Consider the following 1,039,157-nt stretch of genomic DNA (forward strand, 5'->3'; position numbering starts at 1 on the left):
CACCACATGGTTACGGCCGCGTGTTTTTGTATCTCACGGACGAACTGAGCGATGCTAAGTGAGGCATTAACGCTTCTGCTACATCTACCCAGAGTGAGGGGGGCGGTTCCCTCGCTGACCGTCAAAGGTACCACATCAATTGCAAATAATGAGTAAGACTACCACAAGGCTTGTAATATGGGTTACTGGGTCCCAGGTAGGCGTAAGTTGTTTTAGGGCATGGATGGGTAATATTCACGCAGTAATGCAGGATAGTGAAGGAAAACTGGCTTTGGGATCCATTTTATGGTGTAACACTTCGCATTTCCTTTTATACGAACCCAGTGATGATCTTCTGCTTTATTTAATCAGTGGTAGTGAAGGGTGCAGTGGACGGTTACTCATTAGTTTATTAATGGTTACTAGGACAAAAGAATTAGGAACACCTCCAACGACCTCATTGAAAGAGACGGGCGGCACAAAGTTTCTGGTAGTGTGCACACAGCGTTAGCCTTGGGTCCACAACATCAACCAGTGGCAGAAATCTACTCCTGACAGGAGGAGGGAAAGTTGCCAGTTGCCTGCTGGGAATTATCACACCTTACCGGTGTGGCTGCTCTTCTTTTTGAGCGCTTACTCAGATATCCTCATGTGAAAAACCTAAATAACATTAAAACAGACCTGGGGTGGCCTGCACACACATCTGAATCTTTATCTTTTTACTTGAATTGTGTAGTATGAATTATTTAGCAATACTAGGTCATTTCATCAGCGTGGGACTCACTTTAGGTTTATCAAGTGAAACAATGCCGCTATTGTGTAAATCTGTGCATTGGCGCTGCGCTGGTAAAATTAACTCCAAGATTTAAAGTATTCAGTATATAGTGCATAGTATTGAGGACATGTGCTGGGCTATTTTAATGCACCAAGAGGCCGATATAATTGGACGGGAGAAATTTCAGCCCCAAAAGACACTTTGGAAATGATTAATGAAGTTTGCTAAGATGTGCAGTTCAGCGTCTGAATGTTTCAATTGTTAACTATCACACAACCTTCAGATGAACAAATGGCCTTATGGAAAACACATTTGTCTTTTCAATTTAGCTTTGAAATAAAATGGCTTATAGAAAAGCAGAGACACTTAATTATGCACCTTTCCAGGGCTGCGTTGCCAGGTCATTAAAAAGACATCACTTATCAAATTTAGAAAATTAAAGAGGAGCTATTAAAATAGCCATCAAATTTGACTACAAATATCACAAGGGGGGGCTGTACCAAAAATATGCCTTTTCACATGCTGAGAAAAGCAATAAATTGTTGCTTAATTGAACAATTTTTCGGAAGCCATTTATCACGGCTAATTTGAGAAGCACTCGGCATCAGACGCTAGTCAGTTGTTTTGTTAAGGAATTGTTAAAGTCTCACAGGGTGTGTTTTTGCCGCTGGAAAAAAATAAAGACTAAAATGCTTCAAAAGCATTTGAATGGCTCGCTGTTAATTTTGGCGCCTTCAGCAAGTGGCTTCGATTTCCCCAGTGCTTTGTCTGATCTCTCTCTTGCTCTGTGGTCTTAGAGTTTAGGGTGATTGCAATTTAGCTCCAATTGTTACCTCAGCCCCGGCCCAGAATGTAGCATTTAATTTTAAGCTTTGCCGAATTACAAGTCTAGTCAAGTGTGCTTAATCAAAGTATCATTTTTTTCTGTAATCGTCTTTGTATTCTGCCGGGACATAATGGCCTAATCTGGTGCATAGCATTAATGCAAACGTTCCTAGTATAAAGAAATGTTTAAGCATGATTATTTCAAAAGGCTCTGCAGCGTATTATTTCATAGATATTCATCAGCGCACCATTCTTTATTCTTTTATGATTTCAGGGGTGTACACTCTAAAAATGATTGGGTTATTTTTGACCCATGTTGGGTAAATAATGGACAGAACACACCCCGGGGTTAAAATTTAGTAATTTTGAGTAAAATTGGGTAATTTTTAACCCAGCATGTGTTTTTAGAGTGTAGCAACAATTATTAATGGGGCAAGATGTCAACTCCCCACAAATTTCATATATATAGTTTGGAAAACACATCACTGAAAACTGTTAGACTTAACTGCAATTTCTACAGTTACTTACCACAAAATGCCCAGTAAAATACCATGCTTTTCTTTTCCAGTTCATTACTGTAATATGCATTGCATTATGGGTATTAACATTTAATTTACAGTGATTTACTGTATGTTTTGACTTTGCGGTAGACCGCTGTAAAACAACAGCAGTAGTGCTACTGTAGTTGAATAAAATAGTGTTTTAAAAGCATATAAAATGGAAAAATAAAATATATCTATGAAATGAAATACATTTTAAAGGCATACTGTAAAAACATGTACAGTTATGGTACTGTAATGGGGCAGTTACAGTAACATGTTGCCAGTGAGTTACCGCATATAGACAATAAAAGGTCTAACAGTGAAATGTTTCCCATGATCTTAGAGATCTTTAATCTGAAGGTATATGTTAAAAGGTAAATTTATGTATTTCTTTGAAATGGATGACTTTATAGACTAAAAAAAAAACAGCAGCCAATAAGAGCCCAGAATATATGTATTCTCCTCAATATTGTTTAAACATCTCATGGTGAGACCACAAGTTGCTAATTCCAGGCATGATACATTGCAGATGCATATAACAGAGCTTTGAATTTTTTTGGATGTTTTAAGTCATAATGTGTGTACTAGTATATACAGTATTGTAAACTGTTTGTGAGTATGTATATTTGATGCAAAGCGACTGTCCTGTTGTAAGACTACTGGTCATAATGAATATTAATTACATTACATTAATATTCTTGAGTTCATTTGTGACCCTGGACCACAAAACCAGTCATAAGTCGTATATTTGAAGAGTTTGGATCCAAAACACAATAAATCAATTTTGACTAATTTCAAAATTGTGTTTTCTATACTAAGAAAGTGACAAGATGAAAAACACAATTTCCTGTTACAAACTTTCACATAGCATACTTAGGTTATAATAGCATAAAAATATTTTCAAAGATTTATTATAAAAACTGATTTTTTTCCACAATATGCATTAAATCCATGACATTTTTTTTCAAAACACTATAAATCTATTGAATCAATATATAAATGTGCATTCATCATTACTATGTTATATTCATTTAGTTGACTAGTGGTTTACACTGATTAAAAAAATAAACATTAATGGCATTAAAGGAATAGTCTACTCATTTTCAATATTAAAATATGTTATTACCTTAACTAAGAATTGTTGATACATCCCTCTATCATCCGTGTGCGTGCACGTAAGCGCTGGAGCGCGCTGCGGCGCTTCGATAGCATTTAGCTTAGCCCCATTCATTCAATGGTACCATTTATAGATAAAGTTAGAAGTGACCAAACACATCAACGTTTTTCCTATTTAAGACGAGTAGTTATACGAGCAAGTTTGGTGGTACAAAATAAAACGTAGCGCTTTTAAAAGAGGAGCTACATTTTATGGCGTAATAGCACTTTTGGGAGTACTTCGACTCGGCGCAGTAACACCCTCCCTCTCCCATTATGAGAGCGAGAAGGGGAGCGGACTTTTCAGTCGAAGTACTCCCAAAAGTGCTATTACGCCATAAAATATAGTTCCTCTTTTAAATCCGCTTAGAAAAGCGCTACGTTTTATTTTGTACCACCAAACTTGCTCGTATAACTACTCGTCTTAAATAGGAAAAACGTTGATGTGTTTGGTCACTTCTAACTTTATCTCTAAATGGTACCATTGAATGAATGGGGGTAAGCTAAATGCTATCGAAGCGTCGCAGCGCGCTCCAGCGCTTACGTGCACGCACACAGATGATAGAGGGATGTATCAACAATTCTTAGTTAAGGTAATATTATATTTTAATATTGAAAATGTGTAGACTATTCCTTTAATCAAAACATTTACTTTGTCATATTAAGTACACTGTCATTGCTGCTGTCATCCTTAGGACGTCGTCGCTTAACTTTTTTGACAGCGATCAGCTGTAAAATGTTCTGGTCCTGCTCGATTTTTGTTGACTTTGAGTAAAATAATGGAAAGTTTTTCATAAGATCTCCTGGGGTCACTTTGTTAGCATGACAGAAGCTTGATGCTGTCAGGAGAACAAGCAACAGCTGGCATTTTTCCTTCTCCCCGAGTGCTTCTCGCGTAAATTATTCGATTTTCATGGCTTACGTTTCTTCTCCGCCACAGAAAACCACCACAGGTTTATCAATGCCATCAAAAGTATTATTTTGTTTTTGTTTTTGTTTTTTTGTTGATCACGAAGTACAAAGTAGATGAGGAAAACTAGGATTCTGTGTTCAAAGCGCCGCCATTATTGTTTACAATGCGTGGAATGGTGCGCTGTGATTGATTAAGCAGATTTATTGCATTCTGCAGGAAGGAGGACTGGCGTTTAGCGCGTTTTGGAAAAAAGGGAGAAAAAATTACAGAATAGCACGCCAATATCGGATTGTGCGTTAAAAGAAGAATTGACTTTTTAATTCTGACCTGATACAATACTGATTTTGACGGTAACTATATATTTTTTAAATGGCGTTTATCGTGTTTTGCAAACTCTTCATTTGTACCAATAGCCGAAAAACATTGTATGCACTGAAAAAAATGATTCATTGAATTTAATCAATTTTTTTAAGGTAAGTGGTTGCAATCAATTTATTTAAACTACATTTAAACAAAAAAGATTAGTAACGTAAAACAAAATATAAAACTTTTGTTTAAATGTAGCTTAAATAAATTGATTGCAACCACTTACCTTAAAAAAATGGATTAAATTCAATGAATCATTTTTTTCAGTGTGGGTCAAAATTATACACTTTATGCCAAAAATCATTAGGATATTAAGTAAAGATCATGTTCCATGAAGATATTTAGTGAATTTCTTACCGTAAACAAATCAAAAATGTATTAGTAAGGTGTTGTTAAGGACTTCATTTGGACAACTTCAAAGGCGATTTTCTCAATATTTAGATTTTTTTGCACCCTCAGATTCCAGATTTTCAAAGTAGTTGGATCTCGGCCTAATATCGTCCTATCCCAACAAACCATACATCAATGGAAAGCTTTGTTATTCAGATTTAGGTGAGGTATAAATCTTTATTTAGAAAAAGTAACCCTTATGACTGGTTTTGTGGTCCAGGGTCACATTTGATATGTTTTGTCATTGCCTCTCCACTTTTCAGATCATTCATGCACCCACATGTGAATTCACAATGTGTTGCATGTCTGCATACAGCTGCATTCACAGCAATACGTAATATTTAGCGCTAAGTGTAATTGTCAGTACTGTGCAATATTGGGATGATAAAAACACTCAACATACTCACTTCTACAAGGACCCCATCCCAGCTGCAATGATGGGGGTGGGTGAGAGCACTCAATGACGTGGGATGCGACCTCAGTCTCTGTGGTGAAAAAGTCGCAGATGTACAGTTGGGATTGTTCACAGCGTGTCAAAAGTATGCTCATCAACTTTGTTCTGTCGTTACTGTCATGCTAACCATACGGCTTACTGCGATGGCCAATTAGTCACTTTAATTTTTGATGGCATGATGGCTGTCCCCTACAGCGCATTGTGTTTGGTGGTGTGGTAAGTGCACATTCTTCTTTTCGGCCTGACCGTAAAGCGACAGAGATCATATCAATTACTTTTATTATGGAGGATATTCAGCTGCTTGCTCGTCCAGCTTTAATCTGGGGCTGTCTGAGTTTTTAAAAGCTCTTGAGTATATCTCCGGCGATTGTACATATGTGGTGGGTGCATGAGAGAGTGCGTGTATGAATGCAGAGAGTGCAGAGAGAATGGAAGCACTCTTCAATAGCCACTTTGTTGCAGTTTGGAATTCTTCAATGGATGTCATGATTTGATGCTCCTTTTGATACGCAACAGCACATGCGACCGGTCGAAATCCCATCTCTGGCTCCCTTTCTTCCCCAGAACGCATGCCGTGATGGAATGATGAATTAGACGGTGCCTACACAACAGCCAGCCGCGTGCAGCTCACGCACTCCATACATCATGGCGCTTCTGGTGCCTTAAGCTGCAGTCGGAGTGACTGTCTTATCTGCTTCCATGTACTGTAGGTCTCTGTTCTAATAAACTATTCTTTCACTGTTCTGCATAGCTGCCCACTCCTCACCATTGATTTTTGGGCTGTGTTCACCTGCCTCGGAGTGCCAGAGTAATGCGTTGATTCAGTCGCACTTTCCGAGTGGAAAGGCCACACGGAGTATCTATGGCAACAGCGAACCCAAAGCTCTTCATAACACTGACAATTTTCTTCAGCTTTAGTTTTTCCTCCGGGTCTCCGTGTCTTTCCCCCCCCATGTCTTCTGTCCAATATGTCAGGCGGCTCTCCTGTCGCCCGAGCCTCACTGCCGAATCCCTTGCCTTATGGGAGTTAATGGGCTCATTATACGGCAGGCTACCTGTTGCTCCCGGCTCGCGAAACCCACCGCCATCATTAAGATCAAACGTCGGTTCCACCTGGTGAGGTCACAATGCAAACATTTAGGAAGGTAAAAAGGGTTCTTTTACTTCCTAACTCATTTTTTAAAATGTGATATTCAGTCGGATGATGTTCGAAGCATAATAGGTTATTGAGTGAATGTAGAAAGTCTGTAAAATCCTGTAATTAGATCTCTCTGGGCTCTAGAGAGATGGGCAGGATGATGGAAATCAAAACCTAGATTAGCCATGTGTAACTCTTCCCCATTATGGGCAAGTTTTATGAGATATACATCCATTAAAGACACGAATGTACCTGTAAATTATAAAATGGAGAAAGATTAGAGCTCTTATACGATGTAGCACCTGCTCACCGATCCATTAATCAGACCAATTACATCAATAGAGTTCTAAAATCTAATGGAAAAGCAAGATTTGCTTGTTCTTACCGGCTCCAAGAGCTATTACAAGAGTGGAGGCTGTTAGATATTTATCACATTTCAGAGCAAAAGATCTTGGGCTAAAGGCATCTTTCTCAAGGCAAAATCCATTTGGGGTGTCGTCCGCTCAGGTTATTCTATCTGCAGCGGGTTGATTTTTCACAGAGTTTAAACTCATTATGCTACCCGAGGGATGCTCAGAGCATTGTGTGGTTGACAAATTCAGCCTCTTCACCAAGGCTTTTCTCTTTATCTCCAGCGAAACATTCTGGCAGGTGGAGGGAAAACTTTTTTCTGCCCTGTGCCTGTCAAAAGTCGAGCAGGAGACCTTTTTTACATCGAAGAAGACAGAGCACTTTGGCTACGTAACCCAACCTGATGAAGCTGGTGTCCTGTGTGTGTTGGAATACAAATTAGTAGTTGCACCAACCAAAGATGCTTTACAAGGACAGAATGTGATTTCAAAGTCATTACAGGTTTTGTGTGTGTGTGTGTGTCTGTGTGTGTGTGTTAAAGACGACCCGCAGATAATACCAAAGCAGACGGATCTGCTTGACCTTGCATCAAATGAGAAAAACACAAGCTGCGCCACACTTCCTGTCACAGGTTGTCCAGGATTTTATTTATCAAATGTGAAAATGAGCCCAACTCCTCCTACTGCTTGTTTACTTTCACAGCACTGACGTATTGGACCGATGACATCGGCAGGGCTGGGCGGATGCTCGTTGATTAGTGAATCAACAGGGTTGTGAAATCTGCCAATGGAAAAAAGTTTACTTTATTACTCTACAGACGGTAAGGGGTGCAGCAGGTACTTATTTTCAGTGCAGGCTGGTTTAGGGTACCTCTCTGTGGAGAGCTTTGATGCAGTTTGTTCAGGGGACATGTATTCATGAATCAATTTAATGAGCTTAAGAGGTTTTGAACTGCAGTTAAAACAACTTGAAGGGCTCTGTTTGGAGTCCTTTCTAAGTATATCAAAAGTTTATACTTTCATTACCTGTATCCTAACCATTTTTTCTGCACTGTCGATGTGTTCAGTGAGTACTAGTTCAGACGTGTGACAGACAGACTGTTACTTTCGGACACATTTTCGGTTTTTGCATACGAGAATGCTTACTATAACATTGATTTGTGGGTGAACAGTGATTTATATAGGTTTTAAACTTAACCCTAATTAGACCCTTGGGGTCAATTCTACCCCCAAGCTACTATTCTTTAGTTTAAAAACATGGTTCCCTTCATCTCGGTGGAATAGATTTTGTGACTTTTCCAGATTATCTGTCAAGATTCATATAAAAAACTGTGCTTAATTCGGTCGTTCTAAAGAGGTTAGGGTAACAGATTTGATCCTGAAACATTTTTAGTTATGCTGGTTAAAAGTCTCCTCACATCCTGATAGCAATCACAGTGTTAAGTTGTTTAAATGTATTTGTAGAATTGTATGTTATTTTTGAAAGGACCAAAAAATATTCGACCAATCATAGATTTCAGTCCGAACGGACGTTTCCTTTTTTGTCCCTCATACGTAAGCGTAATTTGAATGCCCACCGCGCAGCGAGTCCACGCAGACACCATACGTCATCGGCGCGTTCACGTGCACTCACCTCCTGTCTGTAAACAGCTAGAACAGCAAAATGTTTTTAACTGAAAACAAAATGTTAACATGTTTAACAAAATGTTAAACTGTTTTTACTGGTTTTAACTGGTTTTTGGACATTCTATTATACTTGCTGTTTTTATTCTTATGTTTTATTCTCTTATTATCTTAACTGTTAAAAAGCCCTTCTAGGGACAGGTGTTGCGAATTAGCCATGGCTATAAACACTGTGATACAGGCATCGGATTGTTCTTGATGTAATAATCTATGTTTTTTGTATCTGTCCCTATTAAAAAAAAAGAATAAATAAATAAATAAAATAAAAAAACTGCCTGGATTAGCAAGAGCAAAAACACAAATGAACATCGATAACTTTTACTGCTTTACAACGAGATGCAAACAGCTGCAGGAGGCAAAGGGTCTGAAAGGGTCATTGCACTGTTTATTTTGGTATGGTAGGTACGCGATATGTTTGTATTGAGATGGATTCAGATATTCTACTTTGATGAAACATTGCGTTGCTTATGAAATTTGTGTTCGTTTACGGATTAGCGTAACGATATAGTTACTACGTCTACACAACCGAACGTGTGCTTAAACTAATTCTGATGTAAACCAGTTGTTTATGTTGGTTATTTTGGAAGTGTTATTCACTTTGTACTGTAAAGATTTCTCACTGGTGAATGAGACATGAGATGTGACCGTCTGATCTGTGCGTGTTCATGTGTTTTGAAAGAGGCGTGACTTTGGATGGCGATTTGACTTGAGGGCGGGATCGCGATTTCATTGCTAGGCGGCTACCGTTAGCATTTTTCAAAATATGTTACCCTACCTTTAATTAGTCCCTTTTGGGGGTAAAAATGACCCCAATTGAAATTAAATGAAATTATTTGTCAAAAAAAATCAATGCATCCAGAATACAAAAAAACAGCCACAGATGCAAAAATGTAAAATACTCGCACAGGTGTGCGCACACACACACACACACACACACACACACACACACACACACACATTCTGGTTTCCATGTTTTGTGGGGACATTCCATAGACGTAATGCATTTTATACCATACAAACTGTATATTCTATTCCTACCTACCCCAATCCCTAACCCCAACCATCACAGAAACCCTTCTGCTACTTCACATTTTCAATAAACATCATTTTGTTTGATTTATAAGCTTGTTTCCTCATGGGGACATCAAAATGTCCTCACAAGGTCACAAAAATATGGGTATTCCTCTTTGTGGGGACAATTGGTCCCTACAACGTGATAATTACCAGGTACACACACACACACACACACACACACACACACACACACACACACACACACACACACACACACGCACAAACACACGCACACACACACACACACACACACACACACACACACACACACACACACACACACACACACACACTTACAGTCTGTCAAATTTCTGTGGCATTTTGGAAAATTGTCAAATGTCAAAATGCATCAAAAACTACAAAATATTCTAGTATTTGAAATAATATTAATTTTTTGAATGTCCTTTCTAATGTTTATATAAACATACATTTACAAAATATATCAATGAAGTAGTGATGTTGAGCAGTTGGCTACATCCAATGAAATGAATGGGTCATTATGGGCCTCTGCTGGTCAAAATGATTTATTTCCTAAACAGTAATCATTTTATGTTTTTTTCTAAACACTAAATGGCTGAATTCAACACATAACACCTAGATCAATATCTAAAAACAATTTAAAATCAAATTTAGATTATAATTTATGTGAATTTTTCATAAAAAATTGATATTTTTCAGGCAAGCTAATAGTGTCGTTTAGGAATTGAGTGGTAAACGAGTATAAAAGTACTTTATATCTCCCAAAACACAGCATTAATGTATAGATTGGAAGTAAATGAAAAAAATGATATATTATTTGTATAATTAAAAATGTATATATTTTTTGTAATCACTCTTTTAATCTCTTTGGTCATTTTTACCCCCAAGGAACTATAACGTATACAGGAAAATCGGGTCTTATGAGGGTTAAACCGTATACTATTGCTGCTTTAGGCATCCATAATTTAGGCACTCATTATTTGTGTCTTTGTTTTGTTGTTTTTATTTGGTAGTTTACTTGTGCTTTATTACAGAATGTTAACTTGAAACATTAGGAATGTTATGTTTAATTGTTTATTACAATACTCATTCCATATATTGCCTAACCCCAGTACTGACAAGCTTAGCACCAGCATCACAGTGAGGATTCATGTTTCAGCACCACGGACAGGGCCAGACAGCAGCATCCCAACTGGGCTTTATTTTGCTAGTGCCAGGAGCTGCTATGAGCCAGTTGACCCCTGTGTGACATCATAAACAAGATTTAGTAGAAGCTCAATATATGCCACGCTGCCCGGGTCTCTCCACCAGCCTTATATAATTAAAAAAGTCTCTGTGTGCTGAAGATCCATGCTTTTCCAAAATGCTTTTGGTAGTGGGGAACAGATGCACTAAGCTACTCCATCTACACTTTTATACTATAGTTCTATAGTTTTATCCCATTACATTGGCAATGGACCTTCATATCACCACTGCCACTAGCCAGCTAAATTGTAGTTTACTATAATATTGTAGCTGTGGCAGAATGCTTTGATTTTATGTTAGAAAGTCTAAAATACTGCTCGTTCATTTCTACCAACAGTATATAGTTATAAAGCGTGATGTGTTGATGGAATATTATCATTGAATTTGCCACTGATTCAGTCTCAGATCCTAGCCAAGGGGCTGTGCTTCAGAAACCTATTTACGGTCGCAGAGGATGCTTTTAATTTCAGCAGCAACTCTCCTCTATTCAGATTCATTACAGTCTGATGATATCAAATGATTGCACCCCGCTCCAAAAACAATAGGCTGCTGACTCCCTTTGGCATCAGATCCAAACCTGATGTCTCACTTCTGCAGAAATCGATACGAGTCACTTTGCTGGAACATGTCTGGCTCTAACCATATTCTTCTGAAGAAGAGAGACGCTGTTTGATTTCATTCAGTCATTGAGTGGAAAACTGAGAACTCTTCTACGAAAGCAGCACTCGGGTTTCTTTGTGGAGCTCTGCTCACTGTTGCGTTGGTTTGGTTTGTACTTCATTTTCTAGCCACAGTCCTACAAACCTCTAGGGGTAATCATGATATGAACTAACCACTACTGTTTCCACACAGCGCCTTACTTCTGTCAGAGCAATTTCATGAGAATATGTGTGTTTTTTAGGTAAAGGGTGGTTGTACCACACGTACATTTACACTGAAATTTTAATACAATTAATAGCTGTACAGATTTGTACGTATTCCTATTCATGAAAATTAAAATCGCAGGCATTGGCAAGTCTTACTCATATTAATGACATGTTTGCAGTGGACTTATTTATTTAAGACAGTTTACTCATTTACACTTTAAAAACAATAAATAGCACTAAAAGTGGTTCACTGGCTCGTAATAATAGGGGAACCATTAGCACTTGTGTAGACCCATATCTGTTGCTATAGTGGTGCTTTATCACGCCCAGATGGTTCTTCATAGGTGCTGTATAGGTGCTATATAGCACTAAAAATGATTCCCCTATGATTTCGAGCTTTTAGTGCTATTTAGCACCAATTTTTTTAGAGTGTATCTAATGAAGTGCTTATGACTTTCAGAGAATTACATATTAAACAAGACTACACTTTAAAGCAACACTAAAGAGTTTTTTTTACCTTAAAATAACATTTCCAAAAAAGGCCAAAACCGCACTAAAGAAGTTTCCAACCATCGGGGGTCGCGGTCTGGTAGTTCGATTGAAAACTACAAAAACTTGCTTTACGGCTGACCTACAGTTCAATCAGAGCCCGCTTTGCTGCAGTAGGCTAAATTATTTACGACAATGGTAATAGACAATTCCGCTTCCAACCTGTAGGGGAAGCAAAGAGCAAAAACTCTTTAGTGTTGCTTTAAAACCTTAAAATGAATAACATTTCTGTAATCATTTAACCATTTTGTAATATTTACTTTGTTTGCCATGACACACAAAAGGCATTTTCTGCTATGAAGTTTTCGCCTATGCAACACAACAATGTTAATTAAAACATGTTAATTTTATTAATTCGCTGTAATACACATTTTTAAAAATCATACAATTGCAAGAAACAGATCCAAATCAGCCCTTTATCCAGCGATTTAGATTCCAGTTTTCATTACGATCGTAAATGTCAAATCTCGAATTCGTAATGAATTTAATTTCAAATATTGCACATCAAGAAGCTTTACGACACATTGCTTTACGGCTATTATATTAAAGGCTCAGTGGCTCCTACGTGTTTTTATGTAATTTTGAATTTAAATGTGCGCCTTGACAGAGAGAAGCTGGATTAACGTTATCGTGGATTAATTCTTTGACCATGGGTTCACGCCAGCTGCGTTTGAGGCGTCAAATTCACGTGTATCGCGTCTAGTTTGCCGCTTGAACATTTTGCGTTTACTCGCTTCATTCGCGTGTGAAATTCTAGTCATCGAGACATTCACGCGGAAATTCAGGTCAACTCGCCCGTTTCCCGCGGCAAAGCTTAATTCGCGCCATTCGTGAGACCTCCAGACGCGCGTCAATGCGTCTTCACATTGACTTAACATTGAATTCACTCGCGCTTGACGCCTCTACCGTGGCTGGTGTGAACGCAGCATAATACTTCTTTGTACGTCTTATCCTCCAGAGAGGATCGTGGCTGCAGTACATCATAATTTTAACTACTTTTGGTACTGCTTTTGAAATTTCGCAATAAATAAATAATTGTGATTACACTTGTCTATCTGTTATGTTTATGGTAGGTTTAGGCCATGTCCCCTGTTTCCATGGGAATGTTATGAAGTGATTATGTGATGTAAACATCATTGAAAAGCTGCAAAAGCTGCAAACAGTTTTTGCAAGTTCTCGCAGTTTTTGCAAGTTCCCTTAATTTTCCCTCAGAAAATTGTGTAATTATCCTGCATATTCCATCGCATTTTTTAAGAAAACTTGCAGCAAGATCAAGAATTGTCCCCGCAACAATCACCAAAAAACTCCTAATTATAGCAAATAAATATGGAAAAAGTCAGATTTTCATGATATTTCCCCTTTATTACTACGTATTAACAGTGAGACCAGGCTGGTCAGAAGTGTAGTTAGTACATGGTGATTATACTTGGGTTTAAACCAAGATTATGTGATTTTTCCTGATTCCATTACTGCATAGTCCATCTCTGTGTCTTTCCCAGTCTAAAATGACAATCGCTTAGAAACAGCAGCACCTCAACTGTCCCTGTGTCTTATTGTTTTCATACATTTTAATAAGACGCCAGCTTGCGTTTTTCCATGTTGAATGTGGCAGATCCTCTTTCTGTGTTATCATTTTCGTATTCAAATCTGACATGGTTGAATGCGCAGCACTTTACAGAGACACAACAGTCTTTAAGGTGATTTATCACACAGTAAAAGTAAACTCAGTCCAAGGCAGGTAAGGACAACTTAACAAACGACAGGACATGCTTGTATGTCTGAATATAAATATTTCTTTGCATTATGACTCGACTGTCTTTAAGGTAGCAATTATTCTTGTGTAGCCTTCATTTTAAGGGTCTGTAAACCAAGGCCGCTTTGAATGGCCAAGATGCCATATGACTGACACGTAAATCAACCAATCACATTTTGCTTTGTGCCTTGTCATGTTTAGGGGCGAGGAGATGTATCCACAATAACAGACCGGTGTGCAACCGGTAAATCATTTATTCACAAAAGGGCTCTGAAGTTCATAAAAACAATGACATTATCTCTTTTAGATTCCACTAATTTGAGTCAAGCAAAACTCTTGTATGTCTTTTAAAGCCTTTTTGCTGTGAACCTTGCATATGGCGGACCACAAGATACATGCAAAATGTAATAAAGAACTTCAATATTTAATAACTACCTGGACAATAAAAATAGCAATTAATACATTGGTTTAAAAATGCATTAATTAATCTATAAATAAATAGACAAAGTTACGAAAAAAAATCATTATGTAACATTCTATTAGGAAATAAAAAGTGGGATTATAAAAATAATGTAGAAATGAAATATTAATAAAAAATAAACAAATAATAAATAAACAAACACTCAATAAGTTCATCATTTTTAAATTGCATTTACAAATTCTTAATTAAATAATGGAATTTAAAAATGTTTTTCAAACATTGTAAAAAGAGAAATAAATAACTGGATCCATAAATTGAACTACAAATACAGGTCTAAATTAGGCATTTAAATGGGCATTTCCGTTAAACATTTTTGTTTTCATTTTCCCGATGGTTCTCCTTATTCTTTTCGCTATTCGATTTGCTTTTCGTTTTAGCCTCTCTATTTAGCTTTTCCGTGACTCTTTGGGTCTATAAATCTGCGCATGATGTACAATCAGAGCCAATCAGCGAGCTTGTTACATCCACCTGGCCATAGCTAATTTGCATTTCTCATTTGACCATTTGCAAGGACCTAAAGAGTCACGAAAAACTAAATAGAGAGGCTAAAACGAAAAGCAAATCGAATAGCGAAAAGAATAAGGAGGACCATCAGGAAATGAAAACAGAAATGTTAAACGGAAATCCCCTTTTAAATGCCTAATTTAAACCTGTATTTGTAGTTCAATTTATAAATCCAGTTATTTATTTCTCTTTTTAAATCGCTTTTTGAAATACATTTTGAAATTCCATTATTTAATTAAGAATTTGTAAATGTAATTTTAAAATGACGAACGTATTGAGTGTTTATTTATTTATTATTTGTTTATTATTTATTAATATTTCATTTCTACATTATTTTTATAATCTCACTTTTTATTGCCTAATAAAATGTTACATAATGATTTTTTTTACTTTGTCTATTTATCTATAGGTTAATTAATTATTTTTTAAACAAATCTATTAATTGCTATTCTTATTGTCCAGGTAGTTATTAAATATTGAAGTTCTTTATTACATTTTGCATGAGTCTTGTGGTCCTCCATTCTTGCATGCCTTTCGGATTTGTGTTATTCCACTTGGACCTTTAAAGTACGCAACACACACATCTCGCAGAAACCCTGTATAATTTAACCAATCAGAGGACAACTTCAAAGCTGCTGAAGTGTAAAGTATGCCGTATGCTTCAGATGTTCAGCCAACCGCTCAAAAGTCATAAGTTTGATTCCCATGAAACACACATGCCGTAAACAACGTATAGCTTAAATGCACTGTGAGTCACTTTGGACAAAAACATCTGTCAGTGCATGAATGCAAATGTGCTGCTTTAAAACCTCCTTTCATTCCCGGATGAGTTGTGTCACAGAATCCTAAGCATTAAATCCCAACCTGTCAGTCTCCAACAGACAAGGTGAATTTAAAACGAAATTTGGTTACATCAAAACTGGTTTGCAAATGTCCTCCACCCACCAGATCCTCACACATCCCTAGATACACACAGAAGAGGCTTAATGCAGTGCTGGAAGCAAGCAGTAATCAAAAATGGAAGCATTTTCATTTTGATAAATGCAGTGCTGGATTACAACTTGACCCATTCACTAATCACCCACTCTTTGTACTCTGCGTGCCTTTGCCCAAGGCTTGTGTCCGCAGTAGCTATTAAGAAGTGCTTGGTTCAGTCCATCTCCAAGATAACAGATAACTGGGTGTCCTCATAATCTGCTCTCTCTATTTTTCCCAAAAGCAGATACACCACCTGTATTGTACCGTAATTAGCATTTGCTCGGCAGCGGTACATTCACAGAGTGCCTGTTAATGCGTGCTGATGGTTATTTATAGCCTGGCCCCTTTTTCTCATCCTTCCATAAGAAAAAATACACTCATAGAGGAAGTGGAAGGGAGAAAGTGTGGGAGCCTATGCAGTGACCCCTGAGAGCCAGAATCGGGACCACATCCCAAAGCCTGCCGGAGGCGGATCAGTTATTACACCAGCGTCCGTCTGGCACGCTGCGGTCCACTTGAGGCAACGTCGGCATGTGCCGTAGCCTTTCATCTAAAGCCTCTTTGGGTCTACCAAACATCTGGACACGAGCTTGTCCTACATTGTGCCTTGAAAACAAACAATTTGATGCCTTTGAATGGCAGAAAAGACAACATATGGAAGTGTCAAGAAGACACTTTAATGCATTCTGTGTTAAACAGGACCCCGGCATAGATGTCCCTCCGAAAGAGCGTAAAGCTATCATCTCAATTAAATTGTCAAGGTCGATGGTAGTATGTGTCATTACCGTTACTATGCTTTAAAAGTGAGATACAGTATGTGGATTGAGGCTTTATTCTGCGGGCTTGGATGTTTCAAGCGAGGAGAGCGAGTGGTGTAATTGACATTGTTTGGCGCTCTTAGCAGATATTAGAAGCTGAGGTGGTTTGCTGAATGCTAAGCTTTCATCATGTTTTCATTGGTGAAATGCAGCTTTTAGATGCAGTGGGTGGAATGAATCACAGCAGAGGTCAGGCCAGCATTCCACTTTTAATGACTGCAGTATATTAATGTGAAATGCACATTAAAACTTTCAATAGCTCATCCGCCACTGCCTGGCCAAAAAAAGAGCATGTCAATTAAAGCATGCAGTATTTATGAAATGATGTAAGACAGAATGACATTGATCAAGAAGGGCCACAATGCATCTGGGTGGTGGTGGTGGTGGGGTCTCTTTAAGAATGATTTAAGTTTAGTGATTAGTTTAGTGGAGTTTACAGTCAAGGACTTGTAACTGACCTGTGTGGCAAATTTGGAGGTGGGGTTGTAGATATCAGCTGTGTTTAACACAAAGTCACCACTTTATGCACGGGCTATGACAACATGATGTATATTAGATGCTTCCACTAGAATGAATAAGGTTGTCAGTGAGTGCTTGGTTGTAGTGAAATAGTTGCAATGAAATAATATTATTAGTGCATTTTCTATAACTTTGTAAAAAAAAGATAAGGATGACTGTAAAGGGTTAAATGGACAAAAATGATAAATTATTCATCAATTACACCCTCACATTTAGTATCATTAGAAAAAAAAATAAAAAAAAATATTTTTTTAATGATAGCCGATTATTCAGACTGAGATAGTATGCAGATGCCGATAGTTTTGTGGTTATATTAAAGGATTAGTCCAAATCTAGATAATTTTCTTACCACCATGTCATCCAAAATGTTGATGTCTTTGTTCAGTCGAGAAGAAATTAGGTTGTTTGAGGAAAACATTCCAGGATTTTGAATGTCATTTGAATGGACTTTAATGGACACCAACACTTAACATTTAACTCAACTCTAAACGATCCCAAACGAGGCATAAGGGTCTTATCTAGCGAAACGATTGTCATTTTTGACAAGAAAAATAAAAAATATGCACTTTAGAGTGTTTAGAAAGAGGACCGTTCCGACGTTGTTGTATGTGGAATGATACTAATTAATGTCTTTGTGGCAGTTTATTGTTTAAAATGGTCCACAAATGTGCATTTCATATATGTAACACATGACCTTTCCACGGCATTACGCAATTATATGAGGTCGCATGGGCACATCACAGGACCGGAGATAGATGAGAAGTTGTGGTTTAAAAGTGCATATTTTTTAATTTTTTGTCAAAAATGACAATCGTTTCGCTAGATAAGACCCTTATGCCTTGTTTGGGATCGTTTAGAGTCCTTTGATACTCCGTTGAAAATGAAAGTTTAAACTGCATTAAATCTGTTACGTGTTGGGGTCCATTGATGTCCATTAAAATGAGAAAAATCCTGAAATGTTTTCCTTAAAAAACATAATTTTTTCTTGACTGAACAAAGAAAGACATCGACATTTTGGATGGCATGTTGGTGAGTGAATTATCTGGATTTTTTTTTTTAAGAAAATGGACTAATCCACAAAACTTGCATTAACTAAATTCTAAAGATAAAACCATTCATACTAAAATTAAACTTGTGATGTTTCATTACGTTTTCTATTCAAAGAGCTCAAATTCATTGCATTTTCTTGTTCTCTTTAATTTGGAGGATATATGGCCATGACTATTAGCTTATATTATTAGCCAATATATTTTATATCTCTATAAATAAGGGCAATTTTCATTTTGGACCGTACTGAGCAATTTCAAGCGTTATGTGACATTTTTCTTCAAAAATTAAAACATATTTTCTCAAAGAATGTATTTATCACCAATATGCTTAATCATCTGTTTATTTTTTAAGCCTGTCATAAAAAAGTCAAAACATCAGAAAACCGTTTTGTTTTCTATTTTAGATAAGATGTGACAAAAAAGACACAAGTTTTTGGGAGACAACACACTTTGTAGGAATTCTGTGAATTAAAATGCACAAAGCGGAAGCAATAATACCCAACAAATGGAGAAGGGACGGCTTTTCAAAGAACAAGTATTTATTTTATTTATTTATTGTGTGCGCATTTATGAGAAAGTAACATTGATATGGATGTCACATTTCTATGATAAGTATGTGACAATTCTGAAAGCTGCACTTACTATGAAAAAATTATTTGATAAAAATGTTTGAAAACTTTAACAGAGAACCCACACTGGTATTTAAGCCACCACATATTGGCATCTGAGATATGGTTATAAACTTATTTTTTTCATGTTAAGGTTGATTTATGTATTTATTTAAAATGAGTGAAATAGTACAATAACCTGCCTCTTAAGTAATTCAGAAGTTGTCCAGTTGTGAAATTGTAGTCATGTGACCTGAATGAGATTTGGGATCTTCCTGGACTGAGGCACAGATACTGTCATACTGTTTCTTTACAATACCTTAGCTGCTTTCACATCCAGCAGCACTGTGTAAGATATCAAAGAGAATATTAAATGTAAAAGTGTGAACTTTTTTTATGTTCCAGATGATACTTTACATTTCACAGTTATGTCAGGCTATTTATGCACTGAGGGAAATCTGGACTCTAAAAACTATTGCCATTTTTATTTGTATCTTTTCCGGACCCTTGCACAATAAATAGGCACGGATGAACTATCTGTATAACTTCTCAAGGGGACTTTCAAATAAGTGGTTGCTTAGGGTATCATTGCAGCACAGGGGTGGGTCAGTTGTCTCATATGCAATAGACCTGTCTGCCGCAACACTGACATATTCCCTGGAGACCTATTAGTACAATTCAATTTCTGTGAGCACTTATCCGGCCATGTCATACCCAAAAATAATTTCCACCAAAGCATCTCAACATCAGCATGAGCGTTCTTTACAGTAATCTAAAATTAGATAAAATACACAACCTATGAGACCAACATGACATAATGGGCTTTAAACAGATGCACTTGGGAAAGATTTTCAATGTCTCTTTAAAAAAAAATACTCTGCAAACGCGCTGCAGTTCCTCTGTGCGCCGCTAGGTGCGTCTTTGCTCCACTTTTGAGTCTCGCATCCAGAGCCGCTCCGTGCTGCTGAGGGCAAGTGCAGATATCGGCATTTTATCAACCCGGGAACCCACAACCGTGAGGAACCAGGGCAAAAAATTCTCCTTTAGTGTTTTACCTTCACTGCGCTGAGATTTCAGGCCGACACCTCATCGGATCTGTTTTCCCAACGAGGCGACGGATTGTGGATTAACATCAGTCTTAAAACTGCAATAGGAAGATAACGCGCTGCTTTACTCTGTGAAATAGTTGGACCGAATTATGTCGCTGTTACAAATGTTTCATGGTTGAGCTTTTCCTTCGTTTGGATTGTGTTTGTTCTTCCTCCTGCCGTCACTGGCGAGAGATGCACTCCCAACATTTTGGAAAAGGGGCAGATTGTCTGAAGAGTGTTGGAAATAGAGCTTCATGGTAATTATGTCCATCCATTTATCTACCGAGCTGCTTGCCTTGTTTCTAAAGGAGACTGTCGTGTTTTATTCATTAGATAATTGAAATACAAATACTCATCATGCAAAAAATAGCACACAGTAAACTTACAGTGCGCATTTGATATGTTATTGTATTAGTAAGTAAATTACAGGATTACAGAAAGTATTGGATAAAACTGATTATTTTAATGTGAAAAAATAAGAATTCAGCATCTATCTGCCTTTCATGGTGTCCATAAACTGTGATCCACAGATCTCGTGACTCTTAATATGGGATGTGAAGAGCTATATCCATCTTCTAATGTAAAATATTTATCACTCTTTTCTTCAGTGTCAGTAGCCACAGGCAGATAACTTAAATAAGCTAAGCTTTTAAATAAAACGTCTTGCCCTGAGAGAGACCTATTGCTGAAAGTGAAATGTATTTAAAGTGCGGATCCAATTGACTTGCATTAGTATGGTTTGCTCTGTTTTGATTAAGGTGAGACTCATTTTTACCCGCCTTAATTATAATTAATCCGACAAATGACTCGAGCTCCTATTAATTGACTGATAATGAGCTCTGACTCAAACATTGCCATCATCGCGTCGCGCTTTTGCATGGGAACGCATGTGCGCGCGCGTCGTCTCGTCTATATACAGACTTAAAAGCATTTGCTTCTGTCATATTAAGTGAAAACTGAAACATTTTTGGTCACCACGTCAAACACACGCATTAATGCTGGATGATAGAGATGGTTTAGGAGGCGTTTAGTGCGCACAACTTGTGCAGATCTCATGGCGCAATGACAAATGCCGGCGTGATGATCAAGCAAACTTGCCATTCATGAGATGACGGCGGGAGATGTTTGTGCGATTACGACATAAAATGAAAAATCACATATTACGTTTGATAACCATGGATATTTTGACGCGTAATGACGAGTGGTTCAGCAAGTTCAACATCTGCGCTGTTTATGAATTCGTGTCCCTTCATTGCAATATACATATGTTATGTATGTAAGTGATTTTTTTGTCATAGTACATAAACTTGACATTTTAGGTGATTCTAAATCAGACTTATTATTATCGCTTTACTCAGTTTCCTCAAAACATCTTAAGAGGAACTGATGAGGAGGATTAATCGTTTCGGACGTTTTATTAATATTCGCAGCTTTTCTAAAATAACGAATAAGGATAATCCATGTTTGTCAATTGTCATTTTGTGCATTAAAAACTCGTGTTGGAAGAATTTAGCTAGTTTTATTCCTCCTGCCTGTCTAAAGACCAGGTACCCAGTGTGTACAGGGGAGGGAGCCAGTCCATAAATAATGGAGGCTTTGACTCTTCCAGCCAATGTTGGTTCATGGCTTGTGATAAATGAAGGCAGCCGCTTCCAAAAACCAGTTTTGTCTTCACATGAACACATTTTATGTATTCTCTCCTTATTTTTTTCCGTTAATGTACTATTATTTCCAATAAAGTAGGTTAGTTGCTGTCAGTACACTTGTGGCAACCTTAACATTCCCATAAAAGTGTTTTTTGGCTTTTATTATAAACATGTTAGCCATAAAGATGTCTATAAAATAGTGTGCTCCAAAATATTTATGAGATAAAAGCATTCAAAACTTACAGTCTATCACCAGTACAGATCAAAGATTTTAATGACATCATTGTGTACACTTCAGATTCCAGGCTGTGAGGTAAACGAAACACTACTTGCTATTTTTTAAAGGGGAGGGGCCCCATCAGTATGCCCCGCCTTAACTTCCTGTTTCAGTGAGAATCAAACAAAGCTTCACATTTCAAGGCATTTTAGTGGGTCTTTAAGTTTACAGATTGGTTGGTAGTCTTCCCAATTACTGAGCTGACATTAAGGCTTTGTCTGTTATATGGTGATTAATTACCAGGGCTTTGTTCTGCTTTTATTGGTGCTCTTTATTTTGTGATATCAGGATAGCTCCATGATCTGCAGGCATTGCGTTCGTCACTATTTGGAAGTGTGAAGGGGAAGTGATGAATGAGAGAGTGTGTGTGGATGCTGAGTGGGTGTCTCAATAAAATCCCTACTTTGCACCACAGGCAACTCAGTGGTTGCGTTTGTTTATGGTTTGAACGTAATGTAAAGCTGTGATTCTGATGTGATGTGTCAGATTATACTTCTTGCTGTATACGTTAGGTATCTGCATCGATATATTGTTGGTGTCCTATTGCAATGCTTTGATTTTTTTTCCTTCTTTTTTTTCTTTACGCCATTCCAGCATCTATGGCTATATTAACGGCGAGAACTGGGAAATCTATACACAAGTTGATCCACACAAGTTAATCTACAGGTTTGGGGAGGAGCAATTTGGTATCTCCAATGCATGTTTTTGGCCTGTGGGAGTAAACTCATGCTGACATAGGAAGAACATGGAAACTCCACACAAAAAGGCCACCTCACCTAGCCGGGTCTCGAACCGGAGAAATTACTTTCATTGTGCTTTATAATCGGCATAGAGAGTCTCTTTTTAGAGAATGTCGTAATTGCTATAGTGTAGTTGTTTGGAAAGAAGCCATTATCATGAAATCACTCCCTATGAAGAGAAATACAGTCGTAAAAAATGTGTGATGCATCGAAATCAAAATACGGAAAGTTATGAATCCACTTGGCTTAAAACCGAAAAGATAATTGTATTAATGCTATACTTTTTAGTTTGATTAATTTAATGAATCAGAGTTGGACTACGAACCAATAAAATAATTTTCATAATTTAGGTATATGGAACAGAATCAAATTGAAAGGCTTTTATCAAAAACATGTAAAGTTTTAGAAAACTATTATCTGCAAAACAGTGGTAAAGTAATAAAGCAACTCAGCAGCCTTGTTAATACTGCATTTAATTAAGATACACAATCATTTTAATGAAAACAACAGGCGAGACACAGCATGATTGTAAGCCTCTGTTCTGCTTATTCCAATGGGAGGAGGAGGAGTTTTAGAGGAGGACTTGAATTTGAAAACTCGCAAGATCTCTGATGCTAGAGACAAATTAAAATGCGATCTCGGGCAATGGAGCATCACACAGAACTTGCGTGTCATCTTAAGTGGTTGCACGCAGCTGTCACGATCTCGCTTTGCTGTGTAGTGCTGTGATAACAGGTAAAGTGAGACTGAAATCTGAGAAGTGGAGTGCCATTTATTTTCGGCATTTTTTTTCTTTTGGCTGAAAACCAATAATGCCATTTTCGGCCCAAAAAAGTTCAGCGGCTGAAATTTTGGCGCATCCCTATAAAAATGTGACTTTTTTTGGTCACACAGTTCTTGCTGTAAACTTTTATTATTTGATCAATTTAATGGTGCATTTGTAACTTTTTAAAAATGACAAATTTACCTTTACTGTACATGTACTCATTTGGCAGACATTTACCCAAAGCAACTTTCATACATATCATATTTTCAGTATGTGTGTTCCCTGGGTTTGAGCCTATAATCTTTAAGGGGGCATACACACACCAAAACTTTTAAACGCTGAAAACGCCTGGAGGATGCCGAATCCCAGCCGTTTTTCAGCTGATGGCCAGCTTTCTTCAGCCGAGCGCTTTGGTAGCTGTGATACTTGAGCTGTGAGCAGATTGGTTGTTGTGATACTTGTCCCGCCCCTCCTCCACTGTGGTTGGACAGGCGTGTGGGAGCTGACATTGACGGGCGGAGCATTTCACCCAAAGTTGAATCTCTTTCAACTCTCGAGCGGTGGCTTTCAGCGTGAAAAAAAACCCCGCTAGCTGCTGGCTAATTTAAAAAACGCTGAGCTTCCATTGGAAATAATTGAAAACATGCGCTGGCCGCGGGCGTAAAAGCTTTAGCAGTTTATCCATTGAGCTACAGGCACATTGTATTTTAGAAAAAATTATACAATAGGGCAGGGGTCGGCAAGTAACTTTGGCCGCGGGCCAATATTTTTTTTAGCCAGTAGATGGCGGGCCAGCTGCTGTTGCCACAGTTAGGTGTCTTATTTTGAATTAGCCTAGTATAGGCTATCTCAGGGGTAGGCAACGTCGGTCCTGGAGTGCCGATGTCCTGCAGAGTTTAGCTCCAGCTCTAATCAAGCACACCTGAACAAGCTAATCAAGGTCTAAAAAGTCACCTGAAACCTATTTAGCCAAGGTTTTATCAGGGTTGGAGCTAAAATCTGCAGGACATCGGCACTCCAGGACCGACGTTGCCTACCCCTGGGCTATCTGATCTTTTGTCAAGAAGCATTGTCTTTATTTCCTATTTAAAAGACGAAAGGCGGCATTAAAAATAGCTAAAAACATGGTTATGGGTCCGTGTATCATTCGTTTAATCGTTTTTTCAAATTAAAAATAAAAAAATTAAAAAAGACTTGGTTTTTTCATTATTTCCTGAATTAAAATGAAAAAAAATAATAACGACAGGTTTTCTTATTGTGTGCCCAGATCAAAAAATGAATAACTGGATTAAACAAATTTTTAATTTAACACCTTTATAGGCATAATATATCAATGAATCATTTAAAACAGATCAAGTACTATAGTGGTAACATATTACAGGCATTTTTGCTCTCATGAAAGACTCTTACAGTCCGACTTTTGAACTTTATTCCTTTTTTAATTAATATTTATCCGGAACACACACACATACACACCTACTGTAAGGTTTAAGGAGGTCATTTGATTTTAGTTCAGGAAATAAATAATAGAAAAACAAGTTGTTTTTTATTTTATTTTTGGTTTTGATTTAAAAAATGAATGAAGGAATGATGCACGGGGCCATTTTTGTAAACTGTTATTGTAAAATAAAAATAGTCTAACTAAAAAAAAAACAGACTTCCAAAATAATCTGGGGGGCCAGAAAATATTGCTGGCGGGCCACTTTTGGCAGCGAGGCACCTGTTGCCGACCCCTGCCATAGGGCTGTTGAATGCTTTATTCTGATTGGTTGAGAAATATTTCATAGGTGTTGATTATTTTTCTGTAAACCGCACACCTAACTTGTGAAATGTCTTAAAATAGCCCTCAAAGCAATTTTTGTGGTAACTGTGGTATAAGCAGAATAATTGACTTGAATTATTTTCGAATAATTCAACGGCCCGTTGTCAATTACTCCTTACTTAAATTATGTATTCTCTCAATTCTACACAGTGTTGGTTGCTAATGTTTTATTTACGTGATGTTTTTCCCAACCCAAGGTTGCTTTCTAAACACGAAACATAACAAAAATGAAGAGAAGTTCAGAAATAAACATCTGTTTGTGCACAGCCTTTTTAAATAAACTGGGTAAGATTGCACAACTAGTCAAATGCTGCAGACTTTGTCTGGGTCTGTTTGATTTTATAGTCACTAAAAATCCTGGCTGACGAATACACCTGCAAATAAAGGTTATGCTTCAGCACATATTCATATCCTTCTTCATGTTTATCGGTGTCAGTATGTACAGGACAAAATCATGACCAATGCAGCATTTAAACAAAAAAATAACTTCACATCTACATTTTCAGACATACTACACTCTTAAAAAAAGATGATACCATTTAAAGAAGTACATATTTGTAAACAAGTGCATATTAGTACCACAAAGATACATATCGGTATCAAATGTATACATAGATGTACCTAATGGTACATATTAGGGCCTTTTTAACCAGTGACAGCTTGTGTACCATTTTTTTTCTGAGAGTGTAGTGTCCAGATACTAACAATGTTGAACTCTCAACCGCACTGTTTCGCGTGGAATATTAATTCACTGAAAGTGGGCCATTAAATGTGATTAAGGCAATGTGATTTGTCTTCCTGCATACATCCCAAGTGGAGCATTGCACCCGCTCTCTCTTTACTCTGTTTATTGTGCAGACGCACGCCTTTGTGTGTCTGTCTCTTGTTTGTTTTGTTTAGGTTTTTTCACGGCGAGAAAACTATTATTTTGCTGTAATCATTTAGGCATAGCTGACATCGCTGTTCGCAGCAAGCTGGAGGGAAACGACAATGGTTGCCCTTTGAAGAATACGCAGTGCTGTGTGTTTCACATATCTGCGCTGTCAGGTTCAGGATTTGTCGTGCATTTGATGAGGAAGACATTAGGCCTGCGACAGCCTGTTCACCTTTCATTATTCCCTAGTGCATTGATCTTTTGATCCACTTTTCCACATTGTTACGAATATACAGAGTGCATCGTTCCTGCATTGAAAAGATGTGAACCTGTGTAGCAGATCATTTGTGATTTATTTTGTTCGATCATTTTGAATAGCTTCTGTCTGACGGTTATGATGTTTGCACAACAATGTAATTGGCTGACATTATATACAATTACATAGTTGCGTATATGATACAAGTTTCCGTTCTGCATCCATAAATGTGTTGCATATAACACAGACTCTTGAATGCCACGATCCTTAGAAGATCCATTAACAATGTTCTGCTTGTGGCGGTTTCCTTTTTATGCTTCTTTTGTGACAAATGCTTATTATTAGGTACAATGCTTATTATGAGGCAATTGCCATGTCTCTGATCCCTTTTCGAGTGCAGTTGGTTTGATCCGTTGGAAATTCAGCTTTCATCACTGCTCGAGTGCGGTACAAGTACGTGTCCTATTCTCCCGTGGCCAGCTCGACGCTTCCCGGTAGGATTTGACCTTTCTCCATCTGTTTATGTGCAGCCATTTTTGATCAACTGGAAGCCATTTTTACTGTCCCACAGGATTAGGTTTCTCTTTTTTATTTTTGGTGGAAACGCATTCTTAAAGCTTTTAAAGGCAACGGATGTCAAGCACATAACGTTCTGAGGCTTGAAAGTGCCAGACAAAGTTAAACCGTCTAAATGGACCGGTGCGTTGGTTTCAGAAAACAACACAGTTCTGAGATCCAATTGGCTCCAACTCTCTCTATCTTTATAGCAGTCAAAATTCCACTTCCCACCTCTCCATCAGCACTGGAGTGTGCGGTCGGTGTGGATCGATGGGTGTCTTGTCGCTCTAAAGGTGTGAGAGGTAGGCAGTCATGTGCACCCTTCCCTCCCTCTTTTCTGCCAGCTGAAGCTTGTGTTTACACTTGGACACCTGTCTGCTCTTCACACTCGCTCCAGACAAAAGATACAACATAGGCTGTGAAGCGTTTGCCAAATTTAGTAAGGTCTTATCCGTCACTGTCTTACAGTTTTCTTCTTTTAATGATAATACTGTTAAACAAAGAATTGGATTCAGGTCATGTCAAGGTTATGGCTGGTTAACCGTTTTGCTTTTTCACATTTTTTGGATGTTTATCGCTCATCTCTCTTTAAACCACAGCGTGTGAGTCAAATCTGACATTTATGGGAATGAAATATCCCGAGTGCGATCAGACCGAATCTGTCAAGCACTTTATAGGTTTAGCAAAATCATTCCAAGCCTGCTGTAGATACTTCAAAACCGGCATCTGGTGTTCGGCATCCCTCGTATAAAGCAGGAAAAGGACACCTGGTTATCTTGTCTATGTTTACAGCCCCACCTTGTATGGCTTTAAAATTCTGTTACCTCCTCAATAAATCTCTAATTATGACTTTGATAGCATACATTATAATTGGATCGTCCAGTTACGTCCAGGGAGGGGCTACCAGGAGCCGTTAGCTCGGGGAACATCATAGAGAGTGTCTGTCGACTGTGAATCCATTAAGAGAAATCTAATCTGCAGTTTATTTCATGTGAAAATTTTAATCCCACACACGCAGCGTTCTGATGTTGATCCTGATGCCCTTGCACAGCGAGTGTGGGAGGAGCCGTTTCCTCCCAGTGCACCAGCATCAAAGAAGGCCAAAGAAAAAGAGAGAAAGCTTTTCATGGTTTCACATATCCCAGCGGTTACCCGGAGAACTCAAACATCACAAAACGGTCAGGTCAACTAGACTGAATAAAAGGAATATTTTCCAGCATGTCTTTTCACAATGGTGCCTAAAGGGATTGTTCACCAAAAAATGAAAATACTGTCAACAGTTGCTTTGTTTTGCTGAACATAAAGTTATGATGGTACTGTAGGCACACTAACGATATCCATTGACTTTCATAGTATTTGTTTTTCCAGGGTTCCCACGGGTCCTTGAAATCCTTGAGAGTTTGTGAATCTGGGGGGGGGGATCAAAAATATGGGAATTTTTCAAAAATATACATACATAGATACAGGTCATTGAAAGTGCTTGAATCTATTTTATGCAAGAAGTTTTCTGGAAAAAAATCCATATTATAAAACGGCTCTGGTTCTTCATTCTGATTGGTTGAAACGCGTTCTAAGCCGTGAAAAAATACCCCGGCAAACCCACGGTTCAGACCGCATCACAAGTATCACTGCGCCACTGTTGCTGCGTACTGATTTATGAAAATAAACACCTCAGTCTTTAAGTAAGCAATAAGGTACGAGAGGCTGTGCTGTATCGTGAATAAGTAGCGGCTGAAGGGCGTTGTTAGGCACGACGCGAAGCGGAGTGCTTGCAACCCCTTCAGCCGTTACTTATTCACGATACAGCACTTGCCTCGAGTACCTTATTGCTTTTATAAAACGGTTACTACACAATATTAAAGTAAAAAAAAATTAGTGCAACTTTCATGAAGTTAAATCAATAAAAGCATTCCTTCCGCTAGAAAAAATAGTCCCTGACTGCGAACAACAACATGAAAGCTCAAATAAAAAACAACAAACTGTTCTCAGACTTTGTCTCATTATATGTTTATGTGTTGCTAACAGTGTTGCTAAGGGCACAGTGATATTAAATAGAACCGTTGGGTAAAGCGGTCATAGCAGTGTTTTATTGTGAATAAAGCACACCTGGTGACCAATCAGAATCAAGGATTGGAACTAGCCGTTTTATAATCATATTTTAATTTTTCTACATTTGCACAATTATGGCGATATCCAGATAAATGTCAATAAATACTGTTGGGTCATTTCGTCAATAAAGAGAAAACGTTCTCTGGGTTGTTTATGTCTTAAATTGATATTTCCGCTATTATCCACTAGATGGCAATCTTACACAACTTAAACACTGACGCATTCACTCGACACAACAGCGTTGTGGTGGATTTAGCGTGACGTGTAAGTTTTAATCAGGCTCTGAATCTGATCTCTTACAAAAGTTCTTCACAAAAATCGAATAATTATCTTATTAAAATTTGAGAGGTGACAACTGATAAGAGAACAAATGAAGGTAGGATGAAAGTTTTTTTTTGTTGTTGTTGTTTGAAAGCGGATGGTCTGTTTTTTCATTTGATATTTTATGTTTATTTAAAGAAGATAATTTTTCTGTAAGGCATTAAACTAAAACTGGGTGGCAACTTAAAAATAAAAAAACGCTGACGGGGAAAGAGTTAAGCATGCTTCCAATCATATTTGATCATCACTTCAACAGTTGCGCGATATAAATGTTAATGTATAAATTAAATTAGATGAATGTTGATTTATTAAATAAACACCACAGTCTTAAATCATATTTTCATTGTGTCTTTGCTGCGTCTGTGTTAGTTGTGAACTTCGCTCTGTTGCAGCCACACTTGATTCTGAGGAACTACTTTGTTTGGCGGAAGAGTAATATTTGTACTAATATAATTACAACTTATTTGTGTTTTATTTTATGAAATCCTGCTATGTATATAAAGTAACCGTTTTATAAAAGCAATAAGTCCCTTTGAAGAAGTGGGGTTACAGTGCATTTTATAACAGCTAGGCACGATGCGAAACAACGCCCCTTAGCTGTTATAAAATGCACTGGTAACCCACTGCTTCTTGGGGCTTATTGCTTTATTATTCCATGTGTAGTGTTGGATAATATCATAAACATTCTAGCCTTTTGGGCAAACATGCTAAATTGTTCGCTTTGAATGTTCATATCTTCTGTATGCAAGTATTGATTCATACCAAAATTGTCATAGTTGTGTTTGACACATGAAAACGTCTTGGGTTACGTATGTAACTGTTGTTCCCTGAGAAGGGAACGAGACACTGCGTCTCCCTTGCCATACTTCCTGCGTCCCTGTAACAGTGTTTTTGGCAATATTTCAAATAGCGAAATCCCGCATCACCCTGTCTTTGTCATTAAGCCTCGTCATTGGTGGAATTTGATATAGAAATTCAGACGCACTTACCTCTGGAGGCGTCCCCAAAGTGTCACCGCAGTGACGCAGTGCGAGTTCCCTCGAAAGGAAACTGCAACAATGTATCTTAAAAAGTAACACCATGCTGTCACTTGAAATGTGTCCCCGCATTTAGTCCTTTAATTTGAGGGTATTGGACCTGGAAAGTCCTTGAAAGGTCCTTGAATTTGAAGTTAACTAAGGTGTGGGAACCCTGTTTTTCCTACTATGGAAGTCAATGGGTACTGTAAATTGTGTGGATGCCATAATTTATCAAAATATATTTTCAGTTAAAATAAAGAAACTCATACAGGTTTAGGGTAACATCAGAGTAAATAATGACAGAAATTCATTTTTGGATGAACTATCCCTATTATACCATTAAATTGTTAAAGAGGACATATCATGAAAACTTTTTTTCAGACTTTTTCCATGTTTAAGTGCTATAATTGGGTCCCCAGTGCTTCTATTAACATAGAAAATGTGAAAAAGATCAACCCAGTAACCATTCTCTGCAAGCATGTAAAAAATAGTCACTGATATTTGGCTCCCCTTGTGATGTCAGAAGGGGATAATACTGCCTCTTATTCTGCACTATCCAACCACGGCACTGCCATTTAGTGCAGAGATCAACTTGCATTTTAAAAGACACACCCAAATCGGCAAATTTTTGCTCACACCTACAAAGTGGCAATTTTAACATGCTGTAATTATCTATATAATATTTTGAGCTAAAACTTCACATACGTACTCTGGGGACACCAAAGATTTATTTTACATCTTAAAAAGCCTTGTGAAATGTCCCCATAAAATCAAACATTGATTAAGCATTGGCATGCATTAATATTACAATGTTGGAAAAAAAACACTTTGGCCCAACAGTATGCAAAATTATTGACATTGACATGACCTCGTAAATATACATTGTACTGTATTGTATACAGTATGTAGCTGTATTGTAATGTGGCAAATCTTCACTTTCTTTGTGATAAGCCAATTTATTTATTTAGGTATGCATTGTTATTTTGTGCATTTAGCTGTATTTTCCACTATTGAAAATTAAAACCAGCCACCCACCAGTTGAGACTCATTGACTTACACCCGGTCCCAGCCTCAGACAAGCGCGTCCATGTACCACCCACGGTCCATTCGCTAACCATCTGACACATACTGCACGCAAAACTGAAAAAGTCTTTCTCATCCCAATAAGTGCGAATCTAATTGGCCAAAAAGGCACATATTTTAAACGTGTTAATCTTATTTACCACAACTTGTTTGTGATATTTTTCAATGTGGTGTGTTTTTTCCAGTATAATATATTACAACCTCACCCCTAAACAACACGCAAAACCAAACAAAACTGTGATCAATTGCTTTTCCCGTCAAACCGGGCAGTTCTTGGCCAGTCTAAGTTACAAAAAGCACCAGACCTTCTGCTGCTGTCAAACTTCAACCGGTTGCCAAATTTCCAACAGGTTTATCATTTCAAACAGTGTAGTGCCATCTCTGTGAGGCGTCCTTGAGGGAACCGAGAACAGGAAAGAGATGTATTGCTCACAACCACCTGAATGACATCTGAAAATCTTCCTGTTCATCTGGATGGGTGTGTGTGATTGTTTACTTATGTGTGTGTGTGTTTGTATTTGTGAAAAGGCGAGCGAATGTGTTTGTGTTGGACCTGCCTCTAGCTTTACTTTTCTAATGAATAATGCAAAGGCTTACCGATGGGCACACACCTCAGCGTTTCTGCGAAACGAGACGGTGCCGTGATTGAGCCGCACTTAAATGAGTGTATCTGGACTGTCTGCATGCACATTTGCATAGGCGTGCCTTTAGGGATTGGCTGTAAGTGGAAAGGCCCTGTGAAACTTAGCTATATGCAGCTCTCTCTTTCTTTCTCTCTCTGATATCAGATGAATATTGCAAATTTAGGGCACCCAAAATTAGTTTGTGTCTCATTACTTTGCGTTTCACGCCAACTTCTGCTTGTAGATTATCTGAGATGCATTGTCATGTTTTTACATGCAGCCCTCAGACATCCTGGAGGAAAAATGCATTCATAGCATGTTATATCATTATGCATCTTTACAGTACACACAGTATCAGTGTCTTAAAGGGATAATTCATCCAAAAACTAATGTAAGTCAGCAACAGATGTCGAATTAAATTAGCCTTTTATAGCACAGGTTTTAAAACACATGGTACATGAATCATACAAACATCTTCACAGTGCTTTAATTTAGATTTTTTATTGTAGTTTGAAATTGTATTATTCTTCTTCACAAACTAAAAAAAGTTATGCGTTTGAAATGAAATGAGGGTGAGAAAATATTGGCAGAATTTTCATTACTTGAACTCCTTTTTAAAGGATTAGTCCATTTTCTTAAAAGAAAAATCCAGATAATTTACTCACCACCATGTCATCCAAAATATTGATGTCTTTCTTTGTTCAGTCGAGAAGAAATTGTGTTTTTTGAGGAAAACATTGCAGGATTTTTCTCATTTTGATGGACTTTGGTGGAGCCCAACATTTGATACTTGACTCAACACTTAACAGTTTTTTTCAACGGAGTTTCAAAGGATTATAAACAATCCCAAACGAGGCATAAGGGTCTTATCTAGCAAAACGATTGTCATTTTTGACAATAAAAATAACAAAGATACACTTTTAAAGCACAACTTCTCGTCATGTGGATCCGGTCGTGGTGCGCCAGCTGACCCCATGCAATACGTCATCACGTCAAGAGGTCACAGAGGACGAATGCGAAAGTGTGTTGAAGTGTGTTGAAAGAGGACCGCTCCTACGTTGTTGTATGTCAACTGATACTAATTAATGTCTTTGTGTCAGTTTATTGTTTACAATGGTCCGCAAATGTGCGTTTTATATATGTAACACGGGACCTCCCTACGTCACTACGCATTTACGTTAGGTCGCGCTGGACCGGACCTAGACGAAAAGTTGTGGTTTAAAAGGACATATTTTTTATTTTTCTTGTCAAAAATGACAATCGTTTCGCTAGATAAGACCCTTATGCCTCGTTTGGGATTGTTTATAGTCCTTTGAAACTCCGTTGAAAAAAACTGTTAAGTTGAGTTAAGTATTAAATGTTGGGCTCTATTAAAGGCGGAGTCCACGATGTTTGAAAAACGGTTTGGAGAAGGAAACGGGCCGACTACCAAAACACACTTATAGCCAATCAAATCAAATCAAAAGCCGGGTTGCGTATGTGTGGGGCGGGTCTATCAACAGAAGGTCCAGATTCTATTGGGGTACGGGCGTGTTTGTTTGGGTGATTTTAAATATCAACATTGGCTTTCAAACATCATGGACTCCGCCTTTAAAGTCCATTAAAATTAGAAAAATCCTGCAATGTTTTCCTCAAAAAACATAATTTCTTCTCGAATGAACAAAGAAAGACATCAATATTTTGGATGACATGGTGGTGAGTAAATTATCTGGATTTTTCTTTTAAGAAAATGGACTAATCCTTTAATCCTCGCCGCTTTCTCTAGACGTCGCCATTTTTATTTAGCTAAGACATGGTTTGTTAAAAAGACCTGATGTCAGCTGTCACTTTGTTGCGGCACTGTTGAATGACGTGTGACTAGCGTTACCGATTGGCCTAATGATACGATGGATTACTCCATCATGCAAACGTTGGGTAGTTTTTAATGAATCTGGGGAGTCAGCCATTTGATCACAGGCCTAATAAGTCTTCTTGAGTCTTTTCAATCAGACCTCAGACTCCCTATACTCCATTCCTTTTCTTGACCTGCAAGCTAAGCATATCCACCCAAATAAGCATCTAAACTTTGGCCTATAAATTTCTCTCAAAGCCTTATTACGGCTGAGATGAGATCATTAAGGTGAATGCGAGCTCGCGTGGGCCCGAGCAAACGCTGATGGAATGGCGGCTGTTTTGATCCGCAGTAACTCACTGTTCTGGCTTGTGTTCACAACTTTTGATGGCGTTTGCTGAAATAATCAGCCATTGAGAGCCCTGCTACATTATCCTCTAATGCCTTCACACTAAGAGCTCTGAATAGGAAAGAATATGAATATCGTCTCTTGAATGCTAGATTTTTGTCATCGGTTGTGAATGTGGGCAGTGGATAGGAGAAAATCCAGGCTAAATTCTTAAAGTTTGATTTCAATCTTTGACATTATCTTACTCAGTCAATATCACAGATATCAAGGTTATATTTTCACAGAATGATCTTTACATTATGAAAGAAGATTTCAACAGTAAATCACACATACAGTATAGTGGAAGCCATTTTAGATTTCAGGTATTTTATTTTCTAACTACAAAGATTAGTTTATTAAAACGAAAGACAGATTGCTCTGTGCACCCCCTTTCCAAAAGAGGGGAAAACTATATTATTCGGGTACATAAATAATATTTGTCTTTTACTATAGGTGTCCTGGAGTCCTAGCAGAGACTAAACCAATGTGAAATGTAAGTGAGATTCACATTTTCTGTGTTTAAAAGCACTCGGTCTCTAACAGGACAAATCACAGCAGGGAAAACATTTCAGGCAAACAGACGAAAAGAGAATGCAAATAGAAAGCCAAAAGCACTGAGACAAAAATATCAAGAGCACTATGAAATAAATAAAGCGTGAGACAAACAGAGGGTCTGAAAACTACTTGTATACTTCAGCAACACTTTAAATAGTCTGTAATGACAATGTTTACAATATAATGTAATGAACGTTATGTTATTTGGGGGTGTAAATCGGACCGTTTTTACGATCCGATACAATATTGATTTTCTCCGGCAGCAATGCAATTTTTGCCGATAAATCGATCACTTCTTCAGTGCGATTATGATTCGATTAATTAATCAATATTTTTATTTTACATGCCTAGTTAAGCAGTTACATTTTTACTTACAAATGCAACCAAAATATATAACATGATTTAATTAAATTCTTTGAAAATGGCACAATCTCTGTCCCAATTGGAACATTTACAACAACAAAGTAACAAAAATACACTTTTTTTAAATTAAGAAAAATGTCACATAAAACCAACTGATCAACATGTTCAGGAGAGAGGACACTATGTTTTGCATGGACAATGGCCCTGTCCCAAATGGGCATACTCTGGACTTCCACAAAGTCCACACTTTGATGACATCATGTAGTGCAGACCTAAGGGACCCTTGACGCGAGTCCACGAGGGCACACCGGAGTTGTATTTTGGGACAGACTCGAGTGTCACGCCAGAAATAGGAAGATAATTTGCCCATCAGTGTGAACTCCTCCCTTCCGTCGGATTGCTCTTTCGTAAGGACTTCTGGGTTGGTAAAGTGCAGACCGCACCAAGGGTGCAAGGGGCGCTGATGAGCACACTTCGTAGTGTAAAAAAGACATAATTGGACACCCTACAGACTCATAGACTAAGCGGGCACGCGCAATTTAAGGCCACGATTCCGAAAGTCCACATGAAGTGCGCCATTTGGGACAGGGCCAAAATCACCTGCGGTGGTAAACACACGCTGGTCTTTTGTCTCTTTCGCTGTGTTTTTGCTGCTACCACCACTTTGTTGCTGCATTGCATTCACTTGCTGATGCTAGCAGATGAAAATAAACAGAAATGCGCACTTTGGCGTGGATGCGTAGATGAACGTTATGATAAGGAATGAGGACGTGGAGAGTGTCAAAATAAAGGTACCTCAAAGCGATTTTTTTTGTGGCATCGATGCATCGGACCGTTAGAAATAAAATCGATGTATCGATCCATATCAATGTATTGTGTTACACCCCTATTTTACTTGTGTGAACTTGAAAAAGCCAACTTGAGAACAGTTGGAATAAATACAAAAGTTTAAGATTAGGTTTTATCTACACTGTAAAAAATTTCTGTATAAATTACAGTTTTACTGGGTATTACTGGCAACTAGCTGCCAGTAACTTACTGTAGATTTTACATTTATGTTATTTACTAGCAACAGTTTGTTCAAAGTTAAATGAACATAAAACATTTTCAGTCTTTATGCTATAATTGGGTCCCCAGTGCTTCTATCAACCTATAAATTGTGAAAAGATTAACCCAGTAACTTAGTTTTGGTAAACCATTCTCTGCCAGTGTGTTGAAATATAGGTAATTGAAAATTTGCTCCCCTTGTGATGTCAGAAGGGGATAATACTGCCCATTAATCTGCACTATCCAACCACGACACTGCCATTTAGTGCAGAGATCAGCTCATTTGCATTAAAAAGGACACACCCAAAAACGGCACATTTTTGCTCACACCTACAAAGTGGCAATTTAAAGGAACAGTGGCCAAAACTGGTATTGCAATCACAAAACTTGTGGCTAAAACTGGTACTGCAATCACACAACTGGTGGCCAATACACAAAATGACAACATAAACATCAGTTGAGGGCTGCAACTCCACTTTTTAAATGACAATATCTTGGCCAGTTCACTGTTGTCAGTGATATAAGTATTTGAAATGAAAAGGATTTCTTAATGTCTAGTGACATATCAGGGCCATTTTATCATTAATTGATATAAATGTCTTACATGATGTTCCTTTAACACTTTATTATTTATTATATATATATGCTAAAACTTCACATAAGTACTCTGGGGACACCAAACATTTATTTTACATTTTTAAAAAGTTCGCCTAAAGTCCAATATTAAATTTGTTCTCAGTTTATCACACCACAAATAAATGTGATATATTAACCACCAGCCAAATTTGAATGATTAAAAAAACACCAAGTAAATAAAATAAGCTCAAAATCTTGGAAAAACACGCTGGGGGCGCGTCTGTTGTCAGCGCTGAAACCATGCCCACTCGCGGGAAAGCTGCCATCTCTTTCCACTTTCAAATACCACTGCAACCTGAATGGATGCTCGTGATTTTGTTAGGGCTGGGGCCATGTTTGGTGTCTCCAGTGCGTGATCGACCCACCGTTTTAGCCTCGCCAAAATAATCCTGAACACAAAAATGTGGAAAAACTGTTTTACGGTATAACTCTTTGCAATGTGTTACAGCAATACACTTCTAACATTTATAATGTGTTTAGAAACTGAAATGACTTTACAAGGTCTGTTGTGCAAAGTTGAATTTTACATTGCACTGTGAGAAATGTGTTCTGACCTGGATGCACTATTAGTCCTGTGAGAGAAATAATCATATGACAAATCTGCAAATCTGTCTTTTCCTATGCAATAAAACTGTATGATGACACCAGAATAATACCAGGCTGCCCTCAGAATGGGTGCATTTACCTGCAAAGAAACCAAGCAAAAGGTGATTGAAAAAATCCTGATTGTTTATACACTATAGAGATTTAGAGTCTCTTCCCTAGATGCCTTATTTTTCTGCTAGGTCGCACTTGTATTAAGATCACAGCTGAGATTGTTTCATTCTCTCTCAGGAGACACAGATTTTAAGTCTTTATCTTTTCATTCACTTGCCTATCCTGTGTCCCAAACTCTATCCTATTTCAAACTCCTGCTTTAAGAGGCATAAATAAATATATTTTTTAATCGACTGTCTGGACTCTCCAGGTATTTGGTTGTTTTTTCAGACACAGGGGAAAGCTTTGTAGCAGGGAGGGTGTGGTTTTTAGACACTGTATTGTAAAAATCTCACCGGACATTTTATAGGCTAATTAACAATACAGTACACAATCGATGCAGTGGATTTCACATTTCACCTCTCTGTTTATCTGTTTGTCTAATTACTCAATAGCACAGATTGTTTTGGATCATCTTTGGTAAGCTGTCATCAATAGGAGAAATTTGTTTTGATATATGAAGTGAGGGAGAAATGTCAGCTTTGCTGAAGTGAGATCCAGTAGTCATAGATAAAGAAAACAGTGTAATGTTAATAAACAGATCTTATTTTTCATGCATGTGGTACACGACCAGAATGAGAAATATCAGTTTGTGATACTGCTGCATTTATTCAGAGATTTATATATTTGTGGACTTTATAGACTTTATGATTTTAACCTTAGGTCAGGAACTTTCCTGTCATCCGAACCTCCCTGTCCTGAGTTATTTACTTGAAGTAACCCCTGAGATTAAAAAAATATTGCAATCCTTTATTAGCACACACTGTAAAAATGGAGCATGAACTTGGTTATACAAGTCAATTCAACCTACAATTTTAAGTTTTGATTTGTGATAAGTTGACATAACTTATAAGAACAAGTGTTAATATAAAGTAATATAAAAATGTATGCAGTTACTTTTCAACCATTTTAAAGTTTCAGTAGTTTGCGTAGTTATTGTTATTATTACCACACCTACATCTGGTAATTTTCTTTTATTGATACATAAAACATATCTGTCTATTTTGCACAAGTTCTTAATTTTCTGATATATTGTGGTGTTTCTTAAAGGTTATATGACATGTGGATTAAACAAATTAAATATATATTTTGTTAGTAAGTGTTTTATTTAGTTTTTTAAATTATTGATTTACATTTTATGATTTAATTTTAATTGATATTTTTTTAAACCTCACAAACCTCCTGCAATTCCCTCATGATCCACCTGGGGTTCGCGAGCCCCAGTTTGGGAAACCCTGCATTAGGTAATTTCGAGCATGGATTTTGGTTGAATTTAATAGAATAAATTAAAGGTGCTCTGAATCGGGCATTTTATTGTTTTATACTGTTGTCCGAGGTCTACTTATAACATTTGTGTGGTTTTTAAATTCAAAAACATTAAAAGCAGTAAGTAATATGTTATTTTGTATCCTAGTTTTAAGGGTGGCTCTTTTTGATTGGCAGGCCACCTTGAAGACTTGGAAGTAAACGCCCACTGCTATGATTGGATAACAGTTTTGCATAATAAACTAGCTTTCAACTCCTCCATTGCTACATGAGGGGAATTGTTTTTAGAAGTTAACCAATATGTGTTTTTCAGGGTCGATACCGATTATTACAGATCGAGTAGACCGATATTTTGAAACGATATGTCTCGTGTAAAAATGAAAATTAATATCAAAATTAAGAAACAGGCTCTGACAAAAGATTAGATTTAACTTTATTGTCTTTACATAAGTAAAAGGCAACGAAATGCAGTTTAGGTCTAACAAAAAGTGCAAAAGCAGTAATAATACCAAGAATGCTCTAGGGTGTGATATAAGTCATATCACAAACTTGGCTTTGTTATTCGTTCAACGTTTTTAGTGAATTGAAACAGTCTAACATCCTTGGTTAGAAAGGGATGTTACACACAATCAGGACATATAGTACTAAAATGTTTTACTCAAATAAGATTACTGCGCCATTCCTGTTTGGATCCAATATTGTTTTTTTTAAATTGCAGTATCTTTGCAAATTCAGCATTGACCTGTGGCTTGTTCGCAACAAACACTCAGTGTATTAGGAAGGTTATGCAGCGACTGTGCTCTTCCACAACCAGGGACTGAACAATATGTTGTAGTCTTCAAAAACCTGTTTGTTGCGTAGACGCTCTATCCAGTTTGCGCAAACCAGTGGGCGGGGCTATCGAAGTAGACGTTGATATTCTTCTTTGGAGACGGACTTTAAAATATCAACTACGTACATTCCAGAACCTGGCCTTCGCTGGGCTAGGTGTGAACAGTTGATATTTCAGGACGTTTTCAGTTTGTTTTAGTACGTTGACCTCATATATAACAAAAGCTTAAGTTAAATTTGATTCCTTAATTCCCCGCACCTTTAATCTAATGACAATAAATTTCACCATGTTATATAATTTCACCGCAGACTTGAGCGTCTCATAGCTGCAAGGACTGTCAAATCCATCGGCGTTGTGTTTTGGCCGTTTTGAGCGGCCAGAGCGTCAATTCGAAAGTGGAAAGAAGCTCAACTTTATGGCAATGAGCTGACGCGGTTAAGCGGCAAGCAGCGGCAAAACACCAGCAACCAGTCGGAATATAGCCTAGACGTTCTTCGCTGGCTGATTCCTGAGAAACATACAATGTATAATTTTGTTTCTACCAAAACATTAGTTCTGAGAAAACAGACTTAAGAGTGGCCAAAGCGTCAACAAGCTTCCCCGTACTTTTTGACAAGCGTCCTTGACAGGGGGGCCTGAGCTTCTTTGGAAGCTCAAGTCTGCGGCGGTGTGAACGTACAGTTATACTTAAAGCTTCTTATACAGCATGTTCCCAACTCAAGTGCAAAGTGCAACAAATGAAAAAATGGAGAACTGTTCATTACAAAAATCCTTGTTGATCAACCACTATTTAAAAAAAACATTGCCGTGGACTATTGACATCACATGATGATTTGCTTTGAAAATCTGAATTGCATAAAATGATAGTAATGTATTCTTCACCCAATACCAAAAACAAATGTGGATGTTAATACTGAAATATGTCAAAGGGCCACATATTTTGATCAGACATAATGGAGTCTCTTTAAGCACTGTCTGTTGTTACCATTATACGGGGGGTGGAGGAAAGGTCAGTTCCTGCAGATCCATTCAGCCTTGCCGGCTCTCTGTCTGGCTGTGTGAAACCCCTGCCGGATCCAGTGACTTCCAGGGCTGGTTGTGAATGATCTGCTTGTTGGCCAAAGGAGGCTGTGTGTGACAGTACAGTAATACCCCAAACAAATACCCCATTATAGTGGGACATAAACTCTGTTGTAGAGCCGTTGAAGCAGCGGTGATTTTCTCATTTACTGTGCCGAATGAAGCCCGATCCGAATCTGCCCATAACAGGGTCCACTGGGGAGACTGGCCTAGGGTTATAAATGAATCTATGTTCTTTATTAAGACGTTTGTTCTGTTGAGGATCCCAAAATAGTTTCACACAGGCGAGATCTCTCAAATCGTAAAATTGAGGATATAGAGGCGATGATGCAATAATGCGAATAAAGAGACTGCAAATTGTTTTTCTCCTTGTAGACACCCACACCAGATTGCCCCTTTATTTTCTACCAAGGCAGGTTATTTGTGCATCCACAGTATAATGAGTCTTATTTACATGGAAAAGGGACGTGTGCTATTTCAGCACATTTCGGAACATTGGATTGCAGGTGGTTAGTCTGTAAAACTGTTTATATATATGCATGCATCGAAATACCGCATGCAAAAGTAGTAATTGTTTAGTAAATTTGCCCTGGTGGGTTTAAGTACTTTGTTTTGAGTCTTATTAAGTACTGTTTTGTTTAAGTACAGTTCTATTATATAATCTTCAGCTTCTGGATGTATTGCAAAAGTATTTGATTTGCCAATGGCTGAGACGCCCCTTAACTGATGCAATGATAGATGCTGTGTCATGCCGTTGAGCTGTGGTTCTAGAACATTCAGCTTGATAGCAGGCACGCAAAAGCCAATAAACCTCTGCTCTCCCATCTGCCTCACTGCTAATGAATTCTTTCTTTATTTCCAACAGGATATAGACCAACAACGAGACCGGGCTTGATTTATCTGTGGATGACCTGCTGCAAATGCCTCCACCACCCCTGCCCCAACCTCCCTGCCCCTTGCATAGCCAGGATGGAAATCTACATCAATAGGATGGAGCCTGCCGAATAAAAGGCTTTTTGGTGAAAACTATGCCTGGATGCTAATAGAAATCCATGTTGGAATACTTGCCATGCAAAAAGTCTTTGAGATTTTTGACAGCTTTGCTTTCGGAAGGCCTGGTATCTTGGGTTTGATTGTTTCGCTTGTGCAACTGGATATAAAGGAGCGCCACCAGTGATTTTTCGGTGCAGAAGAGAGATCGAGCATGTCCTTGCAGCGACCAAACCGCCTGTGCGGTGTCTGGAGGGCCATGTGTCTACGGCTAAGCCTCAGTGCTAGCCTGGATCTTCCGTTCTTGTGTTGGATATTAGGCTTGGCATTGCACGCTCAGCTAGCTGCTTCACAAAAACTGGATGAGACGGATCCGGTCGTCACTACAACTTACGGCAAACTGAGGGGATTCAAAAAAGAACTCAACAATGAGATTTTGGGACCCGTCATCCAATTTTTGGGCGTCCCCTATGCCGCACCTCCTACGGGAGAAAGGCGTTTCCAACCGCCTGAACCTCCGATCTCGTGGTCCGAAATCCGTAACGCTACCCAATTCGCCCCCGTTTGTCCCCAAACCCTGCTGGAGGGCAGGCTACCGGACGTTATGTTGCCGGTTTGGTTCACCAACAGTATTGAAGTGGTGTCAACCTACGTACAAGACCAGAGTGAGGACTGCCTATTCTTAAACATATACGTGCCAACTGAGGATGGTGAGTGTGTGTGCGGGCAGGACAGACCTGTCCACGTCATCTCCCTGTGTCGGTTTTTCCCCTGTGAAGAATGTAGCGTGTGCAGCGAGAAAAAACCCAGCATGATCTCTGCATGCCAAATGCATGCCGCTGCTTTCATGCGTGAGCGGGTGAGAGTGAATGAGGCTGAATGTGTGTGTTCCCTCCACCCCATTATCCCTTGCACATGCAAATCTTTCTGTGTGCTGCACCACGTTCATTTTAGGTGATTTTTAGGTGAATTTAAGGTGAACTCGTACCCCCTTGCTCTTAATCCTTCTTTTTTGTTAGACACAGACACATACTTAACTGTAAACAGGCTTAACAGTGTGTCTGTTGGCGAAATGAACAACAAAAGGGGTGCAATACTGATGATCATGTTGATAATGATGATTTAAGACAGCCAACTTGATTTTGTTAAAATGTTCTCGTCCTCTTGCAGTCAGATAGTGCTGTTGCATGCTGATGTCCATATCGGACTCCCATGTTATTTTTTAGTCTTCTATTCATTTTGCAGTAAAAAGAATATCCAAGGAATGTGCCAGAAAACCCGGCAAGAAAATTTGTAGAAAAGGAGGTATGTATCCACCTGACATGTAAAACAAAAGAGAAAAGGCGAAGATCTCCCCCTCACAAGACTACACGGTTTGCATCTTAAAAAGCCCCCTCCTATCCGAAGTCCAGATCTGATGGATCTCTGATTTGAGGTCGCAAGTCAGAGAAGAAGCCATAATTGATTCCCACCATAAAGAGTTAACTGGGGAGACCGAGCCGTCTCTTAAATCAGATGGGCACATGTTAAACTTGCAGAGTCTAATCTCAATTAAATAAGATGCTATCTGGATTTCATTGGCTTACACTGGCTGTATTGATCAGAGCTTCATCAAGATAATGTCTTTCCCTCAGCTCCCCAACCCTGATGTATCCTACCTCAGGCCTTCGGGGCATCAGGTTTGGAGACGGAGCCCCTTATATAAAGTATCCCGTTAATTCGGCCTCCCTAGCAACAAGAGCATTCGTTAAAAGTTCCAGTCGGAGAGCGCCGTTCCTTTTACGTTTAAAAACAAATCAATGAACAAACACATAAAGGTAATTCACCCTGGATTCACCCTGGTGTTAAGAGCGGATGGGAAGGCGATGGCACCGGCCCAGCTTCCTGTTTTCCATTACGCCCCTCACCCTTGACCCTCCACTGCAGTTACGGTCAACAGTTTGACATCCCTCCCACTAATTCTCATCTCCTTTACTCTGCATTAATCTACAGCATAAATCTTAAACAGAGCCAGCCGCTCAGAAACGGTACGAATTTAAATACGACTTTGAAAAGCGGCCAAGATTCCCTTTAAAAATTCAGGCCATTTTAAAAGATCTTTACAATGCCAGCGAGACTTTACGACTCAGCACCTTGCGAAGATCTCTGACATAATTAGAAAGTGAAGGCCAGTGAGATCACGGATAGCATCGCGCTGTGGGTTTGTCATGAATGTTTTTTTCCACAATGCAGAAAATGTAGACATCTTACTGCCATTATTGACACTTCTAATGTTTTCTAATGCTTTTCTTCACTCATGCTGTAGTATAACAGGGCCCACCATCATCCAAAAAAGTTGTTTTGATTTGTGTTTTGATCATCTTCCGAAATAAAGTAGTGTTCAGAGAGATATTCTGGGGAAATTGCAGCAAGATTAAGTGGTTTTGAGAGGCGCAAGTAAGGAATTTTTGCACTTATAGGTAAATGATGTAAAAGCCCTTCTCTTTGTTACGAGCTTTGCTCTCGAGAAGATTCACTTGTCTGGTGAGATGTAGTTGTTGCTGTTAGATTCATCCTGAGCTCGAGTCGCCCGCTCGGTGATAAATAATTGCCAAAGGATGCCATATTCAGGAATCAATTTAATTTTGATTCAAGCTCATTCCGTTTTGGAAAATCTGTGCTTTTTGTCTCCTCACCAAGTGAACACATTTTGTTTTTGCACCCTGAGCTTTCACCGTAATTGGATTTGACAAGTACACATTCACACCTATAATTTCTTTTAATGAAAACCTTTGATTTCCAAAGCCTAATTGAGTTTACACCTTTGATAGATAACAGAAGAGACTTTAAATGGTTTCAGCAGTGCAATATTTTCTAGATACCATTGCGTAATAAACCTTAGCGTTGACGCAGGAGCTCGACTGTGATATAATCGTTGGCGGTGTCGATTCGCTGCTTCCCCTTTATGTGTCTGTCAAGGTCGGCGCTAAGAAATTAAGTTGAAAGCTTGCCTTGGTGTTCAAGGGTTTCTTGTGTGAATCAAAATCTTTGTTAATAAAAAGCTAACAGATTAAGTCAGGATAAACTATTAAAAATTAATTCACAGCTGGTAACAGGGGCTTCTTTTAATGAAATTTTAATGGTGTTGGTTTTCATTTCTAAAGCGACAACGCCTGATGCCATTTAGCCGTATCAGAAGCGTCTGTCAATAACCTCTCTCTCCTTGGCACTTGTTTCGCTCTCTCTTTCTGTCCCAGTTTTGCCGTGGTATTCCTAAGGGAAATTCCTGGTCTGTCAAGACAACAATAATACCCCCCCAACCCAAACCCTCCTCCATATTTCTCCCTTTAATTCTCTCTCTCTTCTCTGCATCCTCCCTTGAGATAGTCTGTAAAACCTGAGATGAAATTCCCTCCGTCTTGGCTCGGCAAATGCCGCACAGAGCGGCCAGGGTTAGCAGCGCGGGTGGAGATGAGCGTAGATGTCTGTTTGTATTGAGGTTGCGGGAAAATCGGGTAGAAACTTGATCGTCTTGGCAGGGCGTTAGAGTTAGAGGTGTGAGGAAAGCAAGGCTGAGTTTGTGTCTGTGAAAGTACGAGGTTTGTCACACTTGTTTTGGAGGTATGCAGAAGATGGCAGAGTGTGGGCAGAAAGAGCCGCTGTGTGTGAGAACAACACGACTCCTCTGGTTCAGGGTTGTCCAGGTCTCAAAGGAAATCAGATTTGAGTCATACTGTACATACATGGGGTGATCAGAATAACCTTTTTATCTAATGTGATGCGAATCAAATCACATTTCTCCGTGGGATATCATCTGTGGTCATTTGCTTTGAAAATAGGGCAATTTGTCATGTGGTGATTTAAGAAAAATTATGACAACATATTACACCCCTGTGTAGTGTATTCAAAAGTTTTGTGAAAATGGTTGTTGCTATGGAGTTGCTAAGGTGGTTTAAGCACACTTCTGTGGGGTTTCAACAGTGTTCATGAGGGTTGCTGTAACGTGGGGTGCTTGAAGAAAGCGAAGGAGAGTAGAATCCATGTGCAAAAGAGGTTTAATGAGTAAATCCCAAAAAGGGCCAGCAAACATATCCAATAGGGGCAATCCAAATCGTAATCCAAAAACAAGCAAATAGTCAGGGCAGGCAGAGAACAATCAAAATCCAAATAACAGGAACGGGTCAAAAACAGGCAGATACAAAAACAGAAAACAGGACACAGGCAAACAGACAGGCTAGAACATGCAAAGCAATAATCAGCAGTGATATGATTAACAAGAAGTGGCTTTATACACAACAAACAGGAAGTTGGAAGTGAAGCGTGACATGGCAAGATATCAAAATAAAAGTCAGAACAGAACAGGGTTGTCAAAATAAAAATTCTAATAACAAAAACAAACAGAAAACAAGATAACACAGAACAAAACCTTACAGTTGCTTAACTCTTCCCTCGCCATTGACGAGTTATCTCGTATCTTGTCAATTAAGAGAAAACATTTGCATAAAATAATGTGTTCCTGATAAGTTTTTATGGTAGTCTTTAATACTGCGATTATCCACTAGATGGCACTCTTACCCAATTTATGAAAAATCTGAAGCCAAAACGTTATTTACTCATTTTAAACTTTGTGTATGTTTTGATAATCGTTTTGAATCTGATCTCTAACAAAATTCCTTTACAAAAAATGCAATTATTTCAGCTTTTTGCTTTTTTTTTTAACAAAAATACCCATCACAGTCTCATGTCGCTTCGGTTTAGGGTTAGATTTACATAAAATGACATCCCTACCCAAACCCAACTCTAACCCTAACGGCAGGCGACATATAAAAAAAATTGTATAAACCAATGTAATGCAAGCACCAAATCTAACCCTAAACCGAAGTGACAATGGTTAAAAAATAGGAAAAAGCAGTTGAGTAACCAATACGTGATAATCACACAAAACAGGAATTCGTTATACGATCATGAAAAATGCGGAAATTTGTAATAATATCACAAAAAAAAATAAAAAATGTATGTGACTATATCACGAAACCTCGTTAGACTGGGTAGATACCCACATTTAAGAGTTTATAACAAAGAAAAAATAGATGGGATGAAATAGTTTTTCCCCGTTTTGTTTGTTTGTTTATTGCTTGTTGAAATGAGTTACGGGCGCAAGTTGAAATAATAAAATCCCGTCACTAGATATGGCTCTTGGTATGTCTGCTTGCTTGGAAAAGTAATAGCACACCGCTCCCCAACAGGCTGATTTAAGCTCAAAACTTCAGGGGTTTAGGGGTTTCAAGTTTAAGCAATGGTAATGGTGATGCTTGCAAACCACTTAAATGACAGATAATGTTTTAAAACCAAAATACGGATAGAGGCACAAAATGCTTCCCATCAACCCACATTTGGTTAGAGAAGCACCACGCATTTTAATCTACGGTATATGAATATGTATGGAGCGTGTAGGAGCGGGAGAAAGTAATATTACTTTAGGCTATGCGTTTCACTATTGTTTCAGACTCGAGAGTAATTTTCTGCACACTGTGCTTTTGTATCGACTTCCTGTGCGACACGAGGGCCATGTTGTGTAGGTGATGGTGTCGCCGCTTGAATCTGTAATGAAGGAACCGTCTCACCTTGACTGATGTATTCCAACAGCAGCCGGCTGGATGATTTTAATATCAGAGGAAATTTAAATCTAATCTCTGTGCGCGGTTTCACGCACACACGGATTTCTTCAGACTCACAGAACAGCGCTGCACATCGTGCTAAAAAGCATGTCGTAGTCTATTGCAACCGTTAACTGTCCTGATCAGGGGTCTGCACAGTCAGGTCCGCTTATTATCACAGATTTGCATGCAGTTCGTGGTTTAATGTGTGAGCTCAGAGACTAAGAAATATCCAGCAAATCTAATGCACGTCCAATGTACAAGGCAAAACATACACGGTTGCTTGCTTGGTTGCTTTCGATATATTAAAGCACATTGAAGATATGTTAACTACTGACTAGATCAGACTTCATTTCAGTGCTTAAAATGCTTAAAATAAGAAGAATTATATGGTTGGACACCCACCCACATCATGGTTTGTGTGTTGTCTATTTAGTTTTGAAAATATAAATGTTAACCCTGCTAAAAAAAATAAATAGAAAACATCACACAAATTCTATTGGATGTAATGGTTTTAATGGGAATTTTATTAGATGTAATGGAAACTATAATGGTCTCTGTGGGTCTTAAAGGATTAGTCATTTTTCTTAAAAAAAGAAAGAAATCCAGATAATTTACTTACCACCATGTCATCCAAAATGTTGATGTCTTTCTTTGTTTAGTCGAGAAGAAATATGTTTTTTTAGGAAAACATTCCAGGATTTTTCTCATATTAATGGACTTTAATGGACCCCAACACTTAACAGTTTTAATGCAGTTTAAAATTGCAGTTTCAAAAAACTCTAAATGACCCCAAACGAGGCATAAGGGTCTTATCTAGCGAAACAATTGTCTTTTTGGCACTTTTAAACCACAACTACTCGTCTTCCTCTGGTCCTGTGACGCACCATGATGACATATGCAAAACTCCGCCCCAGTGTTTACAAACGTGGAGAAAGAGGACTGTTCCGCCGTTGTTGTATGTCGAATGATACTAATTCATGTTGTTGTATCAGTTTATTGTTTAAAATGCTCCGCAAATGTGTGTTTCATATATGTAACACGTGACCTTTCGACGTCATTACCCAATTACGTGAGGTCGCGCTGGCACGTCACACAACCAAATGAACAAGAGAATTGTGGTTTAAAAGTGCATATTTTTTATTTTTCTTGTCAAAAATGACAATCGTTTAATGAGATAAGACCCTTGTGCCTCGTTTGGGATCGTTAAGAGTCCTTTGAAACTACAATTTTAAACTGCATTAAAACTGTTAAGTGTTGGGTCCATTTAAGTCCATTAAAATGAGAAAAATCCTGGAATGTTTTCCTCAAAAAACATAATTTCTTCTCTACTAAACAAAGAAAGACATCAACATTTTGGATGACATAGAGGTGAGAAATGGAATAATCCTTTAAATCCTACTGGAATATGTCCCAAAACACACTACAAAAAGGAATTTTGAAGTAGTTTTAATGGTAAAAGTGAATGGTTCCTATTGGTATTTTAATGGAAACCAGTAGAATATCTGTGATGGTTTCTATTGTTTATTTCAGCAGGGTGTTTTGTTGGGTTTGTTTTTAAGATGGTCTTTTTGTGTTTTACTAAATTGCTGAACATTGGGCCAAAATAAAAAGCACATGTAAATATAAATCTTTATACTTGACGCAATGGAGAGAAATTGTTGCGTTTGGGCAGATTCTCAGTGTTAGTCTGTCACTCATACCAGCGCTAGTCTGTGACAAACCTGTTTTTAGAGCTCACCAGAGATAAAGGTTTGTCGTGATAACACTAATAATAGCGGGCTGACACACTCAGATGATTCATTGTTTGTGATTTGCATTACTTAACTAAAAGCAAAACTGATTAAATATACTAATGATTTTAATTATAGATATTCGTGATTTGAAGCAATTTCGGCCCTAATATTTGATTGACATCAAACGTATGCATAGTGTTTGAGGATTAACCCTTACGTTGCTAAAAAAGTCTAATATATTTTATCACATGTTGACATTTCTAAATATGCAAATTAGTTGTAATTTTACCATGTTGTTTATTTTGCTACTTACGTCTAGCTTAATGCATGTGAATCTGTGTTAAAGGAGCTGTATCTAGGCATTTGACTAAATTAAAAAATATATGTTATATTTGTAGATGTTTAGGAAACATGCTATGTTTACTTATCTGTTCTCTAAAAAGTAATGCTGTAGTTAGTTAGTTATTTTTTTAAATGCGCCTTTCATCTCGGAATGTCTGTTTTTGTTTTGGAATGTGTGATCCTGCCCACTGCCAGTTTAGCCAATCGTGTATTACGACAGCTCGGTTGCCAGTTATTTCGGGTGCTTAAATGATAGCGGAACAGCTCATAAAATCAAAATCCGGTGGACACAACCTCTGAAATTGAGTTATAAAAATCCACAGGAGCAGGTTTGTAATTTGCAGACAACAAAACATTGCAAAATTAAAAAGGAGCAGATAAATGTATACTTTCCATTGCCCGTTGCGCTCCTGTATGTGTCTGGCGACCCGAGAAGAGGGCAGTACAAAAACGTCTCCAATATTTTGAATTACGACTGCTGTGCCAAGTTCAACCGCTAGCAGTATATGCTCCTTTACAACAGGCTTTTTGAAAAATATAGTAGATATACTAGTCCGATTAAATAATTGGTTATCATTAGCATTGGCCAAGTAAAATCTTTGTGTAGTGTCCTTATACTGTAGCTCATGGTTTGCATCTTGTTAGCAACGCAAAGGTAATAGGTTTGTTTCCCAGGAAAACACATACACTCTGAAAATGCTGGGTTACTTTCAACTCAGCATTGGGTCATTAAGGGACAAACCCAGACGTTGTGTCAAATAAATCCACACAATGTTTATATTTCACCTTTCATTTTGGCTTTTAACAACCCAACATGTTGGGTTGGTCCCTTTTTGACCCAACTCTGGGTTAAAAAAATAACCCAGTGTGTAATGACAAACACATACAGGTGCTGGTCATATAATTAGAATGTCATCAAAAAGTTGATTTATTTCATTGATTCTATTCAAAAAGTGAAATTACACACAGACTGATTTCAAATGTTTATTTCTTTTAATTTTGATGATTTTAACTGACAACTAAGGAAAATCCCAAATTCACTCAAAACACCTGCAAAGGCCTTTAAATGGTCTCTCAGTCTACATCCGTAGGCTACAAAATCATGGGGAAGACTGCTGACTTGTCAGTTGTCCAAAAGATGACCATTGACACCTTGCACAAGAGGCTGGCTGTTAACAGAGCTCTGTTTCCAAGCACATTAATAGAGAAGCGAAGGGAAGGAAAAGATGTGGTAGAAAAAAGGGTACAAGCAATAGGGAGAACCACATCTTTTGTGAAACAAAAAGAAAATTCAGGCAAAAGGAGCCCTAACTAAGTATTGACAGCTGTACATGCTCATACTTTTCATGTGCATACTTTTAAGTTGGCCCAGATTTCTAAACATACTTTCTTTGTATTGGTCTTAAGTAATATTCTAATTTTCTCTGGATTTGGGATTTTCCTTAGTTGTCAGTTATAATCATGAAATTTAAAAGAAATAAACATTTGAAATATATCATTCTGTGTGTAATGAATATATATAATATACAAGTTTCACTTTTTGAATGGAATTAGTGAAATAAATCAACTTTTTATGATATTCTAATTATATGAGCAGCACCTGGACATATCTTGAATGGATAAAAAATATTTTTTAAAAGCATCTGCCAAATGCATAAATGTAAATATGCAGCATCATTTTTAGTCCAAGATTAGTAGATTAATAGTTTTGCTCTTATGTCTTGATTTTAAATATCATGCTAATTATTCTGCAAAGCTGAGACAAGCATTTCTATTTGTAGCCACCTTAATTTAGATCTCCAGCAGATTTGGGATTTCCTGTTGTATCTGAGCAGATAGAGTTAGATTAGGATGATTTAGTTATTAGTGTTCTGTTGATGCCATTTCTAAGAACCCGCTTTTTAATTCAACACAATCCATAGGACAAGCTCTCTTCTCTCAACATTGCTGCTTATTTAATGAAAAATATAAAAATCACTGTAAGAAAAAGTCAGTGAACGGTGTCCTGTTCTTTAGCCATAAAGCCATTGGTCTGAACTGTAACATTGCTGTAGTAAGTGTAGTGCCAAGTTGCTTTAATTACAGTTTATGCTAAAATGGAGCGTATTAGAGGAACCACACTGGTGTGTTGCACCTGGCCCTGTTCCCAGATCAGCTCAAAGCCTGTTCTTATAACGTAAATGACAACGACTGAAGGAAATGAAAACGGGGAGGAAGAAAAGAAACAAGCCGCAGATGGCGCGTGTGCAGGGGACATTGTGTAAATACTTCATTCACCTTGAAATGACAGTGAGACGCTCACTTTTGACCTGCAGTCTGTTCAGTGAATACTCAAACATACAAAGAAGCACACAATCTTAAATAAAAGTGGATGAATAAATCCTCCATTTGCCTTACTGGACACAGAATGCGTTTGTAAAGATTGCCTTAAATGTTTTTTATCGGCAACCCCTTTTTTGAAAACTGGTTGTTGTTGATGGTTACTGTTAAAGAGAAAGTCAGAGAAACCTATTGCATTAGATCAAAGTGTCTGATAGCGTTTATAAAAGTAAATCGCATGGGTGATGCTGTATATTGGTTTAAGTAGTAGAGGCACTTAGGTGCCATCTTGTTTCGAGCATCAAATGTTTCATTAATTTGACATCAGCCTACATAGCCGTGGAGAGTTAAAGCTTGAGGCTGAAGAAGAAGCCATGTAATGATGGATCTAAATAAAACAAATACAGTGGACTCCTCATAACCACAGAACCTCTCCTCCGAAACCCAGTGAGCCTATGAAGACAGTATTTCAAGGCATAACCAAAAAGTTACCTTCTTTTGACTTTGAAAGCAATCCCACAATGCATCATTACAAGGTGAGTTAAAAGACCCATGATGCAACCCAAATAGCCTACGTCGCTATTTTATAGTAGTCGAAATCCATTATGCGTAATGAGTAGTATTTCCAAAGCCTCGGTATGCAAAATACAGTATGTGAGAAATACCCAGATGGCCTACTGTTTTCACAGAGATTTTTCAGTATGCATTGGGATAGATACTTTTCTATCCCATGAGGCTGTGGGGGCTGAAAAGCCACCAAAATTTCAACAGTTAAAAAAATGAAAAATACCAGAAAACTGATCCGGGCATCAATTGTATTCCTTATGGTTACAATGTACTAGTTTAACAAAACCTGAATATGATTTTTTTGTGGTTGTTATGGGTCACATGAGAATGCAAACAGGGTTATACACTCACCTAAAGGATTATTAGGAACACCTGTTAAATTTCTCATTAATGCAATGGTGTTATCAGGCCCGGAGTGGGTAATCGGGAGAACCGGGAGAATTCCCGGTGGGCCGCTTCACTTTTGGGCCGGTCGAGTTTTTTTTTTTTTCATTTGTCACGTTAGTGAGTCTGTCTTCTCTTAAATGACACTTCACACGTTTCCCATTGACACTGCAGCGCGCAGCCTCTGCATGGGTTGTACCATGTGAAGGAATTTTCCCCTCCCCTCCCATAGAGTTGGTTCGGTCCATAGCGCGTCCAAGAAATCTTTTCTCCGGTAGGCTGGGCCGGCCCTACCGTAACAAAACGCGTCTGAGAGGAGGAGGGCGAAAAAAAACAGGTTGAAGAAAAAATCCATTAGGATGATGCTGCCAAATGTGACAAACTTACAGATTTATTTTCAAGAGGACAAACAAAAGTGACAACAGGTAACTTAAAGAGAAATACGCCTAGTAATGGTTAGCATTAGCAACGTAATTATTCGGCTAATACCGTTTTCAAACTATTTACAAGCCAACATTTTTTTTGTTAAAATATTAGCCTTTTGTGTATACATGCGATTCATAGACTTTGCAAATATTATGCAAGCAGGTTCTGAGCAGCAGATAAGCCAGTTCCCCGCTGAAAACGAGGAGGCAATGAGTAAACAATATGAATTAAAGTTATTTAACCCTCAGGTTGTGTTCAGAACCATATAACACCTTTTGTGTTCCCAGTCAAAAATGAGCAGCCTAAAAAAGCTTATAAATCACTTTTTATGCTATATATTTACCCAATATTGGATTTAATATTTTTTGTCAAACTGTTTTCTTTTTTAATTAGGACTGGGTTTTATATTTCTATTTGCACCTGATTAATCATAGGCCTCATAGCATTAGCAATGCTAATAATTTATCAACCTTTCCTTGTGGAATAGACTCTAAACAGGGCTGGGTTATTTTTGACCCATAATGGGTGGATATTGGACAGAGCACGCTGCTGGGTTGGAGTTGACCCAATGCTGGGTTGTTTTGACCCAACTGCTGGGTTACTATAATCCATGGTTGCATAACAGCGGCCCAGCATTGGGTTATTTTGACACAGCGTGTGTTCTGTCCGATGTTTACCCATTGTGGGTCAAGAATAACCCAGAGTGTAGAGGAATATTTTTGTTAACTTCTCATCTTAAGTGAAATAGTATTTAACTTTTACCTTATTTGTTGAACCATGATATTAATAGAAACTATAGTAAGAGCTGAACTGTTGCTTTATTTATCCAATTTGAAAAAAGTGCTAATTTGGAATAACACTATGGAAAAAGTGGGCCGGTCTTGGGCCTGAAACTCCCGGGCTGAAAAGTGGCCCCACTCCGGCCCTGGGTGTTATGGTGTGGGTTTTTTTTTCTTGGCACACTTTAGGCCCCTTAGTGCCAATTGGGCATCATTTAAATGCCACAGCCTACCTGAGCATTGTTTCTGACCATGTCCATCCCTTTATGACCACCATGTACCCATCCTCTGATGGCTACTTCCAGCAGGATAATGCACCATGTCACAAAGCTTGAATCATTTCAAATTGGTTTCTTGAACATGACAATGAGTTCACTGTACTAAAATGGTCCCCACAGTCACCAGATCTCAACCCAATAGAGCATCTTTGGGATGTGGTGGAATGGGAGCTTCGTGTCCTGGATGTGCATCTCACAAATCTCAATTAACTGCAAGATGCTATCCTATCAATATGGGCCAACATTTCTAAAGAATGCTTTCAGCACCTTGTTGAATCAATGCCATGTAGAATTAAGGCAGTTCTGAAGGTGAAAGGGGGTCAAACACAGTATTAGTATGGTGTTCCTATCCTTTAGGTGAGTGTATTTATGAAGTATATGCTTACCCAACGCTGTCTCACGAGAATTTGTACATATTTTACGAGTTGGCAATTTCGGATTAATTTATACCACCACATTTGTAGATTTTTGTACGATGTACGATATTGTTTTATGAGTCAACAAGTATATACTTACTTATAATCAGTATGTGCAATCACAGTGGCAATTTCGGATGTGATGTGAGCAATATATTTGACTGCTTACTAGAGTAGGCTATTGTTAGCTTAGCAAAATGCTAACATTAAACTCTTTTGATTTGGGTGACCATACGCCCCATTTTTCCCAGACACGTCCTGGCCAGGATTTCGGGTGCGTCCACCGGAAGTCACATTTGTCAACCGCGTACGTCATTGAGGTTTATTACTCCAGGTTCTATTTCAGAAAAGCAACTGTTACATTTCTAATGTTTTTACTAAAATGTGCAAACTTCGATTACATATGTGGTCGACAAATGCGACTTCCGGAAGACGCACATGAAATCCTGGCCAGGACGTGTCCGGGAAAATGGGCCGTATGGCCACCCTGTTGATTCAAGTGTTCTTCATCTGAGATTGTTGTAGATCGATCCAAAATGAGTCAGTAATGAGATAAATTTTCTGCAAGGGTGCTACCTGCCTACATAGACAGCAGGCAGCCCATTAGGTTTTGGCAAAGAGATGAACACAAATTTACAAAACATTATCAGAATACAAATTGCCCGGTAAGCACCTTGCCCCCTAAACCTTTCATTATTGGTTTGGACTCAAATCCAGTAATTGTTTTCACCGATCCTGCGAAGTGTAACTTATAGAAACAAGGTCTGTGATAGTCAGGTAGAGCGGTACTTTTGTGACAGAACCCAAAGTCTGTCCGTCCCAACGCAATCAATGACCCGCTTTGTGTTTGCTGTCAACACCACGACTGTCTCGGAAACTTCTGGCCCTCCAATTAGAGCGAAGACATCAATACTTCATCACTCCTTTCATTAAACATATCAGCCGCCGTCTCGGGGCAGAGTCTCTCCGGGATTTTGCTGCTTGGGTAGTTCACCACGTCCTCCGCCGGTCGTCTGCGGCGTGCGTCGATACTGCAGGGGTCATTTAATCACAAAAAGAGGCATAAAGAAACGTACGTCCTGCAGACTGCGCCTCACCATAGGGCTTTTGAATAATGAAGGACATGAAAACACATTAACAGAAGCCGGTTCAATGATGGGTGGGTCGGGACAATCAACCAATGCACGAAACACACTTGACTTTTGTCAGCAGCGATTTATTAAAAACGATTTCAGCCGAGAAATGCTAATTAATTAAAGTAATGTACAAATTATATGTAGGTTATGAACAACTTTGTTATTATGAGCTGAATCATGACTCAACTGGGATGCATGAAATTACAATAAGCAACCTAATTAATTTAACTTATAACAAGTAATAAACAGAAATATGTACCTACATATGGCTTTAGTCAAACATTTAGTAATACGTCACTAATGCGATGATGTAGTTTAGTGATGACGTAATGTAAAAGAACAGCTAAATATAAAAATGAATAATATCCAGAAAGAGAGAGAGAGAAAGAGAGAGAGACCTGCATAGCTCGTGAGTAGAGGGCCGGCCAAACAGTGTTTGAGACTGAGAGGGACTTCACCTTGAATATTAATGGTGGTTTAAGCCCATCAATTCTTCAGCGTGGCAGTTCTTGTAAGCGCGGACCGCTGCGGCCGGCTCTATCCGCAGCCCTTGGCAATTATTTCAGTGTGTCAGGAGACAGAGTCATTCAGAGCAACGGGAAATGCACAAACACAAATAATGTGTTCAAAAGTGAATAAATTTCAAGCTCTTGCTTTTATTTAGCTTTCCTGATCCAAATTAAATGAACTAAGTGGCATAAGCGTCATTTATTTTGGTTTAGTAAACAACCCTGATTAAAATACAGAGATTAAAACCCTGCAATCTCTTCTTTCAAAGTGAAAACAATGCCGCTAGACCAGCAAATCATATCTAACGGTTTATTGTTTATGTTTAAATCTATTCATTGACCTGTTAAAATCTTAGAATCTACAAATGCAGATAGTAGGATGAAGTTTTTAAACGTATCTTTGAATTGGTCTGCAAAAATAATATTTCTCCAATGAAATTGTTGTTTAAAGGTGACATAGAATGATTGAACGGGGTATTTATCCTTGTTCTGTGATGTTTTTGTTTGGGTCTGTAATGCCTTAGAAGCTTCCTGAAAACCTCTCTCAAATAGCTCTTTTAGGGTGGGGGATTTTAAACAAGTGGTTTTGCACCTATTTGGCTCCCCCTACTGGCTTAACTTCCAATCTCATTACTGATTGGCTGACTTTGCTGCCACTCTAAAAATGTAGCCAATTATTTTAAAGTGAAGGGGCAGGGAGATGCCTGTGATGTCATAAGCATCAGTTTTTCAGATTGGGCTGTTTTCTGGCTGACATTTTTAAAAGAGGAATTTCTATGAGACTGAGATGTTTAGAATGTCTAGAACTTTTTGTATGTTTGTGAATGTGAGTAGACTACCATTATTCAACAAAGACAAGGTAAAAATGGTTTTTCATTCTCTGTCCCCTTTAAAATGTGTTAGTACATTTAAAGGTGTAGTTCACCGAAAAATGAAAATTCTGGCATTATTTACTCACTCTCATGTTGTTACAAACCTGTATAAATTTCTTTGTTCTGCTAAAACACAAATAAAGATATTTGTAATGTAGCAGGAAACAGAAGCACCATTGACTTCCATAGTAAGAAAAAATACTGCTATGGAAGTCAATGTATCTCAAAAATGGTTTGGTTACAAACACTGCTTAAAATATCTTCCTTTGTGTTCAGCAAAATAAATAAAGGAATACAGGTTTGTTTACGACATGAAAGTGAGTAAATTATGCCAGATTTTTCAGTTTTGGGTGAAATATCCCTTTAAGCTCTTGATATAGTTTATTTTTATGCATACACGGGTGTTAGCGTACAGTGGGCGTGATGCAAATGTCGTTATCAGACTATTATGCCCCTCCTGTACACGCACCGCCGGATTATTGCACATGCAGGTCGCACATGCGCAGTAATTTGTTTATCCACAAGGTGGCAACCGTGCCCTGGGGGCGTCGATTCATAAGATAGTCGATGAACAACAGCATAAACAAAATAGACTGGAATGCATGCAAGCTACATATAGTATTTGAGAGATTGTTTAAAGAGGTCAGGAAGTACTCTCATATACAACTGTGACATGAAAGAGTAAAAAGATGTTTACGTAAGTCTGAAAAAAGATGGACGTAGTGTCCGTGATGTCACCCATAGGTTTCTGGAGATGGTTTTTGAAGCTTAACGTAGGCGGTGCCTGCCGTTGTCATCTTGGCCGCGCGCCACCGCACATCACTCGCGGATAACCAAAAATGGGTAAAGAGGCGGGACGTGGGTGAAGCTGAGGTGACTGGTTGCTGAAACCACGCCCGCCTAGCTCGACTCTAGTGACAGCATAGGCTGTTCAACAGTCACTCAAGTGGCCACGCCCTTAATTATGCAGCATTTTAAGGCTAAATATCATTTAAACAGATGAGATACAAAAATATTCACTATTTAAAACACTTTTTGTACCAGGCTGTAAAAATATTATTTTCTACTGTAAAGTTGGCCATTTTAACATGGAGGTCTATGGGAATTGGAACCCTTTTGGAGCCAGCCTCTAGAGGCCAGTCGATGAATTGCAGTTTAAATCACTTCCGTATTGGCTTCATCAGAGAGATCGGAAGGTTGGCATAACACCCCTTTAGGCATACTTAACTGCTCCTTACGGACCCCTGTAGGCCAGGAGAGGTATTGCGTGCATCCAATGCCTACGTATGCCTGCGTTCGAGTCAAATGAAGTAAGCGTTGCAAAGCTGGTGTATGCATAATAATTTTTTATAACCAATCTGTATGTCTGCACTCCTGAACGTACAGTACAAAATAAAACCTGTTTATACTAAATGAATATGTAACGTTAGATGGAGCATGGATAATATGGAGGAGAGAGAAAGTGATGTGAAAGATAAGCGTTTTGAGGATTGTGGATTCTGTGAACTCATTTTGACCCCCTATGCATGTGTTGTGCAACAGTTGAGTTAAAACCTTTTGACGATTTTTGATACAGAATTTATTTGAATATTTATGTTTATGCACTAAAATTACATGGCATTGAAGTTTCTATTTTAGACACAAACCGAAATGTATTTAGGAAACGTAAAAGCTGTGAAGAAAGAGAATCAAAATCATCTCTTTAATTAAAACGCAAGCACGCAGTGGCTGTTATTCACAAAGTTACTTTTCCAATGCAAAAATCACTGTAACATATACTGATATATTCTAAAAACAACCCAGCCCTATAGGCATGAACTCCGAGTAAAGGTTGCTTGAGAATGAGAGCGTAGACAAGATTAATCTCTCATATAGTATTTCATATCTGAGAAGTAGGCATTATGTCTTGCAGTTAAACTGCTGCAATAAGATTGGGTAGGAATATATCCTGTCTGATAATGCTCTGTGTGTGAATTTTCTGCTAAACTGATAATAATTATATTCAGATTCATATCCAGTCAGATGCCTCTGCTGTGCCATTAGAGGAACATAATGCAATTGATAATGTTATCGATCCTATTACACTGCAGAGTACAAGCTGATCTACAGTACAAGAACTCTTATGAAATACATGTACTGTCAAACAAATAGATATTTCATGGCTCAACAGTAAGAATATTTTCAGTCATATTTCATACATGCCTTAAAGGGCCAAGCGATCTGTACATTTTGTGTTTTGCAATTTTTATACGTATATCAGATGTATTATCTAACATGAGCAATACATTTGTTACAGTATTTATTAATCTTTGTTAATTTTAGTTAATAGAAATAAAGCTTTTAATTGTTTGTTCATGTTAGTTCACAGTGCTATAACTCAGTGGTTCTCAAACTTTTTCAGTGTGCGGCCCCCCTTGTGTACAGTGCATTCTTTCGCGGCCCCCCGAAAGTAAATTTATGAGAAAAACGGTTCTAAAATGTAATATTTTAATTAAACAAAACATATTAAATTATAGTAGAGCTGTTGGTTAGTTGGCTTAATATTTTTTAGGTTTAATTACACGGAATCAATAATAAATGAATGTATTTTATAAAATGTCATAAAAATGTGCCCCAGTTTGAGAACCACTGCACTAACTAACGATAACATTTTAATAAAGTATTAGTAATTGTTTAAATTAAAATGAACTAAGATTATTAAATGCTGTAAGTGCAGTTCATTATTAGTTCATGTAAACTAATGTAGTTAACTAATGTTAACTAATGAACCTTATTGTAAAGTGTTACCGAAATATGTTTATTTTTTAATAATACCTGCAAATAGAGCTGTGCTGTAAATCCATGATGGATATAAATTTATAAAATCACTTTTTCATTTATTATTTTTACTCTAATTGATGAGAGTATAACAAATCATTCTTGAAATTTTGACAAAAGTGGATCCGTATCAGCCAGCTAGACAACATTATCGGGATAGTTCATCCAAAAATGTAAATTTTCTCATAATTTACACACTAGAAAGATATTTTGAGAAATTTTTGTAACCAAACTGATCAGAGGCCCCATTGACTTCCATAGTAGGAAAAAAATAATACTACAGAAGTAAATGGGGCTTATGATCTTTGATTCCTCAAAATATCTTCCTTCGTGTTCATCAGAACAAATAAATGTATACAGATTTTTAGAGAGTGAGTAAATGTAGAGAAAATTTAAATTTTGGTTGAGCTTTCTCTTGAACCTGACAATATATTTAAATGATCACAATTTGCAACATATAAAACAAACCTATTCATCAGACACCCTGAAACTCTTTTTCTTTCTTATTTGAACTGTTAAATTCGGATGGTCTTTAATAGTAAAAAACAACCGGAACGTGCCGGTGCGTTGAATAAAACCGAATAGAATAGAAATCGCAAGCTTCAGACAACACCTCACAGTTCCTTCTGAATAACATTCAGTATTTATTATGCGACATGGTGCTGCGTGACAGCCGGCTACGTGGAAAACAAGGACACAGAATAAAGCGAGGGAAAGAAAGGCAGGAAAGCCTTTTGAGGAGAATGCAGCGCTTCATCGAGGCTGTGTTCTGGGAGTCGAGTGTGACAAGCTCCCTTCCTCTGTTATTCCTTTGTTTTAAGAGCGTTCCAATGGAGCAGCGGTGCGTCCCGACCGTGCCGCACAGACCCCCTCCGCAGCCCTGCAGCTCCACTCCATCACCGCATCCGCACAGAAGATGCAGCAGTGATGAAAGGCGAGTACAGACACGCCGTCTCATGCCACCAGAGAACTCTTGACAGATTGTAGCTGCAGGCATCCACAGCCAAAACAGCAGTGTGTCACCATCAATATTAATATAATCAGGAGATAGTTGTGGCAAGGCAGAGACTAAAAATAATGATAAGGCCCTTCGCATTTGATGGAAAGAAAGTGGATCTTCAGAGACTTGGGTTAGAACTCAGAAAATGTGAAAATAACCGTATGGGTTGGAGGAGAATGGAAGTCATTTGATCAGACTGCGTCAGGTTATCAAACTTGACCATTTAATTTCTAATGCAGGGTGTAATAGTGTTTCTGCCAGAGCTGTTCTTCTCAATCTAGTCCCATAAGCTCATAAAACCTTTAAGAGAAAGTTGTAAAGAGGGTTTTAGCTTTCAAACTGCAATAATGAAACTTTTTTATTTTTTTCTCTGCTAAATCTGTTGAAGATTCTATTGATAATTTTGATAAAATGTAAGTTTTTTATGTGATGTCATGCACTTAGGGGAACGCTGGAGGACAAGTGAGCGCTATTTGCCATTGTCTGCAGGTTAACTTTTTTCCTGCCAAGCTTTTAAAAAAAAGTTTCATCCTACCTTCATATGGGTAGGTTTCTTAAAAAATACACAATTTTGAGCAAAAAGCTCAGATAATGGCATTTTTGCAAAGGACTTTTGATAGAGGTAAAGTGATAATCAAAACAGGGCCCTATTTTAAAGAGTAACTAAACCCTTAACCAACTTTTTTTAGTTAATGATCTGTAAGAATGATGCTTTATTAGTGCTGTTCATTGATTTTAGTAAGTTTTTTGACATTTGGGTATAAAGTGTTTCAATACTACAATATATGGTGTAAAAACGTCTGAGTGCTGCCCTCTTCAGGTTGAACGGTGGCTACTGCAGTTGGATTTTCCTATTGGATGTTGGGTCCAAAAAGTAACTCTTGACGTAAGCAGGTTCAAGCTCCCCACGCCCTTGTTACGATCTCACCACACACTTGGTACGAGCTTAGTTCGTCCCCTCTATCTCCGTTGGGATCTGCCCACTTTTCTTGCATTTTTCAAATGTTGTGTTTACCTTAAAATAACGTTTCCAAAAAAGTTTCAGTGGTTCATCCACTCAAAACAGGGTGAACGTCACTTTCACATTCGCTCTGCAGCCCTCTATCGGCCAAAACCGCACTAAAGAAGTTTCCAACCGTCGGGTTTGACTTGTTGTTTCCGGCCGGTTTCTGCGCATGATATACGCCACGAGCACACGTTAGCAATCGCCTATGGCAGATCCTAAGTGACTCTGGGCAGATCCAATAGTTTTAAACTTCAACAGAGGACCCTACTTAACGGAAGTAACGCTTTGCAATGCAGCGTGGCCAGACTCTCTGTACAAATGAAATGAATGTACGAGAGTCTGGTTGGACCAGGCTAAATCTGAGGGGGCAGAATAGTGTAGGTGTGGGGGCGACGCCCCATCACACCCACACATGTACCGACCCTGATCATATAGCTGTATGACAATAATATGATGTATTCAATATATACTAATCAACATTTGAAGTAGATCAAAACCTTAAAAGTTGGCCTAATACTAATACCCAATATTCGTTCTTGTCTTAGGACAACTTTGATCCTTTGATAACTTTTTTGATCAACTTCAAATGTTGACCAGTGTAGTAATTGTATAGTGATGTCAAGCAGAAAATTAAGAAAAAAAAAATAGCCTTTTCAGTTTTTCATAATTTCAGCTCCATCAATTTTTTGAGTAGTTTGAACTCATTTTATTATACTTCACAACATGTCTTTTATTTGCATTCTTATGTAATGCCAAGTCAAGGCAATCAATTAACAAACTTTGTGAAAAAAGTGTCATAAGGTTTTTTAAAGGTGCAGTGTGTAAATTTTAGCGGCATCTAGTGTTGAGGTTGCGAATTGCAACCAACGACGTAGTCCACTGCTCACCCCTCACTTTTGAAGCACATAGAGAAGCTAGGGTAGCTGTCACCGGACAAACATGTCATCGTCGGAGACAACTTAGTAAAAAAAATTGTCCGTTAAGGGCTTCTGTAGAAAAATCGCGGCACAAAATGGCGACTTCCATGTAAGGGGACCCTCTTGTATGTAGATAAAAAGGTCTTGTTCTAAGGTAATAAACACATAACAGTTCATTATGAAAGGTCTTTGTACACCCCTGATAATATAGTTTAACTTTTGTATATTATTTTGCATTTCTGTCAAGAGATCCTTCTAAAAATTACACACTGCACCTTTAAGTGGGAACTCGACATTAAAAAACGTACTTTTATTTGAAATAAACTTACTTTATTTGTTTTATAAAATTACATTTTCTCACGTGAAAAAACTTTGTAAAATATTTAAATATTTTTAACTTAAAGGAACAGTATGTAAGAAATGTATATCAATTAATCATAAAATGGCCCTGATATGTCACTAGACATTAAGAAATCATTTTCATTTCAAATACTTACATCACTCACAACAGTGGTCTGGCCAGGATATTGTCATTTAAAAAGTGGAGTTGCAGCCCTCAACTGATGTTTATGTTGTCATGTTGTGTATTGCCCACCAGTTGTGTGATTGCAGTACCAGTTTTAGCCACAAGTTTTGTGATTGCAATACCAGTTTTGGCCACAATCCTACATACTGTTCCTTTAACTTAAGTTCAAATATTTGGGCGTTACCAATTGAAGTATTTTTTTTTAGCTGATGCAACTTTTACTTTTTACAGTGTATCTGCCCAATATTGTAAAACACCAAACACAGATTTGTTTTGTTTTGCGTACCGGTGGAACATTATATACATAAAAAAAAATTCCCCAAAATTCTGCTCTTCCTTATTTTATTTTATCATATATTATCCAGAACTCATATACACAAGTCACCCTGTATGCATGAACTGTGAAGCTTCATATTAGTGAGCATCATACTATGCCCCGGTGCTGTGGGAAAAAACACCTGACGCCTGATCAACAGGGCTGAAACAGAAACACAATCCATCTGTCCACCTGCGCAAAATAAAACAGAACTCATATGAGGATTAGTCCTGGCACATCTTCTCAGTCTTACAAGCAGGACAGTCCAACTTAGATTTATATTTACCATACATTTCTTTATGTGGCAGACCCTTTCATCCAAAGTGATCTACAATGAATTCAATCAATATCTTTAAATGATAAATGTCTTTAATCAGTATGTGTGTTAACCTTAATTTTCTATGTCTATAAAGGATAAATATAGACATATAAAGACTGATATAGTGATACTGCTTTCTTTTTAGATTCAAAACAGAAACAAATCACCCGATGGTTATTTCTGTAGAATAATATGTCGTCTTTCTGGATATGGGGGTATGCTACACTACACTGGAGCAATTCATAGGCTTTCCACACTGAACCATTCAGTGATTTGAATTCTGATTAAGCAGCACGCTGGCATCCAGGAAACCCTCATGACAAGCTTGGCTAGTTCTGCTCCTCCTTTCTCATAAAAAGCAGTTAAATGGAGAATGGTCACATTTCATAACATCCTCTCTAACCTCGTCTGCCCCGTCTGTGATTTCAAAATACGCCCAGCCAGTTGCCAGCCGATGGCGTTTTGCGGGGCCGTAATTTGTGTCATTTTGGTTTGGGCTAAGTCTGCGAATGTTGTCAGTGTGTTGTGACTGCTTTTCTTTTGTGCCGTCTCGTGGATATTGTGTCTTATCAGGCCTGGACCACATAGGCGAACGCTTAATTGCATTGGGCTGTCTTTGTTTCGGATTCCAGAACAGACGCTTTTACACGGAAGGATGGGTTAATTGGTATTTTTCCTGATAAAAGTGCCATCTAAAGACTTTAAATCTTCACTGATACTAATTGCTTACAGTTTAAATATGTATTCCTCACAGTGCGGTCTCAGAGTAACGGGCTGATGGAACGTGATAGGCGTGTTTCCATTACAGCTGAATTAAATCGGGCCCAGTGTGAATATGTTACTCCGCCTGTAAAAACCCAGCTAAAGTCATCTTGTTTAAGATTTACTACATAAAATCAGTAAGGAATAATTGATTAATTATTCAAAAATAATGCACAACCAAGGTGATAACGCGGCATGACATGAAGCGGTGTATTATTTTTAAATAATTTAAAGGTGTCCATTATTCTGCTTATACCATGGTTATCACAGACATTGCTCTGGTGGTTATTTTAAAGAACCCTTATTTCATTTTTAAAAACAAAGTTATTTTGTGTATTTGGTATAATACAATGTGTTTGCGTGGTTTATGGTTAGAAACACATTATTTTCCACATACCGTACATTTTTTAGCTCCAGATTTCATTCTATTCCTGAAACGCATTGATTTAAAAAGCTCTGATTGGGCAGCTAATCTGTACGTTGTGATACTTCTGACGTCAGCAGGAAATGTGACGCTCCTTACCGTGTTTGAAAGATTTGGTTGCTAACAGGAGTTAACTTACAGGCTTGTGAGTCCCAACCGGGAGGAATTATGATAATGTCGGTCTTCTCTACATCACCAATTCCAGGAAGTAAACTGTTGCCTACAATCCGTGTGTTTGTTGTAGTCCAAGAAAATATATTTACGTTGGAGACGATAACTCGCGTCATCGTTTACTTTGTACCTTTTGCATATCGTTAACGTGTACTAATACACACTTACACATCAAAGGATATTTAAAAACGTGAATCGGACAATAGGTGCTCTTTTTAAAGGGGTCATATCGTGAAAATGTTTGCATTGCCACTTTGTAGGTGTGAGCAAAAATAGGTCATTGAAATTTGGCTTTCCTTATGATGTCATAAGGATATCTTATTCGAATAATACCGCCCCCTTAATGTGCACTATCCAACCACAGCACTGCCATTTTGTGCAGAGAGAAAGAAAGAGAGAAAAAATAATTGACAGCACAATTGAGTTTGAATTGCATCAAACCACCATCATTGTGATCAGTGTTTGCACTTCATCAGCTCATTTGCATTTTAAAAGACACACCCAAAACGACACATTTTTGCTCAGGCCTACAAAGTGGCAATGCTGGCATTTTCACGATATGACCCCTTTAAGACATTTGACAGGTCAGGTGTGTGGTTATCAAAAAATAATGCATACCTGTGGAACATTTCTAAACCAATCAGAATAAAGCATTCAACAGGTATAATCTTACATAATGTAAAGATCATTCTGTAAAAAATATCCTTGATATCTTTAATATTAACTGAGTAAGCTCAAAGATGTCATAGATTAAAGTGTAAAATTAAACTTTGATGCTCCTAATCTCAAAATTATAACTTGCAGGGTCACATATTTCCAAAATCGCCAACTGCAGAGTTTGAGGCTTTAATACTTCCTCTGTTTGTTTGCTTGTCATGGACGGCAGTCGAGGTGATGCCAACTGCATTCCAGATTGTTTGTAAAGCTAAAGACTACATTTCCACACGGGAATGTTTAAATGCTGAAGCGAGCGCGGTGGAAAGGGCAGACGTTCTCCTGTGCTCGACATCAGATACACGCACGTATCACATTTGCTCAATATGTTGTTATCGAAAAGCAACTTACTCTAAAAGTATGCCTGGCATTTTATTCTGAAGAGTATTTCAGAGCGTGTAAGGTGAATGAGGCCGCAGAAAGCACTAGACTGAGGGGTATTGCTGTCATAAAGCGTTGGCATGTAAAATGCGATTATAAGTCAATTATTTTGGCTTTAACAAAAGCAACACGTGTGCCAGAACAAATGTGCCAAAGTAAACAAAGCATCGAGAAAGATAACAATAAATGTTAAGTGCACATTACATGTTAAGTAGTACTGTATAATTTTGACTGTCTATTTCAGGTTATGGTTTGGTTGTGATGGAAACAAATCAGTCACTTGTTTTAATTTTTGCATTTAAATGATTGTTTTTTAAAGAATGAGATTGGATGGATAAATCGTGGATTCTTGATTCTTGCCAGCCCTATTGTTAGCTTCCTAAAAAGACATACATACAAAAGAAGCTTCTTCTCGCCATGTATGACATCATAGGCAACCCTGTTCGACCCGCCTGACTGTAGTGCGTGGGGTCTGGCACACATGATAGCGTTTTGTGGCCGTATTTAGTATTTAAGGGCTGAGGGGAGAATAAATGGAGATTGATGTTTTGATGGATAGTCATTGACTTCTCACCTTTTCTTCCAACATCTCAGATGTGCAGAAGCGTGGAGAGATGGCAGAGGAAATTTGCAAAGCTATTACCCGAGTGTCTTTCTAAATCATATGCCTCCGAGAGAAGACAACTGCAGTAATACCTGCCATTTACTGACAAAATTATCTATTATATTCCTACCTGATGGGTACTCGAGGTCAGAGTCGCTTTGGATGGCTTAGTGTTTGTGGGATTTCTGAGCGAGAGGTACTTTTTTTTACTCTGTATGTTATTTTTTGCTTTTATTATTACAGATAGAACAGTTTTTAAGAGAGAACAAGTTGTGACAGGTAGATGATACGAGCTGGACTGCAACTTGGGTCGCATGCACAAAAGCACCACCAGTATGTGGAAGCAGGTGCAAATCGCTACATTTCGGAGCTTTTGTTATGTAATATCTTTGGATGGTATATTGTTTTACATTTTTTTATAATCAAGACATTTTGTATCAAAGCTAATTTGGCATTGTATTGTAAAACAATGCATCAAGTTCATCCTTTTACAACACATAATACTGCCAAATAAACAAAATATGTGATATACTTACACATTTTATGAAGAAGCTTATCTCAAACTCATATACTATTAGAAATGCTAGTTACAGTGTTTAAACAAACAGTGCTTAATAACACTAAAAGTGGTTAATTGGCTCGTAATCATAGGGGAACCATTTTAAGCGTCAAATAGCACTCATGTAGCACCTGTGTAGAACCATTTTGTGCCATAATTGGTGCTATAGTGGTGTTATACCCTGTATGGTTCTTTATAGGTGCTATGTAAGTGCTATATAGCACTGAAAATGGTTCCCCTATGATTACGAGCTTTTAGTGCTATTTACCACCAACTTTTTTGAGTGTACACTTTATTTTGACTGTCCCCATTACAGATTCGCTTGACTACCGCTGAACCCACATGTCAACAATCTCATATTAGAGTATTAGTTGAGTATTACTAGACTGTTAGGGTAGGGTTAAGATTAGTTGTATAGGTTGACATGTACAATAGTGGCCAAAAATAATATCCTGGGGTAAATATGAAGAGCTCGGATGCAAAACCCTGTGCATCTGACATATCAGACTCTTAATGGATTCTGCCTACAAATCAGTATTTTTGAATGGTTTGACTCTAGGATTAAGCGAATTTGAAGTTAGAGTATTTGAAGGCGGGGTGCATGATCTGTGAAAGCCAATGTTGATATTTGAATTTGCCTAAACATACACGCTCCTACCCCAATAGAATCTGGACCTTCTTTTGATAGACCAATCCCACACATACGCAGCCCAGGCAATGATGTCGATTAGTAGACACGCCCCTTACTGCAGATTGGCTACAAGTGTGCTTTGGTACTCGTCCTGACTCCCTTTTCCAAAGCGTTTTTCAAAAATTGTGCACCCCGCCTTTAATGAACATGTAATACGTGCTGAGAGCATTCATTCAACACTGAAAAAAATGATACATTGAATTTAATAATTTTTTTAAAGGTAAGTGGTTGCAATCAATTTATTTAAGCAACATTTAAACAAAAGTTTTATATTTTATTTTACGTTACTAATTTTGTTTTTGTTTAAATGTAGCTTAAATAAATTGATTGCAACCGCTTACCTTAAAAAATTGATTAAATTCAATGAATCATTTTTTCAGTGAATATCATTATCTAATTTTTGATGTAGGTGGCGTTTAGCGGCTTTTGCATCTGAGCTCCTCATATGTACACTATTTGCACATATTGTAGGCTGGATTAAACCATCAAAATATGAGGTCTGTGGTATAAAACTTCTGATATATTTTTTGGACAAATCATTTTGCAAAAAGGCAAACCACAGCATATCTATGAAATCTGGGTTTTGAATATACAAAAAATGCATAGAAAAGAAAAAGCTTACAAGTAATAAAGCCTACAATTTTATGTGTTAGTAATATTTTTTAATCCTGTTTTGTAGTAATATTTTGTAGTCATTGTCCTGGGTCATGTCTTTATAAACTTTGCATGTGTGGTCTGTGTACTTTTTCCTTTTTTTCAAAGCTGAGCTTAATTTTAAACACCAATGCATACATTTTTAATGGATCTTTAATACAATATTTGTATATATTGAGCGGAGATGTCAATTGTTCAAAGTTGGACATCACTTTTGGCCACTACTGAATAGACTTTCTGTTGGGGGATCATCACAATAAAGTGTTAGAAAGCAGTATGCTAATATTATAATGATAGTTAGTTAACATGTACGTGCTTCTGTAGCTCAACTGCTAGAGCACCGAGTTAGCAGTGGAAAAGTTGTGGGTTTGATTCCCAGAAAAAAACTTTAAGGATGCTCTGATCAATCGGCTGTAGGTCGGCATCGCATTAAATGACTCGATTGGTACTCGCTAAATTTGCTGATCTCATAAACCAATCTTTTTATTTACTTTTGTCATCATAGGGTTCCTGAATGCGGTTCAATTTGAGACGTGAGCGTGAGCATTTTTACAACGTGTTGTTCATGTGCGACATGCAAATTCGGATTTCTCTCTCTGCCTTTAGAGACATATGTGTATTTTCTATGAGGTCCTGCTCCAGTCCTAACATGCAGCGCGACCTTCACATCCCCATCAAATAGCATATACAACATGTATATCTATCGCAGACATTGCATCTTTATGCCGAAAGATTGTTATTTGCATGCGTTTTAAAGTTTTGAAAGTTTAAACTTTCATTTTCTCAAAGGCAACATCTGTGGTATTACTTTAATAGAAAAAGTATTAACAGTTACAGTCATTAAAGAGCTTACATATCAGCTTGAAGAATCAGTATTTGGAGGTATCGGCTGATCATGACGTAAACAAGGAATCGGTACTCTGTATCAGCTGCAAAAATCCTGATCGTAGCATTCACTCAAAAAAACATACACTCCTTTGAATACACTGTAAATACCTTTGGATAAAAGCATATGCTTAATGCATACATGTAAATGCAGGCACAACATTCCTTATAGTCAACAGAATGTCAAAAGGGACCATCAAAATAAAATGATGCCATTATGCTTGGAAAAACATACCTAGTTATTTACCAATATAAAAGTGAATGTATGTAAAACCTCTCGGGCACGAGGGGTTAATGTTGTTAGCGATGATTGCACTTGATTTACTGTTAAATTACAGTGGAATTATGTGGAAAGCCAAGAAAGAGCTGGCAGAGAGAGTTGAAGTGTGTGTATTTAAGAAGACTTTGACACTTAACCACCACACATCTGTCTCATGATGCTAGTTACTAGGTTGAGCCACTTTTAATGACTTTACGGTATTCATGCATTAAAAGGTAATTAGCTGATCTCAAGTGATCACCTCAGCCAAGAGTCAATTAGTTAAGGTTTTTGTTAATGTGAGAAAGGGTGGAGAGATAGTACAGACGTGCCGACAGATATTAATGACCTAGGAGCGATAGCTAAGCAACTAGAGTAAATCACCGCGAATGCAATCGGGGTCACATTAAAAAGAAAGTTACCTGGAGCTGTCCTCTGTGATCTCTTAGTCTTGTGCGGGTTTAGGGGACAGTTTGTTCCTTTTCGGCACCGGTTTAACCCTGCTGCATCTCAAATGAACAGATTCGCAGTTCGTTGACCTTCACGCAGGCCTCAGATGGGTCCAGATGTTCTTCCGTCTAGAGAACATCCCCTATGAACGCCACTCACGGGCTTTCCTAAGCCGTTCGGAGCTTGTTATATTAGCCTGTTAAATGTTACCAATTACCTCTCAGGAGGAATAAAAATAGATTGAAACTGAATTAATTACTGGGGGAATTATAAACAAGTATTTACATTTATTAAGAGAGCTTTTCAAGTGATGGCAGATGGGCATCATAGCTGATAAATCTTTACAGCTTATTGAGCTCGGAAACACAACAAGGAAGATAAACGTATACCGCATTATTAACTCATTAACACCGTTTTGGGGAGAAATGCAAATCGTTGCTAACATTTCGGTTCTCTTTTTAAGCCATGCATTGTACCTTGTTGGGACATTCCACTTTTATTGAAAATATGCAAATTTTCTAGCTCCCCTAGAGTTAAACATTTGATTCTTACCGTTTTGGAATCCATTCAGCTGATCTCCGGATCTGGCGCTAGCACTTTTAGCATAGCTTAGCGCAATGCATTGAATCTGATTAGACCATTTAGCATTGTGCTAAAAAATGACCAAAGAGTTTTGATATTTTTCCTATTTAAAACTTGACTCTTCTGTAGTAACATTGTGTACTAAGACCGACGGAAAATTAAAAGTTGCGATTTTTTAGGCAGATATGGCTAGGAACTATAATCTCATTCTGGCGTAATAATCAGTGACTTTGCTGATGTAACATGGCTGCAGCAGGCGTAGTGATAGTACGCACTGCCCCGGAAATAGTCCCCTGCCATTGAAAGTAACCAAGGGGACTATTTTTGGTAAGTGTGTAATATAAAAACTCTTTGGTTATTTTTTAGCGCGATGCTAATGGTCTAATCAGATTCAATGGATTGTGCTAAGCTATGCTTAAAGTGCTAGCGCCAGAACCGGAGATTAGCTGAATGGATCCCAAAACTGTAAGAATCAAATGTTTAACCCTAGGGGAGCTGAAAATGAGCATATTTTCAAAAAAGTGGAATGTCCCTTTAAAGTGTGCCACATTTATTGTTGTCCTGGACTAAGTGGTTCTCAAAAAATGGGGCCTTATTACAAAATGCACATGGACAAATTGAGGGTAGGAACTGGGAAGATTAGAGCAGGTGGCTTTATTCATCACATGCTAGTAAGATATACAGTTCCTCACTATTCCCTGCTTATTGGCCTGTTCTGCAAAAATATTCCCATATAGCGCCGAGTCATATGACCGGCATGTGGTGAACTTCAACAGCCTCTCCAAGATTACCATATGGCTATACATTGCACAAACATATCTCTAAGTTTCCCTGCCAAGACCAATACACAAACTACGGTCGTATTAGGTCAAAACAGTCTGAAGGTTAGCGAGATGCTAAATGCGAGTTAGTCAGGCAATCTGGCAACTTCCATTCTTGCCAAATGAAAATTGCCACTCACAGTGTGCAGGATAGCTTTACAGTCTATGTTTTTCGGTGGCCTAACCAATCAGAGCTATAATGGGAACATGTGCTCTATAGCCAGCGACACTCTCTTTAACATTTACAAGGTTTTAGGATTTAATGAGGAGAGGGCGTAAAGGCTCTCTGTTTAATTTGTTGGCCTTTAAATTGACTGCAGGGTTGTCTTATGACTATTTGCTGAGAGGCGTAGGAAGACGGAGCGAGGGTTTATTGATATCTTTGCTGTATCGACAGCGAGATGGGAGAGAGCGGTTGAATGGTCAGTCAGTCATGTGCTTTTACATTATTGTTTTGGATTGGGTAATACTTTGGCTTTTGACCAGTGTGTTTTATATTTAGTCAAACACATCACAACTTCAAGAGTTGTGAGATTACGACAGTGTCTTTAATAGCAACCTGCTTCTTCTTTGGTGTCACAAAGCATATTAGATGTTTGTTTTCAGCTCTTGTTTTTATGGTTCAATAAAGTTACAAAGAGCAAATAACTTAAAGTAACATGACATCAGAATAATTTTTTGTTTTTTTATTACACAATTCAATGCATTTCCACACAATGAATGATTCAGTGCACTTGATCAAAATTTTAATCAATCTCCAATTTAACAAAACAAAATAGATTCGGGAAATCAATTTTTAATGTGGGTGCTTCACTTTAGAAGGAGGGCTTGAGAATAAGGGCAAGCGTAAACGATGCTCGGGCCAGTGCTAGATCGTCACACAAAAGTTTATCATTCGCATGTGTCTTATGCATTGCCAATTAAACTCTTTCCCCACCCCACCATTGGTAATTTATCTCGTCAATTAAGAAAAAAAGTTGCCCTGCAAATGACAAGTTTTTACGGCAATACATATTTCCACTATTATCCACTAGGTGGCACTTTTACACAACTTATAAAACACTAAAGTATCCATGGAAAAACAGTAATGTATGTAGGGCTGTCACAATGATTAAATAATTGCCTCATTGCGATTGTTTGACCTCATCGCAATGATTTAAGATCACCGCAGTGATTGCACATCTCTTTAAAAAACACAAGGGGGAGCTGCACTGCCTGTATAAACGAGACAGAATCAGATTACTTTTAAATAAATGTTATGTGTATTCATATTTACTGCCAGGTAAATAATATAAATAATCACAACGATGTGTGAAAGTACTTCATAAACAAAGAAAATAATGTATGAGAATTAAATGTCAAAAACAATAAACAGACAATTAATTGTCATAATCGTCAAAGCCCTAAAACAGGCAATTAATCGTCACAATTGTCCAAATTTATTAGACAATTAACCAAATTTAATAACCGTGACAGCCCTAGGTGTATGTTTTGATCATCACTCTGAAGCTGATCTCTAATAAAAGTCCTTTACAAAAATACAATAATCTCAGCTTTTTGCTTAACTCTTTCCTCGCAATTGAAGAGTTATCTCGTCAATTAAGAGAAAAGATTTGCATGAAAAACGTGTCGCTGATGAGGTTTTATGTTAGTCTGTAATACCGCACTTACCCAATTTATAAAAAACTGAAGCAAAAAATTATTTACAAATTTTTAACTCTGTCTATGTTTTTATAATCATTCTGCATCTGATCTCTAACAAAATTCCTTCACAAAAATGCAATATTTTTTTCCGTTTTGTTTGTTTGAAAACAGAGGGTCAGTTCTTTCATTTGATATATTTGTATGTTTATATATTTTTAGAAGAAAATTTAGCTGGAAGGCATTTTGTGAAACTTTTGTGAAAATCTCAAAAAATGCTGGCGGGCAACTTTTCAAAAAAAGGCTGATGGGGATAAAATGTTGAATTTTTTAAGGATCTACCCATATGTGATAGGTAATAAAAGACAGCAAATGAAGATAGGATTAAACAATGTTTTTTTTTTTCTCTGTATGTTTATATATTTAAAGATGAACACTTCCTGGAAGGTATTAATCCTTTGTGAAAATTATAAAAAATGCTGCCACTGGCTGAAAACTTAGGAAAAAAAACACTGGCGGGGAAAGAGTTAAATATTCAAGCAAAGATGATGCAAAACAGATCTCAGTGTGCTACTCACATGCTGTTTGATACGTTTTTTTTTTGTGCTCACGTCCAAAGCGTGTGCCCTGAAAGCTGTACCTCAAGGCTTTAGACAGCACGCAAATACCAGGTTCATGTTATCTTGCTCTTGAACTGACACGTTTACACAAAATGATTTCAAAATGCAGCAATTATTCTTGTAAACATAGTCTGTTATGTGAATTTGAATAATTTAGAAGGAAAATGCATGTGTAACAGCATTGCGGATCCGCTGGCATTACATGTAGGTCTCAAAGTGACAGTACACTAAATTAATTCCACATCTGCAAAATTTGAATATTTAATGAAGTATTGACTAATTAATCGATCTTGGATTAATCTAAATCTAATCGAATCAAAACCATATAAAAAGTGTCAAATTATCAAAATGGTACCCAGCCCTATCAAATAAAAATCCAATGCAAACCAATCTTGCTCTACATTTTGTTACCCTCAATGAATATCCATTGTCAATTTGTTATGTCAGAAGTGGGCTGTTCAATTTGTTTCTTGTAAATAAATGATTGTTCCCCACCATGTACCCATTAACTCTATCCCCACCATTAACGAGCTAACTTGTCAATTAAGAGAAAACGCTTCCCTGCCAATGACAAGTTTTTCTGGCAATCCGTATTTACGCTATTATCCACCAGGTTGCACTCTTACCCAACTTATAAAACCAGGAAGTATTCTGTTAGGGCAAACAGTTCAAACTCCATGTATACGTTGAAGATCACTCTGAATCTGATCTCTATCAAAAGTCCTTCACAAAAATGCAATTATATCAGCTTTTTGGTCAAAATTTGGTGATAAAAAGGTTGAGAGCATGATGAAAAGCTTTCTGGATGGCATTAAACTTTTGTGAAAATCATAAAAAAAAAACTTTTTAAAAAACACTGGTGGGGAAAGAGTTAAATGTACAGTTCACCCAAAAATGAAAATTCTGTCATAATTTTCCCATCCTCATGTTGTTCTAATCCTGTATGAATTTCTGATTTCTGATGAACACAAAAGAAGAAGTTTTGATAAATGATGGTAAGCACACAGCTGATTGTAACCATTGACTTCCATTGTAAAAAAACAAAACAAATACTATGTAAGGATTGTGATAAATGACGAAGAAGATATTTTGATAAATGATGGTAAGCACACAGTTAACGGTATCTATTGAATTCCATAATATTTGTTTTCCCTAAGTCAATGGTTACAATCAGCTTTGTGCTTCCCATCATTTATCAAAATATATCCATTTGTGTTTATCAGAAAAAATTAATTCATACAGGATTAGAACAACATGAGAAAATGACAGAATTTTCATTTTTGGGTGAACTATCCCTTTAAAGACCAACTTTGTCTTGGATCACGGCACGGTGAAGTACACAAAGCTCAAGCATTAAGAAAAGTTTAATTGGAGAAGTACTTCCCAATTTACTCCCCACTTTGTGTAGCACAAAATGACTAACCATTTAAAGATGTTTAACCTCCGGGGAGCTGTGGCCATTTGTAACCTATCTTGAGTTTAGCTAAAGAAGTTTATTACCATTAAACAAAGAAGCAAATATAGCCTTGTGTTTCGACTCAGTGGTCAGTCATGAGCGTCCCTGGGTGCTGTGGGTCTTTAGATGTTATTAGCGGGGCGTATCGAACGTCGCAGAATATACGAGTCTAACAGTTTAAATTTAGAAGCTGTTTTTTATCTCCTCTGTCTAATTAGGAGCAGTGGAGACTAATTGTTAATGGCATGGATGTTATTGCTCTGTCTTTCTTTTTTTATTCTGAATGGAACAGACTCCCTTTGTGAGGTATAATTAGGTTTTATAGCTCAAATTTTAGCCTGGCCTTCTTCTTGCGGGAGTTCTCACGATTTTTACCCGTCGTCACAGCAATTAGCAAAAGTCCGGTTCTTGTTCCTCAAAGCACTAATTCAGAGTTTTTTTCTTTCTGTGATGTTAAAAACTGCAGTACTTTTTAGAATGCAGATTTTCTCATTTCAGTCAATTAATATTAGGAGAACGAGCAACGGGAAACATGGCAATGGTATTGGGTACATCCTCTGCTCTTATGGCCAACAGAGGTTCACAAGAAAGCCGTAAGCACTTTTTATATCATTATGAGTGATAGTACCATCGACCCCAGTGGTAGAAAATGCTGTACTCTTAGTATATAATGAAATCAGACATTTGTGTCTTTATTAGATAGATTATTTATCCTGAAGTCGTTTTCCTTCTCGAGTCTCCACACCACATTTACACGCCCACAATCACATTTGGTCCTCGCACGAAATGTTGTTTCTGGATGAAGTGTGAAAATGGGGCTGCAGTGAACCAGAAATGGATCTCACACATTGTGTCAGTTTGAATAATTTATTGCATAGACCCACATAAGATTATAGGTCATTAGATGTTGTGAGATTGCTTATTGTCACGTCTACCTGCAGGGCAGAGCAGCTTTCTATCTCCTCACATAAACATTTGAGCTGATATAATGAATCTTATAAACAGCGAAGATTCTGTTAAATGGGTAGTTCACTCAAAAATGAAAATTGTGTCATTATTTACTCACCATTATGTACTTACTAACTTGAGTTACTCTGTATAATTTTTTTTTTTGCTGACCATAAAGGAAAATATTTGTAATCAAGCAGGAGCAGTACTGACTTCCAAAATACTATGGAAGTTAATGGTGCTCTGAAATGGTTTGCTTACAAACATTGCTCAAAATATCTTTTGTGTTCAGCAAAACAAACAAAAAAAGTTTATACAACTTGAGGGTGATTAAATACTAAATTTTCATTTTGGGGTGAACTGGCCATTTAAAGCGTAACTAAACCACTGTTCAGAGCCTGACTCCACCCACTGGAAATATTTGAAAAATGCAAGAAAAGTGGGCAGATCCCAACGGAGATAGAGGGGATGAACTAAGCTCGTTAAGTGTGTGGTGAGATCGTAACAAGGGCGTGGTGAGCTTGAACCTGCTTACATCACAAGGTATGTTTTGGACCCAACATCCAATAGAAAAATTCAACTGCAGTAGCCACCGTTCAACCTGAAGAGGGCAGCACTCAGACGTTTTTACACCATATATTGTTGTATTGAAACACTTTATATCCAAATGTCAAAAAACGTACTAAAATCAATGAACAGCACTAATAAAGCCCAATTCTTACAGATCATTAACTAAAAAAGTTGGTTTAGGGTTTAGTTACTCTTTAAGCTTAGCTCTTACTGTGGGTTCACCCCAGACGTGTTTGAGGCGTCAAATTCCCATCTACCGCGCGTAGTTGTGCGCTTGAACATTTTGAGTGTACTCGCTTCATTCGTGCGTGAAAGCCGCACGTGAAATTCTAGTCATCGAGACATTTGGAAATTTGCGTCATAGGAGGGGCATCTGCAACTCCGCTCGCTTCCTGTAATCACGTCACTACTAGAGCAAGCTCCTGATTGGTTAACGCGGCACGTTTTTCTGCCAAAGTTCAGATTTTTCACCTCGCGCGTTTCCCGCGGCAATGCTCAATTCATTTCATTCGTGCTAACTAGACACGTGAATAATGCGGAATAGCGTCTACCGCACTAAACGGCTCATAACGCATCTTTACACTCACTTAACATTCAAATAACTCGCGCTTGATGCCTCTACCGCGGCTGGTGTGAATGCAACATTATTCATATACAAACCACATTATATTATTTTTTGTGGTGGTTAACTTTACATGTGTGCACAAGTTAAATGGATCTAAAGGGCTACATAAATTACATACTGAGGCAGTTGTCATCCAATATTAGTTTTCTTTTTGACCAGTTTAAATATCTAAATTGGATAGTTGTTGCTATTGGGTAAATTAATGTTGAATTCTAAAATACTTAAATATGAGGGTGTTCCTGTAGCTCATTTGGTAGAGCATTTGTGTGGGTTTGATTCCAAATAATATTTATTATAAAACATATTAAAAATAATTATAAGCCTTATTTCATTTCAATAAACAGTATTCAGCAAATACACAAAAACTTAAATCTGAGCAAATCAATTTAGCATTTAAAATATGTTTTATGGCCACCCAAACACAGGCCAGACGCCAAGGACAAAACAAGGCTAAATTTGGGCTGTCAGTGAAAATTAAATGGATGTCTAAACAGTCCTTCCAGAATTTTTTGTTATTGTTGCGGGCAAATATCCTTGATCTTGCGGTACATTTTTTTTAAAAATGCAATGGAATATGTGGGATATTTATGCAATGAATTTGCAGGAACTGGCAAAAATTGCGAGAACTTGCAAAACTTGCAGCTTTTCAATTATGTTCACGTCACTTAATGTTCACGTCAATAATGTTCCCATGGCAACAGGGGACATGGCTGCGCTTGTGTTAAGTAAATGCAACATTTTTTAACTTTCTGCAAAGATATATGTGACTTTTTGCTACGAAAATACAGGATTATAAAATCATGCAAGTCCCGCATATTTTGCGTAAGGAACTCTGCCATTTACGCTGCGAAAGTTGGGCGCACTTGAAAAAATGCGGCCTTCGCATAAATATGCGGGCTGATTATGCATTGAATCATGCGATTGCATTATCGCGTTTTTCTGGAGGGACTGTCAAAAGGGCCATTTACATTCTAAATATAACTATAAAAAATAGTTGTAGAAATAGTTTTATTTTAAAGAGAATAGCATAATTCACACCACAACTATAATGATAAAATTAACATTATGATCAGTTGCCGGGCGTTTTTTTCCCAATTAATGAACGATAAACCAATGACAGCCAATCAAATCTACTTATATTTAAAGTGCACATGCATTTAAAATGACAGGCACTGTGGAGAAGTCAATTACATAAAATGACCTCAGATACGCACAACTGGCGCAACGTCATAGAATGTCTCTGAAAAGGTTCACGCCCACTTTTGGGGGAAAACAGACTAGACCTTCCATTGACTTCCATTCAAAATAGCGGAACAAAGCTACGTTCGTACACATCCAGCAGGCATAAATAACTTATGAAATCACTCAGATTAAACATGTTGAGTAATTATCTGTCCACCCTGCCTGCCATAGAGCGCGAAAGATACATTAACATATTTAATTTGGTCAATATAAAAACATGTCCCTTTCATTATCCCAGCGTCAAATTTGTGTAACAACGCTCCCTATTGGCCAGAGGTATCTTAGCCTGACATTTACTCGTACCTCATCAAGTCAACGGGGAAGCAGGTGAATGATTTTACTTCGTATTTGAAAGTTACTTCGTATTTATATATTATGTCTTTATATTTAGAGTACTGAGTGCACTTTTCCGTCCAGCCATACAACTAGCCTTAGTGATTTTCCAGCAATCACTAAATAGCATTGTTACACAAATTTGATGCTGGGAGAATGAAAGGGACACGTTTTTATATTGACCAAATTAAATCTTTCGCGCTCTATGGCAGGCAGGGTGGACAGACATGTTTAATCTGAGTGATTTCATAAGTTATTTACGCCTGCCGGCTGTGTACGAGCGTTGCTTTGTTCCGCTATATTAAGTTCCCGGATGTGCCGGTAGTCCGTAATTCACTGTTTAGAGATACATGAAACGCAGCGTTGAGGTCATCTGCTGGTTATAGCAACTGTAAATGCAACAAGAACAGCATATTTATACATTTAATGACTTATTAAAAATGGCAAACGTTTTAATTAAAGCAACACTAAAGAGTTTTTTTTCCTTAAAATAACATTTCCAAAAACGTTTCAGTCGTTCATCCACTCGAAACAGGGTGAACGGCACTTTCACATTCGCTTTGCAGCCCTCTATCGGCCAAAACCGCACTAAAGAAGTTTCCAACCGTAGGGTCGCGGTCCTGTAGTTCGAGTGAAAACTACAAAAACTTGCTTTACGGCAGACCTACAATCCAATCAGAGCCAGCTTTGCTGCAGTAGGCTAAATTATTTACAACGGCGGTAATGGACAATTCCGCTTCCAACCTGTAGGGGGAGCAAAGAGCAAAAACTCTTTAGTGTTGCTTTAAAGGAAATATGCTAGATTAGTTAACTGCATTGAGAGTAAATGGATTGCGCAAGTACTGCGCCTCGCGAGCAAATTAGCATAAATTATGTTATCGTCCAGTGGTGTGGACAATAATATAATTATCGCTATAGTTAACATTATAGTTATTGTTATAATGCGAACGGCCATAGGCAAAAAATAAATGAAACCAAACACAGCTGTATGACTAAAGTAGGTTACTCATAGCTTGACTATATTGGGTCTATAGATAACCTTGACGGTGAAATGATTGCTATTGCTTGCTGGGATCAGACTATGCATCAGTCAAACTTCAAGGCTGATATTTCTGTGTGATATGCTCTATATGCTGTAATTGTTTTCTGTGTATACGCAGCAATTACACACTTAATAAAATGTCATTAAGTTGTTTCATTAAACAGGAAATCTGTAAACAATCCATAATTTCTCTCGGGGTCAGACTACAAGGACAATTTGCTTTCCAGGATCCTAAGATCAGGCCTTTTGTCGGTGTAAGCACATTAGCAATTTGTTTAAGTAGAATTGATCACGTACTTTGAAATTCCCCTGTCAAGATCATCTTTTGTGATTGTTTTTCACTTGTCAGTTCTTCTATAAACAGTAATTAATTCATCTATTGATGGATGTTGTTGCCTGACAGTTTCAGATAAAAAAAAACACAAACATTTTAGTCTTTTTAATGAGGCAATTGTTTGAATGATTGTTGGGAGTTGTCGAGTAGTTTGTGTGAAACTGATGCTTTTCTTCTTTCTCCTTAAACTAATTAATCGATCCTAACAAACCTTACTGAGTGTGACTTGAATTAAATGTGAAACAGCCTGCTTAGATACAGTTCACTGCATCGGCTGTTTGATCTGTAATAGCATTTGTAGAATATGCATCAATATGATAGCGTCTTACTTTCACTAACCATTTCTCAGTTTTCAAGATTGAAGTCTATTTCATCTGATTATACTGTACTTTAAGATCTCAAGGGGACATTGAGAACATGGCACCAGTAATACACTACATGCTTTAAATCTCCAGTGCCTCTCATTTTCCCACTACTGTAGACCTTTCAGTCCATAAAATGAGATATTTCAAGGATGCTGGTGCTAAGGTTTGTGTGAGAGATACAGTGTGACACAAACTTAATGCTCACATTCAAACCCAAAGGATACATAAAAGGAATCTTTATGCTCACTGGAGTCTTCTTATTTACCGTCACTCGACATTATTCTGTCTCACGACAAATACTGTGACCTTGATCTGTGTAGGGTCTCTTGACAGGAGGGTTTTTGAGGATTCAGGCAGTAGGAGAATGATAAAATTGTATGCATACTGTGCGAAAGTCATGGCTGTAATGCTAAAATGTTAGTACAGAAGATACCCCATCTGCCTGGTCAAGTATGGATTTTAAAAGCTGTCTGTGATGTGGATGCATGTGCGGTTTTTGTAAAAGCGCATAGGTCTGAGTAGTTCATAAAAACATTCAGTCATCATTTACTCACACACTATTTCAAACCTATATAACTTTTTTCTGCAAAATGAAAGTAATTGTAAACTGGATCTGTCAAGCTTTAATATATATAAGGGTGATTCTCGCGAAATTAGACTTATGAGGTGTAAAGAAACTAGGGCTGTCAATAGATTAAAAAAATTAATCTAGATTAATCGCATGATTTCATGAGTTAACTGCGATTAATCGCAAATTAATCGCACATTTTTATCCATTCTAAATTTACCCTAATTTAACACTTTTCAGGTTTTTAATATTCTAATCATATATACATATATAGATGCTTTATGGAAATGTATGTTAACAACAGCCTGTTTACATTTTAACAGAATCACCAGCCATTGTTTTGTATATGAATTTTCCTTTCAGAAGATTTTTCTTTCTCCATTTTTGTTTGCTGCTGCATCATTTGTGACATGTGCTGGCAAGTTGAGTCGGAATTAGCAAATTTTTAAAAAATAGTTGTTCATATTTTGACATTCTCTATTAAAACATAGAACAATGCATGATTTGTTGAAATATAACAAAATATGACAGAACTACATGTGTTTGAAGTTGAAAGAGTCAAATTACCACAAACATTTCCACATCCATACATTATATTACCACATCAATACCTTAAAATCACTGGTAAAACTAATAGATTTAGCACACACAAAGCAAAAACATCATCAATGTATGTTCAACTTTTTTTCCTTTTGTTTGATTGACATTGAGACAGACTGCTTAAAATCTAAGTGATCTAATGTAATGTTACACATCAGATAGTTTTACCCAACAGTTAACCAAACATTTACTTAAAACATAACAGATTATAGAGCCTACCTGCGTGAATTCTTATCAAAACAGATATTTGTAAAACTGTAATTTTGTGTAGATGTCTATATATATTCGGGTCGCGCACTCGCGCGTCTGTGTGCACGCGCTTCAGATGTCAGTCAGTCAGACTCAGCGTGAGGGGATCGCTTTTGAGTCTTGTCGCTCTTAATAACTCTTTAACATTAACCAGGTACCGAACTTTATCTCTCTTAATGACTATTTTAACATCAAGCAAGTCCTGCAGTCTATTTTCTAAGTCATGCATAAAAGCGAAACCAAAATGAATTGAGACGCATCTTTGTATTAGATTAAGCATTAGCCGGAGGACGGTAACGTTACACCTCTCAGACGTATAAATAAAGATCATATCAGATGTCCAACGAGCATTTAGAGCATTGGATTTGGTAGACGATTTGCTTAATGTTCTTATTTCTATGAAAACCTTTTACTCATTTAGAAAGAGTCACATTTGTCTGCGTCTCTGTTCATTTAACTATGGGCTGGACCAAGGGTCAAACAGAAATTGCGCGTTGCGTTAATCTCCGTTAATAAAATTAGTGGCGTTAAATTGAATTTGCGTTAATTTTGACAGCCCTAATATATATATATATATATATATATATATATATATATATATATATATATATATATATATATATATATATATATATATATATATATATATATATATATATATATATATATATATATATATATAAGGGTGATTCTCACGAAATTACTTATGAGGTGTCATGAAACATTTTGATAAAAAAGTAAATGCAAGGTAAAAGTATCAAAATAAGAATCATACAGTTACAAACATCTTTCAAATGACATCATACAAACCAATTTTGTAGTTTTTTTCCACATTTAAGGGGAAAATTTTCATTACTGCAATGTGTCCATGACTGGATTTGGGTTCTCTGACATGGAAATATTTATAATTAAAACATCTAAAAAATAAAAAGCTGCAGTGCATGTTATACTATAAACATTTACAACAAAGAAACGTGTGGTATTTGGTGATCATTGGTTAATGTAGAGACAATAATAAGGAGTATAAATGTGGCCAAGACCAATTTTCTCATCCTCCGCAACAATTTTCAATCATTGTTTAAGCCCTCAATGAACTAACATTTTCAAAAAAAAAAAATTTTTTTTTGAAAGGGACATATTTGACTGTGACACACAAGATGGCTACCAGGTAAGCAGTTCATATTTTTTCTCTCCAGATAAAAGTTGAAATTTGACAACTTTTTAGTTCTCATTACCGAAACATGACTTTGTAAATGCATATATTTAATATAATATCATGTTGCGGTAATGATAATTTTTGATAATGCTAATCTAAAAAATGTAAATAATTCTATAGGAAATATTTATTAAATCCTCTAAAAATAATGGTTAGTAAGTTCAGACCTAAATCTTATATGTGCAAAAAATTGGCTTCAATGGCTTTTTTAAAAAAAATCTGATGCTGAACACCTTTTAAGTCTGGATTTCGTGAGAATCCCCCATATATATGGCATTAACATAAACATTATCAGTGATTAGTGACTTGAATTTTGGTCTTTTTCTTTTTTATAAGATATCATATAACTTATATAACTATATACTGCATGAGCATTAAAGCTTGACAGTCTGTTCATTTTATTATATATGGAAAAAGAGCAAGCAGGATAGTCTTGAAATTGACCTTGAACATCTTACAGAAGAGAGAAAGTCATACAGTCTGGATCCACATGAGAATAAACGATAACAGCATTTTCATTTTTGCGTGATAGTTCCCTTAACCCCCCAGCAATACTGGTTTGCACATTTGTACAACATGCATGTTGCAGGAGGCTTTCATGAGGATAAGTCACAAGAGATGAGTATCTTCAAAAGGTTATGCAATGAGAAGCTTGAAAGGTGACCTTAACAACAAACCCTGAAGGCGCACATGCCAAAACATCTCAAGCGAATTTTCGTCCCTGTGACCAAACCAGATGTCCCTGAATCTGACAGACTGCCTCGACAGGATCATAGAAAGCTTTCATATCTTTGCCATATTAGATGATTTGGCTGATATACTCGCTACTGTATGAAAATCTCAAACTGAAGCGATGACTGAGCTCTTTCAGCTCAACATTTCTAAGACCTTGTGTCTCGCACAATGGTGGATTTATCTTCTGTAGCAAGCACCATCAGTGTGGGATTGGTTGTAATAATTACCCATCTGAATTCAATGAGATGTAATAAAGGATGAGTAGACAATATTTCCATTACACCTGACTGGGCCGCTCGGTGTTTAAGAAGGCATTTTTCATCTAGAAGATCTTAATGATGTTGTAGAGTGGGCTGAAAGCATTAGGCACATGTAGATGTCACTGTTACTGTAGGTGATGGCTATGAACCTGAACCATTATATTAAACTTGTGCTGTGGTATAGTAGATATGATTTACATTACTTATTTTGCCAACATTGGATGAAAGTGAGGTTATTTATCTTTTCAAGTGTTTGTTTCTAGTCAGGCCTGGCACCAAGATAGCATAACTGGGGGGTGCACTTTAATTTCTTGGGGGGTGAGTGGAAACGTTATATAAAATGATATAATGTTGGTGGTTTATGATTTGACAGTGCTGTAAAAAGTCCAAAACTTACATTCACAACATTTACAACAATCTCGTAGTTTAACAACATTGTTGGTGTTTGCTTTTTTAAGTCAAACACAGCAGGTAGCTGCTTTCCTCTGAGCTTCTGTGATGATGTCACAGTATCACTAGCACTTTCAATAGCTTTCAGAGAGCAGTTTCATAGCTTTGCACTGATGGGCCTCGAGTGAAAAAGGAAACTTGTTTCAGTTGTCAGGAACAGTGTTGAGGTAACAAGTGTGTTATGCAATCTGATTACCTTTTGGGATGTAATGGCTACAGTATCATAGCCTGTTATATTTTACTAGCAGCTAAAGGACCTGACTTTTCTATTTATTTCGTTTATTTATTTATTTACTGACAAACACAAATTGAAACCTTTTTCCTAACACAGTCCCTTAGGCCCATGGAGTGTTTGGTACTGTACATTACACGTACAGTATGTACTAGTGTCAAAAATTACCTGGGATATTTGCTCACTATAAATGATGGTAACACTTTAGTAATGGGAACACATATATTCTGCCAAATGCATAAATTATAATATATTCACTAATACTACAATGAACTCCTAATTTATAGACCCCTTCAAGGTTTGTAAACATCGAATGATTATCGGGTGCTTGCGCAGCATGGGGTCAAACTGTTCATACAATTGAGGCTTTATAATTGAATCTAACAGGGCTGAAAAATGATGACTTACCTCAAATGAAGTGAGCACTACAAACACGAGCCTCTTTGATCTTTGCATTGTCCCAGTCTGCAGTTAATTGCTTGCAGCCGCAGATGTTGCATTTTTTTGTTTTTGAGATTCTGCATGAATCGCGAAAACTTAACGGAAGACCTGGTTCGATTTTCACAGCCCACGATGTAAGTAGGCAGTTTTGACGATACCGACTAATACGCAACTCAATCTGCTGTAATGACTTTTCTGACCCCGACATGCGCAGCGGGAACCGCCTGTGACGTGAGCCGTGAAGGGGTCTATAGCTTATTAATATTTAGAAGGTAGGTGTTGTAGAGTTTAAGTGTATGGGGTAGGACAAGTGATGTAGAATATATGCTTTATATGTACTAAAAAAGCAAATATGCTAATAAGCTACAAGACAACTAGTTAACGGTAGGGTATCTAATTTTGAAAAATGCTAACGGTAGCCGACTAGCAATGAAATCACAATCCCACCCTCCATTCAAATCGCCATCCAAAGTCACGCCTCTTTCAAACACATGAACACGCACAGATCAGACGTCCACATCTCATGTCTCATTCACCAGTGAGAAAACTTTGCAGTACAAAGTGAATAACATTACCAAAATAACCAACATAAAAAACTGTTTTACATCAGAACAAGTTAAAGCACACTTTCCATTCCCCCTCTGTTTACAGACGGGAGGTGAGCACACGTGAACGCGCTGATGACGTATGGTGTCTGCGTGAACAGGCTGAGCGGTGGCATTCAAATTACGCTTACGGATGAGGGACAAAAAAGGCAACGTCTGTTCGGACCGAAATCTATGATTGCTCTGTAGAGCAGTTTGTCCATATGGGGCTACTGTAGAAACATGGCAGCAACTTCCATGTAAGGCGACCCGTGGTGTATATAGATAAAAATAGCTCATTTTAAAGTTATAAAAACAATATAGTTCATTATGTAAGGTCTTTATAAACCACTGATAATATAGTTATGCTTATTATATTACATTTCTGTCAAGAGATTCTTTGAAAAGTTACACAATGCACCTTTAATGAGATGAGAATAGGTTAGAATTACAATGTCTTTTTATTTGTTTATGAAAAAAGAGCTATGAGCTTCGACATGTTGTGCAATAGCGATTCAGACGTCCCGAATCCCTGTTTATGGTAATTTCCTGACTTCTGTTCCCACTCTCACCCCATATAATTTTATTTCGTGTCTTCACTATTCTGTCTAATAAAGACCAAAAATGACAATGTGAAAATGTCTTCTAATCTCATTCTTATACTAATGCCCATAATTATACCTTAAATATACCTTTAACAGGACATGCATATTGCCGCCTTCTTGAATTCATGATTTTATATATGTGATTTATATGTGTTATTTTTAGACCATTTGCACATTTGCAGTATGTTAAGAATTATGAATCTACTTATTATAAGATGTTTGTACAGGTGTTTTATACAAAAACAATGCTTTTTAGCAAATCTTCCACAGATGTCTCATTGATTTATCTGAGTACCCACATATTCATTCAAATGCCATTTTTTATTTCAGTGATCTGCACACCCAGCTTTGCCCAAAATAGATTTGCATTTGCATTTAGGGCCTAAATATTAAACAAAAGGCATTTTCAGAGCTCTAAACACAAATCAGAATCAAACATGATTTTGCGGATTTTTGTAATGTGTTGTTAAATGGTTTTGAAGTTTGGAATTACTGTTGGATTTGCGAGTTAGTGATTTTGCGCTTTTCTCATTAAAATAGCTTTTTCTGTCACGGTTCGCTTTGTTAACTATTTATCAATAGTACTCACCACCCAAATCGACTCTTTGCTTCTCTTTTTAGCTTGTGCTGTCGGCACCGCCGCCGTGCATCTGGATTGTTTTGAAATTTCATTAACCGAATTACAATTTTCATAATTTGTTTTATCGACACTTCCCAATTTGAGTGGCCCTTGCATAATTTGCATGGCAATGCCGTTAGACACTCACTTATAATGTGTAATATTGGCCTAAATGTACTTCTTATTAAAGTTTGGATTGCTCTGGGTATGCGCTGCAATTTATTCTGCTTTCAGACTTCTTTGTCTGCGAGTCTGTATGAGGGGACAAGGCCAGAGCGTCTGGAAAGAGATTAGCATTTAATGGCAATTTCAGGCTCATTTCGAGTTTTCTCTTGTCTTTGGTGCAGCTCATGATCAGATAGGATCAGATAAATCCAGAAACAGGAGATTGAAGGAGTAATGGCTGTGTGGACCATTGTTGAGGGTAACATGCACAACTTGTGAATGTTTGTCAAGTAAATGTCATGTACAATTATAAACTGTGTACTAAAGGCTTTTCTACCGCTGTGAACTTGACAAGCAATTTGTCTAGATCTGTCTTGCATCTCAGGTATATTCACAGAATACAAACATGCATTTACAAAAAAGCAAAGTCTGTGCATCAGTATGTTTGTTTCATGGGGATCGAGCACATGACTTTTACGTTGCTAAATCAATATTCAACCCATCAAGCTTTAGGAGCAGTGGTCTAAACACATAATCTTTAAATTGGGATGCAGAAACTACACTTCATGTGGATGTGTTTGAGAGTCTACTGTCCAGTATGTGTCATGTTGAGGCTGTTCCTGTGTATTTTCCATGTTTATCAAATAGTACAGTATGTGCCATGCACTTGTGAAAAGGGATAAAGATGACAAATGTCACTAGGATCATCTTTTTATTCTTGTTCAAAATAACACCAAGGTGTGTATCTAGTGCAAGTGTTTACACTGCTTGTTTACAGTGTGCTGTGTTGCATTTTCGTTCTGTATTTAAAAGAAGGGGTTAAGATTTGGCCCATACTGGTAGATGTTGTAACTACATCATTAGCAAATGTTTTGCAAGTAAATCATAAATATTTTATGTTATCATAGTTAATGCTTTACCAACAACCACAGATTATTCATCTGTGGACATCTACTTATAAGTTTTGTCACCACCGATAAGAGGACTGGAACCATACTGTAACAGCGGCATGTATGAACATAGAGAGTGAATAAGTTTGACATTGCCCTTTAGGTCCAGTGGGAGCTGATCTACATTAAGTTGCTTAAGATTTCTAAGGAGTTCAATTTGGGAAGAGGACGCAGAGAGCAGCACAGACTCTGGTCTCCGGAGACTGACGTCCATACCAGTTAATTGGGAATTTCAGTAAAGCCAGCTCTCGTGCGAGATAGTGAGGGAGGCTTGTTAGCCTGTGAACCAGAGGTACCTCAGCATGCCTATTTAAACCTCTAGGGAGGTAAAACAAAAAGATATAAAAAGTACAAACAGTTTTAGTCATGTAAAAAGTGGGTGAATTTGTTTATGCCTCAGGAATTTTTTTCATATTTTACCCCCAATAATTATCATTTATTTACAGTGATTTGTTAATACCACAATGTAAGAAATATCACTGTCAATACTGTAATGTGATACTGTAATGTAATATTTAGGGACAGTACAAGTACAAGGGACCATTTTTTATCTAAAACAAATCTTTTTATTAGCGCTGCTCGATTGTGGGAAAAATCCTGATTCTGATTGTTTTGGTAAATATCATAATCCTGATTATTTACAAACGAGCGAGAGACGTGATTCACTCTTGCTGATCATGACGCGCTGGGTTTATAATACAAGCAAAACAACAGGAAAAGAATGAGGCGCAATAATCATTTTCAATATGATCTCACAAAATTTTGTGCTAATTTTTCCGTGGCATTCTCACAGATCTCCGCATTTTTCCGTGGCCCTGCTACGGACTGTCTTTTTCCGTTGCATTCTCACGGATTGGTTACTCAACTGCTTTTTCCTATTTTCAAAACATTTACGCTTCGGTTTAGGGTTAGATTTGGTGTTTGCGTTAGTATGTCACTTTAACTATTGGTTTATACAATTTTTTCTGATTTATTCTTTTATATTTTCTAAACTTTAAACAATTGTTGCCTGGCGTTGGGGTTAGAGTTGGGTTTGGGTAGGGATGTCATTTCATGTAAATCTAACCCTAAACCGAAGCGAAAATGGTAAGAAAATAGGACAAAACAGTTGAGTAACCAATCCGTGAGAATGCCACGGAAAAAGACAGTCTGTAGCAGAGCCACGGAAAAATGCAGAGATCCGTGAGAATGCCACGGAAAAATGAGCACAAAATTCCGTGACTAGGCCACGGAAATTCGGTTGTCATTTTACCTGGATTATCTTCTTTTTGTAATCGTTTGAATCAAAAATCGAAATTCAAATAAAAACGATTAATTGCACAGCCCTACTTTTTATCGCTTTTGGCTGCTATGCAAATGCATATCACCTTCAGACATCATGTGACATCGCCAACTACTGGCCTGGTGTGCATAACATACAATAGCGCTTTTGTTGTTTTCACATATCTGTGAGATTAGTTTTACAACATTGTTGTCTGTACAAAAAATAAACTGAACATTTTTAGTACATCATTGTTGTGTAAATAAACCTTTTTTTTGTGTAGTTCTAGTTTATTGCTCGTGGTATTTTATGTGGTTATTTTATGTGGTATTATTATTTTATGTGGTATGGTATTTTACAGGGCATATTCTATTTCCAAACTGAAATGCTTGTTTGAGCTGTCTTAACTCTTTCGCCGCCAGCGTTTTTAAAAAAAGTTGCTAGCCAGTGCCAGCATTTTTTGTGATTTTCACAAAAGTTTAATGCCTTCCACAAAATGTTCTTTTTTAGTATAAACATTCAATATATCAAATGAAAGAACAGACCCTCTGCTTTTAAACAAACAAACGTCCAAATTCTGTCAGCCCTTTTGAGGGTTCAGAATGACATACTATTAAATGCTGATATTGGAATCCCTTCAATCTTAATGCTGCTCGACCTTAGTGCAGTATTTGATATGGTCAATCATAATATTATGGTTTCCTGATTGGAAAACCATGTTGGATTATGTGGTACAGCTCTTAAATGGTTTAGGTCTTATCTGGTTGACAGGACCTTTGCGGTGAAACTGGGTGAATGCATGTCAACTTCAGCTCCACTAACATGTGGCATTCCACAAGGGTCAATTCTTGCCCCCCTTTTGTTTTCTATATATTTGCTCCCTTTGGGAACAATATTTAGGAAGCATGGTGTCTCATTTCATTTTTATGCAGACGACACACAGATTTATCTGCCACTTAGAAAAGATACGGGATCAGATATTTCTCCTTTGCTGAACTGCTTGGCTGACATAAGAGACTGAACGTAAAACCGAGATTATATTATTTTGGCTCAGATGGGATATATGGTAGCATAAATTCTATTTTGGCCCCTTTGCCAAGTATAGTAAACCACTGGTGAAAAACTTATTTGAGTACTATTTGACCCATTAAATTTTATAGGCAGAATAATTCTGTGGTCATATCTTGTTTTTTTTTAACCTGAAACTCATCGCGAAGATGAAGCCCTTTCTTTCTATTAGATTTTAAAACATAGGCTATAAGTGCCATTGTTTTGTCTCAAGATGCACACCACTGTTATTTTTTGTAAGGTTTGTTTCTTAAAACTATTTAAATGTCCCAATTTAACTAAGGCCTTGTCTTGGATTATTCTAAACCCTGTAAACTGTCCCTATATCATTTATTTTAAATTGTAAAAAAAAATACAACATATTGTAACTAAATCACCATTGTGAGTAATGGAAATTATGGAAAAAAAATGTGTCAAGATGCATTACGATAATTTAACAATAATTTAATTTAAAAATGTGCTTTGTGTCATGAAAATGTTTTATATATATTAAAAAGTCCCTGTCCTAATAAAGGCCTTATTTTTTAAGCAATTTCTATTTTTTTGTTGGTATTTTGTATTATTAGTGTCAGCAGTCTGTGGTGCAAGAAACCCATGCGCTGGTGAATAGTAGTTGTAGTGTGGTAATTGCTGTGTAATAGTTGTGTTGTTGTGTAGCAGACACAGTGCTGCGTGTGTAGCAGAACGGTGGTGTTTAGATGGGTTGCTGGCTCAGCTACACTTTCAGACAAATGTAGAACGTGCTGAAGCATAAACTCCTCCGCTGGTCACTGTTTCACATGGTCAGCATGTACTAAAGCGCATCCCGAGGGGTGACCTATGTTGACCATTTTACTCTCCATTTTCTTCTTTGTTTTCTGCATTTTGTTCTTCGATATTTTTTCTTTGTTTGTTTTCCGGATATCACCCAACACTGGGACTGTAAATACACAGATGGGATTTAGAGCTCAGATAACTAGTTACTTTGTCCATCTACCTGCACTGCACTGACCTGGTACATTAACCAAAAAGGAAAATGAAAGGGGTTATGGAGAGTGGGCAGGTGAAGTGCGTTACCATGGCAACCATGAACTCACCTGTTCTTCTGTGTGGGAGCTGTGTATGGAGTGATGGCTGCAGGTCTCTTGGGGAGATGGTTTTCTCTAATGTTCAGGAGAAAACGTAGAAGGAAAACAGACGAGGGGTGTTGAGTACACTGCTCAAATGCTGGGCATTGTGACTGAATGCGCCACGTTTTCTACTATTCAATATCTGAATGCATGAAGATCGGGGAATGCTTATGATGCACACGCGAGGACTCATACTTTTACATGTTTTATGCATTTTTTGTGTCCAAGAACGATACTAATAAATCAAGCATTTAGCTTTGTTATCTGAGCACTATTATATGAAATAATAATGTATATATGAGTAATAAGTTGTTATATATATATATATATAAAGGTAGAGGGGTACTAGGCAGTACCCAGATCACAGATGGACGTATAACAGGAGGACAGTTGTACTCTACAGTGTAAATGTGTTCAATTGTGTGTAATAAGGGCAGATGTGAAATCACACACGGTTGATGTAGCACCGCACATAACATTCAGATGTTGTTTTCCTGTTGTATCTGCGGATGCACGGCTGCAGTTCCTCCCCCTCATCGGTACGAGCTCTTAAGAATTATGATCAATTGTTCGACATCCGCGCAATCCATAGCTACGCGTATGCTTAACGATTTCCTGCCAGCTTTTTAATGTATCTATAGGACAGGTCGATTCCTCCGTGGGAAGAATTCTATATTTTCTTGTGATGAACTACTTAATCATTTGCTTCGGCCACTTGAGTGTGAAAATCTATATTCATTTTCCTTTTGTCTTTTATTGGCCCACTCTATTCAAGTCATCAAAAAGATGAGGTTAGAGGTTAACAGATAAATGGCCAGACTTCAGTTTGGCATACTTTGATACTAATTAAAGCTTTCTGGGTCTAATTTACTAGTTCATTAGCCTTCACTGGATAGCTGGGTGTGGGCGTTTACCTCGGTAAATTGCCAATGAGAGTCAAGACTGCAGGATCTTTAAACAAAGCGTTTTGGGAGGGGACGTTTATTTGTGCTCTTTGATTCCTTTATTTAGAGGTTAAATGGTGGATGGCTGATGGCTGTTTTGGTGCCATGTCACCCCTCCTTTATGATAAGCACTGTTTGAAATCTTTTTGTGATGCTATTATATACAGTACATATTAATAGTTGCTTAAAATAAATAAATAGACAAAATACAGATTGAACTACAAATAAAAAAAATGAAATATCAGTAAAGCTGATGTTTTGTGTTGGATTTATAGTTAAAGGGCACATATTATGCAAAATCTCATTTTACAAGGTGTTTGGACATAAAGGTGTGTTGATAGTGTGTGAACACAACCACCCCAAAATGAAAAAAAATCCACCCACTCCTTTTTTAATCTCATTATGCTGAGTTTACACCAAACGCGTTTTGGTCTACCGAGCCTAGTTTCCCGCTTGAACACTTTGAATGCATTCGCGCGTATAGAGCGGAGTAGACGCGCGGAAAAAGCAAGCATTTGACGCGCGTCCGAGGCAAAATCCGCTTCTTGTGGGAGGGGCAACTGCTGTGCGAGCGTCTGTTTGCAAGATGACTGATGTTGATTGTGCATTTATCAAGAGAGTTACCAGTTTGTATTGGGTAACCTTACTATAGGGGGAAAATAAATGGCGCGGGTTGATAAACGGCACGGGTCGATAAACGGCACGGGTCGATAAACGTCACGTGACTCAAAAGTGAAGTGTGTATTACAACTTACCAGGTTGCCCAAAGTCCTTTCTGACACTCTTCCAAGCGAGGTCCTTTTTATTCCTGTCTCCTCTATAGAAATAACAACTTGTGTCATATAGCTCCGAGTGACTGCTTGAGTGAGTGACTCCGGGCGGGGCTGCCACCACAGCAGCAGGCAGGCTCCTGATTGGTTAACGCGGCGCAAAATTCTGCCAAAGTTCAAATTTTGCAACTCGGGCGTCAGCCGCAAATTCGCGTGAACCGCAAAATGCACAAAAGCACCATTCGCGCGTACTGCGCACAACGCTCAATTTGCGCCTTTCGCGCGAGCTTCACGCGCGAATGAGGCAGAAATGCGTATTCCGCTCTGCGCCGAACGCCTCTTCCGTGCCGCGGGACCCCCTGACGCGCGTCAACGCGTCTGCACATTGACTTAACATTGAAATCACTCGCGGTTCACGCCTCTACCGCGGTTCGTGTAAACGCACCATTAGACACGCCATTTTAATTTTCTTATCAATGTGATATCAGATTGATCTTGTAAAAATGGGCATCAAATGTATACCTTACAGGGCTCAACGCAAATAATTTTTTATGTGGTTCATGTTTTTACTTGCCCTGCCAAAATGTTCACTGGCCCCAATTAAAAAATGTCATTGTCACATATTTAAAAATAATAATTCAAAAGTCAAATATAATTGTATACATATACAACAGACATGTTCCAACGTAAAACGTTTCTGCTTTACCTGTAAACTGACAGCAAACTTTCTTTCGTTATGTTTTACCCACGTAAATGTCTGCTTCCAAGATGTTTAATAATATATATTGGTGAAAATATATTTTAGTAACTGAGGGTGAAGCCCTGGCCTGACCGGGCAAATGACAATACTTTTTACTGGCCCGAACGTCTCTCTCTCTCGCCCCCCGGGCCACCAGGCAGTCCTTTATGTTGAGCCCTGCCTTATAAGTGGTCTCAGGTTCAAAACCTGCCAATGTATTTAACTTTTACTTAATGAATCAAAAACAAATGCATTTAGTTGCATTGCATTTTGTGATTTCCCTTCAGATACAGCAGCTGCAAAGCCAATGTGATGTCATACTGATAAATCCCCACCCACTGCCTCAGTCCTTCCAAAAAAACGTAGAGTTGCTACAAAAATGTGGGGATTATGAAATCATGCAATTTTGCACGTGGAAATCTGCAATTTATGCTGCGAAAGTACGGCATATTTGAAAAAATGTGTCCCCCGCATAAATATGCGGACTTTGTCTGATTATGCGTTAAATCATGCGATCGCATAATCACGTTTTTTCTGGAGGGACTGATATCTCAATAGTGATATACTATTGTCTCATACTGTATTTAACAGAAATCAGATCTATTTTCACTGGGCTCAATGTCTCTTTTGGTAAGGGAGTGAGGAGCTCATTTGCATTTAAAGGTAAACACACAAAAACAGCGCGTTTTTGCTCACAACCAAATAGGGGCCTTTTGGCTATAATAAATGATTTGTGGGATAATTTGAGCTAAAACTTCACAGACACATTCTGGGCACACCTGAGACTCACATTACATATTGTATAAATGGGCATCATAGGTGCCCATTAAGAAATAAGTGGTCTCAGGTTCAAAACCTGCCAATGTATTTAACTTTTACTTAATAAATCAGAAACAAAAACAAATGCATTTAGTTGGATTTCATTTTGTGATTTCCCTTTAGAGACACAGCTGCAAAGCCAATATGATGTCACACTGATAAATCCCCACTCACTGCCACTGACTGACAGTCCTGCAGTACCATATTTTCCACCCTCAGAGCGTTGTACACTGCTCACCATATCTCAATAGTGAGATACTATTATCTCAGACTGTATTTAACCGAAATCTGATCTATTTTAACTAAAAGGGCTCACTGTGTCTTTTGTTAAGGGAGTGAGGAGCAGTAGCTCATTTGCATTTAAAGTTACACACATGAAAACAGCAAGTTTGTGCTCCCACCCAAATAGGGACGTTTTGGATATGCTTTAATAAATTATTTTTGGAATAATTTGAGCTAAAACTTCACAGACACATTCTGGGCACCCCTGAGACTAACATTACATCTTGTAAAAATGGGCATCATAGGTGCCCATTAAGACATAAGTGGTCTTGGGTTCGAAACCTGCTAATGTATTTAACTTTTACTTGAAACAAAAACAACTACATTTAGTTGCATTGCATTTTGTGATTTCCCTTTACAGAGAGCGGCTGCGCAGCCAGGTGTAAAGCGCATCTCTTTTAATGACATGTTTTATGTCATGTTCTATCATCCACCTATCCCGTTCTCTTTATAAGGCACTACAAATTGGGTTTACCAGCGTAAAGGTTGCCATAATGCACATTTATACAGTCTGCGTACAAACACGAACTGGTTTTAGGATGAATTTCAATCTGGATGACTTATTTGTTTTGCAGTTTCTGCTAGTGTGTCCGTGTGTGTTTTTAAGTGCTTAGTTAGGAATAGGATATAACTGATGGTATTTTTCCTCAATGCTGATTCACTATAAAAAGCATGCGTCAGTTAGAGAGCTCATTCCCGAGCCTGTTATTAATCCTAAAGTAAATGCTGGAACAGCTCAAAAGCACAACTCTTCTGGCCCACAATGCAACACTACTCATCAAAGCTTTTATCCTCCAGCCATGATTTCACTATTATGTCCTTGAAACCTAATAGTGCAGATTTATTTAAACACACTTCGTTTAGATATAATACTGTATGTTAGTATAAATGGCAGTGTTATTTATATTGACCCCACTCTCTGTTTGTGTGCACTCTATTCTTCTAAATATATGTCAACATTTTTGCACGTCATACTTTTCTTAGAAAGGAAATCTGCATTTTGTATGCAATTTTATTACAGTAAAACAAAATATTTAGATCTCTTTTACATATGAAGAGTTTGGTTCCATAACGTGTTTTCTATACCAAGAAAGTGACAAGATGAAAAACACTATTTTCTGTTACAAACTTTCACATAGCATATTTAGGTTATAAAAACATAAAAAATTCAAATCCATAATTTGATATTCAAAGATTTATTATAAAAACTGATTATTTTTTTCCACAAAATGCAATAATCCATGACAACTTTTTTTTTAAAATGTTATAAATCTATTGAATCAATATATAAATGTGCATTCATCTTTGCCATGTTATATTCATTTAGTTGACTAGTGGTATACACGGATAAAAAATAAACATTAATGGTATTAATCAAAACATTTACTTTGTAAAACTTTCAATCAGCTGTAAAATGTTTTCGTCCTGCTCAATTTTCGTTGACTTCGAGTAAAATAATGTAAAGTTTTTCATAAGATCCCCTGGGGTCAATGTGTTAGTATGACAGAAGCTTGATGCTGTCGGGAGAATGAGCAACAGTCGACATTTTTCCGTCTCCCAAGTGCCTCTCGCGTAAATTATTAGATTTTGAATGCCTTACATTTCTTAAGCATCACAGAAAACCAACACAGGTTTATCAATGCCATCAAAGTATTATTTTGTTTTTGTTTGTTGATCACAAAGTACAAAGTAAATGAGGAAAACTAGGATTCCATGTGAATTCAACGCACACCCATTATTGTTTACAATGCGTGGAATGATGCGCTGTGATTTGTTGAGCGGATTTATTGCATTCTGCAGAAAAGGAGTACAGGCGTTTATCGCATTTTAAGAAAAAATAGAGAAGAGATGACAGAATAAAATGGCGGATATTGGATTTTGCATAAAATTAAGAATTGACTTTTCAATACTGACCTGATACAATACTGATTTTGGCTGTAACATTTTTTTAAATGCCGTTTATCGCATTTTGGAACCGAAAAGAAAGCTACACACACACACACACAAAATATATATATATATATATATATACATATATTGATATATATATACACATACATACATACATACATACACACATACATAAATACATACATACATACATATATATATATATACAGAAATGTATATATATATATATTTATACAACAGTTCTTTCTGGTTCTCGAATCTGATTGGCTAAGAGCTACGCAATATTCTACTGATAACGGCACAGTAACCGCTTCACCTTTCGTATCATTCCGCCACCTAGTGAATGGAGGTCCTTTAAACAGGCTGTTTTTAAACACTCCGTGTGTCTCATTTCACTAACTCGTAAATCAGTCTGTGAATCCCAATCGGAAGCAACTATTCCGTCAAAGATCAGCGCTCTTGGATGTTACGTTAAACTTAATGGGAGTAATGTCTTGTCACATCGTGTGGACGATTAACACTTGGAAAGAGGAATGTAAACAATATTTTTTTCTGGAGCGATATCTCTTCTCAGAACGCGAAAACACCGTGGAACTGCAGGTAAGCACCGCAGCTTTTAAATGTGGACATTGATCATTTATTTTAACGTGACTATTAGAACATGTTATGAGATATCGCCACTGGTATATTTATAAGCAGCATGCAAAAACATCTCTCTGACACTTATAAAAAAAGTTTTATATATTACTGACAAGAACAAAGTTTAATAATAATAACCGAGTGCTCGTATCACGTTAAGAATAAATGAGAAAGCAATAGTAACATTATAGAAGTATAGTTTTATTAACTTTTACCTCGCGCCAAAACAATAACAACACAAAAGACACTAAATATGAATAAGAAAACAAGTAATAGTTTGATCATGACACCAAATACTGCTGATTTGATCTCATTTTTGACCATCAAACACAGACAAGGCCAACACCAGAGCCAGGGAATCCCTGTCAGAGATGTAGCCCAAAGAGGGCGGTGGTCAGCGGGGCGAGTGAACACTGACGTCCGCTCATGCTCTGGTTCTCATACGCACCGAATCTCACTAAGCAAACGGTCAAACAGGCGCTATCTTTACTAATCGACTGCAGATTTAAATATAACACATATACATTCTCGACTGAACTAATCTTAAAACTACACTTTGTGATCAAGAAACGGTAATATAAAGTTATTATGAGATTCAAAGCAGCCGAAAGTGTTACCTGTCATTCTGTGTATATCACACTCCTACTCGAGCGATATTGCTTAAATATATATATATATATATATATATATATACATGTACAACATTGTAAGCTGCTCTTGTAAAATGTTTGTTTTATAATAAATACATATATGTATATTTGAATAAAATGTGTGTTCCTTGGGAATCAAACCCATTACCTTTTGGGCTACTACTGCAATGCTCTACCAACTGTGCTACAGTAACACTATAGCTCAGTTACTATTGTTGATGTTTACAAAAAAATACTAATTCATACTTGGCCTTTTTGTTTAAATGTCATCTATAATAGTATTGAGCACTATTGAAAATAAGTGGAATTCCTTAAGTGGAATAGTTTTGTTTGGCATTCTCTGTTCTTTTGGAAATGAAACAGTCAGGTTTGGCTCATTTAAACACAAGAATCTTCACATTGACCCAAAGCAGAAAGATAAAGGATCATTCGAAGACGTGCAGGTGCCCATTTCAACACAGAAACCAGTCTCTAGTTTTTCTTCATCGATCAAGTGTTGAGCTGTCTGGACCTTGCGAAACCATGGTAACTTCACCGTAGGTGCTATCGATTCAGCCTTTGATTTTTCTTGGCTTTCTCGTGGATGTTTTTACATATTCTTCAGCTCCTCTACCCTGTTACATTTGAGTTTTCTTCAGTAGAAACTTACAGAGAGATTGAATTTCTGGCTTGGGCAGGCTTCACAAGACAAACAAACAATAAACGTGCTTTCATTCGCCCGACTGTAGATTTAGATATAAATCAGCTCAGTGAGTTTTACTAATGCTCGGCTAAAATTCAACATTGTGTTTAATTTTTTTGTTTTTAGCATTTCATCCTAGTTTCGGGTTGATGATCAAGGTTGCCAGGTTTTCATAGCAAACCCTTTCGATTGCCACTCAAAACTAGCCCAATTTCATTTCGAGGGAGGGATTTGTGTTTTTGGCAAGGTTCATCTGTAGCTATACATCACATTATTGGGGTTGCTTCAGCCGTATTAAAGTATCCCAATTCTGCAGGAAAACCAGAGATCTGGCAACCTTGTTAATGATAATAAACTACTTTGATGATATATCAGTGATCCTGTAGCTCAGCTGGTTGTGGGTTCAATCCTATGAACACACATCCTGAATAAATTGTATCCTTTGACGTCTGTTGAACATAAATATAAAAACAAGATTGAACTCTGAAAAGGTGTTGACAAAGACTTCAAGTTCGAAAAAAATCTAAACACTGTTTTCTGCCATCAATAAAAGGTTATAGGTGATACAAATCTCTGCCTGTGTCAGTCAAACTGATTTATGTATGAACCGTGTTTCTCTGCAGTAACTGGTAAACATTACACCCGTTACATAACAAACACTCCTGTCTATCGTTGTTCATTTAAAAGCGAGATGTTTTTCTCCTCCATGTATTTGTGCAAACTCCATTCGAAAGGATTTGAATACATAACGTGTTTGGGGAGTTTATCTGCTAGCCGTTCATGAGTTTTCTTCAGCCATGTGTAGAAAAAAGGCGGAAAATGAATTATTGATTAAAAACAAAATTTGTAATTTGCTGGTTGCTATCAAAGGCGCCCCTGGACGCACATGGGGGATAGCGGGCAGCGTTTGAGTTGGTTTGTGGGGAGAGACGCTGTATAATTCTGCTGACACGCTGCGGTTGATGAGGAGCACGGGCTTGAAGGATGTTGATGGCGGTGTCGGCGAGGAGAATGCTCTCAGAGCCTTTCATCCCTGCTGCTCACTAATGCAGCACTTTGAAATTGAAATGATGGGGAAATATAATACAGTCGCAAATTAGCCCGTTTGCTGCCTCGCTCGCGCTGGAACTTCTTTGAACAGCGCTCGCAAATACGCACACGCTCGACACCTAAACCGCAGGCCTCAGGCTCCAAAACTTCTGCCACCAGTTTTTAGGAGATCAGTGTTTTACATTTGGATACTCACTGGCGTAGCTTTAGGTATTTTGCTAGGTATTTTTAGCCTCTTTGTTCGTCTCAGTCATGTACGGTTTGCTCTCTGACCCTATTAACACATAGATCACATCACTGTTCATTTATAAGATGTCAACTGCCATGTGTAATGCATGGTAATTAGATCAGGGCCCAGTCTGCTTAAAGTACTGACAGTTTTCTGCTGGTCTGTGTTTGAAGCCTGCATTCATTTTATATCATTTTAACAGAAATTGTTAGCTTATGTGGTGAGTTTTGTAGTTATGAAGATTAGGAATTGCATTTTAAGTGGGAATTGCATGGGAAGCTTTGTACAGTTTTATCAAATGTGGCAGTAATGTTTATCTGTGTTCTGGGTAGGGATGCACCGATATGGAAATTTTGGCCGATAACTCTTTAAATTTGGGGTCCGATAACCGATATCTATAGGCCGATAAATATTCATATTATTTTCACAATGAAAAACTCGCAGACCACGGACATCTTGTTTTTGCGCTAGACTAGCATACTATTTATTAAGCCCGCAACATGTGTCATCTTCGTGCTATGTCACAGAAAGCACCAATCAAAACTCCACATGGCCAGCAATGAGCAAGTGAAGTGGTTCAACAAACCAAAATAATCCATAATTTATCGGCTTTCATTTATCGGCCTTATTTTGCTATCAGACCGATAACCGATAATATTAAAAATAAGTGGTTATCGGCCGATAACGATATGTCGGCCGATATATCGTGCATCCCTAGTTCTGGGTGTAAAGTGCAGATTCATTGTGAATCTGTGAATTTAAAATGAAGCAAAGATTAATACTGACTAGACGACTATAGGCTATGTGTCATTTTACATTCTGATCAGATGCTTTTTTGTTGCAATCTAAAATGGCATAATAAACCTGTTTGCTTTGGAAAAAGCATCAGATTGTTTTTTGGGGATTGTAAACTGCTAGTATCCAGTCCTTGATTTTGATTGGTCAATAGCTTTGTTTTATTTACTATAAAACCTGCACCCAATGATTCTGTGCCTGTGTCCGAAATAGCTCCATTAAAGGGATAGTTCACCCAAAAACTTTACTTACTGTCTACCTGTATACATTTCTTTGTTCTGATCAACACAAACCCACTGCGCAAAGTGACGTCGGAATGACGTCTTTTTCATGTAATTTTTGGACGTCCAAATCCGGTCCATAAAATGGGTTGTTTTAAAAGAATCACCCAGTTCAAACGTCAAATGTTGCCCGTAAATATGACGTCCAAATGACGTCCAAAAAAATTACCCAGTTCAAATGTCAAATGTTGCCCGTAAATATGACGTCCAAGTAGGGTCATGGTTGGACGTCCAAATAGTGGACCTAGTTTGGATGTCGCATACATGTCCAGAATTAGTCATGGACCGACGGACCCAATATAGACATGATCTGCACGTCTGTCCGACGTCCTGTGTTTAGTGGGAAGGAAGATGTTTAACTGATATAAAATTAACGATCATTGACTTTTATAGTATTGTTTTTTTCTACCATGGAAGTCAATGGGGCCTCTGATCGGTTTGGTTACAAACATTCCTCTTAATATCTTCCTTCGTGTTCATCAGAACAAAGAAATTTATACAGGGTTGTAACATGAGTGTGAGTAAATGAAGACAGAATTTTCATTTTTAGGTAAACCATCCCTTTAAAACCGTGGTCTCCAACATGGAATTTTTTATTTATTTATTACATATTTTTTATATTAGCTTGGCTTCTTTAATGTATGTTAACATTTTATACAACAATAAAACATGTTAAAGTACATTATCGAATGCACTTATTCAATCCCATAATGCCCCAAAGTAATAGGTGTACAACCAATGTACACTCAGCGACATGCCGCCACTTATTTACTGTGAGACGCATGCAAAAAATCTACTCCTGCATGTCGAATGTCTCCTGCAGCGCTTCTGGCACTTGGGGGTGGTTTCCCAGACATGGATTAGCTTAAGCCAGGACTAGGCCTTAGGAAATATAACATAAATAAAAAATAAAACATTACTTGTGTGCATTTTGAGGCAAAACAAAGGGCACTGATGTGTTTTAGGTTGTTTTCTGTAGTTCAGTTCATTTGGTCCGGACCAAAAGCAAAAAATGATACATTGTAGCTTTTTTAGCAGTTTTGGTTCCTTTTCACACCACACTGATTGCTCTGGTCCGCACCCATTGAAACAAACCAAAATTCAGTCATGTGATAAGATCCACATCACTCATTGGCCACATGTATTTGAATATATTTCCTAAACTGCTTCTCGATTGGTCAGAATCAACGTGTGTGAATTTCAAACGGAACCCTGGAAGTAAACAAAAAGAAGTAAAATACAGCAGACACCATGGATAGACGGCTGCACGCTGTAATTATGTCTGTGGTTGTTATACATAGTTTATATACAGCGCTCTAGACAAACTGTTCATTTCCAGAATTAATCGCGGATGTGGCTTGAAAACGTTTTAATGCACTACAAACGGCGAAGACACCAAATTTCTGAGGCTCCGCCCGCACCTCCTCGCAACTCCAGGTATGTCCGCGATCTGCTAATATTGCTAATAGAAACTGTTAACAAACACTTCCTTAACCGATAATGCACTGTGCAGCTGACTACGGCAGCTGGTTTAGTTCAAAAGGCGCAGTACTTTTGCAGTTAGGTCTGTTTGATCTCGGATCATGTTCTCACCACAAACGGACCTCTTTAGAGTTCGTTTGAAAGCGTACCGAGACCACTTTGAAGAGGTCCGCTTGTTTGGTCCACTTTTGGTGTGCACCAGAGTTCGATTGCTGCTTTCTCACCTGCCCAAACGAACCGTATCAAGTGAGCAATCGAACTCTGGTACGATTCAACCAAACTAAACGAGGATACCCTAAGATATGTCAGTGCAAGTTGTTTTCAGTTTGGACAGCTCTTACATTTATTTTAGTCTAGGACTCATATAATCCCTCTCCAGGAAACCACCCCTTAGTGTCCGAATTAACTCTCTTGTTTTCATTCACTTATTCAGGTGGACTATATTTGTGAATGAGGTATAGGGGGCTATTTCGGACACAGCCTGCTTATCACTACATAGCACCCCATAGCAACATAAACATGTGAAACATTATGTTGCTGTCGGTCAGGGACTGTATTTTATAGCAAAAGGTTCCTAACTGTATGTTCACAACGCCGCCGGCGAGAGCGTCAAAAAAAGTAGCGCTCGAATGCATTCTCTGGGATCCTCTCATGTGGCAGTGGCATGTGGGAGGACTTTGTTGGTTTCCGCCTTCCAATTGGTTGAGCCGAACCGCGTCATTACCATAAAGTTGAGCTGATTTCAACTCTCCTCGACGCTCACACCGTCCAAGACACTCGCTGGAGCTCGCCACTGGCTCTCATTGAAAATGAATGGCTTCCGGTCACTTTGATGCTCTCGCCAGTGGCGAGCCCTTCAGCCGTGACTTGTTCACAGCCTCTGGTACCTTTTTGCTTACTTAAAAAAATATCTAGTTAGATAGTAGTTCACTTAATATCTGCTAACACCAAATACACACTGCTTATTGGCTACAGAGAATGAAGAAATAATAAAGAAGATGTTCAGATTGTAATTTGTCAGCTATGATCACAAAGACTGCACAGAATCTGGGCAATACACCTGCCTGTAGTGTCAATCCACTGATTTGTAAATTAGCATTACATATGGGCATGATTGTGTCTCCTTTGTGGTTAAAAATAGATATCTATAGATTTGCTGTGGAGTTTAGACATGGTTTATAAATGCTATGGTATCAGACTGTTATTTGATAAAGAGGGCAGCTAGAGATTATACATCTACAGTTAATGTGAAGTGTTTATATTTGTTCTGCTTGGCCCAGTGACATAAGCCCACAATAGTGTGAAAATGTCTTATTTTCTGGGTTGTAGCATGTTGCTGCGACCTTACAGGTTCTCCATCTCTCTTTCTCTCTTACACAACTTCTCTAAACAACGAAATGCAACATAGTCTGTTTAGAGACATCAATCATTTGCCCCCCGCTAGAAAGAAAGAAAGAAGCTAAATCAAAAGATGACCAATTCAGATGCTCTGGCTAAATCCCGCAGTTAACATCCAGGCTGCTTTTTACAGCAAAAGAAAGCAATTCATTTCATCAGATCATATTATAGATGCCAAAGAACGGTCTGAGGACTGTCTGCAAGATAAAATTCAGCATAAATTATCTTTCATTTAACGAGTGAAGCAGGACAGCTAAAAGTTGATTCATTACATAGACTGTGAGATCGGTATTAGCCATAGGATGCTGATCGTGTGTCGAAATGTTTTCTTTAAATAGTCTCCTTCATAAAAAGTTGAACATCTCTGTGCATGCTCTCCGAATGAATAATGACTTTTAAGCCTTTCAGCCTCTCTGCAGAGAAGAGGCCTTCAAGCTTTTATAGGCCGACTTTATTCACCCACAATCCTCTGGGGCCCACGTCAAGGGTACATTTTGAATAGGCTTAATCAAATCGCGCTACCTTTTCCTCCACTCTGCTCTTCCTGTTGACTCTGGGTCACTGTTTCTGACTCCCTGGACCTGTGATGATATGAATTAATTCAGCATGGTGATATTTTATTACTCTTACCCCCCTTTTCTCCAAATTTAAATCTGTCAGTCACCCAGAGGCTAGTTACCATGAAGTCACCTATCTCGTGGCAGTCTGAAAGGCATAGCCCAGTGTTTGAAACTCTATGCCTACTTTCAATTATAACTGACGGGAACCATGTGGAAGACAACTTTCATATTCACCTGTACGCGGCAGGTACAAATAAAGCATTATGGGACTCAACTACATAGGGGTCCCTGGTATGATGGGCCACCTAAATGTGTTTGTAGTGGAAGCAAACTTAGAGGACTACGTAGTGCACTTACAGTCCTGCAGAATTCACCATCTAATCGAGGTCTTCATGAATACTTGAAAATTACAGACAGGTGTGTTGAAGGAGGGTTATAAATAAACACTGTGTTACTGTGTATGGTTGCCATCCCTAGAAAAGTTTGAAACAGATTGATAGTAGCTTAGAGATCCCTCCACAACTCAAACTTGCTACGCTGCCAGCCCGAATCTAAACGGATGAATATGTGAATTAGACACATGAGAGTTATACATCATCATATCCTTGCTGTTGGACAGAAACCTTGTACTTTTTTGCATAAATCATTGCTATTGATCCCTCTTTACGTCTGCATGCGAGTTTTCCAAATATTGAACAAATTTAAATGTTGTGACGAAGCCTTGTAGCTCAATTTGATCCTGAAACTGTCGTTTAAACCTTGAAACTCCAACTATCCATTATTGTAAGCACATTTTGAAGCATCTCTGCATGTTTGTAATGCACGGGAAATAATTTGGATTCTTTCCCCTTTATGACATCGAGTCATATAGACAACACTGCCGTATAGTCTGTGTGTAGCACTTCATTTTAATAATGTGAGATTTTGGCCAAATGACAGAAAAACCTTAGTGCCTAAATAGCTACAATAAACTTTATAACCTTTAAGTGGATGAATAAATAATAGGAATCATCAGGACATTTATAATGTATGCTTCTTATAATGTATAATAGAGAAGCGTTTGCTTATAATGATTTTAAAGGAGAGGAAAACACTTAACTTAAACTTTGCTTTTATATTCCATGGACTCATCTGCTTGCTTGTACATACAGTAGTATGTTTTATTTTTTAAGGTTTGTACTGAATTTCGTCTTTTAATAGAACTGTCTAAATCATGGGCGTAGATTTAGGGTGGGACGCTAGGAACATGTCCCTAGCAATATTCAGGGAAGACTGAATTGTCCCTAGCAATAATTTCGACCAAACAATTAATCTGTATTTATATATAACCACTGATGTCCGTCTTATTCTTGTGTTTTCTATTTTTTACTTATTATATTTTTTTCAGGAATCATTTAAATGAGATTAGAAATCTTTTGCAATCCCGTTCTGTAAAAATGACGCTCTATGTGGTACACAAACGGTTAACAGCTTTCGTTCTCTGCAATGCCCGCCTCCGTAACTCACATCGCTAATATGATTGGCTTTGCATTTCTTTAGTCCCGCCTCTCTACTCACATTGCTAATATGATTGGATTAGCATTTCTTGAGTCCCGCCTCTCTAACTCACATCACTTTGATGGGCTTGTCTTTACTCGCTACGTGTGATAGGATGGTTTTACTTTGTACAACGCGCCAAAGTTCACTCAACAAGACGCGCGTGATTATTCGGGCTACAAGTAAGTGAGGAAGAAAGTATTATTATACCCACTGTAACTGTTTCATGCACAAAATACGGAACAAGTTGTGTCACATAATGATTCAAGGACAGTGTTTTCACCAATGCACGACAATCCCATGTTAACCTGAGGAGTTGCAAACGTGTGTCAACCTTTTATAAATGGGGTAGCAAGGTTATTTAGGGGGTCCCTAATCCATGAAAGAAAATAACCCCAACATGGTAAAAACATGAATTCATGTCATGAATGCTGAATACTTTACATTACTGCACTGTGGTCATTACTTGCACAGATGTAGACATAATGTAAGGTTGCATTTTAAACTTAAAACTATTTTTTTTCACACTGATTAACTGTCTGTTAATGAAAAGAAGATTTAATGTGAACTACAGAAACGTTAATAAACGTTGTTCAGGAAACAGCATGATATACATACCAACTTCAACACTGGGATTTTTTTGGCAAAATTAAATTAAGAATTAAATATTAATTGCATATTCTTCATTGTTATAAAGTAAATATGGATTCATATATGTTACAGTGTGATTTTCTCACTGAGTAAAGTGCATACTGAGTAGTCTGTTGTTTATGTCAAGTAAACGGTGATAAACAGTTTTTGCAATGCGACCATTTTATATATGTCCCCACCAATGCCAGAATCAAACCTATGCCCTTGGTCTAAATACAGTACCTTATTCCTACACCAAGTAACGTATTGTCTATTCCAGTGGTTCCCAAACTTTTTCAGCGTGCGGCCCCCCTTGTGTACGGTGCATTCCATCGCGGCCCCCCAAAGAAAATTTGTGACAAAACACTGTTCTAAAACTCAACATTTTAATAAAAAAAAACATTAAATTTTACAAAAAAGTAGTGCTTTTGGTTAGTAGCCTTATTTTTTTAGGTTTAATTACACAAAATTCATGATAAATTAATGTATTTCATAAAATGTCATAAAACTGGGGCCCCCCTGGCACCATCTCGTGGCCCCCCTGGGGGCCCTGCCCCCCAGTTTGAAAACCACTGGTCTATACTGTTTTACTATGCGAAAACACTTATTATATAATGTATTTATAATGCTATATAATGTTTTAATGCACCTACTGAATCAGATGCACTTGTTCTTATGACAGACATGCTACGAATCTCCGTGATCCGCTGGTCAAAAACAGTTTATCTCCAAACATTTCGGTAAAATTCACAAGGCGGAGAACCCAGATGCAGTTGTTTTCACACAAAACTTTATTTACAGTGACATAAAGGCCCGCAAGGGGGCACAAACAACTGACAGAACTCACGGGACAGAACACAAGGACACTTAAAGGGACCCTCCACTTTTTTGAAAATAGGCTCATTTTTCGTTGGTCTTGGTACACCATCTAACTACAGAAGAGTCAAGTTTTAAATAGGAAAAATATCGAAACTCTTTGGTTATTTTTAACGCAATGCTAATGGTCTAATCCGATTCAATGGATTATGCTAAGCTATGCTAAAAGTGGTACCGCCAGACCTGGAGATTGGCTGGATTCCAAAACGGTAAAAATCAAATGTTTAACTCTAGGGGAGCTGAAAAATGAGCCTTTTTCAAAAAAAAGTGGAGTGTCCCTTTTAATAGGGGAGTAAAAGATGAGGGTGCAGGTGACATGAATAAAACAATAGGATAATTATAAAATAATAGGAGACGAGGGGGCGGGGTCAGGAGAAGCACACAGGAAACAGGGAAGCCCACAGCACAAACAAAGGCCGTGTGCTACCACACAAAACATGTGGGGTTGTCATAATCCTGCCGCAAGGAACAAAACTATGACAAGAAAGTTATAGGCCCTGTCCCAAATGGCACACTTCATGTGGATTTTCAGTCTCGTGGCCTTAAGTTGCGCATGCTCGCTTAGTCTACAAGTCCGTAGGGTCATTTTTACTCTTCAAAGTGTGCTCATCAGTGCACCCTTGATGTGGTCTTGGGCCAAGCTTGCACAGCTCCACGCACCTTACCAACCCAGAAGTCCTTGCGAAAGAGCAATCAGATGACGGATGGGACGGGGTTCACCCTAATGGGCAACTTCTCTTCCTATTTCCAGCGTGATGCTCGAGTATGTCCCAAAATACGACTCTGGTGCACCCTGATGGACTCGCCTCAAGGGTCTCTAAAGTCTTCACTACATGATGTCATTAAAGTGTAGACTCTATAATATGATGACATGTGCACTTGTTTAGCCATGAACTGTATAAAACCACAATATCAACTTTAACAACCCTGCATCTATTTTATATTATTTATTTATTATTCATTTTGTGGTTTTGTGGTTTTGGAGATACAAGGTTTCGATTCAACAGCTTTGATATGTGAATTAGCGTGTATACAAACACAATAGCTAATCTGGCAAGCCGAGTGTGGTGGTTCTGAGTCCATCTAGGATCATATTTCTCCCGTGGACTCCTCTCTACTCCCTGATGGGTAGCTGGCTCATTACAAGGTTTGTCATCTCTCCATGTCGACTCTTATGGCTTTGACAGCTCCTAATGAAATCTTTCCTCTCAAATGTTACCTGCCTTTATGTCCTGTCACTCTGCCTCTCTAATGAGCAGCACCTTACAATCTAAGGGCCGCAGTGACATTTTGGTCGCTGCCATTTCCCCCTGCTCTCAGCGAGGGCTCCCGGAAAAAATCATCTTACGCCTAAGACTGGATATTGATATTTCATACAGTAGTTTTGGCTCGGTGCTCACTGCAATCAAGTGGCCACTTTGTTCCTTTACAAAAATGAGAAATGACAACCATGTAAAGCCAGGCTAGCCAAGGTAACAAATATTCACAAGGGCTTCTTATAGAAGTGATATCAAATAGACCTGTGGAGATATTCATTGTTTTTGCATGATGATAATACAGAACACTGTGTTTCTGTAACTCAGTTGGTAGATGTTGTGGGTATTACAGCACATACTACTGTATGCACTGCATCTGGCTTCGAAAAAAAGTCCTTACTGAATATGTGTAAAAGGTTAATAAATTCGGTCAATATCCAAATAAATTCAGCAAACCTCCTCCGGGTCCATACAGGTAAAAAAATCGTCCAGTCAAAAAATTGAAATCTGACGTACTGTTGCCGTCTTTCATCCAATTTGTCTTCAGTGCACTTCAAAGATTTGTTGGATGCACTTTCAGGGCACAAAGCTCCCATTCCACCACATCCCAAAGATGCTCTATTGGGTTGAGATCTGGTGACTGTGGGGGCCTTTTTAGTACAGTGAACTCATTGTCATGTTTAAGAAACCAATTTGAAATGATTCGAGCTTTGTGACATGGTGCATTATCCTGCTGGAAGTAGCCTTCAGAGGATTGGTACATGGTGGTCATAATGGGATGGACATGGTCAGAAACAATGCTCAGGTAGGCCGTGGCATTTACACGATGCCCAATTGGCACTAAGGGGCCTAAAGTGTTCCAAGAAAAAATCCCCCACACCATTACACCACCACCAGCAGCCTGGACAGTGGTAACAAGGCATGATGGATCCATGTTCTCATCCTGTTTACGCCAAATTCTTACTCTACCATCTGAATGTCTCAACAGAAATTAAGACTTATCAGACCAGGCAACATGTTTCCAGTCTTCAACTGTCCAATTTTGGTGAGCTTGTGCAAATTGTAGCCTCTTTTTCATATTTGTAATGGAGATGAGTGGTACCCGGTGCGGTCTTCTGCTGTTGTAGCCCATCCGCCTCAAGGTTGTGCGTGTTGTGGCTTCACAAATGCTTTGCTGCATACCTTGGTTGTAATGAGTGATTATTTTGGTTAAAGTTGCTCTTCTATCAGCTTGAATCAGTCGGCCCATTCTCCTCTGACCTCTAGCATCAACAAGGCATTTTCGCCCACAGGACTGCCACATACTGGATGTTTTTCCCTTTTCACCCCATTCTTTGTAAACCCTAGAAATAGTTGTGAGTAAGGCTGTCAAAAGATTAATCACGATTAATCGCATCCAAAATAAAAGTTTGTGTTTACATAACATATGTGTTTGTGCTGTGTGTAAATATTATGTATATATAAAAACACACACATTCATGTATATATTTTAAAAATATTTGCATTTAAATACTGTATTTACATTTATATAAATTATATTATATATAAATATAAATATTTTATATATAAATATAACCAATTTTTCTTAAATATCTACATGATTGGGAGCGTTTTTATATATAAATAATAATTATACACAGTGCCCACACATATGTTATGTAAACACAAACTTTTATTTTAGATGTGATTAATCGCGATTAATCTTTTGACAGCCCTAGTTGTGAGTGAAAAAAGTTTGGAGTTCAGGAGATTGTCTTGACCAGGACCACACCCCTAAATGCATTGAAGCATTTGCCAAGTGATTGGTTGATTAGATAATTGCATTAATGAGAAAGATGAACAGGTGTTCCTAATAATCCTTTAGGTGAGTGTAATTCTAAATGGCCTGATGCAGGGATTAAGCAGATTTTGAACAAAAGTATTTAATTAACGTATAAACATTCTAATCAATATATTTATCTAATTTGTATCGGAGGTGGTATTTTGCTTCTAAACGTTTCATATACTGTATAAAGGCATATTTGCTTTATTAGCTTTTGCTGGTGTGTTATGAAATATTCATACTGTTGGATGATTTTTGTAATCGGAATGATCTTTGATGCTTTCCTCTTCTTTCAGCTGGATGACTAAACAGAATAAAAACATGTGTGGGGGGGTGCATGCAGGCTGTCATGTACAGTAGTACAGTGGTGTTGTGCGACTGGGGCGGATGCTGGTTTGACACAGCCGGCGCATGGGAAGCTGACGACTGCACTGCCTGACAAGCGCCTGCAGGAAACACAGTGTAATTCCTCACAGAGAAACTCCCCTAATGCAATAATAGAAGCCGTCAGAGTAGATGGATGAATAAATAAACAGTGCAGATGCCTTGGCTGCCAGATTTGCTAGAGGAAAATGGGACATTGAGTTTTCTCCTCAGGACAACAAGAGGCACTCTTCATTTTCTATACATGTGCTGTTTGAGATCAAAGTAAACCATTAGTGGCAGGTGACAGCTGAACGCATTGTAAACAAACATTAAATCCTGCAGGGATGCATTGTGTGCATACATATAAAAATATATGCATTGTAATGCAGTTACTGTTAAAATCCTACATAATGAAAAAAACATTCTGTGAAAATAAATCCTTAATATCGTTATGATAGACTCGAATATACGCCATGTCCAAGATTGAAATCATTGGCAAGGAAGCCATACCTATGACTACAATGTAAAAACTGATATCAACATATATTTTTTTTTTAAATTCACCTTTTTTTAAATTGAACCACCAAATCTTTTTTTACAGTGTAGTCTAAGATAATAAATCATCTTGGATCAGATCATCTGGTATGACTATCTACCAGCTGGTCATACCAGCTTGAGATGCTTTAACTGTTTTTTGTAACATGATGGTAGGTGGATAAACCAATAACATGCGTGGACCACACTTATAAGCTTCAAATGAATCTTTTGCATCTCATATTGATTTAACACAGCACACAATGGGACAGCTGGACATTGCATGACAGATACATATATAAGACATGCAATATTTTCTTTGTTTACACATGATTTTTCGGTGTTTATTGTCTTCTGACCATCAGTTCTCTCTCTTTCTCTGAAGTATATTCACAACACGCTGAAGCTTTTAGCTACATGATGCATGTTTGCTAGCCTGAGGCTTGTTTAGCCGGGATTTGTGAAAATCCTTGTACTAGGCGGCAATAGGGAAAGGCACTTATATTTCTCTGTACCCTATAGTATACATCCTCGAGTGTGACTGGAGGATGTTTTCTTTTGAGAGAGTCTTCTGGTTACCCCTCTATTTGGACTGTTTGCGTTACACAGAAAGAGATATCAGATGGTGCTGCAACCAGCAGAAACGGCATCAATGAACAACTCAGAGCAGAACAGCAAGGCAGCTCAGCTTCTTTGGCATGAATTTGTTTGTTTACGCCGATGTCTAAGATGTTTTGGCCTGCGGACATTGACGAGTCAGTTTTTAGTGGCGAGACTATCATTACCGATCTCACGACTTGACATGCCCTGGGTGATTCTTATGGAAACTGTCAACAACATGTCTGAGGGATTTTTCACCCCAAATCAAAATACATTGTATTTTGCTTATAGAAAAGAAAACCATCTTTTTTAAGAATATTAGGACTTTTTCACCATAACAGCAAACTGTTATGTTTTATTCCAACAAACTGTATTACTGTAATGAGTATGGAAATGACCAGAAATGATTAAAATATGCACAAAAAAAAAAATAGTTCTGGTAACATTCAGCTCGTTTACATGCACACCAACAATGCGATTATTTCCAATAATGCGAGTAAGGACTTAATCGCAGTAAGATGTTTACATGACTGGAGCTAGCTCTTCAGTTTTTATTTTCGGATTATTCACACATAGCCCAATGCAGAGCACAAATGATGAACTCACATACATGGTCCACTGTTTTACTTACGTTAAATGACAAACACGCTGTTATGGATGTATTTCATTATCCGGTGCCGTGATGAAGATATAAATATGACAGTGCCTTTAAAGGGCGTTCACATTAAAACGATATGAAAATATAGTTTTAAAAATCGTTTTATATTAAAGATAATAGCAGAGTTCACACAACAACTATAACGATAGCGATTTTGGCACATGATGAACAATAAACCATTGACAGCCAATCAAATCTATTTTAACTTGAAGTGCACACATGACACTCCGAACACTTATTTTGAATTTGCGCCCCTCGGTCACAAGCCGCCACTGCTGGTTACTATATAAAATCAAAGCAAATCTTACCCCTAAAACTCTTTAAATAGCAGTGCATGCATTCTTTACATCCCGGTTAGACTATTGCAATTACATTTATAGTATAGTGGCTTACCAAAGTCCCAAATTGGCCATTTGCAATTAGTCCAAAACGATGCAAGCTTCTCCATCCATACTCTGTCCAGAAGCTTAAGATCTGGTGTCCATGCGCTGCTGGTGTATAAAGTTTATAAGAAGCAGTGTTCAGTCGATGTTGATGAATTTATCATTATTACGTCTGACATACATTAGACGTTTAGCCACCAGTTTGTGGGTGTGACATCTGAATTTGAAACTATAGTATAGTATTAAGTAATGGATAATGTATGGCAGCCGCTTGTTATGACAGAAATTAGGCCTGACAGTGTGATCAGGACCCGACTTCAAGCGGAGGAAGCTTATTTCGTGATAACAACCGCTTATTGCATGACCATGTACTAGTAGTAAGGAAAGGAACATTAAATATTGATTTAAAATATTTTATTTGCTCATTTTTATCAAATGCAGACCTTCCAAGAGGAAAACCTATTTACTTTCGGTTTTAAGAAAAGACAAGGTGATCAAATTTCACGAGCACACTATTTGATTTAATAATTTGTAAATATAATGTCATATATGTTATTAAAATACATATTTATATATATATATATTTTGTAATATTAACAATATATAACAATGGCCAATCAGAATCAAGCATTCCAACAAGCCGTGTAATCACTAATGTTAATGGATGAGATCTTACTGTGAAGTGTGACCATAATTTTAATGTAACAAATCTTTTTTTTCCTAAACTCACAAGGTTCACACCGTCAAACGCATCAAACGTCCAAAATTGGATTGCTTTCACGCATAAGCACGTTTGAGGTAACAGCATCAGTCGTGCAGGTGTAGCCAGCTCTGTAGTTATTTATCCAGAAAATCCATAGCTTTCCCAGGCGTAAATTACCCAGGCTCATAGAGTTAAATGCGCTCCCGGCAAAGCGCACATAGATCTCGCTAAGATCTCGGGCTGAGTACGTGATTATACTCATCAGCGCTTATTGTGTTCTGCCAAGCAGGCCACAGTCAAGGCTCATGATACTAATGTGCTTTGGTTATCCTCTCCTATAACATTTACAATAGATTCGACATCAAAACCAGCTCTTCAGATTCTGGTGTGTCCTCATGGCTTGTGTTAATGACTGTTTAAGCCTGTGATTGCTTAACAGAGAGTTTAAGAGGGGGCTTCTTGACAAATGCTGCGGATGTCAATAGGCTCGATCTGAACTCGGTCCACCTCCGTGCATCGATTACTCAGTCAGCATCCCGGAGTCCCGGCAGTCGGGTGTATCCTACCGACGCGCTGCATTAAACAGTGGCCGGGCATGAAGTAGCAGTTTATCAGTCAGAGGTGAATACCAATCGATGCCGGCATAAGGGGGGAGATGGAAATGCTTTTGTAGGCAGAGCCAGTGAGTCGAGTGATGATAAATCAATCTAGCATGTTATGACAGTGAAGGAGCGCATGTGTGTAAATATATATATATATATATATATATATATATATATATATATATATATATATATATATATATATACCGCGATGGAACCACACTAGTAATACATTTATATTTATTTCTAATTGATGTAATTACAATTATGTTGTCGTACCCACAATCTGTATGTTCTGTGTTACTCAAGTTTATCTGTTAAGGGTGTTTATATGAACAAATTTGGTGAGGAGAAAGTGAACTTTTTTCCGCACAGATTTCCGCTGTCACTTTGTAGGGAGCAATAAACATGGCATAGAGACCCTGTGAATTGGAACACAGCCTTGATCTCTTTGCAGTTGCTGATCTCCTGCAGTGTAGTAGTTGTGAACTCTGGTGCCTTTGATCAACAGACTGGAACCTGGATGAGAGAGAGAGAGAGAGAGACAGGTGAAACCAGCTGTAGAGGTCACACGGGGGGCTCCAGCGGGGCCTGTGACCCCTCTCGGGGATTACGTGACAGGCTGGCGAGGAGAATAAATGCCCTTCGGTTCCTTAAAACATTTTCATCAAAACAGTTACAAATGTAAACGTGCTGTTTAAATGTAAGGTTGTCTTGTAATGGATTGCTTTGGTGAGAATAAATTTAGACAACCTGCTATTACAGAATGAGAAAGGCTTTTACATGCTGAGATGATTGCTTTTTAGTAAGAGAATATTTTCGAAAAACTTTTCTTTTAGAACCATGTTTAAGGAAGATAAGCATTTTTGTTACAGTGCTTGCAAGACAGCGATGCTTTGATTTTTTTTAACATAAATCTCTTTCCTAGTAATGATTTTCTTAATATTACATGTCGAAAAGCTTCTGTTGACTTGTACTGATATAATTAAGTCATCATAACATTTGCATACATTTTTTTTATTACAATTGTTTGCATACTGAATTTAGATTTTTGGTTTTGTCATCCTTGCATATATAAATTCACAATGTGTATGGGAAAGCGGGGCACAACCTAACACTTTTTGGTTTTGGCTCATCATTCAAAAAATATTTGAGTTTGATAAATTATATTTTTACACAAACAACACACACATCTCTGCTACAAATTAACATTTGAAGTTTGTTTCTAGTACTTACCATTCTTGGACAATTACACCAAACGTGATACAAGTACAAACGTTACAACTTACCCCATAGGTGGGGTCATTGTAACAGGTAGGGGGTTAGTTGTAACACTTGCTAAAATTAAGTTTGCAGGCAAATAATACTATTTTGTCTATATACTTGAAGTGGATATTGTTTATATATCTGTCTATAATAATCAGGTATCCACACTGTATTCATTCATCCCTTTTCTAACAATAGTTCAATTATAAATGGATACAAATGTCTAAATATGTGAGAAAAAGCAGCACAGTTATGACAAAATTTTTTTTTATATGTGACCCAGTCTGTAATAACCATACTACAGTTTCAAAATCAAATTCTGAGATAATGAGCATAAAATTCTGATTTTAGCCATTCATGTCATTATGATTTCAATCTTTGACGTGACCTTATTCAGTCAATATTAAAGATATAAACAAAAATAAATTTGACACATGATTTTTGATAAGACAGGCACATTTATTTTGTTGGCAGCCATCAATCATTTGTGTGTAGCCTATTTAAAACAAATTTAAATGACGCTAATGTTAGCGATTTTCATATCGTAAGTGCTGAGGGGTTAGTTGTAACACAACGTAACAATTAACCCCACTGGGTCAAAATATTTTCAAGCCCACCAAAAAAGTTGCTAAGAGTTGCAGACATATTTCAAACGCTATGTTTTATTCAACAAGACACTGATTAAGATGACATAGCATTGGATTTGGTATCTTACACACCCAACTTATAAACCGAAAAAGCATATGATGAAAAAATGTACTTACATGCCACCAAAACAATCATTCATCAATAACTCTCTGGAAAAACATGATATATTTCCAATAATTTGCAGGAGATCATCTTTTGGCATACTAAACAAAACACTCAACCTTGTGCAACAATGTAAACAGTCCATGTTACAACTAACCCCGCATTAGTTTTTGCCCCGCGCACCCCTACTAAATGTTTTGGCATCAACAGATCGGCTCTTATCTCTTCAAAGACTTCAATCGCACCTAAAACGATTTTTGCTGTCTTGCCATCACTGACATTTCTTTCAGGTAGTGCATATATAGTTAGTAAATGAAAGAGCAACAGATGCTACAGCGAGAAAGACATTTTAGCTTTCTTGTTCTGACAACCGTCAGAGAAGATTTTCAAGATCTAGAGAAAGTCAGTCTTGGCAAACGTGTTTTGTACTGATGGAGAGATTAAGTATAAGCCGGGCCTTGGTCAGGCCTGATCTGTGCGTTTCACTGTCTGCTGGCTCGGTTCACCCCGGGCCCTCGTGTCAGGCAGAGCTCAGGCGGCGCTGGGATTCACCGTACTATATAATGAAGACGGCTCTCAAAGCAATTATCTACTGATAAAAATCGTTCTGTGTAATAAGCTGTGGAACTATGAGACTGCAAGGCAGGGATATTGAGGTCATTTTCATTATAGTTGATGTTATTGTGTGAGCTTATTTGTGCTAGCTGTGTTATCGGACACAATTTAGTCTAATCTTGGTGTATGCCATTTAAATATTTCAGATGTTTCCTTTGTAGGCTTCTGTTGGCGATACAATGACTTTGAACGAATTATGTCCTAGGAAAATTAACTCTCAAATTGCAATTTTTTTCTAACTTCAAATGTATTATTATTAAACATATTCAGTTTGATGCCAATGGGCCTAATTCAGTAAAAATATATATATATTTTTGTCAATAATGAAATGAGTCATAAATTTAGTTTTTTTTGTTCACAGAAATATGAATAAGAATTTTCATAGTACTGACTTCCTTTCTGGTAAATTCTCACACTGTTAAATTTTTTAACTGTTAAAAGTGAAAAGTTGTATCAACTTAAAAAATACTTAATTTTTAAGTTGTACCAATTGAAGTTTTTTTTACTTAAACATTTAAGTTACATTTTTTTTAGGTGTTACCAATACACTGAAAAAAATATTAATTCAATGTAATCATTTTTTTAAGGTAAGTGGTCGCAATTAATTAATTTAAGCTACATTTAAGCAAAAACAAATTAGAAATACAAAACAAAACAAAAAACTTTTGTTTAAATGTAGCTTAAATAAATTGATTGCAAACACTTACCTTAAAAAATCGAATAAATTAAATGAATTTTTTGTCAGTGTAGAAGTAATTTTTAAGTTGATCTAAGTTTTAATTTTACAGTGCAGAAAAAGATTTTAACATTTGTTTTTAGAGAATATCTTATGTTTTGTACTCTAATAGCAAATAGTTTTTAATTGTTTAAGCATACTTTTTTATAACTCCGTGGAATAACAATGATATATTACTTTGTGTCTTTTTTAAAGAAGTTGACATAATGTATGTGTCCTAGAAAACAAGACCAATTGTATAATTTGTTCAAATCACTATTTATGTATAAATGTTAAATACATGTTTTATATTAAATATTTGTTGGTTAATGGTAGGTTTATAGCCTAAACTTGTTTGCTAGGCCAAAACTTTTGTTTTATTGCAACAAAAAGTATTTTTTAAATAATAATTCTTAACATTTATCTTAAGTTTTATCGCTCTCTTATGACTATTAAATCACTGTTAAAGGTGCTGTGTGTAGATTTTTTTGTGTGTAGATGATGACTTCCATGTAAGGGGACCCGTGGTGTATGTAGATAGAAACGGCTCATTTTAAGGTAATAAAAAACATAACGTTTCATTATGTAAGGTCTTTATACACCATTGAAAACATAGTTATGTATTATATTGCATCCTCCTAAAATGTACACACTGCACCTTTAAATCTAATTAATGTTTCTTTTAGGCTCTCATTAAATCATCATTCGTTATTTTTCTTATATACTGAAGGACACCGGATGACCTGATTCATCAGACTGAATCTGTGTTGTGTTTAAATATAGACTGCTGCTAATATATGCATATTAATTCATTTTCCAGAGAAACTTTGCTTGGAGCGGCACTATAATGTTAACAGTTTTTGCTTCCTACTCGAAACAGCAGCTGTCATGCACCCGTGTCTGGAGTTGAGAAGGACTTGCCCAACACCAAAAAATATACAGCTTTACCAAAAATAAAATGGATGCAGTGCAGCACACAGCCCACTCCCTTCCCTGTGTTGATTTATTCAAATGTTGGGGTCATGAGTTTTGGCCCCAGCTGTCTGTGTGAATGGACAGATTGACTTTTGGCTAATAGTGCTGCTTCATCCCCCAATCTTTCTTTCCTGTACATCATCACGTCTTTTTCTGACACACCTGCATGCGTTCTGAAAACCTTGGCCTTGTGTTTGGTCATTTTAAATATGCTCTTTGTGTACATGAGTTCATATGTGTGAGTGTGTGTGTGTGTTTCCTGTGTTCTTGTGTCTAAAATGATCAGACAAGCAGTATTAACCCGCACCAGCCTCTGACATTGCGTTGTTATTTAACAGGTGTTAAAGCCTACTTGGATCATTTACATAAAGTTTTCAGTAATATTATAATTCTGTAATCATATTTTTTATTAAAGCAACACCAAAGAGTTTTTTACCTTAAAAAAACATTTTCAAAAAAGTTCATCCACTCAAAACGGCAGAGTGAACGGCACTTTCACATTCGTTTTGCAGCCCTGTATCGGCCAAAACCGCACTAAAGAAGTTTCCAACCGTCGGGTCGCGGTCCTGTAGTCCGAGTGAAAACTAAAAAAACTTGCTTTACGGCAGACCTACAATCCAATCAGAGCCAGCTATGCTGCAGTAGGCTAAATTATTTACGACAGTGGTAATGGACAATTCCGCTTCTAACCTGTAGGGTGAGCAAAGAGCAAAAACTATTTAGTGTTGCTTTAATGCTACTGATAAAAAAAGGTACCACCCAATACTGAGTGGTACTATTGTTTAAAGTCCCCTTAAACAGGAAATTGCGTGATGTGAAACAAGTGAAGCGGAATATTACACGAGGATATACTTGACGTGGTTTATGTTTTCCACTGTGAATTGATTGGATATTAAAAAAGTAATAATTTCATTCAGAAATGGTACTTGCAGCAGACTGACAATTGGAGGGGGCGGGGTTAACGGATGCTTCGCCCAAGCCATCAAGCTGACGTCATAAGAAAAGAAATCGACACAAGAGGGCGAAAGTACATTTTTAGATTAAAGTTTATGAAGGTACATAAATAAAAAAATAATAATGAATTGTTCATAATGAACAATTATTTGATTACATGGGGACTTTAAATAATCATGAGGAGATGAAACCTTAAGAAACACTGGTGAGCACTGTGTTAAAACGTATGTTTTAAAATCATCTGCTAGATGAATTCAAGTTATAAGGTAAATAACAACGCTTTGCATTGGCTGCTCATATGTAATAATATGTTAAATGTGGTTGCCAGATACATGCTGTATGTATTTGCCTTGTAAGATGAAAACATGTTTAAAGTAGTTAACCCTGTTTAAAACAACACCTGCCCTCATGATTAATAGACACATTTTGTATTTAAATATTTTGAGTAGTAGTAAGGCCCAAAGTTTCTTTATCATCTTGTAAATTAAATGTTTTAATTAATTTTTTACTTGGATCTTTCCTATTTTTTAAATACCGTATCACTTCTAAATCCAAGGATTTCAATGCGAGATCTTTATGTCTTTGAAGCACTTTTTGAAGACTTGTTTGCTCTTGTATTTTCTCTGTACTCCATCTTCTCCATTCTTGATCCTAGGTCCTCTTTCAAAGAAACAGAATGATGATTTAGCTGATAATGACGGTGCTGAGGATGAAGGTATTTTTTTGATGCCAAACTGATTTGCATGACAAGGAACCCTCCGATATTTTTCCTCTTTGTTTTTCTTAAATTTCTTGTCCTTTTTGAGAGTGGAGAGTTTTTTTTCTTGCTCGTTTTTTGCTGGATGTGTTTTGTCGTTTTTGCTTGATTGTGACCTGTCTCCCGTCATTTTAGACACGTACTTGTTAATAACCTTTCATAGGTTTTTGCTTGAATATTATCATTTCCTTTTGAGTTTATTTGTTGCATCTCACCTAAACCAAACGAAAACAAGCAAACAAAACAAACTAATAATCCTAATATCAAATCTTAACAATTTTTGCATGATTTTCAACCCTTCTTTTTGTAAAAAAAAAAAAACAAATTCTTCTGAAACAATCCCACTGGCTTCCAAAATTACACTGGAAGCCCTCTTCAAAAATTTCCTATGCAACATTGTATGTTCCTGGAATCTATACCGCCACGTCTGCATTTCTGTCAGCCCGTGTGCATCAATAGCCATTACAGTCGAGCTGTTTAATCTGCCCGATGTTTAGAGGCTGTGCAAAAATCTAGAGATGCGCAGCAAATTAACACATTGATTAAGTGCCTGGACTGTAAATTGTTAAAGTGCTACAAAAAGTAATGATAATAATCCCTGAGTGACTGTGTGATAACAGCACTTCCTTTCTTGTTCATGTCAGAACAGAAACCCAATGAAGTCTCATGTATAATCAAATGAAATAAGAACCAATTAGAGGAGGCTAAAACCAGGAAAGAGCCTGCTCGCTTTGATCTGCACATCAAAAGATTACAGCAGCACAAATATACAGTGAGAGTATTTCGCATCAACTCTCTTGGAAACTTAATCCTCTTGAACAGACCAGACTGTATACTGGGAAAACGGGAGAGAAAGCTGCTTTGAATTACATCCAGGATACGGAAAACAAATCAGGTGTACCGTCTTACCTCTGAATCCTTTCCATCCGGTTACAATAAGTGAATCACCTCAAAAGCCTAGACGATCCCTGTGATATCAAGGTTTCTTGGATTGCCTTTACTGTAACTGAATAGCATCTTTAAGTATGATCTGTTATGATATCTCCAGTGATCGGCACCTGCATGTGTGAGGAAAGCCCTGGGTCACCATTGTTATTTTTAGTAGGATCTGCTCAAATCCACAATGGGACTTTCAGCAAATTAGAGATAACCTCCCAAGTTCGAGAAGATCTGGACATTGATCAAAAGGACTGGCAGACTAACACCTCTCCAAGGTCGACATAAGGTCTGCTATCATCACACATCCTCCTAGTATTCAGTTCTTAACATGTGAAGATCAAAGAAGATCCTTCTACTTGGATACCAATACCTAGAGATACCTAACAACCATCAACCATTTAGTCTCGAGCTTGTCAGTTTAAACAAACATTCATAAAAGATGTCCTGTCTGTACATTGCATTTGTTAAGTGGGAAAGGTCTGCCGGTTGACTCTCAGACAGCATCTGAGAAGAGACACGGAGGGCACATTAATTATGTAGACATAACGCTACCTTATTAGTGCATACTGCTAATACCAGCTGCCGCGACACCAGCGACAGTTCTCGCCAACCGGCTCCTCTGATTTTATTTCATAGATCCTGTAATTGGCTTGATCACATCACCGGCCCACTTACGGATATTAATATCCATTCTAATTAGTTTACACTTTTGTTTTTGATATAGAAGCAGCTCACGGGCTACTGCACCGAGATATCGCGGGATCATCAATCATATGCAACAACTCCAAATGCCAAGGGATTCTCCAGATATGACTATTTGCTGGAGATTTACTAAAGCAAACTATCACCAAAATCAATAGGCACTCTTGACACGTTCATTAATCTGCTGCTTTAGTACGAAGGGTACAAACATTTATTGACTTTTTGAAGTAATCAGTAACAATAGGCCCTAGAGACGATATAGCACTGTGTGGCCTTTATGTCAGGTCAAAAACTCGAAAAATAGAACGTATCAAAATAAAAAACAGTGGGGAATTGGTTACTTGATTAAACTACTTAAGGTGGAGTTTGTAAATACCGTCACCACAGGGACACCGAACGGAATACCAAAAATCATGACTGTTATCAAACTTACACGGTGGGCCTAAAAATAGTAATTTTAAGAAGAAAAAATAATGTAGTATGTGTAACATGCGATCCGAACAGAAATGAAGAAGCTGTATATACATGCTAAAGGGTTTAATGAGTCCAAATTTGAAAGGTACAGCTTGTAGGTGAGACACATTAAATCAGGGTTTTTAAAACTTTGATTCCAGGGTCCCCAAAATATAATGAACCTTTTGTTAGGGACCCAATTGCTAAAATGTAAATGGGTCATTGACAAAAATGGTTTGGCAAGATTAGAAATTCCAATATCTTTTTAAAAAACTTGTTTTAAAAGCATGCATAAGGTATAATGCAATGCACATAGTGTATTTATGTTGATTTTATGCAATAAAAAAGTACATTTGCACCATTTTTATGAAACTTACTGAATGGCATGCAATAAAAAAGTACATTTGCACCATTTTTATGAAACTTACTGAATGGAACTGAAAATGTCAAATCGTGTAATCGCCAATTGCGCCAAAGAATGAGAAATATTAAATATTTTATCCTCCTTGATGGCATGTAAGCGTACGGATCCCCTTATGGTACATGGAGCAAAAATGTAATAAAGTTTAGTTTCGCATGCGCATGTGAAACTATCGCATGTGCACGTGAAACTATGGCGTGCGTACGTGAAACTATCGCGTGCGCACATGGCAGTTTTCACGTGAGCACGCGAAACTAAACTTTAGCTTTAGATTAGAAAAAAAAAACATTTTTAAATATCACAAGAAAATACATTTTATTAGTTATTACTAAATGTAAATTTTAATGCGTTTTTGCAAGTATCCCCAGATTTTTTTTTCAAAATGAAATAAAACCAGACATTTTAGACTTGGTCCTCAAAAAAGAAAATGTATGCAAGTAATCTGCAAATTTATTTTGAAATTTTAACCCTTTTACATTTAATTGAACCATACCGACACAAAAGAATTAACGCCACAGCATTGACCCAAATAACAATTTACATATTTATAACAAATAATATATAACTTAGTGTACTTTAATTCAAATGTATTTGTACTGCAGCAACTTTGACAATACATCCTATTTCATAGCAGCCTAACAAAAATGCTGCCTTACGAACCCTAGTTAGATAAAGGGGACCCTAACAAGAAAAACACAGAAGAAAGATAAAAAACAAATATAAATTATTCTGGAATGTATGTAGCAAGAAATGAGAGATAAATACCTAAAAATAGAATTTTCTTTTTTCTCTGAAATTTTCTGGGGACCCCCACAACCTTCTGGAGACCCCCTGGGGGTTCCCGGACCCTATTTTGGAAACCCCTGCATTCAATTGTATGTCAGAGTGTAAAAAATACATTTAAACAAACTGGAAATACAGAGGTATATATATATATACACTGTCAGAAAATAATGGTCCCAAGATGTCACTGCGCAGTACCCTTTAAAACAGGGGTGGTCATTTCTGGTCCTGGAGGGCCACAATCCTGCAGGGTTTAGTCTAATCAAAGTCTTCAGTATTACTTGCAAATGACATGGATGTGTGATTAGGGTTGGAACCAAACTTTGCAAGACTGTGGCCCTCCATGACCAGGATCCCCACCCCTGCTTTAAAAGGGTCTTAATACAGTATGTACCATTCCGGTACACATATGTAGACATTTGTTACCAATATGTACTTTTTTTTGCTCTCTTTGGTACCAATATGCTTCTCTGAGGTACTCTTTAGGTGCAAAGGTGTACTTTTTGAAAGGGTACCACACCAGTGACAGCTGGGGAGCATTTTTGACCATTATTGTCTGACAGTGTACAAACAGTGATCAGGGTTAAGACACAAATGAATACAGTTATGTTGCGGTCACACTAGACTTTCCGTTCCAGTGACTTTTTCTAAATACGCATTTGAATGCTGCAAACCAGAAATGCAGGCTTATCAAAGGAAATAAAACACATTTTGGCACGTTCCAAAGTTTAAGTTGGTCAACTTTTTTGTGAAAACGTGACAAACAGAGAATCAACACGTCGAAGCATGATCTTTTCAGGTGCAACTGAAAATAACAGTATCACACAATCATATTTCATAAAATATTAACAAAAGCTACCATAACAGTGCAAGCATGTGGAAATCCATGATGTGTTAATTATAAAAACAACACTTTAAAGTGTGATATCATATTCGGTTGCTGACCATATACACTGCAAAACATTTCTGTATAAATTACAGTATTACTGGGTATTACTGGAAACTAGCTGTCAGTAACTTACTGTAGATTTTACATTTATGTTATTTACAGGCAACAGTTTGTTCAAAGTTAAATAAAAATTTTTTGTCTTTATCTTCTACAATAAGTTACTGGCAACCAGCTGCATAATTACAGCAATTTTTACAGTGTATGGAAGGGTCTGCGTAGAATTACTCACGCTGAAAGTCTAATGTGACCACGTCATTAGGGCGTCATTAGTGGAAGAACTACAAAAAAAAAATGGACAAAACTACAACAGGAAGTGACAACATAACATAATAAAAAAAATCAAAATAAAATTCACAGCAACTAACCTTTACACTTAAACATTACATTGTGACGTCTGCATGAATCCATACCTCTTTTATGGTTTCGGTTCGATGCTACAAGTGCTGCAAAATTGCACAATTCACTTTAAAGTCTATAATTGCATTAAGTTAAAAGCTTTTAGAAACAACATTTGAATGAGTGTCATGCATGTATGGGTCTCTCGTGACCTTGGCATACAGCTTTGTAAATGTGTGTGTGTAAGTCACAGGTGCTTTTTCAGTAAGTTCATGCTATCGCTTAGAGACATTCTGAAGAAAGGCCACGATACACTGGACTTATCATTGACATTTGCCAAATGGCATTTTTAAAGGATGAAGAGAAGACAAACAGGCTAGTGTGCACATGCACACTGTTTTACCTCGTGTCTGGTGATGAAGAACACTTCTGTCAGCGTGATCGAGGAGAACTAAGATCAATGGAGTATTTATTTGGTTGAGAAATCACTCTGTGTTATTTTTCTCCTGCTGGACACTGATATACGTACTGAGCCACGCTTGAGCCCAAACAGAGTCGTTTTGCATTTTCTGTACAGATTACGAATCTTCAGAATTCTTCTGAATGGATTTGAGCAACATGGCTTATGAGCGCCATGCACCCTTATGTGAAATGTGAAATTGCCTGAAACATTTTCTCTGGATTCACAAGTGGCCAGAGATACAACTAAAGGGAAGAGGAGAGATGAGACATTACGTCGCCTGATGAAGAACCATAAAGTGCACATTTCTGAGCATTTGGCAAGAGGGGCTTTGGATTAGCGGCCGTAAGGAAATTGTTTTGGAAAAATGCATTTATTTTTTTAGCTTGTCCTAAAACCTCCCGGAAGCAGGATCCATGCGTGCCCAATAAAATAACAGAGATTTATGTGGAGTCTTTTCAACCATAATGAAATGGCTGTCTCCCTCAAGCAAGACAAAAGTTATCATCTGCATCACATTTGTGTTTTGAAAATACCTCCCTTTTGTACAGAGCGGATTACTTTTCCTTAGCAATAAATGGAAATTTGAAAAGTGTGCCATTTTCGGTGCTAAAAGAAAGGATTATGTGAAACAGACACAGTTTTTTGATTGAGTAGATACGTTCTCCTCTCCGCAAGTTTGCTTGAACTTTGGACACCTTGTAGTGTCAACTTTTCAGTCATTTCAAACGTTTAGTTTATAAATCAAAGTGCCCATTTTAATTTCTAGTTTTGCTGCTGACAGGCCCTTTAAAGGTGCAGTGTGTACATTTTAGCAGCATCTAGTGGTGAGGTTGTGAATTGTAACCAACAGGTCAGTTCACTGCTCACCCCTCGCTTTTGAAACGCATAGATAAAAAATGTCATCGTCAGAGACAACTTAGTAAAAAAAGTTTGTCCGTTAAGGGCTTCTGTAGAAACATGGCGGCACAAAATGGCGACCTCCACGTAAGGGGACCCTCTCTGTATGTAGATAAAAATGTCTCATTCTAAGGAAATAAAAACTTAACGGTTCATTATAAAAAGGTCTTTATACACTCCTGATAATATCGTTTTGTATATTATTTTGCATTTCTGTCAAGAGATCCTTCTAAAAATTACACACTGTACCTTTAAGAGAGAGAAAGAAAAAGAGAGGCACAAAAGGCAACCCTGTACAACGTAACGTGATTTTTTCCGATCACCAGGAACATGACATTCATATTGCCTAGGAAATTAATGAGCTCATTTCTAAAACTGAAAAATAATGCCAATGTGGCCAATTTGAGCAAAATGGAGGCCCTCTATGAAATCATATCCAGCTGTCTGCAGTAATTTGTCATTTAATCGCTTCTATCCTCCCTTTTCCAGACATTCGTGAGAGCGGGAGCCCTAAACCCGTGATGGTATTCATACACGGAGGATCGTACATGGAAGGCACGGCGAACATGTTCGACGGAAGCATCTTGGCTAGTTACGGCAACGTCATCGTCATAACCGTAAACTATCGGCTTGGTGTGCTCGGTAAGCAGTTCACCTTAACTTTTTTCTCCTGTGATTTCATGGCATCAGGGCTGCGGTCTGTGGGCCCTGTGACATTTCGAAACGGCTCGCTCTTGCATTGTTTCTGTTCGCTGATGTGCGATTCCCACTCTGGTGAAAGATGATTTAGTCGCCTGTGAATAGCCTCTAGCTCATAAGCATAAAACGGGAAGTGGCAGCGGCATGCAAGCATGAAAACTTGTTATAGAAAAGTTTGCTGTAGTTGTCCATGATTTAAGGTGATAGTAAATACAGATGCTATCAAAGCTTTATGACCTTCCAGTTTCAATCACAGCCAGATATTCTCTCCTATCTCTCTCTCTCTCTCTCTTTTCTGTCTCCACTGTTTCTCTTCTTCAGTCTGTCACGCTTTTTCAATGCAGCAGATGCATGGATAGAGATATAATTGGATATTTTTAGTTAATGATACACGAATTGAGATAGCCTCAAGCGAATGGCATTGCATTCATTAAGCTTGGAGAGAAATTTTGACAGATCTGAGCTCTGTACTGTAGATATGAAGCTTGTGTTATTTTAGCTATATACAAATGCTATTTCCTGTTTAGGGCCACACAGAAAAGTCATCTTTTTTAGGATCGCAAAGATGGATTATATTATGGCACGGCTTTTTTACTCAGATTGCTTCATCAATATTAGTCTGCGAGGTTCTTATGCTAATGGATCATTGTGTTCTTGGAACAACAGCATCCGTCATTGTTGTCCTTATATGCAAATGGCGGTCACTGTTCAGTGATAAACACAATTATTATTTCGAATCACAATATCGGAACCCCTGTTTTATTTGAACATAATCAACTTATTCATGCATGCATATTTGTAAGAAAACCATCAACTCTAAATAATACATCGATCAAGCAAATTAAAAAGCGATGAATGATGAAGTGGCTCATTTTTTACTTAACTTGTTAAATAAACATGAGCAGTTGCAAAGCATTTCTCCATCTACTCTATATAATATATCAGTCACCATTTTGACCAGTTAAAGCAGCTTACAGTACATTGGTGACATGATTTATTCGTATTGCTGGCTTGCACTTCAGCAAAATATTCAAAAAGGAACGTGTGAAATTGGCTTCAGAAATTATTTTCAAATCGTCACATGTCATCATCACAGATCTCTGCTTTGGCACCATTAGTAAATGAGGCTCAACATGATCTTTCTCATCTAATGATGCCACTAGCAGCCATCTTCCCTTCATAACAGCTCCACCACTGATGACTGTTTTTTTTTTCTGTCTGGCTAGGGCACACAGATCCATTAGGGGTTTAAGCATGTGCCCGCATGCCACAAGCCTTAATTTATTGTTGCTGTGTTTTTCTCATGGCTGTCTGGGGTTCGGCTAAACTCAGAGAAAAGGTGTTGCGATGGCGAGAGGGCCTAATGGATTGTAGCGCGGCACACAGTCTGAGTGTCATTATCAGAACTGTTGTAGATTTATGGAGCGAGTCGCGCTCGTCATGGCCACCTGACTAAAACTGCTCTCCGACAGCTAATCAGCCGCCATAAGGGCCTGTTTTACCGACTGATGCCGTCATTTTTTTTTTTTTTTTTGGGTAATGCTGCTGTGTACTGGCATTCTTTAGCTGGTTAAAAACAAGCCTGGTTTTCTTTCACTCCAGCTAATAGTGTATCTTAAACGTTTACCTGTGCAAATAAGATAAATAAGCAGTTTTACATTGTCATTTACTGAGTGAAATGTTTGTGTATGAAAGGTAAAGGGTCGTTCACGTTATACTTGTAGTGTGAACATCGCTATTCACCTTTAATATAATTTTTTTTTTAAAACTATATTTAGGTATCGTTATCGTCCATAGTGTGAACGGCCTTAAAGGGACACTCCACTTTTTTTGGAAAAAAAGCTAATTTTCCAGCTCCCCTAGAGTTAAATATTTGATTTTTACCGTTTTGGAATCCATTCAGCCGATCTCCGGGTCTGGCGGTACCACTTTTAGCATAGCTTAGCATAATCCATTGAATATGATTAGACCATTAGCATCGCGCTAAAAAATATCCAAAAATTTTCAATATTTTTCCTATTTAAAACTTGACTCTTCTGTAGTTACATCGTGTACTAAGACCGACAGAAAATTTTTATTTGCGATTTTCTAGGCAGTTTCTAGGCTAGGAACTATACTCTCATTCTGGCGTAATAATCAAGGACTTTGCTGCCGTAACATGGCTAAAGGAGGCGAAGTGCCCAAAAATATTCCCCTGCTATTAAAAGTTACTAAGGGGACTATTTTTGGCTGCTGCGTAATATCATTGCGCCTCCTGCAGCCATGTTACGGCCGCAAAGTCCTTGATTATTACGCCGGAATGAGAGTATAGTTCCTATACTCATCTTTGTACACGATGTAACTACAGAAGAGTAAAGTTTTAAATAGGAAACATATTGAAACTCTTTGCTTATTCTTTTTGCGTGATGCTAATGGTCTAATCAGATTCAATAGATTATGCTAAACTATGCTAAAAGTGGTAGCGCCAGAACCGGAGATCAGCTGAATGGATTCCATAACTGTAAAAATCAAATGTTTAACTCTAGGGGAGCTGGAAAATTTGCATATTTTCAAAAAAGTGGAGTGTTCCTTTAAGGATAATGAAGGCAAAGTGACACATTTGCTAAATTAACAAAAACAATTTAAGTAAAAAGAATATTGCAAGATAATAACTATGCACTAACACTGTTTAAAGGAAACAAACACAAAAAAGTGATTTATTTGAAAGTGAAAGAATTGATTCAGATAATCCAATAATATTATGTAATGTATTGATCTTACCCTGATTTGAACAGTAAGCTTATAACAATGATTTATAAGTTGATCTGTCAGGTAAGATTTCACAGGTAATGTCAATTTGATTTTATTCTACATTTAATCCGCGTAAAGAAAAAATTGTAAAGTAACCTGCAGTTTTATATTTTTAACAAAGATGGCGATAGAGAGGCAAACGTTACAGACTGCAACTTTAGTACTAAAAGTGTTCCAGGGAACAATCCCACCAGATTTTCGCCAAAGACTGAACATTTTTTCAACCATAATTCGAAGGTTTCAACTTCTAGATCCTCCAAAGGTTAGACTGTCTCATTTCAGTTCTCTTTGAGTACTCACTTCCGAGGACGCATCCTTTGAAGGACCCAGCCTTCGAATTGGGACTCCATCACTTCTTGTCATCTTCAGTCTTCAGTCCATTTCTTTTTCAAAACGATTGTTTACTTCCAGAATGACACACTGGGTTACAGTAAAACTGTTAAATGGATCTAAATGGGTTGTGAGTTTAGTCAATGTCCAGCGCACACTTGTTAGTCAGCGTGTGTGAGCTTTGCCAGATGCAGGCAGCGTATAAGCTTGTACACAGTGAGCGCTCGCGGGCCATTTGCTCGGTTGTTTAGCCGTTTGTCAAATCTTCACCGCGTTGCTCACCCTGTAATAATTGCTTTGCTGCTTTGCTTTAATCATTCTATGTGGCCCGGTGTTGAGGATTATTATTTTTCATGCTTATTAATTTTCTCTCTTGTGAAACAAATACCCACAATGCTTTAGTTTCATTAGTCTTTTGGTTTCTATAACCTCCAACTCATTTGCCTTCTCGTTCTCCAATTTTTGCCTCGAGTGTTGCCTTTTATATAACACGCTATCTCTCTCCCTCTCTCTCTCTCTCTCTCTCTCTCTCAGTTCTTATCACTTTATCTCTTTTGCTCTCTCTCACTTTGTCATTCTCTCTAGTTCTCTTTTGCTCTTCTGTCTCTCAACCATATGCTTGTTTCAACGTGAGCTCACCACATGTGATGTCTGACCCTGTTCAGTAAGCAGTGTGTCAGGGGAGATGCTGCATTGGAGGGTGTTTATTAATCTTAACAAGCATTTAACAACTCTTCAGGATTGTTGCTCATCCATTATTTTGCCTCTCCACTGCTGGCTGTAAGAAACTCTTGTTTAAATGGGTGGACAATATAAAAAAATATCTGTAGAGACTGTACAGCAGGCAGCGTATTGGTCTTACATTGATCTTCATACACAAATGATGTTGATGATGATGCATGTATATTTAGTTGGAGGAAAATCGTTGCTGGAAAGAGGTGGAAATCGTTGATAACCGTAACACTTAAAGAAATAGTTTCTTCTTTCATTTGCTTACCATTATGCCATCCCAGATGTAGATTTCCTTTGTTTATTTAGATTTAAATTTTTAAATAATGTGCTCTCTGAAAAATGCTGGGTTTTTTTTTAACCCAGTGTTGGGTCAAAAAGGGATGAACCCAGCCCCTTGGGTTGTAATTTAACTTAATTATTTTCAAGAAAAAAATTATTCATATTTTTGTCTTGTTTTCAGTAAAAATATCAAACAATTCTTAAGATGCTTTTTCTTGATGAGCAACACGACCCAAGAAAATTAGACAAAAAAAAACTATCTAATTGAAGTGATTTTGTGCATTAAACAAGCAAAAAATCATCTGCCAATGGGGTAAGCAAAAAAATCTTGAATCTTTTTCTTAAACACTAAATTTAAGATAAAATCAAGAAAAATTTGCTTACCCCATCGGCAGTTTTTTTGCTTGTTTTATGCACAAAATCACTTAACTTTGAAAAACTAGACTTATTTTCCCGGGTCGTCCCGCTCATCAAGAAAAAGCATCTTAACTTAAGACTTTTTTTTGATATTTTTACTGAAAACAAGACAAGAGTATTAAGATTTTTTTTCTTGAAAATCATTTTTTGCAGTGTGCTGGGTTGTTTAACCCATTGTTGGGTCAAATATAAACATTTTAATTTAATGGCTGGGCTTGTCCCTTTTTGACCCAATGCTGGGTTGAAAATAACCAAAAGTGTAGTCTCTGTATGTAATCTCTATTTTTTTTTTTGTGAACTGTTTCTTTAATTTGGCAGCTGTATGAAAGGAAGTGCTGCTTTAAAATTTAAAGAGCCAATCACCTTTTTTGACTGAGGCATTTTTTTAAAATATTAAATAAATGTATCCTAGCCTAAAACAGTACTATATTATAATCTAATGGAAACTATGAATAATATCATTGTTGTCAGAGTAAAACATTATAATAGTATTAGAAAAACTACTAGAAAATTGTAATTATTTTATACTGTTTTGTATGTTTCTAATTTCAGTGGTTTTAATTTAAAAACATTTGTATGAAATTTTCTTCCTCATACATTAAAGCTGGCATATTTGACCTCACAAGTTTATGCAAACTCTGATGATCCGTGGTATCCCAGCATGATCTGACTATTATCAAAAGATCATTTCATGTGAATCAATAGAAGCGAAAAAAAATTGTGCCAAAGAGTTCAAATGGTCATTAAACAAGTTTTGCAGACTTTAATATTTCCTATTGATTTAATTTCTCATGCATTTCCAAAATACTTGTCTTATTTGGTATTATTAATAAATACTACATTTATGTACACTTCAGTGGCGTGTGGTGACTTCTCTTCCGGGGAGGCAGGAATGCAAAATATGTGTTTGGCATGTCATGTGTGGCTTAATGCCAAAACATGTGCGTCATGTGAACCTGTGCATTGCACATCATGTTAACATACGTGCCTGCCGCTGACGCATCAAAAAGGTTTATGATACAAGAGACTCTTGCGTTCACAAGACACTCGCTTAACACATAATTGATTACACATAAGATTAAGTATCTAGCAAAGAAATGCAAGCATCTCTTTTATCATAAACCCCTTCAACGCATCTGCAGCAGGCACATGTTTTGACATATTGCATGATGCACAGGTTTATGTGATGCGGCGAACACACATTTTGACATGCAGGTCCACACACAACAGGCTACATACATATTTTGATTTACCTTGCATTCGTACCTCCCTGGAAGAGACGTCACCTCCAGCCACTGGTACACACATTAAATCCTATATTCTTAATGTAAATCTCATTTACTGTGATCGAAACATATCTCAACAAACGTTTTGGAAATGTTGGTCTTTCTTTGCTAAAGCAGACTGGAGCTGTGCCTGTGTCTTACCTTTGTAAAAAACAACTGCTTATGAGTATTGCCAAAATGGCTGCCGAGTGCACCGAGTTGCCTTGAGGGGACTTGTCCTGACCCTGCTTTCATGCTACCCTATAGATTTAATAGCTTCACTCTGTCATTTTAACAGTCTGCGGTTAAGGGGGCGTAAGCCTAAGTGATGAGCTCCATTGGTTGTGACTGGTGTCTGCTTTGGTAGAGGGCAAAAAGGCAAGTACCAGAGGACGGAGGACATCTGCCATCACAGGGGCTTTGCCCTGCGAGCGCTGCTAACCGAAGGGATTAGTTCAGCCTGCAAGAGTGCAGCAGATGTCCATCTGGGCCCATTTACTTACAGTTCCTCCTCCTCTTCTTCTTACATCTCTTTTTCTCTCTCTCGCTCTGCCTTGCCTACTTTTGGCTTAGATGCACTGGCATGTATAGCCACAGGCTATACAAAATGCTGGATATTAATAGATGGTCAAATTACGATTCCTGGACTTTCTGTGGATTAAACATTGACAGTTTTAATAATGATGTGGCTTTTGTGTTTAACTTTGTGTTATTGCTGTGAATTAATTAATTGTAGTAGGGAGATGCTTAAAAAGAGACACTTATATTTACAGAATTGTCATGTGACCAAGCATTTTTTTACATTGCCATTTATGAATCCATTGACCAATGATAATTTGTGTCCACACCAAAAACACATTTTTATTTGTGTGTACTGTCATCATGTGCACCCTCAGAATGGTTTGAGGTTGAATAACTGCTTGCACCCCTGGGTTTTTATTTATTGTATCACGGTGGTAAATTGAACTCAGACCGAGTCGCACATGGATTTTGGTAATTTACAGCTTGGCCCAGGCAGGAGTCGCCTCCCACTACAGGGACTTCCTGTCATGATGACCACGGTCACCACCAGCCGCACTGCTGCGTCCATTTTGCTGGGCAACAGCAGTTACTATTGGCGAACGGGCGAGAGGGTACCAGCAGATGGATGAAGGCGCACGGACACATCCATCTCTGCCATAAAGCCAGAGATTAGCCAGGTTCGCTCGTAGGCTTTTCAGCGGGGACCGACCGCCGCTTTCACATGGTGCTGTTGCTTTTGCAAGAAGAAAACAGATGGACGTGTTTAACACCTTAGAAATGAACTACACTGCAGGACCAAAGCCAGGGATCCCTCTGAGGCCATGTGGGGAAGAGGATGGATTGCATGTAAACCTCTGAAGGTGGAACAAATCTTTGGTTAGATGCTTTCCGTGTAGTACATTCAATTACGATTCCCATAGAGATCCATAGGAATTGTTTCCTGCTTTTGGCCGGACCACTTTAAAAGCCCCTAAAGCAGTGATGTAAACCAAATATTGCCGTAGGTCCTGTTGATGTCAGGCACTGCATATTGATTTACCATATTGTGTTTTAACACAGCTCATATTTAAAAGTCCGAACATCATCTACCTGGAAAAGATTTTTAGGTGTACTTTTATCTAAAATTCATTCATGTGTAAGAATGCTATAGGGCAGGATGGGATAAGGCACATTTGTAAGAAGCGATGAGGGACGTGACACTTTTTTGGCTTTGATATTATGAGTCCTATATGCGCTGGAGGTAAGAGATAAGTGAAATGAGTTTTTTCTACTTATAAAACACCGCACATGGATCTGAGCGAAAAGCCTCTGGTCAGATTCCTTCTGTTTCCTGTTCGGTCGTTTAACTGAGTATAAAATTATCCCTGTGTGATTTTTTTAAAAAGCCGTACCTTTATCTGTCTGAGAAAATGCTCGGATTTAGATAAACATCACTACACAAAAACCTTGAAGTCATTTATCCCGGTCCTTGTAACTTCCTTCAGTCCCTTGGTAAGATTAATTTATGATTTGTTACACAGGAGATCAGAGGCGTCATGCCCATTCAAACTAAGGGGGCATGTGCCCCCTTGGTTTTTTTGAGCCAATGGATTTTGCATCCAACCTCAAAATCAAATAAGCGTCCATTAATCTGTTATTTGACTTTTAATCTATTTAATATGCACACTATTATACATTCTGTGCTGCATCCTTGTCACTTTTCGGAGATTTTCGCCGTTTTGATAGTGTTTTGATCATGTTACATTACTTTTATTCTGGCGGCAGCTGGTGCTGCACTCAGCACAGTCGCAGACGTCATCAGCGTCTGGGCGCGCGCACGAGCTCTCTCCTGTTGCTGGCTTGCTGCTGCATTTGGCTATCTGAGGAAGTAAAACGTGTTAGAAACGCTCACAACATTTCCAAACCCCAGTACGGTAATGTGCAGTTAACCTCCTCTGTGTAGAAAATGTATGGGTTTTAAATGTGACCGTCTCAACGTTATATTAGTAGAGATTCATCTTCTTGGCACAACGCCAAAGTTCGCCTGAGTTCACGCGGGCGCGGAATCTCACATGCTCACATATGAGGTAAAATTTAATGCAAAAATCCGTTCCTCTAATAATTTTATCTAAACATGTTTTTTTTAAATCATTATTGAACATTAAAATCAATCACGTGTCTATAGCTTATGTCATTTTCGTTGTTTATATACTTTATGGATTTAAAATTACATTAATTTTATATGATAATGCAGTTGTTGTGCAAAATGCATTAATGACACAATTAAACAAGCCATTAAGACTTAAATAAATAAAACATGCCGTTTCAGATGTAAATATGATGCAAATGTGTCATTATTCCGATTGAATAGTATTTGATATTAAAGTTAGTCATCACTTTTATTTTGGAGGTTTTTGCATGAAAGCAGGGGTTTTCAGATTGTTAGAAATGTTAGTGCCATGGAAAAGACTGAAAGCTCTATAATATTTCGTTTGATGTCTGTGTATGCACAAAAATTTCTGTGAGCTGTTGACACTGTGCCCCCTTAAAAAAAATTGGTGCATGACGCCCCTGCAGGAGATCCACAGTTGTAAATGTCCCACAAATGCAGTTAATCAGAAGTTAGTCTGTACCCCAGCAGATAAAGATTTATTTTTTAGTCATTATGCTTAAGCTTCAGGCTCTTCTAATTCAGTTTATACTGTTTGGCTACAACAAAGTCTTATTTATTCCTCTGAATTCTTAGCTCTGTTTGTAGGCTTCAAATGAAATTCCTGTATGTATCAAGTGGAATACAACTGAATAATAATACATTAGCATGCTTATCAAAATGATTTATAGTGCATTCACTTGCACATGTGACTTATCAGCATGTGCATTCCCTAAGAATCAAACCTGTGACCTTGGCGTCGCTAGGCGTGCTCTGTGAGTTAAGCTACAGAAAATAAATTTTTTAGTTTGTCTTTAAAGGGCACATATTATTCCCATGTTACAAAAAAATCTCATGTGTGCCCCGAATTAGTCTGTGAAGTTTCAGCTCAAAAACCCCACTGATCGTTTGTTATAGTTAGGGCTGGGACAACGCATCGACGTAATCGATGACATTGACGCAAAAAATCCGTTGACGCAAAATATGCGCATAGATTCGTCAGACCCAAAATGGCGGCGCCAGAGAGTGGTAGCAACGCAAGTGGCTCCACGCCGGTTTCACACTGCAAGCGTGAGCAGTGCGTAAGTGGCGCGTGTTATTTCAGCGCCCATGTTAATAGCGCATGTACACCTCGCGCGTGAGGAGTGCGTGCTCGCGTAGCAGGAGCGTTCTATTTTTGCTGCACTGCTCATGCTCAATTAAAGTGACAGTGCTTTGTTTATTGTTTAAATGCTCGTGGATTGGCGCGAAAACGTGTAATTTTACCATAAAATCATGAATGTGATGCCAAATGTCATGACTTTGAGCAATTTAACAGAAAGCAATGAATTGTTTAAAAACTCACGTTGCCAGAAGACTGCGCTGTCATTCACCCTCTGCCCAACACTAATGAGTCCTCATCTATTCTAATAATCTTTAGAGATATAGATTCATCTATAAATCTAAATCTTATGCTTTTACTGTTAAAGGGAAACACTATTGATTGCATTATGCTGTCAATCAATTCAATTCAATTCAATTCAATTCAATTCAATTCAATTCAATTCAATTCAATTCAATTCAATTCAATTCAATTCAATTCAATTTTATTTATATAGCGCTTTTCACAATAGTTAATTGTTTCATTGTTTCAAAGCAGCTTCATTGTTTCAAAGCAGCTTTACATTAATAGAAGCAGTAAAAGTAGTAAAAGCACAGAAAAATCACAATGAAGAGTGAAATGTTTCATTTTATCGTAAACTTAAGAGAAACAGATTTAATCATGTACCATGTGCTTCTTAAGTCTATAATTGTGTTTATAATTGTCATTACACGGACAGAACAGCACGAAAACCATGTGGATTAAACAAATTACAATTATAAAGAGGTTTTGCTCATAAATGCATGTAAAATAAAGTAATGTGAACTTGAGATTTTTTTTACTGTTATTATGCACAGTATGCGCTGCAAATGCTGCAAAACATTTTATTGAATGCTTCCTCTGACTAAGAATGCATTACTTTGCCCTTGTTTAGTCTTTTATTTTGGAATTTTAAGAGCAATAAACATATGTGGCAATGTTAAGGAATTCATGTATTTTTTTCATTTAAATATGTAAATCAACATGTATAAATTGCTATTAGTCAATTAATGGGGAGATAATTGAATCGCGAGAATTGAATCGAACCAAAATCGAATCAGACTGGAAAAACGAATCGTTAGATTAATCGATGCATCGAAAAATAATCGTTAGATAATCGTTTGAAAAAATAATAATTGTTTAAAATGCTTATATTTGGGTGGGAGAAAAAATTTGCTGTTTTAATGTGTTTACCTTTAACTCTTTAACTCTTTTAACGCATTGATGAGTTATCTCGTCAATTAAGAGAAACATTTGCATAAAAAAGTGTTCCTGATGAATTTTTATGTTAATCTGCAATACCGCAACTATCCACTCGATGCACTTACACAATGTATGGAAAAACTGAAGCCAAAATGTTATTTACTAATTTTAAACTCAATGTATGTTTTGATAATCTTTCTGAATCTTATCTCTAACAAAATTCCTTTACAAAAATGCAATTATTTCAGCTTTTTGCTTAAAAAATATTTTTAAAGAAAAATACTCATATTCAAGATGGGTATTTATATATATGGATGGATGGATGGATGGATGGATAGGATGAAATGTTTTTTTTCACGTTTTTTTCACGTTTTGTTTTTTGTTTGAAAGCAGAGCATCTGTTCTTTCACTTGATATTTGTATGTTTATATATTTTTAAAAGAAAATGTTCCTGGAAGTCATTTTGTAAACTTTTGTGAAAATCACAAAAAATGCTGTGGGCAACTTAAAAAAAATGGCTGGCGTGGAGTGAGTTAAATGCAAATGAGCTACTGCTCCTCACTCCCTTAAGAACAGACAGTGAGCGCTTTCAGTTAAAATAGATCTGATTCCTGTGAATGCGGTCTGAGAAAATCTTTTTAGACGCATTAGTGCTAACAAACACATTTAGAAAAGCTTTTGGGTTAAATGAACCAGTCAGTCAGTGGCTGTGGGCGGGGCTTTATCAGTGTGACATCACATAACAAGAGAATCAAAACTGCATGTCTAATGAGACTGCTTTGGTTTAATAGGAATTTAAAAGGAGCAGTGGGTGGATTTTTTTACATAGGGTTGTTGTGTTCACACACTGCCAACACACATTTATGTCCAAACACCTTGTAAAAGTGAATTTTGTTTGCATGCCCTTTAAGCTTGAAACATTCAGGCAGTCTGTCATCAGTCGACTGAATATTTTACATTAAATACACCCGGATAATGTCTGCAGTGCATTTGCTGTGGATGAGATGACCTGATTGCCCTTGTGCATGCTTCTCTTTCTATTACAAATATTTTGACTGTAGTCCTTACGCGTTATTTTAGTAAAGGCATCCGGCATTGTCTAATACCTTTGAAAATCCAGAAATCCCTTTGAAGGTCAATCTCTTTCCCTTGCGGCACGGTGATTATTAGTCAAACCCACTAGAAAAAGAGAACTATGCGGGATTATGAAAGGAATGGAGTCGGGGAATTGAAAACAGTGCCAGCCACCCCACCAGTGGAAAAACATAAATATGAGATGCTAATAACCAAGCAATACGCTTAAGGTTTAACATATAAAATGCCACAACCAGCCACGCAGGTGTTGTAAAAACTACAGCTGCTTTACATTCTGCCCTGCTGATTTTAATTACAAGAATCATCATGAATAGGGACGCTGGATCATTGATATTAATCTCTGTGATTATTACTCTTTCTCCTTCCCTGCATCCACACAGGAACGTGCCGCTACGGTACGGGCACATCGACATCTATCTTCATTCCCGCAGCCGGGCGAATCCGTAGCACCGCCTGGCTTTGTGGCCGATTCAATCATTCTGAGGAAGAGCCGTAGACTGGGTCTAAAATGCCTGTTTAAGTCTTTACTCTTCCCAGGGCAAACAGGAGTTTACACACACCGGCCATGCAGTCTCATAAGTGCCTTCGCTGGGTCAGGGGCCAGATATGATGGAGATTTGAAAACTGTTTTATGTCCCTTCTGAGAGTTGTATCCTCATATGTATAGTAACCATTACTTTAAAAGAGTGCTGACATGGGATAGCACAAGTCACATGCTTACTGCTGCAGCTCTGAGCTGCGAGTATGTGGACATATTGATCAAACCAACATGAAAGTCGTGTTATAGTCACAAAAAAATTTATTAATTTATCCGTCTCCATGGCACGAAATTTAGCTTTTTTCGTGTCACTCTCATAAAATTTCTATAAGTGGTTTTTGTGTCCGTGGCATGACTTTCTTTTATCGTGTTATTTTATGTATTGTTTCCCCCCCACCACTATTTTTAAATCATTGTCGCATGGGGTTAGAGTTGGGGTTTGGGTTACGATGTCTAAAAATGTAACAGAAAGTGACTCTAACCCCAACCCCAAGCGACAATAGTAAGAAAATACACTCTAAGAAAGGATGTGTTAATTTTAACACATTGTTTTGTGTTAAACTATTTAACACATTGTGTGTCATTTCGTGTAGAATGTGAGCTTAAATAAATGAAATGGACAACACAAGATGTGTTAAAACAACACAAAGTGTGTTATTCCAAAAATAACACAGAAATGTGTTAAGTTAAGGACAACACACTAGATGTGTTGTCCTTAACTAGACACAAGATGTGTTAATTTAACACATTCATTTTAAGAGTGTAGGAAAAAACAATGAGAAAACAATATATAAAATGAAACGATAAAGAAAGTTGTGCAACAGACACGAAAAACTATTTGTAGAAATTCGTGCTAGTGACACGACAAAGACATTAATGCTCAAGGCACGAAAAAAGCTGAATTTTCGTACCATGGAAACAAATATATTAATACATTTTTTTGTGACTATAACATGACTTTCTGTGAGATCAGTCTGGATTAAACCAACCAGTTTATACCATTTATTAGTTATTATCAAACATACAGTATTTATCTTTAGTCCATGTCCTCAGGGTATTCAGTATATGAAAAACTAGTACCGTATTGTGCAAACGTCTATGACCCCAACCAGCGTTGTTGTTTTAGCACATTTTAATGACTTTATTAAGATACAAAAAGAAAATGCTGAAAATATGTACACAAAATGTGAAAAAACATTGCTTCTGGCAAATGTCAGCATTTACAGTATCATCCATTGGCACTAAACAAATCTTGAACTGTTTAGGAGACTGAAGTCCTGAAGCCATTTGATTAGAATTAGAAATAATAAAAAAGGTTTTCATTTTATTTAGGTTTAAGAGAGTGTGCAGCTTCCTACTATTGATCACTTAATATTTGACACTAATTCTTGATTCTTCAATCCTCAGTAGTGACTATTAAAAGTGCAGTGTTAATTTTTAAAAGGCTCTCTTGACAGAAATGCAAAATAATATACAAAACTATATTATCAGGGGTGTATAAAGACCTTTTATAATGAACCGTTATGTTTTTATTACCTTAGAATGAGACGTTTTTATCTACATACACCGAGGGTCTCCTTACGTGGAAGTCGTCACTTTGTTCTGCTATGTTTCTACAGAAGCCCTTAACGGACAAACTTTTTTACTAAGTTGTCTCCGACGATGACATTTTTGTGGTGGCGGCTATCGTAGCTTCTCTATGTGTTTCAAAAGCGAAGCAGCGGACTGAGCCGTTGGTTGCAATTCAGAACCTCACCACTAGATGCCGCTAAAATGTACACACTGCACCTTTAAACAGATACTCCAGCCGAATATCAAAATATGATTTACTCACCCTCACGCAATCCGAGATACATATGTTCATCATCTTTCAGACAAATTTATTTTAGTAATGTCCTTGCTTTTCCACATTAATTATAAAAAACAAGGATTAGGGAACAACTTCTGACTTTAAAGCCCCAAAAGTGCATTCATCCTTCACAGAGGTAATCCACACGGCTCTAATGGGTTAATAAAGGTCTGTTGCGGGTAATCAATGCATTTTTGTTAGAACGACTGCATCTTGGATTCACACAATTCACAAGAGAGTTTAGCATATTACCTGTTGGTTGCCATGGGTATGTTGCTTGAGTCCAAGATGGCGTCATTACTGGAAGCTAGTTACTGTAGTTTATAAAGTTTGAAATATAGAAATTTTTCTAGCAACATCACATCGATTACCCACAGAAGACCTTTATTAACTCATTAGAGACGTGTGGATTACTGCTGTGAAGAATGAATGTGGCATCAAAGTCAAAAGTTGTTTCCTAATCCCTGTTTTCTACCGTCATAAACTTGGAAAAGCAAGGACATTTACTAAAATAACTCTAAATGTGTTCGGCTGAAAGATGATGGACATATGTATCTCGGATTGCTTGAGGGTGAGTAAATCATGAGACAATTTTGATATTTGGCTGGAGTATTGCTTTAAGTCACCTCAGTGTCAGGTTAAGCCATTCGTAGTTAAGTGGATGAAGAACATCTCAAGGACATGGGCGAGATGAAAGGTTTGGACCGCTGAGGTTCCTTGCGGGATTGTCAGTGGCAGACACTTCTAGTACGGTAGGAAGCGAAGCCCTTGGCAGGCAGGACGTCAGCCCAGATGTTAACGCTCTCAACAGATTTTCCAGCATCCCCTTGTGTGGCTCTCCAGCACTGAACGTGTAAAGAATAAGAGCTTTTCCCATGCTGCGTGTTTCAGCAGATGAATTGGAATATTGCCTGTGCACATTGAAAAGAAGGAATCTTTATATTGTCTGCTTTGTCTTTTCTCATTATCATAATTTCTCACAATGTAGGTTGTTTCGTGCCAAAATACATTCACAATGATTTTGACATCGGAGATCCTCCATGCGGTCGATCCGGCATTGCCTGTGTCAATCATCCTGTCAGTCATCCATGATTTCTGAGATGAACATGAGCAAAGCACTGTTGTTAGGACACGTTGTGTCTTTTTTGAGGTTAATATGAGACAAGACAGCACAGAAATTTCTTCCTGCCTACATACAAGAACGGGCCAGTTATCTGCCAGTCATCATTTTGTTCGTCAAACATATTATTTTCTTGCCAGTTTGCGAAGGCAGACATGGATATGACATCGGCGTTGTCTGTTGTTTGTGTAGATAATATGCTGAGACATCCCTTCGGGCTCCTTGTGACACATCCTAGATTATTTTCATGTGGCGGATCTCGTGTCGCGTTCTGTTTATGAAGTTCCACGCATTTGAAAACAAGTTACTCTGTAATTTGTCAGCTGTCAGTGTTTTTCTGTTTGTGTATGTGTACTGTGATTGTTGACATGTGAATTGCTGTTCTCAATATGTAAGCCAAAATGTTGCCAGTTTGAACAAAACAGAAATCAGCTTTTTAAAATAAGTTTTAAAGTTAGCTTGTATTATGAGTTGAGAAATGCAAATGTATATGTGAGACATTATACATTGTACAATGTAAATGTGTGCATATAATTCATGCTGTACAGCTAACAGCACATTGTATTAATTTCTTGGTAATCCATTTACGTGCAAATTCCTGCACGTTCCTCACCTCAGGAGTCAAATCCGCTGCTGGAAAATTAATTGATTTCCACACCTGAATAGCTCACAAGTTCATTCAAATAATATGGCTTACCCACATGATTTACTACATTTGGCTTTTGTCTCTTGGCATCGCCGCTGGTGAGGAAAATTGTGCTGATTTTGTTTGCCAGATCTTTAACTTGATCTATTTTTTTCTCTTCTACATATTCTCGTGGTGGTAGTAAGGCTAACAAACTTGGACACTGTAAAGGTTGCTGTCAAAAGTTGGGTTTGTTTTCAGAGGGCAACATTATGAATATAGTGACACTTGTAGCAAAGCTGGCTCCTAACAGCGGGTCTGTGATAATAACACAATGTAACAGTCTTTAAATAGGGAAAACATGGAAGTGTTTGGTGACTTCTAAATTCATCCCTGTTTGGAGCCATAGGAATGAATGGGGCTAGGCTAAATGCTAACACATTCATGATGCGCTTTACAAAGATGCACGCATTGAAAAAAGATAGGTATGTATTAAAGTTGAGGTGAGAACATAGTGAAATATTGAAAAACGGTGGTAAAATTGTGCTTCCCTGCCAAATATGAGTTTTTATGGCAATCCATATTTCTGCTATTATGCACTAAGTGGCGCTTTTACCCACCTTACAAAACACTATGGTATATACGGATCCAAAAGCAGTAAATATGGTGTGTATGTTTGGATCATCATTCTGAATTTTATCTTTAACAAAAGTCCTTTACAAAAATGCAATTTTTTCAGCTTTTTGTTAATTTTTTTTTTTTTTAAACCAACCCATATTTGTGAGGTGATCAAAAGAGTTCAAATGATGATAGGATAAAATGATTTGTTGGTTTAAAAGCAGAGGGTCTGTACGTTTATTGAAATATTGCATGTTTATATAGAAGGCATTAAACTTTTGTGAAAAAAAAAATGCTGACGCTGGCTGGTGCAAAAATTAAATAAAGTTTAGTTTCGTGTGCGCACGTGAAAATATCGTGTGCGCATGTGAAACTTTCGCATGTGAAACTTCAGCTAAGGTTTTAAATTTTTTTTATTAAAAAGTTTTCATTATTTACTCACCCTCATGTTGTTTGAATCCCAAACGCCTTCCTTTTTTTCAGAATTCAACCACAGATTATAAAAAAATGTTGTTTGGGGTTTTCTGTTACTATGGGAGTGGATAGTGACCACCTCGGTCACCCTCCACTTCCATAGTAACCAGCAAAGCATTCAAGCTTTAAAATGACCCCAAAGTGTTAACGTATGTCATGTTATTTCATCAATTAAGAAAAAAAACATTTGCATAAAAAAAACATGTTTCTGAAGAATTTTTATGTTAATCTGCAAAACCGCAATTACCACATTTATGAAAAAACTGAAGCCAAAATGTTATTTACTAATTTTAAACTCTGTGCATGTTTTGATAATCATTCTGAATCTCATCTCTAACAAAATTCCTTCACAAAAATTCAATTACTTCATTTTTTTTTTTACAAAAAAATATCCACATTTAAGAGTTTATAAGCAGAGAAAAAATATGAAAAATGTTTTCCTCGTTTTGTTTGTTTGTTTGTTTATTGTTTGTTCAAAAGCAGAGGGTCTGTTCTTTCTTATGATACATTGTTTGTGATGTTGTTATATATTTTTAGAAGAAAATTTTCCTGAAAGGCATTTTGTGAAACTCTGTGAAAATCACAAAAATGCTGCCGAGCAACCTTTTCAAAAAATGGCTGGCGGGGAATGAGTTAAGTGTCCCGAAGACATTTACTCATCTTCTTGTTGTGAACATCGCTGTTGTTTCAGTTCTTAAACATTATTGAAAAGTTAACATCCTAGAACTGACTAAAGCAGTGGTTCTCAAACTTTTCCGTGTGCGGCCCCCCTTGTGCACGGTGCATTTCTTTGTGGCCCCCCAAAGAAAATTAATGACAAAAAACTGTTTTAAAATGTAACATTTCAATCAAACAAAACATATTAAGTTAAACAAAGTATTGCTGTTGGTTAGTAGCCTTATTTTTTTAGCTTTAATTACACAGAATTCATGATAAATAAATGTATTTTATAGAATGTCATAAAACTGGGGGCCCCCTGGCACTATTTCGCAGCCCGCCGGGGCCCCCAGTTTGAGAACCACTGGACTAAACAACAGTTCAGACACAGAGAATGTGCACTGATACACTTTTTAAGAAAATCTGCATTTGGGTTCTGAGGAACAACGTGAAACCTTATTTTTGCTTGAATTATCTTGTACATAGGCTACTAGTGATGTTTATTATATACATAATGTTTTATTACATAAAGTCGTTGACATATAAAGCTTTCACCCATTTTCTGCTAAATAAGATGTATTTAGCAGGCACACTTGCATCATACTTCCTTTTCTGTGTATTTCTGGTACTCTGTCTTTTTAATGTGAGCTTAAAGGCTTTTTTTGTAAAGGATAATACCTTCTGGTAAAATGATACGATTAACAAATGTACTGAGCTGAGGAATATAATCAATGAAGCGGGGTTGTTTTGCCATGGATATGCGTTCGCAATTCATCGTCATTAACAGAATTCATCAGAAAGAAAAGGCAAGCAAAACAAGTTGTTGTTTTTGCCGGTAGGAAGAAACTTGGACCTGGTCTGATTCTATATGTGAAGACAACACTGTAAAGTTGTGGGCAGCAATGGAGTGAACTTGTGCATTTCATCAGGACCACTCGGTTTATGTTTGTTTTTTACGTCATTTTCCCAGACAAATTTAAGTGTGAAAGATTGTTTTCATTAGCACCTAACAATAACTGTGATATTTGAACAGATGACCGGGTTTCAATTTCATACCCTTGTCACTGAAACAGAATAATAGCACGACGCCAAATCAAGCGATTTAAACTTTTCATTAAAATGTGCGAACAAATACTGGAGAGCTCTGTGTTTATATTATTAATATACAGTGGGGTTTACATGGAGCAAACATGAAGAAACATTTTTACTTGAAAATAAACAAGATTTATGTTTCAAAAAAAGGTTTAAAAGCAATAGTTCACCCAAAAATTAAAATTCTGAGTTTCTTTATTCTGTTGAACACAAAAGAAGATGTTGGTAAGCACACATTCAATTGATCCCATTGACTTCTATAGTAGGAAAACACATACAATGGAAGCCAATTGAAACATTGTGTCATCTGTGTGCTTACCATCATTTACCAAAAAAGTACAAACATATCTACATCTGTGATATATTGTGAGCATTGCCAGATGTTTGGCTCTGAATGTAATGAGGTATGGAGATAAGATGCCATGTTTGTAAGACTGATGTCTTGGGTGTATTAGTTTATCAGCATGTGGGAAATTAATTAATGGATGCTTCAATTTGTTTACCCGTAAATGAATTTATAGTTGACTGCAGTATAATCGCCACGTGTCCAATATCCCTGTTATTGGAACGGCTGCGTGTGCATTTCTATATTTGCGCCGGTGACAAATTAAGGGCAGGGAAGGTGTGACAAGTTTGTGATTTCTTTTCACGGGCTGGATTTCGAATGCTGATGGCTTTAAGCATGATAGATAGAGTTGTAATGAACGAAAGGTGAATTAGACGCACGGTCTTTCCATCGTAACCCAGCGAGACTAATCAGCGGATCACCGCATCCCTTTCTAGCCCTTCATTCCAACTCCAAGAACACAATCTAAAGATAGATGTGCCTCAATTACAATGGAATAGATCAAATTTCACACCCATTCATTTGCCGGCAATTCGGTGCATGATAAACATTGTATTGCTTCATTAATAACCAGACGTCACCCTCATTAGACCCTTTCTGAGCTTGACTAACAGGAGGAATTATTAGTCAAAACTAATATTAACAGGTACATCCGATTTTCATACCTCCCACCTAATTACCAGAGAGCACATCCAACTGGTCATTAATCACCCAGTGCCGGATAAGTCCTTCAGGGACGTGTGCGTGTGTGTCCACTGCCATATTTCCTGACGACATCTCAGATCAAACACTGCAGGGCAAGAGCACAATTACTAATACCAATGTACATATTTACAGGTTGCTTCTACAGGCTTATGGCATTGGATAGAGATGTAATATTTGCTGCCAGAGCCTCTCCAGTGTTTGTGTGCCATAGAGAACTTGGAAGTGCAGGAAATTATGGTCCATGGAGCACAACTCTTTTTCGAGCTTGCTGACATGGCACAGGGACCTCCCCAGCCAGCCAAAAAGAGCTTTTCTGTGCCCATTTGGGCCCTCCTTTGGGGAAAAGCAGCGGCTGGGTGATTGACAGGTGGGCACCAGGGCTTAATTCCAAGGGAATATCTCCAAAGCCTAGAGTAAACAGGCCGCTGTATTAGAGAGTCCAGTGGAGATGAGCCACTAAGGCAGTGTTGGCCGTCCCATAATCCCCTGCAAGTACAGCCAGCATTGCTCTTTTAATTTAGTTTACACCCAAGTGGGTTTAGCTGTCTGCTGATGGTGACTGGATCATTATATTCAGATGTAGGGCCCAGTGGTCTGGCACCTGATGACCATGTTCACTAGAACTCAGTTTATCACTTTAGAGATGAAGATCTTACAGACACTCATTTGTTTCCTAACGCAATTTTTAAGAAAAACTAAAATTACTGGTGAGGAATGGCTGGATTTTTTATTGCCTGCATATTGAACTATAACGATATAAAGTGAACGAAAATGAGTGAGCGATTTCGGACATTGATGTAAATACCATGTGTCGGACAGTACTGTCACGGACAGTTTGGTCATAAACATAAAGCTTATATTAAAGGCGGAGTGCAAGATTTAAAAAAAAAAAAATTGAAAAAGGGAGTAGGGCTACGTACCAAAACACACTTGTAGCCAATCAGTAGTAAGGGGCGTGTCTACTAACTGAAATCGTTGAATGGGTTGCGTATGTGTGGGGCGGGTCTTTCAACAGTAGGTCCAGTTTCTATTGGGGTAGGGGCGTGTTGTTTAGGTTCAAATGTCAACATTGGCTTTCAGAGATCATGCACCCCACCTATAATGATTATTTAAGAAATATCGCTCGAGTAGGAGTGTGATATAGCTCTATATCATCATGGCTGTGATTAGGCCAGAGGCACGAGGCCGTAGGCAATATTACTCCGAGAGCAATATTGCTTTTATACAACAGTTCGACGGCACACATTGAAAAACGAAAACTAGAAAACAACAGCGGAGTAATTTTAAAAGCCTCTTTGTTTGGGAACTACTACTTCCGCCACGGATTTGAGGGCGGCCAGAATGACAGGTAACACTTTCGGCTGCTTTGAATCTCATAACAACTCAATGGACGGAAAAGCCGTTACTTTATATTACCGTTTCTTGGTCACAAAGTGTAGTTTTAAGATTAGTTCAGTCGAGAATATATATGTATTATATTTAAATCTACAGGTGATTAGTAAAGATAGCGCCTGTTTGAACGTTTGATTAGTGAGATTCGGTACGTATGAGAACCAAAGCATGAGCGGACGTCAGTGTTCACTCGCCCCGCTGACCACCGCCCTCTCTGGGCTACATCTCTGACAGGGATTACCTGGCTCTCATGTTGGCCTGATGATCAAAAATTAGATCAAATCACCAGTATTTGGTGTCATGATGAAACTATTACTTGTTTTCTTATTCATATTTAGTGTCTTTTGTGTTGTTATTGTTTTGGCGCGAGGTGAAAGTTAATAAAACTATACTATATAATGTTACTATTGGTTTCCCATTTACTCTTAACGCGATACGAGCACTCGATTATTATTAGACTTCGTTCTTGTTAGTACTATATAAAACTGTTTTTTATAAGTGTCAGAGAGATGTTTTTGCATGCTGCTTATAAATATACCAGTGGCGATATCTCATAACATGTTTTAATAGTCACGTCGCGATTAAATAAATGATCAATGTCCACATTTAAAAGTTGCGGTGCTTACCTGCAGTTCCACTGTGTTTTCGCGTTCTGATAAGAGATATAGCTCCAGAAAAATGAGTGTTTAAGTTACATTCCTCTTTCCAAGTGTTAATCGTCCACACGATGTGACAAGAAATTAATCCCATTAAGTTTAACGTAACATCCAAGAGCGCTGATCTTTGACGGAATAATAACTTCCGATTGGGGATTCACAAACTGATTTATGAGCTAGTGAACTAATGAGACACACGGAGAGTGTTTAAAAACAGGGCGTCTCTGTTTTTCCATTCAGAGATGAGCCTGTTTAGGACCTCCATTCACTAGGTGGCGGAATGATACGAAAGGTGAAGCGGTTACTGTGCCGTTATCAGTACAATATTGTATAGCTCTTAGCCAATCAGATTCGAGAACCAGAAAGAACTGTTGTATAATAAATGATAAACTTCATTATCTCACTTTTGGTTTCTGTTGTTACATTTAGTGTATAAAAAATAAAGAACAAAAACAACTGCTTCTCACGTTTATTTACTTCTATATATTACATTTAATAAATATAGTTATTACATTTAAGGGGGTCGTGTGACTTTGCTAAAAATAACATTATTTTGTGTATTTGGTGTGACAATGGAAAACACTTCAAAGACAATGGAAAACATGAAATCGCAACATATGACTCCTAAAAAAAATATTACTGTCTATCACATTCATTCATCTATTTATTTTTGAAATGTAGATAATACTGCTAATAATCTGTTTTTTTGTGGAAAAGGGAATGCCACTTGGAAAGTCCTGCCATAGTAAATTGCGTTGTTTTTAAAGTGTATTTTAATCGGCCACATCAGGAGCGTTGATCTTCAGACGAAATAGTACATAGTCCGGAGGTGGTCATGTCCGGAGGTGGTCTGAGTACAGTTCGCTTTTGGGTTCTTTTGCGGTTCAATTTCGTTTTGAGATGTGAAATCAATGAGGTCCCGGTCTGCTTCGAGTGTCGTTTGGACATCGTATCAAAATCAACTGCTGCACAGAAACCTAGGGTCTGTGATTTGAACAAGAAAGGGTCTGAGATCACTTCAGTTCTGAAGAGGGCCAAGAAAACAACTGGGTTCTCTTTTGAGCCACTATATTGTGAAGACCAAAAGGACTGAGGTCACGTTCGGCTAGTTCCTTTTCTGGTTCACTTTAAGTGAACTGGGTTTGGTTCTTTTCAAATAAACTATATGTGAAAACACCCTCAGACAACACTACAAAACGGCAGACACCATATATAGTGCACTAAATAGGGGATAGGGCGATTACGGACACAGCTAATCATTTTCTACATTGCTGATTTGTGTGTTATAGAAATTGAAGTGAATGGTATTGATATTGGTGTAAATCAAGTTGGAGAATATTGAGTGTATAATTTAGCTTGCACACGTTTTACGTTTTACGATCTACCAAGCTTGCACAGCAAAACTACTTTTTTATCATTACAGGTGACGTAAATTCATAAAACACATAGTTAAAGCATCAATTACACACCTAATGCACATTATTTCCCACACATTTTATGGAAATAGTATTAAAAGACTTGAAAATTTTGTAGGTAAAAATAAAAAAGCAATATTCAACTTTCCAACATAAAAGTATTCCGTATAGATGTCACATCGCATAAAGGTTACGACTTCCAAGCAGAAATTGTCCAGTAGATGTTAAAGGCGCTTATGGATTATGTATGTTGTGATACCATGTTCCACAATCCTTGTTTATTCCAAGGAGGCAGCATTGATCAGATCCCAGTGAAAAGCTGGACCCTTGCCTTGTATGTTTGGCTTTACAGTTCACGGCAATCGGATCATGCTGACTTTATCTCATTATCCAACTTTTAGTCCACCGCACAGGAAATGACAACAGTGGGATTGGACAATGGAAGTCGTGATTATCCAAGAATACCCTTTTCTGTCTCACGCACAATGATGTCTAGTTTCTAAGAGGTCGTTTTGTGTGCATTTGCGTGTGTCTACAGTCTTCCTCCCTCCATCATTACCGGCCTGCTATAAAACAGAGGACGCCAGTGAGCCCATTAACGTCTGCCTGACTGTGCGGACTCCGTTTGTGGTTGGGTAAGGGTAGGACATACTCTAAATTCATGCTCTTGACTTGAAGAGATTGCGCTTGCAATTATCAGAGGACCTTTTCGGGGTAAATCAATACAAATGCAACAATCCAGGGTTGGCAGTGTAATGTCCTGACACCAGTTGACGGATGAATCTGCCCCACAAGTGACTTCATTGGATTGAGGCCATGAGAGTAGATCATCCTCAAAAGGACGACTACGAGATACTGTTCTCTGTTCCACAAATGTTTATTTTTAATTATTCATGTGGTGGTTTGAGCGAACAGATGGTTGTCATAACTGCACAAAAACTATAAGCTTTGCTTGCCGAGTAAGATTTGTCATATTGGTTTATTCCAGCAGGTTTTACTCAGTATTTGTTCAACTGTCAAAACTTAAGTTGTTGCTAAAACACCATAATTGGTCTAAGATTGAAATCAAAACCAATTATAGAGAATGACAGGTAAGAAGCACCTTATGCTTTGACCCATTTTTCTATGTTTTCCTAAAAATCTGACTTACAAACTGTTCTCAGATCAGTAATGCACTTGTAATAATAGTCTCCCAGGTTAACCAGTGCTGCTCACACCCACCACCATGCGAACTGAATGCTTGCCATTTCCCATTACTTAACGTAATTATGCGTGCTAATTATTTTCCCATTATGATTACACAGTGGGGTGGCTCTTATCAAAACAAAAGTGTCATTTTTTGCTGAATAGTTTTACGTTAGCTGTTCTTTTCCTCTGTCATTGTGATAGTGACAGCAGTACTTAAGGATTATGGGGTGACCACTAATACAGCTCTCTCTCTTTTTCGTTTTTATTTCTTTTTTCTATGTCGTTGCCCCAGGCCAGGTTTCACAGTGTAACCGTAGCAACTGACTTTCCCCATTGCGGCCGTGGGAATCCTGTTATGGAGTACTGTGGCTAGCGTTTATGGCAAAGACGATTGTCTGCCACCCGTCCTTGCGGATTTTAATTCTTATTATATGGTCCCATGTAGTCTGTAAATGAATACTGTGGTGCTATTTAGTTATGGCCCCTAGGTTCCTGTGCTGCACAACACTAGAATGTGAGTTGGGTTGTGAGGGAATGTCTGGTAGGGGCTAGGGGTGAGAATTTGTATGTTTGAGGATTAATACTGTGTCATAATTTAACTCGATTGAAAGCGGAGAGTAAAGTCACATTTGTGACCCTGGACCACAAAACTAGTCGTAAGTCGCACACAATAAATACAAAAATACATTGCATGGGTCAAAATTATATTTTTTTCTTTTATGCCAAAAATCATTAGCACATTATGTAAAGACCATGTTTCATTAAGATATTTGGTAACACTTTACTTGAAGGGGTGTGCATAAGACTGACATGACACGTGTCATGAACATGAAGGAGATTTTATGCACATTTATGACAACTCTCATTAAGTGTCATTTGTTCAATTATGCCATTTTTAATGCATAGATGACATTGTTTGAGATGTCTTTGTTATGACAGCTTGATATAAACCAAAACATCATAACTTGTCATAAATCTGTCATAAACATGAGCAGAATAATTATCAAACTTAAGAAACTACATAGCTTTACAAGTTAACATTACATCAAACTGTCATTTAAATGTCATTAAGTGTTAATACTGTAACATAATTTTTAATACCTTAACAAAATGCAACAGACACGTCAGAAGATTATACTCAACTTTATGTTTGTGCACTATACATAAAAAGCTGACAACTAACAGAATTTGTTCTTCCTCATACAGAGGGTTCTGAAATTTTCTGACATTGAAGAAAAAACTAACAAAACATTTAGTTAAATTAATGTAATTTTCTTTTCCAGAAATATGGACCCTACTCTGCATGGCTTAACCCATTATTGTACTGTTTTCATTTAATTTTAGGAAAATCGGTCTCCAAATGCATTAAAATATAATTGTATCCATTTATATTATTATTATTGGATTTTATTACTTAAACACCTAGAGGAAAATAAAAAGACATTATGAACTGAAGAATATTCATGACGTTGTTATAAAACTATTTGACAGAGTATTAACACTTAATGACATTTTAATGACAAATTATATTTGTACCACTGTAGCTGAGGTCAAGAAAAATATGCCATGTTTATGACGCTGTTATAAAACTATATGTAATTAATGACATTTTAATGAGGAATTTAATTTGTATTACTGGTAAAAAAAGTGGTCATTTATGTTGTCTTAACAAGCTATCATGTATTGGTTAATGTCAAATTGTTATAACAAAGACATCTCAAAGTCATCTTTACATTAAAAATGACATAATTGAACGAATGACACTTGATGACAGAATGACAGTTTTCATAAACGTGCATATAATCTCCTTCATGTTCATGACACGCGTCTTATGAACACCCCTTCAAGTAAAGTGTTACCATATATTTTCAGGTTTTCAAATCGTTGTATCTTGGCCACATATTGCACTAACCTAACCTAACAAACCAAACATCAATGGAAAGCTTTTGTATTCAGTGTTCGGATGTTTAAATCTCAATTAAAACATTTTTTAACCCTTACGACTGGTTTTGTGGTCCAGGGTCACTTTTTATTTATAAAGCACAATGTATCATTGTTTTACATGGCTTTATAAGATGGGTGAAGACAAAATAAAACCACAGTAAAATGGGGAAATTATTTATTATATGTAATATACAGTAGAATAAATACTTTAAATATATAATAAAAAAATCTAAGTAATAGACTAAGGCTCTTTGATACAATCTGTTTTTTGACATGTGTGACCCGCTATTTTATATGTTTCAGATTATCTTATTTTATAGCTGTTTTACACTTGAATTACACTGATTACTGTATAATCTGAAGTGGCTCTACAGTAACATGATAATTTTCTGAGTTTTAAGACCAGTAAGACGGATAAAATATGTTTTTAATAGACTCTCAAATTAAATACGTATCACATTGCACTGAAGTACTGTTACATATATGCACTTAAATGACACTTATCCAAAGATAGACTTAAAGTGCATTCAACATATACATTTCATTTTATTCAGCATGTTCCCTGGGATTTTAACCTATTTAGTATTTATTCAAGCACTTTAAATTGCTGTTTTAATGGTGAATTAGTGGGAACTTCTGTATGTAGATTTAAACTTTAACTGTACAGTATGTTATTCTTGTTCACAGCCCCGAGGAGAAATTTCAGTCCCCTTCTCCTGACATGTGATCACTTTAATGGCAAATAAACAGCTACCTCATGAAAATCAGACTATGGTAAATGGTAAATCACTCCAAAAAATCCTGATGCCTGTTTACACTGATTCAGTATGATTCGATTAATGATTCGATTTATGAACACTGTGGTCATTCTTTGACATGCATTTGGTTACCTGAAGAAATTATTTCACATTGAAACTATTCAAAAACGCACATCGTAGTACTGTGTCAAAATGAGTTATATTTTAAAGTGTGTGATTTTCATGCCAAAAATTTGACTTTGTATGATTATTCTCAAGCACATAACCTTTGAGCTGAATAAGGCAATATTCGGTTTCAAGAGATGTTGCTATTTTCCAGACAGGGCTGGTTGTTTTGTTCAGTGGGTCTTTGTTTTTTTGGTTGTTGGTCTCAAGTTCTCTCCCTTGTGCTTTGCCCTTTGTTGTTGTTGACAATAAAGTAACTGTGTGAAATGTTTGGGGGCAGACGGGTAACATCACAGAGACAGTTCTAGACTATTTGGATGTGCCGCACAGATAACCAGACTGATGAGATTGGCTTATGTACGTGCTTGGAGCGGCGAGCGAGCATTTCTTTCAGTCGGTTCCCTTCGGGCATAGTGGGGTCGAATTGCCAAAAGGCTCAGTCGGAGCACAGACGCCCCACAGGTACCTTGTGGCTAGACAAATTTGGATCTCATGATGGCTTGAACGATTCATTTGGTGTTTTGCGCACAGCACAACCCCTTAGGTTGTACATGTTGATTTACATTTCCCTGTACACACATACAAATAATAAATACAGAAATGGTTTTGTGGATCACGCATAGCTCGTTGACTAAATGTTTGTTTTGGTGTAGGTGTGGGTTAAACGAGTCCACCAGTCATTCAACCCCCACCAAAAAAAAAAAAAAAAAATGTTGTACGTCTCTGTTTTGGTGCTTGCTGCCGACAGAGCCAAGAATTGTCCTCTTTGAAAGGCAGGTGATTATGACCATTTATCAACATCACCGGCACAGCTAGAGCCTGTAACATGTGTGTTTGTGTGACAGGTCTTTCACATTGATTAAGCTTCAGGTCCACAGGGTGACTCTGTACCGAAGGAAACTCTGCTTTTGCTGACTGCACATCCACCCACCGTGCACCTGCAAAGAGATGCGGCAGTAAAACAGTGAAGCGCCATATTCATAACCTTTAATGCATTAGTCTCATCTTGAAACTCTCTTTGATGGATGTGGAGTGGATCAGGGATGTGGCTTTTAACTGTAGAGGAAAATATTGACTTTAGTCCACCTCAAGGTCAATCTTAGTTCACAAGCCCTGACCATATTTATGACTACACTTCAGTATAAACACACAGGGTTGTTTTAGTAAAACACAATCAAAATAATTGACTCATCCGTGCTTACATTTTATTGGCTTCTGGTTCGTTAATTTAGATCCTTTTCTACCAATCAAAATAATCAATACATCAGTGTTATATCTCATTTCGCATTAATAAATGACCCCTTGTTTTTTAGTCCCAGTGTTCTGCGTAACCCAATTTCTTTTAGCCCTGGATTGTTTACTTGGATTTTCTTCATCATGTCATCCACAGGGGTCATAAGTTGGGTTGTCGCTATGGCAACTGCTCCTGACCGGACTTGCACCAAAATTCCTCTTGAACATATAGGGGCGGTTTTCCGGACTGGGTTTATCCTATTCCCAAACTAAAATGCATGTTTGAGCTGCTTTAATTTAAAAACACCTTGTACTGGTTAATTTTAACATATACCAGTGACATTGGGTATGTCTCAATCAGCTCTCTTGTTCAGTAGTCAGGGCACTAAGCAGGGAGTCGGCCATTTTAAGGGCTGTCTCAATCGCAAAATCCTTTCAGTGCACTGGAACGTTCGTTCCCTAAAAATTCCCACAATGCAACGCAAAAAACAGTGAGCAGCGATGGTAAGAGAAAAATGACAGTCTTTTTTACAATGTACTGTTTAAAATTAAGTCAGAGAGATGTTGGTTTTGCCTGTTGTTGATGAGTAACTGCTGTGAATGATCACAACGCACTTAAAAAGCCACGTGACAGAAAAATAAGTGAACAGTGTCCCAATGTGAAGTGAGCTAGGGTCCTTAACAGTGCCCGAACCTGTGTACACGATATACTGATTCACGACCTTGGGAGCTTGGGAACGAATTGAGACACAGGGCGAGTTTTGTCTTAAGATGCACACTTGTAGTGTTTGTAACTTTTTATTGACCTACACCAATTAGGGGTGCACAATACTGTAATATATGCAAAAACTTGCTAAATAATTTAATATTATAAGGCTTCCAATAAAATTATATTAAATGCGGAGTGCACAGTATCTGAAAAACGCTTTGGAAAAGAGAATCGGGCCGACTACCAAAGCACACTTGTAGCCAATCAGCAGTAAGGGGCGTGTCTACTAACCAGCATCGTTGGCTGGGTTGCGTATGTGTGGGACGGGTCTATCAACAGAAGGTCCAGATTCTATTGGGGGAGGTATGTGTTTGTTTAGGTGATTTTAAATATCAACATTGGCTTTCAGAGATCATGGACCCTGCCTTTAAATTATATTAAAAAACTGAAAATTATACAAGCATCACTCACCCCATCTTTTCAGTCTCTCTGCTGTTACCTTTAACCTTTGGTAATTCTTTTTTTTTATTAAAACAATAATTTCTTGCAAATGATTGCGATATATCTTGGTGCCCAAACACCAACCCTACAATCACTACCCGAAACGAAGGACAACATCTGTTGTTAAATCAGATGTGTTAATATTGGACTCATATGCCTGTAGGGGTGTTTTGCACATCTTAAGTCAATGTGATTATGTGTGCTAATTCTCCCAGCCGGTACTCTACATTGCTAGTATTTTTCCTGTTCCTTAAATCTCAAAGTGCCTGTAATCCCACTTGGTTTAGCCTAAAACTCTGGCATTCACAATGAGCTTTAGAGGTGACTCTGTTCTCTGGGGGCCATGGGATGGGTTGAAAGGGCAAGGGCCAGTTCTGTGTTTAATAAGTCTGCTGTTGCCCCAAAGGAAATGCTGCTGGGTCTTGACAGCTCCTGTTTGAATCCAGCACCTGAACCAAACCACTAACCTCTGCCCTCAGAGCATCAGGGCCTGTGGGATAGCTTTAACCTAAGTTTATCCTAACAAATGTAAGGTGCTCCTGTTTAAACGTGAAAGAAAAACAGTGTTCATTAATCTCTTTAGCTCAGATTCTCTTTTTCTTTTGTCTTTCTCTTTGGCTCTTTACCTTTTGGCAAAGTCATGGATGTGTTGTGCCCCATGGGTCCCCATTCTGGGAAAAGTGTGTGACGATTTTATATGTGTCTCTGTGGGTGTGAAAGTGTGCCAGGCATGCGCTAAGTGCCCTGTTGATCCAGACCCAGGCCTATAGTAGTAACGTCTACGTCTAGTTTGAGGCCGATCTTTTTAATGAATTAGTTAAATTGGCTCACATGAATGATTTGTTCACTTATTTGGTGAATCGGTACTATTCTTGAATGAACCGCTTTTCTTTTGCGTGGTACGACTAGGCTCAACATGATGCGGCTCAACTCGCATTACTTCGGTAAGTGGGATTATAGACTTACTTCTCTGGTTGTGCCCCCTGCACCGCCGTGACATCATCGTAAACACAACACAAACAAACACAGGAGCAATGGAGCTTATCGATAAAATGGTATTTTTGATTCTCAGCATATGGATGTTTTTCACAGCTTAAACGGGAGTTTGGGAACTGGGACGGATCATTTGGTTTGCTCGACGGTGTACAAGGGTATTAGCTAATCTTGCATTTAGCAATGACACTGGTAATGATGATTCTCTTCGACCAATCAGTGATCTGTAGTGATACACGACACGTTTTAGTATCAGTGCGGCTCGTTTGGAACATCAACCAAGGTGGGACCAAAAAAGTGCCAGATGCTAGGTACTGTACACAGTGGAAAACTGTACCAAGCGGTACTATGCACTGAAAGGCGCCATTAGAAACGCATTGATTTTGTACAAAGCTGTAAAGCGCGGTGTGCTAACCAGTACTTTGATTGGCCTGAATACCTCTGACATTATCCCGAAATGTGAAGCTCCTTATGATGTTTAGAAGATCAGCTCTTATTGCAATACTGACAGGAGATAATGGCTGTTTCTCAATATGCATTCTTCAGCCATCTTGCGTCCTTGTGTTCTCGCTCTACGTCATCATTAACCGTCGATGTTCAATTCCAATTCTCAAGAATGTAAGTACAGAGGACGCATGAAAATACCCGGATGTGTTCCTGATATCGAGGTTGCATCGAGTGGAGACTTGCGTGCCGAAATCGCTTTACGCCCCTAGAAGTCATTGTGGCAAAACAATGGTGGAAGTCAGAGGTGACCAACAGGAAGATCGCACACATCTTAATTCTCACAAGTGCGTTCTGTGTTCTCGCAACCTTCTGAATTCGTTTTTCCAAGGTTGCCTGGCAAGACCGAACTCAACGAGAACGCAAGTCCGTTCTTTGCGTTCTTGGAATTGAAAAACAGCAAATATCTTCTTTACTACCTTATCAATACAAGACGAATCTTATCCAGAAAATGCAGATAACCAAGCTGAACATAACAGATTGATAAGATAAGGATACTAAAACGTAAAACCATGTCTGCATTTGTGATCGTAGAAACGACAAACAACAAACACTACTCTACACCTCTCAAAACATTTGAATCAATAGTTGAATAGTAGTACTTAGCAGTGGAAAAGTAATGGGTTAATCCCAGGATACACAATAGTGTCTGCCAAATGCTTAAGTGTAAATGTAAAATATTTAGGTTTTAAATGACTTTGTTTTTATGAGCTGAATCGTGGCTGCAATAGACTGAACTGAGATGCATGAAATTACAATAAAACCTACATTAATAAAACGTAATAAACAGGGACGTGTGCGTAGCTTTATTGGGCCATTTCAGAGTATTTAATATGGCACGGCAGGCTGTCAAGGAAGAAAGTACATGATTTAGTTAAATAACTACTGATTGATCTGAAATAAAGGTACAAAAGTTCTCACTGGGGTGTTACCCTTACAAAAAGTACACCTTTATGTAGTCACTTTTAGTACCTCAGTTACCAAATGTATACATAACTCAACGTACACTAGTCAACATTTGAAGTGGATCGAAAAAGTTTGGTATTGGTTTTAAGAACTTTCATGAAAGGTTTTGATCCACTTCAAATGTTGAATAGTGTAAATAGTACATAATAGGACCTTTTTTAAAGGGTATTGTCCCATTGCAGCTTTAGGACCATTTTTTTCTGAGAGAGCAGTTTCAGATTTCTCGAAAATGTTCGGACATCACTTATCTACTGCGTATACCAGGTCACAAATGTTTTTAAATACGAAATGCTACTTGTAATGAAACGCAATCTCATATTCAGTAGCGTCTGTCTACCAGATTCCCAAAGCATTACACAGTAAGTAGCAAGCAAAATAAAAATATTGCCATAGAGACCAAGCTGTTTATATTTGTACAGCTCTTAGCAAATAAATCCGACTGAGATTTTTCATCGTATTTGCCTCTCGCATGTCTATATCATGATATTAACACTGAAGGGTGTCCAGAGATGAGCATTTTTGCCAAACGGTTTTTATTTCCCAACCTCACTGAACTTTGTGTTTCTCAGTGGCGGCTTCGAAGCTCCTTTCTCTGTGTCGTTTAGATCGATCTCCTCACCGTTTAGTTCTCTCTCTGTGTAACCTCTCACAACCGACAGTTTGACATCAATTCCCTGTGACAGATGACAAAATTCTGCCATGCTGCATTCATCTTCTTCTTGACCCAGGAAGGGACCTTTCAGGGTAATGGGCTCAGATATACCCGCTCATAAAGCCGTGAATATCTCTCGCAAAGGTGCATCTGACGATAACCTGAGCGGGGAGGATTTGCGGAGGGGGCTAAGCTTAAATAACCCAGCGTAGGGAGTACCCCCCCTTTCATTTCTGTGAATAGTTTTTTCCCAGGCAGCTTTAGGTGTAAGTATTGTTCAGGGAGGTTACTGTATAATCATGTATGGGGCTCACAGCAGAGTCACCGTGGTTTTTATTGAAGGGAAAAGAGACATTTGCTCATGATGTGAACTATGTGATTAAATCCTGATTTAGGGATTGGTGTGAAATCCATGCAGGGGATTTCAGGAGATTTTCCGCAGCACTTTTATGCGGGGTTGCAGTAGATACAGTGAGATCTAGAGGAAGCTGTATAGAAATGTGTGCGGGAATATGTACAGAAAGAAGATTTTAAAGTATGTGCAGTAATATTAAATGCTGATTGATATACAGTAGATACTGCCATACTGTATGTACTATACTATATGCGTGACACATGTATCATTTTGATTGATCTCAAGAAAAACGAAGACTTGCTTAGAAACTAGCACTGTCGTCAAAGGAAGGGCTCCTATATCCTGACTGATATTCAGCTTCATTGAAATAATGATATAATGCTAAATTATTGATGTACCATCTCTCCTAATGTATCTGAAGTAGGCCACAACAGAAAACTCTCGCTTAGTGTACGAGAAAAATAAAGCGTTTTCAGACTTGCACCTGCTCACAGGTATGCGCACTTTATTAGAGTTGCATTATGCTTGTTAGTGGACCCCGTTGTGATGTCACGCGTGCGGTTGAGAGACTGTCAGGCAGATATTTTGGCAGTAATGGAAATCAATGCTCTCCTGTCGCTGACAATGTTTTCATGGAGCCGCCACCCGCCCGACTCCTGCTGCTGTATTTTTATTGATTTAATTGTCATCTTTCTGTTGTAGCACTACTTTATGCTGTCACATCAATCTATTGCCTTCCTTAATAACATAGACATTATATTTGCATTAGTAATGCAGTAGAAACAGGACCACGTCATAAACCTGTAGGTTTTGATTGATGACTTATTTTTACATTAATATTAATGCAGTCGGAAGACATTTTTATTCAAAGCGACTTACAGTGCACTGCAAGATATACATTTTGTCAGTATGTGTGCTTTTCGTGAGGATCAAACCCATAAACTTTGTGCTGTTAATGCAATGCTCTTCCAGTTGAGCTATAGCGGTGGTTTTCAAACTGGGAGCGTGAGATGGTGCCAGGGTAAGGTGACCAGATTTTTTAAATCAAAAGCGGGGGTATTTCCTAGTTCAATGGTCGAAATACCATATTTGTTATTACATACTGAAAAATTCTTGGTTATTTTCAACCCAGCATTGGGTCAAAAAGGGTTGACCCCAGCAGCTGGGTTAAAATTAACCCAGAAAATGTTTATATTTGACCCAACAACCCAGTATTTTGGGTTAAAACAACCCAGCAGGCTGGGATCATTCCTTTTTGACCCTACGCTATAGGTTGAAAATAACCCAGCATTTTTTTAAGTTGAGCTATGAAGTAAAAAACGTGGACAAAACCTTTTTGAATGTTTTCGTATTTTTATTGTTGTGGATTTGTGGAGGACAGAACACAGTTTTTTTAACACCCCAGTTTTATGAATTTTTTTAAATACATGAATTCATCATAAATTCTGTGCAATTAAACCTCAGAAAAGTAACACTTTGTATCATAAAGTAGCGGTTTCCCAGACATAGTTTAGGTTAATCCAGGACTAGGCCTTATTAATAGTCATTTAAGAAGTTTTTACAAACATACATTACAAAAAAAAAAAAAACACAACAGGTGTGCATCTTAAAGGCGGGGTGCATAATTTTTGAAAAACACTTTGGAAAAGGGAGTCGGGCCGAGTACCAAAACACACTTGTAGCCAATCAACAACAAGGGGTGTGTCTACTAACCAACATCGTTGCCTCGGTTGCGTATGTGTGGGGTGGGTCTTATCAAAAAAAGGTCCAGATTCTATTGGGGTAGGGGCGTGTTTGTTCAGGTGATTTCAAATGTCAACATTGGCTTTCAGAGATCATGCATCCCGCCTTTAAGACAAATCAATGTCACTGGTATATGTTAAAATTAAACAATACAAGGTGTTTTTAAATGAAAGCAGCTTTAACATGCATTTTAGTCTGAGACAAGGATAGTGTAAGCCCTGTCCGAGAAACCGCCCCTTAATGTTTTGCTTAATTCATATTCTAAGTTTGAGATTGTTTTATGTCATGAATTTTCTTTTGGGAGCCGCAACGGGATGCACCCTACACAAGGGGGGTGTAGCCGAAAAGCTTAAGAACCTCTGAGCTACAGGAACACTATTTACATTTGTTTCCAGTTGCTTTGCGCACAAAATGAGATGTAAGGTTTGTAGTCAGACTTATTTACAGGTACAACGCTAATGTACTTAAGTATAATTCTTGACAAATGTGCATTGTTTCAGATCTTTGGCTACGAGGTCTGGTTTGTCTTTGGTTGCCCCTGTTGTTTCCCATTTCAAACCAGCACAAACCCATAAGTTTGTTTCTCAGATATCATCACTTTAAGCCAACCAGATGGTCACTGTTAAAGTAGTTCACCCACACAAAAGAAAAACTGGCCACTATTTGCCTTATAATGAAAGTGAATGGGGACAGACGCTGCCAAGCTACAAAAATGGCAAAAATTCACCATAATAATATCATAAAACAGGCTATATACTGTATTTAATGTGAATTCAAAATCTTGGGAAGACATATGCTAGCTTTGTGTAATAAAAATATAAAAATTTATTTTGGGGTTATTTAGAATAGGGTGACATAGTGTTCTTTAAAAATACACCTAATCCACCTTAAAAACAACTAGCAATAAAATTGTGCACCCTCATTTATAATTCAGGCAACTTGCACTGCAAAAAATGACTCTTACTTAGTATTGTTTTGTTTTCTGTACAAATATCAAACAATTCTTGAATCAAGATGCATTTCCTTGATGAGCAAAGTTACCTAAAAAAATAAGTCTAGTTGTTAGACCAAAATATAATATTTAATATAAAATTTGTGCTTAAAACAAGCAAAATAATCTGCCAAAGAATTGAATTAAGTGTTTAAGAGAAAAGTAAACTTATTTCAGCTATTTTTTTCTTCCTCCCTATGGGCTGAATTATTAAACGAAAAGAAACACATGGTCAGTGGCTGGTTCATCCAGACCTTGTGAGAGCTTCCCTTTGCTAATGGATTCCCAGCAGCCCAGTAAGGTTGGAATCAGACCCAGTGTGTTATTAGAGTGCAATTAAAGAGTCTTTGCATTCATACAGTTGCAGAGAGCGGCATACAATTACGCCTGAACTATTGCTAAAAGCAGCACAAGGGTCTCAACATGCATCACTGATGTTCCTGGTGCTAATGAATTGAATTACAGACCTGTGACTATTTCAGGGGGTCTAAATTGCTGATCTCTCCGAAGAGCCAGTGCACTTGACTGGCCATATGAGCGCTTTCTGTCGTGAATAGCCAGACGTACCCACAGCGGTTATGAAACCTTTCTTTTGCATGCAGTGGAAAATCCTGTGGTTTAAAAGCTATTTCTGAACAAACCCTGACACATGCGGTGTGTTCTTGTTTTGGTGTGCTGGTTCGTAAAACAAATCACTCTCAGAGTTTGATTTAATGCCTGGGACCACCAGCAATGAAACACGGACACAGTGTTGGATCATTGACTGATACTGATTGTTCAGGAGAGGCATCACTGGTTTCTACACGTAAACGGCTGAGTGGCCGATATGATAATTTCTGGCCCGGATCGGATCCGTACATTATGCGTTTTAGGGCAGTGGATAATAAACAGGATAACAAGGGGAGCAACAAAATGAGATGGCACAGATTTACAGTTTATGATATACTGTTGGCGTAACCTGTGAATATTCTTTTGCATTACAGTTATAATTCCTTTTCTTTTAGCACACACTTCAAGTAAAGAGTCAATGACAGCAAGAATACTTAAGGGGGGGATCTAAAGCAATTTCATGCATTCTGACTTATTAACACTGTTTAAGGGTTGGATCCCTCATGCTAAACATAAGCAACATATCAAATAAGCAATTGGACGTGTGAGTATTTCTCTGCCGAATGCACTTCACCAGGGTTCATACAAGTTTCAGTAAGTTTTTATGATCCTGCCAGTCTGTCACAGTAATTCATAGTTCATGTGGCAGGATTGTGGCCGTACCCATGTATCACGTAGCTTTTGTTTGGGCTGCGTGTTGCCGTGTCTTGTCTCTGCCCCCGCCCCCTTGTCTCCTCGTTAATTATTCGTCATTGATTAACTCCCCTCATGCACCTGACCTTCCCTCGTTATCTTTTTTAGTTTTTCCTTTTTAAGGCCCCAGTGTGTTCTGTCATGTGCTGAATCATTTTGATTTGTTTGCTATGTTTGAGTGAAGTGATGGTAGGCATAGGCATAGGCAAAGGCATAGGCATAGGCATAGGCATAGGCATAGGCATAGGTATAGGCATAGGCATAGGTATAGGCATAGGCATAGGCATAGGCAGTTCAACATTACCTGCACTTGGGTCCCGTTCCTCCTGTGAATCATGACAGAAAGTTTTTATCCAACATGAAAGATTTATACATAACAATCTTGCTTTATTTCTTTTTAAGGGCACTTTCAATGCAGGAAGTACAGTGGAAGTCCTTAAATGGGCACTTTAACCAGAATAATAGAGACAGAGCGCAGCGCGTCATAACCTGAAAACCACGCCCACCGGGGGGGGAAAGCAATCCAACCGTCTCCATTGACTTTGTATTGCGAGAGGACGCCTCCTTGTCATTTCTGGCTTATAACAAAAAACTGAATAATGCTATTAAAGCTGCTGTGTGACAATATGTACAGCTAACAAGCCAAAGAACCCAGAAATACGTTTTTATAAGCTGTCGAGCCGTAAAACCCAGCCTTTAAGGAGAATAAAGTGGATCGCCGACTACGTTTCCCCTTATTGGACGCAGTTTTACTAATAGGAGTACTATGAAAAGTTGCCTGTTTCCATTTCTGTGTCTTTAAACGCTCGTTTTTTGAAGTCGAAAGCTTATAAAAAGCGTATTTTTTTTTTTTTTATTGTTAGATGTACACCTTGTCACACAGCAGCTTTTAGGTATTGTTCTGTTTTTAAGTGTAATCTGTAAATAAGTTTTTATAAGCTGTAGACCCCAAAAAACGAGCGTTTAAAGACACAAAAATGGATACAGGCAACTTTTCATAGTACTTCTATTAGTAAAACTGCGTCCACTAGGGGGAAACGTAGTCGGCGATCCACTTTATTCTCCTTAAAGACTGGGTTTTACGGCTCGACAGCTTATAAAAACTTATTTCTGGGTTCTTTGGCTTGTTAGCTGTACATATTGTCACACAGCAGCTTTTAGGCATTATTCAGTTTTTTGTTATAAGCCAGAAATGACAAGGAGGCGGCCTATCGCAATACAAAGTCAATGGAGACGGCTGGATCGGTTCTCCCCCCAGGTGGGCGTGGTTTTCAAATTAGCATAACTGCGCTCTGTCTCTATGCACACACACACACCAACCAAGAGCTGACATGAATCAACACCACCAAAGCACTGTGTTGTTGTTTGTTGCTTGTTCAGCTTCCCAAAGAACCCAAGCTTGTGGAAACAATGCATATAGTTTGTTTATCCGTAGTAGCGTGTTTAACGCTGGATTTTGTTGAAATGGGACGGTCCCAACCGGATCATGAGTCGTAGGTGGTAACTGCATCAAATGTCTATGTTTTGTTGGCAATCGGCACATAAGTGCATATAATGTAAACAACACAAACATGTAGGGAATCATAAGTTATCTGGAAAAGTGGGATAATGTTTTGTTTGTGTTGCTAGTTCTTGACTGTCTCCAGGAGCTTGTGTTTGTTCGGAAAGAATCTGTACAGCTGATCTCTTTTTTAAAAAACTGATAAAACTAAAGACTTTTTGGAGGTATGAAGGATGCAATACTACTATATAGGCCCTTAACTATTTCCCCGCCATTGGCAAGTTATCTCAAGTTATCTCATCAATTAAGAGAAAACATTTGCATAAAAAACGTGTTCCTGAAAATTTTTTATGTTAATCTGCAAAACCATGGTTATCCACTAGATGGCGGACTTGTCCAATTTATAAAAAACTGAAGCAAAAATGTAATTTACTAATTTTAAACTCTGTGTATGTTTTGAGAATCATTTTGAATCTGATCTCTAACAGAATTCCTTCACAAAAAAAAAAAAAAAAAAAAAATATATATATATATATATATACATACATACATACATACATACATACATACATACATACATACATACATACATACATACATACATACATACATATATATATAGATAGGATGAAAGTTTTTTCCCCATGTTGTTTGTTTGTTTGTTTGTTTGTTTGAAAGCAGAGGGTCTGTTATTTCAATATTTTTATTTATTTGTATGTTTATATATTTTTAGAAGATAATTTTCCTGGAAGGGATTTTGTGAAAGTTTTGTGAAAATCACAAATAATGGCTGACAGGGAATGAGTTCAGATTAACATGAGACGAGCAGAAACAGCGCGTGTTATGTGAGCTTTAAGGAAATATATTCAAATTTCTCATCTGCAGTCAAGATTTTTGCAATAAATGAAGAATACTTAACTAATGCTTTGAAGAGTTTCATTCCACAGATCAGGCGTAATTGTAATTTCAGATTTTATTCTTATTACCAAATTCAACCATCTATGAAACCATCAGCTTCACCCTATTAAGACCAGATCTAATTTATTCGTGCCCTTCAAATAGTGAGTATTTTTTATTTTACATTCCGCTATTTTTCTCCTGCAGTGTTCCAAGTCCACAAGAAACATAGATGCGGTTTAAAGTATGTAAATGATGATGCAATTTTCTAAGTAAAGTTTTCCTTTACATAGCTACCTTTTGCTAATTGTTTAGTTTTAGAGATAGGACACTCTGTCTTTATTGATTGAGCGGATATACAAAGTCTGTAGTCTAAATCCTGCAGGTTCTCACGGTATTCGAGAGGAGAGCGAGCAGCCCTCATTAAGGAAAAGAGCTCTCTGGGGAACAGCAGAAGAACAGTGGTCTTTTCCTTTCTCTTATTTACACTCAAACTACTTTCTTTTATTTCCATGCATTCAATGCATCATTGCAGCCAATGCTTTGAATCTTTGACACCCTGCAGCTTTGCCTGTGTTGCTCTGAACTTAGCGCACTGCATATCTTACTGTGTAATTCAGGCTGTCAAATAGGTTGTTGCGGGGGCGATGGTGCGCTGGAGAAGGGGTGAAGATTACCAACGTTGACACGCGTGTCACAGTGATTAGCGAAGAATTAGCCGAACTGCGCAACGGGGGTGAACCGGACACGACTGGCCCCGAGGCTCATCAGCCGTGTCCAGACTCGAGTGAAAGAGAGAACCGTCTCAAATAACATCTCTATCTTAATCTCTCAGTTTTTGCTTTGTAGGAGTTCCCCATGGGCAGTGTGTTGTGTACAAGAGAAGCAGCCTGGTTTGTAATTGCAGTCTATAATTTACTGATCCCAGGTCAGTGTGGGCAGGTTGGGGTTGTGTATTGTGTGTTATAGAGAGAGCTTTATAACCAGTAACAGGTTTGGTCCACTGAATGTGAATCAGAGCGGGCAGACTTGTGCTTGTACTGTAGCTTTAAAGTGACAGGCAAAGCTCGGGGTGATACACGTCAGACGCGCCGAGCCCGAGGTTACACGCATGACCTCACCCCTCAATGTGACGTTAACAGAGTGTTTCTGTCATGGGAAAGACGTAAGAGGAGCAGGATAGCATGGTGTCCTAAACAGGTAAGTTTAACATCGGTCAAGTTGAAATCATACATTTTATTCAATCTTTTTAGACCATATTTATTGATAGAACACAGAGGTCAAGAGATTAAACTGGACTCGCTAACTACTAAACTACATTTGCAACCTACACCAACTATATTATAAAAGTCAAGTGTTTAATCTCTCTGCCACTAGGGGCACCGAAGAGACGTTTGAAAACATGCTGTCATTGTTTAGCACGTTGCATGCTGTCTGGATAATCTAGATTCGAATCTTGATGAATGTGATTTAATTATAAAGATACAGACAGAAAACTGAATCTGTTCTGCTGTCGCCCCTTGGAGTGAATCGTGTATTAAAAGTGTGCAGGCAGCCGCTCTGAGCCTCAGGTTCACGCTGTGACAGCCGGGAGGACAGAAGACGGATTGGTCGGTTTAAGACTCGACAGCGCTGATGCACTGCGGGGATTTCGAGCCCTGCCCTCACCATGCCGAATACTCCATGAATTCATAACTTCAAGCTATCTACGCCAAGACACATTCTTTATTAAAAACCAGCACCGCCTCATTCCCTATTCATGCCCACATCGGGTTACATATACACTCGAATTATGAAGATCCAGTAATCGACACAAGACGGGTTTTTTTTAGCTGTGCAGTTATTTAGACTCTGTATCGGCTGGTTAGTTATGGTTAAACGCCTTGGTTATATGTGTAGGGAATAATTGCAATTGGGTGATTCTCACGAAATCCAGATTTAGAAGGTGTCCAGCATCAGAATTTTTAAAAAGCCCTTGAAGCCAATTTGTTTTTGCACATATAAGATTAAGGTCTGAACTTACTATAACTGTTATTTTTAGAGGATTTAAAAAATATTTCCTATAGACGGTTTCATCGGACGCACGTGATACACGTCTGGATCCGAACCTTACCTCCGGTTTCGTTTTTTTTTAATGGTCTGACTAGTTGCTAAACTGATTGTTATATAAATAAACTACGTTTAAATTACTTTGTGGTTATTTATTATTAGCGGGAGTTTATCGGAAGTTACGTGCGGACCGCAACAGCCGCTTGTTTATGTTGTTACTGCTGAAACCATCAATAGAATTATTTACATTTTTTAGATTATCATTATCAAGCATTTTTTTTTGAAAATGTTAGTTCCTCAAGGGCTTAAACAATGATTTAAAACTGTTGCGGAAGATGAGAAAATTGGTCTTGGACACATTTATATTCTTTATTATTGTCTCTACATTTACCAATGATCACCAAATACCACATGTTTCTTACTGTAAATGTTTATAGTATAAAATGCACTGAAGCTTTTTATTTTTTAGATTTATTTAATTATAAATATTTCCATGTCAAATAACCCAAAGTCATGGACACATTGTGGTAATGAAAATGTTCCCCTTAAATGTGGAAGAAACAACAAAATTGGTTTGTATGTCATTTGAAATCATGTGCAAAATAGTATGCGAAGAGATGTTTGTAACTGTATTCTTATTTTGATACTCTTACTTTGCATTTACTTTTTATCAAAATGTTTCATGACACCTCATAAGTCTAATTTCGCGAGAATCACCCAATTATGTCATTTATTACTGCCAAACTCTTTTATACATTAACAACTTTTTAGATTTCAGTCTCACAGTGCTAAACAGTATATTTGTTGTTATATTCCTCCATTTTTATTATTGTTGTTTTATCTCACCATGTCCACTCTATCAGTAAGCCCGTTCTGCCATCACATTTAATTCTGCACCTAAAACCCATTTGCTTCGGTAGCCGTGCTGGGAACATTGTCATTCAGGGACCATTAGCGAAACCAAACGTCACAGAAATCCTCCAAAATCCTGCGTTTTTAAGAAATGTAACGATCCTCGCTTCTCGGGTGAGATTTTAACAGCACTGCGCTGGTTATCTTTCCAGTGTTTGTCACAGTACGACGGACCATTAAACCAAATGTCCACCATCTGTGCCTGGCCATTACACGCTATATAGTGTCATGGAGCTGGTTTCATGTTATCAAAATATAGCTCTAAATAGGCAAATTTTATAACATGGCCTGAACCCCCGAGCACTTCCCGTCTCTTTATGCCTCGAAGCTGAAATGGAGGACAGGGAGGTCAGCCAACATGAACGGGACACGGTTGCAACGCTTTGCACCTTAGTCTTGTTTCACAAATCAACGAGCATTGCTCTCAGAACAGGTGTCTCCCTTGTAGAGCCCTCACCTGTTGTTCACACTGCGTGTGGCGCTAAGTAATCGGTTATAAATATCCCAAGCTTTCTCAAGACGAGTACGCGGCCCCTAATTAAACAGCATCGAGCGGTTAAACTGTGGGAATAATGTGCCAGGTACCTGGGAGATCGTCGCTGCGAGGAGCAGGAACTACATCCAAATATGGAAAGTTGGAGCAGGCACCTCGCAGGACGCCTGTGTGAGCAGAATGCTGCGCTCCGACAGGCTAATTTATCATTGTCCTGTTGCCAGGGCAACTCGACTTCTTTGGAATCATGTGATCCCCGGGCAGTGTACTGGTGGCTAGCGGAGAGTGACTCTGGTCTGAAGAAAGGCTTCCTGTGTTTAGAGGGCACAAGAGAGAAAAGCTGACATTCCTCATAATAATCAACCATCGCTCGGCTGACAGAACGCGACAGCTGGAGCCGCAGTTTCTGACTGTTTGCAGTTTCCTCTGTAGTGTTGTGATAGCTACACAAAACATTCATCCTTTCCACTTAATTCAGCCCATCAAACGAACGCAGGCTTGTTTGTTTGCTATGTGCAGTTTGTTTGTCTGGATGCGCGCGCGTGTGTGTTTGCCTGTTGGCCGCTGATGAATTTAAATGACGTGTCGCCGCCGAGCAACACTTTCTCTTTGTGACACGCCGGCCGGCTGTCATTTACACGCTCGCAGGCGACACATCTAATGACGGAAGGGCCGGGGAGCGCGGGCACTGCAGCCAGAATTCCTGCGGATACGCGGTGCTGGAGTCCCTCTGTTACCCCTGCTGACAGCCCGTGTGAGATGAGCTCAGCTCATTTGCAGGATTTACAGAATTTATATTGCAGACAGGCTGCAGGAGTGGCAGCGTTTCCGAGATGTGCCATAAAGCAGCCTGCTGTCCTGTCTGTTTCATGGCCTCGCCATAACTCCATCCTCACTCTGTTTCTGTTCATGTAGGTGGGTGTCTATTTAACTGTCCCCACTTTTGGCTTGGGCAATGTTAGTATTTCTCATACTTAGGGGTGGGCGATATGACCAAAATCTTCTATCACGATAGGATTCATTTTATATCATAATAACGATATGTATCACGGTAGAGTTTTTTATGTTTTAATACTGTTTTTCTGTATTTTTAACACCATAGAAATGTTCATAATTCTCACAAAAACCTTATACAAGCATAAAAGGAAGATAAAAACAAACAAAACTCAAGCTTTCTAAAGATAAACAATCAATGATAAAGGAATGATACTAAATAATTATGTATGTGTGTATATATTTTTTATTTAAGGTTGAAAAGTGATTTAGTCAAGAGCAGTGAGAGATTTTCTCTCAATGTTATTGATAAACATGAGTGACAGACAGGAGCAAAATTAGGTAACTTCCCCTTTAAGACCTGATCTAATACACTGTTACACATGCGCTTTCTCTTTAAGCTGTTTACTTTCTCTTGAGCCTTAAAGAGTAACTAAACCCTAATCCAAATTTTTTTAGTTACTGATCTGTAAGAATGATGGTTAATTAGTGCTGTTCATTGATTTTAGTAATTTTTTTGACATTTGGATATAAAGTGTTTCAATACTACAATATATGGTGTAAAAACGTCTGAGTGCTGCCCTCTTCAGGTTGAACGGTGGCTACTGCAGTTGAATTTTCCTATTGGATGTTGGGTCCAAAAAATGACTCGTGACGTAAGCAGGTTCAAGCTTACCACGCCCTTGTTACGATCTCACCACACACTTGGTACGAGCTTAGGTCGTCCCCTCTATCTGTTAGGATCTGCCCACTTTTCTAGCATTTTTCAAATATTGCCAGTGGGTGGAGTCAGGCTCTGACCAGGGGTTTAGTTACGCTTTAAATGGACGGGAATTTTGGCGCATATATGTATTTAAGGCCAAAAAGCAGGAAAATGCTCACGAGCTTAATGAGCAGCATTTGCGCGACTTGCGCACTCCTCACAGACAGAAAGAGCAGCGGTTGCATTTCTTGCGCGCTTCACACAGAAAGAGCGCACGCATATAGTTCTGTTGTTTGTGTTTCAATGGCTTAAATAACTTGTTTTAAAACTGCGGTGCTTAAATACGTGTACAAGCGTTACGCTTCCGTATCCACGCGCACAGGAGCGTGACGTGGGCACGTAACCTCGATAAAGACGATAGTCCAAAATCTCTACCGGTTGACAAATTTCTACCGGTTAATCACCGGTTTATCGCCCACCCCTACTCATACTGTTTAAACTGAGTTGTTTATTGACTTGAATTGTTTAATTTAAATGTTTACATAATATTTTGCAAATTGTGCGTAATTCCGAAAAAAATTCAATTTGTGTAAATTTTTTTATATAAATCTGTTTTTATAATACATTTCGTATAGGTCATGGGTGTACAACATGTTAACGCTTTGGATAAAACTGTTCAACAACAGCATTGACATAACGTGTAAATACACTACCGTTAAATAGTTAAAAAATATATATTCTTTATGTTTTTCCCACATTGCAGAATAATAGTTAGCTCATTTAAACTGCAATGTAACACAAAATTAAGGTTTGAATATGCAATACAGACACAGATTTAATGGTTGTTATAGAAAACACGTATTTTATTTTATTCTTAATGTCAAAAAAACTGACCGTGGCTTTTTTTACAAAAGATAATATCACATAAAATGAGCATAAGGCCCGCTCTACCTAAAAATATACATGGTCCCTGAAAAAGATATGCATTGTCCCTAAATGACATGCACACACAGACACACACGCACGCAGACACACAGACAGAGACACACACACACAACTAGGCACGCACTTTGTCCAGTCATGTAAAACCACAACATCTACTATAACAGTAACGTTACACATTTCATTCAATTTGAGGACACTGAATATTTATACTCAGTATTAATTCAGACAATCCAATACAATCAATACAGTTCAGATGTGTATTCCTTTCCTTTCTATGTTATACCAAGTTTAGCGAAAACACGGTGGTTTATCTGATAAAATAACCTTAGCGTGTATGCTTACCTTCGCATGTATTTCTGGATGAGTCGTCTTTACAGGCTGTCGTCTTGTCATATTTGTAGTGTGACCAGATTAGACGCTAGCACTGACATTTTTGTTGTTAATGAGACATGTCTTCGGACCGGGTGCACCGCAAAACGTTAGCGTGTTGCTAACGAGCGAAGTCAACTGAAATCAGCCAAAGTTGGGTGACGAAGACTGTACAACTAAATATTATGTAAACAACCTGTTGTGAAAAACGAACTTTGCCGCGGCTTTTTAAAATGCCTCTGCTGCCTGCTGCTGCGTAGATCAACCTACCCTCAAAGATTCGCTCTGATTGGATTTCTTCCCAACTGTCCCACAAAATGAGTAGCTCTGATTGGATCTCTTCTCCATTCGTCCCTCCCTAACATTTTCGTTTTATTTTTATTCGTTGACTAAAGTGTCAGTTATATTTCGTTACAGGCTTCGTCATCATATATGATTTTATTTAGTTTTTATTTAGTTTTCGTCCGTGAAAAAGGTTCGTTGACGAATATTTTTCGTCAACGTCTTCGTCAACGAAATTAACACTGGTGTGGACTAGGCATAAAACATTCCTCAACACACCTGCCTAAGTTTCTAGTCTGCTTTGATAAACTGGATCATGTGTGTTTGGTTGGTTGGAGCAAAACTCTGCAGCAACACCGGTCATTCAGGAGCAGGTTTGGACACCCCTGGTTAAGGGTAAGGGTGGGGTTAGCTATAAAATATCTTTAAACCATAAAATAGTTTATGAAACAATAAGGAAAATTGTATAAGGACGTATAAGGAAAATAAACATTAAAAGGTTATATAAGCTATACTGGCCGCTAGAGGGCACTTTATCTGTACCTTGACAACATAAGGTGTTTGCACAAACTAACAATTAGGTCATTATTCAGTGTGTAATATAACATAATACAAAAATATGTTTTTTATTTAAAGCAGAAACTCACATCTTCTTGAATATAAAAGTAGCATTGTTAAAAAAACATTCAGGGTCCTGTAAGCGTCTCTATTCTGTATGAGCAGGATTGCAGAAATCACTGCTTCATTTGCACTAAAACTGCAGAATATCGTCATTATTGGCTTGTTAAGGTGGCTCCTGCAGGGATACTGTACTGTTACAACAGGATCATCCCATGCATGGCTATTCAAAATTCAAAACTGTGTAAGACACATAACCATAAAGATGCCCCTCTCCTCTATCCCACCCTACAGCGAGAAGCACAGCAAGATCGCAGCCCTCTTTGACCCGAAGTGCAACTTAAGTGGCTTACTCTACAGAGCCCAAAACAGACCGCTTTCAGCCTCTGCAGGTCTGTAATCCGGAGAGGTGGCGAGGAGCCTGAAAGAGCATTATTTATCTCTGTGTGCATTACGCTACATAGTGAGGGATTTTATAAGGGCTCGCCTAGAGGAAACAAAGAATCTGATGCTCTGGTGTAAATGTTGTCAAATCAATGGAAAGCCTTATAAAATAAACCTTTTACACATTGATGTAACACACTGAATCCAACGCTAAACAGTTCATTATGTCCAATACATTTATGTAGTTGTGACTGGTAATTGAACACTGCTGAATTAGAAAGCAAAATATACGTAAAGTTTACAAGCTTATTAATTCAGATTTATTGAAGATATTTGCACCGATATTCAAATTTTTATCTTCGTCCTTAAGGGAACAGTTTACACATAAATAAAAAATAAGTTCTGTTATCATTTACTCACCATCATGTTGTTTCAAATCTGTATGACTTTCTCTCTAATGGATGTAAATAGGGATTAGGGCTATTCAAAACTCAAAAAAGCATCATAAAAGTATCATAAAGTCATCCAAATGACTTATTGGCTGTATTTATATGTAAGACTCTTAAAGTCATACACTATGATTGAGGACCAGACTGAAATTTGTTATTGATGCAAAGAATTAATTTTTTTTTGGGAGGGGGGGTGATTTGTTGCTTTGTGTGTGTGAGTGTGTTTCATTATTTTTATGGCATGGCAGTGTGTAAGTTATAAAATGGTTCATAAAAATGAACAATTGTTTGTATTATTAGGTGAATAAAAAGCCAACACCTTTAGTATTTCTTTCTCTTTTTTAACATACAGAAGGGAGATACACTGTAAAAAAGATTTATTGGATCAACTTAAAAAGTAAGTCACATTATCTTAAAATTTTGAAGTAACTCAACTTAAAAATGTTAGTCAATTTAATTTTTTTATCAACTCATATTTTTAAGTTGAATTAACTCAAAATTTTAAGCCCATCAGGAAAGTTACTTTTTAAGTTCAACCAACTTTTTTACCAACACCTAGTGATAAGATTTTTGTCAGCTGTTCAGACTTATTTATTTACACTATTTTACAAAAGAATACTCTATAATTATTAAACTTAATTGGCACCTATTATGCAAAATCCACTTTTACAAGGACATAAAGCGCCCTATCCGGCGCAATGCAGCACAAAGCGCAAAGTGTTTTTTGCTAGTTTCAGCTAAGCGCAGTTGTCATTTTCAGGTTCAGCTGTTTAAATAGCAAATATATTTGCACCCATTTTTGCGCCCATGGGCATTCTGGTCTGAAAAAGAGGGGTGTTCAGGTGCATTTTTGACGCGTTGCTATTTTGAGGCAACTAAAATATTTTTAACATCAATCTTAAACTAGGTGTTTTTTCCTCTGCTTTGTTTTTGAGTTTAGAAATTCTGCCATCTAAATAGGGAATCAGCATGGCGCGAGCGTAACTGCTTTTAAAGGGGATGGGAGATAAGACTCTCATTGGTTTATGGCACGTTACACCCAAAACACACCCATTACTCATTAAGAGAATAGGAACAACCCTTTTAGACTGTGTGCTAGGCGCACAAACCATTTTTCTTGTCGTTAAATAAGAAAAAGTGGATTCGGATACTCCCGTTTAGACTGTGCGCTGTGTGCTTTGGCCCATGTGCTTAGATCAGTAAAATAGAGCCCAATGTGTGTTGGAAGTGTTTGAACACAACCGTCATATGATGAAAAAAATCCACCCACTCCTTGTTTTTTAATCCCCATTAAACCATAGCAGTCTCATTAGACATGCCGTTTTGATTGTCTTATCAATGTGAGGTCACATTGATAAAGCCCCGCCCACTAACAGTCCTGCATTACCATAGTTTCCACCCACTAGATACTATTGTCTCAAGACAGTTTAAATCAAATTCATTAAAATTGACACGCTCACTGTCTGTTTATAAGGAAGTGAGGAGCTGCAGCTCATTTGCATTTAAAGGTACAGACATTAAATCAGCGCGTTTTTGCCCCCACCCAAATGGGGCATTTTGGACATGATATAATAAATCAGTATTATGGGCTGAAACTTCACAGACACATTCTGGGCACACCTGAGACTTATATTACATATTGTAAGAAGGCCATAGTAGGTTCCCTTTATTATTTTTATTTATTTATTTGCATTGCCTAAAAATGTCGTATTGCATGTAAGCAGTGGCATACATGCATCCAGGGTGCATTCTGTATGCTAGAGCATATTTTGTCCTTTAGGTACTGATCTTCATTACATATGTTTATTTCCTCTCTGTCTGTGTTTCTTGTTCACTGTGGGGTGTAATTGGATGTTTTAATTGGGTAAGATTCTACAGCTGCAGCTCAAAGCTGCGGGTGTAATCTGGGTTTATGCTGGCCCGACATTAATCAGTCTTGCATGGGCATCCTGAGAGAGCCGGGCCGCTCTTCTCTGCTGTGCCAGAGAAGAGAAGAGATTCTCTCTGGAGCTCTACTGGCTAAACAAACCTGGACCAGGAAAGAGGATTGAGAAACACAGAAAAATACAAAGAAAGAAAGAAAGGAAAAGCAAGACAAAAGACTCCTGGAGGGAGAGGAAGCCATTCAAAGTTCCTTCAATTAGCAGATGGTCTATGAGGCACTAGACCATGATGCATTTGGGCCACTGGAGTGGTTTGGATAGGGCAGCATGTATCAACCTACTGTAGATCTCAAGTACTGCTCATTATATATTCGAACAGTGTAACTGGCTGAAACACAAGGTTGTAGATGATTTTTGTAGCTCAGCCTATTTTGATAATTGGTCATTTTGACTAAGCAGACACCTGGAGTAGAGCAACCATTGGTTATTCTCTTCACATCCATTCATAAAGTACTTTAAATGCATTACAAGCTCTCATTTGAAACACATTTTCACAGCAGCTTATATTGGGCAAACCAGGTTTTTCGAATTTAGCGTACTTTAATAATTTGCTTCTTTCGTACATGATTTATCTGTCCTGTGAATTGCTAGAGCCGATTAGGTGATATGCTTAATTATAAAATCTTATTAAAGCCTTTAAGCATCTCTTGAGAATGATTAGAAACTTGCAAAAACGTACATTTTATATTCGAGCCCAGCAGCCATTATAGGAAGAAAACGGCCAAATCTCCTCACTTCCGTACCTTTCTCACGATTAAAGAAAATTTAATATAGAATAATATACACATTTTTTTGATTAACCGCTTGTTCAAAAATCACCTGCAGGGTTTGCATGACAATAATTCTCACCATAAGCTTATTTGACTTTCTGATGGCATTTCTTTTTGAAAACTGCAATCAGACGATATGTTAATTATTTTAGTCAACTTCCCGTCTCTGCCGAGGATGACCTTTGCTTGATGCTCACCAGTTCATAATACAAGGAGATAAAGAGAAATAACAGTGTTTTTAGACTCTGTCACCTGGACGAGTATAAAATATCATCCAATTTAGTGGCAGTGGTTGGGCAGACAGTGTCTGACAAATAAAAAACAACATGACAATAAACGACACAACTGCAGAATCGATTTAAAACAAGCTTTTATCAAAAGCACAACAGGTGTTTTTCTGGGACTTCGCAGCTGATATGCATACATTGCCAGCATCTTTCTGTTTAGTGTGAATGATTGTGGACGTAATCATTTACGATGAAAATGAAATCCAGGGAGCCCGATTGCAGGTCACAGTGAAAGGTTTCCCGTTATCAGCGTGCAGAATCGGCATGCTAAATGTTACCAGACAAGCTGTTTCAAAAGCAATGTGGCAACAACAAGAACAAAATCCGAGTCTCTATGCGACACCAGGCTTGTAATTTGTAAGCTCCTTTTCACCTCAGTTAATTAAAAGTCATACAACAGAGAATGCCTGCACTTTACCGCAAAGCAGGTTGCTAGAATTAGATGAATAAGAGATGAGGGCTGACATACAGCCTCTTCAATTTCACACAACACAAATAGCTTTGGGTTAGCTGTAATTATCTGCGGATGTGTCCATTAAGGTTGGGGATGAAGTTTTAATCTGATGTTATTATGCAGAAAGGATGAAATCATAATGCCTCGGCTGCTCCGGGTCTCAGCGCAGTGACAAGAGCGCCTTTTGAGGAGCCCCCCAGGTGTTTGTCTTGGGGCCGAACTCAGGTGTGTGCTCCGAGCGAGGTTCATTAGTATAACAAGTTTTGCGGCACAAAGTAACTTACACGGATTTGATTTTGTGCATATTTCAAGCCCTGCAAAATCAATATGGACGGGTGAGAGCAGCCCTCATTTTCATTAAGGGCCACTTTCGGAGGCTACAGCCAATCACGGGGAGAAATGGCAGAGGGATTTTTCTGCAAACCACAGAATGCAAGCTTCATTTAAAAGACAAGAGGGTCAAATTGATTACTGCTCAGTGGCTTTCGGATAACTTGCTAAGCTGAATGCCTGCACCTGCTTCCGAAATGTTGGAGTTTCTTTGGCCAGCTGCTTTATAGGGATTATCCCCGAGGTTAAAGGGAGGTGTGCATGTCACATTATAAAGCCATTACGTTATACATTGTCTGTGTGTAAAGAAAAAAGAAAACAGAAAACAAGAAAATAGTTAAGCTGGATAACTATAGGAATGAGAATAATCACAGTTAGGCCTTAAGAGAAAGACATGGCTGCAGATGTGCTATTCCTGTAATGAATATACTACTATGACTTCTGTACTATTTTATGTGCTAATTAGATTTTAAAACCAGAATACAGTTATAAATGCTGATTATGTCAAAAATGTAATTCAGAAAACAATGCAGGACATTTTTGCTTATCTAGTTTACAAAGAGCCCAATACAGAACTTTCAATATCTTTCCAAGGTTTCATCTCACTAAAGTCAGGCACACACAACGCTATTTTATTTCAAGACCTGAGACGTATGGAGCCGACTAAATATTTACTGAATATACGAGGGCCAGTTTTGTAATGTTTTCTATAAAATCTAGAGACCTCCTTCTGGCATTAACATCTATAAAACTATGTGTGTATTCCCTTGGGATTGAACCTGACCCTTTGCATTGTTAATGCAATGTTTTACCAGTTGAGCTACAGGTACAAACAATCAGTATTGTCTGTAACCTTGAATGTAGGTTTGGATGCGTGATTTGTGAAACATATTCCAAGCACGATTGTCTTTTTTTGTAGATTATCATTTAAAGGATTAGTCCATTTTCTTAAAAAAAAAATCCAGATAATTTACTCACCACCATGTCACCCAAAATGTTAATGTCTTTCTTTGTTCATTCGAGAAGAAATTATGTTTTTTGAGGAAAACATTCCAGTTTTTTTCTCATTTTAATGGAGTTTAATGGACCCCAACACTTAACAGCTTTAATGCAGTTTAAAATTGCAGTTTTTAAAGGACTCTAAACGATCCCAAATAAGGCATAAGGGTCTTATTTAGCAAAACTATTGTCATTTTTGGCAAGAAAAATAAAAATATGCACTTTTAAACCACAACTTTTCTCTTCCTCCAGCTGTGTGACGAGCCAGCGTGACCTCACGTAATTACGTAATGACATTGAAAGGTCACATATTACATATTACATTACATTACTGGCACAAGACATTAATTAGTATCATTCCACATACAACAACGTCGGAACGGTCCTCTATCTCCACACTTGTTAACACTGGGGCGTAGTTTTGCATACGTCATCTGTGACCTCTTGATGTGATGATGTATTGACCGGAGAAAGACGAAAAGTTGTGGTTTAAAAGTGCATATTTTTTTATTTTTCTTGCCGGAAATGACGGTCGTTTCGCTGGAGGAGACCCTTATGCCTCGTTTGGGATCATTTAGGGTCCTTTGAAACTGCAATTTGGAACTGCATTGGGGCTGTTAAGTGTTGGGGTCCATTGAAGTCCATTAAAATGAGAAAAATCCTGGAATGTTTTCCTCAAAAAACATAATTTCTTCTCAACTGAACAAAGAAAGACATCAACATTTTGAATGACATGTTGGTGAGTAAATTATCTGAATTTTTTTTTGAAAATGGACTAATCCTTTAACTGTAATTCCCTACCTATCAGAATAAAAAGGGGTTTGCATATTTGTTAAAGTGCATTATTTGCTTTTTTATATAATTGTCTGATCTCAAAATGAGCTGTGTGACTCAAGGGATGTAATGATACTAAACAGAGCCTTTTAACTGGCATATCAATTACTCAAAGATCCGAGAGCCATGCAGGACACCGGATAATAAATTGGGAATCCCTGCTGTCAAAGAACATTGGAAAGAGCTCTATAAAGGATTCATGTCACAGGATTGAATTGAATAGACAGGAGACAGACATTAAATACCAAAAGGGCAAAAGTTTGAAAAAGGGCAGTTTTGTTGAAATTGGGTATGGATTGTAGACTTATATTGAGAATAGCTGATTTTTATTTATTTTATTTATATATTTCAGCTTTAATATTCAATAATAATAATAATTGAAACATCACTATTCCTCACCTTTCTATTCACATTAAGGACAGAAATAGTGGAGGACAAGACAAAGTTATCTGCCAGTGTGTCGCAGTGCAGAAAATATGCCAAGATGAATTCAAACGCTACCCGTTTCATTTCCACAGAAAAGAAATGTATTCTCAAAAGGGACACCTCTATATTTCCCTCTATATCTCTTTGTCTCCATCTCATTTGTTTTTATATAGGTCGAACACAGAGGAGAGCAATGTATTAATATCGAAAGAGAGGTACATTCGTCTCTATGAAGAATATATTGACAATAATAAATTGTCGTCAGGGCCTTGACTGACTTATACTGACAGGGCTTCTCTTCAGCAGTACCGGACATAGAGAATCAGTCACCGCCCTGCAGGTATATTCTAATGAGAACGATTGTATTCTTGTGTCTTCTCCTTTACTGCCTGAATAGATATAGACACAGGGCGCTTTGCTCCATTGGTGACTGGGATTGACCATCATAATTGTAATGCACAGTGTGTCCATGACACATCTATGGGAATAAGCATTTTTATTACGACAGTAACATACAATCTCATTTCTGTTTTGAGTCGAATATTAAAGGGGGACAGAGTGCTGCCCCAGTTGCGTTGAAATGTTACAGCCGTGGGATTCTGTAAAACGGTGCCGCGGACGATATCAGTGGTGTCTGCTTCCATTAAGACTTATTTTGGCGATTTTTAAAAAGAGGAATTTAAACCTGCCTCCCGCAATTTTAGCTTTTCGGTGCGCTGAAAGGTCAATTTGAAATGGACGACAGCGAAATAAAAGCTTTTCTATCTCTATCAGGGGAATTTGTTTCGCACCGACACGAGGAGTGAGTCTAAAAGGGATTTCTTTTAAATACACGGCCCTCACTTGACATTCTGCATGGCTTTACTTTCAGTCAGAGACTTCAGTGTTATTAAACTCTATAGTAGGTCATTGTCACTTCAGTCTCCTGTGGCCTGGACCTGGTAATTTTGGACAAATAAACCTTTTAAATTTAATGCCTGTTGGGGTGCAGATCAGTCCACTATTGACGACAAGCCACGCTTGTCTGAAGAACTGGCAAGTGCAAAGATGCATGTAAGGTTGCTCAAAACAAACATGATGCCACATGTACTGTCGCCTTAACAATGCATCACTTTTAATGGTATGTTATGTCAGTGATAGGTTTTAAATAAAACATTTTGTACAGGTGTTTATTTGGGGGAGGGGGGGGGGGGGGTGAAAAGCTATTTCATGCATACTGACTTATCAACACTATTTAAGAGTTGGATTCCTCAGGCTAAACATAGGCAATGTGTCAAAAAAGCAGCTGGACGTAGGGCTGGGTGATAATGTTTATTATCGATATAACTTGTTATATCATTCAATAGCGATAATTATTGATACATTTTATATAAAAAAGTTTTAATTTACACACTTTATTAAGGCAAACAATAAACAATTTTAGTTTAGCAGTACAAAAAATGTGTATATCCTACATAAAGATTAAATAAACTCTATAAATGCTCTCTCTGGAGCATTTTTGTCACCATAATGTTTGATTCCTGACTTAGTTTCTTCTAGTTTGTTCTAAACTCTGTTTGCAGTGATGGATCGGCTACTTTTCCTTACCTACATTCTAATGTACTGTAAATATCGCCAAATCAGTATGGCCTGGTAGAGTAATAAGAAATATGTAATAATTTGTATTGCGTATGTGTCAAACACTGCCATCCGCGCGTAGCTGCAGTGTGTATAGAGTAGTCCTTCCAGAAAAACGCAGAGTTTTTTTGTGATTGTTGCGGGCAAAAATCCTCGATTTTGCAGCACGTTTTCTTAAAAATGCGATGGAATATGCGGGATATTTATGCAATTTATGCGATGGAATTGCGGGAATTTGCGAAAATTGCGGAACTTGCAAAAACTGCGGAAACTTGCAAAAGCTGCAATGATGTTCACGTCACATAATAACATCACTTTATAACGTTCCCATGGCAATAGAGGACACGGCTGCGCTTTTGGGAAGTAAATGCATCATTTTTCAACTTTCTGCTAATATATATGTAACTTTTTGCTACGAAAATGCGGAGATTATGAAATATCTGACATATTTTGTGTGCGGAAATATGTAATTAATGGGGCGAAAGTGCGTCGTATTTGGAAAACATGCAGCCCTGCATAAATATGCGGACTTTGGCTGATTATGCAATATATCGTGCGATCGCACAATCGCGTTTTTCTGGAGGGACTGATAGAGGGTTTCAGCAGTAACAACATAAACAAGCGGCTGTCGTGGTCCGCATGTAAACTTCGCTAAGAATAAATAACAATAAAGTTCTTTAAATTGTTTATTCATATAACAAGCAAAAAACAACACACAGATTACCTAGGAAACCAAAACATGTGTTATTTTCGACAAGGCATTTGTTCAAGAGATCCGTTTAGCAACTAGTCAGACCATAAAAAAACGAAACCGGAAGTAAAGTTCGGATCCAGACGTGTATCGCGTCAGCGCACGTGCATCCGATGAAACCGTCTATACTTTGACGTGGAAAAGAAGCATAGCCAACCCAAAAGTATGCATAGCTTACACATAAAATTGTTCCGGTGCTGGTCAGATGCAAAAAAACAAAGAACTGCCACACTGACAAGCTATCATTTCCTTTTATTATTGACAATCTCCTCGGCCACAGCACTAATTTTTCACGTTTTGATGCTTTTCATGTTATGTGACGATGGCGCAACCAAACCGCACAGCAACACTTGTTATTGGCTGTTTGCTTGTCACCATGGCACGCTTTTTTATTACGGCATATGTACGGCGATGTAATGTAGTCCGATGCAGTTTCTATCATTATCAATAAAGGTGTATCGACCATACATATTGATATCGTTTTATTGCCTGGCCCTAGTTGGATGTGTGACAGAGTATTTCTGTGCTGAATGCACTTCGCAAGGGTTCGTACAAGTTTCGGGGAAAAAATGTGAACAAGAAAGTTTCATACGTAAAAATTTGGCTATATTTCTTTTATGGGCAATTGCAGTGCAGAAAGTACAGTGGAAGTCCTTATATGGGCACTTTAACTGGATTAGGGTATGCACACACCAACCAAGAGCTGACACGAAATCAACATTATGGAAACAATACTGTAAATATAGTTTGTTTATCCATGGTAGCAGTGGAGTTGTGCATGTGTGTTTGTTTAACGTTGGATTTTGTTGAAAAGGGGCGGTCCCAATCGGGTCATGAGTCGCAGGCGGGAAGTAAAACTGCTCAAATGTCTGTGTTTTGTATGCAATCGGTGCGAAAGTACATATAATGTAAACGACACATACATAGGGAATCATAAGTTGTCCAGAGATAGTTGAATAATGTTTTGTGTGTGTTGCTTGCTCGTGACTCGCTCCACCCGCGTTACGCCTCCTGGAGCTTGGGCTTATTCGAAAAGAATTGGTACAGACGATCTGTCCTTTATAAATCTGATAAAACTCTTCAGAGATATAAAGGATGTAATACTTTTCTATAGGTACTCAAGATTAACAAGAGATAAGTAAAATTTAACGCCATTTTTGCAATGACTTTGATAAAAAAATGTATACTGTACGTGAATCTGTGAAATCAAGGGTAAAGATTTATAATCAAATTTTAAGATAATGAGCATTTTAGTTTCATTTCAGTCATGGATTTCAATCTTCCTCAATAAATATTAAAGATATCAAGGTTTTATTTTTACAAAATGTTCTTTACGTCATGTAGGATGATTTTTTATAGAAAACCATGAATCCCAAACAAAATGACTTTAGCTGGATTACACAGGCAGGGTCACATATAGGGAAAATGCATCTTATTACAATTCTCTCTCGCTCTCATTTTCTCTTTTTCTCATTACTTCCATCTTGCCATTACAGCTAAGGAAAAAATTTTTTTTAAAGAAATGGCCGTTCTGCTGCATAGGTCATCATCTTGTCTTAGCTCTATGGTCTGTAGTTAAAGGAAGTCTCACTGGCTCCTTAGATGAATTGGCCCATTCATTGACTTCAAGTTGACTTTCATTTCCAGAGAACACACATCAACTGGCCACTGGTGGGCAGCTATGGCCAAACACAGTTCATTCTTCACTCCCAGACCTGTAAAATGGAGGGCAGAGGCGAGGTGATTTTTTTCCCTCCGCGTGTGTCCTGGTAGGGTGTCGGAGATGATGAATGCACTGAGGCCGCCGCACGAGAGATTCCACTTCGGCTGTAATTGTCATGCAGTAGCTTGGAGCTACGCCTGCTAATGCAGTAACCGCTTTCGACTGGGGCGTCAAGTCTGTGTCTCATTCTAACCCCTAACACGATCCGGAGACCAGACTGATAGCCAGACTCATTTACTTTCAGACTTTGTTTTGTCTTATTTCTCTGTCTCTATTTCTAATTATTTGTTTTCTTGTTTTGGCTTTGCCTCTCTGCACAGGGAGCTTGGTGGTTTTGTTCCTTAATATAATTAAGACACTTTTCGGAAAACTTCAACGATTAAACCGATTGAGAAATCGGATGTGTGCGCTGCGCTGAGGGCATAAAGATGTTTACGCAACTCAGTCATGATTACTTTTTGGTCACCAACTTTTGCCGTCTGCTATGGCAGTCAAAATTTACTTTAGATGGTGCATGAATTTACATTTCTGAATTTGGTAGACGCTTTCATCCCAAGCGACTTATAGTGCAAGCTATATGGTTTCAAAAGCAAACCCATAACCTTGGCATTATTAGAGTCAGTTAGGCTACAGGAAAGGTTGTCAGGAGTGGGGTTTGAATACAGTACATACAATATTTCCAGCTGTGTTAAAATGCAAAACACCTTTTCATCTAGCTATTGTGTACTGCCCAGCACCTATAACCTACAGCTAAAAGCAGCCTTAGCTGGAGTCCAGCAAACTGTTTGATAAAGGTTTTATTTTTCCAACTGGAAGATGCTGTGTACCTCAGTTTACATGTCAGCATCTATCTTCTAGCAAATGGATGGTCATTTGGATTCGGGTGGCTTGTATGGGAACCTTTGTTCAATGTATGCTTAAGCAACCTTAAAGCTTGTGCACTACCCAGCAAGAATTTTGCATTAAAATGACATCTAATAGCTGTTCAAACACAGCCTAGACGTCTAGGCTAAATTAAGGACAAATTTGGTTTGTCATTGAAACTTTAATAGACCATTGCGCAAAAAAAAATTAAATCAATTTAAAGGTGCACTGTGTCATTTTTAGAATAATCTCTTGACAGAAATGCTTAATAATATACAAAACTATTATCAGTGGTGTATAAAGACATTTCATAATGAACCGTTATGTTTTTATTACCTTAGAATGAGATGTTTTATCTACAAACACAGAGGGTCGCCTTACATTGAAGTCGCCATTTTGTGCCACCATGATTTTTACAGAAGCCCTTACCGGACGAACCTCTTTTACGAAGTTGTCTCCGACGATGACGACGTTGATGGGTACCGTAGCTTTTTTAGTTTCAAAAGCAAAGGATGAGCTGTGGAGTGAGCCGTTGGTTGCAATCCGCAACCTCACCACTAGGTGCTGAAAAAATTTACACACTGCACCTTTAAAGGCGGGATGCATGATCTCTGAAAGCCAATGCTGACATTTGAAATCACCTAAACAAAGACGCCCCTACCCCAATAGAATCTGGACCTTCTTTTGATAGATCCACCCCACACATACGCAACCCAGGCAACGATGTCAGTCAGTTGACACACCTCTTACTGCTGATTGGCTACAAGTGTGTTTTGGTAGTTGGCCTGACTCCCTTTTCCAAAGTGTTTTTCAAAAATCATTTACCCCACCTTTAAAGCAACACCAAAGAGTTTTTTTTACCTTCAAATAACGTTTCCAAAAAAGTTTCAGTCGTTCATCCACTCGAAACAGGGTGAACGTGCACTTTCACATTCGCTTTGCAGCCCTCAATCGGCCAAAACCGCACTAAAGAAGTTTCCAACCGTCGAGTCGCGGTCCTGTAGTTCGAGTGAAAACTACAAAAACTTGCTTTACGGCAGACCTACAATCCAATCAGCGCCAGCTTTGCTGCAGTAAGCTAAATTATATACGACAGTGGTAATGGACAATTCCGCTTCCAACCTGTAGGGGGAGCAAAGAGCAAAAACTCTTTAGTGTTGCTTTAAGCGTACGCATTGACTTTGCTTACGTGATGAAATAATATACATCTCAAGTTATTTTGGCAAAAAACATGTTACCAAGTTTAACTCTTTCCCCACCAAGTTTTTACTGTAATCTTGAATTCCGCTAATATCCACTAGATGGCGCTCTTACCCAATTTATAAAAAACTGAAGCATTAACTAATTAAACAACGTTGTAAACTCTGTGTATGTTTTGATCTACGTTCTGAATCTGATCCCTAACAAAAGTCCTTTACAAAAATGCAATTATTTCAGCTTGGTATTTTTAAAGAAACCTACCCATATTTGAGAAGTGAAAAAAGAGAAAAAAATGAAGATTGGATTAAACTTTTTCTGTTTTGTTTGTTTATTTGTTTAAGGGTCTGTTCTTTCAGTTTAAATATATTGTTATAGTTATGTTTATAGATTTATAGACGAGAACTTTCCTGGAAGACATTTCGTGAAACTTTGGTGAAAATCACAAAAAAGGCTGTAGGAAAATGAGTTACGGTTATTTTGGTTAGAAGTGGGTTACTCATACTGACTATCAAATCTATACTTAACCTGAAGACGGTGAAATAACGCCTATGCTTGCTGGGTATTCATTAGGTAAGCTTGTTTGGGTTCTGCTTTGCCATGTGAAGTCTTAGTCACCTACCCTAATAATTGGCACTTACAAGAAATATGACGCTTTCAGAAGAAAAAAGAGTTTAATAACATCAATGCACAGTTGCGGCACAATATTTCTGTTTATGTGCGTACGTGCACATGTCTGTGTGTGGACTGTGGCAGCTGGAGCTGTCAAACTGTGCTGAGTGAATAAGCCACTTGTTTGGGTGCCCGGGATACGCTGGAGAGCCAGGAGCATACGGGTGAGCATCTGCAGGGGTCTCCATTAGCAGGACCTTCGCTCCGCCGTCGTTCAGCCAACCCATTTTAAAAGCAAATTAGCGGCTGCCTTTAGATGCAGCTCCTCCCACCCAGCGGGTATTCATAGACCTAAATGTCAGAGCATTTAAGACAAAAAAGGGGGTTTGTGTATTAAGGCTGGAACGGTAAGCCAGTGTACGGCCTGCATCGGATATCGGTTAGGTCCTTGTGTCGAATGCTCTACTCGTGCAACCCTGGATGGGGTTATTTACCATGATGGGAAATAAGAGCCACTGAGAGGTATTGATTCATGCTGTTATTACGGCTTTAATTGCGTATAATTGGCCTCATTTGCCCATAGGCCGCTTGTTTGCCTGCGTCCTTGTGTGTGGTTGAGAGCGTAAATTTGTGCGTGTGCGTGCGTCGGAGGGTGCAGCGGCCATTATTGCACATAAATTACGACGTCATGGGGAACGGTCATTATTTTTAAGAGCTTTATTTTGCTTGGTGGCAGTGCCCAGAAAAAGAATTGTAGGGTGATTGGGCGTCACCTAATTAATATTCATGAGCCAGGCTAATATGGTTTATGTGTTGCTTGCTTGCTCCAGTATTGTAACATTTACCCGAGTGACCACCAGAGGGAGTCGGACTCGGCCTAGCATGGGATTGTACTCTGAATCTGATCAGAGAACAGGAGAGGGTTTGGAGCGTCCCCTGACCTCGGCTGACTGTTCTGAAATGCATGCATAACCGTAATTCGCACAAGCTTTGTGTTTTCAGGACTTAAGCATATGTGTATGCAATTTCAATAATTTGACCATGTGCAACAGCCATATGGTGAATATTTTTAAGTTTGTGAGAGATACATTAAACAGGCAAAGATGGCAGCGTAATTTCATATGTGGCTATTTCAGTGTTGCAGTATGAATTAGTCATGACAGCTGTGTGTGATATCTGTTGTAATGTGTCTGGAGATGAAAGAATGCTTTTTTATTTATGAGAGGTCTCACATAGTCCTCTCAAGTCATACTTTAGGACTCTCTCTGTCGTTTTCTCTCTCTCTCTCTCTCTCTCTCTCTTTCTCTCTCGAAATGGACAGAGGGAAAAAATAACAAGAGCACAGTTGCATTTCTCCTGCTTTTATCTCAAAAGCCTTCCATGCATGTGTCCCTGAGACCCAGCGTCATCATTTATGTAAACGTCTTCTGCAAGTTGAAGTGAGACACTAAGAGAGACAGTTGAAGCAGTCGCAGCTGTCCGCCACACGAATAAAGAATGAGCCAAACGCTGAGATCTCCAGTATTATCCACCTGTTTCTTGGCGTAAATATGGGCGCTGCCATCTTTGAGCTTTTCTGTTTGTGACTTCCGGTGAGCCACTAAAGCTAATGGTAGTCTATTGCGAAGAACACAAGTGTGCCGTTTTGACTGGCTGTTTAATGTTTATTATGAAATCTAGGAAGACCGACATCATTTGTGCAGTTAGGGGTTGCCATAATAGCTAATAGAAACGCAGTAAATCTCTACAAAATATTTGTTTTAACCCCATGCACAAGAGCTGATGTGTATGTGGCTCACATGCACTCATGATCTGTATTTACAAATCTATCCAGTAAAACCTTTCATAGAAACTATCAGTAAACAATAAATACAATAATTGTTTAAAAACAACTAATATTATGCTGATAATATGCTGATTTATTTATTAGGCTACTATATACTATTACAAAAATGCGATTACAGTACAGAGACAGTTGTGACATTTTAAACAATCCCCTTGAAAGTTAAAAACACAAAGTCTTGGTAAAATCCATGTACAAACACTCGACTGACTTTCCCATTGTAAAGATACTGGTATGTCTCTGTGCTTTTATATTTGCGCATTAAAGACCCGTCACCTCCGATCAACAACAGGAAATGATTGAATATATCTTCATAGATCAAGCCACTTCTTAATTTCATCCCACTGGTTCATACATGGCACGTGTAGTCAATATGAACTGTTTAAATCATGTTTTAAGCGTGCTCCCACTACACTGTTTTCTACCGGCTGGCTATTGAACCGGAAGTCTCGCACCGGAAAGGAAATACGTCACATCACTTACTTCCGCGTTTGAGAAAAAGGTGGATAGAAACATTTGGTTTGTCTTAGTAACCGTTGTTGTAAATCTTATTTGTTTGTTGGACCAGGGTGATTGAACTGGTTTGCACATGTGCAGCGTATAACCTTTACGTTCACTCTGAATCTTTCAGACGGAATTAAGCAAGTAAAGTGCCTTGTAAATGCAGTTTCACGTTAACTTTAAGTGCACAAATGAAGTTCATGCAAATCATTAGACTTCACCTAAGCATCTACTTTGATTCACACAAAATGACTTCCGTGCAGATTCCCAGAATAGATGACACACAGTGATTTTTGCTCATGTTTTAAATATTTCTGTCGGTCTCTCAGGTTTTTTATGGTATCTCTTTGTCATACAATTTCACATGGATGAATTATCCAGAGATTGTGTTTGCTAATAAGATCTTGCATGATATGGCATAATTTCCTGGAATCAATGAGGTGGTACTAATCTGAAAATCTGTATTTGATCAAATATGTAAATCTGTGGGGAAAAGAAGGGCTTATGTATTCAGTGTATGTATTCATTATCTCTCTCTCTCTCTGCCACTCTCTCTCTCTTACTCTTTGTTCAAATCAGCTTGACATTATATATTTCAGTTGTTTATATTTTGTGTTTTTATTAATTTTATTGTTTTAATTTGTTGAATTTATGTATTTGTTGTGGTCTTGAGGCTTCAGAGTGCTCAAAACCGACAAAAATTAATGACAACAGTCTTGGTTGCTTTTGTTTTTAATGAGCTAATTTAACTTTTTTCATTACGGTATACCGTAGCTTTGTTTTGAGTTACTTTCTTTAATAGGGATAGGAATCAGTAGGGAATTTGCCCTGAGGATAATATCCGTTTACTTTAAAATATCAGTTTTTCTTCACTCCTAACCCACATGTTTGGAGATGTCCAGCTGGTATGTAGAGCGTCATGTCATCAGTGAGATGTTTTCTTTTTTCAGATAGAGGGACAGGAGGTGGACGGGGAGCTCATCTGGTCGTGACTGTAAGACAGGCACTCCGATTTTTCCCAGATGAATGCAGCTAGTCGGGAAATGCGTTTGAAATCAGGGTCATTCAAGGTGTTTTTTTCTTTTCTATTCTCACCCTTAAAGAAGGTACGGTTAAAAACAGAACACAGGCTATAGGTGTGATTGCTCGCTTGGTCTGGTGAAAACAACTCTCTCACCTTGATTTTCAAAAGTGTAGTTATGAATAATTCCAGAGAGAGAGAGAGAAAGAGAGAGAGAGAGAGAGAGAGAGAGAGAGAGAGAGAGAGCGAGAGAGAGAGAGCAGGTGCAGGTTTGGATGACCGTTCCTGTGAATAAGGCTACGTATTTTTTTTTCATTTGTAATAGCTTTACTTGTTACTGCTACATTTACATTTATGCATCTGGCAGACGTTTTTATCCAAAGTGACATACATTCCATTTAAGTTATTTTACATTTTTAATGAGTTTGATTTCCTGTAAATCGAACCCACGACCTTTGCATATCTAATGCAATGCTCTACCAACTGAGCCACGCTGCAAGAACACAACTAAAAGTTACTGTCGATACTGTAGTCATGTTCAGTGTTTACCAATTCATTTATTTCTTAGACCCACATTAACCTTTCCCAGGGTAACTATGTACTGATTAATACTGTAATATAGCACATTTATAAAATAAGAAACGAGGTACCAGGTACTTCTTTATCTTTTGATCATTGCTGTTAGTTTCATGTCATGCTCTGTAAAGTGCTTTGACAGACTGCTTGTGATTTTCATTACAGCTGAGAGGCAATTCACTGTACTTCAAGTATTACAAATCTGAAGTCATGCAGGTATTTTCAATCTTCAAAAGCATTTTCTTTTGAGCCCGTGTCAGCCAAATGAAAGCCATGATCCTTAGGATTGAAATGATTGTTGTGTGGTACAACAATCTCACATATAGCATTAAACCGTACATTATAAGTAAGTGTAATGAGTTTATTTATTAAATTTTTGAGTTATTTAGCATCGTTATATTAAGAGCTTTAATGCATCTAAACGCCAACTCCGTCAAAAATAAGATAATGATATTTACTGAATGCCCTTGGCACATATTATAGGTTCATCAAATATTTTTGTTTAAATTTCGCTTAATCCTGATCTCAGAATCCATTAAGGGGTGGTTTCCCGGACAGTGATTAGCTTAAGCCGGGACTAGACCTGAGTTTAATTGGGAAAATATAACTAGTTTTAACAAACATACCTTACTAAAAACATTACTTATGTGCATTTTGAAGCAAAAAAAGGGGCACTGATGTATTTAAAGATATATCAGTGCAAGTTGTTGTGAGTTTGGATAGCTCTTACATTTATTTTAGTCTAGGACTAGTCTATCCGGGAAACCACCCCCATGAGTCTGATAAAAATTCCAGTTCGTTACCTGACAACCCAGTATCACGAAATTACGTCTTTTTTCGAGACACTGACATGTTTTCCTGCCTTTTTGCTTGAACATGTCACATATTTCTGTTTACGTGTCATTGTCACGTATTTGTTACTCAACTGTTTTGTCCTATTTTCTTACAATTGTCGCTTCAGTTTAGGGTCAGATTTACATAACATAACAAAACCCAACTCTAACCTTACTGCCAGGCGACAATGTTTTAAAAATCATATATATGGTTTAAAAATATAAAAAATGAAAGAAAAAGTATAAACCAATACCTAAAGTGACATCCTTATGCTGCGTTTACACCAGACACGCGTCTAAAGCGAAGTAGACGTGTGGAAAAAGCAAGCATTTGACACGCGTCAGAGGCGAAATCTTGTGAGAGGGGCAAGTGCTATGCGGTTGTCTGTTTGCAAGATGGCTGATGTTGATCGTGCATTCATCGAGAGAATTACCGGTTTGTATTTGGTAACCTTACTATAGGGGGAAAATAGTTTAAAAAATGGCGAGAATTGCCGCAGGTCGATAAACATCACTTGACTCAAAAGTAAAATGTTTATTTACAACTTACCAGGTTGCACAATGTCCTCACTGAAACTCTTCCAAGCTTTTTATTCCTGTCTCTATAGAAATAAGAACTTGTGTCGTATAGCTCCGGGTGACTGCTCACGGACAATATCAAGCGTTCCTCCATGTTGACTGAGTGACTCCGGGTGGGGCTGTCGCCACAGCAGCAAGCAGGCTCCTGATTGGTTAACGTGGCGTGAAAGTCCGGCAAAGTTAAAATGTTTCAATTCGGGCATCAGCCGCAAATTTGCGTCAAACGCAGAATGCACAAAAAGCACTATTCACGCGTACTGCGGCAGAATCTCAATTCGCGCCATTTGTGAAAACTAGACACGCGAATGAGGCCGAATTGCGTCTACCGCGCCAAATGCCTCATTCGCGCCGCGAGACCTCCAGACGCACGTCAACGGGTCTTCGCATTGACTTAATATTGAAATCACTCGCGCTTGACGCCTCTACCGCGGCTGGTGTAAATGCAGCATAACGCAAACACCAAATCTAACCCTAAACCGAAGCGTCAATGGTTTGAAAATAGGACAAAACAGTTGAGTAACAAATACGTGACAGTGACACGTAAACAGAAATAAGTGACATGTTCACGCAAAAGGCGGAAAAACGTGTCAGTGTCACGGAAAAGACTCACAAATTTACGTGACTATAGGTACATCATTTCGTGATACAGGGTTGTACCTGAAGGTATTTATTTTAGTTTGTAAAGTTTTATATAATTATATTTTTCATACAAAATCGCATTGCTCTCAAAAAAGGCTTTTATTAACCCACTAAAGCTGTATGGATTATTTCTGTTCTATCAATCAAAAGCACCATTCACTACCATTATAAAGCTTTGAACAGCCAGAACAATTTCTAATAAAACTCTGATTGTGATTATATTATGATCTGAAAAAGATAATAATATATACCCATTGGATGGCTTGAGGGTGAGTAAATCATGGGTTCATTTTCATTTTTGACTGAACTATCTCTTTAAAGACAATATCTTATGCAATATCTAAAAGTAAAGTGTACTTCCACCTCCATTTGCTGCATGATCTTGTAAACAAGCTCTCTACCTTCATTTAAAGCAGATGGTCGTGTTTGATGAGTATTTGTGGACGTCTGGTGATATTTTTTCTTTAAGGTTCTGCAGGACCTGCTGTACATTTGAATAACAAGAACACTTGAAGCTTTGCACAATAAAGTCATTAATGTAGGAGATGTGTGGGGAGGTGATGGTCTTTGGGATGAAGCACAATAGTCAAATCAATATATCAAGCGGTAGTAGTAATTAAGACCCAGAATCAGTCCTCAATGGGCTCAACAAGCAATATGAGTCCATTTTGAAGCCTTTCTTTTCAGACTATATACACACATGCAGAAAGCAGTTGCTAAGAAACAGTAAGTGTTGTTGTGAATATTAGATATTCTTGGATCTTTCTTTATTCGTCTTTACCTCTGTTTCTCAGTGTTTTGAAAAGTTCAAGCTGCTTTTTGCCTTGAGGATTCAGGATTTAGGTATAGGAGTAAAACGTCTCTTTAAGGAGCGATGTTGAATATTCTGTAGCTTTGGTATTGGACAAAGGTCTCTTGAAGATTTTAAGGGAAAACACCACCACTTTTCAATATTTTACTATGTTCTTACCTCAACTTAGATGAATATACCTATCTTTTTTCAATGCGTGCACTGAAATTTTTTTTAGCATTTAGCCTATCCCCATTCATTCCTTAGGATCCAAACAGGGATGAATTTAGAAGCCACCAAACACTTTCATGTTTTCCTAATTTAAAGTCTGTTACACGAGTAAGTATGATGGCACAAAATAAAACTTTTGTTTGGAGCCATAGGAATGAATGGGGATAGGCTAAATGCTTACACATTCACGCGCTGTACAAAGATTAAAAGTGCACTCATTGAAAAAAGATATGTATGTATTAATTCATCTAAGTTGAGGTAAGAACATAGTAAAATATTGGGAAAAAAGTGGTGTTTTCCTTTAAAATTCAATAGTGTATTGTCACATATTGAAGCTTAATATTTTATACATGAACTGTAAAATATAAAGGGCAAGTCCCTTACACATAAACTCAATGCATAACCTCAAGGGACTGGTTTCACATGCGCCCCAGTATGACTTCATCTAACCGCAGTTTTGAATGACTGACATCCAACTTTCGGGACCTGAGAGAGTGGTTTTGTATCATACACGTAATTGCTCTTCTCAGCTAGCCAGATTTACAGGAGAGCAAGCGGCAACACACAGCAAACCTTCTTATAGATGTAGGAAGGTGGTTTTACTGTCAGCTTGCTCAGATAAGACAGAAAGTGCCACAGTAGGTTTGTTGCTGAAGTGTCAGGCCACTGGCTGAAGCTCGGTTTCCTTTGAGTGTCACTCTTAATCCTGAGCTGAGCCAAACACCCACCAGGCCGAAATGGCGGTCTGATTGGGCCAGGGCAGAGCATCGGAGAGGTGGGAGTGAGCCGGAGGAGCAAATCTCTCTCTGTCTCCAGCTGCAGACTGATCACATGGATTTAGGTCATAGACTATGAGGACCATTGGTTAGCAAGAGAAAAAAGGGAAATGTTAATCAATGATTTAATGATAATCTGGGGTTGTGCAAGGATAGCGGTCTCTGTAGATGAGAGAGAGACAGACAGGATGGTCGCATGATTTTGCAGAAGCTGCCTCACCTGCTTTTAAAACAAAAAAGACCTCAGATGGCATTTGAAACAGTACTGCAAGATAAGCTGATATTAGATTGCATCACTGTAAAAAAATTCTGTAGAAATTGCAGCTGGGTTGCCGGTAACTTACCGTTGATTTAAATTTATGTTTTTTACTGGCAACATTTCATTTAAAGTTAAATGAACATTAAACATTTACAAGTCTTTGTCTTTACAGAGTAAAACTAAAAAAACAGCATCAAGCTAAACATTCTGGGAAACAAAATCTGAAGCAAAAAACAGAAAAAGGTTGAAGATGATTTCTGGTTCCCAGAATGCTTTGCATGAGGCTGTTATTGTATAGTTTTATTATGTAAAGATAAGGACTTAATATTTAAAATTTATTTAACTTTGAACAAACTCTTGCCAGTAAATAACATAAATGTAAATTTACGGTAAATTACCAGCACCCAGCTGCAATACACTGAAAAAAAATGATTCATTGAATTTAATCAATTTTTTTAAGGTAAGTGGTTGCAATCAATTTATTTAAGCTACATTTAAACAAAAAAAAAGATTAGTAACGTAAAATAAAATATAAAACTTTTGTTTAAATGTAGCTTAAATAAATTGATTGCAACCACTTACCTTAAAAAAATTGATTAAATTCAATGAATCATTTTTTACAGTGTAACATTGTAATTTCTACGGATTTTTTTTACAGTGTGCTTTCTAAATACATGTGCATTTCATGAGTTTTTAGTTTTACTGTTTATTACAGTAAAATATATTTTTCTTACATTTTCCATTTTTATGGAAACTAATTAATGTACATGCCATCCAGTATAAACCTGTATTTTTAAAAAAAAAATTGTTAGCTACAGCAGCCTGATCTTATGAGAACTTATAAGTACATGTTTTACGTGTTGCCTAAATTGTTTGAATTTATACAAAGTAAATCATGCAAAAGCGTTTTTATTATCATAAAAAATGAAATCACTCCCTAACCCTGCCCTTAACCACAGTGTCACAGGGAAAATTGTACAAAAATCAACAAATGTGGTCGTGCAAATTAATACGAATTAGCCTCCTTGTAAAATACGTATGAATTGCTACGAGATAGAGTTGGCTAAAGTAGTAAGCATTTGTCTTGAACCTAACAATAAACTTTTAATTTAAGATTTTAAGACTATTGTAAATTACATTTATGCTTAAAAAAAATCCTATTTTTTTTCCTTAATAATGGCGCTTTTCCATTGCATAGTCCCCCATGGATCAGGTCGGGTCAGCTCACTTCACTTTGACTTGGTTAGCTTTTCCATCGGATTATAGGCGTGTTGTTATATTTGCGGTGCCTACTGCTGTGACATCATACAAGTGAGAGCGGCATTGTACATTCCCATACATTCATTTATTTCTCAGTCTGCCACAAAATAAAAATTGACCACCACAAATAGATGTTTGCACATCACGTTTATCACTACCTGTCTCACATGACAGTTTCTGTACAAACACCCGTTGCGTAAGTCGACGTGCTCCGCTGAGCCTCATTAGTTGGAAAAATGCTGTGCATGCGGGTCGCAATTGTGCCGCCACAAACCACAAGCTTGGATAACACTAATATGGTGTTCCTGATACTCAACCTGTGGATGTTTTTCATCGCTAAAATGGACTTTGGGAACTTGCATAAAAGCACAGATGACAAGAGGTTTGCTCGAGAAGGTAAAGCTTATCTCAGACCAATCAGTGATCTACAGTGTTTTCATGTCACATTTTAGTATCAGCTCAGCTCGCTTGGAACCCCAACCGAGGTGGTACTAAAAAAGTATTGGGTACTACAGTACGTACTGTATCCATTGAAAAAGCCCCTTAAAGTAAGCTGACCCGACCCAAACAATGGGGTACTATACAATGGAAAATTAATGACATAAAATCACCTTTTTCTTAGCCAAAGAGAAACTCTCTTATTAATCCCTTATTAGTTACTTATATTTCCCGCATTTTTCGCCTTTGAACATTCAGTCGGAGCTCCTCCAGCATCTCATCCAGCTAACATCATTCTACAGGCATCTTTACATGCTCGCATAAATACAGCTGTTATTAATGGACTCAAATATCACTGAGAGTTCTTGTTATCGGTCTCTTGACACAGTCATTATAGCCTGTAACAGACGCTGTGAAAGTGTGGAATGATTCCAGTCATTGGATATAGCTTGAAAAACTTCAGTCTTTGGAGTCTTACATTACCATACTTTCCGGACTATAAGCCGCACCGGAGTGTAAGCCGCATCATTCAAAAATGCATCATTAAGACGAAATAACATATATAAGTCACAGTAGACTATACGTTGCGTTTTTTTAGAAAATTATTTCACAAAATCCAAGCCGAAGAACAGACATTTAATCTGGAAAGGCAAGTTATTCAACTAAACAATAGCAGACAGAACAGCAGGCCAACTAGCCAGTGTTGTTTTTGGCAGCCCTTTTAGTTTTAGTCTTAGTCTTTTGGACGAAAATGCTTTTTAGTTTTAGTCACATTTTAGTCACTTATAAACTTGATAGTTTTAGTCAAGTTTTCGTTGACGAAAACACAAAAAGGTTTTAGTCAAGTTTTAGTCGACGAAAATGCATAAAGGTTTTAGTTAAGTTTAAGTCAATTTTAGTAAAAAAAAGTCTTTAACGAATTAATTTAGGTTAAAAAGTATTGGAAATGGGCTTATGTTTGACATGTTGTAGCAAGTGTTGCATTTCTTAAAACAACAGTCTTTGCATAATAAAATAGACTTTCTCATTGATGGAGATGTACACTGTAAAAAAAGTCCGTAAAAATTTCAATGTTATTGCAGCTGGGTTGCCGGTAATTCACCGTGGATTTACATTTATGTTATTTACTGGCAAGAGTTTGTTCAAAGTTAAATAAATCTTAAACATCAACAAGTCTCTATCTTTACAGAACAAAACTATACAATAACAGCCTCATGCAAAGCATTCTGGGAACCAGAAATCATCATCAACCTTTTTCTGTTTTTTGCTTCAGATTTTGTTTCCCAGAATGTCCTGCCTGATGCTGTTCTTTAGTTTTACTCTGTAAAGACAAAGACCCGCAAATGTTAAATGTTCACCTAACCTTGAACAAAATGTCGCCAGCAAATAACACAAATTCAAATCCACGGCAAATTACCGGCAACTCAGCTGCAATTTCTACGGATTTTTTTTTACAGTGTAGTGCTGCCAAGCTGGACTTCATTGTCGCATTGGGCAGAAACCTTTTATGCCCATATTTTTTAAGTTACATATTTACCATGAATTGATGCTCTTCTAAAATTTCAGCACATTGGCTTTTTCACTAGTAATCACCTTAATAAAGGACTGGTTTAAAGTTTAAGCAGCAAAAAACTTTTGAGCTACTACAATACACACAGATATAATGGTAACAGCAGAATCACTGTTTACTCCAAAAAAGCCATGAAATGTGTCACAAGCTGACTGTCGATTAAAATTGAATGTATATGATATGTTAACAGCGTGACTTGTTAGTTCCCTTTGAAAAAATATCAACCTGATGAGCCTTCAGGTGCCGCTTGAGGTTGTTGGTATTCTATGGCGTTTAATTCGCGGCCACAAAAAACGTGAGCGTGCAAAACACTATTCGCACGTGGGAAAATGTCCTCGCGAGTGCGCACAAATGCAGTCACGCAGCCACAGGTGTGTTGTTGTTGTGTGGTATCTGGTGCAGCCGGGTGGTGGGCATACCCAAAACAATTATAGGAAGCGGCAGCATTGCTGATTTCACACAAAATAGGCAGAAATGACATGCATTGTGAAGTTAAACGTCAGATCATTTTCGTTACGTCTCGTCTCGTCAACGAAAACTCTAAAATCGTCTCATCATGTTTTCGTCACCTTAGAGCCATTTTTAGCTAGTGATCGTCGCGTTATCGTCATAAAAAAGGGGGCGTCAACAAAATCATTTTGTTGTGGTCATCGTTGACGAAAACAACAATGCAACTAGCGTTAAGTTCGTATACTCGTCATTCCACATTACTGAATCCATTGAATTACGTAAATACAGAAGCAGCATATAGCGGACTCTTGCGGCTGTAGACAGTAATGATGTCTCTTGGCTTATAAATGTCAAAATTAATTCATACGGACTTACAAGGCGCACCTGACTATAAGATGCAGCACCAGCAGAGTTATGAAAAAAACGCGGCTTATAGTGTGAAAAATACGGTACCTGATGTGGCATGACACAGTGAGTAGGTCAATGTATGGGCGTAACTAACAGGTGCTTGAGTCTGTGAGTTGCCGGCAAAAACACATTCTATTAATAGCCTCAATTTTAATATTGATGTATTACATATTTTTATTAGCTTGGCTTCTTTTATGTATGTTAACATTTTAAACAATGATAAAATATATCAACAAGAAAAGTTAGCCTGGCTCCGCCCTCCTATGTGCTTCCGCTTAATTTTCATTTCGCTTCAGTACTACGTCTGGGACTGCTCTATAGAGTTTAGTTTTCTCCTGCAAAAATCTGCAGGTCCAATCAGCGAACAGAAGGGGTGGCTAAGTGTCCAGTAAACAAAGTGTGAAACAAACTCATATGTTAATAAAAAAGCTTAAAAGTTGAATGAGAAATGCTTATAGACAGGAAGTGTTGTTTACGTCTTGCAAAATGTTTGATGCTGGTGAAATATCGCATCAGATTTGAGAACCAGACAGATTTTGTGGTATTATATTATAGCAATTTAGGCACACTAGATGCTTTTTAACTTTGTGTAGCTAACTTTTTTCTAGTTTGAGAGTATCTTGAGCAACATTTGTTATATTGATAAATTGGATGAAGTTCAGCAAATTCAGACATACTGTATGAAGCCTGCACAGATTGCAAGCATACACGCGCTTGTGTTAGGACCAGAACCCCTGCCAATGAAATATTAGCTAGGTTGTTTCTGGCGCTGTAAGTGGGAACACATTTGCGTAGCGTGTGATTTGATTAATCCTCCTCGAAGATGCACAGCCCAAATACTGTACGTGCGCATCGGTGTCGTCACATTTAAAATGAACGATTACAAAAACAATTCCCAGCTGTTAAACTGTGAAATTGGTTTATTTAGTAACTTGTTCAGGCACATTTGCATGTCTTAAAATTCATTTGTTGGAGCAAATAAAGACAATGAAAGTGCAAGTTAAGCATTTAGGAAACGCGAGCGGTTTACTTCATCTGATAAATGTTCATGCAAGAAGCATCTGAGGATATTTAAGCAGTTCTTTATGCTTCAGTTGGTTTTGGTTCCCGTACAATAAAAGTCCTTAAGGTGGTGTTTTAGTAATAAAGCACACTGTCTGACAGACATGTACACACGCAAAATGACAATGTGTTGCAGACGTGCGCGAGTGTAGAAGCTACAGGGGATAATCAACCTGGCTGGGTGATTAAACGTGGCGTCGCTCCCCCGTGAAAGATGCGGCGCAGTGGCAGATGTCTGGGCCTGCGCCAGGGCACGCGAGGTTGGATGGCATCATTAACACGTGCCACGCTAAAAATAGTCTTGTTAGGCCCACGTGTTTATCACTGAAATGACATCTCGGTGACTGGGAATATCACTCATTTGCTCAGACCGGATCATCCGCCATGCATTTAAAGTAGAGTATTATGCATCCGGTGCTGGTCTGATGTGTTTAATATCACGTTCCAGTTCTGGCGCTTTTTACAATAATCAGTCATAAGAGTTATTAATAATTTCATGACTGTTCTGCTTTTGTCTATCTTTTAAGAGCTTACAGTTCCATTTCTCGCTCCTTGTTTCCTAGGGAACTGTTTCTAAGGTTACAAGTTTACATTTTTTTCCTCTTAACTCGCTACTAGGGAACATTCCCTGATAGCTTAGATCCGTCAACACAGTGGCACTGTTTCACTGCCGTATGTCTGCAGGGGAGATCTTTGATAAGTTTATGTACCGTGAGCAGAAATGTAGGGATGAAATCTTGACTCTTTCTTAACACTCACATTGGGTCTTTTTTAACATACTTGTTTGTAAAACGTAGAAATCGTGATTCGTTATAAATAGATTTTTATCAAAATGTAGAAATATCTACTAATATATATTTGTATATGTACATACATACTTACATGTATCCTTTCCATCTGGCAGATGCCTTAATCCATCCTGTCATCATCACTAATCTCCTGACTACTCTCTTTGCCATTTCTTTAGTTTGAGCATAGTAAACAATGATATGCATAAACTAAAATATGCCTGGTTATTGTTTTAACCCATGTAACCTTCAAAAATAATAACTACTAGCCTCATATACATTTTAAATATTGTTAAAGACAAGTAAATGGTCAGTAATGAAAAGTAATATAATTATGGGCAATAGCACAAATAAATACAAAATATACAATAACTAATGTATAAAATATATATATAATAAATAAATAAATCCTTATGTTGCAATAAATTAGGTAACTATGTAACAAAATTCCAGCAATGTTGGTACACAAAAGCGCCTTTTTAGAGCAATGCCTGGTGCACATTTTTTATTTTAATCACGCATGCGCACCAGTTATGTGCACCCCTGTATATCGGTCAATAATCGATACCGGTTGATAAAAGCTCATTTTCACGCTATCTGCTATACAGCTTATAGTTTTAAAACAGGAAAATGCAGAATAGGTAAATGCAATAAATTCGAGCACTGTGTATAGAAAATGTAAAGAAACATTTAACTCTTGTGCATTGTTCCAGTTCACTACCCTTTCGTGTTGTTAGTGCACACACACACACACACAAAATGCTGTTGTAGTCTATATAACTCAATGTACAAGCCAGAATTTAAGCTCTGTTTTTTGCACAGGCCTAATAAAGGGTTAATGGTGCCACATGGTGATCAACAGTAAAAATGACAAATTTTACTTCTTTGCAAAAGGTAAAACCACAAAGAATCAAAAATACATGATAATAAGGTGTCATGGCTCTGCAATCAAAAAAAATTGTTATAATGGAAGTCAATGGGGCAAAAATGGCCACAAACAATAAATGAGGGAGAAGAATAAAATAAAATCTAATGCTACACAAAAACTAAAAATGCATCAAAGACAATGTTTTTACTAATCTTTTACACACCCAAGACTGTGAAAAATGTAAAAGTAAATCCAGCCCACAATCACTTTTTATATTGAAAATCTGTCATTTTGTGTGTTTTTCCCAAATCAGTGAGACCACTTATAAACTTGGCAATTAAAGAGTTAAAATCATGGAATTTTTGTAAACATTTGGTAGTTTTGATCCGTACTGAGGTTGATTAACAGATTTATGCAAAAAAAGTTTAATTTAGTGGCCATTTTTTGCCACTAACAACGCATAAGGGTATTAAATTTGCACACTATTGTTAAGTTTTTGAAAAATTTCAAAGCATTTTCCTAAAATATGTGTAAATATAAGATTTGTCACCGAAAATCATTCCATTTGCTGTAACACAGAGTAAGTTGTGGCCAAATTAAGACAAAAAAACACATTTAATTTTTATGTTAATTTGCAATGCCGCGATTTTTTCCACTAGATGGCCAATTTATAAAAAACTGAAGCAAAAAATTATTTATTAATTTTACACTACGTGTATGTTTTGATAATTGTTCTGAATCTGATCTCTTAACAAAATTCCTTCACAAAAATCCAATTATTTCAGCTTTTTGCTAATTTTTTAATTTTTTATTTATTTATTTAAGAGTTTTTAAGCAGAGAAAAAGCAGAGGGTCTGTGAAAATGTTCCTGGAAGGCATTTTGTGAAACTTTTGTGAAAATCACAAAAAAATGCTGGTGGGCAACTTTTAAAAAAATGGCTGGCGGGGAATGAATTAATTTTTAATATTAATGATCATTATATGAATATAAACATTTAGAAAAGTTAATCTTCAGAATTTAGTCCATGCAAGTTAAGATACTAACCAAACTATCGGTCTTAGCATCGGTATAGGCAGATAACAGTCTGAATAATCGGTATCGGTGGAAAATATAATATTAATGCATCTCTAATTGAAATCGAATAGTGTCCCAACAATTTACACTTAGAAAATATGACATTATATCTTGAGATCTGAGAAAAGCACACTTGGTTTTATTTGAAGATATTTGGGCTTAAACTCTGAGATGAGAGATCATGTTCAGAAAGTGTTTACAGAGAGTGATGAATGGATAAAATCCCGATTCATCAATACCAGAATGAGAGTACCAACAAACACACATGCGTACACACCTGGTGGATCAGGTGGAAATGTAGACCTCTTCTATGCTCGCTAGTAGGTACTCTTACACAAGTACTGAATCATTAGTAAATGAAACCCATCGTGAGTGGATGATCCTTGACAGCGAGCGTGTCCAAGAGCCAGCAATGACCTGCCCGCTAAAATGTCACCCAACCAGCATCTTTCTCATTTGGTTTCCTTTTTTCTCCAGATTGAAACCTCACCGACATATTAGCGCTGTTGAAATTTGATCCTAATAGCTCTCTACATGTGTCAGGTTAATAAACAGCATAGCTTTCCAAAAGAAGAAGTGTGGTGGGTGGCATCCATTGGTCTCCACTTCAACGTAAATTAATCCTTTGGCCGGAACTGCTTATTTTCAGCATTATAAGAGCACAAACAACCCTCCCCCTCTCTCTCTCTCTCAGTGCTTCAGGTGCATCATTGTAAAATCAGAGGTTTTATTTTCTTGATGTTCCTCAAGTGAGCCATCTTAGTATTGATCGCAAGGTCTGTGAGCGCGTGCGTTCCGCTTCTGTCTTTCAAAGCCGAGACCCTTTCGTTCAGATATTTGTGGGCGAATACGCATTCGTAAAGGAGATCAATTAGTCTCACTTTAGGCTAATGGAAATCCATTGTCAGCTTAGAGAATGGTTTGGTAGTGGGAGGACATCAGGTTGGTTAGTTTGCGTTGTTACGCCTGTAAACCAGACTCGATTTGCTTATATCCTCAGGTGGTTGTCAGAATGTGTTATGTTAAATCAAAGCTTTGCCTCAAATGCTGTTCTGCGGTTTGTGTTACAGAATAGAGAAGCGTCTCGATGTGAAAGTCTGCGAACGTATGAAGCAGCTGGACATTTTTCTTGTATCCAGGCAAAGCACGATTGACTCCAGGGAACGATTACTAAATGCATTTTCTGTTTGTTGAGAACAATTGATCTATTGGTTTTTGGAAAACTTTCAGACTGATTATTCATTATTTCAAGTAAAATGATGAATTTTACAGACAATCTTTGTGAATACCTCAAGGCAACTCAGATTCAAAGTTTTTATGGTTAGTAGAAATCAATGAGGGTTCAACAGCCTCTTTTCTTCAGCCATAGCTCTTTAAATCAACTATATTTTCTTTTATTCTCCACACACGGACCATCTCGATCTTTAATTCACATCAAAATGTAATTTAGGGCCCTTTTCATGCTCAAATGGTTGTTTGCATAACCGCCCCTGCTGTGGAAAATTGAGATTTCCATTTGTAATACACAGGCCTTTGGTGGATGAAAAGAATAACTGCGCCAGGAACCATCACACCTCTCTTTGAGTTTCCCCAAATATGATTTCATTTAAGATCAGAGACAAAAGAGCTAAAACATGATCGTCTGACAAGTTCAAATGAAAACGGATTTTATCAAGGAGTACGCTGTTCATCCGTAAAACCAAGAGAATAAAGTCATTGTTGGTGCTCACAGATATTTTTGGAGAGAAGTTAACAGAGAGAAAAAAGAAGAACACATGTGATGAGATTGAAGCAGGCTTGAATGGTCAAGAGAAAAGCGGATGCCTCCCACGCAATCTTTCTTTCATTTTTTTATCCGGATGACGGCATTCTGAAGCATCGTAAATGATACTTCATTCATACAAGATTGACCTTTTGCCATGTTGTGGCAGTGAAATTGAAAAGGCTTTAAGATTCATTTAGCCCAGGGCTATTTATTTTTATTACACTTCTCTTTCTCACACTTCTCTGACTTTTATCTGTTGTTAGACTGCCGTCCCAGGGCGAAATAAAGCTATTTTATCTGCAACGAACGACTTTGACAAGCCCTCTTAATTAGACTGACAGCCCATCTAATGTCTGAAATGGTGTCAAGAATCCCTTCAGATGAGCAAATACACTCACCCAAAGGATTAGTAGGAACACATGTTCAATTTCTCATTAATGCAATTATCTAATCAACCAATCACATGGCAGTTGCTTCAATGCATTTAGGGGTGTGGTCCTGGTCAAGACAATCTCCTGAACTCGAAACTGAATGTCAGATTGGGAAAGAAAGGTGATTTAAGCAGTTTTGGAGCGTGGAATAGTCGTTGGTGCCAGACGGGCCAGTCTGAGTATTTCACAATCTGGTCAGTTACTGGGATTTTCACGCACAACCATTTTTAGGGTTTACAAAGAATGGCGTGGAAAGGGAAAAACATCCAGTATGCTAGACGTCTGAGGAGAATGAGCCGACTGATTCAAGCTGATAGAAGAGCAACTTTGACTGAAATAACCACTCGTTACAACCGAGGTATGCAGCAAAGCATTTGTGAAGCCACAACACGCACAACCTTGAGGCGGATGGGGTACAACAGCAGAAGACCGCACTGGGTACCGCTCATCTCCACTACAAATATGAAAAAGAGGCTACAATTTGCACAAGCTCAACAAAATTGGACAGTTGAAGACTGGAAACATGTTGCCTGGTCTGATGAGTCTCAATTTCTGTTGAGACATTCAGATGGTAGAGAAAGAATTTGGCATAAACAGAATGAGAACATGGATCCATCATGCCTTGTTACCACTGTCCAGGCTGCTGGTGGTGGTGTAATGGTGTGGGGGTATTAGTATGGTGTTCCTAATAATCCTTTAGGTGAGTGTATACATATGATATGACTGAGCAATATTTTGACGAACGGGTGGTTAGCTACGTATTTCCCTTGACATACATTCTTTAACATACGTCTGGTTTTAGGGTAAATAGTGAATGATGCGTATATTTCCCAGAGGTCATTGCTGGATGTCACCCCAGTGGTTCAATATGAAAACTGTGCATTGTTACCTTAACAATAATGTTTTTCCACAGCTACTTGTTTTTTAGAAAGCCTTTGCCATTACTACAGCTGCAAGCCTTACGGCACAAAGGCAGTTTGTTCGTTTAAATTCCGACCTAGACGTCGCAATCTTCCGCAAAGGAATCTAATTGAATGAACTTGCATAAAAGAAAGCCATTACTGTATCCGAGATGTCCATATAAATTTGTAAAGGATTAATTTTGTATTAGCGCTCACCCTCACAAATGCTAATTTTTATGGTCGGGCTACGTTTAAATTTCTATGAATGTGCTCTGATACAATTGCACCTCTTCCAAATCTCAATCACACATATTGCCGCCTTCTCCCTGGCCGTATTTCAGCTCCATGTTGCAGGCCCGGGCCGCTTCGCTTCCAATGAAAAACAAAAGGCCGTGTTCATGATTTATAATGGCTGCTTTCCCTCTCCATCACGGCCGTTTATTCGAATTCTCCGGATTTATTTGAAATTCTATTAGTCTTTGGGAAAATAGAGTCTCTTGAAAGACTTCTCGGGGATTGAGGATCTGCACATTTTTAATAAGTCCGAAAAGCATTAGGAGACTAATTTCATTAACATTGTCAGTGCATAATCACCACGTCGATAGATAAAGGTCCGAGCCAATAGGACTTCGCTAATCTGGCTCAGAAATAATGGGCAGGTGATGAGCACAGTCTGCCGTATGTCAGGAACGGAGGAGCTGCTTTGGCAGACAATACATTATGAGTTCAAGAAGTAATTGGCATACTGGCTCTTTATCTTGCTAATTGTACTTGAGAACACACAGTACAGTAAATTGAAGGTTTGCCCATTGTGTATTTAGGAGAAGGCTGTTATATGTTTTATTGGAGGAATGGGGGACTTTAGCATGAAAAATGGATGCTGTGTAAATACTCAAGCATTAACAACATACAACCTCCCTGTCAGTCCACCAAGACCATTTATATAATCTAAGCATGGTGACATTGATGTAAGATCTATGAGTACATTTCCATCACCGCAGTGTGGAGGTAAGCCAGTCAAAACCAGGTACTTTACATATAAACATTTTAAAGATAAACAGCCTGTTTGATTTAAAGTGACAAGGAACACTTTAAAAATGGTGGTATAAAACTAAATTAGGACACATCTGGGACATTTTTCTTCTTAGAGCGGAAAATAAAGCTACATACAAGTTAAATATGGTCCATGTCCACGTCTGGCTGTTAGCATTACTCAGTTTGCCCCTACTAATAAATGTTGTAACTACACCTAAACTTTCTCTTAGGCTGGGTACACACCAAAAGATAATTAAAAAGATTTAAAATTTGGTAATTTTGAAGAAATCTACCCATATAAGAGTTTTGTTTGTTTGTTTGAAAGCAGAGGGTCTGTTCTTTTTATTTGACATATTTGTATGTTTATATTTTTATAGAAGAAATTTTTCCTGCAGGCATTTTGGAAAACTTTTATGAAAATCATAAAAAGATGCAATAATTACTTGTTATGAATATTTAACTGTAGGCGAGATTTATAACTAATATTTCTTTAGTTCAGTTCCTCTTTAGTGCTGTTGTCTTTTTCAGTCTAATTTTGCTCAAATGTGATCAATTATGCATAGCTTGGTCCTCCCGCTTTGTTGGAATTTGATCGTTTTTGTAATGTAACGTGTAAACTTAGGCTCATTTACTAATAAATCATTTATGACAAATAATGCTGATAATAATAAATAATAATAATTGGGCTTGCGTACAGTATTTGTCTTGCAAGACTTGGCAACACTGACAATGACCCCTTAATAGAAAGAAAGGAGGAGCAGGGACCCCCAATACATCTATCAAAGTAAGAATGAATTTGCATACTTTGTTATGGTGGTTACATTACAAAGATATTAAAATAATATTTTTGACATACTACATAACATTTAAATTTAAGTAAATAAATTTTATTGTGGGAATGTTATGCTCTTAATTTTAATTTTGTATTATTAGCCTACTAAATCTTTTTTTTTTTTTGCATTCAAACACTATTAAGAGGACCCCCAGTAATATAACCTTAAGGTCCCTGGAACCCCTGTACTAGAAGTTTTACCCATGTCTAATTTTTGAATGGCTCTTTTAAAGCATGAATAAAATGGCCTGTATTCTGCCTTTCACAGCCCACACTGTCAAAAATAAAGGTACAAAGCTGTCACTGGGGCAGTACCCTTTAAAAAAGGTCATAATATGTACTATTTATGTACAAATATGTATCTTTGAACTACCAATATGTAGGCTACCTTTGAAGTACTAATATGCACTTTTTTGGGTACAAAGGTGTAGCTTTTTGTCACTGTCCCAGTGACAACTTTTATTTCTTTATTTCTGAGAGTGCAGAATAGATTCTAGCAAAGCATTAATATTATTATTATTATTGGCGAACCATCAGTCAATCAGTTATATTCCTATAGCTAGATTGATCAGTCACATGATATCTATAACTCCTGTGATTGGCTGTAAAGAGCAGTGCGTTTTTTGTGTGAGAAGAGATTGGCAGAAAGAGAAGGAAAAGTAGCGTCGATCAGCAGCAGCTTAATCACAGTGATTCACCTCTATCAGCTCTCAAGGTGCCATTAAATAAGTCACCCATTTACTTTTAATTATTATGTAAGCAGCCACGCCTGACGTGCGAGAAGCTTTAATTAAGTTATTAATTAGTTGAGTAATGTGATTTTTCTCTGGTACAGAAACCCAAGTCAGCCACTCGTGTTAGGAATGAAGGTGTAATTAACGTGTTAGCCAGGAGATACTTTTACACGGATGCACGTTGAGACAAAGCAACCGCTGAGAAATGAAATGTCATGTGTAGCGCATTAACAAAAACAGGGAATCAATGGAAATATCCATTCTACTGCGAATATAATGTATCAGAAGGACTCTGTGTGTCTTTTTGTGGTGTGCATAATTGGTGCTTGTAAAGGTTCAAGAGGTTTGTTGCCATGTGTAACCACTGTAGTGCTAATTAACGCACACTACTCACTCTCAGTAGACCAAACACAACAGCATTAACAAGATTTAAAGCACATATAGTACAAAGCATTGGGAACTAAAGAGCATGTAGTGGCTTGTACTAACCAAAATAGTAACATAAAGAGGCAAAAAGGAAAAATGAGTCCACACTGTAAAAAAAGTATGCAGCATGAAGTTAAAATAACTTGGTTTTGCAAGTCAATTCAACTTACTATTTTAAGTTTTAACTGAAGTTGATTAAACCTCCTAAGAGCTGAGCTTTGGTTTTGCTTGCATTTTAGATTTCTTTCAGCTATTTGGGTTACGAAGAACTAATAAATATAATAACCAAATATTTTCCACGTTTGTGTGTACAACAGGTACCAGTTACACAGAATTAAGTATCATGGTGCAAACAAAAAAATGTGGACGTATGTGGACTTCCAGGTCCTAGGAGGTTAAATATACACTCACCTAAAGGATTATTAGGAACACCTGTTCAATTTCTCATTAATGCAATGGTGTAATAGTGTGGGGGATATTTTCTTGGCACACTTTAGGCCCCTTAGTGCCAATTGGGCATCATTTAAATGCCACGGCCTACCTGAGCATTGTTTCTAACCATGTCCATCCCTTTATGACCACCCATCCTCTAATGGCTACTTCAAGGTTCCAGTTACACAGAATTAAGTATTGTGGTGCAAACAACAACAAATGTCCACGTATGTGGACACACCAGGTCTTAAGAGGATAACCTATAACATTTGCATTTAGGCATTTAGCAGACGCTTTTATCCAAAGATTAGGAAACAATAAAGTGTCTTAAGGAGGCAACTGTACAAAAGTGCTTAAACCAAGATACACGTTCCCTATTCCAAAACAATACCTATTGAGAGAGAAAGAGAAAGATATAAGCTGAAATTTTTAAATTGTAAAAGTTAAAGTAACATAAAAATATATGTTGATATCATTTTTTACAGAACAGGGTTTGTAACAAAGAATGCATTCTTGTTTTAAAGTGCAATGAAATGGACCAGGAAAACTTTTCTAATGGGATGTTTATGATTTTTCGGCATGTATTGATGTTTTGCTGTTTGTATTTCGGTCCATTCAGGCGTCTGAACATGTCCTGCACTAGCTACTTTCGGAAAGATAACGCTGTAAGGGTATTATTTCAAATATTCCTCTACAGTATCACCATCAAACAGAGCAACAAATGCCAATAATAAATGCAAACTGATTCAATCTGTGGAAAAGAAGAAAGATTTCATACAGAATAAAATCGAAGATTTTTAGTACTTGCTGCTGGCTGCTCTTCAAACCACAACCACAGTCAAGGTCACAGATATTATCATGTTTAACTTGAGCGGAGGGTTTTTATCGTCAAAACACAATGCTCTGTTCATGATCGCATTAAAAGCTCATCGAAAAGTCGACAAAAAGCATTTTTATCCAGCAGAAAAAGTAGCGAATTGTCATTTTTGTTATCATTCTCCTTCTGCAAGAAAAACTCGTTTTGAATAGAGAGCTGGACTTACAGTACTGTAAATGCTAGTGGGTTGAATATAGAGAACTAGCTGTGACTTTATATGTCAAACATAAGCATCATAACTAGGAATTCTTCTATCATGACTGTAAATTTGTATGGATTGTTCTGAAAACAGGTTTTTATTTACCTGCTTGGAGATGTGGCCACCGACCATGTACAGTAGTAGGCAGCATGTTAACAAATCAAATCAAATTCTTATTTTCTCTGTTTTGTTATGATTAGAAAAACACAATTGACAGTGCCAGCATTTGTCCTATGAGTCATTAGACAGGTAGACAGACATGCAATAAAGTCTCGCTTTAGCCACGTCTCTGTCTGAACACCACCAGTCACAAACAATCAAAAACTGAAGAGTTTTGTTACTCTTAATGACATGGGTTGTATTCATTAGCTTTAGTAGTTTATAAAGTATGTGCAGCCTGATCTCACGAGAATTTGTACATATTTTACAATTCGGCTAAACTGTATGAATTTGTACGAAGTTAATCATGCAAAAATGTACCAATATTAAAAAAAATATGAAATTCCACCCCTAACCCCCGCCTCACAAGGGCAAAGGAAAATTGTACAAAAATGTACGAATGTGGTTGTACGAATTACCCACCTCGTAAAATACGTATGAAATGCCATGTTGGGTCAGCAACACTGTTTGTATCACTTCACGGTTTCGTTGTAAGCTTCGCAACAGTGCAAAAAATTACCTTCTTACTTAGTATTTTTGTCTTGTTTTCAGTAAAAATATAAAAAAATTCTTAAAGGATTGGTCCATTTTCTAACAAAAAATGCAGATAATTTATTCACCACCATGTCATCAAAAATTTTGATGTCTTTTCTGTCGAGAAGAAATTATGTTTTATTGAGGAAAACATTCAAGGATTTTTCTCATTTTAATGGACTTCAATGGACCCCAACACGTAACAGTTTAAAATTGCAGTTTCAAAGGACTCTAAACGATCCTAAACGAGGCATAAGGGTCTTATCTAGCGAAACGATTGTCAGTTTTGACAAGAAAAATAAAATATATGCACTTTTAAACTACAACTTCTTATCTTCCTCCAGTCCTGTGACGCACCAGCGCGACCTCACGAAATTGAGTAATGCCGTAGAAAGGTCACATGTTACATATATAAAACGCACATTTGCGGAACATTTTAAACAATAAACTGACACAAAGACATTAATTAGTATCATTCCACATACAACAACGTCAGAACAGTCCTTTTTCTCCACACTTGTAAACACTGGGGCGTAGTTTCGCATACGTCATCCGTGACCTTTCGACCTTTACGTATTATGTGAGGTCGCGCTGGTGCGTCACAGGACCGGAGATAGACAACAAGTTTTGGTTTAAAAGTGCATATTTTGTATTTTTCTTGTCAAAAATGACAATATTTTCACTGGATTAGACCCTTATGCCTTGTTTGGCATCGTTTTGAGTTCTTTGAAACTCTGTTAAAACTGCAATTTTAAACTGCATTAAAACTGTTAAGTTTTGGGGTCCATTGAAGTCCATTAAAATGAGAAAAATCCTGGAATGCTCTGCTCAAAAAAACACAATTTCCTCTCGACCGAACAAAGAAAGACATCAACATTTTGGATGACATGGTGGTAAGTAAATTATCTGGATTGTTTTTTTTTTTTTTAAGAAAATTGACTAATCCTTTAAATTAAGATGTATTTTCTTGATGAGCAAAATGACGTAGGAAAATAAGTCTAGTTTTTAAACAAAAAAATCTAAACTTTAAGTGAATTAGTGCTTAAAACAAGCAGAAAAATCTGCCAATGGAGTAAGAAAACATATCTTGAAATAAGTTTACTATTTTCTTAAACACTTAATTCAAGAAAAAAAGTATTACCCCATTGGCAAATATTTTTGCTTGTTTTAAGCACAAATTTGCTTACATTTTATATTCTTTGTATAAAAACTAGACTTATTTTCCTAGGTCATTTTGCTCATCAATAAAAAACATCTTCATTTAAGAATTTTTAGATGTTTTTACTGAAACAAGACAAAAATTCTAAGTAGAAAGTCATTTTTTGCTGTGAGGTTGACAAGATGCTCTTTGATTCTTTTGATTTTATGACTATGAACAGCGACTCAAAGAGATAAATGTATGTCAAGTCCCATGAATGCAGTCCTCTCATAAAATATGCCACTGTCTTTATCCAGCTGGTCAGCTTCTGCTTAGTATATAAGCAAAAGTCCTTCTATAATAAAAAAGATTAAACTGGGCACTTTTCCCATACGCAAATTAAGCCTTTAGACCCCGTCTAAAGAAGATCCTCTTTGATCCGTATGATTTTTTTTTCTTTTCAAAGATGTGCAGGCTCAGCTTCATAGCAGCATTGGTCAATGCTGATTGGTCCAATACAGCACACCAGGTGAGCAACAATACACCTGTTCATCTAGTTCATCTGTGTCAGCACCACAGATAGCACCTATTTAATTATGCATTTATCCTAAATTCTCTAAAGGGTCTCCATAAATGTGTGTGACTCTAAACCGGGTGTAACACATGGCTGACTCTGTAAGCCAAGGTCTGGCAGTAAGGATCAGCTTAGCATGCCCGGGTTCAGAAGCTAGAGCTTCAGCAGGCTGCGTAATGATGATATTGCTGCTTGATTATTCTGGTCTGGTTTGTGCCATGTTAGGTTTTGGTGGTCCAGAAGCCCCTTCAGGATCTGGCCAAGAGCTGTTCGCTTCCAGAGAGCACCATTGAGCTCAGAGAAGCATTATCAGCCCGACCTTCTGCTTTTAAAACATGGTGGAGGTTCCAGGAAAGACCTGTGCTTATTGTCGGTGTGCATTGGGAGTCTAAGTAAAATCTCTTTCCCCCTGAAAATGTTCTGCTTTGATTAATTGGCTGAGGCCCAGACTACTGTTTAATCCTGCTGGGCATCTCCCGCTTCTACTGGAATTGATTCAAAGTTGGCTTACTGTGAAGCAGCAGTGCATTCTGGGAAACATTTCAATTTTTTTTAAAAATGTATGGTTTTCTTTGACATAATGTGACTGTAATAGACTGAATGTTATGTTTTCACAGCAGTGTTATGCGGTTTATTTTAGTGAACTGCTTGTACAAAGTCAACAAGAAAGCACATGCAACCCATTCAACTTTTTAATTGTTGAAATCTTTGCATTTTTATTGAAATTTTGAATGCTACTGCACTGCAAAAATGATTTTCAAGAAAAAAAAATCTTAGTATTTTTGTCTTTTTTTCAGTAAAAATTAGGACTGGGAAAAGATTAATTGCGATTAATCGCATACAAAATAAAAGTGATTTTTGGCATAATACAGTATATGAGTGTGTGCTGTGTGTAATTATTATGTACAAATATATATACACACACATTCATGTATGTATTTAAGAAACATTTACATGTATATATATATATATATATATATATATATATATATATATATATATATATATATATATATATATTTTATATATTCTATACTATCTATCTATATATATATATATATATATATATATATATATATATATATGTATATATATGCAACAAATATTTCAACAATTAAAAAGTATGTAAAAAAAATCTAACATGAATATATGTATGTGTGTGTGGTTAAATATACACAATAATTACACACTGTACACACACATATATTATGCAAAAATAACTTTTATTTTGAATGTGATTAATTGCGAGTATTCTTTTCCCAGCCCTAGTAAAAATATCTAAAAATTCCTAAATTAAGATGCTTTTTCTTGATGGGCAAAATGACCCAAAAATATCAAATTTAAGTACTTTTGTGCATAAAACAAGCAAATACATTTTTCTTGAATTTAGTGTTTAAGAAAAATGTTAAACACTAAATTACCACATTGGCAGATTTTTTGCTTGTTTTATGCACAAAATTACTTAAATTTGATATTTTTGGTCTAAAAACTTGACTTATTTTCTTGGGTCATTTTGCCCATCATGAAAAGCATCTTAAATTTTTTTGATATTTTTTACTGAAAACAAGACAAAAATACTAAGAATTTTTTCTTATAAATATTATTTTGCAGTGTTAAATGGACACTTATAGTGAAAGTTTAAACGGCAAAGTTTGATTCTGTGGCGGACATCAAGCAGCTGAAGAATTATTTAAAGAGCACCTATCGTCCGATTCACAATTTTACATTTTCTTTGGTGTGTAAGTGTGTATTAGTACATGTTAATGATATGCAAAAGGTACAAACCCCAAATTAAACGATGACGTAAGTTATCGTCTCCAAAGTAAATCTCTTTTCTTGGACTACAACAAACACACGGATTGTAGGCAACAGTTTACTTCCTGGGATTTGTGGCATAATTTTTTCCCACTTCGGCCTGTAACTTAACTCCTGTTGCATTGCATTGCATTGTGACCGAATCTTTCAAACATGGTAAGGAGCGTCACATTTCCGTCTGACGTCAGAGGTATTCAGGCCAATTACAACGTACAGATTAGCTGGCCAATCAGGGACACAGACATTTTCAAATCATTGAGTTTTGTACAAAATCAGTGTGTATCAGGAAAACAGAGAAATCTCGATCTACAAAAATGTACGGTATTTGGAAAATAATGTGTTTTTTAACCATATAACGTTGTTTTTAGCAATGAAATAGGTGCACTTTAAAACTGTGTTTTTTATGATGTGCACATTGCAAGAAATGACAGGAACGTGTATCAGGAAAGTAAACAGCAATTTCATGTTGGGTTTAAAGCTTCCAAGATACTCCCAGAACCTCATGACCATTTAAATGATGAGATATTATGATAATCAACCCAAGTGTTTATGCGGGTCAGAGTTCGGTGACATCAGCGCAGTCGTTTAAGTACTTCGAAATGTCACATCTGCTGAATCCAGCCGGCCCATAAGCCCTTCCTCTGGCCTGATTTGCTGGGCTGTGCCTGCTGTTGAAGATGGCAGTGTGATAGTGCTGTCAGCATTACATACGCGCTGGCACGCTGAAGCTTGTGTAGGTGCGGCAGTCTTGGCTGTGTGGGGGAGTCGCGTGTGGATTACTGGGCAAATAAGATTAGGACTCTTCCACACCGAGCTGGTCAAACGCTCTCTGTCTGTTCTCATCATGCGCTCCACAGACTCTCTCTCTAACCCAGCTGTAGAGACAAAACCCCTTCACCTGCGTTAGTGGAGACCCCATCCGGCCGAGACAAAATATCTCTCAGACTCTAACACCTGTGGCCTCTCCTTGTGTTGAATAAATATTTGTCTGTTCGGGTTTAGGCTTGTTTTATACTGCACATCATAACTCTAGTTCTGTACTGTTGTGAGCTGCATACCTAGTAGAAAGCATTTTTGGGGATCAAAGGCACACTAAGTAATTTATAATTGATTTCTTGCTGTGCACATATTACGAGAAATTGAGATCAATCCCAGAAAGGGAAATGTTGACTATAATTTTTTTATTGAATACAAAATTGTCTTATTTAAATTCACTTTTTAATCCAATAGTTGAAGAGTTTGGTTCCAAAACGCAATAAATCCATTTTGACAAATTTCGGTAAAAACGTGTTTTCTATACTAAGAAAGTAATGATGAAAACCACTATTTTCTGTTACAAACTTTCACATAGCATCTTTAGGTTATAAAAACATAAAAAATTTAAATCCATAACTTGATTTTCAAAGATTTATTATAAAAACAAATTCTTTTTTCCACAAAATGCAATAAATCCATGACGTTTTTTTTATTTCAAAATGCTATAAATCTATTAAATCAATGTATAAATGTGCATTCATCTTTACCATTTTATATTTATTTAGTTGACTAGTGGTATAAAATGATTAAAAAATAAACATGAATGGCATTAACGAAAACACTTACTTTGTTATATTAAGAACACTGTCTTTGCTGCGGTTATACTTGACGTCATCGCTTTACATTTTCACAGCGATCAGCTGTAAAATGTTTTGGTCCTGCTCGATTTTCGTTGACTTTGAGTCAAATAATGTAAAGTTTTTCATATAAGATCCTCTGGGGTCAATGTTTAAGCATGAGAAGCTTGATGCTGTCTGGAGAACAAGCACCCGAGTGCCTCTCGCGGAAATTATTAGATGTTGATGGCTTACGTTTCTTTCCCGTCACAGAAAACCATCACAGGTTTAGCAATGCAATTAAAGTATTATTTTGTTTTGTTTGTTGATCACGAAGTACAAAGTAGATGAGGAAACCTAGGATTCCGTGTACTCAGCGCGCCGCCATTGTATGTTTACATTGCGTGAATGGTGCGCTGTAATTTCTGGAGCGGATTTATTGCATTCTGTAAAAAAAGGAGGAGTGGCGTTTATCGCATTTTGGGAAAAAAGGGAGAAAAGATGTCAGAATAACACAGCGAGTATTGGATTTTGCGTAAAATTAAGAATTTACTTTTAACTACTGACCTGATATAATACTGATTTTGGCAGTAACTCATTTTTTTTTTTAAAAAATGGTGTTTATCGCGTTTTGGAACCAAACTCTTCATTTCTCTATTCTATTTTTATGCTCATTATAGTGTCATTATCCTATCAACATGCCGACTGCAATGCATTTTAACTCCTGTATATAAACTAATTTAATTTGTGTAAAACTATAAACAACATAAAACATCTGTCACAATGGAGTTTAGATATATATGACAGGTGTTAAAGTGCAATTATGCATTTACATTTATGCATCTGGCAGATGCTTCTTTAGAGATGCATTCAAGCTTTACATTTTATCAGTATGTGTGATTCGTGGGGTTGAACTCGTGACATTTTGTATGGCTAATGCAATGCTCTACCAATGGAACGAAGTGGGTGTTTTGAGCGCTACGGTAATACGCACCACTTACAAGAAAACATTGTACTGTACATGTATGTAGTAAGCATCACTGAGGGACCAAAGGCAGGTATTTGCTGAACTCCCTGCTGCCAGAAATACAGCCTTGTGGGACTTTGGCAGCTTGCTGAGGTCCTTAGGGCTGGGAGATGTCAGAACATGGTACATCATTGAGCGAGACAACCAGAGCTCCCCCTGCCTTCCCACACAGTGCCAGTGAGTGATTTCGGAAAAATCTGTAAAAAAAAAAACAGTTCGGCAGCTGTCGACCACACACACAAACAAACAAATGCTTATTCGGGATATTCAGTGGCATGGGAAATCTGCATATGTTTATAACATTCAATACTTATAAACTCGAGAACAGGCTGGGGGCGGAGCTTGTGTAACTCAGTACAGGATGAATTATTGTTCTTTTCATCCACTCATATATCGGTACATTTATTTATCCAAGCAGCGTTGTTTCATTTCTCTTTGCATCTCATAATTTATTGGGGAGGACGGTACGCCATTTGTCTGAAAGCTTTTTATGACGACCAGACCTTGTTGTGCTCGAGCGCCATCCATTTTGTGCCATGCGTTATATAGACCCTTAGGATGCAAACGGGGAATCTCTGCATTATTTATGCATTGACATTTCTAAGATGCCGAGCGATGCGTTTTGTACATATTTTCATTATTCCTGTACGGGGGCTGGTGGGAGGGGTGTCAGTGGCACAGTTGGCGTCGAGTTACCACGGCGATAAAATAATACATATTCCCTCCAAATGCATCTCCATATTCATCCCTCTTCTGATGCAGTCACAAAAGCAGGCCTTTTATTGAGATGAAGTCCCCTCCTCACTTGAGGTGATATTACCAAGCAGGACCCGGCCGCTGATAGATGGCTCAATTGCTTCTGCGAGCTTGTTGAAGTTCGGTTGTGATTTTTAAAGACTTTCCTCTTAGTCTCCCACTTAAGCTAGGAGGTATCATAAAGCCATTTACCAAAGATAAAATGCTCTGTACTTGCAAACTGCATGCTCAGAGGAAGAGAAAGTGAGAGAGATACTTCGGCCTGTTATTCAAGCGATACCATCAGCTTATTCTAGCTGCAATGTATCGGCTTGAGATTTCGGACAATAAACCACATCTGTCTGCCTTTATGCACTTCTGTAATGCATCAGATGCACACAATGAAGCTGTAAAATGTGGTTTTAGGCCGTTTCTTTTGTGCATTAGCCTTTTGATAAAACTTTTGTTGTTGTAGTCTACACATATAGAGAATTTCTCCAGTGATTTTAAGAGCGGTTTATCAAAAAGTGGGCTACCACTGGATTGTTGGACATGCTCCCATGAAAATGTCATGTTTGTGGCCATCATTATAAACTTTAGGTGTTGTGCAATTAATAAAAAAATTATACCCTACACACTATTAAGACCAATATGCAGTAAGATACTGGATGCGCAATGGGGGTTTTGCACAACAAAACAGGTCACAAAAAAGTCACATCACTTCTGGTTTAGGGGTCTCATTTATAAAGCGTGCGTACGCCAGTTTACACGCAAAGGTTGTGATCTATAAATAAACAAACTTGACGGGAGAATGGGTTTTAAGGGTGGGATCTGAGGATGATTTATGCGCGCACACTTGCAGGTGATCTGTGATTTATAAAGGGGACATTGCTTTGTTTTATAAACCTAATATTTTTGCCGTATGCCATTTTTTGGCTTTTGTGCGTACGTAGACTTTTAGTAAGGATCTTACGCACAGTTTTATAAATGAGACCCCAGATCTTTTCCATTAAATATAGAGATTTTTATTCAAGATACCTTTAAAGAAGCTACCAAAGATAAGCACAACCAATGTCCACGACATACTGTAGTCTATACATATAGATTTTTTTTTTAAGTTTATAAGGTAATAAATGCAACAAATAAAACAAGTTGCCAGGACCTGGTTTACGGTTTGTTTATGTGACGTTCAACAAAAAGCCCATAACCACTGTCTTATCTCCTTATTCCTATTTTTATGTTTATATTCTTTTTTAACCTTCTAAGACCCAAGCTTTGGTTTGGTCTTTTTTCAGATTTCTACCCCAGATATTTTAGGGTTAGGAAGAACCAATAAATATAATAAGCAAATATTTTTCTTTGAACATGAAGCAGTGTAATTGTCCATGTTGGTGTACAACAGGTTCCAGTTACACAGAATTAAGTATTAAGGTGCAAACAAAAAAATGTGGACGTATGTGGACATCCAGGTCTTAGGAGGTTAAATATACACTCACCTAAAGGATTATTAGGAACACCTGTTCAATTTCTCATTAATGCAATGGTGTGGAAGATGTTTTCTTGGCACACTTTAGGCCCCTTAGTGCATCATTTAAATGCCACGGCCTACCTGAGCATTGTTTCTGACCATGTCCATCCCTTTATACCACCATGTACCCATCCTCTGATGGCTACTTCCAGCAGGATAATGCACCATGTCGCAAAGCTCGAATCATTTCAAATTGGTTTCTTGAACATGACAATGAGTTCACTGTACTAAAATGGTCCACACAGTCACCAGATCTCAACCCAATAGAGCATCTTTGGGATGTGGTGGAACGGGAGCTTCGTACCCTGGATGTGCATCCCACAAATCTCCATCAACTGCAAGATGCTATCCTATCAATATGGGCCAACATTTCTAAAGAATGCTTTCAGCACCTTGTTGAATCAATGCCAGGTAGAATTAAAGCAGTTCTGAAGGCAAAAGGGGGTCAAACACATTATGTTGTTCCTAATAATCCTTTAGGTGAGTGTATTTGGTATGCACTTCTGAACATACTTGCTTTTATTTTCACTCATCCATATTCTATATGTTTTGTACATATTTGCATCCCACTTAGTACCATGGTATTCTCGGAGAACCAAGGTAATCGTACCATTGTACGTACATATAAAATGCTGGGTTATTTTCAACCCAGCATTGGGTCAAAAAGGGATGAGCCCAGCCTTAAGGGTTGTAATTTAACCCGTGCTGGGTTGTTTCAATCTAAAATGCAATGGGTGTTGGGTCAAATTTAAACATTTTTTTGGTTAATTTGTCCCTTTTTGACCCAACGCTGGGTTTAAAAGAACCCAGCTTTTTTTTGAGTGTACCATACCACTGTCCAAAGCCCATGTAGTTTTTTGCAAGGTTGGTTTGGCGCTGAGCTGTTGTGCCCTAAATATTTTATTTGAGTATGAAACCTTTCCAAATATACGTGCCTTAAAGCCTCGTCTGCTAGTGGGAAGTGGGGTGAAATACCAGGGTGCCCTTGTGTCAGGAAGAAAGAGAGAGAGAGAGAGAAAGCACTCTGGAACATTTACAACTGTCCTGCAAATCTCATTGCCAGGGCCTGTTGCTGAGGTATGATTTTATTGCGGCCTCCACCAGCGTGGAGATAGAGGTGATAACCTCATCTCTCCTGCCTGAGCACTGAGCTGCAAACGCTCTGATTCCTGCCATAAATTGCATTTGTGTCCCGCGAGTGTGTGTGTGTGTTTGTGTTTGCGTGTGCGTATTTCTTTGGATATCTGTTGGACGACCAGAGTTTCTGCCATTTCTCCCCCACAGAGACTGAGAGCAAAATAACACTCAACCAACACATGGGCGTCTCATCATGTTGCTTTTTTCCGAACGGTAATTATATGTGTTATGCATAAGTGCGAAGTGTGTTTAATCTAGGGATTTCTAAAGCCTGTGTTTGTGGTTAGAAGTGGTGCATTTTGGGTTTGCTTTAGTTTATTAGGAGGCATGTTGAGTAGGAGGGTCTGGAATGCTTCAGCAAAGCATTTGAAAAGTGTAAAGCACTCAGTTTATGTTACAGAGGCTGTAAGGATTTTCTTTCTGTGGCCACAGTCCGGTTGGCATTGGACGAGTCGTTGTTCTGTCCTGTTTGTCCTCAGGAATTCCTTTTAGACTTCACCATGCATTTGCAGTGAGCTTGAAGGAATTGGAGCTAGACGCTTTCCTCAATTTTTTTTATTTTGAAGTGACATACTTGAAATGAGCTATAACTACAGTATCTAATGACAATTCATTCTACCTTTATAAAATTTGACCTTGTCTGTGAAATCCAAGCTTAAGTCTCATAATCCAATTATAAGATAGGGAGCATCAAAGTTTGATTTCAGTCACTGATTTCAGTTTTGACATGAGCTTACTCAGTCACGGTTAAAGATATCAAGGTTATATTTTAACAGAATGAAATTTACATTATGTAGGATAATTTTATGTAAAAAAACAGTTAATTACAAAAACTTTTTTAGCAGGGATATCACAGGATTTTCAAATATGTTCTGTGGTTGTACTATATGCATATAAAAAAATTCTGGATAATGATAATAATAATAAAAATAATAATATTTCATTACTACTACTACTACTACTACTACTACTACTACTAATAATAATAATAATAATAAAAATAATAATAACAACAACAATAATATTAATAATAATAAATAATAATAAATAAATAATGGCATTGCTAAAAACATGGTATTAACATTGATCTTTTTAGTATGTTTTTGGTATAACTAGATACAATAAAATGTACTTGGTAGCACATTATTTTACAGTCTGTGTACTTACCTTGTACATATATGGTAAATATTGTACTTACATACAAATGTGTGGTACTTACTTTTGAGTAACTACATGGTACACTCTAAAAATGGCTAAATATTAGACAGGGGTAAATATTAGCCAGAACACGTGCTGGGTTAAAAATTACCCCATGCTGGGTCAAAAATAACCCAATGTTGGGTTGTTGTTATGCAACCATTGGGTATAAAAACCCAGCAGTTGGGATAAAATAACCCAGTACTGGGTCAATTTTTAACCCAGCATTGGGTCAATTTTTAACCCAGCATGTGTTCTGTCCAATATTTACCCATTATGGGTCAAAAATAACCCAGCCATTTTTGAGTGTAATTAACTGGTATCATTACTGTACTTACCAGTGGTACATACTTTGGTAGTTATTATATAACTCTAGATTTGTACTGGGTAATATCAGCAAAACCCAAGCATTAAATACTGTAGGCATTACCTACTGGGTACATTAACTAGTAGGTCCATAGTAACTACATGGAAACAGGACTGTTAAATAACGTATTGCATTTTACATGATTATTACATAGGACCTACCACCTCAGATATAGCAAAGTAAACATACACCACTGTAAGTTATATTAACTAGTAAGACCATAAAATTTGATGCATTGTTGTCTATAACTTATATTGTAGATCCATTTGTAAGTACAGTAGTGTTTCTTGTTAGTTACAGTATAGCTACACTATAAGTATGTATCTGGTATTACCCAGTACTTTTCTAGTTACATAATAACTACCAAGTATGTACAACTGGTAAGTACAGTAATGATACCATTTAATTACCATGTAGAAACTCAAAAGTAAGTACCACATATTTGTCAGTAAGTACAACATATTCACTATTTGTACAAGGTAAGTACATGTACTGTAAAATAAAGTGCTACCGTGTGCTTTGTATCCCTGAATATGGCTTAAAGCTGTATTTCAGACCAAGGTCAGAATTTGAGCTTTTGGAGTGGTGTGCAGATGGGTGTGTACTGATGCATGGCCTAAATTTGCTAGTTTTGATTGCAGTTTTGGGCAGGAGAAACTATTTGACCTGCCAGTTGCTGTTTGTCGTCCCTGCTCACTTTTAAATGGCTAATACCTTCCACCTTTCGGTCACCTTCTGTGTCTGTGATCCTGGTGAACTGTGGACTAATAGACTTGGCCGAGACTGGCAGCTCTGCTTCTTGCCCGGTTTGTTGTGTGGGTTGGCTACACTCTTGGACACAGCGTCAGTTTCGGCCAGATTGTGTTTTGTGTTAGTGCCTGTCTCCTGGGCACTGTGCTTTCATTGGTGTGGAGGGAAAGGACCTGCTCTTTTATACCAACCCTCTGATGTGGACCTAATAAGGTTTGGCATGGGGTTGAGCCCAGTCTCACCACTCATAAGTGTTTTTCAAGGTCTTCATTAAACAACCTGAGCAGAGGTTTTGATTCAGAAGGTTTAGTTTGATATATTTTTATGATTGGAGGCACATCAGTAATGTTGTCATATGCTGGTTTCGAGATAAATTGTTCCATTTAGTCATTTCGATTACTTTAATGATGGATGCACTTTATTTGTTTTTTATTTGTTTCATTACATCGACATACACTGTCAAAAAATTTAAAATGTTCAAAAATTGGTCCCAAGCTGTCACTGGGGAATTACTCTTAAAAGTATATGATACTAATATGAACTCTTTAGGTGCAAAGGTGTACTTTTTGAAAGGGTACCACCCCAGTGACAACTAGGGACCAATTTTTCTGACAGTGTATAAGATAATATAATGGCATTTTAATAAAGCAATAAGCCCCAAGAAGCAGTGGGTTACCATTGCATTTTATAACAGCTAAGGGGCGCTTCGCGTTGTGCCTAAAACCCCCTTAGCTGTTATAAAATGCACTGTAACACCACTGCTTCACGGGGCGTATTGCTTTTATAAAACGATTACTTCATATGCATAGTAGGATTTCATAAAATAAAACACAAATAAGTTGTAATTAAATTAGTACAAATATTATTCTTCCGCCAAACAAAGTAGTTCCTCAGAATCAAGTGTGGCTGCATCAGAGCGCAGTTCTCAACCAACACAGACGCAGCAAAGACACAATGAAAATATGATAAAAGACTGGTATTTATTTTCATAAATCAACATTCATCTAATTTATACATTGAACCATGGGGTTACCGGGGTATTTTATCATGGCTTAGAATGGGTTTCAGCCAATCAGAATGAAGGACCAGAAATAGCCGTTTTATAATATAAAATAATGTATTTGTTTTTAACTGAAGAAAGGACGTAATATAAATTTGGAATGGCATGAGGATCAGTAATTTTTGAGAGAAGTTTCATGTTTGGCGAACTCGTATCATTCAATGGCTTATTTGAATGAGTGGTTAAATTGATGCATAATTACAGTGAAGGCTGATTTAGCATCATGTAAACCACACTCCAGTCTTAATGCGTTTATGATGGTCTATTCACACATACCATGCACTTTGATTGAACAGTGGACGTGTGTGAAAGTTTTAACTGTTTTTATCTTGACACTGTCTTAAAAATGCAGTACGTGTTTTGAGAGACTTTGGCAAGAAATATGAATCTCTAAGTTTATGTTGCATAAGACTTGTTGCAAAACATTGGAGGCAATTTGAAATCTGTCAAAAATATTGAAATTTATTGTTGATGGTTGTTTCAGTTTGTTTCAAAAGTGCTGCAGCAATTTAGCAGAAAACGTTTTAGTGAACATATCTAAAAAAATGGTCATATCCTCCATCATGCATACCATTAAAGCTTATTAGAATAAAAAATCTAGATAAAATAATCTCACTGACCAACTAGTTGGTTATTTAGTCTCAAACACCGACTTGCATGGTGGGAGATCTTTAAGGTGAATACATGCTCAGCATCACAGCATTAGTTCCTCTTTAGCTACCTGTAAACACAGAGAGCAGCTGCATTGACTCCCTTCCCAGCTAATGTTGCAAAACAGAAGGCTGTTTTGGTTTTCTCCATGAGGGATGACAACAACACAGGCTGTATGCGAAGTGTTTTATGTGCTGGGGGTTGGATGGACTGGGTCCGTTAAGCAAGCCATTTATCAGCTGATCACATTTGAACGCCTAGACAAGCACATGCCTCCTCTTCCCAGGATAGAGGGATAATTAATGAGGAAGGCGATTTGCAAAACGACGAGGTGGCTTTTGTTTTTCTTGAGCTTGTTCTAGCTTTTGCCTTGTGTGGAAACCGAACGAAGGGAAAAAGAACCAGAGCCTTATAGTCTTCTCCTTTCACGGTTACGTGATGCCTACCTGGCATCGCCCAATCAGCTGCGTTATAAATGAAGTTGCTCTGTCAGTGTGACAGACTGCCCTGTTTTTTCCCCTCCACTGGCTGCCAGGAAGAAAAGATTGATAAGATCCATTTTAGCTTAATGCTGCTTTGTCCTGGGTTGTAAAGTGACGTTTGGAAAAGAACGCCATCGTGTCTGCTAAGCTAGAGATGGGACAGAGGGAGACTTTCTGTTCTGTCGCCGCAAAGGTTGCGGATTAGAGCGCTTTGGTTTCGACTCTAATCGGAGATCATCTGATTAATGCTTTTGGCATGTCACTCCAATGTACTGGATAAACCCAAATGAATGCATTTGAGGAAATATGCAGGTCGGGAAATCGGTTTAAATTGTGTCATCTATCAATGCTTCGTTTTTTATACAAAACACTAAAAAGTTCATTGCTAAAAATGTTTTTTTTATGTGTGTGTGTGTGGTATAATACAGTGTGTTTGCGTGGTTTATGGTTTAAAAAACGCATACCGTACATTTTTGTAGCTTAAGAATGCACAAACTTGAAAAGCTCTGTGTCCCTGATTGGCCAGCTTATCTGTACATTTGCCTGAATAGCTCTGACGTCAGCCGGAAATGTGACACTCATTACCATGTTTGAAAGATTTGCGCACAATGCAATGCTACCAGGAGTTAACTTACAGGCAGTGAGTCTGAAGCGGGAGGAATTATGATAATGTCTTTCTTTTCTAAATCACCAATCCCAGGAAGTAAACTGTTGCCTACAATCCGTGTGTTTACTTTTGCGTATGTACCTTTTGCATGTCATTAATATGTACTAACACACACCTACACACCAAAGGAAAGGTAAAATCATGAATCGAACCATTGGTGCTCATAACAAGTGAGATTATATGGTTTTATTGAAGATCCTGCCTCTGATTTGGGATTGGCCAATCAGCATTCAGAATTTTGGGGAGACTATTAATGATGCCCCTAGTCTTTGCATTAGGAGTATGATTTGTGTCTCTGGCATAGCAGGCCTCTTTTGTTTTATTCTGGCACAAGATTAAGGTTAAGCTGAGGACATACTTGACACTCATTCACAGAAGAGCTGAGAAACCGGGTGGAGGGCCAACCTGAAAAATCAATGGGCGGCATCATTGCATTTCTGTAGAGGTCAGATATATTATCGGACATGGGATAGAAATGGAAGTGGATTTGACATTGTCATTGCAAGATTTATGTATTCGCTCGATCTACTAAGAACCGACAGTCTTGCACTAAACACTTTCCGGATAATCTTTAACAGAATACATTAGCATTTATTCCCCAGGAGTATAAGTAGTGTTTTTGTGAGAATGTCTCATGATAGCATTCATTTTTAATTCCCTTTTTGGCATATTTCTGTATTTCCATTTTTTTTGTGGCTGCCACCCATGAAAATAAAATTATCTTACTTGAAAAATGGCTCCTTGTCAGGCACATGGTTTACTGACAGTCTGAAGGTGAATCTGCATGACATCTCAAAGTCTGTCTGGTGCTTGGGTGTCCAAGATCTCCTCGGTGAAAGCTCTGTGAAAGCTAATTCCAGGAAGGCTTCACTGGAACAGGAAGACAGGAGTTACATGAAGCTGTTATCCAAGTTATATTAACAGCCAGACATGAATTTGACAGCCTTTTGTGAATGCATAGAATACAGGATGTCTTTTATAAAATCTCTCAGCATTGTCAATGTGCAAAACTACATCTTTTTAAGATCAGCTATTTCGTGGGTTATCTGAATGACTAGTTGACTAATCTGACTAGGTTGATTTTTTTATTTGCCATGTACAGTACTGTGCAAAAGTCTTAAACACCAAGTCTGGTGGTGGTGGCTTTAGAAGTTTTAATGTCCATCCATATTTATTTTTCAAACTAATTTATTATGATACAAACAGAAAATACAGGATATATGTACACACAGAAAATATTTTCAGGACTAAATGTCTTTTTTAAGCATCATCTGTTTTTAGTGTGACCTCTCTTGGCATTAAAAACACCTCTTTTTTGAGCAGAATGAAGTAAAAAGACAAATTTATTTTAAATTAGAAATTAGGATTTAATTTTATTTAGGTTTAAGAGATCCTGCAGTCTCCTGCTATTACTCTAGTGGAAGTACCCTAAAACTTGACACATCAGTTTACATTTTATACAGTTTTTAATACTATATTAGGGATGCACCGATTCCAGATTTTTTGGGTTCGTCCGAATACTGAATCCACTGTTTAAGATTCGGCCGAATCAGAAACCGAATACCGAATCCTACTCGCATCCTTATTCCATTAACACAGTAAAACACATTAATGAAGTAAACAAACGACCACAGCAGTGTATTTTTCATTTTATTGTAAAAAAAGGATAGCCAACATTATGCCAGGATGACAAGTGGGAAAAACTATTTTGACAATTACCATAAGCCTATGCATAATGAAAGCGATGCAGTGTGATGCGCTAGCTTTTTCCAGGTGCGTCCACGAAATGTGAACCGCCCCTAAGGCTTACCGGAAAAAAAAGTTTATCTCAGTCAGCACCCGATGTGTGTAATAAACGGCCGCGTGACGTCGACCAGCGTAGCGCAAGCCTAGGATTCGGTGGAAAAAAATCTAAGATTCGGCCGAACCTGAACCCCGTCAAAAAGCCCAGTATTCGGCCGAATCCTGGATTCGGTGCATCCCTACTATATATACATTTTCTGTATTTTCTGGATGTATTCTATTAAAAATTATATATGATCACTGTAACGTTGCAAAAACAACAAATCTAATTCTGGCATGGTGGCCTAAGACTTTGCACAGTACTGTAAGTATACATAGAAGTATTCATGGCATCACCTATTAATGTACCATCATGACTCATCCCAAATTGGTATCTATTAAAGTAGCACATTATTTAAAAACCACCCGAAATCTGTAAGTGCAGAAGGTTTGTGTATACTCTACTATTTCTTATTTTTAAAAGCTTGTATTGATAACATAGTAAAGACGATATTAACTCCATTCGGAGCTGATCTTCATTTTTGACAGATGCTGGAGGTATTTGGCCAATCAGATCACACCGCACCTTTTAGAACGATGAGCTTTGTACAAAGTCGATGTATTTCATAGGGGCAGGGCATAGACGAGCAACAATAATGTACGTTATGTGGAAAATAATGGTTTTTTTTTTACCATAAACCATGCAAACACATTGCAATTCAATGCTTGTTTCATCTCATTTTTCATTTTCATTCATCTTGATGCCCCATTGGAACTTTGTTGAAGCCTAGTGGACCCCAGACCACTGGTTGAGCTACACAGTTTTAAAGCATCGCTGCAGGACAATTTGTCCTTCTCCTTGTTAAATGTCTCTGTGCAATTAACAGCGTCAACTTCCTGAGCCAAAGACTTCCTCGGGGAAGTGACATGTGCATGAGCTCAGACACTGACCCTACAGATGTGTGGAAGCAGTAGTCAGGGGAGGAAGGGTATTTCAATGTCTAATATGCCGTCATTCTCTTTCTAAAAATAAAAACAGGAAGTGAAAGAGTCAGAGTCAAACACATGCAGAGCAGACTGAGAGCCTGTCTGTTTTTGCGTGACATTGCTGATGGATCATTGTGGACTGTCTGTCCTCACTTTTTTTCCCCACTAACATTCGACAGTCTAAGCTCAAATTTAAACTCTTGTTATCCTCCCAGGATCGTAATTACAGCCCCTTGTGGTGCAAGATGAATCACAGAAGCTTAAAATTTCTGCTTCACAATTAACTAATATAGATTTGTCACACAGAATGCCTTGTACAGTATGTGAAGCACAGCAGATGATGATTTTTAAGCATCTGTCTTACTTATGACTTCTTTATTTATTGCCATCTTTAGTCACAGCATATTTAAAAGATGATAGGAATAAAAGTGGTTATAGTAAGGGTTCTTGGCAGATATGCCATAGATGAACCATTTTTAGTTTATAAAAACTAATACCACTATACCTTATGTATAGTGTGTTTTTTATGTGTACCCAAATGTACGTGCAGAGTCGAACACACTGCTTTGCAAGCATAGTTTATTTGACTCATACGTGTACGCAAACGTTCGACGCATTTGCATTGTGATGAACTGCAATGCATCTCCTGGGTTACATTCTACTGTACATTCACCTGTACGTGCATGCATAACCTACGCATATACAATGTACTTTTGTTTTTTTTAATCTGACGATGCGCGCACAGTACTTGCGCACTCTTCTGATGACGAAAGCATTGTACGTGAACGAGTGTTGGGCGATATGCCCCATTTTGAGATCGTCCTAGAGTCAGCCTGTGAGATCGCCGATACACAATAGTATCGGGGGGGCGGGGCAGTAGTTTACTCATTTATCTATTTGTTCATTTTCTTATTTATGACAAGTCACTTGATTGGTGGACAAAAAAGAAGCAAGGGCAACACTGTCATTACCGCAACCTTTTTAAAACTGATGCCAGTAGTCCATCCGCGTCATTCCAATCCAGGTGCTCTTAAATTTCCTGCGTGCCAGGGAGTGGGAACAACAAACTAGCTGGTTTTAACCCTCTGCACGCCTTACAACATCTCTAGTGCAAGGAAATGTCAGAGCTGTGCGTATTACAAGTTTAGGTGCTAGAAGGAGTACATGCTGCGCGCATTTAGGTCCAAGCAAGAGGTCGATTAATTCGAGCAAGAGTCCAAGATGCCCACATTGAGTCCATGTGTGTGCTAGAAGGAATCCGTACACATTACAAGCTCTCTCGCCAAAGTAATGCCCACAAACCCTAAAAAATAATGCGCATGTTAATGTGAAACTATGATGATAATAACTATCGCCAGCTATCGTCATGAAAGCCTGCTATTAGCGCTATGTCTGACGATTGTCAATAAAACGATACTATCGTCTATAGGCACAACCCTAATGTGAAACCTTACGTACGCGAAAAAATGGACCATATGGCCTTTATACTGTAGGTCAAAGTAAAAGAGTCATTTATTTTTGCCTCTTTCTAATCTACAGAATATTTATAAGTATATAGAGCTTTTTCTGTGGATATTAAAGGTTTCTGAACCATACAGCAAAAAATGGTTGTTCTATGGCATTGTTTAACACCTTTATCCATGAAGTGTTGCAAGCCAGATGCAAAGTTGTGTTGCCCAAATAAGCAGCATTTTATAATGTATTCAAGCAAGTTTTCTGACCAGTAGGCCACATATCTCAAACAGAAGGTGTTTTTTTCTGTCCTTCGTATTTTGTTTGCTTTGGACTTTTGTTTGTTTTTATTTAATCCGAGCCAATCTCAACATATGAGCCAACACAAATCATCTCCATAAAATTGTCTCCGGGCACGAGCATGCCATCTTGAGAGACTACGTTCGGAAATCTCGCCAGAGCTTCCAAGAAGGCTTGCGTGGCAGTTTTCCAACTTTTAAAAACAATGCGTCTGGTAATAAACCGAGAACAAAGACGATACCGGCACGACCGGTCTGCTTTAATCCACTTAGCACATCTGCCCACTCTGTCTGATGCGCTTTCAGGTGTTAGAGTTCACCTTCGACCCTCAGCTACTCACCTTTATGTTATCAGCTTAAAGACGTCTCTTGTAGCATGTTGAAGGGCTTCTCTCCTGCTTGGGTCTCGGACCTAATCAGCAGATTGTATTGTGCTGGAGGTGGAGTGTTGCCTCTGTGCTGACAAGTTGTTAGAGCTAAGAGCTCTGCACCTAATGGACAGCTAATATCATGAGTGAATGGTAAAAGTGGAGACTGATCCTACGGCGGATGGAAAATCAATAGTCTATTAGAGTCGACAGGGCAGGACATGGCACAGGAAGGGAAAGGGATAAGGAAGACCGCTGCTTGAGCTGCGCTGTCTCTTTCGCTGCCTTGTTTCTCTTTCTTCCTCGACCAGCATCGTCCTAATAAAGCGAAGACCTGGGGACCAATGTGTCCTGTGGAAATCTCTGAGATAGTGATGGAAAGAGAAATAATGCTAAACTGAGAAGATCCAGCCGTGCATGAAGCTCTCAGTGCAGAAGACAATGCTGGTAGATTTCAAAACCTCTCCATCAGTGAATTACTGGTAGGCTTAAAGTTTTCTTCTTTGCCTGGTTAGAAGTTATTGTGGAGGTGTATGTAAGGTGCATACCAAATCCTACCTAATGCACTATTCTATCCATTTTGTAGTGTAAATCAGCAGTGGCAGCCAGTGACTTCTTTTTTCGAGGGCGCTCAATGCAAAGTTCGTCACAACATGTATGTAGCCCGTCATGTGTGTGATTCATAGGGCTCTATCTTACACCCGGCGCAATGCAGCGCAATGCGCGACGCAAGTGTCTTTCGCTAAAATTTCCACCCTAATTTTCACGTTTAGCGCCGCGTTGTTTAAATAGCAAATGCATTTGCGCCCCCTTTGCGCCCATGGGCGTTCTGGTCTGAAAAACGAGGTGTGTTCAGGCGCATTGTTGGCGCGTTGCTATTTTGAGGCAACTAAAATAGACTACGCCATTGACCAACAAAAACCTGGTCTAAAGTCTAAAGTCAATGGCGCAATATGTTTTATGTTATTTAAAGAGCGCATTAGTAATATGCGCCTATAAACGGGAGGACAACGCGGGTTTGCTTATCACAAAGTACATAAATGCGCAGCAGCACAAAAATGCTTTTAAATATGAAAGATTAAAGGATTGAATTTAAGAGATTATTATTAAGTCTCTTGGACATATTTATAAATGAGGACTGATTATGAGACGTTAAGGCGCAAAGAGCTGCTTTACCTGCAGCCTGGTAAGTAAATAAATGCTTTGCTTTAAACAAATGCGTCTGTTTTTAAATGTTTTTTTTTTAATGCTACCTCACGGATTTATTGTATATGATGTACCTGTGGATATGGCGAGATGAGAAACATTTGTAAGTAATGCTTAAAAAAACTCTTTGCTAAAAAAAACGCTGTCCAAAGTGCTAAAACGTGAGGAGAGCCGTTTGTAAATTCTTTATCTCCTGTTTGTTACAAATAAAGTATTTTTAGAGTACAAACCTTATCTTACATACTTGTAAATTATTTTTTGATGATATTGGATAGCCATACATTTAAAGCAATTACAAGCCTGCTTTTTACTTCCATGACTAAAAGAAAACGGGTTTTAAAGGTTTTAATAAAAAAATAACAATTTCAATATAAGGGAAAAACAACACAATTATTTAACATTAATCTTAAACTGGGGATCTTCTACCTCCGTTTAGTTTTTCAAGTCCGTCATCTAAATAGGGATTAGACATAGCGCCAGCGCAACTTGCTTTTAAAGGGAATGAGAGCTGTGACTCTCATTGGTTTACTGCACGTTACGCCCAAAATACTCCCATTACAATAGGACCAACCCTTTTCGACCATGCGCTCGGCGCAAAAACGATTTTTCCCGTCGTTAAATTAGCAAAAGTGGATTCGGACACGCCCATTTAGACGTTGCGCTGTGCGCTTTAGACAATGCGCTTAGATCATTAAAATAGGGCCCTTAATTTCAAAATATGTGTTCTGCGTGTTGAGTGATGCATCACGTGTCTTGTCAAAATAAGTGCCTGCTGCAGACGCATCTAAAGGGTTTCTGATAAAAGAGACGCTCGCGTTTGCCAGATACTCATGCGTAATCAAAGTTTAATGTTAAGGGAGTGTCATGCGTATTTTTTTAATGAACGTGAGCGTATCTTTTATCGTAAACGGTTTTGACGCATGTGCAGCAGGCACTTGTTTTGACAAAACACGTGATGCAAATAGTTCACATGATGCAACAAACACATATTTTGAAAACACAAGCAACACACATGACACTTCGAACACATATTTTGACATGACAAACCACACACATGAGGGGCTATATACATATTTTTGCGAGGTTCACATCGTGCGCCCTTAAAAAGATGTCACCGGCCGCCACTGATTATGAGCTGGTCTAATGCTGCGTTTACACCAGCCACAAAACGTGCTATTTGTGCGTAGTTGGACCCTTAAACATTTGAGTTTACTCGCTTTATTTACGCGTTAAATTCTAGTCATTCGAGACATTTACGCGGAAATGTGCATCATGGGAGGGGCTTTTGCGAATCTGCTGAGACTCCGCTCGCTTCCTGTAATCACGTCACTACTACAGCAAGGTCCTGATTGGTTAACGGGGCGTGGAATTCAGATTTTTCAACTCGGCAGCGCTCAATTTGCGTATTTGCATTGACTTAACATGTAAATCACCCGTGCTTGCCGCCTCTACCACGGCTGGTATAAACGCAGCGTAAGGGTGCCAAAATTTGGCAGGATAGTGGCATAAAATGTATGTGAAATAATTCGATTTTTTCTTATTTGTCTTATTTACTACTGTGGCATGGATAAACATAAACAATAACTTACTAAGTGGGAAGTTCATGGCCAGAATTAGCTGCAGTAAGTGCGAATTAATGCAAGTCAAACGTCCGGCTATGCAAGACAAATGCAAGTACAACCTCAATATTTTGTATAAAGATTCAAGATTAATTGTATTGAGTGTTCTGGACCAGATTCATTAAATAGAAATTGACAGTTTTAGTATGATTTAACCAAGTAGGGCATGCTCCTAGATCACTTTTCTTTATTTAGTTTCAGTTTTGGAACAACATTACTCTAAGCAATTACATTTTAGGGTTAAACGCAAGGTTAAAGGCTTTTAGAACATTGCTGCCATTTCTGTCTCATCTTATCTTTAGCAATATTAATAGGATTTGACTTACTGTGGTTAAATAAAAGGTTGATCCAGGATCATGTCCTACTTGGCTAATTCATGTTGTTGCAATTCAGATACATTGGCACTCAGGTTTCTTAGCTGTAAAGTTATCATTCCTGTCCCCCTGCCAAGTTTTGCTCCATACTTTTGTTGCACAGAGGTTGAAATGAGGACAGTAGAAAAAGAATGCACTGAATGTGACACCATCTGGCTCACATAAAAAAAACCTCTGAGGTTCCTATTCCTCATGGAATACAGAAACAAGACTCCAGCTCAGTAAGAGGCATCTCATTCACTGACAGATGCCTGTACATTTCACCGTATTCATGTGCAGATGTGCTTGGCACACTTCTTTGTTGGAGATGCCCACGCTAATGTTCTCCCTTAAACAGTGTGTGGATTTTGCATCGTCAGATCGCTTTTTGCTAAACATCCTGGTGCATCCCCAGGCGGGGTGATCCTTTGTGACTTGCTGTAGATGTCAGAAGTAACAGCAGAGATGGCGATCCATATCACATGCTGTGACAGGTTCGGGCTTAAGGGTAGTGACGGGATGACCTGGTAGGACATCTGTGTAGTGAATTCTGCAGTCTTGAAGGAAATATTGTTACAGGCGTCTGAGTGTTACATAACAGCCCTCTTATCTCTCTCACCTCAGTTACGTGATCAAATTAGAAAGTTTCACTCATGCGTTCATTGCCTAATCTCTGCATTTCCTCCGTAGAGAATCTACCCTCTGCTTTTGTACATTTGCATACTGTATAAATATGCAAATGAGGGTTTTGAGTTTATGCTTCTGTGACCATAAAGTAAGTGTTAGGTCCTGTCTTGTTACAAGCACGTTTAGTCAAGCAAGGATGTTAATTTTGATGGGCAAAGGTCTGTTATCTACTGTATGATTGTGGTAGTTAAGGCAACTCTGTGAAAGAGTGACTGTGTAATGTTTTAGCGCTTTTCACTTCTTGGTACGGTGTAGCTCGACTTGCTTTACTTTGGCTTGGTTTGATATCCATTGATGCCCGATGAAACTCACGTATGTCCAAAACGGTTACTCTTCAGGAAGTGAATAAAACACTGTATTTCAAAAGCAGTTGAATGTAGTGTTGTCATACTTGGTACGGCATCTTTACATGTAACCATATTCTTGCCAGTGTAATGATATAATCCACATTTGACCAAAATTGAGTTTAAATGGACATACGTGCATATTTTACAGTAACGGTGGTCGATACGCATTCTTCCGATCATTAATTAGAATGGCCAAGTCGCGTTTCATATTGACAGATAAATACGCTCAGTTCATTAAATAGCCTACGTCTTAATTTATTAAATAAGCTTAGTTTATTTAATATTAATTATAAATGTATTAAATGTCTCTTGCAAACTATGAAGGGACAATGAATCAATACACTGACATGGTAATGCTAGACAAATACTTTGTTTGCACAGTCCTACCGTAATTTTGTCACTCCTTGACGTACGTCTGGCATCAGGGGGGAAACGTTTACCTCGATGAAAGAAAGTCATTGTCTCACCAGGCTATGTTTATTCGGCTATCCAGTGCTGAGCTTCGATGAAACAGGGCGGGAGATACGTGGCATGATTGACAGCTTTGACACCAAATGGATATACGTCAAAATCAGATGACATGATTTCACAACTTTTCATTGGCCATTTAGATATGTGAAGCATACTGTATACGGAAATGAACCTGGACATTCAATCCGTCAAAAAATCTAAAAATCGGCAAAATGGACATATGTGGTTTTAATCGGACAGCGACAATGTCATGTTAGAACATATATTTTGAAGTTACTTTAAAAGGAAATATCATTTTCCAGCTCCCCAAGAGTTAAACATTTGATTTTTACTGTTTTGGAACCCATTCAGCTCTGGGTCTGGCGGTAACACTTTTAGCATAGCTTAGCATACTCCATTGAATCTGATTAGACCATTAGCATCGCACAAAAAAATTACCAAAGATTTTCGATATTTTTCCTATTTAAAACTTGACTCTTCTGTAGTTACATCGTGTACTAAGACAGACGAAAAATTAAAAAACGTGATTTTCTAGGCAGATATGGCTAGGAATTAAAATCTCATTCTGGCGTAATAATCAAGGACTTTGCTGTCGTAACATGGCTGCAGGAGGCGCAATGTTATAATGCAGTGCCCGAAAATTGTCCCCTGCTATTGAAAGTAACCAAGAGGACTATTTTCGGCTGCTGTGTAATATCATTGCGCCTCCTGCAGCCATGTTACAGCAGCAAAGTCGTTGATTATTTCGCCAAATTATTAGATGTTGATGGCTTACGTTTCTTTCCCGGCACAGAAAACCACCACAGGTTTAGCAATGCCATCAAAGTATTATTTTGTTTTTGTTTGTTTGTTGATCACGAAGTAAAATGAGGAAAACTAGGATTCTGTGTATTCAACGCGCTGCCATTGTTGTTTACAATGCGTGGGATGGTGCGCTGTATTTGTTGAGCGGATTTTTTGCATTCTGCAGAAAAAGAGGACTTGCGTTTATTGTGTTTTGGTAAAAAGGGAGAAAAGAGGACAGAATAACACTGTGGATATCTGCAGAAAATTAAGAAATTTTAATTAAGCGGTAACTCATAAAAAAGGCATTTATCGCGTTTTGGAACTAAACTCTTCATATTATTAGTTATTTATATATATATATATATAGTTATTTTGGCATAATATATGTGTGTGTTCAGTGTGTAATTATTGTGTATATTTAACCACACACACATACATATATTCAGATTTTGTATTTATATATATATATATATATATATATATATATATATATATATATATATATATACACACACACAGTACTAATTAGCAAACATGGACAATGCATCAACATAGCAAAGAAAAAGTATCACTCCGGCAAGTGGAATGGATGCAGAATCGAAACATTCTAACCTTGGATCGTTCAGGACTGATCTGTAGTTTTTCTCCACTGAAAGTTAGGTTGGCCCAACAGTCAGCATTTACAATATGAATGTGCTTTACCCTTACTGTAGAAAGTCTCATTTTCCCCAGATACCAGGGGCTGGAAGCAGTGACATTTATGCCACAAATGAAATGCATGTCACTTGTTCCCGGCAATGTGCCTCCCTAATACAAGATTAATAGCAGCCGTAAAAGCTTATATCACCTACCATTCTCCATCCCACATCATCATTGAAAAAAAACGAGCACATGCAGACTATCTTTAAAGGAATTTTATGTCTTCTTTTCTTTTTACCCCGTTTCTCTCGAGTTGCCACACACAAAAAGCCTGTTCGTTTTGTATGCGTATATCTGGCTAAGCTCCAGAGACGCCTGCATAGAGCTTCACCGGCAGAGCCTGCCAACACCTGGCCCTCTACCTGTCAGGCCTGTACAGTGAAACTTGTGTTGAAATATTAAGAGGTGCCCCCTGGCTCCTCCTCGGCTCTCTGAACCATTTCCGGCTTCTCAAAGACGAGAGACAGGGAAGGATGTGCTTTCTGAACGGGTCTTATGCCAGCCTGTGCCACCTGCTCACTTTTCTCTAGGGCCCTCGCTCTGGAAAAAAAATGGAATGTCGCTTTTTGATTGGAATCGATTTTGATGGAATCTCAGTAGGGTTGAAATGATGCATAACGAAGGCAGGCTGTAGCATTTAATGCTGTTTTAAAGCAGTACATTGTCATTGTAATGATATGAATGAAACATTGTTCCTTAAGGGTGATTCCTCTAAATGGATCTGCACCAAATGTTCCTCGAGCATCAGTCAACTTTGACACAATTTATTCATTTTCTCATCTTTTGTAATCACGCGTCTTCTTAAGCAATTGCACTTCTGTGCAAACTTCAAGAAAAGCTTAAAACTCATTTTTATCTTTCAAAGAAATTTTGTTTTCACCCCCTCCCCACCAACCCTCCCATAACATGCTTGTGTTTCATCTCAGGTCATGAAAACCGTTCGGAGACTAGACTTGCGTGAGCGGTGGAGCTTGAGGATTGAAACTAGCTGTTGCGTTTATGGTGGATATTACAGTCAGTTAGGACGGCTTTATGTGGCTCAAACTCCCTTCACGCTTTGTGTTCCTGCCGGCGAACCATTACAGCATAGGGCATTAAACACTATTAAACATGGTATTATGTGACACGGTGGCTCACTTTGAACAGCATGACTCCAAACTTAATATTCAACTAACCATCCAGCACCAGATCTCATCTCATAAGGTTTTAAACAGTAACAATGCTTAATGCATGCTTGTGATATTGTATTAAAAAGGCATTTGTTTTAAAATCATATTTTAAAGGCATTTAAATAAATAATACAGTAAAGTACATTCATGCAAACTGAAGTTGCACTTTGCATAAAATTACAAGAATCTGTCAATTAATATCAAACGTAATGGACCTGGAAGTGTAGCTGCAAGGCATGATGGGAAATATAAGCATTCAAAACTGCACACTTAGAACGGATGCATCAAAACAATCGTGAAATTGACCGGAAATATTCAACACAGATGAAAAGTATTGAAGGGAAATAAGTACCTTGGCCTTTTAAATAAGATGCCACTCCTACACGTATCCTGCTCACGTCTCACATAGTGACCGAAAGCATTAACTGTAGAAGAAAGCATGTGAAATAAAAACACACTGCGTGCATTTAACATGGAGACGTTCTTAGAGAATTATTGATGAATCCGAGTGTTCGGAGAGGAAATAAAACGCAACCACACGGCATATACATGGTAATTTATAAGACAGCCGCTTGGATAGCCGCAATGCTAGACTTAAAACACAGAGATGATAGAACGTTAGCGATAGGAAGAGGAAAAACAAGAAGGCTTGGAAAACCTCTCTTTCCCGAACGCAAATGCAAACTCAGACCAGTTTGTTTATTTAATTCAACTCATTTGTATCCAAGTGTTGTTGTTTAGGGAAACGAGAGATTATTCAATTAAATTTGTGCAGTGTTGTGCCAAATTCAAATGCAGGGGTTTGCTTTTTTCCTTGTGCTTCTGTTGGATAATTTTTTTATAGCTATGGGGAATTTGGTAAATTCAGTTGTTTGCTTTTTACTTCAATCATTTTGACTTTTATTTTTCATTTATTTGGGTGGGTTATGATACCTGTATGTGACTGATGTATCTCCTCTCACCCAGAGAAAAATATTTCCTCTTCCCAATAATTCACACTTTTATGGAATAAAGCTTTGAGATGCTGGTAAATAAAGAACGGTGCACTACAGCTTTCCCGTAAGAGAAAAAACTAATTTAAATAAAAATCAATGAGGCACTCAAATCTATATTGTTTTACAAAACCACTTATTTCCAAACTAAATCATACTGGTATTAAATTATTAGCGGCATGATTGAGTTTGGTCTTAAACCACATAGTAGGGTTTACTTTTTATCTCATGTATTTGAAAACTTTGGATCACTTCATGGTTAACTCTTTCCCCGCCATTGACAAGTTATTCGCAATTACCCAATTTATAAAAACACTAAAGCCAAAATGTCATTTAATAATTTTAAACTCTGTGTATGTTTTGATAAGCGTTCTGAATCTGATTTCTAACAAAAATCCTTCACAAAAAATGCAATTATTTCAGCTTTTTGCTAAAAATAAAAATACCAATATTTAATAGTTTATAAGCAAAGAAAAAAATATAGATTGGACAAAACGTTTTTTTTTCTTTTTTCGTTTGGTCTGTTCTTTCATTTGACATATTTGTATGTTTATATATTTTTTGAAGACAATTTTCCTGGAAGACTTTAGTGAAAAAAAAATGGCTGGCGGGGAATGAGTTAAGCATTTCTTCTAAATTTATGTTGATTTTATTGTTTTATTTGTGGAGTTTATCCGGACTGCTTTATTTGCTCACTTTGTTGTCCTGGGATTGTGATTCATGATGAATGCTTTGAAAGCCCTCCATGTTATGTTTGTATCTGCTCTGTGTGGGTCAGTGAGTGCATATTGCCGAGTGAATTTAAGTCTTTCTGTAGGTTTGTTCTTCAAACAAGAGTATCAGTGCACACTTTTATATTAGCAGATGAGTGCCCTTTTATGCTTTTAGCAAGCTCATATGCTGGCATTAAATTGTGTGCGTCTGTTGTTTCATATTAAAAGTATTTCTTCTGTATAGACCGAGAAGCAATATCTGAATCCATTAGCATTTCTATTCATCTCAATGGTTGCTGGTCTGATGCGCTACTATACCACTGGAAAATATGATTTCAATTCTTCAGTTACCTTAGGTACAGTTACCTTTTTATCTGTGGGGCCAGCAGGTTGGCAGAAAGTCAGACTTTAAAACATGTTCCTGTACCGTATCGGTCTATAATTTTACCTCGGCCGCAAGCCCTCAAGATACTTTGTTAAAATGCATCAAATGTGTGCGCGCTGCTTCTAGTTTTATCGATGGACCTGTAATCTTGTTTATTCATTCGCTGACCTGAGCTAATGGACGTTAGGCCGGCTCTAAATCAAGCCTGGCTCCGCACCTAGATTTCTTAAGCCTATTTTGAAGCCAATTACGAGTTAAACTGGAAGAGAGCCTGAGATGTGGAGGGGATTAGACATTAAAGCCAAGGGATTAGGATAAAATTTTACCCATTGTTTTTTAAGTACTTTTAGCTTAGCGAATGGCGATATGTGTGTATGCTTTGGCATACGAGCAATTCCATGCCATTTCAACCTTACCATAAAAAATAAAGTTTAAGGCCACATTCACACCAAGCCAGTTCTTCCCCTATCCGACCTTCTTTTAATCCAATCTTTTTTCCCAAGTCATCAATGTGTAAGGTGTGGACAAATGGCAGAAACAGTGCATTAAGATGCGTGTCGTAGTGAGGACGCGTTTGTCATTGCAACAAGTTACCATTCAGCTCTTTGACACGGGAATGTAAAATACAGATCGACATTCACAACGAGAAATGTGTGCAAACTGGAATAATGCAGAGATCAGGAAGCTCCTCACTATCCATGCTGAAACTGAGATCAATTGTTAGCTTCATAAAACAGCACGCGTCATGTGCAACTTTATGATCAGATCAGAATAAAATGAACGCACGTGTTTTCTCCAGCAGATGATAAGCAAATCTACACATTTTTCCGTGTATTTTCCGTAATCCGTGTGGGAAAAGGCTAATATATATAGATTGGCTGTACACATGGAGACGCAGCTGTGTCAGTTATGGATTTATTCACTATGGGACCCGGTTTAAAAAAAAACGCTGGATCCGTCTGGACAAAAAACGGATTCGATTATTTGTTTAACGTATACAACTAAATCAAATGTTTTTAACCATAATGACATATCAGATATTGTCAGTATTTGGTGGCTTAAATACACATGCTTTTTTTTTCATTTTTTATTATGTTTAGTTAGGTGAACAAACATTTGAGAAATGTCCCATCCGTAAAAGAGAAATGTCATATCCATAACGCTGTTTTTCCTCATAAATGCACACACAAACAATGTTTTTTGAAGAGCCAGCCCTACACCATTATCTGAGATATAATGGCACTTTAATGACGTAAGCGTCTGGTTCAATCTCTTGTTCTATCTATTTTGATTCTGCGTACAGTATTTTCCACCTGAACGTACTCATTCTTGACTAGTGCATTAGTGATTTCTCAAGACGAACTTTGAACTGGTAAATAGAGCAGTAAAGATGAAAAGTAAATGCTTTTAAAACAGGGTGTGGCAAGCGAGTAGAGAGAGAGTAGCGTCGGTTTGCTGGGAAAAGCCGGTCAGTCAGCTTTAATGAATCTGTGGTCAGTGCCAGAGCAGTTGTGCAGAGATGAAATTGCATTGGCCTTTCTGGATTCTGAGTTAATTGGCTGATTGTGGCACTCGCGCCTGTTCTTAATTTATGACCCTCTGCATGCGAATAGAACTGAGGAGCTGCTCTTGACCTTCTGGAATGAAAGCTGCCGCTGTCTGAGCGCGTGCAACTGATAGAGAGAGTGATTGGATGGAGAAATGCATAAAGGTCTTTTTTGTCATTGATAGTACAATGAATAAGACTGAACTGCATAATGTGTCAGTTAAAATGCTTTGTTATTTGCCATATTATGAAAAACAGGACTTTCTTTTCTCTGCCTAAATAAAGGAGATTGATGCCCTGGGTAGTTTTGCAATACAAAAGACCAGTCGCAAAAGCAGTTTATTCAAATGAGTCTACCTCAAGGGGGCGCTAACTTGCACTGAAACAAATTCTCTATTAAATCACCCATTCCCATCTTAAGATAAGTTTGTTTCACTATGTTATTTTCAACCATTTGTACCAACAATTATAAATTGATCCATTTGTGCATTCTTTATATGCAAGTTATGTATTTTTTATGATGCATTTATTTCTTTTTTTAAAACCCATTAGTATTTCTGTAGCCATTTCTGCACTATCCATTGACATAAAGCCAGCATCATTATATTTGACCTAATGACATTCTTCTTTCACTATTTAACAGCATTACACAGAGTTCATCCAATTTAAAGGAAAACACCACTGTTTTTCAATATTTTACTATGTTCTTACTTGAACTTAGACAAATGAATACATACCTTTCTTTATTCAATGCGTGCACTTAATCTTTGTACAGCGCGTTGTGAATGTGTTAGCATTTAGCCTAGCCCCATTCATTCCTTAGGATCCAAACAGGGATGAATTTAGAAGCCAGCAAACACTTCCATGTTTTCCCTATTTAAAGACTGTTACATGAGTAAGTATGGTGGCACAAACTAAAACGTGGTGATTTTTTAACCTCGGGCGAACCATACTTACTTGTGTAACATTTAAATAGTGAAAACATGGAAGTGTTTGGTGGCTTTTAATTAATCCCTGTTTGGATCCAAAGGAATGAATGGGGCTAGGGTAAATCTGCTAACACATTCACAACGCGCTGTACAAAATGCTAAGTGCACGCATTGATAAAAGATAGGTTTGTATTAATTTATCTAAGTTGAGGTAAGAACATAGTAAAATATTTTCCTTTAATGCAGATCATTCAAGTCATCCAAAGGTATTATTCTTAAAAAAAAAAATGTTCATGTTGCTCAGTCGTAAAGCATCGCATTAGCCCTACAAAGGTCAAGGTTCGATTCCCGTGGGACACACGCACACTGATCTACGGAAGCCGAGAGAGGACATGCACTATTATTATTTTTGCTTGCTTGTTTTCTCGTGATCACGACTTAATTTCTCGTAATCTCGAGATAACAAAAGTTGTTTTCTCGTGATCTCGACATAACAAAAGTTGTATTCTTGAGATGTGATTAAAGCTTGCGTGAACTCGATAGAACGTGTTGTTTTGTTTGTATACAGCAAAAGCATATTTTGCTAAATTAGCATGGATGAACAAATGAGATTTTACTTGGATCAGAGATCGCTCAAGCTGACAGAGATTTGTCAATATTTACAATGTTACAGTGGTGAATTTAGGGACCCTCCCCAAGTCACTCAACACACGTCTCTACTTTCAACAGCATTTAAAGGCGGAGTGCACAATGTTTGAACAACGCGTAGGAAAAGGAGACGGGCCGACTACCAAAACACACTTATAGCCAATCAAATCAAATCAAATGCCGGGTTGCGAATGTGCGGGGCGGGTCTCTCAACAGAAGGTCCAAATTCTATTGGGTGTAGGGGCGTGTTTGTTTAGGTGATTTCAAATATCAACATTGGCTTTCAAACATCATGGACTCCGCCTTTAACTGAAAGTCAACAAACAGTCACAACCGACGTGTCTATGTGGTTGTCAGCTAATGCACATTTTTTGGTTTGTTGATATTTATTTAAATTGTTAAATACTATTGACGATAGAAACGTGTACAGTATTACTTTAGAGATGGTCCCTAAATTCACGAACATGAACGTCCAACTTTATTTATATATTAAGTCTATCTACACATTAGTGTGGTAACGGCAAAGACCCCAGCTCATATACATTAGCAGTCCACTTCAAAATAGAATAAATATTATGAACAGGAAATTACATTATGACATTTGGATTATCATGTCAGGATAACGAGATCGTTTTCTCGAGATCATGAGAAAATTAAGTCGTGATCACAAGAAACAACTTTCGTTATCTCGAGATAACGAGAAATTAAGTCGTGATCACGAGAAAACAAGCAAGCAAAAATAATAATAGTGCATGTCCTCTCTCGGCTTCCGTACTGATCAAATGTATTCACTTCTAAAAACCATCTAAAAATGTCATACTAAACCAAAGCACAATGAAGAACATATGACCAACATTACAAGTGTATTATGTGGCCTCTCTTTATTCCCATACATGGCCAGAACAATAGTTTAAAGGTCATCATAGTTGCCCCGAGTCACCCTGTCATACTCTACTGAACCTGCAGGCATGTTTAAGCTATGCCATATGAAGCTTGCTTAAAGCCATATGTGTGTCCTTTTCACCTATGAGCTGTCTCCTCCAAGCCAGCTGTCCTTCTGTGAGAAGGTTCTTGACTATCAGACCGGGAGCCAAAGCGCCGTGGCAACCTAATCATACAGCTCTGTGTGAGAGATAAAGCAACGGTCAGATTCCAGAGAATTGCCCGACAGTCTGTTTTTTCCACATTATTACATCTTCTGCTTTCAAGCCCGCTGCCCATCTTTCCACAGAGTCCCTCCCATGTCTTTCTTGTATTTGTCTCATTCCTTCTCTCTGGAGGAATGTTGTCTGGGAAAATAATAGTTTATCGTGTGCGCATTTCTCTTCCATTTGCTCTTGCTCTCTCTCTTTCTCCATCCACACCGCGGCGACCGCTTCTCAACACATACTCGGCTCTTTCATAACGGGCAAGAATGTCACTGCCGCTTGAAATCTTGCCTTGTGGATGACTCACTTCTCTCTCCCAGTCCCAATTAACCTTTCAGAGCAGGAACGATGGAAAACTCTGAGAAACCCAGCAAGATTATCTATTAAACTGTTGCTTTTGTCTGCCAAGATGATTTATAATAACTGACCGGGAACTGGCTCCTTTCTTCTGCGTAGGTCAGAATACGTGTGTTAAACTATCACACTCGGGCACGTCAGAGAAATCACGATTTTTAAAGTTATTAGGACTGAAAGAGTGTGCATAGACGGGAACTCGTGTTTTCTCGGAAGCTTATATTTGTTACTGGAACCGTTGTGTGGGTGTTCCTTCAACAATGAGTATTTTTAACCCTCCACACTTTATATTCTTGGTAATTTATTCAAATTGTCCACTTATGATATCACAAATATCTCAACAGTTTCATATTTACATTTCTAAAAGGCCAAATAACTGGAAACTTTGCTTTTCCATAAACCTATGATCTGTTTGGGTTTTCAAGCTGTCTTCAGGTTTGCTGCCATGCTTGCGATCAAAACCCATCCTACAGCGGGGTAAACATGGTAAACAAGTCTTAAATCACTTGATTGTAAAATGATGTGCGATGTGGTCCTGACATCTGCATGCAATCAAAAATGCAAGGGCTGTGTCCGAAATCTCTAAAATAAAGCCTTCGGAAGCAACATTCGAAGGCATCAAGGCACGTCCAAATCTAATGTTTGCTTTACTTCCTGATTTCTGTAATATCTTTATCATCTGTCCCACAATTCCATGTGTGTGTGAAGGGAATGTGATTGTCGAGCCTGGTCGAGTTCGAAAAAATAAAATGGTGGCCAAAAAAGCAGTTTAGTGTAAATAAGGGCGCACTCACACTATCCAAACCAAACCGCGCTCGGGCGCGTTTGACCCCCAAAGCCTGGTTTGTTTGACAAGTGTGATCGCTCTGTTCCGCGCCCTCTGCAACCCGGCCGTGGCGCGGTTCACTTGGGCTCAGGCGCGGAAGGCTGTGGTGTGAGCGCATTCGCGCCTGAGCGCGATTCAAAAGGTGAAGACGTCAGCTGCGCGACCACTCACCTTCATCTGCCGCCGTAAAAACCTTTTGATGCGCGCAGCGGGGTTACGTGAATGTCCGAGCTGCGCATGTGACAGATCAACTAAGCAATATGATGACATGTGAGAAGGCTGTCTGTAATCACGCACCAAACGACTCTGAATAAAAAACACAGACTTATCATTACGGTGGGTTCCAGTGTTAAGAGAGAGCTTTACTTCCTGCTTTTTTCAAAACAATCGCATTTTAATGACGAAAGCGCGCCTGGACTCGCATCGCTAAAAAGTACAGTGTGAGTGCGTGCACCTGGGGGAGTAGGGAGGGGTGACAATCGCGCTGGGGCATGGTTTGGTTTGGTTTGGATAATGTTAGTGCGCCCTAAGTTTATATTTTCACGTTTTACAAATTTTTATTGCATTTCTAGCGAGACATTATTGTAGTTTTCAAATATGGGAATAGTTATCACAAAGGCGCTCTCTGTTTATTTAAACCAAATTCCATTACGCTGCCTATGAAGGCTGTCCGAATGCAATTCCCAGAGTTGCCTTCATGCCGCCGAAGTCATTGCCTCATGAGGCAACAAGTCAGCTGCCTTCGGTTTCAAACGCAGCCAAGAACATCAATAAGAACCGGAGACTAGCATAACAATACAAAAACATACAAATGAAAAATGATCAAAATAAAAAAAGGTTGGAGTTGTTAATAAAACATGTATAGTAGTATTATCATAATATTTGCTATAGTAAACTGTACAGTAGTAATATTTTGCAACAACCGTTACCACATGATCTCACAGAAAGTCTTGTTATTAATATATATTAAATTATTCATGTCTTTGGCACGAAATTCAGCTTTTGTAACATGCCTTGAGCATGAATGTCTTTTTTGTGTCATTTTATGTATTATTTTCAATTTTTTTTCCTTATTTTTAAATCATTGGAGTTGGTTAGGATGTACTTTTATGTATTGGTTTCTACATGTTTTTCTTCCGCGTTTAAAACTATTCTCGTCTGGAGTTGGGGTTAGGTGGGGTTCGGGTTAGGAAGTCTAAAAATCTGACAAAAAGTGATTCTAGCCCCAACCCTGAGCGACAATGATAAGAAAATAGGATAAAAACAATGAGAAAACACTACATAAAATGACACGAAAAAGAAAGTTGTGAAACGGACACGAAAAACTATTTATAGAAATTTGTGCGGGTGACACAAAAAAAGACATTTGTGCTCAAGGCACGTAATAAAGCTGAATTTGGTGCCATGGACACAATTAAATGAATCAAATTTTTCGTCTGACCATTACATGTCATCGACCCAGAATGCACTACAGGTATGTGCGAAACATAATGGCGGCCTCCATAGGTTAAAATAAGTATTACATTTAGGGATTTTTTATTTTTTGTCTTCATCAATAAATTTTTGTAGTAAAAGGCAAATATAAAGTATTAAAGCATACACGTCTTCATATTCAAGGTACCTTTAAATAAAAAAGTGAGCTTCTGAGTTACCAGAGTTATTATGTCTATAGCAAGATTTCCTTTTTTATCACTATGTGTGTTATGTGCGAATTAAACCAATTGTATTGGCTTTGCTATAGCATCATGCTGTACCATTTGAGCTACACGAACCTCTAAGCAGCAAATTTTTCTTTTCCTCTTTGTTATTGTTTAATTGCCAGCAGATGCTCCCCTGCCATGTAATGTTGATCCTCACAGCTGAACTCTTGACTGTGCCAACACTAATAACAACAGCACACCCGTCTTCAAGTCTTCATGCTTGCCTCCTACACCCCTTCAGACCCAAATTCGTGCTGTAATTTGACAGAAATGCTCGGGTTTATGTTGTATGTTTCGCATTTAAACACTGTATGCCATGCTTTCAACATCTCCAATATAAGATAGAGATGCAACATGAATGGTCTTTATTTCCCCTGCCAGCTTGTTGACCTCACCAACATTTCGAGAGTCGGATGGATGTCAAGCTTCTCGCTTAATTGTACAACACATTTGTTTCTAACTAAACAATTACCTCTTAATTTGTGTAATATTCTGGAAATATTCAACTCAAAATATCCATGTACAGATCATCTATCAAACTTGTCACATGTAAGCATAACAAGCACTTGTTCGGTAGAGCGTAAATTTGCTCTGGCTATTAAAATCTATTCACGTTAATAGGCCAAACATTGCTTAAGCTTTTAATCTAAACTATTCTAGCTTAGACATAATGGCAGCCGGCTCAGCGTGTCCACTTGTATGTTTCATGCCATTGTTTATAGCATTAAATAAATGGACCAGATACATAAGCAGAATATTTGAGCTCACATGAACAAATGACTTCCGAGAAAGGATTATGTGTCCTGGGAGATGAGATTTACAGAATATGTTTGTAAGCATTGTGGGTTAATCCAGACATATTGCTTAATTTGTAAGATGATCTCATATCTATCATTTGGGATTTAAAATAGACGGCAGTCACGGCACACCAAAAACAACCAGTCTTGTTTATTACTTTTAGCCTGTAGTGAAAGTGCATGTGCTCTTGCTGCGCTCCGCGTGTTGTTTTTTGGAAATGAAAGGTCAGTAAATATTCAGTGTTTTTTCATATATTTTTTAGTTCCTGTGCTACAATGTTTTCAATTAAGATGACCACAGCATACTGAACATTTTCTGCTTTGCAAAACCGCTAATAATGTTTATTCACAGCGGTAAGGCGTTTTCAGCCGATGGTGTTTTTATATTTTGTACAGGCTGTCACGGAAATGAAATGGTTTGTTCACCCTCACACAAATTTGTCACCTTCAACAGCAGCAGGTGTTTAGCAGAAAAATTAAAAAATGGCGTCTCACCGCATCTCTGTGTTCGGTTCGGCACACAGTGTACTTTCAATTTGTGTGACTGTTGTCACGATTCCCCACAGGAAGTACTGAGTGTAAATAGTGAATCTTCAAATTTAACAAAATTAAGTAGCCAGCTAATGAAAGCGGGGGATATGGCAACCACACACTACTGTACTGTGTGTTTTTTTTAATTGGTTTGCTGTGAAAACTACATGCTGTAAGAGTGGGTTTAGGTCAGTGCTGGAGATCTGGATTTCTCTACTGGCTGGATCAATTGAGATGAGCATCTGTGTAGTTTATTTCTGAGCCTGAAAATCTTTCTCTATAGTTTTTTAGTGTGTGATGGTTTTGTGATAGAGAATATGTGATTTTTTTCTAATTTATAGTTTTCTACATAAAATCATCCTACAGAACATTCTGTTTAAAATAACCTTGATATTGTTAATATTGAATCAGTAAGGGCATGTCAAAGATTGAAATCAATGAATGAAATAAAACTTAATTCTTCTAATCTCATACTGGAGTTAGGATTTCACAGGCATGGTCACTTATCTTGTTTCAGTCTACTGTCCAAATATGTACCCAGCTGTCACTGGGGCTGTACCCTTTTTTGCACCTAAAAAGCCCATATTATTACCTCACGTATTGGTACCAAATGTATATAAATCTGTACCTAATGGTACACATTAGGACCATTTTAAAGGGTACTGCCTCGGTGACAGATGGGGTACATATTTTGACAGTATAGGTCCAAGGTACTGTAACAGCATCTTCATTTTGTGATATGTTAATTCATATTCATATTTAGTTTATTATGCTTGATTCCCAGTATAAATAGGCAGTCCACTGTTAATTGTGTGTTTAACCTAAAAACACATTTATAATAGCAAAACAACCACAAGTCCATTCTCCGTATTGTTTGTTGCCAAGTTGTCAAGAATCTCTATACCCATAGTTACTGTAACATAGCATGGCTTGGCAAACGATATTTAAAAAAAAAGTATGTTCTTCTGGCAAACTAAATTTAAATACTCTCCTCCCATTAATGTTGCATCTGAAAGGGAAACTTTTACAAATGCATATGCAATAAGGTCGCAAAAATAACACATTTTCAGAGCTAAATATCTACTTCATGTCTTTAGTAAGTTCAGTCGTTATTAAACGCCAAAATGATGGTTTGCGCAAGCTGTTAGTAAATCTGGTTCTTAAGGGGGCATATAATGAATTTTTTAAAGGTGTAAAATAAGCATTTGGTGTTCACAGAGTCCGTATGTCAAGCTTTATCTCAAAACACCCCACAAGTAATTAATTACAGCATGTCAAAATTGCCATTTTGTAGGCCTGAACAAAAATGTGCCGTTTTTGGGTCTTTTAACTCTTTCACCGCCAGCATTTTTTTTAAAAAGTTGCCAGCCAGCAGCAGCGTTTTTCATGATTTTCACCAAAGTTTAATGCCTTCAAGAAAATGTTCTTCTTCAAATATATAAACATACAATATACCAAACGAATAAACAGACCCTCTGCTTTCAAACAAAAAAAAAAACGTTTCATCCTACCTTGAATAGTTCTTTTGTAATCAGCTTTTGAATATGGGTAGGTTTCTGCAAAAACACCACATTTTGAGCAAAAAGCTGAGATAATTCCATTTTTGTGACGGACTTTTCATAGAGATCCCATTCAGAGCGATCTTTAAAACAGACACAGACATGCAGCAGCTTGCCATAGGGCAATACTACCGGGTTTAAAAAGTTGCGGAAGGGCGCCACGTGGTGGATAATAGCGGTATTGCGGAAAGACGGAAATACTCGTCATTGGCGGGGAAGTGTTTTCTCTTAATTGACGAGATATCTCGTCAATGGCGGGGAAAGAGTTAAAATGCAAATGAGCTGATTAAATGCAAACATCTGATCGCAATGATGGTGGTTTGTTGATATAAACATGCTGCATCATTCAGTGCTTTTTACTTTAATGTTTAAAATTAATTAATTAATTCATATTACTACACAACTTTGGTTTAGTTTCGATGAAGAGGTACTGAGCCTTACTGAGAGGGCTGAGGGGGTACTTAGGGCTTAAAAGGTTGGGAACCACTGCTGTAGAAGACAGAATAAACTATATATAAACTATGTGCTATATATACATATATTCTATGGATATGTTTTATCTCTAAGGAGTGTTTACATATCTTAAAATAATTTTGATAAGTAGCTAAGATACTTACCGTATTTTTCAGACAATAAGTCGCATTAGTCAAAAAATGCATCATGAAGAGGAAAAATACATATATAAGTCGCACTGGACTATAAGTCGCATTTATTTCGAAAATTATTTTTTTCGTCTGCATATTTTAATAATTGCAGTTTGTAATCTGCAGAATAGGATTTTCTTTTTGGGGTTATTTTGTTAAATCTTTCTCAGTTGTCTTTAAGTTTACAGTTTCAATTGTTTTCAGTTATTTTTTTCAGTGGTGGGCTAGAAGAACAGCATTAAACGCCCTCTGGTGGCTGTAGACAGTGATGTTTTATATTCGTTCATGTTATTTTTGGCATATAAGTCGCACCTGACTATAAGTCGCAGGACCAGCCAAACTATGAAAAAAAGTGTGACTTATAGTCCGGAAAATATGGTATTGTTCATTCCTGGATTTACATGACATTCCCTTGGTTGCACAGACAAGGCTTAAGACTAGTCCTAGACTAAAACACATGTTTGAGCTCTCTCATTGAGCTCGCACAAATACTTGCACTGACAGATCTTAAAATATGCCATTTATTTGTCTCAAGATAAACACCAGTAACGTTTATTTCTAAGGCATGTTTATAAAAGATGCTTAAACATCTTAATTAAACTAAAGCCTAGTCCAAAAGATATTTTAAATCTTATCAGATTTTTAAAATATGTGAGAGACCACAAACATGATGAAAAAAATTGACGATTTAACACGTTTGTTCTACAGTGTGTAGACTGCCACAATACAAAATGTTGAATCTTTACTATTTGCGATTGGAGCGGCCCCGACGTGCACCGTGCACCACAGGAAAATCTGTTAAGATAATCAGTGCAACCACGAAGACAATTGGGACTCTACCTAGGATTGTCGTAAGGGGGAAAATCGGCCCAAGTTCAGCCCGAAAATCTTGTGGCGTGTGCCCAGCTTAAGCCCTGCTGTGAAACCAGGCCATTGTGTTATACATATGCATGCTTTTAACATACAAACAATATGATTTTTTAAAATGTGACTGTATTTCGAAACATAATGAAGTTACTTGCGTGTGTATTTACTGACTAATGTATAGATTGACAATCAGGCTTTGCATTCACTCCCTTTGACCTTTTCTGTAGTCTGAACAATCTGTGAAATATTGGCAACAATCAAGAAGCGCATATGGGTGACAGTTATCTCACTATTGCTCTCTCTCTCTCTCTCTCTCTGTCCTCTACACCTCTAAATCATCATGCTGTGGCGTTTCCTTTACACCACAAACCACACAAAACCTTGGCTGGCATTCAGCCGGCCAGGCCACCATTCCAAGCTGTAGTCGCCCCGGTCACTCAGCATCCATTTTGTAAAGCTTGAATGAGGGAGGTCATTGTGGTTTTCTGAGAACATAAACTGTTTTTCAATGCAGTTTTCAGAAAACAGCATTAGTTGAAGATTACAGAAAGGAATTTTGCAGCATTTTCATTTCTTTGTATTTTGATTCATTACAATGCCTTAAATCTTTTGAATGTGTTCACAAAAATAATGTTTAGTGACTCGTTAGGTTGTGACTGGTCTTTTTTAGTGTTATGAGCGAGTTACAATTAACTCAGATGATTCATTTCAGACTGTTGACCATTTATGGCCAGATGTGAAAAAATGACTCATAGATGTCTTATTAAAATACAATACAATAAAGTACACTTCAAAATAATACTTTTCATTGGTCACTGATGAATGTTAAGAGTATTGGTTATTTTGCTGCTGAAGATCGTGCGGAGGTAACTCAATGTATCATTTCTATCTCATTTATTCTTCAACATGAACTCTAATGAAACACTTTAGTTCATTCATGTCTATGAAGAAAACCTCTCCCAGAGTATAAAAGCCTTTTCAGCAACAACCTCCATGTGTTATACATGAACATTTTTCTTGACCTTAACTACAGTGGTACAAATATAATTTGTCATTAAAATGTCATTGCTTTAATGTAATCTTTGCATTAAAATTACATCATTGAACAATTGAATGAATCATTTTTCTTCAGTGTAAGCATACAAGCCATTCTCCTATATTTTTAATCGGTTTGGCTCTTTTTATTCCAATTGAGGTGTTTACATGGAGCATTTTCATTTGGATTGAACATTTAAACCGATTACAATTGTCCATGTAAACGCAGCTACAGTCTATAGGTTGAGAGGGCAATCCCTCTTAATAAATAAATATGAATGTAAACTCTTTGAACTTAGCTCTATCTTCTACATACTCACACTGCTTTTGGATTGTTGCGCTTTATTTCCTCATAAACCGTAATCTTTCCACTTATAGCCTGAAGAGATGTGAGTTTTGCCTAGAGCTGTTTGCTATCCACCCTTTACCACTTCTCTGTAGGAATATAAAATGTTTCTAAATATTTCATTAGGGGATGCTAATTGAAGTTAATTTAAAGCTTTGCCTGCAGTGAGTTGGATAATCTTGTTTATCTGGGGGATATATTTGACATCCTCACGTCTTTGGCTAAACCCAAGTATCTGTTTTTATGAAGCTAATGAAAATCAAGCCGCCAGTCTGGTCAGTCCAGGAAGTGTCCGAATGTACTTAGCGCAGGCAGTGGAATACCTGGCTTGAGTTTCTTTGCAACAGGCAAATATTGCCCAGCTGGTTTCCCATACATCGGTTTGTTGCCAAGCAGGGTGCTGGATAAATCCCTTAGTTGTTCAGTGGCCTGGCTGCGTGTTTGGCTGCAGAGCCTTTAGTTTACTTTGTCCGTATGGACACTACATGCTTCTGAGGCTTTGCGAATTTGAGAATGTGCCCCGAGAATAAATCCCACCCAGCGTCGCTCCGGCTTCCTCGAAAGTTCACCACAAAGTTTGTGACCTTTTTCTGTGTAATTTTCATCAATTATGTAATTTTAAGGCTTGTTAGCACAAATGACATCAACCTTATTTCAGCTTTCCATGTGACCCTGTGCTCCTACATTTTGTGGCATCATGAGGCTGTTTACACTTGGCATCGCTCGGATCACAAGTGGACAACGTTAATGCCAGGTGAAACTGTGTTCAAAACGTTTTGAGCTCGTCCGCTTTTGACCACTTTCAACCACATCCAGAGGTGGTCGAAACCACTTTCGATCGGATCGCTTTGGAGTTGCGGAACGCACATGTGGTTGAATGCGTTCGAACAGCCACACGCGACCGCCTTCTCTCCGCCCATTTATCTAATCTGAGGTATTAAACACAAGTTTTACATCTTTTTTTACTTCTGGCGTGAGCATTCGGTGAACAGCTCTATTTTTAGCCTTTCATTGACAAAACTAAGCAGCTGATCTCCGTAGTTTCGTTTTGAAAGCGTGTGAAAGTTGCGCGATCCTATTTCATCAATTGCGCTGAAAATTCAAAGAAAGCTCTTACATACTCATGTACAAAACACTGTGCAGCATGTTTACTTGCTAAACAACCAGTGCACTCTGACAAAATATTAGTTTGCGTGCATATAAACTCATAATTACTCCCGCTCGGGTTTGAATGACAGCAGAGAGACTCGCCCACCGTCTCACAGACCACCCCCTCATAGTATTCAGCACAGAAGCGGTCGAAAGTGGACAAAAGAGACGGATTTAAATACCAGGTGTAAACGTAATGTGTCTCTCTCGTCCACTTGTGATCCGATCGATGAAAACACATCTTAATACCAAGTGTAAACAGCCTCATTGAAAGATGCCAGCCTCACAGTTGTACATTTGGTTCCCACACACCATCAGCCTGTCAGCATTCTCATTCTTACAAAGATTCTGTCACGCTCAATGAAAGCCATGAGCTGAATCTAACAGTCAATGTTAATGGTCCCCTCATGACCCACCCCGGCACATATTCACCCGGTCAGCCTGCTGTTTTACAGCCATAGTAAAAATACCACCCAACTAATGAGGCATCTGCTTTTGTAAAATTATGCCTCTTTGGTTCAGGATTTTATGTTTGTTTTCTTTTTAAATGAGCTTGTGTGAATAAAGATTAAATCATTGAAGCCGTTCCCCTCATTTGGATGCGAAAAGGATGCATTGTAATATAATTTTTTCACTCATTAAAGAAATTTGATGAGGGTTGGAAGCGTGAACAGCGAGGCATCCAGAAATGTCTCAGACACGACACTTGTGAGGTGCGAAGTGTTCCCGCAAAACATGCCAAATGTCAACTAATACAAATAGCAAGATTTTACCTGAATCCCCAAGCTGTCAAATGGTATTTCACCTTAGAAGTGTAGTATTCATTATTTTCAGTACAGATTTTGAAAAAATGAATATGACTAACCATAACCACGTTATAAAAATTTGAATCTGTGTTTATCTCCATGATGTTTATATAGTACTGTAGTACAGTATGTGAAAATATGTTTATGTGTTTGTATGAAGTATCTGTGTGTTTATCTACGCTTACAGAGGTAATAAAGCCGAGACTCGCTGTTCTCTTAGTCTGCGAGGCAAGCCTTTAGTATGTGCCGCATTGCGAGCTGTTTGTGTTACTCACATATTAGGACAGGTTTGACAGCCGGTCCCAGAAGGTGGTCTGTCTTTGTTTAATTTTTTAAGAGCCTGCTAGATTTGTGCATTTCCAAGCCTGAAGTCTTTTAGATGGGCACCTTTGAAGCAACAGAATCCATCAGGATTTTTGCAATACTAATACAATCAAACGAGAATGGCTGCCTTATGATTCATTTATGGTGCATGCACACCACCAATGTGAATTTATGATACATCTTCAAAGAGTGGCAGGAGAAAGCATGCTTAATTGATAGATGATGTTTCTTACTATGTGACTGTTCCTTCAGGCTGTGATTGTGGAGGAGGCGAAACCCTGTTTACAGCTTTACATGCCTGTTTGTCTACCTAATATGCTCCGGATGGTGATTTGTAAGTGTTAAAAAGGACTGGAGGATCAAAATATAATTGTGTATTTTACAGACGTATATATTTCCTTTGTGGAGGCAGGTGATGGACAGAACAAAGCTGTTAACTTGTCAAAGTCTTTATCTTGCTGATGGCAGCCGGTGAGTTTGTCTGTTTAGGTATTCGCTGCAGATACTAAACTGATACTTGCTTGGCATGACTAAGTCTTCCATTGACGTTGTTTTCCGACAGAGATTTGTTTTGGCAGCGATACGCTATTATTTTGCCCTTATCAGTTCCAGATCTATAGAATAACTGTCTCTGTTTGTTTTGTGTAGCAACAGATAGGAGAAAAAAAGTGGGAGTCTGTAAAGGCGATTTTCAGTTATGGACGTTGAGGTTCAGCATCGATTACGGTAATGAGTCCTGAAGTGCGTTATGGAAGATGTTTCTCATTTACCAGACTTTTGTCTGTTATACATTAATTGATTTTTTTTATTTTTCTTATGAATAGAGTTATTCTGTAGATGTGTTCTTGAACAGCAATTTGCATTGTCATAACTGTTGATACAGCACAGATTTGACAGCAGTCTGTTTAGTAGTGAAATGCTTTTTACCCAAAGGAAAATTATTGTGAGGATCCATTTTTAATAGATTGCAAACATTAATGCTATTTAATGTTGTGTTTGATTGATTTTTTTTTTAAACAAACACGGCCCTACCCCAATAGAATTTGGACCTTCTTTTGATAGACCCACCCCACACATACGCAACCCATGCACAACCTGATCTCACATAGTCACGTAATTTCTTGCTCATTTTTCCGTGGCATTCTCACGGATCTCCGCATATTTCCGTGGCCCTGCCACAGACTTTCTTTTCCGTGGCATTCTCACGGATTGGTTACTCAACTGCTTTTTCCTATTTTCAAACCATTGTCGCTTCGGTTTAGGGTTAGATTTGGTGTTTTCATTAGTATGTCACTTTAAGTATTGGTTTATACAATTTTTTCTGATGTATTCTTTTATATTTTCTAAACTTTAATCAATTGTCGCCTGGTGTTGGGGGTAGAGTGGGGTTTGGGTACCACGCCGCTTACTACTGATTGGCTACAAGTGTGTTTTGGTAGTCGTCCCAACTCCCTTTTCCAAAGTGTTTTTCAAAAATCATGCACCCCACCTTTAATTCACAAGTTTTATTGATGTAATTTTTTTTAGGTGTTCCTAAAATTCTTGATGATGCAAATGACACAATTGTTGAAATACAGTGAGAATGTAGAGCTATAAAATTATTATAATTAAAATATTATTATTAATAAAAAAAATTATCGAATAATACTCATAATTTTTTTTTTTGAGATTTTGGTATGTTGTTAAATCTGCATGTTTCTATTCTACAAGTAACATGAAGTTTTACAGAGAGGACTTTTTTAAGGGCGGGGGGGGATAACCCCAAAGGCAAAGGTTCAAATAAGCAGTTGGATCATAGACTGTAAAAAATACGGACGTAGTGTCCATGATGTCACCCATTGGTTTGTGAAAATCGTTTTTGTAGCTTAAAGTATAGGGGTGGCCTGCCGTCGCCATCTTGGCCGCGTGTCACCACGAATCACTCGCGGAAAACCCAAAATGGGTAAAGAGGCAGGACATGGGTGAAGCTGAGATGGCTGGTTGCTGAAACCTCGCCTGCCTAGCTTGATTCTAGTGACAGCGGTGGCTGTTCAACAGTCACTCAAGTGGCCACACCCTTAATTATGCAGAACTTTAAGGCTTAATATTATTTTAACGGATGAGTTACAAAAATAATTCACCCCCCTCACAGTTGTCATGAAGGACAAAATTAGCTATACAGACCAAAAACTATTTTTGTACCAGGCTGTAAACATATTATTTTTTACTGTAAAGTTGGGCATTTTTAACATGGTGGTCTGTGGGAATTGACTCCCTTTTGGAGCCAGCCTCTAGCGGCCAGCCAGTCAATGAATTGCAGTTTAAATCACTTCCGTATTGGCTTCATCAGAGAGATGATCAAATGGTGTGACCTCCTCTTTTCTACAAGTTTCTGCATTTTTTTTCCCACTTTTGAATCTGTTGCTTTACGATTCTTGGGAGTTCAGTGGAAGTCCTTATATGGCCGCTTTAACTGTATTAATATACTTTGCTCATCCGGGGTAGCAGCGTTTTCGTGTGTGTTTGTTTAACACTGGATTTCGTTGAAATGGGGAGGTCCCAACCAAGACATTAGTCGCAGGCGGTAAGTAAAACTGCACCAAATGTCTGTTTTTTTGTTGGCAATCGGTGAATAAGTGCATATAATGTAAACAACATGAACATGTAGGAAATCATAAGTTGTCCAGAGATATTGGGATAATTTTTTTGTTTGTTTGTTTGTTTGTTTTTCCTGATCATGACTTTTTACCGCTCTGTCGTCGGTACTTATTGAGGCTTTTTCAGGAATAATGGGTACAGCTGATCTGTCTTTTATGAATCTGATAAAACTAAAGACTCTTTGGATATATGAAGGATGCAATACGACTCTATAGGTACTCAAGATTACCATAAAATAAGCAGAAACAGTGTGTGCTATGTGGGCTTTAAAATAGTCTAATTTGTTCTCAACTTTATCTTATTGCTGTCTAGCAGAAAGCAGCAAGATTTATAGCTTTTAGTATTATGATTTTATTTGAATTTATATTACTTTCTGGCTCATATGACTGTTCCATGTTCGTAAGTAACAGTAACTAAAAGGTTAAATAAAAATATCTGCAAATAAAAACGTTTGCATGCAGTGTGCTAAAGTATTTTTTATGGAATTTGTTTTTTCTAGTGTATAAATCTGAACCTCACGATTCTCTGTTTCTTGAAACACGGGTGCAAATACAACAACAACAACAATTATGATCCATCTCTGACACCGCAGTGACGGGTCGATAGTCACATCCAACCCATGAGCGAGATCTGAGGGCCTTTAGGACCTAGTATCCCCCTATGACATTTAATCTGGGAGGGTGTCATAATGCACTTACACTCTTTTTCGGTGCTTCACCGGCCGCAGGTTCAGACATTGCCGCGAGGGCTCTGATTGGTCAGAGCAACTCAGGTACCGGTTTGAGCCGCAGCAGCTGTCAAACATGGTTAACCGCTGTGGCCTCTGAGATAGCATTCAATACTGTTCCCTTAACGTCTTGCATGCCCTCTCTGACACCTCATCTCATGTTTTTCTGCTCTTTCACCAAAAGTCTCTGACAAAACTGACAGACAGGAGGCTCTCAGCAAACTTCAGTTTGCCAAACAGTGGGGGCGGAAGTTTGAAGTTCTGGCATTTCGTGCGTGGTGGTTTACAAATAATAAGGCATCATCCCTCGTCGCTCTGCAGACAGATTTGGTCTGGTTGGCTTTCACGAGTTGATGCAAGCCACCAGTTTGAAAAAAATTGTGAGCTGTATGTATTAATGGCTTTCTTTATTACCAATACGATGTTATAAGGGTACAGCAATTTTCTCAAATGTATATCCATATAAAAATTGATATGTGGAATACTTGATTCTGGTGAGCTGCAGCATTCTGCAGGCAAATATATTTATATAACGCCAGTTAGACTATTATTAACTGTTATCCCAGGTATCAAATATCCTAAATAGCTGCACTACTCCAGTTAGTCTCTTACATCACTGCGTGGTCTCTTTCTTCTCACATAATAAATTCATTACAACATAATCAATATTTCATGTATTTTTATTTATTCATTTGATGTGTTGTCATGGGGCAAACTTGTCAGATTTATTTTGCGATAATGCCCAGCTGACTGTATATTATATTTAAAAAAGTCTTATGAAGTATTTAAACTTGAAACTTGAGAAAAATAATTCATACAGGGAATTTATTTTAGAAACACAATTTTGTGACGTCCACTTTTTTCTTTTATGCCCATCAGCATCGAGCCATGAGGACTGTTTCTCCCCCCTGTTGCAGTTCTGCAGTGATTGTAAACTTAAAGACTCTCTCTCTTTTCTTAAAAATTTGTACATTAATAGCCATTGTCCAGCGATTCAAAATTCTCCACATAGTAATTAAATTATTAAAGATGCTTGTCCATTGAAGGCAAAGCACTTGCGTGTTTGCAATTACCCATCCTCGACACCTTGGTATCCCCTTAACAACACCCTAGCAACCACATGCAAAACCTTGGTGTTCCCATAATAACACCCTAGCAATCACCCACAAATCCCTGGTCTTCCAATAACAACACCCTAGCAACTTTCCGCAATACCATGGGGTCCCCGGCACAACACCATAGCAAACACCCTGATGTCCCTATAAAAGCACCCTAGGTGTACCTTCCCAAATTATTTCTTATTACAAAAGATGCTTGTCCATCGGAGGCAAAGCACTTGTGTGTCTGACGTTTTGGTTTTCAAGCAACCACCCATCCACAACACCTTGGTATCCCCATAAGAACACCCTAGCAACCACCTGCAACACCCTGGCATTCCCATAAAAACACCCTAACAACCACCTGCAACACCATGATGTCCCTATAACAACATCCTAGCAACCTTTCTCAATACCATGGGGTCCCTGGAACAACACCCTAGCAAACACCTGCAACACAATGATGTCCCCATAAAAGCACCTTAGGTGTACCTTCCTAATTATTTCTTATATCAAAGGATGCGTGTCCAGCAGAGGCAAAGCACTTGCATGTCTGACGTTTTGGTTTTCAAGCAACCACCCATCGTTGTTACCTTGGTATCCCCATAACATCACCCTACCAACCACCTGCGGCACCTTGGTGTTCCCATAAAAACACCCGAACAACCACCTGCAACACCCTGATGTCCCTATAACAACATCCTAGCAACCTTTCACAATACCACGGAGTCCCCTGAACAACACCCTAGCAAACACCTGCACCCTGATGTCCCCATAAAATCACCCTAGGTGTACCTTCCTAATTATTTCTTATTACAAAGGATGCGTGTGCATTGGAGGCAAAGCACTTGCATGGCTGACGTTTTGGTTTTGGTTTTAAAGCAACCACCCATCCACATCTTGGTATCCCCATAACATCACCCTACCAACCACCTGCAGCACCTTGGTGTTCCCATAATAACACCCTGGCAACCACCTGCAACATCCTTGGTGTTCCCATAACAACATCCTAGCAACCTTCTGCAATACCATGTGGTCCCCGGAACAACCCCCTAGCAAGCACCTGCTACACCCTGATGTCCCCATAAGAGCACCCTAGGGTGTACCTTTCTAATTATTTCTTATTACAAAGAATGTGTGTCCATTGGAGGCAAACCACTTGCATGTCTGACGTTTTGGTTTTGGTTTTAAAGCAACCATTCATCCACACATTGGTATACCTATAACATCATCCTACCAACCACCTGCAACACACTGGTCTTTTCATAACAACACCCTAACAATCCCTCACAACACCCTGGTATCATGTTAGTATATTTTGTCTTTTAAACACATTGTCTGGCTCCGTGGTGCTCTGCAGATGCCACTATCACTCCTGCAGAATGGAGATGACATTGCAGAAGCTGTGTGTTTGTTAGTGAAGGGAACTTGAAATGGGTCTCGTCTCTGCATCATTCCCTCCATCGTCAAGGCTCATTAGCGAGACCTTGCCTTCAGGTTCTCTGCAGGTTTGCGGGGTCACGTACACCTCTTACAGAGCAGGGAAAGCCAGCATTCTACTATGTCCCCCCGAAAGCCTTAGATCATTATCAAAATGATGTGTGTAATATGTGGTGTACTCTGTAAGATACTGTAAGAGTAGTTTCAGGGTCAGCGTATTTGTAGCGGTAGGGCCACCAGAATCAGGGAGACAACGGCGAAAGGACGCACTCTCGCTCACACACGTCACACAACAGAAAAATATTTCTAGGATGTGCGCTGGAGAGGAGAAATGAGAAAAAAGATGGAGGGCTATCTTTAGACTCTCACTTCTTATGAAAAGGTTTTATTCTCCCACCACACACACTCTCAGAGCTCGTTCGTGTGTGTGTGTGTGTGTGTGTGTGTGTGTGTGTGTGTGTGTGTGTGTGTGTGTGTATGTGTGTTAAACCGCAGTAGGCTGTTATCTGTATGCAAATGTTGTTCTTTTCTATGGAAGGGGAGCTGGTTAACAATTCAGATCAGGTTTTGAAGCAATGCAACTACCAAGAAGCACATTTCAAAGAGAGCTGTGCCGTAGTTTAAGGCTTTCATACATGTTGCATGATAGTATTTTAAGAACAATTATTGCTTCTTGTTGATGTTCCTTCAACTTGTAAATTGTGCTTTGCAATATGTAAACAGAGACATTTTGTTTTGCGACTCATGGGCAAATTAAATTGAAAGCAACCAGCAATGTGTTATGTTATGTTATGTTATGTTACTGTATGTTACATTATGTTACAGTATGTTATGTTACAGTATGTTATGGTACTGTATGTTATATGTTATGTTATGTTATGTAACTGTATGTTATATGTTATGTTACACTATGTTACTTTGTTACATTATGTTACAGTATGTTATGTTACTGTTTGTTATATGTTACGTTATGTTATGTTTCTGTATGTTATATGTTATGTTACGTTATGTTATGTTACACTATGTTATGCCATGTTACGTTGTTATGTTACTGTATGGTATATGTTACGTTATGTTATGTTACACTATTTTACGCCATGTTATGTTACACTTTGTTACGCCATGTTACGTTATGTTATGTTACAGTATGCTATTTTACGTTGCGTTACGTTTCGTTATGCTATGTTACGCTACAGTATGTTATGTTACACTATGTTACACTATGTTACACTATGTTACGGCATGTTCACTATGTTATGTTACAGTATGCTATTTTACGTTGCGTTACGTTATGCTATGTTACGCTACAGTATGTTATGTTACACTATGTTACACTATGTTACAGCATGTTTACTATGTTATGTTACAGTATTTTATGTTATGTTATGTTATGTTACGTTATGTTATGTTACACTTTGTTACGCTATGTTACGTTATGTTATGTTACAATATGTTGTTTTACGTTACGTTACGTTACGTTACGTTACGTTACGTTACGTTGCGTTGCGTTGCGTTACTTTACGGTACGTATGCTTCAGTATGTTACTTTACATTACAGTATGTTATGTTCTTATAATTATGTTATGTTGTATTGTGTTATGTTTGTCTATGTTGTATAAGCGAAATAATTGACTTTGGTCCTTTAAATTATTCGAAAATAATGCACACTTCGTGTTGTGCTGTATAACCATCTTGGGTGTGCATTATGGTCAATATTTATGTTATGTTGTGTTGTGTTATGTGTGTTGTGTTATGTTTGTCTACTGAACTGGTGTTCATTCATATCAACACACTGTAGGTCTTATCCAGAGGTAATTTCATTTACTCAATCCATTGAAATGGGATATGACATGGAGGTTAGACTGAATCTGACAGCTGTAATGTATGCTAACTAATGCATCTACTTCAGTATTCAAGTGTAACACCGTAATCCATTCAATTATTGAAATGTACATTAAACTTTAATTACCTATATTTACCTTGAGGAGATTACTGTTCCTCTGCTTTTGTTTGGTCTCCATTGACAGTCCACTTTTCCTTCACTAATGCTGCAAACTCTGCCGCAATTTATATTTTATTACTGTTTATTTTAGTGAAATATATTCACATGAAAGCATTCAGCATGTCACTGATCCCCCTTAGAGAGAAATTAAAGGAGATGGGTTTTTCGAGAAGAAAGTGGGTTACTTTAATGTAAAATCCCTAAGAAAAAATGTTTGAATAAAATCCACATCTTCTGCCTGCAGCAGCAGTATTCAGGTTCGAAATTCTGTATATCAAAGCAGCGAAGTCGGGAAAAGGTCTGTCAAGTCAAATTCAGTCGGGATCCTGCAGTGGTTCGCCGCGGTTAGCTTGTCCAACCTCAAGTGTATTAATCTCCTGTGACAGAGACACTGCTCACAGACAGTAATTCATACCATCTGTGGTCACTGTACAGTACATTATACAGTACATTTATCATTATGCAGTACAGCTGATTACCACCAGGGGCGCTAACTCCACAACTCACCAGAAAATCGTTTTATTAGTAACTGTAACCTTTTCAGACCAACTTTTGGCAGTTCATTTTGTTGCGTCTTGCAGTTTAGAAACATTCTCAAGTGCCAGCCTGCTGTGTAGGAACAGATGGCATCTGCTTTTAGTCTTGAAGTCGTAGGAAACAGATGATAATTCTGTGATGGGAAGGAAAAGTATGAAGGTGTTGTCACACTATAAATATTTTTAGGGAAGCCACACAACAGGAGGGCCAATTTGTCTCACTCCCGGGTGAGTGCAGACAGAACAGACAAATCAACGGCAGCAATGGCCTGGCTGCGACATTTCTTTTTTGGAGGGCGATTGTAGTAGCAGACATCGTAATGCTGCTTTTCTTTATACGTGACCCTGAAAGCAACATAGAATAACGTCTGTTTGACATCTCTCGCATTGCTTTGACTTTCATTTTTGCACACATTGTCACCGTTGCTCATTCTCTCCAGACAAAATCTAGATTAATTTAACATCTCAAGCCATCTGCTTGGCTTCCAAAGGAATTGATTTAAGTACATGGCACTTGGAAGTAATCCTCTCCCTGGCTTTCTCATCTATAGCTCTGAATTCCAGTGTGCAGGCCAAGCGATTGCAATCTGATTCCAATTTATTCATCTGTTGGGATTGATCTCAACATTGCTTGTGCTAACCTCAGGTACCACACAGTACAGACCTTTACATGTCTGAAAACATATGTAGGTAGTTTTCATTAAAGGTTAGTCTACATAATCGCTGTGTCCTTCTGCAAAGAACCTCAAGTGGCTTTCCAAAGTGTCCTTTCAATGTGGTGATTTATGTATTTCAGTCGTTCGGTTTAATCATATGTGTTATTATACAGGAAATTAATTACTTACCTTATAAATGAAACTTGTACTGTAGCTTGTCTATGACGCAGAGCTCGGTTATATGAGACAGACAAATTCCAAGGTTTGCAACAGTTTTTTGTCTTCAGCTTTGGTAACCTTGTGCTTGCAATAAAATTAAAATAAAAGTTTGTACTGTATGTACTGTATGTATTATCCTTCACTTTAGCAGTTTCATTATCGTTTGTGGAAGAAATCTGAAGGTCTTGAATTCTGGAAGCAACAGCATCTGTATTTTACTTTTATATTTGACAAATGTATACTTTTATCCAAAGTGACTTATGCATTCAACTTATACATTTCATCAGAACGTGTGTAGTGTGTACCCTGGGAATCGAACCCCTGGCATTTGCATTGCAATGCTCTGCCGACAGGAACACTATTTTTAGGAGAAATTGGATATAATGGTCATCACTAATGTCGTTTCAGCGTTCCGAAGTGTCCCGTGGCCGCTCCCTCAAATGAGCCTAAAACACAAATACAGCTTACACAGCGAATCTAAAATGTACCCTTCGTTCACTGCTGTGGCTGAAATCCATGACTATTGCTTGTCTCATTAATGCACATTGCAGCGAATCTGTTTTCGCTGCACATTGTACCAACTACATCTCCATTTACAGGCCCGGACTACTCGCCGTCCACTATTCAGTGCCCAAAAGAGGCCCTTTTGTTCCCTTTTGATTGGATTGCACCTCTCTGCATGCATGCGGATGGAGAGCGTGTCACTGTCTGCCTGTGTCAGCAGCCAAATGCGCTCACGGCTCCGCTCTGCGGGCGCGAGCACCTGACAGCCTGCCATTTGATTGCTAATCATTTTCGAGTCTGTGCCTGGTCTTTTTGATTTGCACTGCACACTGCCTTGGCTAAATGGAATCAATTAAATGCGTGCTTGTATTCGACGGCCACTTCCTGGAGATCAACTTCTTGATGTAGCAACACAAATAGATTAATTAAATCCAATAAAGAACTCAATTAACAAAAGGATGATAGCGGGGAGAGGGAAGGCTTTCTATAAAAGAGTAAAAGTTATTTCATTTTCTTGATAACAAAACAACAGGACGTACATCAACCCAGATGGAGCATCCAGATATATGTAAGTTGGCAAAGCGAGTCCCCAATAAAACTTTTGATATATTTCGAGCCTCAATATGTCAACTTTTATATATTTTTTCTTCTTTTCTTGCCATATGTATTTTAGAATATTGCATTAGTTGCACCGCTGTTGAGTGCGACACTAGACTTGTTTCCTGTGCCACTGTCACACTAGATTTTCAGTATGCATCATTTGGACGTAGACCCCTGCTTACATGGGCAACAACTGAATATATCATGCTCTAAAGTGTTGTTGTTTTATTCACCCATCACTCCGGACTTGTGGTCCTCCTCAGAGTCCACACTTTGATGACATCAATATAGATTATCTATTAGGCTTTACATTATTGGAATATGCAGGTCAGAGTTTACCAAACCTGAACTTGGATTTTTTGCATGAACTTGCGCTTCAGGGGTTTCATTTATAAAGCGTACGTACTGGGTGTGGGCCCTGTCCCAAATGGCACACTCCGGACTTGTGGTCCTCCTCAGAGTCCACACTTTGATGGCATCATGTAGTGCAGACTTTAGGGACCCTTGATGAGTCGTATTTTGGGACAGATTTGAACGTCACACCGGAAACAGGTAGAGAAGTTGCCCGTCAGTGTGAACTCCTCCCTTCTGTCGTCTGATTGGTCTGATTGCTCTTTCACAAGGACTTCTGGGTTGGTAAATTGCGTGAAGCCTGTTGCAGTGCGGGCTTCGCTGAAGACCGCATCAAGGGGGCAAAGGAGGCGCTGATGAGCACACTTCAACGTGTAAAAATGACAGATGGGACACCCTACGGACTCGTAGACTAAGCGAGCACGTGCAACTTAAGGCTACGAGACCGAAGGTCCACATGAAGTGCGCCATTTGGGACAGGGCCAGTAGGTCTTAAAAAGTGAAGCCTCTGGCTCTTTAATCGCCCCCTGGTGGCTGGCTGCAGTACAAGCCATAAACCCCGCCCTCTCCATTCAAACGAATGGGACTCTGCTTTGAATAAAAAAATTATTTACACTACCAATAAAAGTTTCCGAAAGGTGGTTTTGGTCTTTTCAGGTAGTTGATATCATGCTAATATATGTTCAATTGTTCTTATTGTGATACATTTTATTTTAGCTAGTAATTTGATGCTATAGAAAGGGGCAAGTCGTTATGATTGGCATGGCTGAATAGAGACAGAGCGCAGTTATGCAAATTTGAAAACCACGCCCACCGGGGGAAAACAATCCAACCGTCTCCATTAACTTTGTATTGCGAGAGGCCGCCTCATTGTCATTTCTGGCTTATAACAAAAACAGAATAATGCCTAAAAGCTGCTGTGTGACAATATGTACAGCTAACAAGCCAAAGAACCCAGAAATACGTTTTTATAAGCTGCCAAACGTAAAACTCAGCCTTTAAGGAGAAAAAAGTGGATCGCCGACTACGTTTCCCCCTAGTGGACGCAGTTCTACTCATATGGGTACTATGAAAAGTTGCCGGTTTCCACTTTTGTGTCTTTAAACACTCGTTTTTTTTGGGGTCGACATCTTATAAAAACTTATTTACAGATTAAACTTAAAAACAAAATAATACAGAAAAGCTGCTGTGTGACAAGGTGTATATCTAACAAGCCAAAAAAAAAACATAAATAAGTTTTTATAAGCTGTCGACCTCAAAAAACGAGCGTTAAAGACACAAAAATGGAAACAGGCAACTTTTCATAGTACTCATATTAGTAGAACTGCGTCCACTAGGGGGAAACGTAGTGGGCAATCCACTTTTTCTCCTTAAAGGCTGGGTTTTATGGCTCGACAGCTTTCAGAAACTTATTTCTGGGTTCTTTGGCTTGTTAGCTGTACATATTGTCACACAGCAGCTTTTAGGCATTATTCAGTTTTTTGTTATAAGCCAGAAATGACAAGGAGGCGGCCTTTCGCAATACAAAGTCAATGGAGACGGTTGGATTGTCCCCCCCCCCCGGTGGGCGTGGTTTTCAGGTTATGACGCGCTGCACTCCGTCTCTATTGGGCGCGTGGGCGTTTGGGCAGAAGTTTGATACCGCGGCTCCGCCTCTGGCTCCATGGATGATTCCTTCTGCGCATGCCTTGGCTCCAAACTGACGTTTTTACGTAACATGGACATTTTTGGCTTCAATTCATTACAATGGAGGTAGGCAACGTTGTGTCATCCATCTTTTTTACAGTCTATGGTGCGTACGCACAACACGGGTTTGGAAACGTGTGTATGTCAGTTCCCACGCAAAGGTTGTGATCTACAAAAAAACAAACTTGACGGGAGAATGGGCGTGCAGGGTGAGATCTGCGGATTATTTATGTACGCACACGTGCAGGTGATCTGTGATTTATAAAGGGAACAATGCTTTGTTTTATAAGTATTTTTTGCCATAGGTTATGCCATTTTTGGCTTTTGTGCGTATGTACTGTAGATTTTATTAAGGATCCTATGCACAGTTTTATAAATGAGACCCCAGGTCTGGCATATTCACATGTTTATTAATAAAAGTCAGTGAAACAAAAAGTCTTTACTTTTTCTATAAAGTTTCAAGCCAGATTTAATTGTCATTGCAACTTGTATTATGTAACTGTGTGTGTGTGACAAATAGAAATATTGAACTTTGAATCTCTTGGACTGATTAGAGTTGCAGTAGTTGTTGTATTGCCTATTATTTTACATGTTCTGGGAACATGGGGGCAATTACAAGAGAACTAGGATGTTTATTCCCAGGTTACTGTAGTGAAGTAATCTGCGACTCGATTTCTATTAAAATGCAACAGTAGGTTAGTTCTTTGTAATCACAAAATGTTCACTGACACCAATAATGTATTACCGCAAGCTGATTTGTTGTTAATTCAAGTGCACTTAATTGGAAGCCAAGGGGTAAAAAATCAGCCGCATTCTGCACCGACCCCAGAGAGCTTCGGTTCCACTGCCTGACCAAACCAAAGACAAAGAGCAAACCAAAGCAAAACTTATTTGTCTGAGAACAATCAGGGATAATGTGAAACACAGAAGGGTAATGTAGATAAATGTACTTTAGAGTTAGGGCTACGGTAGTTAAAACTTCAGCAGACTGCTAATATACAGAAACAAAGACCAAACCTAGTGAGTTACCTTGCATAGCATTATAAGTAAAATGAATCTGTATATGACCAAATTGCAATGGTTTACATAAGCAACACCTTTTCTAAGATACAGTAACATAAAATGCCTTAAGCAGCTGCCTACTTACAGTAGAAAGTTCACTTGATTTTGGTACAGAGCCAAGATGTGAGTCTTCAGTTTTTGTTTCATTTTTTTTCTTCATTTATTCATAATATGACTTTAAGAGTCCACAAAATAAGATTGTTTTAAGCTTAGATGTTAATATTCTGTTAGTAGAGGTCAAGCTAAACGTGTGATGCAAAAATAAATAATAGAAATAATAACTAAAGGTGTTTACATAACCATTTCTGAGGTGAACAATCGTGATGATAAGTAACCCATGAAAAAAAAAGTGTGTTTGTAGGAAGGCAAGGACGTTTCTGTTTTCACTCTTATTTAAAAATGTGTTATTGCGTCGTCTTCTTATTAGTTCCCTTGTACTGCAGTCTGTTTATGAATAATGCAAACATCTCAATCATTTTAATGCTTTAAGTTGGCACCGCAATGCACATAATACCTATTTTTTTCTATTTGCAGGTTTTTTGAGCACGGGCGACCAGGCGGCCAAAGGAAACTACGGGCTTCTCGATCAAATCCAGGCCCTGCGCTGGACGAGCGAAAACATTGCGTTCTTTGGGGGTGACCCTTTACGCATTACTGTTTTTGGGTCTGGGGCCGGGGCCTCATGCGTCAACCTCCTGACTCTTTCCCATTATTCTGAAGGTAACCGTTGGAGCAATTCAACCAAAGGTACAATGCAGAGGTTTTAACTTTTGACAGTGTTTTGTCTGCATGCCACAGCTGTTTGCATCATGAGCTCATTTAGGTCTTGTTTTTTGGAATGGCTAAAGTTCACATCTGTGTGCTCATTTGTTTATGTATTACTGTATTTACATTTATGCATTTTGCTTTAACCCAAAGTGATTAATAGTGCATTCATGCTAAACCATTTTTTATCAGTATATGTGTGTGTTCCATTGAAACCATAACCTTTGTATTGTTAAGGCAATGATCTACCAAGTGAACTACAGAATTTTTTTAATATTTATTTATTATTTTATAATAATAAACCACAGAAGTGCACTATTCCTAAATCCAAATCCAAAACTTTATTTACAGTATAGTATTTACTGACCATGGTGTTGTTTCAAACCCATACTGTATGATTTATTTTTCTATAAAATATCAGTGAGAATATTTTTGAAAATGTTCTTTTTGTAAAATGAAAGTTAACTGTAACCACATCTGTTAATCTCTAAAAATGTGTAAAATTGTATTAAGGTACAAGAGCTACAATGACTTGGATCATTTTATTGTATAAAACTGGCTCAAAATATTGGTTTGTTCACTGTTTCTCTTCTCAATTTCGAGACACTAACTCAGTGATCCGGTAGCAGTAGTTTTTGAGTTAACAGCTCACTGGAGGGACCATTATAAGTAAATAACGACTTAAATTTCACACATTGTTACTGTATGGCTTCAGCAGACTAGACACACACTTGTATGCTTTTATACAGCATTTTTGCTTTTTTAATGGAGATACTATTATAAACATTCTTAAGATGCTCTCCTTGTGATATTATATGGAAAAAATAGCATGCATGTTGTTAGGACATGAGTGTGAGCAAAATAGTCCACTTTGATAATCCACTTTCGACATTTTACTAACTTTATACTAAGTAACTTTGCCACAACATGTCAACTACTGTAACTTTCATTAGCATTTTGGGGTTGGGGAAGAGGTGAGGGGAATAAGTTAGTTGCAAAGTTAAATGAAATATAGTCAGTTGGATGTAATGACTGTTGAGGTTTCATAATAATGATTTAGTCGATATTAGGCAGATTTACTTTTACAGTAGTTGGTTTAATGTCTAAAGTGGATTATTGAAATGAAGTTACAATTAAAACATACCTATACTTACTAATTCTATAGATTTAATTATACGACATATTTAATTATATGACATAGACAACTAGGGGTGCACAAACTCAGCTCTATTTCATTAATGCATAGAAGAGAGGTTTTAAACATTTTGATGCCAATGACCCCAAATATTATATACTTTTCATGAGGGACCTCTTTCTAAAATATATATCTAGTTGTATATTCTATGTATAAACAGTCCTTCCAGAAAAACGCATTTTTTTGTGATTGTTGCGGGCAAAAATCCTTGATCTTGCGGCACGTTTTCTTAAAAAATGTGATGGAATATGCAGAATATTTATGCAATTTTATGCAATGAAATTGTTGAAAAACTGTGTGAACTTGCAAAACTGTTTGCAGCTTTTGCAGCTTTTCATTGATGTTCACGTGGCGTAATTACGTCACTTCCTAACATTCCCATGACAACAGGGGACATGGCTGCGCATGTGTGAAGTAAATGCAACATTTCGCAACTTTCTGCTAAGATATATATATGACTTTTTGCTACGAAAATGCGGAGATTATGAAATCATGCAAGCCCCGCATATTTTGCGAGCAGAAATCTGCAATTTATGCGGTGAAAGTGCGACGTATTTAAGAAATGCGGCCCCTGCATAAGTATGCAGACTTTGGCTGATTATGCATTAAATCATGCCATCGCATAATCGCATTTTTCTGGAGGGACTGTATAAAGAAATGAAGAGTTTCGTGGCAAAACGTTTTCAGAAATCTCGTTTTTTGTTTGTGCATTCCAATAAATAAACTGCAGTTGGTTTGTTTTGATTTAAACCTTCATAACTTAAAAAATACAGCTAAGTAGCACCATAAAACAAAATAATAACTTGATAACATAATAATAAACTTGTTTTGACAAAAATGTTAAAAACTGAGTTATCTCGTTTTGCAACGAAACTCTTCAAATGAAGAGTTTCGTTGCAAAACGAGATAACCACAATTTTTTTAATTGTTCAGAAATCTTGTTTTTTGGTTGGGCATTCCAATTAATATCAATTAAACTGCAGTTGGTCTGTTTTGATTTAAACCTTCATAACTTAAAAAATACAGCTAAGTAGCACCATAAAACAAAATAATAACATGATAAGATAATAATAAACATGTTTTGACAAAAATGTTAAAAAATGGATTTATCTCGTTTTGCAACGAAACTCTTCAAATATTTACATTGTGCTGTTGTACAAGTGAAAGAGATAAAGGGCACTGTAATGAAAAAAAAAACACACATTAGAAATATAAACAATTTTTGAAAGTATATATATGTAACAATAAAGGAAAGATAAACAATTAGAAATTCATTTGATCACTTAGAAAAGGTAATAATACTCGATAGACTAAAATTATTGCTTTGCCCTATGAAATTTCCTGGGGACCCCTTCTGGAGGACCCCTGGGTCCTCATACCCCAGTTTGAAGAGCACAAAAACTCTAAATATCATAAAACCAACAAAGCTGCGGAAAACGTTGCGAGGCGTTTCCGTCATGGACCCAGCATTAGCCGAACTTATTTGTCACTCACTGGCACGCTGTAAGCAGCAAACCTGATAGCACTTGTTTATGGAAATTACATTTCCCGAGCTTGCTTCATGTTCTCATCTTTATTTAGTCGAGGCCATACACGTCACCAGGCACCATGAGTGCCCTGTCCAAATACGGCACTCACCTTCCATTGGCACAAAAAGGCTAAATACATTAATTCCATTTTCAGTCTCTCTGCTTGGAAGATTGCTTTGTAAAGAGGTCTCTTGGCACAGACCTGCTCTAAGGTTGTCACTATCATTCAAATGAACCCACAGTGAACCTTTAGAAGAGACTTGAGCATTCGCCGTGTTTGCCTTGAGGCAAAACGTGCGTTGTTTAATCCTGAATAATTTTCGGATATTTTTTCGGTTTAGCAGTGTATCCCTCCTTTGCAAACACATTCATCCGTTCATACGAAATTGTTCACTGTTGAATTGCGTACTAAAGCATCCCCTTATCTCCATTTCATTTCCATGTGTGTGTGTTTTTTGTAGTTTTTTTTTCTTTTTCAGTAAGAACATGTTTTTACTCATAACTGCACTGCTAAGACTGAGATCCCAGGGGTTGTCATGGTAACAGAGTAACTCAATTTTCCTCTTTCTTGCTCTTTATGTCTGTCTTTCTCTCTCACACACACAGACACACACTCTCATGCTCAATCGCATGCTTTTGGTTTTGATGTTTGTGCATGATATCTGCTATTTCTTAATGGTATGGGACAATTTTGTTGCTGTCTTAATGTAAGATGGGTTCACAGAGTGCAAACAGCTAATTAGCATTAATGCACTGTAGTCAAAATTTAGAAATACGTCTGAAGATATGTTTTCCCCTGAATTTTCATGATAAAGTGAAATGTTGTTAAGCTCTATTTGCAATGCAAGTTCATCAGCATTTTCATGTTTACTTGCATGCCCTCTTCCCCAAACCATTTAAGATTTGCACAATAAACAACCAAACTAAAGTATGTTAAATTCCTCCTGCTTGCACCCTGATGAGCACTTCTTGTTTGTATACAGTGGGCTTCAAAAATTCAAGACCACATTAAATATCTGGGATTTTTACTTTTATTCGAAAATAGAAATAAAAGTTTGTACATATTTGTAAGGTTTAGTGATGTAGGTCACTATGTAAAGTAATTTATGACATAAGGAAGATAGTATACTTGTAAAGACAATTACGCTATTAAATGAAATAAAACAAGAAGTCACTTGTGGTCATTTGGACGCTATTATATTACTGTTGTTCTCTCTGTAATTCTGCTTTCTTTCATCCATACCGGTCTTTTCCAACGGGCCATAGCCCAAAGTGGCACAGCATTGTCCAGCTGGGCTGTCAGCTTTCAGCCAGCCAAGTATGCCCGCATGCTGGCTAAAAAAGTGGGGTGCAACCTCAAAGATACAGTTGAGATGGTAGAGTGCCTACAGAAAAAACACTACAAAGAATTAGTGGAGCAGGACATCCAGCCCGCTCGCTATCACATCGCCTTTGGACCTGTCATCGATGGCGATGTCATCCCCGATGACCCTCAGATCCTTATGGAACAGGGGGAGTTCCTCAACTATGACATCATGCTGGGCGTCAACCAAGGCGAAGGGTTAAAATTTGTAGAACTCATTGTGGACAACGAGAACGGCGTCCAAGCCAATGATTTCGACTACGCCGTGTCGAGTTTCGTAGATGACTTGTACGGTTATCCCGAGGGGAAGGACATTCTGCGGGAGACTATTAAGTTTATGTACACCGACTGGGCGGATCGTCACAACCCGGAGACCAGGAGAAAGACCCTGCTGGCACTGTTCACAGATCATCAGTGGGTGGCACCAGCAGTGGCCACAGCAGATCTTCACTCAAGCTTTGGCTCCCCAACTTATTTCTACGCCTTCTACCATCACTGCCAAACCGAGCAGGTGCCTCCATGGGCAGACGCCGCGCATGGTGATGAGATCCCTTATGTGTTTGGGTTGCCAATGATGGGTCCAACCGAGCTCTTCCCTTGCAACTTTTCCAAAAATGATGTGATGCTTAGTGCAGTGGTGATGACATACTGGACCAACTTTGCCAAGACCGGGTAAGTCTCTGTGCAAAAATTAATAAGAAATTAGCCTTGGGTTAAACAGTGTCTGCAAATTAAGAGATTGTGTAGAATATTTTTCCAAAGCATGATCATAATTTAGGAGGCAAATTTCTGCACATTACCCCGTTGTTGCCAGGAAACAGGGAGCAAAAGGGTTCCTGAGGTTTAATCATTGCCTAATTGTTTGTTAACAACACTTTCATTCAGGGATACTTGCTGAGATTCTCCAGTTTATGCTACATTAAATTTACGCAACTGCTTTTTACGCAACAACAATTCAGTTTGCTTCAATTTAGGTGTAATGCAGTGATTAACGCGATGATCACTTAGAGTGAGTTTAGTGTTTATATGACATCGCCGCAGTTTAAATGAAATGTCTGCTTGGATGTATTACTGTATCATCTCAAGGGAGGACAACAAATCAATTTTTGTGTGCAAATGTGCCGTTTCCTCTCTCTCTGACTAATTCTCGTTAATTTTAAAAGCAGGAGCAGTTGTCAGGAGACAGTAATGAGCTCTGGGAGAATATTAGGGGTCTCTAGGCACCCCTTTAAGACATGGTACTGTGTCGATAATGGGTTGTGGGAAATTTGTCTAAAGGTGACTTAGAGAGCGCTTGTGTTTCTAACCATGTGCTGTTGAAGAAACACTGTTTTGTTGCAGTGCTCCACTTATCATTTTTTATTTTTTTTGCAGTGACCCCAACCAGCCAGTTCCACAAGACACCAAGTTTATTCACACCAAACCTAACCGATTTGAAGAAGTGGCCTGGACGCGATACAACCAGAAGGATCAACTATACCTTCACATTGGCTTAAAGCCACGTGTCAAGGAACATTACCGGGCCAACAAGGTCAACCTGTGGCTGGAACTGGTGCCTCATCTTCACAGCCTCAACGAAGTCACCCAAATCATTTCCACCACCACTAAGTTGCCTCCAGCCGAAGTTACTCCCCGTACGCCAAAGAAGATCCAAGTCAACACCAAAAGGCCCTACCCTACACCGTTCCCCACGGAAACACAGGACAGCCACAACCAGAACCAAAACCAACCTTTTTTGGTGGACCAGCGGGACTATTCCACAGAGCTAAGCGTCACGATTGCCGTAGGTGCTTCGTTGCTCTTCCTCAACATCTTGGCTTTCGCTGCACTCTACTACAAGAAAGACAAACGGAGACACGAGGTTCATCGACGCTGCAGCCCACAAAGGACCACCGCCAATGAGCTGCCCCACACGCAGGAGGAAGAGATCATGTCTCTCCAAATGAAACACAGTGATCTGGAGCGGGAATGTCGGGAGGCCATGCACCCGCACGAGGTGGTCCTGAGAACTGCCTGTCCACCTGATTACACGCTCGCCATGCGCCGTTCGCCGGACGACATCCCGCTCATGACCCCGAACACCATCACCATGATACCCAACAGCATGCCGGGCCTTACCTCTTTACACCCGTATAACAGTTATTCCAGTGGACAAAATAACACCCTACCCCATCCACACCCTCATTCACACTCCACCACTAGAGTATAGCCACACCCAAATACGAACATACATACACGCATACACTTCCGCAGATGTGGAGTGCGAGTGTGGCAATGGACAATGGCCAGAGGTGACATCACCCGGTGAGGAATATCTTTACTCCAGTTCAAAGGAACAGGAAACAACTTTTCTTCTTTCCTCGAGAGCAAAACTATCATTTTATATCAGAGGGGAAAACAAAACGGACGAAAACAGCGCAAAACAATTTCTGATTTAATGAGAAACAAACAGAGATGATTTTTTACACCTTGTATTGTGACAAAACCAGGACCATTTCTTGGAAACAATTATCAGTCTGGGATTCTTTGAGGAATGTTTGATTCGTTAGCCGGAGAGGAAACAGCGGAATCAGAGAAGAGATGACGTGTGGGAGGCTCTTTGTAAACACAAGGAAACATATTGTTTTCCCGAGGCGCTGGATTGTAGATTACACTCTTCTGAGCAGAGGGGAAATGCTGCTTACCTAATTTAGGTGTGTGTTGTCCTGGTGGTAGCATTGTAAGATACGGAATACATTGTTAAGGGAAAAAAGGAAATCCTCAAGAATATGCACAATAGAGACATTCTCCGAATGTCTTTGAAATCTTTTTGTCAATTTATTTTTTGGGGGAACCATTTTATTGTATAGGACCTATTTACATATCTAGATATGTACACAAGCACCCATGCTCTTTAAGCCCTGGCTGGGGGCGTTGATACTGAGGATTCTGCCTCAAGAGCGTAGCGGGGAATTTATTGGCTTCCTGGCAGATACAGCTTCATCACACAAGTGCTGTCTATACTGAGAACTGGTGGACTGGAGGCTGGATATTTTTAGCACGATGCGCATGACAATTTATCTGCTTGGTGGCTGTTCTGCTGATTAAGTCATTATTTAAAACGGAAAAAATCATTTTCTTCCCCATTCGGATTCGTTTGAGGAGATACTGCTCTGATTGGCTCGGGAATTGGAATTTGGTGGCGAAGGCGGACACTGAGGGTTCTGATTGGATGGGGTGACGGAAAGGGGTGGGGATAAGCTAAATAGATTGCATTCGCAAATAGATCGAGTGAACCTGGTTATGAGGACTAGTTTTGTACTTGTGTGTTGGTAAACTTTTTAATAGTGGTGAATCACTTGTTGTTTGAGCTCCCACACGTGGGACATTAATGTACCTTTTGATTTGCTCATTGGTCTCAGCTATTGTTTTATTTTTTTGATCGTTTTCACCTCTTGCTAATAGTCAAACCATGTTACCTTACAAGATTTATTACCTGTAATGTTTGATTATCATCCTTTTTTTGTTGCTATGCTTTATGAGGCAGTTCCCGTACGAGCGACTATTTACCAACGCAGGGATTTATGCGGTACAACTTTAGAGCTCTGGAGTCATGCGCTGGTATCCCCTCATCCAGAACTTTCTGTGGTTCTCCTGAATGATCAACCCCAGCGATTCCCACACTGAAGACAGGACGGCCCCTGATGAAAGGGTGTATTAGGGGCCCTTCTTATCTTGCAAAGCCCTTGATCATACTGCTTAACGCTAGCTATATAAAAGAAAGAAATGGAGAATGTGGATGAAAAGAGGTTAAAGAGAGCAGTTGAAGGCGAGAGATGGATCTGCTGGTGCGAGAGCCACTTTGTCAGTTCTTACCCACAGATCAGTGGCTGCTGCTCAGTAGTCCCAGTGCTAAAAGTTTAACAAGCCGGTTTCACCTGCACATCTCTCCGTAATTGCCGGTTTTATCCAGGTGATATCCGAATCCTCATTAAACATCAAGTTTATAATTATTTTGACATTTTTCCTCAAAGCTGTGTTATGTAACATACTACAGTACATGCTAATGATCAACACCAATGAATCCCAGACTAAAAACAGGAGGGCTTGTGATGAGAGGGTCTTCTGATCTTAAGAGGCCCTTGATCATACAATTTAAAGCTAGAAAAAGAGAATCTTGATTACTTTATTCAGAGCCTCATTACGTAACATACGTCATGGTATAAAACAGATCCTACCGTAAGCTTTCAGTGACTATAATTGCTACAGGACTTTCCTTGTGGTCACTATTAAGATGTTCTGATCTGCAGTATAAATCTCATTACACCTCTCTTATCAGCATGTAGCCTGTAATCATATATACAAAATTCATAAATGAATAATTTTCTCATTTTCAAAAGCCCCCATTCTTATTTTTGCAAACAAGCAACATCATTTGTTGGTTGCTTGATTTTTTACTTCTGGATCATCATGCTGGATAGCCCTGCCCACAGTGAGATCTTATTGGTCCTGCTCAGCATACCTGCATATTAAAACTTGTTCCGATTGGCTGGGATTATGGATATGGTTGGCTAGGATACAGAGCTCACAAAAGAAGCCAGTTAGGTAGCATCACACAACATTTCACATCTCAAGGTAATTAAATAATAGTTGTGTGTACAACAGTGAGCGAAAAAACGCAAGTTTGTGGGAGTGAATACCTGAGCCCTGGTGACCAGCTAGTGGCAGAAAACTAATGAGGGATATGAATTGTGCAATTCACTTCCTGATCCCCAACATTATGTTTCCATTCAATACACAACATCCTCTGAACGTCCACTCTCTGTTTTGGCATCACCTATGACAACCATACAAAGTAAATCAAGGCAACAGAGAGCTCTTCTCTGTGTACCAGTCCCCATCTACAGGTATACATATGCAAAGTGAACCTGCCTATGCGTCCCCCTCCAAAAGAAAGCTCTTTTGATCGATATTAAAATGTAATGAACCGTCCACCGGCGAGCCGCTTTGAGGATTCATCTCGTGCATGCACATGTAGCAGAGAGAGAGAGCTGGGATTCATCTGTAATTGAGGAGATCTCCAATCGTTCAGTATGTCTCACGCACATAAACACACACACACACGTATGTATGCCAGGATGAGCCTTGTAACTGAATGTAATCCAAGACCGAGGGCCATTTTCTTACAAACAGCAACCAAATTACATTGTGTTTATTTTCTACTGGCTGACCTTGGAAGAAGATCAAAATGGCTGTTTATGAGAACTACAGAGGGTTGTTGTGATGTAGATTATTTGTCATTTTGTCTTTCTTTCTGGTTAAATAGGATTTAATCTTCTGGAGCACAATAAATGATTTTATCAAGCTCAGTCTGTCTTTACTGTTGGTTTGTTTTTGATTGTGTATTTTGATGTACAGGCATGGCCGTATCAAGGGTTTGAAAATAAGTGCGGTCCAGGGTGGGGTGTTAAGAGTTAACAAATGCAATTGAATGTATTTTGTGTAAACCTTGTTACCATTTACACAATCTGTCCATCTGTTTGGAGTGATGGGCATTTTTATATTAGGCCCTATTAGATCACAATTTCTTACTACTTTACTGTTAATTATTAATTTATTTTTCATGCAACAGTACTATTATTGTATTTTTTTAGTATGAAATATTATATAAGCGAGTTCAACTCCTAAATTAAACGAAATAACATAGCCTTATTCATAGCGAGTGTTTGCATATTTGTCCAGCTATGTGACTTCAACTTTATGCAAAATATGAAAGACTATCAATGGGAGGGAAGCGTGGACTTCACTTCATGGTCACCCAGTGTTGCCATATATTTGAAAAACTAACAAAAATAATAAAGAACAAAATAATCAGTGTGACGAAGATGAATGTATAATATGTGCAAAGAGCATTCTGTCAATATTATTATCTCATTTTTGACGGAGGTGGTGTTTAGCGGCTTTTGCTTCTGAGCTCTCATACACTGAAAAAACAAACTTTTTTGTGTAGTAATATATATTAGATTAAATCAACTAATTTCTACATAATAATATTAACATTTATTAAGAATAAGATTTTCCTAAGTAAAATGATGATAAATACACAATTAATTCATGTAGAAAATGAACTGTGTGGGAATAGTAAGTCATACTAGATATTTTCTTGTATTATTTAACTGTTTTATAGTCACTGCACATAAAATAATTAAGTACATTTTAATCAAAATCTTTAGCAGATTCAAGTAAAAAATCTTAGTTAATTTAACTTAAGAATATTAAATCCATTAAACTAAAAAAATCAAGTAAAATTAACTTACATTTATTTGCACATGTTGTAAGGATTACCCACAATCCTTTGCGCCTCAATATTTTTTAAGCTTTATAACAGAATAAGAACTGATAAGAATTTAACTACTTAAATATATGTTAATAAAATGTCATAAAGGTTTAAGCTCTTATGTTATTAATGTTGTTGATGTATAATTTTGTGAAGTCACCTGAACGGTGATCAGTGTGAACCCTGTTCGGAAAATTATATTGTATTTCTCTCCACAGTGCTGACAATGCAGGTCAAAAATGCAGTTTGTGTGCGTATCTGTTCAGAATCAAGTTTATTCAATGACTTTTAGTCAGTCATGAATTTTGTCTTATAATGCCATTTATAACACTAAAAATAACTACATCCATAGAACTATGTTAGAAAATAGCACGGTAAATATGAATTATTTAATATTTTTAGGACAGCAATGCTTCAATTTTCAAAAAAAAAAATAATAATAATAATATTTACCTAAACGATTAAAATAAATCTAACTTCTAAAAAAATAATGAAGTGACATTTACTTAATTATTTAAAATGTTTTTCATGCATAATTAAGTAGATTTTATTTGATTTTACTTTAAAAAGCAGTAATTTTTACTTAAAAAAGTTTGTGCAAATTGTTACGAGGATTTTTTACGTTAATTTTACAAGTTGTTTTTTCAGTGTATACAACCCTTATTGGAAAGTGTTATCAATTATCTACATATAATTAGCGTTTTCACATATGCCTGTACCAACAAAATGACCTAGAGAGAAGTCACATAAAAAAAAAAAAGATATATTAATACTCTGCTCAAAAGATGACAGCATATTATACAGCTTGACTTATAAGACAGTTGTTGCTGCAGAGTTTGCTTTGACCCATGATATCACTGAGGTCATATTGTACAATCTGACAATTTCTGACAAGCACCAAATGTAAAAAAAAAAATGGCACAGCGCTTACCCGGCATGAGACAGTCACCCACTACCCAGCTGTCACATTGCTGCAGTGGCCCTGTCAAGTTAATTTAGCCTAAAGCTTAAATACTGAAGTCTAAATTTGTATTCAGTTGCACTGCATTTGTACAGTATCAGGCTACATATATTAATGCTAAATGTGACATTACAAATTCCAGGACTGTTTCAGAGGGCCTGTTATTTTGACATTGCAGTAACAAAAGATAATTTTAGTGTCATTTTCACTAATTTGACAGGGAATTTAAAAACTGAACAGAGGATCAAAACAGTAACTCGCTATGGAGACACCTCGTTTTCTCACTGATAGTTGTGTGAATTAAAAAATTAGTTGTTTAATGATAAACAATTATATTAAAGGGGACATTTCACAAGACTTTTAAAGATGTCAAATAAACCTTTTGTGACCACATTGTACATATGTGAAGTTTTAGCTTAAAATAACATATAGATCATTTATAATAACATGTTAAAATTGCCACTTTAGGTGTGGGCAAAAATGGGTGTGTCCTTTTAAATGCAAATAAGCTGATCTCTGCACTAAATGGCAGTGCAGTGGTTGGATAGTGCAGATTAAGGGGCGGTATTACCCCTTCTGACATCACAGGGGGAGCCAAATTTCAATGACCTATTTTTTCACATGCTTTCAGAGAATGGTTTACCAAAACTAAGTTACTGGGTTGATCTTTTTCACATTTTCTAGATTGATAAAAGCACTGGGGACCGAATTATTGCACTTAAACATGAAAAAAATCAGATTTTCATGATACGTCCCCTTTAGATCAGAGGTATTTTTAGACTGTACTTGCCTTTTAAATTAAATTAAATTGTGAGCATTTGGACCAAGCATTTTATAGAAGAGATTTTTAACGGAAGTGTGCTGCTCAAAGATAACATCACAACTAAATAAGCAAATGCATAATGCCAACCAATTTTTTGTCTTTTGGGGAGACTGTGTTGGTTGGCGTATTCATTGCTGAGTATCATGGTGGAAAAAATCCAGCTAGGTGCAAATGAAAGCTTCAGATCTAGGAAAACAGATGGATTCAATGTCACAGAGTATTGTTTTTAGTTTGTTACACTTTTATTTATGCCATTGTGTCACCTAGTGGAGGTGTTAAAAAGCTTTTCTTATATAATTATTTCTATGATTAACGTGATTCATATATTATATATGGCATAGTTTAATTGTTTAAAAACTATCCAAACATAGGGTGCGTGTTAGATGTTGACACAGGCTTTCATTTCTTTTTTTTATTGGTTTAATTAATTCAAAAATTTAAACATTGATATATTTTACAATAACAAACTCTTTTCTTTTTTAAGCCTGGGGAATAATTTTTGTTTTGACAGAAATATTAAAAATTGTCCTACACTGTAAAAAAAGATTTGTTGTTTCAACTTAAAAAAAAATAACTGTGTTCATGCACAATATTTAATTTAAGTATAAAAATAAAGCATCTATTTTCAGATTTGTTTAAAGCATTTAATTCAAACAGTACTTTTGTTAAGGCTGTGTAGACCCAGTAAATGTTGTGCATCTTAATCGATATGTTATTGCAGCAGTGCACCAATATCATATCTGACTATTTGAATTACACAATTTTTTAGGCATTTCTACAAGGCCCTTGGTCTTCAATTGAAAGCTAGTAATGTTGCTTTTAGTTTAAATTGTGGTTGGGTTCAATATGAGAAAGAACAAATCCCTGAATATTCATAGCTCTTAAAATCTGTAAAGCTTGTGCAAGTCCTGAATGATTTTATATGTTTGGACCGCAATGGCTTTCATAAGCTTATTTAACTCATTAATGAATATCACATACTTTAACTGTTTCGGTCATTTTTGTATATCTAATCTTTTAATCTTAATGAAATAGTCACTAAACAAAATAAACAAAGTCTGGTGGTATCATTCTGTTTGAATAACTTAACTGAGCGCTTTATTTTATTTTACAAGATGTTGTAAAATGAGGTTTATTTGATTTCACACAATCGTGTCTCCAGCTAGAAAATGCAGACCATGTGCTTCTGAAACATTTATAAAAGCCCCTGTACAATTTAAATGCTTGTTGCAGTTTCAACAAGCAAAATTTAAATTTTAAATCATAGAGGTAAGTAAATTAAGCAAAAAGCAGATTCAGTAGTTTTATTATGGTGTACAGGTATTTCTTTTCTTTTTCGATTGCTTATGAACACAAGTATGACAGCAATCTTGGATCAAAGACAGCTCTTAAGGTTCATGATAATGTTTGATGGTTGTGGTATCATTTTCTTTACCAGAAAACCAAATCTTATTGTGATTATGAGATGAAAGGAACACCAATTTGTTTGTAGTCTTGAAATTATTACAGTATGTTTATAATACATCACTTAACTGTAACATTTAACATCATCAGGAGGACGTTTTTCAGCAGTTATATTTAGTTCCGTTAAACTTGCATCAGGATCATTAAATCACTAAAAAAACTGCTTTACGATATATTTAAAAATGAACCTCATGTTAATGTAAAATTAAGTGCTCCTCATTCACCCTGAAATTATATTTTGTCATTCTTGTCTATGTAAAGATTCTTCAAAATATTATTTTTGTGTCTTGCTAAAAAAGCAACAGCTTACTGTAATATAACAAGTTAATAATGACAGAATATCAGCTGTTGGGATTTCTCCAGTGGATTTGGATCTACCACCTGTCTTAACACTGCACCCAAATCTGTCAAACTGTCTGGGAATCTGACAGCATCATATTTCATATAATGGTAATTAATGTAATAATTTACCTACTTTATACAGGAACCATAACTAATCAGCCTAATTTGTCTGCACCTCCGGGCACTTTCTGTATATTCTGCCGTGAAGAGCAGATGATTGGAGAACCCATGAGATATTCAGATAAAGGATATCTGCTGTCATATAAAGTGAGGAAGTCTGGTATTGCAGGTGGTCTGTTGTCTTCAGGTAAAATCATTTATCATTGATGATATTTACCTCACAGTGGCAATATTATCCATTATGGGCTGTTTCTTTCAGTCATGTTTTATATGAAAATGCTTCAGTGTTGTTTCCTTTCTCTTCTGTTATGTTTTATAGTTTTTTGGTGACTCAGGTTTTTCCATCCATCACCACTTTATCAAAATTAACAGGGCCTGGAAATGTGGGTATTTTTTCTATGTATTTGCTATATTAAATTGAGCTACATATTATATTAGATGTTCTATTCATATTTTATGATGTTTTGCATTTTTAGCCCTGTTGCTAACATTTTAATGTTTTAAAAAATCTGTTGGTCTGTCTGTTTATCTATAAATATGTGTATCTGTCTGTCTGTCTGTCTGTCTATCTATCTATAAATCTATCTGCCTTTCTGTCTTTCTATCTGTCTGTCTGTCTATGTATAAATCTGCCTGCATGCCTGTTTGTCTGTCTACCATTCTGTCTAGCTGTCTATCCATGTATGCCTCTCTCTCTCTCTCTCTCTCTCTCTCTCTCTGTCTAAATATCTATCTATCTGTCTGTCCATCTAAATATATATCTTATCTATAAGTCTGTCTGTCTGTCTAAATACCTGTCTGTAAATATCTACCTGTCTGTCTTTCTATCTGTATCTCTCTCTGTCTATAAATCTGTTTGTCTGTCCATCTAAATCTTATCTATAAATCTGTCTGTCTGCCTGCCTGTCTGTTTGTCTATAAATCTGTCTGTCTGTCTGTCTGCCCATCTAATATATCTTATCTATAAATCTGTCTGTCTGTCAGTCTGTCTGTCTGTCTGTCTTTCTGTCTGCCTGTCTGTCTATAAATATGTTTGTCTGTCCATCTAAATATATATCGTATCTATAAATCTGTCTGTCTGCCTGTCTGTCTATAAATCTGTCTGTTTATCCATCTAAATATATATCTTATCTATAAGTCTGTCTGTCTGTCTGTCTGTATCTCTCTCTGTTTATAAATCTGTCCGTCTGTCTGTCTGTCCCTCTAAATATATATCTTATCTATAAGTATGTCTGTCTGTCTGTCTGTCTGTCTAAATACCTGTCTGTAAATATCTACCTGTCTGTCTTTCTATCTGTCTATTAATATATATCGTACCTATAAATCAGTCTGTCTGTCTGCCTGCCTGTCTATAAATCTGTTTGTCTGTCCATCTAAATATATATCTTATCTATAAATATGTCTGTCTGTCTGTCTGTCTGTCTTTCTATCTGTGTCTCTCTCTGTCTATAAATCTGTCTGTCTGTCTGTCTGTCTGTCTGTCTGTCTGCCTGTCTGTCTATAAATCTGTCTGTTTATCCATCTAAATATATATCTTATCTATAATGCTGTCTGTCTGTCTGTCTTTCTATATGTGTCTCTCTCTGTCTATAAATCTGTCTGTCTGTCTATAAATCTGTTTGTCTGTCCATCTAAATATTTATCTTATCTATAAATATGTCTGTCTGTCCATCTAAACGTATATCTTATCTAAAAATCTGTCTGTCAGTCTGTCTGTCTGTCTGTTTGTCTGTCTTTCTGTCTGACTGTCTGTCTATAAATCTGTCTGTTTATCCATCTAAATATATATCTTATCTATAATGCTGTCTGTCTGTCTGTCTGTCCCTCTAAATATATCTTATCTATAAGTCTGTCTGTCTAAATACCTGTCTGTAAATATCTACCTGTCTGTCTTTCTATCTGTCTATAAATCTGTCTGTCAGTCTGTCTGTCTGCCTGCCTGTCTGTCTGTCTGTCTGTCTATAAATGTGTCTGTCTATCTAAATATCTATCTATTTATAAATATGTCTGTCTGTCCATCTAAATATTATATTATCTAAATATTATCTATAAATCTATCTGTCAGTCTGTCTGTCTGTCTGTCTGTCTGTCTATAAATCTGTCTGTCTGTCTATAAATCTGTCTGTCTGTCCATCGAAATATATATATTATCTATAAATCTATCTATCTATCTGTCTGTCTGTCTGCCTGTCTGTCTGTCTGTCTGTCTGTCTGTCTGTCTAAAAATCTGTCTGTCTGTCCATCTAAATATATATCTTATCTATAAATCTGTCTGTCAGTTTGTCTGTCTGTCTGTCTGTCTGTCTGTTTCTCTGTATGTGTGTTTATCTATAAATATGTCTGCCTGTCTGCTTGCCTGTAAATCTGGTAGCCTGCCTGTCTGTCTGTCTATCTATTTTTCTCTGTGTCTGTCTGTATGTCTGCCTGCCTGCCTGTCTGTCTATCTATATTTCTATTCCTCTGTCTGTTTGTCTGTCTGTCTGTCTATCCATGTTTTCTGAAAAGTATTTAAAACGTTTTGTGAAACTGTATGTGTGCTACAGTAAGCAGCACGTTATGTGTTATTTGTCATATGTGAGTATATCATTCGTTCATAGGAAAGCAGAGGAAGAACCTGCTCTCGGGATAATAAAAGATAGAAAGGTCCATCCAGAAGAATGTGTCAGCCTGTAGACTCCACAGCAGAAGACTCATTGTTTTCCATTAAACAGGGTAACAAGACAAGCCCCATCCCTTACTATAAATTTAACCTGCAGTGCCATTTATTACTGGGCTTTCTTGGACCATGGCTCTAGAGGACATCCTATCTGCCATCTTTCTGAAAGACATTTTAAGACTAAAGACTGAAACATCAGGTATCCACACTGGATAAGAGATGATCTACGTTAGGCTGAGGTGATAGGTTTAGCAAGCCTGTGCTTTTGAGATATACTATTTATTGCCGGCATATAGCACCAATAAATCTATTTGACAAAACTGACTGATAATGCAAATAATCACAGAGATTACAACAGATAAAAGTGATTCTTAACACACTAACTGCGTGAGGGATGCAAAGATCATAAATTATACAGTATACATGTATTGTTAATTACTATAATGGTGTCAATGTATAATTGTAGTGTCAATGTATAATTGTAGTGTCAATGTATAATTGCAAGCAGCTTAATTTAGTAAATACACAATTATTTCATGTAGTTACTCATTATTATAAACACTATTATGTAAAATGTGACCCAAGGGCTTTTTGTCACAGCTAACATCAGAACAGATTATTCAATGCTATGTTTAGGTAAAAGAACAAACCTGATTAAACCTGTTATAAAGTAAAATCCTCACGACTGAAATCAGTTTTGTCTTTGTTAATACTGCAATACTGCTGGGCTGATCAGGGCTTGAAGCGCATTTACCTGGGCTGATGCTGCGAAATAGCTATTTGAGGCTAAACTGAGGGCAAAACAGTGTGATGCACCCTGCGCTGGTGCTCGAAAGTAAGCCTGCATGCTGATAGATCGGCAATTTTCGCCCCATGAAAGCTAATGTTTTATACTCAACTCAACAGAAAATATGTATATTGTTAGAGACAGATGAAGGGCAAAATGTATATGAGTAAATAATAGCTTTATAATGTAGGAAGAAAATTCAGACACACACAGGCACACAGAATCAGCACAAAGCCAAGCTTTAATGAATGAGAATGATTTGAATACACTGCATAGGCTTCATAACACAAAACGTAGACTTAACCACTTTTGTATTCTGCTTTGATGAAGGGCATACTTTCATTTAAACAGTCATTTATTTTCTACCACATAAATGTGTTGGTGTCAAACACCTATAGTTCAATAAACTTCTAAATTAGTGCACATTTGTCAATTAAGTAAATCAGTTCAAACGTTCATATTTCTGTAATAACCAGTGTTTTGACTAAACAATTGAACCCATTTCAAAGACACTGTGTACATTCAGGCAACAATACAGTATAATGGATTTAAAAACACCCTCATTTATAAAAATAAATGGGCAAGTGGATTTTATTAGAGGATGATATGTGATATGAATTACATTTCTGTAACGGGTTGCTTCAATGAAAGCGGAGAAGAGGTGAATCCATGTGCAAAAGGTGTTTATTAAGTAAAATCCCAATAAGGGCCAGCAAACAAATCCAGTCAGGGTAATCCACAATCAGAATCCAAATAACAGGCGATATATCAGGGCAGGCGGCAAACAGGCAATAAATCCAAATAAACAGGCAATGGTCAAACACAGGCAGATGCAGGTAACAGATTAAACAGATACAGATACAGGTAACAGGATCAAACAGGATAAACAGAATACAGGCAGATAAACAGACTAGTTGGGGTGATGTATAATCAGCCAGGAACAGGTGAACAGGAAGTGACTTATATACAAAAACAAACAGGAAGTGTGAAGCTTGACATGGCATGATGATTTCAAAATAAAAGTCCAAACAGAGCAGGATAACAAAATACAAGTTCAAATAACAAAAAAAAAAACACAGAACACAGAACAAAACCATTACAATTTCCTGTTGGCCAGTGGTTTGTATTGTTCTTTTCCTGTACTTTATGAGTTTTGTTATTGATTAGCTGTTAAATTTCACTGTGGCAGCTTTCCCTATATTAAGTAAACATGTAAATAATAGTGGCAAATAATACCGATTAAAAAGCTTTCATTTATATTTATACAGTATATATATATATATATATATATATATATATATATATATATATATATATATATATATATATATATATATATATATATATATATATAGTCAATTGTTTATTTATTTTTATTTAAGAGATTTTTCCCCCAAATTCTTCCCTATATAGAAGTAAACATGTGATTAAAAAATAATATTACCTGGGTAATAATGGTGAATAAATAAATGTTCAATAGCCTTTATTTACCTTGAAAAATATTATTACTGGGGTAAAATTGTAAATATAAAATACATTTTCAGTAGGTTTTATTTGCCTTTTATTTATTATTTTCTTATCATTTAATTTCCTAACTTTCCCCAAACACGGTAAACATGTAAATGTGACAAAAAAATGCTACCTGATAATAATGGTGAATACGTTCAATAGCCTTTATTTACATTTTGTTTATTATATATTTTATATATTTTTAATTTATTTTATTTAATAGCTTTTATTTTTTTCTATTTTTTCATATAAACATGCAAATGTAATAAAAATATTATTACCCGGGTAAAATAGTAAATATGTTCAATGGGTTTTATTTGCCTTTTATTTATTTATTTTTTTTATTTTCCCAACTTTTCCCAAACACAGCAAACATGTAAATGCTATTGAAATATACTGTTACTAATAATGGTAAATATGTAATTTGTTTGTTTATTTCTTCATACACAAAAAAAATACTGAGTTGTTGTTTAAACCTATGAAATATGGACAACACAAATATTGGGTTATTAATAACCTCTAAATATATAATAGAAATTGGTTGTCCCTGATAACTATTTATTTTAGTAAAAAAAATCTGAAGACTAGATACCCCATTTGCATTAACATTAATATATACTGGGCTTCTTTCAACCTATAATTCTGGTCTTATAGACATTTGTAAGGTTAATTTTAACCAGCAGTTTGGTTTGTCTATTTTTTTCCAAACTTGGGATAAAACAACCCAGCATGTTTTAGAGTAAATGTCTTTGCCCTTAAAGGAAATAGTTAAAAGGGCGCCTATTTCATTGCTAAAAACAATGTTATTTGTATTATTTGGTATAATACATACAAATGTGTTTGCGTTGTTTATGGTTAAAAAACACATTATTTTCCACATACCGTACATTTTTGTAGCTCCAGATTTCACTCTCTTCCTAAAATGCACAGATTTGAAAAGCTCTGTGTCCCTGATTGGACAGCTAATCTGTACGTTGTGATTGGGCTGAATACCGTTGACGTCAGCCGGAAATGTGACGCTCCTTACCATGTTTAAAGATTCACTCACAATTCAATGCTAACAGAGTCTGAAGTGGGAGGAATTATGATAATGTCAGTCTTCTCTACATCACCAATTGTTAGCATGAACTAATACACACACACCAAAGGAAATGTAAAATCGTGACCATAGGTGCCCTATAAAACAGTAGTTTTCAAATCCAGTCCCCCCCCCCTCCCAGAATGTTTTTAGATGTCTCCACTCATCAGGCTCCTTCCAGAATGTTTGAATCTTTTCCTTAATAAACACACTCACAAGCTGATGAACTGAATCATGTATTTTATATATGGAGACATCTAAAAGACATCTGTTATGGGAGGGGTGGCCCGAGGACTGAAGTTGAGAACCACTTGGTTAAAACATAAAAACAACCAAAATTTAAAATGCCTCAATCGCACAATCCATTTCTAACGTGCTATCTGCATTCACTGATACGTGCTGAATGTTGCTATCACTAAATACAGGTCATTTCAGAGCACCACTACCTGCTTCCTAATTGCAATCAGTAAATACTTGTTCTAGTAGGCGTCGGTGCAACTCCTGATGGAAGAATTATGACTATGTTGCGTAGTGAATATAATCATACCGAATTTCAATCAATCTTTCTCAGGCCACCTTAATCAGCAGTTTAAATAAGACCTTGAACTCCTCAGCCATAAATCAGGAGCGATCTGGAACCTTAATTCCACACGCAGAAGCAGTAGATTCTCTGACCTCCACATGGTCTTATAAAAGAGCCAATGTCATCCGCTCTTTCACACAGTGAGCGGGAATGAGTTCGCTTGCAGTAATTTCTTGAAAGTTGACAAGTTTATTGTGTTGTGATCTCGTGTTGCCTGACAGATGAAATGACACAGGGGTTGTAAAGCAGCAGTGTGGAGATTTTCTGCTCACCTTGTTAAGGTCGAGCTGAGGGAGAGAGAGCGAGCGACGCATCTTCAGGTGCGACCGCCCCTCAACCTCCCAATGTTCTCTAACCTTTGACAGATCGTCAAGTGTGACATATTGCACATGCTGGCGGCAGATGAAATGAATGCTTTTATGAGAGCTTTTCAAATAACTGTTGTATGTTTTGGGTTTGATGAAAGCGAGAAGGTTGTGATTTTAGAAAAAAATCACTATTTACACGTTCTCTATGAGCTGAAGGATGCTTTTATCAGTTTTTGTTAGATAATAACACTTTGCTGATTGGTTTAGCATGAAATCTACAACACGGCGGCATATTCATTTAGTCTGAGAGGTGAAATGTATTAAACAATTTGAACCGATGTACACGCGCAAATTTATACACGGTTATCTTTTGGTTTTGCTACGCTGAGCTTTTTAAAAATGATGCATTATGCATGTGTAAACAAGTGCCTTCGTGATGATAATTTTCTTCGAATGCCATTTAGAGATAATATGATTGTAGGTAAGTGCAAAACAATGCAATGTAACATAAATATTAAGGTGTTCTGTGTAAATATGAAGCTGTATGATTGATGGACGATGGCTACCGGGGTACATTTATATCTGTAACGCAAGCCTATGGTGTTTTTATGAGGCTGAGAGCTGTTATACTCAACTGAATGTACTTTGTTTCAAAAGGGCGGGAGGTAATGGGCCGCTGCTAGCACCTGATAGAAATATTTCAGAATAATGGCTTTTAAGGTGAAGATTTACAGTGTGCCAAAATGGATCAGATATTTGCTTCAAATACTTTTCCTCTATCAATGTCAGCACTTTTCTCTGTGGCACACAAGATTTTTAAGGAATAAACTTCTAAAATATGTATATTGTCTTAATGCAGATGATGACTCACATGCCTGACTACCAGCCAGAACACTGTCCTCTATTCACATAAATGTTTTACCCTTTACAATGCCGTGACAAGGCCATTACTGTACTTACAAATGAGAGGAGAAATGACAGTACATTAACACAAGGCTAAATACCAACCCACTATGCTTTCCAAACACTTACAGTAAAATGATCTCCTGTAACTGATGAACTCGTTCATCATTCAGTATAAAATTAAATATCAATCTTCAATACGCATTTTGGATTCAATAGATTTCCATTGAATGTTTTAGCTGATATACCAAACAGTATACTGAGGAATAAAGGTTACAAAAGCTATGTGCTTTTGAACAATATAACCACACCTGGTTATTTCTGGCGGTTACGTGTATATGACAAGTGAATTTGTACTTTTTATATTTAAAAAGATGGGATTCTAGTGAAGCACAAAGTGCAGGCGGCTCATAGAGATGAGCATACGGCTCAAGGCTGGCCATTTAGGCGTAAATAATTGACAGGACAGAGTCAGTGTCACTGTTTGGAGAGAAGAAATGCCTGTCACTCGTGACAGTGAAGTTGAAAGAGTGCAAAAGAGAGGTTAGAGCCGGTGGTCTCCAGAGAGAAAGAGAGCTCAGTCGACACTAGAGGGGTCTGATCATGACTCACACAGGTATTTCAAGACAATAGACTATGATTTCTTTTTCAATGTAAGATTGTCAGATTGAGGGAGTGAAGTTCAGTGGTTTTACAGTATGCAGTATAAAGCAGAAATGGTTCTGTTTTAAATTTGCCTGATACCACGCTTTATTACAAACCACATTATTAGCATAAAAATTCAAATCGAACTGAAAATTAACATTTTAAGATTTGTTTGTTGTAATGTGAGCATGTGCTCCAGGTGTCTCCAGATGTTTGTAATCTCCAAATTATTCGACAATGTTTTTAAAAAATATTATGTGAGTTTTAGAGCCAGATTTACTAACAGCTTGCGCCAGCAGAACGTGTGATACAATGCAGAGGATTGTTTTAACATTTAACAGTTTATTTGGAATGCCATATTATTCAAAAATATTGTTTGCCAAGCCATGTTATATTTTATTTGCTGAAGGAAATAAAATGAGTCACTAGAAAAAGTCACACAATACCAGATGTTTCAAAGCTTCTTGTAAACCTTTATTTTTTGTCCTTAGTGTACTATGGCTTTGTTGGGATTACACACCCCAAATTTTCCGCTGCGATGTCCTTAGTGCTAAACTCAACATCAGCTGAACTAATTTGAGCTGCTTTTAGTAGATTGCGTTGGTCATTATGGAAATCAGCTGTTGCCGTGTTATTTCATTTACGCCTTTTTAGTAAATAACCCACAGATATTACCACTCCCATCTGTGGTTTTTGGGAATTGCGCTCTCGTGCCGTTTAGTAAATCTGACCCTTAGTTGTTTAGCAAGGAAATCTGACCATTACACTCTTTATGCCATAGAGAAACCAGCCCAAAAATGTTATGGCCTGTAGACAGTTTTCCACTACAAAGACACTTATGTGAAACAGAAAGGTAAAAAACTGAAATGTTAAGAATAGGAAATGTTAAACCGCACGGGCAAAATTATTCTTTTATGCTATTGTGTAGTACCTTAATTTTTAAGAGTGTGAATTACACTATCAGAAATATCACTAGCTTCCAAAAGTACACTTTTTCAACTAAAGAAATCATATTAGTACCTCCGACATGTTGGCATGAAATGCACTGTAAAACCTAAAAGTTAACTCAACTCAAACCATTTAAGTAAACCGATTGCATTAGTTTTAAAACACATACATTTGAGTACTGTGAACTTAAACAAATTGAGTCATATGCAGTTATGCACTTATATTTAAGTTCACAGTACTTGATTTATGTGTTTTAAAACTTAAATGGTCTAATGCGGCCGATTTGATTGAATGATTTGAGTTGGGTTAACTGTTAGGTTTTACAGTGTACATTTGTACCTAAATGGTAGGACATTTCTAAAGGGTCGTTCGCATTATAACAATAACTATAAAGTTAACTATAACAAATCGCGCAAATCACAATATGCTGTTTTTGTTGCATTTACAGCGGCAATAACCAGAATTTGTCCTCAACATACTGCGTTTCGTTTATCTGTAAACAGTGAAACTAGTTTGTGTAATTTAATATCTTACCCTGTATAGTTAGTGTAGTAGAATAAAAAACATTATGAAGTGAATTCCACTGCATCAGAGCTGGATAAGTGAGGTAATTATATGTAATGGACCTAGCAATAAGCTTCTCCACAGTGTCATCCTTCATTTTAAATGCGCGTGCACTTTAGATTCAAATTGGTTTGATTGGCTGTCAGTGGTTTATCAGTAAAAAAAATGCTCAGCAAGTGATTCCAATGATATCGTTCCTTGTATCTTTATCAGTATAGTTGTGGTGTGAACTTAGCTATTCCCTTTAAAATAAAAATATTTTTTAAATGATATATTTCTTGTTATAGTTATCGTTATCATTATAAAGTGAACGGCCCTTAAAGTAGGTACTGTCCCAGTGACAGCTTGGGACCATTTTTTCTGACAGAGTAGGTAATATTTCAATGCCAAATATGCTTATTGTCCTGGGGGCCTAAACTAGTATAGAATTGCAAATATTATTTTAAGGAAAATCTGTAGTTTTTTATGTGGTCTCAGATTTTACAGCCCACTACAGTCACAACAAACCCTTCAAATCTACAATGCTGGAGCTGGAACAAAGGCTTGGACTCATTGCAAGTATTTAACTTCTATCTTTAATAACTGTTTATTAGATACAACACTTTTTGACAAAACAGATTTAAAATGCAGATCATAAGGATAAAACAAAAAATCCTGCACAAATTCTGTTTGCTTTGTTTCTCATAAGAGCATCCTCAGACCATATCCGGAACCACTGTCTCATACAGACAGATTCTTGGCCTTCTCCCCAAGTTCTCATCAGTACGGGAGTCTGGCTGCCCTGACCTCACCAGAGGCGTAGCGAGAGAGAGCTGACCTCCGAAACTCGCTCTGTGTGCCACCTGCTAGTAAATCCGGTGCACACCGCAGGAGGACTGTAGAGGTAAAGAGACATGGGAGGAGTTTAGCAATTCAGAGATCAAAGACAATATCTACTAGATGCTACTTTCTAAAAAAAAAAATGCTGGGTTATTTTCAACCCAGCTTTGGGTCAAAAAGGGATGAACCCAGTTGTAGAGTTCAATTAAACCAGAAAAATTGTCCCAACAATTGGTTAAAACAACTCAGCATAGGTTAAATTACAAACCAACGGGTCAAGTTCGCCCCTTTATGACCCCATGGGTTGAAAATAACCCAGCTTTTTTGCATTACGGTTACATTTATGTATTTTAGGTTAAAACATTGTAAGAAAATGTAAAACATTTGTTACAGACAATTCAGTTTAATTTAGATAAAAGTGAGACAAATAAAATTGAATCCAACGATTCCATGCAGTGGTAGGTGAATAAGTTGGATACATCACATTTGTCATTTTTATTGTATTACTGGATAATAAGGAGGTCAGAAACAACTTGTTAATTTATTACATTTAATCAAAAATATCACATTTAGAATAAAAGTTACTGTCAAATTAATTTCATCTGTTTGTATTTTAAAAAGCAGAAAATAATTGTCAACAAGACAGAGATAAGGTGAGAGTTTGAACATAGCTTAATGTCAAATTGAATAATGTCAGTTAACTTAATTAAAAATAGAAAAAATACTGTATTTGTTTCTGAATTACTTTACGTGACCATCATCAGGGCTGTTAACAATCAATAAGGTGCTGTTGACAATTATCTTTTGCTTTTTCTTAAAAAAAAAAATGAGCAAAAAGCTGAAATAATTGCATTTTTGTAAAGGACTTTTCTTAGAGATTCAGCACTATTAGCAAAACTGTGAGCAAAAAATGTGTACACTGTGTTTACAATGTTGTAGAATAAGTTGAGCAAAAAAATGTGTACACTGTGTTTACAATGTTGTAGAATAAGTTGATGCTTCAGTTTTTTATAAATTGGGTAAAAGCACCCCCTAGTGGATAATAGCGGAAATATAGATTACCGTAAAAACTCATCAGGGAAGCGTCATTGGCAGGAAAATGTTTTCTCTTAATTGACAAGATAACTCGTCAGTGGCGGAGAAAGAGTTAAAAATTATTTTAATTAAAAAATATATTTCAATAGCTTTAAACCATTTAAATGTCTCTCTTTAATGACATGTTCCTAAACTTTTAAACTACTTAAGAGTTTAATTATCCAGACATCTCTATGTTGGGATTACCCAAATTTCCCCCATAATTAAAAGTTGCACCATTTTTTTTAAACTTAAACAAAATTAATTTTGTGTTTGTGTTTAAAAATGACTTTACACTAGCTGCTGCCAGTTTTTTATGACTACACTACTACAGTTTTTTCAATCAAAATTGTAATTTTTTTTCTCGTTTAGCTAAAAGAAAAATAGAGAGAATTTCTCAGAAATAACCATTTCTACTGGTAATAATTTAAAGTCTCAGTTGAATCAAAACTAATAATTCTTTTTTTATGTAATAATGCAGTGTTTATTACAAATAATTTGGTAGCACTTTATTTTACAGTACGTGTACTTACCTTGTACATACATGGTAAATATGTTGTACTTACAGACAAATGTGTGGTACTTACGTTTGAGAATCTACTTGGTAATTACATGGTATCATTACTGTACTTACCAGTGGTACACACTTGGTAGTTATTATGTAACTCTAGGTAAGTAATGGGTAATACCAGATACATACTTATACTGTATGTAAACTGTAACTAACAAGAAACACTACTATACTCACAAATGAATGTACAATATAAGTTATAGAAAACAATGCATCATATTCTACATTCATTTGTAAGTACAGTAGTGTTTCTTTGTAGTTACAGTTTACATAAACTACAAGTATGTATCTGGTATTACCTAGTACTTATCTAGAGTTACATAACAACTTCCAAGTATGTACCACTGGTAATTACCATGTAGATACTCAAACGTAAGTACCTAACATTTGTCTGTAAGTACAACATATTTACCATATATGTACAAGGTAAGTACATGTACTGTAAAATAAAGTGCTACCAACAACTTGTCAGTTTAAAAAAAAACTTCTATCAAAATTTGAAAATGTAGGCTAATTCTACCTTCGTGGTAATCATTCTCCGATGACGTCAGCCAGCCTTGCCCCCTCCAACTTTTAGTCTGATGCAAGCTCCATTTCTGAATAAAATTTCTACTTTTCTATAACCAATCAAAGCACAGTGGAAACCACGCCCACTATTTTTCTCACATAATATTGTGTTTCCATTGGAAATACATCAAAACGGAAGTAAAGTTGATTGCGACTTTCGGTTCACAGGGAATTTAAGAACTGTAATTCCGAATCAACGTCTTTTTATAAGTTCCCTTATTACAGTAAGTCCAATTCAACATTTTCCACAAAACAAACCCTTTAACCTCACAAATCTCCAAACTCTTTAAATCTTTCCCCAAATCACACTTAATCAACATTTCAGTACCAATAATCAAAAGTCCACACAACGCACATTTTTGTTTACCTAAATCCATTTGAAGCTTAATCAAGCTTTGATCAGATATTTATTCCTGGAAGTATGAATGTTTCTTTGTTATTTACCATTCATGTAGTCACCAACTGAAGTGTACTTAGGGTGTATTATTGTCAGTTCTGTTTCATGTCTCTCTAATGATGCAGCTTTATTCCTTACCAATGTGAGCACGTCTGCTTCTGGGTATCAAAGCTTGTGTCATAACCCTACGCCACCACTTTAATCAACCGTTTATTAAACAACCAAATAAGAAAAAAGTTGTGGGAGCCTTTGTGTTCCTTACTACTAATATACTTTTCTCTTGACCCACAAATCATATTACAACACTTGCCAAGTAAACCTGTGGCATGAGCGGATGTGTTGGACACTTAATGTGATGTGGTCTTTGGCACAATGCTGCTGTACTCCTCTGCAGGATTTACTCATATACGCCATCTGTTTTGTTTATGCCAGCACATTGCAGCGACTTAGGAGAACAAGGGGGATGTTTCCAAAAGATACCACAGTCTTTTTAATCCTTATTTAAGTGGAATCCACTGACATGTGATAAAAGTTACAATTATAAACCTTTATACATTAGTAATGATTCCTGAATTAATGAAACCTTAGGCTTTAAAAGCATGCCTGTTAGCTGGAAGTTCATCTATATCCTAGAAAACTCCTTAGTATTTGACCCACAGCCACTTTCAGAAATACTTACAACTGATCTTGGATATGTCTATTGAAATCGTCTCTAAAATAAGATTGCTCCCCCAACTAATTGAAAACCATTGCTCATAAATGTGTCAACTATTGAAATTATATATATATATATATGAAGAGTTTGGTTCCAAAACGCAATAAATCCATTTTGACAAATTTTGGTAAAAACGTGTTTTCTATACCAAGAAAGTGACAAGATGAAAACAACTATTTTCTGTTACAAACTTTCACACAGCATCTTTAGGTAATAAAAACATAAAAAATTCAAATCCATAAGTTGATTTTCAAAGATTTATTATAAAAACGGATTATTTTTTCCACAAAATGCAATAAATCCATGACAAGTTTTTATTCAAAATGCTATAAATCTATTGAATCAATAGCCTATATAAATGTGCATTCATCTTTGCCATGTTATATTCATTTAGTTGACTAGTTGTACACACTAATTAAAAATATAAACATTAATGTTATTAATCAAAACACTTACTTTGTCATATTAAGAACCCTGTCATTGCGGTTACTTGACGTCTTCGCTTAACGTCTTTCACAGCGATCGACTGTAAAATGTTTTTGGTCCTGCTCGATTTTCGTTGACTTTGAGTAAAATTATGGAAAGTTTTTCATAAGATCCTCTGGGGTCAATGTGTTAGCATGAGAAGCTTGATGCTGTCGGGAGAACAAGCACCCGTCTCCCGAGTGCCCCTCAGGGAAATTGTTAGATGCTGATGGCTTACGTTTCTTTCCCATCACAGAAAACCATCACAGGTTTATCAATGCAATTAAAGTATTATTTTGTTTTGTTTGTTGATCACGTAGTACAAAGTAGATGAGGAAAACTAGGACTCCGTGTACTACGCGCGTCCGCCATTGTTTGTTTTCTTTGCCTGAACGGTGGGCTGTAATATCAGAAATGGAGTTATTGCGTTCTGTAAAAAAGTGGGAGTGGCGTTTGTCGCATTTTGGGAAAAAAAGGGAGAAAAGATGACAGAATAACACGGCGGATATTGGATTTTGCGTAAAATTAAGAATTTACTTTTAACTACTGACCTGATATAATACTGATTTTGGCAGTAACTCATTTTTTTCAAAAATGGCGTTTATTGCGTTTTGGAACCAAACTCTTCATATATATATATATATATATATACATTAATCTTACGATTAAGGGGGTCGCACACCGGACGCGCAGCTCACCTTTGCGTTGCGTCTAGGACTACTCGGAGGTAAAACGAAACGAAAGTGCACATTAAATAGCGGAAGCTTAGTCAGCTAACGTCTACTTCAAAATGCAAAATATATGGTAGCAGCCAATGTTAATCGTTAATGATTTGGGACAAATATGATGTTATTTAACTATGTAAGTGCCGCTTTGTGGTGCGACAGGGATTTGAGCAACTTCCTGAGTCAAAGCTGGGCGCCAGGGACAGGCTCCACCTGTCGGCTCCAGTGTGTGTATACTCATAGAAAACAATGTGTTTGATTTTTTTAGAACGGCACGTCGCTGAGCTGAGCTGTGCGTGTGGTGTGCGACCCCCTTAAATCATATGATCATCATCTACCTATTGCTTGATGCTTGTATTGATTATAGGTCTGCATATCATAAGGAAGGCTCTGATAGGATACGTGGATGAGTGATTGTGATGAACTCATGTCAACATTGATGACTATGTTGAATGTTTTACTTTCAGCCTTCAAGATGGAGGGATGGATGAATGGATGGACAAATACTGGGGTCATCTGGCTTACATGGGTGATTACGAGTCTAATTATTAAATGTGTTTTCTGTACTGGTATCCCATTAGACAAGCAATCCATTGGTGCAGAGTCATTACATTGCATTACAAGCATGTGATTCAGAAATGTTACATTTATGTCATGGGATATAAACAAAATGCGTTATTGTAAAAAAAAAAATGGGTTTATTTCACACTATGTGTACTAACCTTGTACATATATGGTAAATATGTTGTACTTACAGACAAATGTGTGGTACTTACTTTTGAGTTTCTACATGGTAATTAAGAGCATCATTACTGTACTTACCAGTGGTACATACTTGGTAGCTATTATTATGTAACTCTAGGCAAGTACTGATTAATACCAGATACATACTTATACTGTAGGTATACCGTAACTAAGGAACACTACTGTACTTACAAATGAATGTACAATATAAGTATTTAGTACTTACAGGCAACTGTGGGTTAATGACAGGTACTAGTGTACCACACTTATAGTGTACCACACATTTGTCTGTAAGTACAACATATTTACCATATATGTACAAGGTAAGTACACATACTGTAAAATAAAGTGCAATCAAAAACAGTATAATTCATGGTATAGGTTACCGAAATGGAAGATATACTTATTCAATGATGAGTCTGATTTATGTTATATTTTAAAATAATTTATTTTACATGAAACCATGTAACTTCACACTAATATTGAAACTATACCATGCCTGTGTACTTACAACAACCTAATTCTGTCAGAATTCATGTCAGACTTTCACATCAAATTTTTCAAATCCAACACTGGATTTTTCTTAATATTTGATTTGATATTCCATGTTTACAGCTATTTCCATTTATCATTATTGAAACAAACTGTTTACAGCATTACGCTCTCGTTTTGCATTAAATCCGAGTCTTCCAGCAAAAGTGTCAGCGATGCTGTCCGGATTTAGTTTTTTATAGGGTTAATGTTTCCCAAATTACTTGTGTGTGAGATTGAAAGTGAAGGGCGTGCTCCTAGCCGAGGGAAAAGTGTGTGAGAGCGGCCCTAATGCGGAATCTCATTAAGGCAACTGTCAAGATTCTTCTATTTTACCCTCACCTCTCCGATCTGTAAGAGCCAGACTGTCGTTTCGAGTGAGTCCGCCGCCAAAGAGGCATTTACAAATAAATGAAAAATGTCACAATTGATTTTACTCTTCCAAGACTACAGCGTGTCAGCTTTGTCACAAACTGTCTTTGTTGTTCTCCGTCTTCCAGGTCCGGCACCCACACATGGTCGATAGTTACTGACTGGCTCGGGCCCTTTTACGCCTCAGCACCGGTAAGCCCTCAGACAATGACCTTTTATTTGCGTTGCTTTAATGTGTTATGCGTCTCGTCCTCGGGCTGAAAATACCTCACTGATCAGTGGCGAGGAGGGGACGGTTAAGCAGGAAGCATGGAAGCGCAGGGATAAAAAGGAGAAAAATGGCGTGGCGTGCTGATGGAGGTGTGAGCGTGCTACGCTTTTTAACCCTTGCAGAGAAACGTGTCTGGAAAGCTTTGCTGGATTACGAAGACATGCTGAAGCGACATTTCTTGCCTTTTTCAAGAGATTTTCACAATTTTGATAGCTGTGGCTTTGATTTTAAGATGCTAAAAATGCTTTGCGATCTTTTGCTTTTGTTGATGGGATTCTTGAATGGTTATATCGGTTCCTGCTGGGTGCAAAGGACCATACATGTAGTGCTTTAGGAATGTTTTCCATTGTGCCGACATGCTGCATGATTGCTAAGCTTTTCCGTTATTCCAAGCGTATAATCTTCACTCAGTTGTTTCTCTGCAATCTAACTATCTGCCGGATCTGTTGTAAGGCAATTTTATCACAAGTCACATTTTAGTGCGACAACGATTCAACAATTTAAGCAAATAGCTGTTGTTTACTTGTAATTTTTGTCCCGGAAATATTCGTCCCATTTTCTCATAACATTTTTTTTGTTTTGTGTGTTTTTCCGCGTAACAGAACAACATGTGTTTTTGCTAATGTTAATGTGCAAAAACATAATACAGAATATGAGAACATAAATATCGCGCATAAAGTTTTCCGTATTTCACCGATATACACAGCATAAATGTGACCAAAATGATTATTCATAACACGTACCCCATTGAAAATCACAAAGTGCACCTGCAGCCATTTAGCAACAACACTACAACATCCATCTTTGTCGGAAGCAAAGCATTTCTTACCCTGCATTGCGTATATTATTATTATCGTATCATTACCCGGTTTACTATGGCACCTTACGGCCAGCTGTCATTGTTGCGTATCGCTCCTTGATTCAAGGGAAACTACATTTCATTCCCCTCCTTAATTTGAAAACAGACAATGAAGCAGATATAAATTTGACATGCTAGCCTTGTCAGGGCTTAATAGTCAGTTCAACACCTGTCACATGACATCAGTTGTAACACATTATGTGCTACAGATGCAATATACCTCCCTTAAACCTTTTTTCCAAACCTCTAATGTATAGAATGCACATAACATCTGAACACAACATTGTTGTGGGTGTTCGGACTGCTGATTTAAGTAGATTATAAATATAAATGTGTAAATATCTAACACTTATAGAAGTAATTACGTTGTACATACCTGCATGTTCGAAAGTGGAGCGCTGCACAGTTAGTTCCTCCATCACACTTGCTGTCCTGCTCTGACCTTGGTCAGGGAAAGAAAATAGAGGAAGGATTAAGAAAAATGAGGGGGAAAAGATCTGCAGTGTTTGTACGATTTGGTGGAAGTGGTGCATGGAAACAATTGAGTGAACCATGTAACCGACCCAAGCAGTCTTTAAAGGGGACACCGTGGGACACCTGTTGTGACCTCTCCCCACCTGCTGCATCACAGTAGACGGCTGAATAGGACAGAATGAATTAGAGGCTAATTCTTTCTTCTTTGGACATTGTTCAAACATGGACACTGAATCAGATCTGACCAAGGCCAGCCTGAAATGCTCTGTTCCATAGATCACACAACCAAAGCGATTCAAGAAGGGTGGGGGGGGATAGAGACCAAGACCTAGCGAATAAAACTAGCTCCATTAGTGGGCTTGAAAAGTCTGTAAAGAATGCTTATACAATTTGATAAAGGTTTTCCTTTGAGAAACTTTAATGTTCTACCATCACATTTTTTTGAGAATATTTTTGAGAGATTTTACCATGCATGTACAAACAGTTTTGAAAGACTTGATTGATACTTGACAACTGGTGCCCTAGAGATAGTTACTCCCTTAATCTGAGCTTCTTTGAACTTTACTACTCTCTGTTCTGTTTCAGTCACTATAAAGGTGAAGCTAGGGGTACTTTTAAAGTCTTGGAATCAGAATGCAACACATTTTCAGCGTTACATCATATATCCCAGTGATGTTTGACAGTTTATAAATCAGTTTGGGTATTTGACTACTTCCCAGAGTAACTGGTCAATTTTCAAATAATGTGAGACATTGTTCAAATCGCCCTTAGAGATAATTAGTTTTACCGTATTTTAATGAAAGTCATTACACAATAAGGAAATACATTATGTAACTTTGTATAGTGCCAGTGATATGTATGATCATTGACACTGTCAGAGGTTTTCGGTCAATTCTGAAAATAAATTACAATAGTCACCATTCGAAGTGGATTTACTTTATGCCATAAAAGTAGAGCAAAGCACAGAAAGTAGAACATAGCCTCCTGTCTATACTATCAGAATAACATATATACAACTGTTCCTAGTAAATAACATAAATGAAAAATCTACAGTAAGTTACTGGCAGAACAAGCAAGGTCTATACTATAAGAATAACATATATAATATGATTTATACCGTAAAAAAAGAGCAAAGCATACTGTCAATATTATAAGAGTAACACATATAATACTGTTTCAATTATAAGAGTAAAACATAACATACTCTCTATACTATAAGAGCAATGTATACTGTTTTTACCGTAGGAGTAGAGCAAAGCATAATGTTTATATTATAAAAGTAACATATAGAATAGTGTTTATTTTGTAAGAGTAGAACATAGCACTGTCTATACTATAAGAGTAATGTATAAAATATTATTTATACTGTAAAAGTAGAGCATAGCATACTGTCTATACTAAAAGAGTAATGTATACAGTGTATACTACTGTTTTTTCCATAGAAGTAGAGCAAAGCATACTGTCTATACTATAAAAGTAACATATAGAATAGTGTATATATTTAAGAAACATATTGTCTATAGACCGTTTTAGCAGTAACAACATAAACAAGCGGCTGTCACGGTCCGCACGTAACTTCCGGTAAACTCCGCTAAGAATAAATAACAACAGTTCTTTAAACGTAGTTTATTTATATAACAAGCAAAAAACAACACATAGATTACCTAGGAAACCAATACATTTGTTATTTTCGACGAGGCATTTGTTCAAGAGATCAGTTTAGCAACTAGTCAGACCATTAAAAAAACGAAACTAGAAGTAAGGTTCGGATCCAGACGTGTATCACGTGCATTCGATGAAACCGTCTATGCAACATGATCTCACGAATTTCCGTGGCATAGTCACGGAATTTTGTGCTCATTTTTCCGTGGCTCATTCTCATGGATCTCCGCATTTTTCCGTGGCCCTGCTACGGACTGTCTTTTTCCGTGGCATTCTCACGGATTGGTTACTCAACTGTTTTGTCCTATTTTCTTACCATTTTTGCTTCGGTTTAGGGTTAGATTTACATGAAATGACATCCCTACCCTAACCCAACTCTAACCCCAACGCCAGGCAACAATTGTTTAAAGTTTAGAAAATATCAAAGAATAAATCAGAAAAAAAATAGTATAAACCAATATTTAAAGTGACATACTAACGCAAACACCAAATCTAACCATAAACCGAAGCGAAAATGGTTTCAATATAGGAAAAAGCAGTTGAGTAACCAATCCGTGAGAATGCCACGGAAAAAGACAGTCCGTAGCAGGGCCACAGAAAAATGCGGAGATCCGTGAGAATGCCACGGAAAAATTAGCACAAAATTCCGTGACTATCCCACGGAACTTTGTGAGATCAGGTTGGTCTACTATAAGAGTACTGACTATAGTGTATACTACTGTTTATACCGTAAGAGAAGAGCAAAGTGTAATGTCTTTACTATAAAAGTAACATATAGAATAGTGTTTATATTGCACGAGTAAAACATAGCATACGCTATACTAAAAGAGTAAAGTATACAGTGTATACTACTGTTTTTACCATAGGAGTAGAGCAAAGTATACTGTGTATACTGTAAAAGTAACATATAGAATAGTGTTTATATTTAAGAAACATAGCATATTGTCTATACACTGTAAAAAATAAAAAGTTGACTTAAATTTTCAAGGCAACTTGCTGCACAGCTTTTTTGAGTTTACTCAACTCTTGGATGATGTAGTTCACCTAACTCAATTTACTGAGTAATGTAAACTTACACCAAAAGTTGAACCAACTTAAACTGATTAGGTAATAAGCAAATTTCTATGTTTACTCAACTAGTGACTAAGTTGGGTAAAGAGTAATTTAGTATATCCAAATTTAACTAATCTACATGTTTTAGACTGTACACAGAAAGGTCTCATAAACAAAGTCTTTGTCTGACTTAAACCAGAGACCTTTTGATGTGAGGCAACAATGATGCGCGCTAACTCATGGTGCTGCCCTCTACACTAAACACACACTTCTCAATCATGGTAACATTGAACAAACATAATTATTTAAACAGTCATCTTTTTTAGTAAATATTAACCAAAGAAGTGAACATGTCGCAATGCATGCTGGGAACCATTCTGACCATTGTTTTTTTTTTAATTGCTTGTTCAGATTACTCAGTTTGGCAAGTTGGGTGAACGAATTGGACAAAAACTAATACATCTAAGTCCAGTCAACAAAATAATATTTTTTAGCTGAATGATTATGCTCTTTTCATTCAGTGAACACAAAATAATCAATTGACGCCCTTCAACAAAGAAATCTTTGTTCAAGTTACTTAATGTTCTTTGTTGAATGAACATTTAAAAGTTGGATTTTTTTCAGTGTACTATAATAGTACTGTATACAGTGTATACTGTTTACACCGTAAGAGAAGAGCAAAATATACAGTCTATGCTATAAGAGTAACAAAGTACTGTTTATATTGAAATATACATTAAAATTGCATCACATGCACCTGTTCTTGCCAGAACCTTTTTAAATTGGCTTGAGCTAATTTGGCAGTCTTTTCATGGTAAGGCATCAATTTATCAAATGGATGACAATGATGTCCCACAACAGTCCTTACCCATCCACCAAAAGTTTTCAGATCTGCAAGTTTCTATTCAAGTTAAAAGCCATCATATTTAAAAAGACACTATATAGAAAGGTTATTGTCAGGAATGCGTATGGAAAAAGAAGACTGTAGACTCAATTCTGGAGAATAAATCAAAGCGATACATTTTAATCGAAAGACTAGGAACAGATAAACAGGCATGGAACACACACTTAATAAGACCACGAATAGACAAAGGATGAGAGGAACAGGAGCAAATAAATGGAGTGGAGATAATGAGGATGATGGCTGGCAGGTGAGGATGATTACAAACACAGGACAGGTGAGGTAGCATAGAGGATGACGGGAAAGGGAGGTCGGAGGAAGGTAAACAGAGGCTGTAGCCGTTTCTCAATGTCAAGGAAGGATCCTCGGAAGCCAGAATTTCGAGGATGCTACATCATCGACGTCCGTCGAAGGACTGTTCCAATGTCGAGGATCCTCGGAATTTCAGCTAAGGACTGAGTCCTTCATTCGAGAAATATCCCATATACAGGAAAGGATATGTGTATCCTTCGCGTTCTTCGTGAGCTGAAATTACCCACAATCCTATGCGCGCAGCACCAAAAAGACACCTTTCATTGAACGCAATTACGCAATGACGTGCACTTGCTAGCCTGTCCCATTTAATGTGTTCTCCGAATGCTTAAGAGGAGCTTCGCCTCGCCTCTGAAGGAAGTGACTTGTAAGGACTAGTCCTGCCAAGGAAGTATCCTTGACATAGAGAAACGGCCGATGTCTCAATCAGCTCACTTGTTTAGTAGTCAGTGCCCGGATCAGGTAGTTGGCCATTTTAAAGGCTGTCTCAATCGCAAAAAAGTGCCCAAACCTGCGTATACAATATACTGATTCACGACCTCGGGAGCTTGGGAACGGATTGAGACACAGGGAGAGAAAAGGGGGGAAACAGGCATGAGAACAGACTGGGTTATAAAAGTATCAGCATAAGAATAATGCCTGTATGAAATAATATTACTCCAATGAGTCTAATAAAATAAAATTTACATTTACACACTGGAATATAAAAGGAATGTTTAATACTATTTTCAAGTATACCTAAAGGTAAAGGGTATAATTTTGGACCCGCAATAAAAAGCACTGCATTTGTCATGAAATGAAAGTGTCATTGTTTTATTAGGACATATAGGAGCAGTTTCCTGGACAGGGTTTAGATTAAGCCAGAATAGGCCTTAGTTAAATTGGGACATTTGGGTCTTTTTTGTTTACAAACAAACCTTACAAAAACAATACATGGTGTGCATCTTGAAACAAAATGGGACTGATATATTTAAAGGTATGTCAGCCTTTTTAAATTATAGCAGCTTAGTTTGGGACTAGGATAAGGCCTGTCCGGGAACCCTGCTGAAAAAAGCAATAAAACCATAACAGAAAATTCTAATGGTTTTATTGGGAATTTTATTGGTTCTAATGGAATATGGCACAAAACACACTACAGTATATTGGTTTTTGTTGGCCTCTAATGGTATGTATTGGTTCTATTGGTTCTAATGGAATATGGCCCAAAACACACTACAGTGTAGTGGTTTTAATTGTAAAAGCTAATGGTTCCTATTGGTATTTTAATGGAAACCAGTAGAATTTTCTGTAATGGTTTAATTGTTTTTTTTTTTAGCAGGGAAACCATAGAGACTAACACAATCCTATTTTTGATATGTTGACACTATTGTTGATATCCATCTTTTTCTGTTGATACTTTTGTCAGGATTTGTGAGTACAGAACCCAGGCGCAGACAACAGATGAACGCAAAGGGGTTTATTAAATAAAACAGAAAAACAAAACCCACGAGGGGGTAAACAGGGCAATAAACAGACAGACTCGCAAGGTAACACTAAACTAGACAACAGATTTGAAATAACTAACTAGACAGGATATGACTTGGTTATACAGACTCATGTGGAACAAACACACCATATGAACAGACGATCGAGCACAGGACAGCAAACACAAGGGCATTAAATAGGGGAGCAAATCAAGAGGGGAACAGGTGACATGAATCAAACAATAATTGGATGACTAATGAGGAAACAAGGGGGCGGGGTCAGGAGACGAGACAGAAAGCACATGGCAATGAAATAACAAAGCCAGTGCTCTCACACAAAACATTGGGCTGCCATGATACTGACTTAAAAACTGTTGTGATTAGCCTAAATACCTCTGACATCAGCCGGAAATGTGACGCTCCTTACCATGTTTAAAAGATTCGCTCACAATGCAATGCTAACAGGAGTTAACTTACAGGCTGTGAGTTTGAAGCGGGAGGAATTATGATAATGTCGGTCTTGTCTACGTCACCAATCCCAGTAAGAAAACTATTGCCTACAATCCGTGTGTTGGTGTTTGTTGTAGTCCAAAAAAAGAGATTTACGTTGGAGACGATAAGTCGTCTCATGATTTACTTTTGGGTTTGTACCTTTTGCGTATCGTTAACATGTACTAATACACATGTACAAATGTAAAATCATGAATCAGACCATAGGTGCTCTTTAAATTATAACTAAACAAAAGTGTATACAGATTAACCTTTATGTCTGGATTTTGATTAATTTTTAGAGTAAAACCTGGCTTTAAAGTTTGGCCTCTTTTAGGGCATTACTGTAGCTCTCTCTGTTTTTTTCTTTGTCTTAAAAAAAAACACCCTGACATGGACGATGTATGACTTGAGAATTAATTCTCCAGATATCTCTTAGCAACAACTGTTTGAGTGCTTTAGTGCACCACAGGGAGAGATTGCCACAAAGTCCCCTTTTTCACTCTTTATGACAAGCGGAGATAATCTTTGCAGAATAATCTTTGTGACAAATGTTAGCTTTGCATTATAATACATGTGACATTTCAACTGATGAACAGCGAGCATCTGCAGGTGGAATCGCCAGACACCTCTCGCTCTGGCTCTTATCACGCCCAGCACAACAAATAATACAGCTGCTGCTGTCATAGACGACAGAAGAGACTTTTGTATTTTTTCTCTGCTTAGATAGCTGAACTCGGTGCCTGAACAGCTACTAACCAAAGAGGGCTATAATATCTAGAGAAAGCGAACTGTTAGCATTCCCATTTATTTCAATTATGCTTTTCCAGCTGGCACAGGGACGCCCACACTGTCAGAAAAAATCGTCAGAAAATGATCCCTATAGCTGTCACTAAGCTGGTACTTTTTCAAAAACTATATGAGTGTATATTAGTACCTCAACTGTACGTATTGGTACTAAATGTATACATCTATACCTCAATGGTACATATTAGGACCTTTTAAAGGTTACTGCCTCACTGACAGCTTGGGACCATTTAAAATAAACTTGTATCTCTATTTCATGCCTTCCAAAAAAGTAAATACAACTAATTTGCAAAATAAAAATGTTGCTTTTAAAATAAAATTGTATATTTTGCAGAATAGTAAGCAACTTTTCAATGGCTTTTACAGTTTTTTTTTATTCGCTTTGGTACTATTTTCACAAGTAAGGTGTACATCTTCAAAACTCTTAGTACAAAAATCCAAACTGATCACACTTGTAACGCAGCTAGTCATTCTTTCAAAACCTGATGTAATGCTTTCAGTAAGTTGCAGATGTTTTCAGTCCACATAATCATCATTTCAAATATAAGATTATTGTAACATGCAATGGGTTTAATCCCCGAAACACAACTTTATGATCTTTCAGTTTAATACTTTTAACAATCAGTTCATCCAACAGTAAACAATGCAAGATACATGTTTCAAATCAGCCTTAAAAGTGCTGAAAATAATATGCTGCAGTACTATAAAATACATATTACACAGTTTCACATTAGGCCCTACACTTACATTACTTACATAATCTATAATTTCCAAAATATCAAGTGAATCAAGTGAAGGATCAATGAAGACATCCTCTACAATCATTTGAGCAAATTACAGTAGTTTTTATTTTTCAGATATAATTGTAACATAACTATACTTTCTATAATGTAACGGAATGAAAACATAACATTTAGTTCACACATTACATAACATTACAGTAATTTGGATCAAGCCTGTCTTGAGCATTTGGCCGTAGATGTTCGTCCACCTCTTTGACCTCTCTGTGGGTGCCCATAGAGACAGAGCGCAGTTATGCAAATTTGAAAACCACGCCCACCGGGGGGGAAAGCGATCCAACCGTCTCCATTGACTTTGTATTGCGAGAAGCCGCCCCCTTGTCATTTCTGGCTTATAACAAAAAACTGAATAATGCCTAAAAGCTGCTGTGTGACAATATGTACAGCTAACAAGCCAAAGAACCCAGAAATAAGTTTTTATAAGCTGTCGAGCCGTAAAACCCAGCCTTTAAGGAGAATAAAGTGGATCGCCGACTACGTTTCCACCTAGTGGATGCAGTTTTACTAATAGAAGTACTATGAAAAGTTGCCTGTTTCCATTTCTGTGTCTTTAAACGCTCGTTTTTTGGGGTCGACAGCTTATAAAAACTTATTTACAGATTAAACTTAAAAACAGATTAATACCTAAAAGCTGCTGTGTGACAAGGGTTTTCGGGGGAAAAAGTGAAAGATAAAGAGGCAGACAGTTCAGAACATTGGGGCTGTTCTGACTGTTTGAAGAGATTATTCTTTTGGTAACACTTTATTTTACGACCCGCAATGTACCGCGTAATTAAATCGAATTTACAGCGTACCTATTTGTAACAACAGAGTACCTCTACAGTACAGTACGTACTTGTAGGTATAAGGGAACAATATTTTAAGTTTGGGGTAATAAGGGGGTAAGAATATATGAAGAGTTTCGTTGCAAAACGAGATAAATCCATTTTTTTACATTTTTGACAAAACATGTTTATTATTATGTTATCATGTTATTATTTTGTTTTATGGTGCTACTTAGCTGTATTTTTTAAGTTATGAAGGTTTAAATCAAAACAAACCAACTGCAGTTGCATTGAAATTAATTGGAATTCACAACCAAAAAACGAGATTTCTGAACAATTAAAAAAACGGTGGTTATCTTGTTTTGCAACGAAACTCTTCATATGGAAAATTATAAAGGATTTATTCTCTAAGTATTTCATAACTACAGGGTACCTATTGTTATATTACGTGGTTTGTATGACTTATGTCTATGGGTAATATGGTCTATATATTTTTTTCATATTTGCTACTTACCTGATGAAAGTGTATTGTATACAGTCGATGTCTACAAGCCACATCGGCAAATAAAATATAACAGCACAATAAAAATAATAGCAACTTGTACCTCTTTGATCTGTATATGTACACAGGAGTTACCAGGTAACTCTTATATTTGCGGGCTGTAAATTAAAGTGGTGCTTGTTACCCTCTTGTTCGGTGTATTTACCAGGTAACTCTCATATTTGTGGGCTGTAAACTAAAGTGGTGCTTTGTTCACCTCTTGTTATAAATGTTATAGGGTAAATACCATAAACATACAGAATATTGTTATTTTTATTTTAAAACAACTTATTTCAAAACATCTTTAAAACACTATAATTAAGCCAACACTTAATTATTATTAACACAAAACTTTTATTTCAAATAAAAAGTCATTACAAATTTTCATTGTTTTTGCGGCTGGCTTCCTCTGTTGATGTTCTTGTCCACTCGGATGTTGTGTTGATGTCGTCTTACTAATGCTGTTCTGCATTACATATAAAAAACATAAATGAAAGCCTTCAGTAAATGTTTCTTCACTGTGCCTTGACAAAAACTAAGTTTTCTGACACAGTTATTAACTTTAGGCTAACTTATGTGCTAGCTAACCTGCTGCTACCGTTAGCTGGCAACTTTCTTGAAAAAACATTGTTTGAAATGCGTTAGTCATATTGTCAGGACTCTGCCTTGAAGTCTTGTTTAATTTGTATTATGTCATGGTGGCAGAGTTCTGGCAGTCCCTGGCCTTGTGTGGAGGTTCATGCCTTGTTTTTGTGTTTGGCATGTACCTCCGGTGTCTTGTCATTTGTCCCCGCTCCCTCGTCCTCCTGCTTATTGTTAATTATCACTTATTCCCATCACCTGTTCCCGCTTGTTATCTTGTTTGGTTTATTCTATTTAATGTCAGTGTATCTTTAGTTCTGTGCAGGATCATTGTGTTATGTTGTGTCAAGTTCGCTTGTTCCATGTGTATTTAGAGTCTAGTTACCAAGTCTAGTTGTAGTGTTATCTGTCAAGTATTTCGTGTTTCATGTTTCATACCCCCTCGTGGGTCTTTGTGTTTCTTGTTAATAAAGTGTTTTCTGTTTTCCCCGACATCGTCTGCTCTTGGGTTCATCTGTTCTCCATAATCCTCACACATATATTAACAAAACCAGATACCTTATTCAGCATGCGGATCGTGCTCACATCACTCGCAGCCGTACTCCACAGTGTAGAAAGTTTTTAAAACTTTTCACCTCAGGATCGCGTTCCAGCAAACTTCCTGCAGACGGGTGCGTGCTCTACGCCTGCGCAGTACGCATGTAGTAGGGCAAGCTGGATACCCATCTGCTGTTGTTTCATTCTGGTTTGCCATTGCAAAAATTATATTTGGCTAAAATACTTGTGTTTACATATGTTGCAAAGTTTTATTTTACTAATGATAACACCGTGGCACATTAAAATATAACACATTAAAAACAAACAAATAGCGTGCTGCTTTGTGGTCAATATTGTGTCATTTGAAATAAAAGAGTTTCAGAGTCAAAAGCATATCCAATTGCAAAGCACCACTTCAAATATGTCCACAAATGTTACAGTTTCCTGGTAAATAGGGAAGTTGCTATTTTATACATAATACATAATTTCGCCATAGACTTGACTAAGTCATACGTACCACGTAATATTACAATAGGTACCCTGTAGTTATAAAATACTTAGAGTTTAAATAATTTATAATTCTTCATTCTCTTAACCCCTTATTACCCCAAACTTAACATATTGTTCCCTTATACCAACAAGTAAGTACTGTAGAGGTACCCTGTTGTTACAAATTACACTGTAAATTTAGTTTAATTAAGCGGTACATTGCGGGTCATAATATAAAGTGTTACCCTTCTTTTATTAGTGATCAAGTCAACCCAAACCCGGTTCTGTTAAATCATACTGTCCATTAGACAAATACTTTAAGGCACGATTATTCAACTCTGGTTCTAAAAGGCCATTTTCAGACAAAGTTCAAATACTGCAGGTACTGTCCTATAGTTTCATGAAAACTGCTTAAAAAAACAACTTTGTGTGTTTGATAAGGTTGAAGCTCATGTAAACACTGCAGGACAACCGCCCTCAATTGAGTTTAAAAGCCCCGCTTTAAGCAATTTCAATGATTTGTCTGACCAAAACTCTCATAATAGATTTTTATTTTTGTGAGTCTGTTCTTCAGTCTCCTCAGTAAATTATGTGTGAAATATGGTTTCCGGTAATTGTTTTTATGTTTGACTGAAATTTATTTATTTTGTGGATAGGAAATTATTTTTATGAGGACATCAAGTATCTTTAAGCCACTTAAGGGTCGGAGTATGTATTTTTCTGCTATTTACAACAAAATATTTCCTAATAACTTGTGATGCTGTTGTGTAATTCACCAGAACTAGAAAACATAAAGCAACATTTGCAGTTTAAGTATGAAACCTGTTAAAGTAGTACTACATAATCTACGGAAATTTTCGGAAAAGGTGATTGATTTCCTAACAAAGCAACTTGCCATATTGCTCATCCTGTTCAAGCAAACAGACCGAAAACAAAATGATCTGTCGTTTGTTGTTAGTGAAACGTTATGAAATGTTTCCTATTGATTGATCTTTCTTTGTATGTGTCTACTTTTCAAAAGAAGCTCTTTTAGAGCGAGTTATTCTTTTACCTGTTCATTTCACATGCCTTAATGCATCTTCGCAGAGCTGTGCAGAAGGCTATCCATGCTGCATGTATCGATTGAAAGAAATGCAGGACAGAAGAGATGTTCTCCTGGGGCTCTTTAATGGAAACATGTTGTGATAAATCGCAAGCCTCCCATTTGTGATTGATAATGTTGCTTACCATTTACAAGTCACTCTCCTTTGAAAGTGAACAGGATTAATAAAGTATTGCAGATCCCTTTTAATCTGAAGAGAAAACATATGTGGAAATATGTGTTATTAAAGTTAACATGTTAAAGGGGCCATGGCATGAAAATCTCACTTTTTCCATGTTTAAGTGCTATAATTGGGTCCCCAGTGCTTCTACCAACCTAGAAAATGTGAAAAAGATTAACGCAGTAACTTAGTTTTGGTAAACCATTCTGAAAAACACATGAAAAAATAGGTCGTTGAAATTTGGCTCTCCTTATGATGTCAACAGCAAAATTTGAGACATGCAGCTTTAGTGTTGGGTCCATCTTGTTCATCTGCCATATATTTCATTTCAAGTTTGTAGTTCATCAATCAGTGCTACTTCAAATGTTTAGTCATCCTTTCAATTATTTATAATTTATTGCTCTGGTTCTTATGAAATGTCAGGCATCTTGAATACATTTTTCATTGCTATTGACATTTACAGGAGCGCTTAGGAGTTTGGTGTTTGAGAGCTCATGTCGATCGTTGCCCTCTGTTATGATGGTACACAATGGATGTGAAGAACATTCCTAAGACCTAATACCAATTCAGTCTTTAATTCCCTCTGAGACTCATTATAAAGCCAAGACTCAGGGAAGAGATTAATTCAGAGGGTTTTGATATTAGTTTTGATGGGGGAGGCGCTGTATTGAATCGTGACAGAAAGATCTTTGAGCCAAAGATGGAAGGGTATGGATCTTTGTGACGGGGCAGGCCGCTGTTTTAAGTTACCTTGCCACTGATGTACAAAGTGAATCCATACTGCTCTGAATTCATGCCACCCTTCTTATCTTCAATCCCTATCTGAAGCGGATGGCTGCTTCAGTGAAGAATACTTCATCTCTGTTCTCCTCACTAGAATTTCTGGGGCCAAAATACATTTGTCAAGAGTATGTGTTGGTGGTTCCAGATTCGTTTTTTTAACATGCACATATGTTTTTGTTACAGTCTTTTAGCTGTGCTGTTAAGTTCAATTGTAAAAATTCTCCATGAACGTGATATCAAACACAAGGCCCATGATAGTTGGAAAGTAGGTCCCGTTACTCAAATAGAAACAGGCTTTACTCTGGGGGTTCTGGATGGGGAGGGGAAGAGCGGTTGTTTCAGTCTTCGAAAAATAATTTTTGTCATTTTGTGTTTGAAATGTGACTGAAGATCAGAGTAATGCCTGAATTCATTGTTTTTGAAGTTAGAGATGAACTGTGTGCTCAATATGTCATATTCTATGCAATATGGTTCTATATTGTAATTTATTATACACAAGGATATCAAGCTCTGCAGAATGGTGATAATCCTGAAAACTCATTCTACTTAAATTTCCTAGTGTTGTTTTCTGACTGTGATGTTTTGCAAAGGATGTGTGTTCATACCACAGACTGTAAAAAAATATGGACGTAGTGTCCGTGACGTCACCCATAGGTTTCTGAAGATCGTTTTTGAAGCTTAAAGTAGGTGTTTCTGTAATCACGTCACTACTAGAGCAAGCTCCTGATTGGTTAACGCGGCGCGTTTTTTCCGCCAAAGTTCACATTTTTTACTTTGCCGCAGCAAGGCTCAATTTGCGCCATTCACGTGAATTAGACGCGTGAATGAGGCGGAATCGTGTCTACGGTGCCGCGCTAAACGCCTCATTCACGCCGCGAGACCACCAGACGCGCGTCAACGCGTCTTCACATTGACTTAACATTGAAATCACTCGCGCTTGACGCCTCTACTGTGGCTGGTGTGAACGTAGCATAAGGCTTAATATAATTTAAACGGATGAGTTACAAAAAAAATTCACCCCCTTCACAGTTGTCATGATGGGCAAAATTAGCTATACAGACCAAAAACAATTTTTGTACCAGGCTGTAAACCTATTATTTTCTACTGTAAAGTTGGGCATTTTAACATTTAGGTCTATGGGAATTTACTCCCTTTTGGAGCCAGCCTCTAGAGGCCAGTCGATGAATTGCAGTTTAAATCACTTCCGTATTGGCTTCATCAGAGAGATCGGAAGATTGCCCCTCGGTTCATACATTTATTCCTTGGAGGGGTGAACCATTTTTTTGATTTTAGCGTGTTCACTGTTATACATTATACTTCATTTATATTTAGTATATATAAATAGTGTACTTCAGTTATATATTTCTTATTATCTTGAGCTCTCTGGAAATAGTGTGGAAATACGATTAGGGTGATAGATATATTCATCCATGAGGTGAGTAAAGAGCAATACCCCGCTCATGTAAATCCAGAACCTTGGATGGAAATGAATGACAGTGGGTGAGACACAAGCCTTTAGTAGCCTATACAATATTACTTGGTTATATTAGTCAAAAGCAATTTTTTTTATATTTGCGAGGGGTAAGCAAGATGTCATCCTAAAGCTCCATCTATGTATAATAATTGAGCAAAAATATGTATTTTGTCATGCTTTCCCAGAGAAGATCACTTTCTAAAAGGGTATACTTTCAACTTTTAGGAGCACAGTAAAAGTTTTCACCTTGACTTTCTTATACAACGCAAACTGAGCAACTCTCTCTCAGTGCAGTATAATGACAAACAGGCCTGCTGAACTGTCATTTTCCTGTATTGTTTGAGTGTGGAGTGACTGTAGTGCCAGATGCTAATCTTGCTAGCGTACTTGTCCACATGTCTGTAAGTGTAAGCATCTTGAAACATCGATTGTAACTGCTATCACAGTGGATTATCACAGTTCTGCCCCCCTCCACTCTCACTTCCTGCTGAGACTATTAGCTGTGATACAACATGCTAACGCTAGCAGCTTGATGTCAATTGAAGAAAAAAAACAAGGTTTAATGCCCAAATTGCTGACGTGAATGTAGTGTTTAGTAGCCTACTGGCCTCATAGCATATACCGTAAGAAATGTAAAATGCATAACATGTATGAATAATTGCCCTTAATTAAAATGTAATGTTTTTTTATTAATGTTATAATGAACTTGAGTTTCTTAGTGTTGACACATTATGATGCACACCATATATCATGAAAGTAATGCTTATCCCTTGAAGAAAATTGGGTAACACTTTATTTTACATCCCGCAATGTACCGCGTAATTAAACCGAATTTACAGCGTACCTATTTGTAACAACAGAGTACCTCTACAGTACGTACTTGTAGGTATAAGGGAACAATATTTTAAGTTTGGGGTAATAAGGGGGTAAAAATATATTGAAAATTATAAATGATTTTTATATAATTTTAGTATTTCATAACTACAGGGTATTGTAATATTATGTGTTATGTATGACTTACGTCTATGGGTAATATGGTCTATTGATTTTTTTTGTTATATTTTCTTTCATATTTGCTACTTACCTGATGAAAGTGTATTGTGTACAGTCGATGTCTACAAGCCACGTCGGCAGATAAAATATAACAGCACAATAAAAATAATAGCAACTTGTACCTCTGTATGTATACAGGAGTTACCAGGTAACTCTTACCTTTGCGGGCAGTAAATTAAATTGGTGCTTGTAACACCCTTGTTCTGTGTATTTAACAGGTAACTCTCATATTTGTGGGCTGTAAACTAAAGCGGTGCTTTGTTCACCTCTTGTTATAAATGTTAAAACAACTTATTTCAAAACATCTTTATAACACTATAAATAAGCCAACACTTAATTTGTATTATTTATTTGGCGATGCGGCTCATAGACATCGACTGTACACATTCAGTAGTCAAAATGAAAAATTCACAATAAAATCATAAAAAATAAAATATAATTTTCCCATAGACTTGACTAAGTCATACATACCACGTAATATTACAATAGGTACCCTGTAGTTATAAAATACTTAGAGTATAAATTATTTATAATTCTTCATATTCTTAACCCCTTATTACCTCAAACTTAACATATTGTTCCCTTATACCTAAACATACTGTAGAGATACCCTGTTGTTACAAATAGGTACGCTGTAAATTCGGTTTAATTAAGCGGTACATTGCGGGTCATAATATAAAGTGTTACCGAAAATTGTCATAATAACTATTTTTAATAGTAAATAAATAAATATTTTATTATCAACACAATCTTAAGGCAAGTCGTGGTATAGTCACGAAATATTTGATGAATTTATTTTTGTTCATAGTCAAGATTTTCCTCTATTTTCGTGCCATTGAGCACAAATGTCTTTTTCGTTTCAATCAGCATGAATTTCTATGAAGAGTTTTTCGTGTCCGTAGCACGACTTTTTTTCGTGTAATTTTTTATTTATTTTTCTCATTGTTTTTTTTCTATTTTTTAAATCATCGTCGCTTGGAGTTGGGGTTAGATTTGGGGTTTCGGTTAGGATGTAATTTGATGTATTGGTTTACATGTTTTTCTTATGATTTAACTATTTTTAATAATAAATAAATAAATATTTTATTATCAACACAATCTCAAGGCAAGTCGTGGTATAGTCACAAAATATTTGATGAATTTATTTGTGTTCATGGACACGATTTTCCTCTATTTTCGTGCTATTGAGTACGAATGTCTTTTTCGTGTCAATCAGCATGAATTTCTATAAATAGTTTTTCGTGTACGTAGCACGACTTTTTTTCGTGTCATTTTATATTTTGTTTTCTCATTGTTTTTTTTCTTCTATTTTTTTAAATCATCTTCGCTTGGAGTTGGGGTTAGATTTGGGGTATCGGTTAGGATGTAATTTGATGTATTGGTTTACATGTTTTTCTTATGATTTTAAAACTATTTTTGCTTGGGATCAGAGTTGGAGTTTAAGTTAGGATGTCTGAAATGTAACAGAAAGTCATTCTAACCCCAATCCCAAGCAACAATGGTAAAAAATAGTAACTTTGAGAAAACTTTGAGAAAACAATACAAAAAATGACACAAAAATGACATTCGTGCTTAAGGGAATGAAAAAAGCGGAAAATTGTGTTCATTAAAACGAATAAATTAATCAAATATTTTGTGACTATACCACGACTTGCCTTGAGATTGGGTTGTTATAGTCATTTATTATGTTTATTAAATTATGTTATAGTCATTTAAAGGTGGTGTGTTTAAATTTTTGCGGCATCTAGTGGTTAGATTGTGATATGGTTACCAACAGCTCACCCCTTAATTTTAAACGCATATGGCAGCCACCACAGGCCAAACTTGTTGTCGTCTAAGATAACGTAAGGGCGAAACGCGCTCTATAGAGCAGTTTGTCCATTTAGGGCTACTGTAGAAACATTAGAGTGACTTCCATGTAAGGTGACCCGCGGTGTATGTAGATAAAAACGTCTCATTCTAAGGTAATAAAAACAACACAGTTAATTATGTAAAGCCTTTATACACCACTGATAATTCTGTTAATGTATATTATATTGCTTTTCTGTCAAGAGATCCTTCTAAAAGTTACACAATACACCTTTAAATCTGCTGTGACAGAAATGTTTCTGAAATAAATATGTTATTTGTGGTGTGGTTTGCAATAACACATTAGTAATGTTTTTTTTTTTTTTATATATAATTTAACAGGTCATGCCAGTTATACCATTGAGAATAAACGATTAAACTTTAAGAGATTAGGAAGTGCTAGCTCTCACTTCCTCAAGTCAGTCCAGTTTAATCAAATCCATATTGTATTGCTGTTACAATTAAAGCACTTTGGCACCAGTTTCATAAGAGGCATACGAATCAAAGTTATAGTCTGTAATCTAAAGCCAGCCCTTTCGGGAGCCCATCTATGAGGCGTTTGTATTGTATTCTTCATTTATGAGGATTTGTGAAGAATGCTGGAGTCATATGAAAGATGGATAAAAATGATCCCTGGTTGCAAAGATGAGCCAGCAGAAAATATTCTTCCCCTCCGCTCCATTTTATGTGGTAAGCTCTTAATCATAATTACTAGGCTTTGGTGAATTCACTTTTTGTGTTCTTTCAGTGGAGTACAGACAATGCCAGAAATAAGAGTCGCGGTCTCTAAGCTTCTATTGATTTATTTTCAATGAGTTAGTGTTATACAAAGACCTGTATACTGTAGGATGAGGACAAGGAGGAGGCCCAGGTGATACTATTATCAGGTGCATCTAAACATTAAGAAGCAGCTAGTGAACGTCAGCCAAGACCCCATCACTTAGAAACCATGGGAAGTAACAGGAGACCACGGCAGCATCTCTATTCAGCAAACCCAGAGATTTTCATCAGGGATTGAACAATGGGGCTACAACAATTTTGTACAGCAATGACTGCTGAAATTTTCATTTTACTCAGTGCTTCTTGTAACACAACATAGGCATCCATGTCTACTGAATGGTGGGATGTTCATGTGTATACACAGTCAGTTTTTCTCAAAAATCTGATGAATTTTGAAAATAAAGGGCAGCTCTGTAAACTGTAACCTCTTCACTTTATTGAATCGTAGTAACCTATCAGTCTAATGCATGTTTCAAAGGCTTAGCCTTGCAGAACACTGTCCTCAATAAAGGGGGATCGGGTGCCATTGCGTCTTGTTAAACACAGGGGTCGATGTTTGGACCCTCTTGTTAAAGCCCTTTACGGTTGGTCTGTTTATTTGGGTGGCAATACGATTTGCATTCAGCAGATCAAAAGATTTCCATATTATTCTCAAAATACAGTCTAGTTTTAGATAGTTGAGGGTAAACGCCTCCTCTTCGTCTCTAATGAGCTGCTCTGTGTGCGGACCACGATGTCAGCTTTGCAATTCGTGTTGCTGCCCACTGAAGACGATCCAAAGAGTTTTGTCTCATGACTTTTAAGAGCACGTACTGCTCAAGCATTACAATTTATTTATAGATACAGCCTTATCCAGAAAATTGCATGTTGATACGAGCAGATGCATCATGCCTATTTACAAGAAACTGGGGCAGCATGTGTCTAAATTTTGTGCGAAATATAGTTATTATGTACGTCCAAAATGTAAGGACTGCTCTGTTCCATACAAATAAATTTCATAGTTGTTAATAGATGTGACGTTTAGTTACAATGTACAAAGATTAAGATGTAAACCAAAGTCTCTATTACGTAAGCCTGTGTTACTATGCTAACATATTGTGTATCTTAATGAAACACTAACGCTGTGTCCGAACTACTTCCATACTATATAGTAGGCTAAAATCACAACCCATTCTCACCCCATGGCGTCAATATTTGACGCACTTGACCAATTTTTTGACGAACTGGGGACTTCAATACTATTACGTCCGTTGCATTCTCTTTCCTATTTTCTTACCATTCTCGCGTCGGTTTAGGGTTAGATTTACATAATGACATCCCTACCCAAACCTAACTCTAACCCCAACGCCAGGTGACAACTGTTTAATTTTGCGTAATCTAACCCTAAACCGACGCGAAAATGGCAAGAAAACAGAAAAGAAAATGCAACGAACGCAACAGCACTGAAGTCCCCAGCTCGTCAAAAAATGACGCGAAAGGTAACCCTCCGCGTCACATATTGACGCATGGTCAAGTGCGTCAAATATTGACGCCATGGGGTGAGAATGGGTTGAAAATCAGTAGGCAAGGCTAATACTATGTCCAAATTCATATTCGGAAAAACAATCGGCAAAAAGTACCTGGATGACCTACTACTTTGGGCAAAAATTGGAAGTGTGCATTCGATGGATCTCATGAGCCCGTAGTACAAAAGTCAATCAACGAAGAGGAAGAAAGAAATTGCCATTATATCAAAAATGTCGGTAACGTGGTTCTATTCAAATGTAAATACATTCGGAAAACAGCTGTTCCTTGTAGTTACAAAGCACCAATTATCGGATTCAGGATTGTACATTTCCTTTGGTGTGTGTGTATTAGTACATATAAATGATATGCAAAAGGTACAAACTCTAAAGTAAACAATGGCACGAGTTATCGTCTCCAACGTAAATCTCTTGTCTTGGACTACAACAAACACACGGATTGTAGGCAACAGTTTACTTTCTAGGGTTGGTGATGTAGTAAAGACCGACATTATCATAATTTCTCCCGCTTGGACTCACAGTCTGTAAATTAACTCCTGTTAGCATTGCATTGTGATTGAATCTTTCAAATGGGGTAAGGAGTGTCACATTTCTGGCTAACGTCAGAGGTATTCAAGCCAATTTGGGACACAACGCTTTTTAAATCGATGAGTTTTGTACATGATTCAGGAAGAGAGGGAAATCTGGAGCTACAAAAATGTACGGTATGTGGAAAATAATGTGTTTTTTTAACCATAAACCACGCTAACACATTGTATTATACCAAATTCACACAATAACGTTGTTTTTAGCAATTAAATAGGTGCACTTTAAATTGTGCTTGTTTAAAATCATCCAATGTCTCATTCATGTGTCATGTGTGTGGCTCGTCATGTCAAAAAATGTGAACCATGTGCATCATGCGTCATGTCAAAATACGTGCCCGCTGCACACGCGTCGAAAGGGTCCATGATAAATGAGACGCTCACGTTCACAAAATACTCACAAGAAACTAAATTAACACTAAACTCTTACTATACATGAGATTAAGCAGGTATCTGGGATCTCTTTTATTATAAACCCCTTCGAAGTGTTTGCAGCTGGCACATTTTTTGATATGACGCGTGATGCACATAGGTTCACATGACGCGCCGAACACATATTTTGACATGACGAGCCACACAGATGATGGGCTAAATACATGTTTTGAAGAGCTTCGCATCATGTGCCCTTGATAAAGAAGTCACTGGCCGTCACTGGTGTCACTTGTTGAATGCCATGTGATGTAAATACATCTGAAGATTCTTCGCACTAGCCATATTCATAATATATACATTATTTTGTTTTAACCATTGATGAGTATGTACTTCATATATTTCAGTACTTTTCACTATCCTATCCAGTGTTGGGGAAAGTTACTTTTAAAAGTAATGCATTACAATATTAAGTTACTCCCAAAAAAGTAACTAATTGCGTTACTTAGTTACTTTTCATGGAAAGTAATGCTTACGTTACTTTTAGTTACTTTTGCGTTACTTTTTTGCTGAGGCTTGATCTCTTTCAAGCCTTGCAGTTGTTTTTTATAACTGAAAAGTTCTGCATTCATAAATTGCATCATCACAAAAATGTTGAGCTCTGGCCTGCGATTTCTGTTTCTGAATCAACATGTTCCCACACAGGCGTGTACGCATAGAGTGCATAATGTGACTACGTTTAGTGTAATTCAGTACATCATTTTTTTATCAAATTAATTAAACTAAAAAAGTAACTTGCATTACTTTTTTAAAAAAGTAATTGAAATAATAATGTGTACGTTTAAAAAGTAATTGTTACTTCAAAAAGTAATATTATTACGTAATGCACGTTACTTGTAATGCGTTACCCCCAACACTGATCCTATCTCACCTATGACACGGTCTCAGAATTGCCACTAGAAAAATAAATAGGTGCATCTCCTTTGGGCATGAGTAATATAACCGTCTTGATAAACACCTGTGTTTTGTTTGAATTTTCTATTGAAAGAAAATGCAGTGCATCAATTAAGCCGTCCAATTATGTCAAACAAAGCAGTTGTTGTTGCATCGCAATGTTTCCAGGTTATTTCTCATCCTCTCGCATTATGCATTTATGAAACCGAATTCATCTCTTGTGACGGCACAAAAAATAGATTGCTTTCTAATATCAGATTGTCATTGTCCTCTAAGAACCATTTGTCATCATTTGTGTGGCTTCAGCCGTTTTGTTTATGAAAGTAAATTTGAGAACTAAACAATGCATAACATCGATGATTCATACAGTTGGGTCATTTACTGAAGTTCCACTCCTCCTTGGCTTCATTGTCGTATCTGCTTACAAGGCAAAGATAAAGTCTGAATAGGGTTTGTATTCCCCTTAGGGGACAAGAAGCTTTTAGTTTATCGTCGTTTCTTTGTCTTCCCTCCTTAAAATTGCCATTTAAGTTGCAATTACTTTACAAACAACCTAAAAGACTGAACAATAAAGACCCGGGGTATCCCATGAGGTATTTCTCAGGTGTGTAACTGAAGCAGTTTTCACATTAAGTAACTGTTTCACCATGCAACAGAGCTGGTGTGTCCAGTTTCAGCAGGTGCACGCGGCGCAGCGGGGTGGAGGCGTGCAGAACAGGTTGGATAAGTATAGGTGAGCCAGGAAGCAGTTTATGCTAATTTGTCAACATGAGGGAAAATCCTCCGAGTCGTGTTTGGGAGAGGTAGACAGAGCTACATGGGAACCTATTAGATAACCAATTGTCAGCTACCTCACAGGGGGAGAGAGAGAGAGTGAGTGAGCGAGTAAGAGGTGAAGTTGGAGAGATTGTTCTTGCCATGGTGGACACACAGGAATTCCATTCAAACCCAGCCCTGCAAGGTAAATGTTTATATTGCCACCCCTTTTTCTCTCTAATGAACGCAGAGCCTGGTTTGCTTGCTGGTCTGTTTGAACAGGGACTCGTGCAGGTGCATGTTAGGCTCACGCAGAGAACAGTCTGTTTCCAATGGCTTTGGCGAGCCTCCTGGGTTTTCTTAGGTAATGTTCATTAGGTGTGCTGGTACAGGACATAAATCAAGAGACCAGCTGTACTTACATTTTTTCGCATGCTGTAATTTTGCATAGTTTATCACATTGGTAACTTGGTAAGTGTAATGGTTTTAAAGTTTGGGAAGGGCAGGTACAGGCTTTGAATCGTCATTTTGCATTTTAATGTTAAGGCTAATGTGTTTTTATTAGCATAATGTTTCCATAAAGTAAGCGCTGTGACAACATACACTTTGCGATGGCTTGTGTGTTTGTGGCTGTGAAGTACATTTATTAAAGCAGGCTGTGGATGTTAGTGGATATACTGGGGAGTCCTGTACCAGCCACATGTGGACATTAAGTAAGTTACTGCCCTCTTTTGTGGCCTAAATTAAGTCAATGGAAAAAGTGCTACAGATCTAGGGTTGGGATTTTAGAGACTGTGTATTTGTAAGATTGTCTTTGTATGTGTGTTTCTTTAAGTATTTATTTACAAAAGCGAGGAAAAACAGCAAAGCGATTTGTCAAAGGAAAGCAATAACATGAGACATCCGTACAAAGTCACTTTTAACTTTCGAACATTCAAACACAATCTGTGAGAGATTTTTTTGTGGCAGTGCTTTCAACACGTTAAATTGTTTATTTTTTTTTTAGATGTTTAGTGGTTATATTTAAAAAACTTGCACAAACAAAAAGTCTGCTGTTAATATTTACTGAGGAATTAAAACTTTATTTAGAAAATAAAGTACAGTGCTTGGTGTATTCAGGCTGCTTTAATCTTTGCAACTATAAAGTGTAGATGTGTGTATGTGTATTTGGCGTGTTATATTTGTGAAACACAAAATGTTTTTACAGGTGATGTTGCCAAGTACTGACATATTCCTACTGCAGATTAACATACTTGTTTGTCCTACAGTACCAGCAGTCTATTCATGATTTTATATTTCCTTTGGTGTGTAAGTACATGTTAACCATATGCAAAGTATGCAAAAAAAATGTACAGTATGTGGAAAATAATGTGATTTTTTTAACCATAAACCATGCAAACACATTGCATTACACCAAATACACAAACTAATGCTCTTTTTAGCAATGTCAATGAACCACTTTTAGGGCAATGTAGCACTATTTGTTACTGTGGGTTAACACCATATGCGAGTTCAACTATTTGCGCGAGTATAGAAAGTCAATGCAGAGACGCGATCAGACGCGTCCTCGCGCGAGGCAATGTGAATTGGGCGGAGTGATTGCTGCGAAAACACGAGCTATTCGCCTCGAACACACCTTTGCGCAAGTTAAAAATATTTAAGTTGAGTGAAAAATTAGCATGACACGAAGTTAAATCCCACAAGCAATCTAGAGCGACTAACGCGATGCCCGGCGTTTGGTGTGTACGTAGCATTAGAGTGTACTGTATAATGGGGCATACACACAAAACGCGAGTTCAACGATTTGCGCGAGTAGATTACATACAAAGTCAATGCAAAGACGCGATCAGACGCGTCATCGCATGGGGCAATCTAAATGACGCAATATGGGCGCCGCGTTTGCTGCGCAAACACGCTATTTGCCTCAAACGCGCCTTCGCGCAAGTTGAAAATATTCAACTCGAGGGAAGAATTCGCATAACATGAAGTTTAATCCCCCGAGTAATCTAGAGCAAGTAACGCGATGCCCCACGTTTGGTGTGTACGTAGCATTAGAGTGTACTGTGTAATGGGGCATACACACAAAACGTGAGTTTAACGATTTGCGCAAGTAGATTACATACAAAGTCAATACAAAGACACGATCAGAGGCGTCCTCGCATGGGGCGATCCGAATGACGCAATATGGGCGCCGTGTTTGCTGCGAAAACACGTTATTTGCCTTAAACGCGCCTTCGCGCAAGTTGAAAATATTTAACTCGAGCTAAAAATTTGCAGTACATGAAGTTAAATCCCGTGAGTAATCTAGAACGAGTAACGCGAAGCCCCACGTTTGGTGTGTACGTAGCATTAGAGTGAACTGTATAATGGGGCATACACACAAAACGCGAGTTCAACGGTTTGCGCGAGTAGATTACATACAAAGTCAATGCAAAGATGCGATCAAATGCGTCCTTGCCTGGGGTGATGCGAATGACGAGATATGGGCAGCACGATTGCTGCGAATATATGCGCTATTAGCCTCAAACGCGCCTTCATGCAAGTTGAAAATATTCAACTAGAGTGAAATATTGGAAATGACACGAAGTTAAATCCCACGAGTAATCTAGAACGAGTAACGCGATGCCCCACGTTTGGTGTGTACGTAGCATTAGAGTGTACTGTATAATGGGGCATACACACAAAACGCGAGTTCAATGATTTGCGCGAGTAGATTACATACAAAGTCAATGCAAAGATGCGATCAGACGCGTCCTCGCGTGGGGTGAAGCGAATGACGCAAATTGGGCAGCGCGATTGCTGCAAAAAAACGCGCATTAAACGCGCCGTTGCGCAAATTGTAAATATTCAACTCAAGCGCAAAATTTGCATGACATGAAATTAAACTCTGCGAGTAATTTAGAGTGAGCAACGCGATGCTACGCGTTTGGTATGTACGGAGTTTCCGGTAGTAATTAGCAGAGTTTTTTTTGACAGAAATGTTGTTTTACATGTTGACCCAGAAACACATCTTATCAAAAACACTGCGACCGTGCAAGTATAGGTTTGGTGTATAACAAATATGTCTGGCCTTGTATGAAAACCTTGGTGTCTATAGGAGGTCTTTACTAATTAAAGAGCTCAAAAGATCTGTGTGTATACAATATGTGTGTGTATGATCACTGCACCATGTGCAGGCAGGCATAAGTGTGGGTTTGTATGGTACAGTAAGTCATTCTTTATTATCCCTCTCATTCATACTTGCATTCCATACAGGCAGCTCATTATTTTGGCCCTTTTAATCTCAGAGGTGGACAACAGCAGCGTAGGTGCATGTGTACTTGTGTGTGTCTCACCTGTGCTGTTTAAGAGTCAGGTCACCTTGTCCACACTTGTTATTTTGATGAAACACACCCCTCTTCCTGTCCTGTCCCAAAGGTTACAGGTCAATAGGCATACGCCTGATCGGTTTTAGCAAGTATATTCATTTCCTCTGTGGCCATGTATGCCAGAAAAGACACAAGGAATATAGAACAACTCTTAGATCTGAATCATCCGTGTGGATGTATTTAGAAAAAAAAGCAGCGGGGAATGGATGGTATGAATTGTGCTGCTGGTGGGCATGTATGACCCAACGTCGACCTTTATTCTCACGCAATGCTACCTGACACACCGCTCAAAAGACCACATCATTTTTCTTTACATTTGACTCCTTCCTTTTGAAACATGATCTTTTGAATTTCAAAAGAAGAAAAGGAACCAGTGCTCCATCCTGGTATTTAAACCCCAGCGGGACGTCCTTTGTTATCTGTCTTCAGGTCTTCTTAAGTACAATTCTTCATTGGTCATTGATGAGAACAGCTCAGAGCACCTTCGGGTTACAAAAGCGGACAGATACCTAAATATACCTCACATCCTCTGCACCCGTTTCACCTTGGTCAGCACACAGAGTGGAAAAATAGACCGTTTAGGTGCTGGGTGGGAGATGATGACCTCTAAAAAGTAAACGAAGAAATGTTGTAGAAATATAGGCAAAAAAAAAAAACCTTAAACAAACAAGTAAAGGAATAGCTTTCAAAAAACTCATCCTCCAATATTGGCCACGCTATTCTACATAATGAAAGTGAATAGTGACTGGGCTGCCAAGCTTTAAAATGACCAAAAAGCCTTACAATAGCATTGTGTACATACAATTGATGCCCTAATTGCACAATATCAATGTGTACATTGTATACAATTTACAAAATGTACATTATGTAATTCAGATCAAACCTGACTTGGCATATATAATGGCACTGTATTTAAATTGGGAGCTGAGCCAAGTTAAAGGGCGTTTTGCAGGTAAAATTTTTCAACGAATTTGTGCAATTTGCTTGTTGATAATAAACATTTAAACTGTTATCCATTGTATTTTATGTTGTTGGGTATCACAAAAACCCGAAAAAGTATGAAAAAGTACAGCAATTTGCAATGATTCTCCTTTCCCTCACAACGCACTGTATGACGTCACGCTGGGTAGAGAATTGACCAAAGCCGCCTTGAGAGCATTGAGAATGACTATAGAAAGACGAGTAAAGTACAGTTCTGATAGCGCAGATAATAGATAAATACATAGATAGATAGATAGATAGATAGATAGATAGATAAATAGATAGATAGATAGATAGATAGATAGATAGATAGATAGATAGATAGATAGATACATAGATAGATAAGATAGATAGACAGATAGATAGACAGACAGACAGATGGATAGGCTAGTATAGAGAGATAGGCAGACAGCCAGATAGCATAAGGTTAGCATATCTTCGTGTAGAAAGTAAACAAACAATTAACATACTCGTGCATGCTGGCTTGAGGGGGTCCATGATCCTGCCTGAAATGGGTGTAACTTTATGCGATCTTCAGCACAAACGGTTTTGGCAGCATGTCTCTAATCCTGGAAGGTGAGTGAAGCACGTCACGTCTGTTCGCGGGGACCAGCGACCCAAACGCACTCACTTTCTTACAGCCAGTAGCGGAATGGCAATCGAGAGAGTCGGGACTTTCCCGTGCCGATCTGATAATAGTTATACATTTCGAGTTATATTAGCAACACCGTCTGGCGGCGTGATGTGCGCCGGTTCCCGCAGCCCGCTGGTCAAACTGAGCAGGCAGCCTCTCTGCTCAATAAAGTATATAAAAGTGCTCAACCTGTTCGGCAGGTCCAAACATGTACAAGATTTATAAAAATACGGTGATCAATGAGCGGTTCCTCCTCAAATGGCTTAGCCTGTCGTGATGTAAAAAGCCGCCGAACGCCTGTTTATTACAGTATGTATGCGGTCGGATCCGAGTGTGCTGCAGCTGCTGACTGCTGCTGCGTATAAAATGATCGTGTGATTCGTTATAATCGCATAAACAATATAACAAAGCATCCTTTTATTTCACAAAACAATATATTTGAGATATTATTTGATAGACTAGTAAGTGTGGATTAAGGATGTTTAAAAATCTCTAGCCTGGTGGTCAGGACATGAATGGATCAAATCAGCAGATTTGCGAAGTTTTATTTATCTCCACATATATCATAAATAATAATTAGCAAGGTAACTTTGCAGTATAACACATTATATATTTCCTACGATGTATATATGATTTCCAAATTATATACGTAAGTATTAAACAGCAATAAATGTCTCATCTATCTCTATGGCTCTGGCTGAGTCTTTCTCCACTTCTCCCCAACGTGACGTCATCGCAGAATTGCGTTAAAAAAACCGTTAATACCAAAAACGTAAAAAAAGTGGTCTTTAAGACCATTTTTGAGACATTTTAAAAATTATACACATATCTTGAGTGATTTATGTACCCATTAATCGACAGTGGTGGTTAACCTGCAACATACACTTTAAATTCAGGCCTGTTCACCATAAAGGGATTTTATAGCTTTAGAAACCCAAAATTTGTGACCCTGTTGACATGACCTTGCCCAGTCAATATTGAAGAGCACCAATGGTCCGATTCACAATTTTACGATTTTTCCTTATTATATGCAACAGTTTACTTCCTGGGATTGGTGATGTAGTAAAGACCGACATTATCATAATTCCTCCCGCTTCGGACTCACAGCCTGTAAGTTAACTCCTATTAGCATTGCATTGTGCGCAAATTTTTCAAACATGGTAATGAGCATCACATTTCCGCTGACATCAGAGGTATTCAGGCCAATCACAACATACAGATTAGCTGGCCAATCAGGGAAACAGCGCTTTTTAAATCCGTGCGTTTCAGAAAGAGAGTGAAATCTGGAGCTACAAAAATGTACAGTATGTGGAAAATAATGTGTTTTTTTAACTAGGGCTGGGTATTGGCAAGGGCCTCACCAGTGGCAGTTCTAGACAAATTTCACTAGGGGGGCCAAGGAGGGGCCAGTGTTTTACCAGAGGGGCACATTAAAAAATGGCAAGAAATGACATTTAAAGATTATAGGGGTGGTTACAGGAATTAGTTTAAGCCAGGACTATGCCTTAGTTAAATTAGGAAATATAACTATAGTTAACAAACATGCCTTACTAAAAACATTACTTTTGTGCATTTTGTAGCATAACAAAGGACACTGATGTATTTTAAGATATGGCATTGCTAGTTTTTTTGAGGTTGGACAGCTCTTACATTTATTTTAGTCTAGGACTAGTCTAATCCCTGTACGGGAAACCACCCGTTAAACTTTATTTAACTTTACAATCATATACATATTTATTTAATACAAGAGTGAGTGCAGGTGCAAAAGAGGAGCGGGGGTCTCATTAGCTCCCTTGTTCAGTAGTCAGGGCACTGGTTAGGTAGTCTGCCATTATGCCAAACGTTAGTTACCTAAAAATTCCATGCAACGCAAAAACCAGTGAGCATCGATGGTCCCTATGTTCCCTTACTGGAAATCACGTGACCTTTTCTAATGCCCTCCAACCGAAAATCACTCGAGCCTACTCAATAAACTTTATGAAATGCAAACTTTTATAAAGACAAACGTTTGTTTTAGTTTAAATATAAACACACATTGCTAGACAGTTAGGGACCACAATCTACTCAATATTTAAAATAATATTTATTTTAAATTGTAAAGATTTTTATATGTAACATTTAATAATATTCCTCCAATTTTATGCACGTACTGTATATGTAAGAACATAATTAAAGCGCTTTTTACAATGTGTAAACTTTAAAAAGTTAGCGAGATGTTGGTTTTGCCGGTTGTTGATGAGTAACAGCTGTGAATGATCACAACGCGCCTCAGCAGCCACGTCACAGGAGAATAAGTGAACAGTGTCCCAATGTCAAGTGAGCTAGAGTCCTTACCAGTGCCCGAACCTGCATACACATTCACAACATCGGGAGATTGGGAACAAATTGAGACACTCGCCGAGCAGCACCCGCAGCCAGCAACAGTGCAGTGGTTGGGTGCGTCGCTCTAATTTCCCAGTGTAGAATGTTGCGTCGCATTAGTTCCGCTTTTGGCGCTCGCGTGTAAAATCAAAATAAATGTATACTTTTTTATTTGGTCAGCACGGGGTGGCCACAGGGGTGGCCAGTGACATGTCTACAGAGGCACGGGCCACCCTTGGCCTCCGTGTAGAACCGCCACTGGGCCTTACGATACAATACGTATTACGTTACATGTGTCATGATACGATACAATACGTTGCATGTTGCAATACATTGCAATGCTTTTTCTTTTCTTTTTTAAATCAAAAATGTAAAAAATAGAGCTGATTTTTTTTACTTTTTTTAAAAAGCCAAAGTGCGTCCACACGAAAGCTGCAGGTGTTTTACATTTTCTGCCATTTTTTCACTCCCGATAACTTCTGAGACATTGGTCATATATGACAGACAACTGGACAGCAGTTCAAAGAATGTTCTTTACATTATTAAAGATGTTTTTTTTTTTGGTAAATAACATGACAGGCAGGGTAACATTTACTGTTGCTTCAACCTGGGTCAAATATGAACAAATCCGACCATAATAATTTTAACATAATGGGTTAAGCAGCATTTTTAAAGCATGATGACAGAATTATTATGTTTGGTCAAGCTATACCTTCAAACACAACGCACATAACTGATATTGTATTTGGTGATTTCTGCAATATATTTATTCCCTTTTATTCAGCACTGTTGTGGCATCTGAGGCACAGTTTTTCTCCAATCCGGTTCCACTCAGTGAGTCGTTTCTCTGTTAGAGATCACTTTTAGAGTTCTGCATGATCACCACAAGCCTCCCAAAACAACCTGACTCAATTCACACCGTGTCACCTCACATTTCTCAGTGCGCTCGGCTGCAGGGGATCAAACAGTGAAGAAACATCCCCTTCAGGCCGGCTGGAGATGGGACAGGCCTGGCAGGACAAATGAGGTGGTGTCTTCTAGTTCAATAGAGCAGCTGTAAATAGCTGTTTGTTGCGTTACAGTTAAGCTATTGTCTTTGCATGAATCTTCCACATGACACTCCCCAGCTGTTGTCTTGAACGCTGATTTATTCATGATATTCCTTCAACAGTCAGAAGAAAAAATAATGTGCCTTCCTATAGTAGTTTTTGCAGATGAAAAACTCTCCATGGGGAGGATTTGTCAGGTCTGTAATGGATTTTGAAGGCAGTAAAAGTTACCAGGAGACAACAACGTAAACAGATCTTTGAGTTATTTTCCTCCGTCTATGAAAAGAAACGGTTAACCGGTTTTGGCCGCCCTCTTTTTATTTTTCCAGTGGGTTACGTGCTGTCTCTTTAAATGTGATGATTTAAACAGATACAGATGTGAAGAGTTGGCTGGATTTTACAGGCTCTCGAGCGGAGTCACTTCCTGCTATCCTCGTCTCAAACATAATCTGTATTCGTGAAACCCACCTGTACTGCTTTAATGCCTGAAGCACGGAGGTCATTTTCTACTGGATGTCGGCAAAGAGCACAGAGATGTTTTAATAAATAGACATTTAAATGCCTGAGCTCACCCATTCAGAGAAAGGCAATGAGCGAGTTGGCCCTGCTCAATTTGTCAGCTAAATAAACGCAACGGAGTATTGCGCTAAAATAAAATCTCTTAATGTTTTGACAATACGTACATTCAATTCTCTTCCTCTCAGGCTATTGAATGGAGCATAGTAATTTTCGTTTTGGTGGATGCATTCGTATTTGATTTGTGTTCTTACTTTGTGACCTAGTTAATCCTCAAACAGTTGAAAACTCTGAGTCACTATTACGTAAGGATCACTGTGTGCGTTATTGCTCCGTCAATGATGTCTTTTTTAATATGGGACCTGCAGATGGGGGAATTCACAGAGGACGAATTGCAACCACTGATAGTGCTGTTTGTGTTCAGCAGCCAATCCACCTAAAGAATTATGGAAACTAAGTTTCACAGCAACGCCTAGAAAATCTGTGTGAAATGCAATTTGTGTGGCGCAATGTCCGTTCTTGAGGGATACCCAATTAAAACTGAGCAATTCCTGTTCTTGCAATACTCTAAGGAGGCGGTACAGCATCCCTCCATCACTGCAATAGTGATTCATCTCTTTAAAGGCAAAAAGTCCACTTCCTTTCCATCATTTCATCATTATTTTATAAATTACTACTGCCACAAGCGCTAGAAAAAAAGGGTAGTCCAGTTTAGACATTCTACTTACTATAAATAACTTGTCAACTAACTCTCATTAGAGTACTAGTAGACTAGTAGAAAAAAGTCAAAAAATGTTTCCAAACTGTCACTGGGGCAGTACACTTTTAAAAGGTCCTTATATTTACCATTTGTTTAAAGATATGTACATTTGGTTCCACTATGTAGAGTTGAGGTACTATATATGCAGTCATTGGTACCAGTATGTACTTCTGAGGTACTAATATTAGCAATGCTGACATCGCAGGCACGCGCATCGCACTTCTGGGTTTCATCCGGCTGTTACTTTAAGATGCTTGTCATGCAATATGTGACCCGTCACGGAAACCAGGGACACAAGTCGGCAGCACAAGTTTCGAGAAAATGAGAAACAAAGTTTTTTTTTTCAAAATGTGTGATTTTCGTTTTATTGCAGAATCTGTTAGTTGAGATCACGAAGAAGCCTCTCCATGTTTGAGATAGCAGTTTATGTATATTTAAAAGCGTACATTTTGCGGTTAAAATAGGCTTGTTTTTCCAGAGATTCTAGCGTGCAGCGGGGGGCGTCATTGTCTGTGTGTATATTTACATACTGTATAAGCTTGTTTTCGCCTCCGCCCCCAAAGGGAACAGTGTGACTACTGAATAAGGATAGTTCGCCCAAAACTGAAAATAATGTCATTAATGACTTACCATTATGTCGTTCTAAACTCGGAAGACCTCTGCTCATCATCGGAACACAGTTTAAGATGTTTTAACATTAGATTTAGTCCGAGAGCTTTCTGTCTCCTCCATTGAAAATCTATGTACGGTTTCCATGTCCAGAAAGGTAATAAAAACATTACCAAAGTAGTCCATTTGACATCAGTGGGTCAGTCAAATTGTGTTGATGCATCGAAAATACAGTTTGGTCCAAAAATAGCAAGAATTACGACTTTATTCAGCATTGTCTTCTCTTCCGGCTCGAGCGTGAAGTCACGTGACTGTAGTGACGTGGCTGCTCTGTCCCTTAGACATGTTTGCTGAGTTTTATTTATTTTTTTCAAACTTATAGCGTGCGTCTCCCCAGACTGTAAATGAAGCTCGGGCGCACAAAACAAAAGAAATATAAAAGAAGCTGGGGCGGAACAAATAACAGTCAACCGCATATACGTCAGCCGCGTCACTGACTTTATGGGGCGCCGCAGTCGGATGACGTCAAAGTACCGCGAGAGCTCTTTAAGAAATCTTACGGAGTAGTTTAATTTCGACTCGCTCTCGCGGTACTCTGACGTCATCCGACTGCGGCGCCCCATAAAGTCAGTGATGCGGCTGACTGTTATTTGTCCAAACACACAGAAGTTACACAGAGATCGTTGTATTCTTTATATAATTGGCTACATGTTTTGTCTATCAATATTTTCCATGAAGTCATTGGCTGATGGAGGAACGAGCGAGCGATTGGTAACATCTCTTAAGGACTTCACGTTTTCGACGGTGCTGTTTTTGGATTATCTATTATTTTAAATACAAACTTTGAAGGCGGGTTCATGTGTTTAATACCGGAGTGTAATCTGATATACCCTTACATGTTAAGATGTAAATAGTCCTCAGATTGTATATTATATTGTATTACCAGAAGTTCATGAGAAATAGACTATATATCTATATTTCACGGATTATACGCTTTTGTGGACAAAAATCATTGGATGATTCACACATCTGAAACAGACTGGATTCGACTTGTGATCCCCGCAAAGGTAACGTTAAAAGTCCTGTTTATTTTTGCATTTTGTCATTCGGACTTCTGTAATAAAATACTACATATGATGGTAGAACCTCTGTATCTCAAAACGGCTTTACAGGGGGTATGGCTTAGCTAAATGAGATGTAAATGAGCCCTATTGTCTCTCCAGCCAGGGAAAAGGGAAAGTGTTAACTTTTTTCTTTCTCAAATTTCTCAGCATTCTCTTTCTTGAATGTGTTACATTCAAATGGCCACAACTTCTCCAAATCTTATCAGATTTCCATGTGTTACACATCGTTGGAAAGCTTAGAATCTGCACTTTCAGAATCTATGAATAACTCAAAATGCCCCAGATCCGACTTGTGTCCCTACTTTCCGTGACTGGTCACATATGCACTTGGCTGTAGTATTTTTTTACTACTACAATGAATACGTGAAGAAGAATCACCGGAAGCGTTTTATATTTTGAGCTTTCAGTCCTGAGGTGTTTTTATTTTACACACTGCAAAAAATGATTTTCAAGAAAACAATTCTTAGTATTTTTGTCTTGTTTTCAGTAAAAATATCTAAATATTTTTAAATTAAGATGCTTTTTCTTGATGAGCAAAACAAGAAAATAAGTCTAGTTTTTAGACCAAAAATATCAAATTTAAGTGATTTTGTGCATAAAACAAGCAAAATAATAATAATAATAATCTGCCAATGGGGTAAGCAAATTTTTCTTGAATTTTTCCTGAATTTAGTGTTTAAGAAAAATTTTGAAGATTTTGCTTGTTTTATGCACAAAATCACTTAAATTTTTTATTTGTGGTCTAAAAACTAGACTTATTTTCTTTGGTCATTTTGCTCATCAAGAAAATGCATCTTAATTTAATTTTTTTATATTTTTACTAAAAACAAGACAAAATACTAATATTTTTTTCTTGAAAATAATTTTTTGCAGTGCAGCAACTGTTTGAAAATTTGTGTCACTTTCAGTCGGTGTGCTTCCGCTAGACTCGGGGGACATCTGAAAAGTATATGACAAAATATATATATCTTTTATCTTCAATACATACTTTGCTGCCTTAAATTTTTTGTTAAATCAACTCAGATTTACAAGTCATGTCAACATAGATGAGTTGTCACAACTTATAAAATATAGTTGAGAAAAGTCAACTTAATTATACAAGTTATAACAACTCATCTCTAGACAAGATAAATATAGTAAGTTGAAATGCCTTGTAAATCCGAGTTGATTCAACAAAACATTTTAAGGCAGCAAACTATTTTTACAGTGTTGGTACTGATGAAATTTCAGAAACCTAGGAAGGAGAATGTATTTATATTATTTGCGGACATTTGGTAGTCACGTTCTACCCAGTCTCCTGAGGATGCGTATAAATAGCACGAAGTGTAAAACTCGTGCAATACATACGCCAAATTCCACTTTGGCGTGCCTATGATACGAAAGTCCTTCCCATTCACTTGAATGGGGCATCTTTTTTGTCGTTTTATTTTTTGGTTTCTCAATTTTTTTCTGTTTTTTAAACCATTTTCGCTTGGGTTTAGTGTTAGATTTTAGATTTGCTTAATGAGGTTATTTAATGTACAGGTTTCTCCATGTTTTTGTCCATATTTAAGCCATGGTCGCTTGGAGTTGGGGTTAGAGTTGGGGTTTGGGTTAGGATGTCATTTTTATATAACAAAAAGTTGTTCTAACCCTAAACCCAAGCGAAAATGGTAAAAAAAGCAAAAAAATTTAGAAACCAATAAATAAAACGACAAAAAAGACGCACCGTTTAAGTGAATGGGAAGGACTTGCGTATCATATGCACGCCAAAGTGGAATTTGGCGTATGTATTGCACGAGTTTTACACTTTGTGCTATTTATACGCATCTTCAGGAGACTGGGCTCTCACGTTTGTGGTGGTAGATTAGCGAACATCCTGTCAGAACATCATAACTGCAGGCATCGTTCTAAAAACCATGAGTCATGAGCCTGAATATGACAAACTAATTGAAACTGACTAACTGAAAACAACTTATCTTACATATCTTAAAATACATCAGTGCCCTTTGTTTGCACACAAAATGCACACAAGTAATGTTTTTAGTAAGTCATGTTTGTTAAAACTAGTTATATGTCCTAATTAAACTAAGACTTAGTCCTGGCTTAAGATAATTCCTGTCCTGGAAACCACCCTTTCAGACGTTAACACACACCTAAAGTGCCAAAAATGCTCACACATACTAACCAAATAAACAGACATTTACATTCAAACACACAACCCATAATTATCACACACAATTTCTTCTCAAATTTACTGCATGAGGTGTGGATGCACTTCTATCTGGATGGTAAAATGTTGGAGATGACAGATAGTCTTTGGCTTCCCACTAACAGATTTATGAATGTGTCAGGAAAGAGTGCATCACCGGCTATGACATGCTTGACTGCTAATAGAGCTGGAGGTGTCAGGCCTGTCAGAAAGCGGGGTTGAAAGTTTGGCCGAGGAACACTTCTTGAACAGATTCAGCTTTTAGCAGAACACAAGAACCTTGATGATGAAATCTCATGACTAATGGGTCATGGATTGTACAGGTGTCCCTTTGTTATGATGTCATTTTTGAGGGCATCTCAAGATACAGAGATTTCTTGATTAAAGCGGTCGATGGCCACCGGTTATGCTTTTATTGAACCCATGATAAGATGATGAGCACTTGAGTTTGAAAATCTATCCCAAAGAACGAGGGTCAATGGATACTCTGTTGGTTAGAGAATTTTGTGTCATATTCTTTATGATAAAAACATTTGGAAAGGTAAAGTGCATGTGGACAAAGACAGAACTCGTTCGCCCTACAAAATGAATTCAATCACTTTATTTCTGTTTCATGAAGGTAGTTCTTGTTTCTCGCTACAAATACCAGTCACACACTCGACCTAATGCTCCGGTGTCAGGTGACCTTTTTTCTTCCCGCTCCATTGTGCCGAAGAGAACATCAACCAGACTGTCTTATTTATCCCCCTCTTTTGTAGCAGATGTGCTCTTGTTTGTCGAACTTCACAGTTACCCTCCCCAAAAGCTTCCTTTAGCATATAATTATCATCCTAGGCAGCTTTTTCAAACTGAACTATAATTGCTTCTGTTCTTTTACCTTCTATTAGGCTTTCTTAAATTTCAGTTCAAGCGATTGAGACCCTGTCTTTTAAACACATACAATTAGGATGAACAGTTTTCTATGTAATTATAGTAATTTATTAATATTTGTCAATGGGGTACAATGTCTGACCTGCCTACTTTCAGTTGTTTGCTTGTAAATGGTGAAACAGTAGTTCAATAAAAATGTTCTCTCGGCATCAATAAAGAGTCATTAGCAGAGAATTATGCTCCTTGGATGTGCCACTGGTTTATATTTACTGCGTTACAGTGCTGGATATCATACCATATTGCAACACATTGTGTTGTCTGGTACATAAATCCTCGGGTGAAATTTTTTAGCGTTTAAATCAGGCCTTTGTTTTGCAGCTCACACTTGATTTAGATCCTTACCTGGCTGCAGACGTTTTGCCAAATGTCTTTGAGATTGAATGTGAAATTCCAAACAAGACCTATATTAATGTTTGCAGAAAATTACTTTAAATGTTCACTAATTCCACAGAGCCTTTACCTTTTATCTGGTCTTTTGTTCCTGGTCTGACATTATCAGAAGTGATTAAAATGCTGTTCAGAATAAATAGCATATGATTTATGGTTTGATCTAAGCTCTTGTGGAAGGCTTTTATAGAAAATGTACTGTATGTGCATGCTGTCTAAATGCATTTCCATTTATAAAACAAAGTTGAATACTAAGTAGCTTTTCTTTAAAAGGAATATAACACAAACAACAAAACATCAAAAGACCTTTGTTAGGTTTTAGATTATAAAACAGTAGATAAATTGTTCAAATTTAGTAAAAGTTTTGAACATTGTCTTGACAAAAAAATAATACGTGTCCATAAATAAATGATCTATGCACTGGGATGTTTGGGCCGGTCAAAAATAATTGCAGAAAAAGTCAATTAGAAAATATTATTTTATATTTTCTAAGCTTTAAACAATTGTCGCCTGGCGTTGGGTTTAGAGTCGGGTTTGGGTAAGAATGTCATTTTATGTAAATCTAACTGTGGGTTTACACCAGATGCGAGTTCAATGATTTGCACAAGTAGATTACATACAAAGTCAATGCAAAGACGCAATCAGACGCGTCCTCGCGTGGGGCGATGCGAATGACGCAATATGGGCGGCGCATTTGCTGTGAAAAAACGTGCTATTTGCCTCAAACGCATCTTCTCCCAAGTTGGATATATTCAACTCGAGCTAAAAATTTGCATGACACGAAGTAATCTACACTCTAAAAATAGCTGGGTTATTTTTGACCCATAATGGGTAAATATTGGACAGAACACGTGCTGGGTTAAAATTATCCAGTGCTGGGATAAAAAAGACCCAATGTTGGGTTATTTTTATGCAACCATGGGGTATAATAACCCAGCAATTGGGCCAATTTTGAACTTAGCACGTGTTCTGTCCAATATTTACCCATTATGGGTTGAAAATAACCCAACCATTTTTAGAGCGTAGAGCGAGCAACGCGACGCTATTGCACGCTTCGCGTTTGGTGTAAACCCACAGTAACCCTTAACCGAAGCGACAATAGTAAGAAAACAGGACAAAACAGTTGAGCAACCAATCCGTGAGAATGCCACAAAAAAGAAAGTCAGTGGAAAAATGCGTGGAACCAATCCGTGAGAATGCCACGGAAAAATGAGCAAAATATTCCGCAACTATCCCACGGAAGATGGCTTATCCTAGTCCCAGATTAAAATGCATGTTGAGCTGCCTTAATTTAAAAACACTTGTTCTGACATATCTTAAAATATATCTATATAAGAAAAGTTCCATATACTACGAAAGAACCATTTTGACTAATTTCGGTAAAAATGTGTTTTCTATACCAAGAAAGTGACAAGATGAAAACCACTATTTTCTGTTAAAACCTTTCACATAGCATCTTTAGGTTACAATAACATTAATAATTCAAATCCATAATTTGATTTTCAAAGATTTATTATGAAACGTATTATTTTTTCCTGCAAAATGCAATAAATCCATAACAAGTTTTTTTTTTCAAAATGCTATAAATCTATTGAATCAATATATAAATGTGCATTCATTTTTGCCATGTTATATTTATTTAGTTGACTAGTGGTATACACTGATTAAAAAAATAAACATTAATGGATTTAATGAATACACTTACTTTGTCATATTAAGAACACTGTCATTGCTACTGTTATACTTGGGACGTCTTCGCTGAACTTCATATGTAAAATGTTTTGGTCCTGCTCGATTTTCGTTGACTTTGAGTAAAATAATGGAAGGTTTTTCATAAGATCCCCTGGGGTCAATCTGTTAGCATGACAGAAGCTTGATGCTGTCGGGAGAACAAGCAACAGTCAACATTTTTCCATCGCCTGAGTTCCTCTCACGTAAAATTATTAGTTTGTGATGGTTTACGTTTCTTTCCACCACAGAAAACCACCACAGGTTTATCAATGCCATCAAAAATATTATTTTGTTTTTGTTTGTTTGTTGATCATGAAGTACAAAGTAGATGAGGAAAACTAGGATTCTGTGAGTATTCAAAGCGCCGTCATTATTGTTAACAATGCGTGGAATGGTGCGCTGTGATTTGTTGAGGGGATTTATTGCATTCTGCAGAGAAGGAGGAGTAGCATTTATCCCAGGTTTGGAGAAAAGATGACAGAATAACATGGCGGATATCGGATTTTGCGTAAAATTAAGAATTTACTTTTTAATACTGACCTGATTTTGGTGGTAACTATTTAAAAAAAATGAGTTTATCGTGTTTTGGAACCAAACGACAGAAATGTGTCAGACCAGTCATAGACATAGATTGGTGGTTGCAGTGGGAGATGCTTGGAAGCTAAAAAAATAATGTAATATATCTGAAAAAGACATTTAGCTGATATTTCAAAGGAGAAAAAAGACATTGGCCTTGGCACAAAAATGAAGGTGACCATCATAGTCACAGTCTTTCCTGATATCAGTCTGTTTAATGAAAATATGGGTCATCTCACTCAGTTTCTCAGTCTCTCTGTTCTCTCACTCCTCTTTGAAATGCATTTTCACAATCTTGTCTTAAAGGACGTTTAGAGGAATATATGTCCTGTGCCACTCGACAGGTAATAATTTAAACTGAATTTGGTTGTCACTGTGTGTCCTTTGCAGGTTGAATTAATAAACATTGCTTTGGTTCTTTTAAAAACAAAATGTTAGCACTACATATATCACTTCCAATAAAATAAAAAATGTCTGAGAGCCAATGTGACTTTAACAATTTTACATTTGTTTGCTTTTGATATGCATTCAAAAGCCTAAAAGAATAAAATGGAAATACGATTGGAAATCTGACTACAATTGACAACTTTCATTCCATTTTCCTTCCTACTCTATAAATCACTTAACTTGACATGAGCTTCATGCGGATATTGATTGCAACCAACCCATTGAATTTCTTTGGCTCCTCAGTGCACGTTGCATTTAAAGTAACTTATTGAACGCAGCGGTTTGCTGTCATCTGATGATTCGTGAACTGTCAGCTGTTATTGTCTTCGTACTTTGTGAACATTTCAGTAAAAGCTGGATGATTGTATTGTCTGGCACTAAGAACAGACATCAGACCATAATTAAAGATGACAGAGATTTTCAGCACTGTTCACTTCCCAACTGCAGGTTTTTGTAATTTGTAGACGCTCCCTAATGACTCGCTCTGTGACAGACGCATTTTGTTAACTCTCCCTATAGTCTTGAGCCTTCGTAAATGATTCCTTTGGATGTGTGCATTCAACTGACTGACCAAAAAGTCTAATTCATTTACCTCGAATTACAAAACATCACTTATTTGTGACAGCCTTCGAAGTAGACATGTGTCCTCCTTGCGACAGTTATCCGCAATGATGTTTAACCCCGTTAAAATCTCGTACCTAATTGTTATTCTCATCCAAACTCCTTTGCAACAAGAGGATAGAATTCAAACGAAGCCACCAGCAGTCAAACATAATAAAGACATGCAGCATAAAAGTCACATGATTCCTATTGGCTGAGACCGTCATTTCTTCACATTTGTTCTCTCTTCTACAAAGTATCATATCCCTTGAAGAGCAGGGAATGAAAATGGCAGATCCCAGAGGAATCACAGGTGACCTCTGACTCAAATCTGCATGTGCCTGTCAGCTATCTTTATTCTTTATTTAAGTCTAAAGCAACAGCAGTTTCGAAAAGGCAGCCCTGCGTGAACCTACCGTCTGCTCTGGGAAACCAAGGTGATTGACAGTCTCAGCGTGGGGAAATATGTCTCCCCTCATATTCTGAGTTGGATTCCTTAAAATGCAGGGAAAGGACAGGGCTTATCTTCTCCTAACACCTGTGCATGGCCTACTTTAGCATTCAGGGGTTCACACCTAAATATGTGACAATGCTATTTGTTGTGCTTTAAGAGCTTGGTAAAGAGGTCAGATATAAACATCTTTGGCATTGTGTCTGACTTTTCTTTTATTATTTATTTTATTTGCAACCCTTTTCCTCTCCTGAAAGATGACTGCTTATCTGTCCCGCTGCTTATTTTACGTACATTAGGCATCACCTCCTGTTTTTATTTTTTTTTGGGGGGGATGCTGTGCAGGTTGTTTGAGGGTCACAGGGCTTGGTGTAATATATCTGAGCGTGTCCTTAATGTAAGGGCAAGACATCCAACAAAGCAAATACACAAGTACATAACCATATTGATGTGTAATTATTCACCATATGATAAGCAATGTGTCCCACTCTGATTTATTACTCAGATGTAAAAAGTAAAGTGTGTGTGCGCTGTAATGTAAATTTTGTTGTCTGTGAATCTTAATGTTCTTGTCTTGAAAGCGCAAGTGTTTTTTATATGAGTGAATAGTTGTCAATGCACAATAAGCTAGGATAGTTCCTGTACCTCCGCATTGTGTAAACAGTATAAAAGGTCTTAGGTTCGAACCCCAGAAAACACACATACTGACAAAATGCACAAATTCAAGTGTTCGGAGTGTCATGTGTGTTGCTTGTGTTTTCAAAATATGTATTTGTTGTGTAATGTGCAGTGTTGTTTTCGTCAACGATGACGATAACTAAATTATTTAATTGACGCACCTTTTTTAATGATGATAACGCAATGATGACTAGCTAAAAATGGCTCTAAGGTGACTAAAACGTGACAAGACGCTGTTGAGTTTTCGTTGACGAGACAAGACGACAATAAACGTGGCCACAAACTAGGTGCGGAAGAATACCACCAACGTCAAGTGGCACCTGAAGGCTCATCACGCTGATTTTTTTTAAAGGTAACTAACATGTCACGCTGTTAACATTCATATACATTCAATTTTACTCGACAATCGGCTTTTGACACATTTCATTGTAAGCTTAAGGTTTTACATGTATCTACTTTTATACAACAGTTCTTTCTGGTTCTCGAATCTGATTGGCTAAGAGCTATACGATATTGTACTGATAACGGCACTGTAACCGCTTCACCTTTCGTATTATTCCGCCACCTAGTGAATGGAGGTCCTAAGCAGGCTCATCTCTGAATGGAAAAACACAGACGCGCTGTGTGAATCACTCTCCGTGTGTGTGTCTCATTAGTTTACTAGCTCATAAATCAGTCTGTGAATCCCCAATCAGAAGTATTATTCCGTCAAAGATCAGCGCTCTTGGATGTTACGTTAAAGTTAATGGGAGAAATGTCTTGTCACATCGTGTGGACGATTAACACTTGGAAAGAGGAATATAAACACTCGTTTTTTTTCTGGAGCTATATCTTTTATCAGAACGCGAAAACACCGTGGAACTGCAGGTAAGCCCCGCAACTTTTAAATGTGGACATTGATCATTTACTTTATCGTGACGTGACTATTAAAACATGTTATGAGATATCACCACTGGTATATTTATAAGCAGCATGCAAAAACATCTCTCTGACACTTATAAAAAACCGTTTTGTATAGTACTGACAAGAACAAAGTTTAATAATAATAATCGAGTGCTCGTATCGCGTTAAGAATAAATGAGAAAGCAATAGTAACGTTTCACAAGTATAGTTTTATTAACTTTTACCTCGCGCCAAAACAATAACAACACAAAAGACACTAAATATGAATAAAAAAACAAGTACAAGTTTGATCATGACACCAAATACTGCTGATTTGATCTCATTTTGACGATCATAAACAAACAAGGCCAACAGGAGAGCCAGGGTATCCCTTTCAGAAATGTAGCCCAGAGAGGGCGGTGGTCAGCGGGGCGAGTGAACACTGATGTCCGCTCATGCTTTGGTTCTCATTTGTACCGAATCTCACTAAGCAAACGTTCAAACAGGCGCTATCTTTACTAATCGACTGCAGATTTAAATATAATACAGATACATTCTCGACTGAACTAATCTTAAAACTACACTTTGTGACCAAGAAACGGTAATATAAAGAAACGGCTTGTCCGTCCATTGAGTTGTTATGAGCTTCAAAGCAGCCGAAAGTTTTACCTGTCATTCTGGCCGTCCTCAAATCCGTGGCGGAAGAAGTAGTTCTCAAACAAAGAGGCTTTTAAAATAACTCCGTTGTTGTTTTCTAGTTTTCGTTTTTCAAACGTGTGCCGTCGAACTGTTGTATAAAAGCAATATCGCTCTCGGAGTCGTGTGATATAGCTCTATATCATCACGGCTGTGATTGCCTCTGGCCTAATCACAGCCGTGATGATATAGAGCTATATCACACTCCTACTCGAGCGATATTGCTTAAGTCAAACCTAAGCCCATTTCCAATACCTTTTAACCTAAATTAATCTGTTAAAGACTACTTTTTTTACTAAAATTGACTTAAACTTGACAAAAACCTTTTTGTGTTTTTGTCGACTACAACTTGACTAAAACTATCAAGTTTATAAGTGACTAAAATGTGACTAAAACTAAAAAGAATTTCGTCCAAAAGACTAAGACTAAAACTAAAAGGGCTGCCAAAAACAACACTGGTCATGTGAACCGTGTGAATCAAATGTTTTGTCAAAATAAGTGCCTGCTGCACACGAATCAAACCCGTTTATGTTAAAAGAGAGCGTCTCTTTTTTCATAAACCCTTTAGACGCGTCTGCAGCAGACGCTTATTTCGACACATATAACACATATTTTGAAATCACGAATCACACACATGACGGGCTACATTCACAACCCAGTCTCACCCCATGTCGTCAATATTTGACGACACTTGACCATTCGTCAATATGTGACGCGGAGGGTATACCTTTCGCGTCATTTTTTGACGAACTGGGGACTTCAATACTATTACGTCCGTTGCATTCTCTTCTCCTATTTTCTTACCATTTTCGCGTCGGTTTAGGGTTAGATTTACATAATGACATCCCTACCCAAACCTAACTCTAACCCCAACGCCAGGTGACAACTGTTTCTAACCCCAACGCCAGGTGACAACTGTTTAATTTCGCGTACACTGTTTAATTTCGCGTACACTGTTTAATTTTGCGTAATCTAACCCTAAACCGACGCGAAAATGGTAAGAAAATAGGAGAAGAGAATGCAACGGACGTAATAGTATTGAAGTCCCCAGTTCGTCAAAAAATGACGCGAAAGGTATACCCTCCGCGTCACATATTGACGAATGGTCAAGTGTCGTCAAATATTGACGACATGGGGTGAGACTGTGTTAACATTCATGTTGTGACGAACTTCGCATCGAGCGCCCTCAAAAAAAGAAGTCACCGGTGCTACTGGTACTTATACAGATATTTTTTAATGAAAGCGTCATGCAAATACATAATTGAAAATTTGATGTGATATTAAGATGGGATAGGAGAAAATATTTTACCATCTAAAAATGACACACCTCACCTTTAAGAACATTTTTCCATTTCAGGATGAAAGTAATGCGTCTCAGTCCAATCAAAATCCTGTGAAATGTCTACAAAGGCAGCATTTTTAGGCTATATAGACCGTTCCAAATCGATAGACAGTATGCAGAATGGCAAATTATAGCTACAATATCACGTGTACAGACGTGATCCATTCAATTGGTAAAACACAGGTTTTTGGCGATGCTTATTGTTTGTGTGCCTTTGTGCATCCTATATCCTGGCTTCTACCAAAGCCCTGGCAGGAAGTTTGTCTCTGGAGTGAATTTGTCTTTTTGAATCCTCTCTTTTCTTTCTGCATCCAAACCAACCTTTCCATCTCTCCTTCTGCATCCCTTATCTGGTCACCATAATCTCATTTTATGGCTTTGAAAAGCGACTAGGTCAAGCATGAGGTCTAATCTAAGTTTAATTCACTCTATCAGCATGGGAGATTATAGTGGGGGGAAAGGGGGGCTGTTGGATAAAAGCCTCTCATCCTTGGCTGCCCTCTCGCTCAACGTTTCCTCCTTTTCCCCTTGTATGTAACCTTGGCTCTGCCAAAAATGGCATGTTTTGTCACGAGCGCCGTGTTTATCCTAACCGTTCCACGATCTCCTGCACTTGCTGGCATTTTGCTCTTTGGCAAATGAAAGAGGTTAATACTTTCCGCTCAGGCTTGGCATCTCTTTGCGAAAAGCTGTTACATGGGCCTTTAACTTTTAAAACATGTCATGTTAGAACATGGTTTTACGAGTTTGACTTGGATATTTGACATTGAATGCTGTCTGGGGATAATTCAAGCATTGATGTGTACCAAATGACAGTAAAAAGGTAATATGTTTTTTTTAATGGTCCCTTGGCAGGACATTCTCTATGTGATACTTTACCTTAGTATAGAGAAAGAAAGCTTATATTTTACAGCATTTGGGATATCATGCATTTTATGTCGTTTTTGACTATTGCTTTTAACTTCACATATATTATCTTACATTCCAGATGATAAAAAATCCAGATTCATAGAAATGAAATGAACACATACTCTATGAAAACCACTGTCTTGTTTTGCACTGGTAAACATTGCATCAGCCAGCAGGATCTTCTTTTGATATTCGAAAATAGGAATATAAACAAATTAAGGCTCTTTTGTGTGTGTAACTCATTTTAGACTGATGCCACATATCAACAGGAAATAAAAGTTGTTTCTGCAAATAAGAAATATCCAGCTAAGAGAAAAGTGGCAGTGAAAATTGCTTGTGTGCTGCATATTAGAGATTGAATTTTTGGATACATCCATTAGAACTTCTTATCGAATCCCCTTTAGAACAAAATATTTATAGAGAAACAATTATGTAATTCTTACTTTGTCTAAAGTAAATAAAAAAACATTTTAAACATTTTAACCATTGGTTAAAGGTGCAATGTGTAACTTTTAGAAGGTTCTCTTGACAGAAATGCAATATAAAATACATAACTATATTATCAGTGGTGTATACATACCTTACAGTATAAACAGTATTATTTGTATTACCTTAGAATAAGCAATTTTTTTTCTACATACACCACAGGTCTCATTACATGGAAGTCGCCCGCATGTTTCTACAGTAGCCCTAAATGGACAAACTGCTCCACAGAGTACCTCAAAAGAAGCTACTGTAGCTTCTCTTTGCATTTCAAAACTGAGGTGCTTGCAATTCGCAATGTCACCACTAGATGTCCCTAAAACCTATACTGTGTACCTTTAAAAATTAGTACCTACTGCCCCCTAGAATGCATAATTTAACTGGTTTACTGTATAATGCCTACACAAGTGCAAAGTATAGGAAGCATTTTATTTTTTATTTTTGCTGCCTTCACAGCTCAGGATAGCTGCTGGTGGAAAGATCAGGACTGTATGTGGTCATGTGGTGCCATCAGAATCGAGGGAGAGTGACATATGCTTGGTATAGGGTGACTGACATTAAAGGGGACATTTCACAAGACCTTTTTGGTTGCACTTTATTTCACAGTACGTGTATACTTACCTTGTACATATATGGTAAATAGGTTGTACTTACCGACAAATGTGTGGTACTTACTTTTATGTATCTAAATGGTAATTAATTGGTATCATTACTGTACTTACCAGTAGTACATACTTGGTAGTTACTATGTAACTCTAGGTAAGTACTGGGTAATAACATATACATACTTATAGTGTAGGTATACTGTAACTAACAAGAAAAATTACTGTACTTACAAATAAATGTACAATATAAGTATTTAGTATTTACAGGCAAGTTAGGATAAATGACAGGTATTTATAGTGTACATGTATGATAAATAATATCAAACACTACTGTACTTACAAATTGTATATACATGATAAGTGTGTGATACCTGTAGGCCAGTGTAAGTTAATGACCGGCACATATGGTGTATGTATACTGTAACTAACAAGAAACAGTACTGTACTTACAAATTGTATATACACGATAAGTGTGTGGTACCTGCAGCAAAGTGTAAGTTATACTTATACCATACGTATATGATAACTAAGAAACATTACTGATGTGCCATTTTGGTACTCAGACTCAGTATCTTTGTCCTTTTAACCAAGCATTAAATAACCGTATGCATTAACGACTGGGTACATTCACTAGTACGTCTATGGTAACTGCATGGAAACAGGACTGTAAAATAAAGTGATGCTTTTTACACAGTTATTACATAGGACCTACCACCTAGAGATATAGCATCATATAAGTGTCACTGTGAGGCAAACCCGACCATTGACTATCATACGCATTAACTACTGGGTACATTCACTAGTAAGTCTATGGTAACTGCATGGAAACAGGACTGTAAAATAAAGGGATGCTTTTTACACAGTTATTACATAGGACCTACCACCTAAGATATAGCATCATATACATGTCACTATGAGGCAAACCCAACCATTGACTATCATACGCATTAAATACTGGGTACATTCACTAGTAAGTCTATGGTAACTGCATGGAAACAGGACTGTAAAATAAAGGGATGCTTTTTACACAGTTATTACATAGGACCTACCACCTAAGATATAGCATCATATAAGTGTCACTGTGAGGCAAACCCGACCATTAACTATCATACCCATTAACTACTGGGTACATTCACTAGTAAGTCTATGGTAACTGCATGGAAACAGGACTGTAAAATAAAGTGATGCTTTTTACACAGTTATTACATAGGACCTACCACCTAGAGATATAGCATCATATACATGTCCCTGTGAGGCAAACCCAACCATTGACTATCATACGCATTAACTACTGGGTACATTCACTAGTACACACTTATTGTGTATATACAATTTGTAAGTACAGAAGTTTTTGATATTAGTTATCATATATGTACACTATAAATACCTGTCATTTACCCTAACTTGCCTGTAAATATGAAATACTTAAATTGTACATTTATTTGTAAGTACAGTAATGTTTCTCGTAAGTTACAGTATACCTACACTATAAGTATGTATCTGTTATTACCCAGTACTTATCTAAAGTTACATAATAACTACCAAGTATCTACCACTGGTAAGTATAGTAATAATACCAGTTAATTAACATGTAGATACCTAAAAGTAAGTACCACACATTTGTCGGTAAGTACAACTTATTTACCATATATGTACAAGGTAAGTACACGTTGTCAGGATCCGTCTGAAATCATCTGTTTTATAACATCTAGTCTTTGTGTTCGGGGTCCTGGCAGTACCATGTTTTATGGGGGAAATGTGTGGTTTTTGTATTGGTTTATTCTGACTACACATTTCCCAGGTCTCGTCACTTTTTCCCCGATCCCTTACTTGTAATTATTTCCAGGTGTCTGTAATTTACTTTCTCCCTATTTAAGAGTCCTTGTGTTTGTTGTCCAGTGCGCGTTCGTATTGTTACCATCCCTGTCGTGTTCCAGAGTCTTGCATTTGTGAGTATTGAGTATATTTAGTCTAGTTTGTCATTTGTAGTTTAATGTTGGTTCATGTTTAGTTTTATGTTAGTTTAGTGTAGTGTGATCCTGTCTTGTTTTACCCCCTCGTGGGTCTTTGTTTTCCCCTGTTTTTGTGCAATAAATCCTTATTTAGTTACGTCTGCATTTGGGTTCTTTTCTTGTCATAAATCCTCACACACGTACTGTAAAATGAAGTGCTACCACTTTTTTTTAAGGTGTTAAATAAATCTTTGGTGTCCCTCGAGTAAATATGTAAAGCAAAAATGTGCTGTTTCGGGGGTTTAAAATGCAAATTAGTTGATCTTTGATTTAAATGGCAGTGCCGTGGTTGGATAGTGCAGATTAAGGGGCGGTTTTATCCCCTTCTGACATCATAAAGGGAGCCAGATTTCAATGAGCTATTTTTTCACATGCTTGCAGAGAATGGTTTACCAAAACTAAGTTACTGGGTTGTAATTTTTCACATTTTCTAGGTTGACAATAGCAATGGGGACCCAATTATAGTACTTAAACATGGAAAAGGCAGGATTTATAACAGTAGATTGTGATAATTTTTGTTTGATATGTATGGCAGATGTCGAATCTGTTCAATAAATATATCAAAAATATATATTATAGACTTTCTGCTCATGTTTTTTTGAGCCTGTGTGGATCATCTTTGAAATGTTTCTTGCCATGACCATAAACAAAAGCCATTATAATAAAGTATTGTTGTTATATGACAAGTTTAATTTCCATATCATATTTTCCAGGGTGCATTGTATCAAAGCAGCAAACTTTCTAGTGCAAGAGAATCATGCAAAACTAACCAAATTTCCACCAAGATTTTCAGTGTTACTCGTCTTTCGTTTGGTCTCCGTGAATTATCGCAATTTATATGTAAATTAGTTATTAGCCGAATAAACAAAGAACAAACAGAGTAATTACTTAATTACCGAGAAGAGGATCTAAAGTACATTGGTCTGAAAACCTCCCGGTTTCATCATTTGCTTAATTTGGGGAATTATGTACACTATGTGCTACTTCAATTACAGACGAGAGATATCACGAGGTGAAGTGATAGAACTTTTCTTCCTCTCTGCTTTCCTATGGATTTCGCCAGACTCACGAGCATTAATGCACTCAGGAGCCATGCCGCTAAGTGCCCTGCAGGGTGCGTCACAAATATGCCATTGGTGGCAATTGTGTTGGTAAACACAACCCCTGCATCAACAATAAGCTGTTGATGGTGATTAGGCTGTAATATGTCCTGGCAAGCATTAATCTTTTGGGTTCCTGGCCTTTCCCCGAAAGAACTCTGATCAAAGCATTGTGGTGGGGCTCAAGGACAGTCGATGACTTTGAGAAAGGTGTGGACGGAAGGCAGGTAGCACCAGATGGAAAGTTCATACCCTGCTTGTTTCAGTGAAATGTCACAACTGTAAAAAAAGGTTTTATAAGCCATCAATCATGCACAGCGACCACTCCAGAAATTGTTAAGAGGCAACGGATATTAGACCCCTCCGGTGAACTGTGGAGGTAATTACTAGAGCTTGGCTTAGATGACTTCGTTTTTTGGCAGGGGGTGTAACTGGCAGATGCAGTCTTAGAGTTCATTCACACGGCATTGTTGTTAAAACAATCCACATTTCACACGGATCCGTAAAATGACAAAACTGTTGTGTTATGCGTGTCAGGCCAATAGATGGCGATGTTACTTTGTAAAGAAACAGTTTGCGCCTGCGCCCATATGCATTCTTCTAGATAAATATAAACATTCAAGACCTGGAATGCATCAAGACTCTGGACAACAAAGCAGCAAAATTGTAAAAAACTTTGTTGGAGAAGCATTAATAAAAGCATAAACACAGTCTTGTAGGTTGCCATTGTTGCTATGGATGCCGAGTACTCACGCCTGCCTGTAGACTGAACACGTAATGAGCATGCTCATGATGTCACCATTTGCACATACGCACATGAAAACGTTAACACCATCGCAAGTATGCAATTCACAAGTATGCTTGTTCAGAACACTAAAACACAATCTTGTAAACAAACAGCCAAAACAAATAAAAAACGTTGTATAAGCAGCCCATTAAAGAAAGTGGTTTCAGCACAGCAGGTCAGAGCGACCTGGAAGAGCAGACACAACACAGCAAGAAATGTTATGTTTAAAGGGGACATTTCACAAGACTTTTTATAATGTAAAATAAATATTTTGTGTTTCCAGAGTACGTATGTGAAGTTTTAGCTTAAAATACCATATAGATAATTTATTATAGCATGTTAAAATTGCCACTTTGTAGGCCTGAGCAAAAATGTGCCGTTTTTTGGGTGTGTCCCTTTAAAGGCAAATGAGCTGATCTCTGCACTAAATGGCAGTGCTGTGGTTGTATAGTGCAGATTAAGGGGTGGTATTATCCCCTTCATACATCACATGGGGAACCAAATATCAATGACCTACTTTTCACATGTTTGCAGAGAATGTTTTACCAAAACTAAGTTATTGTGTGTGTTTTTTTCCCCACATTTTCTAGGTTGATAGAAGCACTGGGGACCCAATTATAGCACTTAAACATGGAAAAAGACTGATTTTCATGATATGTCCCCTTTAAAAGACATCTAATAAAAACATCTAATCCAAACACAACCCAGATGTCTAAAACAAGGCAAAAATTGAACTGTCAGTTAAATTTTAATAGACGATAACCCCAAAATAAATGAAAACCAAACACCTCGTAATCACTGTTGACTTTGCTTACATGCTGTGATATCATACATCTCCCAAGTTATTTTGGCACAAAATGTGACTAATTTAAAGTTTATATTGGCTAGAACTGGGTTACTCACAGCTGGATTATATCGGGTCTACAGTTAACCTAGACGGTGAAATGACAGCTATTGCTTGTGGGAAAGACTCTTTATACTCTTGGAAAATTAATAGCCACATGTTCATTTCATTTACTAACTACCTCGTTTTAGCACAACTATGTATAACTAAAGGCACCATAAGGGGCCAATCACACCAAACGCGTTGGAAACGCAAGGCGCACCAGACTGCTTTTTTTGGTCACTCTAAAAAAAGAGCAGTGCAGCCAGCTTTTTTTATTGCTAGACAACCACCAAGGCAGCTGTCCTGGCAATCAAATATGGAATCGGGAGCACTCTTTTGCTGTTAACTGTCATAATAGCAGAAACTTTAAAAAGAGGGTGCTTGCTTTGACCTTGATCGAGGGTGAGAGGTCCACAAATACACAGGAGACACTGAGTGAGTGGAGTACGGTTGTTCCAAGCAACTGTAAACTTACGTCACCACTAGGGATGTCCCAATCCGATATGCTGAATCGGTAACGGGGCTGATCCGGGCTTTTTGGCTGGATCGGACATCGGATCGAGGACCGACAACATGACCGATCCAATTCCAACATGTGCGTTAGCCATGGTTGTTACTGACAAGCGATTAAAAGGACAAAGTATTATAAAGGCACCATAAACGTTTTTATGCACTATAATCAAAGTCATATTAATTCACTTGATAGCTTCATGTGAAGGAAAAAATGCACATTTAAAGACATTTACACAGAAACACTGTAACTTACTCGAAAACTGAGTTAATCCACTGGTGAAGCGGACGGATGCAACGCCGTCTCAGTAAGTTGTTGGATGGATGCAATTCACTTTGTGCTGAGCACATGATGCATCTCTTCTCTTTGTGTTTTAACAGTTATGAACTTTACATTGCGGTGCAAGGATTTGCATGAGAGGATTATTCAAGGGCATCAATTATGCGCCCAGGAAGCCCATAAACGTAGTGTGCAGGATGATCAATTCTGCACCTAGAATGTGCATAAAACTCCGGTCAAGTGCATAATTCCCAAAATAACCATCTGCACAATAAAGCTTTTTTACTATGACAGTTTAGCGCAATTAAGAAAAAAATATTTAGAATACTTTATTAATCAAACATATGTTCTCCTAAACACTGCCATGTTTAATATTTACTAATGTTTTCCTGTAACTTGTAAATCATTTTAAATTATTGATTTTAACATTTACAATTACAATAGTATCGGTCAGATATCGGTATCGTCTGATATTCAGAATTCTGGTATCGGAATCGGATCGGAAATGAAAAAGTGGGATCGGGACATCCCTAGTGAGTCACCACAATGGAAGTTCTGCCTCTTTCATTGGACAATGAAAAACGCTAATGACGCTCTGAGCGCTCTTTCAAAAACATGTGGTGAAGCAGACGGCAAAAAAGGCAAGGCATTTCGCACACATAAACATCCATAGAAAATAATTTTAAAAAGGCGCCTGCAAATGTGTTCTGTATAAAAACTTCCCTATCACTGCATTATTAATATTTTCCAAGTATGCTATTTTAGCACAAATATTATTTTTTATGCCCATATGCTTAAATTTACATTTTATACTGATCATGGCAACAGTCCATCAGATAGTCAGGCATATATACAGGAGTGTAGTGTAGTCAAATGCAGCTTCATCACTATTTAAAACTTCTGATTGATCACAATAATGAAGTGATACAAAGTAGGCTGACAAACTACATGCAAGATAAGGCATTTTGTTTGTAAAGAATCATTTTCTGATTTGCATAATTCTTTTAGAACTAATTCAATTGATTTAAAGGGAAATCTTCCCCTTTGTGTGTCCGGTAACATTATGCACAAGTGTTTTTATCTATTATGTTCCCCATCTTGCGTTGATGCTAATTTGCGCGCGTGTCAGCCGCGGGAAAATTGACGCTTTTCCTGCAGGGCACAATATGTTCCAATCTCTTCTCCTATATGCACCGCATAAGGCCAATTTACTATTGCACCAGTGATGGAAAATGATTGAGAACACCACGTACCTTTGTGACTGCGTGAATGGCTTTATTGTTTGTGCAATATTTATTTCACTACGGTACAAATTTTTATATGACATGCAAAGTGTCCTTCCCACTTGCTTAACAGGCAAAATATTTTACCTTGACTTTGCAAAACTGTAGCACTATCATCTTTTATTGGAAGCTTGTGCTTAGCTTGATTAAGAAGGAGATCATAGTGCGCGATTTATGGTTGTGAATTAGACACGGAGGGTTTGATTTAACATTCAGAAGAGGTGGCGGCTGCTTGTAAAAGATAAAATATTCTCACTCTCCTCGGCTGTTTATTGGGACGCTCCGTGGTATATTAAAATTGTAGAGCTTGCAGATGTCCACCTTCATTTCCACAATGCATTAGTCCTGTTGATGTATTTTCCATAGTATTGTATGCACAGATGTAGGAAAGATGGCTATACAGTAGTCGGTAACAACGGCATCTTGAACTTACACGATTCACGAGAAAGTTTTATGTAGTAAGCGTTGGATGCCATAAGGACGTTGCGCAGTGACTTTGAAGAATTGTGTGAGTTCAAGATTGCGTCGTAACTGGAAGGTAGTTATTATATTAACCCCTTGGAGCCGTGTGGAAAACTGCTGTGAAGGATACATTCACTTTTTGGGGGTTAAAAGTCAAAAGTTTTTCACTGATCTCTGTTTTCCACCATTATAAAACTTTGGAAAAGCAAGGACAATTACAAAAATATCTTAAAAAGGTGATGGATATATCTCGGATTGGTTAGGGTAAATAAATCGTGGGCTAATTTTGATATTTGGCTGGAGTATCCCTTTAAGTTAGAGTATTTTTTTATGAATTATATCATGTGAGTGAATACTATGTATGAAAATAAGCATGTGCAGTTTTTAGGGTATGTTGTCACAAAAGGTGAACTTTGAGAAATATTTACTGCAGTACAATTCTTTCCCTTGTCTCAACTATACAAGCTTTGAGCTACAGATAAGCAAGTAAATCCTATTAGGTATTAACATGTACAGTAACTCACTCATTTACATAAGTTTCTTCACGCTCATGAATTACTTTCAGTGACTTTGGAACTGTCACAAGCATGTTTCACGCACAGCAGGTGCACTGCCCTTGTCCGCATTACAGGGAGTCAACATGCATAATGACCTTTATGAATTAGACAGTACTGGCATCATTAAAACTGCAGTCACATGACTACAGAAGTCACCAGGCTCAGGGATGACCTAGGAATGAGATTCAAAGGCAACCCCTTGCTTTGTGTCTTACGGCACAGCTACAATGACACATTATTGCTTCTGCAAATAACTCCTCTAATACTGACCAATAAGACTGTGTTCGTTTGATAGGGTTTGCAGTTATATAAGTTACAAACTACATAATCACCAATATACGGCATCATTTCTGAGAGGTAATTTGCATTTCTGAGGAGTGACTTTATGGGAATTCGATTCGCTCTTTCTTCACAGAAAGCTTGAAGGGTAATAGACTTCAAGAAAGCTTTGAAATGAAGCAATGCCTATATTCTTTCTCTTCAAAAGAAAACTTGATGTCGGTGGAAAAACTTTACACCACCCACTGAATGTCTAACATTGTCTTTTAAATAAAAGCAGCATATAAAATAAGCATGCGAATTCCCACAGGAGTTGGATGTCTTTTGTGTGTTTTCTCTTTTGAGTTTTCATGTAATCAGCAAATAACAACTTAAACCTTGCATTAAGGTTTTCTTGGAGTACACCAGTGGCGAACCGTGAGTACTTCAGCTGGGCCTTCAAAATATGCAATGAAGTGCAAATGCCTCTCCATGCGCAATTACGCATGGCGCAATAAATGAAAGTCACAAATTTAATGGATAGGTTCTACTTACTACACCGCCTTAATTCTTAAAAACAGGAAAATGGAGACAAGTGAGCATGGGGGAAAAAACATCAAAATAAATTGAGAGTAGTTTGTTTTTCATACATTTTAAAATTCAGAATATAATACTAGGCTATTCGTATTTCGTTAAATCATACAGTGAACGTGTAAAAATTCTGAGCACGCAAAGTTAAATTACAGAATAGGCATCGTTTGCCTTTAAATGCAGTTTTAAAGTTTAAAATTACTTTAATCTAACTGATAAACACAAATACAGACTCTGCTGCTCTGTAAATTTGCATTTAATTTTTGTTTTTTGTAAATATATATTTAGCTGTAGGATAGCTTGTTAGTCTTTTTTCATAAGGGGAAATATAGCACCCTGCGTTCTCAGTGCACCTCCTTGTGGCTTATAACTGTTATATTTTGCGGGCTCGCAAAATCCCTAGCCCGAGCCCCGGTGAATGTTTTTGCATTCTCTGAGATTTAGTTAGGTAATTATATTGTATGTAATTCGGCGTCGCCTGTCAGTCATTACTATCCTCAAGTGAAACTGTCAGGAAGTGAAAGTATAATTAAACCCATTATTTTTCTCGTGTTCACGTCTGATATGCGCAGCGCAGCTGCACGCGCATCTCTCGGCTGTGCTCTTCACGAGTACCCGCTTAAGTAATTTCGTTTTTACCTCAGCCCTATCAAACTAGCCACAACGTCAATCACGTTTTCTGCCATTTACCTCAACCACTCTCACCGCAGAGATTCGGGCCATTAGACGGTCTATGATTAGGACTTCTTCTTCTTCTTTGGTGTTTTACGGCAGCTCGCATCCAGCTTGTTGCATAATTAGGACTTCATGAAGGCTTACAATGCTTTGTTTTTTACCCGCCCACTTGAAATCAAAGCGTGATTGGTCGATTTGCCCGCCACTCTCCACACCAAAACACATAGCTTGGCCTTCCTTGGGATTCTTGAAGTCCTAACCAATGAATGAGCCAGTTTACCGGGCCTTAATAGAGACAGACGATTCTGATTGGATATGAACCTGACAGTAAGCTTAACGTTAGAACATAGATGAGAGAAAATATATTACATGTATTAAATTAAATTAAATATAAATTTAAACATGTAAAAACATATTTTTATTGAATACTTTATTATTTATTAGTATTATTATAAAAAATATTTTTATTAATTTTTTTAGGCCTTCTCTGAAGGCGTAGAAGGCCCTGAAGGTTCCCCACTGGAGTACACTATACAGTATGTATATTGTACTGTAGCAAAGAGTAGTTTGTTATAGTAAAGTGTTGTGTAGAATAGTATAGACGGTTTCAGCAGTAACAACATAAACAAGCAGCTTTCGTGGTCAACAAGTCTTTTTAAAGTAGTTTATTTATATAACAAGCAAAATAAACAACACGTAGATTACCTAGGAAACCAAAACATTTGTTATTTTCTATGAGGTATTTATTCAAGAGTTCAGTTTAGCAACTAGTCAGACCATTTAAAAGAAACTGAAACCGGAAGTAAAATTTTGACCAGACGTGTACGTGCATCCAATGAAACCATCAATAGCAGTATCAAAGTATAATATAGTGTAGCATAGCAAAGCATAGCATTGTATAGACGGTTTCATCGGACGCACTTGTGGTGACGCGATACGCATCTGGTCCGAACTTAACTTCCGGTTTCAGGTTAATTAATGGTCTGACTAGTTGCTAAATAGAATTCTTGAACAAATACCTTGTCGATAACAATGTTTTGGTTTCCTATGTAATTTATGTGTTGTTTTATTTGCTTGTTATATAAATAAACTATATTTAAAGTACTTTGTTGTTATTTATTCTTAGCAGAGTTTACCGAAGTCACGTGTTGACCACGAAAGCCGCTTGTTTATGTTGTTACAGCTGAAACCGTCTATAGTATAATATACAGTAGTATAGTTTGCTGTGTTCACGCTGTATCGTAATTATTGTTATTTCGATGTGACAACGCTCCTAACGCTCAACTGGAAGCTCTTCACGCTCTCATACTGGGAATTATCAGTGGCGGCTGGTGCCTCTTCGGAAGCAAAAGTGTCTCTTTCATTATAACCCCTTTGAAGTTATAATGTGAAGTGTTTGATGTGTTTCACATGACGCATGGAACACAAATTTTGACATGACGATCCACACACGATGATGTTTCAGCATTTATTCCTCCTTGGAAAAGAAGTGCAAGCCACCACTGGGAATTATGCAGTTCTATAGCAACCGTAGCAATGTCAAACTTGTAAAACTGTGTGAAAATATATTGTTGGCAGCTTTGCAATCCATATTAACAACAATAAATTACTTTATAATTCTACTAAATATTGCATATCCCAAAATGCACGTCAAGTAACAATAACAATAGACCCTTTACAGCGCACATGATCAAATAGCCTGCGTGCGCATTTTGGCAACAGAAGTGGTGTTATTCCCCATTGGTTCTAACGTGTTAGCAACTTAAAAAGTTTATCAAAATGGTTTTCCAGCATCAAAACGTCTGTTTTTTGCATTTGGTTGCATTAATATAATATACTAATATACGTTTATATGTATCTGGCCACTTTATATTTGGCCATCTGCTAACGTCTTCTATCCACTCCACTATAGTACACGGATTTGGTAGTCGTGTTGAAAAAATTTATAAAGTCAACTTTTTAAAATAACTTTGTCTGTCTGTGTTGCTTCACTGCTGATTCTTTCTATACTTCCATTGCCAAAATGTGCGTTCATACACTGCCACATTATCATTGTGTACAAAGAGTAAAAGGGTCTATACTGTATACTGAGGATGAGGTTGTGGCCTCCAAGTTTGTTCCAAATCGTAGCTCTTAGAAAACAACAAGTTTATAAGATGTAATTACGAACTTTACAAGGGCATGAATGGATTCAAAACATTGATATATTGTAAATACAGTAATTGCAATATGGCATGAACGCACCTCATAGCGTAGAATAACACAGTATAGAATAGCATTGTATAGCATACTGTAGTATAGTGCAGTATAGTATTCCTGTCATTTCAGTTAATCTCACTTAGAAAAGAGTGGTCGTACTTTGGCGACCATGTAAATTTTTTTCTCAGACTTTCATAAATGTGCTGTAATGAGCATTGGAGAAGACTTCCGTAGCTAATGATCCCCCAATTTCAAAGATCATTTGTCACCATTGCAAAGATAACTACTTCATTTTTAGATACTGTGCATGTACCCCCCCCCCCTCTATCTCTCTCTCTCTCTCTTCCTCTCTTTTACATGTAGAAACTGTGCCATCTTGTGAAGATTAAGTGTTTGGAGAGGGGGTGTACCCGGTGCAAAACCAGCATCACAATATTCTATATAAATATTTAATGGCTCTCCATTTTGTGTCTCTGGGGTCTAGACACACTCTTGGATGGATATGTGTTGAAGAGTGGATGTGAGTGTGTAACATAGATACCCAGAGACCATTAGACAGAGAGAAACAAAGAGAAACAGAGTGGAAGTGTGTCCTTATCTGTGGTTGTGCAGATACACAAGACCATGTAAAAGTCTTCTTGCTCCCGGAAAGGCAGATCAGACTTCACTTTTACACAAACATTTATCTGATGAGCTTCAGGAACTTGACCCTGCCACACGAAACTTCACGGTACAAACAGCAAGTATTAAAGAGCTCTGCTAGTCCTCATTACTTGTACACTGTCTTCTCAAATTCCACTTTGAGTATTCTACTGGTTTGTTTTGCTGTGTGTACATTGTACAGTTTTGTTTATAACATTCAGAAAATATAATGTTTTGAGTCATTTTTATATTATCTGTGGAACAATGATATCCACTTCAATTTTTACATTTATTTTCTAAAAGCTCTAATGTTTTGGCAAATTTGCTAAATGTGAGTTGGTCACAAGTAAGCATTTGTTCTCCTGAAAGACATAAACGTTTGAAACTTATCAAAACTTTCATACTCAGAATTGCTTTAAAATAGCAACACATTAATGCCTTCTATTTATAATATAGACAGTTTCATCAGACGCACTCATGTTGCAGCGGTTAACCGTCTAGACAGAACTTAACTTCTGGTCTCTGTTTTTTGATGGTACATTCACACGGGATGGAAGCGTTAACGCTTGATGGAAGGCTTGTCTGAAGCGTAGCCAACAGCCAATCACAGTGGCAGCAACACATGCTCCGGTCTTCCATAAACGTAATTGGCTGGCTCTGCCTAGGTTATTTGCATAAGGCGATCTGATTGGCTGATGCACGCGTTGCTGCTTAAAAGGTTGTTCAACTTCGGCCGCAAGCAACGGCAGTGATGCGGCGCCTACGAGTCCACAATTCAGTTCAGTAACGCATGACGTCACCCATTAAAAGTGAATGGGAAGCGTTAATGCTTACGCCCCATGCGAACGTACCATAATGGTCTGGCTAGTTTCTAAACTGAACTCTGTAAGAAACACCTTGTCGAAAATAACAGATGTTTCGGTTTCCTAAAGATGGCAGATGATGGATCACCGCTATGTGAAGGAAGGTTTGGCAGCCGGTTTGTAGTTAACATAAATTTTATGCAGTAACGTTAGCTCAGTGTAGTTTTTGCTACGTGTTAGCTATGACCAAGCCCAAACGGAATCCGCAGATTCAATGCCCATCATTGACAAGCACACATACCCCACGCTTGAACGTGTTTGTGACCAGTAACCGTCATTGACAACAAGCACACGTATATAGCCTATCTTGTGAGTTTAAAAGTACTTTAACCCTGCACATGCTGTTTGCTTTGACAATTTTTAAGGATATAGAGCACAAACCATTTGATATTTGAGATGAAATAAAACTTACCGCTGAGTTAAGCAGATCTCACTTGACTCTGTCGTCTATGTGATGCGCGACAGTCAGAACATGATCATTTTAAATCCGTTTACAAGACAAATGCTTTTCTTGTGTTTAATATAAAGTTTACATTACGTTGTAAAAATTATGAAATTATAATGTATTAACACAAGCTTTTTTATTCTGCTATAATATAAAATACTATAAACAATAATATATGTCATTTTATATACAAACTATAATTCTATCTTGACATGCACATTATCTGGTTCATGTTGGTTCAGTTTAATTCAGAGGACTCACTGGTTTGGTGTATTCATTTTCATTGTAAACCTTTAAAAAGTAATTTTTTAGATGCAATTTTGTAATATTTACATATTAAATTCCTTAATATTTTTTACATTTAAAATCATTTCGTAGAATTCCGCAGATTTTTCCAAAAAAATTCATAGAAAAGCAAAAAAAATCTGCAGAGTTTGTCTGGCCCTGGCTATGACTAACCAAGGTTATCAACTTGTTATTTTTTATCAAAAATTAACTACTCTAAAAGGACTCTATGACCTTGTTCACACTGTCAGTCCATATCCGATTTTGGCGCATATCCGATTTGACAGAGTCAAACTTTCCACATTGTGTATTACATCTGTTCAGACCCGACTGTCGTGCCCTGTAGCATTCTGCCGTGTTACGGATTATCTGCACTGTTTCTATGCCAATGACGTTGCGCTTGCACGACAATCTGCCTTGACATCTGATGTTTGTTTACATGACGCGACAGCATGACGTAACTGAAAAGCTACACAAATGCGATCAGAGCGGTCAGACTGAAATGGATTTTCAGAAATGCGATTTAGAAAGTATTTCAAACCACCTCTGGAAAAGCCTGAAAGGAATTAGAAAAAAAAAAACGATTTCATGAGGTTTTTGGCCGTTCACATGTTCTAAATGTGATTGGATTCCAATCGGATATTCATTAAAATCGGATTTGGACTGAAGTGTGAACAAGGTCTATTGTTATTGATTCTTTGTGTACGTTTACCAGAGGTTACGTTTGTTGCATGAAAGCCGTTTGTTTATGTTGTTACTGCTGAAACCATCTATACTATGTAGCTCAGAAGATGGAAGGTAATATCAATCTAATAAATGTTCCTCTTGAATAACTTTGTTTTAAAAGTTATTTTCATAAAATATGACATTCACAAGAAGCAACTAACATGACCGTGTCTTTAATTTCCTGAACATTATCTGACTAAAAATATTAAAGTAAATGATGTCCTCCATGAGCCTAAAATGAGTAACTAGGCCTTGGCAGTGATGGAGTGTTAAATTTTGTCTGTCCTCTTTGCCTAAATGACCTGCCCCACTTGCATGTTAGTGTATGTGTGTGGGTATACACATGTCTGACAGCATTCTGTCCTTCTTATAGGTCATTTGAGTCTTTATAATTTAATAATTATAATCTTAATTAATTTTGAGTTTCTGACTGGATGGATCGCTATACAGTAAATGCACATATGACTGCACATTTCTCATTTCTGCAGGTTTCTCAGTTAGGATGATAAACGGTTGTGTACTATATCATCACAGCTCATGGAACAATAGCAGTCCATTAAAATAACCCCGAGAGAACCTAAACTAACTTGTACAATTAGCTCCATCACTGGATCATTTTGGTGAATCACTCTGAGCCACTAAAGTGTAAAATTAGCATATGTGACTTATTCTCTTTGAATCATTCGAGGGTTACTAATGTTGTTATTTTGGCCATTAGTGCACTCAGTAGTCTGCAGGCATCTTAACATGCGTGGTTGTCGTGTGCGTGATTTAGATCATCATTGATGCCCACACTCACTCCTAATATCTCAGCATCTCATTTCACTTGATGCTACACAAGGACAAAGATGCTGTTGGTCTTTAAGCAGACTGGTAAGATGGGCAATGTTGGGTAGATAACTTTTGAATGGTAATATGTGACCCTGGACTACAAAATGAGATGTAAGTCAGTTTTTGAAATTGAGATTAATATATCTCCCGAAAGCTAAATATACAAGCTTTCCATTGATGTATGGTTTGTTAAAATATTTGGCTGAGGATTTGAAAATCTGAATGTTAATTAAAGCTACAGTATGTAATTTCTGCCTCTCTGTCACCATCTCAGTTTGAAACATAAAATTGCAAGAGTATTTTTCTGCTTGTGCATTTTGCTTTGCCCCACTGTGCGGATGAATGCGATGTCTATGATCAACCGCTCTTCTGAGTTTGATCTGTAATTGTAAACAGATGATTTCCCAGATGTACGGATGTAATGCATTGAATTTTTACATGATATTTCCCAGATGATCGTCGCTTAAAACTTTAAACTAGGGATGTTAAAAATGAATCTATCTTTGATTAATTGTTGATAAGAATTAGATCAATAAAATTTAACAATTGTCAAATAAGCAAGATCATACATGGGTGTACGGCACCTGAGCAAAACACATACAGCTGGAGAAAAAAATGAAGCGAGCGCACAGAAGTTAAACTCGATGCCAAACACACACCTGGGCTTTTTAACGTCATATGAGACGAGGCTGGCTGCCAAAGCTACGAAATCTGATAGGGTCTGATACAGAAAATGCAAATACAGTTAGGATACTGAAAGCAAAGACCCTCTTCAGGGAAGCCTGTAAGATTAGCATAGCAATGCTGCTATACAATGGAAGAAGACCAGAAACCGTTTTTTAATGAACTGTCGTTACACTTTGAATCTCCACAACATATATTACTAATCGACTGGCTAAGGCGCTACATGCTAGCCAAGTTGACTGTTGCGTGTTTTCTAATGAAAGGTTGCTATCTCCATAATATAAGCATCTTTGCTGAAACTACTCCGCAGGTCTAAGCTGAGGTTATGAGGGAAAAAGTGCCCTTTGTGTGCTTCACGAATATAATTGCAACAAACGGTGCATCAACGACCCTTGAAAGCGAGGTGAACAACTACAAAAATAACACTTGATGATAATTAAACTTTTATTTTGACATGTCATGCCCATGTGAGGCGGAGTTATACTCTGTGTAGTCGTTATATTTCATTATGAGAACATTTTAAATTGATGATTTTATAAAAAAAAAACTTTTGTGTGTTCTTTCGGATATGAGGAAATTATGTAAATATGAATGACGGAAAACAGATCAAGCTGATCACATTACAAAACGTTATTATTTGCGTTCCATTGTGAATTGGGCAAAGATAAGGAGACATTTTTTAATTTTGTTCATAGAAGTGCTTGTTTAATAATGTTTTTTTTACCCCAAAAAGTTACAGATTGCAGCTTTAACTTATATATAGCATTTATGCTGGATATAAGATGTTTACAATTGAAAGGCAAGGACTGCATTCCACATTTTTTTCACATGCCATTTGTTTCTTTGATGTTTTTTATTTTTTTGTTCAGCATTTGGTAAAATAAATAACGGCAGTACTTTATATGTGTATCTATCAATGTCCATCTATGCATTTTCAAAGGAAATGCATTTTAAGTATATAGCTTTATTACTGTAATACACAATAGAGCCAAAGTAGATGGATAACAGTTTTTTACTGGGCTGCATTGCAGAGACTATCTGGCAGAAGGACTTACTTTAGGTCCCCCATTCGGTTGTGATGCAAAGAAATGTCAATGTCTTCCAGTAAACAGCTCTATTTCTCTCTCTCCAGCCCACTTCACCTCCAATGATTGACGGAGAGGTGGAATTAGAGTGCTTTGGGGAGATTGGTGTGTGTGTGTGGGTAGCCCTACAGTACAACATCTGCATATGTGTGTGTGCGTTGAGTTCATGATGGTTATTTTAGCATCTGAGCATGCTTCACTGCACCAGTGGCCTGAGAGCAGCCTGTGAAGTCTCACGACGTCTGAGTTACCGGGCCGAACGCTACGTCCCCCCACATGATTTATAGCCCCCAATACAGTCAATACTGGCCTGGCCGGAGATGCAAAGCTTGTCGAGATTAGATTGCTCTGCCGTGGCCTGCACATAAGGTTGTGTATTAGGAGGTGTCGGCACCTCGGCCTCCGCACCGTGTGTTTGCGTTTATGTGCTTAAGACAGTTTAAGTGTATGGGGTGCTGGAGTGGAGTCAGTCCACTTCAGTCTGTAGGGACTGTGGTGAACTGCAGTGCATAGTAAATGTTATTCTTTCTGAGAATCTGACCCTGAGATTTCTTGACATGTAGCTGAATGTGGTACATGGATTTATGCTTACACCTGAACATCAGCAATTCTTATTGACTGAATGCAAAGTAAGTCGATTTGGATAACGGCTGTCAAATGCTTACATTTAAATGTAAACATGATAAAGCAGGTCATACATCGGGCAAGCGACGGGCTTACAACTTCAATATAATATGGTTTTATTTCATGTTATTTAGGGATGCACCGATACAAAACAGAGATGTTCACAAGTCTTTGAGCTCGAGCCCAAGTCATGTCTGAAGTCTTTGAGCTTGAGTCCAAGTCAAGTCTGAAGTCTCTGGGCTCAAGTCCAAGTCAAGTCTCAAGTCTCGTTGTAACAAATAAAACTCTAATAACAAATAAATTAATTACAAACATTTATGAAAGGACAAAGTTGCACATTAAGTAAGGTCTAAAATTAGCATTAGGCACAGAAATTAAATTAAATGGATAATAACACTGTCTTTATTGTACAAATTAAATATTATTATTATTATTTTTGAGCAATAGAAGTGATTTTCTGTTTGTCTTGGGTTGTTTGATTAACATAAATGACACAGACTTAAGTAGGTTAACTGAGGTTACTGTCTCTTTAAGAACAAATAAGCCTAGACTGGTTTCTGACTGGTTTCTTAAGACATAAACAAATGTTTTTATTAGAAAAAGAATACTGTGAGATCATTTTGTGTGTATGTGCCCTGTCAAGAACAGAAAGATTTTATGTTGGCTTAACTTTTGAAACACTTCTCTCTTTCTGTGCACTACTGAGGGCACTTAAACCCGTGCTCAAACACAGGCGGAGGGCGAATCCAAATGGCGCTTCAGGAAGAAGCTTCACATAAAAACGTTACGTTGTTTTTCATTGCTCCATTCAGCAAATGTATGTTAATGGACTACAGTATGACACAAAGTAGCGCAACTCTGGCCCTGACTGGAGCTGGACCAGATTCATTTAACAGCATGTGCTCACAGAAATCTGCTCACTTGAGCGCCTTTTTGCGGTTAAATTGTTTAACCATTTAAACAATTGCAAGCCTTAGAAACACGTTAATGATACACTTACCCTATTTAAATTGCATATTAATCTGCGAATCGCATGCGAGGCGAACCGCGGATCCGCCACAGCACTACCCAAAGCTTCAGATGAATGGCACAGCAGCGGCCGGTGCAGTCGACATGTATGTTCGCCGCCGCGCGCGGAGCAGATACGTCACATGTTACTTTGTGGGCAGGTTGTAGGTAACGGAGGGAGGAGAATAACAGCGAGCTCATCAGATGTTTCCTAAAAATAAACATTGTTCACGAGTCGCGCGGCTCGAGTCCGAGTCGAGTCTGAAGTCTTTGAGGATGAGTCTCAAGTCGAGTCTAAAGTCACTGTGTGTGCGACTTAAGTCGCACTCGAGTCCAATCTCAAACTCAAGTCCCCATCTCTGATACAAAATTTATGTGCCAATACCAATATTTTATTACATAGAGCAACATCTACCGATAGCGATAGTTTTGTTTTTTGCTGTGAGTGTACAAACGTCAATTCTGTTGTCATTGTCACCCAATTCAAAATAATCACACAGCATGGATTCCTAATGGTGCGTTCACACCAGACGCGGAAGAGGCGGCAAGCGCGAGTGATTTACATGTTAAGACAATGACAAGATGCGAATAGGCATCCTGCGGTGCGGTAAGCGCGAATGGCGCGGAAGATGCGGTGCGGATGGTGCGTTCCACACGAATTGAGCGTTGCTGTGTGATCCTCACTAGTTGAAAATTCGGAACTTTAGCGGATTTCTGCACTGCGTTTTATTGGTTAACGCTCAATTCGGGCGTAACGCGCCATCCGCGCCGCATCTTCATTGCGTTCCGTGCCATTCGCTCTTACCGTGCCGCAGGATGCCTATTTGCGTCTTGTCTTTGACTTAACATGTAAATCATTTGCGCTTGCCGTCTCTCTCGCGTCTGGTGTGAACGCACCGTTAGGAACCCATGCTGTGTAATTATTTTGAATTATGTGACAATGACAACAGACTTGACGTTTGTACGCTCTGAATTCATGAAGTGAGGAGTAAAAACCAAAACTATCGCTATCGGTAGATGTCGCTTGCTCTAGCATTGACATGATTACAGGAAGTGGGTGGAGGCAGAAAAAAACAACAACAATGAAGGACAATCATCATCGCTACACGAGACATCTTCGTACTTCGTACAGGAATTAAAATGATCTTGTTTGGAAGAAAGTGAGTGAGGAGGTCGAACATAATGCGAATGTACACATGTCTCGAATCTCGAATGTCTCAAATGTCTCGAATTTCACAAGGACTTTCATGCGCGAATGAAGCGAGTAAACTCAAAATGTTCAAGCGTCTAACTTCGCGTGAATAACACATTTTTACCGCCTTTGATGTGAATGTACAGTAAGAGTTTTTCTGCCCTTTTTGTTTGCCAGGATATAAACTGCTCTGATCAATAGCTGTTTAAACAATCGCCTGATGTCCAATAGTGGGAAAAATGCCTTTATATAGTAAAACCATTGTTCATTTTCGTAAGGGAAAGAACTTGTCTTCCTTATGTTGCTATGTTTTTCTAGTCTAAGCTGGTTTGCAGCTTTTCTTACTTGGTTTGGCTGATAAACCAGTTAAGTCTGCTGAAGTCCAGTTTGATCATCTAGTCCTGCTTAGAGCAGATATGGCTGGATAAAGCAATGTTCTTCTAAAATGGTCTTTGATTTATTTATTTTCTTTCTTTCTTTCTTTCTTTCTTTCTTTCTTTCTTTCTTTCTTTCTTTCTTTCTTTCTTTCTTTCTTTCTTTCTTTCTCATCAGTCTTAAGTGCTGTCAGTGTGCAATGTTATCATCACCCACACTTGCTGTCTGTATGTGAACTCAACCCTGAAACCATCATCCTCCCGTCGGCTTTCCCTGTTAATGTCGGGAGTTCATTACCATGATCGGTCCATAAGATGGGAGAAAGAAAAAGGGAGATGGTGGGAGAAGCAAACGGAGTAATGAACTTATTTTGTCAGCTTAGAGGCAGAAGTTTAAGTGCTATTTCACAGTTATGCCAAGAACAATTACATACCCACCAGCACTTGCTTCAGTCTGTAAGGTTTTTCAGGAGCTTGTGGTAAGAGTAGAAATGTGTTTTCTGTAACCGGAATATGTTTTTGTTTAAAGAAACTTATATTTTTATAATTTAAGTGCATGTTATTAGGCAGCACTTAAAATTGAGTCGAGCAGCTTGAAGATTTATAACGATGTTATTTCTCTGGTTCCTTCTAGGTTTGTGAATTATAAGGCTTGGATGTGTTTAGGCCATCCATTGATGCAATTTTGAAATGTGATACAATATTATTTTTATGAAATAAATATTTTATTACTGATGCTGAACTTAAAATATCCTACAAGTTTTAATCTCACAAAACGAGAGATGTTAAAAAATAAAAACACTCAAGAATTTGGACTTTTTGTTATCGAATTATCGTGTACTGATAACAGTGTTATGTAAGGAGGTAGTTTATTATTATTTTTGGATTTGCAAAAATATGTGAGGTCTTTGGCAATACACCCTAATAAGAAAGTTTTGTAAGATAGGTTGTACAGAGTGAAAATAATAAAGTTTGCAAATTACTTGTTTGCAGCCATATACAGTTTCCATTCATCTGCTGTGAATTCACTGTTGACTGCAGAACAGACATTTGAACCTTGAGCATACACACATAATGTGCTACAATGTGTCCCAGTGTGCATCATTATAATTTTTCACCGCAAAACCCTCTAAGTGCATGCCAGCTTTTTTGGCAAAAACCTCCACTTACAACAAAAATCCACTTCTAAAACAAGACACTTGCAAAACCACTTAAGATGCAACTAGTAACACTGCAAATGAGGTCAACCACACATTAGGGGGCATTGTGATCCATGTGACTGCCACATGTGTTGTGTTGTGTTGTATTCTGGTCCAAGTACTCACAAGGAACAAAAGTTTGAATGTGATCCTCTGTCTTTCATTTTCTGTTCAATTAGAGGACTTTGCTGAAAAATCAGTCAATATCATTATCTCATTTTGACGAAGGCGGTGTTTAGCGGCTTTGAGCTCTTCATTTGTTCCACATGGATGGCAGTAATTGTAACCTTTTTATATATGTCTCACAGTGCCCTTATAGACAAAATCCATGCTGCCATTTGTTTCAGACTTCCATTTCAGCTCCCTCAAGTATTACAATCAGATTGCGCCTGGAGAATCATGGGAGTTTTTGGAGGTCGCTCATCTTCCCTGCTTACTTATTCATACCGTCTATCACACATAAATTCACAAGCGTATATTTTTTTTAGCTCGAAGATGCACTGGGATTTAAAACTTTTAGAGCCTCTCCCTGTTTAAATGCGTCTCGGACAGCTTGGGTGGAGATCGCACGCCATAGCGTGCGGCCAGCTGAGCGTGAAGAGTGCGCTCGGTCCATCTAAAAGCCAGAAATTATTCAGGATGCCCTTCAGTGGTGGACAAATTTAACACGGTTCACGAAAAGTGATCTGTTAAAGATCTGCTTGTTTCCCCACTGAAGCAGATTCTGCTGTTTTTGCTGGGAGCACGTGTCCTGGTATGTTTCATCTCCAGGTTGCATGTTGATCTGGAATCGTGCACTTGCTAGAAATGAAAGATTGTGTTTTGGATCTCAAAGGGAGGGTTTGCTCGGCTTTATTTCTCTTTCTCTATCCATTGGTCAATTTTAATGGGAGAAAATCTCTTCTTTGGCAAATTGATTTTTTCCTCACCCCCTTCGGTTAAGCTTCATCCCCTGTGTGTCCACTTCTCGGTAGGAAAACTCTGTTTGACAGACTAGCATAAACCTACATCAGTCTTACACCTTCTGTGAGCATTATACATAAGCCTGGCCTCCACTGTCAAATTTTTTTTTCAAAAAATGCTCCCTGCACTGTAAAAAAAATCCTTGTTGCACTAAAACCTTTGGTGTGGTTTCCCGACAGGGATTAGACTAGCCCTAGACTAAAATACATGTAAGAGCTGTCCAAACTGAAAACAACTTGCACTGACAAATCTTTAAATACATCAGTGCCCTTTGTTTTGCATCAAAATGCTCACAAGTAATGTTTTAGTAAGGCATGTTTGTTAAAAAAAATTCCTAATTCAACTGAAAAAAAAAATGATTAATTCAATTTACTCAATTTTTTAAGGTTAGTGGTCGCACTCAATTTATTTAAGCTACATTGAACAACGACAAAAAAATTAGAAAAACAAAACAAAAGCTTTTGTTTAAATAATTGATTGCGACCACTTACCTTATTATTTTTTTTTTGGATTGAATATTTTTTTCCAGTGTATAAATTATACAAAAATTAAGTAGCTTAAGTTATTATTTAACTTGATTTTTTTATAATTTTTAGCAACTCCTTACTGGTCAAGATGAATTGTAATTTTAAATTGATTAAACATTTAAGAACTGCCCGAGTAATAGCTTGAGACCAATTTTTGGAAAAACAAAATCTGACAGTGTGGCCTGTTTAAGACCAGTATCTGTCCATTTATCTTTAGTGGTGGGGAAGCTATACTCTGAAACTGTAGTAACTAATTGCAATAACTACAGTCAGCTTTACTTTTGGGGTCAAAAGTCAGATTAGTAAGAAACAGGAGGACGTAATTCTAGGCCACTTACCTTACAATAGAGACGGTAAAAATGACGACTAACTATAGACCCAATAGACCTTTTGTGTGTTTTGCAAACAGAGATGACGTTTTTTATAGCGGTGTGAAGTGTTTAAGCGTTAAACTGTGATTTTAATGGATCCGGTGTTCTGTCGAAGTCTGTTTCCCCTATGTTTCTCTTTAGTGTAATGTTTCATAGCGTTTTCACCACGTTACGTTTATTTTTTAGATGAATTGTGTAAATGGCTTGGCTACTAATAGGATTGTTCCAGTGCACCATTAAACCCATTGTAAAGGTGGGAGGTGAAACACAAACACCAGAAAATTCTCAGGGCAGCCGCATATGTCGAAATATCAGTCAAAACCATTCTATTTCATCATAAACAATCTGAAAACAGGGCTTTAAGTGTAAAATACAGAACTTGTCCTTTAAACTATTCAACAGTATATCAAATAATCATCCTTAGAAATCTACCCAACATAAACAGAATAATATTAACACAAAACATAACTTATAATACTAAAACAGTGACAAGAAAAAGTTTTCTAATAAATACACACTTTTATTTAATAAAGCTTTTAATTGTTTGGGATAACCTCGGCTGTTAAGGATCCATTCGCTCTATCATTAACAGCGCGGAGAAATGAGGACGCATTTTGATACAGCTCTTATCAACGCCGGCGAAGGAGGTACGTGGCAAACTCAAAAAATGAGAATTAAAAACAAAGGAAATAGAAGGTCAGAAAAGGGTTGCCTGGAATAAGTTTTACAAAGTGGTAAATCAGAAAGACACCAGTGCAGGCTATGTAATTTTTGTGTTTAATTTAGGCTATTATTTATTTATTTTTGTCCCTGTGCGCCGATTGGAGATGGAGTTCACTGCTGATATTCTGAGAGCTTTCTAGTCTCGCGGCTGTCATCAGCAGCGCCTTGCATCGCCCAGTCAGCGGATGGCGGGCGGATGCGGTTTTGGAAACGTTGGTGTGGATGGATGGTGGACGGATGATGAGTTTTGTGATGCGGTTGCGGATGAAATAATAGCCCATCCGCGCATCTCTACCACTCGCAAAAGGTCTATATAGTCCTGCTTTGAGTAACCCACTTCTACCCTAAATAAACTAGAATTTGGTTACATGCCATTTTTGCAAAAAAAAAAAAACTTGTCGAAGTACTATATTTTATCACTTAAGCAAAGTCAACAGGTGTACAAAGCTTTTATTTGTGCTGAACGTACATATGCATCATCTATTCTTGGACTAGGTTAAACGTTTATTAAACTTTCACTGACAGCCCAAATTTGGCCTAAAATTGCTTCCTGGTGATGTAGGTATGTGACAGATAGTAATTTAAACCATAAATCTGTTCAGTGGTGGTTTGATCGTCCCCCAATTTCATGCTAATCATAAGCACAATACTAAAGGGACCATGACTTTTACATGATGTCCCTCAGGACACGCTGATGCATGTTAATTGCAATAATTACCACTCAAATGTGTCTTTGTGGACTGAATCAAGTCGATTTCCTCCAGAATATTTATAATTCACAAGCTCACATTCACCGTTAGGTAGCAAAGCCGAGCCATATGGAGACACATTATAATCCACCTTGTGGAGCCATCAAAATGACAATATGGAGGTGATTTGCACATGGCAGGGATTAATATCCAGAAGAGCGCAGAGCCATCAATACAGAATGCAGTTTACCCACTTAATCGCAGACCCCTGGGTGAGAGGCAACATATTGGGATCTCGAGGACAGCAATTACAATTCTAATTTCTTCTTCTAACTGGTTTGTCTTCATTAGCGAGAAAGGCTTGGAGTTACGATGACTACAGACCTGAAGCATGTTGATCGCTTTTGCTGAAACTCTTGGTCTTTAGAAACTCATCTAAAATCGCTGAAACTTTTACTGTTGATCTTTGTAGAGGAGGTTAATGCTTGAAGTTAACCTAAATATCCTTTCTCTCCCACGACAGGAGAGGGTTTATAATCTCTTTCTTTTTTAATGGCTCTTGAGGGTTATTTGGTTTTCATTAACATTTTCTGGATTGAAAGATTATCTTCTGACGTTTCATCCCGTCAGGATGAAACATGTCGGATATTACAAAAAATGACTGGAAATGGGATTGATGGTCATGTATTTTGCTTGGATCCATGTCAGTTCTGCTTTATTTGCTATCCAGAATCAATTCCCTTCTCTACTGACATGTGGAATTGGTTGAGAAATGCAATAAAATTACATGATTTGATTACAAATTAAAGCGTTCAGACCTTTCAAAACTACAGCCGGAATAAACAAGCTAAAAATCTAATAAAATTTTAGATTCAAAATAGCAAAAAGGAAATTAATCTTCGCTCGTAAATTTATCAGAGTCTGCTGTAACTGTGACAGTTGCTGTTATTAAAATCTTTACTTTTAACAGACTTATATCCAGCATTTACGTCTGCATGTCTGTCATTCAAATGAGAAAATTACAACGGCAGTCATTTACATCAGAGCTGCAGGCCTTGCACATGAGCGTTTTCGGGAAAATATCCATACTCAGCATGTGATCTTGCATAAATTTGCTTACTTGTTATTAGAAAAGGTTTTGAATGCCTCTGAAGCACAGTCAGTTTCATTAAATAGTGTCACAATTTCTGATGTTATAACATTAATTTGTGAACAGGTCCCTTAAGTAAGGGAAAGAAGGCGGGGCACTGAAATAAACAGTTTTTTTGCCCAACAATCCTGATAATGACTTTACAAGATTAATGTTTTCAATTTACTCCATGTCAGAAAAAGTCTACTTCAGCACCCGACCATTGAAAAAAATGTTAGATTGGAAATTCTTAACAAGTTGAATGGATGTAAGGCCAAAATGCTCAAAGCAATTAGGTGACAGAGCCAAACGGTCCGTCGGTAATGCAAGTCCACGAGCCAGGATCTTCAAATTAATTTACAGTGTTAGTTTTCCACTGCTCTTCTGGATTTGGCAATATCCATTTATACTGTATTCAAAAGTCCATTTTCATATCAGCTCATTTTTGGAGTTGGCTTTTAAAGATGGATGTGCTGTACATTTTAAGCAAACCGTCCATTTGACAGATATAACTTTGGAATGGCACCAAGTTTTAAGTGGAAAAAACAGGATGAGTTCAAAACTCAAGTGTCCGGTGCAATTGGATTTGTTGTGGAGTCTCCTGGGGGTTTCCACCTGGATGTTCACAGGCTATAAGGGATGGAGTGATGAAAAATTCATGAGATGGCAAATGTAGTAAATGGACAGGTGCGACTTGGTTTTATTGCATTTTTCCACCATTTCATTTAAATGATTTGTTTATCTTGCAAACAGAGCAATAGCATATGTGTTGAAGACATGCCTTTCATCATTTTTATGCATTTTTCAATTGATTTGATTCAGACATATGGCCGTCATGCATGTGCTATCCAAAAAAAAGTGTTGCCTTGGGAGCTTTGCATTTTCAATTAGCAGGCTTTGTTTATGCATCTCATTAATCATGTTTATTTCTCATCAACAACCATTGACTCTTTTCTCGACCCACCACACTGATGTCACATGTGTGGTTTAGAAATAGTTGACACACACACATGCACGCACGCGCACGCACACACACACATTTCAAAAGCATCATATTTAATGAATTTACCTCATTTGATATCGGTTTTAATCTTAACCTAGCCATATGCACCGCTGCCTACAAATTAGTATAACCTAAGATGCATTGTCACAGGTTCATATTGCTGCATTTTTCGATAGAATCTCCACTAGAGGCGTTTAATTTGATGCTGAATGTTTTTTTTAAGTTATGAAGCTTTCACATACACAATTTAAAACCTGCTTGTCTTTGTTAGTAGATCTGTGCCGTTTGGTACTTATTTACAGTCATATGGGCACAATGCATGCCTAGCAACTTTCGCTGTCTTTGCAGTATATAACATCAATAATGTTCAGTATTTTATGCTTTGTAACCTTGAATGAACCTGCATCAAACAGAGAAAAACAAGCGACTCTAGTGCCTCTAGTGGACACTCCATTGAAAGATATGTACCAGAAGAAATTTATTTTAGGTCATTCAAAAATTTAGGCAATGGTAAATAATTGCAATGAGCCAGTGTAGTTTAATTGCTATACAAACCATCTCAGGTTACTATTGTAACCTTGGTTTCCTGAGAGACAAGAAGGAGACATTGAGTGAGAAGCTGAGGCTATGATATGGGAGGAGCCTCCCATAGCATCAGCTTCTGACGCCATGTTGAGTGACTGTTCTCGAAAGAGAAAGTTTTTGGTTACTATAGTAACCTTGGTTCCCTAAGAGACAGGAACGAGACATTGCATCAAAAGCTGACACCAGTAGCGGAGTGGCCATCGGGAGAGTCGGGACATTTCCCGGTGGGCCGGTAGTGTTTTGAGGCTGCGAGGGCCGGTCTGATAATGGATAATAGTTATACATTGCAAGTTATAGCAACCCCGTCTGACGGCCTGATGTGCTGCCGCTTCCCGCTGGTCAAACTGTGCAGCCACTTTGCTCAACACAGTAGGCTATATAAAAGTGCTCAACCTGTTCGGCAGGTCCAACCATGTTTAGAATTGTAAAAAAATATAGGGGGATTATTGAACGGCCCCTCTCCAAATTGCATAGCCTGTCGGCCTTTGATGTGAAAAGCCGCGTCGCCGAATACCTGTTTATTTCAGAACATATGCGGTCGGATTGATCCATCAAGCGGAGACTATTTGATAGAAAGTGTGGATTAAGGATGTTTAAAATCTCTAGCCTGGTGGTCAGTACTTGAATGGATAAAATCAGCACTTTTGCAAAGGTTTATCTCCATATGGCTATATATAATAAATAAAATTTAGAAGGGTAACTTTGCAGTATCACATTTTATATTCCCTACTATTAGATATCTATTAGATTTCCATATTAATAGACGAGAGTATTTAACTGAAATACATAAATATCCTCACAACATTATTATTTTTCAAAACTTTTACAAAAATTATTTTCAAATGAACTGTATTCTTACAGTTATTCAAAGATGCACACATTATTCCGGATATGATTTTAATATTAGACGAGATAATATAACGGCAATGAACGTCTCATATCCACATATAAATTAACATTACAGCATAATGAAAGGTAATGCGCCAAACACATTAAAATAAATAAGCAATAACCGTGGAAAAAACATTATTATCTGTCAAAACTTTATATGACAAAAATTATATTTAAAGGAAATATTCTTACAGTTATTCAAAGATGCACAAATTATTCCATATTACTCCGTTTATGAGCACATTCATCTCTGGTCTCGCTCTGTTATGTAATAGCTGATTGAGGTGCGCATCTCCGTCTTTCAACCAGGTATCATTTTGTATAGTTACTCATTTAGGAAAATTAGCCATGATTTAATGAATTTATTAATATTATGAAAATGTTATGTTTTTTTTTTTGGGCAAATTGATTATGATTTGTATTACCCTAGTTTTACTACAAATAGGCTACGAGACATTTTTTTTTTACCATGGAGGGCCGGTGGTATACGAAATTTACCGGTAGATTTTTTGGTCCCACTCCGCCCCTGGCTGACACTATAAGAGGCTCCTCCCTCTTTCATAGCATCAGCTTCTGACGCAATGTCGAGCAACTGTTCTCGAAAGGGACGTTTTCGGTCACTATGGTAAGCTCGGTTCCCTGAGAAACGAGAACGAGACATTTAGTAAGAAGCTGAGGCTATTACATGGGAGGAGCCTACCATAGCGTCAGCCTCTGGTGCAATGTCGAGCAACTGTTCTCGAAAGGGAGCGTTGTTCCCTGAGAGACAGGAACGAGACATTGTGTCAGAAGCTGATGCTATAGGAGGCTCCTCCCCCTTACATAGCATCAGCTTCTGACGCAATGTCAAGTGATGGTTCTGGAAAGGGAACGTTTTTGGTTAATATGGTAACCTTGGTTTCCTGAGAGACAGGAACGAGACATTGGATCAGAAGGCTCCTCCCCCTTTCATAGTGGCAGCGTCTGACGAGTGACCATTCTCGAAAGGGAACACGTTATTAGCAACATTAACAGCAAAACAATTAACAATTTTATACTTGTTGATCTTAGATAAGTAAATTTAGCCATACAGAGTGTGAATGACTTTACTGCTATTCCCACCACCAGGAGTTTATATCTAAATAATTTTGAAAAACGTGTGCTATAGGCAGAGATTTCTATATTCTGGTAAACCTAAAATGATTAATGAAGACCAATGTATTGATAATATAGGTTTGAGTGATGTTGAATTAAAAACGTGCGTGCAAATACACATGTAATCACCCGAGTCACAGTTACATGAAATCATGACAGGTAGCGTCTTGGAGCCACTGCTAAGGAAAAGCCATCAGTCGCTCCCGGTGGGTTCTGGCTGCCACGCAGCAGATGAGGGGATGATTCATGATTGACTAGCACGAGAGGGAAAGAGTTATTTATCAAGAGCTGGACGAAGAGCACTGCCAGAATGCAAATGGACTGTTAATTGAGTGTTGGATGGCTTTGAGTAATGGGCGGAGATTTCCACTCATCAATGAAGCATCACCACAGAGGCATCTGGAAACAGTGTGACAGACAAAATGTTTCGTCTGTTTTGTCATAATTGCTCAAGAATCAAGATTTACACATTTGTTGAAATTACTCTGCTGGTTGGCCCACAAATACTTGTACAAACCCAGGACATTAATCCTATTGATGCTTTACAGTTTAGGTAATACGCACCAATGTTCCAACCAGTATTTCATTGTTGAAGTGTACTTTTCTTTTCTTTCATTGTTTAATTTTCTTGTTCTGTGTTGAGTTGTGGCCAGGTGTTTTTGTAATACCTCACCCTGAGGCATTTGAATATAACTACCTCTGTTTGTATGCGGTCACAGCTATTCACTCCGTCACAGGCATTTCAGTTCTCTATTTCCATCTACATGATGAGAACACAAAGCTCTTCTTTCTTAAGCAGCTGGTCTGGAGGGATTTAAATGCATATGGCTCACACATTGAGCATTTGTATTCAGGGAGTAGATGTGCTTTGAACAGAACATGAACTGTTGAGAACTCTGAAAATAGAGGATGAAGGTCAAACAATGCATTTAATAAAAAAGTGGAAACAAGTTTTAATTTTTTAACCTTAAAGCATCCATAACACACGCTGTTTCTGCGTATCTGATGTTAATCTGGAGTACCTATAGAGTAGTATTACATCCTTCATATCTCCGAAGAGTCTTTAGTTTTATCAGATTTATAAAAGACAGATTAGCTTTACAGAGTCTTTCCGATAACACACAAAAAACTTTGGAAGGAGGAGTTACTAGCTGCGGGATGAGCGAGTACGAGTCAACACTTTATACAACACTGACTGGATAACTTATGATTCACTACATGTTCGTGTCATTAATATAATATGCATGCCCCCATTTTCAACATAACACAGAAGTCTTACTTACCGCATGCAACTCATGTCCCGGTTGGGACTTTTCAATGAAATCCAGCGTTAAACACGCACGCAAAACTCCGCTGCTACTCCAGATAAACAAATATATGTTATATCCATTGTTTCCATAATGCTGGCTTTCTTCTCCTTACATCCCAAAACAAACTTCTTCTTTCGTGCCATTGTTGAGTTTGATATAAAACAAAGCTGTCGCGTGAAGTGAAGCATGTAACTTAGCGCCCTCGGTTCTTGCTCTCCCGCTGGTTGACGTGTGGCCGTGGTTTTAAGGGGGAAGTGCCCATAGAAACAAGTGATACGTACTGTATAGCTTACCCCTGAAATGTCAGCTGGACCTATAATCAAATAAAACTTTCCAAAACTTGTACGAACCCTGGCGAAGTGCATTCGGTCACCGAAATACTGGTAACACGTCCAACTGCTTTTTTGACACTTTGCATTTGTATAGCACGAGGAAACCAACTAAACTGTGTTAATAAGCATAAGCTGGTAGCTGGTTTTAGCTGGTCTGACAAAGCTAATCATGCTAGTGGGCCAGCTGGTCTTCCAGCCTGACAAGCTAAGTCCATCTAGACCAGCTTAAAAAGTGACCAAAACACAGCTAGACCAGCTTGCTACACGAGCAAAATCAGCTTCCTACATCAGCAAAACCAGCTAAAACCAAGCTGGAGACCAGCTTAAACCAGCTGACCAGCTTATGCTGCTCTTAGCTGGATTTTTCAGTAGGGCAGTAAATAAACAATGGCCAATGCTATTAATGAACACTAATAGAAGAAATGGCTTCTTGTCATGGTATCTTGATGCCCCTATCACCACCTCCACCCCATTCCACATAAAACATAACTAATAAGTGCAATTAAGTCTAAAAATTGACATGTCTCTGTCTCTTCTGATTTAGTCGTTTTTGGCCTTTTAAGGTATTTTGGGCTGGTATGGATTTTTTTTATTTTTATTTTATTTAAGTTTTCATCCTGCTACATGCCCAGCTCAGGGGTTCTCCACCTTTCTAACTTCAAGCCCCCCCCCCCACAACAATATTTAGAGGCCCCCCTTCTCACAATTTTCTACTAAATACAATATTCTAGAGCTAGGCATAACTAGACAGATGTTTATTTGTTACAAAAATAGTCAAACACTAAGAAACATCTTCATTCTTAGTTGTTTTAGCTTATTTTAATGCTTGTTTTGTTAATAATTTAATTTATCTTGAGTTTGTTGAAACCCCATAGTAGGTATCTCTCCCGGTCTAGGGCCAATTGCCCTATATGCTTCATGCAATATGTTTTTTCACTCTTAATTTCTTGTGTACTCACAATGGCCTTCACAATCTTCCTATCTTTGACTATTATGGAGTAATATGGTTACCTATGGAGTTATTTGCCTGGTTGTAGTACATATCTTATACTTGGATTCTTGCTAAGCTAACACACTGCCTGTGTGCCAACTGTGCCATTTTTTGATATTATTGTTAGTCCAGTAGACGTAATTTGGAACACAGTGTTAAAACCCTCTCTGGTAAGCCATGTTTTGAAAAGCATGTGTGAATGTTTCATAAAATTTCACAAGAAAACTTGCTGAAAAAGCTAGCCTTAGAAACACGGTTTCTGGTACAGATGATGTCAGGTTTAACTGTTGTTCAGAAATATGATGTTTCATTGTGACCTTAGCCAGTGATTTAAGCGATATCAGTCTTCCCCCATTAAAGTAGATAGGACTGAATGACTGAAAGAGCTGCCTGGAGGCATCGCAAATATGGCAGGAAGACTTTCTGTAAAGGGTTTTTGGGTTTGGCTTTGATCTTTCTACCTATATAAAGAAAGTGAATCATGACTGAGGCTGTCAGCCCATAATGTCCTCCCTGAAATCTTTGTGTTTTACATAAGAAAGTCATTTGAGGGTGAATTAATGACAGAAGGGTCTCGGTAAGCTCTCCCTTAATGCATGCTATATTAAAACACGGTTGTCTATAAATGCCTGTCCAAGGTTTAGGTCTTTTAAATAAAACAGTCCAAGTTTAGCCAAAAGTTCAGAAGTGTAAAGACAGAGCAGATGCTGTTTATTCATGTCAAAGAACATCTGGCAAACGCTCCGTGTCCCTCAGAGGAGACTAATGGAGTCATTAGGTTCGCATCATTAGAAGATGGACTGGGAAATATTAGAAAAGTCATGCAACCTGACGATTTCCTTAATGATGCACCACCATTCTGTTAAAGTAGATATTTTATAGGCCACTAGGGGAGCCAGTGAGCATAAATCTCTGTGTGCTCTTTCTGTACTGTACAGACCTCATTTGAAACACATAAACATACCTAATAAAAATGTCAAACTCCCTGTGTAACTGGTGAAAATGATAGTAAATAACGAAAGAGATTAAGTGGGACATAAACGTGCACAGTACAGTGAAATATGATGTTAGATGGAAAGCATGCAGTTCACATGTAAATCAGCTTGCATGGTTGACATTTACATACATCGTAACTTCAAGCACTTCTTATTCTTCTTATAGGTCAAACATCTGCTTATTATTTACATTAAGTGGAAATCCTATATTTTAGCCTTTTAAGGATAGAAGAATCAACACAAAGGCATGATGTGCTCAATGTAGATGCTGATAGATTTTCAATTCAGATTAGCAGCGGTGGTGCAACCCACTCAGATTGGCATAGAAATTGCATTATCTTGTCTTATAAAGACACATATTATTGTACAGTGCTGTACTGCACTGCCATCAGAGACATACTGTATGTTTAAGGGATAACATGATTTACACAAAATGGACATTTTGTGAAGCAATCATAGCCCCAGATTCACTTGCAAAATCAGGAAGCAATGACCGGTTGATAGAAATGTTTGGAGGTATTTGTGTAAATCATGTAAATCTTAAAGTCTGGTTGGAAAGAAAGGTAGACTGGACGAAAATTGTTTATCATGCATGCAAAAGGACATAAAAATTGTCTTTGGTCGAATTATTCGTATTATTAAAAAGCGCATATGCTGTAATACAACCTTGTTATACAAAATTACTTTGATGAATTTGTGCCAAAACACATTTTTTTACCTATTTTGATTAAATACACAGCCTTTGGCATCAACAATAAAAGATATTGGGACTTTTTCTCCTCCTCTTATAAAATTGATGATCCAATTATATTGCTATACTGGTTGCATGATTATGATTTTAGCTGCATTTTATTATTTAGATTTACTAGCTTATTTTACTGCTGACTCTTTCACAATCACTGCATAACAAAAGACAAATCTAAGGTCAAGAAAGCCCTCATTGTTGACACACGGAGATTACGAACTATTCGTCTACTGTGCTTGGAGGGGAAGATGTTTGCTACATAATGAATAAAACGATTCCCTCACCTCTCCAATATGTCCACTCCTCTTTTATTAACCTTGACTTTGCAGTCCACTCAGAGTTGAGGACCTTCCACATTTGCACGGCGAAGAAAATCAATTCCTTGCGATATTTCGCAATAATTACATAGCTCGCAAAATTGGTGAATAGGTTCTGGCAGGTGGAGGAGACAATAACTGCATGCGATTAAAGCGTCCAAATCAAGGTCAGGTCGGGGGTGCGGCCAGCCCAAGCATGGTAATAACAATTTAAGTGCTAAAGATTTCCCATATACGAACCGCTACAGTATGCATCACATACAGTTGTTTGCTCGGAAGACTGTAGGTGATAATTTCAGCCTTGGCCTCCTGAGATGCACTGCTGTTTTTTGATATTGGGCCCTTGGTTATTATGACACTTTAAAGCGAGGTGGAGAACCTGTAATTGGATGGAGCTCATCAGATAAAGATACAAACACCCAGGAGCACAGGAAGAGTGAAAGAGTCCATGATGCTTGCGAACCACAGAATTAGGCCCGGGCTTTAGGAGACCCCTTCCCAGAGGTCTTTATTGAGCTCTTCTTACTTGGATATTAAACCATAAGGCTGTTTAATAAAGTACAGCTGATAGCGCTAATGTGATTTCGGAGATTGCAGTTGGGGGATATTTCCTCAGAACGGCAAAATTACAGATTTATTTTTGTAGGCAGATTTGAGACTAGCATTTGTCTGGGAAATAAATGGAAATCTTGGAATGTGTTATTTGATGTAAGGCTCATCTCTCAAATATTGTGTTTTTCCTCCGTATCCATTTTCATCACATATTAATTGGTATCTCATTCCCCCATATTGCACAGATGTCAATGTCTTTGCCAGTCACCATTTGGCTAATACTTTAGAAATACGCACATACACACAGATCAGCCGTCTACCCATTGTCATGGCAACAGCTGCTGAGAGGCAAGAAAGGAGATATGACAGGTTCCTTATCAGCACAGTGAAATATTAAAGCTAGCAAAGATCTGATCCAATCCCTCCCATTCCTTCAAAACACTTCTTTTCAAGTCATTTCATAAACACTTTCTCTTCTTCTCACTTCACTGATGTCTTACATTGATTTAAAGCAGGATTGCGTGTGTCCTCCGTCTGTCTTTGCCTTAAGTTTGTCATCTTTCTTTTTCGCTTAATTTTGTCGTTTCGCCCATGTCCCATTGTGTATGTCTGCCATAATGGATGAATTGAGTTCCAGATAACATATTTGTTTGCAGTCAACATCATTTAACATCCCTGAGCGCTTGTGTGTTTTTTCAGCTTTGTTTGATCAGGAGACGCTCAAAGGGTGGAATTTTGTGAAGAGTGGACCTGAAGAAAGTGATGGTTGTAAGATGACTAACCCCGGATTTCCACCGACTGCGGAACGGCTGCGGATCCTCTGCAGAACGGCGGCGGAGTCAATCGGTTTCCATTCAAGTCAATGTGTGTATTTCCACTTACTGCGTTCCGAATCCGTCACAGCTCCGGCCATCCGCAGCTTCCGGAACAAATACGCAGAACTTCTATTTTTGCCGGATGCCGGACAGCTCCGCAGGGCGGAGCCATGACTATATCGCGCTATCATTCCTGAATTCGCGAGATCTTGTTGTGATCTGTGCTGGTCCAGCAAAACGTCATAATTTAACCTCATAATGGGCAGAGACAGAACTAGATATCGCGCGATCATCACGTGAATTTGCGAGACCTCGTCACTTCAGCACGCAGCCGCTCTGCAACAAATACGGAACTGGTGGGTATTGGCGGACGGCAGAGTGCGGAGCCATAACGCAGCGGAGCCGATCTGCAGCCGCTCCACAGTCGGTGGAAATCCGGGGTCAATCTGACTTAATAACTGAATTCATGACATGTAGACATACCACACACACACACACACACCACAATTTGGTTTTGGCTTAATCATTCCAAAAATACTTGAGCTAAATGAATCATATTTTTACAAAAGCAACACACACATCTATGGCCAACCTGGGGCGTCAGAGTTCATTCAGGGGGGTGGTTGCGGGTGCGGGATCCAATATGCTTTGAAATCAAATAAAGATGCACAAAATGTTCCACCATAAGCTGCGGGCCCATAGAGAGAACTTATCCCTAACACATATAACTGTATGTCGTAATAAGGTGCTTCCACAAACAAACAAACAGTTGTTACTTTTGGAGAACAGTCCTAAAGGTCCTTATCTCTATACCGTTGTTTTCACTGTCCTAAAAACGGACTGATGTCTTCCTTGTTCTATGAAGTCCCTCCTTCCGAAATACGTAACGAGTTCTGATTGTGTAGTTTGTTTAGTGTGTTGTCATTCGACAGCAGCTTAGCTTAGCTGGCGACTAGCGTATTACTGTGTTGGAGGTTAGTCAAAAGCTCTTATATTGACATCATATACCCAAGAACTAGAGGGCTGTAGTCCAAACCAGCCGTGTAGTCCTTGAAAAGTGAATTCTGTTAAAGAAAATATATTGCTTGGCATTGAACTTTGAGCTTTATAATTTTGTATTATTTATGCTCTAACAGCAACCTTACACACCAACTAAAGTTTGAAAAATGGCATCACAAAAAACGTCCACTTTAAAAATGCAGAACTGTATCGTAGAGGTAGATATTCTTTGCACATATTGTTTGTAGATATCCAGCATGATCTCACGAGAATTCGTACACTGTTAGACTTTTTATTGTATATATACAATATATATGCGGTAACTCACTGGCAACATGTTGCCAGTGAGTTACTGTAACTGCCCCATTACAGAACCATAACAGTACATGTTTTTTTTTACAGTATGATGCCCTTCCGACAATCGTGACAAATCTTGCGGTCGAGCATTTGTCCATAATCACTTTCTTGTTTCTATCTACAATTTTCAATAAATTATTTACACTGCTGAAAAACAATTCACATTTTGAAATTTGCTTTACTGCTAAAAGCATAACAAAACAATTATTAAATTTCATAGATATATTTAATTTTTCCATTTTATATGCTTTTATAACACTGTTTTATTCAACTACAGTAGCACTGCTGCTGTTGTTTTACAGCAGTCTACCGCAAATTCAAAACATACAGTAAATCACTGTAAATTAAATGTTAATACCCATAATGCAATGCATATTACAGTAATGAACTGGAAAAGAAAATGATAGTATTTTACTGGGCATTTTGTGGTAAGTAACTGTAGAAATTACAGTTAAGTCCAACAGTGTACATATTTTACGAGTTGGCTAATTCCATGAATGCATAGTTAATCGTGCAAAAAAGTACAATTATCATAAGAAGTAGTTGGGAGGTGCGAGATCCCATATGCTTTGAGCTAGGGGTGGGCGATATGACGATATTTGATCGTGAACGATTAAAATGTCTCCACGATCCACTTTTTCAAAAAAATCGTTGTATCGTGATTCGTGCCTATATCACGTATGCGAGTTCAAGTACGCGACAAACTGAGGCACGCGCAGCGCGCTATGCAAAGGCGAGTTACATGCTCGTATACTTTGCTGAGTTTGCTTGCGTGTGTTCATTTCAAAGATTTGGCGCGCTACATGCAGACAACAAGTTACCAGGCTCGTATATTTTGCTCGCGAGTTTAGTTAGATTTAGCAACGCATTGACGTGACAATGGATGAAAACACTGAGGAGTTAGTCTTGGTCCCGAAAAAAAAATCTACATCAATCATATGGAAATGGTTTGGGTTTTCCCCAACAGACACAGAGCAAACAACGGTAATTTGCAAATGCTGCAAAGATAAGATTCGCACCTCAGACGGCAACACAACAAATCTTTTTAACCACCTCAAAAGAAAGCACCCGAAAGAATATGCCTTCAGCCAAACTGTGAAGGGACCCCATGCGAGTGCATCAACTAGGCTAACTACGCAGCCAGAAGCAGCCAGGCTTAAACAAACAACACTAACTAAGGAAGCCTTTGATAAAGGAACTCCGTATGATAGGACAAGTAAGCGCTGGAAAGATGTGACTGACGCCGTGACATTTTACCTGGCCAAGGACATGGTTCCCATAAAATCAGTGGAAAATGAGGGCTTCAAAAGACTGCTCAAAGTCGTCGATCCGCGTTACGAAATACCCAGCCGAAAATATTTTTCCGGCACCGCTATTCCACGTCTGTATTCCGAATGCCGCAGCAAGATGGAAAGCAGAATTCAAAATGTAAATTTTTTTGCTACAACAGCTGATTTGTGGTCTAGCTGCACTTCAGAACCTTATTTAGGTTTAACAGTTCACTATATTCATGACTGGAAGTTGTGCAGTGCATGTCTAGAAACAACATACTTTCCACAAGACCACACAGGTGATCTTATAGCACAAGGCCTCAGGGAAGCGCTCGAATGTTGGGGACTGAACGAAACAAGCATGACCTGCATGACTACAGACAGCGGGAGTAACATGGTGAGGGCTTTGGAGCTCAACGGTTGGACGCGTCTGCAGTGCTTTGGGCACAGACTTCACCTAGCTATCGGTAAGTGAAAAATGTATATATAAATATATAAATATGTTTGTGTATGTGTGTATATATAATCATCAGTATGTATTACAGATATACAATTACAATACCATATTTTTATATACAAAACTTTGAAATATAATAATGCATTTTATATTTAAACTTTATATATAAGTATATATATAAATATATTATATATAAATATATATAGTTTGTGTGTCCAAAGTTTAAATATAAAATGCATTATTATATTTAAGTTTTTTATATGAAAAATATGGTATTGTAATTGTAGATCTGTTTGATTTTAAATAAAATTGTACGATTTAAAAATTAACATTTATGAATAAAAATGTTACATTCTGCATGGTTAAATCTATGTATTTTTTATTAGAAAAAAGTGCCAAAGACCCACGTGTTGAACGCATGACATCTGTCTGCAAGAAAATCATCAGTACCTTCTCTTTCAGCTGGAAGAAAAAGAGGGAGCTAAGTAATGCACAAACTGAGCTGAAACTACCTCAACAGAAACTTGTCACAGAGTCCCCAACACGATGGGGTTCCAGGCTCAACATGATTGAGAGAGTTCTTGACCAGGAAAAGGCTATTTCTCAGGTCCTAAAGACAGACAGAAAGACAAGACATTTGGTGCCATCATGGCAAGACATTGACGTGATGGAGTCTGTGAAAAAGGCACTGAGTCCACTGAGAGACTTTACTGATGCACTCTCAGGTGAGGACTATGTGAGTGTGTCCTATGTGAAACCAGTGCTTAACCTATTGAAAGTAAATATCTTGAGCCTGAATAATGATGACACGGAACTAACAAAAACAATGAAGACAACCATTCTTAACTACCTCACTGATAAATATCAGGATCCCGCAACTGATGACCTGCTGGATATGGCTTCGCTTGTCGATCCAAGGTTTAAAACCCAGTACATTGACAGAGACAAGATGGAGAGAATACAAGACAGAGCTGTGTCTGAACTGGAGTCTTTGCTGTTCATACAGAATCCAGCTGCTGCAGCATCGGATCAGCAACCAACATCTACTTCCACATCACAGAGCCCTGATGCAAAACCAACACCCAAAAAGGCAAAGAAATCACTTGCAAGCTTTTTAAAAACCTCAGGTGCTGTAAGTGCACCTGCAGCCACAGGATCAGCCTCATTATCTCTAAAAGAGGTGATAGAAGGAGAATTGAAGGGCTACTTGTCGACACCAAATGCAGAAAGTGAAGTGAATCCTCTGGAATGGTGGAGAGTTCATGAAGCAAACTTTCCAAGAGTTGGCCAACTTGCTAGAAAGTACTTGTGCATTCCAGCGACAAGTGCTCCCTCAGAAAGAGTCTTCAGCAATGGTGGCAATATTGTCACCTGCCAAAGGGCAACTCTCAAGCCAGATAAAGTCAATCAACTTGTTTTTCTCTCTAAAAATTTGTGATCAGTCATAGTATACTTTGTGTTCTTTTAAAAGGAGATGTAAGTTGTACGAAGGTAAAGTTATGATCTAAAGCTGCTAGTGCTAATTTTACAAATGTCAGGATTCAGAAATGTTTTTGCACATTTGGTTGATTTGTTTTGGTTCTCACTCCCATTACACCAAACAAAAAAAAAAAACTACTTAAGATTATAAAGGTAGTTAATTTTATTTATTTTATTTATTTTGTTAATTTTAATTGTATCTATTTATGGTTAGAGTGTTTTGTGTTTACATTTTGAAGCCAATGTTTATTTTGAGAGTTATGTTAAAGTCTCGAACTGCACACTTACATTTATTTAACTAGACTAGACCAAGTTAATATTTTTATTTAACCTTTTTTATTACCTTTTTAAAAAGTGATATATTCATTTAAGCTAGCTTCCGTTCAACACCTGATTTCTGATATGCATCTCTTGTTTATGTTTATTGTATACCTTGTGTAAGATGCTGCTACTCAAAAGAGGACCTGAGTGTTCTTGTTGAATGTTCCTAAATTGCAGATTTGCACTTGCATTTTGCACTTGATTAAAATATACTTGAAAATGTACAATGGCCAAAATGTTATGTCTTTTTTTCCACTTTTATATTTTGTTACCTTGTAGGACAGTCTAGGACTGCATTTTTAAATTGGGGCATTAGTATGGCTGTATTAAAGCACAGTAATGATAAAATAGTCTTTTAAAAGCCATTAAAAAAAAAAAGAATCGTGATAAGATCGTGAAATCGTGATCTTCCGGCAAACAATCGTGATATGATATTTTCCCCATATCGCCCACCCCTACTTTGAGCTCAAATAAAGATGCAAGATGAAATGTTCCACTATAAGCATTTATTCCTAAGATGAACTGTAATAACTGTAATGCTTGCACAAACAATGTGTCTCAATTATTCAGTACTATTCTATCTGTATACTAGGTAAATATTGTTTGCACATCAGTAGATATCCAGCCTGAACAAGAATTCGTACATATTTTATGAGTTGGCTAATTCGTATGAATGCGAATGAAGTTAATCGTGCAAAAACATATGATTATCATTCGAAAAAACTATAGTGAAACACCACCCCTAATCCCGCCCCTAACCCAAACGTCACAATTGTACAAAAATGTATGAATGTGGTTGTGTGAATTAATAGTAATTAGTCATCTAGTAAAATGCATACGAACTGCCATGAGATAAAGCGTTGAGATCCACAGATACATCCATCCATGATTCTTCATTTAACGATTATTTGATTATGCTTCAATGTATATGGATTTATTATATGCAATATTTTTGAAAGGACTGCTCAATTACGACAAAAAAATCATTTTAGTCAATTATTTTCCATGATACTGTTATTACAAATATTACTTTGTTTTCATTATCATTGTGTTCTTTAGGCACACCCCACTGTGCAAATTTGTTGATTTGTTGACATATTTTGGTTTGGTAACTTACACCCCAACTCAGAAATTGAAATAAAACATATGATCCCCTGCACAGTGAGTTTCAGTTATAGCCATCTGCAAGGAGGTATAAAGTCCCAAGCTGTAGAACGAGAAGATATAAGAGCAGCTTTGTATTAAATGCGGTTAATATGATAAAAAAATTGTTCTTCTACAAAGACAATATTTAATGTTTTGAGAGCACTTTTATTAAGTATGAGTATTTATTTAATTGTCCCTATGTGGTTTGGAGTGTTCTGTGTTGTGTGTTTTTGTACTGGATGCCATTGAATGTCGTTGCACTGTAAAACAAATTTACCTACGGGAACAATAAAAGTAACCTAACCAAACCTAATGATGAAGAAATTTACTTTCATGCCTCCAAAACACTCTTTGTCCAGTATCTTAACAAAAACACATCAAAACTTTTCACAATTTTGTAGGAGAATTTCACAACACTAGCATTTCCCCACATGTACCATCCATCAACAGATTTAGTCTTGCATGGTTTTTCATGGCCACCAAATGCCACGCACAGAAAATAATTTTCAGTCTATGTACATTGTTTGTTTTTGGTGCATCGTTTGTCTCCTGTGAATAAAGTCTGTAGATGTTAACAGTGATTGATGGTTACCAGGTGAACAGTTTGTCTAAGGGGATGGTAAAACAGGCAAGGTCCCATGATGCACTGTTGGTCTCTTACCCCACTGCAGTGGAATTGAGAATTAAAAAGTGGAAAGATACTATGACAATGGGTCAGGTTATTTCAGTGATGTGTGAATGTTTTGGATATAGTACTTGTCTAAAATGAGATAAAGTCTTCTCTTGAGGCAAGGGAAAGAGAATATATGCATGCTTGTCTTCTCTGCCATTTAATTCAAAGTGTTTACTCTTACTACTTTGCTTTACATCTGGTGGACATCAATTTTTTAAAACCATATTTTTAGGATATTGGGTTTCTTCCAGTGAAACGATGCTTATAAATAAACATGATCCGTGTGAGTTATTTGTTAAAGCTATGGCAGGAAACTTTCAGGCACGGTGCAAATTACACTTCGCCAATGAAGGGTGAACTGAGAAAAATTGCCAACCATAAGATTGTAATGTACAGTAATTTACCAACCATGATATTGTAGATGATATTTCTTATCATTCCTGAAACTGGTTTTTGCATTCCCCATTTGGGCTATATATACAGTAGTCCTAGTCTACAGGTTAGACGCTTTACAAAAAAAAAAAAATGTTTTTGAGATGTCTACAATATGTCATTCATTTGCAGTAGTGTGTCAGCAGAAAATATCAATATAGATTTTCAAACAATTCTTTGCTTCGTAAGGCCTATATCAGACACACCGAGACCTAATCTCTCTGTCATCGAGTCAACCTGGAATTACATGTAGAAACAGAGACAACCTAAATCAATAAGAACTGTAGCAACATCTTCAGTATGCTTTAAACCACCGACCTAGATAGTACTGTGAAAAGGTTTGCAGATGTGAAAAAATGTAATGTGAGAATGTTCTTAAAAATAATGCAAAGAATAGATTTTTGTGTCAGTTAGTTTCTTTTAACCAAATCAATACTAATTTTAAACAGTTTTGCTGTATGGTACACCTGCATGCTTGCTTATTTGCGCACTTTCAGAAATAAAGGTATAAGAAGGTAAAAAGTTGTCACTGGGTTGCCATCCCTTTTAAAAAGTACACTTTTGTACCTAAAAGGTGCATATTGCTACATCAGAGGTACACATTGGTACCTTTGAGGGCTTTTTCACTGAGTGCAGTACGTAGTACCCAATACATTTTTATTATCACCTCAGTTGGGGTTCCAAGTGACCCGAGCTGATACCAAAACTTGACGCTAAACACTGTAGATCACTGATTGATCTGAGAGAATCGTCACTATCAGCGTCATCGCTATAATGTAAAAGATTAGCTTTACCTTCATGCTAGCTTGCGCTGTCTTGAGCAAACATGTTGTCATCATCTGTGCTCTGCTATAAGTTCCCAAACTCCCTTTTAGCAATGATAAACATCCACAGGTTGAGAATCAGGAACACCATACCAGTTTTTTCCAAACTTGCAGTTTGTGGCTGCACATTCGTGACGCACATGTATATATCCTTAAATGCGACTTAAATGAGGCTCAGCGGAGTGCGTCGACTGACGCAATGGGTGTTTGTACAGAAACTGTCATGTGAGACAGAGGTAGTGATAAACGCGATGTGCAAACATCTATTTGTGATGGTCAATTTTACTTTTGTTGCGAACCGAGTAATAACATGAAATGAATGTATGGGGATGTATGGCATTCCAACAACCCTCTCACTTGTATGATGTCACAGCAGAAGGCAGGGCAAATATAACGACAAGCCCATAATCCATCCCACTGCGAAGTGTTACTAATCTCAATGGAAAAGCAAACCAAGCCAAAGTAAAGTAAGCTGATATAACCCTGACCCAAACCAAACCGTGGGGAACTATGCAATGGAAAATCACCATTAGAGGTACATACTGGTACCAAAATGGTACATACTGTATTAGCTTTTTTAAAGATACTGACAAACTTTTGTTCCCTTTTTTCTGAGAGTGTTTTCAAGCACCTTGGAGATGTTGCAACAATTCTGGCTGTTGAAGTTATTTCTTTCTTTTCATATGATCCATTAATTTTATATGACAATAAACCCTTGATCTAATCCAAGATTAACTCATTGTTAGGATCAGATCTCTGTATAGGCCAAAACCTTCTTGTTTATACATAAATCTCTTGTTAATGGCAGTACATATTTGCAAATACTTAATTTCCATCTGTATTAATATTTCAGATTTTTTTAAATGAAATAAATAATATCTTAAAAACTTGAAGTATATATATAGCAAAACAGCTGTCAGATGCAGTAAGTGTGATTTTATCGTTGATATATATTTTTCTATAATTTATATATATGTATATATATGTATATATATATATATATATATATATATATATATATATATATATATATATATATATATATATATATATATATATATATATATATATATATATATATAATATGGGCCCTATCTTGCACCCAGCGCACTTGACTTTGTCAGTGACGCATGTATCATTCGTATTTTGCACCGGTGCACAGCGGGTTTTTCCCTCCACAGACGCACGTCGGCAAACTAGGGAATGAACTTGCGCTCCCTGGGCGGTTCAGCGCAAAAAAGGAGGCGCACACACTTTGCTTATCTAATCTACACAGATGCAACAGTTATTTTTGCAAATCATAAATTGTTACAATAAAAAATATTAACACATGAGATAAGGGAAAGCATAGAGTTATTTCTCCTGCCGGGAAAATAGCAACAGCGCCCAAGATCCGCCCACAAAGTCACTTGCGCTTTGCGCTTCGCACTTGCGTCACAGATCGTTAAAATAGGGCCCAATATCTTAGACTTTTCGGGAGCCACCCCACCCCTGTTTGAAAACCTCTGTCTAGAGATTACTAAATCAGTGCACATACATGTTTATTTGCCGTAGTTGTACAGCATGCACTCTAAAAATAGTGCTAAATAGCACTAAGAGTTCCTAATCATATGCAACCATTTTAAGCAATATAGACGGTTTTATCGGAGCAGTGCGGTGCCGCGATTACTCGTCTGAGGGGAACTTTACTTCCATTCTCTGTTTGTTTAATGGTGTGCCTAGTTGCTAACTGAACTCCTGAACAAATACCTTGTTGAAAATACCAAATGTTTTGGTTTTCTAAAGACTATGGAATATGGCGATCACGGATTATCGCTATTTGATGGGAGGTTTGGCAGCCGATCTGTAGATCTGTAGATTGCATACATTATATAGTACACATTTTACACAGTAATGTTAGTTTTTGATACGCTTTAGCAATGATTTGAACTAAGGTAACCTACGTGTTGTTTATTTTGCTTGTTATCAGAAATAAACTACTCTTAACTCTTTCCCTTGCCATTGATGAGATATCTCGTCAATCTGCAATATCGCTATTATCCATCAGGTGGCGCTATTCCGCAACTTATAAAATCCGGAAGTATTGCCCTAGGGCAAACAGCTGTATGTCCGTGTATGTTTTAAAGATCGCTCTGCATCTGATCTCTATCAAAAGTCACAAAAATGGAATTATCTCAGCTTTTTGCTCAAAATTTGGTGTTTTTGATGAAACCTACACATATTTGAGAGGTGATAAAAACAGAACACATGAAGTTAGGATGAAACAGATTTTCTTGTTTGAAAGCAGAGGGTCTGTTCTTTTATTTCCTATATCGTATGTTTATATATTTAAAAAGGAGCATTTTCTGGAAGGCATTAAACTTTTGTAAAAATCATGAAAAATGCTGCCGGCGAAAGAGTTAAATGACTTTTTTGTTATTGAATCCTAGCGTAGTTTACCGGAAGTTACGTTTGTTCCACGAAAGCCGTTTGTTTATGTTGTTACTGCTGAAACCATCTATATAGCACCACTTAATGGTTCTACAGACCACAATATGGTTCTACACTTGTGGTACCGGTGCTATATGTCAATTAAAATGGTTCCCCTATGATTACAGCCAAGTGAACCACTATTAGTGCTATTTAGCACCATTTTTCCATAGCTCTCTTTAAAATGAACATACTTTACATGCTATGTGCATTCATTTCCTAACCATCATACATCTTCATTCTTACGCATTTATACCATGGGGCTGTTGAATGCTGTATTCTGATTGGCTGAGATATGTTCTATGGGTGTTGATTATTTTTTGATAAACGCACACCTGACTTGTCAAATGTCTTAAAAATAGGCACCAGCAATGTTTGTGGTAACTGTGGTATAAGCGGAATAATTGACTTTGCTTCGCGTCGTGCCGCATACTACCTTGGGTGTGTATTATTTTCTTATAATTCTACGGCCCGTTATCAATTATTCCTTACATATTTACTTGTTGGAACAAAGTGTTCCTAGTTACTGTCTTTCCAATATCCGTTTAAATAAATTTCCCTGTAGATATTTTATAAGGAATAGCAATAAAACGCAGATTATCCGAAAGGGAAAGTTAGAGGAGAGAGAAAAAATTCTCAAATAGCCCGTGCTCCCACCAGTATATTTTAATTCCCTCCTAGCCGGTTAATTGATTGTTTGCTGTTAGGAGTTCCCTGGTGTGAACCAGTGGTCCTTGTATTCTGCATGAATCAGCAAAACCCAATCGAGTGAGCCATTACTTTTGTCTATAAAGTTAATAAGGGAAATATTTAAATTACAACCGCAGAAGCGCCAAGATATTTGTCCGTGATTGGTAATAAACAGAGTGCAGTGTTGATGCGTGATTAACTGCACGTATTTAATGGCACTTGTATTACAGGACATGAAGCACAGAAGCCTGTTAGATCCACTTTTTTAGCTCTCATAAATGCTATGCTTGACTTATTGCTGGTAAATGTCAAGTACATGCCCCTGCTAGATGTGTGGAATGAGATATTGGACGGAAAGATGGTTATCTGTTCACACAGAGCTGTACTGTAGATGTTCCCAAAAGCAGATGGTTTTCAGAGGTTGAAGACGACCTTTTGAGGATAAAATTGTCTGATAACTAGGGCTGTGATTTTAACATGTTAGTATTGAGTGCAAGAATATGTCACAGCCAGCAAGTTTATATCAGACACACTGACCAAATTACGGCTTCTTAAGTTAAGCGTCGCCGTCCCGAATACGGGACACCTAAGTTTGCATTAATATTGTTGATGTAAATTTTTATCTATCACTACAAACTATATGTCGTTGGAAAGGTCTAAGCCTCCAGAATAGACATTTCAGCAGTGTTTTATAAAAAAAATGATGTAGGGAGAGTAATTGATTTATTTATGAAGAGAGTGTGCCTCAAAAAAAATATTTTCTGCTAAATGTCACTGTCCCACCAGCAGGACGACTACATTTACTTCAATGTTTGCATATGAATTCTTATCTAATCATGACAAACTGTATATTGTTTGAAAGCTCCAAAAGTGTAGATTTAACTCAGTAGGGTGGGGTGACGCTTACTATATGAACTTTAACAATAGATGGACCTTTAAAAATTTTTAAATGTATGGCCTCTTTTTCAGCAGGTATTGATACTCAACCAGCTTTTCTCACAGGATTGTATTACCCTTCAACATCCTTTAACATCAGGCCATGGTTGAATATCAGATACGAGGTCTCAGCTGTAGGCAGACAACCGTGAAAGTCTCTTAGCCATGGCTGCTTCAGTCAGGTATTATAAACATCACGCTCTACTTTTCTCATACCTGGGGCATACACCCCAGATCGCAATCTTCACGCAGTGCCATATACGCTGTCCTTTCTACGGCTGGCTGCCACGTACAACGTTTTCAACTCCTACACTGTCGGAGTGAGCTGGGTTCTTTGAGGTTTGCAGCTTAGTGATAGTGAACCAATTTGTGAATTCCCTTCATGCGACACAGCTCCTCTTTTGAGAAATGTAGATTAGCGGAAGCATATTTTGGAGGATTTTTCCCACTTTCAGATCTGTCATTTATGGCCTCTTCTGTGGAAAGAATGTGTAGATATGGCTACATCAATAAAGGATGGTTACAGTCTCTCATGAATAAAAAGAGAGGAGTGCTTCAACTGGTGGCCCCAAAATGTATTTGAATGCCTGAAAAGCATGAATTTTAATGGACTGGATGCATGTTATGTCATGGCCCTGCCTTCATGTCATAGCTTTTGCTCCATGTGGCAGAATCATGACAGGCCCACGTGTTTATTTACAAGAAAACATGTCAGGCGCACTTAGGGGCCAATCACACCAAACGCGTTTATGGCAGCTGCAGGCGCCTTTTTTGAATGATATTCTATGGGCAGTGAGCGTATGCGCTCTGTTTATGCACGGCGAATGCCTTGCGGTTTTTTGCCGCCGGTCGCAGTACGCGTTTATCAGGGGCGGACTGGCCATCGGGAGTTCCGGGAGCAATCCCGAACGGCCGGTCCATTTCAGGCCGAACCGGCCGGAGGTCAAAAAGTTTTTTTTTTAAATGCCTGACCAGGCACTCAGCTGCAGCGGAACGCTGTGTCTGTTTCAGACCGGCCAAACCAATTCTTCAAATCTTGAGGGGGGATAAGAGCGGCCCCTCCCAACTTGGACTGATCCTCGTTTTTCCTCACATCCGATTGGCTCAAAGGCGGCGCCGATCAAAAGACTTTACTTTTGGTCAGGTTTGGATTCGTGTGAATGCAACATAGACAAGACGGTTAAAATTGCGAAAAGAAGAGAAAGAAATGGATGGGGCCTAAAAAATAAAAATGTTGGCACAAGAGGCAGCTAAATGCGCCAAATTAACAGACCTTTTTCGCAGTCAAAAGGACGCTGTGGCAGGAGGTGCAGATGAGGAAGGACCAGCAGCATGGACAGGACAGGTGCACAATTAGTGATGCATCTATTATACACTGAAATCATTTATATTTGCATTTAAATATAGGCATATATAAGGGATAATGTAGAGCGAGGCGGTTGTAATAGCGAATACAACCCCGACAGGCTTATCAGGACCCCACGCAAAGCGGAGCTTGAATCAGCCTTACGGGGTTGTATTCGCTATAAGAACCGCCTCGCTCTACATTATCCCGCTTATGAAATTGATGAAATAGCCTGCGTGCGCATTTTGGCAACAGAAGTGGTGTTGTTCAGTGGTTTTAACGTGTTAGCAACTCAGTAAGTTTATCAAAACAGTTTCCCAACATCAAAATGTCTGGTAATTGCGTTTGGTTGCACTAATAATATACTAATATACGTATATATGGTCACTTTATATTTGGCCATCTGCTAACGTCTTCTATTCACTCCACTATAGTACACGGATCTGGTAGCTGTGTTGAAAAACTTGATAAAGTCAACTTTTAAATATATCTTTCTCTGTCTGTGTTGCTTCACTGCTGATTCTTGCCATACTTCCATTGCCAACATGCGCGTGCATACGTTTCCACGTCATCATTGTGTTCAAACAGTAAAATGGTCCAAGGAATCCCTGTATGTCTGTATATTAGCTGTTAAGGTCACTGATGGAGAGAGACAGGTTGATGATGACCCTTGCAGTCATATTGATGAGGAGGAGGAGAATGGAACCAGTACAAAAACAGTGATGGGTCAGTGTGCTGGGCTGGGTAGGCAATCATATTACCATGCTGGAAAAACCAGCAAGACCAGCAAATGTTGTGTTTTGGTGACCACCAGCTAAACCAGCATCAAACAAGCATAGACAAGCATAATTCCCATGCTGGTTTGATGCTGTTTTTTTCAGCATGTTAGGCATATCAATCAATCAATCAATCAAAGCTTTATTAAGGACACACAAATAGAAAAATACAGCACAATATTACATATTGACATATGGGATAAAATGCAATAGTTCCACTTACTAGATTATTACCTGACTAAAGCACAGATTGAATTAAAAAAAGGAATTATTCTTAGTCATATTTATTACTGATGTTCTTCTCATGCATATGTAGCTGTACAATCAGTAAGCAGAGGCAAGGTCCAGCACAGGGGAAGTGGAGCCAGGGAGAGTTGAAAGTGAGTACGTACACACACAATCTCTTTTTTATGGGACTGTATTGTAGTTTTTGATTATCTGAGTGGGTATGTGTGAGTAATTGTAACAATTTTATCACTCCAACTGACTGTACACATGACATGCTGGTAGTTAGCAGTATACTGTGACTTATGTGTTCGAGATTAGGTTTTGCTGACCTGGTTGTATTTAGTGCAGTGGTGACTTGCTTATACAACCTGAGGAGGCAGGTGTTATCCTAAAGTTTCTTTAAGGTCTTCAGCATAATCTGATTCTCTTCATACCATAAAAACACTACTAGAATTAAAATAACTGCAAAAAATCCTGCTCGTGCACCAAGGGCACTCGCGTAAAAGGCCTCTCCATCTTAAAGTCCCGGGCTGAATTTCAGTCCCAGTACGTCCCTGGCGTTTATGAAGGAGCACTGAGAACGGAAAAGCAGCCGACGTCATTCGCGTCTTTCCATTGTCCAATCGAATGAGGGGAGAGGCGGGCCTTACGTTGTGGTGAGGGAAGTTTACAGTTGCTTTGAAGAACCGGACTCCACTCGCTCACTCACTGCGTGTTTGTGCACCTCTCATCCTCAAACAAGGTCAGAGCAAGCGCCCTCTTTTTAAAGTTTCTGCAAATATGACAGTTAACAGCAAAAGAGCGCTCACGCTTTAATATATGATTGACAAGACAGCTGACTCTGTGGTTGCCTAGCAATAAAAAAGCCGCACCGCACTGCTCTTTTTTTTAAAAAGGCAGTGCATCGCGCCTTGCGTTTCCAAGCGTTTAAAACGCTTTTGGTGTGATTAGCCCCTTACTGTGCGTTTACACCAGACGCGGAAGAGGCGGCAAAAACAAGTTGGACACTTGAACATTTTGAGTTTATTTGCTTCATTAGCGCATGAAATTCTAGTCATTCAACACATTCACGCGTAAATTTGCATCATGGGAGGGGCTTACATAGCTCAAATTGAGTAAACTTACCAAATTGTTTGACCTCCTCACTCGCTTTCTTCCAAACAAGATCCTTTTAATTCCTGTCAAAGTATGAAGATGTCTCGTGTAGCAATGATGATTGTCCTCCATTGTTGTTTTGTTTTTCTGCCTCCGCTTGCTTCCTGTAATCACGTCACTGCTCCTGACTGGTTAACACAGCGCGGAAATCCACCAAAGTTTAGAGTTTTCGATTTGCGCAGAACGCGCCATTCGTGCTCAATGTGCCGCAGGATCCCAATTCGCGTCTTTGCATTGACTTAACATGTAAATTACTCGCGCTTGCCGCCTCTTCCGTGTCTGGTGTGAACGCACCATTAGAGGGTTTCGCATCTGAGCTCTTCATAATCAGTATATACATTTGGTTTCAAATTTCAATGTGATATGTTTAAAATTGTGGCATACAGTGGAATATACTGTTGCATTTGTTTATATCGTTTAAAGAACAATATAAACATTTTCTTAACCTGTCAACATACTGAGATTTATATATGGTTTTTGATTTAGATTCTCTCAAATGAATAAATAAGCAAACAAGATTCTAACCATAACTGTCATCTCCAGAGGTTTCATACGTCTGGCTTTCCTGATGGAGAAATTGTTATGCTTGAATTGGCTTGGCTGTCAAAATACTCTAATAGCTTAACTGACCGTCTACAAAACGTTTTAATATCCAAAGGTTGAACTCAATAATGCATGTGGGATGTTGCTGGAAGATATATTGTCCGTGACTGCAGTATTTATTGCTTTTATTATCATCTGCACCTTACAGGTCTCTCATTTGCTCTCTGAAACAGTCATTAGACTTTTTCTCCGCTGTGTTCTTGCTCTTTGAGATCTCATTATCATCTCTGAAAACGTATTGCTCGCTGTTCCACATGTAGAGATATGATCAGAAATAGATCTAGGAATATCTAAATCACCATCTGTACCAGATAGGGAGCGTTTGCTAGCCTGAACCCTACATCAGAGTAATGCTGATTTATCCCAATACTTTCTTTTATTGTGGACGCCTTTTCAATTCTTTGTGTATTGCAAATGGACACTTTGGTTTGGGCACAAGTAATTTTATGGTGTTTTATCCAGTCATTATTTTTCCATTGAAATTTGTGCGATTGTATTGTCATGTAAATTTATATCCGGAGAAACAAGTCCCACATTTCCTATCCTCTCCGATAATGCTTTACTCTTGCTATACTTTGAATAACTTCTAATTTCTAGTGAAATTTTACACAAAGGACAGGAATATGTCAAGGTGCTGGTAAAATTAGCTATATGAAAGATAAGGAGCCATGAAATTAAAGACTATGGTCTGCTCTCCAGATTCACAGCTCATGAGACAGATGCTGCACACAGTATTTGCAAATACATAAGCTTTGTGCCTTAAAAAGGTGATATAAAGGATGACAGTATGATGTAAAGTAGTTTTAAAAATAAACATTCTTGGGCGAGTTCCATGTCGGGTTTATGGCCGTGTGTTATACACCGGGTGATATTTTTTCTTTAGTCAATAATCATCAAGTAGTTATGGTTCATGTTACTGCAGACCACACTTATTTGGTTAACCAATATAAAACACAATAAACTGCCTGCATTCATGGTCATTTTCAAAAGTGATCTAAAGTACCTGCTACCCGCCGGGTTTGGCTATATGGGATACAGCTACGGCCTAAATCTCACGAGATGTTGGGTTTAGAAGAAGGATTAGCATAAAAATGGCGCTTCTTCTGTGAGATTTCATACGATTTTTGCCATTGCGGGATCCCTTTAAGCCACAGCCATACCCACCCCATAGAAAATGACATCACAGAAAAAATGATGTCACATGAAAATGACATAACAGGACCTTCATATAACACGAAAATGATGTAAATCTCTTTTCAAGGTATGTCCGAATGCAATTTTTTGTTTACTTCCTGTCTCCCTCATCAGCCCATTCTCACAAAATTTTGTGATATAGTCACGTAACTTTTTGCTTCTTTTTCGTGATACTGTCATGAGTTTCCGCATTTTTTCGTGATCGTATCACGAATTTCTGTTTACGCGTAGTTGGCACGTATTGGTTACTCAACTGTTTTGTCTTTTTTTCTTACCATTATCGCTTTGGTTTAGGGTTAGATTGACATATAATGACATCCTTACCCAAACCTAACTTTAACCATGACGCCAGGCGACAATGGTTTAAAAATCAGAGAATATAAAAATATTTCAGCCAAAATTGTACAAACCAATACTTAAAGTCACATCCTAACGCAAACACCAAATCTAACCCTAAACCGAAGTGACAATGGTTTGAAAATAGGAAAAAGCAGTTGAGTAACCAAATGTGACAATTACACATAAACAGAAATCATGTATGATAATGAAAACCGCGGAAATTCGTGACAATATCACAAAAAAAGAATCAAAATGTTACGTGGCTATATAACAAAATTTCTTAAGACTGGCTAGCCCTCATCTGGTGGTCTCTTAAAGGCACCAGAGTCACTGTCTGATACGAGGCAACAAGTCTCTTAGGCTCAGATGTCACAGGAAAAATGATGTCACAGAGAAATGATTTCACAGGACAATGATGTCACAGGGAAGTGTTGTGACAAAAATGATGTCACGGTAACATTGACTGGCTGATTGAATCACAATATTGTGTGATCCCTCAGACTTGTGTAGTTACAGTATTTACATATTACAGTGCTTAACTGGCTTTTACTAACCAGTCCAATATCCACATGACATACACAACCGCTCTTTATGACAGGAAAGTTATGCTTCATGCTCTAATTCCTCAGAAGTCAGACGCAATTAATCTCTAAATTTTCGAATAACACCCTAGCCGTACATTAGTACAATGTAAAGCCAAGGTATTTATCACATTAGTAATAATCCCAGCGCAGAGGTTAATTATGAAACAGCCGTGCTGAACAAAATCACTGTTGGTAGTCAAGTTCAAATATTTATTAATCTGTTAATCAATTGCATTAGTTTCAAGCGCGTTTTCAAACACACTAATTGTTTTTTATTGTTAAGATCGGAGTAAGCTTTTCGTAGCGCTAATTCAATTTATTCCCATCCGCGGCCGATGATTAATGGTGCAAGTCGGCTAAAATCAATCACGCACGCGGAGGTGATTATTGCATTACAAACTTCTGACTAAGCGCAAGGTCAGTGGAGCCCCGTGGCGTCTTTTTATTCCTTCTGCCGATTTTCATTTGCTCAACATGGGTTCATAGCCACCTTTGCGTCGTGTTTGTACCTGGGGGGAATTAAGAAAAGATAGAGATTAAGTATTTGTCAAGATTAATTAATAGAGTAGGTGGTGCCTTGCTGATAAAGTGGTCTTTGTTGTGGTTGTTTCATATACGTTGTGTGAAATGAGAACAAGGTGGTTTAAAGTTTCTAGAAAGCTTATTTTACAGACACAGAGCCTGTAGCAAGAAGGGCCACTTGAGGTGACCCTGCAGTTGCATTTCAAAGTGGGGCTTGAGGGGAATAAACAGATAGGGAAGCATCATATGCTCTGAAATGAAGCCAGGAGGAGTACTATAGATGCTCTCCCAAAAGAAGTGTTTCTCACAAAATATTGGGTTATTTTTATACCTTTAGTATATGTGCTTTGTGGTTCTCTTACATTTTGATGACACAAGCAAAGCTTTTAAAGGTAGAAATGCACAGCTAGAAAAGCAACGAATATATAAAGGGATGGTCACATTAGCCATTTTATTCAGTTCCATGATGTCCATGACACAAAAATGTAAATTTTTTAAACTACATTGTCTGCAATTGTTTGTAGTCTATGTGTATATTTGTAACATTTCTTAAAGGATTAGTCAATTTTCTTAAAAAAAATCCAGATAATTTACTCACCACCATGTCATCCAAAATGTTGATGGCTTTCTTTGTTCAGTCGAGAAGAAATTCCAGGATTTTTCTCATTTTAATGAACCCCAACACGTAACAGTTTTAATGCAGTTTAAAATTGCAGTTTCAACTGGGTTTCAAAGGACTCTAAACGATCTCAAACGAGGCATAGGGGTCTTATCTAGCGAAACGATTTTCATTTTTGACAAGACAAATAAAAAATATGCACTTTTAAACCACAACTTCTCGTCTATCTCCGGTCATGTGACGCGCCAGCGGGACCTCACGCAATACATCATCACGTCAAGAGGTCACGGAGGACGCCCCAGTGTTTACCAGTGTGGAGAAAGAGGACCGTTCCGACGTTGTTGTAGGTCGAATGATACTAATTAATGTCTTTGTGTCAGTTTATTGTTTAAAATGGTCCGCAAATGTGCGTTTCATATGTAACACGTGACCTTTCTACGGCACAATTTCTACGCAATTACGTGAGGTCGCGGTTTAAAAGTGCATATTTTTTATTTTTCTAGTCAAAAATGACAATCGTTTTGCTAGATAAGACCCTTTTCTTGTTTGGGATCGTTTAGAGTCCTTTGAAACTGCAATTTTAAACTGCATTAAAACTGTTACGTTTAAATGAGAAAAATCCTGGTATGTTTTCCTCAAAAAACATAATTTCTTCTCGACTGAACAAAGAAAAACATCAACATTTTGGATGACATGATGGTGAGCCAATTATATGGATTTTTTTTTTTAGGAAAATTGACTTATCCTTTAATATTACGGCATATTGTTTTGTAACTATGACGGACAGAAACCCACAGAGCGTGACCATTACATACGATATTCTTTGTAACTACACCCATACTTTCAAAGCCTAGATTGACCTCATCTTAAGGTTACATTATCAACATGAAAACACTCTTCACAAAAGAAGATAAACACCTGAAGACACAAGTAGTGTCAGAGAAGAGGCTTTTTGCTGAGAGAGCTGTGCCACGCTCCCACTGGGAAAATGCTTCATTCCTGCAGGAAAATGAATGACCAGAGAATATAGATTCCTCTAAACACTCTTCACCCAGAGAGGAGCCATCAGCTCTCGCTGCAGCTGACACAGGAGCTTCAAATCACAGCTTTCTGAGCAGAGGACTCCCTCCATGATTAAAGACATGTTTAGTGCTCTGAAATATGACTGTCCTCTGTATCGGTCTTGATCTTGGGGAGCATGAATTGCAAGATAGCAGTGACATGAGAGGCTGTCTGTTCTCCACAGGTTCCTCTCATACCACAAGAATTTGTCACCGTGTAGTAATACAAGGTAGTTGTGGAAATATTGAGGCGTATTGATAATTATTGCTATTAGGTCTGAAATACAGTATATATGCAAACCACTAAACACCACTTATATAAAAATGTGTGATATTAACCGAATGCTCTCAGCATGTAATATATGTTCATTAAATGAGGGTCAATGACCTGATGTTATTATTTTGAGTTTGTATGGTTCAATTAAATGTAAAAGGGTTAAAATAAAATAAAATATTCTCTTTTTTGAGGACCAAGTCTAACATTTCTGGTTTTATTTCATTTTGAAAGAATATTTAGGGGATAATTGCAAAAATGTCAATGTGGTTTAACCTGTCTGTGTCAGTTGGTGTAACTAGTATTTTTATTTAAATATATTTATAAAAAAAATGTGGAATAAAATATAATAATGTAGTTTAGTGTGATATGATTTTTACATTTTTAAATAATTTGTCAAAGATTATCTAGAAAACAGAGCTGTTTTCAGCATCCGGACAAATATTACAAAAACGCAATAACTGGTAATAACTAATTAAATGTATTTTTGTGTGATATTTTAAAATGTTTTTTTATGATTACGCTTACATGCCATTAAGGTCGATAAAATATTTAAAATTTCTCATTCTTTGGCGCAATTGGCGGTTACACCATTTGACATTTTCAAGTCCATTCAGTCTTAACTTTCATAAAATGGTGCAAATGTAATTTTTTATTACATAAAATCAACATAAATACACTATGTGGATTTTAATATACCTGATGCATGCTTTCAAAACAAGTTTTTAAAAATTATGTTTGAATTTCTCATCTTGACAGTTTTTGTCACTGACCCAAATATTTTGCTTCAAATCCACTTAATCCTGTCTTCAGGCCATTCAGAAATACTGTTTATTAAATAAATTGTGACTTTATTGTATAGTATACTGTGTTTTATTTCATATACAAACGCTAGAGGTGGAAACTACTTGAGTATTTTAGTTACATTTTCCAAGCATCTGTGCTTTATCAGGGTGTTGTTGTTTTTTTGTGGAAAAAATTATTTTACTTCACTAAAAATTGTTCACTACATTCTTAAGCATAGAATCATACTGTGTATTCCTTTTATATTGCATATTAAAATTGATTTAATACCTATTACATTAAAATTGTATACTTTTTCTTTTCTTGAGTAAAAGTACGAAAGTAAAAGTAAAAAAATTTCTACACTTATTCATTTAGCTGACGCTATCCAAAGCGACTTACAATTGCTATATATGTCAGAGGTCGCACCCCTCTGGAGGAACTAGAGGTTAAGTGTCTTGCTCAGGGACACAATGGTGTGTCACACTGGATTCGAACCCGGATCTCTCACACCAAAGGCATGTGTCTTAATTATGATAATATGCTTTGGAATGTACGTTTTCCAAAGAAAACACTGATAAAATATGAATACTTGAAAATTAACTTTTATGTAGAAAGAAAAAATACTTAAGTAGTGTCTGCCTCTGCAAACGCATAGGTGTAAATAGTGTAATGTAAATACAGTTCTGGCTTATGACCGCCTGGCTAATATTGTGTAGGTCCCCCTTTTGCCACCAAGACAACCCTGACCCTTCTAGACATGGACTCCACTAGACCTTTCTATCAGAACCAGCATTCGATTTGATATATACTAACCACTACAGACCGGGGACACCCACAAGAGCTGCAGTTTTGGAGATGCTCTGACCCAGTCTTCTAGCCAATACAATTTTACCCTTGTCAAAGTCACTCAGATCCTTATGCTTGACCATTTTTTATGCTACTAGCACAATCCGATCCAACAGATGAGTTACTGTAGCTGAAATTCATTCATTTAGTGCTTAAAATGGCTGTTTCAGGCGCTTCATTGACGTTGATGCCACCTTCACTTAAAAAGTCAGAGGTATGGAATAATTTTAGATTTCGCAAGCAAGACGACAACGATAATGTTGTGGCTTTTAATTTCTTTTTATTAATTACCAACTTGTAAACTGCTGTTTACTGTTCTTTTTTATTAATATAGTATTTGTATTAAATCTATATTGAATCAAGAATCTAGTATAAAAACTGACCCAAGAACCGGAATCGAAAATTGAATCAAGAATCAAAAATCGAATCGATTTGATAGCTTGTGAATCAAAATCGAATCGATCTGGAACATCTGAATCGATACCCAGCCCTAGTGGAGTCCATGTCTCGATGGGTCAGGGCTGTTTTGGTGGCAAAAGGGCGCCTACACAATATTAGGCAGGTGGTTATAATGTTATGGCTGATCGGTATATGTCATAATAGCAAAATTATACTCAATTATATGATTTCATATGTGGTAAAATTGCCATGCCTATCAGGTCTCATATTGACGCCAAAGGTTTCTCATTGATAGCATTGAAATACCCTGCATGTCAATGAACAACACCAAAGGGGTTCAGTGTGCCCTAACCAGTGACGCCTAGGAGCGCTGACCAAATGTCAAGTGATGATGAAATGAGAGTAAGAATGTGTTGCTACTTTACATGCTAATTTAATTTAGTTGGTTTACAAAGATAAGTGAAGTTTCATATTGGCCTCATACACACTGCATATAAATTCGGTTGTCACTGCACCTTTTAATGGTTAATCTTCTTTTGTACACACGCGGTTCAGTAATTTTGAGACTGACAACCGCATTCTACAACCGAATTAACTCCCGCAAAATGCAGATGGTGACAACCGCATTTACAGAAAATTTGCATAGTGTGTACATGACCTAACTGAACAACTAGTTGTTGATGAAGTATTTAAACATGCATCCTGCACATGACAGGTCTCTCTTCTGAAGAAATAGATGCCTAGAAGGCGAAAAACTGCTCTGTATGTGTGGTGCAGAAAATGACAAACGTTTGCTTACTACTGTTGCCAGATATTGCACAAAAACAATAATAAACTGAAAAAAATCCAAATGCTTTATCTCAAAGATCAAATATTGGGACCGGCACCTATAATAGCACTAAAAACTCGATCGCTTTTTGAGCCAAAAGCCATAACCGGTTTAGCGCCACAATGGTATATATGTACAAAAAAGACGAGGACCTGGCAACACTGCAAGACAGTGCTCTGTGGAACAGTCTCACAAATGCGTAAAACACTAACGCCAAGAGTTTTATTGCAAAACACAACGCTGTGATATTATTTTGGTCAAAGCTGTGAATGATAAGCACGCGGGACGGCAGAACATTGCAATGGTTACCTCTCTGTTAATCATTACTGTAAATGCGGTTGTCACTCCTGAAAATTTGCAATGTGTACAAGGCCATTGTTTCTCCCGTAGCACTTTCCATAGGTATTATTTGCTTGTTGGACATTTCCAATAATGTTACCTGTCCAGTTCCTTTGCCACTTATACCCTTGTTTTCTCATTTGTCAGTGTCAAAATTTTTGTTTATACGGCCAGCAGCATCTTCTCTTCAGTAGTGTTTAGTGTAAATTGTTCATGGAGCCTCCAGCTGAGCACAGCTGAGAGTCTGTTTCTAAATCTGTGGACTGTGATGTACTCTTATTTTCGTGTATCGGGACTGGCGACTTCTCTCTCTTTCCTGGTAAGATTCAGTTTAAGGTCTCTTACAGCTCTCAAGAGAGTAATAGACAGATGTGTTTCTACTCTTGGCACTATTTTAAACCAGTGTGTAGTGTCTTGCAGGAAATGCAAAGATGCTCAGTACTGTGTGGTTGCTCACAGGGAACACACACAGCAGTACATTTTGACAACTTAGGTCAAAATACTTCGTTCAAGGGCACAGTTGGTCTCACAGGAGGGGCCGATCTGGACCGCACCTTATGCCCATGTGAATCTCTCAAGTGGCTTTCCATTAACCCCATATCCAATTTCAAGGTCTTTTATATTTGCGAATTTCAATTGAAGTTTGCTTGTGAATTTTTACTAATTGTTCTCTTACTGGATTACTCAGTGGACCCCTTGCATGCTTTAGGTCATTCTGCATCCCCCCTCCTGTACCCTTCATCCTGTATCAGCCTCTCATGTGAGTGCCTGTTGACTCACAGCCATCTTTCCACTCTGCAGGCCCGATGCTTTGTATTTATGCCCTAACGATGGCATAATCAATTTAAGAGTTTGTCTTGGGTCATTATTACCTGCTGCAGAGCCATCTGTTGGCAAGGACTGAGAGAGACGGCTGCCAGGTAGCGGATCACTGAAGTGGATTGAAACGCAGGGGTCTGTAATACGGGGCCAGAGTAGAAGAGGGAGGGGGAGAACCAACAACCAGATGGCCAGAGATGCCAGCCGCCTCACATTGCCAAATGGCCCTGAACATATTTAAGTGTACCCTCTCAAAATATAAATAAACTGTTCGGTCTATTTAAGGATAAGTTTTGATCATTTTTTTTTGGGGGGGGGATGCAACTTTTATTGCATTAAAGTCAAAGCTCATGAGAATTTTAGGGAAAGGCATCAGATACTTTCTATCCAAAAGTACAGTTTTTTATAAGTTAAATAAGAAGAGAGCTGGGGGTGTGGCCAAACCATTCTAGGCCAATCAGAGGAACGCTGTCTGATGTCAACATGTTCTGGTCTTTTGACGTGTATAAAGAGGACAGTTTGCTTTTAAATGGGCTTAACTTTGTATCAGCTTTGATACACTCTAAAAATCCTGGAAATTTGATTATCAACTCGGTTTGTCCCGGGTTTGCCTCATAAGTCTTGAAAAGTGAAGCCGGTGGCTCTTTGATCGCCCCCTGGTGGCTGGTTGCAGTACAAGTAAAACCCCGCCCTCTCCATTCAAATGAATGGGAGTCTAAATAAAAAAAATATTTACACTTCCAATAAACGTTTTCGAAAGATGGTTTTGGTCCTTGCAAGTTGTTTTACCATGCTGATATATGTTCGTGTTCATTTTTGTGATAAGTTTCATTTTAGCTAGTTATTTGATGCTATATTAACGGGGTGTGTTGTTATGATTGGCATGGTTGAATTGGTCGCGCAAGCGTTTGGGCGGAAGTGTGATACCGCAGCTCCGCCTCTGGCTCCACAGACGATTCCTTCTGTGCATGCCTTGGCTCCAAACTGACGTTTTTACATAACATGGCGGCGACCATGGTCAGACATTTTTGGCTTTAATTCATTACAATGGAGGGAGGTGACGTCGCGTCGTCCAGCTTTTTTACAGTCTATGGTTTGTCCTTATTTGAGGCCAATGCTGTGTTGAAAATAATCCAGAATTGTTTAGAATGTGTCATGTGATTGGCCCTGCATTGGTACAGCACTTTTAAAGGCGAGGTGCACGATTTTTGAAAAACGCTTTGGAAAATGGAGCCGGGCGAGTACCAAAACACAATGGTAGCCAATCAGCTGTAAGGTGCATCTCTACTAACCAACATCAATGCCTGGGTTGCGTTTGTGTGGGGAGCCAGAGGCGGAGCTGCGGTATCACACTTCCGCCCAACAACACTCGCACTCTTTTTGCTACTGTAGAGAGACTAACAAACCCCCCAAATCAAGTTCCTAGTGAAATGCTCTCTGACAACAAATGCAATGAGTTTACAACCTTTTTCTCTGAGAAGATCAGTAATATCAGAATGACGACCAATACAGCCACATATTGTACTGTGGTCAGTCAGATATCATTGCAACAACCTCAGAAATTAGTCATTCTCTCAGAATTTGACATAATTGATATAAAAACCTTGGAAGAAACAGCACAACATCTTAAAGCATCAACTTGCAGCCTTGACATGCTCCCCACATCTTTTCTCAAAAAGGTACTTAACTGCTTAGAAACTGACCTCTTAAAAATAGTAAATACCTCTCTGATCACAGGCACTTTTCCAGAGTCATTAAAAACAGCAGTTAAGCTGTTGTTAAGCCTCTCCTAAAAAAGAGTAACCTAGACAAAACCATACTTAACAACTACATACCAATCTCAAATCTTCCGTTTATAGGCAAGATCATTGAAAAGGTTGTTTTCAATCAGCTGAACAAATTCTTAAACTAAAATGGCCATCTGGACAATTTTCAATCTGGTTTCCGTCAGCATCACAGCACAGAGACAGTGCTCATAAAGATAATAAATGATATTCGCTTAAACTCTGATTCAGGTAAAATATCAGTGCTGGTGCTACTAGATCTTAGTGCTGCCTTTGACACAGTAGATCACACCATACTCTTACATAGACTGGATAACTGGAAAGGGCTCTCTGGGATGGTCCTCAAATGGTTTAAATCATACCTACAAGGAAGAGGTTACTATGTGAACAAGGTAACCATAAATCTGAGTGGACACCCATGACATGTGGAGTCCCACAGGGTTCAATTCTTGCACCGCTTCTGTTTAATTTGTATATGCTCCCACTTGGTCAAATAATGAAAAAGAACCAAATTGCTTACCACAGCTATGCAGATGACACCCAGATATACTTAGCCCTGTCACCTAATGACTACAGCCCCATTGACTCTCTATGTAAATGCATTGATGAAATTAACTGTTGGATGCATCAAAACTTCCTCCAGTTAAACAAAGACAAAACTGTAGTCATTGTATTTGGAAATAAAGATGAAACTTTCAATGTTAACACATACCTTGACTCTAGGGGTCTAAAGACACAAAATAAAGTCTGACCTTAATTTCAATAGTCACGTGAAAGCGATAAGCAAATCAGCTTACTACCATCTCAGAAATATTGCCAGAATTAGATGTTTTGTCTCAAGACAGGACTTAGAGAAACTTGTTCATGCTTTCATCACCAGCAGGGTGGATTACTGCAATGGACTTCTTACAGGGATCCCCAAAAAGACCATTAGACAGCTGCAGCTCATACAAAACACTGCTGCCAGAATTCTGACAAGAACCAAAAAATCTGAGCACATTACTCCAATCCTCAGGTCCTTACACTGGCTTCCTGTTACATTTAGAATTTTTAAGGTATTGTTACTCGTTTATAAATCACTTCAAGACTTAGGACAAGGGATAGTTTACAGTCACAAAAATAAAATTTCACACATTCATTTACACATAAATGCTCTTTACGGCACCCATTAACTTCCATAGACCCATGGAAGTCATTGGGTGCCTTCAACTGTGTGCTTACATCATATATCAAAATATCTTATTTTAAGTTCAACATCATAAAAAAAACTCAGGTTTAAAACAACTCAAGGGTGAGTAAATGACAAAATGTCATTTTTGGGTGAACTATCCCTTTAAAAATAAAAAAAGACAAAACCTATTAGAAATGTGCAGGACATTGCCGTAAAACCCAATGTTTCGTAAGACATTATAATGACAGTGATGTGGTGGGCTAAGCTGTCCCCGCTGCTCTGGTTAGCCTCCGAGAATTTTAAGACATGTACTGTACAGGTATGTGCTGACTGGGTGACACATGGGCTCGACCGATCTCTTCATCAGACCCCTTGAAACACCAGTCACTGGTTAGCAGCGCAAGCTGACGGCCAATTACATCTGCCCGGCATATCGCAGTTGAGTCAACTCTCTGTATGTCATGTACCGTACAGTCTGTGTGTGTGTGTGTGTGTGTTACTGTCTTTGTGCATGATTGCCTGGGTGTATAATATCCTTGTATTGTAAGAAAAAGCCCTAGAGGTTGGACTTGCTGGATCAAAAAGCTCCTTCATTATTTCTGTATGTTTGCCTGTGATGTTTGACAGGCCTTGTGTCCATCCATCAGCGTGTTGCAGATGGGAAAGACCTCATTTATACCAAAAGGTGACATTCTATTTGTGACAGTGTTGGAAGCTAATGACTGATCTGTCTGCATGGAGGCAGCACAGGGCTCTCTCTCTCTCTCTCTCTCTCTCTCTCTCCCTCTCTCTCTTTATATATATATATATATATATATATATATCCTTGGCTATGGATGAGTTTGAGAGAAAAAGACTTGATAAAATGCATCGCTTCGGGGAATATAGGTTATGCAAGTGCTGTCCTGTTTGATCATTTCCAATCGGTGATGTCATATTTAATCTGTATGTAAGGACAACATTATATATAGGGATAATGTGAATTGGCAAATTGTTTTGCTTGGGCTGAAAGAATTGTTAAGTTTGTCATTATAATTGCCTCTACATCAAACCTATACAAATCAACAAATAAACCAAAACTGCGTGATAAACACCCTGGATCCAGAATTAGGCAGAGAAACCTTCATTACTTTTCGAACAGCCCAGGGATACCTAATTATAGGTTGATATCAACTAATGAAGCTGCTGAAAATATTAGGGTGAACGTGTGCCAGTTTCCTCACATTGATTCACATGTATTCAATTTGAAGGCCACTGTCGCGTTCTGTATTGGCATTTAATATGGCAGTGTCGATTTGTTACGAATGGCAAAAATCAAACACTCTCTAAATCACGGCGCGAGGCGACTGCAGGCCGTTCCTTGCTGGTTGACTGGTCCGAGAATACAGCCTTCAAATTAAATGGGACCCGAGGTCACGGTTTCATTGTTTGCTAAAACATGTTTGAGTTCTTTTACTCTGCAAATTGGAACGGATGGTGGCTTGTGCTCTCTGATGGCTAGACATACGGCCCACATCAAAAGCGTGTGCCTTTTCTTTGTGAAGGTTTCATTATATTCTGTATTCATTTTGTGTTACACAGGCAGCATCATACTGTATAAGAACCTGCTCTCGTTAGTATTTGTAGGAAAGTTTATTTATTGTAAACTTATGTTTTATTATTTTTGAATAAGCATTGATACATATTTAAATGTATTGATATAAAAACTATAAATGTGTTAAAAAATACCATACAAGTAGCGGTTGTTTAACTCATTTAGGTCATTGACTCCCTTCGGTTATTGGAATGGACATTACAAGTTTTTTTCTAGACATTTTGCATGGTCTATTGTAAATGTGTAAATACTTCAGGGATGATTTTTGTTGAATTAGAGGTGTAAAATTGTCTACAAATTCTATTTTTTAGGTTGATAAACTATCAAATTGATAGATTGATTTAATTGTATTTATTAAAGTAAGCAATTAAATAGTTAAATACTGAAATTCAGTATTTCATTCTGTTCTCCTCTATGTATAAATCTAGTTAAACATCAACCCCCTCTTTAGAAAACGCCAAAAAAGTCATACCCAAATTAAAATTAGATACAGTTCATGAAGCTTTTGCACTAAAAGCATAAGTTTGGTTTCATTTCAAAGCAGACACTTGCAAGTTTATTGTGTGATAATGAAAACACTATATGAAAGGCTAACATTACATTTGATACCTTTTTATCAAAAACTAATTCAAATTGTCCCTAAAAGAATCTAGAAATGCACTGCTGCTGTCTGACCTTGTTGAAGATCTTATCTTTAAAACTCTGAATTTTATGAAAGGTTTTTTTAAACTATGTCATGAGGTATTTCTTAGAGAAATCTCAGAAATGCTAACATTTATTTACTCACATCTTTGCATTGCATTCTTTAAATGTATTGTTAGATTATTTAGTGTCAGGCTGACCCATTTAGTAAGAATGTCAAGGGAAATAAACATTCACACCTTTTCAGACAAATTTTGGCCATCTATATCATTATTTTCTAATTATTATAATTAACCTACTGACAACGATCGTGTTTTAATCCCTCTTTCTTTGAATAAATGTCTCAATTCACCTTCTTTGACTTCGTTTCAAATGCCTTTCTTCCAAAGCAAAACATTTCAATGAGCTTTACCATTTGAAATCATTTCTAAAACGTATTTTTCATATCTATAACACAACACAGGTGCACATTAGCTTAGCACACCATCAAAACACAACAAATAGTGGGATTAAAACCATGTTTTTCCTACAAACTCACTTTATAACAAAAGTCGAGTGTTTTAAATCAGTGGTTCTCAAACTAGGGGCCGGGGGCCCCAGGGGGGCCACGAGATGGTACCAGGGGAGCCCCAGTTTTATGACATTTTTATAAAATACATTAATTTATCATGAATTCTGTGAAATTAAACATAAAAAATAAGGCAGCACTACTTTGTATAATTTAATGTTTTGTTTAATTAAAATGTGAAGTTTTAGAACTATTTTTTGTCATACATTTTCTTTGGGGGGGCCGCGAAGGAATGCACCGTACACAAAGGGGGCCGCACGCTGAAAAAGTTTGAGAACCACTGTTTTAAATAACCATATGTGAGCTAGCCTGCTGCTGTTTCCCCATGCTGCCTTGCGCGCAATTTATTCACGCTGCAAGTCTAGATTGGAAACTATGGACCAGTTTTGCCCCTGAAATAGGGAACCAATCACATAACGGGGAGGGGCAGCAAGACGATGACGATATCTATGCGACACACAGAAGCAGTTTTGTTTATCCAACGTGGGAGCAGACGCAAAGTTACTTTTCAATACAGCCTTAGACAGTGTTCTAAGTAGTTTTGAACGCAAGTTTATTTTTTTTTAAAAGAGCAACTTTTGGCATTAAGCAATTTCATATCCAAGAAGGATGTTTGGATATGGCAAGACATGATAGCCACAAAGTTTTAAATTATAGGAACAACCTGCTAGGCATCGTCATAGACGAAGTACAATTACCTTATAAATGGTAAGTGATATTTATTAATATCATACTGTCATTATGCCTGTACTGTGGTTCAACATCAATATACAGCTACCGGTTTAGTTGCAGAGCTTTCAGATATGTGCACATGCTATGATAAAAGTTGTTTACATTTGAATTTATGTTATTCTACATATGCCATCTGGTATAATTAAAACCATTGTCTATAAGCTACTTACAGACGCATTTGATAGCCATTCGTAACGGCCAATAAATAGCTCTGGGCATTCGTAAACCACGCCTCAAATACGACAAAATGAGCATATGGTTCCCTATGAGACTGGTCTGGTGTTAGCCAGGCTATATATGTGAGCTGGTGTGGCTTTGGATCGTTAAATGAAACTATAATATAAAGTTTTATTGTATTCTACAGTGCTAAGGCTATGTTTATAAGCATTGCATTATAATAAATATATTGTATTGGTAATTAAAATACCTGAAATGAGTGGAAGAACACAGATACACCATACAGTATATAATCCCAACTGAGTTTATTGTGTTTTTTTTTATTTTATCTGTCAAAACTTCTTTATGTTCATGTTTAAGCACCAGGGGAGCTATGCCCATATAAGGCTGTATGATGACAATGACCCAACCTCTCATTCGTGTGTCAAATCTGGACTGTCTCTGCACGAGGGCGCCATCAGGCTTTACGTATGAATGAACAGACTATTGGAAAGTCAGTTAAACAACATCAGCGGCTAATATCGCCATGTTTGGACTAAAAATGTAATAAATATTACTCATCTCTTTACAAATTTGAAGTAAACATATAAAATTAACCAATATTTCTCCAAACATGCACGCCTTTTGTGAAGTGCTTTCATGACGACCAGGATTTTTTCTCAATGAATGCGACTGAGGGTCATATTTCATTTTACAGTATGAACTCGTGACATAAATCAAAGCATTACTGTCACTATAAGATTTTCTAAATAAAATAAACCTCAAATACAAATGCAGGAGCGTTAGACCTTTCTAATGATGTATTGTTTGTTGTGTTAAGTTCAATCTTTTACATTAGTAAACAATTACAACCAGCTACATTCACTGGGATCGGCCATGATCTTTGTCCTGTAACTGGATAAAACTGGTCAGAAGAGTGCATAAAATATACAAATATAATATTTAAAAAAAAACTGTTTTCAAGTGAATCCACATTTTCACATCTATGAGCATATACAGTATCAGAATACAATCATTAGTACACGGTTCTGAAGTATAAAGCATTACAATATAAACACAATCAATTCTGGAGGTATTCCCAGGTCTCTGTAAACAGGGTTTAAAACATGCCTATACATTCCTGCAGCTGTTAACTCGAAGGCTTTGAACACTTCAAACAGCAAAAGGCTTTCAGAGAGTTTTGTAGTCGACATTGTACATTTCTTAGCCTTGAGTAATTGTTATGTTTAGCAATTGCACATCACCAAATAATAAACACACAGACTTAATACTTTAAATCGTTTCTTTGAAGTCGTGTACATGCATCTTCATGTCTTTGCTTTGGCTGGATGAGGTGTTTTAAATCCAACTCTCATCCTTCTATGCCCCTTGATACTAATTAGCTAAACAATGGCTTTTTACTGCTGGTTTTTCCAGGTACACTCGACGTTGGCGATATCTTAGAAAACTTAAGCCCAGAAGTGCATCTCGCCAAATTCCCAATTTAAGTGTCTGTTTATAATAGGGACCTGTGGGAGAAGTGAAAAAGGTGGATCAGCTGGCCTTAGATGGCCGTTATGTTTCATACCCCGGTTTACCATGCAATTGATTTGCAACTTAAACGGAAAGAAATTCTGGTCGTTGGGTCCCTGCCATTAGCCGCGAATGGCCCCAGTAAAAGTGACCTATTTCTGCCTTCTGCATTTCATGGAATTTTAATGAACAATTGTTATGTCTAATTTCAGCTTTAATGGTCTGAGTGCTAGCCACAATTTTAAATAGCACGCACTGTATTGCATATTTTTTTTGATCCAACATTTTTAGCCAATGCAAGTTGGTACAATATCTCCCCGTGCAGTTTAGGGTGATAGATGTACTCAATAACCCCGGTGTTGCTTTAGAGTCGTTCAAAAGAATGTTTCCTCTGACTCACTGTCTGTTTTACTCTCTTTCACGTTGAACGTAATGGACGTAGGTAATTGATCGGATGCTCGGGCTGATGTGTTTTTGCAACGAGTGATTTGTCTTTTGATTTGCCTTTATCTTCATCGCTGTGGTACTGTATCTGTCTCACCTGCAGCCTGTATCGATCTGAATTCACAAATGAAACATTATTCAGAGACTCACTGCCGGGTGGCATAAGTTTCACCGGTAGTTTCCTCTTGTTAATAAATGGGGAACTGTGAATTCCACAACAACAATTTAATCTTATATTGTGCCATTTTAACCACGTGGAGCTGTTTTGATGTGCTATTTTATTGTGGTATGTGCTATAAAAAATCCTCCCCCGATACTACAAACAAAATCTAATTTCACTTCAGGGGCCAAGCTTGTGAACCATTTTTTAACCATCCTTAAGCAGGAACTTTCTGTGCTGGTATTGCACCATGTTACTTAAAACTTAAAGTTAGCGCTATTTAATTTAAATTGGTATACATCTCATTTAAATCTTATGGGAATATATTTGCCAAAAAACACTGTGGTCTTGTCTGACCTTCTGGTAAATGGCTGTATGTTTTAGAATTTAATGTGGGTGAAGCCTTCAAGATGTGTACCGTGTACCCCTGAGGATGCATACTTTATTCATGTGTCATATGAAAATAGTGTTTTTCTATGGTATCTTGGGCATGAAGTTGCTTCCTGTTGCCTGGCCCATTTCTGCCAAGGGCTTATGTTGTGTTTCACCTTGTATGAATACAAAAATATCTTTGTAGGGAAACGACAACACGTGTCTTTATAAATTTGGCAGATGTCTAGCTCTATGAGAGCATGCTGGGAACCTTCAGAGTAGAAATCCATCATCGGTGACACTGCAAAATCATTGTCCTTATATGAACTGTCAGAATTGAAAATAAATGTTAGAGTTCCTTTTGTGTGTATGTATATATATAAGAAATACTCTGGTAATCTAGATATTCCCATTGTGAAACTGTTTGCAAAGGAACTGTTTTGTAGGTACCAGGCTGGGTGAGGATAGAAAATCTCTTTTCTTATTAAACTTAACTTATTCTTTTGGACCTGTGTTTGCTTTGGCCTGTGTGACACAAGCAGCAACCGGCATGATTGACAGCTAGTTTCATGCTTTCTAACTAAGGCAACTGACAAGGTCGTGTCAAATGCGATGACAGGTAAGCGGGACAACGCTGAGATGTCTTTTCTTTTTTCTTATTCTTTTCTTCACTTTTTCTCTTCACCTCATGCAAGGACAAAAGAATAAGAATAATGCTTTCTCTTTACCCCTTACTTTTAACAGAAGGCTGGTTTTGTTCGAAATTCTACAATATATACTGTATTTCTTGTTAATTAACCCAACAAACCCAACGAAACGATTGCTGATACACTATGTGTGCCCGTGATAGTAGTTTTATTGTATATTTCATGTCGCTACATGAGAACTAGGCCATTCTTTCTGTGTTTTTAAAGCTTTGATTGTGTTTACAGTGCGCAATATAACGTCTTCATGTTTCACGTGTAAAAAAACTGCAGTATTTACAGGGTTCCCACGGGTCCTTGAAATCCTTGAAAGTTTGTGAATCTTGGGGGAAAAATTCAAGCCCTGGGAAGTTTTTGAAAATATACATATATAGATACAGGTCATTGAAAGTGCTTGAATCTATTTTATGCAAGAAGTTTTCTGGAAAAAAATTCATATTATTCTCTGTGTAGTGTAGGATAATATTATAAAAATTCTAGACTTTTTACTGTTCACTTTATATCTTCTGTATGCGAATGTTGATTCATACCAAAATGCTTTTTTGCATAGTTGTGTTTGACACATGAAAATGTCTCGGGTTACGTATGTAACGCTGCCTCTCCCTTGCCATACTTTCTGCACCCCTGTAATGCCGTCTTTGGCAATATTTCAGATAGCGATATACTTCCTGGCTCTAGCGTCACTCTGTCTTTGTTGTTAAGCCTCACCATTGGTTGAATTTGATATATACATTCAAATGCACTTGGAGGCGTCCCCAAAGTGTCACCGCAGTGACGCAGCGCGAGTTCCCTCGAAAGGGAACTGTAACAATGTATCTTAAAAAGTAACATGATGCAACCTTGCTCTCACTTGAAATGTGTCCCCACATTTAGTCCTTGAAGTTTAGGGTATTGGACCTGGAAAGCCCTTGAAAGGTCCTTGAATTTGAAGTTAACTAAGGTGTGGGAACCCTGAATTGACTTATCTGTATACAGCTGTTTTTACTGTCCTAAAAACGTGCTGATGTCTTCCTTGTTCTATGAAGTCCCTCCTTCAGAAATACGTATCGAGTTCTGATTGTGTAGTTTGTTTAGTGTGTTGTGATTCGATAGCAGCTTAGCCTGCCGTTAGCTTAGCTGCCAACTGACGTATTTCTGTGGGAGGAGTTTAGTCAAAAAACTGTTCTAGTGACGCCATTAAAGCAGGAAGTAGATGGCTGTAGTCCAAATCGGCCGTTCGTTGTAGGCTTTGAAAGGCGAATTCTGTTAAAGAAAATATATCGCCTGGCAGTGAACTTTGAGCTTTATCATTTTACAGGTATTATCTATGCTATTATAGCAACATTACACACTAACTAGGGTTTAAAAAATGGGATCAGAAAGAATGTGAGCTTTAAATTGAAATAAAACAGAATAGAGTGTTAAAAACCCAAACTTTTTGTAATCTCTTCAATACAGCAATGCAATACATTTAAAAAGATTTTCATCTGGAAGCTTTTGTCAGCATTCATTGCATTTAATTGAATAAATTAATTTTTTGTAGCTCAGTTTATAGCAATGGTTATGGCCCAGGCAACAAATACACACAGACTGATAAAATGTATAGCTTGAATGCACTGTAAGTTGCTTTGGATAAAAGTGTCCACCAAATGTGTAAATGTAAATAAAAAAATTATTATTTCTGAGATAAATCTTATTTAAAAAATATTAACTTTTGGCTATTCCTGTGGTCATACATGTGGTATTATAAAACTATGCAATATGTGACCCTGTCTGCGTTATAAAGTCTCATAATCTAAATATGAGGAGGAGGATCAAAATTTGATTTCACTCATTTATTTCACATTTCATAGCCGATATAAGATATCAAGGTTAAATTGTTCTTTACATTTTATAGGATGATTTTATATCAAAAGCAATAAATCACAAAAAATGACTTCAGCTGGGTTTTCAAAGGCAGGGTCACAAAAGTAGGCTATTTACTATAGGTGCCTATTGCATATAATGGGGGGTTATAGAGAGGACAGTGTAGTCTACGCCGGACAATTCTTGTGGGATTCAGGCCAGGAAACTTCTAGCATCTCCTGATAGATGCCATTACTCATGCTTTTTCCTGCATGATGTCTCGCCCGCCCCAAGCGGTACCTGAGCCTTCCACCACTGGGGCTGACATGATCTACTCAGCCTGTCTATACCTGTTCCTGGAAAACATAAATGCTGTCTTGACGGCCTTCATAAATATTGATAAGATAAATCCAAAAACACAAGCCGTTTCCTATCTGCTGTCCATGGTTCACGGAGTATCACTGCCGTTGGTTGCTTAAATCAAACTGTAACAGATGATACTACAGTAAAACCTTTTTTTTTTTTTAAAATTCACTAAACGGTGATATTTCAGAGACACAAATAAACAATTCATCCTAACCCGCATCCTAAAAGTATGCAAAATTACTTTGCCGTATCCTACAAATACTCAGAAGCAGCCTGCAAGACGGGGAACTGCACCATCTGAACTGCACAGATGTTTTGGCCGTGTTTGTGCCGTTGCCCGATACGCATAATTGCTTTAGTGAATTTGGTGCTAAAACAACCCAGACGGCGCATGCAAATATACGATGCCATAGCATGCGCAATTGATTCTCTATGAATTTCTTCCATTGCATTATCAGAAGGTGCAGATCGGATCTAGCAGGCTGGAAACGCGGCATATGAAGAAGCATCTTTCCAGTTTCCCAGCAACATTAATCACAGAGAAAAGTCAAAGATGCTGCATTCGCCACCACTTTAATTGATGGCCCTGTTGGGTAGTCGAAAGGCGTTAAATTACCCGCGTTTCTTATGATCGAGCGTCATCTGTCAGTCCGTGAGCAAAGAGCCGAGCACGAGGGGCTAGAAGGAACTGAGGTGAGATGAGAAGATGAGGGTTAGCACTGTCCTGAGAGTTTGACAACCCATATCATTGCCAGGGTCAGGGTGGAAATGAAGCTCCTGTGTGGATTTCTCCTCTGAACGCCGTCTTGGAATAATGGAAGTTTTGTGGGGCGCCGAAGATTGATGTTCAAAGACAAAAGCACATCATTTCCACCTCGGGTTTCTCTTCTCATATTCTGCGGTGCCTATTTAAAAGCGAAAAAAAAACATTCATATCCTTTTATTCCCATAAAGGACTGAGAAAAGAAAAATTCTACCCTGCAAATGATATGAAAGGTGGAAGCAGGAAACACGCTCAAAGTGAATGCGCAAAACGTGTTGTAAAAACCTCAGTGCCATTTTTGAAAAAACGTGTGTTGAATGTTTAGTGCTTGCCAAGTTATTTCCTTCTATCATAAGAGATTTCTCTCTACCTTTAAATTACTATTTTAAGTCTGACTATCAAAGGTTTCTCAGACTCTCAGCCTAGTGCCTGCAGCAGATATTTCTCTCTGTAATTTTTAAAAGCGAACCTATTTGAGGAACTCGGTTGGACTGTATGATGGCCTCGTGTGCGGTCTGGAATTTCTGGGCAGTTTGGAGTTGTGTTATTATCGATTGGCCTGTTCTGAGTTTGATGGTGGTGTCTGTTAAAGGGATAGTTAAATTTGATGGTACACCCAGACATTCAGTTCTCTTTTATGAATCTGAACCAACCAAGTCATCACCTTTAATGATCTTTTTAGCAGTAACAGTCATACTGTGAGCTTGAACATCCCTCCTTGAGATTCTTCCCTGTCTGTGCTTTGTGTTCGGGATAAGGAGTACAGGCCAGTTAGACTGTAACCCTGGTAAAAACCAACCCTATAGCAGCACTATAGAGTTTAATGCTTCACCAAAGAGTGCATGATGTTAATAATATTTTTTGAAAAGTCAAGATATATTTAACACTGTTCTAGAAAATAAAATAGGGAAAACTAGGAAGTCGGACAGCACCATGGGATTTTTACAAAGGAATTACTTAAAGGAATAGTCTACCCTTTTGCCATATTAAACTATGTTATTACCTCAACTTTTTATTAATACATATCTATCTTTTTTCAATGCGTGCACTGTACAGCGCGTCGTGAATGTGTTAGCATTTAGCCTAGACCTATTCATTCCTATGGTACCAAACAGGGAAGCCACCAAACACTTCCGTGATTTCCCTATTTAAAGACTGTTACATGAGGAGTTATAACAGTAAGTATGGTGCCACAAAATAAAACTTTTTTTTGGTACCATAGGAATGAATGGGTCTAGGCTAAATGCTAACACATTCACAATGCGCTGTAGAGTGCACGCATTGAAAAAAGATAGGTATGTATTAATTCGTTTAGGTTGAGGTAATAACATAGTTTAATATGGCAAAAGGGTAGACTATTCCTTTAAAATGTTTCTCATCTCACCATTTCCACAGGTACACAGTCATCCTATACAATAAATCCGTAAGGTAGCATTTAAAAAACATTTAAAAATAGATGCATTTGTTTAAAGCAAAGCATTTATTTACTTACCACACTGTCAAAAATAAAGGTACAAAGCTGTCACTGGGGCAGTACCCTTTAAAAAAGGTCCTAATATGTACCATTTAGGTACAAATATGTACCTTTAAAGGTACATATTGGCAGTTCAAAGTACTAATATGCACTCATTGGGTACAAATGTGTACCTTTTTGAAAGGGTACTGCCCCAGTGACAACTTTTGTACCTTTTTTTCTGAGAGTGCAGGCTACAGGTGAAGCAGCTCTTTGCGCCTTCTAACGTCTCATAATCGGTCCTCATTTTGTCCAAGAGACTCAATAATAATATTTTACATTCAATCCTTTAATCTTTCATATTTAAAAGCGTTTTTGTGCTGCTGTGATAAGCAAACCAGCGTTGTCGTCCGGTTTATAGGCCCATAATTTACTGTGCTCTTTAAAAAACAAAAAACATTTTAATTGCCTGAAAATAGCAACGTGCCAACAATGCACCTGCACACACCTCATTTTCAGACCAGAACGCCCATGGGCGCAAAAGTGGGCGCAAATGCATTTGCTATTTAAACAACGTGACGCTAAACGTGAAAATTATAATTGCGCTGGTTTGAAACTAGCAAAAGAAACTTGCGTTGCGTATTGTGCTGCATTTCGCCGGGTGTATGATAGAGCCCAATGTGTGTTATTTTAACAAACAAGGCCTAGCTAAAGCCAGGACTAGCCCTAGTTAAATTAAGACATTTAAGCATTTTTTTATAAATATGCCTTAGAAAAATATGTAACTGGTGTGTTTCTTAAGACAAATCAATGGCAATGGCATATTTTAAGATATGTACATGAAAGTTATTTTAAGTTTAGACAGCTCCAACATGTGTTTAAGTCTAACACTAGCCTTAAGCCTTGTCTTTGAAATTGGGGGTATGTGTTGATTATGTGTTCGAATAAAAAAGGGACAACACACAAGATGTGTTAAAAGAACACAAGATGTGTTAAAAGAACAAAACATGTGCTGTTCCAATAATAACACAGAGATGTGTCTAGTTAGACACAAAATGTGTTGTTTTAACACAACCATTTTAAGAGTGAATGAACAAGTTGACTCAAGAAACTATAATTTATAGGATTGAGTTATGGAAATTTGCTATAAACAAAGAACAGCATTGTTATCAATAAATCATAGGCAATTTTAAAATAGTGTCATAGGCTTATACTGCTGTTGCTAGGGTGGTTTGCTTATAAAATGTTTTTATGTTATGTTATGATAGGTAGATTTTGAAACATTAAGTTTATAAATGTACAGCTATGTGCCTAGAAGTACAGTTTAGGGATATGTACTGTAATATGTGAACATTTATCGATACATTTTTGATACATTGATATTGATACATCTGACCATAGTGTAACACATTTCATGCAGAGAAAATGCTCAGTGCACATGAACTTCCTCACAATCCTTATTTAAGATTAAGCTGAGATAATGGCATTTTTGTATTGGACTTTATGATCAAAACATACACAAATATTTTACTGTTTTTGGCCTTAGTTGATGCTTTTGTGTTTTAAAAGTTGGGTAAGAGCGCTACCTTGTGTATAATAGCGTTAATATGGAATGCTGTTAAAACTTGTCAATGGCGGGGAAAGAGCTAGAAATGCTGTGCGATGCCGCAAAACACTGACATCTCACATGTTGATATTTAGTATTATTTGTTTCCTAAAATGTATAACTTGAATGCAGTGTAAGCCCCTTTGGATTAAAGTGCCTATAATGACCTATTTGGATTTTCGTGTGTTTAAAAATTATTAAATATGTAGCATCTATTAACTCATTCACCGCCATTGACGAGTTATCTCGTCAATTATGAGTTAATATTTAAGTAATAAATATGCCTTTCTGGACGAATTTCAAAGTGAAAGTGTAATACCGCTTTTATCCACTAGATCCAAACCGAATTTATCAAAAACGGAAGTTAAAAAGATTTAATGATTTATTTTAACTGCCTTTATGTTTGATAGTCATTCTGAGTCTGATCTCTAACATAAATTCCTTTACAAAAACGTAATTTTTTAAGCTTTTTGCTCAAAATGTTGTATTTTTAAAGAGAAATATCCTTATTTCAGTGGTTAAATTAAGTGGAAAAAGTAAATATATAATGAAACGTTTTTTCCCCATTTTGTTTGTCTGTTTGTTTGTTTATTGTTTGTTTGAAAGCAGAGGGTGTGTTCTTTCATTTGATATAATTTGTATGTTTATATATTTATAGAAGATAATTTTTCCTGCAAGGAATTTTTGTGAAACTTTTGTTAAAATCACAAAAATGCAGGTGGGCAACTTTTCTCAAAAAGGCTGGCGGTGAATGAGTTAATTTTAAACAAGACATGAAATTTTACTTTCTCGCCACACACAGACTTACAAGTTTTGCTGTCACCTTAGATTAGATTTGAAGTCTATGATTGTGATTTTACTGAAGCAACAAATGAATGATGGCAGTCTTACTTTACAATGTAGTACAGTACAATGTAATTAGATTAATAACCAACACAATCTCATGGCAATTCGTACGTATTTTTAGAGATGGCTAATTCATTTGAATTCATGCAACCAAATTTCCCTTTGCCCTGTGACGTTTATGCTTTACTTTGTACAAATTCACACAAACTGGCCAGCATGTAAAATACGTACGAATTCCTGTAAAATCAGATTAAAATAACTGAATAATATTTTGAACAACTTGTACTTCACAAGTAAATAATACTGTTAAATACTTATCAATTTAATAAGCTAATAACATAATCAGCCTCTAAAATCATGTCTCTAAAATCTAATTACATTTGTCTGTATTTGTGTCTCTGTGTTTGTACAGTAATAAACATGGCATACAGGAAGGTGCGCGCTGGCCATGGATCTCTTCATGTGCGGGATCTGGAGAGTGAGGAGCTACATGCCCCCTCTCTGGAATTGGAATGGGACATGGAAAAGGAACTGGAGGAACCGGCGTTGGACCGCTTTCAGCTGGAATGTGTGGAGCATCAACCTGTGAGCAACTCCTCCGGCGGCGCTATAGACCCGGATCTGGAGCCAATTCAGCCCTCTGTATCTCCTCACGGACGCTTTGAACGTCTCCAAGAGGATCCAAATTACTTAACTCGTTTCAGCCGGGCGGTACCCAAGGGTCAGAGGCGGAGTTGGACCTGTCTGGCCAAATATCTCCTGGCGGGGCTGGGTGTGTTTGTTTTGGGGCTGATCATTGGACGTTACACTTTCAGCAAGGAGCAAGTGAGGGTAGAGCCGAGTGCAGACACAGATGTGCTGGAGAAGATGGTTCAGGGAATCACAGCGGAGAAGATACAAGCACTGCAGAGGTAATAAACCAACTTAAATTTAACAGTTTATTTGTATACAGATTACACCCTTAAATGTGCCACAAAACGGTTCGGGTTGGATGTTTTTACTTTTAAGAGTGTAGCTGGTAAGTAGATCAGTTTGAGGGGTACATTCAATGTAGGTGGGTCAGGCCATCGACATTGCTATCATGTCCTGAAACTTCAGTATTCCGACTGTGACGTAAGGGACACTGTTGCTTCAAGGGCATGCTGGTCAGTGATGGAAAGCGAGGAAACAGATGCAGGGACCGTCTTTCTTGAGACAGGCTCTTTGGGACCGTCACGTCTCTTACAAAACCAGTCCTACAGCCAAAGTTCTGTAAAGCATATTCCCACTAGTGACAAAGCTGTCATGCTCGCTATGAGCCCAGCTGTGTGTTCCCTGACAGGCAGACTAAAGTCGAAAGCAGGTACTGATGTTAAAATTAAATGCAGACAAACCTCAAGTGATAACACATTGTTTTTGGAGCCAGGGATCACGGCGAGCATGTAATTTTCACGTCAAAAAAAGATAACTTGATTTTCCCCCGAACCAAAACCGCCCGACTTGCGAATCAGACTTTGCCGTATTGTCGATTTATAATTTATTTTGTCACATTTATATTTCAGGCTGCAAGCGCCAACGGCTCGTCTCAGGTCCTATTTTCGAGCAGGGAAGAGCAGGCGGGTTACAATGTGGGGAGTCAAAACATTTCGATGGCTTTATTTACCCCGCATTTATACGGCTTCTTAATATTCACAGTGCGGCCTGAAGAAATAAGCAAATGTGTGAGGATAATTCAATTATTTGCTATTTAGATGAAGCTGAAATAGTTACAATCTACCGGGGAAATGGCTGCCTAGTGGGAAGAAGCTATGTAGCGGTTAAATTAAGCTGCAAATCTCGTTGTAAATCTTTTAGAGACCAATGCCAAGGTGAAGTCTCCATTCACCATTGTAGACTTGGAATTAAGCCTTTTCCCCTTTATTATTTGATTCACGGATCCGGACACCAATTGTCTTGCCAAGAAAAAATCTTTAATATATATATGTCAGGAGAGAAACCAGTAAAGATGTTCTATTTATGACAGCCTATACATTTCTTTAATTCTCCTTCCTTTCACCCCGTCATCCCTCAGTTTCTCTGGGGTGGTACAGTAAGGTTTGAGCTTTTATACATCACAGAAAGACTTCCATGTAAGGTAGAAAAACATGTTGCTTAAGCATCTCAAATATAGAACATATATGTCATGCTAACACATGGCACAGTCCACTCCTATATTAAGATACTATTCTTAGTGTATACTTCTGTGGTGCTTTGCAAACTGTACACATCTGACATGTCATATCAATGAAGCGTATTACCCTCTTTCAATCCCCTGACATGTGATCCATACTATCCATAATCTCGTGCATTCAAACACATGCATTTAACACTCCATAAGATAACACAACTGATTATGAATATAAAGAATAATAATACAGATACATAATATATAATAATAAAATCATATTAAAATAATACATTTTAATAAAAGAATAAATGTAATAATAAAAGACTAAATTTTAAGTCTTCATCTCCCTCCACTGGAACTACGGCCGTCAGTTCCACACCATTACTCTCAGGTGGCCAACCTATTAAAGTTATAGTGAGGAGAAGAAATTGCAGACCAAGAGATAGTCAGAAAGGACAGAAGAATGGGAAAAGAAAGGAAAGGAAAACAAAACAAATAACGAAAAAAAAACCCAACCCATGGTATGTCCCCGTATACTATGTGTCAATTAACGACTATGTGTAAGCATTTAAAATGAACCCCAATCATCCTATTCCTTAGGGTTGAAAATCAGTAAGCGAGTGTGCATTGTTATGTAGTTGTGTAGTATGTGTAAAATCTCCTATTTCACTCTGTATGTCCCATTAACCATCTCTAATCAATCTCAATGGAATTGATTCCTGAAATGGAAACAGAGAAATAATTAAACATCAATTCTTTGTTCCCATTCTTTAAAGCTTATGGACGAACATTGCTCAATCTCAGGCCATAAGACATTATCATCATTTTGTTCATTCACTAAGCAAGGTTTAACTTGTGACCAATGATACCATCTATCTGTCCCTACACCCTTCCCTTTGAGGCAAACACTTGTATCAGTTGTTAAGAGTATCTCATATGGTCCCTCCCATCTAGGCTCTAAACCTTTCCTAGCAATGCGTTTGACCATAACAAAACTGCCTAACTCGGGAATATGTGGAATATCAGTAGTGGTGTGTTTTGCGTCCCATTGCTGTTGAGCTTCTCGCACTTTCTTATTATTGTCTTTAATAGCTTTGTCAAGCATTGCGAGATAGCGTCGTAACTTTTCTTGGAACAAAGTAGAATCTCCTCCTGTTCCCGCAGGTGGTGGAGCATCAGGAGGTAGAACCATTGCTCTTCCAGTCATTAATTCAAAAGGTGTTAGTCCTGTAACTCTATTTGGAGTTGCTCTCAAATTCCACAAAATAGCAGGTAATAGTTTATGCCAACCTTGGCCAGTTTGCAGAATAGCCTTGGTTAGAGATGTTTTCAGTGATCGGTTCATTCGTTCTACCATTCCTGAACTTTGTGGATGATATGGAATGTGGAATTTCTGTTTAATCCCCATCAACTTCATTGCTTCCTTCATCAGTTTTCCAGTGAAGTGAGTTCCATTGTCAGAATCAAGTTCATATGGAAGACCCCAGCGGGGAAAGACTTCCTCCACCATTACTCGTGCTGCTGCTTCAGCCGTGCAAGTTTTCGTAGGGAATGCATCTATCCACCTAGTAAACCTGTCCAAAATGACTAGAATATATTGGTACCCTCCGCTGGGTGATAAAGGTCCTGTGAAATCGATTTGCAGATGTGTCCATGGACCTGTAGGTCTAGGTGCATGTGACATTCGCACCTTTACAGATTTTCCCACATTTGCTTTTATGCAGATCAAGCATCTTCTACAGTAATCATCAATGTCTCTCATCATTCGTGGCCACCACCAAGTCTCACTGATTTGAGCTTTCATTGCTTTTGCTCCAGCGTGCACTTTTCCATGATACAGCTGCATTAGTTCTCTTCTTGTTCCGATAGGCATTACCACTTGTCCTGTTGGAATTCTCCAAATACCTTGATCATCTTCTTTTGCTCCTGCTTTTATCCAGTGTTCTTTCTCTTCATCTGTCTCCATTTGATATGACAGAAGGTGGAGCTCAAGATTATCTTTGCTGTTTTCCTTTACCAAGGTAACAGGAGTAAGAGGAAGTAGAGCTGCTTCTCTAGCTGCTGCATCTGCTGCCGTGTTACCCTGACTTTCTTTGGACTTGTCAGATTGATGTGATTTTACTTTGATCACGGCTGCTTCTCTGGGTAAGTGACAAGCTGCAATCAAGCGACGAATTATGGAAGCATGTTGTATTTCGCTTCCACTGCTAGTGATAAGTCCACGTCTTTTCCACAGGGCTAGATAGTCGTGGACCACGCCTAAGGCATAGCGGCTATCCGTCCATGAGTTGTCTGATTTCTTGACAGGCCATACAGGACTATTAGTGGTTGATGAAGCCTGCCTGATAATTCCTTCAGCTTCCAAGTCTGCCACTATCTCTTCCACGGCTTGTCTTGCTTCAGGTCGGATGGGGTACTGTTTATGAGGGGCATGTATTGGTCCTTTAATAACAATGGGGTCAAAGTTGGCTTTGCCACAATCCAATTTGTGTTTAGCCCAAACATCTGGATATAAACTGCACAGAAGACCCCACACACCGTCTTTTCCCCAGTCTCTAATAATTGGCTTTGCTGTACCAACAGACCATAGATTACAAGTACGATCTTCATGTGGTATTATCCCAGCTGTTGTAGTGATTTGACGGCTGTCAGTGAATATGATCATGTTTAACAATGGAAGGATGTCCATGCCAATAAGGCTTCCTTGTGAATTCGGTCCCACCCAGAAAGATGTCCATAAAACTTCATCTTCGTGTATTTGCAGAGGAACTTGTATACTTTTGTGAAATTTTGTGATACCACCTCCAACTCCTTCAACTTCCATAGTTTCATCTGTTGTAGGTAGGTTCAGATCTGTTATTGAAATTGCTGCTCCTGTGTCGACCAAAATGTCACATGGGTGGCCCCCTATTAATGCATTGATGAAAAGGCGATTGTCTCTTTTCTTATTAATACAGGGGGCCGCTGGTTGCTATTGCGGACGCATAATTCCCTCAATGAGCTGACGAACTTGTGCTTCAGTCCATGTCTTCCCTTGAGAGTTTTCATCATAATTTTTCACACTGACCTGTTTAAATGATGGACCTTGACCTTCTGATCCACCTCCTTTAGCCCAGCAATCTTTTCTAACGTGGCCAGGCTTTCCACAATTGAGACAAACAATCAGCTTCTTCTTTGTGTCCATGTTGTATTGAGCTGTCGCCACTCCTCTTCGATATGACTTGTTTCCTTCTTCCTTGTTTGATCTCATAGCCATCTCTAGGCGGCCAGCCCATTGCATAATTTGGTCAAATGTCTCACCTGGGTTGACTCCAAGTGACAAGGCTTGTTGGTATTTTGCGCTCAGTCCATCCACAAGTGTGTCGGTAAACTGTACATCATCTCTGTCAGGTTGTTTCTTAGCACAGAGTGCCCATCTCTCATAAGCATTCCACTTACGCAGAGCATATTCATCTGGAGATTCATCATCCTTTTGCTTAATCAATGTCACTGACGTGAAAGGAATTTTACCGCTGCCTAAGATTTCTTGGATTTCTTTTCGGAACCCATCTAATGCTTGCCAAAGACCCAGGGGTCGTCCCTGGCCATCAACCCACAAATCCATCCATTGGGCTGTTGTTATCGAAGCTGGCAAGCGTTCCCATCTGTCTCTTGGAATTTTAGCTTTAACAATAGTGTGAATATCTCTTAATGTCATTTGATGTGCTTCAACCAGAGAGTCTAATTCTCTCCAAAACTCTGTGTTTGGATCTTGTCTCTTTAAAGGAGGCAGGGCTGTGAGAATGGCTTGACGTTCTCCTGGTGTGAATGGTCTCTCTTCTGTCATCATTTCAGATTCTTCTCTTTTAATTGCAGGTGAAGAACTTTCAGGACCGATTTTATCAATTGTGATCATGTCATCATCTCTTGTCTCATCACCCCAGTCAGATCCATTATCACGAGCTGGTGTACATCGCAGCATGTCTCTATTTGGCTGGGCTGATTTAGATCTCATTATTATTGGAGCTGCTTGTGCAGATGCAATATACATTTTGTCAACTGGACCTTCATTTGATCTTGAAGCCTGAGGCTGCATCAGAGGTTTAGAAGAACTTCTATATTGTTCAGGCAATGTTGGATAAGTTGGGTTGTAAGGAGGAGGTGTTACAGTTATTGTGGATTTTTCTGGTGTTTGTGAATATTTCCTTTCAGCTTCAGTTATTATATTTGTCCAATCTGGATCAAATGAATCATCATCATCTTCTTTAACTGAACATTTAATAGACATGATTTTATTCAACTTGTTATATGCTTCAACTTGAGGCTTCATTGCTTCAACAAGTGAAACTGGACACCCATTAATGCCACAACAAATTCCTCCTTGTTTCACAATCCAACTAGCAGCCAGTATTGGGAATACTTTTGTCTTGATAGAGTCTTTTTGGGACTCGAACCAGCTTAGCTGCACATCCATAGATGCGTTGATATCCAGTCCTTTTTTTAAAAACTTAGTTTGCTTCTTCTTCTTTTTATCCAAATACCAAACAGATATCATTTTGCTGTTACAGGCACTTGCCATCTTGCAAAATTATTTGTCCCTCAGTCTCTTGTATGTTCAAAACAGCAGGACTATTTGTGTGTGTGTGTGTGTGTGTGTGTGTGTGTGTGTGTGTGTGTGTGTGTGTGTGTGTGTGTGTGTGTGTGTGTGTGTGTGTGTGTGTGTGTGTGTGTGTGTGTGTGTGTGTGTGTGTGAATTCCAAGGGAGGCCCCAACAGCAGCAAGGCTATTTATATGTGTGTGTGCGTGTGTGTGAACTAATTGTTTATAAGTAACTAAATCAATTTTATATTTCCTTTTTCTTCTATTTTTTCCTTATTTTATTTTATTAAAAATTTTCCAAGTTGCTCTCAGATCAGTCTCCTCCTTAAACACTGATCAGCTTCATTGTCAAATTTGAAATGCACGCGATTCTAGCTCCTTTTAATTGATTCCCTTCTTCTAAGGGTTCAATTCCCAGCGTATTTAAACGTTTTAGGGTTTCTTCGTATCTTCTATACTGCACTGCACTAACTCGGAGCACAGACCCGCCACTTTAAATCGCAATAAATCACCACTGTCACACTATCCTCGTTTCCTTCTGAAACGATTCTTCGGTGTGTTGGAAATATTTTAGAGATTACTCTGCCATCGTTTTTACAGTCTCGCCATATTCCAACCACCTCCCAGTCATGACAGCTGATTGCTAAATCGCCTTACAGCTATCCCAATATATTGACTAAATGGTCTTCTTTCTAAAAAAGATCCACTTTTTTATAAGTCTTTTCAAACATAGAAAAGACTACCCCAGCTTCATTCAATATTTTTTAGAGGTTTACTGATCAGAGCAACTCAAATAAGCCACATCAAATTTATATTATTTAAATTATTTTACTATTACTGACACATATATTCATTGGCAACACAACTGATGTTTAAATGACACAGTTCTTTTAAGCAGTTTCAGTCAAAGTCCAATCATCAGGCAGACTTATAATTATTTTGAAATAAAATAAAGTCTTACCTGAAATGATTGAGACAAATGCCTGAAGATGCAATCCTTGTTCGTGACGCCAAATTGTAGACTTGGAATTAAGCCTTTTCCCCTTTATTATTTGATTCACGGATCCGGACACCAATTGTCTTGCCAAGAAAAAATCTTTAATATATATATGTCAGGAGAGAAACCAGTAAAGATGTTCTATTTATGACAGCCTATACATTTCTTTAATTCTCCTTCCTTTCACCCCGTCATCCCTCAGTTTCTCTGGGGTGGTACAGTAAGGTTTGAGCTTTTATACATCACAGAAAGACTTCCATGTAAGGTAGAAAAACATGTTGCTTAAGCATCTCAAATATAGAACATATATGTCATGCTAACACATGGCACAGTCCACTCCTATATTAAGATACTATTCTTAGTGTATACTTCTGTGGTGCTTTGCAAACTGTACACATCTGACATGTCATATCAATGAAGCGTATTACCCTCTTTCAATCCCCTGACATGTGATCCATACTATCCATAATCTCGTGCATTCAAACACATGCATTTAACACTCCATAAGATAACACAACTGATTATGAATATAAAGAATAATAATACAGATACATAATATATAATAATAAAATCATATTAAAATAATACATTTTAATAAAATAATAAATTTAATAATAAAAGACTAAATTTTAAGTCTTCAACCATGTTTGAGATTCTCGAACGCATCCTGGAAAAGCTTTTGGAGACCTTTCCAAAATAGATGCTAATAAGCTCGATAGAAAACAATTTAGGACACTTTAACCAGCATCAATGCAGATTTTCTCTAACCAGGTCTGAAGTGCAGACCGCGATGCTTTTGTTTTGTTTATATTAGTTTTTGACCTAAATTTTGGCTGGCGGCATTACTTGGGAGTGAAAAATAATTGTGGATGCGCTCCAGCATATGAGTCTGCAGAGATTTGATGCCATTGAGAATCATCCCTTTTTAGTAACATTCAATCATGATCAAGCAGAATTTCTGTACTCATGCCATTGTGTTATCCCCCCCTCCAAAAAAAAAAAAATGCTGTGCCAAAGCTTCCATTTTCTCTTGGCTTTCGATGGTGTTTATTTCTTCGATTCTGTCCTAATTTACACATCAAAGGTGAGTGCGAGGGAAGTGCAGTTCCGGTAAAATGAGATTAGCCTAAAATCCCGCGAAGAAAAAGTGTGTTTCCCACTGTTAGCGGATGGTGCTCTTTATCTTTTGTTGATACTCATTCTTAATTACAGGATGTAATTGATGGAGCCAGGCTCATGTTACACATTCTTTATCCAGGGCTAGTTAGATGTAGGGTTCGAGGTCAGATTCGGAAGCGAGACGCAGAGGGCTCCATTAAACAGTCGGCCACCTGGACCTGATGGGAGCCCGCTGGGTTCTCCGAGAGAAGACAGTGATGGGTCCCTCTGCGCACGGGTCAGATTCATCTTTCTTAATCCCAACACCAGTCATTAGGGACAAGAGCACAGTGGAACAGGCACGACATCGTGGGTAGAGACAATGAAAACACAGAAAACATGAATTATAAATGATAAAGGAAGACTCTTTGTGATTTGTGTAATGAAGCCAGGAAAAGAAAAAATCGCTGGTCCTTGAACGTATTTCTGTTTTTCTCATCGCTAGGAGGAAGCACATTATGTCCTTCTTCTCTTGTCGCAGAACATCGACAGTCCTAACACAGTCACTGGAGAGTAGAATCTGTTTTGGGTCCGGGCCAAATTGAATTTATATACACAATCATCCATTAATCAGTGCAGCTCAAGTCATATTAACCTTGCTGGTGGGGTGCCAATCATTGATATCAGAGAACGAAGGGCTGCTTTTAGAAATCATTATATCATTCTAAAATGTGGAGTGCACTCAATCATAAACACTAGGGGTGAGGTCATAAGTGCACAGTATTAGTGTCTGCACTTAGAGAAAGTCTTTAATCATAAAGAAATTCATACTGGATAAAGTTGAAATTGCATCCTAAGCAGAACATTTACTGGCTATTAAAGAGAACCAACTTTCTGAAGTGTCAAAATATCAGACTAATGTGTTTTTCATTTAATGGTATTGTGTATTTATTTATAATACGTGACCCTGCGAAAATTCAGCTAAAGTGATTTATTGTTTTCTACATAAAATCATCCTTAATAATGTAAAGAACTTAGAAAGTGTTCTTTACAGAGTGTTAGAAAATGTGTTAGTTAAGGTGGTAGGGTTTGCCGCCACAACGGAGGGTGTGTGTGTGTGTGGGGGGGGGGGGGTAGGGTAGCTTCTTGTTGTGATCGATTACAGACTCTGTACATTTAACAATTATTTATTAAATACTAAATATAAAATTTAAATCATATTAACAAACAAGTAAAGCCATTTTATTACATGTGATAACAGTTCTGGCCTCTTGTAAATTCTTCCATTCTTATTTAATTCTTACTTTAACTTATACTGTATGCTATAAACATCTGTTGTTTCTATTTGCTTGACTGACAGTCACTGCAGCAATAGCGTGATATGGCAAATAATCTAAATTTCATTTTTAAATTGAAATGGCAAAATTCACCTAAAGTTAAGTAGTTTGCATCTCTGGGTTTGCTAATATCTGTATTTTTTAATATAAGGACGCATTTTCTGTAAAATAGCTTTAAAACAATATGCATTCATATGTAGAGCACTCTACAAATGCTCAAACTTAATGAACACAAACTCCTGTCTTCTTTCATTTAATTGGTCGGAAAGCTTCTCAGCTCTTTAATGTGATTGGCTGGAATTCGCGTTTGTCTTAAGAAACACCAGCTTCTTAAAACTTAAATTCTTGCTTGATCATGTAATTCGATTGGCTGGGCAAAATAATCGATTTTTCGATTAACGTTTATTAAAACATGATCGATTCAAAATCGATTTTTAAAGACCACAAATCGATTTTTTTCCATATTTATTTCCGCAAACATTGAACGTAAGATTAACGTTAATCTAATTACTAGTCTTCTCCACTAGATGTCACCGTCTTTTTTGCCTTGAGCAATGTTACCAAGGAGCGAGAGGCGAGCCTGTCATTCATTCATTCAGTGTTTAAAATGGCGATTTCAGGTGCTTCGTCAACGTAGATGCCACCTTCACATAAAAAGTCAGAGGTATGGAAGCATTTTAGATTTCGCAAGCAAGAAGACGGCGATAGTGTTGTGGCTTTTAAATTTATTTTTATTAATTACCCACTTATAAACTTCTGTTCACTGTTTTTTTTATAAATATAGTATTTGTATTAAATCTATATTCCTTGAGTTGATTCCAGAATCGAGTATAAAAACCGATCCGAGAATCGAATCGAGGATTGAAATAGAATCGATTTGATAGCTTGTGAATCGAAATCAAAAATCTGGAACATCTGAATCGATACCCAGCCCTACTGGGAGTCGTTCACTGCGGCTTCTGTGAACAGAAACTTTCATTTTGATTTGTCAACATTTTGACACTGATGTGCGCTGTTAGATCGCTGCACTAAGCCACTGTGTGTTTTGAAGGAGGCAGCAATGACAACAGCGAGTTACAAGTGGGTCCAAATAAAAACACAGTGTTGTAATTGCTATTGTCATTACTTTATAACTTATGTGCATTAAAGCAAACCGGCCCACATTGCCACACGGCCCACTGGGAAAACTCTCGGTGCTCCAGATGACCAGTTCGCTACTGCGTCCGCGTAACCTCTATATATGTAGAAAAAATCTCACCGGCCCACATAAAAAATAAGCCGGCCCCTCTGGCATTTGCCAGAATTGACAGATGGTCAATCCGCCCATGTCCTTCAGACAGCGACGATGGAACACGTGTCTTTCTTTCTCTCATTTCGGTCATGTGGCACGCCTGCCCGCTCGTGGTGTGAAATGCGTCTGCGCTATTCTCCGAGATGCACTTGACTGCGTTTTGTGCAGCAGATTTCTTTTTTTTTGGACGACCTAGTTTACTCTTTCCCCGCCGGCATGAATGATTTTCACAAAAGTGTAATGCCTCCTAGAAAATGCTCTTTTTTAAATAAATAAACATACAATATAATAAATGAAAGAACAGACCCTTTACCACCTTTCGAATATGAATATTAAAATTTGTAGCAAAAAGCTGAGATATTCCATTTTTCTAAATGACTTTTGAAAGAGATCATATGCAGAGCGATCCTCAAAACTTAGACGGACATACAGCCGTTTGCCCTAGGGCAATATTTCCAGGTTTTATAAGTTGTGGTGGATAATAGCTACCTGGTGGATAATAGCAGTATTGTGGATTGACGAGATAACTTGTCAATGGTGGGGAAAGAGTTAAGGCGGTAGGGTACCCCAGCTTAGGCGGGGGCCGCTGTGGGAAACCCTGAACATTCTGTAAAAATATAACTTTGATATCTTTAATATTGACTGAGTAAGATCATGTCAATGATTGATATCAATGTGAAATCAATGAGCACGTTTAAATGCACCGTCATAATGCGATTATAATAGGATTTTAGCAATATTTGCTATTATGTAGACACAATACTTCGATAAAAATTCTGCAATTAAGCTCATAATCGCAACAAGTATAATCTGAGTATGCGGCTATTAGTCACTTTAATTGCTTTTTTTACGGCACTAACTGAAGTGCGCTTGGGTATTCGTCATGCACCTTAAGGGTGCATTTGGGTAACACTTTACTTGAAAGGGTGTTTATAAGACTGACATGACATCTTCATAATCATGACATGACACGTGTCATGAACATGAAGTAGACATGTTTATGACATCTGTCATTAAGTGTCATTCATTCAGTTATGTCGTTTTTTTAATGCCATTGTTTGAGATATCTATGTTATGACAACTTGACATAAACCAATACAGTCTGAACCTTCATACAGAAACAGCTCAGCAGCGTATAAAACCTTTACAGGCACTGTCATAATATTTCTCTCTTAATCATGGCACAGAATAATGAAATACGTCCATAAGAACATGTATTTTTAAAGTGTGCCTTGTTTTGTATACTATTGGTTACTAAGTTACCTATACCATCGTCATTCGCTCTAACAACTTGATGGAAACGCACCTAATTTGTATTTGTTTGTTTTTCTTTTTTTGTGAATTTTTAAAAGATTCGCTTCACGTTTGGATGGAAACCCAGCATGATAGACAAGTTTAAAAACTATTTTTCTGCATTCTTTCAAGAACAAGACCTGCACCAGTCATTTATTTCTCTTACATTTTGAACCAACTTTTGTTTTTTATTCATCCCTTTGTTTTTAAATCAGAAGCCAGTTAAATATACACAGATACATAGCCTTAAGTGTCACAAATACCCCGGCTAATCATAACCTTCAGCCTCCCCAGAGCAGTTATCACCTTTCGGCAATATGATAAAATTCCCCCCTCAGAACGACTTTCATAAAGTGAGATAAAGTGTCCTCATCTGTAAGGAAAATATGGAATACCTCTCATTGTAACACAGACCGGAAAGCTCAAGAAATAACACGTACTATAACTCCCGTGACATTATGATTGAATGCTTTGGAATAAATAGCACGGCATACCATCCTGGGAATATTGCGCCCAACTTTAAGAATCGCTGCTGCCTGCATTGCTTCTCTCAGGAAACACTGTGGGAATTGAATAATGATACAATTGGGTGTCAACATGTTCCATTCTGGAGACAGAACAATGCTATTATTGTGTGACAGAAGTATCAATAATTGCATGTTCGCTGCTGCGAATGATTGCGTGTGAAGAGGAAATGCAATAAGAGAACATGCGGATATGGCCGGCGTGAATTTGTCAAAACCGATGTGAATGTGTATTAGCCTGGACGACCTCGCTGCAACATCATATCTGGTTTATAAAAGAGTATAACTCTTTCTCCGAGAGTCCCTGTGGTTTGTTGAATCTGCAGTGGGCTTTTCTTTGAAAGCCAAGTCCCATCATTAGGATACGTATGCGTTAGAATTGATATTCCCTGAGGAGGAAATCAATATTAATAACTGTGCCGTACAACAGCCATCTAATAAGTACTGAAGCTCTATAACCTCTTCGCATTGACAGTTCCAGGAAAATAAGATGCTGGTCTCTCCCTCTGCTTAAGGAAGAGTTAAACCGAATCAGACAGCTGAATTATGCTTCATAGTTGTGCCTTTTCACTTTTCCACATTTCATATTTAATACTTTCTCAAATATAGATGGCTGTAAAATAATAATGGTCCACAGTGTCCGCAAGTCTGTATATAGAGCACAACCATCAGCTCTCTGCCTCTTAGGATTCTTGGAAGGCCAACAAATCTTTTCTTTGTCTTTATAAACAGAATTCTAGGAATTCTGACCTTTCAATTTCCTGAGAGAGCTGGGTCTATAATACATTAAGAGAGTTATGCCATTTATCTCAATGGCAGTTGTATCAGAAATCTGCCATCTTTGCTCAAGAATCTTGTGAGCCGATTATCATTCATAAATGCTATGTGACCAGTCACAGTAAAACCACAGGAAATTGTATGTTGTCAATGATGGAATGAAGTCTTGGTATGAACAATATTTGTGACTCAGTCTGTGAAAACCCAGCTAAAGACGTTTTTAGTGATTTACTGCTTTCTACATTAAATCATCCTACACATTGTAAAGATCATTCTCTAAAAAATAACCTTGATATCTTTAATATTGACTGAGTAAGGTCATGTCAAATAAGTGAAATCAAATAATCTCATAATTAGATTATGAGACTTTTACCTGAATTTCACAAATATTGTCACATTTTTTAAGAAAATTATACCATTTTTTGTTGCAGGAAGTTGTTCTAATTTTAACAGTAATAAAAAGGTACTTGTAAGAGCAAAAACAAGATGCCCTAGTGCTAGTTTAATAAGAAAAGTCATCTTAAGAGTGATGGAACATTTGAACCAATTTGTAAAATTGCTCTGGATGAATCAAAATGTTTCTGTGATTCAGAAACAACCCAAGAAAACAGAAATGATCTGTGTTGTGCCTTTCTACACTTATTCAATTCATTAATAAGCCAAACGGTTTCTTATTCCATCACATCTCTTTCGATGATTTCCTCTACACTCACCTAAAGGATTATTAGGAACACCTGTTCAATTCCTTATTAATGCAATAGTGTTATGGTGTGGGGGATGTTTTCTTGGCACACTTTAGGGCCCTTAGTTCCAATTGGGCATCATTTAAATGCCACGGCCTACCTGAGCATTGTTTCTCACCCATTCTCTGATGACTACTTCCAGCAGGATAATGCACCATGTCACAAAGCTCGAATCATTTCAAATTGGTTTCTTGAACATGACAATAAGTTCACTGTACTAAAATGGCCCCCACAGTCACCAAATCTCAACCCAATAGAGTATCTTTGGGATGTGGTGGAAAGGGAGCTTCGTGTCCTGGATGTGCATCCCACAAATCTCCATCAACTGCAAGATGCTATCCTATCAATATGGACTAACATTTCTAAAGAATGCTTTCAGCACCTTGTTGAATCAATGCTATGTAAAATTAAGGCAGTTCTGAAGGTGAAAGGGGGTCAAACACAGTATAAGTATGGTGTTCCTAATAATCATTTAGGTGAGTGTATATCCTGATGGCTGCCTGCCTAGGGGAACAGCTAATTTAAGTAATGAACTTTTTATAAGTACAGTATGTATCAGTTAGCCGCAGCATGGTGCTCACGCCAGAGCCTTTCTAGATCTAAAAAATTATTAAACTATTTTTTGTGACAGTGTAAGGAAGTCCCTCCCACCTACAGTACCCTCTCATTTTAAGGCCAGTGACATTTAACACAGACATTGATTTATCAGAGGATTACCAAAGTGACTCTCTCCAGGTCATGGGAGTTATTAAGGAGTAGCGTGACATCCAAGCTCCAAATGATTGCCGCATGCGGATAAAAATCCTATAACTCATGGTGGCCTCCAATGGTGCTGCATCCACCATGACCCTCACAAAGTGCAAATATCCCCTTATCATGTTACAGTACATGGCTAGTAAAGTCTGACTTGATAAGAGACTTAAGGTTAACCTTGGAGTAACTGATTTAATTTAAGCCTAAATATTGAATATCAATACGATCTTTTCACGTTAGACTCTTGGGAAATCCAAGAAACATAACATCTTAAATTCTCCTTGTGTTTTTTTCATTTTCCTTTTAATATTTGTTTTTATGGCTTTCCAGCAGCTAGAAACAGAGATCAGATATGCAGTGTGCTGATAAGGAGAGCGTCCCCAGATCTGCCCAGGGGCAATGTCATCTGGATACTTACCTCTTTATTTAGCATGCCCACAGATCTCAGATAAAGAGATGCGCGCGGGTTACAGCATCCAGATAACAGCATAATGTTTTCAACACGGTGAAGTTATCACTTTTGCTTTAACGACCTTCATATCAAATTAATGCCAGTCTGATTCGAGAATCACGTGACATGTTTTCTGTCAGTTTCTGGCAGACTCTGAATGTTTGTCTGTTGGAATGTACTGAATATGAATCCTTGAGATGTCTCAATAGATGCTATGTGAATTACAGTGTATTTGTATGAAATAAACGGATGCCATTTTGATACCTCAACCCCAAACTCTCTTAAACTGCAAGGCTCGATAGAAACCGAGACATTGTGAGTGGAGTCTTTAAAAAATAACTTCCCAAGTTCCCGTGCTGTGAAACATCTGTTTACACAGGTGTTTGTCTGTGTGTTTGTGTTGGTGAATGTGTGTCTTGTCTGTGTAATGTGAATTAGAGGTAAAGTTTGGCATCATTTGTCAGTGTACAGTGTGCAGTGACAGACTAGCCGTGCACCGAAGAGATGTGTTGGGTATTTCAGTGTTTGAAACAGAATAGGTGCATTCAATGCATAAAAAATGCTATAGTTTTAACATTAGTCTTAAACTGGTGGTCTTCATCCTTTGCTTACAGTTTTTTTTTTCTTACAAATTCCATCATGTAAATAGGGAATCTGCCCTGGCGTGAGCGCAACTGACTTTTTAATAGGATGAAAGATGAGACTTTCATTGGTTTACATTTACATTTAATCATTTAGCAGACGCTTTTAGTCTGGTTTGAAAAATTAAGCAGCAAAAATTACTGCAAAGTGTTTTCCTGTAGGTATACGGTACACTTTGCACACACATACGTATATACACACACATACAGTACAAGTCTTCATTCCTGTCAGGTTAAACCACATATAGCCCCTGTTCTTTAAAACTGTTACATCTTGACAAGATTGACAGTCTTCAGAGAAAGGTCAGAATGAAGGGGCAGCACACAGCTGAATGGATGTCAGGTGTCCTGCAGATGGCTCTGAATGAGACATTGATACCAATGGCTTAAATACACTTATCTAAACCACAGTAAAAGATCAAGTTATTTCAGTTTTGCTCTATAAACTATAGTAAGGAAATAATTTACGTGTAGGGGTATTTCTATGCATTTTCAGTTTAATATATCTGGCTTTTAAAGGGACACTCCACTCTTTTAAAAATTGGCTAATTTTCTAGCTCCCGTAGAGTTAAACATTTGATTTTTACGGTTTTGGAATCCATTCAGCCGATCTCCGGGTCTGGCGGTACCACTTTTAGCATAGCTTAGCATAATCCATTGAATCTGATTAGACCATAAGCATCCACTAAAAAATAACCAAATAGTTTAGATATTTTCTTATTTAAAACTTGATATTACGCAGTGCCCGAAAATCCTCTACTATTAAAATAACCAAGGGGACTATTTTTGGGTGCTGCGTAATATCATTGTGCCTCCTGCAGCCACGGTACGGCATCAAAGTCCTTGATAATTACGCCGGAATGAGAGTATTATTCTAGCCATACGCACAACCGGCGCAACCTCATAGAATGTCTCTGAACAGGTTCACGCCCACTTTTGGGGGAAAACCGACTAGACCTTCCACTGACTTCCATTCAAAATAGCGGAACAAAGCAACGTTCGTACACAGCCGGCAGGAGTAAATAACTTATGAAATCACTCAGATTAAACATGTTGAGTAATTATCTGTCCACCCTGCCTGCAATAGAGCGCGAAAGATACATTAACACGTTTAATTTGGTCAATATAAAAACAAGTCCCTTTTATTCTCACAGCGTCAAATTTGTGTAACAACGCTCCCTATTGGCCAGAGGTGTCTTACCCAGACATTTAACTCGTACCTCATCGAGTCAACAGGGAAGCAAGTGAATGATTTTACTTCGTATTTAAAAGTTACTTCGTATTTATATATTATGTCTTTATATTTAGAGTACTGAGTGCACTTTTCCGTCCAGCCATACAACTAGCCTATTTATTATGTTAATGTATCTTTCGCACTCTATGGCAGACAGGGTGGACAGATAATTACTCAACATGTTTAATCTGAGTGATTTCATAAGATATTTACGCCTGCCGGCTGTGTAAAAACTTTGTTCCGCTATTTTGAATGGAAGTCAATGGAAGGTCTGGTTTTTATCCCCCAAAAAGGGGCGGTGACGAAATTTACAGTCAAGTTCCCGGATGTGCCGGTAGTCCGTATACAGCCTAGAAAATTGCAACTTTAAAATTTCCATCGGTCTTAGTACACGATGTAACTACAGAAGAGTTAAGTTTTAAATAGAAAACATATCGAAACTCTTTGGTTATTTTTGAGCGATGCTAATGGTCTAATCAGATTCAATGGATTATGCTAAACTATGCTAAAAGTGCTAGCGCCAGATCCGGAGATAAGCTGAATAGATTCCCAAACAGCAAAAATCAAATGTTTAACTCTAGGGAAGCTGGAAAATGAGTCTATTTTCAAAAAAAGTGAAGTGTCCCTTTAAGGATTTCAAGCTTCAGAATATACTGTTTATTAAAAACTACAATGATTTATAAGTATTTGAAGTACATTTTATTATACTTAGTTTTAAGGTCATAAAACTGTATTAGTTGCAGTTTAGTATGATTGGAGGTATTTAAAATTGTTTTCAAATGTTTATGTTCACATTTAATGCTCTAATTTGGTTTTTATTACAGATTGTCACTTATAGGGGTTTGTTCAGACCCATGATTCTAGTATAAGCAAAGTAATAATAGTTTCCCTTAGTATGCATCACTAAATAGGCTTGCTGATTGTCATAAAGAGACTTTAAAAGCAAATTAACTCTATACGATTTTTCCCAGTTCGGCATCTCATGCTTTGCCACAAAGACCTCATATGGTAATAATCACATTCCCCCATTACATACTAACTGGCGGATTGAGAGATGACAGATTCATGGCCCATTATCCTCTTTGGATTTACACCCGACAGAGGAAGCACAGGTCAAAGATCGGTGTAATAAAATCATCACTCCCTTCCTCTCCCTTCATCACATCCAATCCGCACCGAGTTTGCTACAGGTATTTTCTGGTGTAGTATTAATAAGGCGGACATGGCTTTGCCAAGCAAAAGCAATGATTTATGCTGTACTAAACTAAAATTAGAAATCAGGCATCACATTTAATGATCTGAAGCAAAGTCCCATTCAGACAAAGCAAATAACAAATAAACAAAGCACATAAATAAACATACTCAATTGTTACTTGTCAAAACCATTTGTTATTCTATCTGACATCCGTTTGCCAGGATTGGATTGCTGCTGTTTAAAATATTTATCATTTTATAATGCATTCTGTTTCGCATACTATTTTAGCTGACAGTATGCAGTATAGTGTGCAGCATCCTCATGCATTCTGGACACAGCATTTCATATTTAATGTTTTGTCAACCCCAGTCTCACTCCCTGATGTGCTAGAGAGCAGGACAGTGAGTCCTCACAGACACGAAGGAAACAAGGGAGACTGGTGGAGCTCTGCCAGCGACAAACAGATTGTGTATCCATTTTTCATTGCTCTTCCATGTCAGGCGAATCACTGGCTTGTCATATTAACCAATGCCGAGGAACTGCACCCAGCCAACATGTTTCAGGCCAACTGCCATTTAGTGGGTTGACATGAACAAAGTATCTCTGCTTTCATATTTGCTGGTATTAAGAACACACAGTAAAGCTTTTTTACAGTTTAAACAGTGTTACTCATCCCTTTATTATACTTTTGTGGTTGATGCTGTGATGTGCAGCGCATGTGGTGTGAATAAAGTTCAGATGCAAAACCCTCTATGTGCATTTGACATGTTTTTTTTGTAAATGAGCTTTTTTATCAAGCTCTTATGTTTAGGTTGAGTCATTTCACTTTAATGGCACTGAATAGATTATAAGTCAGTAACTGATGTGCAATATTTTTACAAAGGTCACTTTGGTCACTTCATTGCAAAACCCTCTAAAAGGGCAGCAAGCTGTTTTGGCAAAACCATTTTTTGGACAAGATATTAAAATACTGACTGGAAGATGCAACTAGAAACAATGTAAATAATGAAAGTCGTAAAAATAAAGAAACTGAAACATACATAAGGGGGCGCTGTGATCCATGTGACTGCTACATAAGGGTTGTATTCAAGTCCAAGTACCTACAAAAGACACACGTTTTAATTTGGTCCACGGTCGTTTTGCAAGCTGTCCTTCATTGAATTTAAAAAAATCAATGTGCCGTTTAGTGGAAAGATTAAGCAGATTTCAAACGAAGGTATTTGATGATTATAGTTCTTTTCGAGAGCATTCGGTTAATGTCATTATCTCATTTTTGACAGAGGTAGCGTTTAAGCGGCTTTTGCATCTGAGCAAGGATCCCATAAATCAAAATGAGAGTTAGAAAATGGGATGCAGTTCGTGGATATGACTATAAACTTTTAAATCACCATGAAAATAAAATGAAAAACTGTAATTTGTTTTGTAATATTGTGTTTTTTTTTTTACAAATGACTTATCTGTGATCTTTATTATTTCTTAAAAATTCATGTGCAATTTTTAATCAAAAACGCAAATCTCCTCCCCTCCTCAAAACAATAGGCATGTTCGACTTAATGCGGCGCCATAAGAACTGACAGCTGGTTGACGTAAAAGTAACACGAGAACGATTAGAGAAATCAGACGAAGTCTAACTTCGTCTTGCTCTCGCGGTACTTTGACGTCATCCGGCTGTCGGTTCTTGCGGCACCACATGAAGTCGAACAAGCCTAATCTCTCTTTACTTCCGGTTATATGGTGTGGCAGGTGGATGGGGTCTGGGAGAAGATCGCAGCGATTAGCAATTAGCAAAACAACCCAACTGTAAACGTTCTAATCAGTTCTCAATGGACAGATTCATATCCAGCCCTGCCTTTATTTCATTTCAAAAGCTGTTTCACTCGGATATACGTCATGACAGGGAAAATAAAACAATCGCTACTTCCGTTTCATAGCGACTTTAAAGCTCCCCTGTGTAGAATTTAGCGGCATCTAGGGATGAGATTACGAATTGCAACCAATGGCTCAGTCCGCAACTCACCCCTTCCTTTCGAAACGCATAGAGAACGTATTCATGAATATCAGCTGACGTCACTCACATCTCAAACTTGGCTTCGCCATTTTGAGTACCTGAAGTGTTCGCAAAAGAACTAGAAGCTATGCCTTCAGTATGTTGTGAGCATCAAAATTGCTATAAACTTAACGGCAGACCTGGTGCGATTTTCAAAGCCAAGTAGGCTTTTTTGACGATACCAAATAATACGCAACTCAATCTGCTGTAATGACTTTTCTGACCCCGACATGCGCAGTGGGAACCACCTGTGACGTGAACTGTGAAGTCTCATTCTAAGGTAATAAAAACAATACAGTAAGGTCTTTATACATGACTAATAATATAGTTTTGTATATTATTTTGCATTTCTGTCAAGAGATCCTTCTAAAAATTACACACTGCACCTTTAACTAAATGTTTTATACAATGTATAATATGCAATATTCGTGGGTACTGAATCTGATAATGCCAAATGTCTTGTGACCAGTAAAAAGTAAGGGGTGGGGGGCCCTCTAAGATTATCTTGTCCCGGGCCCAGGCAAGACTGTCAGCTGGCCTGATCTACACTATATGATACTGTACCCATCCACTGTCCATTTTTATTTTACAAACAATATACCAAAAAATTGCACTCTCTTTTTAATTTATAAATATGAGAAGATGATGTTGTGTTCTGTAATCTATTGTCCTGTTTTCACTGTTAAGCTAATAGGAAGATTTGCATACAAAAGGATATTTTCATGCTTATTTGTTTTGACATTATTTTCAAAACTTAAAATATTCAAATTTTTTTTTAGAAATGATTATGAAACTAAACTAGTAACAAGTATTTCTGTGCATCTTATGTAACTATAATTGTAATATTGAGTTTCAGTCGGCACAACCCTCTGGACCAAACTAAAATGATTTTGGAGAATTTGTTCAACAGAAAATCGCAGGTACGTTAAACGTTATTTATTCATCAGACAGTAGTCTCCTGGCAGGGTGCGGTTTTAATCATCTTTATTAAAGTTGTGTCTGTAAAGCCGCAGGGCTCTGATCATTAGGTCTTACAAAGACACAGCCGAAGAAATCATTTCATAGATTTTTGCAGAAAAGCTACATGTTCCTTTTTTTATAATAAAGGATTCTCAAAGGCACATTCGGAGAATCTCATTAATGCCAATTTTCAAGTCATACACATCTTATAGTAGTGGCCTGTGGCTTTATATCTAAATATATATTTTCCCACAGTCCATTGTGTTGCATATGTTTACTGATTGTCTCACTCTTCTGCTTACTGTAGTAGGGTTTCTATTATTGCACTGGGCATAAATTGACAATCTCACTAGAGGGCGCTTTGTTGAATCCAGGCAGAGGCTGAACAACAAAAAGATCAGAACTACAGTAGTTATCACACTATGCTGTTTTGTGTTTTTTATGTTGGTTCTAGTAAGCCTAAGCCTCTTAAAGTCTAAACAGATCTCATTGGGTTTACAGGTGGGCATGCATGGTCTTGTACAATAGACAATGTGTTATATACAAACCATAAGCATGCAGAATGTTACATAAGGTATTGCTCTCTCGCTCTCGCTCTCTCTCTCTCTCGCTCTCGCTCTCTCTCTCTCTCGCTTGCTTTTTCTGTCACACATGCACACAGCTCTCAGGCCAATTTTAACAAACACATGAGATTTACTCAACCCTCACGAGGTTCCAGTGCTGGCTCATTTAAGCGGCAGTATTAATATTTGCTCCTGGGCATTAAGGATTTGCAATTCTTGTAGTTTTCCAATGGTTTTGTTTCCAGTAGGCCTGAATTAGCATTGCGATCTCAGTTTTGGCAACTTGGAACACAAGAAGTGCTGACTTTTGAAAAAATGCTTGCGGTAATGCATTTCAAGTATTGCACATAATAAATTTCCTTTGGAGTGCTTCAGTGGAATCCAGGTGTACTTTCTATTTGCGGTGGACAAAGTAACAGAATGTAGGTGTTTCCTCAGTTGTGCATGGGTATTAAATAAAACGGTAGAAGTGTAATTATGTCCCATTACATTCATGTTATAGTGTCATTGCAATTTTTGGAAGAGCAAGCACTTGTTCCCAGCCAAAAATATTTTTAAATGTTAAAAATGAGAAAAAGTAAAGCAGAATGAGTTCTTGTAGCTCAATTGGCGAAGCATTGCATTATTTGCAGCACACATGGCATGGGTTCAATTGCCAGGAAACGCACATAAAAATAAAATGTACCTTACAGTAAATGCACTGTATGACGACTATGGGCCAGATCCATACTGGAGCCTCGCCAAAGTAAGCAGCTCCGGTGCGGATCTGGCTCAGAGTCGTCTGCTGTCTAGGTTTGGAGCTGCCAAATGTATAAATGTATATGCAAAATAAACTAGTAATTGTTTAACATATTAAGAAGTAACATTAAAATTACTGTACAGGATTTTTTTGGTGAAGCTGCATACAACAAAGAATTTACTGATTTAAAATCTCCAAATTCAACTTGCAAAACCTGCCAATAGATTCTTCATAACATAACAGCAGAGGCATTCGCCCACATACGTGCGTGGACGGTTGGGTCTCTAGATAATGTTAAGGTGTCTGCCTTGAGCAAAAGAGCATCTTGCTTGTTCTTTTGCTTCTAGAGAAGCAACCTTCACCGCAGGGCCTTAACATCCTCTACGCTCCTGCAATGACAAACCCCATGCAGTGCTCTCTTTTGAAGTGTGCATAGCTTAAGGGCTATGGAGATTGATAGCGATTGCCACACACAAAAATATCTATCTAGGCCATCGAGACGGGAAGTATTCTCTGGCTTATCTTGTCAAAAAAGGCCAGCGTCGCTCATCTTGAGAAAGATAAAGGTTGTAAGCATGCTTGAAAACCTGTTTACAGGAGATATAGTATGTAATTTAGATTTACATAATGGAATGTGAATCATTTTGAACTATTGCCCTGCTTGTATGAGTTTCATATGATTATTGAAAGCTACAGACAAGCTTTTTCTGAATTTCCTTTATTTAAAGTAACACTTTTAGTAGCTCTCCATAAAGATCATAAAGTGTTCTCTGTCTTATAATGAGCCAGAAAAGTATGAAACAGAGTAAAGAAACAGTCATATTTAAAAGGCATAATAAGGTTGGAGCTGTCTCAGTCTGTCTCAGTATTAGCAAGCAGACGCTTCATCACCCTTGTTCAGAACAGAACCTTCTGCAAGTACTCTACCTCCGTGCATTGGTGCAATGCATGTGTAAAAGCATGCAGTGTACCCACTTTTTGCACTCTCTCTTTCTAAACCATTACATGAGTATATCTTTTAAGAGACCACATGACCTTTACTTCAATGGAAAAAGACATTTATGATGGAGCGTGCAGGCAGAACATGGGCGGGTTGCTTACGTCCAAGCAGGCAAGAAGATAAAAGAGCATGTGGTGATTGTAGATGTAGTCTTGTTTGCCAAGAATGACCTCCTTAGCTCATATCTGCTCTCATTTCATTGGCTGGGAGAAGTTATAATAAGCATGCAAGGTCTTCCTTGATCATTGGTCCTTCAGCTTGGACACGTGCTGGTTTGACATCACTTCATACAATATAGTTTATTTTTTGTGATATGTATTTTTAACCAAGCATGTTGTGTACATAAACACGGTGAACCTTTGGGAAGCTCTAGTTTATATTTCTTATCTCTTTGCATCTGGGCTACACTTTCTTAGCTTTGGGTTTTAATTGCTTCCCTGATGATGGCATTGATTTATCCTCTGCAGTGCTGAAACTGGTTCCCAGAGGGTTCTGAGCAATTGTAGCACGCCTCGAACCCGGCCAAATGAGTTCTTTTAAAATGATGAAGAGATTAGCACACAATATCTGAAACTAATAGAGGTGTTACAGCATAATGAAACAAATACCAAACACTTTCTGTATCAAATGGACATTTATCAAAGAATTATTAGATTTTTGTGTATAATGCACTGCATTGTTTACTTTTGAAATAGCAAATACTTATTCCATGGATGATAATCCACCATCAACATTCCATTTACTGATTGGAGACAAATCTGAGATATACTAACTAAAACTCAAGGTACGTCTGATTGTTTGGATTCTATCCAATCTCTGCCCAGACAGCAGACGACTCCGGGCCGGATCTATGCCGAATTCGCACCGGAGCTGCTGACTTTGGCATGGATCCGGTATAGATCCAGCTCAGAGTTCTTTGCTGTCTGAGTGGTAGCCCACCTGGAAACATAAACATGTTACAAGGTACTGAGTTCATACAATGAAGTGCTTTTAAGCACTGATCCCTGGATTAGCCAGTTTACCAGAAGTGAATCTTGGAAATATATATTTTTATATAGAGACTGAATGACCACTGAGATTCACTTACCCAAAACACAGTGGAGTTTAAACTGAGTGTCAGTTTCACACTTTGAAGCTCATGGGAAGACTGACAGCTGTGAGCTGAGAGAGAAAACTAAAGTATTCTCTATGCATCAGATGCCCTCGCAGTATATCCCTGTGCTGGAGCTCTCTCTCGCTCTCTCTCTCTCTCTCTCTCTCTCTCTCTCTCTCTCTCTCTCTCTCTCTCTCTCTCTCTCATTTTCAAGTATTTTATAGGTATTATTGTGTTTACAATATTGCCAAAGCATTAAGACAAGCAATTACAGGAAATACATAATGTCACAATGGCAAGGTTGCATTAATATAATAGAAACAATAAAGATAAAATAGGGCAAGAAAAATAATAAAACATATCATTTTAAAATGTACTATTAATATGACTTGATGAATAATAACAAAAGTCTGTATACTGTATGTGTACATTGTATTTGATTGTACTGATCAAGGCAGTTGTTTGTTTATGAAGATGTGTAGCTGATAAATGAATTGAGCAGCAGTTGATGTTTTCCCCCAGTAACATCTGCATTTGATTTGCTTCTGAACAGCTGCAAACTTTGGCACAAAGTTTAAGATTTTGTGATAGTGTTTCTTACACTGTCAACAATAAAAGGTTAAAAAAATTGTCCCAAGCATTCACTGGTGCGGTACACCTTAAAAAAGTCCTCATTTACAATGTACAGATATACATTTGGTACTAATATGTACCTTTGAGAAAATGTGTACTTTTTAAAGGGATAATAAGTAGGATTTACCCCATCTAGTGGGGAAATTGTATTTTGCATTTAAACGAATAGTGCTCTCTAGCGCCTCGCTTTTCCAAATGCGTGTTGCAACTACGGTAGCCGTTGTGTACTCACTGATCTCCTTAAACATTTCAGCTAGTTCACGTGTTCTGAATGAAAACGCGTTGTGGAAACGCGTTGGTAGGCTAGTGCTTTTTGTCCCTCTCTGCTATTATAGTTTATCAATATGGCGGAACGACATGGAAGCCTCCTTGGACTTACCCGTTCAATGTAAGTTAGGGTGACCACCCGTCCCGCGTAGCACGTGAACGCACAGCGTTTGAAGCCCAATTCATGCGTCCCGCATATTGAGACCGTGTCACGCATAACCAATGCTTGCTTAAAAAAAAGTTGGTTGCTCTATATCCTTGAGCCCGAGGCAGCCAAACGAACATTACTAGACAGTTCAGGCTCACTCGCCACTCGCTACTCGCACGCTAGTGTTGCCCCTCAGCTGAACTGCTGACTAGGTTGTTGTCAACTTTTCGTTGTTGTCATGACAGCGCAGTCCGCACGCAGCCACGCACGTGCATCCCTTTTAGATGCGCACTTTCCAATTCGAAAAATGGAGAAAGAGACTGAGTCTGACTCTGCACCGCCATCATCAATTAAAAAGAGAAGGTGTGAGTACAAGAAAGACTGGGAAAATAAATATTTGTGTCTGAAAGTCCTAAAGATGTTTCCAGAACACTGAACAGTTTTTTTCCTGCGCCTGCCTTTACTAACATGCAAGTTCACCATCCTTTCTCCCTCTTCTCATTCCGTGAACCCCTGGAGTTGTGAGTTAAGACTTTTTTAACTGTTTCTGTGTTGTTGAGCAACTTCAATTCCTGTTAATTCTATAATTTTATATTATAATGTATTTAAAGTGAATAAATTATAATGAAAAATAAATTAAATAGCTAAAGTAAATCGTAAGTGAAAGTGCATCTGTCAATCATTGAATGTTCAAAATATTATGAATCTTTATTTTAAAAAAATACACATTGGTTGGCCTATTCATGAGCAAACATAATGTTTAGAGGATTAGGGCATTATTAATATGCCATGTACACTGCAAAAAATGATTTTCAAGAAAAAAATGTCTTGGTATTTTTTCCTTGTTTTCAGTAAAAATATCAAAAAATTCTTAAATTAAGATGCTTTTTCTTAAGGAGCAAAACGACCCAAGAAAATAAGTCTAGTTTTTATACCAAAAATATCAAATTTAAGTGATTTTGTGCATAAAACAAGGAAAAAATCTTGAATTTAGTGTTTTAGAAAAATGTTCAAGATTTTTTTGCTTACCCCATTAGCAGATTTTTTTGTTTTGTGCACAAAATCACTTTAATTTGATTTTTTTTTGTCTACAAACTAGACTTAATTTATTGGGTCGTTTTGCTCATCAAGAAAAAGCATCTTCACTCAAGAACCCCCAGATATTTCTACCGAAAACAAGACAAAAATACAAGATTTTTTTTCTAGAAAATAAGTTTTTTTGCAGTGTAAGGTGGTATGTGCTAGAAATGGGTAAACCACTATCAATAAGTCGGCCCGTGGGTCGGGTGCACCGCCGGGCCAGGGAGTGTCCCACATTGTCCCTCAGAAACACACCCCTTGTCCCCCCTTGGGCTTATCAGCAGGTGGTCACCCTAATGTACAGTAAGTAAAGAGAAGAAATTCTAAGCTTACAAAGAAAAGTCAGAATTGACTTTGATAAATAAAACACCAAATTAAAACCCTACTTACTGTCCCTTTAAAGGGTACCACCCAGTGATAACTAGTTACCATTTTTTTTTTTTTCTTTTTTTTTTTTGAGCATTCGTTTAGACTTATGGCGCTTTTCCATTGCATAGTACCCCACGGTTTGGTTTAGGTCGGGTAAGGTCAGCTTACTTCTGGGAACTTTTCTACTGGGTGCAGTACATAGTACCCAATACATTTTTTAGTACCACCTTGGAAAACACTGTAGATCACTGATTGGTCTGAGCGAATCGTCACTACCAGCATCATCGCTATAATATAAAAGATTAGCTTTACCTTCATGCTAGCTTGCGCCGTCTCAAGTAAACGTGTTGTCATCTGTGCTTTGCTGTAAGTTCCCAAACTCCCTTTTAGCTATGAAAAACATCCACAGGTTGTAAATCAGGAACACCATAACAGTTTTTTTTAGACTTGCAGTTTGTGGCGGCAAATTTCCGCATATATGATTAAATGCAACTTAAATGAGGCTCAGCGTAGCGCGTCGACTGACGCCATGGGTGTTTGTACAGAAACTGTCATGTGAGACAGAGGTAGTGATAAACGCAATGTGCAAACATCTATTTGTGGTGGTCAATTCAAATTTTGTGGCAGACTGAGAAATAAATTAATGTATGGAAACGCATGGGAATGCTCTCACTTGTATGATGTCACAGCAGTAGGCAGCGCAAATATACAACACGCCCATAATCCCTCCCACTCTGAAGTGTTACTGAACTCGATGGAAAGCTACCAAGCCAAAGTGAGGTGAGCTGACCCGACCCGACCTGACCCAAACCAAACCGTGGGGTACTATGCAATGGAAAAGTGCCATTATACTGTGTGTCTTGACCTCACCAGTGTCACAACAGACTGGCCCTTCCTTTAAAAGCCATGTTTCTCTGCCTAGCGCATTTTGCTGTCAGACTACACTCTAAATAGCACTAAAAACTCATAATCATATGAGAACAATTTTTAGTGCTATATCATACGGGGTGATATAGCACCACTATAGCACCACATATGGTTCTACATAGCACAATATGGTTCTACACAGGTGCTACATAGGTGCTATATGGCACTTAAAATGGTTCCCCTATTATTACGAGCCAATGAACCACTTGTAGTGCTATTTAGCACCGTTTGTTTATAGAGCTGAGTCAGGATTTGGTAAGGGTCTAGGGTCTCATTTATAAAACTGTGCGTTGGATTCTTACTAAAAGTTTACGTGCACCCAAATTCCAAAAATGGCGTATGCCAAATAATATTAAGACACATAAAACAAAGCAATGTTTCCTTAATAAATCACAGATCACCTGCATACACGAATCATCCTCAGATCCCACCCTGTAAGCCCATTCTCCCATCAAGTTTGTTTTTTTATAGATCACAACCTTTGCTTGGGAACTGGCGAGCTTTACAAATGAGACCCCTGGTTTTTTATGTATCTCTACTGGTGTAAAGATTCTACCAGATTGTATTTTTATATGACATTTCAGTTTACCTGCAGTTGTGCTGGTCTAAAACAGATTTTTCTGAGCCAGCTGACAGACAGGACTGATGTCAAGCCTCAGCCTTTATGGGTTTCATGTTGTAAGTGTGGGGGGCTTGAATTAAAGGATTAGTCCATTTTCTTAAAAGAAAAATCCAGATAATTTACTCACCACCATGTCATCCAAAATGTTGATGTCTTTCTTTGTTCAGTCGAGAAGAAATTATGTTTTTTGAGGAAAACATTGCAGGATTTTTCTAATTTTAATGGACTTTAATAGAGCCCAACATTTAATACTTAACTCAACACTTAACAGTTTTTTTCAACAGAGTTTCAAAGGACTATAAACAATCCCAAACGAGGCATAAGGGTCTTGTCTGGCGAAACGATTGTCATTTTTCACAATAAAAATAACAAATACACTTTTAAAGCACAACTTCTCATCATGTAGATCCGGTCGTGATGCGTCAGCGTGACCCCACGCAATACGTCATGACGTCAAGACAGAGGACGAATGCAAAACTCCGCCTCAGTGTTTACAAGTGTTGAGAAAGAGGACCGTTCCTACGTTGTTGTATGTCGAGTGATACTAATTAATGTCTTTGTGTCAGTTTATTGTTTACAATGGTCCGCAAATGTGCTTTTTATATATGTAACACGTGACCTCCCTACGTCACTACGCATTTACGTTAGGTCGCGCTGGATCGGATCTAGACGAGAAGTTGTGCTTTGGAAATGTATATTTGTTATTTTTCTTGTCAAAAATGACGGTCGTTTCGCTGGATAGGGCCCTTGTGCCTCGTTTGGGATCGTTTGTGGTCCTTTGGAACTCCGTTGAAGGAGACTGTTGCGTGTTGAGTTAAGTGTTAATTGTTGGTGTCTAAAGTCCATTAAAATGAGAAAAATCCTGCAATGTTTTTCTCAAAAAACATAATTTCTTCTTGACTGAACAAAGAAAGACATCAACATTTTGGATGACATGATGGTGAGTAAATTATCTGGATTTTTCTTTTAAGAAAATGGACTAATCCTTTAAGGTATGTCCAGAATTTAAGGGAGTGTTTTTGTATGTGTATCATTAGGAAGTATATGTGCCTGGTTCAGCCCTGCATGCGTTAGTATAGGTGGTATAGGTGTTCTTCTATGAACTCTTAAAATGTTTGTACAGATTTCAGCATGCTGTTGGGATCTTATAGGGTGTTTGTCTCAATTGGAGTAATCTGTCAATGTCGACCCCAAACCTCCAAGTCATATGCAGTGATAGGAATAATAACATGGAAGATTTTACACCAAACTGTGACATAAATGTCTGTTTGGGTAAATTCGTACATGATATACAATGCTCATAGCTTCCTTTAGCGCATTTACTGCCAGAAAACCTCTTGAGGCGCTTGTTTCAAGGCCAATCTCTTTTGCTGTCTCTAACTAAAAGTTGTTTACACTTTCTATGAGTACGGTACAGAATAGGGCCTAAAATGTAATTTTTTGTTTTTAAATGTGTAAGAAAGAAAGTCAAAATCTTATATATGTCACGTCGTCTTGTGTGGACTTCACCTGTCTTCGTTTGTCCTAAGTCTGCTCCCATCTCTACCTGTTTAGCTCCCTTATCACCCTGTATTTATAGGCCTACTCACCGTTCAGTTCTTCCTTTGTCGGTTATTGTTAATGGTATGTCTAGTGTATGCCATGTTTACCATGTTAAATATCAGTAAAACTTCTGTGTTATTTTTACCTTTCGACTCCTTGCCTTCATTACCGTGGCTAGTCGTGACAATATACCCTGCTGAAAAAAACAGCATCAAACCAGCATGGACCAGAGTTTGGGACTGGTCACCAGCATACCAGCACCAAAACACAACATATGCTAGTCTTGCTGGTATATGGGATGCTGGTGCTAATGCTGGTTTGGTGCTGGTTTAGCTGGTGCTTATGCTGTTGCTGATGCTGGTTTAGCTGGTGTTCACTATCAAACCAGCACCAAAACACAACATATGCTGGTCTTGCTGGTATGCTGGTTTTTCAGCAAGGTATCTAGTTTTGTTACTTTTCTACCAGTAATTATTATGTAAAGAACTAACTTACTGTAAATTTGGTTTTGTAATAGTTTCAACTTTCATCCTTTTATCTCTAAACAGCTTGAGACATCAGTTTGTACTACTGTTTATGGACAGTGCCTGTAGAGTGTTCATGGACAGTGCCATTTCTTTCTAAATGTCTTTATACAGATCATGCAGACGGTCGATGTGTGTCAGCCAGGGATAACAGTGACCCCTCAAACAGGAAGCCGCTCACCTCTCCCTCACCTGCCCGTCTAATCTTTGCCGCCATTTTATGTTCACGTTCGTGCCGTGGCTCCTATGTTTGGCCGTTTGAAGTGCTAATAGTCTCTAATCCCCTTGTGCATTCATTGATCCATAAAGCATTTTTGGTAATCCCCCACACTTAGGCATTTGGTGTTACAGTATGTGATACAGACGCAGACGAAAGAAAGTTACTGTGTAAGTATTCTGGAGATCTACTGTATATGCTCAAAAAACAGAATAGGTGGAAATAGGAGAGAGTAAATCGGGAAAGAGGGATGTCAGAGGATCAGATGCATTGCAGAGCCGAGGCTGTGTGTTTACGACCAGGTCCCCGGGGCATTACGCGCAGGGCTATGGTTTTGAGACCATCAATCACCTACGCGCACACACAAACATACACGCTCGACTCCTTCTTTACATCTACCCACATTAACATGCAGGCAGGGCTTATGGAAACATCAGCATGCAATCGTCGTCTCTCTTCTTACATCAGTCAATTTTAAGAATTTCCCCCGGTTTTGTTTGGGCAATAAGAACATAATCATACCATTAATAAGGACTTTTTTTTGTTTTTAGCTCTACAATCGATCACACGCTGCTTATTTTCAAGGAAATTGCATGATTTAAAAGATTCATAGCAGTGTTTCTGAATCTATACATTGGATTCTCATCACCCTGTTAGCTTCCTCAGAGCTAGAAAATGCCGAGAGGCTTCACGCGATGTAATCCGTGAAGATCTCAACTCTTTCAGTGACCTGCAGCCCACCCTCCATCCCCGCATTACAGTTTTGTGTGTTTAGTGATTAAACCTCCTACAAAAAGTTGCTCCGGAATTAAACCAATTACAGTTTTCTCATAAAGATGAATGGGGAGCACCGAATGGACCAACCGTGGAGAGAGTTTATGCGTATGAACAATTGATTTATAATGGTAATTAAAGCCCCAAAAGTTTTACCGGGTTGACTGTTGTTTTATTGATCTGCATGTGTTTCTGGCGAGAGCTGCACCTGGGAGCTGAGGGATCGTTGGGTCTGATCATTGTGTGCCAGATATCCGATCTAAGAAAAGACTCGGGGTTCTGGATGTTTGCCTGGAATGCGTTGAAAACAAAGGGTGAATTATTTATCCATACTTCACGTTAGAAGGGAACATCTGCAGTATGTATCTAGGCATATGATAGATCGCACTATGGCGTTTTAGAGGCAATTCTCCCAAATGTAAAAAGCCTCTAATAATTTACTCAACCTCATGCCAACCCAGATGCATTTTATTTTCTTTGTTTAGCTGAACACACTTTCAGAAAGTAATAGTACAGAACCTTTCTATCAAAAATACACCTTTGCATCTAAGGGGTGCATATTAGTACCTCAAAAGTACATATTGCTACCTTAACGGTACATGGCTGTACCTAAATGGGTGCATATTAGGATCTTTACCATCCCAGTGACAGCTTTCGTATCGTTTCTTCTGACAGTGCACAAATGAATTGTATTAAAATACCATCATATTATCTTCTTATATGGTGGTGAAGATGGTGAAGCTCCAAAAAACACAAACTACCATCATTAAAGTAATCCAGTTGGTTAATAAACATAATTTAAAGTAAAATACACTCACCTAAAGGATTATTAGGAACACCTGTTCAATTTCTTATTAATGCAATGGTGTTATGGTGTGGGAGATGTTTTCTTGGCACACTTTAGGCCCCTTAGTGCCAATTGGGCATCGTTTAAATGCCATGGCCTACCTGGGCATTGTTTCTGACCATGTCCATCCCTTTATGACCACCATGAATGCTTTCAGCACCTTATTGAATCAATGCCACGTAGAATTAAGGCAGTTCTGAAGGCGAAAGGGGGTCAAACACAGTATTAGTATGGTGTTCCTAATTATCCTTTAGGTGAGTGTGTGTTGGTGGGAGAAAACGCAATACATATTTTGAGCTTATTTAGTGATCACGTTGCAACATACAACATGCATATTTAGTGAATCGGTCCATGGCAATATACAGATCAGTGGGGTATGTTAGATATGGTGGCACACCAGCTTGCTTTCACAAGGATTGGTACATATTTTTTGAGTTGGCTAATTTGTATGAATTCATACAAAGTTAATCGTACAAATAGGTATGAAAAAAACAACAACAAAACCGAACCCCTAACCCTGCACGTAACCCCAACGTCACAGGGGTCAAGGCAAATAGTACCAAAACGAATCTGGTAGTATGAATAAATACGAATTAGCCAGCTTGTAAAATATGTACAAATTCTCGTGAGAAATTGTTGGGCACACCGCTAATGCTGAATCTCATTGGTTCATGCGTGTCTTGTGATAAAACACACATGCTGTATGCAGTGTTGGGTGTAACTTTAGTTATTAAGTAATTAGTTACTGTGATTTAATAATTTCCCTTGAAAAAGTAAAGTAAGGGTTTACTTTTATTTTTTCCAGTAATTTAAATACAGTTACTTCTAATGTAATTGAAATAAATAGAACAAGTATATATAATATAATAAAATAGAGTATTTAACATTAAAATTTAAAGTCTAACTTTTAAATGCATATTTGTTATGTATCATTCTCATTTTAAATACTTTGGAAAGTTAATAACGGTAACACACTAGTTTCCAATTCTCACTATTAACTGGATTATTAGCATTAATAATACTGCGATTGGCTGTTAATTAATACTTTAAAAGCACATATTAATGCCTGATTCTGCAAAATCTTATTTTACATCCTTAATCCTACCTAATTCCTACCAATACTTAAACTTAAAAACTACTTTACTAAGTATTAATAAGCTGTATTTATGACTATACAGAGTTAATAGTGTGAATTGGACCTTAAAAAGTATAACTGGAAAGTTTATGTACTTTTATATAATTTATTCGAGCGGTTTCAAGCATATCTTTTTATAATTTACTAAATAAGATTTAAAGAGTAATAACTAGTAAGTAATTACTTTTTGGAGAAAGTAATTTGTAAAGTAATCTAATTACATGATTGAAGATGTAATTAGTAACTAGTAATTAATTCCTTTCTTTGAGTAACTGACACTGTCAAAAATAAAGGTACAAAGCTGTCACTGGGGCAGTACCCTTTAAAGAGGTACTAATATGTACCATTTAGGTACAAATATGTATCTTTGAACTGCCAATATGTACCTTTTGAAGTACTGACCCAGTGACAACTTTTGTACCTTTATTTCTGAGAGTGTACCCAACACTGTGCACCCAACATATATGAACCGAATTAGATATATTAAGTAATTTGGATTAATTTAATGATGGATGTACAGTATGTGAGTATTGGAACTTCACAAAGTTGAGCCCTATTTAGATGGTTTCATTGGACGCAACACGTAAACTTACGGTCTGTATTTATTCATCGGTCTGGGTAGTATCTAGACTGATCTCTAAAACAAATACCTTGTCGAAAAAAAATTTTGGGTTTGCTAAAAAACGATGGCAGATGACGTGAATCACAACTGTGCAGAGAGGTTAGGCAGCCAGGCAAGAAATTCAAGGATCTGTAGATTTGTGGCGACCAGTGACTTCTTTTTCGAGGCGCACAATGCGAAGGTCGTCAAAGCGTATTTAGGCCGTCATGTGTGTGGCTCATCGGGTCAAAATATGTGTTCGCCCAACCCATCCTCACCCCATGTCGTCAATATTTGACGACACTTGACCATTCGTCAATATGTGACGGGGAGGGTATACCTTTCGCGTCATTTTTTGACGAACTGGGGACTTCAATACTATTACGTCCGTTGCATTCTCTTTCCTATTTTCTTACCATTTTCGCGTCGGTTTAGGGTTAGATTTACATAATGACATCCCTACCCAAACCTAACTCTAACCCCAACGCCAGGTGACAACTGTCGTACCTAACTCTAACCCCAACGCCTGGTGACAACTGTTTAATTTCGCGTACACTGTTTAATTTTGCGTAATCTAACCCTAAACCGACGCGAAAATGGTAAGAAAATAGGAAAGAGAATGCAACGGACGTAATAGTATTGAAGTCCCCAGTTCGTCAAAAAATGACGCGAAAGGTATACCCTCCCCGTCACATATTGACGAATGGTCAAGTGTCTTCAAATATTGACGACATGGGGTGAGGATGTGTTGGTTCGCCACATCATGTGAACCTATGTGCATCACTAGTTCGACTGAAACACCGCCACAGAAGGTAGTTTTACAGCCTATACTGATACACAGTCCACTAGATTCAAAAGTGTCCGTGTAAGTTTCTTAGTATACTGTAAGTAAAAACTGTAACCATGCCAAATGACAAATCCAGAAAAAGTAAGTGAGAGAAAGAGAGAGAGAGAGAAAGAGAAAGAGAAAGAGAAAGAGAAAGAGAAAGAGAAAGAGAAAGAGAAAGAGAAAGAGAAAGAGAAAGAGAAAGAGAAAGAGAAAGAGAGAGAGAGCGCAAGTAAAGCATTGAGCCAAAGCTTGGCCAAAGGGCAGAAGCTCCAGTAATCCCTTGATTCGAGAGTGAAACTCCTCTTCCTTTCACACACTGGCTTGTCTGGATGCAAGCGTACAGGCTGTTCTTTGAGTTGTAGTGAGATGAGTGTCAAAGGCCACCATCGTCTCACTGAAACATCGTAGTTGTGCCAAAAGGAATTTGTTCAGAAGGCTGGGTAGCAGGAGATACTGCAAAGTGATGCGTGTAATTTTTGTAGTTAAAATTCTTTCCCCATCCCAACGTGTTGTGCAGAACTGCACCACTGTAAGTGCCATTCGAAGGTCAAATCCCCTGAAAAGTGTTAACTCTCTGGTGCTGTCAGTTTTTGAGCACACCGACCAGTAACACTGGCTTACTTTAAAGTACTTACTTTTACAGTAACACTTTACTATAAGGTTCCATTTGGTAACATTAGGCAACTACATTAGTTAACAGGAACTAACACTAGATAATATTTACAATATTTATTGTTATGTAAGTAGGGTGACCATACGTGCCATTTTGTCCGGTAACGCACCCTGAACAGGATTTCGGGTACATCTTCCATAAGTCGCATTTGTCGACCACATACATCATTCGAGATGTATTATTTCAGGTTCTAGTTCAGAAAAGCAAATGTTACATTTCAAGGTAAGAATGAAACTACAATGATTGCATATGTTTCTAACTGAAATGTGAGAACCTCAATGAAGTATCGACAAATATGACTTCCGGAGGACGCACCCCGGAAAAATGGCACATATGGTCACCCTATATGTAGGGGATAATGTATTGGCTGCCGGTTGTTATCGCAGAAATAATCCCTGACAGTGTGTTCAGGACCCGACTCGAAGTCTGCCTGTACATTATCCCCTACATATAGGGTGACCATATGTGCCATTTTTTTAACAATAAAATTACATGAAATAAAAGACTGAGTATTTCTGAAGAAAATATTTATTTAAATCAGTTGCCTGCATTGTAATTTCATATGCATTTTAACGTTAACATATTTTACTATGTTCGATTTAGCACGGCCCTGCTCTCATTTTCCGTATGTTGGATTTCATTTAAAGACCCCTGCTGTTCAACAGCTGTGTAATGATGGTATGGAGTAGAAGGTCAACATTACAACAAACTATAAAATCTCACATCTTTTATCTCAAGATTTTTTTTAACTTTGTTTACAGAGACGCTGTAGGTCGCTTTTCTTTCCAAAGTGACCTACAGTGACAAGGTATATATATTTTTATCCACATCCATGTTCCCCAGATTTGAACCCATGACCTTTTGCACTGTTAACCCAATGCTCTTCCACTGAGCTTTACAGGCGCACACGCTAAGAGAGTGCTGAGATGCTGATGTGATCATTGCCATATAAAAACTTCTGTACTAAAATACTATAAACACATTTTAATTGTTTTTAAAGGACTATGTCAAGGTGAAAAACACTTTGAGCTGTTTCACAATACTTGTACAATTTGTAGCAAACAACAACATTTTAAATTAAAAAGTAAGTAATTAACTAAATGTCTAAACAGCTAGGTGTTTACATAAGAATGCACTTAGGGCTTAACTTAGGGCGCCAACGCAAACCATCTTTTGTTGTTAATAAAAACTGTCAGGATTTACAAAAGACATGAAATGAAAAATAAGCACTGAAAAAGTTCCTTAAAAAATCCCAAATTTATGGGAGGAGAGTATTGAAATGAATCAAGCAACCCAAAGGGTTTAAAGGTAAAAAAAATAACATTTTTTTTTTAAAAATGGTCTTGCTTTTGTGTTATTAAGATGCGATATCTAATTTTTCTTGTTTTAGATGGGAACACAGCTGAACAGGATGTTCATTGACTTGGTTGCAAGTGTAAATAACAGTAGATTTTGTAAAAGCATATCCATGATATTAAAATTTCATGCTTTCTTTTTGCTTTATGAAACATTCAAACCGTATTTGCATATCTTTATTTTTCTCTACTTTGCTTTAGTGCCCTGCTACAGGTACTGAATAACAAAAGCCATGAAAATGAATTTGCATCATACAACATTTCCTGCAATACATTTCACACAATTGTTTCAATTACGGAATATAGCCACAAACCAATCAATTTCATTTTTGCATCAACACTGCAGAAGATGCAAACACTTTTAAACAATTATTTCAAGCTGACATTTATAGGATTTGTATTAAGCTGGTCTGACCTCACAGCAATTTTCTAAGGAAGCTAATTCATATGAATTCCTTTGATGTGATACAAAAAGATATATTAATATTACAGGAACTGCAAAGAATCCCCACCCCTAAACCCAGTGCCCCTGGTGCGAAAGCAGATCATAGATATAAAAATATGATTGTACAAAGTCATATGAATTAGCCATATCATAAAATAGTTTCAAAATTGTGTTGGTCAAGCAGAAATGTGACCTTGGAAAACATAACAAGTGATAATAGTCAATTTTTATAATTCCGATGTGTACATCATATGAAACTGAATAAATACAGTTTTCATTGATGTGGTTTGTTAGGATAGGACCAACTATTTAAAAATCTGCAATCTGAGGTTGCAAAAAAATTTAACATTGAGAAAATCGCCTTTAACCTGTTAAGGCGAACGAGGCCCATGAGCAGTCCCAATGCGTTTTTGTTTACAAACTATTAAGTTTACCATGTATTATATTGATCAAGAAGTGTATTAAACTTGTCATGCAGCTAATAAGTTTAGTGTTTTACAGCCTTGCGCTGTTGCTTTTGTGTTGTGTTTTCCTGCACCTGTCGTCTGTGATCCACAGTAGGTAGTCTTTTACTCATATTCCTATATTCACATTCGCTATTTGCAAACATTATTGATGTACCTACATAATACAAATATTTTGAATGTACAGTACTGTGCAAAAGTTGTAAGGTACATTCACACTACATAAGCGACTTTGTCTGTGTGTGTCGCTCGTCTCTTTCAAAAGAGGCGTTTCTATATCTGATTATCATAAACAAATGAGTAACATCTGGTCCAGTAACTGACAAGAGACGGATGAACTCCCCTGCTTCATTCTCATTGGTAGTCGCTCCCAAATGTCGCTCATAATTTGCATAAAGTTAAACAGTTCTCAACTTTGACCCGCGACTAGACACGCCCATCCAGCCGTCAACGGTCACTGTCGCTCGTGTCACCGGATGCCGCCAAGCTTCCATTGAAATCAATGAGATCGCTCTGCTACTGCTAGTCGCTTATAATGTGAATGTACCTTAAGGCCCCCATCACCACCAGCTTTGTTGTTTTAGCAAAGTTTTAATGTCCATCCATATTTATTTGTACTCCTTTTTAAGATACAAGCAGAAAATACAGGAAATATGTACCAAAACAAAAGCAAAATAGTGTATATAATATTCAGTGTGCCCTCTATTGGCACGAAACACATCTTGAGCTTTTTTGAGGAGACTGAATTCCTGAAGTCATTCGATTAGAATTAGAAATTAGGATTTCATTTCATTTAAGTTTAAGAGATCCTGCACCTACCTCCTGTTGCTCAAGTGGAAGGGGAGTTAACCCTAAATACTTGACACTTCAGCTTATACTTTTATACTGTTTATAATACTACATACGTATTTCCTTTATTTTCTGGTTGTATTCTAATAAAGAGAAATAATTCAATTCAATTTAATTTTATTTCTATAGCGCTTTTCACATTAGTTAATTGTTTCAAAGCAGCTTTACATTAATAGAAGCAGTGAAAAGCACAGAAAAACGACAGATAGCACAACATAATACACGATAGCATAAGCAGTTAAATTTGCTGCGGCTATGACTCAACATTATAAGCGAGCATATTACTAATGTAACATATAGAAGAGGAAGCTAAATTAAGCCCAAGAAGGCTGCCTCTCCGAAATTAAAAAAAGTCCTAGGAGAAAAAAACCCCGGGCGTTTAGCCGGGGAAATAAAAAAGTCCTATGAGGAAAAAACCCTTGGGATATATATATATATATATATATATATATATATATATATATATTCAACCCTATATCACGACATTGCGTGGCTGTTTCGCGCGTGGACCGGCGTGGCGGTGTCGCGCTTTGCCGCGTTTGGGCGTGTGCATGTCACGCTTTCTGTTTGTGTCGCTGTCACGTGTTGGTTGCTCAACTTTTTTGTCCTATTTTCAAACCATTTTCGCTTCGGTTTAGGGTTAGATTTGGTGCTTGTGTTATATGTCACTTTAAGTATTTGTCACTTTAAGTATTGGTTTATAAAATAAAAAGATACAATACTTATTCTTTTATATTTTCTAAACTTTAACCAATTGTCACCTGACGTTAGGGTTAGAGTTTGTTTAGGTAAGGGTGTCATTTTATGTAAATCTAACCCTAAACCGAAGCGACAATGGTAAGAAATTAGGACAAAAAAGTTGAGTAACCAATACGTGACAGCGACACAAACAGAAAGCGTGACATGCACACGCTCAAACGCGGCAAAGCGTGACATTGTCACGCTGGTCCATGCGTGAAATAGTCACGCAATTTCGTGATACTGGGTTGATATATTAGGGCTGTCAAAATTAACGCGTTAATAACGAGTTAACGCAAATTCATTTTAACGCCACTAATTTTATTAACGGAGATTAACGCAACGCGCAATTTCTGTTTGACCCTTGGTCCAGCCCATAGTTGAATGAACAGAGACACAGACAAATGTGACTCTCTCTAAATGAGTAAAAGGTTTTCATAGAAATAAGAACATTAAGCAAATCGTCTACCAAATCCAATGCTCTAAATGCTCGTTGGACATCTGATATGATCTTTATTTATACGTCTGAGAGGTGTAACGTTACCGTCCTCCTAATGCTTAATCTAATACAAAAATGCGTCTCAATTCATTTTGGTTTCGCTTTTATTCATGACTTAGAAAATAGACTGCAGGACTTGCTTGATGTTAAAAGAGTCATTAAGAGAGATAAAGTTCGATACCTGATTAATGTTAAAGAGTTATTAAGAGCGACAAGACTCAAAAGCGATCCCCTCACGCTGACTGACTGATATCTGAAGCGCGTGCACACAGACGCGCGAGTGCTCAACCCGGATATATAGACATCTACACAAAATTACAGTTTTAAATATCTTTTTTGATAAGAATTCACGCAGGTAGGCTCTATAATCTGTTATGTTTTAAGTAAATGTTTGGTTAACTGTTGGGTAAAACTATCTGATGTGTAACATTATATTAGATCACTTAGATTTTAAGCAGTCTGTCTCAATGTCAATCAAACAAAAGGAAAACAAGTTGAACATACATTGATGATGTTTTTGCTTTGTGTGTGCTAAATCTATTAGTTTTACCAGTGATTTTAAGGTATTGATGTGGTAATATAATTAATGTATGGATGTGGACATTTTTGTGGTAATTTGACTCTTTCAACTTCAAACACGTGTAGTTCTGTCATATTTTGTTATATTTCAACAAATCATGCATTGTTCTATGTTTTAATAGAGAATGTCAAAATATGAACTATTTTTTAAAAATTTGCTAATTCCGACTCAACTTGCCGGCACAGGTCACAAATGATGCAGCAGCAAACAAAAATGGAGAAAGAAAAATCTTCTGAAAGGAATATTCATATACAAAACAATGGCTGGTGATTCTGTTAAAATGTAAACAGGCTGTTGTTAACATACATTTGCATAAAGCATCTATATATGTATATATGATTAGAATATTAAAAACCTGAAAAGTGTTAAATTAGGGAAATTTAGAATGGATAAAAATGTGCGATTAATTTGCGATTAATTGCAGTTAACTCATGAAATCATGCGATTAATCTAGATTAATTTTTTTAATCTATTGACAGCCCTAATACATATATATATATATATATATATATATATATATATACACACATATAAACGGATAAGGAAATTAAGTGGAGATTAAGCGGGTTCTGCCGGTGATCGTTGGTCAGGCATCAGCTGGGCATCACGTTGAAGGACGGCCAGTAGATCAGAGGTGTGCCGACTTTCACATTTACCGGAACTGGGTCTGTTTGTCTCATTGTCCTCGGGGTCGAGGACGAAACAGGGAGAGAAAAACAATTCATATTAGCGTAGGGGCCGTTCACATGTAATGCATGTGAATATTATATATGATCACTATAAAATTGTGATTAATATATTTTATAATTACATTGCAATTTTACAGAACAGTGGCGGCTAGTGACTGCTCATCCGAGGATGTGCTAATTCAAAATAAGTGTTCGGACTGTCACGTGTGTGGTTCCCTTTTCCAAAATATGTGTCTGCGTGTCGAGAGATCCTGTGTGCATCCAGTGTTTTGTCAAAATAAGTGCCTGCTGCACACGCGTCAAAACCATAAAAGAGCTTTTGCAACAAATTCCTGCGCTAAGGTTTTGTGGTCCAGCGTCACACTTATTAAGTTATCATGATAATCGATAATGAGCTGACACATCATATCAAATTATTCCACATTTTTCTGTACCAGGCCGAAAAGGAGATCATGGGCTTTCAAATGTTGCTCTGAAAGATGGAAGGGTCAGACATTTTTCTATAGAAATAAAGCTTCCACATATATCCTCTATCTTTCTTCGCTCTAACACACTACGGGCCATTCCCAGACCCCATGGGGACAAAAAGCCAACCACTTTTATCTAGCGTGGGATTCGCTGGCACCGGTATTATCATCCATAATAGCACTGCCACACTTCAGTAGCCACCCAGGCAGCCTGTGTCAAGCATACTCGCCTCACTCCAGCAAAGCCCAAATGACCACCTGTAAGATCCATCGGCTGTCAGTCATCTCCACTCAACCGTATTTAATTAAAGGCCTGAAATTAAAAAGACTTCTTCGATTCCACACATATTTGCTCAACAAAAAGATGAAGAATTGCTTCCGCAAAAGCAGCATTCAGCGGCAAATTCCTAACAAAGGGAATTACGCTGCATGCAGTTGTCTGACATCGGTATATTCAGTCTGATAAGATAATTGCTTTGAAGCTCGGAGAGATGAGACTTCATCTGTTTGCTTTGTTGACAGGCTTCCTGTGTGAAATAGCTGATTCTTGCTGCTTGACAGGAGAACAGGGCTACTCTTCCGATGTCTATATTAGTCTCAGTAACAGATGGTGCCAAGTTAAGGATCTGCAGTTTGCGATGGTTCGGATGCTCTTCTGTTTTCCAGCCAGTAGTGTCAGCTAGCCGGGCCTGTGTGAGGGAGTGACTGATCTTCACTTTAGACTCAAGAGGAAGCATTTGTCATCAGGTCATGCCGTTCAGAGTGCCACACTCCACAAGGGTTGCTTGACAAGGGGTCGAAGTTGCTCGAGCTGTGTCCGGTGGCTTTCGTGCATAGCAATTCCCTTCATGCGTTCAACTCCGATCTCCTTTGACCCTACTGGCACTTATTGATGTTATGGAGTGACTGAGTAATGAGCTTATGGATATCAGCATACATTACTAACACACTGCCTGATTTGTTTCACCTGTAATGTTTAAACTAGATGTTTAGTATCAACGAACTTTATAAAACCTGGTTAAGGATTTAAAGAGCAACTATTTCATTGGTAAAAGACAACGTTATTTTGTGTATTTGGTCAAATACAATGTGTTTGCGTGGTTTATGGATTTGAAAAGCTCTTAGTGGCCAGCTAATCTGTAGGTTGTGATTGGCCTGAATACCTCTGAAGTCAGCTGGAAATGTGACGCTCCTCACCATGTTTGAAAGATTCGGTTGCTAACAGGAGTTAACTTACAGGCTGAGTCAGAAGCGGGAGGAATTATGATAATGTCGGTCTTGTCTACGTCAACAATCCCAGGAAGTAAACTGTTGCCTACAATCCGTGTGTTTGTTGTAGTCCAAGAAAAGAGATTTACGTTGGAGACGATAACTTGCGTAATTGTTTACTTTGGGTTATGTACCTTTTGCATATCGTTAGCATGTACTAATACACACTAACTGTACACACCAAAGGAAATGTAAAATCGTGAATCAGACCATTGGCGATCTTTAATCTTATCATATTCTATTTAATAAACATAAACCAGATTCACATTCATACATTTGCCAGATGCTTTTATCTAAAGTGCTTACAGTGCATTACAAGTTCAATTCAATATACCGCTTTTTACAATTTTGCATTGTTGTAAAGCAGCTACAGTACATAGTAAATACACATTAGTATAGACTGAATACAAAATTCTGAAATACAAAGAACACAAGCCGTTGGTTTCACAGACAGGGTTTAGATTAGGCAAAGAGCAAGTTTCAATGGCTGTTTACACAACGCCTTTTTCAACCAAACCCAGTAAAGTATTTATGCGGTTTGGCTGTTTGTTTAAACAACAACAACAGCCCTTTGGGGCCCTGAAAACAAACTTTTGAAGACACATTTCAAAGTGCTTTTGAAAACGTCTCAATAAAGGTGATGCATGTGCTAATTCATTCAATAGGCGTATGCGAGTGCAACCACAACAACAATGGTTGTCTGTTATATTTTTTCTATTATAATTGAATTGTTTGGTTACAATCGTGCAGAAGAATGGCGCTTGTGGTTAGATTGTGGAAGGTCAATGAACACTACTGTAGCTGTGTTAATGCCTGTCTGGAGATCAGTCTTTTCTCACATGCTCATCTTATGTGTCATATGATATTATTATTATTAGCATGCTAACATGTGCTCATGCTAATTAACTCTTTCACCGCCATTGATGAGATATCTCGTCAATTAAGAGAAAACGCTTCCCCGCCAATTACGAGATTTTCCGTCTTTCCGCAATACCTCTATTATCCACCAGGTGCGCCCTTCCGCAACTTTTTAAACCCGGAAGTATTGCCCTATGGCAAGCGGCTGCATGTCCGTGTCTGTTTTAAAGATCGCTCTGAATGGGAACTCTATGAAAAGTCCGTCACAAAAATGGAATTATCTCTGCTTTTTGCTCAAAATGTGGTGTTTTTGCAGAAACCTACCCATATTCAAAAGCTGATTACAAAAGAACCACTGAAGGTAGGATGAAAGTTTTCTTTGTTTGAAAGCAGAGGGTCTGTTCTTTTATTTGGTATATTGTATGTTTATATATTTAAAGAACAACATTTTCTGGAAAGCATTAAACTTTGGTGAAAATCATGAAAAACGCTGGCGCTGGCTGGCAACTTTTTTAAAAAACTCTGGCGGTGAAAGAGTTAATAAGGAATAGAAACTGACATTTATTAAGTTGTTTTTTTGTTTGAATTAACTTGTTTTGTCCTTGTTGAACAGACCAGAACTAATTGTGTGGAAAAGTTTTCCTTAACTGAGCTTATTAAGTTTATTGATGTGAAGTTTTTATGACCAAGAAATGTATTAAGTTGGTTAAATAATTTGTTTAAAAGGGGAGATATTAAGAAAATCTGACTTTTTTAAATGCTATAATTGGGTCCCCAGTGCTTCTATCAACCTAGAAAAAGTTTTGGTAAACCATTCTTTGCAAGCATGTGAAAAAATTGGTAATTGATATTTGTCTCCCCTTGTGATGTCAGAAGGGGATAATACCGCCCCTTAATCTGCACTATCCAACCAGCACTATGCCATTTAGTACAGAGATCAGCATTTGCATGTGACACACCCAAAACGGCACATTTTTGCTCACACCTACAAAGTGGCAATTTCAACACGCCATAAAAATTATCTATATGGTATTTTGAGTTAGAACTTCACATTTGGGGACACCAAATGTTTATTTCACATTTTAAAGTGCACCTATTTCATTGCTAAAAAACGTTATTTTGTGTATTTGGTATAATGTTTTCCACATTATTGTCTACATACCATTCATTTTTGTAGTTCCCGATTTTACCATCTTCCTAAAATGCACGAATTTGAAAAGTTCTGTGTCCCTGATTGGCCAGCTAATCTGTACGTTTTGAATGTGATTGGCCTGAATACTTCTGACGCCGGAAATGTGTCGCTCCTTACCATATTTTAAAGTTTTGGTCGCAATCACTGATCTATATAAATGACTGGATTGCGCGTAGAACGCTTAACGTAACAGCGTGATGTGAAGCCAGCGCAGAGTTCGAGACGCCATCTTGGTATACCCAACCGGCAGAGAGCGTCATTGACTTCCATTCAAAATAATGTTTTAAATTCACCCGGTTTACACATATCAGTCACGCAAGATTATTTTTAGGATTTGTGTACGTAAATTAACTGTTAATTCTGGTGTTATTTGCAATGTTTATGTTTTAATCGGGCAGGATAATGGATTTATAAAAAAACGTTAAGGTGAGTGTGTCTGCTGCGTTCTGTTAATGACACGGGTATAAATAAAGTTTTGTTTGACATTCAGCTACACGGTGAGTGTTATTTCTCTAAATAAGTTTAGGTAACTTGTAAGTTTAGATAACATTAAACCAACAAATGATTGCATGCACATACGGTACAAAGTATGATTATTTATTTAGATTTCAGAATGAGCACGTTTGTCATTAATACTAAATATGTTGCGGTCTGTCTGCTGATCTGATAGTGTAATGAAGATGAATGTATAATAACTGATTAAAAACTAAAATGTACAACTTTCAGTAAATAACTATGTACATGCTTAGGACGTTTGTGGTGTAATAATGTACAGGGTAACTTAAGATATAAAAACGAAGACTAGTAAAGTGATGTTTTATCATTAAAATCTGATCGCGTCCATTGATTTAATAGAATGTTTGGGTACCAACATGGTGGCGCGGTGGCTTTACAGTTGTGACGTCATGCGCAATCCAGTCATTTATATATATCAGTGGTCGCAATGCTAACAGGAGTTAACTTACAGGCTGTGAGCCCAAGCGGGAGGAATTTTGATAATGCCAGTCTTGTCTACATCACCAATCCCAGGAAGTAAACTGTTGCCTACAGTCCGTGTGTTTGTTGTAGTCCAAGAAATGAGATTTACGTTGGAGATGATAACTCGCGCAATCGTTTACTTACCTTTTGCATATCATTAACATGTAATAATACACAATTACACACCAAAGGAAATGTAAAATCGTGAATTGGATTATTGGTGCTCTTAAAAAGTCCTCGTTAACTTATTCTATTCTTGTGGTATAGACCTAAACTAATTGCATGGAAAAGTTTTTTTTTTAATTAAATTAAGCCGATTGAACAAACTGTTGCTTTCAGTGTAGGTTCATATTTCACACTCCATACTTTTAATAAAGGTTTAAAAATCTAGCTTTGATTTACATTAATGGAATTAACATGCCATTAACAAAATGATTTCATTATGAAACGATTAACAGATCATTAGTTAAAACACTTACTAGCAATGTAATTAAAATTTACAATTAAAATATTCATCCACGGAATTGTTAGACATACATTTTTGTTACACTACAATAAATAAAAGTGATTCCATATTTATTTTATTTTGTATCACTTTCTTTTTACAACCTGAAGCTTTCAGGAGAGATGTGTAGTCACACATTAATTCTCCAACAAGTGAAACTTGTTTCAGATTGGTTGTTTTTCAATCGGTCACACAATCATTGGAGGAACACTTTCTCAATGACTAATATGTGGGGTCTTGCGGCAGCTGCCGTGTGGATGTAGAAGCTTTACCTGAGAGAGGTCAGGATTCATCCTCTTCACTCATGCAGAGCACACTTTTAATTAGATTACCCAGGCACCCATGCAAAGCCACGAGGGATTGGACACACTCCGTCAGGTCACACAGCCTGAACGTGGGGCCGGGCCGCTTGTCCGCTCTCCTGAATTATTGGATGAGTCTGGTGCTCAAGAGGCTATAGAGGCAAACTCTAAGATCAACCCGCTGCTTTAACTCTGCTACAACATGAGAATCGTGACTTGTCTCTTAAGAACAATAGCTATTGAAGTATATTGGCTTTGTTTACTGCATCTAGACAATAATGTTGATTCTCACTGTGCAATTGTGTGAGTATTTGAGGCTGCTAAATGGCGATGATAAATGTCTGGGAGATGCAATCGAAATCAAGGGTTTTTGTTTTCATTCTGTGGACGATACTTTGTCATTCGTTCATATCTGATTGCAAACTATATATTGTTCTCTCATACCTAGTTTTAAAAAAGCAGCACGTATGCAAAACTGAACTGAATGTTTGGAATAAATGCTCACAGCTTGAAGTCTGCCGACTCAAAAATCTCAAAAGACTGAACCTATCTAACCTAAAAAAAGTGTTAGAACAAAAAATCCCTTTGTTATTAAGGAAGAGGAACAGTCTGTCACAATATGCATTTAGGTAACGGATATCATTAATGTCATGTGGCAATGATCAAGGTTGTTACCGTCCGCATATTCATCATAGCGGCTTGAAACAAAAAAGCAGTATAATGATTTATAGTCTCTGGAGGCTCCTGGCTTTCTTTTACACTTCAATTAATTTTGTTTTGAAGATTGAAAGAATGGGCAGGCCTGCCGTGGTGCTACCTTATAAAATCACAAAGCGAGCTTCAGCATGCTGATATGCCCGAGAGCTGGCAAAGTTTAAAAGTTACAGGATAACACTGTGTTTCTCTTTGTGCCTTCCATGTGCCGTGACGGGTAAGAAAATAAGCAGAGCCGAGCTGCCAGAGCACCTTAGCCGTGCTTCATTTCTTCCTCTCATGGTTAACCGTCTGTTGCTAATTTACTTTCTCTTACGGCAATCCTTTTTTAATAGCGCATCCGTTTGTTCAGGAGACAATTGATTCCCTGCTCTGCCATATTCATCAGTTACATTAACTGAAGCTTGTCCAGAATATGAATTATGGAGGCCTTCTCTGCATTTCTGTCCTACTGTAGGATCCTCTCCGCAGTTTCACATCAATAGACCATGTAAATACCTCGGAGGAAAACAAATGTTAACCTAAAGTCAACAACGTACTAATTACGCTAATGATAATGAGACTCACGCATATTCATCACCTCTATTTAAGCGCTGTCTTTAACACGTTTATTGATGTTCCTTTCTTGTTTTGTCTTTCCCTCGATGCAGGGACTTTGACAGCTTGTCCGAGCTCAATGAGATTTCCAAAGAGAAGTACATCTCTCAACGGTGGGAGGAGCTTGGGTTGAAAGTCAATCAGGTGACCAATCACACAGCTCTGTTGAGCTATCCAGGACCCGCCCTCAGCACGATTGTTATTAAGAGCAGTAAGCAGTGTTACGTACCAAGCGGAGCGAGGTGTGACCAGCCATCCACAGCTGCAACTGAACCGCTTGGATTTGCGGCCTATTCAGCTGTGGGAACTCTAGAGGTGAGTTGTGTTGTACCATTATATTTATGCTTATACTTAAAGAAAAACTCCACTTTTTTTGAAAATATTCTAATTTTCCAGCTCCCCTAGAGTTAAGTATTTGATTTTTATGCAGCAGCCGAAAATAGTCCCCCTAGTAACTTTCAATAGCAGGGGTATGACGTTAAAAAGTGGACAAAAGTCTGCAAGCATGTGAATCAAGCGCGCATGCAAATTACAGCAGCACGAGCACAGTGACAAAGCTTGCACGTAAAATAGAAACCTGCAGAAATCGCAAATCCCACAGTCGAACACAAAAACCAAGACTGTGCGCGTAAATCAACACTTACGAGGGGAATAACAAACTCCTCGAGTACAAATAGTTTGCTCACGCGCAGCCGATCTGCCCGCGCAAGCCGCGACTCCACACGCACGAGAATACCACTCTACACACGCGCAAGTCAGCCCCAGTGCACCACCCAGGGCGAGGGGCACCACGACCCTGCGACATCAAATGCCATTGGCCCCTGCTACTACTGTTGTGATTGGCTGTTGCTGCCGCCTCAAGTGTTTAAATCTTTTTTACAGTATATGCTTATGCTTAAAACGTAATGAGATAATATTTCTTTCCAAACAGCTTTATAAGTATAATACATGTTTTATAATCATAATCTAGTCAATTTAATAGTCAGGCTTGAGGATTCACATTAGTTGTTCAAACGTAAAACGAGAGGATAAGGAAGAACGGCTGAGCACCACTAGACTAACAGTCCATAATAATTGATTGAACAATAATAATTGAACAGGATTACTAATTAATTACTTTGATTAAGGGAGGTTAAAATTGTTAACATAAGACTGCTGGAATTGACCTAATACTGAATATTTTCCTGTTAATAATAATGTTGGTCATTTCAATTATTTGAATATAATGTAATGAATGCAATATAATCTTAAAACAGACAAATTAGGATTTTTTACATCATGTTCAAAAATAATAATTATAAAACGGGCAGTTCTGGTCGTTCATTCTGAATCTGACAGACTGGTTGAAAAATATATATCGTCAATTAAAAGAAAATGCTTACCCAACTTAAACACTGATGCATTCAGGATGAAACATATTTTTTGTTTGTTTGAAAGCAGAGGGTCTGTTCTTTCATTTCATATATTTGATGTTTATATATTTAAAGAAGAAAAATTTTCTGGAAGGCATTAAACTAAAGCTGGGTGGCAACTCTTTTAAAAACGCTGGCAGGTAAATTTAAGCATGCTTCCAAACATATTTGATCCACACTTCAACAGTTGCACGAAATAAATGTTTATGTATAAATTAGAGGAATGTTAATTTATGAAAATAAACACCACAGTCTTTAATCATATTTTCATTATATTTTCATATTTATAATCATGTTTAATATATTGTTCATATTGGTTAATCACTACAATTTGGAGGCAAAATTACTTTGTATTTTTGCTTTGTAGTAAAAGCTGTAATGAGACGCAAGTTTTTAAAATTGTAGAAAATACAAATTTCTGCAACTACTTAAATTATTAACTGCACTGATCAAATCAGGGAAGCATTTTCTTTTAATTGACGATATATATTTTTCAACCACTCTGTCAGATTCAGAATGAACGACCAAAAATGCCCGTTTTATAATTATTATTTTTGAACATGATGTAAAAAAAATCCTAATTTGTCTATTTTAAGAGTATATTGCATTCATTATATTGCATTCAAATAATTGTAATTTGTAACAAGTAACAAGTCTTATGTTAACAATTTTAACTTCCCTTAATCAAAGTAAATAATTAGTAATCCTGTTCAATTATTATTGTTCAATCAATTATTATGGACTGTTAGTCTAGTGGTGCTCAGCCGTTCTTCCTTATCCTCTCGTTTTACGTTTGAACAACTAATGTGAATCCTCAAGCCTGACTATTAAATTGACTAGATTATGATTATAAAACATGTATTATACTTATAAAGCTGTTTGGAAAGAAATATTATCTCAATACGTTTTAAGCATAAGCATATACTGTAAAAAAGATTTAAACACTTGAGGCGGCAGCAACAGCAACAGCCAATCACAACAGTAGTAGCAGGGGCCAATGGCATTTGATGTCACAAAGTCGTGGTGCCCCGCGCCCTGAGTGATAAACTGATTTGCGCGCGTGTAGAATCATATTCTCGCGCGTGTAGAATCGTAGCTCGCGCGAGCAGATCGGCTGCGCGTGAGCAAACTACTTGTACTCGAGGGTTTGTTATTCCCCTTGCAAGTGTTTATTTACGCGCACAGTCTTGGTTTTTGTGTTCGACTGTGGGATTTGCGATTTCTGCAGGTTTCTATTTTACGTGCAAGCTTTGTCACTGTGCTCGTGCTGCTGTAATTTGCATGCACGCTTGATTCACATGCTTGCAGACTTTTGTCCACTTTTTAACGTCATACAGGGGACTATTTTTAACTATATTATGTAATATCATTGCGCCTCCTGCAGCCAGAATTATTACGTCGGAATGAGAGTATAGTTCCTAGCCATATCGGCCTAGAAAATCACAACTTTTCATTTTCCGTCACAATGTAAATACAGAAGAGTCAAGTTTTAAATTGGAAAAATATCAAAACTCTTTGGTTATATTTGAGCGCAAAGCTAATGGTCTAATCAGATTCAATGGATTATGCTAAGCTATGCTAAAAGTGGTACCACCAGACCTGGAGATTGGCCGAATGGATTCCAAAACGGTAAAAATCAGCTCTAGGGGAGCTGGCAGATTAGTATGTTTTCAAAAATTGGAGTGTCCTTTTAAGCACCATTATGTTGACACTTGCTTATACTTATTATATATAGCAAGTTTTGACACAGACATCCTGAAAAGTGAAATCAAAACATTTCCCCCCTGGTGGCTGACTGCAGTATAGGTCATAAACTCCCTACATGAATGGAACACGTCAAATACACTTTTCCCAATGATGATTTCCAGAGGCGTCATGCCCATTCAAACTGAGAGGGCACTTGCCCCCTCGGTTTTTTGAGCCAAGTGGATTTTGCATGCAACCTCAAAATCAAATAAGCGTCCATTAATCTGTTCGTTTCTTTTAATCTGTTTAATATGCAAAATATTATCAATTCTGTGCTGCATCCTTGTCACTTTTCAGAGATTTTTGCCGTTTTGATAAGGTTTTGATCATGTTACATTACTTTATTCTGGCGGCAGGCGCTGCAGTCAAATGTCATCAGGATCTGAGCGCGCTCACAAGCTTTGCTGTTGCTGCCGCATTTTGCTATCTGAGGAATTAAAACGTGTAAGAAATGCTCACAACATTTCCAAACCACAGTACGGTAATGTGCAGTTAACCTCCTCTGTGTAGAAAATGTATGGTTTAAAATGTGACCGTCTCACAGTTATATAGTAGAGATTTCTAGATTTATCTTGGTACAACCCCAAAGTTCACCAGAGTTCACCGCGGAATCACACATGCTCACATATGAGGTAAAATTTAATGCAAAAATCTGTTCCTCTAATAATTGTATCTAAACATATTTTTAAAATCATTATTGAACATTAAAATCAATCACGTGGCTATAGCTTATGCCATTGTCGTTGTTTATATACTTTATGGATTTAAAATTACATAAATTTTATAGGATAATGCAGTTGATGTGTAAAATGCATTAATGACACAATTAAACAAGTCATTCAACAAAACGCAAATAAACAAAAAATGCCATTTCAGATGTAAATATGACGCCAATATGTCATTATTCCGATTGAATAGTATTTGATATAAAAGTTAGTCAACACTTTTATTTTGGAGGCGGGGCACTCAGATTGTTAGAAATGTAAGTGTCATGGAAAAGACTGAGAGCTCTATATAATATATTTTGTTTGATATCTGTGTATGCACAAATTTCTGTGAGCTGTGCACACTGTGCCCCCTTAAATTGGTGCATGACACCCCTGATGATTTCTGTTATTTCTGATCATGTTGATATACTTAAGTTTCTAATAAGTTTGGTTTAAGTTGATTATTAAATGCTATTAAAAAGGAGTGTGATGACACCCCTTTTTAATGGACGGGGCCTTGAAACCATGGCCCCACTTCTGTCAGGGTTTGGGACGAAGGACAAGAGAACCCAAGCGCAGACGATATCGCGGAGTTGAACATAGAACATTTATTACTTAAAACATGAAAACAAAAGCCTACGTGGGGGCAAAACTACATACAACATGATCTTTTACAAACACTGACTTGACATGATAAACTAGACTCTAATGAAAACATTTAACTGAATGAAGACAGCAAAACAAGACACATATGAACACAATGAACCAGCACAAGACAAGAGGAGATTAAATAGACCCCTTCACGGTTCACGTCACAGGCAGTTTCCACTGCGCATGTCAGGGTCAGAAAAGTCATTACAGCAGATAGAGTTGCGTATTATTCGGTATCGTCAAAAATGCCTACTTACGTTTTGGGCTGTGAAAATCGCACCAGGTCTTCCGTTAAGTTTTTGCGATTCATGCAGAATCTCAAAAACAAAAAAAATACAACATCTGCAGCTGCAAGCAATTAACATGCAGACTGGGACAATACAAATATCAAAGAGGCTTGCGCTCACTTCATTTGAGGTAAGTCATCATTTTTCAGCCCTGTTAGATTACATTATAAAGCCTGGATGGTTTGAACAGTTTGACCCCATGCTGCGCGCGCACCCGATAGTCATTCAATGTTTACAAACTTTGAAGGGGTCTATAGGGGAACTAAACGAGGGCAACCCAGGTGAGAGGGATAACCAATAATGAATAATTAACAAGGAGAACAAGGGGGCGGGGACTTGGAACGAGACGCCAGAAACACATGACCCAATATACAAGGCCATGAGCCTCCACATGAAACGAGAGACTGTCAGAACCCTGCCATCGCGATAAAACATAAATATAAAACAAGACCTTTATGGCAGAGTCCTGACAACTTCACAATCATAGGGTGAGAGCTGGGCACAACCTAACGCTTTTTTGGTTTTGGCTCAATCATTAAAAAATATCTGAGTTTGATTAATTATAATATAACTAATATATTTTAATTAATAATATTATTTTTACACCAGCAACACACACACATCTCTGCTACAAATGACCATTTGAAGTTTGTTACCATTCTTGGACAATTACACCAAACATGACAGAAGTGCAAACGTTACAACTTACCCCATAGGTGGTCTCAAAATCAAATTCTGAGATAATGAAACTGACCTTATTCACTCAACATTAAAGATATTAACAAAAATTTAGACACACAATTTTTGATAAGACAGGCACATTTATTTTGTTGGCAGCCAGCAATCATTAGTGTGTAGCCTATTTAAAACAACGGCAAGAATTCACCAATATTAGCTGTTTTTATATGGTTAGTTGATATATTTTCAAGCCTACCAAAAAAGTTGCTAAGAGCTGCAGACATATTTCAAAACGATGCTATGTTTTAGATAACAAGACACGGATAAATATGACATAACATTGGTTTTGGAAACGTACACACCCAACTCAGAAACTGAAAAAAAAAACATATGATGAAAAATTGTACTTACATGCCACCAAAACACTCGTTCATCAATAACTCTCTGGAAAAACATTATACATTTCCATACATTTGCTGGAGACCATCATTTGGCAGCGTGAAAACATTACGGGAAAAACAAATTGCTCAATCCTGTGCAACAATGTAAATGGTCTGTGTTACAATTAACCCCGCGTTAGGTTTTGCCCCGTGCACCTCTGCGTAGAATCTGAATGTCAGCGACCATTTTTTGGCTTCAATTTTTTTCACCTATCTTTTTACAGTCTTTGTATATACAGTAGGACAGTAAAGAATTACAGATCACAAATGTCACAATCTGATGGCAACATGTACCCATTTTTATTATTTATATTAACCATATTAAGTTTCTAATTAGTACAATATAATTTTTTCATATAATCCTGAGTTATGGGTGGTGTTTTAATTTTAGGATAATCATATTTTCCGCTTTCTGCTTTTGGACAATACTACAAAAAAAGCTTACACCCTACACTGTATGTATAAAAGTGATCTAAAAGCTATCACTGGGGCAGTACTCTTTAAAAAAGCATACAGATATGAATACATTTGGTACCAATATGGTGCTAATATTCACTCTTTGGTTATCATGACCTTGAACTGGTAACATCATACTGAAAGCTAGGGATCATTTTTTCTGTTTATAGTGTGTACTGTGTAGTAAATAGGGAGTGATTTCAGATAAAGATCAAAATTTAATTGACTTTAAATTGTTGACTGCACCTCAGATTAAGTCATGTGCTGTCGGCAGCTATTGCTAAATTAGTCTATTAAAAATCATGCAAACACACGCTCACTTCCACAGCCCTGAACACTTCCTCCCACTGGAAGGTTAAAACAAATCCATTATGCAAGACTGAACCCATTTCACACACGTGTGATATATTCTCCATCTATTTTAGAGGTTATACTTTCTGTCTCTGAAGGAAACAGGAAAATGTCGGAGGAAGCCGCAATGCCATTTTCCCTTTCAAACCAGATGCTGGTCTCTGAACAAGTGTAGTAAAAAGTTACCGCGGTTAGTAACAGTCTGTCTTTGATGTCGTCCTCCGTAAGGTGGGTCAAAGTCATCTATCATAACGCTGCGCATAGTCAAGGCTCAGATGTAAATTAAAGTGCATTTGCAGTGTCTTAAAATCAGTGGGGAAAAACAAATATGACTCTCTTGATGGATGAAACGCCTGGGGATCTTGTGCTGAGGCGAATCTTCAGCTGTGCTCAGGTCACTAGGCAAACTCTGTGCTTCACAGCTGGGCTTAAAAATTCACCTTCTTTCCCACTGGAGACACAATGATGGTTCAGGCCATTGTAATGATTGTAAGCCAAATTCCAATTATGAATGCAAAAGCCAGTATATATATGTATACGCCTTCCGGTTCACTTAATACGGCAGATCTTTTCATGTCGTTTTATGTATTGGTTTCAGTTTTTTACTATTTTTGCTTGGGTCTGGGGTTAGTAATACTTTTTGTTACATAAAATGACCTCCTAACCCAAACCTCAATTCTAACCCCAACTACAAGCGAACATTGTTTAAAAATAGACAAAAACATGGAGAAACCTATATGGGTGATTCTCGCGAAATTAGACTTATGAGGTGTCATAAAACATTTTGATAAAAAAAGTAAATGCAAAGTAAGAGTATCAAAATAAAAAGCCTACAGTTACAAACATCTCTTAGTGTACTATTTTGCACATGATTTCAAATGACATCATACAAACCAATTTTTTTATTTTTTCCACATTTAATGGGAAATTTGTCATTACCGCAACGTGCCCATGACTGGATTTTGGTTCTTTGACTTACAAATATTTATAATTAAAAAATCTAAAAAATAAAAAGCTTCAGTTCATGTTATACAGTAAAGAAACATGTGGTATTTGGTGATCATTGGTAGATGTAGAGACAATAATAAGGAATATAAATGTAAATTTTCTCATCCTCCGCAACAATTTTCAATCATTGTTTAAGCCCTCAATGAACTAACATTTAAAAAAATTGTTGTAAGGGACATAATTGACTGTGACTGTGAATTAGAAGATGTCTAGCAGGTAAGCAGGTCTTATTTATTCTCTCCAGATAAAAGTTGAAATTTTGTTTGTCATAGTACCTAAACAACTTTTTAGTTCTCATTACCGAAACATGAGTTTGTAAATGCATATATTTAATGTAATATCATGTTGCGGTAATGATAATTTTTGATAATGATAATCTAAAAAATGTAAATAGTTCTATAGGAAATATTTTTAAATCCTCTAAAAATAATGGTTATAGTAAGATAAAAAAATTGGCTTCAAGGGCTTTTTAAAAAAATCTGATGCTTGAGAATATTCATGAGACATCCTATATAAATATGTATGGGCTGAGACCAAAGCTAAGCAAATGTATTTGACAAATGTATAATATGTGCCTTCAGAGCATTCAGTAAAAACTATCATCTAATTTTTGAAAGAGGTGTTGTTTGGCGCCTTTTGCATCTGAGGTTTTCAATTGTAAATTATAAAAACAAAAAGTAATCTTGTACTGTACAAAGTAAAAAAAAAACATTTCCATGTTTATTTGGTTCAAACATTTCTGAGCAGCAATCTTGAAGTGTCATTATGGCCCTCAGCATTTATCACCAACTCAAATGGCCAAATCATTTAAAGATTAAAAAATTCAAACACAACAAACCCAGGCAGGTAATGAGATAGCTTGTGCCTATTTCTGTGCAGGCATTACCTCAGGTCAGTAACACATTTGAGGGACTCCCGAGGGTAATTCGTTTTAATGAGTTAAATCCTCTCTTCTCCACGGCTTCTTCTCTTCACACCATATTAGTGTTGATCAGGTGCCTTTTTACTGTAATAAGAGGAATGATATGTCAGGCAACGAAACTTAAAGTTACTCTTTTTCTTTGCAGTACTGCCACATGGTCTTTGTGGGTCACTGGGGTCACTTACTGTAGGCGGACTTGCTTTAAATTAAAGATCAGATTGGATCAAAAAGAACCATATATTGTTTCAATTTTGAAAATCCATATGGCTGTTGTTTTAAAGCTCCCATAACACACGTTTCTGCATTTCTGATGTTAATCTGGAGTACCTATAGAGTAGTATTACATCCTTTATATCTCAGAAGAGTCTTTAGTTTAATCAGATTTATAATAGAAAGATCAGCTTTACTGATTCTTTCCTATAACGTTCGAAAAAATTTTGAAGGAGGAGTTACTACCGCTGGAGGAGCGAGTACGAGTCATGCCACACTATACAACACTGTTTAACTTATGATTCACTACATGTTCGTGTCATTTATATAATATGCATGCGCCTATTTCCGAAAAACTTTCAGAAACTTGTACGGACCCTGGCGAAGTGCATTCGGCACAGAAATACTCTGTAACGCGCCCAAATGCTTTTTTGACACTTTGCCTAAGTTTAGCATGAAGAAACAACTTTATAACTGTGTTAAAGGAATAGTCTACTCATTTTCAATATTAAAATATGTTATTACCTTAACTAAGAATTGTTGATACATCCCTCTATCATCTGTGTGCGTGCACGTAAGCGCTGGAGCGCGCTGCGACACTTCGATAGCATTCATTCAATGGTACCATTTAGAGATAAAGTTAGAAGTGACCAAACACATCAACGTTTTTCCTATTTAAGACGAGTAGTTATACGAGCAAGTTTGGTGGTACAAAATAAAACATAGCGCTTTTCTAAGTGGATTTAAAAGAGGAACTATATTTTATGGCGTAATAGCACTTTGGGGAGAACTTCGACTCACCTGAAAAGTCTGCTCCCCTTCTCCCTCTCATAATGGGAGAGGGAGGGTTTTGCTATGCCGAGTCTAAGTACTCCCATAAGTGCTATTACGCCATAAAATATAGTTCCTCTTTTAAATCCGCTTGGAAGAGCGCTACGTTTTTATTTTGTACCACCAAACTTGCTCGTATAACTACTCGTCTTAAATAGGAAAAACGTTGATGTGTTTGGTCACTTCTAACTTTATCTCTAAATGGTACCATTGAATGAATGGGGCTAAGCTAAATGCTATCGAAGCGTCGCAGCGCGCTCCAGCACTTACGTGCACGCACACAGATGATAGAGGGATGTATCAACAATTCTTAGTTAAGGTAATAACATATTTTAATATTGAAAATGAGTAGACTATCCCTTTAATAAGTCAGAATGCATGAAATACCATTGAACCACCCTTTCAAATAGTAGACAGTTTTGAAGATTTAATGTGTAGTGAGAACTTCCTTTACCCCCATCCCAATGGTTTGGTTATGTACACTTCATGAAATTTGGTTTTCTTTGATACTTGCTGTACTGTTAAGAGTGGCCATTTGTATTCATTTAACATTGATTTTGGTATATAATGAAATACAGTGCTAAGGTGATGTAATACATCTGCAACTCCATAAGAAAGATGAAACTGGTGTGTAAGCAAAACTACGTTCATGTATATTTACCAAAAGTTATATTACATACACAGAAACAGATGTTTTAAATCTGTTGGAAATATCAAGATGCTTTGATGCTTAATGTGTTACCTGGTTGCCTTAATTGTTTTAGTTAATTCAACTGACAAATATTAGTTGACACAATATTTTACACAACAAATATTCAGATAATTTGAAATGACGTGTCTCCACGCTTCTGGATTGTAATATTGCAGATTTTCTGATACTCTATTTAACATTCTTCTTTAAAATATAACGTTTAATTACCAGGGGGGCATTTCTCTCTGCTCTTTAGTCACATTAGATGTGAAGCAATTGTTATTTTTCTCTAGCTGCCCGCAGTGAGATGACCTGTGAAAGGAGACGCTATTTGTCTAAAGGGACAATGTGGAGTCTCCACAACGCATGCCCTCGATAATTTCATTACCTTAATGACAGCCTCTCAGTACAACTCCCTTCCATTCCCAATTTTATTCATCTTCTTTGGGCATTGACTGAACACCTTTATAATGCAAATGTAGGCAATAGTGATAAATCTTTTAGTCGTCTCCTGGTTTCTTGATACCAGCGACATGCACTTCCCTGCCCGGAATCTGTTTCATTTCCCCTCGGCCTAATGTTAAATAAATTGAGTTCAGGTAATGCATTTCCATTTGGTGTTTCTCCGTGCCTTAAAAAGCATTTCATTTGACCCCCACCTCATCAGCCCTCATCAGCCGCTTTCCCTAAACTCACGAAACCGGATTTTGGTGTAATAGTACAAACTAAATGACGAATCAGTGCCTTGGCCCCCTGGCTGCTGGGAATCTGCCTTGAATTCCTTCAGGGCTTTGACATCAGTGCAATGTTGGCATGTGATTTATGGGATGGGAACTAATACATGCACTCGTCCCGCGTTCACACAGAACCAGAGACTTTGTTTTCTTGCTATGCTATCTGTGTGACAACAAACTTTATGGGGTAACAAAGTTACAAATCAGAGGATTGTTTCCTTAGACACAGACGGTGAGAGTGTTCAAAACAATGGCGGAGATGTTTTAAAAGTCAATTATTTAATAAATGTATTACCCCCTTTTTAGGCAGAAGTTGTGGATGTTCAGTATGGAAACCCAGAAGATCTGAGACGTGTCCAAACCAGTACGAATGTGACCAATAAAATTGCACTACTGAAACTCGGACAAGCACCTTTGATTTACAAGGTAAATTTAAAAAACTTGAACTTTTACAGTACTCGTATTAGCAGCCTGATCTCAGCGGATTGTGTACATATTTACAAGTTGGCTTATTCTTATGATTTCATACAATGAAAATCGTACAAAAATGTATGATTATTAGAATAAAGCAACATGAAACCCCTCCCCTAACCCCAACATCAAAGGGGCGAGAGCAAAATGTACAAATGTGGCCGTATGAATTAATCAGATTTAGCCGCCTTGTAAATATGGATAAAATCCCACTAGATTGTTTTGATGTCACTTACTGTACATTGTGTTTGTGAATTGTATTATTGCTTATGTACACTGAAAAAAAGGACATTGGTTGCACGTGATTGAATTAAGTTTTCTTTAAATGAAATTTATCCTTAATGAACATGAATTTCATTTTAAGAAAATTTGATTCAATCATGAAATGCAACCAGTGTTTTATTTTATCAGTGTACAGGGATACAGTAAATTGGTTAAGCATGACGTTATAGCAACACCAAGGTCATGAATTCAAATCCCAGGAAGACACAAACTGATAATGCAAAGAGACTTTGGATAAAAGCATTTGGCAAATGTAAAACAACAAATAACAGTATAAAAATGTACTTAATCACTTTTGTACTTTTTTGTACAAGTGCGTGACATTGTAGTGTAAGAAATTAGTTTAAATGGGTACCTATAGTCACGTAATTTTTTTTCTTTTACGTGAAACTGTCACGAATTTCCGCGTTTTTTCATGATCGTATCACAAATTTCTGTTTATGTGTCATTCTCACGTATTGGTTACTCAACTACTTTTTCTTATTTTCAAACCATTGTCGCTTCGGTTTAGGGTTAAATTTGGTGTTTGCATTAGGATGTAACTTTTAAGTATTCGTTTATAATATTTTTTTCTGATTTATTTTTTATATTTTCTGATTTTTAAAACATTGTCGCCTGGCGTTAGAGTTGGGTTAGGATGTCATTTTATGTAAATCTAACCCTAAACCCAAATGACAATGGTAAGAAAATAGGACAAAACTGTTGAGTAACCAATCCATGACAATGACACGTAAACAGAAATTTGTGATACGATCACTAAAAAATGCGGACATTCGTGACAGTATCACGAAAAGAATCAAAAAATTACATGACTATAGGTATGTAATTTGACCTTGTTGTCTGAAAGTGTAAATACTTATTGTTGTTAAAAAGACCCAGAAATCTCAAATACAGTATGTCATCTTAAAATGAACACTGAGTTTCACTACAGATCTCAATACTGCATTATAAACTGAGATTTTATTTGCCAAGTCTGCAATCATAAGTCATTATTGTTGAAAATAATGTAAAAACAAATAACAATATAAAAATTTACTTGCTTAGATGTCACAAAATAATCACTTTTGTACTTTTTTGTACAAGTGCGTGACATTGTAATGTGAAATTAGTTAAAATCCATTCATACAGCTAATCGTACATTAATGATGAAATTAGAATCTCATTAGACCAACAAATAACCATGATCATTAAAGTTGCTTTAATTATGACTGACATTTAATCTGTTAAATTAAACTTAAATTTAATATAAGTCTTTTTTTGTAATGAAATAGATGTGCAGCAGTTTGAGATTTGTTACATGTGATAACATTGAGTATACATCTCAAGTCTAATTATTTTACCATTATTTACAATGTAAACCCATATCCGGCATTTACTTTAAACGGAGGCGTTTGATTGATTTAGCTGCTTTCTGTCATTAGAGTAATTGACATCTCTGTCCCTGACATTTATAAGTGGGTAAACACTGATGAATGATGTAACTAGTGTCTTGACGGAAAGAAACCTGCTGGTTTGTTGTCTCAATGTCCTTCATGCTTTCAATAAGATGTTCTTCCTATAGTAAATATAGTACGAACCCTGACCCATTCAGAAACATCTTTATTGTATCATTTTATACTTTTTAATGAACATAATGGTGGATGTGGTTAAAAAGTATGCTTTTATATTTCATAAGACTTTAGCTATTCAGTAGATTTGTGATTAATATAAATGCCTCATAAATGCAGTACCAATAATATGGGCCATTGTCTGGCTTTACATTTCTGTATTCAATGTACATTTTATCCTCAAGGATAGACATAATAACCATTTAAAACTTTCGATGCTACATGTATGACTTATAAGATGATTTTTTTTCTCCTGTCATTCACTGATTTTTATTTTTTTATGTAAATGGGAACGCAATACACTAAAGATTCATAGCATACAGTTCAACAGTGAATTCTGTATAGAAATATTCAATAGTTAATAGTGAATGCAATTTTGGACCCTATGTAAGTGTGCGGTTGAATGCACAAATCTGAATACCGGTAGCTTAACCAAAGAACAAAATGAATGCAAATATATTCCTTTTTAAAACACATACCCTAGATACAATTGCAATTCTAACACAAATAAGAAACACTTTCTGTTTAGTAAAATTATTCATTTGTCCTGTTATTTGAGTTCAAGGAAACAAATCCATAATTACTATTAGCCTTTTCAGAAATGAATCAATTATTTATGCTATTTGTATGAATAATTGTGTACGTTCACAGGAACCATACATCCTATAGTAAAACTCAATCATTTCATGATCACATTTGATCACCATAGTACCAGCTGTTATCCCTTTATGGTAAAGGTAATGCTGACCTTTGGGACTACTACACTTGATTTGTATTCCAGCCCTGTGCCAGGCACTTTCAGCTATCATTTGTTTGGGAAGAGTTATTGATTTTCTTTAAAGTGAGTGATTATGCTTAGTCTGTGAGGATCAAGCTTTTTGACTGCTTCTCCTCAGACAATTAAGCCCACAGAATGATGGCACGTTTGATCTGAGACCTAGCATCTTTGTCGCAATACACCGTCCCACCCTGTTAGCACAGGCCCAATGTAGATAATAAAGCAAATTCGACAAGCAACATTTTGCTCAGTTTCGAGACAAACAATTTTATGCGATTTTGAAAGGTTTATAGGCTACTTGTTTGCATCTCCCTTCACAGTAAAACAAGAATTATTACTCACGATTTTATGCTTTGCTGCATGCGAAAATCATAACAAACAGCATACCATAACCATTTCTGAGGTACCTGGGTTTTAAAAATGCTGATATTCAGTCTTGGACTTTTAAATGGGTAGGACACTGTATTTTCTTGTGTAGCCTCGAAATCATTGGCAAGACCTTAACAGAGACTTAAATGAATGATTTGCAGGAACGTTTGTGTTTGTGGACCCCATTTAGTTTTATAGTAGGAAAAAAGAAGAACTATGGAAGTAAATGGGGTCCACAAACAGTTTGGTTACAAACATTTCTCAATATCTTCCTTCGTGTTCATCAGAACAAAGAAGTTTATACAGGTTTGTAACAACATAAGAGTGAGAAAATGATGACAGAATTTTCATTTTTGGGTGAACTATCCCTTTCATAGTTTCTCTTAGAAAAAGGGTGGTACCCTTTCAAGAAGTATACATTTGCACCTAAAGGATCATATTTTAATGATCTAAGTGCATTGTCTAAAGTGTACGTCTTAACAGGCGTGTCCAAACCCACTTTTGCTAATTTAAGGATGGGAAAAATGGTTTATGGGCCAAGCGCACGGCCTTAAAGGGTTATTCCTATTTTCCTAATGAGTAATGGGTGTGTTTTGGGCGTAAGGTGCAATAAACCAATGAGAGTCTCAGCTCTCATTTCCTTTAAAAGCCAGTTGCGACTGGCGCCTATTCCCTATTTAGAAAGTGGAATTTCTAAACTGAAAAACTAAGCGAAGGAGAAAGACCACCAGTTTAAGATTAATATAAAAAATTTGTGTTGCTTTTATTTGTATTGAAATTATTATGTATTTTATTTTTTATTAAAACCTTTAACCTGATAAGGAACACTGTGCCGTACACGGTACACCCTCTCCCTTGCACGTGAGGCTGAATAAATGTCATTGTAACTTTGAAGCATTACATTTTCAAAATATATACGGTCATGCGGCACATCGTTGTAAAGCTTAGACTTTCGGGATTCCATTAAGCGCACACACAAAGCATAAGATGATTTTTAGCAGTCATAAAACTGTAATCTAGTTGTTAGTTACTTGAACCGGGCGGCGCCGATTTAGGATATTTACTCGTGAAATTGTCCAAAACAAATTGTTCATAAATCCCCAAAAGTCCAAGGAAATGGAATATCCAAGCCTTTTAATCCAGAATGATTTGTTCATCTCACAATTTTGACGTTTCTGACCGAATTACGATATAAATAGTGTATACAATAAGTTCACTAATGGATATTCGTTCGAATCTCACTTTTCATTCACGATTTATAATGAATATATTTGGATGTCACGTTTATTGTGCAACGTCTGAGGAACAAATACGCCCTCTTGTGGAATTTCAGCCGTTCCATAAGGGGCTACAAGCCGTTTTCTTCAGTCATGGAAGTAAAAATAGCAGGCTTTTAATGGCTGTAAATGTATTGATATCCTACATAATCATTGTAATCTCATAAAATAATTTGCGAATATGCAAGAAAAGGTTTGTAATCTAAAAATACAAACAAGAGATAAAGAATTTACAAACGTGCGGAGAGCCGTTTCAGCACTCAGACAGCGCCATGTTTTTTTTTAAAAGCATTACTTAAAAATGTTTCTCATCTCATCATATCCACAAGTACAGAGTCATCATATACAATAAATCTGCGGGCTGCCGTTTTAAAAAAAAAACATTTAAAATTGAATGCTTTTGTTTAAAGCAAAGCATTTATGAGGCTACAGGTGAAGCAGCTCTTTATGCCTTCTAACGTCTCATAATCGATCCTCATTTATGTCCAAGAGACTCAATAATAATCTTTACATTTGACTTCTTTTATTTTTCATATTTAAAAGCTTTTTTGCATGGCTGGGCATCCATGTGTGTGTGATAAGCAAACCCACATTGTTGTCCCTTTTATAGGCGCATATTTCTAACACGCTCATTAAATAAAAAAACATAAACTTTAGACTAGGTTTTAGTTGGCCAATGGTGTAGTCTATTTTAGTTGCCTCAAAATAGCAACGCGCAAGCAATGCGCCTGAACACCTCGTTATCAGACCAGAACGCCCATGTGCGCAAAATTGGGCGTAAATGCATTTGCTATTTAAACAACATGGCACTAAATGTAAAAATTATAATTGCAACAGGTTGAAACTAGCAAAAGACACTTGTGTTATGCATTGCGCCGCATTGCGCTGGGTGTATGATAGGGCCCAAAGAGTTCATATTTGTACCTCAAAGGTACACATTTGATACCAAATGTATACATATCTCTACCTAAATGGTACATATTAGGAGCTTTTCAAAGGGTACTGCCCTAATGACAACTTGGGACCATGTTTTGACTTTGTTGTCTAAAGTGTAAATACTTATTATTGTTGTTAAAAAGATGCAGAAATCTCAAATACAGTATGTACTCTCAAAATGCACACTGAGTTTCGGTATAGATCTCAACACATTATAAACTGAGATTTTATTTGCCAAGTCTGCAATCATAAGTCATTATTGTTGAAGTTCATTCAAAATGCACCCAACGATTTCTCATTAAAATAGCACTCCATATGTGAGTCACTAAATTTCGCCTCATCCTTCATGAGAGCATGTTTGTATTGGAGCCAGTAAGTAAATGTCAAGTGCTGTATGTTTAGTTGCACTCTTCTGTGTTTCTGCGAAGGACAAGGTGTTGCTTTTGTTGACATTTAACTTTTAACCATTAGCCATGGTGACCCGTGATCATTCATCACAACAACAAAACCAACAAGGTGTTGATTTCAATCTGAGAACAACTCCCATGCTGTAAGACAATCGGTTCCAAGTCTAATTTTCAACTTATTACAAGCCTGTTTATCTTCATCCTGTGGAGAAGGTTCTGGCTGGCTTTCATGTTGGTGTCAGGTGCGAGGGAGGTTCAGTCACACAACACCCAGCGGTGCATGTGCCATCACACCAAATGTGCCCGTCTGTTTGACACACAGTCTTAACTGCCGGCATGGCTGACACGATGAGCACAGTTGTCTCGCCACTGTGGTATTCATGTCATTAGCAGTCAAAATTGTATTGTTGACTAGATGTAGGGACTTTGAAGTGTGACCAAATGTGTCGAAATAGCTAAATGCTTAAATGTAGCGTGACAGTAGTGTCATGCAGCTGCTTGTATCTTCAGAATCTATATGATTTGTGCCAGAAGATATATCTAGAGGGTCTTAAGGATGTTTCTCTGCAGGACCAAAGTAATATAATAAAAATACATTTAAACTAACTTTGTTATAGTCTTATGTTATATTTAAAATATTATGTTGTGTTTTTGATGTTATATAGAAGTAACAAGTAGAGAACGACATTGTGGTTTAGTTGATTTGGCTTAGCTGTTGAAAGCACAAAGCTGTGTTCCCAGTGTTCTCATTTGAAACACACATACTGTGCACTGGGATGACATGAGATATTCATTAATTAGTGTTGTTATTGGGCTTTTTTCCTCCCACGTGTGATCCGGAGGGAACATTGAACTCAATATGCTCCCTAACCTTACAGACTATTTCAATTGCATGTTATTTCTTGGAGAATTACAATGAATACACAGTACATAGATACTGTATACTGTGATGTTTATTTTATGCATTATATTGTTAGAATAACAATTAGAGTAAAAAGCTCAATTTAAATAAAAAAGGCCCAATTATTTCAAACATTTGTGTATAATTTATCTTATTGTAATATTTCTGTTTTATTTTTTATTTAATCCAAAACCCTTGACACTCAAGCTCCCTTAGAGTTAAACATTTGATTTTTACCATTTTGGAATCCATTCAGCCGATATAGTTAAGCATAATCCATTGAATCTGATTAGACCATTAGCATCGCGTTAAAAAAAGTAACCGAAGAGTTTCGATATTTTTCCTATTGAAAACTCTCATCCCAGCATAATAATCAAGGACTTTGCTGCTGTAACATGGCTGCAGCAGGGGCAATGATATTACGCAGCACCTGAATATATTCCCCTGCTATTCAAAGTAACCAAGGGGACTATTTTTGGGCAGTGCGTAATATCATTGCCCCTCCTGCAGCCATGTTAGGGCAGCAAAGTCCTTGATTATTACGCCAGAATGAGAGTATAGTTCCTAACCATATCTGCCTAGAAAACAGGGGCGTCGGACTGAGGATAAAACCAGTACTGATTACCAGGGCCCCAAAGGAAGAGAGGGCCCTTAAAAAGTTTGGAATATATTATGGGGGTGGGGCATGGGGGCCCATCAGGACTGCCTATGCATAGGGCCCGATATCTTGTGCAATGCCCCTGCTAGAAAATCACAACTTTTAATTTTCCGTCAGTCTTAGTACACGATGTAACTATAGAAGAGTCAAGTTTTAAATAGGAAAAATATCGAAACTCCTTTGTTATTTTTAGCGTAATGCTAATGGTCTAATCAAATTCAATGGATTATGCTAAGCTATGCTAAAAGTGGTAGCGCCAGACCCGGAGATCGGCTGCATAAATTCCAAAACAGTAAAATTCTAATGTTTAACTCTAGGGAGCTGGAAAATTTGCCTAGTTTCAAAAAAAGTGGAGTGTCCCTTTAAGTCCTATCCAAGTGAATGGGGAAAGACAGATATTTCTTGTGTGCTAAAATCATAATTAAATACCATATTTCGATTCAGTGGGTAGCACTGTTGCCTCACAGCAAGTCCCTGGTTCGAGCCCCGGGTAGGTCCCCTTACGAAAGGAAAATATATTTACCAATATATTACTTGAAATATATTGTAATATATTGCAATATATTATTTTACTTTCCATTTTCCAATATATTACACATTGGCAATACATGGAATAATATATTGATGGTACATATATTCTATATATGTGTAATATATTGCAGCATATTGCAAAATATACAAATTATTGCCACTTTCAATATATTGTACATGGATATAATATGTGTTTATATATGTAAAATTATATGGAAATATACATGAAATATATGTAGATATGTGTTCGATATATTGTGGAATACATTTTAAATATATGTAAAATAAGATGGGAAATATATGTGCATATATGGGAATATGTATTAAAAATATATGTACAGATATAGTGTCACATGTATGTTTACTATATGGTAGAATATATTTCAAATATATGTACAACTATATGGAAATATATATGTAGATATGTGTTCGATATCTTGTGGAATACATTTTTCATATATGTAAAATTAGATGGAAAATATGTGAAATATATGTGCATATATGGGAACATGTATTAACAATATATGTATAGATATAGTGTCACATGTATGTTTACTATATGGTAGAATATATTTCAAATATATGTACAACTATATGGAAATATATATGTAGATATGTGTTTGATATATTGTGGAATACATTTTGCATACATTTAAAATTAGATGGAAATATATGTACATATTTATTGTAAATGTATGCACAATATGTGTACATATATGAGAACATGCACATACAATGTATGAATATATTTGGGATATATACAGTATATGTACATGAAACATCTAAAATATATAAATACTTAAATATGCAACCTGCAATATACAAACATTTACACCACATATTAACACAGACTGATGGGTAATCTATCAAAAGCCACCTTTATTTTCTTTTAATCAGGCACAGATACTAAACCCAATTTGAGGTACAGAGCTCTATAGGCCTATTAAAACCACAAGAGGTTTTGCATATGGTCAGTCAAAGGAAATGTGATTGGCTTTACATTACATTACATAAATGTGTTGCATTGCATTTACATAAATTACATTTTAAAAGAGTGCCATTAAACAAAAAATATACAAAATATAAATTAAAGCAACTTAAATTACCAATGTCCATTTCAAACTTTCAGCAGTGCTATTATACAATATAAAGACAATATCAATAAAGACAATATCAATAAACAAAATGCACAGACAATAATAAACAAATAAATAATAAACAAACTTTCAAAAAGTTTTGGGAACCGTGAAAAAGCAAAAAAAAAAAAAAAAATTGCCAAAAGAACAGTCCATTATCCTGGTTAGGAGTCCACATTGGTTCTTCACTGATGTAAACCACTTACATACCCATGCTTTTGCTCTTCACCTGGTGTCTTAATGCCATTAGCTCGCAGATTCTACTGTTGATAGATTTTCTGACATCAGCTTCCTTGGCCTTATAGGAAACTGTTTTAAAACAGCATCTGTGGAGCAGAACAACAAGTTGTTCACAAAAATCTCTCAGAGATGCAATAAAAACTGAAAAGCACCAGCTCTGAAAACTTATATACCTTTTAAAACTTGAAGTTTCCTTGGAGCCGTCTGACATCAGCCTTCTTCCTCTTCTTCTTGAGTTTTACTGGCAGTTGGCAAACAACTTTTAGTGGCATTACCGCCACCTACTGATTAGGAGTGTGGGTCAGGATCATAGGTCAGGACCTATCTATCAGCCTCCTTGTTGCTGGTGTCTGTTACGCATCCTGTCCTCTCTTCGCGCCTGAATCTCAGCTTCCTACTCGAGCATTTTATATATATATATATATATATATATATATATATATAGTGCCCTTTTTGTTCTTGATTGCAATATATTTTGTATCATATATAAATGCATGTTTCATGCATATATTGCAATATATCAAAGCATATAAAGACAAACTATTACATGTAAAAAATACAGTGCCCTTTCTGTTCTTGATTGCAATATATTTTGTCTCATATATACATGTATGGTTTATGCATATATTGCAATATATCAAAGCATATAAAGACAAACTATAACATGAAAAAAATATAGTGCCCTTTTTGTTCTTGATTGCAATATATTTTGTCTCATATATACATGTATGGTCTATGCATATATAGCAATATATTAAAGCATATAGAGACAAACTATTACATGTAAAAAATATAGTGCCCTTTTTGTTCTTGATTGCAATATATTTTGTATCATATATAAATGTATGTTTCATGCATATATTGCAATATATCAAAGCATATAAAGACAAACTATTACATGTAAAAAATACAGTGCCCTTTCTGTTCTTGATTGCAATATATTTTGTCTCATATATACATGTATGGTTTATGCATATATTGCAATATATCAAAGCATATAAAGACAAACTATAACATGAAAAAAATATAGTGCCCTTTTTGTTCTTGATTGCAATATATTTTGTCTCATATATACATGTATGGTCTATGCATATATAGCAATATATTAAAGCATATAGAGACAAACTATTACATGTAAAAAATATAGTGCCCTTTTTGTTCTTGAATGCAATATATTTTGTCTCATATATACAGTACCTGTATGGTCTATGCATATATTGCAATATATCACAGGATATGAAGACAATCTATTACATGTAAAAAATATAGTGCCCTTTTTGTTCTTGAATGCAATATATTTTGTCTCATATATACATGTATGGTCTATGCATATATTGCAATATATCAAAGCATAAAGACAAACTATTACATGTAAAAAATATAGTGCCCTTTTTGTTCTTGAATGTAATATATTTTGTATCATATATACATGTATGTTTTATGCATATATTTCAATATATTGGAAAATATCAATATTAAATCCCATATATGGGAATATGTTGCCTAATATATTACATGATATTTTCCAATATACTGCAATATATTTTTGTTTCGTAAGGGTCAGGTGGCCTTTCTATGTGGAGTTTGCATGTTCTCCATGTGTCGGCGTGGGTTTACTCCGGGTACTTTGGTTTTTTATCCACAGGTCAAAAACATGCAAGTTTGAGATGCCAAATTATCTCAACCTGTGTCTGGATTAACACAACACTGGTATGAATTAACCAGTTTTCGCCATGAATGTAGCCGTAATGTGTAAAGAATAAAGAAAAACGAAATTGCATATTACTGACCAACAATTTAAAGTGACATTAGGTGTACCTTAACTTTTGTTTCTTGGCCTTAAATTGCGCTAAAACCACCATTTTCGAAGTCGTTTCAGCGACTGCGCACAGGCTGGCAAGCATCTCATGTGAATCTGTACAGAGCCCCTCCCCACAGAGAATCATCAGTCTGTTTGATTGATGATTGTTTTTTTAACTTTAACTGGAAGGCGGGACTTCTGTCACTAGAATGGCCATATTGATTCTTGCATTGTCCCCTGTTCATGCTCAATCTTGTTATGTCCAATAGCTTTGTTAGGTGCTTTGGATATAAGTGTTTGCCAAATGCATAAATGCATTAATATACCCCAGATTTTCACAATTGCCTCAGCCCTGTCAGACCCCACATACTGCATGTCTATTTCACACTACATTGTGGTTTGTTAGGAGTTTGATTGTTTGCTTTGTAATAGGAGCTTGTTCATTTTTTGTCTCCACAGCTCTCTCTCCTAGAACAGCTGGGGTTTGGTGGATCTCTCTTGTATGTGGATCCATGTGATGCCCCTTTTGGGAATAAGACCTTTGGGGTGACTCTAAACCCAGGTGGAAATCCATCTTCTCAAGAAGTCCCAAAAACCAGTAAGTTCCCTGAATTTCTTTTACAGACTAATATTCCTGATATTTTTTCACTGTCATCAGACATATTACGCTTTCTCCACTGTATATTATATTCTTACTGAAATTTGATTTAGACTAGCATTCAAAAAGTAATCTGTGAGTCTGCAGAATCTAATGAAGAAGTTGCCCTTCAAGACATAGGTCACTTCGATTAGAAATGCGGTTAGAAAGAGATCATTGTTTCACATTACTTTGCTTGACAGTAAGGTTGTAAACTCATTTCCAGAGTGGTTATAGAGTCACACTCAGAAATCAATAAAAGATTTTCATTTTTCTATTGAATTCTCTTTTAAAGACAAATCTTCTCTTAATAAAGAAAAAAATAACTCTTTAAAAACTTTAAAGTGTCCATAGCACATACTGTTTCTGCGTATCTGATGTTAATCTGGAGTACCTATAGAGTAGTGTTTCCCAATCATGGTCCTCGAGTACCCCCTTCCAGAAAGTTTTAGATGTCTCCTCATTTAAAACACCTGATTCAACTAATCAGTCTCCTTCCAGAGTGGATAACATGTCTCCCTAACAAGCTGTTGATTAAAATCAGGTGTGTTAGATAAGGAGACATCTATAACTTTCTGGAAGGGGTACTCGAGGACCAGGGGCCTCATTTATCAAGCGTGCGTACGAACAAAAGTGTGCGTAGAAACAGTTTTACGCGAAGTGTGGAATTTATCAAATTGCACTTATACGTAGAAATGTGTGTAAATATACGCACACCTCGAAGCATGCGTACGCAAAGAATCTAGTGGTAGAACAGCGATACTACACAGGATCATCCCCAGTGTGTAAAGAAGTGTGTATTTATTATCCACAAGCAGGTGTTAAAAATTATATGTGTTTATATAGTAATAGCAAACCAGTGTTAAAGTTAATGATTTATTTGTGATTTGTCGTCAGATTGGTGTCTACCTCTATAAATGAAAGGTACGACAAAGGCTTGAAACAGTGCAATGGCTTATCTTGCGTTATTGAAAGACTTGGCGAATCATCCATTCCGCAGAGAACGTGTTTTTAAAGATCATTCCTCCCGCACTAAGTGAACCAAATGTGTTATTTGGATTCAACCTCATCCACCAGTAACTCAATTTCTGTGTCGGTAATGTTCCTCTTTTTCGCTCTCTTTGCCATTATTGCGGTGAGGGAAAAAGCACAACCACGTGACTTATAACGGGACGTGTTGTCACCATATATGCTTCATTCGAGGTGTTTCGGAATGCAAATGACCATCAACGTGCACGAGCATGGTGCTTAAGAACAAATGGAATTTATCATCAAGGATTACTTACTGATGTACGTACGAACCACGTGCGGATGTTTGATAAATCCCGATTTTTTTTGTACTTACGCAAATACTAAATTTAATTTGTAGGTAAAAATATAGATCATTTTCTATGCAATGTTGATAAATGAGGACCCAGGATTGGGAAACACTGCTATGAAGAAATATTACATCCTTCATATGTCCAAAGAGTCTTTAGTTTTATCAGATTTATAAAAGACACAATAACAATAACGTACAAAAAAATTTGGTGGGAGGAGTTACGAACTGTGGGAGGAGCGAGTCACGAGTCATGCCACACACTAGATAACTTATGCTTTACTACATGTTCATGTTTACCCCTAAAACGTCAGCTGAACCCGTATCCAAAAAAACAAAAATCTGAAACTTGTACTAACCCTGGTAAAGTTCATTCGGCACAGAACTACTCTGTAACACGTCCAATTGCTTTTTGACACTTTGCATTTGTTTAACATGTGGAAACCAACTCTTAAACAGTGTTAATAAGTCAGAATGCATGAAATACCATTGAACCCCCCTTTAAAGGTCCTATTCTTTCTGTGTTTTTGAAGCTTTAATTGTGTTTACAGTGCGCAATGTAACATGTGTTCATGTTTCACATGCAAAAACGCAGCATTTTTCACACAATTTACTTATCTGTATACCGCTGTTTTCACTGTCCTCAAAACGGGCTGATGTCTTCCTTGTTCTATGAAGTCCCTCCTTCAGAAAAACGTATCGAGTTCTGATTGTGTAGCTTGTTTAGTGTGTTGTGATTCGATAGCAGCCTAGCTTGCCATTAGCTTAGCTGGCGACTGATGTTTTCCTGTGGGCGGAGTTTAGTAAATAAACTGTTCTAGTGATGTCATTAAAGCAGGAAGTAGAGGGCTGTAGTTCAAGCCGACCGTTTGCTGTAGGCTTTGAAAGGCGAATTCTGTTAAAGTAAATATATCGCCTGGCAGTGAACTTTGAGCTTTATCATTTCACAGGTGTTATTTATGCTATTATAGCAACATTATACACTAACTAGGGTTTAAAAAATGGGATCAGAAAGAACGTGACCTTTAAATAAAGAGCGTCTTATGACTGTTCTTATCAGCCGGTCACAGATTATTGTACTTTCATTGCAAATATCTTTCACTGTTTTAAACAATTAAAAAAAAACAAGCAACAGTGAGAGTGAGAATTATGTTTACAACTTCTTGGTAATTATGACTTAATGTCCTTGAAAATATTTTTGCTAACTGTTAACATTCCCTTACAGAAAATCTAAATACTTTTAAATAATGAAAAGCATTGCCTTAATTGCATTAAAGTCTATTCATCTCAAAGTTACTCTTGTATACGGAATCACTGTCCTTGGTCGTGTTAACCCAAAGTTTATGAAAGACAAAACAGCACAAACAGCTCTGAAAGAGCACATTTTTACTGTTAACCACATGATGCTGTTTTAAAAGAAATTACATGTTTCTTGTAAATAAGCATTTTTTTATTAGACTCTTTATGGATTGTGCCAAAAAAACTGTATTTCTGAATAGTCTGAGGTTCGGATGAAGCGTTTTTAAAATAAAAAAAGTATTTGATGAACGCATAATACGTGTCGAAAGCATTTGGTTAATATCATTATCTTATTTTTGACAGAGGCTTTTGCTTGTGAGTTCCTCAATTTTACAGGAAGAAAAAATTTAATATACATAGGAGTGACTATCTGATAATAACATTTTCCACTGAAACAGTACGTTATCCCATCATTCACCCCTTCAAATCTGCTATGAGAGCTGTCCATGGTCCTGATCACCAGCCAAGTATGTGCTGCTCTGCTGCTGTCCATGGTGCTGAAAACGAATCTACTGTATTTAAGAGTGCCGTCCATGACAGAAGACCTTAGTGCAACCGTGGCTGACCCTGGCTCGCTACAGTGTAGGATCACTGGGACGTGTCATTACTGGAGTGATAGCATGGGCTTACAGCAGGTCGTGAAGTCAGGGCACGACGGAGGCTGCAAACAGATGTCTTAGCAGATGTTTTGTGCCCGTTCCCTCTTTGGTAAAGGCCTTTGTCAGAATGCTCAGCAAGAGCCCAGTGAAGTTGCTGGATGCTGGGTGGTGGTTCATAAAAGGAGAATAAATAATTCAGTTGGAATATCATCCTTGTGTTTGTTTTGTTTGGCAATGTATGTTTGCAATTTGTTCTGGTGAATCAATAACTGAACAGTATTACAGTGCTCTTTGGAATTCCCGGCTCTGACTGGTCAGCCTGAACAGCCTGATGACCAGCTGACTGTATGATACACTTGAACTTATCAGCCATATACACTCACCTAAAGGATTATTAGGAACACCTGTTCAATTTCTCATTAATGCAGGTCTGAGTATTTCACAATCTGCTCAGTTACTGAGATTTTCACGCACAACCATTTCTAGGGTTTACAAACAATGGTGTGAAAAGGGAAAACATACAGTATGCGGCAGTCCTGTGGGCAAAAATGCTTTGTTGATGCTAGAGGTCAGAGGAGAATGGGCTGACTGATTCAAGCTGATAGAAGAGCAACTTTGACTGAAATAACCACTCGTTACAACTAAAGTATGCAGCAAAGCATTTGTGAAGCCACAACACGCACAACCTTGAGGCGGATGAGCTACAAAAGCAGAAGACTCCACCGGATACCACTCATCTCCACTACAAATAGGAAAAATAGGCTACAATTTGCACGAGCTCACCAAAATTGGACAGTTGAAGACTGGAAAAATGTTGCCTGGTCTGATGAGTCTTGATTTCTGTTGAGATATTCAGATGGTAGAGTCAGAATTTGGCGTAAACATAATGAGAACATGGATCCATCATGCCTTGTTACCACTGTGCAGGCTGCTGGTGGTGGTGTAATGGTGTGTGGGATGTTTTCTTGGCACACTTTAGGCCCCTTAGTGCCAATTGGGCATAATTTAAATGCCACGGCCTACCTGAGCATTGTTTCTGACCATGTCCATGTACCCATCCTCTGATGGCTACTTCAGCAGGATAATGCACCATGTCACAAAGCTTGAATCATTTCAAATTGGTTTCTTGAACATGACAAGAGTTCACTGTACTAAAATGGCCCCCACAGTCACCAGATCTCAACCCAATAGAGCATCTTTGGGATGTGGTGGAACGGGAGCTTCGTGTCCTGGATGTGCATCCCACGAATCTCCATCAACTGCAAGATGCTATCCTATCATTATGGGCCAACATTTCTAAAGAATGCTTTCAGCATCTTGTTGAATCAATGCCACGTAGAATTAAGGCAGTTCTGAAGACGAAAGGGGGTCAAACACAGTATTAGTATGGTGTTCCTAATAATCCTTTAGGTGAGTGTAATATACAGTAGGCTGAGATGAAATGTGTTATTTCTGTGCCATGTTATTGCATGGCAGACTAAAGGCAGACAGATGGATTGTTCGGGAAAACAATTACTCTTCTTGCAATTTCTTTTGGTGATTGAATAGACAGGTTGAGCCCGTGTTGCAGTGTCAGGATGGTCAAACAAATGTTATTTGTTTATGTTATGTGGAGTGCAGATTCGATTAATATTGTTTGTCTTGTTGCTAGGCTGATTGATGCTAATGACCAGCTGACTATACGTTATCCCTTAAATATTTGTGTGTGCGTGCGTGCCTGTGTGTGCATAAACAGAATACCTTTGTGTTGACATGATCAACAGCTGAGGTCTGAATATATGATAGATGTAGTCAAAACAAATATTTCATCAGAGAAGTTGGCAAGAAAATTGTGAAATATTGGTTTTGAAATATTGTTTTCTTGGTCCCAATGTAAATGAATTATGAATAATGGTCATTCAAACCCGCTGCTGGTAAACACATATTGATCAGGCCAAGCTGATGAAAAGAGTGATGAACATTTTTCAAGGTGTTTTTTTTTTTCACAAGTTTTGTGCCAAAGGTACTTTTGTTTTTGACTTAATATAATCGGCTTCATTTGAATTCATGTCTTTGTTGTACTGGTGCACTACATGCTAATACAGATTATGTTAAAGATCTTTGAAAACATGTTTCTACTTATTTCCTGTTAAATGAAATTTCTGTAGATACTTTCAAACAGTGAGAAGAATCAGATCTGCAAAAACGAGAAAAGACAGAAATGTTAATTGACAGTCTTGCTTGTTATTTTGCCTTGAATACGCTTTTTCCCAGTCTTTTTCTCTTCCCATCTTGTCTCTTCTCTGCTTTATTGTTTGTACAGCTTTATACATCGGATGCATTCCAGGATCTCGTTTGCTTATGAATGACACAAAACAAATAATGTGATGCCCTAAAGGCTCACATAGAAACATTTCTTCTGTCTCTAACACCAAAAGAGGAGGATAACCGCATTGATTCAATCCGAGGAAATAGTTTGTGTACCTGAATTGTAGCCTCTGGAGAACACGTGCTGTGCGGGTTTTATTGAGCCATGACTCGATCTTATTTATTTTGTTTCTTTTGGATAAATTCTCCCTGTCTTCCTGGTTGGGAAATGAGTCAGTGAGGCGCTAGAGGACATAAACGCAATCCTGGCATATAAAAGCACGGCTTGCTTTATTAGCCTTCTGCTCGTCTGAATCTTTTGCTTGTTGAATTGCATAATTTTGTTAACCTTTAAAGGCAGGCGCATATCTGAGGAAGAGATAAGGAAAAAATGTGCGGGTAACTTCAAACGATTTTTACGTGTTAATTTGAAATCGCTGACAGGTGGTTTTATTCACGCGGAAAGAATTTTGTCCCCTGTGTTATTTAGAAACCTTGTTGAAGTGAACAGAAGCCTTTGAATAAAAATGTAATCATTTGCATATTTATTTAAATACGCCACAGCTATGGGACCCATGTAGGAGCCTTTTAATGAACAAATGCTTATACTGCTGTCATGAAGTGAGACGTCCTCTGTGCAATGTCACTCAAATGTGTCACAATGTGTCACATGTCTCGGATTTTTTCCACCAGGTCTCCCTCTCTCTCTCCTCCAACCCCCTCTTTTTTTCATTTTGGTTCTTTTTATGAGGAGTCACAACCTAAAAATCAATGGATGTAAGCAAAGAATGCCATTCTACACATGATCTTTTGAAATGAAACAAAAGCAAGGTCACCCAAACAGGCGAGGGAGTGCACAAAATGCACCTTTTGGTCTTATCAAGTGGCTTTGTCTTATATATTCGAATAATAATTTATAAAAGTCACCTAATGTTGTTCATTGAATTTACCATGAATAACGGGTCTTCTTACTGCAGGCATGATGAAAACATTGCTTAACTCTTTCACCGCCAGCATTTTAAAAAAGTTGCCAGCAAGTGCCAGCATTTTTCAAGATTTTCACAAAAGTTTAGTGGCTTCCAAAAAATGTTGTTCTTTAAATATATAAACATACAATATATGAAATGAAAGAAGAGACCCTCTGCTGTCAAAAAAAACATTATTAAGTTCGTTAGTTCACTTGTAAACACCTCAAATATAGGTTGGTTTCTTCAAAAACACAAAATTTTGAGCAATAAGCTGAGATAATTAAATTTTTGTGAAGGACTTTGATTCAGCGCGATCCTCAACATATACAGAGTTCTTACTCTTTCATGCGAGGCATTATTTTCGGGTTGCATAGGTTGTGGATGTTAGCGGTATTACGGAAAGCCGGAAATACTCGTCATTAACAGGGAAGAGTTTTAACTCGTCAATGGCGTTGAAAGAGTTAATTACCCTGAAATCATTAATAACAACAATTGCAAATGCAATATTCAATAAATATTTACTTTTAATGATAATTATATCTAATTAATTGTGCATCAATTAAAAAAGTTACACATAGGTTCATAGGGGACAAAAATGTCCATGTCCAAAAAGTGTCATAAAAATGTTATAGATTTATATTTTTTTCCACTTTCACTGATGCCATTTTTTTAACCAGCACCAGCTCTAATCACAATGACCAAACATTCATAAATTTTCAGAATTTTAACCCTTCAAATGCTGGTTTGTTTACACAATGCCACTGTTGTTTTTTATGAAAAAACGACACCTCCTTTGCAGCGGTTGTAGTCTTGTGATTTCCAGTACAATATATTTTTTTTCATTCAAACTGTTGGACATTTTGTCACCACAACGTGATAAATACCAGGTACACACACACACACACACATAAAATTTTCAGTACACTCATACAAACCACACTCTGACATCCATACCAACACACACACACAATTATAGCTTCATAATATATCTAATTGGCTCTATAATATGCATAAGCAGTAAACAACAATTAAGCGATAATTTGCTTTATATGCCAAACCTAAAAAATGGCACCATCTGGTAAAAAATAGTAAAAATTTAAACTTTGAAGCCTTGCCAACAGGATGAAAGCCTGTTAACAAAGATTGCATCATTTTATAGTTGAATGGCACCGGGATTAAAAATTGCAGTTTTAATGGGTTTCAATGGGGACATTTTTATCCAAAAGGTCCTGAGAGGAAGTATTTTTTGTACCTAGTAGAAAATAGATTTTTTTAAAGGAAATAAAGGTGAAATATTAAAATTCCAATAAAAATACACACCTGTGGAAAATTTTATGCAGTTAGCATTAACGCAGGCAAAGTTATCAAAAAAACAAAACTGAAAAAGCCAAAAATGTCCTCAAGGATGCACAAGTGTTAAATAAATTATATAAAAATGTTTTACTATAGTTTGACTGGGTGGCACTGTTTCCTTACATCAAGATGGTCCCCGGTTTGAGGCTCGGCATGTTAGGTAGATTGGAGATGCCAAAATGTTTTCTTCAAACTTGTATGTAGATCAACTTGTGTATGATTTAATATGTTAATCCATCAAGTTGATCTAATTTGTTAATCCATACACAAGTGTGTGGATTAACCAGTTCTTGGCATAAATATAGCCGTAGATCCTGGAATGATGTTAAGAGAAAGTCTGTATGAAGAATTAGCTGATATTGTTTTTTGTAAAGTTTAAGTGTAATTTAACTTAACTTAAAGGGACATACCATGAAAATTTGACTTTTTACACGTTTGAGTGCTGTAATTGGGAATGAGAATAAACTGTAACAACTTCAGATTACATTTAAGGAAGCTTTTTGTATTTTGACTATCCTTGGAGCTGTGCTTGCTTTTCCTGATGAGCCTGGCGTGATTGCTGGAGCACCAGGCATGTTTTGAAGCGCTCTTCATTAAAGGAATGTTTTACTGCGGTGACACCCATGCCAGCTCCTTCCCGCATCTCTGAGTCGAACCCAACGTGTTCTTTTTACTTTCTGCCCTTAAAACCAATGAGCATTTGGAAGGCATTCAGGCTGAAAATTGCCTTTTCTGCCACAGCTATCATTTGATTGGTATTCCAACTAATAGACATGCAAATAAAACACAGGGTGCATTGCACTCCAGACAGAAATGTGGCACTTGGTCAATAACATTATGGAAATGTTGCTTCGGCTTCTCAGACTCTTTGTTTGAGTATGATGGAACCACTGCCAAAGTGCACAAGGGCCTTAAGTTGAAGAAATTACTCAGTCTATCGGCTGCCTTCGCTCCCGAACATTTTCTCAATAGCAGTATTTCTATCCATTGGCCTTGATTAATATGTCAGTCTCATGCCGAACCGCACGTTCACTGTCATTCAGGATGTAATGCATTTGTGAGAAGTGTTTTATTATATATTTCAAGCTGAACTCTTCAGAGGTGAAGCTAGGAAAATTTGATTTCCCTTATTATGGTCATTTTGCTTTTTCTTAAAGAGCACCTATTGTCCGATTCACGTTTTTACATTTCCTTTGCTGTGTCAGTGTGTATTAGTACATGTTGATGCTATGAAAAAGGTACAAACCCCAAAGTAAACAACTCACAATGTGCAGATTAGCTGGCCAATCAGGGACACAGAGCTTCTCAGATCCGTGCATTTCAGGAATAGAGTGAAATCTGGAGCTACAAAAATGTAAGGTATGTGGAAAATATTGTGTTTTTTAACCATAAACCACGCGAACACATTGTATTGTACCAAATACACAAAATAACGTTCTTTTTTAGCAATGAAATTGGTGCTTTTTAAGCTACAGACAAGTTTGGGTCTATTAAAAATGTACTCGCTTAAAACTTTTTATACCAATATATGTTTATATAATTTTTCCATTGACAATGTCTAACGTGCATGTTCATGCATCATTTACAGTTTTTATTATTATTTTGAAACCATATGAATAATTCCACTATAATTTTATAATATTTTAACTTTTTCAAAATAATATGACAAAATAACAGTAATGATTGAAAATGACACAATATTGAAACAGTCTATGTTTATTTCACTCTTGTTTTAGGTAAAAAAAAAATGTGTTTAACCCCTAAATGGTTAAAATCAACTTTTACAAGGTGTTTGGACATAAATGTGTGTTGGCAGTGTGTAAACACAACAACCCTACAATAGTAAAAACAGCATTTATCAGACATGCTGTTTTGATTCTGTTGTTAATGTGACATCACAAAATTAAAGCCCAGCCCACAACCACTGACTGACAACCACTGACTGACTGGTTAACTTTACCCAAAAGCTTTTCTAAATTGATTTGTTAGCACATTGTAGCACTAATGTGGCTAAAGAATGATACTGTTGTCTCAGACTGTATTTACAGAAATCAGTTTTTTTTAAAGGGGACATTTCACAAGACTTTTTAAAGGCGTCAAATAAATCGTTGGTGTCCCCAAAGTCTGTATGTGAAGTTCTAGCTCAAAATACCATATAATTTATTATAACGTGTTAAAATTGCCACTTTGTATGTGTGAGCAAAAATGTGCTGTTTTGTGTGTGTCCTTTAAAATGCAAATGAGCTGATCTCTGCTATAAATGGCAGTGGTGTGGTTCGACGATAGTGCGGATTAAGGGGTGGTATTATCCCCTTCTGACATCACCAGGGGAGCCAAATTTCAATGACCTCTTTTTTTTAACATACTTGCAGTGAATGGTTTACCAAAACTAAGTTACTGGGTTAGCCTTTTTCGCATTTACTAGGTTAATAAAAGCACAGGGGACCCAGTTATAGCACATAAACATGGAAAAAGTCAGATTTTCATGATATGTCCCCTTTAAAGCAACACTATGTAGTTTCCATGTAAAAATGACTTACAGCTCCCCCATGTGGTTGAAAAGCGCAACAGTGCCTGGTATCAGGCACTCTTCTGCAAGCAGGGGGAGGGGCGGGGCTGTGTTTCCTACCCTCCACCGCCACTTTCAGAGTGTGCTTGTAGCAGCTAGGAGGCTGCTCAGGTTGCAGCACCAGTACAATTTGTCCAGTTAAAAGTTGTTCTGTCACTGAAATAATTTTAGAGACATTATTTGAAGGTAAAAAAAACTACATAGTGTTGCTTTAACAAAAAGTGCTCAGTGTCTGTTGACAAGGAAGTGAGGAACAGTAGCTCAGGTGCATTTGAAGCTACAGCCATGAAAACAGCGCTTTTTGCTCCCACCCAAATAGGGGTATTTTGGACATGCTACAGTATAATAAATGATCTGTGGGGTATTTTAAGCAGAAACTTTACAGACACATTCTTGGCACAGCTAAAAGTTATACCATTCATTATTACAAATGTATAGGCCTTTAGTGACACAGAATGTTTATATAACAATGATCTCTAAACTTCGTTCCTTAGTATAAAATGAAAATGTTCTAATACTTTATTTAAAGGAACAGTATGTAGGATTGTGGTCAAAACTGGTACTGCAATCACACAACTGGTGGTCAATACACAACATGACAACATAAACATCAGTTGAGGGCTGCAACTCCACTTTTTAAATGACAATATCCTGGCTGGACCACTGTTGTCAGTGATATAAGTATTTGAAATGAAAATGACATATCATTTCTAGTGACATATCAGGGCCATTTTATGATTAGTTGATATAAATTTCTTACATACTGTTCCTTTAACAATTACAAAATGAAAAAATAAAGCATATGTCATTATGTTTTTTTTTATTGTCATTAAACAGATGCTAAAAAATACAATGTTAAAATTATGCACTAATAACATTCCAGGTCTCTAAAACCCGGATATGGATTTAAAGGTTACGATTAAAATTTGAGGCTGAGAGATGGGTAAAACAGTAAAATCTGTACATTTTAAAAAATAAATAGTTTCCATAATGTGACCTTTGCAAATCCAAAAGAAAAGAAAAGTCGAGATATGTACGTTTTAATTAAATTCCACCCCCGGGACACAACACCGCATGTGGTTTCTAAACCACTTTTCTGCATTATGAAATTCATTTACATCATGCCATACTTCGCTCATCCTACTGGAAACAAAAACTCAGTCAGAACGTATAGAAATATGAGCATGAGATTTTGGAGGTTTAGATGTGCTCTCGATGGCAGGCGGGTGGGTAAAAACACTGCAGGCTAAGCTTTCTGCCATTTCTTTCAGAAGGTCGGGGCTGCCCCCTGCCTGGACTGACTGGGACTTTGACTTATCTCATCAACAGAGGGAGGGAGGGAGGCTCTGCTTGTCGTGTTTGGTCCATTCTGTTGATCGGACCCGTGCTGTTTTACACTTGGCCAAAGATGTGCCCTTGCACAAAAATACATGACATGTATACAGTATGATGAATTAAACACAGACAAGCAAATCCTTTGTTGCAGTTGCTTCCAAACTGTAATGCTCTGGGGGTTTATTTTGACACATTTGCATTGACAGAAATAATAGTAACCTGTTTGACATAGGCTACCTGATGTTATACATATTTATCGGTGTTTTATAAGTCTCATGTAGTGAGTCTGTTCAAGTTTGCAGCTTTGTTCTGGCCAAGAGCAGCCTGCAAAAAGACCCGCTGCATGACTGGCATGTACATTAAACGGCCAACTACTGTTTGCCTCAGGCTAATACCATATTGAAGCTGTGGTAGTTATGGTAATAAGGTTGCTTAACAGGGGTTGTCAAACAGAAAAAGGTTTTGTGTGGTTTGAAATCCTTGAAAACGCTAATTTATCCATTTAAAGCAGAATCTACTATGCTCTTAAAAATAAAGGACATTGAAGCCATAGAAGAACTAATTTTGGTTCCCCACAGAACGGTTCTTAAATAATCAATTTATTTTTAGTCTAAACCTTTATCTACTACAATAACATCTTTTCTGTTGCTTTTCCATCTATGTTAAAGGTTCTTTATGGAGCCGTACAGCCTGACAAAGAACCTTCTATGAAGCTTTATTTCTAAGAGTGATAATGTTATTTACCTTTGTCCGGCCCCGCTGCTGTCGACTCACCCTCCCCACTCATGAACGTCCCCTGCAGGGCCCGGCCCTTGCCATATATCCTGAGAGACATGGCCACAGTTTAGCCTCAGCAAAGAGGGAATAATTTTACCAGACAAGAATTTACAGTTGTGCCTCTGTGCAAACCCTCTGGCCCTGGATCCATCCCTCTCTAAGCATACTGAGCGGCGATTATGGCTTTAGCCACTAGCACTATTTACACATGCCTCCACCTCACAAATAGGCAGCAATGATGAAGGCAGCATACATGCTCTGAGCAGGGGTACAGTGTTTGTGTGTGTGTGTATTTTCACAACACTGGAAGATATAAAGCGAGGTGTGAGAGGCTATGACTGCAGCCTTCTGTTTTGAAGCCCTCAGGTGTGTCTTAAACACACTTTTTTTACTTCAAACAACTGTAAGTGGTTATTTTGCCCCTGCAGAGTAGCTGTTATTCCACCTACTAACATTGTAGAGTGTATGTACACTCTCAGAAAAAAAGGTAAACACGTTGTCACTGGGACGGTACCATTTTGGTACAGATGTGTACCTTTGAGGTACCAATATGCACCTTTAAGGTACAAAAGTGTACTGTTTAAAAAGGTATCGCCCTATTGAAAATCTTTGTACCTTCTTGAACATGAATGAGTGTATGAATGAAGGTTACAGGGATTGTAAACGAGAGCAACTGAATAATATGTATATATTTTAAATATTTTATTATTTAAAAAAATACACTTATTTATATGTACAGTATACCTGTAATATACATGTATATACCAGTGGTGGCTGGTGACTGCTAATTCAAAATAAGTGTTCTGAGTGTCATGCGTGTTGCTTGTGTTTTCAAAATATGTGTTTGTTGCGTCATGTGAACCATGTGCATCACGTGTTTTGTCAAAGTAAGTGCCTGCTGCACACGCCTCAAAACCGTTTATGATAAAAGAGATGCTTAAGTTCACAAAATACACACAAGGCACTCCCTTAACAGTAAACTCTGATTACGCATGAGATTATGCGAGTATCTGGCAAACGCGAGCGTCTCTTTTATCATAAACCCTTTAGACGCATCTTATTTTGACAAGACACGTAATGCACATAGGATCTCTCGATGCGCAGAACACATAAAAAAGGAACCACACACATGATGGGCTACATACATGTTGTGATGAACTTCGCATCAAGCGCCCTCGAAAAAAGAAGTCACCGGCCACTACTGGTATATACACTTCCATTAAAAAGTTTAGAAACACGTCCTCATTCTTTATATTTTATACACATTTTAGCAAAATACTAAATTCTCATCAAAACTATAGATTGACAGGAATGTAACGACTGGAATTATGTTGTGACTAAAAGCATCTAAAATAAAACTATTTCATATTTAGCATCTTCAGCACTTTGCTTAGAATTTGCTCAAGTGTACGCGTTTCATACTGAAGTGATTTTTACACAATATTGAAGCAGTCCCCATCTTTTATGGGATTTTATTACACGGCTCGTTGGAATGCTTAATTCTTATTGGCCTGGCACGACATTTGCAGGTTTGTTATTCCCAGATATCAACAACTCAAAACTAATAACATGCAGATGCTGCAAATCATTTTAACAGGTACAGTTTAATATTGAACAAATATTAAATATAAATATGTCTTTTAATAACATATGTGCCATTATATTTACAAAAAAAATTAAACCAAATACCGTGTTTGTGACATTTAAACATCTTGTCTTATCTTAAAACCAAAAGTTTGTGGGTTTTCAGGTTGACAGGTTAGGTGTGCATTTTACAAAAAACTAATTAACACCTGTGGTAGTCAAGGGTTTTAAAACATTTGAATAGTTGTGTATATGTTAGTGTATAGAAGTGATTTGATTTTATTTACTGATTCTTAAAAGGATGCAATAATAACAAAAAAAATTATCATATGACAGATATATTTTACAGAGCCCCTAAGGCACAAGGAGCAAAAATTTAATAAAGTTTAGTTTCGCGTGGGCATGTGAAACTATCGCGTGCGCACGTGAAACTACCCGTTTAGTTTTTAGTTTTGAAACTTTCGCTTTCACATGCGCACGTGATAGTATCACGTGCGCGCGTGAAAGTTTCACGTGAGCACGCGAAATTAAACATAAAATTCTGCACAAGAAGGTTTTGCGTGAGTACATGAAAGGTTTGTCAAATCAACATATATTTTTATGCTACTTTAACTTTACAAAATGTATTTAAACACTTTCAACTTGTTTTTATGTCAACTATTCACAGGTCAAAACCTTAAGGGCCTTATTTTAACGATCTTAGCGCATTGTCTAATTTAATGTATAACTTTTGCTAATTTAATGACGGGAAAAAAAAATTGTGGGCCGAGCGCACAGTCTAAAAGGGTTGTTCCTATTTTTATAATGAGTAATGGGTGTGTTGTGTGCTGCGGCGCATCCATGAGTGTGATACGCAAACGCGCATTGTGGTCCGGTTTATAGGTGCATACACGCTCATTAAATAACAAAAACAATATTGCGCCATTGACTTTAGACTTAAGACCAGGTTTTAGTTGGTCAATGGTGTAGCCTACTTTAGTTGCCTCAAAATAGCAACGCACCAACAATGCACCTTAAAACACCTTGTTTTCAGACTAGAACGCCTAAGGGCACAAAATTGGGCGCAAATGCATTTGCTACTTAAACAACGGGGCACTAAATGTGAAAATATTATTGCCCAATAATAATAATAATAGACACTTGGCTCGCGCATTGCGCTGGGTGTATGATAGGGCCATAAATAGTATATAGAATTTACATGCAAAACCAAGTTGTTTTAACTTCATGCTGCATTTTTTTACAGTGTTTGTGAATAAGTCAGTATCATCTAAGGGTCTGATTCTGTAGCCTCATTGATTTATTGATCAAACAGCGTTTGGGAAAAGAAGACCCATTACAGATTCAAGGCTTGTTCTGTACTTACTTGCCTCAAACACTTACTGTAAGCATGCTTTCAGAGGAATCATTCTGTCCTGGGGTGAACTTAACAGAGATCTTCACAGTTTTCTATCTCACTTAAGCAGCTAGCATGCATTCCCTACTGAGAAAACAATTGGGGAAAAGTTACTTTTTCGGTAATGTGATAAACTTGCATATTTACTTCTCTTACAGTATGTTTGTTATGTAATATGTGACTTTGAGGGCATGTAATGATCTGTATATTGTGTGTGGCTCCTGCAGGTGAGAATATGGGGAGAAACCATTAAGCTATCATTAAAACCTAATCATCATTAAACGAGAATTTGCTGTCCCGCAGGTCTGCTCATACTCCGGCAACCAATCATAAAAACATAATAAAGGTCAATTAAAAAACTATGTCATTTTAAACACCTTGGATGCCACACTTAGGACCAGAGGCCCTCATCCATTTTATGGCCCAGACATCCACAGCGAGTTGGTGCAATTTTCGTCTGCATGGACGTCGTCTGTTTCGTATGTTTTGTTTTTTTAAATCTGAGGCAGAGCAATGGAGCTATACGCATTCAATGAATAGTGCCTAATGGATAACAGATGATAAATTGGTTTGGTCATATCTAGAGTGTGATTTTGTTTCAGCGCTGCAATCTAGAGAAGGATCTGAACAAATACGCTCGCGCGCACACACATTCATCTAACAGACAGAAACAAGATTTCAGTCACAGGTTTGTGGTTGTTTTGAAACTGCCTTATTTTGCAATGTATTGTTGTGTCAGATCAGCTATTTTCCTTCATGGAAGTGACCGGTAGGTCCGGTGAGATTGGAACGGCGTGACCGGATAACATATTTCTTTCTTGTCGGGTCTCAATTTCGACTAAAAACCATGCAGTTTTTTCGTATCCAAGCTTCTTTATTAGGCGCAGAACTGAATGTCAAGGACCGCCTTAAGTTCAGTGTAAATCCACACGGTTTATGCAAACTCACGTGTACGGCAAACATACAGTACAAACAACACACGCTTGCTTCTGATTTTTATATTGCGGTTAAAGGCAGGGTGCACGATATCTGAAAATGCACTGGAAAAGAGAGTAAGATGCGTGTCTACTAACCGATATTGTTGCCTGGGTTGCGTATGTGTGGGGTGGGTCTATCACAAAAAGGTCCAGATTCATTTAGGTGATTTCAAATGTCAACATTGGCTTTCAGAGATCATGTGTGAACAGAACCTTTTTGTTAAATCATTGTTGCTAATTTACCAGTAAGAGAGGTTGTAAGATTACCAGTAATTTACTGGTAAGCGCTATGTGTGAATGAAGAATAAGGATTATCGGTATTAAGAATGGATGACGTCAGAACGTGACAGCGTCGGGCCAATCATAATGTTTTAAAACAGATGACTTGTTTACCCCCCGCACCGTTTATGGGCGCTTCCACATGCAAACTGCTTAAAGTCTTGCACACCGAAAGTTAACACATCTTCACCAAAGTTGCTTTAAACAGCTTGTCTATTTGCCGAATTGCCGAATCGTCCTTAGCACACCCTCTGTGAAGCTTAAAGGAACAGTATGTAAGAAATGTATATCAATTAATCATAAAATGGCCCTGATATGTCACTAGACATTAAGAAATCACTTTCATTTCAAATACTTATATCACTCACAACAGTGGTCCGGCCAGGATATTGTCATTTAAAAAGTGGAGTTGCAGCCCTCAACTGATTTTTATGTTGTCATTTTGTGTATTGACCACCAGTTGTGTGATTGCAGTACCAGTTTTAGCCACAAGTTTTGTGATTGCAATACCAGTTTTGGCCACAATCCTACATACTGTTCCATTGAATGTGTTTGAAGTCACTTTATGCAATGTTGTTTGGTCACGAGCAACTGCGCAACTGGCAGCGTTTGCCACAGAAGTGAAAACAACAAAATACAAACCATCAATATGAAGTCATCACCCGTCATTGTTTCCAAACACAACCCTGAGTTTACCGGTATTTTGATACTGATGTGTGAATGATGTACTACTGGTAAAAAATGACTGTGGGAAAGAGGCTAATGTTTGACAGCCTAGTTGCAGTGGTATTCTGACAGAATGCATTGTTTTGCAATGTTTCACTTGCTGTGTTTGTCTCTCTGTGGGTCACTGGTGAATGGTTTTTAAGTGAGGGTGGAGTTGTAAATGCTTGTTGCCTGTTTCTCAACAATGAAGAGACATTAGTCAAACCAGCAGCCTATTTGCTGCTTATACAATCTGTCCTTTCTCTTTCACTCTTTTTTTGTCAAGGATATGATACTGTATTCTATGCAATTATGTTGTACTTAGAAATATTGAGAGAGTTCTTAGTATTATAATACAATTAGGGCCGGGACCCGATTAAAAAAAAATATCTAATTTATTAAAGGCTTTGTAATTAATTAATCGAAATTAATTACATTTTAATCACATATAAATATTTGACCTGAGAACATTGAGAAGTTATTTTTCACATGGATTTTTAGTATACCATGAATAATGACTGAATACATAAGCTTAAGCATCAAAATATTGTTTATTTTTGTTCTACAAGTCGTTGTACTCGGGGTCGGGCTAACGTCCACGCTAGCTGCTATATGTTTTGCATTGAGATGATACTTGAGGCTCGATGTGCTGCAGTGATATGTGAATTCCTTGTTGCAAAGCTTACACACAACCATGCTCTTATTGACGCTTCCATCCGTTCATTTTTATTAAAAAAATCCCATCCAAAGCGATCTCATCAGCTTCTTCGTTCATGTTCACTGTGGTTTGTTGTTGTCTGAAGTCATGAACGCTAGTTGGTGCTCCAGTATAATCGGTCCGCCGAAACTCATCTAATGAGAAATGTTCCGCGGTGCAAAAATAAGTGTGATTAAAATGCGTTAAAAATGTTTAACACGTTATTTTTTGTGTAATTAATTAATCTTAATTAACGCATTAAAGTCCCAGCCCTAAATACAATATATTAATGCATACGTCAGAGGAAAATGTAGTTTTTGGTTCCTCAAAGAACCATTTGTTCCTGCCCAGTCTCACGAAAGTATGTACCTAGTCACGTAAATGTTTGATTGTATCACAAATCTCTGTTTATGTGTCATTGTCGCGAATTGGTAACTCAACTGTTTCGTCCTATTTTCTTACCATTGTCGCTTCGGTTTAGGGTTAGATTTACATAAAATGACATCCTTACCCAAACCCAACTCTAACCCTAACCCAAAAAAATTCTGATTTATTTTTTATATTTTCAGATTTTTAAACCATTGTCGCAATCGTTTAAAAATCTGAAAATATAAAAAAATAAATCAGAATTTTTTTATAAACCAGTACTTTCCTAACGCAAACATCAAATCTAACCCTAAACCGAAGCAAAGTGGTTTGAAAATAAGAAAAATCAGTTGAGGAATCAATACGTGACAATGACACATAAACAGAAATTTGTGATACGGTCACGAATAAAATGCAGAAATTCGTGACAGTACCACGAAAAAGAATAAAAAATTTACGTGACTATAGGTACGTAATTTCATGAGACTGGGTTATTTGGTAACAGGTGCTTTTAACAACAATTTCTTTCATACCTTTGTATAATCTGAAAACCTTTTTTTTTTTTTGCCACAAAGAAACATATGTTGTTTGTGAAACATAAAGATGTCAATCCATCTTAAAGAGGAGCAGAGAGCAGACATAACATTTGTATTATATTTATTAGATTACATTTCTGGGAATTTTGCATTAAAGATGTTGATCTAAGAATGAAAGGTTGGCTAAAACAAAAGAACGAGAGGTACAAAGAAGTGCGTAATAGAAGATTACTGAGGCATCAATGAATAAGAGGTAATGATTCAAAGCTTTATACAATTTCCTGAAATGCATCAAAGCAAATATATTGAAAAAAGGTCATTATAAGAGGCTCATAATAGCCTTAATGTATGAGACTGCCTGTAGTGGATCACTTCAAAGGACTCATATCAGTATTTTGAATGACATAAACTAGACTAGACATATCAAAAGGTTTGTAAAACCTGAATTGAACTGATTAACTACACTCTTAAAAACAATGGTTCTTCATTGAAGTTCTCCATTAAAAACCCTGTAATATCTACAGAACCTTTCTGTTGCACAACAGGTTCTTTATAGAGGAAAATGGTTCAACAGACTATAGAAAGAAAAAATGGTTCTTTTTAAAGGGGCAGTCGAACTTCAAGTTTCATTTCTTTGACTTCCATTCATACGCAGAATGTGTCAGACCGGAAATGCAAGCTTAAGTAAAGATATTTTGCATTTCGTTACGTACCAAAGTTCAAGTCTGGTGAATTCTGAATTTGTGTGACGTGAAGACATGCAACTAATGCAACCAGTAGAAAATCTGTAGGGGAGAACCGGGGCAAAAGTAACGCGGGACGAAAGTAGCAAAGCGATTTTCTCCGAGCCCTGATAACATTTGCGTCCCAAACTACAACAGCATCTTAGGCACACAACCCCTGACAGATCTGACAAATATTGTGTTATTTACTCACCATTTTCCGCATATAGATCCAGAAAGGTGTTTTCAACCATGATAAGTAAATTCTTAAAGCGGTCATTTTGTTCTTATAACGTGTTGTGTTTCTGGTTTCATGTGTTAACGTACTGATCAATCTATAGGTTATTTAGTGCTCTAACACATCCTGAAGTTTTGACTTCTGATAAAAGTAAGTCGGGTTTAAATGTGAGGAGATCCTGTCGGGTCGAAAGTAACACTTGTTACTTTTGTCCCGCTGCTAATACTGTTGTATATGTTGAAAATTGATATTATTCTAATTTGATTTCATTTTTTTTTTCTCAACAATTTAAGTTTGTACTGTTGGTTGCTTTTGAAACATTTGATAAAACTGAAATTTAAAATGAAAATGTAATTTTATTACTTTTACAAAGATCAATTACAAAATATGTTTGCAGTTATATATTAATGAGGTCATAGTGATGTATATTTAATAAAAACAAGTGTAACATAAAAAATCTATATTGTTTTGTTATGTTACTTTCGTCCCTGCAGGTGGGGTCGAAAGTAACAATTCACTACTTATGTTTAAAGTAAAATTGTACTGAGGACGTTTAACATTTTTACAAAATTCCACCTGGTATTGATAGACCACACTTGTGAGTTACTGACAACAGCCAAAATAATTATATCTATCTATAACATTATCTTTTAAAATTATGTTTTTCTGAAAAAATTTACTTTCGCCCCCACTCTCCCCTACATCACGACGTGACCTTTTCTAGACTAAATGCTCCCCACTGATATTTGCAGCAATGTCCGAAAAATATTTGCATACTCAAAGTTTAGTGTGACAGCTCCCTACTGAAAGTTTATTTGGGAAACCATTTTTTGGAAAAACCTTGCATTGCTGCAAAACCCTTTTAGCCTTTTATTTAAAGAGTGTAATTTCACTTTTATCAATAGTTTTCCTTAAATATGGAATGGTTCTTTGAATGCATCGCTGTAAAGAAGCCCCTTTATTTTTAAGAGTGTAGCATCTGTTGACCACAAACATGCTCGCCGATCTAATTATGCTGTGATTTGAGTAATATATTCAGATTATCAATATAAACACAAGTAGTTTGCGTCTGCAGTTCATTATCATAAAAGATCTTTGATGTACTCATAAAGAAAACAAAACTAGGAGGAGTATTAAGTGTTAAGCACCCTCTGCTTCAATGCAGTGTTGTGTCTTGGTAAGCATATCCCGTGTAATATCACCCATGATCTTGAGTTTGTATGATGTGTCAGAGATGCTGTACGCGATGCATTGTGCTGCTAAGAACAATATGCATCTCATTTACTGTACAGTAGTTGTGTGACCGCAGGTTTAGCAGATGAAAGACTTAAAGTGATGTAAACCGGACTGCACGAACACTTGAACTCAAGAGAGACGAATGAATTCCCATCTTGAAGACTGATGCTGTTATTCGTATGGAAATTATTTGAAAATTAATTTGCATGTCTATTGTTTGTGTGTCATATCTTTAAGCACAGAAAAAAAGAGATAATAGTTTCATTCTTAATTCTTAGTATTTATTATTATTATTATTATTTTGCTTTGGCACAAGCTTGCATCCTAATAATATGCACACTATACACTGCATACTAAAGTGACATGGTTGCAACCTTAATCACAGATTTCATTAGTAACACATAAACACTACATGCATAAGGCTCGAAGAACGCACATATGGCTCCACCACAGGCGTGTAATATATATCTCATGAGCATCGCTGTGTGTAGGGAATGGGTTTAAGCCCTGTGGGTAATCACACTTCAGCAAATAACTCTTCCTGGGGGGCTTGTTTGCTTTAAAAAATGATGTTCGCAGAATTATATGGCAGTAAATGCTGTTTTTTGGACGTTTTTATGTTTTGACAGTAAAGTGTGTCGAAGCTTTATATGTATTAATCTTGTCTTATAATCAGATAGCAATACCATTGCATTACATCAGCAGGGATGCATCTATAGCACATAACTCTGATGTGTGTGTACAGTACTTGATGTGTAATATGAACCTGTATACTGCACAAAGTTCACATGGAGCTCAAGTCAGTAATTCCCGGTCGAAATAAAAGGCTTGCTGACTGAAATAAAGCATGAATGACACTTGAAACTTCACTTAAAAAATCTGGAAGCACACGATCTTAAAGAGATTTATTTTAGTCAGTGTGTACCATGCATATTTTAAAGCATTATATCAGCAAAATAGGGATTCTTTTATTTTTATACAGTACTGTGTTAGCAGCTTTCACATTCATGCATTTGGGGGATGCTTTTATCCAAAGCACTCAACAATGTATTCAGTTTATACATATTATAAGTTCATGTGTTTAAACATAGTGTACATACAACATAAATTTTAACATTTATAAAAGACAGCAACTTTTCCTTTTAAGTGATTCCAGCACAGAAAAATTGGAGACACACAGCTATTATAATGCAACGCTTTATGCTACATTCGTTCATCAAGTTCATAGAGGTCAGCGCTACTTCCAGTACATATGTTCAGCTGCAACGCAACCTGATGGGTTTTGGGGTCAGTGTGTACTTTTAAACTTGTATTGGTCCATTTTTAGCTGCGCTAAAAGAAAAGAATGAGAGCTATTTGCCATAACCCTGTTTGTATATTATTTATCAAGACAAATGAAAATACTCTTAGGCTTATAAAAGAATCAGTGAATGCTTTAGACTTGTCCCCAAAGTATTAGACTGAAAGGGTTTATTTTATGTTTTACAAAACCCCATGTTTATTCAATTCACTATGCAGCCATTATCAAATCCAGGTGTGTGACCCAGCTCTGCATCTGGGCCATGTATTGAAAATCTACATAGATTTAAAAGGACTGGTGTAATACATTAATATGTATTTAATTGCAGTAATAATGAATGTTTTTAAACAGGCATTAAGTTTCCTAGTGAGTTTGTTGTTGCAGGTTTTCCAGGCTACTCTCATAACCTAATTATAGGATTAGGACCATCAAAGTTTGATTTATCGCATTTATTTCACCTAGATTTTAATCTTTGGCATGACCTTATGTAGTATTAAAAATATCAAGGTTATATTTTCACAGAATGGTCTTTACATTATGTACTGTTGGATGATTTTATGTAAAAAAAAGTAAATCACAAAAAATACTTTCTTGGTTTTCTGGGGCAGATACATAAATGGAACAAAATAGGAACAAAATTATTAATTTCAAAGAGCTCTTAATTTGCTTGTGTTTACCAAAGTTTACCTATACTTTTGTATTCCCACACAGCAAAAACATACATTTCTTCTGCCAAAAATATATTTTAATATATACTAAATACATTTTGTAGAATGTTATGCTTAATTGAATATTGATTGAAATATTTTTGAATTTGGAAATATATTTAGTTTTTCATATCAACATATATTTCAAAATGTTTTTTTAAGGGCAAGCAAATATATTTGTATTTTTTTATTACACGTGACATGTTTTGCTTAAATATATTTTAAATATATGCTAAATACAAGTTACTTTTATAAATTATATTTTTGAAGTTGAAAATATATTTAATTTTAACATTTTTACAGGTTCGTAACAAAGTTTTTCTTTCAATGTGACATGTATATATATCCTTGGATTGAAATATATGGAGGTATAAAGATATTTTTTAATCCTTACATTTTTTTAAATATATTTCAAAATATACAAAAAATGGCCAAAAATATATCAGTGAAAAATATACTTTTTATTAAAATATAAAATTCCGAAATATATTTCAGCAAATATTTTTTGGCAATTTTTTGTATATTTAGATTTTTTTTGTATATATATATATATATATATATATATATATATATACACGCAGTGTGATTATCGTGCAATAGATACGCCAATTTCTGCTTTTGCGTGCATATGATACGCCAGTCCTTCCCATTCACTTACATGGCGAATCGTTTTGTGTCATATTATTCATTGTTTTCTCATTTGTTTTCAGTTTTTTTACCATTGTTGCTTGTGTTTAGGGTTAGAACAACTTTTTGTTATATTAAAATGACATCCTCACCCAAACCCCATCTTTAACCCCAACTCCAAGCAACCTTGGCTTAAATATAGACAAAAACAAAGGGAAACCTGTTTATTAAATAACCTGCTTAAACAAATCTGAAATCTAACCCTAAACCCAAGCGAAAATGGTTTAAAAAACAGAAAACAAACGAGGAAACAATAAACAAAATGACACGAAACAATTCGCCATATAAGTGAATGGGAAGGACTGGCGTTTCAATTTTTTTTGCCGCATGGGCTAACATGTTTTTTAAAATACATGTAGGTGAATAAATAATAATAATAAATATAATAAAAGAATAAAGAATAAAATAATTCTGTTTATGACTATTGTAGTTTTCCTGGTGCATATAAATACATTTAATACGTTTTAATTAATAAAATATTGTGTTAATTAAAAAAAAAAATGCTAGATTTGTACTATAGTTTACAGTACTTTGAACCTGCTTGGTTGAAATGTAGGATCCTTTTTAATTTTTTCTGAAGTCATGCAGAAAATACTAAATTGTAGTATCAATTGTTATTTATGCTACTTCATAGCCAGGGTTGCCAAGTCTGAGGTTTTCCCACGGATTTGGGATACTTCAATATTGTTGCCGCAGGCTGTTTTTCATGTCCACAGGTGTGAAGTGGCCCCAATAATGTGATATTTAGTCCCGGGATTGCAAATTTTAGCAGATGGACCCTGCCAAAAACACAGATTTTACCCCTGGAACATTTTTACCAGGGGACTCCCCTCGCAATGCGTTTTGGCTAGCTCACTAGTATTGCTAGCTCAAACTAGCCCACGAGTTATGCTGTGAAAACCTGGCAACCCTGTTCATAGCCCACAAGACACTTATTTGAGGCAATTTGGTTTGTCAATGTGGATTTGTTGAGTCACACACATAATCATTACGGTAAATCACATTTAGAAGGTTAAAGATAATGAGTTGAGATAATCTCCTCTCTCTAAACACAACTTATGACCCTATGACCTTTCTGAGCAGATAATTGCATGTATGGCGTACTTCAAGAGACCTACTCCAAACCCAATAATCACTTCCCATATCCCCTCGTGACCAGGACAAGAAAGGTCATTTTAAGGGGGACCTTCTTCTCTAAGTAACTGCTGTAAAATAATTCTGCCTTGTTAATACATGTATACATGAAAGGTAAAGTGTTGTTTAAAAATGCTGTTCATATTCCACTAGTGCAAAATCTTTGCTAGAAAATGAAAACTCGTAAATAAATTTGCTCCTAGAGCCGGATTAGACCCAACGTTTTTCTGTTTTAATGAGGCTGAATCAATGGAGCATTTCGTCCGTATAAATCCCCACTGGCTTGCTAGAAACCGTTTCTTTAAACTTAAAATCTTTGCGCCTATTAGTCTGCCGCCCGAGAGCTGCAATCAGCGCTGAGGAACAGCTTTGAGACATCCCTGCCTGGTTGTGCAGATTTCTCTCTGTTATTTTATTTTCTCTGTCTGATTTACAGCACATTATGACCCTTTTCACCCTCTCCGTCTCACTCACCCCACCTAACCAAAAACGTTTATGCCTTGCTCCAATATATAACTGTATTTATACAGCAGGTACTGAACTGTAATGTTCATTTAATGTTCAATTGGTTTGCTTATATGTGGTGTTAAGAGACCTCTGATATGCTCTAATGCTCCCAGAAAATCAAGATCAATGCCGATGACACTCTAGGGTAAAAATCTTAAAGTTATCTGTGTTTTTATTTCTCTGTAAAAGATTTTAAGAGAGCTTAGGGGAAAATTCACTAAGATTAAATTGCAGCCATTGATAATGCTGCTTATTGTCTGTCTGTGCCAGCAATGATTTACTAAATGAATTGTAGGTTTGTTTTTCTTTTAAAGGTGCCATTGAATAGAAAACTGTATTTACCTAGGCATAGATGAGTAATAAAAGCTCTGTACATGGTAATGACATGCTGTGAGCCTCAAACACGATTGTTTCCTCATTTTTATGTAAACCTCGTGCACGCAAAAGACTGCTGGAAAACAGGCCAATCTCAACATAATACCAACTGTGACGTCACAGTCGAGATGTACGTCCCCAAAATTATACATTAAATTAATTACAATGTTAAAAACAAAGTTGTGACTGCTGAGTTGCAAACAATGAGTTGTTCCTCAAAATCTGTATTTTAATCTAATACATGCTCAAACATACAGCGGGGAAAATAAGTATTTGACACATCAACATTTTGATCACAAGGGGAATTCTAAGTGAGGTCTTGACACAAAATTTTCACCAGATGTAGCCATCAAGCCAAATATTGAATTCATACAAAGAAATCAGAACATTTAACTATACAAGTTGAGTCATAATAAATAAAGTGAAATGACACAGGGAATAAGTATTGAACACATAAAGGGAACAAGGTGAAAAATGGCATAGAAAGCCAGGAGATTACCTGAAATCTGCCAGTATTGAGAGAGAAACCCTGCCTCCTATCAGTACTAATTGATATCAGCTGCTTTAGTCCTAATTGATGGCCTATAAAGGCTTCTCATTATCCAGGAGGCACACAGGAAAGACTTCATGATGGGTAAAACCAAAAAACTCTCTCAAGATCTTTGTAATCTTATCATTGAATTGGGGAATGGTTATTGGCGCATTTCCAGAATGCGAATGTTCCTGTGAGCACTGTGGGGCCATTATCCAGAAATGGAAAGAGTATCACTTCACCATAAACCGGCCACGATCAGGTGCTCCACTTAAGATCGCTGTCCGAGGAGTCTAACGAATAATCAGGAGAGTTCTTCAAGAGCCAGGAACCACTCGGGCAGAACTTCAGGAAGACCTTGGTACTGTTGTTTCAAATAAAACTATAAGCAATGCATTGAACCGCAATGGCATCCATGCACGTTCACCACGAAAGACTCCATTGCTGAACAAAATGCATGTTGAGGCTCGGTTAAAGTTTGCGAAAGAGCATTTGGAGAAGCCTGTGGATTACTGGGACACTATAGTATGATCAGATGAAAGCAAAATTGAACTTTTTGGCAGTCATTCTACACACCATGTTTTAAGAAGACATGGCACTGCCCACCACCACAAGAACACCATACCAACAGTTAAGTTTGGGGGTGGAAGCATCATGGTTTGGGCCTGCTTTTCAGCGAGGGGTACTGCAGACTTTATATTATTGAAGCTAGGATGAATGGAGAAATGTCCCGGGACATTATGGATAAAAATCTGCTGCCATCTACCAGAAAGCTGAAAATAAAAAGAGGGTGGACAGACAAACACAAGGCCAAGGAAACAATGAATTGGTTTCAAAAAAAGAAAATCAAGTTGCTTGAATGGTCCAGTCAATCACCTAAATCCAATAGAAAATCTATGGAGAGAACTAAAGATCAAAGTTCATAATAGAGGCCCAAGATTTAAAGACCATTTATGTGGAAGAATGGGCTAGAATCACTCTTGAGCAATGCAGTGGACTGGTCTCTCCATATAAGAGGTGTCTAGAAGCTGTAATCACCAACAAAGGCTTTTCTACAAAGTATTAAAAAAGTGTGTTCAATACTTATTCCCTGTGTTATTTCACTTTATTTATTATGACTCAACTTGTACACTTAAATGTTTGGATTTCTTTGTATGATTTTATATTTGGCTTGATGGCTACATCTGGTGGAAATTTTGTGTCAATAACCCACTTACTGATAATCCCCTTACTGATAAAAATGCTGATGTGTCAAATACTTATTTTTCCCGTTGTATAAAGTCTTTTTAATAATGTGAGTTACTGGCATGAGCCCCAGAGCAGAGCAATCAGAGCAGAGCTCAACATTATTATTCATAACCCTTCCAAATAGGGCAAAAATAGACCATTTTATTTAAAGGAAATTGTAAATGGACATGTAAAACGTTTCTGGAAAATTTTTGCAAGTAATAAAGTCACATACCTTCTATGTAAATATCAAAGAACAATTTAACATATTATTTCTATGCATTCTTTGGCACCTTTAAATCTTCTTAAAACTGGCAAACGGTTTTATTACAGCACTGATACTTTCTTTTTTTTAAAAAATAAAATGTGCTCTCTGTTTTCATTTTCTGCTTCACAGCTGGAATAGGCAACCGCCATAATCTGACATCATTGCTGGTTCAACCCATCTCTGCCTCCTTAGCAAAACTCCTGCTTTCTGACACTGCCATGGGACAGGGGAGACCCTGCATTCCAATGGCCATGCACTCAGCCTCAGGTAAGCCCCGGGCCAGAAACTACTCCTGTTGCTCTGAACTGTCAAAAGACAACCTCTTCTCCCTGTCTATTAACACCGCTCTTGGCTTTTACTGTTTTCAACTAACCATGAATGCAGATTAAGACTCTGTAGTGTTAAATGTTTCAGGGATGCTAAGTTTATTGCTACATTATATTACATTGGTCGATCACACTCAGTCAGTGCTTAAATCTTTGTGTACTGTATACCGGCCACTATACGGTATATTTGGCTGTTGTCCACATTCTCCTACACTGTGAACATGGGATTAAGTATAGTCAGCAAGATATTGTTGCAGGACAGACACAATAATGCTCCAATAATGACTGGCTGACTGTGCATTATTCCACGTATACATTTCATGTTACATTAATATTTAAATGTGCATACACTATGGATCTGTTAATCTTTCTCAATGCTTGGTAATGGCGTATTTATGAAAGTTAATATTCATGTTACCGACTTATCTGTAAAAGACCAGACTGCACGTTCCCCACATGTATAATATTTAGGAAATCATAGCAGTTTTTTGATATCCTTTCCTATTTTCATTGTGCTAATCCTTATATCTGCTCTGAGATGTCACAATGAATCTTTTATGTTTAAAATCTTCATTAGTCATCTCGAGCTCATGCTGCCACTGGAGATTTAACCATCAAAAGCAGCTTTCTGTGCACATTACCGCACCGGTCCACCTCCTGGCTGCAGATTGCATAACACCTTGTATTACTGTCGAGCGGGGTCATGTGTTGGGAAAGCATTGCCTAGCTAATTTATGCTCTGCGGTGCGAGTGTAGCTATTGAATGTGCTGTAATGCTGGTGAATTACACAGGGTCTATTCGTCATCTTAAAGTGACCATCGCTGCGGCCGCCCATATCCAAGGCCATTACACACATCAGTCAGAGGGGCCTATGGGACCTAAATGAAACCTCTAGAGAAAGGCTGGTCAGCCACCTTACGGCGCTCTCTCACATGGGGCTTTTAGATGCAACACAGAATGCGGTCAGGGCAGCCAAGTTCGATATAAAAATGACAGACAGGAGGAGCTGACATGCATCGGGATGTAATTGGATTTAGGTAAGATGACCCACAGGGAAAGGTCCGTGCAGTGTGATGTTTTTCATCGATTGACATACAATGTACAAGATGTAGTTTTGCACAATGACCTTTGACTAATAAAGTAGGCCTAGTCCATTGAAAGACTTTGGTGTATTGCACAATTTTTAGTATGTAAGGATGAGCAAATTATTCATGCAGTTATGTTTTACAACAGTGACCTTTCGACTAATGAGCAGATGTTATGAAAGATGAAGCGTGTAACCATGTTAGAGCTTATTTCTATAGTTTATTTCTGTTTCTTCCAATCAGCTCTTTTCTAGTTTAATTCCATTATTTTACTTGGAAATGTGGAATATGGTCATTGTCAAAAGGGTTATTCGATTAGTGACCGGAAGTATAGGTCATATACTGTACACCGTTAGAAAAAAAGGTCAGAATGTGTACCCCAACCGTCACTGGGTCAGAATCCTTTGAAATGGTCCTAATATGTACCACAGACTGTACATTTGGTACCAATATGTACCTTTGAGATACCAATATGTTCCTCTGAGGAACCAATATGAACTCTTTTTTGAAAGGGTACAGCCACAGTGACAGCTTGGCAGATATTTTGACCATTTTTCTGACAGTTTTTTTTTTATTCATTAGGCCATGGGTCTTCAACAGGCGGTCTTCCAAATATTGTTTAAAAAAAAAAAATATATATATATATATATATATATATATATATATATATATATATATATATATATATATATATATATATATATATATATATATATATATATATATATATATATATATATATATATAAAATACATTAATAGACTAGTAATAAAATAAAAAAAATTAAATCAAATTTAAATAAAAATGTAATAAAATTAAGGTTTCAATGTTAAAATCTAATCAATAAATTTAAAATGTTATATAGTATGTTACAGTGATGTGCGGGTCAATGTATAAACAACCCGCACCCGACTGACATTTTCAACTAACCCGCCCGCAACTCGGACCGCAAAAAAAAAAAAAAACATTGTACCCGACCCGCTCCCTGGCCCGCATTTTTTAAAAGTAGTAATTGTTTAAAATAGTTAATTAGCATTTTTATTTCAAACGACCCGACCAACCGCGACCCGAATATCATTAAAAATATTTTTGGATGACTTGTGTCCGCGGGTAACCGCGGGTGACCGCAGGAACCCACTCATTTCGGATCAACCCGCGCATCATTGGTATGTTAAACGTATGTGGTGGTGTAAATAAATAAATATTATTTTAATATATTTGTAATGTGAACATCATAACAAAATATGTAAATCCAGTCAAAATTTGAGGCATACTGCAACCCAGTATCCCAAAATTACGTACCTACGTAAATATGTGAGTCTTTTCTGTGACACCGACACATTTTTCTGCCTTTTTGCATGAACATGTCACATATTTCTGTTTACTGTCATTGTCATGTATTTGTTACTCAACTGTTTTGTCCTATTTTCTTACCATTGTTGCTTCGGTTTAGGGTTAGATTTACATAAAATGACATTCCTACCCAAACCCAACTTTAACCCTATAATGCCAGGCGACAATGGTTTAAAAATCACAAAATATAAAAAAAATGGTATAAACCAATACTTAAAGTGACATCCTAACGCAAACACTAAATCTAAACCAAAGTGACAATGGTTTGAAAATAGGACAAAACAGTTGAGCAACAAATATGTGACATGTTCACGCCAAAAGGCGGAAAAACGTGTCAGTGTCACGGAAAAGACTCACAAATTTACGTGACTATAGGTACATAATTTTGTGATACAGGGTTGTGTACTGGGGTCCCTGCTCCTCCTCTTTTTCCAGGCCAAGGACCCCTTGGCCTGGAAAAAGTTAAATTAGATGTAATATATTTGTTTGGTTTGTATTGTGTATTAAATAAAGTCACCTAAGCAAAACTGAGGTAAATTTGACACAGCATCACTTTTTCACAGCAGCGAGTGGAAGATGTTTTTGTCCGTCCTGTCATAAAAGAAAAGTTTTCTCACCACTGGTGTTTGTCACTGTTGGAGTTATGAGTTACCTGCATGCCGTGAGCTGTTGTGCACCTGTGTCGTTTCCTGATGTTTGTTTGCAACAGCAGTCGCTTGTGTGTGTTATCGCATGCTAATAGGTGTCAAAACCTGCCATTCTGTCCATATGGAGCATGCATATGCACACAAGCACATGTGCACAGCAGACATCCTCCCGTTCCCACATGCGTCCACACATAAACACACTGACTTCTGAGTCAGCTTTTGGTTTCATCCCCAGCTGTGTGCATGTGGGGGAAGATGTGTGTTGCAGATTTTGATGGGGGTTATTAGTCTTTAATTCTCACTATTGAGTGAAAATCTCTTCTTATCTTTTTCATGTCGTCTTGGAGACCCCTTTGCCGGGGCGGAGCAGTCGTCTTGGCTTGATAGGCAGTCAAGGATTTACGTCCCAGTGACAAAGCGAAAGGAAATAGGCTTTATAGAAAATCCTCAGCCACAATTTCAATGCAGCTGTTTAAGAGGCTCAATATTGAGGCTATTATTGGCTATTAGCTCGCTGTTTTGGTTTGCAAGATTGGGCCGCCTTTCAATCTCACAATCTTTAGTGATGATTTGAAACTCACAGGCGGCAACTGTACACTCAAACAGACTCTGTTCATGTGACTGTGTTGCTGTACCACAATTGTCTAAGCATTGCACTACCAATCCAAAAAGTCATGGGTTTGATTCCCAGAAAAACACACATTTTGATAAAAAATCTAATTAATTGAAATATACATAGCATTTTTCTCTTATACATCTTAGATGTGTTTTTACACTGTACTTATTGCAATGCATTCTGGGATTGCCATTTCCATGAATGATACATGCAATGCTGACTTTTTTATTACATTTATGCATTTGGAAGATGCTTTAATTCAAAGCGACTTACGGTGCATTACAAGCTATATATTTTTTAACAGCTTGTGTGTTTCCTGAGTTTAAACCTATGACCTCTTCCACTGAGCTATACAAGAGCCAAATAAGTTTTCTTATGCAGGGTTTACACCAGACGCGGTAGACGCGGCAAGTGAGAATGATTTACATGTTAAGTCAATGCAAAGACACGATTAGGCATCCTGTGGCGCGGTAGGCGCACCACAAATGGCGCGGAAGGCAAGCCGCGGATGGCGCGTTCAGCTTTGTTTATACTCGCGCTTTGATCCGCAACGCAAGCCTCCGTGGATCGCGCGTCTCACCAAACAGACGATGCGTTTATAGATGACGCGCTCGCTATTGCGCTATTTTTGAACCACCAGGGGGCGACGCAAGCAATAAAGTCAAAAACAAACAAAAAGAAGAGGATAGAAGAAGTTATCTGCTGGAACAACCCTGGTGCTTGTAATATCAGAACTTGATATATAAATATGAGAACATGAATTAAATAACAATCTCTTAAATATGACTTTATTAAACATTATCATTTCATTAACGTTTTTACTTAACAAACAGTACAGAGATCATATTTTATTCCTTGTCCAGTGGTTCATTCAATACAAATATAAGCCAAACATTCTAAATCATGTAAAATAATTCGTGTTTTAAACTGCAAAGTTTCCATACTTTACTTCCAGAGTGTCAGATAAATATATACATTGTTTTGCTTGGATTGATGAAAGAGATACGTCACAGGCTTGCCTGCTCGGACAGAATCGCCTCAGTCAATTTCGGATGCGGAGCCGCGCGCACAATTACAAAAAATGCCGTTGACACCTCCACGCGAAATGGGGTCTCGCATACCCAATGCGCACGACCGCCCACTCCGCATTGACGTAATTTTTGCCACGCGCACCAACGTGCCCCTCTGGACGCGGCGAGTATAAGCATAGCTTTCCGCGCAAGTCAAGCGTTGCCGCAGAGTTGAAAACTCTGAACTTCGGCGGATTTCCGCACCGCGTTTACCAATCAGGACCTTGCTGTAGTAGTGACGTGATTACAAGAAGCGAGCGCAGTGGCAGAGTCTCAGCGGAGTCGCAGAAGCCCCTCCCATGACGCGAATTTCCGCGTGAATGTCTCGAATTTCACGCGCGAATGAAGCGACTGAACTCAAATGTTCAAGTGTCCAACTACGCGCGAATAGCATGTTTTTGCCACCTCTACCGCGGCTGGTGGGAATGCACCATTAATATTATAACTGTGCATTCATACCGCCAACGGCGAGAGTGTCAAAGTGGCCGGAAGTCATTCATTTTCAATGAGAGCTCCGGCAAGCAGTGGTGCGGCATGTCATGTACAGTGTGAGCGTCGAGGAGAGTTGAAATCAGCTCAACTTTATGGTAATGAGATATGACACGGTTTGGCGGCAACTAATAGGAAGGCGGAACAGTTCGGCGGCAACCAACCGGAAGGCGGAAACTTCTGCCTGAGAGGAGTTCAGAAAATGCATTCGAGCGTCAGAGCGTCCACTACAATTTTTCTTTAGCGTCGTTGGCAGGGCAGCCAGAGCTTTTATTGACACTCTCGCCGGTGGCGGTGTGAATGCACATTAACTGATGTTTATCATTATTATTATTATTATAACAGGAGGTAGCTCGAAACTGGACAAGTGAGTTTTTTGATAAGTGATCAATGTCCGCCAAAACCTGCAGTGCCAACACGGACGCCATCGATCCTGCGTAGAGGAAGGGCCACCTCCCTCGACACTCTCTCTTCACTCCCTTTCCCCTCATGCTCTGAAAGCTCCCAGCCGTGAACCGCTCCAGCCCGGTCCCAAGCCGGCACATCTCTTCCATTAACCGGATCAAACGCTTCGAAGCCAGTAATCTGTGCACTATTGATTGTGCCGGGCTTTGACCACTTCTGAGGTTTCAAATCATTTGTTTCCATCTGTCTCCTCTTTCTCATTCCATTCCCTTTCAATTAAACCTCACTGTATCGCTCAGATGTGCTCTAATTGCGCCCGTGTCTCCCTGCCCAGGGAAATGAGACGTTAGCCCGCAAAAAAAGTATGTGAGCCTATCAAACCTGGAGACGAACTCTCCCTCACGGACGCATTAAACACTCGCACATTGAGCCTCTCATGTTTAGGAGGCTGATCGTTTATTGTCCATGGCTTTGTAATGGGCACATATGTGCCTGTATAGCCCTAAATGGTATTTGTACGGTATTGTGTTTGTGTGTGTTTTGTGCCAGTGGATCAGGCGGTCAGATTCATCATCCATTTATTCACCGTAAAGGAAACGTAATGGAGAAAGAGGACGAATGGGGCCCAAATACATTAGTATTTTCGATGAACGTCTGCGCTGTGCAGCTCTGGGCTTCTGTTCTGCTCTGCTCGGATGAAAACTCATACTATAATAAATTTCTATGCAATTACAGCTCGCTGGCAGAAAACTGTGTGGAATAGCTTTATCGAAACACACCCGCTCCTTTAATTATTATGATATTGATTGCAAGCGAAGGTAACCTGTCCCGTATCGCTTTCATTCCTTTTCACACCTTGTTTTAAACCACATGGGAAATAAAACAACCCAGCACATTGCCCTGCACTCTGAATTAGGCTGTTATTATATGAAACATGTCATAAAATACTGTTAGAAGCTAATCTCTCAAAAACCAATCTACATTTAAATATGTTTTTTTTAAGATTTTTCATTGTTAAAATAATTGTTAAACTATTTTATACAACCCAGGTTTACTTGCCATACGTACCTCTGCCTACATTTGTATTGTATTGTATTACCTGAAATACGTTGCTGCAGGTACACATGCAATGAAATGACCAAGAGGTGTTTTTTTTTTTCGTTTTGATGTGGGTTTACAATGCAGACAAATACGCAAATTAAAATCTGCTCATATTTATTAAGTAGATTTGTGACGTTTGGTACCTATTTACAGTCATATGCACACAAACGGATTAATTTTAATAAAACACAGCCGGCTAAAACATACAGATGTTTTTTTGAAAATGTATTACTGTCCCTTTTGTATGTCGCCACTTTTTCTTGTAAACAAAAAGTTATTGAAATACCTCGGCTGAACAATCATGATCGTAAAGACCTTAGAAGCCACAGTCACACAAACGTGAACTGAAGAATATACGCCACTGATGTTCAGTATTGTCTGCTTTGCATCAAAGCGAAAAATTAAAACAAGTGCTCTAGTGGACACTCCAACCGAAAGATGCGCCATTTGTACCTGGAGCAATGTATTTCAGGTAGGGTTGTGAAAAGACTAATCGCAATTAATCACATACAAAATAAAAGTTTGTGTTTGCATAACAGTATTTGTCTGTGTATTGTGTGTAATTATTATGTATATAAAATACACACATACATGTACAAAGTTAAAAGAAAAATATTGTTTATGTAATTTTTATTAATATACAGTATAATGTAAAATATATTAAAATCTAAATAAACATAATAAACATAAACCATATATATATATATATATATATATATATATATATACATATATATATATATATATATATATATACATATATATATATATATATATATATATATATACATATATATATATATATATATATATATACATATATATATATATATATATATATATATATACATATATATATATATATATATATATATATATATATATATATATATATATATATATATATACATATATATATATATATATATATATATATATACATACATATAAATTAGTGCTGGGCAAAGATTAATCGCGATCAATCGCACACAAAATAAAAGTGACTATTGGTATAATATGAGTGTGTGCTGTGTCTAATTATTATGTATAAATATACACACACACATTCATGTACGTATTTAAGAAACATTTACATGTTTATATATATTTATTTATATTTTTATATAATCTATATTAAATATAAATTTAAAAAAAATTATATGTAAATAAAACAATTCTGAAATGAATATATGAATGTGTGTGTGGTTAAATATACATAATAATTAGACACAGTACACGCACATATATTATGCAAAAAAATCACTTTTATTTTGTATGCGATTAATCGCGAATCGATTAATCTTTGCCCAGCACTAATATATATATATATATATATATATACTGTACATGTAAATGATTCTTAAATACATAAATACATGCATGTGTGTGCACTTATATATACAAACTAATTACACACAGTGCACACACACATTATGCGAAAACAAACTTTACTTTTGTATGCGATTAATTGCGATTAATCTTTTGACAGCTTGAATTTTAGGTTATGCAGAAATCTAAGCAGGGCTACTTAATTCTAGTAAACTTGTCTAGATATATTATTATTTATTAGACATTTTTTCATACCTTGCTTATATCGTAATATGCAGAAACAACTCTAATGCTACATACACATCAAACACGGGGTTTAACTTTGGGATTTAACTTCGTGTGATGCGAAATTTTTCGCTCAAGTTGAATATTTTCAACTTGGGCGAAGACGCATTTGAGGCGAATAACACGTGTTTTTGCGGCAAACGTACTGCCCATATCACGCCATTCGCATCGCCCCACGCGAGGACACGTCTGATCACGTCTGATCATGTCTTTGCGTTGACTTTGTATGTAATCTACTCGTGCAAATCGTTGAACTTGCATCTGGTGTGAAATAAGCCATGCTCTAAAAATGGCTGGGTTATTTTTAACCCATGCTGGGAAAATATTGGAAAAACACATGCTGGGTTAAAAATGATCAAATGTGGGTTGTTGTTATGCAACCATGGGTTAAAATAATCCAGCATTTTGGTTAAAACAACCAAGCATTGGGTCATTTTTAACCCAGAAGTGTTTTCTGTCCAATATTTACCCAGCATGGGTAAAAATAACCCAGCTTTTTTTAGAGTGCATTCCTACATTGATGCTCATATAAATATAAAGTTTTGTTGTGTTTATTGAGCCTAACACTGCAACATTTACTCAAGCACTGTAAGAAAGCATTATTTAATAGTTTATTATATTATTATATATTTTTTTGCAATTTGGTTAGGTTGCTTTTAAACCCCTGCTGTGATAATACTGGACAGAACAAACAGCTGGGTTAAAAATATCCAATGCCTGGTTGTTGTTACCCAGCCATGGGTTCTAATAGATAATTTTTCACCCAGCGGTGTTTTCTGTCCAATATTTACGCAGCATTGGTTAAAAATAACCCAGCATTTGGTGTAGAGTGTAGTAGGGCATTCTACCTTTAAATCCTTAATTTTTAATTGTTGTTTATATGTAAAATCCAGCTTTTATTGTATACTTCAAACTAATTTACTTTTAAAAAACTTATTCTGAATCATTTGTAAACACCTGAGTTGTCTACCATTTCATTCTTTTCCTACAAGACTACTTTCTCACAGGGAGCTCGGCTCACCTCTCTCAATACACAGTAACCTCTCATACCCATAGGTGATTAATGGGCAAATCTGTCACACGGCGACCCGTGTGCACGCCAGCACTTTTAAACACTCCCTTAGAACTGCATATACATCTTGTGCTCCTTACCCAAAGTCATTTGTGCCGTTGTCAGATGTGATAAATGGGGTCCGTGTGCAGTGTGAAGCCAGCTGCATTTTTAGAGTGAATTTGATTACTTTCAAAGTGTTAAAAAAATGTACGTTAGAGAGCTGTGTACACACGGTCCCGGCGTTGGTGGCGTTTATGTCTAAGTGCATCTATGGTACCAAACCTCATCTTTATTTCCCTCTGATATTCACATCTCCAGGATCTAATATAAAACTCTTGCACCATACCCAAGGCCAGCACATCTGCCTAGGATTCAGGGCTTTTCTTAAAAAAAAGTGATTCCGCCCCCAAGTCCATTGCTGGATTTTTGCATTTCCACTTTGGTTCAGTGGTGACGCTTTAAGAGAGAGACAAAGAGATGGAGAGGCCTGGGACGTCTTCCAGCACCAGGTGTCTCTTTTTATCTTCTAGATATCAGCCTTATTAAAATTCATCCCAACACACCGAGCCTTTATGTGTAATTGGTAAGACTGTCAGCAAGCGGTAGCGATGCTGCAACTCTAGAGCTCTGATAGCGTTTGTTTTCGTACCTCCTGTTTCCCTGTGACATGCAAACGGACGCTTGGAACGAAGGCTCTCTGTTCTCAGTTCTGTGCATTTGATGGAGGGGATTTAATGGGAGGCGGTGTGCTAAAAACATGCTCTCGTTTGCATGCGGAGGCTATATCGGTGCCTCTGGGAAAAAGAGTACTCCCTCAGGGACCCAAGTCAAGCGAGGGCCTCTTCTGAGATGATTGTAGATCAGTGAACACATTGAGGTCGATATCCAAGACGACAGATACCAGTTTATGTTACTTGGTTAAGTTGGGTAGAAACAAACAAATAGAGCAATACTGCCTTACAAAGCTAAAGCGCAGTAGTAAAGCGCGGGTGATGGAAATTTGCTTAAATGAACTTCTTTTAACATACCCAAAACTTCTTAAATAGCATTAAAGGATTAGTCCATTTTCTTAAAAGAAAAATCCAGATAATTTACTCACCACCATGTCATCCAAAATGTTGACGTCTTTCTTTGTTCAGTCGAGAAGAAGTTGTGTTTTTTGAGGAAAACATTGCAGGATTTTTCTAATTTTAATGGACTTTAATAGAGCCCAACATTTAATACTTAACTCAACACTAAACAGTTTTTTTCAACGGAGTCTCAAAGGACCACAAACGATCCCAAACGAGGCACAAGGGTCTTATCTAGCAAAACAATTGTCATTTTTGACAAGAAAAACAACAAACATACACTTCCAAAGCACAACCTCTCGTCATGTAGATCCGGTCGTGATGCGCCAGCTGACCCCACGCAATACGTCAAGAGGTCACAGAGGACGAACGCGAAACTCCACCCCAGTGTTTACAAGCGTCTTGAAAGATGACCGTTCCTACATTGTTGTATGTCTGATACTACTTAATGTCTCTGTGGCAGTCCATTGCTTAAAATGGTCCGCAAATGTGCGTTCTATATATGCAACACGCGACCTCCTAACGTCACCACGCATTCCCGCTAGGCCGCGCTGGACCGGACCTAGACGAAAAGTAGTGGTTTAAAAGTACATATTTTTTGTTTTTCTTGTCAAGGATGACAGTCGTTTCGCTAGATGGGACCCGTGTGCCTCTTTTGGGATCGTTTATAGTCCTTTGAGGCTCTGTTTAAAAGAAATTGTTAAGTGTTGAGTTAAGTATTAAATGTTGGGCTCTATTAAAGTCCATTAAAATGAGAAAAATCCTGCAATGTTTTCCTCAAAAAACATAATTTCTTCTCGACTGAACAAAGAAAGACATCAACATTTTGGATGACATGGTGGTGAGTAAATTATCTGGATTTTTCTTTTAAGAAAATGGACTAATCCTTTAATTAACTTGTCAAATCTATGAATCCGCAAAGCGGGGAGCTTAATCTATTTTTAACTTTTTAATACATTTGAATAAAGAATCAATGAGTCATTTATTTGTCATTGGTGTTACCTGTGATTTAAACAACATTAATGTTGATACTAAATATGTTTTCTTATTACAGCTTGTGTATTTAGTTAAAGGTTGAGTAGAGGAATGATAACAGCAAGAAAAATAATTGATTATTAATATGTGTTTAATTAAATTCTTCATCTTTACCCAGCATTGTATGAAATTATTTGATTCTCAGTTTGACTTTTTTCTTTAAAACCAATAAAAACTAAAATATTCAACCAAAAAGGCTTTGATGCAAAGACTGAAATATCAGTTAACGAAATAGTGCTTAGGAAGAAGTCATTAGAGAAGTAACACTAATGACGGTAACACCAATGACAATTTACAGAAAAAAAGAATATTTTAACAAAATGGCTGCCGTTAGCCATGTGCTATTTCATCAGAGATGTAACAATCACATACTTATTCAGTATAATGTATTTTTATGTAAAGATCTTAACACTCCCAGCTATAAAAAAGAGTAACACTAATGACATCCAAAAAATCTTATCTCAAAATTCTTAGATATATCATGATATTTTAACAAATAAGGTAAGACATCTAAAAAACCTTTTGCCTTCCTCCACTGCACTTCTTTTACTGACCTCTTGACCCATGAATAACTTCAAAGAGCTGATGCATTGTTTCAAAATAAAAGTGCTTTGGGTAGGGTAACACCAATGACATAAATTTGGGGGACAAATATTTATTTGATATTATTCATATTAATAGTGTATTTTTACCATGTCAGTGTTGTAGTAAATTCATACAGGGTTAAAGGTACATGTAAATTAAATTTGTTTTTAAATAATAAGTATACAGTTCAACTTCCATGTATGATCAAAGGGACAGGACAATTTTCAGGACCACATTTAAAAAAAGTTTAAAAAAAGGAAAACAAGAAAATTAAATAAATAAACTCTCTTATCATTTTAAGGACAGTCGATATTTATTAAATATATATCATTATGGGATTATTGGGTCATATTAAATGATTAAGGGGTCTGCAAAACCAAGGCCAAAGCATTTCCACCTTTTTTGTAGAATGACCCAACTACACATTTGGTCAAATTGAGTTAAGGGTTAAAATTTTTAAGTTGCATGTAAAATTAAAATAAGTGATTTTAACATTTTACAGCGTGTACTCACAGAAATAAAAATTACAAAAGCTGTCACTGGGGCAGTACCCTTCTCAATTACAGCTTTTGTAGCATTTATTCTGACAGTGTACTCCATTGTGTGCTGTTTTCTTAGATCTGTTTTAACTTAAGGTATTATCTGCAGATTTCCCTGACTAATTCTGTTTTCAATTTCTGTTTCCCCTTCAGCGAGAAAAATCATTAATCTCACAATTGAAAACCAAGCATCCTTCAAAACAGTGCACAATGTCATTGGATATCTCAAAGGCAAAACCAATCCAGGTAGGTCTGCACAAAAACAAGACAGAGGTTAAAGGAAATAGGGGTGGGAATCGTTTGGACCCTCATGATTCGATTCAGAATCGATTCTTAGAGCCCCGATTCGATTCAGAATAGATTCTCGACACACTAATTAGCATAGTGTTGGCACTTTTTGCTACTAGTCTCTAAACTGTCATATACAGTATTTGAATGCAACTACAGTAAGTGCATTTACAAATATGTTATGTCTCTCTTTTCAGACATTAAAACAAGTATAAAATAGTATTTAAATGCGACTTACCAATTCTACATGTTAACTGGTTATGTTAAACATAGCCACATCATCTGATCTTCAGCATCATTATGCTAACACCTACGTTAATGAAAAGTAGTTTTGGCAACATTACTGTATTTGGCGAATGCAGCGCACCCTCCGTCTGGATAACAAACTATGTGCCTAATTTTACAGATGTATGTTTATATTCTTATATCTAAACAGTCAGTGACAGATTTTGGTCAACTTTATTTTTACTGATTTATTGACAAGTTGCAGTACGTTAAATTAACTCATTCCCCGCCATCATTTTTAGTGATTTTTACAAAAGTATTTTTACAAAATGCCTTTCAGGGACATTTTATTCTAAAAATATAATATAACATACAAATATATCATATGAAATAACAGACCCTCTGCTTTCAAACAAACAATAAACTCCGTGGTTAAAAAAAGGTCTTGATCATATTTGTAGTAAAACTAGGGTAATACAAATCGTAATAAATCTGCCAAAAAAAAAAACATTTTCATAATAATAATAATAAAATCATTAAATTATGGCTAATTTTCCTAAATGAGTAACTATACAAAATGATACCTATTTGAAAGACGGATATGCGCACCTGTCAATCAGCTATTACATAACAGAGCGAGGCCAGAGACGAACATGCTCATAAACGTGAGTAATATGGAATAATGTGTGCATCTTTGAATAACTTTAATAATTTTTCATTTAAATATAATTTTTGTCATATAAAGTTTTGAGAGATAATAATGTTTTTTCCACTGTTATTGCTTATTTATTTTAACGTGTTTGGCGCATTTACCTCAGAGTTTATTTCAGTAATATTGCTGTTTTTCCGGTAATAATAATACCATTTACATGCCAATCCTGCTTCCTTGTCTGTTTATTAATTTCATTATGCTGTTATGTTAAGTTATATGTGGATATTTATTGCCATATGAGACGTTCATTGCTGTTATATATTCTCGTCTAATATTCAAATCTTATGCGGAATAATGTGTTCATCTATGAATACAGTTCCAAATAATTTTTGTCAAAGTTTTGAGAAATAATAATGTTGTGAGGATATTTATTGCCAAAATTGCAGTTGAATACTCTCATTTATAATATGGAAATCACATAGTTGGAAATATATAATGTGATACTGCAAAGTTACTCTTCTAATTTTTTGTTATGATATAGCCATATGGAGATAACCTTTTGCAAATCTGGTGATTTGATTCATTCATGTCTTGACCACCAGGCTAGAGATTTTAAACATCCTTAATCCACACTTACTACTAGTCTATCAAATAGTCTATCCGCTTGATGGATCTGACCGCAATAAACAGGCATTCGGCAGCTTTTTACAGGCTATGCCATTTGGGGAGGGACCGTTCACTGATCCCCCTATATTTTAAAAAATCCAAGACATGGTTGGACCGGCCGAACAGGTTGAGCATTTTTATATAGTGTGTTGAGCAAAGAGGCTGCACAGTTTGACCACAGTTGGACGCACATCAGGACGCCAGACTGGGTTGCTATATAAGTCGTAATGTATTATTATCAGACCGGCCCTCGCAGCCTCAAAACACTACCGGCCCACCGTGAAATGTCCCGACTCTCCCGGTGGCCACTCAGCTACTAGATCAGATTAGTAAATTAGTAATCAGATTAGTTTAAAATTAGTAAATAATTTTTTTAGTCCGTTTTTTTAAATAAATTGGGTAATCTAGCCATCTAGTGGATAATCGCAGTATTACAGAATAACATAAAAACTCACCAGGAACACGTTTCTTTCATGCAAATGTTTTCTCTTAATTGACGATATAACTCGTCAATGGCAAAGAGTTAAAGGCACTGTTTCTTTCTGACGCTCTCTGAACAGAGTAAAGGCAGAGGATGACCATCCCAAAAATGTATTTAGTTTATTTGCATTTTTAAAAACAGTCAAACAGGGCTAGATGTGTTTCTTTTTTTTCTTTCTCTACTGCTCGTGTAAGCTCCACCATAGGTGCGCATACGGTGTGTATCTAAACTGTCAGTGAGCTGCATCGCTGCCGCAGTTTTTCCGCTTTGGTTCCGATAATGTCACGTAATTATTTTGTAAACTAACTTTTAACTCTTTCCCCGCCATTGACGAGATATCTCGTCAATCAAGTGAAAACACTTCCCCGCCAATTACTAGTCTTTCCGCAATACCGCTATATATATTATACCGCACCCTTCCGCAACTTTTTAAAACCGGAAGTATTGCCCTATGGCAAGCTGCTGCATGTCCGTGTCTGAATGGGATCTCTATGAAAAGTCCGTCACAAAAATTGAATTATCTCAGCTTTTTGCTCAAAATGTGGTGTTTTTGCAGAGACCTACCCATATTCAAAAGCTGATTACAAAAGACCTACTCAAGGTAGGATGAAACGTTTTTTTTTTTTTTTGAAAGCAGAGGGTCTGTTCTTTCATTTGGTATATTGTATGTTTATATATTTGAAGAAGAACATTTTCTGGAAGGCATTAAACTTTTGTGAAAATCATGAAAAAAGCTGGCGCTGGCTGGCAACTTTTTTAAAAATTGCTGGCGGTGAAAGAGTTAAAATCATTTTTTTAACATTTGTGTATTGTTTCAGAATCATGCACATCCGCATCGCGATACATCTAAGCATGGATTTTCTCCCACCCCTAATAGGAAATGGACTTAATGATTTATTTGTACAGTTCTAAGATACGTAATGAGATCCATGTCGTAATTAATATAGAGATTTTCTTTGAATTAATTCTAACCTCACATAAAGCAATGAGAACATTTCCCATGCGTGACCATTGGTCTTCGGTGTGACACAGTACAGTAACAAAGACATAGCACTTTGTCGCTACTGTATTGTATTGTGTTCGTAATACCAAAGCAATTGTTGCCTGAAACAGGAGTGCAATCTAAGCATTCTTTACTTCTAAAGTAGTGAGAGTCCAGAGGTGAATTCAGCCAAATTTGAGCCTGAGTGCTGAAACAGCTCTTTTTGCACCATGACAAACTAATCTCTTAAAACAAAACCTGCCTCCACTGTCCAAACGCAGGTCACTTGGCTGACGAAAATAGGCTTTTAATTACAGACTTCTATTTTCACCTTCACAATGATTTAGCTGTACGTCTGATGTAATGAAAGAGTTTAATCTCTCTCCCCCGCCCCCGAGACTATAAACGTCACCGCGTATGTGTATTTTAGCCCTTCGTGATTTACCTCCATGATTTACTGTGCTTTATCTGTCATAATGGATGTTCAGTCACTAATTATGTATCACAAATCATATGATACGTTCTTCTCTTGACTTTTGCTTTTTTTGATAGTGTGTTTACCTTTAATGTCTCTGGCAGTCTTATTTATGATTTGATGTCATTTTAATAACTTCCTCAAAGACTGCAACAGCCCACCTGAGTGAGTAAAATATTCATCGTTTCTTGTCTCTCGCTGTCAGTCAAAAGTGGCCCAATGCCATGCTGAGTTCATCATCTGCCGTAAGTAAAGCATATAGCCTGTGGCTAATTACATGAGCGTTAGTTTATTTGGATGTGCGTCTGCTCAGTTTCACTACTTATCCAGAAAAAAGGGTCAGTTTTTATCTTATACTGTATGATTTGCTATTTACTGTAGTGTTGACTAGTGTTTGCTGCTCAACAAAGTGTGCGAGTGGACAGATGCTCTGCATCCAAATATGCATACTTTCTGGCTACACTGTATGCAAAAAAAGTATATTTGTGAATACTCAACACTAGGTATGTTACTGTACCTTTAACTGTGATCCGATTCGCAGGAGAAAAGTACGCATGTAAACGCGTGAATCGTAGTATTTTCATAGTATTATATTATTTGAATGCAAAAATACATTGTGCACATGCGCAGAATATTTGTGCTCAAGTTCACGTCTTATATTAAACTCTTATATCACATGATTCACAGAAACACCTAATAGCAAGACAATAGCATCATGCACATTATTAAGGTAACATTAATGGGGTCACGCAATGTACATTCTGCCACGTTTATGTGTACTTTTAAAACATTAGGCTACTTAAAGGCACACCGCAGAACTTTTTGGCCACTAGGGGGCGCTAGACATGTGTTTTTCACGTCTAGTGCCCCTAGAGGCCACAAGTGCTGCAGCACTGTCGCAAAGGAAAAGAAGACAACTCTTTACGTAACAAAGTCACAAAGTGCCTTCTGGAAGGTTATATGAATATAATATCATGGGTTTTATTTTTTCAAACGCCAAAAGATTGCATAGCCCACGTTTACAAGCCGGTTGTAAAGGTGGTCACTTGGTTAAAGTTTATATAAAAAATGGCCTTAATGGGGAATTGAACCCAGGTCAACCGTATCATTGACCCATGACATTACCAGAGCACCACAGAGTCATGTGACAGAAGATACTCTCTACACTCCCCAAGTAGCCTCCAGCCAAATTCACATAAAAAAAAAACAATATTGATCCTCGTCCTTCCTTTTATTCTGTCACTCTCTCGTTTTCTTTTCTGGTCTCATCCGATAAAAGCTTAGGTTTCTTTTTCTTAGTTGCTGCCTCGGCCATGACAAAAATATCCGTTAAATAAATACTCACTGTCACTTCCGAATTTGAGGAAGTGGAGGAAGTGACGTTTGCCGTAAAGCAAGTCCCCTGCTTTTTCCGAGTTTAGAATTGAGCTACTGTTTAAACTGTTTCCACCAGTTGTTTTTTTCTGAGGGTTAAAGATGGAAGTATTTTGTTCATTAGTTATTCAGTCCCTCCAGAAAAACGTGATTGTGCGATCGCGTGATATATTGCATAATCAGCCAAAGTCCGCATATTAATGCGGGGCTCCATTTTTTTCAAATACGTCGCACTTTCGCCGCATTAATTACATATTTCCGCGCACAAAATATGCGAGGCTTGCATGATTTCATAATCTCTGCATTTTCGTAGCAAAAAGTCACATATATATTAGCAGAAAGTTGAACAATGTTGCATTTACTTCCCAAAAGCGCAGCCGTGTCCTCTATTGCCATGGGAACGTTATGAAGTGACGTGATTATGTGACGTGAACATCATTGCAGCTTTTGCAAGTTTCCGCAGTTTTTGCAAGTTCCGCAATTTTCGCAAATTCCCGCAATTCCATCGCATAAATTGCATAAATTGCATAATATCCCGCATATTCCATCACATTTTTTAAGAAAACGTGCCGCAAAATCGAGGTACTGGTTAAATGGTCATTTGGGATGCTTTTGGGCTAGTTTTGAATGTCCATTTGGTATGGTTCTGAAACGCAAATCTGGCATCCCTGGCTGTCGGCTTGCGCAGACTTTCGGTTCGGATTCTATAGAATGTACATGTAAACGAACATTTTAATCAGATTGCAATCTTAAGGGTGCATGTAAACTGTATCGTCAATTGTATTAAATTCAGTCGGATTGACAAAATTTTGTGCATGTAAACATGGCCATTGTGTGGAAATATAACCTTGATATCTTTAATATTGACTGAGTAGACTGGGTAAGGTCATGTCAAAGATTGAAATGAATGTAAAATCAATGATTGAAATCAAACTTTGATGCTGCTAATTATAAGATTATGAGACCTTATCTTGGATATCACATTCAGGGTCACATTTATGTGTGACCATATTTTAGTCTAGCACAGGTAATAAAACAGTAGGTACTAAAACAGTATTCGCAGAAAAAGTTGCTTCGTATTGAACAAACAGAGAGCCAAAACACAGGGCAGATTTATTCATATACTCAGTCCAAGCCTGAGGAGAGATTTTGTTCGCTGCATGTGTTACATGTTTGTTTGTGTTTTTGTTTCTTGTTTAGTCTTGTTCTTGTTTCTCCTTACAGATCGATATGTACTGGTTGGCAGTCGTCATGGCAGCTGGTACGAGGGTGCGTTGGCGGATTGGGGGAACGGCGCTGCAGTCCTGACACAGATCATCGCCTCCATGACGGCTCAGACCCGAGCGGGCTGGCAGCCCGACCGCACCATCGTCTTCTGCTCCTGGGGAGGAACCTCATTGGGAAACATCGGCTCATTTGAATGGGGAAAGGTAATATGCTAGGGTTATTTCTGTTGTGCAGTATTTGTCTTGTAGCTCAGTTGGTGAAGCATTGCTTAGCAGTGTCATGGGTTTAATTCCCAAGAAACATACAGTAACTTACAGTTATCTAACTTTAAAAGCCTTCGCTAACTAACTGTTTTTTATGGGTATTTCAAAAACTTATTGAAATACGTTTTGGTCAAACTCAGACACTTAAAGCCTTTTTTTATTATACGCAACAGCAATTAAAAATTAGAGTTTGTTATTTTTATAGTTCATTCAGTATATTTAGACATATTGAGTATAATGGAGGCATAAAAATGTACTACATAACAAGAATGAAAAACTATTTCTCCCTCAGGTACTTAAATGTCCCCCAAACAAATATCAACATGGAAATCAGCCTGTTAACACATGACATCGCTTCAGTAAATCATGTGTATAAACAAAACAAGTAAATGCCTCATATAGCCCTTGTGTAGCAAATCAGTGCCGAATCAGTGCCTACATTAGAAGGTTTACAGTAGTTCCTCTTCTTGTGTTTTCTTCACATGAAAAAAGTACACAGTACCCTTAACCAATATGATCAGCAAGCCATGAAGATTCACTCATTTTGGCTGAGCATTAATGAAATTATTCTGTTTGACTGAACGTTTTATTCTAATAACTAATTTATACCTCATCATTAATCTTAAGGAGCCCAATGATGTCAAAATACATTGTTACTTTTTAGGCATAAAGAAAGCAATAACCATTCTTATTATTCATGTCACTCATTTCCCACAATAGTGTCTCCCTTGAGGTTATTTTTGCTTTTATGCCAAAATATCAATCCACGCTATGACATTTCATTACTTTGCCAACTGGCAGCAGACGGATGTGCTGTGTGTTTGTACAGGAGAATGCAGTGGTGCTTCAGAGCCGGGCGGTGGCCTATGTCAGCATCCATAATCCAGTCAAAACCTCCGGGTCTTTGCAGTCTATAGCATCACCTTCCCTTCAACAACTGGCATCTGACATCCAGAAGGTACAAACCTGTTTCTTGCCTATTTTACACACTGTTATGTATTAAACAATTGAATACGTTTTACTAGCAGTTTTGGAGCAAAAATGTAAGCAGACTTTCTGCATGTTAAAGAGTTGTTTTAAGCTTACATAACACACAATGTTTCTGCTTATCTCATGTTGATCTTGATGACCTACAGTGAAGAGTAGTATTACATCCTTCATATCTCTGAAGAGTCTTTAGTTTTATCAGATTTATAAAAGACAGATCAGCTCTAGTGAATATAATTCTGGAAAAACACAACCTACCGTGAGAGGAGTTTATGATTCACTACATGTTTGTGTCGTTTACATTATGCACTTACGCAACATTGCTTACCGTGTGCAACTCATGACACGGTTGGGACTTTTCAACAAAATCCAGCGTTAAACAAACACGCACGCAATGCATTATTTCCATAAGGCTGGCTTACCTAAAAGCTGAACTAGGCTTTCTTCTCCTTACATTCCAAAACACACTTCTTCTTTCCTGCCATTGTTGAGTTTTGATATAAAACAAAGCTGTCGCGCGAAGTGTCGCCTGTGACTTCTAGCGTCCTCGTTGTTCTCGCTCTCAAGCTGATTGACGTGTGAGCGTGCTTTTTGGGGGGAAGTGCTCAAAAAGGAATATGATATGTAACGTCTACCCACGGTATGTAAAATGTACCCATGTTTGAACAACCTTTCTGAATCTTGTAGGAAAGAGTGAGTTTGTTCTAGAAATACTTCTTGACACTTTGCATTTGTTTAGCATGAGGATTACAACTCTTAAACTGTGTTAATAAGTCAGAATGGCTGAAATACAGTCAAACGCCCCCTTTAAAGGATTAGTCGATTTTCTTAAAAAAAAAAATGTCATCCAAAATGTTGATGTCTTTCTTTGTTCAGTCGGGCAGAGGTTGTGTTTTTTGGGGAGAACATTCCAGGATTTTTCTCATTTTAATGGACCCAAACACTTTTGATGCAGTTTAAAATAGCAGTTTCAAAGGACTCTAAACGATCCCAAACGAGGCATAAGGGTCTTATCTAGCGAAACGATTGTCGTTTTTTTTGGGAAGAAAAATAAAAAATATGCACTTTTAAACTTCAACTTCTTTTCTTCCTCCGGCTAAGTGACGCACCAGCGCGACCTCACGTAATTGCGTAATGACGTCGAAAGGTAACGTGTTACATATATGAAACGCACATTTGCAGACCATTTTAAACAATAAATAGACACAAAGACATTAATTAATATCATTCCACATACAACAACGTCTGAACGATCCTCTTTCTCCACACTTGTAAACACTGGGGTGTAGTTTCGTATACGTCATCCGTGACCTCTTGACGCAATGACGTATTGAGTGAGGTCGCGCTGGCGCATCACAGGACCGGAGATAGATGAGAAGTTGTGGTTTAAAAGTGCATTTTTTTATTTTTCTTGCCAAAAATGACAATAGTTTCGCTAGATAAGACCCTTATGCCTCGTTTGGGATCGTTTAGAGTCCTTTGAAACTGCAATTTTAAACTGCATTAAAACTGTTAAGCGTTGGGGTCCATTAAAGTCCATTAAAATGAGAAAAATCTTGGATGGAATGTTTTCCTCAAAAAACTTAATTTCTTGAACAAAGAAAGACATCAACATTTTGAATGACATGGTGGTGAGTAAATTATTTGGATTTTTTTAAGAAAAATTGACTAATCCTTTAAGGTGCCATCTCGATTGTGGTGGGATCATTATGTTGTTAAGTCCCAGTGACTTGATCATGGTAGTCTAGTATAATACATCCTGGTTAATGGATCCTGGATTTTGTGGGCGTTGCCTACAATTAAAAAAAATCTGGATCTTCTAACTCTTTCAGCCAAACACAGTCAGAGTCGTTAAATAATTGGATAGTGTCCCATTTTTAAAGCCCCCAAGCATCCATCCATCAAATACTAATCCATAAAGTTACTAATTGTCTTTTGAGATGAACCTTTAAAAATGCTAAAAAAAGCCAGGATATTTTTTAATATAACTCTGATTGTGTTCGACTAAAAACAGTGTTTATACAGTGTTTTTCTCCATATAGAATGACTTACTCAAGCTGACAGGTTCATTTCTGATTTACAAAAATAAACTGTAGGTCATCTAAAATTACAACAAAACTCCACAGTTATTATCTCTTGGTTTAATTTAATCCTAACTTTTATGAGTTTGAACTCAATCTGACAGCCATCAGTTAATTTAACCTGACAAGAGTGGACTAACAGCAAAAGTCTCGGGGGATTCGGACCAGGTTTTGCAAAGCACACTGTGCAGGTACGTCACAGGCCCTGATCTAATGACAGCGTGCCCTATTATATTTAACCAGACAATCATTTTGTTCATTAACCTAAATGCCAGTCCACCTGTGACATTTCAGCCTAATAAAGTGAAGCTCTGACCCGGACTACAGCCACTATCTAAATCTCTTCGTAAAAACTTCTAGGAGGGAAATGCGACGAGTTCACTGAAATAATTATTTCCTTTTATCACCGGCAGTCCGGGCATAATGTTTGTAAAGTAGTTTATGGGGGAAGAGAAGAATTGATGAGGCTGTGATTTGATTTGAATAGGCAGAGAAGATTCAGGAATGAGTTTTGCAAAATGGGTTCGGTACACTTTGCATAACATCGAGCACACATTTGAAAAGTATTAAAAACCTCCGAATAGTTAGAGACGGAACATGTATATTGTAAAATAGGGGGATGAGGTTTAGGGTTTGGGTTCATCATCATGAAATGTGAAAGTGCATAACAAATGAATAGGTGGACAGTGTATTCTCAGGCAATCCATTGTGCACTATTTTACCTTTCTTAGCTCGTACAAGATTCAGACCTGGCTATTAAAAGATGCACCCCGTAACTTTGTTCAGATAAAATAAGCAAAAATCAGATATTAAGCAAGTATATAAAATATTAGTGTCAAAAACATTTCACGAGTTCGCATTACATGTAATCAATAGGGAATGAGATAAAGCATATTTGGCGTGCTGTCCGAGGAGAGGGCTCCGAGCTCGGAATTTTAGCCCGAACCCAGAGTACTCCCCTCTCTTTAACTGTGATGAATGAATCTAGATGAGAGTGAGGTGATGGGGTGGAGGAGGGATGCTGCAAAAAATCTGTCACGGAACAGAGCTGAGGGACTGCCCTTTATAGGCACCTCTTTGCACTGATTGGTTGGATCACATGACCATGCTCCTCCCGAACTGAGTTAAATAAACTTCATTTCACGAGTTCGCATTAACATGTAATCAATAGGGAATGAGATAAAGCATATTTGGCGTGCTGTCCGAGGAGAGGGCTCCGAGCTCGGAATTTTAGCCCGAACCCAGAGTACTCCCCAAAAATGCCACATAAATGACAGACAGCAGCCAGAAAAAACATCCCCAAAAAGTGTAAGCGTAAAGACCTATAGAAAGCGGTGGGAAAAACTAGTGGTTTGACTGGGAGGGCTCTCGCAGCATCCGACGGGGGCATTGTCTGAGATGCTCGCAGCATCGGACGGAAAAGCCCCTCCAGCAGTCAAACGGGGAGCGCATTTGCGAACTAGAACAAGATGCGGAATTAAACGAGTTAAGGCCAATTCACTGGAAGGCCGCTGCAGTGTCCAACGAGCGCTTTGGTTGAGATGCTAGCAGCATCGAACGAGACGTCTCCACATGCAGAGGGGAAATGCTGGTGATGACGGTGAGAAATTTAATAAGCAAGACAAGCAAAATTCGAATTAGGCGTTTGACCGGGAAGACCCTCGCAGCATCTGACGGGGGCTTTGGCTGAGGTGCTCACGGCATCAGACGGGAAGTTCCTGCCAGCAGTCAAACGGGGATGCTTTACGATACATTTTTTTAAATAAGCAAAATTAAGCGTCCAACCGGGAGGACACTCGCTGCATCCGAAGGGAGCTTGAGCGAAGATGCTCGCTGCATCGGATGGGTAGGTCCCGCCTGTATTAAAAAGGAAATGCTTGATATAAGGTTTAAAAAGCAAAAATTTTGGTGTTCGACCGGGAGAACCCTCGCAGCGTCCGAAGGGAGCTTTAACGGAGATACTCACAGCATCGAACGGGTAGGTCCCGCCTGCAGTCAAACAGGAAGGCTCTAGAATAGGGTTAAAAAGGCAAAAATTTGGTGTCCGACCAGGAGGACCCTCACAGCATCCAGAGGGAGCTTTTGCGGAGATGCTCACAGCATTGGATGGGTAGGTCCTGTTGCAAATTCAACATGAAAAATATAAAGGTAAGAAAATTATGAGTGATGGGGCTCGACCAGCGATTTGAAGGGGCGAAACTTAAATTGGTGAAAGAAAATCCCGCACTGCCTACAAACGGGGAGCCCATACAACGACGTGCACGGTAGAGTGCAACTGTGTGTGAAAAATGCTGGGGAAAAATATATACGAATACTGTATACATACAGTGTATTCTCACAAGTATAAACGCACGCAGATAAATATACATATAATTATTTATTCATTTTAATGAATGTGCAGGTGAAGCAAACAAAACAAACTAGGCGTACACGAGATTTTCTGATATGCAAGTGGTTGAATCTAATGTAGAATTTGAATTATTCTGACATCTGGCAACTGAGGGCCTAAGTTTGTTGATTAGAGAGGCCGTTTGGAGCGGGAGTGGTTGGGGCACTGATGCTGAATGAATTAGCTGAATGAAAATTTAATTGCTTGGATATCAGACTGGATTAAAACAAATTTTACCAAAATCTCGTAGCCAATTAAATTCGGTTGTCGATGAAAAGAGGATCAAAACAAGTTTCGACCAGGATCGTCTGTACTGCAGGTAATTTATTAGCGAATTATATAATTGGATGGGGTTCGGTAAACTGAAAATAGAAAGTGCCCCTTCTTAAATTTGAAAGTCTTACTTTGTTTGAAGAAAAACAAGATTGTATCAAGGTTTTAGAACTTTTTAATCAGAAGTTGTAGGGTAGATGACTGGACTGAAATTTTAGAATCCTGAACAGTAAAAAAAGCAAAAAAGCAAAAAACACAAAATGAACACTGCGTCCAGTGTGCGGGCAGTATGGATGGAGTGGTAGAGGGAGTGGTGACCGAGCCGAAAGGCGGAAAGGCACCTAGACATTAAGTCAATTGTAATGGGCAGCATGGAGTTTGGGCGAATGGGCTTATTTCTAAATATAGTTTTGATGACGGGTGAGAGTTTTAGAGTTGTTTATAGCTGATGAAGGTTTGCCAAAGATTAGATTATAAAAATTAATGCCACTTAATTAGCCTGAATGACTTAACTGTTGAATAAATGAGATGCCCAACAAAGAAAAATCCGGAAACGGACCTGAAATGCCCATGGCATCGGAGAGGTAGACCCCATATGCAGTCGAAACAAGAGTGCATATATTAAAAGGCGTGAATTTTTTGGAGCAAAACTGGGCATCGAATTTAAGTGTTTGACAGGAAGGACCCTCGCAGCGTCTGCGGGAGCTTTAGCTGGAATGCTCACAGCACCAGACGGGTAGGTCCCACCTGCGGTCGAATGGGGCTCACCCAGCACTTTGAAGCGGCAAGACGAATAAACAGAAGAAAGAAACTTTGCATAGTTTCTGATTGGGGGAAATGTGCAGTACTGCAAATAGCAGAGCTTAAAAAGAAAACTATTGTTTTTTAATGACAATATAATGAGGTTTAGACAAGCAGCAAATGCTGATAGAAATTTACGTGAAATAAGAGCTGATATGCAAGCGCTGAGCAATTAGAAAAAACACGATTGAATTGGCATGTGAACACGTGAATGTGATTGGTAACAGCGGGAATGCTCAGGTGTTGGAAACGAGCAAATTAATTAGTTCCAGGTGTGGTTTCCTTACACTGTAAAAATCCAATTAATGAAATGTTGGACGGGCAAAATATATATATATACAAGTTAAACCAATTTTCTTAGTTACTAAGAAATAATTAATTGGGCCAACAATTTGAGTTTTACAGTGTAGAGAAAAAAAGAGTTCATGGTTAAATGATTTACCGTTGAATAATACCTTTGGAGGATAGGGTAAATGTCTCTGAATATAAATCGAGGTATCAAGATTTTACCTGGTGACTTTGTAAAAACGATTTTGTATGATGACTTACTAGGGATGGAGTTGCATCCAGTTCTGATGCCGGCAGGCTAACTACCGGTGATGGAAAAAAAATTAATACGATTTTGCTCCCTGGCACATGCGTGGCAGTTAAATTTGATTCCGAAGACCATCGTAAAAGCATAGCGAGGGGGCGCAGTGTTTCGTTGACAAATTTAGAAAATTTGAGCGTTTTCAATTTTATTTAGAATGCTACCAGCGCAGCATGTAGGACAGAACAAAATTTTAGATGAGAGGAGTTTACATTTAAAACAAAACTGGCTAAGGAGATTAAATACGACAACGCTATATGACCGAAATATAGCTTAAAACCCAGAAACCCGAAGGAGGTGGATGGGTCCCATGATTTGCACTCAGCGATGCCAAAATGCCAGGATCTTTAAAACTTTTTGAACTGTGAGGGAGATCTGCTGGAAAAGCATCGGGTGGTTAGATTGAGATTTTTCAGCGAATATGGGAATTGCATAGTTACATTAAATAAAACCGAAAACCCAATTTTTTTTTTTTTTTTTTGCGACTGATTTCCCCACAAGTTAAATAAACCGTGATGCGGAATTGAATGCGGTAGCCTATATTACGCCAGCGGGCGTTAAATGAATGCTGCGAATCAGGGTATTAGACCAACGTCAACTTTCCCATGGTCTATACTTGCAGGTTTTTATTTTACGGGCTGGTTAAAAATAGGAAAAAAACGCTTAAAGGAAGATTAAGAGATTACCTTGTGCGGCATATGATTTAAACAGCTCGGGATCTGCAGAGGCAGATTGGAATAATATATTTCGAGTATGCAGGGATCCTGGGACAGAATTAAGCAATGATTAATGTCAGACATCATTTAAATGGTAAAATCAGCGTCATAGCTCCACCATCGACTACAAAAGAACGAATCGACTGGCAGGTGACGAATATAGAGTTAGATTTTTGAAATAAATAACCCCCTAACATGCGGAGCGCGCTGCTGCGGGTGCTGAAAAACCCTGGTAAGCTGTATATCCATCAGGGTATGACGCGAACATGGAACAGCTTTTAACGTCAGACTCGGCGGCAAGGATGGAGCTAGTTAGTGCACTTCTTAGGGAAAAAACACCGTCCTGTAGAAGGACATACGAGCCGACACTTTAACGCCGGGCACGATAGAGGCATGGTGTCGGCAGTAAATTATCGTCTTAATAGCGGGAAAAACCATTAAAGTAAGTTCGTATTGGGGGGTCTGTGACGAGAAAACGCAATATATTTTAAAATGTAATAAGCGAGTTAGGTACGCCTGGTAGCGTATCACCAGCAGCTGGAGACGCTGCTTCTAGATAACTTACATAATGGCAAATGTGAGATCGCACGACTCGAAAAACTACAGAACTGACTGACAGATTTGATTTAAAAGTATGATTCGGGCCGGTGGTGATAGCGCAAAAGTCTGCCGTTGTGATGAAAGCGTGAGCGGTTGCTTATTAGGTTTGCAACTAGAGGGAAAAGCAGAGCAAATTATTTCTGTACAGTAGCTAAATCAATACAAAACGAAGGATGTAAGTACAATACTTTAAGAGTAACGTGGAAAGAAAAATCAACACGGTCTACATTGAGATCGAGAAGTCCGAGTTGCGGAGAAAAATATCGATAAAAGGGGAAGCATATATTATATCGATTAAAAACCAATGCCTATTTTGGGTCCCTCTGTTAATAATCCGTGCGTTTCAAAACGATTGCATGGGGAGGTACTGAATGAATAAGGATCGGTGGTCTGCGGAGGCAATCTCCCGTTATATTTGGTGATATTTAGAACAGGTTGAACTAAAAACAGAGGAATGAGAGATAATAGCGTCAGGGCTTGAGCCGCTAGCGGAGGCAGCCTCACGCTAGGAAGCACCTGAAGTTAACATCCTATGGACAAAAATACAGATGAGGAAAATGGATTGCGACGCTGGCGGATATAACAGAAATATTTGGTGAAATGGAAGCGGCAGCCACTGTTATGCGGGCGAGGGAACTGATTGAAACCGGCGCTCTAGGACGCGGCCCGGACCTGCCGAGCGCCTGCCACCGGTGGTGAGAGGCATTAGGAAAAAACCCGGTACTCGGCGGAGTAGGGTGGAAGGTGGAGGGCGCGAAATTTGGGCCCGGTGGCCTTGCTTGCTAGATGAGTACGAGAGGCTCAATGGGAAATGGTTAGTAGTCTGAAAGGAGACATTTAGTCATAGCGTTAAACCTGCGCCAAAGATATAGTTCAATAGTGATCGTTTCGAGGCTTTTATCAGTCCCTGATTAATGATTCGGCTTGATTGGGCCGGATAGGAACCGAGGCGAAAAAATGGCGGACGTCTCGCTGGCAGGGGCGAGAGTAGGATTCGGCGTCCTGGTGTGATGTGGAAAGTGTCGGTTAATATCCCCAAATTTTTCAGGTAGAAAGAAATTAATCCTTGCTGGTAAGTAGTGGCGGGCCGAGAAAGCACGTCATCGCACAACAACGCTCGAAACCGGATGTGACGACACATGGGCGGGGCCAAATGCTGCAAAAAATCAGTCACGGGACAGAGGTGAGGGACTGCCCTTTATAGGCACCTCTTTGCACTGATTGGTTGGATCACATGACCACGCTCCTCCCGAACTTAGTCAAATAAACTTCATTAAAAAATGTCTTCTCAGCATACGTTCATTCACATCTCTAAATCTGTAGTAATGGTTTATAATTTGTGACCCTGCCTGTGAAATCCAGACTAAAGTGTAGAGCCTGGACCATAGTCTGTTTTTTAGGTCTTATAGTCAGGTGTGACTTATATGTCCAAATTAATTCATACTGACTAACATGAACCAAAAGGAAACATTACCATCTACAGCCACGAGAGGGCGCTATTTGTTGCTCCTGAAGCCTACCCCTGAAAAACCTTGTTAACTGAAACATTAACTTAAAGACAATGGAGAAAGACTTAACAAAAAAAAATGCCCCAAAAAGTATAATAATTTTCTAAATAAATGCGACTTATAGTCCAGTGCGACTTATATATGTTTTTTCCTCTTCATGACGCATTTTTTGACTGATGCGACTGATGCGACTTATACTCCGACTTATACTTGAAACTTGTAATGGATTTCAAAAATCCTGCAGTGGGCTCTTCTGATGAACAAAATTGCGTCACGCGCACTGTACGCGAACCCTCACGAACCACCATATCTTGGCCTTTATAGGACTATAGTTCACACCTGGTATTAAGATGTGTTTTGATCAATCGGATCACAAGTTTAAGACGATGCTAAATACTGGTGTAAACATGGTCTAAAACACTTTGAGCGTGTCCACTTTCAAAGTACTTACAATTACTTTGATTAGCTTGAAGAGAAATGATATGTTTTGAAACAGACAATCAACGAAAAATCTACGAATCAGATACACTCTCGTAGTCACAGAGCAAAGAGTGCAATTATTTTATTGCAGCTTTATCACCATAATTTTCTGTTTTTGACTCAGTTTTATCAAGGGGTATCTATCTAAACTTGTGTTTTGAAAGCAGTTCTGCTTACCGCAGGCACTACACTCGCTTCTCTCTCGTCTCTCTCCCTCTCATCACTGACACTTTGCGTGCTGGTTTGAGTGCCACCACCGCCACCATCATCATCATCATCATCACCAGCACCAGCGACGCGAGTTGAAGGTCCTGCTGTGTTATTTTAACACATTTTGCAGCGTCTGCCTGAATAGCCTGTTTCTTTTTGTCGCGCAGTTTTTCTGCGCCTCCCTTGCGTTTTTCTCCATCTCTCTCACTCTCTCTCTATTTTGACACGTGAACTGACCGACGATGCACTCTCGCTTGCACAGAGACCAAAGCAGTGATTGGGCCAGCTTAATGTCAATCAAAAATAACCAATGGGCTGCTGCTGAGTGGGCCGGTCTATCTAGGAAAAGAAGGACGATGACTGGGCTGGGCAGTCATTGGGCCAGCTTAATGTCATTAAAAAAAGAACCAATGGGCTGCTGCTTAAATGTCAGTGGGCCGGTCTGTCTAGAAAAAAAGACGCTAACTGGGCTGCTCAGACAAAGATAGTATGAGATGTAGCGGCCCAAAAAGTACGTCTGCCCACCGGGAAACTGCCCAGTGTGCCAGATGGCCAGTCCGCCCCTGCCGTCTACAACCACGAGAGTTCGCTCTGTGCTGCTCCTGTATTTATGCAATTCAATGGATTTAATGATGCGGAATGACTTCAGGACTTTTTGAACTTGATTTGGCTTGTCGTGATAATTTCCCTTCTTCAGCCTCTCAGGTATGTTCTGTATGCTATATTGTGTAGCATGTAAATAACTTTTTATGTTACTTAAAAGGCGCTCTAAGCGAATCTGTGCAACGTCACTTTTTGTTGATGTTTGAACTGTTTTCAAACAAAAGGAGTGTAGCTAACTCCTCCCCCTGCATTCCGTGCTTTCATGAATGCGCCCAACCCCCATCCCCAAATCCTTCTTGTCGTTTATTGGCTGGAACACTTTGTTATGTTTCGTGTTGGCAGGTTTGGCCACTTTGTTTTTATTGCCGTTTGTGGTGCCGGGGCTGTCTACAGAGATCGCGTTTTTTTACAGTTTGATCAGCGGTCAGGCAGCAAGCAGATAGTGAGGAGATGTTTGTTGTATGTAACAAAAAATGTTTTAAGGTCTAAAACACGTAAATTCACTTAGAGCACCTTTAAAGGAACAGTATGTAGGATTGTGGCCAAAACTGGTACTGCAATCACAAACCTTGTGGCTAAAACTGGTACTGCAATCACACAACTGGTGGCCAATACACAAAATGACAACATAAACATCAGTTGAGGGCTGCAACTCCACTTTTTAAATGACAATATCCTGGCAGGACCACTGTTGTCAGTGATATAAGTATTTGAAATTCAAATGATTTTTTAATGTCTAGTGACATATCAGGGCCATTTTATGATTAATTGATATACATTTCTTACATACTGTTCCTTTAACATGTACGGACACCTATTCAGCCTGCTGTTTTGTGTGCTATTGTTTAGTTGAATAACTTGCCTTTCCAGATTAAATGTCTGTTCTTCGGCTTGGATTTTGTGAAATCATTTTCTAAATAAATGCAACATATAGTCCAGTGCGACTTATATATGTTTTTTCCTCTTCAAAACACATTTTTGACTGATGCGACTTATACTCCGGAGCGACTTATAGTCCGGAAAATACGGTAGTTGAAAACGCATTAAACCAGATTGCTTTTGTGTTATAGACGCTCATGTGGTTGAATGTGTTCGAGCAGAAAGCTCAGGCCTTCTTGAAATTTGCTTATCCTACCTGTATTGTGATCACAGCAAAGAAGAATAACAGTTCAATATCAGCACTTTTTGCGACTCTAGTCTGCATTGACAATAAGAGAGCGCAGCTCTACGCATCTCCTCCACCAATGGTTTTCTGTCTCTCACTAAACTGATAATGGCTTATGCTAATTGCTGTTGTCCTGTCAGAGACTTGGATGCAATGAGACACAAGATGCCCTCATTAACATGCTAATTGAATGAAATAGCATCCAATCAAAGAGGAAGGTCTGTTTGCGGTTTGACTTGGATGAATGAGTTCAAATTATCCGCTGTGATAACTTCAACCGAAAGTTCATTTAGTTTTTATGAAATGAATCTTGTTGGTTTTTCTTTTTTTGTTTGCTTTGTTGAACTTTGACTGATTACATAGTTACTATTAACACCGTTTTATTGCCGGCTTTTATTCTCGCCAAATCAATACCAGAGGACTTTAAATCCCTGAGTCCCAGAGCTGTGTTATTAGCAGCTCATAGATGATGGGACCACATATATTCTGTGAGATGTTTTCATTGCAGTCGTCTCCAATGGTCTGATGTGTCATGAAATCTCTTGTCTGCTTTTGTTACTGGCTCTAATTGTATATTTAGTTTTTTTGAAGTCGTCTTAAAATGACGCAATTGTGCAATTTATCTTCGGAATATGCTCTTAGGAAAGCACCGGGTATCCTTAACATTATCAATATTTTGAGACATTTTAACAGCGCTATAAATCACGTTACAGCTATGCAGGTAATACTCTCCACTTATCTTGCTTTGCAGCTGTCTTTGGAATAGAGATGCCATTGAAGTGATGTTTTGAATGGGTGCTCTGGAACCAATTATTATAACGCAAGTACCTCTTTTGGGATTATGAAGTGAAACATACAAATTCAATTGAGAGACTTTTCATTGTTTAATTGGGTATTCGTGTGCGTAATTTAGTCTGTTTATTTTAAAGGAAAACACCACCTTTTTTCTTACCTCAACTTAGACAGATTAATACATATCTATCTTTTATCAATGCGTGCACTTTTAATCTTTGTGCAGAGCTTCGTAAATGTATTAGCAGTTAGCCTAGCCCCATTCATTCCTTAGGATCCAAACAGGGATGAATTTAGAAGCCACCAAACACTTCCATGTTTTCCCTATTTAAAGACTGTTACATGAGTAGTTACCCGAGTAAGTATGGTGGCACAAAATAAAACTTTTCTTTGGAGCCATAGGAATGAATGGGGCTAGGCTAAATGCTAACACATTCAAGCGCTGTACAAAGATTAAAAGTGCACTTATTGAATAAAGATAGGCATGTGTTAATTAATCTGAGTTGAGGTAAAACATATTAAAAATTTAAAAAACGGTGGTGTTTTCCTTTAAGTGATGGTAGGCACACAGTTGACAGTACCCATTAACTTCCATAGTATTTGCAAGACAATCAACTGTGTGCTCATACTATCATTTATCAAAATCTCTTCTTTGTTTTATGTTTGTTTAATTTATAAAGCATAATATCAATATATCATACAGTACTAGTGATCATTTCATTTGATCTCGTACCCAGAACTGCCAAAGCGCTCATATAACCAACTGTCTCCCTTATGTAAGCTTTTCATTCTAGATTAGGTGTTTTAAAACCTGTTAAGCTTTTAGTAATCCTTTCTAAAATCCATGTCTTTTGCACCCGACTAAGACAGTAGGCGCTTTCATAGAATAATTTATGCAGACGGCGCGGTTTGTGAAACTCTAAATGTAGGTCACACTTTGACAGTTTTAGCCGCAAAACATTGTTCAAATATTATTATCTTCAGATTAAATCAGATTTTAATATGACCTAAAAGGTGAGCTACAAAGTTTTCCTTCGGAAGTGCCCTGAGCATTATTTTTCGACACACACTCTTATCTCTGTCAGATAAAGAACATTACATCTTGTGCTCTTAGTAATAACCTTCAGATTTGCTTCTGTGCAGATTTGTATTCCCTTCCACGCTATATGTCATACTACTGCACACAGACACCTGACCTATATTAAACCTGAAACAATTATATTCTTTTAAAAAACACATTTACAGGTAAAGAAAATGAGTGTAACATGTAATCCTCTCAGAAATAAGTCCATTTTGATTAATACCAAATGCAGATTGCTACACAAGCAATCTGAATCTGTTTATCAATGCCAGGCACCGCCAGTGAGGTTTGGGATTGGCTCAGGGCATCTGCACACTATTCATGCTGTGTCAACGAGATTCAAGATTCAAGAGATTTAATTGTCACACACACAGCTATTTAAGTATACAACTTGCAGTTAAATTAAATCTTTCCAGCTCTATAGACTCTGCAAAATATATAAAGCATAACATAAATGCAAATTAAAGTAAAAGATACAACTAAAATCTATAAGATAACATAAAAATTAAAATGTAATTTAAAGCTATACACTGTTAGACTTTTCATTGTATATATGCAATAACTGAGTTACTGTAACTGCCCCATTACGGTACCATAACTGTACATGTTTTTTACAGTATGATGCCTTTACCGCAGTTCCATTTTACAGTATAATACTCTTACTGTAACCTAGTTTGAATCGATCCCGGGTCGCCCGTGTCGTACACTGTAAAAAAATCCATAGAAATTGCAGCTGGGTTGCCGGTAACTTACCGTAGATTTAAATTTATGTTATTAACTGGCAACATTTTGTTCAAAGTTAAATGAACATTAAACATTTAGTCTAACTGGACAAAGTCTTTGTCTTTACAGAGTAAAACTAAAAAACAGCATCAAGCAAAACATTCTGGGAAACAAAATCTGAAACAAAAAACTGAAAAAGGTTGAGGATGATTTCTGGTTCCCAGAATGCTTTGCATGAGGCTGTTATTGTATAGTTTTATTCGGTAAAGATAAAGACTTGTTAATATTTAAAATTAATTTAACTTTGAACAAACTCTTGCCAGTAAATAACATAAATTTAAATCTACGGTAAATTACCGGCAACCCAGCTGCAATAACATTGTTATTTCTACGGAATTTTTTTTACAGTGTAGGTCTTTAACACTACCACAGTGCCACAGAGTCACTTGATGAAAGTTATTCGCTACACTCCCCAAGTAGCCTCTTCTGTCACTCGCCCGACATTCCAAGGAGCGAAATCTTGGCGTCACTAGTGTTTTGAAGTCTTGAGGTCAAATTAAAATCTGACGGTCAAGCATTTATCCATAATCCCTTTCTTGTTTTTATCTTCAATTCTCAATAAATTATTTACAGTGCTGAAAAACAATTAAAATTTTGAAATTTGCTTCACTGCTAAAAGCATAACAAATAAAATGTATTTCATTACAAAGATATATTTTATTTTTCCATTTTATATGCTTTTATAACACTGTTTTATTCAACTACAGTAGCACTACTGCTGTTGTTTTACAGCAGTCTACCGCAAATTCAAAACATACAATTAATCACTGTAAATTAAATGTTAATACCCAAAATGCAATGCATATTACAGTAATGAACTGGAAAAGAAAATGATGGTATTTTACTGGCCATTTTGTGGTAAGTAACTGTAGAAATTACAGTTAAGTCTAACAGAAAATACATATTTGAAGACCATTCAGAAAGAAATTTTGTTGAGGAGAATCCGTTAAACACCATAAGGATTTTTCAGCAAAGTCCTCTAAAAAGAAGAATTAAACGTGGCGCATAAGTTAGCAGTGCAATAGGTTTTTACCCGATTAAAGAAAGTTTAATGAATATATTAAAATATTCAATCTATTATATTAAATATATAATGATTAATGATTTGTGCTATTTATTTTTATTCAGAAAGGACAGTGAAGAGTGACTGGAGACTTTTTTTAGAAGTGGAGAATGGTTATGCAGATTTGTTAAATACCAATGAAATAACTAAAGTGACCTATAAGACATTTCAGTTACTGTTTAATTAAGTGAAACTGAATATAAGAGCTTAAAAAATTCTAAATTACAAGAAAGCATTTGGAGGGTTTTGCTTTTGAGCTTTTCAATTACAACTAAAGAAATAAACACATCCATTAAAGGGGACATATCATGAAAATCTGAATTTTTCCATATTTAAGTGCTATAATTGGGTCCCCAGTGCTTCTTTCAACCTGGAAAATGTGAAAAAGATCAACCCGGTAACTTAGTTTTGATAAACTATTCTCTGCAAGCATGTGAAAAATAGATCATTGACATTTGGCTCCCCTTGTGATGTCAGAAGGGGATAATACCACCCCTTAATCTACACTATCCAACCACGGCACTGTCGTTTAGTGCAGAGATCCGACCATTTGCATTTAAAAGGACACCCAAAACAACAAATTTTTGCTCACAATTTTAACATCCTATAATAAATTATCTATATGGTATTTTGAGCTAGAACTTCACATACGTACTCTGGGGACACCAAATATTTATTTGACATCTTTAAAAAGTCTCGTGAAAGGTCCCCTTTAAGAAGCAGCTGTAAATCCAAATTGCTATAATTCTCATTTGACTGAAAACTATCCTGGCTCTTTTAATGTACCTTAAATGCATCTTACTGTACCTTAATTCCTATCAAATAAACAAAGATTTTGAGAATAAAAAAACACCAATTTGCGAAATGCCCAACAGATTTCTTCTGTTTTAGAGAGTAATTGTCTGACTCGGCCGTATTACACCAGCAATATAATCGCATTTTACGTCTACAGAATTCCAAACACATCTATGTTTCATTTTATTTTCTCTCCATGCAGACTTGTTTCTGCAGCTGGCTTTCCAACTAATGAAATACTCTCTAAAAGACTTTCTATCAAGATGAAAACATTGTGCATTTACGGCACACTCGTGTCTTGAAACAATGTAAAAATGTTCAGCTTTGCTTGGCACAAGTAACCTGTAAAACATGAAAATGTGACATTTTTGGAAGTCCTGTGAATGATAGATTCCTGACCTTAGCAGAAACATGATCAATACTGTAAAAATGAACTGAAAGAGCCGCACACCGTTGCGCTGTACCCGCATACGATAACCCCTTCATCTGATAAGACACCCTTTTGTCACACATACCATTACCCAGAATTCCTCACACACTTGAATAAATCAACCAGTATAGATGATCACACGCACACTCATGAACAGAAGGTATAGTCACCAAGGGCAGAGTCTTCCATTGAAATCATGTGGCAGAAGTGAAGCCCCTGTTGCCCCCTAAAGGGTTGTAACTCTTCATCCCGTGGCTCCGCAGAGCTGTCAGTCAGCACTTCATAAAAGCCAGGTTGGGTCCGCAGCACGATAACATCATCTGCCATTCTCTAGATTAGACCCTTTTCACGGGGATTTCATCAAGATAATGCATGTTTTGTGTGCGTGCCGTGACACGCTAATTGCAAGCCATTAGCGAAAGCATTTGGCAGCCTTCGGAGGAATGCGTCTTATGCATACAGTCTTAGATTTCTGTGTCAGTTAGTTCATTGTCGCCCTGCTCTTTTTAGCACAAATGGATCTTTATTTTACACATGATTGTGTCTCCGTGCATTCAGTTTTGAATATAGACATGGATTACTCTTTTGTGATTAATAATGGGCATCATGGCAAATGGAATTGTGTATTTTTGAGTATTTCTCTAAAAAAAATCAACCATGTTAATGCATAATTTATAAAAATATGAAACATTTATGCATTTCTACACGATCCAGTGTCTATTTCACATTAAAGCGTAACTAAACCCCTGGTCAGAGCCTGACTCCACCCAATGGCAATATTTGAAAAATGCAAGAAAAGTGGGCAGATCCCAACGGAGATAGAGGGGACGAACTAAGCTCGTACCAAGTGTGTGGTGAGATCGTAACAAGGGCGTGGTGAGCTTGAACCTGCTTACATCATGAGATCAGCATTGTCCTTGGTTTACATCCTTGCTACGACGTAAAAAGCAGCCTAACATGGCTTCATCCTCTTTGTTGGGTGTTCCTGTGGGCAGGGTTTTTGCAAATTTTGAGACAATCGAGGAAGAAGCTTACTGTAGTGCAACCATTCATTTGTAGTTTTTGAAAAGCGATTTCTGCAGACTGATCTCACAGAAAGTCATGTTATAGTCACAACATTTAATTAATTTGTTCGTGTCCATGGCATGAAATTCAGCTTTTTTCGTGCCTTGAGTACGAATGTCTTTTTCGTGACACTCGCACGAATTTCTATAAATAGTTTCTTGTGTCCGTTGCACCACTTTCTTTTTCGTTTCAATTTATGTAATGTATTCTCCTTGTTTTTTTTCTATTTGTTTACCATTGTCGCTTGGGGTTGGGTTTTCTGTTACATTTTTAGACATCCTAACCCAAACCCGAAATCTAACCCCAACTCCAGGCGAGAATAGATTTAAAAGCGGAAAATAAGCATGTAGAAACCAATACATAAAATTATCCTACATCCTGATTCAAACCCAAATCTAACCCCAACCCCAAGCAACAATTATTTAAAAATAGGGGGAAAAAAAGAAAACAATACATAAAATGACACGAAAAAGACATTCGTGCTCAAGGCACGAAAAAAAAACTGAATTTCGTGCCGTGGACACGAATAAATTAAGCAAATTTGTGTGACCATAACACGACTTTCCATGAGATCATGTTAGCTTTCTGTTAAAGGAAATATCTCCTTTTGCATTGAACTTGGAGCATTGTAACTTTGCAGATGTGGTTTATGTTCAAACAGCAACATTACACACTAATTCATGTTAAAAATGCTGGGTTGTTTCAACCTTAAATGTTGGGTTGTTTCAACCTTAAATGTTGGGTTGTTTTGACACATTGTTAAAAGGGACTTTTCACAAGACTTTTTAAGGTCTAAAATAAAAATGTGGGGTCCCCAGAGTATGTATGTGAAATTCTAACTCAAAATATCTAGATAATTTACTATAACATGTTAAAATTGCCACTTTTTAAGTGTGAGCAAAAATGTGCCGTTTTGTGTATGTCCTTTAAAGCATAACTAAACCCCTGGTCTGACTCCACCCACTGGCAATATTTGAAAAATGCAAGAAAAGTGGGCAGATCCCAAGGAGATAGAGGGGACGAACTAAGTGTGTGGTGAGATCGTAACAAGGGCGTGGTGATCTTGAACCTGCTTACATCCAATAGGAAAATTCAACTGCAGTTGCCACCGTTCAACCTGAAGAGGGCAGCACTCAGACGTTTTTACACCATATATTGTAGTATTGAAACACTTTACATCCAAATGTCAAAAAACTTACTAAAATCAATGAACAGCACTAATAATGCCCCATTCTTACAGATCATTAACTAAAAGTTAGTTTAGGGTTTAGTTACGCTTTAAAATGCAAATGAGCTGATCTCTGCACTAAATGTCAGTGCCGTGGTTGGATAGTGCAGATTAAGGGGTGGTATTATCCCCTTCTGACATCACAAGGGCAGCCAAATTTGAATGACCTATTTTTTTACATGCTTGCAGAGAACGGTTTACCAAAACTAAGTTACTGGGTTGATCTTTTTCACATTTTCTAGGTTGATAGAAGCACTGGGGACCTTAAAACATGGGAAAAGTCAGGTATTCATGGTATGTCCCCTTTAAGTCAATATATAATCATTTTCCAGGTTAATTTAACCAACAGCTAGGTTCAACCCTTTTTGACCCAATGCTGGCTTGAAAACAACCCAGGATTTTTAAAGTGTAGCAAAACTTTGTAGAAATGGCAGAAAAACAATCTTGCACATTGTGTCACATCAGTCATGCATTCACACGGATATGATTGCTAGTTTCACCGTAATCATGGCCATGCAAAAATTACCTGCTTTATTTCTGTAATGAGTTTTTAGTTTCTGCATTTCGGAAACATTTGTATGCAACCGGGTAAGGAGCATTTTACAGCCAAACGTCCCACACTAGAAGACTGCAGTGCTTTTCACTAGATTAAATCATTTCCTCGTATTAACGTCTCGTCTTCATCTCAGATTTGTGCTTAACCGCACAGCGATCTCATCGATCGAATAAAAAGCACACAGCGCAGGGTCTCGCATACTCCGATCACAAATGTTGAAGATCATTCATCACCGCTGCGTGTGTGGACCGGCCAAGATCCGCTCACACACTGGAGGCCACAATGTGATTTCAGGCACTCCCTCCTTGTATTAGTGATGCTGTCTGCACAAGCACATGGTTTATCACCTCTGCTGGCAATCAGTTAGTTCCCAATCAATAGCCTCTCACTGGCCAACAGGCAACAAATTAGCAGCCTCCCTTTGCTTGCACCACACTTGTTTATTCTGGGAACTTTTTATCATGGGGAATCTAACCTGTTCCACTGCACTTAAAATGAAAAGTTAAGCCGTGTGAATCCGTGTGTTTAATTAAATGTTGTATGAGCAGCCCTTTAAACCGGTCAAATGGATGGCCTTTTAATTGTACTGTATTGTTTCTGAGGGCCGTTCGGAGAGCACAACACGCTTTGTGCGAGGAACAAGGTGGACGCTAAAAGCTAACAATTACTGCGTAGGTTTCACGTTGAAACCAATGATTTACATTTGTGTTATTCAAAGTTAATAACTAGCTTTTTAGACGCAGTGCTAGCGTTTCAAAACTTCACGTTCATAAAAACACACCTTCACATGATTACAGTATTTCAGTTCCAGTGGTTTGCATTAGACAAGCAAGCTGCTCATGCGTCCGTCCTCATTTTCCAAGGCTCGGGTGCGCCACCAACTGTGCAGCGACAGACCTTTCGAGCGATGCAAAGGGACTCCCTTCTTGTTGTTTTTTAAATAATCTTAGCCGTATTCACACATTTTGTTCTTTCTTTTATGAATGTATCAGCAGTTCCAATTCCATTTCTCTGCAAATGTAATTTCCAAAGGTCACCTTCTGTGAGAATAAATTATCTTCACAATGCAAGGTCATTTTCCGTCTCCAGCGCATTCACAACCAGATAACAGTTTTGTTCGGAGATTTGCCAGGTCTTCTTTTCCCTTCTCTTTCTTTCCCACGCGCCCACTCTGTTCACATCCTGTTCCCTTTGTACTCTGCGAAATTTCAGTTTGATGGCATTTTTCATCAAACTCATTTTCCGACACTGAATTAGCTCGTGTACCTGTGACTGTTCGGATAGATTTGCCATGCTTTGCTAAATAAATTTAGCTTTAGAAGTACACATATTCAGTGAAAAGTGAGAAATGCAAGGCAAGCATTGATCTTTATATATTATATACCTGCTTTTTCAAATTGCTCTTCTTACATTTCTTTTGATGCCTGTGCTCATGGCAAACCATAACCCAGCTGATATTTGTGTCTTAATAGTTCCTACATCCCAGTGTATTTTTCCAGATTTTTTCTTCTCAGAAAAGATCTTAGCAGTGTCTCAGACAATTCCTAGATTTGTCAAGACACCAAAGTCTCATCTTGTCTGTTTAGCATCATTTACAGTTATGCATTTGGCAAATACTTCTATCCAATACGACTTAGAATACTCACACTATCCAAACCAAACCGTGCCAAAGCGTGTTTGACTCCAAAGCCTGGTTCGTTTGATTAATGTGAGCGCTCTGTACCCGGGCATAGTTTGGTTAATCGTGCCCTCGCCACCTTCCAGAGGTGGGCTTGGGCTCAAGAGCACAGCTAAGAAGAGCGAGACATCAGTTGCGTGACATTCATTCAACTTCATCTGCTTTTGTAAATATATATGATGGGCTGCAGTGTTGAGAGAGCGAATAACTTCTTTTTTTTTTATTTTTATAATTGCATCCAAGTGGCGGCCAGTGACTTCTTTCACGAGGGCGCATAATGCGAAGCTCTTCAAAATATGTTTTTAGCCCATCATGTGTGTGGCTCATCGTGTCAAAATATGTATTCGGGGGCGTCATGTAACCTATGTGCATCAAGTGTCATGTCAAAATAAGTGCCTGCTGCAGACGCTTCAAATGGGTTTTATGATAAAAGAGATGTTCACGTTTGCCAGATACTTCATCTGATGGGTAACCAGAGTTTAGTGTTGAGTGTCTTGCGAGTTAGTTGTGAACGTGATAAACCCTTTCGATGCGTGTGCAGCAGGCACTTATTTTAATATGACGCATGATGCACATAGGTTCACATGATGCACCAAACACATATTTTGCCATGACGAATCAATAACAAGACTTTTACAGTGGTTTATTTTTGACAAAAAGGAAAATAAATGACAAGTAAATTACCTTTGTTCATATATCATATCTAACGCGTATGTAAACAATGTCCTTGAATTCTTGCCTGGCTGCCAAACCTCTCCGCACAGTTGTGATCCACGTTCGTTGTCTCTCCTCGTCTTTAGCAGACCAAAAAAAATTTTTTTCGACAAGGTATTTGTTTCAGAAATCAGTTAGCCACTAGCCAGACGATAAGATCGTTCATGTCGGTTCAGGCGCGGAACCGAGACAACGCAGGTGTGTCAGATGAAACCATCTATTCATGAATATCAGCTGACGTCACTCACATCTCAAACTTGTCTTCCGCCATTTTTAGTATCTGAAGTGGTCGCAAAAGAACTAGAAGCTATGCCTTCAATATATTGTGAGCATCAAAATCGCTATTTTCACAACACTAAGAAAGCTCGACACAACATGCTACTTTGCTCGAAGTATCACCTGTGTCTCTACATGTAAACTCGAGCTTCGAAAACATTGTTTGTGTACAAAGAGTTTACTAAAAAGAAGGTTTTTTTGTGACTTTCGTTGTTTTGGCGTCCGCTTGCCGCCATGTTGCCAGTCAAGATGTATCGATCTCCGAATGCTACGTAAGGAGGGAGGAGAGTAAAGATGGATAGCTCCTAAAGCATAGTTCCATATAAATGCACGGATAATTTGCATTTTGTTGCAAGTGAAAAACAATATCAACCTTCTAGTTAAAAAAGCAGCCTTATATGAAATTTATTAGTTCGCATTCGGAAGTCGATTTTTTATGTCTGGCAGAGATGACGAGCGGACACCATAACGGCCGGGGACAGTTGTTCAAAACCTTCCTTTTTGGTAAACTCTGTGTACACAAACAATGTTCACAATGCTCGAGTTCATGTGTAGAGATCCAGGTGATTGTCGTGCCTTCTTAGTGTTGTAAAAATTGTAGTAGTTCGGTAGCAGCAGACAGCGACTGTAAGAACGCATCAGGGATCGAGTAGGCATCACACCCTAACCAAGATATTTTTTTTAATGTAGCGTTTCTTTTCATGACAGTCGAGGTGCGAAATGTTGTCTTTCGTAGCCATTTTCCATATTCGTAAAAATCATAGACAGTAAAAGATAAGAAATCCTTAAATCGTAGCAAGCTAGCTAATGCTTGTCAGTAGCCTACTGGTACTCGGTAGGTACTCAAGATGGCGGCAGGCAACTGGAATGACGTAAAATGTCCCATGACTGATATTCATGAATAAGTAACCTGGCAATCAAACCCATGTTTTTTGTGCTGCTAACACATTGCTCCACCAATTAAGCCACAGGAACAATGCAAACAGGAAGTTTTTCTTTTTGCATTTTTCAAAAATTATACGTACACACAACGTATAAAAAAACACACTGTAGCCTATTGTGCATGCCAGACCAGTAGATGGTGATGTTACTTTGTAAAGAAACACTACACTAAAAGAAACAGGGCGATAAATACTAAAGGTCAAGACGGCGAAAACATTGAGCAGTTTTGTTTAGATAGACAATGTGGTAGGTTTTTACTGAATTAACCCTTGACTATAATGTGGCAACATTGTGTAAACTTCAAAAGTTTGCATTTTCAGGAGCACAAAATGCTGTTGGCTCGTAAACAGCACCTGAGACAACGATAAAACCAGGCGCGGAGCTATGGGCGGGCCTGGGCGAGCCTGGGCCCGCCCAGATTGACAGCTGGCCGGCCCAATCAGAAATGTAAAAATACTACTCTATAGTTAGACATGTATACTACTTTATGTGGTGTAATTTTTCTATTGCATGTTATTTTAAAAACAGTAAAATTATAAGTAAGCCTGATAACTATTTAAAAACTATTAAAGCAGTTGAATGTTGCGTTATAATGAAATATTCCCGAGCAGCTTTCAGCCATGATCACTTTGAGAACTTTTTTTGCAAGCAAGTAGAAAACGTATTTTGAATAACAACACGTTATAAATATGTGCTGCGCGCTTTCCTCTCAATAACATAAACACACAACAAATATGACAGCGGGGTAAAAAATAGAAAGAAAACATCTGATTACAGTGATGTTGTTTGATATAGCGATATAGCAGCACTATAAGTCACGCCACGTTTATTGCTACACTTTATACAATATAGCCTATTGCTTTTAAGCAACAAATAGCCTATCATAACAACCTATAAGCCTACTGTGTAATTGAGACATTAATTTAAGAAATGCATTAAAGCAGAAAGACGTAGTTGCGGAAATATAGTGGGTTCACTTCAATCCACACCACAGACGTTCTTGGTTTGCTTCTTATTTATTAAATCGAGGCAATTGTTTGATCAAACATTGATTAATATTAAGATACAATTTATACAAAACGAAATTCACTTTAAAGAAAGTCTTTCTACAAAACAAACCTCGCAAAATCGCTTGCCCGACGTCCATTACGGGCTATGGCGAATTCCTGTCGGGCTAAAAAAAATGATGCGCCTTGGCCGTCGGGCGGAGGAAAAAATATTGTAATGTGTTTGCATTCTCTCAGATTTAGTTAGGTAATTATCTTGTATGTAATTCGCCGTCATCTTGTTAGACATTACTATCCTCACTAACAAGTGAAACTGTCAGGAAATGAAGTGAAAGCATTAAATCCATTATTCCTTTCGTTCACGTCTGATATGCGCGCTCCTCGGCTCCGCTCTTCACGAGTAGGCTTGCTCTTGTGCTCATCAAAAAGTATATTAAATGTTTATTTATTTGTCATTTCGTTTAACCTCAGAGTCTAACATTATTCTAGCAATTCCCTTTTTCTTTATTTATTTAGTAAGTTAACTTAAATATGTGAGAACGAAAATATATTTTTAGTGATTTGCATGAAGAGAATATGATGTTAGAAGCTTCATTTTAAGCATTTAGTAGCCGTATTTATTTAAACACTTTAATAGGTTATTTAAAAAAGTATAAGGTTTTTTTGGTTCATTTATATTTCCTGTCACTGTGTGCAGGTTCTTTGTTTTGTAGGCTATGAGAGCCCAATATTTTTTTTACCAAAAAGGCTTAATAAATGTCACGTTGCATTACAATTTAAAGTATCAATAATGTCAAAAATGTGACGTGCAGTTCGGGTGTGTGTATGCTGTTTAAATTAGTGTTCTGAAGTTTTGACGAATTTTATAGACTTGTTATAGTTTCTTATTCAAAAGTGACACCCATAGATTCAGGCCCACCCGGACTTAATCCATGCCCACCCATATGTCACGTTCTGCATCCGCCACTGGATAAAACAACTTGACTATAAAATAAGAAGCTTTGAGGATTAAAATAGTCTCTTGGCTCAGCCTGTGGGATATATTTAATAGGATGTGAAAGTTTTCGGGTCACATGATCAGAGTGATCACAATGGTAAAGGCTGCTCATTTGCTAATGGTCTTCAGCAGGCAGCATTGTTTCGCACGAGCTGAGTGGATGAGCAGCTTCATTTGGTGTGGCTGTCTGCCAGTCTCTCCTTTTCTCTCCTCACTACACACCGGTCTATTCAAGCTCAAATATATAAACAATGATTTTGCCATCTCGTTATCATTGCAGACAGAGAAATTAAATATTGATTCTCCTAACGGGGACAAGGAATTGCTGTACAGAAATTACCTATTCTCCCTCATTCTCCACTACAGAGCGGTTTCCACTGTCACATTTTACCTCAGGAATTTGTGGCTAATTTTGACTTTAATGGCTTTTGCTGCCTGTGAAGATAAAGCAGTCCACTTTTTTCAGTATGAAGATACATAGATAGTAAGCCTTGCACAGTACAAACAAGAACTTTTTACAGTGCACTTAACCCTGGCTTGTCATCTTTTTTAAACCTGTGGCCGGTTGCATAAAACTTTAAGACTTCAAGTTAGTCATGAATTTTTTTCTTCACGACTGATCATAACTGTTTTAAGTATGTTACATAGAAAGGTAGATTGGTCTAATTTAAATCCAAATAATAATACTGATTAGCCCTAACTAATTGCTAGTTAGTCAGAATCATACTTAAGACGCAGTCTTAACGTCACGGTTATGTTTATGCAACCGGCCACTGTAAACCTTTATAAACTTCTGGCTAAGATCGCTTTTAACCCTGGGTAAAGCAAAGTTTCTTATAGTAACTTTGAAAGAAAGTTGGTACTCCACATTAAAGAAATAACTAGCGATTTGGTCAGCTGCTGCGATACATCAGCGGTGCCGTCATATTAGCAGTGCCAAGAGTTGCAAGTAAATGCGAGTAAATGGGGAAAATTTTATATATAAAATACAAAAACTTTTAGATTTCTCAACTGATTTCAATGAATTTTATTTTGTGTGGAGTACATAAATGTTCAGTCTACAGTTGCTTAGAATCTTGATTAAGACCACGGGTCTGTTGAATGCTTTATTCTGATTGGCTGAGCAATGTTCCATGGGTGTTGATTATTTTTCTGTAAGCCGAAACCTACCCTGTCAAATGTCTTAAAAATAAGCACCAAAACGTTTTGCATCATGCTGCATTAACACCTTGGGAGTGCATTATTTTCTTAGAATTCAACAGCCCGTCGTCACTATGTATTGATTTGGCTTGTGGAAATATAATATAACTTAATGTACATGAAATAAAACAAATGATTACCATTGTGAATATTGCTTTTTGTATTGTTAATCCCAACAATTTAGTTTTCTTGTGCTTTCAGCAAAATCAGCAAATCTAAATCAAAGAGTGGCAGGCATTCGTTTTTATAGCACTTAAGTGATATCTTGCATACTATAGCATATATATAAAACAACGATTAACAACATAAGGATTATTTGAGGAAAATCCTTCTCTTCTTTCAGCTACATCCAGGGGCGTCAGTTTGTGTTTAAAAGTGGTGGGGACAAAAGATCAGATGAAAAAAACATTACAGCAGGGCTGGAAATTATTGAATAACGGCGCATCAAAAATGGGCATAGCATAGGCCATTCAACAACACGAAAAATACTCAGCATAAAACCCTCAACAATGTCGACTGCACATGTAACAGTCCCTGCAACACCAGCTCAACCGAACAAAAAAATCATGAAATCTTGAAAATCATTTTTTGTAGTGTACACTTTATTTTTAAGAAAATAAGTCTAGTTAAAACAACCAAAATTATCTGCCAATGGGGTGAGACATTTTTGCTTAGATTAAGTGTTTAAGAAAAAATAAATCTTATTTTAAGATTTTTTTTCTCACCCCATTGGCAGATATTTTTGCTTGTTTTAATCACAAATTCACTTAAATTGTATATTTTTCTGTCTAAAAACAGGCTTATTTTCTTAGGTAATTCATTAGGTCATCAAGAAAAAGCATCTTAATTTAAGAATTTTTAGATATTTCTACTGAAAACAAGACAAAAATAGCAGTGAAAGTCGCACAGGTATTGCTTGATTTTTCAGAACATTTTAACCAAATGCTTTCAAAAAGTGGTGGGGACAAAATCAGCCATTTCAAAAAGTGGCAGGGACATGTCCCCAGCGTCCCCAGTGTAAATGACACCTATGGCTACCTCCCAATGCCTCCTCATATGTTTCTCTTCAATATGTCACTAAGTTAGCTAACCAGCGAACTACAGTAAGACGGACAATTTACACTGTAAAAAGTGTTTCTGTCTCTTAGTAGATTTAACAAAAATAAAATGTGAGGGGCCCTTGATAATCTTGAAATTATGCTTATTTTGTTTACAATAATACTGCATTTATGTTATACCACACATCATTTGCAACATTTTTAATACTGCTGGTTTAAAAACATATATTAGTAAATTGCCAGCAATTACTCTGTGAGAGCTACCTGTGCAATAAAATTCATGTTTACATACACTAATATTAAAAGCTGTGATGATTAGTGTGGATAGGGGCCCCGACACACCTTTTTTTCATATGGCCCATGTATTTTAAATGCTTATTAATTTGCAAGGATGGGAGCTCATAAAATGTACAAATTGTTTGAATACAGAGCGGTATTTTATTTATTTATTTTTCCTGGAACAATAGAGCTACATGGCTGGATTGTCTCAGCGTGTTCATACCTTTCTGCTTGCCGTTAGAATATTTAGCTTGTTTATTTATTTTTTGTGGTTTGTTGACTATTAATGAGGCATGCTAAAGTGATGGGAAAACTCTTCATTAGGATAATATCAATCAGACTCCTGCATAATTGCATGATGCTTATGCATGAATATCATATGAGGGTTGGTACATTCTGCACAGTAGAGTAACCCAACCATTGAAATGTTTATAGAAATTAATTATAAATAATGAACAGATTAGATTATTTAGGCTGAACTAATTGGCCTCCACAAGGGCAAAATGTAACAATGCTGTGCTAAATGCCCCATAATGTTTGTCTTATAACTAACTATTTCTGCGCTAAATTAATCATTTTGCTCTGGTCAAATAAATTATTTATTATGTTTGTGAAGACAATTACATCATAAAATATCCAAATAATTTTGTATAACAAAAGCTATGCAAAACTTGTTTCAACCTATGAATAATATCATAGGTTTAATCTGCAGTATCTTTATTATATAGTTGATTTTTGTGTTAATCAATGCCAGTGCTCTTTCGTTTTGTAAATGTTTAGCCAAAAGTTAGATTGAAAATGAAGAGCTCAGATGCAACAGCTAAATGGCATTTCGTCAAAAATGAGATAATGATATTAAAGGCGCAGTGTGTAAATTTTAGCCGCATCTAGTGGTGAGGTTGCGAATTGCAACCAACGGCTTAGTCCACTGCTCACCCCTTGCTTTTGAAACACATAGAGAAGCTACGGTAGCTGCCACTGGACAAACATGTCACCGTCTGAGACAACTTAGTAAAACAACATTGTCCGTTAAGGGCTTCTATAGAAAAATGGCGGCACAAAATGGCGACTTCTATATAAGGGGACCCTCTTTGTATGTAGATAAAAATATCTCGTTCTAAGGTAATAAAAACATAAAGGTTCATTATGAATAGTCTTTATACACCACTGATAATATAGTTTTGTATATTATTTTGCATTTCTGTCAAGAGATCCACACACTACACACTACACCTTTAACTGAATGCTCTCTGCACGTATTAAAGTATATGTTTATCAAATAGTTTCACTTTAAATCTGCTTAATCCACCCTCAGGCCATTCAGAAATAGACTGCTGGTTTGTTGGCAGAATCCATTAAATGCCACATTGATTTTCCAGCAAAGTGCTCGGAAGACAAATGTGAAATGACCGTAGATCACATTCAAACTTCTGTCCCTTGTGAGCAATTGGACCTGAATACAACCTGAACGTGGCAGTGCCCCATGTGTGCTTCAGTTTCTTCATGTTTATATTTTAATTTCTGACTTTCATCATTTGCAGTGTTTTTAGTTGCAACTTTAGTGATTTTGCATCTGTTTTGTCCAAAAAAGTGGATTTTTTAGAAGTGGAGGTTTTTGCCACAAAAGCTTGCATGCACTAAGGGGGTTTTGTTAAATGTGTTAAATAACAATAAAATGATTAAAGTGACTTTTTTAAATAAGGCAGGGCTTTGCACTTCTTCAAATACTGTAAGATGTTTTCAAATTCCGATTTCAATTCACAGTTGACTGTACCCCTGCCGCCTGTGTTTATTTATTTTTAATATCAGGTTTATGCTTTCAAACTATGCTACCAATGATCCTGCTAGGATCATTGATATACAGTACTTGTTTGAGGATTATGTAGCTGCATATATTTCTGTATGTTTTGACGGATATTACATCAGGTCATATTAAAGGAGCTATACAGCATAGGAGAATATGTTTATTTTCCAGCAGCTATACAATCAATACAGTTAAAACTGTAGTTTATCAACTTGCTGTAGGCAAGTTTCCACACAAATTAATTCAAAACCATTACTAAATGAAAAATCAATATTAGGATTAGGGTTTCTGGAGATTTTATGATGTAGATTTTATGCATTTCAATTACAGGAACTGTGCTATAAAACACTATTTAGTGTTTCATTGAAACATTGAGGCCATTAATAACAAGTAATTCATAATTTAAACTGTTCGAGGGATTGGGTTCCTGGTAAGCAGAAAATCCATCCAAAAAACAATTCTTTAATACATTAAAAGCATACTTTAATAAATAAAGCTATTTATTTTTTAGTAGTCACAAAGCACCGTCCAGCGGACTGCACAGGAAAATGTCCCACTGCGCATTTTGGAGTGAATTTCTCATACTAATAACACACTGTAGACTATCCCAGTGAGAACGTATGGATCATTAGAAGCATACTGTTTTCATTTCATTACTCATTTATCTCTGCAGGGCAGTGAAACAATATCCTTTATATAACAGTGAACCTGACGCACAGGGTCCTTAAAGAAGGGTCCTTTAGTTCACCTAAGAACACAAGAAAATTGAATTTATGGCATTACATCTCAAGAGGCATCCACGCAAATTATGGATGTAAACAGTAAAGCATTACACTGTAATTTCTCACATTTGCATTATGACTATGATGCACATGGGCTCCAGCCTTCAGCACCACCGCAGCCAGGTCTTACTGTTAATACGTAGTATTAATACATAACTTTCAAAACACAAAACATATTTTTTGTACCTTTAAATAGATCCCAAAACATACAATGTATATATATTTGCAACATTTAATTGTAGCATTATTACAATTTTACAGCAACAAAACGTAAAACATTTACAAATCTTTCATACCATAAAGATTTCTCTTTAACCTAGATAATGTTACCACCCTAACCCTGCCCTTTTATACCAAAACATTAAATATATATTTTTTAATATATTATGCAACGTAATGGACAGACGTGTATGATTTTTTTGTAACAATAGTAACAATATAGCATTTAAAAGATTTGGTCAAACTTTATTTTACCGTGTCCGTGTTACAGTGTAATTATATAATTAAATACTTTGTAATATAAAGTAACAACATGTACTTACTATAGCGTTAGGATTAAGATCAGGGTTTGGATTAGGGTTAGTTGCATGTAATTATGCATAATTAAACATTATTACTATAGTAAGTACGTGTAACTTGTGTACCAAAGACACTGTAAAATAAAGTGTATATTTCTTAAGCCAAGTATTTCTTAAGCTGCTAATACAATCCAACCCCTAATAATACTCAAACCAGTTTATTAAAATCATGTAATTTCACTGTTACATATTAAAAGCATAACAGACAAACAAGTGTAATCACATTAATGTTTTTTATTGTGAAATTTCGAAAACGTTCGAAGGTGCACATTTTTAAAAGTTCATCGGTTGAAAGACGGCAAGGTCGCAAATCTGTGACTTAGCACGCAAGAGCCAATGAGCTTTTGATATCACTGCCGTAAAGCAATGTGTCGTAATGCTTCTTGAGGCGCAATATTTACATTTAAATGTGTAATGAACTTGAGATTTGACAGTTACAGTCGCTGCTGAAAACTGGGATCAGGATTGTTGGATAAAGGGCTGAATTTGGATCTTTTCTTAGCAATCGTATTAATTTTTAAGATGTGGATTAAAGAGAATGAATAAAATTAACATCTTTCGTAAATTTATGGTGTGTTTTGGTGTAATTTGTGTTGGATAGGAGAAAACGCCTTTTGTGTGTCATAGGAAACAAACTAAATATTGACTTAAATAAATAACTCAGAAAATAACACTGAAAACATTTCAATAATTTTAGCAAGAAACGCTAATGCCAATACGAATACCTACGTATTCTTTACGTAAAAATACAGATATTCATATTCTCATGAGATGACGTTGACACAGACACAGTGTGAAAAGATAGATTTCTTCAGTTACTGGGCATATCATTCGATATATTGCCAGTATATACAGTATATTCATACGTGTAGCAATGTCAAAATGTCTTCACCTGTCTGTTTGTTTGTCTTTCAGAAACACTTGATGAGTTGCAGTAGAGGTGGTGGTTGTCCAGGGCCAGATGTTAGCTCACTACAGACACCTGGAGATTCAGCTTTCTTCTCCAATCAGCTCGGTATCCCCACAGTGGAGTTCACATACTCAGAAATTCCCAAAACAGAGGTACACACAAACACAATTATCAAGCTCTTTACCAAGAGACAAACATGCAGCAGGTTCCATTTATTTTAAATAAAATCTGTTGTTATTAATTCTGCATATTTATATTCAATTTATTTGTAAGCATTATACTGTACCTGTCAAGATTACTCACAGTTCCCGAATGAGGCTCTGTTATTAGTTTCACCACCGGCCAATCAGAATCAACCATTCCAAAGCACTGTGTGACAGTAAGAGAGAAAAATCAGATATGCAATTTGAAGACATTTATGGACACTTTCCCAGATTCCTAGAGAATGTCTTGGCGGTCTGAACCCAACCATATGTTTCTGTTCCATATGGATCTGGTCCATTGCTCTGGCATATGCCTTTAAAGCTTCTACCTGCTTATTTTCTCTCTCTCTTTGGCTGCTATTGTCTACCTTTCTCGACTTTTTTTCCTCACTTTAGACTCTGAGAATGAAGTGCTTCAGCAGAAGCAGAATTATAATAGCAAGACCACAACTGAATGAAAAAAAAAACATTTTCAAAAGGTTTAGAAAGTCTGAGTTCTGTAAGGCTTCAGGCTAAAATCTATGTACAAGTGTTCAGTGCAGCCTATTTGAATTTAAAGTAACACACATATGCAGAAACCAAAAATATTTATTAGGTTTATTACAGAATGAACTGTCTAATGCCAAATGCAGACAAATGTTTAACATAAAAAGTATTAAGTTCGGTTTTTTACACTTAAAGCCCTGTTTTCAGATTGTTTATGATGAAATAGAACGGTTTTGACTTAAATTTAGATATATGCGGCTGTCCCGAGAATATTTGGGTGTTTCTTGTATCACCTCCCACCTCTATAATGGCTGTATAGGTGCACTGGAACAATCCTTCCTAAAATGCATTAAACTTTTATTTACAAAGACGTGAAACTCACCGAGTGGTCAGGGGTGCAAAATGCGCATTCCAACAGGTTTTATCATAGTTTTTGTCCAACTCCATTGACTTGTATTAGATGTGCTGTGAGGTACGGTATTACTTCGCGCTTTGTATTCTTGCAATTGACAAAGGCGGATTATCGCCACCACCTGGGCTGGAGTGTCTATTATTTAAGCTCTAAACGGAAGAATATACGGGTGTGAGGGGTTTGGAAAAATAGGTCCACAAGTTTACAACGAATGCTAAAACACCTGTTGGAAAGCATCTTTTGCAGAGATTTTTGTGTGAGCATATCAGTGAACACCCCTGACCACTCGGTGAGTTTCACGTCTTTGTAAACGAAAGTTTAATGCATTTTAGGAAGGATTGTTCTTGTGCACCTATACACCCATTGTAGAGGTGGGAGGTGAAACAACAAACACCCGAAAATTCTCGGGGCAGCCGCATGTCGAAATTTCAGTCAAAACCGTTCTATTTCAACATAAACAATCTGAAAACAGGGCTTTAAGTGTAAAATACTGAACTTGTCCTTTAAATACAAAAATAACAAGACAGAATGGCCTAAAACAAGAGAAATATACAAAAGTAACAATTTGGCAAGAAAAGACATAAATAGGGCAGGTATAAAACTACCCAGTCTCACAAAATTATGTACCTATAATCACGTCATTTTTTGATTATTTTTTGTGATACTGTAACGAATTTCCGAGGTTTTTCATGATCGTACCACGAATTTCTGTTTATGTGTCATTGTCACGTATTGGTTACTCAACTGCTTTTTTCCTATTTCCCGAAGCGAATATGGTAAGACATTAGTACAAAACAGTTGAGTAACCAATGTGACAATGATGCATAAACAGAAGTTCGTGAAACGATCATGAAAAATCGCGGAAATTCATGACAGTATCACAAAAACGAATAAAAAATTATGTAACTATAGGTACATAATTTCGTGTGACTGGGCTGTATAAAACTAAACTAAATAGGGATGAACCAAAATTTCGGCCACCGAACATTATTGGCTGAAAATGGCATTATTGGTGTTCGGCCGAAAGAAAAAACGGCAGAAAATATAAACCTAAAATAAACATTGCGCGATTGTGGCAACTGTGTGCAATGTTTAAAATGACACACAAGTTCTCATGTTATGTGTCTCTTGCATCAGAGATCACACACATTCACGTTTTTTAAGTCAAGTCTTTTTCTAAAACACAACAGGCTATCAAATATAGTAGTTAGTGTTCATAGGGTTTATCAGTAACTGATAATGAAGTGCACAGCTTTCAGTAACTCATGCTGGAATGTTATGCAAGTGTTACTGTATGTACCTGTAGGTGATGACGTCTCTAAAGTTCATTTAAAACCTGTGTACATGAGCCCACAGAACAGAGGCTCACTATCATGCTGTGTCTCGCCTGTTGTTTTTATTAAAATAATTGTGTATCTTAATTAAACCTAGTATTAACAAGCTGAAGAGCTGCATTAATTTACTGCCGTTTTGCATAGTTTTCTAGCATTTTACATTTTTTAGATAAAAAGCTGTTCAATTTGATTCTATTTCATATAACTTAATAAAAAATATTTGGTTTTGTTATGTTTTCATCCAGTTTTGGTGTGTTACATTCAAAGATTATTTGAATTATTTGTTTGATTATTTTATTCGGCTTGTATCGGTTTGTAGTCCAACAAACAAATTACATTAATGAAACTAAAAAGTGTAATATTAATACAATTATACAAAAACTTTTAAAAAGTGGGCAAAGATTATTCGCGATCATAATACATCGCATACAAAATAAAAGTCAGTTTTTGCATAATATATAAATGTGTGCTGTGTCTAATATAGTAATAAATATATATATATATATATATATATATATATATATATATATATATATATATATATATATATATATAAATATATATATATATATATATATATATATATATACAGTATATATATATAAATTTTTGCGTTTCGGTTTTCATCCAAGTTGCATCCAGAATTTTTGCTGTCTGTTTTGACCCAGAATTTTCATTTTTGTGCATCACTATTAAAGACAATGGGGAACAGATGGGAACATATTTACTAACAATATGAGAAGGGCTGATAAAATTAATAATGAGGAAAACAAGGTGAAAGAGGCAAAGAAACAAGATAAGGTACAAGGACCGAGATAAAAAATATTAACAAGGCCAATGAGTTGAATTTGAGCTATTTTAATTGCGATTCCGATATTGCAAGTTGAAAAATCTGAACTTTGGCGAAAAAATGTGCGGCGTTCAGGAGCTTGAAGCCCCTCCCATGATGTGAATTTCCGTGTGAATGTCTCGATGACTAGAATTTCACGTGCGAATAAAGCGAGTACACTCAAAATGCGTCCAACTACTTGCGGTAGACGTTATGTACACACCAAACGCAGGTAATCACGTTACTCACTCTAGATAACTCGCGGGATTTAACTTTGTGTCATGCAAATTTTTCGCTCGAGTGATATTTTCCATTTTGGGCGAAGACGCGTTTAAGACGAAGAGCATGTGTTTTCACGGCAAACGCGCCCCCCATATCACGTCATTCGCATCACCCCACGCGAGGACGAATCTGATTGCGTCTTTGCATTGACTTTGTATGTAATCTATTCGCCCAAATCATTGAACTCACGTCTGGTGTAAACCCACAGAAAAAGTGCAAACTTCAAATAAAATAACTTTAAATAAACAGATTCATACTTAGTTCAACTTCCTGTAAATGACAATAAAAGAAGGATATGTTTTCACTAAGTAAAAATGTGTGTTAAAACAGAACAAATACTATGAAGAATTTACAGTACTTCGTGTTTTTACTCTGTTCTTGTAAAATGCCTCAAACACTTAAGTGTGAATTTTTGGCTCAGCTCAGCCTGTCACATCCCCTGCGTCCTCATCCCTTCGTTATGATACACGAGGAACATAAGGAACTGTTTCCTGTCTTTTCAAATCATTTTGCATGTACCACCGATTCTCCAGTCACACTGTAGCACAGTCAACCCCCAAGACTCCTTTACAAGTTCCGTCGACATTGCATTCCATCTGTCGCTGCCCTGATGATTGTGTTGTATCTGTGGTGTCCTTTTAGATGACCCGTGTAAAAGTATCCCAGGAGAAACCAGTCACACTGCCCCCATCTCTCCTCTATATAGAAAGATCTCTTAAAACCATCACTCAGTAAACCAGAAAGCCTAAATCTTAAAAGGTACAGCGTACAGTGATGTTAGCTCAAATGGTAGACCATTAGCAGTGCATTAGCAGCACAGAAAGATGTAGGTTCAATTCCCAAATAACACGCATACATACTGATAAAATGTATAGACCTTTTGCGTGTTTGCAAACGTTTTTTTTTGTGGGCGGAGCCCAACTGGTGGCAGAAAGTGAATGCTTCTCAATAGCTGTGTGAGTGTTTTATCGTTAAACTGTGATTTTTAAGGATCCGGGGTTCTGTAGAAGTCTGCTTCCCCTATATTTCTCTTAAGTGTAATGTTTCTTATAACGTTTACACCAAGTTACATTTATTTTTTAAATAAATTAAAAGTTTAAATGGCTTGGCTACCGATATGTGTGCATGTATGTAATGTATATGTATTGTTCTTTATTGGTAAATCAATTATTTTACAGTATGAATCGCTGAAGTACTTATAACTACCATGTATTCTGTATAATATCATTTATTAAATATTTCATCATTTTCCTGTTTTCAATTTCTTCCTTATATTTTTAGCCTACGTGTTTGTTCTAAAACTATTAGGTTAACATAGAAATTAATTTGTATAGGCCTGTTTATATATTATTAACACTTTACATCGTGTGTGTTTGTGTGTGTGTGTGCTATGTTTATATATTTATTAGTAAACACCATAATTTAGAACAAACAGGAAGAAGAAATAGGCTAAGATATAAGGTAAAAAGAAGTAATAGAAAACGAAAAAATATGAAAACTTTAATAAATGGTAATATTATTGATATTATGAACTAATTCAAATCTTTAATCTTTCTAAATAAATTATAAACGTAACGTGATGAAAACGCTATAAGAAACACATAGAGGGATCAGACTTCGACAGAACACCGGATATCTTCTCTAATTATTTTCTATTCTAATTATTAAAAGATTTTCCGATGATTTCATCACTCCAGTCTGTCCGGTTGAGGGCTTATTGCAACCATAAACACCTACGTTTATCTTCAAATGGTGTCTTCGACAATAGTATACTATAAAAATGAAGGTCATCTATTTTGACATTCCTATTCTGACACTCAACAGCACAACAAGACATTTTCCAGTGAGTTATATTGTTCGTTTAACTCGTGTCTAATTCATTTCCACTGTTTTTCTGCCACCACATTGCGCGCGTGACGTAACTGTGACGTCAATTTGCAAAAGGTCTATAGCTTGAATGCACTGTAAGTTGGTTTGGATTAAAGCATAAGCCAAATGCATAAATGAAAGTAACTGAAATATTGTCTGCAAGCCAGACCAAGTTGCCCATTTTGTTATTTTATACATATTCATGTATAGAAAGAAAACAAAAATTACATTTTATTCAATTATTTATTTTCCTTGTTTGTGCATTCACAAGCAGACTAGAAGTTCATGCCGTGACCTCCTGACCTTGTTGCTTGGAAGGCCAATTTAGGAAAAAAAATCCATCTGTACACGTTCAGTATATATGTACTGTATGTTTGGAATGGCATGTTCTCAAACATTTCACACATATCACAGTCACTGCTTTTTTGCAGGTCTGGTGGCATCTCTCTCTCCCCCACTGTTGTGCTTGACACTTTCTGCATGTTGGCTTGTACATCTGTCTCATCCAGCACTCATGCCTGGCTAAGCATTTGCGGTGCAATACTGGTGTGTCTTAAACTGTGAGAGTAACCTTTTCCTGGCATTCAGGCCATCAGGCTGCATTAGCACTGTAGGTGGCTGCTGTGTTGGGAAACAGCGCTGTCTGTGCTGTGACACAGCTCACAGCCTCTCTGCTTCTGCTTTCTGCCGTGTGTTGTGCCCCAGGAGCCGTCTCTTTCCCACATAGCAAAATCAAAATGACATACTGCCTCCGAGCCTGTATATGCCGCAGCTTTTTTCTTGTATTTGTTTGCTCTTGTAGGAGTAGTGGTGGATGTAGAACTAGGGTTTAGCATTTGGGTGTTTCATGGGTGTATTGAATTAAACTTTGAATTAGATCCCACCCCACGGGATGTTGAATTGAAATATGAATTGTTTCAGCTACATCCCAGAGGATGCTAAATTGAATTGATTTGACTACATCCAACATGACGTTGAATAGAAATATGAATTGTTTTGACCATACCCCATGGGATGTTGTCTTCATAATTCGAGTTTATCATACCATGCCCAAAAATATGTTAAAGGGGAATACATTATGCAAAATCCAGTGAGTTTGGACATAAATGTGTCTTGGCAGTGTGTGAACAAAACATCCACTCTCTCCTTCTTTATCAATCTGCGTTAAACCAAAGCAGTCTCATTAGACATGCTGTTTTGATTCTCTTGTTAATGTGATGTCACACTGAAAAAGCCCCACCCATGGCCACAGACTGACTGGTTAATTTTACCCAAAAGCTCTTCTAAATGTGTGCTTATGTGGCTAAATACTGTTTATTATTTTCTCAGACTGTATTCACAGGAATCAAATCTATTTTAACTGAAAGCACTCACTGTCTGTTGGTAAAAGAGTAAGTAGCTCATTTGCTTTAAAGGTACACGCATGAAAACAGCACTTTTTTGCTGTGCCGCTAATGTCCATCAATCAGACCTGAACAAGAAATCAGGTGATCAATTTTATAAAAGTTGTGTTTGATGTCAACGTTTTATTTAATTATGTAAGGTTTTACGTTATGTTTAAAACTAAATTGTTAGTCATGGATGTTACAGTATGTGTTTACATGCACCGATTAGGGTTAATAAACCGATAACATGTGGGACTATGTAAACGCATAAAACGGTTTTCTTTTTTCAGGGAAAGCCCATAAATGGTGTAAGCAAAAATTGATCGGCGCAGGTAGTTTTTTTGCTCATTACCCCGATTTGGCATGGCATGTAAACACCTTAAAGGGACATTTCACTGGTAGAAACATTCATCGTTATTGAAAGTGGGTCATATTTGTAGTCGAAATGTAACATGCAAGCAGGGCCGTGCACAGGGGGGTGGCTCGGTGGCTAGAGCAACTGCCCTTCTGCCCTAATCGGCTGAGGTCAAGGGCGTAGGTTTGATTCTGGTATTGGTGGGGACATAAATAAAATGGTCGCATTGCAAAAACTGTTTATTACCGTTTACTTGAAATAAACAACAGACAACTCAGTATGCACTTTACTCAGTGACATCTGACTTGCCACCCCCGGTGCCATCCCAAATTTAATGTACTATAATAAACAATTCGTTATGTCCTAGAGCCTAATAAACAGTAACTGTTAAAGTCTTTGTAAAAAAAAAAGAAAATCACAACATATATGAATTCATATTTACTGTATAACTATGAAGAATATGCAATTAATATTTAATTCTTAATTTAGGTTTGCCAAAAAAATCCCAGTGTTGAAGTAGGTATGTATATCATGCTGTTTCCTGAACAACGTTTATTAACGTTTCTGTAGTTCACATTAAATCTTCTTTTCATTAACAGACAGTTAATCAGTGTGAAAAAATAGTTTTAAGTTTAAATGTAACCTTACATTATGTCTACATCTGTGCAAGTAATGACCACAGTGCAGTAATGTATTCAGCAATCATGACATGAATTCATGTTTTTACCATGTTGAGGTTATTTTCTTTCATGGATTAAGGACCCCCTAAATAACCTTGCCACCCCATTAATATAAGGTTGACAAAAGTTTGCAACTCCTCAGGTTAACATGGGATTGTCGTGTATTGGTGAAAACACTGTCCTTGTGCATGAAACAGTTACAGTGGGTATAATAATACTTTCTTCCTCACTTACCTGTAGCCCGAATAATCACGCGCGTCTTGTTGAGTGAACTTTGGCGCGTTGTACAAAGTGAAACCATCCTATCACACGTAGCGAGTAAAGACATAAAGTGATGTGATTTAGAGCGGCGGGACTCAATAAATGCTAATCCAATCATATTAGCAATGTGAGTAGAGAGGCGGGACTAAAGAAATGCAAAGCCAATCATATTAGCGATGTGAGTTACGGAGGCGGGCATTGCAGAGAACGAAAGCTGTTAACCGTTTGTGTACCACATAGAGCGTCATTTTTACAGAACGGGATTCCGAAAGATATATAATATATATATATATAATATATATTATATATAAATACAGATTAATTGTTTGGTCAAAATTATTGCTAGGGACAATTCAGTCTTTCCTGAATATTGCTAGGGACATGTCCCTAGCGTCCCACCCAAAATCTACGCCCATGGCTGAGGTGCCCCTCTCGCCAACCCCAGTCAAAGTGTTCTGTTACCACTCGTCTAAAGATCCACTGTTTCTGGTAATCCACTTCGTGATTTCCCGCCCGCTCCGCAGCATCTTTCACATTCTGTGTCCACTCTTTGAAGGGCGAAGACGACAGTTTGTTGTATTAACAGGTAGATTCATTACATTACCTCAGTTGTTGAGCTGCTCAATTAGTAATTTGGTAGTTTGAAGCCGAGAGAGGTCGTGTTCTATATTTATTTTTGCTTGATTGTGTTCTCGGGATCACTACTTAATTTTCTCGTTAATTTTTAGCTTTAATCACATCACAAGAACACAACCCCCGCCATGTCGAGATCACGAGAAAACAAGCTGCTGTTTTCTCGTGATCTCGACACAACAAAAGCTGCACTCTTGTGATGCGACCAAAGCTTACGTGTACTCAATAGAACATAATTTTTAGACAGCAAAACCATATTTAGCAAATTAGCATGGATGAACAAATTAGATTTTGCTTCAGGGATTCCCTCAAGATGAAACAGATTTGCCAATAATTGACCATTTGATAGCGCGGTGAATTTAGGGACCATCTTTAAAGTACTCCATATACGTTTCTACTTTAAACAGCATTCAAATGGAATAACTTAAAGTCAACAAACAGTCACAAAACCAACTGTAAAGTGTTCGTGGTTGTCAACTATAATGCACACTTTTTTAGATGTTTTATATTTATTCAAATAAACTGTTAAATACTATTAAAGATAGAAACGTGTACAGTGCACTTTAGAGATGGTCCCCAAATTCACGAACATCAAACTTTATTTATTTATTAAGTCTATCGACAATTAGCTACGCGTGGTAACGGCGAAGACTTATACATCAGCAGTCCACTTCAAAATAAATGAAATATTATGGACAGGAAATTACATTATGGCATTTGGATTAGGCTACAGTATTATGTCTGGATAGCGAGAAAACAACTTTTGTTATCTCGAGATCAGGAGAAAACAAGCAGCAAAAATAAAAATATGGATGACCTCTCTCGGCTTTCCTATGTTTTTGTCTTCTTAAAGTGCTAACAACTTAGCAAACATTTTAGAATTACAGTGATTGTCTAATGAGTACCCGATGAGATCTAATATAAAAAACACCAAATTTGCTGTTGTTGGCACACTTTTTCGACAAAAAATAAAAAACAATGTTTAAAAAAAGACAGAGTTGGAAGGAAGGCTGCAAAAGCTGTTCAAAATTGCAAACATAGATTCAAAGCTTCAGCATGTAAATCATATAGAATATTAAGAAGTTTTGTCACACTCTAAATCTTGTTATAAAGTCTATTTTCCATTATAATCACTTATATTATTTGATACTAATCTATAACACATCATATTGTTAAAACCATATAAATTGTGCCCCCTTCGCCCCCTTTTTGGTTTGGGCCACTGCCCCTCAAAATGTCTGTGCACGGCCCTGCCTGCAAGCCACTCCCATTAATCAGAACACTGCTCAGATATGCTACTGTGTACATAAATGCCACGTTAGTATAACAAAGAAAATAGAAATACTAATTTTATAGTAAGACGTCCGTTTATCCCTGCAGGCTTTGGCTGTCGCTTCTAGTTTAGGATTTAAAAATATGTATCCAGGACCATATACGGTACGAAGCTTGGGTAGGAGCAAGCTTCATTCAGTTTCTGATTTATTTTTGAGAGTGCTTGGCCAAGCATGTATATTCCCAAAGAAGAAAATGCCGCATCCTGCACACAAACGTGTCCATCGCATAATATGTATACTCCACAGACGCGCTGGCTCAGCACTTGTGCTCGTAAGCTAAAACACGTCTGTGAAATAAACCCGCCCAAACACGCGTACTTCTCTTCCCCGGGACCATTCACCAAACAAACGTCCATATCCTGATCTGATGCAGAAATGTTGAACATAAAGCACACATCGAGAGTTCAGGCACTATAGTCAGTCCAAGCTCGAGCCAGTCCGGACTTCTCTACGTAGCAGAGGCAGAGGGTTGAGACGTCTTCACATCTTCTGGTCTCTCACACCCAAGATTGTAGTTTAATACAGAGTGACAAATTGGGAGGTCTACAGTCTCTCCCCTGCTAATGTGACGACTTCTTAAGGTGGTCTACATTTCTTGATTCTGTCTTTGAACCTTGCGGCTGAATACGATAGCCAACCCACAAATCAACCTGACCATGCAAAAATCTGTCACCTAGTTGATGGACCCTTCCCCACTTAGAATTGCCATTTTCCTCATAGAAAGTCATAGGTTTTGTTGGCTGTGAACAGACAGCATGTGCAAGTTATTTTGCCTGAGGTGATGTATTAGTGTCTGCACAAGTAATCTAATTAGCAGTGTGACGCAGAGGCAGCTGCATGTGTTAGATCCGTAGGGTCTCTGCGCTTCAAAATCATATGGCAGTTCCCTTTGCTAGCTACAATAGCTTACTGCTGACAACTGACAGCGACGTTAGGCTTGTCTTAGCTTGTAACAGCCTTCCATCTGCTTACTTTAAATGATGATGACTCTGTTGTAATAAAAAAAACATGTTATAATCAGAGGTAGGACATTAGTTATTTATTATATGGTGAAAAACCATGTTTCATATAGAGACCTACAGTAGAATGGAAAATGTTCTTTCACTTGACATCACATAAATGTGTACATGTTATGTATATGAATAAAATTAGTTTTTGTGGTCTTGGTAGAACATACAGGTTGACAAAGAGACATTACTACTAGGAGACATTAAAGGGGACATTTCACAAGACTTTATTTAAGATGTAAAATAAATATTTGGTGTTCCCAGAGTGTGTATGTGAAGTTTTAGCTCAAAATACCCACGAAATTATGTACCTATAGTCACGTAAATCTTCTTGCTTCTCGTGAGTCTTTTTGCTTCGGTTTACTTTTAGATTTGGTGTTTGCATTAGGATGTCACTTTAAGTATTGGTTCATACTTATTTTTTATGATTTTTTTATATTTTCAGATTTTTAAACCATTGTCGCCTGGCATTAGGGTTGGAGTTGGGTTTAGGTAAAGATGTCATTTTATGTAAATCTAACCCTAAACTGAAGCGACAATGGTAAAAAAAATAGGACAAAACAGTTGAGTAACAAATACGTGACAGTGACACGTAAACAGAAATATGTGATGTTCATGCAAAAGGCGGAAAAACGTGTCACAAAAAAGACTCACAAATTTATGTGACTATAGGTACGTAATTTCGTGATACTGGGTTAAAATACAATAGATAATTTATTATAGCATGTTAAAATAAAGCAATAAGCCCCAAGAAGCAGTGGGTTACCAGTGCGTTTTATAACAGCTAAGGGGCGTTGTTAGGCATGACGCGAAGCTGAGATTTTAAACAGAGTTTTCGCGGGGCTTATTGCTTTTATAAAACGGTTGCTTCATATGCATAGCAGGATTTCATAAAATAATACAAAAATAAGTTGTATTTATATTAATACAAATATTACTCTTCCGCCAAATAAAGTAGTTCCTCAGAATCAAGTGTAGCTGCAACAGAGTGCAGTTCCCAAGCAACACAGACGCAGCAAAGGCTGCGTTTACATTTTGCATTAACATGCGATCTCGGTGATCCGTTCACGCAGATCCGATCATTCGTATATCAGGACACGGCGCGTTTACATTTGTCACATAAATGTGGCTTCTGTATCTGGATGTGTGATCGGATCCCGTGCGGGGAGACGCGCGCTGGGTGGATAGCTGTCAATCAAAATGGGTACAGCTGTCTTTAGCCACAGGATTTAGGGTTTTCGCGCTAACCGCAATCCCGTATTGTACAGTGCTACCGAGAAGCCAACAGCATAGAATAACTAGCAACCCCAACAACCGTGATGTTCACATTTTAAGCTTTATATTTTTTAGCTTTAAAAGCCTTATAGCGTCCGCACCGCGGATGAATGTCCTGTTTAACTTGTCCTGAACTTGACTTTCACCCGCATGCTTTAAATCAACAACAAAATCCGTGTGAAACATGACCAACTCCACTGTTTTATTCTGCCTTAATAACGGGCTTTTGGCTCTGCCTGAACTTATATGTATATTTATATTTTAACCATAAACTGTTGTTAGTTATGTTTCCTGGTAATTTTAATATGATTTAATTAAAAGAGCTAACAATTTCCTAAATTTCCTGTTCATAGTGCGTAAGAAGTAATGTAATTTACAAACACATAAAAGTAACCTTGCATAAAACCAACACTGAATAAATGTATTTGGTTAATGTTATTATGGTTTGTACGTGTTTTAAAGTAACTTAAAATGTGTTAAATGAGACAGAAACAGCCGATTGACCAGAAAGAAGCGCAACATTCACGTAGATATGTGACCATGGAAACTCAAACATTATAACGACGATCCTGAATTCTGCCATTAAATATTAAATCTCTCTATGAATAGGAACATATAACATATGCCTGAATAACTTAAATACAGTCAGCAGTGTTAAAATGCTTTTGAAGATCGATTTATTAAGATACTTTTAAGCGTAGCTTCCATTGCTCCACAAATATGAATGTATGCGTCTCTCACCTGCGCTCCATGACCGAACGTCCTTTATTTTTGACAGCTGTCAGTGAGAGGAGATGATAGTGGGCGGGGTTTTTTGTGACGTTGACCTGTAAATGCAGATACGATGGCTGGATTGCGTTTACATTACACTGAGATCCGATCACAATGCGTCCTCGACTACCTCTGCATCAGGACACACAGATCGGATAACATTCCGATCACAGACGCGTTTACACTTGTCTTTTCAATGTGTATGTGGACAACATCCGGATACATGTCGCATGTTAATGCCAAGTGTAAACGCAGCCAAAGACACAGTGAAAATATAATTAAAGACTGTAGTGTTTATTTTCATAAATCAACAGTCATCTAATTTATACATTAACATTTATTTCATGCAACTGTTGAAGTGATGATCAAATATGCTTAGAAGCATGCTTAACTCTTTCCCAGTCAGCGGTTTTTAAAAAAAGTTGCCATCCAGTTTTAGTTTAATGCCTTCCAAAATCTTCTTCTTTGAATTAACATAAAATATATCAAATGAAAGAACAGACCCTCCACTTTCAAACAAACAAACAAACAAACAAAAACCTGTTTCATCCTACCTTCATTTGTTTTCTTATCACCTCTCAAATTTTGAGCTAAAAGCTGAGATAATTCCATTTTTGTGAAGAACGTTTGTAAGAGATCAGATTCAGAGCCTGATCAAAACTTACACTGTGTTTTTAGAGTTGAGTGAATGCGTCAGTGTTTGGGTGGGGTGAGATCGAAGAACAGGCCATTTTATAATTGCCATTTTGTAGGTGTGAGCAAAAATGTGCCATTTTTGTGTCCTTTAAAATGCAAATTAGCTAATCTCTGCACGAAATGGCAGTGCCGTGATTGGATAGTGCAGATTAAGGGGCGATATTATCCCTTTCTGACATCACCAGGGGAGCTAAATTTCAATTGCCTATTATTTCACATGCTTGCAGAGAATAGTTTACCTAAACTAAGTTTCTGGGTTGTTATTTTTCAAAACTTTTAGGTTGATAGAAGCACTGGGACCCAGTTATAGCACTTAAACATGGAAAAAGTCAGATTTTCATGATATGTCCCCTTTAATATAAGGTACCTTCATATATATGAAGGTACCTTAGGTTTTTGGTGAACTGGGATTGAATCTGTTATCCATTTCTACTTGATCCAGTCTCATCAGAAGCTCAGGCATCTGTTTAGATAGAAAGAAAAAGCTGTTGCTTTCTCCTATCAGACTGCATTTAAACATCTGCTGAGGAAAATTGCTCCTGGCTGGATGCTAATCGCTTCGGAATGCTGTTGTCTCGGGATCATGGTGCGTCCCAAGTGGAACTCTCACTTGGTTTGTGCTTCCCTGCAGTGTTTCAGTTAACTCCCTTTTCACCTCATAAATCCAATGTAGCCGGTTTGCTTCTATTCACATATTCACACTATAAGTGTAAACGCACTTTCTTGTACTTGTGAATAGACACTGAAATATACAAAATGGACATATTACATCCGCATAACAGTTCGGAAATGCATAATTTCAGAAACGCATAGTCCATTTTAAACTGGTTGAAATTGCCTAAATTCTGAAACTCAGTTAAAGGCCTTTTTAACATGGCAGATGTATTTAAAATTGAATCCAGATGGGACTAATTAAAGTTAAGTGATTTGCTCTCTTTGAACGGATGAATTATCATTATGAATAGATACGGTGTAACATTAATGGAACAGAATAAAACCATTATAATGTTGAATTAGGTAACTGCATTTACTCTGTTAAAGAAGTGTAATGGTGTCAAACATGTTTGATCTAAACACAATAAAGTAAACCTATGAATTTAATATTCTATAAACCTCAAAGGATTCATAAACTTTTATGTGCCACCTTGACGTGAATCCAGGCTTTCATGAATAAAATTATTGTGTTTATTGTTATTATTGTGGAGACTAATGGTCTCTGTGAGTCTTTATATTGGTGGTACCATTAAATCCTACTGAAATAATGCCCAAAACACACTAGTAAAAAACATTAGAATTTCTATGATGGTTTCTATTATTTTGTAGCATGGATCAATACCTTGATTGTATTACAAACTTGACATTACAAGTTTAAATGCACAGTTACCCATAAAATAAATGGGATCAGGTTCATGTTTATATACAAGTAGTGTGACAAAAACACCATTTAATTTGGAATGAGAAGTACAAATCTAAAGTACGAATTTTGTTTATTCCATAATGATAGTCTGGTATATCTGTTAAAATCCTCTGAAATGGAAACACACTTTGGATTTTATTGATTAGTTAATAGTCATCTGTGATGGCTTCCTGTGGTTGAATCATTTAATTATTTCAGTTTCTCAGCCTTTTCACTTGAACCTGTTGAGTCATAAAGTCACCACTACCAAATATCAGTATTGCAAAGTGTTGAGAATTAGTTTTTTGAATGAGCTCATAAAAGGCTACTTCACCCTAAAATGAGAATACAGTCATTATTATCTTATCCTCCTGCGTTTCAAAATGTATCATGTTAACTTATTTGCAACTGATCAAATATATTCTATCAGATTTTAAACTCTCTTTTCAATTTAGAAAGCCTCTAGCAAGCCTTTAGCAATATCAGTGCAACAAACAAACACGTTTGTTAGGTTAATCTTCCCCTTTTCCTTGGAGAGTTTTTTCATTTACGCTTCTGCACACATAACAGTGTTGCCAGATCTTCCATCTATCCTTTATAGCTCACACGATTAGATGAATTTGATTGCAAAATGTTTGTCTGAAATTTGAATGACTTGTGGTTTAGGTTGTGGATGTATTTTCACTCACAACAGATTAGTCCTTTCATTTAGATATTGTTTGAATTATTAAGTTTGTTTATATTTTGAAACTGAAATGATTTTTGAGTAAACCTCAAAGATATTGAATATAACAAGATTGAGCACTGCTATAGGCGGTTTCAGCAGCAACAGCATAAACAAACAGCTTTTTACCACTTCCTCTTATCTTTTGGAAATCGAAACATTTTTATTTTCCACAAGGTATTTATTCCAGAAGTCAGTTTAGTCACGAGCCAGAATGATATAACAAGCACAGACCGGAAGTTAACTTAGGGCCATGCGTGTGTGTATGTGATAAAAACTTCTACAGACGGACAATGCAATGCTGAATTTCAGAAGTCCCACCTTCCAGTTTAAAGAACCAATCATTAGGGAATAAAGACTGAGGATATTCTGGGAGAGGGGCTCTGTGCAGAGAGTCGCATGAAGCGCTTGCCAACCTGTGCACATGCACAGATGAAATGGCTTCGAGTAAAGGTGTTTTTAGCGCAATTTGAGCTTAAGAAACAAAAGTTATTGTACAGTTGATGTCAGGTTTAAATGGCACCTATGGTCTGATTCACGATTTTACATTTCCTTTGGTGTGTAAGTGTGTATTAGTACATGTTAAAGATATGCAAAAGGTACAAACCCCAAAGTAAACGATGACGTGAGTTATCGTCTTCAACGTAAATCTCTTTTCTTGGACTACAACAAACACACGGATTGTATGCAAAAGTTTACTTCCTGGGATTGGTGATGTAGACAAGACCGACATGATCATAATTCCTCCCGCTTTGGACTCACAGCCTGTAAGTTAACTCCTGTCAGCATTGCATTGTGAGGGAATCTTTCAAACATGGTAAGGAGCGTCACATTTCCGCTTGACGTCAGAGGTATTTAGGCCAATCACAACCTACACTATAAAAAAATATTTTGTGGCTTAGTAAATTTAACTAAATAAAATGAGTTTTCTTTAAATTCTTTAAAAATAATAATAATTCTTCTTTTTAACCAAATTTTATTAAAAATAACACAAAAAGGTAATTCTAAATGAACACATTATTTAGTCAATTCAACTATATTTTATCATGTAAAATTTGTAAGAAGGAAATTAAATTAATATTTTTTGGTTGAAACTACTTGAATTATTTTAGTAAATATAACTAACTAGTCAGAGCCAATGGTGTAGTGGACGGTTCTCCGACACATGGTGCAGACGCACTTCTGGTGACCCGAGTTCGAACTAACTAGGCAATGGACTGAAAATAATAGGCTGTATTTACTTAAAAATATAGTGTATCATTTGTTTTTTCATTTTACATGAAATTTTAAAACTTACTTAAAAAAGTGGATCGATGCAAAAATTATGCACTGTATTTACATTTTTTTTGTAAATCCAGCGTATTATTTTTTTTAGTGTACAGGTTAGCTGGCCAATCAGGGACGCATCGCTTTACAAATCGATGAGTTTTGTACAAAATCCATGTGTTTCAGGAAGACGGAAATCTGGAGCTACAAAAATGTACAGTATGTGGAAAATAATGTGTTTTTTGAACCATAAACCATCCTAACATATTGTATTATACCAAATACACAAAATAACGTTGCCATGAAATAGGGACACTTTAATTGTTTGTCAGAAATTTCGTTTAATCGTGTTATATTCCTACAAGCGGTTCAAGCTGAAATAGCTTAAAAGATGGTTGTTGCTTAAGTGCTGTGATGTGGCCTTGCAAGCAACTAGTTCAATTAAAAGACTTATAAAAAAGTTCAATAAGATGAATTAATGGATGGACAGATCAATGAAAATAAACAAACAAATAAACAGAGGTTATTCATTTTATCAGTATATCAGTTATTGTATAACTTTTTTGTTGTATATACTAGTCCTAATGTGATAAATTTAGTGCTTGAACAGTATTTTTATCTCTGTTTAGAAATGCAATAAGATCTAACAAAATCTAACTCAAGCATCTTCAATGCTGCCCGCGAAAAGCTGTGCTCATTATTTTTGAGGTTTTGGTATTTTACTGGAGATTAAAATAGATCCTGTTTACATATTTATAGCAGTTTAGGTTTAATGACTGAATAAAGATATCCAGGATTTTTTATTATCTTATTTGTGAGAAAAGCATTTTGTATTGCAAATTACATTTTATTGGGTCTCTAAACAGTAATATGCAGCTGTTGAATTTTAATTGCTTGCTGCAGAAATGCTAGTGGACTGGCCACTCCAGTCATAACAAGGCAATTTTGTGTGCACAGAAAAAACAGGAATTGTTGTCCCGTCATAGTTTCAGCTGGTCGGGGTTTGACTGCGAATGACTAATATCACACTTAAGTCCTGGGGTGAACCTTGAGGTCTCTTACTTGCTCAGTCAAGAGGAACCAATTCACCTGCCCAAGAAATCATTCCTGAGTAACCCAAGCACAGCCCTCCTCACATGTATCCGTGATCCAGAGATTAGGTTATTTTTCGGAGTGCCGTGTGTTTATTTTTCTTGAGCGCCAATCTCCTGTCAGATGTTTGGAGCGAATCATTCTGAAGGGCCTCGCTCCTCCTTTTATAACCGATCACCCACTTTATGGGGAAAACAACTTATATTTGTCAGGCTGGTGAAGAGTGAAGGGTATACAGCCGAAAACTGCATTTGCTTGCGGGAGATCATCTGATCCAACTTATCGAACATGTCGCTACACAATGGAGGTAGTAATAACCCCGGCGAAGCTTCTGTACTTCAAAACATCAAGGTTGGCTCTCAAGTGAGATGAAAAGCTGTGTGGGAAGATGGACGCTGGGTCTAATGCCTCTAATCTTCTATGTGAATCAGTCTTTGTTGTGTCTCTCTGCGTGGACACTACAAAGAGAAAGATGCAAACAGCGACCATTAACTTGTAGATGCTTCATTTCGACGAGTGTCACGCCAAAACCATGCATGCATAATTTTTTTCCTGTTTTTTTTTTCATAATGCCCTTAAACTTCTTTTCTTCAGCCACGGTTTGTGAATTTATACAAAACAGCGAGGAGAGCAATCAAAGCCTTCAGGATTGTTTGCACATTATAAACATTCATGAATATGGTCATGAATATTAATTAGGTGACAAAACATTTGCCCAGCAGTCCTTGCTGAATGCAGGGAAATAAGCGACATGGTAAAATGCGGCTTCCTGTTTGTACGTCCGTTCAGTTTAGGGGACAGACTTTCCACAAGCAGGGGGTGACATGTCTCCTTCCAGTTATCATTACTAAATATAGTTTATAAAACATTCATTTGATATTACTAAATGTAGGTTTGGGAGGAGCCTAAACATTTAATCATCATTACAACCATATATAAGCAGCAGTATATCTGCGCTTTCCCAGCGACAGTTCTTCCGGCATTCCTTCTTCTCCTCAATCTTTGCTCTTTTTCTCCTAAATGCAATTTCATTATGGGGGTTTGAGCTTGAAGCTCGAGCTGAGCCTCGCCTTTGAAGACAGCAAAGCAAGCTACAATTAACTATTAGACTGAATAAGAAGGCAAACTTTTGTACTAAGTATAAAGTTTAATTAAACAATGTACAGATTTTTTGATTAACCTCCTTGGCCCCAAGATGGGAATCTTTGAAATGTTTTTGTTATAAGATAGGTTAATTCCCACATACCAAAAATACAAATACTGTGCAGACTTTTTTAGACAGTTAAATCTGTAACACTTAATGAATTAGATGAAAATAAACAAACAATGAACGATGCTTCTACAGCTTTTATTAATCTTAGGACATGTTAATTTTGGGATTTACTAATACATAAAATCAACCGTTGTTACTGTTAACATTAGTTAATGTACCATAAACTAACATGAATAACTATAATGACATTAACTAATATTAAGAAATGTTCATTTATTATTGTTCATTGTTTGTACATTTAAATTAATCCATGTACTAATACAACCTTATTGTAAAGTGTTACCGTTAAATAATGTTTTTTTTTTAGATTTAAATATATAATACCTTTAAATTACTGTGCCCATCACAAAACAAGGATGTTGCATAACAACACCTGTGAGTTTTAAACTCACATGCCAACGTTCTACTAGGTCAATACATTTATTTCTTGTTTAAAGAAAAATCATAGTTTTTCAATATTTTTGCTATGTTCTTACCTCAACTTAGACGAATTAATACATACATCTCGTTTTTCAATGTTTGAACGTAATCTTTGTACAGCGCGTCGTGGATGTGGAAGCATTTAGCCTAGCCCCATTCATTCCTTAGGATCCAAACAGGGATGAATTTCGAAGCCACCTAACACTTCCATGTTTTCCCTATTTAAAGACTGTTACATGAGTAGTTACACGAGTAAGTATGGTGACACAAAATAAAACGTGGCGATTTTTTGAGCGGATAAAAAAATGAGAACTATATTGTATAGCGGAAGAGCACTTAGTTTGCAGCACTTCGACCTCGGCGCGCAGTAACATCATCACTCCTGACTACCCCCCCTCTTGCTCAAACTTACGTCAATGTTACTGCGCCTGAGGTTGAAGTGCTGCAAACTAAGTGCTCTTCCTCCATACAATATATTTCTCATTTTTTATCCGCTTAAAGAATCACGTTTTATTTTCTGCCACCATACTTACTCGTGTAACTACTCATGTAACAGTCTTTAAATATGGAAAACATGGAAGTGTTTGGTGGCTTCTAAATTCATCCCTGTTTGGATCCTAAGAAATGAATGGGGCTAGGCTAAATGCTAACACATTCAAGCAGCGCTGTACAAAGGTTAAGTGCACGCATTGAAAAAAGATAGATATGCATCAATTCGTCTAAGCCGAGTCAAGAACACAGTAAAATACCGAAAAATGGTGGTGTTTTCCTTTAAATAATAAATCATTTGCTCAGTTTTGGAAACTATACTGTATTGTGTTGGTGTGTGTTTAATTTTTGATTCTTTTTTCATTTTTTTTTTACCCTAGAGAGGTTATTTTCTCTCTGAGGCCTTTTACCCTCTCGAGTCTTCATTAGGAGAGACCTTGGATCCAGCTTTCACACTCCACGAGACTGTTGCCAAGATAAAAGTAAAACTTTCCATCCAGTCCAACATTGGGGATTTATTTGTTTGTGGGTTGGTTTGTCAGATGGTCTTGGTTTGTCAGAATCTTTTATGTCTGTAAATTGATTTAAAAAAGGTGAATGGAAAGAATATTACGTAACCCCAACCGACCATCAATCCACCGACAATGATTGCTTGGCCAGAACCTGACATTGGCCAGCATGTTCTTACCCCATTGGCCTTTTAAGGAGCAAGCACGCATGCTCAGACCGCACACCGTGCATAAGTGCTATGAAATAAAGATGAAACTGGATGCAGCTTTAATAAACTACTTTTCTCTTTTAACTGCAACAAGAAATACAATGGCCATTAAAGTTCCTCATCATAGTCAAGCAGATATTGTTCTGCACCATGAAATATTCAGGACCCTTGAAGACAGATTGGCAATGACAAAGAAAGTCACGTGGAACAACAGCGAACGATACAGCGGATGAGAGGCTCACAAATTGTCCCCTTATTGTTCAGTCTCCTCAAACCGCACATACAAACATTATATGCAAGAGACATTAGATACAGCCACAGTCTGCAGAATCTGAGGAGGCAAATCTTTAGTGTGGTTTTGAATTCACCGAGCAGAATTGGATGTGTCAAAATATCATATTTTTCAGCACAATGGGCATAAAGGTTGGAAAACTTCCATGAATAATAAATCAAGACAGAGAGGGTAAGATCTCGGGCTGCAAAAATGTTCAAAGACACACACACACACACTGGGGTGGGAATTTTCCCACCATGAGTTGACCTGAATCCTTTGAGATGACAGAATGGGTTATGCTGCCAGAAAGGGTTATTATGAACGTTGACACTTACAATGCAATACACACATTTTTTTTAAGAAATATTAATATTAAAAATATTACAGCTGGAAGCTACAGAACTGATAGATGTGTAATGTACATTTATATTAGTAAATATTAGTATTTTGTATGTTTTGCGCGTGCAATTACATTATTTCAAATGGAGACGAATGGCAAGCGTGCTCATGCATGGTCGCGACATGCGCATGGTGCCGCAACCTTTTTTTTTCAGGCGCGCCGGTGCCCCAACCAGATGAAAATACTTCCATACTGATATTGTATCTGTCTGACTCCATACAGTAAATTATCGTAATTACCGTATAATGAATATGCTAATTATAATGTTTTTAGTTCGATGTCATGACCCAGTTTGTTTCATTATAAGTCTAATAATGGTACAACTGCTTATGCTTCGTTTACCAAACGATGGTGGATAGATTTGTAAGTCTGTCAGAAAATGTGGGTTACAGTTGCCTCTGGTCTCCCATACGTGCTTTAAAATTAGCGCAATAAGTGGCATAATATTTCAAGTCGACATGATTTTGACAATTTACTCATAATGTGTGTGCCTACACTTATGTGTCTTTAATGAAGTATTGTGTAATCACAGGCCGTGATTTGCTGGCGCAGTTAAGTGTTCGTTGATAAATACAAAAGTGCCTCGTGCGTGATTGTGAACCATTCGTAATTCATAACTTTGTCGTGTATGTTGTGGAGCGTAAAATTTGATTTATTCTCCCAATGTTCAGTACCCACTTTTCACGCCTGCGGTAACCTCTAGGGGTCGCCTTGTGTAAATATGTCCTACTTTCTAAGTTTATAGTCACACTGGCCCTGTAATGATGCTGTAAGGGTTGCCATTTTCTGCCTGTGTGCACTTTATGACCATAAAAGTCAATATTAATGTATGTTAATGCCTCCTGAGAATTTCTTCTACATCACATGACCTGTAGTCACCGGCAGGCTGCCGCTCCGGTACGCTTTAGCATCCAACCAAAATAACATCTGTGGATGTTGTTAACTTGGTGATCTAGATTTCTTAGGGAAACTAAATTCAAGTAGCCCCTCGATGCCAGCTTAAATCGGTGGAGGCAGACGTGAATTGATGGGGTGCGAGAGTTGGGTCTCATTGCTGTCTAGCTACGGTGAACATCAGGCTTCCTTACACCTGCGGGTCCCGAAGGATATCAGGCCCGAGCCGAACTCTCTTTTTCTGTGGGCTGAGGTGCTTTGGGAGTTCTGTCAGCGTGGCTTGTAACGTTCCCTGCTCATTTTTCACCCCACCTTTACAACCACAGCTGGGGCGGGTTGACGGGGGGACAGAGGGGCCGAGCAGTGCGGGTGAGTTGGTTCCACTCAGCCTGGCACAGGATGCTGGCATCGATCATTTGAGCCGCAGGTACAAGCACACTTCATCACCCTCACAGGGTTGTATGCGGCATACCAACTCTCAGTGGTCTGAAGCCTCTGTTTTTTCATGCTTAGCTTTAAATCTACATCTAAAGTTACTCATTACCTAACAGGATAATTGGTCCGCTTTTCAGTCTTATACTATAGGGAAGAACCGGGGCAAAAGAAACACAGGATGAAAGTAACAAAGTGATTTTCTTCGAGCCCTGATAACATTTGCGTCCCAAACTACGACAGCATCTTAGGCACACAACCCCTGACAGAGCTGACAAATTTTGCGTTATTTACTCATCGTTTTCCTCGTGTCAATCCAGAAAGGTGTTTTCAACCATGATGAGTAAATTCCTAAAGCGGTTATTTTGTTCTTATAACGCGCTGTGTTTCTCGTTTCATGTGTTAAAGCAGTGGTTCTCAAACTTTTTCCGCGTGCAGCCCCCCTTGTGTATGGTGCATTCCTTCGCGGCCCCCCCAAAGAAAATTTATGACAAAAAAAATTCTAAAATGTAACATTTTAATTAAACAAAACATATTAAGTTATACAAAGTATTGCTGTTGGTTAGTAGCCTTATTTTTTTAGGTTTAATTACACAGAATTCATGATAAATTAGTGTATTTTATAAAATGTCATAAAACTGGGGCCCCCCTGGCACCATCTCGCGGCCCCCCTGGGAACCTTGAGAACCACTGTGTTAAGGTACTGATCAATCTACAGGTTATTTAGTGCTCTAACACATCCTGAAGTTTGACCTCTCTGAGTTTTTCAAAAAAAAAAAAAAACATTTTATCGGGTTTATATGTGAGGAGATCCTGTCGGGTCGAAAGAAACACTTGTTACTTTCGTCTTGCTGCTAATGCTGTTGTATATGTAAAAAAAATATTGAAAAATTTATATTATTCTAATTTGATTTAATTTAATTTTCAAAGTGTTCAAACTGTTGATTTTTTTATTCTTAACAATTTAGGTTTGTACTGTCGGTTGCTTTTGAAACATTTGATAAAACTGAAATTTAGAATAAAATATATTTTCATAATTTTTTTACAAAGATAAATGACAAAATAAGCTTGCAGTTACATATTAACGAGGCCATAGTCATGTAAATTAAATAAACCCTACTGAAAAATCCAGCAAAGACCAGCATAGGGTATCTGGTTTTAGCTGGTTTAAGGTGGCAGTAGCTGGTCTAAGCTGGTCCTCCTCAGCTAGACCAGCTTAAAAAGTGACCAAAACACAGCTAGACCAGCTTCCAACACCAGCAATACCAACTAAAACCACACTCTAAAAAATGCTGGGTTGTTTTTAACCCAGGGCTGGGTCACTATTGGACAGAACACACTGCTGAGTTAAAATGACCCAACTGCTGGGTTATTGTCAGTCAAATCATGTTGAAACAACGCAGCATTTTTAGAGTGCAAGCTGGGAGACCAGCTAAAACCAGTTTACCAGCTTATGCTGGTCTTAGCTGGATTTTTCAGTAGGGAAAACAAGTGTAACACAAAAATCTATCTTGTTTTGTTGTGTTACTTTCGTCCCTGCAGGTGGGGTCGAAAAAACAATTCACTATGTTTAAAGTGAAATTATTCTGAAGTGGTTTTATATTTTTACAAAATTCCACCTGGTATTGATAATTTGGGTTTGTACTGTTGGTTGCTTTTGAAACATTTGATAAAACTGAAATTCAAAATAAAAATATATTTTCATTATTTTTTACAAAGATAAATGACAAAATAAGTTTGCAGTACATATTAACGAGGTCACTTGTGAGTTATTGATCATGGCAAAAATATATCTCTGTCTACAACATTATCTTTTACAATTATGTTTTTCTGAAAAATTGTACTTTTGCCCCCGCTCTTCCCTATTATTAAATATTATTGCTGTACTACAGATAAACAGTATCTAACCACTAAAAGACATCAGAACACATTGACTGCATCCAAAAGCATTCCATGGAATGTAGGCAGGCATGTCCGAATCCAATGTTAGGTTTACTTCCTGTCTCCTGGGATAACTTTATTGTCCTATCCCACAATTCCATGTGTGAACGTGCATGGGAATTGTGATTGGCCGAGCCTGGTTGAGTTCAGAAAAATTCAATGGTGGCCAAGAAAGCAGCTGGAGTGGAAATTAGGTGTAAAGAAAGTTATTTTAACTTTAAAAAAATTTTAACAGCATTTTTAGCGAGAAATTATTTATCACAAAGGCACTCTCTGTTTAAATTTCAAACATCCATTACACTGCCTATGAAGTCTGTCCGAATGCGTTTCTCGGAGTTGCCTTCATGCCTCCGAAGTCAGCTGCCTAAGCTTTCGGACGCAGCTAAACTGTTTTGCTAACCTTTTGCGGTTAATTTTAGGTTCAGTGCATTATCTCCACTTATTTCTTGAGGTTGATGCTTTTCTTATTATAATCATACATCAGTTCAGGTGAAATCTTTAATATTGACTGAGTAAGGTCATGTCAAAGATTAAAATCAGAATGGAATCAGTGATTGAAATTAAGCATCTAATCTTATAATTAGATCATGAAACCTTATCTTGTATTTCACAGAAGTATTAGCTCAGTGTTAACTACTATGAAAGCAATATCACATCGCAGTTATGTACTGAATATCAGCACAGCTATGATTACCTGCAATGTGAATCACAGCCCTGCTGATAATATAACAGCTCTCCTGCTTATTTGAGATTGCATACTGTAGTGTGCAAGGGCAACTTAATATATACATTTGTTTAACAAACCAAGCAACTGGTCATTTATTTTTAATAACTGTTGCAACTAAACTTGACAGTCGGTGACCTCTATGCAAATGGCACCATCAGAGTCTAAATCAGCATTTAGTGTAATGAGAAACTGTCATGATTGGATGATTCAGTGAAATTAGACTGACTAAAGAAGATATGAAGAACGATTTGAGCTTCCATCTCAGAATAGGACACCGGGTCATACTGTAATTGATAGGCTTATATGTGTGCAATGCATGATGTCACCCGCGATTGTGTCTTAAGGGAAGTTCGGTGTTAGAACATACCTTCAAGTACAGCGTTTGCAGATGGAAAGAGTCTTTTTAGGCAGCTTTCAACTCTCAGAACTTACCGTAGAGATAGAGTTATCGCACCCCAAGTTCTTTCAAAATTAACCTGCCATGCATCGCTTGCCCTGGGACTCAGCCAGCCAGAAAGTGCCGTGAAGTTGGAAGCCTGAGAGATCGGGATCTGCCAGCTCGAGAGACTGTGAGGTTGAGAGCAGCTGCCGGTGGTGATTGAATGTCCCAGGACAGCCATTGTTATGTGTCAGATGGAAACAGTGGTGGCGTGGAAGAGTGAAAGGTCTGTATTGTTCTCTGACAGCCTGAGTGACGCTAGCCGGGCGGGAGAAGAAGCGTGAACGGAAGATTCTGCCAGCTCTGCTTACACGGCACTGGAAGGGGCTGGAATCTTCTGATGGGCTCCGTTGGGAACGTCTACCTGAGAAGCATCTCTATTTGCTTTTCTTATATACACTCACCGCTTGATTAAAAGATTCCTGTCCGGAGTCCTTTCACATAAATGAGTGTCAGGCCATTGCGGATTTGATTTCGGAATGACGTTCGGATATCATTGTTCCGTCTCCATCGGAGCTAATGCGATTACTCAAAAGCACTGGCTGTCCATTGTTGGAATTCACCCTCATTTGAGTTCTTAATGTTTTAGTCTTTTAATTGCTTAAATGGACCATCTGCTCAAAGCAGTTGTATTAATATGAAGTCACCATTTGGAGGATAAAGGATTGCAGAAGAATTGCTTGAGAAAGCTCCCATTTTCCTAAAATTAAGTCTGAAACGATAAGATAGCTCTAATTTCCCAGAAATTACAGCCTTTGACGTATCGTATAGAAATGGGCTCGTAAAAGATTGTGAAGCGAACTTCAATTAAAATGCAAAACAATAGATGGACAAAGAAAAAAATCGAAATAAAAATGCAGTTACCAAGTGTTTGTGAGATTCAACATCAGTAGTAAAAAAATCCAAAGAAAGAGATTCATCTGTCTGCCCCCCCTCTCTCTCTAGATAAACTTGATGAACTTGATGAATTGCTTTTAGGAAGACTATCTAGATAATGCTTTAAAGAGCTTCTCCGGCACATAACTTGTCAAAGCTCACTCAGGTGGTTTAATCTCGAAGGATAACACGCCAGCTCTTTGTATTAGGCCTTGATGATGCTGCCGCCTTACAGCTCTTTTTTAAGAAGAAGAAGAAGAAGAAGTGAGATGATCCTGTGTTTTTTCTATTAATCTCATCATGTAGCTCGGTTGGTAGACCATGTTGTTAGCAGCAAAAATGTCATGGGTTCGAATCCTAGGGAAAACACATATTGATAAAATGTATGAAATCTTAAATGCACCTTAAGTCGATTCTCTCAAATGTGTTAATTGCAGTGTAAATGCTTTATCTAGTTGTAAGTAATATTATCCATTAGAGTCTGCATCGATCCGCACTTTAACAAGAAATTGCGAACCATCCAGGTACTTTAAAGTGAGGTGCATGATTTTTGAAAACGATTTGGAAAAGGGAGTCGGGCCGATTACCAAAACACACTTGTAGCCAATCAGCAGTAAGGGGCGTGTCTACTAAACGACATCATTGCCTGGGTTGCGAATGTGTGGGGTGGGTCTATCAAAAGAAGGTCCAGATTTTATTGGGGTAGGGGCGTTTTTGTTTAGGTGATTTCAAATGTCAACATTGGCTTTCAGAGATCGTGCACCCCACCTTTAAGGATACTCATTATAACATAGCATGATATGGGCAGCCCAGTCTCACGAAATATCGTTATATAGTCACGTGATATTATCACGAATTTCCGCGTTTTTTCGTGATCGTATAACGAATTCCTGTTTTCGTGTGATTATCACGTATTGGTTACTCAACTGTTTTGTCCTATTTTCTTACCATTGTCACTCCAATTTAGGGTTAGATTTACATAAAATGACATCCCTACCCATACCCAACTCTAACCCTAACGGCAGGCGACATATAAAAAAAATAAATACGAAAAAATAGTATAAACTAATATATAAAGTGACATTCTAATGCAAGCACCAAATCTAAGCCTAAACCGAAGTGACAATGGTTTAAAAATAGGAAAAAGCAGTTGAGTAACCAATACGTGATAATCACACGAAAACAGGAATTCGTTATACGATCACGAAAAAATGTGGAAATTCGTGATAATATCACGAAAAAATAATTTAAAAAAAATACGTGACTATATAACGAAACTTTGTCAGACTGGGTAGTATATGGAGCATACTATTTCTAATTTCAGATACTATTTAGGATGAATAATACACAAACTGGGACACAGTGATAGTTAAATTGAATGTTCAAAGTGCTTTTGTATTAATGGGTACTGAGGAACTCAAAAAAACATATTAAAAGCAAAGCATGCTGCCAAACATCTTCAGTTGTGTTTAAGGACAAAAAGCTTTTGGAATAACATAAAGGTGTATGATGACAGAACTTTTCCTTTTATGTTAAACATTTACGTATGCTTTAAATGAGCAACTTCTAAGCAATGGCATTCTCATCAGTCTCATCCCATTTCCACCATTTTGAGATTTGTGTAAAACAAAGTATGGAATTAATTAATTTCACATCATCCTCAGGTTGTTTAATAATAAATCATCATCGCTCTGAAAATAGGAATTTACTTTCAGTTTCACACTCACTGTGAAATACGTTAGACACTTGTGCTTTCATGCTGTTAACATACCAAGAAGCACATTTTTAAGTTTCTTAGTAGTTTGAACACAGGGTGAATTTCACACTTAGATGTGCTTTTACCCTCCTCAGTGCATTCAAAGAAAGTGTTAACCTGCAAATGAAGTGCATGTGTTAAACATTCGGTTATAAACACAGATTTTTTCTATGGATGTTTCTTATAATAAATATAATTAGCAAGGAAGGGCACAATCCACCCACACTGCATGTTAAACTTTTTTTTATCATCATTTAAACATGTCACTATATTAATAACAGTTATCTACCTATATGTGTGTACACAGAATAACTTTTCACTTCTCAAGGCAAAGTGTATGTCTTTGTCTGTTGGATATTTTCTTTTATACTATTGTGTAAGTGCATTTAATGTATGTGTCACTTATATGTGCATTAAAAACTCTGTGTGCACCATTGTTTATGCCAAGGGTGCAAAATAAACACTCATCAAAGTTAAAATTTTGCTTGTTAGCTTTACACAAAACAGCATGCATTGTATTAATATTTAATACAAAGCTACAGTATTTAAGTAATTTTAATTCAAATGATGGAAAATAATGTTTCTTTAATGGCCAGTAAGATATATCCCAGAAAGCAATTTTGCATTTAATAGACGTCTAGCCGTCCAAACACAGCCTAGACATCTAGGCTAAAACAAGGCAAAATGTGTGCTGTCAGTGAAAATATAATATACATTTAACCATAGCCCAAAAATAAAGTAAATAAATAAATGAAAGCAAGCACTTTGTAATCACTGTTGACTTTGCTTACATGGTGAATTTCATATATACATTTTGGCAAAAACAGGATGTAAAACCATTTAAAGTTTATTTTGGCTAGAAGTTGGTTACTCATAGCCGCATTATATCGCGTCTAGTTAACTTAGACAGTAAAATAATTTTTCAGTGTGTTTTCACCGTTATTGGAAAGTGTAGTAAAAAGTCATTTTTGCCCCCCCTCTAGATGTTGCTTCTGTCAGAGCTCCTAATCGCCCCAAGCCCAGAAATAAAATTCTCTCTGTGGTTTTAATGCAGCAATTGTCACCAATACAAATTGCCTTTTTTTTGGAAAAAATAAGGAATTAGCAAACCATAGATTTTTCCAAAAACTCTGAACTGATGTGTGTGACGGGTTTCTTTCACGTGCTCTACGTCACCGCTGGCAGCATATCAGGAGGAATTTATCGTGGCCTAATACATTACATGACGAGACGTCAAGGAGTAATTTTCCCAGACACTCCTGGGATTAAGTCAGTGTTTAGATGGAGCTCTCCCAGCAATTCTTCTTTATCACCTGGCTAACGCAATTGGCGTCTCATTGTACGAGAGCTGACACGAGTGTCGTTCGACACACATTGTACCAGGGACGTGTAATTTGTCCACAGAGCGAAGGCTGTCCTGGAATCTGGTTCACGTTCACTGGTTCGTCTCATGCGTGGTGAAGATTAACGCCTCATCCATCACTGCTAGTGATTAAACAGAATTCTGTACGTTCGAGGCCTTTTTTGCCTTTGTATAAAACTTAAAAACGAGGAAACATGCCATCTGGGAGCCAGCCGAGCACTTTTTTGAGGACAAATTTGCCTGTTTTAGAGCATATTACTGCCTAGACTGCCCCCATGTAGTCCAATTTCCTCATATTCTGATATCCAAACGTTGGTTTATGCTGGATGCTTTTGATGTAGTCAGAGTTATTGTCAACAATTACATTCAAATTAGGGCTGGGCATAGATTAATTTAGATTAGATTAATTAATTTTTTGCATAATATATGAGTTTGTGCTGTGCATAAATATCATGTATATTTAAACACACACACACACACACACACACACACACACACACACACACACACACACACACATATATATAAATATATATATTTTACACATATATAAATACACATATTTTAAAATATATATACATTTAAGATTTTTTTATTTATAAATATTTTTTATTTATATATAATAAATATAAATAAATATATATGCACATGTCAATGTTTCTTAAATACATACATGAATGTGTGTGTATTTATATATATACATAATAATTACACACAGCACAAACTCATATATATATATATGAAGAGTTTTGTTGCAAAACGAGATAACCACCGTTTTTTTTAATTCTTCAGAAATCTTGTTTTTTGGTTGTGCATTCCATTTAATTTCAATGCAACTGCAGTTGGTTTGTTTTGATTTAAACCTTCATAACTTAAAAAACACAGCTAAGTAGCACCGTAAAACAAAAGAATAACATGATAACATAATAATAAACATGTTTTGACAAAAATGTAAAAAAAATGGATTTATCTCCATAAAAATAGTCCCTGACTGCGAAAAACAACATGAAAGTTCAAATAAAAACAACAAACTGTTCTCAGACTTTGTCTCATTATATGTTTATGTGTTGCTAAGGGTGTTGCTAAGGGCGCAGTGATATTAAATAGAACCGTTGGGTGAAGCGGTCATAGCAGTGTTTTATTGCGAATAAAGCACACCTATTGACCAATCAGAATCAAGGATTGGAACTAACCGTTTTATAAATATATATATTCAGTATTTTCACATTAATGCAATGAAAAGGTTAATGCTGTAGACAGCAATTAAAATGTCTTATTTTTATACATGTCACCCCTGACAATGTTTCAATCGAATGTTTGTGTAAAAAGCTGTCTCTTTTCCTACGTATGGAATTAAATTTTGTAGTACTGTATTATACCCCTTCAGGCCAACACAGTCTTAAGGCAAGTCGTGTTATAGTAACAAAAATTTTGATTAATTTATTTGTGTTTGATGACACACATTTCTGCTGTTTTTCGTCTTTTTCGTTCTTTCCAGCACAAATTTCTATCAGTGGCTGTTCGCATGGATTTCTTTATCGTTTGTTTCCTATTTTTAAATCATTGTCGTTTGGGGTTAGGGTTAGATTCGGGTTTGCATTAGGATGTAATTGTATGCATTGGTTTCTACATGTTTTTCGTCCGCTTTAAAAAAACTATTCTCGCCTGGAGTTGGAGTTAGAGTTGGGGTTTGGGTTAGGAAGTCACAGAAAGTGATTCTAACCCAAACCCCAAGCGACAACGTTCAAAATATCGAAAACAAAGAGAGAGCATTTGGTCAATATCATCATCTTATTTTTTATTCAAGGTTAGCGACATCTGATCTCTTCATATATAAAATACAGTATCTAATACCATAAAACCGTTATTTGTTATACTTCATGTATATGTAACTTGAACTATTTGGTTGTAAATCAAATTGCGCAACAGAATCGCAAATCAAAATTATTGTTATGAGAAAATTCAATTTCCTCCCCTCACTATTAACTTCCACTGTCACCTCGGGAGGGCTTTGAGCATTCTGGCAACATCACATCTGTAGCCAAAATCTAAACTGATGGTGTTATACCAGTCACCCTTCTCTTATAGTTTTTATGATTTCTTTGAATAATTACTAACCTAATGTGGCAAATAACTGGAACATTTTTCTCTATTAATAATAATTTGCTGTCTGATTATAATGGTACATTTTTCAAACTTTAAAGGATAAATGAAAAGTGACATTTCATCATTAGGAGAAAGTAACAATTTAAACAATAGCAGGCAGTGTTGGTGTACAGTCCTGGCCAGAGGGACCTCAACATTTGTTAGCATAATAATTTCATTGCTGTTGACAGGCAAGTTCGGCTTCAGCTCTGTTTACAAGAATATACTTAGGAAACCTCATTTGACCTTCAGTCCGAGTATTTCTGTTTTAAATGTCATTTTTTACTTTTTGATTTTGAATGAAACCACATGGCACTGCATCTCATATTTTTTTCAGGATTAACAGTATATTTTTCGTCCTTTATGAATAATTTCTGAGCACGGAAACTCTTTAAAGCAAGCAATCTCTTTTTCAGATTGGTTTCCTGCTGTCCTGTTTTTACTTTTCTGTTAGTGATTTCTGAGATGGACCCTGCAGTGTTTCTTGAAAAAGTCCCACAAAAGCCAATTAAGAGTATATGATGTGCATCTATTATGAAGCAAATGGCATGCAATTTGAAATTGTTAGGAAAGAAATGCAAATCTAAGATGCAGTCATGGGTATAGACTATTTGTGTACTCCGTAGGGAAAGTGTTTTCTTAATGTCTACACAGCTGTGAGGCATGCGCAGTTTCTGAAACCATCAGTAATTAAAAATTAACACATCATAACACGCCAATTCAGTTAATCGGTGCATTTGTAACCTTACATAAATCTGAGTTATTGTTTTTGGTGTCACGGTTATCGTGTTTATCTGTTCTAGCCTGCTGTGGCCCCTGCTCCAACTGTGTACTTTGCATGCTATCTCATACATTATAAATATAATGTTTTGAATAAGAGCCTAAAAATCCATATAACCGAGGGGGTTGGTGTTTCACTTGGTGTTTTACTTGAAAAATATTATTAAGATCATTAATTGCTGTTTAAGAGCCATGCCTTAGTGTGCCCCCCTACACTTTACTAATTGTTCCTACATCTGTGTTTTTGATAATGGTCCATTTAAGTTTATGATATTTTTATGATGAAATCAATTTCATTTTATGAATAAACTTTTGACCTTGTTGGCACATTTATGACTAAAGATCTAAGCTTTTTGCTTGGGAAACTGCAGGCATGTAGCTTTATCTTTTGGTTTTGTTGGTCCAATAATTTGTTGTATGTTCTTTAAAGCAACACTATGTAGTTTTTTTTACCTTTAAATAATGTCTCTAAAATTATTTCAGTGATAGAACAACTTTTAACTGGACAAATTGTACTGTTGCTGCAACCTGAGCAGCCTCCTAGCTGCTACAAGCACACTCTGAAAGTGGTGGTGGAGGGTAGAGCACACAGCCCCGCCCCTCCCCCTGCCTCCAGAAGAGTGTCTGATACCAGGCACTGTTGCACTTTTCAACCACATGGGGGAGCTGTAAGTCCTTTTTACATGGAAACTACATTGTGTTGCTTTAAAGAAGCTGTACGTAACATCGCAGTCTAAATATTGGAAAATAATCCTTGCCCCCTCTCATATTGCCAGATGGCTAACAATGGAAAGAATATGTTAATCTGCTCATTTTTATTTGCAATAAATTATGTCATCTGCAAATAACAAACCCACTCGTGTGGATTTGTATAACCATTGTGGTCTCATTTAAAGGGATAGTTTACCCCAAAATGAAAACAATGTCATTAATGACTCACCCTCATGTCGTTTTAAACCTGTAAGACCTCCGTTCATCTTCAGGACACAGTTTAAGATGTTTTATATTTAGTCCGAGAGCTTTCTGACCCTCCATTGAAAATCTATGTATGGTATACTGTCCATGTCCAGAAAGGTAATAAAAACATCATCTAAGTAGTCCATGTGACATCAGTGGGTCAGTTAGAATGTGTTGAGGGATCGAAAAATACATTTTGGTCCAGAAATAACAAAAATGACAACTTTATTCAGCATTGTCTTCTCTCCCACGTCTGTAGCGAATGCGCTTACACAGTGACGCTGTTGACTTGTTATCCTCGGACATGTTTGCAAAGATTTTTTTTTCAAACTTACGTGCATCTCCCTCAGACTGTAAACTAAGCTCGGGCGCAAAAAAAGCTGAGGCACACCAGATAACAGCGTCACTGCAGTCTCGTGCACCCGGTTCACAACAGACCCGGAAGAGAAGACAATGCTGAATAAAGTCAAAAATTTTGTTATTTTTTGACCAAAATGTATTTTCGATGCTTCAACACATTCTTACTGACCCACTGATTTGGGACTGCTTTTATAATGTTTTTATGACCTTTCTGGACATGGACAGTATACCGTACATAAATTTTCAATGGAGGGTCAGAAAGCTCTCGGACTAAATATAAAACATCTTAAACTGTCTTTCCAAAGATGAACGGAGGTCTTACGAGTTTGGAACAACATGAGGGTGACTCACTAATGACATTATTTTAATTTTTGGGTGAACTTTTTCCTTTAAGCAACCGTGATAACTGCCAACCGAGTCGAAATACACTATTTGGTAAATTGGCAGTGGGCAGGATCATACAAACCAAAACAAAAACAAAGATTCTGACAGCATTTCCAAAAGAGATAACTGGCTACAGCATTACTTTTCAGAGGAACAGATACATGAACTTAACACGTTTCCTAAATATCTACGAATATATTATAGTATTTTGTTTATGCAGTAATGTCAAAAAACAAATCGTTTACTCAATAATTTTCTGATATTTTATCATTTACTCAACCTCATTTCAGTCAAAACCCATTAGTTTTCAAATCAAAGCTGATCGTTTCAAATAACACTGAATGTTGACTTTCTCTGTTCCAAATCCTTATCAACTTTCATTGTATAGAAGAAAGCAGGTGAATATCTTTTGTTTCACACAACAAAGAAAGTCATATCTGAGAGAGTTTGCTAAAGATGACAGAAGTTTTGTAGTACAAACCAAAATCTCAAACTTTGAGAGAGAAATATTAAGAGCAACCAGGATATAAATACTTTAGAGTGAATAATAGTGAACAATATTCTTTTTGTCAATTCAGTTTAATACCTGCATTATTATAGTGGTGGAGCTCTCAAACATACAATAAAGCCATGCCATGATTTCACTGCTGTCATTTTCAGTGGCCTTTAGCGTAAAGGGTCTCTTTTTAAAGCCCGCGGTGCCTTTTATTCACCTCTGTCAGCATTCAGAAGCATTAACCTGCCTGCGGTTGTGACCCAGCACTGTCATCTGTCCTGCAGGATTGGAGCGTGGTCTTTCTGTTCCAAGAAGCACGTGGAATGTTTGTTTCTCAGAAGACCTCAAAGTGCGTTTTATCCTTTTTTATTTGATATTTTAGAAGAGAGAGAAACGAGAGTTGAATCGCAGCTCTGGCATTAAACCCACTGCTTTTTCTTGAGCTATCATAGCGTCCAGCAGAGGTTTTAATTCTCTGAAAGCCCTTACATTGTTTCACCACCACTTTCTATTGATGTATGCACTTATATTACTGTACACTGTAAAAAATACTTTGCTGCCTGCCTTAAATTCTTTTGTTGAATCAACTTGGATTAACAAGTAATTTCAACTTACTATTATTTATCTTGACTAGAGATGAGTTGTTATAACTACAGGTGAGTTGTTATAACTTGACTTTGCTCAACTATATTTTATAAGTTGTAACAACTCATCTCTGTTGATATGACTTGTAAATCTGAGTTGATTTAACAAAAATGTTAAGGCAGCAAAGAGTTTTACAATTGATAACTGAATGGCAGGATGTTCAACTGTTGTTTACATGTTTGTTTAAGTATAGTTTTTAATATTATTTCATTCTATTGTGTATAATGCTACAGTATATTAAAATAGTCAGTACAGACATCAGTAAAATTTCCACTACCAAAATCGATACCACAAGAGAATAAAATTGTAATAAAATAAAAATGGAAGGGTGCGTCTCATTTCTCTGTCTTAAGGGCTCGTTATAGTTGTGCGTAGGTCCTACGGTGTAGCCGCGACGGCGTAGGTTCCGCGTCGGTTTTCATTTATACTTTTGCGTCGTCGTCCGCGTCGACGTGCAAACACGCGCGCAGGCCGCTGGTAGTCAGTAACCACGCGTGTAACCACAGTAGCAGTGCGAATGCCAAAGAAGAAGAAGCTTTGCAAGTTAAGCCACAAACGAAGAAGAAACAGCAGCTTGTTGTGTATCATTTGAAAAGACCAACAATGATGGATGTAAATAAACAGCGACTTTTGTGGCATAGGAAATACTTATGACGCAGTTTTTTTTACCTGACGGGAGGGGTTCTGGTGGACCAATCACAGCGCTTGCGGTCCGCGTAGAACTGACACGCTGTTAAAAATTTTGCGAGGTGCGCATCAGGCTACACAGAGCTACGCACAGGCTACGGATAGCTACAGCGTAGAACCTACGCACGTCTATAAATCACCCTTTACCCCTTACCCCTACCCCTCGGTTTTGCGCGTTCATGTGAGGTGAAGTGGTGTCTCAATTCTCCGTTTGATCGAGGGCTAGGGCCAAGGCGTAGGGATACATTGCCCTTGAAACGAAGTGTGATAAGGACCACACTTGAAAGAGAGGGGTAAACGTAAACGTAGGAATTTCTCAGGAGAACCGGCCTCAAGATGTTTTATGGCTGAACGTTGAACTGTCAAGGAGTCGCACAAATAAAAGTAACGTTATTTTCGGCAGTTTAATTGAGGTTATATTATGACACACATGTTTATGATACTTTTAATAAAATGTTCAAGCGGTTTTAATTGTAATGTTTTGTTTTGAATCGCTAGTTAAGGCGCTAGCTAGCAGCTAAGTTATGCGCTATTTGTTGAGACGACGGCACACCTGAGACGACGACATCTTCTTTGTTTATGTCAACGCTTGTCTGTTTACGTAGCAGCCAGTTAGCGTCAAGGGAAGGGGACGCAAACGGTAATCAAGTCGTGTCTCATTTATTAAACAAACGATCTTGTCTTACCCCTTCACTCGGTTTCGAGGAGCAAGGGGAAGACGAAGACAAAGGGGAAGGGGTAAGACAGAGAAATGAGATTGGCCCTAATTAAGTTAAGATTGCTTTTTAAGTATACTTAAACTTTTTGCAAAAAAAAAAACAAAGATGTTCACTGTCAGAAAAAAAATGTCCCTAGCTGTCACTGGGGCGGTACCCTTTCAAAAATGCACTTTGAGTAAATTACATATGAGTAAATCAGAGGTACATATTGGTACCAAAGAGTGCATATTAGATATATATTAGGACCTCAAAGGTACATATTGGTACCAAATGTAAACTTTTTGTATCTAAATGGTACATATTAGGACCTATTTAAAGGGTACTGCCCCAGTGATAGCTTTGGACCATTTTTTAACCATTTGTTTTCTGACACTTTAGAGTACATAGTACAAACTATGCAATGCTTGAAGAATCAAATATAATAAAACATTAAAACATAGAAGTCATATTTACAATTAAACTACTTAAAATTGTTATTGGTCTACAATGCATGAATATAAGACATAAAACTACACATTTAATGCAGTTAGAGTTTGATTGAAGGGCAGGCTTGTAGCCAATTTGTCTATTTACGTTCGATACGGATATAACTGACTATGTTTACATTAACACTGTAAATTTCCACTAATAATTGCATGTTTACATGCATAGACAAATTACTGCATGCACTGTAAAAAAAATCCGTAGAAATTGCAGCTGGGTTGCCGGTAATTTACCGTAGATTTGGATTTGTGTTTTTGATTGGCAACATTTTGTTCAGAGTTAAATGAAGATTAAACATTTACAAGTCTTTGTCTTTATAGAGTAAAACTAAAAAAACAGCATCAAGCAAAACATTCTGGGAAACAAAATCTGAAGCAAAAAACAGAAAAAGGTTGATGATGACTTCTGGTTCCCAGAATGCTTTGCATGAGGCTGTTACTGTATAGTTTTATTCTGTAAAGATAAAGACTTGTTAATATTTAAAATTGATTGAACTTTGAACAAATTCTTGCCAGTAAATTACATAAATGTAAATCTACGGTAAATTACCGGCAACCCAGCTGCAATAACATTGTAATTTCTACGGAATTTTTTTACAGTGTGTGCTTCGCAGACAGTGATCAGAACCAGCCAATCAGAGATTCATGCGCGTTCATGCTCGTGCATTATATTTAGTACTTTCGCGCTACAGTAATGCCTTCTTGATATTTAAATAGCGCCTTAAATTAACAAGTCATAAATAACCTTTAACAACCATGATCAAGTTCATAACAGCTTAAAATGCAATCTACATATATATCTTGAGAGTAAAATTTGTGTACATGTCTTGACTGAGCAGTTTTAATGAACATGCCAGTTGTACCACGCAAGTTTTTTTTTTTTTTTAGGAAAACTTTTTTACTCATAAATCTGTACTGCTTGAAACACTGATGCTCATTATAGGTCCTAGAAACATTGACTTGTTTCAAGTCGGAGTGACTGTCGTCGAGCATGTCTGAAAGTGAGTAACTTGTGGATCATTGCTGACACAAGACGTCAATTGGCTAAACACGCAATAAAGTGCATTACATCATAACTTCACAGACACAGGACCCATTCAACCCGAGCCCATATGCACATGTATACACTGCCGATGTTACGGCACTGCACCCAACCATCAATCAGACATCATGAACCCAAAGTAACTTTTATTATTCCTGATCTTTATATTCACCTCTTGGATGGACATATTGTTCATAAAAAGGTTAATTTTAATAGCCGGCGCCCATAATGTGTATTGATCACACTGAATTAGCTAAATTTATTGCATTTACATGCTCTGAATCCAAACATAGCACACACTGAGCATGTGCAAGACTCTAATTAATGTTTAATAATGAGAAACGTGCTTGCAGAATGGGAAAATTGCCAGCTTGTATGTTTAAGTGAAACTTTCCACGCTGGAAGTTTAATTGGTCTCAGCATCTGGCAGATGTTTGCTGTAAATTACACCCACTACACCAAGCAATAAACACACACACATGCACACACGCACACACTCACCGAAACATTCTGTTTTTACTAATGATTTTTCTTCAATGGTGTTTACTGTTAAATTTACATTTATGCATTTAGTGAACTCGTATCTAAACTTATATGGTACTTGCAAGCTATGCATTTTATTAGTATGTGCATTTACTTGAATAAAACCCATAACCTTCTAATCAGTGTAATATAATACAGTATTGTATAATTTACAGTACAGAAGTATAGTTCATTGAGACAGCCTTTGTATTTGCTTTTTAGAAAGTTAATATGTTAATTATGATATTTTAACTACCTACCTGTTGTTATCTATGTTTTATTTTTTTGCCGGTATCTCTTGACATACAATACCATCTGGAAGCTTAATGGCAGAGGCAGAAGGTCGCTTGGCAAGAAATTTGTCTTGCCTGACACACTGGAAGAATACATTTGACAGACAGTGGTCAATAAGACATTGATTCATTAAACACCATGTGGTCAGCCGTGGTTTCGGGGACCTTAGTGCACTTCTGTACTGTATGTCAGTATAAAGTTCTTTTAGAGTGAGTCTGAACAAGGATCTCTTGTGATAGATGTTTGCTCTGTAAACCAAATAATTTATTCTTGTTTGCTTAGGAATGTGTCCATTAAAATGATGCCTCTTTGTAACTGCAGTTATGTAAAAAAAGCAGATCATTTAAAATTAGTTTGCTGCGTTTCTTACCTTGGGTTTTATGAAATTAACAAGTGGATTTTTTTCTAAAATTAGTTTTCACGTTAATTGAACCTTGGACAGATCTTTACTTATCAGACTTTCGAACATAGTGACCTCATTACCTTGAGGTATCTTATTTGAAATACTTTATAAATCTAATTAATATAATGTCTTAACTTGGCTGTCATTACAGTCTAGGGCTAATAAAATAATGTAGTTCCTCCAGCAGATTATCAACTGATCAGCCAAGACTGATTTGATTTTGAGTTTTACTAGATGATCTGTCCACCATATTAAAAGTTCATAATTGTTTCCACTGTTATTCAGAATTAAGATTTTTTACACATCCTGAAGTTTGACTTCTCTTGAGTTTTTCTAAATAAAGGTAAATCGGGTTTAAATGTCAGGAGGTCCCTTCGGGACGAAAGTAACACTTGTTGTCCCGCTGCTAATACTGTTGCATTATGTTGAAAATGTTATATTATTCGAATGTGATTTAATTGAACTTTAATAGTGTTCAAACTGTTCATGCTCAACAATTCAAGTACTGTCGGATTGCTCTTGAAACATTTGATGAAACTGAAATTTAAAATGAAATATTATTATTATACATGATCTATATTATTATTATATACATTATATAATACATTACTTATTTTTCCTACACATATAAAGAGGATGCACGTAATAACAAATCTACACGCTTCCCTTCGTCACTTTTTAAATCTCTATATGAAAGCGTGTGTGTGCTTAATGCCTAATGTAAACATCATGTAAATGTAATGACAAGTCCAAACGTCAATCACTTGATCTTCTGTCTCTTTTATTTTAGATACAAAATAAAATATCTGTTTTTTAACGCATCGAATACTTCTTTAATGTTACTCCGGTGGACACACACTACTGGCTACCTCCAGCAAAACCTCCCAAATAAAAATTGCAAAGCAAAACAGAACTTTACAGATTAAAAATATGATCATGGATTTCTTTTCAAGCTCTTTTGCTTCTATGACAAACTTGTCAAACAATTTCTGTGGATCAGCCCTGCGGAAAGCCTTTATATGGAGCTGGTTGGGCGTGTTTTATGCAAATTACCAACCTCGTGGCCGCTCATGTAAAACACTCCAGTTTTACTAACGTAAGAACGTATAAGAATAAATTCATGTGCGTGCGCACGTGTTGTGAATCAGGCGGAAAGCGTACGAAAAACATACGCAATTATTAGTGAATGAGACCCATTATCTTTTAAAATTACATTTTTCTGAAAAATTGTACTTTCGCCCCTGCTCTCCCATACTAACAAAAATGATGTATTATTTGTTTAATCTGTATGTCATGTGACCATTACCTAAAATCTCAGGGGGTACAAGTAGATAATTTAGTTCAAGGGAGTTTGGCTGACAAAAACGTTTCAAAACCCCTGCAAAAAATACTTTCTTTAAATGCCAAAGACATTCTTGTATGGCATCGTGAAGCACCTTTATTTTTAAGAGTGTATGGCGCGTGCAGTAAACTGTCATTTTTTCAGATGTTGATCTGGTTTTGTCAGGATCCTTGCTGATGTCACAGACTGCAATCTGTTCTGCTACAAAGTTCTGTACACGTTTGTGATTTCTTCAAGTCCGAGTGCATTTCTGCTTCAATCAGCTAGTCAAATCTGATTCAAATCCCACAGTACATGTCTAAATAGCAATCACAACATGCCTGACCCAATTTCTAATACTCAACCCACTACAATTCATCACAGGACATGAATATCCTCTGGTCTGGAGATCACATGCAGGCCTGTCAAAATCAGTGTTCGGCATTTGAGCTGCTCAGAGGGAGCCCTCTGCTGTCAGTACATCCCACCCATCCACGCACCCTCTTTTTCTCTAATATATACAAATATATTCCCCCCACAACAACACCCTGCAGTACTCACATGTCCTGGAGCATAAGATGAGTCAAGAAAAACAAGAGTATGCATATATGTACTCACACACGCACACTTTTTACAAATGCCAGAAGGCAAAACAAAATGAGATAAGGTAAAAATGAAGAGTTTGGTTCCAAAACGCAATAAATCCATTTTGACTAATTTGGGTAAAAACATGTTTTCTATACCAAGAAAGTGACAAAATGAAAACCACTATTTTCTGTTACAAACTTTCACATATATCATCTTTAGGTTATAAATACATTAAAAGTTCAAATCCATAATCTAATTTTCAAAGATTTATTATAAAAATGTATTATTTTTTCAACAAAATGCAATAAATCCATGACAAGTTTTTTTCCCCAAAATGCTATAAATCTAATGAATCAATATATACATGTGTATTCCTCTTTGCCATGTTATATTCAATTAGTTGACTAGTGGTATACACTGATTAAAAAAAATTAAACATTAATGGCATTAATCAAAACACTTACTTTGTCATATAAAGAACACTGTCATTGCTGCTGTTGGGACGTTGTCACTAAACTTTTTTTAAAGCAATCAGCTGTAAAATGTTTTGGTCCTGCTCGATTTTCGTTGACTCTGAGTAAAATAATGGAAAGTTTTTCATAAGATCCCCTGGGGTCAATGTGTTTGCATGACAGAAGCTTGATGCTGTCGGGAAAACAAGCAGCAGCAGGCATTTTTCCGGCTCCCGAGTGTCTTTCACGTAAATTATTAGATGTTGATGGCTTAGGTTTCTTTCTCGTCATAGAAAACCACCACAGGTTTATCAATGCCATCAAAGTATTATTTAGTTTTAGTTTGATTGTTGATCACGAAGTACAAAGTAGTGGATTTTGTGTGTATTTAACATGCCGCCATTGTTGTTTACAATGCGTGGAATGGTGCGCTGTGATTTGTTGAGTGGATTTATTGCATTCTGCAGAAAAGGAGGACTGGCGTTTATTATGTTTTGGGAAAAAAGAGAGAAAATATGACAGGATAACACGGCGGATTTTGCATAAAATTAACGATTTACTTTTTAATACTGACCTGATATACAATACTAATTATGGCGTTACCTCATTTTTTAGTAAAATGGCGTTTATCGCGTTTTGGAACCAAACTCTTCAAATACTGTTTTAAAATATATTTTTGTGGTATTTTAAGAAGAATTTGTTTAAGATTTGTGACTGTTTATGTTCATCAGCTGCATATTAGTGCAGACATGATTAAAACATATGGTTTTGTTATTAAAATATTTATAGTTTTAGTTTATAATTTTAATGAATTTAGTCAATAATACTCAACTGAAGGGCACCATCTTGTCTTGTGTCAGATGAATGCACGGATAGCAACCATACAATACATGTCATTCATCATGCATCTGTTTGTCACATATAAAGGGTTGACAGAAGGTGGTTGATGTTGTGGATGATTAGTTTCCTTACAGATTTCATGTACATCTTTCATCTTTTGGCAACAGATAAAACCGTGATATAAAAAACTTCAAATTTTTAGTTCAGACACATTCAGCTGTACCATTTAATGCTCACTACTAAAAACAATGCTAAAATATCTCCATCCTTGATGGCACATCTTTCTCAACTTTGCTAGATTTTTTTGTTAAGAAGCCAAAAATAGATGCAGAAAACAAAAATAGTCTATTGATGTATTGCAGATATATGCATTTGTGCAAAGTACTTATATTGGCTTCACTCAGAATGGAAAGCTATATGACTATATACTAAATAATCTGCACTAGACTGTTTATCCATTAATATTATTTTAAAGTAAATTGTATATACCTATACTTAATTTCAAACAGTGGTACAGACTGTCACACTGATGCTGCGCTTACACTATATATAAGTTTGATCCACTTATCATCTTGGAAATAAAAATATATAAACACACGCTATAAATAATATATGTGACCCTGCCTGTGAAAACCCAGCTAAAGTCATTTGTTATTTTTTACATAAAATAATTCTATATGAAGAACATTTGGTGAAAATATCACCTTGATATCTTTAATATCGACTGAGGAAGGTCATTTGATTTGATGAATTTCTTTCATTGAATTATATTTAAAGCTTGAATGCATTGTAATTGTAATTCAGTTTGGTGTTAATCTCATGTGGAACTTATCTGTCTTCGTGTTTTTCCTCCTCTGTCCCATTGTTGCATGCATTATCCATGAACTTATAAAAATATTTATATAGTATAGGCTATTATAAATAAAACTGAACTCAATCTTTACTGCTTCATATAAAAACAGCTATTGTGGGAGTCCAGCCCTAAACTCCAGCCCTGGGGCTAATTCATTTAGGTAGGATCAGTGACCGAACACCAAATCCTCCTTTTGGGAAAGTGTTACGGTGCCCCCTCACAGGTCATGATTTCACCCGTCCCAACAGCGAGATTGCCAACAAACTGCGGTTTCCAGAAGCCAGAAGAGGTCAGGCAGATTGAGACACTTACCATATGATATAACTGCAGTCGATAAGAGTTCACGCTGTGCAGTCCCTCGGCCTGGACAATAACATCATGCAGAATTTGAAGGGACCTGAGGTGAATCAATAGTGTTTGATCAGCAATACCAGAGAAAGAAAGGGCAACAAGAAGATGAGAGGTGCTGAAAGACGTCCCACTGGGTGATATAACAGACTGTGGTGTTTCATGGGCGCTATGGATAAAGGATTAGCACATTTTACAAGCTGCTTGGTTATGGTCACTCAGTAGAAAGCGATGGAAAAACTCTTTTACATTATAAAAAGTTAATAAAAAAGATTTGCAAAGATAAGAAGACTAAGTACAACCAACATACTTATATACCTGTACTGTAAGGGTTGCAGGGTTGCAGGCATGGCATCCTGACAGAGTATTTAATACAGTATATGAGTCAATTAAAAAGCATACTTAACATTAAACGGCAGCTTTTCTTAAAAATCCACTGTGGCTAAAAATATATGTCGGCAAGTGTGCCAAAGAATAAATGTTACTGTTAACGGGAGTGTTTTTGATCAAAATAAAATTAGTTGTGGTCTATCATTGATGGTAACCTTGTATCAGTACCATATGTTTTTTTATTTTCTTCAATGTTACAGAAGAAAAGCAAAATCGACGTGCCGCAAATTTGATTGAAAATTTTAATGGAATTTTTTGTTTGTGTCTATGTAGATAACAGCCGAGGTCATCCTGAGACTCGCTACTGATCCTGTTCTTCCATTTTACCCTTTGGATATTGCTCTGGATGTTCAGAACAAACTCAAAGGTAAGAATGTCTGTTTAATTCACAGTTAACACTCTGGGGTCGGCTGCGGCGCGGGCGCCGCCAACTCTTTATTTTTCAATCACTCCGTTAAGAGACTTAGATAACTCTGCTGATTTTGGACATAAGGATATGATTTATACATCATTTAAAACGTTAAAGTGTCTAGTTTTTTTTCTGTCCACTCCCAATAAAAACAGAATGTTGTGCTTTTCGCAAAATTAAGAAAATAAACATGATGCGCGTTTTGTTCTCTCTCCCTCAGTGAAGTCATTTCAGAAACGCGTCAGAAAATTAACTGTAACTTCACGAATTCATGTCATATAAACAAAGGATAAATGTCTACATAATGCTTGGAATGTCAGCTTTTAAATGATGTAAGTGAAATCGAAAACATATATTGTCATTCGGTGTAAACTGTATGAAAAGTAGGAGAGGGACCGTCTTTCTAATGTTACCTGATTATCTGTAATGAGAAGAGATCGCCACACCCCCGCGCCATTGAAGTGATTGAGCAGAGACATGCATATGCATAACTTGTGCCTCTTGCAGTCAATGGATATGCAATCCACAACCAAGTCTCTCCATTCCTTGTTGTTTCATCCGATTGCACCAAAACATGACATCTAAATCCTTATTTACTTGCGTATGTGTGTCAGTATCTCCAGACGCGAGTGTTTTCTTTGTTCTTCCGTCAAACATCACGCGAGGGGAACACGAACAGACATAAACAAACACACCAGTCAGGAAATTCGACGCGGTTTTTGGTATTCTTATAAAATACGCGATTGAAAACAGTACAATCCTTATTTACTTGCGTATGTGTGTCACTATCTCCAGACGCGAGTGTTTTCTTTGTCTTCCGTCAAACAGTTCACGCGATGGGCAACGCATACACAAACACGCGAGTCAGGAAATCGACGCGTTTTTTTGTAATCTTATAAAATACGCGACTGCAAACAGTACAATCCTTATTTGGTTGCGTCTAAGCATATATCTCCGCACAGCACGTTTATTAAACACAGGATCACTCGCATGTGCACACATAAGTTACTGCTTTCATGAGCAACACGTGAGGTAATGGCGACGGCTGTAAACAAACATTGAGCAAGTTTATCGTGCAAGTTTATCATGCTTGTCCCTTGTTGTGTTTCTACTATAATGATATAATGATTACAAAAACACAACTAAGAGTCCAAACAACGATAGGCAGTTGTTCTTTTGAGCTTTTTGCTGCACACAAACCCTGTGTTCACTTTACCATGATTAGAGTCAGGAAATCGACGCGGTTTTTGGTATTCTTATAAAATACGCGACTGCAAACAGTACAATCCTTATTTAGTTGCGTCTAAGCATATATCTCCGCACAGCACATTTATTAAACACAAGATCACTCGCATGTGCACACATAAGTTACTGCTTTCATGAGCAACACGTGAGGTAATGGCGGCGGCTGTAAACAAACATTGAGCAAGTTTATCGTGCAAGTTTATCATGCTTGTCCCTTGTTGTGTTTCTACTATAATGATATAATGATTACAAAAACACAACTAAGAGTCCAAACAACGATAGGCAGTTGTTCTTTTGAGCTTTTTGCTGCACACAAACCTTTACCATGGCTACTATGTGTGTTATTTCTCTTAAAAATGAGACTTGTTCTCTTTTTTAATTCTCAATGAGCTTGTGCTCAAACTTTAATGTAACAGTTACAAACCATTAACCAGCAGCATAACATTCTCCATTAACTCTTATTTTTCTCTTCCATCTCTCCACATGCACCATCGTCATCTAACCCGGTAGTTCCCCCTACTGGTCACATTTAGTATGTGATTCATTGCCTATCAACACATCCCCCTTTCTTTAAAGCTGAACTGAACATGCCTCAATATGTATATTTATATTACACTGGGATTGTGAACAACCAGTTTCAAAGTATTATATTTTTTAAACACACAATTAGAACATTATGTATTCAGTCCATTAATTTACAAATCGAGTCTGACTGGTCTTTTGACTTGACGCTCAGATCTTCTCAAGACCTGTGACCCTAACTGACCATCACTTGTGTCCACATGTACACATTCATTCGATTTCAGGTCTGGCACTGTTTCTGCATGTGACACAGGAGCAATTCCATCTTCATCTTCACATTCTGTTTCCTTGAAAGTCTCTTTGGTTCTGAGAAGGTGACGACGGTTCCTTCTGAGCACATGACCCTCCTCAGTCCTTACTTCATATGATCTCGGTCCAATCTCCTGAAGAACAGTAGCTTTTCGGTGCCACGCATCCTGGTCTTGAATACGCACAACATCATCTTTGGCAAGTGGTCTGAGGGTTTTGGTTGCCTTGTCATAATACTGTTTTTGTTTCCATTTCAAATTCTCCAGTTTTGTCTGTATCTCTGCATTTCCTTTGATGTCTGTGTAGCAAGGTAGGGTTGTGCGTAACTTGCGATTCATCAACAGTTCCGCTGGGGATAAACCACATTCAAGCGGGGCTGTTCTGTAGCTTAGTAGAGCTAAATAAGGATCCGACTTGCTGTCTGTGGACTTTTTAAGGAGCTGTTTGATGATATGCACTCCCTTTTCAGCTTTGCCATTTGCCTGTGCATGCTGTGGACTTGAAGTGATATGGGTAAATCCATATTGTCTCGCAAACTGCTGCCATTCCTTGCTGCTATAACAGGGACCATTGTCACTCACTACAGTCTTTGGTATACCATGTCGGGCAAAAATAGACTTGACATGTGTAATGACACTGGTGGAGGTTGCACTTGTGAGAAGAGCTATTTCGGGAAAATTTGAGTAGTAATCTATCACTATCAGATAGTCTTTGCCATTACAGTGGAACAAATCTGTACCAACTTTCTCCCAAGGAGCAGTGGGTAGATCTTGGACCAGCATAGGCTCCCTTGCCTGTTTGCTCTGGTACTTGTTACACGTCTCACATTTTCCTAGCATGTTTTCAATATCCTTGTTGATTCCGGGCCAGTACACAGCGGTCCTGGCTCTTCTTTTACATTTTTCAATGCCCAGGTGTCCTTCGTGTAACCTACGAAGTATCTCTGGCCTCAGGCTGTTTGGAATGACAATTCTACAGCCTCTCAGTAGCAGTCCATTTGCCACACTAAGCTCTGATCTCATGTGATAATATTTTGGACAGGACCCCTTGGGCCAGCCACCATGAATGTTTTCCATCACTGTTTGTAGCTCCTTGTCCTTGACTGTTTCTTCACAAATTTCATTTGCTTTGACATGAGATACAGGTAGAGACTCAACAACCATGTTGACATAATTCTCAATTTCTTTTTCAGTGGAGCATGCAGAACTCCCCTCTGGTGCTCGGGATAGCGCATCTGCCAGCACTAAATGTTTGCCTGGTGTGTACTTAAGATCAAAATCATACCTTTGCAGTTTCATGATGAGCCGCTGAATCCTTGGTGACATCTCATTAAGGCTTTTCTTGATAATTGACACAAGAGGACGATGATCTGTCTCAACTGTGAATGTAGGAAGCCCATAGACATAACAATGAAATTTCTGTAGTCCATAAGCCAATCCAAGACATTCCTTCTCTATTTGAGCATATCTTGTCTCAGTCTCAGTCATGGACCTAGAAGCGTAAGCAACTGGCTTCCAGCTGTCCCCTTCTGCCTGCAACAAGACAGCTCCAAGTCCGTCCTTCGATGCATCTGTGGAAATCTTCAGTCTTTTGTTGGGATCATAATACGCAAGCACAGGTGCATTTGTCAGTGTGACCTTTAGAGCATTCCATTCTCGCTCATTTCTCGATGTCCACTTGAACTCTTTGGAGTCATGGAGAAGTTCTCTCAGTGCTGATGTTTTCACTGATAGGTTGGGTATGAACTTTCCAATAAAATTGATCATTCCCATTATTCTGAGCACACCTTTTCTGTCTGTGGGGCGCGGCATGCCTAAAATGGCTTTTATTTTCTCTTGATCTGGCTTTACACCTTGAAAAGAAAGTTTGTCTCCAAGAAATGTTATTTCTTGCACACCGAATTGGCACTTTTCACGATTTAATGTTAGCCCATTTTCACGCACCCTTTGAAGCACTTTTGTCAGTCTTTCATTGTGCTCTATTAGATTGGAGCCCCAGATCACCACATCATCTACATAGCAACGGACCCCTTCTAGGCCCTCCAGCATGTTGTCCATTGCTCGATGATAGATTTCAGATGCTGAGATTATTCCAAATGGCATTCTCAGAAATCTATACCTCCCAAAAGGCGTATTAAATGTGCAGTATCTTGAGCTTTCCTCGTCCAATTTGATTTGCCAGAATCCCTGTGCCGCATCTAACTTTGAGAAGTACTTGGCTCCTGCCATCTCACTTGCGATTTCTTCCCTTTTTGGTATCTGGTAGTGCTCACGTTTAATGTTTTGATTTAAATCCCCTGGGTCCATGCATATCCTCAGTTCTTTGCTTGCGTTCTTTTTGTCGACACACACCATGGAGTTTACCCACTCAGTCGGTTCTTCCACTTTGGCGATGACTTCTAACTGACACATCCTTTCCAGTTCCTTTTTGAGGCGCTCCCGAAGTGGAGCTGGAACTCTCCTTGGTGCATGGATTACAGGAGTTGCATCCTCCTTGAGTTTGATTTTGTATGTGCATGGAAGGCATCCCAGTCCTTTAAAAACATCTTGATAACGAGTCACAATGGATTCAACTGAGCCTGTTTGAACACTTACTGCTTCTGAGCAGTTAATGTGGTAAACTCTCCTCACCAGGTTCAATTTCTTTGAGGAAACACCACCGAGCAGTGATTCCCGGCCCTCAGGTACAACAGAGAACAGTACATTGTGGCTTTTGTCCTTTATTGTCACTTTCAGTCTACACTGACCTTTGCTTTCTATGTCTTTTCCGTTATAGTCTTTCAGTTGCATTGTTTTCTTGATTATTTTAGGCTTTTCTTTCATGGCCTTTATTTCTGTCATGCTGATCAAGTTTGCTTGTGCGCCTGTGTCAATTCTTAGTGCTACTAACGTGCCATTAATTGGCAATGACACAATCCATGTTTCATCATTTTCTAAGTGGCTAACATTTTCTTCTGTGGTATCTCCTTTGATATCGTTACAGGACACCATGCCAACAAAGAAAGTCTCACTTAGATCAGTTTCTTCAACTATTCTCACTGACTTTGATTTGTCCTTTGTTAAGCACTTTCTTGCAAAATGATTTTTTCCATTGCACTTTGAGCATCTTTTGCCATAGGCAGGGCACTGCCGGGGCTCATGTCTGTTACCACAACGGTTGCAGGAGTATGTTGCTGCATCTTCTCTGTTATTCTTTTGTGGTGCAGGCTTTTTTATTTTATTTTTGATTACTGCAACCTTGGCACTGTCATGTACAGCAGTGGCATTTGCTTCATTAAACGTCTTTGCGTGCTGTTGTGCTAATTCACTTGCATGACACAGTCTCTCTGCTTCTTCCAGTGTTAGTTTAGCATCTCTTAAAAGCCTCTCCCTCATCCTCTTATCCTGAATTCCATAGACAATTTGATCGCGGATCATGGAATCTTTTAGATCTCCAAAATCACATGACTGCGCTTTAAGCTTCAAATCAGTCACATAACAATCAAAAGTTTCTTCGGGCTGTTGCATCCGTGACCGGAACACATACCTCTCATACACGATGTTCTTCTGTGGGGAGCAATATGCACTGAATTTTCCCAGGAGGGTATCGTACTTCTCTTTGTCTTCATTTTCGCCGTACTCGAACGTGTTGAATACTTCAATGGCTTGGGGACCCGCAACTGTAAGCAGCAACGCAATTTTCCTGGCATCGGGTTTATTGTCCAGTCCTACGGCCGACATATCTATATATCTATATTTATCTATCTATCTATCTATCTATCTATCTATCTATCTATCTATCTATCTATATATCTATATATATCTATATCTATCTATCTATCTATCTATCTATCTATCTATCTATCTATCTATCTATCTATCTATCTATCTATCTATCTATCTATCTATCTATCTATCTATCTACATATATATATATATATATATATATATATATATATATATATATATATATATATATATATATATAAAATGAGTGTGTATTTACATTTAAATTGAAAAGTAAACCATATCATTGGTAAACCATATCAGTAAACGTAAACCATAAAAGTAAACCATATCATGGTTTTACTACAGAGAAAGTTACATTCCTGTTGAACATCCCCACAAAGCTCATTATGTGGCTCATTTGCAACCCTTTTGTCTCTCAGCTGTCAATCACTGATTATTCAGGAGCTTTCCCGCCTCCACGCATACAGCCTTTCCCAAGCAAAAGTGTCTTAGAAATTGTAAATCAATATCTTGCTTTATGTTATTGAGTAGGCCGAATGATTTTCACATCATTTTGAAGAAAAAACTCTAGACTACTAGATCCTGTTTTGGAAAGTCTTGGGAAAACATGTTAGAATTAGTTTTGTGGACTTATATCAGTGACTTAAAATTTTTGCTTTTTCAAAAACCACGCATAAACATTTTTCTCTCAAAAATACAAACATGTACATACATGTTGATTATATGATATTGTAGCCCAGTTTGTACTGAACGCAGTGTTATGAGACTTTTGCCATTAATATGTTTTTAAGCAACTGAAAAAAGCACAAATGTCAGTGCATGTCAAAACTTCCCCAGGGCCCTAAAAACCCCTTAGACCCCAGAGGGTTAATGTTATAAACCAAGTGAAAAGACTCAGTAAGGGACCAATCACACCAAACACGTTTTAACTCATTCACCGCCATTGACGAGTTATCTCGTCATTTATGAGTTCATATTTAACTAATAAAAATGCCTTTCTGGACGAATTTCAAAGTGAAAGTGTAATAACCGCTTTTATCCACCAGATGGCGCCAAAACGAATTTATCAAAAACGGATGTTAAAAAGATTTTAAGATTTATTTTAAATGCCTTTATGTTTGATAGTCATTCTGAGTGTGATCTCTGACATAAATTCCTTTAAAAAAACGCAATTTTTTAAGCTTTTTGCTCAAAATGTTGTAATTTTGAAGAGAAATATCCATATTTCAGTGGTTAAATTCAGTGGAAAAAGTAAATATATAATGAAACGTTTTTTCCCCATTTTGTTTGTTTGTTTGTTTGTTTGAAAGCAGAGGGTGTGTTCTTTAAGTAAGGGATAATGTAGAGGCAGCCGGTAGTTATTGGGAAATAAGCCCCGACAGTGTGATCAGGACTCGACGCGAAGCGGAGGGTCTTGTATCACACTGAAGGGGCTTATTTCCCAATAACTACCGGCTGCCTCTACATTATCCCGCTTATTACACGGCTACTTGCCACATAAGAAAAAAAACTGGACATGAATATGAATTTGAAACATTTTATTGGCATATTTGTTTTAAATTAACATTGTTATCCTTCCGCGAAACGTCTCGGGTACACATGCAACCCTCGTTCCCTGAAGGAAGGGAACGGAGACGCCACGCCGCGACCGACGAACAGGGAACCGCTACGCGGGTGACCTATCTGCTTCGAGAAACCTTTAAAACGCCAATGAACTTGGCATGCAGATAATTGCATCTGCCGGCACCGCCCCGCCGCACAGGTATTTTATGAGCGGCAGGTGCAGTTATCAAATCAGCTATTTTTTGCTGAGAAAGCTGGACAGAAGGAAAGGGTCCGGCCGATATCAGCAGTGGAACAGCAAACTGTGGCGACGGGACGTGACCGTTCCGTTCCTTCAGGGAACGAGGGTTACATATGTAACCGAGACGTTCCCTTTCAGTTGGTCACTACGATGTCACGTCGTGACAGACGAATTGGGAATCCCTACCAAAGCGCCACTGAAGCTGACCCTTCCAGTGCCTGCATAAACCCTCCGACTCTCCTCTTTAAGGGAACGGAAATGGGGTTGAAGCAGAGGCCGGTCACTACTTGTTCCTTAACCCACGATAGTGACTAGGCGAACTGGGAAGCGAACTCGTCAGGCGGGACTAAGATCGCTGCGGAAGAAAAACCCTCTAGGGGTCTACCACTAAGGTGATGGATAAAAAGACACGAGGTCTATAAAAATACACTCTCTTAGCAACACTAGAGAGGCGCGGAACGAACTCCGCTAAGGGAAACGTGGTAAATCATAAACTTTCCACGGAAATACTCACAAAGAAACCACTAGGGGGCGCAATGTGGGCGCTAGCCTCACCCAGATAGTCAAGAATACATCTAGTGAGAGGCTGGCAGCCGATGCTCCGCAACATCGGTCACCAAGCGGTGGAAAAGACAAAAAACATTTTTTGTAACGTTTTTGCCTTAATGGCCTTCCATAATGGTGCGGTTTCTGCGCAGCCAAAAAGAAAGGCTCCAAGCCGACACAGGAGCCGTTCCTCGATGTTCTCACTGATCTGACGAGAGAACTCGAGAGGATACCGGCTCAACACGAACACTGTAGAATCTAGTGAACGTATTAGGTGTCACCCAGCCAGCAGCTCTACAAATATCTGAAAGCGAGGAACCACGAGCCAAAGCCCAAGATGAAGCCACGCTTCTGGTTGAATGGGCTCTCAAACCAAAAGGGCAAGGAATGCCCTGTTTCTCATATTTCAGGGCGATTGTGTCTACAATCCAATGAGACATCCTCTGTTTAGTGACAGCTTTCCCTTTCTGCTGACCACCGTAACAGACAAAGAGCTGTTCTGAGGTCCGAAAGCTTTGAGTGCGATCCACATACACACGTAGTGCACGTACAGAACATAACAAAGCCATAGCTGGGTCTGCCTCCGAAGGCAGCGCTTGAAAAGTCCACCACCCGAACTCTAAAGGGAGTGGTGGGAACTTTAGGCACGTAGCCCGGCCGGGTCTCAGTTTAACGCTGGATTCAGCCGGCCCGAACTGAAGGCACGAATCGTTGACCGAAAATGCATGAAAATCCCCTATCCTTTCAATAGAAGCCAATGCGAGGAGCGTCAAAGTTTTCATAGTGAGAAACTTGACGCTCACCGTCAGCAGAGGCTCGAAAGGGCAGTGCTGAACTTTCAGCACCATGGACAAGTCCCAAGGAGGAATAGAGGGAGGCGCGAAGGATTCAGCCTCCGTGCCCCTGTTAAAAACCTAATGACCAGATCGTGCTGACCCACAGATCTACCGTCTATAGGTGCGTGATGCGCGGATATTGCCGCGATATCTACTTTAATAGTAGATGGTGACAGCCTCTTCTCCAAGCGGTGCTGGAGATATGAAAGCACAATACTGATCGAGCATTCTCGGGGGTCCTCTCGCTGAGAGGTACACCAAACAACAAACAGGTTCCATTTCAGCGTATACCTGTCTCATAGACGGTGCTCGCGCTGCAGCGATGATGTTAGATACCGCCTGGGGTAAACCACCTAAAACCTCCGCGCCCCGTCCAAAGACCACACATGGGGGTTCCACAGATCGGGGCGAGGGTGCCATAATGTGCCAAGGAGTCAGCCAGGGAGGGACTGTCGCGAGGAGAGTGAACTCTGTAAAACCAATTCCTAGTTGTCCGGTACAGCGCAACTAATAGAATGCGCTCCTCGTCCTCCCTGACTTTGCACAGTGTCTGCGCAATAAAGCTTACTGGGGAAAACCCCGCGGCCAGCTGTGTGCCAGTGCATCCACGCCGAGTGTTCCTTCGGATAATGAATAAAACAGGCGACAATGGGTTGTCTCTGAAGAAGCAAACAGATCTAACTGCGCTCTGCCGAAAACATTTCCAAATCAGCTGAACCAACCGGGGGTGGAGTCGCCACTCGCCGGAGCGCGCTGCTCGTGAGAGCGCGACTGCCGCTGTGTTCAGCGACCCCGACATGTGAATGGCACGAAGGGACCTCAGATACTTCTGACTCCAGAGGAGGAGAGACGGGCGAGATGCGACAGGTGACGAGAGCGCAGACCGCCTTGGCGATAGATATACGCTACAGCCGCAGTGTTGTCGGTGCGCACTACATCTTAAGCATCAAATCACGTTGACGAAACGGACGAGCGCAAGATATACAGTGCACAGCTCGAGGCAATTTATGCTAATGTCGCTGGAATGTCGAACAGACCCCCGAAGCGACGAGCCCGCCGTACGTGGCTGCCCACCCCGTGGTAGAGGCATCTTTGCCAACAACAGCATGCCTGGAGACCTCTCAGTGGCACCTGCACCCTGAGAAACGCTGGGTCTGACCACGGGGTGAAAGTGTGACGGCATCTCGATGTAATTATAATACTGTGAAAGCCGGTGAGCCACGCTCTCCTCGGGACTCGGTCATAAAGCCAACACTGAAGCGGTCCCATATGGAGCAGCCCGAGCGGTGTCACGGCCGCGGCTGCTGTCATATGCCCCAGAAGTTTCTAAAATTATTTCAGTGGAACCGCAAGCTGCCTTTAAATGTTGAGGCAAGCCAGAATTGACTGAACACGCGCTTCTATGAGACGTGTTGTTAAATCGACCAAATCCCTTTACTTTCCGAGAAAAGAGATTCTCTGCACGGGGCAAAGTTTACTCTTTCCCCAGTTGGCCTGAAGACCGAGACGAGCGAGGTGTTTAAGTACACGATCTATGTGTGTGCACAGCATCTGACGAAACTGAGCTATTATGAGCCAATACGCCAAAACGCAAACACCACTCTCTCTCTCAGGGGCTGCAGTGCGCCATCCGCAACTTTCATGAAGACACAGGGAGAGAGAGAGAGAGAAAGCCCGAACGGTGAGACTTTGTACTGATATGCCCTCCCCTCGAACACAAAGCGGAGAAACGGCCTGTGTTGGGGGAGTATGGAGACATGAAAGTACGCGTCCTTCAGGTTGAAGGCTGCGAACCAATCCTATGGGCGGATGCATTAAAATATGCTCCTCTGCGTAAACATTTTGAACAGCATTCTGTGAATGTGAATTCTGTGAATTCTCGATTCAGTACGCGCAGATCTAGGATCGGACGCAACCCGCCACTTTTCTTGGGTACAATGAAGGGCTGTAAAGCCCCGAATTTATCTCGGCTGGAGGGACCGGCTGGATCGCGTCCTTTCGCCAATAGGACAGCAATCTCCGCACGCAGTACGTGCGCATCGACAGCCTTCACCGTGGTGAAGCGAATGCCTGAATATTTGTAAGGTAGCCGGGCAAATTGAATGCGTAACCGAGACGGATCGTGTGTAAAAGCCAACGCGACGGGCTGGGAAGCTTTTCCCAGGCCCCCAGATACCGAGCAAGAGGAAATTAACGGCACAATGTGTGTACCCGTGGCGAGCGGAGACGGGGAACTCAACGACGCGTGCTCTTTGGCCGCATTGTGAGATGTTGTGTGTAATGAAACACTCACCCGAAACCGCTGATGGATGCTGAGCAAAGGCTCCTTTGTAGATGTCCCGCTCAATACATCCGCTGGCGAAAGAGGAAGAGGAGAACTTAGGGTTTTGAGCCCGTCCGAAACTCCTATATGCCTCCGGTGATCTGGAGAAAGAAGAGGAATTCGCTCTTTGAGGTTAGTGGGTGCCGATTGAAATCGGCGGAACACAAAACGAAACCAAGGATTCCCCACCCGGCCCTCCTCCGGGGTGGGGGGGAGAATGATGCTTTCACCATCTCCTGAAGAGCGATCCTCTCAATCTTCAGATCGCCCGACTCAGAGCCGCTAAGTTTCATTTTCCACCTCTGTAGCGGGCTGAGTGGGCGGGTGTACTGCTTACGACAGGTTCCTCAGAGCTGCCGGGATGAAGGAACAAAAAAAGCCGTAGCAGGACGCCCTCGGCGAAAAGCAGACCAATATACTAACGTAACGGAGGGGGCAGCTAGGCTCCGACGTGGCATGATGCCTCAGTCTGCTCTAAAGCGGCCGATCATTGTTGGACACTCTCAGCCGCGTCGCCGAAATGGCTGGTCTAAAATGGAACATTTAGGACGATTATTAACGACCTACTTAATGCCTGCAAGACACAACCAGAGATGGCGTTCCTGGACCACCGGGGGTGGGCATAGCACGTCCGGCGGCCTGTGGGGTGAACCCAGTCGCACGTAGCGCCAGGTCAGAGCCACACAGGATTCTTTAGTTGCCGGACCGTGACCTCACCTGTGCAGATCCAATCAGTGCCTTAGCCTGGCGGACCTGCATCACGCCATGGCGCGCACGGCAGAGGCCGCCTCTCACAAGCCCGTGGGTCTGTGAGGGGAGGGAGGCTGGTCTCTTGGAGCAGCAACCTTAGCGGCCCCGCCGTCAGGAGAGGTGAGAGGTGATGGCTGAACGATCGGTTCCGGGAGGAAAACGAGTTTTCCATGACCGTGTCAACCAACATGCACCCCGGGAAGAAAGGCACAGAAGGTCGGGGCTGTTCTTGCAGTCCTGAAGTGCCAATCATCTAGGCGGGACGGTGCGGTGGGGGAGGAGCTCTCCGCTCCACGCAGACCGTCTCCGCGCTCCCGAGCGTACATGGCCGCCACTCGGGGTCGAGCACGGAAGCCCCTACCCAACCCGAAGGCGGGAGTGGGTCCGAGTCTGCGACCGAATAGACGACCCCCTCTCCGATGCTGTGACAGACATAGAATCCTCGTGAGGACTGAAAGAGGACGAGAGCGCGTAGAACACGCGCCACCCGTCTCTTACGGCACCTCTGGCTGTGGATGGGGGTGCTGAGAGTCACTGGACGAACCAGCTAACCGATTCAGCACGTTTATACGGAGATAAGATTTCCGGAGTTTTGCCACCGCACCTTTAACGGGGCTCCGCAACCGAAAAACGGGGGTGACGTTCCCGGAGGTACGAAACCCGTCTCCGCCATCCAAGAGGTTCATGCTCTCTTAGGAGTATGAACCCTCCACGATCGCAGCCTCAGCATGCACTCTTGCGCACGAGAGAAAACGATCGTGGCCACCCGGGGAGCCATACATTTGCCGCATCCAGAAACACGGACGGAAAGACATCTTTAAAAAGACACTCCCGTCTCAGTGCAAGTGAAATGCTGTCTTTTAAAAGACGCAGAACACCGCAATACTCTTTTAGAGGAAATACTCTTTTAATGTGCTGATGTTGATGAAGCACACAGGGGAACGGCTACGCACACACTCAACTAAGAGTGAGAAAAAAGTCAAAAAATTAAAAAGAGAGGTGGAACACCCGCGAGCCTCCGCTGAAATGCCTTTGCCCAACCAAATCGAACACGCAGAGTTCTCCAAAGAGCAGAGAGTAGCTTCTCGTGAGCAGTCAGTCTGACAGCTTTCGAAGCTAAAAAGCTGATTTGATAACTGCACCTGCCGCTCATTAAATACCTGTGCGGCGGGGCGGCGCCGGCAGATGCAATTATCTGCATGCCAAGTTCATTGGCGTTTTAAAGGTTTCTCGAAGCAGATAGGTCACCCGCGAAGCGGTTCCCAATTCGTCGGTCACGACATGACGTCGTAGTGACCGACTGAAAGGGAACTTTGCACAGATGCATAAAATGATCGTAATACCTTATTAAGATCCGCTGCTTCATACTTGTCTGTCTCCATTTTTTCTCTTTTAGCCAGTCTTTGAGAAGTTTTAATCCCCATTCTGTATTTTTGTGTGTGTTGGCTTCGTAGCTGTCATGCTCTATTTTGTCAAGTTCAGTCTCAGTAAGCTGTCTATGTCTTGTCGTGGTTGTCCAGTGTTTGTCACAAGATGGCGCCAAACAGACAGTAATCTTTATTGATCTTTATTGGCGCGGAGCGATTTTACTCGTGCAAGTAGTCCGGCTATGCGTTATTAATTTGGAGCGGTTATTATTTGAAAAGAACGAACCTGCAAATGTCTCAACTGACCAATCAGAATCAAGCATTCCAGAGAGCCGTGTAATAAATTGATATAATTTGTATGTTTATATATTTATAGAAAATAATTTTTCCTGCAAGGAATTTTGTGAAAATTTTGTTAAAATCACAAAAATGCAGGTGGGCAACTTTTCTCAAAAAGGCTGGCGGTGAATTAGTTAAATGCGTGGAAACGCAAGACACAAAAAAGGCGCCTGCAACTGCCATAAACCTGTTTGGTGTGATCGGCCCCTAAATCTCCATGCAAAAACGGACTCTGATTAAACCGGTCTCACTGTTGGATAAGCAAAACTTCTGATTAAACTGCTTGACTTTCTATTTTGATGCTGCTTTTCTGATAATGACTAATATAAAAACTGAAAGAAAGTGAAGCCTACTTGATCATTTACATATTAAGCAGAGGAGTTAGGAGGCATGTACACCAAGGTGTGTTTCAATTATTTCCAATTTGAATTTGGCTTTTTTTCGTGCTGAGCACCGGCGCTCTTCGTTTTTTCCACACCCAGCGCTGAGCGCCCAAAGTTAAAAAAGCGCTTAGCTCCTCAATGTCACTTTTCACTCAGCCATCCAATAACAGTGGAGGAGGGGCGGGACAAATACCAGAACGACCAACCGGCACATTGACACAAACTGATAAACAAAACAGAAGTATCATAGCAACCAAAGCACTGAAATGCTGGCAATTGACCACAGTTGGCGTCCGCATGGGGTTTTCAGCCGTGTTTAAAGGCTTTGGTGTACACGCCCACTTAATCCAAAGCAATCTACAGTGCATTCAAACTGTACACTGTAATAAATGCTCTACAAAATAAAGAAAGAGTCTAACTGCACACTCACTGAAGCATAATTTATTAGTTACCAACGTTTCAGTGAGATAAATTGCCTTTGTTCAACCTTTGTGGGGCGGTAGTCTTCCAAAAGGTTTAAATATGTACCATTTATGTACACATACAGTATGTATTAGGAATGCAACAATTCTCAATATAATATTGAACCGTTCGGTTCTACCTGTTCGGTTATATAGTCAAATACGCACATGTGAATTGCGGTTGTTCGGTTTATCCATACAAATCTGTCCGTTTTTTTATATATGCCCTGCACTTCGGTTACTGTGTGCACACCCGCATAATCTGCGCACTGAAATATATAACTTATAAAAAGGGCAGTTCTGGTTCTTCATTCTGATTGTTTGAAACAAAATACCCCGGTTCAGACCGCATTACATAAGTATCACTGTGCCACTGTTTCTGCGCACTGATTTATGAAAATAAACACCAGAGTCTTTAATAATATTTTTAATTTGTCTACAATTGCACAATTATGGCGTTATCCAGATAAATGTCAATAAATATTGTTGAGTCATCTCATCAATAAAGAGAAAACGCTCCCTGAGGAGTTTCTACCTCAAATCATATTTCCGCTATCCACTGGATGGCGATCTTAACCAACTTAACTCGTTCATCGGCATTGACGAGAGAAAACGCTTCCCCGTCAATAACGAGTATTTCCGTATTTCCGCAATACCGCTATTATCCACTAGGTGGATAATTTCGCAACTTTTTAAACCTGGAAGTATTGCCCTATCGCAAGCGGCTGCATGTCCGTGTCTGTTTTAAAGATCCCTCTGAATAGGATCTCTTTGAAAAGTCCGTCACAAAAATGGAATTATCTCAGCTTTTTGCTCAAAATGTGGTGTTTTTGCAGAAACCTACCCATATTCAAGCAGAGGGTCTGTTTTTTTTTAAACGCTGGCGGTGAAGGAGTTAAACACTGACACATTCACTCAACACTTAAAACACCGGCTCGGAATCTGATCTCTTACAAAAGTTCTTCACAAAAATGGAATTATCTCCGCTTTCAGCTGAAAATTTGAGAGGTGATAAGAGAACAAATGAAGGCAGGATGAAACGTTAGAGTTAAGCATGCTTCCAAGCATATTTGATCATCACTTCAACAGTTGCACGATATAAATGTTAATGTATATTTTAGATGAATGTTGATTTATAAGAATAAACACCACAGTTTTAAATCATATTTTTATTGTGTCTTTGCTGCGTCTGTGTTTCTTGAGAACTTCGCTCTGTTGCAGCCAAACTTGATTCTGAGGAACTACTTTGTTTGGCTGAAGAGTAATATTTGTAATAATATAATTACAACTTATTTGTGTTTTATTTTATGAAATCCTGCTAACGTTATGCATATGAAGTAACCGTTTTATAAAAGCAATAAGCCCCGCAAAGCAGTGGGGTTATAGTGCATTTTATAACAGCTAAGGGGGTTTTATGGCACGATGCGAAGCTGTTATAAAATGCACTGGTAACCCACTTTATACCAATTTGATACCAATATGCAATCATTTTAGGTACTAATATGACCTCGTTGGTACCAATATGCATGTCTGAGGTACCAATATGAATCTTTAGGTGCAAAAGTGAACTTTTAGAAAGGGCAGCAGCCCAGTGACAGCTAGGGATAATAATTTGACAATTTTTTTCTGAAGCTGTATATTTAATGAATAATGTACATCTGTTGGGAATTAAACCCAAGGTCTTCCAGAGCTACAGAAAAGCTGATCAATTTATAGCAACGTGACAATATAGGCAGGATTTTGCTGGAAGTTTGTGAGTCTGAGGATGTAACTCACCGTTACTGCTTGGATCGGCTCTGTGTCAGCCCCTCCTACACCCATAAAGATTATTTATGGAGAGATCATCTGTTTGGGTGGATGTATTGATCTTTCCATCACATCGTACAGGGCCGCTGAGAGAATGACCTTGATTTCTGCATTTGTAAAATTCAGATCGGTGCGAGCCACTTCTCAGGCTCAACCCGTGCTTAGATCAAATAGGATTTTATCTTCAGAACGAATTGGCCATCATTTTAGGTCTTTTCACGAAGAGAACGAACCGTAGAGGGCTAGACAGGGGCTGAATGTTCTCGTGAGAGGAAACCGTTTATTCTTTTCTCTTGATCGTAGTTACGAAACCCAGGGGAAGTAATGAGCTTTTGACAAGCTTTCATTTCTAAATGTTCTCTGTATTTTCAAAGACTGGCTGAATTGGATTTCAGAGGTTCAAATAACATTAAATTATTACACAGTGGCTTGCAGGTATACCCAGTTGTCACCCTTCATTCCGCGGAGCGAGCAGGAGTATTGTCGGAGCGACATTCCCTTTGTGTTTAAATATTCATGAAGACATGAAACAGAACAGGTGACAAATGTAATTGCCATATAATCCTGCATCATGCAGACAAACAGCAAAACCTGTAATGCTGCGTGGTAGTGATATTTCTTCAAAGATATCTCATATCCCACAGATATGCCTCCCCGGCCATGTGAAAATCCCCACAAATGCTTCGCAAAGTAACTTTGTTGTCACTTTTTTTGCAATGGAAATTGTCCCAAACATGTCTGATCTCTTATGTTCATGTGTTGGCGATTGGCATCCCCAGCTGTTTCCTGACAGATATCTCCCGTGTGAAGTCAGTGCTGTGTAATTTGAAGTTTGAATGGAAAGCATTCAGACAGAGGGAATGAATACTGCTCAAAATGCCACAGTTAGGGTAAAACATGTGTGCTACCAGGACTTTGTCATTCTGATCTGTTTATTTGTCAGGTAAATTTAGTGCTTGTGCGGTATGAAGCTTTGATGGGTTGATATTGATGGCCAGTGATCAGTATTCAAACTTAGACTCATTCAAAATATAGCCCAACTTTTAGTTTTAAAGGGATGGTGCAACATAAAAAATCATATCCAAAATCCTGGAACTAACAATACCAGTATATAAATGATAACAAATAGTTTAAATCTATGACTTTTTTCCAGGATAATTTAAATTAACCCTCAAACGACATTTCATTAGTTTAATAAAAAGGTTCCCTTTATCTCAGAAATATAACATTTTGTGACTTTTCCAAAATAATCTATCTTTACATACACAAAAACTGGACTTGATTCGGTTGTTCTAAAGGCATGTATTTTTTTATTAATCTGTCACTTGGGATCAATATGACCCCAATTGAAAATGAATGGGAAATGAAATTTATTTTGTCAAAAAATACATTTCAATAAATCCAGCATAAATCTGAAAATTTTGACACAGAAATGAAGGCCTGGTACTTGTGCACAAATGCAATGCAGAAAACACATGCTCACACAAACACATACGAACACACATTTACACAAATTTTTGTGACATTTTGTAAAAACAGACATTTCAAAATGCATTAAAAACTACTAAAAAATTACTATTTGAAATAATATTTATTTTTAATGTCCTTTCTAATGTTTATATAAACATAAATTCACAAAATGTATCACTAAAGTAGTGATGTGAGCAGTTGTCCATATCCAGTGATATGAATGGGTCTTTATGGGCATCTGCTGGTTGAAATGATTTAATTCCTAAACTGTCATTCATTTGTGTTTTTTTTTTTCTAAAAACAGATGGCTGAAATTAACACCTAACACCTAGAACAATATCTAAAAACAATTTAAATCAAATTTAGATCATAATTTATGTGAATTTTCATAAAAATGTGATATTTTTCAGGCAAGCTAATGGTGTAGTTGAGGAATTTAGTTGTAAACAGGTACAAAAGTACTTAAAATCTCTCAAAGCAGATTTATTATATAGATGAGAAGTGAACAAAAAATGATACATTATTTGTATTATTGAAAATGTATATTATTCTAAAAATAATGCTTTCAATTTTGGGGTCTTATAGACCATCTTTCTCTCGCTCTCACTCTCTCGCTGAGTTTTACAGGGACACATGGAAATGACAGCATTCATGAGAAATGTAATGAATTGTGTGAGATCAAAGAGTCATGTCTAATTAAAACCTTAGAGAAGTGTTCCCTTCTGATTTAAACCGCTCATTGATGTTCAGATTATTTTAGAGAGACTCAGCACTGTGAGAATGAAGACATCTAAAAGTTACTTAGTCACTGCAAGACAAGTTACAGTAAATCATTTTATTCTGGTTTAGTTAAACGGAATCTTTTTTATTATATTAAACAAATTTCATGCTAACATTTGTGTCCTGTAAGTACCCATAATGTTAAAGGTAGAGTTCACTAATTTAGGCATTTACAAGACGCTTTTATCCTAAGTGATTTGCAAAGATTAGGAAACAATAAAACCAATGTGTCAGGGAGGCAAACGTACAAAAGGTGCTTATGACAAGATACAAGTTTTCACTATTACGAAACAATACCTGAGAGAAAAGAAAGGGATTTTTACTGAAAAGGGAGAAGAGAAAGAAATGTGGTCAATATCTATGTCAAGTACTCAAACATCACATCGTCGTTCAATCATTTTTATGTCATTTTTATATCTTCTGTGGAACAAAAATGTGATTTTTTTGTTATATTTATTATAGACGGTTTCATTGGACGCACGTGAGGTGACGCAATTACGCGCCTGGTCAGAACTTTACTTCCGGTTTCTGTTTGTTTAATGGTCTGACTAGTTGCTAAACTGCACTCTTAATGAGATACCTTGTCTAAATAACAAATGTTTTGGTTTTCTAGGTAATCTACATGCTGTTTATTTTGCTTGTTATATAAATAAGTAGATTAAACCATTCAGTGAAAAGATCTGCTCATAAACTATACGTCACTACTTCTCCCATGAGCATTTATGCATGTATCAAGGACAGTTTGTCTTTTATTAAACTGTTCATCACATAAAGTTATCTTATGACTTCAGAAGACAAGAAATTGACAGTCCCTATTTATTTTTAGTATATATAAAAGAATATCCATGGCACTCCTAAAACTTTACCTTTTATGGTTGAATTTTATGACTTTTTGTATATTTTGTGTTAAACTATTGCTTTAACAGTTTCCTTCCTGTAGTACATCTTTTGGCACAGACACAAAGGGACACTGAAAATGATGTGATATGCTAAGTTTTATTTTCATTTGTAAAGATCTAAACCTCTGTTGGGTTCATGACAGCATCACTGGACTTTCTCCAGTCTCTATCACAATGATCGATGAATTACAACAGTCCACAGAAGTTAAATAAAAAGTTTTTATTGTGAAATAAAAGTTTCTCTCTCTCTCTCTCTCTCTCTCTCTCTCTCTCTCTCTCTCTCTCTCTCTCTCTCTCTCTCTCAATCACTCTCTCTGTTTACACAGAGTTCTGTGTGTCCTCCAGGGCAGAACTGAGTGCATAATTTCCAATGATACCCAATGCTCATGGGCACATTTATCATTTTTAAAGCCCTGAGCAACGTTCAGTCCTGAAGCTTTAGAAGTATCTTTTGTTATTGTTGAGTCAGAAAGTGAAGTAACATGAGTTCCTCAAGTTCAGATCAAATTTGAGTCTTGAATTTTGCAAAAGAATCCTTAAAATATTATCTGTGTGTTTGTGCATGTGTGTTTGTTGTACCATTAGCATGGCAATTTTCTGAAGATGTTTAACAATATAAGGGTACTGCAACCTCAGAATATAGCAGCATACAGGCAGTAAGGCCAGTGACACACTGGCTGGGTGTCGTTTCGGTTGCGTGTCAGTTGCGTGGCGGCTGCGTTGTGTTTTCTGTGTCTTTACACACCAGAACCTGACGCGGCGCTGGCGCGCTGGTGTAGGTGACATAGAGGGAGGCCGCTGACAGACCAGGCATAAATATAAAGCTTACTGATAAAGGACACTGTCAACAGTATTGACGGCAAATAGATTATGTTTGACAGGTGCAATATTTGAAAATCAATAATTATTTATTTACCATATTTTTCGGTCTATAAGTCGCATTTTTTTTCATAACTTGTCTGGTGCTGCTTCTTATAGTCAGGTGCACCTTGTAAGTCAGTATGAATTAATTTTGACATTCATGAGGCAAGAGACATAATTACCATCTACAGCCGCAAGAGTCCACTATATGCTGCTTCTGTATTTATGTAATTCAATGGATTCTGTAATGTGGAATGACGAGTCTGTTCTGTCTGCTATTGTTTAGTTGAATAACTTGCCTTTCCAGATTAAATGTCTGTTCTTCGGCTTGGATTTTACACGACGTATAGTCCACTATGACTTATATATGTTATTTCGTCTTAATTACGCATTTTTAAATGATGGGGCTTATATTCCGGTGCGGCTTATAGTCCGGAAAATATATATTTTTTATTTATTACATTTATATCTGAATTTATGTCAACTATAGACTTTCAAACATCAAATTGTCATTAATTAATATGTATTTGTGTACAAAATGACATATAAACACATTTTCCTATTCTATTTTGCCTGTTCCAATACGCTTGCGTGTCGCATGAAAAATAGGCGTTGGTTCTATTTCTAGCATGCACGCGTTTTACGCGCGTCTCACACAGGCAGTCTGCAAGCTCTAACCCAGGGGCAGAGTGGGACCAAAAAATCTACCGGGAAATTTCGTTTACCACCGGCCCTCCACGGTAAAAAAAAAATTTTTATAATAATAATTCTCTACTAATCTTCTCTATAATAATAATAATATCATTAAATCATGGCAAATTTTCCAAAATTAGTAAAATGATTTTTTAACAAAATAAAGAACACTGTCTCAAAATATAACCTTGATATCTTTAAAGCAACACTAAAAAGTTTTTTTTTTACCTTAACATAACGTTTCCAAAAAAGTTTCAGTCGTTCATCCACTCAAAACAGGGTGACATTCGCTTTGCAGCCCTCTATTGGCCAAAACCGCACTAAAGAAGTTTCCAACCGTCTGGTCGTGGTCCTGTAGTTCGAGTGAAAACTACAAAAACTTGCTTTACGGCAGACCTACAATCTTATCAGAGCCAGCTATGCTGCAGTATTTACGACAGTGGTAATGAACAATTACGCTTCTAACCTGTAGGGGGAGCAAAGAGCAAAAACTCTTTAGTGTTGCTTTAATATTGAGGCCATGTCGAAGATTAAATTTAAACGTTAATGCTTCAAATCTCAGACTTTACCCTGGGTTTCCCAGACAGTTTCGTAAATTTATTTTTACACATATGTTTACAGTATTTTAAAATTGTGAGCACTTTTGTAAGTTCTCATTTGATGCATTTTTCGTTAGATGAAGGATCAAATGAACCCACTACATCATACAGTGGTGTGGTAGAATTTCATGTTGTACTCATTTGTATTCACATTCACAGCACACTTTTTAACACTTACCTTCTAACAAGATGAGTATGTATTTCTTTGAATCATTTGTTAGCAGATGTACTGTAGGTAGGTCAGTGGTTTGTTTTTATTTAGCCCACAGAATTCTCGACTGTTTAATTTTGAGGGCCGGTGCTTTCCTCGAGTTTGAGGGTTGCTTTTAAGCTGTCAAAACAGTTGCTGCTAACAACAAGCCAACAGTCAATTGCAGTGCCAAGGAGGTGTGTCTGAGACGATTAGGACCATGAGGATGAAGTGAAATTGTATTAATAGCTGCTTTGAGTGGCAAGTAGGTAAGGTCAATAGTGGTTGCAATGCATTAAGCCCATGTTGGGCAACTACGTTGTGCCAGCTACAAATTTTCAATGATATGAATTATGATGTTCAGTGTTTCTAGAGAAACTGTGCACACATATTATAAAGGTTAAAAGGGAATAGCACTTTACATGTGTTCCTGGATTAACCTTCTTTGTTCCAGCTACCAAACATAGTCTGATTCCTAAAAATACATTTTCTACAGTAAATGTGTTCCTTGCAGTACTGAAATGCCATGAAAGAAAGTCAAAGGTTAAGTCAAAAAGTCAAAAGATTTTGTGGATGGCAAAGTTTCTTTATGGAGTGATAAAAAAACCTCATAGCAACCCTTGATATTGAGGAGTGTTAAATCTTTTAAGTTAAGCATTCAAGAAATTAAATGATAAACTAACAATGTTGTTATTGTTAACTCACACAGTTACACTTTCACATATAAGTCAAAAGATATCAATCAGATGTCCCAACGCTATCAATGCAGGAGAATTTGTAATTAATATTGTAATTTGAATTTGTAATTAACTAATTCGTATTAATACGACCACATTCGTAAGTTTTTGTACAGTTTGCCTTGACCCCGGTGATGTTGGGGTTAGGGGTTCGGTTTCATTGGTGTTTTTGCATGGGAATTGTACGTTTTTTTTTCACGATTTAACCTCGTATAAATACGAATTAGCTAACTCGAAAAATATGTCAAATTCTTGTGAGATCAGGCTGTATGTCCTGTAGATCACCATAACAATTGTGTATAAATATATACAACTATAGATCACAGAAGGTTTTTAACAATGTAAAAAATGACTTCATTATAATGTTATATGTCCTTTTTAATTCAGATGACCTATTAAGCCAGCCGGATCTGCTGACTGTGGCCGCCTCTTTGAGGGAGAACTCGGCATTCTTTCAATCTGAGGTCATGCGTCCTGCCAATGATCCAAAAGAGAGAGATCCAGCCCACGTGCGAATGCTCAATGACGTCCTCCGAGACCTAGAAAAGAGCTTCCTTATACCAAACCCACCACCTGGCTTGTACAGGTAACACTTAAGGGGACATTTCACAAGACTTTTTTAAGATGTCAAATAAGTCTTTGGTGTCCCCAGAGTACGTACTTGAAGTTCTAGCTTAAAATATCCGATAGATAATTTATAATAGCATGTTAAAATTACCACTTTGTAGGTGTGAGCATAAATGTGCTGTTTTGGGTGTGTCCTTTTAAATGCAAATGAGCTGATCTCTGCACTAAATGGCAGTGCTGTGGTTGCATAGTGCAGATTAAGGGGCAGTATTACATCAAAAGGAGAGCCAAATTTCAAGGATCTATTTTTCCACATGCTTGCAGAGAATGGATTACCAAAACTAAGTTACTAGGTTGATCTTTTTCACATTTTCTAGATTGATAGAAGCACTGGGGACCCAATTATAGCACTTTCACAAATTTTCATTATATGTCCCATTTAAAAAAAAAATCACAAATATGGAACTTCACGAGCGTAGCTGCTGAACGTTTGATGAATCAACACCTGTCTTTCATACAAAGCATGATATATTCATGAGTCCTTATGCTTCAAAAGGAGCAAGAAGTGGTGGGAAAAATGTAAAGGGAACTTTGAAATACTTGGAAACAGAGGGATATCAATTATTAAGTTTCTGAAGCGCAAGGAAACTGAATTAAAGGCTTGCATTGGGAACAGATAGGAGGGTACGTGGAAAACTTGACACTTTGTTGAAGTGTTTTAATGAAATATCAATTATTACGTTTCTGAAGCGCAAGGAAACTGAATTAAAGGCTTGCATTGGGAACAGATACGAGGGTACATGGAAAACTTGACCCTTTGTTGAAGTGTTTAATGAAAACATTAAAGGGGACAGAGAATGAAAAACCATTTTTACCTTGTCTTTGTTGAATAATGGTAGTCTACCCGCATTCACAAACATACAAAAAATTCTAGACATTCTAAACATCTCAGTCTCATAGAAATTCCTCTTTTATAAATGTCAGCCAGAAAACAGCCCAATCTGAAAAACTGATGCTTATGACATCACAGGCATCTCCCTGCCCCTTCACTTTAAAAATAATTGGCTACATTTTTTGAGTGGCAGCAAAGTCAGCCAATCAGTAATGAGATTGCAAGTTAAGCCAGTAGGGGGAGCCAAATAGGTGCAAAACCACTTGTTTAAATTCCCCCACCCTAATAGAGCTATTTGAGAGAGGTTTTTAGGAAGCTTCTAAGACATTACAGACCCAAAAAAAACATTTTTTTATATTTGTATTGCACAAAAGTACTTTATTTAAAATGGCTTAAAGGTGCAGTGTGTAAATTTTAGTGGCATCTAGTGGTGAGGTTATGAATTGCAACCAATGGCTCAGTTAACTGCTCACCCATAGCTTTTAAAATTGATAGAGAAGCTACGGTAGCCACCACCAGACAAACATGTCATCTTCGGAGATAGCTTTGTAAAAAAAGTTTGTCTGTTAAGGGCTTCTGTAGAAACATGGCGGAACAAAATGGCGGCATCCATGTAAGGGGACTCTCGGTATGTAGATAAAAACGTCTCATTCTAAGGTAATAAAAACCTAAAGGTTCATTATGAAAGGTCTTTATAATACACCCCTGATTATATAGTTTTGTATATTATTTTGCATTTCTGTCAAAAGATCCTTCTAAAAATTACACACTGCACCTTTAAGATCATATTAGTTAATAACAAGCTAATAAGATACATTTTTGTTCATAGTGAAATGACATAATTATCACAAGGTGATAATAGGAGTCTATAAGAATTTATTGGCCTATAGTCCTGTGGTTTCCCTAAGGCTGGTTTGTAGGTCGATTGACTGAAGTACTGTAACCATTATTAAGCAATTGTGCTGATGTCATCACCTTTTGGCTTCTGAGAGAAAGAGTTGTTGCATGTTCCAATAATGCACAGCAGAACATGAAGCCAAAATCATGTATCTAAAGCCTCTAAAGAAAAGCATACTAAATGAAAAAAATGTCATCTCACATGGTTGGAAAACGCTCAAGCTTACAAAGTAAAGGACAGTATTACAGAGATAATATTCCCTGCGTCCTATGACCTTCTCAAGAAAAGAGATTTCGATTTCAAAACCATAGGACTTTGGCCAGAATTATGTGATATAAAACTATTGCAGGTACACTAACAAGCACATACATCAGCTTTTAGGGAATAGAGCTGCTGTAAATCCCTCAACCGACTGTCATTCAGTTCTCGGCTCAGCAGAATAAAGCAGAGAGCTTCAGTCGGTGTCCTCACACACTCCCACTCAACCGCAGGGATTTACAGATGTGCCACCGTTGTTGATGAGAACCGCGGTACAGCTGGATCTATAATGGAGTGGCTAGACGACGTCCATTCAAAATAGATGCTGCCCCCTCATACAGTACCTCCGATTATTTCTTCCCTTTGTGTCTGAGTGAATACTAGTTTGATCTTCCATCGATCCACAAGGACCGCTTGCCGCACTCTTGCTTTGACAAAACCTTCTCTCACTGTTGGCGTCTGTTGGTTTGGTTAATCTGCACTGAAGGAGGGCCCCGTTATTATCAAAGCCACATGCAATTGTAATCAGTAGTAATCAGCAGTCCTGGAGTGGGTTTTATTAAATTAACAGAAGAGGAAGGGAACAGATGAAATGCTGAGAGTCTTGTCGGGTACCTGCTCATTATCTCTCTTTGGGTCCTGGCCCGACAGAATTAAATCCCATTGATTTGCACTTTTTCACCCTGTGTTGTATACACTTGACTCTCTATTTAATAATCAGTTTTATCCAATGCATTGGCATTATATAATAGATAATGGATTAGAAAGTGCAAGGAAATTGCAGTCATTGAATGCTCACAGATGGAGGATATTGCCTCATTACATGTCGCTCTGTAATGCTGGATTCTGATTGGTCAAGCACTGAGTGGTCAGATTTACCATGAATCCTACATTATATGTCATAGGTTTCCTGGAGATTTGTATAAAATGACCTCCAGCACAAACACATATAAAGACTGGGATGTGATTTAATAACCTGCACAACTGCACAACAGTTGGACAGATTTACTGGCTTTACAGGTCTTTGCATCTAAAAATGGAAAGTGTGATGTGTGAGGTTGTGCTTTTGGCAAAGTGTGATTGGATTTTATGGCATTAGAGTTGATAGAGCAGTGCTAACAATGATACAGTAGAGCCACTTTTCATGTGATATTACTTTTCCCTTGACTCACAGGTTCAAACCACAGATAATAATCAATTTTCTAAGGAAAAATGCTATGAATTATATTTTTAGTGTAGTGAAATGCATGAGTGTGATCAATACTATTCATTTTAAAATATTTGATATTAATTGAACTGCATAAAATTGTGTCTGATTTTACACCAGTGATAAGGGGTGGCTCACTAAAGTTCAACACTTGATTGTTTCAACCTGTGGTCCTGTCAAATATGAAAATGTTAAAGATAAAATCCAGATAATTTACTCACCACCATGTCATCCAAACTGTTGATGTTTTTTTTTTGTTCAGTCTAAAAGAAATTGTGTTTTTGAGGAAAACATTCCAGGATTTTTCTCATTTTAATGGACTTTAATAGACCCCAACACTTAACAGTTTTAATGCAGTTTAAAATTGCAGTTTCAAAGGACTCTAAACGATCTCAAACGAGGCATAAGGGTCTTATCTAGCGAAACGATTGTCATTTTTGGCAAGAAAAATAAAAAATATGCACTTTTAAACCACAACTTCTCGTCTTCCTCCGGTCGCGTGACGCGCAAACACGACCTCACGTAATACGTCATCACGCCAAGAGGTCACGGATGACGTATGTGAAACTACGTCCCAGTGTTTACAAGTGTGGAGAAAGAGGACCATTATGAGGTTGTTGTATGTCGAATTATACTAATTAATGGCTTTGTGTCAGTTTATTATTTAAAATGGTCCGCAAATGTGCGTTTCATGTAACACGTGACCTTTTGACGTGAATACGCCATTACGTGAGGTCACACTGGCTCATCACACAGCCAGAGGAAGAAGAGAAGTGGTTTAAAAGTGCTTTTTTTTGTTGCCAAAAAATGACAATCGTTTCGCTAGAAAAGACCCTTATGCCTCGTTTGAGATCGTTTAGAGTCCTTTGAAACTGCAATTTTAAACTGCATTAAAACTGTTAAGTATTGGGGTCCGTTAAAGTCCATTAAATTGAGAAAAATCCTGGAATTTTCCTCAAAAAACATAATTTCTTCTCGACTGAACAAAGAAAGACATCAACATTTTGGATGACATGGTGGTGAGTAAATTATCAGGATTTTTTTTAAGAAAATGAACTAATCCTTTAATTTATCCTAACAGTTGGGTTTATCCATATTTTACTCAATCATGGGTTAAAGCAGCACTTTTTAGGAGTTTAAACTTATTGCGCCCAGTGGATAGAGAGTCTGCTCATAAAAGTCAGTCCTTGGCCCTGTAAAGTTTAGCTATGGCCCTGTTACAAGGAGAGAGTTTATTAAATACAATTTCATATAAAAATGGCTTTCTGAAGGTCACACGGTTATTGTAAACTTCACCTGACCTGTTTACAGATAAAGATTTGGCTCATTCATATTGCTTAGGTGTGATAAACTGGTTTAAACAACACATAAGTTCCAAAAATAAAAATCAATGCATGACCCTGAACCATGCAGAAGTGCCCCAAAGTCTGGTGATATTGAAGTTTAACAAATTTCAAACATTGAAAACATATAAAGGTGCTTTGAGGTTGCCCTAAGACACAATAATATTGATTTTGTGACTCAAGTGCACCCTGAGTGTGTATACATGTATGCTCTGTGTTTTAAGCACAAAGGTACAGTGCACAACATATCTAAAGTTGCCTGTGCTTAATATTACAATTTTAATAATCAAGTTTTCATTCTTATGTATTTCTCACAGGAACATTCTCTACGGCTTCAACAAACAAACGCCACAATTCTCTATCCTAAAGGATGCTCAAGACATACCCTGGCATGGCAGTGTCAACCAGTCTCTGACACTGGTGTCCCGTGCCATCAGTTCAGCTGAGAAACTTGTACAGAGTGGACTTGACCTCTTCGAGAATGACAATGTTATTTAAGAAAAACATCTTGAACCATCCTCACCCCATGGTATCTCGATGTCTCAATATGGCACAACCTCTGGGATATTCTGGTGGACACATGCTTAAGTGCACTATTAACCTGAGGTTCACACAACTTAAGGTATCTGAAGTATGTTTGTGTCATCAGGTAAATGCTAAGTTACTGCAGAATGACAATGTTCCAAATAGGGTTCAACACTTTTGTTTTTTTTTACACTTGGAGCAATTTTGTCATGGATATAAACACCAGCAGGTTTTTCACTGTTTTGTGATGAAGATTGTTAACGAAACATTTGAACAGGTTTTAAAATACTTCTCCGATTTTATTTGCTGAGCAATACTAAAAGTTCACAATCTTTAGGATTGCAAAATTAATCTTAAAGCCAAGAAATTTCCAGTTAACACAAGTTCTACAGTAGGTGACAACCTCAAGCAATGACCTTTGGATAAGTGGAAATGAAATTTCATTGCGGTTCAATCTTTTAGTCTTCCTGTGACTTGCAATCAATATGGAGCTAGACTTCATAATGCACAAGTTATTCAAAGTGATGATTGAGTGAAAAGAAAGCTAGCACATCTGTGCCAGTCTCTCAGGGCCTTGTGTTTCAGAAATTTGTATGATAATAAAATGGAAAGAAATATTTCTGTGTTGTGAAAATAGGTACATTTGTAGTCTTGGAATAGGAAAACTTATTAAGGTTTAAAACACATACAAAGACAGGTTGAGTCAGGTCAAGTTATTATTTTTTCTGCTAAAAAGAGAGGGTACTGACAATACAGTAGAGTTAATTAGTACAGTAAAAATAGTCATAGAACAGGTTTAGGGTTAGTTTATAAGGCAAGAGTGTAAATGCAAATGGGGTGAATCTTCAAGAGGTGTTTCATTATTTGCTAATGAGGCTGCTGTTTTGATTGTGTGACATTTCACCAATAAGAGGCGAGGGTGAAGAAAGTTGTAGATGTGGATAGATAGGCTCCCTTAAAGCTGCAATCTGTAACTTTTGCCTCTCTATCGCCATCTCTGTTTGAAACACAAAACTGCAATTATTTGCAGAGTAAATTTCTCAACATGATCTCACGGAAAGTCGTGTTATAGTCACGCAAAATTTCCAGTTTCAGTTTTTTTCGTGCCTTGAGCACTAATTTCTACGAATTTCTATAAATAGTTTCTCGTGTCTGTGGCACGACTTTCTTTTTTGTGTAATTTTATGTTTTATCCCCTATTTTTAAAGGGACAGTAAGTGGTTTTTAAGTGTTTTATTAATCAAAATCATTGTCTTTATTCATAAATATGTCCTCGTTGGTGTCAAATGACCTTTGCCAGTGATCTGACTTTTCTTTGTAAGCTTAGAATTTCTTCTCTTTACTTACATTGAACGGATAAGTCCAAGGAGGCTTCCATGTCGTTCCGCCATACTGATATATTATAATAGCAGAGAGGGACAAAAAGCACTAGCCTACCAACGCGTTTTCATTCAGAAAACATTCATTCATGCATTTTACATGCAACATGCATTTGGAAAAGCGAGGCACTAGAGAGCACTATTCGTTTAAATGCAAAATACAATTTCACAACTAGATGGGGTAAATCCTACTTATTGTCCCTTTAAATCATTGTTGCTTGGGGTTAAAGTTGGGGTTTGGGTTAGGATGTCTAAAAATGTTACGGAAAGCAACAATGGTAAGAAATAGGAAAAAAACAATGAGAAAACAATACATAAAATCAAAAGAAAAAGAAAGTTGTGCCACGGAAAATTTGGGTTACAAAAAGACATTTGAAAGCACATTTTCTAGGCAGATATGTCTAGGAACTATACTTTTATTCCAGCATAACAATCATGGACTTTGCTGCCGTAACATGAGTGCAGGAGGTGCAATGATATTACACATCACCCAAAAATAGTCCCCTTGGTAACTTTGAATAGCTGGGGACTTTTTTGCGCACTGTGTAGTATCATTGCGCCTGCTGCACTCATCGTGCGGCGGCGGGGTCCTTGGTTGTTGCGCCAGAGTGAGAGTATAGTTACTAGCATATCTGCCTAGAAGATCACAACTTTTAATTTTCCGTCATTCTTAATACACAATGTAACTACAGAAGAGTCAAGTTTTAAATAGGAAAAATATAGAAACTCTTATTTTTGAGCACGATGCTAATGGTCTAATCAGATTCAATGAATTATGCTAAGCTCGGCTAAAAGTGGTACCGCCAGACCCTGAGATCGGCTAAATGGATTCCGAAACGGTAAAAATCAAATGTTTCACTTTAGGGGAGCTGGAAAATGAGCATATTTTCAAAAAAGTGAAGTGTCCCTTTAACTCTTCCCCATCCACGTGTGATATAGTAGCCAGGATATCTTCTATCTGTGTAAGGATGGGACGTAATGATGCAACGACGAAATACTCATTACCCCCCACCCAAAATAACCCACCCCAGGCCGATGAAATTACAAAACATTATTATGAGCTTTCCTTTGTGAATCGAACGAAGGTCAATAAATTGTTTTTATTCATTTTTTCCCCCAAAAAGTAACAGATTGCAGCTTTAAGTAACTCATGCAGGTTTGTGATGTCATATACTTACATGTTTGCATTGCAGCTGAGGAACGTTGAATTTGATTCTAGCATGTAGTGTATTTGTTCTCAGCATTTGCACTAATGTTGTTTCTCTGGTAAGTTTTTAATTAGGGTTTTGGAGTTGCATTTAATAGCTTCCCTTTTTACTTCACTAGATACTAGAGACTTCACATGCCTTTTAAATATGAAAACAACTCAATTAGGAACGCAAGATTCAGGGAGTCTATGAGCTTTAATTTATTTATGTGCCTTCCAGTGAGTCATACATGCTATCTGAGCAGAAATTTGCACTCAAAGACAAACATTTACCAAAACATCTTCTATTTTGGTAGCACATATTTTTGACTTACTGTGGAAAGTTGTATGTTGTTATTTCAAAGGTTTGCAAAGTTAAACAACAAACTTTTGTAAAAGGCTTCTTTCTTTTTGATGGATCGTTGTGCTTTATTTATCTGATCACTGAACCCATTTGACATATTTTGAGACTTAAAAGCAGAATGCTGTTTTTGTGTCATTTCTAGTGAGTCTTCAACTGAGTAATTAACAAACTACTGTACATCAAATACACTGCACTTGAACAGAATCCTGTGGACTCCCTACTGAGTTTACTACACTAAACCCACTTCAACTCTTTTTGCATTGCACTCTATGAACCGTTGGAATTTCACCCTGCCCATGTGTTTTTAATGTATTTATTTATTTTATTTCCTAAATATATGTATATACTGTTAATTTAATCAGACTTTTTCTGATCCATGTTCAGGTTAAATCTTGTCTTGAATTGCAAGCTTTTATATTGTGGAGCATTTGTACTGTATAGATTGTATACATTTTATACCATGTGAACTGCAGCTCCAAGTTGCATGAAGTTTTTTTTTCAGATTAGAATAGAATTTATTGAGCTTTAAGATTGAGTAGGTATAGAATTGATTTCGTTTTGGACTAAAAGTGCACAAATAATTGTTTCTCGGTGTGATAACACAACAGAAATGCTGACTAAATACACGCAAGCAAAGATACACATATAAGCTGCATCCCAATTTGAAGGCGAGGACTCCAACGGACGATGCATACTTGCGACTGTCTGACTTTTTAAACAAATATGACCCAGAAACTGTATTAACTTTTTGGGGGTACGGGATCGGCAAAGGACCTCTAGCCGGGAATCAAATCCATATATCAGAGCACTGCCGACTACACCATTGTCTTCAACCAAAACATAATTTTAATACTAAAACATTGGATCAAGGACCCCTAAAACAAAGACATTTTCTGCAAAATATACACTTTTATTAAACTAAAGTTTTAAATGTTTATTTAAAAAAATCCAGTCATGCATGTAATGAATCTCAGGATAGCTGAGGCTGTTAAGTATCCATTCGTTCTATCCTTGTGGCTTGTAAAAAGATAGACGCATTTTGAGGCTGAATTTTAAGCAACCTTTAAATTTCGATGGCCTTTAGTCGCGCTGCTGTGATGCAATCTCGATATGTAGGCTTCAAATTGGGACCCAGCTATAGTATCTTAAATACCTGATCTGTATGTTCATCGCAGTACTGTTTGGATACTGCGCTTACTTTATACTGAATGGGTAGGCCTATTCATGTAAATGCAAAGCATGTTAAAAGCATTCCTTTATATGTACAAAAAAAAACAATGTGGAGACCTTGTGTGCAGATGATAAATCATTTCAGTGTGTTTGATGACACATACTAAATGACATTTTGGTGCATTAATTGTCCTAACACTACACCAAATGACATTTATGTTTTGTCTCAATGGACTTCAGAGGTTGAATCCAGATTTCTTTTTATACTCAGTGGGGCATTAAATATAATTGCTTTGTCTTTAGTTTGATGCCTTGTGGACCCACATGGGTCAGAAAGCACTTAATGGATGGACAATATGAACATGCTGCGGCTGTTTAAATGGGTGGAAGGTTTGATTTAATTCACAGTAGTATGCTGGAGAAAATCATTTTTTTTTAAATGAGGGGTGATATAATGTACAAAATGCACTTAAGTGGAATAAGGGTAAAGCACATTTCCAATGCACGTTTTTTCTCTGTTGAATACATTTGTATGCCACACAAACCAATTCTAAGGCAATAAATACCAGTGTTGGAATCATTTAGGCTTCCTTCATTTCTGAATGAAACGCAGCTATAGAAATGGCCATGGATAACTTAATAACAATGCAGACATTCCTCGCTGGAGGTCAGGGTTAATGCATTCACATTAGTTTGGGTGGTGTCTTTTTCGAGGGTGCACGATGCAAAGTTCGTCACAGCATGTATGTAGCCCATCATATGTGTGGTTCGTCATGTCAAAGTATGTGTTCAGCGCATCATGTGAACCCTATGCATCATAATAATAATAATTCAATTTTTAGTAGATAAAGAGTTAATTTAATGTGTAGCTGCTTTGTCATTTCATTAAATTTGTTCCCATGCTCATACAGTATAATAAGCACAGTTGTTGTTGTTGACAATGCCAGAGAGAGTTATTCTAATCTCTTATAAATGCCTTCATTGCAGTCGTAACTTCCAGAAAAGGGAAAAGGTCACGGACGATCCTAAAGTCTTTGGGGAGAGCATTAAAACTCTAATGCTAACTTGTAAAGATCTTTGATTTACCATTCAGCTGCTCCAATAAAAGGGCAAAGTTTATTATCAAGAAAATTAAGCTAGAATTAAAAGCATGCTCTTGGAAGGAATAGTGATGTAACCATGAGTTTGGAAACGCTAGTTTTCTAATATTATCTATAGTGTTTATACACAATATTCTGTACAGTATATGTTATTAAATTAATACACAATACCACATAGTGCAGATTAATATTTAATGTAATATTTAATATTAAATTGAATGTATTCATATATATATTAGATGATTTTCCAAGTGTATATATATATATATATATATATATATATATATATATATATATATATATATATATATATATATATATATATATATATATATATATATATATATATATATATATATATATATATATATATATATATATATATATATATATATATATATATATATCTTTAAATTTTACTTTTTAAGTAGGCTATTTTTATTTAAATGAATTTCCTCATGTTTAATATAATAAGGATAAGTATGTAGGGCATGTTTTGTCCATAATATCTCAAGAGTGTTCTCAAGTATCTCAAAAATATATTATATATGTTGTTTATCAAAACAAGCACAGACCTATCCATGAAATAAACATTATTAACCTACATACGACGGCCTTAGAAAACGATAGACTAGGCTACTTTATTTCCCTCCTGTTTCAAGTTCTAACACGATAAAAAATAAGCAAATGTATAACTGTGTTCGTTTCATCACGTTGTGGTCTTTTCTGCAATTATTATGCGTCCTGCTTCTACACTGATGCTGGAGTGTCATTACAGCGCGCGCTCTGTGGCGCTCCACGCGCATGCGCAGCATTACCAAGCATCCAAGCACGCAAACAACGGGACATAACGGGAAAGTGGTAGGACCAAATAAAAATACAATGATGGCGACAGCTGCAGAGGATGTCTGCTCCAGCCGTCCCATCTCAGAAAACACTGACACACCCGTGTCTTTCAAAAGCGCAAGGAAAAACCAGGACAGACCCTGGAAACTGAGGTTTATTTATCTGCAGTGCTGTGAGTAGGAGAAACATGCATTCTTGTTAAAAGCATTACATGACCATTTCATGTCTAAAGCCTTTCACCCCGCACTATATCAGCGAGTTTAAACGTTTGACACCATATTACATGATTGACAGAGCACTTTATGTCTTTACAGCTCTCCTGATTATTTGCGCTGTGCTAATAACCGGTTATTATAAGCTGGGTTGGATTTCATGAGGCGCTGCGCAGACATTTTGGCTTGTGATATCAAAGTGTCGCGAGAGCGATTCTGAAGCCGAGCTCTCGAATGTCTCTCGCGGTATTAAGATTTCATACTTTACTTACATTAGCCTACAACTAACTATGTGCTTTTTAATTGTTCACTCTTAAAAATTAAAGTTACAAAATAATTTTTCACAGCAATGTAATGCAATATTAACAGTATATTTTGTTCTCCAAAGAACTATGTTGAAGTTAGATTTGTTTACTTATTTTTATAGTCTCCATGCGTCAGACTTTTCCCAAAGTTCCCCAATCAAACACACTCGAGTCTGCTAATCAAGGTGTTCAGGACTGTATAAAAATTAGAGGAAGGTGTGTTGGGGTAGGGTTGGAACTAAAATACACAGGGCAGGTGCCCTCTTCAGGAACAACATTGGAATCCCATGCTGTAGTAGACCACTGCAAACAACTTTCTGTGCAACACCTTTATTTTAAAGACTATGTTGCAGGAGTTCCCATTTATGCCAGACATAATGTTTTATTATATATTCGAGAAGAAAAACATTCTTGGATTTTTCTTAATTTAATAGACTCTCGATCCCAAACAAGACATACTGTAAGGGTCTTATCTAGCAAACGATTGTCATTTTTGGCAAGAAAAAAAAAATGCACTTTTAAACCACAACTTCTTGTCTTGCACCAGCCATGTGACGCGCCAGCGCAACCTCAAGTAATTGCGTAAGGACGTCAAAGGTCACGCAATGTGAAACGGATATTTGCGGACCATTTTAAACAATAAACTGACACAAAGACACAATTAGTATCATTCCACAACCCACATACAACAACGTCAGAACGGTCCTTTTTCTCCACGCTTGTAAACACTGGGGCGGTAGTTTCGCATACGCCATGCGTGACCTTTGGACGTGATGACACATTTGCTAAATAAGGCCCCCATGCCTCGGTTGGGATTATTTAGATCCCTTTTATACTGCATTTAAACTGTAAACTGTTGGGGTCCAATAAAGTCTATTAAAATCAGAAAAATCCTGGAGTGTTTTTCTTAAAAAACTTAATTTCTACTCGACTGAACAAAGAAAGACACCAAGATCCTGGATGACATGGGGGTAAGTAAATTATAGTAATCCTTAGGGATGCTTGATCGATCAGCCGCCGATTGGTATCGTCTGATAATGGCATTAAATGACTCGATCGGTTCTCGCTAAATTTGCTGATCTCGTAAATCAATCTTTCAGTGTACTTTTTTCATCAAATTGATCCTGAATGCGGCTGCAATTAGAAACAATTTTTTACGTAGTGCAAGAATTTTTTCTTGCACTACGTTGTTACCCGTTGCTCATGTGTGACGTGCAGATTTGGTTTTCTCTCTTTACCTTTACAGAGATATGTGTATTTTCTATGAGATATTAAATATCTCTTTGCAGAAGAAATATTTGTTGTGCTTATTTATTTGATTCTCTATTAAAACAATAATATACTTAATAACGGCAAGTAATATAACAAAGGCAACATCTGTGGTATTACTTTATCTAGAAGTAATGCTAACAGTTACAATCACCAAAAAAAAAATCGGTATCGGCCGAGCATCCCTAGTAATCCTTTAATTGAGTAATCCTTTAATTAACAGGATAACTCGTCAATGGTGCGTAAAGAGTTAAGTGGTGTTTAGGTGCAGGTTTATCTGAAATGAATCATCAATAAATGCCAGCCTATCAGAATACACCTTGCCAAATTCAGAAAGTGGTGTTTAGCAGTGTACATTAGATGGTCAGTAAAAAAACTGGTCTTAATCTGAATGCCATTTGTCAATAAAAATGTAAGCCTGCTTGTGCAACTGCTTATAATTGTATATGATGTCTTGTTTTAGCCGAATGCCTGGAGATTCTGTGAACCCACTTCATAAGTGTAAATTATTAGCGTTATAACAGCACTATGTGGCAGCTGAATAGACCCATTATGCCGTTTTTATGGTTAAACAGCTAAGACTGGTAGCCTATTCTGACCATCAACTAAAAACATGTATATACTGACAGCCCGTGTTGTTTATACAGGATCATGCATAATTTTCATTATGTTTTCAATATTTCGTCTGTTTTATATCCCTAAATGGATTTCAGCAAGCCAATAACACAATTACTGTCTGCATTGTGATTTCCAGAAATGAGGCTTATAGTGCAAGTACATAAAAATTCAACAACCTCCCATTAATCAGAGCTAATATGAGAGACCAGCGAGAAACTGCATTAACCAGTTGTGATATCCAGATTAAATGGCTATGCGAGGATGGTACTTGACTTGGCCGATTGCCGCAGTAGCTGATATCGGTGCTATTAAACTGCCATCATAGTTACTTTGCTACTTCTATACTCATTCTCATCCATCATTTTGACTGAGTGTGGGCGTAATTTAAATGCGTAAAGGGGCTGCCCCGTAATTCTGCCTGCAATGAGTGCATACAGTATTTTCAGGTATTGTATCAATTAATCAAATCTGTACATTTGCAAGTTTTACTGAAATAAGGAGGACTTGTTCCCTGTGTTATTTGCTGGCTTATGGTGGTGATGAACCTCTTTCATCTCTCAAAATTCATCTCCTGGCATGTCGTGTTATTATTACGCAAACTCATATCTCTCAGCGGAGAGCTGCTGATGATACGGGCAATGCAGATAAGAAAAGTTTCTGATGGTTTTTTAGACTTAAAATGGTAATATGGGTGATGAGTATATACCTGGTTTGTTGTACTTTGAGGCTGATAAAGATGGCTTCGAGGATCATTTTTCCATTTTGAACAATAAGTGTTTATTCCCCGATAATATTCGCGCATCTGTAACTAATCCTGCCCAAACACTTGAACTGTAATTGGAAAAACCAACCGCTATCTGTAATGTCAGCAAAGTCAATTTGAACTTTTCAGTTTGGGTTCTCATTCGTGACTGCTGTTGTTTTTGCTGTGCGAGAGGCTAATCAGAAGCATCTTATTAATATGCATCAAAGAGCTATGGCATCATTTTTGTAATTAGGGCAGAGGAGACATGTTTGTGCTTACAATGTTTTTCTCTTCCTCGCTGTACAGTTTCACAGCTGTCTTCACACTGCTGGACTGCTCTTTAATCTTTAATAATGTGATGCTGGTGTTAAACTACTTTACCCATCCCAGCTTAATGCGTGAAGACACCTGTGAAGTTAATTTTATTTATTTATTATTTAGAAATGTGTCGAAATGTGAAGGTTTGATCATTACCTATATTTTTCTTTTTTTGTGTGAATGGAAGTATTCTGGAGCACTCATTTGAAAGATACTTTTTATATAAAGCTGCTTTAAAGCATCCTAAATGGCACATCTATATTGGCTCATCTAAAAGCAAGGTTTTTTGACAGGGTTTTCTGTATTGAGATGGTATACCTGTTTTACAAAAAACGTCTTCACTTTGGTGACATTACTCACGAACACATAGGTGGAGTTTTACATTTGTGCTTAATAATATTAAGATTAAACAAATAAAATATGAATTCTTAACTTTCTGTTTCATTAATAGCTCAGAAAAAATCTTAATAGACCCCTTCAAGGTTTGTAAACATTGAATGACTATCGGGTGCGTGCGCAGCATGGGGTCAAACTGTTCATACAATCGAGGGTTTAAAATTTAATCTAACAGTGCTGAAAAATTATGACTTACCTCAAATGAAATGAACACAACAAACACAAGCCTCTTTGATATTTGCATTGTCTCAGTCTGCACGTTAATTGCTTGCAGCCGCAGATGTTGTATTTTTTTGTTTTTGAGATTCTGCATGAATCACAAAAACTTAACGGAAGACCTGGTGCGATTTTCAGAGCCCACGACGTAAGTGGGCATTTTTTACGATACCGAATAACACGCAACTCAATCTGCTGTAATGACTTTTCTGACCCTGACATGCGCAGTGGGAACCGACTGTGACGTGAACGGTGAAGGGGTCTATTGGCTTTGTTCTGGGGGGGGGGGGGGTTCAATTAAATTAAATTTAATTTATATAGTGCTTTTCACAGTTGTTTAATTGTTTTAAAGCAGCTTTACATTAATAGATGCAGGAAAAAACACAGAAAAATCATAAAACATACGGAGCAGAATACAGCGGTTAAGATTAACCATACTAGCGACCATAGTAACATATGTAAGAGGGTGCTAAGTTAAGCCAATGTCAGCAGACAGTCCCCCCATAAACTTCGCCTGTGCGCGAACCTTGAGATTTTGTAGCACTTTTTGCTGCATTGGTGGCCAAAAACGGTTGGGTCATGTGGTGGTGTAATTTTTACACCACGATTCGTTGATTCTGAGATGTCTGTCAGTTTATTCCTACATATAAAAATGCTGGGTTATTTTCAGATTGGTCAAAAAGGTACAAAGCCAACACATTGAGTGTTCTCAATGAATGCGACTGAGGGTTATATTTCATTTTACAGATATGAACTCCGATTTTCATTTTCATAGCTTGTGACACAAATCAAAACATTACTGTCACTATAAGATTTTCTAAATAAAGTAAAGGTCAAATGCTGGAGCCTTACCGTGGGTTCACACCAGCCACTTTGAGTTTACTCACTTCATTCGCGCGTGAAATTCTAGTCATCGAGACATTCACGCGGAAATTTGCGTCATAGGAGGGGCTTCTGCGACTCCGCTCGTTTCCTGTAATCACATCACTACTTAAGCAAAATGCTGATGGTTAACGCAGCCCGTTTTTCCGCCAAAGTTAACATTTTTCAACTCACGCGTTTGCCGCGGCAACGCTCAATACGCACGATTCACGAGAACTAGACGCGCGAATTCATGCCGCGAGACCTATAGATGCACGTCATCGCGTCTTCATATTGACTTAACATTGAAATCACTTGCGCTTGACGCCTCTACCGCGGCTGGTGTGAACGCAGCATTAGACCTTTCTAATGATGTATTGTTTGTTGTGTTAAGTTAAATCTTTTATTTTAAATACGTAAACAATAACGATCAGCTACATTTGCTGGAATCACCTATGATCTTTGTCCTGTAACTGGTTTTAACCTATGCTGGGTTGTTTCAACCCAAAATGCTGGGTTGTTGTAACCCATTGTTGGGTCAAATGTTCTGAGTTAATTAAACCCATCGGCTGACCCTTTCTGACTCGACGCTGGGTTAAAAATAACAACCCAGCATTTTTTCGAGTGCAGCTAGCTACATATCAACCTATCACACATTAAACTGACTACTGTGTACTATGAACCTTGACCCAAACCTCAGATTAGGTCCAAAATGTATGTAGCTGTCACTTTAAATAGAAGTGGTAGTGGATTTTCCAAGAGTGAGCGGTGACACTGTGAGCGCTATGTTGTCATAAGAAGATCTAACATTTTAATGGGGAAGATACAGTACTGTACAAAAGTCTTAGGGCACCATCACCAGCTTTGTTGGTTTAGTAAAGTTTTAAAGTCCATCCATATTTATTTTTCACTCTTTTTTAAGATACAAACAGAAAATACAGGAAATATGTACACAAACAAAACATTTTCAGAACTAAATGTCTTCATCAGGCATCAGTCAGTATTAAGCGTGACCTCTCTTGGCACGAAACACATCTTCCTGTATTTTCTGGTTGTATTCTAATAAAAAGAAATAATTATATACACTACATATACACTATACAATTGCAAAAACAACAAATCTAATGGTAGCATGGTGGCTTAAGACTTTTGCACAGTACTGTATACATTCCTTATGTTTTATATTGGTGATCAGGACATCTTGTAGTATGTGTGCATGTACCCATGCAAGGCCTTTGCCTTATGTGTTTGCTTGTATATAATATTTTATATTTATATATTATTTCATTCATTATAAAGTACTATATTTTATTTATTATAATATAAGATATTGTATTGTTACTGTTGTTGTTGTACTTAAAATGTAGCTCTTATTTTAATATTTTAACCACTGTAACACTGTTACCCAGTGTAAAGTTTTATTAATACAGTATTAATGTAGTTTGTTATATAAAGCATTTGTCAATAATACATGTTGTCTTTTTACAGATTTTTTAACAATTGCTACAATACTGGGGACTGGGATCTTGGGTAGGTATCAACTCTGTACTGTATGTTTAGGCATTATACTGAAATTGAGTCATTGTTATTTTTGGTTCAGAGAGATATTCGGTGAAATCAGCTGATCTAAAACATCGAAGGCCTGCAGATAATTTAATTTTCTTTAATTAACCATCATAAAGAAATATAAATGTGCAAAGTGTCTCCAAGGTGGAATAAAAGCCACGCGTGAGACCATTACCAGGCAAAGTGAAGTTCAACACAGTTTTTCAATGGGTTTTTAGTAAGACTTTATTCTTGTTTTGTTAATGATACATCCAGGTTTTATGGTCTAAACAGCGGCAGATATATATTTATAAGACACTGCAATTACATGGTGCATTGAATTTAACTATTCTGCTTTCAGAGAGATTTAACAGTTGTTAAAATGACATTTCACTCTCTGTTTTCTCCCGAGTGAAATTATTTTGAAGTGTTCATCTAGCCAAAGTAAAATTACAACCATCAAATGATACAGTCGAGAGATTCTTTTCACGTTAAACAGTCTCAAATTGGGAAATATGTTTGCTTTCATAAGGACTTATTGTGGATATTTTGAATGCTCTGTACAATTAAAATTTGCTTGATTTTGAAGGATTGCCAGTAACAATAGCTCGAGCAGGGCTGCTACCTTTCCTGATATCTTTTCTCTTCGGCTTTCTAGTGCAGGTAAGATCTTTGTGAGTGTTTGATGATGCACCCCGTCGTGTGTCTTTCCATCTTGTTGCAAATTAGTTTTCGTGTGATACTCTGACATTGTTTGGCATTTATATCTTGGTGTTATGTGACAACTCTGCATTTTAAGTTTTATTTCACACCCACATAGACTTAACATTTCAAAAGTGACACAGTTTTTCAAAAGATCTCGCTTTTTGTTTGGTAATTATAAGTTGGCTTCTTTTGTTTTCGGATATTCATCTTGCTCTTTTCTGAACCTTTTGACATTTGATTGAGTTGATTTCAGCTTCAGAGAATCTGCAGTTCTGAACTGTAGCACAACTTCCTATTTGATTTTGCAGCTTTCATTTGTTTATTTGACATTTAACCAAGACTTAGTTTAAAATGTATCCACTTGTTTTTTTTCTTGCTTGAAACCTCTCCTTTAAAAGCCGCTGGACTCTTTTATGTGTATTCATAGCAATTTCACATCAGCCGAAACCACATTTAGTACACAAACAGTTAGTTTAGCAACAAAATATGCATTGATAATTAAATTGCTGTAACTGAATAAAGCTTAACCTCAGTATGTAATAAACCGTCCCACGTAAAGTCTGCACAAACAGAACTCAGTGGGAAGATTTTGGAACAAATTTGGAACACCCATCATCCATAAAATCCTGCCACGTGTGTGTGGGTTTATTAAATATTTAGGGTAATTTGATCACGCAGTCATCTCTGTTTAACACACCTGTACCATCTTTAAATCCAATCCATGGTTTTCCACCCAAAATTTGCATTGAAAATGCAGGATCCACACATTCAGGGTTTAAATGAGTCATATTAATTCATTCTCCTGCCCTTAGGCTTTGCTTATATACCTGTTTGTGGATTTGCTGCAGAGATGTCGTCTAGCCCAACTGGAGTCAATGAAGGTAATTTTTACCTGAATTTGATTAATGGATTATAGTGACATTATACACTGATGAAAATAAGTATTTGAACACCCTGCTATTTTGCAAGTTCTCCCACTTAAAAATCATTGAGGGGTCTGAAATTGTCATCATAGGTGCATGTCCACTGTGAGAGACATAATCAAAAAAAAAAAATCCAGAAATCACAATGTATGATTTTTGTAGCTGTTTGTTTGTATGATACAGCTGCAAATAAGTATTTGAACACCTGAGAAAGTCAATGTTAATATTTGGTACAGTAGCCTTGATTTGCAATTACAGAGGTCAAACGTTTCCTGTAGTTTTCACCAGGTTTGCACACAGATCTTCTCTAGATCAGTCAGGTTTTTGGCCTGTCGCTGAGAAACACGGAGTTTGAGCTCCCTCCAAAGATTCTCTATTGGGTTTAAGTCTGGAGACTGGCTAGGCCACACCAGAACCTTGATATGCTTCCTACAGAGCCACTCCTTGGTTATTCTGGCTGTGTGCTCCGGGTTATTGTCATGTTGGAAGACCCAGCCTCGACCCATTTTCAATGCTCTAACTGAGGGAAGGTCATCCTCTCCTTAATACAGTGCAGTCGCCCTGTCCCATGTGCAGAAAAACACCCCCAAAGCATGATGCTACCACCCCCATGGTTCACAGTAGGGATGGTGTTCTTGGGATGGTACTCATCATTCTTCTTCCTCCAAACACGTTTAGTGGAATTATGACCAAAAAGTTCTATTTTGGTCTAATCTGACCACATGACTGTCCTATGACTCATCTGGATCATCCAAATGGTCATTTGCAAACCTAAGATGGGTCTGGGCATGTGCTGGTTTAAGCAGGGGAACCTTCCGTGCCATGCATGATTTCAAACAATTACGACTTAGTGTATTACCAACAGTAACCTAGGAAACGGTGGTCCCAGCTCTTTTCAGGTCATTGACCAGCTCCTCCCGTGTAGTTATGGGCTGATTTCTCACCTTTCTTAGGATCATTAAGACCCCATGAGGTGAGATCCTGCATGGAGCCCCAGTCCGAGGGAGATTGACAGTCATGTTTAGCTTCTTCCGTTTTCTAATGATAGCTCCAACAGTGGACCTTTTTTCACCACGCTGCTTGGCAATTTACCCGTAGCCCTTTCCAGCCTTTTGGAGGTATACAATTGTGTCCCTAGTGTCTTTGGACAGCTCTTTGGTCTTGGCCATGTTAGTAGTTTGATTCTTACTAATATTATGGGGTGGACAGGTGTCTTTATGCAGCTAACCACCTTAAACAGGTGCATCTAATTTAGGATAATAAATGGATTGGAGGTGGACATTTTAAAGGCAGACTAACAGGTCTTTGAGGGTCAGAATTCTAGCTGATAGACTGATTTTTTAGATTATGTCTCTCACAGTGAACATGTACCTATGATGACAATTTCAGACCCCTCCATGAATTCTAAGTGGGAAAACTTGCAAAATAGCAGGGTGTTTAAATACTTATTTTCCTCACTGTATAAACTTCGAACATAGTATTGCTATACATGTCTAATAATTTGATTGTAATCATATATAGGGTATTATAATATGGTAGTTTATTAGTAAGATGATATTGTGAATCTATTCAATAAGCATGTGTTGATTTAGGTTTTCTGTTGCAGCCTGTAGAGACGGAGAGAATTTCATTGGAAGATGTTTGCTCTGAAGAGCATCCGACCCTTAATACAGAAGAGGAAGAATATGGAGAGGAATTGGAGGAGGCAGGTATGAATCTTTATTAAAAGTAACGTTTCATTATGGCATAGAGGAAGAAGTCAAAATCCAAAATGTTGTACATTTATAAGGAGAATCACAGTTGGTGAGCTGTGCATTGCTATGTGACAAATCCTCACTATTAGATGCCTGCTAGATCATCATAATCCGATCAGCACACACCAGATGTATTAAAGCAGGTGGTTTTCGGTTCAGGTTCACAGTTCAATTCATTTGGTCTTACCACATGATCTTTACACACATGAAAATAATTAAATATTGAAGAATAGTCAGGTAAGGTTGATATTTGAAGAATATTTAATGCTTGTGCATTAATATGCTTATTAATATTAATATGCTTGTGTATTTGTCATGATGTCGTTGTAATGGTCTATATGTTTAACTAGCCATAATGCAGCACATTCTGGGATATCCATACACCTTGTTGGCAATTACGGCCCTAATACCCCCAGGGAATGAGCCAGGGGAGCTGCGGCAGAGAAATTTCAAAAGATGTTTAGATAGAAGAAGAAAAGAGCATGTTAGGAACCAAGACTTTGGCAAGCCACACATTACAACTTGTCTTTGAGAATAATGTCTGTAGTAAAATGTTCATTGATTTTTTTCTCCATTTTAATACATAATCGTGAAATGAGAAGAATATTTTAAGATGTAATTTCCTGCACCGTGGCTTTGACTCCTAATACGTCTTTAGATTACCTGCACCAAAATCTTATTACTAAATACAATATTACGATATAAAATAGCTATTTGATAGCCTCAACGTTCATAATGAGAACTTGATCCTTGAAAAATTGAAGTCTGTTTTTTGTACCACCACGGGTTTTAATCTACCATTCTTGTTGTTTTGAAGGCAATGTAGGAAATGTAGCTCTAGCAGCACTAACTGAAAGTAAACATATTTGCGTCTATGTCATATTTGTCTTGCTGTTTTCATGCTGTTAAAGTGGTTGCGCAGGAGATGGCGGTTCACGTAAAACAGTAGGAAGTGATGCACAAAAACAGATGGCGGCTGTATTGTTTCTTAGCTAAAAGGACCACAGGGACAGTTAACAGAGCCGGACTGGAGAGAAATGTATAAGCTATGCTAAAATGCATTGGTATTAGCGCTAACTAATCACAGATCGTCTTGGCCCACACCAGAGAGACATTAAGTATTTTTGACGTGAGATGGAGGAAATAGACAGCTAATGAAGATGAATGAGGCGAGGAAAGAGACCAGCCCTGTCAGAGGAGATGATGGGTGAGAAGAGAGGACTTCCTGAAATCGTCAGATGAAATAATGAAGGCTATCCAAGACTGTTGTTAAACTCACATTACTAAAGCAAAAAGCATACTATACTTTCTATAATGAAGAGCTTAGATGCAAACCTTCTAAGTGCGTCTGACATGTATTCTTGTTGAGCATTTTTTTATTAGACTCTTATATTTAGGTTCAGCGATTTCACTTTATAACAAAGAAAAGGTTATTAGACAGCAATTGAAATGCCTTATTTTCACAAATGTCACTTTTGTGTTTTTTTTCTCAATGTATGCTTCCCCTTAGCTCCATTTAAAAAAAGCATGGTCTGTATTTCACTGCTACGTAGATGGCAGGTTTACCTGCCTGTCAAGCGCAATCCTATGGATGTGAAATCTCTTATGGCATGTTTGGAGGAAGTGATGGCTTGGCTCTAGTTAATTTGTTTAATTTTTAATGAGAATAGTTTTAGAGTCTTCAAATTCCCTGAAACTGGAGTTTGGTGAGATGCCCCTGTGTTTGAAATCATGGGTAAAAAATGTGCGTTCTTGATAATGGCTTAATGTTTGACTGCCTAATAAACTCAGTTGTCAAAGCTGCGTATGCTCTCTAAGGCAAAGCCGTTTTTTTCTTTCAAAGACTTGAGAAATAAATTCACGCTTTTATTTCATCTAGGCTGGACTTCTGCAATTCACTTTTTTTTGGGTTTAGCCAGACAGCTTTTTCCCACTTGCAGCTCAAAATGCTGTGGCCCGGCTCCTGAGTGGGACAAAAAAAGGGAGCTTATCATGCTCACTACATTGGTTGCTGGTGCGTTTTAGGGTGGATTTTAAGATTTTGTTACTTGGCCACAATTCTTTAAATGGTTTAGCCTAGAGCAGGGCTTCCCAATATTGGTCCTCGAGCACCCCCTCCCAGAAAGTTTTAGATGTCTCCTTATTTAACACACCTGATTTGACATATCAGCTTGTTAGGGAGACGTGTTTACCATTTTGGAAGTAGGCTGATAAGTTGAATCATGTGTGCTTGAGGACCAGGATTTGGAAGAACTGGCCTAGAGTGACTAGGGTTCCCACGGGTCCTTAAAATCCCTGAAAGTTTATGAATCTGGGGGGGGAAATTCAAGGCCCTGGGAAGTTTTTGAAAATATACATATATAGATACAGATCATTGAAAGTGCTTGAATCTATTTTATGCAAGAAGTTTTCTGAAAAAAAAAAATCTATTTTATTTCCTGTGTAGTGTAGGATAATATTATAAAATTCTAGACTTTTTTAAGCACACGTGCTAAACTGTTCGCTTTGAATGCTTATATCGTCTGTATGTGAATGTTGATTCATTCCAAAATGCTTTTTTGCACAGTTGTGTTTGACACATGAAAACGTGTCTGGTTACGTATGTAACTGTTGTTTCCTGAGAAGGGAACGAGGCGCTGCATCTCCATTGCCATATTTCCTGCATCCCTGTAACGCCGTCTTTGGCAATATTTCAGATAGCGATATACTTCCTGGCTCCCTCGTCACCCTGTCTTTGTTGTTAAGCCTCACCATTGGTTGAATTTGATATACACATTCAGACGCACTTATCCTTGGAGTTGTCCCCAAAGTGTCACCACAGTGACGCAGCACGAGTTCCCTCAAAAGGGAACTATAACAATGTATTTTTAAAGGTAACCTTGCTCTCACTTGAATAGGGCTGGGTACCGAACTTCGATACTTTTATGGTATGGAACGAAAAAGCTGTCCACCATCACATGACGGGGAGGATTTCTAAAGAGACTCGAAGTCACCCAACACAAGTGTAGAAAGGATGCAATATGAGAAATAGAAAAAAAGGGCTTTGTGACAGTCTAACCAATGGAGTGACACAAGTATGGCCGTGCTGTCTACGTGAAAGGAGATCATTATCAAATGTCATTATCAAATGTCACTTTAGTCATTTCATTTAACTGCCTTCTGACTGGCTTACGCTGCAAAACCCTCTAAGTCCAATTATTAATAAAATATCTAGTCTCTCTTCACTGAATAAAGCTAAAACACTAAAAAAATGTGCAATATCCTTATATATTCAGTTAACCTCCTTTAATCATGAAAAAAAAAACTCTTGCACTTTGATGTACGCATTCCTTCATTCATCAAAATCATCATCTGTGCACTTAGAGGATTGTCTAAAAAATTGTTGTTGCGTTTAACGAATTCTGCCAAAAATGTATGATATTTATGAATGGGCTAAGGGCTGGATTAAAGCGAAAGTATTTGATGAATGTATAATATGTGCCTTTGGGTCAATATCATTATCTCAATTTTTCATGAATTTATTCATTTTATATCTGTTGTCCATCCTGTCTCATATAGTATTAGCTTTCATCATTTAGTTTCTATGACATGTAAACGTAATTGATCTTGAATCCCAGTTGAATGGAAACACAGTGTCAAAATGCTGCTACAGTATTTCATTAAGTAATTCTTTAACATCCACCTCCACATATTACTCTCGACAGATTGATAGCCTGCGGCTTCATTTTCAGGCAGTTCATATATAAATATGACTGTGTGTGCTGACATAATTAAAGAAAGTGTTCGCTGATACCTAAATGTTTTGCATGTTTTCTCATATCCTACTACACATTCCTACTGGTATGTTGTTAAAAACAATGTCAGTGAGGCCATTAGGAACAGAGAGCACTGACTTTATAAAAGTTTGCATGAAAAAAATAATATCAGAGCTGATTTTTCAATGTACTTTAAGGAGTTTGTCTTTTTAGGTGCTCAAAATATGTGTCTGGTTATGGGTTTCTCTTACAACATGTGTAACATGCACTGTGCCTCCTTACGCACAATAAAGGGTCATTTCAATACAAGTGATGTAAATTGCACCAGAGTTTAATTTATTCGGCTTTAAAGAAACAAATGACACCACTGAAAGCTGGCCTTACATTGTTGCAACATGGTCAGCGTAGTGTAGTGAAACCGAGACTAATCCAGCAGCACGAGTTTGATTCCCAGGAGGACACAAACTGCTAAATTGTACCTTGAATGCACTGTCATCAAGCCGCTTTACGTGCTGTGTCTGCATAAATGTACAGCATAGATTAAATAAGAGCTGCAGTTGAAAAGACATTTAGTATAGTTACCACATACAAAATTATCCTATAAAAATTGTTCAGTGAGTCCGGCCTATTTGCACTGATGATTCTTAGCAAATTCAGCAAAGCTTACATGCAGTTTGTTAGATTACATATGTGAATGATTACGCTTTATGTGGGATGTTATGACGCTTTTTTATTGCATACTGTAGTACCCCATGGGTCAGGTTGTGTAAGCTCTCTTTACTTTTGCTCGGTAGCTTTTCCATTGAGGTTAGTGCCACTTCAGAGATGGAGGGATTTTAGGCGTGTCGTTATATTTGCGTTACCAACTGCTGTGACATCACAAGTAACTTTTTACTCCAAAACTTGAATGACAAATGCTTAATGCAAGCCCTGTACTGCATGAATCCCATTTCATTCCTTTCTGTTAAATCTTAATTAAATACTTCTTTCTGTTATATCCCCTAAACAGCCACTTGCTTAAAGTTGATGAAATTTCCCTTTAGACTTGTGGTGGTGGTCTTTGAAGTTAAGCAGAATTCAGTTACAGCACTTCATTTGTTTGTTCTGAACAGCTCAAATCAGCACTTAAATACAGTTTAAAGCGGTGCACAAAATAAACTCAAGAATAAGAGCTGCTTGTTCTTTAGCAGATTTTGGTTAGATGTGAGACAGAGCGTGTTTTCTCGAAGGATAAATAATTTAGGAAAGATAAACAATTTATATGAGGTGGTGGCAATGGCAATTTAACTGGCATAAATCCTTTTAGAGTGTGTGGGGGGTGAAACTCAAATTAAAATAACTTTGGCATTTTTTGGTCTAGAAGTCTAATCTTGGTCTTGTTTTAAAGAAGACAAATGTAATGTTTTTCACAGATGTGTCTGGAGGTAAAAATATTCAATATAAAAATGTTATAGCACTTTAAATTTATTTTAATAAATAAAAATAATGCAATAACATACACTCACCTAAAGGATTATTAGGAACACCTGTTCAATTTCTCATTAATGCAATTATCATATCAACTAATCACATGGCAGCTGCAATGCATTAAGGGGTGTGGTCCTGGTCAAGACAATCTCCTGAACTCCAAACTGAATGTCAGAATTGGCAAGAAAGTGATTTAAGCAATTTTGAGCGTGGCATGGTTGTTGGTGCCAGATGGGCCGGTCTGAGTATTTTACAATCTGGGATTAACACGCACAAGCATTTCTAGGGTTTACAAAGAATGGTGTGAAAAGGAAAAAACATCCAGTGTGCGGCAGTCCTGTGGGCGAAAATGGCTTGTTGATGCTAGAGGTCAGAGGAGAATGGGCCGACTGATTCAAGCTGAGCAACTTTGACTGAAATAACCACTCGTTACAACCGAGGTATGCAGCAAAGCATTTGTGAAGCCACAACACGTACAACCTTGAGGCGGTTGGGCTACAACAGCAGAAGATCCCACAGGGTACCACTCATCTCCACTACAAATAGGAAAAAGAGGTTACAATTTGCACAAGCTCACCAAAATTTGACAGTTGAAGACTGGAAAAATGTTGCCTGAGCCTCGATTTCTGTTGAGACAGTAGAGTCAGAATTTGGCATAAACAGAATGAGAACATGGATCCATCATGCCTTTTTACCACTGTGCAGGCTGCTGGTGGTGGTGTAATGGTGTGGGGGATGTTTTCTTGGCACACTTTAGGCCCCTTTGTGCCAATTGAGCATCGTTTCAAATGCCACAACCTACCTGAGCATTGTTTCTGACCATGTCCATCCCTTAATGACCACCATGTACACATCCTCTGATGGCTACTTCCAGCAGGATAATGCACCATGTCACAAAGCTCGAATCATTTCACATTGGTTTCTTGAACATGACAATGAGTTCACTGTACTACAGTAAAATGGCCCCCACAGTCACCAGATCTCAACCCAATAGAGTATCTTTGGGATGTGGTGGGAGCTTCGTACCCTGGGTGTGCATCCCACAAGTCTCCATCAACTGCAAGTGGCTATCCTATCAATACGGGGCAACATTTCTAAAGAATGCTTTCAGCACCTTGTTGAATCAATGTCACGTAGAACTAAGGCAGTTCTAAAGGTGAAAGAGGGTCAAACACAGTATTAGCATGGTGTTCCTAATAATCCTTTAGGTGAGTGTATTAGTTTAATAAATAAAATGATAAAAATGTAAATGTTTCACAAAAGTAATAATGTAAACATGAAGCCACACGTCTCAAGTAGTTGTGATCCAAATTTCAAGTTAAAAATCACAAAAAATTTGGTTTGTGTCAGACTTATACTGGTTGTACCACCAACGGCCACTAGGTGTCAACGGTTTGCTGCATACTCTTGTGACAAATTAGTAACTTACTGTCACTGCATTATTATTAATGCAAAAAGGTTTTAAAATATGAAAACTACATTCTTAGATCTTTTCAATGATACATAGTTTGTCAACATTTTTGAAGCTTAGGATATAGTGTTATGAATAAATAATAATGAATATACATTCCTATGGGGGGAGTCATGTAACAAAAAAACTGTCAATTTATTATTTTTATCATCAGATGACCTTGTAATATCAAAACTACATTCTGAGAGCTTTCCGGTGATATATAGTTTGTCAAGATTTTTTAGGTTTAGTGTAGGGTTTAAGTGTTTAATTTGGCCTACATGTGGCCCGTGACCTTTTAGAAACTGACTCTCACTACGTCATAATTCTCACATAATGGTGATGAAATATAAAAACCACACTCTGAGCTTTCCAATGATATAGTTTGTCAAGATTGTTTAGGTTTAGATTAGGGTAGTATTGTTACAAATATACAAAGTGGGCCCACCTGTGGCCCCGTGGCATTTTAGAAAATGGCTCCCACTATGTCATTCCTTTACCAAAATGGTGATGATGATAAATAAAAAATACAATCTTAGAGCTCTCAAATGATACATAGTTTGTCATGATTGGATTAAAATTCACATGCAAAACACTGAAGTAAACGTAGGCATCCCGCTAGCGGGACAGTGACATTTCGCAGAATATAAATGTTTTAAGGCACACTCTCTTCATAAATGAATTAATTACTCTCCCTACATTATTTATTTTATAAAACACTGTTTAAATATGTATCTAGAGGCTTAGACCTTTCCAATGATACATAGTTTGTCGTGATAAATCAAAATTTACATGCAAAATATTAAAGGAAAGTCAGGTGTCCCGCTCACGGGACAGTGCCAGTTAAGGAGTTCAACAGCTGAATCTGGTCAAAACCCAAAAAAAACAAACCTAAAATTATGTTTATCGTATAATAGTGCATATTTGGAGTAGAATAAAATAAGCATATCAACTTTACAACCTTACAAAAAAGGTGATAAACATAACATGTTTAACAGGTGTACGTGTGCACTTGCTAAAAAACATTAGCGCTGTAAGTTGTTCTAATGTATTTATTAATATGCCATAATGCACTGTAAATTGCTTTGGATTAAAGCATCGACCAAATGCATAAATGTTTAAGATGCTCAGATGTATATTCAGTTCATCAAAGTGTTACAGATAAATTTTCAATATTTATTTGAAAGGATTAGTGTATTCAGATATGAGCTTCTCTGCAAAACTGTCCATATCCCAGCAAATCCTCCCAACTGCGCCTGGGGGTGTATTCTTTTAACTCACGATCAAGGTGCCTTTCACGCCCATCTCTGCGATTATACTCATAAAATGCTTGAAATTAATAACCTATCTGTGTTAATGCACTTTTAAATAAAGCATTAATGCTAAAGATTTGCTTTATTACCGCAGGCTGTGCGAATGTGCCGAGCACTGTTTTCTGTTAGGACCCTGCTTAATTTATATGCTAGGTTGACAGTGTCATCAGATAGGTTTTGCAATGCCCTCGCATTCTATGATTCAATTAGGCTTTCATGCCTGGGCTGCACGCTTGGCTCGCCGGCATTTGATAAGAAGCCCATTAAAAAGATAGATGTCTCTAAGCATAGAAATGCACTGTAAAAAAAAGAAAATATTCCACGCTGCTATCTGCTTAGCGCTGAATGCAAAACTGCGTGTTCCAGAAAATGTGATTCGATAAGAGTCGATATGCATTCATCATTGCGCAAATGTAACAGTAACATTTGAAACAATTTTCTGCATGCCCTGCCAGATACGCAGGGTTAGTTTGGTGCGATCAGCTGGCAGCCCGACTTTCATTTTGGCATGTTTGATTGATCTTTCAATAGCGTCAATGAGGTGTGCAAGACGCAGAGCGATAATTCAGATTCATAAACTAAAAGAATGTTAAAAATAGAATACTAGACTTTTTATTTCTTTCATGAGACCATTTTATCCTCAAACTTGTCTGTTACTGTGCATTTTGTCTATAATTTTAAGTAGTTAGTGAACGGATGATATTAATTTTACCAATTTACACAAGTTTTATAACATTATTGTTAAAATACTTCACACTTTTCTACATAAAAGTCAGTACTAACGTCTTTTTCTCACTGGCTAGTTTAGCATTGTTCCGGCAAGCTGCTTTTGACAAATAAAGATTCAAATCTGCAAGAAGGTTTGCAGTAGTAAATCATTAACATTTGTGCACGTCGCAGTCACTTTTATACAAAAATGACTTCCAGCGAATTCAAAGTATACATTTGTGGACTGAAAGAGAATTTGCTCTGCAGGGATTTTATAATCGCATGCCTCAGGCACAGGGATAAAATCATTAAGGTCTAGCATGCACTTGCATGCTGACAAACAAGCAATTTCCAAAAATAAAATGTGGTGGCTGTGTGCCATGTGCTCGAGCACCCTCAGGGTTTCTCCTCATTTGATTCGTCACTCATTTTGGTCCGCTCATAAGCCAGGACACAGCTCATTTAGATCATAAATCAAGAGTCGATAAGAATATAAGGTGAGAATATCCACGTCCACGAGATGTCAGTAACTTTCTCTGACAGAAGTCACTTGTGTAGTCATTGTTGTTCTTTTTTAGCACAAATGTCTTATTTTCTATTTAAATTCAGACTGTAGATTATGCCTTTATTCATAAAACTCAGTTGCGTTACACTATTATCGCCCAAGGAAAGCAGGCGGTACACAGAATTTTATTAAAAAGAGATGCTTGTCTACTTTTTGTATTGGTCATGGCAGCAATAATTCATTAAATTATGCAAAAAGCCTCAAGTGGAATAACCAGTCATATTTTCAGATTGGCGCCCTTTGTTATTTTAAAGGGAAAATTTTATATAACCTGTCCATTTCAATTGTTATTGCATAATTTTCAAAACTCCAATTTAAATCTACATTGTCTGGAAAAAAGTCAAAAATTGTCCCAAGCTGTCACTGGGGCAGTGCCCTTTAAAAGGTATAAAACTGTACTTTTTTTGTCACTGGGGTGGTACAACATGTATGCCAGGCAAAAATAAGGCCTTAAATTATAATATTCTTTCAAAAAAATTATAAAAATTATAAAACTAAAATGTATTAATATTAATAATATTAAATGTAAACATCAAATCAATTACATGACTTAATTATTTTACTTAATTTTGTGTAAACATAGATTATACCTTGAAAACGGTATCACATAAAATTTTAGTGGCTTTGAAGCCTTGACTCTTTAAAACCTTGGTATACCTTGAAACCGTTAACCGGCCCATGCCTATACAATACATCGAAATATTGTACATTTTGGGGTACAATAGTATACCCTAAGGACCTATTGTGTACCTTAAGGAACAATTTGGTACCAGTTAAATTTTAGGGGTACAAAACCGTTAACTTTACCATTTAATGGTACACAATACATCCTTAAGGTACCATAACGTACTCAAAAAGGTACAATATTGAAACATGTTTTAGTATACATGCAAAGATACAAAACAGAAACTTAGGGTAAGTATACATTTGGTAGCAGTGTGCACCTTTGGGGTACTAATATGCCCTTTTTGTTACCCTTATCTACCACTGAGGTACCAATATGAACTCTTAAGTGTGTACAAAAGTTTACTTTTTAAAAGGGTACCACCCAAGTGACAGCTAGGGACCAATTTTGACCAATACAAGTAAAGGTACAAAACAGAAACTTAAGGTAAGTATACATTTGGTACCAGTGTACACCTCTGGGGTACTAATATGCACTTTTGGTTACCATTATCTACCACTGAGGTACCAATATGAACTCTTAAGTGTGTACAAAGGTGTACTTTTTAAAAGGGTAGCACCCAAGTGACAGCTAGGGACCAATTTTGACCATTAATGTAACTTTCAGGTTAAGCAGTTTAGTCAACATGGTCATCTTTTCACAGAAACATCATCTTAAGACTTCTGGAAAACCAGAATCCTAAAAATCTCTTAATGGAAACATTGAAAACTTTTTAGGATTCGGGTGATGTTCCAGATCTGGGTGATTGTCACATGGTGTTCCATAGGAAGCCTTAACAACTCTGATATGGTGTATTAACAGAGCTATTTTTTAAGCAAGACAAACTTTCTTTCTGTCTCCCACTCTTCTGTCTTTATTTTCTCTCTCATCCTCTCACCGGCTCTCCCTCAAGACTAGCTGTCATCCTACATTTCTAGGCATAGATGTGATGACAGCTGTTTTGAAATATGCTTCTTTTTGGTGTGACTTGCATGTTACTGTTTTCATTTTGTATGACTAGAGTTTAGATAAGGAAAATATTGTTAAGTCCTGCTCTTAGTTGCTTTGACTTGGTTGATGGATATTTTTGTCCTAATTTGCGCTGACAGCGATGAGCTTGTAAACGCTTTTTACATTGACAGAAACAAACACTGTCAAACTGTTCAGTTTTGAGAGCGGCCCGTTCGTTCTCATTGAGACATTCAATCAAAATGTTTCACAAAGTACATCACAGACTTGATCAGTGAATAGCTACTGTACAGATGTTCAGAGGTGGACACTAGTTGAGTATTTTAGTTACATTTTCCAAGCATCTGTGCTTTATCAGAGTGTTTGTCTTTGGAAAAAAATACTTTACTGATTTTCACTACATTCTAAAGCATAGAATCATACTATGTATTCCTTTTATATTGCATATTAAAATTGATTTAATACATAATTACATAAAAAATTTACTTTTTACTTAAGTAAAAGTAAAAAAATACTAGATGTTTAATGTACTTAAATATTAAATATAAACCAAAAACTTGAAAAAAATACGCTGATAAAATACAAATACTTAAAAATGTACTTTAATGTAGAAAGTAAAAATACTTAAGTAGTGTCCGCGTCTGCAGATGTTGGTAATTGTTTGTATCCTAAAACAGTAGTATGTTGGGCTGGGACATCAAAGGCTGAGTCTGAAATAGCTCCCTTTTTGCCTAAATAATGCACTTTTTGAGGGAGCATCCATTTTTAGTGGTCCCTGAAATCATAGTCGACATTATTGAGTACTAAATCAATAAAACATAATTTATAATAGTAAAACAGTCACAAGGACCTTTAATTTGCGAAATATACACTTTAATTTAACTTCAGTTTTGATTCAAAATACTGAGACATCACGGGCGCGCATTGCATCTTGGGATAGCCAAGGCTTGGTGCATCCCAATTTAGGGGCTGCGGCCTTCCAAGGCCGTATTTGAAGACAAATGACACCGAGTCGTGACGAAGGCTGTCCCAATTCCAAGCCTCCAAATGTGGCCCTTTTCCCCCTGAAACCAAGGATCCATAGATGTATCCTTCAGAGCCTTGGCTATCCCAAGATTCAATGCGCGCCCGTAACGTATGACTCTGGGTATTTTGAAATAAACATTCAAAACTGAAGTTAAATAAAAGGGTATATTTTGCACATATGGGGCCCTATTTTAACGATCTAAGCGCATTGTCTTAAACGCACAGCGCAACGTCTAAATGGGCGTGTCCGAATCCACTTTTGCTAATTTAACGAAGGGAAAAACGGTTTGTGCGCCGAGCGCATGGTCGAAAAGAGTTGGTCCTATTTTTTTAATGATTAATGGGAGTATTTTGGGCGTAACGTGCAATAAACCAATGAGAGTCTCAGCTCTCATCCCCTTTAAAAGCCAGTTGCGCTGGTGCTATGTCTAATCCCTATTTAGATGACGGACTTTGTAAACTGAAAAAATAAGCGGAGGAAGAAGATCCCCAGTTTAAGATTAATGTTAAATAATTGTGTTGTTTTACACTACTCTAAAAAACAAACGGTGCTATATAGCACCAAAACTGTTGCTTTGGATCGTGGCGATGGAGGAACCATTTTTGGTGCCATGTGGCACCGGTGAGGAGCCGGTGAGGCACCAGTGAAGCACCTGTGTAGAGCCATATAGTGCTATGTAGAACCATATGTGGTGCTATATGGCCCCTGTGTGGTTCTGCACTGGTGCTTCACTGGTGCTTCACTGGTGCTTCGCTGGTGCTTCACTGGTGCTTCGCTGGTTCTTCACCGGTGCTGTATGGCACTAGATGGTTCTTCTGTCGTTGCGATCCGGGGCAATTGTTTTGGTGCTGTATAGCACCGTTTGTTTTTTTGGAGTGTATTGAAATTGTTATTTTTTCATTAAAACCTTTAAAATCCGTTTTCATTTAGTCATGGAAGTAAAAAAGCAGGCTTTTAATTGCTTTAAATGTATGGCTATTCAATATCATCAAAAAATTATTTACAAGTATGTAAGAAAAGGTTTGTCCTGTAAAAATACTTTGTTTAAACAGAAGATAAAGAATTTACAAACGGCTCTCCGCACGTTTCAGCACTTTGGACAGCGTTTCTTTTAAGCAAAGAGTTTTTTAAGCATTACTTAAAAATGTTTCTCATCTCAGCATATCCACAGGTACAGATACATCATATACAATAAATCCATGAGGTAGCATTTAAAAACATTTAAAAACAGATGCATTTGTTTAAAGCAAAGCATTTATTTACTATACAGGTGAAGCAGCTCTTTTTGCCTTCTAACGTCTGATAATTAGTCCTTATTTATGTCCAAGAGACTCAATAATAATCTTTTACATTAAATCCTTTAATCTTTCATATTTAAAAGCATTTTTGTGCTGCTGCGCATTCATGTATGTGATAAGCAAACCTGCGCTGTCGTCCCGTTTAGGCGCATATTACTAATGCGCTCTTTAAATAACAAAAAAACACATTGACTTTAGACTTTAGACCAGGTTTTTGTTGGTCAATGCCGTAGTCTATTTTAGTGGCCTCAAAATAGCAACGTGCCAACAATGCGCCTGAACACACCTCGTTTTCAGACCAGAACGCCCATGTGCGCAAAAGGGGGCGCAAATGCATTTGCTATTTAAACAACGCTGCGCTAAACGTGAAAATTATAATTGCGCAGGGTGGAAACTAGCAAAAGACACTTGCGTCGCGCATTGCGCCGGGAGTAGGATAGAGCCCTAAAGGTCCTTGTCACTGTTTTATTATTATAAATGATGTTTTAGTAATGTGAATTAATTAACCTTTGTGCCTAAAGAGTTCATATTAGTAACTCAAAGGTACATAGTGGTACCATCTATTTTTCTGACAATATACCAATGGCCTCAAAGATAACAAACATAGAAGCAATGCACAAAAATTGAATTTCATAGGGTCATAAAAGCAGTATTGCTCTCAGGGACAGCGCATTGAGTATCCACCATACTGCGGATTGTGTGCCTGTCGGCAGAGCGCTATGCTACTCTAGCTGTTGTTTAACAGTAGGTGGACCCCTGACCATACGGACGACAGACGAAAGTGTCATCGTTATGTGGATTCAACCTCCTGATTCACCGCTGGTATAATGATGCTTCACACACACACACCGAGTCTCTGACAGGTGTTGAGCTCCAGCAGCTCTCCATCCTAATTACTTGGCTGTCCCTTCCTGCAAGCAGATGGGCCCTCTCAAAAATTAATGTTCTAGCCCGCTTCTCTACACAGCCCATTCCCCTGTCATCTGTGCCGTACAGGTACAGTAGTCTTAACTTAATGTAAAAAATCCAATCATATTGCCGTGCCAAAGCATCATTAGGAAGATTGGTGGCTGACTGACATGAACGATTTGAGAAGCGATTCGTCATTCTAATGAAGGTAAAAACTAGACTGGCGTTAAGAATTGACGTTATTTTTTCAGATGAAGTTAGAAACACATCCAGGCGAATGCTTTCCGGACCGTCTACTTTTTTAATTCACATCTATATCCGGCTAAATGTAATTCTGTTGACACAAGCGCAATCACTATGATTATATGTAACATCTGTTTTGGGTATTTGTTTATTTTACTTGAATATCAGCAGCGACAGGTGAATGTTAACGTAATGAAGTATTTTTTACAGATAAATGGATTTGTTTATTTCCTTCTAATTCAAAATGGAAGTTCTAGTTTTTATATGTTTTACTTTGAGGAGTTGTTACACCAGAAGGGCTGTATTTTTAAAAGTTTCATTGCACAAATGCTTTCAAATACAAAACTTTCATCATTTAAAGGGACATTCCACTTTTTTAAAAATTATGCTCATTTTCTAGCTCCCCTAGAGTTAAACATTTGAATCTTATCGTTTTGGAATCCATTCAGCTGATCTCCTGGTCTGGCGCTACCACTTTTAGCATAGCTTAGCACAATCCATTGACCATTAGCATCACGCTAAAAAATAACCAAAGAGTTTCAATATTTTTCCTATTTAAAATAGGATATTACGCACTGCTCGAAAATAGTCCCCTGCTATTGAAAGTAACCAAGGGGACTATTTTCGAGCAGTGCGTAATATCACTACGCCTGCTGCAGCCATGTTACGGCAGCAAAGTCCTTGATTGTTGCGCCAGAATGAGAGTATGGTTCCCAGCCATATCTGCCTAGAAAATCACATTTTTTAATATCAAAACTCTTGGTTATTTGAGCGTGATGCTAATGGTCTAATCAGATTCAAGGGATTATGCTAAGCTATGCTAAAAGTGGTAGCGCCAGACCTGGAGATCGGCTGAATAGATTCCAAAAAGGGTAAAAATCAAATATTTAACTCTAGGGGAGCTGGAAAATTAGCATATTTTCAAAAAAAGTTTAGTGTCCCTTTAAGGTATAGTATGTGGTTGTGCAGAAACCCTGAAAAAAAAAATATTCACTGGAATAAAAGTGTGACAACTAGCCCTGGTTTTGCCATAAATATTGAGTACCCCTCCTGTTTTCTCTATTTCTCTCTGTTTCCTCTTGTACTTGATGTAAGCTGCTCTTGTTGTTCAAGACAGCATTGAGACTCTGTTGTATACCAATGTACACCGAGAACAGCTGCCTGACGCAGGGAATGATGTATGATAACTACTATGTTGAGTGTGGTTGAAGGTTATAGCTCAAAGAGAGTGTCTTTTTCTTGCAGCCTGCTGTGTTGTGCACTGATAGGTTGCGGCGAAATATGAATTATTCCTGCTGTTCTGATTTGCTTCTTCGCTGCTGAACACTTTTCTTATCTCTGTCCATAATCATTTCTTTACTCTGCCATAACATGCCTCACATTCATCTCTTCTCCAATTTATTATTTAGCTCCGTGTGTGGTGTCACAGCTGAATTTTGCATTTTGGGCATGATGTGTGGCACCACAGAGGGGGTGAAGGATGCTTCTGCTCATCTGGTGTGTAGGGGTGTTACTACTTACTAGTTCAGTAAAAACAATAGACAGGGAATCAATCATTTCTAGGGCTTTGTTTACAAAATCATCTCTTGAAATACCCAGAATGCACTGTAAAAAATACTTTTTTCATACATGTAATAGGGAAACAGTATGTCCTATACGGTTTTTACTGTAAATTGTTAATTTGTGTACTATATGTTCTGAAATTAGTTTTATTATATTTGTTTAATCTCTAAATCCTATTTTGCTTGTGGATATTGTCTTTTTGCTTTAAAGGGGGGGTTTAATGGTATTTCAAGAATTCTGACTTATTAACACAGTTATAGAGTTGTTTCCTCATGCTAAACGTAGGCAAAGTGTCAAAAATGCAGTTGGGCGTGTTTCAGAGTATTTCTGTGCCGAATGCACTTCGCCAGGGTTCGTACAAGTTTCGGCTAATTTTTTTCGATTACGGTTCTAACTGACGTTTCAGGGGTTTTCGATACGTATCACTTCTTTATATGGGCTTCCGCCGGAAAACTTCCACCGGAAAACCCCGCCCAGCCGTCAGTCAGCGGGAGACGCTAGAGCTTGCTAACAGCTTATCACGCCACTCAGCTTTGTTTAATTTCAAAAGTCAACAATGGCACAACAAGAAGTGTGTTTTTGGATGTAAGGAGAAGACATCCAGCCTCATGGAAACAATGGATATAGTTTATTATCCGGATTAGCAGCGGAGTTTTGCGTGTGTGTTTGATGCGGTGGATTTTCAGAACCGGGTCATGACGAGTTACACGTGGTAAGTAAGACTTCTGTCTTATGTTGGAAATAGGCGCGTGTATATTATATAAATGACACGAACATGTAGTGAATCATAAGTTAAAAAAGTGTTGTATAGTGTTGCATGACTCGTACTCGCTGCTCCCGTGTTATAACTCCTCCTTCTTCATTTTTTCGTACGTTATTGGAAAGATTCGGTAAAGCTAATCTTTCTTTTATAACTCTGATTAAACTAAAGACTCTTCGGAGATATAAAGGATGTCATACTACTCTATAGGTACTCCAGATTAATATCAGAAATACAGAAACAGCGTGTGTTACGTGAGCTTTAATGGTAGCTACCATAGATATATACACTAGATGTCACATTGGGGTTCTAAGCATGCGTTGGAACAGGACTTTTGTGCTGCATATGGATATTAGGCCTACTAGCACTACATTATATTTAGAAAAAGTAGATTTTCTTAATATCAAAACTTTAACATTTCTCTAGACTCAATGCTAAATACATGTCTGACCATTGGAACAAATGGAAAAAAAAAAACCTAGAAAAATGCATTTATGACGATTTATGGAGATTTTTTTTCCGTTAAACCTTTGCCTACATTGACGCTGATGCATTAAAGAGGAGGGGCTCCCCTGCTTGAAGATGGCGGCTCCATTTCACATATTCGTTTCAATGAACTGCCATAGCCAAGGCGACATCTACTGTACATACCTATGAACAGCTACAAGAAAGATACAGATTGATGTGTTATATAGTAATGCAGTTTTAATATATAATGATAGGCCATCAAACCTCTTACTAGTGCCCAAATTCGTGTTAATGTTATACCGATTCATTCTTGGATGGGGACCGAGAAATCTGGCTCTAGAAAATGAGGCGCTAAATTGTGTCTGTTTGTGTTTCTCTCAGTAGATACGGGCCTTTTACAGAGAGATGCCACAGCACGGAGGCATAAAGAGGAACCTCAGCCAAATCTGCACGTCCTGGGAGTTCTCTTCCTGGGAAAGCACACCAGCCGTGCCTTCAACTTTGTTCTCCACTTTCAATTGTGAGTCTCTTTCATTTAGAGCCCTGCTGAAAAGACCAGCATAGCTGGCCACCAGCATATGGTGTGTTTTGGATCAGCATGGATTGCTGATGTCTTCACCAGGCTGTTTAACAAGCTAAAAGGGATCATTCATCCAAAAAAAAAAAAAAATTCTGTTGTCAATTACACACCTTTATATCGTTCCAGCTCACATAGCTTACTTTGTTCTGTGGAAGAGGAGAAACGGGGAGTTTTTGAAAAGTTTATGCTGCTTTTTAAATCCAATTAAAATTAATGGGGGTCAGTCACTGACATTCTGCCTAAATTTGTAATCCCCAGATACAAAAAAAATCTGATCTTTTTGGATAAAATGCTCTACTAAAGAGCGTAAAAAAGATGGATATATACTTTTAATGTAGAAAAATTAAGCCAAAATGGCCATTGCACCAATGACATCATTCGGAGCCAGAGTCTGCACAGTAGTGATCGTGACTCAGTTGCGCATATATATATCTTTGTTAACTAGCGAAGTTTTATTGCTAGACCAGCAACAGACTAATTAACTTTGGGTGTAAACACAAACCATTCCAATGTAAATATTCATCTCTTAGCATTATTTCCAGTGTCCTCCAAATGATGCAATGCTAATGAGTCATGCAATGTTGGCCACCATCCGACTGTGTAAGAGCCCCGTGTACTGATGCGGCACAACTTATATAGCTTTAAAATGCTGTATACCTGTACTGTTCATAAATTTTACAAAGAACACCATGGTAGAGCTGCTTAATGTAGATTTTGTTCCAACATGATGTTGGAGCTCATGTTAATGGTGATCTGGCTCACAGTCAAAAGCGCTGACTGTATAATAGTGCACTGAGGTAAACAGACAAGATCATTAACTCATAAAGATGCTGCTTGGGGGAAAGTAGCAGATTGTATTTTAGCCATTTATTTTCATGGCTATCTGTTACTAAAATTAATGTTTTAGACGTTAATGCATGTTCAGTAAGGTTCTCTGTCATTCTATTTAGTCATAAATATATATTATATGCAACATAGCGTATACAATAAATGTGAATGTAAAAATATATTTTTAAATCCCATACAATCAAAACATACACCAATGCATGCCAATATAAAATTAGACTAAATATGTTGTTTTTCAGACAGAATGATGGATACCTATAAATAATCATCTTTCTTCTGATGTAAAATGTTTGTTTATTCATTCGGCCACAGGGGAAAACACGTCTTACTGAAATAACGTCAGAATTGTCTGTACACCAAACTGGCCAAATTACGTCATTACGCGGTATTGAAGTTCATCAGTCTTTCTCATTGCCTTCCTGTTTTTGTCTCCATTATCATATCTTACCATGATAGATGTTTCTATAAAGAGCTGAACGAAAACAACAACAGAAAACACAATATTGCAGCCCAATTATGTTACAATTGTACAATTTTTCTTCTCTGGTTACTTAAAAAGCTACCAGCCTTTCAATGTGACCTCGGCCGCTCTCCGGAGAGATTTCATTTGACCATAAAGTCTAATGCAGATTGTACAAGGAACACGATCATAAATGTGTCACCGAGGAGTTCTGCTGAAATGTCACCGGACGACTCCTATTAGACCGACTCATTTAGTCTTTGATAAACATAAAAGGTTAATTAAGTCATCGGTACTGAGAATGGAGTTTGGAGCGTGACTCTACTCCTTGCCGAGGCAGGTAAACACAAACACCTTCTCTAAATGTGAGCGGTAAGTAGGTTTTTAATCCCCGCTGTGCTCTCCAGACTGTCACTAAATGCAGCGTTATTTATGTGCGAAATATCAGCATTGCCCTGAACAACATTACCATTTCACCTTTTTGAATAATAGAGCAGAATAATGAAATAACGGTCAATCGCAGTTTGTATCAGTCGCCAATCTGTTCGTCTTTAAATTTGGGGTTATTAATCACCTCACGTTACAGAGTTATTTTCTCTCTTTTAAACTTCCTCAAGTTTCCCCAATATAAAGTTTTGTGGTTCAGTTGAAAGACTTCAAAATAGGTATTAAGTGTAAATCGATTTCCAAACTAAATTCTACTACGCTGGCATTATGACCGCTATACCTGCGTCCTTTATGGATGATATCACAAAACCAAATAAAGGGCCAAGACGCAAATGGGTTTTCACTGGTAATGTGAGAGTACAGCCAGACACTGAGTGCATCATTGGCCATTACTGACAAAACCTTTGATAGGTGTACAGGACATCATTTGTTGTCCTACTCTGCATGTCCGATCATGCAGTCAAATGAAAAGAGACCTGTTATCAGCATTTAGACAGGTTTGGCTAACACACATCCAATCAATTTGTTCATCATTGTGTTCAAGAGGCTTAGCACCGGATCGATGTGCTTTATGCCACACGCTGTTCTTTAACCAGTCAAGGACCACAGATTCACACAGCGGTGTCCTACATGATATTATAAGTCAAGGTCTCATACGATATATACTCCCTCTCTTAAAAGTGCAGTGTGTAAATTTTAGCAGCATCTAGTGGTGAGGTTGCGAATTGCAACCAACGGTTCAGTCCACTGCTCACCCCTTGCTTTTGAAACACATAGAGAAGCTACGGTAGCTGCCACCGGAAAAACATGTCATCATCTGAGACAACTTAGTAAAAAAGTTTGTCCGTTAAGGGCTTCTGTAGAAACATGGCATCACAAAATGATTCCAAGTAAGGGGACCCTCTGTGTATGTAGATAAAAACGTCTCATTCTAAGGTAATAAAAACATAACGGTTCATTATAAAAAGGTCTTTATACACCCCTGATAATATAGTTTTGTATATTATTTTGCATTTCTGTCAAGAGATCCTTCTAAAAATTACACACTGCACCTTTAACTAGCATCTTTGACTGATGCATCTTTTCTGTATCTCAGTCTGTGCCATAAGATTTTGCTATTTTCATGAGCGTCAGTGTCACTGTCCAATAAAACTAATGCGAATGACCAATGGGATTTGTAGATAGTGAAAATTAAGTTATTAATCTCAAGAAACCTACAACTATAAGATTTCAGTCAGACTTGATTGCCCACTTGTTTTTCATGAATATGAAAATGAGGTGATGTGACAGTCATTACTGTAATGAGTGTTGATAATGAACTGTCTTCAACAGTGTGTCTATCGGGATCAGTTACGTCTTGGCAGGAAGTGAGGCCTACGCTGCACTTTTTCATACCAGGTGAGTTGCCACGGGGTGAAATGTTTAATGTAACCATTTAGAAATTAATGTTCACTGTATGACCTGTTGAGCTGCCTACAGAGGCAGCGTTTTTATGATTTAGCTTTGATTTACTGGCTTCTACATAAAATAATCTTAAATATTATAAAGAAAATTCTCTGAAAAATAAGCTTAATATCTTAAATATTGACTCAGAGTAAGGTCGTGTCAAAGATTGAAAATGATGATAAATCAATGGTTGAAATTAAACTTTGATGCTTCTAAGCTCATAATTAGATTATAAGACTTTAAACGGAATTTCACAGGGTCACAAATACCTCTAAATAGACATTTAAGAGAAAATATTAAATATATTTAGATTAAGAACATAATTCTGATTGATAAAAATCAAACGTACTTATTAATGTTATATAAAATATATTTTTATGTGTTTGATGTTTTATTGTGTTTATGCATTTTAGCTATTATAATATATACAGATTAAGTATATATAAAGAGTTTGGTTCCAATACGCGAAAAAACTCATTTTTTTTAAATGACAGCCAAAATCAGTATTGTATCTGGTCAGTATTAAAAAGTAAATTCTTCATTTTACGCAAAATCTGGTATTCGCTGTGTTATTCTGTCATCTTTTCTCCCTTTTTCCACCTCTGCAGAATGCAATAAATCCGCTCAACCAATCACAGCACACCATTCTACGCATTGTAAACAACAATGGCAGCGCGTTGCATAGCATACACACGGAATCCTAGTTTTCCTCATCTACTTTGTACTTCATGATCAACAAACAAACAAAAACATAATAAAACTTTTGATGGCATTGATAAACCTGTGGTGGTTTTCTGTGGCGGAGAAAAAATGTAAGCTATTAAAATCAATTAATTTACGTGAGAGGTACTCTGGCTAAGGAAAAATGCCGGCTGTTGCCTGTTCTCACACGACAGCATCAAGCTTCTGTCATGCTAACACACTGACGCCAGGGGATCTTGTGAAAAACTTTCCATTATTCTACTCAAACTCAACAAAAATATTTTGTTATATTACATATATTACATAAAAAGGATGATCAGTTTTAATTTCATTGTGACTTTTAAATAGGGATGCACCGAATCCAGGATTCGGATTCGGTGGAATACTGGGCTTTTTGATGGGGTTCGGGTTCGGCCGAATCCTAGGCTTGCGCTACGCTGGTTGACGTCACGCGGCCGTTGATTATACACATCGGGTGCTGACGGAGATAAACATTTTTTTCGGTGAGCTTTAGGGGCTGTTCACATTTCGTGGACGCACCTGGAAAAAACTACATATCACACTGCATTGCTTTCATTATGCATATAGGCTTATGGTAATTGTCAAAATAGTTTTTCCCACTTGTCGTCTTGGCATAATGTTGGCTATCCTTTTTTTTACAATAAAATGAAAAATACACTGCTGTGGTCGTTGTTTACCTCATTAATGTGGTTTACTGTGTTAATGGAAAAAGGATGCGAGTAGGATTCGGTATTCGGTTTCGGATTCGGCCGAATCTTAAACATTGGATTCGGTATTCAGCCGAACCCAAAAAATCTGGATTCGGTGCATCCCTACTTTTAAATATTTTATTTCTTTTCTGTTATGATGGTAGTGAGGACTGCAAAGTATGCTTTTCATTGTGTAATTCTCTCCCAATGCAATGCATATTACAATAAATTTGTTTAATCTCCTAATCTGTTTGAATAACACACCAGTACCTTAGCAGCAGGATAGCCAACATCAAAATTTTTAAACTTACAAAATGTCTATTTTTAAATATAAAAATCAAGTCATCATGACTTTTGTGTTTTAGGTGGCATTGTTGTCTTTTAACAATCTAGCATGTGAGCTCATAGGTATAAAACCATGCATAATAAAGAGCAGGTTTGAATAAAAAAAAACATTTTGTTTATTTGGTACTAAATATCACCCTTCATCAGATGTTTTGTAATAATACGTATTTGAAATAAATATATAGTGCCTCCCTTTGATTTATATATTTCTTTAAGCTGTGGTGCCTGTGTTTGTTAATTTATAGAAGTATCTCTTGTTGCTTCTGTTATCTCAGAGAAAGACAGGCAGTCAATCACATTGTTTATTCTCTGGATGTTTAATTTTAAACCCAGCTCTGAACTCAATGCTTGTCTGTCATATCATCGCCTCAGTTTGAGGAACGCTTATAAATGCAGTCGGGCTGGAAATTCTCTCATTAGATTGTGCCTATGGGGTGTTTGATCTCCAAATACTTCGCTCCAACAACACGGGCACATTTTTTCCCTCTCTGATGTCTTACGAGAGGACAAATCAGAACAACTTTTGATGTCTGGAAAGTCGTTGAATAAGGCCTGTTTCACAACACACGAGAACAGCGCAAAAGTGATGCGTGTTTATTTCAGTGCACATATTAACGGGTTACAGGTTTCTCACTCCACGTGTAAGCACTGCGGGGATGTTTAACAGATGCATGCAGTAGTTTGGTGCCAGGGGTAAATTTTCTTTGTGCTGAAGTCTGTGAAAATCCAGTACAAACCTGTTTATCACACCCCAGTTTTAGCAGTTTATAGCTACACTGAGGTGTTTGGGTTTGGTGTAAATTAATTTTTTACTATTTGAATTCACTGTAGATATGGCTTTCCTTCTTCTGTAAGTTAGATTTACAGTATATTGAATCGCTTTTGTGTGCAGTATCAAACAGGCCTAATCAACAGCTTGTGGTCTCCTTAATTGTGTTTTTTACAGATTCATAGTTAGGTTAACATCAAGCAATAACAGAAAGATGTTCAGGTGTTTTGCTTTTGCTGTGAGAAGTGGTGAGAAAGCTCATGTGTTCATTAGTATTCAGTTGGAGGAAGAGGAAGTAAATATGAAATATTGAATAAGCAGACAGGGATCCTCTCCAAATGTAGCATACGGTGTCTTAATTCAATTAAGGAATGACTGTAATTACAACCTGCCTGAGTTTTGCTAGGTTTTTCTACCCTGCGAGTTGTACTTTTTGATTTCCAGTGCCTCATTTAGTTTACATAATTTTTCCCCCAAGAAAATTTTTAATTTAAAGTTGTATCATGAGAAAGCTAATTTTGCTTAGTTCAGAACGTCCTCTGAAGTATAGAAAGACTTCATTGAAACTTTGTGAATTTTTTGTGAAATTTGTATGCAACACAGTAAAATTGTAAGCTAACGTGTCAAGTATTTGGTGTGAGCTCCTCTCATGCTGCGTTTACACCAGCCGCGGTAGAGGCGTGAAGCGCGAATGATTTCAATATTAAGTCAATGTGAAGATGCGTTGACGCGCATCTGGAGGTCTCACGGCGCAGATGATGCGTCTGGCGTGGCGCGGAAGAAGCGATTCCGCCTCATTCATGCATCTAATTCGCGATACGCGAATTAGATAAATGGTGCTTTTTGTGCATTTTTTGCACAAAAAATTGTCGGCTGACGCCCGAGTTGAGAAATTTGAACTTTGGCAGAATTTTGCGCCGTGTTAACCAATCAGGAGCCTGCTTGCTGCTGTGGCGTTTCTGAAGAATGCTTGATATTGTCCGTAAGGCATATGACACAAGTTCTTATTTCTATAGAGACAGGAATAAAAAGGACCTCGCTTGGAAGAGTGTCAGCGAGGACATTGGGCAACCTGGTAAGTTGTAATACACATTTCATTTTTGAGTCACGTGACGTTTATCGACCCGCGCTATTTATTTTCCCCCTATAGTAAGGTTACCAAATACAAACCGGTAACTCTCTCGATAAATGCACAATCAACATCAGTCATCTTGCAAACAGCCAACCGCATAGCACTTGCCCCTCCCACAAGAAGCGGATTTTGCCTCTGACGCTCGTCAAATGCTTGCTTTTTCTGCTCGTCTACTTCGCTCTAGATGCGCGAATGCAATTCAATCCTGCAAACTAGGCACAGTAGACACGATTTTGACGCCTGAAACCCAGTTGGTGTAAACGCAGCATTACACTTGATCAATAGAAGATACCTGCAGACTCTCTTAAAGGTGCAGTGTGTAAAATTTGGTGGCATCTAGTGGTGAGGTTTGCGAAATGCAACCAATGCTCACCCATCGCTTTTAAAATGCATAGAGAAGCTACCACCAGACCAACATCTGGTGTCATCTTCGGAGACCGCTTTGTAAAAAAAGTTTTTCCATTAAGGGTTCATTATAAAAGGTCTTTATACACCCCTGATAATATTGTTTTGTATATTATTTTGCATTTCTGTCAAGAGATCTTTCTAAAAATGACACGCTGCACCTTTAAACTGAAATTATATGAAAGCCCAAGTTTTTAATCTAATGTCTTCATGAGTTTTAAGATGTTTTTTTACATGTTAAGTACATATTTCCTATATTTTCTGTTTGTATCTTAATTAAGAGAGTGAAAAGTAAATACGGATGGTTATTAAACTTTGCTAGTGTTGGTCTAATGCTGTATAGCCAACACATCAAAAGTGAAGCATCGCATTCCTCGCTCGAATTCTTGCATGATTTAACGTTGCGTCATTGAAATTTTTTGCTTGAGTTTAACTCTTTCCCTGCCATTGACGAGTTAACTTGTCAATTAGGAGAAAACGCTTCCCTGCCAAAGACAAGTTTTCCGGCCATCGTATTTTCACTATTATTCACCAGGTGGCGCTGTTACCCAACTTATAAAACCCGGAAGTATTCCCTTAGGGAAAACATTTTAAACTCTGTGTATGTTTTGATCATCTCTCTGAATCTGATCTCTATCAAAAGTGCTTCACAAAAACGCAATTATTTGAGCTTTTTGCTCAACATTTTGTATTTTTGAAAAAACTTACCCATATTTGAGAAGTTATAAAAGCAGAGAGTATTTCTGGATCAAATTAGATACCCTGCCTTTAAGGAAGAACATTTTCTGGAAGGCATTTAACTTTTGTGAAAATCATTAAAAAAAAAAGAGTTAATATTTTAACTTGTGCAGAAGATGCGTTTGAGCCAAATCACAAGTGTTTGTTTTTTGCATCATTTGCATTGCCCCACGCGAATTTGCATCTCTTGCGTCTTTGCATTGACTTTGTATGTAATCTGCTCGTGCAAATGGTTTGCTTTTGGTGTGTGCACAGCATTACACAGTAAACCCACAGCTCATGTGAGAACTACTAAGTTCCGTTACTCATGTCTTTACCAAAATGTTTTAGAGGCAGAGCATTAAAGAAATGTATTAGGGAAATTGGTAATGAAAAATCTAATACTAATTATACAGTAGGTGGCCCACAATGAAAACAGTAAATAGGTAAAAAATGTATGATCATATAAGCAAACTTTCCGACTAACATTAATCATAGACATTTAGTGCTTCAAACCAAGTATGTATAGGATACAGAATATCTATACAGACATGACCCTTGTATCCAGACAGTTGCTGTATTTTTTTGCCCTTGAGCTTGAACTTCTTAACCTGACAGTTTTTCATTTTAATTAAAACACCACGGCCCTTAAAAAACACCCACTCGAGACATCAGGAAAAAGGATTATCATTCAGTGCATTATGTAAAGGAAGGAAATCAATTTATCTTGTATATTTCTAAACATACTTTCAATACCCCAGACATAAATAATGAATCACCGTATTAAAGTTAAATTACCTATTGGTGCTTTGAGAAAGATTATCATCTGGAAAACATATAGCCTTCACAGTGATGGTGCTTTAGGTGAATATTTTAAAGGAATCACGGGAGAGGACTTTATATTGGCAACACACTGTTGGTGAATCCATTAGGCTAATTAATATATACTTAAAGAAAAAGTTAAACTAAAAATAAAGTGTCCTGCTATACTAACACTCTTGTTGTATAACTTTCCTTTCTGTGACGGGAACCTAAAGGATTTTATGTAAGCAATAAGGTACAAAAGGCTGTGGTGTATCGTGGTATAAGTCATGACTGAAAGGCGTTAGGCATGAAACAAAGCGGAGGCAGTGCATTGCAACCCCCTTCAGGCATTACTTATACACAGTACAGCAGTAGCCTCGACTACCTTATTGCTTTTATAAACGTTGTGGTTACCACACAATACAAATGTTAAAGCGAAAATGTATGTATCATTGCAACTTTCATGAAGTAAAATAACTAAAAGCCTTCCTTCTGCAGGACAAAATAGTCCCTGATCGACTGTGAACATTAAAGGAATAGTCTACTCATTTTCAATATTAAAATATGTTATTACCTTAACTAAGAATTGTTGATACATCCCTCTATCATCTGCAGGCTCGGACTGATAATCTGTACAACCGGGCAAATGCCCGGTGGGCCAGTCGACATGTGGCCCCCGAGATTACATTTTTTTTAATGCCAAAATGTTAAAGTTATTTATTTTCGGCACGTCATGTATAAATCCAGTTGCATTTAGCTTGGGGGGCGGGGACAGGTAAATATTTTCGGCCTCTTCATGACAGGTTCAGTGTGTGTTACGATCGCGCCCCCCTGCTCCACCCCTCAAGTGGATTTGTCCAAGCAGCCGTGAGGTTCATGGGGAAATATACAGTGATGATAGCGCATCATTTAGCCTTGCACTTAAGAATAATCATTATGGACAACAGAGGCTCCAAAAAGAAGAAAGGGGGAGCAGAGAAGATCCGCGAGAAAAAGTCGCCCAGGTATATTAACAACCACCCAAGTTTATCTAGCATAACTTTTTTTGTTTTTCCGTGACAATGACATTTGCGTGCGAGCACTTGTCTCTTCCAACGAGTTCGGTATGTGTTTGCATGCTCTCTGTTTCTCGATGAAGTGCGAGCCGAGGCAAGCTCAGTGTCACATTGTGTCCATGTTTCTGAACTTGAGCAGAGTTGTATGCATTAGAGGTCTTTACAGAGGACCCGTACACTTCCGGGTCTATATTTTAAAGGGGCAGTTGGGTCTGGGTCTGTTCCAGTTTAATTACTTCGGTCCGTGATCAGAGTCAGTCGGCGCTAATGCGTTAAAGCGTATGTGCAGTCTCAAGCGTGCCTCTGGTTCCTATGGCTATAACAACTGCCTCTTGTTTTGAAAGTCACAATGCACTTTCTTTTTCGTATTTTTATAAATATTATTAATGAACCATCTTTGCTTTCTGAACAAACATTTTAGATATAAGAGATGGAGATGGTAGCAAATAAGCAAAGTTAATATCAAGCCCATTGCACTAAACGAGCAGTTATAGCTCAGATGGGCAAACAGTCATTATAATAAGCTGACTCAAGATATAAAAACGCAAAGCTGTAAAGTCAAGTCACCCGTCACAGTGACAGCAAGTAAAATTTTGAATCTGACATAATGAGTGGATTAAGACAAAACAGTGTCAGCTTTGTTCATGGCAAAGAGAGTTTGCGGTGGTTGAATTTTAACTATAGCCTACTGTGAAATTAATATAAATGTTCAATAAATCAAAGCATTGGGTTAGTGGGGCGATTTTAGTGGGGGGAGGGGGTGTCGTCGGTCCAGTTGTGGGCCGTTCCACAAGAAAATTGCCAGGGCCGAATTTTGTTCCCAGTCCGACCCTGATCATCTGTGTGCGTGCACGTAAGCACTGGAGCGCGCTGCGACGCTTCGATAGCATTTAGCTTAGCCCCATTCATTCAATGGTACCATTTAGAGATAAAGTTAGAAGTGACCAAACACATCAACGGTTTTCCTATTTAAGACGAGTAGTTATACGAGCAAGTTTGGTGGTACAAAATAAAACGTAGCGCTTTTCTAAGCGGATTTAAAAGAGGAACTATATTTTATGGCGTAATAGCACTTTTGGGAGTACTTCGACTCGGCGCAGTAACACCCTCCCTCTCCCATTATGAGAGTCAGAAGGGGAGCGGACTTTTCAGGCGAGTCGAAGTACTCCCAAAAGTGCTATTACGCCATAAAATATAGTTCCTCTTTTAAATCCGCTTAGAAAAGCGCTACGTTTTATTTTGTACCACCAAACTTGCTCGTATAACTACTCGTCTTAAATAGGAAAAACGTTGATGTGTTTGGTCACTTCTAACTTTATCTCTAAATGGTACCATTGAATGAATGGGGCTAAGCTGAATGCTATCGATGCGTCGCAGCGCGCTCCGGCGCTTGCGTGCGCGCGCACGGATGGTGGAGGGATGTATCAACAATTCTTAGTTAATAACATATTTTAATATTGAAAATGAGTAGACTATTCCTTTAACAGAATGTACCTTTACATATGTATACGCCGCTAAGGGTGCTTTGCAATAATACACATAATCATTGGGTGCACTGCTCATAGCTGTGTTTGATTGTAAATAAACTACAGATACTGACCAATCAGAATCGAGGACTAGAACTAACAGTTTTATAAAGAATTTTATTTCTCATAGAATTATGTTGAGTTGCAACTGGAGATTTCAAGCACCAAAAAAGGACAAAAAGGCAGGCACAGTAAAAGTATTATAAAAATTAAATCTTGTAGATTTCAAATAATTGTTTGTTCCATTCCCAAAACCACTTGTAATAATTTGTTTATGACTCCGGCAGATCTACTTCTCGAGTTTAAAGGGTACCTATTATACAAAATCCCTTTCTACAAGGTTTGGACATAAATGTGTGTTGGGAGTGTGTGAAAACACAACCACCCTACAATGAAAAAAAGTTTTAATCTCTATTAAACCAAAGCAGTCTCATTAGACATGCTGTTTTGATTTTCTTAGCAATGTGATGTCACACTGCTAGAGCCCCGCCCACGGCCGCTGAATGACAGTCTTGTATTAACACTAGTCTTGTAGTTTCTGCTTTCAGTGAGTAAGACGTGGGGCCCTATTTTAACGATCTAAGCGCATTGTCTAAAGCGCACAGCGCAACGTTTAAATGGGCGTGTCCGAATCCACTTTTGCTAATTTAACGACGGGAAAAATCGTTTTTTGCGCCGAGCGCATGTTCGAAAAGGGTTGGTCCTATTGTAATGGGAGTATTTTGGGCGAAACGTGCAGTAAACCAATGAGAGTCTCAGCTCTCATCCCCTTTAAAAGCAAGTTGCGCTGGCGCTATGTCTAATCCCTATTTAGATAACGGACTTTGTAAACTGAAAAACTAAGCGGAGGAAGAAAATCCCCAGTTTAAGATTAATGTTAAATAATTGTGTTGTTTTTCACTTGTATTGAAATTGTTATTTTTTTTATTAAAACCTTTAAAACCCGTTTTCTTTTAGTCATGGAAGAAAAAAAGCAGGCTTGTAATTGCTTTAAATGTATGCCTATCCAATATCATCAAAAAACTATTTACAAGTATGTATGAAAAGGTTTGTACTCTAAAAATACTTTATTTGTAACAAACAGGAGATAAAGAATTTACAAACGGCTCTCCTCACGTTTCAGCACTTTGGACAGCGTTTTTTAGCAAAGAGTTTTTTTTAAGCATTACTTAAAATGTTTTTCATCTCACCATATCCACAGGTACATCATATACAATAAATCCGTGAGGTAGCATTAAAAAAAACATTTAAAAACAGATGCATTTGTTTAAAGCAAAGCATTTATTTACTTACCAGGCTGCAGGTGAAGCAGCTCTTTGCGCCTTCTAACGTCTCATAATAAGTCCTCAATTATGTCCAAGAGACTCAATAATAATCTTTTACATTCAATCCTTTAATCTTTCATATTTAAAAGCATTTTTGTGCTGCTGGGCATTCATGTACTTTGTCATAAGCAAACCCGCGTTGTCCTCCCGTTTATAGGCGCATATAAATGCGCTCTTTAAATAACAAAAAACATATTGCGCCATTGACTTTAGACTTTAGACCAGGTTTTTGTTGGTCAATGGCGTAGTCTATTTTAGTTGCCTCAAAATAGCAACGCGCCAACAATGCGCCTGAACACACCTCGTTTTTCAGACCAGAACGCCCATGGGCGCAAAAGGGGCGCAAATGCATTTGCTATTTAAACAACGCGGCGCTAAACGTGAAAATTAGGGTGGAAACTAGCGAAAGACACTTGCGTCGCGCATTGCGCTGCATTGCGCCGGGTGTAAGATAGAGCCCGTGGTCTGCTATTTGTTTCTGTGCTTTTTTACTAAATCAGATCTATTTTAACCAAAGCATCTCTTTTGGTAAGAGAGAAAAGAGCAATAGCTTATTATTTAAAGGTACACACACAAATAGGGGCATTTTGGACATGCTATAATAAATAATCTGTGGGGTATTTTGAGTTGAAACTTCACATACACATTCAGGACACACCTGAGACTTATATTACATATTGTAAAAATTAGCATAAAATGTGCCATTTAAAGGGATAGTTCACCCAAAAATCAACATTCTGTCATCATTTAATCACCCTCGTGTTGTTCAAACCTTTATGATCTATTAAACACAAAAGAAGATAAATAAAAGTTCAAAAGAATATGAGGGTAAATGATGACAGAATTTTCATTTTTGGGTGAACTATAGGAAATAGGAACAGAAAGTAGCTTTCCTCCAGAGAGAAATTTCATTGTGTAAAGAATCGTGGCATTTGTTTGGTCTCATCTCGGGATAAAGTGGGTGTTTTTAGCATGCAGAACTGCGGTAGGATGTTACAGACAAATGTTAGCTGTCAGTACCTCCATCTGCTACAGGAAACTGTCACTCCATCTTTTTCCTTTTTTCTTTCTTCCTCTTCTGCCATCTCTCTCTCTCTCGCATGCATCCACCCTCCAATTCACAGCTCTTTAGCTCGCACTGTAACGGGAAACCATTCCCACAATCCTTGAGGGATGCATCAATGCCAAATCCGCAAGTAAACATGCTGATGGAGTTCTAAAAAGATTAGAGAAGGTAGACACGAGGTATATTGATTAGTAATTTGATGCTTTTTCCTAGTGTTTAGGGAACCATGAGCTGCAAAGATGGACAGACTCGTGACAATAAACGTTGTGTGCGAGTAGAGAGAGCCTAGATTCTTAGATTTTCATTATATATCAGAGAACAGTAACAATATGTCAGATGCATTATAAATTTATGTGCAGTTGGATACTATTTACTATAATATTGATAGGTTTTAAAGCTAATTCCTTTGTAGCCGTTGTTTAACCTGCGGCGTTAACTCAAGGCTAGCAGAAGTCAATACGAAAGGACGTTTTCGCTGATTGGTATTCTAGATTAGGCTCAATTCTCTGAGGATTTTTTGTGTTTACCTCCGACAAGCAGATATTTATCAAGGAATTCACTTATCAATGACGCAAGTCCACCAATTCTTGTAATTCTTAAGGGAAAAACAACAACTGATAGCATTGTTTTTTTTTGCATGCATTGTTTCAGCACTCGTTCTGTAAAGAAATTATGCAAATTATGCTCCTCAATCTTAAAAATAAGATCTTTATAATTTAATTTTTCTGGTGTGATCGGTATTCCCAACCAGTGTATTTCTCTGTTTAAACGATGTTTCCTTTAGAACATCTAATTAAATTCCCACATGTTTTCCAGGTAATTATATAGGCATATAAGGTATTATAAGACTGAATGTTGATCAGCAAAGAAAACACAGAGGGTCTTGCACATATTGTTCCCTGCAGAATGTCTTTGTAATTGCACTTATCGCCACAAAGGTAATTTATTTTGCAACACCCCAGCAAATACTTAACCTGAAAATTATCCACTCAAGCCAGCCTGGACCATATCAATGGCTGAATGCTTCATTAAGAACCTATCAAAGACAAAGGCCTGCTCAAGGTAGCCATGAACGAGACAGTGAATGTAAAGTGATCCTGCAAGCACAAATCAATAGGTTATTTCAGCCCTGGTAAAGTGTTCGCACTTCTCTTAATCCATTATAAAATCCCATATTTATCTGTGGGATGTGGTGCTCTTGCAGCCCAAAGTTGACCCCAGTATACCAACATACTGTACAGTTTTTAAGATGTATATTTTTGAGGGGCTGTCAAACGATTAATCGTGATTAATCGCATACAAAATTATGGTTTGTGTGTGCATATTGTACACTCACCTAAAGGATTATTGGGAACACCATACTAATACTGTGTTTGACCCCCTTTCGCCTTCAGAAATGCCTTAATTCTACATGGCATTGATTCATCAAGGTGCTGAAAGCATTCTTTAGAAATGTTAACATATATTGATAGGATAGCATCTTGCAGTTGATGCAGGTTTGTGAGATGCACATCCAGGACACGAAGCTCCCGTTCCACCACATCCCAAAGATGCTTTATCGGGTTGAGATCTGGTGACTGTGGGGGCCATTTTAGTACAGTAAACTCATTGTCATGTTCAAAAAAACCAATTTGAAATGATTCGAGTTTTGTGACATGGTGCATTATCCTGCTGGAAGTAGCCATCAGAGGATGGGTACATGGTGGTCATAAAGTCATGGACATGGTCAGAAACAATGCTCAGGTAGGCCGTGGCTTTAAACAACGCCCAATTGGCACTAAGGGGCCTAAAGTGTGCCAAGAAAACATCCCCCACACCATTTCACCACCACCAGCAGGCTGTACTGTGGTAAGGCATGATGGATCCATGTTCTCATTCTGTTCACGCCAAATTCTGACTCTACCATCTGAATGTCTCAACAGAAATCGAGACTCATCACACCAGGCAACATTTTTCCGGTTTTCAACTGTGCAATTTTGATGAGCTCGTGCAAATTGTAGCCTCTTTTCCTATTTGTAGTGGAGATGAGTGGTACCCGGTGGGGTCTTCTGCTGTTGTATCCTATCCGCCTCAAGTTTGTGTGTGTTGTGGCTTCACAAATGCTTTGCTGCATACCTCGCTTGTAACGAGGTATCAGCTTGAATCAGTCGGGCCATTCTCCTCTGACCTCTAGCATCAACAAGGCATTTTCGCCCACAGGACTGCCGGATACTGGATGTTTTTCCCTTTTCACATCATTCTTTGTAAACCCTAGAAATGGTTTTGCGTGAAAATCCCAGTAACTGAGCAGATTGTAAAATACTCAGACCGGCCTGTCTAACACCAACAATCATGCCATGCTCAAAATTGCTTAAATCACCTTTCTTTACCATTCTGACATTCAGTTTGGAGTTCAGGATATTGTCTTGACCAGGACCACACCCCTAAATGCATTGAAGCAACTGCCATGTGATTGGTTGATTAGATAATTGCATTAATGAGAAATTTAACATTTGTTCCTAATAATCCTTAAGGGAAAAAATTAATAAATACAATTTTCTTATATATATATATATATATATATATATATATATATATATATATATATATATATATATATATATATATATATATATATATATATATACATATATATATATATATATATATATATATATATATATATATAAGAAAATTTTATTTATTAATTTTTTCCCTTAAGGATTATTAGGAACAAATGTTAAATTTCTCATTAATGCAATATATATTTCAATATATATGAAATCCTACAATGACTTCTTAAAGAACCATATGCAACTAAAATGACATCAATTGGTTTTGTAATATAGTAGTAAATGTTTCTTTTGTGAATTCTTCATTGACACAATTATTCAACCCCTTAAAGAACTACCACTCTGAAGAACAGAGGTTCATTGAAGTGTTTTCAATCAGGTATTGAAAACACCTGTGGATGTCAGGGAACAGCAATAAAGCCTAATAGGCACCAATTAGGCAGCTTTAAAATGACTGTGATACTCAACTCCTTCTAAACATTTACTGGTGTGGTTACAAACATGGTGAAGTCAAAAGAATGGTCCAGGAAGACAAGAGAAGAGGTGATTAATCTTCACAGGAAAGGCAATGGCTATAAGAAGATTGCAAAGATGTTAAACATACCAGGAGACACCATAGGAAGCATCATTCGCAAATTCAAGGCAAAGGGCACTGTTGAAACGCTTCCTGGTCGTGGCAGAAAAAAGATGCTAACTGCGACTGCTGTGCGCTATCTGAAGCGTAGAGTGGAAAAAAGTCCCCGTGTGACTGCTGAGGAACTGAGAAAAGATTTGTCAGATGTGGGTACTGAAGTTTCTGCTCAGACAATACGGCGCACCCTGCGTACTGAAGGCCTCCATGCCAGAACTCCCAGGCGCACCCCCTTGCTGTCTCCAAAGAATAAGAAGAGTCGACTGCAGTATGCCAAAAGTCATGTGGACAAACCACAGAAGTTTTGGGATAGTGTTCTGTGGAAAATTAGAACTGTTTGGGCCCATGGATCAACGCTATGTTTGGAGGAGGCCTATGAAGAAAAGAACACCTTGCCTACTGTGAAGCATGGTGGGGGGTCAATCATGCTTTGGGGCTGTTTTGCTTCTGCAGGTACAGGGAAACTTCAGCGTGTGCAAGGTACCATGAATTCTCTTCAATACCAGGAGATATTGGATGACAATGTGTTGCAGTATGTCACAAACCTGAGGCTTGGGAGATGTTGGACCTTTCAACAGGACAATGATCCCAAGCATACCTCCAAATCCACTAGAGCAGGGTTGCAGAAAAAAGGCTGGAACATTTTGAAGTTGCCATCGCAGTCACCAGACTTAAATCCTATTGAGAACCTCTGGTGGGACTTAAAGAAAGCAGTTGCAGTGCGCAAGCCTAAGAATGTGACTGAACTGGAGGCTTTTGCCCATGATGAATGGGCGAAGATACCAGTAGATCGCTGCAAGACACTTGTGTCAAGCTATGCTTCACGTTTAAAAGCTGTTTAAACTGTAAAAGGATGTTGTACTAAGTACTAAGATTGAATGTCACTTGGGGGTTGAATAAAACTGATAATGATGTGAGCACAGAAAAGACATTTGTGGTTATTTCATTATAAATGTTATGTTATATTTGTCTGACCTACACATGCCTCTTTGATGTAATTGTAAGCAGGATGACTGAATGATCAAAATCAATGTCAAACCAGCCAAAACAATCAATTTCAGTTGGGGTTGAATAATTTTGAACACAACTGTAAATTATGCAAACACAAACAGTTTTTTGTATGTGATTAATCGTTTGACAGCCCTACTTTTATTAACCATGTAAACATTCACAGTTTGTAAATGCCAGATTTCAATTCACTGCAAGGTATATATTTTATAACTGTCTGTGACGAATCAAAATCTTGAGTCTTGAATCTTAAACCAGTGCATATTGTTGCAAGATGTCAAGGAGAGTCCTGAAGTGTCAGCTAAAGAAATCTCTCTAGGACATGCTAAGATTTTTATTCATGTGTCTGCGATGCCCAAAACTCCAAACAAGAACACCATTCGATGGAAGACGTTGCAGAGGAAACCACTTCTGTCCAAAACAAACACTTCTGCGTGTTCTCAGAAAAGCACATGAGGTTCCCAAGTGCCACTGGCGAAATATAATGTGGACAGATGAAATCAGATAAAAAACGCAGTGCTACCAACATCAAACCCTCAACCCAGTTGTACAATATGGCAGAGGAGCTGTTTTGGTGCACTCTCGGGGCCTGGGCAGCTTGCTGCTGTATCATAAATATAAAAATGAATTCCCAAATTTATCAGGACGTTTCGCATGGGATCGTAACACCATCTGTTTGCCAGGTGAAATGTAATAGGAGTCCTTTCACAACAAAATAAAGCCCAGGAGTACATTTATTTCTGTCAAAGGGTCAATGATTCAAATCCAAGGGTTTACAGACTTTTTACAGCAATGGATGCTTTTAATAAAATAAATAAATAAACATGTTTCAGTGTGATCTCAGGCCTCTGTCCCCGCTACATATTTGCATGTGTGTTCCTGTCTCTTGACCCCTGAGTTATAATGATGCACTTATGTATCTTGGCAGTCTCCTCAAAATATTTTTGCCCTAAAACTAGTAAAAGCACTTAGTAAAGGTTCACTGTATTCTAAAGCTCTGCTTTAAATGGCATTCTTATCAGATAGAGATAGACACTTCAAAACAATTACCTGCCCCCTGTTGTTTTCTCTAGAGAGGAAAATGAGCCTCTCTTCATTCAGGATGTGATTTAGAGAGAACAGGTCTATGTTTTGCAGGAAAATTGTAAAGAATACTCGTTTTTAAATTGTATTGTCTTGTTGTCATGTCCTCTTGCTGTAGTCAGTAATTTTGAAAGGCTGTGTTTAGCATTATTCTGAGTTACTGAAGCTGTAATTTAAAACAATGGGGTACTACAGTAGATGACTCTCTGATTTTACTTTTGCAGTCATATCTACGTGATCCCCGTCTTTACGTGGACACTTTCGTTTGGTATTCTCCTGGCCCAAATGATCATTCAGCCCATTACGTCACTGCTGACGCTTCTCAAAGGAATTCTGCTGGTCATAACGGTGAGTCCATTTATTTGGCAGTATTATCTGTTTTGTTTTAATGCTGTAATAAATAGTTGTTGCGTGTATATTTTTGTGATAACTTTATTTTCTTTATGCGTTTTTCAGACGCTTTTACACATTGCATTTAAGCTATACATTTTATCAGTATGTATGAATAGCTCAGATACAAAACGTCCTTTCCGTCAAAAATAGGGATGCACCGAATCCAGATTTTTTAGGTTCGGCCGAATCCCGAATCCACCGTTTAAGATTCGTCCGAATCCGAAACCGAATACCGAATCCTACTCGCATCCTTATTCCAACACAGTAAAACACATTAATGAAGTAAAAAACGTCCACAGCAGTGTATTTTTTATTTTATTTAATTTTAACTGTACATTATGCCAGGATGACAAGTTGGAAAAACTATTTTGACAATTACCATAAGCCTATGCATAATGAAAGCGATGCGTTGCGACACGCTCGTTTTTCCAATAAGCAAGCAGCTCCGCACTGAAAACTATATTTAACTTTGAGTGAGAAGCTCCGCTCGTCAATGTCAGTCTTCACACGGCCGTCCAATTACAGTGGAGGAGGGGCAGGACATTACCACAGCAACCAACCGGCTCACAGCTGAAGCATCACAGCTACCAAGCGCTCGGCTGAAAAACAGCTGGCATTTGGTGTCCTCAAGGCGTTTTCAGCCGTGTTTAAAAGTTTTGGTGTGTCCAGCTGACCGAAAGAAAAAGCTCATCTCCACGTCAGCACCCGATGTGTGTAATCAACGGCTGCATGACGTCGACCAGCGTAGCGCAAGCCTAGGGTTCGGTTCGGTGGAAAAAAAATCTAGGATTCGGCCGAACCCGAACCCCGCCAAAAAGCCCAGTATTCGGCCGAATCCGAAACCGAATCCTGGATTCGGTGCATCCCTAGTCAAAAATAATATAATAATATAGACTGGATGCTCTTGGGACGTATTATATGTAGGGCTGTGACGATACATCCCGTTCCCTATTAAAAAGACCTGCCTAAAATCTATTCTGAATCGCAAGGCTCCGATTCTGTGTTTCATGCACAGCTTATGCGTGTACTACGGCTCTGTGATCAGTAGGAAGTCCTTATCAATCTAAAATCATTATGAGTTGTTTATAACGTGCATTTAAAAAAGCAACACTCGTCAAACACAATCATTCAAAATAGTTTTATTATCATGAAAATACCTGAAACAATCTGAAGAACAGTGATATAAATATCCCTTTAAACATTTCCTGGAATAGCGTTTTATAATGCTACTTCTTCTGTGGCACAAATGGCGTTTTTACACGAGAGCGCCCTCTGGCTTTTGGATGAGGTGGCATTTCACCGTAATTCATTAAGATACATTCATTGAGAAAACGCGCATTTGCATGATTAATCGGCACAGCCCTAATTACAGTATATGTTCATCAAATATTTTCAAATACACTTAATCTCGGCCTCGGGCCATTCAGCAATACTGGTTTTGTGGCAGAATTAATTAAACGCAAAGGCAATTTTTTAGCAAAGTCCTCTAAGTGCACAGAAGAAGAATTGGAGTTTTTTTTAACCTGGTTAAAGGAAGTTTACCAAACATGAGAATATTGAAACTTTTTTTGCATTTTACCTTAATTCAGAAAGTATGTTAAATGTGAGTGGAAATTTTTGTATTTTCAAAAATGAGTGTTGACTTTTGCATGTAGGGGAGAGCAGGGCACCACCTAACACTTTTCGGCTTTGGCTCTGTCTTTCAAAAATTATCTAAGTTAGATTAATAACTTTTTACAAAATCAACACACACATCTGCTACAAATGAACACTTGGGTTCCCACGGGCCCTTGAAATCCTTGAAGGTTTGTGAATCTGAGGGAAAAAATTCAAGGTCCTGCGAAGTTTTTGAAAATATACATACATAGATACAGGTCATTGAAAGTGCTTAAATCTATTTTATGCAAGAAGTTTTCTGGAAAAAAATATTCCCTGTGTAGTGTAGGATAATATCATAAAATGTTTTTGACTTTTTAAGCACACGTGCTAAACTGTTCATTTTAAATGCTTATATCTTCTGTATGCGAATCTTGATTCATACCAAAATGCTTTTTTGCATAGTTGTGTTTCACACATGAACGTCTCGGGTTACGTATGTAACTGTTGTTTCCTGAGAAGGGAACGAGACGCTGCGTCTCTCTTGCCATACTTCCTGCGTCCCTGTAACGCTGTCTTTGGCAATATTTCAGATAGCGATATACTTCCTGGCTCCCGCGTCACCCTGTCTTTGTCGTTAAGCCTCACCATTGGTTGAATTTGATATACACATTCAGACACACTTACCTCTGGAGGCGTCCCCAAAGTGTCCCCAGGGTGACGCAGCGCGAGTTCCCTCTAAAGGGAACTGTAACAATGTATCTTAACAGGTAACACGATGTAACCTTGTTCTCACTTACAATGTGTCTCCACATTTAGTCCTTGATTTTGAGGGTATTGGTCCTGGAAAGTCCTTGAAAGGTCCTTGAATTTGAAGTTAACCAAGGTGTGAGAACCCTGGAACACTTAAAGTTTACTTGGGGGACCTACCGTTATTGTGGATTTATCTGCCTATAATAGATATCCACACATTCATCCATCCATGATCCTTCATCTAACCATCCTTGTATTATGCATCAATGCAAAATAAATAGAGTTTAAGACAAAAAAAATCATAATTGTCAGATATTAGGAGTTGCTGACATGTTTCAAAATGCTCAGAAATCGAAAAAAAAAACATAAGATGAAGAAATTTACTTTTATTTAGCAAAACATGTTTAGTATGTATATCATGCATGCTGATCCGATTTGCTTTTAAAACATTAATTCATCAACTCAGATTAAAGATCAGTTTGTCAACATTAACTGTCGACGCAGGCTCTAGGAATGTTTCAGGAATGACAAGGAACTACAAAAACAGTGTCTGATTCACAAAATACATTTTTAAACGTAGTGATAAGGTGTAATATGAAAGGTGCCCTTGCTGTATACAAACCTGATGGTCTAAATTCATTTGTCACTGTATATGAGCCTCCGAACAGCTGTAGCGCAAAATGAAAAAGGGATAATAACTTGTTGATTGATGATAATATCCATAATAATCACAACATATTGTATAATTTTGGCTTCATGACTGAAAATTGACAGTACAAGGCTTTCCTCAAACTCATGTCCACATTCCCAGCTCAAGTCAAGATGATTTCTCAAGAGCCGTAACAATCATGAGACATTAATATTCACGTGTTTTACGCAAGTGTTTATTATCATTCGTGTTATTTATATTGTTAATTATGCGTACAGAACGAGTGCCTTATTCATCTATGAAGCAGCCGTGAAGGATGGAAATTAATAAACTGAAAAATCTGGGAAGATGTGACACTGCAGACATAATGAAGAATTATTCAGAAATAATAATTGTTTCTGATTAGCTGTTTATGAAGATAAGTGTGTGCGTGCATGTGTGTGTATGTGTGTGTGTGCGTGCACGTGTGTGTGTCTGTCTGTGTTTCTTTATTTGAGCAATCAGAGGTCAGAGGAGAGTGTCATCTCTAATGGGCACACTGTAATATATGTGACACCGCTCACTTCAGGGGGTTTCATGCAAATATGGATATGCAATTAAAAGGTACAATGAAGTGTCTAGGAGAAAATATAGAAAGGAAAAGCATATTTAGGAAAACATATTAGCCATCATTTTTAATGTTGGGATGGTTACCTTGACATCTCTCATTGCAATGCCCTAAATGTTGTTTCGTCCTTTAGGACATGGTGATCTGTGCTTTACAGTGAGGATGGTGTATGCTTACTCTGAAACAGCTGTTTTGTTTTGTTTTTTGAGGAAAAAGCTGTTTTCTCTTCATTATTAGTAAAACTTAGTCACTGTTGAATAGGGGTGTAATGATAAATCACGACACACACTAATATACCTGTCTAATATCGATTCAATCGCAAAGGCGATATTATGCATAGCTCTTTTATGTACTATAGCTCTTTGATCAGTAGGAAGTCCTTATCGATCTAAAATCACTATGAGTTTGTGTTGTTTATAGCATGCATTTGAAAAAGCAGTGTTAAACATAATCATTATACATTTTCTTTATTATCATGAAAATACCTGATAAGGGTTGAGCGATATAAATATATTTCCTGAAGATGCATAGCAAGCAAATCTCACGATTTACCTAGTGATGAAATAAAGGTTTTACACTTTAAGAGAAATCTTATTTTTAATGTACTATTGCAGTGTTTATTCAGTCTTTTTTTTTTGTTCTTGTGCCCTCATAAACTTCAAAATCTGAAATTGTGCTTCCGCCCTTTTGTGCCGATCAATCTCTGATAACATCAGCTTGACGGCTGTTAACTCCGCCCCTTCTAACTGTCATGGTGCGTTCACACCAGATGCGAACAAAACGTTAAAGGATAAGTCAATTTAAAGAGAAATTCATATAATTTACTCACCACCATGTCATCCAAAATGTTGATGTCTTTCTTTGTTCAGTCAAGAAGAAATTATGTTTTTTGAGGAAAACATTCCAGGATTTTTCTCATTTTAATGGACCCCAACACTTAACATATTTAGTTAATGCAGTTTAAAATTGCAATTTCAAAGGACTCTAAATGATCTCAAACGAGGCATAAGGGTCTTATATAGCGAAACGATTGTCATTTTTGGCAAGAAAAATAAAAAATATGCACTTTTAAACGACAATTTCTCGTCTTCCTTCAGTCCTGTGATGCGCCAGCGCGACCTCGCGCAATACGTCATCACGTCAAGAGGTCACGGATGACGAATGCAAAACTACGCCCCAGTGTTTACAAGCGTGGAGAAAGAGGACCGTTCCGACGTTGCTGTATGTCGAATGATACTAATTAAGGTCTTTGTGTCAGTTTATTGTTTAAAATGGTCCGCAAATGTGAATTTCATATATGTAACACGTGACCTTTCCACGGCATTACGCAATTACGTGAGGTCACGCTGGAGCGTCACACAGCCGGAGGAAGAAGAGAAGTTGTGGATTAAAAGTGCATATTTTTAATTTTTTATATGACAATCGTTTCACTGGATAAGACCCTTATGCTTCGTTTGGGATCGTTTAGAGTCCTTTGAAACTGCAATTTTAAACTGCATTAAAACTGTTAAGTTGACTAATCCTTTAAGAGAAATGTATGCCCAAGGTCGAACTAGTTTTTGATTTGCATAGCCCAGTCTTTTAAGGTCTGGTCCACATTACAGCATCATAACATGCAGTTTAAAGTCCCAATGAAATTAAAACTGACAATTCTTATTTTTAATGTAATATTGTGTTTATTATAAACAATTTATACAAGTCATTTCTTTTATTCTTGTGCCCTCATAAACTTTTATAATCTGAAAATGTGCTTCCGCCCTCTTGTGGCGATCAATCTCTGATGACATCAGCTTGACACATGTTAACTCCGCCCCTTCCAACAGTCATGGTGCTTTCACACCAGACACAAACGAAACATTAAGCACGAGTGATTTACATGTTAAGTCAATGCAAAGACGCGATAGACATCCTACGGCAGGGGTCGGCAACAGGCGGCCCGTGGGCCAAAAGTGGCCCGCCAGCAATATTTTCTGGCCCGCCGGATTAATTTGAAGTCCGTTTTTTAATTTTTTTTTTTAATCAGACTATTTTATTTTACAATAACAGTTAACAAATATGGCCCCTTGTATCATTCCTTCATTTGTTTTTTCAAATTAAAACCAAAAAGAAAATAAAGAAAAACTACATGTTTTTCTATTATTTATTTCCTGAACTAAAATCAAACGACTCGTTTTCTGAATGTGCGCTCAGATCAAAAATAAAAAAATGAATGAAAACGGGTTCGGACAAATTTTAAATGAACACCTTAGCAGACATATACCAATGAAATAAATTTAAACAGATCAGGTACTAACAGATTACATTTTAATAAGGGTTTTAATAAGGGTTTGAATAGCAACCATGCTTTCCTGTAAGTCTCATTCGCTTACAGTCCGACTTTTGAACTTTTTTCATTATTATTTATTCGCGTATAACACACTGACAAATAATATGTATTACCTGCTAAAAAAAATATTTGCACTAAATGCTGCACAAAACTCTTCCTCTAGCCCAGAGGTCCCCAACCACCGGGTCGTGGACAAGTTGCCACCGGCTCGCAAGAATGTCCTGAAAAAATGCGTATAATAGCTATCTTAACGGGCCGCTTTTTATCTTTCTCTTTCTCTACCACACATCCGCGATCATAACTGTCATTAGAGTTTGAGCATACTTATAAAACACAAACGATAAAATAATTGCAGAGGTATGACTTCATGAATCATTTGCAAATTTACCTCGTAAATCATGTCAATTCATCACGCGTGAAGACGTTAAACTCCGTAACATTGCAAATTACTGAAAAGTAATTGCTGGCTTTTAGAAACCACTACAAAATATGATAAAAATAAACTCTTTTACTGCAGTAATATTTTAACTAATACACTTAGTTAAAGTAGATTTGAAAGGAATACTGTTGTGTTCTGCTACTTGAACTTGGGGCTCGAGCCCGACCTAAGGTTCGACCTGCCTTCGAGAACAGCAAGAGTTCGTTTACCGCTAATTATTAAGACTAAATGGGCAGGTAAATTCGTTAAAAAAAATGAAAGTAATCCGCCAAAATATGGTTTTACATGTCTATTAAAATAAAGCCATTATTAATTTTCCTAACGCATAGTTCTTTGATCTTTACCTCCGTTTAAAACGTTATAAATTTGGCAAAGGAGGATGTTCAGCAATTTGAACAGCAACTCCGCAACCAACTATGGTTTCGGCTTATGATGGTTAGAAATTTGAGTGAGAGGCTTTGTCCTATTTAATTTATTCTTTATATTTCATTATAAATACAATGAATACAATGTTAAAATAATATTTTTATTGGCACGAACACAATTTTTGTACATTTAAAATTATCTGTCTCTTTTCGTTAGAGACATTTGAATGTGAGATTCTGGAAACGTGACGTTAAGTTTTGCGGACCCGTCAGGTCGGGAAATAAAGCGGGTGAACACAAAGTGTATGAATGTATGAATAGAACCTTGTCGGAGCTGGACAAAAAACAGTCCAGCGGAGACCTCCTTAAACCTTAGGTGTGTATGTGTGTGTCCCGGATAAATATTAATAAAAAAGGAATAGTTCAAAAGTCCGACTGTAAGAGTATTTCATGAGAGCATAAATGCCTGTAATATTACCACTATAGTACTTAATCTGGTTAAAATGATTTCATTGATATATTATGCCTATAAAGGAGTTAAATAAAAAAAATGTCTAATCCAGTAATTTATTTTTTTATCTAAGCACACAATCAGAAAACCCGTGGTGGTTAATTTTTTCATTTTGTTTTTAATTTGAAAAAAAAAAACCGATTGACCGAATGATACACAGACACATTACCATGTTTTTAGCAATTTTTAATGCCGTCTTCGTCTTTTAAATAGGAAATAAAGACAATGTTTCTTGACAAAAGATCAGATAGCCTATACTAGGCTAATTCAAAATAAGACGTAAGTGTGCCAACAACAGTTGGCCCGCCATCTACTGGCTAAAAAAAATATTGGCCCGCGGCCAAAGTTACTTGCCGACCCCTGTCCTACGGTGTGATTATCGCAAATTCCCACAGGAAGTATGCTGCCAGTTCCATTTCTGAATGAAACGCTTCCTTTTCTATATCCAATCAAAAGACACAAGCCACACCCACTATTTTTTGCACTTGATATTCTCTTTAACTAAGTCAATCACAACTTCCGGTTCACGGGGGAAGATTGGGATTATTAGAAATTGGTTGCAACAAACTCGAGACCACCTCTGCAAAGCGTACCAAGGTATGGCTTAGCATACAGCTCCCTGTTACAGTACTGAGCGATCACACTTGCCAAACGAACAGTACTTTAAGTACGCATAATGTGAGTACCCTCTAAAGAATTAAGCAAATGTCTGTGTCTGTCTCTTTCCAAGACTTAATTTATTCCAGACGGTCATTGTTCTTTGACCCCTTACTTTTAATTCACCCCCGTCTCCTCATTTCACTCATGCATTGGCACCAGTGAAGCCTTCAAGTCACCCTGTCAGGCTTTTCTTCCACTGCAATGCTTATATAATCACAGCAAGCTATTCATCAACTGACAAGAGTGCCCCCAGCCTCTGGTCAGTAAGCCGGCTAACAGTAATTCTCAACCCCGTCTCATCAGTGGTCAAATTTCAGGCCATCAATCAAACCCCATGATGTATTGTCCCTCTTCAGAATGTCCGTGCTTATCTATAATTTGGACGGTTATCATTTATGAGTTAGGGTTTTATGATGCGTGGACGGCCCCCACCCACGTCCCGCTGTGAATCACATCACCTAGATGCAGTGGAAGAGCGTTCCTCATCCCCTGATGAGATATCATCTGTGACTGACTTTTCAGTTTAACAGCCACCAACATATTTTCATGACAATCTCGGTTTAACAGTGATCCATTAAATGACCTCCACCAAATCGCCAGTTAAAAGGGGTGTAATTTAGCGCCATACCATAAGTGGCAGATAATTGCTATTTTTTTGCTCAAATGAACCCCGATCATGTGTCTTAGCACGCGTTGATGTTTGATGCTTAACGTGCTTAAAGTCTATTTAAAAGACCGACGGCACGGGTGGGGTTAAATTGATGACGATCTCAGCCATTATGATTTCCCTTGGTTCGACTCTGTGTGGGTCAACAGCAGTGTTAAATAGTTTTAGATGATGTGTGCCGAGCTTCCATTGGTATGCAGTGTAAAAGTTAAAAAGCAGACTGTCAGTAATTATGAACAGGTGTAGCGCCCGTGTGTTGGGAGATTGTCGGATGCTGGTTCCCTAATTGCCACTAGCTGAGGATTTACTGTTAATGTTGGACCAACCCTCTTTTAACTCCTCAGAGAGAATCGCAACGTGAAATATAGATTCATTAGGCATGCATATGGCACGCCTTTCAAATGGGCCCATGAAATTTTTCATCTGGAATACAATGTCTGGCTGGTGAACGAACAATTGTTGTTAAAATGATTCATTGCTCTACACTGGGATCAGTTTTGTAGTAGAGCTGGGTGACGGAGCTAAAAAAGCAATAATTTTTCGTCTTTTTATAACATCTTTATTAATATATATATATATATATATATATATATATATATATGTTTTTTTCTAGTATAATCAGTACTTTTTAAAAAAAAAATGTTTATATGCAAAAATGCACATGTATAATTGGTATTCAATATAAAGCGCCCTATAATGTACACAGAAAAGCACTGAATCTTGTTGAAGTGGGTTGTTGGCTAAACCACATTCTGTTTGTTTTGCTGCATCTCTTCGAGGAAGGTTTTTATTTGTCAGTTGGCTTTTTTGGTGCTAAAATATGTATAAGCCCCGTTCACAGGAAAAGCTTAAAGAAAATAGTCGTCCTTTGGTTTGTAGGCCTGGCCTCTGCGGTGTTCTCACAGATGGTGTTTTGGACGTCTGTGTTGGCTGAAGGGATGTAGCTGTTGCCTCTAATCAGTTTGCGTCTGTTATGGGGTCTTTGGCACAAGGGATTCTGGGAAGATGCAAAGGCATAGAGGATTATGCACAGGAGTTTGACACTTGTGTGTGTGAATGCTTAAGTTTTTCAGGTCAGTGATTCTCAGCCCGCGCGTCAGGGGCATTAAAGAAACAAAGCTAAAAGCAGGACTGGATGACTATGTCAGACTATCGCACCCCACCGGCTCACGATCCATTAATGCGACACTGTCTCTAATGACTGTTTGGCTAAGATGCCTTTAGGGCTGTCACACACAAACGCTTCGACATGATACATTTCTCTACAGTGGCTCCTCATCTCTGCCTAACCCGTCTCCGACGAATGTGTTATTTTCCTTTCTGAAGGGCTGTTGAATAAAACATGCTGGATAGTGTTGTGTATATTTTAAAAATGGTTTACTGTAGTCGAATTTAAAATGACCTTGTCGTGATTGTTGTGGCACGGCTAAGTAGTTAAAATAATTACGAGATGAGTTTTGGAAATGAAACTAAGAGAGACTAATAGGACTGTGCCATAACATGACACATTTATTCGAACTTGGCAGCGTCAAAGAAAGCACTCAGCCAATACTAATAGGGCTCTTTTCTTCACCTAGATCAAACTACAGCTTATTCAGTCATTAACAACTAACTCTCTGTTTTATTCTTTCATTTTCTGGTGTGACAATTTGGAAAGAGAATTTTTTTTATATGAATTTTATTTAACTAAGTATGTGAGGAACACAGGAAAACTGTCCCTTGACAGTTTTGTAGCATATATCCTCCACCCCATCGCCTCATTTTTGGATGGTATCTATCTTGTTTAAGGAGTGGGGGGGTACTCTTGGTTTAGGTCAGAATTCCAAACTTGGAGCAATCCCCTCGGACAGCATGCCAAATGTACTTTGTTATCATGTCTGATTCCGTGTTAAAGTAACAGTTCACTTTAAAGACTAAAATTTCATGATCATTTAAATTGTTTTTTGAAAACGACTAATTGTTTTGTTAGATTGTGTAGGGGTGCATTGTAAATGCAATTTGCATCCTTAACCGTTATATCCCATTAAAGTGTACTATATGGAGAAAAATTCTCCATGTCCTATATGATAATGTTTTCCTCAAAAACCTTAATCACTGCAAAAAATGACTTTCGTACTTAGTATTTGTCTTGTTTTCAGTACAAATATCAAAAAATTCTGAAAGTGCACATATTTCATTTCTAAAAAACAACTTTACTTTGTGTATTTAGTATAATACAATGTGTTCGCGTGGTTTATGGTTCAAAAAACACATTATTTTCCATATATTGTACATTTTTGTAGATTTCACTCTCTTCCTGAAACTAAACGATTTGAAAAGCTTTGTGTTCTGATCGGCCATCTAATCTGTACGTTGTGATTGGCCTGAATACCTCTGACATCAACAGGAAATGTGATGCTGCTTACCATGTTTGAAAGATTCGGTCACAATGCAATGTCTAAGCGGGAGGAATTATTATAATGTCGGTCTTGTCTACATCACCAATCCCAGGAAGTAAACTGTTGCCTACACATTGGTGTGTTTGTTGTAGTCCAAGAAAAGAGATTTACTTTGGGGGTGATAACTCGCGGCATCGTTACTTTGGCGTTTGTACCTTTTGTATATCCTTAACATGAACTAATACATACTTACACACCAAAGGAATTGAAAAATCGTGAATCGTGCCATTTAAAGGTGCCATTTAAATTAAGATGCATTTTCTTGATGACCTAAGAAAATATATTTAAAAAATATTATTATATTTAATATAAATTTTATAAATTATAAAATTTAAATGTATTTGTGCTTAAAATCTACAGAGCCTCCAGGGGACATGGAGAAAAAATTTAATAAAGTTTAGTTTTGCGTGCGCACGCGATAGCTTGACGTGAAACTATCGCGTTTAGTTTTGCGTGCGCACATAAATCTATTGTGTTTAGTTTTGCGTGCGCACGTGAATCTATCGCATTTAGTTTTGCTTGCGCACGTAAATCTATCGCATTTAGTTTCGCGTGCACACGTGAATTTGTCACATTTCGTTTCACGTGCGCACGCAAAACTAAACAAAAATTCTGCACATGAAGGTTTTGCGTGAGCACATGAAAGTTTCACGTGAGCAGGCGAAAGTTTCATGTGAGCACGTGAAAAAATCAAGAGTGTTTTAAGCACAAATGTACTGTCAAAAACTAGACTTATTTTCTTAGATCATTTTGCTCATCAAGAAAATACATCTTGATGTAAGATTTTTTTTAGATTTGTACTGAAAAACAAGACAAAAAATAATTTTTGCAGTGATTTCTTTTTGAGTGAGAAAAGAAAGACATGAACATCTTAAATAACTCGGGGGTGAGTAAATTATCATTAATCTTTAGTTTTAAAGTGAACTATTCCTTAAATGCGAACTCGTGATTATACAGTCGAATCACAAATACCATAGTCGTTGTTTGGACCCACTTTATATCAGGTGTCTTTAAATACTTACATACCTGTAAGAAAAACATTTGATACGTTTTTACTGAGCATGTCCATGTTCTGGTTAGCGGTTGGTTTAGGTATAAGGTCAAGGGTGAACGTACATCCAAACACTTTATATGTAAGTACAATTTAATAACATGTATGTACACAATAGGGGCACTGTATACATTTTTCGTATATATGTACATTGAAATTAAAGACACCTACAGTATGTATAAAGTGGAACCATGGGGGGGTGGGGTTAGTATTGTTAGATGTTGTTAACTCTTTCCCTGCCAGCGTTTTTTTTTTTTAAGTTGCCAGCCAGCGCCAGCATTTTTCATGATTTTCACAAAAGTTTAAGGCCTTCCAGAAAATGTTCTTCTTTAAATATATTAAAAAACAATATATCAAATGAAAGAACATAACCTCTGCTTTCAAACAAAAAAAAAAAACATTTTATTCTACCTTCTTTAGTTCGCTTTCAGTCGGTCACTACGACGTCACGTCGTGACCGACGAATTGGGAACTCGCTTAGAGAGACCAATCTGCTTCGAATACTACTAAAACGCCAATGAACTTGGCATTGAGATATTTGCATAATGCTGGCGCCGCCCCGCCAGGTGCGTATATAAGGCGCACGTGCAAATAGAGAAATCAGCTTTTTATCGCTTCGAAAGCCGGCAGTATCTGCTACTGAGAAGCTACTTTACTCTGTTGGGATCGATTGCGGAAGTTGGTTGGACTGGCAGTACCACAGCGGACGATTCGCAGTATTCCACAGGCTCTACATCTTTTTTGTTTTGAGTTTAGTGTGTGCGTTGCCTTTCCCTGTGCGCATCATCAACTGAGCATCTGAGTGAATTTCCCTAAAAGAGTGATACGAGAGAGCTTTGTGCCTTGTTAAATGCAGCCACTCTCTCGTATATCCGGACATTAGCGTCCTTTTCAGGATGGCTTTTCGTCCGTGCGATCTTGGATGCGGGAAGTATATGGGTCCGAAGGACGGTCACGAGCGTTGTCTTCCGTGCTTGGGCATCGAGCACGCAGAGGCAGCGTTCGCTGGGGGTAAGTGTTCTCACTGCGAGAACATGTCCCTTGTGGATTTGCGGAGAAGGTTGTCTTTCCTCCGGGAAAAACGCAACCCACGTCCAGCGAGTTCTGAACGCCGCCACGGAGCGGCCGTGAAGCTCTCAAAAGACGATCTCCGCATCACTGTGCTGAGCCGGTCGGGGGATTCGTCCTCCGGCTCTCAGCCTCCTCATCCACAGCCGGTTGATGTGCCGATGGAGACTTCAGAGTCGTGTTCTACGATGTCTGTAGGATCTGTCGTGCCTCCCTCCGGGTCCACGGAGACCGCAGCATCCGAGGGTGGGCCCTCTCCCTCTGAGGATCCGGACATCCTCCCCCCTTCCGGACGGGTCGTGACGCCGGACTTCGATCCAGAGATGGTGGCCGTGCTCTCTCGAGCGGCGGAGACCGTAGGGTTGGAGTGGGTTCACCCCCCCAGCCCGAACCGTCCCGCCTGGATGATTGGTTCTTTGGAGCTGCCCGGGTTTCACAGCCCTCTCCGCCGGTACCTTTCTTCCCCGAGGTGCACGAGGAGCTGACCAGGACCTGGAGGTCGCCGTTTTCTACCAGATTACGGCCGTTTCAGCCCTCCCCCCTCACCTCCCTCACCGATTGAGCCGCTAAGGGTTATACGGGGATCCCCCCCGTGGAGCGTGCGGTCGTGATGCAGCTGTGTCCGGCCAACGCTCCCTCTTGGAAGGATCGCCCAACCCTCCCCTCCCATGCTTGCAGACAGTCTTCCGGTTTAACGGGGGCTGCCTACCAGGCATGCGGAGAGGCGGCTTCAGCCCTGCACGCTATGGCGTTGCTGCAGGTCCATCAGGCTAAGGCCTTGAGAGATCTGCACGAGGGAGGACACGACTCGCCTGTGCTTTCGGAGCTCCGGGCCGCTACGGATCTGGCCCTCCGTGCTACGAAGGTCACGGCGCAGGCGATTGGTCGTGCGATGTCCACGATGGTGGTCCAGGAACGCCATCTGTGGCTCTGTCTGGCCGACATGACGGATGCAGAAAAGAACAAGTTCTTGGACGCTCCCGTTTCCCAGGCAGGCCTGTTCGGTGAGTCGGTGGAGTCGTTTGCCCAGCAGTTCTCCACCGCCCAGAAGCAGACGGAGGCGATCGCTCAGATCATGCCCCAGCGCAAGCGACCTGCATCTCGCCCTCCAGCGCCGGCGGCCCCGTCTGCTCCTCGCCGAGGGCGCCCTCCGGCGGCTGCCTCCGCCCCCCCCCGCTAGAAGGTCTTCTAGACCACGGAGAGGGAACAGCCGTCGGCCGCCCGCCCCACCCGCTTCCCGTGGCAAACGGAAATCGAAGCGGCCCTGAGACGGGCGACCTGGAGTTGGATGGGATCACTCAGCGGGAGACGGTGATGGCACCGCTCCTTCCACCGGTAGAGGGCCGGGTGGAAAATCTTTGGTTTCGTTTTGTTTCTGTTCCGCCGGCTTCTCAGCCGGCACCCACAAAACCACAAAAAGAGTGCATTCCTATTCCTCCTTCAGGTCTCCAGAGGATCGAGAGAAATGTGAGCGGGCAGTCAGATGCTCTTCCTCCCTCTCCTCTATCGCCAGCGGGTGTTCTGAGGAGTTTGAGTTCTCCGCTACGGAGACCGGACCACCAGCAACCCCTTCGGAGTCCGCGTCCTCAGCTGAGGAGACCGGACGACCGTCTCCCTCAGCGGGCTCAGGTCAGTATCACACACACCCATACTGTAGATGCTTATGCTGTCATGGCAGACGCACCTGCAGTCACACCTGTCTCGCTTCGCTGCCCCGCCGCGGGTACACCGGTAGTGCCGTTAATTCCTCTCGTACGGTCCCTGGGGGCTTGGCTTCAGCTTCCCAGCCCGTCTCGTTGGGTTTTACGCACGATCCGCCTCGGTTACGAAATTCAATTCAATCGGCACACTCCCAAATTCTCGGGCGTACGTTTCACCACGGTGAAAGCGTCCGATGCACATGTACTGCGTGCAGAGGTCAAAGTCCTGCTGGTGAAGGACGCGATCGAGCCGATCCCTCTTACCGAGATGAGATTGGGTTTTTACAGCCCGTATTTCATAGTACCCAAGAAAGGCGGCGGGTTACGACCGATTTTGGATTTGCGTGTCCTGAACAAATCTCTTCAGAAGAGGTCTTTCAGGATGATTACACCGAAGCAAATTTTCAGTGCGATACGCCCCCAAGATTGGTTTGCAGCGATAGACCTGAAAGACGCGTATTTTCATGTGTCCATTCTCCCTCGTCACAGACCGTTTCTCCGGTTTGCGTTCGAGGGTCGGGCATATCAATACAAAGTTTTACCGTTCGGGCTGTCTCTCTCTCCCCGTGTGTTCACAAAAGTAGTGGAGGCGGCGTTAAAGCCCCTGAGAGAGAGCGGTGTTCGCATTTTGGCTTACCTCGACGATTGGCTTATAATAGCGCATTCTCGGCGGACGCTGTGCGAACACAGAGATCTAACACTTCAACATCTCGCCCGTCTGGGTCTTCGGGTCAATTGGGAAAAGAGCAAACTCTGCCCTACGCAGAGGATCTCTTTTCTCGGTATGGAACTGGACTCGATCGATTTATCGGCGCGTTTGACAGAAGAGCGCATCCAATCAATTCTGACTTGCCTCGGTTCATTCCGAGGGAAGAATGCGGTCCCTCTGAAACAATTTCAGAGACTCCTGGGGCGTATGGCAGCAGCAGCGGCCGTGACACCGCTTGGGCTGCTCCATATGAGACCGCTTCAGCGTTGGCTTCACGATCGAGTCCCGAGGAGAGCGTGGCGCGCCGGCATCCATCGTGTAACCATTACACCTGCGTGTCGCGTAACATTCCCCCCGTGGTCAGACCCCACGTTTCTCAGGGCCGGCGTGTCCATGAGACAGGTCTCCCGGCATGCTGTTGTCCACACAGATGCCTCCGACACAGGCTGGGGAGCCACGTACGACGAGCTCACGGCTTCGGGGGTGTGGACAGCACCCCAGTTGCATTGGCATATCAATTGCCGCGAGTTATGGGCAGTATATCTGGGACTCGTACGCTTCGCTACGGAGCTGCGAGGGAAGGATGTACTAGTGCGCTCAGACAACACTGCGACTGTAGCGTATATCAACCGTCAAGGCGGTTTGCGCTCTCGTCACCTGTCGCATCTCGCTCGTCATCTCCTCCTTTGGAGTCAGAAGCATCTGAGGTCCCTTCGTGCCATTTACATTCCGGGCTCGCTCAATACAGCGGCAGACGCGCTTTCCCGAGCGGCGCGCCCCGGCGAATGGCGACTCTACCCCCAGACGGTCCAGCTGATTTGGAGGAAGTTCGGTCGTGCGCAGATAGACCTATTTGCGTCACCGGACGATACCCATTGTCGCCTGTTTTATTCACTAACCGAGGGCAGCCTCGGCGTGGATGCGTTGGCACACAGCTGGCCGCGGGGCATTTGCAAATACGCGTTCCCCCCAGTGAGTTTAATAGCACAGATTCTGTGCAAAGTCAGGCAGGACGAGGAGAGCCTTTTAATGATCGCCCCATATTGGACGACCAGGAATTGGTTTCCGGAACTAATGCTCCTCGCGACAGCCCCTCCCTGGCGGATTCCCCTGAGGAAGGACCTTCTTTCTCAAGGAGGGGGCACATTATGGCACCCGCGCCCCGACCTGTGGAATCTCCACGTTTGGTCGTTGAGCGCGCGCAAGGTTTAAGTGATTTGCCCCAGGCGGTATCTAACACGATTGACGCGGCTCGAGCTCCGTCTACGAGACGGGCTTACGCGTTAAAATGGAACCTTTTCGTCACTTGGTGCTCTTCGCAACGCGAGGACCCCAGAGAATGCCCTATTAACATCGTGCTTTTATATCTTCAACATAGGTTAGATGGTAGGCTGTCACCCTCTACGATTAAAGTTGATATCGCCGCTATATCTGCGCATCACTCACTTATTAACGGCAGATCAGTGGGCCAGCATGATTTGGTGGTTAGATTTTTAAGAGGCGCTCGCAGGCTAAACCCCTCGCGCCCCCCTTCTATTCCTCCCTGGGACTTGTCCATGGTGCTGAAAGCGCTTCAGAGTCCTCCGTTCGAGCCTTTGCAGTCTGCGAGTCTGAAGCTTTTATCAATGAAAGCTCTGACCCTACTAGCATTGGCCTCAGTGAAGAGAATAGGAGATTTACATGCATTCTCTGTTGACGAGTCGTGCCTTCAGTTGGTCCTGCTGTCTCGAGCGTGACTTTGAGACCCAGACCAGGCTACGTGCCCAAAGTTCCCACCACTCCCTTCAGAGACCAAGTGGTGAGCTTGCAAGCATTGCCTTTGGAGCAGGCAAACCCAACCGAGGCTTTGTTGTGCCCCGTACGCGCACTGCGATTCTACGTGGACCGCACGCAAAGCTTCAGGACCTCGGACCAGCTCTTTGTTTGTTATGGTGGTCAGCAGAAAGGGAAAGCTGTCACTAAGCAGAGGATGTCTCATTGGATAGTTGATACTATCGCCCTAGCTTACAATTTGCAGGGCATTCCTTGCCCCTTTAATTTGAGAGCGCATTCCACACGGAGTGTTGCTTCATCTTGGGCTTTAGCTCGTGGTTCCTCGCTGACAGACATCTGTAGAGCTGCTGGTTGGGCGACACCTAATACGTTCATTAGATTTTACAATGTTCGTATCGAGCCTGTATCCTCTCGTGTTCTTTCCTCACCAGGGAGGGCACGGAGAGCAGACTCGCAAGTCGGCTTGCAGCCTCCGACTGAGGCTCCAAATTGAGTTTCAGTATGGAAGGCTAACAGAGCAAAAATGCGTAATGGTTTGATTTGCTCTCTCCACTGCCTTGACAGCCTTTGTTGCGGAGCATTGGCTGTCAGCCTTTCACTAGCTGTATTCTTACGAACCTACGTGTTTGGCCAGGGCCCCACATTGTGTCCCAACGGGTTCCGTTGTGAGTATTATTCCGTGGGGTTAATCCTACCAGCCCACGTTTCCCTTAGCAGAGCACTGCTTTGCTTACACAGCCACGGCTGTCATTTTTTATCTCAACTACGGTTGACTTCGCCCACCATTAGCCCTTAAGAGGGGCGGTGGCTTCCGCAGCGTTCCTATCCCGCTCTGGTAGGGCGCTTCCCAGTCGCTGGCACTACTGTGGGTTAAAGGAACATCTAGTGCCCGGCCTTTCTGCCTTATCCTATTCTCCATTTCCCTTAAGGGGATTTGGAGGGCTTTATGCAGACACTGGAAGAGGTCAGCCCCTAGTGGCGTTTTGGTAGGGATTCCCAATTCGTCGGTCACGACGTGACGTCGTAGTGACCGACTGAAAGGGAACGTCTCGGTTACGGATGTAACCCTCGTTCCCTGAAGGAGGGAACGGAGACGTCACGTCCCGTCGCCACAGGTGCTGCCACCTGCTGTTTAGGCCGGTCACCTTCCGGCTTTCTCAGCGAACAGAAGCTGATTTCTCTATTTGCACGTGCGCCTTATATACGCACCTGGCGGGGCGGCGCCAGCATTATGCAAATATCTCAATGCCAAGTTCATTGGCGTTTTAGTAGTATTCGAAGCAGATTGGTCTCTCTAAGCGAGTTCCCAATTCGTCGGTCATGACGTGACGTCTCCGTTCCCTCCTTCAGGGAACGAGGGTTACATCCGTAACCGAGACGTTCTCTTTTTATCAACTCTCAAATATGGGTAGGTTTCTTCAAAAACAACCAATTTTGAGCAAAAAGCTGAGATAATTCCATTTTTGTGACGGACTTTTGATAGAGATCAGATGCAGAGCAATCTTTAAAACATACACAGAGTTCTTTTTCTTTCACGTGAGGCGTTACATCCGGGTTGTATAAGTTGCGGAAGTGGTATTGCGGTATTGCGGAAAGCCAGCAATTCTCGTCATTGGCAGGGAAGCGTTTTTTTTAAGAGTTAAGGTGGGGTGCATGATCTCTGAAAGCCACTGTTGACATTGGAAATCACCTAAACAAACACGCCCCTAACCCAAAAGAATCTGGACCTTCTTTTGATTGACCCGCCCCACACATACGCAACCCAGGCAAAGATGTTGTTTAGTAGACACGCCCCTTGGTAGATACCTAAAAAACCATCACTGTATTACTTACAGTAATGTGCAACAGGTTTTAATTAGTGACCTAAGAGTCGCATAACAAGCCTATAGCATTACCAAATGAACCATTTTAAGATGCTAAAAAATTATTATTAATTTAAGAGTCTCCATATGTTTGCTCATTTTGTCTAGTTAGGCATTATGGGCTGGGGTTAATCAGGTTTGTCTCGTATCTGAGACACTGGTTACTAATGATTCTTTCTACTTTAAAGTTTCAAACGATTTTTTGATTTCACAATATGTCAGGCAAAGACAGAGATAGAAAAAAATCTATTTTCTCTCTCCATGATGATTTATTTATTGTCTCTGCTGAAGAGCTTCACTACTCCATCACAAACACACTCCAGGAATCCATAAGGTTGTAACCTCATCATAACAATTCACTGCCGAGCTGGTAAATCACTTCTTCTAAATGTCGCAGCTAGCGTGAGGCCTGGCTTTTGGGAATCGCTATCTAATCGGCACAATCTGCTTGCACCGTGTCTTAGAATAGCTGGCCAAATCTCCTCTAATCATGTAATTCATAAAACCACAATCAAAAATGTCTCTCAAAGCATGTAAATGTCAACCTGTCAGCCCGCGGCTCGGGTTTTCAGGATGCGGCAATTAAGCCCGAGTGCAGCCAGTCTTACTCGCTGCCGAACATAAGACCTTTGCCAATGGACAACTGTAGGCAATCTGCTATTTCTTTCAACTAACATACTTTACATCAACCCCAGCTGTGCCCTACATGATTCAAACACACACAAAAAAACAATGGAAACATTCTTATAAAGTGATGAGTCTGTCCAGTGCTCACTTAAAAAAAGCTGTCTGAATGTACAGTCGATTACAGCTGAATTCCAGTTTCATTGTTAAGGCAATCCAAAAATGTATCTTTCTTATTATTTACATGCTTTTGAAGAATGGGAATGAGAAGAGTTTTGGCTCTATTGTAATACTTATTCCTGACTGACTTGTGCATGTCACAGGTTTACTGTAAAAAAGAAGTTTTTTTGGAAAGTAGAAGAGAAATTTTCTAGCTGTCCATTGTATTCCAAAAATATCTTTTGAGTAAAAAAATACAGTAGGTGTATTACAATATGTGCCCGACTGTGAAACCCCAGCTAAAGTTGCGTAATCTAATTTAAATATTATCCAGAATAAAAGACGACCCCCCACCCCCCTTTTTTTTAAGTGTATCTTTTGTTAAAGCAATACTAAAGACTTATTGCTCTTTGCTCCCCCTACAGGTTAGAAGCGTAATTGTTCATTACCACTGTCGTAAATACTGCAGCATAGCTGGCTCTGATTGGATTGTAGGTCTGCCGTAAAGCAAGTTTTTGTAGTTTTCACTCGAACTACAGGACCGCAGCCCAACGGTTGGAAACTTTAGTGCGGTTTTGGCCGATAGAGGGCTGCAAAGCGAATGTGAAAGTGCCATTCACCCTGTTTTGAGTGGAAGAACCACTGACACTTTATTGGAAACGTTATTTTAAGGTAAAAAAAAAAACTCTTTGGTGTTGCTTTAAAATGCTTTTTGAAGACCAACTCGTCTTTGTAAAGAAAATGTTTTAATTTGAAAATACTTTTCATAAGTCAAAGTGGAGCAGTTTGGTTCCCCACGTTCTTTAATACTTTTCATATGACATATAGTATCAAATATAACCTGCAGTCCATCTGGATTTGATAACATTATAACGATAACTGTAAAAATATAGTTTTAAAATCGTATTATATTAAAGAGAATAGCGGAGTTGAACAATGAACAATATCGATGGGATCACTTTCTGAGCTATTTATTTCTCCACCTGATGAACGATAAACCATTGACATCCAATCAAATCTATTTGAACTTCAAGTGCTCACACACTTGAAATGACAGATAAAACGGTGGAGAAGCTCATTGTTGAGGTCCATAACATAAAATTACTTTAGGTATCCAGCATTGATGCATTTGCTGTGAAATTGACTCTGTAATGCTTTTTCCCTACTACATTGACTACGCCAAAAGGTAAGATATTAGATTACATAAACTATTAGATTTACTGTTTAGAGTTACGCAAACGCAGCATGTTGAGGACATCTGTTGCTGGTTACCCGCTATTAAACAATAAACAATTGCCACGTTTTTCTTACAAGAAATTTCCAATATTAGTTGATGTCATAGAAGGCAAGTGATTTGCGCGAGTGAGTAATCGTCTGGTGATGTGGACACTAATATAATTATCGTTATAGTTAACGCAATAGTTATTGTTATAATGTGAACAGCCTTTTAGCCTAGGGTGTCCAGCTTATTGTGAAAATAAAAACATGTAACCTATTAATATAACAATACAGGTCTCCCTTACTTAAAACGCATGTAGTTTATTAGGTTGCTTTAGTAAATGTGAACTTGTTCGTTTGTATTTGGCGCCACCTACTGCATTTTTGAGGGTGTACAGTACTGTATGATTCATGTAATCGTCTAGACTCTAAAGCCCAATTATAAGCAGCATCGTTTACATTTTCGTGAAAAAAAAATGTATATTCGGGACAATGCGGTATGAGATTTAGAGCGTAAATTGAAGAGTTTCGTTGCAAAACGAGATAAATCCATTTTTTAAATTTTTTGTCAAAACATGTTTATTATTATGTTATCATGTTATTATTTTGTTTTATGGTGCTACTTAGCTGAATTTTTTAAGTTATGAAGGTTTAAATCAAAACAAACAAACTGCAGTTGTATTGAAATTAATTGAAATGCACAACCAAAAAACGAGATTTCTGAACAATTAAAAAAACGATGGTTATCTCGTTTTGCAACGAAACTCTTCAATTAAACCATGAAAATGACGCTAAAAATGTAACTTGTGATTGTGTAAATGACAGATTAAAAACTAAGACTTACACAATAAATAAACTTTTATTTATAACACAAAAAATACTGAAATTAATGATTTTATTGACACTATGATTTATTATTCTGCGCAAAAATAATTTAACTTGGCATTTTAAAACATTGATCGTCACTTTGTTTACTTTAGACACAAAAAAACTTGCTGATTCTTATGTCATTTGTTTTAGGAACCTCTTTTCTATCATTAGAAAGTAAAAACAAACCATAATATAACATCACACAAGCGACAATCGTGTCAATGCCGGGCAAAACATAAATATTGCGACTTTAGCCCGGTTCTTATTTCAGTGCAGATATTTTTCGTGTCATCTCCCAAATTTCTGCATCAGCTTATCTGTTTTGTAGTTCAACAAGATAAGTAATACTCAAAATGAAAATTGTTGTATTCATTTAAATAGTCCACTGATGAATTAACATCAGCAACAAATATGATGCTTTATTTACATTCAGCCCTCATTGACTTGCACTGGTATTACATTTGTTGGTACCGAAGCTTGCTGTGATACCGGCCCTGCTGCGAGGCCTAAACAGACCAAACAGATCAATGTCAGTAGACCAGGCCTTCTTCAGCTGTCTGGCTCCGCCCACATCGCCCAGTAGAGTAGATCTACACCCCTAGAGTTTGACATACTATGTTCAGCTCTGTTCATAAAACATCATAGCCTCCAGTAGGCAGTAGTTGAATAGCTTAAATCGACAACAGAAAAGTTCACTACACCTTTTATTGCTCATTTTATTGTGTGATCGGTCCGGAAATGACCTCTTTGTCTGAAAAATGCACTTTTTAGGGTTGCCACTTTCGGAAACCTCAAATAGGTACCCACTCTCTTTTCTACTTACCTGCGGTTTGTGTCCCATTTTGCGATATGGTCAAGAGAGTATTTATACCTCACCCTTTGAGAGCCTGAGATAAAATAGGCCATTTACACTGCATCACTGCCTCAGCGAGCAGCCACGTTCATTTATTCACCCTGTTATTCACTTCGGGGAACAAACTGTGCTTTTTTGCTTTATCGCCTACATTTTTTAGCTAATTGTGTTTATTGTGACATAATCAATTGGAACATTGTGGATCATTCAAAGTGACCTGCAGTTAGCCGTGACTTTGCATGGAAAAATAAATTACAAGGGGGTTAGTGATACAATTTTTAGTCGAAGGAGCGTTTTTCGCCTGTAATTAGCCATTTGCAGTTGCCAAGCTACAAAGCTTGGCACATAAAAAAATAATTCACCCAAACATGAAAATAGTCAACATAAAAGTGATAATTTCTCACACTTATGTCATGCTGACCTTGTTTTTTTCTCTGAAACACAAAAGATGTTGTTAAATGCCCAAACTCTTGCACCTGTCCATATAACAAAAGTGGATGATTTATCCCAAGGACAAAAAGTACCACTTTTTTTTTGAATGAGTTTGTCAGATTTTTTCAGCAGATATTTCACAAATAATTATGAATGCGCATGCAATATGATTGCATAGCAATGCGTATTTATTTTATACTAGAACTTTGTGTTTCTTTTTCGTAAGTTGGATTCTCACTATTTAGCTTTATCTGAAAAATACACAACCAGAGCTGGTTTCATAGATTTATTGTGCTGCCCTATACGTGTATCAAACTCTCAGTATTCAAAACTGTTTTGGTGAGGTGTATCTCTTCCAAGCAGGCTATATTTAACCATCATTACAGCAAAGCAATAGTAAAGTCCTTGGCAAGTATAAGTGCCATAATTTGACTCCCAACGAGGTTCTTCAACTACTCGGCTCTTCTGGGAATGTTTTAGTGCAGAAGCCAAGTTCTCTCTCATGTTTTGCCATGCAAAAAGGCCACAGCCTAAATCAAGGGGTTATGGGCTGTCAGCTTCACCAGCCTTGTTGTCAGCCCGGCGGCCAGCTCCGATCACCTGCCCCCCTCCTCCGCCCTCAACCTTCATCCTGATTCTCCGTGAAATAGATTCTTTCAGTCCATCATCTGGTCCCATGTGTGCATTAGAAGATTGGAGTCGCTGGAGTGGCCTTCATGCATTTAAAGAGGATTTGCTTTACTTAGAAAGTGCTAAAGATGTTTGGTTGGCGGATGTGTGTTTTGTTGTCCGACTGTATCAGTTTGTGTGCTTTGTGTTTATCATCTCGGAGCGAGGGCGAATGTGCACGCCCCAGTGTGTGTTCATGGCTGCTGTGTCAAATAGTGAAGAAAATTGCATTTTTTTTCTCCACTAATGCATAAGCAAGAGGTTAATCCTGATGGAACACAGCACATTTGCCCTTTCCACTTCTTGTTCTCAGCTCCAGCCTCGCTCATAACAGCAGAAATAGAAGGTTGGGCGCCCTCAGACAAAGCCATTGGATTTGAGCGAACGACTCAATGTGCTTTTATATTTCATTTTCCTCGCTCGAGATTTTTGACGATGTCAAGATTGAAGCAGGCTGATCATAGTCTTTGCTCGATCGCTTTCTATCACACAAGCCTTTAAAAGGAAACAGAAAGCCACTTTTTGAACGATCTTGTTTTTTCTTCCAGAGTTTATCGAGCTCTTCTCGGTAATCCAGGTCACTCATCTCCACTCCCAAAATGTTTACTTACAGACAATTGCTAAGCTCTCCGCCTGCCTCTTCTGCGCCCACAAAAAATGCAAAAATTGCAATTACACAAAAATTGTTCAATTCAGAGTACTGTGCATATGCATGCTTCTCAGAAATAATAATGGTTATTTAATAGTCACATTTTCAGCTGAAAGTTCCTCTATGAAAATGGAATGACACTTAGACTCTGCAGCATGTGGTGGTCTTCAGAAATGAGGCGGTAATGTCATCTCTCTGCATTTGTATGGTAAATTCAGGTTTTACAGTAGCCCAATTTGATACAGTTAAAGGCACCTGAGACTATTAACTCTTTCGCCGCCAGCGTTTTTTTTTTAAAGTTGCCAGCCAGCGGCAGTATTTTTCATGATTTTTACAAAAGTTTAATGCCTTCTAGAAAATGTTCTTCTTTAAATATATTAACATACAATATATCAAATGAAAAAACTGACCCTCTGTTTCATCTGTTTCATCCTACCTCACTTTGTTCTCTTTTTGAGCTGTTTTCCCTTCCGGGTACAATAGCACTACTTGGTGCATAATAGTGGTATTACAGATGCTGGAAAAACTTGTCATTTGCAGGGATGCGTTTTCTCTTAAAGGATTAGTCCATTTTCTTAAAAGAAAAATCCAGATAATTTACTCACCACCATGTCATCCAAAATGTTGACGTCTTTCTTTGTTCAGTCGAGAGGAAATTGTGTTTTTTGAGGAAAACATTGCAGGATTTTTCTCATTTTGATGGACTTTGGTAGAGCCCAACATTTAATACTTAACTCAACACTTAACAGTTTTTTTCAACGGAGTTTCAAAGGACCACAAACAATCCCAAACAGAAGGGTCTTATCTAGCAAAACAATTGTCATTTTTGACAATAAAAATAACAAATATACACTTTTAAAGCACAACTTCTCGTCATGTAGATCCGGTCGTGATGCGCCAGCTGACCCCACGCAATACGTCATGACGTCAAGAGGTCACAGAGGACGAACGCGAAACTCCGCCCCAGTGTTTACAAGTGTTGAGAAAGAGGACCGTTCCTACGTTGTTGTATGTCAACTGATACTAATTAATGTCTTTGTGTCAGTTTATTGTTTAAAATCGTCCGCAAATGTGCGTTTTATATATGTAACACGTGACCTCCCTACGTCACTACGCATTTGCGTTAGGTCGCGCTGGACCGGACCTAGACGAAAAGTTGTGGTTTAAAAGTGTATGTTTTTTGTTTTTCTTGTCAAAAATGGCAGTCGTTTCGCTGGATGAGACCCTTGTGCCTCGTTTGGGATTGTTTGTCGTCCTTTGAAACTCTGTTTGAAAAAAACTGTTAAGTGTTGGGTATTAAATGTTGGGCTCTATCAAAGTCCATCAAAACGAGAAAAATCCTGCAATGCTCTCCTCAAAAAACATAATTTTTTCTCTACTGAACAAAGAAAGACATCAACATTTTGGATGACATGGTGGTGAGTAAATTATCTGGATTTTTATTTTAAGAAAATGGACTAATCCTTTAATTGACGAGTTAACTTGTCAATGGTGGGGAAAGAGTTAACAAGCAGCCAGTACCATACAATATACAGACAACATTGCCAGCCACTTTTATCCACAGTGACTTAAAGTGCACAGAGCTGGGTAGTAACGGATGACATGTAATCTGGATTACGTAATCAGATTCCAAAAATCAAGTACTTGTAATCAGATTAAACTACATTTTAAAATACTCATAATCAGACTACTGTTACTTTTTTATGGATTACATGATTACATATTATTCACAATATGCCAATAAGATGTTCACAATTTAGTAAATCTTCTATTTTTGTTTTAATAAATTTACCTAACGCGTATATACGTTCGTAAATGTTCAAGTTTTTCAGAGGGAGAGAGGGAGGGGTGTGAAATCGCACAGGAGATTAGCAACAACGAGACAAAATGCAAAATGTAGCAGCACTTAGCGTTTGATCACTGTCTGGTTGTATAGACACCACTTCATTTTTAAAGAAACTCGCGGTTTAAAGAAACAATTCAGTTTTATTTGTGAGGTGAAATTTTAGACGTAGCAGCGTTGTTGCAGTGAATTCAATATGGTTTTTGCAATGTTGCTGTTTTTCTTTTATTTACTTAAAATTGTAAATAAATTATTCTGAAGTATTAACTGTTCGTACATTGCACTTTAAAAATTAGTTTTTAAGGCTCTTGTTGGTGAAAAAGAATTGAATATAGTTTTCCTCTTTATATATTTGAAATTGGATAAGATTTGTCAAAAGTAATCTAAATGTAATCCAAAAGTAGTCAGATTACGTTACCAATGTTGTGTAATCTAAGAGATTATATTACTGACTACAAAACATGTAATTTGTAATCAGTAACTGACAGTGCATAACAAGAAATTTTATTAAATTTAAACAGTATGTGTTTTTTCGCTGGGATCAAACCAACAATCTTTTGTGATGGTAACAAACGCTACAGGAACACTAATATATTTTAATATGAGCATATTAAGTCTGTGTAAAGTCTGATATTAACTCTTTCCCCGCCAGCATTTTTCATGATTTTCAAGATTTTATTGCCTCCCATCAAATTTTCTTCTTTAAATATATAAACACACAATATATCAAATGAAAGAACAGACCCTTTGCTTTCAATCAAAAAAATGTTTCATCCTATCTTCATTAGATCACCTCTCAAATATGGGTAGGTTTCTTCAAAAACACCACATTTTGAGCAAAAAGCTGAGATAAATCCATTTTTGTGAAGGACTTTTGATAGAGATCAGATTCAGAGCGATCCTCAAAACTTACACAGACACACAGCTGTTTGCCCTAGGGCGATACGTCCGGGTTTTATAAGTTGCGGAACATCTGGTGGATAATAGCTGTACTGCGGATTGACGAGATAACTCGTCAATGGCAGGGAAAGAGTTAAATGTGTCCTCAGTTTGTCACACCACAAAAATATGTGTTATTAAACACCCAGACAAATTTGATTGATTAGAAAAATGGCAAGTACATAAAATAAGTTACCAAAATCTTGGAAAAACGGGCAGGATTATGTGCTCTCAAATGCTGGGGGCGTGTCTCCGCTGAAACCACGCCCACTCGCATCTGCCGTGTCTCTCAACTTTCATATACCGCTGCAACCTGAATAGATGCTCGCGATTGTGTTAGGGCTGGAGTCGTGCTTGGTGGCTCAAGTGCCTCATCAAGTCACCGTTTTAGCCCCGCCCAAATAATCCTGAACACAGAAATGTGGAAAAACTGTTTAACAGTGTTTAACTCCAAAATTCAGGACTACATAGTCTTTGTAATGTTTTTCAGCAATATATTTCTAGTATTTACAATGTGTTTAGAAACAATTCTCTGAAATTAGTTTACACAGACTTAAAGGAACATGCCCACATTTTGGGAATTTAGATTATTCACTGTATCCCCCAGATTTAGATAAGTCCATACATACCTTTCTCATCTCCGTGCATGCTGTAACTCTGTCTGACGCAGCCCCTGCTAGCTTAGCTTAGCACTAAGACTGGAAGTGAATGGCTCCACCTAGCAAACTGCTCCCAATAAGTGACAAAATAACACAAACATTTTCCTATTTATGTGTTGTGATTTGTATAGTCACATCGTGTACAAAAAACAAATTTTGTTGATTATTACTACTTCCTTTCAGATCGCTAGTCAACAAATTTGACTAAGCATTAAACACAACAGACATCTAATAAATGTGTTGTTTGCACACTAATTGACCTCGTAATACTTGTTTTTATGTTTTTGATTTTCCAACTCTCCTTGCTTCATTTCTTGTTTACAGCCACAAGACGGCAAAAAATCCGTCTGCTTGTCCGTCCATCCGTCTTTCCAAACAGACTTGTCACTCTCTCAGTTCTAGAGAGAAATTGGGAGTAATTTGCTGTCCCTGCATGTGTGGGCAGTGAAATGTAGGCAGGGTGTTTCTCATTTCTCTCTCACCAGCACGTAGTGCCACAAAATTCCATTAACAATCTCACAGTTCGGGCTCGGCCGCACACAGAGTCTGGACGCACAGGTGGGCTGTCATCTTCTGACAGACGCGCAGACCCTTCGTTCTGCCCTGCCATCTCTTTCATAGATGGCTTTGTGTTTTTGCGGTCCGGCTATAGTGAGAATTAAGGTTAACACAACAGGAAGGTCCTGTGACTTCCTGGAACAAAATAATAACATAAGGCCAAATAAGATATGAATGTGTGATTCAGGGGTATCACTGGAAACCAGTGCTGACATATGAGGAACAATCTGTATTTTAAAGTCATAGTATTGTGGACTTTCTAAACCACAGAATTGAATGTTTATGTAGGATTTTTGTATATAAGCTCACTCGGCTCAACCATAAAGATTTAATTGTAGTAGTAGTTTGTATTTTTACATACACTGGCCCAATCACATACAGTGAAGACATGTTATGCAGTGTAATTACATTTTTGTATGTGCCATATGTATGTGTTAAAATTAGACTAAAAGACTACAACAAATAATTGATTAGTTTATTCGTTGTTCATTATAATTTGCATAATCGTTGGAAACTATACAGTTGCAATGTCACATACAAGCTATAAATTCACTTTTTTGGCATACAATAGATTTATTATTTCAATAAGTCATTTTCACATTCCCACACAACCATATCTGTGTACATTAATCTTTGTGACATACTTACATTAATCAAATTCACAACGTTTAAAACATTACAGAACTGTCCATAGACATATATGCTTTCATCAGCTGGCCCAAATACCTCACACATTGGTCCTGAGCCATCGGCCATCTGTATTGTTGAGCACTGGGATTAAAAATTGCACCGTGTCAAGCCTCAAATCATGCAGCTAATAATAAATGATCCCAATTATTCAGTTTGTTTATCAGATAGTGCTTGTAAATATTATTTCAGCTGTGAGATACGTAGACATGCGCCACAAATATCCAGGTCAAGGACTTTTGCCTGTCTCTCTCTCTGTCTCTCTCTTTCTCATACAGTATGCACCCATCTTTTTTCAGTTTTACTAGCCATGACATTAAATGCTATCAATTTTGGGTAAAACACTTTTGGTTGTAGGGCCCCAAGGCATTTCCTGTAACCCTTGACAGGAGCTACCAAGATATTTGTCATTGCGCTTTTTCTCTGCTTTTGTATATCCCTGCAAATGTCATGTGAAATGAGAATCTATCGGTGGTCTGGATTACATCGGATGCTCTCTGCTGTGCGTCTTACAGTCTGTCATAATTTCTTTGCCCCAAGGTGGCCGTGACATTTGTAGTGGGTTCAGAAGTTCACCAGGAGACCACAAATGACTTCACCCAAATCGGAAAACCTTTTCTAATGGGAACAGTTGCTCTCGGTAAGACACACCTTTGCTTTTTTGTCTCTAAGATAAAGTGTCCCCAAAAAACATTTTGACACTTAAGTCACACTTATGGTGCATTCACACCAGCTGCAGTAGAGGCGGCAAAAACACGCTATTCGCGCGTAGTTGGATGCTTGAACATTTGAGTTTACTTGCTTCATTTCTGCATGAAATTCTAGTCATTCAAGACATTCACACGGAAATTTGCGTTATGGAAGGGGCTTCTGCAACTCCGCTGAGACTCCGCTTGCTTCCTGTAATCACGTCACTACTAAAGCAAGGTCCTGGTTGGTTAACACGGTGCAGAAATCCGCCAAAGTTCAGATTTTTCGAATCACGTGTTTCCGGCGGCAACGCCTCAATTCCCGCTATTCACGCGTAGTTGGACGCTTGAACATTTGAGTTTACTCGCTTCATTTCTGCATGAAATTCTAGTTATTCAAGACATTCACGTGGAAATTCACGTAATGGAAGGGGCTTCTGCGACTCCGCTAAGACTCCACTCACTTCCTTTAATCACGTCACCACTAAAGAAAGGTCCTGATTGGTTAACATGGCACAGAAATCCGCCAAAGTTCAGATTTTTCAACTCGCGTGTTTCGCGTGTTTCTCAATTTGCGCTATTCGTGGTAGTTGGACGCTTGAACATTTGAGTTTACTCGCTTCATTTCCGCGCGAAATTGTAGTCGTTCGAGACATTCACACGAAAATTTGCGTCATGGGAGGGGCTTCTGTGACTCCTCTGAGACTTCGCTCGCTTCCTGTAATCACGTCACTACTACAGCAAGGTCCTGATTGGTTAACACGGTGCAGAAATCCGCCAAAGTTCAGATTTTTCGAATCACGTGTTTCCAGCGGCAACGCTGGGATGCCTTATCGCGTCTTTGCATTGACTTAACATGTAAATCACTCCTGCTTGCCGCCTCTACCGCGTCTGGTGTGAACCCTTAGAAATGTGTTAATGTCATTGCTTTAGAAATAGTCAAAACATTTGCTAAACATATGATTCTTGATCTATTGTCAGAAAGGCTGTTATGGGATATCATATCCTTAATATTAAATAAACAGGTCCAGAAGTCATTATTAGTGGGTGTATAAAGTCAGTAAACTAGCTAAGTAATAATCCGATAAAGGTGTTTTTAAGTGTGCCATGAAATGTCAAAATTTTCTTTAATATAAGCTATTGTGTTGCTGAAGTGTGTGGATAGTGGTGTGGCATGTTTGTGTTAAGTGAAGTGAAGAGAGAACCACAGAGATGCGATGTGTGTTCGTTGCAGTTAATGAATGTACCTTCGAACCTTATCACTTTGACAATGTAGATGTTAGCCAGGAGTCCGGGGATTTTTCTCTCCCCTCTCTGTCCCTTTTTCTAATCCCGTTAATTGGCTGCCACACTCAGAGCTGTAAGGTCTTGGGGATGCCAGCCCTCTCCGGTCCGCAGAAGGCTTCTGTCGACAGAGCAAACAAAATCCGCCCGCAAGAGTCTCACATGTCACCTTACTCTCATTTACAGCCAGGTCCACTGTGACACCTTTGAATAGACGGCCGCTTGCTCGACGGCTTTTTTAAAGGGCCCAGTATACGCCCTGTGGAACCTACGGGCCCCTAATGGGCATCTGCTTTTAAGAAGTCACAAGGCAAGGCTTTGTTTATAGTGACAGCTGCGGGAGTCTATCAGTCTCCAAACCAGCTGACGAGAGGAAGGCAATGAGCTGGCCTGGTGTCAAACCAATAACGTTTATGAAAAAACTCACACGTCAGCATACTGTGTAGCGTTGCGAAGGTTGTTAGTAACAGTTTGGTTAATGCAGATTCTATAGAAAATGCACAAAAAGTGGAGCAGTCTCACAAGGACCCACAGTTAGGTTTATTTGTCTGCATACAAGTAGTGGACTCATGGGAGCATCTGCAATCACAAAGGCTCTTACCTTACGCTGTACCATCTGCTGTTACGTACTGGCTTTAGTCCCCTGCTCCTTGTTCGTATTTGTCTATCCGATGATTTTGGTTCGATGCAAGAAAAAATAGAGTTGACTATCAGCACTTTATATATATATTCTCATTTTTTTTTTTATTAACAATAACAGGAGCTTAAATAAATGGTAGGTCTAGTTTTGCATTACAAATGCACTACAAGTTTCAAATATTGTTTTTATTTTGTAATGTAGTGTTTTTAGTCGACATCAACATGTTGACTTGCATTAGCATAAATTGTGCTGTATAGTCACTGGTGCACATTTACCATCTTTATTAAAAGTCTTTAAAATGGGGATAATTCCATCAGAAATCTACCATTCATAGTAAAATTTTAATTTATATTTATCGAGTCTAAGTCTTAGATAATTTTCCATTGTGTTTTTCTTTTTTGATCAATGCATAATTCTTATAATCCTTAAAGGCGTGGTGCATTATTTTTGAAAAACACTTTGGAAAAGGGAGTTGGGCCAAGTACCAAAACACACTAGTAGCCAATCAGCAGTAAGGGGCGTGTCTACTGACTGGCATCATTGCCTGGGGTTGCGTATGTGTGGAGGGGTTTATCAAAAAAAGGACCAGATTCTATTGGGGTAGGGGCGTGTTCGTTTAGGTGATTTCAAATGTCAACATTGGCTTTCAGAGATCATGAACCCCGCCTTTAAGATACCTGTATATGAGCAATTTTTGTGTCATTGAGGTGACATTTGCAGTCAAAACTGTAAATTCTCAGAAAATGGATTTATTACAAATATATTGAACCATCTGTTTATATTTTCCTGAACCTCTGATGATGAGTCCAAACATCAGAAAAATATTAATATATACTTGTGTTTTAGATAAAGTAAATATACACACGTTATAGATGTGACAAAAATGTTTTGGGGATTGGGGTTGTAATTCTGTAAATTAAAATGCACAAACCTAAAGCAATAATAGCCAACAAATTGGAGATGGGACAGCTCAAAGAACAAATTATTATTTTATTTTAATTGTACATTTTTGTCAAAGAAACAGCGTTATGTATGTAACGTTTCTCCTTTATATTCTGAAATTTGCATTAACTATGGAAAATAATGAAAAAATGCTTTAGAGGGGACTTTCACAAGACTTTTTTAAGATGTCAAATAAATCTTTGGTTTTGGAGTACGTATTTGAAGTTTTAGCTTAACATACCATATAGATAATTTTTTATTGCATGTTAAAATTGATACTTTGAAGCTGTGAGCAAAAATGTACCATTTTGGGGTTTTAAAATGCAAATGAGCTGATCTCTGCACTAAATGGCTATTGGATAGTGAAGGGCGGTATTTTCCCTTCTGACGTCATAAGGGGAGCCAAACTTCAATAACCTATTTTTTTACATGCCTGCAGAGAGTAGTTTACCAAAACTAAGTTACTGTGTTGATCTTTTCAAATTTTCTAGGTCGATAAAAGCACTGGGGACCCAATATAGCACTTAAATATGGGAAAATCTGATATTTATATGTGATTTATTTAAAGACTTTAACAGAGACTTTGCATGGATATTTAAAAGCACCAAATTTTGACATTTAAAATATGAATATGGTTAAAACGTTATAAACTTTACTTTTCATGGTAATGTTGACATTTGCATGGAGTTGCCCATATAATTAAGTGCTATTTTTGTTGACTAATGTTTGTTTCTTTTCAATCAGGTGGGATAGTCAATGTCATGCCATTTTTGTTTTCAGAAATCTCCCATGCAAAAACACAGGTAATGTCTGTACACAATGTGCTTTATGCTGCTTATCTGACTATTATCAGCCTTGTAATAATAATATTTTGAACAGGTATTATGGTTCAGAAGAGCTGTACTAGGAGGACTTGCCACATGCACTCTCCTAAATATATTATGGTAAGTTTAGATGTTTTGTTTGTAATGACCTTTCTTTTCCAATCTACTTGTTATCCTGTATAAAAACTATATAATTTTATGGTGATATTTTTTATTGTTTATGATTCATTTTTGTGCATCTCATATTGAAATATTTTAAAAGGCTAGCCAATAAAATCACACATAAGATTTGAGAGCTACAGTAACTTATCGCTCTTTTTGTGGGCTGCAGAAGAAATTAAACATGCAGGTTTAAACCTACGCAAGGATAAATGAAGACAGAATTTAAGTTTTGGGTAAAAGTGTTCCTCTAATGTATTTGCTTGACAGTGCATAATCTCAGTACTGCTGCAATACCACGCACGTTATCTTTCCTTTCAAAGGTGACGTGTCCTTCAGTTTAAATTAAATGTTAGAGGACTGTCAAGTTCAGCATTGACAATGTAAAGCGCTCTGTGTTCATTTTGTCACAGTGAAAGCACTTTCTGTTTTAAACTGACCCAGAAAGAACAGAACCAAACAGCTCCCATTTTAGAGTACATGGATACAGGAGATGAGATACGCCTGCGCTCCAAGTCCCTCCTGGGCTGCCCGCTTGTCCTCTGTGCCTGATGTCTGTCTGATTTTAGCACACCCTGAAAAACTCCCCGACACACTGCCGTTCCATCTAATCATCTGTAAAGAAGTTATTGAGTTACCAATCAGTATCGTTACTCAAGAGACCCAAAGCAATTATGTTGCAGCAGATGAGATGAAAGGAGAAGACTTTTGGAGATGAGATCTCATGTCTCTTTGGAGACCCAAAATGCATTGCTGAGGCACTGCTAGTGTGGTAGAAGTCACACTGTGCATGTCAGTTTACAATTCACTAATTCATGGTGGAGAACTATTATACCACAAACGATTAAAATTGCTTGTTGGTTTAGCTGAATAAAATTATGATATCTTTTCCACACAATTTAATTGATTTATCTGAAAACAAGCTGGGGGGTTGTACTTACAGGTAAAAATTAAGTTCACTCAACTTAATTTGTTATAATTCATGTTGGAAATTGAATTTGTGTTGAGCCAACTAACTTTAATTGCTTTTGTTGGACAATTTGAAAAAATATTTATTTTTTATCATATGTAATGAATGGTGCTGAATTCACGTCATGCCTAACAACACCCCTTAGCTGTTATAAAATGCACTGGTAACCCACTGCTTCTTGGGGCTTATTGCTTTAATTGATTTTTAAGGTCGACATGAAATTAAAAATGAAAACTGTAAATTGTTTGTGGTATTTTTTACAAATGGTTTATCCGTGAGCTTAATTTTTTTTTATTCATGTGCCCTCAAAATCTTTAATCAAAAACGCAAATTTAACCACCCCCCTTTTCGAAACGATCTCTCTTTCCTTCCGGTCATATGCTATGGCAGGTGGTTGGAGTCCGGAAAAGATCGCAGCGATTAGGTGTGTTCGACTTCATGCGGTGCTGTGCAGATCTATCGGTGGCTGACTTAAAGCAGTGCATGCCGGTTAGTAATTTTGTTCGACTTGAGCAGGCGCTGAAGGCATGTGATGTATGGTTTTAAAGTACCGCGAGTGTTTCAAGAGGAGTTTTGATGACGACACAGCTCTTCGTGATTGGTCGCCTCACTGATGACAATGATCACGTGCGTTTCAAGTTTAATCCAACCTTCAGTTCCACTAATAAACATTATAAATTCATGTTTTATAACTGGTAAAACATGTTAATAGGAGTAAATATGTTATATTGTGTCGTGTAATAAAATAAAAATGAAAATACCAAACTCTATTGGTATTTTAATAATGTAGGCTTGTTTCCCGTTATTTTCGGGCATACAGTATAAACAGCAATGAAAATATTCAATATAAAATGTTTCTGGTTGCAACTTTTTATTAAAAGGTTTGTTTTTATCAAATTCACCATCTTATTCACTTCATTTGCGATTAAAAAAAGGAAACACGGCGCACACGTCACTACGGCAAGGAGGTAAAGCAGGTGTCTGGCTTGACGGCTCCGTCTTCAGCTCCTCCCTCGGCTGCAAGCGGCAAACCTCGCCGATTGGTCTGCCCAGCGCCGCATGAACTCGAACACACCTATTAGCAATTATCAACACAACCCAATTTCAAACGATCCAATCAGGGGTGACTGAGACAATAATTCAGGACGGGAATTTGACTCCATCCCAGGCCACCTTCGTTGCTGTTGTCATGATGCTAATCTAAATATTAATAGTTGATATAACAGGTAGACTACCAGACAAATTAAACATTCAGCCACTGTGTTCATCTGACTGGGAACAAATTTATACAAATATAAAATATAGAAAAGGGGACTGACCAACAAGTGATCTACTTTTATAATGAGTTGTCAAGATGCAATATGTCTATACTGTAGGTGAACTCTAAAAACTTAGGAATGTATACCACCATACCACAGACACAGTTGGGTAACACTTTTTAATTAAAAGGGATGAGACACAGTTAAAATGTTGAAATAATTATATTTTAAATGAAATAAACATCTATACTTATATATATTTTTAAAGACCCTATAAGAGCTGAAAATTAAAAGGTGAAATGACTCTAAAAAAGGCATGATTTGCACTTTTGATACAGTGATAAAGTTTTATAAAATGATAAACTTCACAGCCTACATCAGCCTTGGTGTTTCGCTGTGGTTTGCATAAAAACAGCAGGATTTATTAAAAATGCAAATGAATGATCTTCCTGATGCATTCGGAGCAACAGTATAGCAGTAACAACATAAACAAGCGGCTTTCGTGGTCAACACGTAACTTCCGGTAAACTCCGCTAAGAATAAATAACAACAAAGTACTTTTAAAGTCGTTTATTTATATAACAAGCAAAATAAACATCACATAAATTACCTACCAAAACATTTGTTATTTTCATGAGCTATTTGTTCAAGAGTTCAGTTTAGCAACTAGTCAGACCATTAAACACAAAAACACCGGAAGTAAAGTTTGGACCAGACACGTGTCGCGTCACCGCACGTGTGTCCGATGACACGTCTATAGGGGTTTCCCCAGTAAGGACTGTACACAAACCGTACACGACTATGACCAGGGCTTTTCTTTTTATTCGTTTGCCTTCTTTCTCTGCTTCTTCTTTGCGTTTGCACTGATATTTGTCAGATATAGGCAAAGAGGCGTCATTTTGACACTGCGATTACCTAATTCATAGATTTTGAGAGGTCCGTCATTCATTCATAGTCAGTCAACCTGAGCTGACTGTACAGCAGGCAGGCCAGAACGACAGCCAGGCCAACGGGAAATGTCCCGGTGCTCCAGATGGCCAGTCCGCCTCTGGATCCAATCAATTCTCGATGAACGAATTCAATTCCACCTTTCTTTTTTATTTCAGAAGCCGTTTCACTCAGATATACGTCACCACGGGGAAAATAAGGCAATTGCTACTTCCGTTTCATGCCGACTTTAAATCCAATTCTGATGTGTTAGACATCCGGTTACATCCTTCTGCAGCTTTATTTGATATGCTGTAACTAATCTCTCACTCTTGCTTCGACCAGCATCCTTGTTTGATTTAATTTCAGTCTGTATCAACCACTTTAACAGACTGAACTCTCATGACACCATTCTTCTGTTCAGACATGCTGGAATAACAGGTATTTTACTCTCTCTCTCTCTCCCCATTACTTTAACTTCTGATGTCTGACAGATATGCTCTCACAGTACTTTTTTTATACGGTTTATATTAGCATCATCTGAGATCAGACAGCTCGTCAGTATTAATATTTTTAGTTACTAAACAGATGCTGATCTAAGTATCAAAATAAACATATACTGTCTGCAATGTACTTTATTTCGAAAATGCTTTAGTGAGATCCGTTATAGTAAAATAGTATAATAAAAACGTCTCGTTCTAAGGTAATAAAAACAATACAGTTCATTATGTAAGGTCTTTAAACACCACTAATAATATAGTTATGTATATTATATTGCATTGCTGTCAAGAGGTCCTTTAAACGTTACACAATACACCTTTTAAAGATATTTTTGTTTTCTAGGTTGTTATCCTTACACTCTTAAGAAAAATGGTTCTATATAGTACCAAATAAGGGTTCTTCAGCTTGTAACAATAGCAGCACCCTTTCTGGTACTATATAGAACCCTTTTTTAGATGGTTCTATATAGAACCTTGCCTTGAAAAAGTGCTAAATAGAACCTCAGTGGTGCGCTATAAAGAACCCTTTCATTTATCAGCAGTCAGGAGGATTATTTTTTATTTGTTTTTTCTTATTTACAGCACTTTATAAGGTTTAACAGTTTAAAAACAGAATTGCAAGACATCAGAACATACTTTTATTTTCACTTTGTCATTACATGAGGTGTCATACAATAATAAATATGTGCATTAAAATCACAATCAGAATAAATATATTAATTATTATGCAAATATAACAAATCACTACTCAAATAAGATATGGATGTTAAATAACAGCTTCAATATTAAATAAATTAACAATAAAATTTAGCAATTAAAATCATTTTAAATAGACAACAATTACATGAAATCAATAAAATCATGACATGCAACATCAAAACATGCAAATGATAATAAATCCTGAATATTAACATATTATTGACATTACATTCAGATGTATACATTTTAGCACAAACAGATCAATGACATAGAATACAAATGAATGGGATGTTTATAATGCATTATTAACTGTAAAAATAAAAGTCAATAGGATTGTGTCAATCTTTGTAGAATCTCACCAAAAAAGTCCATATTATTTTCTTTACGGGATCATCCAATACTCCAATACTCCATCCAATGTTCTACCAGAAAGACTCGAAGATAGGTTAAGAATTGATATGCGTTTATTTAACAGTAGTTAGCAACCAAGGTTGGAATGTAACACAGTATAGTTCTTTGGCGTAGGCCCCGACCATAGTTCAAATCCGGGGGTCACGGATTCTTGCGGTTCCTGTCTGAAGATGAAGACAGGCCAGAATCTAATCCCCCCCAAGTATGGACGGAACCGACCTGGTGATGGTGGTAGGGAGGGTGGGTTGTAAATGCTGGCATCAGTATCTGCGAACGCAAAGACAGATGAGTACAAGCCTTATATACTCTCAGGGTGATTGATTGCGCCTTGTGAAATGAATGACGTAACATTCGAGTTTCCTGGTAGAACCTCTGCTACGCTACGCTAAGCTAACATTTCTACCAGAAAGACTCGAAGATAGGTTAAGAATTGATATGCGTTTATTTAACAGTAGTTAGCAACCAAGGTTGGAATGTAACACAGTATAGTTCTTTGGCGTAGGCCCCGACCATAGTTCAAATCCGGGGGTCACGGATTCTTGCGGTTCCTGTCTGAAGATGAAGACAGGCCAGAATCTAATCCCCAAAAATTGATCACGATGATCGGTACCCACCAGTGTTTCTTTGAGGCTCCTGAAACAGATAAGAGAAATTGTTATCTACTGACATTGACGTATGCCGTAAGAGGCCATGGGATTGCTGCTTAGGCCATAGAAGGCAGCAATATGCCAGAGCGAGATAGGCTGGAGAGATAGGCTGAAAGATAGGCCGCGTAGGCCGTAGAAGGCAACGATATGCCTAGTGGGAAAAGGCCGCATAGGCTTTAGAAGGCAACGATATGCCAGACAGAGATAGGCCGCGTAGGCCATAGAAAGCAACGATATGCCTAGTGAGAAAATGCCGCTTGGGCCTGTGGAAGGCAACGATATGCCAGAGAAATAGGCCGCATAGGCCATAGAAGGCAACGATATGCCAGATTGAGATAGGCTGGAGAGAGGCTGGAGAAGTAGGCCGCGTAGTCCGTAGAAGGCAACAATCTGCCTAGTGGGAAAAAGCCGCGTAGGCTTTAGAAGGCAACGATATGCCAGACAGAGATAGGCCGCGTAGGCCATAGAAAGCAACGATATGCCTAGTGAGAAAAGGCCGCGTAGGCCTTTGGAAGGCAACGATATGCCAGAGAAATAGGCCGCGTAGGCCATAGGAGGCAACGATATGCCAGATAGAGATAGGCCGCGTGGGCCATAGAAGGCAACAATATGCCAGATAGAGATAGGCCGCGTAGGCCATAGAAGGCAACGATATGCCGAGTGAGAAAGGCCGCATGGCCATAGAAGGCAACGATATGCCGTGTTGAGAGAGGCTGTGTAGGCCATGAAGGGCAAAGATATGCCAGGGTTAGATAGGCAGCAAGGCCGTAGAAGGCAACGATATGCCCAGTAGGAAAAGCCAACAGGTTAGCTTGCAATAAGATTCACCACCACCAGTATTGATAAAAGGTACATACCATAAACATATCCATAAATGTCGAACGTAATATCAGCAGTAGAGGATATCCTTAGAAGGCTGCCACGTTAGGCTTGATAGCAGAGAGGCCGCGTAGGCCGCAGAAGGCAACGTTATGCCAGAGTAAGAAATGATATAAACGGCAAAGGCCATGATTTAGCATGGTTAAATACACCACCACCACCAGTAGTTTGCTTAAACATACCTTGATTACTGCTTGCCGATATTGAATTGACCGTCATTGTGGTTTCCTGCACACAATGAAATAAGGAGCTCGGCTCCTGATGAAGAGACACAATTGGTGTATGCATGCTTTTATATTGTCATTATAAAAGTAGGGAGAAGATTATATGGTTACAAACAAATCTGACTGATGCTAAAGATTGCACGGTGTCACTGTCGTGTCTTGGGTTTCCCCAGTCTTGTACTCTTTATTTGAAGTTCTGTAAGTCATCCATGTCTGTAGTTCTTGTAGTTCGTTGGTCCTTGTTCTAGATTGTTTCCCCGGGTGTGCCTTGATATCTTGTTTACCCACATGAATATATAGTCCTTGTGTTTCAGTTGTCCTTTGTCGAGTGTAGTTTGCCGTCATCACTTTTTAGTCCTGTATTCTGGTCTTCATTCTAGTTCTGCTTTGTGCACTTTGGGTTTTTAAGAATTAAGCCATTGCATTTGGATCCGTTGCCTTGTCTTGCCTGCTTCGCCATGACTCACAGATGATTATAAAATTCTCCGTTTACGATGTAAATTAAAACCCCCCAAAAACTGAGGCGCGGTATCAGTAGGGTTGTGCAGTTGATAGATGGATGTACTCCGAAAGTAATAGCCTTCTAGATGAAAGTTTACAGCTTAAACTTTGACTAACCATAATAGCATGATTAAACATGACATTTTTGTGCTAATAGTCTTACATGATATGCACTTAAGAAGTTCTGAATTATTTGTTGAATGAAGATCCTTTGCCACACTGGCGTTCCATAAACGATCGTAGTCCGCACCATACACGACCGCGTACGTGAAACGTGACAAACTGAGTGCACGCGGCAAGTGTGCATGGCCAAATACTAACGAAAGCTAATTTCTTGTACATGTAGCAATTATGCATGTTCAAATCCTTACAGCCGTTTGTAATAAGAGTTCCTGGAAGTCGATAAGGAGGCCTGATGGTAATGCAGGCACTGAAAATAAAGCACTTATAGAACTGCATGTCCGTAGTCTGAGTAAAAACATGTATATAGTTTTAAAATAGCTTGCCTCATGTATGCAGCCGCGCTGTTATAAGTTTTAAATCCTAGCAGCTGGTGTAATGTGGTTATATGGAAAGTTGATGCATGTTCCGCTATTTTCTTAAGGATGCAGAGTAAGAAGATTGTATGCTTCTAATTCCAGACAAAGTTCCTTGTAAAGTTATCATTTAGAATCACAACTGCATGATTTTTGGCCTTCCCAAACGAAAGATTTCCATTGTGAAACAATCATCGCGATTCCTATGATCGTGGCTCTTCGTCGGTGGTACAGTATCGTACGGTGGGAAAAGTTCAAAGACGTACGTTTTCCTGGTCTTGCGTCCAAGATAGCCTACAACAGCTTTCTGACAGTATCAGAAATTCAGCATGATCACCGCACAATGCGTTTGCAGCTATAATCTTGTCAGAGTGAAAAAAAAAATCCTGTGGTATATTCCAGGCTTTAAACAAAACATTGAATTAAATTAGAAACAAGTTATTTCAGATGCATTCCAATTCTCCAGTCATGTTGGCATTCATTTAAACAGCATATGACGATTAGAATTAAATAGTTGAAACACATAAGATAATCGAACACCACTATATTCGAACATAACACCACTCGAAGAAATATTTAGACATTTTTTCCATTGGGTTCCATGCTAAAACAAGAAGGAATTGTGTTTGTATTCTGTATAGCTGGTGGCACAACCATTTCGGGATATGTTGCCAACGTTCAACAGCACTTTAAATAGGAATTACGTGATGTGATTTAAAGCTAGCAGTCACATTACATCTTCAAACCAGTATCCAGACATCCGCTGTAGCCTACCCATACGCATATTCTGTGTGCCTGCGTCGCCAATAAAGCACAAAGCACTTAATGGTTTAAACTGATCCATCCTGTTGTATTCTTGAAGAGGCAAGGCGCGCGTTTTTCAACTTTAAGTGAGGTCTACTGCATACAAACAAACTCGACATGAGGGTTTACAGGCTCAACTAGTAGAGACATCCACATAATGCACACCGATCAAAACACGGCAAGCCCTTAGGAATAACACCAATGCACGTAATTGTATTAAAGACACTACACAACATCAGCTCCGTCTCCATATTACGCTGTAAGACATAGTCATTCTATCTTTCGGTTGTAAAAGCATGTACTGTGCACTATCAGCCAATCCAGCATAATGAATAAGAGAGCTTACCTTAGAAGATAATCCAAATACATAGATGGGATGTTCAGCGCAACCGAGCTCGGATAAGAAGTTGACTGAGATCTGGAATAAAGTCTCATTTGAAAAGTACAGTTAAAAGTTGATGCATTCTCGTACTTTATACATGTGCATAACTGAAGATCTTAAAACACAAAGCTTTAGATGGAAACATTTATGCTGAACCCCGTGCTCAAAATTGACAATATGCATTACTGTTGCCATTCGACCACACACACACTTACGATTTGCTCAGCAACAAAATGTGTGCTTGAAAACTTTACGCTGTATGACCAGGATTTATTCTCCAATGATATATTAATGGTGTATCCTACCATAAGATTTAAAGTTCGTAAAATAGCGTATCCCCGTATCCTTAAAGTCTGTAATTAGGGTCAGGTGAGTGAAGATCTAACATGAATATTTGCATTTGATATGAACAGTTTGCATGAATACTGTTAGGCATTAAGCAACTTGCATTGTAGTACCGTAGCAGGTATAGGACGTTGCAAGACCTGTTACATGAATAAATAGTACCTTATATTATTGATGTTTTAGGGAAACACTGAAAGGGACAGTTCAGATGAAGCTCGTATACTTTGCGCATTCCTTATTCCAATGAAACACGCGAACATTAGACCGCGTCATTTGCCTGTTTGCAGCATGTCATGCATTGCATACACGCCGTATTTAATGTGTGAAATTTTCGCGAGCAATAGTCTCTTCATCCAAGTCGATTCCATGTCTTTGCTTCACAAAACATTCGCGTACGGTTTAAAACCAATAATAAGCGGAGCACTTGGTATTGTAGATGAAAGACAAAGATCCTGTGATGAGGTAGATATCAACCTTCAGCATTCTTCCAAAGCCGCCACGGCGACTGCCAGCGTGCAGGACGTGCAGCGCTTCGCCAATCAATGATGATTACTGACATCTGCTGCGGGCGTTCAGAGTGTGCGACAGTCAATTAATATTATGGTTACACTTTACAGATCATCCAAATGTTCTTGCACTGTTCATAAAAGAAACGGCCTGTGGTATCCTTCCCTGTGTACTGCAGGGTTACACACTTTTAAGGAAGCTTGAATACTTCCCTCTTAAGTCTTTAACCTTCTGTGAGAGCTCCTCACGATGGTGCAGGTGAAACGAAACGAGATGAGAAAATCCCAGGAAAACAGCTCGAATGCCCGATAAACTCACCCATCATTTGAATCGGCGTGTTACAGGTAACAACGCTTTAGTGTACATGTGCACTGAACATCGAGCGTGTAAATGCTGGCATCAGTATCTGCGAACGCAAAGACAGATGAGTACAAGCCTTATACTCTCAGGGTGATTGATTGCGCCTTGTGAAATAAATGACGTAACATTCGAGTTTCCTGGTAGAACCTCTGCTACGCTACGCTAAGCTAACATTTCTTTGTTTTGTTGCAATGATGATAAGAGTAAGTAAGAAAGGGAAATGGCAGACCTGCAGAGCTTCACTCATGATCCACAGATAGAGAAAAATAATTCTGTTATCACAAGTAAATGTGCCACAAGATCTCACACACACAATCTCCAAAATGTTTAAACAGTAAATAACTATTATTTTAATGCCAGCATTGAAAGAAACATGCATACATCACCTTTAAAAACAGTATGTGTCTCTCATATCAAGCGGTCATGCGCACTGCCTTCACTCCCAGCAAGATTACCTCACATACGAAAACTCTGAAATATCAATAAAAAAACTAAACACATGTTGTACCACATTCTTTTTATAATTAGTTTAATAAACTTAATGTAAAATATACATGTATATGCTTTATAACAAACACTATAACAAATCATTATCCTAAGTCATTGTTAAAGCAGAGTCCCTGAAATATATCATTAAAAACAATATGAAGATTACCTGCTTTAAAGGGAATGAAGCTTACAGTATGTTGACCTGTTATAAAAGAAATAAAGTACATCAAAAACATACAAAACCTCAATTTACAAAATGTTTAAACAGTAAATATTATTATTTTAATGCCAGGATTGAAAGTAACATGCATACATCACCTTTAAAAACAGGATGTGTCTCTCATATCAAGTGGTCATACGCACTGCCTTCACTCCCAGCAAGATTACCTCACATATAAAAACTCTGAAATATCAATAAAAAACGTAAGCACATGTTGTACCACATACTTCTGATAATTAGTTTAATAAACTTAATGTACAATATACATGTATATGCTTTTTAACACTTTAACAAATCATTACCCTAAGTCATTGTTAAAGCAGAGTCCCCTAAATATATAATTTAAAACAGTATGAAGCTTACCTGTTATAAAGGGAATGAAGCTTACGGTATAAAGTTTACCTGTTATGAACGATATAAAGTACAATAAAAACACACAAAACTTCCATTTTCAAAATGTTTTTAACAGTAAATAACTCTTATTTTAATGTCAGCTTTGAAAGTAACATGCATACATCACCTTTAAATACAGGATGTGTCTCATATTAAGCTGTCATACGCACTGCCTTCACTCCCAGTAAGATTACCTCACATACGAAAACTCTGAAATATCAATAAAAAACTAAACACATGTTGTACCACATTCTTTTCATAATTAGTTTAATGAACTTAATGTACAATATACATGTATATGCTTTTTAACACTTTAACAAATGATTAAGTCATTGTTACAGCAGAGTCTCCTATCATTTAAAACAGTATGAAGCTTACCTGCTTTAAAGGGAATGAATCTTACAGTATAAAGTTTACCTGTTATAAAAGAAATAAATTACAATAAGAACGCACAAAACTTCAATTTTCAGAATGTTTTTAACAGTAAATGATGATTATTTTACTCTCTTACCTGTTTGTGTTGTTAGTCTGCAGGCGGTTCAGCAGGACTGATGATTCAGGGCTTTTACAGGTGAAAATAATCAGGAGGCAGCTTGAAAATAACTGACTAAATTTAAAATCAAAAAAGGAGGGAAATAAACCCTTTAGCCAAGACAAAGAACCATTTCAGCAAAAAAGGGTTCTTCAGTAAGCTATGGTTCTATACAGAACCTTTACCATTGTTTCAGAACCTTTGAAGAACCTTTTTTCTTAAGAGTGATCTCAGGGCCGGAGTGGGACTCATTTTCAGCCCTGGAGTTTCATGCCTTAGACCGGCCCACTTTAGTTCACGACTGACTATTAAAATAATATCTTTAAACCCTCAGTACTAGTATAAGTCTGCAGTAGTGCACTGTTCTCTGAAGCCTTGCAATTCACTGTATTTTTCAAATATATAATTTCATATTCCGTGCAAATGCAGTAAACAATTATAATTTTTGCCATAATCATGCAGCCCTACCATAAGACCATAATATTACTAAAGTAAACTTATTCAAAAACTAAAGGAAACAAATGTGTTTGTGTTTTCCTCTATATTTCTATTTCTAAAAAATGGTGAGTCTTGAGATTAACTGTTGGGTTGATAACGTTTGGAAACCCCTGATATACAATACACAAGCAAGATTTATCAAGTATGCATTGGAAACAAATGGAAAAAAAGTCTTTTAGTACTTAGATCATGTCTAATAACGTAGGCTAAGGTAGGCCTACATTGTGGTAAAAAAAAGAAAACATCATGGATATACTTTTAAAACTACTTTTTTCAAATAAACTAATGAGTTTTGCATCAAATAGATGTTTGTTCCTCTTGCAATAATGACTATTCATAGAGACTTCATCTGACTTGGATAAAAAAATACGTTTTGTAAATTCTTGTCCTTTAAGAGGCCAGCCCGTTTGTATTAAGACCCGCTCAAGTTTATTTAAAATATAATAGACGCGCGGCCGGCAAGCGCACTCAAAAGACGCTCTCAAGTTATTTAAAATATAATAGACGCGCGTCCGGCAAGCGCACTCAAAAGACTCGCTCAAGTTTATTTAAAATATAATAGACGCGCGTCCGGCAAGCGCACTCAAAAGACTCGCTCAAGTTATTTAAAATATAATAGACGCGCGTCCGGCAAGCGCACTCAAAAGACTCGCTCAAGTTTATTTAAAATATAATAGACGCGCGGCCGGCAAGCCCCCCCAAAAGACTCGCCCAACGTTATTTAAAATATAATAGACGCGCGGCCGGCAAGCGCACTCAAAAGACGCGCTCAAGTTTATTTAAAATATAATAGACGCGCGGTGTTGTGTCGAAGTCTGTTCCCCCTATGTTCCCCCTATTTTTCCCTTCAGTGTAGTGTTTTTATGGTGTTTTTATCACGTTATAGGTTTTATTATTTATATATTTAAAGTTTTAATGGCTACTGAGATGTATATGTGTGCATTTCTGTAATGTATCTGTATTGTTCTTAATGGTAAGTCAATTATTTTTACAGTATGAATCATATTATATGTATAATATTTATTTAATTATGTATGCAATCATTACATTTTTAAAACAACCAGTAAAGAAAAAAAAAGAAAAAGACAGGCTATATTTTAAAAGAAATACCCTAATAGAAAACTGTCAAATGCATGAAATATTTAATAAATTCTATTATAAAATACATGATATTATGCCTTTTTAGTATAACCAATTCAAATCTTTAATCTTTCTAAATGTAACGTGATGAAAACGCTATAAAAGCACTACACTAAAGGGAAACATAGGGGGAACTGAGTTCGACACAACACCGGCAAGTGCACTCAAAAGACGCGCTCAAGTTTATTTAAAATATAGACGCGCGGCCGGCAAGCGCACTCAAAAGACGGGCTCAAGTTTATTTTAAATAGACGCGCGGCCGGCAAGCGCACTCAATATGCGTCTGAAACAAAACTCGTGTCCAAGTAAGCGCTTTGAAAACCAGAAGACAGCGGCACGTCCTTCGTTTCCCATGCGTTTTAGATGTCAATGAACCCTAATGCAAGAATTCTTCCAATAAGTGGTCGGGACTCGGGACACAATCAACTTGTGCATAAAGCGGCGGGGACATCTCTCACCCGCAAATACGCGTCATACCGGTGGCATGACAACACCGGCCCTCGTGGCCAAAAAAAACAGACCGGCCCACCGGGAATCCTCCCGGTTCTCCCTATGGCCAATCCGGGCCTGAGTGATCTTATGCTTTAAACAAGACACATTTATGTGATAAGGAAAAAGTATAAACATATTACTTGTATACTTTTAATTCGGTTTGATTTGTCATTGCAGTAAGGTATAATGCAATACCAGCAAATGCAATTTTAACAAACAATGAATGACTTGGCCACCACACAATAGTCATTTATTTCAACATGCAGTAATTTGTCTCAATATCAAATTACACACATTGTAGATTTCCCCAAGAAACTCCCATACACCGTTTGTTAGTGAAATATCCAATATTTAATGTCTTTTATCAGCACTTTGCATGAGGGCTCCTAACCTAGCTGTCAACTGCAGAGTGATTTCCCCTTTTTTTGTTTTGTCAGCTCATGATTTCAATATCTAATTATCAAACGGAGCATAATTCTATTTTCTCTCCTCTATGGAGAGAGCCGAGGAGGAGAGCTGCATTGGTTTTTATTGAGATCTTTTGAAGCATAGCCTGTACAGATTAGCAGATAAATCTCTGGTGGCCCCTGAAGAGCGAGGAAAACACTTTTATGAAGTTTTGGAAGCAGACAATTTTCCTTTGATTTTTGTAAGCTATATTAAATCTATGCTTCAAGATGATCTTTTTAATCTTTTAAACTACAATATCAACTTTTGCTGTACTTGACTTATTAATGTAGTTGTTTCGGGAATTTGGGGGTGTTGGGTATAGCTAGCTGGCTTTTATTGAGTTTTGTGTGTTTTGTACCCAGGATGGTCTACATGTAAGATACAGGGTTTGGAAATTATAAAGAAACTTGATTTTAAAGGGATAGTTCACGCTAAATTTAACATTTTGTCATCATTTATTCCTTATGTTGTTACAAACCTATATTGATTTCTTTGTCCTGTTGAAGACAAAGGAAGATATTTTGAGCAGAGTTTTTAACCAAACCATTTTTGAGCACCACTGACTTCCATAGTAGTGTTTTTGTGCTATAAAAGTCAATAGTGCTTCTATTTTCTGCGTCATTACAAATACTGTATCTTCCTTTGTGTTCAGCAGAACAAAAAGTATACAGGTTTGTACTGTGTAAATTATGACACAATTTTAATTTTTCGGTAAACTTTTTTAAAAGGACATTCCATTTTTTTTTTGAAAATAGGCTCATTTTCCAGCTCCCCTAGAGTTAAACATTTGATTTTTACCGGTTTTGGAATCCATTCAGCCGATCTCCGGGTCTGGCAATACCACTTTTTGCATAGCTAAGCATAATCCATTGAATCTGATTAGACCATTAGCATTGCGCTAAAAAAATAACCTGGTTTTTGATATTTTGATATTTTTCTCCACTATACTCTCACTTTGGTGTAATAATCAAGGACTTTGCTGCCGTAACAATGATATTACGGCGCCCAAAAATAGTTCCCTTGCATTAAAAGTTAGCAAGGGGACTACTTTCAGAAGCTGCATAATATCACTGTGCCTGCTGCAGCCATGTTACGAACGCAAAAGTCCTTGATTATTACGCCAGAATGAGAGTATAGTTCCAAGCCATATTGGCATAGAAAATTGCAACTTTTTATTTCCTTCAGTCTTAGTATACGATGTAACTACAGAAGAGTCAAGTTTTAAATAGGAAAAATATTGAAACTCTTTGGTTATTTTTAAAAGCGCAACGCTAATGGTCTAATCAGTTTCAATGGATTATGCTAAGATAAGCTAAAGTGGTAGCGCCAGACCCGGAGATCAGCTGAATGGATTCCAAAAAGGTAAAAATCAAATGTTTAACTCTAGTAGAGCTGGAAAATAAGCATATTTTCAAAAAAGTGGAGTGTCCCTTTAAGGCCTACAGAGTACTGTCTTCGTCTAACACTTCCATATATGCTCTCTTGCTATGAAATATGCTTTTTTGTAATGCTATTTTTTATGAAATCAGTGTCATATTAAGTTTTTAATGTATCAGTCTTGATAAAATCTTGCATATGCTTTTATCGTATAAAAAAGCCATAGCTTTCTTTCAGTTGTTGATGCTACAGGTCCCTCAGAGCAGCTATTTGTGCTGATCTCATCCAGTATTTCACCACCATAGCAGCGCCGTTGTCAACTTTTGCGTTACGTATCTTCGTCTTGACGTTTAACAACTCACTCTTTTGTCGTCTCTGAGGAACGCCGCCGCTAATGCCCCAGCCTCTGATTTAGTTTGCTTTGGATGGCTGGCGTCCTATGGTAATTGAGTCATCATCAGCAACCGAACGGTCGGACTGGAGCTCGCCCGCGGGCACGGCATTAATGAACCCAGCAGTCAACGTGGCCTGAGCCGTGATGACTGTGACTGATGGATGATTGCTGGAGGATCCGCCATGCTAGATTTGTCACCAAAATGAGACCACCTACCCCCCCCACCCGGCTCCAGCGCGACTGAACATCAGAAACGTCACGCGGCCTGTTTGTCAAATGATTAAGTCTTCCAAACAAGCTCAAAACCATCACGCTGTGACACGTCACGTCTGAGGAGCGCCATAAATCGCACAACGTTTGAAGAGCGACGCTGCTATGATATGAATGCGTTGTCACGTAAGCGGCTGCGCAGGCCTGATGGAAGTACGAGGGGGATGAATGGCGCCGCTGTCATTATTAACGCTTGTTAGAGTACGTCGCGGCTTGTAATCATTTCTGGTCTTACCGGGTGTGAGGACTTTTTAAATCATCCAAACTCATGGAGGGCCATTAACCCTGAGTGGCTGTTAGCAATCTAGACTCAATGTTTGACAGAATACTTTACCGTCAGGTAACTCGGGTCTCTCTCTCTCTCTCTCTCTCTCTCTCTCTCTCTCTCTCTCCTGCCACAGCAAGCTGTTTTTGCCAATAACAGATCAGCATTTTCTGTCAAAACCTTAAAATTTTAAAATGTACACTGATGATAACTACAGTTTGGGTTAAAGGTGAAGTGGGTCATTTCTTGACCACTGGCATCACAAAACAGAATTGCAAAAAATAATAATGATACTTTTGTAATCACAAAAACAAAAGGCAAAAAATGATTTAAAAAAAAATGTCTTAGTATTTTTGTCTTGTTTTCAGTAAAAATATCTAAAAATTCTTAAATTAAGATGCTTTTTCTTGATGAGAAAAACGACCCAAGAAAACAAGTCTAGTTTTTAGACCAATGATTTGAAACCAATGAAAATCTGCCAATGGGGTAAGCAAATCTTTCTTGAATTTTTCTTGAATTTAGTGTTTAAGAAAAATGTTCAAGATTATTTTATTTACCCCATTGGCAGATTTTTTGCTTGTTTTATGCACAAAATCACTTAAATTTGATATTTTTGGTTTAAAAACTATTTATTTTCTTGGGTCGTTTTGCTCTTTAAGAAAAAGCATCTTAATTTAAGAATTTTTAGATATTTTTGCTAAAAACAAGAAAAAATACAAAAAAAAAAATTCTTGATAGTCTAAAAATTCTAAAATTAAGATGCTTTTTCTTGATGGGCAAAACGACCCAAGAAAATAAGTCTAGTTTTTAGACCAATGATTTGAAACCAATGAAAATCTGCCAATGGGGCCAGCAAATTTTTCTTGAATTTTTCTTGAATTTAGTGTTTGAGGAAAATGTTTAAGATTTTTTTACTAACCCCATTGGCAGATTTTTTTGATGGTTTTATGCACAAAATCACTTAAAGTGCCCATATTATGAAAAACTCACTTTTTCTGGGTTTTGGGGTGTTCATTTGTGTCTCTGATGCTCCCACACGCATACAAACTTGGAAAAAAATCCATCCATACTGTTTTGAGTGAGAGATACAGGTTTCTGAATGTCCTCTGCCTTGAGTCTCAGATTACGCGAGTTCAAACTCACCTCCGTTGTGACGTAACTAGCCGTTTCGTCACATTCAGTTTGAATTTTCCCGCCCACCACCCCCCTCGCAGGTCTCCACCCACCAGGGAGCTAGAGAGAGCAGTCACTTGATACCCTGTGCTGTCATCATGTCTCACGGAAATAACAGCAATTTGGATATTATCAGAGCCATGGATATTATGGATTATACTCCCGCCTACTTTTAAAAACAAAGTTTTAACGCGTGGTTATTGGAACCTGGAGTAATCTTATATACAGTGTGTTACCGATATCCCCCGCCGGGTCTTCATTTCTGTAATTTGCGAAAATAATGCATTTGAAAATGTTTTATAACTGGAATATGTTAGTATTGTCCAGGGAAAACGAGTGTATTGTTGAAACTGCTACATCACAATTGACTCTGGAATCATTGTGTGTCATGAGTTTCTTCTCCTATAGTGTACTTAATAGTGATACTTTTCTGCATGATTTGTCTTTTGGCAACATAAACCGTTAATAATAATAATAATATATAAAATAATAACACAGTATGGTCTGTACTGCTCACAATATCACTATGCACGCGCGTATGACGTTAGTAGTGGGGTGTGATCAAAGGAGCAGCAGCTCATAAATATGTAATGACTAGCTCAAAACGTCACTATCTGAAATGCCCTGAAACAGAGGCTCCTAGAGATGGGTAACAATCTTTTCCTACAAGCTATTTTTGAAAATGCTTTATGGAACTCATACACCTATTTAACTTCTGGAAAAGCTGTCATAAGATGGGCACTTTAAATTAGATTTTTTTTTTTTTTTTTGGTCTTAAAACTAGACTTATTTTCTTGGGTCGTTTTGCTCATCAAGAAAAAGCATCTTAATTTAAGAATTTTTAGATACTTTTTAAGAAATTTTTTTCTTGAAAATCATTTTTGCAGTGCATGTGTACCAAGTATTAATACACTCTCCGAAAAAATATACAAGAGTTGTCACTAGAAGGATTCCCTTTAAAAAGGTCCTATGTACCATTTAGGTACAGATATGTATAGATTTTGTACCAATTTGTACCTTTGAGGTACTAATATTCACACTTTATGGTGGACATTTTTAAAGGTTAGCGCCTCTGTGATAGCTTTGTACCTTTTCTTTGCTACTTTTGTTGTGTGTTGTTGTTCGTACCCAAATACAAAAAGTACCTTTTGCCCTAAAGTCACAAATGTCACAAACATTGGATTTGATGTTGAACAGTGGTGTTGTCTAATAGTATATTTTTCACATTTGAACTGTAGTAACCAAAGTCATCACACACCTTGACTGAAAGACAAGGTTTAGTTTATTTCAGAGGCCGCAGTGATATCGATTCACGGCCTGACCCTGTCCTCGGACTCTGCATTGGGGCTGATAGCCCTGTAAAGCCGGCGCGATTGAAATCCTTGGAAAGCGTATCGGACACCGTGGCTTTATACTGTATGCCACAGTCATAACAGGGACAGGGTCTCCTCTGAACTGCCTCTAAAAGAGTCTGACTTTGTGTTTATTCTCTGGAGACCTTCGGAGAGAAAGAAAGAGAGCGAGAAAGTGAGCAGGTGTGAAAGTTAAAGGAAGAGGAAATGGAGGATGATAAATAGAACCAGAAGTGGATGCCAGTATGAAAAACAAGGGCCTTGCAAAGAGAGAAATGGATATGGGAGAGCATAAATACAACATCAGAAAGTGGATATATTGAAAGACAGGCAGTGAAGAAGAGAGTGCATGCGTATGTGTGCGAAAGACTTGTGGGTCGATCTCATCTGTCACAGGCAAGCCGCATCATTAATATGCAACAGCGGGCCACTGATGCTTGGCATTGACCCATTTTCTCACTGAAATATCACCACAAGGTTCACGGTGTAAGAGAGACGCAGACCTTCACATAATCGGCTTTGCATGGGACACCCAGGTACAGAAGAGACGTCTGGCAGAGGTTCAGTATGGAAACACTGGCACTCATTTCCTGTGATAATGAGTCTGCCACACTTTGATTAGAAGAGCTACAGGAGTTCAGATACACTCAATCCTCTAAAATCCACAAATCAAATCAGATCTGGTGTTATTTGATGATAAAGAATGACTTCACCTGCATTATAACATACCAGTAGGACATTTCATAATAAAACGTAAATGCAGCTGTGAAGTGGAGTCAAGACTTTAGCCTTTATAAAGCATTTAATAATCTTGACTCATAGTCAAGAGTGAAAACATTTTTTAAGGAACATTCATTTTAACATTGATCTTTTGGCCTGTTTTAAGCACATGAGCATTCATTAACAAAGCATTTGTACAGTGATTTATTCATGGAAGCTATGTTTTTCCTCAACTGGTACAAAGCCATGCAATCTATGTACGTTGAAATATTAAAGGAATGTGTATTAGTGAAGTAAAGGCTTTTGAAAATGTGATCCTGGACCACAAAACCAATCATAAGGGTCAATGTTTTTTAAAATTAAGATTTGTACATCATCTGAAAGCTGAATAAATAAGCTTCTAAGGGTGCATAGAAATCAAAATATTGAGAAAATTCCCTTTAAAGTTGTACAAATTAAGTCCTTAGCAACACATAATACTAATGAAAAATATATTTTTATATATTTATGGTACACTGCAAAAAATGAATGTCTTATTTAGTCTTTTGTCTTGTTTTCTTATTCTTAAATTGAGATGCATGGTAAGCAATTGGCTTAAGATATTACGTCTTGTTTATTGAAATAAATGATGAAAATTTAAGAATTTTTTATTCCTAAAAAAGTCAAAATATCTGCCAGTGCAGTAAGAAAAATCTACTTAAATTAAGTTTATTGAATTAAGTTAAAACTGGAATTAAGTAATTTTTTTCTTACTGCACTGGCAGATATTTTGACTTGTTTTAAGTAAAAAAAAAAAAAAAACTCTTGATTTTCATCATTTATTTCAATAAACAAGACTTAATGGGGCGGTTTCCTGGACAGAGATTAGACTAGTCTTAGACTAAAACATTTTTAAGAGCTGTCCAAACTGAAAACAACTTGCACTTACATATCTTAAAATACATTAGTATCCTTTGTTTTGCATCAAAATGCATACAAGTAATGTTTTTAGTTAAGCATGTTTGTTAAAACTAGTTATATTTCCTAATTAAACTAGGGCCTAGTCCTGGTTTAAGCTAAGCCCTGCCTGGGAAACCGCCCCAATATCTTAAGCCACTTGCTTACCAAGTAAATGCATCTCAATTTAAGATTTTTCAGATATTTATATTAGAAAACAAGACAAAAATACTAAGTAAGACATTCATTTTTTTGCAGTGTAGAAACTTTACAAAACATCTTCGTGGAACATAATCTTTACTTCATAGGATACTTCAGCCAAAAATCAAAATTGTCTCATGATTTACTCACACTCAAGCAATCCGAGATGCATATGTCCATCCTCTTTCAAATGAACACATTTGGAGTTATTTTAGTAAATGTCTTTGCTCTTCTAAGCTTTATAACGGTAGAAAACAGGTGTCAAGGAACAACTTCTGACTTTAACCCACAAAAAGTGCATCCATCTTTAAAGAAGTAATCCTCATGGGCCCAATGGGTTAATAAAGGTCTTCATAGGGTAATAAATGTGATTTTGTAAGAAAAACATCCTAAATTTTAAACTTTATAATTGTAATAACTAGCGTCCGGTAACGACGCCATCTTTTAATCACGCAAGGGTTTTAGCGTACAGTAGTGAGCGTTCATTGCCATGGGTATGTTGCACAGTGACATTCATGAATCGTGTTAGTCTAAGATGGTGTTGTTACCGGAAGCTAGTTATTTATAAAGTTTGAAATATACACTTTAAAAAAATATGTAGAAATTACAATGTTATTGCAGCTGGGTTGCCGGTAAATTACCGTAGATTTAAATTTATGTTATTTACTGGCAAGAGTTTGTTCAAAGTTGAATACATTTTAAATATTAACAAGTCTTTATCTTTACAGAATAAAACTATACAATAACAGCCTCATGCAAATCATTCTGGGAACCAGAAATCATCATGAAACTTTTTCTTTTTTTTTTTTGCTTTAGATTTTGTTTCCCAGAATGTTTTGCTTGATGCTGTTTTTTTAGTTATACTCTGTAAAGACAAAGACTTGTAAATGTTTAATGTTCATTTAACTTTGAACAAAATGTTGCCAGAAATAACATACATTTAAATCTACGGTAAGTTACTGGCAACCCAGCTGCAAATTTCTACGGAATTTTTTTACAGTGTATTTTTCTTATAATAATGCATCGATTAACCGCAAAAGACCTTTATTAACCCCATGGAGCAGTTTGGATTACTTCTGTGAAGGATGGATGCACTTTTTTGGGCTTCAAAGTCAGAAGTTGTTCTCTTTTCCCTGTTTTCTCCCATTATAAGCTTGGAAAAGCAGGACGATTACTAAAATAACTATAAATGTGCTCCTCAAAAAGATGATGGATGTGTTTTGGATTGTGAGTAAATCATGGGGTAATTTTGATGATTGGCTGGAGTATTGTTTAATATCCAAGTGATCTTTGGCATAAAAAATCGATAATTTTGACCCATAAATATAATGTTGCCTATTGCTACACTGAAAAAAATAACTTTCTTACTTAGAATTTTTGTCTTGTTTTTCGTACAAATATAAAAAAAATCTTAAATCAAAATGCATTTTCTTGATGAGCAAAAATTATAAAATTTAGGTGAATTTGTGCTTAAAACAGGCCAAAAAAAATCTGCCAATGGGATAAGAAAAAATCTTGAAAAACTTTTTTCTTAAACATCTAATTCAAGAAAGATGTTCTCACCCCATTGGCAGATAGTTTTGCTTGTTTTAAGCACAAATTGACTTAAATTGATACTTTTTGTCTAAAAACTAAACTTATTTAATTAGGTCATTTTGCTCATCAAGAAAATTCAAGAATTTTTTGATATTTCTACTGAAAACAAGACAAAAATACTAAGTAAGAGAGTCATTTTTTGCATTCTACAAATATACCTGTTTGACTTAAAGTATGACTGGTTTTGTGGTCCAGTGTCACAAATTCTAGAATGTGATTATTAATTTGTTATACATGTTTATATTATATAAATTATGTATCATAAAGGCAATCTGGAGCTAGTCACACGTTTTACTCCAGTGAATTTCTTACTAGTTTGGAACAGAGAAAGTTGTCACAGTGTAACCTGCCATTAAACAGCATGTAATTATACGCTTTCATGGGCCAAATATTATGTTAGACAAAATTTAAACAAAACAATGATGAAGCATATATGAAAATTGATTAAAGGACAACACCAATTATAATATCACACCATTGATTTGGCCAACATTTGTAATTACACTTTACCATTAATTACACTTACAACATTTAACATGTCACACCTTCCCACAACATAACATTTATGAAAAACTGTGAACAGAGCATGCACTAGTTCAATCTTTTAAGTACAATCTACTGTACTTTCATTATTTACTGTAGTTGACCCTTACTTAATGTATGCCAGTGTGGCGTTCTGTTCACACTTTTCCCAACAGATATTCCAAGAAATAAAAACAGTACTGTGATTATAATTGGGCAGTCCTGACAAAAATTACTATAATGTAAGAGTTTTGAATTATGTATTTAAAAACCAACCATTTAAACAAAAACAAGCTGAACCCTTTGACTCTAAATTGTACTTTTAGAGATACAGCGTTTATAATTTGCCCATGTGACAATCAACCCCAGTTTCTCTTACATTAACACTACTTCATATGTTGCTTTTCATTTAACCTATTGTATTTTATTTAAATATATCTTTAATCATTCTGTCTATCTTTCTTTACTTTACAGGTGTTGGGCAGTATTAGAGATTGTTCCCCAGATGGCTATGGAGACGGTGATGGAGGAGAGAGTCTTAAAAAACAGCACAGGACAAACAGAGATGACTCAGTCTGTACACACATTTGTCTTCTCCAACATATCCCTCGAGGGGTGAGTGTATATATGCACAACACAAATATGAAACGCATCACCTTCCATCCTATGCATAAACTCTCATTACAATGTAGGCCATGCTCTACCAGCCACGCTTTTGGGTTAAATATATCTTTAAACCAGTGTGCTCCGAAATTCACATTTACTGTAAAAGCTATCAAAACGTACAGTCTCTTACTTTGCCTAATATGGATAAACCATTTTATGAAATCATCCTGCTGTGAGGTAAACTAAACACTACTGACTCAGTAAAAATCAAACATGATTCAAGGGTCCCTAAAAGCGCAACCTTTCCCAGTAAGGTGAGATGATACATACCACACTGTGCAGATTACAGCAATCACGAGTTGCAATGAGCTTGAAAACGGACATCCAGGGTTCCCACGGGTCCTTGAAATCCTTGAAAGTTTGTGTATCTTGGGGGGAAATTCAAGGCCCTGGGATGTTTTTGAAAATATACATATATATATACAGGTAATTGAAAGTGCTTGAATCTATTTTATGCAAGAAGTTTTCTGGGAAAAAATCCATATTATTCCCTGTGTAGTGTAGGATAATATCATAAAAATTCTAGACTTTTTAAGCACACATGCTAAAATGTTCGCTTTTAATGCTTATATCTTCTGTATGCCAATGTTGATTCATGCCAAAATGCTTTTTTCATAGTTGTGTTTGACACATGAAAACGTCTCGGTTACGTATGTACCTGTTGTTCTCCGAGAAGGGAACGAGACGTTGCGTCTCCCCTGCCATACTTCCTGCGTCCCTGTAACGCCGTCTTTGGTAATATTTCAGATAGCGATATACTTCCTGGCTCCCGCATCACCCTAGCCGTTTCTCAATACCAAGTACGCCAAACTCGGACTTGTGTCCTTTGTAGTTCGAACTTGCAAGTTCAGACTCGGAAGAACGAACTCCTGACGCGAAATGCATTCTGGGAAACTTCGCTGTCATAAGTCCACACAAGTCTTCTCTGATGCATCCTCGATAAAATGGGCGGATCAAGAACACATCCGGGGATTTTATGTGAACTTGGGCTTGATGCGAACTTTGATTTGGAACAGTACTTGGTCCGCGACTGATGACGTTTCACAAGTCCACAAGAACACAAGTACAGACAAGAACGCATATTGAGAAATGGCTCCTGTCTTTGTCGTTAAGCCTCACCATTGGTTGAATTTGATATACACATTTAGACGCATTTACCCCTGGAGGCGTCCCCAAAGTGTCACCGCAGCGATGCAGTGCAAGTTCCCTCGAAAGGGAACTGTAACGATGTATCTTAAAAGGTAACACGATGTTACCTTGCTCTCACTTGAAATGTGTCCCCACATTTAGTCCTTCAATTTAAGGGCATTGGACCTGGAATGTCCTTGAAAGGTCCTTGAATTTGAAATGAACTAAGGTGTGGGAACCCTGGACAATTACATGTCTTTTTTTATAAAACTTACATTACAAAACTTTTGTTTTAATATTTAAATGGGTTTTTACTGGAATATACACTCAGACATACACCCTAATGATCAAGAGTTGTTTGCGTGACGGATGGTGAAGTGTGGTGATTAGACATGTCAGTCAGCATAGAGGTGCAAGAGTGTTATTTTATATCCTCTCTCCAGAATATTCCTCATGCAGCCACCCACCAGCTATTTTCACATTTTCAGCCCGGTACACACACCTCGAGCGATGCGCCGAGCTCATATGATTGACTAAGCAGCACTTAAGCAGGTGAGGACCCTGTAAATAAGCTTTTCCCTCAGAAATGATCTCTCTTTAAAACCTTCCTTCCTCTATTGAGCTCTCCGCGGATGGATTCTGCCACCTGGAGTTTTGGTTTAAGCGTCTCCTCCCCTTCCGGTTTTATGTCATCCTGGTTTGTCGGCCTGCTCCAAATTAGGGAATCGAGGGAATTATGGAAAGGAGAATTATTTTAAATGGAATAAACATCTGAAGATGTTACGGTTTATGTCTTTCTCAGACTGAAGATTTATAAAGTCTTTATCTAGTAAACCTTTACTTTTTGCTCTTTTTACTCTGTAATTTACTTTAAAGAAAATTTTTTGGCACTTTAAAATGAATAATTGTTGTGGTTTAACACTCCATTGTAACCATTCAGACCGTACGTGCAAAGGAGATACATCAGTCGTAATTTAGAAAACGCAACATCAAGAGGAAAATTGCAGGCTCGTTCTTAAACACGCCCCGCCACTTGATTTTTTCTCACATGAAATATTTCCTTTATATTCGCAGTGAAACAGATTTTCATGTCACTATTTTGACAGTTATTTAATTTAGCTGTCTGCACACCCCTGCTTTTTGAATATCTGAATGTTTCCTTAATGACGACAGGTGTAGTCGATAGTTATGCCAGGGAATGTGAGATCCACAGCGCAACATTGCCCCCTGGAGTTTACCCGAGATACTACGCCATTATTTCAAGTGCCTGCTTTGGCTAGACTTCAATATAAGGTTTCTAACTACATTGAAAATAAAATCCACTCAACCGTACTCGGATGTAACCGAGGTAATAAAGTATCGCTAGCGTGTAAGTATGTTTTTATGTTGCATTACGTACATAAGATATGATGCGTGCGCATGCATGCCAACTAACTTACAATTACGGAGAAATCAATATGTGGCTACTTGTTTATGGGTTTCAAGTACTTATTTATGAGTTTATCTCAGCATTAACTCTTGTTCATCATAGTGCATATCATGGCTGTATCCCTGTCTCTCTCTCTCTCTCTCTCTCTCTCTCTCTCTCTCTCTCTCTCTCTCTCTCTCTCTCTCTCTCTTTGTCAGTCTCAGCACAAGAGCTGCATTTCACTAATGAGTAAAAGCCACCCCTCAGGGCCACCATGTGAAGTGAAATTATCTAGAGGCTCTCCAAGTTGTAGTGGTAGATTTCTTTTTCTCATCATTTGCTTCTTATGCGATACAGATTTTTATTGGTCTTTTCACTCCCTGTGTTTAACTACTGTATGGTAGGCTTATTCAAATGCCTACACCACAGAAATTTAACAAAGACTGAGATAACGTGATACGCACTTGGGTGCAAGAACACAAGGGACTGGATAGAAAATGTGGGGCATTTTTCTCGCACAGCAAATGTGTGAAAAGGAAGCTCGGGTTTTGAGCATTACAGGTAGACGGACTCCTCCACAGAAAAAATAATAATAAAAAAAGAGAAATTCATTTGCGCCAGAAAATGTCACTTTGGGTCTCTCTTACAAAAGCCAGAGTTAAATATTTTAAAGGCCCGACTTGCTCCGAACCAGCCGGCTTTATTATTGAGACTGAACTATACTTAAGCAGGCACAGGCATTAACCTACGGACAGAGGATTGGCGTGCGTTGGACGTTGACTTTAAAAGGCCTTCCGTTTGATAACCTCTGGATTCATTGATTATATACAACTGATGGTTTTCAAGCACTGACTCCGAGCTTTGCTTTTTCAATTCAATTAAAGCTCTATAGTAGAGCTACTCAATATTTCTTCTGCATGGGCAATTATATTGTCAGGCTTACGATTGATTTGCCTACCGTCGTTAGGACTTTCTTTTTACGACTGGAGCTGTGGTATTTTCTATAATTATTTATTATTTCTGTACTGAATTTGATAATGCCATTGTTAGTATTGATCCGCTCTCTTCCTCCCGGTTGGTATATTCACCTCTGGACCTTTATTTAAAGTGGCGTTTTACTATTCGATCCTTCTGCAGATTTTCAATAGTAAGCCTTATTTACATAGTCATTAGCGAATTACTGCGCAGCGTGAACGTCCGCGTCTTTCAGTGGGTGATGGTTTGTAGGCACAGGCTCTGTTTACACTTGGTATTAAGATGCTTTTTCGTCGATCAGATCATGAGTGGAAGAGAGAGACACATTCACGTTCGCACCTGGTGTTTTAATTGTGTACACTTTTCGACTTCTGTCCTAATTACTTCGAGAGGAGGGTATATGGGCGAGTCTTTGAAGGTCACATTTTTCCTGTGTTTTTGAAGCTTTGATTGTGTTTACAGTGCGCAATATAACGTGTTCATGTTTTCTGTGTAAAAAACATGGTATTTTTTACAAAATGTATTTATCATTACACCGTTTCACTGTCCTAAGAACGGGCTGATGTCTTCCTTGTTCTATGAAGTCCCTCCTAGAGCCCTGCACGGGCCAAAAACTCCAGCCCTAACCCGGCCCTGGCCTGAAGTGTTCAAGCCCTACCCGACCCGAGCCCGACAATGCCTGCATTTTTTTCAGCCCGAACCCGACCTGACCCGAGATCAATATCAATAGCAATCGGCTAAAGGAGCATTAAATATTAATATGACGTTGATTTTTTTGTTTTTATTAATTTATATTCACAAAACTTATCAACAAAACATCGATTAAAATTAAGAGACAAATTATATGAAACGAAATTCATTTTAAAGTAGCAAGAGAAACTTCAATTAAACTCGAAAATAATGTCTGACCCATTACAATTCTCCCTTCATATTGGCCTTTACAACGCCCTATATTAAATTACGACACTGGGTCAGTTCGGATTTGGGTCTAATTTTAATCTAGTTGGGTCTAGTTTTTTTTCTCAGGTTGGTCTTTCTTTAAAAAACATTTATGCACCTCGTGTTTGGGTATAAAGTGATTCAGTCATTTTGGTAAAACCTCTGAATACAATTGCTTGTGTTGTTAGTAAACATACCACACAACTTTTTGTACATATATACCCTACTGAAAAATCCAGCTAAGACCAGCATAAGCTGGTGAGCTGGTTTTAGCTGGTCCCCAGCTTGGTTTTAGCTGGTTTTGCTGATGTAGGAAGCTGGTTTTGCTGGTGTAGCAAGCTGGTCTAGCTGTGTTTTGGTCACATTTTAAGCTGGTCTAGCTTTGTCAGGCTGGGAGGACCAGCGTTAATCACCTTAAACCAGCTAAAATCAGCTACCAGCTTATGCTGGTTTTAGCTGGATTTTTCAGGGTATGCAAAGGTTTTTTCAGATATTTCAGAGCAATTGGTGAAATAAGCTTGTACAACGTTTACACACTCGCAAAATGAAGCAAAAATTAAAAAGGTAGAGAGCCTGAAGATCTCGCCGAACACCGTGGGATTACGCTAGAAGTCACGGCCGATGTAAAAACATTGTGCTCTGTATATGACACATCAGGTCCATATGCAAAGAGTAGGCATTCTTTTATGGCTGTTCAAACACATTCGACCACATGAGTGTCTACACCAGGGGTCTCCCAACACTGAAAAAAATTATTCATTTAATTTACTCAATTTTTTTAAGGTAAGTGGTCGCACTCCATTTATTTAAGCTACATTTAAACTACATTTAAACTAAGCAAACCATGGCACTGCACGGATCTGATCCCAAAAAAATTCTGCAAACCCCAAGGCCTTATCCTGAAACAGCTTGTTTTTTTCTGTTGTGTAACGTTTTTGACGTGCGTGAAGTTGGCCCCCCACCCAACGCAAAACCTCGGCAAAATATGCTCAATCGTTTGTGCTCCGTTTGTGCTGGTTTGTGCCGCAAAAATTTTCGTTTGTGCTGCTTTGGTTTTTTAGATATTAAAAGAACATTTATAGGTCATACTGAGGTCACGTAGCCCCCCAACATGCTCAAAATTTACCCAAAATAGTCTTAAATGTTTGTGCTTTGTTTGTGCTGGTTTGTGCAGGTAAAAATTTTTTTGTGCTGCTTCAGTTTTTATAATATTTGACATTTGAATTATGGTATTGTTAATTTCACAGAGTGATGTTATTTCTTTTTTTTTTTTTTTGCTTAACAATGTTCACACAAGTATTAAGATGGACAGAGAAAGACTTTAACCTTTTCTGAAACCTTAAAATACTATTTATCTGATTTCTGGTTATCGCCTATAATTTAATTTCTAATATTTTAATATTGTAAAGAGCAGCACAAACGAAATTTTTACCTGCACAAACCAGCACAAACGTAGCACAATCGAAAAAGAATAGTTTTTGGGTGAACTTAAAGCATGAGATGGGCTGAGTGACGTCATCACCATAATTCAATGTCAAATATTATAAAAACCGAAGCAGCACAAACGAAAATTTTACCTGCACAAACCAGCACAAACGAAGCACAAACGTTTAAGACTATTTTGGGTGAATTTTGAGCATGTGGGGGGCTGAGTGACCTCTGTATGACCTATAAATGTTATTTTAATATCTAAAATACGAAAACTGCACAAACAAAATTTTTACCTGCACAAACCAGCACAAACGAAGCACAATCAAACAAGAATACTTTGGGTGAACTTGAAGCATGTGGGGGGGCTGAGTGACATCATCGCCTTATTTCAATATCAAATATTATACAAACCGAAGCAGCACAAACGAAAATTTTACCTGCACAAACCAGCACAAACGAAGCACAAACGTTTAAGTCTATTTTGGGTAAATTTGGAGCATGGCGGGTGGAGTGACTTTAAATGACCTATAAATGTTTTTTTAATATCTAATTAAAACCAAAGCAGCACAAACAAACATGTTTACGGCACAAACGGAGCACAAACGATTGAGCATATTTTGCCGACGTTTTGCGTTGGGTGGGGGGCCAACTTCACGCACATCGTTTTTTGGGGTTTCTACTACATATAAATGACTAATTAAATTAGAAACGTTTTGTCTATCTCTTCCACCTCTATTGCTAATAACTGGCAGAAGCGGATGAGATGGTAATAAAAACAGTCAGTAGGCACATGACATCCCTATCAAAACTGTTTTGAGTAGACATATAGTGCCAGCATTAGGAGCAGAAGATAAAGACAGAGAGCAATGAAAATGTTAAATGGTAATATAGGTGACCTCATCTTTTTAAAGCTGAAGGGCTTTGTACAATACTACTGTACTGTATATTGGCAGATTTTTATCGCTGCCTTAATTCAAATACAAAACCTGGCCGAGAAGAGCTAACAGCAGTAAGTCAGAGCTGCCTCTCATTGCTGGCCAGAAGCAAAAGCACTTGCCAAAATAATTTCAGAGCTTGCCAATGAGGAATAAAACAATGTATTTAAGAGTAGTTTTGCAGTTAGTACAGAGTATCTGGTCACATATAACCTCCCGAATAATTTAAGCCAGATATGAAGTGATGCTCCAGGCATCCTCTTCCCAAAAGCAGATTAATACATTTGAAACACAGCCCTACAGCTACAAAGCCAGACAGAAAAAAGGCAAAAATTATCTGAATTTCAAAGACACGGGGACTGAGCCAAAAGCAAGGACTTTATAAAACCACACTGAATGAGGATGGAATGGAAAATCAGTACACATATTTTCAAAGGGGGATGAATGTTTGATTGGAGAGAATGGAGGTACGTTTGACCCTGTAGACCAAATCTATAAAGATTTAAGGGATGCTTGAAACTCCAATAAAAATAATTTAAATTTATTGTGATAGATAGAAACAAACTTTTTGTTGCATAGCACATTGCAGTCCATACATACAATAGTTTTATAGCATTTCTAAAGAAACTAATACAAAATCTTTTAAGAATACTGCATACCTGTTTATGTATATTATGAGCAGTGGTAATATTAAAAAAAATACAATATAATGTATACGTATGGAAGCGTATGGAAATTTTCAGCGCGTATACCCACATGACATACTACTCACGTCAAAATTGCATTATACGCTCAGAGTTCATTGACTAGGTTATTATTTCCCACAAAACCATCTGTTCATCTTCAAACCATTTCAGCTGGTAGAAGGAAGTGTAAATCAATTGATGTGTCAAGTTGTGTGTTGTATGAGTAAGATTAGTCATTATAATTTAAAAGTACCGTGAATGTTGCAGAAAATAAGATGGTGTACTTGTATGCAGAATGCTAGTATCTTTATTTTAAATAACAAAAGCCTGACACCATATTAAAAATCTGGAATTTAAAATGAACATATTAAATTGTATTTTTTCTGTATTTTGAAAAATGTAAACAAACATTTTGATACAAAATAATTTGTTTTATGATTATGCACTCTTTCTCAGTTGAAACGTTTGCAAGCTCACACTTTTTAGATGATAAAATGTAATATTTACATATTGTTTTATTCTTGCAGGTCAGAGAAGGCAGGAGAGATAGCGACGATACCTCTAACCAAGGTAACTACCATCATGATCCACTCAAGTGTTTCTCAAATCCCAATATACAGACCCAGTAATCCAGTAAGAGTCATGCGCTGAAGGATAGAAATGTCTACAGTGCTTTGCATCAATGACAGGCCAAGAGCGAGTAAATAAGATGCCGCTGAATTTAGCCTATTGAGTGTATAGGTTTTTCTGACCCTATAGGTTTTTACTGTTAAGTGCTTTTTGACTTTGAAAGTTAAGTGTTTGGAAAGGAATTCAGGAGCTGCTACATGACTTGAGATGCTGTAATCAGTGGCTGTAATCTCGATGCTCCTGTGAAGAGTTTGTATCTAAAGCACACATCATTATGCGTGATTTAGATGTGGCGTCTGCGTGCTGTTGACATCAGGTTTTGTTAAAGCTGTTTTTAGTTCTCAGGGTTCTTTATAGAAATAGTTTAACTATTGAACATTCTGTTATCGTTTACTCGCTGTCATGTCGTTCCAAGCCTGTGTGACTTTCTTTCATCCATGGTACATATGGTATATATACAAACATGATAGACAGAGAGAGAAAATTATAAATGCTGTTTTTGAATATGGTACACGCACATACCTAAAAAACGAAAACTTCCTCTCAGATAAACATTCCTGTCAGTACTTTGCACCTTAAAAACGCATTTTATTACCGTCAAACGAGATTGTGAGACTATACCCCAATAAGTCATGTTAAAATGCTGTTTTCATAACTCTTAAGCAGCTGAAATAAGTTGTTGTGAAACTTAAACAGATCTCAGTTCAGAGAAACGACCGGTCATGTCATAGACGGCGTTCTGCTGTGCACGTGTGCGTGCTCTGATTGAGTTCAGCTAAAGGCGGGAGGCGTGTGATGTTTTTTGTTTCCTGTGTAAAGAGTAGCTTGCGTGGTGTCTTCTGCATCTGCCATGCTAACTTTTGACTGGCTGTAGCTAGCTAAGTTAGAGGAGGTTGACTAGCATTACTCAACACGTGTTTTTTTTTTCGCGCTTGGCAAGCCGACCGGACGTGAGATAGCGGCGAGGCAGCATCGACAATTCAATTTTTTAATTCAAAGTTCGATGTTGTGACTTAATTTTGATCGATTTCTATTTAAAATCGAAATCGTGACACCCTTACTAAGCACACAATGACAGAATTTTAATTTTTGGGGAAATATCCCTTTAAACGGTACCTCAACTATGAAGACTTGTATGCTTTAATCCTTTGAATTTGCCTTATACTACTAAATTCCATTGATATAAACATAAAATATTTTATATTTTCATTTTGATTTGATTAAAAACATGTAATAATCATTTTAGCCTATAGAGGCCCCCATTTTTTTCCGCATGTTGTGCATTTTGAAAGAGGCTAAACAGAAGACATTAATGTTCTTGTATTTTTAACTCATTCCTCGCTAGCCTTTTAAAAAAAAGTTGTCTGCAAGCATTTTTTGTGATTTTCACAAAAGTTTCACAAAATTGCCTTCCAGAAATTTTTCTTCTATAAATATATAAACATACAAATATATCAAATAAAAGAACAGACCCTGTGTTTTCAAAGAAACAAAAAAATGTGAAAAAACTTTTATCCTATCTTCATTTTCATCCTACACTTCTCTTTTTATAACCTCTTAAATATAGGTTTCTTTAAAAATAAAAAATTTTAAGCAAAAAGCTGAAATAATTGCATTTTTGTAAAGGAATTTGGTTAGAGATCAGATTCAGAACGATTATCAAAATATGCACAGGGCTCTATTATACACCCAGCGCAATGCACGACGCAAGTGTCTTTTGCTAGTTTCAACCCTGCGCAATTATCATTTTCATGTTTAGAGCCACGTTGTTTAAATAACAAATGCATTTGCGCCCACTTTTGCACCCATGGGCGTTCTGATCGAAAAACGAGGTGTGTTCAGGCACATTGTTGGCGCGTTGCTATTTTGAGGCAACTAAAATAGACTTTGCCATTGATCAACTAAAACCTGGTCTGAAGTCAATGGCGCAATATGTTTTTTGTTATTTAATGAGCGCGTTAGAAATATGCGTCTATAAACGGGACGACAACGCAGGTTTGCTTATCACACACATGGATGCGCAGCAGCACAAAAAAGCTTTTAAATATGAAAAAATGTAAGCATTCAGATGTAAAAGATTATTATCGAGTGTCTTGGACATAAATGAGCACCGATTATGAGACGTTAGGAGGTGCAAAGAGCTGCTTTATCTGTAGCCTGGAAAGTAAATAAATGCTTTGCTTTGAACAAATGCATCTGTTTTTAAATGTTTTTTTTTAAATGCTTTCTCATGGATTTATTGTATATGATGACTTTGTACCTGTGGATATGGGGAGATGAGAAACATTTTTAAGTAATGCTTTAAAAAAACTTGACGCTGTCCGAGTGCTGAAACGTGCGGAGAGCTGTTTGTAAATTCTTTATCTCCTGTTTGTTACAAATAAAGTATTTTTAGAGTACAAACCTTTTCTTACATACTTGTAAATTATTTTTTGATGATATTGGATAGCCATACATTTACAGCAATTAAAAGCCTGCTGTTTTAACTTCCATGACGAAAAGAAAACGCTCTGCGCACAAACCATTTTTCCCGTCTTTAAATTAGCAAAAGTGGGTTCGGACACGCTCATTTAGACAATGCGCTGTGCGCTTTAGACAATGCGTTTAGATTGTTAAAATAGGGCCCACAGAGTTTTAACTGTTGTAAAATTAGTTTTTGCTTTTGTTTTTATAAATTGGCCATCTAGTGGATAATAGCGGAATTACTCCACTAAAAACTAGTTATTACCGTAAAAACTTGTCAGGAAAGTGTCATTGGCAGTCCATTCTCTTAATTGACGAGAAAACTCATCAATGGCATGGAAAGAGTAAATGACCTGCAGATGTCAAGACCAGAGGGTGGTATGTGGTCTTGACATCTACAGGTTATTAACTCTTTCCATGCCATTGACGAGTTTTCTGTGTGCATTTATAACTCTCATTTACTGATTAAAGACTTATCATGTCTACCTCGCTTTAGCATTAAAGGTGGTGTGTGTACATTTTTGGGCCATCTAGTGGTTAGATTGTGATATTGCAACCAACAGCTCACCCCTTAATTCTAAAAAGCATATGGTAACAGGACAAACATGTCGTCGTCTGAGAAAAAGTAGGGACAAAGCGCGCTCTGTAAAACTGTTTGTCCATTTAGGGCAGGGATCCTGGAGGGCCGGTGTCTCTGCAGAGTTTTATTCCAACCCTAATCAAACACACCTGATCCAGCTAATCAAGGTCTTACTAGGCAGACTAGATACTTTGAAGCAGGTGTGGTGAGGGAAGTTTTAGCTAAACTCTGCAGGACGCCGGCCCTCCAGGACCGACTTTGGACACCCCTGATTTAGGGCTACTGCAGAAACATAAAGATGACTTCCATGTAAGGAGACCCATGGTGTATGTAGATAAAAACGGCTCATACTATTGGTAATAAAAACATTTGGTCATTATGTAAAGCCTTTATACACCACTGATCATATAGTTATGTATATTATATTGCATTTCTGTCAAGAGATCCTTCTAAAAATTACACAATACACCTTTAATCGAATAGGTTTTGATCGCAAACTTACGGCGTCATGTATTGTGATGTAAACAACATGGCGGCCTACGAATGAAGTGTGACATTTGTACTGTTTTTAATTTCACATTCAAATAGCCAATCCCAGTGTTGATCTATTATGTGCACATGTGTTTATTCGGGGTAGTCATACTATCGCTTTAAAAGACTGTAGCCTCAAGACATTTTGAGATATTGCTTATTATTTAAATCTACATCTAAAGCCGTTAAAACATGACAACAAACCTAAAGCTATTATAAATATTATATCGCTTAACACAACATTAATATGATTAAAAATGACAAGCACCCTAAGTAAACATGAGCTTAAAGAGAAGAAGCATGCTTTTACAGAAAGTGTTGACTAATAAGACAAGACCTTGCTTTAGGAGAATCCCCTCTCGTACAAACAGTGTTTGGCAATAGTGTAGCAACTCAAGTGTGAAAATCACTCTGCTTTGTTTTGTGCCCATAGCCGCTACTCTGGAAATGAGCTTTGAGGCAGGAGACAATGTGAATCACAATAATGAATAATACATGACTAAATATTTTCAAGCGCGCTCTTGTATCTTGGCGCTCTTCTTGGTTTGCTTGAGTCTTAGCAGCCTTGTAATGAGGCTAAATATTTCCATTCCAATCCGTTAGCACACAAAGACCCCAGCCTCAACTCAAGACATTCGCACAAAGCGCTTCCCATCTGGGGATTGTGGGTAATTCGCATTGTCGTAGGAACCGTGGATTTCAGCCAATTGGTTTGCTCCGTGTCTCCGCCTCGGTGCATTCGCTTACCTGTTTGTGTGACCATTCAACGCATTTCATCCGAGCGTCACATCCTGATTAGACTGGCTGCTGTCCAACTCCGTCTTTACTGACTGGAGTAGGTTGAGCCACATTCATCTAAAAAATCGAACGAAAAGAAATCAATTTATCTTCAGCTGCCGCACTACACGCAACTGTGCCGAGTAGGAGCAAGGTGCCGAGTCAGAGGTTCGACACCCTAGTTAGTAAACATTGCTCTTTTTGTGCTGTCACGTTTGGGTTGTTTTCTGACGTCCCTGCTTTCCTTGTGACATTTGCGACGCACAGAACTTTCATGGTTCACCTAATCGGCTGTATTACAAGGAGCCTTTGTGAGAAAAGACTTCCAGCTTTGCTAGTTATGAAACAAGATCTAGTGGGTGACTGTTCATGTGGCTGTTTATGGATATCACCTCTGAAGCACCTAATGTTAAGTGTTAAAACTTTTAAGTGTTGGGGTCCATTAAAGTCCATTAAAATAAGAAAAATCCTGGAATGTTTTCCTCAAAAAACATAATTTCTTCTTGACTGAACAAAGAAAGACATCAACATTTTGGATGACATGGTGGTGAGTAAATTATCTGGATTTTTTTTTTTAAGAAAATGGACTAATCCTTTAAAGCACCCACACATTTAAAATGGGAAACCTGCACAAGCTTAGGACAAACATTATGTAGTTGTGAATGATAATATCTTTATCTTTATAGTTATCTTTATATTGTTCTTGGTGTGACAGCCGTAAAGAGATACTCCAGCCAAATATCCAAATTTCCTAGATACACATGTCCATCATCTTTCAGACGAACACATTTGGAGTTATTTTAGTAAATGTCCTTGCTCTTACAAGCTTTATAATGGTTGAAAACAGGGATCAGGAAACAACTTCTGACTTTGAAGTCCAAAAAAACTGCATTCATCCTTCACAGAGGTGATCCACATGGCTCTAATGGGTTAATAAAGGTCTTCTGCGGTTAATCAATGCGATTTTGTAAGAAAAATATCCATATTTCAAACTTTATAAACTATATTAACTAACTTCTGGTAATGACACCATCTTGGACTCACGCGATTTACGGACTCACGAGTTTTAGCGCTTTGGTTCCCATTTGTACGTTGTGCAGTGACTATTATGAATTGCGTAAGACCAAGATGGCGCCATTACCGGAAGCTAAAATAAAATATGGATATTTTTCATACAAAATCGCATCGATTACCCGCAAAAGACATGTATTAACCCTCTGGAGCCATGTGGATTACTTCTGTAAAGGATGGATGCACTTTTTGGAATGGGAAAGAGCTTGGAAAAGCAAAGACATTTACTAAAATAACTATGGTTTGAGTGTGAGTAAATCATGGGATAATTTAGATTTTTTGCTGGAGTTTCGCTTTAAGGTTAAGTCAGGAGAATGCAGTTTAAAACTTTTATCTGCGCAGAATGTTCTCGTATTGTTTCAGATTTACTGAAGGATAATACTGGGAGAGTCACAAATCTCCAATAGCAGCGCATATACAGAGGAGGTGGTGGTGTGGGTGGTTACCTGAAATGCACCACAGATATTCAGATGATTTCTCTCGCTTTTAATATGGTGTTGTGTGTTATGCTTGAATGATGAAGTGAGTCAGAACAGATGGCTGTGGCACATCGCATCTATGGTCAGATTTGGATTTAAGAGCAGATAAGCCAGCACAGAAACGACACGCAATTATCTCACGCTGGAGATTTAATGAACATGCTGTTCTCACAGATTATGAGAGACTAATGTATCAGTCGGTTGTATGGTAATTGGTGGTGAAGATTAGTTAAACTTATTGTACAGTGAAGTCTTGATGTGTTATGTTTTTTACATAGTTCTCTTTTAACTCTTTCCCCGAGTTAACTCGTCAATTACGAGAAAACGCTTCCCTGCCAATGACGAGTATTTCCGGCTTTCCGCCATAACGCTATTATCCACCAGGTGGCGCAACTTATAAAACCCGAAAGTATCGCCCTAGGGCAAACCGCTGCATGTCCTTGTCAGTTTTGAGGATCCTCTGAATCTGATCTCTGTCGAAAGTGCTTCACAAAAAAATTTTTTTAAGAAACCTACCCATATTTGAGAAATAATAAAAAGAGAACTAATGAAGGTAGGATGAAACTTCTTTTTTGAGAGCAGAGGGTCTGTTCTTTAGGGCCAAACTAAAATAAAAAAATAAAACTATCTCGAGATTAAAGTCATTGAAATGCGAGAATAAAGTCATTATTTAACGAGAAAAAAGTCAGAATAAATATAATTTTGAGAATAAAGTCGATATTTAATGAGAATAAAGTTGTTATTTAACAAGAATACAGTCATTATTTAACGAGAATACAGACATTATTTAACGAAAATAAAAGTCGTAAAAATTCAGTTTAGGCTTATTCTTTAAGTTGTTTACTGCATTAAGACAATGATATAAATACACTAAATTCACTACACACTATAATATATTATTAATAAGCATGTACGGTCAGGCAGAAAAGCCCAGAATGTGCTCGTTTTCATTGAAGGAAACATGCCTGTACACAGAATGTTTTTATTAATAAAATGTTTGCTGAATATTGTGTTTTAACATTACTGTGTAGATGCATTAAGTCACATTCAATGTTGTCTTTTAGGGTTTTATAAGGGTCTGCACTTAACATAAAGATTTTATATTGTTGCTTTCATTGAGAACACGCCTAAATTGAAACGTAACCTCGTTGCATTAATCTCAATGAATAGTTCACAAAGCCGCAGAGTCTTTCTATTCCTCCCTTGGCCATACGATTTATATCACCCATCACCTGTGCAGGTGCGCCTCCATGTGCGTATACTTTACCCTACCCAATTAACAAAACCCTTTATTCATCACGATATTCTGTTCATTGCATGCCTGTTTTATTAAGGTGTGCACCGAATTTTGTTCGTTCACATTATCTCCCCCCATATTGCCTTTATTGCCCCATATTAAAATTGCCTTAGAGCATCTCCCTCATATTCTTTTATTAATAAGAATAATATGACATTATTATCAAAATATTACGACTTTATTCCCATTAAATAACGACTTTATTCTCGTTAACAACATGATCTCACAAAGTTCCGTGGGATAGTCACGGAATTTTTTGCTAATTTTTCTGTGGCATTCTCATGGATCTACGCATATTTCCGTGGCCCTGCCACAGACTTTCTTTTCCGTGGCATTCTCACGGATTGGTTTCTCAAACGTGCGTGAAGTTGGCCCCCCACCCAATGCAAAACGTCGGCAAAATATGCTCAATCGTTTGTGCTCCGTTTGTGCTGGTTTGTGCTGAAAAAATTTTCGTTTGTGCTGCTTTGGTTTTTTAGATATTAAAAGAACATTTATAGGTCATACTGAGGTCAGGTAGCCCCCCAACATGCTCCAAATTTACCCAAAATAGCCTTAAACGTTTGTGCTTCGTTTGTGCTGGTTTGTGCAGGTAAAAATTTCGTTTGTGCAGTTTTCGTTTTTTAGATATTAAAAGAACATTTATAGGTCATACAGAGGTCACTCAGCCCCCCACATGCTCAAAATTCACCCAAAATAGTCTTAAACGTTTGTGCTTTGTTTGTGCTGGTTTGTGCAGGTAAAAATTTCGTTTGTGCAGTTTTCATTTTTTAGATATTAAAATAACATTTATAGGTCATACAGAGGTCACTCAGCCCCCCACATGCTCAAAATTCACCCAAAATAGTCTTAAACGTTTGTGCTTCGTTGGTGCTGGTTTGTGCAGGTAAAATTTTCGTTTGTGCTGCTTCGGTTTTTATAATATTTAACATTGAATTATGGTGATGATGTCACTCAGCCCATCTCATGCTTTAAGTTCACCCAAAAACTATTCTTGTTCGATTGTGGTACGTTTGTGCTGGTTTGTGCAGGTAAAAATTTCGTTTGTGCCGCTCTTTACAATATTAAAATATTAGAAATTAAATTATAGGCGAAAACCAGAAATCAGATAAATAGTATTTTACCTATTACAAACCAGCACAAACGTAGCACAATCGAAAAAGAATAGTTTTTGGGTGAACTTGAAGCATGCGGGAGGCTGAGTGACATCATCACCATAATTCAATGTCAAATATTATAAAAACCGAAGCAGCACAAACAAAATTTTACCTGCACAAACCAGCACAATCGAAAAAGAATAGTTTTTGGGTGAACTTGAAGAATGAGAGGGGCTGAGTGATGTCATCACCATAATTCAATGTCAAATATTATAAAAACCGAAGCAGCACAAACAAAATGTTTACCTGCACAAACCAGCACAAACGTAGAACAATCGAAAAAGAATAGTTTTTGGGTGAACTTGAAGCATGCGGGAGGCTGAGTGACGTCATCACCATAATTCAATGTCAAATATTATAAAAACCGAAGCAGCACAAACAAAATTTTACTTGCACAAACCAGCACAAACGTAGCACAATCGAAAAAGAAAAGTTTTTGGGTGAACTTGAAGAATGAGAGGGGCTGAGTGACGTCATCACCATAATTCAATGTCAAATATTATAAAAACCGAAGCAGCACAAACAAAATGTTTACCTGCACAAACCAGCACAAACGAAGCACAAACGTTTAAGACTATTTCGGGTTAATTTTGAGCATGTGGGGGGCTGAGTGACCTCTGTATGACCTATAAATGTTCTTTTAATATCTAAAAAACGAAAACTGCACAAACCAGCACAAACGAAGCACAATCAAACAAGAATACTTTGGGTGAACTTAAAGCATGTGGGGGGGCTGAGTGACGTCATCGCCTTATTTCAATGTCAAATATTATAAAAACTGAAGCAGCACAAACGAAAATTTTACCTGCACAAACCAGCACAAACGAAGCACAAACGTTTAAGACTATTTTGGGTAAATTTGGAGCATGTTGGGGGGCTACCTGACCTCAGTATGACCTATAAATGTTCTTTTAATATCTAAAAAACCAAAGCAGCACAAACGAAAATTTTTGCGGCACAAACCAGCACAAACGGAGCACAATCGAAAAAGAATAGTTTTTGGGTGAACTTGAAGAATGAGAGGGGCTGAGTGATGTCATCACCATAATTCAATGTCAAATATTATAAAAACCGAAGCAGCACAAACAAAATGTTTACCTGCACGGACCAGCACAAACGTAGCACAATCGAAAAAGAATAGTTTTTGGGTGAACTTGAAGAATGAGAGGGGCTGAGTGATGTCATCACCATAATTCAATGTCAAATATTATAAAAACCGAAGCAGCACAAACAAAATGTTTACCTGCACAAACCAGCACAAACGTAGAACAATCGAAAAAGAATAGTTTTTGGGTGAACTTGAAGCATGCGGGAGGCTGAGTGACGTCATCACCATAATTCAATGTCAAATATTATAAAAACCGAAGCAGCACAAACGAAATTGTTACCTGCACAAACCTGCACAAACGTAGCACAATCGAAAAAGAATAGTTTTTGGGTGAACTTGAAGCATGCGGGAGGCTGAGTGACGTCATCACCATAATTCAATGTCAAATATTATAAAAACCGAAGCAGCACAAACAAAACTTTTACCTGCACAAACCAGCACAAACGAAGCACAAACGATCAAATATAGTTTTGGGTGAAATTGAAGCATGCTGGAGGCTGAGTGACGTCATCACCATAATTCAATGTCAAATATTATAAAAACCGAAGCAGCACAAACGAAATTGTTACCTGCACAAACCAGCACAAACGTAGCACAATCGAAAAAGAATAGTTTTTGGGTGAATTTGAAGCATGCGGGAGGCTGAGTGACGTCATCACCATAATTCAATGTCAAATATTATAAAAACTGAAGCAGCACAAACGAAATTTTTACCTGCACAAACCAGCACAAACGTAGCACAATCGAAAAAGAAAAGTTTTTGGGTGAACTTGAAGAATGAGAGGGGCTGAGTGACGTCATCACCATAATTCAATGTCAAATATTATAAAAACCGAAGCAGCACAAACGAAATTGTTACCTGCACAAACCAGCACAAACGTAGCACAATCGAAAAAGAATAGTTTTTGGGTGAATTTGAAGCATGCGGGAGGCTGAGTGACGTCATCACCATAATTCAATGTCAAATATTATAAAAACCGAAGCAGCACAAACAAAATGTTTACCTGCACAAACCAGCACAAACGTAGAACAATCGAAAAAGAATAGTTTTTGGGTGAACTTGAAGCATGCGGGAGGCTGAGTGACGTCATCACCATAATTCAATGTCAAATATTATAAAAACCGAAGCAGCACAAACGAAATTGTTACCTGCACAAACCAGCACAAACGTAGCACAATCGAAAAAGAATAGTTTTTGGGTGAATTTGAAGCATGCGGGAGGCTGAGTGACGTCATCACCATAATTCAATGTCAAATATTATAAAAACCGAAGCAGCACAAACGAAATTGTTACCTGCACAAACCAGCACAAACGTAGCACAATCGAAAAAGAATAGTTTTTGGGTGAACTTGAAGAATGAGAGGGGCTGAGTGATGTCATCACCATAATTCAATGTCAAATATTATAAAAATCGAAGCAGCACAAACGAAATTGTTACCTGCACAAACCAGCACAAACGTAGCACAATCGAAAAAGAATAGTTTTTGGGTGAATTTGAAGCATGCGGGAGGCTGAGTGACGTCATCACCATAATTCAATGTCAAATATTATAAAAACCGAAGCAGCACAAACGAAATTGTTACCTGCACAAACCAGCACAAACGTAGCACAATCGAAAAAGAATAGTTTTTGGGTGAATTTGAAGCATGCGGGAGGCTGAGTGACGTCATCACCATAATTCAATGTCAAATATTATAAAAACCGAAGCAGCACAAACAAAATGTTTACCTGCACAAACCAGCACAAACGAAGCACAAACGTTTAAGACTATTTCGGGTTAATTTTGAGCATGTGTGGGGCTGAGTGACCTCTGTATGACCTATAAATGTTCTTTTAATATCTAAAAAACGAAAACTGCACAAACCAGCACAAACGAAGCACAATCAAACAAGAATACTTTGGGTGAACTTAAAGCATGTGGGGGGGCTGAGTGACGTCATCGCCTTATTTCAATGTCAAATATTATAAAAACTGAAGCAGCACAAACGAAAATTTTACCTGCACAAACCAGCACAAACGAAGCACAAACGTTTAAGACTATTTTGGGTAAATTTGGAGCATGTTGGGGGGCTACCTGACCTCAGTATGACCTATAAATGTTCTTTTAATATCTAAAAAACCAAAGCAGCACAAACGAAAATTTTTGCGGCACAAACCAGCACAAACGGAGCACAAACGATTGAGCATATTTTGCCGACGTTTTGCGTTGGGTGGGGGGCCAACTTCACGCATGCGTTACACGTCTGCTTTTTCCTATTTTCAAACCATTGTCGCTTCGGTTTAGGGTTAGATTTGGTGTTTGTGTTAGTATGACACTTTAAGTATTTGTTTATACTATTTTTTCTGATGTATTCTTTTATATTTTCTAGACTTTAATCAATTGTTGCCTGGCGTTGGGGTTAGAGTTGGGTTTGGGTAGGGATGTCATTTTTTGTAAATCTAACCATAAACCGAAGTGACAATGGTAAGAAAATAGGACAAAACAGTTGAGTAACCAATCCGTGAGAATGCCACGGAAAAGAAAGTCCGTGACAGGGCCACGGAAATATGCGGAGATCAGTGAGAATGCCACGGAAAAATTAGCAAAAAATTCTGTGACCACGGAAATTTGTGAGATCAGGTTGCTTGTTAAATAACAACTTTATTTTCGTTAAATAACGACTTTATTTTTGTTAAATAATGACTTTATTCTTGTTAAATAGCGACTTTATTCTCGTTAAATAACAACTTTTATTTTTGTTAAATAACGACTTTATTTTTGTTAAATAACAGCTTTATTTTTGTTAAATAACGACTTTATTCTCGTTAAATAACGACTTTATTTTTTTTGTTAAATAACGGCTTTATTTTTGTTAAATAATGACTTTATTCTCGTTAAATAACAACTTTTTTTTTGTTAAATAACGACTTTATTTTCGTTAAATAACGACTTTATTCTTGTTAAATAACGACTTTTATTTTTGTTAAATAATGGCTTTATTCTTGTTAAATAACGACTTTTATTTTTGTTAAATAACGACTTTATTTTTGTTAAATAACGACTTTATTTTTGTTAAATAACGGCTTCATTTTTGTTAAATAACGGCTTCATTTTTGTTAAATAACGACTTTATTCTTGTTAAATAACGACTTTATTTTTGTTAAATAACGGCTTTATTTTTGTTAAATAACGACTTTATTTTTGTTAAATAACAACTTTATTCTCGTTAAATAACAACTTTATTTTTGTTAAATAACGACTTTATTTTTGTTAAATAACGACTTTATTCTTGTTAAATAACGACTTTTATTTTTGTTAAATAACGGCTTTATTCTTGTTAAATAACGACTTTTATTTTTGTTAAATAACGACTTTTATTTTTGTTAAATAACGGCTTTATTTTTGTTAAATAACGACTTTATTCTCGTTAATTAACGACTTTATTCTCATTAAATAACAACTTTATTCTTGTTAAATAACGACTTTATTTTTGTTAAATAACGGCTTTATTTTTGTTAAATAACGACTTTCTTTTTGTTAAATAACAACTTTATTCTCGTTAAATAACGACTTTATTTTTTGTTAAATAACGACTTTATTCTCTTTAAATAACAATTTTATTCTCGACATTATATTTATTCGGACTTTTTCTCGTTAAATAATGACTTTATTCTCACATTTTAATGACTTTAATCTTGAGATGGTTTTATTTTAGCTTGGCCCTAATCCTCCTTGGTAGTTCCTTCATGTGATATATTGTATGTTTATATATTTTAAGAACATTTTCTGGAAGGCATTAAACTTTTGTGAAAATCATGAAAAATGCTGGCGCTGGCTGTCAACGCGGTTGGGGAAAGAGTTAAGAGGTATTGCTATTACGTTTGTCTAAATTGAGCTATTAGGACAGTTTTAAATCAATTATATCTCTAACTGCTTTCTCAAAAATTATTTTATCACTTTATTTTCCCTTAAGAAAATTTAACAGTTGCCAGATTCCTGTAGAAGTCTTGCTTTGAGCACTTTTATCTCATAGCTAAAATAGTCTTTTTGCTGCAGCTGAATGGTCTCTGGTGCCTTGAGATGGCTTTGTTGTTTTCAGTCTGAGAAACAGGTGTTGGAAAAACAAGTTAAATCTCAAAGTCATGCTGAAGGTAGAAAGCGTTTTAATCATCATAAGCTCTAATTGCTCCCTAAATCAAAAAGTCAATTCCAATAAGAGTTATAGTGAAATTCAACACCACTAAATATCTGCACTCAGAGAGCGTTCAATTGGAGCCATGCGGCGTTTGAGGAGATTCATTTTGTACCAACATACCATTAGTGTTTAACCTTCTCACATGTTTAATTTATCTTTCCTGTGCATGTTTTAGAGAACTTGAGATATTATTTCAGTTATTTTTCAGTTTGGGGGTTTTAAAAGACTGTGATGGAAAGCGTACGTCTGCCAAATTAGGATGTGTTAAGGATTCTCTCTGTATTATTGTGGGTCAATATTTGTCAGAGCCATTTGAGCACAGCTTAAAACAGCTGAGATCCATTTATTATTCATCTCCGGCGTCGAATGCCAAAGTCCAGGGGAACACAATGTGGGGAGATGTCAGTTAAAATGAATAGATGTGAGAGACCTGACCGACCAGCTTTATAATTGGGTTTAAGGTGAAAGGGAGAAGAAATATGAATAGACATCGGTAGAGATGAAATATTAGAGGACAGCAGCGAGAGGGGCCAGATATTGATACGGTGACACCTTTAGACACCGAGACGGATTATGAATTTGATAAGGCAAAGATCTCGAGTGACTCAGTGCAGTAAAGGAAAGGTGAACATTTCTAGAGGATGGACATTGTAAGGAGAATTGAATCGATGGTGATATTGAACGAATTAGAAAAAAAGAGTTGTTTCTAATGGAGAAAACAGTTTACAATCCAATAGCATTGGAAAAAGATAAATCATATGAGAGTTGAGGCTGAAGATGAGGCAAATTTTGGTGCAAAAGGGAATAAGTAAAATCTATTTTCACAATTATCTATCCATTATTTATGATGTTTTCAATAAGTCCAGGATGTAGAAATTATTACTGCACAGATTCACATCAGAGACATCAGTGGTCAATTTTTGGAAACTAAGTAACCAGAAAGGTTTTCTTTGATGTGGTATCATTTTTGTGAAAAACATCAGATGTGTATGGGAGGTGTTGTTGCTTCTATCAACCCACATTGTGAGCTTATTTTAGTATGTAGTGGTTATACAACTTTATTTCAATAAGTCATCCAGGAAAAGTGTTGGGGAAAGTTACTTTTAAAAGTAATGTATTACAATATTACTGTAAGTTACTCCCCAAAAAAGTAACTAATTGCGTTACTTTTCTTGGAAAGTAATGCTTACGTTATTTTTAAGTTACTTTTTCTTACTTTGCAGGTGTGTTTAATGACTAAGAAGTTCTGCATTCAGAAGTTGCATATTTCCATCGCAAAAATGTCAACCTCTGGTCTGCCATCTCCAATTCTGACTGAAACTGTTCACGCATAGAGTGTGTAATTCTACATTAATATGTTCAGTTTAATGCAGTACATTGTTTTTTACATCTAATTAATTAAACTGAAAAGTAACTTGCATTACTTTAAAAAAAAAAGTAACTCAAATATCAATGTATACATTTAAAAGTAATGCGTTACTTTAATCGTTACTTCAGAAAAGTAATATTATTAGGTAATGCACATTACTTTTAATGCGTTACCCCCAACACTGTCCAAGAACATGATTTGTGAGTCCTGTTGTATTCTTTTTTCCTACTATGGAAGTGAATGGGGTCCATTAATGGTTTGGTTACAAGCATTTCTTAAAATATCTTCATTAGTGTTCATCAGAACAAAGAAATGTATACAGGTTTGTAACAACATGAGAGTCACAAAATGATGACAAAATTTTTTTTTTTTGGTGAACTATCCCTTTAAGTCTCAGGTGTGCCCAGAATGTGTCAGTGAAGTTTCCGCTCAAAATACCTCACAGATCATTTATTTTAGCATGTCCAAAATGCCCATATTTGAGTGGGAGCAAAAACGTGCTGTTATAATGTCTGTACCTTTAAATGCAAATAAGCTACAGCTCCTCACTTCCCTACAAACAGACAGTGCGCGCTTTTAGTTAACATAGATCTGATTAATACTGTCTAAGACAATAGTACCTAGTGGATAAAGTACAACTGGCTGAGGGTGGAAACTATGGTAATCAGGAATGTTAGTGGGCGGGGCTTTATCAATGTGACCTCAAATTGATAAGAAAATCAAAACAGCATGTCTAATGAGATTGCTTTGGTTTATTGGGGATTAAAAATCAAGGAGAAAGTATGTTACTTCATCGTAGGGTGGTTGTGTTCACAACCTGCCAACACACATTTATGTCCAAACACCTTGTAAAAGTGGATTTTGCATAATAGGTGCAATATTCAGTCAAGTCATCTATTTTAAAAATAATATTTCTAATAAAATGTTTGTTTTCTAATTACTATTTTATATACTATTTATATTTTTCTCTATGGCAGTAATTTCAAGCATTTAACCATACACTTCTAGATTAAAAGATTTTTAACTATTTCCCTGCCTGCGTTTTTTTTTTTTATTGCCAGCCAGCACCAGCATTTTTCATGATTTTCACAAAAGTTTAATGCCTTCCAGAAAATGTTCTTCTTAAAATATATAAACAATATATCAAATGAAATAACAAACCCTCGTCCTACCTTCTTTAGCTCTCTTTTTATCACCTCTCAAATATGAAATGGTTTCTTCAAAAACACAATTTTGAGCAAAAAACTGAGATAATTGCGTTTTTGTGAAGGACTTTTGATAGAGATCAGATTCAGAGCGATCCTCAAAATGTACACAGACATAAAGCTGTTTGCCCTAGGGCGATACTTTCGGGTTTTATAAGTTGCGGAAGACCTGGTGGATAATAGCGGAATTGCGGAAAGTCGGAAATACTCGCAAGGAATCGTTTGCTCTTAAAGCAACACCAAAGAGTTTTTTTTACCTTAAAATAACGTTTCCAAAAAAGTTTCAGTGGTTCATCCACACAAAACAAGGTGAATGGCACTTTCACATTAGCTTTGCAGCCCTCTATCGGCCAAAACCGCACTAAAGAAGTTTCCAACCGTCGGGTAGCGGTCCTGTAGTTCGAGTGAAAACTACAAAAACTTGCTTTACGGCAGACCTACAATCCAATCAGAGCCAGCTATGCTGCAGTATTTACGACAGTGGTAATGAACAATTACGCTTCTAACCTGTAGGGGGAGCAAAGAGCCAGAGTTCTTTAGTGTTGCTTTAATTGATGAGTTAGCACGTCTATGGCAGGGAAAGAGTTAAGATCATAGTTAACTTTTTAGTCAAGTGTTTAAAAACGTCTTACTGGTATAACTTGCGTTAAAGCTTTCATATCCGTATAGCAGAAGTCTTTTGAAGCAAGTGGAGACTGCATTATGTGGTCTTCATTATAAGAAATACCTTAGATTCCTCTTGCGAGACTTTGGGAGAAACAGCGGATCGGCCGACTGTAATCCTGCTCTTGAGGTTGGGGATGAAAGTGATGAGCTCATTTGCATGCCGGTTAACAGACAAGCTCTCGAAGGCTAATAACAGGTAATGTAGGTGAGTCAGTGCCGGACAGCTTTGAGATTGATGTCATTTAAAGAGCTCATCTGTCTTGAGCTACACAAGATAGGGGAGGATTATGCAGATGAGAGTGCTGAGCCAATGAATCCCTACAGCTGAGGTTGAAAATGATGACGGCGCGGTTACGACAGGAGAACCTGATGGAGAGCATACAGTGAGGAAAACACAATGGCATTTGGATAGAAAGGGAAGTTTAACTTGTTTTTCTGCTTGGAAAATGCCTGACAAGGCGAAACAATGAATAGCGTATGTCCTTACAGAAGGTTGAAAAAGCCGGTCAGTAAAATATCTTCTGCAAATACACAAGCAGAGGATCACTTTTATATGCTGTATTGGCTATTTAAATACGTAAAGAAAATTAAACATTTGCGTTGCTAAAACAAGCTAGAGGAATACAGCTTAGATGCAGAAAATTCATGCTGTTAGTGGAAGAGGAGTTAAACAGATGAAAAACATGATGCTACAGTGCAGTGATGAAATTGTTTACCGAATCATTGTTTTTCAATTTAATAGTTGGCTTATCCAGAAGCAGCTAACAAATTGAAATGGTCTGAAATCCCTGGGGTGTACAGTACCTCCTGTGCCACCGCTAGTCCTTTTGCTTGCGTTGGCAGATAATGCAGCCTGCGGCGGGGTCATGCAGCGTGCGTACTAGGGGGAATATACATGTGAATGGTTTGCATTGACCACTTTACATTTCCAGCCTGGAAGTGGAGCTCCTTAATTCAGAAGCATCCATTGAAACAGATGATTTTGCTGAGCAACATCAAACAGCATTAGCCGTAGCCGAGACTCTTAATGTAAACATGATAAGTTGGGTGTCAGGAAATATGGGCCTTCTCATTGATCACGAAACAAGTACGGAGATTTCGCAGGGTCTTGACATTCAAGGCGATGCATCAATTATTCAGGCTCTGCTCCGGGCGGTTGGGAGACGCGTGGCTGTTTAGCATTACGTTGTTAGTCTTTCTTTTGAGGTTCTCTGCTGGGTGACTTTCTCCTGGGTGATGATGAAAATGCTCTGTAGTTTCGCTGCACCTGCTGGAGAGCCTCCAACAGGCTTTTGTGTGTGTACCTTGGGTTGTATTTATTCATCCATTTGTTAAATACGTGTGTGTTTAATGGAAATAACTGTACGTGCTTCGCACATAAAAGTTGCAATGGCATCAGTTTGTAGATGTGTTCAGAGTGTTTCTTGGTTATGATGTTTGTTAAACTAGCAGCCACAGTTTTCAAATGTTGTGTAGTGTAAATGTGGGTTTTAATATTGCGGGTCTGTTCATTTTAAATTGAGAAAATGCTTCAGATATCTTTTGTAGTTGACTTCAAAGGGTGTGTGTCCAATTAGCCCACTTCTAGACAAAATATCCTTGAATTTGTTTACATGTCATTTTTGCAAAAACAACTTGCGGGTTGGATGATATTACTGTGAGCAAAGTCAACGGTGATTTCAAGGTGTTTGTTTGTTTTTAATTATTTATTTATTTATTTAATTTATGTTTGGGCTATTGTTGGACATCTAAATTAATTATCACTGACAGCCTTGTTTTAGCCTAGATGTCTGGGCTGAGTTTGGATGGCTATTAGAAGTCGTAAGTGCAAAATTGCTTGCTGGGCTAGCCTAAGTTTCGCAAGTTCAGCCTGATCTCCTGGGAATTCTTAACTTTTTAATAATGTGGCAAATTAAAAAATATATATATTTTGCTAAAACCCAGCATCACTGGGACAAAACTTATCCGCAGTTACAGAGTCATCATATACAATAAATCCTTGAGGTAGCATTAAAAAAACATTTAAAAACAGATGCATTTGTTTACTTGCCAGGCTACAGGTAAAGCAGCTCTTTGCGCCTTCTAACGTCTCATAATTAGTCCTCATTTATGTCCAAGAGACTCAATAATAATCTTTTACATTCAATCCTTTAATCTTTCATATTTAAAAGTATTTTTGTGCTGCTGCGCATTCATGTACTTTGTGATAAGCAAACCCGCGTTGTCGTCCCGTTTATAGGCGCATATTACTAATGCGCTCTTTAAATAACATAAAACACATTGCGCCATTGACTTTAGACTTTAGACCAGGTTTTTGTTGGTCAATGGCGTAGTCTATTTTAGTTGCCTCAAAATAGCTACGCGCCAACAATGCGCCTGAACACACCTCGTTTACAGACCAGAACGCCCATGGGCGCAAAAGGGGACGCAAATGCATTTGCTATTTAAAGAACGCGGCGCTAAACGTGAAAATTAGGGTGGAAACTAGTGAAAGACACTTGCGTCGCGCATTGCGCTGCATTGCGCCGGGTGTAAGATAGAGCCCATAGTGTCTTTTGTGTTGTTATTGTTTTGGCGCGAGGTAAAAGTTAATAAAACTATACTTATATAATGTTACTATTGGTTTCCCATTTACTCTTAACGCGATACGAGCACTCGATTTTTATTAAACTTTGTTCTTGTCAGTACTATATAAGTGTCATAGAGATGTTTTTGCATGCTGCTTATAAATATACCAGTAAAGTTTGTAAAAAAAATAATAATTTCTATCTGCCAAAACCATATGAAATTATGTATTCTAGTCCAATGCGACCAAAGTTTACTTTGGCCATAATACCAAAAACTATGTGTGGTGCAAAAAAAATCCACAGCACACCACGCACAACCTAAAGCATGGAGGTGGCAGCATTAGGCTTTGCGGCTGCTTTTTTTTAGCTGGAACTGGTGCTTTAATTAGGGTAAATGAAATAATTAATAGCTCCAAATTGCAGTCAATTTTGGCCCAAAACCTTAAGGCTTCTGCCGAAACACTTAAAATTATTTCACCTTTCAGCATGACAATGACATGAAGCACATCTCCAATCACCCAAGGAATGGCTTCACCAAAACAATATCAGGGTTCAGAGTTCAGATCTAAATCCCATGGAAAATCTATGGGGTGATCTGAAGAGGGCTGTGCATAGGAAACACTCAACCAATTTGACAGAGTTAGAATGCTTTTGCAAGGAAAAATGGCAAAATATTGCAGTCAAGATGTGTGAAACTGATTGACGCTTACTCGTTAAGATTGCATGCTGTGATCAAATCTAAAGGCACTTCAAATAAGTATTATTTTGGGGGGGGGTACACACTTGTGCAGATTGGTAATTGTACAATTTTTACTTGCCATTTTTTCACCCAATTATGATTCTTATTGTTATTCACTTTAAATGAAAACACCAGCAATATTTTACTATGTTCTTACCTCAACTTAAATGAATTAATACATACCTATATTTTATCAATGCGTGCACTTAATCTTTGTACAGTGCATCATGAATGTGTTAGCATTTAGCCTAGCCCCATTCATTCCTTAGGATCCAAACAGGGATGAATTTAGAAGCAGTAACATCATCACTCCTGACTACTCCCCCTCTTGCTCATATTTCCGTCATTATTATTGCGACCGAGGTGGAAGTGCTGCAAAATAAGTGTTCTTCCGCCATACAATATAGTTCTCATTTTTATCTGCTTAAAAATTGCCAAGTTTTATTTTGTGCCACCATACTTACTCGTGTAACTACTCTATATAATAATATATAATTAATATATAATAAATAGGGAAACCATGTAAGTGTTTAGTGGCTTTTAAATTCATCCCTGTTTGGATCCTAAGGAATGAATGGGGCTAAGCTAAATGCTAAAACATTCATGACACGCTGTACAAAAATTAAATGCACGCATTGAAAAAAGATAGGCATGTATTAAATTGTCTAAGTTAAGATAAGAACATAGTAAAATTATTAAAATATTGAAAAACTGTGGTGTTTTCCTTTAATATACAGTATAAGTTGGAATTTCACAATAAAAGTAGAACAGGTTCCAACATGTTTCATCTTGTTTTCATTTTTTACATCACAAAAATCTGCAATTTTAACAGGGGTGTGTAGACTTTTTATATGCACTTTATTACTGAAACGTATGAATGTGATCTGTACAAATTCATAGGATTTAGGAATTGCTGTGTGCATAATTCATGCATAATTTAACAGCCTGGCACTTCTCAATTCAATGTAGTCTCCAATGAAAACAGCCAAGAAACCTAAAGACCTCTTAGCTAAACTTTCACGTCTAAAGTTTCAATTTGTCCAATCAGTGTCCGCCGTGTTTGAACGGAGGATCAATGCAAAAGATCTTTTGTCTTAGAGATGATTAACATAATGATGAGCTGGCTCTGACTTTAGAAATGCCATCAATCAAAACTTCTCTATCTGTTCAAAGCTCGCCGCAAACCGACCTTGAGTTTGCCTCCAAACGGAAACCTTTACGATGTCATTTTAATGTGTTTCAACAGAAGTGATAAGAATGGTTGACATATAAAATGACTCTTTAATGGAAATTTCAAACAGTGTGATTAATGATAAAGGTTTCTGTCAACAGTAGGTGTTTTCTTAATCTAAAGGTTATCTCGTGTTTGTTAGGAAAGTAGGTTTGATTTGTGCAGCTGCCGGTGAAATTTTTGTCTACCAAAGCCGTCGGGGTGGCATTTTCTTTCTTTAAGTCGTGTCGAGATCAGAAAAGCAACAAGTCACGGCTTTTTTTTAGTCTGCAAAATGTTTAATTGATGTAATGCTGATACATTACGGGTGTTATCTTCACTATTACTTGAATTTGTCATAGACCTTTTGTTATATTCTTGAAAAGTCTTATATGTAATAGTAGTAAGTGCACAATCTCTAGGGGTTTGCTCTGGTGGTCCGCATGTCTTTTTTCGTCTACAGTCCACTCAATGCAGAGCCCCAGGAGTTCACAACCAATGCAAAAGCTTTAAGGTTTAAGTGAGGATGTTTAATAGAGGATTTGAGAGACAGTCTAAAGACTACATTCATGAAAAGACGCACGAATTAAAAATAAATGAAATGTATGTGCCAACTCGAACCATGCTGTTTGAAACTTGACAGTTTATTGCGCTAAAAGATCTGTGGTTCCTGAACTCACAAAGTAACTTTGCAAGGAAAGTTTACAGAGAAAACTCTGAGAATATCAGAAAAGTTACGTTCACACTTTTAGAAGCTCGATGGCCTTGTAGAGGATCTGAATGCTTGTTTCTATTTATACGTACACAACCACTTTTCATTCGCTTGTCTGAGGCGCGGTGTATCAAACTGACAATTTCATACGTGCCGCATCCAGGATCTATAAAAAGTCTCTCGTTCTCTCAGGGGCGAGATGATGAGAAACTTTAGAATGCTAATTTGCATGGAAACATCCCAAATTTATGATGCGGCGATGTTGTGTTTCTTTCATGAACTTCAAAAATTTCCCTAAACTAGATAAGCGCAAAAATTGTCTGCATCTCAATTGTATTTTGATGCTTTATTTACATACGTTTCGGATAGGATTTTGGCAAGCTAGATTTTAACAGTCACGTTGAATTATAACAGTGGATTCAGAGATAACAGCTCTAGCAAATCATCCATCATTGGCTCAGTTTTCAGGTGCCTATGTATAAATCTAAAGAAACCTGATAACGGCACTCACACATTTGTCTTTAGACTTTTGTGTAAATTTGAAGGAAAAGTGCACATGAAAATGTAAGTTTTGTCATTGTTTGCATTGTTATTCCACACCCATTTGACTCCCGTGGAGCACAAAAGGACATTTGGCAAATTTTTCAAAATGCTACATTTTCTGTTCTTCAGAATCTTCAGAGTGTCTTTGGAAGTCCACAAAGTTTAGTGAAAGAAAAATATCAAAATTTAAACCATTACACTGTAAAAAGGGAAAGTTGATTTAACTTTAAAGAGCACTAATTGTCCGATTCACGATTTTACATTTCCTTTGGTGTGTAAGTGTGTATTAGTACATGTTAAAGATATGCAAAAGGTACAAACCCCAAAGTAAACGATGATGCGAGTTATCGTCTTCAACGTAAATCTCTTTTCTTGGACTATAACAAACCCACGGATTGTATGCAAAAGTTTACTTCCTGGGATTGTTGACGTAGACAAGACCGACATGATCATAATTCCTCCCGCTTCTGACTCAGCCTGTAAGTTAACTCCTGTTAGCAACCGAATCTTTCAAACATGGTAAGGAGCGTCACATTTCCTGCTGACGTCGGAGGTATTCAGGCCAATCACAATGTACAGATTAGCTGACAAATCAGGGACACAGCGCTTTTCAAATCTGTGCGTTTCAGGAAGAGAGTGAAATCTGGAGCTACAAAAATGTTTGGTATGTGGAAAAGAATGTATTTTTTATAAACCACGCGAACACATTGTATTATACCAAATACACAACATAACATTGATTTTAGCAATGAAATAGGTGCTCTTTAAAAAAAACTTACATTGGTAACCAGGGGCGCCGTTAGGGGGGGTTCAGAGTATGCCAGGCATATGGGCCCATGAGTACGCTAGGGGGCCCCACCGTCAGCACTTTTCCGTTTTTTTTAATTGTACATGTTTAGTTATTAACACTGTAGTAAAATGTAAAGTAAATTAATATAAAACTACTGTAAATGACTTTGTGTTAAGTACAATTGAGACACTTTTAAAAAACAGCGTGCAAACATGACCTAGTAGATGCAATTACATATTTGGCGGTTCTGGTGGTTTTTAATTTGATTGTGCGGGTATGGATTTGGGTGGGTAGGCAACATTTTGGTTTGGGATCAGTTTGGTGGGTTTGCTATGCAAAGTTACCACAAATAATTGACAGCCCTACAGTTTGCCATTTCAAGGTAAGATCTCACATGCCACTAAAAAGCGTTCATGCTGATCCTCAAACTGTATGTTTTATGAAAAATGAAAAATATTTGTGTTAATACAAAAGGACAGCAAGGGCTTTATTTAAGGAAATATTGGCATAGCGACCGCTAACAACTATTGCATTTCTAAGACGGACAATAACTTAATAGGCGTAGTTAAAAATATTATTTAAATAAACATGAAATAGGAGAATTGTCTAAGCCATCATTGAGTTAAATTTTAAATCACTAAGAGCTGGATATAATGTGACAGCGCATCATTTTCAAAGTGAAAGTGATTTATTTTTATTCAGGTTTGCAACGGAGGTTTCGCCCAAAATAGTAAACTTAGTGCAGCTATTATAAACGCTATATCAGATTGTTTTTAAGATGTATCCTAATAGAGAATGTCTGTTTTATATTTATGTTTGAGTATTGTTGTGCTTAAATATTGTTGTAATGTTCTTAATTGTTTCAATTTAATTAGATTAGACTGTAATTTTAAACGCCATATATTGTAATGGATTGAAGGCTAATTTGACGGTACAAATGGAGTGAGTCATAAGACATAATTTTCGAGTTTAAATTAAGTTTTGTTGGCTTCAAATGTTTGCTTAAAATGAATTTCGTTTGATATAATTTGTCTCTTAATTTTAATCAATGTTTTGTTGATAAGTGTTGTGAATATTAAAGAAAAAGAACAATAAAAAAGAACACCGTGCATCTCATTATGTAACAAATATAAACTACTGCAATATGCTACCAAATGCCAAAACATGCAGTATTATCTTTGTAATGATATAGCTGTTGTTGGATGTGCAAAATCATATTATGAAGTATATCACTTTAATCGCTTTTCAAAAAACAGCCTTCAGTGCACAGAAATTAAATTTGCATGTCCATGTTCATCAGCAGCACATTTGATTGCCGCATGCTTTTGACTTTTAAAAATCAACGTTATATTTAAAACTTTAGCCGATTGTGCTTTTTGCAATTTCTGTGTCACTGGTGAAGGGCGTGTGCGGGAGAAGGGCACACTAAAGATCAACGTAATATTAATTTTTTAATACTTTTGCCAGCCGCCCTTTTTGTCATGAGCGGAGGACGGAACACATACCACACACACAAAGAACAGCGACATAAAGATAGTGTTTTTCTGACGAATACAGTCAGTTCCTAAGAAAATTTTTAAATGTACTATAAGATCATCAATATGAACCCTGAAGAATGAACTATTTTAGGCTAAACCTAATTGTACACATTTCGCTTCTAAAACTGCGCAGAAAACTCGACTGCCGTGACTTTCAAAGCGCCTTCCATAGATTTCCATAGGTTCAGAAATGCATCTCCATGCATTATTATTCTTTTAGTGATCTATTTAAAATCAGTTACGTGAATGTTTTCTGCCTTTCCAGATTAAAATGGTAGGCTATTCGTTTTTCGAATAAATTTATTTATTTTTTGCTTCATGGATTTACTTTTTGTTGCAAATGCGACCTGTAAAATTAAATAAACGCACTCAACTGAGTAATTTTATATAGCTACACATTATGGTTTGAAGATCAAACAATCATCTAAAGGAAGGGGCCCAAAATTCTGTTTTGCATACCCCCCTTGAAACTGTTCATTGCGCCCCTGTTGGTAACACCTAAAAATAGATTTTTTTCAACGTAAATTTTCTTGCTTTAAGTGAAAAGTTTTAGTTGAAAAAAAATTGGTGTTACCAATTAAAGTATTTTCTATATTTTACAATTTTTAAATATAAAATACTTTTAAAATATTAAAGTATTTTTTGCTTAAAGTGAAAAAAAAAGGTCATAAAACTTAAATATTTTAAGCTAATCCAACTTTCACTTTTTACAGTGTATTTGCTAAAAAATGTTATCAGTAGCTTCTTCATCCTTGCACATATTTATGTCATGAAAAAAAATTATATAGAGAAATTATTGAAATATCACAGATATGCATATCGCAATAGTTTGCAAATTTGAATTATTTAAATAAGTTATGTAGAGAGTATTTGCAAAGAGACTGACACATCATAATGCTTGTGTATGCTTTGATTGGTGAAATAGAATATTTATAATAATAAATAAAATAATTTTCTTTTTAACGCTGATTTTGTAACTTTTCATTTTTAAATATATTATATTGATTTTACGTCTTTTAATCATTATCGTATAACATATTGTATTATTTAGCAAGTTTAAAAAAATACAGTGCAGCTCTAGTTTGGAACAACAAAAATTTGTGTGTACGACAATAAGTGTTTCTTTAAATATGTCTGACCTACTCCCAGACAGTCCCTGCTAAAATGTCAGCTATAAAATTCCCTGTTTTTGCCACCTTATTAACATCCAACTCTTTTATTTTGCTGTAAATGGGCTTTAATTCCAGTACGTAAGAGCGTTTGGTGGCAGGAGAACAAAGGATAAGTATTAAACAGTAATGCACAGTTGTTCGCCTCAGGAGCCAGCGGTGATGAGAATTTGTGATCTAATTTAGAGGCAGTGAGGCGTTGAGTCTCCTCTCTGTGGACTTTTGGCTTCCTACACCACACCATTGCTCTTTGTGTTAGACTGACCGGACCCTCAAAACTTTTCCACAGCGATTTTCATGGACTTTTTCTGAGAAATGGACCTCGCGAGGGACAGTGGCGAGTCTCACCATCAGATGTTCAGAAGATTGTGCAGCTATGTGGCCTTATTTATGAAATCTTTAATGGAATAGCTATAATCCACAAAGCTTTTGTGAAACAGAGAGATTCTTTACGGAACCATATCAAAAATAATTATTGTATGGCATTGCGAAGCACCTATAAAAGCGTATACAGTATCATCCAGCCCTAGTCCCCATCACGAATATGTGATTTGTCATAGTCACCTTCCCTATAGAGATTGCTTATCACAATAGAGTGAGCAAGAGGAGCCAGATGTGTGATATCCGAACAAACATACCAAAATATTTCCATCTCAGGGTCGAGGAAAAGAAAGAGCCCAGGGATGATGTGCCACGCTGAGATTCCTCAGACAGGGCTGAAAAATTGAAATGTCAGATATGAGTCAGAACCGCCAAAAGATCAGCGCGCTCGCACACAGGCACGAATCAGAATAAAACACAAAGAGACTTTACTTGCTGAAGAAGACCAAATATTTAAGCCCACAAAGATGCTGTTTGGAGTTCAATGCTGATTTATTGATGGAGAAGAGGAATTTTCCAATCAAAGTAAGTGTGCAGTGCCTTTATCCAGAGCTCAAAGCGCTCCTGAGCACAGCTTTTGCCCTGGCTTAAAGCATTTTTTCCCCTTTTGTTAGCCCAAAAATGCCATAATGATCTGTTTAAGGCAGCGTTGACCTTTAAAACTTTGAGCAACCTGTACAATACACGTGACCTCCAGCACACAATCTGCTTTCCTTCAACACAGGTCAGGGGTCTTTAAATGTCAATGGGTTGGTCCTTGGTACGGATATTTAATATTTATGTTTTTTTATAAATGGATAGCACATGCATATTTTTTTTTTTGGGGGGGGGGTCCATGTGTAAGAAAATGACATTTGCATATTATACAGTAAATTGAATATTTATATTTATGTCCATACCAAAATCGAGAATCCAGTTGAGACACACAAAGTGTAAATACTTCTGTTCTGCATTTATTATTCATCATTTCATTCACCCTAAGGGCAGCCAAAGACCTCATCCAGGATCTCGTGATGAGGGCGGCCCATGGGCCTTATAAATTCACGCAGTCATTTTTATTGCTTTTTCAAAATATATATCTATTGTTTTATGCCTTGAGGTTTTAGGTCCCCAGCGAACCAGTCAAAGTCAACCGTGGCTAAGAATAAACTCAATACGTGCTGAGCTAGTGGAGGGAGAAACCTTGAAAGGAAGCAGACTCAGCCAAGGGGAGATCTGCTTTAGCTACCGAATCATTTATTTTTTAAATCCAGGCTGTTCCTAAATGACTGTTTTGATCTTCTTCTTTGGATCTCTCTATTTCACTTATTTAATCAAACCTATGCGCATCACGGTGAAGATTAACTGCTTGCAGCCGTCCACTAAATTCAATATATTTAGGAAAAGAGAAATCATGACCTCTAGTGGTAAACTGCTGCTATAACAGCTTTCCTCAATGCAGCATTTTCTGTTCATTCTTGTGTGTATAATTTTAAAAGCAGATTAATTTATGTTTTAAGACACGTTTGCATTTTCATCAGATCATAACGCAGAGGTACAGACGGTTCTCCTGGGTGGCAATGCTGATCCAGATCTTCATCACCATCAGTATAAGCGTCAGCTTCCTCGTGATGGGCACCGCTATGAAGCACACAAGTGAGTTTAATTTTATCATATTTTAGAAATTAAACGGATATAAGGTCTTTTTAAAATGTACATGCAACAAATATATTGGGAAATATGCGTTCACGTTTAACACACAGTTGTCACCGTGCCCTACGCAGGACCGAGACCCCAGTTGGAGGTTATTCATCTCCAGTCTTGACTCAAACTGCTTTTGGCTCTTTTATACTGACTGCTGCATCTTTCACAGGGACTGAAGCCTGGATCTGGGCTCAGTCCAGCAAAGCTCTCAGCAGAAGGTGTCAGTGTGAATTATGTACAACTCATAGCTCACTAGGCTATGAATTCAAATAGGCTTTGTTACACATTAGAGTGGGCTGCATGTGACATATTCCATCTGTTTATTCTGACCGATCACAATGCTGCATCTGCTTAATAGTTGATAGCGTGAAACAGTATTGTGGTAGAGATAGAGAAAGGTACGATTATTTTTACTGTGACGTGAAGGTCGGAGAGAAATAACTTACAATAAAGAGTTGCTGTGTTAAAGAACAATCTGTTGCAAGGACAAAAGGTGAGGTTTTTAACAGCTGGGTTCAAAATGACCCAATGCTGGGTTGTTTCAACCCAACTGCTAGGTTGAATGGGATTAAGCCGATTTGAAGTGAAAGTATTTGATGAACGTATAATACGTGCTACTATCACTACCTCATCTTTTGCATGAGCTCTTCAATTACTCATTAAATATTTCTGTACTGAAATATAATTTCTCTATCTCTTAATTCAGTCTTTTCTCATTTAATGTAACTTATATCTCAAAGGGGGGGGGGGACTTCCCAGACAGGGTTTATCCTAGTCCCAGACTAAAATGCATGTTTGAGATGCTTTAAAGGTGCAGTGTGTAATTTTTAGAAGCATATTTTGACAGAAATGCAAAATAATATACAAAACTATTATCAGGAGTGTAAAATGACCTTTCATAATGAACTGTTATGTGTTTATTACCTTAGAAGGAGACCTTTTTATCTACATACACCGAGGGCCCCCTTACATGGAAGTCGTCATTTTGTGCTGCCATTTTTCTACAGAAGCCCTTAAAGGACAATTTTTTTACTAAGTTGTCTCCAATGATGACATGTTTGTCCGGTGGCGGCTACCGTAGCTTCACCTTTCAAAAGCGAGGGGTGAGCCGTCGACTAAAGGGCGATTTATAGTCGTGCGTAAGTTCTATGCCGTAGCTCCGGCGTAGGCTATCCGTAGCCTGTGCGTAGGCTATCCGTAGCCTGTGCGTAGCTCTGCGTAGCCTGACGTGCACCTCGCAAAAATTTTAACAGTGCGTAAGATCTACGCGGACCGCAAGCGCCGTGATTGGTCCACCAGAACCCCTCCCGTCAGGTAAAAAAACTGCGTCATAGGTATTTCCGTTTGCGACGGTGAAAACAAAGATGGGCCAAGTTGAGGAGTGATTTAACTCAAACTGCATCAAAAGTAGCTATTTATTTACTTCCATCATTGCTGGTGTTCTCAAATCATACACAACAAGTTGCTGTTTCTTCTTCGTTTGTGGGTTAACTTGCACAGCTGCTTCTTCTCTGACGGTCGCACTGCTACTGTGGTTACACGCGTCTATACTGCCTACCAGCGGTTTGCGCATGTGTTTGCACGTCGATGCGGAAGACGACGCAAAAGTATAAATGAAAACCGACGCGGAACCTACGCCGTAGGAGCTACGCACGACTGTAACGAGCCCTTAAGCCGTTGGTTGCAATTCACAACCTCACCACTAGATGCTGCTAAAATTTACACACTGCACTTTTAATTTAAAATCACCTTGTACTGACACTGAAAAAAAAATTAAGAAAAATATCCATATTTAAGAGTTTATAAGCAGAGAAAAAATATAGATAAAATGAAACGTTATTTTCCTTTTTTTGTTTGTTTCTTGTTTGTTTGAAAGCAGAGGGTCCGTTCATTTGATAAATGTGTATATATAATATATGAAGAGTTTGGTTCCAAAACGCAATAAATCCATTTTGACAAATTTTGGTAAAAACGTGTTTTCTATACCAAGAAAGTGACAAGATGAAAACAACTATTTTCTGTTACAAACTTTCACACAGCATCTTTAGGTTATAAAAACATAAAAAATTCAAATCCATAAGTTGATTTTCAAAGATTTATTATAAAAACGGATTATTTTTTCCACAAAATGCAATAAATCCATGACAAGTTTTTATTCAAAATGCTATAAATCTATTGAATCAATAGCCTATATAAATGTGCATTCATCTTTGCCATGTTATATTCATTTAGTTGACTAGTTGTACACACTAATTAAAAATATAAACATTAATGTTATTAATCAAAACACTTACTTTGTCATATTAAGATCACTGTCATTGCGGTTACTTGACGTCTTCGCTTAACGTCTTTCACAGCGATCGACTGTAAAATGTTTTTGGTCCTGCTCGATTTTCGTTGACTTTGAGTAAAATAATGGAAAGTTTTTCATAAGATCCTCTGGGGTCAATGTGTTAGCATGAGAAGCTTGATGCTGTCGGGAGAACAAGCACCCGTCTCCCGAGTGCCTCTCAGGGAAAATATTAGATGCTGATGGCTTACGTTTCTTTCCCATCACAGAAAACCATCACAGGTTTAGCGATGCAATTAAAGTATTATTTTGTTTTGTTTGTTGATCACGAAGTACGAAGTAGATGAGGAAAACTAGGACTCCGTGGACTCAGCGCGTCCGCCATTGTTTGTTTACATTGCGTGAACGGTGGGCTGTAATATCAGAAATGGAGTTATTGCGTTCTGTAAAAAAGTGGGAGTGGCGTTTGTCGCATTTTGGGAAAAAAGGGAGAAAAGATGACAGAATAACACGGCGGGTATTGGATTTTGCGCAAAATTAAGAATTTACTTTTAACTACTGACCTGATATAATACTGATTTTGGCAGTAACTCATTTTTTTCAAAAATGGCGTTTATTGCGTTTTGGAACCAAACTCTTCATATATATAATCACAAAAAATGCTGGCAGGCAACTTTTCAAAAAATGGCTGGCGGGAATGAGTTAACATATATTAGTGCCATTGTTTTGTCCCAAGATGCACACCAGAATTGTTTTTATAAGGTGTGTTTATAAAAACTACTTAAATATCCTAATATAACTTAAACCTAGTCCTGGATTAATCTGAAACTTGTCTGGGAAACCGCCCCTTAACCTCATAGTGCTTTATATATATATATATATATATATATATATTTTTTTTTTTTTTTCTATTCAAGATGATTTTACAAACTTAGCATAATCGTATCTTATACCACGGGGCTGTTAAAAGCTTTATTCTGACCACTAGAGCAATGTTTGTGGTAACCATGGTCCTTTAAATTATTTGAAAATAACACACACCCCCTTTTGTAACGGCACTTCGTGTCACACAACCACCATGGGTGTGCATTATTTTTTAATAATTCAACGGCCTGTCATCATTTATTTGTTACTTATACCACGGGGCTGTTGAATGCTTTATTCTGATTGGTTGAGAAATGTTCCATAGGTGATGATTATTTTTCAATAACCGCACATCTAACCTTTAAAATGTCTTAAAAATAGGCACCAGAGCAATGTTTTTGGTAACCGTGGTATAAGCAGAATAATTGACTCCGGTCCTTTGAATTATTTGAAAATAATGCACACCTGCGGTGTAACGGCACTCCGCTTCGCGTATTTTCTTAAAATTCAACGGCCCTTCTTCAATTATTCCTTATTACATTATGCAGCAAATTATTGCATATCACATTTTATGGTAAAGCCCTAGCTTCAATTATATTCTCTGAATTTTAACTTGCTTCTCAATATGTTTTTTCTGAATGAAATGTGATTCTGCCTGTGATTGAAAACCCAGCTAAAGTAATATTTGTGATGTGCAGTTCTCTACATAAAATCATCCTACATGATGTAAACAACATTGTGTGAATATGTAACCTTGATATTTTTAATAAGGACTGGGTAAAATCATGTCAAAGATTTAAATCATTGTGAAAAAAAAGATTGAGACTTTAGCCTGGATTTCAAAGACTTCTTGTGTTAAAAGTACATTTTTTTTATTTTAACACGATACTAAAATGTTTTCTTTCTAGTCATGCTATTTATATATAATATTTAATCAGCTACAGACTGGAATGTGAAATCTCTAGAAAATGATTGTTGATCCTACAAACGCCCCAAAGTCGTCCACTATACCGCGTTATGTAATAGTTTTCAAATGTAGCTGTCAGATGGCCGCAGTGCAAATTTCACGAGTCGTCGTCTTCGTCTTTGCTTTCAGTCGATGGTCTGGTCAGCACACACTGGATGGAGAATGCAGAATGGATGGTGAGATTCAGTTCAAGACTATTGCCCCATAGCTCACGATGGAGGACATTAGCCCAGAGCTTACAGCACCGCAGACGGTAAACTCTGGATTCAGCTCTGGCAGATCATTTCACACACCATTTCTTTAAGCTTTTACAGCCCGTCACTGCTCACGCATCCAGCATATTCCTTTACTCTGCTAATAGAAAAGGCTTTTGGTGCATAAAAAACACTGGCTTTGATAAATCGCAATAATTCCTGGGTTTCAGCGATCCCTGTGCTTTTCCCTTTTCCAGGTTCTTCAGTGGCTTCATGTCCTTTTTGGCTTTCGGTGTCATTTTTGTAGTTTCAGCTTCCGATCCAAAGGTTGGTTGTTTAATATTGTAGCTGGAAGGTCCATGTTTATTGGTCCTTAACTAGCTTCAAATTGCGATACACTGTAGTGGACGGTATCAAAGTAAAAAAAAGTCTACATTCAAACACTGTTTTGTGTCACGCAGGGATTTTTTGTGATGATTGATAAAGTGGTGTCTCTTTCCTTAAACATGGAGGTGGGCTTGTTTATCTTTCTGATGCTGAGGACCTCCAGATCAGAGCGATTCAAGTAAGTCTATTTGAGCATTATTTTTAAGCTTATTTTTGGGGGTTTTCTATATCCACTCTCCTATTTGACTCCTCTCTCGTGTTTACAGACATATCACAGTGCCTTTGATGGTGAGCGAGAGACTTTTCAGCCTTCACTGGCTGCTGCCCGTCTACTTCCTGTTCGCCGTTGCTTATGACATCTTCCAGAGCGTCCTAGAGATCACAGTGAACGTGTCTCTTACGCTCCACGCCAACTCTTCTCTCATTTGAGATGCACAGAAAAGAAAGACATTTCTGACCGGATATCAGGTGGGGTATCTTTCTGTGGAAATCCCTCAGGAACGGTCAGCTTTAACCACACTGTGCCAATGCCAACCCAGACCAAACACGGCTTCGAAACGTCCATCATGCCAGAGTATTGCACAATATATTTGACAGTGATAACAGAATGAGCCCGAGGCAATCCTGCCCAACTCATTTAGTTAGACGATGAGCAGAGAGCACTTTGCATCAGATCCGATTTATAGATGTTCTTGGGTCAAATGGCCTTTACTTTACGCATGCTGAGACTATTTCATACACTCACTTTATTTATTTTAATCCAGTAAATTGCATGGGCTTTCTGCTAGTCAGAGAAACCAATACAGGATGGTTATTTTGATTGCGTCAACAATACACAGTGATTAAATCATCAAAACATATCAATGTTCCCATGCAGAAGTGCTGCTACTAAGAAATTAAATTATGGGGTATTATTGAGTATATTTAGTGCTTTAATAAACAGGCTGTGTACTTTAAATTACAAACAATAGCTGTCATTTTCACCATCTAGGTTAACTGATATAGTCCGGCTATGAGTAACCCACTTCTAGCCAAAATAAACTTTAAATTGTTTACATGTCACTTGTGCCAAAATAAAATGTGAGATGTTTGATATTGCCAATAGTGTAAGCAAAGTCAACAGTGATTCAGAACAATTTATTTTTTATTTTGGGCTCTGGTTAGACAAATTTTGCCTTGTTTTAGCCTAGATGTCTGGGCTGTGTATAGATGGCTATTAGATGACTTTGAAACGCACAATTTTAAACGAATCGTTTGCAGAATAAAAGTTTTTGTTTACATAATATATGTGTGTACTGTGTATATTAATAATTATGCGTATATAAATACACATACACACATGCATGTATAATTTAAAAAAAAAAGTAATATATGAAGAGTTTGGTTCCAAAACGCAATAAATCCATTTTGACTAATTTCGGTAAAAATGTGTTTTCTGTACCAAGAAAGTGACAAGATGAAAACCACTATTTTCTGTTACAAACTTTCACATAGCATCTTTAGGTTATAAAAACATTAATAATTCAAATCCATAATTTGATTCTCAAAGATTTATTATAAAAAATGTTTATTTTTTCTGTAAAATGCAATAAATCCATGTCCTTTTTTAAAAAAAATGCTCTATTGAATCAATGTATAAATGTGCATTCATCTTTGCCATGTTATATTCATTTAGTTGACTAGTGGTTTACACTGATTAAAAAATAAACATTAATGGCATTAATCAAAACACTTACTTTGTCATATTAAGAACACTGTCATTGCTGCGGTTATACTTGACGTCGTCGCTTAACATTTTTCACAGCGATCAGCTGTAAAATGTTTTGGTCCTGCTCGATTTTCGTTGACTTCGAGTAAAATAATGTAAAGTTTTTCATAAGATCCCCTGGGGTCAATGTGTTAGCATGACAGAAGCTTGATTTTTCCTTCGCCCGAGTGCCTCTCACCTTAATGATTTGATTTTGATGGCTTACGGGTTTTTCCCGTCACAGAAAACCATCACAGTTTAATCAATGCCATCAAATTATTATTTTGTTTTTGTTTGTTTGTTGATCATGAAGTACAAAGTAGATGAGGAAATCTAGGATTCTGTGTGCATTCAACGCGCCTCCCTTATTGTTTAAAATGCGTGGAATGGTGCGCAATGATTTGTTGTGCAGATTTATTGCGTACTGCAGAGAAGGAAGATGTTTGTGGCATTTTGGGGAAAAAAGAAAAAGATGACAGAATAACACAGCGGATATCAGATTTTGTATAAAATGAAGAATTTACTTTTAAATACTGACAAGATACAATACTGATTTTGGTGGTAACCAAAAACGCCGTTTATCACGTTTTGGAACCAAAGTCTTCATTTATATATATATTATTATATTTATACATATATATATATATATATATAATTATATTTATATATAAATAAATAAATATATATATATATATATATATATATATATATATATATATATATATGTATAAATATAATAATATATATTAGGGATGCACCGATAGGATTTTTTGGGGCGATACTGAGTTAAACAGACAACTTCTGGCCGATACCGATATTAAACACTTGTATACAATACTATACAGTTGGTCTATTAGCGAGTTTATTTCTGCATCAAATTATTTTTACTGAACATGGATTTGAACTGACCAACATAATAAGAGAGGCACAAATTAAGCTAAAACAAATATAATAAGACAGCATGACAACCTTCAAAGGTGGTTTTTGCTATTCAGCATTTATTTTATTAACAACATTAACTCATTTTTTACATATAATGGATTTCTTTATGCAGTTAATTAATAAACAATCGGTATCGGCCGAGTTATCGTGCTATTGCCGATATGCCGATGGTTTCAAATTCATAAAAAATCGGCCGATACATCGGTGCATCACTAATATATATATATATATATATATATATATATATATATGTGTGTATATATAAATATATATAAATAAATATAAATATATATATATATGTGTATATGTATATATATAAATATATATAAATAAATATAAATATATATATATATATATATGTGTATATGTATATATATAAATATATATAAATAAATATAAATATATATATATATATATAAATAAATATAAATATATATATATATATATATATATATATATATATATATATATATATATATATATGTGTATATGTATATATATAAATATATATAAATAAATATAAATATATATATATATATATATAATATAAATGCATATACACACATACACATAAATGTATATATTTAAGAAATATTTGCTGGTATTTACATCCATAATTGTTGTACACAGTGCACACACATTTACTATATTACCAAATGTTTTGGGACACCTGCCTTTATATGCACATGAACCTGAATGACATCCCATTCTTAATCCATAGGCTTTAATATGGAGTTGTGGGCAACTATAACAGCTTTAACTCTTCTTGGAAGACTTTCTACAAGGTTTAGGAGTGTTTATGCGAATTTTTGACCAATCTTCTAAAAGCACAACAAGGTCAAACACTGATGTTGGACGGGAAGGCCTCGCTCGTAGTCTCCTCTTTAATTCATCCCAAAGATGTTCTGTTGGGTTAAGGACAGGACTCTGTGCTGCCCAGTCAAGATCCTCACCTCCAAACTCGCTCAACCATGTCTTTGTAGACCTTGCTTTGTTCACTATTTGTGAAGGGGCCATCCCCAAACTGTTCCCACAAAGTTGGGAGCATAAAATTGTCCAAAATATCTTGGTAGCATTAAGAGTTCCTTTCACTGGAAGTGATTGGAACACCTGAATTCAATGATTTGGAGGGATGTCTCGGGGCTTTTGCCAGTATGGCGTATGTAAATTGCTTACTGGGAAAGAATAAAAAACAACATATAATTATTTACATTACACATGTATACATTACTCCACTGGAGCTTTTGTTCATCTGCAATTGCAAGATTTGTGTATTTATTTATTTATATGTAATATAAGGTTAACGCTACTATTGATTCTGTCACTATTATGTAACTTTATTAAAGGAAAGGAAAAGTTACCTTTATGTTGTCCAAAACCCATATGACTCTTTTGTGGCACAACTACAACATATGGTTCTCCGGCTCTGAAAGATTTCCTGATATTAATTCATAATTTGTATCGTTTGGAAAAACATGATGCAGAGTAAAAAACAGACCTTTTCCAAAAAAAAAAAAAAAAAAAAATGTATCTTGTCTTATCAATAAGACCTCCTCCTCCTCAAAACCCAACCTTCATTGTAGAGTTGTAAAGTTTCAACTTTAGACAAATCAGAATAATAAAACAAGAGTAATATCAAAATATACTTTATTTTGGACTCCAGATCTGATTCAAATGACAACAGATCAATGCAATGCAAGGGGGGGAATTTTGCAACCAAAAACGTTTGACTGGGGAAACAAAGATCAGGTGTGGGGACATCCGAGAACACATGGTGGCTCAGAATGAGCAAAACCGAAAAGTCTAAGCTGTACACCCTCAAACCCGCCTTCAATAGTTTGTTTTGGGTTTTTGTTAGTTTTTTCCTTTTTTTGCTTATTTCTTTTCTCATTTTTTTTAGCTACAAAGAAATATGAATTACAAAACTTTTAATAGAGTACAAAAAGTCCAGAGGACACAGACGCAGTAAGAATAATGATTAGAAGTGACACTGTGAGGAAATAAAGGTAACTGCGGGCAGGCAGATGCTGGGACAAAGACAAGAGAGGACAAAGTGGGGCCGAAAATACCTTTCTGTTGTCGTAGACAGTAATAAATAGTGTTCAGATGGATTTAAAAGAAGACCGTTTTATACAGACCTCAAAACACTGTATAAAACGCAAGGTTAAATGTCATACGATGGCCTAAAAATAACTATAAAGCGAATAAACCTCTATCACAGGACACCTGGGACCTGTGAATTTCCTCATTGGTTGAGACAACACAAAGATTCATTGATGCCCAAACTTGGACGTGAAGTAAAAATAAAAGTACATTAGTATGACCATTTTAAAATGATGCTGCTCTTTGCACCTGCATCCGGTTACATGCAATAACTGTAAATGATAGCATGTCTCATTTCATGATAAAATTATGACCAGATATTACATTACACACCGTGCAGAGGATCTACAAATTACTCTTTTTTAAATGGCAAAACTGATAAACAACCATACAGGAATACACTTTTTTTGAAAAATACAATAAATGTTTCTTTAATGTTCTGGCCAACAAAGACTTGCTTTAAGTTTCAGGTTTTAAAATAAAATATGTTCAATTATATATATATATATATATTGACAGACAAAAGAAACCTGATAAAAAATAATCCACTTGTTTGAATTAAATATATTTTTGGATTTGCACACAAAAAAATCAATACCAAAAATACTGCAAGTGCTGTTGTCAAAAAAAAGAAAAGAACGAGAAGCCAATAACCAAACAGTTTCTTTAGAAATTCTGAAGATTTAAAGCAAGTCTTTCTTAATTTCTAATGCATGTCATCAATTGTCCTGGTATGCTTTAATGTCAGTTAAATCAACTTGTTATAGCTTGTCTGACTGATAAAGAAAACATTTAATAACTAGACACAGCAGTATGAGTGCATCTATTTGTATTGTCTGGGCTTCTGTGATGAATTTAATAGGATGCGTTGTTCATTTTTCAACGTAAAACATGTATACCAGGGAATTCAGATGACTAACACCACAGTGTCAAAAACTAAAACTTTTTTAGAAGAAAAAGATAAACTATTCATGTCCCCACACTGTTGAAATCACAAAACGTCCAGTAGCAAGAGACGCTACATAACTGTTTTCATTGAAAATGAAGGAAAACATAAATCCTGGAATCATGCAGCTGTGAGCCAAATAAAAGTTTGTGAAAGAAAGAAAGAAAGGAGGGGTAAGAAAAGAAAAGGTTGATATGTCTGCACACTGAAACGGAACTACCAACAAATATTAAAATCCGTTCGCTCGTTTATTTTGATGAGATTGGTTTTGAAGAACAAATAGTAAAATATCTTCCAAATTTGGTACATATACCAGTCCTGTTGTCATTCTTCTGTTTTTATATTGTTTTTTTATTCCACCTGCGTCACTTACAAGTCATTTGAATGTCTCTGGTTGGTATCGCATCCTGTTGCATTAGGGTGCTTGTTTTTGTTTGTTTGTATGTTCGTATGTAGTGGCTGGCCATGGTTCACTGGGGACTGTAGCAGTTTGAGGGTCAGGGACAGTCATTTTGGCTATGTACACATTCATAGTCGGTCCATGGCTTCCAGCAAGCAGCGCTATTTCCGCAGATCTAATACACAAACCTGTGAAACAAAACAAGGCAAGTATTTAAAAGTGGTAAAAACTAAAAAGCTTACAAAAGTCATTCGACATGCACATTTTACCTTAAAGGGACACTCCACTTTATTTGAATATTTTCCAGCTCCCCTAGAGTTAAACATTTGATTTTTACTGTTTTGGAATCCTTTCAGCCGATCTCTGGCGGTACCAATTTTAGCATAGCTTAGCATAATACATTAAATCTGATTAGACCATTAGCATCACACCTTTAAAAACTAACCAAAGAGTTTCGGTATGTTTTCTATTTAAAACTGTAGATACATCGTGTACTACGACTGACTGAAAATTAAAAGTTGGGGTTTTATAGGCAGATATTGCTAGGAACTATACTCTCATTCTGGTGTAATATTCAAGGACTTTGCTGTCGTAACATGGCTGCAGGAGGAGGCACAATGACATTTTGCAGTCCCCGAAAACAGTCCCCTGCTATTAAAAGATACTAAGGGGACTATTTTCGGCTGCTGCGCAATATCATCGTGCGATGCTAATGGGCTAATCAGATTTAATGGATTATGCTAAACTATGCTAAAAGTGGTACTGCCAGACCCGGAGATCAGCTGAATGGATTCCAAAAACGTACAAATCAAATGTTTAACACTTTAATATTAACAACATGCTCGCAAATCACAGGATTTACATGGATGTTCACATCTGACTTTTAACACAAACCTATACTGTGGTTATGTAAATGCAGACTTAAGCAACATTGAAGCCGAGTGCTGAAGGCAATTACAGCCACGATATTATAAAGCAATATCACACGACTCAATATTACAGTCTCTGGGTCACAAAATGTTGTTTTAAGATTAGTTCAGGCGATTATATACATGTATAATATTTAAATGTGCAAGCGATTAGTAAAAATTAGCTTCGAAAATGTGTGAGTTCCAGGCGTGGCCAGCGGGTGTCAGTGTTCGCTTACCCCGCTGACCGCAGCCTGATCTTGGACACAATTTTCCGCTGGCTCTGATGTATCCGTGTTTGATTATCAAATGAGATTTAATTTGTTTTTGATAGATCTAACCAACAATCATTGGTCTCATGAATTTATTATTTAAATTAAATCTCTCGTTTGCTGTTGTTAAAAAGTTTATTTATAACTAAAATATACTAAAAAATTTTAAGGCTGTACAAGAGCACTGTATTTTTACTGGACTTTGTTCTTGTCAGTGCTACATGAAAAATAATAATTAAGTGTTTTTATATTCTACTTTAACAAAAAAAATCATCAGAGAGATGTTTCTCTGTGTTGCATATCGTGTCGTCACGTGTTTTAACTCACTAACGTTACCGGAAAATAAGTCTTCAAGTGTCCCGATGTAGTGAACCAGCGTTTTTACCAGTGTCCGAGCCCCTGTATACAGTGTTATATCCAAGATGCGTTTTTGCTCCCTTTTGAGGGCACTTCGGGAAGGGGGATGCGCATAAAAAGATGCTCCAGATAAAGAAAGAAATTTTTATTCCACTATTCACCAAGTGTATTTAAATCAGCCACGCTATGAGACACAATCTCACAACTTCCTCAAAAGTATACACGTTCATAGCTCTGATCTTCGAAGGGAATAGGGCATAGGGATGATAAATTCATCCACAGATTCACGACCTAGGGAGCTATGAAACTGATTGAGACACGGAAAGTCTTTAAAAACATTTGTGCAACTAAATGTGTGATCATGTGACCATCCGCTCTGTTAGCAGCTTTTTCCAGTCACAGACATGTGGTTCACGCCTCCCTCACCAATTCTAAAATCAGCATAAGCTGATTTATACATAAACAATGTGAAATGGTGATGCGGTAACCGTGACAATACTAGTAGAATAGCTCACGGCTATCAGCCAATCAGATTGGAGAAACCGAAAGAACTGTTGTATAATAAAAAATAGACACTAAGGAACTTGAACTTACAGAGCCGTCCGACGCACTTGCTCCTACTTTGTCTCCTGCTGCGTTCCAGCAAACTTCAAAAATGCCCCCTGTTCCTCTGTAGCTATGGACTAAAGCACCAGTCTGTAAAAATAAGACCAATAATGAGTTAAAATAATGAATGTTATGCAACTTTATAAGACAGATTTAGGGTAGAAACATTAAACGATTAGCCCGTTTAAAATAGAAGGTTCCAGGTAATTTGCTCACCGCCATGTCATCCAAAATGTTGGTGTCTTTCTTTGTTCAGTCAAGAAGAAATTATGTTTTTTGAGGAAAACATTCCAGGATTTTTCTCATTTTAATGCCTTTATTGGATCCCAATACTTAACAGTTTAAAATTGCAGTTTCAAAGGACTCTAAACGATCCCAAACGAGGCATAAGGGTCTTATCTTGTGAAATGATTGTCATTTTTGCGAAGAAAAATATAAAATATGCACTTTTAAACCACAACTTCTCGTCTTCCTCCGGTTGCGTAATACATCATCATCACGTCAAGAGGTCACGGATGACGTATGCGAAACTCCGCCCCAGTGTTTACAAGTGTGGAAAAAGAGGACCGTTCCGACGTTGTTGTATGTGGAATGATACTAATTAATGTCTTTGTGTCAGTTTATTGTTTAAAATGGTCCGCAAATGTGCGTTTCATATATGTAACACGTGACCTTTCCACGGCAATAAGCAATTATGCGAGGTCGCGCTGGAGCGTCACACAGCTGGAGGAAGAAGAGAAGTTTTTAAAAATGTATATTTTTTATTTTTCTTGCTAAAAATGACAATCGTTTCACTAAATAAGACCCTTATGCCTCATTTGGGATCATTTAAAGTCATTTGAAACTGCAATTTTAAACTGCATTAAAACTGTTAAGTGTTGGGGTCCATTAAAATGAGGTAAATCCTGGAATGTTTTCCTCAAAAAACATTATTTCTTCTCAACTGAACAAAGAAAGACATCCACATTTTGGATGACATGGCGGTGAGTAAATTATCTGGATTTTTTTAAGAAAATGGACTAATCCTTTAAGAAATTGTAAAAAGAAGAGAAAGAAGGACACAGGACAGGACCCAAGCATTAATACAATCTGCTGCACTACCGGTCCATGAAGCATTTTAAAGGATGGATACTGTTGAGGCATAGGCTGGTTACCGGTTTCCAAGTTGTCAAATTAATTAATTAATTAATTAATTAATGTAATTGATTTGATGTTTACACACAAAAACACACACATATATATGTATTGTGTCCAGTTGAAAAGTTGTTTATGCAGACATTTAAAGAATAAAAAAAAATTGTGTTGCAATGGCAATACTGCAACACTGATACCATGGTATTTTTCCTTAAGGTTATGATATTCTCCCAAAATATCATACCGGCCCATGCCTAATACCGTAATGTCATGTACTAACAGACAACCGAATGTAGCGGCAGACAGGTCTTACCTGTGTGTTCCAGATATGGACACATTTGTCGAAAGAGCCGCTGGCTAGATGGCGTCCGTCAGGGCTGAAGGCCACGCTGTACACGGGCTCCTGGTGTTTGGTTAGTGTGTGGATGCAGATGCCTCGATCTACGTCCCAAAGCCGAACAGTGGAGTCAAAGGAAGCACTAGAGGCGTCAGAGAAAAGATTTGGTTGAATTTTATTTAAACATGACTATGCACATAAATCGCAAGTACATTAAACAGCAGAAAATGCAGTCATTTTAATATCTGCCAGTTTAGCTTTTGCTTCATTTTAAAGCAAGACACAAGGGGGCGCTAGCACCTCTGTTTACTGACAAACTTTGCATGGTAATAACCTAATATCTTCTGCCCTGTTTCTTGGGAAAATGTTAATGTGACAGTGTGATGCACATATGCAAATATTAAATACAGTACTACATCTACGTCTGGTAGTTGCATGTATAGACGTTCCAATTCTTCACATGCCGAATTCATGGTAACAGATGGTGTGTTGTGACTCTACCTGGCCAGCATAAGATTGGCGTTGGGGTTGTTGGTTCCTGGACCTGTCGGGCTCCATTTGATAGTGTAGATTTCTTTGCTGTGAGCTTGTAAATCGTGAACGCAAGTGTCCTGTTTCATACTCCAGATCTAGAAGATCAGAACGAACGACATTTTAGATCCCTGGAGCGTGACACGATAGATTCCAGAGACATTTAATTACAGCGCAGTCCCACTGACAGATGGCATGTGACTTTACCTTCAGAGTCATGTCATCAGAACACGATGCCAGCAGGTTGCCTGTCGGATCCCATTTGATTGCATTAACTTCGTTCTGGAGGGAGGGAAAGACAGACAGAGAGATGAGGGGTTGGTGTTCTGATCTCTGGCAGACCGGAGTTGTAGGAAACAGCAGGAAGACGGGATAAGCGGATAATTCTTACTGTGTGTCCTTGGAATGTCTTGATGGGCCGGTCCTGGCCCAGTTTGCACACATGGATGCACATATCTGTGCTACAGGAGGCGAACGTGTTGTTGCTCTGCCAGTCCACATCCAGAGCCGGTGCTGTAGACGGTAAAGAAAATTATATGCACATTTATGATATGCAAGATGACTATTTTGACTTCAATACTTGTTCAAGTCTCATTACATTTTCAGTGTTTTATTTAGATAAATATATTTGATCATTTTTGCTAACTTTGCACACTAGTAAGACTCCATTCAGACTTTTATTTAGCCGTTTTGTGAAAAAATCCAGTTCAAATACTCAAGCACTAATGGCGGTTTTCCATTGCATAGTACCCAACGGTTTGGTTTGGGAGCTTTTCCATTGGGTGCAGTACGTAGTACCCGATACGTTTTTAGTACCACCTCGATCGGAGTTCCAAGCGAGCTGAGCTGATACCATAACGTGACGCAATAACACCGTAAATCACTGATTGGTGAAAAGAATCGTCACTAGCGTATATAAATAAATATTTATAAATTATATAAATTATATATAAATATAACATTTTATATACACATGCAAATATTTCTTAAATATATACATGCATGTGTGTGTTTGTATTTATACATAATTACTACACACAGTACAACCACATATACAATGTAAACAAAAACTTTTATTCTGCAAACGATTAATCATTAGGCAGCCCTACTCGGTTGTATGATAAAGCCGCAGCCAGCACAAATATAACGACACACCTATAATCCCTCCCACTGTGAAGTGTTACTAAACTCGATGGAAAACCTAACCAAGCCAAAGTGAGGTGAGGTGAGCTGACCCGACCTGACCCAAACCAAACTGTGGGGTACTATGCAATGGAAAAGCGCCAATAAGAGACTTAAACATTACCAAGTAAAGGGGATGTCCAATGCTATTTCATGCATTCTGACTTATTTACACGGTTAAACGGATAGTTCACCCATAAATTAAAATGACCCCATGATTAACTCACTTTCAAGCCATCCTTGATGTATATGATTATCTTTTTTCAGACCAACACAATCGGAGTTATATTAGAAAATATCCTGGCCATTCTAAGCTTTATAATGGTAGTAAATGGTGCTTCTTATTTAAAGCCCAAATGGGCGCACGTCAATTGTTACGGACGCTAGTTATCATAGTTTGTAAAGTTTTAAATATTAAAAATTGTCTTATAAAATCGGAATGATTGCCCTCAGGAGGATTACTTCTGTGAAGGAAGGACTTTTTTAGCCTTCAAATAAGAAGCACCATTTACTACAACTATAAAGCTTAGAACGGCCAGGACACTTTCCAATACAGTATAAGTCGAATTGTTTTTTATATTTTGGCGGGTCCCAGAACTAGGGCTGCACGATTTGGGAAATTTTTCCCATTGCGGTTATTGATGCTAATATTGCGTTGTGCGGTTGCGATTATAATAAATGGTATCATGAGTCAACTTGATGGGTTTTAAGGAAAATCCTCACACAGTTTAGTGATAATGCTAAAATGTCTATTTGTAAAACTAGAAATGTTTTCGAATTGCCACGTGATGTAGCAACTGCTTAGTGTCAGTAATCCTAAATCCAAAATACCGCCATACAACAGTCGTAGAGGTTTTTTTAGCTGTCAATCTCCTTTGCATCCATCTTCGCTCTGGTATTTCCGCGCTGATCACACACAAGTGACGACGCACGCCACACACGTGCATGCCACACGTGCACAGCCTTTTTTGTTCGTTTTTCTTTCTTTTTTTAAACAGCAGGGAAAATCATCAAACTGTTATCAGAAAGTTTGTGTTAACAAGTCCACACATTTATTTATTTAATATAATTGCAACATTTTGCTGTCTTATAATCGCACAGGCTGACATCGCGATTGCGATGCGATTAATTGTGCAGCACTACCCAGAACTTATAGTCAGAACTTATAACTTTTTTCATATGAACCAAGAGAAACTATTACCGTCTACAACTGCGAGAGTCCGCTATGAGTTGCTCCTGTATTTATGTAATTCAATGGATTTAGTGATGCAGAATTACCTTTTTGAACTTGATTTAGCTTGTCGTGTTAATTTCGCCTATTCAGCCTGTCAGGTATGTTGTGTATGCTATTGTATATCGTGTAAATAACTGTTTATGCTACTTTAAGATGTACGAACACCTATTCAGGCTGCTGTTCTGTGCTTTTGTTTAGTTGAATAACTTGCCTTTCCAGATTAAATGTCTGTTCTTTGTAAAACCATTTTCTAAATAAACACGATATATAGTGCAGTGCGACTTCTATGTGTTTTTCCTCTTTAAAACGCTTGAAGATGAGTAAATCATGGGTAATTTTCATTTTTGGGTAAACTATCCCTTTAAAGAATTGGATTCTCATGCTAAATATGCCAAGTTTTAAAAAAACTAGTTGGATGTATGACAGCATATTTCTGTGCCAAATACGCTCCTTCTGGGTTTGTATAAGTTTTTCTGAGTATGACGTGGCAGAATTCCTTGGAGATATGAAGGATGCGGTACTACTCTATAGGTACTCAATATTAATATATGGAGCAGATAAAAGCATATTCACCATAGAAATGACCAAACATCTTACTAATCTCTATGACTTCCAGGTCGGAATACTGTAACACAACTTCCCTAATAACAAGTTTACAAAGACTGAGGGTACTTTGTACAGCAAGAATCACGTTCAGAATATCAGTGTAATATTAATGTGAAGAAGAGGAAGTGAAATGCATATGAACCTGAATGAAATGGGAACTGCTGTTTGGCCTCTCCTGTGTGAGCATCCCAAATGATTGTTGTCTGAAGAAGAGATAAAAAGAATTAAGTGACCTGAACTCATGACAGTCAGTAAATATCTGATGTGTCAACATCTCTCACCTTATCAACACCAGCACTGAGGATGAAGTTTCCTTTTTTGTTCCATTTTAACGCAAATATCGGACCTTTATGTTGACCCAGTGTACTCGCCAGATTACCTGTGAATAAACACAATTATATTTCTGATGAGATGATGCGAAGGAGAGCATGTTAGAGCAGAAAGCTACAACATTCAAAACCTGTTCGCTTACCATCTTTTGTCCATATTCTTGCGAAGCCGTCATAAGAGCCTGTGGCTAATAGCGTACCTTCACTCTGACAAACAAAAACAAAACACGGGAAACGTCAGCCTTGAATTGACATAGATGCGAAACAGGAATGTTGTAGCAGAACTCACGTTCCAGTCTAGCGATGTGACGTCTTTGTTGCTGGGTACGTCTTGGCCGCCTTCCCGTATGCAGTGCCTGAGGACGAGCTGCGTGGAGGAGCTGCTGCTGTTTTCGCTCAGATTCCAGATCCGTGCCGTGGAATCCCCGGACCTGCGGAGGGTCAGCGGGACTGAATTAAATATCGCCCATTGATTTCTCTCTGTGTACTTATCACTCAGCAGAGATGAAGGGCTTAAGTGATTTCATGACAGAGAAAGATTGTATTTAATACAGTATATGTTGTAATGATACAATGTGAATAGAGTGTAACTGACCCAGATGCGAGCAGATCACTAACAGGGTTCCAGGCACAGATGAAGACCTCTGACTCGTGACCTCTCAGCACCATGGCTTTATTCTGAGGGATCTCTACGTCAACATCCACCTCCATCATGTCTGCATGGTTATCTGCACAGATGGAAAGCCGTGAGGATTTACTTGAACTAACGCACTTATAAAGATTAAAGGGGACATTTCACAAGACTTTTTTAACATGTAAAATAAATCTTTGGGGTGTGTCCTTTTAAATGCCAATGGGCTGATGAAATGCAAACACTGATAGCCAAGATGGATGGTGATTTGTTGAAATTTAAACTTAATTGTGCTGTGCACTAAATGGCAGTGCCATGGTTGGATAGTGCAGTAGTATCCCCTTCTGACATCACAAGGGAAGCCAAATTTCAATGAACTATTTTTTCACATGCTTGCAGAGAATGGATTACCATGGTTTATTATGGTTTTGATCTTTTTTACATTTTCTAGGTTAATAGAAGCACTGGGGACCCAATTATAGCACTTAAACATGGAAAAAGTCAGATTTTCATGATATGTCCCCTTTAAGTGTTCCAGACACAACATGAGACTCACTAGGTAAGGCGTGAGCACCGTTCTCCTCTCCATTTGCGGTGTTCTCTCCGTTTTTGGCGTTACCCTGCATGTTAGTGCTTGTCGCGGAGGGTGCGGCGGCGGCCTGCTGCTGGGCCAGTTTGTCTCTGTACGCCTGCTGTCGGGTCTGTACAACATCGGGCATCACCGCATCGATCAATGACAGAGACTCAATCGGCCGCCCATCGAACAGTGTGCCATCCTGCGGACAGGAATCAATGTGTGAATGCATGTTGACAGAAATATATCTGATCTCAAATAATTATTATTACATGGCTCTGTAAAATGCTTGATTCTGATTGGCCAGTCACAACATTCCAAGGTTCGTTCTTTTCAGATAACAACCGCTCAAAACTAATAACACACGATAACCGGGATGCTGCAAATCATTTTGACAGGTACATTTTAAAAAGTACACAAAAATAAATATAAATATGCCTTTTAATAACATATGAGACTATATTTACAAATGATTAAATCAAATAGTGTGTTCATAACATTTGAATGTCTTATTTTAAAACCGAAAGTAAATGGGTTTTCCTCACAGGAGGTCTGCATTTGTTAAAAATTAGCAAATAAAAATTGCAAATTAATATTTAATGCTCCTTACCTTACTTATGAGATAAATAGATGTGTAATAAGCAGGATAATATACAGTCATTACAGGATAAGATCACACTGTCAGGGCTTATTTCTGCGATAACAACCTATCTATAACACTGTAAAAAAAATACTTTGCTGCCTTAATTTTTTGTTAAATCAACTCAGATTTACAAGTCATATCAACAGAAATGAGTTGTCACAACTTACAAAATTAAGTTGCCTTTTCTCAACTATATTTTATAAGTTATAACAACTCACCTGTAGTTATAACAACTCATCTCTAGTCAAGATAAATAATAGTAAGTTGAAATGACTTGTAAATCCGAGTTGATTCAACAAAAAAGTTAAGGCAGCAAAGTATTTTTACAGTGTAGGGATGCGTAACGATTAATGGTGATTAATCTATAGCAGAATAAAAGTTTTTGTTTACATCATATATGTGTGTGTGAACTGTGTATAATAATTATGTATATATAAATATGCACACATGCATGTATAGTTTTAAGAAAATATATATTTATATATTAAGTATTTATATAAATAAAAATTAAACATAAATATAGAAATGTATATACTAGGGCCGGGACTTTAACGCGTTAATTAAGATTAATTAGTTACACAAAAAATAACGCGTTAAACATTTTTAACGCATTTTAACCGCGGAACATTTCTCATTGGATGAGTTTCGGCGGACCGAATATACTGGAGCACCAACTAGCGTTCATCACGACTTCAGACAACAACAAACCACAGTGAACATGAATGAAGAAGCTGATGATATCGCTTTGGTTGGCCCCGTGGATGGGATTTTTTTTTATAAAAAACGAACAGATGGAAGCGTCGATAAGAGCATGGTTGTGTGTAAGATATGCAACAAGGAATTCGCATATCTCCGCAGCACATCGAGCCTCAAGTATCATCTCAATGCAAAACATATAGCAGCTAGCGTGGACGTTAGCCCAACTCTGAGTACAACGACTTGGTTGAACAAAAATAAACAATATTTTGTTGCTTAAGCTTATGTATTCAGTCATTATTCATGGTATACTAAAAATCCATGTGAAAAAATTACTTCTCAATGTTCTCAGGTCAAATATTTATATGTGATTAAAATGTGATTAATTTTGATTAATTAATTATAAAGCCTCTAATTAATTAGATTATTTTTTTTAATCGAGTCCCGGCCCTAGTATATACACATATAAACGTTTCTTAAATATATACATGCATTGTGTGCATATTTATATATACATAATAATTATACACAGTTCACACACATATATGATGTAAACAAAAACTTTTATTCTGCTATAGATGAATCACGATTAATAGTTATGCATCCGTGCCTATACATCATCCCTTACTTAACAAAACTGCAGCAGTGTTGGGGAAAGTTACTTTTAAAAGTAATGCATTAAGTTACTCCCTAAAAAAGTAACTAATTGCGTTACTTAGTAACTTTTCATGGAAAGTAATCCTTACGTTACTTTTTAGTTAATTTTACGTTACTTTTTCTTGGCTGAGGCTTGATTTCTTTCAGGCCTTGAAGATGTTTTTTATGACTGAGAAGTTCTGCATTCAGAAATTGCATATTCATCACAAAAATGTCGAGCTCTGGCCTGCAGTACATTTTACAAAATTATTACCATAACATGGGTCTCTTTAATTTGAAATGTTTTAAGCTTTTGGGAGCCTAAATATTTCAAAACAATGCAGTTGCCCCAAAAATGTTTATCCTTATTACAAATCAACCAAATTAAATGTAACAGTTTTGCTCATTTTTGAAGAAAAAGTGTTGCTGTAGCTAATTTGGTAGAGCAATACGTTAGCAGCATAAAAAGTTGTGGGTTCGATCCCAGGAACACAAATAATGAAATGCAAATTGCTTTGGATAAAAGCATCAACCAAATGCATGAATGTAAGGCTTTGGCATGCAACTTGCCCATGTTGGCACCTGCCTAATTGAGCTTAAATTGGTACCATAATACTAAAAAGAGTTTGGAAATATGGAAAGCATTTTTAAAGTTGATAAGCTTATTAATGATTGATGATTTATGTTGCATCTCAAACTTTAATAGGACATGATTGCAACCTGGTTTTAGTTACAGGCCCTACAATTTGATCAAAATAATAATCGAATAGGCAAATGTAGCAATGAATTATAAAAAGGTATTTGCCTAATGCATATCCTTCGGTTAAAGTCCTGTTCTCACCTCATTAATGCTGACTTCAGCTTCTACATACTGCAGGCCCTTCTGAATGATGGAGATCAGTGCAGCAGGGGGCACTAAGGCGCCGTTGATGTTGGACTGACTGATGTGGCTCTCGATGCCGAATGTGAAGGCCGAGTGGGAAAACCCTGCCAGAGGGAATGATAAACACTTCAGTGTGACGCTTGCCGGCATCAGCTTTCTCTCCGGCTCTTGGCTACGTAGAGGGTTTAATGGGTGCTTTCTTAAACGACAGTCTGAATATCTGTACTGTTTTATTGGTCTGAATACAGATTATTACCACCCCAAAACTCTTTTATTATGTGCTTGTGTGACAGTTTCGGTTTTTGGGTTAGAGGTACCTACCTGACTCCTGCAGGTATCTATACACCAGGAAGTTGACCTCATCGCTGCTAATACTCATCTTCACACTTGCTTACACCATGAGGTCAGCAAACAGGACACAAGCCTGAGAAAGAAAGGAGGATCACATCAGAATGATGACACTGGAAGAGTTATGGCTATTGTAAGGCTTTCTTCTCTGCCCTCAGGGGACCTGAGAGAGAGCCGTCTAGTGCAGAAAAAGTCTTTTTACAGTGCAGTAAGGGGGTAAAAAGCTCTCTTTGTCAGCAGAAACCTGAGTGTGTATTATGCTGCCAGAGGTTACCAAGGGCTTCACTGCCCAGCACGGCTGAATAACAAGTTGTAGTACCAATTGTGACCATTACACTGTGGTGGCGCTGTTGCACCAAAACTCTAAAGCAGGCAGCTGCATCTGCCACTAAAATGTTTACATGAGGGATACTACCAAATATTTCTGTTTGTAGTTTTAGGGATTGGCATTTTGGATTTATGGATTTCAGAATGTCAGATCACACCTACAGATTTTTACTAAATAAACTGTATTCAAAATGAAAACTGACCTATATTTGAAAATGAGTATCATATCTATACAATCAATAGTAAGGTTTAAAATTTAGGAATCGCAAAGGGATGATACATTTTCTCGGCTATGCGACACTACCAAAATAATACAATCGGGCAAACCAATGGTGCTAGTTGGGGTTGGGGCTACCTTTTTGAAAAATGGAAAGAAGTTACTATTTCCGTAATCCTGCTTTGGATAATTACACACTTTATCTTTCCAAAACATCATAATGTTTGCTCAGCATTGGACGCCATACAAGAGAATCACTAAGCAAACTCATATTTTCAGTTCCACGTTGAATGGGCTAATTCTGAAAAGTGACCCATTACCCCACAGCCCTAAACGGCTTCAGTGTCAGCCATTCCAGATCACATCCTCATTCCTTACTGACAGAGAAGTGAGCTGGAAAATGTTTCCCCCCATTAGAGAACAAAAGGAACTGCCGTTTGTATTCATAATATGTGGTTTGCTTGCAAAAGGGACGGATTTTGACTTTGACCTTGTCCTCGAGAGGTGAGGTTTCGATCTATTTCGAGAGGGTGTTGCAAAATTGATGCAACACCTCTGTGCTTCTCTTCCTTAACTGCAGCGTGTTTTGAGTAACATTAAGCCTACCGACGAAGACTCGATCAGTTGGTGAAATTTTTCCAAACGTGGGAGTCGTCTGCCTAGCGTTCCTTTTATAAAATATGCAAAGGTATGCAAATTGGTACATCATCAAAAGCCAGTGTCAAGGCCAATCAGATAACAAAGATACTGCAGCGTCCAATGAAATCAGGCGAAACGGTGCCACCGAATCGATGCGTTTTATCTCACGCCATAGCCAAATTAAATCCCTGCAACAGTGCAGAGCGCTCATCTATATTATTGAGCCAGCGAATCAATAGCCGAGAGGACTGCTACTATCCAATAAATCACCCGTGTTCTTTCGGACCACCTCGTCTATAAAGCAAAGCAGGGAACTCCAGGCATTTACAGTCAGCAACATTAGTTTAAGAAACCAGTGGTGGGGGAAATCCCTGCGAGATGTGACACAGAAAGAGCTTTTAACCAAACGGGTCAAGGCGAAGGGAGACCTCCACGAGATACATTGCCACCCGTGGCTCATAAATCGTCCTCAGGAATGCAAATATCAGGAAGTGTCCTCTGCCTGGGATGCCGTTTTGGTGTGCTGGAAGATACTTAGCGTGTAGTGTAATCTTTATTGTGTAATCAAAAGCAGCTTGGCTTGTGTAACAGTGAAACACATGAGGGAAGGGTGAGAGAGTTTGTTCTGTATTATTTAAGGTGGGGTAGGGAGAGGAAACACCGTAGTGCTAAATGATTATTCATATTTTAACTGAAAACGTGATTTGAAATGGTGTGATTTCAAGTTGCGATTACGTGTTTGAAACATAGAATATCAAATATGATCTACATAGAATGCTTGGGTCTAATACAAAGTTTGACTTGGTACCCAATTGCTAGTTCACACCAATCCAACAAATTAGTGATAGACCGATATATCGGCCGGCCGATATATCGGGCCGATATTTGCGAGTTTTATGCGTATCGGCATCGCCCGATACATGGCTGCCGTGTTTGCCGATTTTTCCGGCATAATTTACAGACAGAGTGCTGGAACCCGCAAGCGATTGCAGGTCATGTGACTAAAAACAACCAACCTTTTCACGACAACATTGAAAGCTCGGCTGAACAGCTGATCATAGCTGAACAAAGTGGGGTTTTTTTCATCTTTATGGGGCGGTTTCCTGGACAGGGATTAGACTAGTCCTAGACTACAATAAATGTAAGAACTGTGCAAACTAATAACATCTCTTTTTAACAACATGCCATTTTTTTACATAATTTTTATGATGTAAATTGAGTGAGCAAAACCAGTATCGACTCCAAATATCGGCTCAAGAAAATCGGCAGCCTGTATCGGTCATCGGCTAAGGCTGATGAAACAAAAATCGGTATCGGCATCGGCACTGGAAAATCCATATCGGTCGATCCCTACAACAAATGCCAAGAAACTCCATCCGATTCATTACAAACCACTGCCATGATGATAAGGTAAGCATCCCTGCCAACTGCATAGAAACACATGTGCAGCATTGAAGCTGGAGGAACTTTAGACTTCCAAACCAAAGCACTTAGGTACTTTAAGGAGTACCTAACCTCAAGTCAACTCCACCTGATTTAAAGTCATTTGCCTATGTCGTTTTTTTCAATGACGTACGTCTTGACATGGGAATATCCGATCGGTCCCCTTACATTGTGAATGCAAATGCATACATCAGATTCATATCTGATTTATTTCCACATATCAATGAGGATCTGATCTGAGAATATTGGAATCTATGGATTTTTTTTTTTCGGCTTGCACATTCATGGGTTTGGTCTTACTTTGATGTAAACTACACAAACAACCATAAACCTGTAGCTCTCCAAAAAATAATAATCGAAAATTAAGTCGCAATTTGAAGTTAAGCAGCCCTAAAACCGTTTTGGTGAAAGCCGGAACAGACATCTATTGTGTTACAGACAGATAACGGGCGAAGCAGAAAGATGCAAATTTGACATTAGGAAATATATTTGATTAAAGGCCACACAGAGGGGAGTCTGCAAAGCTAAAAGAAACACACCACAAGGCTGAAATCGCCACAAAGTCAGCTCATCATAATTTTACTGTGTTTAATCGTTAAAATCCACTACCCACAATGCAATTTACCAACGTTTTGGACAATAGAATAGTCAATGGTGAAGGTCTTAACAGTAAAGGCTCAAGTATGGTCCACTTTTACACATACACGAGGGTTCAGTGGGTTCAAATTTGGTCATCAGAAGAGTGCGCACGAACTGTACGTACCACCAGATTTTTGGAACCCCGCTTACCTTGTACGCATAGGTCGCGCATGCAAAACATTGCAATTTGTCGCAATGCGCATGCGTCAAACGTCTGTGTAGGAATTAAATTAACTATACGTTTGACCTTGCACGTACACATACACACAAAAAAAGACTACTCTGGGCTTGAGATCGAAGTTATAAAGAGCCCTTTCAAAACACACCATTTATGAAAATGTATTAAGGCTAATTTGTCTTCATGTACATACAAAGTCTAATAATTTTCCCATAATCTGCATTACTATGAAAAATCATTCTCATGAAAACCAGTCATCTCTGGTATTGCTACTGTTTGACAGTATACATATATGACATTACAAAAGATCTTCACAATACTCCCATTTCTTATGAAAACAAAGCACTTTGGTGACAATAAAGGGAAGAAACAAGAAAAAAATTAGCAACTCCAGCTGCACCCCGTGACCGCTCTCCTGAATTCAATGTTAGCTCTCAGGTTTATAGAGGAAGACTGTGAAAGCTCTCCTTGTCTGATACACTTAGTCTGTGAACCCTTATTTGTGCCTTGACTGTAATGGCACTGAATTACATTGACAGAATAAGCTTCAAACAAGCTGTGACACCACAGTCACGAGTGAGGTGTAAAAACAGAGCATTAGCATTACCTGACACAGCCTTTCATTATCCTATGAGTTTATGCAAGATTCAGCTATTTAGTTTTTTCCATATGTTTATAAGATAAATGTTGATCATTACTCATTCACCTCATGTAAACTGTGTGTATAGTTTGTACATCAGTACAGTTTTTATAGAAGTGCTCTTATTCCTTTCTTCTTTTCTTCGTTTTTATCTTTCTAAAAGTAGCAGTAGAAACTTCAGAGGTTAACAAACTGCTAACCAACAGTGCGTGTGTAATTCAGCTGCATAATAAGCCACTTGCAAACATACTAGTCCTTTAAATACAGCAGGAGAGAACAGCAAACCTCAATGGACGGATATAGCTTGGTCTGCAAGTACCACAGATCTATCTATAATTCAACAAAAGACCAAACATCATCCTACAAAAATGACGCAAAAAGTCCCCCCCCATTATTTGAAATGACACAACTGTCCATTTGTAATGTGATATAGGCTAGCAGTTAACACACAAGCTTTAGACATGCTGAGCTTTGATCATTAAGTGGTAAATGTCATTTTGCACTCTACTTTGCCATCAATGAAAATTGCAAGTTTGGAGCCATTTTAACATTTGGTTGCTTAAGATGAAAACCACATCATTACAGTAGCTTACCCAGCCTTGCTTGCTTTCTGAATTTCACAGAGAATGAGAAAAAAACATCTGTGCCAAACTTTTAATTGCTATGCACTTGATGCTTGCATGTTTCTCTTATTTTAAAATGCTAAATGATACACATGTACTGCACTAGATGTTCTGGAGATAAGAATGTAGGTAACAGAACAACATTTTCTGGTGATACACGCCACGAGAAATGTAAAATGCACTTCCCATAAACATCTTGTACAATCTCAAAAAGGTACTTTAATCAAATGCACAAGACTGCAGACTGGCCTTTAAAAATGCAATTACATTCATATATTTGGTGATATTACCAAGCCCTCAATTAATACACTGAAGATGTTTGTTTGTCTTGCTTATGTATCTCTCTTAGGGACAGTTTACATAACAACGATTGCAACTGTAAATTGGAAAGTTTTTATGCATTTTGGCTGTTCGTTTACACAACCACGGCATTTTGGGGTCCTAAATTTTTTTTAAGATGGGTTTCAAAGTGCAAGTTTTTGATAACAACGCTTTTTCTTGTCCGGGTAAACTATACGTAAATGTTAATGTGTGATATCAGTGACGTCATGCGCATGTTTTTAATTTGCGAGGCATGTGAGAGTACAACCAAAAAACAATGATGGCCTACAGGACTGTGCTTGTGCTGCTCAAGACACTGAGTTTATTAACGCTTCTCCAACAAAGTGTACATTTTGTTGCTTTAGGACACTTGTTATTAGGGCTGCAAAATTACTCGACAAAGTAATCGGGATTACCTTTATGGGTGAAGCAATTACATAATCGGCAAAAGCCTCAGTAACAGCTGTCAATTTGTGCTCATTTCTGTGCGTTGCGGCGGTATGTTTGGGCACCCTTGATTTTAAGGGTGACATTCGTTTTGGATTTATTACAAACTAAATAACTCCCATTATTATTTGGGATGTACATTATATTATTTAGCTTTGGACGTTTAGAATTTACAATGCAGCTGCTTCACAGAAGGATAAAAACATTTTAAAACTTCAATTGGCAATTATGATTTTTGTCATAATCATGCAGCCCTACTCATTATACTAAACCTACCTCTTTATTGGTCTAAACCAAACTGCTCAATGCTTTCGCTGTCTTGACTGTTTGTATTTATCGCTATGTAGACAAATGCATATGTGCGAAAACTTGCAGTGTTTCTTTTAGTGATCAACCGATTTACCGGCCAGTTCATTGGAACATGTCTGTTGTATATGTATACAATTATTTGACTTTTGAATTATTATTTTAAAATATGTGACATTTACTTTTTTTATTGGGGCCAGTGAAAATCTTGGCAGGGCATGTGAAAACCTGAACCACTGGCCCGCATATGGGCCAGCATAAAAAATTATATTCGTTAAATGTTGTTTATTTATTTGTTCTAGTTCTACCTTACCTGTTCTTACTATTTTTTTAAATATAGGTTTTTTTGTATCATCTTGTAATTTTAAAGATGTAAATTGAGTGAGCAAAAGCAGTATCGGCTCCCAATATCGGCTCAAGAAAATTGGCTCGTATCGTTCATCGGCTAAGGCTGATGGGAAAAAAATTGGTATCTGCATCGGCACTAAAAAAATCCATATTGGTCGATACCTAGTTTCTTTACAAGGTAAAACTACAATCTACACTGCTTGGCATACTTAATACAGCAGATTTAGTCATATTCATGTTTCGCAGATCAATGTAAACTCAGATCTTTTTGACAGTGTGTACATGAAACTTTTCATAAATGCAAAGAATTTTTTTTATTATTATTTTGCTGTGTAAACATAGCCTTGTATTTCCTTTTTAGAAAGACATGCCCAGTCAAATGCTTACGCAAATCTCTCTCTTTCTGAGTGAGCACACTTGCATGTGTAAGACTAAGTTTACACCTATTAAATGTGGAAGTGCTCAAAGCTAAATATATAAAGTATTGGTCAGCACCGTACAAAATATGGTTTGAAACAAAAATTTGTGTGACAAACACTGACTGCATTTATTATTGTACTGCTAATCTGTCCTAAACCTTCTCAGACAATGGTAAAGGACAACCTAAACACTGGTAATAATTGTACTAAAAACTATTTACTTTGCATCTAATGTGCAACTCTGAACAAAAATAACCAGCCAACGCATGCGGTCCCTACCCATAATTCAGAACAATTCTTGAGGCCGATGACATATTGGGCTGATCATAGAAAGAGAGTAATGTTTTGAAAGCTCTCCAGAGTCAGTCAACACTGCTTGCACTCCTTGGAATGTTATCATTGGCTCACTCAAAGTTACTTATATTATCTAAATGTTAAAAAAGCATATCCTTCCAGTTAAATATGCAGATCCAACTACAGAGGATTAAGTGCCTTTACCTTTGGATGTGTGTATAAGGTACTCTGGTACTTTCAGCTTTTTTTACACAACTCCCTTGACAACAGTGAACTTGATCCTCTAAAACCTTTGAGGGCCTCAGTGAACAATGAGTCTCCTGGAGAGCCTGTGCTCTTGTGTAACACTGACCGTTGGGTGCACATTCCTCAAGAAACTCTTCACAGTCAGCGCTCCTCTTCCACCAATTACATTCAACAGAAAGTATTACCAAAGCAAAAGCATTTAAATTGTTCTCAAGAGTGCTCTGAATTGAGGGTGAATACATCTGACCTGCTTTTCAAGCGTCTATAGAAAGACAAACAGCTTGGTTCCCACTATACTGTGCATAATGTAAATTATTACTCTCATAATTCTTCTATAGCTCAATTGGTAGAGCACTGCATTAGCAGCGCAGGGGTTGTGAGTTTGATTCCCAGGGAACAAACATACTCATGAAAATGTATAGCTTGGTTGAATAAAAGTGCCTGGCAAATGCACAATGTAAATAATTCACAATGTACATCACATTTAATTTGATATGAAAAGGCTGCAATTTATGAAAGTGCAAGCTGTTCAATATATATTGTGCACTTTCACCAAATAAAAAGTATTTAATTGAAAAAACTACTTTATCCAGTGTTGTAATCCAGTCCAACCCGAGTCTGAGTCAAGACCAGTCCAGATAAACCTGTACGAGGGCTTGGTTTTGGTCGATCTCTGGTCTTGGTCTTGACTCGGACTCGAGTAGGACTTTACTTAAACACTAACACCACCAAATATAACGTCTCCTCCTGACTGACCTACTGTCTTCCCCAGTAAACCTTTGGAAAATGTACAAAGTCGCATCACAAATTCCATAAAATCAGACAATGTTGCCATTTTCTTCCTCCTTTCAAGGCACCTACGTAACGCTATTTCTACCAGCCGCTTAAAAAAAAAAAATCTGCATATTGCTCGAATTACCATGTCAGCATCCAACAATCGGGTCAAGTTTAAAAGAAAAGCAGCCCAATCAATCGGACAGGAACAATGACCGCTGCTTATTGAATGCCACACGCTAGCAAGCGCTGTCATAAGCGATTAAGACAGATGCTGCGCTAAACTATCTCTGATGCAACCTTCCCTCCGTAGGGCAAATAATACAATAAAACCGGACGGGCGAGATTAACGTGTCACCTCACCTGACCTACTTTAGGACCTGAATCCATCAGCGTCTGCCTGAACATGGTACGGCAGGGGAAATATGACACATCAGTGGCATAAATGGATCTGCCTGCTCTTCCACTTTTGTGGTATGTGATAAAAGCGGGTCAATAGATTCCATAGGCTGTAAAGAAACAAGCACGTCTGCCGTAGGCGTTGTACTATAGTGCTTTTATGAGAATATTTTAACCACTGCCCTGCAGATGACATTGGATGGTCTGCCATTACAGATCTCTAAATAACATAAATGATTAATAATGCCTTATAAAAAAGGGGGTTATGGTGAGCTATGTGTGTCATACATAGACACTGCCAATCCTTCTATTGAAGGTGCCACGAGATGGTTTGACAAATAAAGTTTTCTATATTCTTTACTTTACATACAGTCATCAGTTGCTATTGCTAAATAGTTTTTATAACTTTAGGGAAGATGATACTCCAGCTCTCCCACTTTACAGTACTAATATAACATCATTACAATCTGAAAAGACTGTTTTCAAAGGTGCCGTAGAATATAAAACTGTATTTACCTAGGCATAGATGAATAATCAGAGTGCTGTACATGGTAATGACATATCGTAAGCCTTAAACACTATTGTTTCCGCCTTATGCAAACATTGTGCATACAAGAGGCCACTGGAAAAGAGGCAAATCTCAACATAACACAGACGGTGACGTTACAGGCGGGATGTACGCACCAACATTAAATTAATGACAATGTTGTTACAATGCTAAAAACAAAGTTGTGACTGCTGACATTATGAGTTAACGTGCAAAAGTTAATGCTACATGCTAATGCTAGTTTTACAATTGCAGTTACGGTTAATTTAGCAAAAACACAAATCTTGTACACACACAGAGCTACTGAAATAATCCGCTCTAAGAAACAGCCAATCAGAACAGAGCTCAACGTTATTATGCATGACCCTTTCAAATAAGATAATAATAAACCATTTAAATCTAGATACAAATCCTAGGGTTGTAAAACGACAACCATTTCTGGGTAATTTTGCACTTAAACCCCCCCCCCCATTGGCGAGTTAACTCATCGATTAAGAGAAAACGCTTCCCTGCCAATGATGAGTATTTCCGGCAATTCCGTAATATTGCTATTATCCACTAGGTTGTCCGCAACTTGTAAAACCTGGAACTATCGCCTTACTGTGGGTTTACACCAGATGCCAGTTCAACAATTTGCGTGAGTAGATTAAATACCAAGTCAACGCAAAGACGCGATCAGACGCATCCTCGTGTGGGGCGATGTGAATGACGCGATATGGGCGGCGCATTTGCAGTGAAAACACGCGCTATTCACCTCAAACGCGTCTTCGACCAAGTTGAAAATATTCAACTCGAGCGAAAAATTCGCATAACACAAAGTTAAATCCCGCGAGTGAGTGAATCCTCTAGAGTGAGTAACGTGATGCGATTGCATGCTTCGCGTTTGGTGTAAACCCACAGTTGGGGCAAACAGCTGTATGTCCGTGTGTGTTTTGAGGATCGCTCTCAATCTGATCTCTATCAAAAGTCCTTCACAAAAATTTTGAAGAAGAGGATCTGTTCTTTCATTTGATATATTGTATGTTTATATATTTAAAGAAGAACATTTTCTGGAAACGTAAATGTTCGCATTAAACTTTTGTGAAAATCATGAAAAATGCTGGCGCTGGCTAGCAACTTTTTTTTAAAATGATGTCGTGGAAAGAGTTAATAAAGCCACATACCTCCTATATAGATATAAGAGAACAATGTAACATATTGTATCAATGCATTCTTTGGCACCTTTAATAACTTATCTTTCATGAAGATTTCCCAAAACGCTCTATTATGTCCTATGATGTATTTTTCCAAACGCATTCAATTGAGCAAGAGTTAATGCTTCCCGCTAGCCTGCCTCCCATAAAGCGCACAACCCTTGGCACAGTAGGATCATTAAATTACAAGTTGGATCAAAGTCATTTTGCAACTTCCCTAAAAAGGACAAACCTTGATTCAGCAAGCAACGATGTTTAAAGCAACTACGCTTTGCGACTGGAAAAATAAAAAGTCCCTGAAAATAGTATGCATCTGAACACTAATAGAACCATGTCAACGTTAAAGTCTGTATAGTGTATATTCAGTTTTCCTACTTCTGCATTTTAAACTAGGATATGAAAATGTGTTGGCCAATTTCCCTGGATGTCACATAACACAGTGTCACAATCTAAACATTGCTCTAAAACACTGTATAAACTACAAACTTCCGCTTTAAATCTACAGGGCATTACAAAGGCAGAGAAGGTTATCCAAATATATTGTGACATTGCTTCGGGGTGAACATGGGTGTCACATCTCTGTCCGAGGTGGCTTTTCGCAGCATTTGTTGCAAATGTTGACTCCCTCTCTCATACACACACACACATCAATGATTTTTATCTTTGGTGCACAGGTGGAAGACAGCTTGGGGGGAGGTGCCACATTGCTCCTCTCCAGGACCTGACAGAGAGCAACAAGAATGGCAAGTATGAGAAGTAACATGAGGACAAGATCCAAACTGCCAAGATTCCTGGAGGACCACGTGCTTTGGGCAACAGTTGTAGATTTCCTGTAGCTCAACTGGTAGAGCATGCTACAAGCAACTCAAAGGTCATGGGTTTGATTCCAAGAAAATGCACATCCTGGTAAAATGTGTGTTTCTTGGACAAAGGTGTCTACTAACAATGAGAACTGCTGTTAAGCATTCACTGCTTACCTAAATGATGCATGCATTCTGATTCTTAATTATTGTAACTTTACTGTCACAGATAGAAATATTAAGTCTTTAGCATCTCGCTCTGCTATCTATTTGGAAAAAGAGGTCATGAATAATGCTGAGGGCTGTTTTCATGTGCTCTGGCACAGACACACAAACGTGCTGGGGATGTTTAATGAACTCATTTACCACTGTGAAGGAGTGACACTAAATGTGGTCTGACTGCCTGGAGCTACAGTGTGTTGGCCAGTCGAATCTCCATGCCCTATGCTGAATTACTGTAGTATGAATCACTTCATTCAGCAGCATGTTTAAACAGAGATGAGGAAACGAAGGCCAAAGAGTGTGATTTTTTTGCATCATGCCTTCTTTACCAACAAGAAACCTGAGAACGACCATTAAAGGAACAGTTCATCAAAAAATGAAAAATGTCTTTTGTTTTGTTTGACTAGATGTCATATGATATTTTGTCACAAGAAACCCAATTAGCAATGAAATCGGAAGTTATTGACGTGTTGCCATATTTGAATTTCACTCTTGTATGAATGTCTTTTGGTTTCAGTTTAGATAAATAAAGGCCCAAGTATATTCATTTTGTTACTCGTGCACTAGCGTAGCTACACAGTCGAATGCACAGCTTTGCATTCGAAATCTCTAAAATGCTGCCTTTGGGGGTGGCATTCAAAGGCGTGAAGGCATAAAGGCACGTCAGAATCCAGTGCTTGGTTTACCTTCTGTCTCCTGAGATACCTTCATTGTCTTGTCCCACAATTTTATTTGTGCGTGCAGGGAATGTGATTGGTCGAGTTCGAAAAAATTTCTGGAGCACAAAATTTGTGTAAATAAGGGTATATTTTCGCTTTGTACACCTTCTGGTTGCTTTTCTAGCCAAAAATTAGTGTTGTAGTTTTCAAATATGGGATTAGTTATCACTTAGGAGCAACCTTCCGATCTCTCTGATGAAGCCAATATAGAAGTGATTTAAAGAGCCACTAGAGGCTGGCTCCAAAAGGGAGTCAAATCCCATAAACCTCCATGATAAAATGACCATCTTTAGAGCAGAAAAAATGTGTTTACAGCCTGGTACAATTTTTTTTGTCTGAATAGCTAATAAATATATTTATATTTTTTATAAAATATATTTCAAGCAGAATTCCATTTAGCTGCCTATGAAGGCTGTCCGAATGCTTTCTATCCAGAGCTGCCTTAATGCCGGCAAAGTCATTGCCTCATGAGGTATAGAGGCAACAAGTCAGCTGCCTTGGTTTTCAGACGCAGCCAAAATATACTTCATTCGAAAGGAGTTTGACACATGCACATTGCGACAAACTGCAATACCTCTCCTTGAATACATGCTACATACTCCAGTTTGCGCATGTGCGACCTCTGCATATAGTACTGTGCTGGTGCCCACACAGTACACGTGTACTATTCTGATGAAGACATTTGTGTCATGTGCACTTGCGTACACGTAGAAAGTGAAGTATACCCAGTTGGGCTACACGATTCTTGCTAAAATGTAAATTACAATTTTTCTTACAAAATGAGATCACAGTTATAATAAAGTGTCTCAAAAAATCTCTTTTCCTTATTTTAGACCCATTAAGATGAGTAACTAAAATGTGTTAGCTGTTAAACATAAACACAAGAATGTTGACATTAAAGGCAGGGTCCATGATCTCTGAAAGCCAATGTTGACATTTGAAATCACCTAAACAAACACGCCCCTACCGCAATAGAATCTGGACCTTGTCTTGATAGACCCGCCCCACACATATGCAACCCAGACAACGATGTGGGTTAGTAGACATGCCCCTTACTACTGATTGGCTACAAGTGTGTTTTGGTAGTCGGCCCGACTGTCTTTTCCAAAGCGTTTTTCGGCTATCATGCACTCCTTTACTAAATAAAAAGAATCAAAAATAAATAGCACATGTGCATTTGTGTTATGCAGGCATGTTACAATGGTCCCCCTGTGCTAAAAATCCCTTTTCGGATGGGGAACTTGTGGCAGTGATACAAAGGCTGTTTTTCAATCCCAAGGCTGCAGCCTCCGGAGGTTGCATTTTTAAGCTGCATAAGTCATCAAGACGTCATCCTATGTCATTGTTGTAGTATGTTTATGACTTGTAATGTTGTAATGCTCAGTTAACTTAAACCAGCCTTCAAATTTTTTTATCTCTTTTATGTGAAAATTGCCGCTCCAAATTCACCAGTTTAGGTCTGCCGCCTTGTTACACGTCACACAAGTGACAGCGAAACGCCGCAAATGAGGAATAGAGAAGGTCTGATTCGTGAATGAACAGGGTTTATTTTACGCTGTGTGAGTGTAATGCTGCGTTCACACCAGCCGCGGTAGAGGCGTCAAGCGCGAGTGATTTCAATGTTATGTCAATGTGAAGATGCGTTGACGTGCGTCTGGAGGTCTCGTGGCGTGAATGAGGCGTTTAGCGCGGCATGGTAGACGCGATTCTGCCTCATTCGCACGTCTAGTTTGTGCAAATGGCGCGAATTAAGCATTGCCGCGGCAAACGCGCAAGTTGAAAAATGTGAACTTTGTCGGAAAAAGGCACCACGTTAACCAATCAGGAGCTTGCTTTAGTAGTGATGTGATTACAGGATGCGAGCGGAGTCGCAGAAGCCCCTCCAATTTCTGTGTGAATGTTTCCATGACACGAATTTCACGCGTGAATGAAGCGAGTCAACTAAAAATGTTCAAGCGGCAAACTAAACGTGTTAGACGTGAATTTGACGATTCAAACGCGGCTGGTGTGAACCCATGGTAAGAAAGTTTGACTGATATAGCATCTTGGATTGTTGTAATGTAAATTCGTGAACACGTGAATGCAGCACCTGAATACAGGGAAATGCTACATATGCAATCGCCGTCATTTAGAAAGAAGATTGCATTTATGTATGGATCAAGATTGTGATTCTTTTTTGATTTATCGTGCAGCCCTAATACCCAGACCTTAAACTCAAAATATTACTTAAGCTTTCAAAACTATAATTGCACTTCTGAAAATATTTATTAACTCACTGGAGTAACTTGGACTATGTCACTGATGAATGCAAGTGCTTTTGTAGGTTCAATATTTCGTATTCTGTCTGAATGAAGGTGAATAAATTAATGACAGAATTTTCATGTGTAGGTAAACTTCAAGAACAGTATGAATTAAAATCTAAAGATAATTTGAGGAAACGTACTTAAAGCTTTTTGTTGAAAATGTCAATGCAAAAACAAATTTGTAATGATCTTAAATCAGATATTATGCAAATTAATACATTTCTAAAATATCCAAATAAACCAGCATAACAAAACAAAAGAGTGAGTAATATCTTCTGAGCAAATAAATGATCCTGGAGCTCAAAGTATACAAATAATCAATAGCAAATACGTTTTTAGCACAGTTACGCCAGTTCTTCACCTGCAGGTGAACCAAGTGCACTGACGCCATTTCCAGGAATTCTCCATAACGCAACCCAGAGAGGAGAATTGACTAATAAATAACATGTTCAAGGTCTGTTGAAATCACCCAGTTAAGCAGGGCGGGTTGTTATCTACAGTGATTGAGGAACTACATAACAAAGGTATCTCCCCTTTGGCCCGATTCTCACCGCTGGTTGTGAATTGCACTGTTTTTAAAACACGAACACCCTAGATGAGCTGTTTCTCGTCTAGCCTGCTGCAAGTGGGATAGGCGCTGCCTAGAGGTCTGTTTGAAAATGATCTCTCTCAGGGCTGTACAGAAGACTTACATCATATCACCACCTGCCAAAATCAGTTACTATGGATAGAAACAGAGCGGCAGTACACAGACTCATTCATTGTAACAGACTCACCCATTCGAGTGCTGTTAGTGATTGCTGTAAGAAGCTTTTGTTTGTTCTCAAATCACAACAGTGACCGAAAGGCAATGCAGAAAAAAATGTTCACCTTTGGCCCGTTATAAAAAGCAGATTGTTGCGTTTACAAATTACATTCAGTTCTGTATTTGCTTAAGGTCTTCTGCACAAGAGCTACGCAGCCATGAAGTCTTGCTGAAACATTTACAAGATGAACGCACATACGATGAGATTACCCATTGAAAACAATAAAGAACCATGAGCTAAATGCTATGGGTCATGATTAAGTCATAATTAATGTTGACTATACAGTTTAATCTGTATGCATTTTGTATATTGTTATGACCCTTGACCTTTGAGAGAGTCAAACCATAACAGGCTTTATTAATAAGGCTTGAGGCCCTGTTTAGTTAAATACAATTAAGGACAGGTTTAGAATTAACAATATAAAAGAAAAAAAATCAGCTAGGCCAATGTGAAAAAAATGTATACGACAGCCAATACACTTCACACAGAAGACTATATATACACTGGTGGTTTAACTTGAAATAGTTACTATACTATCTCTTCGTGTGCTGCTTTATTTATCAATGGTACATTTACACAGACTGCTTGCAGGATTCCCTGTACACCGAACTGCCTTCCCCTACTAAGTAAACAAGTACTATGAATCTCGATCCACATTGAGGAAGCCGTCATGAGGAAATGTCACCGGGCATTTCATTACAAGGCGTGAAAAAACAATATGCCAGAACTGAGGCGAATGCTTTATAAGTAGGCAGAACAGCCGGTCCTGAATTTTTTTGCTCCAAACGCTCTCTGAAACAGCTGTACCTTTTCCATGTCAAAAACAGTGCCCTGCTAAATATAGCGTTTCCATTCTCCTTGGAGGATAAAAGAAGCCATCTTAGCACCAGTGTGCATTTATACTCACCACACTATCAGCCCTATTTCCGCAAGGCAAACGCTTTTTAAGGATCCAACCCAAGTGTCTCAGCACCTGCAATAACATTAAAAAAAGGTCAATAAAGCAGAATTTGTTCTGAATTTGTGACCCAAATACAACCAACTCAACTGAGGTCAGTGAATGCATTTGTTTGTGGACTAAAGTACAAGCTTTAGATTGGATTTTTATTCTCTTTCTTTATTTTACTGGTTGACTGACACGCAAAAGTAAAAATCCAATTCAATTTCCCCTCAGTGATAACAACTTTAACCTTTTAAGTCACATTTATTATGAGCTCAGAGATTGTTAAGCGATGATAAACTTACACTGTTACTATGCAAGCATAAATAATGACAAAAAACTCAACAGCGATTCATAGCAATGAAACACTGGAAATAATGTAAGAGTCGGACTTCCTGCATTCTCCATTGCACCAATTGCAAAGCTTTATAACAAATTTCCCAATAATGAAATTGTTTAGGAGGAGACAATAGGCAAGTTCACTATAATCTGTCTATTTGTCAGCATTTTTATGTTGATTAAAACACACATTTCAGGGCACACCTACCCCTGCAACATATAAAGGTGAAACAGGTTTCCTTACCACCATCTAACACTGTTAAAAAGCCTTTTCCGATTGTTTACAGCTTTTAAACTATATGCATCATTGTTTGTTTATATTAAGAGGGCACAAGCTTCTTAACTCTTTCTCCGCCATTGACGAGTTATTTCAACGATTTAAAGAAAACGCTTCCCTGCCAATGACAAGTTTTTACGGCAATCACTATTTCCGCCATTATCCACTGCTAGGTGATGCTTTTACCCAACTTATAAAACACTGTAGCATCTACTGATCCAAAAACAGTAAAAACTCTGTGTATGTTTGATCATTGTTCTGAATCTGATCTCTAACAAAAGTCATTTTCAAAAATTTTATTATCTCAGCTCACCTTCACTCGGTTTCGAGGGACAAGGGGAAGACGAAGACAAAGGGGACGGGGTAAGACAGAGAAATGAGATTGGCCCTAAATTTGGGGACACATTTTAAGTGAGAGCAAGGTTACATTGTGTTTCCTTTTAAGATACATTGTTACAGTTCCCTTTCGAGGGAACTCACGCTGCGTCACTGCGGTGACACCGCCTCCAGGGGTAAGTTTGAACGTGTATATTAAATTCAACCAAGGGAGACGCAGCATCTCATTCCCTTTTTAGGGAACAACAGTTACATACGTAACCCGAGACGTTTTCATGTGTCAAACACAACTATGCAAAAAAGCATTTTGGTATGAATCAACATTCACATACAGCTGATATAAGCATTTAAAGTGAACGGTTTAGCACGTGTGCTTAAAAAGTCTCGATTTTTATGATTTTTTATCCTACACTACACAGGGAATAATATGGATTTTTTTTCCAGGAAACTTCTTGCATAAAATAAGCACTTTCAATGACCTGTATCTATGTATTAAACTTACAAGGATTTCAAGGACCCCTGGGAACCCTGCTGTTTACATATTTAAAGAAGAACCTTTTCTAGATTGAATTTTTTACGAAAGTTTAATTCTATGAAAAAAAATAATTTATAGAAATCGCAAAAACATCAGTGGCGTAACAGGAAAAGTTTTAATGAGTCTGAAAAACTGCTTTATTTACGATAAATAATGTACGAACAAGTGCCAAAAGTGTTATGAAGATTACTTTCATCAAAGACAAAATATCAAATCCATCAAATAAATTACAATCAGCTACATTTGTTCAGCATTTATTTTTTGTTTATTTTTCACCTAATATAAAGAAACAAAGTAAAACTGACATCATGGTGAACGATTTATGCAAAGTTTCATCTCATCTTCAACAAAACTTACAGTCACATAGCCATTATGGTCTGAAATACAGTCCCAAGCTTAAAACTTGCCCTGGCACATACCAGCAGCTAAATCAAGCCTAAGAGTTAAAACAACAAATCATTCACGGCAGTTTTGCCAGCACAGATTAAACCTAGGTCTGGAATGAATTTCTTTTCTGCAACACGTGTGTGTTCGTTTCCACAAGCGAGAATTGAAACGCGCGTATTGACGTGGCTTTTTAGTTACAGCTTATGGTGGGTTTCAGTGGTCTCTTGTCTACAAATGTTAAGTTCGAACTGAGATATTCTAAAAGGGTGGAAACTACTTCCTTCATGCAACCAGCTCTGAGTCCATGTCTTCAGGGTCTCTGAGACGTCTTTGTGCTGTTGCACCTGCTGTATCTCTGTTTTTCAGAGAGGCATACTTTCCAATTAGCTCAGAATATTGGCCTGAATTTGCAAAGCGAAGTAGCAGGTGTCGATACGATGTTGGGCCAAAGAACGGTCTGATCTGAGAATATGGGGAGGGCCAAGACTGGTTAAAAAACGATTTTGGAATAATTTGTTTGACTGACAGTCACCAAATGTTTTGTTGTAGATTGCCAAGTTCGACACAATGTGAAAATCCAGTGAAGAAATGTAAATGATTTATTGTGCTTTATGCTTTTGATAACTTATCTCTTCTTTGACTTTGTTTGACCTCAAAATAGAAATGTCCACTGCAATCCCTACAATCAAAAAAATAAACAATTCCAAATAGGCTTCCCAAAATATCCCCAAATTCACACCACTGGTTGAGCCAGAAGCTTCTCAAGTCTTTTTAAGTAATGTTTAGATAGCAACATGGATTTATAGTGCTCACATTCCACATTTCTGCAGAAACGACATACTTGTAGGGCTGGAACTTGCAGAGCCAATCACAGTGTGCATAGCTAACCCAATACACTCGGACATTCTCTGCTTCCACGTCCATTGAAATGCATTGCAGTTAGTCAATATTTATTAGTTTTTATATGTTTTTTCTTGTCATTTTAAGTTAAAAATGGTCAAACGGTGTGCATGGGGTACATGCAACTCCGACAGTAGGAATCCCTAGAGGCTGGGCGACGTTGTGTATTTTTTACCCTTTCCCAAGCCACATTTCAAACGAGATAACGTTAAGTGTCTTCTCTGGAATAAGTTATGTGGCAGACCACAACACCAACTACACGTGGATAAAGTCAATAACGTCTTTAAACATTATCTTTAACATCTCTAACGTAACGTTAGCCTAACATTAGAAAACGTTAACGTTAGCTTCTAGCTGCGTTGTACATCATGTCACTTAGCTTCATTAACGTATCTGTAAATAACCGAGATAACAAATGTTATTGAACAAGCATATTGAGCAATATGCTTGCAAAGCACTGACCAAGCATTTACATCCTTTAATCCTACTAATTTTTTACTTTAGATTGTTTAGGCAACTTTATTGATAATGGCATCCCATCACGCAAAACAATACATTACTATCAGCCTGAAGTATAGGGAAGATTACGATTATCATGCCAACTGTAGGATTAATTAAGGAACATCCGCATTGACATTGAGTGGTTCACCATAGCAACTTGCGCTCTCAAATACATACTTGAATAGAACAAGAGCAGGTTTAGCTCAGGTGAGCAATTACATTTTCACGCTAAGCCTTTAAGCCAAGGTTTTTGTTTAAATCAACAATAGCAAAGTTGATTAAATTTCAACTACCCTATAACAGGGTCCATCTGCAACCAACAGGACTCACTATAAAACAATCTGCTTTCCCCTGATAAATGTAATCAATACAAACACTACATTGAAAGACTTTTGTTTTTCGAACAAATAAAAGGACAGTTTGTTATTATTCCAAGTGGGGGACCTAGATTCACACAGTCTGCCACCGAAATTGGAACTTCACGCACTTGAGCACACAAAACATTTTCGTCAATCTTCACAATAAGCTAGCTAGAAGGAAACAGATGTCACCTTTTCCTTTCAAAGAGCAGTTAGTCTATCCACCTACACACCACTGTGTGACAGTTCTGTGGGCTATCGGAGGCTTTTTCTGTCTCTCGTAGGGAAAGATGGAGGCAACGACAAACGCTTCCCTTCCCCCATCGCTAGCAGTAAAGTAACTCAGAGGGGTTTTCGTTAACAACTGTTGATGCACCTGCTTGATAAGCCGAACACCTTCTCTATTGTTCGGAGGATCTTACATCAGCCAGGAAGCAAGCAGATAAAAAGACCATAATAATGTGTGATTTAGATGGAGCCGCGGCAGCTCGGGCACAAAGGTTACAGTTTGCATATTTATCACTAAATGCCGGTTGCCTTGACATTAATGCTAAATTACCTGAGAAGGTGATAGCATCTGTGAATCAGGGCCATTGGCTGAGCAAAGGGTTTTGGATGGAAAAAGCAGCATAGAAAACTTTCTGAAAATGGTTCTTGGTTGACATTTGCTCAGTTTTTAGATCTCATAAGCTGACATGAAGGCTTTTCCGCAATATCTTATTTGTGCTGTCTACTAAGACTTGTTTTAATTCATCGCTGTTATGCTATGCAAAGCCTATGTGTTGTTCTTTAAATTTAAGAGTAAGATTAAGCGGAATTGAACCCTATACATTTTAGCCTGTTATCACGGGTAATTTATGTCCATTTTGCATTTTACATGACAAATATTTTTTTTTTGCACTATTTAGATTATTAGATTGATAGTGTGTTGAAGTGGAATTTTCGTAACGGTTTTTGATGGACTCATTTAACCAAAATGCACTGCGCAAAACCGACAGCCGGATGACGTCAAGGTTCCGCAAGAGCGATTTAAAAGCAAACTCCTACGTATGATTTCGCGAATCGCTCTCGCGGTACTTTGACGTCATCCAGCTGTCGATTCTTGCGGCGCCGCATGAAATTGAACAAGCCTAATAACTTCTTTTACCGCTCAACCTGCTCTCAAATCAACTTTAATTAGCCGGCAGACGAACCCAACAATATTGAACCAGCAGACGAACCCAACCAAAGAGTAACCCCGCTTTTACAGTCTCTGAAGGGGAAATCACCAAAACCTTTGATAAAAGATGACTAGAACCTGTGCAGGATGTGGATGTAAGGATAACAAATTCAGGCCACCGGGAGTTTTTATTGTTTACATTAACGCGACCCTCAGCTGACACAGCCCTAACAGATTACTTGAAAATTTGAATATGCAGCCAGCACTTTCGTCAGGAAGAAAGTCATGTTGTTGTTATTATGAACACGAGCAACGCAAGCTAACGTTAGCTCATCCTGTGCAGCTGTCAAACAAAGAACGTTATCATCTAACTGTCAATCATCTCGCCTCAAGACCCGCCCCCATTCAGAATATTCAGAATTATGTAGTTGTACATTTTTCTTCCGAAACAAAAAAATGCAGAAAACGCTGAAAATGAATGTCGCTCCGCAAATGCGCAAGCACTCACGCACACTAGTGTTGGGCAATATGCCCCATTTTGAGATCGTCCTATCGTCAGCCTGTGAGATAGGCGATACACGATAGTATCGGGGGGCGGGACAGTAGTTTACTCATTTTTTTATTTGTACATTTTTTACTCATATAACAAGTCCCTTGATTGGTGGACAAAAAGAACAAGAGCAACACAGTCATAACCGCAACCTTCTTAAAACTGATGCCATTAATGCAAACGCGTCATTAAAACCCTAACCATGATTACTAAATATCTGTAAAAACATGCATCTGCGCACACACGTGCGCGCACATACAAACAATTCAATGCATTTGTTTAGTGCTGTTGCAGAAGGCTACACATCACGTGTCAAGCAGTGGTGCTCTCATAAGGTGCCTTTTTAAACATATCGGTCCAGCGGAACGCGATCATATTTTAAACACAATCATATTTTAAACACGAGGGACGTGTTGCTACAACTCCTTGAAATGCATATCATAAACAGGATTAATACATAGTGATCTGACTTCGGACAGAGCGCAGCTCTCCGCACGTACGCGAGAGAGGCGCCAAGATGCAGCGGGATTTATTTTAAACAAAAAGTTAAGTTTGCCTCAGCTCGCATGAAACGCATTAAACTGAACAAATACATAAGGATTACTACTTTAGTTTATGTTTAGACTTCCGACAGATGCGAGAGCGCGTGCACGTGAGACAGACAGAAGCGCAGCTGGATTTAGTGCTAGAAGGAGTCCAATACGCGCGCATTAAGTACAGGTACGTGCAAGAAGGAATTCTCTATTTACAAGCTCTCCGCGTAAAGTGAAGCCCACAAACCCTCATGCGAGGAAAAGCATGCAATATGGATGTTAATATAAAACTATGATGATGATAATAATAATAATAACCATTTGCCAACTATCGTCATGACTATCGCCACAAAAGCCTGCCATTGGCGATATGTATGAAGACCACCGATACACGATACTATCGTCTATCGGCACAACCCTAACGCACACACTGTACTTTTATCAATCCGAGCCCAGGGACCCTTTCATCATTAGGATGTGATTGTTTTGAACAAAGCAGGAAGTAAAGCGCTCTCTTAACACTGGAACCCATCGTAATGATACGTCTGTGTTTTATATTCAGAGTGGTTTAATACACGATGACACACAGCCCTCTCACATCATATTGATTGGTTGATCTGTCGCATGTGCGGCCTACGTTAACTACTGCTTTTGACTTACCACTGTATTCAACACCAGCCGAAACAAACAGAAAAGTTTTTTTGACGATTACGTAATCGTCACACTGGAATCATAGTTGCGATTCGTTTTTCAATTAACTGTTCAGGCCTAAGTGAGATTGTTGTTATCAGGCAGCAGAGGCTCAAAGTGTTGACTAAATCTCAGAAGAATTGATCTTGAAAAAACAACCCAGACAAAGCATGGCTTTGTTTTTCAAAAGTTGTTGCAGTTACCATGCAGGGTACTTTTCGCCCAAAGCCAAATCACAGAAATTCGATACTGCTGTACAGCTCAGGTCCTGATATTGTGGACACAGATTACATGATGAATATAGTCCACACCAAAGCAAACTCCTCTGGCTTCAATTCTACACTGCACTTTCACAATTCACAACAGATGCGTGGCTTTGCTTTGAAAGCATAACAGCTCAAATTGGGCTTTCATCAAATTTCAGATAAATACAAATAACCAGAAGTTGCGTGAGATCCACATGGCAAATATTTCCAAAAGTGGTTTCAATAACGCATATATCTTAAAAAAATTTGAACAAGCAGCTCACTCAAACACACCTCAATCTGTACGATTTGGTCAGTCACATTGTTAAAGGTCTGTAACATATATAAAAGAGTTAAACGGTTTATCAGACCTCAATTTTCCATCATTCTCAGCCAGTTAACAGCCAAACAAATCTTCGCCTCAAGAAGAGCTGCTCTGTACTTACTGTTTCTATGGCAACAATGTCAAGATGGCCTGAAAAGAGTTCGGAGTGAAAATAGCATTTATCGCTGTTTGGAATTACATAAAAAAATTTAAGTGATTTCAAAAGCAATAAGACGAACACAGTAAGCCCCACATACAAAATTGCTATAACCGAAGCTTTAGAAAAATGGTGAGATTGAATGATTAAAGCAGTTCGAGTTTATCCTACTTTATTACTGAATGGCGCTTGGTTTGGAAAGTTCTAAAATTCAAACATTTTGATCCTAGAAACAATACACCCTGGAGGAGAGGAATTATGCAGAGAAAATTTATTTCACATTCAGCTACCGCCATTGTAAAAGGTTTAGGGGGGATTTGTGAATAGGTACTGACCAACAGGATAGAATGACACTACTAGAATATATAACTGGCCATTTCAGGGTATAGAGAAGTCAAAACCTCGTCAGGCACTCAATTCACAAAAACTCACTAATTTGCATACATAATTTGTCCTTTAACAAAGCATAACAAGCTTCAAACTTTGTTTCAAAAACTGCTTTAACACAACTATGGATCATCTAAGATATATTCATTTTGGCCAGGCCAGGTTTAACCTTGATAAACAGATCAGGCATCAAGTTATTTAATTACAGCTGTGTAATGGTCCAAGACCCCTAAAACCACATGTACATGGCTCAGTTCGCCCTAATGATGACCAAAACGAACAACTGCAGTCTAGAAATTAAAAAGAGGGTTTTTTAGGCTTACCATGTGATCAGGACTTGCTCCAATGTGAACCTTTAGCAGCAAAGATGTCTTTACAATCTGGAAGAAAAAGGAAAACAGTAAATGCACTGTTTTTTATGTTTAACATCTGTACCTATAGCAGAAGCAAAAGGATTTATAAAAAATTATAAAAAGTTTTTAGACAGGTTTCTTAAACACACTTCTATTCTTTGTATAATTCATAACCACACATTTATTATGAAAAAGGTGCTGCGATTGATTGGGCGCCAATCATTATTCGCAGATAAACACTTACACTATTTATAGTTTTTTGACCTTATGGCAGTGGTAGAATATCTGTTAACTGGATAAATTCTACTGCTGCTGCAACCTGAGCAGCCTATTAGCGGCTACAACCACCCCATTTAAGTTTCGTGTTCGGGTAAAAACACGTAGCCCTGTCCATTCACCGATTCCATCAACTTTTTGCCGTGTCCACGAGGACGCTTATACAACAACAGTATTTACAACACTGGTAACAGATAATTGCACTTATCAACTTCATGAAGGAACCATGGCAAATCTTACATAGTGTTGCTTTAAAGAAGTTTAAAGAGCGTTCTCTATAAAGGCCGATGACGTAAAACTTGTGAGACTCGCTAGATGTGTTCAATTTTATGCGGTGCCCTGCAGACCGACAGACGACAGAAAAGTTCTGCAAGATTCATTTGAAAGCATGCAGATCGGTGTGCTTCTGTATTGCTCTCATGTGATTGTTTTTTATGTTCCTGTCTGCCTGCAGAGTGCTGCATAAAGTCAAACCCGCCTACAGACTTGACTACATTCACTGGTCTGCAGAACTGTCCTGCAGACCAGTGAATGTAGTCAAGTCCGTAGGTGGACTTGTGCAACATTTGTTCAAAGGAAATGCCGTTATGCGTAAAGCATCCTAAACATTTCACAACCTCATCAGATATTTGAAAGTTAAGTCATGTAAAAAATTTTTAGCAGATTTTAACCTCTTATGAAATGGCTGAAATTCCACAAGGGGAGTATTTGTTCCTCAGACGTTGCACAATAAACGTGACACCCGAATATATCATAATAAATTGTGAATGAATTAAAAAGGCTTGGATATTCAAGTTCCTTGGACTTTTGGGGATTTATGAACAATTTGTTTTGGACAATTTCACCGAAGCGGATAAAGGGAAGATTTTGAAGGTAAGTAAATATCCTAAATCGGCGCCGCCCGGTTCAGGTAACTAACTACTGTGGTTAATGAAATCCTGAGAGTCTAAGCTTTCAAACGATGTGCCGCATGACTGTATATTTCGAAAATGTAATGCTTCATAGTTACAATGACGTTTATGCAGCCTCACGTGCATGGGAGGGGGTGTGCCGTGTACGGGACAGTGATCCTTATTAGGTTAAAGTTAATGGCAAGCAGGCTCAGAAAAGTTCAACAAAATTGCCACCCAAGTTTTAAACTCACCTTTTACGACTGTCGTGATTTCAGTGAATTGTGAAAATGAATGTCGATTACAGCATTACACATATCTCAGCTTGTTTTGTCTATGTTTAAGAATATGGCCTGTAAAATGTAACATTAATATATTTATATATTTACTAATGCTTTTTTAAAATAATAAGTAAAAAAAATATGCAACATAATGAATAGATACAGCTTTAAATAGACCAAGTGATCGGCCCCAAAAATAGCACATTCTGGGGACATCTGTGACTAATATTACATCTTGAAAAATTGTCAAATTAGGTGACCTTTAAACATCAAAAATTGCATTCAAATCTGCTTCTTATCAGTCTTTCCAAATGCAGAACAGAACACATTCACTATTACAAACAAGAAACAAAGTTTTTTGTTCAAACAAAAAAATATTTGAGCTTGGTGATCTCTGGTACCCTATCCCATTGCTTAAACTAAAAACTGGCAAAGTCTCAGCCAAATAAACCATAAACAGACCGTCTGATCCTCAACTGAACACTAAAACGAAAGAGTCTGTCAAAGTCTGACAATAGTTTAGAAGTGTGACAATAGTGAAAACAATTTTATTTTCAGTTATTTGGTCAAAAACATCCTAATTCATTTTGGTATGTGTGTGTATTAGTACATATTAACAATCTGCAAAGTTACAAATCCCAAAGTATACGATAATGCAAGTTTTTATTTCCAACTGAAATATCTTTTCTTGGACTACAATGAACACAAAGATTGTAAGCAACAGTTTACTTACTTCCGCAACGAGTTGGTGTGGACTCAATGCACATTATCATAATTTCGCCTGCTTTTGACTCACAGCCTGTAAGTAGCCTATGTTTTCCTTATTAAAGAATTTTCTACTGACTAAACCATGATTCAAAACACAAGTTTTTAGCAGTGTACAGCAGCGCTTGTTGTTTGTCGATCACAAATGCAAACATGGTTTTATGTTTTAGTATCCTTATCTTATCAATCTGTTACGTTCTGCTCAAGCCCTGATGCTTGATCGATCAGCTTGGTCATCTGCATTTTCTAGATCAGATTTGGGCTCTCATTGATAAGGTCACATTTCTGTCACATGTTTGAGGTATTTTGCCAATCACAATGCACTGAATAGAAAAGCTGCACAATCGGAGCATACCACGCTTTTCAGAACGATAAGCCTTGTATAAATTGACATGTTTAGAAAAGAGCAACAATAATGTACAGTATGTGAAAAAATGTGTGTTTTTTACCATAATCCACGTACACATCGCATTAAACCAAATACCCAAAACAACATTATTTTTAGCAACCTCAAAGGGGCTCTTTAAAAGATCTGCAACACCTATGCATTTCCTCAAAAACATTTGCAGACCTTTCTACAATTCCGGTGTCAAAAGTGAATTGACAACAACAAAACGTCTCTGGAAAAAAAAACAGTTTATCATCTTCTTCAGCCCCCTCCCATAAAAATAATGAACAAATGGGTGCAATGTTTCAAAGAAATATTAAACTCTCACCCACCGAATGGTTTTCCACATTAAAAATTGTAGAATCTAAATTTTAAACTTTAAATTTTAAATTTTTCTCCAAGACGAGCACAAGTGTCTTGGTAACATAAAACAAAGGGTTCTCTCCTATGTGAAGTGTTTACATCTAAAGTGAGTCCTCCATCCAAGTCTTTCCTTACTTTCTTGCTAGACTATCATCATTACGGCATATTTTTCTTGCACAGCAGCATTTCACCATAGAGATGCCCTTTCCTGAACCTTGACTGTCACCTTTTTAGTGGTCCAGAGTCGAGTCTGGCGAGGGCGGCAGTGTGGAATGAGAGAAAGAGTTTAATTGGGTCATCCGAGACCTGCAGAAGAGACGTACGAGACCGATGAAGGTCAGTAGAGGCAAAATGCGATAAGGTTGCACATGCTTAAAACTGCTTATCAGAGGAAAAAGAACCGCTCAGGCATGCTGGTCAAAAGGCAGTGAGAGTTAAAAAAGAACCACAATAGAGAGTCGAGGACATAATACCCGCAGTTAATCATACACGGCACATAAAATAATAAATCTACATGTGATTGCTGCACTAAAAAACTCTGGCTGCATTTAAGGCTGCATGATTTAATCTAAAATATTGAGATTCTGGCAAATATTGTGAGTAGAATTTAAACTGCAATAAGACAAACATTAAACATCCCATTGCTTCTTGGAAATTGAAACTAAAAAGGCATAAAATCACATTCAAACAGAAGTTGTCAAATTAACAGGAAGAGCAAAACTGGAAAGTAATGTGTTCTCTCAAAACAAAGCCATATTTTGCCTTTGATCTGCCTTTTACTCATAACTGCGATTTATGGTTCCGTATAAGACCTATGTCGTAGCTACGAAGTAGACTGTGCAAAGCACTCTGTAGTAGGGATGTGCATTTATGTCATTTATTTTTTATTTTGATTAATCCATAGGTTTGAAAAACGAAACTCAATTAACTGGAGGCGGGGCAACCAAAGGGGCAACCAATGCATTTCATGGTGAAAATGAAAATATTTTTATTTAAAAAACTCAAATAAAACTTAATTTTGAAGAAACTATGACAGAAAAATGAACACATACTAGATTATTAATGAATTAAATGTTTTTAACAGAAACCTCTAACAGGAATAGCTGATTGATGAAGTGAAACTAAAGCGTTAATAAACACAAACCGAAGCGCTTTCTATGTGACGCACTCAACATAATATTAAGCCTTGATACAACATACAACATGCATAATGCAAGAATTTAATTAAGTTATGTACTGGCCAGAAAGTTTGACTCTTGTTGTGGATGTGCACCATAATGCAGCGCTTTAAAACATGTCCAGTCAAAGCACAAGCTTTATTACATTAAGCTTTAAATATTTTGCTATCATTTTAGTGATTACTGTAGTTGTGTTGTGTCGTCCTCTCACCTGTTCTCAGTCAAGATGTTATCTTCGGTATCTTTTGACATTGATGATGTTTAAAGATGAGATAACACATTGAACTTTTGACGGCGCTGTACATTTTGCACCTGACTGACTGTATTTTCGTTTTACCAAAAGCGAATCCAAAAACCACGGCATCCTTTTAAACCATAGTGCCTCAGTCATGTGAGGTGTGTTCAGCTTCACAGCGTTGCATGGATCTGCGGGTTGTCGTGCCGCAGGTGTGCGTAGGAAACAGACTTATCCATTTGTTTTTGAATCATGCATGGTACACTGATGTCATACGCCGGTCTGTGCAGCTTAACACGACGTCAAACACGGCCCCAGTCTTTACTAACAAAGGCGCTTGTAACCCTAAACAGACATCCAAATGCCGGCGTAACCACAAAAAATAAATAAAAAAACCAATGCAATCATCGTTTCCGTGATCGATCATCGATGCCACGTTGGAGTATTCGAGAAATCAAGTACTTGTGCCCATCCCTACCACTCCTCTTCAAACAATGTGTCAGTTCTACGCTAACCGCACGCACTGTGATTGATCTGCTAGAACCCCTCCCATCCGAAAAAATATTCTATGCTTTTTCTCAAATGCATTTCCGCTTGCCAACAGTAAAAACAAAGACAGGTCAGATGAGCAATATTTAAATTAAGCAGCAATAAAACTCACTGTCTATTAGGCGGTTTCCCGGACAGGGATTAGCTTAATCCAGGACTAGGCCTTAGATTAATTAGGAAATATAACTAGTTTTAACAAAGATGCCTTACTTAAAACATTACCTGTGCGCATTTTGAGGCAAAACAAAGGGAACTGATGTATTTTAAGACATGTCAGTGCAAGTTGTTTTCAGTTTGGACAGCTCTTAAAAATGTTTTAGTCTAGGACTAGTCTAATCCCTGTCCGGGAAACCGCCCCTATATTTACCTCCATCACCACTGATGCTTCTCCAACAACATACACAACAAGCTGCTTCTGTTTCGGCTTTGCCTTGATAATTAGGGCCCTATAATTTCCGCGATCACGGAATCGCGGACGGAATCGCGGAATTGGCTAATTAACACGGAATCTAGTATAAACGCGGAATTTTGCGGAATTTTACATATTTTGAATAAAATTATGTTTTTGTGTGGGAGACGAACGTATGTCTGGGGGAAATGCAGACCGGGGGAAGTAAATCTGGGCGACACGCCCCCTCCCGTCGTTTCAGACCTCCTACAAAACACTGAAACCATGGCGAAGTGGCTCTCCACGACTCTGCTTTCGTCAGCGAAAAAAATAAGAAATTCGATGCTAAGCACTTAGTTCCGAGCAGGTCTCACATGACTTTTATGTGACCGGACAACTGTTATTTTGGAAGTTTAGTCAACACTCTGTTCACGGTGAGCGCAAAGATACATGCACTCTCTCATCCACGTCTGTCTCACTGTACCTCTCACGGTCATGCGCTCACGCATCTGTCCTAAGTGCGAACACAAATCCTCATGTATTTGTTCAGTTTTATGCATTTCAAGCGAGCTGAGGCAAACTAACTATCCCTCGCATTTAAAATATAATCATCTGCATCATGGCGCCGCTCTCTGTCTCTCTTTCGCTCGCACGTGCAAAGAGCTGCGTGCTCATGCTGTCCTAAGTCAGATCACTATTCTGTGTATGTTTGTGAAGTTATATGCATTTCAAGCGATTGTGTATAAAATATGGATCGCGTTCCGCTGGATTGATGTGTTTAAGGCACTTTTGAAGGCACCACTGCGTTGACACCTTGTTGTAGCCTCCTGCAACAACACTAAAAAACAATGCATTGAATTGAGTTGTGTGTGTGCGCGCGCGCGCGCGCGTGCGTGTGTATGTGCGTGTGTAAATGCATCTTTTATAGTCATTAAGTAATCCTGTTATCCAGTTTTTCCCCCAAATCATTTACATTTTAATCATTAACATTAAAGGCACACTCTTTTTATGGCTAAAATAAAAGTAAAGGGTAAAAAATATAATTAACAAAAATTAAAACGGATAAAACGGAATTTGCAAAAATTAAAACGGAGAAAACGGAATTTGGGAAAAAATAAAACGGAATTTGGGAAAAAATAAAACGGATTTTATAGGGCCCTAGATAATGTGCATAACATGCCCATGAACACTGCATAACAGGGCCGGAGAGACTAGTTCACAATTCTCTTCACTGCACATGCAAACTAAGTCACGTTTAAGTTTGCTGCAAGACATATCAATTGTTACGTGAGGATAGTAATGGCTGACAAAACGACGTTGAAGGAAATTGCGCACAACAGGTGCAGAGCATCAATAACAAATTAGTACTGCTGCTCCCTGTACAGACCGAGTGGTCGCAAATGGAAAGTGAAAGTTAACCCGATGTAAGCCGACGATCGGGGTGGAGATACATTTTGGTAGCCCAACAGGAATCCACAATATCCCCGGGACGCCAGGCCAGCGACTGTGCCAGACCTGCTTTATTTATTTTTTTTATTTACATTGTAAACTTTTGTAAACTTCTCCATAGCAAACCCTGTTTGAAATATAAAATTGCAGGTTAAACCCCAAGTAAACTTTTGCTCTCCACATTTGGGCAATGATTGCAAGATGTAATTTATCAGGAGGGCCTGTGGATGTTGAGGCAGGAGAGTCCACTACACATTTCCACTGATTCCTGTTCTTTGCTTTCTTCTTGTTTGTTCTAAACTTTGTTTGCAAAGGTGGATCCACAACTGTTTGTAGTTAGGGATGCTCCGATCGATCGGCCGATGATGCTTGCTATGCTTCTCAATGAAAATGCCGCTACATCCAAAAGCCAGAGGGCGCTCTCGTGCAGAAACTCAATATGCACTGCAGACGAAAAACCATACACACGCAGCCACTGTTATTGCTGTTCTTCAAACCTCTTCAGGTATTTGTATGATAATAAAGAATATGTATAATGATTATGTTTGACGAGTGTTGATTTTTCGAATGCATATTTTAAACGACTTAAACTAACAGTGATTTCAGATCGATAAGGACTTACTGAGCAAAAGCTGTAGTAAATGAAATAACTGTGAATAATAGCGACTGTGTGATTCATAATAGTTATCGACCACGTATTATTAGTGTATATCAGCATTTATTGCAGCACCCCTATTCGTAATCTATCTTGAATTTGCTAATGTCCTGTAAATGACGCAAATCAGTGCTCCCCTAACAGTCAGGTATAGTATAAAAATGAGTTGTACTGATGTGTCAAACTCGACGATCCACGTGTACGTGCAGCTGAGAATGCTTTAAAAACTGTGCAGACGCATACACTTGCAAGGCGAATGCAGAAAGTTATGTGTACACAGGCCTTTACCTTACATACTTGTCTTTAAGTTTGTTGAAAAACATTTCCCATATAATCCGCCCAGACAGCTCAACGTATAAATCATTACTGCTTACCGTTGTAAAATGGAGTAAGGTAAGGACACAGATTTGAACACTGATTGTTTATGTCCTTGCTCAAGAATTGATTTAAGTTTACTTCTAATCCTCTAAAAGTTACAGACTGCAGCTATAAGATTATACACAAAACAGATCAATCAGAGTACACTTAAATGAAAGGCCTTGGTTTTATCTTAATTTTGTACTTTTCATTTTATTTCATTTTTTGAAACCAGACAAGTTAAATTTTACTATAATATGGAGCTGAAGGCTTGAATTAACGTAAAAGGTGAAAAGTTGAACTTGGAGACCTTTGCGTTTTCAATTCATGTGACAAACGAATATAACCTTTTGTAATTTAATAAACACACTGCCATGCTGCGATATTAGTGTAAACCTTACATTTTCTCTGATCTGGCATTCCATTATTTTAAGCCTCTAGACTGAGTTTGTAAAGCTAAGTATATTTATAACCCTGACAACAGCAGACCCTCGTGAACACCTGGAATGAAGCAGGGTCTGGTGGTGCCTCTGCAATAAACCCATGTTTATCTGTCCAGTCTGTACAAAGACCTCATTTTCAAGCACATGCTTGCAATTACAATGGGGAAAACCAAACCATGATCGATCTTAATCAGATAACCCAAATCAAAAATCATTGCAATTAATAGCTTGTTTACCGAGGAAGTGGGCCATCTGGATTAGCCTGCGGAAGCTGCTGGAACTTGGAAAAAGATAAATCAAATCAAGTTTATATTTCGGAGCAAGCTCACATAATATATCATTGTTTTAGTTCCAGACCACGTGTTGATATCTGTTGGGTGCAAGAAAGTGGAGGAAATACAGCTGCCCTACAGAAAGCTTCAAGATGAAAAGATGTGTTTAAAGCAACTCCACCTATAAGCCTAACAAAACAGCATGACCATGATAGAATTTCAGGTAGCAAATGTGCAGTTGGTGTTGCCATAATCTGGAACCAGATTTAACAGCGTGCGCCAATGCAAATGTCTCTTTAGTAAACCCCGTAGTTTTTAACAGGAAAAGACATGCAGTGAAAAATTTGCACTATTAAGTGTGTGGGGACAGTTGTTTTTGCGGCTGCATAAGAGTTTCCCTTTCAGACGCAAAATTTATGTGCAGGGCTCCAGACTGCAACAAGTTTTTAAGACAGCGCAAGCATTTTATACAAGTACTTGCAGATGTGCGACCTGCAAATCTGGAAAATATTGTAGTTATTTCATACTGAAAAACGAGGAGATCGCAAGCCCACCAGTAGGCAGTGGCAGATTTAGGCATGGGCGACACGTGCACCTGCCATGGGCGGTACTTTGCAGGGGCAGGGCTCGAAATTGCGACCATTTTGGTCGCATATGCGACTGAAATTTAATCTGTGCGACCTTAAAATATATTTGGGAGCATTTGTGCGACTGCCCATTTTGTTGTGAGGGCGAGTTGATTGTGATCCTGCGTGCTGGCGCTGTCCCAGGTTCAGTGTTCTCTCCAACGATACATAACCAATAAAATTTCACCATTAAGTTCTTGCGTTTAATGAAGACCGCAGATTGGCTAATATGAGCGTCAGTCATTCCTTGTTGCCGTGAAGCGCGGAACTGTGAAAAGACAAACGCATCGCGAGCTTGACGAGAGCGAGCCGATTACAGCCAAGGTTATTACTGTATTTTTTGACGACGATCCGGATTCAAATGTAACTCCACCACCGGAAAATACGAGTTGACGTTAAACCTTTCAGAGAGAGTGGCTTAAAGATTTTGAGTGTCTCCGCTATGAAAATGTAACTTACTGTGTTTACTGTAAATCCTGTAAAACGGCGTTAATGGCGGAATCAAAACATTTTAAGCGCCAGACGTACCTTGCTTAAACATGGCGAAAGTGCCAAAAACTAGGGATGCACCGATAGGATTTGTTTGGGCCGATACCGATGCCGATTTAAACAGACAACTTCTGGCCGATACCGATGCCGATACCGATATTAAACACTTGTATACAATACTATACAGTTGGTCTATTAGCTAGTTTATTTCTGCATCAAATTATTTTTACTGAACATGGATTGGATCTAATTAACATTCAACTGACCAACATAATAAGAGAGGCACAAATGAAGCTAAAACAAATATAATAAGACAGCATGACAACCTTTAAAGGTGGTTTTTGCTATTCAGCGTTTATTTGATAAACAACATTAACTCATTTTTTACATATAATGGATTTCTTTATGCAGTAAATTAATAAACAATCGTTATCGGCCTTTATCGTGCTATTGCCGATTTGGTTTCAAATTCATCAAAAACCAGCCGATAAATATCAGCAGCCGATACATCGGTGCGTCACTACCAAAAACACAAGACGTGTCATGACAAATGTGTTTATTATTGATGGAGACACCGACCTGTCTGTCAAAGTGTGTTTGATGGTGTATGTGCGCATGCGCTGGTGAATGGACATTCGATAAACATCCTTGTGGTCCATGTTGCTGTGGAATACGACAATGCTGATGGTATGTTTTTGTTGTATTTTTAAAAACATTGCCTATTTAGTAGTAAAAGCATCCTGGTAATGCAGTTATCAATACCAATATATATATTAGCCTTCTATATTAGGGTCACTTTTGTAATGTCACAATTAATCAGTGTTTTACATGTTTGCTAGATTTTCTATGCAATCTTAATCATGTTACCTGTAATTGTTAAATTATTATTGCTGCTATACTATTTCAACAGCAGTTGGGTATTAATTTAGTAGGGCCCTATAAAATCCGTTTTATTTTTTCCCAAATTCCGTTTTATTTTTTCCCAAATTCCGTTTTCTCCGTTTTAATTTTTGCAAATTCCGTTTTATCCGTTTTAATTTTTGTTAATTATATTTTTTACCCTTTACTTTTATTTTAGCCATAAAAAGAGTGTGCCTTTAATGTTAATGATTAAAATGTAAATGATTTGGGGGAAAAACTGGATAACAGGATTACTTAATGACTATAAAAGATGCATTTACACACGCACATACACACGCACGCGCGCGCGCGCGCGCACACACACAACTCAATTCAATGCATTGTTTTTTAGTGTTGTTGCAGGAGGCTACAACAAGGTGTCAACGCAGTGGTGCCTTCAAAAGTGCCTTAAACACATCAATCCAGCGGAACGCGATCCATATTTTATACACAATCGCTTGAAATGCATATAACTTCACAAACATACACAGAATAGTGATCTGACTTAGGACAGCATGAGCACGCAGCTCTTTGCACGTGCGAGCGAAAGAGAGACAGAGAGCGGCGCCATGATGCAGATGATTATATTTTAAATGCGAGGGATAGTTAGTTTGCCTCAGCTCGCTTGAAATGCATAAAACTGAACAAATACATGAGGATTTGTGTTCGCACTTAGGACAGATGCGTGAGCGCATGACCGTGAGAGGTACAGTGAGACAGACGTGGATGAGAGAGTGCATGTATCTTTGCGCTCACCGTGAACAGAGTGTTGACTAAACTTCCAAAATAACAGTTGTCCGGTCACATAAAAGTCATGTGAGACCTGCTCGGAACTAAGTGCTTAGCATCGAATTTCTTATTTTTTTCGCTGACGAAAGCAGAGTCGTGGAGAGCCACTTCGCCATGGTTTCAGTGTTTTGTAGGAGGTCTGAAACGACGGGAGGGGGCGTGTCGCCCAGATTTACTTCCCCCGGTCTGCATTTCCCCCAGACATACGTTCGTCTCCCACACAAAAACATAATTTTATTCAAAATATGTAAAATTCCGCAAAATTCCGCGTTAATACTAGATTCCGTGTTAATTAGCCAATTCCGCGATTCCGTCCGCGATTCCGTGATCGCGGAAATTATAGGGCCCTAATTTAGGAATTTATGCAGCAAAAAATAAAATAAAATAAAATAGAAGACCAACTTTTAAATGCTGGCCATAGGATGTGTAAAGCCCGGTGGTGGTGTTTTATTTTTAATAAAATAAATCTATTAACATTTTACATTGTAGTTGTGGTGCTTTTTAATTTTTGGATGGATGCGCCTAAATTTTTGCTGGTGCTCCTAACTCTTTAAAGTTGGGAGGACCAGTGCTACCAAATAAAAAAGTTAATTTTGAGCCCTGAGGGGGGATGGCACAGAGCCTTAGACATCAAGTGCCCAGGTCAGGAAAAACATGTAAATGAGAAACATGTGAAGAACACAAATATGTATATAGCCATGTCACCCATCTCATTAAAATATGCTAACTGAACAACATTGGATACAACTTATTGTATATAAAGTTGCATAAAATAATGTATGTGACTTGAAACAAATCCATTACAACCTAACTAGTGATTGTATTTACTCCCATCGGCACACTTATGGAATTGCGCTTTTACACTAACTTGCTCTGTTTAGTAAATCGGGCCCCTGGTGTGAACTTGTGAAACTTCACAAAGGTAAAGTGTTCTAGGATACATTCCAACAGCTTTCAAACTGGCAGTAATTAGACCCCTCATTAAAAAGCCGCACCTCGACCAGGGAGAGCTTAATAACTTGAGACCAATTTCAAATCTTACTTTTCTTTTTTAAAATATTAGAAAAAGTAGTGACACAACAACTATGCACATTCTTAGTGAAAAACAGTAAGTATGAAAAATTCCAATCAGGATTCAAGCCCTACTATAGCACAGAGGCAGCACTGCTTGGAGTTACAAATTACCTCCTTTCAAAATCCGATTGTGGTGCAATCTCAATTCTTATATTACTTGACCTTAGTGCAGCCTATGACACAATAGATCACATAATCTTACTCAATAGACTAGAAAAATACATTGGCATTAGTTATCAGGCGTTAGCCTGGTTTAACCGTATTTAACCGTTTCGCCAACCAGTGCCAGCATTTTTCATGATTTTCACAAAAGTTTAATGCCTTCCAGAAAATGTTCTTTAAATATATGAACATACACTATATCAAATAAAAGAACAGACCTTCTGCTTTAAAAATAAACAACGTTTCATCCTACCTTCAGTAGTTCTTTTTTTATCACCTCTGAAATATGGGTAGATTTCTTCAAAAACACCAAAATTTGAGCTAAAAGCTGAGATAATTCCATTTTTGTGAGGGACTTTTGTTAGAGATCAGATTCAGAATGATCCTCAAAACATACACGGACATGCAGCTGCTTGCCCTAGGGCGATATTTCCAGGTTTTATTGTTGCGGAAGAGTGGACCCACCTAGTGGATAATAGCGGTATTGCGGAAAGTCGGAAATACTCGTCATTGGCAGGGAAGCGCTTTCTTTTACGAGATAACTCGTCAATGGCGGCGAAAGAGTAAACCGACTATCTAGTAGGGGTGTAAGAAAATATCAGTACAAGCGTGTATCGGGATATTTTGTTTGCCGATACTGTATTGATTCTCAAAAACGCATTATCAATTTGATAGGAAGTAAAGGTTTTTATAGAGGACCCAGGACGTGTAGAGGACCTGTTTTAAATGGTCTGTTTAATTGCTTCGGGTCCCGGGTTTGATTAAAGGTGCAGTGTGGAAATTTTTGAAACACATAGAGAAGCTACGTTAGCCGCCACCGAACAAACATGGCAGCACAAAATGGCAACTTTCATGTAAGGGGACCCTCGGTGTATGTAGATAAAAAGGTCTCGTTCTAAGGTAATAAACACATTCATTATGGAAGGTCTTTATACACCCCTAATAATATAATTTTGTATATTATTTTGCATTTCTGTCAAAAGATCCTTCTAAAAATTATACACAGCACCTTTAACACTGTGTGTAAAACCCGATCATAGTCAGTCAGCCATGAGCGCTCCTCCAGGTTTCTATGGCGATTATGGTTCCATGGTTTCCTAAAAGTATATCCTATTCTATTCCCAAAATAAGAAATATCCCAGTATATTGCCTGGCTTACAGTACCGAAGTATATCATACTGCAGTGTACAGTGGGCCTTGTACCGCAATACGCATCATATCGCCAGATTCTTGCCGATAAACAGCCTTGCTATCCAGGGTCATCTAATAGACAATACTATCGTTTATTGACCATAGTCAGACATATGGCTGATAGCAGGCATTATGACGGTATTTATGACGGTAGTTGGCATGTTTGCACATTATAGTTATTAATTATAATAGTTATTGCACCTGAATTTGTAGCAAACCTAAACACACGTGGCATAGGGCTGACAATAGGACAATCTCATGGGGCATATCGCCCAAGACTACAGCTATCACTTTATGTAAATGAAAATAAGTCATGTTACTCTCAAGTTAATATGGCATACCACAGGGATCAGTTCTAGGCCCTATCCTTTTCTCATTATATGTTACCTCTTTATTTGCTATTCAGATGATACCTACCTTTACATCTCCTTGCATCTTAACGAAACCCACCAGTTTACTAACCTAACACACTGCATTAGTGATATCACTAACTGGATGGCAAATACTTTTGTTATGCTCAACACCAATAAGACAGTGACATTTTTATTATTGAACCGAATAGCTCCAAACAAAATATGACAGATTACAACTTGTCCATGGAAGGTTGCACAGTTGAGGCATATTTCAAGAACCTAGGTGTGATATTTGAAAGCAATTTATCTTTCGATAGTCATATCTCCAACGTCTGCCACACAACATTCTTCAATCTTAGAAATATCTCATTAAATAAGCCATGTTGTCTGCATCAGATGCAGAGAAGCTTATCCACACTTTTATAACCTCAATTATTGACTATTGTACCTTGTTACTTTGGCGGTGTGACGCAAATCAGGTCAAAACACTGCCTCAAGAGTGCTTACTCAATCTAAAAAGTATGATCACATAAGCCCAATTTTGGCATCTTTACACTGGCTAACTGTTAATTATCACATACATTTTAAAATATTGCTAATCACCTATAAAGCCTTAAATGCCTAGCACCCTCTGAATCTTCGCGAATTCCTATCAGAAAACAATTCATTACGTACATTGCAGTTGCAAAATTCTGGTCACTTAATTATCCCTAGAATATCAAAAGTGTCTAAAGCAGGGGTGGGCAATTCCTGGTCCTGAGGGCCACAGCCCTGCAGAGCTCAGCTCCAACCCCAATCAAACACAGCCGAAAAATCTAATTGAAGTCTTCAGGACTGTTTGGAAATGACATTCAGGTGTGTTCGATTAAGGTTGAAGCCAAACTCTGCAGGACTGTGGCCCTCGATGCCCACCCCTGGTCCAAAGGTAGATCCTTTATCTACTCAGCCCACAAGCTCTGGAATGATTTACCCAACAATTTTCGCGAATCAGACACAGTCGATCAATTCAAGTATAAACAAAAGACACATCTCTTTGACAAGGCATTCTTTTATGCCGAAATAGTTGTGACAATGCACCGCGTTTCCCATTAAAAATACCTGTCTGAAATTGATTCTGACTCGCAAGGCTTCGATTCTGTGTTTCACACACAGCTCTTGTATGTACTATGGCTCTTTGATCAGTAGGAAGTCCTTATCAATCTAAAATCATCTAATTGGCATCTAATTCAAAAGTAAAATGTGCACGGCTGCATGCGCACTTATAAGCCCCTCCCACCCGGTGATACCGGTATCACTGGGTTTGTCACACCCTGATTAACCAGTAGAAACATTCTGTCACCACAACATCCCTACCACACTTACAAGCGAGTTCATAAATTCAAGCATTTGTCCTAAATCTTTTTTAACATGCTGAACCTGAGGAGAACAGGCGCCATGCACGTCTGCTTAAGGTTGAACTACAATTCCACCAGCCGGATGCAACATGACTGATGTGCTTTTGCCAAAGCTTTGCTTTTCACTCTCAGACACAGATACCATGATCTCCATCTATCACAGCTTGGCAAGACAAGGTTTCCCATTCCATACACTGAGTGCAAATACCCTATTACATAGCCTGGCCTTCTTTGTCCAAGCATTGGTCTAATGGACAAAAGTAATTAGACTAAGTGACGGGGTCCTTCTTCGCATTTGTTAAATACGTATTATCTGCAAGTCCGGGAGATAGTGGTCTAGACAACATGGCTATCTGTGAGATAATGGTCTAGCCAACATGACCAATCTACTAAACGGAAACTCTTGACAGTGGCAGGAGGAAACAAAATACAAAAACTCTCACTTAAAGCAGGAAGCAGACAGACAATGTGTCACATGCAACACCATCGACGTTGTGTGCCACAAAGGAATCTAAGCTTATTTAAAATATTTACTGATAAAACAGAGAATGGGAATTAGGCCTAAAAAAAATTTTTGTTTGGTTCCGGTTTCCGACCGACCCTGCCAATTTATGTGCGACCCAAATTTATTTTATGAGCTTGGGGAAGAAATAATACACATTAAATAAATACACAAAAAAAAAAAAAATTTGAGGCGAACTATAATTTACCTTTTAGTACAGCACCGTTTTTGTAAAGCACGCGTCCTCCAGCAACAAACAAAGCAGCTACACAGTCGTTAACACAATAGTTCACAGATCGTTGTCGCCACTTACAAAGGCACTGGTAAAGTGGTAATTTTTGGTGTGCATTCGAGATGCTGTTTCGTGCACAGCAACGTGATCTTTTGCCCCGCCGAAAGTTGTAAATTACAGACAAAAAAAAGACGAGCTGAACAACGATATGCAAGTGGGCTTTTCTCTTCCAGAGAGCACAAACAAACCAAGGCTCATTTTTGCTGGCAGTAAGTGAATTATAATATTTGAATTTATGGTATTATGACCAGGGCTTGACATTAACACCGCCAAACGCGGGTAAGATTTCGGCCGTAAGGCGAGTCTGTTTTCTTAAAAGTTATGCGAAATGATAAACAATACGCAATGCGACACTGGAAAACTACAACTTCCATGAGCATTCTGCACCCAGAGCAACGCACAGAGATCTGTTGAGAGACGCGCACGCGATCAGCGGGGCGTTGCGGACCAAAGCGTCACCTTCCAGAGAGCGCGCGAGAGCTGATGGATTTGCGAATGCACAAGAGGACGCAGTCTGAGCGCATACACACTTCGGGAAAGATAAAACAATTGCATGGAAGTGATTGATTAGATATAAATTGCGTGCAAACTCTCAGGGCAAGAGCGAAGAGAAATTCAGCGCATACCTGAATGCAAACGAAATCAAAAGAAACCCGCCATCGAGAGGTTCGCGCATCATTTTAATGTAACAATAATGCCCTCCCGACATTTGTCATTAAAAGTCTTAAATCACTTTTATCAGAAACCATTTAGCTTATAAAATACATCTGCATGACAGTAAAATTAATGTACATATCTTGACAGTATTTACTGCTGTTGTTAATAAATATTTAAAGTGGTTATCGATGGGTTTTGTGTTTATCTTTTCAGTTTAGAATTAGTGTTTCTTCTACACCCCTGTTCTACTTTTAATATATTCATTCAAAGTTAATCTATTTATGCCTTACTTACTAGCATGTTTTTCATGCATCTTATATGATCTATACTGATATACCAGCTATATACCAGCTAAATGTTGTCTTAATTCGGGTAGTCAGACTGCATTTGAAATTCAGTCTGCATCTAATTTAGCAAGTAAATTTGCTCGAATTAAAGTAATTTTAGGATGCCAAAGTCAAATTTAATCATATACAATTTAACTTTGGCTAGTACCTTTAAAAAAGTTAATGTCAAGCCCTGATTATGCTACAAAGAGTTCCACTTTTATACTTTAGCCACAGGCTCACGTAAGATATTTTTCATATCATACAGACAGATTCAACACCGGCCTCCACATCAGGCGCGGAGCTATGGGCCCGCCCAATCAGAAATGTAAAAAATACTACTCTGTATAGTTAGACATGTATACTACTTTATGTGGTGTAATTTATCTATTGCATGTTATGTTAAAAACAGTAAAATTATAAGTAAGCCTGATAACTGTTTAAAAACTATTAAAGCAGTTGAATGTTGCGTTATAATGAAATATTCCCGAGCAGCTTTCAGCCATGATCAGTTTGAGAACTTTTTTTGCAAGCAAGTAGAAAAACGTATTTTGAATAACAACACGTTATAAATATGTGCTGCGCGCTTTCCTCTCAATAACATAAACACACAACAAATATGACAGCGGGGTAAAAAATAGAAAGAAAACATCTGATCATAGTGATGTTGTTTGATATAGCAGCACTATAAGTCACGCCACGTTTATTGCTACACTTTATACAATATAGCCTATTGCTTTTAAGCAACAAATAGCCTATCATAACAACCTATAAGCCTACTGTGTAATTGAGACATTAATTTAAGAAATGCATTATAGTGGGTTCACTTCAATCCACACCACAGACGTTCTTGGTTTGCTTCTTATTTATTAAATCGAGGCAATTGTTTGATCAAACATTGATTAATATTAAGATACAATTTATACAAAACGAAATTCACTTTAAAGAAAGTCTTTCTACAAAATAAACCTCGCAAAATCGCTTGCCCGACGTACATTACGGGCTATGGCGAATTCCTGTCGGGCTAAAAAAAAAAATGATGCGCCTTGGCCGTCGGGCGGAGGAAAAAATATTGTAATGTGTTTGCATTCTCTCAGATTTAGTTAGGTAATTATGTTGTATGTAGTTGCTACGCTAATTCGGCGTCATCTTGTTAGCCATTACTATCCTCACTAACAAGTGAAACTGCCAGGAAATGAAGTGAAAGCATTAAATCCATTATTCCTTTCGTTCACGTCTGATATGCGCGCTCCTCGGCTCCGCTCTTCACGAGTAGGCTTGCTCTTGTGCTCATCAAAAAGTATATTAAATGTTTATTTATTTGTCATTTCGTTTAACCCCAGAGTCTAACATTATTCTAGCAATTCCCTTTTTCTTTCTTTATTTAGTAAGTTAACTTAAATATGTGAGAACGAAATATATTTTTAGTGATTTGCATGAAGAGAATATGATGTTAGAAGCTTCATTTTAAGCATTTAGTAGCCGTATTTATTTAAACACTTTAATAGGTTATTTAAAAAAGTATAAGGTTTTTTTGGGATCATTTATATTTCCTGTCACTGTGTGCAGGTTCTTTTTTGTAGGCTATGAGAGCCCAATATTTTTTTTTACCAAAAAGGCTTAATAAATGTCACGTTGCATTACAATTTAAAGTATCAATAATGTCAAAAATGTGACGTGCAGTTCGGGTGTGTGTGTATGCTGTTTAAATTAGTGTTCTGAGGTTTTGACGAATTTTATAGACTTGTTATAGTTTCTTATTCAAAAGTGACACCCATAGATTCAGGCCCACCCGGACTTAATCCATGCCCACCCATATGTCACGTTCTGCATCCGCCACTGCTCCACATATTGCGTTTCGTTATTTATTTATTTTTTACTTTAAAACACGCAGTGTATTCGTTCAGCTGCATTTACTGCTCTCTCTCTCTCTCTCTCTCTCTCTCTCTCTCACACACACACACACACACACACACACACACACACACACACACACACACACACACACACACACACACACACACACAATTAAAAAGAGATAATCCGTGGAGATCCGTGGCTCTGCGCTGCGTGAGACAAACACGCAATATGGCCAAAGTCACCTCAAATATATCCGCTATTCAATTTAAATATTTAACAATTTCCTACCTATCCCTTGCTGCCACTGTAAAAAAAAATAAAAAAAAAATAAAATAAATTCCCTACCGACCCATGACCTAAACTGACAACCAACCGGAACCAAACTTTTTTTTTTTTATGCCTTAGCACAAATAATCCATTGCTTTGGTTGGAGGAAAAGGGTAAGGCAGCACATTACATGATGACAACAAATTACAAAGCCGTTTAAGCATTTTTTAGCAAAAATGTTAAACCCTAACCTAACATCCCATTCTTTATCTGTGATAAAATGTGTTTATTAAATCATCAGAATATAAGCCAAATGCAGGGTGTTTTGAGTCTCAATAAATACCTTCCCCAGGTGCTGTTGTCCAACTCTATTTTCACACAGACATTCCAGGAAATTAAACGGATAATGTGTCTGAGATTTGACCCGGAACCATTTGATTTTGTTCCATTAAGCTGGTAAACAATCTCAGCTTCAGCAAAAGGAGCTTCCTGGTCTCTTCCTTAATTCCAGTTTGCAGACTATTTTTTTGCCACGGTGATCTGCATATAGAACCCCCAGTCAAAGAAATGCATGTAAACTATGTCAGGGCTCGCAAAATCGCTAGCCCGATGTCCCGGGGCTATTGTGAATTCCTGTCGGGATAACAAAATGTATCTCGCCCTGTCCATTGGGGTATCTTAGGGAGGAAAAATATATTTTAATGTTTTGCATTCTCTCAGATTTGCTTAGGTACCGTATTTTCCAGACTATAGACCATTTCATCGGACGCACGTGCGGATACGCCTTTGGTCCAACCTTTACTTCCGGTTTCAGTTTTTAATGGTCGGACTATTTGCTAAACTGAACTCTTGAACAAATTTCCTAGGTAACCTACGTGTTGTTTTTTGCTTGTTATATAAATAAACTACGTTTAAAGTACTTTGTAGTATTTATTCTTAGCGGAGTTTACCGGAAGTTACGTGTTGACCACGGACGCCGCTTGTTTATGTTGTTACTGCTGAAACCGTCTATAAGCCGCTCCAGAGATTAAGTCGCATCATTCAAAAATTTGTCATCAAGACGAAATAACATATATAAGTCACAGTGGACTATACGTCTCATTTATTTAGAAAATTATTTCACAAAATCCAAGCCGAAGAACAGACATTTAATCTGGAAAGGCAAGTTATTCAACTAAACAATAGCACACAGAACAGCAGGCGGAATAGATGTCTCTACGTTAACCTACCTGAACAAGCCAAGGAGCATGAAGTCTGCAGGCTCGTCATTCCACATTACTAAATTAATTGAATTACATAAATACAGGATAAGCATATAGCAGCTCTCGCGGCTGTAGACGGTAATGATGTCTCTTGCCTCATAAATGTCCAAATTAATTCATACTGACTTACAAGGTGCACCTGGCTGTAAGACGCAGCACCACCCAAATTATAAAAAAAAACGTGGCTTATTGTCCGGAAAATACAGTCATTATATTGTATGTAATTCCGGCATCGGGTATTAAAAATCACGTTTGAATGCACGCTCACGTTTAATTTAAAGGAATAGTCTACTCATTTTCAATACCAAAATATGTTATCACCCCAACCAAGAACCGTTGACACATCCCTCTATCATCTGTGTGCGTGCACGTAAGCACTGGAGCGCGCTGCGATGCTTCGATAGCATTTAGCTTAGCCCCATTCATTCAATTGTACCATTTAGAGATAAAGTTAGAAGTGACCAATCACATCAACGTTTTTCCTATTTAAGACGAGTAGTTATACGAGCAAGTTCTGTGGTACAAAATAGCGCTTTTCTAAGCGGATTTAAAAGAGGAACTATATTTTATGGCGTAATAGCACTTTTGTGAGTACTTCGACTCGGCGCAGTAACACCCTCCCTCTCCTATTATGAGAGTGAGAAGGGGAACGGACTTTTCAGGCGAGTCGAAGTACTCCCAAAAGTGCTATTACGCCATAAAATATAGTTCCTCTTTTAAATCCGCTTAGAAAAGCGCTACGTTTTATGTTGTACCACCAAACTTGCTCGTATAACTACTCGTCTTAAATAGAAAAAACGTTGATGTGTTTGGTCACTTCTAACTTTATCTCTAAATGGTACAATTGAATTAATGGGGCTAAGCTAAATGCTATGATATGCCTTTATTATTATTATAGTTTCACATTAACATGCAGATTGCGTGCTTTTCCTCGCATGGGGGTTTGCTGGCTTTACTTTACCCGAGAGAGCTTGTAGAGAGAGAATTCCTTCTTGCATGCAGATAGACTTAATGCGCGCGTCTTGGACTCCTATTATCTGAAATAAAACCGGTGCGTCATAAGCAGCTGCGCTTCTCTCTGTCTCACGTGCATGCGCATCTCGCATCCAAAGTCTAAACATAAACTAAAGTAATAATCCTTACGTATTTGTTCAGTTTAATGCGTTTCATGTGAGCTGAGGCAAACTATACCTTTTGTTTAAAATATAACCCGCTGCATCTTGGCGGCTCTCTCGTGCACGTGCAGAGAGCTGCGCTCTGTCCGAAGGCAGATCACTAGGTCTGTTTATGATATGCATTTCAAGGAGTTGTAGCAATACATCCTTCTGTTTAAAATATAAATCGCGTTCCGCTGGATGGATGTTTTTAAAGGCACTTCTAAGAGTTTATTTTCCCCCGCTTGGCAAGCCGACCGGACGTGACATGGGGGCGTGGCAGCATCGACGATCCAATTTTTTAATTCGAAGTTTGAGGTTGTGACTTAATTTCGATCGATTTCGATTTAAAATCGAAATCGTGACACCCTTATTCTTAGTTAAAGGGACACTTCACCCATTTGCATTAATCTTTGTATAGTTAGAACCCCAGTCATGTTTTTGAATGGTCATGCATCATTCCCTCAGTTTTCCCTGAGACAGGAGAAATACAGATTTCAGTGTTGCACTTCCTTCTTTCAATGATGTAAAAATCATCATTTTGCATCATTGAAAGAAGGAAGTGCTCTATCTTTGTTGTGGGAGTGAGACTACAAACACCCCTTTTCTTGGTCAAAAAGGCACCAAATTCTAAATGTATGTTACATTTCGACTACAAATATGACGCACTTTCAATAAAGATTAATGTTTCTACGGGTGAAATGCTCCTTTAAGGTAATAACATTTTAATATTGAAAATGAGTAGACTATTCCTTTAACTTTCCACTCGCGATCACTTGAACTGTACAGGGAGCGGCAAGAGTCTTGTCAATCAGTACTATCCTCACATGGCAAGTGAAATGTCCCGCAGCAAGCTTAAACATTATATAGATTGCATGCACAGTGAAGAGAATTGCAAATCCCTTACAAGAACAAAGAGCAAAGAAGTGCAATTTGTTGTAGCTCAAGGTAAATCACATATCATTGCTATGACAAAAAATAACCCCAACATTAAAGGTATGGATTGAGTATTTCTGTACTGGTAAGCTACATTCACAAGCTCGCACAGAGCTTCAACGCATAATCAGCCAAAGTCTGCATACTTATGCGGGGGCCGCATTTTTAAAAAAGGCCTTCACTTTCGCAGCATAAATTGCAGATTGCCGTGCGCAAAATATGCAGGGCTTGCATGATTTCATAATTTTCGTAGCAAAAATCACAACTTAGCAGAAAGTTGAAAAATGTTGCATTTACTTCACACATGCGCAGCCATGTCCCCTCTTGCCATGGGAACGTTATGAAATGATGTGATTATGCAAACAGTTTTTGCTAGTTCCTGCAGTTTCACCGCATAAAATTGCATAAATATCCCGCATATTCCATCGCATTTTTTTAAGAAAATGTGCCGAAAGATCAAGGATTTTTGCCTGCAACAATCACAAAAAAGCGTGTTTGTCTGGAAGGACTGTCTGTCGTTTGTTTACCGGACACAAACACACAAAACAATCTCGGCATGTATGGTTGTAAAAAAAACAATTATGAATGTCTTGAAGTGAACATATTCAGTTGAGGAAAAAAAATTGATATGTGACATTAGGCTCTAATGGCTTTGTGCAGAACTCACTCTTAAAGCGACAGTAGCCCCTATTTGTCTGATCTGTAACTGGAAAAACATTATATGATCCATGTGTGTCTTGTGATCCATTAGATCCCTATTAAATGGTGATTAAATCTAGTGTGGAGATAAGCAGGAACAGAATTTTCTATATGGGCTACTTATATTCATTTCAGGCAACCAAAAATTCAAGACTAACTGCCTGAAGGGCTACAAGGGATTTCAAAATTTTGTGAGCCCTGTATGACATTGCGACGAATCATGTTGTCACCCCTTACAGCATTATTTCAGCATTTTGTTTGCACAGGGCACAGTACGGACTGATACCGGCAATATTACTGGGGCCCTATTGCCAGGAACGATATCAGGATTAAATCGAAATGTGTTTGTTTTCACACAGAAGGCCCTCAAAATGTTTCGCCAAGTTTATGGGATCAACGTGCTGTGTGAAAGGGGTTTAAGATGCATTACCATTCTCTAATCCTTGTCACTCTTGAGAATTGACAAATGCATCAATAACTCCAAACCCAAACCAAGGAGAATTATTAATTATAAACTTGATACAGTTCTTATCCTACAAATGCATTTGTGCAACTCAAAGCACCATGTACTGAGAAAAAAAGATGAGATCAACCAGTGATGGTCTTTGCCAAGAAAATTACACTGTTTTCTGATTCCAACTACTAGGCTATTTAAAATGAAGGATACAATACACAAGACGACACTTCCACTGACCCTCCTCCAAATTTGCTAAGGATGCAGTGTCTTCTTTGCAGGGAATCACACTACAGCCCTAGTAGCTGGTGCTCGGTTGCAATCCAATTTAACAAGAATGTCACTTTAGATTTGCAGCTTGTTGGCAGAGTTTCAAACTTTATAGCATATTCATTTTTTGGATGCCATCCTTGATGTTTAAAAGCAAATGTCAGTTTTCAAATAGGATTGAAGTCGCTGTGCAGCAGCGGAAAAATATTCAATCTTGCAGCACGCAGCAATCAACACCAGTAGGAACTGACATCGAAATAAATCACCCAGGTGTAAAAAGTTCTCGCTTCCCAGAGTTAATCCAAGTATCAGCTCTGACTGTATAAGATACAATATATCATTTGAGTTATTAGAATGCATGCAAGAACCAATGAGATTGAAGTTATCGCCATGTTTAAATACAAGTAGGATCTCTTTGTTTACATTGAAGTTTTACTAAATACGATCAAAATAGGGCTGAAACAATGCATTGACAACATAAATTTGTCTATTTGAATACGACGCATCAACTAATCATTCCTCTCCAGTGATGGTTTTGCATTTAAAAGATTTCTGGCCAGGATCACAAGCCTGTCAAGAGTTTCAGGCTCCAGGGATGAACGCCTAGTAGTATAGCTTAAGTTAAACTAGATCAGTAGTAAAATAAGCATCATGTAGCTTTCTTCCTTCTTTAAGCTTATATTTAATAAATGAACCACCTGCATAGGCAAACTACCTAATCTGACCCACTGGTGTATTTGCGATAGACAAATAGTCAGATAGTCAGGCTATGCCAAAATGTATTACTGCCCAGCCAGACGGGGTATTTTAAAAAGCGAAATAAGTTCCTTTCTTGATGAGAGTGGTTCACTCTTTTATAAATAAATCAAATATCATTAATGTTTTTCTAGAGTTTTAGTTTCATGCGCAAATAGCATTAAAAACAAAAGAGCATGATGATGATTCCCACATGGTCACATTACGCACCTGCAGCTAGTGTTGGGCGATATGACCCATTGTGAGATCGTCATATCATCAGCTGTGAGATTGCCGATACACGATAGTATCGGGGGGAAGGGCAATAGTTTACTCTTATTTATTTGTTCATTTTTACTCAATTATGACAAGCCACTTGATTGTTGGACAAAAATGAAGCTGATTTACTCTAAAACAACACTGTCACGACTGCAACCTTCTTAAAACTGAAGCCATTAATCAGAGCGCATCATTAAAGCCCAGGCGCTCATTACCTGCCTGCCAGGGAGCGGGAACAACACACTCACTGGTTAAATAACCTATCTAGTGCAAGGAAATAGCAGAGCCGCACGCATTACAAGCTTATGTGCGAGGAAGAGTCCGAATCATGCGCGTTACATAATAATAATCATCATCATCATCGCCAACTATCTTAAGGAAAGCCCGCTATTGGCTATATGTTTGACGTCTAACGACGCAACCCTACCTGCAGCTACCTGTATGAAAAAAACAGAATAAAATAAATAGGCCATCATATTACAGGGTTTCCCTCAGAAAATTTGTTAGTTAAGGTGGTAGGGTTGGGCAGGGGGTTGGTCCGAGGGCGTGGCAATCAAAGGGGCGGGGCGTATGTGTCATGATGAAAATGTAAATTTTTTTATTTAAAACACTCAAATAAAACTTAATTTTGAAGAAAATATGACAGAAAATGAACCCACACTAGATTATTAATGAATTAAATGTTTTTACCTCTAATGGGAATAGCTGCATGATGAAGTGAAACTAAAGGGTTAATAAACACAAACTGAAGCAGATGTTGTTGAACGTCTGGCAAACGATAATAGATGGCGCGAAGATTGTAATCTGATTATTTCCCACTATTAATTACATTATCTTAAAGGAGTGTAACTACTGTAGCATGTAAATAATGCACATAAATAAAGTGAGCAAGAGCGATCAACAATTATATCGAATCAACAGGCATGTGAAACCTAGCTAGCAGGTTGCTCAAACATCAAAATCACCAGCTAACTTACTTTAATTTTGTTCTCACGGACACGTGTTTTATCAACTACATGATGGACCATGTGTTTATCTCATTTCGGCCGTGTGGCGCGCGTGCACGTTCGCGAAGCGCATCCGCACTATTCTCCGAGATGTTTTATCAACTGGCTAGTTATCCTCCAGACAGTGACGGTCCGGACCACGTCTTTCTCATTTCCGCCTAAAGGCGCGTATCCCTGCTCGCTGTGTTTTTTTTTTTTTGGTACGACCTAGTTAAGGCGGTAGAGTTTCTAAGCTAGGCGGGCCGCCCGAACTGAAATGTGCTGCGGGAAACCCTGTATTAGCAAAACAAACTCAAACGGATGAGTTTCTTTGCTGTATATCTGCTGGAACCTCACTCAAAATGCTGCGCAATATAGACGGTTTCAGCAGTAACAACATAAACAAGCGGCTTTCGTGGTCATCACGTAAGTTCCAGTAAACTCCGCAAAGAATAAATAACAACAAAGTCCTTTTAAAGTGTTTTTTTAATATAACAAGCAAAATAAACAACACATAGATTACATCGGAATGCAAAACATTTGTTATTTTCGACGAGGTATTTGTTTAAAAGTTCAGTTTCAGCAACTACTCAGACCAATAAACAAACGCTTATCACGTCACCATACGAGCGCCCGAGTGCTCAAACCCGCTGACCACATAGCTGCATCTAGATCGCCACACAAAAAGTTTACATTACATGATATTTGTCCAAAATCATCGGTAATGTGAATTCTGAATTTACACTAGACTGCCAACAATACTCTATTTGGAAGGAACGAGAAAACAAGAGCATAAATGTGTTTACAAATCGCATGGCAAGAAAAAGTATGTGAAACCCTAGGAAATAACTAATTTTCTACGGTGATTTGCCAGAAAATGTGATCTGGTCCTAATCTAGGTCACAACAATAGACAAACACATTGTGCATAAGCTGACAACACACAAATATATATTTATATTAAATATAAATATTTCTAGTTTCTTGTGTCTTTTTTTAAAAGAGCCATTAAACATTCACAATGCTGGAGGAAAATATAAGTGAACCCATAGACTAATTACTTTAATAAAAGCTAATTTGTGTCTGAGATGACGAATCTGCACCGCATACTGAGCCACACAAAATCACAACAAAGGAAATTCCTTTACTGCGACAGCCCTAGTTGTAAACAAATAATAATGAATAATGAAAGACGAACATATCAAACTACCTATTTGGTTAACATTTCTTGAGTTTGTGCTAGCATAAGCGCACGTCTGTGTTTGATATCTAGGAGTTGACATAGACATGTATGCAACGTGTAAAACAAATGGTAATCAATCAAAACATGGTTAATTTTCTATGGGAAGAGAAGGACACTTGAAGCAGACAGTGAGATTGTGTTTTATCTGTTTTCAGACAGAACAGCAGGGAACTTTAACGCTAAACTTGGAGACAACATTAATACTTCTTTGAAAGGCCGATGCGCACAAAGCTTTACATAAAATGTATTTATAGAAAAAAAACAGTACAAGAAAACTAACAGTAGTAGAGACATAGTAAAAAAAACAACAGGCTATGCAAATAAGGTAAAAGGTAAAGACAGCATAAAAATGCTAAAACACATGTTAGTTTATATTCTGTAAATACACTTAATACGCATTTGCAGGTGGCTGCATGTTGATTTTTTTGTGTGTTTTGCCAACAGCAACAGTTGAGTGCTTACGCCCCTTGCCGCCACAAATGAAAAAAATCCTAGAGGAAACACTGTATATAGATGATTTAATCGGATGCAGTCACAGTTACGCGCCTGGCTCGAAGATAACTTCCTGTCTGGGTTTGCTTATGGGTCTGGCTAATGACTAAACAGACCTTTGGAACAAATACTTTGTCAAAAATAAAAATGTTACAGTTCCCTAAAGACAAGGGGAGACGGCAAGCACAGATTACCACTTTGCAAAGCGAGGTTTGGCAGCCAGGCAAGAATTCAAGAATCTGTAGCACACATTGTATACATTAATTTTACACAGCAATGTTAGCTCAGTGTAGTATTTGATAAGCCTTACCTATGATTTGAATGAAGGTAACTTACTTGTTATTTATTTTGCTTTTTATCAGAAAAAAACTAGCCTGACGTTGTCATACTCAATTCTAGTCAGAATTTGAGTCTGATACCGCTCCATTGAGCTATAATTATGAGGCGTGTCTCAACCAAAAAATGCCTCTGCACTCAATTGGATAGACCTATGACCAGTCAAAGCTACAATGACACACACTACAAGTCTTGAGTTAGCGAACGTACATCAACACCTACTATGTTTACAACATTTCATTTATATCACATTAAGTCATACAGTAAGACTATCTCTTACCATTTGTACATTAGTTGAACTTCATCCACGACGATACCCATTACGTTTGCTTGAAAAATATCGGAGCCTAGCATTTGATTGGTCGACCAGCTTTGGGTCGAGCATAGTAGCTCCTCAACGGTGAATCCCCAGACCGATCTTCCCGTTTCTCAAAATGTTGTGGGCGGGGCTAAGATCGGCTGGCACCCAGGCTAAAAAAAACTAGTCTAAAGGGACTCTGTTGTTATTTATTCTTTGGGGAAGTCCACCAGAAGTTAAGTTTGGGCCATTTGTTTATGTTGCTGCATACTAAAACCATCTATATATCTATCCATCCACCTATCTGCTGCTGAACACACCCTTTTAATTCCATTTTAGCTCAATATTAATGTAAATATCAAATAAAAACAATTGCACTTAGCCTATGCAATCAAATGATGAAGTAAACAAATGAAAAGTTTTACCTAAAAAAAACTGCACTTAAGCTGAATTTGAATGTTTACAACATTTTAAAAATATTTCCTGCTGAGGTTTTGTCTTTGACACTTCCCTCACTTAATTCTTTAAACAAACAACATGTGTCCTCTATACTAGGAAAAGCACTTCTAACCGCTGCAAATTCACATGTTGAACTTGACCTTCAGGTCACACACAACAAAGCTATACAACCGCCTCTGGTTGGGGGGAAGGGTGCAGCAGAGGTTTTATCTGTCTGACGGAGCAGGAAAAGACAAATGAACAGCTAATGCACGAGTCAGGCTAAAGACTAGCTTCAGTTCTCCCCTCCCCCAAACATTACCACCAAACCCCACTTAAACACGCTTTCCTGTGTAGAAATTTCCAAAATACAGACTTCTCTTTGCTAAAGACCCGCTAGACACATGTTGATTTTGCATTTCTATTTCCAAAGATTCTTCGATACTGAAATCACCAATAAATAAAATCTGAACTCTTAAACAGAGGCTTGTGCACAATACCAAAACCACCATGTACATTAGTTTCAAATCATCAGTCACCACAGAAAGTGTTTATTTGTCACCCAAGACATTGATACCGAGGTACCGAATGGTACCAAAGCCAAAATCCCCCTTTAAATGTCAAACCATTAAATACTTTCCTCATTCAGCCACAAACCTTAATAGTCAACATCCTTCAACAGCCTGCATTAACTAAACTTTCATAATTTATTTCCAGCCTCTGACAGCTGGTTTGTACTTGCTGAACAACTGCAGGGTTGAACAACTTTGACTTAGTACACAGAAAGGAAACAGCGTTATTTATTAATGACACTCTGAAAAGTTTAAATCCTGGGTAAAAAATATCTGATTATAATCGATCTGAATCGATTCTTAATGTCTGTGCTTTAGAGAACGTTATAGATTATTATCTGTAGTGTACTTCGCATCATGTCCTGAAGATGTCACAATCTTTCGAACTACTCCACTTAACACAAAAACAAAACAAAAACAAAGAAGAGACAGGATCGTGGCGGAAGGTCACAATAACCATTAAAAGCCAGTGCCAGCTAAAATTTTGTGTTCAAATGCACTGGTAAAAACTAGGTCGACAAAACCACTGTTCTTTGCAAGCTGCTTACAATAGCTACGATTCTGCAAAAACAAAACAAACTTATGAAACCACCTGTCGAGATGACAAGCTGACGTGCTTGATTTTTGTGATTTTAGACAGCAGCAGCTAGACCTTGCATTTGCCAACAAACTGCAGCGAGACTCACCTCATGCTAAGAAAATAACAGACGCCATAGCAATGCTAATTTGCAAGAATTTACGCCCATATAGCATAGTTGAGAATGTGCTTTCAATATCTTATTAAAGGTCACGTTTTTCATGTGTTTTCGAAGCCTTGATTGTGTTAACGGTGCGCAATATAACATGTGTTCATGTTTCGTGTTAAAAAAAAATGCTATATTTTCACACAATATACTTCTCTTTACCGCCGTTTTCACGGTCTTAAAAACGGACTGATGTCTTCTTTGTTCTATGAACTCCCTTCTTCAGAAATACGTAACGAGTTCTGATTGTGTAGCGTTTTTAGTGTGTTGTGATTCAACCAGCAGCTTAGCTTAGCCAGAGTCTTTCGAGCTTAGCTGGTGACTCACGTATTCCTGTGGGTGGAGTTTAGTCAAAAATTGGAAAGTAGAAGGCTGTAGTCCAAACCAGCTGTTCACTGTAGGCTTTGAAAGGCGAATTCTGTTAAAAAAATATATCGCCTGGCAGTGAACTTTGAGCTTTATCATTTTGCAGGTATTATTTATGCTCTAATAGCAACATTACACATTAATTAGGGTTTTCAAATGTACCACGTCTTTGTGTCTACCAAGAGAATGAGCACCGGGATGAAAGGAAAAAACACATTAAAAGTGTCGGCTGGATTCATTAGAGTTCAAGCAGGTGAGCTTCAGTTTTAATTGCATTTGCATTATGAGTGTTTAACGTTGGATTAAAATAAACCATCGTTTGTAAACTTATAGTAAGTACAGTACCAGCGGGGTTAACGCTCATTCAGTCAGGTGTTCTTAAAGGCGCTCTAAGCGAATCTGTGTGACGTCACTTCTTGTTGACGTTCGAAGTGTTGTCAAACAAAACGGAACGTAGCTAACTCCTCCCCCTCCCTCCCTTCTGTTCTTTCTGAAAGAGTCATGAACGCGCCCAACCCCCACTCTAGTGCTGCAACGACGAGTCAACGCATTTTACGCATGCCAACGTATTTCCGTAGTTGACGTAATCGATGACGTCGACGCGTCGTTGCAGCACTAAACAATAACCTTTTAATGCTCTGTCAGTAAAGTAAGTTAGGGCTGTCACAATGATTAAATAATCATCTGATCACGATTGTTTGACCTCATTGAGATGATTTCCGATCACCACAATGATTGCACATCTCTCTAAAAACACAAGGGGGAGCTGCAGCGCCTGTATAAAGGAGACACTATCAGATGGCGCTCCTTAATTGAAAGCGTAACGCGATGCATTGCAAAGCCATTCAATACAGTGGAAAAAACTGCATTTAAAGTAATGCTGCAAAACTTTGATAAGCAGTATGAACTGCCAGGTAAAACATACATTTCCATAACAGCAATTCCTAATTTAGGGAAGTGAAGGATGCTATTCTTAAGGATCTGTAAGGAATTCGTTTTTTTGCAGCCACTACAGACATGTGGTCCAGTACTAATATGACCTTATTAGGATTGGCTTATTTTTAGACACTTTATTGTATTTATATCTTATGAACAATTTTTTGAAAGACATATTTATTAAATAATTACTTTTGCATATGCGTTATGTGTATTAATATTTACTGCCAGGTAAACCTTGCAAAATATTTAATTTAAATAATTACAACAATGTGTGAAAATTATTTCATGAACAAACAAAAAAATGTACGAGAATGAAATGTCAAAGCAATAAAACAGTCAATTAGTCATCATAACCGTAAAAAATTTTTAGGCAATAAAAGTCAGCCAAATTTCATAATCGTGATTCATGACAGCCCTATAAGTTACTGTCTCACAATGGTACAAGTTGGTAGTGTTTTCCAGGGCTCAACGCAAATAATTTTTTATACTGGCCCAGTCGGGGCAAGTGGTTCAGGTTTTTACTTGCCCTACCATAATTTTCACTGGCCTAACTTTTCTGCTTTACCTGTAAACTGACAGCAAACTGTGCAAAATATTGCTTCATTTTTTTGTCGTGCTTTACCCAAGTAAATTTCTGCTTCCTAGATGTTAAATAATATACATTGATAAAAATATATTTTAGTGACTGAGGGTGAACCACTGGCCTGATCGGGCAAGTAACAATAATTTTTACTGGCCCGAACATCTCTCACGCTTGCCCTGGGCCACTGGGCAGTCCTTTATGTTGAGCCCTGTTTTCCATATAACACAACTCCTTAACACTTCAGTTTAACAGTAACTAAAATAATTTGCACAGTGATGCTCGGTTGAGTCATTTGTTTACTTTTGGGCTGTACATCACCAGCAGCTAGCATCTCCTCCTCGCGTACCTTTACAGCATGGTTGTACTTGTGTCGACCATGCTGCTCTTGCTCTCAGGTGTTGTTGCTGTGCGCGTTAGGAAAAGTAAATACGTCATCGCATTGCTATATCATTTATATCGCAAAATGACTTTTTATCATATAAAAAATTATCCGGGTGTTATCATGGACAGTACGATACGGCACACCCCTACAAAACCTAACCATACAAATCAGACAAAGTGGACAAAATTCCCAGCCCTAATAGAAAAATGCTAAACGCATTATGAGATGACATAATTGGCAAAAATCAGAGTCCTTATGATTAAACCTGCATTTAAAATTACTTGTGTTACAACCTGGTAAAGAAAAGGGGGATAGCCACCTTACAGATATTTTACTTCCACTTACGGTTACATCTGTGTTTCGCTGAACCCGAGTCAACATAGACAAAAGTAAACAGCCAGAGGTCAGACAAGATAAAAAGATTCATTACTCTGAGTTGTATTCTAGCGCCACTTCCTAAATCTAAAAGCGGTTTTACCGTTTCATTTTTTATGCTAGTTCATTTAGAAATGTGTCACCATTTTAGAGTACCTACATTAAAGCCAAATACATTAACAATGTTTCCAATATGCAGTCTAGATTGCAAAAAAAGCAATTACCAAAATACCCAGCTATTCAAGCAATCTTCTGATCTGATTCCTATAAATCATAATATACTATTTTAATACTTGGATAATCAAAACCCCAAAACGGCATACATCAGCACATTTAAAATCAGTATAACTGATCTTAATTTGGACAGCTATCAGTTTCTGGGAATCATCCACAGAGAAAAGCTATCACAACACGGACATCTGCCTCTTCCCCACAAACTTGATCCATGATAACACAGATAGATTTGGTGTTGGAAAACGGCTTTATCAGATTAGCTGTCGAATTTTGCAAAACCAGAGCCTCTAGTCTAGCACAACAACACAGCAACAGTGGCTTTTCCAATAGTGTGAGGTTGGGGTGAGACAATATATCAATGTCATTCTGTGACATTAAGGCTTACACAGCAAACAACAAAGAAAAGTAAACAGGTCACCATTAAAGCTAGGCTGCCTCGGCTATGTTATATCTTGTACTGTAAAATTCAAAAGACAAGCAAGGCATATCTATTAGTAGCTATGACCTAAAGTCCAATTTATAGTCGTGCGTAAGGTCTACACCATAGGTTATCTGTAGCCTCTGTGTAACCTGACGTGCACCTCTGCAAATTTTTTAACAGCGCGTCAGATCTACGCGGGCCGCAAGCGCTGTGATTGGTCCACTATAACTTCTCCCGTCAGGTAAAAAACTGCGTCATAGGTATTTCCGTTTTCGACATTGAGAACAAAGACCAAGTTGAGGAGTGATTTAACTCAAACTGCAACATTAGTCCCTGTCATCTCAAAACATACACAACAAGTTGCTGTTTCTCCTTCGTTTGTGGGTAACACCCGTGGATACAGCTATCTGCATGTGTGTTTGCACGTCAACGCGGATGACAACGCAAAAGTAAATAAAAACCGACACACAACCTACACCGCCCTGGCTACGCCGTAGCACCTACGCGCAACTATTATGAGCCCTTAAGCAGAGTGGGGGAGGGGATATTTGGGAAACAAGAAAATAATTTAATCAAAACTGAAACTAAAACCTATAGACGGTTTTAGTAGTAACAACATAAGCAAGCGGCGTCCATGGTCAACACGTAACTTCCGGTAAAGTCCGCTAAGAATAAATAACAACAAAGTACTTTAAACATAGTTTATAACAAGCAAAATAACAACACGTAGATTACCTAGGAAACCAAAACATTTGTTATTTTCGGCGAGGTATTTGTTCAAGAGTTCAGTTTAGCAACTAGTCAGACCATTAAAAAAACTGAAACCGGAAGTAAAGTTCGGTCCGAAATTTGGATGCACATTCTTGCCTTCATGCAGGAGTTGATCCACACGCACGAGAGAGAGAGAGATGCTTCTGATAATGTTGTCATTTTCTAGTTTATTTCATCAAAACCGCATCTCTGCTATTCCGCTATAAGAAGTAAAGTACTTGGCATGTACTCAAGGATTTTTTTTAACTCCTCAAAAAGAATGGAGTAATGATGACAGCCCTTAATTCAACGTAGAGATAGTCCTCCTAACACACATTTAAAGTGTTATTAAAAAATGTTTTTAGCAGGTAGGTCTTTTCAACTTTATCATCTTAAAAGTAGATTGCCACACAAAAAGGCTGGACACCCCTGATTTAATGTTTATGCTTAAAAAAGTGATAGCTGCTAATTGTGTTTGTTGATTTTCAAAAAATAAAACTTGTTAAAATGTTTTCAGTGTGATGTATCAGTTCTTTTTGAACGTTTCCATCTCAATTTAAGAAAACCATGACAATATTGATAACCGTGATAACTTTGGTCACGATATCATGATATAAAATTTTCTAACCGTCCCATCCCTAACCGCACGTGCGTCCGATGAAACCGTCTATAGGTCCCAGTACAAGCAGCAGCCGCCTTATACGCTAACCATTCAAAACGTAAAACACACAAATTGGGGAACAGCTTTGTTCATGCACAGCAGGGTGAGTGAAATTTGTGAAAATAATCTAATAATTATAAATCAAACAGCTTATCCATAAATTTTGTGGAATAACACAATACATTAGCCTGACCACTGGTACTCAGGGGTAGGCCGTCTTTTAACAAAATGCTAAAATATGTTTTAAAGTATGTCAGTCATCCTCCGTCTTGCCTTTAATCATCTTATTTTACATTAATCATGGAAATACGGCTCTGTGCAGTTAATGCTGCCTCATCTGAAAGCAGTTGATGGTGATTTAATACTAATCAAGGCACCGGCATTACTGACGAGATGCGTGTGATATCACATGCGATTTATTGTGCAGCCCTATCCTATTATATTCCTAAAATAGGAAATATACCAATATATTGCCTTGCTTTAAAGCATTGCAACATATTGCTTCGCAAACCAAGCATCGTAATACGTATCGTGTATCGACAATAGTCAGACATATGTCCGATAGCGATAGTGATAGTTATTATTATCACCATCATAGTTTCACATTTACATGCGCATTGTGTGCTTTCCATGCATGAAAGGGTTTGTGGACTTCACTTTGTGCGAGAGAGCTTGTTACGTCTGTAAATTTCTTCTCGCACGCAACTGGACTTGTAATACGCTTGGATTAATGGCATCAGTATCAGTATTAAGAAGGTTGCGGTCGGGACAGTGTTGCCCTTACGGTACATTCACACAGGGCGAAAGCGTTAAAAGGCTTGTCTGAATTGTGGCCAACAGCCAATCACTGTGGCCGCAACACATTCTCAGGTCTTCCATGAACGTAATTGGCTGGCTCTGCCTAGGTTATTTGCATAAGGCGATCTGATTGGCTGACGCACACGTCGCCGCTTAAAAAGTTCAGAAATGTTCAACTTCTGCTGTGAGCAACGGCACTGATGCGTCTCTTACGCCCACATGTGAATGTACCGTTAGAGTAAATCAGCTTCTATAAATTAATAAAAATAAACAAATAAGCAAGTAAACAGTGAATAATGGGTAACTAATATGCTAGGGCTGTAATGATTAATCATGCAAATGCACGTTTTTTTCTCAATTAATGAATTTGAATGAATTACGGTGAAATCCCGACACATCCCAAAGCCAGGGGGCGCTCTCCTGTAGAAACTCTCTTTGTGCCACAGAAGAAGTAGCATTACAAATGCTATTCCAGGAAATGTCTACAGGAATATTTATTTCGCTGTTCTTCAAATTGTTTCAGGTATTTTCAGGATAATAAAGAATATTTTGAATGATTTTGTTTAACGAGTGTTGCTTTTTAAATGCACATTATAAACAACCCCGACTAATAATGATTTTAGATTTCCTACTGACCAAATGCCATAGTACACGCACAAGCTGTGCATGAAACACAGAATCGCATCCTTGCGATTCAGAATCGATTTCAGACAAGAATTTTTAATGGGACACACGATTAATCGTTACAGCCCTATAATATACGGTCAAGTTCGATCATTTACGTCTGCGGAGCCGCATGCAAAAGCAACACTCCAAAATGACGAACTTTTCGCCACCCACAACAATTGTGAAAGGCTTTAGAAAAGTCAAAGCAGAGCACGAAACACTGATAATTTACCATTAACTACAAGCTAGAGACATGCTAAAAACATGAAATAAATTATGAAGTTGTATATCCTACAATCAAACCATAAAATATGTTTTTATTATGCCTATAACATGAAGCAACTTTGTAAACAAAAAAGGCAGCATACCATAAATATCATCAAAAATATCTCACCAGCAACACAGTGTCGTTTTTCATATTTTTTCACATATTTTTGTGGACCTCATTGGAAAACCAATACCACAAGATCCCAAATATCTTGTTTTGGTTTGTTTGTTTACTAGTTGCCCTACTTATTTGACACGATCGCTGTGTCTGGCCAACCACAAAAAAAGACAACAGTTCAAACAAGATCATCGCAGCTTTACAAAGAAAAGCCAAAAAGATGCACTTGCGCAAATAAATGTCAACTTTACAAGTTACGCCTTTATGTTTATAATCAATTATTGTGTCAATACTGCATCAACCACAAACCCACTGCATAACTAGACAATAATTACAGCCATTTCTCAATGACTTTGCAAAAAATAAGACAGGCCTTCTTCAAAAAAAGCCCAAACTGGCATTTTCAAGCTCACAACACCATCTGCCCATTTCATGTCTAGCACACAACCTTGGGGCTCTACAGAAACAGGGTCAATGTGACTGCACCCCAACGAAGCACACAAATGTCACGATTCAACACGTTGACCAAACCGCTGCAATTTGGCTCGATGAAGGTGAGCAGAGAGGGGAAAAGATGAGAAAAAAGCCCAATAGTTCAGATACGAATCCCTCCCATCCCCCACATCTTGCTTCAATCCACTCACAAGCACAACAGTTACATAACCGTGCCACTCTTCTACTTAGGGAAAGATGCAGATTTCGAACAGAAGAAGAGACTTCAGGTCAGGATATTACACGATTTACTTACAGAATCTGAATAACAGAAGCATAACTTTAATTTTATGTATAATTTTTTTATTATGTAGTCACGTATTATTACAGTACTCTTTAAAGTTTTGTCAAAAGGAGATCTAGGTTAACCTAACACAAATAAATGACTTTTTGGACTTGTGGTGTTAAAGTAGGTTACATGCGGGCTCTTACAATGGGAGTTTCCCAACACGCATGGCCTTCAGATTACACACACACATAGCTCTCTCTCTCTCTCTCTCGAGCGACCCATCCCCCACCACAGACTGAACACTAGTAAATACTGTGATCCAAATATGACAAGAAAACCTTTATTATCACTCACAATCTGTCCAATCGGTCATATAGACCACCATTATACACTGATTTACTGTGTTATTTAACAAATCTGTTAACTCTCATATCTTATCTTGGGTGTTTATGTTCATTGCAGTCACATGCATTTCATTTGACAATGGTTTGCAATGTCTGTCTATAGAATCAATGTAACTGATAAGAAATAACATATTTTATGTAACCGTTTATAAATTCCTGGTCTTATATTTGAACACATACTCTGTTAGTGTGAGTTGATCTCCCCTCCCCCACTCATATCTAGAGTAGTGCATTGCCCACAACACTGTCATGTGCTTCTTCTGTTGTACATGTACAGTCTTTATATAAACACTGAGTGTAATTTACATTAGATATTCACTTTAATATTTACTAAGTGAGTATATATTTAAACAAGTACTGGTGCTTTAAATGGGAGAATCACTTCCACAAAACAACAGAAATTACACTGAATACAGTAGATAAACTTTTATCAAATATAAATTCATACTATCTGTTTTATAACACTGTGTCACGTTTTATAAGTGTCACGTTAACATTAAAATACAATGCCAAAAGTACAAAGATGCTATTACTGTATTATTGACTGTAAAAGATGTCAATGTTGTAAATAAGTGTCTGATAAAATAATATTTTGTAAACATTTAACTACCAAACACTGAAGTGTTGCTGCATTTACACACACACACATACGCGCACACGCCCGCGCGCGCACTCTCTCTCTCACTCACTCACACACACACACACACACACACACTAGTGCCCATCCCCCCACACGGTAAGATCCTCTCAAATAAATGTCCTTGCCGAATTATAAATCGCTATACGTTATTATAAAATCACCAAAATATACATTAACACACCCGTGCTGCTAGATTATCGATATAACGATAAAAACGAACAAATACACTCACTTTAAGACCCGGATGAGCGCGAGGGGAGCCTTTCAGTGCTGAGCTGCTTGTGTGGAAATTCCTCCTCCACGACTATTTTGTGAAATAGCGCTTAAATAAAGCGTTATAAAGCCGGTTTGAGGCGACAGGTCGTCAGATAAATTCCCAAACGAGCGTCCGGTCCCGTTCGCATCGGCGTGGAGCTGGATAAAACCGTTTAAATATGATATTTAAGAGCGATTGAGGTACATTGTGAGGCTGTTTGCTAGTGGAGAAAGAGCCAAACGGTTCAGCAGCAGCCAACGGCTTCAGACACTCAAACACTGGAGAGCTGACCTGCCAAGCGAAAATGGGGGAGGCCTGGGCGGTTGTCTCTGCAGCTTTGTTGAAACTGAAGGAGGCACGCAGACGTCGCAATAACATATTTGCTCAATTAAAAACGAGATTTTATCTTCAGTCATAGATGTATTATTTTAACTAGTAACAATTTTATAATCTAGCATCAGCATGTGAGTTTGTGGGAGGAGTGTTACATAAATTGAGGGATTTTTATATTGTGTAGACAAAAACACGGATTCGGCTAAAATTGCAATATATGAAGATGTATATTGTTGGGTTATTTTTAAGGTTGCCTGAAATGTATGTTAATATGAAGTAACAGCAGCAATGAGAGTGCTTAAACACAACAATAATGTGTACAAGCACTGTATGTGTTATTTATGTTATTGTTTCTTTAAATAAAAAGGTTTATTTTTCAATCTTAAAGGAATAGTTTATTTAAATTCGAAAATTACCTTAGAACTGAATGTGTCTCATGACTGTTTGACACAAAACACACAAGAATGAGATTTGACATTATCGGCGTGCAGCCATTTTTTTTTTTTACAAATTTACAAATGCAATATAATATACATAACTGTATTATCAGTAGTGTATAAAGACCTTAAATAATGAACTGTATTGTTTTTATTACCTTATGCTGCGTTCAGACCAGCCGCGATAGAGGTGTCAAGTGCGAGTGATTTCAATCTTAAGTCAATGTAAAGACACGTTGACGTCCGTCTGGTAGTTTTGCGGCGCGAATGAGGCATTTAGCGCGGCGCGTTAGACGCGATTCCGCCTCATTCGTGCGAATGGTGCGAATTGAGCGTTACCGCGCAAACGTGCAAGTTGAAAATTTTTAACTTTGGCAAAATGCGTCACATTAACCAATCAGGAGCTTGCTGTAGTAGTGACGTGATTACAGGGAGCGAGCGGAGTCGCAGAAGCCCCTCCCATGATGCGAATTTCCATGTGAATGTCTCAATGACTAGAATTTCATGCGTGGCTTTCACACAAATGAAGCGAGTAAACTCAAAATGTTCAAGTGGCAAATTAGAAGCCGTAGATGCGAATTTGACGCCTCAAACGCGGCTGGTGTGAACCCATGGTTAGAATAAGATGTTTTATCTACATAAACTGCGGGTCCCCTTACATGGAAGTCGCTGTCTTGTTTCTACAGTAGCCCTAAATGGACAATCTGCTCTATAGAGCCCATTTTGTCCCTACATTGTCTCAGACGACGACATGTTGTCCTGTGGCAGCTACTGTAGCTTCTCACTGCGTTTCGAAATTGAGGTTTATTGTAATTCACAATCTCACAGCTAGATGCTGCTAAAAATACACATTACCCATTTAAAACTATCCATCAATAATGACTGTTTCTCAATCAGCTCCCTAGCCCCCGAGGTCGTGGATCAGTATATTGTGTATATGGGTTCGGGCAATGGTAAGGACCCTAGCTCACTTCACATTGGGACACTATTCACTTATTTTCCTGTGACGTGACTGCTTTAGCGCATTGGGATAATTAACAGCTGTTATTCATCATTATAAAACGGCTCGTTCTGGTTCTTCATTCTGATTGGTTGAAACGCGTTCTAAGCCGTGATAAAATACCCCGGTAACCCCACGGTTCAGACCGCTTTACAGAAGTATCACTGTGCCAATGTTGCTACATACTGATTTATGAAAATAAACACCACAGTCTTTAATCATTTTTTAATTTTTCTACATTTGCACAATTATGGCGATATCCAAATAAATGTCAATAAATATTGTTGAGTCATTTCGTCAATAAAGAGAAAACGTTGTCTGAGGAGTTTCTAAATCAAGTTCATACGTCCGCTATTATCCACTAGATGGCGATCTTACCCAACTTAAACACTGACGCATTCACTCGACTCGTGACGTGTAAGTTTTGATGGCTCTGAATCTGATCTCTTACAAAAGTTCTTGGAATTATCTCCGCTTTAGCTGAAAATTTGAGAGGTGATAATAACTGATAAGAGAACAAATGAAGGTAGGATGAACCTTTTTTTTTTTTTTGAAAGCGGATGGTATGTTCTTTCATTTGATATTTTATGTTTATTTAAAGAAGATAATTTTATGTAAGGCATTAAACTAAAACTGGGTGGCAAATAAAAAAAACCGCTGACAGGGAAAGAGTTAAGCATGCTTCCAAGCATATTTGATCATCACTTCAACAATTGCACGATATAAATGATAATGTATAAATTAAATTAGATGAATGCTGATTTATAAAATAAACATCACAGTCTTAAATCATATTTTCATTGTGTCTTTGCTGCGTCTGTGTTGGTTGTGAACTTCGCTCTGTTGCAGCCACACTTGATTCTGAGGAACTACTTTCTTTGGCGGAAGAGTAATATTTGTATTAATATAAATACAACTTATTTGTGTTTTATTTTATGAAATCCTGCTATGTATATGTAGTAACCGTTTTATAAAAGCAATAAGTCCCGCGAAGCAGTGGGGTTACAGTGCATTTTATAACAGCTAAGTGGGTTTTATAACAACGTCCCTTAGCTGTTATAAAATGCACTGGTAACCCACTTTGACAAAACACCTGTACACATGGTTCACATGACGCAACAAACAAATATTTTGAAAACACGAGCGGCACACGTGACACTCCAAACACATATTTTGAATTTGCGCCCCTCGGAAAAGCAGTCACGAGCCGCCACTGAGAAATATTACATTTAAATATTAAGCAGATTGTGGTCCTTTCCTGTCTAGCAATGTGTGTTTATATTAAACTAAAATAAATGTTTGTCTTTTGAAAAATTCTGTCGCGTTTCATAAAGTTTATGGAGTTGGCTCACTTGATTTCGGTTGGAGAGCTTTAGAACAGTTCCCTTGATATCCGATAAGTCCATTGATGCATTTTGGAAATTTTTAGGGAACGAACGTTCCAGTGCTCTGGACGGATTTTGCGATTGAGACACCCTTTAAAATGGCCGACTCTCTGATCAGTGCCCTGACGACTGAACAAGGGAGCTGATTGAGACAGTGATGGAAGAATGTCCTTTTTAGAGCTTGTTGGCTCCAATATAAAAAGGTAACATAAGGCCATATTAATATAAAATTATTTGCTTGTGTTTAACCGAAGAAAGCAAGTTATATACATCTGGGATGGCATGAGGGTGAGTAAACAGTTTGTACATTTGTATATTTGGGTGAACTAATCCTTTAAATGTAATTGGTTAGATGGGTGGGGGATGGGCACAGCTTCTGAATCAATGCCAAATGTCATGCTTATATAATTATTTGATTAATCACATAACCAGAAGTGAAATGGGTTGCACTACATTAGCAATTATGTTGGTCTGTGCCCCTGCTGAAACTCACTGCTTACTCGCATTCTGTGTGACAATCATTGTGTTTGGAGAGTTTGTGTAATCTTATCAGACCTCGAAATGTATAAGAACCTTGAAGAGAAGAACCCTCCTCCCTTCTTTTCCCTCTTTTGGCATTTGTTTATGTGGTTGTGTGTGACAAAATGAAAAGATTGTACTGGATGGGGGAAAGTTTTTCAGATGTCCTGGCAGCTTGGAAATCTTTTGTTGGCTGCAGATGGCCTCTATTTAAAAACAATGACATACAAACATTCAAATACCAAGCATATTTATTCCCTTTAAAAGGGTCAGGGTCAACCCATGCATCCATACATTTCTTTATTCGTGTTTAAAATATTCAATATTCACACTTAAAATGTCTGCCGAAGAGAAAAAAAGTCAGATTTTGTTTACATTTTCTCTTATTGTTTATATGTAAAAGTCACACATACATGTCCAGACTTTACAAATGCTAAAAGCTCTTTCTAGTAGAAATGCAGCAATATATCCTTATACATTAAATAATCTATAAAACTACATTTAATGTCATTGTATTGCGGTATACCATATTTCCAGTACACATACCGAAACCCATATCAACTGTCTGGCGTAATGAAAATAAATTAGTTGATCGTAGTTCCAGCTGTGAACCTGCAAACAACAAGATGGAGCCTGAGACTATCTCCCATGACTGAGATCTCAATGGCTGCACTACTGCACAAAGCTGCATCCGAAGTCCTGAAAACAAGACCAGGGAAGCCATCTGGTGCTCCCTCGCTTGGGACACTGATAAATTTCACAACATTCAAACGGGAAGAAAGACAGGCCGATCAAGCTCGATTGTTCAGAGCATAGCACAAAAGACACTCCTTGGTGAGCTGTCGGGAACAAAGCAGGGAGAGGATGGGTGTCAGTGTGTAATGTAGAGCTCTGCTTATGGTTCTGTAGGCTTCAGTGGTTGTTACTGTTTACAATGTGGGAGGCAAGAAAGATTAGTGAATCATAAACAAACGTGCGTGTAGGTGTTCTGTACAGCAGCAGCGTCTATAGATAAAATGCAGTTTGGATCAAAAAAGCTGTTTGGGTGAATAGGTTGTGTGTTATAGTGTCCAGTAGCTGATTTTGGTGGGACAAAAGATTTCAGTGAATGCTGCTATGGTGACACTGACAAACCTGGTTAAGGTTTAAAGAGCTCCTTTGGTTTGATTCACGACTTTACATTTCTTTTGGTGTGAAAGTGTGTGTTAGTTCATGTAAACGATATGCAAAAGGTACAAACCCCAAAGTAAACAATGACGCGAGTTATCGTCTCCAACGTAAAGCTCTTTTCTTGGACTACAACAAACACACAGATTAACCGTTTATTTTGGTGATTGGTGATGTAGACAAGACCGACATTATCATAATTCCTCCTGCTTTGACTCACAGCCTGTAAGTTAAAGGAACAGTATGTAAGAAATTTATATCAATTAATCATGAAATGGCCCTGATATGTCATTAAACATTAAGAAATCATTTTCATTTCAAATACTTATATCACTGACAACATTGCGCTGATATTGTCATTTAAAAAGTGGAGTTGCAGCCCTCAACTGATGTTTATGTTGTCATTTTGTGTATTGGCCACCAGTTGTGTGATTGCAGTAACAGTTTTAGCCACAAGTTTTGTGATTGCAGTACCAGGTTTGGCCACAATCCTACATACTGTTCCTTTAACTCCTGTTAGCATTGCATTGTGAGCGAATCTTTCATACATGGTAAGGAGCTTCACTTTTCCGGCTGACGTCAGAGGTATTCAGAAAAATCACAACGTACAGATTAGCTGGCCAATCAGGGACATAGAGCTTTTCAAATTGATAAGTTTTGTACAAAATTAAATAATGTGTTTTTTTTAACCATAAACCACGCAAACACACTGTATTATACCAAATACTGATGTTTTTAAGCAATGAAATAGGTGCACTTTTAAAAGAAGATGGCAAAAGTCAGGTCAATTTAAGGTTTAATACACCTAGTTCACGATCGAAAATGTGCACAATGAGTAGTCTTTATAATGGGTAAAAAATCACACGTTTAAAGCTGCCATGAAACGGAAGTGGCAATTGCCTTAATGCTAATTGCTAATCGCTGCAATCTTCTATATTTTATTTTTACATTTTTTTACACATATTTAACCTTATATTTTTTAATTGATATGTAATTTTAAAGTAAAAAGATGTACTAATTACACTGTTAAAAAAGGTCCCTGACTATTACTGATGTGGTATCCTTTCAAAAACTATACCTTGGCACTTTAGTTCGTACCTAAAGAGTGCACAGTATTATGGCCCTTTCTATTGCGTGGTATGACTAAGCTCGACACAACGTGGCTTTGCCCACTTTACTTTTCCTCCTGTATTGCCGTGACATCATTGTGAACGTGATACAAACAAACACACAACACACGAGCAATTGAGAATATTGATGAAATGATGTTCTCTCTGAATAATTAGTGATCTGCAGTGTTTACACTTTCTGGGTCTGGCAATACCACCTTTAGCATAGCTTAGCATAATTCATTGCATCTGATTAGACCAACAGCATCGTGCCAAAAATAAACGTAACATGGCTGCAAGATTCGCACTGATACCACGCAGTGAGCAGAAACAGTTCCCCCGGTAACTTTCAATACCAGGGGACTATTTTCAGGCTTTTCGCAACATCATTGCGCCTCCTGCAGCCATGTTACAGCAGCAAAGTCCTTGATTATTACGTCCGAATGAGAGTATAGTTCCTACCCATGCCTAGAAAATCGCAACTTTTAATTTTTTGTCGGTCTTAGTACACAATGTAACTACAGAAAAATATCCAAACTCTTTGGTTATTCTTCTAGCGTGATGCCAATGGTCCAATCAGACTCAACGGACCATGCCAAGCTACGCCAAAAGTGGCACCGCCAGACCCGTAGATCGCCTGAATGAATTCCATAACGTTAAAAATCAAATGTTTAACTCTAGTGGGGCTGGAAAATTAGCATATTTTCAATAAAAGTGGAGTGGCCCTTTAAGGCTAAAATAGTTTTAATTCATTTTAATCATATTTAAGAACCATAAAGCCGCACTCTCTCGCTAATCTCAACATATTGCAGTGCACTTGTTTGCCGGTAGGTGCCCCCCAAGCACAACCGCTAGGTCGTACGTGACTTTGCTTACAGGTTGGCGTGAAATCGTGTTCTCACAACAAACATGTTGTTATCTTAAAAAGGCTCTTTTTTGACTCTTCGTTGGGAATTTCACATGGATCCAAACCGGTACGTATCCCGGTAAATTCCACATCCTTTTCGGGATTTTAACATCTTTTTTCTTTCTTTTCTTTCTCCCAACATCTGCTTCTTTTCCACGCTCGACTTGCTGTATGTTTACATTCGCAAGGCCATCAACATGGCCGCCCCGTCCCAGAATGCATCACGGCACCCAAGCCCTATTCATGTAAGTAACAAAGTGGGAATTAGATAGTGTGTGTTTTTTTAAGAATTGTGCTTCATTATCATGAAGAGAAAACATCAACAGAGATAAGAATAAAACGGTATTTTAGCTCACTAAATGTAGCTTTTTTGCACACTAATCATCTCCTCTGTTGGCTTCAAAACACAACTACCTCTTAAGAAAACGAATGCACAAAAATAATTAAATCAAGAGTTTATATAAACCTAATCGATCCTTTAAATCAAATAAGCATCAAATTAGTAAAGAAACAATAATGTACAGTACAGTTAGTTGAATAATTAGCTAACACATTTATTTAAATGGTGTAAACATGTACATACTATACACTTATTTAATCCATTAAATATCCTAATAATAATGCACATTGATTTAGCAGGTGCAATATTACTGCATTAGTCATTTCTAACCCTCAAAATCGGCAGTAAAACACAAAACAGCGTCAGGCAAAAAAGTCTACTCAAACACTCACATGCACCATTTCCAAGATATATAGCATTAATGTAACAGTAAGAACTGCACCCCTATCGGCCATCAGTTACTCAGAATGGCTGGCATGTGTAATAGCCGAGCTGTATGTGTGTGTGTCTGTGTGTGTAGTGGGGGCTGGGCAGAAATGTAAAATTGTCTCCACCCCTTCCCTCCTGTTATTTATACTGTCTAAGGCAGGCCTGCGGTTTTGGCAGACACTGAATGGTATTTCCTGTTAAAGAACCTTGCGTAATTCTTCATTTTTCAAACCCCCCTTTGTCCGTTTAACCTCTATTTTTTCCTCTGATCTTTTTAAGAACTCAACAATGCACATTCTTTATCTTTTTGTCTTTTTGCTATTGTCCTTCCATGGATAAATGCAAATAGATCGGAGCCATTTTCTCAGCTGGCCGTAATGGCAGCTGTTACTAGCTGCTCTAATCGAGTTTCCATCATAAAAAATGGGGCGAGAGCGTTGTAAACTACAGAAAAGCAGCGCAGCTACAGTTAGAGATTATGTCTGGGGCTGTGAGACTGCAGAATCCCACCCATCCCCCACACTGGCTTCTCAACTCATTTTTGCCTGGCTGGGCATTGCCTGCAATAGATTCCACCCCACCCCCTCTCCTTTGCTCAGTCATTCAGACTTGGAAAGTCAATAACAAGCTGACATCATCATTGGTTTGTATATTACTCTGGTGCTCTCAGACCAGCTATCTACTAAACGCAGATCAACTTTGTTTAAGGAACAGGTACAGATAGAAACGAGAAGAAGGGAGGAAAATAAGCTTTCGTTTTAGCAGCCCGTGTGTGTAGCTTTATTTGGCATTAGATCCTGACCTTCACATTTTACATGTGGTATCATTTTGACTGGTCCAATAATCCTGCTGCGGGTGTATTGCCTCGGGGTGCAAGATCAGTCACTTCATAGCAACCATAATTTGCTGATAAAAGAGTCGCTATCGCATCTCAAAACCATGTGTGACAGTAAATGCAGCTTAGGTGTTGATTTAAAACATGAAAAATTTTAATCTCGACCTTGGTTTTTGACAAGCCAAATTTTTTAGAAAAAAATCATGACATTACTTTCAGATTTGATGGGACAGTCCATATAACACATAAATAAATAATGTTTATGCCATACCTTCTTACCTGTATAATCATGGCCACGGGAAATATGTCATGTCACCCAGACCAAGATTAACATTGACCTACTTCTACTGACCGGAAAGCTTCCTGTAGCTCAACTGGTAGACCGTTGTGTTTGCAACACAAATACCAGGGGTTTGATTTCCAGGGAACACACGTGTGTAGCAAGCCACTTTTGATAAAAGCGTCTGCCGAATGCATAAGTGTAAATGTTTGCCACAAACACGCTACGGCTTTTGTATTGGTAGAGAACTGACAAATAATTTTATTTGTGAATAAAATATTGAAACTCTTTGGTTATTTTCTAGCGCGATGCTAATGGTCTAATCAGATTCAATGGATTGTGCTAAGCTATGCTAAAAGTGCTAGCGCCAGACCCGGGGATCAGCTGAATAGGTTCCAAAACGGTAAAAATAAAATTTCTAACTCTAGGGGAGCTGGAAAATGAGCATATTTTCAAAAAAAGTAGAATGTCCCTTTCATTTATTTGCATATCTATGTGTTTCAAAGTAAAAAAAAAACACTGTTTCCAAATTGTATATGTAACTGTAGCGACAATATATGTATAATAAACACGATCACTACAGTGACAACAATGGCTAACATTGCTGATGTGATCTTGACATACTTATTCATTAGATGTGATACATTTCACAGTAAGTAGAAATTATCTATTGACTGTTGATCCTCCTTCCCTGCTGAAAAAAACAGCATCAAACCAGCATGGACCAGCATGGGAATTATGCTGGTCTATGCTGGTTTAGCTGGTGGTCACAGCATACCAGCACCAAAACACAACATATGCTGGTATGTCCAGCATGGGATGCTGGTGCTAATGCTGGTTTAGCTGGTGCTAATGCTGGTTTGTTGCTGGTTTAGCTGGTGCTAATGCTGGTTTAGCTGGTGTTCACTATCAAACCAGCACCAAAACGCAACATATGCTGGTCTTGTTGGTATGCTGGTTTTTTCAGCAGGGTTAACAATATCATCAGTACATATTTTTCACCTGCTTCATAACATGTGATAATAGTTACCAAATGCATGTTTAGCAGTAGGCTTGTTCAAACAAGGTGCAAGAGAAGGTCATTTGTGCCCACTATTGTAAGACACTATTGTATTCATAAAACAGTTACTTGATTCTGATTGAACACAGCAATAACTGCTGCACCCAGCAATTCTGTGTATCACAAAAGTCCCTTCAGGGTCGCGCCACTAGGCGGTCACGTTTTCAATGCTTCTGGGCAGTTATTTTAGTCATGCAAGACTAATGTTCTGTCTACTTGAATGCTTAAATCACAATTATACATTAAATAACATATTTCTGACCAACAATAAAACTTGTTAACACAATTAAACAATTAATTCTCTTACCAACTGTACCAAAGCTTTGTTGCTTAAGCTCAAATTCCACAATAAAACCCACATTTTTCGAGGTTCTTTCAGCTACTGAGATTGTCAAATGTCTCATGCGACACGCGAGATAAACTTTAGTCGCGTCACTGCGCCGCCATGTTTGCAAAATGTTTGCAGCCCTCTAGGGCTGTGTCCAAAAATAGCCCCCTGTACCCTTATATAGTACACAATTTGAGGGAACATTAATTTTTAGTGGTGTCCGAAATCATAGTGGACATTAAGTGCACTCATTCAACCCCACAACGCACTGCAATACTGAGCCTGTATACTGTACAACCGATGTACACTCAAAGCTAGCCTCGACCACTGTGGCTCGCGCTGAATGAATTCTCGAGTCTTCCGCCCACACACACACTGCAGCACTTCCCGCAAGATCAAGTGTCTGAATTCACTCACTCGTTTTCATTCGAGTGAACTATATTAGTGAACTAATGTAGGGAATAGTGAATGAGGGGATAGGGGCTATTTTGGACAAAGCCTAGAGGTGCGTCCCAAATCGCTCACTTGTGCACTAGCCTACTCCGCGCCATTTTCTAGTATAAATAGTGTGAGTAGTGCATTTACTTTGGTCCTGTCCAAAATGGCACACTCCAGACTTGTGGACTTTCTCAGAGTCCACACATAGATCATGACATCATGTAGTGCAGACCTTAGGGACCCTTGACGGAAGTCCGCGAGGGCGCACCAGAGTCGTATTTTTGTTGGTCAGACTCGAGCATCATGCCGGTAATAGGAAGAGAAGTTGCCCATCAGTGTGAACTACTCCCTTCTTGTCTGATTGGTCTGATTGCTCTTTCGCAAGGACTTCTGGGTTGGACTTCTGGGTTGGACTCCGCCGAAGACTGCATCAAGGGTGCAAAGGGGGCGCTGATGAGCACACTTCGGAGCGTAAAAATGACAGATGGGACACCCTACAGACTCGTAGACTAAAGCCCGGAATACACTGCACGATTTTTGCTCTCCTATAAGATCATTACCTTATCACACTGTGCGACATGTATCGTTTAAACTCGGGTACGAGAGGCATGTAGACTGTACGATGATTACACGGAAGCTAGCATGCGTCACCAGCATGCGCTCGTGATAAAAAAATACCGGGGCGCAAGTCGTAGCAGCAAACACACTGTGCGGTGATCATGCCGAATTTCTGACACTGTCAGAAAACTATCGTAGGCTATCTTTGGACACAAGACCGGGAAAACGGCCGTCTTTGAACCTCTCTCATTGTACAACATTGGACCACCGATGAAGAGCCACGATCGCAGAAATCGCGACGATTGTTTCACGATAGTAATCTTTCGTCTGGGACAGCCAATAATCGTGCAGTGTATCCCGGCTTAAGCGAGCACGCAAAATTTAAGGCCATGCGACCAAAAGTTCACATAAAGTGCGCCATTTTCAACTGGGCTACAGAAAAGTAAAAAAAGTGCACTTAAAGTACTCGGATGATGCACTCATTCAACCATTAATTTGAAGTGTACAAACCTGGACATTTCACGCATTCAACGGTCGCAATTTTACGTGATGGAAAAAAGGCGGGGCTATCACATGCAATGAAAGGAATACTCACCTGCCGAGACGATTACACTACGATTACATTTTTGAAACATACGCCGGCATGTTCCATTTGGGATGATACTTTTCTAAAATTTTAACACTAGACAGTTGAGTACACAGTGCATAGCATGTCATTTTGGACACAGCTATTGTCTTGCTAAAGCAAAACCTGTCAGATATTGCACATTTGCAAAGTCTCTCCCTCAGAGGATGTCATTCTTTAACGGTTAATGATTGGCTCTTTTACCGGATGGCGGGACTATTGACCATTGCTATCTCCTCCATTCATAGCAATAGCATAGCGCATCTTGGGTAAAGTATCTTATAGAGCCCCTCACCCATCAAATTGTCAATCTTATCGATTAATGATTGGTTCTTATAACTGAAAGGCGGGACTTCCATCACCAGAGCAGCCATATTGACAAACAGACGAGTGTTTATGCAAGAAATTTATAGTGATTGTTTACATTAAACACACTCTAGAAATGCTGGTAAAATATGGACATACCATATCTATCTTCTAGGTCAAAACTAATTTTCAACCATATTTTAACCAGACATGATTTAAAAAAATAAACCAGAATTTTTTAAATGTCATTTAATAGTGTGATTTAGAAGTATACATTAATACACAATTACTATACAACAGTTAAATAAAGAAATTCATTTGTTCACAATTAAAATACAATTCATAGAACAGAAAAGTTTACAATGACAAAATTCTAGTCTCTTATATTTGACATCAGCAGTTCAGCCGAGCCAGTGCACCTCCATGCCAGCAAAACCCTGAAAGCAGACATGAAGGGAATTTTTGGTTCCAGATGCTGTACTGTAGGCTGTTCAAAGCCGATGGCTGACGCAGGTCCTGGAATGTGCTTTAACACGGCTTATTTCTCCCGGCCGACTCGGTGAAGACACACATGGTCAACAGAATTCCAATCAATTAGGCACAGTGGGGCTCAACATTCCAGTCTTTTGGGGTTGTTTTCTCACTCCATCAGCTAGCGGGGGATTCTTATCCTCTCAACCCTGCCAGAGCCAGAGACGCTAATACATCAAGAGGCCCAGAACAGGGTCTCTGAAACACCTGTTTCAGGCTATATTTAATCCTGTGAAAAGCAGACCTTTCATTTCATTTTTTTCTCTGAAATGCTGTGATGCTCACCAGCCTCTTTGATCTCATTGCTAATTGCTCTTCAAAGCTCACCTCAAAATCTATGATACTGGGTCAGGCAGATTTGGACAAGGTGTGACACTGCCTATTGAAAAGCATGTGAATGCTGTAAAATGAAACGATGCATCTGCACATGCGAAATAAAAATTCTTCATCCCATTCTTTGTTTCTTTTTGATTTGTTTGTTTCTTTCAGTCTAATTTGTTGTCTTTGCTTTATTAAATTCTTTCAATTTATTCAGTTCATTATCTTTGCAACTTTAAACAATAAAGACAAGCAATGTGTCCTTTCCTAATTGCTTACTGATTTCCATACTAATGTAACTCTTCAAGACTGAGGAAGTCATTACCCATAACATCAACAATGTGGAGACACACTAGTGAATCACTGAACTGAAGTAACCAATCAATAGTTAGAAACCTCACAGCTTCAGGCTTTTCGTTCCACCCCCTTCATTACACCCACATGTAACCTAGAAGTGTCTTCACATTTTGTAGTGAAAGTAGTGCATAGCGTTCTAATTGGAGCTAGAGTACTGGAAATGTCATTACTGTTTCCTGTTAGCAACTGGCTGTGATCTCAGTATGGATCACAAACAGTGATGACAATGTTATTTAGTCATCTAAAACAAATATAACAATAGTAAAGTCAAATTTGAGTAGTTTTAGTTACATTTAAATGTTAACATTTATCAGTTTTTCATGTTAAGAATTAGCAATATGCAGTTTAATGTAATATTGCTTCATTTCAATGTTTTTAATGTAAAGTCTGGGTCCCGGAACAAAGCCAGTTGAGAACCACTGCTTTGAAATGTACAAAGTATTCCACTTTTTCATTTTCCCAATCCACATATACTTCTTATTTTAACCAAACATTTTCCAGTCCTACCCAGCCGGACTTTGTTACATAAGCAAATGTATAATGCACACACACATTTATGTGATAGCTGCCCATTTGGCAGGAAGAAGACCAATTTGCATGTTAAAACAAAAGCAACCCTGAGTAAAATTTTGATGTGGTGAGATGTTGTTGACAAATGTGGTCAGACGAACCCATATGGAGGGCTCTATCAAAGGGCTTTTTGCCATTATAAGGAACACTATCAGTTCTGAGTGGGCATTAAGAAATGGGGGCTGAAGGCAGTCGTGGTGCTGGGGCAGTGTGATGCATGAGCTGTTGAAGGGGGGAGGGGGGTTTCTCATTCTTCTTGATGGCATCATCCCTGAAAGGGGGCAGATGGGTCAGCCATCCTCCTTGTCCATCACAGAGAATATGTGGAAGATTTAAAAGGAGGGAACTGCTAGTGTTGGCTACAGTAAGGTGACACTACAGAAGGGGCCTTATTTATAAAATGCTGTCCTAAATTTGATCGTGCGTATGCCTCACTTCAGATGTGAAATCTATAAATCGCAAATTATCTTAAAATAGTGTGGAGATGAACACATTCAGATCTCTGCCTTTAAACAATGGCTAAGCAATTAATATCATTGACATAAAAGAGCACCTGTCAATGATTAAATCCTTTGAGCAATAAGAATGGCTTATATTTCCTAAAACCTGCAGCAATCAGACAAGCAAAAGAGTATGTCTGCTCACCCTACTGAAAAATCCAGCTAAGACCAGCATAAGCTGGTAGCTGGTTTTAGCTGGTTTAAGGTGGCACTAGCTGGTTTATGCTGGTCCCCCCAGCCTGACAAAGCTGGTCGTGCTGGTGGGCCAGCTGGTCTTCCAGCCTGACCAGCTAAGTCCAGCTAGACCAGCTTAAAAAGTGACCAAAACACAGCTAGACCAGCTTGCTACACCAGCAAAACCAGCTAAAACCAAGCTGGGAGAACAGCTAAAACCAGCTCACCAGCTTATGCTGGTCTTAGCTGGATTTTTCAGTAGGGCAGACCCTGACGTGGCTCTAAGCTCTTTTCCACATCAAAGACCGTTTTTAAAAATATGAACGTTACTGTGAATTTTTAAGTATGCACACTCTACGATCAAATCTGTGCGTACACTCGCTTCGCAAATGAGGCCCATGGTGTGTACGTAGCATTGCCTGTGGTGTCCGGGATAGGCAATGCTTTTAAATTCCAAACCAGTTTCTGAATTTAAATTGAATTTAAATTTGTGTTACATTTGTCTGGATACACAAAGGCGAAGAGATCTAAAAATAACAGATTTATTAACATTAAGAAGATTATTCCCAACTAGTAACATTAGACAATAACAGACTATGAAGGGGAACACAGGCAGAGTATATATAGAGGAGCTGATGAAGGTACTGGCTGTCAGGTGAGGATGATAGACAATGACAATCAGGTGAGGGAAAGTGGAGGATTATGGGAAATGGAGTCCAGTTGGAGATGACAGGCAAGGGAACAGACTATGATTGTAAAAGTACTCCCCCCTCCACTTAGGCCATAAATAAAACTACACCAAAGTGGGACAGGGGGCAGAAAACGGACGCTGAAGAAACATTCAACAAACCAAGTTGGGGGGTGATGACAGGGGAAGAAGCCAGGGAGGATCCAAGAGCAGGAGGAGCCTGAAATTGGTCCTGAGACCAGCCAGGATGAAGCCCTAGGGTGGAGTTGCTGGAGGGAGGAGCCAGGGTGGAGTTTTGGTGCCTGACACCCTTGGGACGAGAAATGGTGACATAGGCTCTTGAGGAGGAGACCTTTGCGGAGCCAAGCCACGGAGAGCCCGGGAGAAGCTGAGGACCGAGGTGGAGCTGGAGGGAGGAGCCCAGCAGAGCTGGTGGGATGGATGGATGAGGTGCAGCCAGAGGAATGAAACCCAGAGGGGGAGGCGGGACGATGACTGACCAAGGCATATCCGGAGGGATGAGGGAGCATGGTGAAGCTAGAGGGAAGACGGGCCAAGGTGGAGGGGAGGGAAACTTAAGCCTAGGTGGAGCTAATGGGTAGGGGGCTGAGGCAGAGTCAGGGTCTTGGAAGATGGAGGTAGATACTCTAAGACGGCTGGCAGATGGTTATGCTCCAACTCTTCCGATCCTACGTTGCCCGCAAGCTGAGGATAAACTGGAGTGTACGCCCGGTGTAGCCGGCTCATGCACCTGGTCAGACGATGCAAGAGGCTCTCTGTCTGCGTTGGGCTCAGGCTTTGTGCAGCGGAGAGATGGCTGGCTGGTCTCTGCCCAGCTCTGACCCTTCGTGGCATGAACTATACTATTCGAACCTTGTCAAAGTCGCTCAGATTCGTACGCTTGCCTATTTTTCCTGCTGTTAAGACATCAACTTTATGGACAAACACTTGATGATGTGTTAAAAGCAGGAAAAAAATGGACAGGGGCCAATTATGATGGCTAGACGACTGGGTCAGAACATTTTCAAAACTGCAGCTTTTGTGTGGTGTTCCCGGTCTGCAGTGATAAAAGTGGTCAAAGGAAGGAAAGGCTTATTGATGCACGTGGGAAGCGAAGGCTGGCCCATGTTGTTCGATCCAACAAATGAGCTACTGTAGCTGAAATTGCAAAAAAAATGAATGCTGGTTCTGATAGAAAGGTCAAATAGAGTCCATACCTCGACAGGTCAGTGCTGTTTTGGTGGCCAAAGGGAGACCTACACAATTTTAGGCAGGGGGTCATAATGTTATAGCTGATTGATGTATAATAGGTGGAATAAACACTACTTTTGACCAAGCACGTATGCGTTTTACGCAATGCTACATGTAGTCTGACTTCATATTAATAATGATAGCGTTTGCGGCCATGTTATTCCATCATACTGTCATTCATTTTTCATTAAGCCTAGCAGGCGACTCTCACAATATCTGTCGCAACTGTGTCCACGGCACCCTGGGTTTAAAATGAAGCAGTTATATTACAGTGCCTAACTTCCTGTCAGTTGCTGACTAAGCTACACGGGGACGGCTGGTAATTTCATGGCTGAAAGATTCAGACTACTTTCTGTTTGCATACTTAGGTTTAGAGGCCACAAAAATAAGCCCGGATAAACATTGACTGCGGCTTCAGCTCCAGTGGGAATTTATGAAGACTTTTGCGTTGATGGTACGGCAAACTTTAAACGTGGATGAAACCTCAGAGAATGGCGGAGTCCAACGTGTGAATTCACTGGCCTATAAAAGTTATCAGAGGTCATAGCCAGCGCAGTTACATGAAGTTCCCTTTATTCTGTTAATGCTGATCTATGACGAAATCCTTGTCTATATGCGAACTGAAATCTTCGCAGATGGCGTCGCTGTGATGACCTAGTTAAACAGGATCTGAGAGATTGTGTGAGCTCCCATGCGGTTTCTCAATTAAAAACCATCCTTACTTTTCCTTCCAAGGCTGCAACTTTTTATGTGTACGTATGAAAGACAATGAGATAACTGAACTACTTGTCAGTAGTTGTAATGTAAAAATTAAATGAAAATCTTTATTTGAAAGTGGGTTTAAATTTGTACAATCCTGTGACAGTGCTGCATGTTGCTATAAAATGAGCCCAAATAAATAGCAAGGTATGACATGTTCTCAGACGTATGCAACATTAAATGGTGACCTTTGGATATCTCTCCATGCCCCATAAATAAACAACAAACACATTTAGGCCCCCATATTGCTTCTCTTAAATCAAATATTGTAACAACACGATATATTCAGCGTGTCCAACTATAACAGTTCCAACTGTCAGGAAGAAGCCTCATATAAAGAGTGCACACCACATCCAGCTCTCAAAGGGCTTTCTTTAAGATGATTTATGTCATCCTGTGAGGAACCGGGCGTCACTTTTCTTGTGAGTGTGAAGGAGATGAGAATGTGAAGAAAGACAGAAGCCCTGCCGGGCTGTGAGACAGGAGTGTTGAATATATTGACACGATTTTACGCCTTAAGGATCTCTGCACAGTGCTGCAATGCTATAGACAAAAGCGAAGTATTCAAGCACTACGCTTAAGGACAAGCAAACAAGTGTAAGCAAACGCAAAGAAATTGTTGTTCCCAGTTAGCAACACCAGAGATGTGGGTTTGAGACTGATAAAATGTAAAGAGGATAAAAGAAGACTTGTAAGAGATGTGAATTCAGAGAGCAATAAGACCTCAAACCGTTCCTGATATGTAGTCAATTGGGGTCTTGATTTTTCCCTTGAAACAATACTCATGGAGAAGCACAGTGTGACCTCAAAAGCAAGGATGATTCTTTTTCATCTGCAGGCTGTGCATGAATTATAGATGGAGCTTCATCTGCTCCAGAGGAAAGATCCAAAGCAGTATAAAAATACCCTACTTGTCTCGTGTTACGTGCTGGAAAAAGCAAAAGAGGAAGGTGTGTGCCACTTTGCCAGACCTTTCAGTCTGAATTATAGACTGTATATGCAAAGCCAGGCATCTTTTGTGGGTATTTACTTGCTTGCTTTTAGCAATGAGTGATGTTTTCAGGGGTCAGAGGGGGCTGCGGCACCCATAGATGTGTCCTTTCTGTCATAGCACAGAGATAGATAAGTGTCAAAGTTCATTCCAGAAGTCACTATAGTAATGGCATGGACCGTCCACAGACTGCTTATGGACTATCGGATGTTTACAGATGACAAAATGGCAACACGTGACACTTTGGAGTAAAAATTATATGCATATGTGACCCCCGTCTTTGAAATCGATGCTCATAATCTAATGATAAGATTAGAAGCATCAACGTTTGATTTCACATTTATCTTAATCTTTGACTTGACCTTGCTTAGTCAATATTAGAGATATCAAGATATATTTTTAAAGAATATGCTTTACATTATGAAAGTGACAAGCATGCAACATATACTCGAAATGTGACCTTTGCATTTAAAGGAAGACGCCACAGTTTTTCAATATTTTACTATGTTCTTACCTGAACTTAGACGAATCTCGTCTAATGGCGGCGAAAGAGTTAAAGACATGAGTACACAGGTAAGTATGGTGGCACAAAATAAAACATGCCGATTTTTAAGTGGATAAAAATGAGAACTATATTGTATGGCAGAAGGGCACTTAGTTTGCAGCTTGCTTAGAAAATTGCCACGTTTTATTTTGTGCCACCATACTTACTCGTGTAACTTCTCATGTAACGGTCTTTAAATAGGGAAAACATGGAAGTGTTTGGTGGCTTCTAAATTCATCCCTGTTTGGATCCTAAGGAATGAATGGGGCTAGGCTAAATGCTAACACATTCACGACACGCTGTACAAAAATTAAGTGCACGCATTGAAAAAAAATAGGTGTGTATTAATTCGTCTAAGTTGAGGTAAGAACATAATAAAATATTGAAAAACTGTGGTGTTTTCCTTTAACCTACCGCAGTAAGAAGTGAACACACGTACAACCGGAGCAGTGGGCAGCTATCCCAGCACCGGGGGAGCAATTAGGGTAAGCTGCCCTGCTCAAGGGCACTAAAATCGCAACACTCTGGTTACAAACCCGACTCTCTAACCACTAGGCTTCATCTGCCCAAAATTATGTGGAATGAGTTTAGGTAGAAAATAGTAAATCACAAAACATAAGTATAGATGGGTTTTCACAGACTGGTTCATGTATTTAAAAAATAATAAAAGAATAAATATCATAAATAGACACATCATTTAATTTTTACTGAAAGTGTATTATCTAATATTATAGTAAGTTTCAACATGTAAACAGGTGTCCACAGGTAAATACTTCTCTTTATACATCTTAAAAATAATTTACACATTTAGTTTTCATTCTCGCAACACAATGAAAAGCAGAAAACAGTGACAGTGTTTTTTAATTTGTTACTTGGCCTTGTATAAATGCTGTATAGAGACAACTACATCTAGTCACATAGGATTCTTTGTGTTGTAGCAATACTTTGCTTTAGCCTTCAGCGCAATCTATTTCGGCGTCTGCATTCAATTAGCTGTGAAACAAACCAGGGTTAATGGAAAATAATTAAAGCCATATTTTTCCACAATCTCTCCATGATATTTCACTGTTATTGCTGCCTTGGGTAACAACATAGCCTCATATTTTTCGCTCTTGGGAAAATAAGCTAATTCTCAGATGCAAGGATCAACTGGCGTTATACTACTGAGGTTAAACAAGAATGAAAGCATGAAGATTTCTATGAAGTTACTGCAATTCTTTTTGGCTAATATAAACGTATGGAACAAGCTATGATCTGTGTAGTCATGCATCAATGTGCTGTTATGAAACTGTCACAAATATTCGCAAACATTTCTTAAATAATGATATTTACACATTGCAAACAATGTATTGTGTGTGGGCTGAAAGATTTATCTGAATAACACATACAATCCAGGGATCTTCAACAAAATAAACATACTTGATAAAATGTCAAGTACATTGTGAACTGTTGGATTATTCTTGAGTCAAATGAATCTCAGCATGACAAATAATATTTATTACAAAGATGTGATTCATCAAAATTAAAATTGTGATTTTTATTTTTAGTAGGGGATTGTTCATGAAATATGAGCATTTGAGTAGAATTTCTTATATAAAGGCTCTGAAAATGCAGTCTAGTTAGGCAACTTACAGAATCACGCATCAAAGTCAGAAAAACAATAAAACAATACAATGTTAACATCAAAATTACATTTACTGTAGGTCAAAGTGATGTTGTTTTGTGGTGTTTTGTAATGTTGTTTTGTGGATGATTAACCATCCCCACTATCAATATAATGACAAACAAAGTGACACATGTCGGATTTGATGACTGCACTCTTCAGACGAGAGGATGACTTTCAAGTCCAAAAGTTGAAGCCCAGGGGAAAGAAACTAAGGTATACACGGCCCTCTTCCTCCATTCCCTCCCTGAGGTCACTGAATGTTGATTTCATTAAACTAGCATGAAACAGAAAGATAAACACACATTCTTACATTGCCTAAGTCTGCAGGCTGATGAAATAGATGGACAGTTGAGTGTTTTACAGAAATGTTTTACTGCAGATATTGTAGTCTCCAACTGGCTAAAAATGAACAGATATGCTTGCCAGAAAAGCCATCAAACTATTTTTCCACAGTTGCATGCCAACATTTTTGTCCTCCAAAATTTCATGGTTAAACAACAAAAACTGAGCACAGACTGCATTATATGTCTAAAAATGTGTAATTAAATGATGAAAAGTTAAGATGCAAAACCCTCTAAGTGCGTCTGACATGGTTTCTTGTAAATAAGCATTTTTATCAGGCTGTTATGTTGAGGTTCAGTAATTTCACTTTAATGGCAATGAAAGGTTATAAGTCAGTAATTAAAATGCCTTTTTTTCTGGTATTTCATTAGTATTTGACAAAAAATGTCTTTGTCTTTCGCAGCAAAACCCTCCAAGTACATGCAAAAATCTCCACTTCTAAAAAAAGTTCTCGAGTCTCTCTTCTCTTTTCACTGTCTCTTCTAAATACAGCCTTTATTAAAGGCAAAAAATTTCTGTCAATATCCTAATATAATTAGTAAACCTCATCTAACCGAGAACCAAGAAACCTCATCTAACCGGGTAAAAAAGCCATATTCTCTCTAACCGGGTAAAAAAGCGGTATTCTCTTTTACAGGTTAAAAAGCGGTATTCTCTCTAACCGGGTAAAAAAGCGGCATTCCCGCTAACCGGGTAAAAAACGATATTCTCTCTAACCGAGTAAAAAAAGCGATATTCTCTCTAACCGGGTAAAAAAGCGATATTCTTTCTAATCTGGTATAAAAAAATTCTCTCTAGCTGGGTAAAAAAGCGATATTCTCTCTAATCGGGTAATAAGACGCTATTCTCTCTAACCGGGTAAAAAAGCTGTATTCTCTCTTACCAGGTTAAAAAGCGGTATTCTCTCTAACCGGGTAAAAAAGCGATATTCTCTGTAACCGGGTAAAAAGCGATATTCTCTCTAACCGGGTAAAAAAGTGGTATTCTCTAATAAAATAAAAAGATAAAAAAGCAATATTCTCTATAATCTTGTAAAAAAAACTGTATTTTCTTTAACTGGTAAAGAGCAATATTCTCTCTAACTGGGTAAAAAGCGGTATTCTTTCTAACTGGATAAAAAGCGATATTCTTTTTAATCTGGTAAAAAACAGTATTGTCTCTAACTGGGTAAAAAGCGATATTCTCTTTAATTGGGGGGGAAAACGGTATTCTCTCTAACCAGGTAAAAAAGCAATATTCTCTCTAATCGGGTAAAAACGGTATTCTCTCTAACCGGGTAAAAAGCAATATTCTCTCTAATCGGGTAAAAACGATATTCTCTCTAACCGGATAAAAAACGTTATTCTCTTTAATCTGGTTAAAAAACGGTATTCTCTCTAACTGGGTAAAAACGGTATTCTCTCTAACTGGATAAAAAGCAATATTCTCTCTAATCTTGTAAAAAAAACTGTATTTTCTTTAACTGGTAAAGAGCAATATTCTCTCTAACCGGGTAAAAAGCGGTATTCTTTCTAACTGGATAAAAAGCGATATTCTTTTTAATCTGGTAAAAAACAGTATTGTCTCTAACTGGGTAAAAAGCGATATTCTCTTTAATCGGGGGAAAAAACGGTATTCTCTCTAACCAGGTAAAAAAGCAATATTCTCTTTAATCGGGTAAAAACGGTATTCTCTCTAACCGGATAAAAACGTTATACTCTCCAACCGGATAAAAATCGGTATTCTCTCTAACCGGGTAAAAAAAGTGATATTCTGAATGGCCTGAGGCTGGATATAGTATAATCTGTGCAGAGAGCATTAGGTTAATATCATTATCTGGTCTTTGACAGAGGTGGCATTTAGCAGTTTTTAATTCTGAGCTCTTCATATATTTTCATATTATTTATATTAAATATAATTACATTGATATAATATAAAGATATATAGTTAAATATGTTAAGGGAATATATAATAAAAATTATCTCACAATTTATTACTTCCTTTGTTTAGCCAGACACTGGAGTTATATTAAATATTTACCTGCTCTTAAAAGCTTTGTAATGCCATTAAATGGTGGTCAACATTTTATAGCTCCACAACGCTCATACATCCATCATTATAATAATTCAAATGACTCCAGTGGGTTAATAAACATCATCTAAAGTGAAAAGATGTTTTTATAAGAGAAAACCATTAATGTTTTGAGCTTATTTAGCAATCGACACCTTGTGTAATGTAAACACAGAGTTGTTTAAATTCAAATATGGTGGCATGTCGCCTTAATATCATTGGGTGTCTTGTACAGTAACTAGTTGTCAGACTGTGACTATAAGCTAACATGTTTCATTACAATAAACTCTGATTGTGTTCAACTGAAGAAAGTCATATACATCTGGGATGGCATAAGGATGAGTAAACTATGTGATCATTTTAATTTATGTTTTAATTTAAAATTCAAGTTGCATCTGAAAACGCATGCCTTCTTGAGTAGGTAGGCCTATTTATTTAAATCAGTAAATCAGTTAATGAGCTCTTTTCTAAATATTATGAATGAAATCCGTACATTCATCATGATGTCATTGTCATGTGACCTACCAGCATCAGTTGCATCATCTCCACTCACAAATCCTCTCCCATGGCCTCATGGGATAGAAAAGTGTCCATCAAATGCACACTTAAGCCGGAAGTATAGGGTCATCTGGGTACTTTTCGCCTACTCTTTTATTAGTACTGTGGATTCGGACATACTTCTTTTGTCTGTTTCTCGCCTACTATATAGTAAGAAACTCTAGGATTTCGGATGCTGCCAACGACTTTTCTCCACTTCAGCATCAGCAAGAAGTTTCTGTCAGACAGAGTTGGGTGAAACTGCCAAGTTTCCTGGGGCCTGATGCAAGATGAAATAATAAAAGAAAATAGTTAATTTGAAATATAGCAGAGAGAAAATAAATTTTACAGAGCATAAACTGGATGGAGGTTTAAAGACCCCTCTTAAAAATCTGTCATGTCAAATCTGATAAATATAATAAAGTCTTGTAGATCAGTGTGTGACTATATCAACTGCATTTGCCATCAAATCTTATACATAGTATATACAAAACTAAAACATATAAGACACTTAATATAGATTACAACAAACATAAGGAACCACTTTCAGAATTGAACATACAACATATGTCTTTAAAGAGATTTTTGTCTAGCTTTAAACAGGAATGTGGTATAAATGTTTACAACATGGGATTTTAACATTTTAATATCTGAGTATAGACATGAAGCCTTTAAATTCCTACTAAATATAAAACAGAAGCCCATGTAAAATTCACTCTTGAAAAGATGCAGGTGAATGGCATGAGGAATAATAAATTATTTGGTTTTATGACATGAAGGCATCCAGATACATGTACACACAGTTAATGGAAAACATTCACTTTTACTCAAATGCACCGATGATTCAAAGTTAAACTGTTTTGTGATCCTAAAACGTTTCGCAGAATGAGTTGTGTAAAATACGGTTAATGGTCCACTCTGTTCATAATCATACACCTAGAGAGTAAATGATGGATTTATCTTCAGCTATTCGGTTGCTAGGAGACTTTGTTGACAATCAAACATCTGTAAAGCTTCCCATTGTTGCCAAAATTTGGTTGCTAGGAGACATTTTGTTTCAAAGTTCCTATTGTTTCATTGCTGGAATGTCTTTATGGTCTCTTTGGAAGTCTGAGATATCAGGCAGGAATACAGCACATCTAACTTTGAATGAAACATTACTCCATGCTTTATATCATGTGTATGTGGTAGTGGCTACAGTAGCTGTCATTATAAAACAATCTGACCAATAAATACATTTGCACGTCAAGACTTTCACTCCAGACACATTCATTTATACATTTACATTTATGCATTTGGCATACGCTTTTATCTAAAAGGACTTACAGTGCATACAAGCTACATATCCCAATTCAGATACTGCATTCTGTAAAGGCCGTTTTGCCAAGCCGGTCCCGTTTGAAAACGATTAAAAAATGATTGTATATACTATAACCTATAAGCAGAAAATAGTCAGTGTTTCAATCTTTGATATGACCTTACTTAGTCAATATTAAAAGGTCAATAAATAGCAGAGACGGCCGGTGATTTCTTTTTTCGAGGGCGCTCAATGCGAAGTTCGTCACAACATGTATGTAGCCCGTCTTATGTGTGGTTCGTAATTTCAAAATATGTTTTGCGTGTCGAGTGAATCTATGTGCATCACGTGTCTGGTCAAAATAAAGGGTTTATGATAAAAGCGTTTGCCAGACACTCGCATAATCTCATGCGTAATCAGAGTTTACTGTTAAGGGAGTGTCTAGCGTGTATTTTGTGAACGTGAGCGTCTCTTTTATCATAAACGGTTTTGATGTGTGTGCAGCAGGCACTTATTTTGACAAAACACGTGATGCACATGGTTCACATGACGCAACAAACACATATTTTAAAAACGCCAACAACAATTATGACACTCCGAACACTTATTTTGAATTTGCGCCGCACGGATGAGCAGTCACGAGCCGCCACTGATTTTATGGCTCTGTCTTTGTTTAAAGATTTAGAAGCATATCTACTAGGTCGCGCTATCATTGGGTGGAAACAGCCAGTGACGCAAACAGGAAATCCTCCGTAACATAGACCATCTCATTTTGGTTCCTTCTTGAGCCTTTGTTTTGGGATGCAGCTAGTTCAATTTCATGACCTTTGAACTGCTTATGCAATGCTCTACCAACTGAGCTATGGGAACATAACATTATATTTACTTTACTCACTGCTGTTATTTCAATGATTAATAAGGTGATCTCGACAAGAACAGAATTTAAATGACACTAGTGTATTAATGTTACATCTTCTCTGTCTCCCAAAACCAATTCTGCAGCATCTAATGGATCTTCATTACTGTCTTTAGAAACATTACACTGGTCTGCTATTGCTATTGTGAGATACATAAACTGACCGTATGCAGAGGGGTCTCTGGGGAGAGCGCTGTGGTTAGATGCTCTCAACGGCTACATTTTCATTATTGCAAGGAGAGAAGCAGTGAAAGGGGATGGGCTGGGATATTGGTCTCATTGGAGGATTGTCTCATCTGAAGACATGCAGAGGAAACCTGATGTGGCTTTTCCAGTCACTGAACCCCCCGATGTATCTCCAAATTTAATATTACACACACACTCAGGCACACAACTGAATAAGTGCACTGTTTCTAATTAATATATTGCAGGCAATGGGTTAGGAATGGTGGTGGTGTGGGGTGCGAGACATCTGCTTCTGTTTAACTTTGAAATGTCATCCAGGCTTAAGGAGGATGATTTTTTTTAGGTAAACAGAAAAATGAAATAAAAAGAATAAGGGAAAATATTGCGATACTGTGATAATACTTGATTGTTTACTGTAGTAAAGCAATAACCAATGGTTTCGACTTTATGTTGTTTAGACCAGTGACATAATGTTGTAGATATTTGACCTGCTCTAACCATTTTAAGTCATTTTGAATCAAATGTAGAAGAGGTAAAAGAAAACTCTTAGATGGTTTCCACACACACATATTATTGCAGTACAAACTCAACTATTAGTTATCATTCTTAAGAAAGTTGTGCCACTAGGCGTCCATGTTTGCAATGCCTCCAAGCAGTTATTTCAGCCATGCAAGACTAAAGTCCAATTTACTTGAATTTCTGACCAACAATTAAACCTGATATCAACTGTACCATAACATTTCCTAAACCAAAACATTTTTCAAGGTCGCTTCAGCTACTGCACATATTGTCAAGTGCCTCACACGACTCTCAGAGCCCCTCCCCCTTTAGGATGTCATGTTGCCATAGCGGCCATATTGAGCATTTAATTGTCCCCTTATGGGGTGGTTTCCCGGACAGAGCTTAGCTTAAGCCAGGACTAGGCCTTAGTTTAGTTAGGAAATATTACTAGTTTTAACAAACATGCCTTACTACAAACATTACTTGTGTGCATTTTGAGGCTAAACAAAGGGCACTAATGTGTTTTAAGATATGTCAGTGCAAGTTGTTTCCAGTTTTCCTCTTATATTTATTTTAGTCTAGGACTAGTCTAATCCCTATCCGGGAAACTGCCCCTATAAGTAATAGCAATGCCCAATCTTGTTATAACCAATATCTTTGGGTCTATGCCTTGTGACCACATGAGCCAGAGGAAACATACTATGAAGTGAATTTCCTAGGAGCATACTACATACTGCAATCAGCTATACTACATACTATAGACGGTTTTAGCAGCAACAACATTAACAAACGGCTTTTGGGGACTTAACGCAACTTCCAGTAGACTTCCACATAGAATCAATCACAACAGATTCCTTTAACAGGAGTTTATTTCTGATAACAGGGGAAATAAATGACAACTAAATTACTTTGTTTATATTCATGAATATCTGTCACGTGACCTTTTATGTCATTCCAGTTGCCTGCCGCCATCTTGAGGACCTACCGAGTACCAGTAGGCTACTGACAAGCATTGGCTAGCTTGCTACGATTTACAGATTTCTTATCTTTTACTGTCTATGATTTTTACGGATACGGGAAATGGCTATGAAAGACAACATTTTGCACATTGACTGTCATGAAAAGAAACGCTACTTTAAAAAATATCTTGGTTAGGGTGTGATGCCTACTCGATCCCTGATGCGTTCTTCCAGCCGCTGTCCGTTGCTACTGAACTAACATTATTTTACAACACTAAGAAGGAGCGACACAACATGAAACTTTGCTCGAAGTATCACCTGGATCTCTACAAATGAACGCGAGCATTAAGAACATTGTTTGTGTACAGAGAGTTTACTGAAAAGAAAGGTTTTGAACAACTGACTTTGGTTGTTTTGGCGTTTGCTCGCCATCTTTGCCAGACACAAAGAATCGATTTCCGAATGTGAATGAATGAATCTCAAATGAGGCTCCTTTTTCAACTAGAAGGTCAATATTGTTTTTCACTTGCGACAAAACAACGGATTATCCTTGCATTTTTATGGAACTATGCTTTAGGAGCTATTCATCTTTACCCTCCTCCCTCCTTATGTCGCATTCGGAGATCGATATATCTTGACTGGTAAGATGGCAGCGAGCTGACGCCAAATCAACCAAAGTCAGTTGTTCAAAACCTTCTTTTTAGTAAACTCTGTGTACACAAACAATGTTCTCAATGCTCGAGTTCACGTGTACAGACAAATGTACAGACAAATACTTCGAGCAAAGTATCATGTTGTGTCGAGCCTCCTTAGTGTTTTAAAAATAGCAATTTTGATGCTCACAACATGTTGAAGGCATAGCTTTTAGTTCTTAAAAGGGCGGAAGACAAGTGAGTGACTTCAGCTGATATTCATGAATATCATATCTAACAGTTATGAAATATTACACTGAGCTAACGTTACTTTTTTAAAATTAATGTATACAATGTTAGCTACAGGTCCTTATCTTGCCTGGCTGCCAAACCTCTCCGCAAACTAAAAATTATTATTGACAAGGTATTTGATTCAGAAATCACTTTAGCCACTAGCCAGACCAGAGGTTCACTTCGGTTCAGGCGCGTAACTACGACAACTAGTGTGTTTTCGATGAAAACGTCTGTACTAGTGCGACTTATACATCAAAATGATTTCATATGAACCAAGAGACAATATTACCGTCTACAGCCACAAGAGTCCTCTCTCTGATGCTCCTGTATTTATGTAATTCAATAAATTCAGTGATGTGAAATGACTTCGGGACCTTTTTGAACTTGATTTGGCTTGTCATGTTAATTTCGCCTATTTAGCCTCCCAGGTATGTTCTGTATGCTATTGTGTAAATACACACATTATTTTGTGTGTGTGTATATATATATAGCCATATAATAGTGCAATTACAGCAATTAACCAGCAGGGGTTAACTGGACCATGCTAAACAACCAAACCTGGGATGTTCTGTTGTGCCATTCCATTGTTTTCTACAAACGAGTGGTCTGACTCAAAGCTACGATGTTGACCACAAGCAGTGCCCTACAAAAACCTCCATCATAACAGCCCATAGCAGTCATGACTCACCGCTGCTCTTTCAACCTCCTAAACATGTTCCTGCAACATACATATTCATAGAGGAGGCTTTGGAGTGCTAAAAGACCTAAATGAACGCATGTGATGATGGGATGTGTTTGCCTCACGGCAGGTGGCACGACACATTGCACCAGTCATTTCGATGAATCAGCGTAGGCGTCCCTAGGCACTCTCAGAAGTGTCACCGCTCTCCCCACATGAGTGCTTTTTGTTTATGAAATGTAAAATGATGGTAAGTAGAGCAGAGTTTGGCTTTTACAGATAGCGGCTGCCTCACAGGCTCATTAGAAATAAGATGACAAGCTGCTTTAATTCCACAGTTGGTCACCGACTCTAATTTCAGCGACTTACTTCCTCCTAATCCATTGTGATGTGTGTGACAGTCATAAATACAGAGCTGGGGGTCCCGTGAACAGCAAGGGCTCCGATCTTTGAAACAGAGAGAGTTGGTTTTCTCCAACTATAGTGATTACTTGTGAAAAATCCCTTATGACATTAGCTTGATAAAGCCTCTCATTGCGGTTAAGGCAAAGTGGTCATGGGGTTTAAGACAGTTTGAGAACTCAACTGTGTGACTAGCACCAGTAAAACAAAAAACGAAACAAGCATCTATTTCGTCTTGGCTTGAGGTTGGGCACATAAACAGTTTTTGTAGTACATTTTTGTCTGGCCTACATTATGGCAGAATAAACCTTAATGATGCAGTACGGATTGAATTGCTCTGGTTGCAGAGAGCATATTATTTTGAACTAGAATATGATATGTGTGGATGTATTCAGAAAACACAGCTTTAGGTTTCAAAACTGGAGAATTTGCCTGACAAACGGAAAATGTCTTTTTTTATGGCTGGACTCATAATTGAGCACTATAGACTGGTGTCAATTGTAACATCTGTGAAATTTTAGGTTTAATTTTACTGCACCACCAAGTTTGAACATTGTCCATGAATTTGTGCTGCCTTATAAAATACATGACAATGTCGTGGAAAAACGTACTATTGATAGAAGAGAGATAACCATTGAATAAATAAAACCAGAAGGGTCTGCTATTTATGTCTCCGACCACACGCAGCCTGTACAGAGCCTGTTCTCTATCATTTATACAAACACACAAATCTGATATATAAACATATAAAACAATGGGTGTGTCCCTTTAAATACAAATGAGCTGATGTCTGTACCAAATGGCAGTGCCGTGGTTGGATAGCACAGATTAGGGGGTGGTATTATCCCCTTCTGACATCACAAGGAGAGCCAAATTTCGATGACCTATTTTATCACATGCTTGCATAGAATGGTTTACCAATACTAAGCTACTGGGTTGACCTTTTTCACATTTTCTAGGTTGATAGAAACACCAGGGACCGAATTATACCACTTAAACATGGAAAAAGTCTGTGATTTTCATAATATGTCCCCTTTAAAGCAGCTTGAATGTAACCCTACACCCCTGCCTTATTTGATATACACTTATCTATGAATATGCAAATTAGTCCCTGGATCACCTCAATGCACAGCTTGGGCCACAAATATGATTATGCGAATAAATCCCCACCTCCACTTTTTTACACCACTCAAACTATAGATATATATATATGTAAAAAGATTCTACATTCTGCAGTTTTAGACACAACTGCTAAGTCCGGTTTCATGTTAACTGTGCGTTTGCAGCACAAACATTATTTATTTAGAGTCTATGCAGCATCCGCACGTAATTTCTATGGCTCAAACTGATGATCCACTCGTTCAGCTGTATTGATATGATTGGTTACATATTTGTGACCTAGGAAACCAAGGCGATTTCAAACAGTGGGAATGAGACTCCAATTTGTGTTGAATGATGAATTTGCACACGGTTTGCCTTAAAGAGCCACACGGATCCAAATTTGAAAATGACCTGTATCGCAGTGTGTCATGTAGCTGTCCATCAATGTAAACAATGTGCAAAGTAGTTGAACCAAAAAGTGCACGATTAATAAAGTTATTGGCTTCTAAAGTAGGCAGTCGACTCTGAATCGCTGAAACGAGTCGTCATATGGATTGATTCTCCTGCCTGACTTTATCCACGTAATTCCAACACTTTGCATAATAATCTCCCCCTACAGCCTTGCCCGTGGGAGAAATGAAAACTATGACCTGCCCACAGAGACTTCAGCTAGTTAGTGTGTAAACATCATATCACGCTGTGTTTTCAGTTTGTGTTGTTTTCACTACCAAGGGATGAAGATATATGAAAAATCTGTGGTTAAAATTACCTTTTCAAGGAGGGATATACTAAACGTTTGGCTGTAAAAAATCAGTGGTTAAAATTACTTTTTCACGGAGGGATTTACTCGACCTTTGGCAATGAAAAATGGTTAAGTACCCACTTTATTTAGACAACATGAGTCTCCTAACCACAACCTGTAAGTATGATTATAGCTACATAAATGCTTAAATGAGTGTAAAAATGTTAGTGTCTGTCGTCGTTTTTATAACCTGGACTAATTAATCTGATATGTATGGATGTTGTTTTTTTAAACTCTTAATATACTTTCAGAGAGTCATGTTAGCAAACGGCTAATGCATGCTCACTTACGGTTTTGCTATGACCTGGTTAGCTTACATAAATGCTTAAATGAGTGTAAATTGTTTGTTTCTATCGTCGTTTTTACTGGTTAGAATAATTATGAATGATGTTGCTTTTTAAACTCTTAATATACTGTCAGAGAGTCACGGTAGCAAGTGGATAACACATGCTGCACTTACGGTTTTGCTATGACCTGGTTAGCTTACATAAATGCTTAAATGAGTGTAAAATTGTTAGTTTCTATCGTTGTGTTTACTGCTTGGATTAATGATGAATTTTGTGTATTGATGTCGATAATGTCTTCTCAGTAAATCATGTTAGCACTAGGTCAATACATGTTCCACTATTGTTGGTCTGTGCCACTGATCTGTGGTCTGTGCGGAGACTGTGTCAGTTGACCAATCAGAGCAGAGTAGGCTACTGAAAGGTGGAGTTTAGGCAGAATGAGTCGTTGAACGGCTTCACACAAATCGTTTAGGGATCTCTGAAAAATGTGCTAATTTTAAATGTATATTTTGAGAAAATTACTGTGTTTTTTGACCTTGCATGCATTTAAACCTGTTGTTCGGGACTTATAAACAGTGATAGGACGCTTGAAATTGGCATCTTACTGGCTCTTTAAAGCATATTAAAAACACAACATAGACATATAAACAACAATTAAAACTTGATTTTAACTACAGGGGGACTTTATAGTAATGAAGGGAGCAAAAAATAAATATGAATGGGCATTACATTTTTGCTAAAACAACTAAGCTGGTGCTGACCCAAGACTTTTTGACAGTACTGTATATGTTCATACATATTTGCATATCTATAAAATCCAAACATCAACGTATGTACTGTATGCCTTCCCCTGTTTTCTGTATGAGTGAGAGTCATGCATTTAAATAGTTTTTCTCTATCAATTATGATTCAAGGGAGTTTCTCAGTCATCAAGGCCTGACTAAAGCTGCATTGTCTGTTCCAGATGTTCACTCATTTTCTCTTTATAGCTTGCTGGCTTTCAGAGGAATGTCTGTCTTTTAGGGTGCATTTCCACTGTGGGTCATAAAGATCATCTGCTGCAGTTTACGTCTGAATGTACAGGAAAATTAAGATTTTTTGACTCGTGATTCACTGTACAGATTTTTACTGTTTCTTTATGTGGCTACACAACAACCTAAATGTAAGTTTCTATGAAATTTAGTCTAAAGTCTCATAATTTAATGATATATTAGGATCAAGTTTGATTTTAATCATTGATTAATCTTTGACATGATCTTACTTAGTCAATGTTAAAACATATCAAGGTTATATTTTCACAGAATGTTCTTTATATTATGTAGGATGATTTTATGTGAAAAACAGTAAATCAAAAATAGTTTTTGTTTTTTGATCCTGTCACAATGTATTATATGTTACACAAAGAGGGCAGGGCTGTTAATGGTATTTGATATAACTGAAAACTCACATAGGCTGATGCATGAGTATGCTTAGACAACAGTTCTGTTGCTCACTTTACATGCAAAATGCGTTTCTAAAAGTACTTTTTCCATGTTTAAGTGCTATAATTGGGTCAACCTAAAACCTAGAAAATGTGTAAAAGAACAACATTTGAGTCCTTGTAAAAAGTAGCAGTTATGTTTAGTAAACATGTTTCTGGAAGAATATTGTGATATTCCAACTTCCAAATGATGTGGTTTTGTGTCCAGACTCTGACTGAATCAATTTCAAATCAGAGGGTGTAAGTTCTCAGCAATTATATATCAATCACAAGGTGAAAGTTTAAACATGTGATAACCCATTAATTTCACATTTGCAACCATAACACCATTCATTAAACCACAACGTTATTAGAGGAGATACTTTGTGAGGTTGCGCTCCCTGTTCATAGTTTCAAATTGAGGCTGATTATGTTTTTGATGAATATGCACAATGCAGATGCATTGATTAGCATCAAAGACACTTACACATACAAAATGAACACTAAACGAACATCAAATGTATGTAAAATAAAATAATTCATCAGCAACTTATATGATTCAAGTTGAAGTGGATAGTCTAAGGTTACGTACACACCAAACGCGGGGCATCGCATTACTCGCTCTAGATTACTAGCGGGATTTAACTTTGTGTCAGGCGAATTTTTCGCTCGAGTTGAGTGAATATTTTCAACTTGGGTGAAGATGCGTTTGAGGCGATTAGCGCATGTTTTCCCGGCAAACGTGCTGCCCATATTGCGTCATTCACATCACTCCACCCGAGGACACGTCTGATCGCGTCTTTGCATTGACTTTGTATGTAATCTACTCACGCAAATGGTTGAACTCGCGTCTGGTGTAAACCCACAGTTACTCTCACTGAAAAAAAAAAACGTCACCTGCCAGGTGACAAAACGTCAAAGTAGATTCGTGACCCTGTCTTTGCAATCTTTATTTGATTTATTTACAATATTTTATTTTGAACCTGTATAATGAGTAAAGATTATAAAGTAATAATTTATAAAGTGCCGTTGATTTATTTGAAAATAATCCACGCCTTGGTGGTAATGTGGCACGAAGCGAAGGGTGTGCATTATTTTCAAATAATTCAAAAATTATTCTGCTTATAGAGGGTATGCATTGACGTCACTTTTACTTCACTACATTATAAAGCATAGAATCATACTGTGTATTCTTATATATTGCATATTAAAATTTATTTAATACCTACTTACAATAAAATTGTGTACTTTTTACTTCAGTAAAAGTACGTTAATGTACTTAAATATTAAATATAAAACAAAAACTTGTATTTATGAAATGTAAAAGAGTAAATGATAATATGCTTTGGAATGTATGTTTTCCAAAGAAAAACACTAATAAAATACAAATACTTGAAAAAATACTTTTAAGTAGAAAGTAAAACCTCTGCTTGATAGTGACCCTAGCAACTTGTCAACCCACCTGTGGTCTGTGGACGTTGGCATGAACGATCTATTTACTTCTCCTTTCAGGGTTTTTTGTCAGTCTGTAAAACGATAGCTCCGAATTCTTGTTAATCTGTTAGTACAGTCTATCGCACAACACCTTTTTTCCATTTAGACGCGTTATTGCGTGTTTCCGCTGATTTCTCACTGTACTCAAATTCTGCTGCTCTGTCTTTTGCCACTCAGTGGGCGTAACCGCAGGCACTTTCCCCGAAGGTGACTTCACGTGCATACCCTCTATACCATGGTTAACTTACCACAAACATGGCTCTGGTGGTTATTTTTAAGACATTTGACAGGTCAGGTGTGCATTTTACAGAAAAATAGTCAACACCCGTGGAACATTTCCCAACCAATCAGAATAAAACATAATATAATTTGTCCACAGGATGACCGGGATGAAGCAGAAGTGTATTATTTTTCCACGCCCCTTGTCCAGGCTAAAGTCTCATAATTTAATGATTAGATTAGGAAGTTTGCTTTCACACTGATTTTAGTTTTTGACTTGACCTTACTCAATATTAAAGATATCAAAGTTATATCTTTACAGAATGTTCTTTACATTATGTGGGATGATTTGTAGAAAACAGTAAATCACAAAAATAGCTGGGTTTTCACAGACAACAGCATATGTATAGTATAATATATATGCATGCATGTAGTAGACCAAACATGAAGATATTCATAAAATAAGGAGGAAAGAGAAAAGAGGCAAGGAGAAAGAGAGAAAATAAGAGTTTGAACCACCCATCATTTGCATTCATTTGATGATTTATCTCAAGACCCTTCAATGTTAAGCAATCACAGATAAGTATTTACAAAGTGAATAAATTTAACATCCATCATCTCAGCACTGCAATTAAATAAGCAACGTTCTCTAAACATTTATCCATAAACACTTTACAGTAACTCATGTACCTCTATATCAACTCATAGCTGCAACCAGTGGCGACTGCTGACTCTTAACAGATTCCTCTTAGATCTATTTCATTATTTTGGTGTTTGCAGTGTCGCTCCAAAAGATTTGGGTCTTTTCTACAAAGAAATATCTAGCAACATTTTTCATTTGCTCTCCTGTTAATCTCACTGATGTAACTGCGATATTATAGACATCTCATCTGTGATTTCATGTGACATGACAAGAGCTGCAAAATCTTCTTTTTTTCAATTTCTACTTCATGTAAAAAATAACAAAACACAAGTTAAAAGCAACGCAAGGTTGAGTTTGCAATGGCAAAATACTTATTTTTATACATATGCCTTCACCATATTTGAAAACGAAGTTATATGCAAATACTTATCATTTTGTACTTCTAAATGCAAAGAGAAAGACAATTTCCGCAGTATTCCTGCATTAAACGGCTTAAGTATATTTCAGCACTAACTGTCAGCAGTGGTTCATGCTAAAAATATGCACAGCCTTTAGAGGAGGGCTGTTCTGCACTGGCATCTAATAGATAAATCCAGCATGGAGCTTAGTGTCTCTGAGCTCACCACGCTTTCTTTGATCTTCCCTTGCAATTATCTTCACCCTCATCTTTGCAACTTTCAAACGTCTAATCAACAAATCCGTTTGACTCGCCATTTTTGACTACGGCAAAGTGCCGGCTCTTCTTCGGGTCTCCTCTAGGAGCGGTGAAGATCACGTTGTGTGACACCCCGAAAGCTTGTGTACAGACGCATGAAAAGCACAAAAGTTATTTTTGAACTTGAAAGCTACTAAGTTGCAGGAACTCTGAAGTCATACAAAGACGTCAGACAAAAACTTGTATAATGTGAAGAATTCACATTCGCTTACATTTAAAGAGCACCTATCGTCCGATTCACGTTTTTAAATTTCCTTTGGTGTGTAAGTGTGTATTAGTACATGTTAACGATATTCTAAAGGTACAAACCCCAAAGTAAACAATGACGCGAGTTATCGTCTTCAGCGTAAATCTCTTTTCTTGGACTACAACAAACACACAAATTGTAAGCAACAGTTTACTTCCTGGGATTGGTGATGTTGACAAGACCGTCAGTATCATAATTCCTCCCGCTTGGACTCAGAGTCTGTAAGTTAACTCCTGTTAACATTGCATTGTGATCGAATCTTTCAAACATGGTAAGGAGCGTCACATTTCCAGCTGACGTCAGAGGTATTCGTGCCAATCACAACAGCGTACAGATTAGCTGGCCAATCAGGAACAAAAAGCTTTTCAAATCCATGTATTTGTCAGGTTTTTGAGACACAAACCCAAATGCAGACGTTGACAAAAAGGGAATTTATTAAACAACAGGGAAAAAACAGAAAAACAAAACCCACGAGGGGGCAAAACAAGACGCGAAAACACGACACTAACTTAACACAACTAACAATAAACTTTTCCAAAATAAGAAACAGACTAAGACTAAGATATTACTAAATACTCACGACAAACCAACAGGATATGTGACAAGACGAACGTGCACAGAACAGCAAACACAAGGACAATAAATAGGGACAAAGTAAATTACATACACCTGGAAATCATTACAAGTAAGGGATCGGGGAAAAAGTGACGAGACCCTGGAAATGCGTGGTGAGAATAACCCAATACTAAAACCACGCATCTCCCACATAGAACATATGTACTGTCAGAACCCTGCCATGCTAAACTAGATTTAAATACAAACAAGGATCTGGCAGGATTCTGACAGTATTTCAGGAAAAAAGTGAAATCTGGAGCTGCAAAAAATGTACGGTATGTGGAAAATAATGTGTTTTTAACCATAAACCACGCAAACACATATTATACCAAATACACAAAATAACCTTGTTTTTAGCAATGAAATAGGTGTTCTTTAAAAACCGCTCCTGGTTTAAACTGGTTTACTGTTTAGAAACCAATGCTCAAAAGAGATGCTTAGGTTCCTCTTAAAAGAGATTTGTGACCCAGTCTGTAAGCTAAAGTCATTTTTCTTAATATAAAGAGCATTCTGTGAAAATATAAACTTGATATCTTTAATATTGACTGATTAAGGTTGAAATCAAACTTTGATGCTCTTAATCTCATAAATAGATTATGAGACTTTCAATTTTTAGATTAGTGCTTTTTATGAATAAAAGAAAAAGTATTTGACCTAAAAATATGCACACTTCCTTTTAACTTAAATGTCTGAGGAACCCGTAAGTGTGGTTGCTTGTTGTCATGATAATTTGTTTTATCTGGTTGTGGTTGCTGGTGATAGGGGAACATTATGCCGTCTGTTCCTCCGGCTGGATTTCAATGAAGCTTTTACCGCTTCCAAACAATCAAAGGCAATTGATGTGCGATCTGTTCGTTGCCTTGACAAGCCTGAGTTTGTTTAATTTCAATGGCTGGAATCCTAAATACGGCTTGGCTTCACTAAACAAAAACAGTTGCGTGCAGTATTTTGGCGCAAACCATCAAACCATCAGTTTGACATGCGCTCAACGCACCAAAATTAATGATCCGATAAAGTATGTCAGAAATGGCCTGCGTGGTGGCATGCAAATGGCATCCAGCACTAATTTCGTGTGCACGTTGCCACTGTTACCCGATTTGCATAATCACTATGAATTATGTGAATACGAACAATGCAGACCGCATGTGCAAATGAACAAAGCTATAAGTGAACGCTTAGTTTCATAGGTTAGGAGAGAAAACGTTAAGACATGCTCACATGCAAATGCTGCTAAACGTAAAAATTAGATAATGATTTTAAAGGAATAGTCTACTCATTTTCAATATTAAAATATGTTATTGCCTTGACTAAGAATTGTTGATACATCCCTCTATCATCTGTGTGTGTGCACGTGGGCGCTGGAGCGCGCTGCTACACTTCGGTGGCATTTGGCTTGGCCCCATTCATTCAATGCTACCATTTAGAGATAAAGTTAGAAGTGACCAAACACATCAACGTTTTTCCTATTTAAGACGAGTAGTTATACGAGCAAGTTTGGTGGTACAAAATAAAACGTAGCGCTTTTCTAAGCGGATTTAAAAGAGGAACTATATTTTATGGCGTAATAGCACTTTTGGGAGTACTTTGACTCGGCGCAGTAACACCCTCCCTCTCCCATTATGAGAGTGAGAACGGGAGCGGACTTTTCAGGCGAGTCGAAGTACTCCCAAAAGTGCTATTACGCCATAAAATATAGTTCCTCTTTTAAATCCGCTTAGAAAAGCGCTACGTTTTATTTTGTACCACCAAACTTGCTCGTATAACTACTCATCTTAAATAGGAAAAACGTTGATGTGTTTGGTCACTTCTAACTTTATTTCTAAATGGTAGCATTGAATGAATGGGGCTAAGCTAAATGCTATTGAAGCGTCGCAGCGCGCTCCAGCGCTTACGTGCACGCACACAGATGATAGAGGGATGTATCAACAATTCTTAGTTAAGGTAATAACATATTTTAATAATAAAAATGAGTAGACTATTCCTTTAAAGGCGGGGTGCATGATTTTTGAGAAACACTTTGGAAAAGGGATTCGGGCTGAGTGCACTTTATCTTTATATATATATTATTATGTTTATCCGTGTGTGCTTGTGTGTGTATCAGTGGTATGCACCCCTTGTCGGACCAGTGGCGACTGTTAACTTCTTTTTTCGAGGACGCTCGATGCGAAGTTCGTCACAACATCGTGTGGTTCCTTATTTCAAAATATGTGTTCTGCGCATAGAGTGATCCTATGTGCATCATGTGTCTTGTCGAAATGGGTGTCTGCTGCAGACGCGTCTAGAGGGTTTATGATGGAGGAGACGCTCGCGTTTGCCAGACACACGCATAATCTCATGCGTAAGCAGAAATCAGAGTTTACTGTTAAGGGAGTGTCTTGCGTGTATTTTGTGAACGTAAGCGTCTTTTTTATCATAAACGCTTTTGACGCGTGTGTAACAAACATGGTTCACATGACGCAACAAGCACATATTTTGAAAAAACAAGCAACACACATGACACTCCAAACACTTATTTTGAATCAGCGCCCCTCGGATGAGCAGTCACGAGCCACCACTCAGACTATGATCATGGCATGCTGGAGCTTCTGAACATTACGTGTGTGTGTTTGGTAACACAAGGCATCCTGTTCCTCCTGCCTGCGCAGGCACGTTTCTCTCTGTGAGCTACTTGGCATCCACCTTACACTACCATATGCCAAGTTCATGGGTTGGTAGAAACACACACACACACACACACACACACACACACACACACACAGATGCAGATACATGCTTGCAAAAGGCTGGGTAACTGGGTTCGCACCATAGGTGGGTAAATATAGAATAAATGTTACAGATTCTTGCTGAAGATGTGAGAAGGGTAGAGTTCACAGCTTGTTTGTTATTCATTACCGTCAACTTCCTGACTTTGGTGGATTTATTTATAAAACCTGTAAGGAAGGAAAATGTCACAGAAGATGAAGTTTTAGCACCACAGTCATGTGTTGATACCCTGGGAGAAGGTACGAATAAAACAAAGTCCAAATGAAGGCAGAAGAGAGGAGGAAATATGTGAAGAAAGAATTACTGCAGTGTGACACACACACACACACACACACACACACACAAAATCTCCCAAAACTACCCACGCGGAAAATGGCGCTGGATTACTCATTCTGTCAAATAAGACATCCTGGCAAGCTCAGAGCTCCTCACCACCCCCAAAACGACTGACTGCCTGTACGAAAACCTTAAATTAACATTAAAATCACCAAACCACAAGTCAGCTAAACTGTCAGAAAGAAATCCCAAGCTGTTACTGTTAAGTAGCCTTTAAAAAGCTCCTAATAAGTTCCATTTAGGTAGAAAGATGTATACATTTGGTACCAGTTTGTACCTTTGGGGTACTAATAAAAACTCTTTAGGTATTTTTTGCATCAGTGACAGCACCATTTATGATTAGTACAGTGATCATGAAGCATACACGGCTTGTGATATTATATACCAACCAGCTTTTTAAGTGCCCTTAACGCTTATTCGCTCTCTTTTACCAATTAAGGACATAATGTAATGACCTTATAAAGAACATTCTTGGTCAGTGACTTATGAAAGAAAATCCGGTATTATGTTTCATCTGAAAGAGCTTATGCGGGAATACTTTGTCCACAGATGGTTAAGTCATGAGGATCAAGCGGTGTTCGATTTTTAGAGGTGTTTTACTGTGAGAACGCAGTGTAGACTATGTTTTTTGGCTCATTCTATCTGTTGTGTGAGCTACGAAGTCACCCAGAAGGTTTTATTTGGACTTTCTTCTGTTCACAATGGAAACTTTGCTGTCATAACCTGGCAATGTTTCGCGACTGACCTCCCTGAACGCTCTCCATTTAGAGCAGAAATCACGTGGATAGGCCGGGTCTGTGTTTCCTAAAACAAAGATCTCTTTGGACAGCCTGATCTCATGAGAATTCCTACGTATTTTACGAGTTGGCTAATTCATATGTATTCGTACGAAGTGAATCATTAAAAAACATACAATTAAAGGGGACGTCACAAGACTCTTTTAAGATGTTAAATACATTTTTGGTGTCCACAGAGTACAAATGTGAAGTTTTAGCTAAAAATACCATATAGATAATTCATTATAGCATGCTTAGATTGCCACTTTGTAGGCAATGTGCCATTTTGGGGTGTGTCCTTTAAAATGCAAATGAGCTGATAAAATGCAAACTAAATTAAAACTGAAATGTTCAGTTAAATTGTTTTCTCTCGCTCTCTTTCTGCACTAAATGGCAGTGCCGTGGTTGGATAGTGCAGATTAAGGGGCAGTATTATCCCCTTCTGACATCATAAGGGGAGCCAAATTTCAACGAGCTATTTTTTCACATGCTTGCAGAGATATCATGCATATCTCATCAGTAAAGCCGGTTCCTTGATTAGTAGTAAATCGCCATCACCTGCTATTCAGATTCATTTACTACACAAAGCTGTAGTTTACTGACAAGCTGGGCCATGTCGCAGGTGATACATCTGCGATAATTAATGCGAAATTGTCAGTGAATTACAGCTTTGTGTAGTAAATGCCGCTCCATCTGAAAGCAGGTGATGCTGATTTACTTCTAATCACGGAACCAACTTCACTGACGAGATGCGCAATGACATCACATGCAAATTATCACGCATCCCTACGAATCGCCATGAGATAGCGTTGACATTTACCTTCATTTAGCAGTTTCATGTCTCAGTTTTTAACTTACTGTAATCGATTCAACATGTTCACATTGCAAAATGTACTCAAATGATTTACAGAAAGCAGCTGCCTAGATTTATTTAAGCTTCCAGATGTTAAATTTGATGCATTTAAATTCCATCTTAATATGCAGATATAGGTAATTCATCTGCTCGACTCCCCGAAAAATGTAAACAGTGGCTTTCGAGTTCCAATAAAAAAATGTATTTCTTTGTTTAAGCAACCAAACCACAACATTCATGTCAAACTACGACTCTAAGGGCCTGACTTCATTTAGTTGCCATTTTTACACCGTCTCATTTAGCCGTATATCAGTAAGACGAACGGTGAATACACAGAGCTGAGCTTCAAAGCACGAGGAGGCATCTTCGCCTCCCTTCCCCCATGCAAGCGCTATGCTTGGCAGCCTCTGGGAGCTCACAGCGGTAATACATCATCTATATTTTAAAGCCGCGGGTGGAGGGAAGGCGGGGGAACCTCCATCTTAAAGTACAGCAGGCTTCTCACTGACCCAAATTCCTCCCGTAGTTCCAAAAGGGGAAAAAAAAGAGATGAAACAGTGCGTCTGCTAGGAACCAACCTGGCAAAACACAGAGTTTTTCTCTTTATGTGTCGACTTTTTTGTTAGTCTCCTTGGTGGGTTTCAGCCCTATCTCTCTGTACGGAGAGACTCGTCCTGGAAATAAACCGAGTGAGTGACTGATAGCTGGCTCGGGAAATTTAATCTATTAGCGACAAAGCTTTGGGTTAGCATAGACTTACTGGAAAAGGTACTTAGCGAATATTTTTCTGACGGAAATATAAACAAGGCATGCTGTTTACGAACAGAAACCAATTAACCGTTTTGGCTTTTATGTTAAAAAAATCAGCAGTTTTTCGTTTCACCGATTTCTTCAATTTGCTTGGACTAAACTTTTTCAGAAAGCTACTCATGCCTTACAGCAACCAGCTACACTGGCTCTAAAACGCTATTTGCATTTCATGTTTGGTTAATGAACTTTTTGTTCGCCTTTGTCAATAATTCTGTTGCCATGCAGTTTTGCATGAGCTGATTACAACGTTCACTCGAAATAATTTCCATATGCATAAGTGAACATTACTCCCTCAAGTTTTCATTGTTTTGTCAAATGTTAATGGATGCTGATCTTCAGCTACAGCAGGTCAATGGAAGTCAGTGATGCTGTGGAGCTTGAAGAGGCACTGCGGGCCAGGTCATAATCTTGGCTGGAGATTATGAGATGCTTGAATGGCTTCAAAGAGGTTGAATGTCAAGACTTCAAGTCAAAATATTCCAAAATATTCCTGCTTATTTAAATTCAAATTGAATCCAGCTGTTTTTCAGAATACTGTACGCTCTGTGCTGTTTTAGCACCAAATCACTAAAGGCATTATGCAAATCTAGCAATGATGCAAACAGGCCCAAGAAATCGGTACTAAACACAATTTGCACTGCATAATTCCCGGTCTTGCACATATATAGTAAATGCATATGCAAGCCTTAAAAGCAAATGAAATGGTGATGGTGGATTCAAATACACTACACTTCTGGATTTCAGCAAGCAATTTCACCATCTAGCTTAATTACAGACCCGATATAGTTATGTGTAACCCACTTCTAGCCAATATCTTGTCAAAATATCCTGTGAGATGTATGATATTCCATCATGTAAGCAAAGTCAACAGTGATTCAAAGGTGTTTGGTTTTATGTATTAATTAACTCTTTCCCCGCCAGGGTTTTAAAAAAGTTGCCAGCCAGCGCCAGCATTTTCATGATTTTCACAAAAGTTTAATGCCTTCCAGAAAATGTTCTTCTTTAAATGTATAAATATACAATATTTCAAATGAAAGAACAGACCCTCTGCTTTCAAACAAAAAACAAAGTTTCGTCCTACCTTTATTAGTTCTTTTATCACCTCTTAAATATGGGTAGGTTTCTTTAAAAACACAAAATTTTGAGCAAAAAGCTAAGATAATAAAATTTTTGTGAAGGACTTTTGATAGAGATCTACGGAGCCTCTAAGGGGACATGGAGCAAAAATAAAAATAAAGTTTAGTTTTGCGTGCGCACGTGAAACTATCGCATGCGCACATTAAACTACCGAATGCGCACGTGAAACTACCGCATGCGCTCATGAAAATATTGGGTGGGCACGTGAAACTAACGTGTTTAGTTTCGCGTGAGCACGTGAATCCTTCGTGTGCGCACGTAAATCCATCTTTTGGGTTTTATAAGTTGCGGAAGAGCGGTTTTAAGGATTGCCGGAAATACTCTTCATTGGCAGGAAAGGGATTTCTCTTAATTGATGAGTTAACCGTCAATGGTGTGGAAAGAGCTGAAGTTATAGACCGTTTCAGCAGTAACAACATAAACAAGCGGCTGTCGCAGTCCGCATGAACTTCCGTTAAACTACGCTTAGAATAAATAACAACAAAGTACTTCAAACGTAGTTTATTTATATAACAAGCAAAAAAACAAAGAACACGTAAATGGAACAGGCTAGCAAGTGCACGTCATTGCGTCAATGAAAGGTGTGTTTTCGGGACTGCGCGCATAGGATTGTGGGTGATTTCAGCGCGCAAAGAGCGCGAAGGATACACATATGCATCCTTTCCTGTATATGGAATATTTCTCGAATGAAGGACTCAGTCCTTGGCTGAAATTCCGAGGATCCTAGACATTGGAACAGTCGATGACGTAGCATCCTCGAAATTCTGGCTTCCGAGGATCCTTCCTTGACATTGAGAAACGGCAAAGATCTCAGGAGTCAGGAAGTAAACCTAACATTGAATTCTGACATGCCTTGATGCCTTCCTGCCTTGGAAAGCTGCCACAGAAGGCAGCAATTTAGAGTTTTCAGACGCACCCATAGTTATTATAAACCATCACAGCCTTAACCGGGAATTGGAACTGCGAGTCATCCTGCAATTAAGTACTTTCATATAAATTCAATATAAATATGCAGAATAAATAACATATATGAGATTTTATTAACAAATGATTAAACTAAATGGATGTTCTTCTTGTATGAACTTACGTCTACTTAGACGTCGACTTTATATTTACTCGTGTTGCAAATAGCTGTGTAATAATCTGAATAACATACAGACAGCCGGTTGTTATCGCAGATTATTACACAGTTCTCTAAAATGCTTGATTCTGATTGGCCAGTCGCGACCAAGGTTCGTTCTTTTTAGGTGCCAACCACTTAAAACTATAACAAGGATATACTCGTCAGTCGTCATTGGCAGGGAAGCGTTTTCTCAAAATAGTCACGCATTATTTTGCTCAGTTTTGCATGACATTGTCACGTTTTTCCATCATTTTACGTGCTCCTGCCACGACTTTCTTTTCTGTTACGTATTGAGTTAGCATAGACTTAGCATCCGTTTCTCGTATTGGTTACTTAACTGTTTTCCCTACTTTTAAACAATTATCGCTTCGGTTTGGGGTTAGAAAAACTTTCTGTTACATAAAATGACATCCTTACCCAATCCCAACTCTAACCCTAACGTCAGGCGACAATGGTTTAAAAAGCATACAATTTTTTTTTATAAACCAATACTTTAGGTGACATCCTAACGCAAACAGCAAATCTAACCCCAAACCGAAGCGACAATTGTTTAAAAGTAGGGAAAACAGTTAAGTAACCAATACGTGAAAGTTTCACAGAAAAGAAAAGCGTGACTATTTCACACATTTTGTGAGATCAGGTTGATCACACTGCCCATGTAGCAGTGCTTCACTTTCTGAGAATATAGTTCCCAGTATGTAAATGGTTAAAAGATGGCTGTGTCTCATATCACCTTGTTATTTGTACACGCTGTGACTATACAAATCACAACATATAAATAGGAAAATGTTGGCATTATTTTGTCACTTATTGGGAGCAAATGCTAGCTGGAGCCATTTACTTCCAGTCTTTGTGCTAAGCTAGGCTAGTGGTGGGTGCGTCAGACAGAGTTACGGCACCCACGGAGATGAAAAGGGTATGTATGGACTTATCTAACTCTGGGGGATGCAATGAATAAGCTAAAGTCCCAAAAAATTGGCATGTTCCTTTAAACAACATTTCCTTTAAGAAGTGGGCATTATAATCCAAAGCTTTGTTCAATGCGTTGACAGAAATCCCACTGAAACATGGGAGTTAGGGCTGGACTTATTGAGCAGCCTCTCCCAATAGCATTTAGTTACCCCGCAGCCTGGAAGCTGAAGTGCAGAATGATGTTATAAAAATCAAAATCATTGATCCGTACTGGTGGAAGCGAGAGACTTCTTATATATTCTTTATGAGAATTTTGTCAATGTTTTGGACCACAGTAGTTTACAGATATCCTTATGGCTAACATACTCAAAAGACAAAAAACGCTATACAAGGTGGTATGTAGTTTCTAGGGAAACTGGATTGCATGTCGTAACAGGACGTTATGCGTGTTTTTGAACCCAGTACTGTACACAAAAGTGTTGAATCTGCTCCCGCCCACACATTTTAACATTAACCATTGACTAGCTCTTCCCCACTCATTTCCTTTAGTCAAACTAACCTCTGTTTTCTGAGTAACCATGTATGATAGGGATCTTTACTGGCATGCTTCAATGGGAGTATTGTCTGCAGAAAAAAGAATGCAGACTTATCAGACCTATTTTCCTGCTTTACGGCCCAAACGTCTATCAAGTCTGACAGTGAAAACAACTCGCATTGTCCAGTTATGCCGCTGAAAAAATAAGTCTAAAATATCTGTTTGTACAGTCAAAAGGTTGGAACCCAGAACTGTGGCTAATCAGATGAGGGCAGGCGCTCAAAATCAAAATATTTTGAGGTGAAATCTAATGAGGATCAGTGAGCAAAGCTTATTTTCGCTCTACCGGTGAGGCGTCTCGTGGAGAAAAAGAAAATAGGACAGAAAATGTCTTAGTGTGAAATGACAGTGAAAGTGTAAATGAGATTCAAAGGCAAAAGAAAACGTGACAGAAATGTTAAAAAGTGAGAAGAATTCGCCGCAATGGGTTGGGGGGTTTGAGGATCTGGGGTGCTGTGCTGAGACAGGCTGAATTTCCCTGTACATATCCTGTCGGGTTTCTGGGCACGCTCACACGACAGTTTAGCCAAGCTCATCACGCTAAGTGCTCTGGCAAACCGACACATAGCATTGTCACCCTGCTGGAAGCGTGCATGTGTGGTTTTGTGTGTGTGTATGTGTGTAATGAAGGCTGACTCACCAGTGGGGGAAGGACACAAACACACACTATCCTCTCATCCTTGACCTTGAGATTGTGAACAAGTCTGACACACACACACAATGAAAAGAGATGGCAGATATCCACAGGGACGTCACCTTCTTTCACTTCCTGTCATGGGTTGCTGAGCCGCCCGCTGACAGCTTCCGTCTGAAAGCCCAGTGTGAGGAATCGATTCCTGATGGGTCTCATCACTTCTGTGGAATTAGATTTAGAGATTAAACCAATCAATACATGCAACACTTTCTGTTTTCACTCTTCTTTCTTTTTAAGATTTCTCTTTTTAGAGATGTTTCCACTTTAAAATCATCTGCAGTTAAGCGCAATGAAACATTTTCCATGTCCAAACCACTTTTTGTGGTAATTGTAGGATTTTAGTCACTTGGGAGCTTAGCTGCTTATCTAAGCAGGACATGTGCTGGTCTAGAGCTGTGTTTTTCTTACTTTTTTGTTTTTCGTACCCCCAAAGGCCTATTAGTAGAGCACCAAAGCAGTGAAGCATAATGTTTTGTTTTTACTATTAATATTGAAATGAAAATATACATTTATTTACACTAAATTTGTGCTCCAGCCGCTTTCTCGGCCACCATTTGGCTCGACCAATCACATTCCCCATGCGCACACGCATAGAATTGTGGGTCAAGGGCCGTTTCACAATGTCAAGGATACTTCCTTGGCAGGACTAGTCCTTACAAGTCACTTCCTTCAGAGGCTAGGCAAGGCTCCTCTTAAGCATTGGGAGAACACGTAAATGGAACAGGCTTGCAAGTGCACGTCATTGCATCAACGAAAGGTGTGCTTTCGGCGCTGCGCACATAGGATTGTGGGTGATTTCAGCGCGCGAAGAGCACGAAGGATACACATATGCATCCTTTCCTGTATATGGGATATTCCTCGAATGAAGGACTTAGTCCTTGGCTGAAATTCCGAGGATCCTCGACATTGGAACAATCCTGACGGACGTCGATGACGTCCAATCCTCGAAATTCTGGCTTCCGAGAATCCTTCCTTGACATTGAGAAACGGCAAAGATCTCAGGAGTCAGGAAGTAAACTTATCATTGAATTCGGACATGCCTTGATGCCTTCCTGCCTTGGAAAGCTGCCACAGAAAGCAGCAATTTTGGGTTTTCAGACGCAACCATAATTTTTCAGCATTTATTATAAACCATCACAGCCTTAACCGGGAATTGGAACTGCGAGTCATCCTGCAATTAAGTACTTTCATATAAATTCAATATAAATATGCAGAATAAATAACATATATGAGATTTTATTAACAAATGATTAAGCTAAATGGATGTTCTTCTTGTATGAACTTACGTCTACTTAGATTCGACTTTATATTTACTCGTGTTGCAAATAGCTGTGTAATAATCTGAATACATACAGACTGCCGGTTGTTATCGCAGATTATTACACAGTTCTTTAAAATGCTTGATTCTGATTGGCCAGTCGCGACCAAGGTTCGTTCTTTTTAGATGCCAACCACTTAAAACTATAACAAACGATAACCCGGATGCTGCAATTCATTTTGACAGATACAGTTTAATATTACACAAAATGAAATATAAACATGTCTTTTAAAGGGACATTCCACTTTTTTTTAAATATGCTCATTTTCCAGCTCCCATAGAGTTAAACATTTGATTTTTACCGTTTTAGAATCCATTCAGCCGATCTCCAGGTCGATCACCATTAGCATCGCCCTCAAAAATAAGAGTTTTTATATTTTTCCTATTTAAAACGTGACTCTTTTGTAATTACATCGTGTACTAAGACCGATAGAAATTAAAAGTTGCGATTTTCTAGGCAGATATGGCTAGGAACTATACTCTCATTCTGGCGTAATAAACTTTAAATTTTCTACACGATTTTTATTTTTTTCTAGTACATGATGTAACTACTGAGGAGTCAAGTTTTAAATCGAAACGCTTTGGTTATTTTTTTGTGCGATGCTAATGGTCTAATCAGATTCAATGGATTATGCTAAGCTATGCTAAAAATGGTACCGCCAGACCCGGTGATCGGCTGAATGGATTCCAAAACTGTAAAAGTCAAATGTTTAACTCTAGAGGAGCTGGAAAATGAGCATATTTTTAAAAAAATGGAGTGTCCCTTTAATAACATATATGACATTATATTTTCAAATGATTAAACCAAATAGTGTGCTCGTGACATTTGAACGTCTTATCTCAAAACTAAAAGTAAACAGATTTTCTTCACAGTAGGTCTGTATTCGTTAAAAATTTGCAAACAAAGTTTTAAATCAATATTTAATGCTTATAGCCGCACAATAAGTGGGATAATGTACAAGCAGCAGGCTGTTATTGCGAAATAAGCCTTGACGGTGTAATCAGGACCCAACGCAAAGCTTTATCCCTTACATAATTCTGATACAACTTTTGATTTTAAAACTTATTAATAAATGCTGAAATTAGATGAGATAAATAAATGCTCAATTGTTAATTCATGTAGGCTAATGCATTAACTAATAAACAAACCCATCCTAACGTTTACCAACTGGTAATGATAACCAACCTTACTGTTCTTTCACAGCTGTTTACAGTAAACATGAAGAAATCTTACAAATCACAATTATCAGGATAGCAGAGTGGACTAAAGCCCCCATTAATGGGGTCTAGAATTGCACATGACTTTTGCCAGAAAAAAGAAATAGTTTGTACTTAACATTGTGCGTATAACATTTACGCATAATATTAAAATTACCATTCTGTCAGATCCACTTAGAAGGGAATGGAAACAGATCGTGGAAAAAACCCATAAATTGTACACGTCTGGAATATGAAGTACTGTATCCTGAACCTTTCTCTATAACAGGACTGATCGTGTGGGCTACTATACCACATATTTGCATTCTGCCCCCATGACTCATTGTGATACTCAGGCATAAATGAAACATAAATATGCACAGCAACAGCCCACAGAAAGCGTGGGTTTACTGTCAGTCCCAGATGGGTTTCAACATCTCTTTAAAACTAAAATCTAGGACGAGACCTTCGGCAGAACACGAGGAAGCACAGAGCTGTGCATCTGCAGCATTGAGATCAGGCTGGATATGAGGGTGCTCTTCACTTTGTCTAAAACATTATTACCAGGCACTGACAGACGAAGGCTAAATCAGGACACAGGGACTCAAGTGTGGTGTTAAAATTAAACCAAAACAAGGGTAATAAGTGATATCTTTACGGTTGGATCATTTGTTATGTTTACTTCACGCAAAAGAAATATCACTACCATCATTACTCATCATGTAAATGTTTTAATTTTACCATTAAAGAACACGGCACACATGTCTTCTGGAAATCCTGTATAATTCAACCAATCAGAGGACAACTTTGAAGTTGCTGAAGTGTTTCCAGATAAGTGTGCCGTACACATCAAATGTTTAGTCAATGGTCTGTGGACGTAAAATTTGAGGCTTAGATTATTTTTGACAAAATGCTTGGCTTGTCTTTTCGTTTTGTGGTGCTTTTTAGAAAATTCTCTTTGTATGTTATGATAAAAGAGACCAGCATACCAATTTTCAGTTGTTGGGCGAAATCTTTTAGGCAATTATTTCTATACTTTTATAATGGTGTGTGTGTGTGAGGTCTATAAGCAAAACCTTTAACAGTTCTTCTCAGATCTCATGTCTTTGAGTTCTTCAGAGCAAAAATAATATCAATACTGAAAATTCACATCATTATCTTGTTTTAAATCACAAATGCATAGATTTTGGTTGTAGTAGAGAGCGTATTTTGGTTTTGCTACAGTATGAACACAGAAATTAGATCTTTATTGAGAGAGTTGATATTATACTGTAATCTATATTTTGTGTCTTGTTATCTAATTATTGTCTTGTTATATTATTATGTTACACATTAAATTGAATTATTACACACACTCCTTCTTTACACATCCATCGTATCATGTACACATCCATACTAGCCTCATAAACAGTTGGAAAATAACATCTTATTGAAAACATCAAAGGAGCTTGACTCACTATCCTGCTTTTCACTCATGGCAGATTGTGGTTAAGAGCAGTAATGATGATGCTCATGAACCATATCACTGCCTGGATACAGCTCAGCCAATCAAAACCAGAGCCAACGTTTCCTTAGCAACAGTGGCAGAGCTCATGCTAAATGAAATGAGTCATTCTCATGAAAATCAAGGGCACAGTAAAGTTCTATGAGAACAGAAACCATTTCACGTTCATTTCCAAATGTCACTCAAAACTGGAGAAAGAAAACTAAACATGCTAATGAAATCCCAACATGCAACAATAACAATCGAAAAGGGGCCAACTAAACAAAAGCATTTATGGACAAAAACACAGCGAAATTAAAAGCTGCGAACTAGTGCGCTTTATTGAAGCCAGCTAATTTCATGCCTTCTCAGACTGGTTCCTGTTGAAACGTGCCGTCAGTGTCTGGCAATAATGAATGATTTGATCTATGTGAAAGGGCCAAACTGATTTAATCCCACCGAACAAATGGCACCCAACGCTGTCAGCGGCTGTAGGAAGCAGAACGAAAAAGTGAAAGTTTAAAAGTATGGGGAATTATGGGATAGAGGAATGTTTTTTAACATGACAAGACTTTAAGCTAGCCCTAGACCAAAACACACATTTGAGCTGTCTAAACTGGAAATAACTTGGCACTGATAGATCTTAGAGGTCCAGTGTGGGTTTTTAAGTGACATTTTGCATTGAGAATTGCAACCAATCTCATTTTCGAAACGCAAAGAGAAGCTACGGTAGCTGTCACAGGACATGTCGTTGTGTAGACGAGACAACGTAGGGATGAAACACACTTTGTAGAAGAGTTTGTCCATTTAGGGCTACTGTAGAAACATGATGCAGACTTCCATGTAAGGAGACCCTTGGTGTATGTAGATAAAAATGGCTAATTTTAAGGTAATAAAAACATAACAGTTCATTATGTAAGGTCTTTATACACTACTGATAATATAGTTATGTATATTATATTGCATTTCTGTCAAGAAATCCTTTTAAAAGTCCCACATTGCACCCTTAAAATATGTCAATGGCATTCATTTGTCTCTCCTTACGAAAATTAACCATGTGTTTTTGTGGTAAAAGTGTAGTATTTTGGGGTGTATTGATTACTATTGGCAAAACCATGGTTAATATTCGTAAGGGCCATGACCAATAACGTCTTTTTCTAAGACATGTTTATAAAAGATGCCTAAATAGCTTGATTTAACTAAGGACTAGGGGTGTCACGGTTCTCCAAATCCTCGATTCGATTACATTTTCGATTCTAAGGTCACGATTCGATTCTCGATTTTAAAAAAAAATTTAAGCACAAAAAAATGCTTTTATGAAATATAATATCTGGCCTGCCATGTTAGTCGTGCTGCCAGTGGAAAAATATGGTTCACGCACATACCTGATAAAACGAAACTTCCTGTCAGATGAACATTCCTGTCATTTTGCACCTTAAAAACACGCTTTTATTACCATCAGACGAGCTTGTGAGACTATACCCCAATAAGTCATGTTTGAATGCTGTTTTCAAAACTCTTAAGCATCTGAAATAAGTTGTTGTGAAACTTAAACCAATCTCAGTTCAGAGAAACGATCGGTACTGTCACAGACACCGCTTCGGTGTGCATGCACGCGTGCTCTGATTGAGTTCAGCTGAGTTCAGTTTTTCCCATTGGGTTTTCTCCTAGGGGTTTTTTTCGTCCTTGGGAGAGTCAGCCAACTTTGGCTTAACTTAGCACTTTACTCTATACGTTACATTATTAATACGCTCGCTTGTACGGTTTAACCTTAGCCGCTATATTCTACTTCTTATATTATGTATTGATTTTCTGTGTTCTCCTCTACATCTTCTCATGTAAAGCTGCTTTGCAACAATTAACAAATTTGAAAAGCGCTATATAAATAAAATTGAATTGAATTGAAGGCGGTAGACGCTTGCTGTTTTTTTGTTTGTTTCCCATATAAAGAGCAGCTCGCGTGGAGTCTCCTGCATCTGCCATGCTATCTTTTAACTGGCTGTAGCTAGCTAAGTTAGAGGAGGTTGACTCGCAGCACTCACATAGTCACGTATTTTTTTTATTTTTTTCTCGTGCTATTATCGCGAAATTTCGTGTTTTTTCGTGATCGTATAACGAATTCCTGTTTTCGTGTGATAATCACGTATTGGTAACTCGACTGTTTTGTCCTATTTTTAAACCATTGTCGCTTCGGTTTAGGGTTAGATTTGGTGCTTGCATTAGAATGTCACTTTATATATTGATCTATACTATTTTTTCTGATTTATTTTTTTTATATGTCGCCTGGCGTAAGGGTTAGAGTTGGGTTTGGTTAGGGATGTCATTTTATGTAAATCTAACCCTCAACCGAAGCGACAATGGTAAGAAAATAGGACAAAACAGTCGAGTAACCAATACGTGATAATCACACGAAAACAGGAATTCGTTATACGATCACGAAAACACGAAATTTCGTGATAATAGCACGGAAAAAGAATAAAAAAAATATGTGACTATATAATGAAATTTCGTGAGACTGGGCTGGTTTTTTTCCCGCATGGCATGCCGACCGGAGGTGACATGGGGGCGTGGTAGCATCGACGATTCCATTTTTTAATTTGAAGTTCGAGTTTGTGACTTAATTTCGATCGATTTCCACTTAAAATCGAAATCATGACAACCCTACTAAGGACTAGTCCTATCTTTTACTAAGCCTGACTAGGCATCTGGTAAAAGTTAAACTGATAATAAATTGCCTGCATTTGCACTGATAGTGTTACGACAGAAGGTCTGATACACAAGGATAATGTTGTAAACTTATATAACCTAATGTTCAGACACATGTATTGAGATTGGTTGAAAACGTCTGAAAAGCTGTAGCGAGTTGATTCAGTATCGATTCTCATATTGTATAAAATCACATCAGAGTTTGGAAAAGAAAAGTATAATAAACTCAGCACTTCCAGCACTTCAGGACTTACAGGAGTACAGTCATTAATCCTGCATAGTGTTTGCATTATGATGTCATAATTTTCATCATAGAAAAACATCTTTGATTGAAATGTCATGATACATTATACATATTTTTGATTACATTGCTGTTGAACCCTAAGGCAATCCAGGATTCCTTTAGCTTACACAGCCCAAGGGTAGATTATTGCAGGTGCTACAAAGATTTCAATCGAAAATCTCCTGGATAACGCAAAAAACCTTTTCCTCATTCGGCAAGATCTTTTTCCTTTCATGAAATGCCAGAATGGCATTAATGATAATATGCAACCCTGGAAATTTACTTTCTTTTCCTGTTTTTATGTCTGGGAATTCCTAAAAGAGTGATTTCATTTTTGGGTGCACACATGGGTCGTGCAATATGACTCACCTTGCACAGACAAACCTGTCACGTTGCCTTTAGTATGAACTCAAATCACCATGATCTTCACTTCCCTTTTTTCTTCACAATGCATTACAAACTCCCATCCCCCTCACGTTCCTCTGCAGGGAGCTGTATTAGGAAGAGGGAGCGAGAGAGCGAGAGAGAAAGCCCTTTCACCTACATTCAGCTAAGCCTGCTTAATGGCTGTGCGGCACAGAGTGGTGCATGGCCACGAATGCTGAGATGTTTCAAGGTTTCCTAAAACACATACTGCTACTCCATCTGTGCGGGCTGCTTATTCAATCATGCAGATATATGTGTGTGGAGAAACCGCTCAATTCAGCAAATGAATGAAATGGTTTGAAACCCTAAAATCACCAGTACCGTGTCCAGATCAGCTGTCTGATTGATGTTTACATAATCCCTGTCGATATGATAGGGCAGGAGCATCACACATGTGATATCAAGCAATTCACTTGAACGTTTACTGATTCATAATCAGAAACTATATACGCAATGTTAATGCAGTCTATAATCATGTGTTTTAATAATGCAGTGTCAGTCCTTCAAATGTTTTGCTTTGACCAGCATTCTGTAATTGATGGGGAAAAATAAACGGTTGCCATAGAAACCATTAGCACTTTTCATCAGATGCCGGCATGTTGTTGCTGGAAATGAGTGGATGTAGCAGCCATTCCCTTTTATTAAAGGGGCAGCTCATCCAAAAATACAATTCTGTAATTATTTGCCATCATTACGTCGTTTCCATGCTGCATTTGGGACACACAAGAAGGATTTTAGAAAAACTGTACTTAGCTTTTTACATAATCACATGTTATAGTGTCTGTCAAGCTCCAAAACCAATGATGGGTTTAAAGAGCCCCTATTTTCCAATTCATGATTTTACAATTCTTTTGCAAAGTTACAAATCCCAAAGTCTAGGATGACGCAAATCATCAACTCCAACTGAAATCTCTTTTCTTGGATTACAATGAACGCAAGGATTTTAGGCAACAGTTTACTTCCGTAGCGAGTTGACGTGGACTCAATGCACATTATCATAATTTCGCCCACTTCTGAATTACAGCAGACTACTTGTTTTTATATTTAAAGAATTTGTTACTAACTATTCAAACCATGATTCCCCTAGATTTAAACATTTGATTTTACTGTTTTGGAATACATTCAGCTGATCTCCGAGTCTGGCGCTAGCACTTTTAGCATAGCTTAGCATAATCCTTTGAATCTGATTAGACCATTAGTATCGCGCCAAAAAAATAACCAAAGAGTTTCGATATCAATGACTTTGCTGCCGTAACATGGCTGCAGCAGGCGTAGTGATATTACGCAGTGCCTGAAAATAGGCCCCTGCGATTGAAAGTAACCAAGGGGGCTATTTTCGGGCAGTGGGTAGTATCCCTGTGCCTGCTGCAGTCATGTTACATGTTATTTTCTTAGCGCGATTCAATGGATTGTGCAGCCATGTTACGACAGCAAAGTCCTTGATTATTACACCAGAATGAGAGTATAGTTCCTAGCTATATCGCCTCGAAAATCGCAAACTTTATGCAAATGCGACTTTTGGTGTGGACGGTACTTATTTGTTTATTTCAACCAGATGTAGAAATGCCTCCTACTTAACGACCTTATTTAAAGAGACGGCGACAAGCAGCGACTACAACGTTGACTGTCTGTGTGAGGCATAACTTTCATAACAAAGCTGCACATTTCAAGGCACTTTAGTGGGTCTTTATGGATGTCGTCTTAAAAATATTAAGAGTCATTCAGAACATACTTTTTGAGTCTGAAATATACCATATGAATAAACCATCCTTTCTTTGATGTCTTATCTTGCCTAGGGCACAAAGTCTGTCACTAGTGCCCAGTTGCCTTTAATTGGTAGATGAAAAGTGAGTACAGGAAACAGTCATTATTTCTGCAATTACACTATGGTGTCAAAATGACTCACTTTTGACAAAATAACTGCACACACAATTGACAACATAAGCCTCTCGGTGAAAACGGCGACAATTTAGTCTCTTCAGCGCCACATATCCTCAAACAGGGGCTTTCCCTAGTTAAGAATAAGGCAAACAGTGACTGCAGATTTCATCATCAACTCTCAGGTCTGCCACAATAACCTGTGAAAAATGGACTGATGAAAATAGTCTACGACTTAATTATGGCAAGTCATGTTGTTTCTGGCCATCGGTGTGGAAGGAATGGCACAGAGCGAGACCGATCTACAGCCCTACTGTGGGTGTTCAGAGGCGGTAAAGGAGGTCATTACGAAATCACAGACCGGGTGATGGATGGAGAGATTAGAGCCGTGCCTGTGTCCCTATACACGCTAACAAGGATGGTGTGAGTCAGCATTTATTTTCCCCCGAGGACCCATTCCATTGTCTAGACCCAAATAGCCGCGAAACAACCGTCCGCTAGTCGGGTCCGCTGGGACAACCAAACATCACGAGGGTGCTGCTGCTGTATTGCGATTCATTTTCAATAAAACACCTAGAAGACTTTGGAAATATCTTGGGCTACATCAATGTTAAGTTATTAGGTATTACGTGTGTCAATGAAATGTGATTTTTAGACAGACCAGACTTGTGATTGGTTGGGAAAGTTTCGTTCTGTTCCTCTCTCAACTTTAAATGTACAATTCTAGATACAATGGTGAGTGATACAAGGAATCGTAAACCATATTTAGAGACTGTAAGTGGTTTGTTTACACCTCTGTTGTTTGCAAACTGTCAATGGCCGTGTTATTATGGCTGAAGTAAATAGCTGTGCACATGACTTACCTAAAGGTATCATCTTCTGAGACCAGTGGGTGGAAATAACACATTCTGTGAAAATGAAAACATTTTGACAAATCACAGAGTGTTTTTTTAACACCGATTTTAGCCCTTCTCTGTTGAGCTAGAACAGCTGCAGTGACAAAGTTGCGGCACGTGTCCAAACCGCACTCCGACTTTTTCCTGGCAGGCTTTTTTTCCGTACACCTGCACAATCTCTCTCTCAGTCTCTCTCTTATATGCCATCGCTTAAAGTTAAATTAAAATTTTCTCACTTCACATCACTGGTTATTTCCAATGACAGAAATATGCCCAAAATATGCCGTAAGTAAATATACGGAAAAAACATTAACCCTTTTTCCACACTTTAATGCCTATGTGGGTCAGAAAGGACACAGCTAGATACAATTAGAAGCATATTCATAATAATAGTAGGCTACTTTTTTGTATTGATAATTTAGATTGTATGTGTGTCTGGGTCAGAACCAACCAACAGTCCTCATGAGGAAAACAGGTTAATAACAATGTCTTAAAAAGGAAAAAAAGTATGTAAGCAACAGGAGTGAAAGAGAAAAGCAAATGTGTGTGAACTTGGCTATATTTTGGAAACTAATCTGACAAAACCCACATTGGGGACATTTGAATCATATTTTAACTATTTATATTCACATTTCTATTCATTAGCAATTATTACAAATTCAACAAATGAAAAGTATTGCTTCGGGGATAAGGTATAAGCGCTCATTATAGTTGTGCGTAGGTCGTCGTCCACATGGATGTGAAATTACACATGCAGACTGCTAGCAGGCTAGTATCCACGTGTGTAACCTACTGTAGCAGTGCAACAGCAAAAGAAGAAGCAGCTTGGCCCGTAAACCCACAAATGAAGAAGAAGCAGCTTGTTGTGTATGATTTGAGAAGACCAACAATAATGGAGGTAAATAGACGGCGACTTTTGTTGCAATTAAATCACTCCTCAACTTGGCTTATCTGTGTTCTTACCTTCGCAAGTGAAAATGCCTATGAAGAAATGCGACGTCAATTTTTTACCTGATTGTAGCGGACCAATCACAGCACTTTAGGTCCATGTAGAACAGATGTGTTGTTACATTATTGCAAGGTGTGCATCACGCTATGCACTGCCTGCACGGTAGCTACGGTGTAGAACCTACCCTGCTGAAAAAACAATAAAACTATTACAGAAAATTCTAATGGTTTCCATTAAAATACCAATAGTAACCATCAGCTTTTACCATTAAAACCACTACACTATAGTGTGTTTTGGGCCATATTCCATTAGAACCAATACATAGAACCAATACATACCATTAGAGACCAACAAAGACCAAAACACTGGAGTGTGTTTTGGGCCATATTCCATTAGAACCAATAAAATTCCCAATAAAACAAATAAACCAATAGATTTTCTGTGATGGTGTCTATTATTTCTTTTAGCAGGGTACGTGGACCATAAATTGGGCTTTAGGCTACACTCTTTAAAATAAAGGGCTCATGAAAGGTTCTTGGCCACAGGAGAATCCTTTTTGGTTCTCCAATAAACCTTTTAATAACAAAGAAACGATTATGCATAAAGGTTCGGTGAAATCTTAAAAATGAAGGTCTTTGTCTAGCTACATTGTTCCATTAAGAACCTTTAGCATCCACAGAACCTTTCTGTTGGACAAAAGATTATTTATCATGGTAAATGGTTTTTGAGACCATTAAAAAGGTAGAAAAGAAATAGTTTTTACATAAAAAGTTTGACTTAAAAGCTTCTTTGGAGAGCGAAATATGGTTCTTTATAGCGTCGCTGTGCAGAACCCTTCATAGAACCTTCATTTTTATTTGACATTATTTTTTGGGTTTATATAATAATTAAAGTCTATATTATGTCAATATTTAAGTAGCTATGCAAATATGTGTGTGTGTGTGTGTGTGTGTGCAGGGGCATTGCACAAGATCGCGGCCCCTATGCATAAGTCCTGATGAACCCCCATGGCCCACCCCATAATATATTTCAGACTTTTCAAGGGCCTTCTCTTCCTTTGTGGCCCTGGTAATCAGTACTGGTTTTACCCCCAGTCCGACGCCCCTGTGTGTGTGTGTGTGTGTGTGTGTGTGTGTGTGTGTGTGTGTGTGTGTGTGTGTGTGTGTCTGTGCTGTATCTCACATCAGGTTTCTCTAATCATTAATATGTAAATAAAGCATAGTGAAAATGAAGGATGTACTGTATTGTATTCACCCACTGACTTCTGATTCTGACTCAACATCCTGTAGGGGCGTGGGCAATTACATTCAAAATTCAACTTATGTAACTTAAAAGGTAGCCAATTCCTAATGTCAGAATTATGCCTGGCATAGGTAAGCATTGGGACATTTAGTGTTTAAAAAAACAGTGTTGATATTTTGGCTTGATTCCTACATTTTACACAACACTAAAGTTTATGCCAATGGCGATGGATAGTACTTGGCAGAGAGAAGCCACTTAGAATGATTATGCCCAACACAGCAGCTATATATACAGTATATATATATATATATATATATATATATATATATATATATATATATATATATATATATATATATAGAGAGAGAGAGAGAGAGAGAGAGAGAGAGAGAGAGAGAGAGAGAGAGAGAGAGAGAGAGAGAGAGAGAGAATCTGTACTGCGCACAAATACACAAGATAGCAACTGTTACTAAGGGGGAGGATGGATAAACAGCAAAACAAGAGAGCAAAGGAAGAGAGAGAGAGAGAGAGAGAGAGAGAGAGAGAGAGAGAGAGAGAGAGAGAGAGAGAGAGATTGTAAGAATAGGCTCTTTGTGCTCAGTGAGTTTGAATAATGAATTGTGACTATATGGAGGTTATCTAAGGGCACTCTCTCTATAGCCAGGGACCTTGGCTCGCCAACACAGCCTGGCCGTGCATTGCATGCTTACATAAATAAGTCAGATACTTCTGTGAAAACCCTCTTCCTTTGAGTGCTACTGATGGCTTTTTGTGGCAAACAGCACAGGCAATGACTCAGTAAGAAGAGCTTGAAATTCAGGTCACTGTGAGATGTGTGCTTTTTATAAAACAATTTCGTACGGGCCATTAGAGTGAGGGGCGGATACGGAGACGAAGAGAGAGTTTTTTGGCTGTGTATTATGAGGGCTTGTGTGAATGTGTGGTATTTCCACTGTAATACTGTTTGTCTCTGTGTACTAATCTTGAGCTCTATCCAAACGGCATCCGATGGTTCAGTGCAAATTGCATCGGGTCTGTTTCCAAAGTCTAACTTGTCTTCATCACAGAAAGTTTTCAAAAAGCAACTGAGGAAAATTGTGACTGCAATTTTAAAAGAAAGATTAGATTGGGATTTTCTCCAAGCACTTAAAAGAAGTGGCAGTAAATGCAATGATGTCGGTGATTTAGCCCTTCAGCTCAGCAGTGCTGGAGGACAAAGCACATGCAGGTGAGAACCCTAAACAAATTCAGCTTATTTAATTTCATTTGAAACTTACTGGTACACATAGGACCATTAATGACCACCCAGAGGAAGCAGTTAGATTCATGGGGTTAATTATTAAAAGACTGTTCTTCTTTAAATCGATGGGAGAATTTAATTTGGCACAATCTCTAGCTTCTAGTCTTGCGGATTGAGCTCAGGAGCTATGAGTAAAAGAGAATGACACAATATAAACTCTGATCTGGCTCTGCTTTTAAAACTTGAATGAGGATGTCAATGTAAAAAAAACAAAGCAAGATTTTAAGTAAAAACCAAATTAAATACTGTATCAGCCTGTTTCTTATCCATTGCTATTGTGACTTCTCAGATTACAGTGTCAATGATAAGTAAATGAGTAATACCAAGAAGTACAAGTCAAAATTTCCATAAAAATAAGAAAGTCATATGGGGCTGGAATTACATAACCGTATGTAAATGCATCTGAATGATGATTCAAAGAATGATGATGATGATTCAAAGATAGCAATTACTCAACTTGATTCAAGTCGCTCAATTAAGCGTCAATGTTTGCAATGCCTCCGGGCAGTTATTTCAGCAATGCAAGGCTAAAGACCTATCGGCTTGCAGACTAAAATCACAATTAAACAGCATATTTCTAACTTATAACTTTTTTTCTGAAGCTGAAATTATTTGCACAGGTTTGCAAGCGACTCTCAATAGAGCCCCTCCCCCAAAGAATCATCAGTCTTTATCAGTTGATGATTGGTTCTTTTAATAGAAAGGCAGGACTTCTTTCACCAGAGCGGCCATATTGATTGCTGCATTGTCTCATATACATAGTAATAGCAACCTGATCTCAAGAATTTCCGTAGTATAGTCACAGAATATTTTTCGTATTTTTCCATGGCCTTGTCACGGATTTCCGCATTTTTCCGTGGCCGTACCACGGACCTTCCCTAATGCCAGGCGACAATGGTTTAAAATTTAGAAAATATAAAAAAATAAATAAGAAAAATTAGCGAAGCAACAATGGTTTGAAAATAGGAAAAAGCAGTTGCGTAACCAATCTGTGCCAATGACACGGAAAAGAAAGCCCGTGGTACGGCCACAGAAAAATGAGCAAAATATTATGTGACAATACCACAGAACTTTGTGAGATCATGTTGGTAATAGCAATGCTCAATCATGTTATATCCAATATCTCTGCTTGATGTCACAAGATAACGAACCTATTTCACATGGTGGCAATTTTGTATAAATTCGTATGATGTGAATCCTGATTTTTTTTTAAATATTGTGGAATAAAGTGCAAATAAAACCCCACTCCTAACCCCAATGGCACAGTCGTAAAAGCAGTTCATACTAAAATGTACAAAAAATATTGTACAAATTCATAGGAATTAGCCACCTCATAAAATACCTCTTAAAGAGCACCAATTATCCGATTCACGTTTTTACATTTCCTTTGGTGTGTAAGTGTGTATTAGTACATGTTAGCAATATGCAAAAGGTACAAACCCCAAAGTAACCGATGACACAAGTTATTGTCTCCAACGTAATCTCTTTTTTTTGGACTACAACAAATACATGGATTGTAGGCAACTGTTTACTTCCTGGGATTGGTGATTTAGAGAAGACCGACATTATCATAAATCCCCCGCATCGGACTCAAGGCCTGTAAGATAAATCCTGTTAGCATTGCATGGTGAGCAAATCTTTCAAACATGGTAGGAAGTATCACATTTCCGGCTGACGTCAGAAGTATTCAGGCCAATCACAACGTACAGATTAGCTGGCCAATCGGGGACATAGAGTTTTTCCAATCAATGAGTTTCAGGAAGAGAGGGAAATCTGGAGCTACAAAAACCACTCGAACACAATGTATTACACCAAATACACAAAATAATGTTGTTTTTAGCAATGAAATATGTGCCCTTTAAGAAGTGAAGATGATTCATTTTGTAAATTCAGAGGACCAGACAACTTCCTGAGAAGTAATTTTCCTGCATTGTAAAAAACCGCAATGCTGCATGCAAGTTTAATCATATTGGTTATACAAGTAATTTGAACCAAATATTTTACGTTTTTTGACTAGTATACAGTTGACATAACTAATACACAAGTTGAAATAAAGTAAAACAAAAATATTTATTGTTTTAAAGTGTGAAGGAAACTGTGTTTCACACTTCTCAAATAAACACAGGTGTAAAATGCATGCTCTTTTTTTAGAGATTATTTAAATTACGTAGATTTGTGGCCAGTTTAAAAAGGTGCGGAGGGAGAGTAAGAGAGCCGTTGTGAAAGGAGAACAATTCAGATTTATAATACAGAGATGGATGAGTATGAGATATTGAACTGTAGGTAACAGGAGTGTAGAGTACTAAATTAGAACAGTGTGTGCATGAATACTTTATGAGCTCATCATGTGGAAACGAGAACAAAGGTTTGGGGAAGACACACACACACACACACACACACAAATTTCTAATGAGCACACACACAGTTAAACACTACAGTCACACACAAATACATTACTCATACAAACTTTTATACCCTGCTGTCATACAAAGGTTGATCATATTACCTGTAAACAGATCATTGGCTTATGTTGAAAAGTGAAATGGCAGATGTTTGATTAAGCAGAACACAACACCTAGAAATTAGGTGCTTAACCATTATAAGGACAAATATTAATCTTTTCTGCAAAATTTCAAGGGAGAGAACCTCTGAACAGCTGCTCGGAGTACAACAGCCATAAAATCAAAGCCACCGTATAACGGCCTGGGTTTCACGCACCATCAAAATAAAACAAACAGTCCCATTTATAGATGCTATTTAGGGATTTAGAGAATAACTCATAATTTCACTAGTCCCTTTCACACATACAGTCTTTACTGGTAATTTACTGGTAAATTGCAGTTAACAGATCATGTGTGAACAGAACCTTTCCGGTAAATCTGTGCTCCCAATTTACCAGTAAGACAGGTTGTAAGATTACCAGTAATTTACCGGTAAGCGCTGTGTGTGAACGAAAATTATAGGATTACCGGCATTTAGAACGGACGACGTCAGACCGTGCTGACAGCTTTGGGCCAATCATAGCGTTTTGATACAGATGACGCGTTTACCCCCGCAGTGTTTACTGACGTTTCCACACACATGCTGCTTGAAAGTTGAGCACACCTGCAGTTTACGTCCACATTTCTTTACCAAAGTTGTTAAAAACAGCTGACCGCCGAATTGCCGACGTCCTTAGCACGCCCTCTGTGAAGCCTAAAGTGCAAACAGAACTGTTGTTAAAAATGCATTTTTGGTTTGACGTCGTCTCATTCAATGTTCTTTGGTCATGAGCAACTTCGCGACTGTTTACCACAGATGTGAAAACAACAAAATACGGACCGTGGATATGAACGACGTGGATTGTTTACAAATACAACACTGAGCTCGCCGCGTGCTACAGGTACTTCCGCTTTCTCAACGAATTTACCGGTATTTTGATACTGATGTGTGAATGATGTCTTACTGGTAAAATAACGGAACGCCACTGCGTGTGTGAACAGCTCATTTTTGTATTTACTGGTAAATTCATTCTGGTAAATTCATGGTAATTTACCAGAATTACTGTGTGAAAGAGGCTACTGTCTGACTGGATATTACACTTCATCAAATTTTCTATCAAATCCTCTCTAGATGCTGAAGTGTATGAAATCAAACATGCCTGAAATTGACACTTCCCTTACGAAAAGTAACCATGTTTTTTGTGGTAAAAGTGCAGTAACCAACCATGTATTCTGGTTGTTAATACACTTACTTATCCTTATAGTGCACTATGATAAAATGATCTAGACAGTGTAAATATGCTTTCCATTGTGGTGAATAAAGTCTGATATCGCGTCACTATAGCGCACACACACACTGCACCGATGGGCATATATTGTGCACATTTTTACAAGATGAAATACGTCTCAGGCGTGCCTAGAATGTGTCTGTGAAGTTTCAGCTCAAAATACCATACAGATCATTTGTTATAGCATGTCCAAAATGCCTCTATCTGGGTAGGAGCAAAAAAGCGCTCATGTGTGTACCTTTAAATGCAAATGAGTGCATTCAGTTAGAAATATATGTGATTCCTGTGAATACAGTCTGAGTCAGTCAGTGGCCGTGGACAGGGCTTTTTTTGTGTGATGTCACAAACACGTTATTCCGATGAGACTGCTTGGCTTAATGAGAATTAAAAAAGGAGGAGTGGGTGGATTTTTTTCATTGTAGGGTGGTTGTGTTCACACACTGCCAACACACATTTTTGTCCAAACATTGCATATGTGCCCTTTAAATAAGGTTCTTTTGTGCAGACTTTAGATTCGATTTTCTGTTTGTATTACATTGGAGAAGCAAAATGCTAATTTAGTCTTAAATCAGCTTTTTAAAAAAACTGCTGTTTTCATAAAATCCTTTTATGCAAGGTTTTATTGTTATCAAAATCTTTTCAAAGAAGATGAAACTAGAAAAGACATAATGGTTTAAAAGCATTGACAAGCATTCAGCTTCTGCTTCACACATCATCTCGATTGTGGATACCAGGTAAAGCACTTCTTGGAGACACTTGGGCTGCATTTACACTACAAGTCTTAATCCACAGATCCGATCTTTTGACCATACCCAATTTTGTCCTGCCTGTTTACACATACTGTAGACACACCTCATATCTGATGTCTGTGTTTACATTTACATAAAACACCCGCCCAGACAGAATGCTAGCTTAACTGGGTATAGTGTTAGCTACGTTAATACTGTATCATCCTCACTTATTTAAAGTAAAGGCCATTGTTAATGATTACCTTCGGCATCATCATCATCCACATTGTCTTTCTCTGTCATCAGAACAACATTGTGTCTTGATGTCAGGTCACTGTTGGAGCTTGACATCTGATCAAAGTTCGCCTTACATCAAGACCCATCCTTGGCCTGATGTCAAGACCCAACTTTGGCTTGACATGAAAATCCAACATTGAAATGAAGTAAAAATCCAACGTTGATCCGACGTCAAAATCCAACAATGATCCGACGTCAAGATCCGATGTTGATCCGATGTCAAGGCCCAATGTTGTTCCGACGTCAAAATCCAACGTTGATCCGACGTCAAGACCCACTGTTGATCCAACATCAAAATCCAATGTTGATCCAACGTTAAGACCCAACGTTAAATTTTGACGTCAAAATCCAACGTTGATCTGACGTCAAGACCCAATGTTAAATTTTGACGTCAAAATCCAATGTTGATTCGACGTCAAGATACAACATTGATCCGACGTCAAGATACAATGTTGATCCAACGTCAAAATCCAACAATAATCTGACGACAAAATCCAACGTTGATCCGACATCAAGATCCAAATTTTATCCGATGTCAAAATCCAATGTTGATCCGACATCAAGACCCAACATTACATTTTGACGTCAAAATTCAACAATAATCCGACGTCCAGATCCAACGTTGATCTAACGTCAAGACCCACTGTTGATCCAACATCAAAATCCAATGTTGATCCAACGTTAAGACCCAACGTTGATTCGACGTCAAGATCCAACGTTGATCCAACTTCAAAATCCAACATTAATCCGACGACAAAATCCAACAATGATCCGACGTCAAGATCCAACGTTGATCCGACATCAAAATCCAATGTTGATCTGACGTCAAGACCCAACGTTGATCTGACGTCAAAATCCAATGTTGATCCGACATCAAGACCCAACATAAAATTTTGACGTCAAGATCCAACGTTGATCCAACGTCAAGACCCAACGTTGATCCAACTTCAAAATCCAACATTAATCCGACGACAAAATCCAACAATGATCCGACGTCAAGATCCAACGTTGATCCGACATCAAAATCCAATGTTGATCTGACGTCAAGACCCAACGTTGATCTGACGTCAAAATCCAATGTTGATCCGACATCAAGACCCAACATAAAATTTTGACGTCAAGATCCAACGTTGATCCAACGTCAAGACCCAACGTTGATCCAACGTCAAAATCCAATGTTGATCCAACGTCAAGACCCAAGGTTGATCCAACGTCAAAATCCAATGTTGATCCAATGTCAAGACCCAACGTTGATCCAACGTCAAAATCCAATGTTGCTCCAATGTCAAGACCCAACGTTAAATTTTGACATCAAAATCCAATATTGATCTGACGTCAAGACCCATTTAATGCCTTGATTATAAGAAATTAAGACTTACTGCTCTGATTTAAGACTTTGTAAGGACTCTAAAACCCCAATAGATTGAAAGCTATTATTTCATAATGAATGTCCACTGACTTAAAATATAATTTTTTAATGTTGTCAGTTCGCAGCTGTCAAGAACTTCAGAGAGTCTGCAGCTAGGTGTTTGCCCAAAATAAGCTCCAGTTGCTCATAAAATGGGCAAGTCGTTCTGTCCTGAATTCTGGGGTTGTTGTGATCCTTAACTTCCTAATGCTTGGCTTTAATGCTCTTTATTTTGCGCTGACATTGCAGCCAGGTGCAGTCGCATGCAATCTGTCGTGGAACACTGACGTCATAATCAAGCTGAATCGGATATGTGTGTTCAGACGGATTCGGATGTCTGGATATCGGATATGTATCCGATAAAAATCCACATTTAGAAGTGGCTCAGATCGGATAGGAAAAAAAACGGATCTCTGTATGTTTTTGTGTTTAGCTACGTGCAGAAACATCCGATTTGTGTCAAATGTAAGCACTAAATTCGATTTTTGTGCCAGTGTAAATGCAGCCTTGGAGTCTTTTATGTGATGATGAGTCATGCTAACTGTTGAAGCTTTTTGTTTAGTAACCCACCATACTTAAAATTTTATCGTCCGTCCACGGTCTGATTTTAGTGGGGGCATGAGGAAACCACACAGAGGAGAGACAATGACCTCTTTTCTTGTGTTAAAAGATTATTGCATTTAAACTGCTTCCTCCCATCTTTCAAAAAAAGTGCAGTTTAACAAACACATTTCTTTATAGACAGAATAATTATCTCTGGGATAAGATGGCAAAGATTTTTCTATTTGGGTCTTTTGTTTGTTGAAAGCTCAATGAGCGTTATACTTTAATCAATAAATCAATAACAGACATTGTGATACATACCATATAAATCCAGCACTTTCAAACTTCCAAAACACACATGGTGTTGTATACGTAATATTAAATATCTTAAAATATTAAGGATAACTCATTAGACATAACGTACACATAATATCTCTTGGGTTGTGTTTCTCCATATGTAGCCGAAGGATCAGAAGTGACCTTGGCATGAAGGGCATTGCAGCTTCAGGCTAAGTGAAGCTTGAGAGTGAAAAATCGATCTCAGTGGCTCTGGGGATCAATATTTGTAACACAACACTGAGATTCAGAGAGCAAGAGAGAGAAGGGGAACACTTCACACACTTGCAATCTGCAATATTTATTTCATTCGGTAGACCCTTGAAACAGTACAGTCAGGCTATAACAGACAGCTAAAGCATATGGCAGCTCTGTGACTGAGATTAATGTGTCGTGACTTACACTCAAAATGCTCTCTTCCCATAAACCATGTGTCTTTTTTCCTGTAAATGTAGGAAAGTGATAGAAGAGTCCTAAGATACGATCATTGAAATAAGACCTCTGTGGACTTGGACCTTAATACAACACTTTTTCTATAAATAGATTATATAAGCCTTTCAAATAAAAGCTTATTTCAACAAAGGGCTGATGAAAGGAGGTGCCTGACCTTTGCAAAGTGTTGTTCGTCAGTTTCAGGCTGTTTCAAAATATTTGGGAAAAAAAATGGTCTAAATACAGTTGAATGGCCAGAAAATACGTAGTCCAAATAGCTCAGTAAGAGTGGCCACAAAATCCCAATAATATGATTTTGGTAAAACTACCATGAGAACCCTTTTGTCTGTCCTTGGAAGTTCAAATTTGATAAGGAGAAATTCATAAAATAATTTACAGCAGGTAATGGATCTATATTTCTAGTGCCTGGCATTTGAAAAATAGACAGTGTGGTCCCATACTGCAAATCATAACTGACCTTGACCTTCAAAGCTACAATGATTAGAGGTAAAATAAAAAGACTCTTTCACTGTTATAAGAAAAAGCCTCAGTGATGTTCATCTCATTCATTCGCTCTGACAATAGAAGAGTAAGAGACGAGAGCTTTCATTAAAGTTCATTACAAACTGATTCTTATTCACGTTCATGTCCACGTTCATGACTGAAATGAATGAGCAGACTGCATGCCTTTCAACAGACAACATACATGTTTTGTTTCAGCTAAGGTGCTACATTACTCAAACTGGCAAAGATCTTTATATGATTGCCACTTTGCATTTTAATTTATTTTCAGACTGAATAAATGTAGAGTTTGGTTTCAAAACGCAATATATCAATTTTTAATAATTTCGGTAAAAACTTGTTTTATATACCAAGAAAGTGATGAAGATGAAAACCACTATTTTCTGTTACAAACTTTCACATAGCATCTTTAAGTTATAATAACATTAGAATTTAAATCCATAATATGATTTTTAAAGATTTATTAATATAAAAACTGATTATTTTTTCCACAATTTTTTTTTTCCAAAATGCTATAAATCTATTGAATCAATATATAAAGTGCATTTATCTTTGCCATGTTATATTCACTTAGTTGACAAGTGGTATACACTGATTAAAAAATAAACATTAATGGCATTAATCAAAACACTTACTTTGTCATATTAAGAACACTGTCATTGCTGCTGCCATCCTTGGGACGTCGTCGCTGAACTTTTTTGACAGCAATCAGCTCTCATTTTGATTTGTTGAGCAGATTTATTGCATTCTGCAAAGAAGAAGGACTGGCATTTATTATCTTTTGGGAAAAAAGGGAGGAAAGATGACAGAATAACACGACAGATATTGGATTTTGCGTAAAATGAAGAATTTACTTTTATAGCAACACTAAAGAGTTTTTGCTCTTTGCTCCCCCTACAGGTTGGAAGCGGAATTGTGCATTACCACTGTCGTAAATAATTTAACCTACTGGAGCAAAGCTGGCTCTGATTGAATTGTAACTTGCCGTAAAGCAAGTTTTTGTAGTTTTCACTCGAACTACAGGACCGCGACCCGGCGGTTGGAATCTTCTTTAGTGCGGTTTTGGCCGATAGAGGGCTGCGAAGCGAATGTGCCGTTCACCCTGTTTCGAGTGGATGAACGTCTGAAACTTTTTTGTTAATGTTATTTTAAGGTAAAAAAACTCTTTGGTGTTGCTTTAATACTGATACAATACTGATTTTGGCGGTACAAAAGGCGTTTATCGTGTTTTGGAACCAAACGCTTCAAATAGTTTATTAGGGTTTTAAACTCTATAGCTGACGTATACATTTTTTTAAAGGGTACCTCGACTATAAAGACTTTAGATTTGCCTTCTCCTACTAAAATCTGTTGCTAAAACATTAAATAATTTCACTACTATTACAACAACATGTAATACTCATTTTAACCTGTGGAGGCCGCCACATGTTCCGCGTGTAGTGCATTCTGGGTCGATGACGTGCAATGGTTGTCGCAAAATATTACTACAGTGTACTATAGTAAATATACTATGGTTTCTACTATAGTTTTTCACGTGAAGATGTTTTACTCCCTACTTCTTACCTCTCAGATCATCTTTCATTTGTACGTTTTCTGTATTGTTCATCATTTATGTTACCCTCCGGTTCATTTTGAAAGGGCTGAACAGAAGTCGTTGACGTTCTTATATTTTTAATGGCATGCAGGTGTCAAGACCACATACCGCCACCTACTGTCTGTGTGCATTTATATCTCTCATCTTCTGTTTTACAATTGACTGAATGAAGACTTGTTTACCATGTTTACCTTGCTGTAGTAATAACAGAAAATGGGGTTTGACTGCTTAGACCTTTTGAAGTCATGTATTGTGATGTAAACAAAATGGCGACCTCCAAGTGAACAGATTCTTTATTAAAAATGTGACATGTGTACTGTGTCACATTCACATTACTATAGCCAATCCCAGTGTTAATATATTACGCAATATGTGCCTTTATAGTCAGGGTACCTTTTAAAGACCTTTAATAGCTTGAATCTTTGCACCCTTTTCTTGCAAAAATATGGATTATGTCATAAGAGTAGGGTCTGAAAGAACACAAAGAAAAGTAATGAGAGCGAGAGAGAGCGAGAGAGAGACAGCCAGTGTGTGCTCAGCAGGGCTATTTATAGTGCAAGGAAATGGGCAAAAGTCATGCAGGAACACTGCAGACAACAGAGAAAAATTATACGCTCTAATCTGCCATTATAATGCGACTGATTGGTTTCTAAATGGAGATGACTTTATCTCTCCCTCGGTCTCTCTTTCTCACTTCTGCATGGAAAGACAATTGTGTTTAATGCTGAATTTGTTGTGCCAGTGTTCCTGGCTTAGTGCTGCATTGCATATGCCTTGTGGAAGGCAATATAGCAGTATGAATAACAGATGCCAGGGAATCTAGCAGCTGTGTTGACTGCAGTAATATGAGAACAGCATTGCATAAGCATCTAATGAGAAAATGGATCGCAGGATTCTTTCACAGAGACTGGACTAACCGTGTTAAATTCATATCCTTACACGGCTATGAAATCTATCTTATTGTTCTGCTCTATGTAAATAGAGATACAGTATGTAAAAGCATACCTTTAATTTGTTATTGTGAATAAAACTGGATTTACAAAACTGCATTGTAACATAAGTGCTGCCAACTGATCGTTATTATAAATTTAATTACATGCCATTCATTACTAGTGGAAGATTTGAGACAGCATTAAACAGAAAGGCAAGTGAGAACAGAAGTTGCATAATATCTTTCCATTGCAGAACACGCCAACTGTGTCTGTTTAGTCATTTATGAAACGGGTGTTTGCAAGATACCTGGTAAGCTGAAGTTAGAAAAAATGCAAATGTCAAAAAGTTTATTTATAAACAGTTTTTGGGTTATGGGTTGTTGTTACCTGAACATTATGGTTGAAATAACCCAGCATAGGTTTGTTTATAACCCAACAGTACACATATGCATAACATAGGCATGTGTCTTCTTGTATGTTATCTTAGTTATCATTAGATTTGAACTATAGTATGGATCACATTACTGCTAAACATCATGGCCAGCATTGACATTCATCTGTTTCTGTCTAGGACAAGCAATCATGTCATTTGTTTAGCCTTTCGCAAGGATTAAAACAGAATAGAAGCAAAATACATGATAAAAAGGTTAAAACATGTTCCATTTCTCCCCAATGTTCCCTTCCTCCCTCAAAACCCTTGCTCCATCCTTGTCTAAAGAGATACATTTCAGTATTTTTTTGTGTTTTCAATGTCATGTCCAATGATGCTCATAATGAAATGTGCTTGAGCATCCTGTTGCCATGGTTACCTCCTCAGGCAAAAGCATATTTAGTCTGTCAGCATCTATTTACAGGCACATAAAATGACATGTGGGGTATTACTTGTAATCGAACTTCTGTGGTTACTAAAACAATTGAAAACTAACACTATGTTTATAGGTTAATGCTTTAGTTTGGCTTGGCATTCACACTATTCAAGGGTTTCTTCTCCAGGATCACACTGCAATGTAGACGTACCTAACTGGACACTAATGTAAGCAAAGGCGTGGGTCCCCACATTCGCTCCCTGATTGGGTGAACATGATCATTGCACAGAGCAGCACCACAGAACCCTCCGCAAACTGCATACGCTCTCATTTTGAATGCGGACGCGACTAAGATGGCGGCGTTACCGGAAGCTAGTTATTTTAATTTATCAAGTTTTAAATTCTGATATTTCTACAACAACATTGCGCGGATTACCCTCAGAAGACCTTCGTTTTCATTGTGGAGCCGTTTGGATTTCTTTTGTGAAGGATAGATGCACATTTTTTATTTTTTGGAATTGAAGGAGTGGACCCTGTAACTTTACATTTGATTAACTGAAAGATCTAAAACATTTTCTAAAATAACTGAAAATGTGTTTGTCTGAGAAATGATGGACATATGCATCTCGGACAGCTTGGGGCGATGAGTAAATCATGGGTTTAATATAATTTTTGGCCAAACTATCCCTTTAATCAGGGGAACATGGTTCTCTTACCTACCCCCCAAAATAAAGTCTCAATGCAAATTTGAAATGAAGGCTGTATATGCATGCCATACTGAGGTCATGGGTTTGATCATCAGGAAACATATTAATAAAAATTTTTATCTTTATAATTTATTTTATGTTGATATACACTTTTTGCACCTAACTATAGTTTAGTTCTTTAGGTTTGGACGTTGAAGCATGGATGAACTTTCTTGCTCCTTTTCACGAAAATCCGTGTTATAGTCACAAAAAATTTTATCACTTCATCCGTGTCCATGTCATAAAATTCAGCTTTTTTCCGTGACGGGAGCACAGATGTCTTTTCCGTGTCATTCCCAAGGATTCCTCGTGTCATTTTATGTATTTTTTTCTCATTGTTTTTTCCTATTTTCTTACCATTGTCACTTGGGGTTGGGGTGGGAATCACTTTCTGTTACATTTTTAGACATCCTAACCCAAACCCCAACTCCAGGCGAGAATAGTTTTAAAAGCAAAACAAAAACATGTAAAAACCAATACATTCAAATACATCCTAACCCAAACCCCAAATCTAACCGCAACCCCAAGAAAACAAAAAAACATAAAATGACACGAGAAATCCGTGACATGGACACGGATAAAGTGATCAAATTTTCCGTGACTAGATTTCCATGAGATCATGTTGGTCAAAACTGTTTTAAAATGGAGCCAAACCCAGAGGAACCTGTATATTAATTTTCAATACTCGCTTCTAGGGATTGGCACGGATATTCGAATATTCGATCAGCAATAATAATTTGAATTTAAAAAATGCTATTCGAATGTTTGTTTGTTTTTAATGTGCCACCAAAGGGATACGACTTATTTAATGCTTTTTCACTTCATCTATACTGTCTTTTACAGACTTAAATGTAAAATATACATGAACATTAATTTGTATGTATTTCTGATTGTTTGGCAATGCAGACGGTGACGGCTCACGTGTTATTAAACTTCTCCGCCGCCAACATCATGATAGATTTGTAAGCTTTCTGTTATAAAGTCTACTTTATTTTGTTAACAACTAGACAGACATGGAGAACGAAATGAAACTGAGAACATTTATTATATGCGGTGCTCCTTCGAAAATGAACCGGAAAACTGCACATGGCAGTTTAAAAGCTTCGTCTTTGTGAAATGTTGTTAAATGAAGCTAACGTTAGTAACTTTGCACAGTCAACAATAAGGTATCAAGCCAGCTTACGTTATTTGTAAAATAATGTTAATACAGATATTCAATCTTGTTCAATCCGTCTGTTGTTTTTATCGGATAACCATCATCACGAGGAAGAGTTTTATCCGCAACACCGGCATTATCTAGTCAGAAGAACGGGCTTTCACCGAAGCAGGTAGGATAAATATGGTTTTCTTTATTCACAAATACATGTCGGTTATGTAGATGTGTTTTTTCATTTGCTCTGGGCTCTTATTTGGTGTTTTGAGTCTGTTTAAATGATGATAGCCTACTTTGTCAAGTCCTCAAACTTTAAACTTCGCAAGTCCTCAAACTTTGCTTAGATTTGGGGTTAGTGTATAATATTTGGTATAATATAAAATGGGGTTTTAACGCCTTTTTTTCTGAAGAATTTAAAAAATATATATATATTTTTTATAATGTTTTTAACTTAAAAATACATACATACATATACATACAGAATATAAGTTTAGCTTGTTGTGGATATTTCCTAATTATAAGCCTTCAGTGAAATTATGACAAAATGAAAAATACAAAACACGCATGTCTTAATTAACATAATTTAAATAAACGAATATTCGTTCTTTATGAGCTTAAATATTCGAATAGTAAATTACTGGAAAATGCTCATCCCTACTCGCTTCTCGCCATGCTATTGCTGTTGTGCTATTTTAAAGCTGCCTCACAGTTTTCTTGCCGAATCTGTGCTGAATCTCTGCTCGCTAACAACTCACCGAACACACAGCTCAAAATAGAACAGAACACTTAGGGGGTGTGAAAGCTCACTTCGTCCTGCAGGTTCTCGCATTTTTATTTCCTCTTTACACCATAATGTCAGAAAGACTTTATAAGATCCCACTAAAGAGCTGTTTCACATGCTATTTTCGAACCCCCTCCATAGGTGGGGTATGCAGACCGTATGTTTGACTTGGCCGACAACGTCCATCTATAAGAACACTGAGCCAAAGGGGAGTCCAGTGGTCACAGGTGTGTTTGTTTTGTGATTGTAAGCATGCTGGGTCTTAACACACTGGAGTATACCAGATGCATTGACATATTTCATCTTTATTTATTGATGCTTTAACTTTTTATGATGAGACCCATACATCAATGATCATGACCAAGTACAACACACTACAGAAAAGATTCACTAATAATGAATAGCACCTGTCCAAAGCAGGCTTTCTATGTGCCTGTAATCTGCTGACCTTTCCAGCCAATAAGCATTATGCTCTGTAGTCAGCAAGTCATTTCCCATCATGCTTTTTACCCAAACAGGGTTTACCCTAGTTCCAGAATAAAATGCATATTTGATCTGCCTTAATTTAAAAACATTGCATTGGCACTGACATATCTTGACATACAGTAGCTATATTAGTGACATTGTTTTGTCTCAAGATGCGCAGCAGTAAAGTTTTTTGTAAGATTTGCTTGTAAAAACTACTTAAATGTACTAACATAACCAAGACCTAGTCCTTGATTAATCTAAACCCTTTCCGGGAAACCGCCCCTAAGAGACATATTCAGTAAAACAAAGCTCTGTCTGTGTGCAGGTACTGTACTATTCCTGGAGCAATAGATTGCTGATGTAACTAAAGCTCTTTTGTTATAATGTCAAGACTGTCCACAGTGGCCATTAAAGCAGCATGTCTTTATCTGCTATAAATAGCTCTTCAAACGTCTCTGTCTGTATCCTGCTGCAGGTACCAACAGTAATGCACCGTGCATGGCTATACTAGGAATTCAACACATTTTTGTTCAAATCCAAGCCATGTTCTGATCTAATGTGGTTAAATGGTATATGGTGTCACACTTTAATAGCAAACAATGCAAAAACAAGTTAGAGCACCCAGATGGAGAAGAAAATGCTGAATGCCAAAAATCCTGCAGACAGTAAACTTAATCCTCATCTGACCGTGCATTAAACACAGACGCTATCTGCTTTAAAACTGCAAACCTAAATCTGCAAGCTGGCAAAAACCTAACAAGTTTTGGAATAAGTCAAACCACTGATAAAAATGCATGCAGATTGTTATCACATCTGATAAAAGAAAAATTGTAAATATAGGGTTCTTTGTGCAATGAAAGATTTTTTTGTCTTTGGTTTATGGTGCTTGTTTATGTGAATTTAGATTCTGTTGGTGGGTGTATGTGATGTTTATGTACATGTAAAGACAATGTGAAAGACAGATCTAAAACTAGACGCAAAACTATGATAATGAATCTATTTCAAATATGACATGAAATAAAGCAGAGATCATAAGATTTGTATAGATTTTTTGTGGGAATGTAGCAGATATGTTTCTATTAATCTAATAAACGCATATCTTAAATATCTCATACAGGCTATATATAGACCAATAGAGTGCAGCAGGGATGACGTATTTTTGACGCCAACCCCGGAAGTTAGCGTGACACTGGTTCCCTCGCTAAAAGTCCATTCATTTATCCCATAGACTTTTGGATTATCGCAAAAACGTTGCTCTACGCTGAACAAAAGTTTATGGGACTTTTATGGGAACCAGTGTCCTGCTAACTTCCAGGATGAGCCTATAAAATATGTGCTGTAGTTATGCAGCTGTTTGCCAGTAACTTACTGTAGATTTAAATTTATGTTATTTACTGGCAACAGTTTGTTCAAAGTTAAATGAAAATGAAACATTAACAAGTCTTTACAGAAGTCTTTACAATTATCTTTACAGAATAAAACAATAAAATAACAACCTCATGCAAAGCATTGTAGGAACTAGAAATCCTCATCAACCTTTTTCAGTTTTTTTTCCTTCAGATTTTGGTTTCCTGAATGCTTTGCATGAGGCTGTTATTTTAGTTTTATTTTGTAAAGATAAAGACTTATTAATGTTTAATGTTCATTTAACTTTGAATAAACTGTTGCCAGTAAATAACAAATTTAAATCTACAGTAAATTACTGGCAAACAGCTGCCAGCTGCCTGGTCATAAATAAAAAACATGCATTTTCAAAAAAGATTTACAAGACACTTCTTGTATTCAGTATTTTGCCTTTTAAGTACTGAAAACTCATATTTTCTTTTTTAATATTTTAAAGACACACTATGCAGTTATTTTACCTTAATATAACAGCTTCAAAGTTATTTCGGTGGTAAACAAAGTCATAGTAAGGCGAATCATCCTCCTGTTGAAGCTCGGGGAAGACGCTGCTAGCAAAACCAGCAATGCAAGCTTGAAAGGAGCGACCCTGACGAATCTCGCGAGAATCACGACTTGCTTTACGGCAACGACGTCACACACGTTAGGCTTGTTCGACTTCGTGTGGCGCTGCAAGAACCGACCGCCGGATGACGTCAAAGTACCGCGAGAATGATTCGAGACGGCACTTTGACGTCATCCGGCTGTTGGTTCTTGCAGCGCTGGATGAAGTCAAACAAGCCTATAACAACAACTGCACGCGCAAATTTGAGACGTGAGGCTAAACGATTTAAAAGTTAAGAAAGCACGTTCGGAAGAGAGTAGGAAAAGGAAAAAAGAATCTGACCGCGCTAGGAACCGGACAAGAGTCCCACTCGGTCAGGCTTTTACTCGTTGTCGTGAGCTAAAAGACAGCACTGGATCTGGCAATCTTGTTGATGGACTAGTAAGTAAATCTCTCATTTGTAAACTTGTTTGCGGTCTATGTTGTATGTTGTTGCGCTTGCTTGTAGTATGTCATGCGATTATCATCACAACAGTTGTCAATATCTCACATAATTATCAGGGCATAAATAAGCCTAGAGGTTGTAAATAGTGTAAACATGCACAATTTGCAAACTATTATGATAAATAGCAATGATCATGTATAGTGACATTATAACGACCAATGTTATGAAATAATGCAATGTACACAATTAACTTTGTCATGGCATTTTGTAATGTTTACAAGAACACAAATGAAATTATACAGTAGACATAGACTATAGACTGTTTACTTGTGATTTAGCTGCAATCATGTAAAAACGTTATAAGCCAGCAAACGCGGTAGGCTACTTTATTATTATATGCACTCTACACTTGGAATAAACTTCTTATTATCCTATTACCATCATGAGTAGTTTAGTAGACTATGCAGTAGCCTAATATTTGTATGAAATTGTGAAACATTACCTGGTCATTATCTTCGGAGGTGTACTAGAGTGGGAAATAATGACAGTTGCAAGTATTCTCCAGCGACTCTAGGGGTCGCTGTTTGACAAAAACGCCGAAAATGCATAGAGCGGCTTTAAAAACAAGTGCAGTTTAACATTGCAATAACCACATTTTAATAGTTCAACTATGAGCATTGCACAAAAAAGTGCAAATATAAATAATGAACAGATGTATTTTTTTTAACTGTAATGCTCTTAAACTTCTTTTGTTTATAACTGTTTAACTTTCATTAATTATTACATTACAAGTATTCACAACATACAGTCAGTCTTCTCCTAATGACTAAAATTGCACTTCATGTTTTCTTTTTTAAGATATATAGGCTAAACCGCCTTTTAATTGTACACTTCATCGAGACACGACTGTCGGAGTTCACCCCCTTAATGGAAATTAAATTAAATTTCAGTTTAATCGTAAATCCGTGTCAAGGCAAGAGCCTTTAATCTACGTATGTATTTATACTTAATAATTTACTTATCAGTAATCAATAGTTTTTAAAGGATTCAAGTGTTACTGATAAAGTTAAACAAAAAATTATTAATAATGTTCACCTTGCACACAGTGTTTTGACTGGAACACACTGAAATACATCAGCGCTTTTGGTCAGCGTGGCACACACGCAGTTTTTATGCATCCAAAGCTCAAATTGGATCAGATAATTATGCACCCACAGATGGTTGGCATCCCACGCAGCCCATTTCTGACTCTCGTTCCGGTTTTTCGGCAGTCATTTGTCATGTACAGTGGAAAGGTAAAAGTAACCATGTTGAATTTAAATCAGACAAAGAAGACCAGCGGGTCAAATAAAGATGATTGGAAGGCCGCATTTGGCCCATGAGCTGCCAGTTGACTAGCCCTTGTGTCGATCATCCCTGCGGCACTTTATTGCACAAAAAACAACACTACAAGAAACTTTTGATATAAGAAATAACATTAAACATTTCTATGGGGCTAAGGTGATGGGTGCTTAAGCCCCCCAAAAGGGTCAATGCCATATGCTCCATACCAGCTTAATATTCAAAGATCACTATAATAAGCAAAACATTTGGTTACCTTCCCCAAAAATATAAACACTGTTTTTTAAATGCTCATTGTTAATATAAAGTGTGAACAAGCAGCATCCCAATGAGCCCAATGCAGTAAAAAATGTATCACAAGTTTGGGCAGGACTGAGTGATTTTCGACCAATGGCAAATAGGTAGTTATTTTTGCCATTTAGTTTTTTTTATTACACTCTTTCCCTTCACTACACAGCTAATCAGTCGAGAGAACATCTTTGATCATCAGCTTACCAACTTTCATTACCTCTTAGTCAAGAGAGACTCGGTCCTCATGCAGTAATTTAGCTGTTAATATATGCGGTGTGTTCGAATAAATCCCGGTAATTCAGGTCTGCACATAGTCTTTTAGACATCAGCAGGTCTGATTAACGCTCAGAACAGGTCCTTGGTGTATTGAGAGATGGCCGCTATGTTTTATTCTGGGCCCTGGGCACCGACAATGATAAGTGTCTACAGGAAATCATTCAGATTATACGCTTTAAAAAATGGTAGGTGGCTAATGACTATTTTGAGACGCTGGTGCACAGGGGGCATTTAAAATGTGCAAGGTGAAGAAAGAACATTACCATATTAAACATGTAAAATATGACTCCCGGGGAGCACAGACCAGCTAACCATCAGGGAAAATTAAACATGCAGTCAGTAGAATAAAAAAAATCTGCTCATATAAGCTTTGAGTATTCACCATTCGGTACAGTTTCTCTAATATACGGGAATGTTCTAATGTTTTAAGGACAGATATCTGGTCAAAACATCTACAAGGAAGATAGCCTTGGTTTTTTTGTGCTAATTCCTCTGTGATATGTACACCGGCATTGGAAATTACTAGTAAAACTAGTAAGGAAATTGCTTTGCATGCAAAGTAATTATCCAAATGTTGTGTTTTCTTGGTTGTGTCTGGAGAAAAGAAAAAAGGAAAATTATGCTAATACATCATAGCATGACCAATTTGATCAAACTGGAGTTTACTTGGAAAAGAATAATGTTTTGAAACCATGACAGGATAGAAAATTCGATTAAGCATCAGTAAAGGACTTTTGATAGTTACACTAATAAATATGGCCATTAACAACAGCCGCAATGTCTCAAGATCAAGTACTTGGTCTCTTAGGGCCATTCTGAAGATATCACAAGTCTCTCTCTCTCTCTCTCTCTCTCTCTCTCTCTCTCTCTCTCTCTCTCTCTCTCTCTCCCTGCTAAAACAATCAAGCACATGATGTAGGTTCTGCCAAACTTTGAGCAGAGTTACATTTCAACAGTTATAATACTTTAATAGTGATTCAGTGGAAGTCAAATACCTCCGCTAGTCTGCATTACTGCGGCACACGCTTCATTGAAAGCCACAATGGTTTGGCCGAGTGTGACTTTTTTCCATTCTTGTTAAATCTTATATAAAACAGCCTCCTTGTTTTAACCAAATAGGAAGGATAATTTAGTGGAGCCAGACTTTAAAATAATTTTTATCAAGGGTTGAGAAAATTGCTTGCTGAGAGATAGAAAGTATGCATGTTGTCATTCTCACAGATTTTCACTGTGTTGATAGAGTAGATGTGTTAACATGTAAAGGGCTGTGGACACGACTGGGACCTGTTATTTATAAGCATATATGATTACATGACATATTACACCCTCATTAAATTTGAAAAGATTTTTGAGGGATTGATACAGTATTATATAATCTGGAATGTGCCTTGAAGCAGGTACACTGAAAACCCTAATATGTTGACTGAACTCATTTTAATGAGTAAACTCGTTGCCTCAATTAAATTAAGTAATGGGTCTCCCAAAAACTTATATATTTAAGTTCACCAAACTTGGAGTTTGTACAGTGCACTTAAACAATTAAGTTCACTTTGGATTCACCAAAAAACTAAAATTTACAAAAAAACTCAATAATGCTACAAAGAGTGTAAAACTATAAGAAATTTTGAAATGTCCCATCAGTTGTTATTATTGAGCCAAAGATAAATCATTCAAAATTTTCAGGCGCAAGGGCTTATGGGTATTCCTCCCAGCGTATGGATCCAAAATGTAAAATTTAAGTCATGATTGCTTGACTTTTTGAGTACAAACAGCATTAGGGCTTTCAGTGTAGCGTTATCATGCTTGGTTTGAGGTCTACAAAATGAGAGTACCCAAGAGCACTCAAGTGGCAGGACCTCTTTATGAGTGGGTTTCTGACCACATTTCCCTAAAATACTATTTGACCAAATCGACAGTTACTATTAGCAGATACTTTTATCAGAACTAACCAAAGATTAAGTGCCTTGTTTAAGGGCATAATGATGATAGTTTATGGATCGCCCCCTTCCAGGGTTCAAACCTATAACCTTAAAGGCGGAGTGTATGATATCTGAAAAACGCTTTGGAAAAGAGAGTCGTGTTGACTACCAAAACACACTTGTAGCCAATCAGCAGAAAGGGGTGTGTCTACTAACCGACATCGTTGCCTGGGTTGCGTATGTGTGGGGCGGGTCTATCAACAGAAGGTCCAGATTCTATTGGGGTAGGGGCATGTTTGTTTAGGTGATTTCAAATGTCAACATTGGCTTTCAGAGATTATGGACCCTGCCTTTAAACTACTATAGCCAGCCCGGTCAGACGAAATTATGTACCTATAGTCTTTTTGATTCTTTTTCATGATACTGTCACGAATTTCCGCGTTTTTGTGTCATTGTCACATATTGGTTACTCAACTGTTTTGTCCTAATTTCTTACCATTTTCGCTTTGGTTTAGGGTTAGATTTACATAAAATTACATCCAAACCCAACTCTAACACTAGGCGACAATGTTTTAAAATTTAGAAAATATAAATAAAAACAGAAAAAATAGTATACACCAATACTTCAAGTGACATCCTAATGCAAACACCAAATCTAACCCTAAACCAAAGCGAAAATTGTTGGAAAATAGGAAAAAGCAGTTGAGTAACCAATATGTGACAATGACACATAAACAGAAATTCATGATACGGTCACGAAAAACCGCGGAAATCGTGACAGTATCACGAAAAAGATTTTTTTTTTGTGACTATATATGTACATAATTTTGTGAGACTGGATAGCTATAGCACACCATCTCAATGAACACTATATATGTTGATCCGGCTACAAACCTACATTGTAAAAAAATTTTTGCTGCCTCAAATTTTTTTTGTTGAAATCAAGTCATTTCAACTTACTATTATTTATCTTGACTAGAGATGAGTTGTTATAACTGCATATTAGTTGTTATATCTTATAAAATATAGTTGAAAAAAGTCAACTTCATTTTATATGTTGTAGCAGCTTAGCTCTTGAATAATAAATAATAAGTTGACATGACTTGTAAATCTGAGTTGATTCAACAAAAAAATGTTTTTGCAGTGTAGTCAAACTACTGGTCTCCGCTCGTTGGGTTAAACTAAAAATGTCTGTATATTTTTATTCAAAAAGACAACGGGAATAGTAAGTTAACATACTTTAAACAATGTTTTTAAATCACTTTGCACAGTTTTAGTTACAGAAACTGAATGCATGTCATATAGGGGTTTGCACGATCTGGGATATTGACTAGGAAATGAATGCATGCTTTTGTGTCTGGGAATTTCAGATATAAGCTGTTCTTAAGCAGCCAAAGCTTTTACATTTTAAACAATCAAGAAAAACAAGCCAAAAGAAATGTGATGGTCATAATGTTTGTTCAAAAGCAAATCATTTCCCAGGCAAACTCTTCTATCTGCTGTTCGATTGTTATTAAAAATAAATCCCCTTTACTTAAAGGGACAATAAGTAGGATTTACCCCCATCTAGTGGTGAAATTGTATTTTGCATTCAAACGAACAGTGCTCTCTAGCGCCTCGCTTTTCCAAATGCGTGTTGCAACTACGGTAGCCGTTATGTAATCACTGATCTCCTTGTCCGTTTCACGTGTTCTGAATGAAAACGCGTTGTGAAAACACGTTGGTAGGCTAGTGCTTTTTGTCCCTCTCTGCTATTATAGTTTATCAGTACGGCGGTACGACTTGGAAACCTCCTTGGACTTCCCCGTTCAATGTAAGTAACGAGAAGAAATTCTAAGCTTACAAAGAAAAGTCAGATCACTGGCAGAGGTCATTTGACACCAACGAGGGCATGAATAAAGACATTGATTTTGATTAATAAAACACTTAAAACCCTACTTACTGTCCATTTAACTGATAAAGTAACATTAATATAATGGTGAACATTTAACATATTACGTGTCGATTACGTAATTTGCATAACTAACACATTACTCTTTACACTTTTTACGTCCCTTGTTAAAACTCAAACTCTGTCTTTTCTTTGTCTCCATAACCTTTGGCCAAAAAGGATGTTTCATTGCATTACATCAGCCATAGAGCTTCTGATTTCCAGCCAAACAGGTTATTGATAGCTCTGCAGGGGAGAGAGATGGATGCTTTAAAACTGCAGGGAGCACAGGATGAGTCTAGCTCAATGTTAATACCTCAAGATCACACTGCTCCACCTCCAAAGGACTTCCTACAGAGGAGATGAGAGAAAATACATCTCAAGATAAAAGGGGTTTTCAGGACAGCACTGACACACTTTCATTCTGCACCTGTCTGCTGGTGGCCTCTACTTTCTCATCTCCAGATCGACCTCCTAGAGATGGTAGACGGATTCAGAACCTGAAGTCATGGAGGTGTTGGGAAGCATTTCTTGTTTTTAAGTCAAAACTGATGCAAACAATAACATAACGATAAAGTCTGAATGTGTGTCACATTCTTTAACAGGCATTTGGAAACAAAGTCAAACTGTGATTGGTTGCTTTACATGTCAGTCATACGGCCTATCCTTGGCCATGAAACTGCAGTGGACGTTAGCTGAAACCTTTTGCCATCAGTCTGGATTAGGGTGACCAGAAGTCCCGAAAAATTCGGGACAGTCCCGAAATCTAAGCTGCTGTCCCGAATCCCGAATCCTGCTCTAATTGTCCCGAAAATTATCCTGAAGCTGGGGCTGAACACACCAAAGCTTTTACGCCTGCGGCCGGCGCATGTTTTCAATTGATTCCAATTTCAAATAAGCAAGCAGATAGCGGGTTTTTTCCGCGCTGAAACCCGATGCTCGGCGTTCAAAAATATTAAACTTTGAGTGAAACGCTCCGCTCGTCAATGTCAGTTCTCACAGGGCCGTCCAATTACAGTGGAGGAGGGGCGGGACATTACCACACCAACCAACCGGCTCACAGCTGAAGTATCACAGCTACCAAAGCGCCTGGCTGAAAAACAGCTGGCATTCGGCGTCCTCAAGGTTTTTTCAGCCGCGTTTAAAAGTTTTGGTGTGTCCAGCTCCAAGACAATAGGACCTTTTTGTTTTATAGAGTAGATTAAGAGAGCGAAAGTTGCAGCAACCGCGAGGACAGCTAAAGTGCTGGCAGTGACAGTCAGTCGCGTGAAGGAGTCAGGTTGGTGGCGAGGCACTCACTGTGTTAAAAAAAATACTTCTATACGTATTATATAAATGTATGTACTTATATTAATAAAAATATGATTGGTTAAGTAACTTCAGTTTAAAATTCATTATCTTTTATTATTAAGTAAAATAAAGAAAACTATGAAGTATAAAATAGTTCTAAACATACTATATCAATTTATTTATGCATAGGTACTTATAATAATTTGCTTGGTTCTGTTTGAAATTCATTATCTTTTAATATTAAATAAAATAAATAAATTAAACTATTATTGGATGAACACCCAACCCCCGTAACGTCAGACCCCCGTCCCGAATTTCAGCCAATCTCATCTGGTCACCCTAGTCTGGATGTCTGGCTCTGCGAGACTAGCTTTAAAAGTCATTTCAAATATAATTTCTAAAGGCACATTAAGTGGCTATTTTTCATCATAGAACTGCACTATGATATATCTATATAATTATCTACTTCAAGAGTTTTGGTAGAAATGTTAAAATTAGATTTAGTGTCAGTAAAATGTAACAGAGCAATATTAGGTCTGGAGCTAAGAAGATATTTTTAGGCAATAAAATGTTTCTTTGGCTCCATTCAGTTTAAATTCACCAAATAAAAAATGACAATGCTGTCTCATGGCAAATCATACGTATTTTATTATACTTATTAATTTGTACGACCATATTCATACATTTTTTACGATTTGCCTTGACCCTTGTGACATTGGGGTTAGGTGTGGGGTTAAGGGTGGGGTTTCGTTTTTGTTTTTTTCACAACTAACTTCGTACGATTTCATACAAATCAGCCATCCCGTAAAATATGTATGAATCCTCGTGAGATCAGGCTGGAAATGAAGTATTTTTATCTTGATGCCGTATGGCAAGATATTACCTCAATGGCTGGCACCTCTTATTTTTATAACACGTGAGAAAATTACACAGTGTGATGAAGTATGACACATATAATGAGGTAAGGGAGAGACTATGAAAATCTAAAATAAGCACAAATCTGTTATTGAAGAAATTAAAGAGCCAGTAAGATGACAATTTTAAGCATCCTTTCACTGTTTAAAAGTCCCGGACAACAGGTTTAAATGCATGCAAGGTCAAAAAACACTGTAATTTTCTCAAAATATAAATTTAAAATTATTAACATTTCTCAGAGATCCCCAAACGATCCGTGTGAAGCCGTTCAACGACTCAGTCTACCTTTCAGTAGCCTACTCTGCTCTGATTGGTCAACTGACACAGTCTCCGCACAGACCACAGACCAACAATAGTGCAACATGTATTGACCTATAGTGCTAACATAATTTACTGAGAAGACATTATCAACATCAATACACATCATTCATCATTAATCCAAGCAATAAAAATGACGATAGAAACTAACAATTTTACACTCATTTAAGCATTTATGTAAACTAACCGGGTCATAGGAAACCCGTAAGTGCAGCATAAGCCGCTTGCTATCGTGACTCTGACAGTATATTAAGAGTTTAAACAACAACATCATTCATCATTAATCCAAGCAGTAAAAATGACGATAGAAACTGACAATTTACACTCATTTAAGCATTTATGTAAGCTAACCGGGTCATAGCAAACTGTAAGTGCACATGCGCTAGCTGCTTGCTAACATGACTCTCTGACAACAAACTCATTCATCATTAATCCAAGCAGTTAAAACGACGATAAAAACTAACATTTTACACTCATTTAAGCATTTATGTAAACTAACCGGGTCATAGCAAAACCCTAAGTGAGCATGCGTTACGTTAACCGCTTGCTATCGTGACTCTGACAGTATTTTAAGAGTTTAAACAACGATATCATTCATCATTTATCCAAGCAATAAAAACGACAATAAACATTTTACACTTATTTAAGCAAGTATGTAGCTATAATCATACTTACAGGTTGTGGTTAGGAGACCCATGTTGTTCCAAATAAAGTGGGTACTGAACCATCTTTCATTGCCAAACGTCTAAATCCCTCCGTTAAAAATTTATTTTAACCACTGATTCTTCACAGCCAGACACGTTTAGTATATCCCTCCTTGAAACAGTCTCCTTTGGTAGTGAAAACAACACAAACTGAAAACACAGCTTGATATGATGTTTACACACTTACTAGCTGTGGGCAGGTTATAGTTTTCGTTTCTCCCGCAGGGAAAGGCTGTAGGCGGAGATTAGTATCTCTTGTGACGTGGAAGCGTTTGTGTGACGTGGATAAAGTTAGGCAGGAGGTCCAATCCATATAACGACTCGTTTCAGCGATTCAGAGTCGACTTCCTTCTTTTGAAACCAATAACTTTATTAATCGTGCACTTTTTGGTTTTGCACATTGTTTACATTGATGGACAGCTACATAACACTCTGCAATAAAGGTCAGTTTCGGTTTTGGATCTGTGTGGCTCTTTAAGAAATCAAACGAGAAATATCACGTATCATGTTAGACACATCACACATACAAATTTATGTAATTTACAAGGTGAGTTTTTAAAGGGAATATTTCATAAGACTTTTTTACGATGTCAAATAAATCTTTGGTGTCCCTAAAGTACGTATGTGAAGTTTTAAGAAGGTACATCCCTCCGAGAGTTCAGAGCTGGAGGACAGAAGGAAAGTGTCTGGGACTCTGCACGCTTATATGGAAGCAGCTCATTTCACATGGCAGATCCAGGGCATTTTTCCTGCTATCATAAAAGAGTTTTGAGTGATATTGATCCTGCTGAGGTCTTTTTACTTTTCTCTCTCTTTCTCTCTTGTTCTCTCTTCACAGAAGTTACTGAGGGCACCATGGGAACACACAGGCTGTACTGAAGAGCTTAGATATTCCACTTTGTCCTCAGTGAAATTTAGACTGTTATTATTGCAGTTTTGGTCAAAATGACAGGGCATGATTCATGACATATTGGTTTTTCTCAAGGTGAAGAGTGCTCGGACGTTTAGTTGCACAATCCTTCAGCAAATTGCTCTCAAGAGAAAAAACCCGTCTAGAACCCAAAATTGTCTTTGCCGAAGGAAAGGGTGACATAACTGTATATTATAACATAACCTGCCCAGAAACAAACCAGGCACATTTGAGTGTTTGTTCTTAAGGTCCATTCACACCAAGAGTGTAAAGACTCCTAAAATGATAGCTATTTCTACAACAACCGACAATAACGTTTATTCTAATGCTGCATGCACACCGCCAGAGACTAGCAACAGCTTAATTTCAATGTGTACTTGGTGACTATCGGCACAAGCGACAAATGCAAATACTGTATACAGCAGGGGTCTTTAACCTTTTTGTGACCTGAAGGGCTACTTTTTGTAATATATGGCGCTTTTCCATTGCATAGTACCCCTCGGTTTGGGTCAGGTCGGGTCAGCTCACCTCACCTTGACTAGGTTAGCTTTTCTATTGAGTTTAGTAACACTTCAGAGTGGGAGGGTTTATAGGCGTGTTGTTATTTTTGACATCATACAAGTGAGAGCGTCGTTGTACATTCCTATACATTCATTTATTTTTCAGTCCGCCACAAAATTAAAATTGGCCACCACAAACAGATGTATGCACATCGCGTTTATCAATACCTCTGTCTCACATGACAGTTTCTGTACAAACATAAATGAGGACGTGCACATAGCGAATGTGTCGCCACAAACTGCATTGTTAAACACTGTTATCGTGTTCCTGTTTCTCAACCTGTGGATGTTTTTCATCGCTACAAGGGAGTTTGGAAACTTACAGCAAAGAACAGATGACAATAGGTATACTCGAGACAGCGCAAGCTATCATGAAGGTAAAGCTAATCTTTTACATTACATCAATAACGCTGGTAGTGATGATTCTCTCAGACCAATCAGTGATCTACAGTGTTTTCACGCCACATTTTGGCATCAGCTCGCTCACTTGGAACCCCAACCGAGGTGGTACTAAAAAAGTATCGGGTACTACGTACTGCACCCAGTGCAAAAGCCCCCAAAAGTAAGCTGACCCGACCTAAACCAAACCATGGGGTATTATGCAATGGAAAAGCCCCAATAGTCTACTGAAAACGTTTTTGTTTTACTTGTTAATTTTATTTTATTTGACTTGTTGATATGTTTTATCATTGTTTAAAATGTTAAAGGGGTCATATTATAAGATATTTTTAAGATGTAAAATAAATCTTTGCTGTATAGATAATTTATAATAGCATGTTAAAATTGCAAATTTGTAGGCCTGAGCAAAAGTGTGCCGTTTTTGTGTGTGTCATTTAAAATGCAAATGAGCTGATAAAATGCAAACACTGATCACAATGATGGTGGTTTGTTGTAATTGAAACTCAATTGTGCTGTCAAGTCCTTCTTTTCTCTCTCTTTCTCTCTGTACTAAATGGCAGTGCTGTGGTTGGATAGTGCAGATAAAGGGGGCGGTATTATTGTAATTCGCCTTGCTACCTACCTCACAAAACAGGCGAAATCTGAACGACCTAATTTTTCACATGCTTGCAGAAAATGGCTTTGTCACATTTTCTAGGTTTATAGAAGAACTGGGGACCCAATTATAGCACTTAAACATGAAAAAAGTATAATTTTCACGCTATGACCCCTTTAACATATATAAAAGAAGCCAAGATAATATAAAAATATGTAATAAATAAATATTAAAATTGAGGTTATTAATAGAATGTGCTTTGGCGGGCAACTCACATGTTGGAGACCACTGGTATACAGTTTACATTTAGGCATTTAGTAGACTTTTTATGCAAAAAGATTTACAACATTATATTATTTATCTTACACTGTAAAAAATAGGTTATCTGGGTGCCATAAAAGTTTGAGTTATTTAACTTAAACAATATAAGTTGACACAACAATTTTTACACTTTTTTTAATTAACTAATATTTTTAAGTGGAATTATCTCAAAATTTTAAGAAGTTTAAATATAAACAGTTTGGTAACACTTACAATAACGTTGTATTTCTTAACAATGAGTTAATGCATTAGCTTAATGTTAATTTAATCATTTACTAATACAATTTTAAAATCAAAAGTTGTATCCGAGAGAGCCTTTACTCATGTCATAGAGTATTTTAACACAAAAAGCAATATATTTAAACTACTTTGTCGTAAGATATATTTGCTGGTCAGACGTTATTTACTCATTTAATATAAATGTATGCATGTGATATTTATAAGTAAAATAATTGCACACTGACAGGGAAAATAAACTGGCTGGATAAACTGTGAAGAGTGACGAAAATAGAAACACACATCATGTTGCATGCTGCTGCACTGAGTGCTTGAATTGTGGACAACTTTGTTGATTACAGTAAGACGGACCTAATTTTGTACCATTTAAGAGGTTTATTTTTAAACTGTACCATTGGTGTTTGAGGTTACTGGTTTCCAGTGTGACACCAGCAGCTTTAGGTGGCCAGTTTAGAGCAATTTATTATTATTATTATTATTATTATTATTATTGGCTCAGAACTGCCTTTTTATCTTTTCAGTTGGGGCTTTAAATGTGCAAAGGGGTATCTTGTCTAATCTGAGGTCACCATATGCCTCCTGTCACTGCTGGTGAAATCCGACTGATAATAACTGTACAGTTACACAATCAGCTCATCTGAAACACATAGCACAGCACTGCTGCTAGCACACAAAAGTGTTTAAACTATAAATATCTCACAAAAAATTGTTCTTGGCTTTAACATTCTTGGCACATGAATGACTCAACATCCACAGAGATTTCATGAAGAGTTTGGTTTACGTCAAAAACATTGATCAATCCACTGTCAAAGGAAAGACAGGCGGTTGAAGACCTGATTGTTGGAGACTTTACTACACATCTAACCCTCTGTATTTGCCCAATCGAAAGCATGCCATTTGGTTACAGTTCAGCATGAAGAGATGTTGATCTCTGGGGACAGACACGTAAGTAGGAAGATCTGCCGATCTGTAGGAGAAACCAAATTAGTTTTTCCTCTGCCTCTCTCCTTTCTAACTCCCTCACTTCCTCCAGGGTTTCTGTCAATTACTCAGACATTTAATCACCCCTCTGCTCTGTGGACGTGTCCTTACATTACACCCGGTGCTGGCTGGCAAAGTCAGCTATAAATAACCCACCACTAAGGGCCATAACAGTACAGCTCACTGGCTCGGTGCATTTAGAGGAACAGAGTTAAATGTAAAACACAAGGGTTACATGTTATTGTTTTCGTTCCTTCTATTTTCCATCAGCGAATTACCATAAAGTTGCCTTTTAGATATTAATTTGGTCTTTTAGAAAAGCAAACAATACTGTTTACAAAACAGATTTCAAGCTGATAGTGGCTCACAGTTGGTCTTATTTGAACTTTATGGGAGGCTATGAATCAGGACTCATTTTTAACTGCAAGAATGTTGCGATTATGAAACGTTTATGTTTTGGCCAACTTTAAAAATGCGAACAATTCCGAACAAAGTCACATTTGTTTTGACTGTGTGTGTAACTATGTCAACTGACTTTGTGGAAAAAGTAGGACAGCACAAATTGTTTTCATGCATCATGTAAAAAATATAATGTCAAAATATATTTTACGTTAAGTCCAGTTTGTTTACACTTTAATAACTTATAATTCGTAATAACTCAAAATAGTAGTTGTATTGTTGATATTTGCTTGTAACATAAGTATCTGTTATCTTTTTTTGAAAATATGCTCATTTTCCAGCTCCCCTAGAGTTATTAAACATTTGATTTTTACCGTTTTGGAATCCATTCAGCCGATCTCTGGGTCTGGCGGTACCACTTTTAGCATAGCTTAGCATAATCTATTGAATCTGAGTAGACCATAAGCATCACATCAAAAATGACCAAAGAGTTTTGATATTTTCCTATTTAAAACTTGACTCTTCTGTAGTTACATCGTGTACTAAGACCGACGAAAAATTAAAAGTTGTGATTTTCTAAGCAGATATGGCTAGGAATATACTTTCATTCTGGCGTAATAATCAAGGACTTTTCTGCCGTACCAAGGCTGCAGGAGGCGCAATGATATTACGCAGTCCCGTAAATAGTCCCCTTGGTAACTTTTAATAGCAGGGGACTATTTTCGAGCACTTCGTAATATCATTAAAAAATATCGGAACTCTTTGGTCATTTTTGACCGCGATGCTAATGGTCTAATCAGATTCAATGGATTATGCTAAGCTATGCTAAAAGTGGTAGCGCCAGACCCGGAGATCAGCTGAATGGATTCCAAAACGGTAAAAATCAAGTGTTTCTCTAGGGGAGCGGGGAAACGAGCCTGTTTTCAAAAAAAGTGGAGTGTCCCTTTAATGTGTTTGGTAGACGCTTTTATCCAAAGTGACTTACAGTGCATTATTATACATAGCATTTTTTTGAACTGCTAACACAATGGTCCACCACTGAGCTACACAAGAGTACCTGTGTTTTCAATATACAGTACAAAGTGGATACTCCAGCCTGATCTCACGAGAATTCGTACATATTTTACGAGTTGGCTAATTCATATGAATTCATACAAAGTTATTCGTGCAAAAACGTATGATTCTTATGAAAAAAAAAACAATAACGAAACCCAACCCCTAAAGTCACAGGGGTCAAGGCAAATCGTACAAAAATCTACAAATGTGATTGTATGAATTAATACGAATGAGCCAACTCGTAAAATATGTACAAATTTTTGTGAGATAGCATTGGATACCCTAAAACGCTGGGTTGTTTCAAATAAAGTTTTTTAAATTAACCTGTGCTGGGCTGTTTTAACCCATATGGTAATTTTCTATGTTGTATTGGTTGCAAGTTTGTCTACATTTTTTAAACCAACCATGAGATAAAGCAACTCACTGTTTAGAGTATACATATATTCAATATGATATTTATGTATATGCTGTTAAGCAATGCAAATATTTGATTTATATCGTTGTTGATTTTACATTACACTAGCGATTTACAATGAAGACCATCATAAGCAATGTTTCCCATATGAGGTATAATACTAGCTGATTTGGGAGGGCAATCCGCTTCCCTTCAAAGTCCCTAAACTTACACCTATTGCTTACAGCACGTACGACACGTCCTTTGCAAGTTTGTCTCTCTGCTGGGCTGTTTTTAGTCACAGGTCTATTGTAGAGAATAAAGCAGGAGGGGAGGGGAGTGCGTCCCTCAGCTGGCAGGATGTAACAGTGAATGGCCTGGATCCAAAGCTCTGTCCAGCATGCCCTTCTCATTTACAGATGAAGAAAACGCATTAATAAAGAAACACAACATCCCAGAGAGCGCAAAAAAAGAAAAGGGACACTACACAAACAACCATTTTCTCTACATATAAAAACATTAATAAGCTGACAAAGATCTGTAAGGGCACGTAGGTCTTGCTCATTAAAATAAAATTACTGAAGAACTCGCCTTCATGTCTCCTTTATGATATTCATTAAAGCAAAAATGTATTTTAGTGATATCATTTGCATAAAGCTAAAAATGACATTAGTGCCATGGACCGAAGTGTCTATTGCGCCCATGCTGCAAGCTGAATATGATCTACACTACAGCAAAGCATCGTCCTCTGTGTTGCTTAAATTAGAATAAATAAATTCTGGTTTAGCTTTTGTATATTTCAAAGTAAGCAATATATGAGAACGCCAGGGACCGCTGAGATTCTGCTGATGCGGGTACAAACACCAGCTGCTAGGCTCACCAAAAACATTTCAGCATAGACAAAGAACTTTAAAAATGCCATAGTGTATATACTGGAGATGCAGTCTAGGTCTAGGGCATAGCAGCTTTTATATCTGCACATGTCAGTAAATGCAATGGATTCTGGGAACCCAGCCAAAGTTCTGCGGCTAACCTACTGCCCAATCACAGGCACAACGGCCAAAATAACAAGCGGCATTCACAATGAGACTACTGGGCTTGGGTGTGTTTGTGCACAGCGAGATGATGTGAGGACAACGTTGAATAAAAAAAAAACTGTGGCGTTAAAGGCTGAATCCACAATGAATCAACTCCAAAGCATAAAATTGGAAACTGTTTGCAGTGTGTCGCTTGTAATGACAGTGATGTCTGCTTTTGGTGTGTGTGTTTTTTGTTGGTGCACATTTTTATGGGTTTGAACACAGCTAAAGGAAGAGGCTGACCGCATTTTGTACTGCAAGGTTTCCCAGCCTATCCATTTGATTTCTGTAAAGGAAACATGCATGCTGCCCAAACCACTATGTGATATATAAACCATTAGTCAGTCTGCTCCAAAGGAAACATCAGCACAATGATTTACACACAAAGTTAACGCTACAGTAGCCCATCAGATCATCTCAGCGATGTGTGTATTGCATATTTACACAGCTGACGGGTTCCAATGAGAATCATTTATTTTTAAATGATTTATTTTAAATACAAGCCAAGCACATGTGTTATCACAAGCTCTGTTATTCTGATCAGAAGTTTTCTTGCCAATTGCTTTTGACTTTTAACATTAATTTGCTAAAACCACAGGGAAATAAGAACTAATATATATATATATATAAACACACTGCACAACATACTGTCACTTTCAGATCACTACACCACCACTTGGTTGTCGGTAGCTCTGTATGGCTTTACTCATACTGTGTGTTGTGTTTTCATGACATGGGTTTCTCCATTCATGCGAACGAGAACCAACACAGAGATTAACATACCAGCCCCAGGGTTTTGGCTGAGAACCAAAGCATTAACCCTCAGAAACAACTCCCTTAATCCTGGTCCAGAGAGATTCCCATGCAAAATGTACAAAATCACAGAGTCTGGATTTAATCGTCTACTTGCTTGGCGGCCATCTTGGTTACACCCCTAGGCCGGCCATTTTCAGCCAGATCGTGAAATCTTCACACCCGTTTGCTACAATTATGGTTCAATAGCTTAAAAAAATCTTGCTAAAAATGATTGTGAAAATGTTTCTTCTTTAGCTTAGGTTATGAAGCATTCTTAACTCCTTAAGTGGCGCTGTCCCGCTCACGGGACACCTAACTTTACGTCAATATTTTCCATATCAATTTTATGTATATCACAACAAACTATATATTGTTGGAAAGGTCTAAGCCTCTAGAATACATATATCAACAGTGTTTTATAAAATAAATTATGTATGGAGAGTAATTGATTCAATTTTAAAGAGAGTGCGCCTCAAAACATTTTTAACGAAAGAAGGTGTGTTGGTTATTTTACATGTGCATTATGCAGCGGTAATGTTCAAGATTAATTTTCAAAATATTTTCATGATTTTAGGCAAGATATATTTATTCCCGTTAAGAAAAATAAAACAAAATTAATTGGTACCAAAGATGTTTTCTTGATAAGGCAGATTGTTATAACCATAGATATGTATAATAAAGGCTAGATGTCCCGCTTGTGCTGCTGGCCAATTGAGTGGAACATCTGCATTTGGCGGCCATCTTACCACAGGGCACTTGCTCACTCGTAGCATTGCGTTTAATGGAGCATGTACTTTTAAATGGCCATAACTTGCTCAATTTTCTACCGATTTTCAAACGGTTTGGTTTGTCATAAACGTCAGAGATGTACCTATGACACTGCATACTTAATGAATAACTTTCATGATTCATGTTAAAGCATCCAGAATTAGTAACTTTAATTATGTTTGTAAGAAACCAAACCGTTTGAAAATCGGCAGAAAATTGAGCAAGTTATGGTCATTTAAAAGTACCTGCTCCATTAAACACAATGCTACGAGTGGGCGAGTAACCTGTGGTAAGATGGCTGCCAGGTGATGATGTTAGAGTCGCATCTAGCCTTTATTATACATATCTATGGTTATAACATCATTACTCATTTTAATGTATTAGTTATTAAAGCAACACTATGTAGTTTCCATGTAAAAATTACTTACAGCTCCCCCATGTGGTTGAAAAGCGCAACAGTGCCTGGTATCAGACACTCTTCTGCAGACGGGGAGGGGCGGGGCTGTGTTTCCTACCCTCCACCGCCACTTTCAGAGTGTGCTTGTAGCAGCTAGGAGGCTGCTCAGGTTGCAGCAACAGTACAATTTGTCTAGTTAAAAGTTGTTCTATCAATCACTGAAATAATTTTAGAGACATTATTTAGAGGTAAAAAACTACATCGCGTTGCTTTAAATAAAGCATAAAAAGATATTTTTAAAAGGGACACTTCACTTTTTTTGAAAATATGCTCATTTTCCAGCTCCCCTAGAGTTGCATTTGATTCTTACCATTTTGGAAACCATTCAGCTGATGTCCGGGTCTGGCGGTAACACTCTTAGCATACCTTAGCATAATCCATTTAAATCTGATTAGACCATTAGCATCGCGCTCAAAAATAACAAAAGAGTTTCGATATTTTTCCTATTTAAAACTTGACTCTTCTGTAGTTACATTGTGTACTAAGACCGACGGAAAATTTAAAGTTGCGATTTTGTAGGCTGATATGGTTAGGAACTATACTCGCATTCTGGCGTAATAATCAGGGACTTTGCTGCTGTAACATGGCTGCAGGAGGCGCAATGATATTACACAGTGCCTGAAAATAGTCCCCTGCTATTGATAGTTACCAAGGGGACTACTTTCAGGTGCTGCGTAATATCATTGCGCCTTCTGCGGAAGCAAAGGCCTTGATTATTACGCCAGAATGAGAGAATAGTTCCTAGTCATATCGGCCTAGAAAATCGCAACTATGTAAATAACACGCACATAAACCTACGGTAAGATGTTTAACAATTTGACTCATATATGCTTCACACAAAAATGACTAGATTCTTCTGAATGGTTGACAAGAATAGAAAACCACAGAAGCACTAAATCTTCTTAATTTGCTGCCACAACTCTATACTCTGAACATTTTGTACCTCTAGGCACTGTAAGTGAGAATATTACTATTTGATAAAAACTCCTGTGATCTCTGGTCTTGTCTGAACATTGTAGTGTTCTGCTGGATCTTTAAAATGGCATTCCACAAAAACAACACTTTTTATTCTTGGCTCAGTGGTTAGGCACACCACAACATGTTTGTGTCCTCCAACTTGGCACTGTTTCGATTCAAGGGTTTGTCTCATATTATTCAGTGAATGAAAGAATGTGCTAAACAGTGCGTTTTTGAAACAGGAGCCTTATGATTCCTCCTGCTTATAAGAGCAACCGGGTTCAACCCTCAAAGGATCTCATCTGCCTCAGTTCCTGCTCAGAGAGTTAGAGTCAATCCAACACACACACACACACACACACACACACACACACACACACACAGCAGTGAGTGGAAATGATTGGTTTGGCAGTGTGTCATTTTGGATGCTTGGGCGACCATATGTTCAGCATGGCTTTGCATGTTAACTCATTGATTATTTCCCTGTGCTAGCACAAGCACAGTGAGTCGTCTATGGTGATAGTAATCCTTCAAGACCTTAAACAATGGTAAAACGGTGCTATTTTAAAGTCAACCTAAAACACCACACGTGGAGATTTTACACATTTCATAGCGTAACTGGATGTTTAATGAGGAAATGCATTTAACCTAGAGATAAATGTATACCTTAAATGCACTTTAAATCACTATGGACTAGAGCATCTGCCGAATGCATAAATACAATGTAAATGGATTGGTATATTTTAATGCAGACTATAAAGATCTTTGTGTATCAGGTGCTCCACGTTTGCATATATTAACTGCCCAAGGAGGTGTAATTTACCCATATAGTGCTATTTCATCATTCTTACTCATCTTAATGGCTGGTAAATGCAACATCAGAGATATGCCACCAGGATACTGCTTTGCTGTATAAGCAGTCTTGTTAGAGTCTTTCAAGCTACTAAAATGTCAAAAAAGAAACTAGCTGTCTGATCTTAAATTTTTATTAGGTGGGGAACTTATATGCAACCCTGCGTGTGAAAACCCTGCTAAATTCATTTTTTGTCATTTATTGTTTTCTACCTAAATTCATTCAACATTATGTAATGAACGTTCTGTGAAAATATAACCTTGATATCTAAGTGAGGTCATGTCAAAGTTTGAAAATAAAGAGGACATATCATGAAAATCTTACTTTTTAAATGTTTAAGTGCTAAAATTGGGTCCCCAGTGGTTCTATAAACCTTGAAAATGTAAGAAAGAACAACCCAGCAACTTAGTTTTGGTAAAAGAGAGAGAAAGAAAGTAATTGATAGCACTATTGAGTTTCAATTTCAACAAACCACCATCATGGTGATCAGTGTTTGCATTTCATCAGCTCATTTGCATTTAAAAAGGACACACCCAAAAATGGCACGTTTTGCTCACACCTACAAAGTGGTAATTTTAACATGCTATAATAAATTATCTATATGATATTTTGTGCTGAAATTTCACATATGTAATATGGGGACATCAAAGATTTATCTTAAAGAAGTCTTGTGAAATAAAATAAATTTACCAGATGAAGGTACAATAAAGGTAACAAAAACAATATAAATGTGTAATAAATAATTAATAAATGTGTAATAAATGCGAAAAATAAATGTTTTTGAAATTAAACATGTAAATTTGCTAAATGTGCAATAAATAAGCTATTATTTTGAAATTATTTAGGTCAAGGGGATTCGACTGACAAAAAAGTTTGAAAACCCCTGCAGTAAAACAATCACATTTCTAGCGAAACCAAAGTAAAGCTTTAAAAGGACAGGAATTGTGAGAAATGGTTTAGTAATTTTTATCTGTGTGTTTTTATTTCAACAGTTGTGAGTGCACTTTTGTGGTTGCAGGTCAGAGCCACGTAGGCAAATTAACACACGCAGAATTGTAAAGCCATTGTAGCATTAATCTCTTGCTCCTAAAGAATGTGGAACTTGTAACCTTTTAAAAAACACCAAAGGCATGTTTCTGCCCGGTCTCGAACCGGGGACCTTTCGCGTGTTAGGCGAACGTGATAACCACTACACTACAGAAACCCTGCTGCTGGTGAACACCCACCCCTTTCTGTAAGCCTTGTCACATGATCTGCAGTTCAATGATACACACTAACTTTATTCACACATTTGCAGCTAAAACTTTCCAAAATGTCTGTCAGAGACTTCACACTTTCTGAAAATTATGCATTTAGAGCACAGCCTGACAGAATAATTTATATTCTGTGCTTAATCAAAATCATGTTTCCGCCCGGTTTCGAACCGGGGACCTTTCGCGTGTGAGGCGAACGTGATAACCACTACACTACGGAAACTCAGATGTCAATTAATTCATTGTTATGGGCCTAAGTTACAGTTGTACTCACAGGAGGGATTGAGGAGGGCTTTTTGTTGCTCGGGGTTAAGAGGAGGCGGGGAATTTGTCAGTGACGTCACCCTCTTCTGATAAACACTCCACTCTTCTCTCCTGCCAGCCACTTCCACAGCTTGCAGAACAATAGTACACAACAACAGACAGGTGAACACACAATTATGTAAACTGACATTGTGAGTTCGCCTGAACCATGATGATTTATTTCCAAATATTAATAATTTATATTAAATTTAGGAATGTCAAGAGATTATTCACGATCACATACAATCACATACAATATATTATATTATATATAAATAATAAAAAAATAATATTAAATGTTAATAATATAATATAAAAAATTAATATTATTAATTAATATTAACATCAGTTGTATATACATAATAATTACACACAATAAACACACAAAAATATTATGCAAACACAAACTTTAATTTTGTATACGATTAATCGATGAGACGCCCATCTCACTGGAGCACACCATCTCACATCGCCAGTGTTGTGCCTGAACGACTTCATTGAACGAAAGTTCATGAACTCGTTCATATTTTGGGCGAATGTGAACTGAACGTACTGTATTACGTTACTGTGAACTCGTTCATTCTGGTGTTTGTGAACGGCACACTCTCTCAGTTTAACGTCGTTCAATAGGGTGCCAGATTTCTATAAAGTCTTCTAGGCGAAAAAACATTTTTGGATTACTTTTACTTTTTGGATTTTTACTTTTTGGATTTTGCAATAGGAAATTGCAGGGGGTTCGTGAGTTGTTGAAAAAAATAATGAATTACAATTAAATAATAAATTGTAAATAACTAATTTTAAAATATAAAATAAAAAAATCTAAATAAACTTACTAATAAAATTTTATCTGAAAGCTGAGAAATCGTGTAAAATGAACAGATAATAAAAGAACTTTACCAGATGAAGGTCTAATAAAGAAAACAATATAAATGTGTAATAAATGTGTAATAAATATGAAAAATAAATGTTTTTGAAGTAAAACATGTACATTTTCTAAATGTGCAATAAATAAGCTATTATTTTGAAATTGTTTAGGTCAAGGGGATTCGACTGACAAAAACGTTTGAAACCCCCTGCAGTAAAACAATCACATTTCTATTGAAACCAATGTTAGGCTTTGTGTTTGGGTTCATGGGGACAGGAATTGTGAGAAATGGTTTAGTATTTTTTTATTTTAAGGCGATTACAAGAATTCTCAGTGCACTTTTGTGGTTGTGAGCTCTACTGGAATATCTTAATTTCTTTAAATTGTAAAGCCATTGTAGCATTAATCTCTTGCTCCTAAAGATTGTGGAACTTGAAACATTTAAAAAACACTAAAGGCATGTTTCTGCCCGGTCTCGAACCGGGGACCTTTCGCGTGTTAGGCGAACGTGATAACCACTACACTACAGAAACCCTGCTCCTGTTCAACACCCACCCCTTTCTGTAAGCCTTGTCACATGATCTGCAGTTCAACGATCCACACCAACTCACATTTGCAGCTAAAACTGTCCAAAATGTCTGTCACTGACTTCACACTTCTGGAGAGTTAAGCATTTACAGCACAGTCCCGACAGTTTAATTTAAGACCAGGGCTTAATCCAAAAACATGTTTCCGCCCGGTTTCGAACCGGGGACCTTTCGCGTGTGAGGCGAACGTGATAACCACTACACTACGGAAACTCACATAGAGAACAAGTGATTGTGATGGGCCCAGGTCACAACTAACACATCAGTTGTACTCACAGGAGGAATTGAGAAGGGCTTTTCGTTGCTCGGATTTAGAGGACGCGGGGCATTTGTCAGTGATGTCACCCTCTTCTGATATACACTCCACTCTTCCCTCCTACCAGCCACTTCCACAGTTGCAGAACACTAGTACAAAACAACAGACAGACAAACACATAATTATGTAAACTGACATTGTGAGTTCACCTGAACCATGATGATTTATTTCCAAATATAAATTTAAGAATGTGAAAAGATTAATCGCGATCAATACATCTAAGGAAAATATTATTATTTATTATTAATACTAATTAATAATAATATTATATTATTAAAAAGTAATATTTACTTTTTAATATAAAATATATCAAAATCTAAAATATAATAATAAATTATATAATAAATATAAAATATAAAACTTAAATTTTGAATACGATTAATCAATAACACGCTTTCACTTTGCTGCCCAGGTTTCATGCATGCAGATTTACCAATTTTTTTCTCTCGATTGCTTTCATTTGTGTAGCCGTGCCCCCTGCGTCATAATACGGAGCAGCCTTTAAAAAAACATTATCAGTAATTAAAGACAAAATGAGACAGGCAGGAAAACTCGCTCTCACTGGATCTCTGTGTTCTCAGCTTTTAATGGAGCAGAATAGACAATAAGAGCAGCCTATTAGAGGCCATCCTGTGGCAGACAGCAATATTTTGATATAGCCTCGATTTCCTACGTCACAAAGTGAGATCTATATACATATAATGTGAATGTGACATCTATATACATATATATCTATGGTCTGAGCAGATGTGATTGAGGATTGAGTGAAGGCGGGGACTAATTTGCATATTCATAGGTCCGTGTTGACTAAATGAGGAAAGGGTGTAGAGATACATTCAAGCAGTTTTAAAGCATGAAGAAATTATTATCACAAGAACTATTTTACATGCTGTTTTTACATGCTGTTTTGATGCGCCAAGATGAGTTTTAAGGGATAAAATTATTGACTACAAGGGGACTTTAAGCTCAAAGATGCCAGTGTGTGCCTGTATGTGGTTGAATGAGGGCTGAATTTAGGCATGTGGTTAAATATTCATCTCCCAAGCTGAATATCTCTGGTTTTGTTTTGCAAATGGTTGCATTGCAAAGAATGTCTGCTTTATGAAAGGCAATGCGATTGTTATTCTAGTATTAAACAGATGCTCCTAGGGGTAATCTAAAGGCTAATTTGAATGAATTTAAAGGAATAGTTTTGTCATCCCTTGCGTCTTTTAAAATCTGTATGACTTTATTTCCTCTAGGAGTTATTCACAGCAGCATTTACATTTTTTTTATTTACATACCATAGCTTTGATACAAGATGAATGGTGAGGGTTCCTCATACAGAGCTATAGCATGGCTTAAGAAGACATTATACTGGATGCATTTATGGGATGCTGTAGATTTTCATTCATTTTCATTGTATTGAAAAGAGCAGAAAGTGTTACACTATTGCTGTGCCAACACATTTGTATTTATGTGAATGCTCACACATAATAGCTTGTTGGGTTGGCTTTTGTGGTGTGAGTTTCCTGTTGTTCGTCTTCAGATGCCTGTTCACAATTCTATAATAGTGTCCATATTATACAGAGAGTAAAACAGAGAGAGACATAGTTCATCTTCAGAAACCATCTTAGATGATTATCCATCCAATATCCATCCCAAAAAGCCATGGCTAAAATGATAGTATTATTACATCACTGCCCAGCAGATGCCACAGTAAACAACATGAAATCCTGGGTACGACACCACCACCACTACGTCTGATAATGATAGAGATGATGGTATTTGGGTACTGGGCTGGATCAATAATAACACTTTGCTTTTTGGGCACTCAGCACATCTATTAGGTTTGGTCACATACCTTCTATTATACACTTATTAAATAGTCAGCCTTCTTAAGTGCTCAAGTGATCATTGCTGTCTAGACTGTTTGTGCCATTTCAGTCACAGTACTAAGAAACTCTTGGCAGTGTTATAGTTGGACTCTTTGCCACTTCTTTGATAACTGCCCAGTTGGTGGATTACTCAGTTAAGTGGAATGGTCTGATCCGAGTAGCGTATGGGCTCTGCTATGTATTTGGGAATGTTTTCTTTTCCAGAAAGGTAAAGGTCTGTTTTCATTTTCAGACGTGTGTGACTCATAATTTGTCGGGAACCAGTGAGTCAGCTGATACTAAAAGCATGAGTGCATTGAATTTTACTGATGGGGTCTAAATGACTTAACTCATGGTTGAAATTAAATAAACTTGGACAATGGACATTATGACATTGAATGTCACATAACACACACTGTTTCTGAAAATGTAAATCTTGAGTACCTAGAGTAGTATTGCATCCTTAATATCTCAGAAGAGTCTTTATTTTATCAGTTTTATAAAAGACAGATCAGCTGTATTGCTACTTTCCAAAAAAAGCAGTGAAAGAGTCACAAGTAGGGCTGTCACTTTTGAGAAAAATCAAATTCGAACGGATATCGAATATCATGCAATGTATCCGAATTTATTCGAATATCTAGGTGCCCCCCGCGCATCAAAAAAAAAAAAACCGTAATGGAGAAGTTATTAACAGTGACAGTCATAAACATGGCTGTCTGCATTACTTTTTTTACTTAATGCTTGAAACAGCAGGTTATCAACTTATAAATAACAACGGCTCAGAACAGGTGACAACTTAAACAGCAGCAGGAGTAAGGCATATAGCCAAGCCCAAACGAAATCCGCGCCCGCAGACTTCGGCGGAAAACTCCGCTGAATTCCGCGGATATAATGCCCTTCATTGACAAGCACACACCTCCCGCGCTTGAGCATGTTTGTGAGAAGAAATCTCATTGACAACAAGCACACATATAGACTATCTCACGCGTTTGTGAGCCGTCATAGACAAGTGCATTACTGCGCGTGCTGTTTGCTTGACCGTTTTTAATGATAGAGAGCGCAAACCATTTGATATTTGAGATGAAATTAAACTTACCGCTTTAGCAGATTTCACTTGACTCTGTCGTCTATGTGACGCGCGACAGTCAGCACATGATCATTTAAAATCCATTTACAAGACAAATGCTGTTGTTGTTTAATAATAAGTTTACATTGCGTTGTAAAAATGATGAAAGTATCTTCATCCATGCTAATTTCATAATGTGAACGTATTAACACAAGCTTTTTATTCTGCTATAATATTTAACACTATAAACAAAAATGTAATTTTATATACAAACTATAATTCTATCTTGACATGCACATTAGCTTCATGCTGGTCCAATTTGATTCCCTCTGCGCACAGTTGTCGTCGGTCTCCCTCTCAGCCTCCTTTCTATTATGAGGTGTTACTGTAAAAAAATGCGCTAAAAATGGCATTTTAAAAACCGGATGGTTTATTTATAGTTCGAATACGGATATGTCACGTCATGTTCGAATGCATATTCGAATATCGAATAAAAAGTGACAGCCCTAGTCACAAGCACCCAACACACAAAAAACATTATCGCACTATCACTGCATAACTTATGATTCACTACATTCGTACCGTTTACATTATATGCACTTATGCAACGATTGCCAACAAAACACAGATATTTGATGCAGTTTTACTTAGTGCCTGCAACTCATGACCCAGTTGTATTATCACTGGGACCGAACCATTTCAATGAAATCCAGCCTTAAACAAACATACTTGCACAACTCCACTTCTACCACATATAAACAAACTTTATCCATTGATCCCATAATGCCTGGTTCTATAGGTAGCTGCACAAGTTTTTCCAGTTGAAGTGACCATATAAGGACTTCCACTGTACTTGCTGCACTGCTTACACAACAGATTCATTAGTCGAAAAAAACTTCCTGAAACTTGTACAAACCCAGACGAACTACATTCAGCACAGAAATACTCGGTCATACGACCAAATGGTTCTTTGAAGCTTAGCCCATGTTTAGCATGAGGAATCCAACTCTTTAACTGTGTTAATAAGCACCATTAGACTTCCCCCTTTAATTACATTAAACATCCAGAGATGGCTTCTCGGAAAGGGCTTTCTATTATAACTAAGGCCTAGTCCTAGCTTAATCTAAACCCTGTCTGGGAAACCACTCCCCAAAGTAATAAGACAATCTTAAAAGAGAGAGAGAGTGAGAGAGGGAGAGAGAAACCATTTATGAATTGCCGTAACACACAAATGGTTACTAAGCAATTTATACACGTTAAAAACAAATTTTTAACACTCCCGTGAGACAGTGTGACTGGATTCACTGATAATCCACCACAATAAAGCTTCACCCAACAGAACATGCTGTACGTGAATTGAAATATAATGCATTACTAAAGGTAAATACTCCAAGGTCTTTCAGGCAGACGCATGCAGCACCGGGGGACAGAGTCAAAGCTGCATCTCATTTCAGTATGCTCATGTTGAGAAATTAATAATTCATTGGATGTTTACACACCTGCAATCTATTGTGAAACAAAAAGCATGGCACTGTGAAATTCACAATCATATAAAACGGATCTCATCGAAAACAAATCAAAACGCACATTATTAAACCGGTTACCTTTGATTCATCTTTAAAATAAACACCCCTTTATTCATTGCATGCAGCATGTTTATACTGATTAGTTACAAACATGCCATCATAATTATTGTATCGTCTTGCTTGAAACAATTATAAAATATCCACAAAAAAAAACATTAGGCAGGCAGTGACAGTGCAACCCAGTATTATGAAATTATGTACCCATAGTCGCGTAAATTTTTGATTCTTTTCCGTGAGACTGTCATGTTTTTCTGCATTTTTACGTGACTGTATCACACATTTCTCTTTACGTGTCATTGTCTACAACCAATCATTGTCTAAGTTTTAATGAGCCCCTTGTGTCATACTGACTTTTGTTGTTGTTTTATAGGGTCATTTATAGAAAATAGTTTGAAAGTGTAAAACAACTTCAACATTCACCAACAACTAACATTTTGAAAACTAACATTTTGAAAACAATTAAAAAAAAAAGTATAATAACAATTATATCCTATCGTGCATTTAATAAAACTAAAATTATTAGTTAAATTTATAACTTAATGATTTTAATTTCTTATGGGGACTCACAGCAGTTGCACTGTTAGATTTTCTGGTTGCACCACCTGACATCTGGAATGAAATCAGAATCATAAATATACTTTTCAAATACGCAAATACAATTAAAACATGTTTGATAAAAAATTCTTGTTTTACATGTTTTGTAACAACTACTGATATTCGTGAAATTTGTTTAAATGAACATATAAGTATCTTATTTTGAATGTATAATCATTTAAACACCATTTTCAACAGTTGCCTTAAATTTCTAATTTGTACAGACAGTTTCCCCTCCTGACATTTTACAATTTTGAGATACAAAAATTAGTATTTATTATTAATTTTAATAAGTTAATAATTTTAGTTTTTATAAATGCATGCTAAGGTTGTCTATTGACATTTTGGTTGTCTCTGACGTCAGCAGGAAATGTGACGGTCCTTACCATGTTTGAAAGATTCGCTCACAATGCAATGCTGACAGGAGTTAATTTACAGGCTGTGAGTCAAAGCGGGAGGAATTATGATAAGTAAACTGTTGCCTACAATCTGTGTGTTTGTTGTAGTCCAAGAAAAGAGATTTACGTTAGAGACGATAAATCGCGTCATCGTTTACTTTGGGGTTTGTACCTTTTGCATATCATTAACATGTACTAATACACACTTACACGCCAAAGGAAAGGTAAAATCGTGAATCGGACCATAGTTGTCCAGAAAAAAGGAGATGTATGGTCACCCTAAAGTAAATTCTGCAGCAAAAAGCTTACATGATGTGCCTTTAAGTTATTTACTCATAATAGTTCCCTCCAGTGAGCTGATAACCACTGAGCAGATCATATACGTATATAAGTATCGCTGGTTGTTGCCGTTTGGACCTGTGTGTGTGTGTGTGTGTGTGTGTGTTACATCAGTAGAAATAGGTCACATCACACTCGCAGTCTGAAAATTATGCAATGCACTAGGAATGTGCTTTTAGCTGGAAGAGAGCTGTGAGTAGCTCTCAGATTAATAACAGAGGAAAGCCGGTGCAGACTAATAGATGACAAAAACAAGCCGGGCCGCTTCATTCATACATCAACCGATCAACCAAACGTGCCTGAGCCATTTAAGTACTATCAATGCAAATGTGAAAATTTGCGTAAATGTACCCGCAGGTTTGTGAAGACAAAGGTGAGACATTGACAGCAAACACAGGACTCTGTTTTGCTTCTCCAGCCAAGATTGCAACAGCACGCTGACAGCTGAAGTGCATGGGCCTCTGCACCATTCCCATGGCAACAGGTCACATGGCTTCTGGGAAGAGCCAACGTGGATCGCCTGTTATTTCATTATGAGATGAGGGTGCCGCCTGTCTTTTTTCCGGCCTCACATACGGTTAGCATACACATACGAGAGACCCCCACCCCGGATCGTGCACAGTAATTGAGAATGACACAGGCTTTTACTGGAACAGGGAAATAAAGATGTAGTATTAATGACTGGAGTTATTTTCGTGACATGAAATCTGCATGCAGTCATGAATAAGTGGATGGTTATAACAGTACTGGCCGTTTCGTACGAAGAACAAACAGATTAGAGTTTAATTGAAAACGGCCCCTGAAGAGCAGCCAGTAAACAGCTGTGTTGACGCCATAACAATTTAAAATCTGGTTGCAGAGTCACTCTCCAATCTTGCTTTTATGATAACAAATAGGCAAGTGGTTATATAATGGGACAATTATATAACATGTATATTAATACAGATACGGGAGTATACAGCGTTCGGTGATAGCGCTACGTTTGTATGCATGTGCTGTCTGTCTAGATTCACTAAAGGATTTATGCAAATCGTAATGCGTTCAAAAAATGAGCGCTGGATGTAATTTGCATGTCGCAATTTTAAACCTTATTTTAACTTCCAAGTGCATTTAGTTTAAATGCATGGACACGTGCATAGTGTAGTTACAAATGCACTTTTGGTTGTTTTCTGGTTGCACTTTAGATAACTCTTAGATATACCAAATGCACATCATTATTTTAAAATCAAAACGGCACGTTTGCATACTTACATATTAACTGTAATTCTGTCCACATGCAAAACACGTGGCACTGATTCAGACAACTGTGTAGTAGAGAAAGATAACATTTTTATTTGACTGACTGTAAACGTTGTTTCCTTCTTTCGATAAGATTTATAGATAGGGACATTTCCTGGATGTCCTTAAGGGCTTAACCTCCTTTCCATAGTTCGCCTTGAATCTGTTACAGTATATAGCCTAAGATATACGGTTAGTAGTAAAGCACATAGCTGCAAAAACTTCATCTCTTTGACAATGCCTAACTGCACTGTATTCATTACTGCAGAATACTACACAAACACATGCACACTTCAACACGGCCCCAATAGGTTTGCTCTGACAACAGCGAGGGCTTGACTTAGTTGCCATGCCAACAGGACTGAACAAAGAAGACAGCAGCAATACACGATATGAGAATCACAGCTTCATACATTCATATTCACTGCCACTGTACAAAATTATTGTATGCATAAAGCATCATTCTCAATGTTATAAAGCCCCCTCTCAATAACTAAGGACTATGTTCTCTATTATTAAATAAATAACATATTTATTTAGTCATGCATTGCATTTGCCATTATCAAAGATGCTATCCGCACATTTAGCAAACAACTTTTAATCTGAGTTTTACGTATATAATAATCTGCTTGTTTTTTAATACGTTTTCTCCTTCAGTATTTAGATCACCCACTTGAATTACTCTGTAGGGTTTAGATATAAGTGATGTTTGCTAAGGCAAGCATAGCTCATAATTACAGTACACTTAAGACAGAAATAAAAATAACCTTAGGAACTTCGTCATGAAACTATTTTGTTGGTTGTGCAAAAGAAGAAAAACTCAAATCTTGCAGATTGTTGGGGATAGGTGTGCAAATTATTTAAACTGTCCAAAATCAAATATTGTAACATACAGTGCACCCTGAATTAGCTGAAGCACCTTCCTATCGACCATTAAAATAGTACATTCTGTATAGCATACTTCAGACGTCCCACTGTGCAAAAAATCATTTCAGGCAGGTAGCTCAAAAAAAAACTATAATAATTTGTCCAACCAATCAGAAAACTCTCCCGGTCACTTTCTTGCTTCGTCTTGTCAATCGCTATGTCAATCTTTTCAGACTGAGATGCTGTAAAAACAATTTGAACCTGACCTCTTTAACATGTTTCATGTAATTATTTCCGGGATATTTTTACGTCATTGACAGGCTTTAGGGAGCAGGAGATACCCGGAATGTCTGGGCGAGGTGCGATGTCTGGTATAGTATTTGTAGGTATGTAGTATGCACTACATCCTCAATGTTTCCATGGTCATGCAATCCATAAATATGTATAAAGGCTAGATGTGTTACATCCTCTCGAACGGCATCACCTGGCGGCCTTCTTACCACAGGCAGCTCGCTCACTCATAGCATTGAGTTTTAATGGTGCAGTTACTTTTAAATGACCATAAGTTGCTCAATTTTCTACCAATTTTCAAACGGTTTGTTTTTTTACAAACATTATTAACGTGGCTATAATTCTGGATGCTTTTACATGTTTCATGTAAACTCAATGCTACCAGTGAGCGAGCTGCCTGTGGTAAGATGGCCGCCAAATGCGGACATTCCACTCAATTGGCCAGCAGCGCGGGCGAGACATCTAGCCTTTATACATATCTATGATGCAATCCATTTGTTCAGACATAATATTCTTTATGCATACTGATCTTCGCCTACTAATAAAAGTAGGCAATTATGGATACAAGGTGACACCCATGAAGTGATGGACCTTGGGCCTCATTTATAAAATGCGTAGAAACCATCCTACATTTGATCTTACGATCATTTATCAAAAATGCGTAGGTGTAATTCATAAACCGAACGTACGCGCGTACCCCTTTCTTTCATATGTAAAATCTCACAAATGATCTTGAACTTGTGAACACCGGAGCAGTTTCAGATCTCTGCCTTTAAACGATGCATAATTAATGTTACTAACATATAAAATAGCGCTTGTTAATGTTTAAACCCTTTTCGAGCAGCAAGAATGCTTATATTTCACATACCCGTTCACATTCCCCAATAGTATTTATACATATATATCAATATATATGTATCTCTCTCAAGGGTTTTTCTCCTCCTAGGAGTTTTCCCCCTGGACTAGCCAGGAGGGTTTTTCTCCTAGGGTTTTTTTTCATCCCCTGGAGAGTCCGCCACCTTTGGCTTAACTTACTACTTTACTGTATACGTTACATTATTACTACGCTCGCTTTTCTATGTTTTTCCTACATCTATTAATGTAAAGCTGCCTTGAAACAATTAATATTGTGAAAAGCGCTATATAAATAAAATTGAATTGAATTATATTTCCAAAAACTTGCAGCAATCAGACAAGCAAAAGTGCTTGTAATATGGACTTTGCCGTGGATTTTTGCATACGCACACTTAACAATCAAATTTGCACGCTTTATAAATGAGGCCCCTGAGTCATATTGTGTACTAGAACATCACAGAGATCAGTCAGATGGCTCTATGACTTGTAACACCATAGCAACACCCTGCCAACCACCCAGAACAGCCTAGCAACCACACAGCTACAACCAATGATGCCTGACATGGTGTTTGTTTTCTTCAGAAAATGTCTTTCTGCCTGCGCAGACCTGCATTCAGCTCATAACAGCATTATATCTAAAGCTAAAATAATCGGTCACCCTGGTATAAGGTGTATACTTCAGACGACCCAGCTTGTACTGTAATCTCTTATCATATCTATATTGGCTCATATGGACAGCGCTCACGCTGTGCTGTAATGCTTTGCATGTGTAATTGTAGGCGTTAAATCACATGGTTATTTTTAACCACCCGATGTGATAGGAAGTCTTGTGAGATTTGTAGATAGCAACTCTCGGCTCTCAGCTGCATGACTTCAGGATGAGTAAAGACAGGACTAAATGGATTGATCCTATCTTCCCTCACCCCAACCCCCCTTACTCAATCTCTTACTACAGCACTCGCTGGTTCTTTCAATCTGGAGCGATTGATTAATCTCTTCGATTAAAGACCCCCATAGAGCTCCATTATCTGTACTGGGTACGATTTCAGCGCTTCACCAGAAATTCGTAGACTGCACCAATTAAACAACACACCCCTGAGATTTATCGCTTTTTCCTCTTGGGTACGCCACAGCAGCTACAGCGTAATTTATTCTAAGTGAATGTGTAATATAAGTAGCAGGTTAGTAGGGTTACCCCCTTCTGGTACAGCAGGGCAGACCACCGAGTCTGATTGAGTCAGCCACATAGAAAAAGACTGACTGTAGCCGACTCATATAGCACACACTACCAGCTACAGAAGTTTTTTGTTCATCAAAGCCCAACGCTGACCAGACTATTCCTGATTCAGCCGATTCCCAATAGTTTGAGGGAAAATTAAACGTGACTACATTAGTGTAACGTTGGCATGGCTAAAGTTTCTTCTGCAATGTTTATTTTTGTTATTATCCATCCTGATTGCACAATCACAGATTTGTACTGTCTATGTTAAAAAGCTTGGCTTCCTTGAAATGTAACAACTCAATATATCAATGTTAAATTTGTGGCTTTTTTTCTCAAATCGGAAAACCAATGCCAAGTGTGGATCAGTCAAGGGAGATGAAAGGATAGAGAGACGGGGGAATGTAAACATGAACTTCAGCATGTTTTTGTGGAAACAGAGCCACCTAGTGCCTGGATGTGTATGTAAAGCCTATATAAGGGAAGGTGGATATCTAGGGGTCTGAAACTGTGAAGACATCAGAGAAAAGACATGCTGAGAGATTTCTAAACAAAGCTGAACTCTACAAAAGACACAACTTTAAACAAGCAACGTTTCATTTAAAAGGAATAAAGAGATAATGTAATTCATATGAAAAGTACACTGTTTATAATTTTACAGATTTAATGCAGTACTGGTGTACAGGTGCACTTCATAAAGGGGTTATGATGCCCCTTGCTGGTAGTTACCGTAATTACGCCCTTTCCACAACTCACACATTTCTTTGTATTTTCTCAAAACTTTTAATTTGGCAAAATGTTTCAATTTGTTGTAGTAGATAATTTGATGGGTTCTTAAATGCATGGGAAAGACTTATCCTGTGACACACATCTCTCTCTTGCAGGATCGATCTGTGCGTCGATCTTGTCAACCACTGCCATCTACTGACCCTGAGCAATTTATACCAATTTATCTACTTACCTGTGTTTACAGGATCCTTTCAGTTCTTAATTATAACAAGTTAAATCATCCACTCGTTTTAGTTTCCTTTGGATTTGGGTTTCTTCGACAGTTTGGCTAAATTGTGTACATTTCTAACCGTTGTTTTACCGCGCATGTCCGATGGCGCACTAGAATGATACTAGGCACAGAAGGGCCGTTTCTCAATCCGAAGACTGAAGCCTCCTGAGGTCGCATATCCAGGCTGCATACGTTATCAAGACTGACTTATTTCAGAATATTAGCAATTATAAAGTTGACTGTTATTCTTAGTTAATAGTAAATTGTTGTAATATGCTTATGAATTGCTTATGTAAAGCTCAGTTACCTTAAATAAACCATGCTTGATGACGTATTCAGCGACCTCCGCAGGCTGCAGCCTTCGGATTGAGAAACGGCCAGTCAGATTTTGTGTCAATATCACTATAAAGTGCCTTTGAGACTGCAAAATTCTCCCCCTCAATGTAAATTTTTATGACAGGGTGGACATTTTTAGCTAAAGTTAGCATTTAATGACCACATGATGTAGCTGTAGTTAGCTAGTTAAGTGGTTTACGGTTGAAGCCGTCTGTCACTGTTTAAAATACATATTTAACTTAGATTTTCTGCTAAGTTTTATGTTAATTCATATTTTAAAATGACAGGGTGAACATTTTAAGCTTGACAACACGCAACAATGATGAAAATAAGAAAAATAATTGTAGATACTTACTGTGTGTGCATTATATGTTTTAACCTCCACTGAAGAAAGACCAAATGGGGGATGGGATGGATGACTACAGCAGTTGGTTTCTTAAAGGGACGTTTACCTCAAAATGACATGGTGGACAGCAATTTCAGGTACACGTGCAAAATGCTTAATATTATTATGAAACTTGAATAAAAATTATGAAAATGACTTGTTTAATCAAATATCTTGTTGAGGACAATAAGATTTTTTTTCAAGTTTTGGAATTTTATGTCATTTATTTATTTTTTATACTCACTAAAGTTAGCTGAGGAGTGTCTGGGACATGCCAAAATCGCATACATCCGATCCGATCAATGAAAATGGAATAAAATGAGAAAAACCCATAATTTGCAAGAGAGACTTATCATTATACTTGCATGTGTGTAAATGTTTGGCCATTTATAATAAAACCTCACAATTTCATTATTTTGGATTATAAATTCATGATGACTGAGTGATTCTGGTGAGGACAGCAAAAGGCACTTTATCGCGATACAGGCATGGACCGGTATAAGATTCTGGCAGTATGAACCTTTCACAAAAATACCACGGTTCCACGGTGTTGCTGTGTTGCCATTGCAACACTACAATGTGTTATTTTCAAATGCCAGGTAAAAATAAAGCCTTTAAATTATAATATGCTTTCAAAAATATATATAATATTTTCGTAATGTAGGCTATATTAAATGTAAACATCAAATCAATCACCTGACTTAATGATTTAATGAATTTTATATAAACACCGCTCATACCTTGGAGACGGTATCACAGAACAATTAGTGGTTTCGAAACCTTGACTGTTTAAACCCTCAGTATACCTTGAAACCGGTAACCGGCACATGCCTTTGACTCTATTTTCATTTTTGGTTATATATCAATTTAAAGTTTTTGCTGTTATTCTGAGTGTTTTATTAAGATTGGAAAATAATTGAAATCATGTACAGTTCACATGGATTTATATAGAAGTGAAAACACATCACAAAAACACACCTCATGTCTAAACTTCATAGCCAATTTAAAGCCAAAATTTCATTATTGTAGATATTATTTAGAAGTCTTATTTTCCTTTAAGTTCCCTAGTGCTCCCTCTGTGCTTCTGTCAGTAATGTAGGAAGTGCTACATACTTCCTTCAATTCTTTCCTCCTGGGACCAACACAAAAGTGCTCTGTCACAGTATAACAGTATTGCCGCCAGAAAGATACATGAAAGAGCCTGTAAGAGAACAGGGGTAAGGCTTTTCCCTCATTATTCAGTTTTTCCTTTTGTCTACCCGTCTATCGGGTTTTCTTATCTTGTTTTGATTGTGATGTTTTGAGAGAAATGATTTCTTGGTCCAATCAGAGGATATTTGGGAGATGTTCATTAGTTTTAATGATAAGTAAAGTAGTGCTGTAAGGCACCGATCCACAGAAAATACAATATTCATACAAAAGGAGATATTAAATATTTACGATTTGAATGAAGTTTAGGCTTCCTGTCACCATAGTCTGTCTCAAAACAACCAATATTGTGCACCAATATTGTTTTGATAATCTTTTGTAAACACATGCTTACTATTTGATTTTGAATGCTTATCTTAAGTGTTTGAAATCCATAAACATTTGAAAGCTAGAGGCTGAACAGACTTATGTGCAACTCAAGAGCTACAGCACTAGATGGCAGAGTAATTTAAAGAAGCTTTGTCCCCTGTGTGTCTGTCTGAATAAAATGGTAATTTTACCTAGAAGAGAGCCGAATCCAGATTAAATATTCTGCAAAATATAAAAAAACATAAACATTAACTTCATATTAAACTTTGAATTTGAATTCATCTGTAGTTTCTGTATCCATTTTTCCTTTATAAAATGTATACAGAATATAGGTTTTGTGTACTTGTATAACAAGAGTAAAAACAGATTATAATACGTTTTTTAAATACATTTTAACAATTAATTTTATAATTTTTAATGACTGATCATTTTGTAGACATTTGCACTTACTAAATACCCTGTCAAGGTTTCTTTTACAATAACAACGTGCTGGATGTATATTATCCCATTTATTACACAGCTAATTGTCACATTAGTGAACAATTGGACACAAAATATTGACTTGAAATATTTATTAGTTAATTTGTAACAAATTCAAATCTGACATGAGAAAAGAGACAGCGGAGTATTACATTAACCCTTGTATTATGTTCCAAGTCAATTTGACCCTTTTTGATTCTTAACTCTTTCCCCGCCATTCACGAGTTATCTAGTCTGTTTTTAATTGGAATTAGTTACAGCATGTTTTCGGTTGTGTTGACGTAGTAGTTTGCTTGTAATTTTGAAATATCGCTAATATCGCTAATTACGCTAATTCTTAAAGAACACAAAATAGAATATCTGAATCCAACTAAATACAATCATATTGCATACTTATCTTGCCAAAAGAAACACTGCAACAACCCTTCAGACCCTTTGCCTCCAGCAGCTAGTCCCAATTTGTGGTAAAGCAGTAACGTAAAGTTACCGATGTTAATTTGAGTTTTTGCTGTTTGCTAATCCTGCACTGTAAAAAAAATCCGTAGAAATTGCAGCTGGGTTGCCGGTAGTTTGCCGTGGATTTGGATTTTTGTTTTTTACTGGCAACATTTTGTTCAAGGTTAGATGAACATTAAACATTTACAGGTCTTTGTCTTTACAGAGTAAAACTAAAATGGCAGCATCAAGCAAAGCATTCTGGGAAACAAAATCTGAAGCAAAAAAACTGAAAAAGGTTGATGATGATTTCTGGTTCCCAGAATGCTTTGCATGAGGCTGTTATTGTATGGTTTTATTCTGTAAAGATAAAGACTTGTTAATATTTAAAATTTATTTAACTTTGATTAAACTCTTCAATAACATTGTAATTTCTACGGATTTTTTTACAGTGTGATGGAAATTTCTTTCGTTTTGTGGCTCCTGTGCATGTTGTCAATTCAGCAGGAAAGTTTGCCTTTCTCCCCTGTTTACAGACAGGAGGTGAGCGCACGTAAACGCGCTGATGACGTATGGTGTCTGCGTGAACAGGTTGCGCAGTGAAATATGCAAAACACCTTTACAGAAGAGGGCATGCGTCCAATTATTGCGTTCGGTCCAAATTCAATGATTTGTTGAACATTTTTTGGTCCTTAGCCTTTCACAAATGACATATATAAAAATGAATTTAGACAACTTAACATAGTGATGGCTATCAGGATGTGAGGAGACTTTTAACAAGCATAACTAAAAATGTTTCTGGATTAAAGGACAAGTTCGGTATTTTACACTTAAAGCCCTGTTTTCAGATTGTTTATGATGAAATAGAATGGTTTTGCCTGAAATTTGGACATATGATCTTTTGCATCTTTTGCAGCGATTTATGTGTGAGCATATCAGTGAACACCCCTGACCACTCGGTGAGATTTACGTCTTTGTAAACGAAAGTTTAATGCATTTTAGGAAGGATTGTTCCAGTGCACCTATGCTGCCATTGTAGAGGTGGGAGGTGATAAAACAAACACCCCGAAAATTCTCGGGCCAGCATCATATGTCCAAATTTGAGTCAAAACCGTTCTATTTCACCATCTGAAAACGGGGCTTTAAGTGTAAAATACTGAACTTGTTCTTTAAATCAGATACCCTGCCTTTAAGAGAAAACATTTCTCTGCCAATGACGCTTTCCTGACGAGTTTTTATGGTAATCTGTAATTCCGCTATTATCCACTAGATTACCAATTTATAAAAAAACTGATCAATTTTAAACTCTGTGTATGTTTTGATCTTCATTCTGAATCTGATCTCTAACAAAATTCCTTTACAAAAATGCAATTATTTCAGCTTTTTGTTCAAAATTTGATATTTAAAAAAAAGGATGAAACTTTTTTCCCAGTTTTGTTTTTTTGGCCTTGAACATGCATGCAAAGTTAAGATACATGTTAAAGTATACGCAAATTCAATTAAATTTGACCCCCATTTTTTTGTTCCAAGGCAACTGTATAGACACAAATTAAATACATTTATTGCATATATGTTGGTGTTTTACTACACTGGAAAGGGAAAAGTAAGCTTTTCTCACTATTTTTAGTACTAAGAAAGACTTCCTCAGACACAGAAAAGTAAAAGTGAACTATCATTTCTATTTTCAATGTACATGAAATACTAAATAAAACAGATTAATTCAGACCCACAGAAAATCCAGATGTGAATACAGGTGATAGGAAAAGATGCAAGTAATGCCCCACAAAAAACATGACACCAAAACCAGCACCATTTGTGTAAAATGCAAGAAGGAATAAGTTGTTTATTTAGGATGTTTTAAACATATGCATGTTCAAAAGAGAAAAAGTAACCATGTTGAAGAAAAATGTTCAACATTTGTTAAAACAAACATGTTAAAAATTGTGGTTATATGCATTCTTTTTAATATTGTAATAATATTGTTTGTAATGTGTGACAAATACTGATACTAACTTGGTCCTGTTCATACCTAAATCTTTCTTAATATTTTCATAATGTGATATTTGGGGAATTGCATGAATGCAGTTAGTGTCAGCTCCATCAAAATCATTTTCTTCTGTTTTTGAGAATCTGAAACAATGGTTTTCTCCCCAAAAAAGGGGTTTTCTATTGTTACAAGCCAAAGAACCCAAATCTGGTGCTATTTATACCCTTATGTTTTAAGAGTATACTTAACAGATCTCCTCACTTTCCAGAGTATTACTTAATGCCTGGCTAACTCTGCCAGGAGTTGTGTGTATGTGTATGTGTGTGTGTTTGTGTATATTGTCATACAGATACTTGTTGACTAATTTTAAGCATGACAAAGCAAGTGAGTCTATTGTGTCCACCACTCTTGTTTCACCAGCAGCTATGTGAAACATTTTGAGCAGACAAGCTTATGCTCAGAGTTAGCACGTCTCTGAAGCTAATGGTGCTCTTTACAGACAGGCTTAACCACTAGATCATCTCCAGAAGACTTTAAACTGCCACTGACAGTAACAATCACTGCTGGGAATAAAATCATTGAGCAGGTAGACCCAAGAGAACAAAGACACCTGAAGGTAGGCACAAACCTGTTAGATTTTCAGTTAAACGTGTAAAAGATTTGGTTGGGATCAAAGGATAGCTCATTCTTTATATGGGATTTGTTGTTAGTTAAGTTTTCTTCAGATCCCTATATTGCTCATTCATTTTATGATATGGTTGTGTTTGGTTATTTGTTTGTGTATGTGTGTGCTGGTGACAGACTACGAATAAAGAAAGAAGTTTAGAAAACATTGACAGAAATTGATTTTCTAGCCTCAAGACACCAAAGCCTTATCCGTCATTTCACTTTTAAGTCTCGTCTTGTTTGTTGATTAAACTTTGTTGAGTCTTTGAGGATTGCTTGACTATTACAACATTCCCCTGGGCCGTGACTTTGGCTTTTTCCTTTTGGTTTTATAAAATTACCATCAAAATGAACCAATGCTGTCTGTTTTATCATAAAAACAGACATTTGAGAGTAGAGTTAAGCAGTCATCTTCCTGGTGTAACAACAGGGTGTCTGAATTTTTTGCCCTGACCTTTAGACCTGTATTTGGTGAAGGCCCACTGTCTGACCTTCACAGAGTGCAATGGGAGTGCACAGTCTTTCTGGTGCCGTCGTTCGCAGCTAGCATACCAGATCTCAAGGCCGCAGACAGCAAAGCCGTGTCCCATTAGCACTTTACACAAAGGGGGTTTTCGTGCATGGCTCCATCATGATTTATAATTGTCTGTGAAGGACTGTAAAGCCGACAGATGCACCATTGGTTTACATTTGAGTATAGACTGTCCCTGCTACTGTAAAGTTAAGGAGGTACTGAATAAATGATTGGTTGACAATGTAGAGCTATGAAATACACGTGGATCACATAAGCTCAAGTATTGAAATCTCTGATTGCAAACTTTGATATCTTTGCGAATTTGAGCACAGTTTGAGTCACCACTAAGATTTCTTTCTGAAATTTAGGAGGTTGTCTTTTTCTTAAGTGAACTGATTTGCTTTATCAAACCGATTTGCTGTAGATAGAAACAAAGTGCATCTAATGCTGCGTTTACACCAGCCGCGGTAGAGGCGTGAAGCACGAGTGATTTCAATGTTAAGTCAATGTGAAGACGCGTTGACGCACATCTGGGGGTCTTGCGGCGCGGATGAGGCATTTGGCGCTGCGCGGAAGACACGTTTCCGCCTCATTCACACGTCTAGTTTGCGCGAATTGAGCGCCTGGTGCGGTACGCGCGAATTATGCTTTTTGTGCATTTTGTGTTCTACGCAAATTGCCGGCTGACGCCTGAGTTGAAAATTTTGAACTTTGGTGGAATTTCGTGCCACGTTAACCAATCAGGAGCCAGCTTGCTGCAATGGCGGCAGCCCCGCCCGGAGTCACTCATTCAACATGAAGGAACGCTTGATATTGTCCGTAAACAGTCACCCGGAGCTATAGACCATTTCAAAAGATGTAAACAATACTGGTCCAGAAGCACTTCCTGTTTCCGTTTTTTAACACTAGATAAACATTGGGATAAAATAAACTAACAGAACATATAAACCTGAATTAACTGAAGTTAAATAAACATCTTAAAGATAATAATATATGTGAAATAAAAAAAATAACTGTCACAAACTGTGTTTCTGGACCAGTGTTGTTTACATCATTTGAACTGGTCTATACAACCAAAGTTCTTATTTCTATAGAGACAGGAATAAAAAGGACCTCGCTTGGAAGTGTGCCAGTGAGGACAACGGGCAACTTGGTAATTTGTAATACACATTTCACTTTTGAGTCACGTGACGCTTATCGACCCGTGCCGTTTATTTTCCCCCATAGTAAGGTTACCAAATACAAACTGGTAACTCTCTCGATAAATGCACAATCAACATCAGTCATCCTGCAAACAGACAACCACATAGCACTTGCCCCTCCCACAAGAAGCAGAGTTTGCCTCTGACGCACGTCAAATGCTTGCTTTTTCTACGCGTCTCCTTCGCTCTACACGGGTGAATGCATTCAAACTGTTTAAGCGCCTGAAACGCGGTTGGTGTAAACGCAGCATTAGGCTGTAGTTGAATGTCCCTCTACATTAATAACAACACTGTGTACTGCATTTTTAAAAGATGCCAAACTACAATATATTGTTTTCTTTTTATCATAAAAGCCATGTTGCATTTGACCGAGCAAACTTGTATTACCAGAGCGTGAGCATATTTAAATAAGCTAAACCTTTTATCACAGTTGTTCGTTTGCCGGATGGGTGCAGAAAGCTTTGAAATACCAGCTGATGCCAAGCACTCCTACTTACACACATGGCAACTCATTCCCACAATTCCTGGGACAATTTGGCCTTTTTGTAGCTGAAATAGTACAAAACCATTACTGTATTGTCAAGCTATTTTGTGTATGGTTGCCAATGAATAAAACGACTTTCTTACTAAGCATTTTTGTCTTGTTTTCAGTACAAATATCTAAAAATTCTTAAATCAAAATGCATTTTCTTGATGAGCAAAATGACCTAAGAAAATAAGTTTAGTTTATAGGTGGAAAAATCTAATTTAAGTGAATTTGATTAAAAAATGTGACAATAAAAAAAAATCTTGAAATAAGTTTACTTTTTTCTTAAACATTTAATTCAAGAAAAATTAAAGAAAAAAATTCTTACACCATTGGCAGATTTTTTTATTTTATTTTTTTAGGTCATTTTGCTCATCAACAAAATTCATCTTGATTTAAAGGTCCTGCCATTCTTTCTGTGTTTCTGAAGCTTTGATTGTGTTTACATGTGTTCATGTTTCATGTGTAACAAAACACTGTATTTTTCAAACAATTTACTTATCTGTATAGCGCTGTTTTCACTGTCCTAAAAACGGGCTGATGTCTTTCTTGTTCTATGAAGTCTCTCCTTCAGAAATATGTATTGAGTTCTGATTGTGGTTTGTTTAGTGTGTTGTGATTCGATAGCAGCTTAGCTTGCCGTTGGCTTAGCTGGTGACTAACGTATTCCTCTGGGTGGAGTTTAGTCAAAAAACTGTTCTAGTGACGTCATTAAAGCAGGAAGTAGAGGGTTGTAGTCAAAACTGGCCATTCGCTGTATAGGCTTTGACAGGGGCGCAATGAACAGTTTCAAGGGGGGTATGCAAGACAGAATTTTGGGCCCCTTCCTTTAGAGGATTGTTTGATTTTCATACCATAATGTGTAGCTATATAAAATTACTCAGTTGAGTGCGTTTATTTAATTTCACAGGTCGCATTTGCACTAAAAATAAATTCATGAAGCAAAATAAAAAGATTTATTTGAAAAACGAATAGCCTACCATTTTAATCTGGTAAGGCAGAAAACATTCACGTGATTTGGAAAGTGCTTTGAAAGTCGCGGCAGTCGAGTTTTCTGTGCGATTTTATAAGTGAAATGTGTACAATTATGTTTAGCCTAATAGTTCATTCTTCAGAGTTCATATTGATGATCTTATAGTTCATTTAAAAATATTCTTACAAACTGACTGTATTCGTCAGAAAAACACCAAAAACCTTATATTCTCTTTATGTCGCTGTTCTCTGTGTGTGTGGTATGTGTTCCGTCCTCCGCTCATGACAAAAAGCGTAGCCGGCAAAATTAAAATTAATATTACGTTGATCTTTAAGAGTGTGCGCTTCGCCCGTGCACGCCCTTCGCCAGTGACACAGAAATTGCAAAAAGTACAATCGGCTAAAGTTTTAAATATGACGTTGATTTTTGAAGTAAAAAAAATGCTGCAATCAAATGTGCTGCTGATGGGCATGCAAATTTATTTCTGTGCATTGAAGGCTTATATAATTTTGTACATCCAACAACTATCATTACAAAGATAATACTGCATGTTTTGGCATTTGGTAGTAGGCTATATTGCAGTAGTTAATATTTGTTACGTAATGAAATGCACGGTGTTCTTTTTTTATGTTCTTTTTCTTTAATATTCACAACACTTATCAACAAAACATTGATTAAAATTAAGAGACAAACTATATTAAACGAAATTCATTTGAAGCAAACATTTGAAGCAAACAAAACTTAATTTAAAGTCGGAAATGATGTCTAATGACCGAGTCCATTTGTAACGTCATATTAGCCTTCAATCCATTACAACGCCCAATCTATGGCGTTTAAAATTAGAGTCTTAATAATCGAATTAAATTAAAACAAGACATTAACAACATTACAACAATATTTAAACACAACAATACTCAAACATAAATATAAAACGGACATTCTCTATTAGGATGCATGTTAAAAACAATCTGATATAGCGTTTATAATAGCTGCAAGTTTACAATTTTGGGCAAAACCTCCGTTGCAACCCTGAATAAAAATGAATCACTTTCACTTTGAAAATGATGCGCTGTCACATTAAAACCAGCTCTTAGTCATTTAAAATTTAACTCAATTATGGCTTACACTATTCTCCTATTTCATGTTTATTTAGAAAATAATATTTTAACTCCGCCTATTAAGTTATTGTCTGTCTTAGAAATGCAATAGTTGTCAGCAGTCGCTATGCTAATATTTCCTTAAATAAAGCTCTTGCTGTCCTTTTGTATTATCACAAATATTTTTCATTTTTCATGAAACATACAGTTTACGGATCAGAATGCTTTTAGTGGCATGTGAGATCTTACCTTGAAATGCCAAACTATAGGGCTGTCGACTATTTGTGGTAACTCTGCATAGCAAACCCGCCAAACTGATCCCAAACAAAAATGTTGTCTACTCACCTATATCCATATCCGCAAAATCAAATTAAAAACCACCAGAACCGCCAAATATGTAATTGCATCTACTAGGTCATGATTGCATGCTGTTTTTTTTAAAGTGTCTCAATTTTACTCAACACAAAGTTTTATATTAATTTACTTTACATTTTACTAGTGTTAATAATTAAACGTGTACAATAAAAAAAAAACGGAAAAGTGATGACGATGGGGCCCCCTAGTGTACTTATGGGCCCATATGCCTGGCATACTCTGAACCCCCCCAATCGGCGCCCCTGGGCTTTGAAAGGTCAATTCTGTTAAAGAAAATATATCGCCTGGCAGTGAACTTTGAACTTTATCATTTTAAAGGTATTATTTATGCTATTACAGCAACATTACATACTAACTAGGTTTAAAAATGGGATCAGAAGGAACGTGACTTTTAAGAATTTTTAGATATTTGTACAGAAAACAAGACAAAAATATTAAGTGAGAAAGTCATTTTTTTTGCAGTGTATTATTTGACCATTGCAGCAGTAGGCTTTAGACAACATAACACAGACACAACTGACTTTGTTTTTGCTTAAGCTGGCACTGAAGCTTAACTTTAAAACCATGTATTTGTCTGTACCTCTTGTTCAAAGCTCTCAGCTTGTTAATGAACTAAGCTCTATTATTGTTTTGACCTTGGGGTCAAAATGTTGAATTATAAAAAGCTAAGTGTGTTCTCCATCAGATATTTCCACCTGACCTGCTCGGGATTTGTCACTAGGTCTGCTAGTAAAGCGTTGACATGCTACTGTTTGAAGATATATTGGGAAAAGCATGTGTAGCTAGATAGTTACTGAAGGCCTGACAGGACCACAATGCTTTGTGTGACAGCAGACAGTGACATCTAAGAAAAATTCTTTAGGTTCTTTAGCAAGTGCACAAGCTTATTTACTCGTCTAAGGTAACATGATCTGCTTGGTCGGGTGATTCTGTACCGCAAAGAGAGACCATGCAGCCGACACAATGAAGTGACATGGTTTGCTTATGACCTTCACTGGGCTGTTGATTAAAGGATAACAATAAAACAAACAGGATCATTAAATAAAATTTTTGATCTGGATGGCTGTAATTCATCGTGATGATGTACAGTGTGTGCTTTGTGTGAGTCTTTTGTATGACTGTGATTATGATGACTCGTTGGTGTCATTGACCTCTTGTATGTTTAACTTTAACATGGGTATGTTTGCAGACAGTTTGTATCCCTCTTATGTCTGTTATGCAGACCTGTTTAGCAATGCATTAAATGAAAGACTGTGTTGATGTCAGAGTGTGGAGCGATATTACGATAAACAAAGATTTATTTTAATTTTTGTATCCTTTTGCATGACTGATCTAAAAATACTCATTTTCATTAGACCAGCTTTTATACAATAATGCTGAAACTATTGAGGTTCAAATAGGGCAAGAGGACAAAAGGGGAGCAATTACATTAGAGAAAGTTAGAGAATGACAGCTACATGTACAAAGGTAAAAAATAAAAAAACTTTGTTATAGAAGTGATTATTCTTTAGCGTGATTGTTTAGAAAAAGATCAATAATGGAGGAAATATGTTTACTGAGTGTAGCCAAACTTTTATTGCATCAGGATGTGTTTTTACATGTGTAAGAAATTCTGCATTGCTGGCTGAGATACTTCCCATATGGCAAAAAAAATTCTGGCAACCATATATTTTACATGTATGCAAAATACATTTTATTGACAGTGAAGCTCAATAAAATATATTTTTGCAGTTAAAACCTTGTCAAATAAAACCCTTCAAACATAATACAATATTTCCTTAAATTGAAATATGTGGAGGTCTAAATATATATTTTTTAAATATATTATAATGTTTGATTTATTATGTATATAATTAAGTATTAACATATAAAAAATATATATTAAAATATGCATATTATATTAATATTATTATATTATATTATTATTATATTATTATATTATATTATATTATATTATTATTATATATATATTAATATATATAAATATTCAAAATTATATTAAAAAATATATATTTTTTGCTGTATGAGTTTGAAGTTTCCGCTTATATAAGACACTTATATAAGTTTCTTTGTTTATTGTAAAAATATAATTATAGTTTCTATGTAAACAATTTTGATAAACATTACAAGAGTCCATGATTTTAAATTAAATTCAATGTTTGCATATTTTTACTTGATCAGTATCTTAAACATACTACATATTATAAGAACAAAAATATTTATTTTTAAGTTTATTTTTCCCAACTTTAATAGCAGTTTTATTTATTTATTTATTCATTTATTTATTTATTTTTAGATATACACCTTATATGTTGAATGGCTACATATACTTTTTAAAGCATACCGCCCCAGTGACAGCTTTTCCGTTTTTTTCCCCTTTTAAATTATTATTTAAATCTCAAATGTTTTTTATAAGTCATATGTAGTATTATTTCACTATAAAAATATCTTGTTTAAAGGAGACATATCACGAAAATCGGACTTTTCCATGTTTAAGTGCTATAATTAGGTTCCCAGTGCTTTTATCAATCTAGAAAATTTAAAAAAGAACAACCCAGTAACTTAGTTTTGGTAAACAATTCTCTGCAAGCATGTGAAAAAATAGGTAGCCTAATTGAAATTTGGCTCCCCTTGTGATGTCAGAAGGGGATAATATATGCACTATCCAACCACAGCACTGCCATTTAGTGCAGAGATCAGCTCATTTGCATTTAAAAGGACACACCCAAAAACTGCTATTTTTTTGCTCACACCTACAAAGTGATAATTTTAACATAATGATCTATATGGTAAGCTAAAACTTCACATACGTACTCTGAGGACACCAAAGATTTATTTGACATCTTAATAAAGTCTTGTGAACTGTCCCCTTTAAAGGATATTAAGTCCTATAAAAGCATATTTTAACAAGACAAATACAACACTCATCATAACAGTTTCTCTGTGGTATTGTTTAGCAGTATGAGTTGTTTCCTGTGTGCCTTGTGTTCTGGACTGTGTTTGGTGATTTATCTCTGTTGTTTAGTTGCCATTTCATTACTCTATATGAGTGCAGCTGTCTGAAAGAGTCTGAGCGACTGTGATTAACAGTCTGTTGACTGGATCTCTGACCAGAGGCAGAGCTGGAGGAAAACAGCAAGGTTTATATTCACCCGTTGATGGCTGCTGTCGAGAGTGCTCTGCTTTCTCCCTCAAATGGTATTGACAAACAGACAGGTTGTGCTCTCTTCATGTCAATCTCTCAAGGCCATTTCATCTGGTTTGTTAAATAATCACTGCGTTACCCCATGCTGCAGCATCTCTTACCGCAGCATCTCGAACAAAGATCTTCAGATAAACCCAAAGAATTTGGATTATGGTCAGAAATGTAAACAGCACAATTGCATTTATTACTGTGTTCATCTGAATTCTGCTCTTCCTGAATCCAGGTCCCAAAAATAGCACCCAGCTGGTGTCAGACTTGAAATACCACGTTCCACAAATGAGTAAGGCAGTTACTGGATGTGTTTACTGGGGTAATAAATGTTATCATCTAGACACTTTTCAACACGCTGCCCTCCAAATGATCTGTTTGCCATGTCGTGACACCATAACAATGAACCGTAGTGAAGACACATTTTCTCTTTTGTTGTTTCAACCTCACTTACACTTGTACAGTTAGTCAAGCAATATTTACAGCCTCCTCCACACACACACACACACACACGTGTTTAAAGCTAATCGTGGCACTGATGGTTGTAAATTTTACGTTGTACAATGTGAGGCATGCAATCCTGTGATGATGTCAGACTCCAGCTGCTGTGTGGAGTCATGAAAGAGATACTGACCTTCCAACACCAAAGTCTTGAGGATACACACAGATCCTCTTAAACCATCTGCTTCAAGGTCTTAATGCAGAGTGTCTCTGTATTTGTATTACAACATTACAGGCCTGATATTTAAGATGTCTGATGTCTGGACCAAGAAGGTCTGTAATGCCTGGTGACGCTCGCGAAAAGAGACACTCGCGTTTGCCAGATACTCGCATAATCTCATGCGTAATCAGAGTTTACTGCTAAGGGAGTGTCTAGCGTGTATTTTGGGAACGTGTGCGTCTCTTTTATCCTAAACGGTTTTGACGCGTGTGCAGCAGGCTCTTATTTTGACAAAACACGTGATGCACACAGGATCTCTCGACACGCAGAACACATATTTTGAAAAAAGGAACCACACACATGATACTCCGAACACTTATTTTGAAATAGCTCGGATGAGCAGTCACGAGCCGCCACTGCTTAATTTCATGAACAAATCAAAAAAAATGTGTTACTTTAACTTAACAAATGAATTTAAACAATTTCAGCTTGTTTTTATAAGTTATGTCAACACGTGTCAAAACTTCATGCTGCATTTGTTTTGCAATTATTTAATTACAAATAACTGAACATTGCTTGTTGTTTGCAAACAAACCTTTAAACCAAGCAGTTTTATTGTCCCCTTATTTAACATCTTTACTCTTGTAGTTCTTTATGTTAATGGTGAGAGAATTTCCCCATGAGCCACTTATGTTCAATTATTTATTCAGCTTTAAAAGAAGGACTTGAGTGCTTTGATAGTCACAAAGCCTTCTTTTAGCATCACTTAATATCATGAAGTTAAATATTCATGGTTGAAGCTGCTTTCTTTATAAATGTATCATTCAGATCACACTTTGCATTTTTGTCATAAACGTAAACAGTTTAAGGACCAATCCTCTCATCAAACTTGTCTCAGTATGTGACTAACATTTGCATTCAGTTTTGCGAAATAACGCATTTGTTATTCCAAACCCTAATAAGCGTTTGAATTCCAGTCAGCAGCCTTAAAAAAACAACAAAAAAACTAAAAATCTCATTAGTGTAATAGACCTGAAAATGCTCCATTAAAAGGTAATTATGTTTGCTTGATGGGTGCTGTAAATTAGCAGAAAAACAAACGGTTGTCAGGATCTGAAGCAGTAATTGAATCAAGTTTTCAGCTTGAAAACAATGTCTTTATCTGACTCTGTAAACAGCCAGTGATTTACTGACAAGTTTTGCCATCTTTTGATGACAATGTTTCTACTTCATTAGGTTTTTATTTATGGACACAGTTCAGAACTTGATTGATTTGCCAAGTTTTTCATTTTTATTCAACCAAGAAAAATCACAGATGAGATCTCTTTAATATCTCGGTTATTTCCCCTAAATATCAAAAAGATTAAAATGAAAGCAAATTGAAACTTTAGCTTAAGTCTTCTGTGTCTCAGATATTTTTCTTGAGAAAAAGGCCCAGAAATCTCACGTAAGTCTCCATTAGAGTTACAGAAGAGATTCAATTTTCCAGGTCTGCAATCAAAAGTCCATAGATTTTAATATGAACTTAAACATTTCTCATCAGATTTAGCCAAACGTAGATTCATCCACATTTAATTTACAGCTCGATGTGTTTTAACAACTTATTTGTTTCTATTTTTATTTCACCTAAGCAATTTAAGGAGATACACCTGGGACTAAGTTGATACACTGTCAGAAAATATTGTAAAAAAAATGGTTCCTAACTTTCACTGGGGCAGTACCCCTTCAAAATGTTTCTAATATCTACCATTTAGGTACGGATATGTATACATTTGGTACCATTACCTACACTGTAAAAAAATTCCATAAAAAAATGTAAAATTCCGGCAGCTGGGGTGCCAGAAAAATACCGTAAAATAAAGGGCGCAATGAATTACAGAAATGTTTGCATAATCCATTTTTTACTCTCATTCTGGCATAATAATCAAGGACTTTGCTGCTGTAACATGGCTGCAGGATATTACGCAGTGGCCGAAAATAGTCCCCTGCTATTGAAAGTTACTAAGGGTACACTCTAAAAAAATAATCCGTAAAAAAACGGATAATGTCCTGGCAGAAAATTACCGGTACTTTTTCCGTTTTGTTTACAGACATTTCCGTTTATTCAAAAACTGAACATTCTCTAGATTTATAGAACACTGTCCGTAGATTTACAGAACATTGTCTGTAACCTTTAGGGACACTTCAATCTGCCTATGAAACGCAACAATGGTGACAATCAACAACAAAGCTTAATGCCGCAATGCATGCTGGGTACCAGGATTGTAGAAAACTCTCTTAACATTTACTCTCACCATTTTTGAGATTTGTATTCAAAGTGTTGATGTCTCTGAAGCAAAAACCACAGCTGACACATTTGCTTCAGTCTTATTCAATATAGTGTGTTTTTAGATCAGCATAGAATGTCACTCTTATACATTTCAGTTCTTTATTCTTATTTTATCATTTCATATTTAGATGTTAGGCAGCATAACATTAAAACAACTAAGCTTATACATATCATAGATAATTCTCCTTCCTCAAGCAACAAACAAGGTGTAATTGCTACAAGCAAAAACACTTTTGCAATGCTAAAAGAGCAGAGTCAGTTCTGGAAGGTCAAGGGACAAAAGCCTAACTAAAGGGAACACTAATCACCATAGTGGTGACTTCAAATGAATCTAAAACAAACACAAACTGTAGATTTAATGTGATAAATGTTGTGGTAAATATCCATTTGACTTACACGTCACGTCAGAAAGAAGATTTTTTTCTACTAAATCACATTTGTCGATGCTGGAATAGTTTAACACTTGTATCTTGTTCTGACAGCATTTGTTTAGAAGTTAAACATCATCCATGTTAGAAAATAACTCTGCTAGCAAGTTGTAATTTTAGGTTTCAAACAGAGATGGTGATAGAGAGGCAAAAGTGAAAGATTGCAGCAGGAGTTATTGCACCCATAATGCAACATGTTATAAAAAACAGATAAATGCCTGTAAAACCTAAATACGGAAAATTCCTTCATATTTACACAGTACTTTGTCCGTTTTTTTACAGATTTTTTTTAGAGTGTACTATTTTCGTCTGCTGCATAATATCATTGCACGTCCTGCACCCATGTTACAGCAGCAAAGTCCTTGATTATTATGCTATCGCATTAGTCGCTCTAGATTACTCGCGTGATTTAACTTCATGTCATGCTAATTTTTTGCTCGAGTTTAATATTTTCAACTTGGGCGAAGACGCGTTTCAGGTGAATAGTGTGTGTTTTCGAGGCCAACTCGCCTCCCATATCGCGTCATTCGTATCGCCCCGCGCGAGGACGTGTCTGATCGCGTCTTTGCATTGACTTTGTATGTAATCTACTCGCGCAAATCGTTGAACTTGCTTCTGGTGTGAACCAGTTACACCAGAATGAGAGTATAGTTCCTAGTCATATCGGCCTAGAAAATCCCAACTTTAAATTTTCAGTCGGTTTAGTACACGATGTAACTACAGAAGAGTCAAGTTTTAAATAGGAAAAATATCAAAACTCTTTGGTTATTTTTTAGCGCGATCAGATTCAATGGATTATGTTAACCTATGCTAAAAGTGATACTGCCAGACCCAGAGATCAACTGAATGGATTCCAAAATGGTAAAAATCAAATGTTTAAAGGAATAGTCTACTCATTTTCAATATTAAAATATGTTATTACCTTAACTAAGAACTGTTGCTACATCCCTCTATCATCTGTGTGCGTGCACGTAAGCGCTGGAGCGCGCTGCGATGCTTCGATAGCATTTAGCTTAGCCCCATTCATTCAATTGTACCATTTAGAGATAAAGTTAGAAGTGACCAAACACATCAACGTTTTTCCTATTTAAGACGAGTAGTTATACGAGCAAGTTTGGTGGTACAAAATAAAACGTAGCGCTTTTCTTTTTTTAAAAGAGGAACTAAATTTTATGGCGTAATAGCACTTTTGGGAGTACTTCGACTCGGCGCAGTAACACCCTCCCTCTCCCATTATGAGAGTGAGAAGGGGAGCGGACTTTTCAGGCGAGTCGAAGTACTCCCAAAAGTGCTATTACGCCATAAAATATAGTTCCTCTTTTAAATCCGCTTAGAAAAGCGCTACGTTTTATTTTGTACCACCAAACTTTCTCGTATAACTACTCGTCTTAAATAGGAAAAACGTTGATGTGTTTGGTCACTTCTAACTTTATCTCTAAATCAGGGGTCTCCAACCTTTTTTCATGGGAGAGCTACTTTCTAAAAAATAAAAGTGGTCGAGAGCTACACTCTAAAAAATTTGCTGTAATTTTGCAGCTGGTTGCCAGTAACTTACTGTAGAAGATAAAGTCAAAAAATGTTTCATGTTCATTTAACTTTGAACAAAATGTTGCCAGTAAATAACATAAATGTAAAATCTACGGTAAGTTGCTGGCAGCTAGTTGCCAGTAATACCCATTAATACTGTAATTTCTACAGAGGTTTTTTGCAGTGTACTTGTGTCACGTAATACCTAAATTAGTGAGTTAATAGACAACGATCTATTAACTCACTTTGATTTGAACTCTTTCCACTACAGCATTTTTTTTTAAGTTGCCAGCCAGTGCCAGCATTTTTTTTATATTTTTCACAAAATGTTAATACCTTAAATGCTTTTCTTTAAACATAAACATGCGATACATCAAATGAAACAACAGATCCTTTTAAACAACAACAACAAAAAACTTTCATGTTGTCTTTGTTTATACTTTTTATCACCCCTTAGATATGGGTAGGATTCTTTTCCAAAAAACACATTTTGAATAAAAAAATCATTTATTAAAGATCAGATTTAGAAAGATGATCCAAACATACATATAGTATTTTGGATTCATATAGGGATGTGCATGTATGTAATTTTTTCATTTCGATTAATCCATAGGTCTGAAAAACGAGATGCCCTTTTCACTGCCCTGCCCTCAGTTAATCCATTGTGAAAATGAAAATATTTTTATTAAAAACACTCAAATAAAACTTAATTTTGAAGAAACTGCGACAGAAAAATGAACACAGATTATTAATGAAATAGATGTTTTTTAACAGAAACCTCTAAAAGAAAAAGTTGCGTGATGAAGTGAAACTAAAGGGTTAATAAACACAAACTGATGCGCTTATATACTGTATGACACACTCTACATAATATTAAGCCTTATACAACATAAATGTATTATACAACGTGCATCTGCACAAAATGCAAGACTTAAACTAAGTTAGGTACAGGAGAGAAGTTTAACTCCTGTTGTGGATGCACATCATCAGCATGCTTTTAAACACGTCCAGTCAAAGCACAAGCTTCATATTTAACCAGCCTTAAGTCTTTTGCTATCATTTTAGCGATTAACGTTAGCTGTGTCATGTCATCCTCTGACCTGTTCTCAGTCAAGATGTAATGCTCGTATGGCTCTCTATTTCTTGACATTTGATGTTTATGATATTGAACTTGTGACGAAGTGAATCCGAAAATCACGGCATCCTTTTTAACCATAGCGCCTCGACTCGAGGTGTGTTCAGCTTCAAAGCGTCGCGCGGATCGTCCGGTTGCCGTGACGCGGGCTTCACAGCGTTGCGCGAATCGGCCGGTCGCCGTGGCACGGATGCGCAGACTTATCTGTTTGTTTTTGGATCATACATGTTAAATTACCGATGTCATATGATACGCCGGTCTACAACGCGATGTCAAACACGCACCCAGTTTACGTACCACAGGCACTTAACCAGACATCCAAATGCGCCATAACCACGAGCGAGCTACCTGCAATTAAGACACGAGCTACCAGTAGCTCGCGAGCGACGTGTTGGAGACCCCTGCTCTAAATGGTACAATTGAATGAATGGGGCTAAGCTAAATACTATCGAAGCGTCGCAGCGCGCTCCAGCGCTTACGTGCACACACAGATGATAGAGGGATGTATCAACAATTCTTAGTTAAGGTAATAACATATTTTAATATTGAAAATGAGTAGACTATTCCTTTAACTCTAGGGGAGCTGGAAAATTCGCATGTTTTCAAAAAAATGGAGTGTCCCTTTAAGGTGTTTCCAAACTTTGAATATGAAAAACAAGTTTACCTGCAATATCGGTATATCATATCAGAATTAATGTCGTTTGCTTGTCATTAGTTGAATTAAACTGTTTATTGTGTCATTCACTGTTACTACATCCAAGTGACTTTGTGTGACCCACCTTATCCCACAGTGCTGATCTACCAGTATGTTTGACCCATACAATGTATTGTTGGCTATTGCTACAAATATACCTGTGAGACTTTTAATTGTTTTTTTGTGGTCCAGGGTCACATATGTCTTATAAACATTCATTTACTTATCATTTTTTAGAATACCCCAGGTATCAGTTTAATATAATGGCATACCCATATTGAGCTGTTTGCCACACATTGATTCAGTCAGCTTTAAATGTCATTTAGCCTATCTTTAACCTTATCACTAATGTTGTTATACAGCCTACCTCTGTTTTTGTCATTAGAGCCATCATTTCATGCAACATTAGTTGTGTAATTATGTGTTAAATAACAAGGGTGAGCAGGGATCATATGGCTAATGAATGCAGCATTGTTAATGAGACTCAATGGACACTAAAGCAGAGTTAGCCTACATGTGGCTATAACTCAAACAGTATAGTTGTGTAAAGCAAATCAGTACTTTCTAGTTTCATGTGCAATATGCATCAGACAGTAGGTGGAGATTAATGCCACATAAACGTGAGAGTTCTTGAAAATAAACTCTTTAAAATATAAAAAGCTATTTAATAAAGTGCAATATTAGTGCACAGGTGGTTTCAAACTGAGACATCTGGGTCTCAAGCAGACAGTTGTGATTGGAAAGGCCAATAATTATTTATCATTTTCACGTGTCAGACTTCCAGAAGGCAACGTTAACGTGCCAGTAGATCAGCCCAGCCTGGAACAACACATTCCCATCTCTCTCCACCAAAACTAAATGACTAAACAGATTCAATTCACATTCATTAGCGTTCTTGAATATATCATCATCTCCTCCCTCCCTGTTGCCTGCAACTCAATGTTTTATACACTCTAAAAAATATTTAACCCAGGGCTGGGTAACTATAGGACAGAACATACTTCTGGGTTAAAATGACCCAAATAATGGGTTGTTTTAACCCAACTGCTGGGTTATTGATAATTAACCATGTTGAAACAGCCCAGCAGTTGGATTGAAACGGCCCGTTGTTTGGGTCACTTTGGCCCGGAAGTGTGTTCTGTCCTATGGTTGCCCAGCCCGGGGTTAAAAACAACCCTATAGTTTTTAGAGTGTAGTTTCCATTCTGTTCCCCGCAATGTTATTCCCACCACGCTGTAATGTGAAGTATCGACAGTGACTCATAAATCACTGTAGTGACAATATGGGTTTAGTAAATCTCATGATGCACTGCCACATCACATGAACGTTCCAGATGTTTTGGGTGAACGCCAGATGTCTGTTTTTTGCCACCCTAAAAGGCGTAAGGCGTTATTTACCCATCAAGGTCAAATACTAACAACTGTCCAGGACATACCAAGCTCTTTAAAGACGACCAATTCTATTATAAATACTGCATTTGGTGGCGTGTTGCCATGTCCATATAATATAAGCAACTTTGGCTTTTTGGGTTTACAAAACTTCTCTCAAAAATACATGCTATAGTGTTCGGCAGAAGATGTATGATCAACCATAGCAGTTGTTAAAAAGAGTATGTTATTAATTGAGGTTGCTTTCTACTTTGTCCTGTGTTTCTGGTTTAAATAATTTCTTGTTTTTCAACAGTATATGGCAATACTGGGGCCATTTTGCCCTGTCCTGCTGTTTTTTGGCAGGCGTTTTATTGCAGGGGAGTGTACAGGGGCAGTTTGTTTTCTTGTGTCAGTGCTATTGTCTGGCTCAGCCATCTAGTTCATCTCTGTATGCTTCACACTGTATAAGTAAGAGAGACAACGTGATTAGATAAGCTGAAAAAAATCTTTTAAATGCTTCTAAAAAACATGGTAGAGTGACGTGGTACCATGATATTACCAAATATAGTACCACTCCAGTATTGTCTGAGCATTGCCAGTTTTCTAAGGGGAACAGAATGCTTTTCTAGGTCAGACTGGAAGAAATTTGTTGTAGCCCACTTTCACACGGTTTAAAGGAATAGTTCACCCAAACATAATAAACCTGGTCATTTATTAGTCATGAAGTAACAATAAACATGGATGTTGTTTTTCTTTGAAATTCACAAAAGCAGAAATTTGGAAAAAATCTTTACTCAGAATTAAAGTCAACATAAAAAAATGTAGTTTGCATAACTCATTTCCTTAATGAAAGTCTACACTGTACAAAATTTGCTGTAGTTTTGCAGCGGTTTGCCAGCAACTTACTGTAGATTTATATTTATCAAATTTATTGTTCAAAGAAAAATGAATATTAAACATTAAGTCTTTGTCTTTATATAATAAAATGATAAAAAACAGCATCATACAAAGCATTCTGGGAACCAGAAATCCTTATCAATTAACCTTTTTCATTTTTTTCTATTTTTGGTTCCCAGAAACACTTTGCATAATGTTGTACTTTTTATAGTTTTTTCCTATAAAGATAAAGTCTTGTTCATGTTTAATGTCCATTTAACTTTGAACAAATTTGCTAGTAAATAATATAAATGTAACTTTACAGTAAGTTCCTGGCAAACTGCTGCCATTAATACAGTATTTTCTACAGACATTTTTAACAGTGTAAATATAAAAGATTTATGTAAGGAAAAGCTCAAAATTTAGGTGTTTTTGACACTGTAAAACTTGGATTAAAAGACAAGTTCGGTATTTTACACTTAAAGCCCTGTTTTCAGATTGTTTATGATGAAATAGAATGGTTTTGACTGAAATTTCGACATATGCGGCTGCCCCGAGAATTTTCGGGTGTTTGTTCTATCACCTCCCACCCCACAATGGCTGTATAGGTGCACAGGAACAATCCTTCCTATAATGCATTAAACTTTCGTTTACAAAGACGTGAAACTCACTGAGTGGTTCACTGATATGCTCACACAAAAATCGCTGCAAAAGATGCTTTCCAACAGGTTTTATCGTAGTTTTTGTCCAACTCCATTGACTTGTATTAGATGTGCTGTGAGGTACTGTATTATTCCACGCTGGGAACGTTGTTTGTATTCTTGCAATTGGCAAAGGTTGATTATCGCCACCAACTGGGCTGGAGTGTCTATTATTCAAGCTCTCAACGGAAGAATATACAGGTATGAGGCATTTGGAAAAATAGGTCCACAAGTTTACAACGAATGCTAAAACACCTGGGATTTTATTATAATTATATCGCCCCTTAATCTGCACTATCCATCCACAGAAACTGCCATTTAGTGCAGAGATCAGCTCATTTGCATTTTAAAGGAAACACCCCAAAATGGCACATTTTTGCTCACTTCTACAAAGTGGCAATTTTAACAGCCTATAATAAATTATATATATATGATATTTTGAGCTAAAAATTCACACACATACTCTACGGACAACACAGATCTATTTGTCATTTTAAAAACTTCTTGTGAAATGTCCCCTTTAAAGCTCCTACAGAAAATTGAAATTCCCCACAATCCAACACCTAATGATAGGCAACAGCATAAGCTTTACAAATAACACAAACACCCTATTTAGATATATTCACATGTATGTTTCTACTTAAAGGAATAGTCTACTCATTTTCAATATTAAAATATGTTATTACCTTAACCTTCTATCATCTGTGTGCGTGCACGTAAGCACTGGAGCGCGCTGCGACGCTTCGATAGCATTTAGCTTAGCCCCATTCATTCAATGGTACCATTTAGAGATAAAGTTAGAAGTGACCAAACACATCAACGTTTTTCCTATTTAAGACGAGTAGTTACGAGCAAGTTTGGTGGTACAAAATAAAACGTAGTGCTTTTCTAAGCGGATTTAAAAGAGGAGCTACATTTTATGGCGTAATAGCACTTTTGGGAGTACTTCGACTCGGCGCAGTAACACCCTCCCTCTCCCATTATGAGAGGGAGAAGGGGAGCGGACTTTTCAGGCGAGTCGAAGTACTCCCAAAAGTGCTATTACGCCATAAAATATAGTTCCTCTTTTAAATCCGCTTTAGAAAAGCGCCATGTTTTATTTTGTACCACCAAACTTGCTCGTATAACTACTCGTCTTAAATAGGAAAAACGTTGATGTGTTTGGTCACTTCTAACTTTATCTCTGATTGATACCATTGAATGAATGGGGCTAAGCTAAATGCTATCGAAGTGTCACAGCGCGCTCCAGCGCTTACGTGCACACACACAGATGATAGAGGGATGTATCAACAATTCTTAGTTAAGGTAATAACATATTTTAATATTGAAAATGAGTAGACTATTCATTTAAAGGGCATCTACTGTATTATGAAGATTTTTACAAGACGTAATATAAGTCTCAGGTGTGCTCAGAATGTGTCTGTGTAGTTTCAGTTCAAAATACCCCATAGATCATTTGTTATAGCATGTCCAAAATGTCCGTATTTGGGTGGGAGCAAAAACGTGCTATTTTCGTGTGTGTACCTTTAAATCCAAATGAGCAACTGCTCCTCACTTCCTTACCAAGAGAGACAGTGAGTGCTTTCGGTTAAAATAGATTTGATTACTGTGAATACAGCCTGAGACAACAGGATCTCACTATTGAGATATGGCAGACAGCGTACAACTCGCTGAGGGCGGAAACTATGGTAATGCAGATTGTCAGGCAGTGGACGTGGGCGGGGATTTATTAGTGTGACGTCACATTAACAGATTCAAAACAGCATGTCTAATAAGACTGCTTTGGTTTAATGAGGATTAAAAAAAGTAAGTAGATTTGTTTTCATTGTGGTTGTTGTGTTCACACACTGCCAACACACATTTATGTTCAAACCTTGTAAAAGTGGATTTTGCATAATATGTACCCTTTAAACAGTGTAGACTACATCAACTGCTTACTTGTTGAGTGATTTCCCTCAATTTGAATGTGAATTGTAGGTCATGAGTGTGCAGTCAGTCATATGCAAGCATGTGCCCCCAAAACACCTGTGTCACCTTGATGTTATAGGACTCTCCATCAACACCAATCAGCAACAGGGTGTTGGAGGATGATGATGAGGAGGAGTGTCTCTTTCTTTCTCTTTCGCCAGGCTGGAGGAAAGAATCATTGCTGGGAATGGTCTCCCTCTCAGCTCACTACTCTTGTTATTATTTTCCATCCTGTCACTTGCCAGCCCATGAATAGTCAATAACAAACCATCAGGCAGGAAATGATGGAGCAGATGCATCGATCAGTGCTTGGTCTGAGTTGTATTTATGAAGAACCGTTTCTATCAAGTGTGACAGACCTCGCTTTACCTCCAAGGATTGTAATTTGATTTTTTTAAAACTTCTCTCATTTTAAGGACTTATTCACTTCGGATCTATGTCTGGATTTGTTTAAAATTACGACAGGCTGCAATGTAATGGACCACCGAAGGGCTGACTCTCGGAGAACCTAAAATATTGTCTGACTCACAGCGCTGATAGTTTTTGCTTTCGGTATTGGGGACATTGTGTAGGCAGACCTGTGTGTGGGGAAGCACATGGTGACTAAGAGTGTGTTTGTCTGTCAGGTCCCAACAGTGTTTTGCGAGTGGCTCACAGGGATCTGCACACAGTGGATTAGCTGGAAGAATGTTTCTATGGGCTGGAAGCAAAGGAGCTCAAGCATCAGGACGTGAGGGGAGGTAAAGCACAATGACGTCTAACTAAATCAACTCAACTTTTCATTCTCTAGATACTGGTTTGTGAGTATCCAAGTTCAGAAGTTCAGAGTAAAAAGCTCAACTAACCTAAGCGAAATGTTCCAAGTTACATGTTCTTTTAATGCAAAGAAAATGTATATTTATATTTGTTGAATACAAAGAATTATTATTATTGCTTGGAGTAGTAGTAGTAGCAGTAGCAGTAGTAGTAGTAATAATAATAAAAATATCTTAACAATATTTATATGTTTATATAATAATATTTATAGCTATTATTGATAATAATAATAATATTGCTTAGTCCATTGATTAAATTAAAGAGAGAATTCACTTTCAGTTTCACAGTTTAAATAATTGAATTCAAGGAAAATTTACTTCCTATTATTATTACATCGTAGTTCACTCAATGCATGTATTTACCTCAATAATATTTTTACATCATAAACAAGAGAAATTACTTACTTTGGTATTGTTACATCATAGCTCATTGAATGCAGAGGAAATCCACTTACTTTTATTGTTACATCATAGCTTATTGAATGCAAAGAATTATTATTATTATTATTATTGTTGTTGTTGTTGTTGTTGTTGTTGTTGTTATTTGTAGTAGGTAGTAATAATAATAATATACTAATAATAATAATAATATCATTAATAATACTATTTATATGTATATAATAATAAATATATTATTTATTGTTACATCATAGTTTATTGAATGCAAATAATTATTATTTTATATTTATTATTAGTATTATTATTATAAGTAGTATTAGTATTATTATTATTTTATTATTATTATTTGTTGTAGCGGTAGTAATAATAATATACTAATAATAATATCATTAATAATACTATTAATATGTATATATAATAATAATTATATTATTTATTGTTACATCATAGTTTATTGAATTCAAAGAATTATTATTATTATTATTATTATTATTATTATTTGTAGTAACAGCAGTAGTAATAATAATAATAATAATATCATTAATAATACTATTATATGTATATATAATAATATTTATATTTTAGCTATTATTGATAATAATAATAATATTGCTTAGTCCATTAAATGCAGAGATAATTCACTTTTAGTTTCACAGCATAAATCATTGAATCCAAGGAAAATTCACTTACTATTATTACATCATAGTTCACTAAATGCAGGTATTTACCTCAATAATATTTTTACATCATAGTTCATGTAAACAAGTGAAATTACTTACTTTGGCATTGTTACATCATAGCTCATTGAACGCAGAGGAAATTCACTTACTTTTATTGTTACATCATAGTTCATTTAACACATGGAAAGTCAATCAATATCTGTTATATCATGCAGAAAAATCTATTAAATCTATATTTAAGTGTAAGGGCTGTGATTTAGTGGTTTTTATTCAGTGTTAAAACAAATAGTCATAAAATAATGAGCAAATGAATTTTGCATTCTGACGTAAATGAATCACGGGAAGTCGTTCTTGGTGGGTTTGTGATGCTTTTGACCACTGTACTCACAGTAATTATCAAAAGGTCACTGATAAAGATAGACGGGTTAGACAGCTTGCCTCCAGCCCCATGCATAATCTTCAAAAGTAATATGGCCTGCTGTCAAAACATGATTAAATAATCAAAAGCCAAATATTTGGAGGGAAGTTAAATATGCATAATAAAAAAGTAGCATGGGTTTAGTGTACCTGTGGACCTACTGTAATTCATTGACCTTTTCTTTGTAATGTATCTTTATCTCAGTGTATCGATATACAATGATCGACCAAGCATCAATTTCATATGAATGTAAGGTCATACCACCTTGTTTTTTATATTATTATTATTATTATTTTAGCAGTAATGTGTTAGAATTGGGATTAGTGTGAATCCCAATTTTTGTTTGAATTCACAGTGTTTGATAATATTATATATTATATACCCACCTATTTTTATTATATACTGTACACACCTTGTCTCCATTGATCTTATTTGCTTGTGATTTTTATGATCAGGAGCATTTATCAGAAGATTCGTGAGTATGATGTTTTGGAGAAAAGGAGGACGGTGACAGCTCTGAAGGCTGGAGAGGACAGAGCTATTCTCTTAGGCCTCAGCATGATTCTCTTCTCAGCCATGATGTACTTTGTGTTGGGCATTACAATGGTGCGCTCATACGCCGACAGGTAAAGATGCTGCTCAGTTACCCTGAAACACAGACCTAAACTAAAAAATATATGAGCTGCAGGTGTTTTTTCTATTCTATTCCTATTCTGTTCTAGTCTAGTGAAAGTGACGTATTTGCCAATGTTTGGTAACCCTGAAATGTGACCTCTGCATTTAACCCATCCAGTGAATAGTGAACACATGCACTGAAATTCGTGAACAACACGCACACACCTGGAGCAGTGGACAGCTCTCCCTGCAGCACCCGGGGAGCAATTGGGGCTAAGGTGCCTTGCTCAAGGGCACCACAGTCGCACCCCCCAAGTTGTGAGCTTCGAACCTGCAACTTTTGGGTTACAAGCCCGACACTAACTACTAGGCTACAGCTGCCCCCAATCTTGCCCGACTAAGATACAACAGCTCTCCTATCATCTCAATCAGTCAGGCTGGGTACACACCAAAAGATTTTTTACATCTTATACGATTTTAAAAATGTGATGGACCACAAACTTGAGGATAAAAAATCCTAGATTTATCCGTTTTGCTCCTATAGTGTGTGGTGTGCCATTATGTGTTAAAGACAGCACACCACACACAAACAGATTTTTAATCAGAGTCTCGACTGTGAACACAGGAAATCCCACAAAATCTCGCAAGACTTCAAAACAAGCATGGCGGACGATATGCAGGAAGACATTTCAATGATAGTGCTTGGAATAATTTTTACAAGACACGTTGTATAAACATTCATGCTGTTGCCACAAATCAACAAGCTGATCCTCCATCTCTGCGGTCCACATCAACTTCACTTTGGCCGTTTCTCAATTCGAAGGCTCTAGCCTGCGGAGGTCGCATATGCAGGCTGCATACGTCACGAAACCTGGTTTAATCAAGTTAACTGAGCATTACATTCACAAGTCATAAGTTTATTAAAACAATATACGATGAACAACGAATAATAGCCAATTTTATATATTCTGAAATAAGACAGTCTTGATGACGTATATACAGCCTGGAAATGCGACCTACGGATTGAGAAGCGGCCTTTCTGCTGCACCATGACTGCTTCCGTCTTCCCTCATCTCGCTTTCTGATTGGATATGGTTTCGTCTCACGTGATAATCTCAATAGCGTGCTCGCGTTTGTCCTCGGGATTCCCCACACACATCAGGATTTCTGATCGTAAATATTCAACATGTTGAATATTTACGATTCGCGATCGGCGTGGCTCCGCCGTTCTTCCGAGCAGGTTCGGACACTCTTAACACACCTAACATGAAGGGACAATCTGATAAAATAATCTGTAGAACCATAGCGATACTCGGGACATATCTAGGATTGTCGGAAGGGGGGAAATCGGCCCAAAATAAGCCCGATTATCTTTTGGTGTGTACCCAGCCTAAGTCAGTCTCCTGGGCTGTGTTCAGCCCCGATAAAACAATGCACAACGTTTTTTCTAGTCTAGTCTAGTCTCCTTTTTGAATGGTTTTGATTACAGGTGTTTCCTTTGAATTTAAGACATTATTTTATTCTGTTTCATTACTGAAAGCCTCTCATCCCAAAAACCTGACAGTTTTCCCTTAATCCTTGTCATTCTCCTTACCTGGTCTATCATCGGGACAGAATTTAAGCTCTGTTTTTTGCACAGGCCTACTAAAGGGTTAATGGTGCAGTAATCAACAGTAAAAATTACAAATTTTACCTTTTTGCAAAAGGAAAAACCTCAAAGAATAAAAAAATACATGATAATAAGGTGTCATGGCTCTGCAATCAAAAAATGTTGTTATAATGGAAGTCAATGGAGCAAAAATGGCCACAAACAATAAATATGGGAGAAAAATAAAATCTGATGCTGCACAAAAACTAAAAATCCATCAAAGCCAAGGTTTTTACTAATCTTTTACATGCCCAAGACTGTGAAAAGGTAAAAGAAAATCCAGTCCACAATAACTTTTTATATTGAAAATCAGTCATTTTGTGTGTGTTTTTCCCAAATCAGTGACACCACTTATAAACTTGGAAATTAAAGAGTTAAAATCATGGAATTTTTGTAAACATTTGGTAGTTTTGAGGTTGATTAACAGATATATGCAAAATAAAATTGAAAAAAGTCATCTGATACATTTTTTGGCCACTAACAACACGAAAGGGTAATAAATTTGCCCACGGTATATTGTTGAGTTTTTGAAAAATTTCAAAGCATTTTCTTAAAATATGTGTAAATATAAGATTTGTCACCAAAAATCATTCCATTTGCTGAAACACAGAAAAAGTTGTGGCCAAATTAAAACTAAAAAAGACAAAAATGGCCCCAACAACACATAAGGGTTAAGGTGCTATTTATATGCTTGCCGTATGTTTACGAAATAAGTTACTTAAATGTTCTTCTAGACTCGTGAACAAGAATACTTGACATACAGTTTTGATTTCATGTCAACTTTAAGTGTTTTATAAGGATGTGTACACGGCGGCACACCGATTCAACAGTTCAAGTTTAAATTTGGCAAATCCAAAGAAATTTGCGTTCCTCTAACATACAGTTTAACATCTAACACACCTGTTCATCAATGACATTGAGTTCTCTGTATGAAGGTCACATTTTGTCCTGTCTTTGTATTGACCCTAAAGGCATCCTTAGAGAAGAAGTTTTTTGTTATTTTTTTCTAACCTCTCTTCACCTCTTTCTTTTCTCTCAGCGTTTGGACAGAAGAGTCTAAATGCACCGTGCTGAACTCTAGTATCATTGCTGAGATAAACTGCAGCTACAGTTGTGGCTCAGAATGCAGGAAGAGCTCCAGGTATCCATGTCTTCAGGTGTACGTCAGTCTGAACTACTCGGGGAAGGTTCTGAGACTCTCACACAATGAGGAGACCCATGAGGCCAACCCTGAGGTAATCGACACCTGACCATATAGACGGATGAGGCAGTTACGTCTTCATGTAGCTCAACTGGTAGATCATTGCGTTAGTAGCGCAAAGTTGATGGGTTTAATTGGAAGCATGCATACTGATAAAAAATGTATGCCTTATTTGTACAATTGTGTTGCACCAATGCAACATGCATGCAAAATATTAAATGCATCTTTGATATATATAATCTGATTGATAATTTCCCTGCAGTGTTTTTATATCCCGAAATGCCGCAAGGATCACACGCTGATGCACACCATCGTGATGAACATCTCAGAGCGACTGAAGACCCACACACAGGTTTCGTGTTACTACGACCCCTCAGAGCAGCAGGACAGTGTTATCCTGACGCGTCTCTACGGCCGCAGAGCCATCGTAAGCTCTCTCCTCTGGCCCACGTGTGCGCTGGTGGGGGGCACACTTATCATCGCCATGGTGAAACTCACCCAGTATCTGTCCTACCTGTGCGAGCAGATCAGTCGCATCAAAAGGTGAGACCGATGGTGTGGAAATAGATCACCTAAGACCAGGGTGGCAGCTTTTCATTTTCACTAAGATCAGATGAGCTGGCGAGAAAGCGAGAGGTCTCTAATCGCTGTGCTTCTTGCAGGATGGGTCTCCACTCTTTAACAGGAACCTACCACACCAGGGTCTGCACTCGGAGGTTTAACAGTGGCCTCCAGGACGGGGTTTAAGGGGACGATGAAGTTCACGGCACATATTAGTCAACAGACCTATCTTTTCATTCACATGAGACACAAAGTGCTTTGGCTCAGGTGGACTCCCATCTATCCAGGTTGAAGAGTTGGCAAGGCTGTAGCATTGTTGTCTGTAATTCTCAGCCATCACAGGATCAACAGAGCCCCTAGTGGTTGTAGATGAAATTTCCTAACGTCATGCTGGATAAACTCCTGAAACTCAAGGATTTAAATATGTGGTCCTGTTGTGGAGTGTTGGTTGCATTGGAACGCAAGGACTCCAAGAAGGTGCCATTTCGTTGGGCTACGTCTCGATCAGCTGATATCTAATATAGTCACAGGATTTAAACTGGTCTGCATACACTATTCAACAGCTGCTGTCATTCGTAGCGATTGTGACAAACATTTCTCTTTAAAACCAAAGGTCATCATCACTGTTTTGCGTCTTCCTGAGTGCTTTTTTGAGATCCATTGTAGTTCAAATAGTAAAATAATTTAGCTGTGCTCCAAACATTAGTGAGCTGTCTGTCTACCTAGAGAAAAATGTAAGGCATCATAGGCCAAACTTGCAGCAGAGGAAGTTTCATCCCACGTATTGTTTATAAAGGCGATCGCAGAATGCACAGACAAGATCTGTGAAAACGGTCTATGTAGTGATAAATGTGATCAATTTTAATTACATGTAACGCATTATGTTTTTACACAATATTTGTTTGAGCTTATTGAAATATTGCATTGATACTGCTATTATTATTAGCGACATGCTAACATCAAAATCAACTGATTATGAGTCAAGTGTACTAAACAAGAAGTATTACTTGTGTGGCACTTGGAAATGCTGCTTTTGTAGGGCATTAGTTTGCCGTTTGTGCTTAAGGGACACCTACTGGCAAACAAGGGTACTGCATGCTTCGAGATTAGCGAGAGAGTGCTGTTTTTAATTAATTAAAACTAATTTAGCTTTAAGTTACTCAATCTGCCCATTAAAATGTTAAGATTAGACAAATAAAATATAAATTCTCATATTTCTATTTCATTAATAGCTCAGACAAAATCATAATTGGTTCTGGGCTGGGGGGCAGTGAGCCCCCGGCCCCCCCAAACTCTGCCGTTGGGCATTAGAATGCTGTCTTAAGTCCCATTAAAGTCAGCTGTGGACAACAAGTTAGCTCACTAGGTTTTGGAGCAGAGCTTATATGTTTACTTGCATTAGCATAGCACAGATTTATGGGCATTATTGAATCTACAGGCATACGTAGCAATTTGTAGCATTTGCAAATATCACAAAACTGCATTCTGTAATTGTGGTTACATGGTTATTTCTGTTAGACAATGAAATGGTTTTATGTATTAACTATTCTCATACATTGTCAGTTGTATATGTATGATGTGTTTAGTCACTCACAAAACAAACACAGCAGGCGACTGAATGATATTTACACATATTTACAAAAATACTGGGATGTTTTCAACCCAGTGTTGGGTCTAAAGGGATTACCCTAAACTGTTTAGTTGTCATTTAACTTGTGCTGGTTTGTGCTGAGTCAAATATAAACATCGTTTTAAAAAGGGGTTTGTCCCCTTTTGACCCAACGCTGTATTGAAAATAACCCAATAGTTTTTTAGTGTAGTGTGATTTTGCACAGAAATTTTCAACAGTGCCTAATTTTTTTTTTAGATCTACTGTATATTGAATTAATTAAAAGGTAAAGGCCCTCCCAGATAATTTATTTTCTATCTTTAAAAACACAAAAAATGGTAAGGATCACATATACCTGTTCTGTTATAAACAATTTGCCATTCACACATACAATAAAGTCTCATTTATTAGTTAATGCATTAGCGAACATGAACAAACAATGAGCTATATATATATTTAAAAACATTTTTAAAATCAAAAGTTCTGACTTTGAAGCCCAAAAAAGGGCATCCGTCCTTCACAGACGTAATCCACACAGCTCAAGAGGGTTAATAAAGGCCTTCTGAGGGTACGCTCTAAAAATGCGATGGGTTTTTTTCAACCCAGCATTGGGTAAAAAAAAGGGACGTTGTAATTTTCCCACGCTTGGTTGTTTTAACTATATTGTTGGGTCAAATATAATTTTTTTGCCTTAATCGCATCGAGTGTAATCGACATCCACTTCACATTTACCAGAAAGTAGTGGTGAATTGTTTTTTCTTTAAAATCCTTGTTTTAGACAAAATCACATCAATTATCCTCAGAAGCAGTTGCGGCCGGTAACTTCTTTTTTCCAGGGCGCACGATGCGAAGTTTATCACAACATGTATGTAGCCCGTCATGTGTGTGGTTCGTGGTTTCGAAATATGTGTTCTGCGCGTCGTGTGAACCTATATACATCACGTGTCTTGTCAAAATAAGTGATACTCGCATAATCTCATGCGTAATCAAAGTTTACTGTTAAGGGAGTGTCTTGCGTGTATTTTGTGAACGTGAGCGTCTCTTTTATCATAAACCCTTTAGACGCATCTGCAGCAGGCACTTATTTTTACAAGACATGTGATGCACATGGTTCACTTGACGTGCAGAACACATATTTTGAAAACACGAGCACATCCAGGGCATGAAGCTCCCGTTCCACCACATCCCAAAGATACTCTATTGGGTTGAGATCTGGTGACTGTGGGGGCCATTTTAGTACAGTGAACTCATTGTCATATTCAAGAAACCAATTTGAAATGATTCGAGCTTTGTGACATGGTGCATTATCCTGCTGGAAGTAGCCATCAGAGGATGGGTACATGGTGGTCATAAAGGAATGGATATGGTCAGAAACAATGCTCAGGTAGGCCGTGGCATTTAAACTATGCCCAATTAGCAATAAGGGGCCTATAGTGTGCCAAGAAAACATCCCCCACACCATTACACCATTGCATTAATGAGAAATTGAACAGGTGTTCCTAACAATCCTTTAAATGAGTGTATATGTATATGTCCTAAATTGTCAGTGTGTGGACAATTTGGTTCTTGTTCAATATATTTCACTCTCAAGAGATTTGCTTATTGTGTTAGACCTAAAATTGTCAACATGTAAATTAATGTTGATTGGTACACAACTGTGATTCACATCTTAGTTCTTTTTCTCATATCTGTGCAAAAAGCTTCCACAGGATATCTGGATATGAGAGCAGCATTTTCAGGAGGAACTGATTTGACTGTCCTTGAGAAATGTGTCTGGACTGAATGCTTTCCCGAGAGGAGCACCTTCTTAAAGTGCAATCAGGTCACAGGCTATGATGAATCAGACCTCCACTTACCTCCTTTACACACACACACCTCCCACATCTGCCTCTTACTGATGACAGCCTCATAAATAGACCCTACTGATGTCTTTTACATTTTTATCTTCTTATAAATAGATCTCTAATTGTTAGGATGACATCAAAGCCTCGATTGAACACTGTCACCGGGTCCTATTATTTGTGCCTGATGCAAATTTGAAGACAATGTGTTAGGACGGATGGATGATGTGAAGCCTGTGTGTTTAGACCAGGGCACTTGCATTCACCCGTATGAGAAGGTCAGAGGATGGCCATGTCATTTTTCTGCTTGGTCTGATTTGGTTTGCTGTGACATGTCATTGGTCCTCTGTCCCAGCTGATGGTGTGGACAGTTTTATTAAGTCTGAGAAATGGGGTTTGCTTATAACTTCAGAGTAACTATCTGCCAGTCAGAGTGATGGGATATGGAGATGAGGTCTTTGGCTGTTTAAGATACTGTATGATGGGTTGTTGGACGGTCTAAACATCACCACATTATACGAAGTCGAAAGATCATTTTTGATGGTCCTAATAAAAGTATAAATCAAGCTGAATTTAGCCTTGTTGTCAGTCAATGCAATGGTCTGTTTATGTAGTTGATTGTCAAGTAGCACGGGTATATTTGTAGCAATAGCCAACAATACATTGTAAGGGTCAAAAAATTATCGATTTTTTGTTTATGCCAAAAATCAATCATTAGGATATTAGATCATTCCCCTCCAGATATTTTTTGAAAAGTTGCCCGCCAGCATTTTTTGTGATTTTCACAAACGTTTTACAAAATGCCTTTCAGGAAAATGCAAACAAACAAAACAGGATTTTTTTTCATTTTTTATCTAGATTTTTTTCTCTGCTTATAAACTCTTAAATATGGGTATTTTTCTTAAAAAATAAAAAAATTAGCAAAAAGCTGAATTAATGGCATTTTTTTGAAGGAAGTTTGTTAGAGATCAGATTTAGAATGATTATCAAAACATACACAGAGTTTAAAATAAGTAAATAACGTTTTTGCTTAAGTATAGATGATGTAAATACACTCACCTAAAAGATTATTAGGAACACTATACCAATACTGTGTTTTCAATTCAATTCAATTTTATTTATATAGCGCTTTTCACAATAGTTAATTGTTTCAAAGCAGCTTTACATTAATAGATGTATGAAAAGCATAGAAAAACGAGCATAGTAATAATGTAACGTATACAGTAAAGTAGTAAGTTAAGCCAAAGGTGGCAGACTCTCCAGGGGATGAAAAAACCCCCTATGAGAAAAACCCTCCTGGCTAGTCCAGGGGGAAAACTGCTAGGAGGGAAAAAACCCTGAGATTATATATATATATATATAAATACTATCTGGGTATTTGAACGGGTAAGCGGATTAAACTAGTTCTGCCGGTGGTCGCTGGTCACTCATCGGCAGGGCATCTCGTAGAAGGACGGTCAGTAGATCAACGGTGTGATGACCTTCACAGTTGCAGGAACTGGGTCTGTTTGTCTCATTGTCCCCAGGGTCGAGGACGAGACAGGGAAAGAGAAACAGAATCCTATTAGCATAGGGGCTGTTCACATGTAATGCAAGTGTCATACATTATAGTGGTTTAAGTCAGCTCGGTTGTGGCATAAGTATATTACCCAATATGAGGTATGTGAGTGCTTTGTTCTAGACAAACTAACTATTGCGGGATAAGTACATTTACTGGACATTTTATGTGAATGCTTTGTTAAAGAAGAATGTCTTAAGTTTAATTTTAAATTGATCGACAATTGATTGTTTGACCCCATTTTGCCTTCAGAACTGCCTTAATTCAACGTGGCATTGATTCAACAAGGTGCTGAAAGCATTCTTTAGAAATGTTGGCCCATATTGATAGGATAGCATCTTGCAGTTGATGGAGATTTGTGGGATGCACATCCAGGTCACAAAGCTCCCGTTTCACCACATCCCAAAGATACTCTATTGGGTTGAGATCTGGTGACTGTGGGGGCCATTTTAGTACAGTGAACTCATTGTCATGTTCAAGAAACCAATTTGAAATGATTCGAGCTTTGTAACATGGTGCATTATCCTGCTGGAAGTAGCCATCAGAGTGGTCATAAAGGGATGGACATGGTCAGAAACAATGCTCAGGTAGGCCGTGTCATTTAAATTATGCATAAAATTGGCACTTAGGGGCCTAAAGTGTGCCAAGAAAACATCCCCCACACCATTACACCACCAGCCTGCACAGTGATAACAAGGCATGATGGATCCATGTTCTCATTCTGTTTACGCCAAATTCTGACTCTACCATCTAAATGTCTCAACAGAAATCGAGATTTATCAGACCAGGCAACATTTTTCCAGTCTTTAACTGTCCAATTTTGGTGAGCTCGTGAAAACTGTAGCCTCTTTTTCCTATTTGTAGTGGGGATGAGTTGTACCCGGTGGGGTCTTCTGCTGTTGTAGCCCATCCGCCTCAAGGTTGTGCGTGTTGTGGCTTCACAAATGCTTTGCTGCATACCCCGGTTGTATCGAGTGGTTATTTCAGTCAAAGTTACTCTTCTATAAGCTTGAATCAGTCGGCCCATTCTCCTCTGACCTCTAGCATCAACAAGGCATTTTCGCCCACAGGACTGCCGCATATTGGATGTTTTTCCCTATTCACACCATTCTTTGTAAACCCTAGAAATGGTTGTGTGTGAAAATCCCAGTAACTGAGCAGATTGTGAAATACTCAGACCGGCCCGTCTGGCACCAACAACCATGCCATGCTCAAAATTGCTTAAATCACCTTTCTTTCCCATTCTGAGATTCAGTTTGAAATTTGACCAGGACCACACCCCTAAATGCATTGAAGCAACTGCCACGTGATTGGTTGATTAGATAATTGCATTAATGAGAAACTGAACAGGTGTTCCTAATAATCCTTTAGGTGAGTGTATGTTTATTTTGTCCATCATAATAACATAAAGGCCCAGCATCCGCACAGATAGATTAAAAGCATCCATGTACGGCAGGTCAGGTAATGTATGTGCAAATGTATGAGGCATTCATAACAAACACTAAACATGTTTTTAGTGTTTCACTTCATCTTAGCACACAGAAAGCAGTGCTCTCTCGCTCTCTTCCTTATCTGGGAACAGGAAACCCCACACTTCCTGCTGTTCCCGTGGCAACAGAACACAGTCATGACCTGACGGACACATCCTCACAAATATGGTCCTTCCTGTGCTTAGTCCAGGCAGCTGTGTGATTTGTTAAACAGGGACATCTGTGTGTGGGTCTGCTCGAGAGAGGCTAAGGACACAAAAGAGGAAGAAGAAGAAGATGTTAATTACAGCTGCTTGCTTATATTTATAGTTAGTGACGTGAACAAACTTTTTACCCTGATTAGTAGAATTTAGTGTGTAACTTATCCTGCAATGTTTAACCTACAGAGATGAGTGAGATCACCAATCATGCAGATTTGATGATTTTCAGCTGCTAGATGACAAAACAAATAAACCATATCAAAACCTTTCATCTGGACACCAACGAAAATGATTGCATGAATGAGGCATGCATTAGCAGATACCACTTTGAAGTACCTTAGTACTTGCATAGTAAATGAATATGGTTTTCAAGGTAATGATTCATGACTGATTTTCATCCGTGCCTGGCCTTTTATCTAGATAAAGATTTGTTAGCTAAAGTAGACTCTCACACTAAATACACTTGTCATTGTACTGAAGTGTACACAGGGGCTTTCAGTGAGTAATATAACCGTGCTACTGTTTCAAGCTATGTTTATCTAGCATATATAGCAGACCACTTTCTGTCATCTTTGGCTCTTTGGCACCCTCTGCTGAGGGATGTTTGTACATTGGCGAGATGCAAAATACATCAGTTAAACAGATAATAATGTGGAATTATATACATTAGGAAAGGTTTAAACATACATTCCTGCTCATTCTTTATCATTTAGTAGAATAATAGCAAAGTCATTACTATAAAATAACACAAATTGATATGTGGGAACTGTACACTCACCAAGGATTATTAGGAACACCTGTTCAATTTCTCATTAATGCAATTATCTAATCAACCAATAATATGGCAGTTGCTTCAATGCATTTAGGGGTGTGGTCTTGGTCAAGACAATCTCATGAACTCCAAACTTAACCCTTGTAGCTATTGTGTTCGATTTTTGTGACGATTTTGATGGAGCGGGTCAAATTGACCCGCATTGGATTCAATGCAATTCCTTAAATATCACATTATGAAAAACAAGAAGGAATTAGGTATGAGCAAAACCATTTTAGTATCAGTCTTTGTCACACATTACAAACACTTAAAATTAAAAAGTATGATTTAAAAAAAAATGCATTTAACCACAATTTTTTACGTTTGTTTTAACAAATGTTGCACAAAAACGGTTAACATTTAAGATTTAAAATTTTAATTCAACATGTTTTTTTTTTACATACCTATGTTTAAGACATCCTAAATGAACAATTTAAAATTGCTGTGAAATGAAATGAAGCTTTTCTTTTTCTAAATAGGCTCATCTTTTGTTCTTGCGGATCATTGTACGAATTCAAAAAATCACTATTTGCATGATGTGCACACATTAAGCATGTGCTTTCTGACTTCTTGCATTTTACACAAATGGTGCTTATTTTGATGTCATGTTTTATGGGACACAGCTGGCATCACCTGTATTCACCTCTGGATTTTCTGTGGGTCTGAATTCATCTGCTTTACATAGTATTTCATATACATTGAAAATAGAAATGATAGTTCACATTTACTTTTCGGTGTCTGAAGAAGTCTTTATCAGTACTAAAAAAAAGTGAGGAAAAGCTCACTTTTCCCTTTCCAGGGTAGTAAAACACCAAAATATACGCAATAAATGTATTTAATTTGTGTCTATACAGTTGCCTTGGAACAAAGAAATATGGGTCAAATTGACCCGCGAACATCAAAATCATACCAAAAACCATTATTTGTGCTAAAAAAACACTTCAAAACACATCAGTGTATCCTAACTTTGCATGCATGTTCATGGCCCTAAATGAGAAAAAGTGACAAAATTTCTGGAAGAAAACTGTAACTTAAGTAGTATTTCATATAAATTGTAAATAGAAATCATAGCTCACTTTTACCATCTGTGTCTGTAAAAGTCTTTTTTAGTACTCAAAATAGTGAGGAGAAGCATTTTTACCCCCATTTCAGGATAGTAAAACACCAACATAACAACAAACACTAAAAATATATATTTAATTTAGGTCTATATAATTGCTTTGGAGCAAAACAAAATGCGGGTCAAATTGACCAGCGAACCTCAAAATCGTTACAAAATTATTTTGGTACACTTCAAAACATATCAGCATGTCTAAACTTTGCATGCATGTTCATGGCCATAAATGAGAAAAAGTCACAAAATTTCAAGAATAAAATCACAGGTTAACTGGTTTATCCGACAGCTTAAAAATCAAAACGGGTCAAATTGACCCGGAACATAATATGAGGGTTAATGTAAGAATGGGAAAAATAGGTGATTTAAACAATTTTGAGCGTGGCATGGTTGTTGGTGCCAGATGGGCCGGTCTGAGTATTTCACAATCTGCTCAGTTACTGGGATTTTCACGCAAAACCATTTCTAGGGTTTACAAAGAATGATGTGAAAAGGGAAAAACATCCAGTGTGCGGCAGTACTGTGAGCGAAAATGCCTTGTTGATGCTAGAGGTCAGAGGAGAATGGGCCGACTGATTCAAGCTGAGACTAGCTGACATATCTTAACATACACTCACCTAAAGGATTATTAGGAACACCTGTTCAATTTCTCATTAAAGCAAATTATCTAATCAGCCAATGACATGGCAGTTGCTTCAATTTAGGGGCTACAATTTGCACGAGCTCACCAAAATTGGACAGTA

The 1,039,157-nt window shown here is 37.7% G+C and overlaps 5 protein-coding genes, 3 long non-coding RNA genes and 4 other non-coding genes across 27 annotated transcripts; 4 read left to right on the forward strand and 8 right to left on the reverse strand.

The window, feature by feature from the left end:
- Positions 1-19,917: 19,917 nt before the first annotated feature.
- Positions 19,918-281,633, forward strand: nlgn1 (neuroligin 1). Its single transcript, XM_073875957.1, has 8 exons — positions 19,918-20,341; positions 41,798-42,632; positions 43,168-43,227; positions 121,596-121,655; positions 128,130-128,282; positions 271,702-271,913; positions 275,901-276,691; positions 277,394-281,633. Exons 2-8 carry the CDS (start codon positions 42,137-42,139, stop codon positions 278,226-278,228), a joined length of 2,607 nt encoding a protein of 868 aa, XP_073732058.1. The 5' UTR covers positions 19,918-20,341; positions 41,798-42,136; the 3' UTR covers positions 278,229-281,633.
- Positions 281,634-326,375: 44,742 nt separating this feature from the next.
- LOC129427212 (inactive N-acetylated-alpha-linked acidic dipeptidase-like protein 2) lies at positions 326,376-655,405 on the forward strand. Its single transcript, XM_073875958.1, has 14 exons — positions 326,376-326,601; positions 428,239-428,737; positions 477,029-477,290; positions 488,406-488,525; positions 499,953-500,091; positions 528,294-528,431; positions 541,308-541,400; positions 547,522-547,727; positions 548,617-548,745; positions 580,213-580,359; positions 601,060-601,153; positions 625,479-625,574; positions 648,652-648,850; positions 653,747-655,405. The coding sequence occupies exons 1-14, from the start codon at positions 326,559-326,561 to the stop codon at positions 653,925-653,927; spliced, it is 2,346 nt and encodes a 781-aa protein (XP_073732059.1). The 5' UTR covers positions 326,376-326,558; the 3' UTR covers positions 653,928-655,405.
- LOC141369549 (uncharacterized) lies at positions 497,176-498,748 on the reverse strand. The gene is made up of 2 exons (XR_012373347.1): positions 497,866-498,748; positions 497,176-497,778 (listed from the first exon to the last, which is right to left on the reverse strand). It is a non-coding gene; the product is annotated as an uncharacterized lncRNA (long non-coding RNA).
- A 4,558-nt stretch (positions 655,406-659,963) lies between the features above and the next one.
- LOC129428205 (uncharacterized) lies at positions 659,964-835,184 on the forward strand. Of its 3 annotated transcripts, XM_055185147.2 has the most exons (19): positions 659,964-660,171; positions 666,428-666,469; positions 667,074-667,147; positions 668,002-668,070; positions 669,719-669,821; positions 687,407-687,545; positions 690,691-690,756; positions 706,859-706,982; positions 736,902-737,001; positions 740,661-740,719; positions 740,796-740,860; positions 764,345-764,485; positions 772,566-772,608; positions 800,717-800,831; positions 805,130-805,253; positions 805,452-805,521; positions 805,656-805,759; positions 805,848-806,049; positions 834,301-835,184. In XM_055185147.2, exons 1-18 carry the CDS (start codon positions 660,036-660,038, stop codon positions 806,008-806,010), a joined length of 1,737 nt encoding a protein of 578 aa, XP_055041122.2. In that variant the 5' UTR covers positions 659,964-660,035; the 3' UTR covers positions 806,011-806,049; positions 834,301-835,184. The 3 variants fall into 3 exon arrangements, with proteins under 3 accessions (XP_055041122.2, XP_055041121.2, XP_055041123.2); XM_055185146.2 differs by lacking the exon at positions 834,301-835,184 and having other exon boundaries at positions 805,848-807,888; XM_055185148.2 differs by lacking the exon at positions 834,301-835,184 and having other exon boundaries at positions 687,410-687,545; positions 805,848-807,888.
- LOC129452165 (uncharacterized) lies at positions 751,166-751,750 on the reverse strand. Its single transcript, XR_012373348.1, has 3 exons — positions 751,658-751,750; positions 751,506-751,541; positions 751,166-751,321 (listed from the first exon to the last, which is right to left on the reverse strand). It is a non-coding gene; the product is annotated as an uncharacterized lncRNA (long non-coding RNA).
- tbl1xr1a (TBL1X/Y related 1a) lies at positions 809,901-886,620 on the reverse strand. Of its 2 annotated transcripts, XM_055185149.2 has the most exons (17): positions 886,274-886,620; positions 847,420-847,476; positions 839,384-839,449; positions 823,600-823,702; positions 823,237-823,382; positions 820,403-820,622; positions 819,811-819,943; positions 819,505-819,646; positions 819,359-819,422; positions 819,168-819,265; positions 819,029-819,089; positions 816,256-816,377; positions 816,072-816,146; positions 815,835-815,962; positions 815,310-815,475; positions 813,851-813,952; positions 809,901-811,907 (listed from the first exon to the last, which is right to left on the reverse strand). In XM_055185149.2, exons 4-17 carry the CDS (start codon positions 823,655-823,657, stop codon positions 811,881-811,883), a joined length of 1,542 nt encoding a protein of 513 aa, XP_055041124.1. In that variant the 5' UTR covers positions 823,658-823,702; positions 839,384-839,449; positions 847,420-847,476; positions 886,274-886,620; the 3' UTR covers positions 809,901-811,880. The 2 variants fall into 2 exon arrangements, with proteins under 2 accessions (XP_055041124.1, XP_055041125.1); XM_055185150.2 differs by lacking the exon at positions 839,384-839,449.
- A 19,051-nt stretch (positions 886,621-905,671) lies between these two features.
- LOC129427520 (uncharacterized) lies at positions 905,672-998,855 on the reverse strand. 9 transcript variants are annotated; one of them, XR_012373190.1, is made up of 8 exons: positions 998,040-998,205; positions 986,690-986,818; positions 984,933-985,052; positions 955,426-955,538; positions 933,024-933,238; positions 932,348-932,412; positions 909,619-909,910; positions 905,672-906,976 (listed from the first exon to the last, which is right to left on the reverse strand). It is a non-coding gene; the product is annotated as an uncharacterized lncRNA (long non-coding RNA). The 9 variants fall into 9 exon arrangements; XR_012373192.1 differs by having other exon boundaries at positions 933,140-933,238; positions 998,040-998,204; XR_012373188.1 differs by lacking the exon at positions 932,348-932,412 and having other exon boundaries at positions 998,040-998,203.
- Positions 984,537-984,609, reverse strand: trnav-aac (transfer RNA valine (anticodon AAC)). Its single transcript has one exon. It is a non-coding gene; the product is annotated as a tRNA-Val (tRNA).
- Positions 984,809-984,881, reverse strand: trnav-cac (transfer RNA valine (anticodon CAC)). Its single transcript has one exon. It is a non-coding gene; the product is annotated as a tRNA-Val (tRNA).
- Positions 986,287-986,359, reverse strand: trnav-aac (transfer RNA valine (anticodon AAC)). The gene has a single exon. It is a non-coding gene; the product is annotated as a tRNA-Val (tRNA).
- trnav-cac (transfer RNA valine (anticodon CAC)) lies at positions 986,554-986,626 on the reverse strand. The gene has a single exon. It is a non-coding gene; the product is annotated as a tRNA-Val (tRNA).
- A 1,004-nt stretch (positions 998,856-999,859) lies between the features above and the next one.
- Positions 999,860-1,031,815, forward strand: s100p (S100 calcium binding protein P). 5 transcript variants are annotated; one of them, XM_055184747.2, is made up of 7 exons: positions 999,863-1,000,016; positions 1,003,719-1,003,835; positions 1,024,081-1,024,194; positions 1,026,222-1,026,392; positions 1,029,069-1,029,264; positions 1,029,493-1,029,773; positions 1,029,893-1,031,815. In XM_055184747.2, exons 3-7 carry the CDS (start codon positions 1,024,142-1,024,144, stop codon positions 1,029,975-1,029,977), a joined length of 786 nt encoding a protein of 261 aa, XP_055040722.2. In that variant the 5' UTR covers positions 999,863-1,000,016; positions 1,003,719-1,003,835; positions 1,024,081-1,024,141; the 3' UTR covers positions 1,029,978-1,031,815. The 5 variants fall into 5 exon arrangements, with proteins under 5 accessions (XP_055040720.2, XP_073732060.1, XP_055040721.2 ...); XM_055184745.2 differs by lacking the exon at positions 1,003,719-1,003,835 and having other exon boundaries at positions 999,860-1,000,016; XM_055184748.2 differs by lacking the exons at positions 999,863-1,000,016; positions 1,003,719-1,003,835 and adding an exon at positions 1,023,080-1,023,834.
- The last annotated feature ends 7,342 nt before the right edge of the window (positions 1,031,816-1,039,157 follow it).

Source organism: Misgurnus anguillicaudatus, chromosome 14 (assembly GCF_027580225.2).
Source record: "Misgurnus anguillicaudatus chromosome 14, ASM2758022v2, whole genome shotgun sequence".
Classification (NCBI taxonomy): domain Eukaryota; kingdom Metazoa; phylum Chordata; class Actinopteri; order Cypriniformes; family Cobitidae; genus Misgurnus; species Misgurnus anguillicaudatus.

Bases quoted from the DNA above. Each gene is read 5' to 3' on its own strand.
- nlgn1 (XM_073875957.1), top strand. From the start codon at position 42,137: ATGTCCTTGCAGCGACCAAACCGCCTGTGCGGTGTCTGGAGGGCCATG. The intron at 43,228-121,595 runs GTATGTATCCAC...TCTTGATCCTAG, and splicing joins GAAAATTTGTAGAAAAGGAG to GTCCTCTTTCAAAGAAACAG. The intron at 271,914-275,900 runs GGTACAATGCAG...TTCATCCATACC, and splicing joins GTTGGAGCAATTCAACCAAA to GGTCTTTTCCAACGGGCCAT.
- LOC129427212 (XM_073875958.1), top strand. From the start codon at position 326,559: ATGGTGGACACACAGGAATTCCATTCAAACCCAGCCCTGCAAG. The intron at 580,360-601,059 runs GTACACACAAAC...TTTTTACCCTAG, and splicing joins CAGAAATTCCCAAAACAGAG to AGAGGTTATTTTCTCTCTGA. The intron at 625,575-648,651 runs GTAAGAATGTCT...TTTTTAATTCAG, and splicing joins TGTTCAGAACAAACTCAAAG to ATGACCTATTAAGCCAGCCG.
- LOC129428205 (XM_055185147.2), top strand. From the start codon at position 660,036: ATGATGGCGACAGCTGCAGAGGATGTCTGCTCCAGCCGTCCCATCTCA. The intron at 687,546-690,690 runs GTGAGTCTCTTT...TGTCTTCAACAG, and splicing joins TTTGTTCTCCACTTTCAATT to TGTGTCTATCGGGATCAGTT. The intron at 764,486-772,565 runs GTGAGTGTATAT...TTATTCTTGCAG, and splicing joins TCCAACATATCCCTCGAGGG to GTCAGAGAAGGCAGGAGAGA.
- tbl1xr1a (XM_055185150.2), bottom strand. From the start codon at position 823,657: ATGAGTATTAGCAGCGATGAGGTCAACTTCCTGGTGTATAGATACCTG. The intron at 816,147-816,255 runs GTAAGAATTATC...CCCTCCCTCCAG, and splicing joins AGACATTCCAAGGACACACA to AACGAAGTTAATGCAATCAA. The intron at 811,908-813,850 runs GTAAGTTCAAGT...TTTGTTTCACAG, and splicing joins CAAGTGCGTCGGACGGCTCT to GTTTGTGTATTAGATCTGCG.
- s100p (XM_055184745.2), top strand. From the start codon at position 999,991: ATGAAAGAGCCTGTAAGAGAACAGGG. The intron at 1,000,017-1,024,080 runs GTAAGGCTTTTC...TTTGTCTGTCAG, and splicing joins GAGCCTGTAAGAGAACAGGG to GTCCCAACAGTGTTTTGCGA. The intron at 1,029,774-1,029,892 runs GTGAGACCGATG...TGCTTCTTGCAG, and splicing joins CAGATCAGTCGCATCAAAAG to GATGGGTCTCCACTCTTTAA.